General features: G+C 48.3%; 4 protein-coding genes, 1 non-coding gene and 1 pseudogene across 8 annotated transcripts; 3 read left to right on the top strand and 3 right to left on the bottom strand.

The window, feature by feature from the left end:
• Positions 1 to 35,424: 35,424 nt before the first annotated feature.
• ASB18 (ankyrin repeat and SOCS box containing 18) lies at positions 35,425 to 98,024 on the top strand. The gene is made up of 6 exons (XM_065881098.1): positions 35,425 to 35,688; positions 57,940 to 58,062; positions 61,757 to 62,024; positions 81,405 to 81,909; positions 96,946 to 97,059; positions 97,839 to 98,024. The coding sequence occupies exons 1-6, from the start codon at positions 35,484 to 35,486 to the stop codon at positions 98,022 to 98,024; spliced, it is 1,401 nt and encodes a 466-aa protein (XP_065737170.1). The 5' UTR covers positions 35,425 to 35,483.
• A 17,850-nt stretch (positions 98,025 to 115,874) lies between these two features.
• Positions 115,875 to 117,978, top strand: GBX2 (gastrulation brain homeobox 2). Of its 2 annotated transcripts, XM_065881057.1 has the most exons (3): positions 115,875 to 116,402; positions 116,695 to 116,726; positions 117,455 to 117,563. In XM_065881057.1, exons 1-3 carry the CDS (start codon positions 115,875 to 115,877, stop codon positions 117,561 to 117,563), a joined length of 669 nt encoding a protein of 222 aa, XP_065737129.1. The 2 variants fall into 2 exon arrangements, with proteins under 2 accessions (XP_065737129.1, XP_065737128.1); XM_065881056.1 differs by lacking the exon at positions 116,695 to 116,726 and having other exon boundaries at positions 115,875 to 116,397; positions 117,455 to 117,978.
• Positions 117,979 to 154,606: 36,628 nt separating this feature from the next.
• AGAP1 (ArfGAP with GTPase domain, ankyrin repeat and PH domain 1) lies at positions 154,607 to 704,547 on the bottom strand. Of its 3 annotated transcripts, XM_065880907.1 has the most exons (18): positions 704,385 to 704,547; positions 520,544 to 520,602; positions 513,975 to 514,062; positions 491,442 to 491,527; positions 486,942 to 487,083; positions 481,764 to 481,898; positions 439,366 to 439,493; positions 437,326 to 437,481; positions 429,828 to 429,920; positions 352,495 to 352,599; positions 329,258 to 329,426; positions 307,929 to 308,087; positions 273,623 to 273,784; positions 220,513 to 220,667; positions 217,522 to 217,612; positions 213,649 to 213,871; positions 157,271 to 157,526; positions 154,607 to 154,810 (listed from the first exon to the last, which is right to left on the bottom strand). In XM_065880907.1, exons 1-18 carry the CDS (start codon positions 704,545 to 704,547, stop codon positions 154,607 to 154,609), a joined length of 2,574 nt encoding a protein of 857 aa, XP_065736979.1. The 3 variants fall into 3 exon arrangements, with proteins under 3 accessions (XP_065736979.1, XP_065736980.1, XP_065736981.1); XM_065880908.1 differs by lacking the exon at positions 307,929 to 308,087; XM_065880909.1 differs by lacking the exons at positions 273,623 to 273,784; positions 307,929 to 308,087.
• Positions 561,495 to 561,979, top strand: LOC136125915 (large ribosomal subunit protein eL21-like; annotated as a pseudogene).
• A 148,924-nt stretch (positions 704,548 to 853,471) lies between the features above and the next one.
• On the bottom strand, positions 853,472 to 853,543 carry TRNAA-GGC (transfer RNA alanine (anticodon GGC)). The gene has a single exon. It is a non-coding gene; the product is annotated as a tRNA-Ala (tRNA).
• A 208,607-nt stretch (positions 853,544 to 1,062,150) lies between these two features.
• On the bottom strand, positions 1,062,151 to 1,081,476 carry SH3BP4 (SH3 domain binding protein 4). Its single transcript, XM_065880997.1, has 4 exons — positions 1,081,359 to 1,081,476; positions 1,074,235 to 1,076,582; positions 1,063,408 to 1,063,596; positions 1,062,151 to 1,062,375 (listed from the first exon to the last, which is right to left on the bottom strand). Exons 1-4 carry the CDS (start codon positions 1,081,474 to 1,081,476, stop codon positions 1,062,151 to 1,062,153), a joined length of 2,880 nt encoding a protein of 959 aa, XP_065737069.1.
• Positions 1,081,477 to 1,122,463: the final 40,987 nt, after the last annotated feature.

Below are 1,122,463 nucleotides of genomic sequence, written 5' to 3'. Positions count from 1 at the left end.
TGGCATATTGTAAGTAACCCGCTTCTAAATTGTGGTGAGAACACAAAGGAAGGAGACAAATTGAGCTGCGATAAATTTACTGGAATTTAATTCAAATTAACTATTGTGCAGTTTTTGGTTACACCGCAGAAAGTTCTACAATCTCCTACTCCGTAGACCAAGCTAGATCTCCAGGCTTTCCTGGGATTTTCAGCGGGTTAGATCTTTAATGCCCAAAACTACCAGTGGTTCCCAGCTGTCTTCTGGCCACCAGCACATACCTCTCAGCCTGTGTCTGTACAGGACATAAATACAAATTAGGACAGAAAGAGACAGCCCCAGGCTCCCGTGCTCTGCATGTGCTCTGTACAAACTGGAAGACCATCCCTCAGAGTCTGTCCTCTTGAACAAACTCCACCTTCCCGGTGCCCCGCGGTAGATTTGCCTTCTCATACCAAAGGAACCCCAATTTCTGCAGATGGTCTGCCTGCCCTCCCCTTACCCACCCCAGACTGTGCCTGGCCAAGGCTCAAAGTGGCCTGAGAGGTGGGCGGACTCCACATCCTAAGCTCAGAGAGCAGTGAAATGTTCGTCTCTCCAGGGTGGCCCACGGAGACCCTTTCTTTCACATGTCATGGGAGCAGACTCTTGGTTTTGACCCAAGATGAGAGCTCCAAGGCTCTAGGGTTTGGTGTTCATTGCAAAATAATAGGATCTGGATTGTAAAGCAATGAAAATCATGATTGTAAAGGAATAAGCGTTATGAAAATGTTGATGGTGGACAACACCTTTTAACTTGGTCTGACTGTGATAAACAAGCACACTTTTCAGAACTCATACAAACCTGTGTAGGTAAAGCTTACTAAACAATTACTAGTTAATTTATAGAAAATGAAACAGACCCACAAACATAGAAAACAAACTTATGGTTACCAAAGGGGGAGGTGGGAGGATGTTAGGAGTCTGGGATTAACACATACACACTACTGTATCTGTAGCACAGGGAACTAACTATTCAAAATCTTGTAATAACCCATAATGGAAAAGAATATGAAGAAGAATATATATATATATATCTGAATCACTTCACTGGTCACCTGAAACTAACACAACATTGTAAATCAAGTATACTTCAATGGAAAATTAAAGAATTTAAATGGCCACATGTGGCTAGAGTGCCTAGCATATTGAACAGTGCAGCTTTGGAGTAATTTTGAGTCTTAAAAATTGGTAACGGTCATCTAAATATCATCCCTATGGGCTCACTCTCTCATGGCACGTTCACACTGAGACGTGATCTCCACTGGCCCCTCTGTTTTCTCCCAAACTGTGACTCCCTGCCCTTTCCAGTGCTAGGTTTTCACTCTGTTCCACGTGGCTCCCATCAGCCAGCCCCACCTGGTTACCAAGAACCACTATGTCCTCCCACCCCAGCCGGCTTTGCCCAGCTCACAGGTGCCCTCAACTCTGTACAGAGTGGGCCCCCTTGTAGGTCACTGCAAACTGCACGAGAGCCTGACAAGCTATAGCCCAGCACTTGACGGTATTTGTACCATGGCGTCCTGCTCTGTATGTGTGCCAGGGGATGGGTAGATTCCTGCACGTATACTCACGAAAATATATTTCACTTTTTTTATACAAGTGGTTACATAGCGTATATATTGTTCCACTCCCTTGCTCTTTTCACTTAATAATATACCTTGGGTATTGTTTCATATCAGCACACAAAGATTGGCCTCATTTTACATTAGCTATGTAGCACCCACCTGGTGGATATAGCATAATTCATCTGACCAGTCCACTCTTGGTCAGACATTTAGATTACGTCCACCCTTTGCTATTACATCAGTGCTACAATGAATACCTTTAAACGTTCTTCTGTGTGGACATGTACAGGAGAAAGATCTGTGGGATAAATCCCTAAAAACAGAAGTTATGGCAACGGAATGCTATGCAGTCATTAAAAAGGATGAAATAATGCCATTTACAGCCACATGGATTATTAACTACAGATTATCATACTAAGTGAAGTAAGTCAGAAAGACAAATATCACATGTTATCACTTACATGTGGAATCTAAAATATGACACAAATGAACTTACCTATGAAACAGAAACAGACTCACAGACATAGAGAACAGTCTTGTGGTTGCCAAGGGGGAGAGGGGGAGAGGGATGGGGTGGGAGGCTGGGTTAGCAGATGCAAACTATTATATATAGGATGGATAGACAACAAGGTCCTACTGTATAGCACAGGGAACTATACTCAATATCCTGTGATAAATCACTTTGCTGTATAGCAAAAATTAACACAACATTGTAAATCATCTATACTTCAATAAAAACAGAAGAAGTTATTGGGTCAGATTGGCCATGCACTTTTATTTTTTAGTTTTTTTAAGATTTTAATCCTGTTGGGACAAGTCCCTTTATTTATTTTTTTAATATTTATTTATTTATTTATTTGGTTGTGCTGGGTCTTAGTTGTGGCAGCCGGGCTCCTTAGTTGCTGCTCATGGGCTCCTGAGTTGTGGCGTGTGAACTCTTAGTTGCGGCATGTATGTGTGATCTAGTTCCCTGACCAGGGATGGAACCTAAGCCCCCTGCATTAGGAGCACGGAGTCTTATCCACTGCGCCACCAGGGAAGTCCCTAGCTGTGCATTTTTAATTTGGGTCACTCTGGCCAGGGTAACAGGCGCTCACCCACCCATCCTGCAGGAGGATGCTCATGACGTCATCATCCACTGGGCAGCTCATCAGACTACGAGCCTGTCAGCAATCCATGTTTAAAATCCAAGGTCCCCCTGGGAAAGCGATGCAGCCATGTGCTACAACTCCCATTCCTATCTGACGCAGAGACAGGAGACATGACAGCCCTGATGGGAGGAAAGCAAATAAGAGAGTGTGTGGGGTGGAAGGGCAGAGGGACTGGGGGAAAGAAAGGGAAACAGACCCTTCCTGGGAGTTCTGCTGGGGCCTGAGCTGTTCCAGGGTCATTATGTGACAATTAGCTCCTCTGGAGTGTGTTCTGAAATGAAGGGGACAGTAATTAATGTCATTAACCCTCATTAAGGGAGCATCTATGGAATGCAATCTGATTAAAGTGGAATTAAAGCTCTCGGTGGCTCTGCCCTCTGCCTGCCCTGAGGAACCAGCAGGTTCCGGGTCCAGAACAACTGCGGGCTAACACGGCATTCCTTCGAAGATGTTCTTGAGACCATCCGGGCTTAAACAAACACCTCCATCCAGAACTAGCAAGTTTAAGACCCCTAACGCTGAGGAAGCTACTTTTTTTTTTTTTTTTTTTTTTGGCGGTACGCGGGCCTCTCCCTGTTGTGGCCTCTCCCGTTGTGGAGCACAGGCTCCGGACACGCAGGCTCAGCGGCCATGGCTCACGGGCCCAGCCGCTCCGCGGCATGTGGGATCTTCCCGGAACGGGGCCCGAACCCGCATCCCCTGCATCGGCAGGCGGACTCTCAACCACTGCGCCACCAGGGAAGCCCTGAGGAAGCTACTTTTGAGGCTCTTCCTAACCCTCCATCCATGTGTGATATGAAGACAGTCACGGTGGTCGGTGTCACAGGGCTGTTTCAAAGAGCGACACTATTTTCAGCCACTAAGGACATTGTGGGACCCAAACAACTGAGAGAAGTGGCTTCTGATGTCCTCGCAGGTCTGAAGAGTTTAATTAAGAGAGGCATGAATGATGCTAACAAAAGCAGAGGAACCGCGAAAGACCAGCGAGCTTGCAACCAAGCTGGCAGCTATCTCAACAGTGAGGTTGGGAAAATCAAAGGGAGCTTGACCCAAACTATGTGTCTCCAAGCACCTGTGATCCCCACCATTAGAATCACTCATTCGCCAATGCGTGGTCCCCTTAACCATCCCGGGTCACTAGAAGTCACGGTTGCAGCATCGCAGTGGTGTGGGGTTCGCTCTCCAAGTCTTTTATTGAGCGCCTTCTACGTGCCAGACACCGAGATGCCCAGGGGAGCTGCTTTGCAGTCTAGTGGGGGAAGGGACATCAATGAAACGGTTGTGCAATGAATGTGTGTGTCCAGATCTGCACAAGGGGTGTAAGTACTGGGCACCCGACCTTGTCTAAGGGATCCGGCTTATGGCCGCCTGGCCTCATCCCTGCAGGAACGTTTTCCGGATGGAGAAGCTGAGACTCCATGAGTACCTGGCAGGTCTGATTCCTTTCCTCTTCAAAACGGCCACACTTAGTGCCCATATAACTACCTAAGACCGTGTATTTCGGGCCCCCAGCACGTGGGATGTACTCAGTACGGGTTCATTGCCTCATACACATTCTGAAGTGCACTTTTCATATGGGGCTTTGGGAGGCAAACGGGAGCCCAGGAGTCGGCCTCCAGGAGTTTTGAGCTCTGCCCCCCGCTCCCCTACCCCACGCACTGGACTGTAGTGGGATGACTCTCTCTTCACCCCAGCTCACCCAGTTCCTCCACGTGGCAGACAGACACAGTACCTCACTCTTCCGTTTGGCCTAGGGATTAAGCATCTTAGCAATTTGGTCTCTGCAGTCAATTCTAGTGGTTTAGAGCAAAGGCCTTGCCTGGCCCAAGCCCAGGCTCCGCAGCTCTCACCCTTCCTGGCCCTGCATCCTCCACTTTCTCACCAGGCAGGCAGTTGGGCTCCACCCTGCGGGGCTGCTGGGAATAGCGACCCCAGCTATGACCCGTGCACCCAGCACAGCGGCCGGCGCCAAGTGAGGTCTCTGTGAGCACCGCTTGCGGTTCCATGACCACAGAGCTTGCACTACAGGGGAGATGACAACACAGCGCTGCGATGAAGGTGGGGTGGGGGAGGGGAGGGGGGACACTCCTGCATCCCCAGGGCCAGGGTGCACGTCCTGTGAGAAGCCAGGAGGCTCTCTGCCGGGTCCCCCCCTCACCGTCCATCCCCAACCATTTCACTTGACTCTGTTTCCCTTGTTGAGGGCCAGTTTGGGGGTCTGGTAGACGTCCATCACCCCTCTGGGATATCCATGCTCCCTCTCTAGAGCCCTTGGGTGGCCTCACTCCAACCCATCCTCAGGCCTCTCCCCGCCTGTCTGGAGGGAGGTCAGCCAGTGTCTAGGAGGAGGGCCATGGCTTCTTGGAAAGCACCATAGGCTGAGCTGGGCTGGGTCCAAATACACAAATGAGCTGGGTGACCTCGGGCCAGCCCAGCCACACATACACACACACACGACACATATTCACACTGCACGCAGAAACACACATGCCCCACAAACACACATGCCCACACACATGAGCACACCAACAGACATATAAACACACATGCACAGATACACGCATATATAAGCACCCCACACTTATAAACACATACACGCATGCATGTGTTCACATGCATACACATATGTACACACATGCTATACACGTTCACGTGCGCGCACACGTGTTCACATGCATGCATGCACGTATGCGTGTGCTGTACACACATGCACATGTTCGCATGCATGCATGCACATACACACGTACTACGCACACGCACACGTTCACATGCTATACACACCCCACACATGCACACGGTTACATGCATACACACACGTACAGACTGCTACACATGCACGTGTTCGCATGCATACACACGTGCTATATACATGCACACGTTCACATGCATACACGCATGTACACACGTGCTATATGCACATCCGCCTCCCGCAGCCCCCATTTCCTCAGCAGGGCTGATGGCAGATGCCCGTGACCCTCGCATCCCTGAGCCTCAGGCCTCCCCGCAGGGGAGGAGTGGGCACTGGGGAGCAGCAAATTGGGGAGATGTCCCCACAGGTGCTACTGGGCTCGGAGCTGTGTATTTACTGTCTACACTGAGCGAGCGTTTCGTGAAAACATCCGCTTCCTGCTCCTCGAGGGAGGGAGTCGCGGAGACCCCAGCTGTGGCAGGAAAGGCTGACGTGGACACCCACGGCTCCCGGCTGCACGTGGAGCAGGTAGGGCAGGAGGGTGGCCCAGGAGAGGCTGCAAGTGCATCCACGGCAAACCGAAAGCAGACTCCCTGCTCCCCAGGTGGGATCAGAGAGGTCAGCAGTCTTCCCAGCGTCACAAAGCGCTGCTCGCCAACACCACCAGACCACACACTCAACTCGGAGGAGGGAAGCTGAACGCAGGGTGATGTGGGGCCCATCCTGGGGGCCCCCAGGGAGCCATGTTTGTTTTCTCGTCTATAAAGACCTGGGGTGAACCCCATAAGGATCCTTCTAGCTCTGAGTTCCTATTGCCCGTAGGACAGAAGCATTCCAGAGATGAGGGATCTGTAAACTTAATCCACGACAGGGTCATTTGTGATAAGAGGACCGTGACCAGGTTCACCCCACCTCCTAAACAGCTGGGATCCAGACACATTCTTGAGAAAGCACCCCAAATATCACAGGGCAGAGTCCTCTACGTGCAACTGAATGTTCAACACCACACAGCAAATGGAGCAAAGCGCCGAAGGTTTTATCCCGAGAGAAGCAGCCCCCGTGCTGATGAAGACAGTAAACAGCTAGAGGTCAGAGCCGGCGTGCTCTCGCTCCGCACGTGATTCTCTGAGCATCCTGGCTTATTTTATGTCCCAGAGCTACAGCTTTAGGGCTGGGGCCCTATCTGGTCAGAGGTGGTCCTTACCTTGGAGAGCAGGGGCAACTTTCATCTTTGACCGTTGGCGTCTGACGATGTCTTACTCAGGCTGCGTCAGCACCGCTCAGGTGGCCCCATGGGGAGTTCGGCTGCTTCTGCATCCTCCAGGCACCAGCCGAGCATCCTGCTGGCCCTGCTTCGGGGTCAACTCCATCTCCAACAGTAGTGCCCACCCTGCCCCTCTGTCCTCCTGTCTTGTTTCATGTTGTATTGACCACGCTTTATTTACCACCACCCAACATGGTAGACATCCGTCTGTTTTCCATCCTCCCCCAAGCTGCACTAGAACATACAGTCCACCAGAGGAGCAAAGTGAGAGGCTGGATGAACCCAGGGAGAAGTCCTCCCTCACCTTCAAGTGGACTCCGAACGGCCGAGAAGCTTCTATTGTGCAAAGCCCCTGAGAGCTTATCGGGGTGGAGGAGAGCAGAGAGTACCAGTGGAAAGGTTTTAGGGGCCAGGCCTGCAACAGTGTACACATCAGGTCTATCTCCTTGGTCACTATGCAATCACACGGCCACGCTCGAGAGCAGGAGAGGGGGAGAAATATAGGAAAGCTGTATGCCCAGCCTCTACCACAAATGGAAACATGAAGAATTACCTCCAATTTTTAAATTGTGGACTCAAGTGTATGAATTCAAGAACGTTTGCTACTTCCAAGCAAAAACACTAACGATAAATGAGTATTCCCTTCTGGACAATCCCATTAATAGCTGCTCTCTGACTACCTGAAATTTCATTTAGAGAGTCGTCCTTTTGAAAGAAAACTTTCCCATAGTCTTTTATCAAAATGTGAATATCCATAAGAGGGATGCGCATGTGTGTTTTTATCGAGTTATGACGCAAGTAGGACAAAGGCACAGTCCAGGATATGAAGGGGAGGTGTTGTCAACCCCTTAGAAGCCCATTTGCATAGATGTACACTGACGAATGGATAAAGATGTGGTATTATATACAATGGAATATTACTCAGTTATAAAAAGAAGGAAATAGGGCTTCCCTGGTGGCGCAGTGGTTAAGAATCCGCCTGCCAATGCAGGAGACACGAGTTTGATCCCTGGTCCAGGAAGATCCCACGTGCCGCGGAGCAACTAAGCCCGTGCCCCACAACTACTGAGCCTGTGTCCTAGAGCCTTCAAGCCACAGCTACTGAAGCCCGCACACCTAGAGCCCGTGCTCTGCAACAACAGAAGCCACTGCAATGAGAAGCCCGTCCACAGCAACGAAGACCCAATGCAGCCATAAATAGATAAATAAATTTTTTAAAAAAAGAAGGAAATAATGCCATTTGCAGCAACATGGATGGACCGAGAGACTGTCATACTAAGTGAAGTAAGCCAGACAGAGAAAGACAAATATCATATGATACCACTTACATGTGGAATCTTAAAAAAAAAAAAAAAAAGACAGATGAACTTCTTTACAAAACAGAAAGAGACTCAGACATAGAAAACACACTTACGGTCACCAAAGGGGAAAGGGGTGGAGAGGGAAAAATTAGGAGTTTGGGATTAACAGAATCACACTACTGTATATAAAATAGATAAACAAGGACCTGCTGTAGAGCACAGGGAACTCTACTCGAGATTTTGTAATAACCTGTAAGGGAAAAGAATCTGAAAAAGAATAGATATAAAAATAACTGAATTACATATATATGTATATAAATAACTGAACCACTGTGCCGTCCACCTGAAACTAACATGACACTGCAGATCAGCTACGCTTCAATAAAAAATAAATCGACAAATATTTTAAACAAAGAAGCCCACTTGCAGCGCTTCTGCACTGGGTGTGGTGCACACGGGCCACTTCCAGTGCCATCCACCCAGTGAGATGTGGTGCTTTCCCCACCAGCCAGGCTCCCATGTTTATGGGGCTCAGCAGTGGGGACGTCTCATTGGGTGGTACCCTAGCGGGGCTGGGCCTGAACAGAAGCTGATGCCACCCAGAAACCTCAGTCTCCCCGTGGCACACACAGGGCTGCCATGCTCGGAGCCCAGACTTACACCCAGTCCTGGGGGCTCCCACAGCTCACTGAACACAGCACGTCACCCCCCGTGACCATCGTGCTTGACTCAAACAGCCGGAGCAGGGATGACATCCTCCCTCCTGAAAGATCATTTTACTCCAAGTGGAAACATTGATTCTGCCTCAGCAACTTTCCCAATTTGCGAGAATTCTACAACTGACAGATGAGCTGATGGGGAACGTTACCTTTACATAAAACAGTGAGCCACAGACTTCAAAGCGTTCTCCAAGGTAAATTTAATTACATCCTCCCCAACAAGACATCCAAAATACCCTCGCTTAGCTTTTGTGCGTGTACTTATACCAAGCACAATGCCCACGTCCTGTGACATTAGTATTTCTCTTAACATCATTGAAAATAGGAGTCCTTTGGAACTGGTTGGAGCAAATTATAATGCCCCTAGCCAGGGCCTTTTGTTGCACAGCTCTTCAAAGGGGGTGCCTGCCTGGCCCTCTGAAAGCTGTCGGACCACTGGAGTTCATTTGAGAACCCTCTACCCCAAGTTGGTCTTGCAAATTATTTCTGCCCTATGCAGAGAGTCTTTTCACTTTCCTCATGGCATCAAGTGACTTTGAATCTTGCATAATACGTACTCACACATACACAAGGAAGGGATTCTTGTGTTGCCAGGATTAAATAGTGCTTATGATAATGAGCTGATAAGATCTGGAGTGACAGGTTTTGTGTTCGTCGCTGGAGCACGGTGGTGCTGTGCCCAGTGAGGGAAGAGCTGCAGGGCTGTCTGGGCTCAGTCTGCACCTACAGACTGGCCTGCGCCATCCTTCAGATGCTCCAGATCTGGATTGGGGCTACATTTGACCTTGGTGAAGCCCATTCCTGCCTTCTCTCCTGGTCCTGGGAAGGGGAAGAGTGATAGGTCAGCTAACACTAAGATGACAACCTGACCACACCAGATTCTACCGTTGCTTCCTGAGCTTGGTTTCCAAGGCTGGGCACCAAGGGGCTCTCCAGCCCAGATCCTCGGCTCTGTGAGGAAGGTGAACCCAGCCTCTCTCCCACCAATATGGAATCAAACTGGGACAGTCACCCACGCGTGGATGGCAGCAGGGAACTCACTGCCCCTGCAGAGACTGGCATCACTTCTCCAGTGGCCAAGGACATCCAATGCGCTCTGTGCAAAGCCAGCACAGACTAGCCAGTCACTTGACTCAAGGCCTTTGTCCTTGACGAGAATGGAAACTTCTCCTGTTCCTCAAGGAGCACGTTGAGAGTTTGATGAAGAGCTGGACCCGTCAGGCACTTGCCCAGGGTTCCAGTTGAAAGGGACACCAGAACAACCCTGGGACCACAGTGCCCTCAAGTGGAGATTCGCAAGCACCACTCTTGGTCAGTTCCAGGTAGGGAGTGTGCTCTGTGACATCCAGGACACATCGGGAATCTTATTCTAAATGTAAAGATGGCGATAAGTCATTTTATGAATAAGTATCTTTGTTTACTAATAGAATATAAGCTATTCTACCATCTCCAGTAAGTAAATGTACAAATATTTAAAGAATGCCCATTTTTTGTCTGCTTGGGGGGTCTCCACACCTCTGCTTGTCCCTGACATCTCATCCATTCTGCATATGCTCACAGGAAATGTCCATCACAGGGTTGTCCCTTCCTTGGGATGACAGAACATTTGGGGGATGGACAAGTACATGTCGAAAAGGGAGGAAAGAGTGACCATGAGTGAAAAGAGACACTTAGTGAAACGGCGATTCCTTTAGTCCCATTTTGTACAAGGCACAGGCATCTATCAACCTCGTGATGAAGGTGGTTCTCAAGTGTGAGCTGACTGAGCACGGCATGGACTTGGACTCGAGGTGGATCCTGGCCACCGGGGGAAACCTCAGCTGACTGTGCCTGGTCCTGTGGTCCCAGCCAAGCCCTCGCCTGTCTGATAGGAAACAGTACAAGTAAGCTTCTGGAGTCCTCCTTGTGTGTTTCACCTGGTCATCAGTCACTAGCTTCTTCTATTGGATCATTATCACTGGCCAGGGTCTGGCGGGGAAGACCATGACTTTGCCTTAAAAGATGGATCCTGAAGGGCTTCCCTGGTGGCGCAGTGGCTGAGAGTCCGCCTGCCGATGCAGGGGTCACGGGTTCGTGCCCCGGTCTGGGAAGATCCCACACGCCACCGACCACAGCTGACCATCTGGGCCATAACAGTCAGGCCACAACAAATGTCATCTCGCACAGAGCTTTGCTCAGTGCCTCATCTATTTCTGCTCGATAGATTCTCAAAAGTGGCCCAGCTGGGTCAAAGTTTCATCTACACAAAAAGCAGAAAGTAGAGGGGAGTGAAAATCATAGACTACAGGGCCGCGGCCTCCTGCCAGCTGTCCAGGGGTGAGGCCCCAGCCTGGGTCATGGACGTCCCCAGCAGACGATGCCTGTCAACCATTGCTGTCATCATAGAAACCGGCCAAAGGCAGGTGTGAGTAAGGTCGGCAGAGCCAGCCCTCAATGGACGCATTCCCTCAATCATTCGCACCTGTAGATGCCTTCAGAGGGGCCCCAGCGCTGCCACACTTCCACCCTCTCTGGGGTCACTTGCCAACGGGAAAGCAGGCGGGCCGTGACACCCGTGCTGCTGTGTGTTGAAAAGATCCAGCGCCTCCTGCCACACCAGACACAAAGGGAAAGAGAAAGGGGCAAGGAAGCCACTGTCAGGAAAGGGTCGAAATAAACTCCAAATACCTTGAGAACAGAGCAGGAAAAGTGCCTCCGTCAGATTGCCATTTCTGCACTCACTGGCAGATAGACATCTCCTAGAAGATTGCTGCCGGGAGCTGGGCGTGTGTGCACACCTTAACCCTGCTTGTGATGGTCGCGGAGGACAGCACTGCTGCCGAAGATGCTACGGGGGGGGGAGGATTGCTGGCAAGCATCTGAATTTGCATCAAAATGAGGCAATGGGTGGTGGGAGGGGGAAATGGGGAGCTGCTAATCAACGGATGTAAATTTCAGTGAAGCAACATGGATAAGCTCTAGAGATGTGGTGCCCAACACTGTAACTATAGGCAACAAGGCTATATTGTGTGCTTTAAAAAGGTAGATATCATGTTAAGCGTTCTTTCAAAAATGAAACAAATTGTTTTCAAAAATGAAGTGATGGGGAGAGGAGCTTCAGGCTACGAGGGATAGAAAGTCACCGTCTTGACACTGCACTTAAAAATATGCTCTAAGGGCTTCCCTGGTGGCGCAGTGGTTGAGAGTCCGTCTGCCGATGCAGGGGATGCGGGTTCGTGCCCCGGTCCGGGAGGATCCCACATGCCGCGGAGCGGCTGAGCCCGTGAGCCATGGCCGCTGAGCCTGCGCGTCCGGAGCCTGTGCTCCGCAATGGGAGAGGCCACAGCGGTGAGAGGCCCGCGTACCACAAAAAAAAAAATATATATATATATGCTCTAAAAGAGCATTTTAGCAAAAGTCCCTCAAAAAGAAATGGAGCGTGCTGTACAGGGCAGCTGGCTCAAGGGTCAGAGACCTGCATTAACCAGCCTCTACCTGTGCCCCCTCCTACCTCCTGGGAGGTACTCTGCCCTCCTACGTGCTCTTATGACTGGTGACCTCAGGATGCAGAGGAGATGCTTGAGACGGGTGCTCTATAGGGGCTATGCCCACACTGGACACGGAAGAAACAAATCTTTAGCACAGAGAATCCAGAAATGGATGAATCCATCTAAATGTCTCCTCTAGAGTCCAAACACACTAAGGTACGATCCTGCTCCAAGTGGGCAGCCCTGCATGCACAAGGTGGGGAGAGGACGAGACCCACCTTTGAGGACAAACAGCTCTGACGGTCAAGTGCAGACTCCACTGCAAGCTCACTCCCCCATCCCCCTTAAAGATGCCCCCACTTTGTCACAGGGGTAGGACTTGTAATGGTGGAGAAAATGGGGTGCAGGATGGGAGGGGTTATGCAGTGAGGAAGGGGACGTAACTTGTCTTCACTTCTCTGATAATTTACACACAGAGTAACAGTGGTGAATTAAAGCTGCAAGAAGTGTGATATTAACCAGACAGGCTTACTAGTCAAATGGAATTGGACGAAATGCAAAAGAGTGGAAAACTTGGCATCTGCTTTCTTCTCTCCTTATCAGAATTGCGGATTCGAAAAGCCGTGCCCAAAGCTACATAAATCTGTGTTTGCCCATTATTTTCTGTTTGCCTTGGCCAATTACATTAGAACACGACTACAAACCACCATCGCTGCCATACCCAGATGCACACACACACACACACACACACACACACACACATCTCAGCTGACGTATATAATTGGGAAATGTTAAATCCTAATGACTTCCATTGACGGAGGAGGGAAGAGCTAAGGTCCTTTGAACAGAATGCATTTTTCAAAGCCTTCCTCCCTGTTGCCTTGGTGAATCCCAGTGGAATGGAGATTGTCTTGGTGATAAGAGGAAGCCAAACCAGGAGAATGGAGGAGATGGTATATTGGGGCCAATAAAACCTCCGTGAAAGTTGGTTTCTTGGAGACAGGTTGGGGACACCACGGTGTCCCGCTGGTATTATTAGGTCAATAAACTCTCCTAAGTTTCTATGAGCCAAATGGCCTCTCTCCCTGCCCATTGCCCCCTAGCCCAGGCCCCGACTTCCGTGAAGGGGAGGGATGCTGCTGTCACGTGGCCACCTCTAGGATGCCTTAGGGCATCTGCAGGTCAATAAAATGTCCTCAGACCCTGCCCGCCAGACCCCATCTGTGCCTGAGTCCCTGGGATTTTAGTGAGAATACAGCTTGTAAGATGGGGAGAAGGTCCATTGTACAAAACAGATGCCTATTAACTAAGAAGCCCAGCGGGGGAGGAAGGGAAGAAGGAGGGAGCAGTGGTGGGTCATCAAGTTGGCCTGAAAGGAAAAAGCATGAAAGATCCAGATTGGTCTCAAAGAACCCGCCTGGGTACCAGGCAGGCTCCTGGCAGAATCTCAGTGCAGGTGCTGTCCGTGGATTGCCACCAGCAGCTCAGGGTTCCCGCAGTGGCTGCACTGCTGCATCCCTGAGCAGCCCCTCTTCATGCTGGATGTGCGTTTGAATCTCCCAAGGAGCTTGTTAACACGCAGGTCCCTTATCCGTGGGTCAGGATTGGAGTCCAAGATGCTGCATTTCTGACAAGCTCTCAGATGGTACTGATACAGCTGGCGCCTGAAAACGTCATTAGGAATAGAGCATCTTGGGCTCCACCGCAGACCTAGGGAATCAGACTCTGCAGTTATCACATCCCAGGTGACTCAAATGTACATAACTTTTCAGCACTTTTCTTCTAGACACTACTTACACGCTGGAAATCAGGAAGAAGGCAAGTCAGAGGAAATTTGCCTGAGCACCCCTGTTTGGTACCCTTGAGCCAACCAAGGGACCGTATGGAGCCATCACCTTTGAGTTTCTGCCGTCAGGGAGCAAATCCATCACACCTGCAGATGCCACCAGACTGAACATGGCAGACAAGGAGGGGCAGTTCATTAGGCAGGACTCATGTTGTATACTTTGTCCCAGGGGCCCCTAAATGTCATCCATTCACGTGGCCATTTGGCCACTTGTGTCATGGCAATAATGCCCACAATTTTCCCTGATTTTCCAAAGGTAAGAAACCAATGGTTTTTGTGAAAATGTAGATGTACCAAAACATGTTAACACAAAGTTCCAGGAATTAGTCCTGGCGGGTCAAAGTCACGTGTGCTTATGTAAAAATTCAATGAAGTCACTGAAACACAAGTGGAATATACTTTGGGAGCCTTTGATTTTAAGCCTGGCAGGAAGCAAAGCATTGTTTGCATAAAGGAATAGACATAGAAAAGTATTTCAAGAGTCTTCCCACTGATAGAAAAACCCTAAGTATTATCAACAAAAGGAACCTCCTTAAATTAGTAAGAAATGAAAGTCAATCTATGCTTTATCCAAAGAAACAAAAAAAAGAAGAAAAAAGTGAGAATAAAGAACACAGAACAGGGAAGAAGACCCCGGTGCAAGCTCAGTTTTGTCACCAATGGGTGTGTACACACCTTTAGCAAAACTCAATCTGCCCAAACCTCAGTTTCTTTGTCCCTAAAACTGGTCACCTGACGAGTCCACACAGCTCATTCTCAGGTCTTCAGAATCAAAATTTTCAGAAGTTATGACTTTACATTTTGCTGCTTCTTCTGTGGCTTTCAAAGTAGACATACCAATGCATTTAAGCTATCTTTTTAAAAATAAGGAACTGAGAAGACAACCCACAGAATGTAAGGAAGTATTTGTATTGGGGTTTTTTCAGTTGGGGTTTATTATCCAAAAAAGCTGCTATGAATATTTTTGTACAGGTTTTTGTGTGAACACAAGTTTTCATTTCTCTGGAATAAATTCCCAGGAGTGAAATTTCTGGGTCTATGAAGATCACGTGTTTGGTTTTATAAGAAATGGTCAGGCTGCCCTCCGGAGTGCCAGTACCACGTTACATTCTCAGCAGCGATGGATGAGGGATCCAGTTTCTCCGCATCCTGGTCAGCATTTGGTGGTGTCACTATTTTTTATTTTAGCCATTCTGATAGGTGTGCAGAGACATCTGACTGTCATTTTTTGTTAAACTTGCATTTCCCTGATGGCTACTCACGCCGAGCATTTTTTGTGTGTGCTTATTCGCCATCTGGATCTCCTCTTCGGTGAAATATCTCTTCATGTCTTTTGCTCACTTTCCCTCCTTTTAACTAAATTTGATTAACTAAAAAACTCAGGGCTTCCCTGGTGGCGCAGTGGTTGAGAGTCTGCCTGCCGATGCAGGGGAAACGGGTTCGTGCCCCGGACCGGGAAGATCCCACGTGCCGCGCAGCGGCTGGGCCCGTGAGCCATGGCCGCTGAGCCTGCGCGTCCGGAGCCTGTGCTCCGCAACGGGAGAGGCCCGCATACCACACACACACAAAAAACCTCAGTGCTGCTTTTAGAGGAATAGGGAGCATGCATCCCTGACCAAAAAAAGTGGGGGGTGCGCATCCTCAAACATTCACGGGAAGACCGGCAGAAACAGCCATAAAAATCAGCTGAATTGATTAACAGTCATTGTCGGGAAGAGCATTCAAACACAGAAGCCAAAGCCCCACTAGTTTCTGCCAGATCTCAGAAGGCTCCAGAAGAATATTTCTGTACAATGCGCTTCAACAAGTTAATGTCTGTTCTTATTTGAAGGGGCGTGGCGTTTTCATACTTGGGCTAATGGGTCTTAGAGGATCCATTAGGATTCAGACCACTGGGTGGTCTGAATCGATACCCAGCGCTGATTCTAATACATGGAGCCGTAAGAGGCGCATTAAGATTCTATTTTGGTGGAAAATGGACATTAGGGAGCCCCTGGCTTCCAATATTGCAGACCACAATCATTTCTTCTCTGCTCTGTGTCGCAGCATTCTGGAAGATACCTGGGCATTCCAGAAAGTAAATAGATCAGAGTTGCTTTTGTTTGAGAGAAATCCCAGGGCTGGGAACAGGAACTCCTGCAGCCCCTCTGAGCAGGGGTAGGGGGTCCACAGTGAAAGCAAGGCACAGGGCGGCCTCATTGCATGGGCACCCGTCTTCACGGCAGCACTATTCACAGTAGCCCCAGAGATGGAAGCAACCCAAGTGCCCACTGATGGATGAAGGGATAAACAAAATGTGCCCTATATATACAGGGGAACTCAGCTTTTAAAAGGAAGGGAATTCTGACACAGGCTACAACATGCATGAACCTTGAAGACATTAAGCTAAATGAAACAAGCAAGTCACCAAAGGACAAATTGTGTATGATCCCACTCCTATGAGGTCCCTAGAGGAGTCAAAGTCATAGAGGCAGCAAGTGTAAGGGTGGTTGCCAAGGGCTGGGGGAAGGGGAATGGGAAGCTGGTGTTTAATGGGGACAGAGTTTCAGTTTTGGAAGATGAAAAAAGTTCTGGAGAGGACGGTGGTGATGATTGACCAAATGATGTGTATGTACTTGAAGCCACTGAACTACACACTTAGAAACGGTTAAAAGGGCAACTTTCATGTTATGTATATTTTCCCACACTTTTTTTAAAAAGGAGAAGAAACGATGGGTTCTTTACTTTCAGACACACTTTGATCTCACCTTCCCAGTGACTATCCAGGTCTGCTCAGAAGCAGCCTTGTTTTGATTCCCCAAACCTCCAGGAAAGAACAAAGTGGAACAACCCGGCAACTGGTTCCATCACCTTAGGAAGCAAAGGCCAGCAGCTGAGTCCAGCTTGATTAGGTCCACTGGCAACACTCCCGTCCCCTTCGGAACAGCAGGAAAAACCGGCTTTGGAGCAGAAATTTAATGAAAATTCAGGTCTTGTTGGCAGAGGAGAGGTTTGCTGGTTTTTTCTTATCTTCACCATACTCGGTGGACTCTGCCTTGGGGGATTCTCAGCATTAACTTTGTTCAGATATCAGAGTCTTGCGAGCTAGAATGGACCCTAAAGATGGTTTACTCCAAGCCCAAATGGAGGAGACCCCACATGACAACAGGAAGGGACAGACCCAGGCCACTGCCCTCTGTCCTCCATCCAGCTTTGGACATTTTGTGCTTCGTTTATCACACCGTCTAGATGCCCGGCGAGGTCGTTATTACGATCAAAGAGCCCTGGGAGAAAAATGCCTGACTTCTTACCTGTGTCAGGCACGTGAGTTGTCAGCAAATAGATCCACCGTCCTCTGCAGGGAAGAGGGAGAAAGTCCTGACCTCACAAAGGTCACGCCCACGGTCACCGGGCCCTGATACTGTACACTCGGTGCCACGTTGATGCCTCACTGAACGACGTTCAGATAATCAAAATAGGAACATTGACTGCGCCCCTGCCTCGGGGCCACACCGTTCATATATCAATGCACAAGAAAGTGCTGTGTCCCTCCCATCTTGCGGATGAGACAGCTGAGGCTCAGAAAAATCAATTCACCCACAAGGCACGTGGCTGGAAGATGCTGACCCAGACCAGCTCCAAAGACTGAGATGGCAAGGGGTGTTGCCCGGCCTCAAGGTGACTGAATGCAAATCCCAGGTCCCCGTGGTCCCAGCTCTCGCTGCTATAGCCCTGGTCCTCCTTCACAAGCGGACGTACAGCATCCCGAGGGCTGTGCCCTGTCGTCATCATGAAGGTCACTCCTACCAGGGGTTATAGCTATAGTTCTGAGCCGGGGTGTGAGTGGACCAGACGGTGGGTTAGCAGGACGGGCATCTGGCCGCTGCTGCTCCCTGCTGGAGGGCCTGGGCTCAGCAGCCATTTGCTGGGGGCCCACCCTGGAGAGAAATCCCCTGTGGGCAGTGCTGTGAGTGGCCATTGCTGGGAAGTCACCTCTCCCACTCCTCACCCCGCCACTGGTCCTCCTCCCGGGGGGAGTGGATGGAGGAACTGTGAGTGGATTTCTCAGCATCCCTAAAACAGCTTCACCAGGGTGGCCTGTGCTGGTCCGGGAGCCCTGGACATGAGCCTCTCCTCCAGTCAGGGGAGGATTTCCAACTATACCTCGAGTGGGGAGGGGCCGAGGTCGTTCAAAAACAGAGCCAAGGGCTTCCCTGGTGGCGCAGTGGTTGAGAGTCCGCCTGCCGATGCAGGGGACGCGGGTTCGTGCCCCGGTCCGGGAAGATCCCACGTGCCGCGGAGCAGCTGGGCCCATGAGCCATGGCCGCTGAGCCTGCGCGTCCGGAGCCTGTGCTCCGCAACGGGAGAGGCCACAGCAGTGAGGGGCCTGCGTACTGCAAAAAAAAAAAAAAATTCTAGATTTGGAACTAGTTGTGTAGTTGTCTTGTCAACCATCATATAAAGCCTAGAGAGGAGGGATTATGTGGTTTTTCTGTCTCGACTCTCCGTCTTACAGTGTCAGGAAACAGAGAAGGCGTTGAACGCAGACTTGTTAAATGTGATGACTCTCTATTTCATCCTGACCTCCACGTATGGGGGGTCCCAAACTCAGCGGTGACAGACTCCCACTCAAGGAGGGTTACCCTGGCCTGGGTCCCTGCCACTCCAGGCCATCTGGCAAGGTACCAGAAGAGTGAGCCCTCTCCTCTTCCCAGGCACGCGTTCCTCCCCCCCAGTGATAGTGTCATCTGGCTGCTAGGAGAGGTGATGGGATGACCTGTGCACGATGGATTAGCCCCATGGCCCATCGGTCTGAGGGAACATGACACCTCTGCAGAACCACACCTTCTCAAACACCCGGGCTGCTCTTACATGTCTGCTTGAAAAGACCATCCCCTCCTTTCTGTGTTCCTTCTTTTGATTCCTCCCAGCTTTCCCCTGGGGACAGTGTGAACCACCCACAGAGGTTCAGTGGTGGGGTTCATTTCCCTGCCCAGCTGGAGGTGGACGTCCACCTCCTTGAGTGTCCTAGATGACCTTGGGTGGTGCCTGGAAATTCTTCTTGGTGACACTGGACTTCTCATTTACGCTATACATGGAGACCAGTGAACGCTTCCAGACTCTACTCCAGCTGGACCCTGCAGGCTAAAGACCTGGGGAGGGCTGAGGGAGCCAGACTAAGAACCAATCACTGCCTGAGAACACAGTCCACATCCAGGAACGGCAAGCTCCCAGAGAAGGCAGAGAGATAAGATACGTGGAGAACGGCTGCAAGCCCTCGGAACCGTTGAGTAGGAACTACAGATAATTCTGATTGTTGACTTGTGGTTACTTCCCCTCCTCCCTCCTCCCCTCTCACCACCAACGGAGAGGGAGCTTCAAGCCAGAATACATTTGAATGGCAAAATAATTTATGCTTAATTAGGGTGCTGGATTTAAAATTAAAAGTTTCGATGCAGAATCACATGGATTGTTTAATCGCATTGGTTTGCCACTCATTAGCCACTCTTCTTAGATGTCTGTGACCCTGGAGCCTTCTCCCTATTCCTAGGCACCCCCTCTCTTCTCTATAAACTATGGCAAATTAATCTTCCTAAAATGCCACCCTGGTCATTTCATAAGCTGCCTCCAAAAAACTCGAAGAGTTGGGCATCAATGGCATTTAAGACCTTGCATGCTGACCATGTCCCCTTCCCACGGCATCACTTCCACCGCTGCTGGCCGGGTCTACACAGCTGGTGGTCCCTCCATATCCCTTTGCTCACTTTCTTCTCTACATCTGGGAGGGAACCTTTTTCCCTAACAAAATTCTGCCCATTCCTTAAGACTCAATTCAAAAACCACCTGCCCATGAATTCTCTGGTGACTGCAACAAGAGGTCTTCTCCCTAGCACCACCTCTGATGCCCAAACTGATCAAGTTCCTTATTGTATCTTCTTATCCAGTTGGTCCTGGAAGCAGACACCTTGTTCTACAAGCCTTTGTAGCCTGCAATAGGGGCTCACCAAGACGATTCTTTTGGATTAAGGGTAAATGAAAGACAGGCCCTGTTTCTCCTTAGCCCTTTGTGATAGCTCAGAGAACAGTAAGACGTGTGATACGCTCAAAGCACGAAGCTTCCCCTACTGCAGACGCCACTAGAATTCACAGGCTCTCGATGCCATACACAGATTTTCGATTTGCTCTGTGTCAGCTCCCTCGCCCACCAGCCACACCAGATATTTCTAGTTTTCACTGCTGTGTTCAAGCTCTTTACCCCGATCATCTCTCCCACCCCTCAGCAAATGACTTTGACCCTCATTTCAAAGAAAAGACACCGTTAGCTCTCCTCCCTTCCTCTTCTGGTCCCTGGAGACAACCTTACCTCTGTCTGTGGGGCATCTGTGCCTTTCTGCTTCCCTCCAGCATCAGGTGTGCTTCTGCTTCCGCTAGAGGCCAGGGGCCCCAACTCAACCTGGTGACAGCCCGTGTGCTCCAGCATTTATTCCACTTCCTGCAGTACTTACAATAGTTCTGTCTCTATAAGCTTTATACCTCGTAGAATACAAACACGTTCCAACCTCTGCCACCTCACACAATTACAGGCCTATCACTGGAATGGTTAATTTTATGTGTCAGTTTGACTGGGCCACAGAGTGTTCAGGTATCTGGTTAAAGATTATGTGTAGGTGTGTCTGTGAGGGTGATTCCAGATAAGACTGGCGTTTGAATTGGAAGACTGAGTAAAGCCAACGCCCTCCCAGTGTGGGTGGGGCTCATCCAATCCGTTGAGGACGCAAATAGAACAAGAAGGCAGAGGGAGGGACAATTTGTTCTCTCTGCCTGTCTGGGCTGGGACATTGGTCTTTTCCTTCCCTTGGACTAGAACTTATATCACTGGTTCTCCCGGTTCTTGGGCCTTTGGACTCAGGCTGGAGCTACCCCACTGGCTTGCCTGGGTCCGCAGCTTACAGAGATGATGGGACTTCTCAGCCTCCATAATCACGCAAGCCGAGTCCTTATAATAAATCTAGAGAGCGAGAAAAGTGATTCAGGTACGTCATGGCACTGGCCAGGGCGGCCTCAAGCTTCCTTCTCACAACATAGATGGTTTTTCCTGTGGGTCTTTACCATTTGGAGTCCAGCGCCCAGAGGTCTTTTCCCTTTAACAGGAGACCCCTGTAAGCATTTTGCCTAATTGACTTTGTCTCGGATATATTGGTTCATTTAGTCATTTTATAACTGAGTCTTGCTGACCTGAAAACCATTCTCTCCTTTTTTACATTTTTATGGAAACTATATCTATTATGTGTTTTCTTATAAAAGATGTAGATGCTCATTATAGAAAAAATATAATGTAGGTAAGTGAACAGAGTAAAATAAAATACATCCTTCAAATCTTTAAATAAATAAATACAGGGTTGGTTTTTGGTTTATTTTGTTGTTGTTGTTGTTTACAAATATTGGATCACAACATACATTCAGCTTTGAAACCAGATTTTCACTTAAAATAAGCTGTAAACAAATTTCCATGCTATTAAATATTCTATCGTCACAGATTTCCGTGGCTCTGTAGACCTCTATTGAATCAATGTACCATAATTTCTTCAGCCAATTCCCTGTTAATTGGATATTTGGGTTTTTGCCAACTTGCCGGGGTTCATCAAGTAGTCCCTCCCAAAGAAAAACCCCACCACAGAAATGGCTTGCAAGCCTCCAAAGGATAGTTTTTCAGCTTCAACGATTTTTAGATCCAGCATCCACTGAGAACCAGTTCTGACCTTCTCCTCTGCTCCATGGGTCTGCTATTCCCTACACCCGTACCACACCACTAATCATTGTTGCTTTCTACCTTCTAGGGAAATTCCATCTTTTGCACATTCCTCAAAGTTTTCTAAACTATTCTCATATACGTATTCTTTATTTTTTTAGGGGGGCGGGTACTCTCTCAGCATACTTACAAAAGTATCATTTTATTGCAGAAAACTGAGAAAATACAGATTTTTAAAAAGTACTCGTTTAGAGATAACCACTGTTAACGTTTGGAATCCGTCCTTCCAATCTTTCTCCAAGCTTAATTTCATACATGCTTTACCAAAAATAAAATCATGCCATAGCATGCTGCCCTCTGGTAATTGTATATCTGCCAGAAATGTATGTAAATACCCCTTTCCCTAAAGTCACCTCAGCACACAAGCATGCACATTTTTAAAGATTTGTCAATTTAACCTCTGGTTTTAATTTGCATTTCTCTGAATACTAGTGAAGTTTAACATCACTTTAAGAGATTTATTGGCATTTTTATTCTTTTTTGTGAGATGGCTATGAATGTCCTTGGCCCCTGTTGCCATTGGAGACTTGGCGTTGTGCTTATTGAACAGTAAGAAGCCCTTTACATGTGTAGGCTCAATCCTCTGAAATAGTTCTCACAAGTGCTCTTACCATTTGTTTTTAGGGCTTTTTTATATTTAGAAGTTTCAAATTTCTTATTTGAGCAAATCTAGATTCTGTCTTTGTTTTAATATTTAGGGAGCTCTTCTTCAGCCCAAGATAATAAAAACATGTATCTATATTCTTCTTTAGTGGTGATATGATTTTATTTTCAGTATTTTATTTTTTTAATCCTCTGGGTCTTCTTTTGGTGCATAATACGACAGATTTCACTTTTTATTTTTTCAGCTACCCCAACTCCATTTATTGAAAATCCTTCCCTTCCTGGTGAATTAAATGCCAATATTTCATAATCTAAACCTATTTATTGTTTCTGTTTCCAAGCTTCCTACTGTCTTCCATTGATCTTCCATGGAAGCTTTTGCTGCTAACACACCTGGAAGAATTATTGGTGCTCTACCCTGTGTTTTGCTGTCTGGTGAGGCAGATTTTCTCTCAACGTTCTTCTTTTATTGAATTTCCTGAACATTGATGTGAGTTTATTTTTCCAGGATTCTCTCCTCTACACCTTGCCCAATTTTCTAACTTTGCTGGTATATAGAAAAGCCATTAATTCTTTTTATTTGGGAGGGGACATAGGCTAGCTTACTGAACAATTTTATAAGTTCTAATATTTTTTCAGTTGATTCGCTTGGATTTTCCAAACAACTGTATCATCTGCAGATAATGGTTGCTCATTTTGACATTTTTTAATACTTGTTCTTATTTCTTTCCCTGACTTATCACACACTGATGAACTTCCTGAAGGGTGTAGAATATTGTTAGAGCTCAGCTTGGCCTCATGCTTCCATATACCAAAACTTGTACTTCTGTGATGCTTCTGGCCTCCTTCTGATCTCATACCTTTCACTCTGGGAGTACTTTATTGGTATCTCTGGGAGAAAGAATTTGCTTGCATGACTTAGCCACTTCTAGATTCATCTGGGATCTGTGTATCTGAGGAGAGGGTACTCTGGGTCTCTCTGCTTCTTGGGAAGTGTCAGTCCTTGTTGGGTGTGGGTGGGGAAAGGAGGGTCAGAGCTGCCAGGGACTGTGTACGTTGCCTAATTCAGGCATTCCTAGCAAGCTCCTCTGGCTTCAGATCTAAAGCCACCTACTTCAGTTGGCTTTATCAGTAGTGAAGCTGACACTTTGAGCCCCATCTGTCTGATGCCTCCTCTCAGTTGATTCCAAACTGATACATGGAAGACATAATAATACAGGGTTGGCTTGCCTGTTTTGTTCTTATCAAAATAATCTCTGTTTCAGCATTAAATATGAGGTTGGTTGTTAATTTTAGAAAGATAATCTCTATCATGTAACAAAGTATTTTTTGATCTAGTTTACTAGAAGTTTTAATACGCAATATGTTAGATGTTATAAAATATTATTTTAGTATCAGTTGAGATGATCATATTGTTTTCTCCTTTGACATATTATGAGATAAAATATATTAGTAGATTTTTTTAGAAAAAACTAAAAATATTTGGCAATCCTACAACAGACTCTACTTGGTCATATGTATTATTCTTTTAACACATTGCTGGATTTGATTTGTTGATGTTTTACATAGAATTTTTGCAATTATATTTGTAATTGATATTGATCTAGCTTTGTTTGTTATTATTGCTATGATTGCTATTATGTTTGTTATGTTTTATTTTGGCTTTTTGTGAATATTTCTTTGACTTTTTTTTTTACTTTTGTCGACAAAATTGATGTACTGTGGTTTTCTACTCCTTCCTTATTTCGTTTTTGTTTCTTTTTCTTTTCCTGAAAAATCACCCACCCCATTAAGACTTTCAGACAAATTAAAACATATTTTCTTAAAGATTTAAAGTACTATTCCTTATCTAGTTATAGCCTCTTTTCCCTTAAGGTTATGTATTTGTGCCTATTCTCTTGGCTTTTAACTGATCTTTTTTTTTTAATTTTTTTAATTAATTTATTTTTGTCTGCTTTGGATCTTCGTTGCTGCTCGCAGGCTTTCTCTAGTTGCGGTGAGCGGGGGCCACTCTTTGTTGCGGTGCGTGGGCTTCTCACTGCAGTGGCCTCTCTTGTCGTGGAGCACAGGCTCTAGGCACGCCAGCTTCAGTAGTTGTGGCGCGTGGGCTCTAGAGCGCAGGCTCAGTAGTTGTGGTTCCTGGGCTTAGTTGCTCCACGGCATGTGGGATCTTCCTGGACCAAGGCTCGAACCCACGTCTCCTGCATTGGCAGGTGGATTCTTAACTACTGTGCCACCAGCGAAGGCCGGCTTTTTACTGATCTTGCTAGAGATTTTTTCATGTCTTTTTTCAAAATAATGTTGAATTTTTAAATCATCTTAACTATTTTTTTAAATTATTCATTTCATTATTTTCTAAATTTATTGTTTCTACCTTCTTGCTTTCTTGGTTTTAGTTTTATATTACTTTCTCTGTGCTGAGATGAATGTTTAATTCCTTTATCTTTCTTCTTTCTTGTTTCATAACAGAAGCATTGAAGGCTATGAATTTTCTTCTGAGGGTAACATTGGCCACCTCCCATAAAATTTGTTATGCAGTGCCCTCACTGTAATTCATCTGAAACAATTTCTTATCACTGGCTTGATTTTTCCTATAACCTATGAGTTGTTCATAAAAAGTACTTTTGTTTGTTTTTAACATCCAAGTGCTTTGATGATTTTTTGCCTATCGAAGGCTATTGCTACATTTTCATTTTATTCACTTGCAGTCAGAGAACATAAATACAATTCATTGGAAATTTATTAATATTTTCTGTACGGCCTAGGATATGAACACATGTCCATGCAACACGGACATTTGAAAAGACTGTGTGTTTTTGATTTACATGCTACAAAGTGCAATATGTATCTGCTACATCTATGTATTTATCATATAATAGTGGGCGGCATATCTACCCTGCCCAAGACACTGGGCAATTTCCCACTGATTTCTGTCCAGCTGTATCTTGGTCCATAAGTGTTTTTCTTCACACCATTATCCACCTGCAAGTCTCTTGCCCATTTTTCTACTGGGCTGCCTGCCTTTTTCTAACTGATTTGTAGTTCTGTTTTCAGTGGGCCTGTGAGTACCCAGCCCACCAAGGGTGAGTTTACCACAAGTGACAAGTCACTGAGGGGAAGAGCAGAAGGACTGGACAATCTTGGGGACACCAAATATCATCCAAACCAGGGGCTCATTGGCTGACAGGCTGACCTTTGATACATGGGGTCTGGAAGGTGAGCTAAGGGACCCTCCTACCCTGGGTCAGTCCCCATGGAGCCTCCTGGGGTTAGCAGTGGAAGGTCTTGTTCATCATCTGTCTGGGAGATTCCTCCACCTACCCCAGATCACGTCTTTTTTGGTTTCAGTGTTTGAAGAAGCTCTCAACAAAAGCTCCTCAGAATATTTCTGTCTGGTTTCTGTTTCAGTTGCTTTTTTCTTTGAAACAGTCTGTTTTTATCTTTTTTGTATTATGGAGTATAAGATATATACAGAGGATGTCACACACACACACACACACACACACAACTGCTCAATGAATCATCACTAACATCCCCGTAACCACCAGTTCAAGAAGTAAAACACTACCTGAAATTTCCCAATTTCTCTCTCTTCTGAAAAGGCAATCACTATTTTGACTTTGTTCCCTGTAATTTACTTTTGCCCATTTTTTAAATTATTTATTTATTTACTTTTGGCTGCTTTGGGTCTCTGTTGCTGCGCGGGCTTTCTCTAGTTGCGGTGAGCAGAGGCTACTCTTCGTTGTGGTGCACGGGCTACTCATTGCAGTGGCTTCTCTTATTGCAGTGGCTTCTCTTGTTGCGGAGCAGGGCTCTAGGCATGCGGGCTTCAGTAGTTGTGGCACACGGGCTCAGTAGTTGTGGTTCGCGGGGTCTAGAGCGCAGGCTCAGTAGTTGTGGTGCACGGGCTTAGCTGCTCCATGGCACGTGGGATCTTCCCAAATCAGGGCTCGAACCTGTGTCCCCTGCATTGGCAGGTGGATTCTTAACCACTGCACCATGAGGGAAGTTCCTAGCCCATTTTTAATCTTTACATAAATAATGTCATACGGAGTTCACTCTTTTGTGTCAGGCAACTTTCATTTATTCAACACTGTGTTTGTGAGAGTCGAGCACTGTTGCAGGCAACTGTAGTACATTCCCCTTCATCATTGTATCTTTTCCATTGTAGGAACACCATTTATTTATCCATTCTACTGTTAATAGACAATCGGATTGTTTCTAGTTTGAGGCATTAGGAACAATGCTGTTATGAACATTCCTGAACATGACTTTTAGTGGAAATGTGTACACATTTCTGTTGAGCATTTACCTGAGAGGGAGACTAGATGTGTTTGCCTTCAGCTTGAGTAAATAATCTCAATTTTCCAAAGTGGCTGTACCAGTTTATGCCCTAGTAGGTTTTGGAAATCTGCATTGCCCCAAATCATCAAAATGAAATTGTAGGCATTCTGGTGGCAGTGTAGTTGTATTTTAGTGGGGCTTTAATTTGTATTTCTCGGATGGCTAGTGAGAATAAGCCCCTTACATTTATGTATTGTTATTTGCATATCCTATTTTGTGAAGTATCCACTCAAGTCTCTTGTCCATTTTTCTATTTGGTTGTCTCCCTTTTTCTAATTGATTTGTAAGAATTCTTTATCTGAAGGTGAGCACTTTGTCTGTTTTACATTTTGCAAATATCTTTCCCCATTTTTTCTCAAGAGATGATGTCTGTGAAATATTTCCAAGTCCTTTCATGACTGAAGATCTCGTCCTGATTCCCCACACATGAATATTAGATTGGCTGAGAATGGAGTTCTTGGGTTATAGTATATTTCTCCTGCAAAAAACCTTGTGGGCGTTATTCTGTTGCTTTGTGCCACCTTATTATATAAAGAAAACTGCTATCAATTAGGTAATGTGGCTTTCCTACAGTAAACTTATGAGAGCTGTTCCTTTATCCTTGAAATACCAAAATGTCATCAGAATATGTTCAGATATGTTTCTATCTTTTCAAAGAATCTCTTGGAGGATACTTTAAAGACAATTTTTAATTTTTAAGGGTGCTTAAAGGGAGTTTTGATTTGGAGAGAAGACATTCTTCAGCTCAGGAAACTTATCATAGCTCATTTTTGCTATGGGCTACTATAATGAAATAGCATAGACAAGGTGGCTTTAAAAAAAATGTATTTCTCACAGTTTTGAAGGCTAGAAAGTCCAAGATCAAGGTGCTGACAAAGTAGGTTTCATTCTGAGGTTTCTGCTCTTGGCTTATAGGCGGCTACCACCTCGCCATGTGCTCACATGGCCTTCCCTCTGTGTGCCCAGAGAGAGGGGTCTCTGGTGGTTCTTCTATAAGGACACCAGCTTTATCAGATCAGCCCCCCTCCCCACTTATGACCTCATTTAACCTAAGCCACCTGCTTAAAGGCTCCATCCCCACCAGAGTCACATAGGGGGTGAGGGCTTCAACATATAAATTTAGTGGGGGACACAATTCATTCCACAGAAGAACTTACCTTTATTATTTCCTTGTTTACATGTTATATTCTCTCTGCTCCTTTTTCTCCTAAGATATAAAGAAGTTCCTGAATCTGTCCTCAATGTTACTTTTCTTTACGTGCATCTTTTTCTCCCTTTTATACTCTGAGTATGAGAAATTTTCTCTGTCCGGTCTTAAATCACTGATTTGATTTTCCTCAATCTCCAATCACTGTGTCAACTGCATTTTAAAACTTGAAGTAATGGTTTTCATCTCAGAGCAATCTTCCTTGATCTCCTGTCGCTCCTTTTCCGTGGACATAATGTTCACCTAGATTCTCAGTGGCAACGTAAATCAGAGACTTTCTCAAATTTTCTCTTGTTTCTTGCAGCAACTCTGGTTCATAAAGAGACATTTGCTCTGATGACTCAAAATAATCCATCCTTCTGTGGTTCTGAATCAGAGTTCATGTCGGTTTATCCTTGAGTGAGGAAGGAGAGAACGAGAGAGGGAAGAATGAGGTCCATGGCTTTCTTAAAAAAGGTAGTTCAGGTGGTGGATTAATTATGTATTACTTCATAACAAATTACCCCCAAAACCTAATGGCTTAAGGCAACAAGCACTGACAATTGTCCAGTTTCTGTGGATCAGGAATGCAGGCATGGCTCAGGTGGGTGGTTCTAACTCAAACCCTCTCAAGAGGTTGCAGTCACGTCAAGACTCAGCTAGGCTGGCAGTTCCACTGCCAGGCCCCTTCACTGACTGTTGGCAGCCTCAGAATATCCACTTTCAGGTTCACTCACCTGGGTCCCTCCACGGTGCCACCTCATCACATGGAAGCTGGCTGCCCCCAGGATAAACAATTCAAAAGGGAGAGAAAGAGAGCATGCAGAACAGAAGCTGCAGGCTTTTTATAACCTAATCTCCAAAGTGACAATCCATCCCCTCTGCTGTATGATATCCATTAGAAGCAAGTCACCACGTCCACACTCAAGGGGAGGGGATGACACAGGGTGTGAAGATCACGGGCAGGTCAGTAGGGCCATCTCCGAGGCTGCCCACCACAGTTGGGTAGATCATAGATTGTGTGTGTCTGAGGTCAAACATTTTCAGACTAAGAGAAGAGACAGACTTTAACCTTACAGATATGGTACTTTTCTATAACAGGTTTGTGTAGATTTGGAGAGAATTAGCCACAGACACGGCCAGGAGCTTCACCACTGGGCAGAGTGTTTCTTTCCAGGTTTTTGTTTGTCTTGTCGTCTTTTAATGTATAAGCCTCTGGAATGGCTGGTGCGATGCTCCTTTCTGAAACGTGCATGACTGAAGCTAGAGGCCATCAGGTGCAGAGTGTGACCTGAGGTGCTGATGTTCTGGGAGTACCACGGGGCTCAGAGCTCTCCCCCAAATCGCTGAAGAGGCAAGATCCACCCCACACCCACCGCAGGGCTCCTCTCCTACTTACCCATGGTGAACCCACGGGGAGCTGGCCAGCCCTTCCTCAGTCTTGCCTGCCCTACTTCTGCCAGGAATTCCCCAACACTTCTGTCATGGTGCACTCCGTCCTTAAGTTCAACCAGACACACAGCTCTCCATTTTTCTCCCTTTCCTATATTTCCAAGATTATCTAAGATGGGAGGAGTTAAAACTTGAAAGCAGATTACAAACTGTGCTTCTACATCCTTGAAGTTGTCAAGGTCAGACAAGGGGTACACAGTCTGCTTTGCTCTATCAGGTTGATTTTAACTTTTAACTCTCAGAAGGCAAACTTTCCACCTTACGATATTTTGCCTGATGAGCACTGCACTGTCTCCCCCAGTCAATGGCAGAGATATCCATAATTAGCTGGCTTACCCTTAAAAAGCCATGACCCTGGTGGTGTGGGCTCAGCACGGTGTCTTGATTAGGGGAACACCCTCCAGCAACCCCAGATGATTTCAAAGCAGTTGTCTTTCTTTCTTTATCCAATTCCCACATACGTCATAGCTGCTCCCAGGCCTTTTCTCCCAAAGTCCTCCAAATATTCCTGGTCCCTGCCTTAGCCCTTGTACCTCTTTTCTTCCGTCTCATGCCTTCCCCATCTCTTTTCGCAAGACTGCATCTGGAAAAAAGAGCAAACTAGAAAAGAAGGAAGAGGAAGAAACGGAGGAAGAGAGTGAGGAATTGGACCCAGTGGGGGTTTGAACGAGAAGCATGGCCACACAGTTCTAATGAGCGCAGTTAAACTGCCCGCATTTGCGTCTTAGCTCTGCCACTTAGCAGCTGTGAGGCCGCCAGGAGATTGCTTCACTAGTCAGGTTCCCCATCTGCCAAATAGTAATAACGATAGCCCCTGTCTCGCAGGATTGCTGAGAGAAAGAGAGTTTACATGTGCAATATCTTTAAAAGAGGACCTATGCAATAAGTACCCAATATATAGTATATAGTATATGTAGTATACTATATTCTCAGTACATCAAGAGTACCTGGCATATATGAGGGAGGGCTCAAAAAGTGTTAATTGGAGGGGGGAAGGAGTAAATTAGGAATTTGGGATCAGCAGATACATTCCACTATATATAAAATAAACAACAGGGACCTAATGTATAGCACGGGGAACTATATTCAATGTCTTGTAATAACCTATAATGGAAAAGAATCTGAAAAAGAACAGATACAGATGCAGATAGAGGTATGTATAACTGAATCACTGTGCTGTACACCTGAAACATTGTAAATCAACTGTACTTCAATAAAAAAGTAATAAAAATAAATAATTAAATAATTCTGCTTCAAAAATGTGTTTATTGAGTGAAACTCATTTGTTTGTTATTTTGTCTTTGATGGTTATACTAATGGAAAATGTCCACATCTCCAGCTGTATAACTTCATCCTTGTGTCATCATAAATCATGCCCCTAACAGGAAGAAAAAAAAAAACAGGCAAGAGTTGTAAAGGGCTTTTCTCACATCTAGCTAGTGCCCACATGCCATCACGTTGTTTCAAGGACACAAAGGAAATGAAAGTGGCCCCTGTTTTCTGGGTGCATGAATTGCTACCCATAAAGACCACGTAACAATGCCCCTTCACAAAGCAGTTCCCCACAGCCTAGCAGGTTGATGGGTGAGCCCTTCCCGCCACACATATGTCTTGGCTGAAACTGTCAAGCCTGAAAAGCTATGAGGAACCCCTTAAAAAGGAATTTAGAAAAATCTTCCACCGAGTTGAAAAGCTTCTGACCCCAGGGAGACACCTCTGTGTCGCCGAAGCTTGGAACTGGGAGAGCCGGACTGCGGGGACGGGAGAGAGGAGAGAACAGCCCGAGGTGGATGGAAACACCACGGCCAGAAAGGGAGCCCCGGACCAGCTCCGAGCTGATAGGGTCCACAGCTGGATTGGACGGTGAGGTTTGAGCCAAGAGCACTTGGGGGCTGACCTACGGGGAACCCGTGTGTTGAAGGAACAGCTCTCCAAGACCTCAGGATCTAACAGGGGCCTTTCAGGCTCAAATAAGCAGCCAGTCTCAGAATCGGACCCACTTCACAGCGGAATTATGCCACAGTCACTTTGAGTTAACCTGGATATGCCCGCTGTTTGTCCCTGACCTGAGGTCACAATGGGGTCTGTGTATCTGGGACTGACCATTCCTCCCAGACCATGACCCTCCATTGGCAACCGACTCACTGATCTTCATCCTAACACGGGGCTGAGACTAAATTAGGCCCACACTGCATTCATTTATCCATCAGGCATTGTTATCTTGCTGCAAAATAGTTCAATACCAAGAGTATCGACAGAGAAAAAGTTCCAAGGCTGGTGGTCTCTGAAGGCATGCTACCGGGCTCTGCACAGCTATAGCAAGCTCACCGGATGCAAACTGCGTGACGCAACAGAATTCTAGCTAATGTTTATGCTTTTCTGTGAGGATCTGTTACCAGAGTCCTCATCTAAACACGTTCATAAACACAACTTGATGTAAATCACATACAATATATCACTGAAAATCTGTGAATTATGGTACCCTCTGATGAGCATTTAAACATCCAAGTGGAACAATGAAGCGACCTTTATCTGATTCAGAGAAAGCCAGGATCCCTCTGTTATTGATTGCTTAAATATATTCTGCACCTTCAAGGACAGTCAGCGAAGGAGAAAGTCAAATACAAGACTTCCAAGAAGTTGAGGGGGAAATAGTGATACTGCGTCCCTTCCCCCTCAAACGGTTGTTCAGCCAGTGGGGGACTGAGGCAGGGTGGGCAGTAGGGGGTCCCATGAACTAATCAAGAAAGGAAAGACAAAGAAATAGAGATCAGAAGATTTCACATTGAAATAAAGAAATTCGTGTTGCCTTAAATATAATTTGTGTTAGTTACATTTCAATTCCTAATTTATACATAGCGGGGTTGATAAAGAATTACATTATAACAAAATTAGCCAGAATAATTAGCATAGTATATGTGCTACTGATTAAACACCCAGCAGATAGCTCGGTAATTAAGATCCGTGAGTGCCGTATTTTGAGGCTTTGTCATCTTATTATCTGCCTAACAAGTGCTTCCTCTTTAGCTCTCTTCTGATTTGAAGTTTGATAGCAATCTCTAATAATTCTCAATTTATTTCTTTAAATTACCTTACCCAAATTCCGATCATTTTCCTGCGGTCACTACCCTCCCTCTCTTTGTATTGACACAAACGTGCTTCTAAATGTAAGGCATCTGACGCTACAAGGCATTTGTGCTTGGAAATTCAGGTTCAAAATTTTCAAAACCCATCATTCTTTGGCTGAAAGAAAGAACCAGAGGCCAACTACATGCTCTGCAAGTTAGTCAGACTTCTGAATACAGATCTACAGAGTTCATACCTCCTTTCTAGGCAGAGCCCCATTGCCAGCAATTCCAAGAACGTGTCCACCAGGGTCCAACAGCAGCCCCTCAAGTGGCCCTGGCTGCTTGCTCACTGATGACCCTAGCCCGTGATGCCACTGCTCCATATTCGGGGAGTCTGGGGTCAGCTGCTGCCCTTGCAACACACAGTGAGATTTTGTCATGGAAGACAAGAGTTCAACTACCAAAGAACAGAAAGCTTGGGGGCTGACTCACATTCTTTTCACAGGCAGAGCTGTGTCTGCTGCATCTCTTTAGACTGAAACCAGAATGTGTCCATGGTTTTAAAGGCAGAGTGAACACACCTGCATCAACCAGGAATACTTTTAGCTGCAAGTCACAGAAAACACATGAATAGTACTTAAGGAATAAAGACAAGAAGTCTGGCAGTTGGCAGCCTGGAGCTGGGGCAGAGGTTCAGAAATGTCATCAAGGAACCATCGGTCTCGTCCACTCTTTCTGTCCCACTCACCTGAGTGTGTCGAGCCTTCATTTCATGTCCATCACCTCATGGCTGTAAGTTGGCTGCCACAGCTCCACACATTATGTCCACGTTCAAGGAAAGAAGAAAGGGAAAGGAAAAAAGTGCCAACCGCTACTTCCCCTTTCAATCAGGAGAGCAAAGAACTTCCCAGATGCACCAGAGCAGACCATGCCTGTCCTCACTGGCCAGAACTGGGCTGCAAGGGAGGCTAATTCGTAGAGTAGCTAACAAGGAGACTAGGGCGGAAGTTACTGACTTAGATAAACATGATTCATCACCAGGGGCCAGGCACATGGTCACAACAAAGAAAACCCAGGGTCTCTTAGGTAGGAGGAAGGAGAACAAATATTAAGCAGTAACTTCAGGGCTGGCTCCTCAAATGCAGACGCAGACATGTCGGGAAAAGCATCAGTGTATGGAACAGAAGCTGCAAAATCACGCAGAGGAGAGGGGTGTGTTATTCAGGGTTCTCCAGAGAAACAGAACCAAGAGGATGTGTGTGCATGTATAGATATTCTTAAAATAAAGGTATACATGATTTATTTCAAGAAATCAACTCACGCAATTGTCGCAACCAGCAAGTCCAAAACCTGCATGTAGGCCAGCAGGCTGGAGACCCAGGAAGAATTGCAGTTCTAATTCAAAGGCCATCTGCTGGCAGTATTCCATCTTGCTTGGGGGACATCAGTCTTTGTTCTATGAAGGCCTTCAACTGATTGGATGAGGCCCACCTGCATTATGGAGGGTCATCGGCTTTCCTCAAAGTCCACCAAAGTAAACATCATCATCTCATTTAAAAAAAACAAAAAGAACTTCACAGGAGCATCCAGTATATGTTTGACCAGGTATCCGGGCAGTGTGGCCCAGCCAGATTCACACATAAAATTAACCATCACACAGGGAGACAAGACAAAGTAAGAAAGGGAAGAGGTAGCAAGACTGGGACACAAGGTGAAGAGGGCTCTATAAAAGCTATGTGATATATATACATATATATGTATAACTGAATCACCTTGCTGTACACCAGAATATAACACAACACTATAAATCAACTATACTTCAATTTAAAACTTATTTTTAATTTTTCAAATTTTAAACTTTAAAAAAATAAATCTATGTGAGGAAAGAGGAGAGATGTCATTGAAGGGCACAAACTTGCAACCAGCAGGTAAGAAAGTCCTGGAGATCTAATGCACAGCATAGTGTCTATAGACAACAATATTGTATTATGAACGTCAAACTTTCTAAGACATGAAGAAAACTTAATTATCCCCACCACAAAAAAGGAAGTCATAGTTCTGCAACATGATAGAGGTGTTAGCTAACAATGGCAATCATGTTACCATATATAAATGCATCAAATCAACATGATGTACACCTCAAACTTACATGTATATGTTATATGTTCAATGTATTTCAATTTTAATATATCCAAAAATTAATTTTTAAGCTAAATGGCATAGCCTGGGCCCCTCAGGTCATTACAGCATACAGGCGCCGCTGGAGCAGCTGTGTTTTGTGCCCAGGTTCAGGTAGGGAGATACAGGACCGCTAGAGACAGAGGTTATGGAAAAAAAGTCCACTACCCCGCAGGAATGCATAGAAACCAACATGAGTGCTTTGCACTTCCACGGGGCACGGAATTGGGTGCTTTAAGCCAAAGTTAGCAGCCTTAAGAAGTACAGAGGCTGCTGCTAATACTTCGGTTACTTTCTGGGTTCACTTATGTGATGCTTTTGTCTTCTCGAGACCAAAGATTTCCCTGCATTCTCAATTTCAAGGCATGCCCAATTTACAGTCAACCAGACTCTCTTTTTAGATGAAGTGAAGGAATACGTGGTGTAGAACGTTACAGTATGTTCCTTTCAACAGAAAAAAGGTTGCAAGCCCAGGCTCGGGAAAAGGATTTTAAGGTTTCAGGACAGAGTCTCACTTTGATAAAAGAAGATGTTGATCGGCAGTACCGACAAGAGATTTTTTTAAAAAAACGCTGTCCCCTCGGCTTCTCCCACTCACAGACAGGTCTACTGCCCCCCTCTCTAGAATGATCCTTAAGTGAGGCCTTGGGGAGATTAATTCCCATCTCCCTCTGAGGAACGGGGTGGGGAGGACTGCTGGCGCGTGGCCGTTCCCAGGGCTGTAACTGGAGCCACGTTTCTTCTATTTATAGACATGCCCGCAGCCCTCTCCGCCCAGCTGCTGACTTTGGACTCAGTTGGGAAGCAGAGAAGTTTGGTCAACACACAAACGACATCACAATGTCCATCTCTGATTGCCTTCCCGATTACCCGGTCAAGTCGGATTTCGTAAATAGATTGAAGTCAGCCCTGGAAGCCAGGGATGAGGCGACAGTGAGGGATTTGATCTGTACTGAAGTTCGGCACGTGGACGCCGTAATAGAACTGGCCAACGACGACTGGATGAAGGACCCCTCGGCCCAGCTGCCCCCCGGGGTCCTCCTAGGTAACTACGATGAATCCGCTGCTTCCCCATCGTGTGCACAGGGTTGGGGTGGGGAACATTCGGGGGTGGAAGGGCAAATGGTTGAAAAAGGCGAATGATACGTGGCCAGCTGTATGATTCTTATTTATATACATACGCACATGCTGCATATACTGTATATATACATGTACCTAGTATATATCTGTATATATATACATAGCATATGTCATAGTATATATATATATATATATATATATATATCATAGTATATACATATACACACATTTACTGTATTTACTATACAGTACATAGTAAATATATATATACTATGTAAATATATACACAGTAAATATGTATATATATACTATGATATATAGATCTATACTATGATATATACTATGTGTCTATATATATACACATACACACACATATATATATACACACAGTATGTTACATAGGCAACAATTAAAGTACAATACAAAAAATTTAAAAACAGAAAAATTAAACCGTGGCACCACCATCCCGACCCAGCACCTCTTTTCATTTCTCCACTTTTCTCCAAGCTAGTCTATTTGCATGTGTAAATTTCCTCTACTTATAACCGTGTGGTAGATAATAAGTTTGTGTTCTGTTCTGTTGAGTTAATACACCTAAAGTACTTTCCATGTTGCTACATGTCTTCTTAATTTCAATCACCTGTTGAGGTGATTAATGACAAAATACTTAAACCAAATGCCTACAAGAGGGGGCTATGTGTTTACATTTTTACTACTATCAGTAATGCTATAATTAGTGTCTATATTAGCATTCATATGCTTTTTTCTTATTCAGGGTTCTGTCCTTAGGATCAATTCTTAGGAGCTGTATTACTGGGACAAGGGATAACAAATTTTCCAAATTGTTTTCTGAAATGATTTCTATTCTCCTGATAGTGAGTGTGTGTCACATCACACCCTGAACATTATGGGTGGTTAATATTCATATTTAAATCTCAATTTAGTAAGTGCACCCTGGTCATTCTCCACTGCCTGCTCGTCCATCCTTTTATGTTTGTTTTCTAACATCTTTATTGGAATATAATTGCTTTACCAATGTTGTTAGTTTCTGCTGTATAACAAGGTGAATCAGCTATACGTATACACATATCCCCCTATCCCTTCCCTCTTGTGTCTCCCTCCCACCCTCCCTATCCCACCCCTCTAGGTGGTCACAAAGCACCGAGCTGACCCTCCCTGTGCTATGCGGCTGCTTCCCACTAGCCATCCATTTTACATTTGGTAGTGTATATATGTCCATGCCACTCTCTCACTTCGTCCCAGCTTCCCCTTCCCCCCAACCTTTCTTTACTGCTCAGAACCAAGTCTTATCTGTAGGGTTTGGGTTTTCTTTGTAGACCTTTTTACATGTGGCCCTTGTCTAGTCAGGTCCTTGGGGCAATATCTCCTCATTTCTTTATACCTTTTTTGGTCTTTTGTAAGTCTCCTTCACATAACATGTGTATATCCCGTTGTCATATTTGCTGAAAATGATATCCCTGACCACAGCTTAACTGTTCACTGCATCGTGCTAATTCTAGCTTGTCAGATGTGCCCTCCACAACGTGACTCCTAAGGAATGTTCAGGGCTCCCCTCCCCCCACTAGACAGACTCCTTCCAACACATGTGAGTGCATGCACACACGCGTACCACTGCACACACAAGGCACAAACACACACGTGCACAAAACACATGCTCACACACCAGGAAGGACACCAAGAGGGAACGTGCCTGGGACGTTGGTGCTGGCGAGTGGAGCTTTAATATGATGAAGGACAGATCAGAGACTGGAACTTCTAAGGGGGTGACCATCCCTCTATTCCCCTGTGATGTGGGTGCACTCCCACTGTCTCTCACTGGTGGTGTAAACAAGTTGCAGAAGGCTTTAGGGAGAAACCGGCTCCTGTTTTCTTCTTTTCCTTGGTTTTCCTAATATCTGGGGCACCGATCGGGGTGAGGCCCCAGGAGGCGTGAGCCCAGAGAGCACCACACCTCTCTTCAGACCTTAGCTCTGCCCGGATGGGCAGGGGTCCTCACCGAGACAGCACCTGGTACACGCAACAATCCAGGAGCCTGCCCCTGGGGCGCGGAGGGGACTTTGAAATCCTAAACTGTGCTTTGGCCAGGAGTGTTGAGCTCTACATTTTGCATGTGCACTCCAGACCCACCCTGCCCCCTGCCCATGAGGTGCCTCTTAGAGCCACATCATCCTGGCCCACGCTCTCTGACCCCCATTGGGTGTAGCTAACGCAAGGTGCTGCAAGGAGCGGGGAAGGGAGGGTATTTGCTCTGGGACCCCTCCCTACCAGATCATCGCTGCGATTTGGCTTCCACCATTGGGCTGAAGGCTTAGCTCCTGGGTGGCACCACCCACCTCCTTCCTTGCCCCTTCAGACACAGGGAGGGGGGCTCCCACGGTGGCCCTGGGAACCCCAGCTGGCTTCCCTGGTCCTGCCCGCCTTTGCTATGCCCTGGAGTTGCGCCATCTGCTTTCTGCTGGGATTCTGACTGGAGCAAGTGCCCCACTCATCACAGCCCCTTTTACAAACCCATCCCAGCAGGTTGGGGATTTGTGTATTTGGAGCCCCGAGTTAAAATATCATTTCTTGTCCTTTAACAACAGCCTTAATCTGTTCTTTAGATTCATTTATTAAATAGCGTGTTTTCACAGCTAGTAGGACACGTCATCAGTGCTACACATTAATATAAATTACAGGTAACATCTTACTATTTTAAATGAGCTACGTGAAAGCTAATGATGTGATAATATTTTTCTCTCAGTATTAATAACATATTTTTATTAATCCAAGATAAAAATCTAGTCTTTCCAACAAAAACTAAAATAAAATATCATTTCTTTTCACATTACTAATTGCCCTGCATCATCTCTACTGTCCCCACCACTTTACTAAACACTTGAAACCAATGAAACCTGTGTTAAAGAGTGTCCCGTTCCCTCCCACGAAGAACCCTGTATGTTCTAAATCATATCGTATCTACTTCGCCCTGCCAAACGGCGCAACTCAGGAAGGACGAGAACAGGTCGATGCTGCTGACATCTTGTCAGGACTTGGGCTTGTTCTGGGTTGTTTCTGCTTCGGATGATGGTAACTGAATGATTAAGCCTGTGACCTCAGGGCACATACTGTTGCCAATCATTTTATTGTGGGGGAAGCAGGCTGGGCTTGAAACCGGGGTAGAGAGGCAGCACGTTCACACCTGCATTGGGGGGCCAGCCTCTCTGGCTAACATGTGAGAGTAGGATTTGAAGGAAACAAGAAAGGTTAGGAAACAAGATCTAGTTAGGAGGTGATTGAAGGCAGTCACCCAGGTGAGAGATGACAGGGTCTAAACCAAGAGAGTGGGGTACACACAGAGATAAAGGCGAGAAATGACAAAGCTGAGAAATGCTGGGAAGGGGGTGGGGGTGAGTAGAGGGTAGTGCCACCGATCCAGACAGAAATCAGGGGGCTCTGTGACTGTGACAAAGTTTGAGCCTTTGCTGTGAGCCTGGCAGTAACGAGGAGAGACTAGAAACAGGAATGACACACAGGACCGCCTCCCAGGAGTTCAGAGTCCACCCTGTGTCATCACAGGTAGGCTATCAGGTGCCTCAAGTAGCCTTGGAGTGAGGCGCTCCAGAGGGAAGCTTGGGCTCTGCCACCAACGAGCTGTGTGACCTCAGGGAAGTCACTTTCCCTCTCTGAGCCAGTGCCTTTACTTATTAACTAGTTCATGAGATTCCATTAGTGATTCCCAAGCAGAGGTCCCTGAGCAAAGCTCCAAGGGGGAGGTCCCCGGAGAACCACGCTGTCAGAGAATACGCAAGGACAGGTTAAAGGCTGGCTATGGCTTCACCACCACCAGGGGGACGGGTGGTTTGCAGATGCGCTTTGGGCAACGCTGGCTCAGATCATTGTTGAGGCTCCTTCCATCTCCAGGCTTCTCTGAGGCCGTGATCCCAAAGTCTCACTGTCTCAGCCTAAAATGGAGCGAGGTCTCCTTTTTCCTGAGTATGGGAGTGAATGGGCTCGTTCTCGGGGGGTAATTGTGAGTCATGGGGGAACAGCCCTGAGAGAAGCAAGAACTGTTTGCATTCAGACACACACGTGGGGTCTTTAGAATGTGTGAAGAGGGGTCAGAACTTGTAGCAGCACCTTGAAGGGCAGCCCACATTGGGAATGGATACTGGAATTTCAGTCCTCCTGAGGAGGAAGGTGAAGATGAAAGGATGATGATGACCAAGAAGACCCGGCCGGGCCCGGTGAGGGGCAGGGGCTGCAGGTGCCCACCCCGGCCAGGAGAAGGCAGGGCCGAAGGTCAGGCTGAGAAGGCTTTTCGGGGAAAGGGGAGGAAAAGTTGTCCATCCCAAGGACAACGCTTGCTCAAAGAACTCTGAGTATTGTTCACAAGATGACAATTTGCAAAAATAAGAAGAAAAGTGGGCTTCCCTGGTGGCGCAGTGGTTGAGAGTCCGCCTGCCGATGCAGGGGACACGGGTTCGTGCCCTGGTCCGGGAAGATCCCACATGCCGCAGAGCGGCTGGGCCCGTGAGCCGTGGCCGCTGAGCCTGCGCGTCCGGAGCCTGTGCTCCACAACGGGAGAGGCCACAACGGTGAGAGGCCCGCGTACCACAAAAAAAAAAAAAAAAAAAAAGAGAAGTAACAATTCTTTCTGCTTGTCAACATAAATATACAAGGACCTTGCTTCTCTCAGTGAGATCTCCATGCTTGTGTGCAAGCTTATTACTCCCACCAAATAGAGCAGAAAAAATAATAATTATTTATTTATCTGCAGCCATGTCACATCACAATAAAAGCATAGGGAAAAGAGGTACCAGCCAAAAAAATGGCAGGAACGACTTGTTCTGGAGAACCCCTCAGGTATACATGGGTCCCCTTAAGGAGGGCAGAGGGCAAAGGAACTTAAAAATTCAGCCCCAGCAGAGAGTGGGTCAAAGTACGGAATGTACCCTCCCTGCCTGGCCACAAGGCAGAAGAGTGGTCCTCAACCAGGATTCCCCTAAAGACGCAACATACTTGCGCCCTTGTGAAGCCACCTGCTCTGCTGCAAAGATGTACTTCGGATGCCCTGTGGGATGCTGGGAAGGGCGTGGAGGTCTCTAACAGATGGTCAGCCCTCTCCCTGCTAGTCAGACTGAGACTGGCCCGCTGTGAGGGACCAGGGAAGGAGGCCTGGGACTGGGGCACAGCAATCTCTCTCATTCTCTCCCTGTGTGTGTGTGTGTGTGTGTGTGTGTGTGTGTGTGTGTAATGAGAGGAACAGAGCTGACGTCCCAGCTCATCCACAATCTGCTCCCCCGTCTTTCCCACCTACCCCCTCCCATCAAGAACCTTCCTGCCAGAACGACACCCAAATCCCAGGGCTTGTCAGGACCTCCCCTGCCTCCTCGGTTCACCTAGGCCATGCCCTCCTTCCAGACCCCACACAAGAGGGCCCCCCTGCACACCCGACCCACAGACCCACCACTTCCCTCCACAAGAGCACAAAGTCCTCAGTCTCCATCAGTTTCCAAAACACACAGCCTCGCCGGGCTAATTTTTTTTTTTTTTTTGCGGTACGCAGGCCTCTCACTGTTGTGACCTCTCCCGTCGCGGAGCACAGGCTCCGGACGCACAGGCCCAGTGGCCATGGCTCACGGGCCCAGCCTCTCCGCGGCATGCGGGATCCTCCCGGACCGGGGCATGAACCCGCGCCCCCGGCATCGGCAGGCGGACTCCCAACCACTGCGCCACCAGGAAAGCCCCCTCGCTGGGCTAATTTTTATACCCACTGAATATTTCATTCTCAAATACGGCCTCGTCGAGGTCAAGACCCTTGCCTGGTATCCGGAGCCTGGCTCAGGGTCTTAGCCCTGATAAGTGTTCAAACTCCGGGTGCCCTGGCTGGCATGGGTTGGCCAAGCTATCTTGCTAACATTCACCCGGGTGGACACAGACGGCGTTTCCACAGACATGATTGGAATGAGTCTTTCTGCAAAGAAAGACTCGATTCTACTTTCTGCTAAAGGCAAGTCTCTACCGTTGAATATTAGCAACAACGGCATTACTCGTCCTCGCCCCTTTGCAGCGCCTTGATCAGCTCACTAACCAGCGAGCACACAGCAAGAGAGAAAGCGTGGTGGGGGAGGGGTGGTGAGACCCCGCTTGCCCCCCAAATGCATCAACTGTACAATTTGGTGACTGGCGTAATCAAACTACTTAAGAAACAACTGATTACTAATTGCTATTATTAAGGATGTCAGCGTTCCATGATTTTGCTGCTGAAATCTTATGTACAAGTCAAGATGCTACTTGAATTCTTGATTGAAATAGAAAACTAGAGGCATTATGGTGTGTTTGGGGTAATGGTATTTAAGCATCTGGAGGCAAGTTCAAGAAATACTAATTGGGTTTTTATTAAGAGATCTCACCCAGCAGCAAGTGTAGGTGGGGAACGAGCGTGGGTGAACGTGGGATGGACATAGACCCAGTGGGTCCGTTGGCAGAACTTAACTGTTCATTTAACCAGCTTGACGCTGAGCGCGCTGTGCCGTCCAAGGTACATCTACTCCCTTTGTCCCTGTGTGCGGAGGGGAACATCGCCCACGGAAAACCCAACAGCTGAATGTCAGTTAGGTAAGCACAAGCCCTGCCTTGGAGGACTCACATTTGAACCAATGACAAGTGTGTGTACGTTGCTGGTGTAATGGATACAGCAAGAGATTAATGGTGAGGTGACCCTGGCTCTCCCACGGACTGAGTGGTCTTGAACCTTGAACCTGTGTGGCCAGTCCATCTCTCTGAACCCTAATTTCCTCATTTAAAAATATGGGATCAGTGGGGTCATCTCTCAGGGTGTTTCCAAAAGGGACGAACTAGGGTTCTAAGAACAATGACTTGTATTTATGGAGATTAACAAAACCCCATTGCCTTCACAACACCTTCAGGTGTCGTGCACCCTGGCAGAGGCCTGTGTAGACTGGGCCCCAACTTCAAAGGAATGGCTGGCTCCAGGCCAGATGGGCAGGAAAGGTATCGCCTGGTGGGAGGCTGGTTTACGAGCTCGAATCACCGAAGACCGGCAGCCTTGCACAGGGCCAGCCTTGTTCTGATTGTTAGGAGACTAAGTCCACAGACCAGAGCTTGTTAGCACTGGAGCCAACCGCAAGTGGGGGCAAAGATGGAGGAATCACATGCAGTGAGCACTTCTCTTAGGTATGCGTTTCCCAAGGACTATTGTCTTTCCCACTTTCCCGGCTGAGAAAAATGAGGCTCAGAGAGGGTGAGTTCCACACCTCAGATGCCACAGCCGGAGGAGGTGGAAATCCAGAGCTCTTCCTGGCACTCCTTAATGCCTGTAATTGTCCTATGGCTGCATTTTACAGATGGGGACACCAAGGCTCACATGTGTTCCCTTACTGGGCAACAGCCAGGTAGGAACAGCACACAAACCGGGTATGTTTTCTGAGTTGTAGTCAAGGGTTCTTGACACATACCCACCCAGAGATGTGTGGCAGGAAGATCCATGAAAAACGTCCCCACTGAGGCTGTGACAACCATTCGACTTTACATCAGACACACACACACACACACACACACACGCACACAACATCAATAGCATGGAGTCCATCGCTTCAAATCATTCAAATAAGAGTATTAAGAAAAAACATGGATGAATGAACAGGGCGCTCGGCTGCAGAATAAAAACAAAAATGGGAAGCAGGAGGTCAGTGATGACAGAGAAGGATGGAGAGGCAAGAGCTCTGCCGTCTCGGCTGCAGCCCTGATCAGAGCGTGTGGGGGCAGGGACACCCTGCTCGAAGCAAAATGAAATTAAACCTTTCTAAGTACTTATAAATCAGCACCTAATGACACCATCCCACCACCAGCCGGAGCATTGCTCTTATTACTTTGATTCACAAGCCAGGAAAAGATCCGGAATTATGCACAAATTATTGTCCCATCTTCTTAATTAACGCTGATTGCAAAATTCTTGCTAAAGTCCTTGCTAACAGACTCAATTATGCACTGCCTGAATTGATTCACCCAGATCAAGTGGAGTTTATTAGAAATACACTTTCCTACAATAACATCAGATTATCTTTGAATATAGTTAAATTATTTAGGAATAAAATGGCTCCAGCAGCAGCCCTTGTTTTAGCTTCAGAAAAAATATCTCCCACCACCTAGAACGAAGATATTCCTTTGCTTTCTGCCAGACACACACCCTAGGCTCTATTTTCCCAGGAGCAGGTTGAATTGCTGTGCTGAGATGAGATATATGCCTTTGAGCTAATGGTCCAGCTTCAAAGCATATAGGCAGGAAGAAATATCCGACAGGGTCAAGTCTCAGCTCCCCCCAGTATGAACCGTCACTGCCTGTGGAACACAGTGAAATTGCAATTAGGCTAAATCAGGATATTTTCAGAATCAAAATTGAGAAACAGGCTAATAAAGACATAATGTATGCTGATGACATACTTCTATTAGCATCACTCCCCAGCACACTGGAGAGTTTCGAAAGAACAAAAAGAAACGAGGATAAGAGGGAAGAGGCTTTTCTACCTTTTTCCAGGATGATGGTGGTTCCTGCGATGGTGCACTCTGCTGAGGATAAACATTCCAAAGAAACGAATTGGAAATGGCAAATGCACTACCTATAGCCTGGTACCAAATACCAAATTCAACAGCTGGATATTGAACAGGGTCTGGGCTTGTCCTAATCACCACATCCTGGCACATAGTAGGTGTGTAATAAATATTAACAGACCAAAAAACATATGGAGGACACAAAATCTCCTGGGTTGGCCCTGGAAAGATGAACGTGTTCTTGACAGGCTGGGATGGAAAGGAAGTTATTCCAAACTGAGGGAGCAAAGGGAGCAGATGTGGAGCACACAGTCTGCACTCAGGGAAGTAGGAGCTGGCTGGAAATAGGGTGTGTTAGTCAGGGGAGAGGGAGGAATATCTGGGCAAGCACTTTGAGACTGCATTGTATTGTGGAGGCCACAAATCCTAGACATAGGCATTTACTCTTAAATGCAAAGGCAGTGAGAAGCCACTCAGCAATGGAATGAGATGATCTAATTTGGAAAAAAATGAAAAACTCCTACATATGTAGGCAGGATAGAGGTGGAGAGACCTGTGCCGGGAGTCATGGCTAGCTGCACACACCCACTCCCCCTCCTCCTTTACCAATAAAGTCCCTATGACAACACCACGTGCCCAGCTGGAGAAAAAACAACATTTCCCCACCTCCCCTGAAGCCAGGGCTGGCCTTGTTCAAGTCAATAATGGACTGAACAGCAGATCAAAGATGACGGGAGAAAGAGTCAGTGAATTTGAAAACAGATCAATAGAGAGTATCCAGTCTGAAGAACAGAAAGTAAAACGATTGAAAATAAAATGAACAGGGACTGTGGGACAATATAGAAGGTCTGACACATTCAACCAAAGACAATTGAAAATAAAATGAACAGGGACTGTGGGACAATATAGAAGTTCTGACACATTCAACAAAAGTCCAAGAAAGAGGATGGAGCAGAAAAAATATTTAAAGAAATAATTACCAAACATTTCCCATATTGGATGAAAGATATAAACTTACAGATTCAAGAAGTTTAGCAAACCCAAAGCAGGATAGGCATCACAGGAGACAAATGTGTGCCTGGTATCTGGATGCTCTGTTGGCTGCTGTCCAGTCAAACTTGCCTTGAAAATAAAGAGCACGTTTCATTGCAGTGAAGGGAGGGAAAAAAGTATGCAGAGAAAAAGACGCAATAACAGCTTCTTATTTGGGGGTGCATGTAACTCTCCTTTTCACAAGCCTGCAGTCGTTCCCTACTGCCTACAGCAAAGGTCGGCAAAGTATGACCCTAGGGCCGTCTACCTGTTTTTATAAATAAAGTTTTACTGGAACACGGCCCTGCTCATTCATTTACACAGTGTCCATAGCTGCTGTCATACTACAATGGCAGAGCTGAGTAGTCGGCACAAAGACCATATAACGTACAAAACCTAAGATATCCATCTGGCACTTTACAAAAAGGCTTGGCAACCCCTGTCCAACAATGTACAGTTGCAATTTTATAGCAGGAGTCCAAGAGTCCAAAAGATGTGCTGTGAACTAACCCACCCCACCATCTCTCCCACATCCTTCACCCACCCTGTACTCCTGGGACTCTGATCGATAAAGACACTACTCATAGCTCAGTGGGGAGTAGGGGTTGCTCTGCAAAGTGTTTGCCATGAAAATTGACAGTGAACATTTAGAAACGTTGACAGCAATTTGACAATTAATATAACACCCACGTGTGTGATTACTGGACTTGTAATTATGCCCTTTTTCCATTTTTTTCTTTCTTGTAATTAATTTTAATTGTATTTTGAAAGATAATCACTCTGTGACAAACTGGGACCAAAAAAAAAAAAAAAAAAAATCCTTGGTCCTTCACCTGATGTGGTTGAGAAACCCTGGTCCGAACCAGGCCTCAGTGACACCCCCAGGCCCTCTCTCCCCTCTTGGCCTTGGGGCAGGCCATCTCTGATCTCCTGTCTTCACGTGCTCTGACAACATGCCCACCTGTCCTTCCAGGTGGCCCAGGGGTTCACAGTTGGGTGCTGTTTGCCTTGCAGGGTATTTGCTGGGGATCCACACCTTCGAGGGGGAGGGGAGAAAGAAGGATTGGCCGGTGACCCAGGCCCTGCCATGCCTCGGCCAGCCCCAGGGGGAGCTTTGGAGCTGATCCACGTATCACGGTTTTCCCACATGGGGTCACAGTGGCAGGACCTGTCTACCAGTACCCATCAGTCACTGGATCTGCCACATCGAGAAGCGTATTCTGGAGTGAGACGCCTCTCTACGCAGCAGGAGCACACAGCGGGGGCAACAAGTCCTCCCTAACAGTGGGGTCTGGGCAGCACACCTCTGTGTCCACCAAAGGTCTTGGCCCTGCCGTGCACCTTGGCTCTGATCCCTCAGCCCTACTCTGCGGCTTGCATCTTCCCCAGATCCCCACTCTGCTCTCCCGAGAACCCACCTTCCAGACTGCACCCTGGGCCCCGCCAACACAGCCCTGAGGCCAGGGACACCTGTCTGCCTCTTGCTCAGCCCAGCAATAATGGGACACTCATCCCCCACCACAGGCCAAGAGGAGGAGACAGACACCCTCAGGGGCCATGAGCCATCTTTTCCTTCAGTTCCCTCTGTGCTTAGCTCAGATGGCACCTTCGGAGAAAGCCTGTCCTACCCCTACTTCCTGTCACTCTGATACCTCACCTGATGCGTTCTCATCTTCACACCTGTGCCCCTATCTATCAGTGATCTCACTCCACTTGTCAGCTAACAGCTGCCTTGCCTGTGTCTCCCACAAAGTGTAACCCTCCTTAAAGGCAAGGACTTCTGCTCTGAATCTCCATAGGCCTCTAGTACCTGAAAAACGCCCCTTATGTGTACACTCAGTACAGAATAATTCCAAATGGTATAGAAATTTACCTTCCACCTGCAAACTCTGAAAATATCAGTTCCACTAAACACTTCCAAAACTTGATTTTTTAAAAACCTTTCACAACTGGATAGGCAAAAAAGATGTCTTCTTTTAACTTGCGTTTCTAATTAGTAAAAATGGACGTTGTGTATATGTTTAGTGGTCATTTCTATTTCTTATCATGCCCTTTTCCTATTTTTCTGTTGAAAATTCAAAGTTCGCATTCTTTGCACACCGAGACATAAGGACAATGAACTTTAAACGCATCAGACACCACTGGGCTCGCTTTGGTCTGTGCACCCTTGCAAAGTAACCAAAGGACTCCACCAGAAGCAACCCCCCTCCTCAACTACAGGGCCAGTAAACTTCTCATTTCTCGAAGGGAAGTAGAGGATGATAGGGAATAACCATCGGACCGAACCAACTTCAGGAGAGAAGTATTTTGCTCCCCGTGTGAGATTCATAAAAAACAATCAGTCTGAACGAGCAAGTTGTCTCAAGAGGCAGAAGCTGCAATTTTATCATGTAATTAAATCCCCATGACAGTTGTAAAGAAACTTCGTCACCTTTATCAGGGAGAACTTCAATGAGATGCTTTCCAGCTCCATCACCAGAGTCCATAAGTGTCCTTCCAGGGCTGTTTACTCGTGGCTGTGCCTGCCGAGGTCCGGGCTGCCCCACCTCCCGCTCAGCCACAGATGTGGGCAGTGCTCAAGGGCACCTTTGCTTCTGAGCTCCCGGAAAAGCCCTCCTGGGCCCTGATGAAAGCAGCACTTGACCTTTGGATGAGATGGCATTCGTAATGAGAAGTGACCATGCTGCTTTGCAGGAGCTGCACCAGGCTGGGTAGCGCTGTCGGGAAAATAAGTTAGCGAGGTGTCGTCCCCCAGTATTGTACTCTTCCACATGACGGGAATGAGATTTCTCAATAGTGTGAAATGAGTACAGACAACTTAATTCATTATTAATAGATACACTTGATCTGAGGAGGTAAAATGTTTTAGTGTTTTGTTAAATGAGGTGTGCTGTGCTAACACTGTTATTTGGAGAGAAGGTTAGGATACGTTAATATTTTTGGATGTTAATGTCTGCGTGACTAACTCTGGTGAATGGGTGGGTGGGTGTGTCCTGGGCTCTTACAAGCAGAGCCTTACATGCTGGCTCAGCTTATTATTTTTTAAAAAATGTTTTAATTTTTTTGTGTGAATCGCTTCTTTCACTTACATACTATTTTCTTTTTTTTATTGAAGTATAGTTGATTTGCAATGTTGTGTTAGTTTCAGGTATAAAGCACAGTGATTCAGTGATACATGCATATATATATTCTTTTTCAGATTCTTTTCCCATATAGGTTATTACAAAATATTGAGTATATATAGTTCCCTGTGCTATATACAGTAGGTCCTTATTGTTTATCAATTTTATATATAGTAGTGTGTATATGCTAAGGTCAAATCCCTCATTTATCCCTTACCCCACCTTTCCCCTTTGGTAACCGTAAGTTTGAAAAAATGTTGTAATTTTAAAAAGCTAAGGGAGGGCTTCCCTGGTGGCGCAGTGGTTGAGAGTCCGCCTGCCGATGCAGGGGACGCAGGTTCGTGCCCCGGTCCGGGAGGATCCCACATGCCGCGGAGCCGCTGGACCCGTGAGCCATGGCTGCTGGGCTTGTGCGTCCGGAGCCTGTGCTCCGCAACGGGAGAGACCGCAACAGTGAGAGGCCCGCGCACAGCAAAAAAAAAAAAAAAAGCTAAGGGAGTAGGGATGAAGGACGAATGGGCTTTAGAAATTAAATAGGGAGAGTGAGGGTGAAAAAAGGTGTGAAAGTAAATCCACGGTAAGACCTGGGGCCAGTGCCAAGCGGTGTGGGAACGTTGAATTTAGTCTGTCGGATTTAGTCCATGGCCATTTACAGAAACAATTTGGGTAGGAAGCAGAATATTGATCAGGATAACAGGATGCATTCGTTTGTTTGAGAAAGTAATCAGAATCTCATTATGTCCCCAAGGGGAATGACTTCCTGCCCTAGTGTGCCCATTTACTTGGACGCTTGACCCCAGAAGGAAGCTAGACATTTGCCCAATGGCCTAGGAAAGAATCCACACGGTTGCCCTTTCCTAAGAGCACAAGGAAACTCTACCTCGTGGCCCAAACACATGGGCAGTCAGGGCCCTGGATAACCAGCCTGACCCTGTAACAAACACACCAGCCCCACATTTCAGGCTCTGCTGGGTTGTTCCCCAGAACACCACCAGAGCTCATCCTCAGACGCTTCTGAGGAAAAGGAAATCATTCATCAGTTCAGTGGCAAGATGCAAAGATCCTGATATCGCATGAAAATAATAATTGCCATTTGAACGCTACCATTTTTATCTCATTATCATTTTAAGGTGGATTTTTTGTTTTTTCTGTCTCATTTGATGGAGAAGCAAAAATTCCCTCTTGTTAGCTTCATACCAACGCTACAAGACTTGGTATGAAGAACCAGGTTTTGTGTCTCCCATGGGCAAAACATTATGCTCATAAGTCCCCAAAATATTCTTTACAAAAGTATATTCAGGACTTGAGGACACGGGAAGGGGGAAGGGTACGCTGAGACGAAGTGAGAGAGGGGCATGTACATATATACACAACCAAACGTAAAATAGATCGCTAGTGGGAAGCAGCTGCATAGCACAGGGAGATCAGCGCGGTGCTTTGTGACCGCCTGGAGGGGTGGGATAGGGAGGGTGGGAGGGAGGGAGACGCAAGAGGGAGGGGATATGGGGATATATGTATATGTATAGCTGATTCACTTTGTTATACAGCAGCAACTAACACACCATTGTAAAGAAATTATACTCCAATAAAGACGTTAAAAAAAAAAAAAGTATATTCACATCCAGTGGACTACTTGGCAAGCTAGGTAGAGAGAATTAGTCTGTTCACTGAATCATCCAGATAGAAGTTGGGTATCCTCTTCTGCTTGCATTTTTGTCTCCTAAGTTCACTCCACACTCTGCAGTAAAAGGCCTCGGCAGTTAAATTTCTTTACAAATGAGTTTCCTCCATCAAATAGGTACCATCTGAAACTTCATCTGAAACACTAAAAATATTAAATGCATTGATGTGGAGAAAACTGTATTCATCAGAGCCCCTCTCTTTCACGAAGGGCACTGTGTTTGTCCTTGACCAGCTCCCTGAAGCTGAAGCTGAAACTAGCAAGGCCTGAGAATGTGTGGAACCACACTGAAAGGGAGATCAGGGAGGAAGACTGCAGTGTTTGCGCCAGAGAGCAGGGAAGTGGAGATGGAGGAGACTCGTGGGACAAGCCTGTACAGACTGTGATAGACCCCTTCACACCCTCAGTATCGTTACCAAACTCGCTAAGTAATATTGTTGCTTGGCTAACTTGAAAGCAAACAAACCAACCAGAAAAAAAGTTCAATGAGCTAACTTTGTGCCACAGGCAGGACAGAACACACACATTCGAGCAGACACAGAAGTGGGGAAACACGAGGAGGCAAAGCACAGGGGTGTTCAGGGTTCCAGGGAGGACTCCGGGTTACACAAAACCAAGGGTCCCAGTGAGTAAGGGAACTCAAACTGACACAAGTTACTCTACACAGGCATGCTTTGAGGGTTTTAAAATAAAGTCAAATAATTTGCTGTACTTAGGCCACCTAAAGTTAGGTATAAACATCACCACATCCATAGCACGGCTACCTCTGAGCTTAAAAACAAGAAAGAGAAAACTCAGGGCTTTCCTGGTGGCGCAGTGGTTGGGAGTCTGCCTGTCAATGCAGGGAACACAGGCTCGATCTCTGGTCTGGGAAGATCCCACGTGCCTCAGAGCAACGAAGCCCGTGCACCACAACTACTGAGCCTGCTCTCTAGAGCCTCTCGAGCCACAACTACTGAGCCCACGTGCCTAGAGCCCGTGCTCCGCAACAAGAGAAGCCACCGCAATGAGAAGCCTGTGCACCACAACGAAAAGTAGACCCCTCTCGCCGCAACTAGAGAAAGGCCCACATGCAGCAACAAAGACCCAGCGCTGCCATAAATAAATAAATAGATAAATAAATAAATAAAATTTTTAAAAAAGAAAGAGAAACCTCTAGTGCCAGAAACGAGGGGACCCCCGGCAGTGAGTGGCAATTTCAACCAAGTGATTCACGAGGACAACAGGATCCTATGGACCTGGGATGTTGGTTTCACCCACCGATTTGATACCCACTCGTCCACATGTTCACTCAAATCATCAGTAAGCATATTATACAGTATCAGGCTGGAAACAGATTCTGGTCTTCCCTTGTGAGCAATGGTTCTCAACCTTGGCTGTGTGTTAGAAGCACCTGGAAAGCTTCTAACCATCCTGCTGCCCACGCTGCCCGCTCCAGCCCATTACATCAGAATCTCTCAGGCTGGGATCCAGGCATCAATGTTTTTAAAGCTCCTCAGTGATTCCACTCTGCAGCTGCTGCTTTTCAGGCACCATGTATATTATTTCTCCAGTTCAAGTTTTTTAGCAATATTTTCCTAAACAAAGATCCATATTTTTCCATCTTCTGTAAAAGGTTTTCAACCTTCGATTACAGGTTGAAATATTCATACCTATGCCTACATCTCCTTGCATATTAATGAGATAACCATGACACAAAAGAAAATTCTTTGAGTCCACCCTCACTTCTTCCTAGTGACCCACAGAGCTCCAAGTACCCCCACTTCCTTTTCTAAATACTTCCAACCAACCCTTTTCATGATCCATTTAGGGATCTTGCCCAGAACTGACATCAATTCAGACTTGAAGAATCAAGTTCTTTTCCTATTTGAAAATGAAAACTCTAGTCTTCCGGTCCTTCATCTGTTTTATCTCAGTTTCTCAAAGATTTTGACAATTGCAGAGAAACTTTGTACACAAATTCACCCTTGGAAGGAACTGAGTTTTCATATGGACTGAAGTAGGCAGAGAAGATAAGACTTGAGTTACATCTTGAAGGCTATGCATTGCCTTTTAAACAAGCTGAGAAGGATGAGGATGATAAAAATGAGATACGAATGGCTTGATCCAAGCAAGGTTTTGATGGGCAGAATTGGTGTGCAGTAGGAAAGGAGGAGCCCAACCAAGAGAGCTGAGTGAGGAAACAGTGTTACTCATGTAAATAAAGGACATCGTTCAGCTGGTGGGAAGGAAGATGAAGAACGCCTGTGTGTTGGGGTCCGATGGTCACTGCTTTTTTCCATGGGATCTTTTTTATTGAGTTATGATTAACACACAATATTACATTAGTTTCAGGTGTATAACATAGTGATTCGGTATCTTTATACATTATGAAATGTTCACCACAATAAGACCAGTTACCATGTGTCACTATAAAAAGTTGTTACAATATTATTGACTATATTCCCTGTTGTATTATTACATTCCCTTGACTTACTTATCTTATAGCTGGAAGTTTGTACCTCTTAGTCTCCCTTAGCTATTTTACCTGTCCCCTCCACCACTCTCCCCTTTGGCAACCACCAGCTTATTCTCTGTATCTATGAGTCTGTTTCTGTTTTGTTTTGTTTTGTTTTTGGATTCTACATGTAAGTGAGATATTACAATATGTGTCTTTCTCTGTCTAACTTATCTCACTTAGCATAATAGCCTCCAGGCCATCCAAGTTGCCACAAATAGCAAGATTTCATTCTTTTTACAGCTGACTAATATTCCATTGTATATACGCACCACATCTTCTTTATCCATTCGTCTCTGGATGAACACTTAAGTTCCTTCCATATCTTGACTGTTGCAAATAGCGCAGCAACGAACATAGAGGTACATATATCTTTTCTAATTAATGCGGGTTTTTTTCCTTCAGATAAATACCTAGAAGTGGAATTGCTGGATCATATGGTAGTTCTATTTTTAGCTCCATACAGTTTTCCATAGTGGCTGCACCAGTTTACATCCCTACCAACAGTGCACAAGGGTTCCCTTTTCTCCATGTACTCCTTAATACTTGTTATTTGTGATCTTTTTTGGTGATAGCCATTCTGACAAGTGTGAGGTGGTATCTCATGGTGGTTTTGATTTGAATTTCCCTGATGATTAATGATGTTGAGCATCTTTTCATGTGTCTGTTGGCCATCAGTATGTCTTCTTTGGAAAAATGCCTGTTCAGGTCCCCTGCCCATATTTTAATTGGATTGTTTGTTTTCTTGATATTGAGTTGTATGCATTTTTAATATATTTTGGATGTTAACTTCTTGCCAGACATATCATTGGCAAATATCTTCTTCCATTCAGCAGGCTGCCTTTTTGTTTTGTTGATGGTTTTCTTCACTGTGCAAAAGTTTTGTAGTTTGAATTGGTCCCATTTGTTTGTTTTTGCTTTTGTTACCCTTGCCTTAGGAGACATATCCAAAAAACATATTGCTAAGACTGATGTCAAAGAGGTTACTGCCTATGTTTTCTTTTAGAAGTTTTATGGCTTCAAGTCATATTTAAGTCTTTAATCAATTTTGAGTTTATTTTTGTGTATGGTGTAAGAGAGTGGTCCAGTTTCATTCTTCTCCATGTAGCTGTCCAGTTTTCCCAACATCATTTATTGAAGAGACATTTCTCCATCATATATTCTTGCATCCCTTGTTGTAGATTCATTGACCATATGTGTTTATTTCTGGGGTCTCTATTCTGTTCCACTGATCTATGTGTCTATTTTTGTGCCAGTACCATACTGTTTTAATTACTATAGTTTTGTAGTATAGCTTCAAGTCTGAGAGTGTGACATCTCCAGCTTTGTTCTTCTTCCTCAAGATTGCTTTGGCTGTTTGAGGTCTTTTGTGGTTCCATACAAATTTTAAGATTATTTTTTCTAGTTCTGTGGAAAATGCCATTGGTATTTTCATGTGGTTTGCATTGAATCTATAGATTGCTTTGGGTAGTAGAACATTTCAATGATATTGATTCTTCTAATCCATGAGCACCAAATGTCTCTCCGTTTGTTTGTGTAACCTTCAATTTCTTTCCTCAATGCCTTACAGTTTTCTGAGCACAGGTCTTTTACCTCCTGAGGTAAGTTTATTCTTTCTGATGCAAATGTAAATGGGATTGTTTTCTTCATTTCTCTTTCTGATAGTTCATTATTAGTGAATAGAGATGCAACAGGTTTCTATATATTAATTTTGTATCCTGCAACTTTAGTGAATTCTTTTATTAGTTCTAGCAATTTTTGGAAGAGTCTTTGGGCTCTCCTGTATATAGTATCATGTCATTTGCAAATAGTGACAGTTTTACTTCTTCCTTTCCAATTTGAATGCCTTTTATTTCTTTTTCTTGACTAATTGCTGCGGCCAGGACTCTATGTGTTCCCTGAGAGTAAATGTGTGTATTTTTTGTCTCTGAATCCCCCAAACCTAATAGCACACCCTACAACATAATATTACACAAATGACTATTGAATAAATAGGTGAATGAATGGGTTGACTTTCAGCCATTTGTGGGGGTTTTCTTGGTTTTGTTTTTATTTTGCTTGGCTTTTTTTTAATGTAAGACTCACACATACAGCTCTTCTTGTTCTTTAAAACAACAACTCTGCCATGCTGCTGTGTAGAACTAATCTCCATGTCCTACTCGTGAAACCAATTCTGTCTACCGTAAGCTATTTTTAAAGCTCTCACAAAGAACCAAGTCTGCTTCTGGACTACTACCCCATACCCACTGAAATCAAGCTTGAGTATTTAGGGTACTGTTGACAAATATAACACTTGGAAAGCTAAATTTAGCATAGAACACAGGGTGGAATGGCTCTTATCCCTGGACTCACCTCCAGGGTCCCACCCCTTTTAAAAATAGCCCATGACAACATGTATCAGGTACAAAAGAATGCTCCAGTTTAAAGTACAGGCTCCAGTTGGATCCTGGATTATAGTTGCATATGAAAAGTCTTTCAGAAATGTGTCTAATTACAAGCTATCAGTCTGAGAAAATAAAAGGGCAGAAAGGCTATGTTTAAAGAAACGAAATACCTAAAGAATTAATATTGCTACTGAAATGAATAGAGCAATGACATAATATGGAAATGAAGAGGGAAGAGTAGATGACTTTATTCTAGTGGATGTTCCAGAAAGGAAATGGTCTCCGTAGTGTTGCTGTTTGTCATTCTCCGTAAGCTCTTGTCGCTTGCGTCTGATAAAGGCTGCATGCTCCTTGCAAACATGGTCTGCATAATCTTTACCACTGCATTTTCCATAGCACTCAGCAGTGCTCTGGGACACCCCCAGCCCCTACACTATCTTCACCAACGTGAGCCCTTCAGCCTTTGAGGCACTGTCAACACCACTTATCCGCCTGCACAAAGCATCACAGAGGAGCAGAGGCTACACCTCTCCCATCCCAGCACCCTGCAACCCCCTTCTGTAGAGAAGATGTGGGCTTTACCATTTGGGGGAAGCTCCAGGCCTTGGGTCAGCCCGTGTAATACAGTTATGCCTGCAAATCAGGTCTATGATGAGAGTAAAACATCTTTATTAAATTATAAGTGCATCCAATCTCCCCTCCACTCTTTACTGCAAGCCTTGCTAAGAAAGGTCAAGAGTATTCTGCTGGGTCCCCCCCTTTGTGGAAAATCTCAATGAAAGGGGCACCCCAGGGGCCAGATTACTCTGAGAGATCCTGCTCAGGCTTTAGAGGGACTTAGAGAGAGGCAGGGGGTGGTCGGGGGGCAGCTTTGGGGAGTGAATGAGAGTGAGAGAGAGGGACATGGGAAAAGAGGGTGCTTACGAAGTCCAGCTCTGACTACAGAGGTGCTGCCTCGTGAGCCCTAATCCTTGACGTCAGGTCTTTTCTCCTGCTGTCTCTATGCTGTTTGACTGCAACACCACATAGCAATGGATCCCACGATCCCTGGGCTACCGCTGGCACTGAGAGGATGGTGGCTACTGATACTCACACCTCCCTCCCCCGGAGCCTCTGTGCCTAGCTCTCCTGGGCACACGCTCCACCCCCTTTGCTGGTCCAGGCAGTGCCCTCCCGACTCTCCTTCCTCCCTCTAGCCTCTGGTCACATTTTTTATTGTAAGTCACATAGACGTGGCACGGGATCCTGTCAGCCAGCTGCACTGGCCCATCCCAGCTTCCTAGCAGGGGAAAAACAAGAATTGGAAAAAATATATGAGAATTGTGTTTTATCTATGTTATAAGAAAACCGTGACCTTATTAATTTTTTTAAAAAACTTTCCATTGACGTATAGTTGATTTACAATGACGCAGGTGTACAGCAAATTGACTCAGTTTTATATATATATATGAATATATATACTCCTTTTCAGATTCTTTTCCATTATAGGTTATTACAAGATATTGAACATAGTTCCCTGTACTATAGTAAGTCCTTGTCGTTTATCTATTTTATATATAGTAGTGTGTATCTATTAATCCCAAATTCGCAATTTATCCCTCCCTCCCCCGCTTTCCCTTTTGGTAACCATAAGTTTATTTTCTATGTGTGTGAGTCTATTTCTGTTTTGTAAATAAGTTCATCTTTATCATTTTTTTAGATTCTACGTATAAGTGATATCATATTTGTCTTTCTCTGACTTACTTCATTTAGTATGATAATCTCTAGATCCATCTATGTTGCTGCAAATGGCATTATTTCCTTCTTTTTTATGGCTGAGTGATATTCCATGATAGATAGATAGATAGATAAATATGTAGATAGTTAGAGAGATATACAGATAGATAGATGATAGATAGATCACATCTTCTTTATCCATTCATCTGTCGATGGACGTTTAGGTTGTTTCCACGTCTTGGCTATCGTAAATAGTGCTGCTATGAACATAGGGGTGCATGTATCTTTTCGAATTAGAGTTTTCATCTTTTCTGGATATATGCCCAGGAGTGGGATTGCTGGATCATATGGCAACTCTATTTTTAGACTTTATTAATTTTTAGACAATAAAATAAAGCCCTGAACTACAGTGTAGCAAGTAGCTAGTAAGTTACTAATAAAGAACTGTTACCATCCATTAAAAAAAAAAATTGTGGCATCTCTCATCTTCAGCAAGGGATGCGCATTTTGGGATCAGTTCTCAACAACTGGAAGAATCTCACAGGCCACCTGGGGCCCCAGATGATGCCTTTGGGAATCACTGGTGTGTCCTACTATGGAGCCTCCCACCCGGGGACACTTGAGCACAGCCCGGTCATTTGCAGTGTCCAGCTGGGCCTCCCTCACACAGCCTCGGGGCTGACACAGCCCTCAGAATACACATCCATTCACCACTGGCCACAGCAGCTAAGGAAGTGGACGGGATGAAAGCAAGAAGACACACTACAGAGCAGGAAAGAGAAGCCCTGCCTATTTCAGGCTGTGTCTGCCCTTGTCGTGCGGAGAGCTGTTTGGAAGATATACAGATGTGCCTGTCTCTAGAGTTTACATCTATACAATCACAAGGGTGGCTGAGCTCTTTGGCATATTAGTGGTCACGTGATGCTGGCCATATCAAGTAACCATTATCACATCAGAGCCCACAGGAGTTAAAAATACACTACCACCCGAGCCCCAACTGGATGACAATTGAGTAATAACAATAGAAATAGCTCACACTCCATAAGACCATCTTTCCCCTTCCTGGAGAACTTTTCTGAGGTCATCGGCATTGCAATGAAGAGACAGCCAGAGCCAGTTACAGGGAAACTTCAGATCTTTCAGAAGATGGGAATAGAGCCTCAAGCAAGAGCTGGGTGGCCGGTGCTCGAGTACCATGCAGCCTTGGTCACAGGAGACCTGGACCGTCTTAAGCTCCTCATGGACCAGTTCTTCCAGGACGCCAACGTGGTGTTTGAGATCAAGAAGGATGAGATGGAGTGGCAGGTGAAATCCCCGGCCACATTTGGACCGTCAGGTACCTTTCCTCCTTTAAAGCCCGGTTATTTATTTTTTTAAGGAGCTACTAACACACCTCTGAACATATAGCTCCAGTGTGTAGACTGCTCACACGGGTGCTGCATTTAACATACTCGAGCAAAAGACATCTAGAAGCCAAACTTTGCGTGCATGATTTTTAAGAAGTAGTTTTTGTTTTGTTTTGTTTTTTGCGGTACGCGGGCCTCTCACTGCTGTGGTCTTTCCCGTTGCGGAGCACAGGCTCCGGACGCGCAGGCTCAATGGCCGTGGCTCACGGGCCCAGCCGCTCCGCGGCATGTGGGATCTTCCCGGACCGGGGCACGATCCCGCGTCCCCTGCATCGGCAGGTGGACTCTCAACCACTGTGCCACCAGGGAAGCCCTAAGATGTAGCTTTTAGGTGAGGGATGAGAGAGATCAAATTGGAAAGGCCAAGCTGTTGGTGAGAAGGGCCCTTCCCACGCTGGAGGTGCCTCTTGTCTTTAAAAAGAGCTTTGGTTTGAATGCTGATCTGCCAGAGCCTGGATCCAGCAGCCAGGGAGGCAGAGATAAAGTACAGCCTCTCCTTTGAGTGCGCCCGGAGCGGGTCCCTGGCGAGCAGCCGTAGGCTAGTTTCCTCTGTGAATCCGTGAGCACCACGGCTCCAGCGGGGAAGCTGGGACACAGCCAGCGTCGTGGAGGGACAGCTCTCGGGAGATGCTCCTCCTGGAACCCAGGGGAGCCTGGGAAGGGGAAAGAGGGGGAGAAACCAGAGGTCCTTAAGTTGTATATGTCTGCATTCTTGCCGCCTGGACACTGTCGCTATGTGCCGGGCAGGCAAACATACCCCCAGGTAGAGAGAAGTCCCCTCACCCCATCTGGGACGAACAGACCTTCTGACCATCAGGCTGCAGTGTGACCCCCTTGGCTGGCACTCTGCCTTGGGCACCCTTCCTCCCGTGCATCCCGATGCCACATGTTTACCGAGAGGGTTCATGTGTTGGAACCTGTGAGGATTTCAGACTCTGTGGTCAGTGGGCCAATGGCCAGTGCCCCGTGGCCCTGACTCGTGATCTCTGGCAGGCCAAGAATGAGGAAGGGCGGTTGCCAAAGCACTGATCCAGTCTGTGTACACCTCACACAGGGAGAAGGGAATAAACCCAAACCCTGCCAAAGGGCTGAGCAGCTCAGAGCCACCAGCGAGGCGGCAGAGGCTGCGGGGAAGGCACACGCAGGTCTAGGCTGGGCCAAAACCCCTCCCAGCCAAAGGCATCCCAGAGCCTTTTTGGGTCTCCTCTCCCTCACCTGTGCCAGATGGGCCACACATCTTCCTCCAGAGGGCTGTGTGACCATTCAACCAAGAATGCCAACTGCTTGAATGTTCGCTTAATGTTTTTTTTAATCGCATGCCTCGCAGCCCTGGACACACACACACTCAAATGTTGCATTGATAGATATTAATGTCAGTTCATGGTCTGAATCAAAGCCTCCTTCCTGTTTTCCCCCTCAATCTTTCCACCCCTAAGTTTGCTGTTTTTCTATGGCACATCTGTATGACAGGAGATTAGAGCATTGTGGCAGTGAAGGGACCTGAGATATTACCGAGCAAAAGGGCAGCCCTGGGAGTTAGTGCTGGCCTGAGGCCTCAGTGCAGGCTGGGAAGAGAGGATGGACACTTCTGGACTCTGTGCTCTTTCAGCTCAGCCACCTGAATTCTCCCAGCTGGTCCAGTAGCAGAAATGACCAAACCCTGGCTGAGAACAGTGGCCCCGACACTGCCCTCGCTCATACGAGGACTTCCTGGAGGCCAATTCAGCCCCTCCTGAAGGGAGCCATGGGGAAGGGGATACACAGGTTCGTAGTGGCTGGCTCCTGGGTACCACATCCACGATGGAATGCTGGCCCCATCAAGCTCGCAGTGCCAGGAAAGCATTAGCATGGAGGAGTGGATGTTTAGAGGGAGGTATCACATGGGGAGAAGCCTGCTTCTGTGCTCTTCCTGGGGGCAGAACCTGGACCAAGGGTGCGATTTACAGGAAGCTGATTGATGATTCAGGTTTACTGAATGAGAGAGCTGCCTTTGAACGGGATTCTCTGGAAGGCCTGATAGAAGCTCATCACCATCTCCAGGGACCTGGAGAAGGGGGCTGGCCCTAAGCTATGGCTGAGCTAAATGCCCAGCCAAGGCCCCTTCCCATCAGTCCAGGGGAAGACTTGGGAATCTTGGGTGGGTGAACAGAGCTGCTGATGGTGGGAATTTAGCATGCCCTAGAAAATGGAGTACCCCCTTCCTTGACCCGCAGTAAGTAAACTTCCTATCTCAGGAAAATGAGTAGAATCAACAACCAGGAGCTGCCCCTACAAGAATGTAGGTCACTGTTACAGTCATATCCATCATGCCCCTCAAATCAGACCCAGTCTTCACTGGGCAGGGCAGCTCAAACCCATGCAGGCCCACGTCCGCAGGGCCTCCAGCCACCATCACCCACCACCAGGACGACAGGCCCCCTCTTCCCCCACCGAGCGTGCACAGCCTCCAGGCTGGGCCTTGGGGACGCGGGGCGGGCTGGAACCGTGCGCTGCATGGAGGTACGTAATTACGAGTGGTCTTTCAAACTGCTCAGCATGGGTCCCGGGAAGGAGGTGGCCTGTGAAAAGGGTCTCCTCCACAGCTCATTACAGCCACAGTATCGATTCTTCCATCATTATCAGAAGGCATCCCTGCCATGTGAAATCCTGTCCCTTGAAGTGTATTCACCAGGGACAGCTCTCCCCCATTTCCAGGAGTGCCCATAGCTGCTAACAACCTTCCACAGGCCTTTTGAAAGCCCAAAGTTTTCAGAGAAGTGAAATGTATAGTTCCTGCTCCATTCATCCCTCAAGAAAGAGCAACCCTACACACACACACACACACACACACACACACACACACACAAAACCCTAAAGAGCGCAAAGGAACAAACCAGAATTGTGCTCAATGCAGACCACCACATCAAAGGGTGCTTCTGAAACCCGGCCACTTCCAAGACAACTAAACTTTCCGAGTCCTTTTCTCGAGCAACCTTGGTGATGGGGGTCAGTTTGTTTTGTCTGTTGTCTTCTCCTCTTAATGATAAAGGGGTAAATTCGGGGCTCGAAAAGAGAGGGCTTGGATTCCAGAAAAATCCACAGCTCACTTTCCTCCCTCAAGCTGCCCCTAATTCAGAGTCTGGAAAATGTGAATTCCTCACGTAAATTCTCCCACTGTCCACCCTGCTTGTTCAGCTTTTAACTCCTCAGATCTTACCCAAGTTACCCTGATATTTCGCAAAACCCTCGTGCTTCTCAATAACCGCCCACTCCAATCTCTCTCCTTTGTATTTCTTCTCTCCCTGCTTCTCCATCTCTGTCTTTCCAGTGTGTCTGCCCTGTGTGCTGTTACTCTCTTTCTCCCCTCTTCCTACACTTCTTCCCCTTGCTACCTCTCTGCCCCTCTCTGTCAGGGCCCTTTCACCTCTAACCCCAGGCCTCCCTCCATCCCTCATCCCTGATCCAGTTGCACCTCACTGGGTCTCTCTGTCCCGAACCCTGAGCATCTTTGTATATCTCCCTACGTGCCCACCTGGTACCTACTTCTAAGAGATGGTTTCACCCTATTTCAGTCTTAATGGACACCGCTCCCCACCAGGGTCCCCCGACTCACCTGACCTCTCCCCACCTCCCCTCCACCCCCAGGCCTCTGGACCCTGGAGTACAAGCGCGAGCTCACCACGCCCCTGGGCATCGCCGCGGCCCGGGGCCACACGGCCTGCGTGCGCCACCTGCTCAGCCGCGGCGCGGACCCCGACGCCAGCCCCGGCGGCCGCGGCGCCCTGCACGAGGCCTGCCAGGGGGGCCACACGGCCTGCGCCCAGCTGCTGCTGCAGCATCGCGCCGACCCCGACCTGCTCAGCGCCGACGGCCTGGCGCCCCTGCACCTCTGCCGCACGGCCGCCTCGCTGGGGTAAGGAGCCGGGGGGCCCCGGCCACCCACCCGACCCTCGACCCCCGACCCCTGACCCTGCCCCCGGACGCCCTCAGCGCCCCGACCCCACTCAGACCCCGGACCGGGCCCGCGTCACCGCTCCAGGCCCCGCCCCCAAGTCCACCCCCGCAGGCCCCGCCCCCAGACCCTCGGCCTCGGCCCCGCCCGCCGCCTGACCCCGCCCGGACCGGGACCCAGACCCGGGAGGTCTCGGCCGCGTCCGTCAGAGCCTCTCGGAGGCCACCGGGCCCCCAGCCCGGGCCTCGGCCCCAGCCCGGGCCCCGCGCCGGCTTAATTAGCGCTTGATTGCGAGCGCGGGGGGGGCAGGCGCCACACGGAGGTAATGAGCCGGTGATCACCGGCCCGCAGACGCCGGCGCTGGAGAATGCTAAAAGGCCACTGGCGGGGTTGGAGGCTGAAAAATTAGGGGTTTTAATGGTAATTTTATGCAGAATAATTGTCACAGTGTGACATAAATGGTTAGCTCCTCGGGCGGGGCTTCGGCGGCCCACAAGCCAGCCGAGCTGCGCCCGCATTTTCGGGGCCCACCCCCTCCCAGGTGCCGGGGTTCTGGAAGTTCTGATGGTGCCGGGTCCAGCCTCGCGGCTGTCCTTGCGGAGGGTCTGTCCCCTCGGGGTCCAGTAGGTCCTGGGAGAGACGGCGGGGGCCCACCGCGTCAGCGCATAGGATTTCTGTTCCGGGGGCCCAGCTTGCGTTGTGTCATCTTGACATTTCTTTTAGTCCCTGTTCTTGGGATTAAAATTTCTTGGCCTCTGTCTCTGTGATGACGATTAAATAAAATCACCATGTCAAGCGCAGGCAGGCAGGACTACTGGGCTCTCAGGGACCAAGGCGGAGGGGCACCGCCTACCAATGTCACGTGGAGCAGGGACTCAGAAAGGCACGTGGACCACCAGGAGTCTTGAAGGAAAGTGACTGAAAACAATATATTTTTCAAAAGCAGCTTTACTGCGTTGTAATTGCATATAGTAAACTGCGCATGCTTAAAGTATACAATCTGATAAATTTGGACACAGGCATGCACTCATGAAACCATCCCTATAATCAAGAGAGTGAACACAGCCATCACCAGCAAGAGGTTCCCTTGCCCCATTGTAACCTCTCCCTCCCGCTCCTCCAATTTCCCACTGATCTGCTTTTGGTCACTATAGTTTAGTCTGAATTTACTAGAATTTTATGTGAATGGAATGTAGTCTCTTTTGTCTGGCTTCTTTCATGCAGCAATATTACTTTAAGATTTGCTTTGAAGCCTATATTATATTTTTATTTTCATTTTATACTGGAGTATAGTCGAGTAACTGTGTTGTGTTACTTTCAGGGGTGCAACATATACATGTATCTATTCTTTCTTCAAATTCTTTTCCCATTTAGGTTATTACAGAATATTGAGCAGAGTTCCCTGTGCTATGCAGTAGATCCTTGTTGGTTATCTATTTTAAGTAGAACAGTGTGTACGTGTCAATCCCAATACTTTGAGAGCTGTCATACTGTTGTGTGTATCCATCATTCACTCCTCTTCATTGCTGAGTGATATTCCAGGGTAGAGAATAACACAACGTATCTATCCACTCATATGTTGAAAGACACTTGACTGTTTCAGGCTTGGGGCTGTTACAAACAAAGTCGCTATGAACATTTGTGTACCAGCCTTTTTCTGGGTATATGCTTTCGTTTCTCCTGGATAAATACCTAGGCAGAGCTGTATCACATGATATGACTAAAAGATAATCTTTTAGGAAATGACCTTCCAAATTGGATCTACCATTTACATTCCCACCAGCAATACATGAATGTTCTAGATGCTTCCCATCCTCTCCAATACTTGGTATGGTCACTCTTTAGCTGTAGACATTCTTTAGGTACTTAGGAATATTCCATTGTAGTTTTGATTTGCATCCCCCTGATGACAAGTGATGTTGGGCATCTTCTCATGCACTTATTTGCCATCCATTTATCTTCTTAGGTGAAGTGCCTGTTCAAATCTTGTGCCCTTTTAAAATATTGGGTTGTTCGTTTTCTTCTTAAATTTTGAGATTTCTTTATATATTCTGGATACAAGTCCCTTGTCAGGCATGCGATTTATAAATATTATCTCCCAGTTTCTGGGTTATATTTTCTTTCCTTAAAAGTGTTTTTGGAGAACAGAAGTTCTTGCTTTTGGTGGCATCCAGCTGATCATTTTTTTTCTTTTAGGGATTGTGTTGGGTTATTTTATCTTTAAAAAAAAAAAATCTTTGCCCAACCATGGCCACAAACATTTCCTCCTATGTTTTCCTCTAAAATTTTAAAAATAATTTTATATGTTACATTTAAGTCTGTGGCCCATTTTGAGTTAATATCTGAATATGGTGTGAGGTATGGATTGAAGCTTTTTTTTTCTCTGCATGTGGATATCCATTTGTCAAAAAGCCTTTCCTTTCTCCATGGATTTGCCTTTGCACTTCTGTTGAAAATCAACTGACTACATATGTATGGGTTTATTTCTGGCTCTCCTGTCAAGTACACACACAGGACAAGGCCTGACCGATTCAACTGGTAAAGATCCACGGAGCCACTCGTAGATTCGGACTTTTAATGTTTACATAAACAGTGAAAAGAGTAATAGCCAGAGGTACCAATTCTGCACGGTCCTTGTCCCACACACCACAAAGGACAACACCCAAACGAAAGGGGCCAGACAATGGCAATGTGAGTTGCAGGATACCCTGATACAGAACACCCGAATCTAGACTTCAGGTGAGCGGTTTTACAGTCTGCAGCTCTACTCTGAGGGGGGCAAGGCAGGAAGTCCCAAGCCTCATCAGAACCCAGGAGGTGATGAGAAACGTCTCAGGACGGCCTCCCAGGGGCCGTAGGGAGGTGAGTGGTTAGCAACTCCTTACAAGACTTTCATTCTGGAGGATCACAAGGCGCTCTGCCAAGACTTAGGTCAGCAGTGGTTCAAACTTTTGTTTGCATGGCCTGTGTGGATACATGCAAGTCGCTGGGGCTCCATGGCAGAGCTGTGGTTCTGTGTCTCTACTCCATTACGTTGCTCTATTGGTCTTTATTGACACCAGTACCACATTGTATTGAATATTGTAACTCTGTAAGAAATCTTCAAGTCAGGTAGTATAAGTTCTCCAGCATCATTCTTCATTTTCGAAGTTGATTTGGCTGTTCTAGCCTCTTCGCATTTCCACATAAATTTTAAAATCAGTTTGTCAATTTCTACAAAAAATGCTGCTGGCTTTTGACCGAGGTTAATGTGAATCTATAGATCAGTTTGGGGAGACTTGACTTAAAAATATTGTATCTTTCAACCCATGAACCTGGTAAATCTCTCCAATAATTTAGATCTTTAGTTTCTTTCAGCTTTGTTTTATAGTTTTTAGTGTGCAGGGCTTGCACATATTTTGTCAGATATATCCCTAAGTATTTCATATTTTTGATGCTTTTGAAAGTGATATTTTTTTTTAACATTTTTTTTTTTTTTTTTTGCGGTACGCGGGCCTCTCACTGTTGTGGCCTCTCCCGTTGCGGAGCACAGGCTCCGGACGCGCAGGCCCAGCGGCCATGGCTCACGGGCCCAGCCGCTCCGCGGCATGTGGGATCTTCCCAGACCGGGGCACGAACTCGCGTCCCCTGCATCGGCAGGCAGACTCTCAACCACTGCGCCACCAGGGAAGCCCTGAGAGTGATATTTTTATTCAAATCTCTGTTGTGGTAGCTACTATATAAATTGATAAGAAGTTATTTTTGTATGTTAATTTGAAACCTGCAACCTTGCTAAGCTTACTAACTGTTCTAGTAGCCTATCATAGATTCCATAAGATTTCTATGTAGACAATCATGACATCTGCAAATAAAAAGAGTTTTACTTCTTTTCCAATCTGGATGCCTTGTAGTACTTTTTCTTGCTTTATTGTACTAGATAAAACCCCCAGTGCAATGTTGAATAGAAGTAACGAGAGCAGACAACTTTCCTTATTTGTAATCTTAGAGGGATTAAATCTTTCACCATTAAGTATGATATTAGATGTAGATGACATTTTTCGGATTGAAAGAGTGCCTTTCTATCCCTACTCTGCTGAGTTTCTACTATGAATGGATATTGAATTTTCTAAATGCTTCTTCTGCATATATTGAGTTGATCATATGGTGTATTTTTTAGTCTGTTAATATAATTATTTACACTGATTGATTTTCAAATGTTAAACCAGCCTTGCATTCTTCAGACAACAGTTTATAAATTGCTAGGTTTGATTTGCTGAAGTTTTTTCAATCTGCATCTATGTTCATGAAAGGTATTGATCTGTAGTTTTTTCTTGTAATTTTTTTGTCTGGTTTTGATATCTGAGTAATGCTGGCCTCAAAAATGAGTTGAGAAGTGTCCCCTTCTTGTCTATTTTCTGGAAGAGCTTGTGCAAAATTGTTATTATTTCTTCCTTAAATGTTTGGTAGAATTCATCCGTGAAGCTAGCTATATTGGCCTGGAGTTTTCTTTATGAGAAGGTTTTTGGCTATGAATTCAATTTCTTTAATGGCTATAGTGCTATTCAGGATATTTCTCTCTTTTTGAGTGAGCTTTGATAGCTTGTATCTTTCAAGACATTTATCTCTTTCATTTAAGTTGTTAAATTTATTGTCATAAAGTTGTCCCCTATTATCCATTTAATGGCTGCAGAATCTGTAGAATCATCACTCTCATTCATGATACTGGAATTTGTGACTTTTATTCTTTTTTCCCTGTTCAGTCTTGTTTTGGGTTTTACTGATTTTCTTTCTTGTTTTACTGTTTTATTTTTCATTGATTCTTGATAGGATCTTTATTGTCCTCCTTTCTTTACTTACACTGAGTTTTATTTGTTCTTGTTCTTCTATTTCTTAAGATGGAAGCTGATGTCTTTGATGATTTTTATTTTCTAATATAGGCTTTCAGTGTTATACATGTACCCTCTATGTACTACTTTAGCTGAATCCCGCAAGTTTTAATATGTTAAAATTTCACTTTCAATCAGTTTTAAATATTTTCTAATTTCCCTTTAAATTTTGTCCTTTTGATTTTTTTTTCTTTGAAACATAGTTTGTATAAAAACGTGTTATTTAGTTTCCAAATATTTGGGTATTTTCCAGATATCTTTCTATTATTTATTTCTAATTTAATTCCATTATAGTGAGAGAACTTACTTTGTATCACTTTACTCCTTTGAAATTTATTGAGTCTAGTTTTATGATCCAAAATATATTCTATCTTGGTAAAATTTCCATGTGCACCAGAAAAGAATGCACATTCTGCAGTTGTTGGGTGGTGTGTTGTATAAATGTCAATTAAGTCAAGTTGCTTAATAATGTTGTGTAAAACTCCTATACCCTTACTGATTTTCTGCCTACTTGTTTTACAGGTTATTGAAAGAGGAGTGTTGAAATCCTTGACCATAATCATGGATTTGTCTATTTCTCTTTGCAGTTCTATCAGTTTTGTTTCAAATATTTTGAAGCTCTATTATTAGTTACATAGATGTTTAGCATTATTATTGCCTCTTGAAGAACTGACATCATTATTAAAAGATATTCTTTATCTCTGGTAATATTCTTTGCTCTAAACTCTCCCTTGTCTGATATTAAAATATCCAGTCTGACATTAATATAGATTTCCTTTGATTAGTGTTAGCATAGTATACCCTTTTCCATCTGCATTAGTTATCTGTTGCCGTGTAACAAATTACCACAAACTTAGAGACTTACTACAACACCCATTTATTGTCTCATGGTTTCTGTGGGTAGAGTTTGAGTGTGGCTTCACTGGGTCCTCTACTGCAGAGTCTCTCATATGACTGCCATCAAGGTGTCAACAAGGGCGAGGGTCTCACCTGAAGGGTCAACTGGGGAAGAATCTGCTATAAAATTCATATAGTTATAGGCAGAATTCAGTTCTTTGGGATTGTTGGACTGAAGGTCTCAGTTCCTTGCTGACTATTGACTGAAGGCCATGCTCAGTTTGTGTCTTTATTTTTAAAGTGGATTTCTTGTAGGCAGGTTATAATTGAGTCTTTTTTAATCCAATCTGGTAGTATTTGCCTTTTAGTTGGGTGTTTAGATCATTTACATTTAATGGGATTTTGATATGATTATGTTCAAATCCTGTTATTTCTTTCTATTCATCTCATCCATTCTTTGTTCCCTTTTCTTCTTTTTCTACTTTCTTCTATACTGAGTATTTTTCATGATTCCACTTTATCTCCCTTTTTGACTTATTATATATAACTTTTGGCTCTGTTATTTTAGTAGTTGCTTTAGGGTTTATAGTATACATCTTTACCACAGTCTGCCCTCAAGTTGTATTATACTACTTCATGTATAATATAAAAACCAGGGCTTCCCTGGTGGCGCAATGGTTGAGAGTCCACCTGCCGATGCAGGGACACAGATCCGTGCTCCGGTCTGGGAAGATCCCATGTGCCGCGGAGCAGCCAGGCCCGTGAGCCATGGCCGATGAGCCTGTGCCTCCGGAGCCTGTGCTCCACAATGGGAGAGGCCACAACAGTGAGAGGCCACAAAAAACAAAAAAAAACACCATATGACACTACACTTCCATTTCTCTCCTCCTGACCTTTGCACTATTGGTATCATAGATTTTACTTCTGTACATAAGTCCCACAATGCATTGTTATTATTTTTGTTCAAAGTCAATTATCTTTTAAATATATTGAAATAATAAGAAAAAAAGTTTTTATGTTTACCCATGTAGTTCCTATTTCCAGTTCCCTTCATTCCTTTGTATAGACTGAAGATTCCATCTGGGATCATCTTCCTTCTGCTTGGAGGACTTTCTTTAATATTTCTTATAGTGAAGGTCTGCTGGTGATGAGTCCTTTTGGAGTTTGTATGTTTGAAAAAGTCTTTATTTCATCTGAGTGTTTGAAAGGTACTTTTGTTGGGTAGAGAATTCTAGGTTGACAGGTTCTTTTTTTCTTTCAGTGTTTTACACTCATGGCTCCACTGTCACCTAACTTGAATTTTTATTTATTTCTTTTTTTTATAAATTTATTTATTTTTATTTTTGGCTGTGTTGGGTCTTCGTTTCTGTGCAAGGGCTTTCTCCAGTTGCAGCGAGCGGGGGCCACTCTTCATCGTGGTGCGTGGGCCTCTCACTGTCACGGCCTCTCCCGTTGCGGAGCACAGGCTCCAGACACGCAGGCTCAGTAGCTGTGGCTCACGGGCTTAGTTGCTCCATGGCATGTGGGACCTTCCCAGACCAGGGCTCGAACCCGTGTCCCCTGCATTGGCAGGCAGATTCTTAAGCACTGCGCCACCAGGGAAGCCCTAACTTGAAATTTTAATCTTTAAATCTTCTATCTATCTGATCTTTGTTCTTTTGTATATAGTGTCCTTTTTTTCTGGCTTTAATGTCTTCTCCGTTTCACTGGTTTTAAGCAATTTGATCATGATGTGCTTTGATATAGTTTTCTTCATGTTTCCTGTCCTTGAGATTTACTGATTTCTTGGATCTGTGGGTTTATACTTTTCGTCAAATTTGAAGAATTATTGGCAATTATCCCTTCACATATTTTCTATATGATCCCCTCCTCTGCCTCAGGGACTCCAATTGCATATATGTTACACCACTTGAAGTTGTTCCACAGTTCACTAATGCTCTGGTTGGTTTTTTTTGCATTTTTTTCTTATGTAATTGATTTACATTTTGTTCTGAAATCCCTAATCTGCCGTTAATCCCATCCAGTGTATTTTTCATCTCAGACGTTATAATTTTCAACTTTAGAAGCCCAATCTTAGGTCTTTTAAAAATATCTTTCATGTCTTTACTTAACATGTTCAATCTTTCCTCTAGCTTCTCAGATATATGGAATACAGTTCTAATAATTATTTTAATGTTTCTATCAATTCTAACATCTGGGTACGAATAACATTTTCTTTATTTTAACGTTGTTCATTTTGTAAATTTCAGATTCACATAAGGCATAGTTGTGAGAGATAAGATATGTAGATATAAGAGTCAAAGTAGAAATGCTTATGAATATATTTCTCAATGATTTTTTTAAAGCTGTAAGTAGATAGCTATTCTGCATGGATACTAAATAAAGATTAACTTCTACCTCACTTTAACTTACAATTTCTATCCTTGAGTCATTTGGTAGATGATTTGCTGGTGTACAAAGTTGCCATCTGGTGACAAAATTATAGAAACCCCATCTATTTTTGAAAAGTACAGCTCTAAGTTCATCCAATAATGATTCCTTCCCTACAAGCATTCAGTCGCAAGTTGTTGAACTCTACAAGGTGCTGGGGCTGCGCTGTGTTATACACAGTCTATTCCTACAAGATGCTTTTTGTTTCAAAGGAGAGGAAGGTAATTTACAGCAGTGTGCTAGCCACTGAGCCAAGAATATGTGGAATCCACTATGTGCACGGAAGTTGAGAGTGTGGGCTGGTAAATTTCTACTAGGAGAAATTTTCTAGGAGAGAAAGAGGCACCAGCTCTATTAAAGGACATAAGCCAATCAAATCAAAACAAATGTCTTTCTATATACTAAGAAAACGGGCAAAATTATTAGGCAGTTTTACATTGATTGCACTCAGTTTTCATCATATTTTTATACCCTACAATTTTATATGTTACAAGTACATAGTTTGCTACATCTGAGGTCTGGGTTGAATCCCAATTCCAACACTTACTAGCTGTGCAAGCTTGGGTAAGTTATTTCATTTTTCTGTGTCTCACTGTAATATTTGAGCCTACTATGTAGGGTGGTTATTATGAGAATTAAATTAGCTAATGTAGGAAAAATGTTTAGAAGAGCACCTTGCATATAGTTAAGAATTACGTAGGTGCTGACTGCAATTCCTGAGGCCTCTTGTATAATCATTGTGTCTATCTTACGAGAATTGAAAAAACATTTCACTATTTTTAATTAATATGGGGTTTGTGGTTTCTTTTATCTCCATATTTGTTGGTCATCTATCATTTATTCCCAGTAATATCTCTAGTCAAGAACATACTTCCAATTATAACATATTCCTATGGAAAATAGAACCCATTTGATGATATTGCATGTCTAGGAACACACCATGCTTCCCACCCCACCCTCCCAAGAATGCATGTCTATATTTACTTTTCTCTTGTTCAAAATTAACTTCTCTAAATGCAGCATGGTATCCTGGATTGGATCCTGGAACAGAACGTGAACATTAGTGGGAAAAGTGGTGAAAGTCAAACAAAGTCAGTTAATAGTTTTGGACTGATGTTAATTTCTTAATGTGGGCAAAGGTACCATAAGACGTGAACTTTAGAGGGAGCTGGATGAAGAGCATTTGGGAACTCTGCACTATCTTTGCAACTCTTCTGTAAATCTAAAATAATTTTAAAATAGAAGGAGTTTTAAAAACCAAGTTTTCTTCATACCTTGGGCTCCAAACTTCCACCTTACAGTATTAGAAAAATATTGTTCTTTACTAAGAAATGAGGATGTATCACCTACTCAGAACACAAAATATTGTGAATCCTGACAACAGCCCTTAAGACAAACCAACAAGCTTACATTTGGAGCTGAGGCATATGCAGACCGTTCAAGCTACTCGGCTTATACACTGTGTGATAGAAACTCATTTCCTGGCTTCAGCTGGTTTTTCAGAAATCATTCACATCTAGCACATTGTTTAATAAAAAAGACCTTTAAAATGTCTTTGTATTAACATGGGGCTTTTAAAACCTCTTTTCTTTCGTCTTTCTCTTCCTCTTTGTTCTTTTTCTTCTCATTTTCTCTTCTGTCTCCTTATGTCTCTCTACATGACTCCTTCTCCCTGGTGATTTCATTTGACAGTCTTGACTTAGTTAAACCCACGTTATTGGGGGAAAGTTTAAGATATGCGATGAACACACCAGAAGTTCAGGCAGAACTATGCAACAGCTGACTTAGAATATCAATGATTTGATGGAAGATGCTGGCGGGTCCCCTTGAACACCTCTACAATAACATAGCCAACTACCTTGAAGGATAAAAGTTAACAGATGTCAGAGAGGGCCTGAGGTTTAGACTACGGCTTTTCAGCTCTGAAGAGTCCCCCTAAAGTTAGACTCCGAGGAGGTCTGGCTTCAAGTAGTATAAACATTATCACTTTGACAGGAAAGAGCTACTTTCTCCAGAACCTTTTTATACATAGTAGATTTTAGGTCATCCTTAATTTTTTTACCTTACAGTAGAGAGGGGGTCGTTGACCTACATACAGAGCCACTTCATTTTCTTACTCTTGATGACAATGGTCTCCACACCTAGGGACCCAGTTCTGCTGCATCCCCTTTTAGTCAGCAATTCTCCATGGGTGCAGGACTTTAAAACCTTTGAGTCTCTGAGTTCCTGGGATTTAAAAAAAAATTATCTGTGCTTCCTTCCAACCAGCAAGCTTCAGAATTCAGAATTCAACACACAAAAAGGGATATCGGAGCTTTAATCTAGGAGCCTTTTGAAGAGATTTTCCCAAAAAGAAAAGTTCCAGTAAAGTTACTGTCTTCACGTTACTAGCCTGCATGCCAGCCTCGCCCTATTTATTATCAGATTCCTCTCCTTGACCTTTTTAAAATTCTGAGATAATTAAAATGAGAAAAGAATGAATAGAGTCCTGATTCTTTTTCTCATCTAAAGCTGTCTTGATTTAAACAAAAGTGAGGAGGGTTTGCTTCCTTTACAAACGTATTAGTTAAAAAGCATGCAGGTTTACTTCTTGGTCCCAGTTGTGTCAATTCAACTAAATAAAAATTCATTCGTAAGCCAGAATTGGACTTGTGGAAGCAGCTAATTATCTTGGGAGGAAAAAAATTATTGAAGAAAATCATTGGACAATTCTTTTCTAACTCAGACCTGGCAGGTTGAAATCTGGGCAGAGAGAAATGAAGTATGACTCTTTCCGAGGAAAGAAAGGCACTCTCTGGTCAGGATTTGAACAGGGACAACTATTCTGAGTCCTCACCCCAACCCCAAAAGCCTTTGCCTAATAACAGGAGGTTTGCTTGCATGAGGTTCCAGCTCATGAGCATCGATGTATATTCCACTAAACGGTCCACTCTCCACATCCCAGATGAGTGACTGATCGTTGTTCAAGTGGAGGGGAGAAAACATGGTCTGGTTCAACAGGACTTTGAGGCATCTCAAGGAATATTAAAGAACAAGGTGTCAGTTAGGGGCTACTCCCACTGTATGATTTGATATTTGTAGAAGAACTTCACTTTTTTTTTTTTTTCCTTTTCTGCCATGCGGCATGTGGGATCTTAGTTCCCTGACCAGGGATCGAACTCGCGTCCCTGCAGTGGAAGCACGGAGTCTTAACCACTGGACCACCAGGGAAGTCCAGAACTTCACATTCTGAGCACTTGCAAGTGTCTTACGTGCTATAATCCTCCCCGCAGGCCTGCAAGGCATGTAATCCCCAGTTTACAGGTTAGAAACCCGAGGCTCACCAACAGCCCATGTTTTGCCGTTAAAGTGGCACAGTGTAAACTGTCAGAGCCAGGTTTGAAAGCCAAGTGCCATAAGAGAGACGGATGTTGAGAGATAGCTCCTCCCTTGTCAACCTAATTTTTTCAAAAACTGCCGATAGTCAGAAAGTAGCTCTGCTCATCTGTAATCACGACCTGTAAACATGTTCTATCGTAGGTTTATCCTCCTTCCTTGCCACTTCTGGCATCTCAGGCAGATTCCTCAGCTTTCTGGTCACTTGCCGAGTTCTGTTTGAATACAGACAACTCGCTGTCAGGAATTAAAAGAGGTAATCCAGGCCAAATCAAACCTTCACCCTCTGGGCAAAATCCTTGATCAGACACCTCAGGAAAGATATACAAATGGCCAATAAGCAAATGGAAAGGTGCTCAACGTCATTCATCATCAGGGAAATGCAAATTAAAACCATGAGGAAATATGCTTCACGTTACCCCCGTGAGGGTGGCTAAAGTCAAAAAGACTGACAACACCAAACACCGGCAGGAGTGTGGAGCAACGGAAACGTCATACACTGCTGTTAGGAGTGTATAAGGATGTAATCACCTTGGAAAACTGTTCTGCAGTTTCTCTTAAAGTTGAATATACACCTACCAGCAATTCCACTTCTAGATATTTATCCAAAAGAAATGAGAACGGACGTCCACAAGAAGACTTACATTGAAATGTTCATAGCAGCTTTATTCATAATAGCCAAAAAATGGAAATACCCAAATGCCCATCAGTATCAAAAGGAGAAGGAATTTTTTCATTATGGTAAGTCCATACAATTAAATATGACTCAGAAATAAACCAGAATGAGTTAACTCACGCATGCAACAATGTGGATGAGCGTCAAAGACATTCTGTGGAGCTAAAGGAGCCAGACACAAAAAAGTAGAAAATTCTAGAAAAGACACAACATGGTGAGAGAACTCAGAACCATGGTTGCCTGTGGGGGTGATGACTGGCTGGTAGCAAACACAAAGGAGATTCTTGGAGAGATGAAAATATGCTACGTCTTGACTGGGATGTTGGTTACAAACTTGTATTCCTTTGCCGATTTCTGCACCTGTGCGTTTCTCTGTATGCAAATTTACCTGACTTAAAAAATATTTGCATATAAAACTGTTCTCTCATACAAGTCCCAGCTTTCCCCCTCCACCTCACCCTCATCCCTGCCTAAAAAGAGAGTAGAGTCTTTTATTTCACTTTTCCTCCGCCTTCTCTTCACCTCACTCTGATGCCTCTGGGTCTCCCTCTTCATCCAGTGTGCTGGGACCGGGGAAGGAGAGAAAGGTTGCCCATTTCTTGTTGAGGAGGGGACGCTGGTGAAGCTTCCAGAAAGTCAGATACTCCTTCAAGGGCAAGTGAAGCAAACAGTGGAGCTATAACTTCTCTAAGTCTGCTCCCTAAATCAGTCCTCAGTCCCCCAAAAGGCAGAATTTCACTCGCTGTCCGGGGAGAATCTGCCGAAAATACCCGCAGCGGCCACAACCGTCCAACACTTCCGAAGCAAATTAAACGGCAGCTGTTGCTCCAAGGGAAAACGCAAGGATGGAAATGGCCAGCAAGTTCTCTCTCCATCTCCCCACTACCCTTAAGCATCTGTCCATTCACATCAGCCCTTTCAATTGTAAACCTTTATGCTTGATCGTCTCACAGCTTAGCATCCCGGGAGAAAGGGAGGGAGAAGAAAATACAGAGCAGAAAGGGGCGAGTGGCACGTCCCCCAAGGAGAGGCTCAGCAGAAGGTCCTGGGAAACCAAGTGGAGCCACTCCTCCATCAAAGTCGGGGCAGCGGCTTCCCCACCCTTCATTTGGAGCCAGCTGGGGAGTCGATCCACACAGGGAGCCTCCTTTCAATGGAAAGCACGGCTGTGTTTTCCTCCCAGGTCTCTCCCCTCTGTCCCCTGCCTCCCCCCATTCCTGCCTTGCCCAGCATCCAGCCGATCTGCCTGCCCCCACCAGCGGACTCAGGCTTCGGGCTCCAGCCACCCTGCCCCGGGGACACGTCTCCAGCCATTCTGCCTCTGCGTCAACTCCGAGTAGGAAAAGCAGCATAATGATGATTCAACAAGACTGGTTCATGACACCCATTACTCTCGCTGAGCACACTGCCTGGCGCGAAGCCCCTCCCGTCTGTCAGAAGGGATTCGGGCGGCAACCATGGGAGGAGGACAGTGAAGGATTGTCCAAGGACTCTGGCGACTTCCAGCCACTGAAACCGTCGCTCAGGAGACAGATGCTGAGCACACCTGACAAAGGGCTTAGAAGCAATGTCTGTTTCCCCTGGAAAAACTTTAAGTGATCTTTGTGAATTTCGCCTCACATTTAGTAGTTCTTTGTCACTGTTGTCTTTCAGCACCATCGTTAGGTCGTTGACTCATTCTCTTAGGCAGCGGTAGCTGGGGTTCACGTCTCAAGCAGCATGTTCTGTGGCGTCACCATCACATCCCAGGTCCCCACCCTTGAGATCACTGCTGACCCCTCAAACACATCTTCACCGAAAACCAGGGAGAATGAAATCTATGGCGCAGAGGTGCCCACAGGACTGCACGAGCAGCAGGTTCCTGTTGTGTGTTGTTGTATAGCACGAGGTCCACGGGCCAGGAGACCTCCTTGGCCTTCCGCTGCCTTCAGTGTTCTATCAGTGATTCTGTCCAGGAATCCGTCTCAGAGAAGAGACGCTCCCCTCGCCTTGACAAGCTGCTGGCGTACAGAGCATGGGGGAAATTCTCTACTTATTGAATGAGCCGATGAATGAGACGTTTAGAGAGAACTTACGGGAACTGCCTAGTACCATGCCCAGCTCATAGAAGGTGCTTACAAATAGTACCAACGGGAAGAGCAGCCGGGCGGGTAGAGTGACTGAGAAGTAAGCCACACACAGCAGCCAGGGTCTCTGCTCTGCCACCTCTGGGCTGGATGGCCCTATGCAAATCACTGGTCTTCTTCTAAGCCTCAATTCCCCCCCCCCCCCCCCCGCAAACTCCACCTACAACACAGATTTGTTGCAAGGACCAAAGATAACATTCTTCTAAAAATAAATAAAAAGACCATGTGCTGGGGAATGCACTGACCGCCCAGCTCAGAACCAGAGGCTGTGAAATACCACTTTTGAGGGCTCTGTGCAACTAGACGGATGGTGAGGAGGGACGTGGGAGAACGAAAGCCTGGAGCTGGCTCTGTCTCATGGGGCGCAGGGCGGCTTGGCAGGTGGTGCGAAAGGGTAAGGAAGAGGTGAGCAGTGAGGAAGCCCGGGCTGAGGCACTCGGCACCTTTCTGCACCTGCAAGGCGAGTGGGAAAGCCAGCGCTTCGGGAAGATGCTGGAGGTGGCTGGGAGTGGTGTGCGGGACGTAGGCTCAGAGTCCCACTTCCCTCTTTAGAAATAAGTTAAAATGACATTCATTCAACAGCCCTTGATGGGTTCATCTCTATTAACTCCTGCCTTTTGGCTCAAGCCACTTTTTCTGTGTGCTGTCAACCTTGGGCCCCGTAACAGCTTGTCACCTCGATCATTATCAAAGACGGGGATGAGGGATGGTGGTGGGGTGGGGAGTGTTTGCCCAAGTTGCTTCAGACAACACAGCATCTCCTTAATCTCGTAAGACAGAGACAAGTCATTCTGACATCGTCATATGGGAACTTACCCTTGGTTCCCGACAGCGACTGTCCTACACTGGCTCCAGGCCCTCCTTCTTGTGTCTATCAGGATAGCAGGAAACCTGCTCGCAAAATCTCCCCTGGGAGGAAAGCGCTTGGCCAAAGCTGGGTTTCCCACACAGTCCTGCAAAATCTTGGGTGGTACTTTCCCCGCTGGACCACCTCTTCCTTGACTGGAGACACTGACCCATACAAGGTCAGGTCTTGCAGGTCCCCAAGACTGTTATCACTGCTCTGCTTAGACCTGAGGGCCTTCCACCCACCCCCACCCGCTCCTCTCGACTCGCCTTCTCCGAGGCACTGCCATACGTGCTTTCCCAGATCGTTGCTTACGCCTCAACAGATCAATGGAAAATTTGAGAGCATTCTGGAAAGCTGGAAAGCTGAGCTGACATTCTTAGAATCCAAGAGATGCTGCTGTGGCAGTGGGGGATGGTTTTGTTATTAGTAAGTAACCTCTGTTGTTGTCCCTCTGTCAAATTGCAACTCTGATTCATTTTGGGAAATGAATTTGAAAATACAGGCAGGCAGAAAGGAAACAAAAGCACCATCACCCCATTATCCAGAGGTAAACTCGCTGGCTTGTGTATTTCTAGGCTTTCTTCATATGCACATACACACCTGCTCTTTTTTTTAAATGGGAGTGTTCCATGCGGTTTTGTAACCTGATCTTTTCACATGACCACTGCAAATAGTTTTCCATGTCATTAAACAGGTTCCCACAACTTCATTTTTAATGACTGCCCAGTGTGTGCCAGCAGCTATGTGCCCCAGTCAATTTGTTGTGTTGTTTTTTTCTCATGCCTGTGGTCTGCAACTTACATCATTATCTGCTCTAAGGAAGTACCAAGGTTTAGCCAATTAGAAGCTCTCCATTAAAAATGAAAAGGGCATCTGCAGCCCTCCAGAGGGTGGGCCAGCATCCTCATTCTTCTGAAAGGTATCTTTGTTGCAAAGAGCAACCTGGCCATCAGCCTGTTAGGCTGTGGACGTGGAAAAGAGACCCACTTATATTCCCCGGTGGGCTTCTTCAGAGAGGTTGGGCTGCTTTAAAAAAAAAAAAAAAAGAGCAGAAGGAAATGTTTTGTAATTGTTTGTGAGCGCACACAGGCTCAGTGGCAAAATGAGACGGAACCCTTGATTTCTAACCTCCTGCGGTACTGTTCAAAATTCCTCCCAAGGAGGCAAGGAGGAAGCAGATCTGAAGCACTCTGATTGTCAAATTTGCATCTTCTCTTAAGCTGGTTATCGTCCCAAAGGACATTTCACATCAAATTGTACTTGTTTGTAAAGATCTTCCACCCAAGACAGACCACTTCCCAAGATACTGCTGATATGGAGGCTAGAGAAATACAGAGAGAGGATTTAAAATATTGAGAGTCCCTGGGTAGAAATGTAAACGGACTTAAGGGCAGCAGCTTCCGGCCTGGAAACCCCCAGAGGATCCCGATCAGAGCCCCAGTCAGGTAAAGAACAGGACAGACAGCCACCACACGAAGGAAAACCGGAGGATGTTCATTAACGAAATGCATGTGTGCAACGTGCTCTTAGGGAACACCAACAGTGGGCTAGCCCTGCCCTCGGCGCGGAGAAGCAGAGATAAATAATCCCCCATTTCTACACCCAAGGAGCCAACCGTCTAAGAGAGGAATCAAACGTGCCAGCGAACATTTGAAACACAGTGTGACAAAGGCTGCGCCCAGACACTTAGGCACGAGGAACATGACAACACAGAGGTGTGACCCAGAGGAAGAGGAAGGAAAGACAGGACGTGTCCTAAGAACCACACCTGGTCAGGTAGGATGGAAACACAGGATGGAGCATCAGGAAATGAAACTGGTGAGGCCCACAGAAGCTGGAGCACGCGGTGTCCTGTGTCCCGCGGAAAGGAGCCTGGGCTTTCTTCAACCTCCAGGAGGAGCCTCCGGGTTTTCAGCAGACACAGGTCTTACGATTCACACTGGAAAGGCTCTTTCTGGGTAGTATGGAGCTTGTTAGACTGGCACAGGGAGCAAATTAAGAGACTGTCATTAGCTTCAGGCAAAAAATGATTGCGGGGGGCTTCCCTGGTGGCGCAGTTGTTGAGAGTCCGCCTGCCGATGCAGAGGACACGGGTTCGTGCCCCGGTCCGGGAAGATCCCACATGCCACAGAGCGGCTGGGCCCGTGAGCCATGGCCACTGAGCCTGCGCATCCGGAGCCTGTGCTCCACACGGGAGAGGCCACAACAGTGAGAGGCCCGCGCACCGCAAAAAAAAAAAAAAAAAAAAAAAAATGATTGGGGGCCTCAACAAAGGACGGTGACAACGGGGATGGAGGGAGGAAGCAGTTCAGGTGATTATTCAAGAGATGGAATCGACGGGGCTGAGTGGCCCACTGAAGAGGGGGTGGGGGACAGGGGGAAAGCGAAGAGCAAGTACTGCCCAGAGCGAGACCCCCAAGGAAGCAGAAGAGGACTACACCTGGGGCAAGAAGATCCGGAGGGAGCCCTTTCCTCAGACCTATGGAAGTAGGAGAGGGCAATCGTGTAGACGCAGATGCTAACAGGTATGGGGGTCAACTCGGCGGCACAAGGCGGGAAGGACGACAGTTCCTGGGAGAACGTGCACTCTGAGTGAAGCAGGGGTAGACTGCTGAGAAGGAGGAGAGTAGAAATAGGACCTCTTGGGGACAGTGGCCAACATTTGGAACAGCCAGTAAAGGGCAAGGAAGGAGGAGCTGGTGCTCAGCCCTGGGAAGTAGAACCAAAGGGCCCTGAGGACCAGCTGAGCCCAGAGGCCAATCTCCATGGATGGTGCTCCCTCCAGCAGCACCCTGCAGCCAAGGCGGGGAAGAGCGGGTAGGTGATGATTGGGTTCCCAGCTGAAAATGTGGCCAACTGACGCACGGGACGGCCACATCCCCTCAACCCAAGGGACCTGAGGATGCCGAGAAGAGAGAGTGGAGGGCTGCCCAGGGAAGGAAGTGAAGCCAGGAAGGGCTGAGAAAGCCAGGGGCCGATGACCCAAGTCTCAACAGAGCAGAGATGAGTAGAGTACCAACAGGACGGCTAGCGAGACGGACCAGAGCCTTACGCCGTGAAGTCAGCATGCTGGCGCCTCAGACTCCAAAAGTGGAATAAACACACTGATGGCAACATCCAGGAGGTGACCCGGGAGTGGGGGATTGAAGTGGGGCTGGTGTTCTGGCAGTGCCCGTGAAGGACAAGGGCCAGCAGATGGAGGAGGGTGGTGGGAGGGTCTCTGAGACTGTCCTACTTTCAGGCTGGTCCAGGCTGAGTTCCCCACCAGTGTCAGGCCCCACGTCCAGCATGGGCCTGCCCAGTCAGCAACTACCACCTGGGCTTGGAGTGAGGGGCCTGGAGTTCTCCCAGGTGGAAGCTGCTCTCCTGCGAGAGGACAGTCTTGGGATCCACCTGATGGACCTGGAAGCAGCAGGAGACACCCACCTCGGGGGGAGACCACAGTGTCCCATGGGAGCCTACAAACCCCAGGACACCATCGTGGGATTTAGCAACCAAAATCCACAGTCTGTTCAAGGAGAGCTTGGTTGAAACCAAGATAGTCCCACAGTTGGGCATGGCTGCGGGTTTCGCCCATGCATCCAGTGCTGTCTGAGGACACCCCAGTGCCATTCTGTGTCCGTGTCTTGAGGGATGGATAGATTCCCTCCCAGGGAGTAAGGCAACCCTTGCCTCACACCGTTGCCAAAGCGCAGGTACCTGCCGGCTGATAAAGAGCCCGACGGCCTAAGGGGCCCTCCTTAGAACCCTGACTCCCAGACCCTTCAACTGCCACCTGTGACAAAGAGCCCGGGTAATTCGTGTTTCCAGCACCGTCACCTGAACCACATTACCTTCCAGGGTAGCACCAAGTAGTTACAAATTACAAGGTAAATATTAACGCGGCGCGTGGGTTCTTAGGAAAAGTTCCCAGCTGTTGCCACCATTTGGTAACCTGTACCCCCAGGTTTGCCTTAATCTTTTTTTTTTTTTTCCAGCTCAGTTTGAACTCCTGTAGCCTGGGCGCGGGAGACCTGGATTCCTGTCCTGGCTGTCTTAGGAGCCAACACCCGCGGTGGGGAGGGAGGGGGTCCGAAGCGCCGGAATCCGCTGGCAGGGCGTGCCGGGCTGGGGGAGACAGGGCGCCGGTGCCGGGGCGTCCGCCGGGCCCAGCCCGGGTGACTGACCTTGGCCTCCCCGCAGGTGCGCGCAAGCGCTGCTGGAGCACGGCGCCTCGGTGCAGCGCGCGGGCGGCGCGGGCCTGGACACGCCCCTGCACGTGGCGGCTCAGCACGGCCTGGACGAGCACGCGCGCCTCTACCTGGGCCGCGGGGCGCTCGTGGACGCGAGGAACGCCCGCGGCGAGACGGCCCTGAGCGCGGCGTGCGGCGCGGCGCGGCGGCCCGACGAGCACGCGCGCTGCCTGCGCCTGTGCGCGCTGCTGCTGCGGTGCGGCGCGGCGGCGGACGCGCGCGACGAGGACGAGCGCAGCCCGCTGCACAAGGCCTGCGGCCACGCGCGCCACGGCCTGGCGCGCCTCCTGCTGCGGCACGGCGCCGACGCGGGCGCGCTCGACTACGGGGGTGCGTCGCCGCTGGCCCGAGTGCTGCACACGGCCGCCTGCGCCCCCGAGGCCGCGCCGCAGCGCACGCTGCAGGCGCTGCTCAACCACGGCGCCCCCACCGTGTGGCCCGACGCCTTCCCCAAGGTAAGAGGGGGTCGGGGACAGGCCACGAGGACTTGGCAGCGCAGGCACCCGGCCTGCCGCCGGGGGGCATTCGGCGCTTCTCAGGCTTTCCGGGGCCCGGAACCCCCCTGGAGACTGGTCCAGATGCAGATTCTGATCCCGCAGGAGGGGATGGCAGAGTCTGCATTTCTGGCAAGACTAGAGAGGAGGGTGAGGTCTTGGAACCACACTTTGAGGAGCCAGGGCTGGGCAACCCTGTCTAGAGTCACTAGAAAACGGAAAGGTTGGGGGATCAACAAGCGTACTCGAGTGAGACCTTGCAGAGTTGTCACCTGGGGACGCCAGGCACTTGTTTCTATGATGCCGTCATGGCTCAAAATATTTTGTCAGATTATCTTTTGGTGTAATTGATGAACAATGAAATCAGTCTCTTGTGGCATCTGGTATTTGGCTTGAAATGAAATACGCAATGTGACCATCCACCTTATTAATAGGATTAATGATAGCACTTCACAGATTTCTCTCATTCGGTCCTCACCACGCGCCTGTGAAATACATCAGGTTCTTGACATTCCCTTACCTGGATTTCAGTCAGGTGAAATGCCCTGTTCAGGGTCAAGGTTGTGTTGGGACCTCAACCCCACTTTGCAGACTTGGCTCTGAGCTGCTTGTTGCCTTTCCACGTGTCAGATCTGCACTGAAGTGATAAAGATGGAGAAGAAACATTTCTCATCAGAGAAAATAAAGACAAAATGTTTCCAAAAGGAAAGTTCCCAAGACACTAGTTAAAATAAGCGATTGCCCTCCCCCGAAAGACTTCATTGAAGGGAGGTCATTCCATTCGATGTAAAATTGGCTGTGCTAAATTTTAAAATTATCCCGGACTCACCAGTCATATGCCAGAGACGTGTTTGGCCTGATAAGCTTTACACAAATAGCCTAAAAGCTGTTATCCTAAAAGGACAACAGCTAGATGGTCTGAAATAGTGAGATTCACACATTTCTTTCAAATGCTAACTTTGCATCCCAGACGCATACAGAGTAAAACTCTTGTCTCTCAAAACACAGGTGAGAAATGGAAAATCCACCCAGACAATTCCCTGGGTGTTTCCTTACTTGACAAACTTTATGACAAGTTTCTTATGCCAAGTCTTACACCATCTTCCAGTCATCCTCTTGAGGCATTCTGCTAATGTAGTGATTTCCCTACCGTAGCCTTTTTGTATTCTATAACACTTCCCTTTTATATTCATGATTTACATTTAGACGTTTCCCAATATCAGCAGGCTTAGTTCATCTACCGATAAAATGGAGACCTACCACCCCTCCAGTTCGCACCGTGTGTGCCTTAAACCAAGATGCACCCTTCAACCCTTATGGTGTGAAACTGCATAAAGAATGAACAAGAAACAACAGAACAGAGAAAGAAACAAGACTTTCCATGATGCCCAACAGTGAAAAACACCTGGGACAAATTCCTTTAAAGAAAAAAAAAATCAGTATATTTCAGTGGTGACCAGTAATAATCCTTCGTTAGCCTCGAAGGCATTCGATTTTTAGAGACCTCTGTCCAGCTTTCAGTGACCGAGGTGCAGCCCCACAGGCATCATCCCGGGGGACAGGACTTCTAGCACCTGAACTCTGTCTCCAAGGCTGTGGGAATCACCCCACCCTGACCTAGAGATGCAGAGCAAAGCCCAGTGCCTCCCCTTTGGGCCTCCAGGGGCCCTGTCCTGGGATCCCCTCATGACATCCTCTGTCAGCCACACAGGAATGGAGCAGGTCAGTGGGTGGGGTGCGGGGTGGCTGTGGGTTTGGGTCTGGGGACAGTTAGTTACAACGGGGACCCAGAGGCCACGAGAGGTGCTTGGCTCCGGGAGACGATGAATCTCCCAGCAGTTCCACACCATTGCGGAAAGAACCGGAGTTTCTTTGAGAAATCTTAATACTTTGAGGCTTTCACAGAGCACAGTGCAGGGAACCTTCAGTCCGTTTGTTGAATGAGAGAAGGGGATTCCAGCAACTCCGGGGCACGGCGCTGCAGTTAAAATCTTTGGAAACGGGCCTCCGATGTCTTTGCGCTGAGACCCGCCCACACCTCGGGGTTGGGGGGGGCAGGGGCGGTGCGGAGGAGGTCCGCAGCCCCCTGCCCCCAGCACCCCACCCCCGGCGCCCCCGGCTAGGAGCAGGTTGCGGGCAAGAGCGCGTTTACTACCAACCTGGACATCCTCCAAGCCAACGTACAAGTGCCTGTGAGGCTCTGGCCTCGCCCCAGGACAACCAGGGCGAACACTCTGGAAATGTGGCATCAGCATCCAGACCCCCTGCATGTGCTCCACCGGGAAAGGGGTCTAATCAGCACGCGGGACATCAAAGCGCAGACCCGACTCGCGCAGCAGCCCCGTGGAGCGCGCAGCAAACACGCCGAAACGAGCCACAAAGATGCTCTGCAGGCAAGACTCAGCGCCATGGCGAGGCATACACAGAGGCACCGGGGAATGTCACAGAGCACGCCGGCCGTGGGCAGCAGCCGTGCTTTAAATAGATGTAAAGAGACACCCACGGAGCTCAGAATTACTGAGGCAAAAGGTTTCACAGCGAGCTTATGACATAAATCACAGTTCCCCGGTGCCCAGACAAAGGCACCAGCGCCGCAGCAGGCGGACTCGAAGCATCCGTCGGAGCCGCGCGCACTGCGATGCCGCGAACATCAAAGCGGTGTCACGGCTGGGAAAGCAAAGCATGTGGACAATGCCAGGCCTTTCTGCCTGGCTGACCGCTACTTAACGCCAGAGTCAGGTGGGGGCGCGAGGGCAGGTGCAGGTGCGATGTCAGGATGCAGCCAGGTTTGAATTCTGGAAGTTGCCGGGACGCAGGGGGCCCGGCCTGGAGGAGAGCGGGCAGGAGGGCAGAGAAACGCACACGAGGGTGGATCCAGACTAGCTGCCGGTAGTTGACTTTGTGGGTTGGATGCTTGGTCTGGGATAAAGGCCTTTGCTCACGTGCCTCTCTCCTTCTGCCCCTCACCTGGGCAGTCATAAATAACTCACACTTAGATTTGCCCAGGAGTTGGGGAAGTGCCAGGCCCACACCAGTGATGAAAGCTCTCCCCCACAGGCATCCCTTAAGCACTTATTCATTCAACAAACATTTCTAGGGAGCGGCTGTGCTCCCGTGATGGTGGTACAGTGTTGAACCGGAGCATGGGTATTTCCTGCCCTCGTGGAGCACCAGTCAGGTGGGTGAGATGACCTTGACTCAGACAACCACACACACCACTGGGAAATTGCTGTGATGTGAAAAGCTGCAAAGCCAAGGCCCTCCAGACCTTGAAGGTACCAAACGAGGGGCCAGACCTGGCTGAGCAGCGAGTCCGAGGCTCCCTCGAGGGCTTATAGAGCGATTCTGGATCTGAAGACTGGGGACTTAGCTGTGTGAAGAGGGGAGGGGAAATCATTCCAGGCAGAAGGAACAGCAGGTGCAAAGGTCTTGGGGCAGAAGGAACTCTGCAGTATGTGCAGGGGTGGGGGGTGGGGGATGACCCAGTAGCTGGAGGGGAAACAGCAAGAGCGAGACCCTAGGCAGGGCCCTCCTTAAGAGTTTGCGCCATTGTCTTAAGGACAATAGGGATCTATTACATCATCTTAAGCAGGACAGGTGACATAATCCAGTGAGAATTGGAGGGTGACTCCTCTGCTCAGGGGTAGAGAACATGCTCTCTTGGGGGCTGCTGGGAAAGCCCCGGCTGCCGTGCGGTCCAGGTGAGGGATGCAGGTAGCTGGAGCAAGGGGAAATGGGAGGTGGAGGGCGAGAATGACAGCTTCTAGAAACATCCGCAAACCTCTGGTCTTGCCTCTCCTTCTGGGCATTGACCACGCTGCACATATGGACCTGAAGTTTTTGTTTTCTTTTTACCGAATTACGGAATTAGGTAACGTGACTTCACACTCCAATTTCCTAGAGTTTTCCGTGGGGGGAGCCTGGGGTTGCAGTAGTCAAAACCCAGGGCTCCCTTCCCTGCCTTTACACGGCAGTGCCTGCACGCTGCCCCCGTGGGAGGGGGGAGCTCTCAGCAGTAGCGCGCCTCTGTTTTCCTTGCTTTTGTTTTATTTCTCCGTCTACACAGAAAGCAGTGTGCCCATGTGATTTTGCCCCTTCATTTTCTTTCTGCCGCCTCATTAGCTGAAGAGAGTGTGCGCGGACCCTAATGCCATCAGCGTGTCAGGGTAACGTGGCAGCCGCTTCTCCACAGACGGCAAGGAGGCAGCGGAGATTTTTAAACTGTGTTGGCGTAAAAATAATGAAGGCAGCCAGCTGCCTGGCAAACATGAGGGGGGCACAGTGCGGAGGGGTTGGGAAGGGCCCGGGAGCCCCAGAGAGGTGGAACAGAGGAGAGACAGGAAATGAATTCCCAGAGACAGGCAATAAGACTTTGTCACAGTCCGTGACCCAGGGAGGAGGGGCCTGGAGGAGGGGAGCTCTTACTGAGGGAGGGCAGCTGTTCCTGGGGGCTGGGGCTTGAGGGGAGGGATGGGGACGTCCAGGTAGCATGCAGTCACTGGGAACCACTGAATATTTTGCAGAGAAGTGAGAGGGCCAATGGGAGGGTAGCTGGAGGGTCCAGGTTGGCCTGAGGAAAGTCTGGAATTGCCTAGGATACCATGTAAAGACAGACAGACTAGATCTGGAGGGATCCAGTGTGAACTGCTCTTTTCAATGGCATGGTTTCCTCCCAACACAGAAAAGGAGCCGACGGAATTCACTGTGCTCCCAGAAATGGCATGTTAGTGGTGGCTCTTGTAAGCCAGAAATACCAGCATGTCAAGAGCACACGGTGGGGTGCGAGGCTGGGCTGGGGAGATGCACGCCTGCCTGGCTCTCCCTCTGCAGCTCAGCCTACCGTGTTCATTCTCTCCTTCTCTAAAGCCCACTTAAGCCGGAGCTTGTGACAGTAATGGATTAGGGAAAAAACAAAATTGGGGTAGGGAGGGGACCAGAGATGATAATAGTAATATGATTACCAATTTAAATGGGCAGCTGCTCTTGTCTTCATGTTAAAATATCTGTGAAGATGTAGACGGGAGGAAGGAAGGATGGAAGGAAGAGGGGGAGGGGGAGAAAGCAAATCCAGGGCACCAACAGGAAGATCTCATGTCTGAGTCAGGAAGGGCTAACACGGCTCTGCTCCACGGCCCTAAGTTTTCAGGCAATCAGGCAGACATTACAGACAAATAGTTTAAGTCCACCAGGCAGTAGGGGATGCTTGTGGAGGTGCAGTGCATCATGGGAGATGCAGAGGTGGAAACTGAGGAACCTGAGTTCCACAGCAACCTGCTACTTTGCTGGGGGGAGGGTGGGAGGAAGAGGCCTCCTGGTGGAGCACAGGTCACCAGGCTGGGCATCGCCCTCGCCAGCCTTCCTCCACTTTGCCCCTCCGCCATCTCACAGGTGAACAAAGAACGGGACCATGGACTTCCCCTGCACGTTGACAGACCTTGTGTCTGGATCTCACCTTAATCAGAGATGAATACAGAAAAAATTAATGGATTCATTGTGGGGAAGGGCAGAAGAAGAAAAATGAGATAGCATCCTGTGAGTAGAGACAAAATCTGTACCTCTCATCAAAAGATCCAGAAGAAAATCTGAAACATTGTGTGCCCTGTGTGCCATCCTTTATGGAATGCAAGAAGATCTAGTCTTTAAATCCATAAAACCAGACAGGTTAAGCTGAGGAGTCAATAGAATGGCATGAAAAGGAAGATGGAGATAAATTTATACCAAGAAAGCAAGAGCACAGTGGTAGGTCAGATTACACATTAAAGGAAGTAGAAGGCAGAACTGATTCATTAAAAACATCAAATCAATGATGTAAGTGAGGGTGCTGTGCTGTTTGCATGTGTGCTCCCAGATCCAGTCCCTGCTGCCTCTGTGTTCTGCTCTGCATCCTGATAGGGTACAGAGCCCCTTCAAGCTAACACAGAGCCCCATATCAGCTGGCTTCTGACTGGGTTCAGCCAAGGGAGACACCATGGGAAATTGGAGGGGGAGGGGGGAAAAGCCAAGGTATTTCTCCCCCTCTTCCTCCACCTTAGGTAGCTTCTACTGCAGCACGTGCATCTCCATGGCTCCAGTACCCCCAGGCGGCTCCTTCTCATAGTCACAGCCCCACCAGGCAGCCCCTTGGTTCCAGCCTCCCTTGTATCTCTCATAACAAGAAGCACAGGCTTCAGGATTGGTGGTTTCTGAGTCTCAGTGACATCATCAAAGAACCAGATGCCTTTCAAGCTCAGTAAGTCAGCCTTGCCCTCAAAATGGTCCTTCTCTTGGTCCCTAAATGGCTTCCAGCAACTGGGCCAACCAGCTTCCTATTCAGATCCAGCTGTTTTCTCTAGAAGCCCTGAGGAAGTCTTTCTTTGTGTTTTATTGGCCTCAGTTAGCTTAAACCTGCCCTTCCCCAAACCATTAAATGATGAGTGGAATAGAATTATCATGATTGAATTAATCTAATCATTTGGAGTGTTGGGAAGTCAACCACAATGTTCACTACAAAGGACTAATATTAAAAGATCTTCTGGGGCTTCCCTGGTGGCAGAGTGGTTAAGAATATGCCTGCCGGTGCAGGAGACACAGGTTCAAGCCCTGGTCCAGGAAGATCCCACATGCCACAGAGCAACTAAGCCCATGCGCCACAACTACTGAGCCTGCACTCTAGAGCCCCCGAGCCACAACTACTGAGCCTGTGTGCCACAACGACTGAAGCCTGTGCGCCTAGAGCCCGTGCTCCCAACAAGAGAAGCCACCTCAATGAGAAGCCTGCACACTGCAACGAAGAGTAGCCCCCACTTGCGGCAACTAGAGAAAGCCCACATGCAGCAACAAAGACCCAACGCAGCCAAAAATAAAAATAAATAAAATAAAATAAATTTATTTAAAAAAAAAAGAGGGCTTCCCTGGTGGCGCAGTGGTGGAGAGTCCACCTGCCGATGCAGGGGAAACGGGTTCGTGCCCCGGTCCAGGAAGATCCCGCGTGCCGTGGAGCGGCTGGGCCCGTGAGCCATGGCCGCTGGGCCTGCACGTCTGGAGCCTGTGCTCCGCGACAGGAGAGGCCGCAGCAGTGAGAGGCCCGCGTACCACAAAATAAGAAAAAAAAAAAAGAACTTCTTAAGTGCAAAAGAAAAAACAAAGCCAAGAAACTAAAGAACAAAGTGATGGTCGTAAAGGACAAAGAGCAGAGAGCCAGTTCACAGATAAGTGATATTATTGAAGAACATACAACAATGGATCAGAAACAATAATCAAAGACGTAACAGAAGAAAACTTAGCTGCACTAAAATATCTTAACATAGAGAAGTTGAATGGATATTCTCTGCAAATCAGTGATGGGAGACACATACCTATACACATTCTAAAAAAAATGTTCTAAAAAGGCTTGCAAAGTATCCAAGCAGCAAACGGGTTATTCATAAGGGAATAAAAATCAGGCTGGACTCAGATTTCTCTGCTGCAGTGTTATTGTAAGACAATGAAATATCATCTACAGATTTTTAAAGAAAAGGTTTGGACGCTAGAATTCTAGTTTCAGCCAAGATAGCTTTCATTTTGATGGCAAAAGAAAGACACTTTTAGATATCAAGGGCTCATAAGACATGCCTTCCTAATGCATTTTTTTAAAAGAAAAAAAATGTTTCTATTTACTGCATTATTTATTCAACAAATATTTGTTGAGCACCAGCCATTTGCCAACAACATACTAGATGCTTAGGATAGCTAATGAGAGAATAAATCAGGGGAAAAAAAGTATTGCTTCCCTCATGGAGCTTACATTCTAATGGGGAAGACAGACATTAAACAACAAGCATAATAAATGGGCCAATAAAATGATAAGGGCTAGGGGAGAAGAAGCAAGACGGGAGACAGTGCGTTTTAAAGAGAGTAGTTAGGATGGGTGGTTTTTGAGTAGACTTGAGAGAGGTGAGGGAATCAGCTAAGCAGATGTCTAGGCAAAGAGCAGCCCAGCAGACAAGCCAAGAGTCTGTGGCCCCAAGGCTGGAGTGAGCCTGATCCACGTGGGGAACAACAAAGGAAGCAGTGTGGCTGAAGGTGGAGAGAACCAGTGGGACAGTAGCAGGAGATAAGATGGGAGAGGTGGGGGAGGGGCACAGACTGTGTGGGGTCTCGTAGGACATCGCAATGACTTTGGCCATTGGAGTGGTTTGAGCAGAGGAGGGGTATGGCCTGACTAACATTTTATGAGGCTTCTTGTGGTCTCCATGTTGAGAACATACTTTAGGAGGAACAGAATGGAAGTGGGGAGATGACTTAGGAGGTTGTGACCATAATCCATCTGAGGGATAACGGTGGCATGGACAAGGGAGGTGGTCTGATTCTGGATGTATTTTGAAGGTGGAGCCAACAGGATTTCTTGACAGATTGGCTGTGGGATATGAGAGAAGAGGAGTCAAAGATGACTCCAAGACTTTTAGCCTGAGAGACTGAAAGGTGAGATGTGCCATCAACTGACATGGGGAAGCTTATGGGGAAAGTAAGTCCGGGGCTGAGGGGGAGACTTGGGATTTATGTTTCCAATACATTAAGTGTGAGATAGAGCCAGCCACAAGGAGATATCAAGTAAGCAGTTGGATATTCAAGCCTGGAGTTTGGGAGGGAGGTTTGACTGACCTGGAGATACACTTTTGAGGGCCGGTGGCATATGGATGGTATTTAAAGCCAGGAAGCTGAATGAGATCACCAGGAAGGGAGAGTAAATAGAGAAGAGGAATGAGGACTAAATCCAAGGCCATTCCAGCAGGGAGAAGATGCAGAGATGAGAGAGTAGCAGAGGAAACAGAAGGAGCAGCAGTGAGGGAGGTGAAGGAGCAGAAGTGTGGCTTCCTGGAAGCCAAGAGAAGAACACATCAAGTGGAGGACGTGATCGACTGTGTCAGAAGTGCTGATACACAGCACGAGGCGAGGCAGAGCCGTGACCACCAGATGCAGCCTGCTCACGGGCACTCTTGGCAAGGGCGGATTGGGTGGAGTAGTGGAGACAAAAGGCCAGATGGGATGGGAGTACCCAGCTGACCAAGAGGTGATGGGAAAGACTGTCTCAGGAATGGGAAACTCAATCTGCAGATTGTCTCAGGTCGACCTCTTAAATATCTCTCAAAATCTTTCTTCTCTTTCCATCCTGGCTGCCACCAGCTGAGGTTAGGCCACCACCATCTCTCCGCTAGATTGCAAAAATATCCTCGTAACTGGGCTGTCTGCCTCCAATATGGCCCCATGAAACTCTTCTCGGCACTGTAGCCATGGTGACATTTCTAAAATTAAAACCTGACCCTGTCACTCCTCCACTCATCATCCTTCAAGGCCTCTTGGGTGCCCTCAAGATAAGTCTAGCCTCCCTGTCATGGCAGACAGTGGTCTTCTAGATCTGACCCTGCTTTCCTCTCCAGTCCCAGTTTTCACTACTCCCCGTGTCAAACTCCATGCCACAGCCAATATTTTTTGTACCTTTTCACCTCCCAAGTTTGGTACATGTTTTCTCCACCTAGAACATTTTGGTCCTCAGAACTCTCCACACCTTTTGTAACTCCTATTCCATGTCTTATTGAATGTCACTTCCTCCAGAAATCTTTCCTTGATCAACTCACCACCCCATTGCAAATCTAGGTCTGAGTTAGGTGTCATTTCTAGCACCTGGTGATTCTCTCACCGTAGTACTATGGCACCTATACATTTATTTGAATTACTGCTACTACTACTTCTACTATTATTTGAGACTGTATCATTTGGGACCGTAAAATTCTGTGAAGCCAAGGCTTGCCTTTGTTACCACACAAACATAACACAATCTTTAACTTCTAGTAGGAAATTGATTAAATATCTTTAACTTCTAGTAGGAAATTGATTAAATATTAGATATTGATTAAATATCTGTGGAATGAATGGCTTAAACAATCCAGTTAAAATAGAGTCAACTTAAATAATTGTCAGGCAGGTGGTAAAACTAAATGCAACTACCAAAAGTTATTTCCCAAGGAGATACATAGCATAAAATAAGATCTTGTACTAATTATAATCCAGAACACAAACTTCAGATGTTACTAAGGAGGGAGAAGAATTGGTTAAGAGAGGTGAGAGAAGGGATAATGGTACATCTAGAGCGCAAAATATACTATTTTGATGTTTAGAGAAATATAGGTTAATATTTTTTTATTCTAAAGGTAACCACTAGTAAAATTTTAAATAAGATATAGACTTCCAAAATATAAAAGATAGGGACTTCCCTGGTGGCACAGTGGTTAAGAATCCACCTGCCAGTGCAGGGGACATGGGTTCAATCCCTGGTCCAGGAAGATCCCACATGCTGCGGAACAACTAAGCCCGTGCGCCACAACTACTGAGCCTGCGCTCTAGCCCGCAAGCCACAACTACTGAGCCCACGCGCCACAACTACTGAAGCCCGAGCGCCTAGAGCCTGTGCTCTGCAACAAGAGAAGCCACCACAATGAGAAGCCCACGCAAGGCAACAAAGACCCAATGCAGCCAAAAAAAAAAAAACTTTTTTAAATATATAAAAGATAAATACAAAGAAAATACAAACCTGTGTAACAGAAATCAGACAACAAAGGAAACAAGAAGCATAAAAAATCGTAAAGAATAAAATGATAGAAGTAAAACCAGACAGATTATCTATAACAATAAATACAAATTTCTTAAGTTACCCTATTACCAGTAGAGACTCTCAAACACTTTAAAACAACGTGAAACAAAAGGTTAGAATTAAAGAGTGGGCAGAGGTAATTCTAGCAAAAACAAACTGAAAATAAAATGATGTACTGATATCAACATGCAATGTAGAAGAGTCCCAGGGAAATACACAAAATGAGAAGAAAAGATTCGCTTGACACTGATGAAGGATACAGTCCATAGTGAAGAGATAACCATTAAGAACCTTACATGCCAAAAAGAGATGATGTTAAAATGGAGAAAGTAACTGAAAAATAATAATTCTAGATGATTTTTAATTCATATCTCAGTCTTTCCCATAGATAAAGTAGGGGAAAAAATTTTAGAAGCTTCAAATCATAAATGTGACATATACATGTTGAACTTTGAACCGTCAAACAGAATACAACTTCTAGTACTTCAAAATCAGACATTATTTAAAGCCGGGATACAATACTCCAGAAAATTAATAGCAAAAGTTAATTTTTTTAAATAATTTATGGAGTTCCTTGGTGGCCTAGTGGTTAGGATTCCAGGCTCTCACTGCCGTGACCCAAGTTCAATCCTTGGTTGGGAAACTGAGATCCCGCAAGCCACAAGGCACAGTGTGGCCAAAAATTTTTTTAAATTAACTTTTTGAAAATTTCATCACACGCTCCTAAATGAATACTGCATCTGTAGTTATTTAATTGCAGGCTGTTTAAGAAAGAAAGACAGTGAGAACATTGTGCGTCAAAACTTATGGGTCTGACCACACCTCTGTTCAAAGGAAGATCCATAGCACTTGAAAAATTGCTTTATTGTGACACAAGGGAAAACATATTGTCAAGTTAACTGAGCAGTCAATCCAAGGAGCTGGAAAGAGAAATGGAGAAAGGGATTAATAACGATAAAGGCAAAAAGTAATAGATTGGAATATTTTTAAAGAGAACTGATCAATGTAATCCAATAGCTGGTTTCCTGAGAAAAAAAAATTAAAATAGACAAAATTCCAGCAAGACTAAACATGAAAAAAAATTGCAAATACAATCATAGTGAATCTCAAATGAGACAGGGTGCTTATTCCTATATACAGTGGAGGTACGCCCCCATCAAAATTTGTTCTCCACCTGCATGGACACATCTGCAAGGCTCCTGGCCCTTGCTTCCTGGGTTTTGCCAGTGCAGTGTCCCAGAAGTAGGGGAGGAAGGAGAGTGAGGTCAGAGGATGTATCCACTTGGCGCCCTCTCAGCTTCAGGCTGGTTGTGTGTCCCCAGCCAAGGATCACCCACCCCATTCTCTCACCCTGCAGACCCAGGAGTGGAAATAGCTCTGCTGCCAGCTCTGTATCAATGCACTGTTCCCTGTGGTTCCCCTGGCTATAAATAAGCCCCGTATCAATAAACCCTCCTGGAATAATCCTGTATCCAGTATGCCATCTATTTCCTGTTAGAACCCTGACTGATACATATGAAATGCTAAATTTCTTTTCTTTTTCCAGGAAAATATAGGTGAACAAAATTGAGCCAAGAAGAAATCAAAACAAAATATGCCAGTAACCATGAAAGAAACTGAAAATATTAAATTATCACCGACAACTAAAGGCTAGGCTTAAACGCTTCAAATGAAAGGTCCATCATGCTTTCTTATTTCCAATAATTATCTACTTTTCAAAATCTACCAGAGTATTAAAAAGATAGTTTTCTCAGATGGTTTTACTAAGTTAACATAAAGTGATATTAAAACCTGACAATAATAGCTCAAAAAGCTGAAACTGTAAACCAGATTTAGTTATCAAGAGAGCTGCAAAAATCTTAGCAAATTGAATCTGCCATTCTATTTAGAAGAATAGCCAGAGTCTGTTTTGTGAAGGTAAAAATGGGTTAATATCGGAAAGCCTTTTGGTATCAACTTGGTTAGAAAAAGGCAAAAGAAAATAAATCCTAAAATTTGTAGTAACCTAGGAACACAAAGATATTTCCTTAACTTAGAGTATTTATGTGAAACTAATACCCAAGATTATGGTGAAATGTTAGAGACAATCCTATTAAAATTAGGACTAAGACGATGATGCCTGCTATCAATGTTGCTATTTAACATTGAATTTTCACTCTCTAGCCAATGTAATAGGACAATAAAAATAAGAAATATTAATACTGAGGAGGAGAAAATACCATTATTTGCGAAAATGATTCCCTACCTGAAAAATAACCTTAATAAATAAAGTGTACTTAAAAATCAATAGAAAAAATGAATACACTGTAGAAAAAATGAGCAAAAGCCATAATTTAGCAATTCACAAAAGAAGAAAGGCAAACGGTCAGCCAAAAGTAAACATGCCATATTGTACCTATCAGATTTAAATAATTAATGAGATGGTCTGGGTAGGAAGAAAGAGGCACTCTCATACATTGTTCTTTAAAAAGTGTAACAACTTACTTATAATTTGACAGTATGTTTTAAAAGCCTTAAAACATACACAGCCTTCGACCCTGCAGTTCTACTTCCAGCAATGCAGTATAAGCCATCTAAATAACTACGGCTGGGGGCAGAAAGAGAGAGAATTGTGTTCACAGACGTTCCCTGTTTATAATATCAAAAAGTACTGAGGCAACTTACAGTAGTTCATTCATTGAATTCATTATGATATGTTCATACAATATTTTATGGCCACTAAAAATGATGTTTAAATGCTCATTTATAATTTTTGAATTGTTCACAATCTATTTTGATAAAAAATAAATTTTCAAAATGATGTACAGAGCACTAGCTCATTTTGGTATATATATTAATTCCTTGTCTAAACGCATATAACCTTAGTATATACAAAATGTTGACAGTGGTTATCTCTGAACAAAGAAAAGTGAAATTCTAAAGTTCTGCTTTCCTGTGTCTTAAAGGGATGTTAGATCTGAAAGAAGCTAGGTAAGCTGTAAAGGGAGCAACCCTATTGGGTGTGTTCAAGGAGCACCGGTGAGTGTGCTGCAGGCCAGGCTTGCCATTGGCTCTGGCTGTTGTCTACTGTAGATATTTGGTGCCTGACCTTAGAAAAATTACTTAACCTCAGTTTTCTCAACGAATAAATAAAAAGAACAATTCTGCAACACTTGGTAAATCCTAAACCTCACAAACAGAGAATAATGAAGTTGCCCTGCCCCTCCCCCAAATCAAATCTGAATTTGATCAAGCTTCTGAATCCAACTACTAATCTACAGAAAGCCGAGAAGGAGCGGCATGCCCCAGGGATACAATCAGCAAAATCCCAACAGTGAGAAACTCTACAGGACAAATAACCTAGTTTCTTCCACAAATATGTCAACATGAAACAAAAAAGAAAGTCCTGAAAATATATCATATCGACCAATGTAAAGGTGTTGGTCTTATTTGAATTCTTATTCAAACCAACAAATGACTGTTTTTGATATAAAGGCATTTAAGAGAAATTTGTGAATTTAACCATTGACTATATATTAGGTGATACTAAGAAACTATTGTTAATTTCTCAGCTGTTACAGTGACACTGTGTTTGCATTTCTTTTAAACTTCCTTTAAGAGACACACAAATATTTACGGATGAAATGATGATACACTGAATTTGCTTTCAAATAACATTAGGGAGGGGATCTGGAGGTATGGACAGGGCAGGATTAGCCACGAACTGATGTGGGTACATGAGGGTTTACCCTACTGTTCAGTCTGCTTTGTGTACTTTCGAACTTCTCCATAACAACAACAACAAAAAAAGTTTATTTTTTAAAAAGAAAGTACTGTTTCCATCTCTATGATGAAGCTGATGGACTTGAACTGTAGACTTTGCAAATTAGAAAATAAACATTCTTTGCCAGTGGGGACTCTGGAAATAAAACGGAAAGGCCAAGTGGAGGAGAAATGCAACAGCGAAGCAATTCTTCTCCCCTAGTTTCCCAACACATTAGAAAATCGAAGTAAGAAACTGGGAACACCATCGTTAGGCCAAATTCCCTCCCAGCAGAGCATATTTCCTTTTCTCTGAGCAGCTCCCTGGAGCCAAAGGAGCCTGCCCGGCCATCAGTATATTCCTCCTGGGAACTTGAATGCATACCGCTTGGCCCAGACGTTTCATGTGATAAGACAGCCCCTTACAGAGCTCTGCCCTGTGCTTACCTGTGCACTAGCACCTGGGGCCCTACAACGGCCCTATTGTACTGTTACTGGGATTGCTACTGTTCCCTGGGAGGACAGTGACGTCGCACAGCCAGGAAGTGGCAGCAGTGGGACCCAAGCACACCCTCCTGTCTCCCCACCCTTTCCCACCTGGACCCAAAACCCAGCCCACCCAAACTGTGCCTCCCACCATTTCCAACCAGGTGCTGAAGACCTGTGCGCCAGCCCCCGCTGTCCTCGAGGTTCTCTTCAACTCCTACCCTCAGCTCCGCGTGTCAGAGTCCTGGAAGGAGGTGATCCCTGAAGAAGTGTTTCAGGTGAGGAAGCTGCCCCTTCTTCCCCCGTTAGTACAAGACTGTTGTCTGTTTCTGTTCACCCACGTGTGGAGTTTTGTTTTTTTTTTTACGTGTGGAGTTTTGCACTAATACCCAGGTAAGTAGAAGACATCTGGAGAAGGGACGAGAAAGGCAGATTGGGGGCATGTCTGAGCGTGTCTGTTTTTCTTCTGGAGGCTCAGTAATCACACAGCCTGTGGTTCTGATTGGGGTCCTGTGGGCTGCAAGGAACAGAAAACCGACTCACACGGGCTTAAGAAGCTCAGGGCTCCAGTAACCACTGTCCAGAGGAGGGTGGGCCGTGGAGGTCCTGGCTCCTGTGTGTCAGTTTCTTTCTCTGACAGCTTAAGATATGACCGAGGCAGCTGCTGGCACTGCATCCACACACAACAAAGTCCACAGTTGACTGTCAATTAAGAAAGAACTTCTTTTTTTCTAGAAGCCTCTAGAAAATGTCCCCTCGTGTCTCACTGACTTGAGTCCTGTTCAGATTACTGAACAACAAAGTGTGCTCTACCAAGGGGGTGGGCGGAGGGGAATTCTAGGAGGTTACCCATAGTATCTGAAAGCACCCAAAGCAGACTTCCGTCTGACTGGGCAGGAGCTGCTCTTGAGAAAAGTATCCGGACCCTCTCGGGGAGGGTTGTCCTGCATCAGTAGCCGTGAAAGGATCACCTGGGCCGCCAGGGCTCTTCTGTCTGGGAGAGAGACGTGTGTCGGTTCCATGTGCCCAGACTGATGTTCCCCCGCCTTCCTTTCAGATGCACCAGCCTTTCTACCAGTCCCTCTTTGCCTTGGCCTACAGCCCACGCTGTCTGCAGCATCTCTGCCGCTGTGCCATTCGGAAGCTGTTTGGCAGAAAGTGCTTTTACCTCGTGACCCAGTTGCCCTTGCCGAAGCCCCTGCAAAATTACCTTCTTCTGGAGCCAGAGGGGGTTTTGCACTGAAACCCAGAGATTTGGACCAAGACACTTGTGCTCTTCTGTGGAGGCTCCAGGGTTAGGAGGGGCCCTGGATGGGACTTGGCACCCACCCTGTGCACGGACCTCACCCAGCTTCAGGTCCACCTGGGCATGCAATTGGCAATAAAGGCCCTTTCTGCCTCTCAGGGTTGCTTGTAAGGACTGGAACTGTGAATATCGTAGTACTTGTATCAGAAAGTACCTTTCAATGGAGGTTGAACTAAAAGGTATACATATTTTTCCAAGGTCTGTCTCCTGCCCACAATGCGTTGGCAGCATTCGAGCTGCCCCCTGCCCCCGCCCCTGCCTTCAGACCCTCTGCCTCAAGGGGAACACCCCACCCTTCCTAGTGCTCAGACCCTTGGAAAGACTTTGTCCCCCAAACATGACAGACGTACACACTGAGAGAGGACACTTCTGTATCGAGAGCCCCTGCCCGGGAGCCCACTGGTGCTTCCCAGCATATCACAGTCCAGAGTCCCTAGAAGGACGTCAGAGGGGTGGTGAGCCAGACGTTCTGATCCAATGTGAGTCTTCTGTGTAACAGCCTTACCAAACGCCAGCGGATCCAGCTGTGGGGAACAGTCCAGGAAGCCAGATGCCAGGGACAGACACGGGTTCCTGGAGGTTGCCGTCAGCTCAGCCCGAGCATCCAGGATCGGAGAGCATCCTTAAAGGTCGAGGGCTGTGTTAACTGTGTCTTTTATTTTCTGTATTCTGGTGCTTCGACATCTGGGGCCTTTCAGACCCTGGAGGGACTGCCCCTCCCAGGGTTAGCCAACTCCTAGAGATTGTAAACAACATGCCCCCAGGCATCCTTTTCAAATACAACTCGACCAACCCAGAGTTCACTACCTACCACCTCCCTGGAGCTCCAGCCACTGCCCCTCCAGAGCCAGTCCCCACAACCAAGGCCAGCCCCTCTGCCCTGGAGCCCACTGCAGTCATTCAGACTAGCCAGTCCTACGCCTGTGTGTCCTGCCTCGCCTATCCTTTCCATGGAAACCACAATAAAGTCTCTTGCCCATGTCCCCTCCCCCCACTTCCTGATCAACCCTGGTGCTTCCCCGTGTGGTGTGACCCTTCTCTTGGGAATGGTGACTAATAAACTATCTCTTCATTGATAACTGTCTCCCAATCTGTTGGCCCTACCAGACCTCACATTTTCTATTAAAAACCGTCTTTTAAAACACGGACTCTTTTATTTTCATCCTCTGAGGATAGGCAGTGGCTCCACATTTTCCAGTTTGAGCCTGTGCAAGGTACGGCTGGAACGAACCTCAGGAGGGCGGGCATGCCATCCCACTGTCTGCAGTGCGGAAGCGGGGGTTCCACACCCCAGTAGATAACTGCCGTCTAAGGTGGGATGCTCTGTCTGTGAGTGAAGCCCACTGTGGAGGTGAAAAGAATGAGGGTGGGCGTCACGAAAGGAGTAGACCGGCTGAGCCTTGGTGGATGGTCAGATTTCAACACAGCGGGTCAGGCCAAGGGAGGGATAGGACAGCATCCCCCTTCAGCTGACCCACCCACATCCTGCCCTTTGAGACCGACATCTCACCCAAACGACTACGTAAACACGGTTCAAGATCCCACACACCCTCACCCCAGGCAGATGGCTCTCCCCGAGCCCCTCCCACGTAGACATTCTGGAGCTGCCCCTGGATCAAAAGGAAAACTTGAACAAAGGCAGGGGTGCAGGAAAGTGCACACACCATGGAGGAACAGTGATTCGTCCGCCTGGAGGGGAGGGTCCCTATGCTTCGGCCACTGGAGGGAGGCCGGTCGGGAGGGTCTTGGCTTCCGGATCAAGGATTCCGAACTTCATTGCACAGGCCATGGGGAGCCACAGAGCAGTTGAGCAGATGTGACCCCAGTGAGACTCTAGGAAGTTCCTGCGTCCTGGAAAGGGATGCAGCACACCAGAGGGCGGGTAGGAACCCATGGTGGCACCCCAGAGGTGGGGCTTCAGATCCAGGCTGCTCCACTGAGCAAGGAGAACAGTTACAGGTATCTAACGATTGGCTGCAGTTTGCTCAGCTGGGAAGTGAAAGCCTGCGTACCTCTCTCACCGGGCTGGGACTCCGTGAGATAATTCGTGAGGGCAGCAGTCTTCTCCAGTCTGAAGGGGTCTTTTTGAAATTCAGATCCCGACACTGGCGTCTGGGGCGGGGCCCCAGATTCTGTGGGTCGGCCAACTTTAACGTTGCTGACGAGCTTGGGTGACGCCCCTGCCCCTGGTTGGTCCTACTGAGAGCAGAGTGCAAAGCCCTAGGCCCAGACGTGGCCCAGAGAAGGAAAGCAATAAATGGTTCCTTCTCTTATTATGATTGCTTGATTATTAGGAGAAGAAAATAGCCTAATATTGGGATAAAGACTGCAAAAATGGAAAAGCAAAGCAACGCTATTTCTGAGAAAAATGAGAAAGGCGGAAACAGTAAGAAATACAGCCCCAGCAGCTACTAAGGAGCCCTGTCCTCACGGGATTTTGCAAATGAGACTCTGAGTGAGCCCCTGCTGACTGACGCAGCCTGTTCTTCAGCCTCCCCGCTCCACCCCCTCCTCCTTAGAAGACAGGTGGTATTTCCGAATGCACTAAATTTTAAATATGTTTGGGAGTCCCGGAACAAAGTAGAACTCTTTTAAAACACATTGACTTTAAATTTCTAAAAATCTGATGAATAATGACCAATTATTACATTTTCAAAAACACGTTTTTCCCCAAAATTACAGCTTAAAAACAACAACATGAGTCACAGAGTGAGCCCCAGACGTCTCCCCATAGCTGCCAAAATTCCACCACTGTGGAATTCTTATTCATTGTTTCACCCCCACCCCCCAAGAACTTTCTTTTAAAAATCAGATGCTCCCAGGTAGAGCTAATCCATGAAGTTCCTTGGGGATAAACCATTTACTCATCCATTCAGTCATTTGTTCATTCCTTTAACCAACCCTGTCTGAGCCTGCTGGGGGTGGAGCCCAGGGCTTAGGGCTCAGGACCCACCACCAACAAGACAGGCTCCTAGTGGAGCTCACAGCCAAGCCAAGAAGGCCAACTTGTCAGCAAGGCTGTTGGAGAGACCTGGGCACATCGGGGGAGGTGCGGAGAGAAAGGGCCACTTTCTCCGCTTTCTCTCTGGCTTCACCTCTGCATCGAACGAGGGCCCCTGTTCCCAAGGCAGGTGGCAGTGTGGGCACTTTGCAGCTTCCCTCACCAACACACTCATCAGGCAGTCACGTGACATCCCCGATGAGCACCCACCCCGCCCTCCCCCACCAGCCACTACCGTATGCGGTGGACCCAGTACCTCCAGTATAGTAGCGCTCTTGGTCAACATGGACCCATGTGCGACAGAAACAGAGCAATGAACAGGGCCTCTAAAGATGTCAGGAAGTCCTTTACCCTGCCCCCAACTCAGGTACGTGACTGCTGCACAGAAAAATAGGAAATAAACTGGCACTAGAAATTAGTTCTGAATCAGCCGCGTTCTAGTGGCTGCAGATGTGCTGAAAACGATTCCTGATGTATGGTCATGAGCGCATGGGACAAAAATGGCAAGTGTGGTAGTTTGGGGGTTATCTTAACTATCCAATGGGATGGAATTCATTCCTAGTTTTTCAGAATTTAATTACTGCTAGCAACTTGCTTTGTTAAGCAAAAAATAAAATAACTGAAAAAATTTGTAGTATTGATGACTGTCTAGCTTTGCCCTATGGGTCATGTGGCAGGAGGTTCTAAAATGAAGGGGACTTGCATAATTCCACACAGATAAGGGGGGGAGGGGAAGGACGAGACTAAGAGAAGGAGGGAGGGAGAAAAGGTGGGAAGGAGGGAGAGAAGTAACTTAGCTGAGTAAAACATCCAAAACCACATTATGCTTTGCAGCTAGAGTTATCTTGTCTGTCTTCTTTTCCAGTGAACAAAACATACCCTGGTATTTCTTTTTTTTTTTTTTGCGGTACGCGGGCCTCTCACTGCTGTGGCCTCTCCCGTTGCGGAGCACAGGCTCCAGATGCGCAGGCTCAGCGGCCATGGCTCACGGGCCCAGCCGCTCCACGGCATGTGGGATCCTCCCGGACCAGGGCACGAACCCGCGTCCCCTGCATCAGCAGGCGGACTCTCAACCACTGCGCCACCAGGGAAGCCCCCTGGTATTTCTTTTATTAAAGGGTAAAAGTGTTTTCCATTCTTAAACAGTTCATATTAAACATCATTATTTTTCTCTCTGAGTATATTACATAAACTCAATTCCATAAGACCTAAACTTTTTACATTTTACATTTAGTGTTGTTTAATGATGCATTCACATGGTTCAAAATTCAGAAGGTAATAAAAGAGTAGATAATGTTTCTACTAAAAAGGAAAAAGATAGCAGAGGAATACTTTCCCTCAAACTTTGAGTATCTTTGACTATACAACTGTCATCTGACCGCAGAGAATTCAAAAATACACACATGAGGTTCTCTGCCTACAATGGTCCTGAGAAGTTTCACCCCTTTCCATCCTGAACATACCCTGGACAGGATGAGATGTCCACAGCACAGCTAGATGGCCAGACACAACCCACAGCCCACAGGCAGGCAGGGCACGGACATGGCACGGTGTGATGTGTCATGTTTAAAATTCTGAAGGTGGCATTGGGCTTCTCTTATTAGTGTACTTAAAATCCATTTAATTTTAAGTTCCATGACAATCATTCATTCCGCATGTTTTGAAGAAAATCAAAACCACTGACTCTTTAGGAAACATCTGCTAATCCCAGTAACTGTATATAATCACCACAGTTTCAGTCTCCGAAATAACCCTTACGTTTTCATGTTGATGGGGCAGGCTGTTGAACTTTTGCAAAGAACACTTAACCCTCTACAAAAACGGTATAAAATACAGGCTTGGAGAATGAGTGGGTCTGCTCCAGTGACGGGTCCTGACGCAGACATCTGAGAGAGAGCTTAATCACTGCAATTGCGGACGTTATTAGCTTGCCAAGTGCTTTTCATCTTTTAAGGGCTGCCCAAGGACCAAGTGATAAACCAGGAATATTGCATCTTTTATTCCATTATTTCAAGGATAAATTATTCCTTAGTCAAATTTTCTATGTGCACTTGGGATATTCAGGAGTCCCAAAGTTTCAACTAGGATCAAGGTCGCGTCTTATTTTTGGCTTTCAGTCGGCTTTTCAAACTCTAGGGTTTGTCTTGAAGTTGTCAGTATCGTTCTGATTTAAAACAAAAATTAATCTCATTAAATTGCTAAAAAATAAGCCTGAGTGAGGTCAATTCCTACAGCCCAGCGGGAGGATTCCAGCGTTGAAACTTATTTTCATGGAGTCCTGCAGGTGGCGCCATAAGCAAACGGTCTTACCCGGCCCACCAACCGGCTCTCCCCGGAATCAGAAGACAAGATTTTAGCTCACATGCTAAAGGGGCGGAGAGTATAGGAAAACTATAGAATCGTGACATATCATATAGAATTATGTTGCTATCATTTTAAAAATCCGTAATTAAAATATTGATTATGGGTTTGCCTACGTCCTCTGTATTAAGTATGCACGTTTTATAGGCAATGTGTTTATAAATAAATATAATTTTAAGTTGACTCTTTTACGATGCCATAATGACAGCCCAATCCTCATTTATGTGTTCAACGTGTTCTTTAACAAAATTATACATTCACCATTGCAATGTAACTAGCTGGGTTTTCAGCCTTCATCTAATCTTCCGAAATGGTATTTCTGCAGTCCTAAAACTCTGCTCAATCACTCCAATAAAAAGAGTAGATTTCTTTGTAATGCAATTTGTACGCAATAAACATGATTGAGAATGCAGTGTTTGCTGTCGACTATGTTTAATGCAGGGTTTTAATTCGGTGTGTAATTATTCATTTGGTAGGCACTCTTCCCATTCACGTATCTTTTCCCTGCTCTGAAAAAAGTTGGTAAGTTGGGAAAACATTGGGGAAACAGGATTTTCTAGTACTTTGTGCAAGCCGGAGTTTGATGCAGATGTTATGGAAAAAGAACCTTTTTTTATCTGCTAAAAACAGGAGGTCATCTTAACTCCCAGTACAGACACATAAAAATGTGATTATGGGTTCTAAACACAACGCAGTGGGCTCCTAGCTAACAATGAGATTTCTAGGAAGTGATGCATAAATTCTTCAAAAATGACACATTTCTCACGTTTCATTCCAATTAAATTACTGAGGCAGCTAACAGCGAGGAGCACAAAGTACGGGGGTAAAATGAGGGTTTTCTTCTTGTAACTGTATCTCTGTGAAAGTATATTTTTATGAGAAGCAGTTAATATTACGCTATTATTTTTCAACTGCGCTGGAAGGGATATCTTGAGCCTTTCTTGTCGAGAGCTCTCCCCGGAAGAGTCTGCTCCTTTGTTTCCTGGGTTTACTAATAAGGGAGAATTGCTCCGCAGGCTACAGCCCCAACCCGGGTCTCTGGAGTGAAAGAGCCCAGCCTGAAAGGGGCTCCGGGTGTCAGTCCTCAGGGTCCCAGGGTCGGGCCCAGTAGCTGCCCACAGGCCTACGGCCGCGTGACTCAAATACGCCCGGAGCTCCACTTACAAACTGCGGCGCGGGGCCGGGGGTAAGGGATTGGGGGTCCGCACCCACCCGCGATCTGCTAACACGCGGGGCGGGTCCTCCAGCGCCCGGCCCAGGTCTCCGGATCCTGAGTGCCCCGCGGCCGTGCGGGGGAGGTTCTCCGGGTGGGCCGGGAGGGGGATCTAATGGGGGGGAAGACCTGCTAGGCCAGCCCGCCGTGCCCCCCCTCCGGGCGAGCCTGGGGGCGTGAGGGTCCAGCCCCGCTCCCAGGACGACGGGGATCTGGGCTGCTCCCCCGCAAAGGAGGCCAGAGGAGCGCAAGACCGCCCGGGGGGAGGCGGGAGGGGGCGTCGGAAGACAAAAGGATGTGAAGCTTTAAATTCAAAAAGATGTTTTTGAAAGCCTCGTCCTGGGGTTTGAAAGGCGCACCGAGGACAGCGGCAGAGCGATACCAATCAGAAATGCGATTTGAAGTCCTAATGAACTTGATTGCGTGAACATTTATAATCCCCCATGGCCCTAAATGAAATCAGATATAATCAGAAGATACAGGGAAGGGAGTGTTTACAGCCGACGCCGGGCGGCTGCGGGACGGGGTGATGCGGCCCCGGTATTGATGTCGAAAATGATGGATAACGCGGGAATGGCAAATATACTATTTGTCTAATGGCTCGGCAATTAAATTCCCCTGTAAATGACCCATGCCTCATTTCATCCTAATCTATGGAATTTTGATTGAATTCGTCAGCTCTAATTGAAAAATACTGCACTTTAATGTCTGCATTGCAGTTTCGGGACGAGAGTGGTTTTAATGAGACAGTGCCCCCCTGACCCGGGAATATTTGAGACTTTTACTCGGAATTTAAAGCCAGAAGATTGCTCAACTGAGCGCTGCGATATCCGCCCCTGTATCCACGTTCATCTATCTCCAGACGCGATTTAATAAACGCACTTGGGGATAAATGCGCCCCCGACCCTCGCGCCCACGTGGCAACCAAGGGGCGCCCCCTCCAGGAGATAAGAGTGGAGGGGGCTCGGGGCGGTGCAGCGGCGATCCAGGGGAGGGGGCCTGTTCCCTTCCCCGCCCCGGTGCCCCGCCCCCGCCCCCGCCCCCGCCCCGCCGGCTCCAGACCCTATCGCTGACCACTGCCTGCGACTTCCCGGGCCAAACTCAGGCATCCCCGCCCCCCAGGAGGCGGCCCAGCTGCCTGCGACCCGTGCACGGGAAGATGGGGCCGACTTCCGACGCGCTTTATATGCAAACGACGAGGCGAAGACATCCCTAAGAAATTAGCTACTTGCCGAAGCATATTTACTACACTGAAATGAATTAAAGAGAGACATTTTAAGTCGTGCCAACGAGATAATTGGGCCACCTTAAAACTGGAGATGTTTGCCCCTTTCCATAAAAAAAGCAAGCCGGGGGTGCGGTAAAAATCGCCCCCCACACCCGAAACGAGATCAGGCCGGGCTGCTCAGAGAACGGAAGTCTGGGAGTGCGAGAGAATAGTCCCGGCGGGGACCTTGACGCGGCGACCCTCCAGCCCGGCTCCCCGGCTCCAAGGGGCCGATCCCGACAGAGGCCCGCAGGGGGCGCCGTCGAGCCAGGGTCCTGCAGCGAGAGCGGAGTGCTGCCGAGCGGAAAGGGCGGGTCAGCCCTTGGTCCCTGGCTGGCAGCTCGCGTCCCACCTCCCAGCTTCGTCCACCCGCAGCGTCCCCACGGGGTTCGAAACTCCAGCGGTGGGATCGGGATGGGGGCCCTGGGGAGATAGAGTCTGGGGGGAAGCAAGACGCCCAAGTGTTCAGGTTGCCCACCCCTCCCCAAAGAGGAATGTATTTGAGCTTTGCTCCTTTAGCCACAGTTTACAGATACTTTATTTAAAGTAAAATAATCTGAAATGACAGAGAAGTCATCTCCCTGGGCAGGCAGTGCCTAGCGCCCTTCTAATGCTAAACTTGGTGATGAGGGCCGACTGCAGAGGGACGCTCCGGGGCCGGCGACTGTCGGCGCCTCGGCCTCCGTTTGTGCAAAGAGGATGAAGCTGTGCCGACGCAGGGGTGGCGCTTCGGCACCTCTCTCCTCCCGGGGAAGGCCTCGTGTGTCGTTAAATACTGTACCGCATCCTGAGCCGTTGGTGGCCTGTGCTTTGTTTTCAGTGCTAAAGAGTCTTGAGATCAGAGGCTGCCTCAAATTGATACTCTCGCTCTGAGCGCACAGGCTTGCCGCCCTGGCTGCCCCGCGTCCACCCAGCACCTGCAGCGCTCCAGGGCTGGCGGGCTTGCTTGCAATTTAGAGACCCTCCCGAGCATTCGCTCCGGGCCAGGCGCCCTGCCACCTCGTGCTACGCGATCTAGTTCAGACCACCCGTGACATAAGCAATCTGTTAATTATCTGCGTTTTAGGGATGCAGTCAGGCCGCTGGTGAGACAGAATCGGCATTCCCGCCCATTACGCGGATGGAAAAACTGAGGCTGGGGTGAACTCAGCGGTGCACCCAGGCCCCTGAGGCCCAGGTGTCAGAGGGTTCCTTATCCTTTCCCCTTCTAGGCCCTGCTCAGGAGGAATCAAAGAACTAGGAGAACTTTACATGGATTTTAAAGAGAGACAATGTGGGTTTTCTATGATCACGTCCAAAATCTGATCGTATATCTTAAGGCCTTGTGCAATCATGCAAGTCTGATTTTTACCCCCTCATTTGTGACAAAGCCTTCTCTTGTAGCCTAGACGTTTAAAATGAAGAGAAATTGGGACATTTTCTTGTGCAGTTGTAGACATGAAAAAGGTAGACTCCCCGGCCCTTCTAATTCCGCAGAAGGGGAGCCTGCTTCCGTCCCCTTGGAACCGCAGAGCCGAAACAGGACCTAAAGCCGATGCCATTATCCACATGACACATAGGCGGCACTCTAGATCGCCGAGCGCTCCACACACCCAAGGTGCTTTCCACACTAATATTTTTGAAATTTCAAAGTCTGAAATAAAACTGTTTCCTGCCATTCTCTCATTAATTTATTAATATATAACACTTTTTAAACTTCTGTTTACAGATATTAAAAACCTTGTTAGATTATTAAAATTAAAATGTCAATGTGAAATTTGCTTCCACAATAAATTATCCATTTCTTTATATTTTAAAGTATATGTTTCCAAATAACTTACAATATATTGAACGAACTGAATTTTAAGGGTTTTGGGGTAAGAATGAAGTTGAACTTTAAGAAGTCTCTCGTCTCTTAAGTCTTCTGGGGTTTTCTTTGCAGTTGAAGTGGGTCTGAGAGAAACTTGAGGAAAGAGGGAAAATTATACCAACCAAGAGATGAAGTAGCCTCATATGCTCAGGAGGAGAGCTGAGGGGCAGACGGCCTGAAGGAGCCCACTCACTGAGCCTTCGCCTCTGCCCTGCTATGGGGTCTGTGACTGTCCTCAAGGGCTGCTCTGCTGTGGCCTGGTCAGAGCAGGCAAGGGACACCCAAGGGAGCCTTCAGAAGCAGCCTCGGAGCCCCTCTGCTGGTATTAGTGGCAATGTCCCCTGCAGGCAGAAGTCACCTCAGTACGGCTCACCTCAGTACACGGGTGTGAAGGAGCTACGAGAATAACCTCCCCTCCCAGGGGTGTCATCATGCAGAATAAATACTACGTAGCGAGATGTGAGCAGCCTTTCTTTAATGCTCTGCTCACCGTTCAGAAACAAAACACTCTTTCAACAAACCCACACACACAAGGGGCAACATGGCCCGTGCAAAATATTTTCATTTCCTACAAAACCCAGAAATGTCCCCTAGGGAGGTGTGGGGACAGCATTCTAAAGTTTTCTGGGTTTTTCCCACTGTGTCTCAAAGAACTGCACTCCTCATTCCCTCATTTTCCTGTCTGGGTGCGTATGCTCAAGCAGGTTGGTCCCCAAATGAAAACACATGGGGAGGGGCGGTATTAAGGTCTGCTCTCTATCCTGGTTCTTGGTTCCTTCTTTCTCTAAAGTTTGGGGACTTCAGGCTGCACCCACAAGGGAGATACAATTGTTGGTAGCAAACTTATGCAAATTGAGCCTTCTGTATATTTTCAGATGATAAATGGAGGAAATTCAAAGAAATTCTTTTGCTTTGGAGGCCTAGGAGATCAGCATTTCCAATTATTTCTGCCATCACCACCAAGGAGGGGTTGTATATTGGGGGACATGAGGCGGAAGGTTTTAGAGGTTTGTTTAGAGACCTAAAAACAAGGATTCCCTCCTCCTGGTACGATTCCAACCTTCTCAGGCAGTGACAAGGAGCAATGAGGACAGTGGGTGTGTACGATCGAACCAGGGAACAGTGTATATTGTCCCAGCTTGGCAAAAACAGATGCCCAGAAAGCTGGCTCAACCCCTTGCGGCCCATGACTTACCCATGACTTACACCCACCCTCAGGTCAGTGAGCAAAGGAGCCTGGGGAGGTGAGGGCTCAAAGAGTCTGAGTGTCGAGGAAGGGGGAGTTGAGTCCTGTGGCCAGCCTCTACTGACTGTCCTTTTCATGGGCTCTGGTTCTTGGTGGCTTGCAAGCCCCTCAAACAAGGGTCAAAGATCTACCCTGGAATTTTCCTCCAACGTGGAATGGGTCCACCCCAGTGGTTTGGGGGTAAGCACTCTTCTCTTCCATGCTCCTGTAAGTTGGGGGCCCTATTATAAGTGAAGTGTTCCTGGTTACCTTTTCAAGTGGCTTCCACATCTACAGTTAGTTCCATTTAATGGTTGATTATAATAGAATGGCTCTCTCCCCACCTCCATCAGCCCACACCGGCTCCTGTCCTCCCATGGGAACCATCTGTCATTTAAGTCAATCCTCCCCCGAGAGTCAGATCTGTCCTCTGGGAAAACCTCGTGGAGCTGGGTTGGTCAGTTACAGACATACCTACCCTTGAGGTTCCCAGATGAGTTTATTGATAAGCGAACTTTTTACAATGACCTTTCCCCCAGAAATCCACGGGAGGGATTCGTTAGGAGGAACAGAGGCCATCCCAATTCTCCCTCCACATTTAGCCAACATCTCTCCCCCCCTGTTTACACCCAGTGCCCTGCCCCGTCCGGTGACATCCCTTCTGGGTCACAGTTTCTTAATCGGAGGGGGCAGGAACCAGAGGACATCCAGGCTCTGCTCTGCAGGCATCTCTGGAGAAAGGAGAAACGCAGTGCCGCCTGGGAGCATCTCCGCGTTTTATTCGGTCCCTGTAGAAGCTGAAGTCGGAGCAGCGCCCTTGATTGTGGTGGCAGTTGGTCCAAACACCCTCTTGCTCCCTCCAGTGTGGTTTCCAAAGGGTTAAATGGATGAACTCTAGGTAAACCTCGCCCTCTTTAACAGACAACACCCCTGCAGGGGGTCGGGGCCATCGAGGGGTGGCTGCTCGGCCGTGGTTTGCGAGGGCCCAGGAGTCCCCAGAGGCTCCAGTCTGAGTCCCTTGACGGGCTCTCCCGGGCCACGCGGTCTCCTCCAGAGAGCTGGAAGCTGGGAGGGCGCACTGCTGAGCCCCGGCCATCGGTCGCTTCCTACTTCCGCATGCACTGGACGCCGGCTGTGTCCGGCCCAGGACCGACACAGTGTGTCCGGCGCCTTCCGGATAAGGCGGGCGGGATGGGACGGGAGGGGGACAGTAGCTGACCCGGGCGTTCCAGGAGGGTTGCCAGTACGGCGGTTCCCAAGGCCCCCCGGCTCAGGCTGGCGCACCCCCTCACCCCTCGGTGCCCTCTGCCCGCCTCCCGGGCCGCAGTTTACGCGGCCCCGGGATTAGCATCTCTGTGAAGTCCCGCAAACAATGCCCGCTGTGCGGGGAGATGAAAGTCGGGCGCCGGGTAGCGGGGCGCGTTTGAAGTCCCCGAAAGGTGGGGCCGCGGGAATCCGAGGGGGCAGATGCGTAGAGATAAAGGCAGGTGAGAAGTGCCGCGCGGCCTGCGCCTCCCTCCCCGGCGCTCCCGGGCCTGGGGTTAGTGAACTCGCGCGGCCTCCCAGACGCGCGGCCCGAGCCAGGCCCGCGGGAAGGATGCGGGCGCTACTCCCCCGGCAGCCAGGCCCTCGCCTGAGGCCTCGGCCCCGCAACTACAGCCCTCGGGCCGGCTCCTGGCCTGGCCTCCGCCCGATGCTTCTTCCTCCCAGCTTGGGAGCTCCGGGGTGGACGGGCTCAGTCCCCGCTGAGAATCCGCTTTGCCGGGGCTGGGTGCTCCCGGGGAGATGCGTGGTGAGCGCGGGCGCGGGGCTTCCAGGACGAAGGTGTCAGGCGATCCAATACCCCCAGTGGTCACGAACTCCCCACTCCAAGCTCCGGGGCTATTCTGAAAAGGAACTAGGACCCCTGCCTGCGCCCTCGGACGCCTGGACCTCGGCTCTGGAGCCGAGGCCCGCGTGGGGTGCGGGGGAACCTCGAGCTCCACGCGCTCGCCGCTGGCGTCTGGGTGCGCCGTCGGCGCGTCCGCGCCCGCAGTCTCGCGGCTCCCGGGAGGTGTAGGACCTCCCCGCCCTGGTCCCCAGATCCCACCAGGGCTCGGCTCGCGGGCCACGCGGCCGTGGCTCCGCCCGTTCCTCCGCGCTGGGGTGGGGAGGGCAGCGCAGGTGTGAGGGTCACGTTTCCCCGACTGCAGTTCTGCGGGGAACAATTTCCAACTCCTCCAAGGAAATGCAAAAAAAAAAAAAAAAATCTCTTCACGTTTCTGGTTTGCGGTTTTGTTTCTGCTATTTTGAGGGTGGGGGACAAAAAGCAAAACTTTCTACAGAAGAATGTCGCAGCACACACGGTGCTGCAAAGTGTTTCTTCTTCAGGGCGCTTTAGAAAACCCCCCTGGTCCTGCTTTCTGCACGGCCAAGGAGCAGAATAATGAAAACAAAGACTTTTATTTTATAAACCACTTGATCTTTGCTTGGGAAACTCTATTAATTGAATGGGTTTGCCTTTTTTGCCAGTCCCCTTTATCATTATTTATGGGCTTTAAATTGTTTAAAGTTCCCTTGACGTTCAATTTACAAGTTTGGGGACTTTTTTTGTTCTGCCTTTTGTCCTGGAGAAAGACATCGTGTTGGAAGTGCTTTGAAAAGCCAAACATGAGAGGTTGGCAATGAAAGGGAAGCGGGCGAGATCCCTTTTAATTCCGTTCTGTTGGTGAATGGCTCTTTTACATAATTGCAGGAGCTATTTCAAAGCCAGCCAAGGGCTGCCTTCACTTAGAACCACATGGAGTCTATTTTGGGCTTTCAGATTAAAAAAAAAAAAAAAAAATGGCTGAATAAAATAGTTAAAAAAGATGAGGCTTCAATGCTTTCTGCTACTTGCAAATTGGTGTGTCTGATGGGGAATTTTACACAAGCACCCCTTTGTAAGTGCATCTTGGGCTTGGGAGGGACTGTTCTGGGTTAGCTGGGTGTGAATCCCAATTGCCCTTCCATAAATAAAACCCATCCCAAGCTATTTCCCAACTATTGCCAGGAGCAAGAGCTTCGGCAATGACCTAATGATCAGGCCACTCAAAGTCCCTATAAATAAAAACAACATGGTTGCCCGAGAAACCGGCCTGTAGCCTGGGACTGGGCGGCGGGCCGGAACACCCGGCCCGCTAAGCCCGCGGGTTTCTCCGCACCCACGGAGACCTGGGGCTCCCACGCTGCCTTCTCTCCACGACCACCCGGGACCTCGACCCTGGCGGCATCGTGGAAGCGCGCGGTTCGCGGTGCTTCCTTCTCCGGGCTGGACTCCACAGGCCAACACAAATTTGCTGCATGAATATTCATTTCCTTGTGCTTTGAGCATTTTACACTCAGCCTCCATACACCTGCGTGCAAAAGCTGCCTGGGACAGCCCCGAAGCGTGGCGACAACTTAATCACCATCACATTTACTGACGTCTGATGTTTTAAGTGGCCTAATACGGTCTTGACACCAGCTTGGCACCGGCCGAGGAAAGTGTCCAGGGGCTGGGCCAACTTCATCCCGACTGGAGTTTCCCCGGGAAAAAAAAAGTTCGCAGAAGTTAACTGGAGTTGGAGGACGCAAGATCTCCCTTCGGGTGCATCCTTCGCTCTTCCTCCTCGGAGGGAGGGGACAGGGGACACCTGAGGCAAAGTTGCAAAGGTCTGTGCCGGCCGGTTTTCCCGCGCAGCGTGGGCCGAGCTGAATCACCGAGAGCTCTACAGTTGAAGGGAGTTCCGAGCTAGGCAGGTCGGAATCCGAAGGATGGATAAGCGGTGTACCTGTCTCTCGCTGCCCAGAAATCTCTCCGAGGAGCAGTGGAAAAACTCTAAAGGCTTTTATTATCCACCGTCCCCTCGCTCTGAACGCTTTGTAGGTAGCTCAGGTGCCCCGAATGAATCTCGTTAACCACGGCGAAACACAAGGATCCTTTTATGACGCGAACAGTCGTTTTCTAAGCAGTTAAGCATTAGATGAGAAGATATGACTGCACTGCATTCGAGAAAAAGCACACTAGTAAATAAAATTCATATTGGGGAGAATTCTCTTCACTCCTTAACTAATAAAGGACATTAGGACTATAACCCCTGTAGTCGATACTTTCCACGGCAGTTTACGGGTGCAAATAATACGCCATCAAATTATTTCAAGTGCACCTATAACTCAGTGGACCTCAAGCTCCTTGCCGAACTTTAAATGTGGAATTATCACCGAAATAATCAAAGGAACCTCTGTCCCTTGGAGGGTAATCAGGGGATGGAAGTCCCTAGAACAACATTTTTACGTCACAATAGCAAAGTGGATGGCAAATCTGCTTAGGTAAAATGAGTAACAGCTTAGACAGACATGCCAGTGTCAAGCAGTGAAGGGACCCGGCTGTATCAACGTAAATCAAGCAGTCGAGCGTTTTTTTTTTTCTTTAGTATTCAAAAAACAAGGTAACCCTGCCCAAGACGGGGTGACTGTAACTATCTCATAATGAGAGGGAGTATTTATTATGCTCATAAAGAAACCAGACTTTTGCCCTGGGCTTCGATTTTTTTTCTTTCTTTTCCTTTTCTTCTTGTGCTTCCTTTGCAGGAGTGGAGAAAGAGGGATAGCGCTTACAGAGCCCACAGACGTCTCCTTCCCCATGGATCCCAACGGGAATTCATTTCCCCTCACGCCGCCTAAGCCACCTCGGGGTCTGGGCGTGAAGGGAGTGGAGGCTATACAGGCAGCGTCCTAATGAATTCCTTTCAAACCGCCTGCGGCCGGAGCCATCTATTACTGCGGCCTGGAGTGGGGAAACGCGCTGGAGACGCCTTTGTCCTGGTGGGGGGGCTGGGGGAGGAGGCGAGGAGAAGGGAGGGCGGCTGGCGGCAGGGACAGCGAGTTTTCTCAGCCCTCCGGGGCGCCGAGGATGCACCCTCCCCTCGCTCCTCCAGGGCCCGTTGGGTGGGCAGTGGGTCCCCGGCCAGACTCCCGGCTGAGGAGGTGGTCCAGGATTAAGACGTCCCCCAGGGGGCCTTCGGGTTAAAGCCAGAGAAAGAAGAAGAGCGAGAAAGAAGAGCTTCAAAGCATCAGGTCGATAAATTCATAAAGATCGATTTATCTTTATCTCCCAATTAAATGTGCTTGTAAGTGATACATAGCACACGTCCAACACGGGCCAACTCCCCAACCACTAGCTCCTTGGCGTGAGCTGATTTTTAATGACCGGCGTAACAGTGCTCTTCTCTCCTCTCCTCCCGAGTCCGGTGCTTGTCGGCCGTTCCGGGCGAACGTCTAGACCGGGGAAGTTGGAGCCGAGGCCCTGGAGGCGCGTGGAAGCCCCGCGCGCGCTGGCGCGCTTTGCACGGTCTGCCCTTGCCACGAAAGGATTCCATTTTAAAAGGGAATACAAGAGCTGAAAGTTTTGTTTTTATCATGGTGAAGGGGATAAGAACATTCCTAACACTCACCCCATCCCCGCCAATTCCCTTACTCCCAAATTCTGGGTTTTTACCATTGTCGAGACAGGGGAAACATCGTGAGGGAATCGGCTCCATTCTGCAGTAGGCAAAGGGGAACCGCGCACCCTCGAGTCCTCGCGCTGGAAACCTGGCGGCGGCGCCGGGGTGAGCGCTCCCTCCGTTCTCAACGTGCTTAATTAGCGCCTATTTACAAAACGCAGCATTTATTTGCGCAAACATCATAAAGCTTTCATCAGGATAATCTCACGTTATACAAACTGGAGGCACAGCAACTCCCCCCTTCCTCCCCGAGGATGGAGCAGATAAAGGACTCGCTTTATTATCATAATTATCGTGGCTGTTATTTTGGTGCGCAGGCAAAGTGTGTAAATAGGTGCGATGATTAAGAATGTCATGAAAAATGAGAAGGGATCGCTCACTGGAGGGCCCAGCTCGGGATGGGGGCATCAGCAGCCTCCCCACGGCGCCGGGAACGCGGGGACGCCTCGAGCAACCCGGCGGGTTCCCTGCGGCGGGTAGGGGCTGCTAGCTCCCGGCCGGCGCCCTAGGGGCGGACCTGGAGGGGCAGGACCTTGCCCCCAACTCCGGGAACCTCGCCCGGACCCCGGCAGCAGCAGGTTTGCTCCAAAGCATGTACCAAAGAAATAAAACGCCCGCGGTTTAGACGCGGCCGTGGCTAGACCCGAAAGCCGCCCTTGGAGGCGGCCTCGTTGAGGCTGCCGAGCCCCGAGTTTCGAGCCTAGGAGGTGCCAATGGCCCCTTTCAAGTTTGCGCGGCGCGGGCCAGGCGCACAAGCTCCGGCTCTCTGGGCCGCGCGCTGCGCTCGCGGCGTCCACAGCCTGCTCTCGGCCAGCCCTGGTGGAAGGGGCGGAGCCCCCACTTTCGCCCCGCCCACTCCTGGCGCAGCCAATAGGCGGCGGCTCCCGGCCCCACGTGAGGGGAGCCCGGCCGGGCAGCAGGCAAAATGTGAATGAGAAAGAGGAGCGCGATTTAAAGGTGCTGGCGGCGCCCGCCGAAGACAAGTGCGCCAGCTTCCGCGCGCTCCCCTGCGGCCCGCAGGAGGCGACCGACAGACAGACGGACGCGCAGACGGCTGCGAGCCCGGGCCGAGGGCCGCGGAGCGACGCGCGCGGGCTCCGACGGGCAAACGGCGGGCGGCAGCTCCAGAGAGCCCGCGGGGCCCGGGCGCCCGCTCCACTCCGGGGCGCACGGCCTCACCCGCCCACCGCCCGCACCAGCTCCCGCCAGGCATGCAGCGGGCCCAGGACTGAGGGGTATCTGCTCTCCGGGTCCCGCTCGGCCCCTGCCCGGTGCACCAAGTTGTGCTCCCGGCGCCTGGCGGGCTTCCCGGTGGCGGCGCGGCGCGGGGACTTTTCGCCTCTCGCGGGCCTCTCCCGAGCGCGTCTATGAGCGCAGCGTTCCCGCCGTCGCTGATGATGATGCAGCGCCCGCTGGGGAGTAGTACCGCCTTCAGCATAGACTCGCTGATCGGCAGCCCGCCGCAGCCCAGCCCCGGCCATTTCGTCTACACTGGCTACCCTATGTTCATGCCCTACCGGCCGGTGGTGCTGCCGCCGCCGCCGCCGCCGCCGCCCGCGCTGCCCCAGGCCGCGCTGCAACCGGCGCTGCCGCCCGCGCACCCTCACCACCAGATCCCCAGCCTGCCCACCAGCTTCTGCTCCAGCTTGGCGCAGGGCATGGCGCTCACCTCCACGCTCATGGCCACGCTGCCCGGCGGCTTCTCCGCGTCTCCCCAGCACCAGGAGGCGGCGGCTGCCCGGAAGTTCGCGCCGCAGCCGCTGCCTGGCGGTGGCAACTTCGACAAGGCGGAGGCGCTGCAAGCCGACGCGGAGGATGGCAAAGGCTTCCTGGCCAAGGAGGGCTCGCTGCTTGCCTTCTCCGCGGCCGAGGCTGTGCAGGCGTCGCTCGGTGAGTCGGCGGCGCGCGCGACCCGGGCGGGAGGGCGCGGGGGCGCGCCAGCTCCGTGTTCCCGCGGGGACCGAGGGGATGAGGCCGAGCCCCCGCCCGCCCCTCGCCCCGGATCCACCGGCCTGAGGAGCCGGAGGATGCAGCGGAGCTGCGCGGCGGGGCCTCCGGAGGGCATTTAGAGCCACGCAACAAGCGCGGGGGCGGGGGGGGGCGGAGTGCGCATTCAGAGCCCCAGGCCAGCTGCTGCTCTGAGCGGCGAATTTATCTGCCGGCCAGTTTGGCCGAGTCTTGCACTCCCTCATCTCCAGCGCTGTGACCTGGGATCCCGGGTAGGTTTCGGCCTTTGGGGAGGGGGGTTGGGCTGCGCGTCTTCGCAGGGAGGGTGCCGAAGGGCGTCCAGACCTATTAAACCCCTTTACCAGGCTTGCTGCTTGCCTGGGAGAATGGGATTCCTAGGAGGCTGTGCGTCCGCATGTGTGTGCTGGGGTGTCCGGTGGGAACTTCTTCTAAGGCTACAAAACTTCCCTTTGACCAACATCATCTATCTCCAAACCCGACATGGTCTGGGATCTGCACCTCCCTGTGCACTCACTCTGGCTGCGATGAAATTGAAGTTCACAGAATTTTGGCGGCGGCGGCGGCGGCGGCGGCGGCGGCGGCGGGGAGGGAGGTGGGCGGGCAGGATGAATCGTGAACTCCCCCTCAGTCCTCACCCAGCCCCCACCCCGGGGACAAAGAGGAAGCTCTCTTGGGCCTCACGCCTCCTGTTACTTCTGCCTTAAGCTGCGGGAAGCTGGGAGGGTGCAGAGGAGGCCTGGTGGCCCCTTGAGTGATGGTTCTGGGCAAAGGGCCGTCGCCTGTACTGTCTCCTCCTCTCCCTTGAGCTTTCTCACGCCCCCCCCCCCTTCTCTACCCCTCAAAGGCCAGGAAGTCACAATGTGTTAATGTCACAGAAAGACAATCCGCTAAGGGGGGAAAATGCCCGAGGGACGGTGGGAAAGGGAAAGGAAGGCCAGTGTGCGAAATGTAATAAAACGCCGTTTGGTTTTGCTTTCAGTCGGGGCTGTCAGAGGGCAAGGGAAAGACGAGTCAAAGGTGGAAGACGACCCGAAGGGCAAGGAGGAGAGTTTCTCGCTGGAGAGCGATCTGGACTACAGCTCGGATGACAATCTGACTGGCCAGGCGGCTCACAAGGAGGAAGACCCCGGCCACGCGCTGGAGGAGACCCCGCCGAGCGGCGGCGGCGCGGGCAGCACCACGTCCACGGGCAAGAACCGGCGGCGGCGGACTGCCTTCACCAGCGAGCAGCTCCTCGAGCTAGAGAAGGAGTTCCACTGCAAAAAGTACCTCTCGCTGACCGAGCGCTCACAGATCGCTCACGCCCTCAAACTCAGCGAGGTGCAGGTGAAAATCTGGTTCCAGAACCGCCGGGCCAAGTGGAAACGGGTGAAAGCTGGCAATGCCAATTCCAAGACAGGGGAGCCCTCCAGGAACCCCAAGATCGTTGTCCCCATCCCCGTCCACGTCAGCAGGTTCGCCATTAGAAGTCAGCATCAGCAGCTGGAACAGGCCCGCCCCTGAGGGCGAGGGCCCAGGGAGGGCTAGGGCCTGGACCACCGTGGAGCAGCCACAGTGCCCGAGGGAACCCATGCTGGACTCCACCGTGTCTGAGGCAAAACTCAAAGTCACCCCCCAACTTTGGACATCCCAAGCAAATTGAGAGTATATTCATGAAACAGGCTCGAAAGACTGCTTTTGAAGGGGCTACAGCTACACCTGAAGACACACTAAATATTTATTATACTACCCTACTTTGTACATTAGATGTCTATATAGACTGGATCTCAGCTGCTGTATTTTGAAAGTTATAGGACCCAACTACCCAGTAATGTCCTCCAGCCACATTCCAGAAGAGAACAAAACCTCTGCTGTAACCTGCCACGCATAGCAGCCACTTTTCCATACTTTTCCAAAGGTAAACATCACATGCAGGAACGAACACTGGGGTCTCCATTTATTTTTGTTTCTATTCTGGCGTTTTTAGTTGACTGAAAAGCAGACGTTTTGGGGCAGCCTGGAAATTCGCTTTGCTTTGGTTTTGCCTGGCTTTCTTTCCTGGGGTTGCATATCCTATGAGCCATGTCTGAAGCACGTCTCCGTTGTGTTTAATTTATTTCAATGTAGCTTATTTTCGTATAAGTTATGGCATTAAAACAATCTCAGTCTTGTGAATAATAAAAAGGAGAGAGAGAGGGAAAAGACCAATTCTTGGGTCTCATAAGTTTGTCCAGATTTGACTGTTTAGAGGGAACCGCCTGCCGGCGTGTGGCCAGGCAGCTGGTCTGAGACCAGTACTGGATGAACACCCCGTGTCCAGGGCCTCCTCAAGCCGGCCGGACGTGAGCCGCACAGCACCTCACCAGGTTTGAAATAGGCCAGCAAGAGCTCCAACTGGGTTATCAATTTGAGCAAGGATAATTTTCACCTTAGAAATCTAACATCTTCCCCTCTGCTCAGCCTAACCAGTACCTAGGAGGCTGGCAAACTTTGGCCAGAGGAGGTGGGCGCCGGAGGAGGGAAAGTGAATGCGGGTATGGGTGGCTTTGCACAAACTCCTGATTCTCTAAATCGACGACAGCCGGGGAGGGAATGCGTTTCCTTACAAACATCCCGGACCCGAAAAGAAGCGGTGCTCGCTCGCGGGGCAGGGCCGAGCACTCATAAATCAGCCTCCGGGCGTGATCTTCCGACGGGAGCAGAAACACAAACTAGCCGAGCTGGGCTTCCCGGCAGCGCTCAGCTCGGAGGCGGAGGCGGGCCGTGAACGCCCGCGGGCCGGGCACCTCCCTCTCCGGGCGGGGTCGGAGCGGGGCGGGACCCGACCACCGCCCCACCCCGAGGAACGCCGGCCAGCTGCGGGGGCCGGTCCGCGGGGCTGGGGGTGAGAGCTGGGCACCTCCCCCTCCTCGGGGTGGGGTGCGCGGCCAGCAGGGCGCGGGAGGGGCGTGTCAGGATTCCCAATCCCGCTCCCCGACCACCGCAGACCGCGCCCCCCGAGCCCGGCCAGTTCCGCGCGCTGCTCCTTTCCCGACCCGAAGCGCCCAGCCGGACGCGAGCGGCCAGGCCTTCCGGAGATTGCCGCGGACAGGCCGCGGGTGACCCAGGGGCGCGGTGCCAGAGCCCTCGCGGCCACCAAACCAGCAGCCCGAAGAGCGAAGAGAAGCCGGCGGCTTCGCCAGCCTCAGCCTTCAGAATGGAGGCAGGGGAACGGATTGCGAAGCAGCCGCGCGCCTCACTCACCGCGGTTCTCGGTCCAAGAAGGCGAAATCTGTCGCCGTGGGTCAATACTAGTATTGACTTAATTTATACGGCTTACGACCCGTCACCTCTGCGCGGAGGAGGGGCATTGGGGACCGAGGTTTCAGCCCGAACTTCAGGCGCAAAGTGAGGGCCGGGCGCGACCGAGACACCGATTTCCGCCGCGTTCCCAAGATTTCCAGGGACAGAAGATGGCCCGGGCTTGGTTTTTGAGCACAGTGATACTGAGTGGCCGTTCCTCCGAGGGCCTCAGTCCGCTCTGCGGGGAGCGGAGAGCTGTGGAGGCTCCTTGCTGCCCCCCACCCAGCGCCCTGGGGCCTGAGGTGGGAGGTGCGCCCGGGCCGCTCCCTGCCCGGCGCACGGTCCCCAAGGCCCAGCCGCTCCCGCCGATGCCGCCGGTAGCCCGCCAGTGATCGCGCCCGGGTCGCCTGTTGGCGTCATCTGCTCGCGGCAGGTCCGCACTGGCCACTGGCCCCCGCCGCCGCCGCAGCAGCAGCAACGGAGGCCCGTGGAGACGCCGTCCCCGCCCCCCATACCCGGGCCTCTCCATCCCCAGGCCGGATATGTGCCCCTGGCAGAACCGCGGCCGGTGGCGCAGAGTCCGGGCCTGAGGATCTGGGGGGGGCTGCGGCCTCCGCGGCGGGGACGCCCCCACCTGGCGCGCCGGGTCTGGGGAAGGAACCCCGGGTGTTGAGAGCAGGGCACTCTGCCCCCCCATCCCATGTACCCTTGCACCATAACAGGTGTAACCCCTACCCACATTCTCCAAAAGCCCATGGTAGGGATGGAAGGCACAGAGTGGAGGGGCCCAAAGCCTTGGCTTCAGAAACCTTGGGGGGAAAGTGAAGCTCCCTAGCAAGGAGGGGGGTGCCTTCAGGGAACCTCATGGTGGGGCTCAAGCTCCCAGGCCTACCCCAGCTGCGCTGGTCCTTGGCCTTTGGAAGCAGGAGGAGTAGAGGGCCTGGGGCTACCCTAGCCTGGTGGACACCGCGGCACCGGCCACCGCTGGGCCCCCCTGCCCTCTCTGGGCTCCGTCTCCCTCCTCCCCAACCTCCGAACACCGGGCGGCCCTGAGAGCCCAGCGCGGAGGCCCAGGCCCGAGAGACAGGCCGAGGGGAGGAAGATAAACAAGCGGCGCTTGATGGCCGCTGTCATCATGGCCGTCATCATGGCTTTCATTTGGCTGCCTAATGAGTCACATCACAGGCAGAGAGAAAAATTGTCAATCGCCCGGGCCCTAATGAATTTTTTTGCAAATTGTAATCAAGCCAGGCCGTCTCAGCTGGCTGATTAATGAGACCCACGAGGCTCGGCCAGCACCTCAGCTTTTTATTCCATCCCGTCCTCTCTGCACTAAATTAACAGCAACTTGTCTGAGCTTCAAATTAACTCCCAATGATTAATTCTGATGGGGGGGCCTGAAGAATAGCTTGTTCTAATAGGCTCTGGCCTGAGATGCTGTTGGAAATTAATACACTTCCCCTTTGGCTGCCGGCTTTAATCCAAGGTTGGGTTTTGACATCACTGTATTTGTTGTTACAATAAATCCCACTTACATCTGCAGATCAAATAATTACGCTTGGGAGCGCTGCGGACCTGCACCCACCCCCTCCCTGCGCTAGGGCTCTTGGAGCCCGTCTGCACCCTGCCTCCACCAACCAGGGTAGGGATCCTGGGGACCGGGGGTGGGGGGCGCGGGGGAATAGTCACCCAGCCCCAGCCCTAGCCCCTAGCCTCGGGGAGCTGGGTGCCCCTGGCCTTTGCAGAACTGAGGGTACTTTGAAAACCTGCAGCCGCGTCTCCGCGTTCTGGGGGCAGGGCCCTCTTAGATTGGTCTTGGGCCTTAAACAACCTCCTGCCCCTGCTCCCCGCTGGGGCTGGGAGAAACCCTCGGAGCACCAGGGCTTGGACTTTCCCACCCCAGCCCTGTGCTGGAATTGTCGAGACTCAGCACATGCTTCTGTGCCCAGTTTTTGCCACCCAGTCCTCAGCCCCAGGGTGGTATTTCGCAGGGACTTTTCAGCCAAAAGGGGGTGGGGTGGGGGTGAGGGTGAGGTGGGGGGGTGGGGTGGGGGGGGTGGCCTTCTAGGCCTCTCAAGACCGGGTTTGCCTGGCGGAACCATCCCGATTCTACGGCTGTCTGCGCGCCGGCCAGTCCGCACGAGGCGTGTAGCTGGCCGGAGCACCTGCATTCCGCCCTTTCTCTCAGGGTCCGTGCCCGCTCGGTCTTGCATCTGTTCGTTCGAGCTTAATTGGCTTAATCATTTCAGCTGTGTCTGGCAAGCCTCGAACAGGGCCTCGGGGCCGCTCCCTCCAGCACCGGGCCTGTCCCAAGCAGAGCGGCGCCCCGTCCTCCTTGGCAGAGGGTTCTGCTGGGCGCGCTGGAAGCTGGGGGGACACTCTGGCGGCCTCGGGATCTGACCACCTCGGGGCCTTCTCAGCTCCCTGTGGCGGTCCCGAGTAGGGGTCTCTAGTGGTTGGAGTGCCGTGCATTCCGCGGCCTTGGCCACAGAGTCGGTTGCCTTGTCTTGTCTTGTCACCTGCAGCGAGGCTTGGGTGACCACACGGCCTAGTGGCGTGTCCGCGCTCAGCCTCCCTGGCGAGGACACTTTTGTGTATGTGCCCCTATTTCTGTCCCGGGAGACCCCAGGCCTCTGCCCAGGCACGCACAGCAGGAACAGGTGGTCCGCTTGCACCCTCTGATGTGCCAGGGCTTCCCACACAGCCAGGGCACAGCGGGGCCTCTTTCTGCCAAAGCTGGATGCCGGGCTCTGAGGTCTAGAGGGGAGCCGAGGTCTGGGGTCTGCCGGGAAGGGGTTGCCGGGCAAAGGGAGGTGGCATTAATCTTCATTTCGGCCCCTTATGGTGTAAACAGGAGAAATACGATCTTGGTAACCGAACATGAATGCAAATCACACCGTCAGAGTAATAAAGCACCTGAAACCCCAACACACAAAAGCAACACCATATGTATGAAGACAACCTGCATAAATTATAAATTACATCATAAAAATTGATTGCTGATTTGAACAGTTCAGAAGTGAGAGACCTAAGCTGACTTCCGCCCTCTCTGGCTTTGGGGAAAGGTCTGGGAGCACATTCCTTTCGATGGGCATTGGACCAGGGTAACTGGGCCCAGGGTCTCCTGCCAGCACTCTGGACCCATCTGCTTGCATCGGAGGTGGGGCGCGCACCGCCGGCTCTGCCCGGAGAGGAGAGGAGAGGAGAGGCCCGAAACTCTGTAAGCCCTATGAAGTTCCGTGCAGGTGGGGCGAGAGGCGCCACAGGCACCGGGGCTGCTGCGCATCAAGGCCGGGTCTGGATTCCAAAAAAACCGCCCCACCAGACCAAGGAATGCCGCCCCTCGACCCCAACCCTTCCAGCCGGAGCTCAGATGTCTAGCTCTGAGCCAAAGTTCCCTGCGAGGGTGTCCCTCCGCGCGGAGTCGGCTGTGTGATGAGCAAGGGTGTGAGTGTGGGCGGGTGTGTGAGCGCGCGGAGAGTGCTAGCATGTGTGTAGTTGTGCGATTCCCCTCTCAACGTCTAAGCCCGCTTTGCCGAGTTTCTCGGAATTCCTGGATCGTGGAGAGCCAAGAGTCCGACCCCGCTGGAGAAGCCGAGACCCCGCTGGAGGAGCCGAGACCCCGCTGGAGGAGCCGTTCGGGGGCGCGCACTGCACCTTCCCCCGCGGGAAGCCGGGCCTGCGCCTCGGAGCTCTACCTCCACTCCTGTCCCACTGCGTGGAGACCCCCGGGTCTGGTCTCTGGCCTCCACCTCCCAACCTCTAGTGCACTCCGTCCCCTTTGGCCTCTCCGCACACACCCCTAACCTTTCTGATCTCTGGGATGACGTCCTCCCCGCCACCCCACGCCGGCCTTGGAGCTCTCCCGGGTCTGGACTCTGGGCTGCGCCCCTCCCCGCCCCCGAAGTCCACCCCGCCTCCTCCTCTAGGAGCTCCCCCAACACACACAGCTGGGGGGCCGGATCTACCGCCTTCCGCCGAGCAGACCCGGCCCGGAGCCGGGCCACACACCGGACCAGGGAGAGGAAAATGAGGCCGGCGCAGCTCCGGCCAAAGCGCGGGGAGACCCTAGTTCTGCCCGAACCGTCGGCGTCCCCTAGGCCTCGAGGGAGAGAGGAAGGAGGTCGCGATCGGACCCCGCGGTTCCGAGGAGGCAGGGAGGCCGTCGGCCCGCGTGCGGTTCCCGGCCCCGCGCGACCTTGCCGGGGACAGGCTCCCGGGCCCGGAGTTCCAAGCTGGGGGCCCATTCAAAGGCGCGTCCGCAGCCGGAAGAAGCCGGGGGCAGAGCCCGGCCTGGGGGGCAGACGTCACGCTGGGCGCTCCACCCCCAGCCTCATCTCTTTATTTCCCGCCACAGCATCCCGCGCCTTTGTCATGCCTGTCCCGCTCTGGTGTGGCCGCGCGTCCTCTTAAAGGGCTCGGCCCCCCAGCTCGGGCTCCTCGGCCGCCCGAATGACAAAAGCTGAAATGAGATTACACCGACCAGATCCCATTAAGTCGGCCCCCCGGCCCGCGCTCGGGCCGACTCAGATCCCTCAGCCCACCCGTCCCCCCTCTCCGCGCCCCCAGCCCGACTTCCGCAGACGCACCTGGCTCGGCGGCGGGGACCCTGCAGCAAGCTGAGCGCCTTGGGGGTTTGCAAGGGGCCGCCTGACCCCAGGGAGGGAGCGCGGCCCGGGCTCTGAATGACAAAAGCCCAGCCCGGCCACAGCGCCGAAGGAAACCGAGAGGGGCTGCCCCCAGCCCAGCTTGGACTGGGGCTCCCTGCAGGCAGAGGCGGGGTGCAACCCACGCTGTCAGAGCCCAGGCCAGCTTGTTCTGTATGGAAGTTTCTGGGGCGCCTCGCCCATAGGGCCAGACAGGTAGCTGGAGCCTAAGGTGCTCGTAGGAACAGGAAAGACACCACCACCCTGTACCCAGTGCTTTACCTGCCCACTCATCTCACAGTTACTGGGAACACAGGGGGAGGCTCCCTATCTGCAGATGTAGCAGCCAGACTGAGGGAAGTGGCTCCAGTCAGGGTGTCGCTTGCAGTGGGTCCTGGATCACCCCAAAATCTGATCGCTCCATCCAAAAGCTTTGGGTGCCGAGGCCAAGGCCATTGGCACACACAGCAGCCCCCAGCGTTGGGAGCCAGGGCTCAGGTATTGGCCTTTCGGGGCAAGGCTGGTGGTGGGGAAGGGCTGGTGAGTCAGAGCTTTGAGCACCCCTGTTGCTGCTTATGGGATGGTAGGATGGGGCTGGAGATGCCTGGCCCTGTTTCAAGTTTCCCTTTTTCTTCAAATGAAGAGTCCGTCATCTTTAGATGAAATTGGGTAGATCTTCCAGAGACGGGCTGCAGAGCAGTGCAGAGAACACTGGAGGGAAGTCACATCCTAATAGGAGCTCCCCTTCGCTAACCTTGACCGAACCACTTCCCCCATCTAAACCGTTGTTCCTTCACGTGATGACCTGGCACAAGGTTCCAAAGTCCAAGCTGTCTTGGTTTCTGGGGAGGTTTATGATGAAACAGATGAAGAGCACGGTAACATCAGGGCTTCAGCACCAGCCCATTCAGGGCCTCGGTGCACAGTTTTGAATGCAGACCACCTGGGTTCCCACGCTTGGGGGTTTAACTCTCCAACCAAAGCTGATGTGGGCAAAGGGCACTGGGCAGAGCTGGGGCACACAGGGAGCCAGTATTAGCCACTGTTTCCGTTTGTATCGGAACAGAGGCAGGTTCCCCAGCTGAAGGCTGGACGGAACCAAGGGCTGCCCTTCTGCCTCTGCAGCTCCTCCTCTGGGTTGGGGTCTGCTGTGTGACCTCAAGCTCCTCGGTGACGGCCCTTCCACCGGCCCAACCCAGGTTTGTCCGGCTGCAGCTGAGGCCATTGTTCAACCCTGTCCTTTGCGGAGATGGCCTGGAGTCCGCAGCACCCTCTTCGCTCCCTTGGTAAATGGGCTTCAAGTCCCGCACCAGCACCTTCTGTCCTCGAGGGCCCCCGGAGTCTGTGGGGAGGAGACAGCTGAATGGGCTGCCGCAGGAGACAACTCTTCAACCCATGAAGGCTATCGCAACTCGATTCTTCTCCATGACACCAAATGACTTCAGTGACCCACATGTGCTATCTGATCGGATCTGCTGTGATATCTTAGTCCTGGAGTCGGGGGTCCCGGAGGCTGGCCTGGGGTGGAGGCAGGACTCCAGGTCTAACTTGTTCTCCCGCACAAAACCCGACAGAGGAGGTCTCAATGAAGGTGTAAATTACGGATAACGACGTGAAGTCTCTTTTCAGAAGGGCCTGAATCATTCCTCATATTCGCACAGCTCCTTCTTGGTACGGACACCCATCTCCCTCCAGAGGAGCCTGGTGGGATTATTTAGAAAACTGGCAAGAACCCGAGCACTGTGAAAACTAAGATAAGCATTTGAAAAGCATTGTTGTCGCTGTGCTTAGGCAAAGAATCTCTGAGCTGGGTGAAATCTCGCCAGACTCGTCATTTGGTTTTCCAGTAACTCGGGGCACGGTGCCACCCACATGCAGAATCACCACAGACCTTCATGCGATCATTCAGGATATTTGTGTGACCAAAGCAATTATTTAACATACATGTATGTGATTACTTTGGGGCTTTAAACTATTGATCATTGAAAAACCTTTATCAATAGTTTTGAAGTGCATTTCCATTTTCCATGACTACGGCTGGAATTTTTGCCCACAATAATTTTCCTATTTCAGGATTTTGAAAGCTATAAATGGCGAGAAAAGAATGATAATTGCCCATCTTTAAATGAGAAATTGTTAATTTGGGATTTACAAAGGACCTTCTTTCCTGAATAATAAGTGAAGACAAATTTGTCTTCCCGCCTCATCTCTGGAGGCTGCCGTCTCCTTACAGCGCCACCTATAGGCAGGGCGTCTCTACTTGGTGTTTTTGGCATCGCTGGCAGGACAACTCTTTGGTAGGGGACTGTCCCATGAATGTCAGAGATATGACCCAGTTAAATGACAACCAAAAGTGCCCTCAAGGAGAATGCAGCTGTCCCCAGCTGAGAGCACTTCTGCTAGGCATGGGGACCCGATGGGCACCTGGGTGAAACGCACACCTTTGGGCACTCGGTGCCAAAGGGGAAGACAGCTTGTTCCAGTGTGGGGAGACCAGTGTGCCCTGAAGCTCATGGCAAGACCCTCGTCCCCAGCCAGTTTGGGCAAGAAAGGCGCACAGGGCAGAGGCTCCTACGGGGAGGCTACCGGATGAACAGGCATTTACCAGGGCCTCTCCCCGCACCCCAGTGACCTGCTGCTCCGGGCACCCAGGGCCACCAGTCAACACAGCAGTGTTTGTATGACCAACTGCCTACAGCTCAGCGCCCGGAGGGCTCACCTGGCTCCTCCGTTCAGACGCTCCCCGGGCTCTAGGTTTCCTGCTCCCCTCTAAGCCTCGTCCTGCTTCTGAAGGTGTGGGAGCGATCCTGCCCATTCGAGCTCAGTAGTCACAGCCAACCACAGCTGGCGCAGCTGCATGGGATCTCAGCACTCCGCGCACCCTGGCTGAGAGCTGACAATGAACATGGGCAGCTCCACCCCGTGGGAGTTCTCCCTTCCCAGGGCACTTCCCTTCTGCAGAGGTTGCCCAGCACTTACGTGGTTCAACATCCCATCCCTTGGGCTCAGGACCGCAATGGCCTCCAGTGTGTCTCAGGGGGCACGAAGGCCTTCACGGGGGTCCACACTGGCAGCCTGGAGCTCCTGAGGGGGCTCTGCTGACCTCACTCTCCACCTGGGCCTTTCGAATGCTTTCTCAAAATGAATGAATGATAACAATAAATAATAATAATAGTTCTTCCCCCCCCCTTACTATCCAGCCCCAGCCACTGGACTGCCAAAGAAATCGAAGCGTTTATAGACGAATTTGGAGATATGTAGCCAAGTCCCTGATGAGACCGGAGACCACAATTTTCAAGTAATTCAGTCCATTAAGCCTATAGCCTGCCAACATTCCAGAGCTTCCATTGCTTCAGCTGGAGGAATTCGATGATACTTTCAGGAAATGTTCTCAGTGACATTACTTCTTGGCAAGTCCACCTTGGTCTTGAAATAATGATTTAGTAATATGAGCTCATGTCCCCTCCAGCCCCTCCAGTCCCTCCAGCCCAGACTAAGAGAGTTCCTGCTCCCCCCTTTCTCTCCTCTTCTCCCTTTAGCTCTGCTCAGACATGTCAGAGGGGACTGGAGTCCATGGGAGACCAGCGCGCGGCAGGGGGAGAGGACAAGGGTAGTAAGGACGTCCATGCTCCCCAAATTAACTGCTAACATCAAGGTAATCTCAATCAGAATCCCAGAAGATTCGTCTGAAATTTGACCAAACGATCCTAGAGTACATCTGGAAGATGGATGAACAGATGGACGTAACTGAGGAATTTTTGTTTTGTAATTTTATTCATTTATTTATTGAAGTATAATGGATTTACAATATTGTGTTAGTTTCATATGTACAGCAAAGTGATTTAGTTATATATATTTTTTCAGATCCTTTTCCTTTCTAGGTTATTACCAGATATTGAATATGGTTCCCTGCCCTATACGGTAGGTCCTTGTTGTTTATTTGTTTTTATATAGAGGAAAGTGTATCTGCTAATCCCATACTCCTAATTTATCCCCCCCTTTCCTCTTTGGTAACCATAAGTTTGTTTTCTATGTCTGTGAGTCTGTTTCTGTTTTGTAAATAAATTCATCTGTGTTATTTTTTAGGTTCCACATATAAGTGATATCACATGGTATTTGTCTTTCTCTGTCCGACTTACTTCACTCAGTATGACAATCTCTAGGTCTGTCCATGTTACTGCAAATGGCATTATTTCATTCCTTTCTATGGCTGAGTAATATTCCATTACAGACACCACACACACACACACACACACACACACACACACACACACACACCCCACATCTTCTTTATCCATTTATCTGTCGATGGACATTCAGGTTGCTTTCATGTCTTGGCTATTGTAAATAGTGCTGAACCGAGCACTGGGGTACATGTATCTTTTCAAATTAGAGTTTTCATCTTTTCCAGATATATGCCCAGGAGTGGGATTGCTGGATCACATGGTAACTCTACTTTTAGTTTTATAAGGAACATCCATACTGATAGCCATTCTGACCGGAGTGAGGTGATACCCCATTGTAGTCTTTTTTATTTTATTTTTTTTTAAAGAGTTTCCACTTTATTTATTTATTTTTGGCTGCCTTGGGTCTTCGTTGCTGTGTGCGGGCTTTCTCTAGTTGCGGCGAGCGGGGTCTACTCTTGTTGCTGTGCGTGGGCTTCTCATTGTGGTGGCTTCTCTTGCTGTGGAGCACAGGCTCTAGGTGTGCGGGCTTCAGTAGTTGTGACACGCGGGCTCTGTAGTTGTGGCGCACGTGCTTAGTTGCTCCGCGGCATGTGGGGTCTTCCTGGACCAGGGCTCGAACCTGCACCCCCTGCATTGGCAGGCGTATTCTTAACCACTGCGCCCCAGGGAAATCCCCTCATTGTAGACTTGGTTTGCATTTCTCTAATAATTAGAGATGTTGAGCATCTTTTCCTGTGCCTCTTGGCACACATGTGTCATCTTTGGAGAAATGTCTATTTAGGTCTTCTGTAGCTGGGGAACTTTTAAAGAGAAGCGTAATGATGAGGGGCACTTCTTTGATAAGAACGCACACCTAATGTCCGTGGGTGACGGGCCCTCTTCTGAGCCCTATAGTCATTAATTAGCTGAATCCTCACAACAGCCCTAAGAGCTAGGTATTGCATTTTACCATACGAAACTGTTGGTACTTGCTAGCATTTTTCTACCTACAAAGTGGCAATTTTGTATTATTGCCATCCACGTTTTGCAGATGAGAAAACCAGGGCACAGAGAGGTTAAGTACTGTCCCAAGGTCACACAGCTAGCAACTGGTAGATCCAGGGTTTATACCCAGACAGGCTGGCTGCAGGGATAGTGCTCATAAAATGATATGATGTGACTGACAGATTACTCAGAATTAGACTCTAGAATATATGAAAATATAATCTATGATAAAGAAAGCTCCACAAATTTGTGGAAAAGGGAGAACAGTTGCATACATGGTATTTGGAAAAACTGGCTAATTAGGGGAAGAGACAACAGATCTTCACCTGCCACCTTTACCGCAGATCAATTACAGATGGATTAAGGAGTTCAATGCATAAAAGGAAACCTCTAAAACCTAGAAAAGAGGATTAGCTGAATAATTATCTGCCGAGTGGAGAGGACACACGGAGAGAATAGCAAAGCTGTCTACATAAAAAAAACTGGAGCTCTTGTTCATTCAAAAGATCATAAAACAATTAAAAATACAAGGAACAACTGGGAAAAACACTTGTCAGAAACATGACAAGATGGATTAATACATTTCCATATAAAGAACTAGAATAAAAGGGAAAGGAAACTGAGAAAGCGCATAGATGGACAATTCATGGAAAGTGAAAAGCAAACTCATTGATTCCACAAACATTTATGGGGCACTTATTACTTGCCAGACACTGTTCTGGGCTTGAGAAGGAGCTTCCCTTCTATGCGGTGAGACGGGCATGATACAAACCAATAATGCCAGGTGTTATGAAGACAGGTAAGCGATAGGAAGGAGAATAAGCAGAGTAAGGACACGGGGAGTGGGAGGTGCTGTTTTAGATGGAGGGTTGGGGACAAGCTTGCTGCTAAGGTGAGAGCTGGGTAGCTCCCCGAAAGAAGTAAAGGGGCAAGAAATGCACAGGTCTGGGGGCAGAGCATCCCAGGCAGAGGGACAGCAATGAGACTAATGTTACTGGAGCAAACTGGCAAGGGGGAGAGTGATGGGATGATGGGGCCACAGAGGCAGCCAGGCACTTGACCATGGAAAGCTTTGGAGGCTCTGGGAAGAACCTGGATTTTATTTTAACTGATACAGGAAGCCACTGAAGGTGTCAGAGTACAGGAGTGCATACTTTTTTCTTTAATTGCTAATAAATATATAAAACTGCTAATACATTTTTCTTTAATTGTTAATAAACATATAAAACTGTTTAAAGAGATACAAATTAAAACCAAAATAAAGTACCAAGGTAATTCTTCAAATTAGCAAAGTTTATAATATAAAAATAATATAAGAATTTATAATATTAAAAAATTTGTAAAACCGGACAGTGATATGGTTCAGGGAGGTGGACACTCATACATTCAATAAATAGTGATTGAAAGGCGCCATGATTCCAAAATGAAAAGACAACCTACAGAATGGGAGAAAAAATTTGCAAGCAATGTAACCAACAAGGGGTTAATTTCCAAAAGCAGCTCATATAGCTGAATGTAAAAAAAAACCCAAACAACTGAATCAAAAACAAATGCAGAAGATCTAAAAAGACACGTCTGCAAAGAAGACATACAGACAGCCAACAGGCACATGAAAAAATGCTCAATATCACTAATTATTGGAGAAATGCAAATCAAAAGTACAATGAGGTATCACCTCACTCCGGTCAGAATGGCCATCATCAAAAAGTCTACAAATAATAAATGCTAGAGAGGGTGTGGAGAAAAGGGGACCCTCCTACACTTTTGGTAGGAATGTAAATTGGTGGAGCCACTATGGAAAACAGTATGGAAGTTTCTTAAAAAACTAAAAATAGAGTTGCCATATGATCCAGGCATCCCACTCCTTGGCATATATTTGGAGAAAACTAATTCAAAAAGATACATGCGGGGACTTCCCTGGTGGTCCAGTGGGTAAGCCTCTGTGCTCCCAATGCAGGGGCCCTGGGTTTGATTCCTGATCGGGGAGCTAGATCCCACATGCATGCCTCAACTAAGAGTTTGAATGCCACAACTAAGACCTGGCACAGGCAAAATAAATAATAAATAAATAAATAAATACTAAAAGATACATGCACCCCAGTGTTCATAGCGGTACTATTTACAATAGCCAAGACATGGAAACGACCTAAATGTCCATCAACAGATGAATGGTAAAGAAGATGTTTTATGTATACACGCACACACACACACACACACACACACACACACACACACACACACAACATGGAATACTACTCAGCCATTAAAAAGAATGAAATAATGCCATTTGCAGCAACATGGATGGACCTAGAGATTATCACACTAAGTGAAGTAAGTCAGACAGAGACAAATATCATATGATATCACTTACATGTGGAATCTAAAAAGGTGATACAAATGAACTTATCTATGAATCAGAAATAGACCCACAGACATAGAAACAAACTTATGGTCACCAAAGGGGAAAGGGAGGGAGGGATAAATTAGGAGGCTGGGATTAACAGATACACACCACTATATATAAAAGAGATAAACATCAAGGACCTACTGTATGGCACAGGGAACTATACTCAATATTTTGTAATAACCTATAATGGAAAAGAGTGGGGAAAAGAATAGATATATATGTATAACTGAATCACTCTGCTGTACACCTGAAACTAATACAACATTGTAAATCAACTAGACTTCAATTAATAACAAAAGAAAAGGAAACCACGAGCCAGATAGTCTTTGAGGGGCTGCAGAGGGGTAGCAAACAAGAGAAACAAGGGATCCATGCTCAGGAAGTAGGGTAAAATTTTCTCTCAGCCTATTTTAAACTTGTTAAACAATAAGTAATAACCTTCATTATAAAAAACAAATAGGAAAACCATTATTACTACTTTTATTCAGCATTGTAACTAGTGGTCCTAACCAAAGCAGTGAAATGAGAAAAACAAATAGAAGCCATAAGGATGAGAGGGGGAAACTAAAATCAAATTTATGAGAGACACATTTAAAAAAAACAAAATATAAGGTACTCAGGAAAAATTATAACATTTTCTTGAGAGACATTAAAGAACATCAGAATAAACAGAGAGAGAAACCACGGCTATGGATGAAAAGATTCAATGTCATAAATATGTCACTTATTCCCAAATTGGGTTAGAAGATTCAGTGTATATAGAAAACAAATTTATGGTTATCAAAGGGGAAAGGGGGTGGGGGAGGGATAGATTAGGAGTTTGGGATTAGCAGATACAAACTACTATATATAAAGTCGATAACCGACAAGGTCCTACAGTATAGCATAGGGAATTATATTCAATATCTTGTTGTAAACCATAATGGAAAAGGATATGAAAAATATATACACATAAAGAATATATAGGGCTTCCCTGGTGGCGCAGTGGTTGAGAGTCTGCCTGCCGATGCAGAGGACACGGGTTCGTGCCCCGGTCCGGGAAGATCCCACATGCCGCGGAGCGGCTGGGCCCGTGAGCCATGGCCGCTGAGCCTGCGCGTCCGAAGCCTGTGCTCCGCAGCGGGAGAGGCCGCGACAGTGAGAGGCCCGCGTACTGCAAAAAAAAAAAAAAAGAATATATATATATATATATTTGAATCACTTTGCTGTAAACCATAAACTAACATAACATTGTAAATCAACTGTACTTCAATTTAAAAACAAGAAGTTTCAATGTGATTCTAATAAAAAACCAGGAGGGCTTTTGAAGAGCTTGAGTTAAGAATAATGATGGGGCTTCCCTGGTGGCGCAGTGGTTGAGAGTCCGCCTGCCGATGCAGGGGACACGGGTTTGAGCCCCGGTCTGGGAAGATCCCACATGCCGCGGAGCAACTGGGCCCGTGAGCCACAATTACTGAGCCTGCGCGTCTGGAGCCTGTGCTCCACAACAATAGAGGCCGCGATAGTGAGAGACCCGCGCACCGCGATGAAGAGTGGCCCCCGCTTGCCACAACTAGAGAAAGTCCACACACAGAAACGAAGACCCAACACAGCCATAAATAAATAAATAAAAATTTAAAAAAAGAATAATGATGACATACATGAAGAAGGAGATATGGTGAGAGGACATATCCTACAAGATATCAAGCCTTTTAAGGTTCCGGTTATTAGGGAAGTATAGTGTTGCCATGGGAATAGATAAATTGAACAGTGAAACAGAATTGAAAGCCTGGTACATATATCCCATGCATGTATATCACAGAGCTTTCAGTAAATAGCGCTGAAGCAATTAATGATCTCCAGCAAAAAAAGAAACTGGATGTTTCTCTCACATTACACATACACACACACAAGTTAATTATAAATAGATTAAAGATGTTGATGTAAAAGACAAAATTTTTAAATTCTTAGAAGCAAATATTTGAGTATTCTTTCTAAGGGAAAGGATTTCTTCAACAAGTTGCAAAATGCACTGTTCATCAAATGAGAGCATTTTTTTTTTTTTTTTTTTGCGGTACGCGGGCCTCTCACTGTTGTGGCCTCTCCCGTTGCGGAGCAACAGGCTCCAGACGCGCAGGCTCAGCGGCCATGGCTCACGGGCCCAGCCGCTCCGCGGCATGTGAGATCTTTGCGGACCGGGTCACGAACCCGCGTCCCCTGCCTCGGCAGGCGGACTCTCAACCACTGCGCCACCAGGGAAGCCCAAGTGAGAGCATTTTTAAAAAGTCACAAACTAGGAGAAAATCTTTGCAAGGAATTTGTATAAAGAACAATAAAAAAAAAAAAACTGTTATGAGTGAAAAAGAAACAGATTAATCAGTAAAAAAAATAATAAGAAAGGGGCTTAACCAATTAAAAATTTTCCATTTTTATTTTGAAAATTTTCAAACATATGGAAAACAGCGTCCAATATGCAGTTCATATTTGGATTTCCTCAATTGTTCATATTTGATAGCTTTTTAAAAGACCAACATCCAGTCAAGATTCATAAATTGCATTTGATTATTATTAATTTTAGTCTCTCTTATTCTAGAATAATTCACTCTTTTTACGACATTGACTTTTTGAAGGCTTCAGGCGAACACTCTTATAGACTGTCCTGCTGTCTAGTTTTGTCAGAGTATTTTTTCCTATTCTCTTAATTCCTCTTGGTGATTAACCTGCTGGGGGTTGGGGGTACTTCTAAGAAAAGAAGAACAGTGCATTTTATTATATAATGGTGTCACATTTTTATGCAGTCAAATCTGTCCATTTTTTTAAACTTTGAGTTTTTTATCTTAATGAGGCAAACTTTTTCTAGCCCAAGATTATAAAACTATTCCATATTTTTCTAGTAGTTTTGTTTTTACATTTTGCTTAATTTAATTTAATTTAATTTTATTTGGCTGCGTTGTGTCTTAGTTGCGGCATGCAGGCTCTTGGTCGCAGCACGGGCTTCTCTCTACTTGTGGCAGCATGTGGGCTTCTCTCTAGTTGTGGCATGTGGGTTTTTCTCTCTCTCGTTGTGGCGTGTGGGCTCAGTAGTTGTGGCACAGAGGCTTAGTTGCCCTGCAGCATGTGGGATCTTAGTTCCCCAACCAGGGATTGAACCCGCGTCCCCTGCATTGGAAGGTGGATTCTTTACAACTGGACCACCAGGGAAGTCCCTACATCTTGCTTTAATCTATTTGGAATTTATTTTTGCATATGGTGGGGTAAGAGTCAAAGTATACTTGCTCCCAAATATATGGCCTGTTGTCTCCCCTGTTTATTAAATAGACTTTTTCCATTGATGGGAAGTGCTACTTTTATCATATTCTAAATTCCCATATATCTATAATCCATTTTCTAGAACTTAGCTACAACTCTGATCTATTTGTTACTTTCTGCTCCAACACTGTATCGCTTTAATTTCTGTAGTTATTTTGATATCTTTTATGGTAAGTTCTTCCTCATTGTGCTTCATTTTCAATTTTTTCTTAGCCAGTGTGTCACATTTTCTTTTCCAAAAGAATTTCAGAATCATCTCTCCAAGTTATTTTGAAAAATTCATTTGGAATTTAGATGGCAAATGCACTAAATTTATAGGATAAAGGGGTAACATCTCTACCGTATTGAGTCTTACCATGTAGGATCATGACCTGCTTCTCTTGTTATTCAGATCTCTGCTGTTCTTCCGTAAATATTTAGAATTTTCTTCATATAGGCTTCATGTATACCTTATATAGATTTATTTCTAGCTATTTGAAAATATTAGTTGCTATTATAAATGGGAACCTCTTTTTCTTTTTACGTGAAAAATTGCTAGTTTGTTAATGGTGATGGTATTAGAATGCAATTGACTTTTTATGTGGGTTTTGTCTCTCCTTTTCAATACTTATACACACTTTTTTTCTTGCCTTATTGCACTGGCTCCATCCTCCACTCCAATATAATAATGAATAGTAGTGGCGATGATGCGCATATTCCATTTCTCCCTGATTTTAATGGAAATGCTTCCCTTTGTTTTTTTCTCTATCTCTGTGTCAGGTTCCAATTTAGCACGTGTGCCTGTGCACACCCCCAAAAGCAGAGCTTAGATTACTCACTTTGGGCTGTAGTCGATCACATTTCAAGGGTGCTCAGGCCTTGGGTCAAACTCCAGCTTTGCCTTTTCACACAGTTGTATGGCCTCTGGCAGGTTCCCAATCTCTCTGGGACCCATTCTGCTCTTCTGTAAGAGGGAGACACTGATGCCTCTCTCTAGGAGGACAATTACAAAGCTCCCAGTGAGAGGAATGCTTATCCCATGCCAGCACCCACTCCCCTTCATGGCTGCGCTCCCCTGGGGCAAGGACTGCACTTGAGATCATGGCCTTAGAAGGGACAGCAAGCTCCTTGCGCCCTGTGGAGGGAGGCCTACTTGGAGAAGAAACATTTACAAAAAATAATCATAATGCGGGTTTCAATGCTGTCAGACAGGCCAGGTTTTTCTGGCTCTACTTTTCCTTGACAACCAGCTCCTCTTTCTCGCCCCTCAGATTCAGAAGCGTCCTGGGCAAACACATTAGCAGCTGAATCCACCACCATTGTTCATGATAAAAAATGCAACTAAGTATATCATTCAAGTTGGTAACTCGAGAAGGTGTATTTCCCCTGCTGTGTCCCTGAGAATAGCAGTAACAAAGGGTGCATCACATGAAAATTAATTTGTTAAACTCAGTCTCCTTACTCAACCTCTCCTGGAAGCCTTCACTCTGCCCGTGGGAGGCCTAGGCTCCAGAGTGGTGCAGGGTCCCTTATTCAGCATTTTCCACGCGTATGTGACCACAGAGCAGACGCTTTCTTTCAGGTGTGCGGTAAATGCTTAACAGTCAGGGGAAAAGAAACCTCTGCTGTATAGTGTTTGCCAATTTCCTTGGTGTAAACACTCCAACCGCGGCCAGTTTCAAGTTACCTATGGGATGTCACTGAGCACGGAGCTGGGAGGGGAGGCTCACAGTCAGCTCTCCGGAGCTGGGAAAAGCTGCTTCCAGCTCATTACTGCTCAGGGAGAGGAAATCCAACAGGTTCTCTGATCCTTAAGGGTGGGGAATGGTGATGCACTTCCCTATGCCCAACAGGGGTCCCAGTTTTTTGTGTTCCCTTCCAGAAATGGTTTTTATGTGTGCATCTGTATATATACGTGGATAAACAGTATGGAATCATATGTAGAATCAAACTGCTCTGCACCTTGTACTTTTTCACTTAATGTATTGTGGCCCGGTTTCTATAATCAGAACATATGGAAGGGCCTGGATCTTGCGGTCAGCCGCTCCACAGTCTCTTTAACCAGCTCCCCACTGCTGGACATTCCAGGGCTTTGCAGGCCTCTCCTGGAACAATGTTGTTCTCTGCAAGCACACATTTCCTAAGCCTCCCTCAGAGGACCTTGGGCAGCCTGGCCCAGCCCTGCCTGCTCTTCCATTGCAGACACCTGCTGAGTGGTTGAGAACTAACCCTCTTTTGGTATTAATGCCTAATAATAAACCAATCAGTGCCCTTCCTTGAGCACTGGGTACCTTCCCTCTTGCCCAGAGCTACAGACTTGCAAACGCATTCAGCAAAGACAACCACCTGGTGCAACTGAGATGGAGGAAGACGTGGACACTCGGCCTCTTGGAGCAGGAGGGATCTCAGGGGCTGCCAACAGCTTTGTGGAATCCATCCCCATCTCTGGATTCCACGTCCTTGGGGGAGCAGCCTGTCCTGACTTAGAGTGGCCGGCACGACTGTTTGCCAGACTCATGAGTCCATCAGAACCTGTTCCAGTCTGGCCTCTACTGAGGCCTTTGACCAGGAGACCAGGCACAGGAGGGCGGGCATCCCCAGTGCCCCCTCTGTAGGGGCAGACAGTGCCTCTCGGGGCTTTTTGTTTGGACTGAGCTGAAAGGGTGGCTGGAGTGGTGGGCAGAGGCCCCAACCTCAGGGCTGAACTAGTATGCCTCTGTCACCAGGGGGCCCAGGCCTGACATCTGCATTCCTGCATGGCTGTCCCTGTCAACTCTGGAAGCCCAGGGCAGACATGTGGGCTAGACAGGCCCAGGTCTTCTGAGGGTGCCAGCCAAGGCCACATGCCAGGAGCCAGCTCCATGGGGCTCATCAGGGAATAAATCTGAAAGCCAAGGAGCCCGCCCCCCCCCGGCCCCTTAGGATGCCAAGGACCAATGCCTGGGGCTGCTGGGCAGAGCGGGAGATTAGCGGGGAGGGCACGGCGGCTGCTTTCAGCAGAGCTGGGGGTTCAATGAGGAAGACTTCACGTGCATGCATAGCTGTCACGCAGGGGAGGAAAGTCGGGGGGACGGGTGATGGGGTCGGGGTAGGTGGGAGCAAGGAAGGGTCTAGGGTTTTCCTTCTTGGCATGCCATGACGCCTCTGTGTTTCACTGAATGAATGAGGGACAGATGGGCCGTGTTCTGCTCCAGACCTGGGCTCTGGGATGTGGCTCGCTCAGAGCCTGGTGGTGTCAGATAACCTGCCTGAGTCCGGGGGAAGGACATCTCTGTGAGGGAGACGGGAACTGCCGCCCGGTGTCTGCCCTTCGAGCACATGTGTTCTGCTGGGACAACGCCTTCCAGAGTGGAGACTGCACACCCGGCCTCCCTTGCAGCTGGACGTGGCCACGTGATGGGGTTCTGGCTGGAGAATGAAATGGAAACCTTCCGGGCCAGTGCCCTTTATTGCCTCTGCCTCTCTTCTCCAGTCTGCATGCAGACGCCGCCTGGGGCCATACAAAGGAGGGTCTCACCTAGTGGTGGTCAAGTGCTGGGCTCAGAGGACTTGGGTCCCCAAAGACTCGACCCTCCACGGCAGGACTCCCAAATTTTATATGATCCATAACGGAACTTGAGTCTCAACTTCTGTCTTGTTGGAACCACCACTGCCATTTTGTGGTTTTCCCTTTCTGGCACCGTCTGAAATCTACGCAACACGGTACGCCCACGAGGGCTACCACACCCCAACCTGGCTCTCGCTGACACACTGTATTAGCTGTGAACCGTGGGTGGTGCCTGGGACCCACTGCCAACCATGAAACTGGAAACTTTGGGGATGAGGTCAGCACTGCAGTCTTTACAAGCTCCCAGTGAATCCAGCGGGAGCTGTAGGTGGGAACGAGGGATCGACATAAATAAAGGAAAATGGAGCGCATTTGTCCCTCCCCCAGCCATGCTGAAGTCAGGCACTGCGGGCCTGTCTAGCTGCTCATCCGGGCAACGCAGTGTCGTGAGCTCCAGGCTGGGTGGGGCAGACTAGTTAACAGTTAACGAACTCCCTGAGCAATGCGGAGAGGTCAAATGCATTCATTCGATACATTTATAAGCACTTACTGTATGCGAGGCATTGTTTTAGGTGCTGGGAAAAGTGGTCGATAAGGCATGAGTAGGGCCTGCCCCTCCGGGGACTTGTGTTCTCGTGGGCGGTGCACACTTCAGCAGGTAACAATGAAGACGTGGTGTAATTTCAATCGGGGTACGTGCCATGAAAACCAATAAAGTAGGATAAGTGGGGAGAGAGTGGTGGGGCTGTTTCAGGTGGGGTGGTCAGTGGACCTGAGCTCCGAGCAGAGACCTAAGGAAGGAGAGAGGAGGCACGCGATAGGCAGGGTGAGGAACAGAGTGGGTGAGGGAACGGCAAGTGCAAACATGGGAATGGATCTATTGGCAAAGCTCAAGAACGAGCAAGGCCAGTGAACCTGTGGGACGGGGAGCTCGTGGAGGAGCCGTCAGGGTGGTGGTGGGCAAGATCTCATGGGACCTTTGCAAGACAAGGTAAGCATCTTGAATTTATTCTAGGGATGCTGGGAAGCCATCAGTGTGGAGAGCACAGGTGTTTCAGGAGCTGACTTACATTTTAAAAGGGTCACTCTGGCTTCCAGGTGGACATTAAACAAATGGGGCAGCAGAAGAAGCAGGGAAACAGCCTGGTATTGGAGGCATTTGGCACCTGGATCTGGGTGGCTGTGCTGGAGGGAGTGACACGTGGTCAGCTCTGGGAGGTATCTTTGGAGATGAAGGGTGATCAGAAGGGAGAGAAGTCCTGGATGTCTCCTGCACATCTGGGCAAGCACCTGGCAAGGACGAGCTGGTATTTACGAAGATGGGGCTTCTTTGGGAGGATTGTATTGGGAGGGAAACATTAATTTCTGTTTTGGAAATGATGCGCTTGAGATGACTATTAGATATCAGAGGAACTATTGATTGGCTACCCCAACACCTATTCCCAGCCTCCTTTTGTTCTTTTCCACCCACAGGACAGGCGCTGGAAAGGATAGGTACTTGCTTCATATGACCAAGTTCTGGCCAATGAGTTAGTCACAAAGGGAAAAATTGCTGGAAAATGGTGGAAAATCTTGGAATACCTTTGCTTTCTTGATAAAAAAGATAGATGTGGCCAGTGCCATCCCTTTATCCCATGGACATGAATGCAATGTCTGGAGCTATGGCAGCCATCTTTTGACTGTGAGGTGGCTTGCTAACGAAGTGGAGCAGCATGAAAGAACCTGAATTACAAAAATTAACACTGCTGAGCCACAGTACCAGACCTGGACCGTCTGCCTCTAAATATTTTGTTATGTGATACAATTAAGCATCTTTAATGCTTAAGCCTCTGTTACTTGAGTATTCCATTATCTATAACCAAAATAAGTTGTAACTATACAACATCCAAATACCTACTCAGCCGTGGATATAGGAGTCTAGAACTCAGGGCAGAGACAAGGCTAGAGATATAAATTTGGAACTCAAGGGCAAATATTGAAAGCTCTGGGCCTCGATGAGATCATTTAGGAAGGTCTTATGATAAAGAATAGTCTAAAGACTAAGTCCCGGGACACCTAGCATTTGGGAGTCAAAAAAGGAGGAGCGGCCAGCAGAGGAGACCAAGAGGGACAACAGAGCATGCTGTGTGTGTGTGTGTGTGTGTGTGTGTGTGTGTGTATGTGTGTACATACAAACACATACACACATGGGACCTTTGGTTTGGGGGTCACTTGCTACGTGTCTATGCACTGATCTGCAACCTGACTTTTTGTTAACAGTATATCATGGACACCTTCTCCCATCAGTACATACAGGTCTACTCTATTCTTTTTAATGGCTACTGTTATTCTATTATATGGATATCCCGTAATTTATGCGTCATATGTTAAAAAGGACTTCCATCCTATTGTTTAATACATGGAATTGGTACGATTAGCTAGCCATTTGGAAGAAGTAAAATGTTCACGAATGGAAGATGGATGAAAGGTTTAAATAAAGTAGCGTAAAATAATAGAAGTGTACTAGAAGAGAAATTGAGTTTTGTGTAATTTGGGTGAGGAAGGACTTTCTAAGCATCACACGATGGGCAAGAATCATAAAAGTAAAGACTATTTGAGGATATAAATCTTAAAATTCTGTACATTAAAAAAATCATAAAATTGGAAAGGAAATGAAACAATGAGAAAAATTTTTATAAATGTGCTATATAAAGGGTTAATATCCTCTAAGTTTACACATCATTAAGAAAAATGTAAATGCTCAGAAAGAAAAGTGAGCAAAGTATAGCAAGGGCAACAGCAACAAAATACAAACTGTCATTCAGCAGAAAGTTTCAACCCCAAGAGTGTTAAAATGCAGAGAGACTAAGAGATCCTATTTCTTTGCCTTTCGCATTGGAAAAGAAAATGTTAGCACCATATCGGTAAAGTGCTGGGGACCAGGCAGCCACATTCCTGAGTGAGTGTTTAAATCGTATGAGCTATTTTTTTTTTTGACATGAAAAGTTGTTCATGCTTATTTAAGTTTAAAGAAGTAAGTTATCATGACAACTAAGGGTGCCGCGTGAGTATTGACTGGATCTTGGATGAGAGGAAAATCAGCTATAGACATGATTGGGACAATTGAGGAGATCTGAATATGGGCTGCATATTATATCATATCAATGGTAACTATCTTGGGAGTGATAATGGTCTTGTAGTTATGCCAGAGAAAGTCCTTGTGCTTATTTATTTAAGGGTGAAAAATCATGATGTTGGTAATTTACTTTCAAGTGGTTCAGCATCGTGTGTGTACATTATCATCTTTCTATTACCTGTCTATCTATCTACCATCTATCATCTTTCTAATCTCTATATCTATCATCTATCTTATATCTATTATCTATCTAGCTAACCTATTATCTATCTATCATCTATATAGAAATCACCAATGTGTTAAAATGTTAACAACTGGCGAACACAAATGAGGTATCTCTGATGTTCAATGAAATATTTCTTCAGCTTTTCTGTAGGCTTGAAAAACTTCTAAACAAACATCTGCAGGGAAGAGCGGCTGCAAAGGTTTGAAGAACGTTATTTTATTTTTTAAAAGAAAAGTACATCTGTATTTTTTAGAAGGCTGAAAGGACACGCATTCAAATGCGAAGAGTGCCCATCTCTGAGGTGTTGGTAGTTGTTTATTTCACTTTCTTTCCTTATTTTAAAAACAGTTATAGTAGTAATAAATGTTCAGATGAATCAGAAAATTCAAATAAGCAGAGAACAGGTTAAAATCATGAATCTGAGAGAGAACTCCTGCTAAGATTCACTGGATCATCTTTTGGAGCGTTTCTATACATATATGTAATTCTATGTATTTTTTCCCAGCCAAAATAGAACTCATGGTATACACACTGATGACTTGCTTTTTGCAAACTCTCACTCTGCGTTATAAACATCTTCTCATCTCCTGCAAAATGTTTCTTGCATATGGATTAGGGGGGATTTTAATATTTGTATGGTGTTGCTTAACTTGATGGTCCAAATTTTCCGTGATCTTAATGATGGTGATGATTTTTAATACTTACCGTGCACTCATTAAACACCGTTCTAAGAAATGTATTAACTTTAGCCTTCACAACCCTCCAATGTGAGTATTACCATTACACCCATTATACAGACGAGCACTCAGACTGTAACAGGGAAGAACTTTTGTATTCTATTACAAGGTTGTTTTTTTTCGGCCACGCCACATAGCTAGCGGGATCTTAGCTCCCCAACCAGAGATCGAACCTGGGCCCCGGCAGTGAAAGTGCTGAGTCCTAACCACTGGACCACCAGGGAATTCCCTCTATTACAAGTTCATCACAAGCTTGAATGATATATAATGGCCCATCTCTGGGAACCCTGCCTCCCAGGTAATGAGCATTAAGCTAAAATGCCTTTGTTTAGCTCACAGGAAACATCCTGACCAGGCCCACCTGTGAATGACCGCAGGAAGGAGGAAATGAACACACCCCCTCCAGAGTCTGACTGGAACCAGGAGATGTTTGACTTTACTCCCTCCCCTTCAGTGTAAAAGAAGCCTGAATTCTAACTCAGGAAAGACGGTTCTTTGGGACACGAGTCCACCATCTTCTCGGTCTGCCGGCTTTCCGAATAAAGTCCCTATTCCTTGCCCCAGCAACTCATCTCTCGATTTATTGGCCTGTCGTGTGGCGAGCAGTAAGAGCTTGGACTTGGTAACAAGAGGATCTAGGAAGCCCAGGCTGTCTGGGTGTACGGCCCACGTCTTAATCCAATACACTGCTTTGGCAATGAGCATGACAGTTTGTTGCTAAAAGGCAATATTTCATTTTCATACCAAACAGCTCAGGCACTGGGAGAAGCTGCAGCCAGGCTCTCTGGGAACTTGGCATCCAGGCCAGCACCTTCTGTTCACGGAAGTCATTTCCCTGAGTGTGGTTTGGCAAAGCCAAGATGAACGCGATGGAGCGACAGTGACCAAACTGCCGTGCATCTCGAAAGTCCACACGACCAGGGCACAGGGCCTGGGCTACTCTGTCCTCCCAGCCCCTCCCCAGCCTGCCTGGTGCAGAGTCACCTGGACGGATGGCACAGGAGTGGGCAGCCACTGGGGTGTCTGATCTGTTGAGCACTTAGCAAGAGAGGACCCTGCACACAAATGATCACTGGATCCTCAGCCAGGAGCAGTGCAATGCCAAAGTTCTCACCGTTCCTGTTCATGTGGGGTGTGTGTGTGTGTGTGTGTGTGTGTGTGTGTGTGTGTGTGTGGTGCATGTGTAGTACGTGTATTGTGTGTGGGGTGTGTGTTGTGTCATGCATGTGTGTGGTGTATGTGTGTAGTGTGTGTGCACGTGTGGTGTGTTATGTATATGTGTGTGTGTTGTGTGTCATGCATATGTGTGTGGTGTGTGTATGTGTGGGTCGTGTACCCTCCACAGTGCAGTAAACCAGGTTCTTTCTCTCCAGCTTGGAGCGCAGACAGACCTTGAGGCCGGAGCAGAGCTTGGTCAATACCACATGCAAATAAATAAGTGCTAATTTCCTGCAGTGTCTCTGGGTGTCAGGTGCGGTTATCGGACTGCGTTTATGGGCCAATTAGGCTCCTTACGGGACTCGATGGTGATAAATCGTGGCTTAGCGGCTTCGGGAATGTGCTAGGGCTGGTGGGGCGGTGGCGCTCCACGCGGGCTTCTGGTTGTCCCTGCACGAGCGCGCTGGGACCCGCGGGGGGCGGGGCAGAAAGCCCCGCACATCAATGACCGACCCTGGCCCGGGGCCACGGGCCAGGCTGAAGCTCCACCGAAGTGCCTGGGGACCTCTGGGGGGACCCGACCGCCTGGCGGAAGGGGCGAGGCGCGCTGAGCGCCTAGCTGCGGGCCTCCCTCCAGACCCTTCCCCCTTCAGCCCGCACGGAGTGACAACGAGGCTTGGTTTCCCGAAAAGCAGAACCCCCCAAAGAAAATGGTGCAGGGGAGAGGGATGAACTGGGAGTATGGGGCTAACAGAACGCACACTACCATATATAAAATAATCAACACTGTCCTACGGTACAGCATGGCAACAGTATTCAATATCTTGCAATAAACTATAATGGAGAAGAATTATCAGAGAGAATGTATGTATACTTTGCTGTACACCTAAAACTAACACAATATCGTAAATCAACTATACTTCAATAAAAATCCTTAGACTTTGTGTTTGTTCCCCATATTTTGTTATTATAAGAACTGTAGCCATGAACATCTTTTACACAAATGTCGAAGTGCTCACATTACTCCTTGGCCGGATTCCTAGACATTGAATTTATTCATGTAATTAACACATTTATGGAGCCCCCCACCGTGATGAAGCCTTGTCTAGGCCCTGGATTCCTGGGCCAGAGGGAAGATTTTCAGTGTCTTTGAACACAATTCCGTATCGCTGTGCAGAAATGCTGTTTGACTTCGTTTCCACCAACAGCGTGTTAGGGACAGTCCCACTGTAGCATGGCCAGCACTGCATACGATCACTTAAAAAATCTTGTTGTAAAATCTCGGCACTCAGTCTCACTTTAGTTACCTCACTGAGGCCGCAGAACTTTCCGTGGCCCGGAAAGGTGAGTGATTCAGTTCCCCACCCTGGAGGCGGAGAAGCTGTGATCTCCCAGGAGGGAGATGGATGCTCCAAGGCTGACTCAAGAGCACTGGAGGGAAGGTGGGAGCGGTCAGGACGACAGGCCAGGAGCCGCTGAGTAGCGGTGAGGCCGGGCCAACCCGCCTACAGGGCAGCTCTCTGGGGAGTCTGGGTGTTGACAGAAGGGTGTGTTTGGATGTTGGGGAAACTTACGGGCAGAGGGGCAGAGACCGAGGGCTGCCCACTCAACACCTGCTCCTCGCTCTTCCTTACCACCAGACCCCGCCCCACTGAGCCCCCCTTGCGGCCCTGAATGATGTCACCTGGTCTGGCCAGCTGTGTGGCAGTGGTCACGAGCGGGGCTTCGAGGACGCCAAATAAAAGGGCCGTCTCGGCTGCCCCTTCCCGTGCCCCACCTGGAAGGCAGACGCTGGATGTGGAACAGCCCTCTGCGGGGGCCAGGAGGTGATGGTTGACCGGGTGGCCAGGAGGAGGCGGGGCCCAGATGGCCTTCTGGAACTGTCCATGCAGCCCTGGCCTGCCTACCTCTAGGTGTCATCCCTCACTTAAAAGAACTGTTTTGTAAATCTCTTACCAAATAGATAACCAATATGCATGTGAATGCAGCTGATTCCTCCAAAAAGCAATTTTCTTGGTCTCTTTTTGGCTTATTTACTAGAAGACAGGCCACCTTTGTCATGGTTTGAATTTGGCCTGCCGGGGGTCAGGTGACTGCGTGGCTGGGTGGCATGCTCCCTTCTGTGTTGCACCCTCCGGCCCCTGACACCAGACACTCCGTGGTGCTGTAGGCTCCCCACGCCATGGGGAAATCCCAACAGAAACTGTAAATCCTACCTGTCGTGTGATCACGCGGCTCTATCTTTACTGACATGGAAGACTGGGGGGTTGGAAAGCCATCCGTCTGTAGAGAGAAGAGTCTGGAAGGTGCTCCAATCACTAACTGTGGTGACGTCCGGGTGGTGGCATTTTGGGTGAGTCTTACCTTCTTTATACTTTTCTGAATTGGGGGATAAAGATAGAATGTTATTTTGCATGAGAACATTTTAATAATATTAGTAATAACACCGTCCTGGAATGGGTTTACTTTCTAGCCACCGCTGAGTCCTTGTCACGTATCTGGGGCACTGTGGGTCCAGTGCAAAGATACATCTGAAGCATCTCACGTATCAGAACTTCCGGGCCCAGGTGATCCCTGGCTGGAGGAACCAGGGCCTCTTGGAATTTCTTGTAAATAGGTCAGAAGAGCTGCTCCTTGTTGTTTTCCTTCTTGCCGTGACTGTAGCACCTTGGGCCACTGTGCTCATGCATGGGGCTGCCCGGGCCTAGTAGCAGAATCCCTTCCGTAAGCACTGACCTGGGAATAGAAACCCAATTAATCATGACAAAAAATGCCCTCCCCTCCCCTCCCCACCAAAAAAAAAAAAAAAAAACCCAAGAAAAACCTCCACGGAAGCGGTGTAGACATAGTTCCATTTCTTTATTAGAAAGAGGCCTCTACACTATAGCCACCTCTCTCCATTACTTTACACATTTTTCTTTTTCTTTATTTTGTCCCCTTAGAATACTGTACAGCTGACACAAAAAAATCCCAAGGCAGGAAAATACAAACTGGCATATTTAATCAAAACAAGATCGTAGGAAATAACAAGCCAAGTGAAATGTCTGTCAATGGTTTTAATTACAGTACAAACAATATAAATAAAGCATCATTGAGTCATTGTGAAACAAACTTGCTGAATGAGGTAATATAAAAACCAAAAAAAAAAAAAAAAAAGAAAAAAACCCATCTCTGGATAAACCCCAGGCTCCTCTTCCATCTTCTATACATGGCTATTTACAGAACAGAGAAATGTGCTAAAATGTGCCGAGGCATGGCCTTCCCTATTCCCTCCTAAAAATGCCTCTCAGTCATCACCTTTGACCTGCTCAGGCTTCCCTTTCAGAAGCACACCCAGCGGCAAGATGAGAACCCAGTTCCAAGTCAGGGACAGGAGAGTGGGGCTTGTCTGGGGCAGGAAGCCACAACCGCGGACCCATGTGGCGATGCCTGTGGCTGGTGTGGCCGAATTCCAGCCCTTCCCTGGGCTGCCAGCCTGGTCCTTCCGGGGCTCGGCAGAGCGCCTCTGATCAAGTGCACATGGCATCCCCAGCACACGGGCACTCAAGCCAGGGCAGGGGCAGCAGCCCCAAGAATTTGATATATTTCAGACACAAAAACTCAGTCGGAGGAGAGAAACCGTGCTGCTTTTGAAGGTTTGGAGAAGGCATTATTTCTAAGACCAAGATGTGTGAACAGCCACAGAGCAGTTTGTAAGGATACCTACCCACCGCCTACCCACCACGGAACAGCTCTGACCCTCACTCAAGCCCACCAGTGCACTCGTAATAGTCCTGGTGAGAAAACTGCCGGGACCCCGTGGGTGGGACTGGGGGGCTGAGAGGTGCGTGTTGGGCTCCCACGAGCGGTAAGCGCTAACTCCCTGGCTTGTCCCCAGCTCACGGCACCCTGGGTCCAGCCTCTGTCCTCCCAAGCGGGATGTACCTTTTCCCCAGGTGGCTCAGTCAGGGGCAGAGCTGAGTGCAGTGTCCCCAGCTGGGCTGCTCACCGAGGTCTTTGCACGAAGCCAGGCACTCTGGGTTTCTAACACAGGCGTCGTTACACGGGTGGGGAGACCCGGGACGCCCTTCACCCAGCCCCTTGACACACCTTTAATTTCCACGAGCCAGTTCTGAGTATGACCTTCTAGGGGATGGGCAGAGTCTCCTTATTACAAGAGTATTTGAACCGGCTCAAACATTAGCTTCCGGGCCGGTGTGGATGCCGTCCGGCACTAGGGAGACAGGGGCATAATCTGATTGAGGGGCGACTGTTCCCGACCGCGGGTGTGTTAAGGGGGTTTGCTCCATTCCAAAGCCTCTCCAGCCCTCTCACATCTTGTTTGGTTCCTTTCTTTCATCTGCATCTCAAAAGCTGAAGGTCACGGAACGCTCACCGACACTGAAATCTAGATGAGTCCTAACTGCACTCGGACAGGCGAGGACCTCTCTTACGCCTTGATCACGACCCTCGGGGGTCCTTCTCTACAGATGCCACAGCCAGGCCCAACACAAGACAAGCCTCAAGCCCACCTCTCACTCATGCAGCCACCTTGCCTCTCCTTGCGCACAGCGGGCGCCTGCTGGGAGCCGGGTGTCCCGCGGGGGCTGGAAGCCAACGATCCCATCCTTTTAATGGGGCAGCTCATGCTTGTACACCTGTAGCCTTTAGAGCCACCTTGGGTCTCTGCTGGGCACGCCTGCCCCAACCCTGCCCTCTCCCCGGCACCGAAGGCCTTCTTCCGGATGGCTTGAGGGCCTCAGATAAGGACACTTTCACCAAAAAGGCGCAAGCCCCCAAATGCTGACAACAAAAACAACACCTCATAAGTGAAATGCCTTAAGGAGAGGTTTTCAAGTTCATGGTCACTGCACCCTTGCTTTGCGGAGGGTGCTTGCTACACTGGTGAAACAAATACTTCTAAAACCTGGGCTTTAAAAAAAAAAAAAAATCACAGATTAAAAACAGACTTTTTCGTTTTACAGAATCCCCTGCTGATGAAATGTCCTCTAATTTCAACTCAGACCCAGACTGAAAAAGCCAACTGGAAAAAAGTGTCAATCTATGTTTCAAAAGCAGCAGACATCCAAAATGAGACAGGGAATTTATTCATATTTTTAAAAAACATCTGTTTTAGGACAGCATTACTTTTCTAAGGGGGAGAAAATCTGTGGTTTGGGGATGATCACGTCTTAGGTGGTTGAACGTCCAACGTGGAGGTGCTGACCCTGTGTGGCAACATTTCTCTCTCAGATGTCACAGCACCTTGGGTTCCAGTGACTACTTCCTGGCAGTGATGGAACTGAAAGTCTGAGCAGTGTTTCATCTACCCCAAGTGATTAGCCCATCTGGCTTCTCCCGCCTGCATAACTGGAAGGAATCTGATGTCTTGACTGAAAGGCAAAACTGATTTAGAAACTTGAATGAAAAAGGACCTGTCAGCGTAGGGCACAGAGCAGGGCAGAAGCAGACCCTGCCCCAGCAGGCCAGGTGTGCATCCGGGCGCCCCTGCCCACACCTGGGGGCCCTGACCTGGCCAGGGTGGAGCCCACACCAAAGCCCCACTGACCACGGGGCTTCCTGAGGACAGCCACTTGGGGAATCCAAAAAGAAACATGTCTAAACCATGGCTAAAAGAGAAAAATGCAAGTCTCGATGCCAAAGGCCCTTATTTAGCTTTTTGGTGAAGGATGGGGGTGAAAATCACTCCAGGACACGACTTCACAGCGTGTGAAGCCCACGTGTAAAGAGGCCGTTAGGAATGAATTATATTTCCTGGGAAGGAAAGATGTGTACCTTCAGCACGTTTCTATCAGAGTTCCTTCCTGACGGCTTTTCAGCTTGTTTGCTTGAAGGACATAAATACGGTCCAGGGGAGCTGCAGAAAAGTCGCGATGACCTTGCGGGGCACCTGACAGAGAGGATGTGAGCGAGTGGAAGCAGCCCGTCCAGAGGTGACGGATTTGCTTTCCGATCATCTGTGTCTTCTGAGCAGTTTTTGAGACCTGACCCTACTTTACTCACTGAGGACCTACATTGTGGCAAGGCTTCCGAGCTCCCCCCCCGCCACCCCGCTTCCAGAACACTCTAAATGCAAAGAGAAAGGACTGGCGGGGTTGGAGCCACCGGGGCCCACGTCACCCGTGAGCACAGCTCAGGCTGGGGGTTGGGCAGGAGCCAATGGCCACTCCCAAGGGGGAGGATGGTACCACCAAGGGCAGGCCCAGGACAAGGTCACTGATCAGCCACAGCAGCTCAAAGAGGGACAGAGGGAGAGAGAAGGCGGCCCTGGAGCCTCAGGCCACACCCTGTCAGCCCAGGGTGCCTGCAAGCAGCTCTGGTTTTAAAGCGGAAGCAGGATAAGGACACTGAACGGGCCCCAAACACGAGTGTGCCCAGCGGCCTCTCAGTGCCGGAGGAGGTGTCTGAAGGACAGAGGCCTTGGGATCGACGACACAGCAGAGGGCGTGGGAGAGAGAAGGGTGGTCTCGGCCAGAAGCAGCGGGGGTGAAGGGCCTGAAGGGGACACGCACCCTTCCGTCTTCTAGAAAATCAAACTCAGACTCAGGCTGGAGGGCGCATGGCGGTGAGTGACGGGGAGGGGGCAGTGCGGGCTCACCCCTGGGGGAGGGGCTGCCCGGAAGCAGGGGTCCTCGGAGAGCCTCGCTCCCACCGACGACGACGAGGACGATGACGACGACGGTGACGCCGGGCTCAGCAGGGACAGAGGAGGGTCAGAGCCTCGACGGGAGGGCCTGGCCGTCCCCGCCCCCCCAGGGCACTGGCTGGGGCAGGTTTCCTGGCTGGCGCTCTTGGCCCCGTCCTATCCACATTCTGCTCTCCTGAGCATCCCGCCCCCGGCTGGGCATCGGGCCGGCACTTACCACACTGGTCCAAAAGTCACCACACCCTGCAAGGCCACAGGGTTTCACAGCTGAGGAAGGACCCTGGGCAGCTGGATGGGACGGCAAGGCCAGGTGAACCCAGGTCTGCTCGGCCCCAGGGCTGCCTTTCTTGTTGGACTATTGTTCCCTAATGAAGTAGTGACAGCTCCTTTGCAAATGTGGGGAATAAGCCTGAATGTGTTCAGGTGGCACCAAACCGGGAGGCCCGGAGCTGATGCTGGAGGCCGAGGCTGGGTCCAAGAGGACCGCATCAGGCGGCACAAAACCTCAGAGGAGGGGGCAGAAGTGCACGGCCCTGCACCGGTGCTACAAGGGCCGTAGCCTGGACTCGTGGCCCTGCAGGAAAGGTGCTGCTTTAAGGATTCCAGGCCAGAGTAATTCAGGAAGAGCTGCTCTCTCCTGCACCCGACAGCCCAGCGGTCAGCAAGCACCCGCTGCCCTCACCTGCTTTCTGGGATAATTCCACATAGGGCGGGCTTCCTGGGGGACAGGAAACTGTACCTGCTTATGGGACCAGACTCATGGCAGTAACGTCACTCACTCACCCTCGACTGCTCATCTACTGGGAAGACCGGAGACGGAAGGAACCCGGGACCCTGGCTTGGTAAACCCTCTGTCTGTCCACCCCAGTACTCGAGGTCCTCCCATGCACCGTCAGAATCAGGGCTCCTTTCTCTGCAGGGTTCTCTTGGCCACAAGAGAAATCCAGAGAGGTCTGCAATACACCCAGCTCACCTGTGCGGGTGCCCTCACACGCGGCCACCTTATCATATGCCTTCCCGAGCCAGTGGGTTTCTCGTCAAGGAAAAATTTGAATTCTGAATAGAAAAGGTTAACGTGGATTCTGCAGTGGTGGCTGCCTGTGTCATTGTCATGTCCCTGAACTTACATGGAAATAAACTATGAAAACTGGACCCCCTTCCTCAACTGGTTATTTCTAACACTGGCCCTGGGTCCTTGCTTCTCTGGCCTTGGTGTTAGTAAGGCTTTAAGATGGGAATGAGAGCGTTGTCAGCAAAGAAAGGACTTCTAGTTTGACACTGACATACAAACAGACGAGCCGCCGGTCACCTTTATTTTAAAAGAAAACCCTTGAAACACACTACCGCCTTTTCTCTGTTGCCAAAACTCGGGCTCGAGAAAGCAGGCTGCCCCCTGCAGCAGATCAATATCGCTAAAAATAGCAGGAGAGGGGTCGAGTTTTCTAAGGAGGAATCAATGAAGTCCCAGCGCTGGAGGGAGGGAAGGGAAGAAACCAGTCTAGCATTCAGGTCGTGAAAGGCTAAGTGAAAAAAGAAGTCGTCTGGGAAAATATTATATTATAAACACATATAATAATCTGTACACACCCATATACATCCCAAAGAGAAGCCTTACGAGGAATTCCGAAGGCTTCACTGTGATAAAGCATTCCTACAGTGGGAGTTAACTACAATGAAATAATTTAAGAATTTCGTTTATACTCTATCTGTGTTCACTACATAAGGTCTATGCTAACGGGGAGGCCAATGCGCGTGGCTGGATTGCAACAGTAATGCGTTCTTCAGAAACAGGAAGGACTTTCTTTTTTCCTCTATTCACATTTAAAATAACCACACAGCGATGAAACAGAATTAAAAATCGGGTGGAGGGATTACGGACCTGTTGTCAAGGCTTCCAGGCTGGAGGCTTCCGCACCTGTTATCCTGGGAAACCGCCGAGTTCCACTGAGCTGCATCAAGGTTAGAAATGCCCATGAAACACTGACCCAGGTAGAAACTGTGTAAAGCTTTATTTTTTTCCCCACCTACTTTAATTTTTTTTTTAAAAAGTGAAAGAAGAGGAAAAACTCTTACAAAATAGAAGGTTTAATATATGAGAGCAAGGAACTTCCCCGGAGGCGGCAGGGTGAACGTGACCCTATGTTTCTGTGCTACATCAGTCCCATGCCGTCCTTCAAGGTGACGCCCTCTCCCCCCTCATACTGCCAAAGGGCTCAAGGCACAGTTGCCCCCTTTTCTTTTTCACCTAAGGTGTCACGATCTGGTTTACTATGTTTGGCCGCCACGTTGAAGGTGGCCAGAAACCGTGACGACGGCAAATCGGGTGATGTACTAAAATGATGGGCCTGGCCACCAGGCAAAAAAAAAAAAAACAACAAAAAAAGTCTCAGGGTGTTTCATGAGTCAGTCTGTGCTCCCAAATTGGCAGCAGTGGTCAGGACGGACCTCTGCAAAGTGCCCGGGTCTGGGATTTGGAAAGTCACCCCCCCACGTTGCCATAGCCTGTTCCTCTGGGTGGGCAAAAGTAGGGTCAGATCTAAATCGTGCTTTCCAGTAACAAGGACTCACATGCCTCTTTCCCCCTCTAATATGCTTGTATCCCCCCCTTTCTTGATTTTAATAAGCAAATTGTACCACCATCTTACTCTGATATGCTCCTTTTTAGAAGCTGTATATCACATTAATGGAAGTGTTTACTGCTGGGAATATTTCCCGTGTACAATGATCTGTAACCTTCTTATCTCAACTAGTTGCATATTATTAGTTCACATCCAGTTCAATTTATAAATTAACAGAGGTGCCATTTGTCTGTATAGAAATCAATGCATATTTATGAACTTCTTTTATTCAAATAGATTTTCAACACATCTCATCTAAAGACAGAATACAGAAGCCTGTGTGACTTGGGCAACGTGGCCCCCGAGTGACTGAGACCCAAGACACCCACCTCGGCAAAAGGACACAGACTACCTCTCAGGTTTGGGCAAAGAAACAGCCTTTTACGCATTTACTTAGTTCACTAAATGTGCTCAAAATGCTGTCGTCAGCTGAATTCGTGATTTCCTTTTGAACTTCCAAGTCACTCTTATTTATTTTTTCCATTTTGTTTTTGCGCCAAGGAGACTGCAGTCAAATAATACTCGGCAACTGATTTCCTCTCTTTGGACTGAAAAATTAAACAGATACTAAATTATGACAGTGAATTTAGAAAGGAGGGCTCCAAGGGCCTGAAAGAACATGTCTGGGATAACACGATGCTTCTAAGAGTACTGCAATCACATCGCGGCAATCGTCAGAGCGTGCTGTGTAACTACCTCCCTTCTCGGTGATGACTAATCGCGTTCTAGTAAACAGCGGTAATGCTGGAAGAACTCAACTGTCCGAGTGTAATGAAGCCGGTATTCTCCCTGGACAGATTAGCTACAACTGATTTGACACATACCATCATAGGGGCTTCAAACCTGACAAACTCTGCTTGCTTCTGATTTATGCCGTCAAGCTCCTCGGAGAAGAGATGAAACCCAAGCGTTCCGTCTGGTAGAGGTGAAGTGTACTGATGTGCTGAACCGCCAGTTAAGGAGAGTTGCCCCTTCTCCTGGCTGCGCGCCTCCCCTCCCCCATGTCCCGTCCCTTGTGCCACGCTCTGTCTCCCGGCCACCGGAGGGACCGGGGTCCGGCGCCGTGTGCTACCATCAACGAACCCAGGCCCGCCGGTCGCTCCTGTGTGTTGATCAGGGGAATTTATGCAAAGGAATCAATGCTGCAGCCTCCGGGCCTCCTCTTCGCCCCTTGAGGACCATCCGGGTTTTGTGATTTCACTTGGCGTGAGGGGGGTGGGGTGGAGGCGTGGGGGGTTGGCTGGGGACCACCAGGAGGAGTGAGGGGACGCGATGGGACTCACGTGGCGTGATCCCTGAGGGCGCGCGGGAGGCTGCGGGCACCGCCGGTCCTCAGATGATGGTGGGCACCCTCCCGCCGCTGTTGTTCCGGTTATTGTTCTTCCTGGACAGGTTGGGGGTGGCCATGAGCACGAAGCGCTCGTCGGGGCAGCCGTACTGCAGCAGGACGTCGGTGCACTCCTGGCTGGAGGCCTGCCGCGCGTAGGCCAGCGCCGTGTTCCCGTGCGCGTCGCGGGCCATCACGTCCACCCCGTACTGCAGAGGTAACAGAACCGCATTAGGGTCACGGGAGGGAGGGGACAGGGCGCCTTGTTCAACCCCGCAGGCAGCTGGGGCAGATGCGGACCCCGGGACGCGCTACCGGGAGCCCGCGGGGGAGACCAGAGTCCAGTGTCCCTGCCCCCGTCCCCCCTACCCCCGCCAGGTGTATTCTTTTCAGAAAAGAGTGTGCTTTTTGCATCGAAAAGCCCCTCCCCTGTGCAACAGAAACGGACCAAGGATAACTCTAGTTTTGCTATTTCTATTTTGACTTTCCAATTATAAACACAAAAAAGGATCACTCTTTTGATCTCAGAGGCGATTCATTTTCATTGAAGGAAATACATAGGTAATACATAAGAGCGTAAGAAGAAAAAATCACGTATAATCTCGCTATTCAGAGATAATCTTGGTTAACCTTTCAGCGGATTTCCTTCTAATGGTTCTTCTTTGAATCTAAACGCATATATGAATAACTGAGATAAAACTTGCACAAATAATTTTTATCTTTTTTTTCTTTTTTGACTGAACTTGGTGCTCTGATCATTTTCTCAGATCATTAAAAGTTATTCAAAAGCATGACATATAACAGCCATATAATATTCCTCCATATGAACATGACTCAGTTACTCTGTCCTCGGTAGCTACACATTGTGTGTTTTTTTTTTTTTTTAATTATTTTTAAAAATTTATTTATCTTGGCTGTGCCGGGTCTTCGTTGTGGCATGCAGGATCTTTTTTTTTGGTTGTGGCATGAATGTGGGGATCAAATCCTGACCAGGGATTAAACCCAGGGCCCCTGCATTGGGAGCACGGAGTCTCACCCACTGGACCACCAGGAAGTCCCTACACATAGTGTTTTAAAGTTGTCATTGGTCTAAATAGTGCTGTGATGTACACCCTCATATTGAACCTTTCTCAGGATCCCTGATTGTCAGAGTGATGACTAGAAGGGGTAATACGAGATTAAATTACACAAATAGTTTTAAGCTTTTGGATCTTGAGAAAGGGTGGACTGATGTCCACTTCCACCACCATGGATGGGAGTCTCATCTCTCGTCTTCAGGAAGCATTAGCATTAAAGGAACTCTTGGCCAATTTGAGGGGGAAAGATGGCATGCAATCTGTTAACGGAACTGTGCTCCCCCAAACTTTATATGCTGAAGTCCCAACATAGGAACTGAATTTGGACATAGGGCCTTTAAAGAGGTGATTAAGGTTAACTGAGGTCATATGGGTGGGGCCCTAATCGAATATGACCTGTGTCCTTGTAAGAAGAGAAAAAGACAGCAGGGATGCATGTGCATACAGAGGAAAGGCCCTGTGAGGACACAGAGAGAAGTCTGCAAGCCAAGGGGAGGGGCCTCAGGGAAAAAAGACCCTGCCCTCACCTTGACCTTGGACTTGGACTTCTGGCCTCCAGAACTGTGAGAAAATAAATTTCTGTTGTTTAACCCCCCGAGTCTGTCGTGTTTTGTCAGGGCAGCCCCAGCAGACTCATATGCAACTGCTAACATGAAGCTGAACCCTGAGTGATTCTGGTATCTGTGTACCTAATTCTCCCATCACAGCCATCCCAAGAGTCAGGTAAAAATATGTAGAAACTGGCATCGTTCTCAGCTGTGCTGGACAGACCCATCGCCTGCCCCTGGGGCTGGGAACAGAAGAGCCCCCAGCAGGTGACCCACCTCTGGACAGTGTCTCACTACTGGTGAGCACACACCTCCCCTCCCTACCCAGGACCCTCTCAATGGGCAGCTTTCTGCCACCCTTCGAATGGGGATCTGCTGTGGCCAAGGACCCCAGAGGCATGCAGGCAGCGGCCAGGCAGGGGGTGTGGGCTTCTCCGAAGCAGCTCCTGGTGGCACAGTCATTTTCTCCCTTTCTTCTCCCCATTCAAGCTGCGTGGCAAATGATTCAAAAGAGATTAAAAAGATAACTCTCCCCAGCGGAAATTAATCGGAAGAGTCCAGAAGAAGCCCTTTGACAAACTCCAACCACATCAAAGCTCAAAGTCTAGGGTCCAGCATTTTTGTGTTATGTGAATGAAAAATCCACAGGTGTGGCAACGGGAAAACCACATAAACCGTTCAGTTTATATCCTCTCTCTCCACCCCTCCCCACAAAACGATGATGGGAGTCTTTTGTAAAAGCAACGAGAGGAGCATCACCAACTACGCTTGACCCAAGGCGGGGGTCATCCCAAAGATGAACTCAGCAGAAACGCTGGCAAATGCTGTGCAAAGTGGACCACGGTGCCCGCGTAAGGAGACCTCATTCCTCCCTTTTAAACTGGTGCTCTGTGTGTGCCCTCACACAGGTGGGCTGAAAGGGAGCCCCCCGACCCCACATCCTAAAGTCCCTATTGCTAATGCTTCCCACTTCCAGGCAGGCAACGATAACCTTCTCCCAGAATGATGCCCGCGGAGCAGCGCCGAGGGCACGTGGGCGACCTACCCAGATGAGAAGCTGGGCCAGGACCACATTGCCCTTCCGACAGGCCAGGTGCAGTGCCGTGCGGCCGTCCCCCTCCCCGCAGGTCTCGTTCACTTCGTCCCGGGAGCCGTGCGCCAGCAGCAAGATGACCATCCGTAGGTCCTCGTCGGCGGTGGCCCGCAGCAGGTGCTGGCCTGGGGACAGCTCCGTGCACGCCAGCGGGGCCAGGAAGAGCTTCTGCTCGTACTTGGCCCGGATCCACCTCTCCTTCTCTTCCCTGCAAGAGTCACCAGACAGGCGAGGTCACGATTGCGAGACAGAACCAAGGCTGCACCCCTCTGCCCAGCCACCACCGTGTGTGTGGTGTGTGGTCCGGAGGCGTCCAGGGGGCCGTGACAAGTGTCTTCACCCGGCACCAGGAAGCCCCCCTCGGGGGAAAGGCTTCCCTACAGTGTACAAAGTGGGTCCCCACCAGGAGCACCACCTGGGCACCTGTTAGAGATGCAGGTTCTCAGGCCCCATCCCAGCCCCCAGAATCAGAACCCCTGGGATGTGTTTTAACCAGCCCTGCAGGGGATTCTGACGTCCTAAGGTGTGAGAACCAGGGATCGGCCTTGAGCTCTCATGTGATTTCTTCTGCTTTTTGTGGCCCCAGAAGAATCACCCCACCGCCTGGGGTCCCGCCCAACGCAGGATGGATGCCACAGCCTCGGAGGCCCGATCCACTTTAAGCGGCCACAGTCAGAGCCAGGATTACAGACCACTTGGCTGGAGTCCAGGGGGCAGGGTGGCCGGTGGGCTCTCCCACCCGGTGTGACCTCGAGGGCTTAGTTCTCAACCTCATCGGCCGGGGAGGGGGTGTGTGTGAGCTCGGGGGTCTTATACACACTCCCGTAGAAGAAAATGTTGCTACAGACCACATATGAAAAGGCAGCGAATCCAATGGGGAAAAGAGATGCAAGCGTGACCCTGCTCGGCTTTGTTAGCTCTTGGGATACTTGGGGGAGCCTCGGTGAGGGTGTCAACAACTCCTTCAAGACGAAGAGCAGCCGGGTGGGTTTTCCAGGGAAAGTGGGCTGAGGCCCAGCCTAGGAGGCCAGGCAGGTGGCCCCCTGAGGCCAGAGCTGAGTCAGGGTGCAGAGGGCAGGAGGACATGGGGAGGGAGGGTGTGAAGCACGATGGGCATGGCAGCTGGTGCCCCTCCCCCAGGAGCATAACCCCAGGGGGGTGGGAGTGATAACAGGCCCACTCTCTGGGGCCCAAAGAGGACAGGATGTTGCCTGAGACATCTGGAAGGAGGGCTGGGGAGGGGAGGAGGGGGCAGGATGGGAAGAGAGGAGCTGAAGAAAGAGAGAAAGAAGCCAACAGCAAGGTGTGTTTATATTGACCGGAAGGAGAAGACCGCGGGCCATCTACTCGTGCACTTGGGCCGCTAATGGTGGATTTGGGTGTTGCCTCTTCTAATAAAGGTGAAGACCACTGAAAACAACTCAGTAATCCTCAAGACTGCAGCACTGCTAGGGGGAAAAAAAGTGGGGGGGAAATGCAGAAGACAGAAGTGAGATTTCACAAGTAGCTCTTGAAATGAGAGAGTCCGGGAACAGAACGGGGCCGGGGCTGGGAGTGGGGTGGGGGACCTTAGGCCGGACAGATGCTTTTTTTTTTTTTTTTTTTGATGTGGACAATTTTTGAAAAGTCTTTATTGAATTTGTTACAATATTGCTTCTGTTTTATGGCCGCGAGGCATGTGGGATCCTAGCTCCGTGACCAGGGATTGAACCTGCACCCCCTGCAGTGGAAGGCAAAGTCTTAACCACTGGGCCGCCAGGGAAGTCCCCGGACGGATGCTCTTTGATGAGGCTGATGAAAGAAGAAACAGAAGCCCTAGAGATAAGAAGTGACTGTAATTACTCACAGAGACGTACATATACACTGATCCACAATTGCCCTCTCCTAAAACTCAGCATTTTCTCCGGGGGAGTCAGGAGGGTACATAGCTACAAACCACACAGAGGAATCACCTGGGGCCTCCGCTAGACTGGAGAAAGAAAACTCGTTACCCGTGACATTTTTCCTTTCCGAGTACAGAATAAAGGCCCTGTTTACACCTTTCCCCCGTGTTTACATTGCTCCTAGGGATGTAGTGTCGGGTTAGCCCTAATCTGTTTCTAAATACTTAGGCAAACATTTTCTTCCAGGAGTAAACCTGGATTAGCTTTGCTTCGCTTCCTGGTCCATACGAGGGACCCCCGAGCGACCCCCCGACCCTTTTCATGAGGCCATTTCTAGGACGAGCACGTGGGTACAGCTGAGAGCTCACACCAGCACCCGGAGGCCGGCTGCACACCCTCCCCCACTTGGGCCAAAACACAAGCACAAAAGCGCCGGCAACACCTTGGAAGTACCGGAAGAGGTGAAAGACGAAGAAACCCCAGGCCGGGCCCTGCTTTTCGTGTTACTTAAAAACCTTATTTCAAATGTATTACACATATGTTGATGCATTTCATAAATCACCGAAGAGCAAAACGCGAATTAAATGAAAAGGGACAGGAGTGGGGGAGATAACAGCCAGATTTTCAAGTTCCAATCTGCTACTTCTCATTTCTTGGGAGGCATTAAAATCAGACCTCCTTTACTCTGCTCCGGTTGATTTTAATACTCATTGCCAAGTCATTCAGGGATAAACCAGAGGACGGAACACGGTAGCTACAGTCCTAACTGCAATTATTCCATTTTCTTCTTAACATTGGAAGACCCCAGCCAAAGAACGAGGTCAGACACCCCCGCCTCTAGCTCCTCTGCCGTGGTCCGTGTGGTCTCTTGGGGAACGCCCCGCCCCAAGCTCACCTGAACTCACCGAACTCGACACGCGTCTGAACGATGAGCGCATTTAAGCTGTTCTTCGCTTTTAAAAATCAGTGTCGTTCGCAATACGTAATAAAGGCAGGTCCAGGTTTCGTGGGGCCGAAAACACATACCATTTGGGGAGCCTTCTGTAAGAGGAAGACTCTGAGATTATGTACGTGAAACGAGGAACAGGGAGGAGGGCCTGGGGCTTGGGCTTCCTTAGCTTGGAGCGGGGTGATGATTATTTGTAAGGGTTTCAGAGCCTCCAACAACTCAAATACAGATAACAGGCTTGATACTGGGAACCGTCCCCAAGCGATGCTGCAAGGAGACAAAAGCAGCGAAAGCCTCTAGGCAGCCTTCTCGCTGGGGTCCACCTTTCCCAGCCCCACGTCCACACGGCTCCTCACCTCCACCAAGGGCGTCCCTAGATCTGTTCAATGCATGGTTTTTATTATCTGACAGGACCACGGCTCTTCACCAAAGCTTCTTGTGTTATTTAAAAACAAGCCTTCGATGTCGGCTTCGGGTCCTGCAGGACGGTGATGTTTCAGCGTTTGTTTGTTTTTTTCAGACACCAGGAGGCCGGAGAGCAAAGGAAGGCAGACCGCTGGGCCTTGAGTCTGTGTCAGGAGCGCTGCTTCTCCACAGCTGAAATCCAACTGGAAGGAACAGGGGATTCAGGAACGTTTCCGTTTTGTGGGAGCTAATTCAGCAACCCCCATGCGTGCATCAGCACTTAATATTAGTTACAGCCTACGTCCTGTGGTCACTGTCCACGCTGATAAACCAGGAGGAAAGCTTAATTCTGCGTGCTCCCTGCAGCGGCCAGAGGGAGGGAAAAGAGAGTCCACACTGAGCTAAAAGGCTGCGGGTTTCGGCCTCGGAGAGGCTGGCGCTCATGCGCTTGCTTTGTTCTTCTTTGTGGTGCAGACTTTTGCAACTTCAGTCACTTCCTGGGCCCTCGCTTCCTCACCTGTAAAACGGGCACAGTGACGTCTACGGCAGGCAAGGTGGTTTTGGAATTTGAAGTCACGTGTTCGGGTGAAGTGCTGGCCGTACACGGTGGTCCCCTGACAAATGGCAGCCGTGGCTGTCGTGATGCTTGAAGAGAATAACATCTCAAGATCCGCACTGCTGTCGTGCTCACAAGCGCTCCCCGTGGGGGCGTCGCGGGTGACGAGGTGGCGTTGGGGGCAGGGGGGTGGCGTCTGACACTCCCGCTGGGTGGGCGAGAGGACCCTGGCCAGAGGCCTTGACAAGCCCATGGGTGTCCTGTGGGGCTCCCCCTCCAGGGTGCAGAAGAACCTGAGACACTGGGGTGAGGAGTGGTCAGCAGATTCAAACGACCCCATAGCTGTCAGGACCTCTGGGGCCAAGTCTGGCTGGCCTCTGCCCGTGGCCTTGAGGCATCTAAAGCCTTCCTGGATGTTATGGACCGAACTGTGTCCCCCCCCCCCACCCCGATTCGTGTGCTGAAGCCCTACCCCACCCAACGTGACTGTATTTGAAGACAGAGCATTTAGGAAGAAATCGAGGTGGACTGAGGTCACGGTCCTGGTCCGTATAAGAAGGGGAAGAAACAGCTGGGGGTCTTTCTCCCCGTGCACGGAGGAGAGGACACAGCCGGTAGGTGGGTCTGCAGGCCAGGAAGAGGCCTCAACAGAAACCAACCCTGCCGACACCCTGACCTTGGATTTACAGCCTCCGGAGCTGTGAGAAAATGAACTTGTATTATTTAACCCCTCCGCCTCCTCTACCCCCGTCTATGGTATTTTGTTATGGCAGCTGGTCTGACGAATACACTGGACAGCCACATGGTCCACTGTTTCCACTTGGCTTCTGTGCCAACAGTCACCATGGGAAAGACAGATACTCGGACAATGATTCCTTTTCTGCGAGAATATTCTGTCTAAAACCATTCGCCCCAAGAAACCATGCTGCCAAAGCACAGATACCCTAATGGTGACTCTGACGTCCCAATCTCGCTTCTGGGATTCCCGGCTTGTCTCGGCCCAGCCTTTCTTTTTCCCCAAGGAAGGCCAGTTCAAGAGCAGTGTAGCTGGCAGTACATCACCTCACCTCATTCCAGTCCCCTGGAGGCTCACTGCTCACAGCCTCCGTTAGCTAATGAGCTAAAAAATGAATTATTGGCACGGCTGGCCATCAGCAGAGAGGAGGAGGCCCCGCTCCTCATTTGAGCCCTGCGGTGACACACCTTTAAATAAATCGGCTGCATGGGACCAGGGAAAATGAGAGAACGGGCCACTCATCACAAGACACCAACCCAATCCCCCCAAAGAGAAAGACAAGATACAATCGAAGGCACAAAAGTAAATACTTTCTCTCCTTTTTGCCTAAGATGAAACCCTTTCTAGGTAGCCTTCCATGCCCTCCGGGCCCAGGAAACTGCCTCATGTGTGAGCCTGGGGCCCAGGTCTCGGAAGCCGTGACTCCAGGGTCCTGTGGGGTCTGCCGGGCTCAGCTGGTCTGCTAGGCCTGCAGCCCGACAGATGAGGCTTTGCCGCACTTGACCTTGAGGGGTGTTGACTCGGCCAAGGCTCCACCGAAGGTGATCCCGGGGGTGCACCTCACCTGCAACCCGCAGATTTAGTGCCTGCCAAATGGAATCAACTACCAGCACCAGTAAATACCGCGAGGCCCCCCTGAGGAGGTGCCATCTCCAAGCCGCAGGAGCGCCTACTGTGATGGTGCTGCTGGTGACGGTGACGACGGTGACAACAGTGACCGGCTTTGTGGACGATTCCTGACCCTGGAACACCCGCCGAGTTCTTACGAGTGACCTACATGTCGAATGCTGAACACCATGCATGTGTGACGGCAGAATTGTGGCCATATTTTGGGAAATCATGACATAAAGGAAACGCAGGAAAAGAGATGGGTCATTTTTGTGGCAAGCTTCAGAAGATGGGGAAAAGGGTGGAGTCTGGAATTGACGGACACGGCTTTTCCTATTTTTTTTTTGCGGTACGCGGGCCTCTCACTGTTGTGGCCTCTCCCGTGGCGGAGCACAGGCTCAGCGGCCATGGCTCACGGGCCCAGCCGCTCCGCGGCATGTGGGATCTTCCCGGACCGGGGCACGAACCCTCATCCCCTGTATCGGCAGGCGGACTCTCAACCACTGCGCCACCAGGGAAGCCCAAGTTATCTGTTTTATATATAGTACTGTGGATATGTTAATCTTTGTTTGCAGTTTTATAGTAAACTTTAAGCCTTTCTCATCCTTCCTTGACCTTTATTTACCAAGCAATGGGCATGCAGTGATCAACCATGGCCAGGTCACTGTTAAAATAGCTGGACTCTGTTACACACACTAGGAAAATCCCCAAGAGCATCAGAGCTAATGTTTATTAAGTACTTCTGATGTGTTAGCCGCTAGGCTCAGTAATTATCTGGTTTCATTCTGACAACACCTGGTGGGGTAGGTCCTACCATCATTCCCCCACATTTTAGAAGGTGAAGACGGTCTTGCTGGGTCCCCGACCCGTGACGGCCCAAGCGGCTGTCCCCGGTGGTCACTGCCTGAGCTCTTCCTCCGGGCTCTGCCACCTCCCAAATAAGGAAACTTGATCCCATCTGGAAGGGCATCGCCTGCGTTGTGGGATTCCAGCTGAGTCCCCAGCACTCCGCCCGCCCGTCCTCTTCAATCACCTCACCACGTGGTGATGGGTCAAGTGTGAGTCGCTTTGGAGAATCTAGAGCTGTACCACCCCCGGGACAGCATGAGCCACGCACAGGTGTTTAAATTAATCCAGAGAAAACAACAAGTCCCGCTCCTCTAGACGCGTCACACGGGTAAAGCACTCAGTGACGCCAGGGCTGGCGGCTGCCGTCTCGGGCAGTGCAGACGACCTGGAGCGTCTCCATCCTGGCAGAGGATATAGTGCTCATCCAGACAACCTGTCTAGATCAGCACTAGGGAGGGTTTTTCTCTCCCATTTTTTTCTTACCCAGATTATTTGGGAATAACCATAAATGCAGAATGAAGAGAAAGGAAATCACCAACGTGTGTGTGGGAGACGGAGTGGAACGGAAGCCAATGCAGATGCCAGCACTCAGGACAGCAGCTTCTCTAGGCAGCCGGGTCCCGGGGGGCGGGCACCTGTCACTGCTGGTGGCCATGATGTCACTGGAGCACCGCCAACGCATGCTGTCAGCGAGGAGCTAAGGGCAGGGCGGGTCTCAAAGACCCTTTGGGAAAGCTGAGGCTGAGTTGGAGCCGCACGAGACCCTCGCCACGCCCCTTAGAGAAACGCCGTCTTGATGTGGTCGGTGGCCCCTCCTCTGTCCACCGGAGGGCTACAGGGATGCGGCCTCACTCAGCTGCCACCAGCTGTGCTTGGCGTCTGGCAGGGAGGGCCCGGGGTAACAAGGTTAACGCGCTGCCTTCCCAGCAAAGACCATTTTATCAAATAACCACAAAGCTTCTGATTGGCTTCCAGCACCGTTTCGTGGTCCCCAGGAGCAGACACGGGAGCCGCGGCCAGACGTTCCCTGGGTCCTCAAGGGGCCCACCGTGGAGGCAGGATGGACGATGTTTTGGGGTGACGTGCGGAGTGGTCAGCCTTCCCATCTCCACAAACGAGGCTTTCTCTGGCTCGGACCCTGGGCAGGCATGGCCTTTCCCAGAAGCCCCCTCAGTGTCAAGCCGAATGTGTTCATATTGACGGGAGACCCTCCTCCCAAGTGTCTGAAGGCCAAGAACTTTTCGGGTGCTTACCAAACTGCTTCTTCCAGAAACATCTTTTTTCTTTCCCCCTCACGGGGTGGGAAAGGATTTTTCAATAGTGCCTTTATTTATTTATTTGGGCGCCCCACGCGGCATGTGGGATCTTACTTCCCTGACCGGGGATCAAACCCGTGCCCCCTGCACTGGAAGCGTGTGGAGCCTTAACCACTGGACCTCTAGGGAAGTCTCTCAACAGTAATTTTAAAGGAGATTTTGTAGCAAAGTGCACCGGAGTGGAGGAATGTCCTTTGGGGTGAGGTGGAGAAACTGGAGGAGACCTGCACGGCTTTAAATGGTGACCCAAGAGGCCAGGAAGAGGAAAGAAAGCGCTAGCTAGCAGCAAGGAATTTCCCAAGTGTCTTTCGGCCTCCAGCAAAACAGGAACTGGAAGGGGAGGCATGGTAGAGGGGGCTGGAACAATATGTTAGGAAAACAGAGGGGCTTCCTCTCTCTGCAGGGGAAGACCCCGGCCCACATGCTTTCTCCCCCGGCCGCGTTGCCAAGGGGGCCGGCCTCGGGATGGGGGAGGGCAGCCAACAAAGACTGATGGCTATTTATTCCGTAATTACCAAAAGCTTTTAAGAAACTGGCCACTGTAAATCCCACATGCAGAGAGCAGAAGGCAATGGACAAGGATTTATGCTCACGGGGCAAAGACAAAATAAATATCCTGCCTGACTTCGGATCAATATTATGAGTGTTTTTGCCAACCTGCAGGGTGCTTTATGAGCTCGGAGGAACAGAACAGGATCATTATTAATTAAATAAAGTCAACTGCATTAGGCTTATTATTTCGGCGAGTCACGGTTAAGTGTGCCAGGCGGCAGGGGTTGGGGGCGGGTGGGCAGATTGCGGCCCCGGCAGCCCAGGAGTGAGAGTCTGTGCTCAGGTGCAGGCCCCGCGCGAGAGGCTCAGCCCTGCGCCGTCCCAGAAGGTGCGGGTAAGGGCACTAGTCTCCACCCGCACCTTAGTCCGAGGTCCAGGTGGAGGCCTGGGGCCCTCGTGGCTTTGTTGTCATGAGCACTGGGCATCTCCCGGCACCTGCCTGTTTGGAACCTGACCGGGCTGAGTGGGAATATATCCCAGGATACAAGCAGCGACACAAATGCGACACCATCCCTCTAAGGGTCTGAGGCAACCCAGGAGGACTTTGCTTCGGAACCTCAAAGCAGCAATAAAGGAGATGTCAGGCTGGGCCACCGGCTCGCGCTGGCCTGGAAGTGAGGAGGCATTAGATGAATTAATGCACAAGACCCGGCTCAAGTGGGCTCCCCCCACAACCTGCTGGTTGTCTGCAGTGTGCTGGTGCTTGCAGGGAAAAAGAGACCTGGGCCTTTCGGGGAGCGTGGCTGCACTCATCCTCTCCGCAACCTCGGCTTCCCCTCTGGAGAGGCTGGTTCTGAAGTTCAAGGCCCCCACGAGCATCCGCCTGGGAGGTAAATGATGGATGGAAGGTGCCCCCCTGGGACTGGGTGAGCCCTGCCCAGTCGGGCCAGACATCCCCCCGCTGACCGGGTCTGTGCGATGGAATGCCTCCGCCGAGCCTTCCGTTTGGACAAATAAATCTGTACATCGCGCAGCACCCGGGGCAGCCACCCACTCACAGCTTCCAACCACCTTGTTTGGGACCAGCTCAACCTCGGGCCACTCCCGGACGAGGCAGAGATGCAGCCGAGGGGCCTCTCCAGTGGATGCTGTCCTGCTGCCACCAGGCCGTGACCCACAGAGGTGGAATCTCCGCCCCGGCAAGCGGCCCAGAGAGTCTCCCTCACCCGCTGGCCTGCTGCGAGCCACCTGCACTGCGTTCTCAGGCTCCACTCATGGGAAATTCATTCCAGAATGAAAGAACCTGCTGCATTCATTTGCTGGTCCCTGGAATCGCAGCCCCCAGAGCCCACCTGTGTCAACCCTTTAACTGTCCGCTCAGGAGGCCACCTGGTTAGAAAAGGTGGGTGTGGGTCAAGGGAAGGCAGGGGGAGGGGTGGAGGGATGTCTTCCGGGTGCAATGGACAGAGCTGGGGGCAGTGCACAGGGAGCCCAGAGGCCCGCGTAGGCGGCAGGTGGAGTGGGGAGGAAGCAGAGTGGAGACGCTGAGAGCGATTTCGAGAAAGTCTAACTCTTAAGCGAATCATTTTCAGAAGCAGGTTATGCCAGTAGAAAAAGGCAGAACGTCAGATTGTTCCAGAAGCAGCTGAAATATTTTCAACATTTTTTTCAATTTTTAAAATTTTCAATGTTTATTATTTTCAATATTTTTATTGAAAATCTTTTTTATTTTTAAGTTTTCACTATTTCCCCCTATTTTCTCATCTATCGTAAAATAAGACAACAAGACATAGGAAGTTAAGGGGAAACATGGCCGTGGCACTCCTCCCTCCCCTCACAGACTCTCTTCCTGTCTCTGTGCTTCCTCCTTGTCATTTCCACTCACAGACACAGCTCATCTCGTTGGAATTTTAGCACAGACGCCTTTATTGTTATGTGCAAAGCTAGTCTGATAAACTAAGTTTGTGAGTCAGTTTGCAAATTGAGTGTGTGTTTTTACATAGTAACCCCAGCTAAGCTGCAGGAGCCACACACACACTGGATGTTCCTGTAGTTCAACATTAGAAAAAAGGCGGACAACCGCTTTAAAGCATAAATCCCGATAAATCTGTTCCAAGTGAGAGGGAGCCTGAGGCAGTCAGGTGAGGCGGTCCTAGATTCTGCGTAATGTGGCATGAAACGGGACGCACCTCGGCGGCACTCGCGGCAGCCCTGTTGGTAGGACCCCCATCACAGCGAATTAAGTTCACCATAACAGTGGCTGATGGGATCGGCTTTGGAACATATCACATCATAAACAGATAAGGGAAGAGAAATGGCCCTTTTCCTCCACTCGGAATACTGTAAAATGGATATAAGCCTTTGCTGGGTGTGCACCAGCGCCCTTTAAACACCAGGGAGCAAGAACTCCACAGCTCTTCTTAAAAGAAAAATCGAGCGACAGGATGGAGTGGGGCAGAGGGCCAAGCATGACCCGGTGGCTGCTGGCTAAGTGGTCATTAAACACACACACACACACACAGAGAGAGAGAGAGAGAGAGAGAGAGAGAGAGAGAGAGAGAGAGAGAGAAGGCTGTAGGTTATGGAGTGGTGACACATTTGGAAAGCAATGGAGAGTTTTGAGTAGGTTTCTAGTAAAAACTGCCAAGTGGCTTTAAGAACTACAGTCTTTGGTAATATTATTATTTTTTAAGACACAAGATGATTGATTTTAAACAATAATCATCTTAATGTAGATTTCCTTTTAATTTTTTTCTGGGGGTGGGTGCACAGAGGGGATTGGAAGAATCCCATGGTTCCTCAATGGCAAAACAAACAAAACAAAACAACAACAACGAAACGGATTTTAAAAGAGGAAAAGCATTCCAGAGGGTGTGCAAATGGATAAGGGCATTTAAAACAAATTTGCGTGTTATCTTTTTTCAAAATATGAAAACACAGAAACATGCTGAAAGACACTAACATGATTGGGGTCAGCTGGACTGACACGTTCCTTACAGTGGGGAGGACTCGCCAGCAGCCACTCACACGGGCCAAGATGAATTCCATTCCAATGGAATGACAACTGAAAATGTATTAGAGACCCTCTTAGAGAAAACCCAACAAATGAAGAATGCTAGCTTTTCATTCTCAACTAATCTTAAATGTTAAAAATATTAGACCCAAATCGACACATCCACTAGGCAGTGCTTTTTTCTAAATTTGGTTGTGAAGGGGTGGGGCTGATCCCAAGATGATTCATCAGGAGTGTATTCGTGAATTCTCTGGAGTAAGGAAAGCAGTTACTATGAAAGAAGCTAAAGCTAAAATTTTTCCTTAAAATCACCAAACTTCTATCTCATGGGATCGGAAGGCAGAAACTGGTCAGATGTTTTATTTTCCACAACTGACACAGAGTTTAACTTACCCAGCGGCATCGTCTGTGACATTAAGACATTAAAACATTGATGGCGACACGCGAGTCTACCTGCTCAGCTTTTTCCTGGAGCGGGAATCTTAGCACAGCGGCATGAAGAAGACCTCGGGGGCTCACCAGCCCGATGCCAGCTTCATCTGGGCGGGTGCAAGTTCTGCAGCTGCACCCTGGGCTCACAAGGGGCCTGTGCTTGGTGTAATGGTCTAAGGGTGCTGTCTTGAAATTCCTGCTAATTACTGGCCAAGGGCTGCACGGTTTCATTCTCTACTGAGCCCCATAACTTCTCTAGCTGGCCCAGGACAGGCCAGTCGCTTTCAAGTATCAGTTGGTGGCAAAGCTGTGGCCAATCCACTGTAGTGAGCTTTCCATAAAGCTAGATTTTTAAATTTTTAAGGCAGGCCTTTTTCTGATGCTACATTCTTTCTGCTTTTCTGGATGCTAACATGTCCTTTCACGAAATCATGGTGATAGTAAATGATTTATTTAATTTCCTAACTTGGCAACGTTAAGAACCAGCTACTACCACGTCTACCCCCTAAATATATTTTACAACCTGACGTAACTGGGAAGCTCCATCAGCCCAGTCCCTTTCTGCGGATGGTTTTGTCCAAGGCGGGACCGCTCGCTGGGGCAGCCAGGAGACCAGGGCAAGTCTCTGCTCTCAAGCCCATGCTCTGGGCTTTCCAATCTGTCCTTGTGCATGAGGATGTTTGAGAGACTTTAAAAAGGCTTTTAGAAAAAAAGCGTCTCATCAAGACAGCCAACACTCCATTTTTAATGTGTCAAAAATCCAGACCCTGGGAAAATAGTATGGAGGCGCCTCAAAAAACTAAACAGAATTACTGCAGGGCCCAGCAATTCCAATTCTGGGTTTATAGCCGGAAGAACTGAAAGGGGTATTTGTACACCTGTGTTCACGGCATTACTCACAATGGCCAAGAGGTGCAACTCAAAGGTTCATCGACAGATGAACAAAATGTAGTCCAGCTATGCAGTGGAATATCATTCAGCCTTAAAAATGAAGGGAATTCTGATATTGGCTGCAACATTTGTGGACCCTGAGGACATGATGCCAAGTGAAATAAGTCAGCTGCATGCAAAAAATATTGTATGATTCCTCTTACACGAGGTCCCGAGAGTAGTCAAACTCATAGCGGCCAAAGGTAGAAGGGTGGCTTTCAAGGACTCGGGGAGAGGGGATGGGAGTTACTGTTTAATTGGGACAGAGTTTCAGTTTGGGAATATGGAAAAGTTTTGGAGAGAATGGTGGTGATGGCTGCATGACACTGTGAATGCACTTACTGCCACTGGACTGTACACTTAACATTGACCAAAATGGTAAATTTGATGTTATGTGTATTTTTACCACAATTAAAGATAAAATCCAGAATCTGAATGCTCTCTTGTTCCCTCATACAGATACCACTGTGTGAGTCTCTGACATTTCATGCCTGCCTTTTGATGGCTCATATACTATTATACTCCAGGACCTCAAAAATAATATAACATTATCATTGCTAGTATGTGGTCTACGTTCGGTTTTCCCCAAATGATCCCAAAATGTCCTCTAGAGTTGAATTTTCCTTCCAATTCAGAAGTCAGTCAATGAGGATGTGATGCACCTGGTCACCCCACTTCTTTCATCTCCTCTAATCTAACAAACAGTTCCCTCCCCTTTTTGGTCTTTCATTATATTGACTGTTTCAAGGACTCCAAGCTATTTCTACGGCAGAAGGTCCCCCACTCTGTTTTGTCTGATTTCAGTCAGGTCACATATTTCTGTTGCGAATACTACACAGGTGGCATGTTCTTTTCTGTCACATCAGGAGGTACAGACGGGGGTGGGGGGGGGGTGGGGGGGGGAGGTGGGTGGTCCCAAGGCCAAGTCTGAGCGCAGGGTTAAAGCAGGGCCCCTGGCCCTGTCCTCTCTCTGGAACCTTCTTCCTCTTAAAACTAACAAGTGATCTGGGGGCGGATACCTCGAGCCGGTGAATCTCCAGTTCCTCTAAGACCTTTCCCTCTGGGGGCGGATACCTCGAGCCGGTGAGTCTCCAGGTCCTCTAAGACCTTTCCCTCTGGGGGCGGATACCTCGAGCCGGTGAATCTCCAGCTCCTCTAAGACCTTCCCCCACAAGTGCTGTGGCATCACTCGATGATCGCCAATCAATTATTACATTCTCAGTTACAAGACAGAGCTTTTCCGATTCTCTCATTCTTTCTGTTTATTAGTTGGCATTTTCTGATACTCCCTTTCTGGAGTATCGTTGTAGATTCTTAGACTTTAGGAAACTAAGTGCGTCACATAAACCATGATCAACAGCATGCTTTTTGATCCTTAAATTGCTCCAGTTTGGCCGGTGGGAGGCCCTGGGCGCTGCCTGCTCTTCTGACATGTCTCCCTTTTACTCCCTGTCGGCCTCTTGCTTTCTGGCACGGCAGGATGTCCTAGGTCCATCCTACTTTCTCAGATCTGGAATAAGCCGTTTCCTTAAGGAGTCCTGATTCTTTTTTATGGAAGCCACCACCGATTTTGCTTTGTTTTTATAACTTAAAATTTGAGATAATTGTAGATCACATGTAGTTAGAAGAAATACCGAGAGATTCCACGCACCCCTTACCTAGTGTCCCCCAATGGTAGCATCTTGAAAAACTACAGCACAACGTAACAGTCAAGGTATCTTGCTATCGATACAATCCAGCCATCGTGTTCAGATTTCCCATTTTACTTGCAGTTGTTCAAATTTGTATGTATGGATTTAGTTCTATGCAATCTCATTACAGGTTAAGTTCCCGTATCTTCCTCCGCGCTGAAGATAAGGAGCATCTCCCTTACAAGGGTCCCTCTGGTTGCCCTTTTATAACCACACCCACCTCCCTCCGGCCCATTCTCTGCATCTCTAACCCCCTGGCAACCACTCGTCTGTTCCGTTTCTATAATTTTGCCGTTTCGAGAACGTTTTGTAAATGGAATATGTGGCCTGTAGTCTTTGGGGACGGGCTTCATTCACTCAATGTAATTCTCTGATGACCCATCCAAGCTGTCGTGTGTATCACTGCTCACTCCTTTGCACTGCTGAGTACTATTCCGTGGCACGGATGTGTCCCAGCTCGCTTAACCAGATCACCCACTGAAGGACGTCTCCTATTCTGGGCTGTTACAAATAAAACCGCGTGAACATTCGTTAAAAGGCCTTTGTGTGAACGTAAGCCTTCTTTCTCTGGGATGAATGCCGTGGGGTACAGCTGCTGCCGGGTCATGTGGGACTTGTGTGTTTCGTTCTAGAAGAAATTGTCCACCTGTTTTCCAGAGTAGAAGAAATCAATTTTTCAAAACACGAATTGATAAAAAGCAATTCCTTTATGAAAAAGGCACTGTGGGGCTTCCCTGGTGGCACAGTGGTTGAGAGTCCGCCTGCCGATGCAGGGGATGCGGGTTCGTGCCCCGGTCCGGGAGGATCCCACATGCCGCGGAGCGGCTGGGCCCGTGAGCCATGGCCGCTGAGCCTGCGCGTCCGGAGCCTGTGCTCTGCAACGGGAGAGGCCACAGCAGTGAGAGGCCCGCGTACCGCCAAAAAAAAAAAAAAAAAAAAAAAAAAAAAAAAAAAAGGCACTGTGAGGGCCCTTATGATTTAGAGGGACGTGATATCCCCGCATCAGAACACGGTACCGTGGGGGCCCGGGGCCACTGCAGCCTCTGTCTTCATCCCCTCTGACACTCCTGGGCAGACTGAGGGGCACAGATTAGCTTCAGGAATTTGATGGGACAGAAAAATGGGTACAGACACGCCAATGTGTGGGGGGTGTGTGGGTAGAAAGCACGGCTGAAGAGGTGGCACGCGGGGATCAAAAAGGGGGTTCACACGTACATCGACAAGCGAGGACTGAGTTTACACGGTGGTCAGTGAGAAAATGTGCAGCCCCGTCTCTGCTAGTTTCCAGTAGAAAAAAAGGGATGAAAATAACACAAGTCTGAACAACCGAGAGCACACTGCAGACGCGCCTTCTGCACACCGCCGTCCCCAGTTCTTGGCTCCAACGGTGGCCTCTGGCTCACCTGGAAAAGCCGTGTCTACGTTTCCACACCTCTCTCCCACCCCTTCCCAGTCTCTCCGGGGCACATTTGGAAATTATTTTAAAAGATAAAATGCCTCTAATCTGTTACCCATTAGAAGAAACACGTGAATATTATTTTCTAATTTGTGACTCTTGAGTGTGTGTCTCCAACACCAGAGAGAAGTAATTGAAATAATTATGTCTGATCCTGCATATTTCTATTACGCTCCCGAAATAAGAGGGTGGATGTGTCCTCTTTGCGTGATATGCCCGGGGGTTGAAAGTATCCCTGAGAACATCAAAGTGCTAGACAAGAATGGCCACAAAACTGCAATTTCTACCCAGCCCGGCGGTGGCCTGAGCAGCTGGGGCCCTGGGCCAGGCAACGGCTGCGTCGAGAAGTGGGGGGTACTGGGGCTTCCCGGTAAATACGGGCTCTTCCCTGCAACCCACTTGCCCCAAACTCCCCTACCCAAGTGACTAATTTGCTGCTGGAGACCTGAAGTATGAGGCATAAGCCTGATTTATAACATGAGCCGCGTGGATTTTTTTTTTTTTTTTTTAAATCCAGTTATAGTGCGACTTGAGTGACTAACTCCTGAAAATTGGTAATTTCTTGGTGGTTAACAGCAGAAGGTCCACCAACGAGAGGCGAGGCCCGCTAATAAATTTATAGGGCGTTATATGCCAATTAGACCTCGTCAGCCATTCAAAAGGCAGGGACGCCAATCAGGTTATCATTCCACAAATGCACCCTTTACCACCGACACTCTTGCAGTTCAATCCCCCTTTATATGTTTGAAAAGCAGCACATTAATGCTGACTGTACAGGAATCTAATTTTCAGACGGCCTTTCTGGTTAAACCACCTCCCTTTTCTTCTATGCAAACTCCTCTTTGTTCTCCAGCAGGAAACAAGGACTTGACGTGAGCATGAAATCTACATGGGACAAGATTCATTCCAGACTCTGGGTTTCCCCGCCAGACACGGGCCCTCAGGGGAACCTCAGGGTTTACTATGCCATTATTTAGCCAGGCACCACCTAGTCATATGCTAGCACACCCAAGGCCTAGTGGGCATTCATCTCCACCTCGTGGTCACTGGACAGTACGTCTCCTGGAACGCAGTCCTGGCAACCGGGGCACCACAAGGCACGGAGGTAAATACGCTCTTTTCGGAACAGTGAGGAAACGTGTAGACCTGCCCAGGGAAACAGCATGGAAGTTTGCTCGTTGCATTAAAGCAGCTGACTGGACTGACTTTAATTTTGTACGTTTTCTCTGAAGGAAAAAAAAATTCACGGAAGTGCACGCTCTCTGAGAGAAAGCCAGCTGCGTAGAAATGTACAAAATGGACTTAGCTGCTGCTGGCCACATCACTGGTCTGGCTTGCACCCTCTCCTCCTGGACATTTCCTGCTCTGCACAGCACCCCAAGTACCGTCTCCACCCCTTCTCTTTCCATTCCCTGAAGTGATGAATGTCAGCTCCCTTCCACCTCTATACTTTGAAACATAGACTCCTTCTTCCCCTTACCTGAAGTGAGTTCTCTGAATCTGATTTGATTACCACCAACATCTAATGCCCTATGAAGCATTCATTCTTTCAAGAAATGTCAATCGAACACTCACTAGGAGTGAGGCACCACACTGTGTCAGGTTCTGGGCTACAGGTAAATAGAGGCAGACGGATAAATAAATACATCACAGTGGGAAAAGAACTACCTTTGTAGTATCGGCTGTGGTAATGGGATTCACAGGAGCCAACACGCCGCATAAGAGAGAGAATCTGTGCTCTTCGTTTTCAACTACGTGGACGGCCCTGGATTTAGTTTACTAAATTTAAAGTGTAGCTAAACCCAGATGAAAAAGAAACCCTATTTCCTGCAGCTTAAGAACACAAAATGCATCAGTAAATATCAGAGCATCTACAATTGGTGGGCAGCCTGTGAATCACTTAAACAGATACTTAAGTTCATAGAGGCACCAACCTCACGATATACCTACCATCCACTAACCCAAGAGTAAAGGCAGCCTCTTGGGACACGCCAGCCCACTAACATGTGTATCAGAAGCGGCTGGTGTTTCAGGATGGTGTCACAGACAGTGGCAACACCAGGCCCAGACTCCACATGTGTCCTTGCTTAATGGGCCTTTTGGTTTTCCAGCAGAGCTGGAGTCAGAGACTCCTTCACAGCACTGTCCAAAGAGACCTAATTCCCTGCAAAGGAGATCAAGATATCTGGATGGAGAAAAACATGTAGGCAGGGCCACGATTCGGGTCGGGGGTCGATGATGGGGCCACAATCTCTAAAGAGGAAAAGGATAATGAGGAAGACAGATAAAAGCTCCCCAAAGCGGTCCATGTTCTAATACCTGGAACCGGTGACTCTGGGACCCCACTGTGGCCGTATCACTGGGGGGCTGGAGTCAGAGAAGATGTGATGGCAGATGCAGAGGTCAGAGTGACGCAGAGCCACGAGCCAGGGGAAGAGGGCAGCTTCCAGAAGCCGGAAAAGGCAAGCAGATGGGCTCCCGTGGAGCCTCTAGAAGGAATGCAGACGTCTCCACCCATTTTGGACTTCTGACCCCCAGAACTGTAAGATAAGGAATTTGTATGACTTTAAGCCACTGAATGTGTGGTCGTTTGTTACAGAAGTGGTAGAAATCTAACATCCACACTGTCAGGAAGATCAAGATATGCCACTCAGGCAGAAGGATTATTTTGAACTGAAGGTATCTGAGAGTCAACAAATGCAGGAAAAGGCTTTCTCGGAGCTACCTGTATCTGCCTACAAACAGCTCCTCCATAAAAAAGAGCTCAATGGCTGTAAATCCCCTCCCTGGGCGTTTCATCCACCAGGGAGGAGGGACTCTTACCCCAGGAGATATGAGAAGTTGGCACCACACCCATATAAACTTTGTCACCTCCTAAGGGCCCAGTGATCTTTCCTAAAAGTTGTTTGTTTTCCCATAAGCGGCCTTTCTCCTCTTCCCTTTCTGTTATGAAGACATTTAGTATATAAGCTCTCAAATCTCACCATCCTTTTGGGATTCGCTTCTTTCTTGGATGCCCCCATCCATGTAAAATTAAAAATTAATAAATTTGTATGCCTTCTCTCTTGTCATTCTATCTGCTGTCAATTTAATTCACAGGCCCCCAGGTACTGAACCTAAGAGGGTAGAGGAAATGTGTTCTCTCCCCTGACAACACCCCGCCCCACCCCCCACCCCCAACTGCTTGTGGAGGGAATAACTCTCTGAGACCTGGCAAGGCTGGGACCCAGGAGAGGGTGACCAGCATGGGTGAAGTCCAAAATGAAAGGACACTGGAGTAGCTCCCCACCTTTCTGGAAATGACAGTTATGGAGGCTGAGGGTCTCCCTTGCTCCAGTGGGGAATCCTGCCCAATCAGCCCATCAACAAACTGGACAACCAGGCCTTTCTGACCCGCCCCTCAGGCCAGGGGACGTGGATAACCCTGGCTGGGGCTTGGTGCTGACGTTTTACCTGACTTGCCAGGTACAGTCACGTGCCTTCTGTGAAGGCTGACCAGCCCTCAAGGTCTCTGCACGCCTTCAAGCTTCTAGAAGGGGGAGCTCAACCACACAAATACCCCCTCCCCACAAAGACAGCTGGCCTCCCACCTCCGGCCACAGCCCATTCTGGAGTCCTGGATAATGATTAATCACTCTGGGTTCACTGAAGCCCACCTCCCCACCCCCCCCCCCGATTTGGTCCTTCCTGGACAAAGGGGACGGCTCTGTCTCTGTTGTCACCTAACAGAAGATGCCCCGCAACTGCCTTAACAGACTCCCCACTGCACCACAGGTTCACAGAAGAAAGCCTTTACAGATGCCAGGTGATCATGCCATCACGCCTGGGAGGATCCCTGTCCAGAGCCTCAAACTGGTCCTGTCCCTACTGCCCACCCCCGACCCCCATTTCCGCAGGAACCGTGGGGGGCAGGGCAGGCTCTGGGGACGACGTGGGTGGATTCCTGAGCAACGCCGAGATGGATGTGTCACCAGGTGAAAGGGCGGAGCTCCTGAAGGCTGCCCTTCGCTCTCCGGGTGGTCTTCCTTGGAGGGGGTGTCGGGGTGCAGACTGACACTCCCACCTGGGCTCCCTCACACTCCCACTTCGCCCCTAAACAGCAACGAACGCCCCGTTCCCTGATGGGCTCCATAATGAGAAGCGCTGTCAATCACAGCTCCATTAGCCGGGACAGACTTTCACTTCCTGAAACAATTTATTGGATTCCCAGAAGCAAACGGCCTTCTTCCTTTTCAGCTCTGTTTTTAGGGAGCTATTCAGAGGGAGTGTGTGTCCCTTCTGTTCCCGCTGGGCGGCCTTTGTTTCCTTCATTTACTCATGAAGACAGTTTCCTGAGTTTACCTACCTCCTCTGTCCTGGGTTTCCCGAGTATTTGCCAAAACTTTTCCCCCCACTGGTTCAGTGGCTACACAAAACCCACCAGCTGTTTCCAGCTACTGAACCAGGGAGGGAGCCGTGAATTTTATTTGCAGATTTTTGGAGGGGGCAGGGCAGGGCGTGGGGGAGGGGAGAGGGGAGGCACATACTTGAAGAAATTAAACTCGGGCAAAGAAATAAAGAAACGAGGCTAAAGAATGGAAGGCAGACTATGCGCCTAAGCTAGCACTCTGGGGTCCTGGCCCTCCCTCACTCCCTCACTTCCGACGAAGAGTTCTATAAAGAATAGCGATGCCTCAGCTGAAACTGTACCTTAAGAAGATTTACAATTTTCGGACCATGTTCACACTTACAAGACCTATGTTACGAGTGACAAAGTCTTACTGTGATAGAATTTCCAACTGTTTAAAAAACCTACATGACCTACAAGAGAAGTGCTGCCCAAAGGGTTTCAAAGGTCAGTGTCTCTCCCCGTTATGAGTAGAAAGAGAGGATTCAAAATTACATAGAATAATATTTTTCTTCTACTGCTCTTCTTAAAGAATAATATACACCTAGCAACTGCACTTGAGCCGGGAGGCCCTATCCTTGAAGCATAAATCACTTTAACTTTTAACCTGGGAAAATAGGCTGAAGGAAGCAGTTACGTCTTGCCTTTGAGAATTGCACCTCAATAGTAAATCGGGGGGCACGTTGAGTGCCACTGAGATCCGATCAGGGTAGAATTATGCAGCCACGTAAGAAATAATATCTATTAGGCTAATGTAATCACTGAATATTTTACAGATGAATTAGAATTTAGAATCCAATTATTTCCAACATTTGGACTGTCAGAGCCTGTTTCTAAGCAGGGGGAAGAAAAAAAGCGGGGGGAGGTGAGGGCAGGTTTTAAAGATGCAGTGACTGGGATGGACCCTCTCCTGCTCCAAGGCTGCCAGAAGAGCAGAGACATGACAACTGTGATCAGGGTTTTGGCCATCACCCCGCCCCACCGAGCCCAGTGAACCCAAGGCCAGGATTCGGGATTTGTTATCCCTGACGGACAGCCATTGTCCCTGCCGGGAGCCCTCCTCCCAGGCTGGCACGCTTTCACAAAGGAAGCTGGCCGGGCCACATCCTGGGGTGGCCCATGGAGCAGGACCGCGGACCGCTCTCCAGGCCTGGAAAACCACAGGGTGCCCTCGGGGGCCACTGCAGGGGCCTGGCCACGCCCAGGCCTGCCTACCCCTCTTCCAGCAGCATCCCCCCACCCCCGGCTCTCTTTAGAGCTGGGTTTCTTTTTATGGATGGTCAGGGAATGAGACAGAGAGAAATGAGGAAAAGGAAGCAGCTCGAGTGAGCTCTGGGATCTGCGTGAGCTGGTACCACCACCTGGGACAGGGTCTGTGGTTCCAGGTGTGGGGAAACAGGGGATGGGTGGAAACTGAGGCTCGGCTGTGAGGTCAGCACTAGAGCAGCTGCAATGGAAATGAGTAAACAAAATTCTTACGACTGATATCGGAGTGATGAATAGATTTGTCTCAGAGTTCAGAGTTGTTTTTTTAAATTCAGAGTTTTTAATTACTTAGATCCAAACAGAGGTTTCTCTAGAGGAAAATGACTGAAAAATAAATTTTTTTTTTCTTTTGCCTGCTACTTTTTTTTTTTTTAGGACAGAAATATGCAAGAGCCCTTTGCATCATGGCTGTTTTGCAACGCTCAAGAATCTCCCATAGTCTTATGACAGAGCGGGAATGTTAGGGAAGAAACCCTCCACTTAGAATTCATTCCGGAATGATCCTTACAGTGTGAAATGAACGAACGGGCCGTGCATTTAAATTTTAATACGCCAGCGGGTCACGGGGCTGGCCGTCCAGACTGAATACGCTTGTGTAGGTTTATGGCAGCTGGGCAGACACCTCCTCTTCAGGAGGACACAACTAAAGCGAGTTACAGCCATTACCCGCTGGGACCTCCCAGTCGTACACCCCCGACCGGAGGGAAGTTTGGTGTTTACAGGCCACGGGCTTTTATGACGGGGGTGCTTCCTGCCCGGCTCAACAGACAGACAGGTCCAACCTACAGACTTTGTGAGTCCTGCACAGTTTCTCCCACCTGGCATACAATGCGTCCTTATTGTCCCTTGAATTACTGAGCTGGACCGTCCTGCTCCCTCTCAACTAGAACCTTTGTGCGCGCGCATGTGTGTGTGTGCATACACGCACACACACATTTATCTCTTTGATTCATTTAAGTGAGGGCAGGGCAACGGATAGGATCTCAGGCCTCAGAAGAGGCCTCCCTTGTTCTAGGATGATTTATTACAGCTCTTGAAAACACCTGTTCATCAGTTTATCCTTTTGTACAAGATCAGACTTAATATCCCGTTTCTTTAAAGTACTTATAAAAACCTTCCTATGTAATACATTAAGTTAAAAAAAACCCCACAGAATTATAAGAAACTCTGTTTCTCTGTTTAAGGGTAATCGTATGAATGCTTCCCAAATTGGGGTGATTGTATCTCTATGTATGCACGCACACACACATACACACAATTATACGGAATTCCGGTGATTTCTTAGTAATGGGTGTTCTCTGCTCAGCAAAGGTAAGCTGGTAATTGCTGAAAATAGTTTCTTCAAGGCAAAGCGTGTGTGTCTTCTTCTCTTCAAAGGAGAATCACTTGAAGCACTCATGCATCCTTTGATGGGTGCAGACCAAAAAAGTCACTTCCTTATGGCCAAACGAAAACAATCCTTTAACCTTTCCCTTAGGACAAAAGTCAGCCTCCAACGTCACATTATCAACGTGACAGGCCTGCACGGGAAACAACACTTACACGTGACAAAAACTCAGCTCCGCACACGTTATGGGGAAAACACAGGCTGACTGAAAACCCAAGACGGAAGGCTCCCTGTCAGTCACCGCTTCCCGTAAATTCACCGAGTTGGCCAGTCTAGAAGGTGAGGCCTCCTTGCTTCTTTATTTACTTATTTAAAAATTTTTTATTTTATATTGGAGTATAGTTGATTAACAATGTTGGGTTAGTTTCAGGTGTACAGCAAAGTGATTCAGTTATACGTATACGTGTATCTATTCTTTTTCAAGTTCCTTTCCCGTTTAGGTTATTACTACAGAAGTTCCCTGTGCTATACAGTAGGTCCTTGTTCGTTATCTATTTTAAATACAGCCGTGTGTACATGTCAATCCCAAACTCCCAATCTATCCCTCCCCCGCCACCTGAACTTTACCATAAGTTCGTTCTGTGAGTCTGTTTCTGTTTTGTAAATAAGTTCATTTGCGTCACTTACTTTAGATTCCCCAAGCGATGTCATAGGGTATTTGTCTTTCTCTGTCTGACTCACTTCACTTAGTATGATAATTTCTAGGTCCACCCATTCTTGCTTCTTTAAACTTGGTAAGTCTCCTAATCCAATCGCCACTGCAGGTAAAGTTGTTTGCCCCTGATGGGCCTGGGGGGGGAATCATCTTCCTTCCTTTCTGGAGGGGACGGAGCAATGCTCCCCCCAGCCCTCATCCGCCTGGGTGCTTGGGAAAAGCTCCCCCTCCCCGAGAGATCACGTGGGCAGCAGCCTCGAAGCAGGACCTGGTCTGTGAGCTACTGCAGCCGCGTGCTTAATTAATGACCCTGCTGGTCGCAGCTGGAAGAGCTGAGCTGGGGGTGATTAATTAAATTAGCTGGCAGAGGAAATTACAGTGGAAAAGCCAAAGTTTGATTGCTCCATAATTAACCGCAGTGCAAATAATATCTGCATCTATAACTTCCAGCGATGAGATCAGAAGCCAATTGAATTTGGCAGTGATTGAGGCTGGAAATGTCCTGTGGTGAAAAATGATAGGTTTGTTCTAGAGGGAAAACTTACAGAAATGGACATCTAGCAAATGTGATCGGGGAAAAGGGCACCAGGGGAAACGGCAGGAAGGAAGCCTTACCTTTCAAGCCGCCTTTTTCCAACATTAAAACAACTCTTCTTTTTTCATATTTCTTTTGGATTAGTGACTAGGCGTGATAGCCTATATACCCTGTCTCTACATTTCAGATTTGACTTCCCATGCCTGGAACCTACGTTAGGGTTCCATCTCCCTTCCTCGTTCCAGGGATTAAAACGCAATTCTCAAACAATTTCATAGACTGATATGAGGGGATCACTTTCATCTCCCCTAGAGAAGGAATCCTCTATTTAGACCATCAGATGTGTGAGCTATTGCTGCTTTTCTGGATAATGACATTTTTTTCTTCTTTGTAACGATTTCATGTTCAAAATATGGTTTCATTAGCGATAGGATTCTACTTAAAAGAAAAAAAAGTATTTTATACAGATAATTGCCCTGCAAAAAACTGCAGAACTTTAAGCAGACGGAAACATTACATCTTCCACCATCCACATATTTTCACCAGCAAGTCGTTTCAAAGCAGAAGTCATGCATTTCTACAGGAAAAGCTCTCGCTAATGACTTGGTGGCTTTGGACTAGGAGGTGTGGCATCTGCCTGGCAAGTGGTCAACATTATACCCCAATCTTGACACACAGAGACGCTCTCAGTCAAATGGAGGGGACACCAGAGCTGTAAAAATGTGACATACAGGGAGTTTGGGATTAGCGGATGCAAACTATTATATACAGGATGGATAAGCAACAAGGTTGCTACTGTATGGCACAGGGAAATATATTCAATATCCTGTAATAAACCATAATGGAAAGAGTATGGAAAAGAATATATACGTGTGTGTATATATATATCTCTGAATCACTTTGCTGTACACCTGAAACTAACACAACCTTGTAAATCGACTCTACAATAAAATAAATTTTAAAAGTGTGACAGAGTGACAACATCTTAAACGTCGTACATGGTTCAGAAGCGTGTCCCTAGGAATTTCTCATCTGAGCTGTACAACCATCTAGCGGGTGGACAGGGCAGGTGTTGTTACTCTCAGTTTTTTATTTAAGTGAGAAAGTTGAGGCTCTGGGTGGTCACTGTTATGGCAGAGTTTGACCCAGCCTTCCTGCCCACAGCCCTCATTCCAGCCTAGGATCCCCCCCCTTCACCTCCCGACTATACACGATCTTCCTGCCAAGAGATGGCTCCATCCTCACCCCAGGTTGGGATGTGCCCACAAGCACCACACCTGGATGGAGAAAAACATGTAGGCAGGGCCACGATTCGGGTCGGGGGTCGATGATGGGGCCACAATCTCTAAAGAGGAAAAGGATAATGAGGAAGACAGATAAAAGCTCCCCAAAGCGGTCCATGTTCTAATACCTGGAACCGGTGACTCTGGGACCCCACTGTGGCCGTATCACTGGGGGGCTGGAGTCAGAGAAGATGTGATGGCAGATGCAGAGGTCAGAGTGACGCAGAGCCACGAGCCAGGGGAAGAGGGCAGCTTCCAGAAACCGGAAAAGGCAAGCAGATGGGCTCCCGTGGAGCCTCTAGAAGGAATGCAGACGTCTCCACCCATTTTGGACTTCTGATCCCCAGAACTGTAAGATAAGGAATTTGTATGACTTTAAGCCACTGAATTTGTGGTCGTTTGTTACAGAAGTGGTAGAAATCTAACATCCACACCGTCAGGAAGAGGACTGGGTGGAAGATGCACGAGGGGCTGCCGGCTAGTGTCCCGGCTGAGCTGGCGGAGGCCTGGCAGACAGAGGGCCCATCACACTGGACGCCCGGCAACCTCAGCCCCTCGTGGCCACAGGGTCTCCAGGAAATCTTCTCTGCCTTCACAAACTGCTCTCCTATTTCCTCCCCAGCTGCCCCTCTGAGCCTGAGTCAGGAAGGTTCTGGACCCTTCCAGAATCGAGGCTGGAGACTCGAGGGAAGGGGCCGTCTGTCCTGTCTTCCTTCCTCTTGCTGAGAAACGATCCTTCATTGGTCTCTTGCATCTGCACGGTTTTCCAGCAGAGGCTCAACTGCCTTTGTGTTCGATTATCTTTCCAGGAGTGCCTGCAGGGCGAGCAGCCTTGGACCAGAGAGGCGGCCGAGATGAAGTGCTTCCTGCCCGTCACTGAAGTTTCGGGTTCCCTGAGCGCGGGGCTCCTCCACTGTCTTGTAGCCCACTGTGTGTGCGGATGTCACCTGGCCTCAACCGCATCACCCTGGAAACTGAGGGCACTGCTACTGCTGCAGGTAAGAGCTTTGCTTTGTTTCTGACCCAGGAATCACATCATGAAACAGCTCCATGGAACTGTGGCCGGCTAACTTGCCCATCAGGGAAAATTTCAGACCCATCCGTTTCTCACTTCCCGCTAACTCCAGCCTCGAATATTGGCCTTCAGCAGCAGCGAAACACATGGTAGCGTGTCGTGGTGGGTCCCTCTTCCACAGCTCTGCACAGACCGCCCCTCTCTCCATGGCATCCCTCTCCCAGGCCCGCCAACTTCCTGCCTGGAAGCCTCCCTTGGTTTCTCTGTTCCCCTCTTCTTGCTGCCGTTTGGCATGTATGACATTATCCAGCAGTTTTCAGCATTGTCTGTCTCCCCTCTAGGCAGTGAGACTCCGGCGGGCAGGCGTGGTGTCCCCAGGCCAGGGTATGGGCTGGTGCTCTGTCTGGTGTCATCCCTCATGAGGATAGGACCGGAACCTCACTGCTCCAGCCCTGGGCTCACTGTATTTGGCCAGACCTTCTGCTGGGACGAAAGCACAGTGGGTGGCGAGGAAAGGCAGGCAGTGGGTATGGTCACTCATTTAACCACATGGGATGAGGGCCGCTCCGGGCGGAGAGAAAGGCATAAGCGAGGTCAACGACACGGTACAGGGCAGGAGCCTCTGTGGAGTGATCAGTCTGTCACAAGCATAGGATTCCTACAGGGAGAAGGGGGCTGGAGGGTGGACCGGGTCCGGTGTGTGAAAGTACCAAGCCGCAGGGGGCAGGCAGGGGACCGAAAATGTGAGGCCCGTGTGATGTCAGGAAATACTGAAGTCGTTCAAGATGCCACTTGGTAGTAATACTTATCCAGGGAGACTATCCCTTAAAAGGCAAAGGGACCCAATAAAATGCAGTCTCCTCCCCCCGCCCCCGCCTGCAAGGACAGACAGCTGGTGGCTTCTGCTGGGATGAATTCTCCTGGCAATTGGAGCCAAGGCAGGTATGATGGCCAGTATGTGTCCACCTGTCCAGGCTGTGAAGCCCAGTGATTTAGTCCAACACGTGTCTAGGTGTTGCTGTGAATGGTTAACATCATCTACAATCCGCTGCTTTTAGGTGACGATTGCACTCAACGATGTGGGTGGACCACACCCAATCAGCTGAATGTCTGAGGAAGAGAAACCCGAGGTTTCCGGGAGGTATTCTGCCTCAAGACTGCGCTGCTGACTTCCATCTGAGTCTCCAGCCTCCGGCCTGCCCTACAGATTTCAGAGCTGCCAGCCCTCACTATCACGAGCCAGCTCCTTACAATAAATCTTTCTCCCTGTACATGTGTCTGTGTGTGCGCGCGCGCACACACACACACACACACACACACACACACACACACACACACACACGGTTCTGTTTCTCAGGAGAAACCTGGCTGATAGAGCAGGTTTCTGAGGAGAAAAGTGACCTGATCAAAGCGGTGCCATAGATTCATGAGCCTGGACTCGAGGACCGGCTTCACGGGAGTAAGGACGACGCGGTGAAGGATGGAGAGAAAGGCAGGATGCTTGGGGGGGAGGGGTGGGCAGAGGGCACCACTTCTGGAGAGCACTGAATTGACACGAATTAAATTCCTCAAAAAGTCTATAACGTTTGATCTAGTTAGGCTCCTTCTGGGGACCCAGCCTTAGAAAAGCATGAGTCATAAGTCCCTCAAAGACGTACACACAAAGGTGCTCACTCCAGCCGTCTTTCACTATTTCATTATGAATGTTCCCTAAGTCTAAAGGTGAAGGACCAAATGACGGCTCAACTGTCAGATGAATTACTATGACTCCGTTAACAATAATGCTATAAAAGAAATATGTAGCGATGGATAGAGGATCATGATATACTGCTAGTATGGCGGGTCCTTAAAAAACTGAAACTAAAACTACCGTATGATCCAGCAAATCCCACTCCTGGGCATATATCCGGAGAAAACCATAATTTGAAAAGATACATGCACCCCGATGTTCACTGCAGCACTATTTACAATAGCCAGGTCATGGAAGCAACCTAAATGTCCATTGACAAGAGGAATGGATGAAGGAATGGTATACATTTGGATATATACCAAGGTATATATGGTACACATATACAATGGAATATTACTCAGCCATAAAAAAGAATGAAATGCCATTTGCAGCAACATGGATGGACCTAGAGATTATGATACTAAGTGAAGTAAGTCAGACACAGAAAGACAATTATCATATGATATAGCTTATATGTGGAATCTAAAAAGATGATACAAATGAACTTATTTACAAAACAGAAATGGATGCATAGACTTTGAAAAGAAACTTACGGTTACAAAAGTGGAAAGCGGGGCGGGTAGGGATAAATTAGGAGTTTGGGATTAACATATACACACTACTATATATAAAAGCGATAACCAACAAGGACCCACTGTATAACAAGGGGAACTCTACTCAATATTCCGTAATAACCTATATGAGAAAAGCTTCTGAAAAAGAATGGATATATGTATAACTGAACCATTTTGCTGTACACCTGAAACTAACACAACATTGTATATCAGCTATACCCCAATATAAAATAAAATTTAAAATAAATAAATAAATAAGCTAAAAAGAAAATAAAATATGTAACAACAGAAAGGATCATGATATGCTAGTGCTAGCCTAAAAAAGGCTTTAAAATTGTTTTTTAAAGCATTGTTTCTTTTCAAAAATTGTGTATGGGAAGACTGTATGTAATACATCAAACTCTAACTGGGGGTGAAATCACAGATGTGTATACATAGATGCATGTATAGTGTACGTATATATACACGCATATGTACATCTTTTCAGTTCTCCGTGGAGAGCTTCCCAAAATGTGGCCCTTGACCTTTAGAAGGTATTTCTTTGGGAAGGTTCTGTTAAGTAAGCCTGGGAAGCATTGCCCTTGCTCGGATGCCCACAGCACAGAGCCTGAACCCCTTACTGGAAGAAGCCACTGTTTGTTTACTTTGGTTCTCAAACACACCTGTTTCCAGAAACACCTGTCACCACTTGCTGGAATTAAAACTCACAGGAGTACGCTCTGGCTTTGACACAGCATCCTGGTTCCTACGCTGAGAAGGTCTGGCTGGCTTACGGCCCGTGTTTAAGATATTCAGGAAAGAGATGTTCTCAAGACTTAAAAAAACCCACGTAACAGTCTCCGGTTGCTGAAAACAATCTTCTGTTCATCTCCAGACCTTGTGGAGAAGTACGTGTGAAGGAGCCCGTGACGGGGTGGGAGGGTCCCAGTGGAGATCCGGGTCGCCCCACGGCTCCCGGAGGTCCGTGTGCGATGTCCCGGCACCGCCCGTGACCAACCTGCCCCTACTAGGCCTCCTTGGCCCCATGGCTGCTGCCGACCTGTTCTCACTGAGGCGCCCTCTGAATGGGTTTCTTCTCCAAATACATTTCGGATTCTGAGCCGCTTGCCCTGGCACAGGATTTCAAATCTAAAGCCACTGGCGGCATCTTCATGACACGCCGGGCCATTGGCACGGCTGTCCTCACTGTCAGAGGCCCCTCTTGGAACCTGTGACATGTTGGACCGTCTTGGAGCCTCGGGAGGAGTGATGAGGTTCCTCCGGGGCCCACAGGGGGACCTCAGGCCACTTCTGGTACCTGGAAGCCCCAGCAGGTTCCCTATTTACCGGAAAGGCTTTGGAAACCAAGGACTAGAGACAGCCCAGATTCCCTGACCCTCATCCCAGGCTGGAGTACCATTCCCTCTGACAACTGGATCAGGAGACCCTTGGCGGCTGTGTGGGCCCCACTGATGTCGCCTCTTTTTGTCCTATGCTTTCTTTAGCTTTCTTAATAAACTGGGAGCCCCCTGCGGTGGGGGAGGGCAGTACTAAGTCTTTCTTTTCCCCTAACAGCTTTATTGCGGTATAATTTACATACCACAGAATTCACCTATTTAAGCATACATTTCAACAATTTTTAGTAAATCTACAGAGCTTCGCAGCCATCACCACGATTCGGTTTTAGAACATTTTTATCACCCACCAAAGCTCCCTCACATCCATTTACAATGAATCCCCAATTCCACATCCAGGCCACCACGAATCTGCTTTCTTCTCTACAGATCTGCCTTTTCTGTCTGGCTCTTTCCACCGAGGACTCCAGTCCTTATGTCCATTCCACAGATGACTGTTAAGTACACGAAAACAGGAATTGCAAATAAAAGACACATCTGAGAGAGGGCTTTGTGTCGAAGAAGTGTCTGGTCACTGTTCAACTAATTCAATGCACGTTTCGTACCATTTCTACACGTCTGTTTTGGTTTGGAAAAACCTACTGTATTTAGGTGCTGGGTTTTATGTAGACTATTAGTAAGTACAAACGGACTCTTCTAATGTTTAAGATGAAATTGCTGAGTTTAAACCCCGGAAAGGAAGAACAGCCTACGCCATGCCAGGTAAAAACTGATCATGAACTTCCCAGAGTCCACGATGTGAATTCGCCCTCAGTATCTTTACATTAACCCGATGATGAAGTTGCCCATTCTGAAGAGACGGTTAGGGTGATTAAGTGGAGGATGGGAGAAGTCTCTTCGTAAGACGTCTTTATCTACACTCAGTCTAACTCACACCAAAGAAATGTCGAGACCCTTTGTGTGGATCATAAGAGCGGAGGGAGAGGAGAGTCGCAGACGGGGCTCCCTGGCGGACCTCTACTCAACATCTCTTTGCAGAGGACACGGATGTTAGGATAAGTGACCTGCCCTGACATGGGGCTCAAACGGGTCATGAACCTGCAGTTTCTACTACGTTGAGCTGCTGACTCTCACAGTTGGCTGGTGCGCAAACACCAGTTTGGAAAGGACTAACGTGGTACAAAGGATGTCGGGACAGATGTCTAATGAAAACTGTCATTGGACCTTTAATGAGAAAGAGAGTCGGCTACTCTGAAGGACTGTCTGAAGTCAAAAGTCAGGGGCTATGGCTTCCCTGGTGGCGTAGTGGTTGAGAGTCCGCCTGCCGATGCAGGGGACGCGGGTTTGTGCCCCGGTCTGGGAAGATCCCACGTGCTGCGGAGCGGCTGGGCCCGTGAGCCATGGCCGCTGAGCCTGCGCGTCCGGAGCCTGTGCTCCGCAACGGGAGAGGCCACAACAGTGAGAAGCCCGAGTGCCGCAAAAAAAAAAAAAACAACAAAAAAAAACGATATAAACAAACAGACAAATAAATAAATGTCCTCCCGAGGGGCAGAATCAGCCCCAGGTGAGAGCCTTGCTCTAGGTAAGGCCCCAGCACACAGAGCAGGGGTTCCTGACCTGCGACACACAGTGTAACACCTGGGAGGAGGGGGTGGGGCTTTTAAAATGCCAGTGTGCAGGCTCGACTGGCAGAGTCTGGTTCCGGGGGCCTGAGAGAGGCCGCAGACCCCCAGCGGATCTCACGTGTAGTCGGGGCCATGAAAAGGTCCACAGTTTGCGGCCCAGATAAAAAAGCATGATCGGCTCCACCTGCTGATGAAGAAAGACAAGTTCCAAAAGACTAAGTGCCTTCCCTGCTGTGACGGACCCTGAAATTGAGACCGGGTTACTTAATAACCATTCCCAGGTTATTTTGTAAGACATTTATATGTGAGTATCTCTGTAAGGTCTTTGCGGGAGACTAACTTATAAAACCAAGAGCGTCATAATCTGACATCCCACCCCATCGCTGTTTCACAAGTCGAGAGGGCAAATACCACCTCTGTTCTGATGAGCTGTCTAGACCCACAAGTTTGAAAAGGGTGGCCACTGGCCACATAGGACCGCAGGACGCCTGAATCGGGCAACTCTGAACGAAGGTGGGCTGTGTGAAACAAGAGACCGGGTTTCAAAGTCTTAGTATCAAAGAAGAATGCATCTATCTCATTAATACTTTTAGATATTGAAACAACAATTTACAGATAATGGGTGAACTCATCATATCTTTAAAATTACTTCCCAGGTTCTTTGGACTCTTCAAGATGCAGCTAATAGAACTTTTTTTTTTTTTTTTAAACACCTTGGGAACTTGGCTGCGGTGGACAGCTTGTGCGATCTCAGTTCCCCCAGCAGGGACTGAACCTGGGCCCTTGGCAGTGAAAGCATGGAGTCCTAACCACTGGATCGCCAGGGAATTCCCTACAAAGTTTAAAATGATATACGTGGACCACATCATACTTCTGGACAGTGCTGGTGTAGGCAGTGGTGAGGATGGGTGGGAAATGTGAGGAGAAAATGTAAGACTGTTCTCAAAGAGAAGAAACTGTTTTCTGAGCAATGCAAAAGAGAAGGCCAGGTTAGGTGAGGTTCCTCTCTCCTGCGGGCCTGCGTTCCATTTGCTCCCGGAGGTGGGCAGGGACAGCCGTGTGAAGGAGAGTCACCGTGAGCACTGGCACCTGTGGACAGTTCTCAACCGCCAGATACTTCCAAAATCCCGCTTGGCTTTTAAAGCTGAGAGAAACTCCCCCTTGGTGTGGCAGCCGTACACAGCTGGAGCACCCCAACCTGCTCCGCCGAGGGGGCCGCCGAGGGTTTTGAGGGGGCTCTGGAAAAGGAGGGGCAGCGCAGGGACTCCAAGGCAAAGTTAGCAAACAACCCCTCCCCCCTGCATTCCTTGTCACCTTTTTCTTCCTTTATTAGAACTCTCACCTTTAATTAAGCTCTTCCAGAGAAATAAGCCATCGGCCTCACTACGCTGTTAAAGTCAATGAGCTCAGCACAGCACAGGGAGATCAGCTCGGTGCTTTGCCGCCGCCCGGAGGGGTGGGATAAGGAGGGTGCGAGGGAGAGGCGAGAGGGAGGGATACGGGGCTGATTCACTTTGTTATCCGGCAGAAGCTAGCACAACAGTAAAGCAGTTATACTCCAATATAGGAGGCTGGTCCTAACTACCAGCCCCACCCACTCCCCTGGCAATCCAGCCTCAGGGAAGAAAAAGAGAACCACCAGGTCCTCTTACAAAAGAGGAAACTGAGGCCCGGGGAGGGTTTGTTTTAAGGCTGTGCGGCTCAAGTCCGAGTACTATGCCTCCTCCAACTTCAGTGCTTTTAGCACAGGGCCACAGCCAGCGGGTACCAGGGCGCAGACAAGGGTGCCCTTCGGGTGGCACCACCCGCCAGTCTCGCTCTGTGTGAAAAGCACGGTCACGGTCACGCCATTCACACCAAGAACACACCCTGCCCCTTCAAAGGTTTCAATCTCATAGACATTGTATACAAAATCTAACCACAATTTTAAAATGGTAGAAAATCAGAAAGCAAAGACAGGCAATAAATAAGTCAAAACCCTGTCCCCCAGAAAATAAAAAATAACAATTTGGGGTACAATTGATAAGATGCTTTTAACTTAACATACTGTGACCCCCCCCCCGGGTTACTACACTTTCAGCTGTACCATTTTTAGAGGCTTCAAAATATTGCACTGTGTATACTATTTACCGTAATCACCTACACATTTAATATTTTGTAAGTAGATAACATTATTTATATACTAAAGAAAATACGATTTATTTGATCATCTATTTTGGATTGATGCTTTATTTAAAAACTTTTGACTACTGTGAACGACAATTCAGTGAGTACTTTTGCGATGAAATCTTTTCACACAGCCTTCATCTTTTTTTTTTTTTTTGCGGTACGCGGGCCTCTCACCGCTGTGGCCTCTCCCGTTGCGGAGCACAGGCTCCGGACGCGCAGGCTCAGCGGCCATGGCTCACGGGCCCAGCCGCTCCGCGGCATGTGGGATCTTCCCTGGACCGGGGCGCGAACCCGCGTCCCCTGCATCGGCAGGCGGACTCTCAACCGCTGCGCCACCAGGGAAGCCCCCGCCTTCATCTTTTCAAGGATAAATGTTAGGAGAAGAACTGCTGGGTCAAAAGCTGGGTCTCAGCTTCACATGTGAATTCTACCGAACGTTCAAAGAAGATTTAATGCCTATTCTTTTCAGACTCTTCCAAAATATTGAAGAGAATGCTTCCTAAGTCATTTTAGGAGGCCAATATTACCTGATACCAAAACCAGACAAAAACAATACACAGAAAGAAAGTTACAGGCCAAGATCGCTGATAAGCACAGGTGCAAAATCCTCAACAATCAGTGTGATACACCACATTAACAAAATGAAGGATAAAAATCATATGGTCCTCTCAGATGCAGAAGCAGCATGTGACAAAACTAACCCCGTTCTATGATAAAACAAATACAGAGGGAATGTACCACAACATCAGAAAGGCCACACGTGACAAACCCACAGCTAACATCATACTCGATGGCGAAAAACTCAAAGCTATCCCTCTAAGATCAGGAAAAAGACAAGGATGTCCATTCTCACCATTCTTATTCAAGATAATATTGGAAGTCCTAGCCAGAGCAATTAGGCAAGAAAAAGAAATAAAAGGCATTCAAAACAGAAAGGAAGAAATAAAACTGTCACTAGTTGGGGACGACATGATTTTATATGTAGAAAGCCCCCCCCCGCAAAACCTATGAGAAATAATAAATGAATACAGTAAGTTGCCGGGTACAAAATCAATATATAAAAAGACCTGCATTTCTATACACTAACAATGAACTAGCAGAAGGAGAAATTTAGAAAACAATCCTATTTACAATTGTAACAAAAATAATAAAATACCTAGGAATAAATTTAACCAAGGAGGTGAAAACACATACACCGAAAACTGTAAGACACTGTTGAAAGAAACTGAAGAAAACACAAAGAAATGGAAAGATAGTCCATGCTCATGGATTGGAAGAATTAATATCGTTAAAGTGTCCATATTACTTAAAGCCATCTAAAGACAATGCAATCTCTATCAAAATCCCAATGACATTTTTCACAGAAGTAGAACAAAGAATCCTAAAACTTACATGGAACCACAAAAGACCCCAAATAGCCAAAGCGATACTGAGAAAAGAGAACAAAACTGGAGGTACCACAGAGAAAACTGGACAGCCAGATGCAAGAGAATTAAACTAGACCCACTATCTCACACCACATACAAAAATCAGTGCAAAATAGATTGAAGACTTGAATGTAAGACCTGAAACCACAAAATTCCTGGAAGAAAACATGGGTAGTATATTCTTTGACATCAGTCTTAGCGATATCTTTCTGGATATGTCTCCCCAGGCAAGGGAAACAAAAGCAAAAATAAACAAATGGGACCACATCAAACTAAAAACCTGCTCAGGGGCTTCCATGGTGGCGTAGTGGTCGGGAATCTGCCTGCCAATGCAGGGGACACGGGTTCGTGCCCCGGTCCGGGAAGATCCCACATGCTGCGGAGCAACTGCGCCCATGAGCCACAATTACTGAGCCTGTGCGTCCGGAGCTCGTGCTCCAAGGCCACGACAGTGAGAGGCCCGCGCACCGCGATGAAGAGTGGCCCCCGCTTGCCGCAACTAGAGAAAGCCCTTGCACAGAAACGAAGACCCAACACAGCCATAAATAAATAAAATTTAAATAAATAAAAAATAAAAACCTGCTCAGCAAAGGAAACCATTAACAAAACAAGAAGACAACTTACCAAATAGGAGACGATATCTGCAAATCATATAGCTGATAAGGGGTTAATACCCCAAACATATAAAGAAATCATACAACTCAACAACAGCAACAAAACCAAACAACCTGATTTAAAAAAAGGGCACAGGAGCTGAATAGACATTTTTCCAAAGAAGACACACAGTTGGCCAACAGGTACATGAAAAAAATGTTCAACATCACTAATTACTAGGGAAATGCAAGTCAAAACCATAGTAAGCTACCACCTCACACCTGTTAGAATGGCTATCATGAAACAGGCAAGAAATAACATGTGTTGGCAGGGATGTGGAGAAAAGGGAACCCTCATACACAGCTGGTGGGAATGTAAACTGGTAGAGCCACTCTGGAAAGCAGTACGGAGATTCCTCAAAAAGTTAAGAATAGAACTACCATGTGATTCAGCTATTCTACTGAATACTTCTGGGTGTTTACACGAAGAATACAAAAATACCAATTCGAAAAGATATATGTACCCCTATGTTCACTGCAGCATTATTTTCCATAGCCAAGGTATGGAAGCAACCTAAGTGCCCACTGATGAATAAATGGGTAAAGAAGATGTTATAAATACACACACACACACACACACACACACACACACACAGTGGACTGTGACTTAGCCATAAAAAAGATGAAATCTTGCCACACCTGAAACAACATGAATGGACCTTGAGGGTACTATGCTAAGTGAAATAAATCAGATTGAGGAAGACAAATACTATATGATTTCACTCACACGTGGAATATATAAAGGAAAAGAAGAAAACAAACCAAGCCAAACACGTAGATACAGAGAACAGAGTAATGGTTACCAGAGGGGAAGAAGGGGGAGGAGGTGAAACAGGTAAAGGGATTCAACTGTACGGTGATGGATGGAAACTTTCAGCGTCCAACACGCTGTAGTGTACACAGAATTCAAAATATAATGTCAGATAAATTAGGAGTTTGGGATTAACAGATACATATTACTATATACAAAATAAACAAATGACCTACTGTATAGCACAGGGAACTATATTCAATATCTTGTAATAACCTACAATGGAAAAGAATCTGAAAAAGAATATATATATTTAAAAAACGGAATCACTCTGCTGTACACCTGAAACTAGCACAACATTGTAAATTAACTATATTTCAATAAAAAATGGCTAAGAAAAATGAAATACAATGTGGTATACATGAAACTTATATAACGTTATAAGCCAATGGTACCTCAATGAAAAAAAAAAAAAAAAGCTGTCCTTTTAAAGATGTCCTTTTTCATGCCACGTTCTTTCCAGGAAGGTTTTCCCAATTTTTACTCTTACCAGCAGTGTTGGCAGGGGGAGGGAGGGGCTGAGGGCACATTTCCACGAAACCCTGGCCAACACGAGGCATCCCTATTTTTGGAAACATAACTATCTTTTTTTTTACCCATCAGATGTTGCACCCTGATTGGCAGCTAATTATTTGACGCCAGTAAGAGTCACTCCATTTTACAGGAACGTACACGACATGCCCTTCTCCTTGCCAGACCAGCTAGCAGAAGACCGATGGCTGACCTGGAAAGTCCAGTGGCTGTGACTCGGAACACGGTGTAAAATACCCCAGGGATGATCACTGCTCTTTGGCTTCTGTGACCACACATGAAAATCACTTGGGATTCCTGAGTCTCGCCTTATACGTACAAAACATGAAGGTTGTAAAGGATGCAAAAGATGTCTAAGAGATAAGCCTGCTTGCCCAGAATCAAAGGAGAAAGATCACTTCATTCTCTTCTTCAGATATGTGCCACTCGCAGTCTTGGCCACAGAATTTAGCCCATAGTAGCGTATATTATTTTACACTACATCGTAAGAAAATAATTGAATTGTCTTTCCAGAAACATCCTTCCTGTTTGTCCCAAAGGGGTTGGCACAGTGCAAGTACTACTACAGATACTGATGACACTCTCTGATCACTCATTTGATTTAGGACCTTGTAGCCAATGTGACGTGTGTACGCTGTAATTTTTATATGAGCTTGTTGAACTTGACCCTAAAGTACGTGAACTTGTAGAAATGTTTCCCCTTTAAACGCTCGGTGATTCTTCCTTAGAAAAACTATAGATGACATTTATCTAGAACTCAGACCTTCATTTAGAAGATTAGGTATTCAGCACGGTGCCACACATACCGCTCATTCAATCCTCAAAATCGTGCTACGAGGCAGGTACTACAATTATCCCTACTTCGCAGATGGGGTAACTGAGGTCAAACACAGAGGTCAAACAGCCCAGGATACACAGCAAGTCAGTGGCAAACTAAGATTTGACCCTGGTCAGTTGAACCTGAGCCCGAACTTGAACCTCAGCTTTGGAACCAGACCCACCTGGACACGTACGAAGCCTGGTACATGCATCTGACATGGTACTGAGCTCTTAGGTCTTAGTGATTAAAAAATTAAAAAGAAATCAAAAACCACCACTGACGAGAAACTATATTTCAGATATGGCTTTGAAAGAATAAAGCGTGCAAAAAAAAAATACCACTGACAGAACCCCAATCCTTCTCAATACATTTTGTGAGGGATAGATGTCAGCCACAAAAACAGTACGTCCCCCATAATGCTATTTATATACATTTTTAGAAAAGGCAAAACTAATCTTGTCCTGAGAGAGAGCAAATCCGTGACCGTTGCTTAACAGAGACATTAACTGGAAGGGGTACGAGGCCACTTCCTGGGGTAAGAGAAATATACCAACAGGGGTGTGGGTTACACACGTGCACGTGGCTGTCAAAGCTGCTGGAGCTCTTGGCTCCCTCAGATACGCAATGCAGTGTATGCGGAACGCACCTTGATGGAAATATTTAAAAACGACCCCTCCTGCCCCACGAAACCGGCCAGTAATCGTGAGATTCATGCTTTATCTCAACAGTCTCAGAAGGACACTTTGAATGAGTCTTTTGTCCATCCTTGGACTGAGAATAAGATATCCAAGTGACTGGTATGGGCCTCGCACATTCAGGGCGTCCTGCAAGACAAAGCATCCCGCAGTCCGTGCTTTAGTAAATGGATCTGCGAAGTGAGTGGTCTTTCCTGAGCTTGGGAAGGGTGGCCCTGTGATGACAGGGAAAGACACTGTGGACCAGGAGTTGGGCCAGGGGAGCAGGGTTTTGCAGGATGCACGGGCAAGTCACACTGGGAAGCACAGTCACCAGGGTCACCTGACATCACCGGACACACACTGACGTGGGGTCATCCTGACCACGAGATAGCTACTCCATCAAAGCTCAGCAGAAGCACCATGGGGCAAAGCCACGGTGACCTGCGAGCTTGTCTTCAGTGACCAGAGGAGTGTCCCAGCAGATGAGGAGTTTGATGGACAGCACTAGGGCTGGGGAAGGCCACACTAAAGCCAGTGCTGGAACGTTGGTCCTCGGTCCCTCATTAAACAACCGCCCAGCTGGCCATCACAGGACTCTGGGGCTCAGCGTGTGGCAACTGTCAAAAGATCCCCCCTTTTAAAAGGACCAGGGAGATGGGCTGTTCTGGCAACACCTGGACCCCACTCCCTCGCCTTGGGAAACAGGATTTCACTGTAGGTATGCACATGAAAAGTGTTGCTCCTGTTTCTACGTGCTCTGGCCCCCGTGGGGCCCCAGTGTCGGCGGGCTGGCCAAACACCATCCCTGTTCTGCAGAGAGCCCGACAGAGTGTTAGCAATGTATCAGCAAAGCTCTCCAGGCTGCCTGCGAACAGATCGTTTAGGGGAGCGTCCTTTGATGACTGCTTCACAGCCAGATGAAACCCAGCGGCAGGCGGGAGCGTGTTTCAGAAATAAGGCGCGACCCGGTGGGTGCAGGGGACCGAGCAGGTGCGACAATGGGGTGAGCGGCACACAGGGAACCGCAGGCTCCTAGCTCAAAGCCAGTGGCTGTGTTCCTTGCCCTTGAATAAGTCATTCAGCCTCCCCCTGCACCACAATTTCCAAACCACGTGTGCAAACATCAGGGACAGAGTCCTTTTCAAACTTGTGTTGAAACCAGGGGGATTTCAGGAAGCCACGATAAGGTCGGATGTTCACGTCTGTCTCACCGGAGTGCATCCACCTCCAGGAGATGAACCGCCTGATTTCTGTCTGTAGAAAATCAGACTTGAGAAGCTGCTGCTGAGGCAACCCTTCCTCCCTCCACCTGCTCTGTGGCCAGGCGAGGATCTAAGTCCCTTGCCGCCTCCCTGGGGCCTGACTCTCCGCCCACAGTCCTTGTTTCCTACATCACGTTCTTTGCCCACTTAGAGGGATGCGCTGGATGAACACGGCTGGCTTTATCTGGCTTAGTAGGTTTTAGGTGAGGGTACCAGTCAGTGTCTGGAGGGCCGTTGGTAGGTTTGGGAAGCTGCATATTAGCATTTATAGAGGAGGGCAGGCGAGGCCCAGAGGTCAGGTTCCATACACGCCAGCGCAGTGGCAAGGACAGCTGTGCCATCCGGTGGCTGCAGACCACACCCCTCAGCACCCGGTGCAGCACCACCTGCTCCAGTTCCCCGATGCCCTGGGGAGAGCATCCTGGCAGCCCCCCAGCCAGCAGCCCCCGCATCTGCACGTGCCCCTCCCACGGCTCTGCACGGCCCCAGGCGACCTCCTCGGAGAGTCTCGGGGAGAAAGGCAGGGAGTTAATCCTGGGTGACCATCACACCTCGAGGTTCATCTCTTAGCAGATGTGGCTCATTTGACAATGTGGCTGCAGGTTAAAGAGGGCTGAAAATGACTCTGGAGCGAGGCTTGGCCTTCACCTTGTCCTAGAACAACCCTCCTCTACCTGCTCCATTCGCACCTGGGCCCTTGTGCCTGCCCTGGAGCTCAGACGATGACCTGGGAGCCGCCACCCCTCCCGGTCCCGCTCTGCCCCCGTCGGGCGCTGCGGGGCAGGTGAGAGGTGCTGCTGGGCCACCGGAGGGGCCCACCTTCCCCAGGTCCCACCTCCCAACGCCTCCACCCTGCCCGGGGTGTGGGGAGACAGGGTCCAAGAGTGCTCGGATAATGAGGGGGACTAGACTCACACCCGGGGGAAAGCAGGACACACCTTCCACCTTTCAAGTGACCGGGTCAGAGGCTGGAGTCAGGAGCAGGGCACGCAGAGCAGCAGGGCTGGAAGGACAGAGGAAGGCGCCCGGTCAGCCCTCATCTCGGCCTCCGCCCCCGCTGCAGCAGGAAGATGAGTCAGTGCCTCTGTGGGCTTCCCGTGCATCTTCTCATCTGAACGCACAAGCATCTCAGGAAGCAGGCACTACTGCTCCCATTTTACAGATGAAAAGACCGAGGCCTGGCCATGGTCTGCTAACTTGCTGCTGCGGGCAGAGCGAGGACCAGAACCCAGCTTGGGCCATTTCCATAGCTACTGTCTTTGTCCTCTTCCGACAGCTGCTGTCTGAAGCTCCCACCACAGACGGACGGACGAGAAAAGCCATTATGCTTATCTTGGTTTACCTTTAAAATAAACGTCCGAAAGCACCTTTCCTGACCTCCAGATACTTTAGGAGACTAACCTGATTAGGAATGGGTGTTCCTTAAGTGACAGCAACAATACTGCTTGGGGCCTGGGAGTTGGCTCACCACCCTCCAGGAGCCTCTCCAGGGTCATGAACCGGCCTCCGGCTTTCTCTCTGCCTATCTCCCTGCCTCTGTCCAGCGGGCTCGCTCCCAACTTCACCTGCTCACCAGGAGATTTTTTCCAAGTGAGGAGGCCGCTGCAGGAAGAAAACCTTCTGCGCCTGGGTTACAAGTCTAAGCGAGGTCAATATTTCCAGTAAGCACCACAAAATGCCTCCCTTTCCTGCTCTTTCCTCATACAAAGTGCTCAGAGGACTCTCCTCTCCCAGAACAGACATGGAGTCCAAGGCACAGGCAGGCTGCAAACTTGACAAAGCCGACTAGTGATTCCTCACGTCGAGGAGGAAGGTGCGAGGGCCAACACGCATCTGGGGAAATCAGAACTCAGTGTATCAAGGTGGAGATTAAGGAGACTGACGAGTGGTCCCTTGGCGTTTGCTGAACCTGAACAATAAACTAAAAATGTTGGCTGTCGTGTTTCTGGCCACCATTCTCCACCATGTTCAGAGGGCATCACGGCCCCCAAGCAGCTGAAAGAGGACAACGTGCCACATAGCAGGGGGTGGGCGTGGGAGAGGGTGAGGCCCCGCCCCAAGCTGATATGGATGGGAGGCGGGGTGGGGGGGGACAGGCACAGACACGCTGCCACCTGGTCATCCTGCGTCCTGCTGAGCCCGATGGCAGCTGTACTGTGTCTCACTGCTGTCCAGTGTCACATGCAGTTCCCTTTGGTTACCGACCCCACAACAGCCCAGCAGCAAAGCGCCAAGGCTCAGAGTGTGGGCTTTGGGGACAAACTCCCCGTCACCAAGTACCTGCTGTGTGACCTCCATGTCCTCAGCTATAACATGGGACAACAACTGCAGCTTTCCAAGGGGTTCCTGGAGACTTAGATCCGGATGCCGTGTAAGAACCCAGCGGCTGCGCTCGGGGCCATTAGGATGCCAGGGGCTGCTATAACTCATGTGTGGGCCGGTGCTGGAGGGGTCAGCTGGCCCGTCCCCGGTGCTGCCGGAAGTGGGCAGGCAGTGGATGAGCTGGCACATTTGGTCTCTGCAGCACCGAGGGGCCACGTCCATCCTGGAGGTTGTGCTTTGCTGGGAGCATGGAGAACACCAGTCTTTTCCATCTGCTAGAGATGTGCTCCTGCCGCCCCAGGCCTTGGGGGCTCAGCTTGTCTCTGGCCTTGATGGCTTTAGTGTGATGGGTGTGAGAGGCCAAGGTCACCTTGCTTTGGGCCATAAGATCTCTAGCTGGAAAGGCCTCTCATAAGCCCCATGACCACGTAAGAGGCAGCGGCCTGCGTGGATCACCACACATTCATGGTCATCACTGAACACGTGGGCCCAAGTGGGGGCGTTTTAACTCTTCTGACCGCAGGACCTCACAGGTGTCACAGAGCATCCCGGGAGCTCCCTGCCTCGGACTTGTCTCTCCTCACCGCTTCTTGGCTGTTGGCGCTTTGCCATCTTGGAAATAGGTTCCTAAACATAACGAGGATTGCATTCTAATCCCTCACCACTACCTCCCAATCACAGAGACTTTTCTCCCCTCGACACTGACTTCACGCGGAAAGGGCACCCTGCTTTGTGACGTCAGAGTCTAGGGATAAAGGCGTCCTCTCCTGATAGGGTGGAGGTCTCCTCTGTCAGGACTGCTGCTGAAATTACGTGCAGGTGCCCCCCCTCGCAGGGCACAGACACTGGTTCTTGTTCCACTGTGGAGAACGGGGTTGATCCCAGGGGATTAAAGAAAATCTCACACACGCTTTGTCAAGAAGAAAGCTGGTCGTTAGAAAGCAAAACTGTCCACAGACACAACTGTAACAGAAGGACTGAGAATTTTTAAATCACAGATAATTTTCTGCTGTTCCCACTGGATTAGAGCAGCCTTGATGGGATCGGAATCCTACTTTTACCTCCTCTGTCCCAGGGACACCGCTTCTGTAAACAGTGCTAGGATGCCCTACGCCGTAAGTTCTCCAGATTGTCTTCCGACTGTTAAGTGAGTCTGGGTTGCACACGGCCATACGGAGCCGTGCGTCCATCTTTTAACTGCGACGCCATGTCATAATCTCTAAGTATTGACGTCAGCCCTGTTTTGTGTGTGGAGTCGTCCACTGGATGGACACTCCACGGAACCTCTGGCTGGCCACTTACTTTCACTTCCCTTTTATCTGCCATGCGGCATAGCCCCAACATTAGTTTCGGGAAACAAATAATTAAAAATACAAGCTCTCAAGTATTTATTGAGCCTCTATTATGGTTCCTCGGAAACTCTACGGAATAGGTCATTATTCTTATTTTCATTTAACGCGTCTGGAAAGGTAGAGTCTGACATTCTAGAATGCGAACGTATTCGTCTTCCTTGATTTATCCATCCCACCCCCCCAGGAGAAAACTCCGGGGAAAGTGACCGGATTCTTAGAGGCCTTCGCACGTGTTATTTAAAAGACGCTGATGATCTCAGGAGGTGAGGGCTGTTTGGGGTCGTCTCTTCCTTGCTCCGTAGCAGGGGTGCTACTGGCATTCCGGGCAAAGCAATTCTCCATTTTGTAGGACTGTCTGGGGCTTCAGGATCTCAGGCCCCTAGGACTAAATGACAGTCATACCCCCCCACCCCACCCCGCCCCATGGTCATTTCCAAATGCTTCCTGGGCTGAAAACCACCAGAGGGTTGAGAAAGGCTGGCACAAGGACCGTGGTCATTTGCAGACAGAATTCCACGCTCACAAGCCATGCAGTCGACTTCTCTTCGGTGCCTCCAGGTGACCAGTGTGAGCTAAGTTCAGCCTGCTCCCGGGCACTGTGTGAGATTACAGGAGTCACCTTCCCTGTCTGGGGTCCTCTTCTCTGATCGTAAACACAGACATCTCCTAATTTCACTAAGATCGTGAGGACCAGTGTGAAAACACAAGGGGCAGCACGTGGAGGTCCCTGAGGAGAAAGTCACGGCTAAGTCACCATGGTTACGTGTTCATCCTCCAGGGTCATAAGATCACACACATTAGAGATGCTTTTCATGTGAGTCCCTAAGATTGAGGGATGTGTACTCCAGGTAATGTTTATCTTCCGGACTCCAGGTTGATGAAATTTTGTATCAGTTACAAACGACATTTAATTATTTGAAGCTTTGGTGCTGCTGTCACTGCTGTTCCCACTCTCCAGGGCCTCAAGCAGTTTCTTGGAGAAATCGGGACTCTGGAGCTGGGAGAAGCTTGCTTTGCCCTGCTGGCTTGGGATGGTACGCCCAAAAGCCCAGAGACCCTGCTCCAAAGCCAGGACTGGACAGGCAAGGCTGGGCCTCAGCCATGCTTGACCACCTCCTCAAAAGCACGGGGCATAAACGGGTGCAATGTCCACCTTTATTAACACGAAATCAAACTGCCAGGATTTCACGGCTGAAATTACCTTTTGTTTGTTCTGCCTGTCATTTAAAGGCCTCGCCATCCACCCAATGGCTCAAGAAAGAAAACCAAGTATCACCTTGGATGTTTGTCCTTCCCCAGGCCCCCAGCTGGGGTGAGCCCTGATGATGTTATGTCCCCGAGATCCCTTTGGTCCAAATGCCTCTTGAGGAAGGGCTGTGCAGCCGGCAGGACCCAGGCTGGATTCTGGTTCCTGCATTCACAGGCTGAGCTTCTCAGGCCAGTTTCCTTGTCTATTAAAGGGGGAAAGACATCGGTTTGTCCTGTGGATTCCAGGAGCCAATGGCTGTGACATGCCCGGCCTCTCAAGGCTCTGGAAGGCCTTCATATCACTGACTATCACTGATTCCAACCCACCAATTCACCTGGACATGAGGCGCCTCTTTCTCCCTGGCCTCCTTCGGTCTGCCCCCGCAAGCGCAGGGGGTTTTGGTAGCAGTGCAAATCCCGCTCAGAGCCCTATGCTGGACGACCCCCTCCCGCAGCTCCCCCAGCCAGATGAGGGGCAGACGTGCTGGCCAGGCCGACCTTCCCCCACCATCCGGGCTTCAGCCACCCTCGCGTGTTTCTGCCTCTTTGCCCAGAATGTTCCCTCTTTGTGGAATGCCCTGCCCCATCTGTGCTCCTTGGAAATTCCTTCTTTTTTAAAAAAAATTGACAAAATTCATATACTTTTTCACATTTCCTACAATTCATGCTGTAAATGTGTATGCTTTGGTGGACTTTTAGTTTAGTTACAAGACTGTAGAGCCATCGCCATCATGGAAATGCAGACAATTTTCATTATCTCCCCCCCAGAAAGCTTGTACCCTTTAAGCAGTCACTCCCTGGACACCACTGCCCCTCATCCCCCAGCCCCTGGCAATCGCGGATCTACCTTCCATCTCTACGGATCTGCGTACTCGGGCGGCTCCATATAAATGGAGTAAAACAATACGTGGTCTTCTGTGTCCGGCTCCTTTCACTTAGTATAATGTTTGCAAGGTTCATCCAAGTTGCAGCACATATGGTGTTTTATTGTTTTTCTGTGTCTGAATAACATTCCACTGTATGGATGTACCATCTTTTGTTTACCCATTCATCATTAAAATTTTTTATTTTATTTCATTGAAGCACAGTTGGTGTATATCCATCATCTGATGGACATTTGGTTTGTTTTCACTCTTTGGCTTTTATGAATAACGCTGCTATGAACACTCACGCACAAGTTTTTGCATGGACATGTGTTTTCATTTCTCTTAGGTATATACGTAGAAGAGGAATTGCTCGGTCATATGTTAAGTCTATGTTTAACTTTTGGAGGAACTGCCAGACTGTTTTCCAAAGTGGCTGTGTCATTTAACATTCCCACCAGCAGTACCTGAGGGTTCATATTTCTGTACATTCCACCAACACCTGCCACTGACCTTCCTTTTTATTATGGCCACATCTTAGTGAGTGTGCAGTAGTATCTCAGTGTGGACTGACTTGCAGTTCCCTAATCAGTAATGATGTCTGGCATTGTTTTCATGTGCTTATTGGGTATTTGTATATCTTCTTTAGAGAAATGCCTATTCCAACTCTTTGCACGTTTTAAAACTGAGTTACTTGTCTTCTGTTGCTGAGCTGTACACATTCTTTGTACATTCTGCATATTAGACTCTTATTCAGTATGTGGTTTTCAAATATTTTCACTCATTCTCTGTTTCCAATTTCTTGATACTGTCCTTTGAAGCACTAAAATTTTTAATTCTGATGAAGTCCAATTTATCTATTTTATCTCTCTATTTTCTTCTAAAAGTTTTACAGTTTCAGTTTTTACACTTAGGTCTTTGACTCATTTGGACTTAGTTTTTGTATACGGCAGGAGATGGGGTCTAAGCTTCATTCTTTTGTATGTGGATATCTAGTTGTCTCAGCGCCACCTGTTGAAAGACTATTCTTTCCCCAATGAATTGTTGAAAAGCAGTTAACCATAGAGGGACGAGCTTATGTCAAGACTTTCAATTCTGTACCATCAATCTATACGTCTATTCTTATGCCAATATCACAATCTTGGATTATTGTAGTTCTGTAGTAAGTTCTGAAATCAGGATATACGAGCGCTCCAACTTTGTCATTCCTTTTCAAGATTGTTTTGCCTATCTGAAGGTCCTGTGAATTTCCATATAAACTGTAGGATCAGCTTGTCCATTTATGCGAAAAAAAAGCATCTGTAAGTCTGAAAGGGATTGTGTTGAATCTACACATCATTTGGGGAGTGCTATCTTAGCAATACTAAGTCTTCTAATCCATGAACATGATGTCTTGCCAATTATTTAGGTCTTCTTTAATTTCTCTCAAAGATGCTTTGTAGTTTTCAGTATATAGGTTAACTTTATTCTTGAGTATATTAATATTGTAAATGCAATTGTCCATTTCTCACGTATAGAAGTACAACTGAATTTTGTATATTCCTGAGGTCCTTTATTAGCTCTAATAGTTTATTTTGAATTCCTTTAGATTTTCTATATATAAGATCACATCACCTGCAAATATAATTTCCCCTTTTTCTTTTCTAATCTGAATGCCTTTGGTTTCTTTCTCTTGCCTAATTTTCTGGCTCGAACTTCAACGATGAAGAAAAGTGGTGACAGTGGATGTCCTTGTCTCGTTCCTGATCTTAAGCGGGGAGCTTTCAGTACTTTACCATTAAGTTTGATGTTAGCTGTGGGTTTTTCATAGACACCCTTTATTTGGGTTGAGGGAGTCTCTTTTTATTCCTACTTTGCCGTGTGTTTGTATCATGAAGGGGTATTGAGTTCTGTCAAATGTATTTTCTGTATCTCTTGAAATGAGTACATAGCATTTGTCCTTTATTCCATTAATGTGGTATATTACTTTGACAGATTTTTGTGTGTTGAACCAACCTTGCATTCCTGGGGAAAATGACATTTGAACACAGTATATAATCTTCTTGTAATGGGGGCAGACACAGAGATGTTCCCTGTGGGTTGTAGCACCTTTGAGATGGCATATTGGACATAGAGTACGGTAAAGAAAGAGGACAGGTACCTGGGTCTTAAGAAATGAGGAAAAAAGTCCAGGAACTTGGGCTAAACAGGGAGAGGGACTCCAGGTGGGTTGTGGGCATTTGTGGATACTGCTTGGTGTAGACCACTGCTTCTCAAACTTTAATATGCGTAAGAATCACCTAGAGAGTTAAAGCACATCGCTGGGCCCCGCCACGGGGACACACTTGGAATGGGGTCCAAGAACGTGCCTTGCTGGTGCTGCAATAAACCACTCCACAAAGCAAAAATAAACCCGGACCGCATATGCCACGTCAGCGGACCCTCCCCCGCACCTGAGAGCACACAGGCCACTTGCCTCTCTCACCGCCAGCATGCAGGGACCCAGGCACAAAGCTGAGTTGAGTTTTCCAGATAAAGAGCCCAGGAAACTTCATAAATAGTATTTTCTTTTAGCATTAAATCTACGTGATTAAGTGGGTGGGCTAATGACTAGTTTCATTTTACAAATGAGAACATTCTCTGATTTTTAAAAATCAAAATCACAGAAGATGCTGGCTGTGAAACCAGGACTAGAAATCCTCTGGCCTGGCTCCCTATTTCATCATGCAGATAATAAATACGATTGTGAAGCTTTTGGAGATACAAGCTAAATGTTTTCAACAGACAGTGTCGGGTCAGGGACGTGAACGGAGGGAGGTTCAGGCAGGAGAAGGATGTGGTCCCGTGAAAAGCTGGGGCTCGAACCGTGTGACTACGTTGGCTGATCTGCACGTTTAGGTCTCGGCACTGTTTTCCAGAGAAGCTCTAAGGATTAGCACTGACTGCAGAAAATTAAGACTTGAGAATCACGACTGAGTGACTTGATCAGGTTTGCTGTATGAATGCAAACTAAAATGAATGATGCTTTATTATCTTTAAGTTACCACAAATGAGGCCATTAGATTTTATAAGTGGAAAGACATCGTAGTTATGCTATTATACATAATACATTTACACTAATAACATATAAACACCGGCACACTAATGGCTGGTAGGAGTATGAGCTGGGGTCAAGGGGAGGAGAGGGAATGTACACTGGTAAACACAGTGGTACCTCTAGACGCCACAACTGACCATGGGATGTGGCCATATGACGCTGAGCAGAAAAAGGACGGGAGCAGCAGAAGGGCCAGGGCAGAGTGTCAGGAGTCAGGTCCTGCGTTCAAGTGATCTGCCCCTTAGTCCCGGGCGAACCTCGACAAGTGACTCCAGGACCCTGACCTCACAACCTTCTCACATGGGAAACGGGGGTCATCCCGTGTCGTAGGACGGCTCCGTCCTAAGAAAAAGCACCCAGTACACTGTGAACCCTGGACCCAGGCTTGTCTGCTTCTGCCTCTTCTTCATTGTTAGGAAGAAGAAAGCAGGACCCTCCTCAGAAGAGAGGAGGTTTCTGGTGCGAAATGATCAAAGCACCACTGAGAGAAATGACCTTCTGGAAAATGCTCTGCTTTTGGAGGAATCAAAACAGAGGCAGTTGTGTTAGAGTATTTACAGGCCCCCGTTTAGAAGGGCTCCCGCGATCTAGAATTCAAGCCTAACGGTTCGCCTCCACATTACGTAGCTTCATCTACGGACGCGGGCTCGGAAGTGGTCAGGGCGCCTACAAGAAACTGATGCTGGCAGGTGACTCGCATTTGCAGCTACCAATGATAATAAAAATGCTTAATAATAAGAAATTCCTTGATTGTCTCCATGGCTACATTTCAGAGAGCAAATGAGAGGGGTTTTCAACCCAAGACAGCTCTCCGGTCGCAACGCTGGCTCCCACATTTGGTTTCCTGCGGGATCAAATAAAAGACGGGTTTGTGTGTGGCAGGAGGACGTAATAAACCAACAGCACTATTTCATCCATCTTCTTCAAAGGCAACTGGAAGGAACAGTTATGCTGTAAAACGCGGATCGCATTTTACTTAACCTTACGGAGAATCTTGTTAGATCCGCCTTTCTTATAATTAGGGCTAGTCTATCCTGAGAGCTTAATCGGAGAGCACTGCCGATGCACAGATTCCCTCCACGCTCCCTGCCTGCAGCGTACCAGGGGAACTGCTCTATCTCTTGTCAACCGTAATCTACAGGTATTATGTCTGAGGCAGTGTTAACGCGCGTCTCATTTGTACATTTCCCTAACTGGCTTAATACTGATACTGCAATATTTCTGATCTGGGTGCAGAGCTCCGGTAAACCCAAGCATATTTAGCAACGTGCTAATGAGGACCATCCCGTCAAGGAGGGTGGCTGAGTTACGGCTCTCGGGGTCTGATTCCATGTCGGCCTACTCTGAGAAGTCCCTAAAATATCTTAAGTCAAATCCGAGGTCCCCGAGCCGCTGTTGGGTTTGCGGAGCCGCGGACGTGTGAACTCTACTGGCAATAAACGTCGCTCCTGCAGGCGGATGGCGTGCCTGCAAACCCAGGGCCCCTCGGAGCCTGCCACTGTCCCCACTCACTCAGGACACTGTCCCCGCCCGGACCCGAGGCCGGGAGGGTGGGCCCCGCTCCGGCGGCTGGGGCCAGGGCATGCCCGCTGACAGGCGCGCCACGATGACAGAAATGCACTCTGAGTTGCAATTAGTGGCACTGTCATTTTCGGGGGCTCCTGCCAATTAATTAAGCCTGTCAAACAGAAAAACCACAGCGCTCACATGATAATTTATATTGGAAGAGACGAGCCTCATGGAGCACAGCGGCTCCCTCTGCAAACAGAATTCTCCCTCCGAGCATGGAAATACGTAAGAGAAAATAAATAAAATAAAACAACAACACAAAAGGGTGGATGGAGGGGAGGTGGAGATGGGGTCCCGCACGGGGAAGAAGAAAGTGAGGCTGTCCTTGTTATAACTGTTAACTCTGATCGCCAGAGTCGAAGACAGGCTGATTAAAACTCCAAACGAGCCCCCAGCTCCCTGAACCCTCTGTGTCCGTCCGGGATGATAGAATCAGGAGTTTATTCATACCATTAAGCCCCAGAGAACTTAATTGAAAGAAGAGCACAGCCCGGACCTTGACAAGCGGGAGGTCACAGTAATTGCTGCTGGACATATTTAACATTAAGATAATCAGGCCATTAATTACCCTTTGGATCATTAAATCAGCCAGTTGCAAAATGAAATTTCTGCCTCTATTACTCACTTGAGAGACCACAGGGGTGGCCTTTAATTTATCAGTGAGCTTGAGATACAAAGGCTGGGGCTGGGGGAGGGCAGGAAGGGAGGGGGCCGAGCGGTGGCAGTGGCAGCGGCGGCAGGGCATCAATTCGCCATGCTCGGTGATCCTGGCAAATTAACTAGGTAAGATAACCTCCGCTTCCAAAGGCAGAAGCTGGGGGTATGTAAATAGATGAGGGCAGACAGGGAGATCAGAGTCTGCACACCACTTAGCAGGATAATAAAGGAAATCATCCTTGATTATCAGTGCTAATTTGGACACTGCCGGTAGCTTGTTATGTGTGTTCTGAGTAGCATTTAATTAATTCAATTGCTTGTTAATGAGGGAAGTGACATGTGGGGAGCAGATGCCACCCAACTGCAGATGGGTTCTGGTCATCACTGCAAAGTCCTTTTTTTCTTCTCCCCCCCCCATTTCTCCCCCCCCCATTTCTCCCCCCCCATTTCTCCCCCTGCCCATTTTTCTTTTTTTTTAAGGAAAGAAAATAGGAAAAGGTATCAAGCATAGAGGAACACTCAAAAGGGACAAAACACTGACCTCAGCGGGGCCGAGAACTGTTGAAAAATAATAAGATGAGACAATCCTGGGACCGCGTGGGCCCTCATGTTCCCCGAGGCCGCATTTGGATCAGTGCATCTTTACGCCAGAAATTTGAGCCTGAGATTACTATATTGTGATCTTATGATCAAACCTAACGAGACAGAGACGTGGCCAAGTGGTGCTGCTTTTAATATCTCAGAGTTAGCGGTGGGGATCCAATTATTTTCAGTTTGGATACATTTCCCCTTTATCAATATCTCCATGCGCATAAATAAGATGAAAGTGGCGTTCGGAAATGAAAAGGACACGGAACTTGGATCACCGGGCAGACTCGCTCCGCCTGGAAGTGAGCAGCCCGTCTCTCCCACGCGGATTTCTGACGTCCGGCCCCCAATCTTCCTCCTGAAGTGACATCTTTTTAGAGGTTAAACACAAGAGGGGAGTTCAGGGGTGCAGGTGAACTGACAAATAACGAAACCCAGAGAAAGGATGCTAAGAGAGGGAAGGGAACGTACGCTAAATCAGCAAACTCGGTCCCCTTCCATGTGGGATCAAAGAGGTGGCAGGGTGATTTCAGTTGGGCCTAGAGCTTCTCCCAAGGGCTCTTTCATGGAATTGAGAACACAGCTCTCTACTTTCAGGTTCCTTTGATTTCCTAGACCAAACCGGCAGGCCCCAAACCACCTTGTAAACAGGTTACCTGCCCTGAAATGCAAATAGCCACTGGTCCCTGGTCCCTCCCGGGCCAAAGCCCTCGACTCGGAGACACAAAGGTGGAAGATGAAGAGGGAAAGCCGCACAGCCCAGCTGAGTTCGGCTTCTGCCAGGAGGAATGCGGTTCCAGAGAGCTCCGATTGGTCCTGGTGGGAAATTATTTTCCCTGCAGTCAATCGAAAAAGCTTCTAAGTGAAAAGGGGGATGAGAATCAAGAAGGACCTGCCTTAAGTGATGCAGACCGGCCCCGAAAACACCGGTGCGTGGCCGAGCGTGCGAGGATGCACAGAGAGGTTTGTTTGAGACGGCGTCACCGTGTGCTGGGAATTTCACTCACAGACACACGGGGAGTTCTGAGGCCCTGAGGATGCAAAGCCCCCCCGACACATGTATTCCAAGCTGACCAGTTTCCTCTTTCTCTCATTCACCCATTCGTTCACGCACTCCGGAAATATGCACGTGACCGTTTTAACATCTCTACCTCCGAGCTGTGTCCTGACACCGGAACCAGAGCCCTGCCTGGTGGCTCCAGGCCCCGCGTCCAACTCCACAGGACAACGTACTCTAAGATGCAACACACCGACTCACACGCTGACCATCCTGCCGACAGCAAACTGCCCCTCCTTAAGGCCCTGACACCTAGTTCATTCTGTTACCACTTCTCCCCTACTCCAGCAGCCCCATTTACAATCGATATTTTAAGTGTGTGCTTAAATGGTATCAATAGCAATTAGAGGGGGATTCTGATTCCACCCCAGACGTAGTTAATTGTTACAGCATCGATCTTCTCTACCTGCTCCTTTCTCCAAATTAAACCTCCATTACAGAGGGGGATGAAGGGCATCCTCTCCCCTCCTGAGACAATAAATTTAATATCGAATGCACTGGAAAAAAAATAGCAGTTGTTGCAGAATCCATCCAAAAAGATTTTTTTTTCTTCCTGGGAGTAATTAAAAGATGCTTTTCTTGACTAATGATCCCCCGGTTTAGGAATGGGAAGTCAATACTGCTTTGCCGCCGTCAGCTTCGATTGATCTCAAAGCTGTTCAAGTTTGAACGGCAGTTCTCAGGGCAGCTGAGAATCGCTGGAACCAATTACGTGCCGTCCAAAGCTGCCCTAATCAGGGGTGAAGGCCCAGCAAGCAGCAGGGCAGACGGCTGGTCAGAGGAGCCCGTCTGGGTGACACCAATGCGAGGTGGCTTCAGTTGTTTCTTTGGAGAAGGATCTGTCGTGTTCTACTTCTCCATGGTCCTGAGTCTGTGTGTGTGTGTGTGTGTGTGTGTGTGTGTGTGTGTGTGTGTGTGTGTGTGTGCTGGGGGAGGTATGGCACATTTCTAATTATATTCCACTGTCAGAATAAATCTTCTGAACAAGACAGAATGGATGGAGCTTCTCGGGAAAACAGCTGGGCCCTTTTTCAAAGAATTAGACTGGATATATTGCACTTGGCTTTTCCTCAGACAGAGATAAAATTTTATTAAAATATTTCTTTTTAGTATTACCTGAGGGCCACATTAGAGAACCGTCCAGGTTTTTTTGTGCTAGTGATCACAGGTCCTGCAGAGAGAGCGAGGCAGGGTGGGTGGGAGGGCGTGTCTTTCCTTGTCTTGGAGAGGCAGGAACCAGACTAGATATCCATTCTCACACCGCAGACTGAATTCCATGTGGACATTCCAGCCCAAACTTTGGGATTCTGATTCTGTTTGAGGAAAGTGCAGGAGGTAGTGAAGGAGCTGGGGATCTGGACTGTTTTACAATTACACTGAGTGGTCTTTGAGTGTATCTGAGGCTTTGCCCACGTTCCACCAGGACCACAGTCTTCCAACTGATCTCCTCGCCTGTCTCCATCCTTTCCTAGGATGCTGCTGGCTGCCTCTAGTTCTCCTGAGAACAGGCGGAACATATACGAACACAGAAAGAGATCCAACAACCCACCCTCTGCCCAACCGCGAGAGTCGCTGTTAAAACACTAGCCCGGCTCACCAGGCCTTTGCTCTATTATGGCCTTCCCTTCCCCACTTCTCACTGCGCTCAAGGGTCCAGCTCCCCATGGGCCCTGAGGCTTCCACGTTCCTGTTTGTGTGTAGGTCCCTCCCATCCTCCAGCACACACACTCCCCACGCCCCTAGGCCTGGAGATCACAGCACAGTTTCAAGTCAGCTCAGATGACATTTCCCCTGGACCTCCTGGGGCAACGCAAATCCCTCCAGTCTGTGAACGCCACCGAGTCCTGGCATCCTCGGCTGGCCCTGAGAACATTCACCAACCACCGCACACTTACGGTCGTCACCTAGCAATCACTTCTTTTCTATGAGGAAGCACTCAATGAATATTTGCTGAATTTAATTAAAAATAAAACTCCCTGGGAGAATTACTAAAGCACAAAGGTATATTCAACTCTCAAACATGTTTATCTTCTTAGAGATGGACAGAACTTAGAAACCCCCAAGTTACCACGGGAAATACGACGTAACCACATCACCTCACTGTAGGAATTTCACAGCAGTGACTCCACTTGTGAGAAAGAAAGACTCAAATGTCTCTAAAATGTAAAGATACGACGTGTATAACACTACACAGAAGATGAAGTTACATACTCAAGAGGTTAATTCAAATGTACAAGTTAGAAGGATGAAATACCCTTACATACACCATCTTCACTTATGAGGATGAAATTATTATATAATATTTCCCAGTTAAAAAATTAACCTACGTCTTTGTTTGTAATCATTCTAAATGGTTTCTAATTGTGATAGATGGAAAAACAACCAAACTTTTCTAATTCATGTATTAAAAATAGTATAACTGCTCCTTTCACACACAAACAGTAAAATGTATAAAGTTAATTTTTTCCCAACTTATCTTAATGTTTTCTGCATTCACACGTTAAACTCAATCCGATTTCCAATCATTTTTCTTTTTCAGATCTCAATACCCTCCAAGGAAACTATATGTATGAAAAAATAGACATTAAAACATGAATTAATCTTTTAAGAATGCTCCTAGTGGACAACCCTGCGGATTTCTGTATTAGTGTTAAATCAAAATTGAAAAACGGCAGAAGTGTGTCATTCCTTCAGTCTGTAAGACAGCTGCCTGCGTGTATATTACACAGCATAACTTATATATAAAGAGCCCATAGCGCCAACCTACTCGATTTTAAACAGATGGACTTTGTGCACATTTCTTGCGCACCCCCGTCCCCTCCCCACAGAGCACCTAATAGGAAGGGCAGGGTTAGTGACACCAGCTTCATTCTCTCAAGCGAACCGAAGGGGGCACCACAAATTCATTTTTTAGTGTTGATGAAATGAAGCCCACCGGTTTTCCATGTTACTGGCAGTAGAAACCAACTTCTTAGCCCTCGCATGTGGCCCGACCACAGACGGACACCTGGGTTTCCTTGTCTGATCACCAGCACGACAGATCCGTGCTGATGCTGGGAGACCTCTTCTCCCCCTTCACCTCTGCACACACCTGACAAGTGAAGGCTGAGCCCATCCCGTGCCCCTGCTTCAGATGCTGGGATGCCCCCCAGCTCCCCGAACAGCCGTGGAGACAGGACGGTCCATCCTGCCTCTGTGAAAGAGGCTTTCTCAGAAAACGCGCCATTTTACCACCTCTTAGGTACATTAAATATGCATGTGTGCTAAGAAATGGCTTATAATTGCTGTAAATGAAAAATGAGAAACGGAATGGACTCAAAATAAATGCGTTTTTTACACTGGGTAACAATTAACATCAATGAGGAGCCACCATAAGTTACGCCATACTTGGTTGATTAAATGTGTTAGAAATATATTTCAGAAAATAAAATATATTTGGTTACTATAAACTCACTTAGTGGGGGTCGGGGGGAGAGGGGAACCAACGGAGTAGATGCTTGTCAAAGACATAAGAATAACAAAATTAAAGAATCCAGAATTTATAATAAGTGTTAACAGCCTAGCTTATGCCTATTAGAAGTGTATTAATTAAAGTGATATATTCGTAAGGTTAGAAGCTTAATACATTTCTAAGAGAGGGAGAGGAATCCCCAAAGTGTAAAAACAAGAGTAAAAAATTAAGGAGTTTGAATTACCCGTGTCTGCGGAAGAGCAATTTTTAATACAGATGTTTCTGTCCGGGGTAATCAGCTTCCCACTGGTTGCTGGGGCAGTTCCAGTGGTGGCTGTCATTAAGGTCATTTCTGGTTGTTGAACTGCCTGCAGAATGCCCCATAACCACATGCCTTCCCACGTCCCTACCTTGTGGAGTCCAGCGAGGGCTTCGTCCGCCCCTGGGTGCTCTCCTCCCAGATGCTGTTGGCCAGCTCATTCCCAATGGACGACATCACCTTGATAAGCTCAATGGGCCAGTCATCAAGGTCCAGAGATCGGACTCGAGAAAGATGGGTGCCAAGATTCCGGTGGATCCCTGAGCACTCAATGCACATGAGGGCTCCCAAGTTCAAACTGGCCCAGTTGGGATCTGTGGGAAGAGGAAAAGGGCGCCATATGCAATCAGACCGTCATCACTCATCCCAACTGTCCTTAGGTCTCGGGAACAAAACGGCTAATCGGACTTCCCGTGCAACAGTCCCTCCCTAGAATCACATGGCTTGAAAATGCTCCCTGGCCGGTACTTGGAACTGTCTCAGGCATCTCAAAAGCTCTGACATGTTGGCGGCAACTTTCAAACAACTGGCTTTAACCAAAGCCTTGGAAACAACTGAAAGCATTGGTTTGGATAGAAAGATGCACTTTTGGATACTTCCACAGCGGCACTCCCCTTGAGCAGGCAGACACACATGGAAACAAAATCAGGCATGACTTGGCGCCTACTGTGGATGGCGGCTGATAGTGGGAAAGAGAAGGTGTGCTGAGGGACAGCTGGGTCACTCCCAAAGCTACCAGGTCCCACGTGACCACCTCTGCAACCACGGGCACATCAAAGTTTTTAGTGACATGATGCGCACATTTGCAAATTTCAAAGATGAAAGAAAGGCACACTACAATGAAGAAGTGTGCTTTTCAGGGATCTTATTTAAGGGCAACCGCCAAAGCAACTCCCGTTTCTCCATCCTTCACTGCTGGCAAGATGGCGGACACGGTCCTTTGGTTAGGTTACTACCCAGGATGATCGACCCTGGTTCTCGGAATAAATGGTGATGGGCTTTGGGCTGTGACGCTGCACCAAGGGCACTGAATGAGTCCAGAGAACAGCACTGGGACCCCTGAGTGGGATCAGTCCCTGTGTGAACCTGGCTGACACAGTCAGAAGACTGTGGATTTGGACCCAGGGCTGGCTTCATGCTAGAATCATCAGCTGATTTGCAAAGACGGGGCTGACCTTGACAGTCAATGGCTTTCACCACCGACAGAAGCAAATAAGGCTTACATCATCCAAGAATAATCAACATTTACCGCAGGTGCACTTGAAGAGTCAACCAAAAACCAGGTAGCTGACATCATATTTATTTGGAATCACTCTGGAAATGGCAAACGACCAGGAGTGGCCTTATGCTCATTCAGCAGAAATCAGCCAGTGATTCACTTAGTATCTAACACAAAGGCAGAGAGGTGGTGACAGAGACCATGGTGGGGGGCATACGAGAAGAGGGGTCTGTGACCTCAGAGACCGTCTGCTTGGGAAGAGGAAACAGATGCCCCTAATAATAATAATAATAACACATAAAAAACAAAACACCTCTGCCAATGTGTCATCTCTCATGTCCTTGACCTCAGCCCCTCGACCTTCCCCTTGTCCTCTGAGAAAACACAGCAGGGCAGCCAAAGGCTTAATTTGAATCCTGCTACACAGCTGGCTCTTATGGTGACCTGGGGTATGTAACCTGACCCTTCAGACTCTTCATGTCACCCTGTAAGTGGGACACACTGTAGCAACAACTATTACAGTCACAAGAATGGAAAGAGACAGTGCATGGTGGGACTGGGCACAGACCTGACAGATAATGTGTTTAAGGAATGGGAGTTTAAGACCTCTTTTCTCTCCAGATTTGTCCCACTTTGTCCCTGGATTCCTACTCAGGTGGCCTCATTCTAAACAAACTGGCCCCGGAGCCTCCCCCAACCTCCTTCTTCCACCTGCCCTCCCCACCTGGGCACTCGCCCGCCCAACCCGGCTCTCAGAATGTTCTCTCGACCTCCAATTGGCCACACACCGCAAAGCTGAGGAGCCACGGAATCTTCCCGTTAAAACTATCCTGTAGATGATAGTGGAAACCACTGCAGACGCTTCTCCTAATGGAGGTTCCGATATGTCTCCGATTTTGTGCTTTTAAAGATGTTACTTTGAAACTTCCTGATAAAAACACACTTCAAATAACGACTTATCTCTTCTAACTTCGTATCGACACATATTGAAAGTAACATTTAAAAATTCAAACAAAAGAAGATGCTTTAAAGTCCCTCAAGAGCTTCCCTGGTGGCGTAATGGTTAAGAATCCGCCTGCCGATGCAGGGGACACAGGTTCCATCCCTGGTCTGGGAAGATCCCACATGCCGCGGAGCAACTAAGCCTGTGAGCCACAACTACTGAGCCTGTGCTCTAAAGCCCGCGAGCCACAACTACTGAGCCTGCGCTCTAGAGCCCAAGAGCCACAACTACTGAAGCCCACGCGCCTAGAGCCCGTGCTCCGCAACAGGAGAAGCCACCGCAATGAGAAGCCCGCGCACCGCAACGAAGAGTAGCCCCCGCTTGCTGCAACCAGAGAAAGCCCGTGAGCAATGAAGACCCAACGCAACAAACAATAAATAAATTAAAAAAAAAAAAACTAAAAAAAAAAAAAAGAAGTCCCTCAAGATACCTGAAGAGGAGATCCCTTCTTTCACCCGGAGGCCACAGACGTGGCCTTGCCATCCTGCCCTTACCTGACCTGCCAACCAGCGGTCTCTCCCAGGTGGCTCTCCCCGTTTACCTGTGACAATCCTGAGTTCTTCCTGTTAGGTCGCACACATCCTACCTGGCCAGCTTCCTACCTGAGCAGCAGCTCTTTCCCTGAACAAACCAGAGCCATTCAGCTGTGCGTCCTGCTGCTTCCCTGACTCACAATGACTCCCTCCCCACCTGCTCCAGTCCCGCCCATTTCCTGCACAAGGTCTGCTCTGAGTTGCTGTGTGCCCCTAACGGCCTTTCTCCATGGCCCCGGGCCTTGTGGCCACTGGGTCCAGGCCTCGCCCACTGGGCTTCAGGCTCGGGATGCCAGGGCCACCTGACACCCTAGCCTGGTGCTGGACCCTAACAATGGCAAAAGTATATGATTGGAAAAACTTTACTGAATGGGCCCAGCACTGTGCCAGGGCTGGAAGGTGAAGAATGAGAAGTAAGTCCTTAACTTCGAGGATACGAACCACAAAAGGACTTTCTCAAAGGGAACGTGGCATTATTGCCTGGACAACGGAAAGCATGGAGGAAAACTGGGTTGCTCCAAGGCACAAAGCACAATTATGAAGTCTGTCAGTTCAATCAAATGCTTTTAGTGTGTAGTGAATTCAAGATAAAATAAAAAGAGACCATTTGATAGCAAAATCTAGAACATATGATTTTGAAATAAAGAAAACAAACCCCAGAAGTCTCTGGGCAGGATTTAACCAACTGTACTCTATTTTTATGGAAAAAGCAAACAAACGTATGATCGTTGATTAAGCCAAAGGTTGGTTTCTGGATGTGGCACAGAATCTGGGCAGGTGGCCTAATCCCTATAGCATCTGTGGTGTGACTGTGGCTCATGGGGATGCCTGAGGCATAAACAAGACTTGTGATGAACCAGAATGGAAAAGAACACGAAGAAGAATATACCGGGGTCCAGCTGAATCGCTTTCCTGTACAGCAGAAACTAACACAACACTGTAAATCAACTACACTTTAATAAAATTTAAAAAAATCAAACAAACAAGAAAGAATTACAGTGTCATCAGAGAGGCATTTGTGTGAAGGGCACTGTGTTAAAATATTAAGTCCAAATAAAAATATTTCAGTTCCTTAAATGCCATTAAATCATGTTATAAACCTTACATGCCAGATGACAGATGTGGGTTTGCTGCAGTGCATGCTGTGTCGGACCACCCCATCTCCCTCTGCCGAGGGCCAAGCCCCACCCCGTCCTGGCTCACACTTACTTTGGGTCTCGCAGTCCACGCAGTGGGAGTTCCCTCGGATGTTCCGTATCGACTGCAAGGCCATGGCCTCACTCTGGCTGGTCAGTCGGGACTGGCATACAGGGAGACATACAAACGCAAGATATGAGAACTCCGAGAAAAAGGTATATACCTGCTAATAAAGCCTGGGAAACACCAAACAGATGGTGAGCGAACATAACACGAGGGCAATTTCAACAAGGGACTCCTCTTTAGACGTCTTTAGGATGGAGCCTAGCGGATGGAGAACGGATTGGCACTACCTATTAAGATGCGTCAGATGAGAGACTCACGCCCTAAGACACATCTCGTGATTCCTCGTCAGGAGACCACACGTGTGTGTGGCTGGGGGTGTTTATGCTTCAACGTACACTCACTTGTCTTCTCTGAGCAAGTTAGAAAAACACAAAGAGGGGAAAAGAGGAACATAAAAATTATAAACTATCATGGTTAAGTTTTATTAACATTGTGATATCTATTCTTCTGGCCTTTTTAAATTAAGCACATGTATACAGATAGACGTGCTTTAAAAAAAAAGCCAGTGTGGTGTACGTTGCTTTGGAATCTGCCTTTATAGCCTAATGACACAGTGTCACCTCTCAATGCCATCACAGAGTCCCTGGCATTATTTAATTTAATTTATTTCTGATGTGATAGATATTCAGAAGTTTTGTCTTTCTGTATGTTTAAATTTGATTTTGGAAGGTAGCCGTTACCTATGTTACTGATTTTCAGTCTTTCAGCACCGAGACTCCTTAGGAAAAGGGTCAGAGCAACTCTGGCATCATTTTAGATGGCTGCATAATATTCCACTCACGAAGACCTAGTTACAGAGTTTTCCTTGATGGACATTTAGACCGTTTCCAACTTCTGTCTGCCATCAGCAGCGCTGCGAGTATGCTTATTGCGAACTCTTTGCACAAATTCGTGATTATTGACTAAGGATGAATTCTTCAAGACAGGAGGACCAGGTAAAAGGACGTACGTGGTTTTAAGGCTTATGGTGCATACATTTAATATAATGGCTAACGCCAAATAAATCCCAGAGGGCACTTAGAATAAGCTTGATTTTTGTGTAAAAATTATTCACAAATGGAACCATCTTATGTCAAATTGTTTGCTGGGAAGCAGTTGCTCACTGCTTAATCATAAACTGTAATTTATTAATTGCTGCTGTCTGATTAGCATAATGCGTTGGGGTTCTATTCCCTTTGGTTAGATGCCCAAGTATTCAACGTGTGTCTAACAATTTCTACTGGCATCTGGAGTGTGTGTGTGCACGTACAGAGATGCGTCTGTCTGCCTCTGTCTACCTCTATAATCTCTACTATTGCTCCCAATTCTGAATTATCCACGGACAGCTAGAACACCTTACAGCCCATTCTCAGCTGAGGCTGTATTTTCCCCTCCAGCTGTTCCTTGTGGCTATTATTTCCATGCTGTGCACCGTCGCACCTGTTCACCAAGCACCCAAAGTGCTCGGTGAGTCCTTCTCTCACGGGGAACTCTGGCCTTTGATGGCACACATCTATCGAGAGAAAAGGGGCAGTATTTTAAGGCTGGTGCTTGCATCAGGCCGAGGTGACGCTGTCTGTTTTCACAGAGAGCTGGGAGGCATCTGGCAAGGGTGTGAAACAGAAAAGGCCAGTGCCGTCCCCCACCTTCTTGAATCCGATGACCCGGCATATATTCAGGGTCTGACTTGAGATACTGCGATTTTACGCAAAATTTGGAGATGCGTTTGTCTGTTCAGCCACACGTGCCCTCCCAACGCCTGTTCTGAAACCGAGTTCCTGAGCTTTGTGGGTGACAGGTGTCCTCAGCCCCCATCGACAGGCGATGCGGAAGCATCCCGAGTTTGCTTCAGAAGCCACACCTGCAGCCGTGACTCAATAAAGCCAAGGTGCTCAGAAATGGAGGCCCTGATTCTCCTCACTGTGCGTATAAAACATCTTTAAAACAGAGAGGCAAATTACATTATAATAATAATGACTGTGGTCTGGTTTACCCTGGTTAAAGAGGGTAATAAAATAAGACACTCCATCTTTTTGAAAGACAGACTCCCTTCTTAATGACAAAGCTGAACATAAATCATTGGCAGAAATGTCTTTAAATGGTTACAAGCGAAATTGCAGGTTGGGAGGCAATGTTCTGGTTGTTCACAGTTTGAAAACTCAAAATGCTCTCCGAGACTTTAAAGCGTCCCAGAGAAGGGGTTAAAAATATCCAAGCATTAAAATAACGATTTGTGAAAGAACCTCTGATGGGAAAAGGGAAATGAGAAAAATGACCTTTGTATAAGGAATATCATTGGGCAGTAATTCAGAAAATGCAGGTTAAAGTCTGCTTTTCCTGGCTAAACAAATGCAAAAGAATGAACTCTAACTGAATAAACCCCATACCAGGCTTTATCAACAGAATTTAGAAAATGGACATTTCATCTTCCCTAAGCTCTTTGCATATACTCATATATGTGCATGCGCTTTTCATCGAAGCCTGTACTAAGGGTCAGTTTTCTAACTTGACGTGGATTTGAATCTGAGACATTTATGAGAACGGAACAGTGCCTCCTCTTAAGTCTGCACTTCTTTTCCTGAGGGTATTCAGCCTAAAGCAAAAATCAGTGCGCACAAAGAAGCCACAAGGGTCCAAAAGATTCTATGATCTCCAGTAAAAGGTCAATACTTTACATTTGGGATGAGTCGAGAGAGCAAAGGTTTAAACTGGGATATTCTGCCACCCGAACGTGGTTAAGCTAGGCTACTAATCTAGGATAGAGGACACATGTCGACACAATTCTTTTTTATCTTTGCAATTATTTGGCATTCTGCTCAGAAACATTTAAGAGTCTTGCCAATTGCACGTCTCCTCCGATGCTCTCCCCTCCCCCACCCATCTCCGTTTCAGGATCAGCCGCTCTTGATTTTGGTGGTGGGGCCTTGCGGGGGCGCGGCAGGCTGCTCCGGGTTTTACCTTATTCTTGCTGCTCTCGCACGACTGTAAGCTGGCGAGGATCTGACTCTCGATGGCCTGGACCCACGCGTCTCGCTCCTCGTAGGTGGTGGCTTCAAAGTGCCACGTCTGGCCAGTGAGGGACACAATGATAAACTCAAAGTTTTCTTCTTGTTCTGAAACACAGAGTGGTGGGGATGAAGAGTTTAGCTTTCATGAGATCATGGCCCCTCCGCCAGCCCTCGGTCATGAAAGTGCCTTTGGGTTCAATCGCGCCTGCATGGGGCCGAGGCACACACAGGACCGGCCGCCCCGCAGCGGAGATCTGAATCTGCAGACCTCCCAACACTCCAGATTTGGTTCCTAAAGCCAGCGTGGCTTAGCTAGGTTTCAATCAATGCTCAGGGGATGAGGAAAAATGAAAATCAGCGTGTGATGTCAGTGTCTCTGGGCACAGATGAAGCAACTCAGGGACGTAACATTGCAACTCGTGGCCGGCTGCTGAAATTGACAGGGGGATGAAAACCAAGTGAACACTGCTCATCTCAGGATACAATTTAATTTCTTCATGAGCACCTGTGCGCCAATCCACAGATACACCCCGGCAAAGACGGAGGCCTGAGGACGTCTGTCCTTTTAGGGCAGAAGACCAGCTACAGCGGGGAAGGTTTCAGTCTGGAGGAGCGCGTGAAATTCCAGGCGATTTGAAGGGGCCACTGTGTACCAGGAAGGGGGGGGGGTCCTTACGTTTAAATCCTGCTCCACCACTTGGCATGCTGGAGTCTGGACAAGTTCTCAACCCGTGCTGGGTTCATTTCCTCACCCTTAAAATGGGAGGGGAAAGCTGCTTCCTTTGCTGTGTTTTCCACTGGCTAAATGACGTGCACTAGCTCAGGCCCACGCCCAACACCCTCCGTGAGCGCTGGTGTGCGTCCCCTGTTCTGATCTACCCTCCGGCCTCTGCCACGGGATGAAAGGCAGAGCAGGGGCCACGTGCAGACAGCGTAACCAGCCACAGGTAACCATGAAGACGTGTGGAGCTGGACTTTCAGGCACCAGCATGTCTCACGTGATCGGTAGTTTCCCATCACTTGTTGCTGGGCCAGCTGCATCACGATCCCCTGGCGAGCAAGTGTTCCTAATAACGTGAATAGCCTACTGCCCACCCAGCTGACCTCTGCGTTCGTCGATTACCTCTGTCACCCACACTCGGCTTGCTCGCATCTGCACGAACCTCCCCCTTCCACACTCTTGGGTCCTCTAGCCTGTGTCCCCAGCACTCCTCATGGCCCCTGACCTCTGCAAGGCTCGGTGCTGCCGGGTTGGCCCCGCCCCTTCTCAAGGCCCTGCCTCACTGGGAGCCCTCGGCCTCCGAGACAAGGATGCTCCCTCAGTCTCCGAAGCAACTGCAATCATCTCCAGACACCCTCTCCTCCTCCCCTTTCGTCTCAGAAGAGAAGCAGCTCCAACTACTGTGGCCGAGAGCCCCTCCCACCTGACCCCACTGATCTGGGCAGGTGGGGACAGGATGCTTGTGTCTTTGTCAAGCACACCCAGGTCTGGGGAGCTGCTCCAACACCGACTGCCACAGACACAGGGCCATGCCACCTTTTCATGAAATCTTTATGTACCCTGATAACAACAGTATCGCGTTCTCGGTGACATCAGCATCGCTGCTCTTTTAGAATTCAACCTGCTGGCGGGCTGGGCCCCAATCTGTGGAACCTGCTCTCAACAGCACGTGAAGGAAGGTCAGGGACTCTCCTATCAGCGCGCCCAGCCTCACGGGGGGTAACGTTTCTCCAACAAGAGGGTCCACGGCCCCCGTCAGCTTCTCAAAGCTCTGTGACTCTCCGTGTAGCGGTTAAAAGCTCCTGGGACAGGGGTGCATCGTGGGGCTGTGGAAAAGCAGGCGTGGAGCGCAGGCCCACCCCGCGAAAGGGACCAAGCAGGGCGTCACCTGGAGCGGACCCGGGACAGCTCAGGGAAGGCGCTGAACGAGATGGTCTCGGTCCCCGAAGGGGGAGAGGGGAAGGGCAGCTGGGATGCAACCGACACACGGAGACAGGAAATCTCTCTTTCAAGAACCAGAGTGGAATAAGGATATTTTCATATAAAAAACTGAAAGAATCAAGAGCCCTTCCCTAGAGGAACTGGTAAAAGACACGCTTCAGAAGATTCTACAAAGGTTTGAACCAGATGGGTTAGGGAGCAAATGGATAAATATGGAAATACACCTAAATAAAAATTATATCAAATACTACTTTTCTTATCACGTCTAATTTGGGGAAGGTGCAAAATACTAGAGAAATGAAAGTGGACATGGACCCCCTGGAGTTAAAATGCCCTGGGATTTTGCACTGTTCCACAGGGGAGTTAAGAACTAACTTTAGACGTTGGTAAACTAGGTACACGTGAGAAAATACCAGGGTTAACCTCTATGAGAAAAGAAGTAGAATGTATAACTCCCTGACAAAGAAGAAGGAAAATGTAATTAAAAATATGATTAAAATCTTTTATCAAACTAGGAATAGAAGGGAATCCTCTTTCCGTGGAAAAGAGTACGTATCCGAACCCACAGAACCGTTATTCTTTTTTTTTTTTTTTTTGCGGTCCACGGGCCTCTCACTGCCGTGGCCTCTCCCGTTGCGGAGCACAGGCTCCGGACGCGCAGGCTCAGCGGCCATGGCTCACGGGCCCAGCCGCTCCGCGGCATGTGGGATCTTCCCGGACCGGGGCACGAACCCGTGTCCCCTGCATTGGCAGGCGGACCCTCAACCACTGCGCCACCAGGGAAGCCCAACCATTATTCTTAAGGACGAAATGTTAGAAGCAATCATTTCACACCAGGTCAAGGGCTCTCAAGGCCAAAATGTTCACGGTACCAGCCCTTGTTCAGCCCTGCTGGCCGATGCAGTGAAACAAAACAGGGAAGTGACAGATCTGGAGACTGGAAGGATAAAAGACACCAAACTGTCATTCACAGATTACGAGATCGCTTACGTAGGAAACCCCAAGGAATCTACAAATGTCAAGAAATAATAGTAGCAGTTAGTAAATGGGCAAGATTTAAGACCAGCATAATGAAACGTTAATTGCATTTCTGTACATGAGGATCTAACAGAAATCACGTTTAAAATATATGTTTATAAATTCATTTCTCTCCATCTGTGAGGTAGGGAAAGAGAGATGCAAAGAAATGTGAATAAGCCAAGTAATTCCCTAAAAGTAGCAACACAGAGGATGACTTGGAACCTGCAGTCTCTGGTAACAGGTGGTAAAGAGAAGACTCCACACTGCGTTCGACGTGACGGATTAACCCAAGCTCGGGAGTGGTCAGAGGGGTTTCATGCTTGTCTCTGGAAGATGAAACCCTGGCTGATCCACTAACCATAATGAAACACCAGGAAGGCTCAAAAGATAAAAAAGATGCAGGACATCCCGTGCCCCCAGCCTGGTGGAGAGCAGCTCATGAGAAAAGGTTGGGACTGGAAAGGTGAGCCCCGTGAACACAACTGGATGACCCTGGAGAGCACAGCCATGCTTCACATCCTAATTGAGAACCAATGGTGCAAGCACTCCACACTTGCTTCATCTGAGACAGTTTCCTTTTGGAGGGGGTAGGCCTGTGGGGTGACTGTCAGTCTGGAAAGGCACACAATTATACGAAGAATGAAGAGGGGAATCAGAACCTACAGTCCCAATACTTCGGTGACCAAGTCAGCTGCATCAGTAAGCGGTGATGGCCGTGACCGTCTGTGTACGAGTTGTCTGCTTCTAGGGGCTTTGAAGCGTGCACATGTACTCAGGTACGTGTCAGGACTTGTGGTCAAGGCTCTTCACGCTATAGTAGCTCACTACGCAGTGAAACACTGACCAAGCGTTCTTTTGCAAAATATTTATTGTTTTAACCAAAGGGCTTGGCCTAGCCCTGGAGAGGCAGGGGACGCTCCTCTCCAGTCTTGTCCACACAGGGTCCGGCAACAGCTCCCAAACAGAAAGGCCTCTGATGGTGCCTCTGTTCCTGGGCTGGCCTCTCCCAGGTGCGCCACACTGGGGGGCTCCTTGCTGAACTGTGGATGCGAACATCAGGGCTACCTGGAGGACAGGGGCCCAGCTCGCCATGGAGAAGGCAGGGAGGAGGGGATGGAACCGCCCCCTAACACCGTTTCAGTACAGAGGCAGCCCCACAGGGGTGCTACTCCAAGCCTTCTTTTGGATTTCAGGCCCCGGTGAAGATGTCTTTATAAGAAGCCGGTTAGCTAGGATTCCCCATTTCCTGAGTAAGGGATTAAAATCTGGGCATGGAGTTTAGTTGTAATCACTCTATACCACCAGCATCAATGGAATCCAGCTGATGCTTAAGTTTTCGTGTGTTTCCCAGGGTACTGTCTGTATGTGGCTTTTTTTTTTTTTTCTTTTTGAGGGAGGGTAATGTGTTAACACTTACAGATACAGTTAGAGTTTCAGAACGAAATTATACCTGCCTTATGACTTTCCTCTGCCTCCTAAGATCAAAAAAAAAACCCCAAGGATTATAGAGAAGTTGCATTTTTAATCATGTTACATATGACTTCCATGAAGGACTACGTGTTTCTTTGTAATGAATCTACCGCCTGGAATAATAAATATAAAAAAGAATACTACTGGGCTCCAAGTTCGTGTCAGAAAAAATGCTCAGGACGTCACAGGCATCACCTCATTCAGTTTGATTATTTTCCTCTCTCAAGGTGGCCAGCAGTGCTTTGCTTCTCAAAAATAAAACAGTAAAAAGAAAAAAAAGCTCTCCTAGGGTGTCCAGCAGGAGACGGATGGGTCTCCCCACTTCCCAGTGACCTTTTCTGTTATTTTCCCTCACTCCTGATGTCAGAAGAGCAAGCTGCCAGGGTCTTTTAAAGGTTATTTCCCCAGAAACCCCTAACCAGCTTGTCGCTAGTGTCATATTTCTTTTTAACTGGTCACGTCTGGAGAATGCTAGGGGACATGATGCCATGGATGTGGCAGTCTAAGCTGGGGACATGCCAGCTTCCATCTTCCTGCGTATCTGGCTCTGTGGCCAGTGATTAGTCTGCACGGGAAGGAAGAACGGTCCCAGCTACACCAGGACAATCAGAGCATGGGAGGCTCTTGGCCACTGATCTGTCCTAGTGGGGGGCACATCACCCAAATGTCCTACTCCAGGTTTTCTTATCTGAGCTGGGGTCGCAGAGCCTCCTTCCTCTTACCTTGGACCGAACAAGACACAGCTCACAAGTTATCCACGGGAAGGAAAGCCTCTGCTATCTAGGCCACTATCTGTGGACAGGTAAGAACACTGCTGACCAGCAGAGAGAAGCAGGGATGGGATGGACCCGATACCTGCCAGGTTCCTGGGTCCCTGCAGCCAGCCCAGCTGCCTGTCCTACAGTTGGGTTGGATAAATGAGTCCATTCTCCCTCTTTTTTGTTACCTAAATCCCTTTATATTTCTGTCACTTCCAAATCCAGTTCTAACTAATCCAGTGGAGAAAAGATCTAGCCCTGATGGGAGCCTCCAAGCTGCTGCCTGGTCATCTTCTTGAATCAACACCTGGCAAATCTCTAGATTTAATCCTGGCTTATATTTCTGTATCATGGCACCGACCATGAACACTCATTAAGTAAAGAGTACACCTGGGGACCTAAATATTACCTCTTCTTCTGTGTGGACAGAACAGTCACAACACAAGCTCCTCCTCACGTTCAAACAAGAATTTCTATCAGATGCCACAGCCCTATTCAAGCCACCAGTGGACCAGAAGGATCCCGTCACATTCTGAAGTGACACTGTGATGCTATTTCAGTATCAGCAACCAGATAAAAACATGATAAAAATAATAATTGGCAGTGGGGGGCCAATCAGTCATAAAGACAGACGGAGCATTACTCTCCAATGTTACCCTCACTTAAAATGTGAAGAATGAGAGCTCAGAAGGTGAGGACGAACAGTGGCTACGTTTCAAGTGGTTTCGGTTCACTGACACAAACCGACTCTTTGTGACAATTACAGCAGCTTGTATTTAATTCACTCTGTAAAAATAGAATTCAGGCTATAGAAATTCCTGATGACGACTACGTTACAGGAGGTTTCTTAGTTTTAGATACACAGGTGATCATCAAAATTCAATGCCCCAGATTCCCCCCATCATAAAAAATCAAAGCCCGCCACACCCAGAGCCCGAAAAGAAAAGAACCGTCTTGTTTCCCAGTGTGACATTCCAGGGCTTAGTGGTTTAATAAAGTTCTGTGATTGGGCTCACAGGGATTTAAACAGTTTTCCGTGTTTAACGGTTAGCTGTGGAAAGGTCCACTATGATAGTATTTTAGCACCATGAACCTGTCGAAATCAACCTGCCCAATTATTCCAAACGACATTAATAACACCGGATATTACACTAATTGCGTCCAGTTTCTATGCAGACGAGGCCCCGTGGGGCTAATTTCGCCTCCTTCGGGGCAAGCAACTCAGCCACCAGACTGATTTCACAAGGAATCCCTCCTCATTACACAAGTCCGGGCTGTCAAACTTTTTTTTTTTAAAGGTTAATGGGCCAATCAGTCATCAATTATTTTTGCGGAATCCTAGCAGGCAAAGGGTTAAAGGGCTAAACACAGCTGCAACTGATTTACATTTGGGGGTTGTTTTCAACAGGGGACATCTGACAAGGATGCCTTTTGGGGGAGCGGGTGGAAGGGTAGGAAGACGGACAGATGCGTACCTCTGTCTTGAGAGGCAGGAGATTTGGGACCAGAACCACTGCCCTGTACTTCTGCAAAGGCCGAGGATCCGGACCCTTATGCCCATTTGATGCACAACGGCTCAAAAATGCCTGCGAGATGCAGGTGTACTGTGTACGGGGATGCTGAGATTTGTTTCTCTTCTGAATTTACAAGAACCCAAAGTGTCTGCAGAGGTCACTCATCCCACTTTCTTCGTTGGCGGGATGAGGAATCTGGGTCCGCGTTCCCGGGCTCCCCTGCAAACCTGGAACCCAGAGCCGGATGCCTATTTCTGTCCACGAGGCTAAGTGTCCTCCCCGACACATTTAATGACAAACATGATGAAAACCTGTTATTTAAATGGTGCAGAGATGACAGTGTCCAGCACGGAGGGGCCATGTGCCCACTGGCAGAGGTGGCCAAAGGGTCCACCAAGCCCAGAGGCTTCTAGACGGTCACCATTTAAAAATGATCTGACCATCCAATAGCCAAGGCTCGCAGGGAAATCGCTGTCGTCTCCACCCGTGACTTCTGTTGTCGCAGAATTGGGACTTCTGTTTCAGGGTACAGCACAGCACCCTGATGATACAGCAACTCAAACCACTGGTCAAGGGGCTTTTCCTCGTTAACGAGTATTTGCAATGGGTTTCTCTCCGTTTCTGCCTGAATCTCCACATTCTCTTTTTTTCCTGTCCTTGGGGTCTTGGGCTCCCATTTTTGGGGTCCTCACTCCCGCTTTGGGGGCCTTTCCCACTCTGCCATCTACTAACTGGGGCTGAACTGCCCACTTCACCCTGCTGGTCTCAGCTCTGTGGTCCAAGGAGGCGCCAGCAGGGACTGACTGGGTGACAAAGGCATGCTGTCCCTCCCTTTCTTTTGCCAGGGAAGACCTTCATCACTGACCCCAAAGGGCCTGAGGGAGCCTCAGAATCCTTCCTAGCCCAGTTCTCCAGGTAGCCACTATCAATTCATCTAAGTTGGAAACCGAGATGGAATGTGTTTGCTATTCTGCCCCCTCCCCGGGTCCCCCACTATCTACACCCTTCGGGATTACGCCAGGCTTGGTCAAACACAGCCCCAGGCTTTTATGCTAATTCTGAAGAGTCTTACAATTTGTAAAATACTTCAATATTTCTGCTTTCAAAGCATATATTAAATAAGCATGTGGTTTAGATATTTTGCCCAATTATGATGAAAACGACACACGTTTAAGATTTCAGCCCCAAACCCACCACAATACTGAAAGTCAGATTTTATCCATTTTCGAGTTTTCCTCCCGTTTTTGTAAGAAGAGATAAATGTGAAGGATTTGCTCCAGGACCGTGCAGAGCCAAGACCTATGGCAAAAAAGTAATAAGTTAAAAAAAATGCCCTCTTCCACTTGAGCTGTTCATTTTTAACAAAAAGAAAAAGAAATCATTTATTTTGGTCTTTATAAACACACACAGGTCATGGTTCTTGGGTAAATATTTTTGCAAGCTCTCAACTTGGTAAATATCTTTGTTTAGCCCAGAGTCCAACGGAGGTGTTGTACTGTGGTTTAATTTAGGACAAGAGTAGAATTAATTTTCTGAAGAAGCAAGACCCCAGAGGAGGTCACCGAGTTAGGACTGTTTACTGCTACATGTTATCACAGGAAGATCCTCAGGAAACACAAAGGAAGTTCCGATTTTCCAAACACATTAGACAGAGGCGGGAGGGCAGCCGGAGAACCAGGCAGCACGAAAGCTGCTGCTTCCAGAACCATAGGGGGCCACGTGTTCCCTGAAATTAAGGAGAGTGTCTAAAATAAAACTCCTGAAAAAAATAAACGATTGGATCCCAAACTGAAAAGCTCTCGGGAGGCAGAAGACGGATGTGTTAACATGTCTTCTGGCACCCGCTCAGGCCCAGGCACGCCGGGAAAGCTCGAGGCCCAAGCTTTCGGTTTAGAAAGAGAAAACCTGGAGGCCCCTGTTGTCATTTACCTGGTTGCTCTACATGCTTACCATTTGTTACTCATTCTAACTTACATTCAGCACTTTTCAGAGGTCCCCTGCTCTCCTAATCACAGGGACATGGGGCCCAGGCCCCTTCCTCTGCTCAGAGCCTGGGGTGGGGGTGGGGAGACTTGGACTGGCAGGCTCCAGAACCTTCCACGCTGCCTCCACCCCCAGCTTGTCTCCCGGTTGCGGCTCAGCGCGTGGATGACTGTCAATCTCATCGTTCTTTTAAAAGTTGAGGGCTGGAAATACCTGCAGTCTTGCATCTCTCCCCAGAAAGTCAGTCCTGGAGCTAGTGCTCAAAGGGTTTCTTTCCTAAATCTGAATTTATCTGCATGAGATCTTAACCTGTGCCATTCATGCTTGACGAGTGCTGGCTTTGGCCCATCTTGCCCTGCCTGCACGGACACATTCCACAGGCCTAAAACCTGTGTGCTCCACGCACTGTGTTCCTGGAGATGGTTTTCCATGACGTAAGCATTTGTGACAGTTTCACAGCAACCGCCACGGTCGCCCTCGCCGGGTGCCCAGCTCCCTGGTAAGGGCTTCGTCCGCCTCTCTCAATTTCTTCTTCAATTGTCATTCGAGGTAGGTGTTACGGTCTCTGTTTTGGAGAAAGAAAACTAAGCAGGGGAAGGGACACCCAGCAACCCCAGTAATTCACACAGCTCGCAAGTGGCAGAGCTGGGATCGGATACAGGCATACTGGACTCAAAAACCCAATTTCTACATCTGACGGTTCTTTGGAGGATGAGAGTAAATGCAACTGGGGAAGGGTAGTGAAAAAAGTCTGGGAAAAAAGAAGTGTGATTTTTAAATGCCATCTTACATTTTCAGGGGCAACGTTTCGTGCCGAATCTCTGCTCCTCACTACGTAAATGACGCTCGAGCATCTGAATCTTCTTTGCCCCAGAGACTCTCCGGCACTCCTGACACTAGGCGCAGTGGTGGTGGCGACCGTGGGCACCGCGTTACCTGCCTCTGGATAGATGACCTCACTGACTGTCCGCAGTTTACAGATGGGGAGACTGAGGTAGACAGCGGGCACAGGAATGACCCCAAGGTTACAGCTAAGAAGTGGGGACGTGAGAACCAGACCAGTACCATCTGCTCGAGTCTGGGCTTGAAACCATTGTGCACACCGCCGCTCACGAACCCAAGGTTGCACGGCTTCTGATCAGGAACCAGGGTTTGACCGCAAGTATGTGAATGGGTGAAGAAGAGCCCAGCCCGAGTGCGGAGGGCGGCCTCAGACGGTGGCCCCGCACAGGCCTGCAGGCACACGGGGCTCGGGGAAAGCTGCTGGGGTCTGGGGTGGGCACTGCATTCGGACACCGCAGAGTCCTTCAGAAGGACAGCACGACTCGTCACACCAGCTCAGGCCTTTTCCCTCCACTGTGGTGACAGCCGTCTGCTGGGCGCCATGGTCCCGACGGGGATGTGTGCTCCACGTCCATTGCCGAGCCCTCATCCGGGCTTCAGCTGCAGCTCTGACCCGAACACCTAGCCCACATGCCACGGTCTCCACGTGCCAGTGTGCCTTCCCGGGGCTCCTGACTGCCCCCTCTGTGCCTTGTTTTCTCCTTTTGTTAAAGATCAAGGACATGACCCTCTTAGGGGTTACTGGGGAGCCACACGACAGGATGTCAGGAAGTCCGAGTACTCAGCCCTGCAGTCCCTCTTGACTCCGAGACCCCTGAATCCAACGTAGTCTTGCACTCCACTAAACCCGCAGGACACCCCGGGCCTCGCTGGAACTCCTCCCTCACTCTGCATCAGGATCTCTGCCTGACCCCCCTGGGCTGACTGTCAGCCCGTCCCCTCCATCTGCCTGGGGCCCAGCATTGGGTACCCACGCTGTGGCAGGAACCCAAGACCTGGGCAGGCTCGTCACTGGCTCAGGAGGGATAGTGTGATCATCATCTGTAACTTAACCAGACTGGAATGAGGTGGACGTCTCAGATCTGTGACTGTGGACACCAGGGGGTGGAGAGAGCATCACGGAGCTAGGCCGGCCATGGGAAAGGCCTGCTCTCATTTGCTCATACAGAAGGGATGGTCTTGGCCTTCCACTTCCCTTCTGAGGAGGGGGGTGCCAGCCCTGACATGGGCCCGAGGGACGAACGATGCCCACCACGTGTGTTCTCCAAAAGGAGACTCGTGTTTCTCCACGGTGCGGCCTGTTTGGCAACAGTGTCTGGCACCTCTGAGTTCATCCATCTGGGCCACCACGCTGTGGCAGGGGACCCCAAAGAGGCTTCACAGGCCTGTCTCTGGGGCAAGTTCCAGATCCAGGGACATGGACTGGGCTGAGTCGGGACTCTGGGCTATAATGAACCCGGCTGGTACTTGGGAGGCGCGGCCTGTTGGATGCATACAACGTGGGTGGGCCTGACACCCCAGGAAACGCCCCTCATTCCCCAGTACATCTTTTCTTTACTCATTTACGCTTCATCACGTGCCTTCTTCTGCAGGAGCAAGGAGAGCTGAAACACCCCGGAAGAGTCCGCTGTTGGCCCACCTCACAGTGGGTGATGGTCCGCCCTGTCCCCAGAAGCGCAGGGAAGGAGAGGCCTGAGGACACCCGCACAGAGTCTGTGTGATCCCTCCTGGGCGACGCTGCTCACAGACCGCCAGCCGGCCGCCCTGCCACGCGTCCTTCTACACAACGTCCACCTTCTGCTCGGGTCTGAGAAAAATGTTTCCAGTGGAGTCGAACATTCCCAAGTCCAGCCTCATCCACCCGATTTGATATACATTTTCCTCGTGGCTTAGGAGGCAGCTACGAATTGGAGAATCACAGCATAGATAAACTTTCCATCGCAGTCCGTAGGCTTCCGAGATGGAAAAGTTAAAGTTGCATTCTTGTGGAAGGAACTGAAATTTCACCAACCCTGGGAAAGAGCTGAATTGTCACAAAGTAACAAAGATTTTAAAATTAGGGCAATACAATACACACCAGTGAGGTTTCCAGCTTGGTTTCGGAGATAATTAGCCCTAATGGACAAAAAAAAAGGGGAAGAGAAACATATTTTTGTTTGTTTTCTAATCCTGTCTATGTGCTTCCCTAATTAGTTCGGTTTAATTCGTTTTTATCACTCCTGACGTCCATCTTTGACCATTTCCATGAGCACCCGGGAGTGGGTCCTGGAGCTGAGAGATCTGGGCATATGTCCTGTCTCCAGAAGATGCCAGCTACTCGTCCTGCAGAATATCACTTGACTTGTCGAAACTCCAACTTCTCATCTGTAACGAAGTACCTACCTGCCAGTGAAGATTCAATGAGATAACGTAGCACAGAGGCCAGAACGATGAATGTAAGAATAAAAGGGCTTTCGAGAAAGACCATCAGGTTCATTTCTTGGTCCTACCTGTCTTTCACCAGCCTGAATCCTCGGGTGAGTCCCGTAACGTCTGGGCTGTTCTCTCTAGATCTGGACTGAGGGGCGTGGACATGCTTCTAGGACACGGCCTGGCGCACAGCGGGCACCCTGCCCTCTCCCCCCTCAAGTCCTAACTTCCTCTATAAGAAACTCTGGTGTCAACAATATTTTGTGGGTACCTCTGAACAGATTACTCAAGCGGACCAGTTTAAAAACTAGTCCATTTGGGGATGAGTGTATTTAGTGGAACCCTCAAGGTCTCAGGTTACGACAAAAGTTAGAATGTTCGGGATATGAATTTTCCGAAAGGATGATTTTATAGACAGAGAAGATGTGATGACATCATATAGCAAAAGACCGGAAATCAGAAAGGCATTCTGATAATTTATGTTATATAATTATATGAATTCAGTACTATTATACTGAAAGCTGTATGAAATGAGACTGGATGCAGACAGACATTAATCTTGAAAGAAACCTAAAGTAAATGAAGAATGGTCATGTAGCTTAACTGAAGATTCATAAATGTAATCAAATGCCAAAGAGAAATGAAAGAAAATGTGAAGGAGACTAGTCATTATTTACTCCAATATCTTCAGGACTGCCTTGCGTAGCTATTGGCCATTGACGAGGGACCCTGAGTGGGTAGTGTTAACCGTATTTACAGATTTCAGAGAGCAGAGAGCATCATGGTCCCTCCCCACCCAGGAGGGCTGGGCAGGGCAGTGTTGCATGTTACCTGGTTGGTCAAGGCTGAGAAGTTCCCACTTCTGCAAACTGTCACACCTGTCGTGAGACACCTCCCCGCCGGCGTCTCCAGGAAGATCCCCATCAGCAAGTCTCGCGGGGGCTGTCTGCCTGCCTCCTCCTGCCCCCGCCCCAGCTTTGTATATAACCACAGGTAAAACCAGACCTCACAAATATTTTTTAAAGGCCGAAAGTCAATAAACACATTTGTTGTGATAAATGCACACACGTACAAAAGAAAAGCATATCTGATAAGGACACAGGGAAGAGAAATGATTATGCACTCCAAGTTGAAACACTAACATTAAAAAATAGTGAACGAGAATACACTTAATACCCTTTAAAAGACAACAAGACACAATACTGCGTGTGACTGTTTCTAAAATTCTCTTCTTTTTCTCTCTAATTTTGTCTCTCTTGAACGAATGCTTTGAAAGAAGATACCAGGGGGTCAAGTTCCATTGGTACCTTAACAGACGACCGTTTCCCCTTGAGGAATGAAAAAACAAATTATGATTAAAAACAGGTCTTTAACAAGCCATCGTGAAAATGTAGTTTTGTTTTCCGGATTCATTTTTTTTTTCTTCTGGCTGAGAGCAGGGCTTTCAGTGGCGAGACAGGAGTAATTGTGAAAGGAAGGAAAAAAGGATGGTGATATAAATCAGCAAAGGTTAATGATTGGGATGTGAAGAGGGGGACTTGTTTACAGAAATAGTGAGCAATTTAAAATTTACAAGAGATTTAATGCCACTGCTTGCCAACTGCTAAAACCAACAGACCAGAGAACAGTGACATTAAGAAAAATATTACAGTTATAATCACCCCCAAATAAGTCAATTAGTGTTAGGGCACGAGCTTGCGATTACTTGACCCATTTGGCTTGCATTTAAGTGAAAAAAAATGTCCCCCTATTATCCCGAGATCACTGGATTGTGACCTATTTTGCATCACACGTATTGTACGCCAGCCTCCCTCACAAGGGCTTGGGCTGATGGGGGTGGTTTTCCTTTGCTTGGCATCAAAATAATTCTGACCCTTGACATTTGTAATCATAAAAAAAAAGGGCAATTTATAATTGCGTTGTTTCAAATGAAGGCTGGGGTGGGGGGAAATTCAATCTGCTATTATACAAAAGCAATGACGGCTGTCTTCGGTGAAAAAAGCAACGCAAGTCAATTTGTGAACTTTGGCACCAGACGACCTTTAGAAACACAACAATATACTGAATTTACAAGCAATAGCCGGCCATGCAAATGACCCGGGCCTGGCTGCCTCTGTACTAGAGCTGCAGAGAGCATTATGGAGAATGTTTCCACAAAACAAATTAAGACTGTTACTTAAATGTCACAGCACACTATTGTATTTGGCTATAGATCATTACACCTGATACTAACACTTTTAAAAACCGTAATAACTTGGGAAATATTACATTGAGTGCTCACATGTATAAAGGAAAAGAAAAAAGAGGAGAAAATAGGTTTGTGAAGTAATTTAAACATCACTACTCTAACTGCAAGGGAAAGGTCAAAATTTAAGTAAGCTGAGAGGAACATGAATGGGAAAATAAAACACACAAACAAAAAGATGGAAAGACCACGGGAATGGCTGTGCAAACACAATCAGGGTGCATGCGGCTTTGGGCGAATCGCATTTCCAGTTGTGCGCTGGAGAGGCAGGGAGGAAGGAAGGCTGGGAGGAGGCGGCGTGGAGGGGGAGGGGGGGAGGGGCGGCGTTACCTTCGGTGTTGGTGCTGCTGTTGTGGATATTTCGCAGGCTACCAACACGGTTTAGTTTCCATGCTTTGCGTTTGGCTGCATCCCGAGAGCAGATAGGGGAGAGGGGGAACAAGAGAGAAAACAAAAAGGAAAAGAAACAGATGAAAAGGGGAGAAAAGAAATGTCCAAGTAGCACCGTGACGTCACCTCCGGCCTCCCGGCCGGGCCTCACCACCCCAAAGCACAGAGAAACTCAGGAAGGGCAGAGGAAGGCCAAAAAAGCATCCTTAGCTTTGCACAGAATCCAACAAATGCCCAGGCAAGGAAGCCCATGCACCCCTTTCGCCCTGCTGGGTTCCACACGTGGCTACTCAAGACAGTGCAAAGCTGGTCTTTTCCCTGGGGGCTGGTAGCATCTTTGGAAGGAGCTACGAGGCCGGTCGCTACAAGCCCTCTGATTTGGCAAAACGCTGGGAGCATGTCAAATCAGAAGGGACTCTAGTGATTAGCCGTTCCTGTGTATGTTACAGATGGTAGGTGTGCAACGGCCAGAGCTGTTAAAAAATGAAGTACTTTCTCCCCAGACGTATTTTGATCTGGACAGGGACCTACACTAGCAAAAGTCGACTACCATCTTGCTGTGGTTGAAGGGTGGTCCATTCTCCTTCCTATGGGGAGGAGGCTGGAGGCTCTGAACGGAGGAACCCAAAGAGCACGTGCCTGGTCACTGAAGAAAGCGTCCGAGAGAAAAAGACAAATACCAAGTTACACACAGAGCAGCCCCGGGCTCAGAAGTGAAGTGCGGGACAAGTTTAACACGGGCATGACAGGCCCACGGCTGACACGGCGTGCTGTGACTAACGGGGGTGAGATGCCCCCCTCCCACCTCCGCGGACCCTCTTCTCCACAGACACCTCCTCCCCTCCTCCGCCCTCCCAACCCCCCACTCAGGAACGCGCACGCCTGTGGCCAAGAGGCTGCCTCCTGCCAGCCCTCCAGAGGAGACACATTGTAAAAAGCGAAGAGTTAAACAGGGTTTTGAGGAGCAAGTCTTCAGGCTAATGTGACTAAAGATCCGGCCACAGATCCAAGTGCCGGACGGACAGCGTGGTCGGTGACGGCCACAGTCACCCACGCTCCTGAAGAAGGGGCATAAGTGGACCATCTGTCTCTTCTGACTTCCACAGCCGGGAAGAGAAACTCGTCAAACCTTGCACGCGGCTTTCATTGGACAACCGCTTGTTTAATGCAGGTAAGAAGCGCTCACCTGGCGAGGCAGGTGTGTGCATTTCCGCAGGTGTGTCTGAAGCTCACCGCAGAAAGCTAGGCTAACCCACTCGGTCACAGGCTGACCAAAAAACGAGGCATGCACTGGCCAGTGGCCAGCTCTCTCACCCCAAAGCATTCCTGGCTTAGGACAGATTGGCTGTTCTTGCTTTTGGTAGCATTAAGGCCAAAAGACTCAACCTCAACTAGTACGGTGGAGGCTTCAGGTCTTCCCAGAACCCCAGACCCCCGGTCTTCACAAGGGGTTCTGCTGCTGGAGCGAATCTCAAGCACTTTGGTGCACACTGGATTGCTCTGGGGTGACAATATAAGATACACGCGAGAACACGGAACAGGAACACGGAAGGGAACCAACGCAATTCCGAAACGGTACTGTATAATCAGGAGGCAAATTTTATGTTAATGAGAGTACAAACTAGCTGTGAGTTAGCTGTCACCTGATTCGAAATGAGAAAAAGTGAAGCTATAACTAAACAACTAACAATGACCTTGTGGCTTGAAAACCCAAATAATTTAATAAAAAATGTCTTGGGAATTTGGGGTTAGCAGATGCAAACTATTATATATAGCATAGATAAACAACAAGGTCCTACTGTATAGCACAGGGAACTATATTCAATAACCTGTGATAAACCATAATGGAAAAGAATGTGAAAAAGAACGTATATATATGTGTAACTGAATCACTTTGCTGTACAGCAGAAATTAACGCAACACTGTAAGTCAACTATATTTCAATAAAATAAATTTAAAAAAACAAAAAAAGAAATGTCATCTCTAACCTAGTAAGGTTGGTGGCTGAGACCCTTCTACAGTATATGCATCTAAATTTAGTTTTCCATCAGTGGAGAAGTTTCCCTCATCTCTACATCCTTAAGGTATCTTATCTATAAGGTATCGTCCCCGGGTAACACCACACACGGCAACGGGAGTCTCAGGTACACCCACTATTACAAATGTCATTCGAGACAAAGGGAACCGGTCACGGTGTTCGAGTGTTTACTTTGGAAATGTTCAGTGGATATTTACCGGGTTCCTCGTATGACTGAGACATTTACAGAATTAAGCGTGTGCTTAATTATTTCAATAGCCCGAGCTCTGGCGTCTTGGCCCATGTTTCGCAAGTTCCAGAAAGTCGTGGCCACAGAGGCTGCACTCCTCAGTGGAAAAACTTACCTCTTTCTAAAGCATTTACATATAAATAGGCAGAACCTGGGCTGGGCACCTCTGTGCAAGGGAGGGGAGCTCTGGTGCAGAAAACCTCTTTCCTGCCTGCTTTCCGCCTTGCATTTTTCATCCCCCAGTCTCCCATTACCGTATGGATATATAAGCAGGAAGTGAACTTGCAGCCTGGTTTTCTATTAACCTATTGATGAAATAATCAATTTTAATGTGTAAAATGGCATGCCTTTTTCCTCCTCTTAAACAAATGGACTTTTTCTGGCTGATACCAAGGTCCTGAGACGTGCATTTGTCTCCTGGGGCATTGACTGCTCTAAGTCCACTTGTTTAGAAGCTTCTCAACGGGAAAATACAATCATATTATCATCAATAAAATCTCTGGTTATGTGCAATGCTGCTGCCTGGATTCACCGCTAAAGGAAACGAAGACACCGCACCAAACGGACCCAGGAATTATCCAACCTGCTGCCGCGGGCTGGATGCCTAGCTCCACTGACCAGCACACGCCATGGCCATCATGCTGGCAGCACCCCGTGACCGCAGGCCTTTGGAATAGACGGTGATTCTTTTTTTTTTTTAATAAACTTTACTGTTTAGAAAAGTTTTAGGTTCACAGCAAAATTGGATGAAAAATACTGAGAGTTGCCATGTACCTGCTGTCCGCCCCCTACTCACCCCACACACAACCTCTCCCAATATCAACATCCCACACCAGAGTGGTACATTTCTTAGAATAAATGAACCCACACTGACGCATCATTATTTCCCAAAGTCCACAGTTTACATGAGGGTTCGCTGTTGGTGTTATACTTTCTATGGATTTGAACAAATGTATAGTGACATGTATCCGCCATTATAGTATCATATAGAAGAGTTTCACCGCCCCAAAAATCTTCTGTGGTCTGGCAACCACTGATCTTTTCATTAGTTCTGCCTTTTCCAGAACGTCATATGGTTGGAATCATACAATATGCAGCCTTTTCAGATTGGTTTCCTTCGCTTAGTCATATGCATTTAACTTTCCTCCGTGTCTTTTTAATGGCTTGATTGATAGCTCATTTCTTTTTTTTTCTTTTTTTTTTTTGTGGTACGCGGGCCTCTCACCGCTGTGGCCTCTCCCGTTGCGGAGCGCAGGCTCCGAACGAGCAGGCTCAGCGGCCATGGCTCACAGGCCCAGCCGCTCCGTGGCATGTGGGATCTTCCCGGACCGGGGCACGAACCCGTGTCCCCTGCATCGGCAGGCGGACTCTCAACCACTGCGCCACCAGGGAAGCCCGATAGCTCATTTCTCCTAGGCGCTGTATAATACTGCCCCAACTTGGAAGCAACCAAGACGTCCTTCAGTAGGTGAATGGATAAATAAACTGCGGTAATCTAGACGGTGATTCTTGAGGACGTCGTGTGGACTAGCTCAAATGACTAAATTTTCTGGATGATTTTTATTTTAATTAAAAAATTTTGTTTTAAAAAATATTTCAGGAATATAGTTTCTTTCTTTTAAACAAGGATGAACTTACTTTGCTTTTCTCACTCACGTTATTTCTCATGAAACTATTACTTCAATACAAGAATCTCCCCTGGTTTGGGACAAAAACGCAGCAGACTGTGGGCATTCCATCCGTGTTTTCCACTCTGCTGTTCTGCTGACTGGATAAACAAGAGTCTCTTCTGTGAGCAAGTTGCCACGATGCCTTATATAACTATGTAAATGGCACACGTCTCAGCATCTTGTCCGGTGTTTGAGAACATATGCATACACCTCTCAATGGACACAGAACCACAGCACGTTAATCCCAGATCTAGTGCAAACTAACTGTCATCCCCAGTGTGGACGGTGAGATGGGCCACTTCTCCCTGCAGACTGCAAGTTAAATGGAACTTTCGGAACCCCAGTCTGGGTTGGCAGAAACGTCAGCAGACCCAGGACAGGGAGCCTTCAGCAGGACAGTGTAGCATTCTCCCCATAATGGCGCCAAAACGTGAACCGTGAACTTGGGTTAAACACCAGACTACTACGTGAATATCACAGCAAGAGGCGGTACACGGGACACACAGCTGATGGTTGAGAATTAAAAACAGAGGAGGAGGTGAAACTCGTCATTAGGTGTTGGAAGATATTTTCTGGGGATTAAAATTTTGCAAAAGGCAGGTGAAGACAGTACAGAGACTCATGCCCACATGGTAAGAAAACACAAAGTTTAGCGCCCTATATAACAGTGGTATTGTCATTGCCCCTTAAAATTAATAAAGAGCCCTCTTGCGTATGAACACTGAAGGTGTTAGTAAAACCGAATTTTTAAGGCGATCTTTGAATTACAAAGGGAGGAAAAAGAGAGGTGACTTTGGTACTAACGGTGACCAGTGTAGGAGCGTGCGCACTGGGGGACGTCACGTGACACTGTCCCCTCCTGAGCGCGGCCCTGAGGTCCACATTCTGCACTGATTAATTTTCTGGGGCAGTGCGCTACCAGATTGGCAGGGCAGGTGGGTGGCTGTGACCCAGCTCACGCAGGTCCCAACTGCTGCCCGTCCTGAGTCGTACATCTAAAGAAGAAAAGCTGATATAAAGCTGAATTCACAGAACATTTCTCTAAGGTGTCTGGGAGTTATAAATGATGATTTTTGTGCTCGGATGACCGTATGAGGTATGGCACCATACACTCAACTCCTCGAAATTACTAACAGACAGTCACCATCTTTTCAAAGGAAACAGAGAGAAAGGGAAAATGTGCAAATTACGGCTTTCTACCAAGAGTGGCTGGAATCATTTAGAGTTAACGACCCCCAATTATTACACACCGATTTATTTCTGGAAGCTACAGCTTTTCATACAAGTTCCTGTCATGATCACGAGGCATTGAAAATTTTATTTTAAAGGAAAATTCATTCTGTTTCTCTAAAATCAGCAACAACAAAATTTTACCTACGGCGAATGAATGTCTGAGAACTAATCACACAGCAGAACTCCAACATGAGAGTCCTCTGACTAGCTCTCTGCAAGTGGAATAAAAATATTCTGCAGTCTGTTGGCATGCTCCAACGAGCAGGGTTTTATCCTAAACTCTTCCTCCATCCTAGTACCAGGAGGCCACAGACTTGTATTAAGGCCCGCTCTGGTCTCCTTCTGACAGCGCTCTTTGTTGATTAGATAAATATTCCTCAGATAGCCGATTAAAAAATGATGCAGCCAGGAAGCTGTGTGTCCGAGCCTTGTCAGCCATGTTGGATGCTCAAGCGCGCATGAATTACATCCCTGGTGTGCACCGAGCGGGGCTGGCCAAATGCACGCTGCGGCCCTCAGAATCAATTACGAGAACTAATCGGACCTTTCTACCGAGGCAGAAGAAGGGGCTGGCTTGACGAGGGTGTGCCACTCATTTCTAAGACGGTCTTGTCTCAGCACGAAACAAATAACCCTCTCCGTTCCTACCAGGGAGTGTAAACTTGTACCTCTTGGAGGAGCCACGCGATAACCTCGTTTGATAGCACCGTTCCCCGTCCACAACAGATGTGTATTTATTTATTTGTAGAGATGCCATCAGTATAAATGCCACATGTGCAGGGGGGGACTGCATGGGCTCCCTGGAGCATTGCAGCCGGACCGTGGCACCAGGATGCTGGATAAAGGCAGTCCCCCAGGAGCCTCTGCAGGCAGGGTCGGATTCTGCTGTGGTTTTGTGTCCCTTCCACTTTAGTGCGCCCGGCGTCCCGCGATCTTTTGTCGGTGCAATTTCATTGTGAGGTTAGAGATTGGAGATTTCTTTTGTGCCGGCCATCAGAACATTCACGTGCTCAACAAGACTGGGTAAATGTTCTGTTCTTTTATGAAAAGGCAGTGGGTTTTTTTCCTTTTTTTCCCATAAGATGCAACCCCGAAGATTCTTCCACTATGTGAACTCACTACTTTAGCTGTGAAGGGGCTTGACATAATGGTCGTTTCCTAGAGGCTACCACACAGAGAGGTAGTCATGTTGAAACGTCCATTAAAAGGGCCTTTGAGAGGATTAAACAAAACCTGAGGCCAAGCAAAATAGGACAAATGTGCAGGAAGCAAAATAACTTCATCCTTCCCCGTTTCCAGCAAGATGAGTGTTCTTTTCGTAATCTGAAGTCACGGGACACAAGACAAAATACCAAACCAAACAGAACTCTGAAATAAGGAATTGACCCTTAATTAGACAATCTTAATTCCATTTCCAATAACTCATAACTGCTTTCTTAACAGCCAATACAATTTCTGTATCGGGGGCTTCTTCACAGCTCTTAGGATTTGAAAACTGCCGAGGGCTTCCACATAGTGGGCTAACGTAGACGCGCGCAGAAAACACAATTAACCCTGGAAAACAAAACGAAACAAAAACTCCAGGATACGCCATGAAACCAGAAGTTCCAATTAGGTGGAGCGTTAGTTTCCCTTCCGGCCTAGAAACACACTGAGTTGCAGAGCGAGGGTTCAAGTGTACCCCCAAATTAACTGGGTGTTTCAGTTTGACATCCGCGAGTATAACCTTCAATAGGGACTGAAATAAAAAAGTGACTTCAAGTAGAATACCCCTATTGTAGCTTTGGTACACTCTCAGATGGAGATGAGAAATACATCAGTACACGAAACTTCTTTCCATGTCTTCAGGGAGTAGCTACTCATTTTGAGAAGGGGAGGCTTTTGCGGGGCGGGGGCGTGGCTTGTTAGGATGTTGAAATCGGGGCTCCCTGGCCTCTCGGCGTCACTCTCTTTTGGGATGTGATAAGGGTGTGAGAACAGAGGCCACTCGTGACTGTTGGGTCCCCAGCATCAGGAGGAACACTGCTTCTTTTTTTAGGCCTGGTTTCTTAGCGAACAGGGTAACGTATACCCTAATCCTTCCGTAGTATAGGACTGGACACGTGGCATTCAAAATAGAAACAAAAAGTAAATCAAATTCTCACGTAAGCAAGAAGAGTGAGGTTCAAATCAGTTTGTTCAAGCTGGATGATGTGTGCGAAGGTCATCTTTTGTGAGATCCGTGAGCAACTGTGCTCACCCAGGCAAGCAGGGGCAGCGTCTGGGCGAGGTGGAGGGTCTACCGACCTGTCCCCCTCTCGTGCCCCCTCTTCGAGGGCCGGCTGCTCTGAGAAGTGGTAGGCAGGCCCAAGGCTGGCAGTGCTGGGAGGGGAAGGCCGGCACGCGGGGACCACCTTAGGCTTTCTGAGACTGAAATGAGTGATAATGGGAAACATTCGTCTTTCCTTTTTTCCTCTTCCCTTCCTTTTTCTTTTTCTTCTTCTCAATCTCCTCCAATAGCATACATGGCAGGCCATTTTCCGGTTTTTTTTTTTTTTTTTAAAAACACAACATCTTTCTCAGCAATTCTAGAAAAAAGTTTTTTAATAAAACTTCAAATTGCGCTATCACATTTCAAAGGCAATGAGCAGTGAGAGCACCTAATCAAAGGCAAAATGATTTAATGACTATGGCTTGTGCTCCCTGGAAGGGCTGTAATTGAGGGGCTGTGATCACTGGACCACCAGCTTCAACAATGGCAGACATTGCATTTGATCTGCCATCTTTGTAGCTGACTTCCTACAACCACCAAGTGAAATGATACCCTTTGGGGTTATTCAGTCCATCATATTCCCCCTGTGGCCATCCGAATCTGAGAAGACTGGTGAAAATATCTTCTAGAAAATGTTTTTAACGTTTTGCATTTAAAAAAGGACTTCACCGGAAATTCTCAACAGCATTCTGATTTGTGGCTTGAGAAATCCTGGAAGCCGTAAGATCCTTGGTACTTACGGAGTCAATCAAGTACAAAGATCAGAGCAGGAAAACAAAAGAAGAATTCGAAACTTTTGATTCTTCTTGCTATTATGGAAATACGTTCCTTTAAGCGCTAACAGATTTCTTCCCCCTAAAACTGCTTGACTATAACTTCACAACTTCTCAGCATGCTCCTTGGTTATTATGAATGATTAAACAATGTCGCTATCATCCAAGGAGGGCCTGGAAAAGTACTGCAGTGCTGACACAACAAAATAACAAAGGTCTCATTTCTTTCATTTAAAAATAATTTAAATACGTTAACTTTATTCAGCTTCCAGCAAGAGCACGTCAGATTACTTGAATATTACTGCAGAAGCAAAATTAATTTCCTAGCAGTATATAATATTAAGAATAAACCATGACTAATCTCACTACCCCTTCCATTTTCCTTTTAAAGTTCTTATCCATATATATATGTAATTCTCACACTTACAAGTATAGCTCTGACAGATCTGTACTACTTTTGTATGTAAGGTGTTACAGTTACCAGAGTTTTCAAAACTATCCCTTTTAACAGTTGCATTGTGGAGTTAAAATATATCATAGTTGTAGCCATTCCTTACTGTTAAACATTTAGTGATTTCCAATTTTATGCTATTAAAGATACTATAATCTGTTTCACTTAATATAGGTACAGATCATTACATATAGAAATATTTATATATGTGTGTATATACATGCTAGAATACACACATGTATTTCTCCTCTTTGCTAAGTCTGCTGAGAAGACCAAGAAGAAATGACATCCCAGTAGCAACAAGCATACCTAGACCCCAGATCTTGGTTTCTTATACCATTCTCCAATAAACAGAACCAGGGGTCCTTTGGAGAAATGGCTAATTCTAGGACTGAGACAGGAAAAATGCAACATGAGCCGGAAGCATCTTGTAGTTCTAGAGAGTAAAGAAGTGCTAAGAGGGCTTCCCTGGTGGCGTAGTGGTTGAGAGTCCGCCTGCCGACGCAGGGGACGCGGGTTCGTGCCCCGGTCCGGGAGGATCCCACATGCCGTGGAGCGGCTGGGCCCGTGAGCCATGGCCGCTGAGCCGGCGCGTCCGGAGCCTGTGCTCCGCAGCGGGAGAGGCCGCAGCAGTGAGAGGCCCGTGTACCACAAAAAAAAAAAAAAGAAAAAAAAGTGCTAAGACAAACAGGTAAACAAAACCCACCTTGATGGGGGTAAGGACAAAAGGGCACGGGAGCTAAGTGAAAGAGCCCCTGATGGCTGAAGCTGGAACAATTTGAGCATGAAGAAAAACAAAGTAGTACTGGATGATAACCTCAAGTATAAAAGAAATATCCAAGAGTCCATGCCGATATAAGTGACTGCATAAATTAATAAATGGGGAGAAGAGGCCAAGCTTCCATGCAGAAAGAATGTCAGAGTTTACATGGGTGTCCCACCTAAAGCAGGTGGTGCGTAACTCCGCACTGCTTACCTGAGGGCTGTGCAGAGACCTCCCCGCGAAGCGGAGGGTGTGGAAGTGGGGATGCGGAAGGGAGAAGCCCACAGTGGAGGAAACTGACAAACTCAGCGTCAAGCTAGGTGATCAAGGTCAACACTGATAGTCACAAGTCACGATGATAGTGTGTACCCTCAGTATGACGTGATGAAGAGGGCACTTCATCTCTGTGGTCTTCCTTCACCAAACTTGTAACTCCAGACTGATCCTGAGAAAAATGTCAGACAGATCCCAACAGAGAGGCTACAACATGCCTGACCAGTACTCCTCAAAACTGTCAAAGTCATCAAAGACAAGGGAAGCCTGAGAAAACGTCCCAGCCAAGGGCAGCCTGAGGAGATGTGAGGATTACACGTCACGAGGCATCCAGGATGGGACAGAGAGAGGCATTAGGTAAAAACTAAGGAAATCTGAATAAAGTACAGACTTTAGTTAACATTTATATATCAGTATTGGTTCATTAATTATAAGAAATATCCCATACTAATAAAAGATGTAAATAGGGAAGATTGTACGTGTGTGTGTGTGTGTGTGTGTGTGTGTGTGTGTGTGGCATATCTGTACTATCTCCTCAAATTTTCTGTACCTCTTACATTTTTCTAGAAAATAAAGTCTATTAAAAATACTACAAGCAGCATCTTTGGGCAGGACTATGTTTTTGCCTCCCAATTATTTTAATTGTTTCCTTGGAATAAAATGGCAGGAGCAATATTACCAAATGAAGGGAATATTCTGTGACGTGGAATATATACGGAGAGAACCATCTCATCACAATATAGCATTTATTCTACTCACTCAATCCACTTTTACAAGCTAAAGACAATTTGAAATCTTAGTGTGGCGTCAATATTACCTGTCACATGTGCCACTGAAGTTCTTAATAACTTGAACGCCTACCCCAACGGGCAGCTGTGCGAAAAGACGTGCTATTTATGACTGTGAAGGTAGGCTTCAGAGTATGTTTGCTAACTAATATTCTTTGGAAGCAATAATGTACCAATGCTGGTTCTTTGGGTTACTGTGCTGTCTCCTTGTATTTCGCTTAGAATTGTTGACCTTTAAATTTTTTTTCCCCTTTAGTGGATTACAATGTATATTTAATAAAAATGTACCATGTTTGAACAAGTTTCCAGCTAACTTCCAGGATTAGCTTTTAGCAATTAAAAAATGAGCTTTGATCCACTGAGAAAAAAGTGTTTGTGCTCATGTTGAAATTAGATCTCAGCTTCTAATCAGCACATCAAATCGTCTTTTAAATAAATGTGACAGGGTTTAATAAAATTAAAGAGGAGAGTTATGCTAAGCTGGCTTCCTGAGATTCACCTGTGGTGACTTACCTATTCCGGGAAGGTCTGAACTTAAGAATGGCCTTAAGACTTTTGTCAGGAGACAAAATTAGCATCTTTTAAACGGGGATGAACAGTGATAGTTATATACGAAAAACAAGTTTCTAATCACTAGTGCATCCAGAAAATACGGTCCAAAATACATATGTTTTACTAGGACACACGATACGAGGTGCTATTCTCACCAATGTCCATTTCGTATATAAAAACCCCAAATAAATTGCAAGAAAAAGAAATACTGGGCTTCCCTGGTGGCACAGTGGTTGAGAGTCCGCCTGCCGATGCGGGGGACACGGGTTCGTGCCCCGGTCTGGGAAGATCCCACGTGCCGCGGAGCGGCTGGGCCCGTGAGCCATGGCCGCTGAGCCTGCGCGTCCGGAGCCTGTGCTCCGCAGCGGGAGAGGCCACAACAGTGAGAGGCCCGCGTACCGCAAAAAAAAAAAAAAAAAAAAAAAAAAAGAAATACTAAACTGACTATGTCACAGAAGTACTGAGTTCAAGGCCTGATGGTTTTAAGGTTTTCAACCATCACTTTCATGAATGGATAGGGAACATATAAATCTGTACCATATATGCATTATTTAGGTTAAAAAAACCCCGTATTGTTTAAACTTCTCTAATTCTTTGGAGGAGACAGTGATGTTTTACAGAGTGGGCAGGACAGGTAAATTGCCAAGAAAAAAGCATCAGGACAACAAGGCACCGCTCCCTTCAGGGAGGAGAACTGGCTGCAGGGCGTGTGTCTGGTCTCAGGGGGTTAATGACTGAATTTGATCAGTGTGGCGTCTACACTGCTTGCTCCCAGAAGTGCCAGGTGTGAGGTACGATGAAGAACAGCTGGGGAGTGGGGTAGGAAAAGCTGGTGCTCAGGACTCTCGCCGCCCTAGCCGGCAGCAGCGCAGGGTGGCCGTGGGGGGACTGGGGGTCTGTGACAGGTCCCCTTGGCATCAGCTCCATCCCAGAGCTGCCACGAGGAGTAAAGCAGACAACACACCAAGAAGGGCAGAAAGTCTGTGGGCTCAAGACCACTCTACGTACACAGATGCATGGACAGAAAGTCTCAAACAGCATGAAGGACACGAGTGAAGGCAACTCCGGTTGAACCCGTAATTTGAATGATTCTCTAATGAACTTCTGCATCAGTTCTGTGGACCCCCCCAACTCTCCTTTTTTTTTCAGTGAGCAAAGTAAAAGAAGTGCTGGAAATAGAGCAGGTGTCTTGAGGGTGTGCTTCAAATCCAGCCACTCTGCCCCTCCTACTCATACAGATTTCGTTCTTAGGAAGCACAGTCATTAAAAAAACAATCTGAGGACATGCTGAACTCAAGGCAAGAAATAGTATAAATGGAATGAAATGTGTTAATGAAATAGCTTTCCGTAACTTTTGGTAAAGTTCAATAATTTTATGAAGTCCAGCCATTCAGCATGGCTCCTATGGCATCTCCCTCTTTTTAAGGTTTAAATGCCCCATCCAAGGGGTACAGAAGGATGCAACGAGCCCCATCCTCAAAGGCCAAGAACCTCCAACGAAGAGAAACAGATGAAAGGCTTTCTTACCAAAAAAACTCTGTAACAACAGCTGATGACCCCGCCATAGGGGGTGGCGGTGACACTATTTGTGAACATACTCTTTTCACATCTCTTTTGCGATAAAACTAGAATTTGAAGCAGTTTATAAAACACACGGTAGCCCTCTCTCACACACAGGAGGGTTGGAGAGAGGGATTTCAACAGAAGACACTACTAGAATTAAAAGACCAGAACCTTTCATTTGAATGGACTTAGAATTTTTCAGATATCAAGAAGACAGGTTTTTTTATTACGTATCCTGGAGATGGCACTGGAGTAGCTGGAGTAGCTTAGAAGGTCTCAAAATGACATCTTCTTAAACAATAAACCAAACATTTTAGCAGGGATCAATATATAATCAACCACTAACCATACAGTATCTGGACACAGGTGCTATGGGAATTGAAGGTGTAAGATATAGCCACAGCTCTCAAAAAATTGTATGACAGAGAAGAAAAAATACAGATGATTAATCTTAAGATAGTACGGAGATATTTCTGAAAGTTGTAGAAGTACAGTTCAGAATGATTCCTGGAATTATAATATTTTATAAGTCCTTCATTAAAGGCACTATGCATGTTGCTACGTACACACACACACACAAGCATACACTTCTCCACTGCTGGCCACGTAATAACACTCTACTAGAATCATCAAATATGGCCCCAGTGATATATAAATTCAGTGATGTTTCTCTTCTACTTTTAACTAGTGGTAGAACTATATTTTCTGATAAACTCAACTTGGGTGAAAAGGTAACAACAAATTGGCAGAGATCAATCTCTCCCAGTGGTGCCCAATTTTTTAAAAATACGCACTCCCTTCTGGATGACGACGATTCGGCAACTTTCTAAAATGACTTTGCTTCCTGTCAATCACAACGTCAGTACACATACACTTCTGTCTATACAGAGGACACCTGGACTCAAGACCCTTGGCATCTCCAGAGGTCCTTTATCCGCAGGCTGGGAGCTATGGCTCCATCCTCTTTCCTCCCTCCAGATAAACTGGGTTTGATGACCAACAGAAAGTCCCAAAGGGGCAGCCTGAGAGTCGGCAGGCTTGGCTCTCCAGCTCATGCTTCCACCCCTGACTCAGGGGCACGCAGAAGCAACATCACCTGTCTAATCAAGACGGGTGGCATTTAAAGGGCCAAAAAATGTAAATACAAGGCAGGGTGGGAGGTCAAAGAAAAACACCCCCCCAGTGACTAGAAACCACGTCAAAGCGTAACTTTAAAAATGAGAAGACATACACCAGACACTTTATTTCTCTCCCTTCATCGAGCTGCCGTGACTGGCGAGCCTGGCAACCCTCCCGGGGAGAGCTGGGCATCAGAGGTGTCCTCACCTCCCGTGCAGATGCCGGGTGCCCGCTCAGCCAGCAGAAGCTCTGAGTGGTTAAATACGGATGAGTGAATGACAATGGCTGCTACTAATCGTTTACTGAGTAATGAAACTGACACAACTGATAAAAGGTTTCAATCTTGAGGAAAATGATTTATCGTTTTTCAGTGTACTGGCACTGCCATTTGTGTGACAAACGGTTGCAAAGCCCCCAGTTAATCTCCGCACACCTCCAGCCTGAAAAGGCAGTTCCAGCCTGCGCATTCAGGTAAATCAGGAACAGCTAATACCCTGGCTGCGCTCCGGCAGCGAGGGCTAAATACTGGTGTTTTATCAAGGCTGATCTCCGAATCAATTTGCACAATGGATTTTTCTTTCTTTTCTTTTTTTTTTGGCGATGGGTGAGGGAGAGAAGAGACAGAGAAAAGAAAGAGGTACAACAAGAAAGAAAGATAAGGCACAGCTAGAGAGAGCACAGTCCTAACACGGAGAAATGGAATTGTCAGTAGGATCAAAGCATAAATGACTTTGGATCGTCTCTGGATGGCAGATAGATTTTCTCCATGGCAAAGTCTGATCTGCGGCATCAAAGCGCCCTATCGAGGTTGTTTGTCACCTGAGAGTACAGGGTTGCTGTGCACAGAATGTCCCTTCCACCCATGAGGAACAGAGGATGTTTATTCTTCAGGTATATTTTTTTCTGTTTTCCTATGGGTGGGTTGCAGGTGGGGGGCAGTGTGGCTTTAAGGACATTAAAGATTTTATTTATGTACAACACTCAAAAAACCACACTTATTTCTATGGCATTATACGTTGAGTCTTACTCTAGTTTTGGTAAAAATCAAATCAATTCAACAGGCTCTTCCCCCGAGAAACTGACATGACAGGAAAAGCAGAACAGCTTGGCGTTTTGAGCCCTCTTTTGCTGCTTGGTGCCTGTGTCATCAGACAGGGGGGAAAGTAATTAAATAAGATAATGCACAGTGTAATTAGGATAGAGTTGGCAGAGGATAAACAGTAAATGTTAGCTATGATGGTGATGATGACGATCTACTTCTCAACTTTCAAACCAGAAAGGAACAAGCCTCTACTATACTACTGTCATATCAGTCGGTAAATTTAAGATGTACATAAGCTCAAGCACGACGAGATTTCAGTTACAGGAACAGAAATGAATTTGAGGTCCATCTTATAAATTACATCATCTCTATCGGCTAGTCTACAGCGTGAAAAAGTTGGGAAAGACTTCTAAATGTAACCAGGAATTTCAGGAATGCATAGAAACACAGGCAGGAAAAAAATGCTAAATGCAGTGGATTTCAAAGATAGGCATTCTCTAAGATGACCGTGTTTGCTGAGGTGAGAAAATGAAACGACACGGTTATTAATTAGGACACATGTGGAAAGTGTGTTATATAACTTCAGGTGATAGATAAAGGGTATTTTAACCCAAGCACCGAGTCCTAGAGGAATTAGAGGCTGTGGATGGACGTCTAGAAGGAGATGCTGGGGAAGGTGTCTGTACTAGAAGCACCGCCTTGAGGACGCCATCATAACCTTCCTTCCAAGGTTAAATAAGTTAAAGGAGCGGGGGGCGGGGGGGGGGTTCTTTTCATTTTTTTAAATGGAGGGCTTCTCAGAGCCCTCAAGTTACTAATGAGCATCTAAAACTCCAAGACGGAGCTAGACTAAACAACACTCTGCAAACTTTTGTCTTCCAGAGCATCTCGTTGGATTCATGTTCGATAACACAAACTTTTGGAAAACACTGGTTTTTATCACATAAAACCATCCTCATCCAAAAGAAACACTTTGGAAGCCAATTAGTACCTCCAAGCGGGCCCTTCGAGGCACTCTTCTTTTTCTACCGGGTGGACCAGCATCCATGAGGTACACACCACGGGCGTGCAAGGTGCTGGGCTTTTTGGGGACACGAGCATATAGGAGGGTGTGTCTCCTGCCTTCTCGGGCTTTCCGTCTAGTGGAAGGGGTAAGACTAGCCCATGTGAAATGTTTCAAACCAAACATGTCACGGACACAATACAAGGCTGCCCTGTGGCAGAAAGTAACTGTCAACCGAACTGTGTAGAGCGACATGAGTTGAGGAAAAGATCATTGTGCCCCCTGCCCTCCCCCACCAAGGTCAGCCTTTTCAGCTGTACAACCGCGAACTGTGGGCATTTTATACATCTTGCTGTCAGGGCCGAGGGAAAAAAACTCCACGTAGGAACTAGAGTGTCTAAGACGCAGTCTTTGGCAAAGTTTCATTTTCAGGCCATACACATGAAAATCCATGTCTTAAAATTAGGAAGTTTTTCTTCACCTTTAATGGTAACTTTTGCCACTACTTTACCGGGGACCTTCCATGACCTTGTCACGATGGTGGTCATGACAGTGCAGACATTTCTAGGTTTGCCTCTGTGGCCGGACAGGCTCCCCAGCCCTGGACGAACTGGAGGCAGATGGAGCATGGTTCACCCTGGAGATCTACCAGAAGGGGCCGGAAGAGCCCAATGAGCGGGACCCACTTCTGCGTGGCAACAGCTCTTACTCACCCCAGTGCGCACAGTGCCCACCTGTGCTCACGGACCCACAGGTGGGTAGGACGTTAGCGGGCGGGGTACTCTGGGTGAGTAGAATGTTCAGCTTAAAAATTTCATCCACGCTACTTAATGGAATAACCTCTAGTGGTTACTGTCGACAACCTCTGAAACAGAGACAAGTATCATATGCCATCACCTACATGCGGAATCTAAAAACTGGCGCAAACGAACCTATTTACAAAACAGAAATAGAGTCGCAGATGTAGAAAACAAACTTGTGGTACCCAGGGGGAAAGGGGAGGGGAGGATAAATTGGGAGATTGGGATTAACATATACACACTACCATATATAAAATAGACAGTCCACAAGGACCTACTGTGTAGCACAGGGAACTCTTCTCAGTACTCTGTAATGGCCTATATGGGAAAAGGATCTAAAAAAGAGCAGATATGTATGTATACGTAGAACTGATTCACTTCGCTGTACAGCAGAAACTAACACAACATTGTAAATCAACTAGACTCCAATAAAAATTAATTAAAAAGAAAACAATCACTGTGCTGTACACCTGAAACTAACACATTGTAAATTAACTAGACTCCAATAAAGTTAAAAAATAGAAAATAAAAAAAATGAAACTTTGATTTATATGCTTAAAGACAAAAACAAACAAACAAAAAAAGAAGAAAAGCACGATTGAACAAGTGATCCCTTAAGTCAGAACCCAGGGTCCCTGGGCCTTTGTGAGGTGAGCCAGTATAATCTCCAAATTTACTGCAAGTAACTGGGTTCCCAAGAGCACTATTTTAATATATATGAACTGAATCCCAAGACAGGAACTCGGGGCAGGCTCTGTCCTACACATGCCCTCACGGAGCCCTGACAACAGTCCTAGGTGGCTCACTGTCCCAGCTTTTATGGCTGAGAGCTCCGGGGCAGGAAAGCACGAGGAACCGGCCCAGGCCATCGCCCCAGTAAGAGGTGGAGCTGGAATTCAACCCAAGATGGCCTGAGTTCCTGACCATCCCCTCAGCTGCCGGGCATCCTTACCTTCACCAGCACAACCCCTTTTGGTGCTTGGCCGCCTGCCTGGATTGGCCATACACTGTGGGAAGAAACACGCCAGGAGAGCGGAGTCTCACTGATAATTGAGGAAGAATAGGCATCTGGGCACTTGCAATGCTGGCTGTTTCGCTTTCATGGACAGCGAGATTCTAAGCATTTTTTAAAAGTTTGAATCTGTAGAGAATCTTTATACTTTTTTTCCCCGTGACTCACAATTCAAGAAGATATTAGAGGAGACCATCAGAGGTAAAAGGAACATTTTCCGAAGTCGGAGCAATGAGTAGAAATAAAACCCTTGCAAGAAATATTTCAGCAAAAGAGTAATTTCTTCTTCATTAGAGTAAGGAATCGCAGAGTGAAATGCCTTAATTACCCATGAAGCAAGATAGCCTTATGTAATTGCCTTCGCTTTGAAAGCACTAGAAAGAATACCCAGTGTTAGATGCTTGTGTCTTTTTCCAACTGTTGGAAAACTCCCAATGCCATTCGCCAACCTCTGAAAGTAATCCTATGCAGAATAAAACTATTTAAAAACTTTAAAATATTTAATCTACTTTATCTTAAACTGTTAAAGTGACGTACGTAAAAAGGGATCCATTTTTCTTGAGCATCCCTCTGTATGTGGTGGTTCTCTGGACCACTTTTAAAAACAGTACGATTTTCTGATTCATAGTGCTGCTTGGAAAGAATAAATCCTGTAAATATGGGAATATAATTGTATGTGGGGAACAAGCTAGCAGATATTGAAATTAAAGACTGGAGAAATAAGGAACGTATAACAATTCTTTTTTTTTTTTTTGGCCATGCTGTGCGGCTTGTGGGATCTTAATTCCCCTACGAGGGATTGAACCAGGGCCCCGGCAGTTGAAACAGCTGAGTCCCAACCACTGGACCGCCAGGGGACTCCCAACAATTCTTAAAAGAAATAAAATATTTCCCCAGTTATTTTACCAGCAATTCCAGCGCTGAGATTGAAGTGAAAGTCAGCTTGTTTAAAATGATACGGTAGCACGTAAACATGCATATAGATCACTATATTGACTAGAGACAAGTGCTGAGTTTAATGAGGGCCCCAGAACTAGAGCGAGATCATGATTCCTTCGCCGGGAACACGCGGACCCCAGAGGGCCACCTGCCGCCAGCCTCGCCTCTGCGGGCTCTCTGCTCCGAGTCTCCTCGGGAGCCTTCCGGGCCCCTGTCCCCGAGAAGATAACCTGGTGCACCTGACTCTTCTTCCTCTGGCTCATCTCATTCCACTGCTTGATCACAACCGGACGTATCATATATTTATTTACTATCTGGGACACATTTTCCACAATGGCAACAGCAGTATGGGGGTTCACAGGCTTTTCTAGAATCTTGCCACATTCCGGCAGGAGTGTGCCTGGAACCAGGACTTCGTGTTTCCTAGAGATGGACAGCGTGCGTCCTCCGAGGCGAGGACACAGGAGGAAACGTGGCTCCCGCAATGCTGGCCCACCGTGCTGGGAGGAGGCCTGGCCACGTGGAGGGGTCCCGTGTAGGTGTCTCGGCCGACGGCCAAGGTCCCAAGAGGCAGCACCGACAGTCAGACACGTGGTGACCGGCCCTCCAGACGTTTCCAGCCCCTGGATTTAGAGTCTTCTAGGGGAGGTCCCAGACACCGCAGAGCAGAGACAAGCCTTCCCGGCTGTTTCTGTCCTAATTCCTGAGCCACAGACAGCAGGGAAGCTTCTTAGGGGGTGCTCTGCTCCAGAGGGTGGACATTCCACCTGTCTGTCTATGTGGCTGGCTACAGCAGTAGGTCACGTAGAGAGGGAGGGGCAGGTGCTTTTCAAGGGGCAGGACTTGCCTTGAAAACAGCAGCTCAAATACTAATTCTGGTATGTTGTTTAAGAAAACAGATAATGATATTTGAGCTTGTGTATGTTTGAAATTTGGTTTAAACCAATAAAATTAGGAAAAATATAAAACCAATATAACAGATGAGGGATTCTAATGGTAGAGCACCCGGGGCAGGATGATGACGTCAAGTCGTAAGAACGTCTTCTGGGGGCTGCCAGGCCCTGGCGTGTGACCTGCACTCTGCTGTGTCTGAACCTTGCGCGTGTTCATCCGTGACACAGTCCTAGTTGATCTTCACCGGGACCTCCGGTTCTCACTCCTGGCTCAGCTGCAATCACCTGGCGCCCAGGCTCCCCGCAGGCCAGCTGAACCCAAATCTTGGTTTCCAATCAGTGATGTAAACACTGTCCAGGGAGCTGGCTGGCCGGCTGGCCTCCCCACGCGCTCTCCTCCTCCCCTGGACCACAGCGATCCCGTGGCTCCGCCACCCCTGGTGTTGCCTCCGGAGCCTTTCACTCCTGCAGGCTTTTCCCGCAGGGGCTACCTGGCCTGCCAGCATCTTCATTCCTTCTCCCCACGACAGGGTCCTCCAGTGCCCCTGTCCTCTTGGTCTCCTGCACTCCCTCCTTTCTCCAGCTGTGACCCTCAGGCAGGCACGCCCCTAACTGTCCTGCTTCAGTTCCTGACCCCCACAGCCTGCAGCTTCTGCACAGTCCACGTGGGGCCTCCTCGCCCATGCACCGCCATGCACAGGACCCTTTTCCAGGCCTTCTTCCCTGAACAACGCTCCCCCAGCCGAGCACATCCTCCCCCGACGGCCCACCTCTCCCTTACGTGCGTCACTGCCGAGCTACCGGTCGGTGACCCTCCTGCTGTCATCACCCCCTCTTCTCGTCTTCCCCCTCCCGCCACAGCAGCTGGGATGTCGTTTCAGAAATCGGGCCCTTAGAAAGTCCCCGGGGGGCCAAGGAGCTGGGGACGCTGGCCTCGGGGAGGACCGCATACACATCACTCCCCCTCCTTCCGGACCACAAGCTCTCAGTCGGCAGGGCTGCCCCTAGCTGGTCTCTGGGTCTCAGAAGCAGCATGTAACAGTGTCCTCTGGGTAGCAAACGGCCAGTAAGTGTCTGTTATTAATCTGATTTAAAGATCCTTAAATTCCAAGATCAAAGGAGGTTACTAGAGGTAACACATTATGAAGATCTGGTATTGCCTAAGTCTTGAGGCCAGTTTTTACTATTAAATATAATGATGATAATCTCACAACTTTATCTGAGGGATAAAGGAGAGGAGGCCTGAGGGGATTAAATTCTGAAGGACAGAAAAACCAAAAACTACAACCGTCGAGGGAAACACGAAAACATGGCATTTGAAGTGATCTGATGCTTTCCTTAACAGACAGAAACCAAAGTTTGTAACAACATAAAATCAAAGAGGCACAAGAACTAGAGAATCATCACCACTCAGCCCGAAGTGGTCTTAAAAAAACTGAGATTAGTGCCAGGTATCTGAAATCGTCTGCTGGAAAATCCCCTGAATGGTGAGTATCACAGTGGTGACAGTGACACCCGATCTAGGAAATAAACACGCAATGACCACAGAGAAATGAGGGGGCGACCGAAGGGGAGTGAATGCTAAGTCACTAATTCTGCAGCGAAACAGAGAAGCTAATCACAGCCCAAGGGGGGTTGGCGGAAAAAGAAACAATAGTCTCTGGTCTTTAAGATTCCATTTGCCCACTGGGCCGCTCATTACTGGGAAGTTATAGAAAAAATGCAAGTGTCCCAGAGATGATGGAAAAGCTGACCTCTGCAGTCAGACTGAAACGGGAGAGATGCCCGTGTGCCTTGACTACGTAACTACTGCTGCTCGGTAGAGAAGCCAGGCCGTCCAGAGAACACTGACCCTCGAGATTAGAGACCGGCTCCCAGTGGGGAAGAGCATGGGATGATGGGAAATTCCAGAGTACCTTAGGGAGTCTGCGACTGATCCACGGGGGCAGGGAAGGGGACCAACCATCACTCACGTGCCAATGAAAGGAAGTCTTAACTCAGGGTACTTAGGATTTTTCAAAAAGAAAAACAGGAATGATTTAAAAACACATTAAAGTCATAGATTTCTATAATTAAGAGGGAGCCAAAAAGTGGATTCACTCAATTGTAGGAGATTCTTCCATTTCCTATTTTAGAAGAGGGAAAAAGGGAAGTCAGACAGCAGCGTAAGAAAAGAGGAAACTTGGCAGTTCTTCAAAAAGCTACGCATACTCCTAGGTATAGGTAGAAAAAAACCTGAAAAGAGACTCAAACAGATATTTGCATGCCCGTGTTCACTGCAGCATCACACAACAGCTGAAAGGTGTCCATCAGTACCTGAAGGGACACACAAAATGTGGTCTATCCACACACTGGAGTATTGGCAGCACAAAGGAATGACGGGCTGGCACAGGCTACAACATGGATGAACCTTGAAACCGTGACGCTAAGTGAAAGAAACGAGATGCAAAAGGACAAATATCATATGATTCCATTTATATGAAAAAATGTCCAGAACAGGCAAGTCCACAGAGACAGAAAGCAGACGAGTGGTTATCAGGGGCTGCGGGAGGAGACGGGGAGTTATTGCTTAATGGTTGTGGGGTTTCTATGTGGGGTGATGACAACATTTTGGAAATAGCTAGTGGCAATGGTTGCAGGGCACCGTGAATGTAATCAATGTCAATGACCTGTATGCTCAGAAATGGCAAGTGTTATGTCATATTCCCCCCCCCCCACAAAAAAGTTCCAAAATAAAAAAAAGTAAGGGAAGAGAATAAGAAAGTAAGGGAGGAAAAAGACGACGACGGTGTGGATGGGAAAAGAGGAAATAAGAGAAGGGAGAAAAAAGTGAGAAAACTCTTGGATGGAGGAAGGAGAAAGAAAGAGAAAGAGTGAACTGAGGAAAGAGAAGCAAGAATGAGGGAAATGAGAGGGGAGGGCAGCCCTGGAGGAAGGGCTGGAAGCAGAGGATGGGCCCCAGGGAAAGGTCCTGGAGCAGCCCTGCCCGACGGCCCCTCCTGATACCAGTCCAGGGTTCCCTGCAGTAGCTCCGGTCCTTCCTCGACACCTGAGCCTCTGCTCAGCTCCCACCTGCCTATCCCCTGGGGTCACACCCGGCCCCGGCGACCCAGGAGACCCGAGCCTCTCCCGGGGCGGCCTTCCCTTCCCAGCTTCCTCCGTGCAGACCACCTGATGGCCCTGCAGTGGCCAGCACCTCAACACGGACTCCAGCACTACGGGATGTGCCCTCACATGTCACAGTGGGCTTGTCCACCTTTATTGTGGGGAGGAGTAATTCGAAAGACTTTAGGGGTTAGAAAAAAAGTGACACCAAGAACTAGACTTGGCCCATAAATTAATGGCTTTCAGATGCTACCTTAGAATTCTTCAAGCAAAGAAACTTGGAAAAACACAGCTCTCCTGGGCGAACTAAGCTGATTTGTTGTGATCAGAAATAGAAGGTAGCAAGTTACTGATGATAACAACATATTCATCTCCAACAGAAAACCAATGACCCTCCATGGACATTCTGGAACCACTCCTGGTTTGGAGGACATGGTGGCCCCGGCAGGGGTGGCTCTGTTCTCCTCCATGAGGGCCCGTGATGGGGGTGTTTCTATGCCGTTCAAAGACAAACGGGGCCAAACCATGTCTGCGTCCCTTCCCGGCGAGTAGAACAGGAGGGAGGCTGCGAACACCCGTCTCCGTGCTCGTGGAGAGGCAACGATGCTACAGGCTTCATTCACCGTTTACAAGCTGTTCAAGGAAAGGTCCCAGGCCACCCGCCACCATGGTGGCTCTTAACGCAGGCACATCAACAGGTGACCACGGGCAGGTGAGTTCTCTCCCTCCATCAGGTCACGGCGGGCAGGTGAGCTCCCTCCCCGCTTCTCACTCCTGCTGCAGGAGTCTGATCCCACAGTGAGGCAAAAACTAACATTTGGGGAAGCGGTGGAGGGATTCAAGAAAGTAGCTGACTTTAATTGTTTACATTCTTTAATTAATCGGCCTTTTCAGGGTAATTACATGGTAATGACAGCACGTATTCTGCACTCGTGATGAAACTGTATTTTCGAGGTACTGACTCTCTCTCTTTAAATGTAAGCACTGGACTCAACTGCTCAGGTGAAAACACCAGGCTGTAATCAGGTCGTCACAGTGGATGCCAGCTTTCTAAAGTTCCTACCTTAAAACTTGAACCATTTGCTAATTGTGAATTTGGTATTTTCCAACTGCCATAAGAATACATTTTGTCAATCTACTGAAACACTGCCAGGGGTAAAACGACAAACATTTTTAATGGCTTGAATATTAACTTATTATAATTAAGAAATATCCTTTTTGACAGCCTACTGTACAATTCTTTGTTTTATATAAATTTAATCCTTAGGGAAAGTCCTAGATAAGCCAAGATTTGGAGTGAGGGAGACCACTGAAAAGACACACATGAACTTTCAAAGGGAGGGGTGGTCGCTGTGGAGACTCAAGCAGGAGTTTCCTGTGAGGGTCACGAGAGGACACACGGAGCGTTTAATCGCAGTGCTGATGTGTAGCAAGGGGTCAATAACTGGGCGCAATGATTGCTGCTAATAGATGGTCAACCGTGGTTTTCTGTTTTGTGATTTTCTCTTTTAAAGAAACATCACGAAATCTAAATTTTGATAGAAGATATTTTATTTTCATGACATCGAGAACAAAGAAATCCTCTGTGTGTGCGTGCGTGCGTGTGTACACGTGCAGAACATGAAGTTAAGGATTCTGGTAGGTTCTCCTAGGGCTGTTTAGTAACCATGCCTACAGTACACCTCGATTTTGCAGAAAGTCAAGTGACGTGGAAAAGCATTCCCTCCTGCAGAAAGCAAGGCCAATCCAAATGGAAACCAAGTCAAAGAACAAAGCTACCTACTTATTCAATTCAGAAGAGTCAAATCAGGTTATCGAGGTGCCCAGTGTGCAACGCGAGGGTTCCATCCTCTACGTCCCCCCAATGACTGAGGCCACGGGGAGCACCAAACCCTTGGTGGATTCAAGATAGATTTCTGAAAACATCCCACACTGATCGCTGGCTTGGGCATGGCCAGTTCCTCACCTCGTACACAAAACAGTAGAAAGAACGTTCACATTTTCCTAGCTGATGACTCTGAGACAATCTACACACCAAGAATCTGAATTAAGAGTATGACATATGAGGAAGAAAAATCTCGGTTTACAACAGTTTTCTGCATATTATCACGTGCCTAACTGAGTTAGCTTCATAATGGGCAACGTCAGCGATCGTGCTGGCAGGAAAAAATCCCACCCTTTCAAATATCACTCGTCTTCGAGACCAATAAGGGGAGGTACACAACCGGGGAAACGATGTGGTGACAATCCTTTGGGCAGAGACAGCAGAGTTCACAAAACCCAGCCATGTCGACATGCACTCCCCACAATTACTGAAGACAGGCCAGTCGCCTGAGGGAAGAATTCATTACCTCTTTTTTTTTTTCTTTCTTTTTTGTTTGCGGTACACGGGCCTCTCCCTGTGTGGCCTCTCCCGCTGCGGAGCACAGGCTCCGGACGCGCAGGCTCAGCGGCCGTGGCTCACGGGCCCAGCCGCTCCGCGGCACGTGGGATCTTCCTGGACCGGGGCACGAACCCGTTTCCCCTGCATCGGCAGGCGGACTCTCAACCACTGCGCCACCAGGGAAGCCCTCATTACCTCTTTTAATGCTTTTTGCCGAGAAGGAAGCTAACCGACAGAGATCTTATCTCCCCAAAGCTCGAAGCCTCCCTAGATGAATCCGGGGACCCGAACACAGTGGTTCCGTAACTGAATCTGTCCTCCATGCTCAACACGTGTGCTCGGCGGCCAATGCCATGAAATACCTTCAGTATCCTCAAACATGCTACCATTAAACAGAAATTAGACGGAAACAAGGGAAGCCTAAAAACTGACTAGGAGTTCCGATGCTCTAAATGGCTAATACGTCCGTTTTTCGCCTGAAACCCTCTCCAAATGCAGTTTTGCTATTAGGCAAAACCCAAGGAAAGGTAATCAATTCCAACTCAAAAGCACTTATCCTGGGAGGACGGTGTGCACGGCACTTCAAATCCCTGGCTGCCTGCCAAAATCCAGACACCAGCCATCTCTGTTTCTGACTAGGCGAAGAGCACAGGGGCCATGCATAATTGACTAGAAGATGGGCTAGAACTGTGGCCAATCAGTGTGTGATCAAAAACGCGTGGAATATTCAGCACCACTTGATTACGTGGAGGCTCGTCCTCTCACTCTCCTCACGAAATCTCTTCAAGGTCCAGAGTACTGTAATAAGATCATTACTGTCAAGCGGTACGAATCGCAGGCAATGAGTCTTGGGACAGGAAGTCATACTTCACAAGCTCCCCTGGTCTCTCTCTCTCTTTTTTTTGTACTTTATTGCACGGAGAGGCAGCAAGGCAACGAGGCAGCGGATAATGATCACGTCGCTGTGTGGCAACTAGAAAGGCACTTTTAAGAAAAAGCAGAGAGACATCAGCTTAAGAGAAACTAAAACATTTTCCCTTTGCTTTCTTTCCCCCTTAAAAAAATTACATAGAATTAAACTGTGTGCGGTAGTCGCTTTCATGAACTCTGAAATAATGTCATTGAATTTAACCATTTGAGAGATTTTCATATGGCAGCAAAGCCCATTACCCCACAGACAAATGGCCAATTTTCTCCATGTCCCAAGTACAAAAGAAGCCTTGTTAGGTTGTGTGTGTATCTCGGTGGCGATGCCTGAAGCTTGCACCGTACCTGATTCTTTCGTTGGTGATGACACCCTGGCTTTAATACCTGGGGCCTGTTATAGGTCTGAGACGAGAAAGGGGTGGAGTTGAAAGGCAGGGGCGCATTAGCAAAGATTCCTAAATAAACGCACCGAGTTGATCTCGAGCCACACCCACTCTAGAGCGTTGAGCACAGGTCGCAATAAAATGAGAGCGCGCAGTGGTCACACCCGGCAACAAGGTGCGGCAGACATCTGATCATACTTAAATCAGCAAAGCAGGATTCCAGTGAATGATGGGGAGAGCTTAATCAAGAGCTCCCCTTCTCCCTCCAACTGCCCTGAAAAACGCTCACTCCCCTTGTGCAAAAACCCACAAAGGATATCATCCTCACAACGAACTTAAAAGCTGGGCTTACTGCATCTGAGTTAAACATCTCTAAGTTCAAAAAAGTTACGTGATGTCCCCTGCCTGTCCTCTAATCCTGCATGCTCTAATTGTCCACAGAGTAGCTGAAGCAGTGATCTGCATCCTTCATGGAATGTACAACACACACACACACAGACATAGTGAGAAAAGCAACATTGCTTGTAAAGAAGCCATGTCGCAACAAGCGTCCTGAGAAAGGAGGCTGAGATCAAAATTAGTCAGGGAATCACTGCTTCCAAGTTCTTAAGAGCAATGGTGGGGGGTGATGGGCACGCAGCCCCCGACCAGCTGTGATGGGGAAAAGCAGTGCCAGGAGACACAGGGCTGAACCACGACCTGCAGAAAAGGCTCCTCTTCACACCCAAGCCGCTGAAGGCCTTTCCAGGTGGACAGCACAGGTACAAGGCAAGCCATGCAGACTTCCAAGTCCTAGAGGCCTGATGTAGACCCCAAGTTCACACTCACCTGCCCATCCCTGGCAAATTACTTAACGTCACCGAACCTTTGTCCTCATTTGTGAAAACAGAGATACCACCACCTCCCTGCCGGACACTATGGGTTGTATGAAAGATGCAATGAGGTAACACCTGTCTAAGAGCAGGCACTGAATCCTGGCTTCCTTCTTTGATGCTTAAAGACCTATTCTAACAAGGGAGGCAAGACCCTGGGGAGTGAGGGGGCAGTGAACAGAACAGGCGTCATCCGCAGTGACCGCGTCCATGAAGCCCACAGATAGGAATAGAAAGTTACAAGGCTTTGTGGACCGAATGCTTGTGTCCTCCCAAAGTTCATCTGTTGAAGCCCTAACCCTCATGTGATGACACCTGGAGATGAGGACTTTGGGAGATAATTAGGGTTGGATGAAGTCGTGAGGGTGGGGCCCATGGGATGTGGTTAGTGGCCTTATAAGACAGAGAGAGAGAGAGAGAGAGAGAGAGAGAGAGAGAGAGAGAGAGAGAGAGAGAGGGCACTCTCTGTGCACTGAGGCCCCTCTTGGACCTTGGTCTGAGCAAACTGCATCACACCCTGGGTCTCAGTTTCATAGCTGAATGAAGTGACATCCAAAGACTCTGACAGCTCCACCATTTTGAGAACATCAAGAAGATGACTTTGAGAGATTACCTTGGAATCCCCTAAAAGTCAGCTGACTCAGGGTCCCCCCCCCGGCAGAATTCCAACCCCAGGGTGCCTGGGGAGAAATGCCTGTCCTGAGTCCTCCTGATGGACATTGGAGGCTGTGGGTCGTTCATGCAGAAAAAGCAGCTCTAAGTTTAGGGCCAATAAGAGGAACTGGGGTCGGCCGAAGATCTGTACTTGTAGACAGCAAGCTTGAGAGCAGTTTGCACCTTTCAAAGGCGAGTCCACTCTTACGTAGGAGGACTCAGCAGGAGGCTGAGTATGTCTTGTTACATCAGGAGTGTCCGCAGGGCCCTGGAGCTCCAAGCCACCTTATACCAAGATTTATCATGTGTTCACTTTTCATAATTTTTCCCTTTTTTGGAATAGCAGATATTTCATTCTGGAGCCTCCAACACCCAGGGTGCTGGGTCGAGGTCCCTTGGGCTCCCTGCACAGGCTGCTCAGGTGGCCACGGCTTATTTAGAGATCTGCTTTCTCCACCAGACAGTGGGCACGCTGAAGGCAGGGGCCCTCAGTCGCTTTTCCATCCAGTCCCAGGCATAGCTCTTGGCCTGCAGTAGGTGATTAATGCACTTTCATGGAACTGAATCTAACTCTTTAGTTTGCGTGTACTTAAAAAAAAAAAAGGACCAAAAAATCCTTCTCTTGTTGTCAGCTCATCATGATGGGAATCCTCTGTTCTGGCTTCTCCTACTGTGATCAACTCATCTTTGTTTATTTCCGACCCACAGACTTCCACAAAGGATCTGTGAGCACTGACAGCTTGTGTGTGTTTGTGTCAGAAGGACTGTACCCTGCAGGATGGCTTTTGAGTCAACTGTGCCCCGTCTAGGATGTCAATGTCTAGAGTAAACCCAGGTCTACTCAATTTTAGCAAGTTCATTCTTGTGGAAGCTGGAGTTACAACCTGAGAACTCTCTTTGGAAAAATGATCTGGTTTGTGGGAAGTAGGCAAGTCCATCAGAATATCCAGTGTCTCCTATCACTTCCGCCTCAAGGGCGAAGAAACCCAGCCAACCTGGCTCCCTCATCAAAGTTGCTGCATTTTAGGAATATCATCCAGGAAGATGGTCCAGTTCTTGGTTTTTCCCATTTGCTCTAGTTAACTGCTCAGCTTACTGATTTAGAGGCACGTACCAACTAGTTTACTAACAAGGAAGTTCAATTAAGAAGTCCTTCCTGTTAGAAGAAATTACTGTTGATTATGGAATTTTGATGGAATGGATGATGGAGACTTCTGATTTTCTTTCCTTTCACTGAAGGTAACTGCCAAAATTGTAACAAGGGGTAGATAAGGAGTGCTGCTGAAATGTTCACAAATAGGAGATCCAAGAGTGACCCACAAGAGTCACACCTGACAGCTTTCATAATCTCTCCTAGCTTTCCCCTCTAGACACCTCCAAATAATACAAAATCACACGAATCACACGAGAAAGCCCCTGTGGACAAGAAGCAAGCCATGGTGGTAGCTCCTTGGCCATCATGGGTTTCTTGCCAGTCATGTGTGCACCACCGCATCTAACATGGAGTAACCAGCACGTTAACTGTGCCCAAGGAGAGAGGAAAGGTGAGAACATCCTGGTGATAAGACACTTAAACAACAAAACTGCTCTCCTAATCATTCTGTGCAAAATCCCCAAATTACCATTGATGCCCCAAACTGCCCAACCCTCAACATGACCCAATGGTCACAGATGAACCCGAGCTGTGATACACCTGTGGACTGCCTTCTTGTAAAAATGAGTACGCAGGGGGCTTCCCTGGTGGCACAGCGGTTGAGAATCCACCTGCCAATGCAGGGAACACGGGTTCGAGCCCTGGTCCGGGAAGATCCCACATGCCGTGGAGCAACTAAGCCCGTGCGCCACAACTACTGAGCCTGTGCTCCAGAGCCCACGAGCCACAACTACTGAGCCCGCATGCTGCAACTACTGAAGCCCGCGCGCCTAGAGCCCGTGCTCTGCAACAAGAGAAGCCACCACAATGAGAAGCTCGCGAACCACAAGGAAGAGTAGCCCCCACTCGCTGCAATTAGAGAAAGCCGACGTGCAGCAACGAAGACCCAACACAGCCAAAAATAAATAAATTTATGTATATAAAAAAAAATGAGTATGCAGGGAAAATGTTGTACAATGCTCCTGCGTAATCATTCTTCATTTCCTCTCCAAAGTCTTCCAAAATATCAACTAGTTAATAGAAATTTTTTCAGAAGATAAAAGGTAACTGATCAATTACAGCAACATCTGTTTTCTTAGCATCTAAGTGAAAACAAAACTTTGTTTTGTGACTCATTCAATCACTACCACTGGTGCTTCAGGCTGTTGTAAATAGAAGACATTTAATGAAGGAGTGATGCTTTTTGTGGCATTTTATTAAATAAGATAACCATTACGTATTAAATCTGCAGAATCTACAACGAAGTTCTACAACATGTTAGCTTCCCCTAACCTTTACAACTCAATGCTGTGCTGTCTTTCTTCTGGACCACCCACGCCTCTCTTAAATATTCTGCCTGAAATCCTAGGTACAGTCTCTGGTGCAAGTCTTCTTCCCATATTAAGGCTATGAATGCCTTGGGGTGAGAGAGAAACTGAGTTTTATTTCTCGCGTCTCCCACGGAGCCAAACACACAGTGCTTCCTCTGTGCTTGTTGTTTAATATTTGATGAAAGAATAAAATGATTCACAATGTCAGGTTCTTCTCTGAAAGAACGAAGGAAAACTAAGTCCCGTCTGGCCTCTGCAACTTGAAGTTAATGTAATTTGTAAACCTGTTGGAGACCTCACCTCTGATGGCTTAGTGGGTACAGCTGTGATGGGCAATTTTTCTACTGTAATGGACAGAGGCCAGTTGTGACTTTTTCTCTACAGGATAGTATTTCAGTATCTATCCAGGATCAACCATACAAGGAGTCTATAAAGACCCAGAATGAACAACCAGGGCGTGGAGATGAGAAGGATAAAATAAATCTCCTTCTGAGACCTTTAGTAAAAAGCACCATGAACCCAAGGGGACCAAAAAAAACAAAAAACCTCACAAAAAAGAAACAGAAAAAACCCCAACAACAACAACAACAGGACTTCTGCATACCCTCTTGTATAATCAGACTGGGTAAATCCAGACTGGCCCTGCATTTTTAAAGAAAGATCTTTGCTACACAACTTCCAGATGCGATGATCCATATAAAAGTCAGTGTCTTTACATGGAATCTGAGAAATATCAAGGAAGCCACTCTGCCTGCCCCACTCCTAGATTCAAAAGCCGCTCCACACACCTCAAAGACTTGCTTTTTGCCTGGTGGAAAGAGTTTGAGGCAGAGAATCAAGAGACAGTTCTGTCACCTACCAGCAACCTGACCCTGGACAAGAAAGCCACTTAACCTCTCTCTACTTCTGCCTTTTCACTGGGGAAACAGGAAAATTAACACTGGATGCAAACTTGCATGAATGTTATAAAACTAACGAGAACCACCAGATTGGGGAACCACAGAACTGGGACCGCAGAGACCACGGGTACATTTCAGCCGCAATAACCTCACTCCTGAACCCTGGATAAGAAGGTACCCAGAAAGGAGGGTGATTCAAAGGCAATGCCAAAAGACAGCAAGTCATTAGAGATCTGCAAAATCCCCACTACCCAAGAGCTTTCCAGGCACACACCCTTCAACTTGGTTCTGGCCATGAACCCAGGGCCCCTGGGGCTAGCATCCTTCTAGAACCCGGATTCCACTACAGTGGCCCAACCAGCACTGGACTTGCTACAGGGGACCAGGAACCTTGCCTCTCAGGACAGCCCCGGCTCTTACGAAGCTTTCCTTTTAGTATCTGAACTAAAATCCACCTCCTTGAAACTTCCACCCATTGGTCCCAATGGAACCCATCAGGGCCACCCAGGGTGATTCCGGGCTCTCTTTCCGTGGTTTGAACACAGTTAGGACGCCCCCATGCCTCTTGTGCTGTGTCACCATCTTGCTTACCGACACGTGGACTGACTTCTGTTGATCTACGATCATCACTGAGATCAGCACCCAGATCTGAACATACCCATTTTCTTAAATATAACTAATAATTCTGAGCAAATCAAATCCAATTTAAAATCAAGACTGTCACTGATATTTTAATATCTGTTGCTCCCAATGGTCTATTAAATAAGAAGACAAGTAGTATTCGGGATTCAGAAGTTTTGTTGAAAAAGGTTAATAATACCACCTTCACATTTTTAATGGTAAGGCTGGAGGATGCTGGTTCCTAAGAAGCTTCCCCTCAAAGTTAAACTCAACGGCGAAATGCCCTATTTCTGACGTTCTTAATGAACAGTCGTTTTCCCAGATAAAAACATCACAAAGGTGCATATCATTACAAACAGGGCCACAGAATTCGAAAAACTCTCACATATTTTTAGAGACTGTATGTATGGAAAGAACAGATCTAAACCTGGGGGAGCCTCCAGGTAGGTAGATAGGGGGCCAGATGCCCGGCGATGCAGAATGCGCTGGAGAAGTGCATCGGGTCCTCCAGCAGTTAGCATGGCAGCCCTTCACCTGCCCAAAGACACACCTCAGGTCTCAGTCCTGCACACACCCACCTGTCTGAGGCACTTCTGCTTTAAATGACATACGTCACCCACACTAGCTTGTACCTCTCCATTCTTCCACACTTACCTAAGGAAGGGGCTGGAATACTTTACAATACTGACTCTTTAAATGACAGTAATAATTATATATGAGCCCAGTGACCATGTTGGAACTCAAAATACTCATAAAGGAATTCTTCAGTCATAGATTCTACTCCTATAATTCACTAGACTCATTCCATACGTTTTATTTAATTTTTTTAATTTTTAAAATTTAAATTTTTAATTTAATTTTATTTATTTTTTTATATAACAGGTTCTTATTAGTCATCCATTTTATACCCATCAGTGTATACATGTCAATCCCAATCTCCCAATTCATCCCACCAGCCCCCGCCCCGCCCCGTGGCTTTCCCCCGTTGGTGTCCATACGTTTGTTCTCTACATCTGTGTCTCAGTTTCTGCCCTGCAAACCGGTTCATTTGTACCGTTTTTCTAGGTTCCACATATATACGTTAATATACGATATTTGTTTTTCTCTTTCTGACTTACTTCACTCTGTATGACAGCCTCTAGATCCATCCATGTCTCAACAAATGACCAAATTTCGTTCCCTTTTATGGCTGAGTAATATTCCATCGTATATATGTACCACACCTTTTTTATCCATTCGTCTGTCAATGGGCATTTAGATTGCTTCCATGACCTGGCTATTGTAAATAGTGCTGCCATGAACGTTGGGGTGCATGTCTCTTTTTGCATTATGGTTTTCTCTGGGTATATGCCCAGTAGTGGGATTGCTGGGTCATATAGTAATTCTATCTTTAGATTTTTAAGGAACCTCCATACTGTTCTCCATAGTGGCTGTATCAATTTATATTCCCACCAGCAGTGCAAGAGAGTTCCCTTTTCTCCACACCCTCTCCAGCATTTGTTGTTTGTAGATTTTCTGATGATGCCCATTCTGACTGGTGTGAGGTGACACCTCATTGTAGTTTTGATTTGCATTTCTCTAATAAATAGTGATGTTGAGCAGCTTTTCATGTGCTTCCTGGCCATCTGTATGTCTTCTTTGGAGAAATGTCTATTTAGGTCTTCTGCCCATTTTTGGATTGGGTTGTTTGTTTTTTTAATATTGAGCTGCATGAGCTGTTTATACATTTTGTAGATTAATCCTTTGTCCATTGATTCGTTTGCAAATAGTTTCTCCCATTCTGAGAGCTGTCTTTTCGTCTTGTTTATGGTTTCCTTTGCTGTGCAAAAGCTTTGAAGTTTCATTAGGTCCCATTTGTTTATTTTTGTTTTTATTTCCATTACTCTAGGAGGTGGATGGAAAACGATCTTGCTGTGATTTATGTCAAAGAGTGTTCTTCCTATGTTTTCCTCTAAGAGTTTTATAGTGTCCAGTCTTACATTTAGGTCTCTAATCCATTTTGAGTGTATTTTTGTGTATGGTGTTGGGGAGTGTTCTAATTTCATTCTTTTACATGTAGCTGTCCAGTTTTCCCAGCACCACTTATTGAAGAGACTGTCTTTTCTCCATTGTATATCCTTACCTCCTCTGTCATAGATTAGTTGACCATAGGTGCGTCGGTTTATCTCTGGGCTTTCTATCTTGTTCCACTGATCTATGTTTCTGTTTTTGTGCCAATACCATATTGTCTTGATTACTGTAGCTTTGTAGTATAGTCCGAAATCAGGGAGTCTGATTCCTCCAGCTCTGTTTTTTTCCCTCAAGACTGCTTTGGCTATTCGGGGTCTTTTGTGTCTCCATACAAATTTTAAGATTTTTCGTTCTAGTTCCATAAAAAATGCCACTGGTAATTTGATAGGGATTGCATTGAATTTGTAGATTGCTTTGGGTAGTATAGTCATTTTCACAATATTGATTCTTCCAATCCAAGAACATGGTATATCTCTCCATGTGTTTGTATCATCTTTAATTTCTTTCATCAGTGTCATAGTTTTCTGCATACAGGTCTTTTGTCCATTCATTTTAAACTGTAAGTATAAGAAAATGATTGTTCTTAATTTAGGTGACAGCACTTTCTTTTTTAAAAAAATTATTTTATTTATTTTTTCATTTATTTTTGGCTGCATTGGGTCTTTGTTGCTGCACGCGGGCTTTCTCTAGTTGTGGAGGCTACTCCTTGTTGTGCACGGGCTTCTCATTGTGGTGGCTTATCTTGTCGTGGAGCACGGGCTCTAGGCGCACGGGCTTCAGTAGTCGTGGCTCGCAGGCTCTAGAGCGCAGGCTCGGTAGTTGTAGCGTACAGGCTTAGTTGCTCCGCTGCATGTGGGATCTTCCCGGACCAGGGATCGACCTGTGTCCCTTGCATTGGCAGGTGGATTCTTAACCTCTGCGCCACCAGGGAAGTCCCAAGGTGACAGCATTTTCTACCATTCTGTGTAGAACTACTGTTCTTCTGCAGAAAAGAACTACTAAAATCGAGTCTGATGAGGGCCAGGGCAGTGAGAAATTCACGGAAGGAAGATCCTTATTTCCATCAGGAGCACCAAGGATCCCCAGGTGGACAGAGAGTTTCTGGCTTTTCAGGCAGCATAAATACTGATGATATACTTTAGCCTTTACTTTCTGAACAAAGATGCCACAAAGGTAAGGAATATCCAGCGCTAGAACCTCTGTGCTCAGCTAAGAGCCTGGGAAGGGCGTGGGGGCTCCCTTTCGGACTTGGCTGGGCGACGGCTCAGAAGTGCATCTGGGGAGCTCTGACTCCTCCCTCGGCGGGGTTCAGGCCAGGCCCTCGGGGGCCACGGTGGACAGAGGCTTCCGGTCTACCGTGCTGATGAAAGATCAGCGGACAGACGTGCCCAGGGGCTTGTAAGAGGCACCGTGAAAGGTGTGGGCAGCACACGGCTTCCGCTGGCTCACCTCCACCTGCCCTCCAACGCCCTCAGAGGCAGGCCTGGGTGGCGGCAGCAGTAGTTCTCACACCCTTTGGCTTCTGGTTGGGTCTGGTCAAGGAGGTGGCGGCATGAGACCAGAGGCAGGGAGGAGAGTGAGGTTAGGCGCTTCCCCTGCGCCCCCTCACCCTTTGGGTCACTGGGGTGGCACATGTCCCTCTGTTGAAGGACAGAGCTCCTGATGGAGACCTCCTCCAGACACCGCCCTCTCTGGGTCCTCATAACCGGCCCCTCCTTTCCCCATCACCCCACTGGGAGTCTGCACCATCCCTATAGCTCTTCCCACACCCTGCCCACACCTCTGTAGATAGTCCCTGTGGAAAATACCTATCAACGACCCAGTTGAGGGTGCCATGTTTTCCCGGGACCCTGACTGAAATAGCTGAATTTTATTTTTCTTATACTCTAAAGAGATTTGAGTCTAGTCATCTGTTCCAATGGGGTATGTCAAAAACTACACAATTCACCTACTTTATGGACACCATCTAGAGAACTTTTTGCATCTGCAATTGCGACTTTCCAGCACGAGGTCAAACAAAAGAGAATATACTGGTAATAATAAGTCACAGTGCTTTGCAGGAAAGAGAAATATTGTTTTACAATTAAAATTAAACAGCCCTCTAAAAATATACAACTAGCTTTCATTTCAAGAAGAGAAGGCTTAGTTGTGATGGTTCCCACAATACACTTTGACTAATAAGAGTTGCTAAGAGTACCAAAAAATATTGTATATCATTGAATCGAAAATGATCTCAATTGAACGATGCATTCTGACTTCAGGGATGTGAAAATGTGAAGAAAAGAAAAATAGTGTGCCTTGGATACAATGCAATACAGCCTGTCTCTGAAAAATGACTCATTTATAGGTCGGTAGGTAACCTTTCCTCGGGAAAAATGATACGTTTTCTTTTTACCGAGAACTTGTCTTATTTTCTGTTGGAAAGACGTCACACCGTGGCATCACAGAGACAGTCCTCTGAACTACAAAGTGAGGCCCGGCTTCAACACCGTTAGTGTTGAACTTCTGAACACACACAACCATCACTCATCGTTCATGCCCGAGATGCTGTTGTGGTTTCTAAATTGGGTGTTTCTTTGGTGGCCGGGAGTCTGTCTTTCTGTCTGCATCACTGCCTCCGCAGTAAGGCCCTTTAATGAAAGGGTCTGTGGTTGGTTTGGGGTTGAGGATCTGACTCAGCCTCGTCACAGGCCATTGCCTGGAGCACACAGTACAACCTCAGTAACTCAGGCCTGGAGCACACAGTACAACCTCAGTAACTCAGGCCTGGAGCACACAGTACAACCTCAGTAACTCAGGCTTGGAGCACACAGTACAACCTCAGTAACTCAGGCCTGGAGCACACAGTACAACCTCAGTAACTCAGGCTTGGAGCACACAGTACAACCTCAGTAACTCAGGCGGTGGAAGATGGAAACATCTCAGGCGTCCGACAAGCCTACAGTCACTTGGCAAGTTTTCTGCAAACTCACTGGATGACCGGGATGCTGACTTGAACCCGCAGCCCGATTAAACACGCAACCACTACTAATTTACTTTCAGTCTGTATCTTGTTCACACAGCTTTCACTATGTCAGCGGGTGGGTGGGATGACTAGAATGTGTAAAATGTGTGTAATGTAGCGAATGGTGGACTTGATCACCAGTTTCTACCAAGTGGCAGACACTTCTGGAAAAAGGCATTGGTTGGAAACACATGACAGACACGGTACGATATTTATCCGTGAAATGGGCATGAGGCCTTTCCATAGAGCAAATCTTACTCTTCCCCTGGGTATGTGGGGCACAGGTTCCCCACCCTGCTGAGAGGCCATGCATCTTCCTGGCTTTACCTCGGTCCTTTTGTTGCTGGGGTGTGGCCATCTGTGCATGGCTGGGGGCTTTTTGCTGAAGTTGTTGGAAGGTGTCTCATCAATGCTCAGCATCTGTGGCCGATTTCTTTTCCAAAGGGGGAGGTCAGTGGTGTCTGGGTGGGTGCTTTGATCCATAATCATTATTTTTCACCACTGCTGATATAATAGAATCATCCTCATTTATCATAACAGGAGAGAATTGGTTTTTATTGGCTAAACTTGTTAGCAGGAAGCTATGGGAAGCAAAATGGTAAGACATGTGGTGAAGAAGGGCTTTCAGACTCCTCCCTGCCACCGTGGGAGCCCCAGCAAGCTCCCTGACACTCTGAACCCCAGTCTCCTCATTATAAATGAAAACGCCACCAACCAACTCACAGGATTATGGTAAATGACACAGAGCATGTACTGTAAACTCTGTTCCTTCCCTGCTAACATATACGTTGTGGGTCTACAGGCTCATCTTTGGATATTAGGAGGGAACAGGCACTTTCTTTAACACTGAAACTTACAGTTTGAACAAAAGAGCATTCAGAAAAAGTGTGGCAGAAATAGAGAAAAAGGATATCGGTTATGAGGGTATTTCCAGCGTACGTGGAATCCTTGTTGAAACCAGATCCTTTTACTACTATTGGTCTCACCAATAATTATTCATGTTATACAACCATGTCTGGGAATTTTAATTTTCCTCTGAAGTATCCGTTTAACTTGTTTATTGAAACTACATTAATTTCACCTCCCATAACGTGTGTGTACGTGTGCATGCGTGTGTATCTCCACTTGCATCCATGGAATAAAAGAACACAAGTCCATCAGAAGGGGCCGCTTCTGAAAGATCACATCGGGCCATCGCTGAGAATAAAACCCGACTTCAACAAGTCATAGGAGAAGCAAGACAAACTGTGTCAGCGGGGATACTAATGCAGCTCACAAAACAAAAAGAGCGACGGACGCTAACAGAAGGGGCGTTTATCATCACACGTCGCTGAAAGTCAGCATCGGAGTGGCTGTCGTACTAGAGTTAAGTCTACCGGTGTCAGGGAAGATTCCTAAATTAGGAGGCGCCGATCTTTTTTGGAGGAAGACAACATGGCACAGCTCGGCTGGAGCAGACACCTCGACCCCAGGTTGCCGGGGTCGGGGAAGACCGAACTACTTGACCAGGTGTTACGAAGGGGACACCAGCGGCACCATCGACCAGGCCACAACTGCCAGGAGGTAAGACAGCTGCTGCGGTTGGACAGTCTCAAGCATCAGTGAGTGAAGAGAGGGTCCCCTAGCACCACCTTGTTAACAAAAAGCACACGCACTGACCTGCGTTATTGTGCACTTGTGGTTCTGAGGATAAATGATTCCACAAATGAGAAAAAAGTAAAAATTAATTTTCAGGAACGCGGACTCTGGCCCCGAGGTCCCGGGAGGCCTTACCGTCAGCAGTGCCTGAGAGGCCATCGGCTTTGAAGTTGCTGGTGCTTTTCTTCCTCCGATGCTTCTTTCTGTTGGCGTGAGGGGAGGGGGGCGGGTCGAGCTTGGGGCTGGCGGTGCTGGAGATGCTTGGGCTGGAGCACACGGAGTCACCGAGCCCCGTGTCTGCCACCGGACCGGAAAAGGCAAAAGAACGCAAAGGTCAACACTTAAAAAGTAGACTTCGCAAAAGTACTACAGCAACGTTCCTCCAGTGCTAAATCATGCTCCGCAAACACCTGGACCGGAGGCCCAGCGCATCCCGTGTCAAAGGTCACAGCGCCCCTGCAATTCAAAAGCAGGCTCTCCTCTTGGCGTCATCCTTATGCTCTGGAGAATTTAAAGCTCTCTCTCTCTCTTTTTTATTTTTTAGGCCTTTGCTTCTCCAACTTTTTTTTTTTTTAATTTTTATTGGAGTCTAGTTGATTTAAAATGTTGTTAGTTTCTGCTGTACAGCAAAGTGAATCAGTTATACATACACATATATCCGCTCTTTTTTAGATTCTTTTCCCATACAGGTCATTACAGAGTACTGAGTAGAGGTCCCTGTGCTACACAGTAGGTCCTTATTAGTTATCTATTTTATATATAGTAGTGTGTATATGTCAATCCCAATCTCCCAATTTATCCCTCCTTCCTTCCCCCCTGATAACCACAGTTTGTTTTCTACATCTGTGACCCTATTTCTGTTTTGTAAATAAGCTCATTCGTACCATTTTTTTGGATTCCACATATAAGCAGTATCCTATGATACTTCTTTCTCTGTCTTACTTATAAAGTTCTCTATTTTGCATAATTGGAGCTCTGGAAAAGGAAAGCGGGAGGTGGGAAGCTTTTTCCTTATTTTTCTCTTCCCGTAATTACTGTGATATAGTAGGAATGAAGTGAAGACTCTTAGGAATACACATGAAAGTGTCATCTTAAATGGGGTTGATTCCGTGTGTGTACACACAAGATAAAGGCATTCCTGATTCTCTGCCCTCTACCCCCAACATCATGTATGGCTGTACGTTAGTTTATTAGTAGTGAAAATCGGCATGCCACTTCCCTCTCTCACTGATGTCCAGCAATAGGGTTGGAAGTCCACAGTAGACCTGCCAAATTTTGATTCACAGAAGCTACTTACAAAATTTTAAAACCAGTGCACAAATGTGATCATTCACTGGAAGTGAAACTCTCAATTTATTATGTCTGTTTTTACTTTATCAGAGAGAAGAACAGAATGCCATGAAAACACCTGAAATGAACATGGAATTCAACAGAACGGAAAAGTACCCAGAGAAAGTGATGGGGGAACACCATCTAAACACCTCCAAAGTTCTAAGAATTCTGTATTTCGTGATTCAGCATCTTTGTAACTCAAAAGACAGAACGTTCTGTGCGATATATTTCATTCATTCAACAAATATTTTTTGAGCGCCTACTGTGGGCCACCACTTTTCCAGATGTTTGGGATCCATCACTGAGAAAGACAGATAAAGGTTCCCGTCTGAGTGGCACTGACACAGTAGTGAGGCCACAACCCACAGCTCATTACGAGGTGGTGAGAGCTGGAGAGGGAAAAGGAGGGCGCGAAGGGTGGACACTGGGGAGGCAGCAGCGCGGTGAGGGGGAGTTGCCATTTTAAATGACAGGGTGGGTCTCACTGAGAAGGTGACGCGTGAGGCAATAGTTGAAGATGGTAAAGGCGTGAGAAGGTGAATGTGCACCTCGGGGAGGAGGAAGTTGCCAGAACCTGGCCCGAAGACCAGGTGTGCGCGCCTGGTGTGTTCCAGAAGCAGAGGGGGGTGCCAGTGGCCGGGGCCAGTGAGGATGGGAGACTCACAGCAAATGGCACTGGAGAGAGGAAGGGGCTTGGCCACTGTCTAGAGCCCTGGCTTTTACTCTGGGGGAAATGGGGAGCCTGGCAGGATTTTGAACAGAAGGATGACATGATTTCAAATATAAAGATACTCGAAATCAAAATGAATTTAAAATCCTTTCATTTTCTGATGTTCTAGGACGTTTCATCATGTACTGAGAACTGTCAAAGGACACAGTATCTTTTTAGCTACAAATATGGTTCCAGGAGTGCCCTAGGATGCAAATTCCTGATATCCTAAGACCAGCGATCCCGTCCCATCTCTGCACGGTCGGAAAGATCAACCTTCTTTCCATATCCCCGTCACCTGTGGAGCAAAGGCCTCTGGGAGCCTGTCCTGGGAGGGGTGTGAAGAGTCAACCCACGGCTCCTACAGGACAACCTGCCTCAAGGAGTCTGGGGCTCCAGGCTGCATCTTTATCCACAAAGTGGCCGTTTCTTCTGCATTCTCTTTCCAACTTCCCACCTGCTCTCCACTGAAGCCACACTCACCCTGGGTCCGATCCTTACCCCCCAGGCCTGGACGGTACAGCTAACTGCAGGAGGGCTCTCTCCTGCTGGCTTGCCACCTTTTAAGTTGTCCCAGTCTTCCGCAATACGAATCTTCTAAAAGTGGCAATTCTTACATACATTTTTAAAAAAAATACTAGATCCTACTGAATATCAGATGAAAGCTGTAGGCATCCCAGAAAAAGAAAAAAAAAAAAAAAGCCAGTCTAGTTAATACTTGTGCACAATTTCAGAGGGTTTAGAAGCTGCCTGATGTTGCTAAGAGGTCCAGGGACCCCAAGACCACTGGCTGATCGTAAAGCAACCCTTTCACATGTTAGTCAATGCTCAAACCTTACAATGGATATTTTTGTACATTTCAAGTATTTGCTGCCCAGGTTTCAAAAGTCTTCACCCTCTGACTGCATCCTCTCTGACTCTGAAGCGTTAAGAACCCATCCTGGGCTGGGTGTGGTGACAGGCCATGGGGAAACAATGGTCCCAATGACCCTCCAATCGCGGAGGCAGGTGAGGGGCGCAGGCAGAGACAGCTGCCCTCTGCCGCAGCACGGCTGGCGTTTCATTAGTTCACTCTGTCCCTCAGGTGTCCCCTCAAGTCAATGCACAATGTTCATTCCCAACTACGCCTCTTAATCCTTAGGTCACAATCTCTCCCAAGCTAACATTTCTCATCTCTGAACCCCTACTGATCCTAAAGCTGGTGCTTCCTGCCCTTGGCCGTCTGTCCGTTATCGGGACGTAGCTGGCATGGTTGTTTCCCCGGGCAGCTAAAGGTGCTCACCCCCGTACTGAGCCGCCCGATGCTGGGCACGCGGTGGATGCGGCATTATAATAGGGACACCTGGGTCCCTTCCATCATCCAGCAGTTCTTTAAGGTGGGTACCAATATCTCTTTTTAAGATGCTCAGAATATATACATAAGCTATACGGTCATGTAACAGGCTTCCATATATGTGAGGTGGCTCTATTTCTGGGTTCTCTATTCTTCTCCAGTAATCTTTTCACCTGTCTGTGTTCTATTAGCACATGGTCCTGAACGCTATGGCACTTTAGTCACCTCGGTACCTCATAAGGTAGGGCAAGTCCCCACACTTCGTTATTCTTCACAATTGTCTTAGGTCTTGTTGGCTGTTCTGAGCACACAACTTTGTGTATTCATCCAAATCGATGGAAAGGATATTCAACAAGGCGAGGTCGAGACAGAGCCTGGAACCTTCACTCACCAATCCACAACCAGAAGCTCCGTTGAGTGATCACTGAGTAGGACCTGAGGACATCATACTGTCTGTGCATCCAGCTCAGACACCTGTGAACTTGCCTATAAAGAAACTATGGTACAGCCTTGTCAAACACTGTTGAAAGCTAGACGGGTACCCAACTTACAGATACGTCTGCCAATGTAAAAACAAGAAAGGGAAATCCATTTAATACTTCTCCTCCTTAATGAACTATCTCTGTTCAATTAAATCACTGTTTCCTTTTCTATACGCACACAAAGCAGAGTATTACCAATCTAATTCAGAATCCGACCTGGGCTGGATTTTAAACTCACTGGTTTAGGGCTCGGAATTCAGCATTTTGGAAACGAAGATGACAGGCGCCTGTTTCTAGGCATCTCCCCTCACCCCTTCCGACTGCAGGAAACTTTCCGCAAAGTAACTGACAGGGACACGGCAATCTCATTTCCAAGGTTTCTGAGTATCTTACAATACGTGAAATCGAGGGGGAGATTCCTGACTCGCTTGGAGAAAGTAGCTAAGTGCCAGTCTCGAGAAGGAGCTACTTGCAAGTGATGACACCCACCTTCCCCTAAGGGACCATCAGAGCGAAGCTCATCTGCATCCTTTACAGCCTTCCCTTCTGGGAGCCCATCCTCAACACCAGTGGATCCATCCCCACGTGGCTCCATGCTTCCAGTAACCCGCTGGCTCACCACTGGGAACCCTCACCCAGCGACATCTGGAAACGTCTGGAGACATTCTTGGTTATCAGACCGAGCAGGGTCGGGGTGCCATAGGCATCGAGTGGGCACAAGCCTGAGATGCTGAAAAACACCCTACAACACATAGGACAGCCCTGCCGCAGAAAACCGTCCTGCCCGAAACGTCAGTAGTGAGAAACCTGTGGATCGGAAGGGCTCTTCTATTCTTCTTCAACCTCTCAGACTCCTCCTCCAGAATCCTGTTCTGTGAGGGCTGGGGGCAATGTTCCTCACACCAGAGACCCTCCCGAAGGCTCCCTTTCCCTGGAGCTACCCTGGCTCTCCCCCGGGACACGTCTCCCCCTGCACCACAAAGCACGCAGGTGGGCGGGGCGTTCTCCCAGCCCCGCGCTGCTGCTTGCAGACCACTCTTTCTCCCCCCAAGTCCTGGCCCCTCTGAAGCCTGTGCCCTGGGATCGCGCTCGCTCCCCAAGACCCCAGGTCCCACCCCTTCACTGCCCGTTTCAGGAGCAGCTCACCCACCCTGACCTGTGATCACGTCCGGCGCCTCCTGGGCACTCCCTCCAGCATCCTGGCCTCCGGGCCCCTCCCAGGTGACCTCGTGAAGCTCTTTCCTCCCCCCTGCCGCCGCACCCGCTGCTCTCCTGGTCCGGACCCGGGCCCGCCTGCTGCAGGAACCGGCCCCTCTGGGTTCTATTCCCCGCCCCCCCCCCCCCCGCCCCCCATGCCCAGTCTGCCCAGTTCACCTACACCGGGGCCTCAGGTCCCGTCTACCGGACCCATCGGTCTTCACAGACCAACATCCGCCTCACGTTCCATTTCTCTCCCTACCCCGCGGGACGACATCACAGGCACTGCTCTGCAGATTTCAGCCTCCACCTCTCCTGACCACAGCCCCCAGCATGATTGATGATTTCCACCCCTACCTGTGCCGCACCAGGACTCAGGCCCGGGATGGAAGAGAACAGCACCACGCCAACTGCTTCCTCTACTGTGTGGCCCCTTTATGGTGCTGGGGTGGGACAGGGGCCCAACCTCTGGCCTGTGCTTCAATCCACTGCATTCTGGAAGTAAATCCATCCCTTCCCCCTCCAAGAGGCTCTATCACCCCTTCTCCACTCCCCTCAGACACCCTGCCCTGCATCCCACCCCCCTCAAGGACCCCCATTTTCATATCACTGCAGACAAAAAAAGAAACAATAAAAGCAGCAACCAGAAGAGGGCACCCCCCCTTCCCGTCCCGGGTCCCCACGGACTCGGGGCCTCCTCGCCCCGCCCTGCTGCCAAGGCCGCCCGTCCCCCCGCCCCGTGAACTGGCTTCCACCCGGCAGTTCGCACCCTCTCCTGCCTGCATTAAACGTGCTGCATCGCTGTATCATCTCCGTTCCTAACGAAACCCTCCCGTTGACTCCAGGCCCTCACCCAGCCACCACCTGGTTTCTGCTCCTCCTTAAAGCAAAGCCCCTCAGAGCTGTCCTCCTCCTGGCTGCCTGTGCCAGGTGTCGCCTGCCCGCGTCTGACCCGCCAGCCCGACACGCCCCTGCTGAGGCCCTGGTACCCACAGCCTCGTCCATGGGCAGGTCCCAGCGGGATGGCGCTCGTCTCGGCAGCGCCCCACGTGGTTCCTGGCTCCCTCCCTGGCTGGGAAGCCGCGGCGAGGCCTTACACTAGTCGGGTGGGAGGAAAACTAGGAAGCTGTGGGTCCTGGGGTCCAAAGGATGATGGCCGGGAGAGGCCCCCATTCTGGCCCTCGCCCTCGGTCGCCTCCTGTCCAGCCCTCCCTGCCTCCCTGGTGAGGCGGCCCTCACCACACGGCACACCCCGTCAACCGTGCCTTTGTCTCTTCGTTAACTGGACACCTTCTGAAGGCAGGAACGTCCTTCAAACCTCTTCACCAAGACAGAGCCTGAAACGTCCTGGGGATGAATGATGGGGGTTCCAGGCATGTCTGTGGAACTGAGTTTTATAAAGAGTTGATTCTCTCTTGCAGAAGCTTTAACACAGGTGGATGGCACTGCTTTGGGTGTGTAACAGAGAATCACGTTTGCAACTTAGTTTTAAAAGTAACCACAAGCGGGCTTCCCTGGTGGTGCAGTGGTTAAGAATCCGCCTGCCAATGCAGGGGACATGGGTTCAAGCCCTGGTCTGGGAAGATCCCACATGCCGCGGAGCAACTAAGCCCGTGCGCCACAACTACTGAGCCTGTGCTCTAGAGCCCGCGATCCACAGCTACTGAAGCCCGTGTGCCTAGCGCCTGTGCTCCGCAGCAAGAGAAGCCACTGCAATGAGTAGCCCCCACTCGCCGCAACTAGAGAAAGCCCAGGAGCAGCAACGAAGATCCAATACAGCCAAAAGCAAAAATAAATAAAAAATAAATAAATTTATAAAAAAAAAAAAAAAGTAACCACAAGCATGCTTCTGTGTCAAACCGCAGTCAGTTGGGTGAGTTTCCAGCAGTCTGGAACCTATTTTTTTTTTTTTTTTTTTTTTTTATGCGTTACGCGGGCCTCTCACTGTTGTGGCCTCTCCCGTTGCGGAGGACAGGCTCCGGACGCGCAGGCTCAGCGGCCATGGCTCACGGGCCCAGCCGCTCCGCGGCATGTGGGATCTTCCCAGACCGGGGCACGAACCCGTGTCCCCTGCATCGGCAGGCGGACTCTCAACCACTGCGCCACCAGGGAAGCCCTGGAACCTATTTTTAGGAGAGCAACTAAGACGGTGGATGAAGTCTATTTACGTTGCCAAAGTATCTCCCTTAATAGACCCCTCCATCGACCACGCCCACCTCGTGGGTCCTCTGTGCTCTGGGGGCCAGCTCTGCCTAGGCACCTGGGTCACGTCAGAGACTAGAGGGTGAAAATCGCTGTCCCCGAGTTGATTCCAATGACTGAGAGGATGCCTATCTGATCAGAGGACGAAAAGGGGAATCAGATCTACGGCGAGCACACCAACTGCGTGGATTGAAACATATGTACACAGAAGTGCCACCTACACGCAGAGAGAAGTAAGGTGAGGAACCATGCTCATGTCCACTGTCACCAAGGTGAGCGCACAGGCAAGCCGGCCCCGTGGCCTCCCTTGAGAAGCAGGAATATGACCCTGGGACGGCTGCTCGGGCCACTAGGACTCAGAGTGAGAGTGACAGAGAGCCAAGGTCAGGGGAAGGCCCAGGAGCGGCGCGGGGGGAGGGAGAAGGGGAGGGAGAACAGAAGAACATGAGTCCTGCCCTGGCCCCTGGAGGAAGGGACGGAGGAGGGAGGTGAGCTTTCAGGATGACACGGGTTGCCATCTCGTAATAAGAGCAATAATGCTAATAATGAAACCAGGAAGCAGGACCAGCCCTGGTAAGCCCCAGAAGTTCTTCCGCGGGCAAGGGGGAGCGTGAATAAAGCAAGGGATATGCACCAGTCCCCTGGAGGCCAAGAAGCATTGCCCATCCATGGCCTGGTTTGCTGCTCACAGGATCAAGGTACCGCCAAGAAAACCATCACTGCCCTGATGCAGAGACTTTCCAGGCCCTCCTGCAGGTGAGGCTGGAGCCCCGAGCGCCTCCCTGCCTATGTCAGTACTCCACCACTGCGGTCCGGGCCCTGGACACGTCCTCCTAACGTTTTCGCTGGAGGAGGGAAAGTAGCCACTATGAGGTCAGGCGTCCAGGTGGCCGGGCTAAGGGGGTGGGCAGAGAAGTCCCTGGAAAAACCAGATGCTCTGGGGTGGGGACAGTGAGAGCAGGCACAGTTCAGGGCTGGTCAGCTGGGTGAGGAAAGCTGCCCACGAACCAGGAGCGCCCACTATGCGAGGGGACCTGCACCAGGGCCCAGAGGAGGAGGTCGGAGTGTGAGTCATGACAGAGGCCAGGGAGGGGCAGGGCCACGCGTGGTCAGGGAGGCCTGGAGGAGAGAGGGGCCCTGGCAGCCCTGACCATTCTCGAGGATGGGGGTCACGTCGAGGAAGCTCTGGTTTCTAGCTAACTGGGTCCCGAGTCCCAGTGCCGGTATATGAATGCCCGGCTTCTAGATTTGGAGAACTCCCTTCCCAAAGGAGTCATTTAAAATTCCCCTGGTTTAGGGCTTCCCCGGTGGCGCAGTGGGTGAGAGTCTGCCTGCCGATGCAGGGGACGCAGGTTCGTGCCCCGGTCTGGGAAGATCCCACGTGCCGAGGAGCGGCTGGGCCCGTGAGCCGTGGCCGCTGAACCTGCGCATCCGGAGCCTGTGCTCCGCAACGGGAGAGGCCACAACGGTGAGAGGCCCGTGTACCGCAAAAAAAAAAAAAAAAAAAAAAAAAATTTCCCTGGTTTAAAATACGAGCAATCAAAACGCACCAGGCGTCTGTGCTGTGCTTTTCCATTTCCAACAGACTCCGCCTGCCTGACAAGGTATCCTTCAAACTGAAGAGGCCCCGAAAGCGCAGCCCCAGACACTGAAAACGAGCCCACAGAAGGCAGTACGAATAACGCATCTTATTCTGTATCAACTACTGGGCGTCGACAGCCTTAAATACGGGAGGGCGCACGCAGAGAGCAGAGCGGGGAGGGCGGGGGGAAGCCGAAAGAAGAAAGCCATGCCAAATTAAAAAAGGCAAGCGCCTCATTACGCCACCTCTAAACCGGCTTTGATGGAGGGACCGGAGCCCCCGAGACGAGGCGCCGAGCCGGGATAGGCCGGTCCAGCGCCGTCCCGGGCGCTCAATGCCGGCCATTAGTTCTTCCCAATCGGGCATCAATGTTCAACGCACACCCCAAAAAATATATAATACGAGCAATAATGATGACAACCTGCAGTCTCTCCGAGCTTCAGTACGTGACGTATGAGTCAAAGAAGCAGTTTCACTTTTCACTCGGAGAGCTGACAAGCATGACTAGAGGGGGAATAAAATAACATTCCGTTCGCATAAATATCAAGCAGGCTGCTTGCGACCGATGGGCCAGGAATGTATTCTTAGCCGCCATTCCGGCAGACGGGCCCAAGGACACTCATAACTTATTTTACAATCATTTAGTTTCAGCTCAAGTGGAAAACGTGACCACTTATCTCTGCTGACAAGATGCCATATCAAACCTTACAATTAACTCTCGTCCGATTATCTGCCCAGCCGATCATTAGCGGGGCCATCTTTGATGAACTGCTGCAGAGAGCATGCCTCGGTGATGGCCGTCAGTGCCAGGTGTGCGGATGGGTTTTCTGCTATCCCGGCTGATATTCAAATAGACCGGGCTCCACGCCTGTGATACCCATGGCTCTGCTTCTCCCAAGGGTCTCCAAACGTGTATGCCGGGGGAGGTGTCCTCCTGCACCTCGCTGGGAAGGAGCGGGGCATCCCTGCGACTGTCGTGACCGCAACTACTGGCATTCCTACCGCCATTGCACGTCCAACGCCCTTCCCCGATCCCCACTCTGGAGTTCATTTCAGGGACCTGTGGACCCTCTGGAGGGATGTCTCCCTCCACTCTTCCGTCCTGGGCTTGATTTGGAGAGTGGACACCAAGAATGTGCTGCAGGGAGCCCGCCACGCTATCTGGGGGAGCTGCCAGGAGTTCTGAGGGCAGGCTGATTGTTATTTCCTGTGTGCTGATGAAAGATAGGAATTGCTTTAAAATGCATGTTCACAAGAAGCCTGAATCTCTATTAAAAAAAAAAAAAAAGGAAAAAAGGAAAAGGACTGACCGTGAATGCATATTAGCTCTCCTCTCTCTCACTTTCACATAGTCCCTAACTTACTCATCTGACAGGATCAGGAACAATATATTACTAAAAATCTTTGTTTTTTGGTATTCCAAGAATTCAAAATGATCAAAGACAGGGCTATTTGTCGGTGCCGGGTTGGGGTGGAGGGAATCAGCTGAGGGTTAAAACCTTCCAAAAACTCAAGATGGAGTCACTGTAGGAGCTGGTTAATTAAAACCTATTCCCTTCAAGACAAAGCCGACAATCTAAAGCTAATTTGGACCTTCACTAAGGGCTCTGTTCTTTCTGAAGCTCAGAGAGATGTGTGGGCTGGTAAATAAAGAACAGGCCACCTCTGCCATCCAAGGAAATCACAACATCCCGGCTGCTGTTAAAAGGTGAGTGTGAAGTGAAGTTCAAAACCTCACCCCTTCTCACAGTCCTTTTGACGGGAGCTTTCAACAGGAGGACGTTTACTTGAATCCCAATCTCTGAAGATGTTTCAGAGCCCAGCATATTGTCCGGTTCCCTTTGCAGCTAGCGGCGCTCACACAGAGGTACACGGTGTCAGAAGAAGGGGCAGCGGGGACACTGCGGGGGGCCCAGGAAGATGACAGGTGTTGGGGAAAAGGGAGAGACAACACAGTGTTAGACTGAGTTACAAAAGTGGGAGGAAAGGAATACAATAGGAGGGGCTAGAATGGAGAGGAAACATAGGGAGAAGTATTTCCTACCCAGGCTGTGTTCAGTTACACCCAGAGGTCTCTGTAAACGAAGCTGAATACGTTGGAATTGGTCTTCATTTACATGAAGCCCTTACTTACTGAAACATGTTTCTATGACAGCCTTAAAAAAAAAAAAAATAACCCACAAACTCTGATCGCTAATTAGGGTAAGGGGTTTCACTTTGAGGCAATGAAAAATGTTCTATGATTGACTGTGGCGAAGGTTGCACGTTTCTGTGAACATACTAAAAGTACTGAATTGTAGACTTTAAATGGATGAAGTTTACGTGCTGTGAGTTTTAGCTCACTAAAACTATTTTAAAACAAAAGAAAAGGGCGGGGGTCCATTGTGTTAAATGCTACAACGCAACCAAACGGGGAAGACAAAAGAAGGTAATGGGAGGGACCAGCAAATGCAGGTTCGGTGTCAGATCAGGGGGTCCGGGTCGGGGGGTCGGACGACACTCAGAAACTTAAGCTAAGGCCGTTCACAAGACTTAGGTCACAAAGTTGAGTGTGGGGACTGGATGTGGCTCCCTGGGCCTCCAGACAGCCACCAGGACCTGGTTCCGGGTCTCAGATAAAAGGTGGAGCCTGGGATGTTCTGTCCTTCTCTGAGGGAGCCGTCCCGGCCTCCCGCTTGTCCTGTGCAGCGAGCACATGTCCAAGGGCGGAGCAGCCTCACTCCTCTCAAGTTTCCTCACATCCTCCCCGCTTCCCTGAGCTATATCCGCCTCCCCTCTGGCCTCCTGGTGCATGCCGTTTCCTTGCATCCAGAATCACCTTGTCACCTGTCCCTTCTTGCCCACTACAGCAGGCTCTGTAAGTGTATCCTTGAGCCTCATGCTGGATGGTCAGCCTGTACTCATACCATCACCCGATCTGAGGAATGCAAGTCAGGATTTTATATTTCAGGGTCAAAAATTAAATTGTTCTCTAGCTTATTTTTAGCTGAATCAAGCGCACAAAGTTTAAATTAATCCAGTGTACTCCGAAAAAGTGTAAAGGCACTCTGAGCTGTACCGTTCGGTGGAAATGAAATCACTTCAAGAGATTCCTGCATCTCGTTTTACATAATCAGCCGTAACCATTTCTCAAGTGGGGCGCTTACGGCTGCTAAATGACAAAGAGATTCTCTTTCACGTGGGAGGCTCCACTGGCTGAGCAGGTTGGGGAATGGCTGAGATGTCTAGAAGAAAACTCAATTAGATAGAGAAGTTAATTAAATGCATGATCCCTCTTTGATAACGTAAATTTCCCATCTTTAGAAACTTAGCTGTTTCTATTAAAAGTCACTTGGAATCAAATTCCCAACTCCTGCACACAAAATGGTCCTGTCTGAGGCAGGAAAGGCCAGCTTCAGTTCTGCAAGTCCCCAGCGGGCTCTGTCCAGGGTCCTGAATATGTTCACTTGGTTCCTTCTTCTCAAGGTACAGAAATGCATCAAAACAAGCAAGGCTGTTTCTTCATGACCCATCCCTGCTCTTAATCTACTGATACCACGTGGCTTGAAAAAGTAGAACGATGGTGTCCTCAGCTTTAAGAAAGCCTGATATACAGAAGCCCAGACTGAAACAGGAGGCCATTTGGTTGTGATACACCATCCCATTGCTCCAGGGTCAAATGTCAAAAAGGTAAATAAATCTAAAGAGTAGAGTGTGCTTGAATGTGCTTAACTATTTCCCTAATGCTTAAATGGACTGAAAAATTCTGACCATAAATCAATACTTTTCATATATTTTCCATATTTGGAATTATTGCATGAGGGCAGTTTTCAAGGGATGGGCCCAAGAAAATGAGTATTTGTGGGGCTCGGGACACCTGATGCTAAGCTGCTCCCAGAAGCTTTGTGCTCCCCCCACGGCAGTGTGCGAAGGCATCCAAACCGTCACGTCCCTGAAACCCAGGAGCTGATGCACATTTCAGCTCCTACCCTGACCATTTCCTGATGAAGAAGTCCATGGTCCTCAAAATGGACAACATCAAGGGGCCCAAGAGGGATGCAGATGGGGGGCAGGAAGAGAACCACAGGATGAGTTCCACGGAAGGAACTAGCACAGCTGTGGAATCAGAAAAGCAGTTCAGAATCCCACCTGGCTTTGTGACTGGGTAGTTCATCTCTTTTGGCCTCAGTATCTCCACATGTAAAATGGGCAGGACAGCACTCCTGAACACCTGCCCTCGGCCTGCTGCAGCCCGACCTCTCCTTCTCCATCCTGGCCAACACCAACTCTACCCTCCAGGTGTGCAGGCCAACAGCCCCGGTCCATCCTGACTCTTCTCCTCCTCTCACGTCCCACACCAATCCAAGAGGACACACCACCACACAGGGCTTGGACCCTGTGCTCAGTGTGGTACTGACCAACTGCCAGACAAATGGGTGGACAGACAGACCCCCTCACCCCGTCAGGCTCTCTTCTAGAGCTGTAACAACGGAAGTAAATAAAACAAATCTCCTGGCCTAGAGAGCTGATGTCCTGGTGAGGGGATATTATCAATAAACACACACTAGACACAGACTCACACATTAGAGGGATGATGATAGATGCTGAGTGGACGGGTAATCTAGGTGGGCGTGGAGGGTCACTGACATGCTCTTAGCCTCCTTTAATCCTGAAGACCATGTAAACATGGCCACAAAGGGCAATCCAGTTTTTTAAAACCATTAGTCATCCACAAATAACAACTGCTGGTGAGGGTGTGGAGAAAAGGGAACCCTTCTGCACTGCTGGTGGGCATGTAAATTGGTGCAGCCACTGGGGAGGTTTCTCAAGAAACTAAAAATAGAACTACCATAGGAGCCAGCAATTCTAATCCTGGGTAGAAATTATTTAAAAAAATAAACAAACAAAAACCACTAATTCAAAAAGATACATGCATCCCAATGTTTACAGCAGCATTATTTACAATTGCCAAGGTATGGAAGCAACCTAAGTGTCCGTCGACAGATGAATGGATAAAGAAGGTGTGAGATATCTATCTACCTCTATCTATACATCTAGATACCCACACAATGCAATACTACTCAGCCATAAAAAAGAATGAAAATTTGCCATCTGCAACAACATGGATGGCCTTGGAGGATATTAGTGAAGTAAGTCAGACAGAGAAAACCAAATACTGGTATCACTTATATGTGGAGTCTAAAAAAACTAACTAGTGAAGATAGTAAAAGAAACAGACTCACAGATATAGAGAACAAACTAGTGGTTACCAGTGGGGAGAGGCAAGGGGGAGGGCAAGACAGGGGTAGGGGGTTAAGAGGAACAAACTACTATGTATAAAATAAACTACAAGGGTAGATTGTACAGCACAGGGAACACTGCCAATAGTTTGTAATGATTATAAATGAAATATAACCGTGAATATATAAAATATAAAAATATTTTATATTTTTTATATTTTATATTTTTATATTTTATATATTTTATATATTTTTATATTTATATAAAAATTGTGAATCACTATGTTGTATACCTGAATCTTACCTAATACTGGACATCAACTATGCCTCAATTAAAAGAAAAGAAAAAATAATAATCATCCAATAAGTTGAAACTGAGGAATCTGAACACAGAACTGCAACACAAAAAAACATACATTACTGATACCAAAAGAAGATTATAAATTTAGGGGGGAAAGTTCTGGTAACTATTAGAGAGGACCTGGGACGTTCACTCTTAGACATCCCGAGATTAAAGCTGGACGAAGCACAGTGCCGAAAGCAGACAGCTCACGGATTCCTGCCGGGGTGGGAGCCCAGGGCCAGACGACCCTCATCGTGAAGTCCTCCTGGCCCGTCTTCCCAGCTCCCACACAACACTGCACCCCTTTCATTGCCTTCTGAGTGCTGTGATTTGGTTCTGGGGATGCTTCCCTTATTTGGTGGCGTCCCTCTGAGTTTTAACTTCTTTACGTATGTTAGCAGCCAGCAGGCACCAAACACCAAAAATGGATGCTCAGTAAAAAGTCTTTCAAAAAAAAAGAAACGCCAAAACACAAACTGCAGCACGCGCGCGCGCGCGCGCACACACACACACACACACAAACGAAAAAATCCACAACAAACAAACAAACAAAAAACCCATCCATTTAAGGAAAGTCTTTGAATGCCGGAAGGAACAAAAATCCATGTATCTATCATTGTATATCTGTGACCTAGAGGTTTTAGATATTATTTAAATGCCACCTGAAAAATCTGCATTAAATACCCCCACAGTTTTGCACCCTTTGTAGAATAAATGATTACCCTATGAAGATGATAAATTGTATCTTCTTTTAAAAAAGGTCTAGATTTCCCTTGGGCATCATCACATGTAACGTTATGTTACGTTTCAACTCAACAGATGGCTTTTTTCTTTTGGATGAAATCAAATGGTAATTTGCAAAGTCATAGAAATAATATCTTCTCAACATTTAAAATGATACTTGAAAAACTTCTTGTTCTATGTCATCTCACTACTGTCTCCTAAACCGTGGGACAGGAGGTTTGATTGTGGTTCCCAAGCCTTTGTTGATGCTGGGTGGCATGCCAGTGAGAGACGGTATCAGGTGCCTCAAACGTTGGGCCGCTTGAAAGAGAGGCCCCACAAGTCTCAGAAACTCTATTCCTTTCCGTCACACCTGGGCCCTAACAATCGCCCCAGTCAGTGGATTGGAGGCTCCTGCGCGGGACTCCCTCCCACCTTGAGCCACTAAGCCCACGGCGGAGCTTTGAAGGGTTGGGTTCCATTGGTAATCCCCCCTCAGCGGTCTTGCACAGAAAGCCCTGGAGCTGGAGCAGGGCAACCGGCAACCACTGGGGACCAAAGGTGACAAAGCTCCCCACTTGGACGAGCATGACCTTGACTACATATTCAGAGAGCGTCTGCACGTGTGCACACAGACACCAGCCCACAAATAACTACCCAGCGCCCGTTTTGTGGGAAGCACTGTTTTAGGTCCTGGGAAAATAGCCGGAAGATACTATGTGTTTAAAAAAACAGATCCAATTAACACTGCAAAACCCAAACAAATCCAATTGTAATTCTATACTGGATGTGTGGATGCAAGAGACACTCAGAATACATTTACCTAAATTTGCATCGTGAGCTGCCTTGGTCACCTGTTTCAGACCTATATACCCTTCTAACAGAATAAACATTTTTCATAAAAATATGGGACAACAACTCCATAGGTAAATGCGAGGATCTGTCCTATGAAAATTTTGTTTGGAAAAGTGCGAGATGATTTCTTTAACTGCCACCGAAAAGAGAATATTTCTCTTTCCGGCCGTTTTAGAGTTTTGCCAACGTGCTGCTGATGACTGATGACTGTGCTACATATTTTATGTAGATTCCAAGGCTGGGGTTAACCTCTAACTTCCTCTGCCTGAACACTAGATGTATTCAACTCACTCATGTCTCCAACTAGCGGCAGTTGAGGGCTGGGGCTGAATTCGTTTGAATATTGAACTCGAGACATTCAGGTCGTCTGTACTTTGAATCCTGGAATCAGTCTCGAGTGGTTTTAAGAAGATGAGGCCAATGACCTTTCACTTCTGATTACACTATTAAAACAACTGTATTTAAAACACTGACCAGGTCACAAATACATATTAGGTAGGATGATAAAAGGCTCCCCAAGCCAGAGGGCAACTGAGTAGATCGGAGTGGGCTGTTTTGTTTCCACGCCAAACCTGTAGTTAAGATCTCTCCTTCTTTCGAAGGAGCCTGAGTGAGAGCGTCCTACCTTTGGCAAGTTCCACATTCTGATGGTCCCCAAACTGCCCAGTCCATGCAGAGAGTGGCAGGCTGGCACGGTGCCATGCAGCTGAAGCCCAAGATTCTGATCACCTAGGTTACAAGGATACTGCTGACTCTGTACTGGAAGAAAATGAGTAACTCTCATGGACAGTACCCATGAGGAACAAAGGCTGCACACAACGGTACTCAGATGAGCCACCTTGACTAGGGTGACAGTCGCCCTGCTTTGCCTGGTACAATCCTAGGCTATGCCTGTTTCCCAGCATAATTAGTAACATATGGTCACCCAACCTTAACCCCACTCTGCCATCATTTCTGAAAATGACAAAAAGAACAAAGTTCAAAGGAAATCTAATAATTATGGTTATTAAGCTTTGGGCAAGTAAGGTTTCCTGAAAATCGAAAAGCCCCTCTAAAATCCTACCCTAGGACTTCCCTGGTGGCGCAGTGGTTGAGAGTCCGCCTGCCGACGCAGGGGACGCGGGTTCGTGCCCCGGTCCGGGAAGATCCCACGTGCCGCGGAGCGGCTGGGCCCGTGGGCCATGGCCGCTGAGCCTGCGCGTCCGGAGCCTGTGCTCCGCAACGGGAGAGGCCACAACAGTGAGAGGCCTGCGTACCGCAAACAAAACAAAACAAAAACCTACCCTACGTTTTTGTGTTCTTTGCTATTGAATCTCATGATGATTTCATGTCAATCTCAAAAAACCAAAACAACAAACAAACAAAAAACACGCCTGGGACTTGTAAATGCTGGAGAAGTTTGTCACGTGACAGATAATCATCTTAACTCGCCAGGAAATCTGTCGAATAGTATACTTGGGACAGCTGTCCCTACCAATAACCCCACGGATGAAGATACCACGAGTAACATCTCCACTCAAAACCACAGACCAAAAATCATTTCACTTCTGAAGTGGTGTTTAAAGTACAGCCTTTTCCAGCAGTTTAATGATACTGGCCCTTTTTCAATGGTTTAATAATATTGTGGCCAAATGAGTGACTCTTATTTTGTCTTTTCCACAAAAATGAGAAATCGGAGTGTAACCTCTAAAATTAACGACGGTGTTTGAAAACTAAGATTAAATTACTTCTGACAAAAAGCGATGAATAATTTAGCCTTCACTCCAGAACATTCTTTTTAAAAAAGAACTGACTTCATTTGTCCTACTCTAATTTTGTCCTTTTAACTTCTAGCACTGTCTTGGAATTTGGGCTTTGTCCTGGCAAAAGTGAAATAAAACGCAATAAAATACAATAAGAAAGAAAGTGTCTGGAGATCCTGCGTTGGATCTGCTTTGAGTTCAAAGCATTTTCCTTATCGTGGCTAAAAATTTTGTCAATATAGTTCAATCAGATACTGGGGTGGATCTCTGGGGAAATTGCTGTAAAATAAAATGAGAGATAAGATTGTGTTCCCAAACATAATAACTGACATTTTCCTCTTCTTCCTTAAGCAGAAGCCCAGCCCCCCTGTGGCCGGCACCAGGGTCGGTGAAGGATGCGGTGCCCCAGCCGAGGAGTGGAATCTGCCGCCTGCTATGCATCCAAGGACCGCTCATCCCCATTCTGCCCACTGCTGCCTCTTATCCCCTGGGGTGAGGTTAGAAGCAGTGACGCCCCACCAGCCTCCCCAACCAGGACGAGGCCTCCTTGCTGCCTCCACGGTGCCCCTGCCCCCATTCCTCAGGAATACATGTCTCTGCCTCTTCCCCCCTCCGCCCTTGCAGACGGTTTCCGTCTATCCATAATTTTCTCTCGAACACACTCTCGCCAACTGTCCCTGTCCACGCAGCCGGTGACGTGCTACAGCACAGCCCAGGCTGGGACCGGGCGGCTTCTCCAGCTCTTCACTGGGATTCTGTCACTTGCGAGGGTGGAGGAAACTCCGGGAATCCGAGGAGGGAGGGATTTTAGGGTCCCCTGAGCACGAGACTGGAAAGGCCTTACTCCACGTTCATCTAGGTCCACTGGGGCTATAACCCCAGGGTCACCCCGTTTCCCGCAGCCTCAGACTGCAGCGCAGATGCGTCCCGACCCTGAGCGGCTTTAACTAGCCATCACCTCACCCTCCATATCCCAGCAGCGAAGGGCTCTTGGGAGCAGTTTTGTTGCTGTTTTTGGTGTCTTCTCCGATTTCCTGGCTCTGGCTCAGAAAAGGAAAAAATAGGCGTTACGTATTTTCTTCCATGAGATTCAAGTTCGTTTTCTAATCCTGGATCTCAGGACACTTTTTCACAGGTGAAGGCGTCTCTTCCGTCTTTTCCAGAGGAACCGAGTCTGACCTTTAGAACTACAGTTGTCCGAGTTCCCAGAACATCCCGCAGGCCGTGGGGTGCGGCTAGGGGGTGGGGTGCAGCATGGCTGGGCTCGCTCGGTTCTGCCGGGGTGTTCAGGTAGCTTGGACAGCTCAACGTGCTTCTGCCCTTATTTCATGAGGGTCAGTGGAAAATGGGAAAAGAAGATGTTGATATTCGTGAAAAGAGCTCGGCACTTATAAGCTTTATATGCAAGATGGGCACAAGAATGGGATTCAGGAGGCATGCTCCAAGTGGCAAATCTATATAGCCTTGGATACTCAGGGGGTTTGAGCAGATCTGTTCTATGGTGAAGAAAGAGAACACAATGATGACATGGAGACACAGTGCAGAAAACTAGGCTGGGATGAGGGATAATTAGGAATTGCACAGTATCTTCTAGCTCTTTCGAAAAGCACAGCCCTGCCACCACTCTCTTCTGAAGTGTTACAGCCATTGTTCTTACAAATTCAACTTTTTTTTGGCCATGCTGTGGCGGCTTGCAGGATCTTAGTTCCCTGACCGGCAATCGAACCCATGCCCCCGCCAACGGAAGTGCAGAGTCCTAACCACTGGACTACCAGGGAATTCCCACAAATTCAACTTTAATACATGAAAGAAAGTCCGTAACAAAATTATATACTTAAGTATCTGACTTCACATCTGGAAAGTCTCAGGAAGAAGCCTATTTGTTCAAGCCATGCTTGTGTGGGCAGGAGACGGGGCCGGGCAGGACCAGGGGCTGGGCAGGACCGGGATTCAGAGCCTTGTTCTAGGTCCACGCAGATGAGAACATTCACTGACTATTAAACATTGCAATTTGCTCAATGCAACGAAATGAAACGCAATGAAACTGTGATTCATCCTCTACCATGGACGCTTCATGCATGTAAATAATTCCACTTACTGCCGGTACAACATCTGCTTTCCGGGACACAGGACAGGCCCTGCGCAGCTTCCCCATGACTCTACCCAGTTGCTCTGAATTGAATTGGGTCTCCTGGCATCTCTGTAACTGTCTCCCCTGTGTGGCCAGTGGCAGAATGGGGACAGGGACTCAGGCATCCTGACTTTGGTCTCTGTGTGCCCCACCAAGTCCCAGCTCCCCTTCTGCTCCCTGCCCTCAAAGCCTCAAATGCCCTCGCCCCCCGCCTGCTCTCCTCTTCTTGGCTTTGCCAGTGCCAGTCAAGGACCACGCTTTTCTGATCAATTAAAGTTGCAAACTGAATTACGTTTGCTACTAACGAAGTGCAAGTGGAAATCCTCAAATGTTCGTGGCTTCATTTGTGTTTTCTAACTACAGAATTCATATTTGAAATAACTTAAAAAAATTTACATAAATAATAGGTATTCATTTCTGAAAGCTCAAAAGAGAACAAGGGAAAAACAGTTAAGATCTCGTATAACTCCCTCACCCCACACTCTTTCCACCCAGGAGCCCTTTACACACACCCTGCCCAGCCCATCGACGCATAAAACACGTGATCCTGCCAGCTGTGTGACCTGGGGCCAGTTATTCAGACTCTCTAAGACTCAGTTTTCTCATTTAAAATGAGGATAAGAGCACTGCCACACAGAACTGTAACAGGTTTAATGAGCAATGTGTCTAAAGCACTGATCCAGGGCTACTGCAGGGCGGAGAGCATCGGTACATTACATAAGCCCGAGGGAAAGCTCACTGGGCACCCCGTTCTCAGCCCCGGGAACAGAGGGGTGAACCAGATGGAGTCCTCGCCCTTAAGAAGCATACATTCTAGTGGGGAAGATGACAGATGATAAAATCAATGAGTGAATTACGAAGGTTGGAAGGGGAGAGTGGTATGGAGGCAGTAAAGCGGGGAAGAGAGCTGTGGGCAATTTTAAGTTGGGAAACACAGAGGCCTCACGGACAAGGTGGTATCTGATGGGACATGAGGGCAGGGAAGCCATGTGTGCATGGGGAGAGGTTCCCCAGCTCGGCACGGGACCAGGCCCCAGAGTGGGTGGGATCACACAGAGTGATGCTGAAGCCGGTTCACAGCACGGTGACACCTACTGTTTACATGAACATCCTTCCAAGTTATTACACGGAAGGCAACATTTTCAGGGCTATGTGGCATCCCTTTGTGGGGCTTTACTGTAATTCATTTAACCAGTCCGCTGCTGCTCGTCACAGAGATGGCTTCCTATGCCTGAACTATTTTCAGACAGAGAAACTTAACACATCTATAATTAAAGCCAGTTACGATGTAGTCCAACTTTTGGAAATAAGTAAGAACACAGACATATGCACTGGAAGGGGACACATCCCCCAAACTAAAAGCTTAGGGTAGGAGTTTTTTTAACAGCAAAAAGCTTCTCTGCTTTTTAAATTTTTCTAAAATGTAACGTTTTATAATTAGGGAAAATGCAAAGTTATTATTGCAAAAAATGAAAGAAGGGATAAGGTAGTTAACCCACTTGCTAGAAGGAGGAAGAAAGGCTTCCTAGAGTAGGTTGAAGTATGCATAACTGACACCAATGGGATACTCTGTGTTTTAGCCCCATGACGGACGGATGTCACATTCATTGACTGGTGGCACTTTTCACATATGTACATCTATCATCCAGGCTTCTAGAAATTGAAGAATTTTAAAAGTGAAAAACAGAGCATAAGGAACACAGTGCTAAGGGGAAAAAATGAATATTGTTTGAAAGGACAAATAATCTCTTAAAAAAAAATTCACTGTCCAGGAACTCGTATTCACGTGATTTGACAGCTAACACTTCGGTTTACAGTTTTGCCAGCGCCCTGGGAAGACAGACGTGAATAAAAACCGGGTGCTGGGGCTTCCCTGGTGGTGCAGTGGTTGAGAGTCCGCCTGCCGATGCAGGGGACGCAGGTTCGTGCCCCGGTCCGGGAAGATCCCACATGCCGCGGAGCGGCTGGGCGCGTGAGCCGTGGCCGCTGGGCCTGCGCGTCCGGAGCCTGTGCTCCGCAACGGGAGAGGCCACAACAGTGAGAGGCCCGTGTACCGCAAAATAAATAAATAAATAAATAAAATTAAATAAATAAAAACCAGGTGCTCGTTCAGGCAGTAACCTGAACCTTGACTGCTTTAGATGGTATCATAGGATGATCATTTTTCCAGAATGGGTGGCTCGGATGGATGCTGCTGGCTTACGAATCTCATCTGGGGGCCTGAACTGCATGTTTTGCTGGCGCTACCCCGCCTTCTGATTGATGGGGGCCTTACGGGCCCCCAGACTTCAATTTCCCTCTGCGCCCTCACCATAAAGGGGTCTTCGAAGGGAGACGGTGAGCTGGTGCTTCTGGGACATTTTGACATAGAAGGGAGACAGCCCTCAGACAGAAGATCTCTGAGGGCTGTTTCGGGGAGTGGACATGCTTGTTTCACTTTCTGCATCAGTGCAAAGCTTGCTATGAAATGAACCAAGAGCCAACAGCTGGTTGCAAGGCGAGTTTCCCAATCTTGTAAAATGAAGCTTAAAATTCCGAAGTACATTCTTCTGTTTTCTAATTACACGATACATAGAAAACATTTCCAAAGTAGCAATGCTTTATAATTTCAGAGTTCAGCTAGGGACTATATGCTTATAAACACTCTGAAATATAGAATGCCTGTGTGAAAAGGTAACTGGTATATGGTTGCGATCTAGGCTAAATGCTGCAGAGAGCAACTCTCACATCAGAGCCGATATCCTGAACTGTGACCAGATGGAGAGATCAGGTGTGGGAACTGCGTAAGGTACTTATCGATAATATCAAGCTCCCCGATACTATATTTTAAATTCAATTATAATTATTTCCTTGTAAATAAGTACACATTTTAAGAGATTCTGACGTAGACAAACATTTCCCTGCAAATGTAGTAAGATTTTTAAAATCCCACTGCAGAAATAATGTAGCAATTAAAATAGCATTTATAACAAAATATGTTTAAAATGTTTCTTCCTATAAAAGAGTAAAATTTTAAGTCATTTAAAATAACCATCTGTTTCCTCATGACATAAAATTTTTAGTATCATGTAATTAATATTAATATCACTTTCTGTTAATAACCTTATCTGTCAGATAATAAAGCAAAGATGTAAGGAAAGATATACTCATTGAAAGAAGTTTAAGAATGCAAAACCAAAGTAATGTACAAGTACTAAAGGAGTAAATACACAGAGGGTTTGATGATGACCCTGATCTGTACAAAGCTACCTGTCAGCCGTATCTATCAATCATCTCTCACCCTACCTACCTACCTACCTATCGTATCCATCCATCCATCCAGCCAGCCAGCCAGCCACACACCCTGATCTATCTCCCTATTTTTATCTCTATCTATCTATCTATCTATCTATCTATCTATCTATCTATCATCTATTACCCTATCTACCTACCTAATCTCATCTGTCCATTGGTCCATCCATCCATCCATCCACCCACAATCTCTCTCTATCCCTATCTATCTTTATCTATCTATGTCTATTAACTATCTATCTATCTATCTATCTATCCACCTACCTATCTCCTTCTAACCATATTACAACCAATTGTATTTTTATAACCACTCCTCTGCTACCTTCACTTCCACTCCTTTCTTCCTTATCAGTATCTAAAAAATTTTAAGCCCTTTAAATCTTTCCCTCTTTGTATGCATTTGTAAATAACAGGAAGCAAGGGAAGGATGGAAAGAGATCTGACCAAATTTTATTCTAATAACTGAAAAAGTCACCAGGGAGACAGTATCACTGAAGTTTCTTAAGCTATTTGATTCCTAGGTTGAGGACTTGAGCAAAGCAGAGGAATAAAAAATGAATATTTTCCTGGCCCCAAAGTGGTATAAAATCACGAGAAAAAGTCCTATATTGCTTAAAAATATACAGTGTTATAAAATCAGATGGTTTAATGTTGCAAATACAAAAGCTCACTGAAAGTTTTCTTTCCAGTTGGAAAATGGCATTATATATATACATTCGACAAATCTTTTTATGCTACTCCACCTCTAAGTCATTGGATGCGGGACAGTAAATGATGCTCTCTATCTGTTAAAAAAATTACCCTAAAATTGAAAGTTTGCAGCTAAAACTGCTGGGACCAAAAAACAACAAAACAAAAAAACTAAGTAACTGTAAAATTTTAGACTTCTGTATTTTAGGAAGCGTTAACAATTTACATTAATAACACGTTGTTGCACTGAGACCAATGAGAAACGATGTTACTAAAAATACCAGTGGGATGGGAAATGCAAGTTTCAGCGACAACTCTACTGGAGACTTCTAGACTTCCAGGAGAATCAGGGGTTGCTGGGCTTGGACTACCTCCCTCTCTCCTAACCCACCTCTGCCTCGTCTTTCTACACCAGATGATAACCCATGCTGACTCAAGAGTTGGCTTGTAAAAGTCACAATCACTGCTCCCTGAAAATCATGAGGGGGGCACCTGACTGCCCAGACTCAAGTCCAGACCTTTTGTGGATCCTTTTTCTAATCACCCTTCCTGCCTTCATGCCTTGTCTCCAGCTAAGTCCCTTCATTACCCACGCCACAAATCTCCCCAGACACATGCCCTTCCCAGCCTTCACACACACTCTTCCCTTCTCTGTCATCAGAGAAGCCAAGAGAAGAGTTTCCAGCACGATGGAGCGGTCACCGGGCTCCCCATCGCTAAGAAGCAGATGGCGAAGGGAACCATGCTGTACCTTGGGTGGACAGCGTGGGTGGCCAGGCACTGGATGAGAGCAGTGTCCGGGCAGTGCGGGGAGGGAGGACAGATTGGGACGGATCAAAGAGAAGGCACCTGGTGAGTAGCTGGAGACACTGAGTGTAGACAGGAGTCCCAGGAGGGTGTATGGAGAAGAAGGCTGAGAAGGGGCTGGCAGGGCAGAGGGCCACAGAGCCAGGATGGGAGATGCTGGAGCAGGCCTGTCTGCTGAACGGAGGAACCCAACATCCGGGAGAATCTGATGGTACAGGAAGCAGACAGGGTAACTGCAGAGGCAGAGTCCTTTGGAAGTGAGAGGTGATGGGTCCAGAGGTGGAAGGAGCGACACTTCACAAGGGCAGGGACCACCCCCCCGCATCCCCTGGCCAGCAGGAAGCAGCGCAGAGGCTGTAGCTCCAGGTGCAGCTGGGGTGTGGGGTTGGGAAGATGAGTATGCGTCTTCCCCTGTTTCACTGGTGAGACTTAAAGAGGGTCATCAGGTGAGGGAGAAAGTGAAAGATTCAAGAGGAAAATTTTTGAAAGAGTCATTTTGAAAAATTATGCTCTATCATATTACTTTACGCTACTTTGTGTCAAAATTGTCCCAATTCCTGTGCTATATGGTAGGTCCTTATTAGTTATCCATTTTATATATAGTAGTGTGTATATGTCTACCCAATACTCTGTAATGACCTGTATGGGAAAACAATCTAAAAAAGAGTGGATACATGTATATGCAGAACTGATTCACTTTGCTGTACAGCAGGAAGTAACACAACAGTGCACATCAACTACACTTCAATAAAGGTTAAAAAAAAAATTGTCGGGCTTCCCCGGTGGCGCAGTGGTTGAGAGTCCGCCTGCCGATGCAGGGGACACGGGTTCGTGCCCTGGTCCGGGAAGATCCCACATGCCGTGGAGCGGCTGGGCCCGTGAGCCACAACTACTGAGCCTGCGCGTCCGGAGCCTGTGCTCCGGGAGAGGCCACAACAGTGAGAGGCCCGCGTACCGCAAAAAAAAAAAAATTGTCACAATTCTTTCCTGTAACTTGGACCTACTGTTCCGAGTTCAATTCCCTGGACGTACACAGGGTAAGGCTCCTATCTGTTACCTTGACCGCCATTTGCACGCAGTGTTCAACCCCGACCCCAGCTCCAGAAGAGTGGATCTCAATCCCAGCTGCACCTAACAAGCCCCCTGGGAACATCTGGTACGCAGGCTCCACCGCAGGGCCAAAGAAGCCCATCTCCAGCCCTTGGCCCCAGGAGCTAGTACTTTTGAAAAGCACCCTCCAGAGCAGGACCAGGGACGCCCCTGCCCCAGAGGCCCCTCCCACCTCCCAATTCCTCCATCCCTATCTCTGACGTGGGTTCCAGAGCCTTCTCTACATCCCCACCCACTGCTGTGAACAATCCCCATTTGCCAGTGTCCTTCTGGAAATGTGGTCCCACAAAACAGACCTCTCCTTCTCTTAGGGCAGAGTAAGTCTCGACGGCATTTCGGCAGATGAGCTACTCCCAGGTCAGCCTCGTCGAGGCAGGGTTCCCCATTCTACGTGTGCGCAGTTGGTTGGCTGAATCTGAATGCAGGATATTTATCTTAGTTTCACTTTGTCGGCCCTGACCCATTTTGTGGTCTCTGAATAGGGAGGATGCTGAGACTACGCCCGCCAACGTGTGTCGTCCGCGCGTCCTCAACACAGGCCGACGGTCAAGGCCACCCCGGGTCTCCCTCAGGCAGAGTTCTTGGGGCAGCTGAGCGTGGTGGTTCAAAGTACAGCACAGTGGAGGCTGAGACACAGCCTGAGATGGAATCCAGCCTTGGCCACCGGCCGGCTGCCACCTCTGTTTCCTCATCTCAGATGGGGATGGCACTAGCCCTCCTCTTCCGGGTCCTCGTGCCTGACAGGCAGGGAGTGCTGGATGGAGGTCATGTGACATCATCACTGGTAGTAGCAGCAGAACTGCCACGGGGCTGGTACAACCCCCGCCTTCTGCCTTGGGGGACGGTCTGGGAAGCTGAGTTGAAAGTCTCGCTGCGGGCAAGGCACTGCTTGGGTTGGCTGTAGTCATTCTCTCAAGAAAGGAAACGGCCTCCCTTTTCTTTCGGAAGGATTATCATTTAATTCACGGTGGAGCACAGTGACGGTGGCTGCCAGGGTCCATAAAACCCAAGTCTTCATTGTTCAGACCAGGGTTTCTGGACCTCGGCGATACTGACTTTGGACTAGACGGTCCTCTGTCGTGCGGAGCTGCCCTGTGCACTGCAGGGCGTTCACAAGCTTCTCTGGCTTCACCCACTCGATTCCAGTAGACAACCCCTCCAACCCCCTCAACTGTGACAACCTAAACTGTCTCCAGACACTGCCAAATGTCCCCAGGGGAGGGACACACAAAATCACCCCTGGTTGAGAACCACTGGTCTAGATGAAGATACCGAGGGCCAGAGAGACCAAAAGATACGGTCCAGGTACCGTAGCAACTGGCAACGGTATCCTGCTCTAACATCTGTTTAAAATGATTTCTAGACATTTGCCAGGCAGCAAGAGAATTGCTGGCCTGCAGGTATGCAATCTCCTGCTCCCGGTCTGATACTGGGGCAGCGTTTCCCCTAGTCAGCACCTGCTGCTAGAAATAGCTGTTAGGAAGGAACTGAGGAGGCAAAGTACAAAGTAACAACGTTCTGATTGGGAGGAAAAAAATACACCTTTTACCCCCTGCGGCCAGATACCCTAGGAAGCTTCTGCTTTCTCCTCGGTCCCATGCAGAGAAAGGGAAGCAGGTTCTGCCTGCAGAAGGGAACTGGGGTCATCCCTTTAATTAGGCCGACGAGCCTGGTGGGGGGAACAGACCGCAGCGGCCGAGACCGGGCGTGCCCAGCTTTGAGATGAGAGCCCACAGGTCCTTTAATACTGAGCTTAGCTGAAGGTTGATGACAACCCCCAGGGAATGGTTTCTGAATGCCAGCCAAGATTTGGGAGAAACAGATGAGAAAGGCAAAGTGAAGCAGAAGTGAGAGAAGGGAAAATGTCTACCTTCCCTTCAAAAGCAAGCTCTATGAAAAGATAAACAATTTTTATGATACGTTGTTTTAATACTAAGAATTCATTTCTCCTTGAAAAAAAATAGCAGAGGGGAAAACTATAAGCTTTGGAATCAGAAAGACCTGGGTTTGAATTCTGGCTATTAAGAGTGTGGTCTTAAGATTCTCGACCTTTTGGAACCTCACTTATGAAACAGGGATAATGATTCTCAGGAAATGGGCATTAGAGGTCAAGCTCCTGACACAGAGACGCAGCTGTACAAATTCAGACTCTACGTAAGATGGTCGAACAGGCACATGAAAAGATGCTCAACATCGCTAATTATTAGAGAAATGCAAATCAAAACTACAATGAGGTATTAACCCACACCAGTCAGAATGCGCATCATCAAAAAATCCACAAACAATAAATGCTGGAGAGGGTGTGGAGAAAAGGGAACCCTCCTCCACTGATGGTGGGAATGTAAACTGGTGCAGCCACTATGGGGAACAGTATGGAGATTCCTTAAAAAAGCTAAAAATACAGCTACCGTATGATCCTGCAATCCCACTCCTGGGCATATATCCAGAGAAAACTCTAATTTGAAAAGATAAATGCACCCCCAATGTTCATAGCAGCACTATGTACAATGGCCAGGACATGGAAGCAACCTAAATGTCCACTGACAGATGAATGGATAGAGATGTGGTATACATATAAATGGAATATTACTCAGTTACAAAAAGAATGAAATAATACCATTTGCAAAAACGTGGATGGACCTACAAAACATCATACTAAGTGAAGTAAGTCAGATAAAGACAAATATCGTATGATATAACTTACAGGTGGAATCCGCAAAAATGCTACGGCTGAATTTATTTAGAAAACAGACAGACTCACAGACATAGGAAACAAACTTATGGTTACCAAAGGGGAAACAGGGGGTATAAATTAGGAATTTGGGATTAATAGATAAATACTACTGTACATAAAATAGGTAGCCAACAAGGACCTACTGTATAGCACAGGAAACTACATTCAGGATCTCGTAATAACCTATAATGGAAAACAATCCAAAAAAGAATAGATATATATGTATAACTGAATCACTCTGCTGTACACCTGAAACTAACACAATATTGTAAATCAACTATACTTGAATTAAAAAGGAAAAAAAAAAAGTGAGCTGTAATGTCACACTACCGCCACCTGCTGGTCACATGATAAAATTGTTAGCATAGAATCCAAGAAGAGAAAAAAAAAGTGCTCAAGCTGTAAAAATTAAAATTAATGAACTGACAGTAAACCTTCCCAGAACCCAAAGTTACGGCATGCTCTCTGTAATCTCAAATGCAGGGCTGCCTGTCCCTCCTGGGGCTGGCTCTATGAGAAAGGAGAAACCAAAGGAAGTGCAGGACACAACGACAAGAGCTGAAACCTGTGTTTCTAACTTCTACCATTAAAACAAGCCTTGTAAAAAATGTCCACGATGACAAAAGATATTTAAAAGTTAGCAAAAATGCAAGCGCTTCAGATTCAAGATTGGTTGTCTAATAACCATAGATTCTGGTGGGAAGATGTGTGGTTAAATGGTTAGAAGGAAATGGGCACACACACACCTTCCATGTGGAAGAGTGAAAGATGGGTATGGTTTTTATACTTGGGGCTGACAAGGCTGGACGGTGGCCTGGTGGAGGCAGGTGGAAGTGAAATGTTCAAGAGTCATCCGAAGCAGTGCAGTACTGCCGGTGATGGGCAGCCAGGGTGGCAGAAGATTAACTCTTGGAATGAAGCAATCAGAGATGGGGCGGAGCCATCAGAACAACCTGACAGTCAAGAGGAGCGGGGAGTTTGGCTGCCACGGCAACGGTCACCACTGAGACCCTCGGCCCACAGCTGGCAGTGGCAGGAGATGGTGTGGCAGGCTGCCAGGACCCCTCGCAGACGGATGCACAGGGTTCAAGGCATTGGCTCGGGCCCTCAGCACAGGTGGGATGCACCCGAAAATGCATTTTGCCTCGGAGCAAGATATGACAACTAAGTATACTACAAATGACCCCCCCCGGGGGTCCCCTGCCACCCACAGTCATACTAACTCTTGGCTAGCACTTCTAGAGAAAATTACCTATAGAGAAATGCTTAATCAAAAAAAAAAAAAAAATCACAGGCTCCCAATGAAATTGCAGAGAATTCTCAGCCAATAGTTGTTGCAGAGATAATTGTTCTGAATCTATCAATAAAGCTGAGCTGCCCCTTCACTGACTGCAAACACCAATTCCTTTCACCCAGGATTATAAGTTGGTGTTCACAGGCTCACTCCTGCCATTACCGTGATAAACAGTTTAAACCACAACAGGGTCTGACATGTAGATCAATTCTGGGTCCATAAAGAATCTACACAAGAGGTTCCAGGACAGGAATTTACAGCCACCAGTTTTTATTCTCTTGCTGCAAAAATTACTTCTGTCAAACACTTAGGAGGGTGAGGAAAAATGTAAAAAAATTAATTTTTCATGTACTACTGGAACAGCCTTTTTCAACGCAGGACCTCAAGATGAATATGTTTCTGCATTTAAAAAATTACACTGAGTAGCATGAAGTGCTTAGTCGGAGTGGGACCCAGTCCTCCGTGCTGCAAGCCGGCAGACAGCGATCTGAAACCCCGAGCTGAGCTGTCTGCATTTCCTCTAAGGGCAGATGCGGGTCTCACGTTAGCAACGCCAAATTATATTAGACATCTAATTTTAAACCTCAGGTACTTAAATGTAAAACCTTACAGCAGTAATAGTCATAAAGCAGTGGGGCATTGCATTTCACAGAATGGATTCTTCTTTTTTCCCCCCTTAATTTAACCAGAACCTCCTGTTTTGTAGTTTCACACACCACAAAGTCATCTATCTAATTAGGAGTTGCTCACAGCTGCTTAAAAGACAGAAACCCCCAGGGTACCTGTGCATCTAAAGGGGAAGACTTTACAGAGTTCTCTGGAGCCAAAGTCTTAATTTACTGTGGACAAGGGGGCAGGGAAAAATGGAACCCCAATGTCATGTATTATCATGTACAATAAGAATGTGGGACAATGGGAAGGCATATTCACCAACACATGGTCATTTGGATTCAAAAGCTGCTTACTTCTCCCTGTCCCTGCTGCTAGCACAGTGTAAGCTTTTTTATGACCCTGACATCCAAACCAGAGACTGGGGTGAGGGAGAGAAGATGATTAAAAAAAAAAAAAAAAAAGAGGGTGGAGTTTGTATTTCACTGCGACGTAAAGAGAAAAAGCATGACAGAGAGCTCTTAATCATTGTTTGTTTCTCTTGTGATTATTTTCCAAGCATGGCAGGGAACGTGGATGCCCAAGTTGAGGTCTTGAAATCCATTCATAAATGTGTTTTCTTGAAGTCAGCTGTCAGATCCCGTGCCCTGATTTTACTAACAACTGCTCGGCGTCTGGCAGGATGGTACTAACGGGAGGGAAGCCAGGACGTTACTCTGGCCGCAGGCAGACAGGGCTACTCCACATGCAGGTGGACCCGAATGGCCCAGGATTCTTGACAACGTGCACTCTGACCCAGGAAGTCTTGCTGGAGCCTGGGACTCTGCATTTCTAGGCAACTCCCAGGGGCTGTCAGATACCAGTCAGTCTGTGGACCACACTCAGAAGCAAGGATTTCGAGCAATGGTTCTCAAACTTCAGCATGCAGCATCATTCCGTGCAGGGTTTGCTGGCACAAAGGTTGCTGGGCCCCACCCCTGAGTTTCAGATTCAGTGGGTCTGGGATGGGACTTACGAATCTGCATTTCTAACCAGTTCCCAGGGGATGCTGCCGCCACAGGTCTGGGAAGCATATCTTGAGAAGTGCTGACGTAGACTCTAAGGCCTAGAATCAGGCCACCTGGGTTCACATCCCAGCCTTACCAGGACGTGACTCTGGACAAGCAATATTGAACCCTTCTGTACCAGAGTCTCCCCACCTGGAACATGGAGCTAAGAGCAGTATCCACTCCACGGGGATCAAATGCGATAATCCATATGAAGCCCTCAATAAATATTAGCCCTTGCTATCATTACTACTGTTTCTCTTTTCAGTCATATCTTGGGTGTGACATACCATCCATCCTTCGAAAATATAGGCGTCAAGGAAGATGCCTGAGAAACTATAGGAATCTTACTTCTGTACAACATTCTGTTTTCTCTCTGGATCTTTGCAATTTAAAATGTCAGCTGTAAGCCTTACAATAAGATGCTAATTAATTGTGCGATTCTGACCCCTTAATACTCATCTCTCTTCTTCCTCTCTGTCCTCATTTTCCTGCATTCCAACTAATACCTTGCACTTCCTTGTGGCCCCTCAACTGTTCCACGTTGCCCTTTCCTCCTCTTCAAGTCTCTGTCCAAACTGCCTTCATGTTTAGAACAACTTCCTCCTGTGGTTTTGCACACACACAATCCATCTGGTTCTTGAAACACTGCTCAAGTTTCAGTCTCTTCGGGAAGTTTTCCTTGATTAACTCTCTCCATCCTTAAACTACCTGCACAATTTCACCCCGGGCTTTCTCCATCCACATCCCGCAGTAGGCTCGTACCAGGGCACAGACTGGTTTCTCATCTCCTGTGTTCACGGTTCAAGCTCTGGGGCATCAGGAAGCCTAGCTAGTCTAGTCTTTCACAAACACACAATGTGATAGAACAATGGACACCCGGGGCGTTGGCATGTGAGAAATCGATTTGTAAATTTAAAAACAGCGTTCACCCGTAGGCAACCTCAGTCATACAGGTACTTTTATAAATATGCCCGTACGGACCAATACGATCACCTTCTGTGGGAAGAGGCTTCTCAGCAAATCAAGGGTCTGGCACTCACGGAGTCCCTGATGTGACAGTGTGGAGGTGCCTTGGCATACACACATGACCAGATGCAAAGAGCTCTTGGGTAGAGGGAAAGTTAGCTAGGGAGTCTTTATCAAAGAGATAATTATGCGAATGGAGTATCTGTAAAGTGTGGATTTTAGGTTAATAGGCTGCTTCCAATGCTTTTTCTGGAGGAATATTCTGAGTGTGGGGGGAGGCAAAGACTTGGGGTGAGGATCTTGCTTAGGAACTTGTTCTTCTATCCCCTCCCCAAATATAACTCCTACGGCGCGTAAGGAACAGAACCTAGAGACCGCCGCCCAATCAGGCTGTGGTGGTGACCCAACAGTTCTCACTTCCAAGAGGAAAGCTTTCGAAAGGGTGCTGCCGGGCAAGGCAGTGTGTGCACCAGGCCGGGAAGAGCCAGCCGATGACTCCTGCCCGCCTCAAACGTGGGAGCGCACCTTCTCAGAGGGTGCCGGAATGAACCCACTCAGACAGTAAGGGTAATGCTCGTCGAAAAACGGCTGCATTTCCAAGTATTTGATAATGCAATTAAGCATGTGAACTGCTTGCCCCCCTAAAAAAAAAGTAACCATGGCAACCACAGCAGATGCTCAGAGACAGAAGCCACAGATGGACACTGCCCTACATACCTACTGACCACGCAAGGGAGAGAAGAACACACCCATTTAAGATTAGAACACAGAGGCTTGCAGAGGTAAGGCCGCCCGTCAAGGCCACCTGCTCGGCGGGTCGGGGCGTCTCTGCCTGGAGCACGGACGTGTCTGCTGAGAAGGCCCGCACCAGGCCTGCCGGGGCACCTGACGACTATGAACGCACAGCTGTCGCGTTACAAGGGAATAAACTGTACGCGGTTAATTTATAATGACTTTAGCCTCTTCATTGAGCGTCTTAAGGTGCTGTCACGATTTCAGACGAAAGGTGGAAAGCCCAGTCCCTGAAGAGGCTGGAGGTAGACGTTCGTTCTCTACCGAAGCATCCTGTTTTGTCTGAGGAAGGAGCCGGGAGCGTGCTGGGCACAGGGCAATGCCGTCCGTACGCCCCAGGCCCGCGCCGCTACGGCACCCGCTGGAGCTGCCTTTCGAGACCTCACTCCTCCTTGGTTTGCAGATGCCTTTTCTTTAAGGCCTCTGCTCGGCGGTGTCTGATGGAGGAGCATGGAGTAACTAGAAATAAGATGATGTTTATCCAAAGCACACGTCCTGCTGCAGCGGCTCTGGGTCTACCTGATGCTGAATCTTTTAATTAGGACAAATTATGCTAATATTACTCTAAAACCCTGTCTGAGAGATGACACACTACAGTGGGAATTCCTTTAAATACCGGTGAACAGGTCATAGACAAAATGCCACAGGCAAAGCGTGTTGTGGTAAAGTGCAGCCTCAACGCTGCATAATTCACGCACTCACACATTTGTCAAGGTACTTTCCAGTGTGCACACTTGTTTCCCTAGAAGCTGCCCACACTTTAAAAAAAAAAAAAAAAAGCCAAGAGGGAAGACTCTCCAAAACTTAGACGATATACCAGGAATCCTGGAAAACGGATAAGGAGAATGAATTATGTGTTTTCCTTTGATGCAAAAACACCGCAAAGCCTAACCACATAAAATGCACACGAATGATGGAAAGTGTAGGCCACATCATGTAGGGAAGTGTGATCGGGGGCATACCACCTGCAGTCGGGTCTCAGCCCTGCCTGCCGTCTCAGTTTCCAAATCTGTCAAGTGGGAACGAACATCTACTGCTCCCTGCACCAAAGAAGGTCACGAGATGCTGTGGGTGAGAGAGCCGATCAAGGATAAAGCGCTCCATGGGTGGAAGGCGGGCCAGGCATCGTCGACAGGGTGGCCGCCCTCAGAGCGGAGCTCGGAGAGCTCGGGGCGTCACGTCCAGCCCCTGGTTTACAACCGAGGACCGCGAGGTGGCCGCAGGTCCGTGGGGCTGTGCCCTCTCTTACCACTGCTGATGGCTGAGTTTGCAATGACCGTAGCCTCGCTCCACTGGTCGGCACTGGAGACAGAGTAGGACCGTTGCTGCATGCCGTCCGGTCGGCTGTTGAAGGAGCCCAGGCTGACGCCGCTCGCCATCTGAGACCCAGGCGCACTAGTGACATTCCCTAGGAATAAACAAGTCAGGTGAACACCAGCGCGCACTGCACACCCGAACCGGCACGAGTTAGTCTAGGGGCTTACATGCCTGCACACCGTGGACCTGACACCGAGAGCAGCCGGCGTCCCGATACAGGGCAAGTGGAAGCATCACATGGAACAATGTTCCAGAGGAAAATAGGGTGAAGCAGGTCTTATGGTGCTTGACAAAGGAACCCGATGCTTCCGATGGCTACACCCACCACAATCCAAGACAAAGATGCACACCGCCACCACCGCCATCTCTAGATGGAGTAGCGGTGAAGACAAAAGACCCACTTTTGGGAAAAGCGATATTCCCGGCAGGCCAGCGAGCCGGGCACTGAAGGAGCCCTGCTGCGTCCACACATCAATGGAAATGAAATGATCACCAGTCGGGGGTCAACTGTCTGATACCAGAGGATTACTTTCGCGGGGAAGCTATACTTTATGATCAACACAAATCAAAGTTGCCAGATGCGACATCGCTGGAAACGCAGACTCTTCAACCAGGTAAGTTTACTCTTAACCTTGAGAAGACCACGCAGAGGACAAATAACCTTAGCAACTTCACAGCACGCACACAGACTGCGATGGAAAATGGTTCCATCGTATACTTAATGATTTGAATCAGTCGCTCAACATCAAAATGAATTATGATCTATCTGGTCACGCCAATTTTAGACTCAAAAACATAATTAAGTGCCTTTCTCTAAAGCTCAGCCAATCATACCTTGCTGCCAGTGAGTTCGTTTGTTAGATCTGTAGGCAGATCTTCAAAGGTATTAGGTTTCTTTTTTTAAACGTTCCTCCCATTGTTTTAGTTTGGAACCAATTAAGTTCAAAATTGTTTTCATAGCACAAGATTTTACATACACAGATTGTATTAGTAGTTCCCCAATCTGGCCAATTACCAGAATTACCCCTGGAGCTTTTTAAAAATAGAGGCTTCAAGAAATTCAAATTTCGATTCAGGAGGTGGGGGTGGGGGATAGAGCTTGAGGGGATACGCATTTTCAAAGGGACTTCGGTGATTCTGGTGAGCAGCCAGAGGTAGGAACCAGGGCTCCACCACAAACAAGGTCCTCACTGCAATCGCACAGAGCATCCGGAAGTGACAAAATCATCAACGAAACACAAACGTGAGCAAATAGGACAAATAAGCGGTTAACGAAGAGGAAGGATTTTGCTTTGAAAAATATATTTCTACCTTAAAAAATGATGCCGATTTTACGCTGTTGTGGGAACTGGGTACATTGTGAATGTCGTAAAAGTAAGTATTCCTAGGCAGCTTTACCGGATTCCAGAAACAAAGCCAAAAGTACCACGTAAGAAAGGAAGAATGGGAGCCCATATATCTTCCCAAGTGCGGGCCTCATAGCAGAAGCAGCTGCACCGCCTGGGAGCGTCTTCGAAAGGCAGGCTCCCTGGCCTCACCCCCGCCCCTGCTCTTTTTTTTTTGGCGGTACGCGGGCCTCTCACTGTTGTGGCCTCTCCCGCTGCGGAGCACAGGCTCTGGACGCGCAGGCTCAGCGGCCATGGCTCACGGGCCCAGCCGCTCCGCGGCATGCGGGATCTTCCTGAACCGGGGCACGAACCCGCGTCCCCTGCATCGGCAGGCGGACTCTCAACCACTGCGCCACCAGGGAAGCCCGCCCCTGCTTTTTAATAAGAGCCCCAGGTGACATGTGCACACGTAAAAATATGAGTGGGCCTGCAGGAGAGCTCTGATTGATTTAAAAACCAAACACTTAAACCAGAAAATAACCATGGACACGAAACAAAAACTACAACGAAAGCTCTTCCCTGCCGCGGACCACTGAGATCAAAGATGCTCCCGGGAAGGGCACCCGCCCTGGATCCTCGGCTGAGCTGCAGAGGGTCTTGAGCCAGTTTCCCATCTCCCTCCCAACTCTGATGTTCTGATTTTAGGACCCATCCGAGCCCTAAAAACGCGGAAACTCGCGCATCCTGAATGGCAGCGTCAGCCAGAGCTGGCGCCCGCTCCAGCACCGGTCCTCAGCAGCCTGGGTAGCAGGGCCAGGTGCGCAGCATCTCACAGGTACAGAGTAGCCAAGCCTCAGAGAGGCAGCGCTAAGGGACACACCACATGCCCCTCCGGGTTCTCTCCACGTGCCATCCATCATTTAGGGCGCCCTGGAGCTGTCTTCTGGGTGCGCTTCTCCTCGGCCAGATCCCGGTACAACAGGACACTGTAACAGCCAGACAGCATGCCCAGCAGCTGACCAGGCGTACCTGTCGGGCAGCATGGCAGGGTCTCCTCCTGATCCTGTGCTGACACCCGCGTCTGCCACCACCTTCTCCCCACACCTTCTATGCCCTACTCCCTTCTGAGGAGAGCACCTGTTGGGTTACCTCTGGCTCCCAGCTGGGCTGAACGAGGGGGAGGTACAGGAGTGTGAAGTGGGGATGTGCATCCCTGGCCCCCCTCCCTGAGCGGGCGCCCCGGGCTAGCTGTCCCTTCGCTGGAGGCTCGCCTGGGCCACCCCCGCCCTCCCTTCCCTTCGGGTCCGTGGTGGTCCTGGTGCCACTCTGCCAGCCCTGGTGCCTGTACTACCTCCTGGCTTCTCTCCGCCCACACCTCTGTCCCTTTGCAAAGAAATCCCTCTGGGCAGGAGGGTGTGGGCCTCTGCCTTCCCTTCCCTGTGGGGACTCTGGTCCCACACGCCCACCATTTAAGAGGGGTTCACAACTCCTCCTGAGGCTCTGAGGCCCCTTCCACTTTCACCACGTGAATTCATAAAAACGCTAACATTAAGGGACTTCCCTGGTGGCACAGGGGTTAAGAATCCACCTGCCAATGCAGGGGACAGGGGTTCAAGCCCTGGTCCGGGAAGATCCCACACGCCGCAGAGAGACTAAGCCTGTGCACCACAACTACTGAGCCTGTGCGCCTAGAGCCCGTGAGCCACAACTACTGAGCCCACGTGCCACAATTACTGAGCCCACGTGCCACAACTACTGAGCCCACGTGCCACAACTGCTGAGCCCGCGTGCCACAACTACTGAGCCCATGAGCCACAACTACTGAGCCCGCGTGCCACAACTACTGAGCCTGCGTGCCACAACTACTGAGCCTGTGCGCCTAGAGCCCGTGCTCTGCAACAAGAGAAGCCACCGCAATGAGAAGCTCACATACCGCAACGAACAGGAGCCCCTGCTTGCCGCAACTAGAGAAAGCCCACACGCAGCAACAGAGACCCAGTGCAGCCAAAAATAAGTAAGTAAATAAATAAATAGATAAAAACTATTTGTATAAAAAAAAGAACTTCATTAAAAAAAAAAGCTAACATTTTTATGGTGGGTGGAAGGAAAAGGAAGTGATGGAAAGAGAACAGGAGAAAAAGCACAATGAGAAGCTGCATGTGGGCTGCGACCCCACTCTGAGCCGGGCTCCCTGAGCCCATGCTGCCCACGGGGACACCTACTGTTTGGTGCGCGTGTCAGGGGGATGATTCCTTCCTCCCTTCAGCGCTCATCTGTACCCCTGACAAGTCGTTATCAAGGGTGGGATTTGTCCACAAAACCTCATTTCATACCACCTGTAGGCACACGAGGCAAAACACCTGAGAAACCAAAAATAAATTCACCATCCATCCGCCTTTGGGCAGATGAGTCCAGCAGTGCCCCTTTCCTTGTTCACTCTGTCTCGGGTGTGGCTCCGAGGACGAGGACGACCAGCCCCAGACCGCCCTGACATACTCCAGTCAAAAGGTGGAGAGGATTATCTTAGAGCGTCTAGCACTGACTACTTGGTGCCAAAGTCCAGGAATAAGTAGCCACAGGCACTCAGGACAGCCAAGTCCATCTGAGCTCTGGGTCAGGGACGCAGGAAACATTCAAACAGAGACATTGGATAAAGAGGTAGTCTTAGGATGACAAGTTCTTCATCTTAAGGCCAGACGTCTACCAGGGCAAGAGTAGGTTCCTTAAAATGCACAAGCTAACGAAAAACTATGTGATGCTGACCACACATCTGGTTTTTAAACTTCCAGCTGTTTGTCGAATGGAATTTCCAGCACGTTCCACTCTGGGCTTTAGCTCCTGAGGGGCCCCCAAGGAACCGAACTGAGATCTCTGGGGTAAAGAAACTACTGTCAAGGCTGTGTGGTCCGGGTGTCTGATTGCAGAATCCGCACGAAACCCAAAACAGCTGCGTGGAATCATTCAGAAAGCCCACCCTGAGGGCCTTCCAGCTGGCGAGGGTCCTCTTATCCCAACCACGCCCAATTCCCAATTGTCAGACTAAACAGAGACACCACAACACCATGACTGAATTCTGACCAAATGAATGTGTGTACATGGACACATGGTTATAGAAGTAAAACTTTAGAACAGATCCATAATCTTGGGGCCTGGCGTCTGGGTTGAGCTCATAGGTGTGTTTTCGCTTAGAGGGAAATGATTTCTTTTTTAAGTAGAATTAAATTTGAGAGTGTGTGTCTAAAAATCTGTGGTTTCTGGCACTGTTTGAAAAATAAGAATATGTGGCAGCCGTGGGCCTATGTTTATGCTCAGAAACAGTCAGTTGACTCCATGCCTTGCATCTGTCTGGGTTGTATCTGAATCTACACGGCAAGAAGCCAGGGCCCACACCAGCCCTCCGGTCCCCCCACCCCCAGTTTCACTCAATTACCTGCCTGCCTAGTTCCTGATCTTTGGTGACCACGAGTTACAAAATCTTCCAAAAATATACAGAGGACGATTCTCATTTCAGAAGGAAAACATGTCTCATTTTCTCTCAAGAGAGTAAATCTCTTTTTTTATACATGCCCATTCGCTTTAATTTCAGTTAAAATGTTTCTGAAAATCAAATAATAAAAGATCAACTAATTGTGACATAAGGCGACAAAAAAAAAATTGTGAAGGGTAAGAAATATGGTTTCTGCCCTAAATATATATACTTTGGAGTTCCACAAACAGGTGCTTGCCTGTAAATGTAAATGCATAAAGACACATGTTCCAACTCTGAAGCACACCAGTGGTCCACAGGCTTGGTCACGACACTGTGAGAGTAGCCTTGCTGGCTTAACGTGGCTCAGGACACATCTCGTCCCAAGCATGCGCAGTCTTGGGCCAGTGGTCGTATCTTGAGGCCTTTCTACTGACTTTGAGTAAATCCTTCAGTCAAAGCAACCAACTACCCTCCAAATGTTTCAGGAATATCTTTAGTAACTGTACAGAGTTAAAATCTAATGATAGTATTTTATGTCATAATTTCTGATGCTTATTTTCAAGTGCATGCACGCACACACACACCCAACAGAGGCTAGTGCCTAAGTTTCTTTCTGTTCCTGAATGAACCTAACTAACTGGTCAAGTAATACTGACCTGTCCCTGCTTCTGCCCTACGTGTTAGCACTCAGGGAGTGTTCACCACTTTTGAAAACACCTCTAAGCATATAAGGACATGCTAAGCTTCAAATCACCTTCTCTCCTCTCAGAGTACTCAAGGGTGACCTCTCTCATCGAATGGCAATTCATTTCACATTAATAAGTTATTAATTAAGGCTGTGGATCTGGAGTTCTCACTTGTGACTTATCTGATTCCCTGAGAGCGAAGGGTCTTAAAATCAAGACCACCTGCGATCAAATGATGCCTAAACACTGTTCTAAGGGCAGTCAGGGTCAGCCTGAAGTGAGGCAGAGGCCTCGGCGCCCGGTGATCACGAGAAGAGCTGGGGATCTAAAGCCCAAGTGGCCCACAACGATCCACAGAAACACCTCGCTCTGGGCGGGGCGGCTGCCGTGTTGATTAGCTAATCACCGCAGGGGCACACGGTCTGAGAGGAGCCCTGCCCGACCAGGGCCCTGGTGATGCCCAGGGGAGAAAGACTGCTTCCTCTCCCAGGCAGCTGGCCACCTAAACCGTATCTGTTTGCTACAGAATTTCAAGAAAACAAGACAAGAGGCTGGGGTCTCTCCAACAGGGGGGACTCAGAATAGGGCTGGAACCTGCTGTCTTCCAGGCACGTCTGTGTTTCTCTAGAGAGAGGAGATTCCACCAGCCAGACTGGGATGCCCCCTCCCCTGGAGCACAGGGGGCAGGTCTAACAACTGTCTCTAGCTCACTGAGCTCCGAGTAGACACAAGGCCTTAACAGGAGGCGGGTGGGTGCTCACCTCCCCGAGATGCGCACCAGGGCTGTGCCTGCCTGTGGGTGGGAAGGGCACTTTTCATCTTTCCTTCCCTTCTCTCCCCTCATATCCCCGTCTTCCACCCTCCCTGGGCCTGAGCTCTCCCAGGAGACCCCCTCCCGCTGGTAGACAGGTCCACGGGTCCCTCATGGCATGGCACAAGGGGGTGGCAACTTTTTGTTCTGATGATCTTTTCAGGAATGTCTGTGCAGTGAACTGACTTGGCTGATGGAGAGACCGTCTTCCTCCAGAGGAGGGCGGATTTGTGTGATGTTGGGATGATAACGCCATGTTCCAGGGCAAAGGCTGGGCAGGCGTGCCTGTACCCCATTATACAAGACTGGGGTTTTCTAAGCTCGGGCTTCCTCTCCTGTAATGTGACGCACTGTGTATGCTGGTGTCACCTGGCCCCGAGGGAACTGGTGCACGACACTGCTGAGACTCTGGCCACTGCTACTGCTGTGAGTAACGAGCTGTCATCTGTCCTGACCCAGGGGTCTCACCATCCAGGAAACAGGCAGGCTGGCTGAACTTGCCGGGAGGGTAAAATCGGACCCTGCACGGTCCCGGCCACCAGTTCTAACACCGACCTACTACTACATTTCCTTGTCTCACTGCATGGAACCCCTGCTGTGCTGGGCACGATGAAGAAGACAGTCCCTGGACCAGCCACCGTCTGTCTGGTCCAGGAGAAGGTCTCAGACAAGCCCACGAGTGGCCAAAACACAGGGCAAGGAATACAAGAGCCGTGAGAAGGTCAAAGAGGCAGGGTATCATGCCTGCTGGAAGCTTCAGGAGAAACTTCATGGAACACTGTAGATTTATTTTACACTTTGGAATGGGCCCATCTCTGTAAATAATAATATGGAAAGAGGCGACACTACCTAACACTGTCCCTCTGGATTAAAATCACACCAACATAAACAGATGAATGGATAAAGAAGATGTGGTGTATACACATACACACACACACACACACACACACACACACACACACACCACACACACAGGAATATTACTCAGCCATACAAAAGAACCACATTTTGCCATTTGCAGCAACATGGATGGACTTGGAGGTCACTATGCTAAGTGAGACAAGTCAGACAGAGAAAGACAAACGCTATATGATATCACTTAACGTGGAATCTAAAAAATACAACAACTGAGTGAATACAACAAAAAAAGAAGCAGACACACAGATACAGAGAACGAAGTAGCTGTTACCAGTGGGGAGAGGGGAGTAAGTGGTACAAGCTATTAGGTATAAAATAAGCTACAAGAATGTACTGTACAACACGGGGAATATAGCCAATATATGATAGTAACTCTAAATGGAGTATAACCTTTAAGAACTGTGACTCACTATATTGTACGCCTGTAACTTACATAATATCGTACAGCAACTATACTGTAATTAAAAAATCAAAAATAAAAAAGGACAAAAAAGTCATACAGACACGCAGAAACAATCCACCAGAACACATGTACACGAATGTTCATGGCAGAATTATTGAGAATGGCTGAAACATCCATCCACCCACCATGGGTACCTCGTGGTAGATCCACACCGATAAGAATGAATGGCCTCTGACATGGGCCACAACAGGACAGACAGCATGGGGATCCGAAGGAGACAAACACGAGGGCTCCACCTGTCCTGGTCCCATACAACCACACAAGGGGTCAAGCGCAACAGGCAAAGCCCATCTACGGAGTGGGAAATGAGACGACGCTCACCCTCGTGTGTGTGTAGGGGAAGATTTGAAGAGTGACGCGATGGGGCCCGGGGGCTTCCGGGGCTGCCGGCCACGTGCTGCGATTTGACTTATGTGCTGGTCACCCGTACACTTAGCTAGAACTTAGGATTTTGTAAGTGTATGTTAATCAATAACACTTACCCCCCAACCCCCCAAAAACTCATTTGAATGGTTTGTGAATGCAGAGGTCAGATCACGAAGTATGAGAACAAGTCACCAAGGAGCAAGGAGACAGTTTCACCGGTGTTACATCCCAAAGAGCGAGCGGCCCAGCCCTACGAAGTGTGGGATACTGGCACCCAGAGGGAGCGAGGCACAAAAGGACCCATTTGGTATTGTCTCAGTACTTTTTTTTTCCCAAACAGTGCCTGCGTTATGATGACATACGTGGTCGACGTCCTGGCCCACTCTGAACACAGGACAGTGTGTCCTCAGAGACCCCGTCTACTGATCAGCTGGCTGCTGGCCTTGCTGAGCGGGGGCCGCCGCGTTAGGGTGCTAATCCACGGAGCCCCACACCAGTGCCTTGATATGGAGATGTGTGTGCCCGCTGGGCCGGCTGATTACTGCAAGCTTCCATGCGTCAAAAGCGCCAGATTCTTCCCAAAGAATAATCTTAGCTTTGCTTTTACATCCCTAAAGTGTAAGAGTTGATTTGAAAAGGTACTTACCTCCACCATATGCCATTCTTCTTTAAACAATTTGCATTTCAAAGCGAATATGGCATTTATAGCTTGCCTGATCTCACACGAGCATGAAAAAGATGCTGGTTTTCTATTGAACAAGAATGTTTTCATCCACCAAATGACATCAAAGGGAGAATTCCTCTTTTAAGCTCTAGGCTTATTACATTAAAAATAGCTTATTCTGATTTTTAAAAATATACTCTAAAATAAGGCTTTTCATAGCATTTAAATAGAGATTCATCAACAATTTTTTTTTTTTCTTAATACAGAATTCTGCTCACTGCACATCCTGACTTTGGTCTACCTTCAACAATGAGACTTGACCCTACCAAGGCTTCAACTAGGAAAACAATACTTGGCATTTGACTTACTGGTGAAACAGCCTGGAAAAGGGCAGAATCGCTTGGTGATGGTGATAATGAAGTTCTTCGTACACTGAGAGTGGAGGAGAAGAACCCAAAGAAGATTCTGTGAGCGCGTGAGTGTGAAAGAGACATTTACGTCCGTTGTGGGACTTCGTAATTTTTTTAAAAAATCATAATTACAGAAATAGGATTGATAGGAACTCACTCTTCCCCTCGAAGGCCTCACCCTCTGAAATAGCGATTGCTCTTATAGGCCCCTTTTTCATTCCTACGTGGCTTCAAATGTTATAAAAACTCAGAGTTCAAGGCTACTGTGCAAACCTACAGCTACGCCATGCCCGTTCCGAGTGCGGGTGGGAAAACCAGGTCTGCTGGAATCAGGACTGGACGACCGAGGCTCTTCTAATGGCCACATCACTTCAAACTAGGCCTTCGCCATCTGTTCCGTCCTCTAATTATAAACCCCAAAATAATATTATTCACAACACTACCATAAAAAGTGAGATACAAATGATTTAAGTGCCTGTGAGGAGGGCCCATTCGCCTCACTATTTGCATTGGAAATCTGCCCTCCTTTTGGCAACCAGGATTTCAGGCTAAGAGGATTTTTTTTCCCAAGGACACCTTCAGTAGCTTTTCTTAAAGATGTAACATTATGTAATACTTGTTTTGTAAAAGCGTGCAATCCAACACATCTACTATTGAGACAGGAATCTCGTGTTTCTCAGGACGCTATGCATTCTTTTATTTTTGGTTATATGTTTTCTGCAGTATGCTTACCAGAGAAAAAAAGAATGTACAGAGTCCAGACCCAGTGGTAATGACACAGGTAATCACACTAAATGCGACACTGTGGCCACGCCCAGAATTGAAACTCCCGGAACTAGACAGTTGATGGTTATTTTTCCTAAACTGTGGAAATAGCTCATTCTATTCTGATTTCTCCCTGCTCTAATGATGATGTCATGGGGAAAAAACGGGAGCATGTTTTGTTCTCTAAGTTACTGAAACTTATTTTGCAAGGTTATACGGATACACAAATCATGTAAAACGGAAGTCTACCAAAATCCCACCTAATAGATCAAATCACTATTGAACACACGCATATATTTTTCTTAATTGTGACAACAGAAGAGATGTAATATTCTACAACACTTCTGTATTACGACTTCCCAGCCATTTCCCCACGTTGTTCCAAAACCTTCAAATAATTTCAGACCTATAACATCTGACAGATTTAATGTAGACAACTTGCACTGCCGTTTTCCTACATCTGGATAGCTTTGATTGCTTGCAATTTCTCATCATTATAAACAATACCGCAAAGGACATCTTCTACTTTTAGACTTTTCCTTAGGCTGACATCCCAGAAGAGTTATTATTGGGTTAAACAGCATTAACATCTTTCTGGCTTGTGATATTTGTTATTAATTAATTTTCTTAATGACCCGTGGGCTGAAAGAAGATGGAACCTGGGCATCCTGAAAACAAGTCAGTTCAGAATCTGTAAGATGGACAGAACAGTAACGATGATGATAAAATGGGGATAATGATGATGATGATAATATGCCCCCTGTGGTTGATACAAGGACCAAATTACACAAAGCACTTCGTATACTGCAAAGCCTCCCAAGACAGTAGTTGTTATCAATTTTGCCAACAGTGAGTTGTCCTTTTCTCTACAGTTTAATTTTTTAGCAAAAATGGTGATACTGCTAATTTTGTTTGACTTTAAAATCTAAGAAGTCTGGATATTTCACTCCCGTTTCTCTCGTGGCGGTGTCTCTTCGTGTGTAAACTGCTTGGACTGTTTGCCTCCTATCTGTGTTTCGGTGTCCTAGTCATTCATCACTTCCCATGAGCCCAAACACACATTCACCGATGGTGTTTCTTGAACACCTGCTCCTGTATATGGACCAGTACAGCATTCAGCATTGGGACAACTCGGCGACACTCTTCCCACTCTTAGTCTCCCCCAATTCCAAAGGTAATGCCGAAGTCATCGGAAGTAGAGTTCATAAAAGGAAAGACAGAGAGGAAAGAGATCATGTGCTTGGGACATAACGCAAGCAACGGATGAATGAGATTACCTGACGGGCAAGGACAGGTGAGCTACAGTACCCACGGTCCTGCTTACATCCCATCCCCGGGATGCTGCTCCACCTTGGGGATGGATAGAATTTGGTGCTTGGTATAAATTAAGAAGAAAATATTAAGCACAATGAGAAGGTAAGTTCTGATATTTGGAAAGAGTTTAAATATTTTTTGCTATGACAAAATCTGCTTTTTCCAGTTGGGCGGCCCAGCATTCATCACTGCCCATTTATATCTATCTGCCCGAGGAACACTCGCTACTACGGATTCTGAAGGTGTCTACGGCGAGTGTCACCGTAATGCTCACTTAGGCACACGAAGCTTACACAACGCTTACGCACCTACAAGCCGTTTCGTGGGACGGGTTACGTGACCAAGTTTACATGCAATACAGTTATAATGAGGTGTTGTGACATTACACAAAAGGAGGCTAAAACTAAGGATTTTTTTAAGCAATACAATATGAATATAGCACTCAAGTAATAATGTTTTCTAAAACAGAAAGTCCAAGACTCTCATATCATCTTCTCTCCTAGCTTCTTATTTGGTTCTATGCCTGCAACAACTGAATTCAATAGCTCAGTTTCCTCCTTTGCCATGCATAATAGTCCTGTCTTTAAAATATTCTTTCTCCTCCATCTGATACCTACAATAGGTGTGTTTCGCACAAAATTCAGTGTGACTTGACAGCACTGCTTTGAGGGAAGTCTTCCCTGGCTCTCACCGAATTTTATAAGCCCTTTCAGGGAGGTGGCCACACAGCCCCACCCCCAGAAGTGCTCACTTGGATTTCTTCCTCTCCCATCCAGGCTTCATAGAACCATCTCTTAGGACTGAACAGAGAGAGCCTGTAGGGGGTGAGGGCACTGAGGAACTCCATGCTTGCAACTCTGATGATGTGAAGGGGAGCTGCTTGTCTGTGGGCCAGGATGTTTTGGGGTTTAACCACTCACTAGGAATATTCCAGAGAGAGAAGCGCGGTCTCTGTATGCGTGGTTTCTCCAAACGCCAGGCCACAAGGTTTGGAGCTGGTACATCATGACTAAACTATCATCCACGACATGGAAGAGTTCTCCTCTGCCAATGTGGGAATGATTATGGAGCAAGTGGGCCAACCACAGACTTGACTCTAGCACAGAAAGGCTCTAACCCAAGGCTCTAGCCCCAGCCGAGGCCTCGGCCAGCTACCTTGCTGAAGGCCGTTGGGTCAGTGAAAGCCGCGCTCTTTCCTAGAGCTCTCCCGATGCTGACCATTTTCCCAATCTTGAAAGCACCATGTCAACAGCTGAAACACTATTCTTCACTGAACACACATATTTTTGAGGTGGGGGAAAAGTTTCTAAAGCAACTTTTATTTACTTATCGGGATACCTGTTCCCGTAGAGATGTATGGCTCAGTATCTCCATCATCCTTCTATGTTTTTAACGGAAATCATCAGGGATTAACTTGCCTTTGTCAGTTCTTACAGAAAAGAACACTCCATTTAGAGTTCAAATGATTGAAGACAGTTTCCTTAAACTGGAAGGCATGGCTTTGATTTATATGTGAACTGTACCCCAGTAATCTTGATCACGGAATGTTGCAATGGAGGAACCGTTATCTGAAAGCAAACAATACTTACTCTCAATATTTATCACTTACATCTCACACGATGGGCGATACTCAGGAATATTTACTTAATGCAAAAATAATTGCTAGGTCACGAAGCTAGGAGAGGATAACAAAGGAAGAGAAATAATGGTCTACGCCTCAAAGAGTTTACAATTTAATGATGGAAACAACGTAGCACACATTTGCCTAAATCTCAGTGGGAGAAACGTCTAAACGCAGAAACGACTAACAGTAAGAAGGCATTTCTCCTAAAAGGAGATGCCAAAACTCTTATAAAGAATCAAATAATAACTTTAGAGCCATTTCATTTCAGATGTCACCAACTTCTTCAAATTTTAGTCTTAGAGAAACCCCACAAAATGTTTTTAACCGAAAAATAATGAATTATTAATTAGCCAGCAAAACCCACTCCAACAGAACCTGGTTTATGGAAGCAGACATCGTCACGTGGTACTGATTCTGGGGAGTATTCTCCAGCAAATTAATTCTCAACCAAGAAGGCGATCATCTGCAAGTGCTCCACCAAAGCTGCTAGAAGGCTGTTTGGCCAAAGCATCCAATTTATGTTATCGGCGGATTCGTGCTGTAAACAGAATCCAAAGTGTGGGAAATCATCGGGTGACCAAGGGCTCTGATGTCCTAACGAGCCTGCGACTCGACCCACCGGGAGGAGACTGCTCGTCCGGGGCACAGAACAGATTCCACAGACTCCGGAGTTAGGAAGATGTCTTCTAGACCATTTGAAACTAAACAAAGAAAAACTTTGTCTCTACAAGACAACCACGGATCTAGTTTTGATGTTGCATGTTGCGTTATTATTATTATTTTTTTAAATAGCTATTACCACTGTAGCAGCAGCTTAGCGACTCAGCGTCTGCAGTGTGAGCGGTTTTGATAAACAGCCTCTGCGGGCCACACAACGGGGATAATGTGTCCTTAAGTACCGCCAATGAGCTGCCATTCTGCACAGCCAATTACTTCTGTGCGTCTGTCACTCAAAGGAAAAATGACTGAGCCCATTAGATCAAACCTTTGTCACTGTTCCTAATGCACTCTTAGGCCTCATTAATCTCCGGGAGCAGCAACAGAGCTGCCGGGGTCTCATTGCCTCCCCCGACCAGGCCCACGTGAAGCCTCTCATCTCTCCCCCAAGTGTTCCGCGTTAATCAAGCTCTCCTTATTACCCCAGTCCCTGTCACGGCGGAGAGCGCGCTCCCTCTTAAATGCTCTCATTATGACCCATCTTTAGAGCCGGCTAAGTGGAAAAAAAAAAAGAGAGAGGGAGAGAGGGAGAAAGAGGATGGGAGAGAAAGAGGAGAGGAAAAAGCAAGTCCGATCACATTAATATTCATGACACTAATTACTATTCTAGGTCACTGAATATTCATGCTATTAGTCGGGTTTTTTATGGGTTTGCTGGATGCCCTGATTACTGAAGTGTGGAGGGACACAGCATGGTTGAGACTTTCGATGTCCACAGCGGTTCAATACTCAAAACACATTGAGATCCCTGCCCCCACCCCTGGAAAATCAGCCTCAACCCTCCAGAGGGCTTTCATATTTTGAAACCGCTGGGGGCCTGAGTGCGGGGGGCGGGGGGGTGGAAGACGAGGCGGAAAGGTCTCCCCGTCACGCAGGTCTCAGCATCAATCTGGTTAGGATAAAAACACACCCACAGTTGCAAATACCCAACAAAGACACACTATAGGGATGAGAAGATAGCTGTCATCTGGGAAGCAAATGTCGCAACCAGGAGTTATGGCGAACACAGGAATAAAGAGAGGATGGACACACAGAGCCGGAGCGGAGCCCCCCATGGAGATCCAGGGAAGTCCTGAAGGGCATTTCTCTGGCTGCCCAGCTCTCTGCCATCATGGGGGGGAGCTGTGGGTTGCGGGGCATGGGTTTAGTTGATTCTGACCCACTAGGTCTACTCAAAGGCTAAATAAACACTTCATGGCATTTACCGAAATTAATTCAAAAACACAATTTCTCAACCCTCTTCCTTTCTTTTCTTCACTAGTGATGAGCACGGCTATTACGATGGATTCCCGATACAGTTCTGAAGAGTCACCTCGGGCCAGGCTTTGGGGGGGCATGCGGTGTGTTATCCTTACGAGGATGGGGGTAGGCACTGTTCTCCCATGTTCAAGATGAGGAAGCTGGGGTTTTAGGTCCTAAGATGGGGAAGATGGGATTCAGTTTGGGGTTTCTGGCTCCAAAGCCCCTGCTGTTGGCCATTATGTTTTCCTGCTGTCTACTGAAATGTCAAAATACCTGTCAGAGCCGGAACAGTCCTATATTGTCATATATGAATGTTGTTCTACCAACCCAGCCAAAAATTCGCGTCAGAAAATATTTTTGGACATTTGACCCCTTCCCTGGGAGCATCCCTGCAATGACAGTTGGGCAGACTCTAAAATGTGGTTTCCGACGGGTCCCCGTTAGAATGGCAATGTAGGTTCCATGCCGAAGCAGTGCAAGGGGCGGATACTGCCCTGGGCATCCTCAGCTAGTGACCCCGGAGGAAAGGGAAGATGTGATGGGGAAGGTGGAATTTAACCAGGTCTGAATAAAGAAATATCTTCTCGATTCTTCTCCTCCTTCTCCTTCTTCTTCTTCTTGCAGTAGATGCTTAAGTAATTTTTTCAGAAATCCATTGAGAGGGAAGTGTTCTACATCCCTGTATGTGACCTAAAAATGTCTTCACACTTGATTGATAGTAGTTTGGCTCTACATTAGCTTCTAGATTCAAAATTATTTGTTCTTGTAACAAATACAAGGTGTTACTCTTGAGAAGGTCAAGGACTATCAGAGTTTTCTTCCTTGATAGGTAACCTCAGTCTTCCTGTTATCTTGGATGCTTTTGGGGATTTGTCCGTGTTTACAGAGCTTCCTCTCCCATCCAGTTTGACACTCGACTCTTCAGATGGGAAGACACTGTCATTTCCTTTGTCACCTCTAGCGTATTTTCTTCTGTTATATTGCCAACAGTTTCTTTAAGCCAAATTCTTTATAGTATGTAATCCATCTACTGAAATGTTTAGTTTTGCAAACTTTCTCCTTAATTTCCAAGAACTCTTTCTCCCCAGGTTTTTCATGTCATCTTTTGTTTGTTTCATTTTGGAGTACAAAAGCCAACCTTTTAAATCTTTCTGATGATCCCAGTTGTAATTTCCTCTTAAGTTCTCTTTCCCCAAATTATCACTCTCTCTCTTCCAAGATCAGCTGTCCTTTTGCTTATGTCGGTCTTTCACATTTTGACTGTTGGTTTCCACAGACGTCTTGGTTGTCCACTCGTGTTTATGAGTAAGATCAGGGCTGAACAGACTCGGCAGCCCTGGGGCACGTGTGTGGCACATGCTGACTGGCGGGTTCGTCTTTGACCAACAATACAAGTTCATGGGCGGGCTGGCACACCTGCATTACGTCCCTCATGGTCAGAGCCGCCCTTCCTTGCCACTCATTTATGTTTCCCCGGGTCTATGCAGAGGTCTGAGTTTTCCAACCTGCTTCCTTCTCTTGCAAGCATGGGCACTCACATCAGGGTACCCTCCCAGGCATGCTGCTCACTTTCCCAGTGGGGCTGGTGGTGGGGATGCCACTGGTCAACTCTTCCCGAACGTGTCCCTCAGCCTGCAGTGCCTGCATCCCACAGGTGCCCGATGGAGCTGGCAGCCACCCCATCTTCACTGCAGCTCTTCTGCTCTGGTTAACTCGCGAGCTCCCAAATGAGACCCAGGCTGGGTTATCAGTCTGCAGGTATGCAGTATCAGGCACGACAATATATTTTTCCTCCTCTTCCCCAAGTCCCTGGCGAAACTCGGTATTAAGAACATCACATTTCTAGCATTTTAATGTTTGAAAGGTAGTCAGCATTCCAATACTGGCCAACCACTACCCGATACTAGGAATAACATAAGACCACCATCTCCTGCAAGTAATTTTCTATCCAGTTGCCCCTTTTAGACCCTTCAGCAATTTTCACCAGCTTCAGTGGTCTTGCTTGTGTGTTTATCTTCTGATTCTTCCGCCCCCCATTGGAGTGTAAGCCCTTGGAGGGAGGGCCCCCTGAATCTCCAGAGCACCCATCAGGGCTGGGCATGCAGCAGAGTCAATAATGATGGTAAGTGAATGGTACAGGAGGCAAAGCAATAAGGTATCCAAATCATTAAAACTGGTTGGGAGAAACTAAAAGTCAACACTGACACACAGAGAGGCATCATAATGTTTGAAACATGGAATGCACTATGACCGCACACTAGAGAACTAAGAGAAGCGTCTGGATCATGGAATGCACTATGACCGCACACTAGAGAACTAAGAGAAGCGTCTGGATCATTATTCCAACTCAGAAGAGTTCAGTAAGATGGCTGGATATAAAAAATACATAAATTAGGATCTTTCTTATGTCTTACCAATTAGATGATAGAATAGACAACCCCTCGCCCCACCAAGTATCAGTTTCACATTTCACCAAAAATTATAAAGTCACAGAATGGATTAACAGGACACATACAGGATCTAAATGGAAAAAAGTGTTAAAACTTTACTGAGGGGTATATAGTAAGTCTGAGTAAACTGGGAGAGAATTGTGCTCTATGATAAACTCAATAGAGTTAAGATGTCAGTTCCTCCACAATTAATTCATAGATTAACGGCAATGCCAGTTAGAGTCACAATGAGATTATTTTTAGGGGGGAAGAGAAAGGTTTCAAGTTATTCTGAAGTTTACGGGAAAAAATAAATGGTGACAATAACCAAGAAACACTATAAAATAAAAGAGTAATATGAAACCATGTTATACGTTACATTACCAGATATAAATTGAGCCATGAATCTAAGACAATGAGGTAAATCCACACAACGCGGAGAAAGTAGGTCAATGGAATAAATTTTCAAGCCCCAAAACATAGCTAATTTGATTAAACGAGTTAGTTGTGCAAGAAAGGTGACAAATAGAATCAACAGGAAAAGGAAATAACAAAGAGAGAAAGAACGATTAGTTATATATTTGAATAAAAAGTTTAACTAGATTTCCTATTATATATAACAGACCCAAACAAATTAAAGGTGGCTTAGAGGTTAATTATAAAAAAGGGGAAAAGGAACAACAATAAAATTATAAAACTCTGAAATCATATATATGAATTACGATCTTATTTCAGGATTATTAAAGGCTTTCTAAATATCTAAAGTAGAAACTACAGAAGTACAAGTCTTATGATTTGATTACATACTAAAGAGGGGGAAACTCTGTATGTAAACAAGACTATAAAATTCAAAAAGCAAATAGTAAACTGGGGAAATAGCTGCAAAATATATTACAAAGTGTTGTTATCCTTAATATACAAAGAGTTCTTACATGTCAATAAGCAAAAGACAAGCACCTAGTGCAACAATGGACAAAGGATACATCTAGACAATTACAAACAAGAAACGCACAAAATCCATAAATATATGAGCTGTTCAACCTCACTACTAACTGAAGAAATCCAAATAAACAAAACACGAGATATTTTTATTGCTTATAATATTAGCATAGCTTCTAAAAATGTGTAGAGGTGAAATGAGCACTCACTTTATGGACGGAAGGGTATTTTATATAAAACCTTTCTAGAAATGAATTTGGAAATATGTACGGAGAATCTTGTAAGTGTTTATATCCATTGGCCGAGTCACTTTGCCTATGGACTTTTATGCTAAGACATTAATAAGTTACACACAAAGATTTCAGTACAAGTGTGTATCAGGTCTATGTGAATGAAAAAAATGACTAGAAGGGAAGGCACATAACATTGATCTAATTCATAACATGGAGATAGAAAACGAATAAAAAAGAAAAAAGCTAAAAAGAAACAAAAGACGTCCAGTTAATCCAGAAGTCTAAAACAAAATGGCAGAATTCAAATGAGTTGAGAATGAAAGATGAGGTTAAGTAGTGTGTTAAGTTCTTCGGCAAGTTAGCTCTAAAATAACTAATACCTATCTTTAGCTAAAAGTCCATCACTTAAAAGTAGCATCCATTTACTTCAAATTAAATTTGCTGGGTTGGAATTCTTCACGTGAGAGAGTTCTATGAACAACAGGGTAGAGCTCTGGGTGATACCAGGCAAGGACATTGACCACAGGCTTAGCTGAGGGCACCACATCCCTGAGCACTGCCGTGACCATGAGGGACTTTCCACAGCACAGTGGTGCTGTGCTCCTGCGGACAACATATTCCCACTTCCAAGTCCCTACTTGTGATCCAAAGAAGATGAAACATCCACCAGGCTCCTTGAATGGGGATTTCCCCAGCTTAGGGTTGACAGGATGTGCCGTAATAAACCGACCATGGGTGTGACCATGGAAAAGGGATTTCAATCGTGACCCAAATCTTCCCATCCACCCAATAGCAAGAATCTTAAAGACAAAGCAACTGGGCATTGAAAACTCAATCCCTAGCCGCGGCCCATGACATAACCTCCTCTGGGGATATGATAAAGTTCATATGGCATTTTGTATTTTCTATTTGTTATCAAACATTACAGTTTCCTTAGGACAGTAAGTGGCAGTTAAGCCCCAAAGATGTCTCAAGGTGACATTTCAAACTCCAAATCTTACATAGCCGACACTTCTTCAAATCGTCAGGACTCTTCCCTCATCCTATGTGCCTGGCAAGTTCCCATCCTTTCTTCACACCCCACACAGGCATCTCTCAAGCCCTGAAGCCTTGCCCCACCTCCTGGGGTGAAGCCGAGCACATCACCCCTGGGCCTTCACACCTCCTATGAGCTGCTGCACTGCACTGGCTCATGTGCTCACCTTTCCCACCTCCCAGAGGGTGAGATTCCGGAGGATAGGGATTATGCCTCATTTTTCTGTACCCCCAGAGCTCAGGACAGTGACTGGCACACATTAGAAACTTCATCCATGCTTGCTGACTTGAACAAATAAATGGATAGATGTGTCCCAATGGTCAGAAGGGGAAGTGGAAAGTTGGTTATAGGGTGACTGCCTCGCATAGAAGTTCTGGAGGTCAGAGATTCTGGATCCACAGAATGCACAATTCCTGGCACAGAACAGGTGCTCAGCAAGTACTTTTTGAACAAATAAATGAATTAATGAAGACATTAGCTTTTTATTCAGTATAGAAACGTATTTTTTTCTTGGGCGCTTTTCTCTCTTCCCATCCCATGGAGTTAGCACACCATCTAGAAAAGGAAAACTCATGTACCACTTGGAAGGAAGGTCAGCAGGTCATGAGACCACATAAAGTAACCGTATCACCTTTCTGGAATGAACTAATGTCTCTGTTATCAGGAAGGCCAGTTTTATTTTGATTAGTCACAACCGCTGATGTTTGTATTGCTCTTCATGAGTTTCCACAGCACCTGCCGTCACACCTCTGTGATGGGGGCAGGGCCAGGCAAGATCAGCCTAATGTAAAACATGCTTCAGTTACCTGCTCAACACCATGCAGCGCCAGGCAGTAGAACCCAGGCTGCTGGACCCCGAATTCTGTCCCCTTTTTCTCACCTTCCTTTTGCCAAACAATGTCATTCATGCCATGGAACTGTGGGGTCAGCATTATTCCTCTTAAAAAACATTTAACATTTCAGAAAGGAAAAAAGGCAGCATCTTTAAGAAGCAGAGGCATACGCTAGGAATGACTGCAGAACAGAAATCTATTTTTGAGAAGATCAGATGTAGGTTGGAGACAGGAAAGGAAACAACTGAAATCTGTGAAGGGATTTCATACGTTGGAGGAGTCCGAGTTTGTTGGTGGAAGACTTAAAGCGGTTCTTACCACCTTTTCTCTGATAAGCGATCACGGGAAGGTAAAAGCCACAGCACAGTTTGCCAAGACTCTTAAACAAAAACAAACCACAACACTCTGAATGGCTTGCATTGCACACCGAAGCCAGGAATTTCTCAACACATCTATTCCGAGAAAACACTAACTTTCTCTGATCCTGAGCAAAAACCAAATTCTCCCTTAAAAGAGAATAAAGAAAACCAAAATTGTGTGAAAGAATCACATAACGGTTACAAGAGAAAACTGAGAGAATCTGAACTTTTATACAGGTCCAGGGGTTTCCTTTAAATCTTGCTCCAAATGGCTTTTCCATTTTTCTAAACACAGTCACTACAAATTAGTTAATACTAATCCTTGACACCTTAACAATGAATTCATGTTTTCTAGAAGGCCCTTAAACCTCCATCATGTGTAAAACATGACTTTCAACCGCCCAGCCCTGGGAAAGCCTAGTGGTTTGTGCAGCTGTGACTCAAAGTGCCACAGTTTGCTTGTTGGCAGTCCAGGAACCCAAGGGTGTAGCGGAAACAATCATCCACAGGAGAGATGAGACTTGTAAACCTTAGTCTACAACCTTAATGGTCAAAATCTCCACTTAATCCAAAAACCTCAGCACTGTCCTCCAGCCAGGACCACCCATTGCTGCCATTGCGCTGGATTTCTTCAGCATGTCGGCTGTGAGCTTACCTGAATTTGGTGAGATGTGCAAGCTGCTCATGTCCTTGGACAGGCCGTTGGTTTTCGGGCTGGAGATGGGCGCGCAGGCCGATGTGGCTCGGGGCGGCCTCTTCCCTGGGACTTTCACAGTGGTTCTCAGAAGATCAATCTCTTTGCCATGAACATTCTGCATGTAATCCTGTTCAAAATGTTAAACATCCAAGAGAGATTAAAAGAAAGACCTTTTACAATCTAGGACAAGAGGTTCTATCAGACATCCTGAGTTGTAATCCTATGACCCTTCCACGGTGGCAAGCGCTTAAAAATAAGGTTTTGATCTGTCTTGTACTGGTGGCATCATCATTACACTGATATCAGCTCTGCCTCTGCGTCCTGAACTAACCCAGGCCCTGGAAATACAGGAGACACAGTCGATGCCTTCCACCCAGGAGGACGAGACACCAGTACGGACATGAAATCCTATTTTGTGAGTTGCTGCACGTTAGATGGTACATTAGGCACCTGGGCTCTTCCTGTAAGTTTGGGGTAAAATTCCATGGAGTGGGAACTATTTTGTAATAACCTGTTTGTCTCCGAGAGCAATGCCATTAGACATCTAGGTAAGACTGAAGTTGTCTGGTGGGAACTCAGGTGAAAACTCTAAGAGGTCAAGCATCTTGTTCAGGAAGATGTCTGAGGGGGTCAGTGGTACAGTGCTGAAAACACATGGAGGTCACAAGAGCTGGATGCTAAAAAAGAAGGCACATTACTTTTACTCAAGCATTATGTTTCTCCAAGTGATTCACTACTCAGAAAAAGTATCTTGCTTTTGTCTACACTTTGGAGGTCAATGACTAGCAGCTATCACGGAACTAAAGGGAAGTCTAGGTACACAGGGAATTCTTTGTGCCGTCACCTAATTCAATATGGAGGAAAACAATACTTAAGAATCGGCTGTTGGGTGGGGAAAGGGAAGACAAATGAGAGCCAGAGTGAGGGGCCTCTTGACAAATTAGAGGAGTTATTGACCCTTTCATACATTTTGGGGGGGCAATGAACCCCCCTGTCTCTGCAGATATATCATTAAACCAACATCACACGTGAAGAAAGGATACAGTCTAAATCACTCTTGGGTAAACAATATTTCAAGCGTTTTAAGACTAACCAGGAAGTGAAATAAACAGATTCCTTCCTTGGCAGAATCTTGGTGGATTCCTTTTAGGATATAAAGGGAAAAGACAAATAAATTTGTATGATTATAAACAATAAAGTTCACGTCAATCTAATTTTAGAAGAACTGCCAAACAATCCGGTGTGCGACTGCAAGCGACCCAGGGAGTTTGGAGAAGCGAGCTGTTTCCTTATAATTGCCAATCAACAGAGTCAACAGATACAGAGAGAGAACTAGATGAAGGTCTACCGGCAAAGTGCACGGGTCAGAGGCCTCAGCCTGCAGGACGAGGAAAGTCAGTCCAGGTGTACGGCAGAAGCTTCAGAGGGCACAGAAGGTGCTAGGGAAGCCAAGAGAAGGACTCCAGTGGCTTCTTTTAATTGTGAGACAATGTCCATATTCCATAAGGTGAAGGGGTTGAGAAGCAGTCACTGGTTTATCCACAAGTAGGAAGTTTGCTGACAGAAGTTATGGCACAAAAAGGAACTCAAAGTACTAGATTCCAACACAGGGGGAAGAACCCGCATATGGGTCGCTGGGACCGTATGGGACAGAGAGAACTGTCCTCCCTCCAGCATCTGTAGGAGGGAGGGCCAGCTCTGAGTGTCAGACCTCACCTGAAACCTAAGCAGCTGGACTTGTGGCCGCATGGGAGCCACCCCAGACTCAGGAAAGGGAGTGGGAGAATTCTCAACACAGGAGGAAGGGCTGGAAGAGAAACTCCATGACGTGAACGGGGGCCTCGTGATGGAGATTACAGAACCCTGAAGGTTCACCAAGCACCAGCCCAGGAGATGATGACGCAGCATCCAGGGTGACTTCCTAAGGACAGACCTCAAACGGCTGATTCTCAGTGCAGAGCTCAAGGTCAAAAAGCTGAGGCTAGAATCAGGAGGAACGTGGGACTGAAGACAAACAAAGGATCAGAAGCTGCACCAAGTAGGGGCAAATTCAGATCAGCTCCTCCAGGGAGGGGCGAGGCTGGGCCTTCCTCAGCAATGATAAACCATCCAGAGAGAAGCATCTGCACCGGCACGTATGCTGTCAGCCGGGGAAGCCGGGAGCAGAGGTGCTGATGCACCCTGGGCTGCCCAGCTGTGCATTTAATCTCCCAGGGCAGCTTAGGGAGGGACATCTGCCGGGGTCGGCCACGGGCATCTAGGAGGAGGGTCATCACAGGTCTGGAGAAGGGGTGGGCTGTGTCCAGCTGGGAACAGACTAAAGACTCCACTTGAAAGGCAAGATGCTTCAACTACCACCGCCCCCCCCCCACCGCCCCCTGCCGCAAATATAATCTACTATGAAAAAAGTTGTGGTTTTGAAAGGATGAGGACAAAGGATGGAAAGAAAGTTATTATCATTAAATTAGGCTAAAGGATAAAGCGGAATGAAAGAAATGTAGACGTCTCATGACCAAGCTCACCACCAGGATGGCCAACAAAAAGCACACAGAAGAAGGAAGTGGCTTTTGGTTAGTACAGGACCGAGGGTCAAGGTTATTTAAAAAAAAAAAGGTTGTTCTTAAGCATCTTTCATTTACTTCCATGAACATTTACTCCAAATAGGCAAACCCAAGTTTCAAAACCAAAGTTAATGCTTGTAAATAATGAATTCCTTCTTGCATAGTTACTCCTTTAAAAATATCAACTTGCTACAACTTTTTTCTTTAATGCCAATCCTTAACAAATTAAAATACAATAACAGGAGCGTAATTGAGCATTTATGGCTTATGGGCTCTAAAATGAGGCTAATCAGAGAGTGACTACGCCTCAGCGTGGTCTCTTTTTTAATAGGCATGTTTTAACATACAATAACCAGGACATTTTATTTAAAATTATTATAGAAATGTACCAAGTGTTGGCTCTCTGGATTTGAACGCGGCGACAGAACCCATTTATCTTTGGCTCAGCATGGGCTGGGGGATCTGTTTTCCTGCCTGAGTTAGGCATTGAAAGTGCAGAAGAACCAGTTCTTAAGAAAATCAGAATATAAGCCTGGCAATTCTTAAATTTCAAGCCACTAAAATTTATAAAAATGTGACCAGATCCATTTCCTAATCCATAAAAGTCTTTCAGAAACAGGTGGATACGTGAGCCCAAGGCTTCTAGCTTCTCCCAAGAGAAACAACACTGAGTTTTCCGTTTTTGAAAGAACTACCCTTTTCATCTCTCCCCAGCTTGGTACTTGAGAAATTAAAGCTACAACCACCAAACAACGTCGCCTCCTCAGAAGTGGGACGCGCAGCCTGATGGTCCGAGGTAGGGACCGTGCAGGGGGAAATAAAGCCAGCGAGCTTGATTTTGATATGCAAACGTTACAGATACAACCCCTCTCCGTGTTCCTTGCAGAAAATGCTGATCGAGGATAAAAGGGGAAAAAACCCTTTAACAAGGCATGAGGGTAATTCAAAGCCAAGTACTTTTAAACAGCACTTAACAAGTCCCCGGGGCCCACTCAAGAGCCAGGCCCCCCAGAGGTGCTATCTCCTGCCCCTCAGCAGCTTGAAAAAGTAGTAATTGCAAACCTATTTGCATTTTTCTTCTCAAGTTGTCCGTGCTCATCTCGTGGATTATTTTTTGCAAGCAGGCGCCGGAGCAGAGGGACCCGTCCCCGACCGCGTGGATGAAGCTCCATAACCCAGCACAGCGTCCCCCTGCCACCCCGCTCCCGCACCTTTGCCATCCCTTGTTTTTTACATTTTCCTCCTAATTATGTTGCATCTATTGCCGCACACTTAATTAGCTGCATTAATGTGATTTCTTTTCACATAGTCAAACAATTAAGAGCTATGATTGAGTTTCACTCGATTACAGCCTCAACAAACATGCTAATTGATGTCCCAGATGCAAATGAGGTGCAGTGAGAGGAACCTGCTAGCAACTGAGAGCCGAGTCAGGGACCCACAGCTTTCAGCTTGCTGACAGAAGCACAGCTCAGCGTGGCTCCCACCTTCGGCGGGGCTGCCTTGGGAGAGGGCGTGGAGTCCTGAGTGCCTCGGCGGGTGTAACCAGATCCCTCCGGATTCGAGAATGAACGGGTTGGCTGCTGTCACGCTGTTGTCCTAAAATCTCACAGTTACCCATTACCAGGACTGGGAGGTCATCCCTGGATGGCACTCAGCTCCGGCAATTAGAGTGGTACCAGGTCCTCATCAAGATACCGCACGAAGCTCCTAAAAACACCCCACCGGAGTTCTCCCCGGACGGCCAAGGGAACGATGTGTGGGTCTCGTCTTGCCCATCCCAGAGCCCTCTGTGTGCGTGACGGCCTACAGTTCTCAGTAAATGGTGAGTTCATCTTAGTCAGCTCTGGGGCATCTGGCACTTGAAGTTAAGCTCAAAATACAGCAATCCATCAATAGTCCCTAAAAATACTCTTACTATATTGATTCTCACTGCCTCCCATCCCTTTGTTACCTTTGGCTATCTGGTGAAAGATGGTTTGCTTCGTGCGTTCATAGGGTACCACAAAGCAGTTAACAAGATCTTAGAGCTAAACCCAAACGCATCAATGATGTGACTGGCATCTCAAGATTAGATCGTCAGCATAAGACACACAGCTTTGAAATGCAATCAACATTGCTCCAGTTTTAACATATACTTTTTAAAGGTATTAAGATTCTTCATTCCCATTATTAAATGATGGAAAAGTTACAGAAATCTTTGTTCCAATTAGGTTTTCTCAATAAGCTCTGGTTTCTAACTGTACATAAATGTTGAGAAATTCATTATTTTCTATTACTATCTAATATTTTGTCTAAGTGAGGTTAACTGTTAGGACATACTGATGCTTGCCTTGGTCTTTTTGCCACGGCTGATCTAGTCACGTGTTTTCTCTTTGCATAACCTAAGTTCAGCAGTCCTCAAAGTGTGGCCCTCAACGCCCTATCAGGGGCTTCATGAGTTCGACACTATTTTCAAAACAACCCCAAGACATAGTTTGCTTTTTCCCTCTGTTGAAATTTGCTTCGATGGTGCAAAAGCGATGTGGGTAATAAATATCGCTGACTCCACAGCACGAATCAAGGCAATGGTAACCACGTTGTACTTTGTACACTGTCAGTATTTTACTGATTGTCACGCTCTCTAAATACAAACAAAAAAACCCAAAAAAGTTTCACCTAAGGATGTTTTCTTTTTTTTTGTATTTCCTTTGATTTTATTGGTCTGAACTCCTTTTACATTAACACTTCGACATTTTAATTTCCCGTAACTGTAAAGAAGAAAATAGAGGAACTTAAGAGAATACTGAACCAGAGTTGGTGTTATAAGAACACTCACATATCTTGCTAACAGAAGTATATTCACTGTTAAATCAAGAGCCTGAAAAAATGGCCACATTTTCCCCCCCAGGAATTTCCCTTCTAGGTAATATTTCTACGGTTCAAAGATACGACAAAATTTAGTTCAAGTATCTTCACTGAAGTTATATAATGGTAAGAAAAAGCAAGCGCCTAAAGGCCCATGACAAATATTTTGAATTACGTGATAACTTACAGCCATTCAAAATCATATTTTGAAGAATACTGGCTAACTTTAGATAACAAAGTATGTTCTTAATAAACCAAGAAAAAAAACCCAAAAAAACCTACTGATTAAAAACATTCTAACCTTCGAGCTTTTAAATTTCCCAGGTGATGCCACGGCAAGTATACTTCAGTGTTCCTGCTGCGCCGTGGGGGCTGACCACCCTGCACAGGAAGGCTCTTCCCTGACTGTTTCATTCACAAGCTGAATTCGCCACTTGTTTGCTGGGACAACACTTCAACTTCAAAGAATGACTACGTCAGACATTAACTATGGTTATTCGGTCTTGGGTATGTGGTAGATATTTTCTTGAAAAAGAACAAGTACTTTTCTTGTATTTGTACTGTAAGGAAAGCGGCTGACAGTATTTGTGGCCAGTGAGAGAATCTGAGCTTTCCAGCAACAATGGGAATTTCGAAAACTTGTGTCTCTCACCATGACACCTTCCAAATACCTGGAGACTTTTCTGACAAGACTGGTGGTGATATCAATGAATGTGATTTTGGGGTATTACTTGATGAAAAGTATCACCATTTGGAAATCTGCATACCTCAGTTAAACAAGCTTTTTGAAATGACTGACACATGGTGTGTCACATGCATGGATACAAGATCATTCAAAGTGCAAGACAGGTCGTTGGATGTAATGTAGCAGAGAAGGAAAATTTCACTGAATTCCTAAGCTTTAATAGACTGTCACATGTCAAGTTTTAGTGGAGTATCCAAGAAGAACATGCATGATCTCAATGATCTGAAACGGCTATAAAATACTCCTCAACCCTCCTCCACTGTCGGTGGAAACGTAACCTGGTGCTACCACTACGGTAAACAGTTCGGAGGTTCCTCCAGAAACTAAAAATAGAGCTGCCATACGATCCAACAATCCCACTCCTAGGCATATATCCAGAAGAGACAAAAACTCTAATTCAAAAAGATACACGCACCCCAACGTTCACTGCAGCATTGTTTACAATAGCCAAGACACAGAAGCAACCTACATGTCCATCGACAGGTAAAGAAGATGTGGTACATGTATACAATGGAATACTACTCAGCCATTAAAAAGAATGAAATAACGCCATTTGTAGCCACACGGATGGACCGAGAGACGATCATACTAAGTGAGGTAAGTCAGACAGAGAAAGACAAATACCATATGATGTCACTTATATGTGGAATCTGAACTATGACACAAATGAACCTATCTACAAAACAGAAACAGACTCACAGACATAGAGAACAGACTTGTGGCTGCCAAGGGGGCAGGGATGGATTGGGAGTTTGGGGTTAGCAGATGCAAACCATTATATATAGGATGGATAAACGGCAAGGTCATACTGTACAGCAAAGGGAACTATATTCAATATCCTATAATAAACCATAAGGGAAAGGAATATGAAAAAGAATGTACATGTATGTATAACTGAATCACTCTGCTGTACAGCAGAAAGTAACATAACATTGCAAATCAGCTATACCTCAAAAAAATAAATTTTCGGAAAAGCACACTTAAAATAAAAAACACTCCTTCCTCTTCCAACTAAATACCTCTGTGAGAGCCTCTTCACATACTTTAACCAAAACGACATGTGTCAACAGACTGAAGGCAGAAGTAGAAATGATGGTCTGACTTTCTGAACTGAAATCAAAGAGCTTTGAAAAAATGGAGAACAATGCTGCCCTGCTCATGATCTCCTTTCGTTTTAGAAAGTATCTTTTTCATTAAAAAAATGTCATTTATGGAATAATATGTAATGGATAGGTTATTATTATTTTAAATGAATTATATGAATATTAAATGTTTTCTCAGTCATTTCTCCCATGATAAACATCAATAGATATAATCCACAGAAACAAAAGCTCTTTCAGATTCTTCAGTTTTTAGGAAGGTAAAAGGGCCCTAAGGCCAAAAGGTTTGACACCCACTAGTCTAGCTTGATGTTCACGAAACAGCCAAGGGCTCTGTGTGTGTGATTTTATGCACACAGCTGGGGGAGAAGCATTGCAGCCTGAGCTGTGCAGATATGAGAAACGGTCTGCAGATATGTCTGTCTTCTCCTGGAGGAGAGGAAGAACTCAGTCTTCCCTATTTTCATTCCACTTCATGAATGTGTCCAGGTTCAAGAGGAACAGTAGTTTATATAAATTCTGTTTTTTAAAACCCTTACTTCTGGGCTCAAAAAAAAGATGTAAGAGAAGCCATTGTCAGATGCACTGCTATTCCCAAACTCCACTTAATACTATTTTCAAAGGAAACTCATCTATAAAGACATACGTAACACCATCCCTTCAAAGAGACCAAGCAAACGCTTAAGTCCAACATGGATGAATAGTGAACAATAGCCTCATCTATAGTCACAGGCACAGAGGAAAGTAATACCCTAAAAACACTATGAAAATAGTATCGTAAAACTATGCGAAATCTCCCGGCCACATCCTTTCAGATCACATCCCTCAAAGAAGACAATTTCTCCTTCTCTCCAAAGGATCAGAGTTACAATAGCAAAGGTAGCAGGCAGCTTCAAAGAGAAAAACCTTATGAGAATCAGTTTGCTTTCCCAAAGACAGCCAACAGAATTCCACTGTTTCACTTCTGGAGCTGCTTCGGAAAGACCACTTGACCAGCGGATGACAACGTGACCTGTGGCCACCGCAGGAAGAAGATACCTGGCAAATTGGATGTCAAATGGCGTCTGAGGCAAAGGCAACGCTTAGGACACCTGATTCTGAACCAAGGCTTTGCTGGGCCTGGGTAACTACCTAAGAGGTGGTAACGGAAAAGGTTGGTGAAGCGTCGTGGGGGATCCGTGGTGGCACCCTTCGCTTCCACAAGGAGCTCAACACCACTGAAGCAGGGCCAACCTCTCCGGTGCGTGTGCTCAAAGCGCTGGCATCCAACACATGTGGGCTCAAGTCCAACATTAGCCCAGGGGGAATAGGTTAATATAATATAAATCAAAACAGCAGAAAATTCTACGTTGAATTATGAATATACCTTTTGCTTCTTGACTGCATCTGTCTTGACTGACCTAGTATACTGAGCTTTACACTGCAAGAAAGATTTTTCTCATTTTAGGTTAAATTGAATATTACCCAGTTGTAACCCATGCGTGCTCAGACCCAGCCTATACGACAGGTCTCTCCCAGAGGCAAGCATGGTGGATATGCAGGCAGGTCTCTCCCAGAGGCAAGCATGAGTGAGAGTTCACAGCAATAAACTACAAGGAGCCAGCCCCATTCCCTGGCTCCACGACTCTTTTAATAATTAAATATGGCTTGAAACAACTGGACCAGTAGTTAGAGCTTGGAAATTCTGAGTTATGTAGGAATGTTCACCATAATGATAATTAGCTCTATCTGAACCACTTTAAAACTTCAGATTTCTTGGGATGAATTTGCTAGAACATGAAGCACTTAAAGAAACAGTTTTTTTTTTTTTTTTTTTTTTTGTGGTACGCGGGTCTCTCACTGTTGTGGCGGTTTTTTAAACACTTTTACAAAATGTTTATTTGTATATTTATTTAGTATCTGTGAGCTCTGTGAGGGCAGGGACAGTATCCCCAGCACCAAGCAAGTGTCTGACGCAAGACAGACACCACAGTGACTTTTTACTGAAGAAATGAAGAAGTAGGATTTACGCACTCGCGAAAGCAACTCAGACACTGCAAAGGAATGGGAAGGAGTAAAAGCATAGGGACACCACTTAAAGGAGTGCCTAAAGGAAGGGATGGCGACAAGAGATTTCCTAGAGGGAAGAAACAGATTTTTAAGACAGAAGAAGAGCACATACGTCTGTCTTCAGAGGACACTAATGATCGCTAAGCCTTTTCTTCTACCATTTGGCCCAACACAGGACAGGAAAATTCCCACTTCAGTTTTTGCCCGTCACAAAATTTAAGTACTTCTTCTAATTTCAAAACTTTCACTAGGCCTGTCTGGAAGTCTCATTGTTTATTTATTTTCCTGACGCGTTGCTTTTTTAGGAGTGAGTCTGTTTTCCTAACGCTACTTACTGCGCGCCCAGGTGGTTCACAGTAGTATGATCAGACTCATTTCAAATGAAAAGCAGTCAGTTCGCTGATTAACGTAGTTTTCTGGTTTCCTAAACCAAGGATGGATGTCCACAGGAAACAGTTAGCCTCCTCCGGGCCAGAGGATGGCCTCCGATGAGAGAGCCTGGGAGCCTCTGCCTGTTAGGAGTTGTGGGCTTGGGCCATGCTATTTAACCAGTCTGGGTCCCGATTTCCACATCTTGAAAAACAAGGGTGTTAATAGTTCTTGCCTCACGGATTGTTGTCCCGATTAACTGGAGACAATATACAAAGCGCTTGAAAGAATGCCAAAGCCCTTTAGAAATGCTGGCTCTACTGCTCTTCTCCAATAAAAATACTGAAATACTTGCCCTCTGATTTTATGTGGGCATTTCCCGAAGTGCGGGCAGCGTCCCCACTGGGGGTGGCCATTCCGACAGGAGAAGCCACGGGGGTGACCTGCGAAGCTAGTTTTCACTTCACAGCATAGGAAAAAAAAAAAAAAAAACTGTCCTCTGCAAACGCGTGACATTTTCTACATTTTTCTTCTTCTTTTTCTCCCCCCTCCTCCTTTTTCTTTTCTTTTTTTGGTGGGGGAGGCATGTACAGGGTAGTCAGACATTTTTATTGCAAAATGCCGTCTGGAAAAGATGCAAAACGAAATTGCTAACATGCAAGGGAGAAAAATAAGGGAGAAAAACAAAAGGCCCCCTTCCCTTTGCTTATTGAGTTCAAAGGCATAACAGGCAGCACCCTGTAGCAAATGGGAAGCTACACTAATTTTAAAGCCATAAAACGCTATCAAGTTCCCTGCGGGGCAGGACTACACTGAAGCTCGTGGCACCTAAATAAGATATGGTTCATTTACTTCGCAGCTTAGCCTAATGTAATCAGCGGCGTTTTAGCCTAGAGTTGTAACAGGCAAACAGCCGCTGCGGCAGAGGCGGGAACTCCCAGCCAACGGCGGGGCCGCGGCTAGATGGCTGTTGATTAGAAAATTTTTCAGTTTTGACAAGCACTTAATGAACATCAATCGCACCTTGACTGGTTTCCATCTGGGGCCACAGGCACACCTGAGAAGAAGCAGGTCTCTCCGTCTCCGCCTCTCCTTCCTTCCCAACACTGTAGCAACCAGCCGGCAACCAGGTTAGAACCGGAGAAGCACATACTTACAGAGCAGAATAATGAAATCCCATTTCTTGGCAGCAGGGAAAAAGAATATTCCCGCACTGTCCCCCACGTCCGATCTCTCCCACTGAGAGTTCTCCGGAGCGACGTGCCGTCAGTGAAGAAAACGGACGGGTTTGATTTATTTACCTTTCGCAAGAATTTCCGGCCATAATTAGTAACCCTCGAAAGGCCCGAAATGGAAAACCAAGTGATACAGATCGGGTACAAGGATGAAGCATCATACCGCGTACTGACAAGACAGTATTCCAAGGACTCCTCTGGAAGCTTTACTCAGATCCACAAGCTACATGGTTAACTCTGTACAGTTATAAAAACATATATATACTTTTGTGTTTTTTTGAAAAGCAAGAAGGCAGAAGAATTTTTCAATGTAGAAAAATTTTTAAGTTAGGTAGGGTCTAGGCTACCTGGTGGTTTAATTTCTATACAGATAGGAAGATTTTATTTGTCTGATCTCACCCTACTTACGGTCACTCTGTTCTCAACATCAAGACGTGTACTATGGTGAGCCTGCATTTTGGCCATTTTAACCATCAATCTAAACACTTTCAAAGCCCAAGGGCTACCTAAAATAAACAAGGAATTCCTCAGGGCAGAAATAAGAGTTTGATCAAGATTCTAACGTTTTTGTGTATGTGTAATGGGTATGAGTTTTCCAGTAGTCATCTTTTTCTAACAAAAGTTGTAGCTAGGGGCTTCCCTGGTGGCACAGTGGTTGAGAGTCCGCCTGCCGATGCAGGGGACACGGGTTCGTGCCCCGGTCCGGGAAGATCCCACATGCCGCGGAGCGGCTGGGCCCATGAGCCATGGCCGCTGGGCCCGCGCGTTCGGAGCCTGTGCTCCGCAATGAGAGAGGCCACAACAGTGAGAGGCCCGCGTACCGCAAAAAAAAACCCCCAAAAACAAAAACAAACAAAAAAAAAACCTTGTAGCTATTCCCTGAAAATATTTACACTACTGTGGCAGTATCATTCCATGGGTTTGAAATCATTGATATCTGGGAGAAATAATTTATCATACACTCTGAAACTCGCTGGATGAATGCCAAAAATATTTCCCAGGTCACCTAAAGAGCAGAGAGGGACAGCCTCCCTCACCTTTGGAGGGCACTTGGCAAACACAGAGAGAGCCCACGGCCCGTGTGGGCAGGGCTGGGTGGCTGTTTGCATGCCGCATGGGTTCCAGACCATCGTTCAGGTTATCAAACCTCCAGAACCCACCACGTTCATGACTGGGCCTAGCGAATTTCTCTGTGGTATTTCTCATCCAGGGCCCTCATTAATGCTGGGCATCTTTAAATCCAGCCATTCTCAGTAGTTCTCCCACACTGCAGTTTTTACATTAAAACCTCAAGCTCCAGAGAGGTGTTTGCACACCTACGTTCACAGCGGCATCATTCACAATAGTTAAGAGGAGGAAACGGCCCAAGTTTCCGTCCAACAAATGGATACACAGGATGTGGTATGTATACCTGGAACTGGTGCCGGGACCCCGACGGACACCAACATCCGCAGATGCTCGAGTCCCTCATATAAGATGGCACAGTATGTGCATATAACCCACACATATCCTCTGCGCACTTTGAATCAGCTCTAGATCGCTTCCAATGCCCAATACGATGTAAATGCTACGTCAACAGCTGCTGGCGAGCGAGAAATTCAAATTTTGTTTTTTGGAACTCTCCGGAATTTTTTTCCTGAATATTTTCGATCTGCAGTTGGTGGAATCCCTGGACTGTATATATCCAACGGTACTGTATGGATATACAATGGGATATTATTCAGCCTTAAAAAGGAAGGAAATGCTACAACACAGATGAACCTTCAAGACAGGATGCTAAGTGAAATAAGCCAATCACAAAAAGAGAAACACTACATGACTCCACTCCTATGAGGTAAACAGAATAGTCAAATTCATAGAAACAGAAGGTAGAAGCGTGGCTGGAGGAGGGGGAATTCAGAGTCAGTGTTCAATGGGGACAGGGCTTCAGTTTTGCAAAATGAAAAAGTATCGGAAACGGATGGTGGTGATGGTTTCACAACACTGTGAATGGCCTTATCACTCCTCAACTATCTGCTTAAAAATGGTGAAGATGGCAAATTTTATGTGATGTGTGTTTTACTACAAATAGAACAAAACAAACCCAAAAAACATCTCAAACTCCTGTCCAACCTTGGTGACCTTCTCTTCATTCCGCAGAAATGGAGCCTGGAAGTGACTGTGACACTTTCCTGTGGCTTAAAAACATCACACGGCGGCTTCCTTTCCTACAGTTTCAGAACTGCAGGGCTACAGGTGTGAGGACAGGCCCCGCGTTCGGCTAATCGTGCCATCGTTCTTTCACTCCTTCGACAAAACAGCACTGGCTCAATGTGAAGGCAACGCTGGCAACAGGACCCAGAATGTCTCCGGCTCCGAGGAGCTCCCAGTTTTGGGGGAGAATCGGGGCCATGAAATAAGGCAGGAGAACAGGGAAATGAGCCAGAGGGTAAGGTGCGGGCACACAGCAGCGGTGCCCACACAGGCCTGCCTAGCAGGGGAGGTGGCTTCCGGGAGGAAGTGACATGTAAGACGCCACCAGGAGGGGGCAGGAAAGAGCACTGCTGGTGGCAGCGACTGCATCTGTCAGGACCTGGAGCCCCCAGAACGCGGCCAGTGCCAGCAACTAAAAGAAAACCAGAGCTGTGGAGGAGGGATGGCGGGAGACTGAGGGAGCAGGTGAGGCCCGGAGGGGCCTGCTAGGGAGCAAGGACGCCGTCTGAAGTGAAGCGGGAATCCTCTCGGCACGGAACGTCTAAAAGAAACAAATGCAGGGATGGAAATCAACGTGTGACGTGAATTACAAGTGAGGGATCATGGGAAGACCTGCTCTTCTCCGCACTGTGCAGACAGGTTTTGGGAAACGCGATGGGCAGGTACCACTCTAGGAGAACCGAGCAGAACTGCAGTTCTGAAAGTTCAGGACAGGTAGGGGTTGGGAAGTCGTCTCTCTAGCTGTGACCTCTGAGGTCCTCCTGATGAATTCCCAGGGACTACGGTGGAGGAAGAGAGGCCAGCAGAGCAATCACCTTGAAAGGGGCCTCCTGATTCCAGGGAGCCGCCCAGTCCCAGGGCTCCACAGGGGCACCTCCAGGCCGCCACGGCGGGGATGGGGCCATGCCAGGAGCCGAAACCACAAATAAGGGGGCCCGCTCCATGGCTGCTTCTGTCCACCTGCAACCAGAAGGTATCGACTCGGGGCGGGGGCAAGCTGACGGAACGCCTCGGAAATCAAAGAAGGAAGGAACTGTAAGACGGAAGGAGGTAATGAAGTTTGGGAGGCCAGAGATGCAACACACCTTGATCCCATTCTGTAGATAAAACTGAATGAAGTTCCGCCCAGAGCCATGTGTATGTATAAACATAAGAGCCTATGCTCCTACGTTGACTGGAGAGGGGTGTATTTAAGAATACACTCTCCCATCAAGCGCCTGCTGTTAAGCTGCCTCGGTTCCTGCCCCCCTGGAAAAGGCAGAGCATTCAGTACGCCTTGAGGTGGACAAATCAACACCTCCAGATCCTTGAGGTGATTCCCACGACACTGGCTTGAAAGGCCAGGTCTGCCCTGAAACTGATCCGTTTGGATAAAGGGGCTGTGGTTGCTTCTGGGGAAGCAGAGAATGCTGGAGACTGAAGGACGTGAGCCTCTGTCCCATCCTCGACAAAGCCCCGCACACAGGGCTTATCCCTTCAGGCCCAGAAGCAGGAGACACACTTGGGATTTTCGGTGCTTCTCAGAGCTGTCTCCTGCCATCTGAGAAACGCTTGCAGAAACACCTGTCGCGGTCCAATGTACTTGTCGCGGTCCGATGTACCGCTTACAAACCCTTTCCCTCTTGTCTGAAACAGGCAGTGAGACTAGAGAACAGAAGTGCTCATTTGTTGCCATTAAGCTCCAGACCTTTGCTCCCTGATACCTACATATTTTCCTAACCTACCTTTACATGGATTGTTCTGGGTTCCAATACTGTTCTAAGATTTTATGGCATCCGTATCATGCCATTTGTGTGTGTGTTCTCTTCCGACCCCGACGTAAGCTAATCTATTCTTAGGGAGGTCTAGTTGTGCAATGTGGGTGGCTTTCTCCGTTCCAGTCTCACCAGAATTTTTAAAGCAGAGCCAGGATCACCAAGGACAGGTTTGGAGCCCAGGGCGCCTAGGAGCAAAGACCTGCCAAGAAGCTCCACGGCAGCCATGCTCCCTGCCATGTGGCCCCTACGTACGGGCTTGTGTGCTGAGCCCATGCTGGCCCTGGGCAGACGGGGGACCGGGCACAGTCCTTGCCCTCGGTGAGGCTACACTAGACGAAGCGGTACAGACGTGAGAGGCGCCAGGACAGGTGGGCAGCCTGGGAACCAGGTGTACCTCCCGTGGACAAAGGGCATGAAGGTCCACCTGCATGACGAGCATCAGACCGGAAACACAAGAAGCCAGACTGGAGAGGAACATGCAGACCGAGGACAGCTTCCGGCACTGCGGCTTTTACAGGGGTAGCAAGATCCCGTAATCATTCATCACAGAATGATGCAGGTTTGACTGCGGTGGTGGAACACAGCCAGGACACGCCAGACAGCATCTTCTCAGAAAGAAAGGGAGGCCTGACTTCTCTCTCAGGGTTATCAGTCATTCCACGATTCAAAGCTTCTACATCTGGAAATCTGGGCTTGGAATCTGTCTGTCTAGCCCTGTAGCCTGGCTTCTGCAATATTCTGGGGAAAACAAGGGAGAGGTTTTCCGAGTGTAACTCAATTCACCACCTCAAGAGACAGGGGTCTCCCTTCACGGGTGTGCAGCGGGCTGAAGGGACAGATTCTTAGTGAATCCTCAATCCTCAAGTAAAACGTCCCCATTTTATGTGAGGATTGTGTTATTTTATTTTTTACTTTTTTTACTTTTGGCCGCACCTTGCAGCTTGTGGGATCCTAGTTCCCTGAACAAGGATTGAACACGGGCCTTCGGCAGTGAGAGCGGACGAGTCCTAACAACTGGACTGCCAGGGAATTCCCAGGATTGTTATTTTAAATGACAGTTGCCAGCAGTGGGTACAGGCAAGAGTTGTTCTTACAACAAATGGTACCTTCCTTTCCACCTTTAACTATTGCTTTCGAGAAGCATACCTACTGGGGAAAGCATCTCACATCTTTTTGTTATTTTGGCATCAGTATCAGTAAACAAGTGGATTTTTTGGCCTGACTTTGAAACTAGAAACATACTGCAATCAGCATTCCGATGGCAATTCAGAGTTCAAGTCCATGGGGGAAAAAACAAGGAAATGTCAGCAACCTGCAGAATCCAAGGCTTTGTGGAGCCGGAGAGTCTAAGGCACTTGATTAGGAATGAATGTCCTGTAAGAAGGAAAAGCCCAGTTCTGCAGGGCAGGGAGAAATGACAGCACCCCAGCTGCTGCTATAACTCAGGCAACATACAGAATGGGAAAGAAATCCAGGAGGGAGGATTTCAAAAGTGTGAGCAACTCAAGCACATGTCAGCCAGGTGGGCTGTCCACACCTGCCACGTGCGCTCAGGAGGAAGCTGGGAGAACCCTCCTGGTCCGGGCACCATAAAGTCCTCGGCTTGACCTGCGGCCAAGAGAGAACTCTTACAAGTCCACTTAGGAATCCCCCACCCCCCCACACCTTTGTCAGGAGGAATTTCAGCTGTGCCCTCCACGGCAGCTCCTTCGACACGGAAGATGAATGGGTGGCGATGCTGAACTGTGCAGTGCCGAGGTCCAAGTTCCTTCTCATTATCCTCTCCATTTTTCTATCAAGGTATTCCCTAAGGCTCACATTCAAGTCCATAGAAAGGGAACTCAAGGCCCTCGGAACAGGCTGCCTTTCACCCACCCAGACTAGAAACCAGCAAAGTGTCACAAAACCTCGGGACAATAAGACGTGTCTCCCCCGCAAAAAGTTAAGCAGGTAGGGCTTTTTAAAGGTCTTGAAGTTGTACGATTTTCTCCAAGGATCAAAAAAATACAGACCACGGAGCAGCAGCAGAAATCAACAGCTTGCTTTTTATTTATTTATTTACTTTTAAAGTGTGTTTATTTTTATTTATCTATTTATCTATTTAGCTACGTTGGGTCTTCGTGGCTGCACGCAGGCTTTTCTCTAGTTGCAGCCAGCGGGGGCTACTCTTCGTTGCGGTGCGTGTGCTCCTCATGGCGGTGGCTTCTCTTGTTGCGGAGCATGGGCTCTAGGGCGCAGGGTCAGTAGTTGTGGCGCCCGGGCTCAGCTGCTCCGCGGCATGTGGGATCTTCCCGGACGAGGGCTCGAACCCGTGTCCCCTGCATTGGCAGGCGAGTTCTTAACCACTGCGCCACCAGGGAAGCCCAACAGCTTGCTTTTTACTATTTCAGTCTTATTTATATATTTAGGGCTGTCTTTGCAAAATGCCACGTGGAGATGAAAGAGCGGTTAAGCTGGTGAGTCCTGAAGCTCGGGTGACCAACTTCTCCCAGTTGCCTGGGACTTCCCAGGTTTTAGCACTGGACGTCCTGCATCCTAGGAAAACCAGGGCAGTCGATACTCTACAACGCCAAAGCAGCTTCGCTATCTTGGTTGAGTTTTCTATGTGTTATCTAAACTACGCTCTAGGTTTGTATTTAATTTAATAACAGCATCTTGAGAAAGAAGACGAATCAAATCAGCTGGCTTGTCTTCTGAGCCCGGGTCTTCGGCTTACCATGAAACTGACGCCACCCAGCAACTCCAAACTTGGAATGGGGGTGTCCTTAGAAGTCCAACTGACTCTGCGAGCCTCCATTTGCTAGGGGTTCCTGGTGACGATTTCAGACGCACACACTCTTAAGAGTCTGCAGTGATCTTGAGAAGACAGTAACAGCAAGCATCCCCTTGCAGTTAAAGGATCCTTTCTCTGGATTTCCAGAGCAGACGCTGTGCAGCCAGTTTCTCGATGTCTACCTGAAAATGCACACTGAGAAGGAATGAAGCCTGACTGTATGTGGAAGGGTAGGACGTGTGAGCTGAAGCTTCCCAGGCAAGTTCCACCTTCTGAAAAGGCGGCAGCCCAGGTCCACCACAGACCAGGCGCTGATACACTCAGTTACAGAGACAATGCCACGGACCTGTGGGTTCCTTCAGTCCTCCCCCACCGGCGCTGCTCTGCTCAGCTATTCTGCCCCTGCCATCAGACCGCACGGCTATCCTTCCCCAGTGCGGGAACCACCGATCTTTAGGAACACCTAGGTTGAAATCCACCATCACTTCTTCCTCCTATGCCTGCATCTCCTCCTCTCTACCTACAATGCAGGAGGGAGGGGGACCCCGTGAGCCCAAGCCAGCCACTGCTGACGGCCCCCGAGCCTCTGCGGAAGAGCGGAAGCAGGCCAGGAGGGGTGGCAGTGGGCGAAGGGTGGGGTTGAGACTTCACGGACCACAGAGTGAGTAAATCTGGGGTCCAGAGGCATCGCTGATATCAACTTGTAGGGAACTTCCTCCGTCTGGGTGGGATCAATGTTTGGCCCACTTTCCCTCTCATTTCCAGATGATCACTTCCTATGATCTGGCCACACGCAGGCGATTCTATTCCATTGCCCGGAGAGGGCCTCTCCTCCCTAAGAGAAGTGTTTAAGGTTTTCAACAACAGGAAACATGCCTGGGGTGAAAAAGCTTCCTTCAGTGATGTCTATCTGCGGTACAGGGAAGGCTGAGGGACACCTGTGCTACAGAAATGGCAGAATGAGGCCAAGCTGTGTGTCAGAGGGACCAAGGATCTTGGGCTCCTAAATAATCTGTGTAGGAGCTGAGATGAGGCTTGGGGTGAAAACCAGAAAGACACATCCGGGATGATGCCATCGAACCGGGCCGACTTTGAGGGCTTGGGAAGATGTGGCTGTGAAAGGATGTGCCAGAAGGGAAATCTGAAGCTACGGTGACCAGTGGGAAGTGATGTCCTGGGGACACCACCCGAGGTCCCCTTCTATTAATCTTGTGCATGTGAGCTCTGAGGGGGACAGGCCATCCAGGGGCACCAGCGTCAGATTCCCTGGCAGCTGACCCATTCCAAGCACTCGGTGAACTTGGTCTCACACCAACCCCACTGCCGGCTGCAAAGCTGAGGCCCCCCAGTTTCATGACTGCCAGCCTGTTTCTTAAGCCCCAGTTTCTGACAAGCCAGAGCATGTCATCCTGCTAGGATTCCACAAGCTGGGCACACAGCTGGGGCCACACACTGACTGTTTATTTTGTCCAAAGGCTGGGTCTGTTTTCTACCCCAGCAACGCGTGCGAGACATCTGCTGGGACTGAAACTTGTGCTTCGGGTCCAAAGGATGATCTTTACATAAACACTTCCACAGACACCTGTGTAATAAGGAAACCGTATCTGTTTCCCTCAAGAATAGAAATGACCTCTTCTGGGAGATCTTTTTTTTTTTCGGTACGCGGGCCTCTCACTGTCGCAGCCTCTCCCGTTGCGGAGCACAGGCTCCGGACGCGCAGACTCCGCGGCACGTGGGATCTTCCCGGACCGGGGCACGAACCCGTGTCCCCTGCATCGGCAGGCGGACTCTCAACCACTGCACCACCAGGGAAGCCCCCGCCTTTTTTTAAGGGAAGTGGACAGTCTCCCGCTTCCACGGCGCCCGAAGTAAGTTAAAGGTAGAGCCCAGTGCTGCTGGAGCATCCTGTCCAAGAAGACATCTGAGAAAACCAGCACTGCTGGCAGCCCAGGGGAGCTGAGGCGGTGATGCGGCAAGGCTGGGGAAGGAGAGGCTTGTGGGGCGGGCAGCTCGGTCCAGCAGCAAACTCCGTACCCTGTCATAAACTCTTGGCCTTGCCTGCCTGCCGGTCCAGGCACACTGGTCAGGGTGGTCATCTGGGATCTTAAATCGGCCAGCTAACGAAGGAGCTGTCTAGACCAGCCCCTGCAGAGGGGGTCCAGCCTTACAGACCACGCTCTCTGATGCAGGCAACACTCTGCGGGTGACGCACTTTGACTGCAATAGAACAATTCAGGGCCCTCACCACGCTGGCCTGCTTCCCCACAAGCTTGATTCAGTCGTTTACTCTTGCTCCAGTCCTCCTTGTGTGCAAGACCCCGCCGAGATCCTTGGGTTCAACAGGACACCACGTCGAAGGTGACCCGTGACAGAGTCAGGGTCCAGCCTGATGGAGTCCGTGTGCAGTGCCGGTGCGCACAGGAAATGAATGCCTGTCCACCAAGAGGAGAGCCACACGGCCACAGGTAAATGCTGGTTTTGAAGGGGCCGCTGGGGCTGCTACAGGCCCCAGCTAACATCTGTTTGAATGATACACGTTTGGTGCATCTCAAGCCTATTGCTCTCAGACGCCCAACCCCACCCCATTACAGGCGCATCACCTTATTGGAATCCCACCCTCCAAAAAGCATACCAGTTTCCTTTTTGGTAAATAAATTAACCTCATCGTTCAAAGTTACGAGGATACACGGGAGCTGGCACAGCTATTCCACCAAGAGGACAAACACAATCTTTGTAGAAAACTATCTGAAGATGTCAGACTGTTTAGCCAAGTTCTTTTCCTTGGCTCCCTGGAGAGGAACAGGCTGTCGGTTCTGCTCCTTGAGATCAGTGCAGGTCCCCTGCTCCATGGCCAGTACGAGGGTGATGACCGACAGTACTGAAACCCAAAGCCACCATCCTGGGCAAGATTTCCCCAACATTTAACCACTTAGGTCCTCAGCACAAGTGGCCAGTAAGCTTAGCGGTCCTTCTGCCATAATACATCTCGGAGATAACCCAGGGAGTGAGTGATACAGTGTGATCAGTGTTTGAGACCATTTGGTTCTATCACCTTTCGAAACTTTCCAGACCCATTCTCCATGATGCAGAACTTTGGGACTTGAGTTAGCAACACATCTGCATGCTCCCAAATTTCTTATTAAGGAAAGTCAGGATTCTGCCCTTGGACATCCCCTTGAATACCTCCTCCCATCTGGAACCAAAGAATGCCAGTCTAACTCAGCTGCTGGGGATCTGTAGCTCCCAACAACTTAGACTAGAACAGATCCGTTCCAGGTACCTGCCGGAGAATATACCTGAAACTCACTGCCCTCTAAACCTTCACCCAAAGCTTAGCTGTAGAGACAAAATCGGTGAAGGATTACAGTGAAGGTCATGCCACCCCGTCATGCTCCAGTAATTCCAAATCTACTTCTAGGTTAAGCCACTCCCTTAGGGAACTGTGTACCTGCATCAGTAATTCCAGTTCCCAAGAGACTGGCATTAACTGAAATGCACTTTAAAACGACCCTGGCTCTTGCCTGCCCTACAATTACATAACAAAGCCCCACTGTGCTCCTTTGCTGGATTCCAATAATATCCATGCATACATAGGAAAAAAAAAAAGACAGCACTGAGGGCCACGAGAAGCAGCAGACTGTGTGGGAGAATGTTTGAAGAACCGACGCTGATTACATCACCAAGAGGTTGAGATGAAAAGCAAGTGGGCATCAGCCCTCCTACAGGAATGTTCCAGTACCATCGTTTGTTGTTATCATCTTTCCCCCTTGGCAAGTAGGAGCAAATGCCCCTCTGATGGCACCTGAGCTTAGCAGGTGAGCGTAAGGTGACTTAAGATGCATCGTCAATCAGATCTCACTTTTTTTACTTCCCAGCAAGAAGATGGTGATTGCACGTCTCCCTCTAAGTAACACAAAGCAAATGGGTCAATAATTAGGCTTCGCTCTCTGACGGGGTCTTTGGAAGAACTACGCCAGGGAAAAAGGGCAGCCTCCTTGTTGATGGAGCAGCTCTGCGGAGAGAACCCCAAAGACCTGGAGAGGGACAGGAGCGTCACAGGCAGGTCTCATGGGATGGTATTAAGTCTCTGATTTGGAGGTCACTGGAGAAGCAGCCTGACTCTACTCCCCAAATAACCCCAAATAAATCAAGCACAAAGGAATTTCCTCTGTAAAAGAAGGAGTATATATCTCAAAAGTCTACTTAATGGTGAAGCATGGGAAGCATTCCGTCAACGGGAGAAACACACCAGAGACACCTAAAGAAACATGCTTTTGAACACGGTTCAGAAAGGTGAAGCCACTGCTGTAAGACAAGAGGGAAAGGGGCAATTCACCCCGGCAAGCAAATTACACAGCGAGGGTACCGTCCGTTACCCATCCTATTGGAAAGGTTTTTGAAAAAGGGAAATGTTCCTGAGAATGCAGGGGAAAAAGCCAGAGGAGATGAACTGATACCGTCTTTCCAGGAATTTGGCACTACATACCCAAAGCCCACAAAAGCATACACTGTTCAACTCAGGAAGGCTACGGGTAGGAATCTGCGGGAAATGGATGAGGACACAGAAGTGTCAAAAGAAGACACTGATTAGAGTTGCTTACAACAGCAAAAATCACTCAAAATGTCAATTTACTGCCAGACGTCTGTTCTGGAGATGCTGTTAAGTCAGTCAGGGCACGCGTGCAGAATGAATGTTACGTAACTATTTAAAACGGTGGCGCACGTTTGCTGACACGGGAAGGTGCCTATGATCCTGCATCGTCTAGGAGAGCAGGCCACGTGCCATGTGCACAGGGGGACTGCACGCTTGTGGAAGGGAGAAGCACAGGGTGTAGAAATGGCCGGGGACATACAGCCCAAAACGTGAGCAGTCACGTTTTCCAGTGGGTATTTGGGGATTTTCATCTTTTGCAGTACGTTTATTTCTAACTTCTTGTCAGTCACTGCGCAATCTTTTTTAAAGTATTTAAAATGAAAAGCTTAACAACGTGATACAATCAAACAACCAGCTAATATTATATATTCTAATCTACGCGTTTGTCTACATCAAGGCAGATAAACATCACGCAGGATTCAGGGAATGTGTCGTTCTGGAATAGGCATTACACCCCGTCTTCAGGTTTTACCACTTCTAAAAGAGCTCACCGTGGGTGGAATGTCTACTTGCCCCCCACTGATGAAATTAATTGTCTTTTAATCTATCTTATAAAGATCACCAGTATCAGAGATTCTATTACACAGAGAAAACGAACTTGCCTCACAAACTGGTGCGTGTTCTTATCGGACGATAAAAACTGACTCATGAACTGCATGTAATTCTTGTTTTGGTTCTCAGCTGCTCAAGCGGACCCTGGGTTCCCTAGTCTAGATTTTCAGACAGATCTCTTTTTTTTTCTCCTTTCTCTTTTACTACTTGCTCCTGTCTTTTTACTCTCACTTAAAATTTTTACTCTCATTTAAATACTACTTTAACCTCCAACAGAGCTGAAAGGCTTGACTGTGCTGGGATCCCCTCTGCCCCTCCCCGCCCAACACCTGCTAATTTCTCCGAAGGAGCGATACTCACATGTAAACTTGGATGATAGGTCAGCACACCATTGTCACACAGGGTGACGTATTTCTTTTTCCATTCTTTGTTCAGTGATTTGCCACTTCGCTTCAGCAGCATGCCCTGTAAGGAAAAAGGAGGCAGACAGAAATTAGTAAATATAAATGATATAGTCCTGGGTCCATTTTTTAAAAAAAGAGCAGGCACATAGGTAATTTTTAAACTGTTAAACTTTCATTTTCTCTATGCCATCTTCAAATGGAAATGACACATTTTTAGCTTGGTAATTTGATTTTCTCCTTTCTTTTTCATACGATATATTTATAGTCAACCGATTTCCTTTTGTGTATGTGTGTGTAAAACTTAACTTTATGCCATTAATGAGTGCTAAGATACGCCATTGGTTCAACAAACATAATACAAACCATCCTGATGTGCTACATCATACCTTTTCTTATAGCTAAGTTATAAGCACATGGAGCCCCTAAAGGTATTAAAAAGGAACCTGCATTTCCTTTTCTAAAAATAAGACAGTAACCATATTCTTACCTTATGATATTTACAAATAACATTTTTTATAGTTTTTCATTTCAGATCTTAATTTATTAAAAATGAAATTCCATTTGCAAACTTAGCAACGGCATTTAATAGATGAACTGTGTATAATTTACTTTAACCCATTTTTAATGAAATCACATTAGGGCTTCTTGAAAACCATTCAAGACTGGAAACCAACACACTTCGGAAGTATATTTGATCCAGTCTTCCTTAGATGACTGATGAGAGTTTATTCTTGTTTTAACTACCAATTCCCAGCCAACCTTCTGCCTTGTTTGTAGGTTTTCCTGAGTTAAGAAAACCGAAGGCAGCCCTGAGCTCTGCCAGGCCCAGCACCTCGACTTTGCACTTTCTCTTTCCCTTTTGGGGCTTCGCGCCTTCCGTACTCAGTCAATTTCAACTTGAGCTTTCACATCTGGGTTCGTCTAACTCCTGTTCACGGAAAAGAAAGAAAACAGAAGAACCTCCTTCCTTGCCCTTCCTCTTGCTGCCCATTTATAAACCTACATAATGAGGATTATGACTGAGAACACATAAGACTAATGCTAGTGAAGTCACCCAGATCGAGGCAGAAAGAATGTTGTAAGTCTGAGATAGAATCCGACACCTTAAAGAAGCAGAGGCAGCCTGAGTCCCCTTGGGAATTTTTACCAGCCTCCATCCACCTCCTGACTCTCTTGATCGGAACCAAAATACAAGAAAAAAATCAAGTAAGCGTTTTTCTATGTAATAGAATTAAGTTCCAGTTAATTACCAATATTGTGACATTAGTTTTACACCAAAGTTTACAAATATAGTGGATTATGAACCAACTCGGGACTCCGACCACAAACGTTCATTGTCGCTGAAAGAAAATATTTCAAAGTTTGAGGCAACCCACAAGTAAACCATTGGAAGAGCCTTTCTTTCCAAGTTCTTACTTAAAGAAAGCACGTGACATAAAGCTGCAGACCTTGATTTCTTGGAATCTCAACCAATATACACCAAACATGGCACTGAGACCAACAAAGGGAAGCAGGCCCAGAGGAAAATTTTACTTAAAAACCAAGGCGACGCAAGTTCCAGGACGTAGTAAGAACCAGTGGGAGAGGGGTGGTCACCACTGGTGACAATGAATTAGTGACAATGAAAAAGCAACACTTAAAATCATGAAATGTCCCTCCCTGGTGGGATTTCTAAGATATTAAAACTCAGCATAATAAAACGGGACACAAGTTCTTCTGCAGGCTCACATTTTCCCACCACCATCCATTTTAGCTGGAATTCCAACAATACCAGGGGCTGGGGTTACTACGTGTCACTGGTGGCTGAGAGCCGCCCTGGGCCTCAGAAAGCTTTTCCTCCAGCCTCAAACGAAATGCAGGCCTCAGGTCACACCCCGGGGCTCCGTGCAGAGGGACGTACAGAAGTCTTTCAGCTAGCACGTGGGCACTTTCAAGAGCAAATCCTACGCTCCCTGGTGAAAGGTATAAAGACTTATTTCTTAAGGGAATAAAGGGAAAATTTATCAGGAGGCCATGTGAAGAGACGACGTCATAGTTTTCTGGGAAATTAAATTAGGCCAATTTGTTTGGTCCTAGGAAAACTTAATGTCTTGTTGAAAAAAAAAAAAAAAATCCAAGTCTTGACAAATCTTGTTGAAAAAAAAAGAATTCAAATCCAAATCTTGATTATTCAAATGCTGCAACATTCAGCAGACCTGAACACCCTGGTGGCCTAGGAACCATATTTCGGCCCTTAAGTCTTGGCCCCAGCTGGGTTTATTATCCCACCCCTCACAGCCCACTCCAAGACTGCAGCAGAGACTGAACCGATTGGCCGCCTGGCTCCCCATGTCGTGCTGCGCTCAAGATGGGGTCGCCCAGCCGCGGGTCTGGGCAGAGCTGGACCAGGGAAGGCGCACTTTTCTTTCAGCGGCTTGAGTGCTAGCAGGGGCTGATGCGTTGCTAAGGGTCGTCATTTTTCTCTCTCTCACTCGCTCCCCGTAAGAAGCAGGGCAGGGGTAGCAGAGTTATGACGGCTCCCTCGTTACAGACGTGTACTCTGACCACAGAGGTAAAGGAGCTCGTTAGTGATGGGAAGTGACAGGACCAGCCACCGTGCTCTCTTCATTCCTGCCATTAATTACACTGAGCTGCTAAGTTCTGGCCTGTGGACAATGACCACAATGGTCAAACTGACCAGTGTCCCCACCACTGCCTGGCCTACAGCCTTCAGTCTCGAAGCACCAGCTCGTCCTCCCAGGGCACAAAACCCAAACCTGAGAGCGGCGGGTCACCCAGGATCCTGGCAGGCACCTCCAGTCCGGTTCCTCTCTTGAGAGGGCACTGAGAATCCAGGATTGCAAGGGAATATAAAATACCAGTAGCACTCGGTCTGGTATTTTACATTCACGCAGTGAAAGAACAGATAAGCACCATTCTAACATGAACAAATTCAAATCTGTTCCTGAAAACACATTGTATATGGATCCAGAGGAAGGGCTTTCTGTTTGCTAAATCTTAAGAGTACCCTGAAAATGCCCTAAACTCTGAGTGTCCTGGAGAGAGGGGAGACCGGGACGAGGATTTATGGAAGCAAATCTCCAGCCTTACTAAAAGATCCCAGGAAGCGGGTGGTCAGGCTGTTGCAAGTGGAGAAGGCCAGACCTCTTGATGGGGTGGAGAAGGTCAACGACGCATAGCGGAGCCAACGGTCCAGGAACGGCGCCCTGGACTGAGCAGGGAATGCAGGGTCCACATCTGCATTTCCAGATTTCCTGATGACCCAAGAGAAGAAGAAAAACTGGAGCTTTAAGTGACGGCTCCTTACTTTAGAATGTCAGCAATGGATTATACATCATCTGCGTGTAATTCAGGCCAAACCCGACACGTCTGCAGGCCAGACGCAGGCACCTCTGTGTCTGCGACCTCCGGCCAAGAGTTAGCAGAAGGCGGTAGCGGGGTCTGGACCAAGGTGCTGGCCCTCCCACGGCTGGGCCACGTGGGACCTCCATCCTATCACCCAGACGACAGCCATCCACAGGCTTGCACTTCCTGGAAGGGGAGTCCCGGGAAAGCCCAGGGCTGTGGATTAATGCCCACAGCTCTGGACGTCAGGGTCCGCTTCTGCACTTACATGTGTGAACCTTTAGAAAAGGTCATGCAAAACACTAGGAGAAACCAGCAAACTGTGTGGTCTCTCCATAAATAATAAGAAGAGCCCCATCCTGAAAAACACGATGAGACGCGAGGTCTTTGACGAGTCGAGGGCGTGGGAGGCAGCAAAGCAGGATGAACTTTTGTAATCAGAGGTTTAACTGAAGTTCAAACAAGGAGACTCAGGAAACAGCTTCTGTGGATTAAAGATGTGTTTCCTTTTGCTTTCTTTCCATTTTTTTTCTTAAATTAATTCTGAACGCTGATTTTTAGAGAGTATTTGTATCAAGTGGGAATCACAGAATTTCAGAATCACAGGAGACTCTGGAAGTCAAACCATTCCATCCTGAATCTGCTAGACCAATATTTGTGCTTGATCCCTGCCCGGGGTCACCCTGATCAAGAATCCCTGGGGACAGTGAACCCATGGGCCTGGACCCCTAGAGCTGCCTGAGCAGGGCTCCGCTGCCCTCCGGGGGGCGAGCCTGGTCTGTAACTCTGGAGTGCAGCCTGCTCCCAGCATGCCCTTCTTTTCAGGGACCAAGGACAGTTGCCACAAAGACCCAATGAGATGTCACATAGCTACGCAGCCAAGCCCGTTCTTAGCCCCAGACTCCTCCCAAAGCAAAAGGTTCCAGCGCTCTGACATGGTGAGACTCTCCTTTTGAGCACAGGCAGCATCCCCCAAAGTGCTGAAGGGAGAGAACCTATCACCTCCCTGTGGACAAACTTCTGCCGATGAAGCAGGATGCTCTAACATGCTAGCAGCCCCTCACTGCAGGCTGAGCCCCTAGACTGGATCCCCCACGCTTCTGCCACCCCAGACTTACACAATTTCTACTCTAACTACCAGGAAAATGGAAAACCCTAAAAATAGTTCATTTTAAACTTTTGAAGGACACGAAGCCCTGATTCCACAAGCTAGAAGATGACAGAGGCCGGAAGGCGCTCTGCCAGAGACACACGGGTGGGCAGCTCCCATCAGCGAGTGTAAATGGCCCTTCTGATTCTAAGTCTCTTTGATTCTGTGTGACCCAGGGCAAAACCACACGGCGGAATGTCAAAATGTATACTTGGTCTATCTTTCAGATGCCACTTTTGTACATGTAAAAACGATTTCCTGTTTAAGATCGTTTCTTGTGGACCGGCTACCCCAGTGTAGACGTCAATTACAGTTAATGCTTTATTTGAATTTCGTATGGCTTATGCATGTTTTTACAATTTTTTATTTCAAAACAATATTGGGCTCATTGTGAGCCAGATGCTGCTCTAAGAGCCTTAGAAGTAAGTATTAGCTCACTGAAAGCTTATGATGACCTGATGGTAATTACTATGACTATCCCCATTTTACAGATGGGCCACTGAGGCACAGAGAGGCTATGTAACTTGCCCAACTCACACAGCCAGCTTGGTAGCTGATTTCAAGACAGCTTCCAACGCACCAGGCTTCGTGTCCCTGTGTGAATCATCCCACACTGACTCAGGGGTGCCTGAGACTCACTCTAACCAACAGTAGCAGTTGCAGTGATGCTACCTACACTGGGTTTGCACCTTAAGAAATCCTGGCAGCTTCTGCTTTGGGGAGCTCTGACCAAGTAGCCATGCTGTGCTCTGTCCATAGTCCTGAACCACAGACTTAGGAGAAATAATAATAGTTTTTTCAAATCATTAGGGATTGGGGTAGAGTATTAGGCAAAAATAGACTAGAAAAACAGAACTAGCGTCCTGCGTTGCTGTAACAAAAATCAAAAACACATGTCACTGGCTTGCAACCAGGCAGCTGGCTGAGGCTGGCAGGGACTGAACAGCTGGAAGGACCGTGAGGAAAATGCTCCCTGAGGTTGGAGAAAGGGGTCCGCCTTGTGTGCTGGCAGGACGGACAGTTAGCAGACCTGCTCCCGGTGGGAATGTACAGCACAGCCAGGATGCGCAGTGAACCCCTGCACGGACCTGGTTAAGATTTCCGAGCAGAATGCCAAACACGCTAACTGCTCTGATGAGTCTGGGAGGAGGGAGAGGAGATCAAGGTAGTTTTCAAGCAGAATTAGAAAAAAAATTTCTGATTTAAAAACCTCACTGGACCAGACCACGAGAAAAACTGTTTCTCAATCCCAGCTTCTCCTGCAGTAGAAGACTCTGAGAGTAAGAACTGGCCTCAGAACAAAGATCGAATCCAGGGAATAGCAGGGGATATGATCTCAGAATAAAGACCCCACCAAGAGTGTGGCAGTCAGACCCCCTTCTTGAGAACTCAGAAAGATTTAAGGTAGACCTTTCGCATTACCAGAAGACCTATGGATCAGAGACAGGAACCTGTGGATTGGTTTTTGCCTAATGGACCAAATTTGTAATTTGATACAAAGGACACCCACAAGGCTTTTAAAGGAATTACACCACTTTGGATTAAAAAGCACAGAAGGGACTTCTCTGGTGGCGCAGTGGTTAAGAATCTGCCTGCCAACGCAGGCAACTCAGGTTCAAACCCTGGTCCGGGAAGATCCCACATGCCACAGAGCAACTAAGCCCGTGCGCCACAACTACTGAGCCCGCACTCTAGAGCCCGTGAGCCACAACTACTGAGCCTGCGTGCCACAACTACTGAAGCCCGTGCACCTAGAGCCTGTGCTCCGCAACAAAGAGAAGCCACCGCCATGAGAAGCCCGCGCACCGCAACGAGGAGTAGCCCCTGCTCGCCACAACTAGAGAAAGCCCACGCACAGCAACAAAGACCCAATGCAGCCAAAATAAACAAACAAACAAATTTATTAAAAATAAAATAAAATAAAAAGCACAGAGAAAAGAGGCCCTGGGCTTTCAACCCAAGTACAGGCTGAGAAAGCTACATAGCTGTACACAGGCCATTTCTTATGGAGAAGGAAGGTTGACTCAGATAGCAGAGCCCAGGGCCAAGGAGGATGCCCCTAGGAGCAGAACATACCCTGTGCTGTGGACCAGTGATATCTACAGGTGTTCTGTCCCTCTCCTCCTTTTTGGAATAAGGTACCTGCTGTGGTTCTCCTGTGCCGGTGTCAGCACCGTGAGTGTGTGCGTGCGTGCGTGTGTTTATGCGTGTGGTAACTTGTCCCTTGAGTACCTGGTCTTCAGATGGAAAGGTCATATCCCAGGAGCCTCATCTACATGTGCACCTGATGTAGATACAGTCTTGGATTCAAGCCTGAGCCAGATGCCACGATGGAATGAGACTTGGTGAATCTGGGGACAGGGTGAGGGTATTTTGCACGTGGGAGGGCAGATCGAAGTAGCTAGTCTCCAAAGATGACCCTCAAAAACTCAGCTCACTCTGTCACCCCAGGCCCTCAGACTCAACTTAACTAGTAGAATATGGTGGGAATGACGCTACTGTTCTGGCGGAAGCCTTGAGAAGGCCTGGAAGCTCCTGCTTTTGTGCCCTTGGGAGCCCTAGCATCCTTGTAAGAAACTGGACCACTTTTCTAGGGAGACAGTGAGAAGGGAGAGACCCTGAGACTACATGGAGGAGAATCGGGGTCTTGGATACGCGACGGTCGTCGACCTGCTGGCGTCAACCCCCAGCCGCAGGAGCCACATCTGCTGAGGCACCAGATGTGACTGAAGAAATCATCTTGTATGCCTCAGCCCTAGACGGCATTTTGTGGAGCAGAAACAAGCTATCCCCAACATCCCTGCTCCAAATTCCTGACCCATAGGGTCGTGAGCAATAATAAAATGGTTACTGTTTTAAACCACTACGATTTGGGTTAATTACCAGCAACAGATAACCAGTGCAGTGGGGCAAGCCGGGAGCGATAGTCTATACTCATAACCGGAAGCTACACCACCTCCCAGTGAATCGTTTCACCCTCCAGACCAATTTCAAAGCTTTAACATCTTTTACTCGTTTGCATAGTAAGAAATTTAAGGGCTTTGTGACATCTCAAATATTCCTCTTCTCTTACTTAGAAATGGCAAACGTTGACCTAATTGCTACCAGCTCATTCATTTACTGATGCATCAGAAAGACTGATTTTTAATGATCTACAACCAAAACATCAGATTCTAGGCAGGCATTTCTTGCTTTTTTGGCTCAGGGAACTTTTTCTATGGTGGAGCAAAGAGGAGAATTGTCTTTTGGATGCAATCTCTTTATTAGTCATGTGTGTTCTCTGCGTAGTCCCAAGCGGTCATTGAAAGCCAACAGCAATGTTATTAAGGGTACAAGCTTTAAATAACTTACAAAGTTAACGTAATGAATGTAAGTGCTACCTGAAATCCATCACTCCGTGCCCGCTGCAGCCCCAAGCTGTGATAAAACACCACTCATAAATTTATATTAAAACCCTGTTCGATAGCAATTATTTACCAACAAAGATGTACTGATTGCATTAGAGACTGGGGGTCTAAAGCAGGCAAATCAGTCTTTGTCTTGAGTTGCAGGGACCAGTGGCGTTGGCGTCTGCGAGCACGGAGATCATCACGACACCGGGGGAACACTTAACAGCCAGCCAGGGTCCTACGAGGCAACGGAGGACCAGCCAGCTGCAGGCTGCGCCACGGAAAGATCAGACCGTCGACAGACACGAAGCACTGATCTTTGCTCTGAGGCAGCATTTCTCATCTGCTTTAACAGCCACTGGAGGCCATGCATGCATCTGACTGAAAGCAAAGGAGAGGCCATGTGTGATTCAGCAGTGATATAAACTGAATTACCCTGCTGCACTTGAGGGGGTGCCGACAGCTTCCTAATTACCAAGTTTAAAACGGCGATAGTTTTTCCAGGGTTTGAAACATTCCACACAAGTTCAGAAATGTTTAGCATTTCTGCTTCTAAAAAGGAAGTGCGGTTTGAGTCCTTCTTTGGTTCTACAATGAACACTCGTTAAGGGCGCCTCGGTGACTTTATGATTCGCGTTCTTAGTACTTTTGAGTAGATTCTCATGATAGCAGTTAAAGGTTTTCTATGGAATTTCTAAAATGTCGCAGAGAAAAGCTGGCATCTTTACCTGAGATCCAAAGAGTAAGATCACCAATCATTCGATTTTCACATTTGCATTTAGTACTTTTATTCCCATCAAGATATTTCCTGTAACATGTATTATACTTGTGGTTCACTTATGCTTTGTTGACTTACAGAAAAAAAAAAAAAAAAACTAGGAAAGGGCATCTGGGTGAGTGGTACATTTCATCACTAGAAATTGGGGAAGCACAGGAGTCGAACGACCATACAAGGGACAGGGACATTCTCCTCCCCTGTCAGGGGCTCCTGCAGAAGCCCCTCCAGCTGGGTGTCACTCCCCGCTGTGTCTCCGCCGACAGCCCACTCTTCCAGCATGAAACTTCTCTCTCCATCCTCTTCCTGCTCTCTCATTATGCTAAGCTGTCCCTTGCAGATAACAAATACACACTTTACCAAAGCGTGCCTGGACCCAAAGGAGTGGAAATTCACGCACAGAAGTGTCTGTTGCAGGGCGTGAAGTCTGTGCCCGCCTCCCCTCACATCCTTCCATCACTTACACGTGGGACCGAGACGACATTAGCAAACTCCCTGTTAGGAGCGTTGGATGTATAATCCTGAGCGTTGGGCTCATCCCCATTTTAACAGGAATCTCAACGCCAGCGCACCCTACAGAGACTGCTAGCGCTGGGAATCCTGCAGCACTGGGGCTGGCAAAGTCCGGCCTGTGGGCCAAATGGAATCGTCTGCCTCTTTCTGTAAATAAAGTTTCATCGGAACACAGCCGTGTCCATTCTTACACAGGGCTGCTTTCACCCAGTACAGCTCCGGAGTTGCAGGAAAGACCGTGTGACTTGCAAAGCATAAAATACTAGCTATCTGGCCCTTCACCGAAGAAGGTTGCTGAGCCCTGCTACAGGATATGGAACCATGAAGAAGCAATTGGCAGCCACTGACTTAATTTACTTTATGTTTTAAAAATAAATTTATTTATTTAACTAATTTATTTTTGGCTGCGTTGGGTCTTCATTGCTGCGCGCAAGCTTTCTCTAGTTGTGGCGAGCGGGGGCTACTCTTGGTCGCGGTGCGCAGGCTTCTCACTGCGGTGGCTTCTTTCGTTGTGGAGCACGGGCTCTAGGCACGCAGGCTCAGTAGCTGTGGCTCGCAGGCTCTAGAGCGCAGGCTCAGTAGCTGTGGCGCGGGCTTAGCTGCTCCACGGCACGTGGGATCTTCCTGGACCAGGGTTCAAACCTGTGTCCCCTGCACTGGCAGGCAGATTCTTAACCACTGCACCACCAGGGAAGTCCCAACTGACTTAATTTAAAGTTGGCAAATTCTGTTCTTTGCCCCCAAGTTCCCATCTTGCATCCTCCCCTTACTCCTGCTGAAGACCCCCTTACACTCTAGCACTCTATGGAAGCTGGGCTCTGGGCTTCCATAACCTCTGCTGAAACAAGCATCACCTGGACCCTTAGAATAATGGTTGCTCTGGGCTGAATTATATCCTCCCTAAATTTTTTTTTTTTTTTTTTTTTTTTTTTTTTGCTGTACGCGGGTCTCTCACCGTTGTGGCCTCTCCCGTTGCGGAGCACAGGCTCCAGACGTGCAGGCCCAGCGGCCATGGCTCACGGGCCCAGCCGCTCCGCGGCATGTGGGATCCTCCCGGACCGGGGCATGAACCCGTGTCCCCTGCATCGGCAGGCGGACTCTCAACCACTGCGCCACCAGGGAAGCCCCCCCCCTAAATTTTTATTGTGAAGTCCTAACCCCCAGGACCTCAGAATGTGACTGCATTTGGAGATACAGGGCCTTTAAAGAACCTATGGTTAACGAGGCCTGTAGGATGGGCCCTAACCCAGAAGGACTGATGTCCTTATAGGAAGAGATTCAGACACAGACACACATGGAGGGAAGATGATGTGAAGACACAGGGAGAAGATGGCCAACCACAAACCAAGGCAAGAGGACTCCAAAGAAGGACATCACCTTGATCTCAGACTTCCAGGCTTCAGGACTGTGAGAAAATAAATGCCCGTTTTGTTTTTTTTTTTGCGGTGCGTGGGCCTCTCACTGTTGTGGCCTCTCCCGTCGCGGAGCACAGGCTCCGGACGCGCAGGCTCAGCGGCCATGGCTCACGGGCCCAGCCGCTCCGCGGCACGTGGGATCTTCCCGGACCAGGGCACGAACCCATGTCCCCCGCATCGACAGGCGGACTCCCAACCACTGCGCCACCAGGGAAGCCCTAAATGCCTGCTTTTAAGGCTCCCAGTCTGTGGAACTGTAACTGAGCAGGACCCTATGGGGCCTTCCCGGGACAGATGCCCTCCCGCCCCACATGTCCTCCACCTGCCCCTTGTCTGTAGAAAAACTTTAATAAAAGTTTTGAATAAATTTAATCAGAGAAGTGAGGAAACGCAGGAAGAAAACAGTCAAGCAAGACAACGTAATAGTTTAGCCATTAAACAAAGTCAAGGACCTTTAATTCCTCCTCAAGGGCTACAGATAATATTCTAAGTCTTATCCTTTGAGCTGTTTTGCAGATACTGAAACCCACACCGGGTGGGAGAAGTTAACTGCATGCTGCCCACCAGCACACAGACCCCAGATGGGCTGGAACCAGCAGGCTGGTGATGCTGACTCCCGATGACCTCACCACCAACCAATCAGAAGAGTGTCCGTGAGCTGATCACACACCCTCCAACCCCCCTCCCTCACCCGGTCTTTAAAAACCTGTGCCTGAAAGCCAACGGGGAATTCAGGCCGTTAGAGCACTAGCTGCCTGGACTCCGTGCTTGGTGCCCTGCAGTAAACGCTGCCCTTCCCCCTTCGCCACAGCCGGGCACCAGGAGACTGGCTTCAGTGCGGGCAAGGGGACCCAAGTTTGGTTCCGTAACAGTACTTTGTTACGGCAGCCCTGAAAGACTAGTACGACGGTGTACAAACAGGTTGTAAGCTGCTGTAGGACGGAGAAATGGTCTCCTCTACCAGCACCCAGCACAGCAGGTAGTACAGCCTGGACCTCACCACGAATGCCCTGCAGGTCCCCGCGTCACACAGCATCTTCAGCTCTCAACTCTCTGCTCGCTCGAGTCTCACTTTTCCTCCCCAGTAGGACGTGTTCCCTGAGCATCCATCAGGCCCCTCAAATACAGCACACCCCAACAGACTGGGAGTTCTGGGGCGCCAGGTCTGCCGGAGCTGGCAGGCGGTGAGTCCTAAATAATCACCCCAATTTACAGACGTGCCTGGTTCTAAACTATCTCCCCAAATCCGGAATGTCTCCAAATAGCAGAGCAATCCATCGCAAACCTAAAACCAAAAAGCAGGGAGGGTGTAACAACCCGCCACTCAATCACAATGCCACTGAATCACATCGGGATGAGGGACCCACCTACTATAGGTTTAACAGGAAAAAGCAAGTGGGACAAAAACGACAAATACTCTTAAGTCAACGAAGAAAGTCAGTAACAACCGCTCATTACATGCAAGAAGATAATTCCTATTAAATGGTTTCCCCAGATGCTCCTCAAACAGAACAATTCTAGCAAATTCATACACGTGAGGCTTGGATGTCAGTGTTGGTAAAAGGAGATGGACCAGTCCGACCAGGACCTGCAAGCTCTGCCAGGACTCCACCATTTTAACTTTCCACCTAGTTTAGAGTGTTTCCATAGAAACAGCGGGAAGCCCCTCTTAGCTGAGCTCTTTTTTCGGAATAGTGATATCTGCGTCCCTAGCCCCCCATCCAGAGGATCTATTATCCCACAAATGGAAGCTTTGCTCCAGCCTGTGGAGGGAGTTGGGGGACGAGGCCAAGGCACCAGTGAGGATTCTGGATCTCTAAGCAGCTCCCTCGCGATGCCCTCCCCTTTCTGGTTAGTAATATTTCTGTCATTCTGCCAGGTTGTAGGGTACAAAGGGTTCCACTTTAATTGAGCTGTCAGCATCTCTGACAATCCTATAAAGCCTCGATTATGCACGGCGGGGTTAGTGACACACTTGTTATTGTGGATGCCCTATTTGCGAAACCCAAGCCTGCACCACGCGCGGGTCAGCTCACCCGCACGACCTTCCTGTCATTAGCCGCGTCGATTTCTACCTCACCGCTGAGAAAATCACACGGCGCGGCTTCAAAGCGCCGGCCGGGACTGGATTCGACCAGGAGCTAATCACCCACAAATCCAGCTCAAATGGCAATAATTGGCTAAACTGCTCCCCTCTCCAGAGCTCAGCAGTAATTTGGGATAATAAAGAAAAGAATTATTCAGCCAACTGCCCCGGAATGGATGCTTTGTGACCGACACACTTCACATTTTAATAATGATGGACACAGAATCCAATTTAATTCCGTGTCAACTGAATAACGAGACGGAGAACAATGATGGGGAAGGGAAAAAAAGTTTGTTGGTTTTTTTCCCCCCTTTTTAGAAAAGCATGTTAACCCTGAGGAACGCTGAAGAGATGTGGACTTCACGTTAGGTCTGGCTGAATTATGAAGTCCCAACGAGGACCAAATGAATTCTAAACAGGGGCGGAAAAACAAAACAATGAGGCCGCTATATATTGGGATAATTTAAAACAACAACCAGAAACACTCCCCTCATCGAACGAAAAGAAAGGAAACGAAGAAGAAACCACTGCCTCCAGGATGGACAGATCCTTCTTGATTTTTCTAGTTAATATCATCTCTTGATCACTTCGTTTGTCTTCCCTCTTACCCTGCCTCTTTCTGCCACCAGGGTTGCGGCAGCTGGGATGAGAGCTCTGCCTTAACGGCAGCCTGGTGACACCGCTGCAGTCACCCCGCAACACTGACTGCCGTCCGGGGCCCCAGCGGGCGCGTGGCGGAGCAGGGCTGCTCCGTCATCATCCCGGCCCTGACCTGTCCTCCCAGCCAGACCACCCCTGGAGGCGAGAACCACAAACAAAAACGGCGGGCTGGAGATGGACTCCACTCGCTCGGAGCCGGTGAGACTTCTTTTACTAAAGAAAATCAAACTGAATTCAATCCCCCGCCTCGGAGGCCAGGACACCCCAGTGTCCAGCCGGGTGACAGCGTGAGGCCAAGGATGGAGGGGCCCCTTTGTGCGATGGGGGGGCATTGCCCCAAGTACAAACTGTGGGGCGACACACGCGAACGTGTGTGTGCAAACGTGGCAGAGAGGAATTCCTGGACAAGCAACAATAAGAAACCTGTAGTTGCTTCCTTATTCAAGCAAATGATCCCTAAACCCAGTCATCAGCCCCCATATGACACCCACCAGGGCGACTGTTAGCGTGGTGTGAGCAGGGTGTGCGTGGGACATGGAAGTTACCTGGTGTGAGACATCAGGTGAGCTGTGAGTAGATTTTACATCTCCATCAGCTAAGTGTTAGTCTTCTGCAGGGGAGATTTGTCTTTTCTCCCCTAACCAACACTTCTAAACGTGTTCTCCTTGGGATACGCTCTGTTCTCACTTCCTTCTCGTTTCTCTCCTACCTGTCTGCCAACTGCTCACCCACCTGCCTCAGATGCTGCCACTGCTGAGACCTGGTTTCTTTCCAGGTTACACTCTGCCCCTAGAAAGTCACCAGCAGCTGTGGGGAGCTCTCCCAGGGCACCCCAGGTAGTTCCTTCCCACCGTGTTCAGGCTCCCCATCACTCCCAGACTGGGCAGCACTGCCAAACTGGTGAGAGTTGTCACCAACTGTGGTGCCCCTCCCCCTGCCTCTCCCACCTCCTCAGCAGGCGTCTCCTAGTCAGCTTAAGTCCCCCCAGCTCTGGTCCTGCTCTGCCCAGCAGAGTCACCACGAGTCCCGGGTGACAAGTGAGGACTCCACCTGTCCTCAGCTCTGAGGCTTGCTGTAGGTGTAAACCCAAACCACACACCAGATTCTGAAGGCTTAGCAGGAAAAATGGGCAACTTTTTAAATTGGTTACATGCTGACATGATTTAGTTTGGGATAGACTCAGTTAAACAAAACATTATTAAATTTCATTTCACTTGTTCTTATTTACTCTTTCTAATATGAATACCAAAAGAGGGGTGCGACTATCTGTGGTTCACATTCTGTTTCCATCTGACACTGCTGCCTACCCAGATCACATCTGCTCCCCCCTGTCGGGCTCCTGGGCTTCTGTAGCAGCAGCTTAACCAGGGAAGAGGCCATTCTCGTCTAGCTCATTTTTGTTTCCTACAACCTGGCACACGACAAGTGCTCAAAAAAAGGCTGTTGGACAAATGAACACATAACTGTATGACATAACCATCGCCGTGAACGGTAAAAGGTTTCATGGAGATTAAATAATCGTGCGAGGTAATATGGTCAGTGAGGAGTAAAACCCCAATCTGCATCCACGTTGTCTGTAGGGCTCCAATCCTCTTATGGTAACCACATGCCTTGCACCACACAGCAAAGGTGATTAGAAATCGCACGCTCGTAAGGAGATCGCGTCAGACACCAAATCAGTACAAATCGTCTTCCTGCACGCATGGTAAGTGTAAAGTACTGCTCTGGATACAGGGAGGCATAAAGAAGAACACCGCGCGGGGCCTGGCCCTCGGGATTCTTCTATTTTGGAAATTAAGATGTGGGTACAGGCAGAGGAAGGCAATTCAAACCTGGATTAGAGTTTCTACCGGAGAAATCAAAGGAGGGAAGGATTACTCACTTTGCTCCTGGTTAAGAAAAGAAGAAGGTTGGTGCCAACAGCCACGTTTCGCTTTTAAGCCAAGACTTAAACCAGGGGTGGCACCCACTTGGCGGGCAGGCTCCCACTTAGCCACCCTCTAGGCACTTGTGAGGGCGAGCATCGAGCTTTCTCAACACAGCCCTCCACGCAGGCTCTACTGTGGATGAGAACCGGCACAGAACAGGAATCCACAGCCGTCCCGCCCCTGATACTGCTAAGCCCTGGTCGCCAGAAACATTCCACATGCCATATATTTTTTTTTAAATGTTGAACATTCTTTTAATTTACTTATTTTTGTTTTTGGCTGTGTTGGGTCTTTGTTTCTGTGCGAGGACTTTCTCTAGTTGCGGCGAGCGGGGGACACTCTTCACCGCAGTGCGCAGGCCTCTCACTGTCGCAGCCTCTCTTGTTGCGGAGCACAGGGTCCAGACGCACAGGCTCAGTAGCTGTGGCTCACGGGCCCAGCTGCTCCACGGCATGTGCGATCCTCCCAGACCAGGGCTCAAACCCGTGTCCCCTGCATTGGCAGGCAGATTCTCAACCACTGCGCCACCAGGGAAGCCCCACATGCGATCTTTTTTTGTTTTGTTTTGTTTTTGTTTTTGTTTTTTTCTTTTGCGTTACGCGGGCCTCTCACTGTTGTAGCCTCTCCCGTTGTGGAGCACAGGGTCCGGACGCGCAGGCTCAGTAGCTGTGGCTCACGGGCCCAGCCGCTCCACGGCATGTGGGATCTTCCCAGAACGGGGCATGAACCTGTGTCCCCCGCGTCGGCAGGCGGACTCTCAACCACTGCGCCACCAGGGAAGCCCAACACATGCGATCTTTTTATGAGCGGCACAAATATTTCCTTCCACGACTATCTTCTATCCCAGCGATGCCGATGATTACTACGACCACTATTACTACTACTTAATTTCTTGGAAACTGAATACTGTTGTGAACTGATTAGAAAATAAAGGAGACAAAGACAGAGACAGAGGGATAGAGACAGAGAGAGACTGCGTTTCTGGAAAACCAAAGTGAATCTAGTCAGTGCCACGTCCTGGGGCTGTGTGTATACTCAGAGTTATCACTGAAGGCCCAGGACGGCAGGGTCTCTATAAGCTAGTGGGTGAGTTTTCATTTCAGACCATTACCTGCCAGGTGCTCACTTACTAGGTTAGTCTGGTTCGGGGGGGCACCCCTGCTCTCAGTCTTTGCCTAAAGGAGTGAGTTCAAACAAAGATACCCAAGACACCCAGGACAGGGTGCAAAATGATTCTCTTCCTCCCAAATGGTCTTGCTGTCTTACATCTAAGACGTCAGGTGGAACTTTTCTACAGATTCCAGTGTCTTCCCCAGCAGTTTCATTTGAGGAAATGTCAGATTGCTGAAAACTGTCATCAAACAGATATATGTGCTTACAAGTGTAAATACGCATAAAGAAGGTAAAGGGCCATCCCTAGAACTACTCCCTTGGTGAGCAGGAACGAGCATATGCCCAGCCATCCACCAGCTGCCCACCAGGGTCACCAGTGGGTCGTTTCACAGACAGCAGTCAGCTCACGTGTCTGAATGTACCTGGAAGGAGAGGGAAGATAGCCGTCAGAGTGCAGAGCCCCGAACTGCAGGCAGGGGCTACCCTGCTGACTACACACAATGCATGTGGGTGACAGAGGTGATGGTGACTGTGGGGCAGCTCGGATGTGCTTCTTTTCCACCAAACATCCTCTACCAACGTCTTCTGTGCTCCAGCGTACAGGCTGTTGCCATCAACGAGAAATGCGCTCCCTAATTACAGAGTAAAATCGAGTGGCGTCCATCACACCTTACTGACATAAAAATTCTGGATAAAATTCTCAGCAGTCACCAAAAATGTGCTTAAGGAAATGTCCACATAAAAAAGACTATACCTCATTTCACGCCAAAGTCCTCAAATACCAAAATTTAAAACATAAAAGAGGGTGAAGTCGCGTTCAACCAGTCCTCTGATGCGTCACATTAGAAAAACAATGACTCCAACGGTCTCACTCTAGAAGGTGACTCTTAATCAGGGCACTTTAATGATGAAACACTGCAAGTATTGTGTCAGCAAGTTAAAAATGGCCTTGTTTCAATACAAGAATCACTCGGTATATACTATATATGAAGTATTGTATTTCATGCCCCATTTACTGTAACACATTAGTGGGTTCAATCATCAAGTAACAACTGTTTCCTTGCCAGGTTCAGATATTGGGGAGGGGGGGGTCTGCAGTGGGAGAAGAGCCCCTGTAGGCTCAGAGGGCCGTAGGCACGTACAGAGATTTGGTCCTGTTCATTTTATGGGCCCTTCAACAATAGTAAATAATTGCACATCTAGATTTTAGCAAATAATACAGTCTTAGTGAATGCTTGGTTTTTAAACGCCAACTAACTGAAACACTCTTAGACATGTTGTCCTTCATTGAATTATCTAAGATCACACAGAAAGAGGACTAGACAGCAGAGCCTTCCTGCTATGATCTGATTGATTCACTTCACTATGAAAATGTCAGAAAGAATAAAACAGACTGCAAGAACTCTGCAAAGCAAAAAGCTGTACAGTCTTTAAAAATGAACTGTTTGCAAACTCCAGTCACTTCTTACGTTAAAAACAAATCCAAAATTGAGACTAAGACAGGATATTTCACAAATTGGATTCTCTTTGGTTTAACACTATCCTAGATACTATCCCTGTTGATCTGTGATGTGATGGTAGAAGGTATGGGGAGACAGTGGTGATTGGAAACCTATGTGGTTAGAAAAGCTCACTCGTATACTGAATCCATAAACTATTTCCTTGGGGGGAAAGAAAAAAGAACAGCAACCACGGTTTCAAGCGGTTGGTCAAGAGGTTTACAGGAAATGCCGGGCACTCACGTAATGACTCTCAACAGAGCACAGATCTGTATTTTCCTTTTCACCTTGACTGCCAGGATGCTCAGAGATGTTACATTTTTCTGAGTAGGTTTTCTGGTAACTGCCTTTTCCTTTGGTACCCGGCACTTAACTTTTTATAGTTTTCACAAGTGTCTGCGTTTCTTTTAGTGTAAGATAAAGTTGAAAGAAAGAGAAGAAGAAAAACACTTGAGAGGAAGGTTTAGCCCCCAAACTCAGGCCATAAGAAAGCAGTTAAGAGACTGGTTTGGGAGGGAAAGGGAGCCCGTGTGGCTGGTGATCGCAGCCTAATTCCCCTTCAAGGGGCACCCAGTGGCAGTCACACAACCTCTGCTCGGTGGTGTCCGCCTGGGCTCCCAGGCGGGACCCGAGCTGCCCTCGAACCTGAGCTGTTTGTTACTTCTTGCTGCCGAAAAGAGGCTCGGAGCCAGGGCTGAGGCATTTCGGTCTTTGAACTGCTTTCAGTGCTGTGAGGGGCAGGCCAACGGCTCTCCAGACAATAGTTCAGAACTTGTTCAGCAAAGCTTGATTTTTTTGCCTTCAAAGGTTGAAATTTGTTCTACAGATAAAAGTAATGCCTTCAGGGAAAATAACTCTAAGGCATTCCTGACAAATTCAAGTCCCTCCGAGCATCAAGCTACTATTGTGCTAAGGTACAGTCAGCTACGGAATACAGTTAGAAAAGGAAAGCCAGAACCCCAGGAAAAACAAGCAAGTAGAAGGCCTGATGCTACTCGGTTGTTTCTATCTGAAAGCTGGCAGACCCAAGAACATACAGATTTATAGAGGTAACAGGCTCCCATGTTGAAAGGGGAGGGAACAGAAAAAAAGAGATGTTTCTAGATTTTAGGATGCGGGCTCTAATAGGACGAGAGCGAGCTATTCTTCCTCGAGGACAGAGAATGGTTCTCTAGCCTTGGCAAGTATTTCCTCCCATTTAACTTCTTTTAAAACTTCTCATGGGTGGAGAGGGAGTTAATAAAAGAAACAATATGTATAAGAAAGTGCAAGGTGCCCAGCGTACGGCTAATAGAATTTGATGCTGGCTTTAATTTTAATGAAGAAAGTTGCCAGTAGCAACAAAACTGTCAGCAGCCGCCGAGGACCATTAATAAAGACGGAGACGACATCAGTGCCCGGCATCCGTACAAAAGGTTCCCCTCGCTCCATGCTGTGCTAAATTGGCTGCCCAATTTTTCTTAAGTGTCCGTTCTATTTAGGAGACAATTTATTAATTTTTGCCATTTATTGTCAGTTGACAGGCCATCATTTTGTAGCCCGAATTTTAGATGAAAACTAATTGAAAAGACTGGCAGTATTTATGAGGGGTATTATTTGTCAATTATAGCGGCAAATACTCCTTGCTACCACCGAGTCTGATGCCCCAGCTCCCTGGGTGTGAGGACTGGTATGGCTGGCATTAAAATATGAGTGAGTCTCTCCCAGCTCATCAGCTCATCAATTTCACAGGCACGGAGGGAAACCACCTTCACGTTATAGGGACCTTTCATGGTAGATGGATATGTTACAACTTTTGACAAAGGGGAAGTACACAGCAAGTAATGAGAACAGGTAACTGTGCACACAGAATGTAATTCACTGCGAAATAATTCATATTCACTACTTTTTATCATCTCTGGATAAGAGTCATCGTAACTACCTAAACAGTCTGCTTTCTTAATTTTATACATTTTAAAATAATTTCCCCTAAGTTACTATATTTCAAACAAATCCAAGTAGATGTGTATGTTCTGCCTGTCGATTTTCCAACTTGAAGGCTCAAATGTCTTTTTTTTTCAAAAAGCACTAAGCCTTATCCTTTATAAGGAAAACTGCTTTTACTCAGTCCAAACCCCTCCAGAACCCTGCAGCTAAAATGTCTGATAAGTACGTATCTCTGAAGATGTTATGTTCGTATGCTACAGTATTATCTTTTCATGTTTTAACTAATGTTTCCAAAACCTTGGATACAATGTGTTGAAGCAGTGAACAGTAATTTGCTTACCGTCTAAAGGAAAGTTAAATGAGTTATAATTTTATGTGCCCAACTTAAGTTTCCTTTTCGTAGTAATGTTGATGGTGGAATTTGTTAAAGATTGCTATATTGCCTGAATTTTGTTCCATTTGAATTTATACAAAGTTAAAGGTTTTAGCAATTAAGATAAGCATTCTCCCCAAACGGCAATACTAAATTAAATGACGTACATGGCGTCTTGCCAATTACCCAGTCCTCTGCCAGAAAAACGAAAATTCCCTGGGATCACCCAGGCAGCCGCGCGGAGGGTAGCTATGCTCACCTGAAACGTTCAAACGCTTAAACAAAAAACATGGCACAGATCAAAAGAGATATTTCAGGATGAACTTCAGTAAACTTCTGTGTCCTTCAGTGCTTTTAACTGGAAAACCTTTCTTTGTACCCAATCAATTCCCAAGTGACTTCTGTGCTGAATTCTTGGAAATCAGTTACAGGCATCCATAGAAAATGCTTGTATCGGTCTTTCCTTATCAGTAACTGACTGTATTTGCTGCCATCCCAAAGCTGACCGGCGGGCAGAGGGGAGCTCGTCTGTCACTCAGGTATGGTGCACACATGCAAAGGGGGACGACATGTGTGTGACACGCAAGCCATGTTTTTGTGCGCATCCACTTTTGTAGTTTCTGGTTTGAAAGTAACGGCTGTGGGACTGCCAGTGCAGGGGACATGGGTTCCAGCCCTGGTCCATGAAGATCCCACATGCTGCGAAGCAACCTGTGAGCCACAAGTACTGACTCCCGTGCACCTAGAGCCCGTGCTCTGCCAGAGAAGCCACTGCAACGAGAAGCCCGCGCACTGCAATGAAAGAGTAGCCCCCGCTCGCCACAGCTAGAGAAAGCTCGCACGCAGCAGCAAAGATCCAACATAGCCATAAATAAATAAGTAAATATATATACATATATATGAAGAAAGTAACGTCTGCGACCAGGGTGGTGTGCCCTGGTCTCCTCAATGGACGTGCTATGAGCAACCCAGGAGGGTCGGGGACAGGAGAGGGGAGGGACCACATCCGAGGTCTCCGTGTGATGCTCAGGGAAGGCTCCGAAGAGCAGCGTCCCAGGGATGCAGTGCCTCTGCACTGAGCTGCTGACTGCTGGTGCGGCATCTGGGTGGGCTCCAATGAGGGCGCTCCCCGGAGGGCTTGTTCCCATGCAAGCAACTCTGGGCCCATTACATGGGGTGTGATTTGAGTCTGTGTGTCTCTCTGCGCGTCTACAGCAGACTGCCCTCGAACACCGAAGATGACCAAGCGGCTTCCCAGATACCACACGGCATGAGCCGACCCTTACTGAGGAGACGTCTCTGGGGTTTAGCCTCAAACAGGCAGCGCCGTCTGAAGTAGTTTATCTTCTGGTTTCATTGAGAAACAACTGACATACGTCACTGTGTAAGTTCAAGGCATACAGCATTGTGGTTTAATTTGTATATATTGTGAAATGACTCCCACAGTAGGTTCGGCTAACATCCGTCTTCTCATATACATACAATAAAAAGAAAAGAAGGACAAAAAGAAGGAAGGGGGGGGAAGCTTTTCTTTGTGATGAGCTCTCTTAGGGTTACTCTCTTCACCTTCCTATACACCACAGAGCAGTGGTGACTGCAGCCATCATGCTGTTCCTTACATCCCTAGTACTTGTTTATCCTGTTAACTTATTAACTGGAAGTTTGTACCTTTTGACCACCTCCCTCCAGCTCCCCGAGCCCCTACTGTTCCCCTTTGGTAACCACAAATCTGATCTCCTTTTGTATGAGTCTGGTTTTTTGTTTTGTTTTGTGTTCTTTAGGTTCCACATATAAAAGAAGTGTTGGAATTTAATGGCAACCCTGGCAGGGACTCTTATTGGTGACCCTCCCGCACTCACCCCTATTCTCACTTCGGCCGGTGTACGCGGGGTGCCCTTGGTCAAGGTCACTGCCTTGCCGGTGCACACTGTGTCCCTGACTCATGGGGGCTGGGTCAGAATTGCACTGGCATTTGGTCCACATGAACTGCACCTGGGGGGTCTTCTGTTTGAGGCTACTGCTGACTTAGACGTGGTAACCACAGGAGGGCCCAGGCTTCAGCACACGGAGCACGAGAACATGCAGGGCCTGAACCCAAAGAGGTCAGAGCCAGGAGATGCTCCCTGGTGCCGTAGTTTGGGGTTGCCCCTCTGCTTCCTGGCTGGCACCAGGTGAGGTGACTTTCCCCCCCACACACACCCCAAATCATTGTGGGTGAGCCACCAAGGATGGGGACAAACCTCAGGGAAAGAGCCACAGCCTCAGCAATGCGAGATTAAGAGGCAAATTTTAAATATCTTCAGTACTTCTGAGACAAGACTGGCCTTCTGGGAATGCAGCAGCCTCTGTGCCTCCAGAGACCCCCAAAGGGTCCCTCCTCCCTACCCAGATGCCTGGTCCTCCACGTACCAACAGGCCTCCCAGTTTCCAGCATCGTGGAGGCAAGAGAAGGAGGTCAGGGTTGATGTGTGCAGACAATATAAAAACCCAAAAGTTCAGGGAATGAGTCTAAAGGACAGGAATACAGATACTCTATTGCTATTTAAAGCTGGAATCACTCCATTTTGAATTTAGTGTAAGTCAACTTTTAAAACTTCAAAAATATATCCAAGATAAAATAAGCTTAGAGTTAGGTTTCTTTTTGCAGTATGTGGGCCTCTCACTGTTGGGGCCTCTCCCGTTGTGGAGCACAGGCTCCGGATGCGCAGGCTCAGCGGCCATGGCTCACGGGCCCAGCCGCTCCGTGGCATGCGGGATCTTCCCGGACCGGGGTACGAACCCGTGTCCCCTGCATCGGCAGGCGGACTCTCAACCACTGCGCTACCAGGGAAGCCCTAGAGCTAGGTTTTGACAAACCTGAACAATGATAAACCTGTAACTGACTTAATAACTAGATCTAGAAATTCTGATGATGTTTAAATAAAGGTGAGCAAAGAGAACTTAAGATTCCAGGGGGCATTTCCTTTTGAATAAATACACTAGTGATTCGGAAATGCCTGCCACACTACCACAAACCCCCTGATCCAGCCGCATCACCATTTTCCATAAACTTTTGCTGACAGTCGCCCCTCTGGCCAGAGTTTCCTTTCCATTCCGGGCCCAATACACAGCAGCTCACGCGTCAGCAAGGCCAGGGGCTACGTGATGTACCTGAGAATGTGGTTTGTTGAACATCACAAAGGAAGGACTTCACCTTTTCTTCCTTTCAACTTTTTCTGCTTTTCTTTTCTTTCACAAAACTAGGTAAGGATCCATTAGTCATCGTACTTTAAAATAAATGATGTTGAAATTTCAGAAGTAACAGAGAGAGAAGAACTGAGAGCTTTCCCGCTGAAGCATCCTCTCGGGATGAACAGGTCACACCATGAGAGCTGACCAATGTCCTGGGCCCTGGCTGCGGCAGTGAGCTAAACTTAAAGGGATCGAAACTTCCCGGAATACCGGCTCCAAAACCAAGGAAGACTAAAGAACTGTTTCTCGTAATTTGCTCTATCAAATTCTATGCAAAAAAAATAAAAATGTAAAGCGGGGGAGAGGGGTATTAGCCATTTCTGAAACCCTACATCGAGACTACCTGCCATTCACCCACTCAGGGGCACAACCCCCAGCTCAACAGATGACGCCAAGTAAACCTTAATTAGGCTGGTTAAGAAACTTCCTCAAAGCATGGCTAACAGGTGGAAGTGTAGGCACTAGGTGCTGGGTTGGCCTGGACTCAAAGCCCCTTGTGCCCTCCATCTCTCTAGGCCCTGAGCTAACTTCCCCCCCGGGGAGTCTGTCTGTGGCTACGACCGACCGCATCTCAATCAGCTGTTGGAGAGTCAGCTGATGCTTTGCAGCTACAATAGCAGTTCAGGGCGGGCTGAGGAAACGGCTGGCTCTGCCTCTCTGAAGAAGGGCAGGATAAGGGGGATGGGAGAAAAGGGGGACGGGAGAAAACGGGGAGGACGCACCCACCCTCTCTGCCTCTGGCCACGTGGTTTGCCGACGGGGCCGTGATGCACGATTCAGCTGGAAGCAGAGAAGGAACGTTGTCTCCTCCACGCAATGTTTTCTGTCTGTTGACCTTGATCAAGAACTGGGCCTGAACTGTCTCAGCTGTGACAGAAGGCTTGAGCATAGGATCACACGGATTTTGGTGGGCTTCATACTCAGTTTGTTGGACGGGAAGGGGATTCTGGGGAATTCTGGAAGGGAAGGGAAGGCTGGTTGGGTGGAGCGCCTGCTCCACAGGGCGGTTCCACTTCCTCCAGCCAAGTAATCCGGATTTCACATCTGGGTCTCAATCATCCCGTGAACCTATGCATGTGATTCCTCTTTTCTTCCCCCAAAGAAAGCCCAGAACTGGCATATTTACCATACATACTTGCTTCATGAAAAAAACTGCAGTCGTTAGGTACGGCTCAGTTACAGCATCTAGTATTTCTATACTGGAAGGTGATGATGATCGGCATTTACTAGGAATTTTTGTTAATAACGTCATTTCCCAAATTGATTCTGAGAGCAGTCGATGTTTGTTTCTAACCGAACCCCAAACAAACAACCATTCTCTCCCCCATCACAATACACCAGACTGGGGGTTTCTCACTTTACTCCCCCCAAATACGAACTCGTTTGTTCTATGAATTTCAGCACTTGTAAATGCACTTATCATACTTTACTCCCTAAATGAGGTTGAATAATATATTTGGTCTGATTAAATTTTCATTAACATTCAAAATCATTATTCGGTCATATTGTCTGGTAAAACACTCTGGCTTTTGAGTCCCCAGATAATGACCAGAGAGTCTTGGAAAGTAAAACCCGGTCTTGCTAACAAAGGAAAACAAAATCCGTCTCCTAGACTACCTAAAATAGACAGCAACTGCAGATGGAAAGAAAGATCACATCCTCTTATTCACCATATATCCCTGGGGTACTGAGAGATTTATGTGTACCTGCCTGGGGCTTAATTAGAAAAAAAAAACAACTAACATCACAAGGAAGTTGACATTACAAGTCCAGGATTTTTCTAATTCAGTATCGGAAGCAGTAAGAAAGGCACAACCTTGCTCCTTAAAAAACTCCTCCCTGAACTCACGCTATCACAGGATTTTTCATCTTTAAACAGAGAAGGGGGAAGGTTCCCCCCCCATACAGTCTGTAAAATGCAGACCAGACACAATCTTTGATTTTAATGCCTTACATTTGCACTGTTTATTGCTTGTCCGCCGAACATGTAAAGCGCCAATAAATGGAGGGAGAAATGAAGAAGCAGCAAAGGTGCTCAAGGAAAGAGTGGAAACGCTCATTGATTTCCCTCCTTTGCGGAGCCAATCGCCCGGCTATAGAAATTAAGGGGTATTGTGTAAGTTGCCCAACTTTCCGGAGGAGCGATCCATCTCCCCACCTCTACCTTCTGTAACCTCTTTGTTGGAAGACGTCAAAGGTCTATCAGAGATGCGCTCAAGTCGGGACCCACAGAAGCAGCCCGGGAGCTATCAGGCCGATCTGGAGTCCACCTCTGTGTTCACTCCCACCGCTAATTCATCATGGCCTGGACAGCTGGGCTGATTGCCGGCCTCCTAGCACAAAGCAGGGCCGGCTGACCACCCCTGGGCCCTGGCCGGGTAGGGGGAGGGCTGCCGGCACGGGCTCCAGTGGCCCTAGATAAGTGCTGGCTGTCAGTGCAAGGACAAAGAAGGGCAGGCCCTGGGGAGAGAAAGGAGATAAAAAAAAATTCCTCACAACTGCTTTATCTGATGAGGGTTATGGCTAATTAATTATAAACTCAATTACCTAACCCTTACTTCAGCAGTCTCTATTCATTAAGAGATAAAACTTGACTGGCGGCTAACTTTCCCTCGCACACACACCCACACGGCAGGCTTGCTAACACCCCATTTCCTAGAAAGATGTCCGAAGGCAGCCATACCCGTCAGGTGCCTGTCACAAGCTGGCCCGGGTCGGGTACCCCCCTTTCCAGCCCTGGCTCCCTCTGCCGCTCTCCTTTCCCATGCTGGGCCCCGCGCTGTGCGGAAACACCCAGACCCCAGACAATAGACATTATGGGCACGCGCCCCTTGTCTGCTGCATTTTACGGGATCCTTTAATTTGGGTGTAAAACTGGGGAATCGGCTGCAGGGCGGTTTCTCCTCTTTCCGAGTAAACCTCCCCAGCCAGGAAAAGGGAAGCGAGGGCCAGGCAGGCGCTTCATATTTTTACATGTCAATTTCCACTCCCCCCCCCTCCAAAAATTCTGGACGGGCCTGACCTTCTTTTCAGCAGCTCACACCTCATTTCAGAGCCCGCAGCGGCTCACAGGCCCGCTTCATCAATAGGCTCTATTCAGCGAAGGTTGTTAATCTCTTTCACCCTCTCCGCTTTGCCCACTTTAATGTATTTTCATGTCTATAAGTTCTTTTAATAAGCTGGGAGGGTCTGGGAGAGAAATACTTCAGGTTTCCTTACTGCTTGTCGCCAAAATTACCTCTGGTGTTCCGCGGACGAGATGAGTGGGTCGCGCATCCAAACACCAGGATCTCTTTCTTTTCTTCACAGGAGGCGACCGGAACCCCCAGCTTTCAGGTTGGCGAGCGGTCAGGACGCGCTTCCCCCCTATTCCTCGTTCACATGCTCCTGCACTTGGACCTCCTGGGTGTACACGGTGCCCACGGGTGACATGTGGCTGCAGAGCCCCACGCCCTGCCCTGGGCAGCCTGGCCTCGGCTGCAAGTGCCCCGAGGTGGGGAGACGGAGGGATGCTGCTGGCAGGGCAACGCCACGTGCAGACAGCGCACCCCGCCTGAAAAGTCCCCCCAGCCAGCGTGGTCCCCTCACACACCCCCACGGCCCCTCCTGGTGCACGGGGCGAGGCTAAAGTTTACGGGAAGGCGTGGAGCTTCCTCTGCCTTCCCCTCGAGCAGGCCCTGCCTCGGGTGTTCACCTCTACGTGTCCTCCAAGCCCAAACCGCAAGTTCATGGAGACTCTCCTCCTCTCGCCGTGAGAGCAGGGGGGCCCCGGTGGAGGCTCACACACGGTCAGGACCGACGGGCTGATGGGCGCTGAGCGCCGCTGGCGCCAGCATTCCAGGCTGGGCTGGAGCTCAGAGATCCCAGGGAGGCCGGCTGGTGGGCCCAAGGCTGACCAGCCGGGAGGACACGTAGAGGCTAGGTCTCCTAGATGTGGGAGGGTCCTGTGAAGGCCGACGCAGCACACACTCTGCCGGGGAGACCCCCATCGGGTGTGGCGGGGAGGGAGCACGGTGCACGGTGACGGACGCTGTACCGAGGGGAGAGACCCAGAGTCAGGGACGTCCCGGGCAGGGCCCCTGCCCACAGCAGGCAATGGTCCCCGCAGACGGACACAGACCTGCAAGCTCACAGATCCCCTGGGATGGACTTGGCGGGAGTGGGCTGTGGGGCAGCCATGGAACTCCCCGACCTCGCTGTACAGCTGTCACCTCTCCAAGTCCAAGGTGGTACAACACCCATCGCGCAGAGACAGTGAGAACACAAAGGGTGATGGTGAAAGCGAATACTCTTTGCAGAGCAGATATTTTTTTCAGGAATACACAGCAGCTATTCCAAGTCGCCCCAAAGTGTTTCTCGTCAAAGGCCTCCCTGCCAGCAGCCTCAGGTAAAGGAACGCCTCACCATCACTTTCCAACGTGGGCTCTGAACGAAAGCTGCTAGAATAATGTCACTGCAGTGAGCGAGTGTTGATCTGAGACCTCGAGGTCATAGGTGCCGGGGTCCAAGGAAGCCGGGTGATTATTTTTAGAGCTTGAGAAACGTCATCAACTTTTAAAGTAAGATTAGGAAGAAGGACGGCGGTTAATAACTGTGGCTATTGACAGTTCCGTCGTATTTAAATAAAGCAGAACTTCCCACGGCTGTGTTTGAATTCTGTCTCCACAGCGCAGAATGTGTGGTTCTTTCTCCACGAGTCTCCACTCCTCTGGCTCCTGTGTAGCACCTGTGTTTTCTTCTTGGTCACACTATTCACCCGCCCAGGCTTGCTGCCATCCGGGCACTGTAAAGAGCTGCTGCTGCCGGCAGTGGCCCAGGGGCCGGGATGGGGAGGTGGACAGGAGCGGAGGCAGGCGTACGGGCCCTGCGGGCGAGGGCCGGGAGGCGGGGAAGCCTGGGTCTTCTCAGAGCATTCACACGTCTTACTTCCTTTCCAGTCCGCATCCTTGGGGATCCTTCCTTTCCGTTAGCATCCTCCCTGCGTGCTAACGGGGAATAGGAGCAAAGGAGACGGAGGTGGAGAAGCCAAGGGGGCGGGGCAAGACAGGTGAGCCTGGAGAGGTAGAGGTTGCATCTCAAGGAGAGAGACGGCCTGTGTGCCGCGTGCAAGAGGAATACGGGCACACGGGGTGCCAAGAACACATCTTCCCACCCAGGAGCAGAGGGTGTGGGGCGTGGACCAAGAAGTATGGAAAAACCCTGTGTCCTGGGGAAGGGTGAGGCGAGGGGCCAGGTGGGGCCGGAAACTCCAAGCCCGACAGGTAACAACCTGCACGGGGCGGTTACCCCACCCCGGCATCCTCAGAGCAGGAGAACGTCATCAGGATGCACTCGGGGAACCTCTCCCAGCCACACGCTGTGAAGCTGCTACCCACCCGGGACATGATGCAAACCCACACCACGGACCAGCAAGAGAGGAAAGACCACTGATCGAAAACTCAGTGTCCACATGTTTACATCACCACCACCACGCCAACAGAGGAATCACTTTGAAATGTGACTGGAAATGATGAATACTTGGAGAGATGTTCAGGAAAACCAGTTAATTATAGTCATATGTGTAGTCATAATTGGGCCTTGCTGGCCAATAGAAGGAAGACATTTGCAACTTTTCCCAGGAAATTATATTCGAAATCCTTCACGAGGTGGACCTCGTCCTTTTTTTCTGAGAAAACTTGATGGCGGTCTTTAGTATTCACTGGCATAATTAGGACTGCAGTTAATTTCATTAAATTCTCTTGCTGATGAGACATCTTTTATTGCAAGGCGTGAAATTACAGCCTGTCAGCTGCCAATGGTGGGGTGAAACTAATGAATTACAGGGTAAATAACACCAGAATTAACTAGCCTATTTAACACAGCGCCACAGAGCAAAGTCATTTTACTCAGAGTCTCAAGAAGTAACATGGGCTTCCCTGGTGGCGCAGTGGTTGGGGGTCTGCCTGCCGATGCAGGGGACGCGGGTTCGTGCCCCGGTCCGGGAGGATCCCGCGTGCCGCGGAGCGGCTGGACCCGTGGGCCGTGGTCGCTGGGACTGTACGTCCGGAGCCCGTGCTCCGCGGCGGGAGAGGCTGCAGCGATGAGAGGCCCGCGTACCGCCAAAAAAAAAAAGAAGTAACATGGCCAGGACACCTCTGAAGCACACGTATGAACAGGGAGCCTGCCCATCCGGACCCCAAACACTGAGAGGGCAGTGAGGGGCAAAGAGAAAGTAGCCATGGATGTGACTCTCAAACAGGGAAAAAGCATCAAGAGCCCAAATGAGAGAAACTCTACCGAATATTCACAAGCTGGGGGAAAAGTTAAAGAAAAAGATTATCAAGGTGCAACTGTGTGTTTCTCACTCACTCTATTTGTTGAAAGGATCAGGAAAACTTCATCTGTGTGCTGTGTTGAATGGCTACGTTTGGACACACCAAACAGGAGATTTGGGAAATACCTAACAACTCTGAAACTATCAATAGTACCTGACACATGAATTACATGATCCGTATTAGTCTCATGAGTAATGATCTCATCGTGAACATCACAACTAATGGATTATTATTTTCATCATGAATTATTTCCCCTTTTTGCTAGGTCCAAAAATTTGTTAATAACTTTTTTCCTTTTTTTTTTTTTTTTTAAAAACAAAAACCAACATCTGATATGGCAAAGGCAGTATACCAGCTCCCAGTATTAGAAGGAAGCTGTCTGCCTAAGAGTATGACTGTATCCACAATTCAGGTACCAAGTGCAGACTCTGTCTCAGGTGCTGTTCTGAGAGGAGGGCGCGGCAAGCAATATGGTGACAGGGCTGTTCCTGGAAGAGCTCAATGCCGCTGGGCAATTCTGATAGGTGAGCAGACACATGCAGGTCTTAGAGGAAGGACCAGAAATTGATGTTAAAGGTTTTAAAACCCCCGCCCTGATGTACTGACCAGGCTATGAAACTCTAGGACCTTATAATCCCGGAGTGGAAAGTAACTTTAAAGGCCACCCGGTAAAGTCCAATTTCTCATTTTGATGATGTAAAATGTATGTTGGGAACGAGATAACTTCATGGGGAGTCTGCCCTCCTCGGGAGAAGAAACAGAAAGTAGAGCCCTGGGGAGGCACGGCTCAGGCTGCAGCTTCAGACGAGACACAGAGGTCAGGTGCAGCGGTGTGTGAGGGTCCCTGTCTCAGCAAACGAACCCAGAAAGGCACATGTCAGGATCTAGGAACAGCACTGGAAGGGTAGGGATCACCTCTTTAGGGATGCCGAACACACTGCTTAAGTTATGACTACCCAAAAGTAGTGCGAGTTTTTGTTTGATAAAAGGACAGATTAAATGTGTTCAGTTAGAACAGTTTGACTCACTTCAACCCTGTTCTACCTTTTCAAAGATGTAAGTTTCTACGCAGAATGAACTTCAAGCTACGTAATCTATGAAGAGGTTCGCTTCACTTACGCATCTGATCCGGAGTATGTACACTGCAACAACGTCATTTTCACCGGGAATCGTCCTCCTTTTGGACAAAATCAAAAGCAGGAGTGATGTGAATGGAAACAGGATTCTGAATCTGAGGAGGGTGTAAAAGGCCAGAATGGCCACACTCCAGAGGAAAAAAAGATGATCCAGGGTTTTTCAGTGCCAGTTTCCTTTCTAAAGCAATGCTTTGTTTATTTTTTAAATGGAATTATCTTTTCTTCCTCAGTTTCCGATGCTGTTAACAAACCACCGTCCTTACAGGCTCCTACTCTCAAAACCTAAAGTCTCACGAGACGCTCCCTTCCACACCAGACTGGAGACCCCACTGGGCCCTGGGCGCTCGTCAGCCTGTGTGTCCCCCACCCTCCAGCACCCCCTGCCTTTGCATCAGCCTCCAACCTTCTTGTTCAACATGTTCAACCTGGGACGTGTCAACCCCTCTGCAGTTTTTAACTTCGTGGGATGAGCAGAGGGGAAGGCCACAGCCCTTCTGAGAACCGCAGCCCCTCTTCTGAGAAGGCGCTCTTACAAACGCTTCCATCCCACTCGGTTTCCAGGGGTCTATGCATTTACCAACGGTGCTCTTCAAAACCTCTTTCTCCTCTGAGTCCCAGATCTAAATTCCCAACTCTCCAGTACACCGTTTAACAGGATGCCTCTTAAACGTACCAACTTCTGCCAAGAAACACACCTAAACACAGAATCTCAATAAAACATGGCGATGGAAAGTAGCTCTGAGTGAACAGTGAGATGGAAATTTCTAGAAGAGAGGAGGTGGAGTTTAGCTTGGCAGACTCGGTACGCCAGGGGTCCCCCCAAGCCACCTCCTGGCTTATGACTCATATAGCCAAAGGACACACATCACCACCAGCAAAGGGAAAAGGCCCCCGCGGTGAGTCCGGGGGAGACCAGGCCTGCGAGGGGCCCCTCCCAGCGGAGCCACACAGGACGCACTCAGTTCCGGCCCCCGTGAGTTGTGACAACACACGTGAAGGGCCGTCTACCAGGGACGCTCATCAGAGACTCAGCACTCAGGGCTGGGCCCAAAGGTACCCTCTGCCTGGCACGGACCCCAGTTCCAAACTCCCCGGAGGAGAGCAGATGCTTGGCACAAACCAACCTGGTTGCACAAACAGTGCGGGTACACAGAGCTGCTCTAATCAGTCCAGGGAATGTGGGCACCCGCCCCCCGAAATCCAAGTTCCCAGACCAGCCAAGGGCCAGCCCGTCAGCAGTCAGGCCTGCGTGGGATCTCTCTCCCGCACAGCCGGCGGGGAGAAGGGCAGGTGGGCAGGCGAGGGCATTCTGGTGGCTGGAGATCTGGGTACAGGAGCACCAGGGCCGAGCCAAGGCCACGGGGCAGGCTCCTGAGGGGCACAGACCGGACATTTGACAAGACCAGGCAGAGTCCCCGGTTCCTGACTCGGGGGACTCTGCAAATGTCACCGAGATAGACATGCACACACAGGTGCTCAGGAAAGGAGGAAACAGAGGAAGATCCTTTGTAGATTAGCAGGGCCGGAGGTAGCCAGCAGGGGCCTGACAAGGGTCCCGAGGAAGCCCAGGCCCAGGGCTGCCCAGCCCCTGAGCTGGCCCCATGTGCCGTTCTTCTATTAAGGAGTGTCGGGCACGGCAGGCATTTCTGCATCGTCGTCTGTAACCACCTGCATTCGCGGAAGTGGCACAGTGTCTGACTTGGCTCTGGTGCCCCTGAAGTCATCATAAAGGCGGTCTGACTCAGGAGGCGGCTGGGGGTCTGGAGGTTGCCCTGCACTCCCTTGACCCCTTCTGAGACGCCGGGGCATCCCAGCTGTCGGTCACCCCTGAGGCTCCTGGGACTGAGCTTTGGTCCAGGGCATGTTTTTGTTCCCGTTCAGGTGGCCCGCCTGGCCTAACGCAAGGCCCGTGGCCTGGAGGCTGCCTTTTCAGCTCTTCAAAAACAGAGCCCAGTGGGCAGGCTGCGTCCTGCTAGGTCCTGGGGACCCCTCTGACAATAAGTTGTAACTGCTGAATCACTGTCTGGGGAGGCGGCGTGGAAAAGATACAATCCATCGTCAGTACCCAGTGTGACAAGCACCCCCGTGTTCCTGTGCAGAAGGCGGTAGGAAGAAAGCCAGGAAGGCTTCTGAGGGGTGGCGGCGCTGACACCAGACTTGGGCCAGCAGGACGAGCCAGGTGGAGGCGCGATGGTCGATAAACGCTGTGTGCAAGGGCACGGCGGTCAGGTGGCACCTATGCCTGGGGACACGGGTGGTGGGCACGGCTGAGATGGACAGAAGCTGGAACGGGAGGCCGGAGACGGGCCGAGCCGGACCTGTAACACTGCCGAGATGGCTGAGCTTCTGGGGAAGCCTGGGAGAGGGTCTGAAGCAGAGACCCACCCTGGCGGCTTGGGGGGCCGTTTCCAGCCTACAGATACCTTCACATCAGCCCCTATGAGTGCTTAATGTTTTCCGAAATCAGTTGCCAGCATTTAAAAATGACAAGATTTGATACCCAGACCCAGATTCCTGGCTTCCTTTAAAAACTAGGACCATCTGGGAACATGGGGGCCACAGAGTAAGAGGGATGTGGATGTGAGTGCCGGCTGCCCCGTGGTGGGAGCTGCTCTCGTGTGAATCAAACTCTTAACCAGCTTCCCATCCCAGGACGCACTCATCACATGTGCCTGCTCGGCCGCTGTGATGCACTCGTGTTTGTAATTCCTGCACTAAGCATTTTTATTCATTTGGCCACAGGCAACACAAGTCCACACCAACCACTGACATCCTGGCGTCAGGCGGAAAGGTCCCACCAGGAGCTGGGTTTATGAGACCAAAAAGATCCCAAGGGGTACGGATCCTGGGAGAGGGGGGAGGTCTCTAAAAGTAGAGATCTCTGATTCAGGGCAGAGTGCCAAGAGCTGGAAGCCCAAGATGATGCTATTTACGGGGTAAGACAAAGCGGGAGGAGATGCCGCAGAGACAGGACACCCAGAGGTTCCGAGAGGAGAGTGGAAGCGAGGCATGGAAACCCCAGAGGAGAGAGTGTCACGTGGGAAGGAGCTCTGACCGCATCACTCCCTGGAGAGAAGTCAGGGCACTGCTTCTGCGGAAATGGGAATGTCACTCATTGGCCCCGGGAAATACAGTCCCACTAGGAGAGGGGCCCGACCCGGAAGCACCGAGCAGGTAAGCAGAGGAGGCTGAAGCGCTGGCGGGGTATAGGAGCAACCCTAACATGTCCTTTAGCAGAGGAAGGGAGAGCGTCCAGCGGGGGTGGGGAAGCGTGGATCCAGGACTGATCCCAACAAGGGGCGGGGAGTGGGGGGGGGTTGGGAGGGGAGGGGCCTGGGGCATCACCAGAGACCAGACAGGTTCACGCGGCCTTGAAGGGAGAGCTGGACAACAAGCCTTTTCACTCAGTTTTGAAGACCCATGTCCTTAATTTTATATAAAATTTTACATGAGATAAAAACACATTCCATTTACAGAATTGAGTGGGTAGGAAAACACGAATCCCCAGGGAGGCTTGCTGGGGGTGGGTCCCTCTGGGCATTTCCTGGAGGATCCTTTCTAAGAAAAATGTCTTTCAATTCACTGGAATACAAAAGATTGTAGAATACAAAATATTTTGATCACTGCCAACTAAACTGAAAGGCAGCCATCAAAATATTTTAAAAACGTCTATGATAGATAAAGTAAACAGCGTGACTCTTCGTTAACACTTTAAGATCTAGCAGGAGAGCTGGTACCCACCATACTTCCAAAGAGTGCGAGTGTAAGCCACTCATCAGATTATCTGTGACAACTGCCACGTGCGTGAGGTGTAACAGCCACGATGTCTGTGGGTGACAGAGTCCGGGCTCCGTTATCGCTACTGCGGGCTGGTGTCTAGATTCACGTTTCCGGGAAATGCCAAATCTCGGTGGACGTTAGTACAAATAAAGATGAATTTCCCCCACCTGCATTCTTGGGTCCTCGAATTCTATCTGCAGAGCCCGTTAAGAACTGTTGCTGGAGAGCGTCTGCTCTGGGCTCGGGAACTAAGCCGTCTCTCTGGACCAAGCCACTTGCCAGTTGCAGTGGCTCGTGCGTTGGCATGACCTCCTTGACCTGGAACGTGTGGTCCTTGTTCTTGGTCTAAGACATGGAGGATGGGAGGGAGGCCCACACCAGGAGAACATGGTGGGGGGCACCTCGGGGGGAGCGCACGCCACACGGCAGCACCTCGTACAACGTGGGAAGGTAGGACTGTCATCGTGGAGTGGCGACCACAGATTTCTTTTAAATATGGGGACGTCTGCTAATTCAGTGCCTGAAGTTCTTTAACTCCCTGATGAGTATAGGTTAAGACTCCACAAGTAATAATGGAAGTGGCACCCAGAGCTTTTGAGGGAGAGAGTGGTGGGCATATGGGTGAGCAAACAGGAAATTGTGGGAAAACGACACCAGGATGAGGCTGTGAGGAGGGATGCATGCTTGAAATAATTTCTTCTCTCAGCAAAAGCAGAAGGGAACAGCATCTCAGAACCACCTGGAAGGAACTGGCCGTCAGGAAAGTCAATGCGTTCATAACGCAAAGCCAGGTCACCGTGTCTGGCACGTGGCAAGTGCTGGATGAACGCTGGGAACTGTTTATAAGTTGCGAAATGATAAGCAAGTAACTATTTTTAAAATAAATGTATGTCTAGTCAAAAGTTTCCTAAGGAGTGAGACTGCCGGTAACTTCTGAACAGGAATTCACAGCGGTACGTTATTCCATCCTCTACTGTTACACATCAATCAGTAACTTAGACCTAGTTTCCTCCTTTCCATCGAGGTCAGGCTTGCTGAAGCGTTGTCTACACTCGCTGTCCCCCGAACCAAAGGATACTTTTTGGTCCGTTTCCTAGCTGATCTCCTTTTAAAAGCCACACCCTCTCCTCCCTCTGATGGCGCAGTCTTCTAGTCCTTCTCCTGTTGCTCTGGTCCTGTTTCTCAATTTTCTCCATGGGCTTGTCTTCATGTGCCCGTTCCTGTAACATTCATGTTCCTCAGCTACCACCCCAGCCCCTCGATCCCATTCTGTGCAATCCATTGATCTCACGCGCTCTTATGTCTTCAATTGCCATTTCTGATCGTATTAATGATCCTCAAATATACATCTTCAGCCCAGGTTTCCCTGATCTAGAAAAGCATCCACCAGCTGGCTTACTGTGGATGGTCCACAGGCTCCTCAAACCCAGGGCATCTAAAACGACACTCACTGTCTTCTGTGGTCCGTCCTCCCGTTCTGCTTCTCACCTTGTGACTGGACCAACTTGTATGAAGCTGACCAGGCCAGAAATCTCAGCATCATTCCTTCTTCCTCTGGCTCTCTCATCCTCTACATCTAACCAACCAATCAGTACTGCCCATTCTACTTGCATAAAATCTCCCAGACACATTCTTTTCTCCCCATTCCTGTAGCCACAACCTGCCTGAGCCCACCCGGCTCTCGCCCGGGTCACTGCTCTACCCACCTTCTGTCAGAGCCCCTGGTGCCTCTGATCAACCTCCATTTCTGCAGCTAGAACGACAATGCTGTGGTACATACCTGAATGCCACTAGTAAAACCTGGACCAACGGATGTGGAGTTTTAACCCGTCCCATGGCAAAGCTTCCAAAGGGGTAGTTAGAAAGGAAGACGGAGGAAGAGGCCTAAAGACAGGATGGTTCCAACTCTTTCTGGGCACAGGTGAAAACACGGCAGGGAACGCAGTGTTTTCTCTCTCTACGCACGTCACTGTGCTATGTCTCGAAGCCACTGCTTTCCTTAAATAGCACCACAATGGTTGAAGCCATCAGAATCGGTGCCACTGGACAGTGGCTGACTGTCCTGAAAGACTGACCGTCAACATGTGTGTGGCCTCTGAGGAATCCGCTCGGTGCTTACCCCATGGTAGGCCCAGGAGCAGAAAAACTACAGCCTTGGGCTGCAAGGAGACGGTGAGTCCCCCAAAGATCGCAGTATGATCTGATTAGAAACATTCCTCTCAGATGTTTCGAGTAAACAGCTAATATACGCTTAGCTGGAAAATTATTTTGCTCATAAATTATTTCAGATTTTAATTTTCCCCTTTTCTGGTTATGCTGCCTCCCTTCATTGACTTTCTCATTTTAAAAAGAAGTTCATAATTCTTTCTAAGTTTCTCTCATCCCGTGCTGGTGACATCTATTTCCGAGTGGAAATCAAGCTACAAAAACGTCTTTCAAATGACAATCACCTGCAAATAAGGGACCATTTCGTGTGTGAAATGCACAAACAACCCCTTTCCTAGGACTCCGGGACGGGAGGCAGCAGCAGCCTCCTTCATCTTTGCCTTGGGTTTCCCTAGAGTAGTGGTTCTTAATGGGGTGGAAGTGAAATTGCTGGGAAAAGTGGTTTGAAACAAACCTCCCCTCCCCGGGAGCCCATTCACAAGGCCTAGGGTCTGGCTCCTCCGACACTGTTTTGCTGGGTTTGTGTAAAAGCCTTCCAGGTGCCTCTGTTGAACAATCTTTGAGAATCACCTAGAGAATATCACCAGACCCAACCCAGACCAAATGAATCTGATCTCCGTGGAAGGATTGTACGTGAGCATCTGTGTGTGTGCAGAGACGTGAACAGACGTGCCTCTGAGATTGAAAACCACTGGTGCAGAGGCTTTTTTGGAGTCCCTCTGCAACACATAAGTGGAAAAGAACTGCCTTGTGTTCTCATTTGACACTTTATTCCAAACCCCTTCTTTTGTTTGTAAGCTTTTTCCACAAAAGATTGCTTCATACTAAATGCAGACAAGTCCCTGGGGAGAGAAAAACCCATGTTCCTGTCTTCTGATGTCTAGACCTTGGTCACATTAAACACCCAACATGGTTAATTTGCTAAATACGGAAACATCAACAATGTGTCTCAAATAAATCCCTTGTTCATCGAGGGGAGCTTAAAGAATGGCTTTATATCTTAATTCCTGATTGGCGAAATTTAACCGCAAGTCTTAGAAATGTTCACTTTAAGTCCACAAAAATTGTGTTCACTTCTAATTTGTGCTTAAAAAAACAAAAAAAGTCTTCAATCAGTTAGACTCCAAAAGAAAAGCCTTCCTGTTCACTAAATATCATCTCTGGGAAACACTCACAAGATGAGGATGCAGTAGATAAAATGTTCCCGTCTGGTCCCCTGGCCCTTTGTGCCACAGCACCCAGCAGAGTCTGGTACATCTGGGACCTCCTGAGATAACCCTGGCTTTCCTGCTGGGAGTACAGACTGTCTCTCGTTCAAATCACTTTCCTTTTTATAACTAATGATGGTGGCCAACACGTACATGGGTCAGCAAAGGCCACCTGAGACGATCTGTAGTCAACGTGATCATTTCCTAATATTCTGGAGCAAACTATCTTGAATTCATTACGTTTTCTAAACACTTATCCATGGGCAAAACTGCAAGAAAGAATGAATACTTCAGGAAGCACAGTTCCTATTCTTCCTCCTACTATACGAAGGGTTAGAGCAAAGAACGTCATTTTTTAATGCAAATAGTATCTTCTTCATTTTTAATACAATTACTTTGAAGGGCAAATATTCACCAGTGGCAGGCTGCTCATGGTGGCAGGCTGTCGGATGGCTCAGCTGTCGATTTAACGCGCTAAGCAAACGTTACAGGTTTGTGAGATAACTGTCACTCCATCCTGACACTTACGCTTGGACCCTCCACCTACCACGTTTATGTTCGCTTCAACTTTTCCCCTTTATCTGAAATTAAGAGCAATAAACTTATTGATGAGAAAGGAGAATCTCCTCCCATATGTAATTACCATGATCTAATAAAGTTGAATAGATGGTGTCTCCATATATATTTACTTTTACATGAATGCAGACATGGCGATGGCAGTCACCGTACTTCCTGAGCTGTTGATTAGGTGCTGCCTGCTTTACGGAGGCCATCTAGTATCCTCTTCCTCCACCCACCAACTCTGGAAGAGGGCTGTTCTACCAACCCTATTCTACAGGTGAGGTACCTGAGGTTCGGAGAGAGGGTTGGGCGTTTGCCTGAGGTGCACAGCTGGTAAGTAGGGTTTCATTCCAAAGCTGGGATCTTTGCACCTTCCAGAAGGTCCTGTCCCTGAACATCTGTGTCAAAGCTCGTGCCAACGTTGTGCATTGTGATACTTGATATTAAATGTTCCATCTCAGTATCTAACACTTACTAGTACATTTTTTTTTTTTTTTTTGTGGCCTCTCCCGTTGCGGAGCACAGGCTCCGGACGCGCAGGCTCAGCGACCATGGCTCACGGGCCCAGCCGCTCCGTGGCATGTGGGATCCTCCCGGACCGGGGCACGAACCCGCGTCCTCTGCATCGGCAGGCAGACTCTCAACCACTGCGCCACCAGGGAAGCCCACTAGTACATTTTTACTTTAATGTAAGGCTGTTATCATATTTAACTTGAGCTATTCTCAAAACGCTTGAACACATTACCCCTCTGCCTGCCCAATCCATGACCTCCAGTTTATACCAGCATCTGAGATCTGGGCAGAGGAAACCATGAAGACCAGCGTTCGCTGGTGCAACACTTCTCTTTTCCCTTCTTTCTGTGCTCACGTTGCTCTCGGCTTGGTTCCATTTCTCTGCCCGTTAGCTCTAACCACGGAGGCCGCGTTAGAGAAAACCGCGAGGGCGATGTTAGGATGCAAACAGGCCCGTCTTATCAGCGAGGCAGGGGGCTGCCTTCTCCATCTCCCTGCAAAGGCAATGAGCCCTGAGCTTCTGGAATCACCCATCTTAACCCGTTAATTTTAAATGCGTGCTCTTCAAAACGGGATGCACATCACCATGGTTTGAGATCTGAGACTCCCAGAGGAGAAAACGTGTGATGGACAACAGGTTTCATCTCTCTGGCCAAGGCCCTGCTGCACGCTGGCTGGAACTGAAGCATTATCACCTAAGGGCCAGAGTTTTGCGGCAGCCCCAGTATTCCCACAGGGACTGGACGTGGTCCCCACAGGACCCCTTCTCTGGCTCTTCTCCCGAGTCAGGTCCCTAACCACTTCCTCGGGTCACCATCACAGTACTCTGGGCCGCCTGCTGCAGGGCTCTAATTTGACTATTACTCTTTGGATATGTGGCTTTTGATCGCTGTACCTTTACTAAAGAATTAAGGTAACAGGAAATGTACAATATTTACAGCATCCAAAGTTTGCTTCATTCAGAAACCAGCTGAAGGGCTCGAGCTGCTTGCTGTTCAGTTTACTCTTCTGATTGCTTTGCTACTATGTAAATCAATTTGTTAATGTTCCTTACAAAATGCATGAGCCAGTTATACTGACAAACACACAAAGCTCATTCGTAATTAGCAGTTAATTAGTAAGAAGGAACAGATGCTGTTAGAGTTGCAGCAGGCGAACAGGTTCTGTAAACAATGCTTATAAATCTAAATGAATTTATTAACCACAATACAACTGTCAACATTTTGTTGGCAACCATACAAAATATGGCAGAATCCCCAAAATGTCTTTGCAATGTGTTAATAATCACGGTGACAGCCAGGGCCTTTCCAGCCACCGGCTGGCTGTTCTCAGCCACCTCCTTTGTCTTCCTGAGATGCGGTGGCTTAGTCATTCCTTCTTACCTTAATCTTCCATACATACTAGTTAGTAACAACGTTTATTGTGATGCAAACTTTCTACAACTGTGGCCTGGTCTGGACGCTCCAGCAGGGCTACAAGTCAAGGGACTCAGAACTCAACGACCATCGGGAGGGACACATGTGCACTACTCCTCACTCCCACAAGAAAAAGCTGATGTAATGTGCCAGGCACTTAATAAAGGGCCATGGGGGTGGGCAGAGGTGGGCCTGGGATAAATATGGAAGGTTTCAAAAGAGAGGGGCTGCCTGGGCAGCATCTTAAGGATGAGAAGTTTAAAAACCAGATAAGGTTGGTAAAGAGCAAACAGGCTACCGGCTGAAGAACCTCCCTGTGGGACGTGGGGAGACGCCAGACACGCTATATTTGGAAACCTGCAAAAGTTTATGGGGTGGTGGGAGCTCCGGGGAGGCTGTAGGAAACCAGATCGGCGCCGGGTGGTGGAGGGCTCCTGCCCTGCCACGGGCTTTGGCCATCTTGGTACAGGCAGTGGGGAGCCATGGAATATTGTAAGCTAAGTGGTGACAGAATCTAACTGGCATTTTCTGAAAGCAACCTTTGGCCTCAGTGTAGGTCAGGGATGGAGGGGGAACGGGCTGGGGTGGGCACTGGCATGCGATCCAGGAGAGCAGGGGAGGACGGGGCAAGGAGGTGGGATGGGCGTGAGAGGCAGGCAGGGGTGACACCAGCTTTTAAGTTAGTCTCTTCGCCATCTAGTTTCTGAAAGTCATTACCATTCACCGTAATTAACGAATCAAATGTTCCCGTGATATTACACACATGATGCTGGAAGGGCTGTGACTCTGCCCCGCTTGCCTGGAGCAATCCCAACGGGCTCCTGCACGGTGGTCCCTGCAGCCAACCCTCCGCATCCTGCCCAGGTCCCCGGGATGGAGCCTCCCCTCCCACCAGCCTTCTCACCAGCTGCCCATCTGCTTCAGAGCTGTTCCTTCTTGGGTGACCTTTTATTTAAATGGCATTTTCCCGTCCTCTCGTGGGGACCTCCTTCATAATAGTCTCTGCTAAATGAATAACTGGCCAGCACAAATGAGAACTCCAGCAGACAGGCCTCCCCCCCCCCGCCGCCCCCCGCTTGACATTCCAGATGAAAACATTTTCTCAAGGCAGACACAGAATGTGTGAACTAAGAGCTGGAACGACGGGCTCGGCCTCGGAGACACGTGGGAACTCTACTCTCCTGGTGCTCGTGGATGTGGCCACACCCAGCAAGGTCACACCCCTCCACGGCTAGTCTGCAGCTGTTCCAACGGGGCCGAGGGAGAAGTCAGGGCAGGACTGGCCTTGACACGCAAATACCTCCCTGGACTGGCCGGGGTCCTTCACACTGACAGGCCAACACTGGCCAAGGGGCCGATGCTACCAGGATGGTGTTTTGAAGAAACGTGTGTCACGCCAAGCAGCTGGTCAGGAAATCACTGTAATGGGTTGTAACCGCACTTGTCAAAAAAACAGGACAGAAGAGAGCAGGCTGGAGTGCAATGCACTTAATAAGCATTACTTCACAGAACCCAGATTCCAGTTAGGCATATATATGCACATACACACTGCATCCCAGGGTGAGATACATTTCCTACTCTCTGAATTCTGAAACATGTCGCAACAGCTGGTAAAAGGTCTGTGGTGACTTTTGCAGCAATCACAACATATAAATGTGGCCAAAGTGAGCTGATGTAGTCAATTGCTCTAATTATATTCTGGAGAGTTAAATGCACATGAATGTGTAACGTGAGGAGCGAGTGCCACTGAGGTCTTGGACAGGAACTCGCTTGAAAAAGCAAAGGGAAGAGTTTAAAAACCAGCCCCTCCAAAGCCTTAACCTGCAGGCATCAGCAGGGTCTTGCTCCCCTGGCTCCTGGGACCTGCAGGGTACAGGCTGCTGCCTTCCTAGATAAGGCCGCTCTCTCCTCTGCCTGGACACCCCTGAGAGCTCAGCCACCAGCCTCTGGAGACCAGGTTTTCCAGGGCCTCTACCCAAACACGATCATTTCAGCTGAGCTTCAGAGACCCCAGAAGGACACAGTCATAGGGACTGGGTCCTGGCCATGACCCAGAGTGGCCGGTGACCAGAAGACCCTGTGGTCAGATCATGCCCCAGCTTCACACAGCCCTGTCCTCCTGGCCACTCCCACAGTGTGAGCTGGCAGGGATGGCCCCTGGCCACCCTTGTGGCAAGTGACATCACCTCTGTGCAGACCCCTCGAGTTTCTCCCCAACTCAGGACTCTGCAAGGACCACACAACAATCTAAGTAAATTGGCAACAGCGCCCAGCCCATAGCAAGCTCTCCACAACCATCGGCTATTAAAGCTAATAGTGTCTTACGTTCTCCACGGAACGTTCTCACCCCATGGAAAACCAACAGCCTTCCCTGATAGCTGGCGCCTCCCACCCATTCCTTAGGGACAGAATGAAGGATGCGGCAGCACAAGCTTTACTCCCCAGAGCCATGTGCAAACCATTCCTCTCCACCGTCTGTAAGAGCCTCTCCTAAAGAAGCTCTCCGGCCTGATCCTAAAGCTTAGTTCTAAACCTGCAGAAAGGGACCTGATGGGGTGCAGCATGGACAGATCCTGTCCTGAGACACTGAAGTCTGCCTAATTTAAATGGTAACGGGGGCATTCAGATCAGTAGAGAACAGATAAGCTCAACTGACGAAAGAGCTTAACTACCTGGAAGAATCAAATAGCAAAACAGTGAAAGAATGAAGTTGTAGGAGGACTTGGGAGGACAGAAGACCTTCAAAGCATAATTAACAAAGGAGGCAACACAAGATGAATAAAACTCTACACCAGAATTTTTAGACATCTTCTCAAGGTCAAAAATTACTGCAAATAAAGCTGAACTCAAAAGATAAATACGGAACACATGTGTATAACATAACGTATATAAAAGCAAAGGGCTTGGGCTTCCCTGGTGGCACACTGGTTGAGAGTCCACCTGCCGATGCAGGGGACACGGGTTCGTGCCCCGGTCTGGGAGGATCCCACATGCCGCGGAGTGGCTGGGCCCATGAGCCACGGCCGCTGAGCCTGCGCGTCCGGAGCCTGTGCTCCGCAACGGGAGAGGCCACAGCAGTGAGAGGCCCGCGTACTACAAAAAAAAAACAAAAAACAAAAAACCAAAGGGCTAACATGCTTAATAAATAATGAGGATTAACAGGTCAATGCTGAAGATACCAACAGAAAAACGAGCCAACACTTAAACAGGTCCTTCACACAAAACAACACAGGTAGCCAATAAAAGTATTTTTAAAAACTGGTAATAAATAAAGACTTTTAAAACAGTAGGGTGCAATTCTAACACAGAAAACTCATTAAGATTAAGAAACACATATGTATATGTATGTGTACACACACACACAAATACCCAAATGCAGATGAAAGTATGTAGAAATATCACTTGTAAAAGAGTGAATTCATGTATTTTCTCTACAGAAAAATTTGGAAATATCTATCTAAAGCCTTAAAATTCCTATGCCCTTTGACTAAGCAAATCTACTGTTAGAAACATACATTAGGGAAATCAGGAAGAATCAGCATAAAAAAGATCTGGCTCCCTGGCTGTCACTGCAACCTTTCTGTCCTCCAATAATAGGAACCAGGGGTTCAAACGGATCTACTCAGACTGCCTCAAAGATGCCTTCGAGGCTCAAAGGCTGGCACCCAGAAGCAGGTTCCCAATGCCCTCCCTATACAGTGTGATGTATACTCAAAGACACACTGTTACTGTTTCATTCTTTCATTCAAGAAACATTTATTGAGCACCTATTATGATATTAACTGTAACCAAGAGTCAAGATTTTTTCTGTCATGGAACCCAAGGCAGGTGAGGCCAACCAGGTGACATAAGTGCTCCAGGGAGGACCAGGGTGACAGGGATGGAAGCAAGGGGGACCTCTCAGGGAGTGGGGTGGGCAGGTTAGAACAGGGTTCCACACACAGTGAACCTGAACAGGAGTCTGAAAAAACGTGGGTTACCACATGGGTCACGGCACCACGGGTGACTTTTCTTCTTGTCCTCGTATATTTTCTAATTTTACTGCAACGAGCATGTGTTACTTTACTTTTGTTCTGTAGTTTACAAAACAATTCCACCCAGGCCCCATCCTGCCCCCACCCCTTTCTGGCCACCTGTGGCTTCTCCCCGTCCCCAGGTATCCTGGGCTTCCCTTCAGCTGCAGTTCCGCCAGGCAACCACCCATGTCCCAGCGCCTCCTTCCTGGCTTCCCCTTCCCCTTCAAGCCTCATGCTCTACTCCTGCCCACCCCCTGGCCTGGGCTGCAGGTTGAGGGTCCTCCTGCAGCACTGCTCCAGTCTACAATCCCTCCACCCAACAGCCTGCTTGCTGACAACCCCTGGGTCCTGCAGCAAGCCTTCTACCTCCCTCCAAGGACACCTGCTGTCTGGCTTCTTTGTTCTCTTCTGCTGCATGCCTCAGCCCATCAGCCCTTCCAGCCTCACTTCCCTGTGAGTCTGTGCCTCAGGAGTCAGATGTGATGTGGTCTCAGAGCAAAGGAAACCCTGCCATGTGGGGAGGAGGAGGTTCCCGTCCTATACCCACAGAGGAGGTGGGAGATCCAGCTTCTTCCTGGCAACTGATCAACACCATGAGCTGGCCGCCCCCCTACCCCTTTATCCAGCAGGTAGACATCCTCCCTCAAGGCTCAGTGGGTCTCCACCCGGTTACTCCAGGCAATAAACACAGAAGCCAACAGGCAACTGGATCAGTCCCCCAGCTGTTAATTACAGATGTTGACACTGACACAGGACAGGGAGAATTATTACACCATCCTGAATGCTTATTATTCTTATTAATTGGAGGTAAGGTTAGAATGTCTACACTGTAGAACTTAAAAAATGTTTCACCCATTCTAAATTCAATACGGTGTATCAAGTACTTGGAAAAATTATATATGCTCCTGAGCAATTATGTAATCAAGAGTTGATGATTTTGAGGACCGTTACATTCAGTGTATAATGGTTGAAAAGCAAGCAATGGTCCTACTAAACTGCAAAGAAAATGCTAATCACACACTGCAGGCAAACCAAACAAGTCCAAGATTGAAGTGAAAGGGCACGTCACTAACGGCGGCCGGGAAGAGACTCAAGGATAACTGTTAGAAGTGGAAGGAGGAATGATCAAGAGGATGAAAAGGCAAGACATACACTGGGAGACTTTAATTTTGAAAGACATATCTGATAAAGGAATGTTATCCAAAACGTACAAAAAATCAACGATGATAAACAAACGACCAACTGAAATAGGAGAATATCTGAACAGACACTTCACCAAAGAAGATCTACAAGTGGCCGATAAGCACATGAAAAGATGCTTGGCGTCACCGGTCATTGAGGAATGGCAAATTAAAACAATGACATACCGCTAACACACCTACTAGAATAGCCAAAATCAGAAACACTGGCATCATCAAAAGCTGGCAAGGATGTGAAGCAACGGGAACTCACATTCACTGCTGGTGGCAATGCAAAATGATACATCTGCTTTGGAAGACAGTTTGTCATTTTCTCACGAAACTAAAAATATCCTTACCGTACAATCTAGCAATCCCACTCCTTGGCATTTACACAAGTGAGTAGAAAACTTGTGTCCATACCAAAATCTGCACACAAAATATTTACAGTAGCTTTATTCAAAATGCCAAAACTTGGGCTTCCCTGGTGGCAGAGTGGTTGGGAGTCCTCCTGCCGACGCAGGGAAAACGGGTTCGCGCCCCGGTCCAGGAAGATCCCACATGCCGCGGAGCAGCTGGGCCCGTGAGCCATGGCCGCTGGGCCTGCGCATCCGGAGCCTGTGCTCTGCAACGGGAGAGGCCACAACAGTGACAGGCCCGCATACCGCAAAAAAAAAAAAAAATAAAGCCAAAACTTGAAAGTAACCAAGACGTCCTTCAATTGATGAAAGGACAAACTGTGTTACATCCAGACAATGCAATATTATTCAGTACTAAAAAGAAATGCACTAACAAACAATGAAAAGACATGGAGAAACCTTACATGCATGTTACTAATCGAAAGTAGCAAATTTAAAAAGACCAGATACTGCATGATTCCAACTATACGACGTTCTAGAAAAGGCAAAAGTATAAAAAATTCAATGGTTGCCAGTGGTGGGGGGAAGGAGGGATGAACAGGCAGAGCATAGAGGATTTTTAGGGCAGTGAACCTACATGCCGTGACGCTGTAATAATGGATACATGTCAGTGAATATCTGCCCAAACCCAGGGGATGTGCAACATCCAGAATGAAGGGTAATGTAAACCATGGACTCTGGGTGGCAATGGCGTGCCGGTGCAGGTGTACTGGGTATAGCCAATGCGCCGCTGTGGTTCAGGCTGTCGTGAAGGAGGCTGTGCACGTGTGGGTAGAGGTGATGGTGGAACTTTCTGCTTAATTTTGCTGGGAACCAAAAACTGCCCTAAAAAATTAAATCTACTAATGAAGAAGAAGAGGAGAAGAGTGAGATGCTCATGACCAATCAAATGAAAGTCCCGGGTGTGAATCACCGACAGCTCTAACCTCCAGGGAGAGCACCCAGGAGGTACCAGCACAGCCCAGAGTCCCACAGGCCATGCCCCTTCCATGGGGCATCCTGTAAATGCATGAAATGCCAGCCTCCCAGAACTGCTCCGAACTCACCCATGGGGATGCAACTCCCATGGGCATCCCATCAAGAGCCCCCATGCCTACTTAGTTGTGGACAACTGACAACTGAGCTTTCACTGGTTAACCGCTGGACTCACTGAAGGGTGTATCTGAGACGACTGTGACTGTGAATAGCATCTGGTGTCAGAGAAATGATTTTTAAAATTCCAAGGAAGAAACGTGTTCTAAACACCTTCTCCAACCCGCTGCCTGGTAAGTCGTCTGGGAACGGCTTGGTAACGCTGCGGCTTCACACGCTTGGGGCCGGCAGACCTTCCCGGGCTGGCCTGGGCACCTCTGCCCCCTTACAGCACAGCTTGTCCCCAAAATGAACCCTGACTCCCTGTGACTCCCAAGGTATCTGACAAAGAACGTCCAGCATGCAACGGCTACCCTGAGGGAATTACATTCTTCCTTTTTTTTTTTTTAACTTTTATTTATTTTTTGGCCGCACCTCACGGCTTGTGGGATCTTAGTTCCCCGACCAGGGATTGAACCCAGGTCCGTGGCAGTGAAAGTGCCGAGTCTTTACCACTGGGCCACCAGGGAATTCCCTTTTTGAAAATTGAAGTATAGTTGCTTTACAATGTTGTGTTAGTTTCAGCTGTACAGCAAAGTGATTCAGTTTTATATATATATATATACTTTTTCAGCTTCCTTTCCCTTATAGATTATTACAAGATAGTGAATATAGTTCCCTGTGCTCTACAGCAGGTCCTTGTTAGTTATCTGTTTTATACTTAGTCGTGTGTATATGTTAATCTTTACCAGCGGCTTTCTGAATTCTCCAGTGTTCATTGAAATGAACACCTTGAGGGAGAAACATTGAGTGGATGTGACCACTTCGATGCCTTTACAATTAGAACACTCCCTGGGCTTCCCTGCACTGGAGGGAAGGCAACTGCAATGCTTGCTGGTGATGAACAGCACGGCTTTCCTCACAGAAATTTCCAAAGTGCAAAGAAAAATGCAATCTACTAAATAATTAAGTAGCCTTGTTAAGCACAACTGATTTACTAGGCACACCGATCCTCCCTGGCCACCAAGACGGCCGACTGCAGGCCCATCTCCCGGTGTCAGGGAGAAATTCCCCGGAGCCCAGTCCCTCCTTGTCCACACCTTCCTCCCGTGGGCCCCCTGCTCTGTCCTCACCCTCTTTCCTGGGTCGCATCACAACGGCCTTGCACTGGGAACTACTCCTCAGGCCCCCTGCCTCTGTCTGTCAAGATGGAAAGCAGCCGCATAGCACAGGGAAATCAGCTCGGTGCTTTGTGACCGCCTGGAGGGGTGGGATAGGGAGGGTAGGAGGGAGGGAGACGCAAGAGGGAGGAGATATGGGGATATATGTATATGTATAACTGATTTACTTTGTTATAAAGCAGAAACTAACACACCATTGTAAAGCAATTATACCCCAATAAAGAGGTAAAAAAAATATATATATTTAAGAGAATGTTATAGATACTAATAAATCCTAAATCTAGATGGAGTGATGTTTTAGGAGTGTATACATATGTCATAACTAATCAAATTGTGCACTTTATATATATGCAGTTTTTGTATGTCAATTATGCCTCAATAAAGCTTTGGATTAAATGGAAAAAAAAAAAAAAAGCGCAGCTGCCATCGGGCTCTGCTGTCCATGGTCCTGACCCCAAGCTTCTTCCTACTGTTCCAGAGGAAGTATCCAGGTACCTGTCACCACAGACTGCTGGTCGTTTCCTGAACACCCTGCTCCCCCCCACCCCACCCCAACCATTCTCTGTGCTCCCACTGCCCTCGCCAGTTCCTGCAGACGGATGTGTCACCTTGCTCCTCCTGGGAGAGCATGTCTGGCTCTGTCAGCACTTGCCACACACTCAAGCTTTCTGCCAACCACCCGGCAAACGCCTCAGGGCCCCAAGGGAGCCTCTTGTCCCCCTGCACAGCCCAGTGCAGAGTGTACCCACCAACTCCAGGACGGATGTCGCCATCACGACAGAGGCAGAACAAACCCTCGTGCAGTTGGAAGGATTTCCCACAACGAAAAAGATGCAGAAATATAATAGCATGAAAAATGAAAAAGCATTTATCATCAACATTAAGAAAAAAATTGCATGGCCCAGCATGTCCTCAAATGGTCACCCAGTGATACCCAGTGACCTCCAAGGAATGCATGGACAGTCTTGGAACACACTCTGGGAAACGGTAGGCAAGGTGAGCTCCCAGAATTCTCTCCTTGACCTTCCACTCTTGGGGAACAGGCTCTCAAAGTGAACATGTGCCCGAATTCTACCCCAGACTGTCCTCTAGACTTCCGACCCCAAAAGCTTATATTCTAAGGTTATACACACTCCACCCCATGGGGCAACTCCTCACTGGCTCTCCCAGGTTCTTCCAGGACAAACGTGACCCTAGGGAAGCCCCACAGAGAGCTTAAGTCTCAGCATTCCCAAGCTGTGTGACACTGAACACGGGCCTTAACTTCTCTGAGCATTTATTCTGTCTAAAATGGGGATTACTCTGTTATCCCCACAATAAGGCTGTAAGAATTGAACTTTTTCATTCAATAAATATTTATTGAGAGCTTACTTGCTCTAGGGGCTTGGGACAGACCAGTGGCCAAAGAGATTATTTTCTAAAAAAATGTCCTAACCTCAAGGCATTTACTTCTATGGGCTACCACCCGGGGTGGGGGTAAGTCTGGCACACAGTGACACCCAGCCTGGGCTAGCTCTTATTTCACTGATCTCAAAATATTTCCTCTTCTGGCAAATCTTGTGCCAGGAAGGTCCCTGCCCACTATTTCCTAGAAACCTGACAACAAACGAGAAAACATTTGTTCCCAGAAATGTAAAATTTGCTATCCATTCTCACCTTTCTTTGGGATACTTATCCTAATCCTGTCAAAACACACCATCTTGTGTGTTTTGGGTCTTGGGTGATCTGTACCCAAGGTGGCCTGGGTAAGCCTCGGGCGCTGGGAGGTCTCCTGCAGGGAGCAGGAATCCTGCCAAGCCTACTTGCTCCAAAACTCTGGCATTTTCTTTCTTTCTTTCTTTCTTTTTTAACATCTTTATTGGAGTATAATTGCTTTACAATGGTGTGTTAGTTTCTGCTTTACAACAAAGTGAATCAGTTATACACATACATATGTTCCCATATCTCTTCCCTCTTGCGTCTCCCTCCCTCCCACCCTCCCTATCCCACCCCTCCAGGCGGTCACAAAGCACCGAGCTGATCTCCCTGTGCTATGCGGCTGCTTCCCACTAGCTATGTATTTTACGTTTGGTAGTGTATATATGTCCATGCCACTCTCTCATTTCGTCCCAGCTTACCGTTCCCCCTCCCCATATCATCAAGTCCGTGCTCTAGTAGGTCTGTGTCTTTATTACCATCTTGCCCCTAGGTTCTTCATGACCCTTTTCTTTTTTTCCTTAGATTCCATATGTATGTGTTAGCATACGGTATTTGTTTTTCTCTTTCTGACTTACTTCACTCTGTATGACAGACTCTAGGTCTATCCACCTCACTACAAATAACTCAATTTCATTTCTTTTTATGGCTGATAATATTCCATTGTATATATGTGCCACATCTTCTTTATCCATTCATCCGATGATGGACACTTAGGTTGCTTCCATGTCCTGGCTATTGTAAATAGAGCTGCAGTAAACATTTTGGTACATGACGCTTTTTGAATTATGGTTTTCTCAGGGTATATGCCCAGTAGTGGGATTGCTGGGTCATATGGTAGTTCTATTTTTAGTTTTTTAAGGAACCTCCATACTGTTCTCCATAGTGGCTGTATCAATTTACATTCCCACCAACAGTGCAAGAGGGTTCCCTTTTCTCCACACCCTCTCCAGCATTTATTGTTTGTAGATTTTTTGATGATGGCCATTCTGACTGGTGTGAGATGATATCTCATGGTAGTTTTGATTTGCATTTCTCTAATGATTAATGATGTTGAGCATCCTTTCGTGTGTAATCTCCAAAATTTACAAGCAGCTCATGCAGCTCAATATCAAAAAAACAAACAACCCAATCCAAAAATGGGCAGAAGACCTTTCTGCAGACATTTCTCCAAAGAAGATATATAGATTGCCTCTGGCATTTTCAATTTCTGGAAGCTTCTATGGGGGGCCTCAACCCCCATAGATACTAGCAACCCCCCAGCTAGGCCTCTGCATTTGGCGTGGGATACAGCCCCCCTGCCGTCTGTGAGGCTTATCCTGACAGATCTTTGAATGCAAACAAGCAATTTTTAAGGGAAATCCTCCACGGCAAACGTTGGAAGTGCAATCCAACCCCTCTCACGTGATTTAGTGATGAATCTTGTTCTCAGAGCCGGCAGCCGGCACCCACTTCGCAGCTCACAGGCGGCAGGGGGGGCGGGTCAGGGAGGGGCTCAGTACTCCAGCCATACCACTCTCCCCCTTCCTTCGGGGGCCACTGCAAAGTCCTGGCAGACCAAAGAACTTTTAAAAGTCATAAGGCTCATTAATGTATCAAAATGTCACCTACTCAATGTGAACCATTAAAAAGTATGAACACAAGTATTAGTAGAAATAGTCATGAAAGTGCAGAAATATGATGGAGAAACATTCGTCACCTTGGAGTTTCAGTGCCAGCACTGACTTCCTGCTCCAGAGCGCTGAGCCTGGTATGGCAGGGGATGCACCCTACACTCTCAACCCAAGACCCTCGGATCAGAGCCCTGGTGAACCCCTGGGTTTGCAAAGTCCTGACGTGCATTTGAAACCACGGCACGAGGAAGGTCAGCCCTTGGTGGAAAACCAATTTCATTCAAACACGTGGGAGACACAAAATCAACAACCTAACTGATAAATAACAGAAAACATTCAAATACAAGATATGTTTATGGAGCAGAAGGGAAAAGTCACATACATTTTTCAAATAAAATGTTTACAGCTGTGTCCTTCTATCCCTCAGGGGGACGGTGTTTTCTCTTCTCCGCATTGTGGGGAGAAACACAAGCTGAGACTGCAGACCTGCCCAGGGCTGTAAACTTCCCCTCCTCCCAAAACCGCCTCAGGGTCGGTGATGGGATTTGGTTCTAAATTCTCCAGCAAGGAAACCACCGTGCAGGTCATCTGAAAACTGAAGGCAGATTGATCTAACTCAATCAACGTTAGCAGTAATAATGGAGGGGGCTATAAAACCATTGCTTCTGGGGTTGTTAAGCTCAATGTTGGTGTTTTTGAATCAATCCATAGAGAAAAGTGATGGGTCCCCTCCAAAAGAACTTTTGTGAAGTACCTTTCAGGAGAGCTAGTTCTGTGAGAAAACACTTAAGGTATGAGGAGTGGAGAAATGGAGATGGAATCAGAAATGATACAACCCAAGGGCATGACGATGAGGCTTGAACCCAAGCTTTCCTGTATCCTTGGTCAGATTCCACATCTGCCCAAGCAGCATCTCTGAGCAGGCCAGAGGCTGGGTCTTAACGGATCCCTGCTAAACCATATTAATGAGGAAAATGCCAGCAATCCCATCTGGGGGTAGCTAGAAGGAATCTATCAGCGTGAAGAGCACAGAGTGTCCCTTCTCTGCATACTGCAGCCAAAACTAGCCAAGCAGCTGTTTCGCCCAGGGGCTGGGTACCACGTGAGCCTAAGTTAGCTCGCGTGCCTCTTCTGTTCCTGTGCACCCAAAGTCGGGATGGCTTCGAAAAGCCCGATTAAACGTTACTTTTTACCGTATATACTGACCAACATGCAAACATAGTTAGCTTGGCGAGTAATTGTGCCAAACTTGTAAAGAATTTGTTCTAGCCAGAACTTTATACTTTTTAATAGATGCAATGCTAAGTGCAAACATCTTCTGCTTTTTTCCTAACTGAAAATAAGATATTACCATATATTTTTAAGAGTAGGCATTGAAATAAACACCAACTTCCCTAAACTGAGCAAAGCATAATGATATTTATACGTGTAGGTGATCGTAGGGGAGGGCAAAAGAAGAAAATAACAGACTGACCTAAAATTAATGCAATGATATATATATTTTAAAAAGTCTTTTATGTTACTTTTCACGCCATAAGCACAGCCAACAAGATGTAAAAATCGTATTCTTTGGCTTCCCTGGTGGCGCAGTGGTTAAGAATCCACCTGCCAATGCTGGGGACACAGGTTCGAGCCCTGGTCCGGGAAGATCCCACATGCTGCAGAGTAACTAAGCCCGTGCGCCACAACTACTGAGCCTGCACTCTAGAGCCCACGAGCCACAACTACTGAGCCCACGTGCGACAACTACTGAAGCCCGTGCACCTACAGCCTGTGCTGTGCAACAAGAGAAGCCAGCGCACTGCGACGAAGAGTAGCCTCCACTCGCCACAACTAGAGAAAGCCTGTGCGCAGCGACAAAGACCCAACACAGCCAAAAATAAAATAAATAAATTTCTATATATATAAAAAAAGTATTCTTTGCAATGAAGCTGAGGCTTCTGTGCTGGCAGCTGTCCAAAGGGCAGTCAGTGCTTCTTTCAAAAATCCAAAAGGACAGCAGTTCTTGCCCCCTTCACAGAAGCAGCACAAATACATGCATCAATCCCAGTGTCGTTCCCAGTCTGTCAACAAGAAGGCAGGGAGAAGGCCGCCACAGCAAGGGAAGCCAGACCCCAGAGAGGCTCCCTCTGCCACCCTAGGGTTCACGGTTCTCTTCTCAGATCCACGCTCAATTTCAACGCAGAGAAACAGATCTCATTTTCTTCCAATATCATTTCTAGGAGCAATTTGCACTTGTCTACAGATGCTGTTTTATATGGTTATTCTTGTTGAATTGCGAACAACAAGGAAAGACTTTCATAAACCAAGTCTGCTGACTCTCTTCCTCTCTTGATAATAAAAAGAGGGTTTCCATTAGGAGAAGAAAAAAAAATCAGGGAAGCCTCCCTCCAACACGGGACACAAAAACATGCTTCCCTTTTGCTGAGATGATCCAGTCCCATGAACGCCCGGGTTCCCGTGATGAGTACACATCAAACAACAATATGTCTGTTGTGTTGAAGGCAGTTTCTTTTTTTGTTGTTGTTCTGCGAATATGAACGTGGGCAGTCTGATGTAAGGACGTATCTGATCTAAGTGAGAAAACTATTTTTATTGCTCACTATTAACTGAATACAACAACAAAAAGAGGGGGGAAAAAAGAGCATGCAGACCCGAGGGAATTACCAAATCAATTAACAAGTAATTCAGGAACTAATTTCTATATTGCCTCTGAGCACAAAATTGTATCTTGAATTTCTCCTGCAATAAGCATCTCTACGATGATTCTAACATACACTGCCGCTGTAAATGAGTTTACAAGGATCTCTTTTTGATTGGCTCTACATTATTTCTTCACAGTTCAATGCTACTGTAGCCAAGTGCTCTGAAATATTTAATTATACTGGTAGCTACCAGTTACCAATTTGCAAGACCCACAGTGAGTACAGTACATTTTAAAGAACTAGTAATCAACTAATTAAAACCACAGTGAATTCCAGATACTTGAATTACAAACAACTGCTGTGGAATACACTTAGAGGATGAAGGGGAAGGAGATCTTGCAGAAGGTCTGGCTGTACCGTGGAGCGCGGACGCCACCCACCGAAGACCCAGCAGAACTGGTGCTATTAGGAAAACACATCTGCACTAGTCCCTGGGTGTTGTTCTGGGCCTGGATTTTTCATATCACATGGGAAGCCCAGTGGTAGATGAGGGCATTCAGTGTGAAGACCACAGGTTTTGGAAAGAGGCAGATTTGGGTTTGAACCTTGTCTCTGCCTCTTCCTGGCTTAATGAACCTATGTACGCTGGGCCTCGGCTTTCTCATCTGTAAAATGTAAAGAGTAACAGTACACAGCCTCCTAGGGCTGCTGGGAGATCAGTGAGCCTGCTGAATAAATGCATTAAAAAAATGCTTCGCGGGCGGAGACTGCGGGGGGCGGAGAGGGGAAGCTTCGGAGCCGCGGAGGAGAGCACAGCAACAGGGGTGCGGAGGGCAAAGCGGAGAGATTCCCGCACAGAGGATCAGGGCCGGCCGGCACTCACCAGCCCGAGAGGCTTGTCTGCTCACCCGCCGGGACGGGCGGGGCCGGGAGCTGAGGCTCGGGCTTTGGTTGGAGCGCAGGGAGAGTACTGGGGTTGGCGGCTTGAACATAGCCTGAAGGGGTTAGTGCAACAAGGCTAGCCGGGAGGGAGTCCCGGGAAAAGTGTGGAGCTGCCGAAGAGGCAAGAGACTTTTTCTTCCCTCTTCGTTTCCTGGTGCGCGAGGAGAGGGGTTTAAGAGCGCTGCTTAAAGGAACTCCAGAGAAGGGCGCGAGCCGCGGCTAACAGCGCGGACCCCAGAGACGGGCGGGAGACGCTAAGGCCGCTGCTGCCGCCACCAAGGGGCCTGTGTGCGAGCACAGGTCACTCTCCACACCCCTCTTCCGCGGAGCCTGTGCAGCCCGCCACTGCCAGGGTCCCGGGATCCAGGGACAACTTCCCCGGGAGAATGCACGGCGCGCATCAGGCTCGTGCAACGTCACGCCGGCCGCAGCCGCCGCAGGCCCGCCCCGCACTCCGTGCCCCTCCCTCCCCGCCGCCTGAGTGAGCCAGAGCCCCCGAATCAGCGGCTCCTTTAACCCCGTCCTGTCTGAGCAAAGAACAGAAGCCCTCCGGCGACCTACACACAGAGGCGGGGCCAAATCCAAAGCTGAGCCCCGGGAGCTGTGAGAACAAAGAAGAGAAAGGGAAATCTCTCCCAGCAGCCTCAGAAGCAGCGGATTAAAGCTCCACAATCAACTTGATGTACCTGCATCTGTGGAATACCTGAATAGACAACGAATCATCCCAAATTGAGAAGGTGGACTTCGAGAGGAAGATTTAGGATTTTTTCCCCTTTTCTTCTTTTTGTGAGTGTGTATGCTTCTGTGCGAGATTTTGTCTGTATAGCTTTGCTTTCACCATTTGTCCTAGAGTTCTATCCGTCCTTTTTTTACTTTTTAAAAAAAAAATTTTCTTGGGCTTCCCTGGTGGCACAGTGGTTGAGAGTCCGCCTGCCGGTGCAGGGGACACGGGTTCGTGCCCCGGTCCGGGAAGATCCCACGTGGCGCGGAGCGGCTGGGCCCGTGAGCCATGGCCGCTGAGCCTGCGCATCCGGAGCCTGTGCCCCGCAACGGGAGAGGCCACAACAGTGAGAGGCCCGCATACTACAAAAAAAAAAAAAAATTTTTTTTCTTAATAATTTTTTTTAATTTTAATAACTTTATTTTATTTTACCTTACCTTATTTTTTTATCCTCTTTCTTTCTTTCCTTCTACTTTTTCTCCCTTTTATTCTGAGCCATGTGGATGGAAGGCTCTTGGTGCTGCAGCCAGGAGTCAGTGCTGTGCCTCTGAGGTGGGAGAGCGAACTTCAGGACACTGGTCCACAAGAGACCTCCCAGCTCCACGTAATATCAAATGGCAAAAATCTCCCAGAGATCTCCATCTCAACACCAGCACCCAGCTTCACTCAACGACCAGCAAGCTACAGTGCTGGTCATCCTATGCCAAACAACTAGCAAGACAGGAACACAACCCCACCCATTAGCAGAGAGGCTGCCTAAAATCATAACAAGTCCACAGACACCCCAAAACACACCACCAGACGTGGACCTGCCCACCAGAAAGACAAGATCCAGCCTCATCCCCCAGAACACAGGCACTAGTCCCCTCCACCAGGAAGCCTACACAACCCACTGAACCAACTTTAGCCACTGGAGGACAGACACCAAAAACAATGGGAACTACGAACCTGCAGCCTGCAAAAAGGAGACCCCAAACACAGTAAGATAAGCAAAATGAGAAGACAGAAAAACACACCACAGATGAAGGAGCAAGATAAAAACCCACCAGACCTAACAAATGAAGAGGAAATAGGCAGTCTACCTGAAAAAGAATTCAGAATAATGACAGTAAAGATGATCCGAAATCTTGGAAATAGAATACAGAAAATGCAAGAAACATTTAACAAAGACCTAAAAGAAATAAAGATGAAACAAGCAACGATGAACAACACAATAGATGAAATTAAAAATACTCTAGAAGGGATCAATAGCAGAATAACTGAGGCAGAAGAACGGTTAAGTGATCTGGAAGATAAAATAGTGGAAATAACTGTACAGAGCAGAATAAAGAGAAAAGAATGAAAAGAACTGAGGACAGTCTCAGAGACCTCTGGGACAACATTAAACATACCAACATTTGAATTATAGGGGTCCAGAAGAAGAAGAGAAACAGAAAGGGACTGAGAAAATTTTTGAAGAGATTATAGTTGAAAACTTCCCTAATATGGGAAAGGAAATAGTTAATCAAGTCCAGGAAGCACAGAGAGTCCCATACAGGATAAATCCAAGGAGAAACACGCCAAGACACATATCAATCAAACTGTCAAAAATTAAATACAAAGAAAACATATTAAAAGCAGCAAGGGAAAAACAACAAATAACACACAAGGGAATCCCCATAAGGTTAACAGCTGATCTTTCAGCAGAAACTCTGCAAGCCAGAAGGGACTGGCAGGACATATTTAAAGTGGTGAAGGAGAAAAACCTACAACCAAGATTACTCTACCCAGCAAGGATCTCATTCAGATTTGATGGAGAAATTAAAACCTTTACAGGCAAGCAAACGCTGAGAGAGTTCAGCACCACCAAACCAGCTTTACAACAAATGCTAAAGGATCTTCTCTAGGCAAGAAACACAAGAGAAGGAAAAGACCTACAATAACAAACCCCAAACATTTAAGAAAATGGGAATAGGAACATACATATCGATAATGACCTTAAAAGTAAATGGATTAAATACTCCCACCAAAAGACAGAGACTGGCTGAATGGATACAAAAACAAGACCCATATATATGCTGTCTACAAGAGACCCACTTCAGACCTAGAGACACATACAGACTGAAAGTGAGGGGATGGAAAAAGATATTCCATGCAAATGGAAACCAAAAGAAAGCTGGAGTAGCAATTCTCATATGAGACAAAATAGACTTTAAAATGAAGACTATTAGAAGAGACAAACAAGGACACTACATAATGATCAAGGGATCGATCCTAGAAGAAGATATAACAATTGTAAATATTTATGCACCCACCATAGGAACACCTCAATACATAAAGCAAATACTAATAGCCATAAAAGGGGAAATCGACAGTAACACATTCATAGTAGGGGACTTTAACACCCCACTTTCACCAATGGACAGATCATCCAAACTGAAAATAAATAAGGAAACACAAGCTTTAAATGATACATTAAACAAGATGGACTTAATTGATATTTATAGGACATTCCATCCAAAAACAACAGAATACACATTTTTCTCAAGTGCTCATGGAACATTCTCCAGGACAGATCATATCTTGGGTCACAAATCAAGCCTTGGTAAATTTAAGAAAATTGAAATTGTATCAAGTATCTTTTCCAACCACAATGCTATAAGACTAGATATCAGTTACAGGAAAAGATCTGTAAAAAATACAAACACATGAAGGCTTAACAATACACTACTTAATAACGAAGTGATCACTGAAGAAATCAAAGAGGAAATCAAAAAATACCTAGAAACAAATGACAATGAAAACACTATGATCCAAAACCTATGGGATGCAGCAAAAGCAGTTCTAAGAGGGAAGGTTATAGCAATACAATCCTACCTTAAGAAACAGGAAACATCTTGAATAAACAACCTAACCTTGCACCTAAAGCAATTAGAGAAAGAAGAACAAAAAAACCTCAAAGTTAGCAGAAGGAAAGAAATCATAAAGATCAGATCAGAAATAAATGAAAAAGAAATGAAGGAAACAATAGCAAAGATCAATAAAACTAAAAGCTGGTTCTTTGAGAAGATAAACAAAATTGATAAACCATTAGCCAGACTCATCAAGAAAAAAAGGGAGAAGACTCAAATCAATAGAATGAGAAATGAAAAAAGTAACAAGTGACACTGCAGAAATACAAAAGATCATGAGAGATTACTACAGGCAACTCTATGCCAATAAAATGGACAACCTGGAAGACATGGACAAATTCTTAGAAAGGCACAACCTGCCAAGACTGAATCAGGAAGAAATAGAAAATATGAACAGACCAATCACAAGCACTGAAATTGAAACTGATTAAAAATCTTCCAACAAGCAAAAGCCCAGGACCAGATGGCTTCACAGGCGAATTCTATCAAACATTTAGAGAAGAGCTAACACCTATCCTTCTCAAACTCTTCCAAAATATACCAGAGGGAGGAACACTCCCAAACTCATTCTACGAGGCGACCATCACCCTGATACCAAAACCGGACAAGGATGTCACAAAGAAAGAAAACTACAGGCCAATAACACTGATGAACATAGATTCAAAAATCCTCAACAAAATAACAGCATACAGAATCCAACAGCACATTAAAAGGATCATACACCATGATCAAGTGGGGTTTATTCTAGGAATGCAAGGATTCTTCAATATATGCAAATCAATCAATGTGATACACCGTATTAACAAATTGAAGGAGAAAAACCGTATGATCATCTCAATAGATGCAGAGAAAGCTTTCAACAAAATTCAACACCCATTTATGATAAAAACCCTCCAGAAAGTAGGCATAGAGGGAACTTTTTTCAACATAATAAAGGCCATATATGACAAACCCACAGCCAACATCGTCCTCAATGGTGAAAAACTGAAAGCATTTCCACTAAGATCAGGAAAAAAACAAGGTTGCCCACTCTCACCACTCTTATTCAACATAGTTTTGGAAGTTTTAGCCACAGCAATCAGAGAAGAAAACGAAATAAAAGGAATCCAAATTGGAAAAGAAGTAAAGCTGTCACTGTTTGCAGATGACATGATAGTATACATAGAGAATCCTAAAGATGCTACCAGAAAACTACCAGAGCTAATCAATGAATTTGGTAAAGTAGCAGGATACAAAATTAATGCACAGAAATCTCTGGCATTCCTATACACTAATGATGAAAAATCTCAAAGTGAAATTAAGAAAACACTCCCATTTACCACTGAAACAAAAAGAATAAATTATCTAGGAATAAACCTACCTAAGGAGACAGAAGACCTCTATGCAGAAAATTATAAGACACTGATGAAAGAAATTAAAGATGATACAAATAGATGGAGAGATATACCATGTTCTTGGATTGGAAGAATCAACATAGTGAAAATGACTCTACTACCCAAAGCAATCTACAGATTCAATGCAATCCCTATCAAATTACCACTGGCATTTTTCACAGAACTAGAACAAAAAATTTCACAATTTGTATGGAAACACAAAAGACCCCGAATAGCCAAAGCAATCTTGAGAACGAAAGATAGAGCTGGAGGGATCAGGCTCCCTGACTTCAGACTATACTACAAAGCTACAGTAATCAAGACAGTATGGTACTGGCACAAAAACAGAAATATAGATCAATGGAACAGGATAGAAAGCCCAGAGATAAACCCACGCACATATGGTCACCTTATCTTTGATAAAGGAGGCAGGAATGTACAGTGGAGAAAGGACAGCCTCTTCAATAAGTGGTCCTGGGAAAACTGGACAGCTACATGTAAAAGTATGAGATTAGATCACTCCCTAACACCATACACAAAAATAAGCTCAAAATGGATTAAAGACCTAAATGTAAGGCCAGAAACTATCAAACTCTTAGAGGAAAACGTAGGCAGAACACTCTATGACATAAATCACAGCAAGATCCTTTTTGACCCACCTCCTAGAGAAACGGAAATAAAAACAAAAATCAACAAATGGGACCTAATAAAACTTCAAAGATTTTGCACAGCAAAAGAAACCATAAACAAGACCAAAAGACAACCCTCAGAATGGGAGAAAATATTTGCAAATGAAGCAACTAACAAAGGATTAATCTCCAAAATTTACAAGCAGCTCATGCAGTTCAATAACAAAAAAGCAAACAACCCAATCCAAAAATGGGCAGAAGAACTAAATAGACATTTCTCCAAAGAAGATATACAGATTGGCAACTAACACATGATAGAACGCTCAACTTCATTAATCATTAGAGAAATGCAAATCCAAACTACAATGAGATATCATCTCACACCAGTCAGAATGGCCATCATCAAAAAATCTAGAAACAATAAATGCTGGAGAGGGTGTGGAGAAAAGGGAACCCTCTTGCACTGTTTGTGGGAATGTAAATTGATACAGCCACTGTGGAGAACAGTATGGAGGTTCCTTAAAAAACTACAAATAGAACTACCATATGACCCAGCAATCCCACTACTGGGCATATACCCTGAGAAAACCATAATTCAAAAAGCGTCATGTACCAAAATGTTCACTGCAGCTCTATTTACAATAGCCCGGAGATGGAAACAACCTAAGTGTCCATCATCGGATGAATAGATAAAGAAGATGTGGCACATATATACAATGGAATATTACTCAGCCATAAAGAGAAACAAAATTGAGCTATTTGTAACGAGGTGGATAGACCTAGAGTCTGTCATACAGAGTGAAGTAAGTCAGAAAGAGAAAGACAAATACCGTATACTAACACATATATATGGAATTTAAGAAAAAAAAAGTCATGAAGAACCTAGGGGTTAAGACAGGAATAAAGACACAGAGCTACTAGAGAATGGACTTGAGGATATGGGGAGGGGGAAGGGTAAGCTGTGACAAAGCGAGAGAGAGGCATGGACATATATACACTACCAAACGTAAGGTAGAGAGCTAGTGGGAAGCAGCTGCATAGCACAGGGAGATCAGCTCGGTGCTTTGTGACCACCTAGAGGGGTGGGATAGGGAGGGTGGGAAGGAGGGAGACGCAAGAGGGAAGAGATATGGGAACATATGTATATGTATAACTGATTCACTTTGTTATAAAGCGGAAATGAACGCACCATTGTAAAGCAATTATACTCCAATAAAGATGTAAATAAATAAGCTACTTTTTTTTCACAAAAGAAAAGCATTAAAAAAAAGGTTCATATTGGGAATCAGATCCTTTCAAATACAATGATTTCTATTTCTTCTCTTCCTCCTTTTTAAAATAGATCCAACAGTATGAAGCTGAAGGATCCAACTTAGGGAAACATGGCCAGTCACAAGAAAATCAGAATATCTGCAGACATCATTTGTTATTTCTATTCTTTTAAAAAAAAGGTCCAAGGAAGAAGAAAATGCCCAAGATGTTTGGTGTTAATAGCGGAAAGGGCACTGGGGTGAGCAGCTGAATGATGGATCCTGGATCCTGCTCGTAACGAAGTGTAACCTTGGGTAAGTCATTTAACCTTTCTGGGACTCAGTTTCCCTATCTGTAAAATGAAAATCCTTTCCAGCTTTAAAAACCAGTATGTTTGTTGTCCTAAGACACTGTAATTTCAGGATGGACTCAAGGAGAGAATTTGGTTATTTGGGCAAAAATGCCATGACCACAGGGAAAAATAACTCTTATGGTTATTATTTAAAATTAATATATGTTAATATATTATAAAAATATATACATATCAATATATATATAAACACACACATATATATTCTTCATTCTCTGAGATAAATTACTTAAGAGAAATATGTAAAATTTTGAGTAGAATTTCAATTTTCAAGCAAAAAATGATTGGGGACCAAACTGAAACAGATCTTGGTTTGGAGAAGTACCTTGGGAAAGCTTCCCACTTTACACCAACCCGGTACAACCCCGGACCCCAGCAGCACTCAAAGCATAGCTGCTGTTTGATAAACAAGACTGACCAGTTTTTAAATGAAATAAGTTGGCAGCTGTTGGTCATTCCTTAAGATTTGTTGAAAATCCACCATGGGCCCACATACCAAGGCCCACAGTCTCCGGTCAGCCTTGAGTTTGGGAGCTGCCCGTCCATGCTCAGATCTGTCTCACCAGGTCCACTCACCCTCCCAACCTGGTCCTCTCCTGGACCCCTCCTCACCCCAGGTCCTCCTCAAAGGCCCAGCAAGTTTCACAAGTGTCCCCCTTTGCCCCTTTCCCCCAACAAAGGAGGGGGCTAAACAAGCACTTAATTGGTTCTCAGATGGTAAATCAATGGAAGACTAAAAGGAGAAGAAGAAAAAAATCACACCGGGAAGATATTAGTTGTCCTTTCTTTCAGACTATGAAATATTCCTGAGTTACAGATACTACTATGTTAAGAGGCTGATAAGTACCTGAAAGCACTAGTTTATGTATAACAACTACTCTTGAGATTCCTTTGATCAGGAGAGGCCTTTCATGGAATTCAGACTTCTAATTCACCTGTTATAAAAGAGGGGAAATAAGCTTTGTTCCACTTATGTACTCATGGCACCCGGGGCATTTTGCTCAAGACTACGTACATTTACCGGAAGGAAACTCTTCATTTTTTAAAAACCTACTTATTATTGAACGCAATTTATATCATTAAACATGTTTTTACACAATATCAGCAGTGTTGAAGTATTCCCCTAAGATACTTATCAGTAACTTCCTCTAAAGGAAGAATGGTAACTGCCAATTGAGAAACCCGCAGACCCCACCTTAACCAAATGACCAAGGTTGACACTACCAGTAATTAGATATTTAGAAAGCATGTGCTCCCTGTCGAGGGCACTGGGAAGGGCACAACGCTTCTTGTGTTCCTGCCATAAATGCATAACCTCAATCTATTCCAGACAAAAACGTCCCAGTGCAGATAGAGAGACATCCTACAGTACAGCTGGTGAGTACTCCTAGATGGTGTCAAGGTCACGGAAGGTAAGAGAGACTGAGGAATTGTGTCAGTGTGGAGGTGAGGAAGTCGACACAGCAGCCAAATGCAAGGAGGGAGCCTGGCCTGCATCCCGGGATGGAATCCGAGATGAGTCTGCAGACAGAGCAGTGTGTTATCCGAGTCGTCTCCCGCTTGGATACCTGTTTAGGGCCATGTAAACTGTTCACATTAGGGAAGCCAAGTGCAAGGTATATGGGAACTCACTGTACAATTTTTACAAGTTTTGTACAAGTCTAAAATTATTTCCCAATAAAAAAGTTAAAAATTTTGAAGTTCTCGGGCTTCCCTGGTGGCGCAGTGGTTGAGAGTCCGCCTGCCGATGCAGGGGACACGGGTTCGTGACCCGGTCCGGGAAGATCCCACGTGCTGCGGAGCGGCTGCGCCCGTGAGCCATGGCCGCTGAGCCTGCGCGTCTGGAGCCTGTGCTCCGCAACGGGAGAGGCCACAATAGTGAGAGGCCCGCGTACCACAAAAAAAAAATTTTAAAGTTCTCCTTTAATCCCACACCAATTTACTTGTTTGTGTTCCTATTCATCCACTTTTATACCAAATGTACATATATTTTCATGTGTTTATTATAAATACAGTTTCATGCTTTCACTAAGCATTTCCTAACACTTCTCACAGCTCTAAAGAGCCTTCAAATTGACCATTTTAGAGGCTTTATATCCTACTACTGGTTAGTTGACAGTCACTAATTTAACTTCTTGGACATGTGTAGTTCCTGGAATTTTAGTATTATAAATAAACTTGCTATGAACATTTTTGTACACTTAAGATATTGTCCCTTTCTCTGAGTAAATTATCCCGTTGGGATGAATTTCTAGGAGAACGGGAGAAAGATTACTGGGACAAAGTGAATACATTTTTTTATGTCTTTTATATACTGCTAGATTATCCTCCAAGAGGGCCGGGCCAAATTTTAGTAATACAGCAATGCATTTCTAAAACTCTGTTTTTCCCTAATTTTTGCTAAGAGTAGGATTTTATCATGTTTTGTTATTAATAATTATAAACCTAAGTGTAAAATTATTTCTCATTGTTTTAAATTTCTAACAGTTTAGGTATGAGCAAAGAAAACCCAAACGTCCATCCATGTTTATTTCCTTCTTGTGTTTCTTCACTTCCAAATCATCCCTTGTATGTTACTCATATCTCCAGTAGTTTGTTAGTGTAGTTGGCACATTTATATATTTCCATAAAATTCGTTTTTATGCATATTAAAAACAATATAAATCATTTTTCTGCAGAAGAACTTCTTGATGATAAACATATTCTTCTTTGGGGGACAAATTACAATCACAAAGGCTATGGTTGATGTAGGCTGAATAATGGGGTAAAAATCTGGCAATTATGAAAACAGTCAAGTGTTACTAAAATTTGCTGGTTTGACGTGAAACAATTTTTATAAACAAAATTACATAATGAAGACATCTATTTAGGGACTTCCCTGGTGGCACAGTGGTTAAGAATCCACCTGCCAATGCAGGGGACACAGGTTCAAGCCCTGGTCTGGGAATATCCCACATGCCGCGGAGCAACTAAGCCCGTGCGCCACAACTACTGAGCCTGCGCTCTAGAGCCGGGGAGCCACAACTACAGAGCCCACGCGCCACAACTATTGAAGCTCGCATGCCTAGAGCCCGTGCTCCGCAACAACAGAAGCCACGACGATGAGAAGCCTGCTCACCGCAACGAAGAGCAGCCCCCGCTCGCCGCAACTAGAGAAAGCCCACGCGCAGCAACGAAGACCCAACACAGCCAAAAATAAATAAAAGAAAATAAATTACTTAAAAAAAAGACAACTATTTACACGCAATTTCTTCTGTAGTAAAGAAGTTTTAGAAGAAACTACATTTCTAAAATCATTTTGGTCATTGACAAAGGTTTTACTCTTTGAGGATTAAAAGATGTACCTCTTGTGTTTCACCTAAATAGAGTATTCTATGTACATGAATCAGAGTTCAGAGAATGTTGGATTAAAAATTATTCTGGGGCTTCCCTGGTGGCTCAGTGGTTGAGAGTCCGCCTGCCGGTGCAGGGGACACGGGTTCGTGCCCCGGTCCGGGAAGATCCCACATGCCGCGGAGCGGCTAGGCCCGTGAGCCATGGCCGCTGGGCCTGCGCGTCCGGAGCCTGTGCTCCGCAACGGGAGAGGCCACAGCAGTGAGAGGCCCGCGTACCGCCAAAAAAAAAAAAAATTATTCTGTATCTTAAAATATAACAACGTAGAGTATGACTTCTCCAATGTAACATATTCTATAAAAGAAACATAATATTGTTTTGGGGGAAAGAAAAATATTTCACACTATTGACCTATTGCATCTACCACATATACTTGCCTACCTACTCGCCCTGCCCTGTGGACACTCTGGAGAGAAACACTGTCAAAAGAGGCAACGCCCCTCCCCTCCCTCCCCTCCCCCAAAGCACGTGGGAGTGGAGGGCATGAAGGATGCACGTGTCCATGCATCTGGGAAGAGGGAGGCAAGATCCCAAGGCCTGACGAGGTGTCAGGGGAGGGTGGAGAGAAGACAGCACATCTCCTTGGGGACAAGGTACGTTCTCCTGGAACAGAAGGCATGTGACATGGGCCCTGAGGACAGGAAGACTGTGACAAACACAGACTACAGGGACCAACCGAAGCTGGGAGCCCTGTGTGTGCGAGGAGGGAAGGGAAACAGCCCTGAGGCAGGGGTCCCTGACCCCCGGGCCATGGACAGCCTGTTAGGAACCGGGCCGCAAAGCAGGAGGCGAGCGACGGGCGAGCAGGTGAGGCTTCATCGGCCGCTCCCATCGCTCGCATGACCGCCTGTACCATCTCCCTCATTCCCGTCCGTGGGAAAACTGTCTTCCACGAAACCGCTCCCTGGTGCCGAAAAGGTCGGGGACCGCTGTCCTAGAGGACTCCCGGGTGTGAATTCCAGCGCGGCCACTTACAGCTCTGTAACCTGGGCTGTGTGACCTGACCTTCCTAAGCCTTGGGCTCCTTATCTGTCGCTGGCAGTAAGTTGTGTCTGAGGCTGGTGGAGAATTAAGTGAGGTCATGTGATTAAAGCATCTAATATCGTAAGTGATGCACAATGAGCACCCAGGGGGATCGCCAGCATTCTTTTAATAAACTGAACACACAGCAATCTGGTCAACTGTGATGACTTTCTAAGTAGATGGAAATGTCACGAGCAAATATAGTGGGGGTGTGGGTCTGATGCACCTGGGAAGGCGCTAAGTTGTTCATAGTATTTTTTAAAATTGAAGTATAGTTGCTTTACAATGTTGTGTTAAACACACACACACACACAGAATATATAATATATAGAGACATTCTTGTTCAGATTCTTTTCTCTTACAGGGTTATTCCAAAATATTGAGTATATTCCCTGTGCTACAAGTAGGTCCTTATTGGTTACCTCTTTTATATATAGTAGTGTGTATATGTTAATACCAACCTCCTAATTTATCCCTCCCCCTGCTTTCCCCTTTTGTAACCAAGAGTTTGGTTTTTTTTGTCTGGGGGTCTACTTCTGTTTTGTGAATAAGTTCATCTGTATCTTTTTTTGTTTCGGGGGGGTCAGATTCCATATATAAGTGATATTTTTAAATGTTTCTATTTCACCAGTCTATAAACATAACTATAATCTCAAGTGCTTTATAGAAAATGTTTAACTGCAAACAGATTTCTCAAACCTACAAATCCTTCCACGTCTGTTTTATAATATTTCAGCAAATTTCTAGATATTTCATTACGGCTGTCAGCTTTGGTACCAAGGGTTTGAAAACGTGACCATTGGTACCTCCGTTAAAAAATAAATTCCCTGGGGCTTCCCTGGTGGCACAGTGGTTGGGAATCCGCCTGCCGATGCAGGGGACACGGGTTCGTGCCCCGGTCCGGAAAGATCCCACATGCCGCGGAGCGGCTGGGCCCGTGGGCCACGGCTGCTGAGCCTGTGCGTCCGGAGCCTGTGCTCCACAGCGGGAGAGGCCGTGACGGTAAGAGGCTCCCGCAAAAAAAATAAAAATAATAAAAATAAATAAATTCCCTGAGTGAGATGCAGGAAGGCAAATATGTTTTTGCTGCTCACATCTAGCAGATAAAATGTCGCTGTCTGATGACCTTCCTGAGAAGGGGATGGTGAGGACGTCTGAGGACGTATCCTTCACAGTTTCGGGGGCCAAAGGCTCTGGAGTGAGCAACCGGTGGAGCTAAGTCATGAGAAGGGAGCCTGGGTGAGAAGCCACGTTCCCCGGTTTTTGGAAAAGTGTCCAGTCAAGCAGTCAAATGTCTCAGAGGGTTCCCCACTGTTGCTGTTTTTACACAAAACGTGACATTTAAAAAAACCTGAAGTATAGCTGATTTACAGTGTTTCAGGTATATAGCAAAGTGATTCAGTTATATATATATATTTTTTTTTCATTTTCACATTCTTTTACACTATTACAAGATATTGAATGTACTTCCCTGTGCTCTACAGTAGGTCCTTGTTGGTTATCTGTTTTATATATAGTAGTGTGTGTATGTTAATCCCAAACTCCTAATTTATCCCTTCCTCCCCCTTCCCCTTTGGTAACCGTAAGTTTGCTTTCTATGTCTGTGAGTCTATTTCTGTTTTGTAAGTAAGTTCATTTGTATCATTTTTTTTTTTAGATTCCACATATAGGTGATATCATGATATTTGTGTCTCTCTCTTTCTGACTTACTTCGCTCAGTATGATAATCTGTAGGTCCATCCATGTTGCTGCAAATGGCATTATTTCATTCTTTTTTAAAGGCTGAATAGTATTCTATTGCATATACATACCACATCTTCTTTATCCATTCATCAGTTGATGGACGCAAAACATGACATTTTGACAGCCCGTATGATTCTTCCTGCCAGAAAGTGAGGTGCTCACTTGTTTCAAACTTTATATTCACAAAGAACGAAATCCAAGCTAGCCTTAACAGTCATAAAATGCACTGCCTAGAGAGGGAGCTACAGGCTTAGTAGAAGGAAGTATTCCTACAACAGTCTTACTTCAAATGATAAGTTTACTGCAACTTAGGAGAATTTAAGTTCAAATGCTTAAATCAGAATATTTCAAATACCACGTGTTTCCTAACTAGTACATGGAGCCTCCTAAAAAAGGTTCTTCCGATTCTCAAACATACGGACAGGAATAAAGTGGCCACACCTTGTAATCCTAGGAAGGCCTAAGGCAGAAGAACGTGTCGATGGAGAGATCGTTTCAGATGGCTCCTAGGGTCACACAGCCTGGAGCTCCTGTCCCAGCACTAACCAACCGTGTGCTACGGGCTGAACTGTGTCTCTGCAAAATTCACAGGGTGAAGCTATAACCCCCAATGTGACCTTATTTAAAGACAGGGACTTTAAAGAGGTTATTAAGGTTAACTGCGGTCATAAGGGTGGGCCCCAAATCCAATACGACTGGTGTCCTTATAAGAGGAAGACTTAGCAGGCCAGGAAGAGAGTCCTCACCAGAAATCAATCCTGCTGGCACCTTGACCTTGGACTTCTGGTCTCCAGAGCTTCTGTTGTTTAAGCCTCCCAGGCTGTGGCACTTTGTGACGGCAGCCCTAGCAGGCGTACACAGTGTGATGCCAGGCAGGTTACTCAGCCCCACCTTTCTCATCTGTGAAATGGGCACCATCATATTTACTACTTCATGGTTCAAAGGGATGACACTGTGAAGCTCTAGCACAGTGTCTGGCACTCTGGAAACAGCCAGTAAACGTCGTTCACCACTAGTACTCTGACAGATCATAATCGCCCCGTGTCATAAACACTATGGGGATAAAGCTGCAAGGGGGAGGAAACCCTCTGACCAGCAAGAAGAACAGCAGCGACGGGCCCTCTGAGAAGTAAAGGCTGCTCTGGCCGGCCCTCGGGGACACAGCCCGCAGGCGCTCTGCCCCGGGGGAGCCTGGAGCCCTGAGCTCCACGCACTCAGACGTCTCCCACCCTCATGCTGCCACTCAGTGGGGACGAGTCATGACTCCCCCACAGCCGAGGCAGAGAAACTGACGCCAACACCCCTCCGCAGGGCAGTCAGAGCCCTCGGCAACGGGACGCCCCGGCCGTTCCAGCGTCCCCTCCTCACACCCACTCCTTCTCTCTGCTCTGCTCATATCCTGCCCCCGCTGCCTCTGACGACTGCCTGCTCATATCTCCAAGTCCAGAGGGACTGAACAGCCCAGTGGAATCCACCGTTCCCAGCCCAGTGGAATCCACCGTTCCCAGCCCAGTGGAATCCACCGTTCCTCCAGGGGTACAGGGCCCTTTCAACGCACCTCCACTGCAACACCCACCCACCAGTACTGGAGGGCAGGGGTAGGGGCCTCCCTCAAAGTCTGAGGCCAGCCTGGGTGGCAGGCATCTATCTTCTGTCTCCCCAAGCCCCTGACAGAATCCCCAGGGCGCGTCCACACGGGATGAGTGTATGACAGTTACAAGCCAACTGAGTCTGGTAAGAAATAATGCCCAAACCAAGTATCTTACTGATTCATCCACAAGCTTGGAGAAACTTAGCTTTGAGCAACTTCCCTCTATTCGTGTGTGAGTTTATCTTTCTGAACCCACAGGGAATCGGGTTTTCATCACCGCTGTTGAACTTTTAAAGAAAATAAACAACCTTTAGGTGAAATGAATCACTAAATCAGGTATCACCCCAGCTCCTGGATTATGGATACACAGAGGACACACTCAGTCGTAAAACGAACTTCCACTCTTGGAAATAACATTATGTTTGCAGGCTAGTTTACAGTGTATAAAGCGCTTCATTGTATATTACTTTGTATCACCGTCCTGCAGCCCTCCTGACCAAGGGAAGGATTAGGTTAAATTGCTCTGCAGATTTATATTTAAATTATGGATTTTGTATTTCAGTCATGTCATTTATTTCAGCATTTTGTACACACCATACTGCCATCCACCTACATTGGCCAAAGTGTCAGGGGGTCTGCCTTACTTATCAAAGACGGATGACGGTAAATCCCAACGCAGGCAACCAGATATTCCAAAGTGTGCCAAGAGTGCCAATGACACAATGATATCTGAGGAGTCAAATGAAAAGCGTGTGTGCCCCCACCTGACCTAGTAAATTAATAATCGTAATTGGCTGAGTCTGTCGTGAACCAGGTCGGATGCAATCCTCACAGGGCCCTGTGCACCCAAGTGAGGTAAATTAGCTTTCAGAGCACCGGGTCTGTGTCAGTAAATTACCTGCTTCTGGGGAGCTGGCTGGGCCCCCATGGGTGCCGCGCAGAGCCGATTTGCCACACGGGTGAGCAGAGTCTTCTCAGGACACTGGTGCTCACGGGCCCCTCTGTGGTCATGGAGTAAACAGGATCCCTTGTGGACACGGCGCCATGGGGTGAGCTCTCCCCGCATCCCGGGACGAGGGCACAGCCGCCCCTTTCTCTCCCTGCCAGTCTCTCTAAAGTTTCGGCCTGGTCACCCATCTTGTTTCCTCCAGGAAAGCAGACGACGGCTGGGTGGCCGACCACCCGGCTATGAACGGTGTCAAACCTTCCGGAGATGCCACGAGTGAGCAGCGTCGGGCGGCTTTCTTCCTGCGGATGCCACACCATCCACCCACCTCCCCACGCCCGGGTCGACCCCAGGTACCAGACCACACAGGTCAGCGCCTGCAGCAGGCTGGCCGAGGGGATTCACTCCGGAGGATCCTTTCACTTAATTGACAATTGCTGCTTTCTACTCAACCGAGAATCAGACAAGAATCAAACACATGTATGGCTTCAAAACGGCTCACAGGTGACGGCAGAGCGCTGGGGACAGTGCTACCCAGGCCGCTCTGCCTCTGATGCCCTGGGAGGGGCTTTCCTGTGGCTTCAGTGGCTGCAGAAAAGGCCCTGCTGTCACTGGCTGGCTGTCTGCCCCAGAGGTGGCCAAAGTCCATCAGGGTTCAAGGTCAAAGTTAAAACCTTAAAAAAAGCCACATGAAACCAACAAGGCCCTACTGTATAGCACAGAGAATTCTACTCAATATTCTGTGATGACCTACAGGAGAAAAGAATCTAAAAAAGAATGAATATATGTATACGTATAACTGAATCACTTTGCTGTACACCTGACACTAACACAACACTGTAGATCAGCCATACTCCAATAAAATTTAAAAATTAAAATAAATAAAATAAAATGCTTCCAACCACTCAGGTGAACAAATCAAAAAGTCACACGAAGACACTTTGTGTTTGGTGTCTCCCTGGAGCATCCCAGAATTAAACAGCTGAGCCGGGTCTCCAGCAGCACCTCAGGCCCAAGTTCCGAGAAGGTGCCTGGGTTGGACCAGGCAGAGGAAGAGCCAAGCGGAACGGGTGGCCCCTGAGTGCCTGTCACAGCTCGGGTCCCCGCACACACCTCTCTGCCTGTGTTTCTTCAAGGTCAACGGAGACTTGTTTCTCTCAAAATAGCAACCAGTGGACGAAATACAAAGAAAACTTCTGAACGCAGGAAGCAAGCAGACGCAGTGCTTCGCCCATGAATCTCTAAAAGCTGGCTGTGAGTCCTGCCAGCACTTACATCTTTAAGAAACAAGCCACCAGGCAAGCGGCACCCCAGCCGGGCCTGTCAGGCCCGTGCGGGCCCTGCTGGGGGTGTCCACGGGGACAGCGAGGGGTCTTCGTTGCGGCCGGATTTACAGGCAGGCCCCGTGCTCTTCTGCAATCTCCCCTGCTGCCCAACCGGGAATGCTCACCCCTTAGGGCCCAGCTGTGAACGTGGGACGGGTGTCAACAGCCGGATAAACACCATCAGTCTGTCTGAAGCGGGGAAGACCCCCAGACAGAAGCGTAATAAAGCAGACAGTAGTTTCCACTCTTTTTCATTCTTGGCAATCCCACGAGACAACATTTAGGGAGGCGTTTGCTTGTTTCTTGTTTGTCCTCACAAATAAAACATACATACAGGTATTTTCAATTGTGTAAGCGAGACAAGATAAACTGACCAAGATTTAAAAAATTCAAACGTTCACACTCTAGTGTCAGTTACTAGGTGTGAGGCGATGAGGCCCTGAGGTCTGTTTTCCCCGCGTGAACACCGGGGGTGGGGGGGGGGGCAGGACGAGCCCCGGGAAGGGAGACGCCGGGCTGAGGCTGAGTATCTGGACCATAATATAGAGATGAAAAAATGCGGAAGGGAAAGAAAGAAGAAAGAGCACACAGCTGCCGTCCCCCAAACAGACCTCCCATCTGCCACCCACGATTTGCATGTCACCTTCTCCGGGCTCATTTGTACTTCATTTACTGCCAGTGACTTAACAAGATTTATGCAAATGACACCATAGGAGCTCCCCAACTCCCACCGCCGCCAAGCGAGCAGGCACGTGCAATTCTCCACAGCAGCGAGAAATTAACACGTGACGAGCCCACTCGCTGCCCAGCCGGGCCTCTGGCCTTTTCTTTCTCTTGCTTTGCTTTTTAATTTTTATTCGAATAGACCTTTTTGAGGAGGAGAAGGAAGGAGACGGAGAAGCAGCGGCAGAAGCAGAACGCTTTGAACCAAACCTCCACTAAGACCTCAGAAAGGACGAAAAGGCAAGGTGGGCCCAGGTCCACCTCAGGAAATGAAGTTACTTTGCAGAAAATAAGTCATAGCCTTGACGAGAAAGCTTTCACTGGGGAAGGAGGGAAGAGAGGACCACTGCCTGCCATGCACGGGCAGCTCCCACGCTGGGGGAAGAAGCCTCTGTCTCACAACGGACGGACGAGCTGTAAAGCGTGAGCCAAACAAGGTTAAAATAACCAACAGGAACATGTCTGATCTGTAAAAACACGAGTCAGGCTGCAGAGCGCGTTGCAGATGGCCTCACCCGCGCCCTAAACCGCCCCGGACAAGACGCCTGCGCGGAGGGGAAGACAGACCCCATGATGATCACAAATCCTGGCCCGTCCCGAAGCCACCCCCAGCCCAGCCCCGCCCCACCGGGAGGTCCCTGAGGTTCAGGACAACTTCTCTGTTGTTAGGCAAAGGGCCCGTGAGCTGGGGTTCAGGGCCCCAACACACACACCAAGTCCTGGACGCGGGCTGAGTGTGGGGACAAGTGCTCGGATGCTGGTGGGAAGGGCAGGCTATCGGGACAGGATTGAAGGGACCCCGTGTAGCCCCGGACAGATGCCTGAGGACCCATGTCCCTGGAGAAGCGCGTTGCCGCAGGCCCATCTCAGAAGGTTCCTCTCCACAAGCAGGAGGTATTTCTGTCTGAGGTCAGGGGTCACATGTTTAACTTAAAACACCTAACTTTGCTTCTTAAGCTTTCTGAAGGCTTTTTGCCAACAGGCAGTGTACGGCACACGGCCGTGGGGATATGGGGGCCGGGGTCCGAATGCTGGCCCCTCAGCTTCTGAAGATGCCTGGTCTGGGAAGCTTGCCCTATGCGGGTTTAATTTAAAAATAAGGATGACACGGCTACCCGAACCGCGCAATGTTGAGGGTTCAGTGATATGCTAGATGAAAACAGCGTAACGAATACGAAGCAGTCACTTAGTTGTTCCAGATCTGTAGTGTCTAGAACATTCCGGCAGGTACTGCCCCACTGGGCTCCGTCCTCTGTAATCCTCTTGCTTCACTTCTACCGGTTGAAGTCATCACTGGGAGGGTTAGGAATCTAGACTACCTCTAACGGTCTCGGTTCCTTTATAAAAATACACATAAATCTGTATGGCAGCGTGCAAACCCACGTCAGTCCGTGTGACCCACAGCAAGGCTCCGACGACAGTGTCCTGAGCAAGACCGATCTGAAAGTCCGGTTTGGCTGGAATCTAAAAATTCTCGCTGGCATCTCCACATCCAGTGTCCCAAGTGAGTCGGTATCGTCCGGAGCCCATTTCACAGATGAGGATTCTGAGGCCGGGCACAGAGTCCGCGGGACGCGGACAGGCCAGGTGAGGTTTCCGGGAGGCGTCTGGTCTGTGGCCACACGCGGGGGGCAGCTATGAGGGACACGAGCTACGTGCACTGCCTGTGTCACGATTCTCCAGAAAACCAGACCGTGATTTAGAGTCCGACTGGATTATTTGGAACATACACGACTGAAAGCTTCCAAGGAGTGGGTAATACAAACTTTACGCCACACGGTCAAGCCCCATCGGCACCCATACTGAAAGCCTGGCCTGTAAGGCGAGCGCCTCCACAGAGGAGCCTGGGGTTCTGCCTGGCTGGCGGGGAGGCCAACGCTCCCACCCGAACCCACAGGACACGTGACTTAAGGCAACAGTCTAGTATTGAGTTCTAATATTCCCAAAAGGAAATGTCCCGGGACCAATATTTTAAGTGAGAGGAAAAGAGTTGAATGCTCTTCCTAATTCTAGTTGAAACAGCATCGACATAATGAAAATTACACATTAAAATTACCTTATGTGGAGAGTTAGGTTTACAAATAAATGCACAAAGAATAAACAACTGTGTCCTTGCATCTCTACAGCAAAGAAGTTGTTTAAGAGCCTTCAAAAACACACTCACAGACACAGAGAACAGACTTGTGGTTGCCAAGGGGGGCGGGGACGGGGCAGGGATGGATTGGGAGTTTGGGATTAGCAGATGCAAACTATTATATATAGGATGGATAAACAACAACAGGTCCTACTGTATAGCACAGGGAACAATATTCAAAATCCTGTGATAAACCATGATGGAAAAGAATATGAAAGAACATATATATATATATATATATATATATATATATATATGTATAACTGAATCACTTTGCTGTACAGTAGAAATTAAACACAGCATTGTAAGTCAACTATACTTCAATAAAATTTTTTTTTAAAAATGCAAAAGTCAGGGCTTCCCTGGTGGCGCAGTGGTTGAGAACCTGCCTGCCAATGCAGGGGACACGGGTTCGAGCCCTGGTCTGGCAGGATCCCACATGCCACGGAGCAACTGGGCCCGTGAGCCACAACTACTGAGCCTGCGCGTCTGGAGCCTGTGCTCCGCAACGAGAGGCCGCGACAGTGAGAGGCCCCCGCGCACCGCGGTGAAGAGTGGCCCCCACTCGCCACAACTAGAGAAAGCCCTCGCACAGAAACGAAGACCCAACACAGCAAAGATAAATAAGTAAATTAATAAACTCCCACTCCCAACATCTAAAAAAAAAAAAAAAGGGAGAACAGCAAAGAGGAGGAAAGAGGACTCTCCTCAGTGGTTCTCCACGCCAGCCCACACACTGGCCGCTCAGCATCTGAACACATCTTACGAAAACCTCGTGGACTTCCTGCTGTGGTCTCTTCCACCTCTGGTCTCACCTCGTGGACTTCCTGACGCTGGGGCCCGATCTAACCTGTCCCTCCCCACACCTCTGTGCAGAAGTTGTCCGGCCCCCAGCTAAAGCTGTATTCCTACTGTTTCAAACGGATTACACTCAACTGTGGGAAGACTCCAGCCCTTTTCAAGGGTGGTCAGTGCCAACACGAGTTCCTACAGGATTGGTGAAACTGTCTAAGTACCCGGAGAAGAGGCAAAGCTGTTATCCTGCCCACAGATTCCCTTCCTCTGAAGCAGAATGCACTCTAAATCAACTGGCCTTCTTTAACAAACTAAAAGGTGGCATTTCCAGAAGCCATGGTGCCGGGCTGAACACTTATTTTTATTTTCCTGGGAACTGCCGCAGCCAAATAGGTCCGATGAATTCCCGTTTTACTTGAGACATAAAGTAATTTGGTACCCGGCTTCTGGGCTAATGAAAAACGATTCCAGGCTAGCAACATAGGCCAAAACAAATGCCTGCATTCGAGTCCTGTTGTGTAATGAGGAAGTTTAATTAAGGCCCCGCATTACAGCTGTAAATGTTCCCTTATATAATAAGGTCTAAATGAAACTGAACCTAATCAAAGTTACAATTCCTTCATTAGCAAATTACAAACAAGAGCGCACAGCTGACACACCGGCTATGATTATCACAACTAATTGCCTCGTTGTTACAAACCAGCCTGAAACAGTGTTCAGATGTCCGTCTGCGCAAGCAAATTAGGGCCACGTCGGGCTACTCCTGTGATCACAAGGGGCTCTTGTATGGCGATCTGATTTACCCCTGTCGACTGGCGGCCAGCGGCCCAATCAAAGCCGAGCTACAAAGGCAGCCTTTGAAGCCAGTGCAGCCTCCAAACACACTCCATATGCAGGCGGGCAGACTGCACTTCATTAGATCTGTTGTCACATTTCCCTCTTCTTATTCTAATGATCCTATTTTAATACACACAGGAACCTCTTCTAATCGATGTCAAGTGAGTGACTTCTACACTCATCAACAGAGCACATCAAACAAACCCTGGCGCACGAGCCAGCACCACAGTGAGCAGAGAGCCGGGGTGTGTCTCCAGCTACAGGGACAGGAAGGGGGAAGCAGCATACCTGTTTAATTGGGATGGCTCGACCGCTCCCGATGCTGTCCGCCCGGCTCTCCAGGCCTTTTTTCTCTTTGTCTGGGTCACTCCCTTTCCGAGACTGCAAAGTAAAAATAAAGTTAGCATTTGCGGAAGGGCTGCGGTTCACAGATCGTGGAGGTGAGCCCCCATCTGCATGGTTTCCGCAAAACACACGACCGGAAGCCCTGGATGAGCTATGTGTGTACCCACGTGCGCACACACAGCCCAGGAGCAGACTGCTGGGGCGTCCGTCTCCACCGAGCCATGACGCTACAGGGAGTTTTCTAAACTTTTCTTCCTCCTTTTCCACTGCAAAATTATCTTTTAATTCTTTTGTAAAGAGTTCAAAATTCAATTACTAGAAACCAGTGGACCATACAGGAAAGTAACGCCCAACGGGAAAACACATTCTAAAGCTGCAGTTAATCCAGCCGAGGAGGAGAGGATTCCTCGCTGCTTGTTTGGGAAACCTATGACATAAATGTATATGTTTAATTAACATCTGAAGGATTTAAAAAATTCTATTAACGTTTCGGCTGTGCGATTCAAAGGGACACCCTTAATTTGTATCAAGGTGCCATTAATGTTCCTTTTGATTGCTTCTGGATAGCTAGAAAAGAGCAAATTCAAAGTTAAAACTAGTTTAAGATACCATAAAAAATAACAAAGGGAAAAAAGTTGAAAATACCTTTTGGGGCAAAACAGTACTCTGGGGAAAAATGAGTGGCTTTGTTTGCCAAGTTCTTGAACAGTTTCCCCGGCCGTACTGCTGGTGTACGTGCGCTGCCCAGGAGCGGGCAATCGGCGGGGAGGGCGGCAGTGGTCGCCCCAGTTTGGAAGCCACAACTCCAGCACACGGTGACTTGGGGACACTGAAGGAGCACCACAGCTAAGTCTCCATCTCTTGGTGGCATGAGAAAGTGTGAGCACAATGATTTTCTGACAGATTTATTTTATTATGAGAGAAAAGATCTGAGATTCGTCCTCCTTAATAACTGTGCTGACAAGTGACAACTCCACTCCATTACTTTTCAACGGGAACATTACTCACGCAATATTGAAAACGGAGAAACATTTTCATGTGCTTTTCAAATCTGGGATGATATATGAAATGAACAGACTTTGTGGTGTCCAGGGCAGCAGTGAGAAGCTAATGAAATCCAGTTTTAAAGGGCGTGAGATGGAGCCGCTGATTTTTTTTTTTTTTTTTTTTAAATATTAAAGGGGGCGATGTCGTAGGGCATAAGGGAGAAAAGTCCCCATGATGTAAACCCGGATCTGGGACTGCAAGGGGCACAAGGACTCCTTAGAAGACAGGCTTCTTGGATGATGCTAAGAAGCCGACATTTATTTACTGAACACCTACTAAGTGCCAGGCCCCGTGTGCTTTTTTTCTTTAGGATGCTAGAGGCCTGGAATGAAGTACCAGGAAACGAAACAAGCAACCAATAGAAAGTTTCAGAAGAACATAAAACATGACGTTTAACCTTTGGGCTAGGAAAGAAATAGAGATTTATCAATTCCTTGTCGTGAATTTTAGTTAAGAGTTGCGGGCTCACTTTTCTCTTTAATTAACTCTCTTTAATAATCTGTGGTAAGAGCTACATAACAGCCTTAAATTCTCTTTTCCCTACATCTCAGTTCATAAGAAAGCTGGAATTTCAGGTTACTATTTGTAAAGTGAGATTCAAAGCTCATGGCGATGACTTTTAAAATTGTTTTAAATCAACAGAGACCATTAATGGTACTTTCAGAATTCTATGAATTCTAAATTTCTAAATCTGGGAATCTATCTTCATTATTCTCTATTAACCAGAATAATTAACAAAACAAACACTAAAAAAAATCAACGTCTTCCTCAAGGCAGCACATCTGTCCTCACAGCCACTCTGTCGTCAGAGCAGAATTTCCAGATTCCACACAAAGCAGGATTATGAACTAAGCTCCGTGTTTGATCACACTCCCTGAGATGAAGGAGGTCGAAACTGATGTAAGACTTCACTGACAAAATGCAACAGAAATTCCCTATGGCTCCAACACGTTGGTGGAGAGAGTCATAGAACTAAAATTTCAAGACAGACCAGTGGTTATTTGTTAGGCAAAAGGGTTTGCTGTATCGCTGTCTTACAGTGACTTTTGGTACAACAGGCTGTGATATACATCATAAAACTGAAATCCAACAACGCAACTAAAACAAACCCGTTGGACATAAGACACCGCAGCACGTACAAATTCCCAGTAAGGTTCCTGATGTTTCTGCCAACTCTGAGACTACATCAGCCACGTCCTTACGTTCCAGCTGAAATGGCTCCGTGAAATCATCAGATCCGAAGTCTCTCTGGGTACCGCTGCCTGGGTCAGGAGTGAGTGTGCAAGGCATCCAGCCTGACACACAACCAGAAACCTAACGGCAGTTTATCACACCCATCACAGAAGGTCGGGGGGGAGCCGGAAATGGGACCGTGTAGCCTCCGCAAACAGCGAACACAGGAAAGAAAGGCTAGGATAACTCTCATTACCATCTCCTTCTTTAGAGGAATGTTTAACTTTCCCCCAGGCGATAAAAGAAGCCGTGAAGGGGCACCCCATCAGCTGCCTGCTTCCAAGCACAGGCAGCATCGCTGACAGGAGCCCTCACTATTAAACAGAAACCTGCTTTCCCCTTTTTAACTGATGAGTAAGTCGAAGGCTGCTGGAACACATATAATAGGATCCACGCTCCCCTTCTCTACAGAAGACAAAATACCATTCAAAAAGGTCTATTTAGACTATCAATTTTGCTGCCTTATTTTTACAGAGCGTCTCTATGAGCTGGGCTATGCCTTTTTCACAATCTTAGGTTACTGGGTATGCTTGGCTCTGTTTCGGGGTGTCGGCATTATATGGTAAGCTTTAAAAAATACCATGTAAGTGACACCACGATTATAAGGCTTGAAAACAGGCAAAGCAACGTACAATTGTGGACACGTACTAGAATGAGTTTAAGACGTGGATACAGATAATAGACACCAAATCCAAGTGAATGCCGATCCCTGGACCAGGGGTCAGGGGGATGTATTCTGGAGGGGCACGGTTTATCTGTGACTGGGTTATTTCTAGAAGAAGTAACCACTGCAGCGGCAGAAAAATGCTTGTATTTGCTGAGTTGCACGGTGAGTACATGCATGTGTTTTTTTAAATTCCTACATGTTTGAAAATATTTCCTAATAAAACATCTGAACCACACGTAAACAGGGCTACCAAACTAATCATCCTAAGTACCAATATTACAGAACCAGGAAGTGCATGGAGATAGCCTTTGAATATTTTTCTCAAAGAAAGAAGCAAGATGGGATATAATTTAGCTTTTTTACCAGTGAAGTACCGTTCCTACCGCCAATATAACACATAATTTGCTACTACAGGAGAGACTTTTTCAAGTCTGTACTGTTTTGTCAAAGGTGCGTGTGATTTATTTTTGCTAAAGATTTTTGCTTATTTCTGCACATGTGTATATGCCAACAGAAACATCTGGGACTGAAGAATGTTAGCCCAGAGCGGTACATTTACAGGTCATCAGATCCGAAGTTTATACAATTCATAAGCATGTTATTTGAAAAATGGCGTGTGTACTACTTAATTACCTCTGGCCTCTTTATGAGGGTCTAATAAACGAGGACAACGCTCCCTCATCTGGGCATTACTGTCCCAGCCTGCGTGGACTTTTATTCACTAGGATTGTTTGGCATATGGTACTTCTGTCCTCCTAATACAAGCTTTTCAATAAACACACTTTTGCCAATTTAAGCCAGTAACTACCAATAATCGCCAGGGATGAAGAGTCTATGAAATTTTACATATTTAAGAATAGATGCAAACCGGTAACAAGGAGAATTTAGTTTCCTAAGTGGCTACAATTTCAAAATTAATTTGCTTCTTGTCATTCCTTGGATGACACTGACATCTAGTGGAGCTGACACTTCTAAGATCTTCAACCTACAACACCCACCCGGCACCACCACCATCACCATCATCGTCTTGTTCAATGTCAAATCCAGTAATGACGAAGACACAGGAGCTCAGCCGTCTTTTCCTTGAACGCCGTGATGCAAACCCGCCGTGAGGTTAGCTTCTTCCATGACCTGATTCCTGTTCCCGCTAATGACAGCCGAGCAGCCGGATTCGATTTCTAAAAGGGTGTATCTACTCTCAGACCATTTTCCAGCACTTAAAGAGATCAAGCACTGATCCCGCACAGGGTCACAGGCAGGCCCCCGCATCACTAGCTACGTTAATTATGACACAACAAATGAGGATGAGTTCTTATTGGCTCCGGCACTGCCCCACCCGGCCTGGACAGCTGCGCCCCTGGCCTCTGCCCGGGTGCCTGGACGCGGCGGCGATGCATACGTGTGCGCCGCTCCAGCAGCGGGGAGGGTGCCCCTTGCTCCCGTCTCCGCGCTCCTCCTGCCAGGCAGAGCCCCCCGGTCTCTAATCCGCTTCCTCTTGAACGTGGGTTAGCTCCCATAACACTATCCCTGATAGAAAACAGAACCCAGCTGCGCAGACAGCAGAGGGGAAGGTAACGTTTATTACCCTAGTTCCCGTTCCTTTGCTTCTCCCTGCCTTAAACTTGTCTCCTTTGTCAGTTACCCAGTGGGCGGGGTCTGGGACACTATTTTCCGGCACATCCCAACCCCAGGGCTGCCCTTACAAAGGGTGGGGGTGGGCACGTGTCAGAGCAGACCCAATTTTTTTTTTTTTAATGGTACGCGGGCCTGTCACTGCTGTGGCCTCTCCCGTTGCGGAGCACAGGCTCCGGACGCGCAGGCTCAGCGGCCATGGCTCACGGGCCCAGCCGCTCCGCGGCATGTGGGATCTTCCCGGACCGGGGCACGAACCCGCGTCCCCTGCATCGGCAGGCGGACTCTCAACCACCGCGCCACCACGAAAGCCCAGAGCAGCCCCATTTTAAAGAGACTTCCTGGTTCTCACCTCTCACCTTGAACAGAAACCAAAGCCAGGGACAAGGAAAGGTGACCCTTAGAAGGTGTGAGCATGGGTGTTCCCTCTTCCCGCCACACCCGAGAAGGCCCCTCCCTGCTACGCTGGTGCCCTGCTCACGGCCCAGTCTCTCTGCATCTTCGGCAATGGGCATCTCAGGTCCACTGAGCCATGAGTCAGTGCACAGCCTGTTCTGTGAGGTGACACCTTCTCACCTGGAAGACCCCACCTGGGCGGACAGAAGTGTTACAGGTGTTGGATAAGCCACACGTGCTGCTTAGGTGACGGCATGTCTGAAGAAATTCCACAGTAAAGCATCTCATTCATGTACAGATTTACGCATATCAGATATTCACCTGTATTTTACAGACACCTAATTGCCTCCCTCCCAATCTATTACACAGCCCTACAACTTCTTTTTTTTTTTTTTAATTAATTTATTTTTGGCTGCGTTGGGTCTTCGTTGCCAAGCGCAGGCTTGCTCTAGTTGCGGCGAACGGGGGCTACTTTTGTTGAGGTGCGCGGGCTTCTCACTGCGGTGGCTTCTCTTGTTGCGGAGCACGGGCTCTTGGTGCGCAGTCTTCAGCAGTTGTGGCTCACAGGCTCTAGAGCACAGGCTCAGTAGCTGTGGTGCATGGGCTTAGCTGCTCCACGGCATGTGGGATCTTCCCGGACCAGGGCTCGAACCCGTGTTCCCTGCACTGGCAGGCGGGTTCTTAACCACTGTGCCACCAGGGAAGCCCTCTACAACTACTTTTGCTTATGCGTTAAGAGAAGTCATTCCATAACATTAGTGGTGGTGAGATAAAAATGAAAGCAAGGCCACAAAGACTCTTCGCCCCTACAGGGAATCTTCTTAGCAGCCTCACCACAACTACCATTGTTTCCAGCTCAGAGAGGTTAAGTAAGTTGCCCAAGGTCAAGCAGCTGCTGGCAGTGCAGGACAGGGTCTGAGCCCGTCTGATCCTCACTCTGGCCCTCCAACAGCAGCATCTGGCAGACCTCACATGGCACAGGGCAGAGAGCAAAGGGAAGGGGAGAGTTGTGAGGAGGGGGTGTTCGCTGTTGGCAATAGACCTTGGCACTAGAGACTTATCTGATGGGAAAACTGTTATGAACGTGGTGGGAAAGGGATGGGGCATCTATCGTACTTGGTAGCCTCGTTTACCATCAAGAACGCCATCTTCAGGGAATTCCCCGGCGGTCCAGTGGTTAGGACTCCGCACTCTCACTGCCGAGGGCCCGGGTTCAATCCCTGGTCGGGGAACTGAGATCCCACAAGCCTTGCAGTGCCGCCAAAGGAAAAAAAAAAAAAAAAACAAGGAAGAAAGAATGCCATCTCCAAGTAAGGGCAGTGGGTCAGATAAGAGACTTGCGGCCACCCCTGCAGAATCTTCCTTCAGTTTAAGCCAGGAAATACTGAACTCCTTTGCATCTAAGTCAGCAATAATCAACCAAGAGGAGAAGTCAAGTGGTTTACAACAGGGCACCCTGACACTGGCGGCTGGAGACCTCTTTGTTGTGGGGCTGGCCCGTGCCTCGCAGGATGTTTAGCAGCTCCATGGTTGCTACACAGACTAGATGCCTGCAGGACCACACCCACACCCACCCCCGAGCTGAGACAATTCACACTTTCTCCAGAAATGGCCGAATTTCTGGGAGTGCAAAACCGCCTGGCTGAGAACCCCTGCTCTGAAACCATACACTTGTAATGCACAGACCTAGTCCCGGGAGGGAAAGTGTTCTCAAATCAAATGACTCCAGTCACACGGCAGTAGGAGCTCTGCCTGGAGTTCTGTGGCCCCGAGTTCTGGGCTCCACTGCAAAGCCTTCCATGATTGATTGGTAATGTCTGCTGTGTGTCCTCTGTAGTTCAGGGGTTCTCTGCGTCCCAACTGCCCAGGGAACTTTGAAAAACTACATACGCCTGGGCCCCACGCACAGATTCTGAGTTCGTAAACCTGAGCCCTGAGAGCTGATGTAGAGTTTTAAAATGCTCCGCAGATGGTTCTGAAGAAAAGTCCAAGCGGACTGGCTTCTGTCTGTGAGCTGCTAAAGACCCTGAGCTAAGTCCTCAGTGCTCCAGCCCGAGGAGAAGGGGATCTGTGCATTGATATGGCTTTATACACCTCATCTGAAAGGCCTGATGCACACGTTTGGGGAATTCTGGCAGTCTGTCACCTCCATGTATCTAATGTGACAAGTCTTCAGCTAGAGACCAAGAAAGTCACAGGATAACAGAGACCTTTATACAAACCCCTTGCTCTTCATTTCTGACACACGTCAGGACCCCCTGCAACTGAGGAAGTCCCGCTTTGCTCTACACCTGCGTCGTGGCATCCTATAATTTTCTGAGACTTCCACAGAACTCAGCACTCTTCTCGTTAATTTGGTTTGGATGCTACACCTGTCGCTGAGCCACCTGGCGGCCAGAGGACCGCTAGGTGAGCAGGAACCACGCTCCGATTCCCCCCCACCCCGCCCCCCGGGGGGACACTCACGGTGAAGAGGTTGGACCGGCGCTTGGACTGCTTGCGGACGGGCGTGGGCGTGTTGGCCGCGGGCGGTACGTCGATACGCAGCTCCTTTTGGCTGGTGCTGGGCGTGGACGGGACAGAGGAGGAATAGTCGCTCAGACTCCCGCCTCCGTTACTTGTCTGTAATGATTGAAAGCCAAGGTTTTGTTAGGACACGCTCCAGGAGTCTAACCCGCCACCTACGTGGGGTCATAACCCACAAGCCAGCAAGTTGCATGGAGGCGCGGCCTGGCCGGTGGCATCAGCAGCAAGCAGGCACCGTTTCCTCCTAGAAAAGACTGATCAGCTCAGCGCGTTTTGTCTAAGGAAAGTGACTTAAGACAGAGAAGTCTCTTTCGTTTGATCTTATACACTACCAAGTGTAAAACAGATACTAGTGGGAAGCAGCCGCAGAGCACAGGGAGATCAGCTCGGTGCTTTGTGAGCACCTAGAGGGGTGGGATAGGGTGGGTGGGAGGGAGCCACAAGAGGGAGGGGATATGGGGATATATGTATACGTACAGCTGATTCACTTTGTTATACAGCAGCAACTAACACAGCAATGTAAAGCAATTATACTCCAGTAAAGATGTTAAAAAATCTGAGAGTTAAAATGTCATTATTTTCTATTTCCTCTGAAAAGGGAAGGGGTTGGTTGAACGAAGTGGTTTCTACAGTCCCTTCACTGCTCCAGATTAGAAGGAGAAAGAGTGCAATTCTGCCCAGTAGAACCAAAACTCACACTTTGAAAATGACCTCTTGAAGGGATACATTGGGAGACTGGGATTGACATTTACACACTACTATATATAAAATGGATAATTAATTAAGGACCTCCTGTACAGCACAGGGAACTCTGCTCAGTACTCTGTAATGGCCTATATGGGAAAAGAATCTAAAAAAGAGCGGATACATGTATATGTGTAACTGATTCACTTTACTGTACACCTGAAACTAACACAACATTGTAAACCAAGTAGACTCCAATAAAAATTCATTTAAAAAAAAAAAGAAGCAAATGACCTCTTGGAAATGTGAAAGCTTCTGGAAGATTTTTCAAGATTCAGAGAGAATTACAGATGCCTGCGTGGGATTTAACGTCCTTGAGCGTGCCTTCACAGGACCCCGCTGTAAACGCACTTCTCGACTCTTCACGCTACCAAAAGCACGATACCAAACCTTCTCACTGCCTCTCTTTAAAGAGTGCCAATATAACACCCGCCTAAGAAATGTTAACCAAAGACACACGGGCAGGCAAAAATAAGCCAACAGTTCCTTACTGGGTTTTTGGTTAGGTTCTTCAAAGTGATAGTTATATTGTTTGTTCCCAAGTAAACAGCAAAATGTTGCAATGGAAAGATACTAGTTTCCACAGGGCCTACGGGAGACGGGAGTTATAACTGAGGGCTGCTACCATATTGAAGCATATTGTAGGATTAGCCACTGAGATTCACCCACAACTGCCCAACCTACAAGCAGACGAGAATGAGGACCAACGTGGGGTCATTTAAATCAACAGCAGAGGGCTTCCCTGGTGGCGCAGTGGTTGAGAGTCCGCCTGCCGATGCAGGGGACACGGGTTCGTGCCCCGGTCCGGGAAGATCCCACCTGCCGTGGAGCGGCTGGGCCCGTGAGCCATGGCCGCTGAGCCTGCGCGTCCGGAGCCTGTGCTCCACAACGGGAGAGGCCACAACAGTGAGAGGCCCGCGTACCGCAAAAAAAAAAAAAAAAAAAAATCAACAGCAGAGATGGCAGTACACACCCCGCACCTCCACTCCAGCCAGCATGCCTCATAACACAGGCAGCGTGAAGACAGGGAATATTAAAGAATGATTCCCATAAAAACCACTTGGCCACAGCAGTTTCTGAAGGAGATGTTAAGTCAATTACCGACATGCTGTTATTTATAAAGTTGAAAAGAAAAAAACAAATCACCTTGGAGCTGGCTGAGAACACTATTTGGCAGGTGTGTCCTCCTGGGTTCTGACCTGCTTTTCAGTCCAACCTCTCACGGGACCAACATACCTGGCTGATGTGCACGGCAGACACCTGTGCGGAACAGACAGATGAGTGGCTCGGAGAGTTGGGTAGGGACTTGCAGGGCCCGATGGACAGCTGCTGCTTCTTCCTCGTGGCAACAATCTTCTGGGCAACTAGTGGACAGGAAGACAGAAGAAGTCTACGTGAGGCTGGCTTCCAAACAGAGGGAATGTGGTGGAGACCGAGGGCTGTCTCCGTTATCCACTATTCCTTTCATCCGTGGTAAAGAATTCCTGATTTTTAGTTGGGCACAGGACTACCAGAATAGATATGACATTTCCTGGAGCTTCCTCCGGTCCATCCCCTTGCACCCCAGCTAAATGTGGCCATGCAAGCAAGCTCTGGCCAATGGGATGGCAGCAGGAGGGTCACATGGCGGTACCCAGGAAACATCCTTGAGAGAGCTGCCCCGGCCCATTTCTTCCTTATGTCTTTTTCCTTCTTGCTATGTAAAAAGCACATATGTTGGCTGTAGCTCTGGAAGCGATCTTGCAGAAGGAAGCCACACTTGGTGGGACACAAGCCCCTTCTAGGTGCTAGGCCTCTGGCTCGGCAGCCTTGCGCAAACCTCAGACGCTTTATAGGTAAAACACAAAAAGACACACCTATCTTGTTTAAATTATTCTAATAATAGGACTTTTCCCCCAGTTACTTGCAGCAAAAATAATCCTAAATAAGACAGGGTAATTTAAACCAAACCCTCTGGAAAATCAAAAATCTATTTTTTTTGCATAGCCTAAAGAATTACTCTTAACTCTACAGGCTACCGCATAGAATTATATTCAAGGACATGTAATTATGTCAAAGACTTTTTTAATTTAAATATACGGCTATACACATTGGGAGTTTATCTTAATCAATACAAATCTAAATTCAACCAGCCATAACTTCTTTTGGCAAATAGGCTGGCTGATACAGCATATTGGATTTAACTGGAAAGGAAGCCAACAATTAGAAAACTCTTCCTACACCAATAGGTGTCACTACACGAGAATAACTATAGCTTTTATGTGAATAGATGTGTGTCTTTGGGGAATAGCTGTAATTAAGTTCAATGATATTCAATCCTTATCTTTGTCCAGAGAGGTTGCTGATTTAAAAAATACCCACGCAAAGGAAAACACACCACCGTCCCCAGCAATAGCTTATGTTACAGAAGGAGCACACACAGTGTCCGCAGATGATTTCTTCTCCAGATGAACATAATTTTAAGAAGGAACTGGTTTGTCCACAGCTTATGGCTTTCATGTAAATGAATGATAGTATAAATATGATTAAGTGAAAATGCAATATATAAAAAATGGCTCACAGAGATGAAGAAGCAGCTTCATTAGTTACATCCCACCTCCGATAGGCCTCTTACCATCCTGAAAGGATGATATCAATTAATTTATCCTCCCGTAGTGTACTGATCATAACCTTCACCAGCTAATCACGTTTAAATTACAAAGGAATATCGCAACACTCTGTCATTTCAAAACCATTGGCGTATCGATCTGGGGTCTTTGAAGACGCACATTAGAATATTTTAAAAATCATTATGTGAACTCAAAACTAAAACCTAAGATCAGATTCCAACAGCCGCAAAACGTGTGTCTTATAGGTGAACTGAAATCCCCAAACCAAAAGTAAATTAACTTAGAATCATGATTGTTTGGGTGACTGCCAATTTACTTCTATTTTTTTCCTTTTTTTTTCTGAAAAAGAGCAAAAGGTGTTTTCTTGTGTTCAACTACTCCTGGCCTCAGAGTCACTGTTCAGTCGGATGACCATACTGACTTTCACCTTAAATCTCATAGAAAAAACACAAACGTCAGAATTAAACAGGGTGAAGCTGTTGGGAGAACTTCGTAGACATTTTCTATAAGTGTTTTCTACTCTAAGGGGAGATTTGAGAAACTTTCTAAGACAAGTCAAATACGTTATTAAAATCCATTTTATGAAACTCCAAATGCAAATCCATGTTCCCTCCTTCCCACGTGGAGGCTGGAAAGAGCAAGTTCATGGGCAGAGAGAACCTTTTCCCATTAAACCCTCTCACAGAACAGGGCTGTGCGAAGCGTGACCCACACGTCAAGTACTACGGTTCTTCTGTCCACCGAATTACTGCTTGGCCACATTTATTATAAAAAAACCCAAAGTCACAGCTGCTAATAACTGGTAGCATTCTTTTAAATTTAACTAGAACCTTCAACCCTATTTGTTGTATTTCCCCATAATTTTTATGTCTACACACACATGGAAGAAAAGAAATGAGTTACAAATATTTTGTTCTAAAATACATAGACTGCTTTAGGAGTTACAGGATCACCCATAAAAGTGGGGGTAGTATCTGACTTAAGAAGGAAAAGGAGATAAGGCGACTGTTTTGTAAGGCTGGGCCACCTTCTCCTCCACAGTGGAAAGCCCCCGGCCCACTGCAGGCCACAGGGCCGGGCTGGGCTGTGTGAGTGGAAGGGCCCCCCGCCCCGATAACAACTCAAGGGAAACGGGATGCCAGGGGCAGGGAGGCAGTGTTCTCTTGTAACTATAATCATCAACTTCTCCTGAGATTTGGAACATTTAAATGTCAGGAGACTTAGAACATGAATAGTACTTACATCCCAGATTACACTGGCTGGGAAATTTTTATAATCACTGAGTTTCTGTCTGCATTGGATCATTCCACAAATGAATACGTCACGTATTTTACATAAACACATGCAATGCACGAATGAGAAAACAGAAACACAATCACTTGAGATTCCTTAAAAGAATCTGGACTCTATCATCGAGGTGTGATGTTTCCTATTTTGGTGACTTGCTTTCCTATAAAGTTGCCCGAGGCGCTAAGCCTAAGTCTGAAATGCTGCCGTTGGCAGTGACGGAAAATGTCTGCTCCTTTACCAGACGCCCCGCCAATTTCATTAACCTGATGTGGCAATGCTAGTACTTGGTGTCGTTTTAAAAGTCACTTCCTAGGGGTGTAACGAGCATGATAAATGCGTAACAGTTAACACAGCTGTCGGTTATACACGGAAGTTGTTAGGGGCGTAAACCCCAGGAGTTCTCATCAAAGGTAAAAGACTTCTATTTAATTTTGTATCTATTTTACATAGATATTTTATTATATCTCAGTAAAACTGGAAGGCAAAAAATGTTCAAATACCTTCAAGTATAAATGAATGAATGAATGAATGAATGATGTATACGACTCCCTCCACAATTTTGAAATTTTATTTGGGTAATAGATAAAACATATCCTTTAACGAGCCCCTTCAACCATATCTGTAATTACACTGTAGAAACTTCAAAAGCAAGCAAGCAAACTGCTGGTGCCTGGGAGAGGCACGAGGGGCTCCTGGGGGCTGGCAGTGGCCCCTTCCTGACCTGGGTGACGACTCTGAGATCATTCTTTTTCAGCCGTACCCTTAAGTATACTTTCATAAACGTATTTCCATTCTTCAACTAGAAAGAAGTTTATTTACAAACTTAAGCAACAAGAAAAGCCAGTTATACGTTTACTTTCCCCACAAATTTTAAATTCTCTATTGGACAGATGATAAATGGCATCTTTTAATTAGCATGTAAAGATAAGACTCTCAGATAGCTCGCAAATAAGACCTCATTAAATCCTGGCCTAATGCCCGATTTCTGCTTCTGCTTTGTTTCTCAAATCATTTGCACTGAAGGAGGAGCAGAAAGAACGAATCTGGTCACACCAAGGGAGTCAGGCCCACCTCTCACCAGGTAACTGGGGGTGTCCCCCTCCCCTCCCTCTCCCCCCTCTTCTTTGTCCCTTACATCTGAACGATGGGCCAGCGGTCTGCACTTCCCGTCTACTGAGTCATTTAATCCTCGCGGTTGAGGAAAACAAGGCAGAGGGGGCACCGGCAGCAGAACAGGGGTTCAGACACTCTGTCGGCCCCCATGACGGCCCCAAACACTGCCACCTGGCAAGGAAGCACCCCCCGCCCCGAGACTCTACGGCTCCCAGGACAGGGACTGTGTACCCTTTGGCCCTGTCCCCTCACAGACTCTCCCTTGCTCTGCTGACCACTGCAACCCGGCTTCCGCCTCCATCCCCTTGGCTGGACCTGCCATTGCCAAGGTCGCTGGTGACCAGCTGGAGGCCAGGCGCATCCTTCTTGGCCTCTGGGCCGCCCTAGGCACTGATGATGGTTCCTCCTCCCATGACGCTGACTTTCCTGTGTTTCCTCTCCTGGCTGGAACCTCTTTCTCAGCCTCCTTCACCGGTTCTTTGAACGTGGCTGCTTCTAGGCTTCCTTCTTTGGCCCTTTTCTCTCCATGCCTATGGCTCCCAAATCTATATGCAGCCTTGCTTTGTGCCCTTCCTACTTCTAGAACCGTGTATCCCATAACCAACGCCACACCTGCCCTTGGATGCACCTCAGTGTCCCAACCTGGGCCTCGCCTCTAACTCTGCACCACCCGAGCCACCCCAGGGCACGGGCAGAGGAGCCAGAATAGATCGATTCTGCCACCGGAATTTCTCTTCAGTTCACCCTCACTGCCAATGCCTTGACGCAAACCTCGTCTGCCTGTGGCTGGTTTCTGAAGCAGCTTCCAAAGCTGTCCTCTCCTCACTGCCACTCAAAGGACACACTGCAGGGCGACCTCCGCAAAGGTGACTCTCACGGGCCTTGTCCCGCTCAAAGTTCTGCAAACACTCCCGTCACCAGACAGACGTCAGAACCGAAATTTCTCAGCAAAATGGGGCTCTTTCACACTTGGGAGGGGTGGATTCTCCCCTCCTGTTATCACTTCCCATGGATCCCGGCTCCCACGAAGCAGACACTCCTGGCCTCTTCCCAAGCCCTCCAGGGAAGGTCCGACCCACTGACAAGTGACTTAGGTGATGGCCGGCTTGGGACAGGCTGTCCCTTCTCCATCCCTTCGGTCTGGGGCTCCCACGCTGCCTGGAACCACATGGGCAAGTCTGTCTGATTCTGGTTCCCAGAGAAGGAAGCCCAGATAAGCTTCATTTCCCAGGACAGCTTTACTAATAAAAAGTAGTCATCCGATCTTCCAGGGTCTCATTCCTTAATGGGTTCCGAACCCCAGGGAGGACAAGGGTTCCTGCCCAACCGGACATGGCTGCCCTCCAGCCTCGCTGCCGGCCCCCGGGCTCACTGTCCACTTCCGAGCCGGACAGAACCCATTGCAGATGCCACAACGTGTGCTCTCTGAATCCTGCTACACAAATGGCCACCACGGCCCAGACATGCTTCTCCTCCTCTTCGTGGCCAATTCCTTCTCAGAATCCGTATGGCGAGCATCACTTCTCCTAGGCAAGCCTTCCTCTCTAACCATCAGGTTCCTCTATGGAGACCCTGCATCCCAAATACCAAAGGTGCGAACACAACCAGCTCCGTATTTCACCCAGGCCTTGACTGAGAACCACTGCACATTTACGCACACACATACGCACACACGCACACGTACACGCACAGTCAGGGCCAGGCTGAAGAGCTGCAATTCTGCTTTTCAGCCCCGAATCCCTGGTGCCTGGTGCATAGGCACTGTGCAATGAGCGATTATGTAATAATCCCAAACCAGACACGTCATCATTCACATCAGGTCCTGGCCTCCTGATCTCTACTTACAGGGCGAGGCCCCAGGACGGGGGTGTCTTTGACACTCCTCTTGCATGGTACCACCTGGCATCGGTAACGTCCACAATTAAGCACTTCAATTAAGCTTTTTAAAATTTCATTAACGACTATGACATTCTTGGTAAAGTCCAATGAGTGTTAGTAATTTAATCAGCAAGATATCTTCTCTGGTTTAAATGATTTACTTGAATTAAGTCAATTAACAGAAACGTCTGAAGAGCCACCTATGGGCCCAGAGAAGGAAGGGAAGACAGGGGAAGAGGCATGTGACCTGGTCTCTAGCCTCCTGCAGCTCCCAAGCCAGGAGCAAGGCCCTCTGCATCTCACATCAATAGCTCCAAGGTTTCACCAGAGACAGGACCACCGAGAACTGCTCAAGTGCTCCGCTGGGTGGTCCCTGTTGCCCCATCCTTTCTTCACTCCTTATTTACTCGGCTCCTACGACCCAACCTTCTCCCTGTGCAGGTCCTGAAGGAGCAGAGGCTTCTCCATCAGGCAGCAAACTGGCTGCCCTTTCACGTCCCTTTTGCCCCAGTTCACTGAGGCAGAGGAGACTTAACTCATCCACCAGCTTTGCAATGATCTGCTTTTGGACATTCCCCATCGTGACGCCCCATACAACATCAGCTTCCGCTACGTGAGCCCTGCTGTGTGAGCAACACGGCCCCTTCTGGAACGAGCAGAGCTGAGTCCCACGTCCTCGGGCTGCACTGGGGAGCGGGTGACTCTGGGGCCTGGAGAGAAGTGGAGTCTGCAGCTCAGGATGGCACTGTGGAAGCATGTACACCTGACTGATGACGTAGAGTCCCAGTTAGATGCCAAATAGAAACCTGGTGTGAATCAAGCCAAATCAGAGGAAGAGGACGATCCTTCAGCTACTAGGAAAAGCTCTATGTAGCCCACTGGGGCCAATATGGGGTGGCAGCTCTGCGTAAACAACGTCAGATAGGAATTTAAGTATGAATGATAAATCTATTACAGTAATATTTAAAATGTTTATAATAAACACACAATGAAAATCAACTAGCGTGAGACTCGTTTTGCTCCACAAAAATATTTTAAAAGCACAATTTGAGGTTGGGGGTTCATGCCATTGTTCTATTTTTGGTGCTACCACCCAAGCGTAACATTAACTGTCTTTGCATTGAAAGGCTCTCCCATTAGAACCTTGGAGGGCTTACCAGGCAAATCCCCATAAGAAATGAAAACCACCAGGGATTGTAAATTTTCCAGTAACAAATAAAAGGTCCCCTAATGTCTCAACTCAGTTTTAAATTACAGTTGAGTGATCATTAAACTATCTTGTTAATTAAGTAGAAATTAATTACCAAATTATCTAGGTAGTTCTGAACTTGTGACTTAGGAATGAAAAAGAGTTTAAAGTGGAACTTTTCTCAAAGTTAATGAACGTTAAAGGAGGTGTGGTCTGTGTTGTTGGTAATCCTATACCCATCTCCTAGATTTGTTTTCATATGACGTCTTGGGAATAGAGGAAGCTATGCCAGAAAAACCATTAAAATGAACAAGAGAGAGGGAGGTGGGGAGTGGGGAGAAGGGTCTTCTCGAAGCCCTCTTGGGTTGTGTGATGATTAGTGACAATTAGTGAACCACAGGGACCCACAGCCCTGCCTGGCCCACACACCTGCGGAGATCCTGCCAAACTGAGCCGCCAATTGGAAAATACAGTCAGCTCACGTTCCAAGACAATGGGCCAATTCCACGGACCTCCACGTGGCTCGAGATGCTAGACGGGATGCTTCATCTACCTTCCTAGGGTCAACATGTACTTGACATTCAACCAGCACTCACCAACTGGGTCAATGAACGAACAGATGGATCAACAATGGGGACGGGGTGAGGACATGAGGAGAAGTAAGGGTGGAGAAGCAGCTGGAAACACGTTTAAGGATCCCATATGCAAAGTGTGGATCGTATCCTTAAGGCAACAGGGAGCCGTCAAAGCTATTCATGGGCCAGTGACGAGATCCAGGAGTTGGAAGGACACCTGGTCTGTGTGGTTTGCAAGATGCAGGTGATCTCTACCTGGACAGTGGAGACAGCAAGCATGGGGGGTGGGGGGGTGGGCGCAGGGTTGGGGGGGATTTGGGGGTACTGTGACCGAGCGGCTGTGGTCTATACGCAGGACCCCGGCTCTCTGATATTCTGTTTTGAGACTCTCGTGTCTCAGACTGCTGTTACTCTACCCTTACACGTGATTAATATTTTCAAGGGGTATAGAATTCTAGGCTGATAACACATCATTTGACGATTCAAAGCTACCAAAAGGAGTTATTCTAAGGGTATATGAGCTCACTGATGTAGTGTTAGCTAAACCCCCATAGTTTAAAAACTTTCAAAGCAGATTTGGACATTTATCCTATTCTAAGTTACAGTTCCTAAACCTGAGTATACGCCCATCTTCCTTAGAAAGACAGGCTGCCCCTGTTCTTTAACGTGTGTTAGATCTTCCTGTCGGCATGGCGACCCGCAAGGAGAAGCTCATTATCTTTGTTCTAGCAAAGCTTTCATCTTTTTTGCCACTACCTTTAAAATCACCCAACTGCTCTCTCCGAAGCCGACTTGTCCCCTTCCAAACCATCCTTCGTATGGACACGTTTATCATTCTAAAAACAGGCCTGGCTTGACCACTTCCACGTTTCATCAGGACAAACTATAAACCATCAGAATAGTTTCCTAATTATAACAAATATTATTAAGGCAGTAAACATACCCTGGAACTGAACAGGTCATAAAATGAATTTAGGGGTGCATGAAAAGGAAACTCTCCCATGCATTTGTGTTTTGGTTCCTTGTCAGTGAAAACCTAATGAGAAGCTCTGCCAAAGACCCTGTGCCCTTACCTTGTGTCCCTGAGCACAAAATACGACATTTCTATTATATTTAAAAAAAAACCCTCTAGGCCAAGACAGGCCATGGTCAAAAAGCCAAATTCTCTTTAATTTCTTCTAGCGAAGCTTTCAAGTTTTCCGTGAAGTAATGAAATCTGAATTCTTAATCGGAGATTCCGTTCTTGCCTGTGTTCTTTTTATCTCATTGCATTAAAACAAATTTATCTTCATTTATGTCGCAATTACCTATTAGGGCTGTTAATTTGCTGGAAATGAAGCTATTGTTTAATTGCTCCTATTAACCGGGGGATTTAAATGCCGACTGTAATAAACAGTTACCTTCAGGATGGAGCAAAGTCATGGCTGCTGACATTAATTTCACAATGAGCGGAAATTTCTCCCATGTCCCAGGCAGCTGGATTTCCCTTTTCCTCCCGGAGAAAGTGAAGAGTTTTAAAACATAAAATGTTTAAAAACTCATGCTGAAATAAACACGGTCTATTCAGCATGTTTTATACGTGTACCTAACTCTGATGTAAAGTTATTCTTTGTGGCAGGGGAACATCAAATCATCCTGCCAGAAACCCACATCCCTTTTTCATGCGTTTCTTCACAGCACAATTTTCTCTTAAAACCAAGTCCCAAAGTGGAGTTGCCAACGGGAAGCTCTGGGTCCCAGCGGCCCCAGATGTTGGGCTGGTGGGCAGCAGGCACCAGGACGCTCACCACCTGCCGGGGTTCTAGGCCTCCGAAGGACACAGGGTTCCTGCGTCCACACGCAGAGGATTTTGAACATTCACTGCTCTCCAAAAAGATAAGTTTCAACATATCCCAGCACCATATTGTCAAATGTCCTTCAGCTGGTCTTGCCTGTGGCCGGTCTGCACGTGGCACTTCTAGGGCTGGACTCTGCTTCAGTCAGCCTTTCTCCGCTAGAAGGAAGGAAGGCATTCCATTCAGCCCTGCCTGGAGTCCCCTCAGGGATGGCATCGCAGGCTCCAGCGGCCCTGTGCACCGTCAGGACGCCCAGCAGATGGTCAGCTCCAGACTCCTGACGCTACCTGCAGACACTGAGGGATCCTCCAGTCCCTCTGCCCTCCCTCCCCTCGTGCCGCCGGGTCCTCCCCCAGCACCGCCCATATTGCTGTGCCTTCTCCAGCCTGCCGACCCCACCAGCACCCTCATCTAAGACCTTCACCACATCACCTCTCCATCACTGTGCAGACTCCAAGTTTTCGTCTCCGAGTGCAGAGGAAAGAACACGATACTACCCAGCATCTGGGACAAATCCAATGCCTGGCGGACACCTGGAGAATCAGGGCCCCACTCAGGGATGGGTTCACGTCCGGACAAGTCCGAGGCACCCAGCGCACACTTGTGCCTGTGCTGCTTGGATCCAGGGGGCCCTCCGGGGTCTCCAAACGGAAATGAGCACCACAGACCTGAGCGGTGACTCTCAGAAGGGCTAATGGGGGGAAAGAGACATCTGGGCTCTGCCCCTCCTTCCCCTGCCTCCCCTTGGGCACAGCTGAGACCAGGATGACACCTGCCAGGCGTGCAGGAGCCAGAGGGTGCAGCATTGATGCCAGTGACCCAGGCTGGTCCTAGGACACTCTCGGTCCTGCCACGAGTCTGCCCTCTTAAGTTTAGTACGTGGAGTCGGCTTTTCCCTTCCATGGGGCAGGGGCAGCGTCTTCCCTCTGCTCTCTGGCATCCCTCACTCACAATCTATTCCTTCATCACATCTTGGAGCAGCTAGTATGTGCCCGGCAACCTGTCAGATGCGGGAGACGGTGGGGTCCACACCGGCCTGCCGGCCACACCACTGAGGAACCAGGGACCAGGAGGCCTCACACGCTTGCGGTGAGAGCGCCCTTCAGAAGAGATGGTCACACAGCCTCCATGACTTCTTTCACTAAGGTCTCAAGAAGCAGCACTTGGCAATCTTAGCGGAGAAGCCGCAAACCTCTCACTCCGCACCGGTGTTTCAGGTTCAGCACCTGCCTCCTTCCTCAACACGTGTGTCAGGCACAGGACCAGCTGCGGGGCTTTAACAGCGCCCTGAAGAGAGCTGTGTATTTGTGACATCAAAGTGGGGATAATTTTCAAGAGGGAAATATTGATGAATTGTGAATATACTACATAGACACTGAGGGATCATTAAAAGCAAGAAAAATTTCGGGAAAGGGGGATTGGGGAGGGATAAATTAGGAGTTTGGGATTAACAGATACACACTCCTATATAACAGATAACCAACAAGGACCTCCTATATATATAGCACAGGGAACTCTAGTTGATATTTTATAATAACACATGAGGAAAGAGGATCTGAAGAAGAATATATATGCATAACTGAACTGCTGTGCTGTATACCTGAAACTAACACAATACTGTGAATCAACTATATTTCAAATTTTTTTTAATTTTAAAAAAGCAGGAAAAATTTGGAAGCGTGACCAGGAGCACAAAGCACATCCAAGTGTCCTGCCTGAGGAACCGGCAGTGATCAGAACTGGATGAGGGCAGGCCCTGATGAAACAGAAAACCGTGGCGTGCGTGCGGCCGCAGAAGCGGCAGCAAGGGGCGAATGCGTGCCCGCTGGCGCAGTCCTGAGCCAGGACAAGATGAGGAGTCTGAGAACGTACGAGCCAGGAGCAGCGAGGGGGCTGCTGCTGGCCGCGGGCTCTGAGCATCAGCAAAGGGAGATTCCAGGAGGCGGGAGCTGGCGCCCCTGACAGGTGCGGAGACCTGGGCAGGGGCTGGAACGCCACTGGTCACCCTGACCCTAGAGCTTTACTCTGGTGCACTGCATGAGATTACAAGAGTGAGTACCACCTACTCAGTGCTCGCTGAGCACTCGTTACTATGACTCCGCTTAATGAATAATCAATTAATACAAGCCAGCAGGGTTTCAAAGCAGGGGACGCAGCTTAGGTCAATCGCAAATGTAGAAAGGTGTGCCCAAAGCATAAAGACCTTTCAAAGAGCGAAGCTTTCCGGACTGGGGCACTGTGATATTCTCACCAAGACCCAGGTGAACACAGAGCTGCACCTAGACTCGGACTAGAAAACATGCCAAATGCTACAATTAAACCCAGTGCAAATCTGTTCGAGAGGCCGAGAGATGTTAACTTTCTCTCTCCCTTATTCTCAAGTTGGATGCAAATCAGTGTCTTTCAAGACAAGGCAAGTGAAGATCCCAATAAATTGGCAATACAACTTAGATGGCAGACAAGGGTCTAAAAGATAAATGGCTTAAACAAAGAGGAGGAAAAATGAACCTGTCACTTCTTCTCAACTCATCAAGCTGTCTCGCGGAGAAAGCTGATGATACCGGAGCAGAGATGTTTCTGACACCCACTGAAGGTGGCGGCGCACCCAGGATGCTTTCATCTGAAGTTCCTCACCATTTTTTCTGCACCAGGAAGGCTACAGGCACTCACCTTTTAGATCCCCTATTTTTTTAAAAAGGCCAAATTACTGGTCACAAAATAGACTAACACAGTTATATCAGTCAAGTGAAAGAAACACCCAGGATAAATGCAAATAAATGCAGTGATACTGGAAGAACACAATCCATGACAAAGACAGAAGTGACACAGGAAAAAGGTGACTGCGATAAGGATTTTAAAACACGATAAAAGAGAAGATACCAAAAGAAATGATAAAACCACAAAAAGTGGTTGAGAGTCCGCCTGCCGACGCAGGGGACGCGGGTTCGTGCCCCGGTCCGGGAGGATCCCACATGCCGCGGAGCGGCTGGGCCCGTGAGCCGTGGCCGCTGAGCCTGAGCGTCCGGAGCCTGTGCTCCGCAACGGGAGAGGCCGCAACGGTGAGAGGCCGGCATACCGCAAAAAAACAAACGAACAAAAATCACAAAAATGATTATTCAAGCTAAAGAAATTGCATGAAAATTTAAGATGAGGAGATGAAGATAAACGAGGAACAGGAGACGAAAAGGGTCCAAAATAAGAAAATATGTGAGACAGAAAGGCCATAAGCGGATTTTTCAATCGGGAACCTTGAGACAAATACAGTTAAGTACCATCATCGGTTTTCTCTTTAATAAATTAATAAAGTTTGGTCACTATTGCCTTAACCAAATTTGGGAGGTCTACTTTGCGTCCTATGTTGAGACACGTGCTCACAGAAAAAACGGGAGTTTCAGAAACTTCTTTAATCTCCCCATCTGTCACAAACGCATTCTCCTACAGATATCTTTTAACTTTCAAGCAAAATGGACTTATCTATCACAACTGAAGCTGTTTGCCTATTTCCGGGAATAATTATCCTTACAACAATCTCCATTAAAAAAGACATTTTCTTCTTAAAGTGGGGGAGAAGACGTCTTGGTTGGAACCTGAGAAAATGATTCCTCTCTCCCCAGCTCTGTTAGTAACAAGCCAGCCGCCGTGCTCCTTGCGTGAAATGCCTTGGAAGAAGTGACAGTGACACACAGGTTGAATTATACAATGTATTGTGATGCAATTAGGAAGAAGAATGAGACGACAAAACAGATTTCCACTCGGTCTTCAACAGGGCTGTGTGCACCGAGTCACCGTGAGGCCCTGCCCACCAACCATCAATTACTATCATTTACCCGGCACCACCCAGAACCCTACCCTCTCTGATACACACAATTCCTGTGGGCAAGTCTGGCCTTCTGTGATACTTCAGCGATATTAGGCATTTAAGTTATGTGAACTCGAGGGCCCAAGTAAAGAAATGATATATGATTCCATAGAATGAATACAGCACCCTAAACAGATAACTAATAAGGCCCTACTGTACAGCACCGTGAACTCTACTCAATACTCCGTAACGGCCTTTATGGGAAAAGAATCTAAAGAAGAGTGGAGATATGCAGAACTGATTCACTTTGCTGTACACCTGAAACGAATACAACGTTGTGAATCAACCAGACGCCAATACAAATTGTTTTTAATTTAAGAAATTTAAGAAACAGCATCCTAGATCATTCTTTTCCATCCATCATGGTTACTGAAGAGTTAAGTACACAGTGTAGAGACACTTTTTGCAAGATTTTTTTCTTCAACAAAAAATAAGTCTATCAGTTGCCAGTGTAATTACTCACAGCACCCCAGGTGATTAAAAGGCTCTAAATCTAATTTTATTTACATTTAGGAGACCTGAGGTCATGGCCATCGAGATCTCACTTTTGTGACTAATCGCGTTTAAGTACTCATTAGAGTCCCGCGGAGGGTACTGATGGATTCCTGAATCTGTAATCTGCTGTGATTCAGAAACTGTGAGCAAGTCAAACTATCCCTACCTGGGACTGCCACTTTCTACGAATTATTGAAATTCTTGCAAGAATCATGCATGCATTTTAATTCTGGAAAGCCTCATTTCAAAGAAAAAAAAGAGCTCAGAGTAATACTGCACATTCCCCCTGTGAGAAAGTACTTCACATTAAATTCAGTGCATCTGGACCCATCTTACCGCAAAATACCGACAACAGTATTTTATTTAATTTTATTATTACTATTATTTTTTTGCGGTATGCGGGCCTCTCACTGTTGTGGCCTCTCCCGTTTGCGGAGCACAGGCTCCGGACGCGCAGGCTCAGCGGCCATGGCTCACGGGCCCAGCCGCTCCGCGGCACGTGGGATCTTCCCGGACCGGGGCACGAACCCGTGTCCCCTGCATCGGCAGGCGGACTCTCAACCACTGCGCCACCAGGGAAGCCCAACAACGGTATTTTAAATGGAATAACACTTGCTTTTCTTTCCCCCTAAATTCTATAACGCAAATTTATAACCGTGGACAAAAAATGGAAAGAAATGTAGCTTGCACACCCATGTCCATACCACCTAGATTTTATAATTGTAGATGTTGCTCTGCTTGCCTTATTACATACCCGCCATCCATCCATCTTATTTTTTGATGCATTTCAAATATGGGGCAGACATCAGTGCTCTTCACCGCTACACTCTTCAGCTTGTGCATAATTAACTGTCATGTATTAACCGTTTAAGGTTCCTTTTTTTGAGATTGAAGGTACATACCGTGAAATGCAAACATCTTAGTTGTACCATTCCACGAACGGACATATGTCACGTAACTCAAATCACTGTGAAGCTTCAGAAGGTTTGTGCCCCTTCCCCAAACCCACTCCCACCAGCCCCTCTCACTCTCAAAACCACTCTTCTGATTTTTTTACGTGCAGATTAGTTTTGCCTGTTGTAGACCTTCATATAAATGAAATCATTCATTTACTACGAATGCCTCTGTTCACTCGACATCATGTTTTGTGGATACGTCCGTAATAACAAGTTTTCAAACTAACTTCAGCACTGCCACACTGAATACCAGAATCCTCATTACAAAGTCTTCATCTCTTCCCAGTGAAGCACAACAGGTCCCTACGAGAAGATGGCGATCTTCTACCGTAAGGAAAGTAACACCTAATTACCAAGAACTTCTCTGGTCCTGCCAAGAATGAAAAAGGAACAAACTGTCCAGATTTTTTGAACCTACTTCTAAATTTATCTGACCTGGGGTATATGTGTCAGCTGTAGGTAAGAAGTCATAATGACTCTTTAGACCATAAGTTCAAAACCCTTTCTACACATGGGAGGCTTCCTTTAATCCACCCTAAGAAAATATCCCTCATTAACAGAAACTGAGGAATGTTATCCTTGGTGACATCACGGTTCAAACTCACTGAGAAAAATGGCATTAAAAAACAAAAACTCCACAGTGGACACTTTGAAAACAAGTCACAGAATCTCAGACTAGATTCTCACACCTCCACCTACACACAGCAGCAGGTCACAAAAAGTTATCATCTGTATTCCAACAGTTTAAAAGGTTTAAAACTCAACGACGACATAAAAACATCAATTCACAGCGCTTACAGCTGAAGACAGTGGCCTCTTACCCGATGCCTATTCCATTGCTGCAGGATGCCCAGCGACTCTTAAGAACATGGGCAAAAGTCACAGGGCAACTTCAACACGTTATCTTAATGTCGAAAACTGTAAAAATTAAACACACAATCCCGCTACTTCAGCACCCGTCCAGGGTGACACCTACAAAGGAAGAAGGAACTGACTGTAAGTTTTATGAAGTTATTCAAAGAAAGAAGGTTATTCTTCCACTGATACTGCTACATGTGACGTTTTATCTACTAACGGTATGTATGTTTACATATCAATATAAGCTTTTCTAATAAAGCTTTTGGGAATTCATTTTGAGAAAAAGAAACCCAACATGAATAGATGAAAAGGACTCAAATGTGTGCTAGTTAATAACCCAAATCATTATCTATCATAAGAATTAGAGAAAGTAATTAGAGAACGCTCTCTCTTCACTGCTGACACCCCAGATCCATCTGTGGCTGAGACACAGGAGTAAAAGGCAAATGACAGCCCAGGAAATTTAACATACTAAGGACATTGTCAAAGAAAGTTCAGAAAACACAGGGGGGCTTCCCTGGTGGCGCAGTGGTTAAGAATCTGCCTACCAATGCAAAGGACACGGGTTCGAGCCCTGGCCCGGGAAGATCCCACATGCTGCGGAGCAACTAAGCCCGTGTTCCACAACTACTGACCCTGAGCTCTAGAGCCCACAAGCCACAACTATTGAGCTCACGTGCCACAACTCCTGAAGCCTGCGCGCCTGGAGCCCGTGCTCCGCAACAAGAGAAGCCACGACAATGAGAAGCCCACTCACTGCAACGAAGAGTAGCTCCCACTCGCCACAACTAGAGAACGCCTGTGCGCGGCAACGAAGACCCAACCAAAGCAGCCAAAAATAAATAAATAAATAAATAAATTTAAAAAAAAAAAAAGAAAATCCAGGGATTTATCTTCTTCCTCCAAACAAAAAATATATAAATGCTAAAAAATGATAAAGATATCTGTCTTTAAAACAGATTTCTCTTTTGATGGGCAAATATACAAACATGGGGGAGATAACCTGTATTGGAGCTAAAGCTCTCCTTCAAATGTACTACCAATCCACCCAACAATGGCTGGAACTTCAGGTCCATGAAGGAGAAGACGATGCCTTCCATGCTCTACATCTTGAACTGCAGCCTCTGCCCCGGGTGGGGTGGGGCACCCTGCCCATCTCCGTCCTTGACTCTCCCTGGCTGAGGCTGGCCCCTCAGTGAAGAGCTAGTCCTGCTGTCCGGTCAGAGGCCTTAAACCAAGTCCACAAACACCAGCGGGCAAACAGTGGACAGTCAGAGGAATCCCACTGTGTCACTGGGTCTACAGGGTAAGAAGAGGGTCACAGCTGCCAGGAGTCACGGCTTTAAGCCTCTGGATCCCACAAAAGGAATTCAGGAACTCCTTACAGACTAGAGGCATTCCACCAGAGAAAAAGACATCTGATGAGAAGACTCATTTACATCCCCCAAAGCAAACCGGTAACGGGAAGACTCCCGTGTGTATTTTCCCAAACAGCTTCCGCTGGCTGTGCAGTGGCTCAGAGGCGCACTGGGTCCTACCTGGCTATGACAGCTTCCTGGCACCTGAAGACTGTTAACAAGACAGGAATTCACGTGTCCCCTGAAAAGATGTCTGCGCTCGGAAAGCCTGATTTAGCCTCCAGTAAAGACTCGACTCTTCGTTTGTGACTTTCTGGCCTTTATAAGCATTTAACTGTCATAACGTCTATAGTTCAGCACAGAAAAGGCATCATAGGGCGTTTATTATAAATCTTGCAAAACATATAAGGCCCCTTTGCACTTTAATCATTTGCTAACAGGTACAATAAGATTGTATTAAAATTTTAAACTGCCCTACTTAAGCCATTTACCTTCAAACGTCCATTTCCAGGGAATGAATCCAAGGGATATGAATGTCGAACCCTAGCTCAGATTTATTGCACCAAAGAATATTTCTACTGATACAGCTCTGATGAGTGAAGTCTAATGACTGTAGTTTTATTACTTTTTAAGCACTTAATGGGAAAATTTAGACATTTTCACAAGACCGAGCTTCAACAAGAATGGTACATTTAAAAAGTGACAGGCTGGGGAAGGTCTATGAGATTACTTTAGACGTACCCAGATGAAACACAATCGGTGGGAATTTTAAGGCAGCATCTAATGTCACAGGCTTGCCTCTGACATTATTGGTTTGGCTCCCCTCATCAACATCTTAAATAGTCCAGGGAATATTTAGCCAAGAGTAACCATAGAGAATTTTATTCTTCTACACATAAACTTCTAAAACCATTTAAAAAACTCCACGGTATTTAATATTTTTCCCCACACTTACAACCACTTACCATAGGGAGGTTACAGAACAAATACTATAATTATCTCTGTGCAATTACCCAAGCCCCGGTGAGGAGCAACTGTTTCTATCACCAACCAGACTGTCGGCGGGAAAATTATCTTTAAAATGTTCAGAGGCAAATCAGAAAGTTTCCCTTTACTTGAAGTGATTTCCCCCCCACCCCGCATTTAAACCCACAGCTGTGATCCCTCAGCTTTCAATTAATGCCAAGGCAGTAATCCTATCAATCACCGAGGACTATAAATTTCTTATGTTTCTCATTAGCTACACCTTGGCACGGCTTAAATATACACATACCTTGCCACCAGACTGTAAATCACTCGGCACCAGCGACTCTACCCACGGTCAGGAGGGGCAGGAATGACTGCAGCAAATCTGTCGTGCGCCCGCTACAACGAAGCTGATTTACACTTCTCCAAAAAAAAAAACAGAAAACTACCGAGATTCACACTGACACCACCTCTCTTTGAGTTTGTTTGGCTTAAAACTGGTATTGACCTGTCTTTATTAGTATTACTAAGCTTTATGCGCAAAATCCAATTTTCTGTGGAAATATATTTTTTGCTGCATCTGCCAATAATATCTTGCGTGGTTACCTGTAGCTCTTAATTTTTCCAGACCTAAATTCTTCAACTTATTTCTAAAGCTGTAAAAAAAAAAAAAAAAAATCAACCCTCTTCTTGAAATAAAAGTGGGCACAACTATATCAAGAGAGGTGGCAGGCCCAGGGTGGGGCGGCAGCCCCTCCAGAGGACTCGCCACCTTCTTTTTCAGGTAACTTTTGGGGTGGACATGTTGATACCAATATTCTGAGCCTCTCGTGAATAGTTTTATCAGATGTCCTCTAGTGAAACTATGCGGTCCAGTCCCTTAACAACAATTCAGGCTAAGTATTGTTCCACCGGGTGCAAACTTTATAAACCGTGTCTGCTCGGCGGACCTGGTGGCGATTTCGCCCACTGGTGTCACAAAGCTGCGCAAGGACCCGGAACCTCGGGCTGCGCTGTGTCAGGAGCTGACCGTGCTTCGGCCTTGAGCTTCCAGTTTCCCATCACATCCACTTTATGCCTAATTTAATTAATTGTATCTTTCAAATTAAAATGGATGGGGCACATTAACTCACCACCTTCAGTCTGCAAAGCGCAGGGGTTGATTATCTCCCCTGAAGGAAACCACGGACAGGCGGCTCCGGCCGTGGCAGTACTGCCATCTGGCGGCCCCTGTTGTCATTGACCCGACCTTCCAGAGCGGCTTGGGCTCTGGGGCTGAAAATATTTCTGAGCATCTCAGGAACGGCTGGGTTCTGACATATTCTAGGGCACCCAAATACGCTATTTAAAGAGCTTCCGGAGAATAAACTGTGATGAGAAATACTTCATAGGGTACGGCAAGTAGACGCCATGAGTCACAAATTGCTCTCAGGTGACAAACATCTAAGACTTGAAGCAAAAAGCCCAAACCTCAGAATCAAAAAAAAACAGGTAACGTTGACGGTTTTGAAAGGTATCTCAGTAAAGCTGTTATTTAAAAGAAAAAACAACTCATCAATGCTTCTATTAGGATCTCCTTTTTCAAGTCCTCTAATGAGGATTTCTCAAGTTCCTGAGGATTCTTTGCTCCTTTAGCTGATGGCTCCATTGAGGTTTCTGGTACATATTTATCGATCAAATTACAAAGGCAGTAAGTGCAACAGGGAGGAGTGTGGGTGACGGAGCTAGACTGCCTGGGCTCCCATCTCAGCTCTGCAACTGATGACCCAGATCCCCGGCAGGTGACCTGGCCATGCTGTGCCTGCTTCCGTCTCCGTATACGCCTCATGGGAGGGGCGTTTGAGGAATAGGTCATCTGATGAACAGGAAGCACAGGAAACGTGCCAGCCTCGTGCAGAGGGACCACAGGGTGTGGGTGACGTTGAAGAGCAGCTGGGACACTGACTGGTCTGGGTGCCGCCTCTGCTCTCTTGGGAGTTCACAGTCCAGATGAGGAGAACGGCCGTCAGACAGACCATCACCACTGAGCCTGCGGAGCCCTTATTCTTTGTCAGGACCTGACCCGATCACTGGACCATGACTGACTCACAGCAGACTACTGTCATCTGCTAACTGAGAGACCTGGCACCTTGCTCCAGGTATGGGGACAGCAGAGAGGCAGCATCCTGACTTCAGGGTTCCGATCTGAAGACTGAACTTGGGAGGAGAGAGGGACTCTGAGGACAAAGCAGCAAGGAGGGCATCTGGCGGAAGAGACAGGAGGAGGGTGCAGGGGGCAAGGACTCACAGACTGGGGGAGTCTCGGAAAGGCATGAGGAGGTGCTGTCTGATAAGAGCTGAATTTAAAAAGCCCTGGCAGAAGGACTGGAGGGGGAAAGGGGGGACGCCTACAAAGTGGAAAAGTGCAGAGGGGCCCAGTGGGAAGGGCAGTGGCTTGGGCCAGGGCACTGCTGGTGCTGACCACACAAGGTAAGTGACCAGAGGGCCAGCCAGTTATACCAACAGAACGTGGTGCAGCGCATGTAGAAAGGAAAGCAGAGAGGGGGATCAGAATGGCCCCAGCTGTCCAGTCCCAGTAACAGGGACTCCAGGATCAAAGGAGCAGGTGCGGAGCCTGCGTGCCCCTCCGTACCCAAGAGGAGCAGTCCCATAGACAGCTGACGGGGACAGCTCTCAGAGAAGGGCTCTCCACTGGCAGAGAGCTGAACTCTGCTTAAGCAAGCAGAGATCTTAGGTCAGAGGGGACAGGGCGAGGAGGAAAAACAAGGCCAGGACAGAGCCAGGAGCATCACAGAACGAGCCCCCAGCCCCCAGCAAAAAAAAAATCCATTTTATTAAGAACATGTTCATGCGGAAGCATACTGAAAAGTATACAATAAACACCTTGTAAACCCACTGCCTACATGCAACAAATGCAAACATTTTACTCTATTTGCCTTATTTCTGTGTTTATTAGCTGAACCAATTAAGTAGCAGATTATCATTTCCCTTCAGCCCTAAATACTTAGAACACGTTCCTTCCTGAAGCAAGGACATTTTCCCACACAGCCGTTGGAGACCCACAGGAAAGTGTGAGTCTGCGCCCGTGTGCAGGGGGCTTGGGGACGCTCAGATGACTTGCTGAAGAACACCAGTCCCCGGGATCAGGGGGATGAGACGCGCCTGGAGGTGGGGGCAGGGGCAGGGGCAGGGGCAGGGGCATCATCCTTTGCACTAACAGAGGGCAAAGAGCTCAACCAACCAGGGAACCGGGGAGGCTGCAGGTGGACAGAGGGAGCTCCCATTTGTCTCTAAGACAAAGAGAAAAACAGACAACGGGACAGAGGGATAGAACTCTTCAGCACCGCCGTTTTCTCACGTTTGTCCCACTTCTGCTCGTTTCGTCCCTCCAGCTCGGAAGAGCCCAGTGAATCACTTCTGTCTTGACTTCCTCGTTTCTCTGCAGGATCCAGCCCGTCCACCCCAGCGAGCAGACACCCATAGGATATGTGACACCCACAGGCTCACACAGGTGAGCCGAGAGCTCACCTAGGCTGGGGCCCGGGCTCGGCAGATGGGCGCAGAGACAAGCAGAGCCGCATCCCCTCCTGCTCTGACACTGCTCCCTGCTCGGGGCAGAAGGCAGAGACGGGGGCGAGGAGAGGGGCTGCGAGCTGGGTGCCCACGTCTGAGGGACCAGAGGACTCTGCTCAGCGGAGGGCATCCCAGGCCAGGGCAAGGGCGTGGCAGCTCAGCGCACCTGGGCCACAGGTGTGCAAAGGGAGGGACGGGACAGGAGGCAGGTGTCTGTCAGCCCCGAGGGAGGGTCCTCTGCTTCTCACTCCTGCCGAACTCCCACCTGGGGGGCGGCTGGGGGGAGGCGCACGGGGAGCCCTTCATAACCCACAATCTCACTCCTGCCGAACTCCCACCTGGGGGGGCGGCTGGGGGGAGGCGCACGGGGGGCCCTTCATAACCCACAAGGGGCTGCTGCCTGAGTGAATGCAGGTTAGCGGCAGGAGGTGCTGGGCCAGCAGCCGGGGATCTGGGCCGCCATCCACCCTGCCCGCTGGCCTTCAGGTTGGGAAACGCCTCCCGAGAGGGCCTCACAGCCACAACCAAGTTTGGAAACCTCCATGGTGGTCGCCAGGGAGCCATCAAAGGCTCCTGAGCAGAAAAGAATCATGCCTGAGCTCCATTCTAGGCACGGGCACGGGAGACAGCGCAACACAGAGGCTGAGAGCAGGCTCACTGTCTGGCTTCAGAAAGGATGCTGACCAGCGGCGTGGGTAGCGGCGGGACCTCCGAGAGGGCGACGGGGAGAGGCCGGAGGGCTGGACGCAAGGCCATGCCCGCCTGGCGTGCACAACCAGCCCCCCTTAGTCATTCAACCACAATTACGGGAAGTTACCGTACGCTGGACACCGTGACCACCGTGTTGACTCAGATCCACTTCCTGCCCTCGAAGAACTTAAGGTAAAATCATTTCCAAAGAGGGTCTCACATCTAGTATGTGTTCAGAACAAAACAAAACAAAGCACAGCCTCCTCAGCTGTACGATGCCCTGTGTCTACGCTTTCCTACGAAACAGAAAACACTGTAGAACCATTCACGGATAGAAGTCAGCAGATACACAGGGTGGTCCCAGGCGCGGGGAAACGTACAAGCTTAAAGGAGCCAGCAGGCTGCCTTCACGTTACCTGGTTCCTTGAAAAACGCGTCAGAAATTCCTAAAACTCGTTTCCAACATTTTTCTGTCTCTGAAATACTTCCAGGAGACTAACTGCTTGATTAATTTCATGGACTTAGAACTTAAGACAAAGTAAAGGCTCTCCCCGCCGCCCCAAGAGCACAGAGCAAACTGAGAACAACAAAGTACGGGCAGCAAGTTAGAGCGTGAGTAGGAACACGCTGGGCGAACCCTTGTCTCGGGGGAAGGACTGTGACACTTCTCAACCTCACAGACCAGTAAGCACTGACCCCCCGGCTGATGGAGAACCCAGGCTGCTGACGGAGGAAAACACAGGTCCATTACGCTTCCATGGAGACTCGCCCCGAAGATGCTGCTCGTTTCAATGGGAAGAATGCCGTTACATCCACGACTGTGGGGAACGGCTTTGATTTTTCTCCTGGTAAAATCTGATCTCTGCTGGTTTAAAATGCGCTCAAGGAAGTTATTTCAGCCATCGGGGCGCAAATGAAGACGACATCAATGCAAATCTTCTCCCACTGAGGGCGACCCTCCCCACTACCTGGTGCCCAACGGTGGCCGACTACAGTTTGGGAGCTGGTCCATCTCTGTCATCACTGGTCCGTGCGCGGACACCGGGCATGGCCTCGGGCTCCCACACCGCGCTCTGACCCTCTTCCTTTGCCCCACGAGGCTGCTGGCCGACCACACAGCCTCCAATGCTCTGTGCAGCACTGCATTCTACCCGCCGTCTTATTTTTATCACAACTACTTGAACTTCCCCTCGACTGTTCCCAGAATTGACAGGAAGGGAATCCTTTCCAGGAAAAAGCGAATTCGAATCTCAGAAGGAAGTTCTAAATCTTCCCTAGTGACGCGTACATTTGAACTGTACCCTTATCAAGGTGCAGGTGGCCTTGTTTTTGTGGCCCAGGGACAAGCCCAGGGCACCTGAGCGAACGGAGGGATGAATGGCCCAGCCCACGATTCAGAGCATCTCATTAGGGTTTCCCTCCCGCTGCCCACGCATCTCTCTCATCTTCTCTTTCCCAAGATGAAAAACGGTAATTACTTTAGAACCATCTGTTTTCTGAGACTTCACCGAAAATACCGAAATAAGTTCATTTGAAAGCTCTGATTGGAACTCGAGCACCGCCATGAAGATAAAGGCAGCTTGCTGGAGCAAAGGTAATTGGGAGCCACCTGGCAACTATTTTAATTACTGCATTTACAGCGGGCTCCACTTCCAGCCCTGGCGTTATTTCCATTTTAAATGCTACATTTCTCAATCGCTGCTCACTTTACGATCAGCAATTTTTTAGGCTGTACACACGAAGGTTGTGATTTTTTATTCGCATTTTCCCATCGTCTACTCGTCATGCCCAAATCCACGCTGATGTGGGAGAGTTTTGAGGCGATGTCTTGAGGGGAGCACGAGGTCCTGCAGACACTGTCGTTTCTGAAAACAGGAGAGACGTGCGTCCGCGTCTCAGCCGTACCATTTACACTTTAGTTACAGGCCCTCCGTCCGCAGACACCTGTCTCCTCATCCAAAGGAGGAGGTAACAGTACTAAGGATCCTTAAAAACAGGGATGGATGTGGTGTTGTTTTGTGGATTTTCCAGCCATGGGTTCTTAATTAGACATATGCCACATTCAGGGGCGGGGGGTGTCTGTAACATCCTGACAAAAGGTATCTATTAATTGAATTTTCTTTTCAAAACTTAATACAAAGAAGCTCAAAGGTCTGGATGTTTAATTGCAGAATATATCAGAACGGGCAAGGCTAAGAAACTTAGCTTTTGTCCAAGTAGTAACTAGTGACGACGTACTACCCCTTGATGCTATTTTTCCTAAGGATTCTAGAAAAAAAGAGATTGGTGGAAATGACCAGCAGGTGGGATAAAGGGGTAGTCATAAGCAGAAAGAAAAAAACTCTTCAGTGAATTTTGGTAATATTTTCAAGAAGGAATTCATTTTTTTAGGTGTGAGGACAAGAAAGGCAACCAGGGGGACTCAGTTAATTAGTAGATACACTGTGGTTACCCAGAGAGACGCCCCTCCCCCTACCACCGCACCCCTTTAATAGGGGAGAATGTGACTAACCGAACAATTCACTTATCAGGTCCCCAAGAACCGTTCTTTAATGAATGAGTCGGTGTTACTTAAAAGAACTAAAATTTATGGTGAGTCAATCTGCATCCAGAACACAGAGGGGGAGAGGTTGTTACAGGAGACTCTGCATTTTGGCCTACATCCAGGTGGAACTGGATAGAGCCGTCTCAACACCTTTCCTGGACGGGTGAGGCACAAGCGCCAACCCCAGAAGGGCTCTGAGACCTCCCTGAGGGCAGAGAGGGACCAGCTCGCATCTCTGGGAGGCCTTCCGCTACTTCTTCGTTAGGTATTCTTTTTCAAAATCTTCCCTGAGCTAGCCACAGATACATTTCAGTTATTTTGGTCGCCCCCTACAGGGAAGCACTAATGGGAATAATGTCCCCACTCCACAGGTGGGTAAGCTGAGGAAGTGAGAGGCTGAATTGTCGTGTACGGCGGGAAGATGAAGATGGAGCCCAGTGTTCTGTGGTCCAGCCCAGCATCCGTCCCCGGGCCACCCAGGGGCGATGGTTTCTTGGTAATTGACTCAGGAACATCTGAGATTATAATTCACTACCTGTTGAATTCCCAAGCCTCTCGGTGGGTAGCGATTCAATACAGCTGTCTTTACGGGATTAAGCAGGAAGTTCGTCGAGAGAAATCGGAGTTTCTCGGTGTCTCGTGTCATTAGTGATGGCAAAGCCTGTCTCGTCATGAGCAAAGTTGTAAGAAACATCTGGGCTTTTAGATGTTCCATTTACTTCAGCCACCTTCTAAATAGAATAGTTCAATAATTCCACCGGAGTTCTGTGGTTTGTTTTCTAAACCCTGGATGAATCGCTTTAATTCCCATCACACTTATTTTGAAGCAGGTAGAAGGGCTGCTGAACCATAAAATGTAAAATGTAATAAAGCTAAGAAAGGAAAACATTCTGAACCCTGGACTCACTCAGATACTTTTCTAGTCGTCTACAAACTCCCCAATCAGCTGCATGGTTTTAAGCATGCCTTTTCCGGTTCTGAAAAGGCTAGCTGGGACATACCAACTGCTAGGCACTGCTAAGGCTGAACATGTAGCTTCTGGCTAGGACCCACCGTGGCTGGTCAGCATCACGTGGACCTGGGGTTACCGTGGCACCTCCAGGCGACGGACAAGAATCCAGTGTCACGCAGGGAGCGTGCGCTCATGTACACACACTGCACTCAATAAACGCCGATGGAGGCCAACAGGGGCCAATGCCAGTGGTGGGTCTCAGCACCATTTCTCACAGGTGCCTGGCAGAAGTACCAATGCAGCTTCTTGTGCATAAACTGTATCAGTTGAATCAATGGAATGGATTTGGGCTGTGGACCGAAGAGAGAGAAGATGCAGTGGCCGAGGACGGCGTCTCAGTACATTCCATGGACGAAAGAGGCTGGGGAGAGGTGGAGGGAGGGTCGCTGCTCCAGGAGGGGTGGCAGGTGTCACAGAAGGAAAGGTCGACGAGCGAGGGAGGGATGAGCACTGAAAGTGGCCACTGGATTTAGGTAAGAAGGTCACTGGCAAGTCGGTGGGAGACGGAAGGGTGGAGTGGGGTAAGGAGTGGGAAGCAAGAATTAAGGTAAAGCAGCCCTGATCTCGGGGGCCTTCAGAACTGCTGGAAAACGCCAGCAGTCTGACCACCTGGCCCCGGCCTGAGCCTGCTCGGGCCCCTGCAGGCTGGGATCACTCCCCTGGGAAGACCAGACAGCAGACCAGAGCTCTCTGCCGCCTCTGGTCACCGGCGAGCACACGGTCACCTGCTCCACCCATCAGAGTCCTGCCTTCTCGCCCTCAACCCCACTTAGAGCCACTCCCGTCCTTGTCACACTCTTCACGAGCCCCACGTCCTCCTGGCTGCAGAAAGCCGTGTCGCGTGCACTGGCTTCTGGTGGTGCCTCTGCTTCCGGGTGTGCACGTGTCCGGTGGGCGTCTGAGCCCTGGGCAGCTCCCTCAGGCCCCTTTCCCAGGCTCCTGCATCACCACGGCAGGCACAGCTGAGACACGGACTTCCCTCCTGCCTTCTCGAGTCACCCGGCCCTTTCTGCCTGCAGGAGCTTCCTAGGGCTGCCCTAGCACATCCCCGCAGAACAGACGGCTTGGAATCGGCAGAAACCTGTTCTCTCACAGTTCTGGAGGCCGAGAGTCCAACATCTGTATTGCTTGGCTGAAATCAAGGTGCTGGCAGGGCTGTGCTCTCTCCAGAGGCTCCAGGGAGAACCTGTTTCTCGCTTCCCCAGCTACTGGTGGCCGCTGGCGTTCCTTGGCTTGTGGCTGCATCACTCCGCCTTCAACCCCCTCCGCTCCATCCTCATGTGTCACCTCCCCTGCGCGTGCGCTCAAATCCGTGCCTCCCCCTTACAAGGTAAATGCAACTGCTTTCAGGGCCCAACCAGAACATCCATGAGCCCCATCTGAAGATACTTAACCACACCTGTAAAACCCTTTTTGCCTCTTAAGGTACACCCACAGGTTCCAGGGATTAGTACGTGCACATCTTCGGGGGGACCATTCTTCCGCCAACCACACCATCTCAGGCTGTGGCTCAGAGATTCCTCAGCTTTGGAACCTGTCACTTCAAGCGCCCTTTTCCTAACACTGATGAGGGAAGTCCACCAAAGGCATACTTTTCCCCCACATCCACCAGCTTTTCTAATTAGTTTTAATAAAATTCTGAAATGACCACTTGTCCTTCAATTTAAGCTTTTAACTTTTTTTTAGAAGGATTTGTATTTGGACAAATGAGTATGTGAGATTTAGGAATGGATCTTTATAAAATGTGGCTTAGTTTGGGTCATCTGCCAGAAAGAAAGGGGTCCATAAAATGAGCCTATCTGGTCCTGTATAATTTTTGTCCAATGTATTTAATGGTATTGATTCCTTTATTTCCCAAGAGGAGTCTACACACCAGAGAGACAGACTCTCTTCGTCCAGTCTACCTGCCTGGAGGCCCATCTGCAACCGCAGTTCACTGGTGATCAGAGATGCAGGAGGGGGTCCCCGACAGGCTAATGTCTCGTGCACACAGGCAGTGGGAGATGCAGCTGCCCACCCGGACCTCCCTCCCGCCCCCCGCAAGCACCTCTCCCAGGCAGGGCTGGGAACGTCACAGCTGATGGTGCCTGATTTAATGGTCAGAACCTCAGATGCTGTGAGCAGGAGCGGGGCGCACTCGAGATATTTAGGGAAAGGATCTAGAGAAGGTGAGTCTCCAGACCAGCCTTCTGTCTCCAGCCTTCTGTCTTCTGTTGCTGAATCCGGGCTGGCAGATGCCAGCATGGAAAGGAATGCTGTGAAGTCATAAAGACACAGTGGAAATTAACGCAGAAACTATTCCCAGGTCTTTTTAAAGCAGGTTATTAACAAGGATATAGAATAAAATGCCAATTTTGTTTTAAAAGTATTGAACGACTAGACTGACTAGACGGACATAACAATGTTGATCACGAGGCGGTGGGATCACAGGTGATTTTAATTGGCTTCGTTAACAGTTTTCTGTGTTTTTACAAACAAGTATTATCCTAACTGGAACAACACGAACGTGTAAATACACAGAAATAGTAACACGTGAAATATACATGTGTATTTTCGAGGAAATGGATGTGAACCCAGACTCTGAAAAGCAAAACTCCAGGGAAAGGGTGCGGCCGAGGGACACACGCCTGCCCCCAGTGCACGACTCACTCAGGGAGCCTGGGCTTCGCACACCCTGACCATCAGCAAAACTAAGAACAATGAGCTCCGCTTCCCCACTGTTACCTGGCCAGGTGGGCGGGGTCAGCCGCACCTGAGTCTTACTCATGGGATTGGCTCTTTTCCACTCTCCCTCCTTATTTTAGCCATCATATTTATAGCAAGTAAGTTAATGACATATCACGCTGAATGATTTCCTCTGGCTATCATCTCATTTCTTCAACGGCCTCCTAACTGTCCCTGTAGCACACAATACTGTGACCCGCCCAACTAACTGCATTTCTCTAGGGACCATTTAGGGAGAAAGGGCAGGAGACAAAGGAGGGAGACGCCCCTGCACAACCAAGGACGGGCACTCCCAAAGGGCCCCGAGGAGGGAGACGCCCGGGAAAGCAAGGTGTCCAGGAAAGGAGCCCCTGCTCTGCTCACAGTTTCGGATCTGACTTTATGGGCATTTTCACCCACATTTATCTTGAATTACTTGTTCATCAGGAAATTCGTTGAGGATTTCCGTCATCAAGGATGTATTTCTGAGATCACTGTTCTTCAAACTGTCCTCTAGCAGCGGCTTTCCTTCTTCCAGAAGAACTTCATCAGGCAACACCAACAAGGAAAGATTCAGCCGGCTCCTCTGGCTGAGCTGGAGCCTGGCCCCCTGTAGCCCCCGCTCAGAATACGAGGGTTCCCAGGACACTGTCAACCGCCCGCTGACCCTCGCGCGAGCGTGTGTGCATCCCCAGCTCGCTACGGAGCCAGGCTCACTTTCTGCAGGGCCTGTGGACCCACCCTGGGGCCCTGTGAGTGGTTTAATGCGCAAAGTGTGTATTGAATTCAGTGGAAATACCTGCAACTCGGGCCACTGCCCCACCTCCACACGCCCTCCCTCTAATGCTCTCATTTGCAGGGGCTGGTAAAACAGTCTCTGGCTCTAAAAGAAAGTCCGTGAAAGCTGCCCTCCCAGAGGGGCTCTTACGCCTCATGTGGATGAATTTACCCCACTTCTACCTAACCTCTTGCTCAAAATACTCTGCCCTGTTCCCACTATTCCAAGGACTGAAAACTGTAGAACTCTCCAAATTATATTTTCTTATAAATTCTAAACACTCCATTTGTAAATAACCTATAAAAAAAATCTATACAGAAGAGGCTGTGACTTGATATACTTCTCACTGGAAGTACCAAACGTGTAATTAGTCCCCTTTTCCAAATAAAGAAATGGAAATTTTTCTGAGCTGAGATGCTACAGTGTCTAATGGAAACTATGCGGTGGGAGAAAATAAAGGGTGAGAGCAAAACACAAATAAATGGAAAGTAACAGGGAGAAGCTATCCACCTTAGGGGGAAAAGAACTAACAGAACAAAACAAAGAAGAAAACGAAACACCACCGTCTGGAGAAACTAAAAGATGCGCCCGGGGCAAGTGCAGTCTCCATCAGAGACTCCTTCCTGTCCTGCGCGCCCCCAGCCCACTGCTGGTCCACAGAAGAGGCCACAAGTGCCAACTCTCCGCAAGGGTCCTCAACACTTCAGGCGCCTAGAAACCAACCACTCGGCACCTGACCACTCTCAGTAACGGTGCTCTCCTGTGCAGAAAAGGACACGTGTTTCCCCAAACTGATCCGCTCTGTCCCTCCCGCCCGGGGATGTCAGTCTGACTGTCGTTTGTCTCATCACTAAGTACCAGGCAGCACGAAGAGCCTGCAGTCTTCCCCAAAACAGGGAGAGGCGACAGCTGGGCCGGGAAGCTGACGGCCGGGGCTCCACCCCAGACACCTGCCCGGCCCGGGCGCTGGTGAGAGCGCGGCCTGTGCTCCACCGCCTGCCTTCCCATCGAGGATGCAGACCCTAAAGTGGGGAGCCTGGGCTGTCGCTCAGGCCGACAGAACCCTTGGTGGCTTCTGTTCAAAGAGAATGGCGGACTAAATAAATCCATTTATTATACTGTATTAAAAAATAAGCCCACCGTTTGCCAAACTTCCGTTGGTTCTTCTCTAAAGTTACACGAGAGGCAAAATCAGGAAAAGGGGATCTGGGTCCCTTTAACCACAGACTCCATCATTTCATCTTTTTATTTTATTCTCCTCCCCATTCCAATGAGTGCATGAAACGTTACTTCTGCGTTCGTGCACTGCTGATCCAGTAACCTCACACGCTTTATGGAGTGTATCTTACTACAGGTCTAAATGGCCTCTTAAACCAGAGTGTTAGTTTTATTACGTCTGTATTCCGCACAGCGACAGCAAAAGTTAAAGATAGGTGAGACTCATCCTTACGCGCTCGTCCGATGCCCCCTAGTGGCATCTTACTAAATTACAAAATTGAGTACTTTCCTTTTGCTATATTGGCATTGAATCTCAGAGACCCTGTCACAGGTCTCCTTCTATTACCCACATCTTCTATCACATAAAGAAAACAGTCTGTGTGAATGTGTTTTCATTAGACAGTTTATCCGAAATATTATAAAATTACAGCACTGCATCTAAGCCAAGATCCCTCACTGGTGAAATGGCCTACACACCATATTAAAAATAATGATCGCTTAAAGGGCATTTTCGTTCACTACCAGGTTTAAAATGTAACCAGCGGCTTTTGAGTACAACATTTTCAGGACAAAGGTAGAACTGTGCAGGCAAGAGACGCAGATCAAATGTCTAGCTTCTGCTTTGCTACTAAGCCTCCTCCTCCCTGGCGGAACCGGCCCCAGGGGCCCTGCCTGCTCGTCGGTAAAGCGAGCGCTTGAGCGGGACAGCGTCTCAGGTCCTTCCGGACGTGAAATTCTACAAGCCCGCAGGTCAGGCAAGAAATGAATTTAAATGCAGGAGACACCTGGGTATTTCATTTAATATTGAAATCCTGGTGCATGGATGGGAGTACTCCCTAACACCTAGGCGACCGCACTGGCGCTCAGTATTTTTTCATTTGGTTTACACACCAAGTTAAATGTGAGCGAGTTGCCGGAAATGCCAAAGTCCACAGACCAAACATTCCTCCTTGAACTATGGCTGCACGTGGAGCACAGCTGGCCAGGGTCGGGTCGCAGCGCCCCCTGCAGACAGAGACACGCACAAGGGAAAGAGCCGCACAGCCCTCTAAGCGGGTGGCACCTGGGGCCGGGTGACAGGCTGGCTGGCCAGACCACTCCCGAGGAACATGCCTTAGGTTCTCTTTTCTTTTAGGGCTGGCTGCTATTAATCACATATTTAAGTACAGGCTTGCAGGTCCCACGTGCACCCCCTGAAGGGCATGTGACTGAACACGGCAGCACTCGGGAGACCTGCAGAGACAGAAAATCAGGCAGCACCACCTGTGCTCCCGGCGGCTGACAGGTGCCCAGGACACGGTGTGAAAAGAGCACATGCTTACGTCTGCTTTCTTCCGTGTTCATAGCAGTGACTCCTGTGGGTTCGCAAATTTTGACATTTCAGGCACTTGATGATGAAGTAAGAGTTTTACGTTCCCCCAAAGGGAGGATGTGCTTCGAGCATCTGGGAAACATGGGTCGAGATGAAGTTCCAAGCCCAACCCCAGGAGGAGGACCCAGAATGGCAGCCCAGGGACCTGCCCCGCGGCTGCCCTGCTCTGCAGCCCCATCCCTGCAAGGAAACGAGAGGCAGGTCCAAACCCAAGAACCTGGGTGTTCCCTCTGCTTCCCTCAGAGATCACTTCACACCGGGGGTCTGTCTCCCACAGTGACACAGGCAGCGCTGGTGAGAAAGTCTGAGGGAACACTGCACCTCCGACACCCAGCTGCCAAAGTCACAGCTCTGCACGGCTCTGGGGACCAGGCTCTGGGGACCAGGCTCTGGGCCCGGCTGCCCTCTGGGGAGCTGGGTGCTCAGGGAAGCCACCTGGTACACCTGAGAGGGCATGTCTGTGAGAGCAGCAAGGACCCCCTGCTCCCCACGTATCATCCCAGCCAAGAAACTGGCTGCTACCTCCTAACAAATACGCTTTTTTTTAAAATTAAGGGACAGACCTACTGAAAGTAATATTTGGAAAAAACTAGAAGTTATGATTATTTTGTCTATAAACAATACGCACTTTTAAAATGAAAATATCCACGGTGGCCAGAGTGCAGAAAAAGGACACCTGACGGAGGAAACCTGAGTCGATACAGACTCCCCAGAAGGTTAAGGCTATCAAACCACAAGGACCAAAAGCTTTAAAGCTATGCAAGTCGCTGACCAGCAGTCTCAAGTCTGGAGGTGTGTCCTAAAGAAATGATAAAGGGGGGCTTCCCTGGTGGCGCAGTGGTTCAGAGTCCGCCTGCCGATGCAGGGGACACGGGTTCGTGCCCTGGTCCGGGAAGATCCCACATGCCGCGGAGCGGCTGGGCCCGTGAGCCATGGTCGCTGAGCCTGCGCGTCCGGAGCCTGTGCTCCGCAACGGGAGAGGCCACAGCAGTGAGAGCCCCGTGTACCGCAAAAAAAGAGAAAAGAAATGATAACGGGTGGAGATGCAGCTCTAGGCAAAGAGCCAACCACTGAAGCATTAATTCTAAAACAACAAATAAATGGAGGGAGCGGGTCACAAAGTGTCTAACAGAGGACTGGGCCAAAAAGTTGTCACAGCCACTCGACGAAGGCAGTGTAAAAATTAGAAAGTATTTTGTAGAAAAAGTATTTCTGTGAAAAAGGTTGTGAAATATCAGAATGCCTGAGAATCCATTTTTCAAACACATGGGCGTCCATGTACAGCCCCCTTCCCAGGCCTTAATGATAACAGCCAGTGGGCGGTGGTCTTCTGGGTGGTATTTGTTTCCATATTTCATAACCTTTAAAAACCATCTCTCTCTTTTCTTTGGCAAGTCTCACAAAACCCAACTTACTCATCAAAGTTTTTACATCCGTGTCTCTTGTAGACAAATTTACAATCCACTTTTCACAGTTTACTTTTCCCCAAATCAGGGATGATCACTGATAGAGGTGTTAATGCATCATTCCCCTCTTCACAAAATTTCCAATGGCTCTGCACTAAATACACAAACTAGCCCCAGACTCCACAGCCTGGTCTCTGGGGGACCCACCATCTGCTCCAAGCCTGGCTCCCCCACTCACTCTTGGAGCCAGTGTCTGGCCAGCTTCACCTGGCAGGCGGCATGTAAAAAACACCCAAGTCCACGGAGAGAAGCTATGCTTTCTCGTATCAGAGCATCTCACAACTAACTAAAAGTCAACCTCCTTTGAGGATTACTTTTGTCTTTCACGAACTGAACCAATTTGGTGCTGCTAACCTAGTGGGTAGTTCCTCAATGAGTATAGGTTACTCAAAATCTGGCTATGTCAGAAAACAGACTTGTGGTTGCCGAGGGGGAGGGCAGTGGGGGAGGGATGGAGTGGGAGGTTGGGATTAGCAGATGTGAGCTATTATATACAGAATCGATAAACAACAAGGTCCTTCTGTATAGCACAGGGAACTATATACAATATCCTATGATAAACCATAATGGAAAAGAACATAAAGAAAAGTGTGTGTGTGTATACATATAACCGAATATATATATGTATAACTGAATACATATATAACTGAATATATATAGAACTGAATATATATATAACCGAATCACTTTGCAGAAATTAAACAACATTGTAAATCAGCTACACTTCAATAAAAAAAATCTGGCTATGCCCTATAAGGGAAAAAATGTTATAAAATAAATAGAAGACTTCAAAATAACTTGGAAACGTCAGCTACAGATCGTAACAACTTCTCACTATCCTAGTTAAGTAACATCTTCATATTCTTTTGATCAGAGACTCTGTGGAGGGTGAAATAGGTCAAAAAAATACATCACCGTTTAATCATCTTAAAAACATTAGAAAGAGCAGAATGCCGTGGCATTAAGAACTGATTATGAACAAAAATAAAAGCCATTTGTATGCATTAATGATACATCAAGCTAATTCAAGCTGGCTGAAGTCATTAAGAGGAATCCTGGGGCAAAACACAGCTCTGATGCCACAGTGCGGCAAAGTATTAAAAGAACCATTTTCTATGGCATTGATACAATTAATTCTCTGAGCAAAAGATAGGCTCTTCACGTGAAAATCAAAACACAGCACATTTACTAGTAGTGTGTTTAATGGCCTCGTGTTGGTAGTGTGAGAGTTAACTCCGGCATTTCTGTGCACTTACACGAACACTGGGACCCACTCAATGCTCCCGGGGGAAGCAGAGCACGACAAGTCCAGACTCAGGGTAAGAAAATGCCAGGAAAGACCCAAGCCCCTATCAACACAACATTCCACGACACCGTGAGATAGAAGATGGCTTACTGTCTCTCGCTGTTTATAATATCATCAATCTTGACAAAGATCTTCAGATGACTTCTATGTTATTTTCTAAAAGGATTAAAATGTCTCTCCTTGTAATGGTTCCTTCTACTCATATCAGAAACTAGTTTAAGAATTATCATTTCACACCTGATTCCGTATTGTTAAGGCCAGTAGCTGCAGTCTGTGGAGTATGAACCACACTGATAATTTAGAAATTGCCCCCTACCTAAAAATTGTCATTTTGGGTAAGTGATTTTAAGCAAATCGGTCAACATTCCAAGGAGATAATTCCTCTTTAAAAGGAATTATCAGTGGACCTCTGGGTCCACTGAACATGATGGGAGATAAATTCTTAAAAAGGGCAACTTCTAGGCAAAGAGACTCCAAATGAGGAACGAGCTGATTTCATACTGGTGACAATGTTTTAAATCACTTGAGTTATTCAAGGTTCATCACCTCTTAGCCCCGGATTGCCCAGTGCAGCCCAGTCTCTGGTCCCACCTTGATACATTCCCTACCTGTTCACCGTGTTTGGAAGATCTGGTTACAGATCACGTGCCAGACGCACCGGGCTCACCTGGAACACGTGTTGAAAATTTCCCGCCCCTGAGAACTTTTGAGCTCCAAGATTTTTTTCTAAGAACAGTAAAGTAACTCCAAAGTTCTTCTGCTTTTCTTTTGTTTTTGTCACCTCTGAGAATACAGCTTACTACACCAAGTGTTGCTATGTTACTTCTGGCATTCATTACTTCGATGTGTGATTTAACCCTGTTGCAGAGAAAGCTTCCCTGGTTAAGAAATTGACCGCATTTGAAAATGCATATCTAAGCAGTACTGACGACGTCATGTTTCATAAAAATAGTTACTATAAATCATTTACACACTTTCTCACCCAAACATACACGAGGGTTACAGCACAAGGAGAACCACCTCCCCAAGCCTACACATCCCTAATCACTCCACGCCCCCTCCACTCACAGGCTCAATCAAAAGTCTACTTAGCGCTCGGGATATTTTCAGTTTGGTGAGAGATGATCCGCGATGGGCCAGGTATGGCTCTTTTGGAAACAACTTACAGATTCTAATTTCCAGGGAATGAGACCACGTTAAAAGCTACCAGGCAGTGACAGCCAAAGACACCTGTGGTTAATGATGACATCAGGGCAGCCGCAAAACCCAGGTCAAGACCGCCTTGTAAGACTTAACCAGTTAACTTGAGAGGAACCTGACGACTGTTTTCCTTTTCTTTTGCCCCCCACCTTAGCATCACCACGTGAGTGCGACGTAAGACTTAGGTAGGTAACTTTTTTCACGTCATGCCTGTTCGTGGGAAGTTTTAAACTAGTAAAAACCTTTCAAAAGTGGAATTTAAGCAGCCGAACCTTTTTCGCCCCATCCTAATACACACTAACCGACCATCTGTCCCAGGAAGTCCTGCGCATACAACTTTCCACTGCAAAGAGGGCAGTGGGAGTGGGCGGGGTGGGTGTGGGCACAGTGATGGTGATGGGCACAGAGGTGCAGTGAAAACAGGAAATGGACACGCGGGCCTGACACCGGCCGAACGATGCGACTTCAGGAAGCCAGCCCCGCAGAGACCGTGGCTCCCAACCACAAGTCAGGCCTCTAAGATCTACTACCTCACAGCATGAGCCCTTAGCTTAAACTGCGATAGAAACATCAGTCATCATTACCAATGATAAAGGAGCACATGTTGACGGACACTTAACGACCCCTAATGACTTAATTTGTTCACCTTCTTAGTATATAGTAAATGCCAAATGGACACACATGGCTTGCTTTTGAACATGAAAAATCTTATCTTTGGAAGTACTCTTTTGGAAAAGAAAACATATATATATAAATAACAATAAATTGGCTCCAATCTGATCTCTAACATAATAAAAATAGGAGAAAAACAACAGCATCACTGCAGATAACAACATAGGCCACCCTGCCGGTGAAAACTAAGCTGGTTCCAGGAAAGAATGGAATAGGCCTGACACATCCCTCAGCAGGAGGAACAGAAGACTGTGACGTAAGCAAGACAAGACGGTGCCAGATGATGCCACACTGGGGAGAAAAGCCCAGAAGACTGCTTACAGTTAATGATGCCCTAACACATGCAATTAGGTTCCACAAACTGGGCTCAGGAACACAGCTACCCTTCCTGTACTGGACACTCCTGTAATTAGGGCCAAGCAGCTGCAGACGTTTCATGTGAAAGGGGATTCTCTGTACATCAGGGTTTCAGTCTTTGGAAGCAAAGGCTGGAAAGCACACTGAGGCTGCGTGCGGCACCACAGGACCCCGGGCAGGTCCGCGATCTCTCGGGGCTCGGGCCTCGGCATGAGGGAGCCGACCCCCGGCAGGCGTGAAACCCAAGTAGAACAGCTTCTGCCAAAGCGGTTTCCAGAATGTCGACTGCAGCACGAATCTGAAGAGCTGGGGTGGATGAACTGGGAGATTGGGACTGACATACATACACCACCATGTGTAAAACAGACAACTGAGGGGAACCTACTGTATAGCGCAGGGAGCTCAGCTAGGTGCTCGGTGGTGACCCGGGTGGCTGGGACGGGGAGGCGGGGTGGGAGGGAGGTCCAAGAGGGAGGGCATATAGGGATGTATGTATACACAGAGCTGATTCATTTCGTTGTCCAGCAGAAAGTAACATAACACTGTAATGCAACTGTACCCCAATAAAAAAAAAGAAATAAAGAGCTGGGTGATGGTGTCGAAAGACTGCCACGAGTCTTCCTAGGAGGGGGCTGCTATAGATAAACGTCCACCCCCAGGACGGCTGGAGGGAAGCCTCAGTGAGCAGAAGGTCTAGCAAGAGGCAGACAGCGACCTTCAAATGCTACTGCCCAGCTTTGCCAACCACATGTACCTAAAACTAAATCGTTTCTGTTAATATAAATAAAGCAGATCCATCCTAGAACAGAAGGTCTCCCACGTGAGATGACTGAACCACCCTTGACAAACAGCCCAGTGACCAAACCCAGCAGCCTTGGGCAGAATTAAGCAGGATGGCAATCTGCAGTTTATCTACATCTTGGTCTATACGGATCTTGAGCCGGTCCACCAATTACTGTCAGAGCAGAATCTTGCAGGTAGGTTTCCTACTGTTCAATGAATAGAAGCTTAAGAAGTTAAACCTTTAGTGGGGAGTATGCCTTAATGTGTATAACAGGATGCTCTGAATTAGGATTTAACAAAGGACTACAACTTTAGAATGTATGTGCAAGAATATTAAATTCTGCGTACAACTGATGCTGGGAGCAATAACACAACATCCTGTACATAAAACAATACTGTTTACGATTCATATAAATCTGCATCAACTCATTCTGGGGGCGGGGGAGGGAAGGAGGGAGGGGAAGGGCATAAAGCAGCTTAGATAAAGGAAAGACAAGATGGTGTTCTGTACCAGCAGCTGGTTCTCCTTCGCATTCCGTATAAAGGGAAGCCACTCTTCTTTAGGTATCAGAGATCTTTAAGATATGCAAGCCAGATGCCATCATTTAAAAATTATAAAATATACCGCCAAAACCTTAGAGGTCCATCAGCTCTCTTCCACAAAACGGCAAAACAAACAAACGGATCCTCCCTCATCCCGAGGCTAAGATAACTGTTCTGTGACACAAATCACTATGCTCACCACATGTCCATGACACACCACTGTCACTCCCGGCAAGACAAGCTACAAACACGGACACCCGATATAAGGTGAGATATTTAAAAGTGTTCAAAGAGCGACTAAAATCCACAATTTCCAAAACCCAACCCCAGGAAACTAAAATCATGGCTGCTCTATCGTGAAGACTTTCTTGCCCCCAAGACGGCGCGTGTAACCCTCCAAGGGGCACTTTCACCACCCACACCAATGACTTTTCACTACCTTTAAGCTCTGCTTGGTCTTCTGAGGGAAGAATTTACTTTTTATCCTTAAGCGGTGTTTATTTTAGCTTATCACTGAACGTCTTGCTTGAAAACTCCCACCAGCAACACCACCTTCCTTTACCTGCCCAGAGGCTGAGCTAGAAAGCCATGAAAGACGTGCTCACTGCAAGGGCTCTGGCCACTCAGACCTGGTTCCTTTATAGAAAGTGACACTTCTCTTTTTTAAAAATAAAATTAAAAAAAAAAAATGGGACCAGAGAAACAATACCTGCCGAGAATGAACTTTATTTGCTGCGATCCTGTTTCTGCATGTATCCAGGCCCTGATCTGGACAAATGACCAGGGACTTTCAAAAAACTGAATGCCAGACACAGAAATCACTGCCATATTAAAAACACAACGGCCTGCAGTTCCCTCTCCCAGACATGCCAGGGGCAAACAAAGCAGCACAGAATGGGACTGAGAGACATGGGGTGGGCCCCGGGCAGCCCACAGGGGCCCCAGCACGCCCCGTAGGGCCCTTCTGGGAACCCAGACGAACAGATGGGTAACCAGGCCCCAAGCCAGATTCAGCTGCCCAGATTAAGTAAAAAGCAATGACTGCATTAATTCTCAAAAGGCGAATCTGACTTACAGGAACCCCCTGTGCAGGCCAGATCATTCTTCTCCACAAGCTACACAACCTAAGAAGCAGAGGGTGACCCCAGGCTGTCAAGCAGGGGTGACGGAAAGCACCCTAGTCCGGCACTACCTCTTCTCCGCCCCCAGGCAAGATGTCGCCTGCATTTCTGGGTGACTATTCTAAGTTTATCTTCCCTGCTGGACTTCCACTTCACCAAGACAGGGGCCCTGACTGTGCTTCCAGGCATGAGGAAGGCTGGTGCTCAACTAAGGGAATGAATGAACGAACGCAACAACCAACCTACTTCGCTTCCTCCTGATACCGAGAAGCTAACAGAGAACCTCCCTCCTGAATCACCTTCCAGGAGATATGTGACTACACCAGCAAAACCATCCTGTTTCTCCACTATTTTCACATTCTGTCTTCTGTTTTAGGACACTTAAAGAAGCAAAGACTAAGGTCCCTGGTCTCTTACAAAGCAGGGCTGGGCAGCCAGTTGATCGGGAGCTCGGCCTGCAAGAGCAGGTGGAGGTCGGAGCTGGGGTAACACACCGGGTCTGGATGCTTCTTTGATCGATAAGCTAATGGTTACACAGAAGTTACATGCTTTTTAAAAAATTTTTCTACCATGCAAAGATATAAAAAGTACACAAATAAAAGTAAGCCCTAGGGCATAGAGAAAGCCCTGAAGTCAAAAAAAGAAATCCAGATATACCGAGTCCGTGAGTGGGCAGTGAAGCTGTGCAAAGTGTGCCCTGCCCCCAGCCTGCCCCGGGTATGTGGCAGGACCCAGATGCTCTGTTTTAATGACAAAATGGTTAAGGCTCTAGGCTCCCGGCTCCCAAGACTGGGGTCCAACCCACGCGAGTACCTGTGGTCAAGGTACCTGACCTTTCTGAGCCCTGAGTTCTTTAGCTATAAACCTTCCAAGTTGTTTTTTTTTTTTCTCTTTTCTTCCCTTGAAGATTAAAATGGATGGTTATTGCTAATGATTTCCAAGTCCTGAGTATATTCCCCATTCGTTTAGCCACTACTTTCACCACTAACAATTCAAGAGTTTACGATTAACACATAAAAAGGTTTACCATCAAATTACCACAGAAAATATGCAGAGTAACCGCAATTTTATTTTAGAAACTTAACCTTCACGTAAATAAAAATATTTTAAGAATAAAATCACAACAGTCACAGAAGTTGCAGTATCATGCAGACTTCGTTCAATCCAAATACTCAACGGGAATGTATCGTTTCTAAAGTTAATAACAAAATGTTCTGGAAATCTCGCAAGCCTGTGAAAACTCACACTTCGAGTGTGATATGGTTCACCAGTGGAATCACTGAGGAGCCGTCACAGCAAGGAGACACTGGTATTTTAACCAATGACTTTTGGAAAGGTCCTTCCTCATGCTCCCCTTGCCAGCTTCCAGCTTGAGGATGACAGGGAAGTGCCCCCAGCACACTGGCACCTGCCCACTGCCTCAGATCCCCTGGATGCTGGGCAGGGAAGCTCCATAACTTGTCATCCCCGAGTACTAGTTAGTTTACTATGTATAAGAGGAGTTCATTTATTTATGGGAAGTTCACATTTGCAAACCTCCATCAACGTACAAGGAAAAGCAATCACTGTGGAGAAGAAACTCATCCACGCAACTAAATGCCGATCCTCTACGTCAGGGATGGGCAGACCTTCTGTAAAAGGCCACAGAGTATCTCAGGCTTTCTTGGCCAAAAGGTCCTGCTGGAACCACTCAACTCTGCGGCAACACCCAAGAGCAGCCCAGCGCACCCCTCCCGCAGCCCGTAAACAGAGAAGTCTGTTTATAGAAACGGGCTGTTGGCCAGGTTTGGCCCCTGGGCCCTAGTTTGCAGACCTTTCATCTGTTAATACTCCACTTTAACCATCACAGGGCTTTCCACTATTGGGGCAAACGGCGACCTCGCCCACTGGAGCCCACCCCTCGGGAGAGCCCCACAGGCTTCCCTGCGTCATCCTTCACGGTGTCACTAACGTTCAAGGAGCTGCAGATACTGGCCCTGAACGGCTTTTAAGTGGGGTCTGCTCCCGAGCACGGGTGGGCAGGGCACGAGGAGGCCCACGTAAATGTGCGGTAAAGGACAAAGGGGACGCAGAGCCCTGGGGACTGGGGGCTCTTCTCGGTAGACTCCTGAGCTGGGAGAGGAATGTGACGTGTAGGGACTAAATAGGATAAACGTACTGAAAAATAGGAAAGGCTGGAAATTATCTGGGAGGCGGATAAGAGGAAAGAGATGGCAGGCTTAGAAAAGGAACTGGCTGCTAAGGAAAGTGGAAGAAAATGCGAAGTTAAAAACTGGACACAATCTTTGAAATTTAATAAAATGGCGGGAGTGTGCAATTCCTGTAATTTTCTCTGAAAGCTCGTTTGGACATTTAAAAAAAAAGCATGACCTGCCCGGTTTAGGGAAGTGCTGGGAGCACCCCATCATTACTACTCTTCCTGGCATTAACAGTCTCCCCAGGGCAAGGCCTCCACGACCCCAGGAGCAAGGGCGGCCTCCAAGGAGACCAAGCCTGGCTGCCCTGCTCAGCCCCCAACAAGCCCCGGCACAGAGCTGGGGATGCAGAGGTGGGTCTAAACCAGATTAACCCAGAAGAGGAGGGGGCCTAGGATCCCCATGACGCCCATCAGAAACAGAAGCCTCTGCTGGGAGCATCCTTCTCCCGGGTCCTTGATGCTTAACCTACCCCAGACCCTCCCCGACCCCACTAGACCAGGGACCACCTTCCCCGCTACAGACCCCGCCCCCCGCCTCCCTCTCATCCCCACCTGCTCTCTCCCCCGCCCTCCCGGCCTGACGTCTGCCATCACAGTTGTGTAAGGGGGGACCTCTGCTCCACCAGGAGAACTTCCTGTCTGAGGGGTGGCTGTCCTGGAGGTGAGGGATCAAGAAGGAGGCAAAGAAACAGTTCCCAAATGCTGGCGCCCACTCCCAGCCACCGGCCCTAAGGCGTACTTACTTCTGGCCAAACTTGACTCTCTCTCTTTTCTGCTTACTCTCCTCCAAACCCAGCCTGAAACACTTAAACTTTTTTTTTTTTAATGGGGCTGAATAAAGAATGAGCATCTACAGTGAAGCAGAAATGATGCGTGTGTATGTATGACACGTCCTGTGCGTAAATAACCATTTGAGAAATGCTTCATCCTGTGCACAAAGAGGTCACCAGTGGTACACACAGGACTGTTTCAGTGTGGATGCTCAGCGCACCCCCTGAACACGACCCGGGGCTGAGGGTCCCCCTCCTTGTAGGGAGCGCTCGGGGTCACGTCATCCACGTGGACCAGTGACCAGTGTGAGGTGAATGGATGCTGCAGGCACAGCGTGAGTATTTACCGTCCTGGAAGACCCTCTCCACGTTCAGCCCGTACGTGGCGCACGTCTCGTAGTACGTGCACCTCTTGAGGTCGCTGGAGAGCTTCCGCGCCCTGGCGTCGTCGATGACCCGCGGGTTGGTGGAGCTGATGGCATCTGCAACAGACCGACAAGAAGTGGCGACATGGTGACCACGAGCGGCCTGGGGACGTCCCACCACTCACGGCCCCCAGAAGCTCAAAACCTGCCCCACGCTCAACACTGCTGGGATTCTTTTCAGGACCTGGAGTTTTCAAAACACCATTTATCCCCAAAATAATCATCCCAGACACCACAACGATCAGGTGTTTCAGAGGATCCTGCTTCTGAACATGAAATGAAAGAATGTCCCTGAAGACCAGAAGGAAAGGGTAAGAGATAAATGTGGCTCCAGAGGAAAATGCTTTAACAAGGAAAACCGCACGGTCACTACGTGTGGTGACCTTCTCGGCACACGGCACCCGGGAAACGCACGCCCTCCATCTGCCCGCTGGACACACGCTCATGGAGCCCTGTTGGGTGCCTGGCCCAGTTCTAGGCACAGGGATGCCCCCCAGGGAACAAAACTCTGTGCTCTCACAGAGGGGACATTAGGTCAGCTGGGGAGGGAGGCAGAAAAATAAGTAAGACACAAACGAGGAAGGACGACAGGTGTAGGATGGGACGTAGGGTAGGAGCTGGGTCACAGGGCAGGGGTCAGAGAAGCCACACCTGCAGCAGGTGGCGGGTGGGGGAGGGTGCCTGGGGCAGGGGGCGGCAGAGCACCGAGCATTTAAGGGGGACCCAAGGGCGAGGCAGGAGTGGGAGGGGGCCTGGGGCACTGGAGGGTGTGTCACAGACTAGTGTGCGAACCACGTTGGCTCTTAACAGGTGGCTCGGGTGGGGGACTTCCCTGGCAGTCCAGTGGTTAAGACCTCGCCTTCCAAGGCACGGGGTGCGGGTTCGATCCCTGGTCGGGGAGCTGAGATCCCACATGCCTCGCGGCCAAAAAAAAAAAAAAACAGAACATAAAATAGAAGCAATATTGTAACAAATTCAATAAAGACTTTAAAAGTGGTCCTCATCAAAAAAAAATAAAAGAAGATGGCTCGGCTGGGAGACACCCCTCACCTCCTTCAGGACCTGTGTACAGATGGGGGCATCTGAGCCGCGAAACACATGTCAGGCACCAGCCACTAGTCTCCTAATAAAAAGAAATGCAGCCCTTCTTTTCTTTCAGCTCGGCATCCACGAGGCCCTCTCCCCGTTCATTCTGTTACTACTGAGTAACTGGGGGGCAGCCACACGCCCCGCACACAGGACCAGAGGACGGGCTGAGACGTTCCGGCCGGCGTGCTACCCTGCGACGACACACACTTTACAGGGCTGCTCCTGACGTGGCATTTTCCCCGAGGGCACGAAAGCTCCTGAGTTACAGGAAACACTCAAGATCTCTTTAACCAAAAACCCGCCACCGGGATTTTCTGTACTAGTCCAGGGAAAAGCAGTGTAAGTCACACAAGACAGTGACAACCTTTTAAATGTCTGCTGTTGCACAGGAAGTGCCTGAGGCACTCAAATTCCTGGAAGTAGTAAACAAAAGGGACATCTTGAGGGAATAATTTATTGATTTTTTTCCCTCTCTTTCTCTTCTCCTTACTCCCTATTTTTTCTGTTTTTCCGAGTCCGATGGAATAGGTTTAACTGAGCGTTCTGAATTACTCCTAGAGAAACTATGATTCAGGACCCTTCTCCTGACAATGACCGGAGCCACATCAAACAGATGTTCCAGAACATTCCCTGGCAGGGCCTGTTAGAGGGATTTCTTCAAACACTATCTCGTCCTGTCTTCTTACCTTACAGAATAAGAAATTTGACTTGGATTTCATAACGCTTAAGAAAAAGAAGTTTGGTTTTTTTTTTTAAGGTGTAAACATCTTTTAAGAAAACAGTAGAAAAAAAGTTAGAAACCCAGAATTTTCCAGTGCTTTGGTATAAACTAGAAAATACACGCCACAGAGCATGAATCCAGCTTCAGATTTATCCTGACCCCGTAATCCCCCAGGCCCTCCTTCCCCGGTGGGTGCCCACTCATTTCTGTCCCATCTCAGCTTCCTTCCAAGATACACTGTCATGTGTCAGAAACAGACCCTACACTTGAATGCTCTTCTGGTCTTATTTTTCATTCCTCTTGTGACTCTGCATCTTTTTACAGCTCGGGCTTCGCCCTCCAATCAAGGTGATCTTCAAGTCTTTAAAACAGATGTTTAAGAGACATCACACCATCACCTTGTCCTCTTAGGAACATCCTCCAGCTCCCCGATGGTACCCGGGAGAGAACACGTCCCCCCACCTCTGGGTAAGGCCCCACACCCCACGTACCCTTCAGGAATTATCTTAATTCTTCTCCATCTTCTCCATCCCATAATCTCCTATCTTGAGGCCACCAGCCCCGACCAGCTGGGAGGGAAACCTGAGATCCCCTCAGCCGTTGTCTCTGGCACCCCACGCAGCCTGTACAGCATCAGGACAAGCGTGGCTTCACAGAAAGCGAAACGAGTTAATGGTACCTACGGGTGGAACCTTCCAGAAGCCCACACTCACTCCACCTTCCTGCCACGGGGGCTTCCAGGGTGCTCTGGGAATCAGAGGTCTGGCTGATGACCACGAGGAGCCCTCAGGTGAGGACGGTTCCTAACTGATAACATTCCCGTCCTGCTCCTTTGGGACATGGCTTTGCTGAAGTCCAAACAGGTCTCACAAATGAATATGAGGGGACAGGGAACAAGCCCTCCAGGAGTGCTCCCAGGTGCTCGCTGGGTGCAAGCTCCCAGGTGTACCTTGCAGGTACACGGCCCTCAATCGACAGACGCTTATAAAACTAGAGGGAATAAAAGGGGGCCGGTTCCTCCACATCAGGGCTTCCCCAGAGCCTCTGTGGAGCCATCCCCAGGCCTCCCTGAGACACAGACCATCCACCATCCTGGTGGGAGGTGAAGATGTGCCTTCCTTCAGCTGGGGTGGGAGACACAGAGGCTGCACTTATCTCCAAGGTCCGGAGCAGGGAGAGATATCATCTGCAATCCCAACAAGACCTCAGGAAAACTGGCCACATGTGGAAACATCAGGAACACAAGCAACCACGCCCTCGACACTGGTGTGCCCACGGATGCCCCCACTGCCTTACGGGATTTCCTCCCTTCAAGGCCTGGCAGCGTCAAGGTCAACAGCGGCCTGGAGCGAGTGATGCGGGGTTTGCACGGCCCCGTGCAGGGACCGCAGACTCGCCACCCCTACTACCCAAAACACTGCTGTGTAGGAAAGACAACAAACTGATCAAAATTACCTTTCTGGCCTGGATTGAAAACCTACCTGCCCTTTATCCCGGTGAGTCCACCGCAGAAAGGCATTCTGCATCCTGAACACAGATCCCCTGAACCCAGGCGGCTGGTAAGGAGCCGTCCATACAGACCCTGCTTTGGCTCAGAAATGCCCTCGGTAGGCCTGCAGGAAGAGGCGCTTACTGGAAATTAACTGCCTCGATGTCGATTTCAAGGCAGCTTGAAGCAAGGTCTTCTTTAGACGAGCTGCCCACTATAAAATATTATGTATTAAGAATTTTCAGGAGGCCAACTCAAATATGCCAATTCTGTACATCCGAACAAGAACCAAGGGCTTTTTACTGGCGTGCCTTGTCTCCCAGTGACCACCAGAGGGCGCTTTGGGCATAAAAAACCTCTCACGTCCCATGTTGGTCTAAATCCACCTCTGCTCTGAAGGTTTCAGGTGTGAGACCGCTGGCCACGACATATATATGCTATTAAAAAAAAAAAAAACAAACAAAGAGGGGGGACTTCCCTGGTGGTGCAGTGGTTAAGAATCCGCCTGCCAATGCAGGGGACACGGGTTCGAGCCCTGGGCCGGGAAGATCCCACATCCCGTGGAGCAACTAAGCCTAGGCATCGTAACTACTGAGCCTGCGCTCTAGAGCCCACGAGACACAACTACTGAGCCCGTGTGCCTAGAGCCTGTGCTCCACAACAAGAGAAGCCACCGCACCGCAACGAAGAGTAGCCCCAGCTCACTGCAACTAGAGAAAGCCCGCGCACGGCAACAAAGACCCGATGCAGCCAAAAAAAGGGGGGTGGGGTGGGGATTGGCAATGAAGTTCTCTCCATGAAAACCCAACCCTCACGTTTTACATCTAGCACCCTGAGCAGATGACTTTAGTTTATTCCACACTTTTTTCTCCCAACACACACACCCACTCCACGATTCAGGCTTATCCTGCCAAGGCAGCAGATTACCCCGCCAGAGCTCTCAGTTATATTGGATCTGGTGCCACGCACGCAGCTAATTGTTCTTGCTTGTTTGACGCAGCTGGTTTCTTATTTGGAAAAGTCTTACATCAGGGCATGCAAGGGCAGACCAGATGTGCTCATTCTAAAGGAATTAACAAAAACAGAACCTGCACCAAAAAATGAAAGGAAAATCCAGTGTTTCTTGACATGATTATATTTTTTAAGTTCCCCATTTTTCTGACAAAGCAGTTTTAAAGTTAACCTTCATCTGACTTTTAAAAACATTCCGTATGACCCCTTAGTTAAGTCCCCAGTGGCAGGTACCAGCACATAAATGAATCTATGATCAAGGGCATAGTAAGTGATGTCACTTTACTAAAAGACCAAGTTTTAAGTGTCCTAGAAAAAAACACAAAACGTACCCACATGGTAAGATTCTATGCTTTCTAAGGGATCTGCTAAAAATGAGATACAGCTCGTAAGACATTAAGAAATAGAGCAGAATAAAACAAAACTCTGCATTATATCAGAAATCAGTATTAAAGGTACAAAGGTTAACATAAATAACCTTTTAGGGCGCTTATATATTATTTTGTAAGAGAGGATTAAGATATCCTAATATAGAAATTAGAGCACTTGGGAGTGTAGGGGGGGTGTTTTGTTTTGAAGTTGCCAAGTGACTTCTCCACTGAATCAAATCAGGAAGTGTGACAGTTTCAGTTTCATGGATGCTCACTGTAAAAAGGGAGCCTTCAGTAGGAAATTACTACTTCTTTAAACCGTTTCCAAACCCCTCCACTCTGAAAACACAGGCCAGGAATCACTTACTGCTCAACTGCTGGAGCCACAGAAGCACAACCTGCCCTCGGACACCACTCACCCTGGGTTCCCACCAGGACCAGCGGAATCTCACTCGTGTTCCGGTAGTTGGCCATCCGGCTGTAGTAGTGGTAGACCGTCTGGAAACTTATCTCATCCTCCAAGCTGAAGACAAATATAACAGCGTCCACCCACATGGCAAACTGGGGAGAAAAGAAAGGCAGGTGAGCAGGAGATATTGAGTGAGGAGCTCACGAGAGAAAGGCAAAGGAGCAGCACGGGGTCACCTTCATGAACACGGGACGAAAGGCCGGCAGACACGCCTCCAGCCGGGCCACGTCCGACGTCTTATAGCGCATCGCTGGGGCGTCACGAACGCCCTTCTCATCCTCGCACAACACGCCTGTGATGGCCCTCAGCCCCTTCCCACCCAGGCCACGCTGTCTCCAGAGTAAAACCAGACATCCTTCCCCGAGGGAGTGTCTGCCCTCTGGCCCGACTCGGCCAATGGAAGGCAAACCCCGCGCACAGCAGAGCCGACCTGGAGATAGGCACGGAGGGCGGCCTTGCAGCTTCCTGTTTCACCCCAAACTCCCCGAGGAGGCCGCCCAGGAAGCCGTGCTGGACCCCTGAGATGGGGCTCTTCCTCTGGGTGCCCACGGCTCAGAAATCCTCCACCTCCAGGGCCAACCAACTACTCCGTCAACATGTGAGGCCTTCGTATCGTAAAGATCAGCCGCCCCTGATTAATTCCAGCACCCTTCAAGGAAATTATGACTCACTGCCGGAGAAGTTAACAAAAGCAACGAACAAAACTTAGGGGAAAATAATGAAAACCCCACAACGGCCCAACTCCTGTCATTTTATTCTCACTTTTCTTGCATCCAGCTGAACTCACATCAGATCCTCTCTCTGGCAAATAACCACACCCTCAAGCGCGTGTTATCCCGTGGAACACCCATAACCGTCTTGTAAAGCTGGAGCCAAGAGAGGAGAGGGTCCTGGAAGCTCAGCAGCTTCCCAGGGCTCCCAGGGTCACAGAGGTGGCGCTGAGGAAGAGACTTGGCGCCAGAGACCCTTCTCTTTGGTGAAAGACCCAGGTGAAAATCAAAAAAAAAAAAATGCCCCACATGCTTTCTCTAAAAGAACCTGCAGCTCCCACTAAGTTCTGCTGGTCAAGGCATCAGCTCTAATGTTTGGTGAAATTTTTAGTGGGTTAAGCTCTGACTTCCACATATAAATGAAAAGCGTATTCAGTTACAAATGGAGGTTTTACGCAACAAAACGTAAATACACCTGAAGTTCAAATGATAAATATGAAATTAAATGAGAAAGAGAACTTGGGGCCAGTAGCCTTGGGACTGGCTGATGCCTCGTGAGGGCCCAGGACTCAGGCTGACACGGCATCTCCTTCTCCCCTTCTCTACCTTGAGATGTGTTTTCCTTTCTCTTCCCAAGAATCGGGGAGAAGTCAGCTTCCCCACGCCCACGCGCACCTTACGAATGCTTGTGGTCCCTGGGACCAGCCCGCACCTCCCAAAACTGACAACCACCTGACCCTCCGTGCAGAGGAAATGCAAACCAGGCCACATCCTCTCAAGGGTGCATCCTGAGAGCCCCAGGGCCTAGTGAGCAGTGGGCACTCCATAGATGTCCCCCATCCACCCCAGCGGCTTCTCCACCAACTGCCAAAAAAACCCCAACCGGCAGAGTTTTCACACCACCTAACAGGACACCGGTATCCACAAAATCCTGCAACTTCACTCACGAAGCCGTCATTACCTTCGCAGACTATATGACATGATCTGCGACAGTGGAAACAAACATCATGCTCACGTGTGCCTGGGAGTGGTGACTTGAAAACGGTTCTTTTCCTTGAATGTCCGAGTACACTCGGCCTAGTTTTGAAAGGCTCCATCTGACATCCCCTCAAAGCAGAAATCTGCACTTTGACCGGGGTAAGCTTCTAGCCTAACGATGCTTCTGTGGGAAGTATGTGCTAGAATAAGGGACTGGTCCTCAGGGAAACTCACGGCCAGAGGCCAAGACAGAGACCTCCTGGGGGCCCTGGTTCTACCCCCGGCGGGGCGGGGGTGTGGGCCGGCCACCTCGGCCTGTGCCCTGATGCCATGAGATCTCAGGGCGTCAGCGTCCTTGGTGACGGGAACGCTCAGAGCATCGTCTCCCAGGGTCATCTCGAGGATTAAGGGAGCTGCACCACTCAGGGAAGGTGGCGGGGCAGGGGGCTCAACCAGTGTTACCGATTCACAATATGTGTGCTTTCCAGACATGAGAAGAAACTTATAAGAAGGGCTCCATTATTGCTCACAGGCCTTAAGTTTTTTTGTTTTATTCTTAAAAGCCAATTCTTTAATTAATCAGGGACTAAAAGGAAGGAAAACGTTTCTGTGTCGAATGACATCACATGTCCTAAGCATCTGAGGCTTCGGAAAAGATGTATTCCACAGGAATACGTGCTTCCTAGAGGAAAGATGCTTCTCAGAGGGTACCTACCACTGGAAAGGAAAACCCCTGGGATTTTTAATGTCACCGTCTGGGGATGTGGGGAAACACTGGGCCTGAGCTTCGTAATAAGAGATCCACCCCCCAAAATACTTTCATTAAAAAGGCAACCCCAACAGCAATCATGGCTGATGAAACCTTCAGGGTGGGGCAGTGCTCCGAGCCCCTAATTCCTCGGGCTGGAGTTCCCTCTCCAGTGTGGGCCTGGGGCTCCTTGGGAGACTGGTCTCACTGCGGTTAAACTCTGGCCCAGGGCAGCCTGCTCACTGCTCCGCGACTGGCGTCAGGGGAAGCGCCGTGTCTCTGCAGCCCTGGGCCCCCCAGCATCCCATCCCTGGCAGCATCCCTGGACAGCAGCGCCTCTGAAGCCACTACACCAGCTCCAACATGCGCTTCTATACGTCTCTCAACTTTCTTCTTAGATTCTTTATGTCAGAGCTAAGGTGTGCTCTTTACATGTGAGATTGCCCCTGGTCACTCCAAAACATTTACGAGCTAGAAAAGCGGAAAATCACCCAGGTGACACCCACACTTTACCTACGTCATTCTCCTATTACCACCTGCCTCGGACGGAACCCTTGTGATAGCAGGACAGACGTCCCACGGGCGAAGGACCACTCAGAAAAAGTGATTGAGCTTTTAGCACCATCGTGAACCTTCTAGGACGGTGTCAGACATCACACCCTGTCCTGCTTAAGTATAAAGTAACAGATGTGCGCTGAACCCGAGCTCTCACAGCTCCGTAACCTACCCTTTTTCATGTTTAACATGTCTTCAGTGTTTCCTTACTCTCATCGACTATGCTGTTTCAGCAAAGCAAAAACAAATCTTTTCCACACTTTAACTAACGTCTTTGAACATACCTTATGGTATCTTCAGAACGTACCTTATGGACTGCTTTGTTTCACGGTTTGACAGCATTTTTCTTTTAAATACTGGTACAGCTTACAATCAGTGGCATTTTAGACTCACTAAAACATGGTAAATCCACGCCATTTTCCTGTAGAGCTGCATACCCCTCAGTGTGTGGAGTTCTAGAACTTTAACAACCTCCATATTCAACATCGTTCACTTAAATCACCAATAATCCCGTGTCGCACTTGCACCAAAGGCTAAGTTCAAGAAAGAGCGCCAGAGGGAATCTTAATACTAAGTTCGCATTAATGGGTCTTGACTATTACTAGCCCTCGGTCCCTTCAAAGTGTTCAGCTAGTAAAATTATATAAGTACAGTAATAAACTGGAGAGGAAGTAAACCAAAGAAAAAGGTTTTCCACACTCATGCTGGTTTTCTTCCCTCCGCAACACCCATTTTTCAAGGAACTTTCAAAGAAATCAGACCGTGCTGCATCCTGGTTTGTGGCGGAGAATGATCCGGGCTGAGAAGCCTGGTGGGCAGCCTGGCAGTAGTGCTCAGGTTTCCAAATCCCATCCAACTTTCTAAATGACTGTACTGCTCTAGAGATCAAACACAGGATAAAAGGAGAAAAAAAGGGCTATAGACACTTCCAGATGTCAATTCAGCTGAGATGACACATCAGTGCAGATTCTGCTCTTCCTTCCGCCTTAAGAAACGCAAAGTGGGGCTTCCCTGGTGGTGCAGTGGTTGGGAGTCCACCTGCCGATGCAGGGGACGCGGGTTCGTGCCCCGGTCCGGGAAGATCCCACGTGCCGCGGAGCGGCTGGGCCCGTGAGCCATGGCCGCTGAGCCTGCGCGTCCGGAGCCTGTGCTCCGCAACGGGAGAGGCCACAACGGTGAGAGGCCCGCGTACCGCAAAAAAACAAACACAAAAACAAAAACGCAAAGTGAAAATCAGCCACACAGCCCAAACTTCCCTCTAGGTTTCTGTCTGAAGGAACAACAGAATTAGTCTCTCAGGGATGAGAAAAACCTCAGTCACAGAAAGCAGTTTCCTGGGGCCTCTCTCTCACCTTTTCTTGTATGCACCTGACCGACTTCTTAGACGCACCTGTGGAGTCAGACCCTTCCCAAGGAGGCACAGGTGAAAGCTGGTCACCAGTGTGCGCGCAGTACTCACCTGTGCCTCTGGAGGGCCCCCTTCATCTCTGATCAGCAGCAGATAGCTCTGTCCGTCAACAACAATCTCTTTCTTGAATCTGCCACCTGCCATACACACACAAAAAATCTTGTTACGCGGGAAAGACAGAGCGAGGGGAGGGCAAACAGACGTGGGCTTCGCTTGTGGAAAAATACACCCTAGGCTGTGGCCCTGGGGGCAGCCCTGAGTGTTTAGTAGGAGTGGGCTGCGGCTCTGCCTCCAGGGACCCCTGGACTTTAAAAGAACTACTGAACTCAGATTCAAATATCCATCCTTAAGAACCCGTGTTCCTTTCTAATTAGAATACACAGCCTCCATGCAATGCCAGGATCACTCGTGGCTCAGAAGCGTGGGATTTTAATGCAGGCTTTGTGTGTAAATTCAGGAATTCTCTCTCCCTGGGAACACGCTGATACCGAGTCCAGAAACAGAGAGCACGGAAATTGTTCTCTCGTTGGGTTCACAAAACCGAAACGAATTGTATCTGCTGATCAGGGGCCCGGTCTCCAGCACGTTGGCAAATTCAAGGGCTGAGAATCTGTATTCTCCTCAAGAGAAACCCAGTTCTTGGAAGGAAAACATAGAACAGCATGGGGATGGTGTTTCCGTGTTCACAGTTCACAGGAAAGGGAAGGGTGCTCAACTACTACACACGGGTTAGACACAAACTACTGGATGGCAGCTCCGCACAGGTGGAGACACAGCAGTGCAGCTGGCGGACGGAGAGCGTTAGAGACCACGCTGGGTTAGCGAGAGACCACCAGGGGCCCCGCCGGAACGCTGGGGGTACGGGGGTGGCCACGTGAAGGCGGCAGGGGCTGACCCCTCCCACGCCCAGGTGCCTCAAGCATCTCCCCTCAGCGCCCCGGTTCGGACTGCTGGGCAGCGGGAAATACGTCCACTTCTGGGTCCCTCTGCCACACCCTCTGCCACCTCCAGAGACAAACGACCTTCCCACGCTCTGGGCTCTGAGCCTGCCGCAGTCACCCCTCACTGGGCTTCGGAACTCGTGGTCTCGAGGGGAACACGCCAGCACCGGCGCTCACTTCAGCTCCTCGGCACAGAGGCCTTCCAGAATCACCAGCTAACCCCGAATAACTGGAAGCCCGCGAACCTCGCTGGTGGAGCTTCCCCACCGGCCCCAGAGGCTGGGTGCCGGCCCCCTGTCCCCCGGAGTCACACCTGGCTCTCCGCCACGGTGGCCCCTCGACGACGCGGACCTTCCCTCCGAGAGTCCGGGGTTTGGGCCATCCCAGCGCCCGAGAAGCAGAAACTAGACTCTCCGTCCCAAACCACCCCACCTCACCTCACCGCACCCCTAAGAAGTGTCCGCAGGTGGGCCTCTGCCACGTGAGGCTGGGGCGGTCCGCGGGGAGGTTGCCTCCGCAAGCGAGCACGCATGCGCACACCGCTCCCGCCCCGCATTCCCCCCACCCCTCCGCCCCGGGCACCCCGTCACAGGCAAGATGCACGTGCTTAAAGAACAAAACTTCAAAAACCGAAGAAAACTTTCCAACTTTAAAACGGAGGAACTCTCATTTTGATCCCCCTCACCGCCGACACCGAAAAGGGAGGGCAGACTCCGTGGAGAACGGACGGAGGGAAACACATCTGATGGCTGGGGGCGGGGGACAGAGCGCATGCGCGCTGGACCAGACGGGCTAAGGCCCGCTCTGCACCTGCGCATCTGGCTGTAGGAGGATCCACAGTGATTCACGGTCCCTGTGCCCCGCAGCTCCCCCAAACGAGCCCTGACTCCCAGCATCTGAGCGCATGGAGGCCAGCCCTGGTCTGATGAACTCAGGTTCGACCTCCACGAGCCTTCACAGCTGCCCTGGGCACGCTGGTCTCACACGGCCAATTCCTCACTAGTCCGCGTGGTCTCCAGAGCAGGAGGGGGGAGCTCCCACAGTACCAGCACCCCTCCGCTGCCAGCCGCCTCCCCCCATCTCCCTGGGGAGCAGGCACCCGGTGGGCGTCACCACGCAGCTCTCCCGGAATGACACCCGCTGATGGCCCTGCTCCTCCCCTGGGTCTCTATGCCCTCGTGTGTCTTACAGGGTAAGGGCTTGTTGGATGAATTTCACATCTATTCGTTCATTCACTTTCACATATTTTTGTAGAGTCACGACCCCAAGTTATGTGTCCAGATAGCTGAATGACAATACCAAAGTTAAGACAGGTTTGCAGAGTTCTTTCTGCTCCTCCGCTTTGTAACCTCAAGCAGAGGCCTCTAGATCTAATTTTCATCAGCTCTAAAAGGAGGGGTGATTCTCTCCTCCATCCTTAAGGCCCCTTCCAATTCTAAAATCACTTTTCATTTCCCCCCTAAGATATGTAATTAGTACGTCTCTTCAATATTTTACAATTGCAAATATTAGACACTTGCAATGGACTTCTGTGTTTTCTCTGGTGTTACACATACATCAGGAAACAAAAATGAAACACTCAAATGCATTTGCCATGAACCCAAAGGTTTGATTAGATAAAATTCAGCCAGGTGTTTAAGCACCCAGATTGTGAAAAAGTAAGACTATGATTAATAAAATTATATATAAAAAATAAACTCCTACTGCTGATAGACTGTCAGCAGGCTCAACGGGAACATCGACAACTGGGTACTGGAGAAACACAGCCCAGCAGGTAAATAAAATTAGACTTTAAAATCCGTTTCCTACAGTTCACTTTAGAGACACAAAGGGAAAAAACCTTGGGATGAAGTTGGGGGTGGTACCAAGCTGGTCTACACTCCCCAGGGGCCACCTCTCTCATTATCTGAAATTCAAACCCACCATCCATCCCAGCCATTAGATCTTTCCCTACCGAAATATTAGAGCACACTACCAAACTCTACGTCCAACTTCATTTCTAATGCAGATTTTTAAATGCCTATTTTACAATCCTATTTCCAATTACAGTCATCCCTCAGACTTCACAGGAGACTAGTTCCAAAATCCCTTATATAAAATGGTGCAGTATTTTCATATAACCTACACACATCCTCCCGTATACTTTGAATCATCTCCAGATTACCTGTAATATCTCGTACGGTATAAACACCGCGTAAATAGCTCTAAGTTCAACATAAATGTTACGTAAATGGCTGCCAACATGAGACGAATTCAAGTTTTGCTTTTTGAAACTTCCTGTAATTTTTTTTTTTTTTTTGGAGTGTTTCAGATCCGTGGCTGAACGAATCTGTGGATACAGAGGGCTAGCAGGTCTGTTGAACCGAGCTTTGTATTCCTAGCATTGAATGCACAGCCTGGCCTGCGGCCCATGCTATAAACTTGTTACACGAATAATCGTCAACCGTCTCTGACTGCCGAATGCTATTACATAACATTAAAGTACCCGGGGGGGCAGTTTTACTTTTAGAAAGTGTACCCAAATCCGACCCCTGTATTGGGAACTATCAACATGCCCTTGGCTCAGCCCACCCGTGCATATGTGTGCAGTGTCCCCCACACAGCTGCCTGCCCACCGAGTACACAGGGGTACAAGGGCTCCGGACCTGTGCTGACATCTCCATGAGAAGGGAAAACGGAGGTCCCTCCCGCACTGAAGTTTGTTCCTTCCAAAGATGCCGTGAGGTCAGCAGAGGCAGAGAGCATCCCATTAAGCGTGGAGCAAACCAGTAGAGACAAGTGAGCGGAACCAAGTTCACCTCTGGGCTTTGATGTTCGTAACTGAGTCTCGCCGGACAGTAAAAGAGGTGTTTGCCTCTCGTTTGAGCACACAGAGGGGACATTCTTCTTGTCTGAACTCAACTTCACATGCAGTTTATTAAATTTCTAGTTCACCCAAAGTCTAGTTTTCAGAGTTTCCAGAAAACTGCCCTGGGAAACTTTGTTTGCCCTTCAGCTTGCCTTCTTAAGCAAGTCAAGGTCTTAATTTCTTCCAAAAATGAGTAAAAGATGGACCTGAATATACCTACCAAGAACAGGGATGCTGGATGTGTTGTGAACAGCACACCAGGAAGAAAAGGTCAGTCGTTTTGTGTCTTTAATATCTTGAAAAAAAGACTCAAGGGGGCCCCTTATAATCCACTGGTAACCAATCAGTATCAAGGTTTCAAGGTTACTCCCCTGAGTCCTGATCTCATGCTGGGGGAACCAGTTTTGAATCTGGGATGCTGGCGTAGGTAAAAACAACTGGGTTCCCTCTACTCTTTAAACTCAAGCTAGGTAGGATGGACCTACAATGGAGCCCTATTAAATATAAGGGCTGTCTACACTGAAGGAGCTATAACCATCTCACCTGGGTTGGCATTTCTGCTTTATGGGGGAAAAAAAGAAAATCAAATTTTCCTATTCTCCAAAAAAAAAAAAAAAAAAAAAAAAAAAAAATCTTGTTGGGAGTAAACCCGGCAACAGATGTTTGACATTTCTGTCTTTTTGGCTAATTGGACTAAAAGATATTATCATATCATTAACAGCTCTCCAGGCAACAGCAAGCCTTGTAATACTTTACAAAGCACTTCTCTTCCCACATCATGTCCACTGTTCCTCACAGCATCTTGTGGTGCAAATATCACCATCAACCTCCACATCTAACTCGGCTGGAAAAGAAGTGCAGACGCCGACCAAACCCCCCCAGCCAGCAGGCATGAGACCCAAACCCAGAAGTGCTCACTGATTCTCACCTCCGCCCTCTTCCCTGTGGATTTCTGCTGAGACAGTTCACGGCACACAGTGTCCACAGACGAGCTTGGAATCTTTTGTGTAATTTCCTAGCACCCACAGGGCGACACTGAGAATGCAGGGCGGTGGGGCTGAGGATGTCTTTTCCTCGCTCCACTCACAGCTCCGGAAGGGAACTACCTTCAGCCCCAAATGGTAATCATCCCTGTGCTTAGGAAACTAAAAAGAAATAGACCTGCCTATCACTTTGTGTCACAGGGAAGAACCTTTTGTATTCTATTACAAGTTAATCATTAAAGGGATGTTGCCTATAAGCTTAAATGATACATAATGGCCGATCTCTGGGAACCTTGCCTCCCAGGTGATGAGCATTAAGCTAAAATACTTTTGTTTACTTCACAGGAAACATCCTGACCAGGTCCACCTGTGAATGACCACAGGAAGGAAGAAATGAACACATCCCCTCCGGAAGCTGATGGGAACCAGTAAGTGTTTGACTTTACTCCCTCCCCTTCTAGTATAAAAGGAGCCTGAATTCTAACTCAGGCAGGATGGTTCTTTGGGACACGAGTCCAGCATCTTCTCGGTTTGCCGGCTTTCTCAATAAAGTTGCTCTTCCTTGCCCCAGCAACTCATCTCTCGATTACTGGCCTGTTGTGTGGTGAGCCGTACAAGCTTGGACTCAGTAACATGTTTCATTTTTTTTTCCTGCTGATTTCCATCTTTACTTTTCCACGCATAAGCAAAGGATGAATATCATTCTTGAGTTTAAAAGTGCATTTGTGGAGCACGCTATTTCCCTTTTCCGTAAGAAAGAGGAGGGGGGGCATTATTCCAGCATCTGATCAGACAAAGTCAAGCCGCTAAGACCCTCCCCATAGCTGCAAGCTGGCCTCACATCTTGTCCCCCTCACGAGGCCCCAGCTCAAGAGCACCTGATTTTCCCGGAGGAATGGTTTAGAGATTCTTGTCATTTGTAACATTTGCCTAAAATTTTCTTCTTACTTAGCCCCAGAACAAATATCTGTAAATGTTGTTGTTCCCTAATTACTTAGGACTGGCGGGATGAGAGGACTACACTGGAGACAACTATGAATATTTACATTTCTCCCCGGGAGAACATGAAAAGTCTGATCATGCATGTGCCAGAAAGGCTTTAAAATTAATTTTGCTCTTTTAACTTTGATCAAAATACTGAAGTCAGGTACTATTACTGAGGTTTTGGAGAAGTTTCATATCATGACATTTAAAAGGGATTTTGGATCCCATTATTATTTTTACACTGGGGAAGAAAAGTTTTACTGGTTACATGTCTGTTTACAAAATTTAACCAAATCAGAATTCATTTCCCCTGCCAAGTTTTAAAAAACTTACACTGTTTTAAAAAGGGGAGGGCAGGGCTTCCCTGGTGGCGCAGTGGTTGAGAGTCCGCCTGCCGATGCAGGGGACACGGGTTCGTGCCCTGGTCTGGGAAGATCCCACGTGCCGCGGAGCGGCTGGGCCCGTGAGCCACGGCCGCTGAGCCTGCGCGTCCGGAGCCTGTGCTCCTCAATGGGAGAGGTGGCACAACAGTGAGAGGCCCGTGTACCGCAAAAAAAAAAAAAAAAAAAAAAAGGGAGGGCAGGGACTACTATAAAAATGTACTGACACTAAGGATGTAATTAGTGCGTGGCGATCGGTAAGTTCACGGGTGAAATGCTCACGCTTACGACGTCAGGTGAAATGGGGTTTAACACACAGGCCACGGTCTTTAACAACTGCTTTTCACCCAGACCCGAGTAAAATAAAGAAGGAAGACTGAGACAGAAGTCAAAGTTCCAGGGTAAGACGAAAGATTCGAACTTTGCTATAACCAAATTTCCTTTCTTCCATATCTAATAAAACGAGGGGGGGGGGAAATAAAAGCCAGATAAAAAGTTCACCATCCACCAAGAAAAGAAGCAAAGCTTTACATAACCAACCTCGAAAACACTGACCTTAAGAATAAAAAGGAGGACTCCAGCACTGGGTGGAGAGTGGCTCCAGATCCCCCAGGGAGGGGGGGTGCTCAGGAAGGGGCAGCATGGCCTTTGTGCCCTGTCCCCTGACGGTTAGGAGGTTCCCAAATGAGCAGCCGCCAGGGCTCTCTGCAGGCAAAGTGCCTGGGATACCCAGACTGCAAGGAGGGGCCCCCGCAGGGAGTGACAGTATAACACAACCCCCTCCCAGCCCCCGCGGAGGCAGGGGACCTGGCGCAGGGCATCCAGCAAATTCCTAGGGAATGCAAGCGCCCTGTGTGTCAGGGCAGCTCACCTTTGTCTGGAGGAGATGCCCTCAGAGGACAAAGGGACTCATGATACACTGCGATTCTCAGGGAAAGCAACAACCGGCCTCAGCCTTCGGTGCTTCCCTGCAGGGAGCCAGGGGTGTGACGGAGGTCTGGGAAATGGGAACTCGGGCAGACTGGGCCATTCCTCTGGGCCAGGGGTGTCTCCTCTAGCCTGTGTCCTGCCCCAGGAAACCAGATGGCAGGGGGCTCCCCACGTCCCATACCTGACCCAGGACGAGTGGCCAGCCTACGTGAACGGCCTGAGCAGTGCGTGTATCCCTGCACCTGACTACAGTCGAGACAGCGCCAATCTCAGCAAAGGGGAGGAAAAAGCTAAAGAGATGGCAAGACTATCGTGCAAAGATAGGGCAAGGGGAAAAAGACAGGGAGGGATTGCGGGAGTTCCCTTGTGGCCTACTGGTTAGGACTCCGGGCTTTCACTGCCACGGCCCGGGGTTCAATCCCCGGTCGGAGAAATGAAATCCTGAAAGCCATGCAGCGCAGCCAAAATAAAAGGGGAGGCGGGTTGCAAGGGAGCCCGCAAAACCCAAAGAGCCAATGGAGGAGAAAACAAAACTCAAAAAGCAGAAGGAAATCCCTTCTGATCACTTCCCTCCCTAATGCCACTTATAAACAGACATTTAACAAGACGAGAACTCCAGGGAGAAGAAACCGAAACAATGAGGGAAGAAATGGGAACCTCTAGAACTGAGGACCAAACCAACATTTGGAACGGACGAATACAATGTGAAAAAGTAAGGGAGAGAAGAAACACGGCTCAAAGCTGAAATTCTGACATGGAGGAATGGCTTGAAATAAACTCCATCAAGATGAAAAAGACAGAAGTTAACTGACAGGAAGACAAATGAAACTAACAAAAGGATAAATGGTACCTCTGACAACAAATCCCCAACAAAAGAGCTCAAAGACTATTCAGAGATAAAACAGAGGCATTTTCTTGAAATGCAAGGAGGTATGAACCTGCAGATCAAAACAGCCCATGATCTTCCAAGAGAAAAAGACAGACTCTCAACGTCACTTTAAGGATGGAGCAAAACCAAGGCCCTGGTGAAAAGCTGCCATGCCAGCCAAGATGGGGGGGCTCTCATCCCACAGCAGGGCTCAAGGTGCACCCCCAGGAGCACGCTCCAGAGCCACTTCAGGGGGTTGGAAAATGGCCAATGTAATAAGCACTTTTTACATATGTACAACTGGTGTTGAAGCGGCTGTCACGGTGACAAGCAACCTGCACTGGCAGGTATGTTACACGCTAACCCAGAGACCAAGACGGCGGCTCTTGCGGCATCAGGTAACCAGGGCAGAGGCAGAACCCACCTGCTGGGATATGGGGAAAGTTGCAGCCTCGCCCTGGCCTTTTAAAAATCTCATCCTGCATTTGTTTGCGCCTGAAAATCATGAAGATTGCACAAGCAAGCAACCTGCTTGGGGACGCGTCCCACCTCCCGTGAGGGGCAAGCCGGGCGCACGTGCGGTGACAGTTTCTTGTGTGATGCAAGTAATTTAAGTAACAACAAGGAGACAGTTAACCAGCTGGCTCTTGGCAATATCACAGTGCACTCAGTGCTGACCGTGGTCCGGGGGGGGGGGCTCCTACCTGAACACTTCTATGGAATGAGAGTCACTGCCTTCATTGATTCAACCTGGAATTTCAAGAGTGCTACTATTCCTACTACTTCAACACTTCTGGATGGCAGATATAAAACTGAAACAGGAGCCCCTTAAGCCCTATTCTGTGTTCAAAAAACAGCTTTATGGCTGTCTCTGATAAGCAATGAGTCAGAAACTTATCAACTAGAACTTGTACAAGTTTTATTAACAGAACACCATGATGTATCAGAGATCTACTTAAAACATTTTGTAAAAACGGTATTGCTGCTCAAAAAAGAAACTGGAAAATTAATGTTTGGGGAAGTGGTTTGTTGCCCAATAGTTAAATTCAATTTCCTTACATCTTTACTTCCAAGAACTTGGAGAAAAAGGTAAATTAGCAGCTTAACACATGAAACCCATTAAGAGTTCTCTCTTCCAAGTGCTATCTTCTCACGAGTAAAACAAACACAGAAACCCTGGGAAGGTGTAGGCTGGCTGACCTGGACCAATCTCCAATCATCAACGTCCAGGGACAGGCCCAATTCCACTTTCGTAAGTTTTATTAGCTTTTCCCCTGCAAAAAAACCACTAAAATGGCTGTAAGATAGGATTAACCCAACAAAATGTTCTCTGTAATCACAGCGGCAGAACCTCAGGTACTGCAAAGAATAAAACATGCCCTGCGATACCAGCAGCCCCAGAAGAGGCAGGCAGGTCCTGGAGCCCAAAGCATCCTTCTTCTTGTGAAGATGTCCACGGGCTCTGTGGTGGACGCGGGACGCTCTCTGGAAAGGGAAGCCTGGACTTTGCTGTCCTCAGCTCACACTCCAGGTGTGATGCTGGCGCCTGGGCCCGCAGCCTGTTCCCTTGGGCTCAGAGCCCCAGGCCCATTCAGGCTGCCCTGGCTCCACACACTCAGACTTCCCCGCAAAGCTGTCTTTGGAAGTTAGGACCCACCCCCAAAGTTCACATACTGTCCTCCACTGAACTCAGTACTTTCCCCAATAACTCAGCAGCTGTTCCAAGGGACAGGCAGCCTGCAGGGGCCGGCACGGCCCAGCACGCAGGAGACCTGGTGACCCGAGGTCCCGCTGAGGCCCCTGAATGTGGGTGCTGAGCCGTCAGGTGGGCTGTGGCCCTTTCAGGACAGCAGTGTGTGTGTATCCAGGCAGGGGGAGCGCAGTGCAGAGGAATGGGCTCGAAGCCGCCCGCCAAGGGTCTGCCTCTGAGCTGGGCGACCCTGTGCGGCTTCAGTAGCGGCTGGTGCCTCAGCTCCCTTGTGTGAAAACTCAACGGACACCACCACCTGCCTCTGTAGCCTCAGCGAAGGTGAGCGGGAGCTGATCCGCGTCAGCCGTCAGGCTCCCGAAACGCTACCTGTGTGCCCTGAACACCAACTAAGCCCTGCTGTGTTACACTGGCGACTTTGTCTGGGGACTTGCACATTGAGGGAGAGTCTCAAAGTGAAATTCAACGACAAGGAAGAACCAAGACCACAGCAAGCAGAGAATGAAAGAAATACCCTCAATTCGCTCAAATTCCCATATGAAAACCAGGATCCCCCTTAACACTCTGTCACAATTCCAGGTACTCTGGAAGATCCAGGGTAGTAATTATTTTTCCCAAGTCTGAAGAGCTCACAAGATAGCAAGCTCTGGACGGTACTACTCGTACTGCCCCAGGGAAAAGATTCTGTGAGTCCCAGTAACCGTCTCAATATTTACCCACGTGTACGCTGTGTCTCTAATCTCAGACGGGGACTTCCATGCAAGCAAACAAGCAATAGAGGAACACAGGGGAATGGATCTGATTTACACTCCACCTGTGAAACAGTTTGGCTCTTATTAGTATTTGGCAAGGGTTCTCCCCGTGTTCGCCGCTCCCCATTTCTCTGTTAGCTCCCTACACTGGGGCAATAAAACCTTGGTCTTCAGGAGCACCACACAACAAGCATTTAGCAAAGCCCGTTATGGGCCAATAATAAGCACAGTGCTGGTGAACAGACTGAACAGGACAGAATCTCTGACTGTCAGGGGCAGCGGGAGGACACGGGAACTGATCAGGAAAGCCAGCTGGGTGGGGTAGGGGAGGGGACCGGGCCCCAGGAACAGACACAGCCTGTGCCCCCTGGAACCCACCGAGCGGATGGGGTGGGGGGGCGTGGTTTTCAGCCAGCCCCCTGAAGGAGGAAATAGGCACATAATGATGGGCCCCTCCCTATGAAATCTACAGACCACCGCAATAAAGCGGGTCTCGCAATAAAACGAGTCACGGGAACGCTGGGGGTTCCCAGTGCACGTCAGTTATGTTTATACTATACTGTAGTAGTCAACATACATACCTTAATGTCAAAATACCGCTAAAAAATGCTGACCATCATCTGAGTCTTTACCAAGTCATAACCTTTCTGCTGGTAGAGAGTTTAAAATATTTCAAGAATTATCCGAATGTAACACAGAGACGTGAAGTGACCAAGTGCCGTTGGGAAAAATGGCGCCGACAGACTCACTCGATACGCGGTTGCCACAAACCTTCCATTTGTTTAAAAAAAACCAAAACTGTAGTATCTGGGAAGTGCCAATAAAATGAGGTCTGCCTGTGTGACCAAAGAAGTAAGCTGTTTGTTGGAAATGTTCCAACACCCACTGTGGTGGCTGTACGTGAACTTTCCAGCATCTACTACAGTCTCTGAAAGAGTTTGGTGGTAAGTGGAACATTAGTCGTGCACATACTTGTTTCCCTGGGGGGAAATGTACTTCAGGTTATTTGTTTGTTTTATTTTTAGTATTCTGCACATTTATTTTAAGCATAAAAAGGGATGAATTACAAAAAGTACTGCAGATTCAGGAGAAAAGAGCCCAGCTGCTCACCTGGTGCCTTTAAATGAGGCCAAATCCCACCAGCCATGGCCTGGGACGAGTCCAGGGGCAGTAGCCTCAGAAAAGTGGGTGAGGAGGTGAGCTGGCCAGCACCCAACAGCACCTTGGTGGGTTGCTCAGCTACCAGCACACGGGCAGATGGTCTCTTAGTCCCTCAGATTTTACTGCTCTCAACTAGTGTTTCCCACGTGAAAATAACTTGTCGTTAAAAAAAACTGTCGTGTCAACTTTGTTTTTGAAAATGCAGTTGTTGAGTTGGACATGTAAAAGTACTGGCTTTAGAACTGTCTGTTCACACACATTTCTCTGAATATAATCAGGTGCCTGTTTCAAGAAACTAAAACAGGATAGTGGTTGTGAGATTAGACCCTATGGAGAAACCCAGAAATCCTCTGCATTTTAATACCTGATGTGTTGACACTGCAGAGCAGGGTCACAAGCCATCACGGCGAAGGGCCACCAGAAAGTGGCCTTGCGGGCAGTAGCCTTGCTTCGGGGTCGGGGGCGGGGTTGTTTTTGTTTATTTATTTTTACAGATCTTTAAAAATGCAACAATCCTCAGTTCAGGAGCAGCAACAGTACAGGGAGGGGGTGACGGCTGTGGGAGAGCCATCTCCCCTTTGATATTTCTTCTGGGGACATGTCACTTTTTTTTAAATTTATTTTATTTTTGGCTGCGTTGGGTCTTCGTTGCTGCGCGCGGGCTTTCTCTAGTTGTGGCGAGCGGGGGGCTACTCTTCGTCGCGGTGCGCGGGCTTCTCATTGCAGTGGTTTCTCTTGTGGAGCACGGGCTCTAGGCACGTGGGCTTCAGTAGTTGTGGCTCGCGGGGTCTGAGCGCAGGCCCGGTAGTTGTGGCACACGGGCTTAGTTGTTCCGTGGCATGTGGGATCTTCCCAGACCAGGGCTCGAACCAGTGTCCCCTGCGTGGGCAGGCGGATTCTCAACCGCTGCGCCCCCAGGGAAGTTGGGGACACATCACTTATTGTCTGGACTGTCCTCTCCCATTTCCGGGGGCCGGGGGAGAGGTGGAGGCTCACTCTCTGTAACTGTCTCATTCCCATGGAAACAGTGTCAGGACTTTAACAGCAGGATTCCAGGGGGCTCTGTCTCCAGGTCACTGCGCATCCTAGAGGGTGATCTGGTCTCTGAGAAGGCCAGCACCCTGTGAGCTGGACACCACCAAGACCTGGAGCAAAACCCACCATCCAGGGCTGGCAGGAGACAGACTGCCCTGGGGTGGGGTGAGTGTGTGTGTGAGTGTGTGTGTATGTGTGTGTGTGTGTTTGTCTCCCTCTCAGGCACATTCAGAACCTGCCCAGCCCAGAAAGCCCCTGCATCTGCAACTTGGAACACACCTAGCTTGCACCTGTACTGCCAGGCTCCTGCCCGAACCGGAAGGCGGGCCAGGGCACATCCTACAGCCCGTACTTCGTGGGACTAATAAGCTGCCGCCCCTCCTGATGGGGCAGCAGTGGGTCCGGTGGTAAGTGGTCCCCGCGGCTCATTCCCACCGTTCTGCGTTAGCTCCAAGGTCCACAGGTTGTCTGAGGACTCCTCCCATCTGCCCTGCTGTGTCCCTCTCCAGAGCCAGCGCCTGTGTAATGACTGCTGGGAGCCCAGGGGTCTGGCCCCCAACTCCCTTCAGCATCCTTCCACGCACGAGGGCAACGGGAGATGCACACGCTGGCAGCCCGGTCCACCTGGAGATCACGCGGTCACACCCCGTGTAACTGACAGTCCCGGCACACAACCTCCCTCTTGGTTCAGCCTCACCCGCTCCCCTTCGCTGCGTGGAAGGAATCGAGGACACACCGCCACCTGGTTTCTGTCACCAAGCCCCACCCCCTCCACACTTTCAACACGCCTGTCCCAGCCAAGTGGCCCTCAAAGAACAATGCTGCTCTCTTCTTTTGTTTGTGGTGTTGCCATTTTGTAAAAGAAGCAAAACGGTAAGAAATGGGGCTCAGAAAAGGATGGCGTGCTGGCCACACATGCTGCCCCTTGGGCCACATGGACGGAACCGAGCAGCTTCCAGACGCAAGTCAGGGGGGACCATCGGCTACACTCAGAATTCTTCCCGAGCCAAGATCCTGCCTCACAATCCCTCCCAACACAGGACATCCAGGACATCCAGGAAGCCACTACAATGGGTAAAAGACCACGCTGTGAGTTGCATGTGGCTTTCACTTCCGGCCTGGGTCAATCATCAAATAATTGATCCAGTCAAACCATTTCAGTCATGTCGAACTGTCACCTTTTGTAGATAATCGGCAGCCGTACGTGGCGTGCACGCAGGTGCGCACGTACGCACACAGGGGCCTGTCCCAGCCCCTCAGGTCTTGTGCCCACGATGCCCCAGCTCTCAGGGGGCACCCTGGGGGTCCCTGAGTCCTGCAGGAGGAGGTGACGTGGAGGGGAGAGCCTGCGGGCACCTTCATCACACTCCACACCCTCCTCGTGTAATTCTTTTTTTTTGGCACTTGGCCTATTTTGCTACTGGTATTTTCCCTTCTGCTGCCTTATCTCCACGTCCTGGCCCTGGGAGTTGACCATGGCCCCAGTGAAAGTCTGCCCTTAGAGCTCTAACATCCAGCAGGCGTGACCTCCCAGCGTCATCCTACAGGAGGTACATCTTCTTCACACGGCAATCCCGTCTCGCACCAGCCGTGACTGGAAGGTGGGCTCCACGCTGGCACATCCATACCCGTCCCCCTCTGGAACGTAAGCCTGGCCCCCTGACCCACTGCCCCGCATCTGACGGTGCTGCCTGCCCCCCTTTCTTTCTCCTCTGCCCGCCCCGAGGCTGGCCTCAGCCGGCATTTCTTCCTTTCTGTACAAACTTGCACAGAGAACCTCTCAACCTGTGGTCAGACTGCCTCGGTCAAGGACTGGTTATGAGCCTCAGATCTTGCCCTTCCCTGGGACCAATAAAATGGGGTGGGAGGGTGGGAGAGAAGTGAGCCTGTGAAAGGTAGAGATTTGCGAAAGGAAGCACAGAGGTGAGAGCAAACAGGACCTGGCCCTTCTGGTCTCCGGGGCACCCTGTTCCCACAGGTCTGTTCATCAGGGAAGAGATCTGCATTACAAAGCCTCCCACTGGTTAAAACTTATAGTCTGCGCCTCAAGCAATGCCATCCAGAGGTGTCTCTAAGTCTTCCCTCGGAGCTACTGAGAAAAACATGCAACTCTTCCTCCCGTGAGACGTGAGTTTTGCAGACCATGCAGTCACGAGGCCACCCAAACTGCCTGCCGCCAAGTGGGGAGACCCAAGCAATGGGAGAGGCAGGTTCCTCACTAGCTCACGTGCATCAGGTGATTAGGGGCTTTCTCAAGCTATACACTCATCCCCGGAGCTGCTCCAGGTACATAAGTGAATGAATCCCCCCTTTCTACTGAAGCTCAGTGAAGCTGGTCATCTCTCCCATGCAACCAAGGGATTCTACACTACGACAATGAACATGAACCAGATCAGAGCAGGCAGCTGCCTGCCTGGGTGAATGATGGACTGGTCGGCGGCCACTTGGTTCCCTGGATCCAGAGCCGCTGCCAGCAAGACGACAAAGTCAGGGCCCAAGGTCATGGGCAGATGTAGCAACGGACCAAGGAGAAAACACCTGGTGGCAATTGAGCTTTGACAGATCCAAGGACTGTTTTCTAATCTGCAATTAAGTCGTGCACTTAAAGGTCTAAAACACCATCTTGGGACTTAAAATTTCTCTAGAAAAAATCATTTCTAATTTCAAAGGTGGAACTTTCTAGACCCCAGTCTCCTTTTTCCTATTAAAGAAATGGTTTTGTCCTGAGGTGTCTTAGGAATGACACGGTTGTGTTCCCAGCAGGCACGCTACTATTCTGGGGTCTCTGTTAATCAAATGACATGAAGGAGGATGTGTGGGCTACCCTGAGAGCCCAGGAACACTTCCCGGCTGAAGCCAGCACGCAAGGCTGCTCAGCTGACCAGGTGTAAATCACCACCGTGAATTACAGCTATTCATCCAGAAGCTTCTTCTCCCCTCTGGAACACACACACTGGCCACAGGTGCCATGCCCAGCTCTCAGTAGGCCCTCAGTTTCCCGGTGAATTAATTATAACAATACGGGACAATGTGTCCTGAGTCCCAAACAACCAATTCAAAAATACATTTTGTCCTGCCAATTTTGTCAATGCCAAAAACATAATCTCCTTATTCTAATTTTACAGCTGTCTTTTTCTTGTTTATAAGGAAGTAGAACACCCTTCTCTCTAATGATTTCTTTGAAGTTCTAGTGATTATTTTAGTATCCTTCGCCTATTTTAAAGGCACTATCACCCGATCCTCAGTATGGCTTACGTGTGAGGGGACAGAGTTAGCAGACGGTTACACAGATCAGAACAATGGCAGGAATCAATGATATTCCTATAGTTAGAGACTGAGTCAGCATCTGAAATAATTAAAGAAGATGGCTGAACTGGTTTCTGCTTTATCTACTAAGCCAACCTACCGGTGGGCTCTTAATTTTAAGACTTCAGATAATCCTCATTAAAAACTTATCATGTACTTATAATCACTTGGTTGCAAGTAAGATGGTAAAGGTACGTTGAAACATTTAACTGGCTAGATTTCAAAACTACTCGAATTTTATTAGTGTTTACATATTTTGTTCATCGCGACACTAAACAGCACCAAGAACGTGTTTAGAAATAAGCCGAACATCTGCTGAGCAGCGGTAGCTCACAAAAATGTTTTTTAAGTTTATTTGATTTGGAAAGGGTTTCTGGAGCTGACAGTTTAAATGCATTTCACATGTCCCAGAAAATAAGGCTGGTATTTACCACATGGCTTGTTTCTAAGAAACTAAGTAAACATTCTTTTTTAAAAAATGACTTCAGATACCCATGCTCCTGAGAAGGCTTTTACTGCCCTGACGATAGACACATCTGTTGGGAAACAATTCCAGGCAGAGTCCTCAAGGGAACCGGCAAGAGTAACAGAGGGACGTCCAGCTCACAGTGACCTGATGGCCAGCAGCCCCTGACCCCGGAGGAAGTGACCATTAGAACTGCAGCCAGTGTGTGACGTCCCGGCTAGGCACGGGCAGGGCACAGTGGTAACCCCAGGGCCAGTCACCCTCGGGGGGGCACCCTCGGATTGGAAACACCGGAGAGAAGGCTAAGATGGGGCTGTCTCATCCATCACCGTGGCCACCGTGCTCTGAGGCCACGTCCAACCAGAGAAGCTCGTGACCCTGCAAGCAGCCCAGACAGAGTCCCCACCGCCCGGGTGCAAGAAAGATCTCAGAGAACTCAGCCCCATTCTGGAAGCCCTGTGGGGATGGTGGGCCAGTTTAAATTCCATCCTTCTTTCTAGTTTCCAAATGGCCCGATTAGGTCCCAGGCATCTCGTACAGCCCTCTACTGTCATGACCTGAGCTGTGCTTAAAGCTGTTAGAATAACCGCACTGGTGAGGAGAGACGGTGCCTCAGGCATATTCGAGCCAGGCCTGAGCTGGTCGAGGACCAGGACGCCTGGGGCACGAGCAGCGGGGATCATGACCTCGCGCCCGGTGGACACGAAGTCCTGAAGCCACACCTGTCAGAACAGCCCAGGAGGCAGGGCTGCCCACCTGAAGCAGAAGATGGAGGAGCGAAGGGGCAGGACCCTTATTTACGAGGTACGCGTCCCTGAGCCCTCTCTCCACGCAGTCTCCTACACGCTTACACGCATATTCAGTGCCTACAAGGACTGGGGAGCAGGGAGGAGTAAGCTGAAGTTCAGGAGGATGGGTAACTCACCCAAGGCCACAACGACAGTAAGTGGCTACGACAGGCTGGGAACCCGGGTTTCAACCACAGGTAAGTGCGGGCCTGACACGCGGGTGAGAGGCAGTGCCGTCGCAGCCCTCGCTCGTGCTGGCACGTCCCCCATTACCGGGCTCGTGGCCGGAACCTGCAGGCTGCCGGCCTAGATTCGGGGCTGCCATGGCCTCAGAGCTTTTTTACCCAAAAATGTGAATTGGTGAAGAGCCTACAGGAAGCTGGAGTCATTCACTGAAGGAATGAACCTCTGATGGATTCAGCTCCTGAGGACCTGGGAACGACAGGGTCAGCCGCCCCCAAGTCACACCAGGCTGAGGCCCCGCTCCGCAGCAGGTGGCGAACCCACCTGTGTCACACCTGGATGAGGGCTTACTCCAGATTCCAACGAAGGGGAGCTCTCAGACAGCGTGACATCATCCTGGCACTTCCCACCCATGTGGTGGCCCTAAGTCCTTGAAAAATTAGCCAAGAGCAGTTAACTTTATCGTCACAGGAAGGTCGGTCTCTGGACGTCCTTAAAGTTGTTTCCACCGACCTTAACACCGGCTGCTCAGTCTGCTGGGTGCTGCGCTGTAGTGCATCTTATAAGGAGCTAGAGGCCCCTTCCCCTCCTCCACCGCCATGAGAGCCGCTGCTGGGCAGCAGCCTTTCTGGGCCCCAGGTCCCCTGTGTGGCCCACCGTGAGAAGCACAAAGGGAGGGGCACACAGAGGGAGATGTAGCGGGACAAGGGCTCAGCTCTGAAGCTCAGAGCTCTCGGGGACACCACCGTGTCCCGGTCTGCAAGGGAAAGTGTCTCAGGTGGCCCACGTTTCCATCAAATTCCTACATAATACTGGGCAGCCTTGGTTTTCTTTCCTTTTCTTTCTTATTTTGAAGGAAGAGAGCAAAAAACTGCGGCAGGCCCGTGGAGTCTGTGGCGGGGGAAGGCAGGGTGCACAGCAGACCTCAAGCGCGCAAGCACATGAGATGGAACTCGAATTACACGCCCAGGTCCTCATTCACTGTCCTAATTAGCAGCCACTAATAGGGGACTGAATGGCCGAGGAATAATTTCCGCCCAATTCTTTCCAGCAGAAGTGAGTGACAGCTGTGAAATTCCATCAGAGGTGTGAAGGTCACATGTACACTAACCTAATGTTTGTGACGTTCTAGGAGACCAGCCATGAGCATGGCCAGTGAGGTCTGGGGCAGCTAATCGCCCTTCTTGTCACCAAGAAGTAACGGGGCAACTTTAACAGGTCCGAGTGCAGCTTCTGTTTCAACACCAGATGTGTAATATGCACATACTATCACGGGTTAAATTCTGTCCCCTAAAAATGTGTTCCAGTCTGAACCCCCAGTACCTGTGGGCCTAAATCCAGAGACGAGTGTCTTCATGAGATGAGGGAAACCTGGACACAGACACAGGGAGAAGGCCCCGTGACGACACGGCAGAGAGTGGAATGATGCGTCCACAAGCCCAGGAACGCCAAGGGCTGCCAGTCACCCGGAACGTGGATTCTCCCACATTCCCTCCAGAAGGAGCCAACCTGTCAGCAACTCGATCTCAGACTCCTGGCCTCCGGAGCCGTGAGAATACATCTCCATTGTTTCAAGCCACACAGTTTGTGGTAATATGTCACGCAGCCCTAGGACTCGGATACGCACATGTATCTCACGCACACGCACGATTAAAAGGGTATTTGCCTGCACAAAAATTTTACTCTTTGGATTATTTTTGTGGACTTACAGGCTCCCTACTGGGTTACCCACTTTTGCATTGTTAATCCACTAATTAAAAAACACACATAAGGGCTTCCCTGGTGGCGCAGTGGTTGGGAGTCCACCTGCCGATGCGGGGGACGCGGGTTCGTACCCCGGTCCGGGAGGATCCCACATGCCGCGGAGCGGCTGGGCCCGCTCTGTGACGGGACAGGCCACGGCGGTGAGAGGCCCGCGTACCGCAAAAAACAGAAACAAAAAAAAACAAAAAAAACCCACACATAGTATTTAAATCCATTCCCTCATTTCGGTTGCATCTTTAAAATAATCTAAATCGTACGAGTCAGCTGCCTTTGCCACAGGGATAAAGTACCAACCCCAATGTAGCACACAAAGCACAACAGGTGTCATCCTCTGAGAGGTGATGGAACCTGCACTCTGGAGAAGCCTGGGGGTCCGAAAACAGAAGGCCCTGACCACCTGCACCCTCCCAGCAATCTAAAGATGCCCCCCACAGGTCAGAGTAACACTAAAGGACACTTACACATTAATTAAAGCACAAGAAGAGCCTGTGCAGACGGGGAAGGGCAGGGAAGCTCCAGTGAGCTGTGTGCATAGACAGAGCCCCCAGGAACACGCCTCCCATGCAAAGCCGCCACGCTGTATGGGGCAGGCAGTGGATCACTCCAGCCATTTTAAGAGGAAAGGGGGATAAAGCTGCAGGTAATAATAACAGCAAGAAAACGGAGAGGTCTCACAGCTCAGCCAGAGGCCAAACCTCTCGGCCTGGCAACCGTGACACACACCTTCAGCTGTGTCCTAACCTGACCCTTCGCTACGAAAGAAGCTGCAGGTGGTGTTGAGCTGTAATCGGCTTCATCAGCCTCCCGCACACCCCAGAGAGGATTCCCTTTGCTCTGATGTTCTCCATAAACTTGGGTGGATGACACAGAACACCGCAGCTCCAGAACATCCTCTGTGGAGAGCTTCTCACTGAAGCGAGCAAGCGTGATCGATGGATGTTAATGCATCCGGCAAGGACTGAAATCACTTTGCAGCCACAGGCTCTGTGACCGGGGGCAGGGACTTCTGTGTGCCAAGACGATGAGAAAGCAAGGCTTTTCTCATTCATTTCCTTTTGGAAACAACAAATTACGGTTCCCTCCTGCTGCCACGTGGGACTCGCCCCAGTACGTGGACAGAACGTGGGAAGCAAAGACATGCCCACCTGCCTGGTTCCAGGGCGGCTGGCCTCTGGGAAACAGCGAGTCGTGGGGACTAAAGGCTTCCAGGCACCAGGCAGCGCCTGCTCACAATTCTTGCAGGTCCCGGAGGACCTGACGCACGTCCCCTGGAGGGACCTCTCTACGCTCCTGGCAACGTCAAGGAACAATCCCCTGACCTCTCAAACGGTGAGAGGACAGGTGGCCAGGTGGCAGGGCCAGCTCCTGAAGGGTGCAAGCAAAGATCTCGGACAGTCTTTCCCCTGACCCAGGAGCCCTTGGGCACAGACCCCACTGAGGGGTGAGATGTTTCCACTTTGCAGATGAAAGAAGGGACGTCCCGTTAGCGAACTCGAGAATGCATCCACCCTGTAAAATAATGTACTCTGAAAATCGTATGATACCATGAAATTCCCGGAGTAAAATGTGTTACCTGGAAAGTCGAAGAAGTAGGGCTGTTACAGATCACATTTAGGTCTCCCCACTGGGTACAGTTTTTACTTTTGATGTGCGAACGTTCAAGAGAAAGGCTTTTGTGTTCATCAAAATATAAGGGCCCACTACAAAGAAATCACAGTCAGGGCCAAATGCGATGGCACAAACTGAACGCCCAAAGGGAGATGGCAAAAGCCACAGTAAGGACGAAACAGCACCACGTGGGGAAGGGGAAGGTGGCCACAGGCGGGAGAACCGGGGACCCGCACCAACCACGCCAGACGTCGAACGGAGCACAGGAGAATCCAGCTCGTGGCAGCAAAACCAGGGCCCAGACCACGAAACCTCCAGGGACCCCCGACCAAGGGGTCCCCTCAAGTGAAATCCTGAGCGTTCCAGGGGCACACAGGCAGATTTACTTGAGGAGGTGATCCTCTCACTTGCAGTCCAGCTAATTAGCCCATCAGCAGCTGGTGTCATCAATCTACACAATTGCTAGACCCGAGGAATAAGTAGAACCCCCCAAGAAAAAGGCTCTAAAAAACTCTCGGGTATAATCAAAATGACTATGGCTAAAACCCACAGTCACACACAAAGGCACAAATACACAAGGACAACCCAGGTACGGATTCCAGGAAAGAAGACGGCCAACTTTCTCACCTCTCTAAAGCACACCGATCTTCTAGCATCTGTATCCATTTTTCAGTGTCTAGCTATGCTTTTCCTCATTGATTCCCACATTTGAGCCTTCACTTCTCATCTCCCTTAAACCATCATTTCAGTACGGATAACGAAAAACGTAGGCCTTTCCCTCATGTGACCACCACGAGACTTTTATGGCGGGATCGCAAAATGCTGCAAAGTCATGGCAGAGCCCCACGCAACGACTGCCACAGAATTCCATCTGCCACGCTTTTCTGAACGGTTACACAGTATCCAAGACAGGAGTTAAATACTAGAACAGGTGTTACAGGAAACACGTGAAGCTACTCGGGACTACTGCTAAAAAGACATCTAAGGGACAAAACAGGGTGAAATGTTGAACTTAAAAAAAAAGGAAAGGATCAAATGAAACAAAATAGGATGATATACACAGAACAAGGAGGGAAGGGAAGACTACAGCACAGAGTTGTGTCTCTCCTCGCTCTTCAAACAAGACAAGCGCTGCCATGAAGACAATGTATAGTTACCTGCGTCCATATCTGCAAAGAATGGAACAGCCAGTAAGAAAAAGAAGGAACCAGAAATTCAGTGTCTCAGAGTTGGATTTCAAAAGGTCACATGGAGAGAAAATATAATTTAGAAAACCGTGTGTGCACACTCTACCTGGATTTGGGGACACGGGAGCTAAGCGGTTTCCTAGCATTACTACCATCATTTTATTCAAAGCAAAAAAAACAAAATATGGATATGTTAACTGAAGAAGTAAAAGCCTCATGGCAAAAGAAATAGCTTCTTCTCATGCAAAGTGATTATTAAATGTTTAGAATACAATATAAGGGGGGAAACATACTCAAACACATGGTGGTGGGTCATCTGAAAGGCTCGGATCTATGACTAAGCAACAGTACACACAAATTAGGTATAAACTCAAGATTCAGATCAGAGAAACGTCCAAGCAGTAACAGTTAAAGGGGTGACACTGGATTCACATCTGAAGGGACAGAACTATTCGGTACGAAATACATTCAACAGCGTTCATGGTTTGACTCTATCTGCTCCAAATGCCGAGATGGTTAGCGAAAAATACTACAGAAGAAGCAACATGCCTACGGATTTTTACTGCTTGGTTATGTTATTATTACTTTTCTTGACATGGGATACATCACAGTAATGATTTAGAATATGCTAACAAAAAATTCAGAAAACTAAACTCTCTAGAGGTGGAGACTGTGTGACACATGCAGCATACCTTCGGGAGACTCCTCCTGGACGTACGTGCCGGTCAGATAGCGATGCACCAGGGCCGACTTGCCACTGGCTAAATTACCCACAATGCCCTGAAACACAGAAACGGGCAGTCACTAAAGAGTAGTCAGTATATCGTGCTATTCAGCAACTGCAAATAGAGAGGTTAAAATGGACAGCAGTCCTGAGCACCACCACGACCAGGCACCAGCGGGATGGCCCAAAATGGGCTAGTTAAATCCTTCTGCTGGAGAAGAAGGGATTCCAACACCTTCAATTAACCTCTCACGTTTTATCAGCCTCTACAGCCTGAAGAATCAACATGGTTAGAACACACACTGAATCCCATGAGCGCTGGTTAGATCGGTAAGGTGTACAGTGAGGGAGCCCACCAACACGTATTGTGGACCCTCGAAACACTCAACAAGGTACGAGGTTCAATGGGGCGCAGTGGCAGTACAGAGCCACAAGGGGATTAGGAGGACATGCATTCCGTCACAACTCTGGGGTAGGATTTGCAGCCGGGTGAGACTAGCTGAAAAAGAGCCACAGCAGAAAAGCACAGAGCCGGGGGAGGGACCGGAGGGGAGAAAAAGGGACCAAGGCGGGGAGAGGAGGAGAGCCGGCCTGCATCTCTGGACACGGGGTCCACACTGCAGGACAGAGCAGGGACCCACGGTCAAGGCGGCAAAGGTGTTCGTGCTGGATGGAAACCAGGTCAGCATGACGTGAGGGCCACTGTACCAGCAAGCAGGAACTCACAGTCACCGGCGGGCATGGTTGGCTTCACCCTGCCTTCTTCAGAGAAAGCTCCTGTGTTACCACAGCTGACACACCTGGACTCAGGTGGCTGTGCCTGGGGAGGCCCTCCCTCTGCTCGGGATCTCACTCCCCCTCTATCTTCTGTGCAAAGACTCTCCTGCATTTTAATCTTTTCCTCCCCGGCTAGAACTTTCCCCTCTGCATTTAAGCATGATCCAATCAATTCTCTCTTGAGGAAAAGCAGGACGAGAGACCTGCCCTGGACACAGGTCCCCCGCCTACGAAGAGCCTGCCTCCCTCTCGCCCACTCTCTGACCCTACCCACCCCCAGCCTGCTGTTTTGACCCTATGGCTACAAGGACACTGCTCGAGGTCACCGAGGACTTCTGTTTCTAAATCCCCTGGCCCTCCCCTTGCTGCATCACGGGAAGCTGTAGAGGAGATTCTTTCTTCAAACTTCCCGCTCTGGCCTTCCTCTTCAAATTACCCCCGGCCCACGCTGGCTCCTTCCCTAGACCTCCTAGATTCCCTAGATCCTGGATTCTAAGTACCCCCCCCCCCAACCAAGGGAGGCAGGCTACATCCCACCTACTCCCAGTAAGCTATGGATACCCACTCTCATTCTCCAGCCCCACCCCCTCTCAGGTAAACCCATACACACCTACACTGGTACTGAAACCTCAGCATGTCCAGACCTTACCGTTCTCTCCCCAATCTGCTCTTCATCCTGTGATCACATCACCACTCAGACTCCCAAGCCAGACACCTGGACGCTGTCTCCAATTCCCACCCCGCCCAGATGTTCTTTTGAGGGTCTCCACACACACACCCCCACCCCCACCACGGGGCAGGCTGTGCGTCTGTCCACCGGATCCTGGGAGAGCCTTCAGCTTATCTCCCTGCCTGGGAGCTCCCCCTCTTCGCCCAGAGAATACCAGAGATTCTTTAAAATTGACACTGCAAAGATGCGACTCCCTCATTTCACAACTCTCGGGAAGCCTCCCACTGCCTGCAGGCCAGAGTCCAAGTATCTCATGAACAGACAACAAAGCGTCTCCCTCGAAATCCTCACGGTCAATTCTGCTGTAGGCACCCAGGTCCGGCAGGGACCACACGAACATATCACTCACCTGGGCACCCGTCCCTTCACCTGAAGAGTTTTGGGTGGTTTCCCTGCTTCTCTACACACCCAGAACACTTTACACTGACTGCTGACGCTCTTGACGCCACCCCCCAGTACGCTCGGGTCCCCGAAGACCAAGAACTACGTCTCTGATGCTGGCAAGGACACCTCTCTGAATGCCTACGCTCAGCACTGTCTCCGGCCCCAGTAAAGTGCCGGTAAACGTGGGATGGTTGGATGGATGGGTGGAACGGGGGGTGGGGGGTGTGCTTGGTTGGCTGGATAAATGGGTGACGGTGCCACTAATGAGAAGAGCAAACATAAAAGCGAACAAATCTGCCACGAGATTGTGGAAAGGAAGTTAAAACCTGATCTAAAACCCTGAACCTTTCTGTCCCTCCCACCGTCACGGTCCTTTCTTCCTCAGCTTCCGACTCCCTGCTTCGTCCTCGATATGCCAGTGACCAAACACCATCCTGACAGGCCTTGCAGACTCCAGACGCCTAGATCGTTCCACATCAATCGCTGCCCAAAATAATACTCCTACTCGTGGGTCAGCAATCGGTTCAGATGTCACCTCCTCTGAGAAGCCTTCCTAATGCCGCAGCCTCAACCGGTGCCTCTCCCCAAAGCTCCCTTAGTGCCCTCCTCCTAACACTACCTGGCCACTTACCTCTTTGTTTCCCCAACATCGGTATGTGGGTCTGACTCTCTCCAGTGCTGACAAGGGACCGGGTCTCGTTTGTGTCTGGTTCTCTACCCCCCAGCATTGCCCACGGCGGACTCCTAGCAACACTGGGTGAATGAATGAATGAATGAATGACACGAACGCCAGTGAGTAGAAACGAGATGCTTTATTACTATAGCTCCAAGCCCCAGACTATGTGGACGGATCCTAAATAAAGTTGTCTCCCTTCCTGATTTGACTGATGTCTTCCCTTCGCTTCGGGCCTCTATAATCTGAGAATTTCTACCTATTAATTATTCTCTTGCTCAAGGGTACCTCCTGCTTAGTCAGCTCCACGCTGAGAAAATCCGAAACAGTAAAAGCCGCAGAACTGAATGTTTAATTAAGATCAGGCTTTTCCTTTCCCGAGGAGGAAAGTGTTCAGAATCACTGTTCAGTCTGTGCTTTCTGTGTGTGGCAATATTCCCTCCTTCTTACATGTCAATGATTTGCTAAGAATTTACTCACCCCTTCTAGGGATCAAATCACTCAATCCCGGGCAGAGCTGGCGGGGGGGGGTGTTTTATTTGGACTGAATGGCCATCTCATACACCTTCTCATGTTTGCGCACCGTGGGCATTATTTTAATTTGAAACACTGGCGGAAACTGACAACCAGCTGTGAGGAGGAAATAAAGTGAGGGATGAAAATGCTCTTTAAGCTGTAAAGCTGCGCTGGGATCCATGAACTGCTACTGGATACAAACTAGAGAGAACGGAATCAGGCCAGTCTGGGTCTACAGGCTCAGGGAGAAGCAAGGTAACATGGGAAACGGTGTCCTGAAAATCACAGAACTGTGTATTCTGGTGGCGACACGTCATCACACAGGCCCGGCCTCCTCTGGGCAGGGCTGTGAACAGTCACATCACACGAGGTGTCTTTCTAAACTGAGTTCTCTACTGTCCCCACACTTCACCACGTACCAGCTTATACATGTGGCTTGCTGAAAATAAAATCGAGGCTTTTGGTAAAAATCCCAGTTGAGAATTCAATGAAAACGCGCAAATAGGATATGACGGGTTGCTGACAGACGCCCACCTCTACAGGCCAGGGATCTATGGAGTGGTTTGCTTTCCGCCCAGAGGTAAGTGGTCAGCACGTGCTACCTAGCACACGTCTGCAGGGACCCGAGTGTGGACCCAAAGCAACTGGCCCCCGTCACACAACCTCAGGAAGCATATAGCATGGCACTGCCACTCTTGAAAAGAACGCGAACATTGGGGAATTCCCTGGAGGTCCAGTGGTTAGGACTCCTTGCTTTCACTGCCGAGGGGCCGGGTTCAATCCCTGGTCAGGGAACTAAGATCCCACAAGCCATGTGGTGGGCCAAAAAAAAAAGAAAGCAAACATTGACATTTTTTCTCTGACAGATTCCAGATGGTTTATGGCCCAACATGACATAAAGAGTCCATTTGAGGCTTGCTATTATGTCACTGAATTGCTGTGTTTCTGAAAGAGTCAGGGGTTCCGAGGGTGCTGACCTAAGGGACCACCTGTCCCGGGTACTGTACCCAGGCAGGACACAATCGCAGCCCTGTGGATACACAGAGGCTGCCCCGAACAAAGGAGCATTTCTGTAGACGCTGGGAACGCCTTAGCACAGAAGGGATCTGCTGAGGAGGCCAAGCTGCCCACTGCACCCCACGGCAGGAAGATGCCCGGCCCAGAGCGGAGCTGGCCGTCCTGCTGGGGTCTGGGCCGTCCCCGCACGGGTCGGGGTCAGGGCGCCTCCCCCAGAAGAAGGGCAGAATCCTCCCCGTTTACTTCTCCGTGAGATGGAGTCCACCGCCCCTGTGAATTCCTCCCCATTTACTTCTCCGTGAGATGGAGCCCACCGCTCCTGTGAATTCAAGCCAACTTTATGAGAGTTCTGTTTTAGGATCATAAATCCGCACCACCGGTTAACACAAACTCCAAGCATTGATTCCAGAAAACTCATGCTTTTGAAATACCAGCAGAGAACAGGTTTTGGTAGGAGGCGTCCTCAGTCACGGGCTGCTATGCGGGCTCTGGTAGAACCCTCACCACCTTTAACTCCCCAAACTGGGTCTAAACCACGGGCCTTGACATCCTTCAACTTTAAACTTCAGCTCCTCCCTTGCACTGGCCACACTTCAGATGCTCTACAGCCGCACAGGGCCCATGGGTGCCACCCTGAAGACAGAACATTTCCACGTTGCAGAAAGTTCTGCTGGCAGAGCTGACGCGGAAGCACAAACTCCAGGTTCAGATACCGGCTCAGCGTCTCACTAACCAGGGCTTCCTTGGGCACACTCTTAACATGTGAGGCTCCGCCCCCGATGCCTGGGGAGTGGGGACAACAGCACCGCCGGCTCAGGACTAAAGGTGGCAGCTCCACCCAGGAGGTACCCCACGTCCCGCACAGAGTAAGTGTCGTCATCACCAGAACACTGTTCCCCTTGCTTTACTCCGACGGCAGGACCCCAACCTTTGGCTGGCTCAAGAGGCCGCCTCTGAAACTGGGAAAGCTCCCTGGAAACCTCCAAGCAGCATCCCTGGCCGCGCAGCCGCGACTGCTGATGTCGCTTCCTGACAGTGTCCTGCGGGATTCGCTCTGTTCCGGGGACAGCGTCACAGAGCACAGGGGACAGAGCGGCACTGTCCCAGGGCTGGGCTTGTGGAACCCGCGCTTCTGGAACGGCCCCGGAACCGTGGGCCCCTTTGCCTCCCCCCAAGGAAGGAGCCACCGAGAAAGGTCAGACCTGCTGGGAGGAAGGAGCGGGGACGAGAGGGGAGGGCAGGGGGCCTGGCCTGGATGCCTGGCAGTGGCAGCGGGGACACACATCGGACGCCCTCGGGCCGGGGGGATGTCAGGGGGCCTGCCCACGAGCCCTCCCTTCAGGCCTTAAGTTTCAAAACCTGTTCTTCCCGGTGACACTGGAAGTCACAGACACACTTGTCCTTGCTCCATCTCCTTGTCTCGGAGGGAGAGGCCAGAAGGGGCCTGTCCCCCGCCCCCCCGAGTTCACCCGCGAAGCACCACAGGTGGCTGGGGCCCCGGGAAGGGTATCTGAGGGCCTCTGGGGTCACCGGGCAGACAGGCTGGAACTGCTATCAAACCCTGGGGCCTCAGAGAAGGGGCACGTGGGGGGACAACATGCCGAGGCTGAGGGCCCAGGTGGGCCGAGCAGAGCAGGCCCAGGGCCTGGACAGGATGAGCTGACCTGCTGTCACCACGGTCAGAGTCTGTCACGAGAGAAGTTTAAGATACACACACACACACACACACACACACACACACACACACACACGTCCTCCAGACGCCGCGTATTTCATAATGATGTGATTATGTAACAGTTCTAGCTGTCCTTTCTTCCATCCCCAAGTGCGGGGGGCGGGTGAAGTGGGGAGAGGCTCAGAGGTGTGGCTGTTAACGGATCCAGTCATTTTTTATTTAAGTCAATTTAAATAGTGTCACTGAAAGAGTACTTAAAGTTCATAATAAAAACAAAACTTTAAATTTTATGCTACTCCTTTGTAACACAGTATACAGTCACATTTTCTCAGTGATGAATTATAATTACATCTTGATGCCTCACTAGAGACTGTCCATGACATCCTGCAAAGGACTAATGAGCTGTGTGCGTGTGTGTGCGCGCGCGTGTGTGTGTGGGACAGTCTCTCTCTCACACACTCAGATACGAGAGACAGTGGTGGGTGGACCCAGCCCCGCACACAAGGCCACCTGCCTGGCCGTCTGTCATGACCGTCACGGGCGCCCTCGGGACTCCAGCCCTAACCTCAGCCTCACCTGGGCCCTCCCCAGGACGCAGCAGAACACGGCCCACCTCTGGGCCCCAGGGAATGAGAACCCTCACGCCCACCAGGATGCGGGCTTGGGGCACTCACAGGTCACACCTCATGTCTTCCTGAGCCCCCCTCCAAGCCCCCCTCCTGCAGGTAAGGAATGACCACGCCCAAGGCCAGAGCAAACACTCACCACTTTGAGCTCCGGGACGGATCGACTTAACGTCCATTCCTGGCTGTTCACAAAGGCATCTGTAAGACAGGAGGGTAAAAGGAAGTGAGATGCTGAGACTTACCGAAGTGCAAGGTCAAGATACCCCCAAGGTGCCAGTTTTCAAACGGGAAGGACACCGAAGACGGTCCAGCCCACCCCTAGCATCACTTCCACCCAGAGAAGCTGAGATGTGCCTGGTTCACACGGCTGTTCCGATTCCAATCCGTGTCCTGCCTCCTAAAACGTAACACACGCTCCAACAACTCCGAAGTCCTGCCCCAGCCCTGTAGGGCCCACCCTGCCCAGGGGTGTTAAGACCCTTCCTATCGTGAATGTGGGCAAGTGTGAGGACAAAGGAAGCTCCTGGCTTTCCTGGAAATGACCCTGTAGCCAGTGAACTTTGGGCCTTTTGGGTTTTCACTAAAATACTCACTTGCCTGAAATCCCCCCAATAAAGTTGTGGTAGGTGATGGTTGGAAAATCCAAGTGTTTACAATACGACACTATGGTTTAGAAGAAGACTTTCAAGCTGGAGTTTTGATCCTCAGAAACATATTAGACACTGAAGGTCCAGTGAGAACACCTTGGGATGTGTCAGAAAGTCAAGGGGGAGGACTTCCCCGGTGGCGCAGTGGTTAAGAATCCACCTGCCAATGCAGGGGACACGGGTTCAACCCCTGGTCCGGGAAGATCCCACATGCTGCAGAGCAACTAAGCCTGTGCATCACAACTACCGAGCCTGCGCTCTAGAGCCTGCAAGCCACAACTACTGAGCCCGTGCGCCACAACTACTGAGCCTGTGCTCTAGAGCCTGCAAGCCACAACTACTGAGCCCGTGCGCCACAACTACTGAGCCTGTGCTCTAGAGCCGCGAGCTACAACTACTGAAGCCCATGCACCTAGAACCCGTGCTCCGCAACAAGAGAAGCCACCGCACTGCAACGAAGAGTAGCCCCCACTTGCTGCAACTAGAGAAAGCCCGCGCACAGCAACGAAGACCCAATACAGCCAATTGCTGTGCTTGTAACAACCCAAGGCTGGTTACGTACATTTGGATACATCCCTGTAATGAAGGCTAAGTCGCCAACAACATGTTTAAAACCCCAACGTACCAAAGTGCAGCCATCCCAAAGCTACAGGGTTGGGTGTGTGTGTGTGTGTAAAATACCCACACAAGCTTGTCCATGCTGAGAACACTTCTGGAAGGATAAAAAAACTTCATAGTTGCTGATCTAGGGTTAGGGAACCAGGTGGCCTGGGGACAAGGTAATGAAGAGATTTTCTTTTCATTGTCACCTTTTGGTACCTTCCACATTTTCTACCATCTGGCATGAAAAAAAAAAATTCAATAATATAGTTTTTAATAACCTTAATAGGAAAACAAAGAGAGCAAAGTGGGAATTAAAATGAGCTCCATTCACTAATGCACGGCCGATATTTAAGCACATACCACCAAAGATATTTATCACAAGTATTACATATTCATTATAAATTAAGCAGGGCTCCATTAAAGAAAGACGCGTATTATATAAACACTGCAACAATGTGTGCGGTGCCTTTTAACTTGCAAACATATCTTCCCTCGAATGGAATATATTTGTTTGTGGCAACTAGCTTAATAAAATTAATGCCTGATCTACCTGACCAGATTAAGAAAATTAATGCTTGACTTAACCAGAAAAACACACCTTCAGTTTTTAAAGATTTACTTTAAAAATGTTCACCGCCTCCATCATTGCCCGGGCAGGACTGAATGCTGCCTCCCAAGAGGCTAAATGAAACGTAACAAAGATGCAGCAGAAGACGTACACACCAGATACTCCTTCACGCTAGTCCTCTATGGATCGGGACCTTTCTGTGGGCTGGACTCCCTAAGCGGGAGTTACAGGGATGACACTGCAGCCCCTCTGGAAGAGCTCATCACGGGGTGAACAGGGTGGGGACCACGGCGACCAGACCAGCCGGCCGCTCTTTTCAAGTCCCAAGGTGCAGCGATCCTTAAAGGATAAACACACGTGCGTCAGGGGCACACACCCAGCAGCCTGTGCGTGTGTGCGTGTATGGCAACGCGTGTGCACGTGCACGTGTGTTCTCAGAGCAGCTAGAACCAAAAGTCACGCAAGATGTGTCTCATTTCACAAGAGGCCATTCTGCGCTCCACTCAATTCCCCCACTTGGGGTGGAATAATCTTAAGAAAACACATTCCCATGCGCTTTTGAAATGCTACTGGACTTGAATTTAGAATAAAACACACCCAGTAAGCGCTGACTGGCTGCTTTTAGCCTGTCGGGGACATTGAAGCCCCTTTAGCTGTCGTCACTGGGGGCCAGCATGCTGGGCGTCCTCTGTAATGACCCAATAGGGTTTAGGAAAAGAAGCTGGTTAATCATTAACATGGCTCCACTTCAGGTTACATTTTATCTTTTCAATTTAAATCATAATAGTGAAAAGAAATTCTCAAAGAACACCAAGATTAGGGAACCTGAAGTAACAGGGAACTTTTATCAGGAGTGAAGAACCCAAACTATTAGCTTCTTCAGAACAGAAATCTGAAGGCAGTTGGAGAAAGAAAGTGACTCCCCCCCAACCTCCACCCCCCCACACACACCCCACACCCCCCCACACCCCCCACACCCCACCCCCCCGCCTCCAAAGCAAACTCAGGGACAGGGCCTAAGGACACAAGGGGAAGTTATGAGGACGGAGCAGGAAACCAAAACCGCTCAGCACTCGGGGGAAACTGTTAGGAATTTTAAGCAGAAATTCTCGGCCGAGTTATTCTGAGTTGACGACCAAAACGTAAAATTAAAGGAAAAGACACCAACCCCCCGCTGTCTCACTGGTGTGCCCACAGGTCACACGCATGGCGTATTATTTTAGGGCTTAAGAAAGGGAATTCTAAGCAGTTAAATGTGGATGCCAGTAGAATTCCTTCCTGGCTTAGCCCTATATTAAGATAAAGTCCAGCGAAGCTCAGACATGAAAATGCACAGTATCCACACAACGCACACTTTTTAAAATAAATTTATTTATTTTATTTTATTTTTTTTATTTTTGGCTGCGTTGGGTCTTTGTTGCTGTGCACAGTCTTTCTCTAGTTGTGGCACGCAGGCTTCTCGCTGCGGTGGCTTCTCCTGTTGTGGAGCACAGGCTCTAGGCGCACAGGCTTCAGTAGTTGCAGCACGCGGGCTCAGTACTTGTGGCTCGCCGTCTCTAGAGCGCAGGCTCATTAATTGTGCCGCACGGGCTTAGTTGCTCCGCAGCATGTGGGATCTTCCCGGACCAGGGCGCGAACCCGTGACCCCTGCATCGGCAGGCGGACGCTCAACCACTGCGCCACCAGGGAAGCCCACAATGCACACTCAGGATGCTGAGCAAAGAGGAAGCTGCCAGACCTACACTTTCAAAGGCAAAGGTGCCTGGGGTTTGGACAATTCGTGCTGAGCCCCAAGAAAAATGAAATTCAAACCACCGGGGTCATCCATTTACGGTGTCCTCAGCAGTTTCTTTGTCTTTACGATTCTGGTGAGTGATGACGGAGCAGGCTGTGCACGTGGGGGGCGGGCATAAGGGGAATCTCTGTACCTCCCTCTCGATTTTGTTATAAACCTAAACTATTCTGAAAAAATAAGGTCTCAAAAAATGTAAACAAATATATATGCATATGTACAAATACACGCATATATATAATATACATGCACATACACACAGACACACAACGAAATAAAGTGCCGGGCCCGGACCCCACCCTGCAGTGACCAGTAAAGCGCAGGTCGCGGAAGACGGCTGAGACAGAATGTATTTACAACACCACACTGTATTTATTCCTGTCTTGGTCCTAACACTGCTGACCACGCGGGTCACTGAGTGATAAACGTGTGTACACTCACAGCGCTGCTGGAGAGCCAGCTCCTGGTGCCGCCCGGCCCGGGGGAGCCCTGAGAGCGGCGGGCAGCCTGGGCAGAGGGCCGGGCTCCTGCAGATTCCAACCAGCCTCCACCCAGAGGCCGTCTTGACAAATGGAACCACACACCGTGCACCTGGACCACCAGGGTGTGGTCAGCTCTCCTTAGCATCCCGGAGACCCCCTCTTACTCCAAGCGGAGGGTGTGACTCGGGCTTTCTTAGGAAATCTGAAAGCGTGATGCAGGAGGAAAGCAGGGATTATACAAACACCAGGAGAAACCCTTCTTTGGGCCAGTTCCGCCTCCTCCAAGTAGACCTCCTTCCTCATCCCCACTGGCTGCTGTTTGTTTCCCATGCCCACGGGCACCCCTGCACCCACATCAATCCGGTTTCGTCCTACTGAGGAGCAGGGTTGGCCCAGCTGGGCCTGCTGACCTGCAGGGTGAGGGCAAGCAGACAGCCTTCCACGGAGAGGCGCAGACAACCTGGAGCTGGAAATAAAAGCCACACGGCAGAGGAAGGAGCCTGGACCCTGCAGCGGCCCCCGATCCTGGCCGGCCTAGGGGCTCCTCACCGCACCGCATACACCCCAACACACTGGCGTGCACCATGCTGTCCCTGAAACAGCCTGAACCCTCTTCCAGAGGACACTCACAGATCAACCCTTGAGGGGGCTCAGGAAAGCATCGTAAGTGAATCCCAAAGAATCGCAAAGTCCCTTCCCAGTTCTTTTGAAGGAGACACAGTTACAAAGGACACGGGCTTATTTCAGAGAACAGCCTCTCTCCCCAGCAGCAAAGCTGCTTCTCTGAGCCACTGGAGAAAAGCAAAGATGCAGCGAGGCCTTCTTTCTGGAACCTCCCTTTCCAGGACCACCTTCAGCCCCACCCTGGCTGCTCTCGGTGACAGGAACAAGACCCCGGAACCCAAAGAATGCAAACAGCTCCTGACACCGACAGATAGGAGAACAGGCCTAAGACCATCCGGGCAGGAGCTGCAGAAACAAACAAAACACAAATCCAATGACAAAGCTACTCGGTTGTTTATTTTTATTTTCACTCCCAGGAGAACCGTCTCCTTTCCCTTGCCTGGACTTTCTCAAAATTCATCCTGACTACAAACTCCCTTCAGTCTCCGCTTGCTAAGAACACTGCGGGACTCAGCTCTGGCCTGTTTTCAAAATTATCCACATGCAGAACCGCACATTTAACCAGGAAATGCAAGGCCCTCATTTTACTACACACACAATAGGCGCTCTCACTCGAAAGCCCTAATTGCTCCCTTTTTTAACAACCCCCTCAGACCAAAGGGAGAACAAATGGGGTGGTGGGGGGAGGGCAGGGACCTGATTCCCAGCTGCTTAATTAGCAACTTGCTGCCCATGGGGGATCACAGACAAATCACCTAATTCCTAAATGCTAGGAACACAGGTGAAGAAATGGTCCAGCGAATAGACAAAATCATAGTGAATTTTACACTGCCTAGAAAGCCCCCCGTTTTCCCCTTGGTGCTACTGTATTATTTTGTATTATTACAGCACCAACTCTTCCACTCTCTTGATTTGATGTATCAAAAGCCAAAAATTCAAGTCTTAAAACGGATAGGATTTTGCAAAGTAGCCAAAAAAAAAAAAAAAAAAACGAGTACTTCTTGTCCTTCAGCATTTTCCTCCAATACCTCGGAGTTTATTTAATTGCAGGGCATGAAGATGGCTACAGACTACATTAACCTCTGGGTTCCAGCAATAACCAGGAACCCCGCGTTAAGATCTACCAGGGAGATTACCCCTTCATTACGTCCATTTCCGCTGAGCCTGGACCCAGCAGTTACACTCTGACATTCAGAAAAGCATCAAAGCTGTGGTTGGACTTCCTTCTTGTGCACTTCATGTCAAAAATGAGCAACACGGGGCTTCCCTGGTGGCGCAGTGGTTGGGAGTCCGCCTGCCGATGCAGGGGACGCGGGTTCGTGCCCCGGTCCGGGAAGATCCCACATGCCACGGAGCGGCTGGGCCCGTGAGCCATGGCCGCTGAGCCTGCGCTCCGCAACGGGAGAGGCCACAGCAGTGAGAGGCCCGCGTACCGCAAAAAAAAAAAAAAATAAGAGCAACATGTGAGAATAAACAGCAATCTACTGGCGTAAGAGTACACCTCGATGAAAATGATTGACTACAAAGGACAATCTTAGCAGCCTATCTGGTAGGGGGACTAAAATCCTAATAAAAAGGGATGTGTTTTATCTTCTCCTTGTATTCCTGCCCTGAACAAGAGAGTGAAAGACTTTTCAGGAGCATAGAAATCAGAATGAATAAAAAGCATCCGTCTCCTTTACAAAATCAAATCAAATCTCTTTTGCGATACAGGCAAAACAATGCCATTTTTCCATCACAATAAATTTGGTCTGGAGACAAATGATTTCAGGAATTACAAACAAACGAACAAACACCTCAGAAGGAAAACTGCCCTCAGTATGCATGGCTTTACCACTGTCTATGCAACGAGAATCAACCCTGCACAGGCCCCGATGAATGAAGTGCAGAGAGAAAACAGAAGAGAGAGTCTCAGCGACATTTACGACTGAGCTTGTGATACTGATGACCATCCCCTGAGCACTGCCGTGACCCAGGCTCCCTTGATGCCACAGCAGCGTGAGGACAGGCTCTCACTGCTCTGGGCTGCCCGGTGCTGCTGGAGAGGAGCGGTCCCTTGTGAACGGTCAGGCCAGCAAATCCCTCCTTCTTCACCTGCTGTGTTCCCCCCGGTACGCTCCTCACCCAATCCTGCCCCAGACTCACCAGGGACACCTGACAAATCTGGCAACAGGTGAACGTCAGCCGGGACCCATCCTATCCGAACTTCAGAGTCTGCATTGCTAACCAGCTCTCTCTGGATTTCTTTACTCCCTCTCTTTACTCCCTCCGCTTTCCAAACTTTGCTAAGCAGATGCGGCCAATGTAAAATTCCAATGTCAGGGACTCACACCGTGGACTGTGGGAGCCCTGCTTCTCCCACCTGGCCCCAGCGGTCCTAATGTCCAGGACCCCAGAGGAGCACAGGGAACTCGGCACGGGGAGCCAGAAGCCACGGGCTGACGGTGGCCTCCACCTTCTTGGGTGACTTTCCGAGTCTCTCTGACACTGCGTTTCCTCACGGGTAGAGTGGAAGTCCTTCCCCTCCACTCGAAGAGATGATGTAACCCCTCTGCTAGCAAAGGGCCCAATCCCCACAGTGGAAGCCCTCCTACGGCCTTTGGGGGTGTGATCAAGGAGCAAAGCTGCTGGTACCCCATTGCCTGGGTCCCGCAGCCTCTGGGGTGGACACAGGCCACCTGAGTGCACCGCCTGTGTTGGGACCACAGGTGAGCCTGAAATAGCACGGGGCCCGAAAAGGCCTCATCAAGCCATCGAGCCACAAGTTATGAGCTATTGGCATTCAAAGCAAGCCATTAACTCTAAAGCAGGTAAAACCCGCTAAAAGGTACTGCCGGTTAGTTTCGATCCCAGGCCAATTTATATCACACTGATCCTCCTGGAATTGTCATTTTGTCGGTCAGAAGTGGCTGAGTAGCAATTTCATCTGGTTCACGCTATAGCACGTGAGAATGCAAGAGGAAAAAAATGTATCCATGTGGCATGATGACTCATATATAGCAGAAATTCTGCAGGGCTCTAAAAGAATCCTGAATTCACTGTCTCAGCAAAAAACAAAAGAATCAAAGGAACGCAACAAGGGGGCTATGGTAAACCAAGAGATCTCTCAATGGACTTGAACTGAGACCATAAAGCCCCACGTCCTGGGCCCCCATCCTGGCAGCAGGAGAACCTGGCTAAAGACCAGGGAAGGGCCAGCGTCGCTCCTGCTGAGGTCCCCCCGTCTCCACAGCTGTGTCCTTCCTCGGGGTCTTTCGCGATCGGCTCCCAGCGCCCCTTGCTAGACAAGGGCGCTCATCTTCAAGCACACTAAGCCAGCCCCCCTCTGGCTCCTGGGCTCACTCCCCAGCAGAGCTACGGGCTCATTTCTTCCTCCAAATTCTCACGCAGAAGCACAGCACGTGGCCACGATTAGACCGTTACGGTCTCTCCTTCGGCCGCAATCCCGTTCGATCCAGTGGCCACGAATACAGGTTCCAAACAAACCTCCCGAAATTATATTTAAGGGTTAAAAAAAGGACCCTGAAATCGCAGGTGACTTTTTATAAATTACATATTATCTCCGGGATTGAGATGTTTGTTTGAAACCTTAAATTTCACAAGAAGTTTTTTTTAATATTCTTTTTAGCAACAGAAAAGTGAAATAGCATTTATTTTTAAAGCATTCAGAATCCCAAAATATAAAGGGAAACAACAATGGGGAAAAGGAAGCACAGCCCCCGAGAACAGAAGCACTGGAGGAGACCAGGGCTCCCGTTGGGCCTCGTTTCCATGCTGAGACAGGAAACGCATGTCCCTAATAAAATAAGAAATCTATTTCAATGCAGCAGGGAGGAGCCACGCTGCAAACTGGTTAATACATTAATACACTGATGACTCTCAACTGGAGGGTTTAACAGAAGCTCACTGGCACAGTTTTCCATGGGGTGATTTAATTTCTTATTTGAAAATCCCTGAGTCTCTCTAAGAAATGGAATAAACCATAAACCCTTGGGATATAAGATTCGTTCCAGGCTTCCCTGGAAGTTAAAGTTGCTTTCCAGTGACCTCAAAGACCCAGAAACCAATCTCCCACCCACATGTTCCCTGACAGCATCCAACCCCTACTCCTAACGTGCTCCCAGGGCAGGGTGACGCACGCCAGGCCACCAAGACACCCCCAACCCCACCACCGCAGACACGACCAAGGGCTTGTGATACCAAGCATCTTCCTTCTCCTGAGCCCTGATGTGACTCAGAATCCTTCTCCACGAGACCAGCCTCTAAGGGGATCCTTTCTCTTCTGCCTAAGGAGCGCCCAAGGCAAACGATGCCTGCCCAGATGAGGTCCAGGGGACGTGCGAGCTTCTAACTTCTCAGAGGATGGCTGATTCCCTTCCCTGCGTTTCCCCCGATGGCGTTCCTACATGCTGCATAAAGCACCTTGCTCCAGAGCTCTCTGAGAACACCACTGCTGTGTGTGGAAAGTGGCTTGAAAGACTTGTATCTGAGGATAAGGAGAGTAGAGGGTGTGAGGATTTGAGAATGGAGAGGAAGAAAACGTTCCTTTCCTCCTTCAAGTATGAAAACTGAGGCCTCTCTGCAGAGGGGGAGCAGGGCCACCTCTAAAGGACCCTTCTGTGCAGCCCCGACAGCTCTATGTTTCGTATTTCCTTCAGAAGGACAAGCATTTCATTAGCTGACGCCGCTCCAGAGTGTTTTATTCATAAACAACACAGCAGTCCAAAAATCTGCACAACCTGATTCCATCTGATTTCTGTTCCAGTGTCATAAACCCAGGGCGACGGTGGGTTTTGCTGCAGATGTCTTTCTAGAGCAGGCTATGGATCCCCAAACGGGATAATCCTACGGTCCTCGCTCTAGTGAACCCAACAGACAACATGTAAGCATTTCCACGCACACAGACAACAGGCCGGTCTCCAAGCTGAAGTTAGGGGCCTTCTATCAACACCAAAGTCCCTAAAAGAACCACTCTCGGGGGAATGTGAATTGGTGCAGCCACTGTAGAGAACAGTACGGAGGTTCCGCAGAAAACTAAAAACAGCATTACCATATGACCCAGCAGTCCCATTCCTGGGCATATACCCAGACAAAACTATAATTCAAAAAGATACACGCACCCCTATGATCATAGCAGCACTAATATTTACAATAGCCAAGACAGGAAAACAATCTAAATGTCCATCAACAGATGAATGGATAAAGAAGATGTGGTGTGTATATATGTGTCTGTATACACACACACACACACACACACACACACACACACACACACACACACACAAATGGAATATTACTCAGCCATCAAAAAGAATGAAACAATGCCATTTGTAGCAATGTGGATGGGCCTAGAGATTATCATACTAAGCGAAGTACCAGTAAGTCAGAAAGAGAAAGACAAATACCATATGATATCATTTATAAGTGGAATCTAAAATATGACACAAATGAACATATCTATGAAACAGAAACAGACTCACAGACATAGAGAACAGACTGTGGTTGATGGACAGGGGGATGGTTGCAGGCGGAAGGAATGGGAGTTTGGGATTAGCAGACACAAACTATTATACATATGTGTAGGATGGGTAAACAACAAGGTCCTACTGTAGAGCACAGGAAACTCTATTCAATATTCTGTGACAGACCGTATGGAAAAGAATATGAAAAAGAATATATATACCACATAGGAAATGTTCAACCTGGACTTTATGAGGACTTACAGCTGAGCCCTGGGTAAGAGCTTCTGTAAGTGGGAAGATTAACAAGAAGTTCTAAGTGATGGCTGGTGTGATTAATAATTGTGAGACAATAACACTGGCTGCCACACTAAGGTCCTGAGACAAGGACCCTCAGAACATACAGAGCCCCACCACTAAAATGCCACCTCATGGTCAAGGACACGCAGCCTCCTGGCACATCTAAGCAGCGGCAAAATGTCATCTCAGACCAAAGTCAGAATCCTACATTTTTATTTATTTATTTTTATTATTATTATTTTTTTTTTCTTTTTGCGGTACGCGGGCCTCTCACCGTTGTGGCCTCTCCCGTTGCGGAGCACAGGCTCTGGACGCGCAGGCTCAGCGGCCAGGGCTCACGGGCCCAGCCGCTCCGCGGCATGTGGGATCTTCCCGGACCGGGGCACGAACCCGCGTCCCCTGCATCGGCAGGCGGATTCTAAACCACTGCACCACTAGGGAAGCCCCTTGAATCCTACATTTTGAAAAGATTTTAAATTGTAAACAGACTTTAAGGAGTCTTTAAAACATTTCCACACCTACAAGGAAACTGCCCAGTCTTCAAAAATGAAAATGTTTAAATAAGGACGTTTTATGAAAAGGTGTGAGCCAGAAATTGCCAGACAAAATAAAATCAGCAGGTTAAATTCAGTCATCTTTCTGAGATAGGTTACAGCTGGTTTTCTTATTGAAGTTTGAGTCAACACATGAATTAAAAGGTAATTAAAAAAAAAATATTTAATATTTATGTTGGCCGCACTGCGTCTTAGTTGCGGCACGCGGCATCTAGCTCCCCGGCCAGGGATCGAACCCGGGGCCCCTGCATTGGGAGCGCGCAGTCTTACCCACCAGGCTGCCAGGGACGCCCCAAAAGGTAATCATTACTTTGCAGCTTAGATGTTGCTGGTGGGCAACAACCACTTTATTTGTGAAAGTTAAGACAAAGCTGAAAGAAGAAAATTTTCCTGGTTAAAATAAATCCTGGAAAAAAATAGAGATGGCTTAGATATTTACAATTCATAGGCTGCACTTCGGTCAGTCCTGTGCTGGATATAACTGAGCCCGACAGTTTTAATTTCATAAAGAATTGCAAACAGTCAGTGATATTTTTTACTTCTTGGTGCGATCAATGTTTATAATAAGGGATGGCTTGGTAACAGATAGCAGTGAATCCGGAAGACGACTACAGAATGAGCAGGCAGAATTATCTCTTTCCCTACTGCCCCTGAATTTTGTCTAAAAAACCTGTAAGGTTGGTGGACGAGCGGCGGCCACGTGGCCAGCGGGGCCCAGGACCACACAAGCCCCGCAGCAGGGGCAAAAGGCACAGAGCCCGCTCTGCGTCGGTTACCACGGCCTGCCCATCGCCGTCGGAGGATCAGCATTCCATGCGGGGCGGCAGGCGTCACAGGGGTGTGCGGCGTGGATGTGCTCGGCCACTTCTGAGCTGCTTCATGAGGACTAACCGCGTGAGACGGGAGACAGTAACCAGCACTTCTCCAGCTGGAGGTGGGAACTGCTTCCAGGAAGCAAGTCAGTTAGCCTCTTCGGGCCCCCATCCCTTCCCCTGTAAGACACGAGGGCTGCATCTGGTCCCTTTGGCCCTCACGGCCTAGAATCTTCTCTTCCAGGACCTCCTTCCACGCGGACCCACGGCGGGCTGGTGCTTAGGGCAGGCCCAGCCTCTCTCCATTTAATGGGCCTGCGCTGACCAAAAGGGAGGTTTCAGAGACCCTGGTTTCTCGACACAGGCTCATAATGGCCTTTGGCTAATATAACCCTTGACTTAACGTCAATAAAAGCAAAACAAAACAAAAAGAGCTGGGCTATTTCTCTTTATAAGGTGGAAACAGGGCTCATCTTGAGTTAGCATGAATGACTTTTCCCACAAATAGGTCTGCAGCCCTTGCACAGGAAATGGGTGGTGATTTCACGGTGCCACTACCAATTCTGTGGCTGCATTACAAGATTAAAGTAAATACTGCCCATTAGGTTGTAATGTCCAGCAAATCTAATCACGATCTTGGTAGAATGTCCGTTGAGTCAGCTGAAAAACACGGATCGATGTCTCCTCCCTGTGGGCCCGGTCCAGGGCCTCCTGTCTGAGAGACAAGGATGCAGACTGCCGAGAGCAGAGATGAAGGCCCACCTCCATCGTCACACCTGTGTGTCCACCGTGCACTTCAGGAGCTGCACGGCTTCTGGGCCCCTCTGTCACTGACATTCAGGGTCAGTACTGGTCACGAGCAGTGGATGAAAAATTGGAAAACAGAGCAACTGTGCCAACTCTCTCTGCACCGGTCAGGGCAGTGCCCGTCGCTGTACTGCTGATCCTGGCAACCCTGCCCCGCACGCACGCACCATCTCGGCCCTCCCCTGTTCTCAGCACAGAAGAATTTCCAGTGGTTATACACAGAAAGGGATCAAAACCTGAAGTCCACAACAGAGGGGCTGGCGACGGTCACACCCGTCATCTGCATCCGGCCTGACGATGCTGACCGGCATCTGTGCAAGACCTACCTCGGTCCCCTGCTTGAGAAGCTCCTGGGGAAGACAGCCACCACCCTGCTCTTCTCCTCTGCTCCCCGGGCTGGGTGCCCAGCGGTCCCGTCACACACATGCACCCGCGGGACTCGCCACCCACTCTTATCTCTCTCCCCAGCAAGGCGCCCCGCTGCACCTCACCCTGTGCCCTGATCAGCTCCAATTCACACGGAACAGGCGCGGCTGTAACGGTATGTAGGCTCGGGTGCAGAATGCACAAAATACAAAATCTGCCTTTGCGTGGAAGAGCCCCAGGGCAGATGACGTGCGATATGCTGGGCACAGAGACGGGGTCACAGGACGTGTCACCTCAGCCCACAGCTGGGCACCAGGTGATTAATGAGTGAGTTCGACAGCACATAAACAACCGCAAGGAAGGCCGTCTGGAATGACAGCCGCCGCTGTGAGGTTAGCTGGGTTATTATCTCTAGGAGGAAGAGGCAGGGGGATCTTTTCGCTTTTACTGATTTTGGTCCTGTTTTAATTCTTTACCATGGGCAGGTATTATCTTTGTAATGAGAAGAGGTAGTAGAGATACTTTCTTCATAAAGGACTGGTTCCTCTTTACGCTTCTAACAACCAGAGGAGCACGAGGTGAGTCACCCACGTGGTCATCAAGGTAGCACAGGAGGAAGGCTTTAAATGTCAGCCTCACTATCTAAGCATTGAACTAGGGAGAAACACAAGGAGACGGTCCCCCTTATTTCCAGACTTCTCAGTCCTCAGACTGTGACTGTCAGAGATCCTCAGGTGGTTCTGAAGTTACGAGGTCCATTCAGTACTAAAAGAATGGACATGGGCTTCCCTGGTGGCGCAGTGGTTGGGAGTCCGCCTGCCGATGCAGGGGACACGGGTTCGGGACACGGGTTCGTGCCCCGGTCCGGGAAGATCCCACATGCCGCGGAGCGGCTGGGCCCGTGGGCCATGGCCACTGAGCCTGCGCGTCTGGAGCCTGTGCTCTGCAACGGGAGAGGCCACAGCAGTGAGAGGCCCGCGTACCGCCAAAAAACGAACAAACAAACAAAAAAAAGAATGGACATGAAATTCTACGTGTATGTATGTATATTCATTCCCCAACTCTGGAGGGGGCTGCCCCATCACACTGTGCAAAGCCACGGCGGAAACTCATCCTGCACAGGGAGGCCTGTGTCAACGCCACACAGGTTAAACAGGGAGGAAGGAATCTGAGTCCCCACGCATCCTGGCCGTTCATCCTCTACATCTGAGCTGTGTCTGCTTTCTAATTACACACAGCCTCTCGGGAGGGAAGGAGTCCCATGTGGACACAAACAAGGCAGGTGTGCAGTGACAGCAGGACACCTCGCCAGAGGGCTGGAGAAGATGCTGAGCAAGGTGAAAGGAACAAATGCCCCTGTGAAGCCAGAAGATGCACAGAAAGGAGCTTCCAGATACCTTTATTCCTTATTCTTTACGTCACTACACTTAAAGCTAAGCAGATGGTCGCCTTCTAGAATCAGACATGATTTCCTGTTACTTTCTACGAAACATTCATGATACGTTCTGCAAAATTAGTAGGCATCCAAACTGTCTTGTTTCCCAAATAGAAAAGCCATTACTTCCCAACTGCTGGGGAGCAACTCACAGGATCTACTACTACTTCATAGGAACCTAGATCATTTCTGGCAGAGACAGAATTTTCTGCGTGTGAAGAAAAGCTAAGTAAGATCAGTTCTCAGTTAACTCTTCTATTTAATCTCTACATCCTCCTATAAGAAGCAAGTACAACTGCTTCTGATGTCTTTTTTTTTTTTTAATTTTTGGCCACGTTGGGTCTTTGTTGCTGCACGCGGGCTTTCTCTAGTTGCGGCGGGCGGGGGCTGCTCTTCGTTGCGGTGCGCGGGCTTCTCATTGCGGTGGCTTCTCTTGCGGAGCACAGGCTCTAGGCGCGCGGGCTTCAGTAGTTGTGGCACGCGGGCTCAGTAGTTGTGGCTCGAGGGCTCTAGAGCACAGCCTCACTAGTTGTGGCTCACGGACTCTAGACCACAGGCTCACTAGCTGTGGCGCACGGGCTTAGCTGCTCCACGGCATGTGGGATCTTCCCGGACCAGGGCTCGAACCCGTTTCCCCTGCATTGGCAGGAGGATTCTTAACCACTGCACCACCAGGGAAGTCCTCTGATGCCCTTTTAACAAGCGTTTCTGACAAAACCTTCACGGGACCGTGGAGGGCGGCAGCCCCGGGGTCTGGTCGTGGGGACTGTTGGTGGCTGACTGCCTCCTGATCCTGATACAGTGGCCAAAGAGAGCATCGTAACCCCAGCACCCAGCCCCTGGACGGCTGACCACGGACAGGTACCAGGCGTAAAGGCCTGGCCCGCTTACCTGACCTGGACAACTCTGGGAAGTGTCCCAGCTCCAAAGTCCCTGCCCTGCCCACCTCCTCAGGATGCCCGAACCCCATGGGGGGACTGCTCTGCAGCCGGGCAGGTGACCTCCCCCACGGTGGGCGCCAAGAGCACGCAGGCCTCAGGGGATACTGACGCTGCCCGCCTCCTGGAGGCTGCTTCCCTGAGGAGCTGGCCTCCAGCAAGGGCCTTATGCAACAGCAACGGCCGCAGACCGTGACGGAGTGCCCACCAGGAAGGCCCCCGGATCCCGGAGCCAGACCTGGGGAGCATTTTATGACCCTCCGCCGACCGTGCTGGGTCACAGGTGCCTCTCTGCTTGTGGTACCCCGCCAGTCCCGACCCAGCCACCCACTCCGAGGCATACCATGCACTCATCGGGGGAGCCGGGCAGCACCAAGGACCAGGGCGCGCCCTCGACCAACTCCAACCTGACCCCGCCCTCAGAAAGCCTCTGTCTAGGGCAGAAGACCAATGAGCCCACAGACAGGTCTGGAAGGCCAGCCCGTGATGCCAGCAGGATGTACAGGGACCCAGGAAAGGGACAGGGGGAGGAGGTCCGGGCAGGCAGTCAGGAAGGGGGCTCGGAGGCGCTGGCATTTAAGCCTGGGGCCTGGAGGACGGGGTACAGCCAGGGGAAGAGCAGGCGGCCGGGGGGGCAACTGAGGAAAGGGCGGGGGCGGGAGCAGGACGGAGTGCGGCTCGATCTTGGGGTGGAGGACAGAGTGCGGGTCTTCTCCTCATGGGAGTGAAGTCGCCTGGCCTCTAAGGGTGAGAAGATGATGCAGGAGTCATACTTTCTGGCTGGTGAGAGACCCGCTGGGAAGGGCTGGCGGCGAGGCCCCTCCCTCCTGCTCTCTGCGGGGCCCAGGCGGTGGAGGTCTGGGAGGTCCCGGAGAGGAGCGGGGGAAGGGGAGGGAGAGGTAGCGCTCCCAGGACCGCTGAGGGACCAGATGCAGGAGGCGAAGGCCAGGTGCCCGGCTGGAGGGGCAGAGGGAAGGTGAGTGCCACGTGCTGATATGGGAGAGGCGCCAGAGGCCCAGGTGGGTGCCTGCTGGGAAGCCCCCTCCGTGTGTGGCTCTGGCTACGTAAAACATCCTCTACAGATATTCAAGATCCACTCACTGTGCGTGCTTGGGGTCTGAACTTACTCTGTTTGAGTTACATCGTCTCAAGACAGCTGTATAATTTTTGCAAAGTGATCTATCTTGCAACTAGCTAACCAACTAGCTATCGTGATGGTACTCATTTCTTTGAAAGGCTTCACGATGCACCACGTAGCTTGCTCCTAGGAAATTTACTTTTGCATCCCTGCCTTGCCTTCCAGCTCCTTGGACGTCATCAGCCGCTATTCCCAAGCTTGGCCAGCATTGCATCCCAGTGGTGGAGGGGCCCGCATGATGGAGGCCACACTGAAGGCGGAGGCAGGTCCCCAGAGCATGAAGCCCCCCCAGGCTCTCTGCCCCTGGGGCCCCTGCAGATGTGAACCCACAGCAAGAGGTACATTTCACCGAGGGCTCTCCTGGCATCCGCTGGGCAGTACTCGCCAACACGAGACCTTACCGTGGTCACATGCACTGTAACAGTGGGTATCTGATCATCTTCGACCCAGAGTTGCTCTGTGGTGAGGGAAGGCGCGGAAGGAGGTGAATCAAAGCCAGTCGCAGACTCGCTGGAGCCCCACCTGGATGCTGGCACGTCTCAAATCACTAACCTCGAGGCCGTAAGCAGACTCTGAAGATGTGTCAAGTTTACTTTTGTTTATTGCAGTGGAAACGTGTACAGTTTCCCACCTCTGGGAGTACGTCACTGGCAAGCACAGGCTTTCAAAAGGGCCAACCTCTCCCCTCCCTTGATGAGCAGTGGCCACCCGCAGAGACACTGGCCTTGCCCACAAAAAAGAAGACACCCAGCACCTAGCACCCAGAGCCCCGGTCCCTCAGAAGGGGGCAGACTTCCCTGGGTCCTGCCTGACCTAGGGAACAGAATCTGGAGGGAGGGGTAGAAACTTCCAGTAAACAGCTCCCAGTGCTCTGGCACTCTCACCGGACAGCTCTGAGATCCCCAGCTCACCGCTTAATCAGAGAAAACCCAGCAGTGGGTGGCTTCCAAGAAGGCTCCTGGCATTTTTGAAATAGCCACAAATCCACGCTAAACCCTAGGCCCAGACTCCAAGTGTTTACACGGCTGGATTTAGAACTCTGAAAATAAAACCATTGATTTGGACTTCTCAAAACCAATCCTCAAACTGGACTGGAGGGGGGAAAAAATCACGAGCAAAGAAAAAACACAATGACTTCATCCAAAGATACACCAAGAGCAAGCAAAATCCAAGACCAACGCACCCACCCAAGCTGACCTGGGTCCACCTCATGGGGAGGTCATGTCTCTGCCAGAGGAGCCCCAGCATCTGGTTGCCACCAAGCACGGCCCCTGGGGCAGCAGGGCCGTGTCAGTCTCAGAATCTGCCTGCAAAGGCTGAGGTGTTCACCCTGCCCGTCCTTCTAGTCAAGGGACTAAGAATAAACTGTGCCTGGGGACTCACCTCCCTGGCGGCCCAGTGGTTAGGGCTCCACGCATCCACTGCGGGGGCATGGGTTCAATCCCTGGTCAGGGAGCTAAGATCCCACAAGCTGCGTGGCGCGGCCAACAGAATAAAAAATACGAAAGTAAGGGCTTCCCTGGTGGCGCAGTGGTTGAGAGTCCGCCTGCCGATGCAGGGGACGCGGGTTCGTGTCCCCGGTCCGGGAGGATCTCACATGCCACGGAGCGGCTGGGCCCGTGAGCCATGGCCGCTGAGCCTGCGCATCCGGAGCCTGTGCTCCGCAATGGGAGAGGCCACAGCAGTGAGGGGCCCGCGTACCGCAAAAAAAAAAAAAAGGAAGTAAGAACAAACCGCGTCCCTTCCTGGTTATTACTTTCCTTCTAAACTGAAACCTGTGCCGAAAAGTTTCAAATGCAAACATCAGATGCTCCAGTTGGAGCTCTGCCTCTCTGCAGCTAGATGTCACCTAGAGCGCCAGGCCTCGGGGCAGAGGGGGAGGGAGGCTGGGGTGTCTGAAGCCTCAGGAGCCCACCTGGGCCTGTCCTTTGGACAGCCAGGGCTTTCACCTTTAGAAGGGTGGGGTGGAGCCGGGGTCAGAGTCCCTCAGCTCTAACTTTCCAGGGTCCTTTGTTTCAGAAATGCGTACTGAAGTCCTCGGAGCAGTAAACGGGAAGCCACTGCACTGGCCCCAAGCAAGGGGCAGGAAGTAGGTCCCCCTCCTTGTCCAAGGAAGAGATAAGAGGCGCACCTTTGGACCCATCGGTGACTGGAAAAAAGGGACACTACTGCGTGAAAACCAGCGAGGAGTGAGACTCGGGGCTCGCAGTCACCTGTGCGTTAACTACAGTCTCACTTCATCAGACATATGTATGCAGCTGTTAGATACCTCTACCATCAGATACAATCGGTCCAAGGAAAACAGTAAACAGAGGAAATATTGTTTAAAACACTGTCAGGTGCTTCCCTGGTGGTTGAGAGTCCGCCTGCCGATGCAGGGGACACGGGTTCGTGCCCCGGTCCGGGAAGATCCCACATGCCGCGGAGCGGCTGGGCCCGTGAGCCATGGCCGCTGAGCCTGCGCGTCCGGAGTGCTCCGCAACGGGAGAGGCCACAACAGTGAGAGGCCCGTGTACCGCAAAAATACAAAAAAAACACAAAAAACACACTGTCAGCACCACTAAACATCCTCAAGGGCTTAACACAGCCTGGAAAGCAAACTCTCCAGCCTGAGTGCACTCCCAGCCTGGGGTGCAAGCCACGAGCTCACTGCCCACCTGCTTGGACACAGCCTCAGCCCGGCCAGCCAAGACTTCACAGGTGTGTGAACACACACGTACACACACACACACACTTGCACACGAATCTACCACCATCCCAGCTCTGAAAGGCAGAAACCGCAGGGGAATCCAGGGAAACGTTCCCGACCTTTCATGACTTGGGTTGAGACGCAGGAGGCAAGGTAGGGAAGATCCCCGTTCCAGGCCTGCCAGATGGAGGCCCGTCAGGAATCACACCTTGGAAATAAATGACAATGAAAGCGGAGAGGCCAGGAGAACAACAGCCCTGAGACCATGGGAACCTGCAGAGGCCAAGACCGCAGCCCCACACCATCCCTGCCCCATGGCTGACAGACCTGCACACGTGCTCTGCCTGCCCCTCTCTGCGCGGTCCCCAAACATAAGCTCTGGGGCTGCACGGAGACCCACTGCAGTCGCTGAACCCCGCCCGTTAACGAAGTCGCCCGGTACTGTGTCAGCGTCTCTAAGAGCCTACGAATGCGACAAGCTCCGGCCCTGCCACCCACGGGGCGCACAGTGACAGCGAGGACAGGCAGCCTCACTTCTCCCACCACTCCCATTCCAGCTCCCACAGCCCCCGGGCCATCTCCGGGCAGCAGGGATGTTAGAGGTGAGCGCAGGTCGTAAGTGGACCACCTAACAGCTGGAGCCTGGGAGCCCCCGACTGACGGGTGGTACGGGCTCCTTCCTCCTCAACCTCCCCGTCCATCTCCGCAGGCAGCTCCACAGAGGTCTCTCCACAGATAATCCATCAGCCCTACTGATGTGCGGTTTCTGGAACAAGCCGAGCGCTCCCAACAGGGCCCAGCCTGGAAAACATTACGTAGGTGTGGCTGTCACTCTCAACTGCCTTATTGTGACACGACAACAAAACAGTCTAAAAATAAGCATAATTGGCCTGTTCCTCAAAGAGCACAGTCGGGTGGCAGGAGCTCCAGACTGCGGGGCAGGGAGGGGACCTAGGATGGACCCGCTGTCCCCCTGGCTGCTCCCGAGACCCCAAAGCTCGGTCCCTCCACTGCCAGAGGCCAGGAACCACTGGACGGCCCCGTCCCTTGAAATAAATCACGGTTTCTATTTCAGCCGCAGCGACCCCTGTCCTGGCCATAAAACGGGCACGGGCCGTCACACACAGGCAGGACAGAAACCTCAACGTAAGGAGAAATTCCAATTCACCCGAAACCAGAAACGACACAACAGACCCTCGCAGGGCCCGGGGTGTGAGGTGCTGCGAGCCGATCCTCCTGAGAGCAGCCTGCATCTGCAGGGCACGCCGAGGGCCCAGGGAGCGCAGCGGCAGAAAAGTCCAGACGTGTGTTTGAAGCAGAGGGGCCGGCGATGCGAACGGCAACTGAGCTGCTGGGGCCTCGCTGACCCCTAGAGCTGGAGAATGAAGGGACACCTCTGGGACGGGCAAAGCGCTCCCCCCGCCCCGCCCCGCCCCGCCCGCCGCACACCCAGGACCTCACACAGCAACGGGCACCCTGCGACCCGACACCTGAAACCTCCTACAGACACCGCGACCGGCCACAGACCCGGAGGACGGGACACAGCCCACACCTGACTGTCCCAGGACAGAGGTCAGAGGAGAGATCCAGGGGACAACCTTCTACCACAGAGAGCCTAAACTCCTGGGCACGTGAGCTTCCCCTCAAGAGATGCTGAATGCTGAACTCCTGCCCTCCCTCAAATCTGTTAATATCCCAGATGAATCTCTGGCCATGCCCTGTGAAGGAAGGGAACATTCCTGTTTATTCTGGAAACAGAAGAACTGAAGAGCTGACAGGTCATCTAAACAAACAATTTGAGTTTCAAAGGCTGGTTGCCACGTATAAAGGGATTTTACCTGCAAGTTTTATCAAATTGTAACTGACATGCACCAAGTACATCTAACTTTGGAAACTCACCTGAAATGGAGTGTCAGCTGGTATCTAAGGTGAAGGACCTTTCTAGGATTTGCTTGGCGTTAGACGCACAAATCATATTATCACCCCAAAGGCACGCCTGCTACAAATAAAAGTCAGGCTTCAGAGGCCACGGGGACGAAATTCCTGGGCATAAAAGGTGCTGGTTAACACCTGCCACCCAGGAAGCCCAGACTGAAAGGGTGACCTGTCCTGATGGAACCTGAGGCCTTAATCTCCTTCCCAGGGATGGACCTCTCTCTAAAGACTTTAAAGAAAAGGAAAAATGCCACGAAAATCTCCTGCCGTGTGGAAAACTAACTGCCTCCGAAATGCACACTTGTTTGATAGCAAATACCTGGATTCTTCTGCTGAGAACAGGGCGCACTTTCAGAGCTGGGGTTCATCCCTTCCCTGCTTCCCTGGACAGAGGCTGTTACAGCCCCCATCTACCTGACCTTTAACCCGCAGGTCTCAGGGACAGCCCCATAAATAATAATGTCGTGGGATTCATCAGGACGGACGGGACGGGGAACTGGGGAAGGAGGTCATTTGGAAAGCTTTCCTCAGAGTCGGAATTTAGAAGTGGCATTTGAATCTGTCGGTCAGGGACTGCGTCCAAACCTCCTGTAGGTGTTGTACGTATGCAGGCATCCTCTGCAAAGGGGTATAAGTGGAGTGCAGGCCTCAGCACGGGCATCTCTCAATCCCAGCTTCTTGTCCTACCTAATAAATTACTTGTTAATTTCAAAAAAAAAAAAAATTTTTTTTAACTAATTTAAATGTTAAATACTAAATTTATTATTCTGTAATTTATAAAACGTATATTTGTATAATGTATGAATATTAAACAAAGTAAATATGAAATTTTAAGCAACATTCTAAAAATATGTATTTCGGAGAGATGAAAGAGGCAAGTACCTTTCAAACAAAACAAAACGAAACAAACAAAAAAAAAATCAATGGAACCCCAAATCGTATCTTCTTCCCAATGGTCATTATTTTTTACCCATGCCACCTTAAACAGAAGAAGTTATTTTTCATTTTAAACGAGAGTAAGATTTCTCACATACACAGCACCCAGCTCTCCCCGCTGGCCGGGGGGGCAGCACCTCCTTCCGGAACGGTTCCTGTCATTGGCAGGGCGGGGCACCCCCAAGCAGGCAGCAGCTGCCAAGGGGTGGGGGCCACACGTGGTGCCCCTGCTGCCCTGAGCCCACAGGGTGGCACACACTCACCCTCGCCCCTCACCACCAGCCCAGGTCCAGTGCTGTTATCAATCCCTATTTTCCAGACGAGGAAACTGAGGCACAGAGAGCTTAGAGAAGACGCTCAAGGACACACAGCCAGAAAACGGCGAAACCAGGCGTCTGGCTCCAGAGGCCTCGTTCTCAGCCAACAAGCCGCACGTGCCCCGTGACCAGCTTGAAAGGGCTTCACAACACACCTATTACTATCCCGGTACGAAAACACAAGCAAACAAAAAATACCTGAGTAGCATCACGGTATAAAATATGCATGCTCTCAGATCCTCTGCCAGACGTGACGTGATGTATACGTCGGTGGAAAACAATACATTTCCCCAATACTCTAATTCTGAACCTATTCCTCTGTTAATGATCTACTCCTAAAAGTCAATAACCCACCAGAGCTGTAGGGCGTGGTATTCTCTAGGCGCTGGTCGATGTTAACGGCAGATGTAAAAATTACAATAACTGTATTACGTTTCTAGGTGCTATACAGAATTCAACATTTACTCCTGTCTCATAAACCTGAGATCTCAGTTTAAGGATGGGCGGGGCAAAGCTAAAAGTTCTGTACAGAGACAAGCTCCCTCCCAAGTGGCTCTGTGTGTGTCTGGCTGTCTTGGGAAAAGTGGATGCACAAGGCAGTTAACTCAAGTGGGGCGGAACTGAGCTGAGGACAAAAGCACCAGGCTTGAAATAACTCCCTTCCGCTGCCGTGCACGCGTTCTACTCCCAGGGAGGAACACGGGAGAGTCGTGGTGGGTGAAAAAGGGGCGAAAATTCTCAAAGAGGTGAGCATCTTGACCAGGTAAAACGGGATGGGACAGCAGCCCCCGGACACAGGTCATCTCATCTGGTGCCCGCGGCCCGGCGTCAGCCCCAGGCGCACAGATGGGAAAGCCCGCCCGGGGTGGTCCAGCAGGTGCCAGGAGGGTAATTCCGAGCAGAGCCTCCGGGGGCCCACAGTCGCTCTTCCCACCAGGCCACGAGCTTTTCCTGATGCGGCCTGAACAGGACAATCTGCAGAAGAACTGTCAGAGCAAACATTCCAGACAGGGTGAAGCTCCAGCCACGGAGACTCGGGCTGGGATGCTACTTGAAGATGCGCTGCACGTGTCGGAAGCAGGCCAAATGGATGTCACCTGCTCCCGGGCAGAGACAAGGCCCCAGGAAAGGCCAGGCTCCCACCTCAGGAGGCCACCTGGGTCCCCTTTCACCGGCACGCAGAGAGCCAGAGGACAGGCCTGGGGGCGTCACACATCAAGGGCCACATGGACATCCCGGAGGGTACATCCCAGGTCGCAGCTTCCAGAAAGGGCCACCATGCCTTTGACCCTCGAGACACCTGTACACATGTAGACCCTCACTCCATCCCACCTTCGCTGGGTTCAGGCCCAACACGCCTCCCACTGCTAGATCAGAGCCTCACAGCCTGCCCAAAGCTGCCCCGTGTCTTCACATCCGAGCCTCTTTCCAGCAACAAGGCAGATTTTCTCAATCTTCCATGAGCGTACACTGAATTAGCACTCTCCAGTCTCGGGGCGGGGTGGGGGTTGGGGGGGTGCGTCCCAAGAGGAAACCCCGTCACGGGCCCAGCTCCCTGCATTCTGACCTCTCCCATGTGAACCCCAAGTGCCTCTCACCAGGGTTACCTGCTGGCACGAATGATGAACAGGTTTTATGACACGATCTTCTACTGTGAAGCCACAGGGCTCTCATCCAAAGCGGCAGTACTTGATGCACAAAAGAGTGGAAATAGCAGCTTGACAGCAACACGGGTCCAAAGACACCATCTCTATCATGGTGTCAGAAAACGTGAGTATCTGAAGATAATATGGAATGCTCCAAACGACCTTGGTTACACTCCACCCCGCTGAACAAACAATATGCTGTATCAGTGCTTGTTACTCTGAAGGCTGTAAGTCACTGCCAAGAGGAGGATCAATCACTGTTCAATAAAATAGGAAGACGGCTGCTTCCAGGGATGCAGACAACTCTGGTTTTCAGGCAACACACTCGCCAGGAGGAAAGTACAAGCAGGGATCACGAAAGGCAGGTTGAGGACGCAGCGCTCGGAATAGCCCTTGGAAATAAACACATATTTGGCTCGGATCAGGAATGAAATGAATCCACATGCTACTAATGGAGTTAACTCTTCTGGTTACAGAAATCAAGAGGGGGAGAAAAGATTAAGCCCAAGGGGAAAAAAAAAAAAAGACCACTGTGCTCTCCCACTTATAAACTGAAGGTACGACGGTCAACAATTTAAAAAGAAGTAGTTAACCGGGAAATAACTAGAAAATACAGGGTGAAGTAGTGAAAACAAAATACAAGGTTAATTCATACTTGTGGCTTTGGAAATGCATTTGCCCCACCTGGGCCAGCTTACATGTGAGAGCAAGCGTAAAGCCAAGCATATCCACGTAGTTCATATGTTCTATCTTTGGGTCTTTTGTAAAACATACTACAGGCAATCATTCTAAAGCAAAGCTATTCACCTACTTAAATAATGAGGCAGATGGGGCTCAGGGCAGTGAAATGACTTCTCTGGGCACCTTGAGCCCAAGTTTGCGGCCAAGACCAAACCTATTCCACTGACTCTGGATGCCGCGCCTTCTCCACGTGGCAACTTAAAAAAAGTCTCCCACGATAAACAGAACATTCCTTCCTGCCACCATCATCGACTTACTCACATACCTGAAATCAGTTTTCAAGGCAAGAACGCTAAGAGAAAGCAAAAAAGAAAGAAGTACAGGCTTTGAGAGAATCAGATTAAGATCACGCCGGGACATCACCCACCACCTTGAAGGCAGAAGGACAAAAGGCTTCAGTACCACGAGGGGCTTGATGGCCCGACGTGAGCCCAGGAAGCACAAGCTGTGCTGTGGCAGCTGTGGAGTGGCCATGGGGCAGGCGGGATGGGACGGATCATTTCCCCTGAGTCTCAGGTTGGCCAGCTGAATAAAGCAGCAGGCACAGGTACAGCCAGGTCTGGGGGGCCGGGGGGAACCGGGGAGCAGGCAGGAGATCAGTACAAGGAAATTACAGACAAATCTACCTCTCTTCCTGTACGTTTGGGAGAAAGCTGCTTCCTGAAAGACCAGGTACAAAAATCATCAAAATCCTAGATCCTGAAAGGACTCTTGACCTTAAAAACTAATATGGGACTTGAAGACCACCAATTCTAAGCCCCAGACAACGAACACGGGACCCCTTCCAACATTCCCTGACTAGCCTGTGCTTGGAAGCCTCCTGTGACTGGGAACACTTCACACAGGGAAGCGGCCCACCCCTCAGGTGAGAGCTGGCTTGTGGGAAATGCCTGCCTACCTAGTTCTGAGTCAACCTGGTCCCAAGGCATCGCACTCAGTGCTGACTACTGCGTCCTTCTTATGGCTGCTCCTCAAAAACCGGGAGACAAGTCTCCACGCTCCCAGGCTTCCCTTGCAAATTAAAATTCCCCCAGTGTCTTCAAATGAACTTGGCTTCCAGAGTCTTCCAGGAGCCAGATCAGGCAAGTAGATTAGGCGTCTTCTGTTAAATGCAAGAGAGGCCAGATTCTCAGAAGGTTGGCATGCTAGTCTGGCAAGTAAAATAACCAGAAAAATAAGATATTCAGGTATCTGGGAGCTGTGGATGAGCGGTGGGCGCCACAGAGACAGCCTGCCTTGCTGGGTCCACCCCTCCACCAGTGACCGGGCCAGGGTCTAAGGGAGCGGGACGTAAGTTGCAGGAAAGCAAGTTACAGGTGTGCATCCCTAAGTCCCAAGTCCTGTTACACACAGTTCACAGGCCAACTGGTTTTTCCATTGTTTTAGAGCCCTTGCTAATCGGAACAGGAAGGTACAAGATGGATCAACACACGCCATCCCGACCCCCCCCCATCAACTGAAGAAGTGACATGTGAGTAATTCTGGTCTGTGTGAGAACAAGGGAGGGCAGGAGCTGCATCAGAGAGCCTGGGGGCATTGTTTACCGGGTCAATTCTCAAGTGTCTGACCTTCAGCAGCACAGCTGAAAGAAGTCCTTGCAATGACAGGCACAGGGGCCAGAGGGAACACAGCTGCCCTTCGACAAGCATCTCAAACAGATGAGTATCCACGCACACATGCATTTCTATTCCACTGGTACCCAAAGGCAGCCCTCGAAATAAAGGGAGTGGTCCTAAGTGTCGACCAAATGAAGGGCACACGCTAAGTCAGGCAAAACCTTGCACCTGACGAACACACCTGACACGGACCCAGTGCTTCGTAACTATTCTCAACAAAGGACAATATAAGAAAGTAACCCGGGCTGCCCTGGTGGCGCAGTGGTTGAGAGTCCGCCTGCCGATGCAGGGGACAGGGGTTCGTGCCCCGGTCTGGGAAGATGCCACATGCCGCGGAGCGGCTGGGCCCGTGAGCCATAGCCGCTGAGCCTGAGCGTCCGGAGCCTGTGCTCCGCAACGGGAGAGGCCACAGCAGTGAGAGGCCCGCGTACCACAAAAAAAAAAAAAAAGAAAGTAACCCTCTTTTTCCCTTTCACTCCCACCAAGTGAAGTGTGCCTCTTCAAATTATCTTCATTTGTTAGATAAGGAGAAGCCAAATGATCCTTTCCCAAGCCTCTGGCTGGTACACCCTGGTAATGAAGAAGGGAACAGAGATTCCCATCCTCCAACCTATGAAGCTTACTTCTTTGTAAGCTTTCTGAATCTTCAGATCCGTGAGTGATGTTAGAATTGAAAACCAACGTGAAAATGAAATTAACAAGAGATTATGAGAAAACAAAGGGTCAAGATGCATCTTTGAATTAAAACCAGCCAAATGAATAGATGTGTGCTAAGATTTTTTAAATTAAGGGAGCATCTACAGGTTTGTCTTAAGTAAATGAACAGAGAAAAGAAAACTAACAAATGTGAATGCCTACATCAGTGGAAATGTATGAGAAACAGAATGCCTGAGGCTGTAACCTACAAACAAGTAAATATCATCTCCACCCCACTGGACTCTAATCTGAGCTGAACAAAACCTAGACGGAAAAGGATGGTGGGCAGATGGTACTTTCTCTCAAAATGATGCAAAGACAATAATCGCCCTTCTTTTTGCTAATCTGTTGACCTTAATACCAATTCTGTTCATCACCTGGGGATACAACTGCAGCTTGCAGCTGTACATACTTTATCTCAATCGTTGCCCTAATAAAAACCTTTTCTTTTGCATTATTTTACTCATTGTCAGCATTTTAAATAAATATAACTTTTCAAATTACAGAAAATAACAATAGCCTAAAGGCAATTTCCCATGATAAACAAAAACCTCATGCCAAAAAAAGAAAGAAAAAAAAACCTCCTGAAAACCATAACATCCTTTTTAATGGCTGACAGTGGCATCAGTCATATAGATCTGGTGAACACGAATAATTTTTTCAGGAGTTAACTATAGAAATCCCAACCAACTTGCTGGTGGAGAATCTCCTCTTTTCTACCTGGTAAACTCCTACTGATCCTGCAAGACCCAAATCATTTTACCTCTCTGTGAGGTCTTCATTCACTCCTTCCCCTCTTCAAGGACATTTGCTCCCCTTTTTGTGTTCCCCCCCCAAGTCATCTCAGTTCCTCCCACAAACACCTATTACAAGTCTACGTGCCAAGCACAGTGCTCTTAATTCTACAAAAGAAAGAGGAATAGGACGCCCAGGAGGGACTCATTGACTATTAGAATTGGCAGACATGCAAACAAGGTTACTGTTACACATTAGGATTAGTGCTCCGATGGAGAAACAGTCATGCCTTCCCCTAAGTAACCCATGAAAGTGTGACTCACAGGAAACTCTCCATCTCCCCCAACAGGCTACCAACCTTGGAAGTCAGGAACTGTGCCCTAGTAAGCCCTAGCTCTCTGCTCCACTGCAGATCACACCACAGAAACTCAAATGTTTGTTAATGCAACAGAACAACAAAAAGACTGAAAATACAAGAAGTGGTACCAGTGCTTTACAGTTGGGTCTTATTCTTCCAAACAGAAGTACTTGATCGTATAACCGACCAGATGGTTGCAGTGGATCCATGTTAAAACTGGAGGATTTCTTTAGCAGATGTACTTTTGAACATCCCTTTGGGGGCAGGATATTCCAAGCCCAGCCAAGCCCAGATCACGAAAGATGCTAACAGGTGACTATGCTGTAATGTGGGCTCCAGCTCAAGAAAATAAATGTGGCAAGACACAGCCTAAGCCTCCAGTGCCTGCTTCGAGGGTCTCTGGCTGAGCAGTGCAGCTCTGTCTGTACCCCCATGGGCTGCTCCAACTCCAGGAAAACAATTCAACCTTACGACTAAAACGATGCGGAGTTTCCTAAATTGCTATAGAGTCATTTATTCAAAACCAAAAATAAAAACAAGACAAAACAAACGAAAAAACCCAACATACACAAGTGAATTTCAAAACACTGAGTATGTAATTGGTTCAAACTGTCTCAAATGAAAAACTTTCAGTTACATCCTTTCTTTAAAACCCTGTCTTTCTCAGCAACAAATCAAGTTCAAAAATAAAAATGCATCAAGTTATTTCAGTCATTTCATTTCACTGTTGCTTCTCCTCTTACTGAAAGTTTTTTTTTTTGACTATAAAACAGTCTTATCACCCTACACGATTGAGTGATACAAATCAACAGAATCAAAAATTAAAGAACAAAACCACTCATCAAACTGTGCTATCAAAAATCAGCTGTAAATTAGTAATTTAAAGAGCAAACCTCAGTCTGGGCTATCAGTGAATTTATTGCTGTAATCAATCCTCCCAGACAGCAACAGAACACCCTGAAAACACGTGCGGCCCTAGACTGGCACTGCCGGCAGCTGGTTTCATCCATCAGCAGGCTGGCCGGGATGCAGAGGGCCCTCGCCAGAGAGTGACACCCTACAGTGTAATAAATCATTTATTACGCGATCTTTCGCTGTATTACATGATAGTTGTGTCAACAGACTCTGCCCTAATACACGCATATCAGATAACAGGAAACTGCCCTTGATCTGACATAAGGACTCTCTGAAATGTTCTAGGGCTCCCTGATATTGATAGTTACAAAGCTGACAGGGAGCAGCCACCCTGGAACCTGGGAGGCGACTGTTACACATCACGGTGGGGGGAGAAAGAGGAAGAGCCTCAACAGACCAATAGGGATTAAAAGGTACGAGAGAATCATCCAGGAGCTTTTAATTCTTTCATCCTAATGCCTTGAATTAAGATCATAAGAAAACCATAGCTATGTGATGTGTGAGCCTGTGTGCGTTCTTAAAATAAGACTCTAACCATCTTGCAAAGGTACCTTGCCTAAGCAAATTAACTCTGAGAGGCCAAGTAAATAATAATAATTAATTCGGTAGTCTTTTAAAGTTATTTTCCTATAGTCAATTCAAACTTTTAACAGCTGAAAGAGTGTAACAAAAGGAAAATTTGCCTGATGACAAATCTTCTCTAAGGTCTTTTATACTTGAAGGACGTCAAATTTTGGTACAAAGTGGCTGAGATTTAAAACTACTGACTGCTCCTCCTAATATATGTATATATATATAATATATATATACATATCATATGTATATATATACATATCACATTACAGGTGTGCAACGGCTTACCTGTAACTCTGAGATCCAAACAGGTCTGAAAATGGAAGCTTTGTTCACAAATGTTTAGCAGCCTCTTGGTGGCAAAGCATATTAATCATACCGAGTGTGAATATCTCCGGCTTTGCTGCATTTTGCTAGTATCTGATCACAGGGAGCCCCGACCTCACGGCCAGTGTTCTGTCACACACACCACTTTACCTTCCTAAAATCCAAATTTTCTAAGTCCTGCAAATCCACCTGGCCCCATGGTTTAAGGCTCTGGGGACCTTCGCCCTATGGACATTCACAGGGAGATTGAGCCTGGGTTCCACTGCATCTGAATGTTACCTGAGAGAATTCTACCCTAAATTCAAAACTTCATTTAAATAGCACCTAAAATTTGCATAATCTGTGTCACAGGAAGCAAATATAGAAAAAGTAGAAAAGTATGATAAAAATGAGAAGACCCAAAAGCTGTGGGGTGCACCTTTTACTTGTAATAGATACAAAATCCTGAGAACGCTGACATTTCAGGTATTTTAGCAAAGGCAGGTGAAGGAGGTAGTTTTGTGAGTACCTATAACTCTGAAGTAAGGCCCTAGAGTTCCACCTGTGTGTTCTGTAACCTAGTTCGCTAACATTTGGTTTTTCTACACAACCCACAATGCTGTTATTCTCAGATGAAAGTAATTCCACCCGGAAAAGGAATGGCCACAGGGACAAAGCAACCGAGCATTATTTTAATTATTACTCTTGTTATTATCTTGTACAGCCCTAGAGGGGAAAATTCCCATACACTTCACACCTTTACTACTCCAAATCTACTATCAATCCATTTGACAGGAAAGGAAACACCCAAACCCCAAAGCTTTTAACTTGTATCAACAGCCACCACAATGAAACACATTCTAAGTGCTGTCTGGGCCCGCTCCCTCCCCCTCCTGCTGAGGTCCCCCTCCCCCTCCTGCTGAGGTCCCCCCTCCCCCTCCTGCTGAGGTGTACCTGCCTGGAACCCAGGCAGCTAATGACTATTTTCTACAAAGCCCCTGAGAACAAAGATGCAAGCCTGCCATTAGAGGAAGAACCAGCTGCCTGCATATCTGAACTTCCACGGAACACAAGTGATGGCAGTGGTAGCTCCATACAAACCAACTGTCTCAACAAAATAACACATCATTTTTTAATATTTTAAGGGCACGCGGGAAGGGGTTGAGATAATGGTTGGAGTCAAACACGGTGCTTTCTACAGTATTCCAAGGCAGCTTAAAACAAAAGATGTGTGCAGCAAGTTAAACTAATGCAAGCCGGACAACAGGTACCTTGATGCCACAGAGCCTCCCTAATCAAAAACTTCAGATGTTAACACTACTTGCCCATCTGACTGCTTGATTTCAAATATTTTCTATCATATCCTGAGGCTCAAAGGGAGTGTATTAGAACACGACATCGTCTGTCTTCAGTTTACCTTAAAAGTAACTTCAGTGAGGGCAGTGGTTTCTTTGTATTGGCTGGTTTTAATATACGCCCCCGGCAGTCAGCTAACCTGTGAAGTCCACTAAGGAGGAATACGCTCTCCTGGGCTGGTGGGTTAGCCGTTGAAAAGCTCTGATGAAAAGCCCACATTGCAGTGCTTCAACTATCTCCATCTCTATCAGGAGCAGGGTTCTGGTAATTAGCAGAAGGGTCGTTACTAATGATTTTTCTGTGGTGAAGTGCCCAGGGGACAATATTCTTAGGCATCCCCCTCACACGCCTCCCCACGAGAAGGACACAACCACCTAGCCTACCCCCCTGCCCCCAGGCAACACGTAGAGAGTTGTGCTGTGTCTGGAGGATTCTGACCCCCGAACAACTACCAGAAGGTCAGCTGATACTTGCAAGAGAAGGTTACCACCTCTGCCTCCAGAACCTTCCCTGTTGGAGGTCCAGAGAACTGAGCAGAGAGTAGAGAACGGAGATTTCAGGATCAGCTGCGGGGCTGTGGTCTTCCCTGCCCGTGTGCTCTAATACATTCCTAGGAAACAAGAGTCCTGGCCCAGACGAGCTCTCACCATATGATGCCACTTGGCAGGAAGGCTGTGGGCAGAGACCCGTCCCTGACCACTGGAGTGAACCCTCTCTACCAAAGGGTGAGAGCTGCCAAAGCAGCGAGGCCACATCGCACCACTCACAGATGGTAGTGCCCACAGTGAGATAGAAATTAACCAAGATGAACACCGCCTCTCCTGGCCACGCAGCACCACCTGCGTGGCGGCTTCCGGGACCAAGCCCCAGCTCCCTGCTGCAGCCCACAGGTATCCCAGCCGGCAAGCGCACGGTGCAGCACGAGCTCACGGGCCCGCCTACGGAGAACTGGCTGCGCCAGCATCTGCGGGAGAAAGGCACCGCTTGGCAAAGTGATGTCTCCCTAGACGGGCTCACAGTGGCTAAAGTGACAGACCCTGAAAGGCACCAGCACACGCAGCTGGGAGCAGGGGCAGTCAAGAACTTCCAGAGCGGCGGTATGACTGGGGGAAACCGCAGTACCGGAGTTCTCTTCCAGCACGGCCACTCGCCGGCTGCTGACCTGGGAGGGCAGGTCCTTTAGCCGTTCCCAAGTCCCGGCGTGTTCTGCCAGGCAGGCCGCTGCGGGGCCCCCGGCCGGTTCCCACCACTGCCCTCCCCTGCCCGGCCGCGCTGCCCACCTCTGCGCGGGGACCCGTCGATGCTCTCGGCGCTGGACGAGTGCGCGTCGGCCGGGGCCCGCCGCAGGCTGCTGAAGTAGCCGCGCGGCCGCGAGGCGCCGCTCCGCGGGGAGGGACCGCCGCCGGTCGCGCCGTCCCTGCGCGCGAAGATACCACTGAAGAAGCGCAGCAGCCTGTGCTCCAACGCCGCGCCGGAGCCCGCGGCCGCCGCCCGCGCGCGCTCCAGCCGCTGCAGGTCGCTGTTGTCCAGCGTGCGGTTCTTGCTCTTGCTGCGCTCCCAGCGCTCCAGGTCCGAGAACCCGTCGTTCTTGTTGAGCACCTCGCCCACGTCCAGGGTGTTGCGCTTCTCCGAGGCGGGCTGCCCGGAGGCCGCGGGCTCCAGGGCGGCCCCGGGGTCGGCCACGGCCTCGCCGCCCGGAGCCCAGGCCAGGCTCCCGGAGCTGCTGTGGCGCCTCCCGCGGCCCAGGGCCCGGCCCCGCGGCGCCTCGGGCCCGCTCCAGTGCCTGAAGCTGAGGCTGCGCCGCAAGGGTGCGGCTCGAGCCCCCTCCACGTCGGGACTGCCGGGAGCGGGCGAGCCGATCCCCTCCTCCACTGCCGGGGGGCTGCCGGCCAGGGCCGCGGGCTCCGGGCCGCGTGCGCACGGCCGGAGCCGCCCGAGCTCCAGCTGCCCAGTGCTGCGGGTGCGGAAGGTGCGGAAGTCCCAGGCGCGAGGCCGGCGGCCCTCGGGGTCCTCAGCGCACGCCACCTCCTCCGCCTCCTCCACTAGCCGCCCGGGCGCGTCCGGGGAGCGCGCGGGCCGGGGCCTCCGGGCCGGGCGCGGGTCGGGGCCGCCGGGGCCCGGCGCGCCTAGATGCTCCTTCCTGACCATGGTCACGGAGATGCGGTAGACGGTCTTCTTGGGGGGCGTCCCGCGCGGCATCGCGTCCGCGGGCGGAGACGCGGGTTCGCCGCTGTCGTCCAGCAGGTACATGTCTCCCGGGACCGCGGCCGCTGCGCCGCCCGCCGGGGCTCCGCCGCATCCAGCGCGCCGCGGGCCGGGCCGCACGGTCGGGGCGGTCGCCGCGCGCGGCGGCGGGGAGGGCGGGCGGGCGCGCCCGGACAGGGTCCACGCCCCCGGCTCGCCGCGAGGGCCGCGCTCAGGCTGCGGGAACGGCGCCCCTGGCGCCCGCCGGCCCGTGCGCCGCGCGGCCCGAGTGCGGGGGTCCGGGCCCGGGGCGCCGAGCCATGGGCCGGCGGGGCCGGGCGGGCGGTCAGGCGTGGGGACTGTCTCGCCGGCAGGTGCGGTCGCGGCGCGCAAGACCCGGGGCGGGCGGCGGCGCCCGCGGCTTCATTGTCTACGGCGCGGGGCCCGCTCTCATCCTCGGGCCTTTTCTGCACAGTTCGGCGGCTCCGCAGCCTCCGCCACTCCGTGGGTTCGGGACGCGCGGGCAGCTGCGCCGGCCGCGGGCGAGGGTCTGGCGGGCGGCGGTTTAAAATGGAAATGCGCGCCGGAGCGGGGCGGGGCGGGCAGGGGCAGACGGGCAGGGACCGCGGGCCGCGCGCCCAGCCCGGCTGCCGAGTCCCGGGAGCGCGGCGGCGGGCGCGCGGCTCGGCGGCCAGGCCTAAGCGCCGGGATGGATAGCCGCCGCCGCGCGGACCGGAGCCTCCGGGGGATTAGCGGGGTGGCGGAGGGCAGGAGCGGGGGCGGGGGGGCTTGCGCCCGCCTGAACCGACACTCTGGGGCTTGGCTTGCAAAAGCAAACAGAATATGGAGCATCTCTCACCTGCTGAGGGTTTATAGGAAGAACCTCTCCTAATCAAGGAGCTTTGAAGGAGCGACTCAAAAGGTTTTCAAAAGCAAGATATCTTAGGTACTTGTTGCCCTAACTACAGAGGAGCAAGTGCACCCCCAGGAAGGAGAGAACAAAGAAGGGCCCAGGAAGGCAGCATCCGGCGATGGGGGTGCGGTTCACACCAGGGCCCTCCAAGTGAAGGACCGCGCAGTTTCACTCCTAGAATAATATTTTGGAGTATTTTTCCAACGGGTGGGGAAAAACTCCTGACAGGCAGGCATTTGCTGTCTTGGATAACAGGCCAGAGAATACAGTGGCTGAGAGCAGAAGAAAGAAGGCTGCCTGTCCCAGCCCTGCTTGTCCATTTCCTTCCTAGAGGGCTCAGTTTTTACACCTGTCAAGTGGGGATGGAAAAGAAATACAAAAACAAAAACCCAGTACCTAAAAGCTGAGCGTTCTTGTGAGGACTGAATTAGCTGAGACTATGTGCAGGCATTCTGTGTTAAGTGCTAAATATTTACCATTAGTATTTTTTTTAATCAACAGGTTGTTTTTAAATACTTATTTATTTTGGCTGTACTGGGTCTTAGTTGCAGCACGCAGGATCTTTTAGATGCAGCATGTGGGATCTAGTTCCCCAACCAGGGATTGAAGCTGGGCCCCCTGCATTGGGAGCGCAGAGTCTTGGCCGCTGGACCACCAGGGAAGGCCCTTTACCACTACTATTTAGTGTTGATTTTTCTCCCATCATTTTCCCACCAGCTACATCTTGGCGCTGTAGATACTGGTTCTTCATATTATCTGATGCAGCGCTATGTTCACACGTACTTGATCGACGCATTAGCTCTCCATGATGTCCTGAACATAGATCTCTCTGTTTAAAAGCTTCAGAAGGAAAATGTGGTAAAGACAACGTCCACTCATCAAACCGGATGCTTTTACACAGCCTTCTCTAGGCCTGGAAATGCCAAAGACTGAGAGGCTGTTTCTAAGAAAAGTGCTCGAGGCCAGGCCAGGTGTGACTCTGGGATTAGACAGCTGTTCCGCAAGTGCTGATTTTCCTTCTTTAATCTCTTAACAAGTAATCATGGGGCAACTATTGTGTTTGTGGCACTGAAAAGGATACGAGGATGAATCGTGAGGTCTCTTACAAAGGAGGTTATAACCTCGGAGATCTGGATTTTACCTCAGAGTGAAATGAAATATTGGGATTTGATGAAATAAACCAGAAGGTGGTTGAGTTTACTTTTAAGATGATACTTTGTGGCATAGAGGATTTTTAGGGCAGTGAAAATACCCTGTATGATATCATAATGATGGATACGTGTCATTACACATTTGTCCAAACCTATAGAATGTGCAGTACTAAAAGTGAACCCTGATGCAAACGATGGACTTCGGGTGAGGATGGCGTGTCAGTGTAGGTTCATCCGTTGTAACAAATGTACCACTCTGGCGGGGTATGCTGATGGTCCAGGACGCTCTGCATGTACTGGGGGGTGGGGCGGGGGGGAGGATGTGGGAATTCTCTGTACCTTCTTTTCAATATTGCTATGAACCAAAAACTACTCTAAAAAATACGGATTATTTTTTTCTAAGTACTTTAGAACACATTTGACCACCCTCAGTGGCTCTACCTGGACACAAAATTGCCACTGTCACAGGCTCACAAGCTCCATCCACCTGCTCTTGGCACTAAAGGATTCAGGAATGTGTCTCTCACATGTCTTCACTGCAAAGATGGGGACCCCAGGACAGATCAGTCTTACCTTTTGAGTTTCAATAAAAGGCCCCTTTGATAAGACACGCAGATCACTAACTTCTAGAGCTAGAGCCAGGCAGTAATCATCATCTATCAGAATGAGGTCTCTTAGAACCCACAGGTTAGGGGAGTGTGAAGGCTCAGAGAGGGTGTGTGCTTTCCCCAAGGCTACACAGCTCATGGCTGAGAGCCAAACCTGGGGTCACACTGCCTGTGCCCATTTCCATGCTTCAACGTCATTTGTTTTGTCAGCGGTCTGCTTTGTGGACATCAGAGAGAGAAACAAATGTGTGACTATTACTGCATTTGACACTAATTGAACACAAATGATATCTCAACATCTCAGCAAGTTTTCACTTATTCATTTTTCCTTTTGTTCATTTATTCATCAAATATATATATTGAGCATCTACTGTGGCACTCCGCAGTGAGAAGGCAGAGTCTCTCTGTCCTCCGAGAAGTCACAAACCTGTGAAAGACGCTGCAGTTCTCAAGGCCAAGTGACGTAACACACAAAGACAGGAGGATGAAAGGGTGGTACAGGGCAGGGCCCAGCATGGTCTGATGGACAAGCACCCAAAGAGATAGTAAAAGCCTCCAATTTTACAGCTGTCGAGACTTAAAGGTCCACCAGGTCTATAAGCAGAGAAACTGAAATTCAGCAATGCAGAGAGGCCAGGATCTCTGTTAGGACCAGAATCCAAGGCCCTAACTTAGCCCTAACAAGGCCCTAACTTATTCTCACTAGTATTTAAGACCATGGCAACTTCCAAACATTGAGATGAATTTTAATATGAAATCAGCTGCCCCATAAGATATAAAATACATCTTGTTATCGTGGGCATTCACAGAGCCCAAGGGGGAGAAACAGCATTTCTTTTTTTTTTTTTTTTTTTTGCGGTACACGGGCCTCTCACTGTTGTGGCCTCTCCCGTTGCGGAGCACAGCACAGGTTCAGCAGCCATGGCTCACGGGCCCAGCCGCTCTGAGGCATGTGGGATCTTCCCGGACCGGGGCACGAACCCGTGTCCCCTGCATCGGCAGGCGGACTCTCAACCACTGTGCCACCAGGGAAGCCCAAAACAGCATTTCTTCAGAACTCAAATACTGAACTGTTAGGGTCCGTCCAATCACTCCGCGGCTGTCTGGAATCCAGCCCGGGTTTTGCACTTTGCCGCCCGAAGATGCAGGCTGCAGAGTAGAAGATTCCACTCTATCCACCTTAGATAACTTGGAATCTTAGATGACACTGAACGAGGAGACCTCTTTCTGCTACAGCCGGTGTTGTTCACTATCTTCCAGTGCTTTCTGCCTCACAAGTAGCACCCATTTTCCATACCAATCGTAACGATTCCGTGTGAGGCCTGATCGTCTGCACTGAAAAACCTGGGAGAATGGCCTCTCCCTACTGCCCTGGATACATGGGCTCTTCCGATGCAAAGAAGACAGAGAGAGGCTCGGCCAGAACCTGCCCCTCCAAAATAGAAATCCTTTCTCACAGCCAGACCTGCCTTTGAAAAATAAAACTAATCATACTATATGTGTTCAGGTGGGTAGGACTGCTTTATCTTCCTGTTGCTTTGGAAAGCAGCCCTAGACCATTACCTCTTGAATTTTTCCATGCCATGGAGTATATCTGTATCACCATTTTGGCTTTAAAAAAAAAAGAACGGAAGACTGTAGTCGATCTCACTGCCACATCAAAACCGCACAGCCGGCAGGCAAGCAGGCAAAGCCTTGGCACTGCAGAGATGCCAATGTCAGAAAGGGAAGGACCACATGGGGGGTCCAGGAGAGGGGGCCGGCCCTACCTACGCCCCCACTCATCACCTCGGCAGCTGGCTTCCCTCCCCCAGCCTCAAGTTTATGAGATCCTTTGGCCACCCTCCCACGACTTCCCTGTCCCGGGCCACTTCTAGCTGCCCGTAAATTAAACATTCTGCATGAAAATACTACTTTGCAAGCTTTCCTAGAGCTGATCAGCCTTGTTTAAAGGAAACCCCTGGTAGTCAGCAGAGCCATCTGCTCCGCAAGCTGACTTTCCAAGCAGCAGAGCGCGCCAGCCAGTCATCACATTTACAGCATCCTGGCAGAACCACATCTGTGGGCAGCAGAAACCTGCCACCCGCTGGCCGAGCCCTGGCCTCTGCACGCCCGCCCCAGGAGCCATGGAAGGATCCCGCCCCCTGTCACGGGACACGGGACAGCCTCTTTTCTGGCATCAGGTTGACTGACAGATACAAATAGGAAGCAAAGAAAGACATGTATGTTTTCCTAACAATTTCACGTTTTGCCTTTTGGCAGAAGACTCGAGTCAGACCCTTGAAGGAGGAAGGGTTTCTGATCTAAGATCTGCTGTGATGCTCAGCTTCTGCAATCACCCTGCCTGGGCGGAACTCAGTAGGGGCCCCATTGTCCCTCACTTTATAAACTGCAGGCGGGTTCAAGTGGAACTCAAGTGAGAGGCCCTTGAGTCACAGAAGGACAAGGTACGTGCTCAGTCCCTGGGGCGAGGGCATTCAGCAGAAGAAAGACCACAGGGCGCCTCTGAGCACCTACGTCTTAGCGGCACTCTTCCTCAAGGACCGACAGCAATGCGGTCACTGCCAGCCGAACGACGGGACCGCGGGATGTGTACGGAAGCACAGACATCACAAGGCAGCGCCTGTGCTCCGCACGCTTCAGTTTTAACAGGAAGCCCCAAGGTGCGGCCTCAACAGGCGAGGCAGCCACACTCCAGGCGTGAGAGGAGGAAACCGGGTCAGCAGCTACTGATCACAACTGAACTTGGTGTGACCTTAGAAGAAAGGGTTTTCTCAATCCACTGCCCGTCCGAAGGCATCCTCAGATCTGAGAATCGGGCAGTTTTGTCCCCGTGGAAGCCAGACAGCTGGGTGCCCCTACAGGTGGGCCGGGGCAGAGGAGGGGCCGGAGACCCACGCACCCACCCTCAGCGGTAGCTCAGGTCCAGCTCAGTATCCTGCCAGCAAAGGTTTCTCTGGGGGGCCCTCCTGCGGATTCCAGGTGACAGGTGATCGCTACCAGATGCCGGCGGTCGGCACCACACCTGCGCGGGGCAGCAGCGTGGGCGCTCACACTTGACTTGCAGACGATTTCATGTCGAAGGTGAATCAGGAACAAACACCCTGACAGTCGGTGGACCTCTGACAGCGGGGGTTGACAAGTGTCACAAATAACCACCAACCAGAGGAAAGTGTTACATGTGGTAAGAAGAAGGTGGGGAAGAGGAAGGCAGGAGATTATTATTTCTACCTGAGACACTCAAGAAAAAAGGTTTCCGAAAGGAAAGCGGTATATGGCCTTCATCCAGAGCAGGGTGTGTCCACCGCAGCGCTCTGGGCCTTCTGGGCATCGTAGGGTGTTCAGTTAGCAGCATCGCTGGCCTCTGCCCACTAGATGCTAGGAGCACCCCTCCCCCCCCCCCCCCACCGGCCCGGCAGATACTGGCAAATGTCTCCTGAAGGCAAAATGCCTCGGGCAGGTCCAAAGGCACTGGTGAGACACACCCACGTGAAAAGGGAACTAGGGATTCCCGTCTTCTCAGCTTTTCATTTTACCATTTTAATAATTCAGCCAGTCCTGCCTGCCTCTGGTTGTAGTAATGGAAAGCTCCAGACACTCTCTCTAAAAAAAGAGAAGCGATGATTTCCTGTAGTCCGTCCCCAGATCCGAAGAACAGCAGGAGTTACAGAGGAGGCCACGACTGGTCCTCACTCTGCGACAGACACGTCATCAGTTACAATTAGTTAAAATGAATAAGTATCATGGATGTGATTAAAACGCTGGAAAGGAAAAAACTGAAGTTCTGCCCTACCTTAATTATTTAAAATCCAAAGCAATGTTGTATTATTTTTAATCAGAAAATGTCCGAAGCAAGATGCTTGGAGGCTTGGACCCAGGACTGCCTTCCAGCACTGCCCAGGTGTGGACAGAGCACCTGAGGGCACGTGGGATCTCAGCTCCCTCCACGAGCCCCTGCAGGGACTTGTGCGCAGGCCTGACGGGCCACAGACCAAGGGCTGGAGGTACTTTGTCACACGGTCCGCTCCTGCCTTAGCTCAGGGTGCTATCACTCCATCCTTTGCAAACGGGAACCGCTGTTTAAATTACAGCAAGCTACAGCTGGAAGAGATTTTAATTTGACCCATTTCACAGATACAGCAGCTGACTCCACGGGAAGCCACCTGCCCGAGGCCAAAGGAGAAGAGCAGAGGAGAGGGCCATCCACACAGCTGGAACAGGAGCCCCTAGGAAACCTCAGAGCCACTTCAGCAGCCCAGGGAGGAGCAGTCCTGATTTCAAAAGGATGCTCCCTGTCAGTTACGAACAGATTCTCACTCCCCAATACAGGAACGTGTCAGAAACATCTTCCTGGGCTTCCTTGCTAAGTGTCAGGCAAAAGTGACTTAAGATGCTGACAGAATGGAAGCCAAGCCTCCTCCCTGTCATTTTATGGAAACAAATGCCAACACCCCATGAAGTGACAACCAGAGCAGCTCCCACCTACGGTCACCCTTGCGATGCCAGACGCTGCACTGCAGCTGGGGCTCCCGCAAGGATGCTCCCCTTTTCCGGCCTCCAGCTCTCTGCGGCGGTTCAGCTGATGAGCCAGAAGGATTTAATCAAGGGCAACACACAACTCTGCACCTGTCCCCTGAACAGCTGCAAAGAGGCTCTGGAATTTGTGTGGAGAAAACCCAAGGAACTCCTACAGATTACCTAATCCTCCCAGCCTTCGAGTGCATGAGGGGCCGAGGGGCTGGGCTGATCTGGTAACATTTTCCTCTGCAGGATCCACCAGAAGGGATTCCCCTCACAATAAAATCTGCGCGATCGTCGACAATCTAAAACCCAGGGAAGAGCCCTTCGGCCGGAACTGCCGTCGGAACCGCCATCTTCCAGTGATTCGCCAAAATGACCAACACAAAGTGAAAAAGGAGGGGCACCGGCTACATGTTCTCTAGGCCTTTTAGAAAACATGGAGTTGTTCCTTTGGCCACATACGTGCGAATCTACAAGAAAGGTGAGAATGTAGATATCATGGGAATGGGCACTGCTCAAAAAGGAATGCCCCACAAATGTTACCGTGGCAAAACTGGGAGAGTCTACAGTGTTACCCAGCATGCTGTTGGCATCACTGCAAACAAACAGGTTAAGGGCAAGATTCTTGCCAAGAGAATTCATGTGCCTATCGAGCATATTAAACACCCTAAGAGCCGAGACAGCTCCTGAAACGGGTGAAGGAAAATGATGAGAAAAAGAAGGAAGCCAGAAAGAAAGGGACTTGGGTTCAGCTGAAGCGCCAGCCTGCTCCACCCAGAGAAGCACACTTCATGAGAACCAACGGAAAGGAGCCTGAACTGTTGGAGCCCATTCCCTATGAATTCATGGCATGATGGGTGTAAAGAAAATAAAAGACCTGGACCGTAAAAAAAACAAAAAACAAAACAAAAACACAGGGAAGAGTCTGATACGGACCCTCCTAACAGCCTGTGGAGTAAAAACAAAATACCAGGAGCTGTCGAAGAGCAGCCACCTAAGTGTGTGTGACGACAGCCGGACGTTTTCCAGGCTGGTCTTTAGATCCACAACCCCAAAGATTCATAAAATCCAGAACTTCTGTGGAACTAACAATCGAGTACACAAATAATGCCGTGGGAATTATTATCTGCACTGTTAACAAAGCTCACCATCAAGAAGAGCCTGTTTGAACACGAGGTATCACTACTGCATCCTGGGTGGGGTCTGACTGCAGAGATATCTGGAAATCTTTCATCTGTGCCCCGGGGACTTGAAGGTTTGATATATTTTTCTCTAAGGGCTGAAAACAGCATGTGAAGATGCCTGTTCGAAGCCCAAATCCCCCCTTTGCCCCAAATCTGCAGCGGGAGACATGTGACCAGCCTCCTGCCTTCGTTAGCCAACTGTCACCAGCTCCGTGGTCCCCAGGCTCGGAGGATAAACGCTCCACGGCGGCTGATTGCAGCAGCCAGCCCCTTGGTAGTTACAATTTGCATTAGAGCTCTGGGGACAGAAGACAAGTGGGTCGCCGGGATGAGTCCTGACGCAATAAGATGGAATAGAACATCTACGTCTTCTCCTCATCTGCTTGCCACAACACTGGTCATCAGCAGCCAGTGCACAAGGAGCAGGGGCGAGGGGTGAGGGGTTCCTGGAGCAGGAAGGTGGGAGGACAGGGGGGTGCAGCGGGAAGGCAAGGCTGGGTCTCTAGCCCAGACAACTAGGGCAGCTCTGAGCTTCTTCACCTAGTTATTGTGGTGTCCTACGCTTGCCTCCTTTCAAAAATCACCACCAACCCCAGGCATGAAAAAGGATGGACCGAGGGGGGAATGAAAAATAAAGCAGCCACGGCCAAACAACCCACAGGACTCAAAATCTTTACTGACTCTCCCCCTCCAGCGTCATCGCTGTTCCCCCAGGAGTGCTGCTAACACTTCTGTGATCTGCCTGGCAACGAACCAGCACAAGACTTTCCAAATTTGGAAAAGGAGGCGCATGACGCCTAACCTGCCAGCTCTGGGCGCCACTGTGGGTGGATCTAGGGCAGCCTGAAACGCCTCTCAACTACAAAGTCATATAACCACCTAAGACATGACTAGTTGGCTCCGCAACAAGTGATGTGCGGAGCTGGGGTTCAGGTGCCATCCCTGGGTCCCTCTTCTCCTGTCACTCTGTCACAGCCACTCCACCCCAAGGGGGGTGGCCGGGAGAACCAGGTCACACACACCTGCCTCCTCAGCCCCAGTGGCCTTGTCCTTCACTGGCTTCCAGAGGCTCCTCCCACGGCCACACCCAGAGCTAGCGCTGTCCTACCATCCTCGTCTCCAACAGCTGTTCCTCTGCCCACAGCCCTCCATGCCGGCCAGCCTCTCCTTCCAGAACTGCACCAAAGCGGTTATTTTAATGGATCCTCTCCTTCCCAATCCTTCAGATCCTTCTGTATCCGGCAAAGGCCGAGACATCTCATTGTCTACACCAGCCACGACCCTCCCAGCCCCTGGTGCCTCGGAGACCCCTGCTCCTGCGCTCCCCACAAAGGTGCGTCCATCCAAACTCCACCCCACTGGACCGACGCTGCTCACAAGGTGTCCACGGCCCGGCAGCGTGTGGCGCGCCCACCCGACCCTCTGCATCTCCAGGAGGCTCTCGTGCAAGCTTAAGCGTGGAGGCACCGGGCCCACTGCAGATGCTCGCACAGCAGGAAGGGCTAGGTGCCAGCATCCTGCAGCCCTGGGCTCCCACCCACCCTCCCCATTCCAACTTTCCGGGCCGACCGCCTTCCCCGAGAACGCCAGGGCACCAGGCCCTCTTACGAAGACTTCGGGCCAGCGTTCAGAGCGGCCTCACTCTCGAGCCTCACAACCACACCCACGTCTCCCGCTCAGAGTTGGCAAACGGACCCTGTACCATCCATCACAATCGTGTCCTCTCCTTCGGCCAGGCCAGCCCATGAAAATGCTCAATTATCTCCCATTTAATAAGGAACAGGAACAAGAGCCTCTCCTCCATCTGCGTGCCCTTGGCCTCTGCCAACGTCCTCCCAACTCTCCTTCCTCCCTCCATTTCCCCATCCTCTTCATCCTCCCCCGGATTCCCAGAGCAGGCGGTCCTGGCTGCCCCACGCCCCTGCTTAGCCCACTCTCGGGCAACCATCCTTTCTGCTGTGATCAGACTTTTAGGGCACAATTCCGCTCAGACCCCCAGAGACTCGTGTCACCTGCAGAGGAAAATGCCCACTCCTGCACTGGTGCCCCAGGCCCCAGACAGCCCCCACTCGCCCCTGCAGTATACAGCCACCGGGGTGCCGGACTCCAAGGCCAGAATGATGCAAACCCCGTGTGACTTCGGGAAAGTGACCTAGAGTCTCTGCACCCAGTCTCACTTATGCAGTAAGGTGATATAATCACAGGGCAGATGTGACGACCAAATGTGATGAAACCACAGGGCAGATGTGACGGCCAAATGTGATGATGTCTGTGAAGCACCGGCCCCGGTGCCTAGAGCAAGCGTGTGTCGTCTGCATCCCCAGAGTCTTCCCTGTAACCCAACAAACTGCTTCCTAGTCCAGACTCACCCCCCCCCAGCCAGTCTCACCACTGCCTCCTGCTGGGGCTGCAGGGTCAGCTACCTCCTCTCATCACTGGGGCCCGGGCTCAGGTGTCTGTGTGTGGCTTCCCCGCCACACACACCTGTGCACACCCCTTCTGGGTATCGATCACCCTGCTCTGACCTGACATTCGCCATTTACGTAACCACCTCCCCCAGAAGATCAGGGTTCTTGACATGGGGCCACCAACTTCGCAGCTAAACCCCAGCCCTTATCAGCGTTCTGCTTAAGAAACGCTGCCTGATGGTTCACTTGATCAACCCAGGTGGCTGATCCAAGCTGAGTCCCAGAGGGGAGCAGCAGTGCCTTGGTCCGTTGAGTTACAGATAACAGCAGAGGTCAGCTGAGTTGCTGGCCCCGCCCCACTCTGGGATGACCCAGTTTATACAGCTACACCGCAGGGCCACCCAACCCCCTCAGAGTTTATCTACAAAGTCTCCAGCGGTTAGGGAAAGACACGGTGAACACGGTGATTCATTTCTTCCCCTGGCCACAGAAAGCCTCAGTTGCAGCTGATCTTGGGTGGCTGCCCCCCGCCGCCCCCCCCAGCAAAGGTGCCCCTCCCTTGGTGGAAAACAGGCAAACGTGATGGGAGGGGTGGCGAGTTCCCAGAGCCTGACTGCCTGCGGGGAGTCCCCGCCCCCCCAGCAGAAGCTGCATTTTAGGGAGGGGAGTGCTGGTCAGAGGGCAGACAGTCTGGAGCCTGGAGAAGGCCTTCCTTGGAGGGATCCCCTGGTAGGGCGTCTCCTTCCCCGCCCATCCCTCGGGCCTGGGCCACACCTACTATGCAAAAGGAGGCGGGAGGGGATTCGCCCAGGGGTCCCCAGCCAACGCGGGATGGGGGTGGTCAGCGGGGATTCCCGCAGACAGGGGCTCCCCGCCCAGCACTGGGCGTTTCCTGAGATAGAAGGAAATGCAGGCTATTGAGTCAGGTGCTTAGAACACCCTCGAAGAAACACAACACCTGAAATAACTTAGAACTCTTTAAAGGGAGGCCACTAATGGGACCTCCCCCAGAGTTAATGCAAGGATCCAAAGGCTCTGAGCACCCGGCACTTCAGAAGTTCTCAAAATTATGGTTTTCGGACTTCCCTGGTGGCTCAGTGGTTGAGAATCCGCCTGCCGATACAGGGGACACGGGTTCGTGCCCCGGTCCGGGAAGATCCCACGTGCCGCGGAGCGGCTGGGCCCCTGAGCCTGCGCGTCCGGAGCCTGTGCTCCGCAACGGGAGAGGCCGCAGCAGTGAGAGGCCCACGTACCGAAAAAAGAAAAAAATAATAATGGTTTTCCTCACTTTTCAGATGGCACATTCAGGGAAGCCGTCAGGAGCTGTGGAGGACCCACAGGGATGGCCACTCTGCAAATACTACATCGCTGCACTCAAGCCGTCGGAGAATCTCCAGAGAGGCGGCAGCTGTCACTGGAAATCTCTGGGCGCAAAAAACGGTGACCTAGGCGGCAGAATGTTCACGCAAAAGGCCTTTTTCCCAGGAAGACTGCGCTATGGAATTACAAGTTCACACCCAAGGAAATTCAATACTTGAGACGGCCATCCACAAAAACCACCGGCACACACCACTCCCCTGGAACTTGCCAGTGTTCACAGGCTGTCATCAAGCGAAGGGATGAACCTGGGCCTGCAGCCTGCTCACGCCACCTCCCCCAAGCTGTCGTGCAGGGGCCTGGCCCACTTCCTGCGGCCAGGCCAGGGGCGGGTCTCACTCGTGACCAAGAATGAAGGGCCGCGGTGTGGCCATTCTTTGTAAGCCACCCATGCAACGCGCTTTCAGTTTACCCACTCCCTTCCAGACAAGATGTGAAAAGGTATTTTACATCGATCGAAGATTCCCAGTTCCAAAGCCTACCGTGTGTGGCTCCATCCTCCCAGAGGCTTAACCTTTGAGGCTTCGAAGACACCAGGCCACCAGCAGGGCAGGCAGGCAGGCCCACCCCCAAGCCAGCCCTTCTAGCACTTCCACCCAGACCCCCAAGGGGCCCGCTCCCCAACCTCCTGCAGCCCAGGCCTCCCCTCAGGGGGCCCGCAGGCTCAGCCACAGCAGCCCTGGGCTCCTCTTGCCGAAGTGGCCATGGCCAAGGCCAAGGCTGGAGGAGGGCAGGCCATGGCCAGGCTCAGCCAGAGGCCCTTCACAGACGCTTTGACACAGTTCATCCATTTTATTCCCCCAATGCCCTGATAAGGCGGGCACTGCTATTATCCCTAATTTTACAGACTTGGAAAGTAACTCACAGAGGGGTTGAAAAGGTGCCCTGGATCTCACGCCAGGTGTGCCCTGCCCCGACACCCTCCCCAAAGCACCGACTGCACCCAAGGGGTGAGGCCGAGCCCACAGAGGAAGGCTGGACTGGAAGTCAGGGTGGGGAGACAGGGTGAGAGTGCTTTGTGGAAGAGAGTCAGGGAACTTCATTTTGCTGTTGCAGGTGGTGCTGGGTAAAGAGGTAACAGACTTCAGAAGCAGGTAGGCAGAGGAAGTGACACACACACACACACACAGACACACACACAGACACACACACACGCCCTCACCTGGCTCCGTGCGATGGGAAACAGAGTTCAAGGCAGCCTGGGGTAAAACAGGCTCCCATTTCACTTGAACATCTAGGGACAAGGTACGAGTCCAGGGGTCAAGATTATCCCCAAATCCTTCCCTCAGGGCTGAGCAAAGCCCTAGGCTCCCTCCCCTTCCCCGTACAGGCTTTGAGAGGGCTTCAGCCTCCAGCCAGATTCCAGGGCAACCCTCCCAGGAAAACCTAATGGCCCCAAATCACCAACCCACTGCCCAGTCCACCTGCTGAGCCCGCCCCCTCCAGGAGAGCCCCCTCCGGCCCCCCGAAACCTGCCCCCTGCCCCCCACCCTGTGTGCCCCCAGGGCCCTGTCACCACCCCTGGTCCCGGCCCCTGACCTCGACCCTGGAAGGCAGCAAGCAAGTCTGTCAATTGCAGTCCTCCCTTCCCTGAAGAGGAAGTACTCACTTACGAAGCCATAAATGCTTAGCATCAGACACACTCCGCATACAATTAGATCAGGACCACGGCGTGGGCATCAGGAAAACTGCCCATCCCCCAGGGGATCCAGACCTTTCGCGGTTTTGTCAACTCAGCTCCTCCAAGGGTTATACTAGCAGCGTTATTTCTAAAGCAAAATCTCGTCATTTCTAGTAACAGAAGAGATTTATTTTGCTAACAGAAAACGGTGTGCACAGAGAAGCAGAAATGATTTCCGAAAGGATTAAAAAGGGTAAAGGAAAATGTCCATAAATGATCAATTGGCTACCAAGGTTTTAATGACCTTGCTGACCAAGACCAACAGCTTAACGTGCATAATGGCGTTTAAAACATCACCGCACTTGTCTGCTTGGGCTGCTGTCACAAAGTATCACAGACTCAGGGGTTTAAACCGCAGAAATCGTGTTTTCCCGCAGCTCTGGAGGTTCAAGGTCTAAAGTCGAGGTGTCGACAGGGGTGAGTTCCCCCTCCATGGCTTGTTAGGTGGTGTTTTCCCCCTGTGTCTCCACATCGGCTTCCCTCTGTGCCTGTGTCCTAATCTCCTCTTGTAATATAGGACACCAGTCTTATTAGATTAGGGTCCATCTTAGTGCCCTTATTTTAACTTAATAACCTCTTTAAGGCCCTGTCTCCAAACACAGTCATAGTCTGAGGTACTGGGGGGTAGGGCTTCACAGCTCATGGCATCTTCCAGATGGCATCATGGTTTAACCAATAACAACAAAAATTCGTACAGGAGGGGGTGCATTCAATATCTAACAGTCCCATTTGGATTTACAAAAGGCATTTTTTTGCAGTAAAAACTCAAAGCAAGCCCGACATCAACAAGGTGCTGCCAAGCTCCCCAGGCCCCAACGGGAGTAAGAGTCACTAGCTGGTGAAACTCAGGACAGAGAGAAACTCAGCTTTTTCCGGAGGAAGCCGAGTCTCACCCCCCGCCAGGCTCACTGCCATCCTCTCGGGGAAACTAGGAAAATTCACAGCACACGTGTGGGCTGGGATCAGTCTTGACTCTCATTTCTACCTTGTCATGGACGTTGCTGGATTCATTGAAAACCAGGCGTGTCTTGCTCAAATATTAAACCAAAACCCACGTGTATGGTCAGCAGTTTCAACTAAAGACCCCTGGCACACAGCGGAATGCAATGCTTCTCCTCTTCCTTTGTAGCTCTTATGTTCAGACTGCGTTGTTCACTAGGCATTTTTTAGGCTTAAAAGTCAGTTTTCTTTTTTTAAAGTAGCCCTAAGAACAAGTGCATGAGGACTGTCCGGCCAAAGAGGTGTGTCACGTTCAAACCCGAGCCTCCGCAGTGGTAGTAAGGCACCAGGATAAATGAAAGCAATATTCTCTCCCGCCTGGTGTCCCCATCAGCCAGCAGCAGGCATGACCTACCCCCCAGGCCAGTGGGAATGGGCTGTGGTCTGGCGGTAAAGGACGACTCCTGTGTCCTCACAGGGAAGGGGACATGCAGTGGACGGCCTTCCCAGACAAGACGCTTTCTTCCCTTGTCTGATTGAGCCTGTGCAGCCCTGCTAGTTACTTACTGGAAGGCTCAAAGCCCCAACCGCCTTGCCTTCCTCTGCACTGCCCCCTCTGATCCAACAGAGGTTCACCCACAGCACGCAGGACAGAGTCTCACTGGGGGGATAAAAAGGAGGCTGGAAATCTCCACTGAACAAATTTAAACATGAATAAATCATACTTTCTGGAAAAATATATATATATATGGTTAAGTTAGATTACTTCCCACAAAGTAAGGGATTCTGCTCCAAGGCGACCCACAGAGCAACAGGGGAGCCACCCGCTTCTCTCCAAGGTAACTGCTCCACTCAGGGTGCGGCTCACACACAGCCTGGCTTGAGAAACAAACACCCTGTTATTAGTTGGTCAGATAAAAGCACTCAGCGGGGTCTGCTCTCTCCATCCGCTTTCACTCTGGAGGTCGAGGGCAGGGAGTGTAACACTGGTGAAATACAGGGATGACGATCAAAAGGAAAGTGAGGTGAGCCTGGGAGGCTTCTGGATGCCTAATTAATTCCATGTCCTCAATTCCAGCATGAATTAATTTTCCAAGCCTATGTATGTCTGTCTGCCTTTAAATCTATGCTGACCTTGGGTGGAATGCACAAATGTTTCTGTTATCACGCAACTCAGGAAACAAACAAACAAACAAAAACAACCTGCGGCTCACTCTGGGTACAGTAATTAATATTCTTCATTCGTGAAAGAGCTTTGTTTGAAAATATATGATTCAATCAGAAAGTCATTTTCTTTCCATGTTTGCTGGGTCTCCTATATGAATGCAAATCATAGTGACAAAGACACAACATAAAGACTGAAAACTGCACTGCTTACTCCTTATAATGTTTAAATTTGGTCCAGATAGAGCCAGGAGAAGCAACTCAGAGAATCTGATAGAATACGTTGGATATTCTTATTCTCATTTTCTTGAGACTATCTGCCTTCATGAAGATAAAGCAGAGACCCATGATGGAGCCTTTTCGGATGAAATTATCGTCAAGCGCTGTCACGTGGGACGAGAAGAGACAGTCTAAAAAGTCCTGCGGGTTAGGACTGGAGCACGTCAACTTTAGGACTGGCCAAGGGGGGCCACTGACCGCCAATATCTAGTTCCTGTCACTTGAAATGTGTCACTGTCCTGGGATCACTTCATCTCCACTAAACCCATACGCGGACGTCTGTGGATGACCTTGGACTGGGTGAACCACGCTTTGCTCTGGTCTCTACCTCCGGACAGCGATGCCGCGCCCACTAGATGTTCTCTGTCAGCAGCATCCGTGATGTAGAATATTATGCCCTTTTCCAATCTGTCATATATCAAAGTATTCAACTGGAAAGTCTGTTTCCTTCATCTTGCTATTGTTGTTACATATTTAAGCAGCCCCAGCTGTCCAGGAAATACCACCGCAATGAACACATTATTGGGCAAAGAAGAATGAATGGAGGTTGCTGACAACCATTCCCCCGGCTACAAAGAGGCCAGGAAAAACAGCGCCCGCGTTACATGAGATACAGTTATGAATAAAATCCCTCCGCTGCCTTTTATCACCTCCTCGCAGGCCAGACTGAAATAAGCAGCTGGAGGACACTGATTATAATCTCCTCTCAGTACCGCTAAGATGTTTCTTCTGGTTCTTTATCTGTATTTTCTAAACTTGACCTGTATTGCTTTTCATAAGAAAGGCTATTTTTAATGTTTAAACTTGGGCTGAGGCTGGCTTTCAATAATTTTGTTTATGCTCTCAGCGAGACAATGACTTTAAAACCCATCTTTACATCTCTCTCCTCAAGCCGACCACCTTTAAATCCTGAATGTTTCCCCTTTGCTACTTAATCCAGCCGATAATAAACAAAGTTGGGACAAATCAGGCAGAAGAGAGCAGTGAACCTACGCCACTATTCTGTACGTAGCAAAGCAAGAGGCCACCCCCCCACCCTACCCCCCCACCATGGCTGGGTACCATTTCCTCCCTTCAAGAGGAGGAAACAGGCTTTGGGAGGTCAAGGACTTGCCCCAGGCCAGACAGCTAAGGAGGGATGACAGTTAAGGGATTCCTGGCGAGGTCAGCAGACTACAAAGCCAGGCCCTTTTCCTTCCCTGCTGTGCTGCCTTCCCACCCTTGCTGATCACTGGAAGCACAGGTATTGCTATCTTTCACACTTTTGTTTATCTCCAGCGCTGAGCCCTCTTCCCCAAGGTTTCAGCAACGTCTGTGTAATAAAGTTTTGAAATCTCCTGTGTTCACATGCACGGCCCTCCTCCAGCTGTCCCCTTAAGGTGTAATCAATGTCGTCACCCCACAGACATGTGACCAGGGAATTTGCTTAGGGCAGTTCCTCAAGGGTGAGTGAACCAACAGGGAGAGGGTAGGAGAAGAGTCTCAAGACGTAGGAACCTAGCAGGTGGGTGGGCAGAACCTCAGAGGCTGGAGCGTGACCAGGTGGCCTCGGTGGGGTCCCCTGATAAACCTGGAAGCCAGGCCCAGCCACCCGGGGTCGGGTCGCCTGCTCCAGAGGGACACACTTGCAGCATCCCTCCCTACGCCTTCAGAAAGGCTGTCAGCTGGTCTCCTGCCCAGTCCATGTGTGTCTTCAAATGAACACAGGCCGACCCTTCTGGTATGATCCACGGTTGGCGTCATCCTGTATTTCTCCCTCGGTTAAACAACCATTACAAAACTGAGCTCAAAAACCAGAAAGGTGCCCCAAACCCTAAGCATTTCCTACTAGAAGACACTTTGTGTAATGTAAGGCTAATTTGCATCAAGAGAAGACATTTTCATCGATGGTACTTGCCTTACCCCTTCCATCGCTGTAGGCTACTTTATATCCTTTTTGGAACATGACAGGGTAGAAATACATATTACTCCATCAATTGTTGTGAAAATCTCTTTAATTTCTTTAGCTTAGATTCCTAGAAGCGTAATTCCTGGGTCAAAGTGTACAAACCATTTATCCATTCACATTTCCAAACTGCTTTCTAGAAAGGGTAAATTATTTCGACTGCCCCGTCATTATTTGGGGGCCTCAGTGTTGCCCTCTCTCTACCCACCCGACAGACAGGCTTCTTTGGGCCACCGTCCAGCCCATCCCCACAGCACGGCCACAGGAATGGATACCTCTGTGTCACTGTCACCACTGGTTTTAATCTTCGCTTGTTTGCTCAAACAATGGCATCTCAGATCAACTGGGTTTCGTTCATTTACCTACGGGAATCTTCACGTTCATTTGTATGAGCTCTTTAAACATCAGGAACAGCCACTTGTCTGTAACATTTAGTGCAAGTATGTTTTCCGTAACGTGTCAAAATGGAGATCAGAGTACATCAAAAAAGATTTTCAAGGATACTGCTATGCAGACATCAGAGCATAGTTTTCTCGATGGTACCAGATCTCCCTCCCGGTTGGCACTGCCCACAGAGTGGCAGCCCATCTTGTCTCTATATCGGCTGGTCTTAATTAAGGCTGCCAACAGTCACAGAGGCTGGGGTTCTTCTGAGAAGCATGCTAGCTCTTCCCACAAAACGTTCCTTGATAAGTCTCTCTAGACTTTTAGCCGCAGTTGAAGCTAAACTCACAGGTCTGTAATTTGCAGAAACCACATTTTTGTTTTCTACTCTGAAAACGGGTACTTTTTTCACATTGAATTTTCTGTGCCCTATTTGCCAGGTGTTCTTCAGAACAGCAGAGTGGGAGGGGGAGGGTAATCTCATTTACAAGAATCCCCCGGACCTCAGAACTTATGCAAGCCATAGCACAAGTGTCCAGTTTTATGTCCTTTCTCCTCTGCTGTGTCCCCAGTGCCTAGAACTGCCATGGAGAACAACTAACTAACAATAACGGATGGAGGGAGTGGGGGAGGGGAGTGAAAGAATAAACCCACAAACCCACCCAGCCCCCAGAGCAGCAAGGCGCTCCCTCACGCTCTCTTCACTCCTCCTAGGTCTGATCAATGCTTACTTTCATCTTTTCCATCCAAAGCTCACTCTCCAATCAAAAACACATTTTTCTGGGCTTCCCTGGTGGTGCGGTGGTTGAGAGCCCGCCTGCCGATGCAGGGGACACGAGTTCGTGCCCCGGTCTGGGAAGATCCCACATGCCGCGGAGCGGCTGGGCCCGTGAGCCATGGCCGCTGGGCCTGCGCGTCCGGAGCCTGTGCTCCGCGACGGGAGAGGCCACAGCAGTGAGAGGCCCGCGTACCGCAAAAACAAAACAAAACAAAACAAACACATTTTTCTGTTTGTCCACCAACATGGTCATCGAGTTTGATTTACTGAATTCTGTTGCCTCGGCAACTCCATATATGAACTCGAGCTAGAAATTAAAAAGCCACTACTTTGATGTAAAAGGCACTCCAGCGTAAATGATAAGAGAAGCCAGCTCCTGATCTAAATGAAGAGCTGAAGTGCTTCTAACTGATTTCATCTCCATCAACCTCATGACACCCAGGCACAGCCCAGACCCTTAAGTTAGTGACACCTGATACACTGCATACTCCATCGCGCCCTTTAAAATCCAACGCTCCCTGCTTGGCGCGTGGTACCCGGACCAGCAGCGTCGACAGAGAATGTGGAACGAGTGTTAGAAATGCAGACTCTCAGGCCTCACCCCAGACCTTCTAAATCAGAATCTCTGGGGGTGGGGCCCGGGAATCTGTCTCAAGAAGATTGCTTCTTAAGCATCTCTATTCAAATGTGCAAAGCGCTGCTCCAGGACACAGAGGGCTGATGTCCTTTCTGACATTTCTGATGTAACAGCCCATTTTAGATAAACACTTCAGCAAATGTCTTAAAACGACTGATTGAGTAAAACGCCGGATGGTCTACTTCCCCACCCTTTCTTATTTCCCCTGAATTCTGAAAGAATGGTACGGCATTGAAGGATCATTAAAGTAACACATTTTTAAAAGACATATAACAAGTAGTGAAAGGCTTTTAAAGCATGACAAAGTCAATGATGGAATAATGGAAAAATTAAAAATCTCCTGGAAGTAGAGGCAGAACTGCACCCAAAATGTCTCTAGGACTTATTCTGTAATAGGAAAATAAACGTCTCCTGCAGCCTCACTCCCTACTTTAGAGGAAACTGCCCTTCCCCTCCGCCCCACAAAGTCCTCTGTGCCCAGTGACCACACCCACCTCCCTCCTGGGGCCCGCCTCCTCCAGGGAGCCCCCTGCCCATCCCTACACAGCAACACAACTAAATTCCAGTACATGTCAACGGTTTTTAAATAAGCTTTCTGGAAATGGCTAACCACCCTCCTTTGGGACCCTCATGAAGTCACACCGTTCTGAGTCCTCAAAGATGCAATCCGAGGAGCCACTGTACTGACAGCATCAGCAGGGTGACCACAGTGATGAAAGTTAATGCGCAGGTGCTCAAAGCACCACGGGCACCTGGGCATGCGCATTTTAGATCTGATCACTGCCCCCATCAACTTCTGGAGGTGGATACCATTATCCCTCTCCTTTTTCTAAATAAAGGGCTAGAGACTTGGAGGGGAATCACTCAGTCACACAGCAAGCAGTGTGCAGGAAGGGAAGGCGCAGAAATCTGAACCCAGTTCAGCCTGATTCCAAAACGCTTGCTCCTGATTTAGGAGATGGAGAAACAGTAGGAGGGGCGGAGGGTGTCCTGCAGGGAGCTGCCGGGACCAACCCATCCTTCCCCGCTATGGCTCTAGCGTGGGGTGCGGGAGGGGTGCCCTGCTTCTCACATCCTGGGAACCGAGCCCCACAGCTGCGGTTCTGCAGTGGCCTCTGCTCCTGTCTTCGTATGGCTTTAACTTTATGGCAACAGCAACTACAAGATGGCATCACCTTGAAGAGGAGGGACCGTTTTTCAGGCTGTGGCTGGATTCACCATGGACATGGAAACCCTCTCTCCAGGGAGAGAACCACTCAGGCGAAGTACCCTTGCTGCTGACCTCCTGGAACCTCCGACTTCGGGCACTTTAACTGAGACAAGTTTGAAATTGTTGCCTGCAGACTCCTCATGGGTTCTCATTACACGGTTCTCCATATGAAGTGGGATGGAGCTGGCCCGTCCGTGGCCCATCAGAGGCCCAGATGCAGGGCCACTGCGTCGTCACAATTTCATGACCCACCCTTAACCTAAGGGCTGAAGGTCAAAAAAGAAACCAAAGCTCACTGCCCTGGGGGGCACAGGAAGCAGAGGGACAGGAGGCTGGGGGCAACCAAGCAGTTGCGGGAAGACAGAAAGAAGAGATGGGAGTGGCACCGTGCCCACCGGATGGACACACCCATGGCCAAAGCTTCTCAACACTGGCCCACAACCGTGCAGGGCTTTCTAAGAATAAAGGAGGGTGAGGTTCAAGAGAAGAAGGCACTTGTGCTAATCTCAGTCACCCCAGGACTCTTGACCTTCGTGTATAGTTGTGTTTGGGGGTGGGGAGGCTGCATTAACTAAAGGATTTAATTTTTCTGAATGGCAACCATCTGCTCTAACCCAGACTGATGGGGAAGCGGTGGCTGTGTGGTCCGTGATGCAGACAAGGAGGGGGAACCACCAGGTCCCACCTGGGCCCCCATGAACTGGTCAGCCATGAGCCTGGACCATAAAGTGATTATGAGACTAAAACTTTCACCGAAGTTCATTCCAGACCTCAAATTCTACCATTTTTAAAAAAACTTTATTGAAGTAGAGTTGATTTACAGTGTTGTGTTAATTTCTGCTGTACAGTAAAGTGATTCAGTTATACATATATACACATTCCTTGTTAATATTCTTTTCCATTATGGTTTATCACAGGATATTGAACATAGTTCCCTGTGCTATACAGTAGGCCCTTGTTTTTAATCTATTCTATATACAATAGTTTGCATCTGCTAATCCCAAACTCCCAATCTTTCCCTCGCCCAAATTCTACCATGTTAACATCAGAACTCCTCTCGTAGGCCACTACAAGTGATTCCTCAACTGAAAACCTCGATAGAGTTCACAGGCCTCTGTCTGCTCTGAAATATTCAGGTTACTCAGGTGCCCTCAGGTAAACATTTTTCTCCCTCCTGCTCAGCAAATCACTGAAATACGATAAGGGTAGACCCGTGATCAGTTGTCAAGATGATAAACTCATCTGCATGCAGTTGTGACCAAACATTTAACTAGCATCTTAAAAAGCAAACAGAAAGCCACCCTCTGTGTCACTGGGCACTCCTCACTGTCAGGACACAGACCCCCGAGTCGACCTTCCAGAACGAGGATGACCTTGCTCCCCTGACCTCCTTCACGCTGGCTACATCTACCTTCGTGAGCAACTCCAGCCCACCTTTTCTTTTATGTCCAGTTAATTATTTTTCTGCTTTAACGCTACCTTCTTGTCCTAGGGCAGTACACAGCTCTAAGATCAGGAGCCCCCTATCTGGATGGTGTCGCCCCCTTTACACTTAAATGTGTTCTACGAAAGCTGTTCTTAAAAGAGAGCAAAGCTGATGCATTACCAGAACGATTTCTGTGTATAAGTCAGGACATCAAGCGCTGGGCTCTCTCCAACCAGAGCTCACGGCGTACCAGGGGACAGGACTCCAGCCAGCGGGCCTCACAGCCACAGTCCACTGTGCTGTATTTCGGTCACGTCTCAAATCCCAGAGCCTGTTTACCCAACTTCTCAGAGATTGTCTCCTGGTCTGAGTGCCTGACTCTGCTTTGCCTCATGCTTATTCGATGTGGACGTTTGAATGATTCCCTCCACATGGAGAGGCTATTGTTGATCTCCCGCCCAGGGGATTAAGAGTCTGCAAGTGAACTGTTTATCCCAGGGCAGAGAATGAGGACGAGCTACTCTCAGATAAACGGGGCCTCAGACTTCCCTGGTGGCGCAGTGGTTAAGAATCCGCCTGCCAATGCAGGGGACACAGGTTAGATCCCTGGTCCGGGAAGATCCCACATGCTGCGGAGCAACTAAGCCCGTGCGCTACAAATACTGAGCCTGCACTCTAGAGCCCGCGAGCCACAACTACTGAGCCCGCATGCCACAACTACTGAAGCCCGTGTGCCTAGAGCCTGCGAGCCACAACTACTGAGCCCGCGTGCCATAACTACTGAAGCCCATGTGCCTAGAGCCCGTGCTCCGCAACAAGAGAAGCCACCACAGTGAGGAGCCCGCGCACCACAACGACAAGTAGCCCCCGCTCGCCGCAACTAGAGAAAGCCCGCGCGCAGCAATGAAGACCCAACGCAGCCAAAATAAAAAAAGGGGGGCCTCCCCTGTGGTCAACTCCCTGGAAACGCCTGTGTGAGCACCAGCGAGTACAAGAGAGAAACATCAACAAGAACGCTCCCAGGGAGTCCCCAGGGATGGGGGGACACACACACACACACACACACACACACACACACACACACAGTGAACACGCCATGTGACAGCGACGGGCTCTGCTCCCCTCCGGCTCCCCCTCCAGATTATCTAATGGAGAAGAAATCTGACTGCTCTTCCAGACTTTCTTCTCCCAGCCTCCCATCCCGCTTCCAAGGCCATCCAGGGCTTCTCGACCACCTGCAGCGGAAACAACACAGAGAATCCCAAGACGTCTGCAAGGCTGACTTTGCATGGTCAGAAAGCCGCCCGTTTCCAGAATGGGAAGGCTGCCCTGAAATCTGGCACCCCGCTTTGTGGCTCGGGGAGCCCCCTTCCCGCTGGTCCCAGGCCTCCTCCACCACAGGGGCACCAGACAAGGGGCTCTGTCACCTGCTTCCTTGGATTAGATCATCTGTTTCTCTCCGAGAAAGATCCCAGGATGTGGAAGACCCAAATGCACGTGCTGGCTCAGATACTGGGGACCCCATAAAGAGACAGCATGACTGGGGGGGGCGGGGGACAAGCCGTTCTTGACAAAGTCTATTTCTGAGTTATGTTTCAACAGTGAACTTGTCAATTGCTGGCTTCCTATCCAAATAAAAGGAAAGAGAATTGTGCTCAGAGCAATATGCAAGATAATCTGATCTCCAGGGCCCCGCAGATGGATAAGGTAAATTGCCAAGGGATTCCCAGCGGAGACGCTGTGGGTCTTACTGGGCAACGCTGAACAAGGAGACATCCATCTGCGTTTCCAGAGGGTTTCCAATTCCTTCCATTCCCCCGTTCACTACGATCACTCCCCCCTGACAAACACAATTAAAAGAAACGTTAAAGGTCATGAAAGGGGAAAGCCCTTCCAAGAAAGCATGTATTCACCGGCCTCCCCTTCCCCAGCAGGGCGGCAGCAGGAGGAAGATGGTTGTTGCTGAGGTCCAGTCCAACTCTGTGTCTTTCCCAATCCTCCTGAGGCAATCTGCTGCGAACACTGATCCCAAGTCACTTTTTCTCCATCTAAAAGCAAGAATGAGTCTGCACTTCCTCATTAACAGAGCCTTCTGCCACCCGCGTGACTTCCTGAGCCCAAAGGAGCCTGCGGCCAGAGGCCCGCTTCACCTCCCAGCATACCACCTTCGTGGGTGGGTCTGTCTTTGGACAGCTGGGCCCTGTGGACGTCTCTGCTGACAGCTGTTAGGACACAGGGAGGGAGCGGGGAGAGGGCCTGCGGGGAGAGGGCCTGCGGACCGTCCTTGCAGATAAGTGCAGAAGGCCCCTTGCCACCTCTGACCCAGGCCATCACTGCCTGCGGCCACAGCCCGGAGGGCCCAGGAAGGTTGGAGGGTGGGGGAGTGTGCAGAAGACTCCAGCCTCACGTTTCTTTGGAAATGCTCCCCATTAAACGCCCCAGACCTCAGTGATGAAAGAAATGCACACTTGAGCATCAATCCCATCGTACACGCAACGAGCCAGTGGGACTCAGGAGAGGAACCCCTGGTAGGAGGAAGGCTGAGCTGAGCGGGGGAGGGGCACACAAACTGAGGATGGGGACACTTTGGGACGACCCCTGGGAATTATCGGAAAATCACAGGGCCATGTGTCACCTGAGCCCCAGGAAGCCACGCGGGGCCTTCAGGCTGAGCAGAGACTCAGGGTGCAAGGAGAGGACGGAAGAAATGGCTGATCAATAGCGAACGACCTAATGCTCACCGAAAAGGGATCAACACAAACAGATACACAGACAGACAGAGGAAGGCATGTTTGAGAGACTCCTGTACCACTGTCGGTCGAAAGGTTAAGGGTAAAGGCCGAGCAGTGCCGTAGAAGAGCCGGTGACCATTTCTCCGCAGCATCACCCTAAGGTCATCTCTGCACACAGAAGACCAAGGCTGGAGGAGGACGTGGGAAAATGAACGCAGGGCATCTGTCGGGCTGGTGAAACCAGACTGGGGCAAGTGTTCTTGAATCATCTCCTACCGCGCAGTGACACCACATAGCAGTAACATCGCTCGCGGGTTCCTTCCATTTAGAGGACAATGTCACTGAAAGTCGGGGGACAGAAGCAACACTCCGGACGGAGACGGAGTAGCAGGTTTTGAGCAGGACCAGCCGGCAGCCACGTGGGCAAGAAAAGGAACCCACGGCGCCCAGAGGAACAGGGTGCGACCGGCTCCGCGGCTCCAGCTCCTTGACGTTTACCAAAGTGCTGCTTGAATCGCAGCCTTGGAATGCACGGGCAGGCCTTCGACGTGCACACAACACAAAAGCCGTTTCTTTTCTAATTACAAGTTTCCCTAAAACACAACCAAGACCTATTTAAAAAAAAAAAGAATTCCACATTCTGGGGACATTCACATATTTCTGTAGAGTTGTATTTGCCTGAACTGTATCTGTAAGATTAAAGAGGTTTTTTTTAAAGTTCAAAACTCCCATTACACATTGTTTCTGGGATGGTGTAGGTCTGCACGTGTGTAACTGGCTGGTGAGCAAGGACACAGTTTGCGTGATTGATGGGAAACACGCTCCAGTCACAACCCGATCTTTTCTGGGGGCACCCATTGTCAGCTCAGGCGTCAGGCTGGTCCTTACAAAAAGGCCGAGGTGGAGACATCGTTCTGGGGCAAGAAAACACTCAGAAGGACAGCCTATTCCTAACCCACCTCAATCCAGCTCAACAGATCAGGACTCTTCTCTCCCATCTTTTCCAGTCCACCAAACATCTGACAGCTCCCCTTCAAGGGGAAAGAACAAATGTGCCTCCCTGCCCCGTCAGGCAGGCTTCCCAAGGTGCCATTCAAAGGGTTTGGCCGCCACTGTTCTTTAGAATTTGCCCCCAAGACATTCTTAAAAGATGACAGGGGAGTAAAAATGGTGGCAGGTAAGAGAACATACAAATGAGTTAAAGATGCTGGCCTGTCCCACTCATGGCTTCTGCTGAATGCATTCCCAATCAGACAGTTTAATTACAGACCTTAGCTGTTTATGGACCAGAAGTGTCAGGAAACAACCAAGGAAATGCAGCTCTGCACTGGTCTCCCATTAAGCTGAGCCTGTCTGTCCACCAGCGGGGGAAATGGTTCTTTGGGGTTTTAGGATTTCTTTGCTTCTGAGTCCTGAGATGGGGGCACGTGATTTGGGAGGTAATGCACAGTTCCTTCCTTTTCTGGAAGATAATGCTTCTGCCCTGTGTCAGGCTGGCCTCTCTTGACCCTTGATCTCTTGAGGGGAGGGACAGCACCTTCCCTCCTGGCCTGGGGCCAAAATGGCCACTAGGGATCTTTTTTTTTTTCTTTTTTTTTTTGCGGCAAGCGGGCCTCTCACTGCTGTGGCCTCTCCCGTTGTGGAGCACAGGCTCCGGACACGCAGGCCCAGCGGCCATGGCCCACGGGCCCAGCCGCTCCGCGGCATGTGGGATCTTCCCGGACCGGGGCACGAACCCGCGTCCCCTGCATCGGCAGGAGGACCCTCAACCACTGTGCCACCAGGGAAGCCCACTAGGGATCATTTTTAACTGCACGGTAAACCAGCCAGAATCTTGGAAGATGGGCCAGCTTGAATCTTAAACAGAGGCAGGAAATGTTACAGGATCTTAGGCTCTCAGAGCACTATGTCTCTGTCCACCTGGGAATCCAGTCCCTGACTGACAAGGCTCTCCACACCCAGTCACCTCCGGGTCGGGGGATGATCTCTGCAGTGAATGATGCTGTGAGTGCCCCTCAGGAGGGAAGAGGTTAAGTGCCTGTGAATTAGGCTGCCCTGGGCGCTAACCACCACCTCCCAAGGGGACACCAAAAACCCAGTGGAGATCCTCACATCAAGGAAAACTAGAAGTCTTTTTGAGCAACTGTGCATCTCTGAACCCTGTGACGGACAAATCACAGCTAGAAAGATGCCAATTTCCCCAAAGGGAAACTGTCTATTCCTGACGACACTATCAACTCCTGGGTCCCTTAAGACCTCAAAAATAATCCTCAAAGGAAGTTCCAGAACAGTGTCACTGGCCCTTAAAGTGTTTTCACAGCTCTGAGAAGCAGAAATGGACGGCACAGAAACACGGGGTGGAACACGCTGCTTTTGGTTTGACAGACGAAGGTGCAGCAAGCCACAGCTCCCTGTCAGCCTTCAGCAAACAAAATGCACCTCCTGTGCGCCCAGAAACACAGCAGACGGCCCCGCCAGTAAAGGCCGGGGTAGTACGGAGAGGATGCTGGGGAAGCCCCGCCCCCCTCCCGGGGTCATCCCTGATGTTTCTGCATCTGCCCTGAGCTTCCCCCTCACCGCCCGGCAGCTGCTGAGCAACGGCTCCGCTGGAGAAATAAACTCACCTCTCAGCACCCTCTTCTACCCACCCTGGAAACCCTGGGATTCCCCAGGCTTCTCTCCCAGGCCACACAGTCACCCTGGATGAGTTCATCCGCCCCCGTGGCCTGCTCTCCACCTCTGGATGACCTTCAGATGGATGTCCCCTGCTCAGATCAGAGTCTGAGGGCCGTTGGCCCTATAGCCTTTCCTACAAGCCCACTCAACTGTCCCATAGAAGCTTCACACGCACCAACGGAGTGGCCACCACGGAACTCATCCCGGTCCCTCCCCCAAACTGAGACCCACCGTGATCCACCCAAGCCCCACGCCCACCCTCAGCCTTGCCTCTGCCAAATCCAATCAAGCATCCAGTCCTGTACAGGCTCCTCTGGGATCTCTCCCGACTCTCCCCCTTCCCTCCGTCCCTACCGCCATCTCTGGGCCAGCGGTTCTCAGCAGGGCAGTTTGCTCTACAAGGAGCATCCGCTTAGGACTGTCTGGAGGCGGTTCTGGTTGTCACAGCTGGAAAGGGGGGGCCACTGGCCTCTAACGGGTGGAGAGCCCAGGGACGCTGCTGACCATCCCACAATGCACAGGACAGGCCCCGCTCAAGGCGTCAGTACGGCCGAAGGTGAAAGTCCCTGTCGTAGGTCCACACCACCCCTCTCCTGGATTCTACCAGCTTCCCCACTGGACTCCCCTCTTCCAGTCCCTGCTTTCCCAGCCCATGCGCGACAGGGAAGCCAGGGCAACCTCTCTCTCCAGGACACACATGATCACAGCCTTATTCTCCCCCAATCCTGGAAAGCAAAGCCAATGACTTGGAATCTCCCCACTCACAGACAGCTGCCATTAACACCATGGTGTTTTTCTTTCTGGTCATTTATCTGGGCATATTACATAGATTTTTTAAAATCAAAAAAATATATATTTTTTTGTTTTACAAAACTGAGATAGCATTCAACCTACTATTTTGTAACAGTGTTTAACGTGATAACATTTCCCCACGTCATTTTGATGTTTATCTTTAATTTGACCATTCACAACTTTGTCGTGGAGCACACTCCAGCTTTCTTCACTCTTTGAGTCAAATGTTATGGGACCCCTCACGTGCCGCCCAAGGGGTAAGACTAAGACATGGCGCCTCCAGGGGCTCCCACTCCCAGAGCTGCAGCCGTGACAGTGCCACGCTCACCTTTCACGGTCATAACACCTTGGGGCCAAACATCATCATCAGGTCTAACTTCCTATTTTACCGCCAAGGACACTGTAGCCCAGTGAGGCAGGGGGGTCGGTACCCAGGCCATGGAGCTGGTCTGTGACACACCAACCAGCATCCTGGCTGCCCATCCGTGGCACTTCCTCTTCCTTCTGGCAAGGGCTGAAACACACCGGTCTCTGGCCTGGAGCGTCCGTCACCACGTTCCTCCCAAAGATAATTACAGTTTGAGATCCCGTGAGATGCTGGGAAACTTACGACCCTACAAGGCAGGTCTTACCTTCATGGTACAGATAAAGACACCAAGATCAAGAGCAAATGCCCCACACCACGTGCTGAATCACACAGTGAGTTGGTGGTATTTTCATTTCCTAGGGCTGCTGTGTTGAAGCTATTAGGCTGGGTGCCTCAAGCAACAGAAATGTATGGTCGCACAGTCCTGGGGGCTAGAAGTCCAACAAAGTATCCGCAGGGAAGGTTTCTTCTGAGGACGTGAGGGAGAAGCTGACCCAGGCCTCTCCCCCGTGTCTGGGGGCTGCTGGCCATCGCTGGTACTCCTTGGCTTGTGGATCTCTGCCTTCCTCTTGCCAGGGTATGATACACATTTATCTCCCAATTCCCCGTGTTTTAGAAGGACACTAGGCATATTGGATTAGGACCCACCCTATCCCGCTATGACCTCATCGTTACCAATTACATCTGCAATGATCTCATTTCCAAATAAGACCATATTCTGAGGCGATGGGGGGTTGGGACTTCAACACATGGATTCTGGAGGGGACACAATTCAACCCCTAACAAGTGGCGATACAAGGATTCAGTCACGCTGACTCACCTCCAAGCCAGTGGGGTCCTGGGAAAGCTGGTGTGGAGGGTCCCAGAGAATGGGCCATCTAGGGGTGGGCACTCCAGACTCTGGAAGGGGAAGGCTTGGTTCTGGACAAGGCCTCTTCCACCGCCAGCACTGACCCAGAGGGCTGGACACCTGCATCCCTTCGCAAAGTCATGACTATTCCCCAAATTGGAGAGCTTTACCCTCACGTTCCTTCTCTGAGTCCAGCGACCATAGAAACTCAGCAGGGGTGTGTTTATTCTTTAGAACAGTCACCCCCAAAAAGCACAGTGCACAGGATGCCCCGCTGTCTCTCTGCACGTGGCCACAGCCCTGGAAAGGCGCCCCAAGGTAAAAAGACCCAAAGAACTTGCTTGAAGAAAAGGACAACTGAGCTGGATGAAAATCAGGGTCACCCGCATCCTCCAGAACCCTTTTCTCGATAAGATGGGATTTCAAAGCAGTGAAAGGAGAACACCAGTCCTACACAGGACAATGCCGTTCGCCCCACACCTCCTGGGACGCTGCTCCCTGGGGCGTGGCTTTGGCGAGGGCAGTGGGAAAGCTCTGGAAAAGGCCTCACGGATAACTCCGACACTGACTCTAGAAAAGTCACTCGTCTAACTGATTCTTCCTAAAATGAGAGCAAAGCGCATCCCTGCTTCTGTGTTCTTGTGTCTCAGAGACTGAACTCACTGTTGCCAAACCATTTAAAATCATCTCAGGAACTGGAAGTTTCCGAATGATGGGTGAGAGAATTAATCCATTTTCCATACCTAGAGACTCTACCAAGCTTTCAGAGTAAGCTGAATACCCGGAAGATGAAGGGCAAAACCTATGCGACAGAGAAAAGGGGAAACGGGAGAAACACCTGCATCTCACGGAGCTTGGCAGCGAGCACAGCATATGGTAACGGAGCTCACCTCCTTCCCCATATGACCTTGGGTGGGTTTCTCATTCCCATTTCCAGAGGGGGCAGCGGAGGCTCGGAAAGGATAGAGGCCCTACCCACCGCCATGCAGCCAGGCTATAGGGTTAGGATTCAAACTCAGGACACCTGCTGCTCACACCACAGGTCCCGGGGCAGAAGGCTGTGCAAGATTCCTCATCGGGGAAGAAACGTTCACGCTGTCTGAGGGGAAGCTGGTCCTGGACTTGAGGTCCCAGAAAATCCACGCAGACCTGACAACATACAGCCGGCCACCGTGTCGACACTTCAGAGGGATTCAGGGGAGGGGATGGGGCGGACAGGGGACCACTTCTCCATCCACTCGTTCATCCCACGAAAGGTACGGTGCCCCCAACCAAGAGCCAAAAGAGAGCCTCCCTCTGAAAATTCAATGCTCTTTTCAACACTCTGAAAAGATTTTATTTTGACCAAAATAAAAACCAGTGTTCTCGGGTTCAACAGCACAGTTAAAGTGAGAACGGGGAGAAATGTGATGAAGAAACAGCCACAGACACAGGATGAAGCCTCGCTGGCACTGGGATGCTGACAACTGCAAATGCAGCAGAGAAGGTTCCGTGAAGCCCCCGGAATGCTTAGCCTTTCCTTAACTGTCCTCCGTGTCTTGGACACACAGCTGGCCCACAGCACCAGTGGTGGAACTGATTAGAGACGGGTTTAATTCACGGCTCGAGCGACTCGGTTTTGACCCAAGAACTAACTTGCTGATGGACAGTTTCTCGGCTCCAGTTACCGTGAGAAGCTGTAAACAAGCGTCTTCTGGTGGGATGAGTCCTGTCTGAGGGACGCCCAAGGGGACCTTCCGAAGCCAGGACTCTCCACCGTTTTACACAGTGCCACACACAGGGGCTGTAATTAACGCAATGACACTGTTGCTGCTTGCATGGAAGACTCCTAAGGGTGCGCAGATGAAATGTAAACATACATCAGCGCTACCTTGTTCACACACAGAGCTCTCAAAAGCACAACTTTCATCTAGCGATGTGCCGGTGCGAACTCATACCATAAGTTCCTCCCAGGACCCCAACGGGAAATTCAAGAGAGAGACACAAGTGTGGGAAAATCAAGTGAAAAGCCCCAGCATCTGTCTTAAAGCCGCAGCTGCTTTTTTCAGCCCCAGCAGCGTTCAGCCCCTGTGCACGGGTCCCCCATCCAAGGCCTGGAGAAAATCAGGGCACCCAGCTGCAGCTTTTGAGGGAGGGGCTCAAGCAAAGCAGAACTCAGAAGCCCACCAAACCCACGCAAAGGGAGGGGTAAGACCGCCCACTGGGCTTCTGACCTTTAAGGAAACAGAGATACCCTCCTACACGTGAGTCAGGGCCAGGCAGGTCTGCCAACGCAGCTGTGTTTTCCGGCAACTCAACTCCTGCACCTTACTCTGAAACAGTGATGCCTGTCCAAACAGGAAAATCAAAGCGACAGCACATGTTATAAACCTCCAGTGACATGCCATCGGGCACCCCAACAGGAAGGCTGAGCAGATAAACAGGCAACAGCTGGCGATCGTGCCTCGTGATCAAAGCGGTGGGCGCTGTCCTGCAGCAGACACGTGACCACCTCAACAGCAGGCGAGACAGAGCCTCGAGCCCCAGACGAGCCAGGTGGAACCGGAAGGACAGAAGCGTCCGGAGGTTCCCGTCCGCAGCCAGGACCTGCGCAGGCCTGCTGATTTCGGCTCAGAAAACCAGCCGTGTAGAACTCAGCCATCAACAGATGGTCGCCGGACAGCCCCAGGTGTATCTCGGGTCCGCCAGCTCACCAACGCCTGTACCGTGGCTGCAATCGTCATGGAGATGGCGAAGCAAAGGGTCCCTGGAGGAGAGCACAGGGCAATTCGCCCAGCCGTGTAGCGGCCTGTGGGGACTCGGCCACAGCCAGGCAGTCTCCTGGGACCTCTCCTCAGGAGGGGAGCGCTGAAGTCGGAAAGACCGCTTGTTAATTCACCTTGAGACACTGAATCGCTGGAGCAGGTAACCTCTCGGGTCTCGCAGACAACACATTCTCACCTTGTGCATTAATTAGGATCACGTGGCCACATATGACCGAAAACCCCAACGACAGCGGCCTGAATCAGACAGAAGGGCAGTCCCCTCGCATATTAATGAGGTGTCCAGGTGGGCTGTCCCAGGTGAGGCTGGGGGCCCCATAAACCTGGACCCCTTCCAACTCCAACGTGGCCGTCATCCCTCCTCCTTGAGATGATCAGAGAGGAAGGGGCAACAAGGACCCACCCTTGTAAGGAGGGCATCCAGAAGCTGCCACATAATGCCTCCAGCTGCATCTCAGGGGAGCAGCCATCCCCAACAGCAAGAGGGGCTGCGTGGGGCTTCATGCTGGGCAGCCAGATAAGGACCCGTACCAACGACCAGATGCACTGAATTAGCATTTCCCACCTGCCACAGCTCTTTCTAAGCATTTTTCCATGCATCCCTCATTGAATATTCACTGGCAACCATGTTGCATAGATATCACTACCCCCCTTTTTCAAGGCACACGGGGGCTCTAACCTCTTACACGGAGGTCCAGCCCATGGAAGCTGGCTCTGGAAGGCTTAGGGTGCACCCTGGGAAGAAGCAGAATGGTCAAGAAAAGTCCTTTAGGAGGGGTGGTCCGTGAGCCCAGGGAACTCTGGCAGGAAGGCAGGCCAGTCGCAGCAGGTACAACATGGTTTGGTCCTTGGGCACATGGCCCCTCTCGATCAACGGTGCCCGGCCAGCCAGGGCAGCCTGCCCCACCCTCCTTACCCGGCATCTCCCTGGCGACTGCCCGAGCCTGGCCGGTCACAGGTGGCCAATCCATCATCCTTCCCTGCGCCAACCCCAGGCTCCATGCATGGTTTTTTCAGTTCAATCCTCCTAAAGCACCCTTTCCAAGCGTCCGGGGACACCCTTTCATTGCCTTCCAGGATCTGATAGCATCAGAATCAAGTTGGCTAGGACTTCCCTGGTGGCGCAGTGGTTAAGAATCCGCCTGCCAATGCAGAAGACACGGGTTCGAGCCCTGGGCCGGGAAGATCCCACGTGCCGTGGAGCAACTAAGCCCGTGCGCCACAACTACTAAACCCACGCGCCTAGAGCCCGTGCTCCGCAACAAGAGAAGCCACCGCAGTGAGAAGCCCGCGCACCTCGACAAAGAGGAGCCCCCACTCGTCACAACTAGAGAAAGCCCGCGCGCAGCAACGAAGACCCGACGCAGCCAAAAATAAATAAATAAATTTATTTATTTAAAAAAAAAGAATCAAGTTGGCTATTTACACATTAGAACAAAAACAGAGCCTTTTCAGCGACGAACCCTGATGACAACAACAGCGCCCCCTCTGCGGATTCCCCCTTGGGAGTCGCCCTGGGATCCAGGCGTTGCCAACACATTTGCATAAGAAGGAGCTAGACGGTGGGCCCTGTCAAAATATTTCGTGACGGCCCAGAGACGAGTTTGATGACAGGATGCGCGGTTACCAGGGAATGTGTTCACAACATGTCTCCACAATCTGCTGGCTCTCAGAGGCGGGCTCTTTGTTTTGATCAGGCTGCGCGTGGGCTGTCACTCAGGTTCATACATTATGCAAGCCCGGCAGCAAGCTGGGGCAGCACACCGGCCTGGGTTCAAATAATTAGGAGGAGGACCAAGCGTGGAGGAGGCAGGGCTGAGTGTTGCCATGGCGACAGCAGGGACCGCAGCCATGTTCTGATGAAGCACAGATGCCTCCACCAGAGCTGCTGGGTTGCCAAACAGCATCAGTGCAGTGAAGAAGCGGAATCACTTAACATTGAAAACTGAAGCCTAACGCAGCCCACTGCTCCCCCCACACCTGCACCTAACTCTTTGACAGGTACAGTGTACACAGAACACGGATGTGCTGTGCTATGACACAACATGGGAGACGCTTAGGCTGTAAGACTCCAGAATCCCATCTCAAACATCTCATGAAAAAGGACGTACAGAAAAATGTTTAGCAGAAATTCCACCAAAATATTAACAATGATGTATAACAGGTTTTCAAAACAATAACTTGCCTTTCAATATGTGTTTTGTTTGGCATAAAATCTTCCTACATTGCTCTGCTCTGAAGTTTTGTATTCACGTATTACTATTCTAATAGAAACCAACGCAAGGCAATATTCCATATACAGTGATGAAATGGTTAGTATCTGCTTCAGAAGTACTTTTGACTAACAAGGCTTCATAAAAATCCCGAGTAACAGTCATTTCCTGCCTTCAATGAAGTCTATTCACATCAGGTTACCAGTGGTGGTCCCTACGCTGGACGTTTGGTCCCCATCCTGGAGTTGCTCCTCCCATGTGTCTGTCCTGTTCTCCTTCTCCTGGTCTCGAGCATCTGGCTATGCCCGCAGCATCCTAACCGGCCCGCCTTCATCCAGCTCCCGGAGCCTGATGAGGCCACATCTCACTGAAAAAGCCCTCCAGGGCCTGCCCACCTTCCCTGCACACCTGATCTCCATCCTCCCAGCTCTTCCAGGCCTCTGGGCACGTGTACCTGGCTCACCCATCCCTCTGCCCAGACCACACCTCTCCAGGCTTCCCTTCTGCCAAGCCCATCCCCAGAAACCCAGCAAAGAGCTCCTCCTTTCCAGCCCCACCCCATCCCCGGGGGCTTCCTGCCCGGTGTCCCTGCCCAGTCCCCGGGCTCCTCCACGGGGACACCAGACACAAGGTCACGGCCATGGTCTGGCTTCATGTCCTCTGCTCCAAAAGCAACTCCACTACAGTGAAAGGCTCAGAAGTGACACCTCGGCAATGCCCAGTGGGTGCTTTCCTCCGTCTGCTCTGAATGACCTTCCCCAGAGCAGTCCGAGCCCCTGACTCACCGAGGGTCTTACACTCCCCCCTCCTCCCACCAGACTTGCTCTGGAGGACACTCGCCCAGCAAGTGAGTGGGACCTTGGCCGTCTTCCCCTGTGGGTCAAGGACACGGTGCCCACTCGTGTCTTCCCCCTCTTCTTTTCCAGCAAACATGTCCTTCCTTTCCTAAGTTCACCTTTCCTCCCCCCAGTCAAGAACATTCCAGGACATATTTTCTAGTTCTGACCCCATCCTCATCACCCTTTGGCCAGAGCGCAAAAGTAACATTCAAACCGCTGAGAAAAATCGCCCCCTTTCAGACAATCAGACCCACCATTCTCCCCACCGGTAACACACCTTTCTCCAGAATATAGAGCCGGCCCTGACCCCAGCCATACAGACTCCTGTGATCCCCTCCCGCTGCCTCAGCTGGGCTCTCCAGTGCCCGAGGCTTGCCGTGCATCATACCTTGTCCAAGGAGCCATGGCACAACTCACCCCACGCTCACTGCCGCTACAGGGGCGTCATCTCAGAGCCCGAGATGTGAGTCTCTGTATGGCATCCTGAAGCCGTTCAGGTCTGGGAAGAGTTTACTGCTACAGATGCACATGTCAAGGTTATGGAGCAAAGGAGAGCCGCACCCCAAGTCCCATCCCAGAACCTGGAGCCAGTCTGGAGAGCCCTCCCATGAAACACTCACCCCCACCACGATCTGAGAGGCTGTGGCTGAATTCCCCTGGCAGGATCTGAATCCCCCTCAGCCTTGCACACACACACGCGCACGCATGCAACTCACTTTTCAGCTCACACACAGAAAAAAAATTTTAGTATTTAAAAATGTTTAATAGTTTAAAAAAATATGCAAATATTTAACTATGAAACAATAAGTTCTAAATGGAATTTTCTACAGCAGGTAAAATGAAAGAACCAGAACGACATGTGTTAACACACTTTCTTTTCATTCACAAGGCAGAAGGATACCTTCAGCGTGTGTAACCCTGTGGGTTCTTACACACACAGCACACCACTTACTAAGGACACATGCTCAAGTTACAGTCTAAAGAGATGTAAATGGGAATTCCCTGGCGGTCCAGCGGTTAGGACTCCATGCCTTCACTGCCAAGGGCCCGGGTTCAATCCCTGGTCGTGGAACTAAGACCCCACAAGCCGAGTGGCGCGGCCGAAAAACATTTTTTAAATTAAATAAAGAGATGTGGATGGAAAGACACAAACCACGCCAACACAGTCGAGGAGGTGGTGCTGGTGCTGGTGGGCCTCCCAACTATGTTTTGTTTCACAAACACACAAACACACAACCACACCCCACATAGAAAAAGCAAAGGTTAAATTTTTAAATCAAGGAGGTGCATAATCCCATCCACCACAGTCTCCCTGTGGGTTTCAGAATTTGAACCATTTAATACTTTCAATGATTAGGATACAAGGTTCTCTCAACCATTATGAAGTTTCTTTTCAGCAAAGAGTCACTTGGGACGGCGGCTGCAGAGCTGGTATCTGGTCACCAGCTCCAGAGCAGTTGGCCACGGTTCCGTGTTCTTCTGTAATTAGCAATGACAGATTCCCCTTGAGGCCCCGCTTCTGGACACACTGGTGTGATCTAACTCATCCATGAGGCAAGCTTATACTGGAATTATCTTTAAAACGGAAATATTCCTCTTGGGTACTACACGTTATTAAATCTGACCTTTTTTCATATTACAAATACTAAGTGCTTCATAAAAACTGAAAACACTACAATACCCAAGAAAAATCTGAGGTAGAAAGTAATAACCTGGGGTGGCAGAGAGCAGAAGCGTGTCATTCATTCAGAGAAAAATGGCTAAAGTGAGGGGAGGGGTGAAGGGCCAAAAGTCAAGAAATACACCCCAAATGTGTCACTGGGAGGCTTCCAGAAGTGCGTGTTCGGCACGGGCCTCCAGCACCCTAACCTTCCACTCACACCCAGCCTTGCTGGAAGGACCACAGAACCTGCAGCTGGCCTGGAGCACAAGGCTGGGGACGCCCCAGCACAGGGAAGGGAACAGGAAAGATACTGAGACAAGGTCCTGACCCAGAACGGCTCAGGTCACCCTGAAACCTTGAAGCTGCAACTCTCAAAGCCACCATGTGCAGAACAAGTGAAGTCTGATAACCCGCTATTTCCAAATGAACTAATTTTCTGTTCCCAAAACATGTTTTGCTAATGTTTACCCGAGCTGGCATGAAGCAATGCAAATGTGGCTGTGTGGGCTGCCGCCCATAGATTTCTGTGTTGTGCACGGCATTCTGCATCAACAAGCAGAGGTCAGCCTACAGAACACAGATAAATCCCCAAAACAGTCCATCAATTCGGATGCACTGTTTCTGCAGCTGCATTTAAAGTTCCAAAGGAAAGGAGAGGCCCATTTATGTAAAAATTTCATAGCTGTGGCATCCTGGAGAACATCAGGCAATCAACAGGAAAATGAGCTCAGCCCGAGAATATACTTGGATGCAAACTGATGAGCGCTGCAGTTGACCCCCTATTCTAGTCCCCTCTCCGCTCCCTCCAGGGTGCAGGTGGGTCCGAGGGCGAGAGATGCCTTGAAAGCCAGGGGGAGGTTTTGGCCAGAGAGGGTCACATCTGACTTGGGTTTGAGGGCTCCCTCAGGCTGCTATAAGAAAGAACATTCCAGCACTAACTAGAAGGCCGCAGCAGTGACCCCACCGAGTGACGCTGCTGCCCAGGAGGGACAAGGGTGCCAGCAGCTGACGCCCAGAAGGCGAGGAATCTCAGCACGGGGCACGGGAGGGCTTCAGGTGTGCCCAGTAAGGTCTCCAGGGAGCCCAGGGCAGGTGCTGCAGAGGCCCGCCGGAGGATAAGCCACTACAGCGAGAACAACACGGTTCTCCTCCAGACGTGTAGCCAAAGGCAACCAGCCCAGCGGATGCCGAGGCTCAGGAAAACCGCGTCCCACACAGACGCAGGCTGCACATCCTGGACAAAGCGCACAGCAAGGCAGACGGGGGCCCTCCGCACGCTGCAGCAGGAATCACCCGCGTGTCGGAGCGCTGCAAGCAGGGGACATGTTAGCCAAGGGCGCAGTGAGCAAAGTCCCAGTAGTAAGTCCCTACACTCAGTGTCTTGTTTCTTATTGCCACTGTAATGAATTCACCACAACTTAGTGGCTTAAAACAATACCTATTCCGTATCTCACAGCCAAAATCAAAATCAAGGTGTCGGCAGAGCTGGGCTATTTCTGGAGGCCCTTTGCCCTTTCCCACTTCTAGAGACGGCCCTTATTTTTTGGATCATGTCTCCATGGGTCCAACTCCTGTATCTGTCTTCACCTCGTCTTCACCTCTTCTTCTGTGACTCTGACCCTCCTGCCCCCTCTTGCAAAAACCCTTGTAATTACATTGGGTCCACCTGGATAATCCAACATAATCTCCCATTGACTGGACCTTAATTTAATCACTCCTGCAAAAGCCCTTTTACCATGGAGGGTCACATATCCACAGGATTCAGGGATTAGGAGGTAAACACCTTTGGGGGCCATTATTCTGTCTCCCAGATTTATTCCCCCACATTTTCTGTTGTTTTTTGTTTTTGTTTTTCGGGCGAGGATTAGATGAGATTACATACGCTAGTTAACCGAAGCTTGATAAAAATTTAAATATTACTATCAAAAGCTTATTAATAACAGTAATTAACACAATTAAAATTAAAAACCTTCTAATTTTAAGCTTTGATTGTACATTGTCTAAATACAAGCTTAATGATGGATCTTACTAATGAAAAAAAGATAAGGCCTTGTTAGTCTGTAAATCCCTACTTTGAAGCTTGTTAATTTGTGCTTGAATTGTGTCTGAAAACTTCTGTATTAATGTAAAATGGGTCTGTAGAAAAGGAGAAGCTAGAAAAGAAACAAACTGCAGGAAGCCAATTAAACCAGACAGATCAGGGCTGAAACTCCAAGAAGAGAAACCAGGCGCCCAATTACAGATTGCACTGGCTGGGCAGGGGAAGTGTGGAGCCCACAAAAGCCAAATGCTCCTGAAAATCACCCACAAAAACCTACTGGAATTTTTCAGCCCCTGTGGTTCAGTAATGATGAGGGAGAAATTATTAGCATCTCACGAACTTGGAGCTCTGGGTGCCAACCAGAACACAGTCAAAAGTCACAGTGATGGAGGTGCCTTCAAGATGTCGGAGGAGTGAGAAGTGGAGATCACCTTCCTCCCCAAGGATACATCAGAAATACATCTACACGTGGAACAACTCCTACAGAACACCCACTGAATGCTGGCAGAAGACCTCGGACTTTGCAAAAGGCAAGATATCCCCATGAAACTGGGTAGGGCAAAAAAAAAAAAAAAAAAAGGAAAAACAGAGACAAAAGAATAGGGAAGGGACCTGCACCTCGGGGAGGGAGCTGTGAAGGAGGAAAGGTTTCCACACACTAGGAAGCCCCTCTGCGGGCGGAGATTGCGGGTGGTGGAGGGGGGAAGCTTCGGGGATGCAGAGGAGAACACAGCAACAGGGGTGCTGGGGACAAAGCGGAGAGATTCCCGCACAGAGGATCGGTGCCGGCACTCACCAGCCCGAGAGGCTTGTCTACTCCCCCGCTGGGGCGGGCGGGCGGGGCTGGGAGCCGAGGTTCGGGCTTCGGTCGAGCGCAGGGAGAGGACTGGGGTTGGTGACGTGAACACAGCCTGCAGGGGGCTAGTGCACCACGGCTAGCCGGGAGGGAGTCCAGGAAAAAGTCTGGAGCTGCGAAGAGGCAAGAGACCATTGTTTCGGGGTGCGCGAGGAGAGGGGATTCAGAGCACCACCTAAATGAGCTCCAGAGACGGGCGCGAGCCGCGGCTATCAGCGCGGACCCCAGAGACGGGCATGAGACGCTAAGGCCGCTGCTGCCGCCACCAAGAAGCCTGTGTGCGAGCACAGGTCACTCTCCACACCCCTCTTCCGCGGAGCCTGTGCAGCCCGCCACCGCCAGGGTCCCGGGATCCAGGGACAACTTCCCCGGGAGAACGCACGGCGCGCATCAGGCTCGTGCAACGTCACGCCGGCCGCTGCCGCCGCAGGCCCGCCCCGCACTCCGTGCCCCTCCCTCCCCCCGGCCTGAGTGAGCCAGAGCCCCCGAAGCAGCTGCTCCTTTAACCCCGTCCTGTCTGGGCCGGAACAGACGCCCTCAGGCGACCCACACCCAGAGGCGGGGCCAAATCCAAAGCTGAGCCCCAGGAGCTGTGCGAACAAAGAAGAGAAAGGGAAAACCCTCCCAGCAGCCTCAGGGGCAGCGGATTAAATCTCCACAATCAACGTCATGTGCCCTACATCTGTGGAATACCTGAAGAGACGATGAATCAGTCCAAAATTGAGGCAGTGGACTTTGGGAGCAACTGTAGACTTGCGGTTTGCTTTCTGCAACTAATTTACTTCTGATTTTATGTATATCTTAGTTTAGTATTTAGAGCTTATTATCATTGGTAGATTTGTTTGATTTGGTTGCTCTCTTCCTTTTTATTAATCTATATATACATATATTTTTTCCTTTTTCTCTTTCTGTGAGTGTATATGTGTATACTTCTTCGTGTGATTTTGTTTGTATAGCTTTGCTTTTGCCATTTGTCCTAGGGTTCTGTCTGTCCATTCTTTTTTTTTTAGTATAGTTTTTAGCATCTGTTATCATTGGTGGATTTGTTCTTTGGTTCAGTTGCTTTCTTCTTTCTCTCTCTCTTTTTTTTATTACATTTTTATTTTTAATAATTTTTTTATTTTAATAACTTTATTTCTTTACTTCCTTATTTTTCTTTCTTCATTCTCTTTTTTTCCTCCCTTTTCTTCTGAGCTGTGAGGCTGACAGGGTCTTGGTGCTCTGGCCAGGTGTCAGGCATTGAGTGTCTGACGTGGGAGACCTGAGTTCAGGACATTGGCCCACCAGAGACCTCCCATCCCCACATAATATCAAATGGAGAAAGCTCTCCCAGAGATCTCCATCTCAACGCTAAGACCCAGCTCCACTCGACGACCAGCAAGCTGCAGTGCGGGACACCCCATGCCAAACAACTAGCAAGACAGGAACACAACACCACCCATTAGCAGAGAGGCTGCCTAAAATCATAATAAGGTCATAAACATCCCAAAACACACCACCGGATGTGGTCCTGCCCACCAGAAAAACAAGATCCAGCCTCATCCACCAGAACATAGGCACCAGTCCCATCCACCAGGAAGGCTATACAACCCACTGAACCAACCCTAGCCACTGGGAGCAGACACCAAAAACAACGGGAATTACGAACCTGCAGCTGATGAAAAGGAGACCCCAAACACAGTAACTTAAGGAAAATGAGAAGACAGAAATACGCAGCAGATGGAGGTGCAAGGGGAAAACCCACCAGACCAAACAAATGAAGAGGAAATAGGCAGTCTACCTGAAAAAGAATTCAGAGTAATGATAGTAAAGGTGATCCAAAATCTCGGAAATAGAATGGAGAAAATACAAGAAATGTTTAACAAGGACCTAGAAGAACTAAAGAGCAAACAAACAATGATGAACAACACAAGAAATGATATTAAAAATTCCCTAGGGGCTTCCCTGGTGGCACAATGCTTAAGAATCCGCCCGCCAATGCAGGGGACATGGGTTCGAGCCCTGGGCCGGGAAGATCCCACATGCTGCGGAGCAACTAAGCCTGTGCACCACAACTAATGAGCCTGCACTCTAGAACCGCGAGCCACAACTACTGAGCCCATGTGCCACAACTACTGAAGCCCGTGCAACTAGAGCCCGTGCTCCACAGCAAGAGAAGCCACCACAGTGAGAAGCCCGTGCAACACAACGAAGAGGAGCCCCCGCTCGCCACAACTAGAGAAAGCCCGTGTGCAGCAACGAAGACCCAACGCAGTCAAAAATAAATAAATAAATAAAGTTAAAAAAGAATTGTCTAGAAGGAATCAATAGCAGAATAATTGAGGCAGAAGAACTGATAAGTGACCTGGAAGATAAAATAGTGGAAATAACTACCACAGAGCAGAATAAAGAAAAAAGAATAGAGGACAGTCTCAGGAGACCTCTGGGACGACATTAAATGGACCAACATTCAAATTATAGGGGCCCCAGAAGAAGAAGAGAAAAAGAAAGGGACTGAGAAAATATTTGGGCAGATTATAGCTGAAAACTACCCTAATATGGGAAAGGAAATAGTCAATCAAGTCCAGGAAGCGCACAGTGTCCAATACAGGATAAATCCAAAGAGAAACATGCCAAGACTCATATAAATCAAACTATCAAAAATTAAATACAAAGAAAAAACACTGAAAGCAGCAAGGGAAAAGCAACAGATAACATACAAGGGAATCCCCATAAAGTTAATAGCTGATCTTTCAGCAGAAACTCTGCAAGCCAGAAGGGACTGGCAGGACATATTTAAAGTGATGAAAGGGAAAAACCAACAACCAAGATTACTCTACCCAGCAAGGATCTCATTTAGATACGATGGAGAAATTAAAACCGTACAGACAAGCAAAAGCTAAGAGAATTCAGCACCGCCAAACCAGCTTTACAACAAATGCTAAAGGAACTTCTCTTGGCAGGAAACACAAGAGAATGAAAAGACCTACAATAACAAACCCAAAACAATTTAGAAAATGGTAATAGAAACATACATATCGATAATTACCTTAAATGTAAATGGATTAAATGCTCGAACCAAAAGACACAGACTGGATGAATGGATACAAAAACAAGGCCCTACAAGTGGGTCTCTTGTAGAGAGAGGGAATAGAAAAAGATATTCCATGCTAATGGAAATCAAAAGAAAGCTGGAGTAGCAATTTCCGTATCAGACAAAATAGACTTTAAAATACAGACTATTACAAGAGACAAAGAAGGACTCTACATAATGCTCACGGGATCAATCCAAGAAGAAGATAGAACAATTGTAAATATTTATGCACCCAACACAGGAGCACCTCAGTACATAAGGCAAATGCTAACAGCCATAAAAGGGGAAATCGACAGTAACACAATAATAGTAGGGGAGTTTAACACCCCTCTTTCACCAATGGACAGATCATCCAAAATGAAAATAAATAAGGAAACACAAGCTTTAAATGATACATTAAACAAGATAGACTTAATTGATATTTATAGGACATTCCATCCAAAAACAACAATACACGTTCTTCTCAAGTGCTCATGGAACGTTCTCCAAGATAGATCATATCTTGGGTCACAAATCAAGCCTTGGTGAATTTAAGAAAATTGAAATCGTATCAAGTACCTTTTCCAACCACAATGCTATGAGGCTACATGTCAATTATAGGGAAAAATCTGTAAAAAATACACACACATGTAGGCTGAACAATACACTACTAAATAACCAAAAGATCACTGATGATTTCAAAGACGAAATCAAAAAAATACCTAGAAACGAATGACAATGAAAACACGACAACCCATAACCTATGGGATGCAGCAAAAGCAGTTCTAAGAGGCAAGTTTATAGCAATACAATCCTGCCTCAAGAAACATCTCAAGTAAACAACCTAACCTTACACCTAAAGCAAATAGAGAAAGTAGTACAAAAAAACCCAAAGTTAGCAGAAGGAAAGAAATCATAACATCAGATCAGAAATAAATGAAAAAGAAATGAAGGAAACGATAGCAAAGGTCAATAAAACTAAACGCTGGTTCTCTGAGAAGATAAACAAAATTGATAAACCATTAGCCAGACTCATCAAGAAAAAAAGGGAGAAGACTCAAATCAATAGAATTAGAAATGAAAAAGGAGAAGTAACAACTGACACTGCAGAAATACAGTGGATCATGAGAGATTACTGCAAGCAACTATGTGCTAATAAAATGGACAACCTGGAAAAAATCAACAAATTCTTAGAAAAGCACAACCTTCTGAGATTGAACCAGGAAGAAATAGAAAATATAAACAGACCAATCACAAGCACTGAAATTGAAACTGTAATTTAAAATCTTCCAACAAACAAAAGCCCAGGACCAGACGGCTTCACAGGTGAATTCTATCAAACATTTAGAGAAGAGCTAACACCTTTCCTTCTCAAACTCTTCCAAAATACAGCAGAAGGAGGAACACTCCCAAACTCATTCTATGAGGCCACCATCACCCTGATACCAAAACCAGACAAAGATGTCACAAAAAAAGAAAACTACAGGCCAATATCACTGGTGAACATAGATGCAAAAATGCTCAACAAAACACTAGCAAACAGAATCCAACAGCACATTAAAAGGATCATACACCATGATCAAGTGGAGTTTATCCCAGGAATGCAAGGATTCTTCAATACACGCAAATCAATCAATGTGATAAACCACATTAAGAAACTGAAGGATAAAAACCATATGATCATCTCAATAGATGCACAAAAAGCTTTTGACAAAATTCAACACCCGTTTATGATAAAAACTCTCCAGAAAGTAGACATAGAGAGGACTTACCTCAACATAATAAAGGCCATATATGACAAACCCACAGCCAACATTGTTCTCAGTGGTGAAAAACTGAAACCATTTCCACTAAGATTAGGAACAAGACAAAGTTGTCCGTTCTCACTACTATTATTCAACATAGTTTCGGAAGTTTTAGCCACAGAATCAGAGAAGAAAAAGAAATAAAAGGAATCCAAATTGGAAAAGAAGAAGTAAGGCTGTCACTGTTTGCAGATGACATGATACTATACATAGAGAATCCTAAAGATGTCACCAGAAAACTACTAGAGCTAATCAATGAATCTGGTAAAGTAGCAGGATACAAAGTTAATACACAGAAATCTCTGGCATTCCTATACACTAATGATGAAAAATCTGAAAGAGAAATTAAGGAAACACTCCCATTTTCCACTGCAACAAAACGAATAAAATACCTAGGAATAAACCTACCTAAGGAGACAAAAGACCTGTATGCAGAAAACTATAAGACACTGATGAAAGAAATTAAAGATGATACAAACAGTTGGAGAGGTAGGAATAAACCTACCTAAGGAGACAAAAGACCTGTATGCAGAAAACTATAAGACACTGATGAAAGAAATTAAAGATGATACGAACAGTTGGAGAGATAAACTATGTTCTTGGATTGGAAGAATCAATATTGTGAAAATGACTATACTACCCAAAGCAATCTACAGATTCAGTGCAATCCTTATCAAACTACCAATGGCATTTTTCACAGAACTAGAACAAAAAATTTCACAATTTGTATGGAAACACAAAAGACCCAGAATAGCCAAAGCAATCTTGAGAAAGAAAAACGGAGCTGGAGCAATCAGGCTCCCGGTCTTGAGACTATACTACAAAGCTACAGTAATCAAGACAGAATGGTACTGGCACAAAAGCAGAAATACAGATCAATGGAACAGGATAGAAAGCCCAGAGATAAACCCATGCACATATGGTCACCTTATCTTTGATAAAGAAGACAAGACTATACAATGGAGAAAACACAGCCTCTTCAATAAGTGGTGCTGGGAAAACTGGACAGCTACATGTAAAAGAATGAAATTAGAACACTTCCTAACACCATACACAAAAATAAACTCAAAATGGATTAAAGACCTAAATGTAAGGCCAGACACTATAAAATTCTTAGAGGAAAATATAGGCAGAACACTCCATGACATAAGTCACAGCAAGATCCTTTTTGACCCACCTCCTAGAGAAATGGAAATAAAAACAAAAATCAACAAATGGGACTTAATGAAACTTAAAAGCTTTTGTACAGCAAAGGAAACCACAAACAAAGATGAAAAGATAACCCTCAGAATGGGAGAAAATTTTTGCAAATGAAGCAACTGACAAAGGATTAATCTCTAGAATATACAATCAGCTCAATATCAAAAGAAACAAACAACCCAATCCAAAAATGGGCAGAAGACCTAAACAGACATTTCTCCAAAGAAGATATACAGATTGCCAACAGACACATGAAAGGATGCTCAACATCACTAATCATTAGAGAAATGCAAATCAAAACTACAATGAGGTATCACCTCACACTCTTCAGAGTTGCCATCATCAAAAAATCTACAAACAATAAATGCTGGAGAGGGTGTGGAGAAAAGGGAACGCTTTTGCACTGTTGGTGGGAATATCAATTGATACAGCCACTATGGAGAACAGTACGGAGGTGCCTTAAAAAACTAAAAATAGGGCTTCCCTGGTGGCGCAGTGGTTGAGAGTCCGCCTGCTGATGCAGGGGACACAGGTTCGTGCCCCGGTCCGGGAAGTTCCCACATGCCGCGGAGCGGCTTGGCCCGTGAGCCATGACCACTGAGCCTGCGCGTCCGGAGCCTGTGCTGTGCAACGGGAGAGGCCACAAGGGTGAGAGGCCCGCGTACTGCAAAAAAAAAAAAAAAAAAAAAAAAAAAAAAACACCTAAAAATAGAACTACCATATGACCCAGCAATCCAACTACTGGGCATATACCCTGAGAAAACCGTAATTCGAAAGGAGTCATGTACCACAATGTTCACTGCAGCTCTATTTACGATAGCCAGGACGTGGAAGCAACCTAAGTGTCCATCGACAGATGAATGAGTAAAGAAGATGTGGCATATATATACAATGGAATATTACTCAGCCATAAAAAGAAATGAAATTGAGTTATTTGTAGTGAGGTGGGTGGGCCTAGAGTCTGTCATACAGAGTGAAGTAAGTCACAAAGAGAAAAACAAATACTGTATGCTAACACATATATATGGAATCTAAAAAATATATACATATGGTTGTGAAAAACCTAGGAGAAGGACAGGAATAAAGACGCAGACATAGAGAATGGACCTGAGGACACAGGGAAGGAGATGGGTAAGCTGGGACGAAGTGAGAGAGTGGCATGGACATATATACACTACCAAACGTAAAACAGATAGCTAGTGGGAAGCTGCAGCATAGCACAGGGAGATCAGCTCGGTGCTTTGTGACCACCTAGAGGGGTGGGATAGGGAGGGTGGGAGGGAGACGCAAGAGGGAGGGGATATGGGGACATATGTATATGTATAGCTGATTTACTTTGTTATACAGCGGAAACTAATACACCATTGTAAAGCAATTATACTCCAATAAAGGTGTTTTTAAAAAATCAAAGAAAGAAAAGTCACAGTTACTAATGGACATAACGGGTTACAAATCACAACCACGGTAATGGTAAAAAGGGAGTAAAAATTGCGTGCATCAAAAACTGAATTTTGCAACCCTACAAAAGGTGTACATGTGCTTAGAGACATGAATTTTCCCAATGTTGATTTTCTCAAAATTAGAGGAGTCACATGCACTCCGGTAATTCTTCATGAAATGTTGGTTACTTAACTCATTTAACTCTCCCTGCTCCCAACCCACATCACCACAAAGACTCCGGTTCCCAAATCACTGTCTTAGTGTTTAAATTTAAAAGTGAGTTTATGCATAGCCTAAAATTAGTCAGTGTATTCACTTACTTAGTAAAAGAAATCTGACCTCGGACAGTTTAAAACGAAAAGCAGCTCGAAGGTAAAATACGTTTCCACCCAATCCTTTACCCAGGTCCCAGATTAGAGATTAGAACTTAAAAGCAAACGTTCTGCTCAACAACAAAAGCAGTAGCAGCAGGAGCCACACTCCTTGCTTGGGGTTTAATTATTTTAACCACTATCCTACCTTCCTCTTAAACCCCAGCCTTTCAAAACTGTTTGCACGTAAAGAGTAACTTTCTGTGTTTTGGAGAGAGCAAAGTCTAATTCTCTGGACATTTTAACCTAGTTTTTAAAAATTATTATTTGGATATCTCTTCATCTCTTTACATATATTTGGTCTGTGTTTCAAGAATGTTTTTCTCCTGTATTACAATTAATCCTTAAAATTATAAAGTTACAGTCCCCTGGTAAGGCCACTGCAGCATGCCGAAAATGAAAGCAAATGTTTCCCTTCTTTACTGCAAATTCATAAAATGTGAGCCCTGCCCAATCCCTGGGGAACTGGTACGACTTTGACTTTTTAACTCATCTGAAGTTAAAAAAAAATTAAAGATTCACATTCGTTCGTTTTACAAGCATCTCTAGGGAAGTTAATAATGGCATTTAAAAATTACACAGTATATCCCCCTCACTTCAAAGATGCAACAAAAAAGGCATCTTTCCCAAGCTTTTATTAAGCTGAAAAGTGTTTTTTTAAATTATTATGTTCAGAAATTTTTTTTTTTTACTATTCATTTTTGTAAATTTTTTCAGGGCAAAAACATTTATTAAAGGTCCACTCCATGCAAGGCACCCCGTGATGTCAAGTTAACCACAGCTGGGCAGGGTGAGACCCCAAGTGCGGCCAGAAGCCATAAACCCGTGAGGTTTTCCATACACTCACATGAGTGCTTCACTTATTGGGCCAAACTGGCAGAAGGGTTAAGGGTTGTTTGGCAGAGTGGAATTGCTAGGTCAAAGGCGACATACCTTTTTAAGGCTTTTATTACATTTCGTCAATTTTTTTTTCCCAGAGGGCTATCCCAATTTACAGTCCTTCCTCTCATGTCAAATGGAAATACTATGGTCTGAAGTCCTCCTCAAAATTCATGGGTTGAAGTCTACCCACCACCAAGGTGATGGCATCAGGAGGTGGGGCCTTTGGGAGGTGATTGGTCATGAGGGTGGAGGCCTCATGAATGGGATTAGGTACCCTGTCCCCTCCAGCCACATGAGGATATAGTGAGAATTCAGGGACCCAGCAGAAGGCCTTCACCTGACCATGCCAGCACCCTGATCTCAGACTTCCACCCTCCGGAAACATGAGCTATAAATTTCTCGTTTATAAGCCACCCAGTGTGGGGTAGTTTGTTACAGCAGCTGGAACGGACTAAGGCAGGAACCGATTTCCATACTCCTTTGCCAATATGGGGTCTTTGTTTTCAATACTCTACTTAACTAGGTGAAAAAGTCAACTCATCATTTTAATTGTTCTTTAATTAACAAAGCTAAATGTATTTACATATTATTTGCCCCTTCATTTCTTTTTACGAACCTGTGTCTGCTTCTTTTGTTGGGGAATTTCCTGTGCTTTTTGTTTTATAATATTCTTTATATATGGAAGATAATCCTTTACCATACATTGTGAATATTTTCCCAGTTCTTTATTTGCCTTCATATTTGCTTAAAGCGTTTGTGATGTTCAGAAGTTGTTCACTTGTTGTTCAGATGTTGTCGAGGCAAATCTCTTTTTTTTTATTTTCTGCCTTTGATGGCCATCCTAAGAATAAATGACTTTCAAGATTTGTTTTGGAGGAAAGGATTCTGTCTTTGGAATGGCTATAGGCAAAAAGAGAAAAACAGTAATTTGACCTAGTTTCATAATAACCCAGCTCCCCAAGAGGGACAGAATGCATAGTTATACCGTGAAGTCAGGAGACCAGAAGAGAGCTGACCCCACTGCCTTAAAATACTTGCTCTTGGCATAAAAAGTAGGCTACAATGGAGAGGAGAGTAATGCCAAACATAGATCTGACCCACGCTTACAGATAAATTCAGGAAAAATGTAATAAATTCTCTGCCTAGAAACAAGAGAGATAATGCTCTGAAAAAATATCTCGGGCTGTGAGTAAAGAATGGGATCATTCCAATTTTAGGTCATTTTAGATCATTCCAATTTTAACAATACTGGCAAATTCCTCAGTGGGGCCAGTTAGGAGAGTATGAGGCACAGAGGAAAGATGGATGCTGTGCTCAGATGTCCTGTGAAGTCTGGTTCTCTGACTCCCAGTCACTTGACTCTGCATGACGAAGCAAAGCCAGGGACAAGGCTCTCCACGTCCCGGACCCTGGAGGTGACAACGCCCACCTCTGACCATGTGAGGAGGCAGAGGGCGTCACCCTCTCCGCACTCTTCACCTAAGAGCTACCCTCACTTTCACTTTATGAGCAGAGAAACGATCCAACAGAGAAGGCACTTGGCTGGCATAGAACGTTCTGTGGGCACACGACCCACAGGCAGAGGTTCGGTGGCTGCGGGCGTTTGGAAGAACTGAAAGCCTGTAAGAACATCACATGTGGCACGTGTTCCAAGCAGAGAGCACGTCTGAGCTAAACAACTAACAGTATCCCAAGAGGCAAAGAAAACGGGAGAAGACAGCACCCAACGCCTGGTTCTATTTCACACAAAGTCCTCACGGTACATACGTACCGCGGGAGCTGCTCCAGCCTCTTCCCAAACCACGTGGCCGTGGGTGTCTGGCCCTGTGCCTGGCACATCCCACACCCCACACCAGGTTGCAGGGGGGTGGAGGATGGGGTCTGGGGAGGACATTGCTAGGGACCCTCAATGCTCCCAATGGAAGTGGAACTGTCAAAGCTTTTACACCAGAAACCTCTGACGACTTCACAGTCTTTATAAAGAACAACCCCCTAACCCTGCCCCACACATCCCCCACTCCCTCACCGCTGAGCTGCAAGAGCCTTCTTCCACGTATTCCTCAAATACGTCCCTCCCGCACAGGGCCTTTGCCCATGCTGTCCCCCCCCTCCTGAAAGAAGTGCACTCCCGTCCCCACCGAGACTGAAGAGGAGTGGCAGCTCGTTAAGCTGGGTCACCGCCCTCCTCAGAGGCCCTCCTCTGACCCCGCTGCTGACCTCACTGAACTGTATGGTTATGGGGGTGACCCTGGCCAACCTCGCCTTCCCTTCTGGACTCCAAGTGCCGGAGGCCAAAGACCTTGCTTGCCTTGGCTCGCCAGCACCAACAGGAGGCCAAGCACACGCACAGATGCTCAATAAATATCTGACGAATGAATACAATGAACAGACACAAATGCAGAAAATGTAGGGGCTTTCATGATCGTTTAGTAGAACATACATGTGTGTCCGTGTATGTGCGCGTATATATTAAATATATATACATATATTTTTAATTGTAAGCAGAAAATCATACCGAAGACTCTGACACATCCCTACATTCTGAAATGACAGACAAGTCTTCCAGGCCACTGCTGGCCAGGTGACACCCCCCTTCCCTACACAGCAGATGGGTGAGGACGCCCCGTGGCCCACGCCGTGTTGCGATATGCTAATTTGCTGTTAATTACAGCCTCTGCTAGGAACTGTAGGTGGAGTGGCAGGTTCTACGGGGAGGGCTGCACCAATTAGGCACGCTCACAAAGGAATATTTTAGAATAATTACCAGTTTATTTTAAAGTCTTCCTTTAATTTATCAGATCACCTGGAGTAAAAAGCAATAAAGTGGTTCTATTTACCTGGGATATAGTTTCCTCTTTTTTCCTTTTCCTTACAACTTCTAGCAGCTTTTTTCCCCTGCCAAAGGGAACATCCATGGGCAAGAAAAGTGTGGAGCTAAACATTCTTTCCCTAGCCTTGATCGTTCTCAAGGGAATAGAGTGTTCTGTTAGTTCCTGAATCCGTGGTTTCTGTTCAAATAGATGTAATACTTGTCACTAACAGAAGCTGAAAGTTTTGGGGGACAGGGCTTCTGACATACGCATTACATGTAAACCAGTTTAGATGACAAGACAGAACCCGTTTTATTGTAAAATAAGTTGCCAAATTAAGGTACTTATATCCCTAAGGCCATCTGCCTCAAAACCTCATGTGAAGAGTATTAAATGTAAAACTATTTTCAGTACAACTTATATTTATTTGCTCCCCTTGGGCAACAGAGTGTCCATGTACCTGCCCATCAGTAAGAACGCCCCCAGCCACGAGGTGAGAGGAGGACACCTGAGAGACGAAAGGGCACCAAGACAACCCAAGCTAAGAGTCTCGCGTGGAGGCAGAAGCTAGAATCTCGAGAGGCTGGCATCCACACCCACAAGAGCACAGCGCTGGCCGGCAGGACGGGCGGCCACAGGCATACCTGGGGGAGAATCACCCAGCCTGGCTCTCTGGCCATCGCACAGAGAACGGCCACCACACCCCCCAACAACCCTGGATGCGCTGCCGAGACGCCCGAACTCTGTCCCACCTGAACACGACCCTTCTTACACTAACTTCGTGGATTCGTAGGTTCTCAAGGGTCAGAGTGAAACCCCCACAAGGCCTTGCTCCTTTCCCTCGGCACCTGAGTACGACCTGCTATTAAGTGTGTATTTGTCAGTCTGAATAAGCGCAAAGGCAAAGACCAATCCATAAATCATCTGGAGGGGTCTGGGCACTCATAGCATTGCCCCTGAGATCTCATTACTGAGGGCAGGAGCCCCGGCTGGCTTGAATTATTTACTGCAGCCCTGGCCCTTTGATTATGCCCGTGAGTTATATGCAGCGAAGGTGCATCTGGGCCCCCGCTTTAAACAGGCTCTGTCCAGAGGCACCGGCTCGAGGCGAGTGAAGGGTGCAATCAATTAACAAGCTCTCTGAAGCCTCACCAGATGAGAGGAAATAAATGCTGGGATTAAATCTATGTAGCCCTCCCTGCCAGCAACAAATCCGCCCCACAGGCACTCAAGCAGCAGACTACGGCTTCACTGAGAAAAGCAAACGCCTCAAACAATAAGCAATTGGGAAAACCAAATCCTGAAACAGCGCTGGAATTATGATTACAATTAGAAAATAAAGCAAGTCTGATTGTTCTCCAGTGAGACCGCAGGCTGCAGACCAGAATAATTTTACATAATTATCAACATCACCATTGACAGAGGACTCTCCAGAAGGGAGTCATGCTGTGCCTGGGTCCCCGACCAGTGGCCTGAGATGCGGTTTCAGTCCCGGAACGACGTTCCCAGTGACCACGTGGTCTGAAACTGGGACAGAAGATGGAAGCACTTCTTTGTCTGACATGGAAACATATTTATGTGGAAACTCCTACAGAGGTATGAAATTCAGGCCATATTTACAATTGACGAATACTCTTTAAAGAAATGAAGACCTATATGGCCAACCTAAACTGTAGCAGCAACTCAAGACTGTACTTTTTACTCTCCCTGTAATGGACATACACAGCTGTTCTTTAGAACTAGCTCAATCTCCTGCCTTTCAACGAGGAGACCCAACCCAATGGACTCGGACTCCTGTTCAAAGACACACAAGAGAGGGATTCTCTGACTACACCTGAGTCCGTATTGAGGGCTGAGCATCCCAGTTACCTACACGGTGTCATCACCCAGGTGTGCAGCTCCTGGCAAACAAAAAGGAAGGCGCTCTCAGCACGCAGGCGAAGCATGTCCATGATTGGTTTTCGTAACCTGGAAGAATATCATGTCGGAGGAAGGCGTGCCTCCCGACTCTCGAGCAGCGTCAGGTAACAGTGGGCTGTGACGCTGCCAGCTGGCTTCAAGCTGAAACCCTTCCTCTTGCTGAGGTCAGCGCCGCGACAAACCTGAAGAGCTGACGGAGAGTCTACGTGCCTAGAAAGCCCTAGATTCACGGTTCAAAAGCACTCACCCTCCTGTTAACGGTGCTCACACTGGCCCGCAGGAAGGAGATGCTCAGTTATCCTAAGGTGGCAGCCAATCACCTCCTGTCCCGGCCCAATGACTGGACCTCGAGCAACTAGCCGGCGGGTCTCCACTTACCCACCTTTGAGGCGAGAAGCCTGGAGCCGCACCTCCAATCCTGGGGCAGCAAACACTTGCATCCCTCCCAATGCACTTCCCGGCGCCCTTGCGGTCGTGGGACCACCTACCAATCCTGGACAGTGAGCTGGGAGCAAAAGTGACCTGTGCAACTTCTGAGCATCTAACTGCAAACAAGAGACCCTCCGCCAGAGCTCTCTTCCCCGGCACAGAACCAGGAATGTTCCAAATGTGAACCGCTCCATCAGCCTGGGACCCCGAGGGACCAGATGCACAGAAGCCCCTCTGGCTGGCCTCGGCGCACATGCAGATTCGGGGTGAGAGTGGGAAGCAGCCCTGGGCTGCCCGAAGCTCAGCTGAGGCTGCGTGGTACCACCGCACAGCCTAGCCCCACCCTACCCGACACCCCTACCACGCGCTTTCCCTCCACTGCCCTTGCCAGTCCCTAGCCTCTATTTACTCTTATTTCTCTAAATCTCAAATAATGTTATCCCAGCCGGCCCCCTAGGGCTTCGCATTCCCTCCCCAGAGCTCCCTCCCCCGCTGTCTTCATTCCCCCGCCCCCAACACCTCTAGGTTCCCTTCTCCCACTGGGGACACAACTCCACTGCTTTCTCCCAAGCACCACTGGTCACTCCAACTCCACCTTTTCTTTTTCTCTCCTATGTTCCCACAACGTGTCTTATTAAAATCAGGGCTCAAGAAAAAGTGCTCAGACAGCTGCATCACAGCACCTGGCCGCAAACTCTCCCCACACAGCAAGACAGAAAACCACCAAAAATAAGACCAAAAACAGGAGGAAAGGAAACCACAAAGCCCTTGGTAATAAGCATCCTTCAAAATGACAAAGCTCTGTGCAAAATTACTTCTATGCAGAACTTAACCACTGCTTCCCTTTTCTACGGTCTCTTAAGTTTGCTCTTTTATTTCTGTTATTCCATCTTTATTACTATTATTATTACCACCTGCTGCCTCCAGGGGGCCCAGGGCCTGGCCCCCACACTCTGAGCATCCCCAGTGCCCTGGCCTGAGACGGCTCCACCTTCCAAGGACCACACCCCACAGGATCCTTGCCAAGGCCTCTCAGCTGGGAACTCTGACCAGCAGGGCTCTTTCCAGAGCCAGATTACAAGGGGGAAAAAAACACACGCCTTGGAATTTTACAGAAGACAGCCAGCCAGCTCTGATTCCAGCAGTCTGCAGTGCTGCGGGCCAGAGCTCCTTCTCTGTGAGAGTAAGAAGGGACCACGACGGCGACCAGGCAGAGGAGTAACCCCGAGACTCAACGAGGGGCCGTTCCAGGGAAGTCAGCTGTGAAGCCAAAAATCCCAGCGAGCAAAACGAAGAGCTCCACAGTCTTCACTCAGGAGACTAACCCTCCACTCCCCCCACCCACCCTCTAAACGGGGAATCCCGCAAAGTACAGGGCCCACAGGTCATCGGCTGCCCTGCAGCTGGGACACAGCGGGCGTACGCGGATGCGTTTCTAAGTCGGGCTCAGCAGATCTGGCTGCATTTTTTTGTCTAACATATTTTCAAAAGAACAATATTTGTTTTGGTGGAACCCAACATCTAGATATTATCTCTCCTTTAAAAATTCTAAAACACTCACAAAACCTCGAAGAATGTTCCCACCACAGTGTCAGGGCTGGGAATCCAAGCCTCCAGCGGCCAGCAGCCTCCTCTCTGCCACCCGGTCGCCAGGAAGATGACCGGAGCTGGAGCTCCACAGACCTCCAGGGAGACGCCAGTCCGTCCCCCGCGGTGGGGAGGGGGCCTCACAAGGTTCAGGGTCCAGCCCCTTCAGGTGACGGCAAAGCAAAGGCTAAGAGAGGGGCACACTCGATCACACACTCGTCACACTCGATCCACCCGACAGGGAAAAGCCAGGCTTGCGGGCTGCCAGCCAGTCCCCCCAAGGCCCAGAATGCCCTCCTCCTGCCCTGGGCTCCATGGGTCCTCTTATTCCTGCAGAGAGCACTGAAGGGAGACCAATAGAATTCCATTTAACAGTAGCTAAATTTCCAAATAATTAGCTAGGTTTCATTAGCATAGACCATGCTTTGGTCCTTCTATAAAACCTCCCGTTTCCCACCTAGGACCCTCCCCTGCATGGTTTGGGGACAGCCTGGGGTCGGGGAGAGATGGCTCTGGCCTTAGAGACATGGGAACTCACTTTGGTCCCAACTCTGTTACTTGGGAACCTGGGAAAAGTCCCTTATCCACCTGACCCTGTTTTCCCATCCAGAGGATATAAACAAGAACTAAATACCCTAACCTTGCCATCTCCCTGCCTCGCTGGGCAAATGAGACAATGTGTGTGAAATGGGTTTATCAACGACGATAATTTTATAAGAAAGGCTGCTGTTCGCTTTGAAACTCCACAGCATCAGTAAGTGCTTCTGCCTTTATTCTCCTAGGATTGGTTTGTGATTCCTTCAGCCATATGCGAGATTCGCCGTGATACCCAATGATCTTTTCCAGGAAAAGGCTCATTCTGGGTGTGATGCTGGACATTCAGAACACAAGCCCTGCTGACGGTTTCATCGAAGCAGGACTCGGTCTCTGAATCGTGGAGAGCTATCTCCCCATCAGTCATGCTGTCCTACCACCCCTCCCCAAATCCACTAGAGGGTGGATGGCCCAAGGGTCAATTAAGTTCATCTTGTGCAAACCAGCTTTGCTTTCATTAAAAACTGACACATCGGGGGACTTCCCCAGTGGTCCCATGGTTAAGACTCCGCACTCCTACTGCAGGGGGCAGGGGTTCGATCCCTGTTTGGGGAACTAAGGTCCCGCATACTGAGTGGGGTGCGGTCAAAAAAAAATTTTCTTTTTAATAAATAAATAAACTGACACATCAGTTCTCAGCAGTCTAGCTCGGACTGTGACAGAGAACACAGCTCTCTCTCCCCTGCCCCCTGCAGCAGATTCACCAAGAGGTTGATAAAGGCCATTCGACAGTAATGCCAAGCGTGACAGACGCCAAGTAAGCGACTGGCGCTTCACACCTACGAGAGGCCTGGAAAACAGCCGATCTTGGTAATCAATGATCAATATTTACTAGTGTCCACAGACGACTTCTCTGCAGACATACAAGCATAGCTGCTTTACCGTTTTCATTATAAAATGCATGCTTATGAGAGGAAGTCTAGAAAATCCTTAAAAGTGGGAAGAAAAAGATTCGGAGTTCCAGCAGGCAAGTACCTCTCCGTGCCTGCAGTGTTTTGGTGGAGCTCCATAAACCACCGGACTGAAGCTTCAGGAGGTCGGGGAGGCCGCCGTTACCATGGGGACACAAGACCGTGGATGGTGGGTGTGGCTCCCTGTGCACTCCTCAGGTCTGTGGCTGCAACTCTAGAGTCATTGACTAATTGCTGGTTGAGAAGAAATGTTACACAACGAAAATGTGCTGACTGGGCACAGCCGGCCATTTTTAGAAAGCAGTATCTTCGGAGGCTCCCAATTTCTGATGCAGCATAAGTCTAAAAATTTTAAATTTTTGTAAATGTGCTTACATTTCTTAAACGCTGCCTTTCTTATGTCTTCCCTTAGGGTGTCTTCATTTCTAGTATTTCACCTGTTACACATCCACACTGCACTTGGCAACACAGCACAGAGAAAATAACTAACAGTGATAAAAACAATTATGATGCCAAAGACGTAGTGCTAAGTGATAAGCATAAAAAGGTTCCAACCAGATGCTAGAATTAGATCGCAAGCGGCAAATACCATCAGGTATTAGCTGTACAGCCCTGGGACCCTGCCCGTCTGTAAAATGAGGAAAATAGTAATGATATTAATGAAGATGATGGACATGAAATGCACCGCACAGAACACAGAAAGCACTCAATGTTAGCCTCATTTATTCACTTTTATTATGACTATTATTAAATATTATTGGCCAGAAAAGAAATATGCATGTGCAAGCTGAAACCAAAAAAAAGATGGCATGAAGTGTAAAGTGACAAGCAGTATTCCTTTTATATGTGCCCGTTGAGAAGGAATGATAAATGTGAACGAAAAACATGTTTTTAATTCTATTCCTGATGCCAAGTTATAGCTGGAGGTTGCCTCAATTCTGAGGGCAATGATCGTATTTATCTTAAAAGAAAAACAAAATGAAAAAACGAATTGCGTGGCCAGAGAGCTCTTAACAAGATCCCCCTGTTATGCAACAGTTTTCTTCATCTGAATTCTGAGGTAAGGGATCTATTCATAGTAAGCTTTCCAAAAGCCACAGAAAGTTCAACATGGGGAACGAGCACTGACACAGGGCCTTCACCTCCTGAGTGCCAGGACACGGGAGGTCCAGAGCGTGTGTGCAGGCATGCGTGGGGCTACACAAAGCCACCTCTGACCCACAGTGGGAAACCCGCTTGATGTGCCCCTTTCTGATGCAGTGGGATAAAAGTAAACTAATTCACTAACTATTGAGATTTCTAGTGAAATATTTCCCCACGAAATATTTCACTTCCAAAACATTTACAAGCAGGGCTTTGCAGATAGGGGAAAATACTTCACACACGTGGTAAGACAGATATTTTTTACTTCTTCTTAAAAAAAAAAGAAATCGCTGAAAGTTTCATACTTACAGAACCTAACATGTTTTGTTTTGTTTGCGGTACGCGGGCCTCTCACTGTTGTGGCCTCTCCCGCTGCGGAGCACAGGCTCCGGACGCGCAGGCTCAGCGGCCATGGCTCACCGGCCCAGCCGCTCCGCAGCACGTGGGATCCTCCTGGACCGGGGCACGAACCCGTGTCCCCCGCATCAGCAGGTGGACTCTCAACCACTGCGCCACCAGGGAAGCCCAACATGTTTTTTTATACACGAGAGAAGGGGTATCTAACAAAAACTTACATACCTCTCCCGGAGCACCTAAACTGCAAATATTTATTCTACATCAAGTCTTTCAACCAATACGGACTGAACACTACGAGGACTCCTTTCTGATCTTAGTGTTTGGGCCCACAGAGACGAAGACCCCAGTCATCGGGAACTCAAGTCCAGTGGCGGTGGGACCCACGAGAAACAAGCATAATGAGAGCGCCAGAAAACAGAAGAGGAGGGGCTGCGGGCAGGAGGGAAGCCCAGCGCTGAACCGCTGGGAGGCTGAGGTCTGAGCAAGGGCTTGAAGGAAGTGAAAACCCCACGAGGAAGGGCCCTCCCGGCAGAGGCACGGCCACAGCCCTGAGGTCAGCCCATGGGAGGAAGAGGGTGGCCTGGCTGGAGCCGAGGTAGCCGGGAGGTCGGGGAGGAGCGGAGGCCGGAGCAGGGCTGGCAAACCTCTCCTGCCAGGCACCGGAGAGTAAACGGTTCAGGTTTTTCGGGCCAGGAGACTATCGAGGGTGTCACAAAGGTCTGTGTCTCGAGGACTCAACTTTGCCGACATCTGGAGGCAGCCGTGGAAGGTGTGTAAAGCACACTGGCGTGGCTGCGACGTAGACGCAGAAATGTCAATTTCATAGGCCTTTCACAGGTCGCAGAGTATTTACCTTTTGATTTTCCCCCCAAGCACTTTATAACCATCAAAACCATTCTTAGCTTAAGAGCAGGCGCAGGACGGATTGGCTCCTGGGACTTGGTAAAGGACCACTGCGAGTGCAAAGCTCTGCAGTAACATGACCGACTTGGGTTTTAACAATCACCTAGAAGCTCTTGCGAACAGGCCCCTGCACGAGGGGTGAAAGCGAGGGGACCAGCGCATGGACAGTGTGACAACCCTGGAGTGAGGGGGTGGCAGGACTCCTCCCGTGTCCAGGGTGCAACGGAGGGTCCCAGCTTGACCGGAAATGGGGGATGGTGAGAAAAAGAGAGGCACTGTGGATCATCCTGGGTTTGGGGCCTGAACAGCTCACTGGGAAAATGAAGTGACCGCCAGCTGAGATGGGCCAGGCTGCAGACGGGACACAGGACAAGGGGCCAGGGAGGGGGAACTTCAGACCCGGGGGAGAGGAAGCCAGTGCACCTTCCCTATTAAGAGCAGCCCATGGTCCAGCGCAGGGAGACGTCAGTATTCACAACCGGGGGTAAAGAGAGGCTGTGAGTCACCTCACGTTAGGTCCCCAAGTCTGGCTTTGCTGCCAAATGAGTTACAGAGTGTTTCCATTCTCGTGGCTTTCTGATAGGGGACAAAGGACTTGATCCTTTTTGCTGAATAAATACCTAAATGACTACAAAGGCGGGTGCGGGGGCTCCTTAAGGCTATTTATATGCCTCTGAACTTGGCAACCTGGGGTTTACCGTGGCTGCAATTTGTCCCCATTTGTCCTTAAAGTCTGGAAGAATTTTCAAACCTCCGCCATTAACAGGAACTGGCCTGAATCAGTTACACGGACTGAATTCCTCATGCCCGTGCCCCATCGTGACCTCTGCTGCTTCCCTGTCCTGGATCCCAGCACTGCCCGCCCCCCCCCACCCCCCCCACATACCCTAGAGAGCAGAGCAGACCATTCTCATCTGGGGGGAAAAGCCCCTCACCGGTCTGGGCCAAGCCTGCCTAGCCAGTGGGTGGCCAAGTGAAACAAGTGACGTCCAGAAAGGATCCCATGCGAGTGATGCTTGCAAGTGGCCCTCTAGTTTCTCTCTTTTTCCGCCCAGCTTTATTGAGATATAATTGACAGATAACATACGTAAGTTTAGTGTTTACAGTACGGTGATTTGATACACATATATATTGTAAAACCATTACCACAGGAGGTGCTAACACCCCCCATCACAGTTACCTTTTTTGTGCGGTGGGAACATTTAAGATCTACTCTCGACAACGTTCAAGCACGTAATACAGTACTGTTAAGTCACCATGCCACACATTAGACCCCAGAACTTACTCAGCGAATCACTAGCAGTCTGTACCCTTTCAACGACATCTCCCCATCCCGCCCCTGGCAACCACCAATCCGTTCTGTTTCCACGAGTTTGCCTTTTTTTGATTCCACGTATAAGTGATATCATACAGTATTTGTCTTTATTTCAATTAGCACAGTGCCCTCAAGGTTCATCCATGTTTTCACAAAAGGCAGGATTTCCTTCTTTTTATGGCTGAATAATATAGTCTATTGTGTATATACCACAGCTTCTTTATCCATTCATCCATCCGTGGACACTTACGTTGTTTCCACGTCCCGGCTCTTGTGAATAATGCTGCAATGAATGTCGGGCTGTAGCTATCTATTCTAGACACTGTTTTCATTTCCTTTGGATATATGCCCAGAAATGGGATTGTCAGATCACATGATCTTTCTATTTTTAATTTTTTGAGGAGTCTCTATATTGTTTTCCATAGTTGCTGTACCAATTCTCACCCCCACCAACAGTGCAGCACGAGACTGCCCTTTTCTCCACATCCTCTCCAACCTCATTTTGGTAAAAAACCATTCGAACAGGTCTCGGAGATAACATCTCATTGTGGTTTCCCTGATGATCAGTGACGTTGAGCATCCTTTCATGTACCTCCTGGCCATTGGTATGTCTTCTTTGGAAAAAGTCTATTCAAGTCCTTCGCCCATTTTTTAATCAGATTGCTTGGTTTTTTGCAGGTTTCTGTTTTAGGACTGGTGAAGGGGCTCTCAGAACCATTTCCAGAAGGCTCGGTGGGCACGTGAGCAGTGACGGAAGCCTTGAAGTCACGTGCAGTTTTCCAAAGCTGAGCGACCACTTTGTGCAAATCCTGACTTGGTGGGGAATTTCTTTTTAAATTTATTTTTGTAGCCACGGAATAAAGCCTCACGTGACCCTGTCATTTCCCACACGTGGAGAAGGCGTCACCAATTACCACCCTTCACGCCTGGCTGATTAATTACAGCACACCCCCCAAGGTCCTCTACAGTTCACTCTGCACTGCCCGCTTCCCTGCCCTCCCCCCAGAACCGGGCACCAGGAAAAAGGCAGAGACTGCCTCCCCCGCGTCCTCGCCCCCAGCCCCACCTTCTCTGTCATCTGATTCCTCCTGGGCAAAACTGGGGCAGGAAGAAAGAAAACACACAGCCCGACACACACAGTGTGACTCACTCCAGCTCACACTCCCCTGGTGGCTAGAAACACACACCTGCACAGGCTCTTTCGGCACACAAGGAAGGGACCAGCTGCAGTAACTTGGAGGGCCCTCTGGAAGCAGCCAAAAGTCCCCATTCTGGCTTCAAGTAAGTCCTCCAGGAGGAAAAACAGGGGAAGCCTGTCAAACTGACTCAGTAGAGCACCCAAAGGCCTCCGGGGAAACGCATTTCACCTGCTGTGAGGAAAACAAAGGGCTCATCTGTGTGCACCACCAGGCAGGGAAGGATCGACCAAAGGAGACTGGCAGCTCTCCGCACCAACCAAATACTTAAAGCAGCTGAGCTCCTCCACAGCCCTGAGCACTTACATCAGTGACTGAGGACTTTGTTTTTCACAGGCTTTTTAAATAAAGGTATTACTCCAGCGCCCACAGCAAGTTAAGAAGGAAATGGGGCCCCAGCTCACCGCTCTGCCCACAAATGAGAAATAAGCAACCCGCCCCCCGCCTCCCCGGGGACTTGAGGGTCCTCCGACGAGTCTCTCCCTGGACCACCAGACCCGCCTGCCTTAAGCATCCCACAATTCCACAGCTCTCTGCTCCCTGACGTGAGGCTGAGGGCTCCGATGTCACATCTGCCATGGTGACCCCCTCCCAAGGCCCCCACCATCCTGCCTGGACTTCTGACGTCATTAGTCAGGGTTTCACCTGTGTCAGTCAGGTACTACGCGTTCACATGCAAGGCCTCTCTGCCAAATCCACAGTTCCTATAACTTTAAAACGCAACGCCCTCGCGATGCCTTGCTTGACCTTAACAGGTGATGCATAGAGTGGAGGCTGATTTTATCAACAGTGGACAGCACCTGGACAGGGTTTCCCAAAAGGTCATCAGCAGGCTTGGTCCCGGCAACTTGCAGGGCTTATGCGTTTTGATTCAAGTATTTAAAAATTATCTTAAAAAGCTAAAGACTTTGCCGTGAGTCCAACAGAGGTAGCTGGGGAACCAGGATGTCTGTCCCCCAGCCTAAGGAGGGCCATAGAGCAAATGCACCGAACCTGGGCCACCCCAGTGATTGCAAAAGTCACACCAGGGGGGCGGCCGACTTACAGCAGAAGTGCCCGTCTGTAACAGACTCACAGATAGAGAGAACCAACTGGTGGTTTTACCAGTGGGGGGAGGGAGGGGGAGGGGCAGGATAGGAGTGGGCGATTAAGAGGTACAGACTACTAGGTGATAAAATAAATAAGCTACGAGGATATATTGTACAGCACAGGAAAATACAGCCATTATTGTATAATAACTTTAAATGGAGTATAATCTGTTGACTCACTATGTTGTACACCTGAAACTAAGTCAACTATACCTCAATAAAAAAATAAAATATTAAGTATGTTCATACAGAAAAGCACCCCATCTGATTCATTAAGTGGTTCCTTCTCATGTCACTGCATTCGATGTAGGAATTTTGAACTTACGGCTGGATTATCCAGGAGTGACGAACACAAGAAGGTAAAAACTATTAGTTTTGCGTACATTGATAAGTAACCACAAAGAACCAGCACGAGCCAGCTGTGGGCCGTGAAGCACGGGAATATATCCTCTGCTGTCGTGCATGATTCAGAGCTGAGACACTGCTCAGGGTTCGGGGCTCTGGTCCCAGGAGACACAGTAACCACAAGAGGAAAGGAAGAGGGAACAGCAGCAAACCCACGGGTGCCGGCTGGGTGGTCGAGGTGCGCCCCTGGTGTCTCCTCTTAATAAGGAAACAAATCCCATCATCTCAAAGCCCAGCACAGTGGAGATTAGGGCCTCCACATGGGGGGAGCACAATTCTGTCCCGAGCACTGACCTTAGATAACATTCGTTTTCTGGTCTCCAGGGCTGGGGTGGATGAAGAGGGTTAGGGTTGATCTCCAAGGTGTCCTGGAGATCTAAAATTCTGCCGATGCTCAAAATTGATTTAACAATCAATATCCACTTACACAGTCCCATCAAACACAGCCCCACACGACACAGCACCCCTGACAGCCAGGAACCCCAGTGTCTTCCCAGCCTCACCTGCCTCCCCGAGACCAGCAGAGGTGCTGTTGAAATGAGAGGAAAGGCTGTGTTTCTGGGTAGTTTCCATGGAATCACGGCATCACTCTCCCGTCGAGAGCACTGCAAGCTATCAGGGCAACAAGCACATCCAAGAACATAACCTGCTAGGCATGAGAAACGCCTGACACGCAGTGTATGACGTATGCAAAGCAGACTTCCTTCTGAAGAGAGAACATTTTGACCTTGTGGTTCTCTATAATGTTATAATAACCCACCCTATAATAACCCACCCTAGTTTATGCTGATGTATTCTTATACGGCTCTTAGTAAGGTAAATTAACGCATACATTTTTCTTACTCTCCAAAGACAGAGACGTTCTAAAATAGACTTCGCCACTTCAGGCTGCTGTCAACAGCTAGGTCTTGTTCACTTCATGTAAACCATCAACTATAAATACCTCAGCTGTATCTGCAGGGGACTTATTAGTGAGCTCGGTTTAGCGATGGATTTACACCAACAGGAAATGGCAGGATGGTCACTCCCCTCTGTTTACACGTCTCACTCCCTCCATCTACCGGTGGCTGCTGAAAATGAGTCCTAAAAAGGTCCAGGCTTAAATGTTTCAGTAATGGACACTAACAGATCTATGTAGCCTTGCTCCACGTGACTTATAAAGAACAGCATGATTTCAGGTGCTCTACTTAGTTAACAAAATTGAAACCATATGAGCAGGCGAATTACGGCAAGAGTGGACCAGTATGTAAATAAGTAAGGCGAGTTCTAGACTTCAGTGACACCGATGTTATGAGACTACACCTCAGTGTTTAGGTTGGATTTGGGGTGCCCGGGGTTGCTATCACCGTTTCTGGCCGTCCAGAGGCCACGCTTCCCCGGGAAGCCTGCTTTTCTAAGGGTCAGCTCTAAGAAGCAGTGATGGGCTCCAGCAGCTGTTTTGTAAGGCGTCCTAACCGTGCTGGCTGGCTCCCCAACAGATCCTTGGCTTTCCAGCCACCTCCCCTAGATGCTGGGCTTCACTTTTCACTCCTGACCAGGGCACTTATGCAAGGCTGCCCCCATACTCCCTGAGACCCCTTTTCTGGGGAAATGTGAGCGAGTTCTTTAGGCGTGAAATAGACTCCTCCGGGCTCCACACCTGGCCCATCTGGCCCATCCCCACACCCCAGGCTCTCAGACAAACAGACGGCCCTCTTCCTCCTCATCAATGCCAACTGGGGGGTCCCGACTCCAGCCACCTCCTCTGGATAGGCTGAGGTTAAATTTCCTTAAAAGTTATTTCAATGTCTTTGTAACTGTGTTGATATCATTAAAAAAAAAAAAGTCTGGAAAACTACACATCCTATGCCCAGTCCTTTAAAATAACAAGACTGCTCATGGAATGCCGACCGTGGTGCCCAGCACACAGACGTGCTCCACATGAAGGAAGGACAGAAGGACAAAGTAAACTGGACAGGACCATATAATCAATTTAAAAGTTGGAACAGCAGAGACCAGAAAGCTATTCCTGTATTTATGAAGGAGGAGGACAGGCGAGAGAGACCACTGCTGATTCCAGTTTTCTTTTTCAGGTTTAATTATAAAAATAATATTTAAATAGAAAACAAATCAAAATGCAATTTTGCTACAAAGAACATCGACAGTATTAGAATGCGTTTAATCACCAGAAGGGGGCAGTGTCTTCAAGACTACGTAAGTCCTTACCCTGCCTCAAGTCAGCTCAAACACTGAAAGCCCACGAGACTAAAAATACACCAGGTTTCCGTTTATATATCTCACTCTCTACTTCCTTTATATCACTAAAAAAAAATATATATATATATATTACATGTGAACCTACAATTAAAATAAAATTTTAATCAACATAACACAGTTATGATATATTATAAATTAATGCAGATGTTGGTTCATCCTTTTCCTTTCATAGCTGTGGTGCTCTCTTACATTACATGAATACACACTTTTTGAAAATCTCAAAGCCACAGGTAATCCTGATGTACCCTGCAATCAGGGTGGCTGACCTCAATAATCAGTACAGAACTACGGACCCAAAACCTTTACGCCATCATTTCCCGCCATCTCACACACGGCCAGGTAAAGAGGGCCTTAAGCAGGATGGCGTCACCTCAGGCTTGTCCTAGAAGCTCAGCCGGCCCTCGAGGCCACCCTCCTGGCCACAGTCCCAACACCCACCGTCTGATCACCACCGACCGCGGCGCTCAGACACCCCCTCTTTACGTGGAGCCAAAACGTGTATTCCTGGGATCCCGACATTCGTGGGAGCCTTGCAAGGAGAAGTTACACCCACCCCACCTTCTATCTCCCAATGCCTCCTCTCGTCTCCAGGAAAAGAGTAGCTTCAACCCTGAGAGGGCATGGCTTTCCCGCCATTACCACCCTGAACAACCTCGGCCAGATTCCATGTTCCACGCACGTGTGGCCCACAGTGGAAGCTCTGGCTTCCCTCTGTCTCAACTCTGCTACGATTACTGGTGTCAAGTCCCTCCCAGGCATGTCCCACCTGTGAACAAGGAGGCCTGCCTGGAATTACTGATCACACCTGCAGGGAGGAGGGCCTGAGACGTTCCCTGGAGCACCCTCTGCCAGTCTGTGCCACCAGCCACAAATCCCCCCGTGGTCCTAGTTCCAAAACTGCCAGCCTGGAACCAGCCTCTTCTGGAGCCCAGCCCCCCAGAACACTGCAAGACGGGGTCTCGTCCAAAGGAAAGGTCCCCCAACTCCGTCATCACCGGGCTCCTTCTATATGCCCTGGTTTGTCTGCTGGTCCTCAAGAGCGTGGTGTCCAGAGCAAAGCCCAAATCCCAGCGGTCTGAGCTGTCGGGGACAAACACCTCCTCCATCTGGGGCGGGGATGACAGGCACAGATCCCGGCCACCTCACCGACCCCACGGGACATAGCTCCCCGTCCAGCTGGGCCTGGACCTCTCAGAATCGGAGCTGCCTCAGTTTACTCCCATCTCAGACTTGAGGGAAACATACACACACAGCAAATGCGGCACACTAGCTCTTTGGGGACCACATCCCACTAAGAAAAAGAGCGACTGACTCTCTGAACCCAGACCCATCGGCCGTTAGGACACGTTCCACCAAGGGCTGCCAGGTTCCAGACCCAACACCAAGACATCACGTTATTTCCTGCTCAATTCCATCACATCGAATTAATTCACTCCTATCGCTGTGTATGGAATTTTTTTAAATGTCTCTGATCCCATCAGATTCGATGGGCAGGTTTCTTTACCGCCGGCTGTGGCTGAGGGTGCAATCGGGGGCTTTGCTGGATGTGACCTTCGGGGAAGCCCACCTCTGCTTGATCACTGTCCCTGCATCTTCTCCCAGTGAGCCAGGAAGCCGTGCGGGGAGGGGAGCGCTCTGCCACGTTACCATCCATTGGCGGCCCCTTGCAGAGGGCCTGTCCCTTTCTTTGCATCTCATTCACAAAATAACAGATAAGGTCCTTCTTCTAAGATCCTTTTATATTCTTGGCTGGGCTCAGCTTTTCTGACACTCCTCTCCCAGCTCATCACTCATGCTTATCCACCACCAACCTCGTGCCCATCTTCACACCCAACCTGGACACCAGGCAGCTTGGCCTCCTTGCCCATCATTAGTATGTGCAAACACCCATACCCATGCCCTGGGAGACGTGGCATCTGACAGAGCAGGAAGGATGTGCACCAAAGGGTTAATAATATTCATCTTTGTGGGGAGAAATCATTGTTGCTTTCTATTCATGTTTTTATAATAAGAAAAATTAGAACTACTTTTAAAACTCCAATCCTTAAAAAAGTTCCCATTGAGTAAAAATTGGGATAGATGGTAACAGTGACAGAAAAAGAAAGATACTTCCTAATCCTTCCCAAACCTTCTCCTAAGGGATCTCGTCTCTTCCTCTCTCTGGACTCTCTGGAATTCTGTGTCCCTTTACCTGGACCGTCCCCACCTGTGCCCTCCTTCTCCCTCCGGGCAACACGTGACGACACAAACCCTAAGGTGACCATCACGTCCTCTGATCATCTTCACTCCAGAATTTAAAATATAAAGACAGTCATCCCAAAGAGAAAATGACACCTGTAGATGGCAAGGCCCTCTTCCCTGCTGAAGAACCAGAAGTCACGTGTGAAAAGTTCAGGTGGAGGGAAAATTCAAAAATCAGACACCGAAACAAAGATATCTCTCAAAGCATAAGGGTACCTGGCAACCTTTCTTGAGGGCTGGACCCAAGCAGGACCGGGGAAGGGCATTTCCAGAACTCCTGGAGAGAGGAATGCTTGGAAACTGTGGCAGAGCTATTACTACAGACTGAATGTCTGTGTCCCCCCAAAATTCATATGTTGAAACCTAACCCCCAAGGTTATCGATAGTATTTGGAGGCAGGACCTTTGGGAGGCCATTAGGTCATGAGGGTGGAGCCCTCATGAAAGGGATTAGTGCCCTTATATAAGGGACCCCAGAGGCTCCCTGGCCCCTTCTGCCACATGAGGACACAGTGAGCACACAGCCATCTATGAACAAGGAAGCAGACCCTCACCAACACCAAATCGACACCAAATCTGCTGGTGCCTTGATCTTGGACTTTCAGCCTCCAGGAGTGTGAGAAATGGTTGTTTGCTGCTTAAGCCGCCCCCCCCCCCCCCAGTGTATGGCCCTTTTGTTACAGCAGTCTTGACTGAGTAATGCAGATACATTCCAAGTAAAGGAAACACAGGTGTATTTCAATATGGAAACAAATAAGTAAGCGCAAGCATGAAGAACAGCAGAAATCCAAACTGCTGATAACCTTAGGGGCCAGTTAAAGTTCTGAAGTAAGCTCGGAAGACAAGCCACATGAGACCCTCCTCTGCTGGAAGAGTCTTTAAAAGAGTCCCATCAGTAACAACAATCTCTAGTATATTCTATAAAGGGAGCCCACCTGTAGTCACAGAGCCTAGGGATAAATTTTAGTCATGACATTTACGGCATTCTCGATCTGTAATTTACACTAATAATCTCCAAGTAAAGAAGGATTTAAAAGGAACAGAAAAAGTAATCTCTGTGAACTTAAGGAAATCCAAAAATCTTCCCAAAAAGACAACTCAGGAATGTGTATGAATAGAGTATAACTTCTTAACAACCGGCTCTGGGAGACTGTTAATAGCTCTACTAAAAGCCAAGTATTACTTTAAATCAGGATTTTACCATGTGGAGGGGTTAAGTGTCGGAGGCCACACCTGACCAGGTGTGTCAGCAGTAGTGAGTCAGGGCTTCTAAAGAGGTTTGCCCATCTCAGCACCGAGGACAAGCGCCAGGGTGAGGGGTGGAACTGACTTTAAATATACAATAGGGGGAGTGGGTGGGAGGTTGATTGTAGAGTCATGGAAGAAGGAGAAGGAAGCATAGTTTTCCCTTCATTCTAAGGTACTTTATCCATAACGAATTCTGAGAACTACCCTTCCCTGTGACGATTTTCATTTAGCAGTGGTTGAACAGAATCCTCCAAGTAAAGTGAAAGTTCCTAATACCCAGCAAATGACTGAGCTTCAGTTCCTGGGAAGCTGTGGGAGAGCGGCAGGGCTTGCTGTTTACCCCTGGCTCCCCACCTCCAGGGTGGCAGCTCCACTCACCACCACCCCTGCCTCAAGCATCCCTCCAGTAAAACAGATTCTTGGGCAACAAAGGAAACAGTATCTTTCCAATCTTTCCAATTGCGTCAGGCTCCCAGTGAGCTCAGAAGTCAAGTCACACCTACAATTATTACAGGGAAGATGCAGGACTCAAAGAAAGCTGTCTTCTCCAATTTTCTTTCACTCTCCAGCTGTCTGTAGCTCCATCTGCTTTAAAAGACAAGACTCAGTCCTCCTTTGATCAGAAACTCTTTTCTACTTTTCCACCTGCTGGTCCCTAGTAGAAAGCTCTCCACCTAAGGAGGAGATAAGAGGTATTTGTGTAATTAACAAGTGAAATACAAGGGATTCTATTATTGCAGCCATGTTTATATTTGGGTAAGACCTCCTCCCTATAAATGGTTCAAAACTTATTCAATTGAAGGCATTGACTCGTCCGTTCAAATAAGGATTTAGCGAGCAGTTCCTCATTAACCTGCAAAAGAATGAACTAACAACAGAGTTAGTGAAACTGTCTGTCTGCGTGGGACTGAAAACCGCCACCCTGGTAATTTTTTGCGTGTTGATAGGGTTGCCAGTTACACGCGAGAGTTCTCCTGGTGGAAATTCTCAAGCTCAATTACACTATAGTGAAACGTGCCCAAGAAAGCTGCCACGTGTGCACCATCCCTTGACCCACGTCCAGCACCCAGAGTCCAGCACCCAGCGTATCCTACTGCACCCAAAACACCCTTCCGAAGTGAGTTTGCAAGAGGTAAGCATGGGTGGTCCGCCAGTGATGAGTGCAGTGGCTCCTGTCTCTCCCAGATTATGTACCCCTGCAGGCAGCCTGAGGGCTCAGCCACCCCAACTCTCGTGTGTGTGTGTGTGTGTGTGTGTGTGTGTGAGTGAACTCACACCGTAGTGTTGAGTCATACTGAGTCGACTAAAGTTCTCACACCTACTGTTTATCCAGAGGCGTTTCTTTTCAGCCACGCTTCCCCTACCTGTACCTGACTAGCTGATCAGCCAAACTCCTGCACCTCTTCCTTGCCCCTGCCCACATGTAATCCACAGTCAGAACCTGTCTCAACACACCCCCCCCCCCCTTGCTGCCAGCTGCAATCCGTAACCTTAAGTCTAAAGGATTCCTCCAGCTGGTTTTGGTTTGCACAAATCTGGGCTGCATGCGGCCGCAGCTCTTATCCACTCCTCCTGCCATCTCAAGATACGCTCCAGCTAAACAGAAATGACCAGACTGGCTTTATTTGGGGGTCTGCACAAAACAAGGAGCTGACCCCACAGCAGAAATTAAGACGACGGTGGATGCCAATGGGTGAAAACCTGGTGTGCGACAGATCTGAATGTACCTGTTGCTTTTAACTTCTAGTTTTTAGGAAGGAAAATATATATTTAGTTAAAATGGACTCACACTTCTGTGGGATTCTTTTTTTTTTTTGGCCACACTGTAAGGCATGTGGGATCTCTTAGTTCCCCGCCGTGGGATGGAACCCGTGCCTCCAGCAGTGGAAGCACACAGTTTTAACCACTGGAAGTCCCTGTGGGATCTTTTTAAGCCTCTCCTCCAAACCTACCATTCACCCCGAGCCTCCATGGGATGGCTGGTGCCACTTCCCTCCTTCCACAGACTGGACGTCAGCATGACCCCGCTCTGCCCTTTTCCTGGCAGACAACTACTGGCCTGAGATAAAGTCACAGGTCCAAAGACATTCCTTTGGCAAGATGGCCATGGCTGTGGTCTTCTAACAGTGATGCCCAGTCTGGGGTGGCCTGCCTGAACTTGTCCCCTTCAAAGCTGCCCCAGGACCTTGGCTTTGGCCTTTCACCTCTACGAATCAGGGAGAAATGAGGATTATTCTGGAAAATGCACATGTGGGGCTGGAGATGGCCAGTTAACTAGGGAATCATTTCAACTTTAAAACACAGGGACACCCGGCAGGTTCAGAGCCAAATCCTACCAACAGTTTTAAATGAATGGAAAAGCTCTTTTAAACATTTTCCCCCAATTCCAGAAACACATTTCATCAAAAAAGTTCTGTCAATTCTCACCAAAGCTGCTGCCCGGGGTCATTAGTGTTAGAAAGGAAAGTCAGGACCCGACACAGTATGCGTGATTCCCGGGAAGCTGGGAGCAAGGGCGCTGACCCCAAACTCTGGTGATGGCGAGACACGCTGAGGTCCCAGGCTCCCACGTTCTGATGGATCCTGGGCTCCCTTGGGCCATCACCCCAGCTGCAAAATCCTTGAAGCCCACTCCATGCTTTTTTTATAAATCACAGTTGAGAAACATTTACACATCCTTCTAAAAAGGGTACTTGCTCTTCGATGTGAGAAGCCCCGATTTTGGCGTCCCTTTGATCTCAAGGTTGCCACTGAAACCTGACCCCATGATTATGCGCACGACCCGGTGACCCAACAGCAGAGGGCTCCGTCAGTGCAATGAGGGGCCGCCACTTCTAAGGAGACATCGCGTGGTTCTCAATGGGCCGCCACTGGCATTTGGGGGCGAGACAGTTGTACACAGGGCAGGCCTGTCCAGCACACTGGGAAGGAGTAGCAGTCCTGGCCTCAGGGCACTAAAGGCCATGGTGTGACGACCAAAACTGCCACCACACACTGTCGCACTGCTGCTGAGAGCGGCACCCAGCTGAGAGTGGAAAGGGCAGCATATTCAGAGGTCTGCCAAGGTCAGGCCCAACCTGGGGCCGGAATGGGCTGAAACCACAAACAGGAACCCCGGGGCCACATCTGGGGGCCAGAGGTCTCTTCTCCTACGGGGCTGGCACCCCCATGGCATCCCCTCTTGACTCCGCAAGCCTCTCTCCAGCATCACTCCCATCACGATCGTGTGCTGCCTGTTGCAGTAGCATCTTCCCTGGATGGGACAAACAGCTCACATCCCTTAGAGGCTGCTGTAATCCGTCAGGTTCTTTCTTGAAGGCCTTAAAGATCTCCCTGGGTAAACACGCAACAATAAAACCTTCCTGCTTGCTATTCAAATAACCACATTCCACAGTTTTCTTCTTACACATTTCAAGCTTTGCCACCCACCGTTGTCATTTTTCAGGATGTCCCTGTGTTTGTAGGATATCCATGGTAACGTCACTAAGTTTTCTTTTTTCCTTTTAAATAGCTTCCATTAATATTTCCATCAGTTTCACACTCAGTCCATTAAAAACAGAATATAGACAATCATCCTACTTTATGATCAAATGCTGTATAAATCAGGGGTCACAAAACAAGCTTTAAGACTCAGCATCTTGACACACAGTGTATAACTTCCAAGTGCCAACCTCTTTGAGCATCAGTTTCTTTTTTTTGTTTGTTTTTTGTTTTTCTGTTTGTTTTTCATTTGACAATTTTTTTTTTTTTTTTGCGATACGCGGGCCTCTCACCGCCATGGCCTCTCCCGTTGCGGAGCACAGGCTCCGGACGCGCAGGCCCAGCGGCCATGGCTCACGGGCCCAGCCGCTCCGTGGCACGTGGGATCCTCCCCGGACCGGGGCACGAACCCGCGTCCCCTGCATCGGCAGGCGGACCCCCAACCACTGCGCCACCAGGGAAGCCCCTGTCAATTATTTTATACCTACAGAAAAGCATGCCAAGTACATGTATAATCTCTTCAAAAGTTAATAATATATGAAGGGAAAAAAGATAACCAAGGACTACCATGATATATAACCACCGTCCTCCAAATATATACATTGATTTAATGAAATGATGCCTGGAATATAGACACAAAATAGACAATAAGTATGTATAGAATAGCTTGAAGAAAATGTCACAACACTGTAAATCAACTATCCTCCAATAAAAATTTTTAAAAAAAGAAATAAAAATAACCCTGCTCACAAAACTAAAAAAAAAAATTTAAAAAAATAAAGAACCATGAGGATGGAAGGTGAGAATTTCATCATAAGCATCAGTTTCTTGATAAGAAAACCTCACTCCATACCTCACACGGTTATAATAAGGACCAGATAATGTGACAAGCTCTGCAAAAGTGCTGGGAAGTCATAACGCAAGGGGAGCGGTTAGCACTTGTCATTCACCATCATCACGGTGGGGGCTGCGTCACGACTGGATAAAATCTAGAGCATCTTATACCCACTGCCCAGAAGCAGAGAAAGCACGTCTCACACAGAGCCTGATTCAAAGGTTCTCACTTGATTTTTTTTTTTCTTCCACCCTGTAGCTGAGCTGTCACTTGTTGGGTATTTATCGAAGTGCCACAGTTAAAATACAAGGGGCCAAGGAAGCGAAAACAAAGTAAACACAAAATGATAGCTAACATCAATTAATTAACTGATCCTAGGTAACAACTCTCTGAAAGGATTCCGGTACTTGAGGATGCCCTACACTCAGGCACACAAGAACCTCTTCTTTAGAGCAAGTGTCATTTATTCCAGGAGTGAAGGGACCCTTGGGATCATTTGGTGCTGCCTCGAGGGGACTCCCAGAAAGTGGGAAAGTACACCTGCCAACCCCTCTCTCTGCCCAGAACCTACAGAGAAGTCACTGCCACCTAGAGGGAGATGAAAGAAAATAAGGAAGCACCCTAGGATGGTTAATTTAATGTGTCGCCTTCTCTGAGTCACAGCGCTCAGCTATCTGATCAGACGTTATTCTGGATATTTCTATGAAGGTGCTTTCTGGATGAGAAACATTTAAATTGGTAGACACTGAGTAGAACAGGTTGCCCACTATAGTGGGGATGGGCCTCATTCAATCGGTTGAAGGCCTTAAGAAAAAAGGACGGACATCCTCCAAATAAGAAGGAATTCTGCCAACAGATGGCCTTTGCACTTGAGATGGAATGTCAACTGTCCCCTGCATATTTTGGACTTATACCTCCATAATTATGGAAGTCAATTCCCTAATATAAATCTCTATCTCTGTTTAAAAAAAAAAAAAGGAGGAGGAAACAGGCAAGCAGCCAGCATTTCCACATTCTCAACAGTAATAAGAAAAACAATGGGGGAAAGTTTAGTGGTTCCTCAAAAAGTTAAACACAGAATTACCATATGACCCAACAAGGCAGTTTCTAAGTACATCTCCCAAAGAAATGAAACTCGATTAAATACATATACACACATGTACTAGCAGCAGTGCCCTTCACAACAGCCAAAGGTGGAGACAGCCCAAATGTCCGACAACTGATGAGTGGACAAACTGTGGTCAGAGCCCAACAAAGCAATACCATTACCCAGCTTTAAAAAAAAACTACTGACACGGTACCTCAGGGATGGACCTCAAGAACATCTGAGCGCAAGAAGGCAGACATGAAAGTCCGCAGTGTCCGATTCCGTTCATTTGAAATGTCCACAGAATAGGTAAATCCACAGAGACAGAAGCCGACTGGTGGTTGCCAAGGACCCGGTGGGGGGCAGTGGGGGCGGATGGGGAGGGACTGCTAAGGGTACAGGGTTCCTTCCTGGGGCAATGCGACTGTTTTGGAACTAGACTGAGGTGGTGGTCGCACAACACTGGGAATGTACTGAATGCCACTGAAGTGTTTACGTTAAAATGGTTAATTTTTCATTACGGGTGTGTTACATCCCTCAATCCCTAAAAGCAAGGACCACAAAAATGGCAACAACAAAAGGGCTGGGCCGGTTCACCCGCTGGGAGCCTGACCCGAGGCTGTACTGAGTCCCAAGAAGACTCTTGTGCCCGAGGAAGATGCCTGTAAAAGGAAAAGGTCTGAGACCACAGAGCACGGGGAGATGAAGGGCATCTGACCAGGAAGCAAAGGCATTGCCTGGAAACCTTCAAGTACTGACCAGGGCTCCTTCGGGACAGCAGCCTGATGGCCCCCAAATGCTCCCTGTCTGACCTCACGGTGAGACTGTCAGGGGCTCCTAAGATGCCTCCCACAAGGAGAAAAGGGGCCCGGCTCCCAGAAGCCGGCTGGTCATAGCAGAGGAAACCTTTCGCTTCTGACCTCCTAGCTGGACAGACTCTGCCCCAGTGCACCCTTAGCTATAAGTTGTAATTTGGCCAATAAGCCGTGAAAATGGGCACCCACTGTGACAAGAGTTGAGGAAACGATCATTTTGTTTCCTGATTTTCTCTCCAAGATTACTAAACTGGGTACCTTTTAACTTTAGCCAGTGATAATGAAACCCTCAATTCTTCTAAGACTTAGACTATCAAAGAAAAGGAAACAATTTGAAGATACAGGTTTGTCATTCTAGATGCCTCATATGCTTGATTTATATGATAGACAGGTAGACAGGAATACACTATAGGTGTATAATTTTGACCCTAAAAACTGAAAAACTATCAAGCTTTAACACAAATATTTAAATAGTGCACTGATTTCTTTTAAATTCTGGTGAAAATATACACATAACATAAAAGTCACCATTCTACACATGTTTAACCACGGAATTCAGTGGCTTTAGGAACATTCACTATCATTTGAAAGGTCTCCATCACGTCACTGGCTTCTCACAAAGATATCCGGGAGTAGTAAGGCAAGCAGGTCCCTGGGCCCCAGGCCCAGCTCCAGACTCCATCCCCATCACACTCGGGCCCTCGGAGCCCAGTCCAGACGCAGGTGACCTGCCTCTCAGCAGGGGCATGGAGTCACCACCACAGCCGGCCCCTGTGAACACTGCCCCGCCTAGGCAACAGCCCTGTTCACACCAGGCCCGGCTTGGGTTTTTTCAATCAGCACAAAAGGCAATCTATCAGGTCGGAGCCCACAGACACGAGGCTTTTGTGCAGCGCTGACAGAGGGTGACATTTCAGGAAGGACCAGCCTGCCCTCCCTCCCAGAGGAGGGGCAGATGAGCCCGTGTTGAAGGCACTTTTTGTTTATGGCTCAACTAGCCGAGCCATCGTAGGGTGACGACATACACTCCCTGCTCGGGGGACGCTCAGGGTGCTCGGAGAGAACGGTCACATAAATAACCAGGACCGGGGCCACACAGCAGTGCTCTGGGCCGCAGGGACTCCGGGCCACCACTGACCCCAGCAAGTGACACGAGAGCACCCGATGACTTCCAAACACACAAAGGACTCAGTTCCAAGCGGGCACTCGGCGAGAGGCAGCGTCCATTCCAGCCAAGGCTCTGGGCAGAGGGTCAAGATGCCGGATTGAGTCAAAACTGTCCAGGGGAGGCCACCAGACACACGCAGCTACCGAGCACTTGAAATGAGGCTGGTCCGACTCAGATGCGCCATGGGTGAACAGCGCACCACAATCCAAAGGCTCACAACCAAGAAGGATGATATCCAGCCCCTAATAAATCCGATATACTGCAGATGGGAAGGATGGGACTTCGGATGCGCTGGATTAGACACAATGTATTAATGCCTCAGTAACACGAATTCCACCTGCTCCTTTCTACTTTTTTTTATGTGGCTACTTGAGAATTTTTAAGGACTCATGTGGCTCACATTCTATTTCTACTGGACAGAGCTGCTAAGGGACCTCAAGAAAGACCCAGATTTCATGACAATATAAATTCTTCCCTCGGGGAAGATGCAGAGGTGGAGTCTGGCACGCAGGGTACGGGTGGGAGATGCAGATCTGTGGAAGGAGGGGAGAACAAGGGCCCGCGGGGAGCCCCGCAGCATGTGCAGCCTGTCGGTACCAGCAGGACGGGCCCAAACGGCCAGGCCATCGTGCCAGGCAGACCACTGGAAGAGGGCCCAGAGGGATGCGCCCTACGTGGGCATCTCCTTCTGCAGGGGCTACAGCCAGGGATGCTCCCTGCAGCTGGGCAGCATCCTCCCCAGGAGGGGCTCCCAGCACCCAGCATCCCTCTCCCCTGTCCTCCACCTGCCCGTCTGCAGTACTCACGCCGGCCGCCACCACACAACATGACCACCGGTGAACATGGCAAAGACACACACCACAAACTTCTTCAAAGCAGAGATGCCGGGTCGGCTCGTTAACATTAGGCAATGCCTCCAGGTCACGCAGAGACCAAACGCTCACTGAGCACTCAGGGCACCACCTCCCGGCTCCCGAACAGCAGCTTAATAAGAAAAGCCTGAAGAATGAAATGAGTATGGCGCCCGATGGACTGGACAGACGCACGGCACAGAGGCGAATGAACAAAGCCCAAACCCTACTTCTGCCCTTTGTCCACGGGGAGCCTGAGGCCCGATGTCACGCAACATACCGAGTGGCGGCAGCACCGTGACCCTGGCCTCTGGGTCCCCAGCCTGGTGCTCTGCCTGCAGGACCCCAGATGTTTCGCTCTTGCCAAAAGCTCAGCCACCTGATGCCAACTGCTACTCCCAAAGCAGCTTTCCAGCTCAACCCCTGGGTGGCAAGCTCGCCACTTGAATGTCTCAAGTCACTGCTCCTCCACGAGTGCCCCAGAGGGAAGACCATGCTGCACCCCCCAAGTCCAGGTCAGACTCTTGGGACGGAGCTGCCGCAGGAAGAACTCAGTATCTCCAGGTAAGATGGGTCTTGGTCAGCTCTGGCTGCTGTACAACACACCACACACTGGGTGGCTTAAACAAGGGATGCTTATTTTCACAGTTCTTTTTTTTTTTTTTTTTTTTTTTGACGGGGACCATTTTTAAGGTCTTTGCTGAATTTGTTACAATACTGCTTCTGTTTTACGTTTTGGTCTTTTAGCCACAAGGCATGTGGCATCTTAGCTCCCCAACCAGGGATTGATCCCACACCCCCTGCCTTGGAAGGCGAAGTCTTAACCACTGGACAGCCAGGGAACTCCCCTATTTTCACAGTTCTTGAGGCTGGGAAGCCCTAGATCAAGGCACCAGGCAATTTGGTTTCTGATGAGAGCTGCTTCCTAGCTTGTGGAAGGATGCTTTCATGCTGTATCCTCAAAAGATGGAGAGAGAGGTCTCTCTGGTATCTCTTCTTATAAGGGCACTAATCCCATCATGGGGGCCCCCTCCTCATGACCACATCTAAACCTAATCACCTCCCAAGACCCCACCTCCTAATGCCATCACACTGGGGTTTGGGGCTTTAAAACGTGGATTTGGGGAGGACACAGTCCGTAGCAGGGTACACCAAAACTTTGTCATAAGTTGACCTTCACGGCTACAGAAGACGAGAAACTTCTCTTCTGCTAAATCCTCAAATTACCTCTACCTGGCTCAAAATCATCTTTGGTTCTTCTAGCCAGGATCTGTCAGCTGAAAGTGGCAGGTGAGTGTCAGGAAACTGGCCATGGACATTCACATCCATCTGTCTGCCTCCTCAAGCTGCATCCTCACTGAGGGCCACGTGGACCGCCTCCACCACTCTGCACCTTCAGCCCCGCAGGTCCCTCTGCCTGCAGATTGCTGAGCACAGCCAGCCCCTGGTCACATGCCACAGCCTGGCCCATCTGTGCCTGTTTCCCTGGGTGCTCGGTTGCAACTTCTACCTCTGCTGGACAGTGAGCTTGGGGTTAACAGATACACACGACTATATATAAAACAGACAACCAACAAGGCCCTACCGTACAGCACAGGGAATTACACTCGATATTTTGTAATAACCTATACGGGAGAAAAATCTAAACAAGAATATATAACTGAATCACTCTGCTAAACGCCAGAAACTAACACAACATCGTAAAGCAACTGCACTTCAATTAAAGAAAAAGAAAAAAAAATCTATATATTCAGTGTGATCACAACAATGTACCAAAAAAATCTGTGGGGACTTCCCTGGTGGCGCAGTGGTTAAGAATCTGCCTGCCATTGCAGGGGACACGGGTTCGAGCCCTGGTCCAGGAAGATCCCACGTGCCACGGAGCAACTGGGCCCTTGCTCCACAACTACTGAGCCTGTGCTCTAGAGCCCGTGCACCACAACTACTGAGCCTGTGTGCCACAACTACTGAGCCCGCATGCCTAGAGCCCGTGCTCCGCAACAAAGAAGCCACCGCGATGAGGAGCCCGCGCACCACAACAAAGAGTAGCCCCTGCTCGCCGCAACTAGAGAAATGCCACGCGCAGCAATGAAGACCCGAAGCAGCCAAAAATAAATAAATTTATTTTTTTTTAAAAATCTGTGAATGAAAAAAAGAAAAATATTCTTTTCAGGGAACATTGTTTTACAAGACTGGAAACCAAGAAGGAAAATGATGTGGCTTCAGCTTTATGAGACGCTTTAGAGAACACCCGTCCTGTACCAACAGGAACAAAGTGGACAGACCTAAGATGCAGGGTTAAATGGCATCCCCAAATCTAGAAAGGAGGACAGATCTACATATACTGTGTTCTCCTGGACTGGTCAAGGTGTCAAGGAATTTACAGGAAGGCATCCCTCAATTTACTGACGCTATTAAATAATAAATACACACATATGTAAAATGTATGTAAAACCTTCTAAAATTCAAACTGCCACGTGAACACCATTTGACCCTGTTGGCCTCACTCACGTGCCCTGTTTCTTTCCTACGTTACATGTAGGATGCCAGGAAATGAGTTTGCTGCCACCACTAAGATGGCATGGGAGCCAGCAGGGGCACTGGAGCTGGCTGGGAGCAGGGGTGGGCTGTGTGGCCTGGACCAGTCATCCAGCTGCTGCGGGTCAGCCTCTCTGCTGACAAGCATGGGGGTGAGTCTCCCCAGGGTCCTGTGACTCTAACAGAAGGGTTTCACCGGACCCAGGGGTCAGACAGAGGCACAAACCTGATGTGCTGATTCTGAGTCTGTGGCTCGTTCTGCTCTGGGACCTTCGGTATCACTAACTGAGACGTCTGCCATCCACACAACAGTTCTGACCCCAAACGTGCAGGGTTTTTCCACACCAACACCAATTCTCCAATTCTTCAGACAGCAACTTGGCGTACGAGCTTCAAGTGAGTTCTGACGCCACCCAGAATTAGTGTCAGACCCCACAGGTTAAGGGGCTGGTCCCACAAGGTTGCCCCTGCCTCAGGTGCCGATGAGAAACAATCAGATGCCTCCCATCCTTCTGAACAACCAGCTATAAACTGGGGATTCCCACCTCCCCTCCTTAGGTTTGATAATTTGCTAAAATGGCTCACAGAATTTCGGAACAGTTTACTTACCAGTTTATTATAAACAGCCAGACAGAAGACACGTGCCCGCAAGTCATGGGGAAGGGTGCAGGGGCTTCCATGCCCTCTCCAAGGGCGCCACCCTCCCAGTACCTGGAGGTATTCACTGTTCAGGAGTTTTTCCAGAGATTAATCTCCAGCTTCTCTTCCCTTCCCGGAGGTCGGGGGGCGGGGGGGAATGAAAGCTCCACCTCTATTTATTTGGTCTGTCTGGTGACCACCCCATCCCGAGGCTATGCAGGGACTCACGCTGTGAGCAGAGCAAGGCGGGAGGATGTGGGGAGTCCAGAGGGCAGGGGAGCCCCAGCTGGGGCAGGGTGGTGCTGCCCAAGGGCAGGACCCCAATTGCCCAGAGAACTAGTCCAGCCTGCAGGAACCAGGGACTCAGGCCCTGGGGTCTGATCACACTTCCTTACAGCGGGTACTGCGACAGTGGCCGGACACCTGCAGGGGAGGCCTCAAGTCACGGTCCCCGTAGGAGCTCCAGGGCAGCAGCCTTCGGGGGCAGGCGCTCAGTGCAATTCCAGTGAATGTCCTGGAATTGTGCACGTGTAAGAAGCTGGGTCACACCGCACACACTCAGGAGCAGGCAGCTGAAGGACCAGCTGACCCAGAGAGGATAAGGCGGAACGCGGAGGAGCTCTCAGCGATGCTAGGAGGTTGTTAATGCCTTTTCATTGCAGTTGTCCAGCAAAATGCAGTGAAGTTCAGGGCTTACCTAGTGGTGCAGTGGTTGAGAGTCCGCCTGCCGATGCAGGGGACGCGGGTTCGTGCCCCGGTCCAGGAGGATCTCCCATGCCGCGGAGCGGCTGGACCTGTGAGCCATGGCCACTGAGCCTGCGCGTCCGGAGCCTGTGCTCCGCAACGGGAGAGGCCACAGCAGTGAGAGGCCCGCGTACCGCAAAAAAAAAAAGTAAAAAAAAAGAGACAGGTTCTCTAATATTTTTAATCATGGGCCACTCACCCCATTGCTTGCCTTAGATTTTCAATGCTGGTTATAATGTTTCATTCCATAAACATTCTAAATTTACACCTTGTTTTTTATTAAGGACGTAAAGAGAGCACCAATCTGAGAAATGACAGCGTCCACTTCTGGGTACCGATTAGCAATGGGAATTTTGGGCCCAGGTGGTGTGAGGAATAAATACTACACATGGGTCAGTCTCTGAACCAACAGGCTCCAAGGCAAGACCCCACTTCCCAGGTCCAGTGAGGCCGAGAAGGGCCGAGCCAAGGTGAGACCACAGACCTTCCCGCTACGTGGGCCCAAGCCCTGCGGTGCCCCCCATTTCCTGAATTACCTGAATCTGAGCACCGGGTTTGCTCACAGACTGTTCCCACCTGGGTGCGGGCAGAACCCTGGGCTCAGAAGCATCAGGGTCTCTTTCCATTTTCCCCTTTACTGCATGGGGTCCCGCAACATTTGAGCCTGTTCCCCCACCTGTCAAACTGAATAACAAAGCCCACTCTGGACGGTCGCTGTGAGGGTTGAATGAGAATACACGTAAAGGGCTGTTTGGCCCCAGACAGGCATCCACAAGTGGTCATGTCACTGCGCTAAGATCCCTTCTGACGGTGTGCGGTGGACTCAGTTAGCAGGCCCACAAAGACGTCCACTTCCTAGTGCCCTGAATCTGTGGATACGTCGCCTCACAGGGCAAAGGGGACTTTGCAGCTGTGATGAAGTATCTTGAGTGTAGCCCGGATTAGGCACTGGGCTCAGTGCCGTCACAGGGTCCTTATACGAGGGAAGCAAGAGAGGAGAGTCAGACAGGGCAAAGGGACGATGGAGCAGAGGGACAAAGAAAGAGACTGGAAGATGCCCGGCTGGCTCTGATGTCAGAGGAAGGGGCCAGGAGTTAAGGGAAGCGGGCCAGCATCCACCCCACACAGACCTCCCGGTGCCACAACATCTCAGGGCTGGGAGCTTTAGGACGGGCCTTGACCTTCCGATAAACCTCAGCTTCCGCCTCAGAAAAAACAAGGCGGACTCTGTTCCAATGGGTTGTGCGTCTACTCAACAAGAGAACAAGCGTAAATGCTTAGCAGAGCCCGGGGCAGTGCAGACAGCAAGCCAACAGCGGCTCTGGATTCATAAACAAGGAACTGTGCTTCCATCTGTAAGCACCCTGCTGCCCTCAGACTAGCTGGTAGGGCTTCTCAAGACCCAGTCAGGGACGAATTCCACATTGGCCTCAGTCTGACAGCTTCTGCCTGCGGGTAACCCCTTTCAGGATGCCATACAGGGGTCCTGATGGCACCAGAGCCATCGCAAAGTCAACAGGCAATCCCAAAGGAGGGCACCAGAAGTGGAAGGGCACTGGCAATGTCACCCACCCAACACGCTCTGGGACAACCTCCCTGAGGGCATCCACCCAGCAAGTGGCTGGCTCCACAGCTACCTTCTGGAAATTTCTCAGCTGTGACCCACAGCTTCCTATCCCCACCCCTGATCTCTAGGTGAGCATTTAGACAGGTAGCAGCCCCACCAAATGGTACCAGCTGGGAAGGAGGTTGCTGAGGTACCCCTGCAAACACGGCATTGAGAGCTCCCAGCTGTTGCCCGGCAGACCCCTGACCTGCAGACACACGGCTCAGGTAGAACGAGCACAGTCCCCACCAGTGGAGAGGCCCAGGCGGAGAAGGGACACAGGAGGAGAGCACAGTCCCAGCAAAGGTGCAGACGTGGTGAGAGGATGAGACCCCTCACAGGGTCAGGCGGCTGGAGGGAGGGCAGGAGGAGGGCAGGGCTTGGAGATAAAGACGAAAATGTCAACAGGCAGATGGTCAGCCCCAGCAGTGCCCAGTGCTGGCCTCCCAGCCGGGGAGAGGGTCGTTGGGCTTGAGAAGGGATCACTGGGGAGAGAGGCCATGGCTCGGGCTTCTCTTGGGACAGACAGGTTCTCTCCCAGAAAACAGAGTGTGTCCCCGCCTTTTCCCAGGATCTCCACTTCCAAACATCCTTCCAGCTCGACTGTGACAAGAAAGAAAAGAGGGGGGCTTCCTTGGTGGCGCAGTGGTTGAGAGTCCGCCTGCCGATGCAGGGGACGCGGGTTCGTGCCCCAGTCCGGGAGGATCCCACATGCCGCGGAGCGGCTGGGCCCGTGAGCCATGGCCGCTGAGCCTGCACGTCCGGAGCCTGTGCTCCGCAGTGGGAGAGGCCACAGGAGTGAGAGGCCCGCATACCGCAAAAAAAAAAAAAATAATAAAGAAAGAAAGAAGAGATTCCAGGGACTTCCCTGGCGGTCCAGTGGTTAAGACTCTGCTCTTCCAATGCAGGGGGTGTGAGTTCGTTCCCTGGTGTTGGTTCCCTGTTTCCCACATGCCTCCCCGCCAGAAAGCCAAAATATAAAAAAAAAAAAAAACAGAAGCAATATTGTAACAAATTCAATAAAGACTTTAAAAAAAAAAAGAAAGAAAGAAAAGCGGCCAAGACACCAGCCCACACACCAAGTTCTGCCTACAGCTGCCCGCTGGCCTGGGGTGGGAGTGGGCCCCTCCTTAGGGGGATGGACCAGGGCAAGAGGCCCACGTGGCCCCTGAAGCCAGGCTCGGGCCTGTACTGGGCTGAAGAACGTCCCTCCAATTCACATCCACCCGGAAGACACACACAGGGAAGTAGGTCATGTGATGACAGAGGCAGAGACCGGAGTGATGCAGTTAGAAGCCAGGGGACGCTAAGGACTGCCAGCAGACCCAGAAGCTGGAAGAGGCAGGAAGGACCCTCCCCCGGGGTCCCTGGAGGGAGCACGGTCCTCTGACACCTGATTTTAGACTCTGGCTCTCAGAATTATGAGAAGAGATTTCTGTGGCTTTAAGCCACCCAGGTTGTGGTCCTTCATTCTGGAAGCCACAGGAAGCTAACACAGGGCCTGTCAGGCAGGGACTTCTAGGTCCACACACACTGGACCCAAAACGCTTCCTGCCTCATCTGCGTCCACTCGTGTCTCCCTCCAACAGATTCTCCCGCGTGCCGGCTGGGTCCAGTTGGACCACGTAGATATGAGACACGGAGACGAAGCACCTTCTCTCACACTTAGAACCTGCCCTCCGCTTCATACAGTGAAGAGGTTGCCCAAAGTCATCGAATGGCACCCTCGCGAATGTGCATTTCCTTGTTTATCAATGTTTATCTCAAAAGAAAAAACAACTGGAACGGATCTCCAACTTGAGTTGGTAACAGATGATATGCACGAGGCAGCACTTAGAGGGAGATGTACTGAAGTCTGCAACAGACTCTGAAACGCATCCGAAAAACGAAACAATGGAGGGGTGGACAAACGTGATCAAGCCAGCACAGCTCCATGCTAACTGCAGAATCCAAGTCGTGGGTATACAACTATTCACTGTAAAATCCTTTCCGTTCTTCTATATGTCTGAAATTCTTCATAATAAAATATTGTAAAAAAGAGTACAGTGGCAAGACATCCTTTGAAACTTTCTGGAAATCAGTGACATGAGAAGCTTTGCGTAGATACACTTCACAATGGCCTTTTAGGAACCTTTTCATCACAAATAACAAAGCAAAGTGCATCTTCCTAACAGCACTGGAATACTTGAACGCCTGGTGGGTTCCTCCCACGAATCCCCTCCCACACGTCACATGGTCAGTCAGGTAGCTGCTACACTGTGAAAGAGGGCACTAAAAAGATGAACCTTTTAAAAGCACCCCCTTAATGCCCTTAAAACAGATACTGCAAAGCTAAGCGGGGCTCCTCCACCTTGGTTTACGACGCCGGCAAGGGGCCCAGAGCTCCACGGGGAGGGAGCTAGTGCCAGGACCCGGGTGATGGGGATCCAGACTGACACCTGGCCCCAGGTCTGGCTCACAGCCAGCAGGCCTTCGATGTGTTAAATGGATGAGTGATGGCAAAACCCAATATTTAGGAGAAGCACCTGAAGGCATCCTCACAGGCACCGATGCTTCTGCAGAACGTGCAGAAAGCTGGTCTCGGGTATTTGGCCTGAGAAACTGGATTAAAATCCTTCCTCCACGTGAGGACACCGGGAGGCCCCTTGGCCCACTGCACGGCAGACAAGACCGACGTCTGTGGAAGGTCATGCCCAGCCACAGTTGCAGCACCCCCACTCCCCCGCCCCCTCAGAGTCTGACTGCTCGAAAGCAAGGCTCAAGCCTGCAATTTACACCTGGTTCCCCAGTCCAAGGAAAGCATCCTAGGATGTCACGTCTTGGTCCTTAGTAGCTTGACCACTTTAAGATTCGATGGATAGAGGCCAGGGTCATAATCATAAAAAAGTTTTAAAAGGTTACGTGGTGACTTCCCTGGTGGCGCAGTGGTTGAGAATCCGCCTGTCAGTGCAGGGGACACAGGTTCGAGCCCTGGTCTGGGAAGATCCCACATGCCGCGGAGCAGCTAAGCCCGTGAGCCACAACTACTGAAGCCCGTGCGCCTAGAGCCCGTGCTCCGCAACAAGAGAAGCCACCACGATGAGAAGCCCCTGCACCGCAACAAAGAGTAGCCCCCGCTCGCCACAACTAGAGAAAGCCCGCGCACAGCAACGAAGACCCAACACAGCCAAAGATAAATAAATAAAATAAAAATAAAATTAAAAAAAAAAAAAAAGGTTACGTGGGCTGAGAAAATGTGCAGGATGAAAGGTAAGTGCCAAGAGGAGGCCCTTCTGACTTCTCCGGAGACCACTTCCCCCAGCAGAGATGCACAGACCAGCAGGAGCACCACCTTCTGTCTGTGGAGAGGGTCCTGGGGCCACACGGAGCCTGGGTATGGGAACCAGAGACCCATACGGACCACCGTCTCATTACGGGCACGTGACCTGTAGCAAGCTTCCCCACCTGCCCAGCCTCAGTTTCCTTATCTGTAATAAACGGATGATACCACCCACTTCATAGGGATTTTGACAAGAATTAAATCAAATAACACTTGAGGAGCTGGCACAGAGCTTACGACCTCTGAGACACTCCAAAAATGCTAGTTTCCTTCTCTCTCTCTTGCAGGGGCCCCTTCCCAAGCCCCAGCAAAGTTCATTAGGACCAAGAAAATACGGCAAGTTCCTAGAATTTACCCAGAAATCAAAGAAAATCACCCTACCAAGAAAAGGATAATTTATTATAACAATCCAAGTCCCCCAGGGTTGTAATCTATAAAGAGACAGTTCTAAAACTACAACTTCCTGTCCGATTGTAAAAATAGAACAGTGTTTGTCAAAGATCCTGGATCCAATTAATGCATTCATTTTCTCCAGAGAAGGAATCAAAGCCTCTCAGTTTGTACCCATGCGGAGGAAACTGGGAGCAACGAGGGGGCCCGGGAAGCTTCTCAGGGCCACTGCCATTGTCTGGGTAAGAGTGAAAGCAGGGTGACTGAAGCCACAGCCCCAAGGATGAGGGTCCCAAGGCAGAGTCCAGAGGATGGGTGGGGCAAGGCACCCCCAGAACCAGAAGAGAAGGGGCAGGATGGACAGAAAGACTCGCCATCCCTAGGGGCTGGGGACACGGAATGGGCCTAGAGCTCATAAATGTAATCAAGGCCAGGTGTGGTCTGGGGGCACAGCTGAGGGCTGGGGGCATAGCTGAGGGCTGGGAGGAAACCCTACAGCATATCCAGTCCCACACCAGGCACGGGGCACAGATGCCTTCTGTAAACTGCATGGCACCCCAGGACATAAAGACGTGCACCGCAGCCCCCCACTTTACAGATAAAGCAGGGCAGCTGACTTGCCCAAAGGTCACCCATTTCAAAGGGGCAGAGCCAGGACTGGAGCCGGGGCAGACTGTTAGTTTTACAACAGAAGCTACAGGGCAGGAGGGTTTCCAGAAAAAGACCAAAAGAGAACCCCTGGGTCTGGCAATTAGACGGCCACTGGAAAGCTCCAGGAACAGGGAGAGAAGTCCACGGTCAGGGATTGAGGAGGGAATTGGGGACTTGGGGGCTCAGGGGGTGGAGGGGTCATGCAGCCAATGCCATTCAAGAACACACACTCCAAAACGCACAGGAGAGGCCACGTCCCCGGCCGTCCCCGTGGTCAGGGCTCGGCACTGTCCTAAAAGACCTGCATCTCTTCCTCATTCCTCAACCCCACAGTGGCAAATATGTGCCCACACCCTATAATCACTTGATTGCAGACATAATATGTTATGATTTGACGACACTGCCGGATTATCGCAGTGTGAGAACACACAGGAACTGTCTCCATTACGTCTAATGTAACAGATGAATAAAGGGATTGCTTTCCATCATGGTGAACGGCCTCAAACGCTGATTTCCTTTAAGACTGTTTGAGATCGTCTCTGATGTGCAAAAACTTTAAAACTAACACAAACCAATCTCTAAGCTCACAGATTTTGTCACCATTTGTTGGGAGTTTTGTATGTCTGCTCATCTCAATAATGTCACAGAATTAGCTAGTTTGTTTGGACAAAAACCTCAAGCTCGTCCAAGGAAGAGCCATATGTGTGAAAATTTAAAGCCTTGGTGGAGCAGTGGTTAAGAATCCGCCTGCCAATGCAGGTGACGCGGCTTCGATCCCTGGTCCAGGAGGATCCCACATGTCGCAGAGTAACTAAGCCCGTACGCCACAACTACTGAGCCCGCACAGCACAACTACTGAAGCCCACGCACCTACAGCCCGTGCTCCGCAACAAGAGACGACACCTCAACGAGAAGCCCGCGCACCGAAACGAGAAGCCCACACACCGCAATGAAGATTAGTCCCCGCTCGCCACAACTAGAGAAAGTCCACGTGCAGCAACGAAGACCCAATGCAGCCAAAAATTAAAAAAAAAAAAAGTTTAAAGCCTTGTGTTTTATGAAATAGGATAAAAGTCAAGCTCAGAGGACATAAAAGAAGTTGCATTTCAGCCTGGACTGGCAGGCAGCCCCTTCCTCTGCAAACAGAAGCAGCTTAGGTTCAAACCTGTCAACAGTTTTTAAATCAAAGGCCTTGGTTTCTGCCTCATCACTAAGTCAATTACAGTTCTAACCTGAAAAAGGTATTTAATGGGCCTTTATTTGAGTTCACAGATATTTTCCCCAAATAATGAATTAGCAATTTAATCCTCTTATATCCTCACCAGACAGGCAGATGGCAAGAGCCTCAGGAACACTGCCCGGGGGCCGGGACAAGGGTCGAGGTCGGCCCAGGAGGGACCAGGCCCTCCGCTCGCACCCCCAGGTCAGCAGCCAGAGGAAACACCCGATAAGGGGGTACCCGGCTGCACACCTGGATCAACTGCGGGGAGTTGAGAACAACCCTAACATGTCAGGGAAACCCTCTAGCTATCCCCCCACCCCAAATCAGCAGAAGACATCTGTAAGCCCTCCCATTCTTCCCCCCCATACCCCGGCGGCCTCCCAACTTCCAGGGTTTCTCAAAGTCACTTGTTTGTTGATAGTTTCGAATTCAAGACACAAAGAAGTAACATTGGAAATGGTGGCTAGGTCCCCAGCCAGCTTACGCGGCCTCTCTGGCTAGAAAGGAAGCTGAAATACCGCGTCCACGCAAAGAAAACTGACCGGAAAGCAGAGCCAGGGTAAGACGATGACCTGACAACACAAGGGCTCCACATGCAGACAGGCCGTCCTGCAGTGTTCAGTCCCAGGACAGCCCACCTTGGTCGCCTCTCCCCTCCAGCGGCTTCTCCACATAGTCCAGACATCACACTTGGAGGAAGCACTCAAGTCCTTTGTGCTGAGTCTGGTCAATATTTTTTATGACTTTTCCAACAAAACAGGAGGAACTCTGACAGGGCGTTGGGGGGGGGGGGGCACGCATCCAGCAGTGACCTGAGCTTCCTGGAACATCACTTTGTACAGTAGGGCAGGGGTCCCCAACCCCCAGGCCGTGGACCGATACCAGGCCGTGGTCTGTTAGGAACTGGCTCGCACAGCAGCAGGTGAGTGAGCGAAGCTTCGTCTGTATTTGCAGCCGCTCCCCATCGCTCGCGTTACCTCCTGAGCTCCGCCTCCCGCCAGCATTATGAGTTGTAGAATTATTTCATTATCTATTACAACGTAATAATAACAGAAATAAAGTGCATAATAAATGCAATGCGCTTGAGTCACCCCGAAACCATCCCCCGCCCCCGTCCGTGGAAAAGGTGCCTTCCACGAAACCGGTCCCTGGTGCCAGAAAGGTTGGGGACCACTGCAGTAGAGAGTGCAACACCTGAAGTTGACAACCTCTGAAGAGGTAAGTTTATTCATTTCCTGTTGCTACTGCAAGCAGCCGTCACAAACATTAAAGGACTTCCCTGGTGGTGCGGTGGTTAAGAACCCGCCTGCCAATGCCGGGGACACGAGTTCGAGCCCTCATCCAGGAAGATCCCACGTGCCGCGGAGCCGTAATGAAAAACTGACTCATCTTCGAGAACACGCCTTACGGTGACAGACACTCCCACTAACACCACCGTCACCCTCGCTTGCCCCGCACGAGGCGTGCTCTCTGCAGCGCCTCACCACCTGCCAGAGAGATGGCCACCAAGACCCACGACCATGAGCGCTCAGCTCCCTGGACGATTTCCAAACAGACTCAGGACACTCCTATCACCCCCATCATCATATCCTCAGAAATTCTACGCTGGCAAATACTTTATTTTTTTTTAAAGCCTTCTATGAATTGTGTAATGAACTCTTTCCCCCTAATTACAAACAGACCTGTCTGAGGCTATGGTAATGCACTCACAGAGCTCAATTCTGTGTACGCTGTACCTCAACCCCCAGTACCTTGGGGCTCCTCGTGAAATCAATCTGGAAAGTTGTCTTTCTGGCTGAGGGTGTAACCACGCTATTATAAACTACAGCACTCGACAGCTGCTGCATCTCTCTAATCGAACCTTCTGAGGCTGCGTCCTTTGTGAGGAATGGGGCCTGATCCCATCATAACACTGCTCCTCTGGGAAACGCAGACAAGGCTTCCTGGAACTCAGGGTGAGGGAAAGCGGACTGCACTCTCTGGGGCCCTTCTGCTTCTGACGGCTAGGACTGGAGGGTAGCTGGGATCAAGTAGAGAGAAAGGAAGTGGATGGAGACGGGAGAACATTCTGGAAGGGCTCTGTGTATTTTCTAGGACTTGAGAGGTCAGATTTCAACACTTCTGGTTTTCCTGGTCACATGCTATTCTTAGAATCAGAGGTACCAGGAGACAGGGCCACCGAGATGCAGACACACAGAGAGGCCCCCAAGGGGCAAAGGCCAGTCAGACGTGGACAACGGCAGACGCGAGGAGGAGGTGCCAGAAAGGGTTTTCAGGGGAGGGAAGTGGCTCAAAATACAGGGGAAACAGGTGGCTAACGTCATTTGAGGGAAATACGCGACGAGGACAACAGAGAGTTAAATAAGAAATAAATCACGAGGGCTTCCCTGGTGGCGCAGTGGTTGAGAGTCCGCCTGCCGATGCAGGGGACACGGGTTCGCGCCCCAGTCTGGGAATATCCCACATGCCGCGGAGCAGCTGGGCCCGTGAGCCATGGCCGCTGAGCCTGCGCGTCCGGAGCCTGTGCTCCGCAACGGGAGAGGCCACAACGGTGAGAGGCCCGCGTACCGCAAAAAAAAAAGAAAGAAATCATGAAATGGGGGAGACAAGGCAACCTGCGTCCAAAAGAGCCAAACGCTCGGGGCTCCTCACCCAGAGGAGGAGAATGTGGGCAGTCCTACGGCATCAGTGCACACACACACTCACACACAGAGACACACACACAGGGAGACAGAGACACACACAACAGACACATACACAGAGGCATGCAAGCACACACAGGCTCACACAAACACAAAGACACACACAGAGACAGAGACACACAGACACAGACAAGCATGCATGCGCACAAAGAGACAGACACACAACACAGACACACACATACTTAGACACAGGCGGGCACACACACAACAGACACAGACACACACAGAGACACACAGGCTCACACACACAGGCCCATGAGGATCTGAACAATCTCCATGAACGTGCCTGCTTACCTTGTCCCCCACCCCACCCCGAGTACAGAGCGATACCCCTTCTCATGCAAGGGGACCTCACCCCTCCACAAGGCAGCCCTGGTGAATGGTACTCCTCCCACTTACAGACAGGCCTGAGGCTCAGGTGGGCTGAATACCAGGGCCCCGGCCAGAAAAAGAGGCGAAGCTGGGACTCAGGCCCGGGCACATCCTCCTCTACACCCCCTACGGTCCCTGCTCTCAGTCCAAACCTACCACTTTACAAACAGGTGAGTGAACCCGTCCAGAACCAAAATGTCACTCACATGAGGCAGGGCTGGAGGAAGCACCGACGTGGACCTCAAATGTCACTCAGTGTAATAGTTACGTGCAAATCAAAACGCCTCTGCAACAGAGCTAAGCGGTCACTTTCACACATGGGACCAGACACACAGGCAGGAGCCGCTCCGGGCTCAGGTGGTCTGGGTGGGCTCTGGTCCCATCAACTGCACTGTGGCCCAGGACAAGTTCAGGAAACCTCTGTGCTTCCCCTTCTTGTCTGAACAGCAAAGCAAGTTCTAGTTACAGGATGGTGGAAGGATTAAGTGGGTTCCTTCGGGTCATGCATTCAGGAGCTCTTGGCACAGAGAAAAAGCCAACAAAAGTTCATCCATGTCACTGCCACCATCATCATCAACTCTCGTTTTCCATGTCTTATTAATTCTCAAAAGCCAGCATATTTGGGGCTTCCCTGGTGGCGCAGTGGTTAAGAATCCGCCTGCCAATGCAGGGGACACGGGTTCGAACCCTGAGCCAGGAAGATCCCACATGCCACAGAGCAACTAAGCCCGTGTGCCACAACTGAGCCTGCGCTCTAGAGCCCACGAGCCACAACTGAAACCCACGCGCCTAGAGGCCGTGCTCCACACAAGAGAAGCCACTGCAATGAGAAGCCCGCGCACCGCAACGAAAAGCCAGCTCTTTGGAATGAGTTCAGACTCCATTCCTTTCACCAAATCAAAATAACGCCAAGCCTCTGCCCAGCGCCGCTGTCTTGCTGCGTTGTTTGCCAGCACCCATAGCACTGACCCTCCCGAGGGGAGGGACCGAGCAAGGCTTTCCAGCCCTAAAATAACATCAACACACTGCAAGGAACAGCTCTGAAGAGCAGAGACGTGTGTGAATCACAGGGAAGGAGCGAGGGCCTGGGAGGGTTTGGGCAAACCCGTGGTGGCTGGCTCAGTTGCCCACCCTTCCCTCCCATCCCCGGTCTCTCACCGGGACCCGCTGTGAAAGCCTGTAGGACGCAGACCTGGTTGGCAAGGCAACAGACCCACAGTCTCCAGCATCCTTCCCAGACCACACCACAGACCCCAGGTCCCTGCCGGTTGGGAAACCTGGGACGGCCCTTTGGGCTTCCACCTCCAATCTCCAGAAAGCCCTGGGGCCACAACGGTACCTGCTAAATACTTGGGTCCTCGGAGAACAATCAAGCCCGGCTCCAAAATAATACAGCCTAGCTCAAACCTGACTTCTACGTTCCCCGCAAAAAGCAAAAGACCGCCTGTGTCCAAAACGAACATCCACACACACAGTGCCATGGGGTAAGTGCACACGGACACTGGTCTCCCGCTCACAACGAGGCCACCGCTCAATACACAACCAAAAGCGTTTCTACACTCCTGACCTCACACCTTGGTAGAGAAAAAGTTAAATGCAACTTACGGCACTTTCTAAGGCAGCTGGGTAGATGAACACACGTTGGTTTGGATGGATGTACACATATTAGTTTATCCCCATGTGCACACGCGGAGGCAGGGGACACACACAGAACAGAGTCCCCACTGCAGTCTGCAGGAGGCTCCAGACGTCCTCCCTGCCCAGCTGCGGGTCACTCACGGGCCCTGACACCCGGGCCACTCTGAGCACCGTAAGGGCGGAGGTTCAGGCATACGTGGCATCTCCACTGACGCCCTTCTCGGGGCTGTGCACCCCAGATTCCCACGTGGTTCACCTACGGGGCAGGGAGGGCCGGGGGCTGCCCCGGGCATCGTTCCATCCTGGAAGGCCTTGGCGTGGGCAGCTGGGACCAGCCTGGCTTGGGCCATGGGGCAGGGTCCTCCTATCTTGTCTGTGGCCACTGGAGCAGTGGCCGAGTCCTAGAAGGCAGGTGCAGGCCGAGGACAAAGGGACTTGGGGGGTTACAGGTCTGCCCTGAAACGAGGCCAGTGGGCAGCAGAAGCCATGACACCAAGCTCCCCGGGAGGCAGCTCCAAGAAACCGGGGGCCCCCTCCGCTGCTGGTCAGGTGACAGGCACGGCCAGGCTGGCGCCCGCCGTGTACACACCCCTCCCGGCTCAATGCCCCCGTCCCTCCTCCCCGAGCGAGGCTGCAGCCGAACCCCGCTCTCCCCGGAGGCTCCTCCGAGGAGCAGCTCCCGCTCACAGCCCGCAGAACAGCCCAAGGACAGCGGCAGGCAGGCCTGGGAGGCCTGCTTTCCAGTCTGAGTAGCCCAGCCTGGCCGGACACGGCCCAGAGGAGGTGCCCCAAAACCCCAAGCAACGTCCTGGCCAAACCCGCAGCGGCCACTGGCCGGCCTCAGACCAACAGCACGCCACCCACCACGAAGCTTTTCACCTCAGTGACTCGGATGTGGGCAGCGACCCCCAGGCCCCTTCTGCTGAGTACCTCAGCCAAGCACGGCCTCCACTCAGGTGTGAATCACACAGCGAGGCCGCGGACGGCAAAGCCGAAGGTCACACGTGTGCCCTGGGGCAACGTCCTCCTATCTTACCGGAAGCAACCTGAGGACAGGACACGAGGGCTGCCTCCTCCTGCTGTGCACAGCTTGGCGGGCGTGAGGGGTTGCTCCCTGCACAAGCTTCCTCTGCTCGCGGCAGCAAGGTCCCGGCCCCCGCCAGCCCTGGATGCTGCCCTAGCACGCGTGCACCCTCCTGACAGGTGCAGGACGGCTACAGACGAGCACCTCCCTGTGCCCGCGGCCGGGCGTCAGGCACTGCGCTGGGGACGGGCTTCACTCAGAGACTGGAAATGGAGAACAACGGGACGGGCACAAGTGAACAGGGAGCCCCCTCCTTGGTTCTCAGCTGAGCAGACCCGCCACGCTTGCAGGACGGCCCACGGAGCAGGACCGCAGGCTCTCCGCATCACAGAGGGATGGGGACGGCTAGAAGGGTGGCACTGCAGAGCAGGCAAACCTCCGGCATCTTTAAGAAGCAATGCTTTCCTCACTAACCCAGATTCCTAAGAAAATGATCCATCTGGAGAGAAGACCCACAGAGCCGCGGTAGCTCTGCCTAGAGGCACCAGGAGCCTGGGGCCCTCCATCCAATCCGACCTCGCCAGGGCTGCCCGGGTTCCAGGATGCTGAGAACCCAACTGCTCACACCCACCCCAGGAAACCACCGCCCCACACCTCCCTACGATTCTATTGGCTGGAGAGAAAGACTGTTTGACAGACTCAAAAAACATTTCCAAATGGCATCAAGGCTCTCACAAGGCCCTCCAACTTACAGGCGTGTAAATGGAAGTCTCTTCCCTCCCTGACCAAAGCTGGAGGCTGCCCTGGTGATGCCCCAAGCAGTCCGGGCGCAGGAGGCCCAGGGTCAGGCAGGGCCTCTGGTTAAAAGGCTACGGCGGGGCAGCTGGGTCCTGGTCTTCTTTTCTTACCAGGAAAGCTCCAAGTGCTCCCCGGGTCCCCTAGAGATGGTGGCCAGCTCCCAGCTAGGGCTGGAACCCAGAGCCCTGGTCCCAGGCAAACTCCCCACGTAAGAAACCCGAATAACTCATGAGGCACAGCTAAGCAGGCCACGCGCTCTGCTACAGCACAGCCTCCACCGGGCAGAGCCAGGCTAATTAAAACAAGACGCTCAAGATCAGGGCTCCCAATTACCTGCCAAATTAACGCGCTGCCTTACAGACTCCCCGCCCCTCGTCCCCAAGGCCTACCTTCAATAAACCTTTCTATTTCTGAAGACTCCCCGGAGCCCTTCCGCAAGTCTCCTGCAGAGACTCCGACTCCACCTTCGCTACAAATAAGCTTCCCTGCACTTCTGGGCAGAGGTGACTTGGGGAGAAAACTTTGTCCACCCAGTACCAAGCCCTGGAGCTGTGACCGCAGCTCAGGGCCCCACCAGCTGGGGTGGGGAGTGGAGGACACAGCGGCTCCCGGATCCCTAAGCTGAGGTTCTTGCACACGCCAATCAAAGCTCAGTGAAGCCACTTTCAAGGGGAACTACTACTTCCACTGCAGAGGACAGACAGTGCCACTCAGGAATGTCACACGTGCTTATGGGCGCCCTGAGTGGCTCCCACCCACACCTGCCAGAGGCCCTGCCCTTTCTTGGCTCAATCCAAACCCAAGGCCCCACGAGGTGGCTGCCCAGCCGCCCTGCTGTGGCTCCAGATGGTAACTGTTAACTGGCGTCTTCGGGGACCGGGCACCAATTCACACACAGACTCATTGCCACCAAATGCCAACCAACAGGGCAGGGAGATGTGCTGAAAGCCCTCTTCATACAGATGATGATGAAGGCGACAATGACTGGAGTAGCAGCGACCCCTCACTAAGTACTCACCATGTGCCGGTGTCCTGGAATCTGTTTTCTTAACTAATCCTAACGACAACACAAGTCAGGCATTAACGCTACCTGCGGAGAAAACAGAACCAAGGCACAACTAGGAGGTCATCACACTCACACCCAGATACACGCTGTGTGCGTGTGTGTGTGTGTGCGTGCGTGCGCACACATGTGTGCCTCAGAGGTTAGGACCAAGGTAGGCACGGCCTCTCTGAACTAGCTGGGCCCACAGCCAAGGCCCCCACTGCTCAGGTAAGAGGACACAGCCTATCGCACTCACCCGCAGACACTAGAGTCTGCAGCTGGGTTCCTGAAACCCAGCTCTCTGGACGGCAGACACTGCTCTCACCTGGTTCTTCCACACCTCTATGAACCCTCCGTTCTCTGAGTCCGACCCTCTCTGCATCCACAGCAGCCCTGCATACCTCGGCCACACCTGTCTGCAGACCTCCGAGAGGTGCGTGCACCTGCCCACCATCCCCCGCAGGTGGAGGAGCTACGCCCACCGCCGCGGCCCCACTGCCCGGCAAGTGGGAGCTGCTCCTCTGACATTTTCAGGGAGTGAAGGAGAGACGGAAGAATTCCACCCTTTCCGGAAAGTCCAGTCCCCGGGGTTCTGGACTTTCTCCAAACAGCCAATGCTTCTACTTGACCAAGCACCTCAGCTGGTCTTCCTGGCCTCCACCAAGGCAGGAGGTAAACCCGCGCTGAAATCCCACGTGCACTGTGGGCACACCAGGGAAGCGATCCAAACCTGGTTTCCTTCACTATTTTCACTTAGAAAATGTCCCCAATTTCTTGGCGCCAACGTCCCTCTCCTCCCTGCAGTAACTGTGTTTCTCGATGCCAGCAATGTGCAGAAGTGAAAGTGCGTCTGAGGAGACCCCTCCCGATGAACGTGGCAGAGGGGAGACCCAACAGCATCGAGACGATGCTCCAACTCACCCGATTAACGCTTCTCCCAAGTCCTGCTCAAGGGGCTGGCGGGGACCAGACTGAAACCATCTGTACCTTAGCTCCACACCAGAGGTCTTCAAGGGACTGCGAACTTCCTCTATCTTCTTTAGAGAGTTTGGAGAGACGTGACAGAAGCCCCGCCCCCAGCCGCCTCCTCCGTCAGGCTCCTCCCCCTTCACTCCGAGCCGAAGGCGGCAGCGGTGGGCATGGCCGGAAGGGTGGCGGCACACCGCTCTCTGCTCTTCCGCACAGAGCATACCCCGCTTCACCTCCCAGACCTGCCAGTCCAGGGAAGGACAGAAGTGAGCCCCTTTGCACATCCCAGAGAAACTTCCGGCTTGTCCCTCTTTCTTTAAAGGTGCCCCACTCACAAACCCTCAGCACACGCCGGCCGGGTACACGCCTGGGAAAGAAAACGATTCAACCGGTCTCATAAAGGGGCCTGAGAATCTTCAACTCGGAAGATCCAGAGGCCTGGAAATCCCATTCCCAGAAGACAGACAAGCAGGCAAAAGGGAATCGACCACAACCTGAGAGTGAGACACAAAGACAGGGCCGACCTTCCCCAGGTGGTCTCACCTGTGCGGAGGTGGGTCTCACGTGATGCCTCCTTGCTCCCTCCCTTCCCCACAGACTAAGCATCAGCTGCCGCATCCCGTCCCGCTGAGCCTCCCACCTCTCCTCTGAGGTCAATTCTCTCTTGAGAAATGCTGTTTTATCAGCAGACCACGAGCTCACTCTTCAGCCGCAGGAAGGACGGAGGCTCCCACCACCCTGAGCACGGCACCTGCAGGGCCGGCTTCTTGCGTTGAGGACGTAAGAGGCTCCGACCCGAGTCCCCGCCGACCGTCAACACCACCAAGGCAAACATCTGCCCACAGCGGCCAGACGGGAGCCCGTGGCACTTCCTGGGTCAGCAGGTCGGGGGCTCCAAGAACTGGCATTCCTGACAGCTGCTGGTGGCGTCACTGCTGTCAAGGATCAGCATTTGGGGCGAAGAAGGAAGGGCTGGACCATGAACTGAGGAGGCCCCTGCCCACAGACCTTATCTCTGTGGGAGGAATGGCCGGGAGAAGCCCCCCCACGCCCTCCCCAAGCAGCAAAGGGTTTCAGTATTATAAAGAGCTCCTCAGGCGAAGGCGGGGAAAGGATCCCAGAGGAGAGGCCACTGCGGGGCAGTAAAGCCTCAGGCCACCTGTGGGTTCAGAGTCTGAGGTCCCGAGGCGGGCCCTGCCCACCCCCGCCCAGCACTCTACCCAGAACAGGGACCTGCGCCACATCTCTAAAGCACCAACCCCACCAGCCCCCCCTAAAATCCACCCAGCCTCATAAGGACAAATACAAGGACATTCACCATTTTAAACAGCGGCGACCACCAAACAGTGAGCTGCGTCCACAGAGCCGAGCACCAACCCTCGCGGAGGCCCAGACACCTGACCTGAGGCCACCAGAGGACCCAGGGCCTCTCCTTGCCCTCCCCCTGGGACGCACCTGTCCCCCACTCTCTCCAGCAGCTCTTCCTCTTTCCTCCGTGACAGCTGGGCGCCACCGAGTGGCCACGGGAACATCTCAGGCGAGCCCTGCCTGCAGCGGGCGAGCCTGAAAGCTGGGTAACAAGAGGCAGGGGTGCCATCACCACCAGATCAGGGTGACCTTCTGGCAACCGAACCCATCACAGACCTGTAACATCAGGTGTCTGGCAGGTCACTCTGCACAGAGGCTGCCGGAGTGGCTCCAGGTCAAGCCCAGGAGGGACCCTGGGAGGGTGACCGTCCCTCTTGCTGGTGGCGGCTCCCAGCGGCCAGGAATCCCTGTGAGTAGGCCCCAGGCCGTGCAGAAGGAGCTACCGGCTCCTGCGCCCACAACGGCCTCCCTGGGGCGGTGCCTCCCGGGACAGGTGACACCACACCCGTGGGGTGACGGCACCAAGAACCAGAGGGCACAGCAGGGCTGCACTGCCCACCTTCCTGTCTCCTTCCACATCCATAAAACAGAAGGATGACCGATTAGCGGGGCTGACCAGAGCCTCCCAAACTGTAATGTGTCCCCGTCACGTGGGGATCCAAATGCAAGTACGACTCGGGCACACGCCTGCACTTCTGACGTGCTCGCGGGCGACACTGCCTTCCAATCACTCAGCGATGTGCCGCCCATACTTCCTGCCTTGCGTCTCGAATTAACAATTCATAGTGGCTTAAATGGTTCTCCTCTATAGACCGAAACCGCCATGGGCACTCATAAAATACATGGGTGCTCAGAAATATCAATACTCTTCATGTTACTCACCAGGTGCTAAAATGCAAACAGTATTACCCTCGTTTTAAAAAATTAGATTGTGGAAAAGGGCTTAAAAAAAAAACAAAAAACACTAATCCAAGGGAACGAAAGCGGACCATGACGCCTGCGGAAGATTAACGGGCAAGTACAACTTGAAAGAGGAAAGCTAGGAGAGGTGGGCCGAGCTAAAAACAGCAGCTGTTTGCAGAGCGGTGCTCACTGCTGGTGAGGGTCCTGCATCTCCTCCAAACGCCCACGCAGCTCTCCAAACACAGGAGTCCTCCGAGAGCGGCAGGCTGGCGCAGTCTGCAAACCAGGACTCCGTCCTTCCAGAGCGAGGCAATGCGATGTCAACCCCTGGGACATCCCGGGGGCTGCACTCACTGACTCTCCCTTTTCCTCCCAGCTCGATTACCTATGGGAGCCTCTTCTAGTCCGCATTCCTCACATTCGAAGGGTCTGGAGAACCCCACTGATCTAGCACACCTTCCTCCAAAACCGTGAGGGACACGATGGCAGAGGAAAAGGCAGCCTGAAGCTATTCAGTCACCTGCGTGAGCTCCCAGGACTAGGGGCTGCTTCTCCTGAGCGAGCAGGTCACCGTTCCTGCACAAGCCCCAGCGCCTGGACCCTGGACCACCACCCCAGCAGGCCATTTCTCGCCAGGGCGGGGTGGAGGCACGTCTGTAAAAGGTCAGATGCAAAAGCAGCCAGAGGCAAGGCACAAACAGAAGACTGTGGCTGTTCCAATAAAACTTTATGAACAAAAACAGGGGGGCGGTGGCCCGGATTTGGCCCGAGGGCTACAGTTTTCTGACCCCACCCACCTCTCATCAAACACGTGGACAATTCCATAGTGAAGTGCGAGCACCTTCACGTGCGCGGACACATACATAAAGAACACAAGCAGCGTCCCCGCTGGACAGCTCAGGCTTTAATGACACGTGAGCAGCGCAGACCTAGGGGCTCCTGGATTTCCCAATTCCAGGCAAGGGGCTGTGGGCCTTTATGGACCCCAGTGTTTCTGGAAGTAAGTTGTGGGGAGGTGAGAGAGGAGGAAACAAAAAGGAGAAAATGAGCCCACGACACGCCATCTTTCAGCGCATCTCAGCACACGGATCCCACCACTGGAACATCCTCACGGATGTGGGGAAGACTGCGCATCCCAGGACCCCAGGCACACCAGGTTAGCGTGTCACCTTCCCTCGAAGGCAAACCGCAGTCCACCGGCTGAGTACTGAATTAATGCCTGAGGCGCTGCTGGACTTCGCTCTGGAACTAACAGGGACCTTATAGCAATCGCTCCGATTGTCTTCTTGCTCTAAAACAGACATAAATATTCTGTATTTCAATGTTCATGAGAATTTCTCATGACACCTGGGCAGAAGTGGCAGCCAGAAGCTAACCTCCCAAGGCTTGGATCACAAATATTCACTACACCTGTTACTACTGCACACGCATTTTCACAGAACCACCGCCCGCCGGAATTTCACTGGGCTCTTTTCTTTCCGACGCACAGACACTGAGCACCTGCCTGCTGCCTCCACTCCCAAGTTCACCGCCACGCCCGCAAGCCCAGCCTCTCACAGGGACAAGGTGAAATAAGGCCACCCCACAGTCTGAAGGACTCACACAAGCTAGGATACTGTTATCTGGGAGGTGGACATCATGGGGACTTGAGTGTTTCCTGGAGGAAACGTACTCCTTTCCACACGGAACACGTGAGATGCGTGTCCATCATGACATCACCCCACACGAGCCCCGGGCTGATCTGGGAGGCTGGTGCGGAACAGGGGAGAGGCATGAATCACATGAAGGCAGGCCACAGGGACGCCAGCAAACGGGAACACTGAAGGCCCACTCCCCCTCCCATCAGACATGCTCCCCTAGGGCTCACTAATCTCTGTGTTAATGGATTTCATGGCACCCACGGGTTTGGCCCGTGCCAGGCTAGAAGTGTGGCCTCTAACACCCTGTGGCCTCACTCATCTCCGAGCAGTTTTCCTAGGGTGGCAGATGGAAAATGTTGCAAGAATGTGACTTGTGTCTCTTATTATGTTATAGATGTTCTGAGCAGTAAAGCAGTGTTCATATACCCACGACCAGGAGGGGCAAGGGAGCTCGAGGTCGCTCTGTCACGCTATGGGAGTTTGGAAAGCCACTAGAGGAATCAATACGGCGACATGTTACTACTGCCTGGAGCTTTGTTCAGGCGTTGGGAAGCAAAAGATACATAGGATATGAGAGCAAAGGTTTGCTAAAAGATTTCTCAAAGCCTTCTGAATCACAAGAGGAGCGTGTAACTTTGGCAGCAGGGGTACCACGTGGCTAAGCCACGTCCTTGGGGCCCAATCTCCAAGTGCACCACTGCCATCACCGCTGCTCTCTGACGAGAAGCGGAGCATCTCTCTGAGGTGCATCTTACACCACCATCCTCAATCCTGTGTCTTCTGTTACACGGTCAAAGGTGTCTTTTTTTGCTGACGCGGTTCACCTCTGCACAGCTCTCTGGGTAACAGAGCAGGTCCATACGGACCATGCGTCGAGTACCACAGATGGCCTGCTTCCTCGCCCTGCTTCTGCAAACTGCTTGCTTCTCGTTAACCTTCTTTAATCTGATTCAAGATTCACAGCAGCATATAAGTAAAATCTTTTCACTCTGTCACAGAAGAAACTGAAGACCAGAGAGGCAAAGCAGCATTCCAGGCACGGAGGAGCACATGAGGTCTCGGACCAGCAGTTCCTTGTCCGGGTCCACACAAGGGCACCCACGTGTGCTGGACTGGAGGACTGGTGGTGAAACCAGACAAGCCATCGCTGGTACCCCCAAGGACCCCCCCATCACCCCCAATCCCCACCCCTAAGCTCCCACCCCATCTTTGGCATTGTCACCATCAGCTGGGAAATAACCTGATTCCTGGCTGGGAACCAGAGTCATCTTGGAAGGACCCCAGCCCTGTTTCTCAACAGAGATCCAGGACAGATGTACTGATCCCAGGCATGGTTCTGGAACCAGAATTCCTTCTCTTGCAAGGCCGCCAGGAACCACCAGGAGTTCAAACCTGGCTAATTTACAACCAGGCTCCTTCTAGACTGCAACCTCCACTTTTCTTGTCCCCTCTGCCCCTGAAAATCAAGACCCTGAAGAAGCAGGATGACCCCACCGGGGGTGGAGGGCCTGCTGGGCACTCAGCCGTGGGATTCCCTGCAGCTCCACTCTTGGCTCAGATGAGTGACCTTCGCGTACGAGGCAAAAAACCACCTGAGCTCTAGGGCGACAGCCCGGATTGGTCTGGCCTGCTGTGGTGACGGCTGTTCCCATGTCCCTGAAATTCTGCCCTCTGACCCCCTCCATCACAGACAGACCATTACAGTCCAGTGTGGAAAACTGCTCCCCATGTAAGGCAAAGCCTGGGCCAAATCTTGCAGGATGAGGAGGTCCCAGCCAAGGCCTTGGGGGTGGGGAGGTAGACAGTCCAGCAGAGAGGACCCTGTGCACAAGGGCCTGCAGGTGAGACTCTCATGTGGTACAGAGAGCTTCTTAATTCAGTTTTCAGTGTTACCTGTCCTAAAACACCTTTTTAGATTTTTTTTTTCCCTAATCGCTCTCCCCCGTGAAACTTTAATAGCAGAGGTATACCATACACCTGTTTACATCCTGTGGCCCACCAAAACCACCGTCATCTCTAGGATTTGTTTTTTCTCCTCTCAAGAACCAATTTTCACCACCACTGAGAATGCACCGTATAAAGGGATTACAAGCAGCTTGGGCTGCTGAAGAAACAAGCACGGATCCCGCTCTGCCAGCGGGCGGATGCCTACCATCTGTGGCCCCCACCCTGTCCCCCAGGGTCGGGGTGTCCCCTTCTGGGTCCTGCCCGCCCCACCTGTACTGGAGCCTCGACCTCTCTCATGCTCTGTATCCAACAAGTACTCAGTAAGCGCCAACCAACACTTGGTGCTTCGGCAGATAACAGGGTGCGTAAAAGGTGGTTCTGGTCCCTGGCGCCGTGAGGACCAGTAGAGGCACACAGGGTCCAGTCTACCCATCACAAAGCAACATCCAACGGGGCCAGAATAAAAGGGTGTCACTGTTGAAGACGGAAGAGCTGGAGCCGCCGGGGCAGCTCCCTAGAGGGGCACTGGAGCTGCTCATCTGCTGGGTTCCACAAGCAGAATCTGCAGAGACAACTCCAGCTAACCACAGTGACACGGCCTCCCCACAGCCAAGGAGCCCGACGTCTGCAGGAAGTAAATGGCTTCAGGACACAGTTACTGAGGTCGACTAAATCTGACCATGTGTTAGAAGCAGAAAATGCCACCTACTATTTCCCCGGCTTCATCAGCGGCAGTCGCAAGACACCAGGTAGGTTTCAGCTCAGTCTCAGATTTCCTCCAAGTAAACCTCGAACTAAGGTTTCCTTCACCCGCCCTCCGGAACTGCAGCTGGGACGGATGCGTGGTTTCCTTGAAACGCACAGCCTCTGAATAATCATTCCTTCCTTTCACTTACACTACACTACCTTCAACAGGACAAGGAAGTCAGAATCAAGATGATTTTCACCAACAGCCCTATTATTAACAAGCCCTTTGAACCTAGGTGGGTCATTCGGATCGGCTTGGGGAGTGTCCACGGTCGCTGAGAACACAGCGTCTCCTTTTCCGGAGCAGGGGATGATCTAAACAACAAAATAGCGAAAACCAGGGTAAGGGAGAGGAGACAGAAAAGAGGCTGTGGAAGACACATCCGTGCGTTGGAATGGCTGCTCATCTCACTAGAATGTTGGTTTAACTCAAGCCGAAATTTTAAAACTATCAAAAACCTCCACCCACAGACTACAGGACCACTGAGAAGAAGGTAATGTGACCCTGGACCAGTCTTAACCAGGAGGAAACAAAGGAACTCTGAAACCTGACACAAAAGGTTCCCTAGAGTCGACATTCCAGCAGGAAGGCTTTTCCTGGTTAATCAACCAGAAATTCGAGTTTGACGGCTATGGGGACGGGTGTCCAGCAGGCTTCTGCACTTCCAACCGGCCAGGCACACACTGTCCCACCCTGAGGGTGTCAGGCAACAGCCCCTCGCACATCTGGGTTACTTCGCTGTAACTAACAGGGGAAGAGGCTCAGGTGCTCGGCCCCCATATGCTTTGAGAGCCTGACTTGTGGGGAACGAAGCCTGTTTCCAGCCCCACTGACCTGTGAGAAGGATCCTATTTCTACCTCAGAAAGGCTGGTCACGCCCCAGAGAGCATTCTTCTTTCTAAAACTTACGTAACAGAAACTAAACACACACCCTTCTAGAGGGGGAAAGCCAATCCCTGCAGACTCGGGGACCTCGTAAGCGATTCCAGGGGGCACAAATCTCCCACTGTTCTTGCACAGCTTTCACAAAGGCAAACTGCAGCATCCTCTGTGTCTCTGTTGGCTTTGCTCTCTCCTGCCCCGACGCCTGACGGACCACTGCTTGGACCACTGGATGGGAGATCTCTTGCCACGCACTCCCATTAAGCTCCTGAAACCAGTGAAACTCACATCTGAGTGATCAGTCATGACTCATCAAGATGGCCACTCACACGTTTTGTGAAGCATCTGTGCACCTTCAAGGTTAGCCTTATCAAACTGTCTCCCCCCTGGGTCACTCTGTATTCAAACGTGCTTCCTTGAAGGGAGGGAGAGAGAGGTGACGGAACAGCCAGCACCCAAGGACCAGGGCATGGCCTGAGCCAGCCGAATTCAGGTCACAGCAGTGCCAGGGTGAGGGCAGCACACGTAGGCTCCGCTGTGAAAAAGGCTGCCAAGCCCCCGGCAGATGTCGTCTTAGATGCGGCCTGTGATCTCCCCCGAGGTCATGCATTCAGGGCACATGCTACCACTGGACACCCCAAAGAACACCTGCTGAGCCAGGCAGGGCTCCGAGTGGCCGAGGCTCCTGCACACACGTAAGGCCGAGCTCACCGCGGGGCTCTCGGCTGTGGTCACGGCCGTGATTATTCTGTAGCTGCACGAGGGACTGGAGGAGCCCAGGAGGCTCTTGTCATAGGATCACTCTCCGCTCTCAAGGGCAGAGCCATGATGCTTCCACGAAGAGAGTTCCTGCTCTTCCCAGGAGCGTCCACCCTGCTGAAGAGTACTCAAGAAGCTGCTAGAAAAAGGTGCAGAAATGGGATCACTACCTTCTTTTGCTCAATCCATTCGGGAACAGCATGTCAAATTTACCATCTAGGGCTTCCCTGGGTGGCGCAGTGGTTGAGAGTCCGCCTGCCGATGCAGGGGGCACGGGTTCGTGCCCCGGTCCGGGAGGATCCCACATGCCGCGGAGCGGCTGGGCCCGTGAGCCATGGCCACCGAGCCTGCGCGTCTGGAGCCTGTGCTCCGCAGCGGGAGAGGCCGCAACAGTGAGAGGCCCGCAAAAAAAAAAAAAAGAAAAAATTTATCATCTAACCCCACCAAGGAGAAAGCCGCACCCCTGAGGGAGTCAGGGTACCTGCCATAGAAGAAGGCGCTCCGACCCCAACGCCCGGTCAGAGGCTGGCCCTGCCTTCCTTCAGGGTGACCATGTCCGGGTTCTTCCCTGTCGTGACAGGGTCTGCGCCCTCTGGAGGTGGTCACAGTTAACAGACATCCAAGCACCAATGCTCCAGGCAAGGCAAAGGTGGGGGGCACCGCAGACTTGAAGGCTGAAGAGATCTTTGCGGGAGAGGTTAAACTTCAAAGGGAAAGCAGCAGGGCAGCCCACGGTCAGGCCAGCCCTGGAGAAGGCTTCCTGCTGCAGGGTACAGTTTCATCCCAGCCCCCCAGCCTGCAGGACACAGTTGCAGGCCAGACAGCCCCTGCCCTGGAGCTCAGTCCAGCAGCATCCTTCCTCCAGCCTCTCATCTGGATGCTCTGACAGTCTCCCAGTGAAGAGGCAAAGCTAGTAATTCTTACCGTACGCAATGATGGAACATCTACCAAAATTCCAGGCTCGAATTTAACGATCTCCCACTGAGCGTGCTCCGCAGGACTGGAAACTTAACAGCAATGAAGCAGACACCTTGTGTCCTGAAGACTGGCTACATCCTAACCAGAGGTACTTCTTCCTGATGCTCCAGCACTTGCCCCTGCTCGGTCCCATCCCCAATCAGAGCCTGCCGGTGACACTGAGCTCCTTTAGGTGGAGCCACAGCCAGCCCTCCTCCTCGGGGCCCAGCCTGTCCCCGAGAGCTGCCTGGGGAAGGGGACCGATCCAGCCCATCACACTGGGTGGGAGCCACATTGCCCAGGGAAGGACAGTGCCTTGACTTGCCCAACGGGTCCTGAAGAAAAGCCAGCAGGTGGGTGTAACGGGAGCACTTGATCAGAACACGCCCAAGTCCTGAAAATGAGCGACAAAATCCCAGCTGCAATTTGGTCCTCCTGGCAGTTCAGTTCATGCAGGTCAAAGTAAAATGCTGACAATTTTCTTAAAAGCCCCTGGGAGATGAGTGGGCAAGTGAGGGTTGTGAATAAGGCCAGCACGGGAGACTGGCACTGGGTTAATGTCCTATGGTCAGTGGATACTGAGGAGGTACAAGTGGCAGTATCTGATGCCGAAGTGTCAGGATGCCTGCAGTGCAGGTGCAGGAAAACAAAAACAAAACAAAACACAAAACAAAACCAAAGCAAAAAAACACACAAAAAGTTATGTATACATAAGTAAAGCAAATGTGGCAAACTTTTTAAAAAGTCTCAGAGAAATTCAACTTTCTTTTTAAGATCATTTACATGTAAAATATATATAGTTTCATAAGCACTTTTTAAAGTATGAGTGGACACATCAAACTCATGTATTAGTATCAGATGGGTGATGAGAATTTATGGATTTTTTTCCTGGTAGTGTTTTGTTTTGTTTTTTTTTTTAAACAGTGAACGGGTATTATCAGAAAGAAAATGAGATTTTATTTTTCGGTGATGGAGGCTGGGAGTTGGATGGGCTCTTTTGATCTGATAGAGAAAGCACTGCCTGAAACCACAGGAGGAAACAAACTCCAGTGATTGCTTCCTTTTCATCTCAGGAGTCACTTCCACTCCCACCTGTGCAGACAAGGAGAGGCTCCCTGAGGCCAAGGTCGAGACCGCAGCCCTGGCCCTGGCCCTCGTGCTCAGGATGGGTCCCTGCTCTTGGGCTTCTAACACCTGACCTCCGGCTTTTGGCAACCAGCCTACGGGAACCCACTCTTTGAACTGCTCTTTGCTCCCTGGGTCCTTGCTCTAAAGATTTGTTGCAATAAATCAAAGTGAAAGATACACAAACAGTTCCAGCCTGAAGAGCAACACCCCTGCTTCCACAAAGAGTATCAACTTCACTCCTGGAACAGTGATCATTCACCATCTGGGCCCTTATCCATTTAAAAAAATGTCACATGACATTCAGTGTCAGCAGGGACAAAATGATGCAGCCATTAGAAAGAAGAAGACAGAACCACAATGGTGGCCACGCCTTGTAATTCTTCATAGGAAATCCATACAGCAGTGAAAATGAAAGCACCAGAGCTACGTGAGTTATCGTGCCTTGGTAACCAAGATCATGTGTAGCCGAGAAAAGCCAGTCAGAGAATCACATACGGGTGAAGTACATTTACATAAGGTTGACAACAACAGGCAAAACCAAGCAATACATATTTTAGGGAGAGAGATATTAAGTGACAAAACCATAAATGAAAGAAATGGAACAGCAAAGAGAACATTTAGGATAGTGGTTACCTGGGGGGGGGAGGGGGACACGGGGGTCTGCAAAGGTTTTTGGAAAATGGTTCTTCAGCTGGGTGGAGAATGCAGGCATTCATCTTATTGTTCCCTAATCTGTACCTACTGCTTGTGTTCACTGCCGTTTGTGTGAGGCAAATCCACGTGACCTGCTTCAAGATTGTGTCCAACAGTCATTTGTCAGATAAAATAAATGTGCTTCACCGTTACAGAGCAAGAGATCCATGCTTACGTAAGACGAGAAAACTTCTTGAAGAGTGCAAAGAAATTAACCACAATTACTTTTGATATTTATACTCCTTTTTCCCCCCACTGCGAGTATTACTTTATTTTTATTTATTTATTTACTTGTTTGTTTATTTTTGGCTGCCTTGGGTCTTCGTTGCTGTGTGCGGGCTTTCTCTAGTTGCGGCGAGCGGGGGCTGCTCTTCGTTGTGGTGCGCGGGCTTCTCATTGCGGTGGCTTCTCTTGTTGCGGAGCACGGGCTCTAGGCGCATGGGCTTCAGTAGTTGTGGCTCCCGGGCTCTAGAGTGCAGGCTCAGTAGTTGTGGCGCACGGGCTTAGCTGCTCCGCGGCATGTGGGATCTTCCCGGAACAGGGCTCGAACCCGTGTCCCCTGCATTGGCAGGCGGATTCTTAACCACTGTGCCACCAGGGAAGTCCCGCGAGTACTACTTGATTAAGAAATAAATTCTCCTCAAGTCTAGGTCTATCCAGACCTTGCTCAAGCAACTGAGCGACCACATAGAGAACCATGCTGGGTAGAAATTAGCTACAAACATCCCTCCAAATCCGCAACTTGTGTATTCTATGCCCCAAGTATCGGAAGCCCTTTTTCCCCGTAACACTGCGCACCAGCCCTGAGTGCCTCCTCCTGTCTTTTACGCTGTGAGGCACGAACTGGGTAAACACGCGACCTTTGTAGGTAACGCCATATCCTCCTGTGCTTTTCTCCCTTCATCGTGGTCTCCTCTTCAAAGATCTGTTCACGCTCATTCTCAGACACTGTGAGGTTCTGCAGAGATTTCCTCCAGGCTCTTCCCCTCCAAAGAAAGCACACCCAGGAGAGTAAGTAGAGGGTTTCCCCAGTCCTTAAAAGCATCGTTTCTTGTGCTTTTCTGATAACCAGTCTCTTTTTTCTTTTTGATCTTATTCAATGAAAACGACATTCTCTCCTCAACAAGGATAGAGAAAAGGGTTGAAAAGGAGGCCAACGGGAAGTGTCCTCACCTGCGTTCATTCGTCCCCTGCCTGCTCCTCTCTCCAGGGACCCTTGGGGAGGAAGCAGGATGCGGATGGCTCTCTGGGCAGGACTGGTGTCCACAGTCCCCTGGGCCTGACTCAAGACCAGGAGGACCAAAGTGGATCTCCAGTGCAGGCACGAGGTGCTTCCTTGACCCAGACTGAAAGGCCTTAACTTCTTACGCCCAAAACCCTAGTGGGTCAGAAATCTACATTTCCCTGGCTGCCCCGCAGTCTTCGTTCATATGTGCTCCCATACGCCCACCATGGGCACCCAGCACTAACACGCTCCCCACGCGGACGCCGCTGCAATCACGCGCTGCAACACCTTTCATCGAAGCTTCTCTTCTCAGAGACAGATGACCAGGGGGAGGAGGACTCGACATGAGACAGACCTCAGTGACCTCTGCCCCACAGTGTGGTACCTCCAGGCCCACCTCACACCTCCGTCTCCTCCCTCCCACCTGATGGGGAAAACGGGACGGAGGGTGGACAGGAAAATTACACAAGTAGGTTCTACACAAAAAATAACCACTCGGGCTTCCCTGGTGGCGCAGTGGTTAAGAATCCGCCTGCCGATGCAGGGGACAGGGGTTCGAGCCCTGGTCTGGGAAGATCCCACATGCCGCGGAGCAACTAAGCCCGTGTGCCACAACTACTGAGCCTGTGCGCCTAGGGCCCGTGCTCTGCAACAAGAGAAGCCACTGCCATGAGAAGCCCGCGCACCGTAATGAAGAGCAGCCCCCGCTCGCCACAACTAGAGAAAGCCCACACGCTGCAACGAAGACCCAATGCAGCCAAAATTTTTTTTTAATTAAATTAAGGAAAAAAAAGGGTAAGGCTCTTTGAAAAAATTAAAAAAAATAAAACTCACACTTCAGAAAGTGGTTGATGAGACCCAACCAAGTTTTTCTTTCTGCTTCCCACCAGGAAAAAAAAAAGGTTTAAAACGCTATAATAAAATAACAGCAGGTTCAAACATCAGTTTCCAGTGACTTTAAATGGCGTTAAAATGCTATAATAAAGTAAGTTGAAAAAACATCTTTCCTCTTATTTTTTCCTTATGGTAATCTGACTCCCCCCCACTGGTATTCCTTGTTCTGCTCTGGAATACTAAATCCTACCTTGGAAAACACACTTCAAAAGTGTCCTCCACAAGGCAAACTCATCCAAAGGAGGGAACGCTGATGAGAAGGTGGGAAAAGAGGTCCTACGCGGCGGGCTGATGGCCTGAGATGCTTCAGTCTGGACCAAGGAGGCAGAGGGTAGCTCCCACTGAAGGAGGGACCACCAGGCGATAATCTGCTCCAGGCACTCCACAGGGACCCAGCAAGGGGCACAGAAACCTGCGCAGAGAGAACTTTCCAGAGGACGGGACCCCTGGGCTCAGGAGCAATGCCCCATCCTCTGTGCAGCGGTGAGCAAGTGTACATACGTACACGCACGTACACACACACACGCCGGCTGGGGCTTTTCCTCCAAAACCTGGGAGAGAAGTCGGTCAGCACATCCCCGGACAGTCTGCGTACAATCCAATGCATTCTGGGACTGAATAAGGCTCAGCTCATAAAAACAGGATGATGCCCCATCACAGGCACAGCATGCGTCAGCCAGAAACCGACGTGGTCCCTGCGCTGGACATTCAGATTTTACACTGTAAGTCAGGACACCCAGCCTGCACAACCGTAAACACTCAAAGACTCCAAATACGCCTGTAACCCTATTTTCTTTTCAACATCAGAATGTGGATTAGGCGTTATAGTTGTTCTCGGAGTTTCTCGGGAGGCAGGGCAGAAGCTGAGATTTAGCGTTTCAGTTGTTCTCGGAGTCTCTCGGGAGGCAGAAGCTGAGATTCGTTTTTATCTCGAATGTGCAACAATTCTATCAGGCGTATTAAAAGCTGCAGAAAATATGAACTAAGAGTTAACCTGAAGCCACTTAGTGTGGCTGGTGTAATATATTAGAAAAAGTCTTCAAGCCTGCTCTTCGGGGGAAAGCATGCTGGTTTTTCCGATGACAGATGCACAAAATTTTTCATGTGGCTGACTTAATGCCACGCAGGAAAAAAAGGAGGGCAAGAGGAAAAAAAAAAAGAAAAAAACAAGTGATTTCCAGCAGCAAGTCCCCGGATCACTCGGTGACTTTGGCCTTAAAACATCCATGACCCGCAGTCAATGGTATCTCAGTTGCTGAGATAATCGTTGGACTGGATTCAGAATTCAATAATATGGACTCGAAAGCTCCTACAGGCCAGCACTGTTAATACTAGAAGTGATAATTACACTCAAAGTGACAGTGTTCGCATGGGGAGCTGCGGGCTCCTCGGGTTTCTCCTACTTCACCCGCGGCCGGCAGTGGGGGAGCAGACACTCGAACGCAGGCTGTGCTGTCACGGCAGTGCTACCCTCTCCCTGGGGCCCAACGGCCGCCAGAGTCCATCCTCTCCCTGCTACCACTCGGCCCACACAGGGCCCGCTTCGTCTGGTCCGCGTTGCTTCTCTGAGCTTGCGTCCGTCAGCCCTCTCCCCTGCCTCCCTCTGTTCCTAAAGCCTCAGGGGCCCCTCCCAGCTCAGGGCTCCGCCCAGAAGCTCAGTCCGTCCCACCCAGACCTCTCCATCCACACGTGCACCTTTATCCAGGGCTGCGGGCAGCTGCCCCTCTCGGCCAGGCCTTCCACGAAGCCACTACACTTTCAACACCCCCCATCCCACACACACACACACACTCACACCCCTTCCCTGCTGTGTGCTTTTCCTTGTCCTTCTTACTGGCTGTACATTTAAGTAGTACTTTACTGGCTTTGTTTGTACGCTCCACCCACCCCAAAAATATTAGCTCCAGGAAGGTGAGTTCGCACCTGTTTGTTCACTGTTGATCCCCCAACGCCTGCAACTGGACACAGTTTAAACAATGCGGTGTGAGACTCCAGCGAGAGCCCTCCTCTCCGGGGGACCTGGTTCCCACACACGGGGTGCTGGGCCCCGTACGCAATAAGCACCAAGGTACCCAGGGTGGGGACAGGCAGGACTGGACACAGTGTCCTGTCTGAGGGATGTGCACCCACACCCGTACACACTGTCATGTGCACACATGTGCGTGCACATACACCGGGCTCCGTGTGTCTGTGCTGTAAGCAAACGAGAAGGGGCCACAAAGGAGGCAGACACCCCCTCCCCATAGGGAGGAAAGGGAGATAGTTTTCATGGGAAACTGAACAGTTGATCTGTCCTTGATGTGTTATTAAGCTTTCCACTAAGGGAAATAGAGATTATTCTTGATAGAAAAAAAAAGTCAAAGCCAGGAGAAACGCAAGGCGCTTTTAGCATTACAAGAGTTAAAATTAAAAGATGGGGCTCACGGGAAGACAAGTGAGTAACAGGGAGGAAGCAAAGGTCTGAGTCCTACAGGACAAGCCAGAAAGGCCTCTGCGGCCAAACCTTGGAGAGCTCAAGGTAGCGCAGCCGGGGTCCTGGGCTCCAAACGCGTGCTACACCCGTGGAGGAGGTTCCAGAAAGCCGACCTCTGGCCGGCAGGGATGTGCAGAGCCAGGCACCGTCATGTCCTCCCAGCAAACCTGCCTCCGGATCCAACCCTCTGAGCTCATCAGGGGCACACTGGCTCACTTACACACTTAGGCGTGAACATGCAAGCTTGTTCAAGGCTGCCAAGAACCTTTTCTTCTGGAATGAGAGTGCCAGCCCGGAAGAGCCAGGCACGTGAAAGGGCCGCAGCTCCGAGCCAGCGAGGACGCACAGCCCGGCCCGGGGTCTTTGAGGACACTTTCACCACGAAGTGAAGTCACCACGACTTCCTACCCGCCCGCCGCGGAGAACACAGAGAGGGGAGGATAAAGAGAAGAGCCGGTATTTCAAGTGTTCAAGGCGCTATTTCCATCCAAGATGCTATTCTGAGATCCATTCATCCCGCAGGGGAGGGGCGGTCAAGTTCTCATTTCATTTGCAGTGAGGACATAATGAGGGTCGACAGTGGCGACCTCCACACCCTCTTCAATGAACTTGCTCGGCACACACAGCCCTTCCTTTCAGAGGCTGGCACACGCATGTGCACACGGACCATCCGGGCAGCGCTGGAGGCACCGGACCCTCCCCACACTCCTGCCAGCGCCAGCCCGGCTGTCCTGGAATACCCTTGGCTGCAGAAAGCCGTTCATGTCAACAGCTGGTCTCTTGACATGCAAGCCCGAATTCCAGCACAGGGGAACCAGGAAATGGGCCAAAGGCATTTGCAGGGGGAAAGCGCCCCTGGGCTACAGCTGCAGGCTGGCGTTGGCTTCCTGATGTCACTTTCCTGGGCTTCGCTGTGCTTTTTTTGTAGAAAAGGTCAATACTACAACTAAGAACTCATCTAAGGAACCCCAGACAGGGCAGAATGAGGTTAACACAAGATGCCTTGACAACTTGAGAGAAAAAGAGACAGAGACAGCAGCCTGCCGCCATTCCTGGGCACTGATGTGTGCAGGGGGCTGCTGTGAACACTTCCACAAATTACTGTACTTGAATTTCCAGACGCTGCTCTAAGGAGGTACCACCACTACCCCTGGTGTTTCGAGATGAGGAAACCGAGGCACAGGGCGTCCCTGAGGTTTAAGGAGACAATCTGCAGAGGGCATGTGTTAGGCTTAAATGGAATAACATAATTCACACATGAATGTGTGTATATCAATAAGCTTCTAGTTTGATTACGTTTCGAACGTGCATCAAAAAAGGTAAAATAAATGGCCCTGAAGCTGACATGGGTTATGGAGACAAAAATAGTACAATCAAGAGCCATTAAAAAAAAAAAAAAAAAAAAAGAGCCAATGGGAGAGGGCAACGGGGCAGATCGGTCCCCACACTAGAGAAAAATCCCAAAGCTGACTTGGTGCCAGCCTCCCAGTGCCATTCTCCGAGCATTCCTTTTCATTAAAGCAAAAAACAGAAGAACAAAGACCAAAAAAATATAATAAAGCCTCTGCCTGATGATTTTAAAAACTGGAGTAGGATGCCGGCCACGTGTTTAGTCTCAGCCAGAGCGTAATTCTGGTCAACATTCCAAGCAAAATCTTTGCTGTGATGCTTCGCGCAAAATGCCACCTAGTTTCTGATTATCTGACGTGCTTCCATGCGATGGTGATAACAACGAGCAACGGATGCACACGCCTCCCTAGGACCGTTCTCCACTTGTCCGGTCCCGAAAACGTGGCCATTACGATTTCTTACATAATTTCCTGCCTGCCACAAACATCTGCATCTTCATTAGCTCTACAAGGAAGAAAGTCAAAACCTCTCTCATCAGAATGCAGCTGACTGTGGTTTTGAATGAACTTGATCATTTCTGATATTTAATGGACTATTACTAGATTGAAAAATAATTCTTTCAAAGCAAAGACATCCAAAGTAGGGCTGTAACTCCCTGCTTTGGATGCTCAGTCACTGCCCACGGTGTGTTCTGTCTCCCTTCACTCTCATTATACTGGCGCCTCACAAATAGTTTCTGTCTGATTTTGTTCTCCTTTCCACCATCAGTAGCCATGGATGGCTCCCTTCTTTTTTTTTTCCTTCCATCACCGCCATGACAAATCTGAAGCACTGATAACACAACTGCACCAAAGAAAGCAACACCCGTGTCTGCCAACTTACAGAAGCGGCTCTGAACGGAAGGGAGACCCCAGTGTCCACAGCTCACGCTGAGGATCACGGCCCCCCGTCCACTCACCAGGACCAGGAGGGAGCAGGCCGGCACATACCCTGCCAGCCACAGACAGGCAGGGGACGGGGGTAAACGGCGCAGGGACTCTGGGTTTTCTTTTCATCTGTTTTAAAATATTAATTTTTGTCATTTTTTATTTGCTGCACTCAAAAAAGGTTTGTTTTCTTTTTAAATCTACTTTGGGATGAGTCAATTCCAATACATCCACATACTTAAATATCATGCAGCCATGAAAAAGATCGCTGATGAAAAGGCGAGGACACGGGAAAAATGTCACTGTAATGAAGACTCAGTAGGAAAACACTGGACACACCATTCCTTAGGTGACACTTACCAACCCTCATAAAACACCAAGGTGGGAAAAAGAGAAAACCTCCCCAGAGTAACAGTAGTTGCCTCCAGACGGAAGGATCACAGGCAATTTTTCTTCCTCTTTGTAGTTTCCACATTCTCTATATTGAGCATATAACCTGTTAATAATCAGAAAAAGGGTTGAGTCATTCCCTGCAAATTCTCCTCTTTGTGATCAACTCCACCTTTTCTGTTTTCTCTTTTTCCTGTTGAAAAGTCTAAAACCCGGACAAGGGCTTTCCTGGTGGCGCCAGTGGTTGAGAGTCCGCCTGCCGATGCAGGGGACACAGGTCCCGGTCTGGGAAGATCCCACGTCCCGTGGAGCGGCTGGGCCCGTGAGCCATGGCCGCTGAGCCTGCGCGTCCGGAGCCTGTGCTCTGCAACGGGAGAGGCCACAGCAGTGAGAGGCCTGTGTACCAGAAAAACAAAAACAAAAAACAAAAGAACCCGGACAAGCATCCGCCGGGTGAACAATGTAATGAAGGCACCACTTCTCAGGGTCGGGGCTCCTGCTTACCTAGAGGTAAAGGTGGGCAGAGAGCCAGGGCCTCCCAGTAACCTTGTCCCACCACGAGGACCCATGCACGATTCATTATGCATCTCAAGGCAGAAAGTGGCAGGTGACGTGAAGAGGGTCGGTCACAAGCTATGGGACTTGAGAAGAGAAGACCGTCCAGGAGATGAGGACACACAACCCTGGGCGAGGCTACAAGGATAACTGGTGTTCCCGCAGGAGCGGAGGAGGGGACAGGAGCAGGTCCAGCCACGAGGACGCTGTGGCGAGGCGAGCAAGAAGGCCTCTTCACACCGACGAGCAGGGGGCGAGGCCACCTGCAAGAGGAGCTCTGCCTCCCCAGCATAAAGGGGGAACCCCAGTCGGTGCAGGACAGCCAGAGGCTTCAGTCTGGACGAGGAGGGTCAGCTGGGATTCCAAAATCAGCCTCTTCGTGCGGAGTCTAGGTCTGTGGTACACGTGCGTTCACAGGTCGCGACGGTTGCCCAGAATCGGTACTCGTTTGCTAACTGTACTTCCTAAACTGAAGTGGAAGTCGGCAGAGAGAGCCAGAAAGCCTGACGTTCCGCAGTGCCCTCCCGCCCCCCGCCACCCCGTGTGAACAGCGGAGCCAGTGATGACGGGTGTGGCCCGTCCGCATGGCAGGAGAAGAACTGCCTGCAGGAACGTTGGCCCTGATGAGAAACAGACCCGGGGACTGCGGTGGGCAGAAACGTGCCCCCGCCCAAAGATGCCCCCGTCCTAACCCCCAAGTCCTGAGACTACGTCACCTTCCATGGCAAAAGGGACTTGGCAGGTGTGACTACGTGAAGGTTCTTAAAATAGGGGAACATTCTGGATTATCCAGATGAGCCCAATGTCATCATGAGGGTCCTGAGAATTCGGAAGAGGGAAGCAGAAGAAAGAGAAAACATGACGTGAGGATGGACGGAGCGATCAGAGAGAGATCTGAAGATTTTACACGGCTGGCTTCGAGGATGGAGGAATGGACCACCAGCCAAAGAGTGCGTGGAGCCCGCAGAAGCTGGAGAAGGCCAGGGGCTGAATTCTTCCCTAGAGCCTCCAGAAGGAGCATGGCCCTGCCAACACCTTAATTTTAGGACCTCTGACCTCTGGAACGGTAAGAGAATAAATCTATGTCGATTTAAGCCACTAAGTTTGGGGTGACTTGTTACAGCTGCGACAGGAAACTAATACCGTACCAAGGTCACAAGGGACCCTGTGAAAGCCCTTGGAACTACTTGCTACATGGAGTAAAGCACAATCTACGGGGATATTACATCTGTCTTACAGCAAACCAGTAGTGTGTGGAAGACCTCAGTAATGAAGTCTGAGACACCGACACTGAGAAATGGCCGCACTCACTCCGGACAGCTTAGTAACCTGGCAACAATTTGACCCCTAACTGCATCTTCTAGATGTAACTGCATCTTTTGGACCCCCCTGGTAGCACGACAGTGGGGTATCACAGGCACTTTATAACTCACATCCTTTCTTCGACACAATCTTCAAGGCTTCCAGCTCTGTCCACTTCAGAGACAAATGGTGAACGTCTTGACAAAGACAAGACGCATGAGACGGCAGGCTGCCCGGCCTCCTCTTCTTGGTACTTGGGGGCTGATTCTCGCCTCCCCAGCCCTACTTGCCTCCAACACCACACACCTTAGAGTAAGGATGCAACACACCTTACCCTAACCTTCCGAGTCCTAGAGAACAGGGATTCTTGAAACCCATCCCATTACCCAATGAGGCACACACAGCCTCCGCCCAGCCCAATCACTGCCCCATCGCAGCTCCGAGCCCTCCTCCAACTGCTCCGGTGGGCAGCCAGGGGCCAGAGATCTGCCTGCCCAGCTTCCCTTCTCTCCCCCACTGCTCAACCTCTACTCCCGATACTGCCGACAGCCCTGACTCACACAGGTCAGGCCGAGGGGATGAAACGCATGACGGTCCCGAAGAAGGTTCACATGCCAACGTGAGCACCTCACACAGGGGATGGGGCCAGGTGGGGACAGGTTAGCACAATAATGAGAATAACCTGAATGCAGAGGTTCATTGTTCCCTTCCAGCTCTCAGACATGGCGAGCTGAACTCTTTTGGCCCGAGCTCTCAAGCATTTTGTACCAGCTCCCTGGAGCTGCCCAGTCTGATGCTGGCTGTGCATGTCTGTCCCGTGTCCCATGGATACCATGGGCTCTGGGGTCAGGCACACCTGGATACCAAGCCTGATTTCTCCACTCACCACCTGTAGGACCTTACATGACATTCGTATTCTCTGAGTCTCTTAATCCCTACCTGCCACGACAATAGGGATTCTGTAGATTATTATAACAGGGAGCCAATACACATAAAATTCTTGACATGCAGTTGACGCCCACTAAACTGTAGGTATTACAACCACCAGCCCAGAGCAAGCTCCAGCACACGGTACAGAAATCCGAGTTCCCTGCTGAGGACTTACAACAATTGCTTCCCATAACATAAAAGGACCAGGGCTCTAACTATGACAAGGCAGCAAAGGGGCTTTCTCACAGTGCGGCAGAAATCTGACCAAGCAGCAGAGCGAGGGCCTGGAGCCACTCCCCACACAGAGTTAGAGTCCCAAGAGAGGGGACCTGGAAACCATCGGCACTGCAGACAGGGAAGGAACGAGAAAAATACACAGTCGAACAATCAAGTAACCGACAGCCCAACTGTGATCAAAACTATTCATCACACACAAGGCTGCTTGCACACGCCGAAGCTCACAAAGGATGGAAACACGTGCTCTCCCAAAGTTCCTGCAAGAAGTAAGTTGGGCAAAGACACTTTGTTGAGAAGCCAATCTTTCACCGACTACATGACAATGACAGTCTCAGCCGTCTCTCCCTAGGCAACTCCCACACACTGTGCTTTTACTTTCCCCAGAGTTTTGGGAACTTCTCCATCCCACTCTCTAGTTCCAGACCTGAAATGAAAAGTCCATAATCAATACCCTTCTGAAGCCTAAGAAATCACAAATAGCGGCGGAAGGTGGGGATGACCCGTGTGTGCAGGTGGCAGACTGTCCCAGGGGCCTGCTGGGAGAAAGGACAGACTTGGTCCAGCAGCCGGGCTAGTAAAGGCCACCCCATTCCACCCCTTCCCTCGGGAGTGCGCTGGCCAAGTGTAGGGTGGGGAAGGGAGGGTCCATTCTCCTCATGGGAGGATAAATGGGTACAAACTTTCTGGAATCAGTGCAATAATACATTACTTTTATTGGGGAAAAAAAAAAACTTTGATAGAACAATTACCCATCTAGGACGACATCACAAAGAAATATTGCTCAGTGCTGTTATTATGAAAACATCCTTTACTGCATTGTTTAGAACAGCAAAAACTCAAGCACCTTAAATGCCCAACAGAGTGTGGCTAATTCTGAAACATCCATTCACTTGAAAGGATAACACACATGCAATTTGGTAGCGATGCTCCAGTTACATCACCGGATATTAAAAACAGGGTGTGAGGACCTGAACACCATAAGAGCCTCTGTTGTAAGATGTGAGAGGAAGCAAGCAAAGACCATCTGAAACTCACGCGAAAAAACCTCAGCACGACATCTTGAAATGCTCGGTTATGGGCTTTTTTTCCCCCATCTCTACTTTGAATAATCCTACAATGAACACAAATTACAAATGTTTAAGCAGTCTGTTTAATAGTCTGTTTAAAAATAACTGGATGGGGCTTCCCTGGTGGCGTAGTGGTTAAGAATCCTCCTGCCAATGCAGGGGCCATGGATTTGATCCCTGGTCTGGGAAGATCCCACCTGTCACGGAGCAACTAAGCCTGTGCGCCACGACTACTGAGCCTGCGCTCTAGGGCCCGCGAGCCACAACTAATGAAGCCCACGCACCTAGAGCCGTGCTCTGCAACAAGAGAAGCCACTGCAGTAAGAGAAGCCACCGCAATGAGAAGCCCGCGCACCTGAACGAAGAGCAGCCCCCGCTCGCCGCGACTAGAGAAAGCCTGTGTACAGCAATGAAGACCCAACGCAGCCAAAAATAAATAAATAAATTTTTATAAATTCTATATAAAAAAACCGGATGCCTGTTTTTCAGGCATTCTCCCCACTTATTAATAATTTCTTGACTTGGGTCAGTTTAAATACACCCCAGGCCACACCTCCACACTGAGAATCACGTCTGGCCAGTGGCTTGACAACCTGGATTCTCCTCCTAAAATCACACACCACCCCCCATTTCCGGTTTCCTGGGGATTTTGCAATCTCCCATTCCATACGGGTTCCTACTGATCCCTGTTGCCATGAACAAAACACTAAGGTGATACAGAAGAATTGCTACTTTACTTTCGCTTGATACAGTTTCATGGAAGACTGGAAGCCTGACAGTATTTCCATTTCAGAAGAAAAACAAGACTACCACCACCACCCCAAAAGTACGGAGAGAAATGCTTCCCGAAACAATCCACTCTATCCCTTCCTCGGTTTCATTCCATCAGTGGAAGTCTGCCTGTACAGTTTTGGGATAAATGCTACAAGGATTCACCCACGTTCACTTACAATTTGCAAGGAAAAGTGTTCCATTAATTTTTAGGTTTATTACACATCATCACTATTGCCTCCAATTTCCAACCTCAGGCTGGTGGTGAACTTTCTCACACAGGCCCTGTAGTTCACATCCTCATCTGCCTCTCCTTTTGATTTTAATTTACACACAACAAATCTCGTCAAGCTCTTACTGCTCCTAAATGTATGCTTTGTGAAGGTTTTTCTTTTCGTCTCCAAATAATTCATTCCTTGTTACCATAACTTATTCACAAGAGGCTTTTTTTAAAATGTAAATCGTTTTCTATCACAGGATTACAAGGGTGATCTTCCACATTTTCAAATGATTTTCTTGCTGCAAAAAATAAATATCTAACTCACGGTCTCCAAGTAAACAGAGATGAATCACAAGGCAACAGCCATGCCCGAGCCTTCCCCTGGGAGGAGACAGGCCAGGACATCTGTGCTACACCGAAGGTCTTCCCACGGGGCTGCTCTGTGGACGCCCGTCACAGCTGGTCCCCAGGTTTGCATCGACCGGGACAACCCAGCTATGCCTCTGGGTCCACGCAGCTAAGCGGCCTTGACTTTGAAAAACAGCCATCGGACAGAATTCCCACGCAGCTTGCCCACTTTATAAACTAGTCTTCTCTCTTGCAATGGAAACATTTGCCGAAGACCACATCAATACCTCCAGTTTCAAAGGAGACCCCGACATAAAACAGAAATTTAACATTCAACAGTGACCACCCCAAAAAAAGGGGGTAAAGTCCATTAAAATGTTCAATCTCAATGTTCTCTGCTAAATTTCATACCTGCCTTATCTCATCACCTTAAGAAATTTAACCCTGAAATTTTAAAATGGCACTCACAGGGTGCAGACTCAGGAGGAATACCTGACACATTTGCAAGCTTTCTTTCTTTTTTTTTAATGGAAACTCCTATTTTGCCATGAAGACATTTTACCTAGAATTTGTACACAGAATTAGTTTATCTAGAATTTAATACATACTTAGCCAGCAATATCCAGGAATCAATCCAAAGAGATGCAGGATCCCTAGAGTTCCTCCCTCGGTCATCTTGGGGGCCAGATGTGCCCAGTGAGGTCGATATGGGTGGTATGTTGCCCACCATCTGCTTCTCTTGGATGTACATTTCCCCCACCACCACCAAACCCCCCAGTCAGTGAGCAGGGCCTTGCTGGGAAGGCTCTCCAGTACAACCTTCTGATTCCCCGCTTTGTGTGATAAGAACATTTCCTGGAAGGGAGGGGTGAGGGCTGTACAGCCAGCTCGTCCTTTGGGGGAAGGCCTCGGGCATATGGCGGGAGGATGCGGGTCACACTGACTCACGGGCAGGACCACGGAGGCCCCGTCCTCTGACAAGAGATTGCGGGTAGCCGTCCACCTGCATCCTCTCCTCTCCAGATCCTCAGCTCAAAGCCTCCAGACCTGCCTCCACCCCTTTCCACCACCCCTGGAGCCTGCATACAAAGTATACCGGGAGTTGCTAAGCCACCCTGTACCGTTAAGGTTACATCTTGGGCCTGAGCCATCCCCCGCCTCACCGTGGCGTGACACGCTCACTCCCTCTGAGCAGGACTTCTAATCGGAACCAACATCCGTGGGTGTCGTTGGGATCAGGGTCGGCCGCCCTAGCCACGGGGAGCCAAGTTCAGCCAGTTGTCACGTGACAGTGGTGCCCCCCCCCCGCCCCACCCACTGTCACAACCATGTTACGGTCGGAACTAGGAACACAGATTAAGCAGCATCTACACCGTCCCAGGTGCTGTGCTCAGCGCTGGCGTGAATCACCCCTCTGGACACTCAGCACACAACTCAGAGGAAATGGGCGGCATCATCCCCGCTGGACGCCAGCGCCGAGGTCACGGGGAGGTCCAAGCGGCACTCAAACCAAGGCTGTCTGGCCACCGGCCACCCCCTCCCCGTCCACCCACACGGTGCCTCCCCCACGGGCATCCAGTCCGGTCAGCTCTGCCCCTGGGTACACACTTGCTGTTTCATCCCTGGACTCCATAAAACACTTCTCACAGCTTATCTTGGTGAAGGTGACCAGGGCTGGGGCAGGTGCTCGGCAGATGGCTCCCACCCTTGAGTGGAAAACCGGGACCCCGCTCCCAGGAGCCAGCGCCCAGCCGAGGCGCCATCCACACCAGCCTGGGTCTCGTCCTGGGTACTGACAAACCCGGCGTGGGGGAAACTGCTGCTTTCCCCTGAAATGTACCAGCAATCGCCACGCCCCAGAGGCAGGCAGAGACTAGATCTGCACCAGGAAAGAAACACTTCCTTCCCAAGAGCTTTGCAGCAACCTGGAAAGAATGAATGACAAAATCACAAGACCTCCAGTTTGCAACCTCTTAGCATGAACAGATCCGGAAGATGACAATTAGGTACTGCTCACATCAAAGAAAGACAACTCAAAGGTCCATCCCATGATGAAGTCGTCTGGCCAAACAAAACCAGAACTGGAGTCAACACAAGCCTCCACAACCACTAATTTCCAGGAAAACACAGAGTCGGCATGTTACATAATTCTAAGGGGATGCGGTCCCCAAAACTCCAGACCAAGAAGTGCCGCAGGGCGCACCAGCTCTGTTAACAAATCTATTCCACAGGAAGAGAAGGAAGACGGCTGTGGAACCCACACGTTGGAAGGGACTCAGGGGAAGCATCAACCAGCCGCACAGCGTGGATATTATTCGGATCCCCGTTCAAACAGACTGAAAAAAAAAAAAAAATTACGATACTCCTGAGACAATTGGAAATTTGGACACCAACTGTGTATGTGATGATATTAAGAAATGGTTCATTTTTTTAAGTGTGATAATGGTGACGTGGTCACGTGCACTTTTTGTTTGTTTTTAAGAGTTCTCCTCTTTTGGAGATGGACACTGAAATATTTATGGATGAAATGACAGGATGTCTTGGACTTGCTTCAAAATAATACTGGTGGGTGGCAGGGTGTCTAAAGGAAGTAAGACTGGCCACGGGTTGGTAGTTATTGAAGCTGGCTGATGGGTATCTGGGAGGTGATTATGCTATTCTATAGACATTTTACGTGTTTGAATTGCTCTGTAAGTTTGAGAAAGCAATACTTAACTCAAAAAGTTCAAGCCTAGACTATTCTTCTACCTTCACCCACTATGCACACCCAACATATATACACATGAAAACACACACACGTACACACAATTCTCTATTTTCTATGCATACACTAGACCTTCTCCTTAGGGAGGGAAATGAATGATCACACCACTCTGAGTCTCAAGTTCCTACATCTCTGAGTCGAGAATTACATCTACGTCTTAGAGTCACTTGAGGATTAAACCAATTAATAAATATAAGCTGATTAACATAATTCATGTCGCATAACCTGCAAACTGCTATCGCTAACAGTACCGGTTTCAAGCGTGCCAAGGTGGTTTGCTCTGACAATTCTCCTGGCGGGGGCCTTCTGTCGCTATGAATTCAAGGAGGATCAAGGGCAGAGGGGCAAGATGCACTAAAAGAGCGATGTCAGAGTCACCGGCCTGGAAAGACCTAAGGATCACGTTACTGATGGCTATGCCGTCCCTCTGGTTTAAGACGCAGAAAATCATATTACCTTGAGGATTTAAAAGTGAATAACCATTCTTTTTTCCCTCGTCTCTCTGGACTACAGCAGGGGTCACCAGCTGAAGCTCCGCTCCGCACCACTCCCAAAGGCTACGGCGCACAGCTGACAAGCACTGACCTGCAACTGTCAGCCTGGCTGTCGTGTCAGGACACCGGGGATCAAAGTCAATTCCAGCAAGCCACCGGGGTGGGGGCGGGGGGAGCGGGGGGGTGCGTAACACAAAACATCTTGAAAGACACCATTCAGGGGGTATGGGGTTTGGGCTGACAGCCAATTTTATTTCTGTGACCTTTAAATTCTTTACCAAAACCCTTTTTTAAAAGCATTCAAAGACAATAGATGAAACAATAATCGAAGTCGTGAGACTGTCCAAAGCTGGGTTCGGAGATGCATGGTATGACTCGATGCATCGTTGTTCTTGCTTGGACTGAGTGCCAGAGCTACAGAAAGAACTGAACGTGGCAGGAGGGATGTGGCAGAGCCGTGGTCTTCAGGCAAAGGGAAGAGTCGGCCCTTCGCTCTCTTCTGGACAACGTTTCTGGGCCAAGCTTGCGGGATGGGCTGCTGGGCTCATTCCTGCTCCGTGCCCCGAGGGCCCAGGCCTGGTTGAGCTTGGAGCCTCTCACCTGCCCCTGGGGCAATAACCCTAAGGCGGTGGGGGGGGGCCCCCCCGGGAGGCATCCCTGCACTTAGGTCTCACTGTGAACAACCACTTCTGCTTTTCATTACGCTTCTTTCTTTAAACAAATTTTTATTTTTTTATCATCTGTTTTATATTTTTAAAAAACTGCTTGAATCTAAACATACTCTTCTACATTTTTTATAAAACAGTAACCTCATGGCTATTATTTTTTTCCCAGTACAAATTAGTCTCTGCAACCTCAATTAAGATAAAATTATAATAAACATATAAAATACAGATATGCTAAATATAATTAAACCTAATGTAAATAAAAATATTAATAAAGAAGTAAAGATATTATACATTATAATAAAGACAAAAAATAAATAGCTCATCTCAGGTTCAGAAAGTCACTGTTTCCTGGTTCCATTCACTTTGGAAGTCAAGGGCGGGCTGCCCCCCATACCTGCAGTAGCGGAGAGGACTGTGCAGTCGGAGCCCTCATCTGAGTGGGTGATGAAGAAATGCTCAGGTACCACATATGGGTGATATCGGGGAGGCCGGGGAAGGGAAGGACACTGTTATGGACTGAATCACGTCCCCCCACCCCCCAAGTTCCTATGTTGAAGCCCTAACCTCCAATGTGGCTGTAAACAGGGCCTTTAAGGAGGTAAATAAGGTCAAATGAGGTCCTAAGGGTGGGGCCCTAATCCAATAGGACTGGTGTCCTTATAAGAAAAGAGACCCCAGAGATGTGCACACAGAAAAGGCCACACGAGGACACAGGGAAAAGGTGTCCATCCACAAGCCAAGGAGAGAGGCCGCAGGAGACAACCAACCCTGGCCACACCTTGATCTCGCACTCCAGCCTCACAAAGGTGAGACGATAAATGTCTGTTTCTTAAGCTCCCTGGTCTGTGACAGTCCGTTCGTTACCCTGCAGACGGACACAGACACCAAGCCCTTCCAATACGCCACCGTGTCCCCAGCCAGTCAGATCTTACCCTGCAGGACCAAGGATGCTTCTGCCGGCAACTGTCCATCAGCGGCATTTGCACGGCTGGCTTTCGGGCCAACCACATTAGAGAGGGTGAATCCCACTGCGGAGACCCAGCTGGGGGAGGACCACCCTCCACACAGTGTGCCCTCCCAAGCTGAGCATCCACCCGCTGACCCCCAGGACATGGAGAAGGTCTGAAGTCTCCTGAGAGGGGCGAATGTATGTACATCCACTCGACAGACCTCGGGCTGAGCAGAGGGTGGGGAGGGGAGAGTCAGCGGGAAGAGCAGCTAAGGGTACCAGGTGCTGACACTCACTTCCTCCAAGTAAAGTAGGAGGAAACTGAGGGTCAGAATCCAAACGGCTTCCCCAAAAGCACACAGCCAGGAAGAGCAGGACCAGACATCATTCAGACACTCTCCTTAGACGCTACACAGTATATGCCCCACAATCGATAGTTACTATGACGGAGTAAAAGCAGAAAATGCCAGGAGGGAGGTTCAAATAAATGTGCCCGGGTATGAGAGAAGGAAGGGCACAGCATTTGTTTTATTCCCAGGCTCGGGGAGCAGAGCAGAACAGTCAGGAAAGGCGTTCCTCTCGCGAGCAGAGCGCTCTGGGGTGTTTATTGCTGCCAGGAATGCGTGCAGCTGGGGTGCCTGTGCCCGAGGGACGAAGGCCGGGAGAGGAAGGAAGCCCAGGCCAGGCGAGTGTGCCTCCGGGAACCACCTGGTCTGAGGGAGGAGTGGCAAAGTGCTGGGGCAAGTGGGAGCGGGGGAGCTGGAGCCCGAGCGCTGAGGCAGCCCAGCCATCTGTCACCATCCGAAGCCCACAGGCAGCCCAGCGACTTCTCCCTGCACCTAGCAGGCCCTCGAGCCGCATCACTCAGCTACCCGCGCTCTGAAAACTATCTCACTTCAGTGAACACTTAAAAGGCAGCGCTGTCCTCTGGCATTTTCCCAGCTCCCTGGATGTTTAATTTCCAGCCTTTGCATCTGCAAGGAGGAACTGAGAACGTCTGAAAGCTGCTTACCAGTTGACACATGGTGTTTGCACATCTTAAAGAAAAGTCACCAATGAACCCATCCCATTCTCTTTGAAACACTGCAAAATATCCAACCATAACCAGACTTGTTCGTGAAGAATCGTAAGGACGCAGCGGACTTGGGCAGATGCAGGAGATCACGCTCCAGACTCGGGATGAGCGTCTCACTGCTGACGGGACAGCCCGCGTGTCTTCCCCACCGTGATGCACTGGCACCGCTCCTGCCAGCTGGGCATCCGTGCCCCCAGCTTTCAGAGGCAGCTCCTCCAACTAGCCTTTGAGGACCTGCGCCTCTTCTTCTCTACCACCCTTCTGGCACCATCAATCAAGGTGGCCAAGAGGTGGCTGATTCCCTCTTGCAACAGGAAGCCCAAGTGGTGGCCCAAGAAAGAAGTGTGGTACCCCAAAGACAAAGGGGTTTTGGAGCCCTCAGCGGCCCTGGTTCAGCCCCTCACCAGGCCTGGTTCTCAGACCGGCCTCCCATGCTCAGGACTGCCCCCCACATCCTTCTGGTAAATTCATCCGCTGGAATTTGCTAGAATGGGATTCCGATGTTTTCAACCATGGACCCAAACAGACCGATTTATCACGCTCCCCAGCTTAAAAGGTAAGCAAGTTCTGGCCATTCTAAAAGGCAAAGGCCACTTGCTGAGGGCAAAGATTGCCTGAATTGAGGAACTTTTTTTATTGTTCTGAAGGCCATTTTATTGTTCTGAAGGCCATTCCCAAAATGGCAGCCACAGTAACCTCCAAGTCCTGGGTACCCGGCCTCACAGACCGGTTACTATAGCCTCGGGCCTCTTCTCTGGGTATTTCAGTCCTTGGCTCTGTGTTCATCAGGTGTGTTCCCTGTTGCTACATACATACGGCCTCATTCCAGGGAAGACGCCTTCAGGAGCTTGGTCCTCCCCTCTCACGCGGTCAAGCTCCATGGAGCTCTCACCACACGGTGGGTCCCGCGTGGGATCCTGGGGTCTGGTCCCACGACCACAGTCCCTGAGCACCTGGGGCCTGCGCTGGGGAGAGACTGGGGGGTTGGGGGTGGGGACACAATCAGAGCTGGGGGCACAGGCTGCCCGCCTGGCGTCTCAGCCAGGAGACGTCTGTACGGCCTCCAGGGAGCAGTGACACTTGAGCTGAGTAGTGAGGACGTCAGCTGGGTTAAGAAAAGAGGGGCACGCCTGCCTGGGGGCAGGAGCTGGACCACCAGAGGCCTTGGTGGAGCCCGAGATGACAGGTGGCCCCCAGGGAGCTGTCTGCAGAGGAGGTGCCTGCAGGGAGGGGCAAGACCACGCAGGCTGGTCACCAAGGGCCCTGGATGCTAAGAGAAGCAATTCCATTTTCATTTCTTTATTTACCCCATGACTTGTTCTAAAAAGGCTAAGGGGGTGAGGCCAGGAATTTCGACTTCGCTCTGAAAGCCCTGGTGAGCCATTAAAGGCTTTTAAGCAGGGCAAGGCCTGGCCAGATTTCTTTTGGAATCTATTTATGGGTTAGCTAAGCTGTCAAACACGAATTACCACATCAGCATCCTCGGACATCTGAGCGCAGAAGCAGAGACGTGGCTGCACACACCGAGGGAGGCTGGTGAGGACCGCCGGTGCCTGGTCACATACAGACAAACACGTGTTTACCGCACACTCAATCAAAGGTGCGGGGACAGCACACCGCCTGCGAAGCTGTCGGAACACATCTCAGCGCCATCCTACGGGTTATCACACTGTGAAAACTTGAAAAGCGATCACATCTTTATTTACACGAAGAGCTCAGCAATTCCCAAGCAGGTTTGACGTGGGGGATTGCATGTTGCTGGGCCTTCTGGCTTTTTAACTAAGAAAGGCCCGTGGAAGGGGGCGAGCTCACGGGCATCCCGTGACAGCAAACCACACCACCGATGCTTCCCGAGCCCACTGGCTAGGACGCCGGGTCCTCCACCCACCAACGAGGCACGTGCCCACAGGGCCTGTCCACATTCCAGATTCAGGTCACTCACCGCTCCTCACGTCGTGACGCCAGGATTGGGAGACCTGGAGCAGTGGTCCCCAAAGTCCAGTGCCCCACCCAGCAGCAGCAGGGGCGGCCCCTGGGAACCCGTCAGGGAGGCGGCATCCAGGCCCCACCCCGGACCTCCCGGCTCAGAGCCTCTGGGGCGCATCCAGTGCTCACACGCTGTCCGGGTGACTCTGAGAATCTCTGCTCTAAAGGCCCCCAGCTCTACAGCCAGGCCCGCGGGTGGGCCCGCCAGCCTGGACAGGTATACGGGAAGGGAAGCCACGCCTCACAAACCCGCGGTGGCAACACAGCAGCTCTTGAACGGAGTGATGGGGACACAGGCGGAAGAAAACAACACACGCTATGTCGTCAAATTTCGTGATCTCAACCCTTTAAGACAGTCTGGTATCAAAGAGAAGCTAGGGAAGCTACGTGTGAACTAGAAAAGCATAAACAGCCTTGAAGGGAAGTGACCTGACCTGACAGGGCCTGACCTGAGGAATGACCTTGAGGAGTGACCCTGAGTGGACCGGGAGGGTCTGACTCCAAGCACCGCTGTGGACAAGAGCCCCAACTCTGCAGAGGGGACCAGACCAGCCAGGAACCCCTCGCTCTTATGAACACACGGTGCACTTTTGATAACATCCCAAGCACTTAATATTTCACGAATAATATAGTCGTGAACGCTAATGTCCTGGCAAGGAAGACAAAGGGCAGGTTCTCTGACTGGTGCAGAAGTTAGCTGGCCCTCGAGGGGACACCGGGGCTGCTGAGCAGTGGCAGGACCCCAGAGAGGTCAGGGTCTACTTCCAGTTCAGAGGTCAAGGTCTGCTTTCAGTTCAGAGGTCAGGGTCTACTTCTAGTTCAGAGGTCTCCAACCAGCAGCGGGCACACGGCACATCCTTCCTAACAGAGAAAGTGAGGCAGGAACGGGGAAGGAAGTACAGGGGTTATTTTTTTATTCCTGTGTCAAAAAAAAACAGTGTTTCCCATCCTTGCTATTAGCCCCCAAAAGCAAAAAAAAAAAAAAGAATAAATAAGCGAACTCCCAAGCAGATAAAAGTCAGTACTTTGCTGATGTGGCAAGAAGTGACGGCCGACGTGGACAAGGGCTGTCATCTGCCCGACACACACTGAGCCCCACCGTGAACACGTCTGTGAAAAGCTTTGTAGGAGCAAAATCCGTGATTTGAGGCAAGGACACAAGAGTTTTCTCCCCACCCTATAAGTAAAAGAACTGCCAAGGGAATGCTCCAGAATGTGGAGCTGTCAAAAAGATTTAAGTATGAAAGCTTCCAGGAGGTTTCCTCTTGGCCAGAGAACAAGTGAGTAATTTCCCTGAGCCAAGCGAAGGTTAATAATCAAAGAAGTTCGTTAAGACAGCCCTGAGCTCACGCGGTTAGTCGTAAAGCGCTGGGTGGAATTTGCCGACTCAAGCAATTGGAGGAAAGTCACATCCTCACCCAGGAGCCAGTTTGCTAGAAGCCTTAGAGGAGAAGGTGCTGGCTGAGTCTCACACAGCCCCCGCCCACCTTGAGAGGCTGGGCCAGACCCAGGCGACAAGGCCAGCCTCCCTCACTGAGAAGTGCTTGATCCCTGAGAACACGTGGGTCCATTACCCCACAGATAATGCCACTGGTTCCCACCTGAAAAAGCGACGAGTGCCAGGCTGACCCTTGGTCAGCGCAGAGCTCTGCACTGCAGATCAGAGGCTTGGCAGGGTCCACGGAAGTCCGGCTGGCGGTCTTCAGCCCAGCACTGTTGAGATTCTGGGCCACCCTGTGCAACGTCCCTGGTCCCCACTCACCAGATGCCACTAACACCTGCCTCCCCAAAGCTGGGCCGACCAAAAATTTCTCTAGACGCTGCCAAATGTCCTCTGGGGGCAAAATGTGCTCCCTCTCTTTGTTAAGAGCCACAGATCTTAGCCAAACACTTGGATTGACAAGGAGCGAAAGTGACGTCGGGGTGGTCACAAAGTGCAAGATACCTGCCAACCCATGAGACAAGGATGGCAAATCCTCTCTCTCAAGGACAGGTGCTGTCCTAACAGCCTGCTGAACTTACATGCAGAGCAAAGACGCTCAGACTCCTGGCGGGAGGGCAAAATCCAACAACCAATCTGGAAAACCGTCTGGCAGTTTAAAAAGTTGACTCTACACCCACCACATCTCCCAGCCACTGCCTGCTGGATATTTACTCAAGAGAAACAAAAGCGCGTGCCGCTGGGAAGAACAGTACGTGAGTGTTCACGGCAGATTATTCGTAAAAGCCAAACCCTGGAAGTGAGTCAATCAATACCCAACAACAGGATGAGCTGTGGGGAGCACACACAATGGAATACAACTCAGCAGTAAAAAAGAGCAAGCGACTGATACACACACGACTCGTATGAGTCGCAAAATCCTGACACTGAGCGAATGAAGCCAGACGAATAAAGCGTCCATTACTACGTGATTCCGCTTCTGTTAAATTCTAGTAAGTGCAAACTAATCCACAGGGACAGGAGATCAGTGCGAGCGGATGGGGATGAGGGGATGGGTCACAGGGGGCAACGCCTGAGGAGATGAACACGTCCGAGAGCGTGACTGTGGTTTCGGGGTGGCCCATCAAAACTCATCAAATTGTAAACTTTCAATGTGTGCAGTTTCTCTTGCAGAAATTGTAAGTCTATAAAGTGGTTAGAATAAAATAAATAAGTGCAGAAAGGGCAAGGCAGCTGTAAAATTCACCGAGAATAACTGTTCCGTCCCATGGGGGGGGGGGGGTCACACGACCTTACAGGTAAGTCCTGCCTAAGCAGGTAGGGACTGCTCAGGTGGGAACTCTCGGCCAGCAGCGCTGCACCCCCTCCCCCGACACTGCTACAATGTCGGGGATGGGCGCACAGCCACCACCTACACTTCCCACTCCTTCCCCATCACCCAGGGGCCCATCGCCCCTCCCCGGCCTGGGGCAGATACAGCGGTCTGCCCCCTGCACAGATGGGGACTAAGCCCCGCCTGAAAGGCGAGTCTGGTCTGGCACAGAACAAGAATGCAGACGGTCACCAAATGCCCTTGGAAGGAATGTTGTGGACAGAGCACTAGACGGGCATCAGAGAACTGCCAGCCTGACAAAGTCAACTACGGGACAAGCCTGGGTAAGCCTCACCTCTCTCCGTCCCCAGAGCCACTCTCTGAAAGAGGGACGGTGCCGTCTGAGCCGCCCGACCACACCTGCGGTGGAAAGCAAATCCTGCGCCGAGCCCCACGCAAAAGTCTGGCTCTGCTCCCCCATGAAACCAGCATCAGAGCCAAGCACAGGACTTGGCCACCTCCGGCCCTGCCACCTGGCTCTGTATGACCTCAGGTCAATCACACTGACTTTCAGAGCAGCAATTTCTCCATAATGTGCTAATTATAGCTCAGAGGAAAAGCAACGTCTATTTATACGTGTTTAAAATGAACTGCTTGCCAGCATCTTTATTATTAAGATGTCACATAGGGGCTTCCCTGGTGGCGCAGTGGTTGAGAGTCCACCTGCCGATGCAGGGGACACGGGTTCGAGCCCCGGTCCGGGAAGATCCCACATGCCGCGGAGCGGCTGGGCCCGTGAGCCACGGCCGCTGAGCCTGCACATCCGGAGCCTGTGCTCCGCCACGGGAGAGGCCACAACAGTGAGAGGCCCGCGTACCGCAAAAAAAAAAAAAATGTCATGAAGAACCTAGGGGTAAGACAGGAATAAAGACACAGACCTACTCGAGAATGGACTTGAGGATATGGGGAGGGAGAAGGGTAAGCTGGGACGAAGTGAGGGAGTGACATGGACATATATACACTACCAAATGTAGAACAGACAGCTAGTGGGAAGCAGCCACATAGCACAGGGAGATCAGCTCGGTGCTTTGTGACCACCTAGAGGGGTGGGATAGGGAGGGTGGGAGGGAGGAAGACACAAGAGGGAAGAGATATGGGAACATATGTATATGTATAGCTGATTCACTTTGTTATACAGCAGAAACTAACACACCATTGTAAAGCAATTATACTCCAATAAAGATGTAAAATAAATAAATAAATAAAAATTAAAAAAAAAACACACAGATAGGTAGGTGGGAGGGGGAGCAGGGGGGGGTTAGTGTGTGAGTCCTGAGTTCGAATCCAGACTCAGCCACCTCCAGGTGTGGGCGGATTTGGGCAAAGCTCTCAACGCTAGGCCTCAAGCTCCCAGCCCGCAAAACGAGGGTTCTACCACCTCTGTTCTGGGGTGACCAGGTAAAATGACACAAAGCATGCTAAGCCCTTAACACAGGGCGGGGTCCCCCATGCAATAAACAGTTGGTGATATTACGGATCTTATTAAGGGAGGAAAAGGGAAGAAACCACGAGTGTGTTCATGAAATGTTTAATAGAAATTTCTGGAATCTGGAGCAGGGGCAGCTGTCAGGGATGCCTCCAAGCGACAGTGTCATTTACAAGGCAAACCCGTGCCCGGCAGCCGCTGCACCCCAGGCCCACAGGCCAAGCCAGCCTCCTCCACCAGGGCACCCGGCCACTCACCCACTGTCCTCGCGGTACAGGGCATTTTTAAGTAGTTACTCATGTCCTCTGTTCCCCAAAACTAATTCGTAACTGAAGTCTGAAAGGGAACCACCGGGGAAGGCGGAGGCAGGGGCTGGGACTCCTTAGCCAGCTGGCGTGGGAGCGAGCCTGGCCCACGGGACCAGCCGTCACCAGCCAGCAGCTCCCGCGTGACAGGTCCCGAACAGCTGCCTCACTCGGGGCTTTCCAGGTACAGAAGCTCAGCACAGAGAAAGGTCCACACGTGATGGCAAAATAATCTCCCGATGAAAGAGCAGGAAGTTCTGAAGAAGGGCTCGGCTCCACAGGGTCGGCCCAGAGCAAGTGTGGCCTGGCTGCTGGGGGGCTTTAGGGAGAAGAACCAGCAAGACGCTGCTGCAGCTCCAGCTCCCTTCAAGCTCATAAAAAAAGACTGGAACCTAAATAGTGGAGACTGTAACGCACAGAGAAAAGAGCAAGAAAACAGACTGGGCAGATGGCTGGGGTCTCTGTCCACTGTGCCCTGTCCACTCGGTTCCTTGTCCACCACCAGGCCCCACGTCTCCCCTCTTTGCAGTGTCGGCAGAGGACAAGGCAGCATGGATCTGGGTGGAGGAATAAGTGCTGGGCCTTCACTGGTGGCTTCAAGTCTCGGTGGTCCTGCTCACGTGGACGCGGCTTCTCACAGCTCCTTACCAAGAATGGTCTCGGTGACATCACATTTTGAAACCAAGAGAGAAACTCTTGGTCAAATCCACTCAAGTTTCTGATTAAAAATTTTGTTTTTGTGTCCAGAAAGCCCCAAAAAGGCAATCTCAAAGTCATCACTCTTTAGGTCACGTTTATTTTCAACACTGGAACCCAGGCTTAACAAACCCCAGTAGCTGAATCTAACAGGAGTTATGTAACAACAGCCAAGGTAACAGTAGCCATGGAAAATGGATATTCCACACACAAGTTACTGGAAAAGTTCACTGCAATTAGCTTTGCACAGTATCTTCCTACAGAATTCTCAGACAGGGCTTGTTTAAGAATCAACACACGGTTGCAGCAGGATGGAGGGCCCTGTCCCCTATGGCTACAAGACTCGAACCCCAACCAAGACGGTCCATGCATCTCTCCATCCCTCACCTGCTAAGGAGCACTGTCAAGGCTGACGGGACAGCTCTAGGGATAAAACAGAACAAGACTCTGTGCTCCTGCCCTCTTGGGAAAAGACACCCTTAACACATCCACGTAAACATCCACACTCACAGATGTCATTATAAATCGCATTACGTTTCCACGAGAGAGATGGCGGGCGGGGCACACACCAACAGGGAGCCCAGCTACAGAGGTGACCGAGGTGACTTCCCTAGGTCCCTGGGGTTTAAGGTAAGGCCCCCAGAACAAGTGGTTTTTTGATACTTAAGAGAGTCAAGGGGGACTTCCCTGGAGGCCCAGTGGTTAGGACTCCGAGCTTCCACTTCAGGGGGCACGTGTTCAATCCCTGGCTGGGGAATTAAGATCCCACATGCCTTGCGGCCATTAAAAAAAAAAAAAAAAGAGAGTCAAGCCTTAAGGAGAATTTTGGTTGCCTGTTGTTGAAATAGACAAGCAAGACATCTGAAATCCTTCCACCATGAAAACGCACGGAGGCTGGGGCATTCCTTGTTTTATTCTTTAATTAATTTTATTAAAGTATAGTTGACTTACAATGTTGTGTTAATTTCTACTGCATAGCAAAGTGACTCAGTTATACATATATGCGTTCTTTTTCATATTCTTTTCCATTATGGTTTATCATAGGATATTGAGTATAATTCTTTGTGCTATACACTAGGACCTTGTTGCTTATCCATCCTATATATAACAGTTTGCACCTGCTAACCCCAAACTCCCAATCCATCCCTCCCCTGCCCCCGCCAGGCAACCGCAAGTCTGTTCCCTATGTCCGTGAGTCTGTTTCGTAGATAAGTTCATTCGTGTAAGTGATAGCATTATGGTATTTGTCTTTCTGTCTGACTTACTTCACTTAGTATGATTATCTCTAAGTCCATCCATGTTGCTGCAAATGGCATGATTTCATTCCTTTTTTATGGCTGAGTAGTATTCCACTGTGTGTTATATACCACATCTTCTTTATCCATTCACCTGTTGAGGTACATTTGGGTTTGTTCCCATGTCTTGGCTACTGTAAACAGTGCTGCTGTGAACATTGGGTATCTTTTCAAATTATAGTTCTGTCCAGCTATGTGCCCAGGAGTGGGACTGCTGGATCATATGGCAACTCTATTTTTAGTTTTCTGAGGAACCTCCATACTGTTCTCCATAGTGGCTGCACCAATTTACATTCCCACCAACAGTGGAGGAGGGTTCCCTTTTCCGGGAGCATTCTTTTTTAACTAAACTGTTAGAACGAGAGAATCCCTGTCCCATCAGCAGGCGACATGTTCGAAACTTAAGCTTTCCCCACTTTGTGGGGAGAGGTGGTCATTGAAAGCAAGTCAGAGGAGAGCATGGGAGGAAGGGATGGACACTCAGAGCCGCCCAGAAGCTCAATCCCTAGTCGAGTGACAAGAGGTGACAACTGAAATGTATTCTGCCATGAGTGCCCCTCAGCTAAAAGCCAGCCTGGACTTTGAAGAGATAATCATGACAAAGCGCAAGTTAAAACCCAGGGCTCTGGCTGGATATTTTAGACGCACAGGCTCACCAAATGGAAATTTGGTTTGGAAGCAAAGGCAGGGCTGTGAGCTAAGATGGCTTGAAGGCTCGAGTCCAGGGAGAAGAAAGTCTGACCTGCCAGCATGACCTTGGCGCAGCCCAGAGACGCACCCTGTGACATGCAGACAACAGCTCGGAGCCGTGGAGAAGACACTGAGAGACCATACAGGGGAAGGAATCTGCTGATTCAGTCCCCCTGAAAGGCTGCATGGTCAAAGGCCAGCTCTGGGCAGGATGTGGAGGGAGCTGCAGGGGGTCGATGGAGGAGGAGACTACGGACTAATAGCCCTTTGTGAAGTCATCGCTGGCTCAAGGACAACTCGGAAGACATGCCCCACATGGGCCCAGTCTGGGGAACAGGAATTCGGGCCTAATCAGGTTCTGTAATTAACACTGTAATTAACGCTGCTGAGACAGGAATCACACTGTAATTTGGCTTCCAGTTCAGCCCAAGATGCTCCCTAAACTCGTAAACCGGAGAGGTGAATGAAAGCTGAACGAGACACCTAGCATATAGGTCACACACACACACACAGGCTCGATAACCACACCTGCAGCATTTACCGTGTGCTCACCGCGATGACAATGATCCAGCACTGCCAGGATTACAGAGAGTTCCACATCTGCTTTTCCTATCTCTGGCTAAGTCTGGGGAACCAGGGTATAGTGGAGATGTTGGAGATTATGATCACGGACAGGGTTCCTTCTGCAGACCCCTGCACACTCTCCGATGTCATAACAAGGCCTTCAACGTGTGTGCACCTGTTACACAAGGCACACAAGGGCTAGATCATCCACGTACTACATGGATTACCTACACACATACAATATGTTTTCTTCCCCTTTTTGGCTATTACTCTACTGAGTGAAATTTCACTCTTGGGTTTGTCGAGGCAAAGAAGACTGTGGGTGGAACAAGTGAACACAATGCCCTGGGACAATCTGGCTTCCTCTGACCAAGTCTTCTCCTCCCCACCCTCCCCATCCCCTCCTCCACCTCTACCAGACCAGGTCGGCTCAGGGACTGAGGAGCAATGGATGGGACAGTGGCAGTCACTCTGGAGACTGGAGGTAGCTTGAGCTCAATCAAAGTTCAACACCATGGATTCTAGACTCTGAAACTGAGGCCGAAAGGGACACACGTGTTTCCCAAGGGTTCCATAGCAAGTCACTGAGGCAGGAGCCTGTCTTGGCTCCCCCAGCTAGGGCTGCCTGTCCCCCTAACAAGTCGCATAGAGTCATCAGATCCTCCACATCATTCTGCTTCCAGGAAGTGATCATGGTGTAACATGATCCAACAAGGAGATGCCTGTGCTCCGTATCAACACACAGACTATTCCTAAAACCAAAGTCCTGGACAAAGAGGATGGCGTGCCACCCCAACAACCAAAACCACCAAGGCCCAAAGTGGGGCTGCCCTCCCACACACACACGCTCAGCCACAGAATTCAAGTCAGCGCTCAATTCAAAGTGTCCCTTTGGGTTCAAGGTTGAACTGTATCGAGATTAACAGCACACACTCCTATATGTAAAATAGACAATCAACAAGGACCTACTGTGTAGCACAGGGAACTCTACTCAGTATTCCGTAATAACCTATGAGGGAAAAGACTCTGATCGAGAATATATATATTCAGTTATATATAATACATATATATATAACTGAATCACTTTGCTGTCCACCTGAAACTCACACATTGTAAATCAACTATGCTTCAATAAAATAAAATACAAAAATCAATTTTTAACTTTTCTAAATTTTATTGAAGCATAGTTGATTTTCAAAATAAATTTTAAAAAAAAAAGATTAACAACAAAAACTGCCTTCTGAAGCACACGTTAAACCAGCCTCCCCTGCAGGAGACACTTCACATTCAATCCACACTCGTGCTGCACCTGGAATCTGACACCATGACACCCAGACGGTACCGTTTCGAGAAATCCTTTGGATTCCATGCCAACATGGAGCCAGCCTAGGAAAACCCTGCATTCAATTAAAAACGCCTGCTGAATTATCACCCTCTGGATGGAGAGATATACAAAGCATTAACTAGCGGAGAAGCAAAGCAATGGGTGTGTAAGAGTTCACTCTGAACGTTCTTTCAACTCTTCCAGTATGTTGAGGAAAAGAGATCCTCCTCAACTTGTAAACAATGCTCATCTCTTTTCACTGCAAAATGTCTTGCTCACACAAATCCCAGACCCTAGGCTGTGGGACACAGAGACCCAGAGGGGGTGCCTGTAGTCCACCCAGGGGGTGAGGGCTCCGTGGACTCAGGTAAGGGGTCTCCCTTGCCACGCCCCACGCTATACAAAGCGCCCAGGTGTACCAAAGAGTGGAGCAGGGTCCCATCTTCCCGGATGAGGGAGACTGCACTGCACTGAGATTCTTTTATGTCCAAGCAGGTGACCTGGAAACTGAAAAACCCAGAAGTGCACCCCTTCAACCCGCATCCCCTCAGAAGCTGACGCTGGGATTCTAGAAGAAACACAGGCTCTCGCGTCTGAGCCTGGAATTCTGAGCCACTTCAGAAAAAGCAGCACTGCCACAAAGTCCAGACCCAGCTCGCCACCCGGGCAGGGTCCCCAAGACGCACAGACAGAAACACAAGAGCCAACTGCCCATGATCTGAGCGCCCACCACTCCCCCCACCCCACAACTCTCCTGCCAAGCAAGGAGTTGAGGGAAAGAGTTTGGGGCTTCGGAGGGTTTTTTCTGGTGGCGGGGTGGGGGGGGGGGGTACTCTAGATTTAGAGAGCAGGCAGGAAGAGATAGATATATAATTTTTTTATGCCCCAGCATAAGATGACCAGAAGAGCAAGTCCAAATTGAGAAACCTGGGTAAAACTAAACTGATTCAAGTGAAAAAAAAAAAAATAGAAACACACTTTTTTGTGTGAAGACAGTGAGATTTCTTTGGGCAGAGATGAGAGTTTTCAAAGGCCTCCTTCGGAAGCGAGATACCAAGATGCCCAGTCGGCGACCCCCCGCCCCAAATGGCATTAGCTCCCCATCTTCTGGGGCTCAAACAGCACTTCCTGCAGGAGCTCCTGGGCTCCCCAGGGCAACCCCTCCAGCCCTCCCAGCCCACTGCACCCCTGGCCCGAAGCCTGTGCCTGCGCTGACCTACACAGCAAGCAGCCTGTTCGCCTCTGCGCTCCCAGCACGTGGCTCTACAAGTCTACGGATTAAAGACGTAAAGTGAAAAAATAAATATACACCTAATAGACAGATACGGTATAGCGATAGAGACAGAGAGGGAGACACAGACACAGACGAGATTTAGGCACCAGTCCAGCACCATGGGACACGTGCTCTGAGGCAGGCACAGGTGGCCAGGAGACGACCTGGCTGGATGAGCAGGGCCACCAGAGCCCAGGCTCAATCATACACGTCCCCCTGCGGGGACTGATTCAGCTCCTGGAGAGCAATGCACGCTAGCTGCACTCCTAAGAGGCTGCCGTGCCCCTCAGACACCCAGTTAAGTTTCTGCAGGGGAGGAAGTGGCTGCCGTACATCCCAGATGCCTGCCCCTCAGCCTGGATGACAGACGGGGTGACTCGTGAATCTATACATCTGAGCCCACCCTGCAGGGCTAGGGTCCTCCCACCACAAATCCCAGGTAACCGGGTAACCACCCTCCTGTGGCTGACCACCCCTCCGGCCCAAACCTGAGGGCTTCCAGGGCATCTAGAGGTGGAATCCCCCCACACGGCCCCACTCCTGCGTTCCGTGGGTCAAACTTCGCTCCTTCCTCCTGCCCCCTCCACCCGAGACTCACAGGCAACCTCAGACCTGCACCTGCATCCTTGGGTGCCCATCTCTGTTCCCCTGCTCCCTTGCCCAGGCCCCCACCTCCCCTTGCAACAGCCCAGTTTTGTGGGTTTTTTAAATTTTTTTTTTAATTTATTTATTTATTTATGACTGCGTTGGTCTTCGTTGCTGCACACGGGCTTTCTCTAGTTGCAGCGAGCGGGGACTACTCTTCATCGTCATGGGGTGTGGGCTTCTCATTGCGGTAGCTTCTTTTGTTGCAGAGCACTGGCTCTAGGCATGCGGGCTTCAGTAGTTGCGGTACACGGGCTCCGTAGTTGTGGCTCACGGGCTCTAGAGTACAGGCTCAGTAGTTGCGGCACGCAGGCTCAGGAGTTGTGGCTCGTGGGCTCCATAGTTGTGGCTCACGGGCTCTAGAGCACGGGCTCAGTAGTTGTGGCATGTGGGCTCAGGAGTTGTGGCTCGTGGGCTCTGTAGTTGTGGCTTGCGGGCTCTAGAGCACGGGCTCAGCAGTTGTGGCATGCGAGCTCAGCAGTTGTGGCACACAGGCTCTAGAGCACAGGCTCAGTAGCTGTGGCTCGTGGGCTCAGGAGTTGTGGCTCACGGGCTCTAGAGCACAGGCTCAGTAGTTGTGGCACGCGAGCTCAGTGGTTGTGGCTCATGGGCACTAGAGCGCAGGCTCAGTAGTTGTGGCTCGTGGGCTCTAGGCATGTGGGCTTCAGTAGTTGTGGCACACAGGCTCTAGAGTGCAGGCTCAGTAGTTGTGGTGCACAGGCTTAGTTGCTCTGTGGCACGTGGGATCTCCCCTGACCAGGGCTCGAACCCGTGTCCCCTGCACTGGCAGGTGGATTCTTAACCACTGCGCCACCAGGGAAGCCGGACAGCCCACTTATGAACCCTCCCTGCCACTCCCCACCACCACCGGCCGCCACCACCATTTCTATCCTGCCTGGTAACAGCTGAGCATCATGGCACAACCTTTTCCAAACGGAAATCCATAATCTGTAATTTCCACGGCCCAATAAATAAAGGCACTCCCAGCATGCTCTCTGGGGCTCACCAGGCTCTTCTCCATCCTCTGGCCTCTCCTCCCCAGGTCCCCGCTGGCTGCAGAGAATGGATTCTGGATGTTCCACTCCTATTACCCCCGCCCGCCCGGAAAGCCTCCACTGCCTGATTCCCACCCAGCTTCCAAGTCCAGTTAATCCCACTCCCCTCCCCTGCATCACACCACCTGCTTATCCCAGTCTGGACCAGTGTGGCCTCCTGGGCTAGGTCCGACTGTGCTGGGAGAGGGGCTCCAAGCCCACACGTCTGCCTGTACCCCCAGATGCAAAGAGAGTGCTTTGCCCACTGTCAGTGCTCGATAAAATCTGGTCTACTGATTCTCATATTGGCCACTTCCCATACTAAACAAAGTGAGGGTAAACCCGGCCCTCCCAACCCCCATCCCTCGAAATAAATATTTGCGTTTGTACAGCCACTGGAGACGTTCACACAGGCACACACCCCTCTCTCTCTCTCTCTCAGGCCCTCGGGTCCTTACCAGCTTCCCGGGTTTGGCCTCGTGAGCGTGGCCTTTGTGGAGGGGGATGGGCGGCTCCCAGGACACAGCAGAGGAACAAAGAAAATAACCCCTTGAGAGTAACAGACAGTTGGCAACACTTCGCTGATCTTTTTCCCTTTTGTGTCTCCGCATAATTGCTACGAACAACAGGGACTGAAGAGCGCTAATATGTAACCATTAAGACCACGATCAGTTTGGACGGGGAGTACAGAAGGAGTTTCCCTTCCGATGCCAACAGAGACGCACAGGTCACCTGAAACCCGGCGCCGAGGTGTGAGATAGACTCGGGGCTGGTGTGGGCTCAGCCAGTAGGACCCCCACTGACCAATGAGGTTGGGCAGGAGCCAGGGAGAGCCGAGGGGACCCCGTTCCAGTCCCGGGGGAATCGCGCCATCCGCAATTTCGAGGAAAACACTTCCTGGTGAAAGATTTCATTCTCACAGCTCCACTTACAAAGCTATACTTATTCCACTAACAGGGAATGAAAAGCCTATAGAATATCCAAAGCTAAAAACCTAATGTCTAAGACAGTGCCGGAAACGTATAAAGCACTTGACTATTTGTTTCTGGACAAACAGCTGGAAAGAAGGAGAAGCAAAGGACAGAAGCAGCAGGCAGCCACCATCCCGAGTGTCTGCAATGAACCTTGAACAGCAAGGAAAGGTCTCCAGACGGGGGCCACCAACGGAGCGGGTTCCGGAGCAGCTGCGCTGACCTGCGAGAAGGGCTAACAGGACGCAGCGCTCGGCTCCCCGGCGTGCAGCCCCCAACAGGAACGGGGACACGTGGGCACCAAAGGCACGGCAGCCCTATTCCCAGCAGTCCCGAACACGAAACCACCCAGATGCCCATCGTCGGGAGAACAGGTAAGTAAGCGGAGGCAACCACATGCAATACAGGTGAGTCTCGCCCTGCGCTACAGCCAACTCAGGTTTTTTGATCTGGAGGCTGGATGTACCCACGTGGTCAGTTTGTGAAAACGCCCTCCCTGATGACCTGGGCATCCTTCTGGATCTATGTTTTATGCCAAAAAAAAAAAAAAAAAAGAGCTCAAAAAAACTAGGGCGTTTGAAGTGGTCTCAATCCCTCCAATCCCAAACTCCTAATAGTAACATATGGAAAATCAGAGATCCAGGCTTGATCGTCGAAGCGAAAACTGAAACAACTGTTTGTCTGAAATCAGGTTCACCAGCCTGACCTGACAGGAGCAGTGTCGGGACAGGAGAAGACTGAGTCACTGCTCACAGCAGCACCCAGATCTTTGGAAACCACAGCAGAGGGTAGGCAGGCCCACGGAAGTCCCCTCCCTGGAAAATAACGCCGGTTCTCCCCTCTCAGACAAGGTCAACTGGAAACACCAACAGAAGGCTCTCAGGGCAACCCGCTCTCTCCGAATCCACTTCTATTTCATTACAAAAGGGAGCCAGTAGCTACCACGTCTGTGAGACCAAATCTTGCTGACGGCCACCATCTGCCCTGACACAGAGAAGGCGAAGGAAGAAAAACTCTTTCAGGAAACTAAGGTGGGTCTTGTTTTGCTGTAGGTACTCACGAAAAATTTTTTTTCTGTCGTATGCTCAGTACTGCTGGTAGACTATGTCCATATCACCTAACACTCACTGAATGAAAACTAAATTCACAGCCTGAAGATCCTGTTCCCCCTTTGAGGCGATCATCTGAGGATCCGGGAACAGGAGCTCTGTGTGCTAAGCTGGAGAGGGACATGGTTCTCTCTGCAAGAGCCTGCTGGATGTTGACATTGCTAAGACCAAACATAAATCGTTTGTGAACATGGCTGGTAATTATTTGGAATTCTTCTCCCAGAACCATGAAAAGTGTTTCCCACCCTTAAAAAAAAAAAAAAAAAGCGGCTTCTAACCAGGATGCTAATGACAACCAGACGGCACAGGCAGTTTTCGAAGATCACACAGTCGCTTGTGTAGAAACACTGCACAAATACTCCCAACACTGCAGCCCAGAAAAAGACAGTCCGCACCAAACAGCGGGAGAAGTGTGAAATCTGCAAAGGAGCCCCTGGTTTAACAAAAACACCAGTCTGTTCGCAGAGAGCTCAGGGCGGCCACCTGTTCAGGGCCGGTGGCGAGTCCTGATTAGCAGTGGGGGAAACAGTATCAGAGCGATGACAGCCCCCGCTCGGGCCCTGGGCCCAACCCTCCAGCCTATATTTAGTCTGCTCGTCGTGGAAACGTCCCAACCTCGCACACACACAAGCTCTCTGGCTGGCTGCTCAAAGGGTCCAGTAACAAATCTCTTCTGCTGGGGCAGGTACCTTCTCTCCTTCCCTCCCTGGCCGCCACATGCAACCAAGGCGGCCCCTCCCGCCGGGTCAGTCGTGGGCAGAGAGCACAGGGAGGTGAAGGGATGGGGCCCACCGCGACGCCAGCCCTGCCCCCGGATGGGTCATCACCGCGACCCGCTGTGCAGGCTTCCACACCACAAGATGGGAGCCAACGGGACTCAGCCTCGGAGCCCCGCGGCTCCCGGAAGGACGGGGCTCAGGGCAGCACACACCGGGCCTGGTGCTCAGAACCTGAGGAAAATCACAGATGCCGCAGAGATCACAGATGAACATCTGCAGAGTTCATTTTCCTTCTCAGAGAAAGGTACTTAACGAAGGGTAGGAATTACGTGGCTAAGCACCAGATCAGAACCCCCAACCCTGGATTTTCAAAATAACTAAGCCTGATCCGCTTTGCCAAACTCCATCACTTAGGCGAAGGCCTCAAAGAACCTGGAGTGTTGGGCGGGGGGGAGAGGGGTGGGGGACACGGGTTTGCTGGAACGTGGAGAAACAAGAGACGGACAAATCGGTAGTTCCAACGAGCCAGAGCCAGACGCACCAACTGGAAACGCCTGCAGGGTGCGCAGGAAAAAAGGTGCAAAATAAGAGAGTTTAGTCTGAACAAAATAAAAAGTCAGTTTGAGACCCCAAAACACCCAACAACAACAACAACAGAGGTGGTAGTAACAGGGCTCCAGGTTCTGCTGTGAAGCTTCCTGCAGCTGCCAGGGCTGCTTCTCCCTTCTGAGTCACTTCCACCGGGCACCCCACACAGCCTTCTTAAGCTGCTCGTAACACACAGCTCTCCTGTTTAGAAACGCTCTTTTAGCTGCATAACAAGTGAATACGGGAGAGGCCCTCTTAAACACACAGGGGGCTACGCTAAGGATCCCAGCAAGGGAAGCCCACAGAACCCAGGACCGGGATTCACAGTCTCCCTCCCTAAGGGATGCCCTTGGCAATGTCCACCACCCACCAGCCACGCTCCTCGCAGGGCACTCGGCATCAGCACCGTGGAAGCAGAGTGAACCTGGACTTGAACCCATTCGAACCTAGGCTTCGGGGCCTCCTCCACTGTGTTTAAGCTGTGTCACCAGAAGCAACGCCCTGGGCTCTTGGCCCCCGCCTGTCACCCACAGGGAAGGACAAGAGGACGCCCCTCCGCTGACTGAAAGCACTGCGCAGAGCCCTGGCCCAGGGAAGATGCCCGGTCCGCCGCCGGAGCTCCGCCCCCTCCCCGGCCATGCTTCTCAAAGTGCCGTCCCTGGACTGACAACACCAGCATCCTCTGGAAACCTGTCGAAAGCACATTCTCAGGCCTGCTCCAAACCTACGGAACCAGAAACTCTGGGGGCAGGGCCAGCAACCTGTTTTCCCAAGCCCTCCATGTGATTCGATTGCGCCCTTAACTTCGAGGACCAAGGCTCTCTGCGTTCCACTGAGGATGCTACATGACGTCAGCCACCCAGCCTGTCACTCATCCATCCCTATCAATGGTATCGATTCTGGGTCTGAAATTCACTTCCACCCAGGAGGAAGAAACACCACCCTTTTGCCGAGAGCCAGGTTGAAAAAGTTGCCAGGATCAAGCAAGCACGTCTTTTGCTTCCCCTACGTGCACTAGAGAAAACTTCATTTCCACCCAAACACACACGGCATTTACTTGCCACCCAGGCTAATCCACCAGACCCCAAAACACCCCGGCCCTGACACCTGTGCTCTGGTGACAACTAGCCAAACACCGTCACTTCGGCCAGAGGATCAATATTGTTCAGGTCACCAGCAAGGAGCATAAGGACCCAAACGCCAGAGAAAACGCGAGCCCCCCCCCCCCAAGTCACCCGCTCAACAAACAATTCCCGGGCGTCCTCCAAGGGCCAGACACGACGCTCGGCATCACCGCGGAGATGGAACACAAGCGCGACCTGATTTTCCTCACAGGACCCCCAGTCCTTGCTGGGAGCTGGGGCCTGGGACAGACAGGGAAGATGCGGACTTCAGCCAGGCTGAAGGGACGCCCAGAATCCGGAAGGGTCGGAGACCGTTAAGGTATGAAATTTAACCTGGAAATGATGGACTGCCACCCGAGAATTATCTTGAAGGAGGAGACTGTGACACTCGTATCAATAACGAAAAGGCCCCATATTTACAACTTGTATTAAGCCTGCAAGATTACGAACGTAGTCAAGCGTGTCCAGGAAGGGTTATGCTCATTCACGGCTGGAAGAAGGGATTTGTTCCTTAAACATACACACCTACCCCAACCAGATGAAACAAATTCTTCTAGGCAAACAAACTCTTACAGAAGTTTTGCCGAGGTAAGCCACCACACAGAGAACGTAAGACTTTCCGTTAGTGGCAGCATCCACAAGCCCTTCCTGTCTTGGGTAAAGGGGACACGTGCTTGGGATGGTTTGTACATTCAGCCTGTGGGAACTATGAGTAACCAGGAGCTTCATTCCTAGCTCAGAAAGGGCTAGACAGCCAGCGATGAGGTTGACCAGCCCAGCCCATCTCTTTCCAGCAAGTTCCCTACCCTTTCTGGGTCTCCAAGGTGGCATCTGTGTCACTGGATCATCAGAAGATGGACTGAGATGACGGAGGTCAAGCACTGGGCACTCTGCTGCCCACAGGTGCTCAACAGAGCTGCTGCACCATGGGATGAAAGGGGCTCCCCGCCCCATCTTCCCAGGTTCCCCAAATGCTGGGGCTCGGCCCTTCAAAGCCCCTGTGTAAGTGCCCTGACCAGGGATGGCAGGCAGAGTTCTCTTGAGAGGACTGGGCCACTGTGACCTCTCCAAGCCCTCCCAGGAAGCCACGCAAACCACCGGTGGGGGCCAGTGGGGAACTCGGTTCCCCCCTCCCCGAGCAGCTGCTTGGTGAGTGTGGAGGCATGAATGCTGGTTAGGGGCTCGACCACGGCCCAGCGTATCATTTGCATCACGGTTCTGCGGCAGGCAAGCTGAATTACAAGGTGCAATGGCTAACAGAGGCTTTACCTGTACTAGAAGAACAAGCTTCATTTAACAAGAAAGACAGCTGACTCATTCACCTCAACTCCATCAACCCCAGGTGGGCTTTTTAAAGGAGAACTGGAGCGGGGACCCTAGGCGAGATGCTTGCTCACCCAGGAGGCAGGCTGGTTCCCGTTCATTTCCGGGCACGGAGAACATCCAGGGTGCTGGCCACACCCCCGGGGGACAGCCCAGAAATCTGACCAGGTCAATCTGAAAACAACAGGCAATGCTTCCTTAAACTCCAGAGATTGGAGGGAAAAAAATAAACCTCTCAAAGTCCGAAGTAAAGATTTGAAAAAACACTTTTCTTTTTTTTTTGGCAAGGTGATGTTTTAAAACAGGACTGAGAACTAAATCACATTCCCCGTACCTTCAAACAGGGTCACAGACCCATTCAGATTTGGGGATCTTGGTGAGCTCTTTCGACTAAAATATATACAGTTCGGCTCATCATTAAGAGATTTTCCAGTCCAGACCCTCTTGGAATCACTTTGAAATAAGCATTAGCTGAAACATCCTCCCCTTTGACAAGCCCACTCCTCACTCCAACAGCCTACGATTCCTGAAAGACTCGGGAAAACGGGGAAATTTTACGTAAATTACGGCACAAATGCTGGAACCTCACGCCGATGTGATACATCGTATCTCTGAAATTGCTTCCTAACGTTGAAAAGTGCTCACTTTATGCTAATCAGGTAGTTTTGTAAGTATGACGCCAACTTTGCTTAGGGCCACACAGAGGCAGGAAAAATGCCTAGCTGCATCTCCTCCAAAATGCAGGCAATTTTCTGTTTGTTGAGACGAGCGATGTTTAAACCATTTGTTATGACGTGCATATACTTTCCTGATTGGAAACGGTCTTATATTTTAAAATTCAGAGAGGTTTACGTTTTGCTACTGTACCATCCTCACCTGCAAGGTTCACAGGCAGGGGCAGATCTGCGTGCGTTTCTTAGAGGTACTGTGATCCTCTGGGCGCACACTCAGTTACAGCGCGGAGTTAAACGCGTCTGCAGTCTCCGTACCCCACGGCAATGCTCTCCTGCTCGGTGTGAGTGAAGAACCCATATCCTACACAATTGCACAAAACTGTTTCTCGCATGCTTCTCTCCTCACAGGAAAAATGTCATCCTGCCACAGCTGAGCTATCTTCTCAATTTCCAAAACATCAGTGATGTAGATATAAATCACAACCGTATCTTAAAATTGTAGTGTGTGAGAACATTTCATTATAACAAATGAACTTATATTTCATTAGGAGGGGCAGTGGAAGGTGCTTTGGGGGGCTGCGGACCTAGGTTCAAAGGATCCTTTGGTTCAGACCCGACTTTGACCTCAGTCAAACGTTCAGGAGGTCATTATCCTTCCCCGAATGAAGCTGGCCCACGTTCTCTCACAGGGTTGGTACAGCCCCCCATCGAGCTTATGAACGCAAGAGAATGCTTGCTAAAGTTCTATACAAGTAAAAAGTGGTATAGTTGTTAATAATAATGCAAAGACCAGAATCATATTTGAACCATTCTTAAGCCTCATTAAATTAACCTCAGCCCTGACACAATATAAACATTCTTTTTTCTAACAAAAAAAGAACAGCATTGCCGAAGTCCCAAGCAGGATTCATCACTGATTCTGCGTCTTATTAATGGTAACAAGGTGTCCAGCCAAGGGGCCTAAAGTCTGACATAGTACAGGTAGACAGCAAGCTACCGGAAACCACCATCTAGGAACCACACAATGTTTGGGTTATTTTAGAAAAGAAGGAAAAGAAAAGAAAAATGAAACCACATCCTCTTGCTAGAAAGTCAAAATGCTTTGCGAGGGGTGCCCGAGACCCCAGAACTGGGCTTCACGGTGGGGAATGAAAACGAGGCAGCATGAATCACAGTCAGCTAGAGGTCTCTGCGCAGAGACTAGGTGCTCTCAGCCAGGAGCTTTCAGTGCTAGTCACCAGCTTTCAAAGTGTTTCGTCAGACTCCTAGGATGCTGCCAGAGAGCTGCGGAGAGACAGCGGAAACAGGCACGGGAGCCCGTCACTTGGGTGGCCACGGAGCCAGAGCCCCGGCTCTGGAGGGACGTTTCTGCAAGCTCACCCAGCATCAGCAGCCGTGTGCCGGTCCCGCGGCCTCCCGCAAGTCTCGTCAGAGCCACGCTGCAGCCTCTGCCTCTCGAGGAATCTGGAAGCATCTTAAACTGCCAACAGGGCGGCCAGGTGCTCTGAGAGCCAGGCCCACATAAGGCTGGAGGACTGTTCACATCCTCCCCGGAATTAGCAAGTCCCCTATGGATACAGGCGGCCAATCAGCAGCCTGGCTGGGATGCTGTTCAAGTCCATAGGGCTGCCAGATGCCAAGAGGATCAGCCCCACCACACCCACCTTCTCCACCTAACTGGTCAAGCGTCAAACCAAGACACTCTGGGGTGAGCAGTTCAGGCAGCACGGCGCCAAAGCAACGCTCTCCTGAGGCCAGTGCCCCCTCACCTGCAGACGGAGGGGAGCTGGGCGATGCCTGCGGCTGGGCTCCCGACACACTCCTGCCAGGCCTTAGAACCTTCTCAGTGTTCCTCAACTGTGGCCAGAGGGGCTTTTGGTTTGGACAGTTCTATGTTATGGACAACCCACCCTTCAGTTCTTTTACCATCATTGACCAATGGCAGTGAGAAGGGAAGCAAGGGAACAAACCGGAAGCCGAATAGCAGAGAAATAAGAGCCATGGTAAACCCGAGAAAACACAGGCCCAGGAGAGGCAGAACTCGCCTGAACGGCTCCGGAGGATCACTGCCTCGCCTGACTCGCAGGAAGGGTGGGTGGCCTCCCAGTGCCAGGTGTGTGAAAGTGAGACCCCCCAGGGAGGGTTCTTCTGATGTGACCCAGGACTTTTGGTAGAAAAACACGCCATAGAGGAAGCCAGCTTCTGCACAGGGGCAGGCAGACCAGCATCGGGACACGATGCAGCCTGCAGCGGGGGCTGGCTCTCCGCTCCGGCTAAGGTCAGCTCTCTCCACTGTGCCCCCGAAATGGCCAAAGACACCAAAGGGGTTGGCCCTGCCCGCTTAAGCACGCCAGCCAGAGCCTCGCCCCCAGAAGCAACACTTCTCAAAAGACCTCTTCAACGTCCAGCAAGACGCTCGGCCCCAGCCTGGTAACCTGTCGCGGTCCGGTGGCGCCAAGCCCTCCGGCTGCCCCGGGGCTTGGGCTGGGTCACTCGGGTGGCCCAGGACGCGGCCACACGGAGCCACTTTCTCACCGGAGACTCTACTGCCCATTAGCACATTATCGCCGGCGATCCATCTTCGCCGGCAGAGCTGGCGGCGCGCTCGCCCAGCCCTCGGCCTCCGCCTCCGCTCTCGCCCGGCCTTGCGGGGTGAGACGCACCGCAGTGCCCACTCGGCGGGGCAGCCGCGTGCCACGGCCCGGCGCGTGTGTACACACGCACGCACACACACGCGCGCCCCCGCTCCCCCGCGCCTTCCAGAAGCCCCGCGGAGGCCCGGCCCTCACCTTCGATGGCGATGACGTGCTCCCGGATCTGGTTCTGCAGCACCGGCTCCTCCACGCGCTCCAGCAGCTCGTAGATGGAGTAGATGTTGGGGTGGACCGACTCGAAGCGCTGGATCTCGGCCCGGATGGCAGCCGAGTTGGCCAGCTGCTGCTGGTAGTTCATGGTGCAGGCACCGCGCCCGGAGCCGCGCGCCCCCCGCCGCCGCCGCCGCCCCGCGCCCCGGGGCCCGCGGGCCGCCGAGCCCGGGGCGCCGCAGCCCCCGGGGAGCCGGGCCCGCCGGCGGCGGGCGGAGGAGGCGCGAGAAGAAAGGAGCAGGCGGAGCAGGCGCGGGGCCGGCCCGCCGACTCAGTTCATGGCCGGGACGCGCGGCCGGCGGGCGGGCGGGCGAGCGAGCGGGCCCCGGCGCCCCGGGTCAGCGGGCCCCCATGGAGCGCCGCGGCGGGCGCGGCCGGCCCCGGAGGAGGCTCGCTCGGGCGCCTTCCTGCGCCGCAGCCGCCTTCCACCCCTAGGCGCTGCCCCGCCGAGCAGCCATTAAAGCCCAGGCAGCCGCCGCGCTCTGAGCGCCGGGGCCGAGGGCCGGCCCCCGGGCAGCGGCCGCGCCGCTCGGGGCGCCCGGCCGCGGCGTGGGTCCGCGCGCTGCGTGCTGCGCCGCCCGGCGCGCCGGGGCCCCTGCGCCGAGCCCGCCGTGCGCCGCCCGCCGAGCCGGGACCGAGCCGCAGGCGCCTTGCAAGCCCCGGAGCCCGCGCCGAGCGCCACTCGCCGCCTGCCCGGCCGGCCCCCTCCCTGGCACGCAGGGCTCCGGCCCACGTCGGCCCCGCCTCCGCCTGCGCCCCGCCCGCCCGCGCGCTTGCCGCTTGCCGCTCGCGGCCCGCCGCCCGCCGCCGCTGCGTCCTCCCCGGCGCTTCCCAGCGCGCCGGATCCCGGGGAATTGCGCCAGGCTCCGCCCCGCGCCTGCCCCTAGGCTTCCTGGGACTTGTAGTCCACGCCGCGCCGCGTCGGCGCCCCGCCGGGACCGCGGGGAGGAGGCGCGCACGACGCCCGGGGCCCCAGTGCGGCCGGGGCCCCGGGGGCGAGGGGCCGGGCTGACAGGCTCGCAGACCCGCGACGCGGCCGGGCCCCTGCCCCAGCCTCTCCACGAGTGTCTGCGCTGCCCCGCGGCTGTCCCGCCGTCTCGGGACCCGGGAGGCCGTGCACGACCCCGCCCGCGTTTTTGTTTGTTTCTGGGCGGCTGGTTAGAGGAGCTTCTGCGACTCACCGTGTCCCCCGACCGCACTTTGTTGCTTCCCCTCCCCCCAGCCCCAGTTTTCACTTGCTGTCTCCTTTTGCGAAAGTGACACGAGTGCTTCCTCTAAATAAACTAAATTTCTTCCCGAAGGCGAAGAGCCTCCTTAGCCGTGGCGGCATGGATATTCACACTCCAGGAGTGAAGTTTAGACGAGGACACGAGGTGCTGTGAAATACCACGGAGGCTCCCTAGGCATCCTTTTCCTTTAAAATTAAAAAAAAAAAACAAATACAAAAAACCAAGCAAACTGAGATGTGGGTCCCCAGCCTGTTCACCCACCCCAATCCCCGCGTAAGCACAGCGCCCGGGACCCCGCGGAGCCTGACTGCGCTGCAGCAGTGGGCCCAGCGCGCGCAGGAGGCTAATCCCGCAGGTTCGAGGCAAACCGGATAGTGAGTTGCAGATGTGCTGAGTACCGGCGCCAAGTTTGTGCGCACTGGCCTGGTCCCTGCCCCCACCCATCCAAGTGACCTTTTGGAAACGCGAGTCTGCTGCCCTGGCATCCCTGATCAAAGCCAGCTGAGTCTTCACCTGGTTCATGTGCAGCCTGCGTGTGGCTTACTCACCCTGGCGTCCAGCCTCCTTGGGTTACACTTTGGGTTCACAGTTCCCCCAGACAAATGTGCCGACCATCTTCAGCACTCTGAGCCCTTGCTCATGCCTTCCTCCCTATCCCCAATCCCAGCAGGGTCCCTGATGCCTGAGGCAGAGTTCCAGGCTCCCTCTGTGATATGCCTCTGGCTTTGCTCTCATCCTACCTAAATGTAGTAACTGAGATGCCGACAATGTGCCCTCATCTTACTTAACGTCTCAGCAGTCACTGGTTGCTCCCCTCCTTGAACCCTTCTCCTGGCTGCTGGGATAACATGATCACCAGGCTTTCCCACTACCTTCGCAGCTTCTCAGTCCGGTTTGTGATCCCCTCTTACTCCTGTAACCTTTAAATATGGAGAGCCCCCGGGGCTCATCTCCGGGTCTCTTTTCTATAAGCGGGGAATCTCTGTCTTCTGGGTGTGAATATCATATACAGGTTAATGAACCTCAAATTCATATCTCTAGCCCAGACCTCAACCCTAAATCACAAATTCATATCCAACCGCTTCCTCAGCATCCCTTGGATGCCCGCTGACAACTGAAATCTAACATGTCTCAGACTGAACTCTTGTTATGCCCTCTTTTCTGCTCCTCCTGAAATCTTCTCTGTTCCCTGTTATAGGCAACTTCAGGCCTCCTTTTGCTCAGGCCAACAACCATTCTTGATGCCTCTCTCCCCCATACCCCAAATAGTGTCAGCTCTACCTCCCCAAGATCCAGAATCTCACAGCTTCTCACCAACCCTGCTGCCACCAACCTACTAAAGTCACGATCATCTTGCCTCTGGGTTATTGCTAGGAAATTGATCTAGCAATTGATCTCCTTGCTTCTTATCTTGTGCCCTTACAGTCTGTTCTCAAGAAGGCAGCCCTGGTGACCCTTATAAAACCCAAGTTAGGTCACGTTAAGCCTCTGCTCAAAACTCTCCCGTGACTCCTGTCCCATTCAGAGTAAAATTCAGCTCTTTGCTGTGGTCTCCAAAGCCATACACACACTAGAGCCTATCAAGAGCTGTGCGGGGTGTGATGGTTCCCCCTACGTAAGCTAACAAGGTAGCCTGCCAAAGACAGAGACCTCTGGGTCAGAAACAAAGGACTTTATTATTCATAGCAATCGCAGTAGCTAGAGGATCAGCATTTTCATGAGCTGGTAGTTAACGGAGCCCCAGTTCCCAGAGGGCCAAGAGGTCCAGATGTGCATATAGTGGATTGACCTATAGGAGGGGAACCCTGAGCTTAGAGAACCCCAATCTTTTATATGGGCAGTAAGCATTCTGCCCTATAACTGTGACAGGAAACCCTATCTTCATCCCCCAAGGCTGTTTGCTCTACAAAAGTTCTTGAAAAGGTAGTTCAGAAGAAAGGCGGTCAAAGCCACAACTACTGAACCCGTGTGCCACAACTACTGAAGCCCGTGCACTCTAGGGCCTGCGTGCCACAACTACTGAGCCCGCATACTGCAACTACTGAAGCCTGCATGCCTAGAGCCCATGCTCCACAACAAGAGAAGGCACCACAATGAGAAGCCCGTGCACTACAACAAAGAGTAGCCCCTGCTTGCCGCAACTAGAGAAAGCCCGCGCGCAGCAACGAAGACCCAACGCAGCCAAAAAGAGTTTTTAAAAAGAACAAAGGCAGTCCATGCCTCTTCACTCAGACATGAAGAAGTGCAAGAGACCTAGGGAGGATTATCTCCCCCAGCTCCTTGGTACACCTCCCACCACAGCATCTGTCCTTCTTCCCCATTCTCCCCTCTTTAAGCCACGCTGCCTGGCCTCCTTGCTGCTACTTAAATATACCCGGCACACACCCGACTCATGTATTTGCACATGGTGTTTCCTCCGTCAGGACTGCTCTTCCCCCAGCAATTTCAGCAGCTCCATCATTTCCTTCACACATTACTCCAAAGCCACCTTCTCCGTGAGGCCTCTTCTGACATCCTGTCTAAAATGGCATCCCTCTTCACCAACACTTCACGTCTTCCTTCTTTGCTGTGGCAGGAAAAATCATGGCCCCCAAACATGCCCACATCCTAATCCCTGAAACCTATAACTATGTTATCTTACATGGCAAAGGGGCTTTGCAGATGCAGTGAAGTCAATGATGTTGAGATGATTATCCTGGACTCTCTGGGTGGGTCCAATGTAATCACAAGGGGTCTTATAAGAGGGAAGGCATCAGGGTCAGAGTCAGAGAAGGAGCTATGAGGATAGATGCAGGGATGAGAGGGAGAGAGAGAAGTTGGAAAATGCTACACTGCTGGCTTTGAAGATAGAAGGATGGGAGGATGAGCCAAAGAGAATAGGTGGCCTTTAGAAGCTGGAAAAGGCAAGAAAATGGATTCTCTCCTAGAGGTTACAGAAGGAATCCAGTCCTATCAACTCATTTCTGACTTGTGACCTCCAGAACTGTAAGATAATAAATTTGTGTTGTTTACAACACTATGTTTGTGCTAATTTGTTACAACAACAATAGGAACTTAATACACTTGCTTAAATGTTTTCTTAGCACTCATCCCCATCTGATACAGTACATACATTACTTAGTTATCTTGGGTGTGTTCTGTGTCCCAACCAGAATATAAACTCTATGAGGGCCAGGATTTCCATCTGCTTTATTCCTTGTTCTAGCTCCAGCACCTATAAGTGCCTGACACATAGTAGGTGCCCAATAAATGCTTATCAAATTAATGGCTTCTCCCATTAAATTGTAATTTCCATGAAGACAAGGACCAACTCTCTTCTGCACAGTCCTTGGTCACTGTAGGGGCAATGAATATTCAACAAGTTAACTGATGAAAAATAGTAAATATCTCTCCTAAGGTAAGGGCTCCCCTCCCATCATACCGGGCACATAGTAGGTGTTCAATAAATATTAGCTGAATTGAAATGAAAGTTAGTTTTTCTAGTGACATGAGACCCAGTGGCATTTACAAGGAGGTTACTGGAGATTCATCTTTTGTGAAAACAGCCAAGAATTCGGGCCTATTTTGATATGATAGTCCTTCCAAGGACTTTAATTTGCGAGTGAAAACTTTACTATGAGAGCAAGCTGGCTCTCAAAGTAGTGAATTTCTCCTGTCACCGGAGTATCAAGGAAAAGCCTGAAAACCATCCCATTCATTCATTTGTTCATTCTCTCATTTATTAATTCAAAAGATCTTCTTTGATCACCTACTCTGTCCTAGACAGGGTGCTACATTCTAGAAACAGAAAGACAGAAAAGATGATGCCTGCCCTTAGAGAGCCTCCATTCCAGGGGACTGTCTGTAGAAGAGGCATTGCTTTTGGGGTTCAATTTCTGAATCCAACTCAGAGATTGTGAACAGAGAGTGAGAATAGTTATAAATGAAGGTGGCCGTGAACCGCCCCCTCCCCAACACACACACGCATATGAACACAGGGTTTACACACTCAAACATTCAGTGACTGAGTTACAGTTGGATGAATAATTCTGGTCATGTCTAAGTAAAAGTGTAAAATTAGGGCATTTGTGCTAGTGCCTAGCCATATACCTCTACGTTCTCCTGAAATGTAGCAGTGTGAGTTGTGTCCTCCAGAGGAAAAACTTTATTGTCATAACTTTAAACATCAAAATTCTCCCCATCCCCCAAACGTGCACAGGTGCCCTTACACATAGCTACATAGCTATTCCACCTAAATTATCTCTAAGAAGTGATTTAGAAAATTTATGAAACATTCTGTGTCTCTGAATTCTTAGGTTATTTACCTGAGCTTGAATTGATTTACCTATCTGTTTACCTGAGCTTGAATTGATTTCATTAGGTTACTTTGCACACTTGGTTGGGGAGCTCTGAGATTTTTATTTGACATGTGTGTAGACTGTAATACAACAGAGGTTGCTTCATCTCATGGGGTCATCTGCAGAGAGCCCAGGGTCGTTGTGGGGAACTAGCGTCTCACAAAGGCTTTGGACTCCAGATGGAGGTGGGCAGGGGCCACGTAGGGCAGGAGAGGAGAGCAGAGACCAGAAAGAGGCGTAATTTAGAAAAGGGCCAAGATAAAATTTCCTTATCTTGCATTTTGCTCTCTGAGGCAATGACTCTGGGGTGAGGACGAGAATGCACACAAATTGTGTTGGCATTTTTGCAGTTTGAGCTCTAGGCTGATCCAGACTGGGCTCTGTGGGGCCACGCCTCTCTACTCCAGGTAGCTCTCATTCTCCTCCTGGCACTGCAGGACTTCAGGAGCCATGTGCGTCTCTCAGTGATTGGGAAAATTCAGGAGAACAAGCCCCATTGGGCAAGATCATTTCAAACCTCTGCACTCTTCACATTTGCTGACATCCCCATGGCCAAAGCACGTCACAGGACTGTGCCCAGAATCAGGGGAGGGAAGAACACCCCACCCACCGTGAGAGGACCCTGCAGAGTTATGTGGCAGAGGTGTGGCTGTATAATCCTACTGTTGGAAAGTGCAGAGCTGACTATTAGTCCAGTGGGACATGCCATCCTTGGCCATGTAATCGAGCCCTTTAGCTGAAATTGTGTCCTTCATTCAGTTGTTTGGCCCAGAGAAGAAAGCAGTGACATCTCACAGGGCACTTGTGAACATCTGAATAAGGTATGTGGGCAAATGCTTTGTCAACTGCAGGTATTATCCCAGCAATGGAACAGGAGTTCTATAAGCCTCAGTTTACTTTTCTGTAAAAGATAGATTATAACACCTAAAACATTGGATTATTATTGCTATCAGAGCTATAGTCAACTTTCCCAAGTTCACAAGGCCGTAGTAAGCAAATAATCCAGATCTGATTTACTCCACTTCTCTAAGGGAAGAAATAGAGGGGCAGCTTCCGCCTTTTCTGCACGTGCAACTTTCCCAGCCATCGAATGCAGCAGAAGCAGTGATGCGGGATTTCTGAGGATGGTTCATATAAAGCAGTATACCTCCTACTGCTCTTATCTTTCTCACCCCTCCTCCACTCTTTTCACTGGCCCTTGGCCACCATGTTGTGAGGAAGCCCAAGCCACATGGAGAGGCTACAAGACCGTGTGAATTCAAGATCCTTCAGATGATTCCAGCTCCCAAGCTTCAAGTCTTCCAGCTGAGGCCCATGTAAGGTAGCATGAGACAACCTGTTCTCTCCGTGCCTTGTCTGAATTCTGGACTCCTCGAAACTCTGAGAGATAATAAACGATTATCGTTGTTTTAAGCCTCTAAATTTGAGAGTGACTTGTTCTGCAGGAATAGACGCTAATGGAGAGGGGATCCTTGAACCGGTGAAAATGTATGAGAGAATCATGATACGTATGTGAGAATATATGACATGTGAGAATATATGACATGTGAGAATATATGACATGTGAGAATATATGACATGTGAGAATATATGACATTTTTGTTTCTTGGTTCATCATTTGTTGACATTTGCCCTGAATAAGGGCCCCCTTGAGAGAGAATCCAGTTCCCACATCAGCTCTGCTTGTCCCCTCCAGGCAGCCCTTCTCTGGTGCCCATGGCTCACTTTCTGAAACAGAGTCATTGGTTTCGTACTGCTGCCACCAACAACACAAATGTGTTATCCTGTAGCTCTATAGGTCAGAAGTCTGACACGGGTCTCATCAGGCTAAAATCGAGGCACCAACATCATGGTCCTTTCTGTAAGCTCTGCATAGCATCTGTCTCCTTGTCTTTTCCAGCTTCTTGAGGCTGCCCGCACACCCTGGCCTGTGGCCCCCTCCTCCATCAATTTCACGGCCAACGAAGGTGAGTTGAGTTGTTCTCACGTCGCATCACTCTGACCCCCTCCTTTGCCTCCTCCCACTTGTCAGAACCTTTGTGATTACATTGATCCCACCTGATAATCCAGGCTCATTTCCCCATTTCAAGATCATATGGTTAATAACTTTAATCCCATCTGCAACCTTAATTCCCCTTTGCCACATAAGGTAACACATCCACAGGTTCCAGGCATTAGGACCTAGACATCTTTCGGGTGTGGAGGGGGGACATTATTCTGCCTATAACACATTAACAGATGCTGCCAGCGTTCAGTATGCACTTGTTGTTTACTGTTGGGGGGTGTCAAGTGTCATAGTAGATGCATTTGAACCTACCTATGCGTAACTAGAAGGGTTTTCGGAAGAAATGTTGGGTTCCCAGAATCAGCCTTGGACCCACCCACACTCATACCCCTCAGTACAAGGTGGCCTTTGAAACTCATGAGATTTGTGCAACCTGATAAGTCACCTACTACTAACAGGCTCAGAATCCCCCCATAGGCCCCCACATCTCCTGAGGCAAAGGGATGGAAAGCAGAAACACAGATGAACACAGTCTTTAAAGGCTTCATTTCTTTTGCACTTACATTTTTAGGTCAGTCAGTGCTTATTTGCAGGGTTAAAAGAATACCTTCCTAATATGCAGAGTAAACAAAATGAGCAGGAGTATTATTTAGCTCAAGGTCATTTAAAAAAGATTTTCATGGGACTTCCCTGGTGGCGCAGTGGTTAAGAATCTGCCTGCCAATGCAGGGGACACGGGTTCAAGCCCTGGTCCGAGAAGATCCCACATGCCGCGGAGCGACTAAGCCCGTGCACCACAACTACTGAGCCTGCGCTCTAGAGCCCTAGAGCCACAACTACTGAGCCCGCGTGCTGCAACTACTGAAGTCCACACGCCTAGAGCCCGTGCTCCGCAACAAGGAAAGCCACCACAATGAGAAACCCGCGCACCGCAAGGAAGAGTAGCCCCCGCTCGCCACAACTAGAGAAAGCCTGCGCACAGTAACGAAGACCCAACGTAGCCAAAAATAAATAAATAGATTTATTTAAAAAAAGAGAGTTCCATGTTTATGGGCTATCCTTAAAATTAATAATGGATGCTATAGGATTTTATCAAGATTTTCAAAATCCCACTGAAAATGCAAAATGTTTCCTGTATGAAATCCAAGTTTTATTTCTCCAACTGTCACTAAAATGGGAGTACGGTTCTTGAGGACTCTTACAAAGCTTGGAGCAACAGAAAGTGGGATGGGGTAAGTCAGAGTTTAGGGTAGATGGGAGCAAATTGCAGCTGAATCCTGAATGTTAGTTACTTTTCTGGAAAGTGTCTTTGTTCTGCCATGTGGAGCTCTCACTCCTGACCTTTCCCCCTCGAACCCCGCTTTCTCTGGAGGCCAGTTGCTCCTCTCTTCACAGTCCCAGTTGTCCTGAATCACCAGGAAGGAATTCGCCCCAAACCACGACACTTTATGAGACTGACTTTACTCCTTTGGATAAAGGTCTGAGGAAACACACACACACACGTGCGCACACACACACACACACAATCACCATATTTTCCTAAATTAAGGAGAAACTGTTATTCAGAGATGCATTCTATGGGTCATGATTCTTTAAGAGGTTGCGAAACCAATCTTATCAACAAATAGAATAGAATAGAACAGGATAGAACAAATAGAATAGAATATCAGTGCATCATAGGTAGTGGGGGTGAGTGCTGTCTAAAGGTAGCAGTTGTTCTGTGAAACTTTTGTTGTTTTGTGAAGACAGCACGGAAGTACTACTTCTCAAAGGACAAACATATAAGCAAACCTCTCACCCCCCCACCCCCGCCTTCTCTCTGGGTGTCTTTGCTAAGCATAACTCTTCTGCAGTTTCCATGTTGTATCTGATTCCCATGGCTCCTGCAACAAATTACCACAAATGTACTGGCTGAAAACAACACCTATTTATTATCTCAGTTCTGGAAGACAGAAACCTGAAATGGGTCTCATGCAGCTGAAATCAAGGTGTCCATAGGCCTGCACTCCTTTTGGAGGCTCCAGGGGAGAATCTGTTTGCGTGGCTTTTCTAGCATATGGAGGCTGCCTACAATCCTTGGTGCGTGGCCACCTCTTCCATCTTCAAAGCCAGCATCATAGCATCTTCAAATTTCTCTCCCACCCTCCTGCCTCCCTCTTTAAAGGACCTTGTGATTACTTTAAGTCCACTGATGATCCAGGACAATCTCTCCATCTCAAGATCTTTATTTTAATCACATCTGCAAAATCCCTTTTGCCATGTAAGGTAGCGTTTTCACAGATTCCAGCTTTAGGACACAGACATCTTTGGGGGCCTTGATTCTGCCTTCCACTGATGCTGACAGTACAATGGAAACAGACACGGGCTTTGCATATTTCAGTGAACTGTATCATAGGCTGTCCCTCAGATATATCCACATCAACACATGCTTAGTGACCAGCCTCCCTCAAACACAAAAACAAAGAACCCAGCCTCCCTGTGGAAAATTAAAGCACTGTTAGCTCTTCTCATTTTTATCTAAAATTTAATTTAATATTCTAAAATTCATTCAATGAAATACATAGGACTTTGAAGGAAACCAGTTATACTGAATTAGAATTATCAAGATATTTAAGTTTATGATCTAGGAATATATGTGCTTCTTTATTAACATATCAATTAACAAGATGTAGCAGCCAGTCTACTAATAGAACTTTGAATTGCTGCAAAACCTAAACAATATTTTAAGGAATTTGTAACATTTGTGATAGGAAAGAATCTGATTTCTCTCAGTGACAAAGTCTCAGACACTGCCGATACTTCTGTGATTTATTATTTACATCTATGGTGGAAGGAAATACCACATTTTAATTAAAGCTTAGTGAAATTAAAGATGTAAATGCTTCCTCTTCCAAGTTCACAGACCCCTCTGTTTAAGGCCAGGACAAAGTAGGCAAGACAAGGTCCCCAGCCCAGGCGGAGGCTTGGGGTCTCCTAAGGCAAGTCTTTTTTTTTTTTTTTTTCATTGTGGTAAAATACACATAACATAAAATGTACCTTAGTACCAATTTTAAGTACACAATTCACTTGTGCTAAGTATACTCACATTGTCATGTATTCACTCTCCAGAACCCTTTTCCAATTGCTAAACTGAGACAATATACCCATTTAACAACAACTTCCCCTCCCCCCTTCCCCCCAGCCCCTGACAACTGCTATTCTACCCTTTGTCTCTGTGAATCTGACTATTGTAGGTGTGTCTCCTATAAGTGGGATCGTGCAGTGTTTTATCTTTTGGTGATTGGCTTATTGCCCTTAGCGTAATGTTTTCAAAGTTTATCCATGTTCCAACATGTGTCAGAATTTCCTTTTTAAGGCAGAATGATATGCATGTATGTGTGCATATATGTGTATGTGTGTGTATATTGTGTGTGTGTATATATATATATATATATGAATGTATATCACATTTTCTTTATCCATTCATCCACTGACTGACATTTGGGTTGCTTCCATCTTTTGGTTATTGTGGATAGTGTTGTTATGAACATGGGTGTGCAAATATCTCTTGGAGACCCTGCTTTCCATTCTTCGGGGTATATACCCAGACGTGGGATTGTCGGACAGGGCAAGTCCTTTTGATGGCTGTCAGAGGGAAACAACTCTACCAGGATCAGTCTTCTTCCAGACCAGGGTTTCCGTTCCTAAGATTTGTGCTGGAGAGAAGTAGTTAGAAATCTGGTCTCAGATTGTCACAGAATCAACACTATGGAAGAGACCTCAGAGTCCCTTTCGTGTACCGGTGAAAAAACTGAGGCCCCCGTGGGTGAAGTTACTTCCTGCACTACTTGTTAAAAATGAACTCAGGAGTGGAACTGACCCTGTGAAAGTTACCAATTCCTGAGCCCACACAGGGTGGGTATCAGCATGGCTAAGACCCAGGCAGCCAGAGCAGAGGGAGGTGCTGGCTCCGGTGCAGAAATTCCACTGCTTTAGTGGAAATGCCCTTCCCCTTGCCTGATAGGAATACAGCCACACAAGAACTGTTTCCCTAGAATTTTCCCATGGAGCCAGCCACTGTTTCTTTTTCTCTTTTCCAAATGAGGACAAAAGGCAAAGATGCCTTATTCTCCTAGCAACCTGCTCAAGCCCTCTTCTGCGTGTGCCATGAAAACTGTTCCGAATTCACATCAGCTCCTGGGGGTGTGAAAATGCAGCACACCAACCTTGGATTTGCAGCAGTTTTTAAAGTGGATGTTTATAGAGACACAAGCTAACACAATTCTGTAAATCATTCCTCCTTGTATCAAGTGCAAAATGCATAATAATTCTGAATGTAAGAATTCTTCTCTCATATAATGGAAGATTAATTTTCTTCTACACATTCTGTGAGCTGATTAAAAATCTGGTTTTATACATATAGTTTTGGCTGATGAACAAATTAGACATTGAGAAATCAGATGCAAATGAGTAGTTTACAGACACTTTTTTTTTTTTTTTTTTTTTTTTTTTGCGGTACGCGGGCCTTTCACTGTTGTGGCCTCTCCCGTTGCGGAGCACAGGCTCCGGACGCGCAGGCTCAGCGGCCCTGGCTCACGGGCCCAGCCACTCCGCGGCATGTGGGATCTTCCCGGACCGGGGCACGAACCCGTGTCCCCTGCATCGGCAGGCGGACTCGCAACCACTACGCCACCAGGGAAGCCCTACAGACACTTTTGAAATTATATAATCTTCTCACAGATCATATGAAAACCAAGTAACTGAGTGAGAAAGGATCTGTTGAGGTGTCTGAAAGGAGGGTTTCTGTGATGTTTACCAACTATTATTTTCTAATCACAATTGCCATATATTTATTTATTTATTTATTTATTTATTTTTTGCAGTACGCAGGCCTCTCACTGCTGTGGCCTCTCCCGTTGCGGAGCACAGGCTCCAGACGCGCAGGCTCAGTGGCCACGGCTCACGGGCCCAGCCGCTCCACACCATGTGGGATCTTCCCGGACCAGGGCACGAACCCGTGTCCCCTGCATCGGCAGGCGGACTCTCAACCACCGCGCCACCAGGGAAGCCCTGCCATATATTTTTGCAAACATCTTTGCGCTTGTGCCTTGTATCTGTTTGTGTCATAGATTATTTGTTACAAAACTTTCCGGGGGGGGGGGGGTTGTTAAACTTTAGGATTTAACACCTTTGGTAAACTTCCTTTTGCAGCACCCTCTGAAAGTACACAAAACAACAGCCCCCCAAAAGGACTGCTTTTCTGTTCTTCAATTTTCACTTGGTGTCCAAATACAGATTTAATTTAAATATTTATCGAAAGGTTGCTAAGTCCTTGGCTGGGCACCTGTTGACATCATCTCATTTAACCCTCTATGACATCACAGGGCAGCTAATGTTGTGTACCCAAGAGGCCCGAGGGTCAGGGAGGAGGTGCCGGGCCCAAGGCTACAGCCAGACTCGACACACCCGGAGGGTAAAGCCCGGTTTTCTGAGTGTGAGCACACCTGTTTCCCTTCTAACCACAGTGAATCTCTAATTTTAAAAACACAAGGGAGGAATTCCCTGGCGGTCCAGTGGTTAGGACTCCACGCTTTCACTGCCGAGGGCCTGTGTTCGATCCCTGATCGGGGAACTAAGATCCCACAAGCCGTGCGGCGCGGCCAAGTTAAAAAACAAAAACAAACAAACAAAACCCACAAGGGAATGTGTGATCACAGAGACATTTTCTGTGATGTGGGAGATGAGCCTATTACCAAACAGATCTAGATCAGTGTGCGTGGTTTCTGTGGAACGGAAGAACATTTTCCCTGCCTTAACTCCAGTCTCTCCCGTTCTCACCAGGCTCTGTGTTTTGACTGTCATTCGATGCTCTGCTAAGCTGTGACCCACATGTTGCCTGACAATAATCCCTTCCTGTGTGTCACACTCTGCCCGGGGTGTGAGTCTGCCCTGTAGAGGAGGCCCTGGCATGTGCCCGGCTGGGATCCACGGCACACTTGGCATCCAGCATGCTGGCCAGCTTTCTGCGTGTATCCCAGGGATGTAAGACTGCCTTTGGAAAAGGAACAGCAGTGGTGTTAGGACTTACCTCCTCTTCTTAGGACAGTGGTCATCTGATTGTGCTCCTTGGAGCCCCCTAAGGAAGCCGGCTCGCTGTGGGGTTGGGATGTGAGTGCATGCGGTTCTCCCTCACCCCCAACACTGGCTCCCTTTACATAAAGCTTCACTTTTATCTTGTTAACATGCAAGTTCCCCCATTAGACTCACTTTGGGGCAGGGGTGTTATTTAAGAAGCAAGACACATCAGTACAAGATGTCAAAAAACTTTCTAGGTACTTAAATACTTCCTAGACCCATGACATTTCTGCATGATCATCTGTAGGCCTTATCTACTTGGGGTGTTTTTGTTCTACAGGACATGGAAGATGGGGCACAGGGATGATGTGGGCAGAGGGGAAATTTGCTTTCCTTCTCAACACCTCCCTCCGGTTCTATTATATTTTCCTTCCCTCCTCCCCTCCACCGAGTGGAGAGCGGATGACAGAACACCAGGTTAAGGCTTGGCAAAAGAGAGCCAGCAGGCCAGATGGCCTATGAGGTAAGAATCATTGCCATGTTCTATTGAAAAAGTCAAAAGGAGACTATTTTTATAACATTTGGAAGTAAATAAAATTCAAATTTGGGTGTCTAAATAAAGTTTTATTAGAACACACACATGCCCATACGTTTGCACATTGTGACTGGCTGCTTTCACACCACAGAGCTGAGTAGTTAGGACAGAGATCCGAGGCCTGCAAAGCCTAAAACACTTACTGTTGGGCCCGTTGCAGAGTTTGCTGACTGCTGCGCAAGTTTCAGAGGGTCCGGCCTGGTTTTAGAGGGGCTTCTGAAAGGCGTTGCCTTAACAGCAGACATTTTTTTTTTCCTAATCAAAAAAACATCTTAATCATCTTATCTCATTGACCTTTCTCATGCTTGAAGAAAATCTGAAAAAATGTTGTTTGCACAACTACCTTCTAACCTACGCAAATGAGTCAACAGCAGACCTCTAGTCGTAAGAGAGCAGGGGAAATCCTGGGGAAAAGTCAGAGAGTCCTTAATCTGGACTCTCTTGTAGCTACAGCTATTCTGTGGGCGACCTCTGACTACATAATGAAGGAGTAGCACAGTGAATACAGAGCCTTTATTTTGACGCCCATGGGACTGAGTGCATAGGAACTTTATGAATATGCAAACAGTACACACCAAGCTTTGGAAACTCTTTTCTCAATTTCACTGGTTATGTTTTACCAACCAAGTCTTTGAAGCAGTTATGAAACCAAGACACACCTTACTGACTATCACACAAAGCTGGACAGAGCTTGGTGGGTGGCCTGGAAGGAGAATAATTTGGTGCCTATCAAACCAATATTCACTGAGTATCTAATGTACATAGATGTGAAACTAGGCTGTTCCAGGAATGTAAAGAGAAAGGTGTCTTGTGGTAGCTCAAGCCAGCCCTGGTCCCCGTTCACCACAGCAGTTCAGCTCTGCCCCAAACCTGCATCACTCATTCACAGAACCAAAGTTCTGGAGGAAACCACCCTCCCTACAGTGCAGCATGGTGATCATCTTTGGGCTTCTCATCTCAGTCCAGTTGGATTGCTTCAGAAGCAGACTCTGAGAGGATTCAAGGGCAAGGAGCTGATCTGGGAGGTGATCCCAGGAATCCCCAGAAGGGGTGCTGGGAAGTAAGATAAGGAAAGGGAGGAAGCCAGCTTAGGGTGTGCTCCTGAGAAGGGTGTTGCTGTAGGGCAATGGGGGCTCCTTTTCCCAGGTCCTCTAGAAGACTGCATGGGGTCATCCCAAAGTGGTCCTTGTGCCCCACAGGTGAGGAAGCCAAGGTATTTACCTACCGATTCATTCATGAAGGGCTGTCTTCTGAGGCATCAGTTCCCTGACATTTCAAACCTAGCACATTCTGCGGTCAAAGAGATCTCAGGTTCCCACAGGGAAAATCCACGTGTGGGTTTGGGAGGCAAGCCTCGGGCATAGGGGAAGGTACCAGCCGTGGTCCCCACATCCTTCTCCACACACCGTGCACTCCCTGAGAGCATTCTGGGAGGCGTGCATCCTCCAGCTCCTTTCTCTTGCAGGGGTGCTTTGTGTCCCTGGCTGTCTGCTGCTCTAAGGGGTCACACAGCTGGCCCACCCTCCACCCATCTCTGGGCAAGGGGATGGAGAAGAGAGTCTCATAACTGGGGGGGGGGGTGCGGGGGGGGGGCTGGGGCAGAGGAAGGAGTAGGGATGAGCCTCCGCTGGGCATGGGGGCTGTGGGGCTTCCCTGTCACAGCCCCCCACCTTCCTGTCACCTGGAGTAAAAGACTTCCTCTCCTGGGCTTCCACTTCCTTGCTTGAAAAAATCAGATGGACCAGAGGACCTGTAGGCCAGCACTTCTCTAACTTTAATATACGCACAAATCACCTGGGGTCTTATTAACACTGCAGGTCCTGTTTCAGCAGATCTTAGGTAAGGCCTGAGATTCTGCACTTACAAGTTCCAGGTGGAGCCGTTGGTCTCATCTGCTGGTCTCATAAGGTATAGTCAGGATGTAGTATACCTGGTCCATCAAAAATCTCTGGTTAACCAGGATGGTATGGGAATGGGGTCTTACAACTTCATAGCTGTTAATGGAAACATTTTTTGTGGTTTCACTTCTGATCCTGGCTATTAAACTTCTCTCTAAAATATTTTAGATCACAGACCTGTTCAAGGAAGCCCATACTATTTGTAAAAACCAAGCAGTTTCTAGAAGTTTCTTACAAATGAATGCAATCCCTTTGTATTTCCCTCAAAAAGCTAATTTCTCTGGGACTCCAAAGGGCCTGCTCGTGCCGTTATCCCACTTATCACCCGCTTGGTTATTAGAAGCACAAAGTCACCGCCAGGTTTATAGGCTGAGATATCCGAAGTGGGGTGAGGTAGGTGTTCTATCCAATTCTCCCCCCCAGACCTGGAGTAGAATCTCACAGTCCTTGGCTTCCGGCAGCAATTCTGGCCCTGGGCAATTCACCCACCTGTGCCTCGCCAGAAGTCTGGACCACGTGCGGGCTCACTCTCTGTCAAACCACTCTTCCTGGAAGTGATGGCCAGCCTTGTGCTTGTGATGTCACCATGCCAGAACCGTGCACAGCACCTCCAGATGGCTCTTCATTATGGATGAGAAAACAGAGGCTTAAAGCTAGTCTCAGGTCACCCAGAAAACAATGGCAGATGTAGCAGTAGGAGAAAATATCTGGTCCAGAGCCCTCTCTTGGAACCACTCAATCTAACCACGGATAGAAGGCGCACACACCAGTCCACTTAATTCAAATTCTGGCTACTGTTAACTAAATGACTTAGGTGAATTCATTACCATCTTTGGGCCTTGGTTTTCTCATCTATAAAATGGAGCCACTAAAACACCTACTGCATACGGTATTATGATTATGTTTCTGGGAATCTTATTAGTAACACCCACAACCTTATTAGTAACATCAGTTACTAATTTAATTTACACACAAGCAATTATAATGTTTAATGCCTTTTTACATTTCTTCTCAAACTCAAAGTATGTCTACCTGAGTTAGGTTAAATGTGCCCTCTAAAATCTTATTTTATTTTTTAAAATATATGCATGCATAGGCTATTTTGGGGTTAGCATAAAATGGGACCAGTCGACCAGCCAATAAATGTTTACAGAGCACCTACTCTGTGCAAGGCGGTCAGCGTAATGGAGACTTGGGACACGATGGTAAATAAAAGAGACTCACTTCCTTCTCAGAGCTGTCAGTGTAGATGGAGGTAAGCAAATACTTTCTCATCACTAATTAACTAATTCCAAGTGTGTGCTCCAGCGGACTTGAGGTGAGCTGCTCTTTACGTCAGCTTCAGTGCCTTCTTCAGCCCAAGTATCTAGGCCAGATTTCCGTTTTCTTTTGCCTCGGGTTTATGTGTTGATTACCCTGTAGCACCTGAACTTCCCTTTGACCTTAACCTTCATGGGAAAGATGACCTGAAGGTCTAGTCTTGAGGAGCGGAATCTGCTCCAGTTTTGGTGAATGACTGGGCTGTTTGTTTTGAAGAAAGGAAGTAAATGTTTGCAGAAGAATAGAGTTGAAAAGCCTTGGACACTAGAAGGTGATTTCAAGGCTCTGTGGGAAGAGATGGGGAGAGTGGAGGCTCAGCAATAGGTACTCTGGTCTAAAACCTAGAGAGAAAATTAACATGACTAATGTGGAAACTGCATTAAGTTTTACTATATGACATGCATTTTCTTACCCTATATGGCATTCTTTCCTTTCCATGGAAATCAGTAAATTCTGCATTACTTGCACATGTGTTGGATCCAGATGTGGATTTCTTTTTGGATGGAGGGGGTGTTGAGACTGGGTGGGGGAGCATGCAGCATCACTCAGGGTTCTCCCACAGGTACAGGTGTGTGTGAGGGGGTAGGAGCAAGGGTCCTAGTGTTGCACTGAAATTAGCTCACACAGCTTCATGCAGCAGTTCTGCGTTGGGGGACAGAAGAACCCCTATGGCCAAAATGTTGATCCCCAAGGGGTTGTCCAGGGCTGACTGGCCAGGAGGTATGGAGGGTCCTGCAGAGGACAATTATGAGGCAAAGGGCACGTTTGCAGCACACTTTTCCATCTTGCCTGGAAAGGAACAGCCCAGCTTGTGTGATATGTTTTATCGTGGTGATGGAGGGGAGGGGATGGGGACTGAACTGGGCGGAGTCTGGAAAAGCTGATGCAACATGAACTAATCTTTGTGAAGCTGACTCCTTTGAGTTCAGCCTGAGCTCTTGTATCACCTGTCTCCAAGATGCTGGAGCTGTCTGGGGGCCAAAAATGCTTTTAGAGATCCTCTAACCAAAAAACCTGTCTTCATGATGCTATCCCAGGATCCCATGGAAGCCGGGAAGGTCCTGGTGGTGGTATCAGATCAACCTAAAGTCCGAAAAGATTGGAGATGGGAGAACCTGAGAGCGGATTGCTGAGTGTCAGGTTCAGTCTGGAACGTAGAAACCTCACTCCCAATTCGCTTCAGCTGAGCTCATATCCAATGCTCATCTATCACAAACAAAGCAGGTTGGAATCAGTTTCCAGGTTTCGGTATGGAAATCTAGCCTTCCCTGTCCCTCTGTTTTGTTGACTGTCCCCAAAACTCTGTTAAAGGTGCAGCGCTCTTGTTTCCTTGTCACACATGACACTCGGGATTTTCTCCAGAGAAAGGGTTGGTGTGGTCAGGTATCCTCGGGTGGAGCTGGGCTCAAATGGTCCAGGAATTTCCCTAGTGGGCAAGGCTGATGCTACAGACCGAATTGTGTCACCCAAAATTCATGTGTTGAAGCCCTAACCCCCAGTGTGACTGTATTTGTAGATAGGATTTTTAGGAGGCTTAAGGTTAAATGAAGTCATAAGGATGGGAACCTAATCCGATAGGATTGGTGGCCTTATAAGAAGAGGGACAGGGCTTCCCTGGTGGCGCAGTGGTTGAGAGTCTGCCTGCCGATGCGGGGGACGCAGGTTCGTGGCCTGGTCCGGGAAGATCCCACATGCCGCAGAGCGGCTGGGCCCGTGAGTCATGAGTCATGGCCGCTGAGCCTGCGCGTCCGGAGCCTGTGCTCCGCAACAGGAGAGGCCCGCATACCGCAAAAAAAAAAAAAAAAAAAAAAAAAAAAGAAGAGGGACGGAGCTCTGTATCTCCACTAGGTGAGGACAGAAAAAAGGTGGCCATCAACAAGCCAAGAAAAGAGCTCTCGCTGGAACTCAATTGTGCTGCCACTCTGATCTTGGACTTCTAAAACTGTGAGAAATGAGTTTCTATTTTTTAGACCACCCAGACTATGGTATTTTGTTATAGGAGCCCCAGCTGACTAAGACAGCTACTGTGTTCCTGGCTTTGTGGCTCCATCCCTGTCTAGCAACTTATAGGCACTGAATACTGTTATATCCCATCTGGAAAGCAATGTGGCAACACGTTGCAAAATGTTATGTCTTTGGTCTTATAATTTCAGTCCTGAGTATTTTTAGGAAGTAATTTAACAGGAGGAAAAAACTGTATACCTTGAAGAGGTTCATTGGAGTAGTGTCTTTCAGGTTTTATCAAATCAAAAGTATCCCACAGTGTGGACTAGGTAACAGTAGAACAGGGTGTCAACTTGGGCAACATAGATACATTTTATATTATATGGTTTAAAAAGGAAAAATGATACATTTTGTGTAGGTTTTAATTGGAAATGTGAAACATATGTGTCTATGTGAAGGAAGAGAGAAAGGGAATATGTCAACATCCAGTGAGTTAATTTAGGGCAGTGGGATGTTAGGGAATTTGAAAAATTTAGACATTTTCCCTTATTGACGTTTCATTTTTGCTACAGAGAACAAAACAAGGCTTATACTTGTCAGCTTCCACCCTCGGCAGTGCCTCCCCCCAGCCTGCTTGTCCCCTCGAGGCTGAGTTTCCAGAACCACAGGAGGCCTTCCATGCCATCCCCAGGGCTCTGTTTTATAATAGAACACCCACTTGTCACAGGAACTGTGTCCTCCTCTCTGTGTAAACTGTCACCGCAGTCCCGACAGCCTCCTTTGCATCTTACCATTAACCTCACACCTGGTCTCACCTCTGGTTAATAGAAAAACCTCCGTGAAGCCAGAAGCCGAGACCAACTTCACTTTTCCACAGGTTTACAATGGCCGGCCGTTTCTCTCACTGGGATGTCACATGATTTGCTCTTGATGACAAAATCCCCTGGAACCAGATCCTTCTCTGAGTCAGAGCTGATCCTCTTGCTGAGTATCTGGTAGCTTGAGTCAGGCGATACCTAGCCTGGCGTTTTGCCACTGAGCCCTCAGGACCGGGTACTCCTGCTTTCAATGTGCGCTGGGGCTGAGTTTCATCTCGCAGCCCCCAAACTCGCCCGAGTCCCTTTGTCTACATGACTTGGGTAAACACGGTCCTTTTGGAATTGAATTTAGGTAGGAAGTGATGAGTATTTTCCACTTATACAGCACCTTTATCAATTTTCGAAACTATTTCCTTTCTAATGTAAACAAATGGATGCAAATGGTAAAACAAAACAAATGAATGCAAATGATAAGACAAAACAAACATCCACAAAAAGGTCAAAAGAGAAAAATGAAATTATGCCCCATCCACTAGCTCCACTCATTGGGAGCAATTATTAGCAGATTCTTGTGTACCCTTACGTCTATGCATATTTGCATCTATGCAGCATCTATACGTATATTCTGCACATCTTAAAACAAAACAAAACAAAATCAGGATGGTACCATGCAGTGTCCTAGTGTTACATTTTCACTTAATTATATTCACATATCTTGGGATGTTTATCAGCACATTTAATAGGCCATTTGATAGATATTGAGGTTGTTTGTTTTGCTGTAATAAATAATGCTGCAAGTAACCATTTTGTGCACATACCTTTGTGCACATTTGCAAGTTTATTTGTAGGGTACATTCTTTTTTTTTTTTTTTTGCGGTACGCGGGCCTCTCACTGTTGTGGCCTCTCCCGTTGCGGAGCACAGGCTCCGGACGCGCTGGCTCAGCGGCCATGGCTCACGGACCCAGCCGCTCCGCGGCATGTGGGATCTTCGCGGACCGGGGCACGAACCCGTGTCCCCTGCATCGGCAGGCAGACTCTCAACCACTGCGCCACCAGGGAAGCCCCCTGTAGGGTACATTCTTAATGATGGAAATACTGGGTCAAAGGTAACGTGCATTTTAAATTTAGATGTCTACTGACAAACCGCCTCCAAAGAGGTTGCTCGTTTATTCTTCTACCGACAATGTATGAACCCACTAGGTTTTTCCACTCTCTAGCTCATGATATGAACACAAACTTAAAAATTTTTGCCAATTAATAGTTGAAAAGTGGCCTCTTCCGTCCTTTAATGATGGTGTCATCATTATTTAATTTGCATTTCCTTCATTGTGAGTGAGGTTAAACATATTTTCATACATTTATCGGCCATTTATATCTTCGGTTCTATAAGACGCCTGGCCCCTGGCATATTTTGCTGTTGGGTATTTGTCGTTCTCTTATTATTTTATTAAGCAAATTAGCTCTTTACCTGCTTATGGGTTATAAATCTTTCCCTAATTTTTCGCTAATGTTGGTTATGAGATTATTTTTCATACAGAAAACATTTAAAATTTTTTCTTAGCAATTGGAGCCACTTTTCTCTGGTCTCCAGGTTTTGGGGTTGTTTTTAGATAACTCTTCTTCTTCCTTTTTTTTTTTTTTTTTTTTTTTGGCTGCACTAGTGCAGCATGTGAGATCTTAGTTCCCTGACCGGGGATTGAACCCTTGCCCCCTGCATTGGAAACGCGGAGACTTAACCACTGGACTGCCAGGGAATTTCCTGATTCCAAGATTATAAAACTTGTGTTTATTTTTCTTCTAGTGCTTTAATAGGTTTACATTTAAACACTTGAACCATTTAGAGCAGCCTTGTTCAACAGAACTTTCTAGGATGATGAATATGGTCTGTGTTGTCCAATGGTAGTCACTAACCACGTAGGGTCCTTGAGCACTTGGAATGTGGCTAATGTGATCGAATAAATGAGTATTTACTCTTATTTAATTTTAATTAACTTATATTTAACTAGCCACACATGGCCAGTGGCTACTGTATTGCAAACCACATACCCAGAATTTATTTTGGTGTTAAGATTGCAGGAAGGATCACTTCCCCTCTCCTCCTGAATGCCTAACCAGGTGTCCCCATGTCATCTGCTGAACCTATCTTTTCCCCTTGATTTAAAATGTCACCATTACCATATGCTCGACTCCTGTGTGCGCTTGCATCTATTTTTGGACACTCTGCTTGGCTCCATTGATTACACAGAAACTTTATGTCTGCAAAGAGCTTTTAGAAAGCTTCTCTAGTTACCGGATCTCAGAGCATCAGGACTACTTAACAGAAACATCTCTTCGTTAGCCTTTGCGTAGAGGATGGCAACTCACTCCCACATTTTTCTGTCCCATTCTATTTTTGACGATAATACTTAACATTTAATGTCTAAACTAACAGTGATGGTGGAGAACAGGGGAAAAATAGTTAAAGGATTGACATGTGAGATTTTAAGAAGTAAAATGCACACACACGCACACTCACACACACACACACTCACACTCACACACAGATTTTCCAAAGATTTTTGGGGAGCCAGCTCAAGGCAAATGAGGATGTAGGTGAGCGTTGGCTTCAGCACCTTCAGCTATACATTTCTGGGCCCTCTCATCCCAAACAGCAGTTATCCCTTGTCCATCCTGAGCCTCTCACAAAGCTGTTGGTCATGACAGTTGTCCAAACATCGGCTCTTTTGTCGCACTCGAGGTATCAGCTCTTTGGACGGGCTGTTCCCTGACTGACTTATTGCAAGTTTCCTCAGCTCCTTCCCCAGCCTCTTACAGTCAAGGTTCCCTTGGCCTTGAAGGTCACCCTCTTGGGTGGATTCCCATAAAGTCAGTTCTATCAGGCTATCTTTTCAGCATCCCCTTGGCCCAGAGGAAACTCATGCATTTGTACCACATCCGTGTTGGGGTCCGTGCTATTGTATGACTGTCCTCTCTCCCAGGGGGTCCAGTCAAGTCCCCACCCTTGGAGCCTCCAGTGGGGAGCGGGCTCCAGTGTTCCCAAGCGCCCCCCTCCCTCTAAGCTTCAGCTCAGGCAGCAGGATGGCAGTGAGTTGCTGCATCTCAGCTGCCATTCAGGTGGGAGAAAGACACGGGCACCAACAGTCTCTAAGGAGGGGTCTCTTGGATCCTTTGGGGGTTGGAGGGGAGTCATGGGAAACACCTTAGCCCCTCCCCCACCCCACGGGCTGGTTCTGCTCCGTTGCCACCCATGATCTCCGATAAGCTCGAGTCTGTGCTGAGATAGCCTGCCAGTAGGTTTGAGGATTACGGGCCTGCTTGGTCAACTGAGGATTAAGTCCTGTGCGGATGTGTCTTGAGGGTCTATATTAGAACCTGAAGTTATTTACTGCCTACTGCCCTCAGGAATGGGACCTTCCCCGAAATTCTAAGACAGCGCAGAAAGAAACATCATATGTATGGCGCGTAGCCCCTCTTGCCACTGCTCTGAACCTTCTCTAATTTCCTTTCCCCTCTCCCTCTCAACCTTTTAACACACCCTCGTTCTTTCCTCAGAGCTCCTAAGATTATTTTATTTTTAATTTAAAAAATGTTAATACAATTTTTAAAGGTTGCTTGCCATTTTCAGTTGTTACAAAATATTGGCTATATTCCCCATGTTGTACAATACATCCTTGAGCCCAACTTACACCCAATAGTTTGTACCTCCCACTCCCCCATCCCTATATCCCCCCCCCCGAAATGATAACCACTAGGTTGTTCTCTATATTGGTGAGTCTGTTTCTTTTTTGTTGCATTCACTAGTTTGTTGTGGCTTTTAGATTCCACATATAAGTGATATCATACAGTATTTGTCTTAAGATTATTTTAGAACAAAGTACCAGGACAATGGTAAAATAAAAAGAGAAATTTAAAAGGGCTGGGTACTTTCCTTGTGACCCAGTGGTTAGGAATCTGCCTGCCAGTGCAGGGGACATGGGTTTGAGCCCTGGTCTGGGAAGATCCCACATGCTGCAGAGCAAATAAGCCTGCGAGCCACAACTACTGAGCCTGAGTGCCACAACTACTCAGCCTGCATGCCTAGAGCCTGTGCTCCACAACAAGAGAAGCCACTGCAACAAGAAGCCCGTGCACCACAATGAAGAGTAGCCCCTGCTCTCTGCAACTAGAGAAAGCCCGCGTGCAGCAACAAAGACCCAATGCAGCCATAAATAAATAAATACATACATACATATTAAAAAAAATAAAAAGAGTTGGCAGGCACTAATATCCATTATAAAGTCCTTTCGCTGAGTATGATAATCTCTAGCTGCATCCATGTTGCTGCAAATGGCATTATTTTGTTCTTTTTTATGGCTGAGTAGTAGTCCATTGTATATATGTACCACATCTTCTTTATCCATTCATCGGTTGATGGACATTTAGGTTGTTTCCACGTCTTGGCTATTGTGAATAGTGCTGCCGTGAACATGGGGGTGCATGTATCTTTTTGAATTAGAGTTTTGTCTGGATATATACCCAGGAGTGGGATTGCTGGATCATATGGTAATTCCATTTTTAGTTCTCTAAGGAACCTCCCATACTGTTTTCCATAGTGGCTATATCAACTTACATTCCCACCAACACTTTGCTATACAGCAGAAATTAACACAACATTGTAAATCAACTATGTTTCACTTAAAAAATAAATAAATAAAGTTCTTTCGTTTTTTGGAGCTACTGGGGAGCCTTTCTCCCTCTCTGGCAGAATTATCCTCCATTCCAGTTCCCCAGCGAGCACATGACAGCAGGCATCCTACCAGGCTGGAGCTGCAGCTGCGTGGGGGCCAACCCAGGGAATCAGGTACAGCAGAGGTGCCCAGCAGCACTTAGCACAGCTACAGGGGCTCCCCATGGGAACAGGCAGAAATTATGCTGTGTTCAGATGAGAGGACTCTAATTAATAAGAAATTTAAAGAAGACCAGTTTGTGCTCTACGGTGCACAAATTCGGCAGACCCGTGGCTATTTAGGGACAACACAGCCATAATGGGCCTAATTGTCCGTTATTGAAGAACAGCAGAGCACAGTTAAGAGGCAGAAAAGGGGCTTTGGGAAATAGGTATCATCTGGTTCCACATTCATCTTCTTCAATTGCTTCTGAGCAGAGAGATTTTCCTCACCAATGAAAAGCAAAGGCTTATTTTCCTCTGTGCCAATACTGAAGTTTGGAAATCAGGTTGGAGGGCTTTTGGTCTTGGATTTAAGTACCAGTCATCTATAGTCAAAGGCTGATGGCTTTGTCAATGCTGGAACACCAGAGCGTGGCTGCATTTGTATTCAATTCTCTAAATCCATGTGTTTCAGGATTTTCTCTCAAGTGGAGCAATTGTTTTGTATTGATAACAATCTCCCAGATGAGCAGAGGCAGGAGAAGGGAAGCAGGTCAGGAGACGTGGATTCTAATTCTGGTTCTGGGTGCACCTCGGAACCCCTTCGTGTTAGTTTCCTGGGGCTGCTGGAACACGGCACCACACGCTGGGTGGCTTGAGGTAACAGAAATTCATTCTCTCATAGCTCTGTCCCAAATCAAAGGTTTCAGCAGCGTTGGTCCCTCCTGGAGGCTCAGAGGTCAGCTCTGTGCCTCTTTCTTAGCTCCGCCAGCATCCGTGGCATTGCTTGTTTTGTGGAGGTGTCACTCCATCTCTGCCTCAGTCGACACGTGGTCTTCTCCTTGTGTGTGTGTCTGTGTCTTTGCCCACTTCTTATGAGGACTCCAGTCATATCGGATTAAGGGTCTACTCTAGGATAACCTCAACTTGGCTTCCATCTTAATTACATCTGCAAAGACCCTATTTCCAAATAAAGTCACATTCATGGGTACCTGGGGTTAGGACTTCAGCCTATTTTTTGAGAGGGCACAATTAAACCCACAACACCCTCTAACCCCGTCTTCCACTGTTTGAATATTTGCTTCCTCTGTCACGAGGCAGATCTCTGGTGCTAGGTGTGGCTCGGCCATCTTTCCTGGTCACAAACAGCTAGGCTGTACCCAACTACGTCTTCCCCAGGGCTCCTGAAGGGCATTCCTGGGCCCCCCCAGGGATTGTGATCAGGGTTATTCACTTGGTTGCAAAAACCCCAAGCTGATGCATATAAAAACAAATGCAGAATGTCCCAATTAGTAATTGAAACTAGTAAGATCTTTTTTTAATCTCTTCTCCACAAATCCCAAATTCTTTCCCGCCGCTGCCCTCCGGTCCAGTGGAGTTATGGTACTTGTTCCCTTGACGCGTTTCTTTCCTTCTGAGATCTGCGATGAAATTTCCCTGAAAGCACACCCTTGCCAGGTTTCTTCTGCATTCTCGCCCCTTTAATTCTGGGGCTTTGTCACCAACACCTGCTGCTTCCGGTGCTAACAGGCCAACGGTTTTGCTCTTATCTTTGCTCCCCGGCAGCGCGTCTCTCTCTGGGCTGTGTCCCTAGATACGGTGTAATTTTCACCAGTGTTTATGGAACATTCTGTCTATCCTATCTCCTCTGTCTGGCTTTCATCGTGTTCAGTTTTGGGAACTTCAGGTTGGCCACTGTTTGCGGTCAGGGCGGCAGATGTGACCCAAGAGCCACACAAAGGCCAATAGCTTGTCCTCCACGGTCACTTCTTCACTCCTTTTGCGAAACTGGATCCCACTCTTCTGACCTTGTCAGTTTCCTCCGATGGCTGGGCTGTGTATATAGTTGGGAATTCCTGATGTTGATATTCTCGTTGGCCTTTTCCAGAGGAGATGCTGCTGCCAGCATCCTGCCTGGAGTTGTTGGAAGAAAGAGGTCTCAGCATTCGTGAGGCAAACACACGTTTAACCTCCCTGTCTTTGGTGGAGGGCCCTGCCCTCCATGGAGCCTGGGCACCCTGTCCAGAAGCCATTGCCTTCCCTCTCTCCAGAGGGTCTTCTTCCAGGCTTTGCAGGGGGTGGGAAGGGGCATTTCTTCTGCTGAGAGGAGGGGTTACCTGAACTCTCACTCAGCTCCGCCTGGTCCACCTCTACGCCACCGTCACTCACCCCAATTCCTAGACTTTTGGGGGACTCTGCTCCTTGGTTCTCAGCATCCTCGTTGTCTGCTTGAGGTCCTTATTAGCTGTCAGGTTATTTTTACTCATTGCTCTGCTTCCCAAATTTCAGACCTTATCGCTGTTGTTTACTCTTCCATTTTTCTTATTTGTATGTCTTAAAAAAAAGCCATTTACTGTTAAATGACTCTATTGTAATATACCTAATTAGTCAACTATTGTTTTGGAAATTCATATCATTTCCATTTTCTGTTATAAAGAAGCTGCGCTGAACAGCCTTACGCATATCTGTTTACACAGCACTTATAATAAATTCTTATAAGAGAAATTGCTGGATACAGACACATATACACGCACATTTACTATATATGGCACATATGTATCAAGACTTGTGAGTCTATATACTCATACATCATACTCACATATATATACTCACACTCATATATACACTCATGAACTTACCTGTGAATGTATGTTTGTATATACTCATGCATACTTAATGAGTTTTTCATGTTCATACGTATTTTATATGTATGATATATTGTCAACATGGCTCTGGTATTGTCCGCATGTGCTTTTCATTTATATATATATGCATTTATTTTATCTTTTATCGAAGTCTAGTTGATTCACGATGCGGTGTTAGTTTCAGGTGTACAGCACAGTGATTCTTTTCAGATTCTTTTCCACTACAGGTTATTGTAAGATACTGAATACATTTCCCCGTGCTGTACAGTAAGTCCTTGTTGTTTATCTATTTTATATGCAGTAATATGTATCTGTTAATCTCACACTCCTATTTTATCCCTCCCCCCACCTTTCCCCTTTGGTAACAATAAGTCACGTTTGCTTTTCTTTCATTGACTTTAGAGTTTTGGGGTCAAATTGCTTGGGCTCAAGTCTCATCTCCCCCGTTGCTGGTCAGCCTCTCTGTGCCTCTGTGTGTGGAGACAGAGCATCTCCTCCCTGAGGCTGTAGTGAACACTCAGTACAATACTGAACATTCCTGTAAAGTCCTGGCGCAGAGCCCGGTGCCCAGCCAGCCCTCAGGAAGGTCAGCAATGTTTGCTTCCAGGGTCAACAAGTGGCACTCCCCTCCCACCCGATTTCGGAATAATAATAAACTAAGACAAAACAATCAGCAGATAGAGACCTCGATAGCACCTTCGTCACTGACGAGACCAGGTTCAGGAATGGTCTGCTGGCTCCTTGCCTGCAGGGAGCAAACGCGCCGCTGACAGGCCTCGCCCTGTCCCGCCTCGGGCTGGGCTGGGTGGGGGGATGGGAAGGCAGACTCTCAGGGGCATAGATGACGTCAGGCAAGTTGCTTCAGGGTGGCTCCTGGCACTGAGGGCTGGTGCATCCACGGCAGGCCTTGCTCCCCTGCTGGGTGTGTGGGGTGGTGGGAGGGCTGGAGGGTTCTGGGAAAGCCCCTCCCCTAGAGAGCCAGAGGGGTTCTCCCAGGTGACTGTGTTCTTTAGCTGCCCAGCTCACCTGTTGGGCCAATGGATGACCGAGGCCAAGCCCCATCTCAGGGGAGGGGACCAGCAGTCCGTCAGGGCAGGTCAGCTCCCACCCTGGCAGGACGCTCCGCCTACACCAGGCACTGGTCTTTTATGGATTCTCTTAGGAACTTAGATGGCAGTACAGACTCCGCCCCCGAATAGCTCAGAAATCAGCTGAGTTAAATCAACTCAAGGTGACTCTTCTCCCAAGGCCACACACTCAGATCTAGCCCTGTGTTCAACACGCCTATCAGCGGTCCTGCACTGGGACCAAATGACATCCTAAAGATACTCCAGGGGCTTCGCTGGTGGCGCAGTGGTTGAGAGTCCGTCTGCCGATGCAGGGGACGCGGGTTCGTGCCCCGGTCCGGGAAGATCCCACATGCCGCGGAGCGGCTGGGCCCGTGAGCCCTGGCCGCTGAGCCTGCGCGTCCGGAGCCTGTGCTCCGTAACGGGAGAGGCCGCAACAGTGAGAGGCCCGCGTACCGCAAAAAAAAAAAAAAAAAAAAAGATACTCCAAAAGTTAACAGGTGGTAATAAGTTACCCCCTATGTAAATATAGGCCCTCTCTTCATTAAGAAGTTCCTGGGGATAAAATAAAGCCAGAAGATTAAATTCTCTTACAAGCTAAACTTCAAAGAAGTAGAAGTCCAATGGAATCAAAGTTGGAATTAAGTATTTTGCCCTTGTGAGTTAAAAGTCAAAGATATTAAAGACCAAAAATCAAGCTCCCAGCTTCTAATTCCTCTCTTCTCAGCCAGGGACATTCTTGCCGGGATGATGGGCAGACCCCCAGACGGGCAGCTGGGGGTCTCTTCCATTGGAAAGGCCGGTGTTGCCAGCCTGGCCACATAGCATGGTCAGCTGGTGCATTCATTTCCTGGGCCTGCTGTAACCAAGTGCCACAAATTGAGGGGCTTAAAACAGCAGGCCTTTATTCCCTCACGGCTTTGGTGGCTGGAAGCTCGAAATCAAGATGCTGTCAGGGTTGGTTCCTTCCGGAGGCTCTGAGGGAGAAACCATCCCATGCTTTCTGCCGGCTTCTGGTGGTTGCTGGAAATCCTTGTCATTCCTCTGCTGTGGGTTCATCCCTCCAACCCCTCCTTCTGTCTTCACAGCGACTTCTCTGTGTTTCTATGTGCCCTTTTTGTCTCATACAAAGACACTCTCATTGGATGTAACACCCCCCGACCCCATGCAATCCGGTGTGCTCCCATCTTGACTGCAAACTAATTACATCTGCAAAGACCCTAGTTCCAGATGAGGCCACATGCTGAGGTTCTGGCTAGACCTATAGAGTGTGTACAACCCACAGCGCCCAGGCCGAATCCCACAGCTGTTAACTCAGGGTCTCTGGGGTGGAGCCAGGCGCCAGTCCTTCGTCAAGGCTCCCCAGGTCATTCTGATGTGTAGCCAGGGCTGAGAAACTCACTGAGGTCTAAAGAGGTGGAGGGAGTCTCTTTTAAAGAGGCCAAGTGTTAAGGGGAAGGACTAAGAGAGCACGCATGTCACACTCACCACCTTAGCGAGGCAGGCCAGTGCTTAGCCTTGCAGGGACCTGGGGCACGTGAACCAATGGTGGGGACGCAGAGAGCCTTGTTCTCACTGCACCCCTCACCCAGGCTGCCCGTCGGTCTGTGAGGATCGGTTCAAGTCCTTGGCCTCTGAGTTACACTCAACCGAAAGAAATCTGCAGTCGAGACATTATTTATTTATTATTTATTGGAAGTCTAGTTGATTTACAGTGTCGTGTTAGTTTCTGGCATACAGCAAAGTGATTCAGTTATACATATATATATTATCTGCAGACTTTTTGATGATGGCCATTCTGACAGGTGTGAGGTGATACCTCATTGTACTTTTTTTTTTTTTTTTTTTGCGGTACGTGGGCCTCTCACCGTGGTGGCCTCTCCCGTTGCGGAGCACAGGCTCTGGACGTGCAGGCCCAGCGGCCATGGCTCACGGGCCCAGCGGCTCCACGGCATGTGGGATCTTCCGGGACCGGGGCACGAACCCGCGTCCCCTGCATCAGCAGGCAGACTCTCAACCACTGAGCCACCAGGGAAGCCCCCCTCCCTGTAGTTTTGATTTGCATTTCTCTAATGATTAGCGTTGCTGAGCATCTTTCACGCACCCCGTTAACCATCTGTACGCATCGAGACACTGTGACGGTGTGTGTTCATCTCATCTGGGGACAACCCCCCTGTATACTTGAGACAGGGCTGCCTTCTTGCAGAGCTTTGCCATTTACAGTTTAAGGCTCATTCCTGGGTCTTGTTTGCAGTCTCTTCCCCATTCCGCATGAGGAAACCTCTGGTTCTGGTACTTTGGTACCTCGAGCACTTGCTCTGCTGCCCCACTGAGAACGCTCCCTTTGCGGGCCGGCCCCCCAGTGGGTTTCCCTCCACGGTCCTCTTCCTCCTGAGGCCCCCTTGAGTTTCCAGCAGCTGAAGCTACTTTCTGAATGGCTCCCTCTCCTGTCCCACACACCTTTGGTTAGAACCATATCCCCATCTGAGTGCCTTCTCTCCTAATTCCTCGTGGCTTTTGTTCTAAGATATTTCTCCACCCTCTGCCTTGTGAGACTACCGAGTGAGCCAAAGGAAATAAGAAGGTTCTAGGTCTGCAACGACTATCCATTGTTCAAAGTGTTCTTGTCTCCTTACGACTCCGTTCCTGAGTGGGTCATTCCACCGGGAGGGCACCCCTCCCTGAGGACCAGTATTTCAGCCAGGCTGGAATTGGTCTAATTACTGTCCTCCTGGCTCAGGGCATCTTGGTTGTACCTTTTCATAGAACACTCTTGTTCCTGAGCTTGTTCTCACAGGGCAGGAAGTACTGGTCCCACCTCGACTGTGTCACCTTGAAATGCATCTAAGGAGGCTGCTTCGAGTGTTTCATGCTGGTCTGGGTGACCTTCTCTAGAATCTGTACAGATTTTCTGTAACCACTTGGAATATCCATCCAACATTAATAGTAGTTTTCAGTTGCTCTCACCACAGACACTGACGCTCTGGACACCTTCTCCTCGCAGAAGGAGGTCCTCCCAGCAGAAGTCCTGAGATGGCAGAGCCGTCAGATTTTATTGGACTCCACTGTTTCTGACCTGTTAACAGCCAAGATCACATTAACAACATCCCCCTATTTCCCTGTTAGACCTGGGTGTACATCTCCTTTCCTGTTTATAATGTCTTTCCTGGCCCTGAGATCTCAGTTATTCCTCCCGTACTGTTTTGGGTGTTGCTAAAATCCCACCCTTTCTCCTGTCTCTTAAAGAAATCTCTCTCTTTCCAGTTGAATTCTCTCAGTCTGCCTTATTTTATTTTTACTTTTCCTGTTCTGACTCTAAGCCTAAAACGTTTTTGTTTGTTTGTTTAATGTCACTCTGATTTCGCCTCGATTTTCTGAGCAAATATGATTCTTAGAGGCATGGGTCTTTCTAGCTTTTGGATTTGCAACAAATTCACTGAGTTGATTCTCTGCCTTCACCAAAAATGACAGCATTTGTTTCAGAAGAGATCCTTGTTTCTTTTTATTTACTGCTGAAAAATCTACAACCTCCTGAAGGTGAGTCAGTTTGGTTCTCTGAAGTCAAAAGCCAGGGTCAGAACTTACATAATGAACGTGTCTAGAGCCAGCCCGAGAGCCTATGGGGAACCCTGTGATTAAAGCTTAGTTCCTCCAGCCTTTTCCTTGGCCGTGTGTGCAGAACAAAATCTGGGGGCCAATCTATTGCTGTCTGTCTCCCCAGGTTTAGCACCCACATTCTAGAGGTACAAGTAACTCTCTACAAAAAATGCAGAACTCAGCTGCCTTCCAGTTTAAAAGCAGACCATGTTCTGCCCACCAAGGTCAAGGTCAAGGTCAAGCAGGGTCTCCTCCAGCCTCAGCCTCCCCTGGGGTACTGGTGTGCATATTTAAATGTCAGCTGTGTCTGCACAGGTCAAGGTCAAGCCGTGGCAGCTGGCGCGCCACGGCCACCCACGCAGCTCATATCTGGCTAAAGTATCTGCTTGGTTCCCAGCAGCGTGCGCCTTCGCTAAGGCCTGGGCTCTGTGTCCTCCATTTACTGCCCAGGATTGCTATGGCTGTCACGGGCTGTGAGCATCTGCTAAGGTGTGGGTAGCCTGGGCTGGGTCAAGGTCAGGGCTGCCGCCCTTCCTTTTGAAAAACAAAACTGTCCAAAGCTGCAGTGGCTCAGCAAGGTCAAATCTCACTCGAAACAGTCTTAAATCTGCTTGAAATTGTCAATATCCAAAAAAATATTCGAGTCCTGTCTTCACAGAAGCTTCATCTACCCTGTGTCTTGGAAAACCTCCTCAGGTGTGATTCTGGACTGGGAAAGCTTGGGGCCGGGAGGAGTAAACCAGAATGTCTGCTCTCCGATGGCATGAGGAGTGCGGGCTGGCCAAACACGCCTGCTCTCTTTCCCTGACTGTCCAATCAGGTCACTGACCCCAGCTCCCTCGGGAAAAGTAAGAGGTTGGACAAGGAACCAGAGTGTTTATGGAAAATTCCTCTCGTGGAAACCAGCGTAAATGCTATTATTATTCTACTATTAAGTAGGAGGAACTCCCTACCTTTTGGAGTATTAGCACTATTTGGGTGCTATCACCAAGAAGTCTTTGGTTAGCTTGCATGAAACAGCAGGCCTCACATCACATGACCACGTAAACCCTGGGATTTCAGTCACTCTTATTGAAGTGTTTACTCAAATTATACGCGACTCTTCCACCTGAAATGCAATTAGTTGCTGTGGACTAGTACAGCTCCAAAGTCAATAAGTGTAATTTTAGAAATAAAATTCAGCATAATACACGCATCTTAATTTATCTGAATCTTGGCCAGTCGTAACATTTGGAGGACTGACAATTGTAATTCGATCACTTTAATTCTCTTTCGTACCCTTGGCTTTATGATCAAAACACATGACAAAGGTGATTTTCTTATTCCCGTTGGACCCTGAGGCCCTACATCTATTTTAAGTTATGGCACTAGAGGAGAAGCTTAAATGATATGAACCCCTGAGGGGTGTCCATGAGACCCCAGGGTTACAGGATGGACCAGAGGTTTCTGGAGGATTGGTTTTGCTTTCATTTCCATGACACAGGTAGCCTTGCCCCTGTTTTTACCTAGAAAAGGCTAAAATGAACCCTGTGGTGTTGAATTTGGATCAGAGGTATCAGTACAAACTCATGATTTTATAGAGACAAAGAAATACCGATGTGTGTATCAGATGGGTTACTAGACATTTACATATACATACATGTCTTAGCTCTGTCTCTGAGAGAGCCGAGAAACAATGATACCCCAGTAACAACGAGCACACCTGCTGCCCAGATCCTGGTCTCTAAACAGCATTCTCCAGAAATAGGAATCAGGGAAAACTGGTTGATCCAGTGCTGAGGCGGGAAAAATACAAGATGAAACCTGTGGTGACAAAATAAAATATAAGGAAATGCTCAAGTAAAGATGGCAGCTTATCAAAGCAATACAAGAGTCAACATGAAGGAAGCCCACGTGGCCAAAGCTGAAACATTTGATCAACAAAATGTTGATGATAGTGTTGAATTTTAACATATAGCATAAAATTAAAAGCCATCGTGAGTTCATACCGGTATAAATAAATAACTGAATAAACAAGTAAGTAATAGGGGAGAAGAGACAGCTCCTTCTCAAAATAGAATTTCAATTGCTAAGTAAACACAACAAGAGGGAAATAGAGAATAACCATTAAGCAAACACCTCAGTAATAATTGTTGCAGACTTGATCCACCAATGCTAAAATTAGTGGGAGAGAGTTTGAGAAGTAGGGTTTGCAGAGTCTCAAAGTATCTGTCTCAAGATTCTTATCCACTACTGAGAAAAGAAAGCATGACTTTACAATGGAGAAACCCAGCAGACACCAACTGAACCAAATTATTGAGGTAAGTGTCACAGTTAACAACACGTCTTGGCATCATGAACCCCTCGATCAGATGCACTGAAAGGATATGACGTCATTTTGGCCATATTCTTGTTCCAGTCATGAAGAAACATTGGCCAGACCTTAACTGAGGAACATCCTACAGAATAACCCATCAGTGTTCTCCCAAGCGTCAAGGTCATGAAAGATGGGGAAGGACTAAGGGTCTGTCAGAGACTGGAAGAAACTAGTGAGACCCGACAACGAAACGCAATGTGGGGTCCTGGACAAGAGTTGGGAACAGAAAAAGGACATTCGAGGAAAAATCGTCAGATTCTGGTAAGGTCTGCAGTTCAGTTAATATCATGGCAATGTTAATTTCCTGTTCTTGATTAAACTGTGGTTGTGTTACCATGAGCTGGAAGCAGGGTATCCTACTTCTACAACATGTTTTATGTCTAACATTAATTCAAAATACAGAGTTTAAAGAGAGACGTTTTCTTACCCCATGATTTTACGCAGGGACAGATCCAGATTTTGTGGATCTGAAGCTTGTACCATTTGTGCCTGAAGCTTGTACGATTTTGGAGGGCCTCATGAGGAAGAATACAAAATTATGAATATAAAATTAGGCACAAAATTAGTATTTATTTATAAAGAGTAAAGAAAATGCAGTAGGTCTTTTGATTACACATAATTTGGTAATGGAGTTGCTCTCATGCTACAAATTACAGAAAAATATTGTTTTTGATGAGAACCTTGTTGGCTTAGGCCGCCTTACTGATACATGGCAATTTTGCATGTTGTTTCATCTAGAACCGTCAGACTTTGTAAGGACAAAAGGTGTCAGATATGGGAACACACGATCCAAAATTTGGGGTGGGTAAAATATGTATTTTTATACACAGAAATGCTTACCGTTTGTATTACTGCTGCAGGTTAAGACAACTTTCATAGAAATTCTAAGTTCTATTTACACAATTCCCATGGATAAAGAGAAAAATATGGCCCATTTATAGCTGTATGTGCAGGATTATAGGTATATTCCTGTTGGGAGAGAACTTCTGCTTTAGCTGGGCATCGATAAGAACTGAATCCTCAGCTTATAATTTTATGTATGCAATGATTGGAAGGATTTCCCACAGTCTAGATACTGGCTTCTTACTTTAAACTTAGTTTTGCTCCTCTCTGCACACACTCGTGATGCTGGGAACCGAGGGATACCTTCATGTCACAGAGGGGCCAGCAACACATCAGAGAGTCCTGGAGCGGGTGATAGCGTTATCCCTGGCAGCCATTCCTATGCTGAGTTGGCTGGAGATACCGTAAACTATGTACAGATAAATATATCCATTAAGCCCCCACTGAATGTTATCACCAAGGCAACTTCCTCTCAGTCAGATCCCCAAACTGCCCAGTCCACTCCAGTGCCACGGATGTGAGAAGCTGACAGAGAGGAGCAAGAGTGGAGAAAGAGTGAGAGATCCTAAGAAACTGCTGTTAAAACATCTTACTTTTGCAGTTTTCAAAAACATATATGACTGTGTCAACGCATTACGCGGCCCCTCCCCGCATCTTGGAAGGGCCCCTGCAAGCCAATGGCCCCAAAGTGTAGAGCTCACTGGCTTCACACTGAGTCAGCCTCTGGCTACCCCTCTCAGGGGAAAACGGAACATTTCCTGAAGCTATGGCTTTCTCCCACTTTCTGTTACTGATTTCCAAACTAGCCCCTTTCAGACATTTGTCCAGAAATCCTTTCCTGTCTCTGTTTCCCATATTCCTCCTTTCTAGTCCCACGTAATGGGGTCGCCTTTGACTTTTTCACTTCCTGTTCTTCTCTTTAAGATGCCACAAACAAGAATCCCTTCCTGGAGGAAGCTGGAGAGATGGGGAAGATGAGCACGACCCTGTGCTATGATCACTTGTCTCTGTTTTGCACTGATAGTTGGGTTTCTAGTATAGCCATCATTTATTTATTTATTTATTTATTTATTTGCGGTACGCGGGCCTCTCACTGCCGCGGCCTCCCTCGTTGCGGAGCACAGGCTCCGGACGCGCAGGCTCAGGGGCCCAGCCGCTCCGCGGCATGTGGGATCTTCCCGGACTGGGGCACGAACCCGCGTCCCCTGCATCGGCAGGCGGACTCCCAACCACTGCGCCACCAGGGAAGCCTTAACCATCATTTATTAATGGCGGCTAGGTTGTATGCAGTACCAGGTGATTCCTGTGCATTATCTCACAAGACTCCATGACTTCAGGAGATGGGCAAGAGTCCACTGGAGTGGACTGGGCAGTTTGGGGATCTGACTGAGAGGAAGTTGCCTTGGTGATAACATTCAGTGGGGGCTTAATGGATATATTTATCTGTACATAGTTTACGGTATTTCCAGCCAACTCAGCATAGGAATGGCTGCCAGGGATAACGCTATCACCCGCTCCAGGACTCTCTGATGTGTTGCTGGCCCCTCTGTGACATGAAGGTATCCCTCGGTTCCCAGCATCACGAGTGTGTGCAGAGAGGAGCAAGATACTCCAATTATTCAGCTGTGTTGGGCATGAACAATGATCATCAAAAGTGGACTTGGCCACAGTGATAAAGCAGGGTCCCAGAGGCAAAAACCCTTTAGCTGAGGGGGAATTGGGGACTTGGCCACAGTGATAAAGCAGGGTCCCAGAGGCATAAACCCTTTAGCTGAGGGGGAATTGGGGGAGAGTCCTGGGGGAGGGGTGGGAAGAGTTGACATGGAGAGGGTTCAGGCAAAGAGATGAGGACAGTGGCTATTCACCAGCTGGTACAGGACTAGGCCAGCATTTTATGGCCCTCCTGGTGCCAGTAGCTGAATACCAGCCCTGGAGGTAGGAAAGGATATTGTCCTTATTTTGCTGAGGAGAGAAAGAGGCTGAGAGAGGTCGAGTAACCTGCTAAAGCTCACACAGTGGTAGCTGGTGGAGGAAGGAGTCTATACCTGGTCTCTTAACCAATGGCTTCAGAGCCTCTAAATGAAGGGTCTCCATCCTCTGGTCACTGTCCTTTAGTCTATCGCTTCATGTTGCTGTATGTGGACCTGTGTGCAGCCAGAATGGTAAGTCCACATCTTAAAGGAGCTGAAAGACACTGAGAGTCTCCCACTGGGAACCACCTGGGCCCAGGAGCCGGCCTGTGGCACCTGGGAGAGCCTTTCTCACCAGAGGGATGCAACCCACAACCCCTCAACCTCTGGGTCACTGAAGCCCAAACTGGACTCTGCAAAATTGTTAAAAAACAACAACAACAAAATAACAAGAAACAGGGCTTCCCTCATGGCGCAGTGGTTAAGAATCTGCCTGCAAATGCAGGGGACACGGGTTCGAGCCCGGGTCCGGGAAGATCCCACATGCCGCGGAGCAACTAAGCCCGTGCGCCACAACTACTGAGCCTGCGCTCTAGAGCCCGCGAGCCACAACTACTGAGCCCACATGCCGCAGCTACTGAAGCCCGCGCGCGTAAAGCCTATGCTCCGCAGCAAGAGAAACCACAGGAACAAGAAGCCCACACACTGCAACGAAGTGTAACCCCTGCTCGCTGCAACTAGAGAAAGCCCGCACGCAGCAACAAAGACCCAACACAGCCAGTAAATAAATAAATAAATAAATTTATTAAAAAAAAACAAGAAACACACTGTAGATATGTCAAGAACAGCCTGACAAAATTAGCAAGGGAGCCTCTTACACATGCTGCCACTTAGTATGAGAACGTCTTCCTCCAAAGCCTCATCAACACTGGTAATCTTCCACCCATTCAGTCTCTGGAGATCAGGGCAGTGGGAGATGGAACCGCACTGTTGTTGTTGTTTTTTCCTGCAATGTTGTTTTGAGTTGCATTTGTTTGTGAGTGACGTTGAACACTTTTAGAGTAAATGTTTAGGAAGACAATTTGTTTATCAAAACTCTAAATGTCTGTACTCTTTTACACATGAATTTTACTTACAGAAATGTATTGTTTATTCTTACAAAGGTTTCTAATAATAATATTCAATAATTACTGTGTGTTTATAATATGCCAGGCACTGTTCTAACTGCTTTCCATTATTATCTCTTTTCACCATCACAACAACCTCTTGGGAGGTAGAATTTTTATTCCCATTTTATACAAATGAAAAGATTGAGATAGAGTTGAATGATCCTGCCCACAAGACACAAAGTTAATTTTTTTGGGGGGGGATGTGAAGTAGAAAAGAGTAGCTTTATTGCTTTGCCAGCCAAAGGGAACCAGAGCGGACTAATGCCCTCGGAACTGTATGTCACAACCCAGCGGGGTGGGGCTGCCTGTGAGGAGTCTTGTCGTCCAGGGGTGGATTGCTGATGGGGATCGGGGTGCCCTGCAGGGCCCGCATCACTTCAGTCCAGAGATCATCTGGCATCAGGTGATGCTGGGCGAACTGTGACCTTCTCTGGAATGAAGAGTGCTTCATCAGGTAGTTAACATCTTCCATTCGGTGGGGTTTTAGTTCTGGTTTCCGGACTTAATGAAGCTCAGGCTCTTGATGTCTTATCGCAGAGAGAACTCAGTGAGAGACACAGTGATAGGGAAGAAGTGGATTTATTTAGAGAGAAACACACTCCACAGACAGAGTGTGGGCCGTCTCAGAAGGTGAGAAAAGGCTCACAAAGCTAACTTATCACAACACTGTATGTAATTGTAACGTCTAGAAATAACTTATATAGCTATCAATTTGGGACCCAGCTACATAAATTGTAGAACAGCCATTCAATGGAATACTGAACAGCTGCTTGGAAGAATACCATAGATGCTTACTTGTTTAGTGATAAGGGAAGATGTCTAAGATCTATGTCTATATCTACATCTATCTATATATTTGGTAAAAATCAAGTGGAAAATAGTATCAGCCCACTTAGATAGAAAAGAAAGTATCTATTATAAATGTATCCATGTATGGGTCTGCTTCTCTACGTACAGACGTTATCTGGAAGGATATGTAAGAAACCTCTACAAGATAAATAACCTACTTATGGTTTCTTATGGAGCCTAAGTGCTGGGAGGGAGGGTGGAAGCCTTATTTTTAACTTTATACATTTCTATAGAGTTTGATTTAAAAAAGCAAAAACCATGAGTGTGCATTACTTTAGAAATTTAAAAAAACAATAAAATTATGTTTTCAGTGGATACAGTGGGCTTTCTCTCATAGTGCTGTTTTAAGAATGAAATAGGATGACAGTGGAAGAGCCTAGCTGTGCCAGCTTAAAGGTGGGGCTCAGTGAACATTAATTCTGAATCTAATCCAACACCTGGCACAGGGCACACGGGACGTCATTCTTGCTTGGAGAGTGGGATTCACAGGCCAGCCTTGAATGGAAAGGCTCAGTGCTGTGCTTTGAGCAAGGACTCGGATTGCTTGAAATCTGTTTCTTCTTAGTGACAATAACATGAGAAGAGTAACACCTGGCTGGTAGAAGTCAGGACTGTTACAAGGATAAGCGTGTTACAGAGAAACTAACCACGGGAATTGGCCTCGAGAGCTGGGTTAGGATCTTAGCGCTGCCCCTCACAGGTGTGAGCCTGGGCAGACTATGGGAGTCTCGGGTTGCTGTGAAGGTCAATTAGATAAGGCATCAAGGGAAAGGCTTTTATAAATTGTAAAACACTATTCATACACTTTGTTTCATGTATGAAAAAGTAGTGTGAGAAACAAACCCTTCAACCCCCAAACGTTAGTCATCAAGAACAAAACAAAATGAAATAAATTCAGAGGGAGGCCACAGAATGTATTCAATTTAATCCTTTTTTAAAAAAACCTCTTTAGGGCTTCCCTGGTGGCGCAGTGGTTGAGAGTCTGCCTGCCAATGCGGGGGACTCGGGTTCGAGCCCTGGTCTGGGAGGATCCCACATGCTGTGGAGCAACTGGGCCCGTGAGCCATGGCCGCTGAGCCTGCACGTCCGGAGCCTGTGCTCCGCAACAAGAGAGGCCACGATAGTGAGAGGCCCGCGTACCGTGATGAAGAGTGGCCCCTGCTCGCTGCAACTACAGAAAGTCCTCACATGAAACGAAGACCCAACACAGCAAAAATAAATAAATAAATAATCCTTCCCTCTACTTAAAAAAAAAAAACAAAAACCACCTTTTAATTCTTTTCAAAAAAGGAATAAAGGTGGGGGAAGTCCAGGTTCTGTTTACGATGTAGAAAGGTGGGAAGAGCCATGCTCCCCCCAGCAAGAAAGAAGAACATTCAGCCTGAAGTCTAGGGAAAGACATGGGGCTCCAGGAAGGCACGGGACCAGAGCACCTGTTCTGGTCCGAGCAGGGAGAGGATGGGCCAACACACAGCAGGTGGGAAGACGGCAGCCCAGTTTCACCTCATTGTCAAAGACTCAACGTGGGCTCTTCTGAGCATGGAATCCGAGAGCTGCGGACACAAGGAGAACCACACCTGTTCATGGTCTTTCTGCATGGACCTGGCTGATGGGAAAGATGGGAGGGGGCGGGAGGGAGGAGAAATCTCCGCAGGTGTCGGGGAGGGGCAGCCCACCAGGACCTTCTCACACAGGAAGCCGGAGCCCAAGCTTTTTGGGGAAACAAACCCTGTTGCCCTGCAGGGCTCAGGTCAACACCTTTTTTTTTTTTTTTTTTTTTTTTTTTGCGCGGTACGCGGGCCTCTCACTGTTGTGGCCTCTTCCGTTGCGGAGCACAGGCTGCGGATGCGCAGGCTCAGCGGCCATGGCTCACGGGCCCAGCCACTCCGCGGCATGTGGGATCTTCCCGGACCGGGGCACGAACCCGTGTCCCCTGCATCGGCAGGTGGACTCTCAACCACTGCGCCGCCAAGGAAGCCCAACACCTATTTTGTTGGAGGAAGGGAACAGAAAAGAAACCATCCTGGACCCAGAACATAAGAGACCTTCTCCAGGGAGAGACAGGGAGGACGAGAACGCAGGGAGCCAGGCCTGGCCGGGACTGAGGATGAACTGGGACACCTGAGGACAACGCCTCTCACTCCCAGGCTTGAAAGCATGATGAACAAAGAACAGGGTCTCCACTGGCGGGTGGGGTTCGGGGCACTGGAAAAAGCAGAGATCTTTCCAACTCGTTTTTAAAATACAGGTATAGGTACTACATTTATATCTGCCCGTTTAAATTCTGTCCTCTTTCGCTTCTAGAATTCTGGTGTGGTAAATCATGTTTTCCTTTTAATTAAGCATTGGTAATGGAGTATCTGATCATAGTAGGAAATCATTCTGTAATTGAGTTTTGTACTCAGTGCATATGGATCATTCCTCACCTGTAACGTGCTCCAAATGCAGCTTCCTTTTCCAGATACCTTGATGCAGAATAAAGTGTTTCATCATTAGGTGTAAAAACAAACAAACAAAACCCCTCTCGGTTGGCAGGAAAAGCTCAATGTTGAGATTAGAACAGGAACCCAGAAAGACGCTCTGGCGACCCAGGGTTTGGGGACTGGGAGGAGGGGTGGAGGAAAGCAACTTGGGTCTTTGCTTATCTGGTGCTGCTCTGGTCCAGCCTGGGCGTCCACGTGCATCCTCCTGCCGGCTCTCCTGGGCACAGGTGAGTGTTTGGCTGGAGGCCACTCGCTGCTCAGTTCTCAAGGCTCCCGCTTGCCCTCTTCCAGCCCCGATTCTGCCCTGCGCCACACACTCACAGCCTCCTCTGTGGGGCCTCCTCTCCAGACGGGCAGCCCTCTCCAGTGGGACCCTTGCTGCCAGACAGGATGAATAGAAATAATTTAACTGAACTTTTAAGTATTTTTAGAATATTACTTTATTCTTACAGGAATGTTTGCGTCTCCCAATTTTTCATAAAACCGATTTGCTTTTCTCCCTAGATGTGAAAGCAATCTATGTACATTGTCAGAAATGTGGAAAGTCTGGAAAGGAGAGAAGGGGAAATTTCAGACTCAAACTTCTTAGCCTAAGAGCTAATGTCTAGCGTTTTGGCTTCAGTCTTCACTTCCCACTTTGTTGCTGCCTCTGCAACCAGCCAGGGGCTGCCTTCTGCGTCAGACACACCTCTGTGCCCGTGCTGATGCTAAACCCTCCTTACCAAAGGGCTTTAAACTTGCCACTAAAATACAGCAAGCATTCTGGTTTACACTTTCTCCAAACTCTAACGTCTGTCTCTTTCTACATATATATGCTTATGTAACTCGAATGTACTATTTTGACTAAAGCTTTTGATAGAAAAGCTCAGCCAGGCAACCCTTTCCCAACAGGAATAGAGGCGACAGACTTTGATATTTCAAACCCCTCCGGGAAGAAACAGGATGGCGGTGCCAGCATCAAACCGCATGCCGGAAGTGAAACAGCTTTCTGCAAACAGAATTTCTTTGTGGAAATTAGACTGGGTCCAATGACTTTGAACCTTAGTTTCTTTCTTTCTTTCTTTCTTCCTTCCTTCCTTCCATTCTTCCAATATTTAGTTATGTATTTATTTTGGCTGCCCCGGGTCTTAGTAGTGGCACAAGAGATCTTCCTTGTGGCATGTGGGATCTTTTTTTAGTTGCGGCATGGGAGATCTAGTTCCCCGACCAGGGATCGACCTGGGGCCCCTGCATCAGGAGCAAGGAATCCTACCCACTGGACCACCAGGGAAGTCCCTTTTTTTTTTTTTTAAAATGACAAGTTGGAAGGGAAAAGACCTTGGCTAGGCTTCTTTCCTCTTTTTTACCTTCTGCCATCATTATGTCACTCAGGGCTTGGCCACCTGTGCCAAGGGGGCCACATGGTATGAAAGGTGACTCTAGTGGGCTCTGAGGATGGGCACAGATGGGTTTGAAGCACAGCCCAGGCTACTGGGCACGAAGCTCATTCTCCACCTTAGCTGCTGCATGAGCCTGAAAAAAAGAGAGAAAACAAGATTTCCCAACAGGTCAGACATGCTCTACCTTCAAAAGAGACAGGTTTTTTTTTCTCCCTCCTGCTTGTTTGCACCTGGGGCATCAGGCTTTCTTTCCTCTCTTCATTTTCCCCTTACCTTGAAACCTACTTTAAAAAGTTTACTGTTATTATTATTTAAATAACACTGGATCCTTCCTGACCACCTAACAGAGGTCATGACCAGCTCTTATTGTTTTTTCTTTACTTTTACACGTCAGTTCTTTTCAAAAAGAAAAGTTAACATAGAGTTTTCAAGATAATAGGGCTACAAGGAAATAGGTGTCAGTGCTAATTTCTAACCTATACATTGAAACATTTCCCAAATTCTGTTCTATGGAACACTGGCAGGTGTTCATGGCTATTCCATGGTCAGAGCATCCTGTGATTTAATACATCTGCTAAAAGGATTTATGAATATTGGTGATTCACGTAGAAAAGATACTAGCATTTTAAAGACTTCTTTAAGTTTTGCCATAAAGAAGTCTGTTTAAAATTGCTAAACCTAGAGTTTTTAAAGCTTATTTGACTCTGGAAAAATTTTCTTTAAGAATTCTCGATCAATTTGAAAAAATCTGAATTGTACTGAATAAATAAAAATAATACTGGACTTCCTTGGTGGCGCATTGGTTAAGAATCTGCCTGCCAATGCAGGGGACACAGGTTCGAGCCCTGGTCCGGGAAGATCCCACATGCCGCGGAGCAACTAAGTGTGTGAGCCACAACTACTGAGCCTGCGCTCTAGAGCCCACGAGCCACAACTACTGAGCCCGTGTGCCTAGAGCCCGAGCTCCGCAACAAGAGAAGCCACTGCAATGAGAAGCCCGTGCACTGCAACGAAGAGTAGCCCCCGCTTGCTGCAACGGGAAAAAAGCACCTGTGCAACAACGAAGACCCAATGCAGCCAAAGATAAATAAATAGAAATAATATTGTTTTTAACTGGGCCTCCTGCTTCACAAGCAGTATAAACGTAAACTTGAGTTCTTGCTGCAAGAAGAAATTCCGAGCTTCTATTCAAAATCTTCCTAATGGCTTCCCTCTTCTAATGTGCCATTTGTCCTTTGGACCCTAGATAGCTTGTTTCTTTGTTCATCCATCCATTCATTCATCAATGTGTTTGTACTTAGGGAATCCAAAATGTTTTCCCTTAGGGTCTCTGCTTTTATGAACCTATAATCTAGAGATGAAGGACATGACCAATGGCTCCACTGAAGTACAGAGTAATATGAATAATATTGATTAATCAATTAATTAACCTAATAATTAAATAGATATTTACTGAGTACCTACGATGGACATTCAACGCACAGATGGAGGCACTGGAGAAACATCTGTGAACAAATAAAATCCCTGCTCGGGGAACTAGTACTCTCTTTGGGGAGACACACAGTAAACAAACGCTGGTGTGTCAGATGGTGACAGGTGTTGCAGAGAAAAGTAAGGTAGGCAAGGGACAGGGAGTCCCAGGTGGGGAGGGTGTGAGGCTTGCGGTGGTCAGAAAAGGCTTCACTGAGAGGTGACATTTTGATCAAAGATGCAAAAGGAGGTGAGGAAGGAGTGTTTTGCTTTCCTGGGGAAGAACATTGCAGGCAAAGGAAAGAGCTGGTGCAATGGTGGGGCAGGCGAAGCCCTGGGTAGGCAATTTCTTTTCATTGGTTAGAATTCTGTCTTTAAGAATAGTCCTGCAAGTGTTTAAAGAGAGTTATTCTGTCCTTTCCTGGTTCCTTACGAGTTCTCACAGTCATTTTCCATTCAAATGAGGCTTCACCCATCCCAGATTATACTTCCCTAAGAAACACTCCTGGTTTCTTTCAATGTCTCCTTTCAAACATCTTTCCTAGAACTGGGACGGATGTGGTCTGACCACACCAAACACCATTACGTGCCTTGATATGACACAGTACTCCAGTCTTTACAGCCCAAGATGACACTTGGATACAAGGCAGCCATGTCCTTGAGTTTGTGGTCAGCTTCTCCAACATGAGTTGCTAAATCGCATTCGTCCATCTTCTACCCATGAAGATGACTTTAAAATTCACAGCTGGACATAGCTGATGACACAGATCCAAGAAGGATAATTTGGTTGAGTGATTAGAGATTCAACATTATTCCAATAAGCTAGAATAATGGGTGAAGCTAACAGAGGTAAATCTAAGAGAGATTAAAATCCCACATTAAGGTCAAAGCAGATCTTCTGGTTCCTGATTAAAACACTGTGTTTCAATGAGTCGATTTATTCTACTTGGGCATCTTGAATCTTCTGTTCTAATTGCATGTGCAGGCTGAAGAAAATGCCATAGCACTAGGTCTTTGGTTAAGGATTGTTTCCCTTCCTACCAAGGCAAAAATAGTGATTGACAGTGGGCTTTGCACATGTATTTGTGTGTGTGTGTGTGTTTGTAGACTAAGGCGTCTTTTATCAGGGCTTTTCCATTCCTAATGTTCCAATGGAAAGACTCAACATAAGGACAGTAACTTCACCAGATTCCAGCTGTCAGTGCCTCATGTTGGCCAGGAGTGCATATTAGTTATCAATTGCTTCATAACAAATTATCACAAACTGAGTGGCTCAAAACAACCCACATTTATTAACTCACAGTTTCTGTGGGTCAGGAATCTGGCATGACTTGGGAAGGGGGTTCTCTGCTTAGGTTCTCACAGGCTGCAATCAACATGCCAGCTGGGCTGTGTTTTCATCTGAAGGCTTGACTGGAGAAGAACCCACTTCCAAGCTCATTCGAGTTGCTAGCATAATTCATTTCTTGTGGTTGTAGGACTAAGGGCCCTGGCTTTTTGCTGTCAGCTTGAGGCTGTGCTCAACTCCTAGAGACCACATGAAGTTCCCTACAATGTGGGTTTTCGCAGTGTGGCCAACCCCTAATCAGAGCCTCTAGCTCTGGTTTACTTATGGAGTCTTATAAAATGTAATATAATCATGGGGTAACATCCCATCACCTTTACTGCATCCTGTTGGTTAGAAGTAGGTCACAGGTCCTACCCACAGTCAATGAGAAGAAGCTACATGAAGGTGCCACACCAGGAAGCTGAGGTCATGGAGGTCCTCTTAGGGTCAGTCCACCACAGGGCATATCCCCTGGAGGCCAGCTCACACGGGATGTTGAGAAACTCATGTCTCTGAAACAGCCCACCCAAGTATATGGAGAATCTTTCCCCTGTAAACTTATTGAGAACAGGGACCCCTGCTCTATATACTTCTGTATCTCCAAGTATCAGCTTAGCACCAGACATGTAGTTTGTACTCAATAAAATGTTTATGGAAGTGAATTATACAGAATAAAGTTGACTTGCACTGCAGAGTATTGAAATAACTGGCAAAGCTGAACTGCTCTGACAAACCCTGGCAGTGATGATGAAAGTCAGGTGTGTGCCTGAGGACCCAAGAGGGTACAAAATAACATTTGAAATGGAAAGAGAAGCGATATATGATTATAGAAAATGTAGTGTGCCTCCTGAAAAATGTAAGATCGTATTAAAGAGTTATTTGTGAGGCAGTCATTAGCAACCAGCAGGCATCCACTTCCCAGGTCATGGTGTTCTCACAGCAAGCCTTTTGCTGGTAGGGGGATTGGAGGAGCAGATGAGCAGGTCATGGAATCCAGGGTCATCCCCGGGAGGTTCCTAAAATCTTCATAATATCACTGGGGTGAGAAGCTCGCGATGTGTTCTGGATTATGGTTCATACATATAGCTGCTGAAAAACTATACCCACAGAATGTTGATGAACTGACCAATGTCAACATAAATAATGGTTTCCTGTAAGTGCTTCACCTCGTCCTGGTCAACAGTTACAAAGCCCGAAGCCCCTTACTCATTTGCGGCGATCTACTCCTCTTTGGGGACTTTTGTCCTAGACACAGTCCTTAGCTCAGATCAGTCGTGGGACTGGCTTTGCACACTGTTCGCTTCTTGGCCATCATGAATGCCAAGGTGGCCTGTCTCCCAAGTTGCATCATGTCCACAGCACTCATGGGCTCTTCCTTGTTGCTCAGCCTGTTATTAGCCAGTTCTTCTCATAACCTTGGCTGCCTTCTTAGTAATGAACTTGTTATTAAAGCTAGCTAAGGTGTTTTCCAATCCCACTCTGGGCATATATCCAGACAAATCTATAATTCGAAAAGATACATGCACCCCTACGTTCACAGCAGCACTATTCACAATAGCCAAGACGTGGAAAGAACCTAAATGTCCATCGACAAATTAATCAATAAAGAAGACACAATAAATATCTATCTATATCTATATCTATATATATATGTATCTACATACACACGCACACAGACACGCACGCATGTGTGCACACAATGGAATATTACTCAGCCATAAAAAAGAATGAAATAATGCCATTTGCAGCAACATGGATGGATCTAGAGATCAACGTACTAAGTGAAGTAAGTCAGAAAGAGAAAGACAAATACCATATGATATCACTTATATGTGGAGTCTAAAATATGACACAAATGAACTTATCTATGAAGCAGAAACAGACTCACAGACATAGAGAACAGACTTGTGGTTGCCAAGGGGGAGAGGGAGTGGGGGAGGGATAGACTGGGAGCTTGGGGTTAGCAGATGCAAATTATTATATAGAGAATGGATAAACAACAAGGACCTACTGGGTAGCACAGGGAGCTATATTCAATATAGTGTGATAGACCATAACGGAAAAGAATATGAAAAAGAATGTATATATATGTATAACTGAATCACTTTGCTGTATAGCAGAAATTAACACAACTTTGTAAATCAACTATACTTCAATAAAATAAATTTAAAAATAGCTAAGATGTTTTCGGAGACTCTGCTTTTAGCCATCCAGTGGCCACCAAAGTCTTCCATATGTTTCACACCACAGTTTGCTTTCATAACAGATTCTTTGATGTGGGATGATTTAGGTGTAGGGTGGAATCACATACCTCCTCTGAGAGAAAGGCCACACTTCCTCTCAATTAGGATGGTTCCTGGGGGTGTTTCTGCTGCCTGGGTCAGTCTTCTTCTCCTTCACTCCTTCCTTCCCCAGATTAGTTTCCCCTCCTCTATAGGTACATCTAAGGGGTCCCAATTCTGCCTAATTTAGCCAACAGGGTTTAATGAAGGCTCAGCTCCCCTTGGGATGGAAAATGAGAATTCTTAATTAAATCTTGGAATATTGAGGTCTGAACCGCAACCTTTTTTTACAATTCCAAAATTATTTCCCCTGGAACATTTAAACCTGCAAAAAGGTCATGAATGTACAAGAAAGCATTTTAAAGTCACATTGGAGATTATGTTCTGAGCCATGATTTAGATTTTCTTTAAAAAATAAATTTATTTATTTATTTATTTCTGGCTGCGTTGGGTCTTCGTTGCTGCGTGCGGGCTTTCTCTAGTTGCGACCAGCGGGGGCTCCTCCTCGTTGCGGTGTGCGGGCTTCTCATTGCGGTGGCTTCTCTTGTTGCGGAACATGGGCTCTAGGCATGTGGGCTTCAGTAACTGTGGCACGTGGGCTTAGTAGTTGTGGCACATGGGCTTCAGTAGTTGTGGCACACGGGCTTCAGTAGTTGCGGCTCAGAGGCTCTAGAGCCCAGGCTCAGTAGTTGTGGTGCTCGGGCTTAGTTGCTCCACGGCATGTGGGATCTTCCCAGACCAGGGCTCCAACCCGTGTCCCCTGCATTGGCAGGCGGATTCTTAACTACAGCACCCACCACCAGGGAAGTCCCATGATTTGGATTTTAATTAGGAGTAGGATACACAGTTGAAGTAATGTCCCTTCTAACGTTGGAAGTTATTTTTATATGTCTTAGGAAAGTCTTTGGGAGTGGTGGGCAGGTTGTACTTTTCTCAATTGTGTTCTCCACCAGGGGAGAGAGCCTGCCTCTTTGGGTCCAGCCCCATCCTGTGAAGTCGGAGTGTTTTTCTCAGCAAAGACCAGCTTCTGTGCCCCTATCCACGTGGTCTTTCCCTTGGGCCCCCTCCAACAGGATGGAGTGGGCACACGGTGCCAAAAGACCCAGAAACAGGCGGCAAGCTGAGAGCAGAGTGGAAAAGTACCTTACATCCTGACTTCCGCCAGACCGCTGCACTCCGCGCAGTGAGCTTGAGCAGCGCACAGGAAGAAAACCTGCTCACATTCCCATCACGGAACAGGGTGGGTTCATTCTCACACTTGCATTGTCTATATTTAGGCTTTTCCTTCATTGAGGGAAACACCTGCAGGTCACCCACACTCTATCTCAAGGTACTGATCATTTTTCCTCCAAAAATCAACATGTCTAGGGGTTGATATGCTACAATGACACAAAAATAGTCCAACACTTGCAACCGCTGAAATATGTTAAAGGACCCTGGAGGAGTCGTGCTTGGGAGTTGGCAGGTGAGCCCATTATTTCTTACTGAATAAAAGCTTGTTTTGAAAATTTTGTATTTATCATATAAGTAATATAAGTTCATTGCTGAGCTATCAGAAGATACAGATACACCAGGAGAGAAAGTGAGAAAAATACTTGTAACCCCAGAGGTAACCACACTTAAGCATTTGTTGTGCACCCTTTCTACGTTTAGTATGAATCAATCATACATACTATTTTATAACCTGATTTTTCGCTTATTATACAACATGAATAACTTTCCATGTCAATAAATTAATTTCTGCAACTACAGTTCTGGTTTCAGTTCCAGTGTGTGGGTTCCCCCCCTCCCCCCATACATCCAAGCAATTCTGGGATACGGGGTGGAGGGTCCTACAGTTTAACTCAATTCTGACTATTTACCTTGAGATAATGTCAGATCCCATAGGTTGAGGGCTCCATCCCACAAGCCTGCTCCTCTCCCCCTACTTCAGATGCCAATCATAAGTCCAGGTTGATAGTTACCTATGCTTCTGACCTGCTGGCTATAGCTCAGAGGTTCAATTAATTTGCAGGAGTAGCTCACAGAATTCAGGGTAACATTCTACTTACTAGATGACTGGTTTATTATAAAAGGATATAACTCAGGAACAGCCAGATGGAAGAGATGCATAGGACAAGGTATGGGGAAAGGACACAGAGCTTCTGTGCTTTCTGAATAAGCCACTCTCCCCCAGAATCCATGTGTTTACCAACACGGAAGCTCTCTGAACCCAGTCTGTTGGTTTTTTGTGAGAGCTTCCATTACACAGGCATGATGGATTAAATCATTGGCTATTGGTGATTGAACTCGACCTCAAAGCCCTCTCTCCCTGTCCTGGAGGTTAGGAGGTGGAGCTGAAAGTTCCAACCCTCTAATCACATGGTTAGCTACCCTGGTAACCAGCCCCCATCCTTAGGAGACTTAGGGGTTTTCTCAAAGTCACTCATTAACATAACACAAAAGGCACCTTTAATACGCTCCTTACAGGAAATTCCAAGAGTTTCAGGTGCTCTGTGCCAGGAAAAGGACCCAAGTCCAGATATATATATTTCTTATTATAAATCACAATATCACACTACAGTATAATTTTTAATGGTTGCATATTACTTTATCAAATGAATATACCATAATTTTTTGATTGGTCCCTTAATTCTTTAATAGCTAAGTAGCTTCTATTCTCTCACAACTATTCCTGTAACAAAAGTTGTGTATGTTCATCATTTTTAGTTTGTTTTGTCTCTTGGTGCACAGAAATGGATTGTGCATTACCTCCAGCTCAGGACACTTTATCTTCATTCATCCACAAAAATATTTCATATTATTTTATTTTCTTCTTCACCCAAGTCTCACTCCATTTTTTTCCCTTATAGATTCTACTTTTGAATATTTTATGTGTGTCCTTCTGAACTATTTTCTAGACTTCGATTTATACATATATGTAATTTGGTGAAGCATTTATTGCTTTATGTGCTTTAAAGTTGGCACTTCTTAATTTTCATTCAGCATTACATATTGAGCTTTTCTTTCTTTGATGTATGTAGCTTCTGTTCCTCCCTTTCCCAGGTAGAGAGTACTCAGTCATGGGCATCCACTGTTATGTATCTGTTCATCCCTGATGCTGGACTTTTAGGTTATTCCCAGCTCTATGCCGTTATAAACAGCACTGCATGGAACATCCTCATGTGTGTCTTTTTTTTTTTTTTTGCGGTACGCGGGCCTCTCACTGTTGTGGCCTCTCCCGTTGCGGAGCACAGGCTCCGGACGCGCAGGCTCAGCGGCCATGGCTCACGGGCCCAGCCACTCCGCGGCATGTGGGATCTTCCCGGACTGGGGCACGAACCCGTGTCCCCTGAATCGGCAGGCGGACTCCCAGCCACTGCACCACCGGGGAAGCCCTCATGTGTGTCTTTTAGTGAAAGTTTCTCTCAAGTATATGTCCTGCAGTGGGATTTCTGGGGTGATATCATATGCAGAGTAATTTTCACTAAATATTTTCAACTTATTCTGCCAAAGAGCTCTGCCAGTTTATACTTCTACTAATGGTGTGTGAGGATTCTCATCTCCCCCAGTATTATCTCCTTTTAAAATTTGGGCCAGTCTTGTAGATGCAAGTGACAATTTTTATTGATTGAATTATGATTATTAACAAGGCTATTTCAGTCTATGTTTTCTAGCTATTTGATTTTTTTCCCCAATACGAGAATAAACTATTCATAGCATTTTCCTATTTTCTATTTTTCCGTATATATATATACATATATATTTCCATATATATATTTCCTTATATATAAAAACTTAAGAGTTTTTCTGGATTACATGTACTGAAGTATCATCTTCCAGTCAGTTATTTGCTGATTAACTTTATCTCTGAATTGAAATCTTTGCCTTTCAATTGGCTTTAAACCATTAATTTTCCCTTTCATGGCTTTATCTTTCAGAATCTCATGTAAGAAATCATTTCTTACCTCAATATAACAAAGAAATCATTTCTCACCCCTTCTTAATTAACTATTTCCTTAGGGTATATTATTTAGAAATGGTATTTTTGGGATAATGAATGTACATCAGACCTCTTTGGTTATAAGTGAAAGAAATTTAGCTCAAACAGCACAATGCAAAAAAAAAAAAAAAAAAAAAAAAGGAAATAAATTGGCTCATTTAACTGAGAAGTCAAAGTTGTGGGGGTGGTTTCAGGAACAGCTGGATCCAGGGGTTCAAATAATATAATCAGGGCACTGACTTTGGCTCTTTTTATTGTTGCCCTGCTTTGCCCTGTCTGGGCTTGATTTTCAAGTGAGAATTCCCAATGTGGTGTCAAAAAGGAATAGTGTCCACTCTTGGCTAATAATGTCCATAGAGATTGCAACTGTGTCTTCCCTGATAGCCCTGGGCAAAGTCCTGAGGGTGGCTTTGCATTGTGGCTTGAGTCTCATACCAACCTTGGGAGTGAGGAGAAATGACTCTTTGATTTGAAGTCCCATGAAAGTCGCCCAGAGAAGAATAGTGGTTTCCCAGAAAAGGACCTGCTGGACAGCTAAACATGTGTTCATACTTTTAATTTTTATATTTTGATAGTACTGATTCCAGAATGGTTGCTGCTTCCGCCAGCAGATAAGCCGGCCCCACCGCAGAGTCCCCCAGCCTCAAGCAACTGCACGTGTCCTCCCGGCTCCCTCCATTTGTCTGAGTCAGTCTTCCTGGGCATCAGGGTCCATCAGGGGAGGTCCACCTCTCCTGTCCTTGCAGGAGATTCACAGTGGCGGCTGCTCTTTCTTGCACCGGCAGCTTCTCCCTTCCACACACCCTGCCCCTCTGCATCACACAGAGAAAGGGGGGCTGCTTTTGTGCCAAGTCGGCTGCCCCCAATCACCTAAGATGGTGTCTAGGCAGCCGGGCTCCCCAGACCACTGTGCTCTCCCCCGGTCCAGCCCTCTTTGCTCAGGAATCCCTTGGAACTAACAGAAATCCAGACATGGTGGAGGAGGGTGCTTCCACCCAGGGTCCTGGGGGAGCTGGACAGGACCAGTCATCACCCAGGAGTTCTGGGCTCAGCCCTGCTGATCTGTGCTGTGACTTAGGCTTGGTTTAGCTTCTGGGTCATATGGACAATTCTGGGGGCAAAGGAGGGGGGCCAGACTGTAAACGTAGCTTGATGGATCACTGCGGTTTGGGGCCCTCCATTTCCACATGTGCATTCACTCCTGGGTACAAGAGATGCCTGATTTTCCACCTCCCCCCTAATCCCCTGTCTCTGTCTGACTGGACAGACTTGGGACACAAGCTCCAGCCTTCATTGTGATCTGTAGGTTATCATGCACAAAGAGAGAAAATATGGGCAGGGGCCAGCCCTGTGGTTGTCTGAGGGCCCAGACTGTAACTTCCTGGTGGAGAAACAGGAGGGCAGAGCTGCCTGGGGGAGAGCACCTGGTCCATCCTCCTCCTTGGGGCAGAGAAGATGGCCTTCAGGTGAGACAGAAAATGGGCGCCCACCAGGTTACCTAAGGTCAGGTCACGAGCTGGGTGATGTGTATCTGCAGTGGACTTGAGATGCCTGAAGAGACTTCACGGAAAACCATTTGCTTGCTCTGCTGGGTGGGAGACAGGTGAGGCACAGGGAGAGATCAAGGTTTGCCACCATCGAGGAGGCGGACCAGATGCGAGTCCTCTGTGTGGTCCTGATGTGGAAGGAAGCGTGGGTACCACAGTGATTCTCAAAGAATGCTTTGTGAACCCTGGCTGCTGAGGTCCCCTACTGGGCCTCACACGGATGCCCAGAGGCAGGTTACTTTTTCTATCTTGTGGACTGAGGCGCACAATAACCAAGGACTTGCATGTTACTTCTGACCCAGGGCCGTTACTAATAGTTATCAACAGCTTCTAAAATGGAGTACTTCATAAACCACAATTGATGTGTTACTAGCATGTCCAAGATTCATTTAGTTGGCTTCTGGGAAAACTGGCTGCTGTGGGGAGTTAGACATTTCTACCAAGCCTGTGTACATGTGCATTATCGAGATTCTTATTTGGGGGCAGGTTGTTTCATTTTTTTTCCTTTTTATCAGCACGTTTTTCATGTTATCCTCAATTCAGTGTAGTATTTAATCTTAGCGATTAAAAATCGACTTTATTAAGGTGTAATTTACATACAACAAAATGCATCCATTTTCAGTGTGCAAGTTGATGAATTTTGACATGTGTGACCCATAAAACCACCATCCCAACCAACATATAGAATATTTCCAGCACTCCAGAAAGTTCCGTCATACCCTTTGCATTCATTATCCACCCTCACCCATCCAGGTAACTGCTCATCTGATGTCCATCACCACTGATTAGTTTTAGCTGCTCTAGATTTCAGAAAAATGGAACCAGCCAGTATGTATTCTGAGGTATCTGACTTTCTCTCAGCATACCTGTGACATGATTTGTGTTGCTTGTTAGAATTTTAGCCTTTCTCATTGCAGTTATAGCTCTTCTCACTTTCTAATTATACATTCCAGCTACTTGACCTTTCTCCTAATACATTTAGAAAGTGGTGGGCTGTTCGGCTGTTCGGGTATTGCTTCTGTGTAGTGGTATATATTTCCTCAGGAATTCTTTTTCAGCCTGGAAGCATTTCAGTAATTTTAAACAGGCATGCATTCTAATACATGTGAATTATCCCTACCCCCATTGCTAAACTGGATGTGGTAATATACGGTGAGTATTCACGAATTTGTGATGTTTCAATACTTTGCAACTTACTCACAAGGTGTGTGTACTAGAATCTCTCGGTTGGTTTTAGTTCCTAGACCATTATTTTATAATGGAAAGTCATGCGTAAAAGCACGTATTCTTCTCTTGTTTGTTAACAATAGTGACTCACTCTCCTCTTTCACTTTTCCTATATAGGTGGAAACCCTGGAGGAATAGCTGTCACTCTCGGTTTGAAAAATCACCCTTTCTGAGCCATCAAAAGCCTATACATGGTGAGAGCTGAGTGTGGCCTGAGCCCCCATCACACCAACATCCCCCCAACCTTCCCCTCCCTCTGGCCTCTAATCATTTGTTCTCTTACCTCAGAAGGCACCTGATACCTAGAGGTGTGGTTTTCATATTAAGGGTCATGACCCTCTGGGAGTCATGCGATGAATTTGAAGGGTTATAATCTGCATTAAAAAAATGAGATAGAATAGAGAAAATTACATAGTGCATTGTACTAAGTAAGAGTAACATTTTATGAAACTGTTGTTTCATTTGTGTATTTTCGTGTGTTTGCGTGTACATAGGTGTGTGAGTGTGTGTGTTTGAATGTGTGTACATAATGGGTCACCATGGAAAATGTATTTTTTATTGCATGGACAAAAATGATGTTTGAGAAGCTCTTGTCTGGAAGAGACCCAGAATCTCTGTCTTCCTCCTGTGCTGAGGTGACTGGCTGCAGAGGTGGGTGTCCATGTGTCTGCAGGAGAGCCCCCTGAGGTCACCCTGCCCCTCCTTTGGGATGTTCTGGTTGCCCCTCCCAGCTCCTCAGGACAGCGGCAGGCAGGCTGGTTGTCACCTATCCTGCTCTGGTGGGTCCAGTCCGTTTTAAGCCTGCTGCACCTACTTTGACCCAGACCCCATCACCACCGCCCTTCCCCCAAGGATACAGCCACAGCTCTTCTTGCAAGACGCTGTGGTCTCCACTCCTGGTTGGCGGCTACCACAGCTTCTCTCGTTCGGCTCCAGCTGGCCACTCTGGGTTGCTGCCGATTCTGGTGAGCTCAATCCAGCTGAGCGTTTTTAGAGGTTGGAGACCCTGGGTCCTGGACCAGATTGGGTGAGAGCTATGCAGTGGTGGCCCAGGTGGTGCCCCTGCAGGGAACACTGACTGAGGAGGGAAGGCACCAGGTGTGGGATTAGGCAGGGAGGGGGCAAGGCTCAGACGGGCGAGTCACCAGGTTGGCGTTGGGAGGGTTTAGTGTAAGTTTGGTGTGACAGCAAGTCAGCTCAGGACTGACAAAGATGGAGTCTGTGAATGGGCGGGGGGTGACAGGGGACAGCCCCAGGGACCAGGTAAGCTGGCCGCTGCCCTGAATCCTCCACTCAAAGTCAGTCTGCTTGTTTCTCCAAGTGTCCTACCCAGGCCTTGCTGGGAGGTGCCAGTCTCCTGCTGGTTGTTCAGACTTGGAGTATTTTTTTTCTTTTCCATTATGGTTTATCACGGAATACTGCATATATTTCCCTGTGCTATACAGTAGGACCTTGTTGTTTACCCAGCCTGTATATAATAGTTTGCATCTGCTGACCCCAAACTCCCAATCCATCCCTCCCCACTTGGCAACCACAAGTTGCCCCCCACCCCCTTGGCAACCACAAGTCTGTTCTCTATGTCTGTGAGTCTGTTTCTGTTTTGTAGATAGGTTCATTTGTGTCATATTTTAGATTCCACATATAAGTGATATCATATAATATTTGTCTTTTTCTAACTTCACTTAGTATGATAATCTCTAGGTCCATCCATGTTGCTGCAAATGGCATGATTTCATTCTTTTTCATGGCTGAGTAATATTCCATTGTATATGTACCACATCTTTATCCATTCATCTGTCAATGGACACTTAGGTTGTTTCCATGTCTTGGCTATTGTGAATATTGCTGCAATGAAAATAGGAATGCATGTATGTTTTTTCTTTTTCTTTCTTTCCTTCTTCCTTTCTTCCTTCCTTCCTTCCTTCCTTCCTTCCTTCCTTCTTTCTTTCCTTCTTTCCTTTTCTTTCTTTCTTTCCTTCTTTCTTTCTTTTGTGATTGGTAGAGATGTCTCTTAAGTTCCTTTTAATCTATAGGATCCTCCTCCATATTTTTTTCTTTTTCTCTTTATTGTGGTGAAATTCACATAACATCAAATTTACTATTTTAAACATTTTAAAGTGTACAATTCAGAGAGGCATTTAATACATTCAAAAAGTTGTGCAAGCATCACCACTAAAAAGTTCCAGAACATTTCATCACCCCAAAAGGAAGGCCTTACCCATTAGGCAGTCACTCCTATCCCCCTACTCCCCAGGTCTTGGCAAACACTAATCTGTTTTGTGTCTTTCTGAAGTTGCCTTTTCTGGATATTTCATATTAATGAAATCAAACAACACGTGGTCTTTTGTGTCTGGCTGTATCTTTTCAAATTATAGTTTTGTCCGGATATATGCCCAGGAGTGGGACTGCTGGATCATATGGCAACTTTGTTTTTAGTTTTTGAGGAACCTCCATACTGTTTTCCAGAGTGGCTGCACCAATTTACATTCCCACCAACAGTGTAGGAGGGTTCCCCTTTCAGACTTGGAGTATCTTAACCTAAATGCAGGTGTTAAATCAAATCAATGCCGGCGTTAAATTAAATTTAACTGGAGCTCCAAATCCTTCTAGAAGACCCTCTGCATGCAGTTTAGGGCTCCCTATGCAAATGTGGCTTCAGGACATCCCAGAGCCCCCAAATCAGACCCCAAAGGAGAGCCCCAACTTTTACCCAAGCCATGACTGAGCATTCAGTGGGAGGCCCTCCACACAGGCCAGCACTGGTGCACCGATTTTGTGTTCCAGGGGTTCAGGGCCCCATCCTGCTCTGCAGACCTGGAACTCCACCCTGCAGATGAAACATGGGCTGCGCCACGGGTCTGCAGGAGAATCCTTCCTGCCTTCCATTAATAAGTGCACTTTATTTGGATACATGCTTTCTTCCTCTTCAAAACCATACGCCCTTTGGAGGCTAGAGATAACACATCTTCATCTTTTATTGCTCATCACAGCCGGGGACTTGCACACAGTAGGTGCTGGTTGAGTACTTGTTCACTGGAGCTGGAAAGCCCAAGTAAAATATTCTCCCTTCCCACAAAGGACTGACTGTTCCTTTCTCTTTATAAATCTCCATCAAGGGTTACACCATACTCTTCCCCATGAAGCACGAGTCTGTGTCAGCTCTGGATCTTCTGATGCAGCAAAAGCATTCTCTCTCTCTCTCTCCTTTTTTTTTTTAAATAACTGCACCTCCTGTTCTGATATTTGCCTTCTTAATGGGCAATAGCTCCCATGTGTACATGAATTCCTTGCTGGAGAGGTGGGTGTGGGTATTGGGTGGAGCAGGGGGAGGGATGAGGTGTTAAAACACCACGTGGTCGAGAAAAATGGTACAGAGGAACTGGTTTGCAGGACAGAAATAGAGACACAGACGTAGAGAACAAACATATGGACACCAAGGGGGGAAGTGCGGGGGTAGTGGTGGTGGGACGAATTGGGAGATTGGGATTGACATATACACACTAACATAAATAAAATAGATAACTAACAAGAACCTGCTGTATAAAAAAAAAAATTAAATTTAAAAAACCACAAAACACCATAGAAACAGGATGTATTGAAATAATTGAAGGACAAGGGTGGCAGCTGTGTTTTCCCATTTAATTAAGTGACTAGGACACTTATTGGCTAAACAGAGCTTCGTGCAATGGATGCCCCAGCTGGGCCAGCTACAGTCGAAAGTACAAGAAGCATGAGCGCTGGAACGCTGAGGGCAGCCTGGCTGTGCCTGACCACTGCCATTCTCTTGTGCCCCGCGATGCAGGGGATGGTGCTAGTGGCCAGGAGGCCACTGGGCGGGGGGGGGGGGGGAGGGCGGGGAAGGGCAGTAGCCTGGAATTCAGGACACCAGGTGGTACCCCTCGCCCCAGCTCAGCCTCTAACTTGCTCAATGACCTCGGCAGGTCACGTCACATCTTTGCAATTCAACATCCTCACCTATAAATGGGTTGAATGAGTGACCCCAGAGGTTCATTTCCTCGTTGACATTTTGGGTCTGTGATTTCCTTCGGGCTCTAGCTTTCTCTGGCTGAGAGGGCAGAGCAGCGAAGGAACAAGACAGACTCCGAAGTTAGGCACGGTTGGTGGAGGCTTGGGCATGACTGAGGTCAGCGGGCATTAGTGACACTGTCTTGACACAGCACGTACATGCAAGTGCAGGTCTGGCTGGTCCCCCAGTGCTCTAAAATTCTCAAGCCATCCGGGTGCTTAATTACATAATTTTTCCAGTTTTCCACTAACGTAGCTATCGAGGACATTTATGAAAATCTCCTCCTGTGCGAGTAATTAGGCCAAAGACTTTTCTACTGAGGTTCAGTATTGCACATCTCACATACAAGCACATATCCTAAAAGCAACCGTGCCTTGGAAAAGGCACATGTAAACTCTGTGTGGCCTGATGAAGTTGCTTGCTATCAAAGTGGAGCCGAACAATAATGTAGGTTCAATGTAGGCAAATAATGTCATTCACACTCAGACAATATGTAGGGCCCGTGGGAAAAGACTTTGCATCTATAGCTTCAAAGAGGACGCTTAGATCCACCATCCTCTTTCCCACCTAATGTTCAAATTTTCTCTACAAGGAGTGGTTTAAGCTAGTGTTCAGCTCACCATTTCTTGGACTTGCTGGGCAGCAAACAGACTCACCAGGGAAACATTTCTCTAAGACACTCAAAAAATTATACTGCTTGGAAAAATACATGTCCTCAATTAGAAAATCATATAATATTTTAAAAAATAAATTTATTTATTTTTGGCTGTGTTGTGTCTTCGTTGCTGTGCGCAGGCTTTCTCTAGTTGCGACGAGCTGGGGCTACTCTTCGTTGTGGTGCACGGGCTTCTCACTGTGGTGGCTTGTCTCATTACGGAGCACGGGCTCTAGGCAAACAGGCTTCAGTAGTTGTGGCATGTGGGCTCAGTAGTTGTGGCTTCCGGGCTCTAGAGCGCAGGCTCAGTACGTGTTGGGCTTGGTTGCTCTGCGGCATGTGGGATCTTCCCGGACCAGGGATCGAACCCGTGTCCCCTGCATTGGCAGGTGGATTCTTAACCACTGCACCACCAGAGAAGTCCCCAAAATCAATCTAATATTTTGGATGTTAGTTTGAAGTTGAAAAATAACAAAAGGAAAACTATTGAATGCTGCAGTATTCTTCCATGTAAATAAGGACAAGCACAGTGCTTCACACAGAATAAGAGCTTGAAAACGTGTTAGAAGGCATGTGTTTTCTCTAGAAAGTTAGAGGACCTGGGAGGCTCCAGAAGCAAGGAGTTAATTGTGAAAATGTGAAATTAATTCACTGAGGACTGTGGTCGCAGAAGTCTCTACCATACGGTACACGGGTTTCTTCAAAAACAACTGATAAAAGCTGATAAACTATTTATAAAGAGAAATAGGTTGTTTTTTTTTTTTTTTTTACACAACTGCAATGACTTTCTTCAAGAGTAATGCCAAGAAGCAAATATTTTTGTGTATTTATTGTCTTAGCCTGGGCTACCATCACAGAATACCATAGACTGAGTGGTTTTAAACAACAGAAATGTATTCTCTTACAGTTCTGGAGGCTGGAAGTCCCAGGTCAAGGCGCCAGCAAGGTAAGTTTCCAAATACCATCCCGTTGCAGGGAGGGGGTTAGGGCTTCAACATATGAATTCGGGAGGGGGACCCAAGCATTCAGTTTATAACACTTATTATATATATGTACTCTTGTATACTTATTTACTCAAAAGATATACACCTTTTAGACTGTTGCCCTGAGGGACAGCAGCCAGGAAAGTCAGGGATGCCCAGCCAGCGCCGGGGCTGCCCAAGAGGAAGTGAGTGGCACCAAAGGGACACAGAGCCCGGTAGGGAGCCTGCCCTGGCTTGGGAGTGGGTATTTGTGGCACTGCTTCATGACCAGTTCTGCGGGGACTCAGCCTTACCCCCCAGCCCTGCAGCACACCTGGAGTGGGAGGGGGGGTTGGTGGTATTGGTTTGGTTAGAAAGTGCTCTTTCCCTGTGTCCATGAGTTGACTGCAGATGAGAAAAGTCACACAAACCATGAGAGGGTCATGGGGAAGGCTGGTGCAGCCGTCTAGGAGGTCTCTGACAATCACATTTAACCAAACAAAGCCACAGATGGTGGAGTAGCAGGAATTCCGAGAGGCCGTTTCTCACCACTGGATATCCTGTTCCTTTCCATGTGCATTCTGCTAAGTTTTACTCGCCTCCCAGCCCCCAGATACTTGGCAAGCTTAGGCCTGGCTCACGTGTCAATTCCACTTTGGGGGAAAGTGATCCCCACCCCATCCCCACCTTTAACCATCCGAATCTCCATCCTTGGCTCAGGGACCAACTTCTCCATGACCACACAGCACACAGTCTCTGTACCGCCTGAAACATCTCGCAGATTCCTCGGGTATCAACACAGAGATTTTGACGTCTCTAAGGTCAGGGGAAAATACAATCAGATCCTTCTTTGAACTTGCCCAGCTGCTGAGAACCAGGCTAGGAGGAGGTGCAGGAATGTTTGCTGATTGCATCAGGCCCTCAGATCTTAGCTCTTGCCAAAAACCAGAGCAAAGGCAGTTGGAAAGTTCTTCCCTAGACCTGGGGGGCATTCTGTCATTGTTATGAAACATTATTAGTTATGAAATTCATGACGACGTGCAACTGTGAAACTGTCCCCAGTTAAGTATCAGGAGAAAGAGAAAGGAACAAAAATTTATTAAGTGACCACCGAGTGACAGCAGATTCTTTTTTTTTTTTTTTTGGCTGCATTGGGTCTCTGCTGCTGTGCGCAGGCTTTCTCTAGTTGTGGCGAGCGGGGGCTACTCTGCATTGTGGTACGCGGGCCTCTCATTGCAGTGGCTTCTCCTGTTGTGGAGCATGGGCTCTAGGCGTGCGGGCTTCCGTAGCTGTGGCTAGAGGGCTCAGTAGTTGTGGCACACGGGCCCAGTTGCTCTGTGGGTGTGTGGGGTCTTCCCGGACCAGGGATTAAACCTGTGTCCCCTGCATTGGCAGGTGGACGCTTATCCACTGCGCCACCAGGGAAGTCCCAGGTTCTTTTCATATTATTTAATTTAATTTTCACAATAAGCCTATGAATTAGGTATTTGTGTTCCAGTAGTACAGATGAGGAAGCTGAGCCTTGTGGAGATTATGTAATCTGCCCAAAGCCACACAATTAACAAGTGATAGCAAAGGGAAGAAACTTTGGGTTTGTCTGATTTCTAAGTCTATGCTTTTTCCTATATCAAGGAACCTTCCAAAGCATTGTGCATATATAAGTATATTGGTCATGGTAAATTTCAGATGAAAATATGCTCTTTAATATCAGGGATTAGGGACTTCCCTGGCGGTCCAGTGGTTATGACTCCGTGCTTCCACTGCAGGGGTCACGGGTTCTATCCCTGGTAGGGGAACCTTAGTTCCCTGCATGCTGCACTGCATGGCCAAAAAAAAAAAAAAAAAGAAAATCAGGGGTTAAATACATTCATGGGTCCTCAGAGCTTCTCCCTTTGACAATGTAGGGGGTCTTTGCCCAGCTCGACAGCTGTGACCAACGCCTATGTCCTTTCTGAGTCTGGCAATATTTTATATGTTTACCTGAATCTGAAGTGATGTCCCTCACCTCCTTCATGTCCCTTCTGAGGTCAGGAAGTCAGGCATTTATTGAGCTGTGAGGAGGAATTTTAAAAAAGAAAGAAAGAGCACATGAAACGATGCTCACTGTCATAAATCATCAGGGAAGTAAAAAAACCCCACAATGAGATCGCACTTCATATTCGGTAGAATAGCTATAATCAAAGATAGGAAATATGGAGAAATTAGAACCATATATTCTGTGGTTGGTGGGAATGTAAAATAGTGCATCCACTCTGGAAAGTAGTCATGCAGTTTCTGAAAATGTTAAACAAGAGGAACTGTGTGACCCAGCAATGCATAGATATATACCCAAGAGAAATAAAAACATATGTCCACAGCAACACTTGTACGTGAGTGTTCATAGAAATACTACTCATAATAGCCCCAAAGTGAAAATAACCTAAATGTCCATCAATGGGTGAATGGATAAACAAGTGTGGTTTATTCATAGAGTGGAATATCATTTAACATAAAGAGGAATGAAGTACAGCTTCAGGCTACAACATGGGTGAACTTGGAAAACATTATGTTAAGTGAAACAAGCTAGTCATAAGAGACCACATATTGTATAATATTATTTATATGAAAAGTCCAACATAGGCAAACAGGCAGGCAGTAGATTAGTGGTTTCCAGGGACTGCAAATAGGCAGGCAGTAGATTAGTGGGTTTAGGGACTGGGGAGGAGAGAGAGAGACTGCTAGTGAGTACAGAATTTCTTCTTGAGGTGACGGAATATTTAAAAATTACATAACGGAGATGGTTGTCAACATTGCGAATGTCCTAAAAACCATTGAATTGTACACTTAAATAGGGGAATTATATGGTATGTGGGTTATATTCCAATAAATATGTTATTAAACAAACAAGAAGGATGGAAGGAAGGAAGAAAGAAAGAAAGAAAGAAAGAAAGAGAGAGAAAGGTATTTACTTCCTGTCCTTATAGGACGTGAGGTCTGGTTCGTTCAGGGACCCTGCCTCCTGGAAGTGTTTTGAGTCCTTCAAGGGCCTTCCTGACAGCATGCCTTTATTCCTCCTTCTCCCCTTCCTGGAATGCCCCTCCCTCTCCTGTCTGCTGGGCAGACCTACTATTCCACCATCAGGGCCCGCTTCCCCACACGCACTCTTCCCTGGGGCTTTCGCAGATGAACTGGCAGCTTGCCTTACCCTTTTCTCTGTGCCCAAAGACTGTGCTCCTTTTGGGTGTGTCACGTGGTGTTGTGGTTCCTGGCTACCCGTCCATCTTCCTGGTGACCCTGATGACCCTCCTGGGAGGCCAAGACACTGTCCTATCTCTCTATGAGTACCCAGCAGCTGGCACAGGGCCTGGCAGACAGCAGGGGTGAGGTAGATGCTTGCGGAGTGAAGGGCACATGCCCACACAAACACCTTCCAGAAACACGCATCCCTGGGGAAAAGCCCAGGCAAAGGTCACTGAATTTCTCTTCAGCCAATTTCCTCCTTCCTGTTAAATTTCAGGCAAGTGATCAGGTATACCCTGTTCTCACTGTGGTTAAAAAAACAACAAGCCAGGTTTGAAATTTATGAAACTGGAAGCTCTGCTACTTAGGGCTGAGAAAGGCCAGCAGATTCTCTAGAATTTCAGAGTGCCAAAAAGTCAAAGGCAATTACCTTAAAAATAGCAACTTACTTTGTGCTACCAACATATTTTGCCGTGTATACAATAAACCAAACTGATTTAATTTAATAATTTGTTTGCCAATTCGGAGAAAGCTTGGTCAGAATAGTAAATAATTTCAAGGAAGGTAAATAATTGCTGTTTAGCTGCCAAATGAATCTGTTCAAAATTTAGATGAATTCTTTATAGGTTCTTGACAATACTGATGGAAAGTTCTGATTCCTAACTGATCAATGCTGGTCTTCCTCAATTACAGCTTGTATTACTTAGGAATTTTGGTTGCAAAGCCCAGAAAGTCATGTGAGCTGCTTAAATAAGAAGGGAAATTCATCTTAAAGGCACAGGGAGCCTCTGTGAACCCAAAGCCTGGAGGCTACTGAGTTTCAGGATGGAATGGAACCAGGCCTGAGAGCTCATTGGGACCCTCAGGGAGACCACTCCCAAGGGCTCTGTTTTCTTTGTCCCTTGGTTTCTTTGAAGGGTCATCTCAGCGTCCTATTCAACACAGGTCAAAATGACGCCCCCAACAGCTCCATGTTGGCCTTGGCTCCCCTCAAGACAAGAGTCAGGCTGACCTGGAAAGTCTCACTTCCAAATTACATATACATTAGATGTAATCTCGGTAAATTTCAGATTAAAAGCATCCCCTTTAACACCAGGAGTTCAGTAGCTAATGGGTTCTCAGAGTCTTCTCCCCACACAAAGATCTCTTTCTTGGCTTGGGTCAGCTTCCCAGCGTCATGATGTATGAACCTGGATGCTCCCGGGGCGCCATGCAGATGGACAAAGTCGGGGACAGCTGGTCCCAGCAGAGGAAGGGGCTGCTGAGCAAGCAGTAGGGTCCTCAGCACAACCCACAACCACACTGGACTTTGCCTAAATTTTGCCCTTTTCCACTCAGTTCTGTTTCCTTAAAAATGCCATTTAGTTTCCCTAGCACTTTATACATCTTTTGCATTGCAATATGGATTATTTTATAGGCAACCCTTGGAAAAGTGGTTTCCATGAAGATAATTCGGAGGCACGGGGCTCTTCCTAGTGGCGGGAAAGAGTGGGCGGGCTCAGGGAATGAGGCAGGGGTGTTAGACCTCAGACCTCCTGACAACATCCAAAGTCGGCCTGCATTCCCCGCGGTGGATTGAGGTTGGAATCCGAAGTCTGGTGGGATATCTGGTCAACAAGACAGGAGGAGACGGAAGAGCTTTGACTGCTTCCGTGCATGTCTAGGGCTGGTTCCCTGCAACCCGGGGCTTAAGCGGTGATGAGACACAGACCACATCCGTGAGGGATCACGAGCCCTGTTATCCTGCTGGGCTGAGCCTGAGGGAGGTAAGACTTTGCTACCTAGAGATTGAGGATGGAAGACTGATGGGCCAGGGAGTCCAGGGCCCCGGCCTTCAGCCGGTCCAGAAATGACAGTCATGGCGGGATGGGGGGCTGGATGGTGGGCGTTGCAGGAGAGGAGCCGACTGACAAATCGCCTTTTAGGCCCCGAAGCCAATGGGATCCCGAGATCGGCCTGGGACGCAGCAGAGAACTTGCCTCTGAATCAGGACAGCTGGGTGAGTTTCTGCTTAGCCATGGCTGAAGCGGGTGGGCAGGGCTACCCTGAGAGAGTAAAGAACAACCCTGGTCCCTTCCCACCGGTAGAGCTGAGGCTCCTTTTTTCCCTACCAGGATTGGCTCGGAGCTGGGGGTGTGCGGCGGGGCTGGGCTGGCAGTGACAAGGTGATTGGGGGACGGGGTCCCACTTGGAGTGGCAGGAACACTCAGATCCAGGGTCTGAAGACCTGGGGTCTCACGAGAGCTCTTTCCTCGGCAGCCGCTGATCTCGAGGAGTTACCCACCTCTGAGCATGCGTCCTCGCCTTTAAAATGGGAAGAATGGCAACTCCCTGTGAGACTTACATAAGGTCACATACCTCGAGCCCCTGGCACCTAGCACTCGGCATGTGGTACAAGTTTAATCAGCACGGATGCCCTGCCCTTTGGCTTCTTTGTGATGCTGAGCAAACTACCCATCTCCTCGTCTCATAAAAGGGGATGACAACATCTTCCCTTTTACTTCACTGGGACAGTAGCCGGTACACATTCGGGTCCCCGGGCTACGACTGTTAGTGATCACCCAACACTCCTCTTCTCTACCGTTCCCAGTCCCCCCTGAAGTTAGGTTGTGACTGGGTTCCAGCTCACAGCACGTGGATGGAGGTTGTGTGAGCCACTTCCAAGCCTGACTGTAAGAATACCCTTCCAGATGCTCCAGTTCTCTCTTCCCCTGCCACAATGACCTTGGAAGCCAGAGAAGTAAGTGGGCTCCCCAGTCTACACTGTGATGAATCAGCCTTGATTGAGGGCCTCTTTGTTCTTACAGAGCATAGCTGAGATTATCCTGACAAGTCCAGGCACTGTGGAATTCCTCGTTTTATCTACCGCTGCCCCCCAACCCCCTTCCCCCCAAATAAGACATTATCTACAAAAAGATGAAGACTTTAAGCCCTTCATATAACATTTCATTGACATGACCTTGAAGGGCTGGTGGCCAATATCAAAAGGGTCAGCTTTCATTGCACGGTCCGCTTGGTCTTCAGACAATGCTGAAGTGGCTTCTTGCTTTCGGAGTGAATGTGTCATATACATTTATGCAAGTGTCCTAACTTTCACTGGGTATGTTTTCTACAATTTAATGTTCCAGGCTAGAGAGTTGCTTTATACTACTCTTTATATGATAAAATTAATACCTGCTTATAGTAAAAAAGACATTCAGAGCACAGACAGACATCACCTGAAAAGTAGGAGTTACTTTCCCCTCTTAAACACAGTCCTGTCCCTGAGCTAGTTTCTCTCATAGCACTTCTCTTTAGCACTTCAAAACAATCACAGTAAGAATTCTCCTCCATATATTCTTCAACAATTTGCCTTTTAAGTTTGAAAGTAGATTTTGGACATCTTTACATGAAGCTCTGTTTTCATAAATGACATCATATTCCATCATGTGACTATACTGTCGTTTATTTGAACATTGATACGGTTTTCAGAATATTTCAGTTGCAAACCAGGCACCCATGTTTACATTTTTGCACATTTGTGGGAGTTTCTCTGCAGGATAAATTTCTGGAAGGAGAATTTCTGAGTCAAAGGGTTTGTGCTTTAGAAACGCTAAGAGATTTTGCTGAATTGTGCTTCTCCAAGGTAACACCAATGTACACTCCCAAGCAGGGTGCATCAATCCCAAGCAGGGTGCGTCAATGCAACTTTTGTATCCATTCACGCGTGCATGCACTCAATCAATCGACCAATTAATCAATCACTCAGTCAACAAAATATTTATTGAGTTGTCTTTTACGTGTCAGGTGGTCTGTGGGTACCATGTTGAGGGAAACAGAGGCAACCCCCGCTCTAACGGGGGTGACAGTGTCATGGGGAGACAGATGTAAATTATTTTATTTGCTCTGATAAATGTGATAAGAATAAGGTGTGGGGACCGTGAAAGCACAGAGAAGCTGGGAACCTCTATTCTGTGGGCGTCAACTTACACGGCTTGCAAGAATGACCATTTGGCACATGACATTTAAACCTCTCAAAAGCTAACAGAAAAACCTCTCTGTGGTCTGTGTTTCTTCCTTTTTTGCTGTGGTTCGTATTATTTCCCTCTGTTCTGTATCGCTAGGCAAAATTTAGCCTTCCATTTTTCTATATATCTTTCATTAAATAGGACTAACTGTTGCTAAATTGTATTCCCTTTTGTTGTAAATCATTGTGCCTTTATCTTTGTGTAATGTTTAGACTTTGGCTTTTTTTCAAAAGATTTAACAGGTTTTAATAGTAGTAAAACGTACAGAATATTAAATGTGCCATCTGAAACATTTTTAAGTATACAGTTCAGTAATGTTACATATACTCACATAGATTTCCAGAACCCTTTCATCTTCCCAAACTGAAACTCTGTATCCATTAAACAACAAGATTCCACTCCCTTTCCCCCCCGCTCCTGGCACGGGCCATTCTACGTTCTGTCTTTGAATTTAACTCCTCTATGTGCCTCATGTAAGTGGAATCATACAGTATTTGTTTTTTGTGGCTGGCTTATGCCACTTAGCATAATGTACTCAAGGTTCATCCATGCTGTAGCCTGTGACAGGGTTTCCGTACTCTTCAAGGCTGTATGATATTCCGTTGTATTGATATACTACATCTTGTTTACCTATTCATTGTTAGTGGACCCTGGGTTGTTTCTACCTTCTGGCTGTTGTGAATAATGCTGTTGTGAACATGGGTGTACAAATATCACTCAGAGACCCTGCTTTCAGTTCTTTTGGGTGTATACCCAGAATTGGGTTTGCTGGATCATACAGTAAATTCTGTTAATTTTTTGAGGAAACACCATACTCTTTTCCACAGTGGCCGCACCATTTTACATTCCCACCAACAGAGCACAAGGGTTCCAATTTCACCACAACCTCACCAACAATTGCTCCTTTCTGTTTTTCTTTGATAGTAGCCGTCTTAATGGGTGTGAGCTGGTAGCTCACTGTGGCTTTGATTTGCATTTCCCTACTGATTGGTGATGTTCGGAATGGTTTCTTGGCCATTAGTATACCTTCTTTGGAGAAAGGTCTATTCAAGACTTTTATCCATTTAAGAAACTGGGTTGTCTTTTGTTTTTCTTCCATTTTACGTATGATAAGAACATGCAAAAGTGAGTAAGGTGACTTTTGAAAGATGCCTTTGAAGATTTTATTCTGAAATGATAGTCTCAACTCCTGGCCCCGGGCAACATTCTCAAACTAACAACAGTCATTTCTTCTCTTCAAAGTTCCAGGAGTTCAACGCCCACAGAGCTGTTTGCAGCGCACTGGCCTTAGGCCAAAAGGGCATTGTGTTTCTCCAAGAACTATATGGATGGCACCTCCTGCACTGTCTCTTCCTGGTGGGGAGGGGACTCCTGACAAAATGCTCTCCAATCTTGGGTCTCAACAGAGCCCCTCGCAGCCCGGCTCCCAGGTCACCTGGCGGCCTCTGATGGACCTTGACCTGCACCTACTCTTCTCCACATTCCCTTTCCTGTTTTTCTTCCCCTCCGTCTCTCCACAGCTGTGTTTTGTCCTCGTGGGTCCTTGGAGGAGACTTCAGGTCCTTCAGATTCTATAGACTGAACTATTTGCAAGGCAAACAACCCTTCTTCATACAGATATTGGTCGACTGTCAGAGCATAGCTTCAAGTCAGTGAGTTAGAGGCCAACAAGGTTTCTGTTGTTAAGAAAGTGGCCTTTGCAGTGTTAAAAAGCCAAATCCAGCTGAGTAAATTTGAAGGTCTAATCGGCCTTATTGGGCGATTCATGAATCAGCCAGCCTCCCATCTAGCAACCGTTGTAGAAGGGCACTTCCAGGGGTGGTATAAAATGGAAGGTTTTTCTAGGAAGAAGGATGGGACAAGGGAGCATTAGCAAAGAAAAGAAAGGACTGGTTTTAGGCCAGGATGTCTTCTTTTTTGGGGGAAAGGAACGCAAGGGTTTTATCATGCGGATTGCCTCTTCTTCCTGGGGGTGAGGGCGGGGTTGGGGTGGGGTGTGGAGAGTGAAAGAGAAGGCCCAAGTGACAGGTGGCTTCTTTGGTGCTGAGCAGAAAATTCCAGGCTGGTTGATTAAGATCCCATTTCTGATGACCTTCCAATTTACTTGGTTGGGCATTTTTTTTTATAATCACTGGAATAGATTAGGTATTAAATCTATGTTTGATATCATGGGCTTTAGCACAAGGGATGCCATTTTAGGCCTGTGCTTTTTCTCTTTCATACCAGGAAGGCGGGTTGGGACGGAAGAAGGCATAGGGGCTCCCACATAAGATTTCATTTAAAGGAAGAGCTCCACTGGTTTCAAAAAGGAAGGAAGGAAGAGAAAGAAAGAGAGCGAGAGAGGAAGAAAGGGAGGGAAGGACAGACACAATAAGAAGTGATGTTTGAAAACCATCCGTCTAGGTCAGTATCAGGGGTCCAGCTAGGAGAGTGGTGACTCAGGACCGCTTGTGGGGAGGCTGGTGCTTGCTGCATTTGGGGGCACTGCTTCTTCCTTCTGGAGGCTGGGATACATTATCTGTGCAAGGTTTCAAGTCTCTCATCTAGGCTCTTCCTTCTTGGGAGCGATGAGCTCTGCGTGTTTAGGAGTCCAACACTGGTGTCCACACAGTTTCAGCAGAAACACACTGTTGTGTTTAGGGCCCAGGGAGGATACACTAGCCGCCCCAGCTCTGCCCTGCCAGAGAGTAATGAGTCACCAGCCCATCCTGCTACTGGTCACATGAACCCTCCCATGTGCGTGGCGGACCGTGGCTCCGTCTCACGCTTCCATGACTTGCAGAAAAGGCAACAAAACCCAGAGAGTTTGTGCGAAGTTGTATGTGATTTCATATCCACACTTCAGCCCCCTCGAACGTGAGGGCAGTTAGAAGAGGTCTTTTAGCAGGCCCCCCAGATAAGGAATTCTGCATATTACTTAAAAATTTTTAGAGTTGGTAATAAACATCTGGTTATTAAGAGTCATAAGATAATTTGGGGGTGGGTAAGAGGTGAGAACTGGAAAAGATTTCTATTTTTGGTTAATATCTATCTGTATTCTTTACTACCTGAAATTTTTATAATAAGCATATACAGGGTATTTCTTTTTTAATATGAAACCGCGTGTGAATAAAGGCTTAAACAAGATACAGGTATTAGGAAGATTATTTTCATCTAGAGAAGGAATCTACAATTTCAGGACTGTAATGCATGTTGGAAGCAGTGAAATTGAATGTCTTAAGTCATGAGTTGATAACCCGTTCTGGCTGTGCTGGGGGCAGGCTGCAGAGTAAATACTGTTTCCTCTCTGCTCTTCTCATAATAATACATTATATTTAAACTGTGCTTTCGAGACTCACCGGACTTAATATACTTCAAACGAACCCTGTGACTTCGGGAGGAACAGATTTTTTCCCCTCATTTTATAGGTGAGGAAACTGAAGTCCAAAGAGATCGAGTGACTTGCGAGCCCCAAGATATAAAATGGATGTCAGAGTCAGGAGCTGAGATTTAAAAATGCTATTTATCCTCTTCCATTCCAGGGATTGACAAACTCTCCCACCTGCTCCAGCAAGAGCAGGCCTACTTTTATTAACTTTGTATATTAGAATCTGTACTTTGTCTAAACATTTTGTTTCTCAGGCCGCTTCTTTGCCTCTGCTCTTCCCTTGGGGCCCTTCATAGTATTGAACTCTGGGCAAATGGTACCCTAAGTGTGCATTTTTTTTTTATTTTAAAGGCAAAGTTTTTTTATTTTATTTTATTTTATTTTAGGCTGCATTGGGTCTTTGTTGCTGCGCACAGGCTTTCTCTAGTTGCAGTGAGCAGGGGCTACTCTTTGTTCCGGTGCGCGGGTTTCTCGTTGTGGTGGCTCCTCTCGTTGTGGAGCACGGGCTCTAGGCACGTGGGCTTCAGTAGTTGTGGCACGCGGGCTCAGTAGTTGTGGCGCACGGGCTTAGTTGCTCTGCGGCATGTGGGATCTTCCCGGAGCAGGGCTCGAACCTGTGTCCCCTGCATTGGCAGGTGGGTTGCTAACCACTGCGCCACCAGGGAAGCCCGAGTGTACAGTTTACAATCACAGGACTGCCTCTCCCGCAGGGCATTTGCACTGAGGCGAGTTTCGATATAGTTAGCAATACACCCTATTGTACATTTAAAATTGTCTAAGGGGTTAGATCTTATGCTAAGTGTCTAATAATAACTGATAACACTAATAATAATAGTGTCCCCTCCCCCACAATTAATGCCCACTGGAACCTGTGAATGTGACCTTACTTGGAAGTAGGGTCTTGTAGATGTGATCAAGCTAAAATGCGGTTATCTTGGATTAGGGTGGACCCCAAATCCACTATGACTGTTATCTTTATAAGAAGAGGAAAATTTGGACACAGAGACAAATAGTAGAGAAAGCCACGTAAAGACAGAGATTGGAGTGACACAGCTACAGGCCAATAAACAGAAGAGGCAAGGAAGGATTCTCCCCAAGAGCCTTTGGAGAGAGCCTGGCCCTGCTGACACCTTGATCTTGGACTTCCATCCTCCAGAGCTGCGAGTGAATAAATTTCTGTTGTTGTTAAGTCACTTGGTTTGTGGTAATTTGTTACAGCAGGCACAGGAAACTAATTTACAAACTGTCTTTTTTCTTTTAATGAAAAATTGCTAAGTGGGTAATTTGAAGTGGGACTTGTAGCTGTTCCTAATGACAAAATGCTCCTTGATGTTTTTGAGATTGGTACATTCTTTTAGTATATTTTATATTTATATATATATTTTTTAAATATTTATATATATATTTAGTATATTTTATATTTATATATATATTTTATATTTATATATATACTTATATATATAAGTATATATATACTTATATATTTATATATATATTTTATTTATATATTATATATATATTATATTTATATATTTATATTATATATATATTATATTTATATATTTATATATTATATTAATATATATTTATATATTTTATATATATATAAGTATATATACTTATATATATTTTATATATATAGTTTTAATTTATATATTATATTTATATATTATATATTTATATATATATTTTATATTTATATATTTATATATATAAATATTTTATATTTATATATATTTATATATATAAATATTTTATATTTATGTATATGCCCACCGCCCTTGCAAATGCTCTCAGGGGCCACAGCATGCATTTCATTATGTGTAATATTATTTGTTTACTTGTCCCTTCTTCTTAATCTTGGAATCTTCAAAGTCTAGCAAAGAGTCTGATCAAGAATTTATTCTTTTTTCTTTTTTTTTTCTTTTAGCAAGATCCATGCTTTACGAACACATTACTCTCACACGTCTGGGTGACAAGTTTGACACGAGAATTCATTCTTAATAACATTTCTTGAATGAATGAATGAATGAGTATAGGAATGTAGCCTTTTTCTTTCTTGTGAGAAATCTCTGATAATTTATGCCTTATGTCAATCGTGTCTATATCAATATAGGATAAATAACCTCTAATATTGACTAATTTCAGATATGGAGAATGGCAGTTAGGACGCTTAGCTTTTCTAAAGATAGAGGCCAGACCCCAAAACATATACACTTCCCCAGTGCTAATTAATATGACATTCTGCCAGCTCAGACCTCTCCCAGTTAGAAAGAGAACAGCTCTGGAGTGTTTTAGGGTGTACATGGGGTCGATATAACTTATTTTTCTTTCCAACTTTAATTACATATGGTTAGACCCTCACTCAGGTTTGAAAAGCAGCTTTGCTGTGTTCAGGTATAGAAGATTCCAGCTCATCTCTTTTTGTGAGAGTAACCACATTATCTTTGTCCTTTACATTAATTCATTTCAGCCTTTATACCTGACACTATCACACAGTTTATTGGATCGGGCAAACTTCTTCAGATTCTTTCAACCTAGTCTATGCTTTCCTGAGTCTCATTCTGACCTATTCTCACTGAATAAAATTTCTAGTGGATAGAAAGTTGAAATTCAGGGGAAAGGGAATGTTTATTGCATAGGAAAGAAAGGAGAACAAACCAACCTAGAGTGCAGGCATTCTGGTAGTAAGTACCTTACTTAAAAATAAGGGAAGTCATTTTCTAGTTTTGACACCAAAAAATACTTTTGTTACTTATAGTTCCTGAAAGTAACTTAAACTCTATTTAAAAACAGCAGGGGGCTTCCCTGGTGGCGCAGTGGTTGAGAGTCCGCCTGCCGATGCAGGGGACGCGGGTTCGTGCCCCGGTCCGGGAAGATCCCACATACCGCGGAGCGGCTGGGCCCGTGAGCCATGGCAGCTGAGCCTGTGCGTCCGGAGCCTGTGCTACGCAACGGGAGAGGCCACAACAGTGAGAGGCCCGCGTACCGCAAAAATAACCCCAAAAAACAAAAAATCCCAGCAAGAACAACAACAGACCAACCTTGTTTAATAACGTTTGTTGGGAGATTTTCCTGGAAGGGGGCGGGTTGGGGCCTGGGGAGTCGTGCCAGCTGGGAATTTTTATTTTCATATCTGTATATTGCTTGAGTTTTCTAAAGCAAGTTTGTATTACTTTTGTGATCAGAAAAAGCAATAAAGAGAAATTATTTCCTTGAGGGTAGAAATGTTGGGAAGGAATGAGACCTTTAAAAAACAATTTCTGGAAAGCCTTATACAATTTCAGGTAAGCTTCTGTTGCTAGGGAGTTGCTAAGGAACATCAAGACTCTAATGGAAATCTACTAGCAGTGATGAATGGGAGAAAGGAAATGCCATATTCCTCTGATGGGTAGGAGAGCATTCTTTTCTGCTGATTAGAAGAGATCCAGGCTCAGTTCTTTGTCACCGTACCAGGAGAGAATGTCTACTTTGCCTTCTGGAGAGCCAGTGAGAGGGGTTAGTGCTGATGGAGATGGGAAGTAAACCAGGAGCCACATGGGGACACCTGTGACGCAGAACTTGGCCCGATACAGACACTCAGGTATTAAGTCTCACCACCAAAATGGAAAAACTGTTGGGTGATGACTTTCGATAAAAATGGCAGAGGAGGGCTTCCCTGGTGGCACAGTGGTTGAGAGTCCGCCTGCCGATGCAGAGGACATGGGTTCGTGCCCCGGTCCGGGAAGATCCCACGTGCCGCAGAGCGGCTGGGCCTGTGAGCCATGGCTGCTGAGCCTGCGTGTCTGGAGCCTGTGCTCCGCAATGGGAGAGGCCACAACAGTGAGAGGCCCACGTACCAAAAAAAAAAAAAAAAAGGCAAAGGAGAACAGTTGCAGAAATGAACTGAAATTTTCACACTCAGCAAGAATTAGCTTACTGTCATTAATCAGTTCTGATGTCACAAATCCAGGTTTAGCCTTGGAGCATCGAATTCAAGAAACGATTAACTGTTGTAAACTACAGAGATAGATTTTGATCCATGTCTCTGCATGATAAAGTTGGAATTGGTTCACAGCAGTTTAGAAATACCGATGAATGGACCAAATTATAATCAGACATTTTTATAATTGTAACCTTTACTGGAGAAGGAGAAAAGGAGTGGACTGTTTGGAATTTGGGGAAATTTTTCTCCATTACTTCTGATGGCTCAGGAACTGAGGTAGTGGCTAGTACCTGGGTCAAAGCCCACTGGTGAATCCAAATGCCCGTTTTATGGGAGAGCTAGGCTTGCATGACTGGGGGTACCCATCAAGTGTCTGAGGACAGGGAATTGTATTGAGTAGGGGGAAGATTCTCACAAGGCAACTCTGGGGAAAGCCGAGATTCACAGGATTGGGTGGTCAAGGACTTAAACTCCAGGCATAAATGGGAGGGACAGCACTGAAATCAGGATAGTGACATCAAGAGTGTAGACTTCAGCATGAGATCAGGGTCATAAGAAAGTCAGGGTGAGTGCCACGGTCATCTTAGCGTGTCCACAGCTTTTCTTTCTTGACTGGTGCCTACTGCCTGTTGAGATGAGCAGATTTAATGGGAAAATACAAGCAGGGCATGCTTCCAGTGGTCCTTAATCTGGACTCTTCGACTGGCTTCATGGAAAGACTCCGTGGGAACCTCCTAAAATTGTTTGCAGTATTTTGTGTATGTATGTATCGTATTTTTTTCCTGTTCTCCTCTGGCCTCCACCTCCTGGCTGCTACTCCCATGAGATCTCGTACATGCCAAGGCAGTAGCCTCCAGATGCCTCAAAGCTAAGTTTCTTCGTGTGTCAAGAGTGGAACTGCGTTCAAGACAAAGGTGAGAAGAAGGGCCTTTCCCCCAGTTCAGTGCCACACTTTGTCACGTGGTCCCTCAATGCTCTGTTGTGTCCAGAGGCTCATGTGTTTCTTTTATAAAAGCAATTCCACTAGCTCCCAGCCCAAGCTCTCTAAATATGGAGCCTCCAACCTAGTTCAAGGCACAGGGGTTGCAGAAGGGAACAGAGCACTATTAGTCTTCCTTCTCTTTTATCTGCTCTGTTGACCCTTCTCCCCAAACCAAAGTCTTCCCAATCACCATATAGAGATAACGCTGTGGATTAGTTTCCTATTGCTGCTGTAACAAATGATCACAAACTCAGTGGCTTAAAGCAACATACAATTTTTTATCTTACAGTTCTAGAGGTCAGAGGTCCAAAGTGGGTTTCACTGGGGGACTTCCCTGGTGGTCCATTGGTTAAGACTTTGCCTTCCAACGCAGGGGGTGTGGCTTCCATACCTGGTCAGGGAGCTAAGATCCCACATGACTTGTAGCTGAAAAACCAAAACACAAAACAGAAGCAATAATGTAACAAATTCAATAAAGACTTTAAAAATGGTCCACATCCAAAAACAAAAACCAAAAAACCCCCCAAACTCTCAAAATGGGTCTCACGGGCTAAGATCAAAGTGTTGGCAGGACTGCATTCCTTCTGAAGGTTCTAGGGGAAAATCTGTTTTCTTGCCTTGTGTCCTCTTCCATACTCAAAGCCAGTGATGTCCAATTGCATACTTCTCCCTTCACATCACTTCACATCACATCACTCTGACCCTGACTCTCCGGCCTCCCTCTTTCACAGTTAAGGGTCCTTGTGATTACATTGGACCTACTCAGACAATCCAGGATAATCTCCCTACTCGAAGGTCAGCTGAAGAACAATCTAACCTCACCTTTGCCAGGTAGCATACGGTATTCCCAGATTCCTAGGGAGCTGTATTCTGCACAAGTCTAGATGCAAGTAATTCAGGTGGAATGCCCTATTGTCTACACTAGGAATTTGGTCTCCCCTTACTCAGCCAATGTTCCCTATTATGGTCATAGCTGTTCCTGTTATTATCACATAACATGTGCGCTTGTAGGGGACACCTATCATTTTGTCCGTCTACCTCTCTCCGGGTGACAGCACTTCCCTTCCAGCGTCGGGTGGGGCTCAGTCTCTAGAGCCAGAGGTCAGGGCCAAGAGCTAATGAGCAACTGACTCGAAGGCTGAGTCTCGTATGAGAGCCTGACCCAAGCCAGGCCATTCAGCATCCCTCCCTAGACTCTTCTCCCCACACCCAAGGAAATCTGTCTCTGATAGTGGGAGACCCAAGATGTCAAACCCTATAGGTGCTGGCCACCACCTTTCCAGCCACATGGGGAAAGCAGCCTGGGGGGTGGGAATGAGGCTGGGAGGCAGAGAAGGGCTGAGATGAGGGAAGAGTGGGAAAGACAGGCAGCGTCTGAGTCCTGTTTCCGTGCTTTCAGCTGCATCCCGACTTTTCCAGGCTTGGGCTGGCCAACCCCTCCTGCCATTACACGAGCTATCAGTCTTCCCGTATTTCTCCCTTTTGCCTAAGCTAGGAGGTTTTTGTAGCTAACAAGTAAAATAATCTTCAGTAATACCATTTGTACGTAAAAATAAAGACTAAGTGTGTAAAAAGAACTATAGCTGATAAATAAGATGTCTGTTAAAGGGAGGAGGAAGAAAACTGCAATGGAAATGACATTTTGTGTGTGAAAAAACAAAAGAATAAGGAAGACATGAAGAATCCAAGCAGAGGCAGTGCTTGATGGGGAAGTGAATGCCTGCCTTTCCAGGTGTTTGAGCAGAGGCTCAGGGAGAGACCATTTGTACCCCTGGCAAAGTGGGACTATGATGTTTCAGGTCATTTGTGTATCTGAGATTCTGACAAAGATACTCCAATAATGTAGTTTTCTGTCTCTCTCTACTACGACTTCCACCCTCCAGCTTGCAATTTATGTAGATGGATTCCAAACCTAGATGACTTCAGAAAATCCTTATTCTGGGACCTGTCCCCCAAATTGAGAAAGGTTTTTGGAAGATGAAGCTGTCCCATGTGAGAGTAGATACCAAGAGTTTTGGTATCTCAATGGCCATCTTCAGAACCGTACAGCTGGAGAGGAGAGAGTTGAAGTCCCCAAAGGAGAGAAATCAAGTGATTCATTGAATAGCAGGGTAGGATGGGGGTTGGGTGTAGTCAAGCTTAGTGGAGGCTCAGAGTTTTTATTACAGGGGCTGGAAGAGAGGAGAGGAGGCTGGTGACCGCAGGAAGGATGGACTCAGGTGTTTGACCCCAGCTGGAAGCAGGGCTGGTAGAGATGGGGTAGGAGGGGATCCCTTCCAGGTTTTGCATTCACTTGGTCCTCTAGCTAGTGGAGTTCATTGGCCAAGACTTTGTGGAAGTCTTCAACACCTTATCAAGTGGCCTTCAGGTTCCCCTGCAAAGAATGGACTTTCCCTAATTACTGGTTAGTGTCTGACCTCAGAAGGGTGCTTTGTGGTGGGAAGGGGTGGGAGTGGAGGTTGGGTTGGTGGGTGAGGCAGTGTTCTAGGTGACAGTGTGACAGGACAAAGTGGTGTGAAGATCTTGCTGAGGGACAGGGTAGCAAACCATATAGCTACAAACAACTTGCCTGAAAGCAGTCTGGCAGAGAACAAATCGGTCAACATGACCACTGGGTTGAGACAACAGTTTTGTCAAATGCAAGTCCACAATAGTTTGAGTCTTGGTAGTTTTGGGGCAACACAAAGATGGTTTTGCAGGTTTTTGGTCAAATTTTCCCCCAGATTTCTTTCATCATTCTGTTGACTTAACATTTTGAATTTATTTCCAGAAGATTTTTCTTAACCAGGTTAACTGGAGTTGAGGAACACAGGTGCCCTAGACCTTTTGCTCCAAGGAGTGGTCGCTTCTGAAAACCAGGGAGAGGATGTGGTCAAATTCCAGAGTTAGGACAGGAGTTGGAGTCTGAGAGCTAGAAAAAGAGGATGGAGTGAGGATGTTGGAACGGGAGTAGACACAGAGGGGGCCATCAGAACCTGAAACTAATGACCAAGAGAAACCTCAGAGCAGAGGCCATCATAGACTTGGTCCAAAGGTTATAGGGTCATGGTGGAATATTTCCAAAACCATGGCTTTTGGAGGCCATAAATTCCTTCCCATGGGGGTGTCCCTGAGTAATAAGATGGTGGAGAGAGTTCCTGACAATATCTAAATCCCGGGCTGGTGCAGGCTCCCGGAGGTGGCGTCTGCCCTCTTTCCACTTCTTGGAAGAAAGTCAGGGGCTGATGGGAGGCCTTGAAACCAAAGGGAAGCTACCAGCAGAAATATCATGCAGATAGGAGGAGCTGGCAGTGGCCACGCTGCCCATAATGACATCCTCTCCTGCAAGAGAAACATCCATCCTCCTGCTTAACTAACGGCTTGCAGGACCTTCCACTCTGGAGATCAGCTACTGCTATAGCCTAAGCCATCTGAGAGCCTGTCGGCGCACTTGGAGATGGCCCTTCTTCAGATGTTTTATAGCCTTTTGATTTTATTTAATATGATTCTATGAATTCTAAGTAAACTCATCCATCACACCTTTCCTGGGTTTTGTGATCTGTGCAAGCACATCCCAGATGCTCTGCAAATACCTTCTCATTGACACCTGAGGATCAGAGCTTGTAGAATAGTTGAACGTCTCACAAGAGTGTGGTTTTTTTTTTTTTTTTGGCTGTGTTGGGTCTTTGTTGCTGCGCGCGGGCTTTCTCTAGCCACGGCGAGCGGCGGCTACTCTTCGTTATGGTGCATGGGCTTCTCATTGTGGTGGCTTCTCTTGTTGTGGAGCACGGGCTCTAGGCACATGAGCTTCAGTAGTTGTGGCACATGGGCTCAATAGTTGTGGCGCACAGGCTTAGTTGCTCCATGGTATGTGGGATCTTCCCAGACCAGGGCTCGAACCCATGTCCCCTGCATTGGCAGGCAGATTCTTAACCACTGAGCCACGAGGGAAGCCCACAAGAGTGTTTTTTAATTAAAAAAGTAATACACACACATCACAAATGTAGACAGCGCTAAAGGATAGATAACAAAGATAAAATTCTGCATTCTACCCCAGGAGTTCAATTTTCCTTCCCAGCAGGGCTCCTGTCATTTCCCAGGGGGATACACCATTGCATTCCAGAAATTTCCATGCATGTACCCACTTTTGAATCAACGGCCAACCTTTTGTTTTTTTTAACATCTTTATTGGAGTATAATTGCTTTGCAATGGTGTGTTAGTTTCTGCTTTATAACAAAGTGAATCAGCTATACATATACATATAGCCCCATATCTCCTCCCTCTTGCGTCTCCCTCCCACCCTCCCTATCCCACCCCTCTAGGTGGTCACAAAACACCGAGCTGATCTCCCTGTGCTATGCAGCTGCTTCCCACTAGCTATCTATTTTACATTTGGTAGTGTATATAAGTCCATGCCACTCTCTCACTTCGTCCCAGCTTATCCTTCCTCCCCGCCGTGTCCTCAAGTCCGTTCTCTACATCTGAATCTTTATTCCTATCCTGCCCCTAGGTTCTTCAGAACCATTTCTTTTTAGATTCCATATATATGTGTTAGCATATTTGTATTTGTTTTTCTCTTTCTGACTTACTTCACTCTGTATGACATACTCTAGGTCCATCCACCTTGCTACAAATAACTCAATTTCGTTTCTTTTTATGGCTAAGTAATATTCCATTTTATATACGTGCCATATCTTCTTTATCCATTCATCTATTGATGGACAGTTAGGTTCAACGGCCAACATTTTTCAATCAGTTATTATTATTTTTCTCCAGTGACTCGACCTCGGAACCAGGCCGTGGCACCAGGGGAGGGGTGAAGACCTCCCTGCTCAGTGACAAGGGAGGAAATGTCCCAGTGGCATGAATCCAGAAGGTGACCACTAGCCAGGGCGGCAGCTCTGAGCCAAGGGCCCAGGGGTTCACAACTGAGAACGTCATCCAACAGTGGAAAGCTGGTTTCGGTGACGCTCTCCAAACGCGTCACTGTGTTTGCCTTTGTTGCCGATGGCTGTGTCCTTCTGTTCAAAGGTATTATTAGATTATCCTCCAGATTGAAATAGTGTTATGCTGGGGACTGTCAGATTCCTCCACTGCCATCTCTGGGACACGACCAGGGTGGCTTCGTTTCATGACCTTTCGCCTGTGAGGCACGGGGGAAATACTAACCCAGTCCTTATTCTTTGCAAACCTCCTCCTCGAGTGCACATTGGTAACTGTCTCATCAGTGAATTTGTAGATTGTAAGGAGAGAAGGCTTTCGTGAGGGCACAGTTTACTTCACGAAGCTTCGCTATTTTTATGACAGCTGTCCATGGAAAGATGAAAATCCTGAGGACGTTTGAACAGTTGTACCCCGTCACCAACCCATCAAAGAAATCAGGCCAGACCAAATGCTACAATGTGCTCTGGTCTGTTGATTTTCCTCTTAACTTTGTGGATATCCACTTTGAATTATGTGTACCAAGGGAAACCCAGTTGATGTATTTATACTTAGGGGTGTCTAGAAAGCCTCATCTTCACAGTAGTTCATATATTTACAGAAAACAAAAATATGGCATGGTGGTGTGTTGGATATAAATTATATATATATATTTCTATTTTTTATGTCTATATATCAAACCATAGCTGATTAAAGTTGAAATAGATGATAGAGATCATCCTTTAACTCATAGATTTCAGTTCTATGGTTCATTTTAAGGTGAGAAAAACAAAGACATGGAGAAAGTAAATGTCTTACTCAAAGAAGCAGAACTATTTGGTGACAGAGCCAGGCCAGAAACAGGAAGGCTGGTTAGCCTTGGTTCCTGGCCCGGCCCCCACCCTAGCAGGGTCCATTCTCTGCTTTTCTCTTCTCTCTTTGTCCCTGGAGACTAACCCCCGTAGTTGCATTTCCTGAGCTGCCTTCCCAGCTGGCTTCTGTTTGGATTTGACCATTGGGCGGCATTGGCATTAGATGAGGGGGCAGAAAGAGAGAGAAGCTGGGGTATTCCTCCCACCCGCTCCCTGTTTGACATCTTGTCTCTGGTTGTAGCTCTGACCCATCACAATGACAGCTCCCTCCTGTACGGTTCCAGCTGTCACCTGTGTGCAGTCACCCCTTTGGCCCTAGGGATGGCACACTGTCCTCTGTGGCAAGTCTCTGGCTTCCCCAGCATCGCTTGTGTGGTCCCCCAGCCCTGCCCACACCAGAGTCTTTCCATTTGAACTGTGTTTCCTGCCAGGTCCCTGATGGACACACCACGTGTCCTAGACCCCCATCCAGGTTTTTCTTACTTCCCCATGTCAACTTGTGTGGGCATCTCTGCAATAAACCCCTCTTACAGTGCTCGGCACATAGTGTTAGCAAACATTTGTGGGATGGCTGAACGAATGCACGCACACACTCTAATCAATGCTGGCGAAAAATTAGAAATTCTGACAGATGGAACGTTGTCTAATATTTGAGCAAAATGTATTCATTTTGAAGTTTCCCTAAAACTGGAAACTAATGTTGATGAACAAAAGCGTTGACATATGCGTGAGCCGAGAAAGCACAAATATCGTCCAAGGAAAAGCACTATGACTTAAGAGAGACGTAACCTGATTGGGGCACTAAGCTAGGGAAGCACGGCCGGCAGGTGATGTGTATACGTGAAGCAGATCAGAAACTGCCGTCTGAGCAGGGCTTCCCACAAGCCACAGCGGGAGGTAGTCCATGAGGGTTTTACAAATCTTCTCAGGCAGATCCCAGAACTGGAAAACGCAAGGAAGCGGATTCTTTCGTAAGGACTCCAGAAGGATCGTCACCCCGCTGAGCCCTTGATTTTAGCCTTGGCCCTCCAGAACTGCGAGATAGTAAATGTGTGTTGCCTAAAGCCACCGCGTTTGTGGTAACTTGTTATAGCAGTGCTGTGGACCAAATGGCATCCCCACCCAAATTCACATCTTGAAGCCCTAACCCCCAGTGTGACTGTGTTTGGAGACAGAATCTTCGGGAGGTAATTTAGGTTAAATGAGGTCACAAGGGTGGGGCCCTGGTCCAGTAGGACGTGCCATTATGAGAAAAGACACCAGATTGTGCATGCTTTCTCTCTCTCCTTGCACCCTCAGAGGAAAGGCTTTTTGAAGAACGTGGCCATGTGCAAATCAGGAAGAGGGCTCTCACCAGGAACCCAACCCTGCTGGACCTTAATCTGGGATTTCCAGCCTCTAGAACTACAAGAAATACATTTCTGTTATTTAAGCCACCCAACCTGTTGTATTTTGTTACAGCAGCCCTAGCAAACTAATGCAGTTATACAGTATAGGTTAGAAAAGCCGAGGTCTTTCCCAAGTTCTGTGGATCACTCACGGGCTGTGGGATCATGGGTGATCACAAATCACCTCTGCACCTCAGTTTGTTCACCTTTAGGTGTATGTGTGTGTGTGTGTGTGTGTGTGTGTGTGTTTAATTAAAAAAAATTTTTTTTGGCCACACCGTGCGGCTTACAGGATCTTAGTTCCCCGACCAGGGATTGAACCTGCACCCTCGGCAGTGAGAGCATGGAGTCCTAACCACTGGGCCACCAGGGAATTCCTTCTCCACCTTTAAAATGGAGTCAACAGTATGGAGACTTGAACACTTCATCGAAAGTTCTAAGGTTCTAATGCAATAAGTAAGCACTCTTTTAAAATTGTACAGTGTTATATAGCTGTAGAGGGCAATATTTTTATAAGCTAGAGGCTTGAGAGGTGGTGTGTTATACTGAACATGGGGACACCCAGGACCCCAGGTGGATGGAGGGCATGGATGTTTGTGATGATGAAACCAGAGCTGCCGTCTCTAGACACTGATCCTTAAAGTCATGCTTTACAGAAGTCCCTAAAAAATGACTTTGGAACCTGGTTATCTGAAGGGAGATTTGGCTTTTTGAGACAATTAGCACAGTCAAAGGACCCTTGATTAGGAGAGCATTAAGCATAAATCACAGTAGTTTTGCCTTGGCTTACGGGGTAACTAGAAAATTGGAGGGCAACACAATGGTCAAAGTCCTACAGGAACTCCAAAGCAAGTAATGATAGAGGCACAGGCCAAGAAGAGAAGAAGCTTTCCAGGGATCAGAGGATTGCACCTTTAAGGTTGAGGGAGTCTTCTATGAGGATGGGGCCCTAGGACCTTCACAAGAGGCCCGGCTGGTTAAAACAGTGTGGAATTGGTGTGAAAACAGACAAATAGACTAAAGGAACAGAATGGACTGAAGGAAAGAAATAAAGAGCTCAGAGACAGGAGTAGGTATATGTGCAAACCTAATATATGATAAAGGTGGCATCATAAATCACTGGGGAGAGACGGGCTGCTTTGTAAATGATGTTGGGAAAACTGGCCAACTAAATGGAGAAAAATGAAATCAGATTACCACCCAGCATCACATACAAAGGTGGAAACCACTTGGACCTAAATGTGAAAGGAAAATTAAAACGTTAATTGAGTGGTGTGTGTGTGTGTGTCCATCCTTGTGACTCAGGGAGGGGAAGGACTTCTTAAACAAACTTCTTCTATATCACAAACCATAAGGCAAGACAAAACAAAGCAAACAGGATGTGATTATATCAAACTAAGGATTTTATCTTTCATTGTTCAGAGAGTACATTGAACTCTTACCACTCAATAATAAAAAGATAATTAGCCTAATTGAAAAATGGACAAAGGATCTGAATAGACATTTCTTCAGAGAAGATATACAAGTGACTGATAAGCACATGAAAAGATGTCCAACGTCATTAGCCATTAAGGAAATGCAAATCAAATCACAATGAGCTACCACTCCATCCCCCTGAGGATGGCTGTAATCAAGATGGTTGTAACAGGTGCCGGTGAGAATGTGGGGAAACTGGAATCATCACGTGTTGCTGGTAGGAATGTAAAATGGTGCAGCCCCTGTGGAAAGCAGTTAAATGTTTTCCTGAAGATGTGAAACAGAGAATTACCATATGACCCCGCTCTTAGGTATATTCCCAAGAGAAATAAAAACACATGCCCACACAAAAATTGGCCTACATCAATGTTTGTAGTAGCCAATAAGTAAAAAGAACCCAAATGTCCATCACCCAATGAATGGATAAACGAAATATCATACATCCATACCACAGAATGCTACTCTGTAGTAAAGGGTGAATCACTAATACGTACTGCAACACAAATGAACCTTGAAACCATTAGGCCAAGTGAAAGAAGCCAGTCCCTAAAGACCACGTAGTGTCTGACTCCACTTACATGACATGTCCAGAAGAGGCAGATCTACTCAGACAGAAAGAGATCAGTGGTGGCTTAGAGCTGGTGTGCTTGGAGGGGTAGGTAGTGAGGAGTGACTGCCTGCAGGCAGGTATGCGGCTTCTCTGGGGGACAACAGAAATGTTATTAAATTGACTGTAGTGGGAATTCCCTGGTGGCACAGTGGTTAAAAATCCACCTGCCAATTCAGGGGACATGGGTTTGAGCCCTGGTCCAGGAAGACCCCACATGCCGCGGAGCAACTAAGCCCATGCGCCACAGCTACTGAGCCTGCGCTCTAGAGCCCGTGAGCCACAACTACTGGGCCAAGCGCCACAACTACTACTTGAGGCCCACGCACCTAGAGCCCGTGCTCCGCAACAAGAGAAGCTGCCGCAATGAGAAGCCCGCGTACCACAACGAAGAGTAGCCCCGGCTCAACACAACTAGAGAAAGCCCACATGCAGCAATGAAGACCCAACGCAGCCAAAAAGAAAATAAATTATTAAAAAAAAATTGACTGTGGTGATGGATGCTCACCTGTGTGAATGTCCTGAAAACCAGTGAACCGCACGCCTTAACTGGTGAATTGTACCCTATGTGATTTATACCTCAATAAAGTTGTTTGAAAAGTATACCATCAAGTTAATAAAAATATATAAATGTGAAAGAAGACACCTCTGTAATAACTAAAACTGAATAGGAAATGATATTTAGGATAAATGAGGAAATACGGCAAATCTATAAGAAGAAGATATGAATGGGCTATTTACAGAAGAGGAAACTCAAAGAGTAACCATCATACGAAGAGACACTCGGACTCTTTCGTAAAAAGAGAAATTCAGGGCTTCCCTGGTGGCGCAGTGGTTGAGTCCGCCTGCCGATGCAGGGGACGCGGGTTCGTGCCCCGGTCCGGGAAGATCCCACATGCCACGGAGCGGCTGGGCCCGTGAGCCATGGCCGCTGAGCCTGCGCGTCCGGAGCCTGTGCTCCGCAACGGGAGAGGCCACAACAGTGAGAGGCCCGCGTAACGCAAAAAAAAAAAAAAAAAAGAGAGAGAAATGCTAATTAAAACCACAGTGAGACCTTGCTTTAAGTCTATTAGGCAAAAATCAGAATATTAGAAGCTGACTATTGCTAATGCTGGGAGGGATATGGGATGTGGGAACTCTTGTGCACTGGTGGAGGGAGTGGAGATGGGTACGTGCATTGGGGGAGCCATCTGGCAGAGTTCAACTGATGAACACTACGGTCTTCATCAATCACTGCTTCTGGGTACCACTCCCCACACCCCTTGGCTATGCCCTTATGGACAAGCAGGAGATCGGTGGCAGTGCGTGTGGGGCAGGGGGAGATGAAGCCAACTGCAGTGCCCATCACTGCGGGTGGAGTGGCAGAATGTAGCACACGCACGCCATGGAGGTCTGTGCACGACTTAAAAGTGATGGAGGAGATGCCCACTCAGCAGCACGGATGCATCTTAAGTACAGTGAAAAATGTAAGAAGCAGCTATGCAAGGCAACCTTACTTACAGAAGTCAAAAATACAGGCACACACCAAGAAATAGGCTCTTTTTTAAAGGATTCATCTAAATTAAACAATGTCTACACCTACCCATTGGCATGGGAGCCTTATGGGGGTGGTCGAAACAGGAGTGTAAATGAGCCAAAATCAATAAATAAAATGAGAGGAGGGAGATAAGCTTAAAAATAATTTATGAGATTCTGTTCTCCCCACTTCCCAGTAGAAGCAACCTGCGAACTTGTTCCGACCCTGTGGAGACTCTAATTTTAATGGACTCAAGTGGCCCCTCTGGAACTCTTTTCACACTGCAGGCTCCTGGCCCAGAGCTTCAGGGCTTCTTTTTTGATGGGTTTGGGGGTGGGAACCAGGATTCTGAACGAACAGCCTCACTCTGTGCTTCTGACAGAGGTGGCCTGTGGTCCGCTTGAGGAACCGAGCAGGATAGATCTCACCTTCCCTGGCTCAGATGATTCCTCTCCTTGCCAAGTGCTGTAGGGCTTGGCCTCCGTTTGGCCTGTGGATTCTCAGTCACCCTTGCCCCACTGGCATCTGTCATCTGCTTTGTGCTGATCATATAGCTGGGCTGGCCCTCACTCTGGCTTTGCCCAGTGGATGTGGTTCTGGCCCCCGACTGACTGCCTCCTGGGCTTTCATGATGGCTATCACCCCAGCTTAGTGGCCCCATCCCCAGGAGCCAAGGCAGGGTGACACTTCTGGTCTCCACTGCAGGTGAGGGCACGTCATCTGGGCCTGGCATGAGAGCCACCATGGGCCCAGACAGCTCCAGGAGCCCCTCTGCCCACAGCAGACACTGTGCGGTTTGCATGGCCAGTGGGGGAGAGTACAGATGGGGGCTCTTCCGTCCGGGTGGCACATACCATCCTGGCAGAAAAGCAACGGCCATCATGTGGTCAGACAGCCACAGAACCATTGAGAGGGCAGAAAGGAACTCACAGAGCAGAAATGAAATGTTCCTTCTCAGAGCTGCCAGGCCAGATGACGTGCCCTTAACAGTCACCACTTCCTTTTTAAGGATCAGAGCTGCATCATCACGTCCCGGAACCCAGCCCCATCACCCACAGAAACAGAGGCCTTTTCTTTCACAGGCTGGTGACTTCATTACACATTCCAGGACTGCGCGGGGCACGGGAAGGCTCTCTTCCGCCAGGCCTGGGACAAAGGCTGGGAAAGCAGGGGAAGGCGCACGGGGCTGGCTCCGGCTGAGATGAGACAAAAAGAGCGGGTGGGAGAGGGTGAGCCCGCGTCCAGAGCCCTGACGGCCACACAAAACCCCCTCTGTGTGTGGGTATCAGCAGAACCGGGGGGGGGGGGGGGGGTTGGTTGGTTTCCTCTCACACCTCCGTAGGGAGGGGGTGGAGCCAGCAAAGGGCAGGTAGTGCGGGGTGAGAGCAGAGCAGGGGCCCAGGAGTCCGCAGCGCTGGGTGTGCCCTGGTGGGGGCCGGGGTGTACATGGATGCGTTCCCGAATCTCCCGGGGACGCTTCTACTGTAACTGGAGACCGCGATGTTCACCTCCTAGGACGACTATAGGATCCAATTATAAAGTAAAAGCTAGGAGTCAGCAAACTCTTCCAGAACACTCTACCATGGGTCAGACAGCTAGATCTTTTAAAAAAAAATTTTATTCAAGTAGAGTTGATTTACAGCGTTGTGTTAATTTCTGCTGTACAGCAAAGTGATTCCGTTATGCATATATATTCTTTTTCATATTCTTTTCTATTGTGGTTTATCACAGCACAGTGAATATAGTTCCCTGTGCTCTACAGTAGGATTTTGTTGTTTATCCATCCTGTATATGAGTTTGCATGCGCTAATCCCAAACTCCCAGTGCTTCCTTTCCTGCCCGCTCCCCCTCCCCTGGCAACCACAGGTCTCTTCTCTATGCCTGGGACAGACAATTAGATCCTAACCTCGGTGAACACAGTGCCACAACAGTTTACACAGCAAGGGTTCAGATTTCATTCTGACAACCATGAGGTGGGTACCATCAGCCCATTTTACAGATGAAGAAATCGAAACCTGCATAGTTCAGGTAACATGTTCACAAAGTCGCATTACTTGGCAGATCCTTTATCTCCAAATTTAATGATTCTTCCCCTGCGTCAACAATGGCCCTTCTCTGTTCTATGTCCCACCTGTTTACCCAGCTGGAAATTCTGCCCCTTCCGGAGAACTCCATCTAGCCCCGGCCCCAACATGAAAGCGATTCCTTCTCAGATCACTGTCTGGTGACAGCCCAGCCCTCAGCCTGGCCTGGCCTCCTCTTCCCTCCCTCTCCCAGGGGCAGACAGTCACCTTTCTTCCCGGCTGTGGCTCCTCTTTGTGACCTGTCACTCCGCAGAGGGTCTGATTTGAAATGGTCTGAATGTCCTATGCTGTAGACCCAGCGCCGGCCCGCCCATGTTCAGCAGGTGTCCAACCCTGGCTGTGGGATTCAACCAGCAGCTGTGCCTTCGTGCAGCCTGCATCCTCAGAGGACAAATGCTAGCCTGTCCTCACCCTGGGGGCGCCTCAGGGACTTTCCCTGGCACGTGGCAGGATGTGGGTTTTGGGACAGCAACTCTGGGCTGCTGGCCTTCTTTCTGACTTTAACAGGATGTGTCTTGCAGAGATCCAAGTGGTAGAGTTCCAGCCCCTCATCAAGAGTTGGGGACCTTTTCTTTATTAACTAAATAGCTGAGTGTGTATGTTGGTCACTGTGGAACAGGGATTGACCGACAGAAGGACATCACAGACACAGTCAATAGAAAAGGACACAGGAGCCAGGTATCGACATAAGACAGGAGATAACCTGGTATGTGTTTTACAGAAGCCCAGAGTTGCATGCACTGGGCTGGGCACGGTGCTGACCCCACCCACGAGGAGTGAGGGTTCTGCCAGGTGTGAGAAGCCACTGGCACCTGGAGCACATCAGAGCAACTCCACGTGTGGGGTAGCTTTTGCCATTAAAGAACTTTACATTCTCTCCCTGGGTCTGTTGGCATCTTTAGCCCATCATCTTCAGTCATCATCTTACATCAGTCACTAGCCACAAAAAGGTAAATGAGGGGACGAGGGAGTGACAGCAGCATGGCGTGGTAACCAAGCACGGAGGTGGAGTCCATGATGTATCAGAGGAGATCTGGTGAATCCTGGTCCTGAAACATCCGGTGTGAACTTTGTCCAGTTCACTTTGTTTCTCTAGACAACAGATCTCTTTTTTGTGAACGAGTGTATTCACTTCCTATTGCTCCTTGTACCAGTCAGGGCTCTCCAGATACACAGATCAAGAGGATGTATGTTGTGTATGTGTATGCGTGCGTGTGTGTGTGTATGCATGTGTGCATGCATGTATTGTGTGTATAAACATATGCAAAGAGATTTATCATAAGAAATCGGCTCACATGTTTGAGGAGGCTGACAAGTCCCCACATCTGCCGTGGGCAAGCTGAAGACCCAGAGCCGATAGTATGGTTCTACTCCCAAGCCTGGCATTCTTGAGACCCATGAAAAGCCAGTGTTTCAGTTTGAGTTCAAAGGCAGGAGGAAAACTCAGTGTCCCATCTCAAAGGCCGTCAGGCAGCAGGAATCTCCCCTCACTCATGGAGGGGTCAGACTTTTCGCTCTGTTCAAACCTGTAACTGACTGCATGGGATTCACCCACATTAAAGATGGCAATTGCTTTACTCAGTTTACTGATTCAAATGTTAATCTCATCCAGAAACACAGACACACTCAGAATGCTTGACCAGATGTCTGGGCCCTTTGGCACATCACAGTGACTTTACCTAAGAAACGTGCTTTCTGCTGCAATCACACTCATCAGCTTTCTAGCCAGTTATGATGAATGTCACACAAAAGCCGAAGACTGAAACGCTAGGTTTGTTTTTGGTCCTAAGGTAACTCAGTACAGGTTTCTAGAACAGATGGATTTGAGAAAATATTTGACTCCAGAGTGCTTCTCCTGTGTTAACCATCCAAGACCTTATTCTGATGTGAAAGTTAAGGGCGGGACGGATACTGAAAACTCCAGGTTTCTAATGTGGAGAGCAGGAGCCAAATGGGGGAAAATGGGCAGAAATTCTGCCCATAGTTATGAGAAAACAAACATTGTAGTCAACCAAACAACATGCCAACCAACCAACCACCTACCAACCACCAACCAATCAACCAGCCACCTACCAACCAACCAGCAACCAACCAACTAACCACCTATCAACCACCACCGATCAACCAACCACTGGCCAACCAACCAACCAACCACCCACCAACCACTAACCAATCAACGAGCCACCTACCAACCAACCACCAACCAACCAACCAACCACCTACCAACCACCAACCAATCAACCAGCCACCTACCAACCAACCAGCAACCAACCAACTTACCACCTATCAACCACCACCAATCAACCAACCACTGGCCAACAAACCAACCAACCAACTACCCACCAACCACTAACCAATCAACCAGCCACCAACCAACCAACTAACCACCTATCAATCAACACCGATCAACCAACCACTGGCCAACTAACCAACTAACCAACCAACCACCAACCACTAACCAATCAACCAGTCACCTACCAACCAACCACCAACCAACCAACTTACCACCTATCAACCACCACCAATCAACCAACCACTGGCCAACAAACCAACCAACCAACTACCCACCAACCACTAACCAATCAACCAGCCATCAACCAACCAACTAACCACCTATCAATCACCACCAATCAACCAACCACTGGCCAACCAACCAACCAACCACCAACCAACCAACCACCCACCAACCACTAACCAATCAACCAGTCACCTACCAACCAACCACCAACCAACCAACTTACCACCTATCAACCACCACCGATCAACCAACCACTGGCCAACCAACCAACCAACTGCCAACCAACCAACCACCCACCAACCACTAACCAATCAACCAGCCACCTACCAACCAACCACCAACCAACCAACTTACCACCTATCAACCACCACCGATCAACCAACCACTGGCCAACCAACCAACCAGCCAACCAACCGCCAACCAATCAACAAATCAACCAACCAACCAACAAACCAGCATAACCAAAGCTGTTGCTTGATCCCCTAATCAGTAATCTTTTTTTTTTTTTTTTTTTTTTTTTTTTTAAATTTTTATTTATTTATGGCTGTGTTGGGTCTTCGTTTCTGTGCGAGGGCTTTCTCTAGTTGCGGCAAGTGGGGGCCACTCCTCATCGCGGTGCGCGGGCCTCTCACTATTGCGGCCTCTCTTGCTGCAGAGCACAGGCTCCAGACGCGCAGGCTCAGTAATTGTGGCTCACGGAGCTAGTTGCTCCACGGCATGTGGGATCTTCCCAGACCAGGGCTTGAACCCATGTCCCCTGCATTGGCAGGCAGATTCTCAACCACTGTGCCACCAGGGAAGCCCTCAGTAATCTTTTAAATTCTTTTTCAGATTGTGCTCTACAGACTATATAAATCTCAAGCATTCGGGAAGTTTGCTAAAGACAAAGAATGCTCAGCCCCACCTCATCCCTGTTGAATCATAATTGCTGAGTGTGGTGCCTAGGAATTTGGATCTTTAGTACGTTTCCCAAGCGATTCTGATGAATGCTAGCTTGAGAACTCTTGCTAGTGTATGCTGAGCATGCCTAGAGCTCTGATGTACTACAGGTACGAGGAGATTTGCTTTAGATCTTGATCTTCACATTTTGAAATTAGTAGATTCACTTTTATATCACAAAGAAAAGACTTAGTCCTCCCTTCCCACTTCATTATTCACTAACTCAAAGAGGAAATTGGGACAAAAAGAGATGCATTTGAGTGGCTGCCATGATTTCTCCCAAGAACATGTTGGCAGGTGTAAAATTCCAGAATGAATCAATCCTACGTGTGGGTTGTATCTCTGGCTAGTTTTGATGAACTACATGTCTGAGTGCTGCTCTGTTTAGACTCTTCAACATTCTGGTTATATTTTATTCCTTAGAATCAAGATGCTGTCAAGATATTGATGTAGGTATTTGGGGGGAATAAGCTTTATTTTATGTTGTCAAGGACCCCAACCCCTGGGTGACGGAAGAATATTATGAAAATACTTATTCTTTCACGTACTTTAAAATCTTCATATTTATTTTGAAAAAAATTTGAAAAATTTAAAAATATTCACTCATTTTTGTACCACCTAGAATTGACAACTGTTAATATTTTGACACAACTTTTCCCCTGATTTTTAATTTAAAAATGAAACCATTACAGATGTAGCTAATGTCCTTGAACCTGTCAGGTTGGTCCTCTTGCCGCTTTAATTCCATATCCTTCTCATTTTCCCCAAAGCCAACTCCTCTCATGAGCTTGGTACATATTCCTGTGTTCCATGTAAGAATAATGTAAATACATATGTGCATATAAATAATGTAAATACATATGTGTATATAAATAGTGTAAATATATATGTGTATATATGTTTGTGTGTTTTAAAACACTTTACACATAAATGGCACAGCTTATCATTCTGTATCTTGTCTTTTTCACTCGATTTTAAGTTTTTGAATCTATGCACATTGCCATATATGAGTTCAGTTCATCTCTTTTAACAGCTGAAACTTACAGCGCTACACTTATTTTATTTGCCCGATTCCCCTACTGGTGGGTGTTGGCTTCCAGTTTCTTCTGTTACAGATAGTGCTACAGTGAACACTTTGACGCGTCTCTTCGTGTACAGAGTTGCCCCAGGATACAGATATAAAAGTTAAACTGCTGCATTGTGAGGCATGCACATTTTCCATTATAATAGGTGTTACAAAATACTCTCCAAAAGGCTGAGCTCATTTATTTTTCCCACCAGCAGCGTGTGAGATGGCCAACTGCCCTTCTCCCATTTTCACTAATGCTATGTATAAATTTACCTAATTTTAGCCAGTCTGATTGATAAAAATGATACCATGCTCTTTTAATTTTTAGGTTGCACTAATAATTATTGAGGCTGAGCGTATCTTTTAGGTTTTTTTAAAAAATAAATTTATTTTATTTTATTTATTTATTTTCGGCCGTGTTGGGTCTTCATTGCTGCACAAGGGCTTTCTTCAGTTGCAGAGAGCGGGGGGCCAGTCCTCGTTGTGGTGTGCATGCTTCTCATGGTGGTGGCTGCTCTTCTTGTGGAACACATATCCCAGGTGTGCAGGCTTCAGTAGTTGTGGCACGGGGGCTCAGCAGTTGTGGCGCCCGGGTCTAGTTGCTCTGCGGCATGTGGGATCTTCCCGGACCAGGGCTCGAACCTATGTCCCTTGCATTGGCAGGCAGATTCTTAACCACTGCACCACCAGGGAAGTCCCTATCTTTTAGGTTTTTTTTTTTTTTTTTTTTTGTGGTACGCGGGCCTCTCCCGTTGTGGGGCACAGGCTCCAGATGCGTAGGCTCAGCGGCCATGGCTCATGGGCCCAGCTGCTCCGCGACATGTAGGATCCTTCCAGACCGGGACACGAACCCGTGTTCCCTGCCTCGGCAGGCGGACTCTCTCAACCACTGCGCCACCAGGGAAGCCCTTTTAGGTTTTTATAATACTTTTTGACGAGCAACTCAAAGCCCATGCCTATAGATTAGAGACAATTTATAAGATGAATAGTTTAGACTTGTTAAGAGAGTATTTCGGTATAAAGTGATGGATCCTCACCAGTAAAAATATTAAAACTCTACAGATTGGGATGAAATAAAAAGTAAAAATCTCCATGCTCTTCAACCCATTCCTATAGCTCATGGACCATGTGATTTATCATCTATAAAGGAACACTCAAGAGAGGGAAAGTATCACATCTCGGGATAAGTGCTAGGAGCCACTGCCCCGGGGCAGCTGCTGGGAATAGAGTGTGGGATGTGTGCATTACCCCAGGCTTCTTCTGTGTCGAGTTCATAACTGTGTTCTGAAACTTAACAACATATTAAGGACATTTTTCCATGCCAGCATACAATGATTTACTTCATTTTTTCTTCATTATTTTATACTTTGAAAAATGTCAAGCTTACAGAAAAATGATAAAAATAAGGCAATGCATTTCTATATTCCCATTACACAGTTTGCCAACGTTTTGCCATATTTGCTGTGTCTCTGTATCTCTCCCTGTGTATGTAATGACTGGTATCATTGCAGAGACATTTGGGAGTGAGCAGGGGGCGTCATCATGTTTACCACTAAATTCTTCAGGTGTTTCTCTGGAGAACAAAGACATTCCCTTACCCGTGTAATGTACACATCATTCTCAGGGAATTTAACATCCATATAATACCACTGTCTAATACACAGTCCGTATTCAAATTCCACCAGTTGCCCTCATCATGTCCTTAACTGCGATTTATTTTTTTCTGATTCAGGATCCTACAGAGGGTCACACATTTCGTTTGCTTGTCACGTCTCTAAATTTTTAAACCTGTGACTGTAGCTCCTCCTTCTCCGTGTTTCACGACACTGACATGAAACATATAGGCCGGTTGTTTTGTAGAATGTTCCTCAGTTTGAGTTTGTCTGATCGTCCCCTCATTATTATGGTCAGGTCATTCACTTTGGAAGAAACACTGGGAAAGTGATGCTGTGTTCTACTCTGTGCATCCCACTAGGAAGCTCCTTATGTTAGCTTCTTTCAGCCTCATTCCTTTTAACGACTGCATGATAATTACATTCCATCCTGTGGATGGAATGTAATTACTCCAACCCTGCCTCTATGGATGAGCTTTTAGTTTGTTCTGGTGTTTGGTTAATGAAAGGAATGCTGCAAAGAACGTGACAAAGAGTGTTTTAAATGTTAGAATAATTAGAGTGAATGTGATCAAGAAGATAAGAGAGAGAAGAAAGAACAATGGAGGACGGTGTTGTTTTTTTCTTTCTTTTTTCTTTTTATACATCTTTATTGGAGTATAATTGCTTTACAATGGTGTGCTAGTTTCTGCTTTATAACAAAGTGAATCAGTTATACATATACATATGTTCCCATCTCTCTTCCCTCTTGCGTCTCCCTCCCTCCCACCCTCCCTATCCCGCCCCTCCAGGCGGTCACAAAGCACCGAGCTGATCTCCCTGTGCTATGTGGCTGCTTCCCACTAGCTATCTATTTCACGTTTGGTGGTGTATATATGTCCATGCCTCTCTCTCGCTTTGTCACAGCTTACCCTTCCCCCTCCCCATATCCTCAAGTCCATTCTCTAGTAGGTCTGTGTCTTATCCCTAGGTTCTCCATGACATTTTTCCCCCTAAATTCCATATATATGTGTTAGCATATGGTATTTGTCTTTCTCTTTCTGACTTACTTCACTCTCTATGACAGACTCTAGGTCCATCCACCTCATTACAAATAGCTCAGTTTTGTTTCTTTTAATGGCTGAGAAATATTCCATTGTATATATGTGCCACATCTTCTTTATCCATTCATCCAATGATGGACACTTAGGTTTTTTCCATCTCCTGGCTATTGTAAATAGAGCTGCAACGAACATTTTGGTACATGACTCTTTTTGAATTATGGTTTTCTCAGGGTATATGCCCAGTAGTGGGATTGCTGGGTCATATGGTAGTTCTATTTGTAGTTTTTAAATGTTCGACATCATTAATCATTAGAGAAATGCAAATCAAAACTACAATGAGGTATCATCTCACACCAGTCAGAATGGCCATCATCAAAATATCTAGAAACAATAAATGCTGGAGAGGGTGTGGAGAAGAGGACGGTGTTTTAATTTGAGTAGATCTAGGTGTGAAGCTTGAAGGAAGGATGGTTTGGCTCATGTAGGGAGCGGGATGTGATGGTAAAAGACAAGGTCACTTTGGCTGCAGGAGAGAGAGGATGTGTTGGAGGGGCAGGGTGATAACCTCAGAGTCTGTTCAAATAGCCGGGGGAAGAGAGAAGAAGAGCCTGAAGTTGAGCAGTGTTGGTAAGTAGATGGAAAGGAAGAGAACAATTAATTTTAGATGTACTGACACACACTGCAACTAGGATGAACCTTGAAAACGCTACCCTCAGTGAAAGAAGCCAGTCACTGAAGTCCCCAGGTTGCATAATTCTATTTTTTTTCTTTTGAGCACACCACACAGCTTGTGAGATCTTAGTTCCCCTGACCAGGGATGAAACCCCTGTCCCCTGCAATGGAAGCATGGAGCTCTAACCACTGGGAAACCAAGGAATACCCTGCATGATCCTTTTTATATGATATCTCCAGAATAAGCAACTCCAAGGAGATGGAAAGCTGATTAGTGGTTACCAGGGGATGGGAGGAGGGGGAAATCAGTAGAGGGAGTTTTTCTGATGTGATGAAAAAACTTAGAAGCTAGAGAGAGGTGGTGGTCGCACAACGTTGTGGATGTCCCGAACGCCATTGAATTGCCCACCTCAAAATGGTCAACTGGATGTTATGTGAATTTCATCTCAATTAAAAACAATAGGAGACAAAAAAATCTTCAGGACACAGGATTCCATGGACATTGTGAAGTGGTGGGGAAGAGGGAGAACTGGCTGTCTTTCAGATTTCTGGTTCAGGCACCTGGGTGGAAGGTGATACCCTTAACTGAAATAAGGTTTTCAAGAAAAGGAACAGCTCAGAATGGGAGAAAATGATGTGTTCAGATTTTTAAAAAGCTATTTATATGGTAAAATATCAAATATATACAAAAGTCACAGTGTAGGGTAATGAACCCCAATGTACCCATTACCCAACTACAACAATGACCAGTTATGGCCAATATAGCATCATCTGTAACCCCATCCACCTCCCACTCCCATATTATTTTGAAATAAATCCCAGGCATCATATCCCATCACCCATTAGTAGTTCAGAATGCCTCTCTATAAGATAAAGAATTTTAAAAATTCAACATACCATTATTACAACAAAAAAATTAACAAGGATTTCTTAATATGATCAGACAGTCAGCCAGTGATCAAATTTCTAATTGTCTCCTAATTTTTTCTTCTTGTTTCTTAGAATCAGGATCCATATAAGATCCAATTATTATGATTGAACACTGTGTCTCTCAGATCTGTTTTTATTTATATATTCTCTCTCTGTCCTTTCTAATTTGCATGTTGGAAAATTCGGTTTTGTCACATAGTCTCCTGTGGTCTGGACTGTGCTGACTCTTCCTTATGGTATCTTTCACATGTTCTTCTGTCCTCTGTATTTCCCATAAATTAATTGGTAGTTGGGTCAAGATTTGATCAAATCTGAGTTCAATTTTTTTGGCAAGAATACTTTACAGGTGATGGTGTGGTCTTCCATCAGGAGACATATAGTGCCCCAATTGCCTTTGTGTGTGTGTGTGTGTGTGTGTGTGTGTGTGTGTGTGTGTGTGATGTTAATAGCTGTTACCGATCAATGTCTAGTTAACCCAGACAACCTGCTCCCAAATTCCTGACCCTCTGAAGCTATGTGAGAACATACATGTTTGTTCTTATTCTAAGCCATTCAGTTTTGGGAGGATTTGTTATGCAGCGACAGAAAACAAATACAGAAACGTTGAATCAATATTAGGAGACCCATTAATATAATTCATCATACGAATAGAGATAAGGATAAAGACTTAAAAAGTCATCTCCAAAGATACAAAAAAACCGGAAAGAAAGCATTTATCAAAAGGCAATACTGGGCTTCCCTTGTGGCGCAGTGGTTGAGAGTCCGCCTGCCGATGCAGGGGACACGGGTTCGTGCCCCGGTCCGGGAAGATCCCACATGCCGTGGAGCGGCTGGGCCCGTGAGCCATGGCCGCTGAGCCTGCGCGTCCGGAGCCCGTGCTCTGCAACAGGAGAGGCCACAACAGTGAGAGGCCCGCGTACCGCAAAACAAACAAACAAAAGGCAATACTCACTCAATAAAATAAGATTTGATGAATACTTTCTTATTATGCTAATTTATATATATACACACATATATATACAGACATATATATTTTATGCCTCCATACTAGCACTTTACTTAATCAGAAAACACTTGAGGATTTCCCATTAAATGGAGCAAGTATGCCCACTATTTTCACTATGATTTAACAATGTGTTGGAATTATGAACCCCTGCATTTGACAAGGGAACGCAATAAAAGGCATTAGTACTGGAAGGAAATTTGTAAATGATATGCTCATGTATCTGGAAAACCCAAATAAATGATGAAAAAGCTATTAAAAAATAGAACTTAGAGAAGTTTCCAGTTATGAAGTTAATGTATAAAAGAAAGGGAAATAATAAAATAGCTAGAATAAACTCAAGAAGCACCTTACACCTGCTTAAAGAAAGCTATGAAACCCTCTTGAGAAACACAGAAGTAGAACTTAAATACATGGAAAGACATATATGTGTTCGGATAGAAAACTCAACAACTTAAAGACGAAGATTTTACATATTAATTTACATATGTAATGTAATCTTAATAAAAACAGTCACACACTTCCCGCCTGGAATTAGACTGGTTGATTATAAAGTTCATTGGGGAGAACAGTCAAGCAAAACTAGCTAAGAAAGCCCTGCGCGTGGTTAGTTTCATCTTAGTGATCTTTATCTTAAGTGTCTGTGGATTTGAGAAGCCAGGTAGAAACGTTCAGCTGGGAGTTTGATATGCAAGGCTGAGCCCAGAAGTCCCCGATGACCTGTACGGGTAGGATAAAACCAGGAGGGCGCCTGGCCTTTCCCTGGAGAGAGTGGATGGGCTTTTCCAGGAAGGGCATATGGAATGGGTTGAGGACCCAGGAAAACTAGAATTTGAGACAGCTGTAGGTGAGTGGGCCAGTGATGAGGGCGAGGTCGGGGAGAGGGAGAGTGAAGCAAAGGAGGAAACACCAGGGATGAAGGAAGAGGACCAGGGAAGAAGATGCCGCAGGAATCAAGAGTGTGCAGAGTTCCCACAAGGAGGCCATAAGGCCAAGCAGCTGAGATCCTGGAAACAACTGAACATTCCATCTGGGTCTGACAGGTAGGAATCCATGCGTGACTGGACGCACCAAGTGGTGACACTGACCCTAACAGTTCAATATTTGAGTTCTAAAGAAATGCTGTTTTGGGCTTCCCTGGTGACACAGTGGTTGAGAGTCCGCCTGCCGATGCAGGGGACGCGGGTTCGCGCCCCGGTCCGGGAAGATCCCACATGCCGCGGAGCGGCTGGGCCCGTGAGCCATGGCCGCTGAACCTGCGCGTCCGGAGCCTGTGCTCCGCGACGGGAGAGGCCACAACAGTGAGAGGCCCGCGTACCGCAAAAAAAAAAAAAAAGAAGTGAAGGAGAAGCTGCTCTCATAACCGGGGGCATGAGGTTAGATATGAAGCGAGAACTCTTTCTATATTTCATTATATTTTCTTGGTTACTGCTTTGACCTGAATGGTGACTAAACTTTTGCAAGACATCATTACAGAAGGAAAAACAGATGTGTGCTGCATGCTGATTGATGTAAGCCTGTGTTCTCTAACGGTAATTGTTGTAGCTGTTACAGGGGACATTTGATTTGAACCTGTCCGTAAAGTAGGAGAAAGTTTCTCGTATTTGTAGGGTGATTCCTGTGGGCAACTATTGCTTCTTACATAGTGACCCAAAATTTATTGCACTAAAAATGGCTCTTTAAGAGTAGATTCAATCAGTATTTAATTACGATATATACTGATAGAACACAAAATATAGGACAACATAGCAGAAGCTGTTAGATACACATCAGTTTAAAATATAATTTAGTAATGAGATACCGTCATCCAAAACAGAAAATATTGGTAGCTTTTACTTTGCAAAAGAAGACGTTAGAATCCCCAAACACGCCACACTGAAAAATAAAAGATGAACAACAATGAAAAGAATTTAAAATATGTATTGCATATATGTAATGGAAAGTCAGTATCTTTGTAATATTAAAATTATTTGAAATCAGTTTCTTTTACAAACACTGCAATAGAAAAATGATCAAAAGACAAGAAAAATTTTCAAATGAAAAATTGCCAATAAATGTTTTAAAAAGGACCTCTTCGTTAATATTCTTAGGAATAGAAATGAAAGCAATAATCCAATTTTCACCTTTCAAAAGGACACAGGTTAAGAAAAGAAAATGTTAAAACCCAGTATTCTCACTGGGCAGTTGTATGTTGTGGAATTTTCCTGAGCAGAATATTATTTTTAATTCTGCAAGATTGCAAATATGTTTAGAACAGGAAAAACTCGGGAGCAACCAAAATGTGTAATAATAGGAGGTGGATTTTATAACTTATGGAGTACACCGTAACCCTGAAAAATGATGGTATAGGAGAAAATCACTTGGCTTCGTAAGTGACCCTGCTCTTTATCTGTTGGTTTAGTTTGTCTGGGACGCAGCTCTGCAGGACGTGTGGCAGCCCCCTTGGACTTCCAGACACGTAGCTTCTCCTTTGCTGAGCTCTGATGGAACTTTGATGATCATTTCAATGGAGACCTGTTCACTGTGTATGGCAATGATTGATGCATATTTCTGTCATTTGTAATTGACAATGAGCTCTTCCATTGCAAGGACTGGGTCTTAGCAATTTCTCATTAATTCCCTCCCTCACCCCCACGGCACCAAGCACAGCACCCAGCCCACGGAAAGTACTCAGGACATGCTGAAGAAATGAGGACAGAGGTGATACTGCAGTTTTCTAGCAAGGCCAGAGGGCACAGAGCAGGGAAGCCAGGATCCGTAGGAGGGCCAGTGTTCAGACTTGACTGAGGTCAGAATCAGCTGGGATGCTTCCAAAAGAAATGATTCCCTGGTTTCAAGTCGTGCAACCTATGAGTTTGGAAATCAGCATTTTAAACTCCTTCGCAGGTGAGAACGCTGCTGCTGCACCAGTTCAGGGTCCAGAGCTGCCTCTGGGAAGCCCTGGGCGGAGCAGGGGCTGCGTGGAGCTGGCTGGAGATGGAGGAGGCCAAAGGAAGAATGTGCAGGTGTGTTGGGGGCAGGAGGGGGTGCAGGTGAGCTGCTTGATCCCTGTGACTCTGGGAAGAGGGTTTTGAGAGAGGCAGGAGTGTGGAAGCCAGATTGGATTTCTGCTAGAGCCGAGAAGTTGAGGGGGCATCCATCCATCCTGGTGGAGAAGTGTGGGTGAGACAGAGGAAACTGCTTCGTCAACAAGTTTGGAAGCGACAAGCGACAGAGTGGGGGCCACAGACGGGGGTGTGCAGGGCCAGGAGGACCTGCCTGGTGGCACTGACATCACACCCACGTCTCATACCTCCCGGAGACCAGCTGTCCCTACCGTGCCATGCTCTGGGGCTGCTTTTTGCCTCTGCGTTTCATGTAAGTGCTAATTATAAGGATAGCAATTGCATACTTACTGCCGTTGCAACAGAATCTCTGAATAATTATTTTTACTTTACTTGATTATGTTGATCCAGTACCACAGGCACGTCGAATATAATCTAACAATTTGCTGTTGTGGAAGGTGAGTCACTTACGGCGGTATCGGTCCCCGTTCCAGGGGTGGTGCCGCGTTGCAGGACATCTGTGGCTGGGGCACCCGCTTTGGCGGAAGTGCAGTACTGGGGAGGGTGAGGGCCCGTAGCTTTCACTGAGTCTGAGGGATTTGTTGAACTCTTGAAATATGGTGTGTTTACAGTCTTGGGAGGAGAGAGACCATTTCTGTTCATTTTGGCTCATGTCAAAGAAACAGCCCTGTGCCCCTGAGCTGGCGTCAGGCTGAGCCCAGAGTGTGGCAAGGACACCCATGCCAGAAGGTGGGTTTTTCTGGCGTCCTGGGGTCTTCCTCTCTGGGGAGACCAGCGCTGTGACACTCTGACAGCAGTCTCCAGCAGGACAAGGTCTTTTGACTCTGAAGCAAGTTCAAGTTCTACGGTGCGCCATTAAGATTTTCTCTGCTCTGGTGCAAGTTTGCTCTAGACGCCCTCCTTTCCTCCTTGTTCTGCTCCTTGCCCTACACAGGAGCCAGGCCGGACAACTGCTGCTCCCTGACCGTGCTCCTCCTCCCCTGACTCTATCCTGCCCACCCAGCTCCTCACGAGCCACTCCTTATGTCCAGCATTCACGGTCCTTCACCGCCCAAGCCAGATGTCATCATCTCCTTCAAGTCACCTTCCTGCGTCCCAGTCACTGAATGGAACCTTTGCTTCCCTTCCTCTGAGCCCCATTGCATCCTGTCTGTTCCTCTTTCACATCTCACCCCATTCTGCCAGGAGTAGTGGGGCTGCCCTGCCTTCACTCCTGGTTTGGGGTGACCTCTCCCGCCATAGGGACGTTACCTTTCTCTGTGGGGGCAGCACCTCTTCTACAGTGGCTGGTGCGTACCATAGGGGCCTGTGGATGTTTGCTCAAGACCTGATGGGAAAAGAAACTGCCATTGTAAGATGCCAACATAGGGCAATGAAGAGGAAGGAGGAGATGTGGCCTTGGGTAAGACTGTCTTCTCTAAAGGAAAGTTTGGAAAACTTCCTATTTTTTTTTTTTTTTTTGCGGTACGCGGGCCTCTCACTGTTGTGGCCTCTCCCGTTGCGGAGCACAGGCTCCGGACGCACAGGCTCAGCGGCCATGGCTCACGGGCCCAGCCGCTCCGCGGCACATGGGATCTTCCCGGACCGGGGCACGAACCCATGTCCCCTGCATCGGCAGGCGGACTCTCAACCACTGCGCCACCAGGGAAGCCCAAGCTTCCTATTTTTACCAGGCTAATTACGAGCCCTCATGGACTTGGTTCCAGGCCTCCTGCCCTTGAGCACTGCCTACTTGTGAAAGGAGTAGATTTTATTTCCCTTTTTTATTTAAACTTGAGTACAGAGGCAAGTAGTTCATTTTAAACGATTCACGCTTATATCAGCCTCCCTCTGCTTCCCAATGGTGATGCCTCTTGAAAATGTGATAATTTGTTTTGCTTGGAGCCCACATTTTGAGCTCGGGGTGTGTCTAAACCGTGATTTTGGTGCCCTTCACGGTAACACTGTCTTCCTTGCTGGTGAAATGAGCAAGGACCCATGTTGGTGAAATTCGTTTTCTCTTGCTTCAATGCAAATGCTTACAGATTGAGTTTGCTGCTCCTTTTCTTTGCAAAAACTGAAACCTCCAGCTGATGATGAAGCCTTAAAAATAAACCTAGTACAGAGCTTCGAAAATTGATACTGTACTTGCCGATTTACCCGTGGCTACTGACAGATGTTCTTCCTCGTGGCGCCAGCTAGCTTTTTCCCGAGGTGTTTTCTCTGACGTGTGATAAGCATGATTTCCTCATTTACTCTCCTTACTCCAAGTCACTTCATAAAACGGTAAATGCATAAGAATTCCAGCCCATTATCAACACAAAAGCCCCCTTGGCCCACCTCACTTTCCGGCAGAGGTACAAAGAGGAGAGCGGTCCCCAGGGGACCTGCTTCTTTCCTCTCTGACCACATCCTTGCTGAGACACCTCGGTGGCTTTTATGACAACAGCCAGCACCCACGTGCCTCCACGCTCGTTGTGGTCCTGTTACCAGCACTCCAAGCTGAGACGCAGACGTCTTTAGGTCCCTCTGTAATCTCCTCCTCTGCCCGCTTCCCGCCCACACTGTAGGAGGAGCAGAACGTAGGCATGGGATGCTAAGCTTCAGCGTTTTCAGAGCTAACATAGGCCAAAGCCTTTTTATAGGTGAGGAGACGCAAATGTGATGCTTTTGAGCATCAAAGTACATGATCTAGTTTAAGTTGAAAAGAGATTGCAGGGGACAGAGCAGAGAGAGAGCACCGCTGGGCGTGTGCTGGCCTGGGGGAGGTAACGGAGCTGTGGGCTGGTATGCTGGCGGTAGGGACAAGGGTTGTTGTATTCTGGCTATATTCTGAAGGTGGAGCCAGCACGATTTGCCGATGGATTGAATGAGAGGAGTGAGAGAAGGGAGGCGAGTCAAGAAGGAGGTCATTGCTTTGGCCTGGTCTGTACTGGATGGGTTTGCCCCTCACTGCTCGGGGCTGTGCTCATGGGGGAATGGGCCCTGTGGGAACAGAGTCCAAAGAAAAGTGCCGCTTGCACGCTTCTGTCTGAGGTGGCGACCATGACTGGGTGGATTTGATGGAATGGAGTGAGGGGTGGATGGAGGATGAGGGCCTGAAGGTGCCTGTACGGACAAGTCTTTTCAAGAGCTTTGCTACCAAGAGCAATGAGGTAATTGGGCGCGTTTGGACAATTTTCGAGATCTTGGTTTCCGCCCCTGCCTGGCCGGCTGCCCGTTTCCTCCGGTGACCCATATGGCACAGGCCCACGGAAACCCGACCTAGGGCATGTGTTAATGTGTATCCTTGGACTTAAATGAGTGCCTCGTTAAAGCTGACACAGCGGCGGTAATGATGCCTCGTGTCACGATTCAAAACCCCTGACTAAAAATAACAACACTGCGAGCCCTTACCCAGCACTTTGCCGGCTCATTAGCTCATCCGTGCCCCTTACCTTTTGATTTATGTATCTCCTCCCTCAGCGAGGCAAGATCCCAGGTGAGGAAACGCTGGGATGCTGCTGAAGCGCACAGGGCGTGCAGAGCCCTGGGTCTGCGGAGCCAGGTCCAGCCCTCCGCCCCCTACCTGCTATCCCTGTTCTGTTCCTGGCTGAGTGGTCGGGAAGCTGCCCTTACAGGGGGAGAAAGAAGGTGCCCGGACAGGAGCGAGGGTGTAGCTGGAGCAGAGGAGGCGTGCGGAAGGCCGGCTCGGGGGAGGCCAGGCGGATGTCTGCGTGGGAGCGTGTGTGGCTCCCCCAGCCCTGCCCCTGGTCCTTCCCCACGCCAGCCATCACTCTCCAGTGAGACCAAATGGTCTCCCACGTTCGTGCCTTCAGTGTCTCTTCCATCCGGTTCCAAAACAAGGTGTTCTGAAGGACGTTTTGGGGGGATCCTCCAGTACCGGGCTGGGAAGGGGGCAGCTGTGAATGCTGGGTGCACCGGAGGGGAGGTGGTGGTGACCCCAAGTGCTCAGGGTCAACCTCCGCTGGAGCAGCCTGGCCAATTCTCCGACCACCAAGTCCCACCCGACTTCATCCTCCCTGGTAGCTCGGCCCACGGGGCTGTGATAAGAGAAAAATGCTGCTGCTTCCGTTTAGCCAAGACCCGACTGCTCTCACCGGACAGGTCGATGGCTGATGGACAGCAAGAAGAGAGGACATTTGTGGAAGAAAGTGGCCATGCGCCCACCCTTCTTCAGGAACTCTTCCCTGAGTTAGAGGGAACTTCACTATTATTACCTGCCCAGGTAGGTAATTAACACTAAATAATTATAGTCCTACCGGCCTTGAAGATAAAGTTGAGAAATCCTCCTGTTGCAAGGGAAGACGGACCTCTGCCTCTCTTTGTGTTGTTCAAGCTCCTTGGGGTTCTTTTGCTGAGCAGCCAGCTCTGCTTTGAAAGCTCCTTGGGGAGGGAAGTGGGCGAATCTCAGCTCTCCGAGCCGACCCTGGGTTTGGCTGACCTGGTGTCACAGACCCCTGCCCAGTTCGTAGGTCCAGCGTGCTTTACTTTACCCTCCGGGGCTCTGACTTGGGCTGGGGTGGGCATCTCCCAGCATCGCTCTTCCCTGCCAGGCGACCTTCCCTCCTGGACCCCTTCCCCACAGTGACACCCCCCTTGCCAGTCCCTTGGATGTTTTCCCACCCGTGAGCCTCAGGTGGTACTAAAGGAGGCCCTTAGGAGACCCCTGGAGTGTACGATTTCACCTTCCGGTGGGACAGACGAGCCTAACAGATCAGGAACACTGGTCTTGAGCAAGTATTGTCAAGCCTGCTGTGCTTTTTCAGACTATGTGCTGTAGATCCTAACTGAGGTCAGATAAGTACATCCCAGAAATAGGTGCTTCAAGGAGGAAAATTTATTTAGACATCCTGCTTTCCTCCCTCTCCGCCTTCCCTCCCCCACTGCCTTTCTTTCTTCTTTTTATATGGATGTGTCCACACACACGTTATGAAGAAACTTATCTTTTGCATCCCGAAGAGGGAAGAAGGAAGTGAGAACTGGACTTTTTTTTTTTTGCGGTACACGGGCCTCTCACTGTTGTGGCCTCTCCCGTTGTGGAGCATAGGCTCCGGACACGCAGTCTCAGCGGCCATGGCTCACGGGCCCAGCCGCTCCGTGGCATGTGGGGTCTTCCCAGACCGGGGCACGAACCCACATCCCCTGCATCGGCAGGTGGACTCTCAACCACTGCGCCACCAGGGAAGGCCCCGAAAACTGGACTTCTGCTATGGTTTTGTGACTCCTGTTCTAGGATGTGGATAGAGAACTTCAGAACCTCCTCCGCCCATGGGCTGGAAGGGACCCTTGTGATCCCCGCAGGCCTCCCTGACTGGTGACCCCTGCGGCTCTCTGGGACATCCTCTGGGTCTCAGGCCACTCCAGCGTTGAAGGTCTCCATCTTCAGGGAGAGGTCAGGGTGGTGTGGCAGCTTCTGGACAGAGCGTGAAGTTACACTTGACAGGAGACGGCGGGCAGAGAAAATCCTTTACGTGGCTTCTGTCTGTGGTGTCCAAAAGGTCTGTTTCACTGAAATCAGCACCGTCAGTGTGACTGGGGCTCCAGAGAGGGGGCAGCTCCTGGCCGGGCAGACGCTGTGATAGGCGACTGTCCAATGTGTCAGGGAGAAAAGGCTCAGGTCTCAGGACCTTTCAAACCACCAGAGAGGGTCCTGCCACCCCTTGCCCAAGGCCCTGGCTAGTTAATGACATTATTTCCATGGTATAAGTGATTCTTCCCAAGACAGTGAAGTCACTCCCGGGCGGCCCAGGTGGCTGCTGTCCCCAAGTCAGAGAAGCAGCTGCTGGTGCTGACGGCAGACCACTTGCCGATCGTTGTAACATCCCCTCCCCCAACAAGCCCCCCACCCCCAAAAAAAGAAAGACAGTGGAGAGCGGAATACGGTTAGATCCTGCAGCTGGCTGACGATGTGGCAGAGACAAACCATTCAAATGGCAGGTCCTTGGCCTCTAAAGACAAGTAGTTTTTTACTAAGTAATGGAAATACAATTGCAAGCTCCGTGACCACATAGGTGGGTGTTTTCAACGTGTAGTATTCAATGCTTAGTACACTTTCTCGCTCCCAAGGTAATTTTCTTGCCCGTGAAAAACAGTCTGTGATTAAGATACGAAGGTGATTCGGTCGGTGACTGATGAGATCGCTCCCCGCCCTGCTCTCGTCTACCCTTCCCCAGACATTAACTCTGATCTTGAGGGTTGCTGACCCGGAAAGGGAGGCGGCCTTCTCTTCCACTGCTTCCCACGCCTTGGAAATTCTGCACGTGGCTTTCACGCTGCATCTCGGCTGCTAAGTGATTGTGTTCTCTGTATGTTGGCAAAGCACTTCTCAACGTAGGTCTTGTGGAACACTGGTTCTGTAGGTGTTCAAGAACAGAATGGAAAAATACTATTGTTTGGGAAATGCTGGGTTAGACAGGTCTTCTCATTACACGACCAGGGTCCTTAACTATGTGTAAATGTGTGTCTTCGAAGGAGGGAGGACGCTTATTTGACTAAGGAACTCTTTTGGTGGAGAACAGCCCCCGGGACTCATATTCTTAGGAACATACTTGGGGAAATGGTGCCATAAAAGGAATTATTGACACTTAGCTATCCTCCAGACCAGTGTTGTCCAATGGCCTATAATATGAGCCACACTTGTCATTTTAATTTTCCAGTAGCCACATTAAAATCTAAAAGTAAACAGGCAGGGACTTCCCTTGTAGTACAGTAGTTAAGAATCCGCCTGCCGATGCAGGGGACACGGGTTTGAGCCCTGGTCCAGGAAGATCCCACACGCCGCAGAGCAACTAAGCCCATGCGCCACAACTACTGAGCCCATGCGCCACAACTACTGAAGCCCACATGCTTAGAGCCCGTGCTCCACGACAAGAGAAGCCACCGCAATGAGAAGCCCACACACCTCAATGAAGAGTAGCCCCTGCTCGCCACAACTAGAGAAAGCCCCCGTGCAGCAACGAAGACCCAACACAGCCAAAATAAAATAAATAGATGTATATTTTAAAAAAAGTAAACAGGCGACATTCTGCTAGTGATTCCTTCCAGTGTATTTTTCATTTCGGTTACTGTGTTGTTCATCTCTGTTTGTTTGCTCTTTAGTGTTTCTAGGTCTTTGTTAAACATTTCTTGTATCTTCTCGATCTGTGCCTTCATTTCTTTTTCTGAGATCTTGGATCCTCTTTACTATCATTAATCTGAATTCTTTTTCAGGGAGATTAAACAGGGGAAATTAATTTTAATACTGTATTACATAAATCATATTAAGTAGTATATTCTATTAAGTATTATAAAATACATGTAATACACATACAATTATATGTTACATGTGTAACTTGTATCAAAAATATGATTATTTCAAAGGTGATCAATATAAGAGTATAAATACTTACGTTCTTTTTTTCCTACCAAGTCATTGAAATCTGGTGTGTATCAGACTCTTACAGCACACCTCAGAGTAGCCACCCACGGGGTTAGCGGCTGCCATATTGGACAGAGCATCTCCAGCCCAACCCTTGCCCTGTGCACCCCGTTCAACAGCCTACCAAAGGCCATGCAGACTTGGTGAGACCCCTTCAGAGGTACAGGGATGGGGATTCGTTGCCAGTAGGGGCTTATGTTCTGTTGGTTTTCAGCACATTCCTCACCTGTCTGCCTAATGCCCCACTAGGATCTGGGAGATCTGCCATGAAGAAACATTTTTCTTTCTCATTTTTTAGAGCAGGTTTCTGCTCAGAATCTGATCTCCTGTCCCAGCTGGGGAGGGCGATCAGATAAGCCAGAAGGAAACCTCAGTATAAATGTCCCCTTGACATTGGGGTCTGGAGCTTCCAACCCTCGGTGACACTCCCCCTTAGCCGCTCATTCCCTGCATCTCCCTCCAGAGACAAGGCCCCCCAGAGTCTCAGCCCCTCCCTCCTCACCTGTTGAGTCCATCATGAGAGAAGGGTAAGGTCGTCATGACCCATGTCCTTCAGCTACCAGGAGGCCTTATCCTGGTTCTGTGATCCTGGAAGTGTGTCTCCCTCTGACCTCACCTGAACCTTCCACTTCTGTGTCTGCTTTTGATGTTCTCAGTGCCGGACAAGCCTCTCTGAGGAGGTTGGAACAGAACTTGGGGTCCCCGTGTGTTACTTGTAGGACACCTCCTTCTACCTTTCAGATCTTACTGAACCCAAGTTGCCTCTTGGTGGATATCTTGCCTCTCTTCACCATGTCTCAGGTGCCCAATAGCATGCTAAGCGCCCAACAGGAATTAATTTAATTTAGTCTACCACAAAGTTTGGAGGTAAATGCTTCTGCTCCTCTCGAGTTGCGGATAAAGTCACTAAGGCTTAGAGGGAGGCCGAGGACGTGGGCCAGGCCGCCAGCTGGGCAGTGGGGGAGGGGTGCAGTCCCGCTGTCTGACTCCGGATGCCAGGCTGAATCCACTCTCCCCTCTAATTGCTCCCAGCATCTCTTTATCGTATCTCAGCCTCAGGGGCACATGGGCTGGGGCTCAGGCCTCTTGCAAAAGGCAAGCGTTCGAGTGTTTGAAACTCACCAACAGGCTTTTCCTCACTTACACAGTAGTTTTCACTTCTTTATTTGGAGAGAGGAAAATAACACAAAGAGCGGACTGTGGACAACCGATTTCCCCTGCCTATAATTTCTTTAAAACCGACAACTATAGCCACTGTGTCTAGAACCTCGTTCTACACAGAAGCCCTTTCCTTTCCATGCTGTGGCGAGCGCTTCCCTCGCTTCTGGCCCCAAGGCAGCCGTGGTGTCCCCTGGATGGAAGTGGTGGTCTTGAGAAGGTGCACAGGCAAGCGGCTGGCTCTGTACACTGTTTCTCTGATCGAGGTGACTGGGGACTCATTACTCTCAAGGGCACAAATGTCTTGAAGCCAAGATGCAGGAGAATAGCCATCTTGTCTCCACGAAGAGTCTTGTACTCCAGCTAGAGTCACGAGTCCTCCAAATAACTCCTGTGCTGGCCAAGAACAACTCCCAAAGAGCAGCAGAAGGGGTTGCCTCTGTTCCCAGCCACGGGGTCCTGGGTCAGGCAGTTGTATCAGCAGACCTGTCCTTCTGACCCCTTTGTCCAAGCAGCTGAGGCTTTGGGAGAAGAGGAATCTCATCTCACTTAAAACAATGGTAGCAAATGCACCTGGTTTTACCTAATCATTTTTCCTCATCGTTACCTTTGACATGTCCCTAAAGCAGCAGTTCTGACTATGTCCCTGAACCGGTACCATCAGCATCGCCTGGGAGCTGGATAGATATTCAGGTTCTCAGGCCCCACCCCAGACCCACCAAACCAGAAACCCTGGGGGTGGGACCAGTGACCGTGTCTGAACGAGCCTTCAACAATGGCACTGTCCCATGTGGCAGCCTCTTGTGTCACAGCGTCCATCGGACACTTCAGATGTGGCTGGTAAGATGCACTTTGATTCTGCAACCTGATATGAAAAAAACAGTATGCCAAATACTGCATTAATTTTTTAATATTAATGGCTTATTGAAATTATAATATTTTGGATATGAGTTAACTAAAATACATTATGGAAATTAATCTCACCTGCTTCCTTTTCCTTTTTTTAGTGTCATCCTAAAAAATTTAAAATCACCTAAGTGGGTGGCTCTGATGCACATTGAAGAAGGAGAACGGTCGTCCTCAAGCTTAGGGCTTAGAGGAACTTTAGAGATACCAGACATCGTTCATAGCAGAGGACAGACACGTGCCACAGGCCAGGGAAATGAAATGGACTCTGTTACCTATTAGGAATAGTGGTAGATGGGTTGGGAACCTGAACTTTTTTTGTTTGTTTGTTTTTGCCGTACACAGGCCTCTCACTGCTGTGGCCCCTCCCGTTGCGGAGCACAGGCTCCGGACGCGCAGGCTCAGTGGCCATGGCTCACGGGCCCAGCCGCTCCGCGGCATGTGGGATCTTCCTGGACTGGGGCACGAATCCGTGTCCCCTGCATCAGCAGGTGGAATCTCAACCACTGCGCCACCAGGGAAGCCCGGGAACCTGAACTTTGACTTTATATCCTTTGGTATTTGCTTTTTGTTATTATACTCTTACAGAACGAAACAAAACTAACCCAAACTAAACAAATACCCACCTCCTCAACACCAAATAGATAAACAAAATGCCCCCAAAACCTAGTTAACAAAAAAACCCAAGAAGAATTGAGGCAAAGGATTGGAGATGTGGGGACGGGGATTTGCAGTATTTTATTGAAAGCGGGGAGGAGGGAAAGAAACCTAGACTTATCACCGCTGATGCAAAGGGCGGATGCTATAGATTCCACGGACAAACATACCTGCAGATGCAAATATCATGCTCCAGCTATGCAAATTGGTCCTATTTCTTAAAATAAACGTCTTTGGTCCCTACATGAAAACAAGGCAACTTGAGATGGTCTGATCCTTCCTTTCGAGCACAGTAACCCTGAGCATCTTCATTGAAGAATCTTATAAAACGGCTTCCCCAGGGAGCAGAAGTTAGGATGAGTAGGAGAGGAAGGTTCTGGTAGGTTTTCGGGCTGCAGACTCGTGGCATTTGGTTGTCGTTTCAGCTGAGCTCACGCCACGGGATGACTATTAACTGAAAAGCTGTGGCAGAGCTGAGCGGCCTGGTTGACTGTGTTGATGGCAGAGCACATGGTGAAGGTCTTGTGCTGCCCCTGTATCTCCAGGGTCTGGTGATGGACAAAGCAGGTTCAGATCGTAGGAACGGGAAGGTCACAGGAAGGAGCTCTGTTACAAAGCCTAAAAGTTTTTATTGTTTTGTGCTTTTAAATTTTTTTGCAGTTTTGCTTGAAGTGAATGAGAAGGAAGGTTAACTGAGTGCATGCACCCTTAAGGGCAGAAAGTACTGTCAGGCACGATTTGGGAATAAGGAAATGGGTGGGATCTTGATGCAGAAGGAAGCAGTGCATAACTGAGGTGGTCTTTCCACCTCTAGCTGATTTTCTCTTTCAGAGCCACAGATTTCAAGAGCAAGACCTTTAAGCTTTGGAAGGAAAAAATCCAGACCTTTCATATCCGTGAACGTGTTTGGTGTACACATCCACCCAAGTTCTGAATGGAGATGCTGAAGACCACCCAGCCCAGGGACAGCCTGTTTTTCTCTTGACTGCTGCCTTTTATAATTCATTTTTTAAAAACCTACGGCAATATTATGTTTTCAAAGAAGAGCAACTAACACTAACACAACATTGTAAAGCAATTATACTCCAATAAAGATGTTAAAATAAAAAAGAAAAGCAGATGGGCTGAAACAGTAACAGTAAGTCAGATCCTTTTAGGTTTGAGGTTTTGTCTCTCTTAAGCCTGGTAGTGGGACAGCTAAGCTGAGCCTGTAATACTGAAGGGTCTTCTATATTTGTGTTGTCCAAAACCATATGTATTAGTCAGGGTTTTCCAGAAAAGCAGAAGCCATATGATGTGTACATACAGAGAGAATTATTTTAAGGAATTGACTCATGGATTATGGAGGCTAAGTCCAAAATCTACAGGGCGGGCCATCAGGCTAAAGACCCAGCAGAGAGCTGATGCTGTAGTTCAAGTTCAGAGGTCGTTTGCTGCAGAATTCTCTCTTGCTCCAGAAAGATTGGTCTTTTTGTTCTATTCAGGCCTTCAACTGATTGGACGAGGCCCACCCACATGGGGACAGCAATCTGTGCTACTCAAAATCCACCAGTTTAAGTGTAAATATCACCCCCAAACCCCTTATAGAAACATCCACATATCTGGGCACCCCACGGCCCAGCCAAGTTGACACATAGAATCAACCATCACATCGTATAACCTGGTCTGTCACAAGAGGGGCTTTTCACACAATGTCTTATTTAATCCCTTTATGTTTGAGGAAAGGGAGTCTTGGAACATTTAAGTTGTTTGCCCGAGTGCCCTCAGCCTGGACCCCCCAAGGCCAGTGCCCTCTCCACCTGGGGCGGTGGCCTCTCGTGCCTACCCCAGTTCTCCTGGTAGATGCCGCACGTCTGTGGAGGAGGTTCCCAGCTTTGCTTCTGAGCAGGGCTGAGGGCTTGCACTGCAGAAGGGGAGTCCTGGGACTCTTCTCCCCCTTTGCAGAAAGCATGACGTCAGTGGATCGTGCTTTTCCAGCTGTGAGCCTCTTTATACGTTAGGTTAGTTAAAGCTTCGTGCCTGCCTCTGATTTTCTGTGGGTGGGTGCTAATGGGCTGTGTAGCCCATCCCACAGAAGTGAGCCCACCGTGGCAGCAGATGGAACCAGTAAGCCTCCTCTGCTGCAGCTGGATGGAACCCCCGTCCACCACCTCCTGGGCAAGTGCCTCATTCTCCTAACCCCGAAAAATCCCCCCTTCAGAGGGCTGTCGGGAAGAGTCTGTGTCTCGCTCTACATGTTCCCAGCTCGGTCTGGGTCCCATCCACGTCCACACCTGCCTTGCTTTCTGGCCCCGGGGGCCCGCACTGGCTAACGGTTGGGAGCCTGGTGATAAGAAGCTCCTGCAGCGACCACTCATCCTGGTTTCTCATGCTGTGGCAGGCAGGACCTGACACTCCTCTCCTTGTGTCCATGCCACCCGCTGCTGGCCTCCCAGCCCCGGGCTCTCCTGTTGCCACTGAGGTGCAAGACCCCACAGGACTTGAGATATGCCCAGGCCGGCATGACCTGGCAAAGGCCTAGGGCCGAGGAATGGGGCAGAAAGTTGCCAGAGGTGGGGTATTAGCATGGATTTGCCACCTAGGATCCGAGTGTGGAGGTGACTCAGAGAGAATCCTTCAGAGCTGGCTTCTAGCAGGAATGGAGTCCTGGGCCCTTAACCAGCAGAGATGAGTGAAGGTAAACTCAGTGATGGCTACTGTGGTCAGCAGGAGGCGCTGAGCCTCGGGGATCTGTTGACGATGACTAGATGGATGATGGTTTTCTCGGGGGAGAATGAGATGGACAGCCAACTAGGGCGTTGCTTGATTTCTATGATCAAAAGCTGTGGGTCGACATGTGTCCCCCAGAAAGCTACATGGAAATCCCTGTGTGGTCATCTTTGAAAGTGGTCTTCTTGGAAATAGGGTTTTTGCACAGATAATCAAGTTAAGATGAATCTGTACTGGATCAGGGTGGACCCTAAATGCAATGACTGGTGTCCTTATAAGAAGAGGAGATTTAGACACAGGGGAGACATGCTCACGGGGAAGAAGCCCATCTCACAACAGAGCCAGAGACTGGAGGGATGCAGCCACAAGTCAAGGCCCACCAACAGCTCCCAGAAGCTATAGGACGAAGCAGGAAGGGCTTCCCTCAGGGCCTGTGGAGGGACCGTGGCCCCGCTGATACCTTGATTTTGAACTTCATAGCTTTGAGAGAACACGTTTCTGTTGTTTTGAGCCACCCAGCTTGTGGGGATGGTCCCAGCAGACCTGGGAGCTGATATGAAACTTAAGAACCAGTGAGCAGTTGGCTGTCGTCTGCAGCCACGGAGGAAAAGTGTGCCCCTTGTGTAGCTTCCAAATCTGGGTGAGCTCATGGCGAGCCCACCCTGTTGTTGTTTCCCCACCCCTGATGTATAACCGGGCTTTGGAGCCAGCAGACCTCACACCCAGTTCCTAGACGTGGAGTAAAAGTCATGGCGGTAGAAGGGGTCTCGGGGAAGCAGCCGGGAGTCAGCTGATGTGCCCCTGCAGTGTGGGCCAGCTGCAGTCCTGGGGGGAGGTCGCTGCCAGCCTGGCCGAGGGGCCTGCTGTGGTGGCCGTTTCGCTCCCTCGTGCCGCTGGCAGGTAAGACTCCACAGCGCTTGCCTTTTCCCTACATCAGTGGCCTCTTCTCCTTCTCCCGTGTTGTGGCCATGTGCACAATGCCACGGGCCACTCAACCCCACACGTGTGCGACGGGATATGCAGGGGAGGGGTTGCCCCGGGCAAATCCCTCCATGGGAGGTGTGGTCAGTAGAGACGCTGTCCTCTCATCCCCGACCTGGGCAGGCGTGGTTTTGGGAAAGCCTCAAACCACACGGAATGAACTTGGGAAAGGCCTTGGCCTGAGGCAGCCTGGGGTCAGCTCCCTTCCCCACTGCATCCTTGCTTTGACTCTGTGCAGATTGCCTGACCCCTCTGAGTCTCATGGCTGTAATTTCCTGACGGTGCCACCCCACAGGGTGGTAGAGGGGACCATCTGGGAGGCTTACAAGGTCTGCACATATGGGCACAAACGCGATCCTTTTTCTTTTCCCTCAGGAATTCCCCAGTCTACCAAACAGGAACTGTTGAGTCCCCTTGTCACTTCCCTTGCTGACATATTATTAGCCCTTTAAGGCAATACCACAGAAAAATATTACATTAAAATAAATTTGTCCCATGTATCTGGAATTAGGACTCTTATTAGCAAAGTTTCAGTCTTTTAAACACCCCTCTGTACCACCTGTGACCAGTGAGAGAGCCCTGGTCAATCTCTTTACCATCTTGATGTCTTGCTGTTTTCCTGGGTCTGCATCAGACCTGCCTCGTATAAGGGGAAGTGGAAAGGGGTCAATGACTCACTGAGTCAGAGATACAAGTCTGAATGAAGAAGCTTCTGGTATCTGACTGCATGAACTCAGTGGGCTGGATCTCTCCAGCCTATACTCTCCCACTTTTCATCTCTGGTGGTGTTGCAAAAACCTGAATGATGTTGAAGGGGACTACATGTAGGACCTTGCTACAGCTTCTCTGTAAGAGAGATCCTAACTTTTGGAAAACAAATGTCATGGAAGATAAGTTTCTTTTACTTTAACCTTTGTATTCTGTGTCGCCTATAGCCTGAAATACACAGGAGAGCCCATTTGCAAAGCTCTGACCGTTAAGGTTATAACACTCTTCCATTCATAGAGACATAAAAGTTGCAGAACAGAGAATAACATTTGTCTTGGAGGTTTACAGGAACAATGTGACCTGACCTACGTGGACAGCTACAAGAACAAAGGATGCCGACACCAAGCAGTTCGCAATAACCAACAATGCCCATCCCTCACCTTGAATTTAAAAACACTTTGCTGAAATCCTTTGGGGAGTTCGGGGTATTTTGGGGCATGAGCCACCCTTTCTCCTTGCATGGCCCTGCAATAAACCTTTCTCTGCTCCAAACTCCAGCATTTCTGTTGGTTTGGCCTCACTGTGAGTCAGGCATACAAACTTGTATTTGGTAACAAATTCATTATATAAAGCTTACTGGAGACATGGCACTCTACCAAAAACACCAAAGGAAATCATTTCCTTTTGTGTCTCTACTCATGTGATTTTCTATGGCTGGCAAAATCAAGAGACAAAAACCTAACACACACAACCCACAAACCTTTAAAAAAGTCCTCAAACCACCAGCCTGCGGTATAACCCTTAGTGTCTGAACCATGGGCCTGAGCTGCTGAAAGGGCAGCAAGAGGAACAGAGCAGAAATAATTTCCACAGTCAAAGGCTCTCTTCATATTTTACTACATTATTTACAGCTTGGGAAGACAGGAGCCTTCGCAAAGAGCTACCCTTTGACCATATAAGGCAGTTTTAATGTAAAAATCAACTCTGACTTTATATCTGTTTTAATTTAGATTTCCATTTATTAAGGAAGTAATAACACACTCCAAAAATTAAGCTTGACATCTGATTAAAATGTCCAACCAATTTCTTTACCCATTAGTCTGTGTAAGATGTGAGTCTAAATTTTTAAGAATCCTTTAAAGAATTTCGTTGGCCAGCTTTCATTACCTTTTTCCTTTTAATACCCTCCAGGTACCAATCTCAGAAAGTGTTTGTGTTCTGGTAGCAGAATCATTTCTAGTTCCAACACTAGATGAGATGATGAGGAAGTTGATGAAGTAGAAGTTCTGTATAAAAATTTAGTGCAGTCGTGAGGCTAGGTTAAAAAAAACCTGCCTAAGGTTGGCCAGCCTCTCATTTATTGCCTCACAGTAACCTCTGCTTTTCCAATGTCATAGCATCAGGATAGAAGGGAAGAAAACACGTGTAAGTAATGCTGCCGACTACACTTTCAGCAAATATAGTATTTGTTTGAATTTTTCCCCAGGGATAGCGAAGGATTTGCCTTGATCTCTCCGTACATCCGGCTTCATCTCTCTGGACCAAAGTTTCTCACCTTCAGCACTATTGACATTTTGCTTCTTTGCTGGAGGGCTGTCCCATGCATTGCGGGAGGTTTAACGACATCCCTGGCCTCTACCCACCCACTAGTTGCACCCACTAGTAGCAGTGCCTAGGCCCAGTGGAGATAATAGAAAATGTCTCCAGACATTGCCACACGTGTCAAATGTTCTTAGCGGGGCCAGGGGAATTCAGACCTCATACTTTGTCTGTAAGGCTTGCAGTGCTCTTGGAGGACACCCTCCCTTACTTTTCCCTGAGACTGAGTAGGTTTCGAGGTCAATTAGGCCAACCCAATAGTTCCATTTTTGCAGGATTTACAACAGAGAAGTGTGGGGAAGAAGGAACAAGGACAAAAGGAGGCTGTGCATAATTCCCCTTTCTCCTGCATTGGAAGGGGTAATATGGGATTGGTGGAACTCTTCTCGGAGAAGCTGTCCTCAATCTTCCTGGGCTAAAAGGTCAGAGTGAAGCCAGGGGTGGAGAGGTAGTTGGGGGGAAGAAGAAAAAGGAGGCTGTGTTTTATCTCATGTCTGTAGCCCTCACACAGTGCCTGGCACTCGGTGGGTACGCAGAGATTGGTCCATCCACAGGGCCTGAGCATAAATTCCATCCCGAGCTCTTCACACTCAGCAGGAGTTGTGTCTGTCCTGACCACTCACAGTGGTGTCCATCCTCATTCACAAGCAGAGAGGCTCAAGAATTTCCAGTCCTGGGCAAAAACCACCCAGCGAGTATCACGTCTTTTTGTATAACTTGACAGGTATGTTCCATTTTTACCACATTCCTTCCCACTTACTGACATTTTTGTAATTCTTTTTAGTATTAATCACTAACTGGCCGATAGATTTCTTCTGAAGTTATCTTTTGTGGTGTCAATAATTGGCTGGCTGGCTAAAATTGTAAGAAGAAAGAACAAATCTGACTCCATATTGGATCTGTTTCTTTTACTTTAACCTTCGTATTCCGTTGCTTTTTCTACAAGTTAAGAATGTTGACTAGAGACAGAAATATACAGAATAGGCCATTCTCAAGGCTCTGACCTTTAAGGGTATAACACTTTTCCATTCATATAGAGATAAACAGCAGAACAGAGAATAACATTTGTCTTGTTGGAGGTTTACAGGAACATCATGGCCTGACATATGTGGACAGCTGTAAGAACAGAGGATTCCGACGCCAAGAAGTCTGCAATAACCAACCAGACTCCTCCCCTTTTAGTATAAAAGAAGCCTGAATTCTAACTTGGGTGAGAGTTTCTTTGGGACAGTGGTCCACCATCTTCTCTGTTCGCGGGCTTTCTGGATAAAGTCGCTATTTCTTGCCCCAGCAACTCGTCTCTCGATTTATTGGCCTGTCATGCGGTGAGCAGTACGAGCTTGGATTCTGTAACAAAACAAAGAACTTGTTTGTCCGTCCCCAGGGCCTTATTGAGCACAGACTGGGCACTTTTCCTTGTGGTACCACAGCTCTGGATATCGATTGGACATGAAAATTTAGGTGAGTAGGTTGTAGGGAGCGACCACGTCTGTAGTGAGGTGATGCTCTGAGCGTTTAAAACATTTGACACAGTGCATAATTGTTTTTTGTACGTATGTGGCAATACCCGATTCAAAGAGGATGAAATTCCCAGAGCACAACGTGTTTGAATGTACTAAGTTGGGATTAAATAGACTATATCCACACAACAGGGCTCAGAACGCAGCTTCCTGATCTAGGCCGGCTGTGAGTGTGCTGAGGTTTATACTGAAGCTGAGAGTCTTGAATTTACATCTTCAGTTCTGACCTCTCTCTGGAATTCCAGACTCCCAACTTGACTTTCCCACTTGGATGCCCAACAGAGTTTCCAACCTGTTATGTTTAAAACTGACTTCCTGATGCATGCAGTCCCCTGACCTGCCTGCCAGCATCCTTCCGTCTCTGGTGATGGCAACTTCAGACTTCCAGTAACTCCTGCCAGAACATTTGGAAACCTTCATTCCTCTCTTTCTGTCTCTGCCCACATCAAAACCACAAAGAAGTCTTATTAGCACTGGACTGGCTTTGGAATTTATCCAGAGACTGATCACCTACCAGCACCCCTTCGCTACAGCCCTGTTTTACATTACTGTTATCTTTCTCCTGTTACTGAACTGGCCTCCCTGTTCTCGTTCCTGTGCCCTGCCTCCTCTCTGACCCCAATCTTTTCTCAACACAGAGTGATCCTTTTAAAATTAAATTAAATCAGGTCACTCCTCTGCTCAAAAATAATCTCACAGAGATGTTTTCCCTTCTCATTATAATAGAAGCCATAACTCTCACAATGGCCTCTAAGGCCAACATATGTGCCCTCCTCCTGCTTTCCATTACCCCCTGGCCTCATCAGCCACCATTCTCCCGATCACTCATGGCCACCTGGGGTGCCTTACCATTCCTCAGCCATGCCAGGTCCTTTCATCCCAGGGCTCTGTGCTTGTTCCCTCTGCCTGGGATGCTCACACCCAAATAACCCCATGCTAGGACCCTCCCTGCCATTCTTTGCTCTAATAGCATCTTTTCAGTTTGGTCCGCTCTGGCCACCCTATTGACACCTGAACCTTCCCCCCTCATCCCGAGACCTCCAATCCCTTACCTGCCTCACTTTCCCTTTTCCTGTAGAACTCACCCCCCATCTCCTCACCTGCCGTAGCCTCGGTTCACGGTCTGCTGCTCCAGCTGGAATGTGATCTTCCTCTCTTTTGCTCCCTGATGCATGTTACAGCACGCGGCACAGGGTCTGGTACCCAACAGGCTCTCAAAGAGTACTGGTTACATGAATGTACGTGATGGAATGAATCTCTCATTTCTTCAGTTCCCATGTTATCTTTTTCTTTATAGTTTTGGAAGCAGTCTCCCATCTACTCTATTGGGCTGCTGTTTGCTTTTTGCAATTTACCATCTACTGTTTGCTGTCATTGGTAAATGAAAATCTTCTGACCGTGAAGGTCTCCTTTTGATTCGAGGTGGCTCATTTTTCAAGACAGCTTTGATTTTAAGGGTGTAAAGTCTTTTCAAATCACACTGAGGATATAGTAGAGTTTTAAAAAATTCATTCTACTTGCAGCAACTCTTTTACTGGACTTAACTTTGATTGACTTGATCGTCCCTTTGGAACTGGCCAGTCTCTTAATATGCTCAGTGATTGTTTTCTCTCTATTGACACTTTTTGGGGATTACTGGCTGAGACGGGCTCCATCAGAAATTGTTCAGGTCACGGCTCTCCTCTTTTAGCCACTGTCAAGAGGGAAAGGGAAACCTTTAGACGGGTTGTATTTCACCTTGACTGTTTAAACAACCCATCATTTTTTCTAAGGAAAGGGCAGAGCTGCATCAGAGCACGGCAGCCCTACTGCTGGGAGTCTGCCCTCCCAGCAGCGCTTGGTGGGGTCCCCTCTGCCGTGTCTCTGCTCTCTTCCGAGGGTCATCCCTACATCCTGCAGCCCGGAGAGCAGGCTCTCGGGTTAGCTATGGGGCTGAATCAAGGTATCCTCCGTTTGCCATCTTTTCATCTTCAACCGTCCATCCATCCTTATTCCTTCCTACTCAGGTACAAATGATTTGTGTGGTTTTATTTTTTTTTGCGGTACACGGGCCTCTCACTGCTGTGTCCTCTCCCGTTGCGTAGCACAGGCTCCGGACGCGCAGGCTCAGCGGCCATGGCTCACGGGCCCAGCCGCTCCGCGGCATGTGGGATCCTCCCGGACTGGGGCACGAACCCGCGTCCCCTGCATCGGCAGGCGGACTCTCAACTACTGCGCCACCAGGGAAGCCCGATTTGTGTGGTTTTCTAGGATAACCGTGTGTGTGTGTGTGTGTGTGTGTGTGTGTGTGTGTGTGTGTGTGAGAGAGAGAGAGTTCCTGCAGGCTCCCTCACCCCACGTTTTGCACAAAGGCAGGTGAGTGCCCTCCCCCTCCCCCACCCATCCCCCACCCCCCTCGCCCTTCCTCATTCACTCTCAGGTGTGCTGTGAGCCGCACAGTCTTCTCGACTTTCCAGGGAAGCATTTGCGAGCCCTTTCCATTTCCAGCAGTGTGCTGGTTTGTCTGCTGTCATGCTGGTGGTGGGAGAATATAAGTGAGAGGGTGATGACTTCTTGATCCTGCATCTCACGTTGCTCAGTGACTACCGTGCGTAAGTTGCGTGACATGCATTGCAGGGTGGCCAGGAGAGTGACACTGTCCTACGCTCGGAAACCTCGATCTGGTTGGCCCAGAAGGTAGATCTCACTGAAGCTGTCAGCCGTGGTCAGGTCCCATCCTCTCAGCTCCTTCCCTGGCACTTCACTGAGTTTCCTGGCCGCTCTTCTTGACATCATCCCTTCCCGTTGCCCCTGTGACAATGTGTAGCCTTGTCATCTCCAACTTCTTGGACTATCACATGCTTCCTAAGCATTTGTGTCCCCATAGTCCCGTCCTTAATCCTCTGTGCCCTCTCTTTATTCCCTTCCCTGGACCTTTCGTTCACCTTTGTGTTTCTACCATCACTGGAGTCCACGTCCATCACTGGAGTCCACGTCCATCACTGGATTCCGTGTGGAGGGGAACGGTTGTTCTACCTTCTTATTCTACAATTCCCTCTGTGTGGTGCCCTTCCACCCCAAATCTTTAAAACCTAATAGGCTCATCTCATCCCCCTTCTACCTCTCTTCCATTTCTCTTTAGTTCCATGTCCTCTCGAATCCCTTTCCATTGGTACATCCTTCCCTCCTTTTTGATCTCCCTGCTGTGGCTGTGGTTTAGATGCTCAGTGCTTCTCTCCTGGGCAGTTGCATCTTCTTTTAACCCACCTAACTGCCCCTGCTCTGGCCACCCTCCACTGTAACCTACACACCAAGGCTTCAGTCTGATCTCCCTAAATCACAGCTCAGATCATGTCATTTTCTCTGCTTAAAAATTTCTTGCTGGGAAAATGAAATTCACGTTTCCTAGCTCAGTAGGGATCCCCTGAGGGTTTGTCCTTCCACGCTCACTCAGGGTGTCCTGCTCCGCACACGTTGTCTCCTGACAAACTGGGAGTTAGCGGTTCATGGCTGTGCTCTGCACATCCCCACACTTCTCAGCATCCCCTCCGTCTGGGATGCCTGATGCCCTAACTTTGCATGTCTCCATCCTGTCTCCCCATACCTGTACCCGAATCGCCCAGCTGCAGTGGTCTCTACCGCTTCTCAATTCACCTAGGGCTTCTTAACACTTACCCCACACTTCCTTTGTTCCAGGTATTTACATACACGCCTTTCTGCCCCAAAGCCTGCTTCTTCACTGGTTGTGTTTATGTACAAAGTGCATTACACAGTGCAGGACGCAAAGAAATATTTATCCGATGAACAATGGTCAAATAACTGCTATGGAGCATCCCCCTTGACATGCGCGGGGATTGTGTCTTGAGACCTTCGAGTGGTTAAGAGCTGTAGTTAAGAGCACGGAGTTTACAGTGAGACAGGTTTGGGTTTAGGTACCAGCTGTGTCACTAGCTATGTGATGCTGTAAGAGTTACTTAATCTCTCAGAGTCAGCTCCCTAAAAATAACAACCCACAAAGACCTTTTGAGAGATGAGGTATGCAGGCCCTCAGCCCAGCATCTGGCATGTAACAAATGCTCAATAAATGCTAACTGTCAATATTACTGTCTTTTGCTTCTATCCAAACACAACACCAGTAAAAGGCAGGTGACCCTTCAGACCTGCATCCAGTGATGGGCAGAGAAAGAGGTGGAGCTGAGAGGCCAGTGCTGGGCAGGTGGCCAGGTTTCCACACATGCTTTTCAGGGTGTCCCTGTCCTCCCCTGTATGACCAATTATTCACAAGCCCTGGACTTTTGGAGCCCCACAGGAGTATCTGAAATTCGGTAGAAATTAGGTCCAGGCTGTGCAGGAATGGAGGTGCCTCCCTGGGGAGCAAACCAACTCAGCACCCACTCTTCTTTTTTTAAAAAATTTTTATTGAAGTATAGTTGATTGACAATTTTGTGTTAATTTCTGCTTATAGCAAAGTGACTCAGTTATATATATATATATATATATATATATATATATATATATATATTCTTTTCCATTATGGTTTATCCCAGGATATTGGATATAGTTCCCTGTGCTATACAGTAACACCTGGTTTATTCATTCTATATATAATAGTTTGCATCTGCTAACCCCAAACTCCCAATCCATCCCTCCCCACCTCCTCGGCAACCACAAGTCTGTTCTCTATGTCTGTGAGTCTATTGCTGTTTTGTAGATAGGTTCATTTGTTTCATATTTTAGACTCCACATATAAGTGGTATCATATGGTATTTGTCTTTCTTTTTCTGACTTACTTCACTTAGTGTGATAATCTCTAGGTCCATCCATGTTCTCAGCACCCATTCTGAGCTCCCTGAGAGCCCTGCCAGGCTGGAGCTGCTAACACATGCCACATGACCTCAAGCTCACGTCTAACTTGTTTGATTTAGCGGTCTTCTGATGACCTACACTAGATCACTAGGGGCCGAGGCCAGCTCTGTAGACTTCTTTCTCTTCTGCATTTATCTACCATACAACAGTCTCTTCGTAGGTGTCACCCTTCTAAGAAAAAGGAGAAACATTGCTCTCCTAGGACGAGGCATTGTTTTATCAATAATATCACAATAAATCATAGTAGGCTTCAGTCATGGCACTAAAGCAAGAAACGTGTGCTCTTTTATCTTATTTTTAGATGCTCATAAATGCAGCTCCATCCCTAATAAAAAGAGAGGCATTTCCTTTAAATCAAGTTCATAATGACTGTTTAGAATCAGTAAAACACTGTTAGCTGAAATGACCAATCTCTTTCTCAAACCCTAATGCATCTCCTTTCTTGTTCTTGGGCAAGCCATGCAGAGTCCTTTGATGAGATTGATTGTTTTCTTATTTGTATTTCACACAGTGTTTTAGCTGGTCCTTTGGAAGCTGAATGACAGTCACTGTGGAGCTCCCTGGCTGGGGTCTCTGAGTCACAGAACGTGGTCAGGTATGAAGGAGTGGGGACTCGTTACCCTCAAGGACACAACGTGTATCAGGTTTTTGAAAAATCAATGGAAGAGTAAGGATTTGTTGGAGAGAGACTGAAACTTGGCGACAAAGTCTAGGGTTAGGGAGACTGCTAGAAGGTTGGGGGCTGGTCTTAAGTTCTGAGGGGACATTTCAACGTTGGTCACCGTCCTGTAGGTTACTTGTGAAGAGTTCTGTGTGAGCGTGGAAGTGCCGTGGTTGGGAAGCTGCAGGGCAGATGCAGAAATATCACTGTTCCTGGTCCAGCCGGTGGCCCGGGGGATGACAAACACCCTGGAGAGGGTTACCAGTAAAACCATGTCCTTGATGGGGAGCCAGGAGGTGGGAGGAGTATTCTGAGAGGATATGGAGAGGTTGCGGTATAGGTTTTCAAAAGAATGAAGGTTCCAGAAGACAGAGCAGAAAGGTCCTGCAGGAGGAGGATGGCTGGGGGAGTGATAGAAAAGAAGAGAGGGAGTGGGGACTCTGGGGCAGAGCCGGCTGGAGATGCTGGCATTGGGATGGTAGCAGCCAATGTGAGAGGTGTTGTGTGACAAGTTACCTTGAGGATTAACAGGGTACAGGCATGAATTGGTTCATTGAGCATGTTTTTCCTGAAGCTTGGAAGAAATGAAAATTTAAAGGTGAGGAAATGAAAGAGGCGGTGTTGTACGACCTGGGTGTATCCGTTGGTCCTGACAAGACAGAGATGGTGCATGCAGGTTGGGTCATTTGAGGAGACTTTGATAAGGGGCTATTTGCAAAGGTGAGAGAAGATGTAGGGAAAGTGCCAGGGGCAGTGCACCATCCTGGGGCTAGTGCCAGTCGGGTGTTCTCTCTCCCACGCCTGAGGGACAGAGGACAGCAGTGGGCCTGGACTGCTTCTCTAAGCTCCAGTCTTGGGTCTTTGAAGGTAGGCAGCCCGCCAATGGTGATTCCATCCAAGGGAGCAGGGGGAATGCCCTAACCTCACTCTGTTCCTCCTCCCACTTCCTGCCTGGGATCCCCCTGGCACAGCCCACCAGAGTCCAGAAGCCAGTGGCCCTGGTTGAGGGGGTCCACACTGGCCAGCCTCCTGGGGCAGAGGGTGGCTCAAGGAAAGGTGGAGGATGGATCGTGGGGAGCAAACTGGGGCTGAGGTGGTCGAAGTAGATGCTGGGCTAGTTTGGGATGACCATCACGGACCATCCTGGGCCACTTCCTTGGATATTTTGCCCAGGGACAGCTCTGCATTTTCTTTCTTGGAGGAGCCCCAGATAGACAGGCGGCCATCAACCCCGCTTACACTTGCGTCCCCTCCATCGCTCTGCCCGGCAGGGAAGCTGGTGTGACATGACACTCAAAGTGAAGCGTGATGCCCACCCACACCCCCACCCCCACCCCGTCCCATGGCACCGCCTTCCACCCTCTGCTGTCAGCGGAGTTAGCAAAGGGCCTGCTGCGCCCAGGATACGGAGCACATCCATTTCTCCATTCCTGGACTTTCCTTCACAAAGGTATTCTGAACGTGGGCCTCAGGAGACACATCCGACAGGAAAGCCAAAGCTTGTTTGGAAAAGAGAAATTCTGCACCTGCTCTTTGATCCACAGGAAGGTCCGTGGGAAGAGAACGTCTGATGTTCTCAGCTGCCTCGACCTGGCCCAGTTGGGAGATTCCTCCCTGGAAGGGAGAGGAGCTTCTCACTGGGAAGGGAGCTCTTCTGACATTTCAAAAGCTCGTGCATTTATAGAAATTGATGGGAAATTTTGAACTTTAATCTGCCCTTAATCGCATTTGCTGATATCGCTCAGAAGTGTATTGATTGGATAATTTCTATTTCCAGAAAAGAAAAACTCACCTTTGAGTTAGGTCTGAGCTGTGAAAATGACATTCAGAAGGAATACTTGAAAAAAATGCGAAAACCTGGCCGACGTGGTGTTAGGGAGACACCTCCTTCTCAGCCATTGCTCTGCTTCCCTGGGTGCTTTTGTCTTCATGTGTAACACACACAACACGAACACACAACCACACACACACATGCACGCACACCACCACTAGCACTCCACGTACAACACACCCACAGTTTACCACATACGTACATGCCATCTACCTCACACACAACCCACAACGCATACAACCATGTCACACACACACATCGCACAGCATACAGCACAGCACGTACAACCACCGCCTCCCCCCGCCTCCCTCTCCTCCCTGAAATCAGGCTGCCTGACAGGAAATTAGATTTTCAACAGAGTCGAATGATTTTCTCTTCTAGAGAAAAGATGATGGCGGAGGACGCCGTCTGAGCTGCCACAGATCTTAAACGCACAGTCGCTTTCTGCTGCCCTAACGAGGCGCTCCCTTTTGACGGCTCACGTATGAACCAGTCCTGCATGTGCTGAAGTTCAGGGGTGCCTCTGACCTTCACGTCTTCCTCGGGTTCAGCACCTGAGGGTGTGTCGGCGTGTGAGTGTGAGTGTGAGTGTGAGTGTGAGCGTGAGCGTGAGCGTGAGCGTGAGTGTGAGTGTGAGTGTGAGCGTGAGCGAAAGGGTGTGAATGTGTGGGCATGAGAGGGTGTGCACGCCTGCTTGTGTGAGCGTGTGTGTTTGCGTGAGTGTGTGGCGGGATGAAGGGGTGGCAGAAACAGGAGTCATGTGGGGGAACACAGCTGAGTACAGTCAGCTTCATGATTTAGGTAAACTCTGGTTTCCAGGAATATGATTGAGTCAATTGCCGCAATCCACTTTCCCTTTGACAGTCTGGGTTTAAAAGCTCAGAAGCACTGTGATTTTCCAGATTTAGAATCTCCCTGCACCCTCCAACCCAAACCAAGCTCTTTCCTGTACAGACTCTTCGTTGCTGTATCCTGCGAGTGGGAGCCACAAAACCCCAGCCATAAATCGTCTGGTAGATACGGGTATCTGGCAACTCTGGAAACTTGCAGGCACTGAGGCTGGGAACTTTCAGTGGGAAGAGCAGGGGGGTTACTCTCCAGTCCCCCCCACGGCCCCCCAGGAGGCTCTTTCTTCCCCTGGTGTGATGGGCTTAAGAGATGGCTCCTCCAGGCATCCTGGCTCATAGGAGCAGGGTGGTACCCAGGAGAAACATAGAGGAGGCATCTTATCAGTGATTCCCAAACTGGGTTAGCTTTAGCATCATCTGAGAGCTTATTTGCAAAGCACATTGCCTGAGCCACTTCCAAGATGTGCTAACTCAGAATTTCCAGAAGTGGTCCCCAGCAAGGGCATTTCCAAACAGCTCCCCAAGGGAGAGCGAGACAAACACTAATCTCTCTTGAGTGTTCTCTGTGGTTTAACCCAGCTTACCAGGAAAGGAAAGCAGGGGTTTTGGAGCAGGAACTCCATCTTGAAAGATGGGTTTTGCCTGGTTTATGCCTTGTTCCATCATTTTTGGTGTGAGATGCTTCCTTCCACTCTTTGTCTAGTCACTCTTACCCATTCTTTAGGTCTCAGTTTTTACTTTGCCACCTTCTCTCATCCCACAACCTGCATCAGGTGTCCCTTCTGTTTGGTCCCATGGCAGTCTGACATTTTTTTTTTTTATCATAGTTCCTAACCCTCTGAATTGTTATTTCTTGTTAAGTTGTCCATGGCTGTCATCAGACAATAAGAGGGTAAGGATAATGTTTTGTTTGCATTATTTGCCTAGACCTGGCAGAGAGGTGCTCCATGAAGATTTTCTTGGGGGGTAAATTTCCAAACACAGAGCACTAGAAAGGAGGTGGATGCATAGACACAAGGCAGGACAGGAAACATGACTGACACCTGAAAGGCTTCCCTCATTTCCAGGCTTTGACCCACAACAGCATCATTGCAACCTGTATCAGTCAGCTATTTCCATAATAATGCTGTGTAATAAACCATCCAGAACCCACAGGCTTAGAGCAATAACCATCTACCCTCACTCTCAAGGGTTCACTGCAACGCGGCTGGGCTTCTTTTCAAGCTGAACTCAGGTCATGGGGCATGTTCTTCTCCTGGCAGAGATCAGAAGATTCCAGAGACCAAGCCAGACTATGGAAGGATGTTCACAACTTCTGCTTGCATCACATCCACTAAAATTTCACTGGCCAAAGGAAATCACATGACCAAGCTCAATATCAATGAGGCAGGGTCGTATATTCTATCCACAGCATGAAGGGAAAGAATGAACATTTTCTGAACAACAATTCAAACTATCAAATAACTTAATTCTGCTATCTTAAGATTTTGATCATTTCTTGCTAAGGAGGGATAACAATAACAATATTTAACATTTTTTGAATCCTTATTAAGTGTCAGCCATAGTCCTGTAGACTCTGTAGACATTTTCTCATTTAATGCCCATAAAAATCCCACATGATACGTACAATGTGTGTGCGACCTGCCTGAATCACACAGCTGGAAGGAGCAGGGTATGAACTATAGGCACTTCTGGTGCCCAACTCATGACACTGCTTGACTCTTCCTTCTCCTTCATTTTCAAGTCTGAGTTTGGGTAAATGTTTAATTTGTTGCCAGTGCTTTAACGTTGGTGCAAATAATCTAAGCGAGATTATGGAGGGAAAGATGGAGAAAGAGGCTCTGAGGTGGAAGCTGGGGGAGTCGCAGAAGCACAGACAAAGCTCAAAGCCAAAGCCAAGCTCTCCCCGTTTCATTACCTGGTCTTGAGCTAACCCAGAATTAACATGCATATTTTCAAAACAACTGGTGGCCAATTACCAAGAACGTAGGATGTGACAGATGGCAGGTACCAGGATGTTTATTCCGACCGCCTCGTTTTACAGATGAGGAACTGGAGCCTGAGGGAGGGGAAGTAACTTGCCCAGGACATATGGCTCGTAAATGACAGATCTAGATAAAAACTAGATTTGTGATTCCAAGTGGAGAGCTCCGTTTTCCTGCTTGTTCTGTGGGAGCCATGAAGGTGGTGCTGGGTACCACTGGCCTGGGTGGGTTTTCTGATTAACTGATCCTGACAGAACATGCAATGCGTTCTACGGAAGCAGTCAAAGCATTTGCACAGTGGAGTCCAGCAAAGCAGATAGACGGAAGTTTTCAATGTACAGCTACTCGCTTGGCATCCTGTAGGCACCGCCTGCATGAGTTTCACTCAACGGGCAGCCACCTGGCACTGGTGCATTCTCACAAATGATTTAGTGGCAGTGATGTAAATATTAACTGTCAGTTGATGTGTTTTATTTAACAGTAAAGAAATGCAAAACCAACTGAATGATAGGTTTAGAGAGGCAAAATTGCCTAGAAATTGGGTTTACTGTCAATATTTTTACATATTTAATATTTGTTCATCTCAATAGCCAGCTATCTAAGAGTGAGATTGTTGGGTTGGCTGTAGTTGTGGTTAATAATGGCAATGGGGGATCAGGGCAAATAAAGGGAAGAAGCATGCAAAGTTTTACACACTTGTACCATTCACTTCCGTACCTCAGGAGTAGAGGGTTTTTATTTTGAGCCTCTTCTAGCCCTCAGTGGTTCTTCGCTTATGCTCTGTAGGAGATAGGGCTTACTGTCCTTCTCCTAGAGGTTCAAGACTTTTGTTCCCAGTGGCAAAGGGTCCAAGTGGGGCTACGCGTCTTTCCTGCATCTGTACCTGCTCCCTTCCTCCAGGCCTGTACCACTGAGGAAGCTATTTTCTGTCTCCTCCCCAACCCTCGACCATTCTTGTAAGCATTTGCAGAAGTCTGTGGAAAAGAGCCTGCAAGTGGGTGCAAAATCCCCTGGTGTCCGCTGAGGTTCTACGCTCTTGTGCAAGCCCATTTTCCAACATTTTGTAAGTTCCTTAGAATTGTAGCTGAATTCTTCTTGCCTATTTATATGGTCTCAGCATCTCCTCCTCTCATGCTGTGCTATAGGTGAGCAGATGTCTGCACCTTGCCTTGAAGCTACCTTCGTTTCTTTGGACTTCAGGATACCTCGTTGCCCTGCAACCTCAGATCGCTGCTAGATCAAAATATGTTATGATTTTGTAATTTATCCGCTTTCTCTCATCATTTCGGTGGGAATAATGTTTATTCCAGCTTTCTACATCCCAGATGAAAGCAGAACACCACATTTCCCCCCTGGTTCAACTTTAGTCTTCCTTTGGGATTTTCTTCTAAATATTTCTGAAAAAAGAAAAGTCTTGATTTCTTCCCAAATTTGATGCTGGCATTTATGGAGCTGCCAGAAGCAGCTTCTGTTTTGCGGGTCCTCTGAGCCTCTGTGCTGAAGAGAAGGCTTAGTAATTGGATTTAATTTTAATTTTTAAATTTATAGCACATTCAACCTTGTAATTAAAGGCTTTAGAATGATCCTACATTTCTTTGAAGCCCATCGACTCGACCTATTTTATTGCCTCATTGTGAGGAGGTCTGTTTAACAAGCATCTGAAATTGTCCTCCTCCGGGCCATTCCCCATATCATCCAAAACAGCCCTTCTTTTCTTTTCTAAATATGTTCCAGAAATACAGATATTCAGGGAAACTTAGACCAAAATGAACTGTCCAGAAATCTCCATCCAGTGAGACCTCGTCGACCTAGCTGTTCCTGAATTCCAAAGCTACGGCTCACGTTCTTTAAGAGGAAATTGCTCCTCCTTGCAATTTTCTCTGTGTGATGTTTTCTCTGTTGTTACAGCACAGGTTACTTCACTGCGTCTTCACGCTGGCTGTCAAGCGGGGAGCAGTGCCTGGCTGCTCTTGTGTGCTCACGGCAGGCTCACATCCTCTGCTCCTCTCATTAACAGAACCTTCTATGCGCCTCAATGAAGTCTCAGTTGATGGCCACAGGAGTCATTTCCAGAACTGACTCTTTAGGGTGGCAATTAATTTATGGTTAATTAACTTTGCTGTTAAGCTTAGTCTTGGCAACGATGCTTGAAGTTTAAAGAGGGAAAGAAAGGGAGAGAAGGAGGGCCAACTCGGGCCAATAACAATAACAGAGCTGGAGAACTCACAAAGGTAAATAAGAAGAATTGATGCAGGTGTATTTTGTCTCACGACTTCTTCGTGAGGATGCTTTATTTAGATTAATGCCCACAGTTAGAATAAAGTGGCAAAACAAGCTTCTTTTGTTTGACTAAGGGTATCGGCTTTAATTAGCAGGTTTATTTTTTTTGTTTTTTTTGTTTTGTTTTGTTTTGTTGCAGTACGCGGGCCTCTCACTGTTGTGGCCTCTCCCGTTGCAGAGCACAGGCTCCGGACGCGCAGGCTCAGCAGCCATGGCTCACGGGCTCAGCCGCTCCGCGACATGTGGGATCCTCCCGGACCAGGGCACAAACCCGTGTCCCCTGCATTGGCAGGCAGACTCCCAACCACTGTGCCACCAGGGAAGCCCCTAATTAGCAGTTTTTTAAGAGCCAAGCAGAGCTCTTCATCAGGGAGGGAGACTCATTAATAACACCATTCATTATCCTAGGGTTTCCTCCCCGAGGGTGGCGGTGGGCTTTGCCGTATAAGAATTCTCATTGGAATGGCTGACTCGTGAAGACCCCACAATGGCCTGGTAGTTCTAGACCTGGGATGCGGTCCAGGGCACAGAGGGGAATGTGCAGATCTCACCTCCAGCTCTAGCAGGGTGCAGAGGGAAAGAAGCCAGCCTGAGGAGTTGATAGATGACAGCTAAGCCAATTAAGACTTGGAAGTCCCCAGAGTGTAATATCCCTTCACTCCCTCATCTGACATTAGTGGTAAGTGAGGAGCTCACAGTATGAATGTCTTAGGTATAGGTTGGAAAACTATAGCCAGGGGGCAAATCTGGCCCACCACCAGATTTTATAAATAAAGTTTTATTGGAACACAGCTATGCCCATTTGCTTAGTGTTGTTTACGGCTACTTTCATGCTGTGATGGCAGAGTTGAGTTATCATGACAGAGACTGTACAGCCTGCAAAGAAAAAGTCTGCCAGTTCCTGTCCTCTGTCACTGAAGTGCCAAAACATGGTGATGCTTTGAGGTGGAGATCCACCCAGAATGCACTGCATATGTTACCTTTGTCTTTAAGATGAGAATACAGGGACAATAATTTGACTTTTGCAATAAAATGGCAGCCACTGGCCATTCAGTGTAGGGAAGCATCTTCACCCCACCTGGAGTCCGGAGGATGTCATTGTGTGCTGGTTCCAGTGATAATCTTAAGCCCACAAGAGAACGATTTTGTCTCTTTTGCCTTGTTTTAATATTTTTTTTCTTACTGTCAGCTATGAGCATTGATTCTTGTAGCTGTCATTTACACCTGCCTCTAAGTGTCCTAACCTTTCTGTTAGGTCATTAATCTGTTGCTTCTGACCACAGAGGTTGAAAAAAAATAAAGAAAATGAGCCTATGGGAATCGTGTCCAAAGTAAGTGGGAAGTGGCTGCTTCTAGTTTATTTATCCCGGGGTCCCCAGGGAGGGCTGATCTGTCAGTTCTCTCACTGGCTGGTATTGATGGAGGGAGACTCTGCTTTTGTCTCTGTTCTCACTGTCTAGTGGAGGAGCTGGTCACTTACCTGTCCCCCAGAAGAGTGTTTACCTGCAGACTCCGGAGCAGGCTCTGACAGAGCAGAGCCCAGGTCCTACCTGAGCATGTGACTGGGGCACCTGACCTCGCCGGGAAGGCTTCCGTAGGGAAGGAGGAAGTGCCCTGAGGAGGGGGCTGGGGTCGACCTGGGGAGACACCTGTGAGGCCTGGAGGGGGAGAGGGCGTGGCGGCTGGGACTGCAGTGAGAGCCCCAGGAGGTGAGGGGGGGGCCCTGTAGACCGTGGAGGGGAGTTGGAAACACTTGAATGGTTTTGGGGTGAGTCTCAACGGGGATGGTGGGCAGGGAGAATGATAGGATTCAATTTGCCTTTCTCCAGGAAGGGCCAGAGGTAGGAAGGAGCCCAGATAGGACCCCGATGTTTCGGAGAGAGCATTTGGATTCTCGAAGGCCCTGAGACCAGGTGTGCGGCAGGGGAGGCACCTCCCTGGTCACATGACCTTTCTTGCCAGCACCCAGAGGCCAGAGAAGCCGCTGGAAAAGTATTGAGCCCCCATTCTGGTCTCAAATGGGTAAAACAAAAAAGTACCAAATGTCTGAGACACACCCTACCCCTCCCCGCCATCCCTATCCCCAGAACTCCTTTGACTAGGAGACTCTCATGCTGGACCAGTTACGTGCAGCACTAGGCAGGACTCAAGGAGGGGCCCAGATGTCCAGTCTGACCTAATTCCTCCCGGTCCACAGACACAGTCCCTCCCCATCAGCTTCCTTCAGGCCCGATGGAATTTTTAAATCGTTTCTGCTTTTGAAAAGCAAAGAGTCAGCATCTCTAGATTGCATTAGTTTTGTTGCCTTTCCAAGAACATGGGCGATAAGATAGCAGAGTACTTGAGCGTCGCCGTCTGGCCACCTGGACGGCCCCATAAACGGCCCAATCTTGGCTCATTCACTAACATCCTGGGTCTGGCTTTCAATTTTGCATCGCCACAAACTCTATTTTGTCAGTGTCCCGAGGCTGAGGTTTCCCTTAGGTTGCAGATCTGCCCATCTCCCCAAGGCTGGTGCCCGTGTCTACCTGGGGCTGTAGTCACTGGGCACAGATGCTTGCAGGTGTGCTCGCTGATGTGATGTACACACGCATGCACACGCATGGAACACGTCTGCCAGATTTCAGAGAAATGTGTCTGTGAGGTAAATGCTGGAGCCAGCCCGACCTCAAGAAAAGTCATGGAAAATGTAGTTTCCTGGGAGCGTCAGTACAAAGGAAGCTGTTTGATCTCAGGAAGGTGGCCTGAGTCACTGCCACTCAGAGGTGGCCTTGCCAGACGAGTTGTTATGGTCTGAGCTAGTACAAGCTTAGCTTCTGCAGTGATAGTGTTTTGCTCAGTCTGCTGTAAAAAAAGTACTACAGATCCGGGGGCTCACACAACCAACATGTATTTTCTCACGATTCTGGAGGCTGGAAGTCCAAGATAAAAGTATCAGCAGGGTTGGTTTCTTCTGAGGTCTCTCTCCTTGGCTTGTAGATGGCCGTCTTCTCCCTGTGTTTTCACATGGCCTTTCTTTTGTGTGTGTCTGTGTCCTAATCTCCTCTTCTTAGAAGGGCGCCAGTCATCTTGGACTAGGTCCCACCCTAATGACCTCATTTTAACTTAATTTCCTCCTTAAAGACCCCATCTCCATATACTCATTCTGAGATGCTGGGGGTTAGGACTTCAACATAGGAATTTTGAGGGGACAAAATTTAGCCCGTAACATGGTCAAATCTAGGACACCAACAAAGCTGGCTTCTAAGAGTCTCTATTTTTAAAAAAATGTTGACTGCCATGACGGACCCACCATCACAGGCTATGATACACTTGAGTATATTTCTGCTCATGACGTGTCAATTACAATGCCTCCCTGCCTTCCTGGGGTTTCTCTTGGTTGGTCTTTTGGGTGTCCTCAGACTTTTCTGTCCCACATTAGCCACCTGGCAGTTGGTTCCCACAGATGGCTACTCACACCCATTAGGTGAGAGCTTTACTCCTCAAGCTGGGAGAGAGGCTTTAAGCGCAGGTTCTCTGGGGGTACCTTTCTGTCCCCTCCCGTAGCCACCTGCCACACACTGCTAACAGGTGTGACTATATTACCAGTAAATAAGACAAAAAATGTAAAGAATGATTGGACTAGGGCCATGGAAACCACAGGGAGAGAAGTCTGAACAAAGAAAACATCTCCTTCTGTGGATGACACAATGTTGGAAGAAATCCAGACATATCTTGACAGCCTGGAGCAATGCACTGACTCTAACGAGATGAAGTCTCAGTTGGGATAATTGTGCAGTCTGGTACTTGCATTAAGACAATTCAGCCGTAGCACATAAGGTGGAGGAGAGGTAGCATCACAGCAGGGACATGATGCAGAGACTTTGGCTGACAGTGAGCTTGCTCTGTACCTCAGCTCCCAGAGCCGGTGTGAGCTTAGCCCCTGTGACGATTGTGTTTTGTTTCAATGAGGGAGGAAATAGTCTCATCTTTCTTGGAAGAGGTCAGATTACTCCATGGTCCATTCTTTCAGATGTGGCCACCACGTTTTAAAGGGGTGACAGCAAAACAGGATGGTTCTTGAAACTGAGTCCTGGGGAAAGGGTGAGGAGACAGAGGGTGTTATGGAGAGAGGACTCGGGGCAGGACGAGCATGCTGGGCAGATTAGAGTATTTGCAATGCGGCCAGATCCAAGATAGATGGGGCTCACTCTGTGTGGATTCAACATGAAGACCACTGGGTAGAAATTCACGGGGAATTTTGTTATTTACCAGTATAGTATCTAACAGATACATCAGAGCTTGGAGATGTTTAAGCAGAGGCTGGGCTTGGAGAGAAACTTGGAAGAGATGTGGTAGAAGAGATTCAATTATTGAGAATAAAAGCAAAGGCATAGTCAAAAAATAGAAAACAATGTGGACAAAATAAATCTAAAGTACATCAATAATTACAACAAACATGAATGCGTGAGTGCAACCATTAGAAGATGTATAATCCAAACTATCTTGTTTACAGGAGTACAACATAAGCTGACACAAAAAGTTTGAAATTAAAGAGGTAGAAAAAGATACATCAGATAAAATTAACAAAAAGAAAGCTAGTTGCTTGCAGCTAGAAAGTAGCAATATTAATATAAACAAATATATACAGTTCAAGGTTACATTTACTTCTCTATTTAAATTCTATTTATGGCCCTTATCATTACCTGATATTTTCTCCCCCCCTCTACTCCAGGCTAGACTGTAAATTCCATGAGAACAGGGACCGTGTTTATTCTGTTCATTGCATCTTGAACATTTCTTGAACCACAGAAAACACTCAATACAGATTTGTCGAATGAAATAATGACTCCAAAGACTTTTTCTTTTTCTCTTTCGAGTACTGACATTCCAGGATGGAGGGCATGTGAACTGGCCTTTGTTCTGTCTGGTTAGCTATTGCTGCAACCAAACTACCTCAACACTTAGTGGCTTAAAACACCGACTTATTATCTACCGTGGTTCTGTGGATTGGCTGGGCTCACCTGGGCAGTTCTTTTTTTTTTTCTTTTGTGGTACGCAGGCCTCTCACTGCTGTGGCCTCTCCCGTTGCGGAGCACCGGCTCCGTACGTGCAGGCTCAGCAGCCTGGCTCACGGGCCCAGCCGCTCCGCGGCGTGTGGGATCTTCCTGGACCGGGGCACGAACCCGTGTCCTCCGCATCGGCAGGCGGACTCTCAACCACTGCACCACCAGGGAAGCCCGCCTGAGCAGTTCTTGTATGGGCTCTTTCACGCAGCTGTGGTCTGCATGGCTGGGGATGGAATTATTTAAAGGCTCAACTTATATCAGACATCCAAGATGGTGCACTTGCATGCCTGGTGGTTGATGCAGGTTGTCAGCTGGGAGTTCAGTTGGGGCTGTTGACCAGAGCCTCCATGTATGGCCTCTTCATGTGGCCTGGGCTTCTCACAGCCAGGTGGCTGGAATCCATCAGCAAGTGTTTTAAGAGACGGGAAGTGGAGGATGCCAGTCTCTTAAGGCCTGAGCCCGGAGAATGACACAGTGCCACATTGTCACAATCTATTGGGCAAACAGTCATGGAGCCCACTTAGATGTAAAGGTGGGGACGTAGATCTCCTTTTCATTCCCCTTGTCAATGGGAGAAGTGTCCAAAATTTTGTGGTCATCTGTAATCTACCACAGACCTTCAAATGAGGGAAACTGTTCCATCTCTACTAATGGCAGGACTTGGCAGATATGATTTGCTGAGTCTGAGACATCTCTCTTCCCAGGCAAGGAAAATTCCATCATGGAAAGAAAAGAGTCCTGTTCTGGAATCTCTGCAGCATGTGTGGGTTGGATGAGATATCCCTCAAGACCCTTTTCCAGTGCCAACATTCTTGGATGGAAACCTCAGTGACAGACCAGGGGGAAGTCATCGTGATTCAGTTAAACCTCAGAGGGTTGTGGGTTTCACGGAGGGAAACAAATTGAGGTCTGCCACTAAGAATTACTCACTTCCTCCTTTCTCACTTCACACCAGCTAAGCACTTTTGTCTAGAGCTGCGCATCTGGAACTGGAGGCCAGGAACAGTGCCCTAAGCAACACAACACCTGTCTTGGGGACTGTCATACCTCAGAGACGTGTGGATGCGTTGTGTAAACACTGACACTGATTTGGTAAAATGTGACAATGGGCTTTCAATGCTTCTGTTTATGATTCGCTTTTAGATATTGGACCCATTTTAGAAATTGCTGGTCAATTTCTCTTGCTTTCTTACCTCCCCTCAGAATTATTAGCAATGAGTCCTTAGGCAAGTTACTTGACATCTCTGTGCCTTATTCTCTCATCTGAAAAGACTAATACTAGTGTATACTTCGTAGGGTCGTTGTGGGGATTAAATGAGCTGATACAACATGCTGGGCTCTCCTTTAAGACTTTACAAGGCAGGGCTCAATAAATTCTAACTATTGTAATTTTTCTTTTATCACAAAATTTAATGATTGCATAATAATCCACTTTACGAATGTTCTATAAATTATTTTACCCATCTATGAATTTTGTGTTTGTTTCTTTACCACTGTAAAAATGACATTATAAATATCTTTATGGGTAAATCTTTGTGCCTACCACTTAGGCAACATTCCTAGGAGTGGAATTTTTGGAGCACATTTTTTTTTTAACTGCATAATGCAGCTAAATAGAGTTCAAATAGTCAAGTGAGTGGGCGTTTGTGTTCTGTAGGATTGGCATCTCAGTGTTCACATCACTATCAACAAAACAGAACCGTACCGTGGTTCCCAGTGATACCCAGATCTGCCCTGGACACCCACGGCCCCTCTACCTCTGCAGGGAATCATCAGACTTTCTCACTTCCTATTTTCCAAAATAAGTTTTTTTTTTTTTCTGTATTCAATTCCTTTTCCAAGCAGCCCTTTACTCCATTCATCCACAACGTAGCCTGGCATTGAAATTACACCAAATTAATTGATTGACCAACCGAACACAATGTTAGTATTTTTAAATGGTCTTTATATGTAACAAATTTTTCATTCTGATGGGAAAGAAGAGCTGTTTGTATCAGTTATAAATGGGAGAAGAGTACATGTTCTTCACAGAATCAGTCCCTACGACGTCTCACATAATCGGTGTATGTAAGATTTCACATAGATCTCCTTGATTTCACATTTGTTGAGCAGTTTCCATGATCTGGCCCCAGAAGTAGTCTGGCCCCTTACGTGATCTCCATCCGCCTAAAGCAATAGTGCTTGCCTCTTTATCCATCTATAAGGATTTCCTTTCTCTACCTGGAGATCTCTCCTCCTCATGGCCTTTTTTAAAGAATTAATTGTCTTACTTTTTATTTTTTGGCTGCGTAGGGTCTTTGTTGCTGCGTGCAGGCTTTCTCTAGTTGTGACGAGTGGGGGCTACTCTTCATTGCAGCGTGCGGGCTTCTCACTGCGGTGGCTTCTCTTGTTGTGGAGCACGGGCTCTAGGGTGCATGGGCTTCAGTAGTTGTAGCACACGGGCTCAGTAGTTGTGGCGCATGGGTCCAGTTCCATGACATGTGGGATCTTCCTGGACCAGGGCTCGAACCCGTGTCCCCTGCATCGGCAGGCGGATTCTTAACCACTGCGCCACCAAGGAAGTCCTCCTCATGACCTTTTCATTCACCGTTTTCTCTGCCTGGAATGGGTTCTCTAGTTCTTCCATACTCAGCTCATCCTCATCTTTCTAGGTTCAGCCCAAATGTCACCTCCTCAGAGAGGTCCTCCCTGACTGCCTCCTATAGCAGCCCCTCCACAGCCCCTGTGGGGTCACTCTGCTTCTCATAAAGTATATGAAGGAAATAATCTGAAACTATCTTGTTTTATGTAATCTTCTCCAATAGGTTGTAGGCTCACGACGGCAGGGATGCGTCTGTCTTCTTCATGGCTGTCTCCCATGGCAATGAGCGTTGATGGAGTGAATGGATGTGTACAAGTGAGTTGCTGTGGAATATGGTGCTGTAAAGATGCCTATGCCAGTTTCCTATCGCTGCTGTAACAAGTTACAGCAAACGGCATGGCTTCAAACAACACAAATGTATTATTCTATAGCGCTGGAAATCAGAAGTCTGAAAACGGGTCTTATGGCAGAGTTGTGCTCCGTCTGGGGGCCGAAGGATAGAATCCTCTCCTTTTCCAGCTCATGGCCCGCTTCCAGCAGGGGCATCACTGGACCTGCATCTGTTGTCACCCTAACATGAAATCCACAACATGGTTAGTTCTTTCACGTCTGTCGCACTTCTCTCCCCACCTCTCATCCTAATCAGGCTTTTCCTTCTGTGGGGAGCGGGGAGAGGCTGGGTTATTGTGCAGAAATGTCAGTGCTCTCTATTAAGTCCCCGCTGTCCCCAGCGACTATTCTCTGCTGACTTCCCACAATGCCAAATACATTCTCCCTGGAAGCCAGCTAGCTGTGGATTTTCCTTTCCAGAGATCCAGGGGTCCTCTCAGCAGTGGAGCAGCCATCTGGGCTTTCAATCAGTTTTCAGGCTTCGCTGATGCCGCCACTTGCCTGGGATTGTTGATCAATGGGAACCCCAGAGGAAGGCTAAGCGGTGGGGTTACCTGGCCAGGCTGATGGAGTTCCTTCTTCTCCACTGCCTTAACTCAGGAGGGCTGTCCCAGGCTGAACTGCCCATCTCTACGTACATGATTTAAACAGCAACAAGAAAGAAAGATTACCATATGCCTAGGTTACAGTTTATGTCACAGATGACAAAATATATCATTGATAGCTTTGAGGACATGAAGCCCAACAAGAAAAGCAGTAGAAAAATGTGCTTGTTTATGGAAAATTTACAATAACAAAGAGTTGGTAATGGTTGCCTTGCCAAGTACAGTGGGTTGAAGGGCCAATATTTCTATTTCTTTTCTTTATAACCTTTACCACTTTCAACATCCAACATAATCTACTTCTTTTTCTTCTTCCCCTCCTCCCCTCCCCCTCCCCCTCCCCCTCCCCTTCCCCTTCCCCTTCCTCTCCTTCTCCTTCTATTATCATAAATGCAAGCTCCCTAAAGCCAGGGATTTTTCCCTCAAGGATTTATCCCAAGCACTTAGAAGAGTAGATGGTATATGGCGGATACTCAGTAAATATTTGTGGAATGAATAAATGTTGGGGGGTGAGTTTCTCAGAAACCATCACGTGACATTGATTCAAAGGCAATGAAGCCCTTACTGCCTTTCTGATCCTATAAAGGTGTGGTTTGTCCCAGAAAGAAGTGAGACAGGAATACAAGGAAATAAATCTGCAGAGGAGTCCTCATTAAGAAATTACATCAAACACAACTTTATACAATTAGTTACTCTATTACACGGATTAACTGATCCGTCTTCTTATAAAGGAGGTCTTGTACTGTGCAGTGGGCAATATGCAATCTATAGTTCCTCAGATTTGGCATTAGGGCTCATTTCTACAGAGTTATCATTGTTCTCATAGGAAGAATCCTTTAGTGACTGTAATAGTATTTCAATGATAAAATCAGACAGCACCTAACTTTGACTTCTTACAATGGGCTCAGAAGTGAAACTCTTCTGCTGGATCTAATCTTAACTCTTCCGTGGAGTTTTGACTTTCAATAACAATATTTAAAATTCTACTAGTTGATTTCTCTTTTCAAACCTATCCTTTTTTATTTCTAGAGTCTTTTGCTCTTTTCCTATGATTTCGATTCCTCTTGCTGTTGGTAGGTTCTGTTGTCTGATGTGAGATATTTAATGCTCATCTCCTGAGCTTCCATCGAAGTCTAGTGCTTTATTATTTTTTTGATTTCAAGTTCATTTCCAGTGTTTTTTCTTTTTTTTTTTTTCCTCAGTTGAATCCGTTGGGATTTTCTGTTTAACTCTACCAGTGCCTCAGCTGCGTTATTGCCCCTGTATGATATTTTTTGTTTTTTCCCACTATCTTCTCAGCTTGGAGGTTCCTCTAACTAGGGAATCAAATGGCAAACCCGCAGGAGGCAAAGGAAGGTGTTTTTCCCCACCCAGAGTCCAGCGAGTCATCTACTTCTTGTCGTTTCTTTGGGCTGGCTGGCACATTTTTTTCCAGCCGTTGCATTAAGAGCTGTGACTTTATACATGGATCTCAGTCTCCTGAGACTTTACTCCTGCAAAACTTGTCCTTTGCTTCCTGGTTTGTGTTACCCCACACTCTGGCTCCTGTGTGGGGCAGCCCACACGCCTACATGGCTTCTAGCTTATGCATCATCCTTTTTAGTTATATTTCCTTTTTAGTTATATTTCCTCATATTTCTAGTGGAAGGGTTTTCACATTCGTTTTGTCATCAGTCTTACAAGAAACTAGAATCCCTTTAGTTTACTTCCCACCACCACCTCTCTCTCTGAACGCAGTAGAACCAGGTAAGGTGAGGTGTGGGTCTTAACGGAATCTTTTTTCTTATTGTTGATGCTGTTGTAGTGTCTGAAGCCTTGACCTTCTTGTCTTGGGGTCACATACTCTTTCCTGCAGCAGTGATCCTCAGCTGGGGCTTCTTTTGCCCCCCTCCTGCAGGGGACAATTGGCAATGTCTGCAGACCTTTTTCGTACCATGACTGGAGGCTACTCCTGACATCTAGTGAGTAGAGTCCAGGGATGCTGCTAAACATCGTGTGATGCCCAGGGCTGCCCTCACAACAAAGAGGGATCTGGCCCCAAATGCTAACAGTGTTGTGGTGGAGAACCCCTGTCCTACAGGGATGGCACTTTCTTAATTAAATATCAGTGATCACTGCATGGTTATTCTCTGCTCCATCCCTCCATGCCCATTCTACATCCTTCTCTACTCTGTGACCAGGAAGCTTGCTCCTCGATTCTGCACTGTCTGTCTCCCTTGTCCGCTGGCTTCCCACTGGCTTTGGCGTTTGGGAAGCAGTAGCTGACAGTTGGAGCAGAGAGAGGGATCTGGGTAGATCTTTGCCACTCCTGCCCTACTCTGGACTACCTTTCTCTGTCAGCGGCTGTATCCCTGAATGACTCCTCTTACTTGCAGGCAGCCATCTCCATGGCTGTCACTCTTACTGGGATCTTGTTGGGCCATTTCCACACCTTTGACCTTGGGTGGTGATGGCAATGGCAATGCCCACCCTTGCTGGGCTCTGGGAGCCTCAGCATCCTCTGTGTGTCTGCTTACCCTGCCCACAGCTCTTCATTCATTACTCTTAAACCATCTGAGTTGGATACTGTGTCCTGCCAGGATGCTGGCTGGTACAGCCGCTGTGATTTCCTTAACTGTAGGGCGTGATGACCTCATTCAATGCACCAGATTGTCTTTCATCTCTGTCCTGCATCCCTGCTCCGTTAGGTCCGTGTGGGCTCATCACCTATACGGTGACCGTTGTCTCCTTACAATGTAGTGACATAGTGGCATCTCTCAGCCAAGAGGCCTTGACCAGGGTTCTATTTATATGACAAGCTAGGGAGATGGAGCTGAAAGCAAACATGATTTGACTCTTCGGGGTTTGCGGCCAGATGCTGAGCTAGGGATGCCTTCCTTTACTTGATTCTAAATCATATATAATTAGATATGTACACCCTCCATGCAGGTGTTTCCCATGTTTATGTTCTCCCCTTTCTTCTCGTTCCTTTCTGGGAATCCTTCTTCTTTCTAAAGGCTTGGACTTTATAAACTGCCCCTCCGTGAGGGTGACTGAGCTTTCAAAATCTACCTCTCCTGGAACCCTGACATTCAGCTAGAGAAGAGCCGTGCTTTTATCCCAAATTTCTCTTGGAGGATAGTTTTCTATTTCTTTGACTCAGAGCTTGGTGGGACCTCATGAGTGTAGCCCTGAGTTACAAATTCAGAAGAATTGGAAACCTGAAGCAATTTCCTATTCAGAAAGGTCCATGCTGATTTTTTTTAACATCTTTATTGGAGCATAATTGCTTTACAATGGTGTGTTAGTTTCTGCTTTATAACAAAGTGAATCAGCTATACATATACATATATCCTCATATTCCCTCCCTCTTGCGTCTCCCTCCCACCCTCCCTATCCCACCCCTCTAGGTGGTCACAAAGCACTGAGCTGATCTCCCTGTGCTATGCGGCTGCTTCCCACTAGCTATCTATTTTACATTTGGTAGTGTATATATGTCCATGCCACTCTCTTACTTTGTCCCAGCTTCCCCTCTCCCTCCCCATGTCCTCAAGTCCATTCTCTACACCTGCATCTTTATTCCTGTCCTGCCCCTAGGTTTTTCAGAACCATATATATATATATTTTTTTTTTTTTTTAGATTCCGTATATATGTGTTAGCATACGGTATTTGTCTTTCTCTTTCTGACTTACTTCACTCTGTATGACAGACTCTAGGTCCATCCACCTCACTACTCTTTCTCTGTGAAAATACGTTCATTTGTGTCAGTTGTTAGATAATGCCTATAAGTGATGTCATAGTATATGTCTTTTGCTTTCTGACTTACCTCATGTTCTGTGATTATCTCTAGGCTCATCTCAAATAACTGAATTTCATTTCCTTTCATGGCTGAGTAATATTCCATTGTATATACGTGCCACATCTTCTTTTTTTTTTTTTTTTTTTTGCGTTACGTGGGCCTCTCAATGCTGTGGCCTCTCCCGCCGCGGAGCACAGGCTCCGGACGCGCAGGCCCAGCGGCCATGGCTCACGGGCCCAGCCGCTCCGCGGCATGTGGGATCTTCCCGGACCGGGGCACGAACCCGCGTCCCCTGCATCGGCAGGCGGACTCTCAACCACTGCGCCACCAGGGAAGCCCTGCCACATCTTCTTTACCCATTCATCTGTCGATGGACACTTAGGTTGCTTCCACGTCCTGGCTATTGTAAATAGAGCTGCAATGAACATTGTGGTACATCTCTCTTTTTGAATTACGGTTTTCTCAGGGTATATGCCCAGTAGTTGGATTGCTGGGTCATATGGTAGTTCTATTTTTAGTTTTTTAAGGAACCTCCATACTGTTCTCCATAGTGGCTGTATCAATTCACATTCCCACCAACAGTGCAAGAGGGTTCCCTTTTCTCCACACCCTCTCCAGCATTTATTGCTTCTAGATTTTTTGATGATGGCCATTCTGACTGGTGTGAGACTAGTTGGGAAGATAAACTAGAATGAAATGAATGAATGAAATTAGAACACTCCCTAACACCATACACAAAAATAAACTCAACTAGTCTCATGGCATTGTGGTCAGAAAAAATACTTGATACAATTTCAATTTTCTTAAATTTACCAAGGCTTGATCTGTGACCCAGGATATGATCTATCCTGGAGAATGTTCCATGAGCACTTGAAAAGAAATTGTATTCTGTTGCTTTTGGATGGAATGTCTTATAAATATCAATTAAGTCCATCTTGTTTAATGTGTCATTTAAAGCTTGTGTTTCCTTATTTATTTTCATTTTGGGTGATCTGTCCATTGGTGAAAGAGGGGTGTTAAAGTCCCCTACTATGACTGTGTTACTGTCGATTTCCCCTTTTATGGCTCTTAGTGTTTGGCTTATGTATGGAAGTGCTCCTATGTTGGGTGCATAAATATTTACAATTGTTATATCTTCTTCTTGGATTGATCCCTTGATCATTATGTAGTGCTCTTTTTGTCTCTTGTAATAGTCTTCATTTAAGGTCTCTTTGTCTGATATGAGAATTGCTACTCCAGCTTTCTTTTGATTTCCATTTGCATGGAATATCTTCTTCCATCCCCTCACTTTAAGTCTGTATGTGTCCCTAGGTCTGAAGTGGGTCTCTTGTAGACAGCATATATACGGGTCTTGTTTTTGTATCCATTCATCCAGTCTATGTCTTTTGGTGGGAGCATTGAACCTATTTACATTTAAGGTAGTTATTGATATGTATGTTCCTATTACCATTTTCTCAATTGTTTTGGGTTTGTTATTGTAGGTCTTTTCCTCCTCTTGTTTTCCCTGCCTAGAGAAGTTCCTTTAGCATTTGTTGTAAAGCTGGTGTGGTGGTGCTGAATTCACTTAGCTTTTGCTTGTCTGTAAAGGTTTTAATTTCTCCATCGAATCTGAATGAGATCCTTGCTGGGTAGAGTAATTTTGGTTCTAGGTTTTTCCCTTTCATCACTTTAAATATGTCCTGCCAGTCCCTTCTGGCTTGCAGAGTTTCTGCTGAAAGATCAGCTGTTAACCTTATGGGGATTCTCTTGTATGTTATTTGTTTTTCCCTTGTTGCTTTTAATATTTTTTTCTTTGTATTTAATTTTTGATAGTCTGGTTAATATGTGTCTTGGTGTGTTTCTCCTTGGATTTATCCTGTATGGGACTCTCTGTGCTTTCTGGACTTGATTAACTATTTCCTTTCCCATATTAGGGAAGTTTTCAACTATAATCTCTTCAAATATTTTCTTAGTCCCTTTCTTTTTCTCTTCTTCTTCTGGGACCCCTATAATTCGAATGTTGGTGCATTTAATGTTGTCCCAAAGGTCTCTGAGACTGTCCTTAATTCTTTTCATTCTTTTTTCTTTATTCTGCTCTGCAGTAGTTATTTCCACTATTTTATCTTCCAGGTCACTTATCCGTTCTTCTGCCTCAGTTATTGTGCTATTGATTCCTTCTAGAGAATGTTTAACTTCATTTCTTGTGTTGTTCATCATTGTCTGTTTGCTCTTTAGTTCTTCTAGGTCCTTGTTAAACTTTTCTTGTATTTTTTCCATTTTATTTCAAAGATTTTGGATCATCTCTACTATCATTATTCTGAATTCTTTTTCAGGTAGACTGCCTATTTCCTCTTCATTTGTTAGGTCTGGTGGGTTTTTACCTTGCTCCTTCATCTGCTGTGTGTTTCTCTGTCTTCTCATTTTGCTTAACTTACTGTGTTTGGGGCCTCCTTTTCCCAGGCTGGAGGTTTGTAGTTCCTGTCATTTTTGGTGTCTGTCCTCCAGTGGCTAAGGTTGGTTCAGTGGGTTGTGTAGGCTTCCTGGTGGAGGGGACTTGTGCCAGTGTTCTGGTGGGTGAGGCTGGATCTTGTCTTTCTGGTGGGCAGGTCCACGTCTGGTTATGTGTTTTGGGGTGTCTGTGACCTTATTTTGATTTTAGGTGGCCTCTCTGCTAATGAGTGAGTTTGTGTTCCTGTCTTTCTAGTTGTTTGGCATAGGGTGTCCCACACTGTAGCTTGCTGGTCGTTGAGCAGAGCTGGGTCTTAACGTTGAGATAGAGATCCCTGGGAGAGCTTTCACCATTTGATATTACGTGTGGCAGGAGCTCTCTGGTTGACCAGTGTCCTGAACTCGGCTCTCCCACCTCAGAGGCATGGGTCTGATACCTGGCCGGAGCACCAAGACTGTGTCAGCCACATGGCTCAGAAGAAAAGGGAGAAAAGGGAAAAGAAAGAAAGAAAGAAGGAAAGAAAAGAAAAGAAAAGAAAAAAGTTATTAAAAAATTATTAAAAATTAAAAATTAAAAAGTAATAAAGAAAGAGAAAGAAAGAAAGAAAGAGAGCAACAAAACCAAAAACAAATCCACCAATGATAACTAGTACTAAAAAGTATGCTGAAATAAAAAAGAAACGGACAGACAGAACCATAGGACAAATGGTAAAAACAAAGTTATACAGACAAAATCACACAAAGAAGCATACACATACACACTTACAAAGAGAAAAAGGAAAAAAAATCTATATATATATAAAAAAAAGGAAGAGAGCAACCAAATCAATAAATCTACCAATGATAATAAACTCTAAATACTAAGCTAAGGTAAACAAATTAGATGCAGAAAGCAAACCCTAAGTCTACAGTTGCCCCCAAAGTCCACCGCCTCAATTTTGGGATGATTCATTGTCTATTCAGGTATTTCACAAATGCAGGATACATCAGGTTGATTGTGGGGATTTAATCCGCTGCTCCTGAGGCTGCTGGGAGAAATTTCCCTTTCTCTTCTTTGTTCACACAGCTCCCGGGGTTCAGCTTTGTATTTGGCCCCGCCTCTGTGTGTAGGTCACCGGAGGGCGTCTGTTCTTCGCTCAGACAGGACAGGGTTAAAGGAGCAGCTGACTCGGGGGACTCTGGCTCACTCAGGCCGGGGGAGGGAGGGGCACGGAGTGCGGGGCGAGCCTGAGGTGGCAGAGGCCGGCGTGACGTAGTACCAGCCTGGGGCATGATGTGTGTTCTCCGGGGGAAGTTGTCCCTGGATCATGGGACCCTGGCAGTGGCGGGCTGTACAGGCTCCCGTGAGGGGAGGTGTGGAGAGTGACCTGTGCTTGTACACAGGCTCCTTGGTGGCAGCAGCAGCAGCCTTAGCGTTTCATGCCCGTCTCTGATGTCTGCACTGATTGCCATGGCTCACGCCCATCTCTGGAGCTTGTTTAGGTGGTGCTCCGAATCTTCTCTCCTCACGCACCCTTTCGGGAAGTCTGAGGTCTTCTGCCAGCGTTCAGTAGGTGTTCTGTAGGAGTTGTTCCACATGTAGATGTATTTCTGATGTATTTGTGGGGAGGAAGGTGATCTCCATGTCTTACTCCTCCGTCATCTTGAAGGTCTCCTCCATGCTGATTTTTAAAGAGCTCTGGGCAAGGAGCCCAGTGCATTTGCAGGAGAGGCTGAGGTCCTCTCTGGGTGTGACCTGGAGACGTTGCAGAGCAGCTCCTCCACTTCCTCTGCAACAGGCACCCTGCCCGTCCTGATATTTACAAAGAGGAGCCACGGAACAATGACATAAGAACCAGGAGGACAGGGGCACTTTCCAGGCACCCTTCCATTATAGGCAGGTGCTGAGCAAGTACAGTGGACCCCCAGAGAAGCTTAGGACCTGAGCATCTGGGTGGAGAGGGAATGAGCATCTCTGCTCACTTTCATGTGTTTTAGGCCCCCGTAGTGACTGCTTTAGCCACAATGTTTGAACAATATTCCATCATTATTCCACTAGAGAAAAATAGAGCCAATACCTGGAGGTGCTGGGGATTGAACCCAGGGTCTCATACATGCCAAGCATGTACTCTATCACTGAGCTACACCCCCTCCTAACTAGCCACCATGAACTAAAGGCTTGTGGACGTGCATTGTCCTGTCCTACCCCATGGAGACTAATCAAGTTTTGCTCATTTGGAGGTTTCTGGGCCACCTTATGTCTCTTCTCCACAGCTGTCTATGGAGGGTGTGGGCTGATTCTCCTGGGGGTCAGGGTTAGGCTGTGGTTGACAACAGTTTTGTGTCCAAGGGATCCCAGTTCCTACAGGAGAACTGTGATGCCTGGACAGGCAATGTGTAGGGCAGACTGCACCTGGTAGGTGCCTTAAGAGACATGGAGTTGGGCTGAGGGCAGCTACAAGAGGACGGCGGGACTCCTGGGTCCTCCCCACGCCGCGGGGGAACCACTGCTCCGTGCAGGGCACAGATGTGCCATCTCCTTGGTGCTGGGGGGACTGGACAGCTCCCCCACCTCCAGCAGAAGACAGAACCCCTGGACTATGGGTGGAGGCTGGGGTGAGTGTAGCCTGGGAAAAAGCTGCACTTCTGAAAGCTTACAGGGATTTCTTTTTTTAATTTGTTGGTGATATTTCAAACACTTTACTTCCAAGTAAGCAAACTTCTTTGCATAGAAGAAACAAAATAATAGAAGCCAACAGATGAACAGAGAGATGAGGTGGTAGGTTATGCTTAGAGAATATTTGTTTTCTAATGTTAGCTCAGATTAATCCATGAACTATTTTATGTATTGTCACCAAAGAGAAGGAATAATGCAAGAAGCTTACAATGACCTGCAACCAGCAGTATTTCTGCATCTCCATTTCATTGAGGCCTCTTGGTTATCAACTAATGAGACGTTTTCTCTCATGAAACTCGCCATATTCCTATTAATTGCTTCCTATGTCCAGGTACTAAGAGGTAGGTTTCTTTTTTTTTAAATTTTTATTGGGGTGTAATTGATTTACAATGTTGTGTTAGTTTCAAGTGTACAGCAAAGTGAATCTTTATACAAATACATACTTGGAAGGCTCTTTAAGGCACTGGCTCCCTGGACATAAGTCTGCACCTGTGGGTAGTGATCTACCTGAAAGTGAAGGGCCAGCGATTTGGGAGACAGTGTCCTTCTGGTCCTCACTAGCCACTAGACCCCGAGGCTGAGGGCTGGCACACCCTGTAAGGTGCTCACCTTTCCTTGAAGCTTCATCTGTTTCCCTTACTTTCTTGGAATCTCAGGTTTCAATGACCTTAGTCTTAAATTGCCTCTGGGGTGTGTTGTATTATTTCATTGAAATTTAATGATTTTCATTATATGGTCCTGCTTATTTCACTTAACTTCTATTTGTTTTTAATTAAGAAATTTTAGAGGGAGGGAGACGCAAGAGGAAAGAGATATGGGAACATATGTATATGTATAACTGATTCACTTTGTTATAAAGCAGAAACTAAGACACCATTGTAAAGGAATTATACTCCAATAAAGATGTTAAAAAAAAGTTTTAGAATTTCTGTTCTTTTCTGTAAAATGGTTCTACTTTTAATTTTTAATAATTTCTTTTGTTTTATAATTTTTAACATCAATTTTTGTTTTAAAAATTAATTTCTAAAAAGTTTAAAAATAATTTTTAACTTTTAAAATTGCCTTTTAGTAATCATTTCATGATCTACATAAATCAAATCATTATGCTGTACACCTTAAACTTACACAGTGTTGCCTGCCCATTATATCTCAAGAAACCTAGAAGACAAAAATTGCCTTTTAGTTTGTTACATTAACCTTTAGAAGATTTCCTTTTGATTCTTATCACATGGTAGAATTACTAGTTTTACATTGGCCAGTAAAATATTTACATTGCATTTTACTCCCTTGCCCTTTAATACTTAATGACAAAACTTTTCATCTTCTTTTATACATTTACTTTTTAAATCAGTTTTTATTTTTGTTCTCTTTAGTGTCCTTTTACATCTTTTCAAAGTATTAGATGTTGTAGATAGCCCTCAAAAATGTCATGTTTTTGAGCAGACCGGCTTCACCCTTTGTAAAAATTCCTGGTCTACAAGTTTGCAGGCACGTGTGTTGCTACAAAAGAGCAGGGACATGTGTTGAAGAGTGAGAGAAAAGCCACGCCATAAACAGCAGGCTGTGCTGACTTTTGCTGCATGACAATGAACTTACCACAGACCTAACAACTTAAAACAGCACTCAGTTATCAGCTGCTAGTTCTGTAGATCAGAGGTCTGGGAGAGGCATGGCTGGGTCCTCGGCTCAGGGTCTTGTAAGGCTGGAATCAAGATGCCCCTGGGGCTGTGTTCCTCTCTGGACGTCCTGGAGAAAAATCCACCTCTAGGATCACTCAGGTTGTTGGCTGAATTTAGTTCCTTGTGGTTGTAGGACTGAGGTTCCCATTTCCTTGATGTTCGATTTCTGCTCCTGGAAGCTGCCTCCATCCCTCCTCAGATGTCTCCTCTCTATCTTCAAAGCCAGCCACAAATCTCTCTCATGAAAGAAACCCCATACCTCATTATCGGTCACTCCCCATGTCGCCTCAGTTCCAAAAAATCAACTCTCTGTTTCTATAGATTTGCCTATTCTGGACTTTTCATACAAATGGAATTATTCAAGATGTGGCCTTTTGTGATTGGTTTCTTTCAGTTAGCATAACAAGGTTCACTCACACTGTAGCATGTGTCAGTACTTCATTCCTTTCTGTGACTGAATAATATTCCATTGTATGGATATACCACATTTTGTTAATCCATTCATTAGTTGATGGACATTTGCGTTGTTTCTACTTTGTGGCTATTATAAGTAATGCTGCTATGAACATCTGTGTACAAGGTTTTGTGTGGACATATGTTTGCATTTCTCTTAAGTATACACTTAGGAATGGAATTGCTGAATCAAATGATAACTCTATGTTGAACTTTATGAGAAATTGCCAACTATTTTCACGGCAGCTGCACCATTTTATATTCTTTTCAACAATGTACGAGGGTTTCAATTTCTCCACGTCTTTACCAACAGTTGTTATTATCTGTTTTTTGATTATAGCCTTTAGTGGATGTGAAGTGGTATCTCATTTTTGATATGCTTTTTCTTAATGATTAGTGGTATTTTTCATGTGCTTATTGGTCATTTGTATATCTTCTGCAGAGAATTGTCTATTCAAATTCTTTGTCCACTTAAAAAATTGAGTTTTCTTTTTATTGAGCTGTAAGAGTTCTTTATATGTTTTGGATACTAGACCTTTATCAGGTATTTGATTTGCAGATATTTTCTCCTAGTCTGTGGGTTGTCTTTTCTCTTTCTTGAGAGTGTCCTTTGAAGCATGCAAATTTTAAATTTTGATGAAGTCCAATTTATCTGTTTTTATTTTCCTTTGGTTTCTTTTGCTTTTCGTGTTCTAAGAAGACTCAGCCTAACTGAAAGTCACACAGATTTACTCTAATACTTTCTTCTATGAGTTTTATAGTTTTAGCTCTTACCTTTAAGTCTGTGATTCATTTTGAGTTCATTTTTGTATGTGTTATGAGATAGGAGTCTGAATTCATTCCTTGCATGTAGATATCCAGTGGTCCTAGCACCATTTGTAGAAAAGATCACTCTTTACCTGTTGCGTTGTTTTGGCACCCTTGTCAAAAATCAATGGACCATAGATGTATGAAACTTTTCTGGATTCTCATTTCTAATCCATTGATCTTTATGTCTATCTTTATGCCAATACTAGCTTGATTACTATCACTTCGCAGTAAGTTTTGAAAGTGGGATGTGTGAGTCCTCCAACTTTGTCCTTATTTTTAAAAATTGTTTTGGCTCTTCTGGATCCTTACATTTCCTTATGAATTTTAGGATCTGTTTGCTTATTTCTGTGAGAAATAAAGTTGGGATTTTGATAAGGATTGCACTGAATCTGTAGGTCATTTGGGGGCGTATTGCCATCTAAACAGCATTAAGTCTTCCAATCCATGAAGACAAGATGTCTTTCTATTTAATTTCTTGCAGTGATGTTTTCTTGTTTTCAGTACTCAAGTCTTGCTCTTCTTTTCGTGAGCATTTTATTATTTTTTTGATGCTATTATAAAGGAGATTGCTTCCATAACATCATTTTGGAATTGTTAGTGTAGAGAAAAATAATTGATTTTTTAAATAATCAATCTTGTATCCTGAAACTTTGTGAGCTCATTTATTAGTTCTCAAAGTTCCTTAGGATTTTCTGTATATAAGATCATGTCATCTACAAAAAATAGATAATTTTACTTCTTCTTTTTCAATCAGTATAAATTTTATTTCTTTTTCTTGCCTAGTTGCCCTGGCTAGAACCTCCAGTACAATGCTGAATAGAAGTTGTGAGAGGGTCATCCTTGTCTTGTTCCTGATGTTAGGGAGGAATTTTTCTTTCCTTCATTATTTAGCGTGTTGTTAGTAATATATTTTAGAAAATGCTCTTATGTTATTTTTTATGAGACTTTGAAATATTTACAGATGAAGTGAGGTGATACTTTGGATTTACTTTAAAATAATCCAGCAAAAAAAGAATGGAGGGTATATATGCTTTTTTTTTTTTTTTTTTTTTTTTTTTTTTTTTTTTTTGCGGTACGTGGGCCTCTCACTGTTGTGGCGTCTCCCGTTGCGGAGCACAGGCTCCGGACGCGCAGGCTCAGCGGCCATGGCTCACGGGCCCAGCCGCTCCGCGGCATGTGGGATCCTCCCGGACCGGGGCACGAACCCGTGTCCCCTGCATCGGCAGGCGGACACCCAACCACTGCGCCACCAGGGAAGCCCGGTATATATGCTTTTAAAGGGGAATAGACATATGTTGATAATTATTGAAGCTAGGTGATGAGAACAAAAGGGTTCATTATATTGTCAGCTCTAATCTTGTGTGTGCTTGAAAATTTACATAATAAAACTTTTTAAAAAGTCCTCATTTTTACTCAGTCCTCAGATCCCTGTAAATCATTGGTTGAGGGCTCTAGGATGGGATAGAGCCTCAGTTGGGTTTAATTACAAGCAACATGATGTAACACGTGTCCAGCTCTAGGTCAGATGCAGGAAGAACATCTTTGGCTAGAATATGCTGTCACTGTGTATCAGCACAGGTCTGGCTTCTTTTGGAGACCAGGGTGCATGTATGATTGGGCCCTGGATGAGTGAAGCGTCAGTGAAAGGGACCGTCTTAGTCATTTTCCCTGGATGCAGGCCCTGGGTGGGGCAAAGTTTCCAGCCCCAGTAGTTACTTGGGTGGTAATCCTAGGAAACCTAGTGGAAAATGGAGAAGAGAGATGGGGAAGGGAGGAAACCCAACAAAGAATGCCTTATGAAACCAATTACCACCTGTGACACTGGACCTTAAACTGCTAAGGAACTTTAGGTGAAAACACAAAACAGGCGTCAGACTCCTCCCAAACTAGGCGCTGGGGAATTTTCACACTGGCTCTGCCTTTTGTTGAGAGTTGCTCCCTGGGATCTTTAATTCTCCAGCATAAAGCCCTCTGACAAGGAGATGCAGCTGCTGGGGTTGAAAGTGGGGTGGGCAGACCTTCACGACAATGATGAGGCCCAAGGGCATGGTGGGCAGGGTGGTGGAGGGGGTGGGGGGGCAGTGATGGCACCTGCCACAGTGAAATTTCTACCTGACGGTATATTTACCTTCAATGTGTTCTCACCATCGTTCTGTCCTGCAATTAACCTTGGATGTCACTTAAGCATTCACCCAGAAATCCACCTCTTTCCCAGGAAATGGACTACAGAGTCATCTTATTAGCCACGTAATTCAACCTCACCTTTTCATTCAAGGTCATCCCATAGATTCCCAGAGAAGTGATATTGAAAATGAAAGAAAACTGAGATGCAGTTCTCTGCATCTCTGAGCTGAGCTGTCTCAGACATTTATTACGCAATTTGAGTCAGCGAAAGGCAACAGTAGTGACTCACGTTTTCAAGGCTAAGTGGAAGAATATCTCTGATACAACCTCTGGCTTCAGCCGTACTACCTGCTGGGAAATTGGATCTCCCACACCTCCGTCTTCTTGGGCTCTCCAGCAGCCTCAGAAAGCAATTAGGAACCATGTGTCTGGTTCTCCTGGCAGCCAAGAGATGACCCAGCCCCATGGTATGTGGATAAATATTTAACAACTAGCTCTATGGGAAAAAACTCCAAAGCCTGAGTGTTTAAACATTTGCCCATTTCCGTGGTGTAAATGTTCCCACCGTGGCTGATTTCAAGCTACCAAGGGTTTAACAACTGGCTTGCAAAATTCCTGAAGATTTACTAATTGGCTTTTGTGAGCTGTTACCAACTGGCTCCAGCACACCACAGCCACAGAGGAATACTCCTCTCCCGGACCCCTGTGCTTCAAGCCAGCCTTGGCGAATCTTGCCAGCAGCTTCAACAGCATGAATGGTACCAGCCCTGATGGGACCAATAGGAAAGAAGTGGCTGACCCACACCCCTCTGCTAAGGGAACCAGACTGAAACCGAGCAGGACCCTACGGGGCCTTCCCAGGACAGACACCACCCCTCCCCGCCCCCCGACAATGTCCTCAGCCTGCCTCTTGTCTGTAGGAAAACTTCAGCCAAAGGATAAATTTAATCAGAGAAATGAAAAATGAAACAGCAAAGTAAAATAGTCAAACAAGACAAAATAGTAATAGCTCAGCCATTAAACAGATCCAAGGGCATTGATTTCCTCCTCAAGGGCTATAGATAATATTCTGAGCCATATCTTTTGAGCTGTTTTGCAGATACTGAAACCTCCACCAGGTAGAAGTTAACTACATGATGACCAGACTGTAGCCATGACCTAAGCAGCTCCATCTCACACAATTCTGAAAACTGGCCTCAAACCAGCTCTGGAACTGAAGATTAACTGTGCTTAAAACAATCAAGATGACTCTGACCAGACACCACATGACCAATTTCAAGATGATTGAGCTAACTGGGCTGTTCTGCACATAGCCCCCTCCTTATATACACCTGAAACTCCCCTTTAAAAGCTCTTGCCCCCTGATTGGCAGTGGGGAATTGGCTTTTGGACCTGTGTCTGCCTTCTCCCCAGGTTGCTGGCCTCCTGGATAAAGCAATCTTTCCTTTCCTTCTAATACTTTTCTCTCGAATACTGGCTTTCAGGTGGTGAGCAGGTGAACCTGAGTTGGTAGCAAGACCTCACAGCAGTCCTGCACAGACCTTTGGCAGTTCTGAAAACCAAGGGAAGATAGATGTTGATCCTTGGAAAGATGGCCGTTACTGACCAGCAAAGGCAACAATGCAGAAGTCCACAGCTGTAGGGACAGCCTTCACCAGGCTAAAGGGAGAGGTTATCATGGAGATTGTTCTGCATGTGCTCTTGGAGTTTACAGAGTCCCAGCCATCTCTGTCTTGGTCAGCACACCCTGACAGAAGTGATGGAGCTTTGCTTTGCTAACATAAACTTCACTTGAGTTTTGTAATCATATAGTCACTCTTCACGAATTCCTTCTGCTTTCTTTAATAGAAGCCAAAGTTAATTTTTTATTTTTGCAGTACGCATGCCTCTCACTGTTGTGGCCTCTCCCGTTGCAGAGCACGGGCTCCGGATGCGCAGGTTCAGCGGCCATGGCTCACGGGCCCAGCCACTCCGCGGCACGTGGGATCTTCCAGGACCGGGGCATGAACCCGCGCCCCCTGCATCGGCAGGCGGACTCTCAACCACTGCACCACCAGGGAAGCCCCAAAGTTAATTTTTGAGTAATAGACAAAGCCCAGTGTTTGGCGGGACATCTAACAGAGTTAAAGAGAAATGCCCATTTGCACGTGAGAGTGGGCTTTTGTACCCAAGAAGACAGGAAGTACAAACTCTGGAAAACTTCAGTTCAACCTAGTTTACTATAGGGTTACAGTTAACTTAGTTGGCGAATTATATTTAAATTAGTTGACTAATTTTCTAAATTGGTGTTTTGCTAGAACTCCGGGAAAATGTGGAGTGAGGGGGAAAACTGGGTTAGGAGATAGTATTTTAAAAATACCTAAATTTAGGATAATTTGAGAAATTATTTTTGGAGCGTCTCCAGAAAAATTTTGTAATTAAAGAGCGTGGCATTTTTTTGAGCCTAAGTTTTTGATGAAATGAACATACAGTACTTGCACTACAGGACAGTATTTATCCATCGTGCTAAATTGACAGGTCAGAGGATTACGTGGTTCTTTTGAAAGCTAAAAGAAGTTTCCATTGGATGTAAAATCTTTTAAAGCTTCATAGTTCTGGGCCGAGGAAAGATGGCCTCGGCTAACAAAGCTGCTGTTTCCTTCTGTTGTTTCCTACTGCAGAGCTGAGAGCTGCCTCTTTTTTAAAATTAATTAATTAATTAATTTTTGGCTGCGTTGGGTCTTTGTTGCTGCGTGCAGGCTTTCTCTAGTTGCAGCAAGCAGGAGCTACTCTTCGTTTCGGTGCGCGGGCTTCTCATTGCGGTGGCTTCTCTTGCTGTGGAGCACAGGCTCTAGGTGTGCGGGCTTCAGTAGTTGCGCCTCATGGGCTCTAGGGCGTAGGCTCAGTAGTTGTGGCACACAGGTTTAGTTGCTCCGTGGCATGCGAGATCTTCCCGGACCAGGGATCAAAACCGTGTCCCCTGCATTGGCAGGCGGATTCTTAACCACGGCGCCACCAGGGAAGTCCCAGAGATTCCTCTTTTATTAGCAAGTTTCCACACTAGGAATGAGCACATAGTTCTGTTCATTTTTTGTCTGCGATATAATATCTCAGTGCTTCAGGCTGGAACAAAGCAATTAAAGAGAAGGAAAGAAATCCTCCTCACTTCTCTTACAAAATCCCTGGTGATGACAGTGATGCTGTTGATATCAAATGACTCATGGATAAAAGATACTGTATGTAAATATCGCCTGGGAGAACTACCTTAAATTGATCTATTTTAAAGTTGATTTTTAATGCATAAAATATCTTTTGAAAACAGTCTCTCCTGCACACGTATCGCGCTTTGTCAATTATCGCTAACAAATGACACCTGCCAGGGATGATTAGACACAATTAAAATCTGCTCTTTGAAAGCTCTCCAATTTGCCCTCAAATATATGTTTATTGGCCTCTCCCTCTCCCTTGCCCTCTCCCTCTCCTCTCTCTCTCTCTCCCTCTCTCCCTCTCCTCTCTCTCTCTCTCCCTCTCTCCCTCTCCCTCTCCCTCCTTCTCCCTCTCTCTCTCTCTTCCTCCCTCCCTCCCTCTCTCCCTCCCTCCCTCCCTCCCTCCCTCCCTCCCTCTCTCCCTCCCTCCCTCCCTCCCTCCCTCTCTCTCTCTCTCTCTCTCTCTCTCTCTCTCTCTCTCTCCCTCCCTCCCTCTCTCTATCCCTGTCCTGTCTGGAGCAGGCTGGCAGGTGTGGGCTTGGGGAGAAGGTGTCAAAAGAAGCGTGATGGGATGCAGGGGAGGACAGGGGATGGGAAGTGAGGTTTCTGCTTGTTCTCACCCTGGACTGGCCCCGGCTGCCCCTCTTCCACGAAGTATATATATTCATTTTAAAAAGAGAGGAAGAAAACCACAGCGTTTCTGCTTTTTGTGAAACAAACAAAACTGTCAAACTGGCAGTTTAAGTAAGTATTGAGGTAAAGAAAACTCTGCAGAACATTCAGTTGAAAAATCTGTTTGGACACTACATCCAAACAATATTAATACTGAATTAAAACACAAATTTCCAGTTCTGAATTACTTTACTTTCTACGGTGCAGATGGAAAACACGTTGTGTACGGTTCCCTTCCCCTCTGAAAAGCATGTGAAGAAAACTCTGGATGGAGAAGCAGGCACACAAACATTTTAGGAAACTAAACACGGGATTAGAATCCTCATAGCCTTTTAGCTAAACAGATGGTAACCAGTGACTAGACAAGAAAGTGGGAATTTTGGTTTGACAATTGAACCAAAACAAAACCCCCATTCCTCGTCACAAGGACAGTGCGTCTGGTTTTGGGACACAAAGCGATAGAGTGGGAACCTACACTTTCCATTTCTCTTTTTTTTTTTTTTAACATCTTTATTGGAGTATAATTGCTTTACAATGGTGTGTTAGTTTCTGCTTTATAACAAAGTGATTCAGCTATACATATACATATGTTCCCATATGTCTTCCCTCTTGTGTCTCCCTCCCTCCCACCCTCCCTATCCCACCCCTCTAGGTGGTCACAAAGCACCGAACTGATCTCCCTGTGCTATGCAGCTGCTTCCCACTAGCTATCTACCTTACGTTTGGTAGTGTATATATGTCCATGCCTCTCTCTCGCCCTGTCACAGCTCACCCTTCCCCCTCCCCATATCCTCAAGTCCGTTCTCCAGTAGGTCTGTGTCTTTATTCCTGTCTTACCCCTAGGTTCTTCATGACATTTTTTTTCCTTAAATTCCATATATATGTGTTAGCATACGGTATTTGTCTTTCTCTTTCTGACTTACTTCACTCTGTATGACAGACTCTAGGTCTATCCACCTCATTACAAATAGCTCAATTTCGTTTCTTTTTATGGCTGAGTGATATTCCATTGTATATATATCTGTTTTCCCAGTGGTAACAACTGAGTTAAGTCATTCTGCGAAAGCGGCTCATTAATTGAATTCCCTACTAGACTGACTTCAGGATCCGGGAAGCCCAGCTCTGGGATTAGCAGCGGGGGTGCTTACAGTTGCCGTGATTAAAATGATGGAGTCAGACCTGGAAGAATGTTATTGCTCTCCTTAGTGTCACTCAGAGGCAGGAAGGCTCTCCATCCGGCGCCCAGCCCAGGACTGTCTCGATATGTTTCATTTGAACAGGAACAAGGAACATCCAATGTAATAAACATACTGCAACTCACAGGAGACCCCTTGTGCGCAGGGACTCAAAGCCTGCTCTTTGGGAATTAGGATTGCTTGCTTTTTATAGAGGCAAGGCCGTTGGTGCTAATGAATCCCAGCGGCTATTTCCAAGGAGGGGAATAGTCTGGGGACAGCTTAAAGCACCACCGACCCACTAACTTGCAGGAGAGGCGCTTTTCTCTGTGTCAGGTTGTCCTTTAAGGCGGTAAAGCAGTTCTACTAGTGTGGTAGCTCCTGGCTAAGCACATCCCTGCAGCTCCCTGAGATGTGTACTGGGTATCCGATTTGATATGGCTAACAATGGTGAGGCTGAAGGGAATTGGACTGCCCAGGGATCAAATAGATCTCTTGTTTTCCGATCAGCCATCAGACCTAAGCTCTATCCCAATTTGGGTTTTCACAATGGACGAGCCCTCTTGGTCTGTCAGCTGCTCTGTGAGTCATCTTCTCTCTCGTGAGGTTAGCCAGTGTTCCTGTATCATCCCTACAATGATGTTATCAAGTCACTGGTCACATCCTAAATAAGTATTTTTTATCATGGTCACCAAATGGTGATTTTTCCCAATTTCATGATTCCTTTTACATGTATTAGCTGGCATTTTACTCTAAGGAGGAGATTTTTTTTCTTCCTCCCTTTGTTTGCGTCTGTCAGTATTTTATTACTGTTTGTTTTGGTGCTTAGACGGTTGCAGATTTGGCTATGGGAGTGCCTTCAAGATGGTCCCACATCCTTTGATTTGTTTTCATCCTTCTTAAAGCAGTCCTTATCTTCAGACATAGCAAGATGTTCCAGGTTGTTTTACAAGACCTTTTCAAGACCTGGTTTCGAGTCTTTTCCATCTTCAGACCCCAAACCAGCTGTTATTCTAAGAAGCACTGGTTCTTTGTACCAAGACCTGAGTGATAGGTTTGCTCATTACCACTTGGTATCATTGCTTTTGGGCCCTCTTTAGCAGACAGAGCAAAATAAATATATCAGTATTTATCTACTTATCCAGCCATCATCTATCTATCATCTGTCTATCTATCTATCTATCTACCTATCATCTACCCACCTACACACCTATCCATCTATATCTAACTATTATCTATCTATCATCTATCTATCTACCCACCTACACACCCATCCATCTATATCTATCATCTGTCATCTATCTATCTATCTATCTATATCTATCTATCTATCATCAAGTGTTCACACTGATACCTCCAGTATGTCACTTCAGGGTTTACTCTAACTTTCCTTCTCTTCATATTATTAATTTCCTTCTCAGATAATGAGAAATCTGGCTCCCATGACCCATTATACGTGTTTGTATTTCTTCAGTGCTAGAATATACAAAGTAGTTTCAAAAGTGCTAACACGTACCACTGAGAAAAACACATCTTACAGCTAGAGTTCAATGTTTGCTGACTGTTCTTTCTGCCTCTGGCCCAAAGATGTGGAGTATTGAAATGTTATTTAGGTTTGTTCCCCTTCTTAACCCTTCAGTGTGGTTGTGTTATTCACCTGAAATCATAAAATAATTGAGTTCATTTGTAACTTAAGTTCTGTCTGTACTTGACTGTTACTTTTCTTGTTCTCATTCTTATTGATTTTAAGTATATGGAACATTAACGAGGTCCCAAAAGTCAGAACTAACTCATAGGTATACACTCATCCTTTTCACCCTGTTCTTTGGAGGTGACCAACGCCATTAATTTCTGGGTTTTCCTTCTTGTGTCTCTTTTTGCACAAATGAGCAGAAACATGTACATTTTCTGATTCTTCCTTTTTTCCTACACAGAAGGTAACATACTTTAGTCCTCTTTTGCACTTTTTCTTTTCTTTTTTTAACTTAATGTCTCCTGGAAATCCCTCCACATGATTTTGTGGAGATCTTTGTCATTCTTTTGTATAGCTGTGTAGTACGCTACCATGTGGATGTATCACAGTTTACGTCTACTCTCTTAGGTGTGGGTGTCTGGATTGTTTCTAATTACAAACAGTGCTGCAATGAATAACTTTGTCTTCATAGAGCAGGTTGCTCGATTACAAGGTAAACACCTGTATGTCGTTCTGTTAGAGGCTGCCAAATTCTCCTCCATAAGGATTCTATCAATATTAATTTACATTTTCACCAGCCACATAGGAGAGTGCTAGTTTTCTCATTGTTTCACCAACTGAATGTGTTGTTATTCTTTTGAATTTTTGTCAGTCTTGTAGATGAGAAATGAAATCTCAGTGTAGTTTTAATTTACATTTCTCTGATGAGTGAGGTTGAAAACGTTTTCATGTTTTTGGCCATTTATATAGCTTTGTGTAAATTGTCTGCCCATTTCTTCTGTCCCTTTTTCTATCAGGTTTTCAGTCACTTTCTTCTCAATTTTTAAGAATTCTTTATATTAGAGATATTACCCTTTGTCCCCGCTGTGTGTCATGAGTATATCCCCAATTGTCATTTTTCTTTTAGTTTTATTTATGATGATTTTTTTCTGTACAAAAGATTAAAAAAATTTTTTTGGCTGCGTTGGGTCTTCGTTGCGGTGCGCGAGCTTCTCATTGCGGTGGTTTCTCTTGCTGTGGAGCACAGGCTCTAGGCGCGCGGGCTTCAGTAGCTGTGGCTCGCAGGCTCTAGAGTGCAGGCTCAGTAGTTGTGGTGCATTGGCTTAGTTGCTCCGCCGCATGTGGGATCTTCCCAGACCAGGGATCAAAACCGTGTCCTCTGCATTGGGAGGTGGATTCTTAACTACCGCGCCACCAGGGGAGTCCTGTACAAAAGTTTTCAAAAATATTTATGGAGTTGGGCTTCCCTGGTGGCGCAGTGGTTGAGAGTCCGCCTGCCGGTGCAGGGAACACAGGTTCGTGTCCCAGTCCGGGAGAAACCCGCATGCTGCGGAGCGGCTGGGCCCGTGAGCCATGACTGTTGAGCCTGCGCGTCCGGAGCCTGTGCTCTGCGATGGGAGAGGCCACGACAGGGAGAGGCCCACATACCGCAAAAAAAAAAAAAAAAAAAAAATTATGGAGTCAAGTTTATCACTCTTTAGTTTTATTGCTTTTCCATTTTGTGTCATAGCCACAAAGCCTTTCCTTCACTAAGGTTAAAGGGAATTAATCTATGTTTACATATAGTATGTACACGGCTTCATGTTTTTACATTTAGATCCACTTGGAGTCTATTCTGGCATATGGTGTAAGGTTTGTATCTGATTTGATCGTTTCCCAATAGTTACTTAGTTGTCCTAGCACCATTTATTAAAAAGTTCATCTTTGCTCAGGCAATATGAAATACTAACGTTACCATATACTAAATTTCCATACATACTTGGGTCTATTTCTGGACTTCGTATTCAATTCCACCTGTCTGTCTCTCTATTCGTGACCTAGTGCTACAGTGTTTTACTTACAGAGGCCTCATAGGATGTTCCCACATCTGGAGAGCAAGACCTCATCGTGGATTTTTGTCCTGTGTTTTCCTAGCTATTCTTGCATGTTTAATTTTCCACATGGACATCAGAGTCAACTTTTCCAGCTTCATAAAACTGCTTGTTGATATTTTATTGAAATTTCGATTAATTTGTAAATTAATGTGGGGAGAACGGAGATCTTAATGACATCGAATCATCCTATTCGAATCCCATCTTACTGCCTGCTTCCTCGGGTACTCTGGGTGCCACCGTGTTAACTGGGTCCTTGGAAAGCAGGTGCTGCCACAGAATTAGGAGTGGGAGAGGTTTACTGGGTGGTAATGTTTGTGAAAGTAACTAAAAATAGTGATATGAGTATATTGGTTGCAGGGAAGCAGGGGTGTTGATAGAATGAGATACGTCATAACAGACAGCCAACAGAAAATGAAAAGTTGGTAAATCAGAACTGAATGGTATACAGAGAGTATTTAGACATACAGGATACAACCATCAGAAAAAAAGAACAAAAAGTTAAATGGTGTTGCCTTTGGTGCGAGTTGGAGAGAAAAAGTGGAGCAGGAATTATTGCCTTTTGCTATAATCTTTTTGAATATTTTGATTTATTTAAACCACGAGCAGGTTTTATCTTGTTAAACAACAAACCAGTTAAAGATACAAATTTCCACACAGATCAATAATGGTAAAAAATAGACCCTTAATAGTTAACTCCTTAAGGCCTCAGCGATAGCATGGCTGGAGCTGATGTCTAAAGATGCAAGGAAAAAGCAAGTGCTGAAAATTGAGGGTGAATGAAGGAAATGGTTAATTCAGAAGCTGGTTTAAATGCCAGAAATAAAATTTATTCCATGCATCAGTGTTCTGAAGTGAGAGGGGGATTTGTCAGCCCACATCAGCTGGCTTCTTAATTACATCCTTGCCGATCCAAGACCCATGGAGGCGTCAATCACGCTTAACTATGAAGTCATCCCCAGCACAAAAAAGCCATTATTTAGCTAGCATCTTTTATTTGTGGCGGCTCTTCCTAGAGTTGTCAGTGGACAAAACAACCGGTTAAAGGGAGGAAAGAAACAAACCCCAGTTTTTCCGACAGCTGTTTTTCCCTTCATTGTTTTGCTTATTATTTTTGAAGCTGATGGGCTATTTTGATGTCAGGTACCTGTGGTCTCAGAACCCCTAAAGGCTTGAAGTCAAACGGTGTCATTGGAGCTGGGCAGCTGCGGCTGGCACTGTGGGAATCACATGCTCCCAGCTGGGGTGGCAACAATCAAGCAGGCTCAGACGTAACGCAGGAAGACACCGTGCCGGCCGCAAGGGCCATTTAATAACCATCTTCCTTCCTGCTAGTGTCAATCTTTTTACAGCCGACTCCAGGGAGAACTGGCATCTGCGAGTTCATGCTGAGTGGAGGGTGCTGACTGGTTGAACATACCCCTCTATGTATTCCAAATGTGTCCGATAGGTTTATTTCAAGTGCCAGCATCAATCAGTTTTGCAGGACCTCCTGGAGCGCAGTTTGAAAAGGATTTGGCTTATTTTACTTCGCATAATTATGGGTTCATCCATGTTGTTGTGAATGCCAGGACTTTCTTCTTTTTATTTTGTGTTTTTAATAAAAGTTGTATATGTTTAGAGTGTACAGCATGGTGATTGGTACACATAGAGTATTGACAATTACTAGGGTCAAGGTAATGAACACATTGTCTCATCACATTAGTGTGTGTCATGAGGGCACCTGAAATCTGCTGTCTTAGCAAATTTCCAGTATTCAAGACTGTATTCCTAACTAGTCATTATGCTGTACACGAGGGCTCTAGATATATTCATCCTTCATGACTGCGCCTTTGAGCCCTTTCACCAAGGATTTCCTTCTTTTTTAAGGCTGATATTTAATTTTCCACTGTAGGAAGGGATTTTTATATTAAGAAAAGATACAGTCCAAACGCATTTGTCATAGAAACTTTTATGTACCGAACACAGCTACCTAATATAGAAAGTGCATGAGAATTTAAAAGAGGACCTGATCAAACTATACTGGAAGATAGCACATCCCTCTCATGACTCGACAGATCGAAGAGAAAAAAAATAATGCGGGCATTTGAATGATACAGTTACCAAGCGCACGGATACATATGTACTTTAATGTTAATGCTATCAAATGTTACTGAACACCTGCTTTTTGGTCTATACCAGGAAATTAACAATGAATAAGACAAACATTTCTGGTTCTCAAGGGTCTCCATTCAGTAAGCTGGCTGTGCGGGTCAGATCTGCTTCCCAGGGCCGGCGCCTCTAAGAGGTGAGGGTGCAAGGAAATAGAGTTTGGGGTGCTAATGACCAGAGCTCACTACCTAATATTCAGGATCTCATGCAAATGAAAAAGCAGGGCCCTGTTGCTCACAAAGCAAGGGCAAAGCTTTTCCTTTCTCCTGTGTTCTCTCTACCTGCTGTGGTGTTTCTTATTTGCTATTTAATGTCGGAAAGGGGAGGCTGAGGAAGTAAGTGCAGACACTCCCCAGTGCCTGGGCCCTGCCCCCGACTCAGTGCCTGGGATGTACCAGCTACCCTTCCCGTGCCCATGCCCACGTCTCCAGGAGTGTCTGCAGGGGTGGAAGGAGGAGGTGCTGAGAGCCTTTTGGGGGGTAAGGTAGGGAGGTGAGTGGTGCTCACTTCATTGTCTCAGTGGATGCACTCATAAAACACAAATTCAAAGATAAAATTATTAAGAATTTTAACTCAATGACCACAGAGAATTAAAGCCCAGGCGAGGCCCCCTTCCGAGGGCACGTCTCTGTGTGATTCCATGCCCATGAAGGCAGCACTGCTATAGTCTCTATAGTAGAGGCAGGCAGGGGAGAAGGGGACAGGAATGGAAGGCAGGAGGGCAGACCCATGGTCACTGCCACCTCATCATGTGTGAGGTGTCCTCCATCTCTCTGAAATTTTACCAGCCCGGCAAACTGCTGAGTTAGTGACTGGTACTAACTCAAACCCTAGTGACCCAAGCCATGTGGGCAACATCTGAAAAGACAGTGCTAGCAATGCCTTAACGTTATCCTGATATTTTCGGGTTTATTTGTTTCATTTGGAAATAAAACTGAAGGGTAGTTTTGCCTCAAATATTTAACAGGAAATGTGAATATCAGCAGGGTTGACCCTTCCTATTCTACGTCGTATTTGGAAGTCTTTTGCATCATCAAAAATGTATTACTGCCAATCTGAAAAGTATTTTTAAGGTAATATGAATGTATGTTAATAAGTCTTTTTGAAGTCCCCAAATATCGCTTGAGCTCTCTAATTCAGTCCACACCAAGTCTTTGTTCCTGTGATTCTTGTGATTCTAGGATTCTAGGATGTTTTGTTTTTCATTTTTCTTTTCCTATCACTGTATCCTCAGTACCTGGAACAGAGCCTGGAACAGAGTGTTGACAAATATTTGTTGAATGACTGCGTAAATTTGCTCAGAATTATTAGTCAGGTTTTATAAGGTAACTTACCTTCCTTAAAAGTAAAATCAAAATAAGAGAGCTGACACCCCATTAGTCAATTTATTCAAAATTCTTAAAAGGGTTTTTCTTCCCCCTGTGGTTTTGTAATAAATGGAAATAATTCATTTTTCAGTTTGTTTAAACATGGAATTTATTAGGACTTCTTATTTATTTCAATTCTGGATTGGGATGAAAAAATTACTTTTAACAGGAGAATTATGAAAAGAGGTCCAGTTAGGCATCTGAGACACTTGATCTGAAAGCCCTGGTTTGGATTAAAGCTGAGAGCTAGAGGTTGGAACCAGAGTGTATAACCCATGTACCTCTACCCCAGCGCCCAAACTGCCCTTCTTTGGGACAGTGGCTAGCACGGAAGAACTCTGGCCCTTTGCCCTTCCAGCATGTGGTCAGAGATAAATACGAATAAGAGAATGAGCTCTGTTGTTCAACCTAGAGGTCTATTTACTAGGCAAAAGGCAAAGAATGCCACTGTAACCAGTATGTCCAGTTTGCACAAGCTTGGGATACAAAGTCCCCCTTATAGTGAAACCCCTAATACCATGCCAAGGCTCTCCTGTCCCTGGTGTGGCTAAGAAAGGAATCTTTCATCCTGAGGTCAGGTCTAGTGCTTCTGGACCTGCATCAATGGAACAGGGATTTGAGTCTTCCCTGACTCCTGGCCAGGATGCCAGTAATCCCAGACGGGCCCTATATCTCTTCATGTCCCTTGGAGGTCATGCACTTGAAGATGACTGAGTCTGGAATGGAGTCATTGCACCTGGGACGGAGAGACACCCATGGTTACCACAGAGTGAGGAGGACAGGGCTCCATTGGGTGCTCTCTGGTCAAGACTATGTTGACAGGGGGACAAGGGAGCTCAAGAGACTGGAAAGGGTCCTGAGGCAAGATGGCTCTGATACCAAAAAGTGTTGGAGCCCGGGGTAAAGTCCTTGTCCTTCCCACCTTGGCTAGCCAGGAAACATGTGCACATCACCCCACAGAGAGGAATGCCAGCCCCTCGGCTCTTCCTGGAACCCCTTGCTGTGGTCAATGAAGGCAAAGTCCAGGAGTCACTTCCTCCAGAAATTCAGGTTGTCAGCGGAGTCATGTTCTGGGCTGTGACCACTGCTCCAGCCTCTGCTGTCATGGGTCCCTGTGTATTTCCTTAGATTGCAGGGAATCTTCTAGACCAGGTGGGTAGGCAAATTTGTCTTCTCTCAGCACTATGCCCAGATAAGATTGCATCAAGCCTTAAATGATCTGGCCCTAAATATTAAAACTCATCTTTCTCTCCCTCTCATATTCTTGTGTAGATGGGATCCTCCAAGAGGCAAATGCCAAGGTAGGATTAGACGTGCAAAGGATTCATTGTGGGGAAACGCTTGTGAAGGGGTCAGGAGGAAGCAGGGAGACTCTGTGGACCATTATGAAGATCTGACCCCTGGAAGGAGAGAAGGAAGGAAGGAGGGTAGGGTGGGAAGAGTCTCAGATTGCAGTGCCATTCCAAGAACGGTTTGGCCAGGCTGATGGGAGTATTTGAGCCCAAACTCACCAGCTGTAAAGAGTTGAATATCTGCCCAGGTATGGGCTTGAGCTAATACCTTCCCCCAGTGCTCAGGCCTTGACTGGGAGCAGCTTGCAGCCAGTGTGGCCTCTTTGGGGACATGGTGGTGGATCCCTCTGGGGCCTTCAGTCAACTACTCTCCCTGTGACTGGATATCTTAGCAGCTTATTTTCTATGGCTGCCACAGTTCTCATTGCTCTTTCTTGCATCCTTGTCTTGCACAGAACCATCCTAGTCCAAAGGGCAAGTTTTAAGATCTTGGAAACTTACAGGTTCTTTGTAAATAGATACAGTTTTGGTGGCTGTGATTCCGATGACCCATGGTGATTTCTACCTCCTCATATTCACACCCTTGTTTAATTCCATGCCCTTGAGTGTGGGCTGGACCTAATGACTTACAGATAACCAATAGAATATGGCTAAAAGGATGGGGTGTCACTTTTGTGATTAGCTGATTAGCTCACAAGAGACTGTAACTTCTGTCTTGCTAACAGAAGTTACTCTATTATACTCTTCCTTGCTGGCTTTGACGAAGATCCAAAGGAGAGACCTATGTGGTGAGGATCTCAGGGCTACCTCTATCCAACAGTCACCAAGATACTGAGACCCTCAGTCCAACAACCTGCAAGGAACTAATTCCTGACAGCAACTATGTGAGCATGGAAGGGAATCCTTCTCCAGTCGAGCCTTCAGACGAGACCCCAGGCTTGGCCAACACCTTGACTGCACCTTGTAAGACCCTGATCAGAGGACCCAGCTAAGCTGTGCCCAGACTCCTGGCCCAGAGATGCTCTGAGATAATAAATATATGTTGTTTTGAGCTGCTAAATTTATGAAAATTTGTTACACCGTATGGATAACAAATAGAGGGGGCTTAGCCCATCTTTGACCAAGAGCATCTAAACCCTGAATTCCCTGGATATGTTGGGGGAAGTTATCAGATCCCTTCCAGGTTAAAAGTGAGAGTCCCAGCCCTGATTCTAACAAGGCATTTTTTATTTTACAAAATTGGGTTAATCATTGGCTGTACAAGTAAGTATGCAAAACACATACCCTTGTTATCATGCTGGAGTTCTAGGAACCAATGCAAAATTCAATCAGGAGTAAATCCTGCCTGGCACATGTTCACCTAAGGAAGAGAGCCCCCTCCACACGGCAAGCGTGCAGAGAAGCAGCAAAGCGATGTTTGTCAGCCAAGCTGAAGAATAAAGCCAGCTAGACACTTAGAGATCTCTGAGCAAAAGAAAAGAGGCTCACAGTGTCTAGACAATTCTTTGCCATGGCTTTATCCCAAGGATATTTCTGTCTAGAAAATGATTCATCCCTTTTCTGAAATGTATACATTCCTCAGAAAAAGGTGGCTTCCGAAAGATCTTTTAGAGATGAAAACACTACAATTTTCATGAAACATCCCAGATAAAAAAAAAACCTGTAACCCAATTTCTAAAAATAACTTGATATCAACATCATAAATGTCATCTCAAAAGTTTTCATCCTTAGGAGGAATAAAAAAGGGCAAAAAAAAAAAAAAAAGTGAGTTCAGAACGCCAAATTTTGGTTCTAGAAAAAGGTGTCAGTGTTGAATGTGTATGTGGTAAAAGTTGCACGCAGGTGGAATTATGAGTGTTGTATAATGCACTGGCACTTCACGGCAGAGACATCCACAAAAATCTACACTTTTGGGACTTCCCTGGCGGTCCAGTGGTTAAGACTCCACGCTCCCAATGCAGGGGACCGGGTTCGATCCCTGGTCGGGGAACTGGATCCCGCCTGCTGAAACTGGAAAAAAAAAAAAGATCCCACATGCTGCAACGAGGATCCCGCATGCCGCAACTAGGACCTGGGGCAGCCAGGTGAATACATAAATAAATATCTGGAGAAAAACCCACTATGCTTTCTTTTCTAAAGAATTTTTTAAGTAGTCCCATGTTTCCTTCTTGCATGTAGAAAAAGACTCAGGAGTGACTGTGATCCTTTCCTGTGTTTGCATTGAACGCTCTTGCTTATCCATGCATGCTCTATGGGTGCTTTTCGTTACGCAAGAGGTCTGTAAGGAACTGGGTCCTTGTCTACAAGTCCAAGAGTGAAGCAGAGGCAGACGTGGGAGTGTTTAAGAACCCCTGTGAAAATCTAAAGGGAGCTGTAGGCACTCTTTCCAGACAAAGGCACACCCACGCAGGCACACACTTTGCAATGAATTTTTTTTTTTGCGGTACGCGGGCCTCTCACTGTTGTGGCCTCTCCCGCTGCGGAGCACAGGCTCCGGACGCACAGGCTCAGTGGCCATGGCTCACGGGCCCAGCCGCTCCGCGGCACGTGGGATCTTCCCGGACCAGGGCACGAGCCCATGTCCCCTGCATCGGCAGGCGGACTCCCAACCACTGTGCCACCAGGGAAGCCCTGTGCAATGAATTTTGAAAACGTGTTCTTGGTGTCAGTGAACTTCAGGGTCTATGGACTTCAAGGACAGGAAAACCCCCAGTTAGGGAAAGTCTTGCCTCTGGCTCATGCCCACTTTCTAGGGTGGTTCTTTAGGGCCCTTGGGCTTTTCACAGAGGTCCATGAAGACCCCAGGAACATTTTGGTTGGTTTTATTTTGTGGAGTAGCTTCCGGGCTGAACAACCACAGACTGGCCTGGGCGTGGTTTGTCAAGAGTGTGAGAGGTATGCGGAGGGGGAAGGGTAAGCTGTGACAAAGTGAGCGAGTGGCATGGACATATATACACTACCAAACGTGAAATAGATAGCTAGTGGAAGCAGCCGCATAGCACAGGGAGATCAGCTCGGTGCTTTGTGACCACCTAGAGGGGTGGGATAGGGAGGGTGGGAGGGAGGGAGACGCAAGAGGGAGGGGATATGGGAACATATGTATATGTATAACTGACTCACTTTGTTATAAAGCAGAAACTAACACACCATTGTAAAGCAATTATACTCCAATAAAGACGTTAAAAAAAAAAAAGAGTGTGAGAGGACAGGCCCCAGGTTTTCCCAGGTACTACCCCGCCTCCCACACTCCCTCCCTGCCTGCCTGCCAACCTGCTTTCTCATTTATTTATTATGCAGGTCTGCCTAGAGAGAGAAAATGCTCTGATATTTATTACATGATTCATTATATTGTTCAATTTAATAACTCACCATCATTGTAAATTAATAAATTGACATTATGACTGCACAGATTACCTATTGTGAGCCTGACTGATTTTCAAAATCTTTAAAAAATTAGTAGATTTCATACTTTAGAACAAATTTAGATTTACATAAAAATCAAACAGATGTGTGGAGAGATCCCACATCCTCCTTCTCCCCCTCGGAGTTTCCTCTATTAAGTAACATCTTGCATTAGTGTGTATTTTTGTTACAATTAATGAATCACTATTGATACACAATTATTAATTAATGTCCATAGTTTACATTAAGGCTTACTTTTTTTTTGTTTGCGGTACGCGGGCCTCTCACTGCTGTGGCCTCCCCCGTTGCGGAGCACAGGTTCCGGACGCGCAGGCTCAGCGGCCATGGCTCACAGGCCCAGCCACTCCGCGGCATGTGGGATCTTCCCGGACCGGGACACGAACCCGCGTCCCCTGCATCGGCAGGTGGACTCCCAACCACTGCGCCACCAGGGAAGCCCTAAGGCTTACTTTTTGTGTTGTACAATTGTATGGGTTTTGACAAATGCATAACGTCACGTGTCCACGGATACAGTATCATTCAGATAGTTCTGCTGCCCCCAGATACCCTGTGCTTCCCCCCGTACCCCTGGCACCTTCTGATTTTTTTTTTTACTGTCTCTGTAGTTTTGCCTGTTCCAGAATGTCATATATTTGGAATCATACAATATGTAGATTTTTCAGACTGCCTTCCTTTACTAAGAAATGTGTATTGAAGGTTCCTTCATCTCTTTCTGTGACTTGTTAGTACGTTTCTTTTTATTGCTTAATAATATTCCATTGTCTGGATGGACTACGGTTAATTTATCTGTTAACCTATTAAAAGGACATTTGGCCAAGTTTTGGCAATTAGGAATAAAACTGTTATAGACATCCATGTGTAGGTTTTTGTGTGGGCATGAGTTTTCAACTCCTTTGAATAAGTACCAAGGATTCGAGCAATTGCTGAATCATATGGTAAAAATATTTTAGTTTTTATTTAGTTTTATAAACTAAAAACTTTAGTTTTATAAACTAAAAAAAATATTTAGTTTAGTTGTATTACGAACCACAAAACTGCCTTCCAAAGTGGCTGTACCATTTTGCATTCCCAGCGGCAGTGAATGAGAGTTCCTGTTGCTCCCCATCCTCACCAACATTTGGTGTTGTCAGGTTTTTGGATTGTAGTCATTCTAATAAGTATGTAGTGGTATCTCATTGTTTGTTTTAATTTGCAATTTCCTAATGACATATGATGTTTAGCATAATTTCATGTGCTTATTTGATATCTATTTATCTTTTTGGTGAGTTATCTGTTGAGCTCTTTTGCCCATTTTTAAATTGTTTTTTTTCCCCCTTATTGTTACGTTTTAAAAGTTCTTTGGATATATATATATATATAGGGTATATATATATGTTTTGGATACCAGTCCTTTATCAGACATGTGTTTTGCAAAGATTTTCTGCGAGGCTGTGGCTTGTATTTTCGTTCTCTTAACAGTCTTTCACAGAGCAGAAGCTTTTAATTTTAATGAAGTCCATTATCAGTTTTTTTCATGGATCACGTGTTTGGTGTTGCTCTGCAAGCCCGTGGTCGCTTAGATTTCCTCCTATGCCGTCTTCTAGACGTTTGATAGTTTTGCATTTTAAATTTAGGTCTATGATCCATTTTGGTGCAAGGTCTGTGTCTAGATTCATTCCTTTGCCTATGAGGCTCAGTTGTTCCTGCAGCATTTGTTGAAAAGACTGTGTTTGCTCCAATGATTTGCCTTTGCTCCTTTGTCAGATCAGTTGATAATGTTTATGTGGGTCTATTTCTGGGTTCCCTATTCTGTTCTATTGCTCTATTTGTCTATTTTTCACCAATACCACACTTTCTGGATAACTGTAGCTTTATAGTAAATTTTGCAGTCAAAAGACATCAGTCCTCCAACTTGGTTCTCTTTCGGTGTTATGTTTGTTGTTCTGGGTCTTTTGAGTTTCTATATAAACTTTAGAATCAGTTTGTCATTATCCACAAAAATACGCTGTTTCTCATCAAAAGCTTGCCCATCCATTGTTGATTTTTGTTGGATCCAATCTTTACATGATGATTGCAAAATGATGGCTTTTCAGTCCAGCTCTCTCCACAGCTACCAGCTGGGTCTCAGCACTTTCCTGTGAGCAAGAGCCCTCCCACCTTGTCTAATCTCTGTCTCTCTGTCTTTGTTTGTAGTTGATTTACAATGTTATATTATTTTCAGGTGCACAACATAGTGATTCGAAATTTTTATAGATTTTACTCCCATTTGAAGTTATAAAATATCGGCTATATTCCCTGTGCTGTACAGGGAATATATTCCCTGTAGCTTATTTATTTTATACATAGTAGTTTGTTCCTTTTAATCCCCTACTCCTATCTTACCCTTCCCCACTTTCTTCTCCCACTGGTAGCCACTAGTTTGTTCTCTATATCTGTGAGTCTGCTTCTTTTTTGTTATTTTACTAGTTTGTTGTATTTTTTGGATTCCACATATAAGTGATATCATACAGTATTCGTCTTTTTTTGTCTGATTTATTTCAGTAAGCATAATACCCTCCAGGTCCACGCAAGTTGTTGCAAATAGCAAATTTTCATTCTTTTTTATGGCTGAGTAATAATATTCTACTATATATATATATATATATATATATATATGTATATACCACATCTTCTTTATTCATCCATTGATGGCACTTAGGTTGCTTCCATATCTTGGCTACAGTAAATGCTGCTATGAACATTGGGGTGCACGTATCTTTTCAAATTAGTGTTTTTGTTTTCTTTACCTATCTACCCAGGAGTGGAATTGCTGGATCATATGGTAGTTCTATTTTTAGTTTTTTAAGGAAACTCCTTACTGTTTTCCACGGTGGCTGCACCAATTTACATTTCCATCAGCAGCATACAAATGCTCCATATAGTAAGTCTTGAAATCAGGAAGTGTTAGTCCTCCAACATTGTTCTTTTTCATAGTTGTTTTGGGTATTCTAGGTCCTTTTCATTTCCATTAGAATTTTAGAACAAGCTTGACAATTTCTACTAAAAATTCTCCTAGGATTTTGATTGGGATTGCACTGAAACTATAGAATAATTGAAGGGAAATTGTCATCTTAACAATATCGAGTCATAAATCCATGAATCCATCCATAAATGAGGTGTAGGTCTTCATTTATTTAGGTTTTCTTTAATTCTTAGCAATATTTGTAGTGTAGTGTATTTAGGTGTTGTTATTTCTTTTGACTAATTTATTGAAGTATTCATATTTTTGATGTTACTGTAAACTGATAATTTAAAATTTAAATTTCAGATTATTTTGTTCTAGTATATACAGATTTTCTGGTATATTGTTCTTGTACCCTGATACTTTGCTAAATCACTTATTAGTTTATTAGTTTTGCTCAGTGGCTTATTAGTTGCTTCTCTGTAGATTCCCTAGGAACCTCAAGAAATAGGAGTGGTGAGAGTACACATCCTTGTCTTTTTCCTGATCTTAGAAGGAAGACATGCGGTTTTACCACTTAGTATTATATTAGCATTGGCTTTTCATAGATGCTCTTTATCAGATTGAGAAAGTACCCTTCTAGTCCTGGTTTGCTATGAGTTGGATTTTTCAGTGTCTATTGAAATGATAAAGTGGATTTTCTTTTTTAATCTGTTACTATGGCAGATATATGGATAAATTTAAAAATTTTAACTTAACCTTTCTTTTGTCAGGAAGTGTATTGATCATAACGTATTATACCTTTTATGTATTTTTGGCTTCTATTTGATAAAATTTTGTTTTGAATTTTTGCATTTATGTTTATGAGGGATACTGTTATATAGTTATCTTGTCTTCCAATGTCTTAGATTTTGGTAGTGGAGTAACACTTGCTTCATAGGAAGAGTTCAAAAGTGTTCTCTCCTTGTCAATTTTCTGGAAGAGTGTGTTCAGGATTAATGTGATTTCTTCCTTAAGTACAATATTTGGTAGATTTTACCAGTAAAGTCATCAAGGCTGGAGATTTTCTTTGTGGGAAGATTTTAAAATACAAATTCAGTGTCTTTAATGGATATAAGATTATTCAGGTTATTTCTTTCTTCTTGAGTGAACTTTGACAGTCTGTGTCTTTCGAGGAATTTTCCCATTTCACCTAAGTTGTCGATTTTATAGGCATAAAGTTCATGTTATTTCATTATCATGCTTTTTATTTCTGTAGAATCTGTAGTGGTGCCACCTCAGTCATAACTAGCATTGATAAGTTGTGGTTTTTTCTTTTCTTTTTTCCTGAGAAATCTACCCAGAGGTTTGCCAATTTTATTGATATTCTCAAAGAACCAGCTTTGGTTTCATTGATTTTCTCTAATTTTTTTTCTGTTTCGTATTTTTAGTTTCTTAAGGTGGAAGCTAAAATCACTGATTTGAGAACTTTTGTCTTTTCTAATACGGGTGTTTAGTGCTGTAAATTTCCCTGTAAATAATTCCCCCCCTCCCATTTTAATGTCTGCCAGAAATCCTTCCATATCAGTTCATAGAGCTCTTCCTCATTCTTTTTAAATTTATTTTTTCCAGACTTTAAAAAAATAAACTTTTAATTTTAAGGTAGTGTAGATTTATCAAAAAATTATGATAGTACAGAGAGTTTCCATAGACCCCACACCCAGTTTCCCCTATTATTAACATTTTACATTAGAATGGCACATTAGCTAAAATTAATGAACCAATATTTATACATACTTTGCTAATAACTAAGGTACATACTTTATTCAGATTTCCTTAGTTTTTACCTTTTTCTCTTCCAGGATCCCCTGTAGGATATCATATTTCATTTACTTATATGTCTTCTTAGGATCTCTTGACGGTGACCTTGACAGTTTTGAGGAGTACTGGACAGGTATTTTATGGAAAGTCCCTCACTTGGTATTTTTCTGATATTTTTCTCATGGCTAGACTGGGGTTATGAGGGTTTGGAAGGAAACTACAGAGATAAAGTGCCATTCTTTTCACATCAAATCCAGGGTGCATTTCATCAACACAACTTATTATTGATGATATTAACCTTGATCACCTGTTTGAGGTAGTGTTTGCCAGGTTTCTCCATTGTCAGATTACTCTCTTCCCCCTTTTAATACTGTGCTCTTCAGAAGGAAATCACCATGCACAGGCCATACTTAAGGAGTGACGGGTTATGTGTCCCTACTCCTCATTTTGAGAATGTTTACATAATTATTTGGAATTCCTCCCCGTGGGAGATTTGTCTACCCTCCCCCAGTTATTTCCTTATCAGATCATTTATTTATACCAGTATGGACTCATGGATATTTCTTTTATACTTGAGTTATATAATCCAATACTACCATAAGTACTACTGTATTTTATTGTTCAAATTTTTCCAGCTTTCGTCACTGGGAGCTTTTTCAGTTGGCCCCTATGTTTCTTTTCTTTTTCTTTTTTTTTTTTTTTTTTGCGGTACGCGGGCCTCTCACCGTTGTGGCCTCTCCCGTTGCGGAGCACAGGCTCCGGACGCGCAGGCTCAGCGGCCATGGCTCATGGGCCCAGCCGCTCCGCGGCATGTGGGATCTTCCTGGACCGGGGCACGAACCCGCATCCTCTGCATCGGCAGGCGGACTCCCAACCACTGCGCCACCAGGGAAGCCCCCCTATGTTTCTTTGATATATCCAAATGTTGTGGGGTTTTTAAGTGTTTCATTACTTTCTGGCAATATATGATGTTTCAGGTTTGTTTTGTATATTTCCTGCTTTAGTACTAGAATCAGCCATTTCTCCAAGGAGTGCTGGTTCCTTTTATTGGAGAATGGTATTAGAAGCCAAGGTTTGGGGACTAACTGTAATTCTACTGGAGTGTCATGCTTCTAAGCTCGCTCAGCTGACAAAGCAAGGAAATACATGCATGTATCTCTTTCTTTTCACAGCTGCATTGTATTCCATTGTATGTATGTGCCAGAGTTTACGGAACCAACTTCCTTGATTCAGTAGATTTCCTTGCTTGGGTGTTTTGGTAGTTTCCAATATCTTACAATTATAAGCAATATTTCAATGAACAACCTTGTGCATTTGTGTTTTCATATTGTTGGAGGTAAATTCGCGTAAATTCCTAATATCTTTAGGATAAATTCCTAGGGATTGCTGGGTCTAAGGGCAAATGAATAGGTAGAGTTTTTGAATATTGCCAAATTCCTTTTCATAAGGGTTACAACATGCTTGCATTCCCATCAGCAATGTATGAGAATGTCTGTTTCCTACAACCTTGCCAACAGAGTACATTGTCAAACTTGTGAATTTTTGCCAGTCTGATGACCACTAAATTCCCATGGAAGAATTTAGACTTTCTAGACTAACAAGCTGACAGCAATGATCTATGACAAAGGAACCCAAAGGCTAGGGAATGGGGTACAGAAAATGCCTCTCATGGGTTCCATTCTTCTGAAATCTTAAGAATAATGCATAAATAATCTCATTTTGCATGTACACAAAGGAAAACAAAGATTTGGAACAATGACTCACAGGCCCAGAGAAAAACTGCCTCTTAGTAAATGTACTACAACCATATGGCAACTTCTGATAGCACGTTCCTGGTGGTTGCCTGTAAACAAAATCTAACTTCCTCCAAGATGCTTTGTTTCTGTGGCTGCCCACTGAGGTTCTGGTGGTGTCATGGCCACCCGTACTTTTTGTTCTGTGACTTCTCTGGCATGCCAGGTTGTGGTACAGTGCCCTGTAGAATTCAGTACTCATTGGCCAACCCACATCCTTTCCATCACCCAGGATTTTTAACATGAAGTAAAGAATCCAGAGGTACCAGGAAGAAGTTTTCCTAGTACATATCCAATTGTATAAAAATCATGAAAGAAATATCATCTTAATTAGCTTACTGTTGTCACAAAAGAAGAAAATGCTATAAAATAATGTCTACCACTGGTATTTAATGTCAGTTTACTTTTTGAAATCATGCCCATAGTCTCATCTGAGGATCGTTTTGTCTACCTTTAGTGAGGTAGGTGGCACGGCAGGCACTTTTTTCCCACTATATGGTTGGGGAAGAGCTGGTACAGCTGGAGTAGGAGTCTCTGACCCAGATAACTCAGTCAACGAGAGAGCCAGGGAGACATGCTCTCCTAGCCCTTCCTCCACCATACCATGCAAGGCAACTCGGCAGGGGATGGAGTTTAGTTACAAAAGAAAACCAGGGGTCACACATGGAGTTTTCTCTCAGTGGGATGTCAGCCAAGCCATAGAACCTCTTTGGGTCTCACTTTATTTTTCAAAGAAGGAGAAGATACAGATTCTAGGATTTTATCAAATGGGGTCCCAGATTCACATATACAGGGGAATATAATCATTTTTATTCTACCATACTATTCATTCCTTCATTCAATAAATATTGACAGTCAAAACTGGATTTCAAGTCAATGGCATGGTTTTGTAGACCCACACTGGGTGTTGTGAAGGCGCACTTCCATCAGGCCCAGTAGCGTGAGATAAACTACCTATGCACTTGGTACCACATCCCCCAGATTCTACTTTAGCAGATACAAAATTATTCAAATCATAAGCAAAGCTCCCAATACCTGTCCCTACAAAGAGATTTTCACTTCCAAGCTGAGTTTTTCTTTTCTTAGTTCAATATTTTTTTCTCACTCTTTCTGAAGGAGAAGCAAGATGTTGTGTATTTTTAAAAGTCGACCGTGTTTGACCATGAATGCAGAATGGATCACTGAAGGGCTCTGTGGTGAAGTAGAACATCACTTTAATTGGGAGAGTGAGACATTCTGCAGATTACGAGGACCCCAGGATTGAAGAGGTCCTCTGCTGTCCTCTAGAGAAAAATTCCACCGGATGCATGAATCATCATTCCCTTTACTAGATCGTAACCGTGAGTTTTTTGTAAATGCAATTGGAAAGAGCAGGTGGTCATTCAGCTGGTGCCTCCATTTAGCAATTACCAAAATTGAATTCATATTTGCTAGAACAAGAAGGCTGCAGCCCTTCGAGGTGGAACACTTAAAAAGAAATGTATTGAAGTAATGAAGCTCTTATGCATCCAGGCAGAATGGACCTATTAAAAGGTGGCGATAAGGTGGAAAACATCACAAGGAGTCATGAGAGTCTGAGGGTGGGCAAACCATGTACAGTTCATCTCATTGGTCAAGGGCAGAGGAGAAACTGTGCTATTTATAAAATGATAATTTGATTTTTCTCAAAGTCTTCTGTCCACTTAAATAAATGGAAAACAAAGCAGGAGGATGGAGAAAATAGGGTAAAAATGAAAAATAATTACAGTTGAAATGAAATTTTAAAGTAATTTTAGCCAGTTGGTAAAAAAATCTCTTTTCTCAATTTATAAAAGCAAACGAGTGGATGGACATAAATAATGATGATAAATATAAATCTGCTAAGTAAAAATATGTTAATGATGGGAATATATTTAGCCAAGAGAAGAAGAAAAAGCTGAAAACCTAGAAAAGTCACCTTAAAAATAGTAGCTGAGGAATGGAAATGTGGGAAAACAACCAGAAAATATCACTGTAACCCTTCAGTGCCTTCTGAGTAGGCAAGAAATTTTAGTATCAAGCGTTTTGTAACAAGACAAATAATGCCTGAATTTTCCTCTTTAGACTGAGAATATAAAAGTAGGTTTCCTCCCATAATAAAGTATAGCAACTTCCCTCTGAGCTCTACAGTTCTGGACCAGAAACCTCAACGAAGCTGATGTGGTCCTTGGTTACCGGGAGGTCTGGAGGAGAAACAGTGCCATAGCAACCTGGTATTGTTGCAATGAGCACTCGCATCTCTTGGTGGAAGTTCAAGGCTGAGGCTTCCATCTGCGGATGCAGAGAAAGGCTCAAAGGGAAGGGAACTTCCATTACCTGAGCTCCTGCTATGTACCTCACTGTGCTGGACACTTCAGCCACGTTATGTCATTTAATCCTTCCCTGTGCCCTGAGGAGCTGTGATTATTACCTACATTTGGAAGATGTGGGATTTAGGGTTCAGGGAGGTTAATTTTGTCTACGGATATGCAATTAGAAAGCAACATAACCAGTATTTGAAGGCGTGGTCAAGAACGACACCATATCTGGTATGGGCTGAGCAGTGACCCTTCCTCCCCAACCCCCCACAAATTCATATGTTGAAGTTCTAATCCCCAGGACCTCAGAATGTGACTGTATTTGGAGATAGGGTGTTTCAGATGCTAATTAATCTGACTGGTGTCTTTATAAGATGAGGAAATTTGGACACACAGAGAGACACCAGGGATGCATGCACAGAGGAAAGGCCATGTAAGGACACAGCAAGAAGGTGGCCATCTGCAAGCCAAGGAGAGAGGCCTCAAAAGAAGCCAAACCTGCTGACACCTTAAGCTTGGACTAACAGCCTCTGAACTCTTTGGTTACATTAAAGCTCTGAGATTTGGAATGTGTTCTTGCATAATTGAGAATATTTTTAATGTTAAATTGAAATAAAAAATGTGGATTCCACAGAATAAGACAAATCTACCTGGATTAGCAAACACGTGCCTTTGTCATGATGCTATTTGGACACAGAGATGATAAAGGGGAAGAGACTGCACAGTCTTAATGTAGAGAGGGAGGGAGAGCCTGGGGTGGGGAAGGGAGGAGTTTCTATGAGAACAGTAGCTGGGATCAGGGAGCAGGGAATCAGCTGGGAGTAAGAGGGATGCATCAATCTGCTGGCGTGAGAGAGCTCTGGCCATCACGCCTTCCTGCCAACGGGATGGAACCGGAATGAACACACCTGTCCTGCTTGCCTTTGCTGCATGGAAGGACCCCAGACCCCGAAGGGCATGGAGTTTAGAGAAACCGGGGCAATCTTGACAGCTGTCTCTCCCTGCTGTCAGTGAAGAGGGATGAGTCCCCTCAGAGAAAGTCAAGATGGGGGCTGGCAGATGTGAATGTCAGCGTTGGAGGTTAGCCTCCGTTTTGAAGCATTACAGCAAGACCCCAGAACACAGAAGAATTATGCATTTAATGAATTGTAGGTCTCTGTTTATACTAAGACTGTGTACCCTGACTTAAAATGAGATTAAGTGAGACTGTTTAGAGCTCCTGAGTCTCATAAGAAATGTGAGCTGATGACACTGATTGATGCTGGTAGGATTCAGCCAGCCGACCGGCCAGATCTGTGTTTCCCTGCCTTGGTGCCGATGTGGATGAAAGTCTGTTACCCCATAGGCATAGGCGTGAAATATGGTTTCAGTAATGATGGTGGGTGGTGGGCTGCCCTGAGTCATCCTAAAGCATTCCTTCACTTGTTAAGCAAATGGTAATTGATTGTTTACTGTGAGTCACTGTGGTACATGCTGGGGCTTCAGCAGAGAGCAAGACAGCAAGGGAGAGAGTAACATGGGATGTGAAGGGACGTTTGCAATTGTGAAATCTGTTTGTAGTAGGTTGAGGACACAGAATTCCTTTTTTGGGAGAAAACTGCTCTTTGTTTAGGCAAAGAACCAAAACAGCCATGAAAGGTGATGGTCCCCTGCTTAGCCTCGCTGGGAGAGGTTTAGACTGGAAAGGGTGGAAACCTCCTGCATTTGGGGAGACTGGGGTTCACAGGCGGGGGAGTGGTGCCAGGAAGGAGAGAAAAGGAGGAGCCGGGAAGGGGAGGTCGCCCCAGTAGCACAGCGGGACCTGGTCTGGTGAAGACGGAAGGATCTGGGGCGTGGTCGAATGTAGTTTCCCATCTGAAGACTGTCTGCCTGTCTCAAATGTTTCTAGCTCTCCGAGTCTTGTGTTGGTGGTGCTTTGGGGGACAAAGGTGAGGGTGGTGGAGAGTCACAGAATGTCAGGTGACAAGTAATGTGACGAGGACCGTCTACATGGACTCAGGTGGCACGTGGAAGTCTCCTGCTCAGCCCAGATATCCTTCAGTCAGGTGACCCTTCATGGGGTCCTTTGGGAAGGACTGGGACTTGAGCCATTTTGGATATTACAAGAGGGCACAAACCCCATCTCAACCTGGAGAGAAGGGGTTTCTGAGACATTAAAGCCACCACTTGGCATAGCTACAGTGGCATGGTGACCTCAGGGAAGAGACGTGGTGCTGGGAACATGCTGGTGGGAAGGTGGGGACAGAGGATGCTTGCAGATGGTGGTAAGCAGGGTTCAGGGGAAGGTTAGGAGGATGAAAGACGCAGGTGTCGAGTGAGGGGCAAGAAATGACAGGACACTGTAGGATGAAGGGTGGAATTAGGCAGATGGGGGCGGGACACAGGGAGCTCCAGGGTGTTTGAGAGGCTGCAGTGGGAGGAATTGGTTCCCCAGTCTCCTGCCCCGCAGTTGAGGTGGGGAAGGCGCCAGTGGGACCCCTGTCCCCTCAGCTGCAGCCTCCCTCTGCTCAGGTGGTCGGTGTGCGTGGTTTATACTCTAGACTATGGTTCTCTTTCACCAGTGGCCCCAGGAGATTCCCGACAGCTCCCGAGTGGATGGCTGGGTGTGGAGGGAGGTCCTACCTGCTTCTCCTGACTCTCAGTGTTGGTGTCAGGACTGATGTTCCCTTGGGCTTATCTTACCTGCCTATGGGCACTGATAAACCAGGAACTGGATGTTGGCACTCTCTTCCTTGTGCCAGGCAGGCACTAGGCTAATCCCCCCAACAGCTTGTCAGGTGGACATGGCCCATCTTACAAGTCAGGACAAGGGGGCCGGGGCGGTTGCAAACACTCACACATTGGCCAGAACAGAGTGTAGCCGAGACTGGGGTCTGCTGGGCTGCGATGTGTTTTCCCATGCCCTCTCCTTTGCCAGCCCATTCTGTGCCCATCTCCTGCCTCTGCACAGGGGTCCCAAAGCTCTTCTTGTTGGTGCCTTGGTTTCCTTTATCTGGTGTCCATCCCAGCTCCTTAGGGCTGGTGAATTCACCCCCAGTTAAAATGTGTCTTTCTGTTCTATGATTTGCAGCGCCTGGGCTGGGGTTGGTGATGGGGACAGGTTGGTACACTTGGAAGGGCTCAGTCCACAAGGAGTGGGCAGGGTTCCGGGAAAGCCATGAGGCTGGGGAGCTTCCTGGGCTGGGGGCACGGACTGGTCCTGAGAACTGGCTGTGGCGTTAGGAGAGACCCTCTATCAGCAAAGGGGGACACCACCTGGTGTCACAGGTGGTGAAAGGGGGTGGCAGCCACAGCACCCCACAGCCCAGCAAGGCGGGGCCGAGGGGACTGACTCCCTGGCCCTCCTCCCCTCCTGCCCTTTGAGCTCCTGCCAGCACCTCCCATTGGCCAAACCCACCAGCCCGTGGAGGCCCAGCCCGTGTTCCCCGCTGGAGCGCAGGGTCCACTGGAGCCAGTGGAGCTGGACCTGCAGGCCTGAGAGCACCAGCTTCAAGGCCACACCATCAAGCCAATTATTTTATAGCTTTAATTAGGTTCCAAAGTTAATCATGCATTTCATTCTAACTTGCTACAGATTCTTAATCACAGCCTTAGGATCATTATACATTTAATACTCTTTCTGGATATTTAAGGATTTCATAAAAGCACCCTATTATATCCTGAGGGTTCCTCCTGAAATTTTCTCTTCCTACGGCATGTAACCCTCTGAGCTTTGGAAGGTTCTGGTGGTAGTTACGCTAACTTGCTTTGGTACGTTACCTGTCATGTCCAGTCTGTCCAATAGAAATGCAACGTGAACCTCAAATGGGGGCCACATATGTAATTCAAAATTTATTGGTAGCCACATTAAAACTGTTGTAAACTTGTATGCTTTTGGAGTCCAACAGGGTCGGATTCTAATCCTGGCTCTGTCATCTCTGAGCTGTGTGATCCTGGGCAAGTCACTTAACCTCTCTGAGTTTCAGTGTCTTCGTCTGTAAAGTACACAAAACATACCTACTCTTTATGGGTTTTGTGATATTTAACTGAGTTAATGTACCTAAAATGCCACCACGTAGTTTGAACCAGCAAGGGGTGGGTATTGCTCTACATTGTTGAGAAGCATGTAGAGAATAAAAAAGGAAATGTGTAGATTAGACCGGCTGCTTGCATCTTCTGAGGAGCACGGATCCTCCAGGTCAAAACAATGACGTCAGATGGCCTCTGCAGATGAGAAAAAGTCTTTGGTTTAAAAGTGACGGGGCCATTTGAGAGAGACGGCTCTCGGCTCTGATAGATGGCCTGTCTCATGACAGCTCTCGGGGGTGGGGTAGCGGTTAGAAACAGGAGCTGCCAAGTTCTGAGGCGCCGGATCTAGAGGCTCCTGTATCAGAGAGACAAGCCCTGAGGATGTCACAGCGGAAACCAGGAGAGAAAGTTGCCGGGAATATGAGTCAGAGCGAAGCAGGGCAGACCGCCGTCTGCTCTTCAGGCTTGTGGACCCTGAAATCAGGAAACACCCTCTGCCTTCCCGAGCCCACCCTGACTGCACTGGAGAGTCAGGGTATTGATTTTCTTTTTTAATCACTTGGGTAGATCATGCCATATGCCTGTTGTTTAAAAATTAAAGGACAATCACCTCTGGGGGCGGAAATCAATCATCACTTATATGGAGAAATCTCTTTCATGTGATTTTAATGACAGAGGTAAAGAAACCATTTATCCTCCTGCTTTTCAAAATAAGAAAACCAGACATGCAACTTGGTTGGAAAAGCATGACGTACAGTGAACTAAATTTTGCAGCCTGATATCATGAACGGGTAAAGGAGAGAAGGGGGACTGTGGGAAAAAAAGAGGAAAAATGTAAAAATATGAAGAGAAAGAATCACAAAGACCATCTAATCTAATCCAGTGAATTCCAATTTGTCCAGCCTTCAGGTGCAAATAAAGGTGTTTTTCTTGTTTTTAATCCAAGTGACAGAAATCCAGCTGAAACTGACTTAAGAAACATATTTATTAACATTAATTAATTAATTGAAGCATAATTGATTTACAATGTTGTGTTAGTTTCTGCCGTACAGCAAAGTGTTCAGTTATACATACACATATTCTTTTTCATTATGGTTTATTACAAGATATCGAGTATATTGAGTTGGCCAAAATGCTCGTTCGGGTTTTTCTGTAATATCTCACAGAAAAAACCCGATCGAACTTTTTGGCCAGCCCAACAGTTCCCTGTGCTATACAGTAGGACCTTGCTGTTTATTTATTTTATATATAGTAAAGTAGTTTGTATGGTTACCAGAGGGGAAAGGGGTATAAATTAAGAAACATTCTTTTAAATGTATTTACTGGGGAGCCTAAGGGTTAAGTGACCTTGCTGCGGGCTGGGCTGGGTTCCCCTTTCCCTCTCGATGGCTCCGTTTTAGCCCCGTCGTGGCCTCATTCCCAGGCAGGAGGTGGCTGATAGTCACGCCAGGTTCACAATGTCCTTGCCTTACTATCCAGACAAAGCAGGGGTGGCATTCCTTCCCGTTTGCAGCCCTTTCTGCCCCCTGGGCTGATGACTGGGGCAGGAGGGGAGCCGGGGGTCCTCTGATGAGCCCCTGTGGTCAGATGCCGGTCTCCAGGCTGGCAAATCTACATTCTTGGAAACCCGTGGTTGGACTAAGGGAGAAGGAGGGGCTGCCACCGAAAGAGAGGGAAGATGGGGGCGGGGCTTCTCTTCCAGCCCGCAGCTCTGAGGCCCCTCCCCCAATCCCTTAGGGTCCCCAGAGTTCAGTTTGAAAACCATCCTACACCTTCCCTCCTAACTCCTCCCCCCATAAATTTTGCAATAATGAGACTGAGGCCAAAGGAGATACAAAACACAGCCAATCATTATTTGTGGATTCGTATTTGGGGATTTGCCTACTTGTTAACATTTGTTTGTAACCCCCAGGTCAAAGCTCGGGGTGCTTTCGGGGTCCTTTGCAGACATGCACAGAGCCTCGGAAAATGTGAGTCACCCAGCTGCCCTGTTCCCATACCAGGTGGCACCAGCAGCTCCGCCTTCTTGTCTCCTACTCACACTGGAAACAGGGTTCCCTTTTACATTCTCTTTAGTGCCATGCGGTTCCCATTGGGGGCTTTTTCTTGGTGATTTTGCTGTTTAAAGTGGCCCCCTGTGCATATGGCTGAAGAGCTGTCTAGTGTCCTCAGCTCAAGAATGCTGCCATGTGCCTTACGAAGCAAATACAAGTGTTAGGTAAGCTTTGTTCAGGCCTGAGTTATAGAGCTGTTGGCCATGAGTTTAATGTTAATGAATGAATCAACAGTATATTAAAGAAGATGCCTTTAACACACAGAAAACAAGGTCATACACTGATGGGTGGACCAGAAGTGTGTGTGAACCTAACTCTGTATTTTCCCTACAAGCAGTGGTTCAGTGTCACTGGTTGCGTGTCCACGGCGATGTCCTAGTCCATCACCATCCCTCTAAGCCGGAAGAGGGCCACCGAGGAAGCCGGTCCACCGCTTCACTGCTCCACCATATGTAATGAGGGGGCAGAGATGCAGAGGGGAAGGAGGCAGAGAAACCATGTTGGGGTGATGAGGAAGAGAAAACAGCAAATACATGAGAAGGACCGAAGGGAAAGAAGAGAAGTGAACATCTGTAGGTTCAAAGTCTCTCCACAGCTACACTGGGTGTGTCGCACCGGACAGGTACAAAGGCTTTGGACATGAGCACAGGGTTTGTGTATGTGATGAGATTTTCATCAGCTCCAAATACTGTAACTAAGCCTCGTCTAAAAGTGTATAAACCCAGGCCACAAATTTCAACAGAGGTTTGAACTTAATGAGAAACTCCCCACGATTTACACAAATGCTTTGAGCATGTGAAGACTTTGGTGGGCAACATCACCTGGTTTAGGAAATAAGCGAGGTGAGAAAAGGTAATAATAAAACACAAAATTTAACTAAATAGGTACTTGGTGTCTATCTTTAAAAAAAAAATTCTGAGTCTGTTTAACAAAAGGGACAAGGAATATTCCTATATGATGTTGAGGTTTGCATGAATACTTATCTTCCAGGGAGAGGGGGTTAGTAAACGGAGCCGTGTAGGAATAGCATAGAAACTGCATTTGTTACAATGCTTGATGTGAAAAACTGCTCCTAGTAACTTCCAGTTGTGACATGTGTCACAGGGGGGCGAATTTACTCACCAGGCTGTGGCGTGATTAAATCAGCGACTTTACCTTCCCCGATTCTGTCACATTTAACCCACCAATGCATCAAACCTTGCAGGAAAGCCTCCTCCTTGTGAAAGTTATTTTGACAAGTAAATAAGTGAGTGATACAAACAGATTAATACCGAAATATAATTTACATTTTCAAGGCACTTTTCTTTCACACATATTTCATCCAACTCTCTGCTCTTTGAAACTCTGATTGCAAAGTTTGAATTTCAGTATCTTAGAAAGTGTCCTTTCTTTTTTTTTTTTTTTTAAAGATTATTTTTGATGTGGACCATTTTTTAAAAGTCTTTATTGAATTTGTTACAATATTGCTTCTGTTTTATGTTTTGTTTTTTAAGCGGCGAGGCACGTGGCATCTTAGCTCCCCCGCCAGAGATTGAACCCTCACCCCTTGCATTCGAGGGCGAAGTCTTAACCACTGGACCACCAGGGAAGTCCCAGAAAGTGTTCTTTCTTGACCCCAAGAACATTGTGTGCTTTTATTTTCAAACTTCACAAAGTGTGTTTTAAAGATAAAATTTCATTCATTTCACTTTCCCAAGGAGCTCTGAAAGCTTTGAATACGTATGAATGAAAACTTTAGGATTTTAAAAGCTGTCCTACAGCCTTAGCATTATCTAGTAAAGGGATGTATTTGCAGTTCCCTATTTGCATCCACAGATTGTTCACATCTTAACCATGGTTGCTGTTGGGTTCATCTTTGGTGATTTCATGCTTGCCTTTGGGTCAGATCTGGAAATAGCCTCTAGTCCAATTCATTAGCCCCCTCTTCCAAAGCAAATCTTGGTGTTCTTGTACGTTGGCCTTAGAGTGACGAGCACTTGGAAAAATGCTTATGTTGCTGGTTTAAGTGTTAAGGGCAGGGTTACAGAATTGCTTCTGGCATCACCGGCAGCCCACGCATGCGTGTGTAAGCCTCGGGGGAGCATTCTTGCCAGCATTGCCTGCTGATGACTTGGGGGATGGTTTTTCCCTCTATTTACTTTTTTTCGGCATTGTCAGTAACCCCTGCCTCTTCTTCTGGCCTCTGTCTTCCCCTCTCGTGGGCTTCTGCTTGGGCTTCTGTCCACACCATAAGTGGAGCCCTGAGAGGGGTGGGCCCGCCTGTCTTACTGGTGGCTTTCCCTCTCCTTGGGGCCGGCACCCTGACACTGGCAGGCTCAGCTCTCCCAAGGCTGCTGCAGCTCTGCCTTGTTTTTGAGCGTCACCCACTCGCTTCCCAGCCAGATGCCACGCCCACGTGGGTGCGCCCCTGCAGTGGCCCCGTCTCCTCTCAGAGCATTCCAGAACACTCAGAACTCTGGCCTTATTCTTCCTAACTGACCCTTCTTCAGGTCTTTGCCCAAAAGGGTGAGAACCGTGTGAAATGAGAGCTGCTGACGGAGGCCCTGGCCTCTCCTGTGATGGCAGGGATGGCTTCCCTGAAGCAGCAGCCCTGGAGCCCTGGCTCCAGCTTTAGTTAATTGATTTTTTTTAAAAAAATCATCTCGGTCTGGACATTTTCAAAAACACGCAAATATAAAGAGAAGAATGTAATAATCACCACGTACCTGTCACGTAGCTTCAACAATTATCACCGTTTTGCCGAACTTGTTTTGTGCCCGGCATTGTTTTTCTGGACTCAATTTAAATAGTCATCCATGGGGCTTTTTGGTTTAGGCTCTGTCTCTGTGGACGCTCCCAGGGTCCCGTCTTGACCTCTGCTGTCCCAGTGTGCCATGCCTGGCCTGCGGGACGTCTCAGAAATCTGCCCCCGCAGGCCCGTCCGGATGCCCCACTGAATCACCTCATTGGAGGGGTTTCTAAGGGTAAGTGTCCGGCACTCCCTTACCAGCCTTGTCTAATCCCAAAGATTCCCTGTGAGGGAAACAGCAGTGTTGGTCCCAGCAATGCGTCTGTCTGGCCTCACTATCGGGGCTGTTTTAACAGAAACTTCAATTTGCAGGGTTCTTTCTTAAAAAAGCCAAAGGCTAATTAATGATCAGCTTTCAGATCCTGTCTTAGGAGCATGAACTAGTTCTTAAGGAATAAACACTGAAGAAATTCCACTGCAAAAACTGGGGAGAAAAGAAAGTTCACTGATGTGAATCCAAGTCATTACCTGAGGATTACCGTCCGAGTTGGCAATGGGTCCCTCTGCCACCAGCTGTTTCTCATCTAGTTTGCGGTATGAATACTAATGTGGGGGCAGAATTGAACAAATAAAAGTGAAAATTACTAACTTGCTAGTGATACAAAATAAAATGAATGTTGATTTGGTTATTGAAGACCACATGAATGCTGTGTGACAACTCCCTAGCACACACGCAGGCTCGGTGGCATCTTTTCCCCATGTGTGCGGGGTCACCTTGGGGTCAGCACGGGGGACCTGGTGACCCTGGTGATGCTCACTCACAGAAAGGGGCGGGCCGGCCGACAGTGAGTGGGGCTGGCCGTCAATGAGTGGGGGTGGCCGTGGTTTGGGACATTGAGGCAGTTTGGCTGCGATGCACGTACCTCTCATCCTCCAGCAAAATGTCCCGGACAGGTTCTCATAACAAGGGCACAAGGGCAGAGAGCAAGGGGGATGGGCACAGCATTCTGAGGTCCAGTTTGGAATTGGGATTCTGCCGCTTCCATCCATTCTGTCGGCGAAAACAAGTCACAGGCCCACGACCGACGTCAGAAGGCAGGGCCGGTGACCCCCCGTCTTGGTAGGAGTGAGAACACTGCAAAGGTGCCTGCAAAAGGCAGGGTGGTGAAGAACTGGGCCCACACAGTGCCATCAATTTACCGGAACTGGTGCCTTTTAAAGTCAGCTTCAGACTTGAAAGATGATTTTAGTCCGTGGGAAAATAGCTGGGGCTTTCTTTTAATGTTGAAAAGAGGGCATTGACTTTGAAGTCCTGCAGTTTGAGTTCATATCCGGGGTCACCCAGCTCCTGGCTGGGTTTCCTTATACACATCACAGACTTTCAGAGTCTGGGTCCACATCTGTGAAGCGGGGTAGCTATCGCCTCTTCATCGTGCAAGTGTAGGGTCCAAAGCACAGAGAAGGGTGCTCGGCAGTGGCTGTTACATGCTGTGGGTGTGAAGAAATCTCTCTTCACACAACATTCCTGCTAGTTCAGGCAGCGAGAGTGACTATAACCCAAAACAGATTCAGAATATAAACAGGAAAAATACAGCTTATCATAGAATACCACGTAATCCCTAGATATAAATAAGTGATTTAAATGGCATCTCTGGTTCTTCATTTCTCCTCCTTACTGTCTGGAGTGTCCTGTGTTTTCTCCCAGGGCAAGTCCTTCTCTTAGGTCAAAGTGTCTGTCCCCCTTCCTGGAAGAAGTGGAAAACAATCCCATGGGTTGCAAAGGCTGGATCCCTGACCTCTAATTACATCATCATTTCTGCCCATCACCTGGCTGAGCTGACCCCTTGGAGAGGAAGCAGGGCTTACACGGTGGCGGGAAGGGAACTTTGGAAGAAAGAGGGGAGAGTGTGTTGCCCTCAGAAGAGACATGCATGATGCTGGCGGCTTCAGGCAAAGGTGGGCTTCCACTAGGGTCACACCGCTGCCCGTCGGACTGTATCACGATGCTGCTGGCTTGGCACTCTGGGGAGGAGGCTATGCTTCACGATGGGCATGATGTGGGGACCAGGCCATGTGGAAGGGGGAAGAACACTGGGGTCAAACACCCTCAGAGGCTGCCCAGGGGATGCACTTTTGAACAGATAGGACAGAGAGCCCAAAGCACACAGACTCCAAGCCACAGACACCTGCAGGAGAGAGTGAGGAAGAGTACAGGGGGGTCAGAGGCCAGGAAGCGTATCCTGGGGACAGGCCAGGAGATTTCCCTTATCACCGGCTTGGATCCCACTGGTGGAAGGAGTACTCAGCCCAGGAGAGGCTGGAGGGGGGTGAGGTAGGGCATCAGGCGCTGACGGGCAGCCCAGCGCCCCGGAGAAGAGGACCTTCTGGTTGGTGGAGCGCGGGACCTAAGGAGCCCACTGCAGGGGTCAGTGTCAGCGAGCCTGGACCAGACAATGCACAGCCTAGATGCATTTTATAAAAATTTAATTATGGAAGCTTTTGAGATAATAATATAAAATTTTGAAACTCACTTCACCTTATGCACAAAATTTGATATAAAGACCCCTACTTTAAATTATTCTTACGAGAAAATTAGTCTTAAATAACGCAAAACCTTCCAAAATTCCACCTTTCGCCTAAAATGTGACTTCCCCATGTTCCGGAGGTTCAGAGTCTGGGAAGCGGCAGCCGACTCAGGTCTTCAGGGCAGGACTGGAGTCCTTCAGGGTGGGGCTCAAGGAGGCCCCCAAACTTGGACTGAGCTGCCTTCCAACCAAGCATATTTTCTTTAGGCCCTGATTTATGGGTTCGTGAAATTTTGTACAGTTAAATTCTAAATTGTCTTCCCTTTCTAATCATGCTCTCTTTAAACTGCCCACTCCCGTGTAGAGCAAAGATAAGAAACAACAACTTGCATGAGCACCAAGCTTTATAGTCTTCAGAGCTTGTTCACATCCTCCAGCCAGGATCTGGGTACCTCACAAGGGCCTCTGGATGCTACGCTGGTACCCACTGAATGTTGAATGAATGAACGAATGAATGAGTGAACTCATTATCCTATGTGAGACTGGACACATCCCTGTGATACATGTTGTATTATTCAAGGTTCTCCAGAGAAACAGAACCAACGGGTGTGTGTGTGTGTGTGTGTGTGTGTGTGTGTGTGTGTGTAGACGGCTCCCACAATTATGGAGTCTGAGAAGTCCCCAGATCTGTCGTTGGCAAGATGAGGAACCCAGGACACCCAATGATGTAGCTCCAGTCCAAGCCCAAAGGCCTGAGAACCAGGAGAGGTGAGGGCGTACATTCCAGTCTGAAGGCAGGAAGGAACTGATGTTCCAGCTCAGGGCAGTGAGGCAGGAGGCGTTTCCTCTTACTCCTGGATGTGGCTGCCTTTCTGTTCCATTCAGGCCATTGGTGGGTTGGGGAGGGCCATCTGCTTTACTCAGTCTGCTGATGCAAAGTATTCATTTCATCCAGAAACACATCTTCACAGACACATCCTGCATAATGTTTGACTGAATGTCTGGGTACCCTGTGGCCCAGTCAAGTTGACACATACAATCAACCATCACACATATATTTTATAAATGCATACATTGCCTGCATTTATCTTCTCTTCCAACAGTTAATTTCTTTGATCTGGGATGGTATAGTTGTCTTTTGCTTATTTAGTACCAAGAAAGAAGTTTCAGGAAACAAATACACAAAACCTTCACCTATTTTTAGTTTGCACAAAATTTACTCCAGATTTATCTTTTCAGTGAAAAGATGCCAAGATCAAATGTTTTCTAGGAGATGGGAGGCTTGTAATAGTGTGCTGTATGCCTTCTGCCATAGAACAAAAGAACAAGTGGGTGAGCTGCGTCAATCTGGCCAGGGTTTCAGCATCTAATTGAAACTTTGCCGGCCTGTTTTTCCTGGTATTTCATTGGCTTCTGATGGAAGGCTCTGTGGTCCTGTCACTGACTCATCCTTCACCTTCTCCCTGAGCTGTACCTGAGTCTCCCCTGAGAACACACAGTTGTGCTCTGTGTACGACCCTTAGAATGGGCTGCGTGGCTCAGACATCAGCCAAACGGATCATTGGTTCAACAAGGACAGTGACCGTCAGGCATTCCTCAGATGTGGAGGTAACACCTGGCCACCCCCGTGTTGGTGTCCAGGCAACATCGGGTTACAGTGAATGATGCGATAGCTGTCTTAAATTGCTTGGTTCTAGCTCAGAGATGGGTAGGTTCAGTGGGGGAAGCGCAAAGATGAAAATAAATAAATAAATAAATAAAAAGGGGAAATCTGAATAACCAGGGCTCAGGAAGGTTCAGAATTTATGGCCTCAACATAGAGAGTTTGCGACGATTCACTCTAGTGCTCGTATTTCACCATGGACAAACTCAGTTTCACTCTTTGTGAGTCTTCTACCCAGCTACCTTCTGGCTACTTTCTCTGAATCTTGGTTCTAATCCTGAGAAATAGAGGATCTGACCCAGTCTAAACACGAACCGGTCTTCTTAAGGTTACGTGTGTTCTGTCTCGTACAACCATCTCTGGCCCAGGGGAGTCACATGGCACCAAGATGGTTCCCCAGCCTCGATTATGATGGGGCTGTGGACAGGACCAGTTCCAGTAGAAGGGCCATGGGCAGGGCTGACATGCCAACACAATCTTCTTTAATTGCTTAATCCAAGTGTGCTGGAGCCAACTCGTATTGGATCGTGAGAACTGACTGAAACTTCCAGGAATTGTGTGAGCCAGTTAAACACAGTCATGATTAAAAATTAAATTGTACAAATTTTCAATAAAACAAAAGACAAATACTAATTACTTTACTACATTTTGCTATTATCTATGCCTAATAATAGATATTATCTATCTCAGTGATAGGTACTGTCTAATGGTGTGTCACCATGATGCGTCTCTACCCAACTGCACATTTAGTGATGTCAGGTTGGCCATCAGGAGGATTTACACCGTGGAAATTTTCAAGTGCGACATACTAAGGCTTAATTTACTGTGGTGTTAATTGTCTAGACTTAAGAAATTGATAGATAAATGTTAATAATGCAAATTAGATTTGAAACTGGGAATGTCTATAGCCAACGTATTATGAATTAATAGCACAAAGAAATTGAGGAAATTTCTTCCAGTGTTTAAAAGTATTGTCTGATTCAGCAAAAGTGACTCACACCATTGATAAACAAGTTTCAACACACAACTTCAGTGTTTCATTTTTGTCTTTTTAAATTAATTTTTATCCAATTTTTACAGGTTGTACTCCATTTACAGTTATTATAAAATATTGGCTATATTCCCCGTGTTGTAAAGTACCTCCTTGTAGCCCATCTTGCACCCAGTAGTTTGTACCTTCCACCCCCCCCACCCTTATATTGCCCCTCCTCCCCACCAGTAACCACTAGTTTCTTCTCTACATCTGTGGGTCTGCTTCTTTTTTGTATATTCACTAGTTTGTTGTATTTTTTAGATTCCGTATATAAGTGATATCGTATAGTAGTTGTCTTTCTCTGACTTATTTCACTTAGCATAATGCCCTCCAAATCCATCCTTGTTGCTGCAAATGGCAAAATGTCGTTCTTTTTTATGGTTGAGTAGTATTCCATTGTCTGTGTGTATGTATGTATGTGTGTGTGTGTGTACATATATACACACCACATCAAGGAAAATATCAAACAACATTTGTCTCACAACTACACTTATTTGTCAGTGGCAACCATAGGTTGGCTGTGGATATAAGAGTCTACCAAAAATCAAAAAAATCATCATGTCAGAGTCAACTGGCTACATAGAATTTACAGCAAAGAGTACGGTATATTTTAGAATTTGTAAATTGTATGTTACACATCCTTTATATCAGTAACATGTATAATAACCATATATACGTGTATATACACATATTCTCTTTTTTGAGGGTGGGAAGCCCATTGATAACCTTTGCCAGCACCCACATAGTCTTGCCCCTCCCACAGGACAGCTCACGGGTGAGGGGAGCACAGGAGGGAGCTGCGGCGTAGGTATCCAGAAAGAGCAGACGAGGCTGAGCGGGAGCTGCTTCTCCTGCAGGAGGGGGTGATGCAGCCAAGAGTCCACGAATCCCCTGAGATAGTGGGACTCACATTCCCGCCCCAGATGGCACTGACGACCATGGGTGATGGAGCAGCAGGGACAGCCAACCAGCCAAGAGGGGATGTCAACTCAGCAACTGGGTAAGGATCCGTCTTCCTCCCCAACATGCCAGCACCATGGAGGGAGTGAGGTGGTGTTGCATTCCCCTCCTCAGATCCAGACAGATAGTGCCTGGGTGCAAACGTTTGCTCAAGGGAAGGGAGGAGATATAAATCACACCAGAGATGGAGGCTTTAGACTGGACTGAGTTTTGTTTGTTTGTTTGTTTGTTTGGGTCCTCTGTCTTTTCTTCTTGGTGAGCCTGACCAAAGGTTTGTTGATTTTGTCTATCTTTCAAAACCAGCTTTTGGTTTTATTGATTTTTTTTCTATTTTTAAAAAATCTCTTTATTTCTTCTCTGATCTTTATTATTTCCTTCCTTCTGCTGGCTTTAGGTTTTGTTTGTTCTTCTTTTTCTAATTCTTTTAGGTGGTAAGTTAGGTTGTTTACTTGAGATTTTTCTTGTTTTTTGAGGAAAGTGTCTATCGCTATGAACTTCCCTCTTAGGACTCCTTTGCTGCATCCCATAGCTTTTGTAAGGTTGTGTTTTCATTGTCATTTGTTTTGAGGTATTTTTTTGTTTCCTCTCTGATTTCATCGTTGACCCATTGGTTTGTTAGTAGCATGCTGTTTAGTCTCTACGTAATTGGTTTTTTCTCCTTTCTCTTTCTGTGGTTGACTTCTAGTTTCATGCCATTGTGGTCAGAAAAGATGCTTGAAATAATTCCTATCCTATTAAATTTGTTGAGGTTTTAGACTTGACTAAGTTTTAAAACCCAAAAGTAACTGGAAAGCTCTGGATTCTGTTTAATGCATTATTAAGGAATGGAAAGGAAGATCCAATAATATACAGTTCAATATGCTGATGGAAGAAAAAAAATCCATATTTCTATCTCAAAGAGTTACAACTGATCACTGAAGAACCTGGCTAGACTTGTCCTGAATAACTTTTAATTTTATTATATGTGCAGTGACACATTCTCCTCTTTTCTTTGCTAAAATCTCAGAGCCAAATCAGTGAGCACCTTTGCCAACTCAAAGGAAGTGATGGTATTTCTTTAATGCAATAATCTGTATTATCTTCCTGTACATATTTTCCAATGGCTCTCACTTCCTCAATTATTTATTCTTTTTTTTCCAGAAGAATCAAAATCTCTTATTTTTGTTCTAAAACTTAATAATTCAATTGTGCTTTTCTTTTCCCCAAATAGATATAAACAATGATTTCAGTAGTTAAATAAGTACTTTTCCATTTAAAAATCTTGAAAAAAATTTTTTTAATTTATTTTTTATTTATTAAATTTTTAAAAAATTAAATATAGTTAATTTACAATGTGTTAGTTTCAAGTGTACAGCAAAGTGATTCAGTTATTACATATAAATATATTCTCTTTCAGATTCTTTTCCATTGTAGGTTATTACAAGATATTGAGTATAGTTCTTTGTGCTATTCAGTAGGTCCTTGTTGTTTACCTATTTTATATATAGTAGTGTGTATACATTAACCCTAAACTCCTAATTTATCATCACCCCCCTCCCGCTATCCCCTTTGGTAACCATGTTTGTTTTCTATGTCTGTGCCTGAGTATTTATTCTTATCATTTGTATCAGAAGTAGTCAATGGTGAAATCAAAGAGGAAACAAAAATTGCCTCAAGTTTTAGGAAGATGAATACTGGGAATAAATGAAAAAGTGCACTACTAAGGTAAGATATGACTATGGTGTTGGGAACTGTGAAGGAAGAATAAAAGACCCTGACCACGGGACATGATGGAAGTGGAAGCTTATGGTTTTTGACATTTGAGGAATCCAGCTACAAGCTCAGATTGTGTTGATACTGTGAGGGCTTTGGTTTCTCACTTCATTTCTTTTTGGTTTTTAACCTCACAGTAAGACAGCCGAGTTAATCACACTTCTCAGTTTAGGACACTTTTCTGCTACTGATCCGTGCAAGGTGCCTCTTCCATTATCCTTTTGTCCCCATTCTGTTTTTTTTTTTTGCGGTACGCGGGCCTCTCACTGCTGTGACCTCTCCCGTCATGGAGCACAGGCTCCGGACGCGCAGGCTCAGCGGCCATGGCTCACGGGCCCAGCCGCTCCGCGGCATGTGGGATCTTCCCGGACTGGGGCACGAACCCGTGTCCCCTGCATCGGCAGGCGGACTCTCAACCACTGTGCCACCAGGGAAGCCCTTTTGTCCCCATTCTGAATTCCTCATTTCCATCTTCCTTGCAGCAACTATTTTAATGTATTTAATGTCTATCTTCTTGTTCATATGTGTATTAGTTTGATAGGGCCCCTGTGACAAAGCACCACAGATTGGGTGGCTGGAAGTCCAAGATCAAGATGTTGGCAGAGTTGGTGTCTTCTGAGGCCTCCTCTTCTGGGCTTGGAGATGTCTGTCTCCTTGCTTTATATTCACATGGTCTTTCCTCTGTGTATATCTGTGACCTAACCTCTTCTTCTTATAAGGACAACAGTCAGTTAAATTAGGGCCCACACTAATGACTTCATTTTTAACATAATTACTTCCTTAAAGACCTTATCTCTATAAACAATCAGATTTTGAGGTACCAGGGGTTAGGGCTTCAACATACAGATTCTAGGAGTACACAATTTAAGCCATAACAATATGAATTCCTGACAAATTTGTATTTTTGTTTTTGGTGCTTTTTTTTTTTTTTAGTAAAGTTGAACATCTGTTCATGTTTTTATAGTCCTGTATTTTATTGCATTTTCTCTCCCATGAAATGTCTTTCTACCTTTATTCCCTTCTCCTCTTGAGTCGTTGATCTTTTTTCAAATTGATTTGTTGTTGATTTGTTGGAGCTATTTTAAACACGTATTCTATGTACTCCATTGTCTGCATGTTGATTGCAAATATCTTCCTCCAGTCTGTTGCAAACATCGTAAGTGTGTAGCTGAATGAAAATTTCCCCATGTTTATTGAGGTATAATTGAGAAATAAAAATTGTATACAGTCAAAGTGTGTGACTTGATGTTTTGATATACATATACATGATGAAATGATTACCACAATACAGCTGATTAACAAATCCATCACCTCACATATTTACCAATTTTGCGTGTGTTTGTGGCGAGAGCACTTAAGATCTATTCTCTTGGTAAATTTGAAGAATACAATACATTATTGTTAACTGTGGTCACCAGGCTGCACATTAGGTCTCTGAAGCTTATTTTGCATGACTAAAACTTTGTACCCCTTGACCAACATCCTCCACTCCCCAACCCCCAAGCCCAAGCAACCGCCATGCTACTCTCTGCCCCATGAGTTCAACTTTTATTATTAGATTCTACATACAGGTGACATCATGCCAATGAATTTTTATGAAGTAAACACAGTCACATGATAAGCACCAGTTCAGGAAGTAGGTGGTTTCCTTGCCCCCTCTGTGGATCCCCTCAATTGCTATTCTCTTCTTTTTCCCCAAAGGTAACTGCTATCCTGATTTCCAATGTCAATTGATTAGTGTGGCTATTTTTGCATTTCGTATAAATGAAATCATACACTATGACTTTTTGTGTATCTGGCTCCTTTTAGTCAACAATATGTGTCTGAGAATCATTCACCTTGATGCATGTAGATTAGTTTGTTTTTGTTGCTGTATACTAGTTCATTGTATTGTTATATCACAATTTGGGTTGTTACCAGTCTGTGACAATTACAGATAACACTGCTAGGGAGATTCTTGAGCAGGTCTGTTTGTGTTCATATTTATGCATTTTGTTGGGTATATATCTAGAAGTAAAAGTGCTGGATATGTTTAGTATTCTTAATACAGCCAAATAGATTGCCAAAGTGGTCATAGAATTGATATTTCTTGCCAGCAACAAATGAAAGTTCCTATCACTTTACATCTTGCCATGTCTAGTTTAGCCAGTGTCTTTAACTTTACCCATTCTGGTAGGTATCCAGTGATATCTCACTGTGGTTTTAATTACACTTCCCTGACTAATGAGGATGAAAACCTATTTGTGTTTATTGGTCACTTGGATAATTTCTTTTGTGAAGTGCTTGTTGAAATTCTTGTCATTTCTTATTAATTTTAAAGAATATTGTATATTTTCTGGATTTAAGCTCTTTGTCAGTTATACATGTTGCAAATATTTTATCTCATTCTGTGGTTGCTTTTTTTTTAATTTTTAAATTTATTTATTTTTGGCTGCGTTGGGTCTTCTTTGCTGCTCATGGGCTTTTCTCTAGTTGTGACGAGCGGGGTCTACCCTTCTTGGCGGTGTGTGGGCTTCTCATTGCAATGGCTTCTCTTGTTGCGGAGCATGGGCTCTAGGCACGTGGGCTTCAGTACTTGTGGCTCGCAGGCTCAGTAGTTGTGGCTCTAGGGCTCTAGAGCACAGGCTCAGTAGTTGTGGTGCATGGGCTTAGTTGCTCCATGGCATGGAGGACCTTCCTGGACCAGGGCTCGAACCCATGTCCCCTGCATTGGCAGGCAGATTCTCAACCACTGTGCCACCAGGGAAGCCCTGTGGTTTGCTTTTTAAATCTCATAATGATGTATTTTGTTGAACAGAAGTTCCTAATTATAACACAGTATAATTTATCAGTCTTTTCCTTTATGATTATTGCTTTTTGGGTTCTGTTTAATAAATTTTTGCAACCTCAAGATCATGAAGATATTCTGTGTTTTCTTCTAGAAGTTTTATTTCTTATCTTTCACATTTAGAGTTACAATCCTTGAGACTGAAGTTAGGGTGTAGGAATGGAGATTCATTACGCTCCATATGGATATCTAGCTGATCCAGCACATTTAGTGAAAAGACCACAGTTTTCCTATTTATCTGCAGTGCTACCTTTGCCATAAATCAAGTATCTTTTTATGTGTGAGTCTGCTTTTGGATCCTCTATTTGGTTCCATTGTTCCATCTATATTCTCTCTATTTGTCCCAATACAAGTAAGCAGAGTTTATCCTCCAACTTTGTCCTTAATTCTAAGGATTACTTTGCCTATGTTTTGCCCTTTATATTTACATATATATTTAAGAATACACTTGCCAATTCACACACACACACACACACACACACACACACACCCTGTTAGACTTTGCAGTGGGTGAGATGGCATTGAATCTATAGATAATTTGAAATAAAGCAACATCACTATAACATGGAACCTTTCAATACATGAACATGGTCATCTCTCCATTTATTTAGTTTTTTATTAAATTTTCTCATTAATATTCAGTAGTTTTCCTTATAAAGGGCTTGCATGTCTTTGATAAGATCCATTCCTAGGTATTTGATAATTTTTGATGTTACTAAAATGTTTTAAAATTTAATTTTCTGGTTGATTATTGTTGATATGAAGAGATAAAATTGGGTTTTAATATTGACCTTTTATCCAGTGACTTTGATAAATTTGCTTATTAATTCTAATATTTCATCTAGCTTTTCTTATTAACATCATGTGGTCAGCAAGTAATGATAGTTTTATACCTTCCTTTCCAACCCTTACATCTTTTTGTCCCCTTGGTTTATCACACTGTTAGAGCCTCCAGTGTGATGTTTAGAAGAGGTGCCAGTGGGCATCTTTGTCTTGTTTCTGGTCTAGAGAAAACAATTCAACAATTCACATTTAACCACCAAGTTTAGAAGGGTTTCTTGTATTTCTTTTCTTTTCTGTTTTCTTAATGTATCAAATTAAGGAGGGTCCCTTTACTGTCAGGTTGATGCCAACTTTTAACATGAATGAATGTTGAATTTTGTCAGCTGCTTCTGCTGTACCTACTGAGATGATCATATGATTATGCACCTGTGTTCTGTGTATGTGATGTAGAGAATTGCTATGGAAGGTGGATCTTGTACCCAAAAGCTTGGAGAATAATCTTTTTTTTTACTCTTAATACTTTGTCTGTGGAGTCCATTAGTTTCTCTGGGTAGGAAATGTTCAGTCTGTAAATGATGATTTTTTAAATCTCTTTCTCCTTAATTCTTATCTTTGTTTTTTCCCCTTCATTATTGGTCAGACCTCTGTCAGCGTCTTCAACAGTACCTGTAATAATGGGCATTCTTGTCTTGTTACCAATCTTGAAAGCAATGTGTCTAAAGTTTCTCCAACAGGATGATAAGACTGACTGCAGGGCTTCCCTGGTGGCGCAGTGGTTGAGAGTCCGCCTGCCGATGCAGGGGACACGGGTTCGTGCCCCGGTCCGGGAAGATCCCACATGCCGCGGAGCGGCTGGGCCCGTGAGCCATGACCGCTGAGCCTGCGTGTCCGGAGCCTGTGCTCCGCAACGGGAGAGGCCACAACAGTGAGAGGCCCGCATACCTCAAAAAAAGACTGACTGCAAGTTATCAAGTTATGGAAGTTCATTTCTTCTTCCAGTTTGCTGAGAATTTCTTTTTTTTATTGAATAGGTATTGAGCATTACTAAATACTTTTTCTCTATCAGTTGAGATATCCCAGGCTTTTTCTCTTCTTTAATCTATTATTGTTCTACGTTACTATCTGAAACTAATTCTGCGACTATATTGCATGACTGAGTATGGCAGCTTTCTATCTTTTTAAAATTAATTAACTAATTAATTTTTGGCTTCATTGGATCTTTGTTGCTGCATGCGGGCTTTCTCTAGTTGCGGCGAGCAGGGGCTACTCTTCTTTGTGGTGCACTGGCTTCTCATTGTGGTGGCTTCTCTTTGTTGCGGAGCATGGGCTCTAGGCGCGAGGGCTTCAGTAGTTGTGGCGCGGGGGCTCAGTAGTTGTGGCTCGCGGGCTCTAGAGCACAGGCCCTGTAGCTGTGGTGCACGGGCTTGGCTGTTCCGTGGCATGTGAGATCTTCCTGGACTAGGAATCGAACCGGTGTCCCCTGCATTGGCAGGCAGATTCTTAACCACTGCGCCACCAGGGAAGTCCCTTTTTCTTCAATAAAGATGTAGCTGTGTGATTTGATTAAGTGGCCCAAACTGTTTTTATTTTATTCTTTTCCAAGATTGTAACATTAAGCTTGTGTTTAGAAGTGGGCTCTTTAGGATTATAGTCCAACCAAGGTAAAATGCTCTTGACCTAAATGGGAGGGAAGTCTAAAAAGGAGGGGATATCTGTATGTGTATGGCTGATTCATTTTGTTGTGCAGTGGAGGCTAACAGCATTGTAAAGCAACCATACTCCAATAAAAATTAATTAAAAAAATTAAAAAAGTCAATGAAAGTTCAAAAAAAAAAAGATAAAATGCTCTTGAAATCCTCTTAACTATAGTCATTTTTGAAAAGCTGCATCATGTCTCCGTATTCCAGGATATTTTAGCAATTGTACTCACTCTTGATATGGAAGAAAGGGGGTGCAGAGAAAAAAAATGTGACGCATAATTAGGAGTGCCGTGAAATGTCAGCTCCGCTTTCCTTTCTCATGCTGGTGCTTCCAAAGATAAACCCCTGGAGTCAGCTTTTGTGTTCACTTCTAGCTTATCTGATCCTGTTTTATGAGCCACTTCTCCAAAAGGCCTTTGGGTCTCCTTGGGCATTGTAATCAGATCATAGATTAAGCTCATCAGCTGTAGGGACGGAAGATGCTGCACTACTTGTCCATGAGGACCGTCACACGGCATCCTGTCTTCACAGCAGCACAAAGCACGGCTGAGACGGTGGCTGGGACAACTTGGCTGCAGCCGGAGACCATCCCAGTAGAAGTTAGAAGTAAGTTTGTGGCTTCTGAGATGTTTTAAATCTTCTACAAGACTAAATTTAATCTACGACATAATAAGAAAAAGAAACACTTAAGCTCTCTGTTTAGTTTTTAGTCAATAAATATTTCTTTTTGTCATTTGTCTGTTTTCAAAGCCAAGTGTATAGATCTCGGGGTGTCATTATATTGAACCCTGCTCCCACTTTTAGTTACCTTTGTTGCAAAGTCTCATAAATACTGAGATACATTATTACATAAACTCAGGGCTGACGGGTCACCCCATTTGTCTCTCGGAAATGAGCGTGTTTTGTGACCGTGGGAACAGCCTGTTCTCTGGAGAGACATCTTCCACTTCCGGTGAGGGATCAGTCTCTGTCTCAGTTATAAAGGAAAGAATCTCCTCTCCCCCGTTCCCACGTTTGGCAGGAAGCCTTCTTCTGTCACATTTGTTCCTGCTGCGGTTTTTGTGGTTTTACTCAAAGAGAGCAGAAATGTTCAGCCATCCTGGTTTCCTCTTCTTCTGAAGGCCCCCTATTATCTCCTCGTGGACTGGCATTTTGTAAAATGTGCCTCTGAAAAGCATTCTGTGTTGTAAAATGTCTACGTACACATCTGGAAATATCCTTCTGTAACGTCTGCTGCCAAACACGAGGTCTATTGGCGTGACTTCTCTACTGCTTCTCATCACCCGTGGGGGTCCAGACAGCCTCGGCGGTTGACTGAGGGGGTCCTGCCCGGGATCTGGGCTGTGGGCCTGTTGAGAAACCCCCCTACGTGGGACAACAGTGGGGTACTGGCTGCATCCCTTCCTAATTCACTGAAGGCCTGGACACATAATTTCACTTTTCAGGCCCTTGACTCAGGCAGGATATTGGACTAGATGATCTCTAAGGCTGCTCTCAGCTCTCAATTTTTAATTTCATTTCTTCTCACCACCGTTGCTTTTATTTCTTGGGGGATGCACTGAACTGTTGATGAAGCGTGTTCTCTTTACTGAGTCTCTGTGACAAACAGGCGCCTCGTGCCATTTCCAAAGTGAGACCCCAGGGCTTTGGGAAGTGGAGTCCAAGTCACAGCAGTGCGTCCCATCTAAACCCTTCTCTCCAGACGCCGTTTTGATAAGGTCCCAAGAAAATTCTCTGAGCGCGTTCTTCAGTTTGGCGGAATAACTTTTCCAGGTATAGAGGGTGGTTTCTCCTCCCCTGCCTTTCTTTAGTCTCTCTGCGCATTCAGGCTGAAGGCAGCTGTGGAGTGGCCAGGCCTCTGACCAGGCTTGGGCTGGATTTCCGGACACCTGTTTCCAATGCCCTTGGTAGTGATGGAAGTTGAGGGTAGGTGTCGTAAAGGACGTGAAGTGACACCGTTTACCTCTAGGGAAAAGCAGAGACAGGATTGTCTGGGGGTGATTCTAAGAGATGGAGGAGGGACCGAGGTCCCCAGGCTCTGCCGGCCAGGAGGGGCAGGCTGGGCTCCACGTCAGTGGCCCACACGTGGCTGATTTCAGAGGGAGGGAGGGTAGGGGATGCTGGGCTCGAGGGTGCAGGGAAGGCACCGCAGGCCTGGGGCAGTTACCGGACATACAGAGGATGATGGATAGGATCTGCCCTTGACCCCTGCTACAGTCTCCCACCCTCCCCTTTGTGTGGCCCCTATGCTGTTACTTTTAGGAAATAAAAGTGTTTTTTCTTATTTATTTATTTATTTAATTGAAGTAGAGTTGATTTACAATGTTGTGTTAGTTTCTGCCGTACAGCAAAGTGAATCAGTTCTACATATACATATATCCACTCTTTTTTAGATCCTTTTCCCATATAGGTCATTACAGAGTATTGAGTAGAGTTCCCTGTGCTACACAGTAGGTCCTTGTTTATCTCTTTTATATATAATAGTGTGTATATGTAAATTCCAGCCTCCTAATTTATCCCTCCCGGCTTTTCCCCTTCGGTAACCGTAAGTTTGTTTTCTATGTCTGTGAGTCTGCTTCTGTTTCATACACAAGTTCATTTGTATCTTATTTTTTTTTTTTTTAGATTCCACATATAAGTGATATCATATGATATTTGTCTTTCTCTGTCTGGCTTAAAAGTGTTTTTTCTTGCACACCTGAATGTGCGGCCTGCAATCCATTCCTCCTACAGTGATTTCCAGCAGCCTGAAGTGCTTTTCACGTTTATTTTAGTGAAGACTGTGGAACGTTCTGAGGCCAGTAAGTGCAGGGATAGTCAGGGGACTGTGTGAGCCACAGGGACTGCAGTGAAGCCCGGGGAACAAGGGGACCAGGGGGGAGGAGGGAGACACCCAGGAAGGTAGGAGAAGAGGGGAAATCCAGTGCTCTTGTAGAAGGTGGGTTAGGACAGTAGAACCCAAAGGTGTCCTAATAGGAGACACGAGCTGCTTTCAGAGGAGCTCCTGCAGGTTTCTTGCTGCCCAAAGGCCTGGAAGAAACTCTCAACATGCGCAAGACCAGGAGGGTGGAGAAACCCCTGCGTGAGAAGGGGTCCATGGTCTCGGATGCAGTTTATTTGAGGCTGGTGTGTGGACAGATGCTGTGCGTGGGGGATAGAGTGTGGACACTGAAGCCAGCCTGTCTGGGACCAAACAGCTTCTCCATCTCACCAGGGGCTGCTCCCTTCCCTGGAGCTCAGTTTTCTCACTTCTTGAAAGGGGGTGATGATTCACGATCATGACGGTTAACTGTGTTTGTCAACCTGGCTGGTTCACGGTGCCCAGATAGTAGGTCAAACGTTATTCTAGGTGTTTCTGGGGTGTGTGTGTTTTCTTTTGGTGAGGTTTACGTTTCAGTTGGTGGGCTTTGAGGAAAGCAGATGCCCCCCCATCGTGTGGGTGGGCCACACCCAATCAGCTGAAGGTCTCAAAGACTGATGTCCCCCAAGCAGTCGGGAGTTCTGCCAGCAGACGGCCTTTAGACTTGAATTGCAACTCTTCCCTGAGTCGGCCTGCCGGAACTACCCCCTCAGAGTACAGGCTCACTAAGCCTCCACAATCGTGTGAGCCAATTACTTAAAATAAATCTCTCTCTCTATACACATACACATCCTGTTGGCTCTGTTTATCTGGAGAACCCTGCCTAACATGGTAGTATTACTCATCCCCATCTCTCTGGGGATGCCCAGGTGAAGGGTAGGGAGATAGACCAGAGTAAGCTCATTACACTCAAAATAATCCCTTAAAAAGCAAAGGCATAGGTTGGGGGTTGCCAGGGGCTGGGGAGCCATTGTTTCATGGGTACAGAGTTTCCTTTCGGGGTGACGAAAATGTTTTGGAACTAGATAGAGGTCGTGGTTTCACAACATTGGGAATGGACTAAATGTCACTGAATAGTTCACTTCTAAGTGGTTAGCTCTATGTTATGTGAATTACACCCCAACATAAATAAAAAATATTCAATGTTTCAGGAAAAACAAAACAAAACAATGGCCTACTTTAAAAAAGTCAAAACCCTAGCCAAGTATGGTTTATGTCAGAAAAAAACTATTTGTGTGTTAGCACTTGTCATGGTTGAATTGTGTCTTCCCGAAAGACGCTTAAGTCCCAGTACCTGTGAATGCGACCTTATCTGGAAGTAAGGTCTTTGTGGATGATCAAGTTGAGGCCATTAGATGGCCTGAATGATGTCTGGTGTCCTTGCAAAATGAGGAAATGTGGACCCAGAGAGAGACGTACACAAAGGGAAGACAATGTGAAGACACGGGAAAAACACATCTACAAGCCTAGGACACCTGAGGTCACGAGAAGCTACAAGAGAGGCCTGGAGCACGCTGTTCCCCACAGCTTTCAGAAGGAGCCAACCCTGCCGACACTTGGACTCTGGCCTCCGGACTGTGAGACAACACATTTCTGTTGTTAAGCTGAGGTGATTTGGTAGGGTGGCCCCAGGACACTGACGCAGCACTGGTGCCCCCTTTATTTTTTTAAAATGTTATTGAAGTATAGTTGATTTACAATGTTGTGTTTAGTTTCTGCTGTACAGCAAAGTGACTCAGTTATACATATTCTTTTTCAGATTCTTTTCCATGATGGTTTATCACAGGATATTGAATCCAGTTCCCTGAGCTATACAGTAGGACCTTGTTGTTTATCCATCCTATATATAACAGTTTGCATCTGCTAACCCCAAACTCCCAATCCCTCCCTCCCCCATAACCCCTATTTCTTGGCAACTACAAGTCTGTTCTCTATATCTGTGACTCTGTTTTTCTTTCATAGACATGCTTATTTGTCGTATTTTAAATTCCACATATAAATGATATCATATGGTATTTGTCTTTCTCTTTCTGACTTATTTCGCTTTGTATGATAATCTCTAGGTCCATCCATGTTGCTGCAAATGGCATTTTTTCATTCTTTTTAGTGGCTGAGTAATATTCCATTCGGGCACTCTCTCGATGCCTATGTTGGCCACCATGCAAGACCTGGTGCTCCCAACAGACTCCACTTCCAGGAGGATGGAGAGATGTGAGATCTTCCCACCCTGTTGTGGGCTGCATGTAGGGACTTGCTTCTGGCCAGTAAGATGTAAAAGGTGATGGAGGTCATTTTCATAATTAAGTTACATAAAATGGTGACTTCTGTTCTGCTGGCAGAGTATCCCCCTTCCTGCTTGCACAGTGGGATGGAGCCGGCCATCCTGTTGGAGAGCCAGTGAGGAACTGCATCTTCCCTACAGCTATGTGTGCTTGGGAGCCGATCGCTCCCCTGTCCACTCTCAGCTGCTAACACCTCCGTGACACCTTGATTTCAGCCTGTTGGAAACCCTGAGCAGAGGCTGCAGAAAAGCTGTGTTCGGACTTCTGATCCACAGAAACCATGAGATGGAGTATTTAAACCACTAAGTTTTGAGGTAATTTGTTACACAGCAATGGAGATTGAATACGCAATCCTGATAGCTTATTGATTTTCCTCTGAGTATGTTTTAGACCAATTTTCCGTCCCTAAAATCTACAGGGCTCTCTAATTCCCACCAATCTGTCGCTCTCTTCTAGGAGCCTGCCTGGATCTCAAACCTCTCTCTCCACTCCTGGGTACCTCCCCGCCTTGCCAGTCCTAATAAAGCAAGACACGGTGGTGTCCCACGCAAGTAAAAGACACTGAGGGCCAGAACTCCTAAAAGAAGCACAAAATATTAGAACGAGAAGGAATTAAAGCCCCTCTAGTCCCACTTGATCACTGAGTAAAGAGACACAAAACCAGGGAAAGTGGACTTTTCCCATGTCCAAGCTAGCCGGGAGCAGAGCTGGTGCACGTCAGCTTTCTGGATTCTTGACCAGTCTGCTTTTAGTTGCTACGTAGAAAACTAAGAAGCTTTTGTCAGAGAAAGGGCCAGATTTAGAATGCTTATGTGTGCAGGGCGGGGGGTGGTGGATTAGGCAGGGGTGGCAATCTGCACCAAGGCTCATAGTAGAGAACTTGTCCCGGACTCTGCTTGTCTAACGTTCTATTCGATGGAGGGACACTTAACAACCGTATCAAAGAATGAGGCCATCACTTGCATCCACATTTCCTTGACAGGCTGCTTGTTCAAGGGAATGGAACTCAGAGAATCGCGTTCAACCACCCAAAGACTCATCCCTGCAAGTGGCAGCATTTTTTCCATCCACCATATCTGCAGCTTCATTTGTTTTATGGCTTTTATTGAACGTTCCTAAGGTTTGCCACAACACTCAACTCGACATGGATTTTGCGTCCTTTTTACTGAGATCCTAACATACCAGATGGACAGATGTTTGGTGAGAAGTGCAAGAAAGGACTGAATGCAGGTGGCCTAACTCTCTCCTTAATCTAGGATGCTAGTATTAGAAACTGAATATTAAATATTAAATAAGCTTGCAATACCTGTGTACTTTGGTCTTAGAGATCTTATCAGTAAAAGCCCAGTTTAGTTCACGTTTAGTTTTTTGACTGCAGACCAGGGAAGCTCTGAATAGTTCCCATATTGTTGAAAGAGTCTTGAGACGCGGCAACGTCGCCAGCCCGTGAAGCCAGTTCGTACCACCCCGCACAATTGCCGAAATGAAAATGCCTTCAAGCCCCACCTTCCCATTCATTCATTTGTTCATTCAAAAAATATTTACTGAGTAGAGAAGATAGATGCAATGGTGCACACAATCAGACAAGCTTTCTGGCCTCATGAACTTGTGGTTGAGTTGGGAAGACAGACATTAATAAAGTAATCAAACCACACTACAGTGTCCTGCAGGGAAGGCCCCACTCAGGGACTGGTGCTTGGACTCGACCGTGGCAGGTGAGAAGGAGTTAGGTAGGCAGACTGCAAAGGGAAGAGTGGTCCTGGCAGAGGGAGGAGCATGTGCAAAGGCCCTGTGGAAGGAAGGACAGAGTAAGCATGTGAGGATGAGAGGGGGCTGTTTTCCCAGAGAGTAAAGGGGGTGTGTCTGGACATAAAGCTGGGATGAAGGAAGGCCCTGTTAGGAAGTTTTGTACAGCTCTCTGGTTGGAAGCAGCAGACTTAACACATGCATTGAGTAGCCCTTCTTCCTGAAATACCCCCAAAACAATAACAAAGGGGTTTAAAAAAAGGGGCTATCAGCCTACACAGAGAGCATGAAAGAAGAGAGAACTGTACCAAGGAAGCAAGGGAGGAATCTGACTCACACTGTGTGGTCCCCAAAGGCTCAGGGCAAGGTTTTCATAAGGATGCTCAGACCCTAGGCTTCTTCCCCACTTGAATCCTGACACCTCGCTGTGGAAGGAGACAGGGAGAACCTACTCTAGGGACACTGCCCACCAGCGGTGAACACTTCCTCTTCATCTTAGCGTCCAACCTCTTAGAGAACAAATGCTAAGGTTCCCCAAAGATGTGGCCCAGTTGATCTCCCTGACAGTGACCCCTATAGTGAACCACAGCTGACACCCTCTCTGCCCCGCATCTTCCTGTCCAGTTTTTAGGGCCTGGCTCTCAGATAGAAACAGATAGCCAGAGATTATCAGACAGCCCGGGGAAACAGCTGTTTGGCATCTGGGGAGCTTTAAGCAAAGGCAGCGCCTGGCACCACCCTCAGAAAGTTTAACTTACTTGTCCTGGGACGGGGTCTAGACAACGTTTGCTGTTCGTTTCTTTGTGCTTTTTGTTATTGCTGTGGACGGGTTGCTTTCAAAATCTCCAAGTGATTCGATGTTCAGGTGGGATGGAGAACGGCTGGTAGAGTCCCTTGAAAGAGTAGAATTAGCAGTCGGGACACCTGGATTTGAGCTCTCATCCCACCAGTTAACAGCCGTGTAGATATATATGTGTGTGTACGTGCACGCCCACAGGTATGTGTATATGTGTGCAGGGGCACACGTGTGCGTACATGTTTGTATATGTGCCTGTATACACGTATACGCCTGGGTATGTATACACACACGTGGATGAGGACATCAAAATCACCAGAGGGTTTGCAGAAACACAGCATCCTGGGCTGTGCTCCCAGAGGGGAAGATGTAGAAGGGAGAGGTGGAGCAAAGAGTCTGCACCTTTAACAGATTTTCAAATGATGCTGATAAATGCTGGTCCAGAGACCACCCTTCGGGAACTGCTGAGTTAGGGTCTAGTGGGCTGGTTGTGCGTTCAGACCCAGAACTGCTGAATTCAAGCCCTGGCTTTCCCGTTTACTAGCTGTCCGCAAAGGAATATGACTTCACTTCCCTCCTCTTCAGTTCCTGAATCTATAAAATTGACATCTTAATGCACATACCCCTCTCAAGGTGCTGTCCTGAGGTGAGAGGGTTACCCAGTACTGGAAACTTCAGAGGGAGGGTGGGTACAGAAACCAAACTGACACGTGACACTGCTTTGAAAAGGACAAACTGTGAGCCACTTTGTTACTGTCACCGAAGAGCTGCAGCGATCTCAGGATTGCACTTATCCGCTTTTTTTTTTTTTTTTTTTTTTGCAGTACGCGGGCCTCTCACTGCTGTGGCCTCTCCCGTTGTGGAGCACAGGCTCCGGACGCGCAGGCTCAGCGGCCATGGCTCACGGGCCCAGCCGCTCCGCGGCACGTGGGATCTTCCCGGGCCGGGGCACGAACCCGTGTCCACTGCATCGGCAGGCGGACTCTCAACCGCTGCGCCACCAGGGAAGCCCCACTTATCCGATTTTGAATGTTTCTCCCAGGTGTCATTCGGTATCTCCTAAAGAGGTGGGCTTTCTCAGCTGGATGCCCTCGGGCAAGCTGTACCACCTGCAACATCACCTCCACCCCACGTAGGTCAAACAGGATAAATAAAAGCCTTACTTTCCGGGGCCATTTTCAGAACCACACCAATTCACATCAAAGTGTTGTAAGTTGAGGTATGCTAGTTAGAAAAATGTGCAAGTTTTAAAAGTATTGTTATTACAATGGCGCTCTTGGGATTAAGATTAAAATTATTTGACATCTCAGTTTAATAGGTATATACTGTCTTACATTCCCTTTCCGTAAGAAAGACTACCTAGCAATCGTCTCATTTACGATACTCTGGGATGCCTCACTTTTAATATGAAATTCTGGGTTAAAATTTACGGTATTCTCGGGGGAGGGGGAAATGTGCATTTTCCAACAAATGTTATGAAGCTTTGAGAACTTCATCCGCAGTACCTAGATGTGAGAGTTCTTCAACAAATACATCCCAGCCTGGGAGTTAGGGCTACGTGGTGGAGAAGATGTAGCCGTACCCTCAAGGGTCTTCTGGGAGCTGCCCGCAAGAAAAGGAGCCAGCCTTGCAGAATGAGGAGAGGCAGCCTGCTGCGGAAACACAGAGGATGCCAGGGAAGGGCGGGGCACAGGGCAGTTCTCCCAAAGGAGGTGATGAGACTGAAGGATGAAAAACAGGCAGCTTTGATGGGCTGGGTGGGCAGGGAGCTGCTGTGCCCTGGGAAGCCCTTCAGTGAGAGAGCGTACTGTACTAGGGGAAACGCAGAGAGTTCTCGAACACTGTGTACCGTTTCCTCTCCAACCACTCCCCTCTTTGATATTATACACATAAAGTTTTATAGCCACATCAACTGTTTTCACTTTCCGCACGCCCTTCCCATCGTAGTCTATAGGCATGCATGCTTTCATCATTGCAAACATAGCGCGCATGCAATTTATGTTCTTTTCAGTTAACATATTTTTCAAGTTGCTCCAAGTTGGCTTCATTACAAATTTAATGACAATGTCAAAGTTCTTCAGTTGATGTCAGTTACTGATTTCAGCTTTCCCACGTCGTTGGTTGTGTCTGTGTTTTAACCACTATAAACCATGCTGTGCCCACATCTTCACGTACATACCTTCTGCTTCTTCATCCTTTGGGGATGCTGTCCCCAAGTGACTGAGACAATACACCCTGGGCTTGAGTCCTGGCTTTGCCACTTCCTGGTTGGGCGACTGTGGGTGAGTCATTCCTCCTTCCTGGGGTTCTTTGCCTCATCTGTAAAATGAGTACAACAACGTTATCTACCTTACAGGGATGTTGGGAGGGTGGAAGGAGTTACTATGTCAACACTTAGAATGATGCCCAGCACATAGGAGGAGTTTATGGGTATTTAAGTATCCTCGTTTACCTTTCCATCTATTATATACAAGTGAACAAGGAAGTATGCTCTGTGCGTTGAAATCCTTTGTCCACTTACCTGTTGGAGCTTTAACTATCTTCTAATCAACTTCTGTGAGCTCTTTATGGAGTCTGGACATTTGCTGGAATGTTTTATCTCAGCCTGTCCTCATTTATATATTTTAAACATTTTTTATTACCAAATCTTTCGAATGTCTCTTTTGTGATTCCTTCAGTGAAATCAGAGCCCATTAATCAATCCTTCATCGAAAAGTTAATATTCAATAACATTTTTAAGGCATGCTTTGATTTATTATTATAATTTTCTTTCAATATATAGTGTTTTATTTTCCAAATCAATTACTATTAAATCATTTCATTTGTCATACATAAGTGTTATTCAGGAGAGCACTTGAAAATGTTGGAGGGGATGGAGTTTCTCTGGGTTAAATATAAATGACTAATATTAGATATTATATTGGGTTCATAAATATGGATTGCAAGATTTCGACTTTGTTAAAATTTATTGAGAATTTCTTTATGACCTTGAGAAAAATATAATGATTCCCATAAATATTACTTAACATCATGAAAATAACTAACACTGTCACGCTACTTTCTGGCTTACAAAACCCTTTTGTTTGTCTCGTGATCCCCCAGACAATGTCAGGTGGTTGCTGTTGTGTGAATTTGGACAACAGTGAGTTACAATCTCATATAACAATTGTATTTCTGTCCACTTCCCTTGTACGTCTAATAAATTTTCCTTTGCATGTTTTGTTGCCATGTTGTTTGACACATGAAATGAAAAGGAAATTTATTGAGCAGCTATTATCCAGGTTCTTGTGCAAGAGTGCTTCCACATACAGGTCATTCAATTCCATGGCAACGCTGCCAGGTCACTCACGGTATTTCTGCTGTTAGGGATGAAGCAAACGGCATAGAAAGAGACTAGTGTCCCCAACTCCTCTGGCGGACAGTAGGTCAGTGGCGGAAAGTCTGAGGACAGCCTTTCCTGATGAATTCTATAATTCATTCCTCCAAAATGACAAGTTTTTCACAATGCATTTTCTTAATAGACCTCAACTTTGTCTTGTGTCAATTTTCAATGTCTGCCGTCTCTTTGCTTCCATGCTGCCTCTTTTCCATCACCTGTGTCGTCATTTTGTTGTGAGGCCATCAGTTTTGTTTTTCTTCTTTTAACATAATCTCATTAGGACACTTTCTTTTTTATATTGGGATCCAGATTATCTAGATTCATTGCTATACGTGTTCATTTTTATTTTAATACATTAATGTTCATGAAAACAAAGGGTAAGATGGTGGTACTGAGGTCTTAGGGTGGGGAAATGGGGAGATGCTGGTCATAGGGTATAAACTTCCAGTTGGAAGATGACTAAGTTCTGGGATCTAAAGTACAGCATGGTGACTGTAGTTAAAAATACTGTATTAGAAACTTGAAAGTTGATACGAGAACAGATCTTAAACATTCTCAGTACAAAAAAAAAAATTGCTGTTATGTACCGACTCATTGCAAAGACTCTAAGCTTCTGATATCATATATAGTATGTCCAGACTGGAATTATATATGGGTGTAATAAATGCTTCCCTGAAAATTAAAAAAAAAAAAAAAAAAGGAGTTATGTAATGTGATGGACGTGTTAGCTAACCTTCTGTGGTAATCATTTGGAAATATGTGTATCAAATCATCACATTGTACACCTTCAATTTACACAATTTATAGGTCAAAGATATCTCAATAAAGCTGGGGAAAATAAATTTAGAAAACAAAATAAAATGTGTACTAGAGAATTCTGTTGGTTCTTTCACAAAATTTCATTGTAGAGATTTCGGCAAATACTGTGAATCACCAGTGACCCCTCTGGCTAGGTAGAATCATTCTTACCATTTTTTGTTTCAGTTTTATGTATGAAATTGATATGCTGAATATAGGTGTCTTTTTTTCACTTACCATTACCTCATGAGCAGTTTCTCGTGCCATTGAAAACATGCACTTTGATGATGGCTGCTTAAGGGGATGCGTTACCATGTTTCAATCACTTCCCCCTTTATTTCCATTGTTGCCGGTTTCTGCTTTTATAAATAAAGCTGAAATGACCTTGAGTTCAAAGCTTTGACTGTGTCTCTATAGCAACTGATTCCCTGATATTTGTGGTGATTGACTCTGTGGCCTGATATGTGGTCAATTTTTGTATGAGTTCGTGAGTGTTTGAACAATGATCTGTAATTGTTGGATGAGGGATTTTGTAAATATACATTAGACCAAATGTGTTCATTGTGTCTTTCAATCTGTCTGTACATGGATTAAATTTATATGCTTGATACCAATACTTCACAGAGTTGTGTTAATATATTCTATGTGGAAACAAAAAAAAAAGCTTCGACTTCATCTCTGATTGAGTCCCCTTGGCATATTCCTGGAAGTGGAATTAGACAAAGACTGTGAATATTCTCAAGGCTCTTGTAGCATCTTAACCTAATCACTTTTCATTAAAAAAAAACACACCAGTTTATAATCGCATGCTCTGTGCGCGAGAAAGCACCTTCCCCTCAATTGTCCCCTCCTGCACCAACCACTACACACAGTGTCTGAAACATCTTGCTAATTGTCTGCTGCCGTCGAGGAAATGGCACAGATGTCCACACCAGGGAGGCCCAAGGTCCAGGACCAACTCTTGCTCTGCTGCCTAAAATCTGCTAGTCCCGTAACCTTTCGGAGGCTGAGAGCTTCGTTCTCATAATGAGCACTTTACCCATCAGGCAAAAAATGTAGATGGAAGGGAGATTTAAGGTAAGTCTGGTTGCAGTGAGCCTGTCCGGACGTGGCTAATTCCTTGCAGGGGTGGTCCTCCCTGTGTCCCACCAAAGTGCCAGTTAAAATGTCTCCACTGAATAAGTGTCAAAACGGGGGAGAAAATAACGCTCGGATCTTTTGGATTAAGGACCGTCTCATTGCTCATTTGTGCTGGCTGTGGTTTCTGGCCCGAATTGCTTCACTTTTAGAGTGGAAAGAAAAGAGAACCGTTCTGAATGGACCTCCAGCGAGAATCTTGGGTGAGGCGCCTGTACCCACCCGGGCCCCTGCAAAAGGCTTCCTTTTTTCTATGGAGACTTCATTGTCTCATGGGAGCTGATTGCACAACAGGGAATATTTTCCTAAATATGTCTTCAGAACATTTTGCAAAATAGCCTCTAGCTGGGTTTTGACAGACACTGGCTGTTTCTTGGGGGGTATTTGAGTGTCCAGCTGCCTTTGAGAGAGTCCTCACTGTCCTTGCAAATGCTTGAACCCAACTGAAAGATGCCAGTGGTCACCAGGGAACCGAAGTCTTCTACCATACAAACCACAGTCTAGATTTCATAGCGGTGGCATCTGATTGGCTACTGGATTTCCCCTTCATGACTAGTGAACGCTTAATTGCGCTACAATTAAAACATAATTATACTGTCAAAGAATAATTCCACAGTTACTCTAGCATAGTGATTTACAAAACGGAAAACATATTTTTAAAAGAATTCCGAAAGTTCCTCTCCACACGGCTTGCTAAACCCTTTCATAATTGGTGCCTTTCTGGGCATCACTCCAGAAGCTTCTCAGCTGTCACATTTTTAAGGTCAACTGTGCAAATATTAGCTTATCATCTACTCAGGGCTTCTGAAAACATGGTATTAGTTATCTGGAGTGATCTAATTACCGCTTTGTTTGGAAATAGATAATAAATTCCTAGTGCTTCTGAGACATTGCACATTCCAAGAGATCTAAACCTTGTCATAGTTCCTTAAGGATGAAGAATTACCAACTCTCCCTTGAGGCTCTGAAGAAAGAAAAACTAGGAAGAAAGAAAAGCATTTAGAAGGAAGGAAGGAAGGAAGGCAGGAAGGAGGGAGGGAAGGAGGGAAAGATCTTTGCTCTGCAGGCTCCAGGCTTAGGTTGAGATCCTCCCGGGGGGAACATCGCCTTCTCTCTTTGCCCCCATCCTGTCCTCCCTGCCTCCCCTCTCCCCATTCCAGCCTTCAGTCTCCTCCCTTTTTTCCTTTATTGTACACTTCTCCCTTCCTTCCATCTTTGCCTCCTATTAACCCTGATGGTGCAGGGGAGATGCTGGGCTAAGTTGGTAGCTGCCTCATGTTTCTGGGTGCCCAGTAATGCCTCGGAACACAGAAGGCTTCTCATTACTAGCGTCCTGTGATGCTGACATGTTGGGAGAAGTTGCCGTCCAATGCAGACAGCAAGGGGTCTGCTGTAGCACACAAAGTCTGAGTGTGCTGTGCCCATGCTGCCCAGTGTCTGGGCAAAGCTGGCCCTCCTAGAGGTCAGACCTTGCTTCTCTGTCATCTGCGACCCTGACCCAGAGTGAGGACTGAAAGAAGAGCCATATAAGGGCGCAGTGACTGTATTTCCACGGTCTGGTGTCATTGTTGTTTGAAAAGAAAGTGTGCCTTCCCAGAAAATTAAATAACAATAATAACGACCTAGATAATCATTAAAACAGAATTTACATTCTTGTGTTCTGGTTGTGCATTCGGTTCAGGTGAAAAACAAACAAAAAGTCAAGCAAACAAACAGGGAGGAGCCCTGCGGGCCTGCTGGTTCCCCACATCCCAGGGAGATAGTGCCTCCATGATGGCCTCACACACACTCACTCCCGAACCTCCACCCCAGACCTGCAGCTCCAGCCAGGCTCAGCTTCAGGTCTCTGCTTAGGGTATTTGAAATCAGATCATTCTAGAACACTCAGCGCTGTATGTTTAGTCATGTGTAATTGAAACTTTGCTTCACTCATATCACAGATCGGGGGGGGAGGGAGTTTGGTTTACTAAGTTGCATAAGCCAAGGGCAGTACCATCTAAGCACGTATTTTTTCTTTCATAATTATCATTTCTTAAGGGTTAGGTACTTGTATTTTTGTGCTATAGGGAAAAGAGAATGATTGGTTTTGAAGTTCTTTGCTGTGATGAATTATTTGCGCTGATGGAATTGACTTCGTCCAATCTATTTGTTACAACCTTCAATACTCCTTATCACCAAAGTGCCATTTAAAAAGTCTCCATTTATCAGTTCGGTGCTTTGTGACCACCTAGAGGGGTGGGAGGGAGGGAGACGCAAGAGGGAAGAGAGATGGGAACATATGTATACGTATAACTGACTCACTTTGTTATAAGCAGAAACTAGCACACCATTGTAAAGCAATTATACTCCAATAAAGATGTTAAAAAAAAAGTCTCCATTGAATAATTTAACAACACTGTATCGTATGTTATATATGAAAGTTGTCAAGGGAGTTCTCATCACAAGGAAAGTACTTTTTTCCCCATTTCTTTAATGTTCTATCTATACAAGATGATGGATGCCCACTAAACTTCTTGTGGTCATCCTTTCACGAGGTGGGTATGTTCATACCATGCTATTTCAAATTTGTACGTGTAATTTAAATTCAAAAACGTAGTGTTATGATTGAATTTTAAGCAAAACGCAGAGGTGGGTCTGAGAACCCCTAAAACAGGTGCTGAAGGGAACTGGGCCCTCAGAGCGTCAGGAAAGGCAGCAGCAGGTGTGGCACTGCAATGACTTTGATGGCTTTAGCTAATGCTCCCATGTTTGCTAGGCAAGTGTGTTATCCAATTTAATCCTCAGATAACCCTGCAGCGTAGGTACCGTTACCCATGAGGAAGACACCAAGAAAGCCAAGGTGTCTTGCCCAAGGTGAGTACAGAGTCAATGTTTCAATCCCGTGGTCTGACCCTAACATTTGCAGACATCACCTCTCCGTCCCTGCCCATCCCCTCGGTTCCTCTCCAGTTTGTGAATTTAAGTGGTTAATTCAAGTAAATCTGTATACAGAGTCCCCAGAACTCAACAAAACTTTCTGGGGCACCCACCATCTTAGGAAGAATTCCTCCTGTACTCAAGGCATTCACTATATAGAACTTCAAATTGCCTAAGGTTGACCTTTACTGTGGCCACTTTCTAGAGTCCCTAAAGCCCAGAGGAGACCAAACAAACAAAACCCTGCAGGCAACGTAAGCGAGAACGTCACTGGTCTAGAAATTGCTCTGGGGGGTGAACAGCCAAAACCACCTACAGCTGGAGACCAGACAGGGGTGGCCTGGATTGGACGTTTGAACAAAGACTGCATGGTCTGGACACGCTGCTGTGTTAGACCGGTTCTGCCACTCTGTCATTTGACTAGCTTATTGGCACTGGCTTTTATCACTGGACTGGCCAGCTTGCCTCTTGTCTACCCATGTCCACTCACCAAAGAGATGTGGTGCTTCTAAAAAAAAAAAGAATGCTGGTTTGGTGCTGTAACAGTGAAACAAAATACCTTGTGAGTTTCAGCTTTTGCCTGTTTCTTCATCGAAGCAGTTCAGCCGGCTGGCATCAACTAAAGGTTGTTAATAACACAGTGCGTCCATCTAGTCAACCTCAGACTCTGGAAGGAAATCTGCAGCGAAGGCCCTGTGATGGGGATCAGAGCTGTCCAGGGTTCGTGGCAAACATCAAATGGGAGGCAGCCTCGCAGCATGGCTCTGCCTCAACCCACAGAATTGTTCTCTGGCTTCTTGAACACAAAACAAACCCAAACAGAATAATGTATTTTTCCCTTAAGGTGGAACGTAGATATTCTTGCAAAATGAAACTCCATGAGTCTAAGGAGGCAGGACTTTAAGCCAAGTTGGTCCTAGGTAAAGATTTTAGGGGTTATTCAGGCTTTTAGGGGCAATAGATGTTTCTGGGTCAAATGGAAATTGACCTCACTGTCTGAAGCCAAAAGAGCATCAGTAGACGTGGCAGTGACCGCAGCTCCAGTAACAAAGTTGTGCAAGACTTCCAGGGATTGAGGACAAAATGCATTGAACTTCAGAACCTGATCCTGGTTTTTTGTCGATTTCTGTCCACTTAACCTCTCTGAATTCCGTTCTTCTCTCTAAAATGGGAATAACAATACCTACCCACTTTGCAGGGTATTTAAAAAGTTTTTTTTAATTAATTATTTTTAGCTGTGGTGCTGCGTGCGGGCTTTCTCTAGTTGTGGCGAGCAGGGGCTACTCTTCGTTGCGGTGCGCAGGCTTTTCATTGCAGTGGCTTCTCTTGTTGCAGAGCACGGGCTCTATGCGTGCAGGCTTCAGTAGTTGTGGCACTCAGGCTCAGTAGTTGCGGCTCACGGGCTCTAGAGCACAGGCTCATTAATTGTGGCACGTGGGCTTAGTTGCTCCGTGACATGTGGGATCTTCCTGGACCAGGGCTCGAACCCGTGTCCCCTGCATTGGCAGGTGGATTCTTAACCACTGAGCCACCAGGGAAGCCCTGCAGTGTATTTTGATACTGAAAAATGATCGGTAAGAAAAACTCAGCTGGGTCAGATATGTAAATGACTGGAATACAGAAAGCTTTAAGAACCTCATCAATACGACAAAAGATTTATACCCCTACACATAGCTCTTAAAGACAAATAAGGAAAATACAAATAACCCAATAGAAGAATGGGCAATGAATATTAGCAAGCAGTTAACATGAGAAATACAAATGGCCATTAAATTTAGGAAAACGTTCAAACTTACTAGCAATGAAAGAAATGTAAATTAAAGCAATGAAGTGTTTTTTTCTGCCATACTGGACACGTAAGAAAGTGATAACACCTAGTTCAGTGAAAGCATGGGAAACAGGAAGCTCTACACCTGGTGTGATTGTGTGGATTGGGGTAAGATTTTCAAAGAGCAATTTCAAATTACATACCAAAATTTTAAGTTGCTCATCCGTTGCTATGAGAATTTCACTTCTAGGAATTTAAGGTTAAGGAATGCTAGCATAAGTGCCTAAAAGTATATATAAGTATATTTTTAAAAGATGATGTCAGGAGGGGAAAATAGCCCCTGTTATTATCTCTCACCAAATCCTGTGAGATATCAAACTCCAAATATGGATGCTTAGGAACTCAGGACCAGGAACTGTGTTGAAATTTCTTCCCTATTGAGATAGGTTAAACTTTATTCAGCAAGGCAAAATGTGAATTATAGCTTAACTTGAAGTCACTTTGAAAATACCCAACTGTGGTTGCATTTTTAATCTTTACAGTAAATTTTGGGGGATGAAATAGAGCAAGGCTTGCCAAGAGTAGAAATTCGTGTCTGGGTACAAATTAGACCTTGCTCATTTTGCTATAGTGACCCCATCATTTCAGAAATTGTAAACTAATACCTTGGAAGAGTTCAAGAGCTCCATGAAATGGCTGGACTACATTCAGAGAAAAGATATTGGCTGAATTTCTGAGAACAACAGTGAAATTACTGAGCCAACGAATTTCTGTGCACACTGTGTGGTTTGGTCAAACTTAGTGGTTAAAGAGATGCCACTAGAGGCAACTTCACTCCACAAAATGCTCTGTAAATAAAGAAAAGTAGCACAGCTCTCTTGTCCTTATCTACATATTCCATAAAAATGCTTCAGAATGTGTAAAGTCATGGACGAGTTTGATGCACAAACGGCATGGTGCTGGAATGTGTAAAAGTGCAAAGCATTGGAATTGCCAGAAGAAATGATCAAAACAATAATTATGGAAGACATTAATGCACCAACTCAGAACATGCCAGAAGGAAACAAGAAATAAGGAAAGACAAGGATTTGCACATTGCAATTAACATGTTTAATAGACACACATTGAATTGTGTACCCTACAAAGAGAGACAAGGCTTTTAAAAAAAACATGGACTATCTACAAAATTTGGTTATACGTAGGCTAAAGAAAAACTTGACTACATACTCCAAAGTAGAAATTACAGAGGTCACACTATTTAACCAAAATGTTTTAAATCCAGAAACAGTCCACAGATGAATAAGAAAAAATAAATTTTAAGTACTGGGACATTTTGAAAGCATTCTTTCAAATAGTTTTGAGTCAAAGTGCAAATCTTGTAGTGAGGTGGGTGGACCTAGAGTCTGTCATACAGAGTGAAGTAAGTCAGAAAGAGAAAAACAAATACCGTATGCTAACAAATATATATGGAATATTTTTTAAAAAGTGGTTCTGAAGAACCTAGGGGCAGGACAGGAATAAAGACACAGATGTAGAGAATGGACTTGAGGACACAGGGAGGGGGCAGGGTAAGCTGGGATGAAGTGAGAGAGTGGCATGGACATATATACACTACCAAATGTAAAATAGATAGCTAGTGAGAAGCAGCCACATAGCACAGGGAGATCAGCTCGGTGCTTTGTGACCACCTAGAGGGGTGGGATAGGGAGGGTAGGAGGGAGATGCAAGAGGGAGGAGATATGGGGACATATGTATATGTATAGCTGAGTCACTTTGTTATACAGCAGCAACCAACACACCATTGTAAAGCAATTATACTCCAATAAAGATGTTTTAAAAAAAGAGCAAATCAATTATTGTCATGGTAATTTGCAAATGATTTAGAAATTAATATTAATGATAAAATACAATCAAACCTGTAGTATGTTGTCAATTCAAATTTGTAACTTTACAAACCTTTACTATTGGAGAAGAAAGATCTTTAAAGATTTAACTAAGTATTCAACTCAAGAACTTACCTAACAATAAAAATAAGCAAAAATGCAGGTACTGATCATGATAAAAAACATGATAAATTAGAAGTAAAATTGTAGAAATAATAAAGTCAAGATGCTGTTCCTTGAAAAGATTTAAAAAAACAGAGAAGCTTTCAGGAAGTACAGTCAAAGGAAAAAAAAGAAAGAAATTAAGACCTATAGTATTTGGAATTAAAAAGAGAATATAATTACAGAGATAAAACAACTAAAACTTTTAAGATAAAGGACTTTTTTTCATAGAAGAAGTGTTCTTAATACTGACACATAAGTAAATGTTCATCAACAGGATAAAGCAAATGTGCTACATCCATTCTATGGAATATTATGCTGTCATGAAAAATAAGGAGCCGGGTTTCATGTACTAACATGGAAAAACCAGAACTGTGTATAGAGAATGCTTTAATTTGTGTAAAAAGAAGGAAGCATAAATTTTGTCTTTGCTTCTATCTACATTATAAATCTCTAGAAGAATGTATCAGACATTGATAACATTGGATATATACTTGGGTATCCCACATGGTAGGAACTGATCAGATGGGGAACTGAGGAAGGATGGAGGTTTTTATCATGTACACTTTTATACTTTCTGATCTTCAAAACTTGTGAGTGTACTACACTTTCAGCAAATTAACTAAATAAGATAATACCGTGAACATAACTTAAGCTAATAAATTTAGGAATCTGGATGTGGTTAATGTTTTTCCAATATATTATAAGTTGCCAAAGTTGATCAAAGAAAGATATCAAACCTAAACAGGCCGGACATCTCAACCCCGTCTAGTGACATCTTTCTTACCCACTGCCTTCACCTTACAGACAAAGTCATGGAAGATCTCTCTTGGAAGACTTTTGCAAAGCTGTCCCTTCATCTTTCTTTACCTCCTTCCATGGCTCTGGGCTATGCTGTGGACCAGCCCTCTGACCAGGTTTCCTGCCTCGGCCGCTCACCCCGTTGTTGTCTGGCAAAACTGCTAAGACCACCAGCTTAGACAGTGAAAAGGGGTGGGTGGGAGTTGCCACCTGACCTCTGTCACTTAGCAGGCCTCACGATTCTGAGTTTATGTTACCTTCCTGAGCCCCCATTCGTCATCTGGAAATTGGGAATAATTATTAGAGCATTTCCATTACAGGACTACTCTGAAGGTCAGATGAAAAAACAAGGGTGATGCGCTTAGCAGAGAGCATATCCTGCACCCAATAAATGTTAATTCTTCCTGTTAACACACCTGACTCTTCTCATGGCTGGCACAGAGATGCACCGCTCAGCCCTGCCTTCTAGAAGAGTTTGTTCTCCCAGTGGCCTCCACCTGTGGCTCCTTCGGTGCTCACCTCGGCTGTCGAGTCAAAGTCATTCTTCTCAGGGAGGTCCCAGACAGTGCTGTGCACAGCGAGGGCATGGCCGTGCCCACCAGCAAAGCTTCATTTCGTGGGCAGCCCTGAGGGTGGGCAGGGGCTTTGTCGGTTCTGTCCCCCAGCCCGACAGCTCCCCTGCCCTCTCTTTTCCTTTCACAGATGTCTCTCCCCAATACTTCCCTTGTTCTGCTCACTCTGCCTCAGTGTCTGCTTCTGGAAGAACCCAACCTGCAGGCTTGTCAGTTCAGTCTACCAGACCCCTTGCAGCTAAAAGATAAAGTCCAAACTCACAGCTTTGGTCTCTGTGCCTCAAAGGCTGTTCCCTCATTTCTTCATCCTGCAAGTTCTACACATCCTTCTGGAGAAATATTTCTTACTAAGTCTTCCCTGTGGTATCCAGACAGCCACGTCCCCTCCAAGCCCTCAGTTCTCCCCAACCTTTGTAGGCTCGCCTGTGGTGACAGGCAAAACCTGGAACTGACGTGGGCAAAGGGACCCCTAACCCATCACTCTGGGGTAAACACGACAGCAATAATTTGCCTTAATTTCCCTGGTGTTGTCTACATCCTCAGTAACAAGGATGGTATTGTTGACTTTAAATTAGAAGCTTCATATGCAAATCAAAACTAGAATGAGGTATCAGCTCACACTGGTCAGAGCGGCCATATACGGATGTTCCTCAAAAAACTAAAAAGAGTGTGACCATATGATCCAGCAATCCCACTCCTGGGCAGGTATCTGGACAAAACTATAATTTGAAAAGGTACATGCGCCACTACGTTCATAGCAACACTATTCACAACAGCCAAGACATGGAAGCAATTTAAGTGTCCATCAGCAGATGAATGGATAAAGGCGTGGTACATCTATACAATGGAATACTACTGAGTCATGAAAAAGAATGAAATAATGCCATTTGCAGCTACATGGTTGGACCTAGAGATTATCTTACTAAGTGAAGTAAGTCATAAAGAAAAAGAAAAATACCATATGATATCACTTATACGTGGCATCTAAAATATGACACAAATGAACTTATCTATGAAATAGAAACAGACTCGCAGACATAGAGAACAGACTCGTGGTTGCCAAGAAAAAGTGGGTGTGGGGGAAGGATGGATTGGGAGTTTGGGATTAGCAGATACAAACTATTATATATATGTATAACTGAATCACTTTGCTGTACACCAAAAATAAACACAGCATTGTAAATCAACTGTACTTCAATAAAATAAATTTAAGTAAATAAGAAGTTTCATGAGATAGATTTTTCTCCTCTGCTTTTAATAGAATTATCCACTGAATAGAATCATAAATTTAACACTCAATATATTTACTCATGTGATTCTTAAGAAATGCGACGCCCCAGGTCCCTGAAATGCTCACTTGTGCTAGGGCAGGCGGGCCGTGTGCATTTTCACATAGGGTTGTGATTTTTTAAAAATCTGAAACGCATCTCATTCCCTTGTATAATCTTAGTAATTATGTTCACAAAGGCATCGTACACAGCTCAAGGGGAAGGGTGGGAATCCTCACCTCACACCTGTGTCCAGGCTGCCACTATCCAGGCTGATTAACGCAGCCAAATGCTGGGAGGACGCTTGGGTCACCGGAGTGTAAACCTCTGAGGGAGGATCAGATGATAAAGTCTGAATGCAGAAATCAATCTGAGCTCTGGGGCATGGCTTTAGCCAGGTGATTTATGGATTCCCTTTGATCAGCTCTCTTTACACAGACCTCTGGACTCAAAGGAGGGTGAGAAAGGTGTGAGATTATTGGGGTCCCCCCTGCGTGTGCCGGTATTCTCTCCTAGGACAAGGAGATGCACTGCCACCCCTTTCCTGGGTTCTTCAGAGAGTTGTGGATGAGACAATGGCATTAGAGGTGGAAAGGGTGGATTAGACGCACAGGATTCGAGAACTGGATGAATATTCAACATTGGGTAGCCCAGTCTCCTGAGACTGTAGGTGAGGAGACTGAAGCCCAGGGAGGGGAAGAGATTTCCTAGCTAGTTTTTGGAAGAGTAAGTCTTAGGACCCCTGTCTCCAAACTTCTACTTATTCCTTAGCCTCATTAATGAGACTTGGAGTGCTAATTATCGTAGCTGGTGCTTACGGACTACCCCATGCCAAACACTTTCCATTCATTAACCTAATTAATTCCACCAACAGCCCTGTGAAGCTGGTACTATTATCACCCTTTTATAGATGAGGAAACCTAGGCTCAGAGAGTTTGGAAACTTGCCCACGCTTATGCAGCTATAAGTAGTGATGAAAGATTGGGATCCAGCGGTACCACCCAGAATGCTGTCCGTGGCCATTACCCAATCAGGCTTCTACCTGGGAGAATCTATACCACCCTCAGTCCTCAGCACTTATGGGAAGTGTATTGCATTTTCCAGACAGGTATCATTTGTGCAGTAGTTGAGTTTACACATAAAAATAAGAGCAAACGTATTACGTCTCTAAATAATGCATTTTTTAAAAATGAGTGTTACTCAATGTATCTTTTTCTAAATGTATTTTCCTTTTACATGAATAGTTTCACTAGTTTTATGGGCCGAAGGAAAATAGAAGTAAAGAAGATCCATATACACTAAGCACGTATGTGATTGCCCTCCTTTCTGCCCCCTCTTTTAAAAACATCTAACTTGCTCCTTCCTCAAAATAGTTATGCTTTAATTAAAATGGCCTAAGGCAAAGTTCATTTTCATGGGAATCACTCCTCACTGATCTCCGATTCTAGGTAGTTGCTATAGTTACACCTGAATTAAACAAGATACATGATATAATAACTTTGTAATGTAGGACTTCTCCCTGGAAGGTGCACACCTTTCCCCCATCTGTTGGGCAAGTTGTAAGGCTTTTCAGGCTCTGGCTCCCAAATCAACTTCAAGAAATGTTGACTATTTTAATAAACACAAGAAAAGCAGAGGTTAGGGGTGGGTTGGGGTCTGGTGTCAAAGGGAAAATTGGAAGGTCATTGTAGCGATCAGTTCTTCTGTGTGAAGAAAAAGTCGCTCCTTAACAAAATCTACAAATAGTCACGTAATTAGCAGCGACAAAAATTTCTGCCGAGGCTGAGGTAGGAGGGTCTTTTCCACGGGGAACAACTTGGCAGCGCCCTGAGAGCTATGTTTATGGTTTACATTTCCTTCATGGTCTCATGTAAGGACAAGACCAGAGATCATTTTTAATTCCACAGAGAGAGCAGTCAGAAGAACAGCAACAAAGCGCTATGTTAAAATCAATGTCCATTGACCTCGTCTATCAGAATAGGAAGGAATTACATGGACGATGTTGAAATACAAAAATCAAAAAGGAGGATTTCTTGGATATGGAAAAATGTTATCCGTGAGTTAGAATCAAAGATACAGCTGTTTCTATTATGCTTAGTATACATTTGTATTCTTTAATAAATAGTCAACAATAGATGTATTTGGAATATGTATGTTCTAAATTCCTGTTCTAAATCTGTTTTGGGAAATTCTTAGGGGATTTTTCCTGAAAGTCATTGAGACTGTGAGTCTGGGTCTTGGACTATCCCCTCCCCTGTAGCTTTTCCTTTCTACACAGAAAACAGGGGAGATCGGGGGACAAGCATTTAGGAGCCTCTCTCTGCCTCAGCTCCCTGTGGGGTCATCTTCAGGACACTCCTGCAAGGCATCTTCCTGATGTTTGCTCAAAACCAGGAAGTCAAACTTCCCGATTTGCCCATTCAGCCCTGGGGGGCGGCAGACAGAGCCCACCACCTACTCTGGGGACTTGTGCCTTTCCTCTTAAGGAACATAAAGGTGACCTCAAGGTCACTTTGGTGCCGGCTCTCATCCTGCTGTCATTGTAATGCAAACATGAAAACATTTTAGGAGAGAAGAGAATAATAATCCAGGACCTCTGCCACATGTTGGCTTATGAGCCAGACTTTAAAATTTCTGTTCCCTTTACTTTTGTAACATTTTCCTTTTGTATTCCCTCAATTTCCTAATCCTTATGTGACAGTTAATCTTTCTATCAAAAGGTTAAAATAATGCTGTTGTTGTTATTACCTACAGATTGTTCTGAAACGTATTCAAACTCCTCTGTCCCTTCAAGCTGTGGTTACACCCCCACGAGAGCTCTGTCAATATAACTGGTAAATAAGAGGCACATGAAAAGATGCTCAACATCACGAATTATTAGAGAAATGCTAATCAAAGCTACCTTGAGATATCACCTCACACCAGCCAGAATGGCCATCACCAAAAAATCTACAAACAATAAATGCTGGAGAGGGTGTGGAGAAAAGGGAACCCTCTTGTACTGTTGGTGGGAATGTAAACTGGTACAGCCACTCTGGAGAACAGTATGGAGGTTCCTTAAAAAACTAAAAATAGAGCTACCATATGATCCAGCAATCCTACTCCTGGGCATATATCCAGAGAAAACCATGGTTTGAAAGGATACATGCACCCCAATGTTCATTGCAGCACTGATTACAATAGCCAAGACATGGAAATGACCTAAGTGTCCATCGACAGATGAATGGATAAAGAAGATGTGGTACATATATACAATGGAGTACTACTCAGCCATTAAAAAGAATGAAATAATGCCATTTGCAGCAACGTGGATTGACCTGGAGATTATCATATTAAGTGAAGTAAGTCAAACAGAGAAAGACAAACATCATATGATATCTCTTATATGCAGAATCTAAAAAAAATGATACAAATGAACTTATTTACAAAACAGAAACAGACTCACGGACTTAGAAAACAAGCTTATGGTTACCAAAGGGGAAAGCTGGGGGGAGGGATAAATTGGGAGTTTGGGATTGACGTATACACACTATTATATACAAAATAGATAATCAAGAGGGACCCATTATGTAGCACAGGGAACTCTGCTCAATATTCTGTAACAACCTAAATAGGAAAAGAATTTGTAAAAGAATAGATACACGTATACGTATAACTGAATTACTTTGCTGTACACCTGAAACTAACACAACATTGTTAATCAACTATACCCCAATATAAAATGTAAAAAAATATTAGTTGGTCATTGATAATAAGGAGTCTGGAACCCCTTGTTCGACCCTGATCAAGTGGTTTTCTCTCTTCATTACGTGTTACCCAAGTGGACAACGTTATTAATAGAACATAAATCCCACTTCTTGAGTTGGTGCTTCTCTTTAAACTGAATCCAACCCTTTTAGGGAGCAAAGATGCATCTGTGTCTTTGAACTGTCAGCCCAATGACAGGGTTTTACTTCCCAAAGTCCCTAAGCCCATGCTTGGTCAGCTCATCAGGACGAAACCACTTCATGGTGCTGGACTTCTCCGCTGTCCCTCGGGGAACTTGCTGGCCGTGGTGGGCGGGGCTGAGGTGGACGTCATCTGTTGAGTCCTACCTCATGGCTGGGGACTGGGTACCAATTTAGATACAAACTCCTTCCAGGCAATTACTACCAAAGTTTTACACACAAAAGCAGTGATGTTCTAGAACAGACTTGGGTGGTTTTCAATTCCTCTTTCATTGCTTTGGTTGCCAATGGCATTTCCAACAAAACTGGGGAAGGGGCCACGTGTGTCCTTTGACCTGCTCGCCTCCTGTCTCCTATCCCCTGCTCCCTCTGTTCACTCAAGATGCCCAACCGCCAACCCCCCTCACACCTGCCTTCTCATGCCCCAAGCAATCCATCCCTCTCCTGACCCCTTACCTCCAAGCGCAGACCCAATTAAAATTCCCTAGCTTAGGGCTTCCCTGGTGGTGCAGTGGTTGAGAATCCTCCTGCCGACGCAGGGGACACGGGTTCGAGCCCTGGTCTGGGAGGATCCCACATGCCAAGGGGCAACTGGGCCCGTGAGCCACAACTACTGAGCCTGCGCGTCTGGAGCCTGTGCTCCACAATGAGAGGCCGTGATAGTGAGAAGCCTGCGCACCACGATGAAGAGTGGCCCCCGCTTGCTGCAACTAGAGAAAGCCCTGGCACAGAAACGAAGACCCAACACAGCCATAAATAAATTAAAATAAAAAAAAAAAAATTCCCTAGCTTATAGTCTATGTGGAAAATAGTTAAAGGGCTTCACAATAGCAAGTAGAAGAAAGAGCAGCAGCCCTCGCTCCTTGGTGGGGAGGTTTGCAAACTTACTCTAAGGAAATTTCAAAGGAAAGCAGTGGGTGCTGAAATGTCCTGGGACTTTGGAACAACCATCATACCCAAGGCCTGTGGGTCACTCGTGGCTCCAGAGAGCTGATGGGAGGGAAAGGGATTTGGGAGGCGGCCTCTGGCTCCTGCTCTGGGCACAAGTCCTCCATCTGAGCAGTGGATGGCACTCGGAGCGAAGTTGTGGGGTCTACCCATGCCGAGTGGGCAGAGGAACCGGAGGGCTGGTGGTGACCTGGGGTCCAGTGATGGTGCAAGTGGAATCTGTCACCTGAACAAAGGTGAACAGCTCTGCAACATGAGAATTTTGGATAATGACCTGCAGGGGCGCTGCGGGGGTACAGGAGGACAAACGTTGCCAACCAGGCCTCTGCCCACGCGTCCTCAGTCACAGCAGCCCACTTGCTCGAGCCCACTCAGCTCGGAGGGGGCACCCTGCATCCAAGGGGAGCCAGACAGGGAGGGAGAGGAATAGCTGTGAGCCACCACCACGATCCACCCTCGCTCCAGCCTTCGAGGGATGTCTGCTCACTGCCTCCAGCTTGGCTTATGGGCCCAGCCCTGCCTGAACCTCCGGGAGGAGAGAGGTCCAGGAAGGGACAGTTCTTACCACGTGAACAGGACGAGGCTGTGAGCAGATCTGAGGCGGAGGTTCTCTGAAACGTCTGAGTCAGAGGAAGCGGATGTTGGAAAAGGCCCTGGTGTTTCAAGGCCGGTAAAGTGGGAGGGGGTATGGAGAGAGTCTCTTCCAGGACAGCAGAGCCAGCGGTGAATCCTGGCGGTCCCGCTTCCCATTGCTGTAGGTACACGGAGATGAAGAGCCGCAGGGCACTTGGGAGGCAGTTACATCCTTCGGGAGATCGTTTGTAGCACGAAGAGCTACCAGCACTACTGGTGAAATGAGAAAGAACAAATCAGTGGAGAAGCCAGGAATTATAGGCATCAAGTACCAGAACAATCTGAAAGGGAGGCGCTGCTATCTCTGTTGTTCAGAAAAGGGGCGCTGGAGAAATTCTATGACGCGCCCAAGAAAACCTTGTTCTTCCTCTTTCCCACTGGGTCTGCCCAAATCAGGCAGAGATGCAGGAAAAGAGAGAGAAGCATCTAAATAACCCAGATGACAAGACATACTTTTTTCCTGTAGAAAAATGTATAACCGTGGTCAAAGAGTTTCTATTTTCTGCAAGTATGATGATGTCATACCTGCTCCATGACAAACAGAAGCACAAATGGGAAGCAGAGTCACAAAGAATGCACTCGCAGGGAGAAGCAGAATGGCGTGTTCCAGACCCAATGGGGACCTGGGCAGAGCCTAGAACGGACCTTGAATTCTCAGCTCTCCATCTGGAGGTCGGTCTGCAGTGGAGTTGGTTTCAGCAGTTAGTTCTTACCTGGAGTCTGTCCAGTGCATCTAAAAATCCTGAGGCACCGCCCCAAACCCCTGGACTCTTTCCCGTAACAAGGCTGTTTTGGTAGCAGTCGCGTCTTCAAAGGACCCGGACGCTTCCAAGAGAGAATGCTTTTCTCCGCGCACGGTGTCCTTGACTGGGATATTTTCAGAGGTGTATTCACCTTCCTCTGTACCCAGGCTTCTGTGATGTCCTGGGGAAAAATACCAAACCCGTGACTACAATTTCCATGGTGTGCCCTTTGATCTTCTGAATTATCCTCTCCTTCGAAATAGGCCACTCTGCCTAAGTGCTTTATTCTTAACCTTTTACAAAATGAAAGTGTTCTCCAAGCTTCAGAAATTTTTGAAGTGGATATAATATACACTTGAAAAAACAAGCCGTCCTTTCTCATCTCCAGCCTAAGTGGCTGGGCTTGCACACGCCAGGGTTTCCACGGGGGCTGAGGGGCAGCTGTGAGAGCCGAGGCTTAATGGGTCTGGTAATAAATGGGGCTGCGAAATCAGACATTCATCCTCCAGACTGTCCGTGAGTACTGAGTGCTATTCTTCCAGACCTGCAATTTGCTCAGCAGGAAGAAGGATGGGACAGCTGAGTTAGCTGGAATTTCAGGGGGCGGGAGGGGGAGAGGGGGCCCTCCATCTAGTTTCTCCCCTGGTCCTGGCTCAGCCTAGCACAGACCCCATTCTATTCAAATAGGCCAAGGAGGATTGATTTTAAAAGCAGAACTTTTCACTTTGAGGCAATCGGGACACTTGAACATGAAATGGTATTGGATGATATTAAGAAATTATTTATTATTTTAGGTGTTGATAGTTTTATGATTATGCAAGAAAATACCCATATTTTTAAAGAAATGCACACTGAATAGGGTAAGAGAAAAGTGATATGATATCTGGAATTCGCTTAAAAATATTTCAGGAAGAAGGAAGGAAGGAAGACAGATAAATGATGTGGCAATTTCTTGATAATATTTGAATACAGGTGATGGGTATATGGGACCTTTGTGGACATAAATTGGAGATGTTTGATCATTTTCATGGTACAAACAGGCTTTCAATACCCCTAAACTTTAACGACAAGATATATCAGCTTTAAGAATGAGGTGAGCAGAGAGTAACAAGAAATAGGGACTTAGGATAAACATTTAAAACATCAAAGATCGTTCCTATAACAGCCAAGAGGAAAATCTGTGCCCTGAAATAAATTAATTTCATTGAACACAGGAAAAGTTTATAAAGGGGTAGTTTTCTATTTTTAAAGAAACAAAAAAATAAGTTATCTTTTAAATAAAAATATGAGGCTGGAAAAGGAGAATGAGGCATATAATAAACCAAATCCATCACTGCTGGAAAAAATATGTTTTTAAATGGCATTTCAGAAAGTTAACCCAGCGATATGCTTTAAGTTTTCATTCCCTCTGCGTTTAATCAAATTTACCTAATTGTGAGTTTATATAATTTAATTTTTAATCATGCCTATGTTTAACAGCCAGCTTTCAGAATCCCTAAAATTTTAACAATCGACTCTTTCTAGCCAGTACAAGCTTGAAAAGCACTGAGACCCTTGACTCCAGCACAGCACCCTTCTGCTGCAGCCAGCCCCACAGAATGGCCCAAGAGGGAGAAAACAGTAGTCCGATATGTGCCATGATTGAGGCTGGGGTCCCAGGGGTATGGGGGATGCATGTTAACAGAGAGAGAGGACAAAGCAAAAAGCAGAGAGGTTTTTATGCTACATGCCTCCCCCCCCCCCACCATTAAGGACTTGGGAAGGGAGCTCACAGTCAGGAAGGGATACACTCCAGACCAGCCCTCCCAAGACGCCCTTGACCGCCCCCCTTGGTGTGAGGACAGTTAGAACTTTCTGTTCACACCTGTAGGGGGCACTTGGCCATCCCTGAAGTCTGCTGGGGAGGTTTCCCAGAGGAGAGATCGGGGTGGGGTGAAATGACCCTGTAGGCAGATAGACGGGGGGCCAAACACCTGGGCTAAGGGCTGAGTGGGGATCACCGCCAGACCACGGGGGAGACACCGGGGAGGGCTGAGATGGCCCCGGGTCAGTAGAGAGCCACTGGGCCATGAGCAGGGTGAGAGAGGACCACCGGGTGTTCCACCTGAGACGTGGGCAACGGCAGGTGGCACAAAGGCAGACCCGGCACACCTGAGGATCCCGGCGAATGCACACAAAGGGGCGGCAGGGCCTGGGCTGCCCTTCCCCCCAAGGCCACAGTATCATTTGCATCCCCTTCTCCGCAGACCTTCTTGCAGGGGATCCAGGAGAGAGGTTATCTGAGGACTAAGTGACACGACAGAGACTCAGCTGTCTCAGGAGACCGGCTAGATTATTGGATCAAAAGATGTTTATTAGATTAGACAGAAGTATCATTTTTTCCCTGCTTCTCAGTTGCCAGTGAGTTCCAAATCAACAAAGGAAATCTGGTTTCCCTATTTTCTCACTCTAGTAAATGTAAATTTGTAACCCCATGGTAGAATCTTTATTGGGGGCTTGGAAATGCTATATAAAAACCAATCCAGTATCCATTTACAGTTGCATTTGGATTAAACAGCCGATCATTCCGGAAGGATTTCTGGTGAGGGTTTCAGGTGGGGAACCTGGGGAGTAAGAAGTGCAGAGGGGCTGGGTCTGGAGAGGGTGTGAGCTTGCACGGCACTGACAACTCGGCTTCCCTGCCCTCCAGAGGCTCCCAGTTCTGGGGGACACAGACCCACCCAACTCCGGGCGGGTGACAGCGAGGCCTGTGCACGTGGGGTGGGCGAAAGTCAGCTAGGTCCCACTGGAGGGATTCAGAACACGAACCAGCATCCCTGGGGCCACGTCTGCGGGTTGACCAATGCTGGCTGCAAACACTCAGTGAAGTTCATCTGTCTCCCCACTGTGTTTCTGAGGGGGGCCATTGAGGAACCCCTTGGCTGATTATCTAGAAACTTCCTTCTCTCTCCTTTCATTTCCATGGTAGCTTCAGGTCTGAAACCCAGGGAAGAGTTTTAGATTTCCACTCTCTTCGAGGTACATAGGGGTCTTAGGACCACCAAACCATGGCTCGGTTCCTGCTTCCGCCCCAGGGAAAGCTCACATCACTCCCAGGCTGCCTGCTCAGGGGGCAGGGAAAGGCCTGAGCTTCCTGGAACCAAGGAGGCATTTACCATCCAGGGCTCATTGACTTGCTTTGAGAACACTTGGAAAGAAATGTTCTCACATTTGGCCATTTAATGAGTGTATTTATTTACTCTGAGTTTTTACAGGAAGTGAAAATCCCTCGTCTCGAAAATCATATGTGGACTTAAAGAATTGCTACGTTAGGATTTTCAATCTGTTTTGTGTTTTATACCAAGCAGGGTTTGGTCGATAGCCACCTGTTTTTAATGCATCCTTCGTCTGGTCCCCATGGAGCTCCCCTGGTGGGAGGAATGCCTGTCCACCCACGGCCCAGGCAGGCCATCACCAGCTTCCTGCGAAGGAAAGAAGAGCCTCAGAAGTTTTCCAAAGCCAAGATGTCACATCTGTTTGGCATTCATTCCCTTCAAACGGAATTCCCAGGAAAGAGAGTTTTGTAGACCCTGTTCGCTGACTCTGGTTTTCTGAAACTGTCCTGGGAAAGAGGCTCCAGAATGTGCTTAATGGGGTCTCTGCTGATGACCCCCTGAATGCTCTCCTTGCCAGCCATGCCCACCTAGGGCCGTGTGTCCAACCACCTTCCCCTCAGACCCCACCAGATGCTGCGTGTCCCCACTGATCACCACCTTCTCAGTCTGTGTCCCGCCTGGGCAGATCTTCACTGAAAAGACACCAGAATCGGTCCCTGTCTCACCCTCAACGTAAAATATGTGCTTCTTCCAAATGTCCGCCCGACATTCAGAGTCTATGTGACTCCCCCTTTACGTTTAAACAAGAGAACTTTTTTTTGTCCCTTTGTCTGTTCCCCCTAGAGAAAGAATGGTGTCTCATTTTGGAGAGCCTCAACGGAGATCCAATACAGGGCGAAATGTTGTAAGTTTTTTCTGTTTTCCCTGGACCCAGATTGATTCACAGACTATCCTGGTTGAAATAGAGGTCATTTCAGTGGATGTATCTTTGAAGACAGCTGGATTTATGGCAGATGGATATGAATTATGGCTGATACCTCTGAGTAAAGTCTATTTCCCATTAAGGTCCCATTTAAGAAGTCACACACTTTAGTGGACCCTGGGCCTTAATTTACACAGGAGGAAGGATGCCGTGCTGACCCACCTGTCTATAAACGTCTGTAGGTTCTGGATTATGACCTGAAAAGTTAGGACCAGAATATCATACTCTACCTGATGCATGTTGTGGGGTGTGGTCATTCCCATGCAGTGAGGAGAGAGCTCTGTTTGAGTTATTATTAGCTAAAATGGGAAAGCACAGAATGATAAGGAAAAGATAAACCATGGAATGGGAGAAGTGTTTTCGATATATATCTGACCAAAGACTCATATGTAGAAAATATAAAGCTCTCTCCCATGTTGATAAGAAAACCCAGTAGAAAATGGGCAAAAGACATGACCAAGTATATTACAAAAGAGGTTCTTCAAATGGCCAAAGCATATATGACAAGGGGCTCAATCGCATCAGTTGTCAGGGAAATACAACATAAAACCACCAAAAGATGTTACTACATTCTCACCGGAATGGCCGAAACTAAAAAGACAGGTAAGACCAATAGTTAGTGAGGATGTTAAACTCTCATACACTGCCCATGGGAGCATGAATGGGCACAACCACTTTGGAGGCAAAATATACACACGCCTGGTTATACCCTGTTACCCAGAAACTTCACTTTCAGGTAGATACCCAACAGAAGTGCACATGTATGTTCACCAAAAGACATACACACTGGAATGTTCATAGAAGCAGTATTCATTATAGTAACAAACTAGAATCAACCCAAAAGCTCATGAAGAGAGGAAGAGATGAACACGGTAGAATCTCATACAGCAATGGAAATGGACAAATGAAAACTGTTCACAGCAGCAGCACAAAGGGAGAACCTGGTCACCAAAGATATAAACCGTATGATTCTATTTATGTGAAGTTCGAAAACTGGCAAAGCTAATCTATGATGTTCAAAGTCAGAAGAGTAGGCAGGGGGGCTAGTTAATGCAAGTGGACATAAAGGGGAATTTTGAGGTGCTGGAGATTCTCTGTTTCTTGATCTAAAGGGTGTTCTGTTGATGACCTACACGTTGGTTATATGTGTGTGTACAAAAATGCATTCATCTGTTCACTTACGGTTTGTGCGTCTTTCTGTATGTGAGTTATGCTGTAATGAAACTTTAACGAAAAGTTTACTAAAAATGAAAATAACAGAATATTGAAGAGGGCTTGTTGGGATTTAGGGTGCTAACTAGTTACAAGCCCTAAATTCCCTATGAGTTAAGAACTTACTGAGAAATAAGACAGAAGAGCCATAGGAGATTGAGTTTTAAAACCAGCAAAAGAGATTATGCTTGTTTGTTTAAGAGGTAAACTTATATTGAAGGGATCAGTGTGGATTTATGGCCCCAAATTATGGCTTCTTGTCCACTTCTTTCTCAAGCCAGTCCACGGGCTGACTCACATGGAGGAGTTTTGGGGTCTGCAGAGCAGGAAGACACTGCCATATGGACATTGGGTACCCTGCCTGGGGATAGAGAGGGGCATCCTGACCTATACCTGACCCCAGTGTGCTTACCGCAGGAGAGGGGAGCTGAACAGCCTCTGATTGGCCACTGGGCTTGACCTCTCCCCAGTCTGACCACAGAGAAGTCTTGGGAGATGGGAGCGAATTGGGATGAGGAAGGAGGACAGTAGAGGTTCTCCCAGATTTTCTCTTCCTGTGGACAGAACTGGGAGCTCCTTCCCACAGTGGTTGACTGGGCTATTCCCAACATTCTACCCCCTGGGCATGAGGTGGGATTGCACTTCCCCAGCACGTTCAAGGTTAGTGTGGCCAAGTGACAGTCTCAGGATGAGGAGACATGAGTGGTTTGGACGTGAATCCCGAGGGATGCCTTTAAGAGTGAATGAATCACCAGCAGCACTATTTACAGTAGCCAAGACATGGAAGTAAACTAAGTGTCCATCGACAGGTGAATGGATAAAGAAGATGTGGTACATGTATACAATGGAATACTACTCAGCCATAAAAATTAATGAAATAACGCCATTTGCAGCAACATGGATGGACCTGGAGATTATCATACTAAGTGAAGTAAGTCAGACAGAGAAAGACAAATATCACATGATATCACTTATATGCAGAATCTAAAATATGACACAAATGAACTTATCTATGAAGCAGAGACAGACTCACAGACATAGGGAACAGACCTGTGGCTGCCAAGGGAGGAAGGGTGGGGGAGGGATGAACTGGGAGTTTGGGGTTAGCAGATACAAACTATTATATAGAGAATGGATAAACAGCAAGGTCCTACTGTATAGCACAGGAAACAATATTCAATACCCTGTGATAAACGATAATGGAAAAGAATATGAAAAAGTATATATATATATATATATATATATCTGACTCACTTTGCTGTACAGCAGAAATTAACACATTGTAAATCAACTATACTTCAATAAAATAAATTTTAAAAAGAAAAGAGTGAATGAATCACCAGGTGACAGACAGTATCTCACTCAGTGGGGTCCCCTCCATTCTCATGGGCCCCTACAACACTGCAAGGTACAGCAGAGCAGCTGGTGACCTGTGAGGGTCATGGAGAGTAAGCCAGACACAAACCTTTGTTGTTTCAAGCCCCTGAGATCTTGTGTGTTATTGCAGTGTAACCCAGCCCATACTGACCAATACATCTCCCTTCTGTGCAGATGTGAGGGGTGAAGGAATAGTATTTACCCTGAATTTTGTACTCTCAACCATTGGACTGTACAATCAGGCTATGGTCTACCAGGGCTTTGTGGCTGGACCCTTCAGAGGAGAAGAGCCTAATCTATCAGAGCCCTCTCATCTTCAGGAGGCCCCTCCCTAATTTCAACCACTGCTCCTGTGTGTATCCTCCAGGGGACCCAGGGAGTGCCTGTGAGCCTTTCAGCTCTTCCCCAGGATGGTTCTGAAATGGTACAGAACAACACATTAATCAAATTTGCCTCATGACATATTGTGCCCAAGGCTGAAAATATACTCTCTATTCCAATAACTGTCTTAAATTGTGTCCAGCAAGATGTACTATACAGCTCACCGGGGGCTTCGCAATGTGGTTGGAAGATAGCACCAGGACTGCATCGAGATACTTCAGAAACGCAGAGCTGGCGACGTCTCCAAAGGCCATCTAGAGATTTGGGTGTCTGAAAGAAAGAAGGCAGACAGAGGGAATGTGAAAGAAAGCTCTTCTTGTTTTTGCTCTTGCCAGAAGAATTTGTGTCATGTGTCCATAACCATAGCCTAACAGTTCTGCGCTCCTCTGAGAAAAACCTCCCAGCAAGAATATGGTAAGTTAGACTATGGATCTCAGTCCTTTACCCGCCCTCTGTAAAGGATTCCACGTCCAGACTTTGCCATGTGACTTTGCAGTGCCAACTGGTGGAATACGTGGAAGATAATCTATGTCCCCTGTGGATTTCGAGCTTTGCCTCATGACTTGCTTTTGTTGGCCGATGGAATGTTAGCATACAAGATGCGAACAGAGGCCTCAAGAGTGCCAGCGTGGTTTAGCTTGGCTTCTTGTGCCTCTGCCAGAAGAGGGACGTGCCTTGCCGGTCACTGCTCTGAGGAGAATGAGAAGGTGCATCGAGCAGACCTGAGCCAAGTCCAGCAGAGCCACAGTGCACATGAACCCATGGACAAGAAATAAAAATTGAGATTCCGGGCTTGTTTGTTAACCAGCAATAGCTGTCTGATACAAAGGCAAAAAGCCAAGCACCCGTGTTTACTCGGTCAAAGAGTAATATCTTGAGATATCCTGTCTTCTTGCAAAATTTAGGGAGTTTAATGATGACACTCCGATCGCCAGGCCTTAGATTTGGGTTCCTTTTTGCACATTCTAAGTACAGAAAGATTTTCAATATCTACTTCCCTTTGAGCCCTGAGCTCCTAGCACTTGGGTGCTGCCTTAAGGGTGGGCTGTTTAGTGCTAGTGTCTTGGCGACCCTGGCTGTTACCACTGCCTCTTGCTGTGGAATTGCTCCAGCCAGTGAAATCTAACTCCTAGAGGTTCATCCTCTCTCCTTCCTAGCACCTACTCCTGCAGCGGAGTTGCCCTCAGCAGATTCCTGAATAGCAGCTGTCGTTGCTTTTCGAGCGCCCGCATGGCCCGGTGGGACCAACGCTTCTGCTGTCTGCTCTCCCCCAAACCTAGCTTTGCTCCACACTAACTCTGCAGACCCGAGGCCAGGGTGGGAGCAGGCGGGGTCTGGACTTCTCTCCCTTTTCGTTCCATCGCATCCTGAAACGTCTCTCGCTGCCACTTTAGGTCTCGCTGTGTCTGTGTCATCCCTTCCCACACTCAGATGCTCCAGATAAAATCTCATGGGAGGATTATTCTGCCCTTTAGATTTATGTTAATGTCATTCAACTTTACTTCCTCTTCCTTTTCCCATATGGGTCTTTATGCAGTTCCAATTGTTTGTTTAAAAAGGCCTCTACTGTGTCTTGTGGGTAAAAGTCATCTGGCTTCCAAAATCCAAAATCATAGTTAGTACATTTCTGGATCAGAGTAGATGTGAAGAAGTCACAAAACTACTGGAAAAAGCTGCTTTGACCTCAGATGAAAGTCAGAGAAGATGGAGAGGAAAATACGAAAATGCTCTGAGTATAAACACTGGGCTGGCTATGAAGCCGGAGAAAACCAATAAAAACACCTGCCTGCTGCTGTCTGCACAGCCCATGCTGGCAGCCCTGCCTGGCTGGGGCCCCAAGCACCCTTTCTAGTTCCTGCTTCGGTCCAGTGGGGCCCGGGTGAGTCAGGTCAAGGTGACTACAGAGATGCAGGCAGGCCTCATCCTCAAGTCCTTTCTGGTTCCTCACCAGCCCCAGCTCTGCCCCTCTGCACACGGAGCTTCCTAGGGCATAAAGGCGTAAAGCCCCTGCTCAGTCCCAGCCCAGAGCTTCCCTCTCTCCATATGAGAATTCTCACCCCCAGATACCAGTCCATTCCAGCCATCTTTCCAATATATCTCACTCCCAAATCCCAAACCATTTCAGGGTCAGACACAGGATTCGGACATCTGAATGTAATAAATCAGCTTTTGTACTGGAAAAGCTGGACTGGAGACCTGAGTTGGGATCTGGGGCCACAGTGCAGCTTCATATGCCCTCAGCCCTCCATCAGCATCTTGGGATAACGGTGCAAGGAAGGGTTTGGCTCTGCTGAGCCGACCAACTTACCCAGGACCCCCAGAATGCAAGATGGGGCCTGAGACCAGTGTGCTTAGCGTGGAGAGGCAGGAACACAGGGGGAGATGACTTTACAGGCACCGAAAAGGAAAGGAGAGGAGAATGCCTGGCAAGGCTGGGCTTCCCCTGCAGGCCACCCCCTCCTCTCGTATCACCTGGAGAGAAGAGCATTGCTTGATGCAATTAGCTAAGATGAGGTCACCCTGGAGTAAGGTTGGCCCTTCATCCAACACGGCTATGTCCTTATAAGAAGAGACAGAGAGGAACACAAGGAGAACACCTGGTGATGACAGAGGCAGAGATGGGAGTGATGAGTCTACAAGCCAACAACCCTAAGGATGGTGGGCAACACCAGAAACTAAGAGAAAGGCATGGAACAGGTTCTCCCCTAGAGCCTTCACGGGGAGCACGGTCCTGCCAATATTTTGATTTCAGACTTCCGATCTCCAGATCTGTGAGAGAATAAATTTTTTTTGTTTTAAACCACATGGTTTTTGATGGTTTGTTACTGCAGCCCTGGGAAAGTAAGACACATATCTCAACACTTCAATGGTTTAAACCCATTTAACTGGAGTTTAATTCATGCCTATTCAGGAAGACATTGAAAAGGAAAGAAGGGAATGAAGAGGAGAAGGAGAAAGTGGAGGGGGGAGGAGGGAAGATGGGACTTGTCCAATGGGACATTCGTATGTGCCCTAAAGCAGTCACTAGAAGAAGATTACATTGCTCTAGGAACAGGGTGGAGAGTTCTCAATCTCTCTCTCTCTCTCTCTCTCTCTCTCACACACACACACACGCACACACGTGCATATTTAGACACTGAGGGTGTGAAAGGAGGTCCCAGTTGTCCCAGGCTGGACAGTGGGCTGCAGCTGCCTGGATGAGTCTCCTGCTGGTTCACTTGTTGGCTTGATGTGTTTGCAAGTCACTTAATCTGTATCTTCAGATTCTTCTTCTATAGGATGGAAGTTATAAGAATATCTGTAGTGAAAGTTGGCCGTGTGAATTAACGAGATACTCAGATCAAGTTCTTAGCACTGTGTCCAGCACATAATAAGCATGCAATTCACGCAACTATTTTTGCTGAATTATCATCAGATATTAACTGTGGTGCTGGGAAAATAATAGACATGGGCACACAATTTATATCAAGGAAGCATATAAGAATATAATATTTGATAAAAGTGGCATTTTAAATCAATAAAGAAGGGGAGAGTTGTTCAAAAACTGCTTGGGGAAAATCAATGATTTGGAATTTTGAAACAAGTTATACTTCAAACTCTATGTTAAAATAGATTCTAGAATGATTCAAAAGCTGAATATGAAAACTCAAAGAAATCCTTATCTCTTGAGATTAAAATGTTAAAAAAAAGGAAGAAAAGTAGATAAATTTGACTACATGAAAATATCTGTATAAAAAACTGAAAAGAAAATCCTAAATTGAAGAATATATCTTGGACAGTGTTGACAAGCAAATAGCTAGTAATTATATTAAAGTTTCATATAAATCAATGAAGTAACATGAAGGTATCTACTGTGGGTAAAACACATGAAGAATTTCATGGTGATCATAGAGATGTACCTCTCAGATCTCCAACCGCAGGGAGAGTAATTGACCAGGACTGGCTCTGAAATCCATCACTACAGTCGCACTGAAGCCACACATCCCGAGGGATGCTCCCCACCAGACACTAGGGCAGCAGGCTACTCTTGGGGGATGTGGGGCTCCTCTAAGGCAATGTTGACCCTCGTACTCCTCCAGACCACGCTGCAGTGGAGGACATCTCCCCCAAACCTACCTACCTTCCTCCCTCCCTCCCTCCCTCCTTCCCTCCTTCCCTCCCTCCTTCCCTCCTCCCTCCTTCCTTCCTTCCCTCCGTTCCTCCTCCCTCCCTCTCTCCCTCCTTTTCTCCTCCCTCCCTCCCTCCTTCCTTCCTTCCCTCCCTCCCTCCCTCCCTCCCTCCCTCCCTCCTCCCTCCCTCCCTTCCTCTCTCCCTCCCTCCCTCCCCCTTCTCCTCCACACGCAGTCACCATCACGTCCTCCAGCTCCCCATCTCCCTCCCAGTTCTCCTCACAGGACAGTGCCCTGCTGACTCTCTGGCAAAGTTACTCCTGTGTTGGCTTCCACCTCTCAGAAGATGCAGATTAACAAATATACGAGAATGATTACTGACTTAACAACATCTAGAAAATACGTCCAGCCTCCATAGTATTCAAAGACCTCATTCAAGTTGTAATAAATAAATATGAAGATGAATTTTTTGTCCATTTAGCTATACTGCCCTAAGTAGGCCTTTTTCAAGGAGCCAAGCTTATCCTGCTGGGTGAAGCAAAAAATGATTCCGTTGTTGCAGAAAAAAATGAGCCCTGTGTAGCAAGAATCTTAAAAATGATTATATTTTGACCCTGGAATTTTATTTTGAGGAAACTCTCTGAAGCAATATCAACATTTGTCAATAGGCACTAAAAATATTCAACATTGTTTCATTTCTTAAAGAAAATAAGCAGCCATTTAACTTATTTCTTAAAGAAAATAAGCAGCCATTTAACTTAATGCTGGCAATAAAATGGAAACTGATTCCAGAGTGATGCTCAGTGCGGCAGTGATGGAGGCGTGTTGCTTCAACCTCCTGTCAAGAAAGAACATGCCCTGGGGCTTGAGGATGCAGCGAGTGGGCAGCCTCCAGCTCTTCACAAACACAGGGTCAACTCCAGCCTTGGAGCTGAGACCAGCCCTTCCCAGGCTCTGGGGCCTGGGCACGTCTGCCCACGCAGAGATCCCCTATCTGGAAGTCTTTCCTCTGGTCCCTTCTGAGTCGCCCAAGAATTTCTCGGGTCGGCCTTGCTCATGGAGTCCCTCCTTGCCCAATCCGCGTCGTCCCTGCTCTCCTTCATAGTTGTCACACCTCCGTCATGGTCCTCAATCCTGTCTCTTCCCCCTTGGTCTTTCACTGGACACTTCTAATGGGTACCTTTGGTTTGACAACTCTCCATCTGCTGGCCAGATCTCTGGTGGAGCTGCACTGCGGTCTGAGATCCTTCCTGCCCAGCCCTGCGTGCTTTTCTCTCTCCATCTCATGTGTCAGGCATTCAGGAGCAGAAGGCTCTCCCTGCACCTCCTGTTCATGCCCCTTCATCCTCATGGTGCTTCCTCTGAACTCTCCTGCATGTCCAATCCCATCTCGGTATCTGCTCCTCAAAGGACCTGCGTGAGCACACCATCCTTCCAAACAACTCAACTGGGAGACTTTTACTTCCCTTCCCTGCAAGTCAGGGCTCTACAGGGTTTCTGGTTTCCCAAGGGGGTGCTGCGCTGCTGGGGCTCCGTGATGTAAAGTACCAGCATCGGCTGCCTCCAGAGCTCTGTGAACTCTGAACACAGGTATCAGCAGGTAAGAGAGGAGTCACCCTCTTGGCAGGGGTAATCAAGTTCAGTCTTCAAGAGGGGCCAGAGGGACCAGCTGCGGTCTCCCTCAGAAGGAGAGGCCCACTGAACTCCTAGCAATGCAGCTCCTGGTGATGCATGGAGAGCTGGATGACCGGGGAGTAAGGGGTGGATAGTGGTGGTCTTGGAAAAGCCCTGCTGGATCTCCCTGCAAAAGAGGACTTGCCAGTCCGCTGCAAGGGTGCAGGGGGCTGCCACCCTCCAGCTTGAAGCAACTTCAGACCCCACCTTAGCTTCTGGAAGAGGCCACATTCCTCCAGGGCTGCCCTAGACAGTGACCGAGCACAGCAGATACTGAGACTGGGATGTTTCTGCCCACTGTGGGAACGTCTCCTGCTTGGTGGCTGAGACCTTGTCAGAGCTGCATTGTGGTCTGAAGGCTCTCCCTGCCTAGTTCCACTTCTTCCTTCATTCATCTTTCAAGGGTGTTAATTCCCAATAATCCTCTTGTATTACTAACTCCATGTCAGCATCTGTCCTTTAGAGGACGCAACCCACACTTTAAATAAAATAAAGTTTGAATAAATAGATGCATGAATTAAATTAGCAAACCAGGGCTTCCCTGGTGGCACAGTGGTTAAAGAATCCACCTGCCAATGCAGGGGACACAGGTTCGAGCCCTGGTCTGGGAAGATCCCACATACCACGGAGCAACTGAGCCTGTGCGCCGCCACTACAGAGCCTGTGCTGTAGAGCCCACGGGCCCAACTACTGAAGCCCACGTTCCACAACAAGAGAAACCACCGCAATGAGAAGACTGCACACTGCAACGCAGAGCAGCCACCGCTCGCCGCAACTAAGAAAGCCCGTGCACAGCAACGAAGACCCAACGCAGCCTAAATAAATAAATAAATAATAAATTAGCAAACCAAAGACAACCACCAAAATGGAAATAGTATTTGTCTTTGAGAGATTCTTTTGAAGCAAATAAGATATTTGTCAAATTTTTCATGGAGAAAACAAACAGTAAACTTTATTTATTTATTATTTAAAAAAAATTTTTTTTTGCGGTACGTGGGCCTCTCACTGATGTGGCCTCTCCCGTTGCGGAGCAGAGGCTCCGGACGCGCAGGCTCAGTGGCCATGGCTCACGGGCCTAGCCGCTCCGCGGCATGTGGGATCCTCCCGGACCGGGGCACGAACCCATGTCCCCTGCATCGGCAGGCAGACTCTCAACCACTGCGCCACCAGGGAAGCCCAGTAAACTTTATTTTTAAATAATAATAGCTAACATTTATTGAGTATCTACTATGTATCAGGCATTATACCAGATGCTTCATATGTATTATTCCATTTAATTTTCACATCATCCTTATGTAGCAGGTACTATTACTATTCCCATTTTACAGATTGGAAAACAAAGGTTTAGGAAGGTTCAATACTTATCCAAGGCCACAGACCTGGAAAGTAGTAGAGATTTGGATGCCTGTGTGTGTGACTTCTGACTTACTTTCCCGAGCTCCATGTTCCATGAATGTCCATCACACCCGCACCTCCATCATTATTGACACATCTTTCTGTTGCTGGGTAGTGAGTATTTTAGGCTTTGTGGGCCACATATGGTCTCTGTCATCTAGTCTTCCTTTTTTTTTTTTACACACTTAAAAAAACATTTAAAAACAAATAAACATTCATAGCCTTGGGGCTGTGTGAAAGCAGGCTGGGGGCCAGATTTGGTCCATGGTCCATAGTTGGCCAACCTCTGATTTCCCTTATTTTTTAAATCTTTATTTATTAAGCCATAGTTGATTTACAATATTGTGTCAGTTTCAGCTATACAGCTTCAGATTCTTTTCCATCATAGGTTATTACAAGTTATTGAATATAGTTCCACGCGCTATAGAGTAAATCCTTGTTGTTTATCTATTTTGTATATAGTGGTGTGTATATGTTAATCCCATATTCCTAATTTATCCCTCCCCCTCTTTCCCCTTTGGTAACTATAAGTTTGTTTTCTGTGTCTGTGAGTCTGTTTCTGTTATGTAAATAAGTTGATTTGTATTATTTTTTTAGATTCCACATGTAAGTGATATCATATAATATTGGTCTTTCTCTGACTGACTTACTTCACTTAGTATGATAATCTCTAGGTCTATGCATGTTGCTGCAAATGGCAATATTTCATTATTTTTTATGGCTGAGTAATATTCCATTGTGTGTGTGTGTGTGTATAATATCTTTTTTGACCATTCATCTACGAATAGTGCTGCTACGAACATTGGTGTGTAGCTTATTTTTTAAATAATCAGACTTTGTAAATGAATTTTATTTACTTATTTACTTACTTATTTAACCTCACCCTAAGCAGTAATATCTGTGAAGTCCCAGGTTGGACATGCTGTCATATATGTTTTTAATACACACGCAAATGAATACATGCCTATTAATATAAACACATTTGGGACCACACGGAAGCATCCTTTGTTCCCCAGTTGTGCACCTTACGCTTTGCATGGCGGTCCCTTCCACTGCTCTGCCATCTCACTGATGTGAGTGGTTGCCCTGCCTGGTGACCTGAGGCTGGAGCTGGGAAAGGCTTTATCAGATGAAAGGAGTTTTGTGACTGATGTACATCTTGGTTGAAAATATAAACCTTCCAGAGAAACTTAACAGCTGCATCCCTGACAAACTTCTAAATGTCAACGAGCAGATTGGTCATCAGAGGGTGTCCTGGCACCACTGACGCCCCTGAGATAATCAACATGCAGCCTGGATTCCTTCCTTCAGCCGACAAGGATCTGTCAAATTCTTGCCACTTCCTGGCACTTGGTAGGTGTTGGGGACACAGTGGTGAGACAAGTGTGGTCGTGGCTCTGTCTCCATGGAGCAGGTAGAGCCCAGAGGGAGACAGACACCCACCACTAATCTACAAGTGAATGGAACATGGCAGTGGTCTCGCTACCCCATAGGACCGGCGTGGAGTCACACTCCAGGGTGAGACGGGGATTGACTTAGGGAGGTGGGGGAAACATCCTGGGGAGATGACAGGTGTCCCAAGACCTGAGAGGTGAGCAGAAGTTCCCTGAGGAACAAGGGAAGGGAGGAGGTCCTGGCAGGAGGGAGAGACTATGCAGAGGCCCTGTGGTGGGAAAGCACCAGGTGAAACATGGGACTGAAGGAGCAGTGGGTAGGGGTGCCGAGCTGCAGCAGCCCAGTGGGTGAGGCCGGTTAGGCCAGTAGATCAAACCACGTGGAACCAGACGCCAACGTCCAAGGTGTGCGTTTTCAGCCTAAAGGTGCAGTGCTTCAGAAGCGATTCAAGCCGAGGTCACGCGAGCGTAGCTGTGTTTCCCAAAGATCACTTGGGTTGTAGAGTGTGGAGGGAGACTGTATTGGGTTAAGCATGAAAGGGTACAGGTGAAGGAGATGGTAGAACATCGCAATGTCCGTGAAAGACTTGAGGGGAGCTTTCCTGGTGCTCAGTCCAAACCCAAATGGTCAAGAGCTTTAGCCACCGCTCTGTGGCCATCAGAGATGGGGACTCACGTTTGCCAAGTTCCCCAACCAAAATTTCAATGTGGACGAGGGTGGGTTTCACACACTATCCGTGTCTTTATGGGAGAAGGCGTCCTCTGCTGGAGATGTAAACGGTATTAACAGGTGCTTGCTTTCAATAACTGGTTTATCTCTTGGCATAGGTTCTCGACAGTCAAGCAATCAGCACATACCGAGTCCCAGACGCATGGTGGGAACAGGCATTCAGGTGTTACAGAAGGTAGCAACATAGCACACACATGTGTACACACACACTCTGCTGTGTATAAAAACCTGTGTGACAACCAGACGCAGCATGTCCATTTGCCGAGGTTGACTGCAAGAGTGCAGAAAGCAATGCTTTTTCTCTGATTACTGGGGTTTGTGTTTGTGGCTCTGTTCCCAGGATAAAACAATGTTCCATAATGATAAGGATATGATGTCACAGCATTACTAATTTTCCCCAGTGATCTAGTGTGTGTTTTTTCTTTGCACGCATGAGATGGCACACAGGTCCCTAGTAACAGAACTTTAATTTCTATGCACAGGGGTTAGATGTTCCATGCTTGTGATCTTACTGTAAATCCTATGCAGGTAGGCACTTTGTCGTGTGTGGTTTCCCATCCCTCGCTGGACCACTGGGAAAACATTTGGCTGCCTGGAAAGAACATGAGCCTTCAATCCAGACACACCTGTACATAGATCTGCACTCCAGGCCCCAGTGGCCTGGTGGCTCTGAGCAAGTTCTTCATCTTCTTTGAGTATCAGCATCTCCGTTTGTCAAATGGGCCTCATGCCGTCACTTTACAGTTTGTTACAAGGATTTGATACTCAGTTGGATGGTAGAGACTCCTCCACTTCTGGTGGTCTCATCATGATTGATGGGTGGTTTATGGATCAGGGGCAATGTCGGATGAACTAAAGAGGAAATTGGAAGATAGTTTGTGTGTGTGCATGTGTGCACACACAGGTGTGTGTGTGTCTTCATGAGTGTTGTGTTAGAAACGTATTAAGGTCTCAACAGTTGTAGGTTCTTCAGAAAAAAAGGGATGTTTGTCCCTGGAATGAGTGTCTCAGGGCGAGTACAAATATCTCAATAAAAAGTGACAGCTGATTTTAGTAGCTTTTTGGAGGAGGGGGAGATGAGTGAATTGTCGAAGGTCATTCCTGCTCTAAACCTGATCTTTGGAAGCCGATTTTTCCCAAAGACCATATTGGACTTGACTAATGCATGGGTACCCAGTAAATTGCTCTCCTGTCCTCAGAGCATACTTCTGCTTCCCTTCCATCGCACACGTTTCCATGGACCTCCTGGGTAGCTTTGCAAAGAGACAAAAGGTGAAAAGGAACAAAAGTGGAGAGTCTGAGAGAGCAACTGGTCAGCCGAGCCTAGAAGCCACGCTATGCCACAACATTATTCTTTCATCACCGTTTCAAATAGACAAGATGCCCAAGTGGCATCTTGAATTGAACAAACCCAGAACAAATTAGAATGAAGTAGCAAATCATTAATTAAAACCAACAACTTCCACACTAATGGACTGGACTTTTCTAGATCAAAGTGCATGGAGCAGATTTGAAAGAATCAGGAAGAATTAACACAGCAGCACCCAATCCACAGAATTAACTTGGAAAGGAAATAGTATTACTAAAAGAGCCTTGGCCTCTCGGGCTGCTCTGGTTCGATGTGCAGTGTGTGTCGTATGGGGCTTACTGTTGGGACTTGCCCAAGGAAGCTAGGCAGCTTGACCGGACGATCCCTGGCTTGGTGGCGTGGAGATGGGCCACCCAGAGATCATCTAGAGCTGCAAAGAGCCCAATTTTCAAGTTCATCGTTTGCTTTTCCCTTTTTTAAAAAGATATTTATTTATTTATTTTAGATTCTTCGTTGTGGCATACAGACTCAGTTGTGGCATGCATGCGGGATCTAGCTCCCTGACCAGGGATCAAACCTGGGCCCCCTGCATTGGGAGCTCGGAGTCTTACCCACTGGACCACGAGGGAAGTCCCTTCTTTTCCCTTTAAAAGGACTAAAACCAATTACAGTAACATTCTCACGGAGCTGATGTGACAGTACGAATGCTTGTTTGTTTTTTAAACAGCTTTATTGAGATAGAATTCACGTACCATCTAGTCCACCCGCGTAAAGCATACAATTCAATGCTTTGGGGTATATTGCATTAGCAAGTTTTTATACACATATCATATCATACATATATCATAAGATTTGTCATTTTCATCACTTTAACTGATTAAAGTGTATCATTTGGTAGCATTAAGTACACTTACAATGCTATGTGACTATCATCACTGTCTATTTCTAAAATTTTTCATCATCTAATACAGGAACTCTATATCCACTGAGCAATAACTCTCCATTCCCTTCTCCCCCAGTCCCTGGCAACATTTAATCTACTTTCTGTCTCTTTGAATTTGCCTATTCTAGATACTGCATATAATGGAATCATACAATAGATGGTCCTTTGTGGCTGGTTTCTTTCACTTAGCATGATGTTTTCAAGGTTCATCCACGTTGTAGCATGTATCAGTACTTCACACCTTTTCATCGATGGATAATATTCCATTGTATGTATATACAACATTTTGCTTATTGGTCCATCTGTTAATGAAAGAAATATTTGTTTTTAAAAATGCTATGAGAGATTACTATCATGAGATTTAATCAGTGAATTTGATGAGCTGAACTGGGCTACTCTATTGTCCACATCTTTCTGTGTTTTAGAGACAGGAAATCAGTCCCCCTGTTTGCCTATTCATAGATCATTTATCTAGTGGTAATCCCACTAAATAAGAGAGAGAGGACTTCCCTGGTGGCGCAGTGGTTAAGAACCTGCCTGCCAATGCAGGGGACACGGGTGTGAGCCCTGGTCCAGGAAGATCCCACATGCCGCAGAGCAACTAAGCCCGTGCGTCACAACTACTGAGCCTGTGCTCTAGAGCCCGTGAGCCACAACTACTGAGCCCACGAGCCACAACTACTGAAGCCTGTGATCCTAGAGCCCGTGCATCACAACTACTGAGCCTGTGCTCTAGAGCCCGTGAGCTACAACTACTGAGCGCACGAGCCACAACTACTGAAGCCTGTGATCCTAGAGCCCGTGCATCACAACTACTGAGCCTGTGCTCTAGAGCCCGTGAGCTACAACTACTGAGCCCACGAGCCACAGCTACTGAAGCCTGTGATCCTAGAGCCCGTGCTCTGCAACAAGAGAAGCCACCACAATGAGAAGCCCACGCACCATGAAGAAGAGTAGCCCCCGCTCACCGCAACTAGAGAAAGCCCGTGCACAGCAACGAACAACCAATGCAGCCAATAAATAAATATATAAATAAAAATAAGAGCGAGATCTCAACACATATATACTATCACAAAGAAAGAGGGATGTTGCCGAGAGCCCTTGCACAAGAAGTTCTGGAAATGACCATTAAATTCAGGGTACCTGAGGGTGGGGCTCTGTAATCAATGGACTTGATGGGTCAGAAATGAGAAGGTCAGGTACACCACCCAGGGCTGGCAGGTGACCGGGTGATCAGGAGGTGTCCTGCTGCAAAGCCCAGAAGGGGTCAAGCACAAGGGTAGGTGGCAGCAGGCGTCTGGACAAAGGGAGCCATTGAGGTCCTGGGATGATTAACTTTGTGTGTCAGCTTGGCTTGGCTAGAGGGCCCAGCTGTTTGGTTAAACTCTAATCTAGATGTTGGCACGAGGGTATTTTGTAGATGTGAGTAACACTTACAATCAGTAAGGTTTAAGCAAAGGAGATGGTGGGCCTCATCCCATCAAGTGAAGACCTTTAAGAGAAAACTCAAGGATAGAAGACCTGCTAGAGTCTCCAGACTGTCCACCTGCCCCGTGGATTTCAGACTTGCCAGCCTGACAGTCATGTAACCAATGCCTTAAAGTAAGTTGCTCTCTATCCATCCTTTATATACACCTCTGGAGAACCTTGACTCGTACAAGTGCACACAGGTAAATATTTCTGGGAAGACAAGTCAGGAAGCTCGGGGCAGGGGAGCAAGGTCACAGATGCACCTGGAGGACAAGGGAAGAACTTGGTCCTGGGAACGAGCCGGAAGCTCAGGTGACTTGACCCAGAGCGTCCTTCTCCCCTTGCCCGGGAGCCAGGCCAGCAGTAGCCCTCGGGGAGCTCGTGCTCCACTGGTATGGGGAACAGCAACCCAGTCAGGACACGTGTAAAGCACCATTCCCGGCGGTGAAGCGGGAAACCCTGCAGGGGAGGACAGAGTGACCTGCTGGGGGCCGTTTGAGGCAGGCTATCAGGGAAGGAGACAGCTGACCAAAAGCAGGAAAGGGTCTCGCAGTGGCTCTGCGGGGGGCATCCCTCAGGGGAGGGGCAGAAAGGCAGCCCTGATGTGGGAGGAGGTTTGGACGGAGAATGGGTGTGTGTGGCCAAAGCCCGGAAGCAGCAGAGGGTGGGGTGGCGTCCGGAGGCCCCGGGGCCATGACGGGGGGTCGGGCCTGTTCCGTGTGCGGTGGGAAATAGTACAGCCTTTGTGCAGAAAAACGGTGCTTGTGGGAATCCTGCTGTAGGCATGGGGCAGGGCGGAAGAAGGAGGTTGCAGCCCCCCACTGAGGGGCGGGGGCCCTACATTCGGTGGACATGGCTCTGGGGGAGGGCTCAGATCTGGGGGGACAGTCTCCGTGGGGGGCAGAGACATGGAGGGATGGGCGCCTAGGGCATCGGTGACTGGGGTGGAAAGGTTGGGACAGGAGCAGCTGGGGGGGCAGCCAGATTCTCCAAGAAACGAAGGGGAGGGGAAGGAGGCAAACGGCAAAAGCAGGGGGATCCGTGAGCCCCGCTTCACTTCAGACAGGGGCGGAGCGTTCTCAGGATGATCTCTGACTTCGTCCTGGTAGGATGAGGCCCGCTAATGGGAAGAAGGCAAGACGCTGCGCTGCAGTCTGTTTCATTCACGGAGCTGAAACACGCCGCCCGATTCTCCCGTCGTTCTTTATATCTCACGATACGGATCTCAATGGGTGGAATGGAATCCAGGAGGAAGCACCCCCCACCAAACGCACGCCCACCCCCCTTCTCCCTGGGCAGAGTTCAAGGAGGGATTCTCACTTCAATTGCCAGATCTCAGATAAAAAGGATTCCGTGTTAGCCTATGATTTCCTGCAGTGAGTTCAAAGCCCCTCACAGACCTGGAGATGATGAATATCCCGGAAGAACAGTTCATCACGGGCACCATACCGTCAACGAAAACAAAGTTGACCCTGCGCATGTAAGCGACCTCCCCTGTACCTTGGGTGAATCCATGGCAGACAGCAGAGGCGAAGCATGTGACACCTGTGTGACAGCGTGGCTCTCACCATCTCCTGTGCTTCTCCTCTTAAGAAAACACCAGGGGCTTCCCTGGTGGCGCAGTGGTTGAGAGTCCGCCTGCCGATGCGGGGGACGCGGGTTCGCGCCCCGGTCCGGGAAGATCCCACATGCCGCGGAGCGGCTGGGCCCGTGAGCCATGGCCGCTGAGCCTGCGCTCCGCAACGGGAGAGGCCACAGCAGTGAGAGGCCTGCGTACCGCAAAAAAAAAAAAATAAAAAAAGAAAACACCAGTGGTCTAATTTGGGATCTTCTTTCCCAACATCATCCCTCCTTCACCCCCAAACCCTGGGAGCTCCGGCCGGTTCACTCCATAAGCCTTCTCACACGACGTTCCTTAGGGCTGCTGGTCCAGGCTGCAGCCAGCAGGACCTTCGGACACTGGTGCACATCACTTTGAGCCCTGGGTCCCATTTCACTTCATCACGTGTCAAGGGATGCTTGAGTTCAACAGCAGACACTCAATAGCACAGAAATACTGGCGACCCCAAGGCATGGCGACCAGCTACGTAAATTGCAGGGCTCAGCGCAAAATGACAATAAAGGGCTTCTTGTTCAAAATGTTAGGCATTTCAAGATGGCGAGCACGCAGCGCTAAACCAGTGCAGTCCCTACTGAGCATGGGGCCCGGCGCACTGTGGGGATCACCTGCCCGTGAAGCTGGGCCTGGGGGTTGAGTCATTCAGAGTAATCGGAAAGCAACACTTCTCCAGCAAGGCGGACCAAGATGACGGCAGGTGAAGTCCCCGTGGTTGAGGAGAGGAAAAGACAAGTTCAGCTCCAACTCTGCGTCCTGACTCCGGCTTTTTGGGAGAACCACTTCCGTCAAATTGAAATTCTAGCCTCTGGTTACAGCATTTGTTTATGGCATTAGTATTTATATGTCATCTGCACATGCCCTTTTCAGAGGGAGAGAGAGGAAAGGGGGTGCGTACTAGGTGGGGATGTTAGTGCCGTGGTCTTTACCTTTATTCCGGGTCCTGATCCAGAGCTGACCAGCTGGTGAAAAGAACTTGCATTCAGAGCTCGGCCCCTCCATCTCGGTCGCCTTAGTGACTGCACAGTAGGAAGAGAAGCAGGTTATTTTAAATTGCTCGTGTTAATCCAGCCGAGGATTAAAATCTATTACAAATCTAGGAGTTGGGCTTCCCTGGTGGCGCAGTGGTTGAGAGTCCGCCTGCCGATGCGGGGGACGCGGGTTCGCGCCCCGGTCCAGGAAGATCTCACATGCCGCGGAGCGGCTGGGCCCGTGAGCCATGGCCGCTGAGTCTGTGCGTCCGGAGCCTGTGCTCCGCAACGGGAGAGGCCACAGCAGTGAGAGGCCCGTGTACCGCAAAAGAAAAAAAAAAAAAAATCTAGGAATTTGTAATATAAAATCTGGGCTACATCTGGGTCCTTCACTCTGAAAATGCCCAGACCCGCTCTGCTGCTTTTCTGTTACCAATCCTGACAGTTACTTGCTTTACAAATTTACTCTCCCAAAGGGGGCTTAGACTTTGGACAGAAGGAGTCAGTGACCGAGTGGTACCCAAGTCCATGGCCACTTCTCCCCAGACTGCCAGCTCCCGGCGTGGTGGTCCCTGTGTCCTCGCTGCTGCCCATCTCCTCACCTTCCTGTGGCAGGTGTCTGCTGACGGGCCGGCACTTCAAAAGTATCCATCTGGACAACCACGTGGGTGAAGTGCACCTGGCCAAGTTATGCGGGAGGCTGGCCCTGAAGCAGGATGTGTGTACCCAAAGGTGCGACTTGTATCTGGTTTTATCTGCCGGCTGTGAAACCCAGGTTTGAGGTAGAGAGAGGAAGTTTGTTATAATCAAGCACCACGCAAGCTTTGACCATGGTGAATGCTCAGTGGGGATGTGTGGGGTGAAATGCGGATAACAAGGCTCCGTCACTCCGTTGAACCAAGTCAAGGGCCACGTGCAATACACCAACCCGAGAGACCCCGAGGCTGGGAGGGCTGGGGGTCCTCAGGTGGAGGCAGGTCGGTGCTGCTGCACTTCACATGCATTCTTACTCCATATAAAGCACCACCATAGGGCTTCCCTGGTGGCGCAGTGGTTGAGAGTCCGCCTGCCGATGCGGGGGACACGGGTTCGTGCCCCGGTCCGGGAGGATCCCACATGCCGTGGAGCGGCTGGGCCCGTGGGCCATGGCCGCTGAGCCTGCGCGTCCAGAGCCTGTGCTCCACAGCGGGAGAGGCCACAGCAGTGAGAGGCCTGTGTACCGCAAAAAATAAATAAGTAAATAAAACACCACCATATTCTGATGGGTACCCTTCTTAGGAATGGGTTGATGTGCAGTTATGAATTGATTTTAGCTCTTGGGGAGAGTTTTGAAAGGATTATTTGAAATATTAATGAAATATTTTTTAAAAACCTTCGTGAGGTCTCAGCAATGACTCTCACAGTGGTGACGATACGCAGCTGTCCTCTCATTAAAAATGCGCATGAAAGGATGCTATATCTTTTAATGATTTGCCATGCCTCTGAATCATGTTCTGTCCTCTGCCCTTTGATGCAGACGTTTAGGTGGGAGAGTCATGGGAAGCAGACCCTCTGATCTGGCTCTTAGGCAGGATGGGGGATTCGTTTGCTGGCGTCCCTGTAGGCTCAGCCTCCCTGTTAGGGCTGTCACTCATGGTGTGAGAAAGAATTCTTAATCGTTAGAAAGTGGCTGGAAAAGTAAAAGTTCTATGTTAATGTAAAGAAAACTAACACCTTCATTATCCATTTCCATTTTTTATTTTAGGAAAACTTAGCTAAATCATCAAGCCTGTCATCCGCTATCTGTGGGGCACAGGAATTCACACCCCAGAAACTAATGCCAGACTTGGCTCGAAGGGAAGGCTTTATCGAGAGTGGTCGGGACCTTCCAAAACTTCAATTCCCAGCTCTGAGCTCTCAATTTCAGGCCAGTTTCAGGCCAATTTGCTGAAAGAATTATAAGACAAGACCCATAACAAACGTTAGGGAGATTGGTAATAACCTGGAAAGATAAGAGGGAATAAAAAACTAATCTTGGGGTAGCAGAGAGGAGGCTTTGGGCACTTCTGGAAAAGGGTGTTGGCCCAGGTGTCAGAACACCTGAATCTTGTCCCCCTGGGCCACTTCCCTAAACCACTCACCTAATGACTGAAGGCTCGGTGTTTCCTCTGCTCGTGTCCGAAAGAGAAACAGGAACCCCCATCTCATCTGGCCCACTTCACAGGGTCCTTAAAAGATGCAAATAAAAAAACAGGATGTGAATATGATTAACAGAAGAAGATGCGCAAAATAATTACCGATATGCTTGAGGACAAGATGGTGAACAATTCCATGACCAGATTAGGAGGGCAGGGAGGGCTGACTGTCCAGATGAGAGAGGCAGGAGACTGGGCCCAAGGGGGCTGGGGTCCCATGATAGCCAGGAGCACAGGGCTGGCAGGGTGAGGGAGGGGAGGGTGCTGCCCTGCCCATCAAGGGACACCTCCCCTGCAGGTGTCTACCTGCAGCCCCAGTGGAATTCCCTACGTTCCTGCGACAGTTGGCTTCAAAGGCTGCAGGATGGAAAAAGGATGGTGGTAGCAGACTCAAGGGAGAGGTAGAGAAGCAGGAAGAAGCAGGATTGGGAATTCGCTGACAGCTTTGGGCTCTCCCCGGCCCAGAAGAAGGTCAGACCCAGAGGCAAGGGGTGGGAACCGTGGTGACAATTGGGTTGATTGATCCAGATTCTGGTAAAGGGCACCACTCAGGGCTGAATGAGGAGTCTCCCACAAACGCACATTAAATTTATACAGATGTCTTGGCAGAGGGGACCACCCCCCACCCCGCCCCCTGGGGCTCCGGAGCAGACACTGTGGAAGACAGCATGTGGATGGGGATTCCCAAAGCTAAACATAGTCTCACCCTACAATCCAGCAATTGGTCCCCAAGATATTTACTCAAATGAGTTGAAATTTTACACCCCCATGAAAACCTGCCCATGGATGTTTATAGTAGCTCTATTCATAATTGCCTCAATGTGGAAGCAGCCTTGATGTCCTTCAATAGATTAATGGATACACAATCCATCAAGACAACGGAAATTCAGTGAAAAGTAAATGAACTAGCAAGCCGTGGAAAGACATGGAGGGGACAAATTCACGTTGCTAAATGGAATAAGCCAGTTTTAAAAGTCTCCATACTGTGTGATTCCCATGGGATTCCATATGACATTCTGGAAAGGGCAAGACTGCAGAGACTGTGAAAGGCTCAGTGGCTGCAGGGGCTGGAGTAGGATGAGGGATACATAGGTGGAGCACAGAGGGCTTTCAGGGCAGTGAAATGCTTCCGGATGATACTGTGATGGTGGATACGTGACATTATCCATTTGGCAAAACCCAAATGGATACACAATACCAGGAATGAACCTACAGTAAACTATGGGCTTTATTTAGTTAATAATCACAATGTACTAATACTGGTTCATCAATTGTAACAAACGTACCTCACTAATGTGAGATGTTACTAATAGGGGAAACTCTGTGAGTGTGTGTGTGTGTGTGTGTGTGTGTTTGCGTGTGTGTGCATGGGTAGGGGTGAGGGTTATATGGGAACTCTGTACTTTTGGCTCAATTTCTCTATCAACTTAAAACTTGTCTGAAAAATAAAGTACACTAATTTAAAAATTTTTCAAAATTTTCAATCTCATCTCAGTCGTGATCATGGGGAAAATGAGAACGTTAGTGAATTTCCTTATACTTGTTTGTCTTTTTCTTCCAGTTTTGTGGCTTGATTTCATTTGGAGGGTGAAGGAGGGTGCCATGATCATTTGTTCGTGTTAAGGGCCTCCAAAGGTTAATGAGCACATCCATCTCTGGCCCAGGGGAAGTGGAATGGTCTTTCTTCGCATATAGTAACGGCGTGTGTGATGTGGAAGCCTCCAGCAAGAGCTTTTTCTGCAGTATGGCATGTTATTACCAGAATATAGTCATGGCAGGTGCATTTCTCCCTCTGAGTAATGAAAGCCCCGGTTCTCCAGTAATTTGGAAGGGAGGGAATGAGGAGGTGATGGGAAGGGTCGCCCCGCTGTCAGACCCTAATCCATGACATCACCAAGCTTCCACCTCGGTCAGTGAAAGGAGCTACTGGTATAGAACTGTCTTTGCTATACTTTGAGTCTGAGGGGGCCGAGGCCCAACAAGCCATCTGTGCGCCCTACCTCTTTTTAAGGGACCATTTTTATCCCCATGAAGACAAGTTTAGTGGGAACGTCAACAGTAGTCACCGTAAAGTGGTCCACAGACGTCAAGAAGGTCCCAGACCCACAAGTGAGGGGGCTCCTCCTTGGAGACGGGGAGTGAGGCCATGGCAGGAACACTGGTGTCCCGCATCCTCCACTTCTGAGTTTCCTGCATCTGCCTGTCTCCCCCACTTTTAAAAAATTGTAGTGAAATAAACATAACATAAAATTTCCCATCCTAACCGTTTTTAAGGGCACGGTTCAGGGGCATTAAGTACCTTCACGTTGTTGTCCCAGCATCACCCTCATCCGTCCACAGAACCCTTTTCATCTTCCAAAAGTGAAACTCTGTCCCCATGAAACACTAAATCCCCATTCCTTCCTCCCCCGACTTCCTGGCCACCACCATTCTGCTTCTGTCTCTAGGAATTTGCCTACTTTAAATACCTCACATGTGTAAAATCCTACATATTTGTCCCATTTCACTTAGCATAATGTCCTCCAGGCTCATCCGTGTTGTAGCACGTCAGAATTTCCGTCCTTTGAAAGATGAAAAATGGTCCGCTGTACCTATATACCACAATTTGTGTACTCATTCATCCATTAACGGACCTTCTACTTCTGCGTATCGTGAATAATGCTGTTGTGAACGTGGGGGTACAAATACCCCTTTAAGTCCATGCTTTCGATTCTTTTTTGTGTGTGTGTGTGGTACGCGGGCCTCTCACTGCTGTGGCCTCTCCCGTTGCAGAGCACAGGCTCCGGACGCACAGGCCCAGCAGCCACGGCTCACGGGCCCAGCCGCTCCGCGGCATGTGGGATCTTCCCGGACCGGGGCACGAACCCGTATCCCCTGCATCGGCAGGAGGACTCTCAACCACTGCGCCACCAGGGAAGCCCTCGATTCTTTTGAGTATATATCTGGAAGTAAAATTGCAGGATCACGTGGTAGTTCTCTGTTCAATTTTCTGAGAAACCTCCATCCTGTCTGCCACAGCGGCTGCACCATTTTACATTTCCACCAACAGTGCACAAGGTTCCAGTTTCTCCATATCTTCGCCAACATGTGTAACGTTCTGTTTTTTGATAGTAGCCATCCCGGTGGGTGTGAGCCGGTATGTCACTGTAGTTGTGATTTGCATTTCCCTAACGGTTAGTGATGCTGAGCTCATCTTTTTTTGTGCTTATTGGCCCTCTGTATACCTTCTTTGTACCTCCCTCACTTTTACAACTAGGAGCGGGTGGGATCCTGGGTGGCCATCACCAGGCTGCTTCTCCCTGTCTCTATAACTGCTGTGGGTCAGGCCTTCTATGAGCCCTTGGGTTTTGATCCTCAGCTTCATACCCTCTACTTACCAACCTGACTTCGTTTTCTGCATCTTTATCCTGTGACTCTATACCACGTCACTTTCCAGGCTCTGTCTCTTCTTTCTGCATCTTCTTTTCAGTTGGGGATGTTCTGAGTCCGTGATGTTGGAAGAAACAGTTTTCTCTGCGGCTCCTTTGAAGAGTCATACCACACCTTTGTTTGCGTGGCATCTTCACTCAAAACCTTCCCCTGTCTCCACCTGCACTCTGGTCCTCACTCCCGGACCAGCAGAAAGAAAAACCACGGGAAGACCTAGCTAGTTTCCTCTCATTAACACCAATTAGGAAGGTGGAATCCAGTAGCGAAGGTAACCTGAGGAGCATGCCCTTTTTCTCTTTTCACTGTGCACTCTTATCTCTGCGTTTTTCTTCTCAGAGAATAAATGTCTACCTGCCAGCCACTCCCCCACTGCTGTAAATATCCAAGTTCAAATGTGTTTAATACTCAACTCCTAAATTTAGTGCTTCTAAATTCAGCTAAATCCAAATGCTGCATTCTTGTTCTTCTCGTGGAATTCAGGAATTACATTTAGAGCAACTTTGCATGCGCAGAAAATTTCTCCTAAATGCTAAACACTTAGAAACATCGCTCACAGATGAGCTGTAAGTTATCTTCACTTAAAAAAAAAAAAAAAATCAATGGGACCAATACCTGCCTTGCAGGGTCATTGTAAAGATGAAAAGAAATCATGAATTTAAAGTGTCTGGCATGTTAGTAGCATCTCGATAGGTACTTTTTATGCCAATCGGATTTTATATCATGACTCTGCAAAGAATCCCTAAAATTGAATAACACACTCCAGTTTAATGGGGCTTTCTCAAGCTTTGCCTTACTCAATCTCTGTAGCAACCATGTGAGACAGTCACTGGGCCACTAGGAAGAAAGCCTATTGCAAATTATCCTGTGGTTAGAAATATTTCCATGCCGAGCAGCGTCTATCAATAAAACCTTAAGCTCTTCAAGCTGTGTTCTCTCTTTTCCCAGAGACTATGAATGGTGTAGCCTGAGTGAGCCTTTCTGATTTACTCATGGCCAAAGGCATCAACTCTTGATATCGTTATCTTCCAATTATTCATCCATGTCCTAGCAGAGCTGGTTTTTGTTAGTTTGAGATTTTGTTTTGTTTTGCTGCCCTTTTCCTCCTCCTTCGTCTCCTCTTCAGCAATAATGATTTCTACTCAAAGCTCGCCTTTTCTATCTACTTACATCATCTCCTAAGGACACGGAGAAGAACTGAGTCAACTGACCCATAGTGCAGGTTTAGGCAGTTTATCCTTTCTCGAGAGAGAGAACAGGAAAACCTGTCTGACCACATGACATTCATTCACCTTTGGGATTCCTGGGGGAATACTTCTGGACAAATAGTCAACCCTCACTCAATATCCGTGGGGATTGGCTCCAGGATCCCCTCGATACCAAAATCCACAGATGCTCAAGCACCTTTTATAAAATGGCATAGTATTTGCATATAACCTATGCACGTCCTCCCATATACTTTATCATCTCTAGATTACTTACAATACCTAATACAATGTACATGCTATGTGAATAGCTGCTGGTGTACGACAAATTCAAGTGTTTCTTTTTGGAACTTTCTGGAATTTAAAAAAATATTTTTGATCATCGGGGAATACACAGATGCAGAACCTGTGGATATAGAAGCGTGACCACATGAGGAAGATAAATCTTTACATCAAGAGTCTGCAATAGATACAGATGTCGCTAGAAAACTACAAGATGTTTTGGTCAAGATTGGAAGTGGATGACCTTTCCAATCCTGGAGTAAGCACAGCCCGGGCCGGAGTCAGGGTGACAAGGCCCATTCTCACTTCTGCAGGAAGAAATCTGCAGGCACCTGGAAGCCCTGCAGAACTCTTTGGATGATTTCTGACCTCAGATGACCATCACATGGAAAAGTAGATGTATAATCCTTTCTTTGCCAGGACAGATAAGGGCAGGATGCAAGGCTTATCAGAGGTGACCTCACTGCCTTGTGGACAAAGGAAATGATGCAATGTGGATTTGACTCAAAGAGCCTTGGAACCGTCTGGAATTCTTTGACCGAATGGAAACCTCAACTAGCAAAGTGAACTCGTGGAAACTTCAAATCTATTGTTTACAGATACTTTTAAATTCATGGTTTTCAGCTCATTGGCTTCAAAACCAGACACTGACACCAAATGTCAGGGACTGTTTCACAATTTCAGCTTCTTTTCCAAGACCAACAGCTGCAGCCTTTTCATCCAAAGTCACCTCTGAGCAGACGAGTGCCACTGCTGGCCCCTTAAAAGACAGAGGTGAGACGTTGCAAAGGTTTGTGTTTGGCTTTTCTTGTTATGATTTTTCCATGTTTTTTATTTTCTTAACATCTTTATTGGAGTATAATTGCTTTACAATGGTTAGTTGCTGCTGTATAACAAAGTGAGTCAGCTATACATATACATATATCCCCATATCCCCTCCCTCTTGCGTCTCCCTCCCACCCTCCCTATCCCACCCCTCTAGGTGGTCACAAAGCACAGAGCTGATCTCCCTGTGCTATGCGGCTGCTTCCCACTAGCTATCCATTTTACATTTGGTAGTGTGTGTATATGTCCATGTCCATGTTTTTTAAAGGCAATCAAGCGCACCCATGGAGTCCAGAAAGACTACAACTCAGTCTTTCACTTTATGCATGAGCTGCTTTCCCCTAATCCTACATAGTGCACAGCTAGGTGGGTCCTGACTCACCTTGCCCTTCCCCCAGCAGGCTCCAATCCTTTGATCCTGGCTCTCTGCGGGCTCCACGTGGTCAACCCTCTCAGCTCAGGGAGGAAGAGTAGGCTCCCACTGGACTTTTGCTTCTCTCCCCAGGCCCTCCACCCAGGACTCTTGGTCTCATCTCAGCACCCCTCCTCCTAAAGGGCATTCTGTCCTTTCCTTTTCCTTCAGGTCACAGGTTACTACTTGTTACACTTACTAACACTGTAGGCTCTCCTCTGGGAACTGATGACAGTCCGTCCTTCCAAACATCAGCTAAACGTTTAAAGCCACATTTCTGTTAAGTAGCTTGCAATTCTTTGTAGGGAACGAAGGCACAGCTTGTCCAGACAGTGTGGACAATTTAGCTGTGATAATTTTTAGGGGGCAGGAGAGTAGATGGCTTACAGGACAAGGTCCCTAAAATTAGACCTAGACCCTTTCTCCCACCTGGATCTATCATACACATATCCTGAGTAATACCAGGACTAGGGGGTGATTTGTCACTCTAATTACCCTGTGACCCCAATGAGTTATGAAACAGTAATCTAAAACCTTTACAAAGCAGACATTTTTTCTATCTTTTCATTCAGGAATACTACGTCTTGCGATTCATTTTAACCAAGGAGAAGTGGGTATGTCCAGGACTCTAAGACTATTCCTTGATTTTTGGATATTAAACCAACCTTGCATTCCTGAGATCCAGCTCACTAGGTCATGGTGAATAATCCCTTTTACATGTTGCTGAACTTAGTTTGCTAGTATTGTGTTGAGGATTTTTGTATCTATATTCACAAGGAATATTGGCCTGTAGTTTTCCACTTGTGATGTCTTCTTCTGGTTTTGAGATCAGGGTAATACCATCCTTAGAGACTGAGTTGAGATCTGCTTTGACTCTTGCTCCCACAGCCAATTTTAATTCAGCAGCTAGAGTAATGTTTTAAATGTAAACCAAGTCACATCATGTCTGACTCCCATCTCCAATGGCTGCCCATCCCACTTACCATCCTGACCACTTGCCAGGGCCCCCAATGCCTAGACCCCTGCCTGCTCCTTGACCTTTATCTCCTGCCACCTTTTCCCTTGTTCCCTTTCCTGCAGTCACACTGGTCTTTCCAAAGTTCTTCCAATCCACCATGCTACTTTCCACCTAAGTGCCTTTCTCCTGCCTATTTCCTCTGCCTGGAATGCCATGAATGGCTCCTTCGCATCACGCAGGTCTCTGTCCAAGCATCACTTTCTTAAAGGCCTTCTCTGAAGGGTTCACCTGACATAACATCTATTCCATGGTCACTTTCTGCCCATTACTCTGTTTAATTTTTTAAAAGCACTTATCATTTGAAATCAGTTTATTTGTTCACTTATATATGGCTTATCTCCCCTACCTTTATGTAAATTCCATGAAGGTGAGGTTTTTGTCCTGTTGAACTATCAGAACCTAAGTCTGTGAGGGATGCTTAGTAGAAGCTCAGTAAATGTTTATTGGATACATGCATAAAATAGACAAATATTTCTGTACAAAGATTTTCATTACAGCATTATTTATCATGGTAACACATTTAACAATACGTAAATGCCCAACAGGCGAGGAATAGTCAAATCAGGGATAGTGTATCCATAGGATGGAACATTATGTGGTCATTTAAAGTGGTGTTTAAAAAACTTTAAAGACATGGGAAAATGTGCGTGATATAATGTTACACCAAAAAAATCAGGTTATAGCTCTATACACAGTTTAGCCTAATTATATTTTATGTTGTAAATATATATTTATAAAAAGAAATGTGAAAATAAAGGGAAAAACAGAAAAAACAATCTCTGAGTGGTGCATTATGGACAATTTCAACGTTTTATTTATACTCTTTTGTATGTTCTAAATTTTCTCTGACATGCATGCATTATTTTAATAACAAAATATTTTAAAATTTATGACTAATATGATATATTTGGAGAATAAAAATTTTCAAGTGGGAAGACATACTGTCTCTCCTGAGTTGAAGTGTTTCCCTGTAATAATCTTTTAGAAGTTTCTAAAATGAATCTGAATATGTGGTGGATTAGTGGCTTCCTGTGTGCTTTTTTCACCCTGCTAGATTGAAGCAAGGAGGTCCAGGAGATGGTTTGGTTTGTTCTTTTTATAATGCAAATTGGTTCTTTTTATAAAGGTCCACCTAGCCCTTCTCCCCTTCAGATTCTAACTCCAGAGAGGAGACCTTGTTCCACATAGCTTTCTATCCCCTGCAGAATCCACACAGCACTCTGCACCCCACTCCTCACTAACGATGCTGGTAACACCAAGTACAGACCTACCCTCACCGGCCTTGCTCTGTAGCCTCAACTTGCTGAGAACGGAGATGGCAAATGGCCTTCCTGTTAGATCTCAGAGCCTGAGGAGCCCCCCAATACACGTTCCTGTGCTTTACCTGCAGCAAAATCTTCTGTATGTATGATGCCAAGGAACCATGCTAAGGACCCTGCCTGCTCTCGTTGAAAAGAGGGAGCCCTCTCAACACAGGGCTGGCCATAAAAGAAGATCTAGGAAGGCTCTGCCCCTGTGTACAGACTCTTCCCCTTCCTCTTCCCTTCCCCAATGCCTGAAGCATCTCTCCAGTTCCAGACTTGCTCTCTCTTTCAACGTGCCCAGCGCCAACGGATGCCATGGAAACAGCTGCCGCAGTGGTCAGGGAGGCTGGTTGGAGCTTCTGCTCTGCGGAATGGTTCATTTCTTAAGAAAGAACGATGCCGTCTCCTGTGGAAAGGCCCCATCCCTGCAGCGGGCCCAAGCTGACCTGCACAGGATCCCTCCGACAGCTGATGTCATCACTGTGGTGCAGAGAACAGCAACCTGTCTGCACTATTTTGAAGACATGGAAACATTCAAAGGTTTTTGCTTAAGACACAGGCTCAAGGTGAGTTCCAATAGACTCATGAAGACTGTGTGCAATCTTCCTTTTTCACCTGCCGGTATGTTTTCCTCCATGACAGTTACCAGGCCTCTAGAATCTCTTAAGAGTTTAAGGGATTCCAGGAAGGAACCAAGCATCCAGGAATACACTAGAAGTAGCCAAAGGACGCAGAACAAAATCCTGATCAGCATCAGAAAGGACTAGGGAGCCATTCAAGGAACTCTAGCTGCTCCCAGACAGGAGAGGGGATTTTTAATATGTTTTTAATTTTTTAAAAATGTTTATTTTATATTGGAGTATAGTTGATTAACAACGCTGTGTCAGTTTCAGGTGTACAGCAAAGTGATTCGGTTATACATATCCATGTATCTATTCTTTTTCAATTCTTTTCCCATCTAGGTTATTACAGGGTACTGAGCAGAGTTCCTTATGCTACACAGTAGTAGGTGCTTGTTGGTAGAGGGGATTTTTAAATGTTTTCCTCTCAGTCTCCCTCCTTAAATTGCCTGTAAAATTAAATTAGCCAAGACATTTTCTCTTAAATGAGAAAAATGGGCTGACATGAGTAACAATCGCTAACATGGAGCACGTTTTACACCAGACATTGTGTAGACATATGGCCCCACCTTGCTCAGAGTAAAAGCCCAAGTCTTCCATTGGATCTAAAGGCCGCAGGTGACCTCCCCCACTGGTACCCCTCCATCCCCTACCCCGTCCCAGCTCCTTCCCGTTCCTCTCCAGCTCCTGGTCTCCACGGCCCTCCTCCTCAGGACCGTTGCACCTGCCCTTGTCTCAGGCTGCATGTCCCCTCCCCAGACTCTATGCACAGAGCTCCCACTAGGGGCCTCCCCATGGATGCCTACTCATTGCACAGTGGTCCTCGGTCTCCATGCATAAAATCTCCTCCTGCCCCAGCACCACCTTTACCTCCAGCCCTACCTGGTGGTTCTCCACTCGTGGTTTCAGTCTTGCTTTGTCTTCCCCTAGAAGGATGTACACCCTGGGAAGGTGAGCTTTTGAGCAAGCTCCCCGGGTGACCTTCACGGCACTTGCAGGGAGAGCTGATCATTGCCCCACCTGCTCGGGGGGACCTGGGCCCCGAGCTGGCTGGCATCACAGCGCAGGACGATGCTCCACAGTCTGCCTCGTTATGAAGCAGGAAAGTGCAGAAGAAGGCATGGCAGTGTCTGGGGGGGCCCAGGTGTCAGAAGGCCCCCTATACCCCTTAGAACCTAGCAAACGGGCCTGGACTCTGCAAGCCGCACAGCTGACAAATGTCCCACACCCTCACTAGGATATCTACACATTTCCTTGGGACTTACAGTCTCGTGGGCTCTGTGTTTCTCATTGCCGCAGAGCAAATTGCCACAAACTTAAGGACTTAACACAGACGCATGATCTCACAACTTCCCAGGGTCAGGAGTCCAGCACGTTGTAGCTGGGTCCGCGGCTCAGACTCTCACACAGCTGAGATCCAGATGTGGGGACCGGGGACAGGGGCCTCCACCAAGTCACTCACCTACCACGATGTGGCCCTGGTGGTCTGGGGAGGAGACGCTGCTCCCAGAGACACTGTCCTGAGACACTGCTGGACACTGTGCCATACCCTGACCTCCCTGTGCTCACGCCGAGGTCCTGGCCAGGGCTGGAGGGTGACAGCAGAACAGAGGCCGCTCCACAGAGGCACCTCGCTTCCCATCCCAGGCAGAGGCTGCAGTGGTCTCTGTGGGGAGGGGGTGGGGCAGGGCCGGGGGCAACCAGGGAGGTGTGGAAGCCAAGCCCCTGGCCCACACTCCATCATCCCATCAGACCTCACCTAGTGCTCAACCTTCAGATTTTTCTGACCACCTCAGACCTAACCAGAACCTCCGTGGTAGTGATGGGGCGGGGGGGGTGGGGGGGTGGGTATGGACACTGCGTCACAATCCTTATGACACAGGGCTTATTTGGGAAGCACCGTTCCCCTGCTGAAGGCGTAGCATGAAATACTTCCTCTGCCTATTTTTAGTGACCCTGACCTCTGCAGTCCCATTAGACCATGGACAGGCATGTGACCCAAGGACAGGAAACCCGCATCAGTCCAGCACCCTACCGTGTAGCTTCACACAGAAAGGGCCCAACTGGGAAAACAGGTTGTTACCCTGTGCATTCAGAATGCCTTTTTCCAGGAATGCACACGGAGAGAAATCAGCTGGGTCATGTTAATGCAGTGTGGCTGGGATGAGCGGATACGCCCTTGTGAGGAACCCTTCCCCTGAGCTCTTGGTCAATTAGCAGCTCAGGTGCTGGACCCTTAAAGCTCTCATCCGGAGCTTAACACAGTTCAGCCTCTTGGCAAAACGGCCCCATGTTCAGGATCCTTGCCATTCTTATTGCCGAGGTTTTCCTTACTTCTTCTGATGTAACCTAAATGAGTCTCTGCAACCAGGAGATCTTTCCCTCTTGACAGATAAGAAAGCTGATGTTCAGGCTGGTTGAGTGACGGGCCTAACGTCATAAGCATAGGCTGATTCCCAAGTTCAGCGGGGACTGCCACCCTGAAGACAGCAACACCCAGAATGGTGACCACTGGCGGGGAGGGCAAAGGCGAGAGTAGAGCAGACGCTGCTGAACTTCCTTCCTTGGTAAATCGTATTCCCGACCCGAGACCAGGAGGAGGATCAGTGCCTGAGCTCCCCAACACCCTGGCTGGACTGAGGTCTGCTCTAATAAGGGGGTTTCTCCTCTGAAGCTGCTTCCTGCCTGCAGTGCCCACCACAGCCTCGTGGGGGCGCTGGAGGGGCCTTCTGCGTAGCCCCTGGCGATGACAGCGGCCGTCTGGTGCTACAGCTGCTGAGAAGGAATTTTCTTGTTGTTCTCTAGGGATCAAAAGTGGAGAAGGCAGGGCTTCCCTGGTGGCGCAGGGGTTGGGAGTGCCCCTGCCGATGCAGGGGACGCGGGTTCGTGCCCCGGTCCGGGAAGATCCCACATGCCGCGGAGCGGCTGGGCCCGTGAGCCGTGGCCGCTGAGCCTGCGCGTCCGGAGCCTGTGCTCCGCAACGGGAGAGGCCACAACAGTGAGAGGCCCGCGTAGCAAAAAAAAAAAAAAGTGGAGCAGGCAGCCCCCTGGCTGAGATGGTGGATGGGGGCCCAGGCATTGGCTCCTCCAAGAAGGCTGCGGGGAGAGCGCTGGTTTTGATGCCTCCACCCCTCTTGCTTCTCTGACTTCAGTGGCCATTTGTGGTCCACGCACACAGATCTCCAGGGTCTTTTTAGAATTATTCATCCACGGCAACGTTCCCCCTGGGCTTTGGCAAGAGTCGCTTGATGTGAATTTTAACCACATTCTTAGCAGTCCATGCTGTTGACCAGGCTCCAGCTACATAGAGAGTGGGAAGCGATTGGTGGGATTTCTGACACCGAGCCCTGAGGGCTTGTCTTGGGGGCCAGTTTCCATCAATTGCTTGAATATCCTGCCCCATGTGGGAGAGCCAGTTCAGGAGGAAAGAAGCACCTGCCCTTTCCATCTGTCATGTGCAAAATGTTTGTTTGCCCTGACTAACGGCTCACCTTGGGCCCTGGGTGTTTGTTTCTAATTCTCCTCCTCGGATCGAACCTGTTTTAGAAAACAGATTACGTGCAATATTGCAGAAGTTCACTTTTGTTCCAATAACCCGAAGTATTAAAGCTGAAGTGATAACCTTTAAAAGATCCAATGCCCTTGGGAAACAGAAGGTGCTGAGTGAGGCTCTGAAGCCTTGAGAATTTGCCTTCCGAGGCCTTTGGGGATCCAGTGACAGCGTTTTTCTCATCTCAAGTCTCAGATTTCTAGGACAGAGGCAAAGGGATGTGACTAAGACAGATGACTGCGGATCACTTTTTAATTCATAAAAATGAACACCGAATTTCCACTTCCTTTAGCTAAACTGAGTCTTCCCACTGGGGAGCACACCACGAATTGGTTCCACGGGGCTGCAAGAAGTAGCGGAGCTTGGCCTGGCCCACCAGGGTAGGCGGCCTGCGGTGCTCAGCCCTTGAGTCCAGCAAGCCCAGGACTTCCTGCAGAAGCACAGGGGCCGAGCAGGCTTGCGGTGCCGAGGCAGTCCTCACTCTCCCTTCAAGTGCCAGGCATAAGCTGCCGAACGAAAGACAGAGGGCCCGTGAGCAGTGGGCCTCTGTGCCCTGATGAACGTGAATATCTTGGGAATGAGCTGCTCTTTCCACGTTTGCCCACCAGTCCTCTCGTGGCTGTGGTATCAAGGACAGCATAAGATAGCTGCCCAGCCAAGAGGTCCAGTAGCCTGGAAGGTAGGATTCACTGGCTTCCTACATCACCATCATCAACACCGTTATCATCACCATCACCACCACCACTATCACCAGCATCACCATCACCATCACCACCACCACTATCACCAGCATCACCATCGTCATCCCCACCAGCATCACCATCACCATCATCCCCACCACCAGCAACACCATCACCCTCACCACCATCGTGGTCCATCATAGTTACCGTCATCGCCCTCACTGGCACCCCTTACTTTCATGCCGATGTAGAGAGCGTTGTCCAATATCAAAATCTAATTTCATCTTTGTGACACCCTGTGGGTGAACACAGCAGAGACAGGTATGGCATTTCCCAGGAGAGGGGCTAAAACTCAGAGTGATGAACATATGTGTCTTTCTCACGCTAAACCTCAAAGAACTTTACCCAGGGTGTGACTCTTGAGCTAACATTAGGAAGTGTTTGTCAGGCAGAAGGTGGGAAAAGAGTGTGTGGTGTATGGTGTGTGATGTGTGTGTAATGTGTATGTGTGTGACGGTCTGTGAGTGTGTGTGGTGTGTGTGTATGAGAATAGCGCGTGAGAGTGTTCAGTGTACGTAGCATGTGCATGGAAGTGTGGTGTGTGTGTGTGTGTGTGTGTGTGTGTGTGTCCCAAGCAAAGGGAAGAGGGGAAGGCCTGAAGCGAAGCTCCCGGATGACTTCCATTCCTGCCAGCTGCTCCTTCTGAAGTGTCATCTGGTGGTGTCACATCCTCATCGTGCCCTGTTGCAGTCCCTGCTTCTAGGCAAGGCAGAATCTGGGCCACCCAGCCTGCGCCCCTCCTCCTTTAAAGCCTCTGTAACGCCCGCTCCCTGAGCCGCTCTAAACCCTGCATGGGCAGTCCTCTCTGTGAATGTCACCTCCTGCTTCCTCTAGCCTGCCTGCTGCTGGGTGTCCTCCTCCATGGGGCACGGCCTCAGTCCCTGCCCTGAGCCCGGCCACAGCTGGTGCTGGTTCTGTCCCAAGCCCCTCGGCCTGAGCCACCCCTGCTGCTGGGTTCCCAAGGTCAGGCACGTGGGGGCCAGCCGGTCAGTAGTGGCGGCCTTTGCATGGGGGCTGAGGGCAATCCTGGGAAAGCCTCACGTTGTTCCGGGGTCAGACTCATGTCCACTAATGGGGCAAAGGGCCAGGCTTCTGTTCAGGGACCTGTGGGCAGAAGGAGGCCAGAAGGGCCAGTGGGGAGAGATTCCCTCGGAAGTGGGGGAGCAGGACCCAGTAACCAAATCGAGGTTGTCAGCGGGAGAGGGATTCTGAGAACAGCATCCTGGATGTGGACCAACCATGACTGTCTCTCCCTGGAGGAGGAGGGCAGTAAGTGACACTGGAGGGCTGTGTCTCTGCTCTCACCCACCGGAGCTGCCCTGACATGGCACCTCATGCTGGAGGCTGAAACAACAGAAACGTCTCATCACAGCCTGCAGTCTGCCAGTCCAAGATCACAGGGTCACCAGGGTTGGTTCCTTCCTGGGGATGTGAGGAAGGAACTGTTCCTGCCTCTCTCCTTGGCTTGTGAACTGCAGTATTCTCCCTGTGCATCTTCACACCGCCTTCCTTCTATGCACATCTGTCTCTGAGTTCAAATCCTCCCTTTTTATAAGGACACCAGTCATATTGGCTTAGGCCCACCTTGCTCTAGTATGACCTCATCTTAACTAATTCCTTTGACAAGGATGGTATCTCCAGATAAAGTCACATGGCAGGTATGCAATTTGCAAAAACATAAGTAAGGCGAGCTTGGTCAGTGAAGGCAGGTTACAAGCAGCGGGGTTTTTAACAAGCTGTAAGAAGAGCTTAGGAATTTCTTCTAGTCACCAGTTTCTGTTAACCCTGTTGGGCACCGTTTCAGCTGTGGGATGGGGTGACAAGGTCAAAGAGTGGGGCCATAGTTTATTTTTCTGGAAACAAGTGCTGGAAAATCATGGGAAGTAAGATCAGTGTACGGGGTCTACTCCTACAGATCAAGGATCCACCAGGTTTTCCCGTAAGAACCAGATAGTAAAACTTTCAGGCTCTGTGAGCCACACGTGGTCTCTGTCAAAACTATTCAACTGTGCTGTTGTGGTGTGAAAACAGCTGTAGAAATACACAGAGGGATGAGTGTGGATGTGTTCCAGTAAAACTTTATTGATGGGTGTTGAGATTTGATTTTCGTATAATTCTCACGTCATGAAATATTATCGTTCTTTTGACTTTTTTTCCCCAACTGTTTTAGTCCATTTGGGCTGGCACAACAGAACACCATAGACTGGGAGGCTTACAAACAACAGTCATTTATTTCTCACAGTTCTGGAGGCTGGAAGTCCAAGGTCAAGGTGCCTGCAGATTCAGTGTCTGGTGAGACACTGCTTCCTGGTTCATGGACGGCTGTCTTCTCCCTGTAACATGGCTCTCTTTTTTTCCTCCCAATTTTATTGAGATATAATTGACATATAACTTTTGTTATATAACTTTTGTAAAGTGATCACCACAATAAATTTAGTTAACATCTATCACCTCACATAATGACAGCTTTTTTTCTTGTGATGAGAACCTTTAAGCTTTCAAACACACAGTACAGTACTGTTAACAGCAGTCACCATGCTGTCCATTACATCCCCTGACGGCCAGGCTGGAGGCCTCTCCTGGGAGCACACCCCACGTGCCTGTGTGTGTCTGAAATAAAGCCTGAAACGTCTTTGAAGCTCTGGGTGTTACAACAAAATGTGCACAATTTGGCTCAATTTACTTAACAGACATTTAGTGATAATTCGAGCATGAGATAAAGCAAATACTCGGAATATTGTGCAAACCAGCTTGTCAATCTGTGCAAAATATGCTCAGGTAATGCTTTTGTGCTTTTTAAATAATACCAGTAACAAATGTTTTCTGCAGAAGGATAAAAATAAGCTGAAAGAGGGCTCAGGCCCCTGGGGGTCGGGCAGCTTGTCCTAAGGCCCCGCTCTAGAGGCTGGCCCAGCTGCTCTGCCCCCTCCCACCATGAGGAGCCGCTCTCTGATGCTGACCCCTCCAGCTTCTCATGGGCCACTACGTTCATCATTCCTGCTCCCGGGGAGCTGTGATGTGATCAAGACACAGCACCTCCCGCATGGCTGGACTGTCTGGACTGCGATTTTATGTGGACCTTGGCCTTCAGAACATATATCTCTTGTCTTTTGTAATTTGTCCTGATATCCCAGGGCTAGTATTCTTCTGGCCGTCCTCCCTGAGTGTCATCCAGGAAACACCAGCCTCTCCCGTTGTTTCTGTCACCTCCCAGATCGGAGGTCAGGGATCTCTTCCTCCTTCGCCTGGCCTGGCCAACCCCACTTCACTCGGGGCTTCAGGGAAGAGCCTGGCCAGGGCCTTGCCGGAGTGAAGATGCTTGGTTTTGAAGCTCTGGGTGGAGTCCAGTCTAGAATTCCCCATTCTCTCACTGCATACATTAGATAGGATGCATTTGGATGAGAAACCGCCCTTTAAACCAGTAATATCCCCTAAAGGGGCTACACCTCGGGGCTCTGGTGAGAGAATTTATTCCAATCCCTAAGTTCAGCAGGGCTCCGGAAACCAGCTCTGATGGAGGCCGGAAGCTTGGCGTACGGCAGACGCTTTGAAAATCCGGAGGGCAGTTCAAGGGCACTGGCACCTCAAGGGGGGCGGCGCAAAGATCTCACCCCGTTACCACTGTGCTCAGTGCTGTGCAGGCCACAGGGCAGTGACTTTCTGTCTGCATCTTTCCTCCCTCCCATCAGCCAGCTGGTTGGTGCTTAAAATCCCAAGCCCCTCCAGGAAAATGAAAACATTCCGCCTCCACCCTCCCATCTTCTCTCCCGTTCTCCCATCTCCATGTCTCCAGGTAGAATCCCCTCCTCACAAAGAGGTGTGGACAGAAAGTGGGAAAGCAGAGAGAGAGGTGGCCACAGATAAGCTGGACGCCTCTGGCCCTCCCGCCTCCATGCCCCCCTCCACTTCCTCTTAGCTCATTCGTGGTTCAGTGCCAGAGGAGTCATCTGTGGGTGCAGGCTTGGTCCTGGGCTCTCCTCTCAGTATTTCCGTAGTGGTAGTTGAAGTTGCCAGGAAAGGACACCTGTCTTAGGATAACCAACACTTGGAGGGAAAAAACCATCATATTCTGGTTGTGCGTCTTTGGAATTCAGGCTTAGAATCAGCAAGGGTTGCTGAGTACTCCCACTGCTAGATGCCCTCCCTCCGTCTCTCCTCCCCTCCCCCTCCCCCTTCTCTCTCCAGCTTTTGTGTCTCCCCCCATTGCCCCCTCCCTCCCCTCCCCCCTCCCCTCCCCCTCCCCCCCTCCCCTCCCCCTCCCCCCTCCCCCTCCCCCTCCCCCTCCCCCTCCCCTCCCCCCTCCCCTCCCCCTCCCCCCTCCCCCCTCCCCTCCCCCTCCCCCCCCTCCCCAGGCCGCAGTGTTGTTTCATCCGGTCCCCATATATGGGCTTCGGCTCGGGGACAGCATCTTCCGCCTGGGGCGCTGCCTGGACCATCACTCACGAGCCACATGCTGTTCATGAAGAAGGAAGTTATTTCACGTGCTCCCTGTTGCCAAGGCAACCACTTGCTTAGGATCCAAAACATTAATACCTCTCTCCCTTGCATCTATTTTCTGGTCAGGTTTTTTCCTGCAGTGACATCTAGTGACGGCAGGGAAAACCCCCCATGATTTATGCCTGGCCTTGGTGGCTATAGAGCAGGAGAGTGCAGGTGACCCTCCAGGCGCTGACACCCCCGCCCTGCCTGGCACGGGGCTCCTCCAGCCCCTCCCTCCCTGGGAGCCTCTGTCCTGAGACCTAAGGGCACACGCCTCTGACATTTCAACATGAGTTCAGTAGCTGCTTCAGGCTATGGATTCTCAGCATAATAGCATTTAAAATGTGCTTCTGCACTTCTTTAGCTGGTGTATGGTAACCTTGGCATGGCCATGCACGTATTTCTATTTTGTGACTTATTCCAGATCTGAGGGTGCCTTTTTCTACGTCTAGCAGGAATCTGGACTTCCTCTTTCAGGTGTCAAATCACCTGCTGCTAGAGGGGTGCAGACACACCTGACCATCAAGCAAAGGATGCTGGCATGTGTGGTCACGTGACATGTAACTGATGATGGTGATGCAACACTTCATTAGACCCCGCCAGTGACCTTGAGCAGGGACATGGGGGGACACAACACCGACAGAATCTTCCCACAGGCCAGGTGCCTCCCATCTCAGGAGGAACAGCCCAGTCATTTCTCATGGGAACCCAGGAGGCGTGGTCACCAGCCCAGAAGGAACTCAGGACCTGGAAGGTCCTTCTGTTTCTGGGCGACCGTTTCCCTGGGTCAGCCTGTTTCTACCATTGTCTGCCACGTGGGAGGTTCCACCAATGGCCACAGTTCTTCACACCTCCTGGTAGCCTCACCCTTGGCAGGATGACTCTGCTGCTTGTGTCCCATCAAGAGGTGGGGGGTCAGCTAACTTCCCACTGAGTTGAACACTGCTGAGCACGGGGTAAACAAGACAAAACAACTCAGACATGTGAAGAGCTGGGGGAAAGATCATTCCAGACTCAAGGGACGTTCGTTGATGAGAAGGATGGAGGTGGGAAAGGGCTCAGCGAAAAGTGCTGGATGAGGGCAAGGATGCCACTCAAAGTGCGGACAGACTTTAGATGCACAGAGTGATGTGAGTCTGCTCCGTACACGTATCGGACTAGAGAGGAGAGAGGACTTCGTCGCTGAGGTCCAGACGAGCGAGGTGGTGCTTGGACTAGGTGAGTGTCGGCAGAGACGGGGAAAACAAAAGAGATTCCAGATCTGCTGTGAAGTGGAACCTGCATCCCAGGTAGTGAACTGCATGAACAGCATCCCACGGTAATGAACTGGACGTAGAACCTGCAGGGATGCAGCACTGAATGGTTTGGTGCGTGTGCAGGGGGTTGTTGAGATACTAGGTGACAGCTGGAGTGAACAAGGGGGTGGTGGTGCGACTTGCTGGGATGGGGAAGGCCAGGGAAGGAGCAGGTGGGAATTAGGAAAACAGAAGAGGTGGGTTTTGCCGCACAAAGCTGGAGGTGCCTCTGAAATGAAACGGAAATGGAAATATCCGGAGAGTAGTATCAGATATGCAATTGGATATATGATCTTGGAACTCAGAGGGAAGCCATGGACTGGAGATGTAAATTCGGGGATCATTAACATATAAATGGTTTTGAAAGCCTGAGTGCAAGTTATCAAATTAACATATTCATGTGGCTTGAATTTGTACTCTTTTGAATATTATGACCCAGGCTGTATCCATCAGGTCCTAGCAGGCAGACAGCAACCTCAAATTAGGACAATTTGATAAAGATTTAATGAATGTGGTGGACTGTATAATGGCCCCTAAAAATATCAGATCGTCATGCCTGGAACCTGTAAACGTTCCCTTAGATGGCAAAGACTCCGCAGATGTGATGAGGGGTCATGAGACAGGGAGATTCTCCTAGATTGTGCCGGTGGCCCCTGAATGCAATCACAAGTGTCCTTACGAGAGAGAGGTGGAGGGAGCTTTGACTACAGACAAAGGAGAAGGAACGTGATCCCAGAGGGAGAGATTGGATTTGCGTGGCCACAAGCCTGGGAATGCCAGCGGCCACCAGAACCTGGAAGTGGCAAGGGACGCGTTCTTCCCTGAAGCGATACTGACTTTGGACTTCTGACCTCTGGAATTGTGAAAGTCTTGTTTTAAGCTCCTAATTTTGTGGTAATTTGTCGCTGCAGCAATAGGAAACTAATACAGTGGAGGAACTGTTTACACAGGTTTGGACCCCATGTGGGGAAATAATAAGGCAGCCTCCTGGAGCCCAAGGCAGGGGGAGATGGGAGGAGGGGACCTGGGAGACGGGAGGGAGGCCGAAGGGAGCAATCCAGCTCCCGCCAAGCGTTGGGGGGAGGGATGGTGGCGATTGGCTGATACATGATAAAGGGCACGCTAAGAAAACTTCCTGGAGATGTGAAGCGTTTCTATGGCAGATTTTATTCTGAGATAACTGGAAAATATCAGTCCAGTTTTTTTTAGAAAAGTTAGTTATTTGTTTCTATGAAATTTCATAGAATTAATAAAGTGCTACCAAGAGACGTGAAACAGCGGAACTTCGCCTGAATATTCGCGTGTCCCTGTGACCCTTTGGTCACATCATAGCTTTCCCTCACTCAAATATCATATGATATCCCTTATATGTGGAATCTAGAAAAATGATACAAATGAACTTGTTTGCAAAGCAGATATAGAGACAGATGTAGAGAACAAATGTATGGACACCAAGGCGGGTACGGGTGGGTGGGATGAACTGGGAGGTTGGGATCGACATATATACACTACTACGTGTAAAATAGATAACTCATGAGAACCTACCGTGTAGCACAGGGAACTCTACTCACTGCTCTGTGGTGACCTAAATGGGAAGGAAATCCAAATAAGAGGGGATATAGGTATAGGTATGGCTGATTCACTTTGCTGTACAGGAGAAACTAACACAACACTGTAAAGCAACTATACTCCAATAAAAATTAATTAAAAAAAAAATACCGGCCTGCAGGCGTGTGCTGCTGAAGCTCCACGCAAAGCTCTCCCCACCTCCCTCCGTGATAACCCGTCACCTCCGAGGGTGTGAACATAGTGACCTCACCAAAGACGCAAGGAGTTAGGGGCCAGCAAGTGACGCACCATGTAGCCTTCTGACATCCCATCGCCTCCCACCTGCCCTCCACACTCCACTAGGGGACTGTGATGTTGTGATCTATGATAAGAAATAAGTGTTTTCTAGTGCAGAGCACCTAAGACCCTTGGGATTTCCTAAGTGAGGAGTGTCTTTTATTATGTTGATGAGGTGATTTGGCGGGCACCTAAAATGCGGGCTGGTTGCCAGGGGAACCAACCATGTGATTAGAGGGTTGGAACTTTTGCTCCCATCCCCCGCAAGAGGAGAGAGGCTAGAGGTTGAACCAGTTGCCAGTGGCGGATGATTTCGTCAGTCTTGCCTGTATAATGAAGCCTCCGTAAAAACCCAAAGAGACAGGGTTCAGAGAGCTTCCAGGTTGGTGAACACGTGGAGATCTGGGGAGAGTGGGGACCCAGAGAGGGCATGGAAGCTCTGTGCCCCTTTCCCATGCCTCGTCCTATGCAGCTCTTCCATCTGGCTGTTCCTGAGCTGTATCCCGTTATAATAAACAGCTAATCTAGTAAGTGAAATGTTTCCCTGAGTTCAGAGCCCCTGCAGGAAGTTGAATGAACCCAGTGACAGAGTCCTTGGAACCCCTTATCTGTAGCCGGTTGGTCAAAAGCACAGGTAACAACCTGGACGATTGGCATCTGAAGTAGTGGGTGGGGACGGAGCCCTTACCTTGTGGGATCTGACATCATCTCCAGGTAGAGAGGGTCAGAATCGAACTGACCTGTATGACACCCTGCTGGGGTCTGAGAATTGCCCGGTGGTGTAGAACCTGACCCGCACATGCTAATGGGGTGCGGAATCCTTGGCTTGATGAATGCCCCAAGCCAGACACCATCCAAGAAATGTAAACATCTTCACAAGGAATAGGGTCACTTGCTACAGGAAGCCCTTGCTGGTTAAACTGGCTGACATCAGTAAAGAAAAGTAGGTAAGGGAAAGGCAAGAAATTGAGCGGCTGAAGGGTTTCCCACAAGACAGCCAATGAACTCTCTGTGTATGTGCGCGTGTTTGTGTTTATGGTCTCTGTGTGTGTGTGTGTGTGTGTATTTGTGCGTAGGTATTGGTGTATGTGTGTGTGCTTCAGTGATCGTGGGGTAAAACATGTTTCCTTCTTTGTGCCTCACCTGGTAGATAATTGGTCCTTAGATCGCTGTGTTGAAAAGGATCCCGAAACAGCACCCGGGAGAAGGGAGTGTGGTGGGCATGGGGTGAGAAATGCCAGCGAGCCAGCCCCACGTCCTGAAGCAAAAGACAGAGGTGGGTTTGGGGGGAATGAAGCTCCTACCCCTGTGACTGTCAGCCCCTAAAGCTCAAGGAGGATTTGCACTATTCATGCAACTATTGACTTTTATCTCTTTTTTTAATAGTGCCCTGTGCTATATACAGTAGGACCTTGTTGTTTATTCATCCTATGTAAAATAGTTTACATCTGCTTATCCCAAACTCCCACGCCCTCCATCCCCCCGCATCCCCTTCTATTTTTATTGTTGATGAATTTACACATTGTATCAATTCAAAGATTTACGTTAGTTAACTGGATTTAGTCCAAAAACTGGATTTGGATTTCTAATCAGTGGGAAAAAATCTTCAAGCTCTTTTATTGAAAGCTAGAACGGAGAGTTTCTGTAAGAAAAGGAAACCTTTTGCAAATGCATTTGGAATCTTTTCACCAGCTGCTCTCTGACTGTGTCTCTATCTTGGTCTCAGATAAGCTCATCCCCAGGAGTCAGGGAGACCAGTGTCCTCAGCTTCCTTTGTGAAAACTCACACAAATAGCTCTCTACTCAGGTACCCAAGAGATGCCGAAACTCAGAAGATGCGCAGACCTGTATGTTAGAATCAAGGCCCACCTTAACCTCTGTGGGAGATACTTGGAACAAGTATTTCCCCAGAATCATTCTTTCCAAAACATTCCAGAGGACTCCAAAAAAATGACGACCCCCCCCCCCCCAGATCAGGAGTCCACCTGATTTTCTCCACCAGAAGAGTGAGATAGGAGATGTGGGTGTCAGGCACATGGCCAAAGGACTGTACGGGAAAGGGGCACTCTTTAGCATAAATGTTTAAGAACATGCCAGAATCTCAGCCTTTCCTTCCCTCTGAGAGCCAGTCAGTGGTGTAATAAGCCATCAGTGGCTTACCGGATCACAGGAGCTTACTGCTAAAGTTTGAGGAAACTTGAGAGCCAGTTGTTAAACACAGCTGTTAATAAAAATCAAAGTAGATAAACTTAGAAATAAATTATATTTAAAAAGAAGTAATACATACTCAAAACTTGTCACTTCCTGCTCACTTTACTATTCTCGATGCTTTTGAGGTTATTTACAACTATTGTGCCATACGGCAGAAATCCCACATAACGATCATGGTTACTGTGCATTTCTTCCCAGCTCTGAATTTAGTGATGTCCTGTTGGTAGTTTGAAATTGGCCAAGGTGGAAATATTTACACCCTGGAAACCAGTAGGTTCTGATCAGGGCTTTTTTTTCCTCCGGGAGCTGGTTGGTTAACATCTACCAGCACACCACTGCTTGTATTCCTTGCTCCACAGAGGGGCATGAGAAAATGGATGGGATGATGTGATCCTTGTAGCCCAGGCAGGGGAAAGATGCAGAAGAGAAACACACACACACGCATGCACACATGCGCACACACACACGCACACGCGCACACGCACACACACGCTACTGGCTGGAGGAAGCCCTTTGAAATAGATGGCTTGTACCAGGTTCTCACTGGGTGACCTCAGCGCCTGCCCTTCCTGGCTGCAGTGGAGAAGTCATTACTGGGCACATGATGGGGCCCAGATGACACCATCCTGGGGAGTAGCCATCACAGGTTCTCTGTCCCAAGAAGCGCAAGCCCTCCATCTGCAGTGAGCTCTGCCTGGCAGATGCTCCACCAGGCAGTGGGGACCTAGGATGGCGGGAACAGGATCCAAAGAGACAGTGTGTGTGCCTGCCTGTCTGTGCCCCAGAGAAGGGCTCTCCAAGTGAGACCTGGGTCTAGAAATAAACCTGCATGCTGAGCAGAGGACAACAAAGATACACGAGGCTGGGAAGAAGCAGGGGCAGAAGCTATTTTCTGGAATGGAGTGGGATGGAGCTTTGAGATTGGTGGGCATCTGACTTCAAATCCTGACGTGGGAAGAACACAGCGAGGCAGAAACCCAGAACAGAATCCAACTGGAGGAAGCAGCAGGTGCTCTTGGAGAGATATGCCCTTGGACCTGCTAGTGAGTGTAGAATTGAGTCAGAAAGGGAGACACCTAAAGTGCCAAGATTAGAAAGAGCAGAAGCTGGGAGCACTCGGCGATGGCCATTCGATCTAAAGTTTAGCATCTGTGACCCAGCAGCTCCTCAGACAGGTTCGCTCACATGGATGTTTGCAAAGGTGAGAGAGAGCCCATCAGTTAGGACCCCATATGGAAGGGAAAACTCAGCAATCGTGGAAAGAATATTCTAGAGTTGTAACTCTAAGCTTGGAGAAATGTCTACAATGTGGATTTAATAAGCTAGAGAAAGAGAAATTAGTGGGGAGAGAGCAGGTATATATGCTTAGAAGATGCCAGGAATGAAAAATACCCAACTGGTATCAGTGGAAAGTTTTAGGATGTAAGGCTGGGGAGATGATTTTCATGTCTGTTTCATACACTTTTGTATGGTATGTGTATTGTCTTTGCTTTTTTTTTTTAAAAAATTAAAGAGTGAGAAATGATGCCTGGTGTTCACACACCCATCATAGTTCCTTCCAAGTGCTTTCCTGGGAGGGGTCAAGGCTGCACCCTGTGCTCGGCCCATGGCCTCTCTCTCTAACCAACGTTCAGCTAACTTGCTGCTTCTTCAACCAGGGCTCTGGGTTCTAGGAAATAAAGCCCGGTCTGTTATAGGTCAGCTCTCAGTGGCTTCAAACCAAAACAATTGCAATCAGACTGGAAGGAGTCAGGGAGAGAGTAGAACCTGGAGAGAACTAAAGAGAAACACTGCCTTATCGTTTTACCTGGTTCGGGCCTGCTCAGAGATTACAGATCTTCCAGACTGCAATTTTCTAACTTAGAAATTATCTATGAATTCAATTATAAATTAAAACAGGTCAGCAAGAGCATTCCGGCCTTGAATATTATTTATCCAGTACAGCAAAGTTAACCATCCAGCTAGCTAAATAAACAAGCATAAAGAGAAGAACAATAGAATTGTTATGCTCCAGAACTGTGGAGGCAAATGGGTTAATTTATATGCCATATATACAAGTACACTTAAATGAACAGAGAGGGTAGGGGAATTAATAGAAAATTCAAACACCAGGAAGTGTTCTCATGGAAAATGTTCAACAGCCCTAGTAATTAAAGAAATGTCAATTAAAATCACACCTGACTGCACTTGGGAAGACCAAGGAAAAGGGAATTACCTTGTATTGTCTTTTGTTGAACACCTATTATGTGCCAGGCAGAACCCACGGTATTTCGTGTATGTTATCATATTTGGTCCTCCCGATAGTTCTGTGAGGTGGACGTTATTGTTCTCTTTAGCAGATGAAGAAATCAAGAATCGGGGAGGTTAAGCCCAAGAACACATACTAGGAAGTACGAAAACATTTGTCCTAAATCCCTATTCTCCATTTCCACATACATTTCTCAGATAAATAGTAGAATATTAACTCAAGAAAATCAACATAGTTGATCTCCACCTCTGCAAACCCCTTGCATCTAGAAGCTTATCCAAATATGGCCCAGGCTTGTCATCTTGGGACAGATGGAAGAATACACAGATACAAGAAAAGTAGCAAGGATCTAAGGGCTGGAGGCGTGAACTAAACTCAAGACAAAGCTTCTCCTGTAAGTGAACAAAACCCTATCCTCCCAAGAGACAGCTATTATTATCCATTATTGGCCTCACTTCAGTCTTCAAGATTTAAAGTTTTGTGGGTTTAACGATGGAGATTATGTAATATCATTCCGTTCCCTATTGTTATGATACGTTTGGCTTATTTGTGGATGAATTCATGAAATGAGGTTGAATGTGTCACACGGGCAAAACGTTCTGGAAAACACAGTATAGCTAAGAAGAACTAGAAAGGTTAGACTGCTGAGAATGGAAACTCAAACAAATTTGGATATTATTTTATTTACGGTTTCAATAAGGAGTTCCAGATCCAGATGGTGGATTGAACACTTGGTTTACCCATCTTCCTCCCCAAATTCATTTAATGACAGAAGAGATATTTAAATAGCGGAAGCATTTAAAATGTAGTGGTGAGTACAAAGAGGTTTACTATATTATTTTCTCTTCTTTCATGTATGTTGAGAAATTATATACTAAAAGGTAAAAAGAAGTAGGGGGAGGAGCTCTCAGCAATGCTGGAAAACACATGAGAAATTATTGAAAATCTATGAATCTTATACGGTAGACAGGATGGAAGTGAGAGAAGCTTAGTCAGAACTGAAACAGCTCACAGCCCAATGGAGGTACAGAAAAAGTAAAGGGACTACTTTTTCAGAAACTTCCCAGAGTCAGGGGGCAGGCTGGGCCTGGGCCTCGGCGGCCAGGTTCCAGAGGAGCCCCAGGCCTCTGCTGTAAGACTGTGCCCTCATCAGAGCATCAGCTGAGGCCCTGTCTCCGGCAGCTTCAGTCCACATCAGCAAGGAGGGGTAAAAAGCCAAGAGTCGTCACACAGCAGTGAGATCCCCCTCATTCCCTGTCTCTTAAAGTGTCATCCTTGTACCAGCAGTATCAACAGCCACTGGGAACCTGTTAGAAATGCAAATTCCCAGGCTCCACCCCAAATCCTCTGAATCAGAGACTCAGCAGGTGAGGCCTCGCAAAAGCTGTGCTTCAACACATCCTCCAAGTGATTCTGATACACGCTCACATACTCTGCTCCCGGGCTAACTTCTATCTTTCTTTCTCCACCAAAGAAAATCTGCAGTCCACTAGCCAATTCCCCATCCACACAAACTACAGAAAGGCCCCCCTACTGGCTAATATTCACCTCCTGCAACCATGGACAAGCCACCCCCAAATCACGCAGCCGAGCATGGTCCTCCGGGAACATACACGACTAGAGAATTGAAACTGACTTCATTTTTACAAAAGATGCTCACGATAGCTATTGATACTTATAAATCTAGAGCTTCATCGATAAATACAAAACCACATACAAGGATTATAAGACTGTGGAGGAAAATCAAGTGCCTGAAAGTGGCAAGCATAGCCTACGGCTTGCAAGAAACATGGTTAAGACAAGAAAGAGAAAGAAGTCCTTTAAAAGCCTAATTAATAACCTCAGAGAGTTTTGAGAATCAACCGTACATTCATTAAACAAGAACAGGCTGCTATGAAAATGGTCAATTAGACATAAAAGACAGTTCCTAAGAATTAAAAATAATAAACCAACAAAAGGTAATAACATGGAAACAAGAACCTCAGTGGAAGAATTGGATTATGAAATGGATGTAGCTGAAAAACAAATTCGTGTTTTAGAATTCAGCACATAAAGCAGTTACACAGAGAACAATGTTCTGGAAGAAATTTGCCAGCTCTGCAGTTAGAGGCCAAAGGAGGACTTTCCTATTTGACTTCAGATACTCCCTGTCGTTTGAATTGTCTACCGTGAGCATTTTCAGAAAAGCAATAAGCATAAATTTGAATTGTAGCAACCCATTTATGAAAGTTGTATGTGTGTGTTTGTGCAAGAACATGTTTAAAGGATAGTTACCAAAATGTTCACAGCTCTTTTGTCTAAGTGGTGGGATTTCATAGTTTGTGTCTGCTTCGATAAATATGTACGATTCTTAGAGTAAACTGAAACTCATCCAGTGAAGATTATCTGGTTTACAGATGATTGGCCACATGGCATCAGGAGCCGGAAGACAGGCTTGCGAGTGAATGCTGTGCTGGATTTTGAGCTGGGAGTTGACTGAGCCACAAGGGGTCTGGAGAAGGCGCTCTAATGGAAGCTTGAGAGGGATGCCTCGAGGACCTTGGCAGATGAGAGAAGAACGCCCTGCAGGACTCTGCTTCCTCATAACCACAGCTCATGCACAGCTCAATGCTGATTATCGTTTGGGTTTTATTATGATTTTATGCCATGTGTAATCTCTTTGCCCTCAATGACCTTCAGGTTCTAAAGAATTACCAGTTACATCATTGCTTTGTCACAAACTACCCCCAAGGTTAGTGGCTCAGAAAAGCAGTCATGCATTACTTCTTACAAACCCATAGTCTGCCTGCTCAGGCTCAGCTGGGCTTGTGCATGCATCTGCGAGCTGGCTGGAGGCTAGGTGGTCTAGGATGGTCTCAGCTAAGGAAATGCGACTCTGTTCCTTATGGCGGGTCGTCCTCTAGCTGGTTAGCCTGGCCTGTTCTCGTGGTGGAGGCAGGGGTCCAAGTGAGAGAGCAGAAGAGCACAAAACATCTAGAAGCCTTGGTTCAGATGCTTCCACCACGTTCACTGGCTAAAGCAAGTCAGAGGCCAATCTGCATTCAAGGGAAGCAGAAAATATACTCCAGCTCTTGATGGAAAGAGTGCAAAAATCCCATGATTATGGGAAAGGGTGGAAAACTGGGGCCATTTTTGCATTCAATCCATGAAAGTCAATTAGGTGACCCTGCTGGTGTGGCCCACACTGTCTGCAAAAGGGTATAGAACAGAGCATAAATACTCACACCATTGGGTCTTTTGCGGATTGCATTTTGCCATTCAGGTAGTTTTGGTGTAATAGAGTTAAATCGTGATGGGTGTCCGAGATCCCCTTTCTGTCCCGTCTGGTGTTGCTCCCGTTTTCTATCCCATCTGTCTTCTTCCTCCAGCCCTCTCCCCGGGGAGCCTCTCACAAGGCCATGGAGACCGTCGTTTCCCAGAGTGAGCCCTCAGGGTCCGCCCCAAGGACGGGCTTGTCATGCCATGCTGATTCTTCCTGCAGAGCGTCTGGACACACACACATTTCCCCACAGTTTCACCGATCACCTTTCACCTCTCATAAGACAACTTCATTGCTTTATTGCCCTAAATGACTTTTTCCACCAAAGGTGAGGAGAGAAAGGAACAGTGGCGTGAAGGGGGAGGAGAAGACCCATTCCCCCGACTTAACATAAAGAAAAAGAGCTCTTTTTATTTAAGAATGAAAAGAAAGCAGATGATAGATGGAGGAGCCTCTTTGGAAGTGTTGAACCACTTCCACAAAGCCATTCCAGCAAATTCTCCCAGTGTTAATAATCTGGCCATGTTTACGGGCGGTCAGCTGCAGATGTGCCCTCCTTCTCCTGGAAAAGAAAAGGCAAGTGCATCTTCCTCTTCAACCACTGTGTCAGGGAAACAATGGTGCCCTTCGGTTCCATTGGTTCTTTTCTGAGCCAAACGATGACGTCATTGAGGCATCTGATTTTCCCCCTACATAAAAGAAGATTAATGGCTAAAACCACAAGAGGAACTATTGTTTTGCCAGCGTTGTCCAAATCTGCAGTTAAAATACTTTCTTTCACAAAATGCAACATTGCCCCAGAGATAACAAAAGCCCCTTCTTAAGTGATGCGACTTCCCTTCCCTGAGAAAGACCGCACACAGGGAACTGAGCCATGTCCCCGATTGTCCCAGGTCCAGATGCCTCACCATTAGCCCCAGCTGCCGGGAAAGCAGAACCTCATATGGAAAAGCCAAGGTGAAACAAACCCATTTGGACCATGGTCAGAAAAAATTTCAATTTGTCAAATCCAGGGGTCTTTACGGATGCTGGAACTTGAAACTTAGAGGGTCAAGGCTGACCGCAACCCACGCCGTATCAGCTGGACTCCATGCTCTGTTTTCAAAAAGCGATGAATGAAGAGACCATCTGAAAAGCAACATATAAGCTTATTTCTGAGATAGTGATTCCAACCTGCTTATTATATGTTACCTGTCATGGAGCCCCTGGCATTTCCCCAGCTATGAACAGAGTTCCCCCTCAATTCCAACGGGGTCCTGGGGTCTTGCAGCTGTTTATAGGAATTTGCCAAGGCTGGGAGGGCAGTGGGTCCCCGGGGGTGGCTTCCCCACATGGACAGCCAGCTGCTCCGACAATAACTTCTCCGGGCTGTCGGGCAATCTGGTCCTTGGGCAGCTTCAAACCTTAGTTCTGCAAAGTGAGTACAAGATGGGATGCTTCCTCTTTTAACTAGACTTGGCAAGGATGTTAATGTTTCCATCAACAACAGTGAGAAAACCTACCCGTGGCTTTAAAAAACACCTTTCGTCCGAATCAATGAAGAAGTTTTGAATCTGAAACTCCAGGTTTTGAATTCTATACCCATGCTGTCTGGTAGAATTTTCTGGGCTAATGGAAACATTCCGTGTCTGGGCTATCCCATATGGTAGTCACTAGTCACGTGTGGCTTTTGAGCCTTGTAAAGTGGCTACTGCAACTGAGGACCTGACTTGAAAATGTTATTTAATTTTAATTCGTTTAAACGTGAACGGCCGCATGTGTCCTCTCTACAGTTTTACAGTCCCGTAGCTCCTTATAAAGTTTAACAGACACTTAACATATGACCCAGCAATTCTACTCAAAAGTATTTATCCCAGAGAAATGAAAACATATGAACGCACAGAGAATTTCATTCAAATGTTTGTAGCAGCTTTATTCGTAATAGCTAAAAAGTCAGTATCTACCAAGTGATGAGTGGAAAATCAATTGTGGTCTGGCCACAGAGTGGATGCCACCCAGAGGTAAAAAGGAACACATTTCTGATACACAGCAACATTACACTGAGTGAAAGAAGCCAGACTGAATAATTGTATGACTCCATGTATCTAGAAGAGGCAAAACTTCAGTAACACAGAGCAGGTCAGCGGCTGCTTGGAGGTGGAGGCTGGGAGACGTGGGGTGAGAGGGGCTGCCAGGAGGCACCAGGGGTTCTTCCAGGGACGGAAACATTCTATGTCGTGACCGTAGCTGTGGTACCATGACCCTATACAGTTGTCACAAAACTCACTGAACTGTGCACTTAAAACTGGTGTTGTGTTTTACATAAATGATATGCCCGGAAAGCTGGATTTAAAATCCCCATGTAGCTTTTTAAAGGAAACTTATGAAATTTATTCCCTACAGGTTTCTTGCTTCTTTATCTACTTAGATGACAGAACACACCAGAGGCTACTTCCAGCCCGCTGGTGAATTTACAGGCTCCTGGCTGTCTCCAGCCCACGATGTGAAAGAATACGAATGATTTTCAAGAACACAGCTTAACACACTGGAGATCATAGTGTACCACGTGAATGTGACAATGAAGGCCGGCTAACACCAGGCACGACGGCTTCACCAGCTGCCTTTGCACTCTTTGAATTGGAACGTTTGACGCTCAGGGTAGACCCAACACCGGGGCCACAGGAAGTGCCCTCTGGGAAACTGCCATCCCTGGCTGGACCACAAGGCAGAGACCGGTCCATGAGCTAGTGCCCAGACCACCCCTGCTTCTCCAGGGCAGGGATGCACCTGCTCGGCTTGGAATGCTCACAGCACCCAGCATCCTGCAGTCAGAGAGGACCAGTTTTCATTAACAGGAAGGACCTCACTTTGGGGGATGGGGTTGAAGGCACCAGACTCCTGGAAGGCACATTCTTAGCTGAGGGTGCACTAAAGGTGCCGGATATCAGCTGTGAGGATTACGGGGAACCAAGCGCTCCCAGGAGCCTTGCTCTGAGCCGCCCCTCACTGGGTTCCCCGGGATAGTTACTGAGCGCAGGCAGGGTGCTAACCCCAGCCCCCAGCAGCAGCATGCCAGTGGAATGAACACTCCTCACACCCACAGTTACTTTCTAACCTGAAGTCTTCTCCTGCCAGGCAGTGTCTTCACAGAAGCCACACTCCGGGTAGAAGTTTGGGGTCACAGGGGCTTCTAAGGGTATAGAAAGGGAAGGAGGGAAGTGTCCAGTAAGAGTGGAAGAGTTGAACATATGCGTTCACGCCTTCCCCCCGTTCCCCACTGAAACCGCACTGAAATGATAGGAAGGTTCTTTATTTTTCTCTTTTGTTTCATTTGTTCTTTAATCATCAGCCTCCAAGGGCAAATAGAACAGAAGACGATAGCAAAAAAGATAGACTTGAAAACAAACTGAACTAGGCAAAAAAGAATGGGGACCCTGAATCGGCAGCCGAGAAAAGCAAGCAGAGCTGGGCTGGAACGCAGAGCTGGGGCACTCAGGACCATGGCACCCGGGGCTCTGGGAAGGGAGAGGGGGTGGGTAGAAAGATGCCCCGATCTCCTTCCCTTGTCTCCACATCTGGGTGGCCCCTCCTCCCTCCTGGCAGAAGGTTGGTCTCTGGAGGGCAGAACACATGCTTGGGAGAAGCAGCATCTCTCGGGTTAGGGGCACCGTCTGAAGACACCAGGAGACTCAGTGGACACCCACCCCACTTCTCCCACGAGGCTTCCGGAACCTCCGGCTTTCAGCCTCCAGGAGCAAGATTGTTGGAGTCTGAGAATCTGAACCAACAAAGAAAGCAGGTCCCCAAACTGAACAGCTCACAAAGACACACCCTCCACACCCATAGCAAATCCACGTTTCCCAAGCTCTGTCCACCTACGCAGAAGATCCAGCCAGCTTTTTAGAATATGCAGAGAGGCAGAAACTTTAAAAAAACAAAGCTATCAAAATTTTCAAGAGCATTAAAGAGGTATTTCTACCATGAAGCAAAAAGACGACATTTCAAAAATAATTTTAGAAAAGTAATGTAAGAGAACAACAGAGTTCTTAGAATTAAAAAAAAAAAAAAAGATAGTAGAAATTTAACGCTGCGTAAAAAATTTGAAGCTAAAGTTGAAAAAAAAAAATTCCCAGAAAGCAAAGCAGAAAGAAAAGAGATGGAAGTCAAGAGGAAATAAGATAAAATTAGAAAACTGACCCCAAAGGTGCAGCATCCAGATACTGGGAGTCCAGCAGAGAGACCAGAGGACGGCAGGAGGGATCATCAAGGTCCAGAAAGGAAGGGTCTGAGTTTCTAGATGGGAGGAGGGGCCAGCGCCCAGCGTGATGGAAACGGAAAACTCCCTCCATGGTAGATGGTCACAAAATTTCAGAACACCCTGGGCCAAAACAACCCCATACGGTTTTCAGAAGGCAGATAATTTTCTGACAGAGGGTCCAGCATCAGAACACTTTCCGGACACGTCAAAGGCCACACTGGGAGCTGGCAGACAACAGGACGATGCCCTTCCCGCAACTGAGGGAAGGTGATTTCCAGCTTAGAATTCCATAGCCATCAGTCTGAGGAGAGAAAAAGATATTTTCAGATAGTGAAGGTCTCAGAAAAATTGTTTTCTAGTCATCTTTCTTCAGGACACTGACTAAGATGTGCTCCATGGACCTGAGGGAGGAAAGAAAGCAAGAGGGGTGCAGAATCCAGGGAGGTCCCCCGGGAGAGTGGGACAGTGTGAGTCACGATGGAGGGAGGTCCTGGGGGCAGCTCTGTGGGGTTCAGGAGACAACCCATGGAGGCAAGTGGAGGTTCCCCAGCACCAGCAAGGGAGTGGAGGGAGAGGACAGCTGTGCAGTCTGGGAAGTTTGGGGGTAAATTCGTGTCAACAGCGTCAGAAACCAGGCAAAGAAAAACCAAGACCATCACTGACTCCAAGAAAATCCGAGAGATGTAGAAAAGGAGAGGGCAGCATTGTATACCATAGGCTTAGCTGGCACATCAGTCAAGGGTCTCCAGAGAAGCAGAGCTAGTAGGACAAGAGTTATCCTTTATGTGTACATAAACAAACAGACAGATCTTATTTGTTTATTTACAGAAATTGGCTTATGTAATTGTGGGGTTGGGAAGACAACTCTGAAGGGCAGAGGAGAAGTCTGGAAACTCTGGGAGCTCATGCTGCAGCCCTGAGGTAGAAGGTCTTCTTCTGCAGGATAACCTCAGTGTTGCTCCTAAGGCCTTTCACCTGATTAGACCAGACCCACCCACATCATTGAACATAATCTCCTTTACTTAAAGACAACGGATTGTAGATGGCGTTTACCTCTGTAGCAACACCTGCATTACAAAATACAAAATACCTTCACTGCCTCGCCTACGTTAGTGTTTGATTAGATAACTGGGTACTACCACCCGGCCAAGTTGACACAAAACTCGCCATCACAGCTGGGAACTGCATTTACAAATTGATACTGATGTACACACCAGCCACCGGATGTCACTGAAGTTACTACATCACCTAATTGGGAAGGCGGAGTGCAGGACATGGCACGTGGGTGCTGTGGAGTCAAAGGTGTGGAATGGACCCAAGTCCTCAACCACCGTGGAGGAGGGTCCCTATTAACCGCCGGGCGGTAGATCCCGAGCCCACAGTGATCTCAGATGTGGAGGCAGCTACTGAAAGAATTAGGTGACGCTGGCAAAGGTGGCCGTCCCTGGGAAACAGGAAATTGCGGGGAACAGGGGAGAGGGCCTCCGTTGTATGTAACGAGCCTCGTAGGGCAGGTGCACCTTTCAAACTGGGGACGCGAGAGACTTTGATAATATAACAATGGAATGTTAAATGAAAAAAAATGAGCTAAATGAAAAAAATTACCCATGAGAGGTGACCTAGGCCCTTGCCCCAGTTCTTCCAGATCCGAGCGTGAGTTAACCTGCTCTGCGTTTCACTGTTGAGAGTGATTCGCAGGCATGCTGAGCTCTCGGTGTTCCCCGTAGGTTGGATGCAGCAGGCACTGCCCAGGCTCACACCTCCAGGCACACACACCCCCCACACACACACACCAACTCTGAGCCGTGCCCGGGGGAGTCCTAATCGCTCAGAGTGAGAAGGCTGAGCCTCCTAGCAGGTGCTAAAGGCCTTTGAGACGCGCCTCTGTGTGTGTGCGCTCCAAGGGGAGGCCCTGCTTTGATAAGAAAGAGCATGACCTCCCTGTATGATGACTGGGCATCCCACCTACGTGTCTCCTTTTATTTCCCATTCTCTCTGAGCCGCGAGCAGTGGGGCCCCGGCACGACCCCTCCGTTTGGCGGGCATCCTCCACCTGGGCGGGGGCCTTAGTTCCCACGGAAGAACTCAGAGGTCTGTACTAGATTGTTCCATATATCCCTTCGGGAGGAACCCGGACGCTGCCCCATCGCTGCGCAATGGTTTCTGGACTGCCTTCCCTTTGTTTCTGCGTCCCCTCACTCCTCTCATCAGTAACTATTTGAATCTGCCCTTTGGAACTCAGGAAGGTCTAGGAGGCTGAAACTTGTTCCCTACAAGCAAGAAATGCGGGACACGGAAAGGCTCTTGTACTTGGGAGGGCCCCCCAAGGTCCTGCTTCGACGTGATGTGTGCAAAAGACCTCAAACCTCCAGGGGTGCAGGAGGTGAAGCTCACCATCTGGTTTTCTCCGTGACTTTGGATGCAGGGACTTCAGAGAGAAGTGGGAAGTAGGCGCAGCGGGGGCTGGGGGGTGGCATCTGGGGAGAGCTGTAAAGGTGTGGAGGAGCACGACAGCGGGGGAGAGGGGCAGATGCGAGTGTGTGACCGCGAGAGGCCCCGACTGCTCCCAGGGCTCAGAGAACACGGATCGCTCGCTGTGCCGGTGTGAAGTCCTGCAGCTCACTCAGGGGTCGCAGCATCAACGTGAGAAACGGGGTTGACAGAGAGCACCAGCCTGTGATGTGAGCCGGCCAAGGGCAGGGAGGCTGCAGAGCCGGGTCCCTGCGGTAGAGGGATGGTGAGCCCTGGGGCTGGACGGGCTGACGGGCAAGAGTCTGGAATCTGCGTGTAGCCAGGAGGATGCCCATCTCCCACGTCCCCACCTCCAGTGCCCTTGGCGGGCGTCGAAGAAGAGAGCGCCTCTCCTAGGGAGAGCAGAGGGAGGTGCTGGACCCCGGGGGGGGGAGTCCAGGCGGGGAGGTGGGGAGCCTCTGGGGGCGTGTGTTCATCGCGCTGGACGTGGCCCCAGGCAGTGGAGGGAGGCTGAGCGCTGAAGAGACAGCCAGGGCAGCTTGCAGGGGGTGGTCTTCAGGAGAGGAGAGGGGGCTGCGATGGGGAAGGCCAGGAGGAAGATGGGACCAGGCACGGTGGGATGATCCGGAGGGAGGTTTTGAGAAGGCAGACCCAGGTTTGGAAGACGCCCCAGAGGGAGCCTGGGCCTTGGTACCTGGATGTACAGAGATGTTGCAGGAAGGGGGACCCCTGCCAGGGTCCGAGAGTGGGTTCTTGTCTAACACTCGGAAATGAATTATCCCGAAGAGACACACGTGCTGACAAAGCAAGAGATTTTATTGGGAAGGGGCGCCCTGGAAGAGAACAGGAGGGTAAGGGACCCCAGGAGGACTCCTCTGTCACGTGGCTCACGGTCTCAGGTTTGATGGTGATGGGGTTGGTGTCCGGGTTGTCTCTGGCCAACCATTCTGACTCAGGGTCCTTCCTGGTGGCACACGCATTGCTCGGCCAAGACGGATTCCAGCGAGGATTCTGGGAGGTCGGTAGGACGTGTGGGCTGGCGTCTCCTCTCTCCTTTTGACCTTTCCCGAATTTTTCCGATTGGTGGTAGCTTGATAGTTAGTTCCTTACCAGGACCTCCTGTTGTAAGGTAACTCATGCAAGTGGCTACTGTCTTGCCTGGCCAGGGCAGGCGGTTTCAGTCAGTGTTTCCCCTCACGGAGCAACCCCCTAGAATCCAGGCCTTGGCGTAGGTTTCCTTTCCTAGCACACGTGTATACTTTCATTTGTCAGACCACAAGACCAGGAAACACGGGCTTAGCCTCTAACCCAGACTGCAACAGACAACCTGCCCAACCACCTGGAAGCCGTGTCCATCATCGTTCTCTGAAGGTGCCTGGTGGAATCTGCTTGTCTCTCATATTGAGTATTATTTGGGTTTTGATTTTATTCATTCTAAGTCTGTAAACTGCCTCAAGTCTTTTTTAAAGACCTATACGTAGCCTAAATCAAAATAACAAACGAATTCATCACTGCCCTTTAGTTTCAATGAATAAGTATAGCCAGTTCAGTTTAGCTTAATAACTAGTCATTATTACTTGCGTATTGAATCTCTTTGGGACTAAACGTAAACTGGAACAAGTTGCTTTAATTTAGGAGGCAGAGAAATGATCAAACCGGAGCTGATTTTTTCAATTGTTTTTCAAAAAAGAGGGCTCTGTAACTGGCAGAATAGCAACTTGTCTCCTTCCCCCCAAAATATCCACACCTTAATTTCTCAAACCAAATCTCTGATCTTAAGGTTCTCGAGAGAGGGAGATTTTTTTTCTAGATTATCTGGTGGGTCCAATGCAATGACAGTTTTTATAAGAGGAAGGTAGGAGTCAGTGTCAGAGATGTGACGACAGAGGACTTTGAAGGTAGAGGGAGGGCTGTGAGCCAAGGAAAGCAGGCGGCCTTTAGAAGCTAGAAAAGGCAAGGAATGGATTCCCCCTGCAGCTTCCAGAAGGAGCGTAGCTCTGCTGACATCGTGATTTTAGCTCAGTGAAGTCCATGTCAGACTTCCGGCCACCTGAACTATAAGATAACACATCTGAGTTGCTTTAAGCCACTAAGTTTATGATCACGTGTTAGGATAGCAATAGGAAACTGACACAGGCCCGTGTATCATTACAAAATATTACACCCGAAAAGTAAAGAGTCTCTGAATGTATCCTGAACTCAGACTTAAGGTAGATCGAGTTTTCTCTCGGGTCCACTACTGGTGCCTTTTCCAGACTCCAAGCCAACAAAAATATTCCAGACTCTTGAAAGTGGTCACAGCCTTAGTGAAGGCATATGGTGGCTTAAATGCGAGGCCTTCGGTCCAGCTCGCTTGCTGTGCTGTGCGGTCAGAAGGACCCAGGGCCCATGGAGACCCACCCATCCGTGATTGGGGCCCTGGGCGTCCAGCTGTGTCCGTGGTCTGGCCAGGCCACTCTGACCCTGCCCACTGCACACGGGTCTTTGCTCCCGGCTCTGCCTGCTGGCCCTCCGCACATTCGCAGGTTCTGGGGATTCCGTCGAGACATCTTTGGGGAGTTTTAATCTGTCTGTCACGGGATTCTAGTGCCATTTTTGAAGAAGAATAACTTTGATTCGCTTAAAAAATGTTCTGTTTCCCTGTCTCCCAAATTAGAACAATTTATTCCAGTGTACATTCAGATTTAGTCCCAAAGAAATTCGATATGCAAATAATTACTAGTTATTAGGGTAATTGTTTATTTGGATTTTCGGGGAGTTAGAAGGACTTTTGGGAGGCTTGAACAAAGCTGGGCTTTTGGTAGGTGTGGACGCCCGGCCTGGGGTCTCTGGGGAGGGATATGCACTTGCCTGGAAGCTTCAGGAAGAGTTTTCCAGACCGGTTTTTGGAAAAAGCAGGCCTCCTTGCCAGCATTCCTTCTCTGGTACCGGATCTCAGCCTGCAGGTGGGGCTTCTGTTTGTTGATTTGTTTATTTCTACCAAGTGGGTGGCACATTCCCCAGGTAGTGGGTGGGTTGAGAGCAGGCAGTAAGACAGGGCATCTGAAGCATGTTGAAAAGAATAATAGAACTAAAAGTCACTCTTGTTTTTATTATCACCACTTGCCAGCAGTTCTGAGCAATGTCGGTGATAAAAATACGCCTATGCGAATCTTTTTTTGGTCTAAGTTCTGGACAAATGCAGCAGTCACTGTTTCAATAACATCTGGGTAAGCTTCAAATGAACGCTTTTTTTTGTTGTTGTTGTTGTGGTACGCGGGCCTCTCACTGTTGTGGCCTCTCTCACTGCGAAGCACAGGCTCCGGACGCGCAGGCCCAGCGGCCATGGCTCACGGGCCCAGCCGCTCCGCGGCATGAGGGATCTTCCCGGACCGGGGCACGAACCCGTGTCCTCTACATCAGCAGGCAGACTCCCAACCACTGCGCCACCAGGGAAGGCCTGCAAATGAGAGCATTTATGATGACTCATACCTTAATAGATACTGTATTCTAGGAGGAGTTAATTAATCAGGAGTTAATTCAGAGAACTCCTGGTTATGCAGACAGAATTTCACAAGCTCACTTTGGGTGTCATTTGGGTCTCCAACTCTGGGGCTACACATTCTGTCTTTACCAGGAAGTTTGAAACAAATCATGGCAGCAGAGAAAAACAGAGATGAAGAGCCAGGCTCCAGTTCCTTCACTTCTCTCTTGCTTATTTTAGTTCATACCATTGACTATTTACTGGAATCTGAAAATGAAATGTATCCTTTTGCCACTGTTAATTGTTTCAAAACTAGAGTACATCAAGAAAATAAACTTTACCAAAACATTGTGATTTAGTAGTTGCCTCAATTGTTGCTTTTGTAGATGTTTCAGTTATATTAAAAATCCAAGCTTCGTGCTTTGTGACCGCCTGGAGGGGTGGGATAGGGAGGGTGGGAGGGAGGGAGATGCAGAGGGAAGAGATATGGGAACATATGTATATGTATAACTGATTCATTTTGTTGTAAAGCAGAAACTAACACACCATTGTAAAGCAATTATACTCCAATAAAGATGTTAAAAAAAAATCCACATATTGGTTATTGGACAATGGTTTACATAAAATGTTATATGAGACAGTAACCAAAAGATTGTTGACCTGAAACAAATAGACTGCCAGGTGTTTCTCCAGCAAGGATGGGTTTACTTGGGATCTGCAGAGAATTGCAATTTGGTTTGGAGGATTGCAAGCCACAGGCAAGTCCCCATATGGCAAGGGAAGAAGACCACTTTTACAGAGGGAAAAAGGAAGTGGGGAAAGGTGTTGTAAACAAAGAGTCCTGGCTTTTCATTGGCTGAGCCCTTGCTAGGGAAGAAGAGGAGGCTTTCTTCTTCCTGTTGGGCTCTGCTGTCATCACAGGGCATGTGAGTGCCCCCTACTGGTCTCCTGGATCTATTTAATTGAGGTTTCTGTTTATTAATTTGTTTTTACAGAATCAAAAGTTTAAACTGTCACATACATTTAAAAACTGCTGAAAAAAGCCATGCTTATTTCCTTTTCTGTACCATAACATTTCTTTTGGTTTTATTTATTTTTAATATTTATTTATTTGGCTGTACTGGGTCTTAGTTGTGGCATGTGGGATCTTTCGTTGCAGCACGTGGGCTTCTCTCTAGTTGTGGCACATGGGCTCCAGAGCACATGGTCTCAGTAGTTGCGGCGCGTGGGCTTAGTTGCCCCACGGCATGTGGGATCTTAGCTCCCCTCCCAGGGATAGAACCCATGTCCACTGCATTGGAAGGCGGATTCTTAACCACTGGACCACCAGAGAAATCTGTTTTTATTTTTTACTGGTACAATTTTATCCATGAAATTCAATAAGAGAAAATTGTCACTGGTTAGGTTTCTTTTCTGGCCATTATTATTGTTTGTTCCCTTTTGTAATTTTATGAAAAATAATTTTGTTGTATAAAAAGGGGTGTGTTGAAACACAAGCCACTCTGGGGGGTCAGACCTGGTGGGTACACCATGTGACTGCCCTACGTCAATGTCCCCATGTGTCCATGACTTTTGGGGTTAGAATGCTTACGCCCTCTGTGGGTGGGAGAGAAACAGGTCTGAAAACGCTAGCTCATCAGCTGTCCTCTCAAGTAACAAAGCATTTGATGGACTCAGAGTGGTTGCCCTGCTACTTTATAGTCAAGCATCCTGTCTCCCGCTAATATATGAACTTGGGGCTCAGGAGCTGCAGGGTTGCTCCAATTAAACTCATAAGGGTGGAATTACTCCCATGGAAAAGGGGGCCTGAGACCCCACTCACCTTTCATTCAGGCTCAAAAATATGGAAGAATGCCTGAGAGGCTGGATTGGCCTTCACGGGATGGATTGAAGGAAAGGACCCCAGGGTTCCTGGGAGACAATCCACCACAAAAAAAGGGGAGGAGTTGGAACTGTGAGCATTGAAGGTTTTGGCTGATGGAGCGGAAGCTAGCTCTGAGCGCTCTGGCTGGTGGATAAGGGCCACCATTCTGACGCAGCACCCACCTGGTGCCATGGAGCCTGGTGGAAGAGGCTTGCCCACCTGCGAACTGGAAGGAGTTGTTACACTTGGGGCCCAGGCAGCTTTTTTGTGGGACACCCCAATTCCGTATTCTTTGGAGGCACCATCACTCTCTGGATACAAAGGGGATGGTCTCCTCCACCGTGAGGGGAGCAGGCAGCTATGGGACCGCTCAGATGAAGTGATTCGTGGACTTGTACAAGCAACTGTAGGCTTATTTGGGAATATTTGAGCAGGGGAATATTCAGAAAAGTTTGGATCCATTTCAGAAGTGCTAGTTGGAGCCATTCTAGTCTGGGCATAAATGTCAATGTGACCTCATTTGTATTCCAGGCTGGCAAAGCCTGCAGCCACCCACAAGTCACAAATTGTGAAGCCAAACCCCCGAAGCAACGGAATCTCAGTAACCTTACCCACCACGGGGCTCAGCGGCTCACAGGAACTAATTAATTCAGCCATTCGCACTCAACTTCTAAAGAAATTGTTATGTGTCCAGACCCTGGGCTATATTTAAGCTGTAAACATGTTTCCTTTTTCAAAAGAGTCAATAGATACAGCTGCATCCTCAAAAAATGTCAGCAGGAAGATCGCTCTCTGGCGACAGGTTTTTGAGAGATCAGAAGTAGAGGCGGTACAAGAGGGAGAAGAGACAAAAAAGAGTGAGTCAAAGCCAGGGAGAGAGAAGGCTGATGATCAAATAAGCAAACATGGAAACGTGGCTGCAGGGTTTGGGGATGAAAGAAAGAGGGAAGAGCCACTGAAAGGCACCTCTAGACCACAGCCTGGGCTGGACCCCAGGTTGTTAGGACAGGGCTTTGGAGGCACAGCTGCGTCCCTGGGACCCCAGGGCATCCCCGGGACCCCAGGGCATCCCCGTGTGCTGTGGTGTCAGTGGTTCCCAGCAGCGTCCGGACCTCCGTCTATGATCTCTCTGGTTCCCCACCACCCCTCCTGCAGTCTCAGCCTCTCGTCCACCCCACAGTGACCCCCCTCCCTCACCAAAAGAGGAAATTGTCTCCGTTCAACCTCTTCCTCCACCTTCTGGCGGTCAGGGCCAACGGCTTCCCAACCCTTCCTGCTCAGTCCTTCATCTCTGGCCTGTCCATGTGTCCCTGGGCAGCAGGGGGACAGAGCTGATCTGCCGTAGAAAGGAGGCTGCCCTTGGAGGGGCGCCGAGGGGACCTTTAAAGCAACCCTGGCGGAGGGAAACGGAAGTCCCCAACAAACTGTAGAGCATGCTTTGAACTTAAGCCACAGCAGCCGGGACAGTTAATGAAAGTTATTAGCAAGACAAGTGTCCAGTAATCAACACAATTGGTCATGAAGGAAATGAGTGCAGAACCTAATTTAAAGTCCTGACGAATACGACAAATAACTAGTGATATTTGTCACTGGCACAGTCTGTAAAGATTCTGGTTTTGCTCACTAAATATGCTCTTTTTCTTGGATCGATTTTCTTTATTGAAGTACAGTTGATTTACGATGTTGTGTTCGTTTCTGCTGTACAGCAAAGTGATTCAGTTATACATATACGTGTGTGTGTGTATATATATATACATTCTTTTTTTAAAATATTCTTTTCCATTAGGGTTTATCATAGGGTATTGAATATAGTTCTCTGTGCTCTTTAATCAAGTTCAGACCTGGGAGGAACAAAACCAAAAAAATACGACTCTTTAAAGAAAAAATTGCCCTGTCCCCAAGGCACAGAATACCCGAGGGCCTGCAATGACCTCTGACGTTGTGTGGACACTAGTCATCCCAGCCCTGGAATCTCCAATGAACTGGGCTCCCCAGATACGCCCCCCCCGCCCCCCGCCACCCCGCTCCCAAGGGAAATTATAGTCTGAGGAAAAGAGAAGAGATAGAAGGGAAGAAAATGACTCATGTGGGCTCCCGGGAAATGAAGGAGGCTCTCAAATCACTCAGTGCTTTGTTTTAGATTTCCTGGGGGCAGGAAGCTGTTTAGAGCATTTCACGACTTAAATATGGAAAGCAGTCACTAAATTTTATTTTTATGCCTAGGGAAATTGCTTTATTACCAATAACCAATCGGCACCCCAGACATATAACTACTGCTCTAAGGAAACAGATGAGCTGTGAATAGTCCCACCTGAGCCCTTGTTAAGTAACAGGCATATTGGAAGGAGTCAGAAAACTCCAGTTGGCTTTAGACCTTATACCAGTCCTGGGCTTCCCTGGTGGCGCAGTGGTTGAGAGTCCGCCTGCCGATACAGGGGATGCGGGTTCGTGCCCCGGTCTGGGAGGGTCCCACATGCCGCGGAGCGGCTGGGCCCGTGAACCATGGCCGCTGAACCTGCGCGTCCGGAGCCTGCGCTCCGCAACCGAAGAAGCCACAGCAGGGAGAGGCCCGCGTACCGCAAAAAAAAAAAAAAAACAAAACAGTCTTACATTAAAAAATGGACCTGTCCTCAAATCATCCTTATTTTTAAGGAAAGCATTACTAGGCCCACATCATCTCACACACTGTGGTAAAATTCGTACCTGTGGATCTTACTGGGGGGTGGGTTGCAGTAAAAAGAACACCCACGTCATCTTGTTCCTGGCAATCTTCAGCTGGATGACCCTGGCAGATTCTGTTGTTCGAAAATGGCCCCAACAGTGTCTCTCATTCCACGGGGTCTGCGGTGTGACTCTGTCTACCCCAGCAAGAAGAAGGGCTAAGTCCCCTCTCCTGAAATCTGCGCTGCTCTTCGTGACTGGCTGGCCAGTAACATGTGGTGGAAAGATGCTCTGGAACCTCTGAGGCCAGGTCTAGAAGAGTAGGAGCTGCAGGCAGGCTCACTCTTGGAGTCTCCCTCTAAGAACCCAGCCTCCAAGCTGCCGGAGGGGCCTTGTCAGCGCTCTGGTCAGGGCCCAGGCAAGCTTCCAGGACACAGCTACAGGAGTGCACCATCTTGACGGCCGGCCCAGTGGGCCTTCAGGTGGCCACAGCCTCACCTGACATGTGACTGCGACCTCAGCCAACTCACAGAGCCATGAGAAGTAATAATAAACCCTTGTGTTAAGCCACTGCGTTTCGATGTGGCTTGCTATGGGGGAAGAGATCATGGGAATAGCAATTTGGGGCAACTCCCTCAACTTTTCAGGTTGTTTTTGCATCTGTTAAAAAAAGAAAGTGCTCTTCTGGACTGGCGGATACTTAAGGCTTTTGTGACGATCAAAAAAGACCGTGTTTTAAGATCTTTAAAGTACTTTCTTACTGCTTCTGTCTCTCTATCGCTTCTTCCTCTTATTACTTTTAATTTTATTTATATTGCTTATTTTTTATATTTAAAAAATCCCTGCTCTGATTACAAGAATAATACAAGTTTACCATAAAAATTGGTCAGGTAAGCAAAAGCTGTAGGAAAATATTATAATTACCAATGATCCTTTCACAGAGCTAGAACTACTGTTGACATTTTAGAATATTTACCAACAATCTTTTCTATAGGTGTACCAATACTCCCACGAATACCATGCAATAGAAGCCCTCTGTCCTAATAGTTACAATGATTAATTAGCTGGTTAATCAAAAAGCTAAAAGTAGGAAATCACTTTAAAATACATATTACTTTATTTTGTTGTTATTTAAAACTTATAATGGGGACTTCCCTGGTGGCACAGTGGTTAAGAATCCACCTGCCAATGCAGGGGACACAGATTTGATCCCTGGTCCAGGAAGACCCCACATGCCACAGAGCAACTAAGCCAGTCGTGTGCCACAACTACTGAGCCTGCACTCTAGAGCCCACGAGCCACAACTACTGAGGTCCGTGTGCCACAACTACTGAAGCCCGCGCGCCTAGAGCCCGTGCTCCACAACGAGAAGCCACCGCAATGAGAAGCCCGCACACCGCAACGAAGAGTAGCCCCCGCTCGCTGCAACTAGAGAAAGCCCGTGCACAGCAATGAAGACCCAACGCAGCCAAAAATAAATAAAAATTTTTAAAAGTAAAATAAAACCTATAACAAATAAAAAAAGAAAATATTTTAAAGTGATGCCTTGGCTCTGACTGGAAGTTTGAGTCACTTTTCTACATAAACCATACCAGTGATGCGTTCATTATGATGGTTCATTTTGTCTTCTGTAAAGTCAAATAAGTTCTTAAGGATGCCCATAAAAAATCTAAGTGCATGGGAGGCGAGAATTCTACCATTGAACCAGTGGCATGGACTTATATATACTACCAAATATAAAAGAGATAGCTAGTGGAAAGCAGCCTCGTACACAGGAAGATCAGCTCCGGGCTTTGTGACCACCTAGAGGGGTGGGATAGGGAGGGTGGGAGGGAGACACAAGAGGGAGGAGATATGGGGATATATGTGTATGTATAGCTGATTCACTTTGTTATAAAGCAGAAACTAATACACCATTGTAAAGCAATTATACTCCAATAAAGATGTTTAAAAAAAAAATCTAAGTGCAGAACACTCTTACTCTTTCTTCCCCAGACTTTAAAAGGATCTCACTAGTACCTCTTCACTGAATCCCACGTACAGGCAGACCTCATTTTATTGCTCTTCAATTTATTGTGCTCCACAGATGCTGAATCTTTTACAAGTTGAAGGTTTGTGGCAACCCTGTGTCAAGCAAGTCTATTTGCACCATTTTTCCAACAGTACAATTTTTAAATTAAGGTGTGTGCATTGATTTTCTAGACATAATGCTATTGCACACTTAACAGACTACACTGTAGTGAAAATGTAACTTTTATATGAACTAAAAAACCAAAAAAATGGTGTGACTTACTTTATTGCCATATTCGCTTTATCACGGTGGTCTTGAACTGAACCTGCAATATCACCATGGTATGCCTGTTATTTATTTATTTATTTTTTTGCGGTACACGGGCCTCTCACTGTTGTGGCCTCTCCCATTGTGGAGCACAGGCTCCAGACACGCAGGCCCAGCGGCCATGGCTCACAGGCCCAGCCGCTCCGCGGCATGTGGGATCTTCCCGGACCGGGGCACAAACCCGTGTCCCCTGCATCGGCAGGCGGACTCTCAACCACTGTGCCACTAGGGAAGCCTGCCTGTTATTTTTAAATAAATCATTTTTGTTTGTCTTTCGAAAGGATTCATCTTCAATTTCATAGAAACATTATTTCAGTAGTCATATTTCATTTGTTTATTGTAATCAAGCACCTTTAAATGCTTAATTACTGTAACAAGTACAATAGACAGAAACAGATTTGGGAACGAATAAAATGCATTGGTCAAATTTAATTAGAAGACCTGAACAACACAATTACTAAGCTGGAAATCTACCCCTGATGCTAGAGAAAACACGTTATCTTCAAGTGCCTATAAAATACCTGCAAAAACATTGATCGTGCTTTCGACAAAAAAAAAAAAAAAAAAAAGAAAAGAAAAGGAAAAAAAAAGTCCTAGTAAATTCCATAATGGAATACATTTTGAAATAAGTAACAAAACCTAAAAAAAAAAAAAAAAAAAAATCCCATGTGATCAGAAACTAAACAATACGTCTGTAAATAAATAAAGGTTTGGATTAAAGAGAAGCATTCTGAGGATTATCTCAAAAAAGTCAGAAAACTCTGTTTTGTAAAACCCAACACTTATTTATGATTAATCTTCTTAGCAAACCAGGAAATATAGAGAATCCTGCAGCCTACAGCAAATATCTTACTCCATGGACACATTTTAGACACAGTAGCTTTAAAAAAGAGATCGGAATATTGCTGTCCATTATTGTATGAAGAAATATTGGTGGTACAGATGCATAAGGCAGTTATAAACAATAAGTTGTGTGAGGATTGGAAGGGATGATACAAACCCGAATCATCTGCGGATGACGTGATTTTACTGACAGAGACGGTCTCCTTGACCAGACACTAGTCAGGCTCCTCTGAGCCCTCTCCTGGACTAGACCCCACCCTGGGCCTATAGGAAGGGCAAACTCTCATCAAAATGATTTTAACTCTGCCTACCAGCCTCTAGGGGAGCACAGGAGCTTAACTTTGGCAATCACCAGTTAGCAGAGAGATGGCCTAATCTCACTGACCAACTTCCCTGCCCACTTTTTATAATTTTCTGCTTCCCTTCTCTTCTCACACCCCCACTGATTCCTCCTCCCTTCTCCTTTGTTCTCCCTTTAAAATGCCCAGTCCCCTCTGCACAGGTCAGAGTTGGGCTCAGCTCTGTTCTGAAGGCTCTCTCCCCTAGGGCAGTAGTCTAAGTAAAAACTAATTTGCTATTTTTAATGAGTCTGGGGAGTAATTTGACTCTCTATATTTAAGCAACCAAACATAACTGACTATTTAGAAATAATGAGAGAGTTTAGAAATATTTCTAGATGTCAGAGCAAATTATAAAAATTCAATGGTGTTTTCCTACATGGATAAAATACAACTAGAAAATAGCATTGAAAATAAAATACAATTCACAATAGTAACAAAACTATACCATATTAAAGAATTTCCTTGTACATAAAAAATCTATGAAAGAAAAAAATGTTTTGAAAGAATATATAAGAAAATTGAAACCAAAAATGTAAAACTGTTCTTTATATGAGATTACTTAACATTATAAAGACATCAATTCTCCCCAAATTCTTCTATAAATTCTAAGCAATTACATTAAAATTTTCAGATAGATTTTAAAAAATTTGATTCCTCTTATTCATTTACAATACATTTCATAATATATGGAAGAATAAAGATTCACAATAGCTAAGGAAAACTTGACAGACATATCTTACCAAATTAGCACAAAGACATTGTACGTAATACAACAGTGGGATAGGATGCTGTTTCTGGTCAGATGGTGGCTAATGGGACACGGAGGTATCATAGTTTCCCTTAACTTGAGAACACGATGCAGGATAAAGATGGTATCAAGGGGAAAAACAGATTGTTTAGTAGATAGTGTTGGGTGAACTGGCTTATTATGGAGAGAAAAACAACACTGGATCTTACATAATAGCCTCGATAAAGAAACATCCCAGATGGATTAAAGACCCAAACGTAGGAGAGATTATAAAGTCAAGTGGAAGTATACGGGAAAACATGCGAGTTCAGCCAGGGTAGAACAATGGGAATCAGAGTTACCTTCCCATTTTAAAGAACTAAAAAAAGAACAAAATATATGAAACCATGGTTCAAACACTGGACCACACACGACAGAGAACAACAAGCCCTGAGAACGGGGAAGCAAACGAGGGACCCTTATGATGACCCCAGCGTGCTGCCTGGCGAGAGCGTGCAGACAGCAGAGCAGGGCTGAGAAACTCAGGCTGGGCCCAGAGCTTGATCCCTAAGTTGAGGGGATGGAGCGGCACCTCCCCCGCATCCCACTCCTGGGTATTTACCCAAGAAAAATACATATGTATCCACACACAAACTTATGTACAAGACTTACACAAAGTATAAGTATTACTTATAATAACATAAATTTTAAACTATAAAAATGCTACAGGGCTTCCCTGGTGGCGCAGTGGTTGAGAGTCCGCCTGCCGATGCAGGGGACGCAGGTTCATGCCCAGGTCCGGGAAGATCCCACATGCCACGGAGCGGCTGCGCCCGTGAGCCATGGCCGCTGAGCCTGCGCGTCCAGAGCCTGTGCTCCGCAACGGGAGAGGCCGCAACAGTGAGAGGCCCACGTACCGCAAAAAAAAAAAAAAAAAAAAAAAAAAAAGCTACAAATTATTATTATTTATAATAACCTGAGACTTGAAACAACTGAAATGTCAAATATTAAGTAAATAGATAACCAAAACTGTAGTATATCTATAGCATGGAATACCACTCACTAATTGAAAAAGGAACGAACTAACGTACAACATGGATGAATTACAACATAATTACACTGAATGAAAGAAGCCAGACAAAAAAAGGAGTACATACTAACGGCTCATGCTTAAAATTCTGGAAAATTCAAAATAATCTATAGTGACAGAAAACAAATCAGTGATTTCTGGGGATGAGGGACGCGAAGGGATGAGGGACGCGAAGGGATGTATTACCCAGGGTCGTGAGAAAACTTCTGAGAGCAGTTAACGGGCTCATTATCTTCAATGTGATCACTAAATAGGTGCATATGTTTCTAAATTTATCAGATTATACACTTTAAATATGTACAGCTTATTGTAATCAATCATACCTGAATCAACCTATTTTTTAAAAAGGCAAGGAAACAAGGGGGGCTCTGGACCAATGCAAATGAAAGTACTTCTTAAAGAAAGCCAAACTGTAAGGCAGAAAACTAAGATTTGATTATATCAGAATTAAAAGTCTATGTTCACTAACATACCATATAGGAAATGTCAACAGACAGATGAGAGGTCAGTTAAGGATATTGGCAACATCTATAATGATAAGGAAGCACTATCATGAAATTACAGTCTTGCTGATTCTGCGAATAAACAAGAAGACAAGAAGCCCGATGGAAAGATGGGCATAAATGTGAACAAGCAGTTCATAGAAGAGGAAATCCTAACAGTTAGCAAGAATATGAAGATAACCCCAAACTTGTTATGAACCAGAGAAATCAGGATAAAACCACAATGAGATGCCCCTTGTAGAATAATATCTATATTTGCCGAGGATGTGCGGAAAGAGGGCCACGCGTGGACTGGTGATGGAGCTGTAGATGGCTACAGCCCTTCTGAAGAGCATATTTGCCAGAACTCAGCCAGATCACACACACGTCCTGTTGCCTCACAATCCCACTCACAGCGTACGTCCCTAAGTGGTTCTCACATAGGTCCTTGTGGGGACATGTGGAAGGATGTGCTTTGCCATATTTGGGGGCAGTTGGATATTGGAGGAAATCTAAGGGGTCATAACAGATGAGAAAACGGGATGGAGGCATACCAAGGAAGAGCTTCCAGGAGCAATGCACTAGATATTCATACAGCAACTTAGAGAGGTTTTACAAATATAGTCAAACGGTAAGAAAGAATTTAATTTGGAGCAAGAAACCACATAATTTATAATTCATGTAAATTAACCCTCCACCCCACCTCATTTTAATCAAAAGCGAGAGCTTGTGTCTTTTAATAATAGAGTACTCATTATTTGTCAGATTTTTTTTTTTTGCGGTACGCGGGCCTCTCACTGTTGTGGCCTCTCCCGTTGCGGAGCACAGGCTCCAGACGCGCAGGCTCAGTGGCCATGGCTCACGGGCCCAGCCGCTCCGCAGCATGTGGGATCTTCCCGGACCGGGGCACAAACCCGCGTCCCCTGCATCGGCAGGCGGACTCTCAACCACTGCGCCACCAGGGAAGCCCTATTTGTCAGGTTTTATGCCTTTTTTTGTAACCTATATATTTACTGTTCTCCTACTTGCTCTAGGAAGCTGTGATTCATTTGCACGTCTAAAACCGTTTGCAAGGCACATGATTTATCTTTCAGTCTGCTGGTTGCTGCCTTCTCGTCTTTGAGAGAGGTAGTTTAGGGACAGCTCTGGGCTTTTCAATCAACTAACACATTTTAACCACAGCCCCACCATTAACTACCTTTGTCGTCAAAGGTAAGACATTTCTTTTTTTTTTCACACACACACACTGTATTTTATTTTTACAAGAGATAAATAAACTGACACCAAGCATTGTAAATGGGTGACCACAACAAAAGCAACAATGACTGCAATTACCAAACACAAAACACACTCACACTAGGTCATGATATCGACATTCAGTCCAGCAATCCTCCACTGTAACAGCTCCTTTACTTTGCAGTGAAAATTGATTTGTATATTGTTTGCCTCTGAATCCTTGTGGGATTTTTTTTTATTCAAACAGAAAGTCACAAAAATTATAATCACCCTCACCAGTTCACTCAGTCCCATGTGGTTAATTTCTTTTTTTCGTCTTGATCTTTTGTTAACACTGTTATGAATTCATTGGTTTTCCGTTAGAGTTCCGAAAATGCTTTTCCATTCAGTTCAGCCGTGTAGTCAGTTACCAGGAGACATTTCTTGAGGCTTCAGTTTATCACCTCTAAAACAAATCCATCAGACAAAATGATTCATTCACTAGGAGTACAATGGTAAAAAATAGTGTTTCACTAGATTTTCTGTTTATTTATTTTGTTTCCCTAATTAAAATATTTACTCACAATATGGCTAAAACAGCAGATTTTTTAGCTTTGGCTGAAATTACATCAAACTAAAGCGCTATTTAATTTATGCTGATCAGCTCACATGGATGGGTTATATGTGTAAAATTGGCTCCTAAAGGTAAAAGCATAATTTATTAATACATGAAATTTGGGGACATAAAATATCTTTCAAAAGACGTCTTTTTATTTGTATAACATCACGAAAGCATTTAGATTGCAAAGCCACCTACAACATCATGACCAGGGAGGAAAATGAAGACCGAGGTCATATTTTAAGCATGGAACCAATGGAGATGAAATGATTCTTTGCGGGGCGAAAATTCTGGGAATAAACAGGCCAGATTTTCCTTCCTAGCCCTTTCCCATTATGCTACAGTGGATTCAGGGAAAGATTACAATTATTACAACCTGTTTATTTCCACCAGGGGGAAGTATAGCATTGCATATAAAGTGAAATATTTTAACAAGTTGGGTAATGAGATAGCTATGCCCCAAGGCGCCCAAAGAAGGTAGGGAAGCAATAATACTAAGACTAAGAGAATGGACCTTTCTTGCTGAATTCTTGTACCATGCGGGAAGGATTAGAGAAACTCTCGTGGAGAGATTCAATAAACTTTGTCCTGCTTCCTCAGAAAAAATTCATAGTATTCTATAACTTTGAAAAAAAAAAAAAGTATTGCTATAAACCCCACCGTTGTATTACCTCCTTCTAATGTATACACATCTTTTCCAAGTAATAGCAACTTCAACTTTTATCAAGGCTAACTGACCTGGTAGAAGAGTTGGATGATAATAACTGTGGATTTTTAAAAATGAGTTTAAATAATTTAGGATTTACTAAGCACTGGTCCTTGAGGGAAGCTGTAAAAAGGGTAGCTGTGCAGAAGGCACCAACAGCTAAAGGCTAAAGTAGCTGGTACTGCAGGCGAGCAAAGGAGGGAGAGGGAGAACTGCAGAGTGTTTGAGACAGATTCAGGAAGGCGCCAGAGCCTGTGCGGGGCGTCCAGGAGGATGGGCAGAGGACGGCTGAAGGCGGGGGGTCGAGAGCCGCAGCCCTGGGGGAAGGCGAGCTCCAGGCAGGATCGTGGCCTGAGAGGCCTGGAGAGGGGGGGTCTGAGTGCCAGGCCAAGGATGGAGATGTGGCCAGATGTGGCCTGGGGACAGTGGCATTAGGGCAGGTGCGAGGACTGTGCACAGTGTTTCTGAATCTCATACGAGAGAGCCAGGTTCAGGCAACACTTTCTCAAGCTCACATCTCTGATCAAGTAGAAAGAAAATCTCACACACTGCTATCTATAAGATAGATAACCAACAAGGACCACTGTACAGCACAGGGAACTCTACTCAATATTTTGTAATAACCTATCACGGAAAAGAATCTGAAATATACGTATGTGTGTGTGTGTGTGTGTGTGTGTGTGTGTACATATATATGTAACTGAATCACCGTGCTGTTCACCTGAAACTAACACAACATTGTAAATCAAGATACGTCAATGAAAAACAAAACCAAACCAACATCTCACATAAAGGAATTCTCAAAAACAGGTCATGAATGATTATTCAGCTGGTTTTCTCTGCCTGGTGAAATAGGCAGATGTGTCAGTGAATCAGTCCCACCTCCCAGGGTGATACAAAGTAGCTCTAAGAAAAGAATTTAGAGGGAAAATGTTTCACACACTCCAGCAACGGTTGCAAACATTCCTTTTCTTCCTTTCTCTTTGCTTTCCATCTCTTCAGAGCCCCAAACGTCTCCAATACCACCCCTTTTGCCTTTTCATCTCTTCTTCCATCCCCATCTTTCAGCCCCTTATTATATGAGTCATCTTAGCCTTTCTACTTTCTTTCAAATTTCTTTCCTCTATAACCATTACCAGATTGCCCACAGCCAAGATCTTGAATCTGACTCAAGGCGAGTTTATCACCTGCCATGTTGCCAGAGCTATTTATATTTTGCGTTGCCTTTGCCTGATGATATGATATTTTAAATATAAGGCTTCACCTACCTCAATACCATCTCTACTTTTTCCACCCTCATCCCTCATATTTTGCGGTGGCCTCTGCTGAAACGACAGCAAAGCAGACAATAGCACGGCTTTGGCTTTCTTCATAGCCCTTGATCACCACCAACTTCTGTTTTAAGGACATGCATTTTCTCGTGTGTTTATCAGAACACACGAGACTGGGACCAGCACGGCTTGATGGCTCACACGACGTTCCAACAGGAGATAATAACAGTATTAAAGCTCTGACACGGTGATGGCTCACAGACGTTCGGATGCAAATGAGCAGCAACGTGGTCCACGTAATTTTTTTTAAACGATGGATAGAAATTTCTGTTGACAGTTAAAATGCCCCCATCATATGATAATCGCCTGGAGACAATTTAGAATTCACTCTGTTTGCCAGTTTTGGCATTACAGTATGCAATTCTCAGTGGTTTTTTTTAAATTTAAGTTTGGGGAGGATCCATCTCATTTGGAGTGAGATTTGATACATCTTTTCTATAGCCGTGATTTTTGCTTCACATAATCCAAACACCTAAAACAACAGCGCATGGAATGGCTTTTCCTTTGCAGCATGAAGGAGGTGGTGGAAGCAGGTGGGCGCGTGCTGCATGAAGCCTAAAGAAGCCCGGAAACCTGTCCCAGCAGTGAAGCAGTGACCCACAACGGGTAGGGGCAGGGAGGCTTGGGCTCTGCCCACGTAATGCAGTGATGGAACAGAGAGAAGACCAGCAGGGGGCGCAGAGGAGCAGAGGCAGCATCCTGGCCTCCTGCCATCGTCCCACGCCGGCAGCGGGGCCAGTGGATGGTCTGGGGGGATGCTGGGGGCCACCTCTCCATCACCTCCCTGCCCAGCGAGAGGGACCCGGCTCTACCACGGGTTATTGCCTTGTCGGTGGCTGACCTCCAGCAAGGATGTCTGCATTTCACACCAGCCAGGATTACTGCCGCCCCAACAGAGGGAGTGGGTGGGAATAAACCGAGCACGCTGGAGAGCTCTGAGCCTCTTCGCTCAAGTGCAGTCTCACCAGCCAGGAGTCCAGAGAGGGGGCGCTGTGCTGTGCTCTGACAGTACCCATAGCATGGGGGCCTACCTTCCTCCCCCGGGGGGAGGTGCCTGGGGAGGTGAGGAGTCGAGAGTCATTAGGACCAAGCTGGGGGCAGGCATCTTCCTGTGGAGGACACAGAGCTCACTGACGTGAAGAGAGAGAGACACACAGAAAATACAGGGAACTGGCTCACACAACTGTGAGGGCCGGCAGGTCTGCAGTCCTCAGGACAGGCTGGCAGGCTAGAAACTCTCGCAAGGGTAGATGTTGCAGTTCAAGTCCAGACAGCCTGGAGACAGAATTCCTTCTTTCTCAGGGAACCTTAGGCTTTTCTCTTAAGGCCTCAACTGATTGGACAGGCCCATCCACATTATGGAGGGTGATCTGCTTTACTCAAAGTCCACTGATTAAAAGACTAATCACATCTAAAAAAATACCTTCACGGCAACATCTAGATCAGTGTTTGACCAAACATCTGGGCACCATGGCCAAGCCAAGTTGACACACACAAAGTCAACCATCATGCCAAACATATCAGTTTTTGATACTTTTTTTTTTTTTTTTGCGGTACGCGTGCCTCTCACTGTTGTGGCCCCTCCCGTTGCAGAGCACAGGCTCCGGACGCGCAGGCTCAGCGGCCATGGCTCACGGGCCCAGCCGCTCCGCGGCATGTGGGATCTTCCCAGACAGGGGCACAAACCCGTGTCCCTTGCATCGGCAAGCGGACTGTCAACCACTGCGCCACCAGGGAAGCCCAGTTTTGGATACTTTTAAATTTCATGTCACCTATGTGGTGTCTGAGTTTTCACAATTTTCAGATCTGGGGGAAAATGAGTAAAGGATTTGGAAATGACCAGGCAAAGTAGTGGGATGAACCTGCTCCCAGCTGCAGCCTCCTGGTACGTTTCTCAGATTTCTATTTCAAGAGAGTGTACAGGATCCATTTGCATTTTTATCCTGCACACCATAAAAACTCTGCCACTTCCAGGGAATGAAAGGCCAGTCTTGGTTTTATTAAGATCACAAATCTATGCTGGCAGCCTAGGCTGAAATGTTAGCTTTACCCTGAAATGCCTTTCTATTAAGAAGCTGGGAATATGACTTCTGGGACAGAGGCTGCCCTGTGATTAACAAAGAGTTTCAGCATCTGAGCATTCACTTTGGGGCTCTTGTGTCCAAGAAACCACATGTTCTGTAAGACTTGGGTTATCATTTCACATCTGTGTCACTCCTGCTGGCTAGAATTCTTCCCTGGAAACCTGAGGACCTCATTTCACTGGAGAGTCCATTGGATGGCATTTAGTTCTCCACTTAAAAGTATATTGACCGGGCTTCCCTGGTGGCGCGGTGGTTGAGAGTCCGCCTGCCGCTGCAGGGGACACGGGTTCGTGCTCCGGTCCGGGAGGATCCCACATGCCGCAGAGCGGCTGGGCCCGTGAGCCATGGCCGCTGAGCCTGCGCATCCGGAGCCTGTGCCCTGCAACGGGAGAGGCCACAACAGTGAGAGGCCTGCGTACCAAAGAAAAAAAAAGAAAAAAGTATATTGACCACCGTGAAGGAAGGAAAGCTTTATAAGAAAATATAAAAACCTACTACAAGCTATCGAGACATGAAAAGACACAGAGGAAACTTAAATGCACGTCACTAAGTGAAAGAAGCCAATCTGAAAAGGCTCCATATGCTGTGTCATTCCAACTATATGACATTCTGGAAAGGGCTCAGCTACAGACGCAGTAAAGGGATCATAGGATCAGGGGCCGTGGTCTCTTCTCTTCAGTGCTCTAGCCCAGCACCACTGCTGAGCCTCATAAAAAATATCTTTTGATGAATGAAAGAATGAACAAATGTGTGAATTAGCAACAAGTAAGTTTTAAAAATACTATAGACACTATATAGAAAATAAGTAAACAATAAGGCCCTACTGTACAGCACAAGAAACTCTACTCAATATCTTGTAATAATCTATAAGAGAAAAGAATCTAAAAAAGAATATGTATATATATATATATATATACACAAACTGAATCACTTTGCTGTATACTTGAAACTAACACAACATTGTAACTATACTTCAATTCGAAAAATACTGTGGAATTTACCAACCTAACCATTTTTAAATGCACAATTCAGTGGGATTAAACACATTCCCGCTGTTGTGCAGCCACCGCCACCATCCATCTCCAGAGCTCTCTTCATCTTGCAGAACGGAGGCTCTGAACTCCACCCCCTGCAACCACTGCTCTACTTTCTGTCTCTGTGAATTTGACCCCTCTAGGGGCTTCACAGACGTGGGATCATACAGTGTTGTTCTTTGGGGAAGACTTATTTCACTTGTAATGTCCTCAAGGTTCACCCACGTTGTAGCGTGTGTTAGGATTTCTTTCTTTTTAAGGCTGCATGATATTCCACTGTTTCCACCTTTTGGCTGTTGTGAGTAACGCTGCGATGAACATGGCTGGCTGTACAACTATCTCTTTGAGACCCTGCTTTCAATTCTTTTGGATATATGCCCGGACGTGGAATTGCTGGAGCGTATGGTAATTCTATTTTGAATTTTTTTGAGGAACTGCCATACTGTTTTGTAGCAAGTGGTTTTGAACCAAAAGTATTTCATAAATGGGTGTTTCCCTGCAAAGCTAGACCTCAAGAGTCCTTCATGGTAGGAACCAGGTTCTTGGTCCAGGGTAGGAAGCCTGGGGCCCAAGGACCCAGCACCACTTGCCCAGACCAAAGTCAGAATCAAGCAGCATCTTTACCCGAGAATTAGATGGGTGGGATCTTTGTACCCTTGACTTTTAAAGGGACCAACTGAAAAAGGTGGGCTTCCAGGGCCGGCAGGTGGCGCTCACTCTCCAGCCAGAGGCTCCTTCCAGGCGGCTGACCACCTCGGTCCAGGAGAACCCTTCCCAGCCCAGAAGTGGGGAGCATTGATGAGTGAAACGGGGAGAAAGCGGGGGAGGGGGTCACCTTCCACATTATTAACTTGTCAAAATCCTTGCTGCACTTCACCCCCAAGAGGCTGCTCAACCATCCAGGAAACTCCCAGCAGCATATTTTAAGGCGGGGGCCTCACCAGACCTGTCTCTCTTCTGTACCCAAACATCGGCTGCTCCAGAGACCGAGATCAGCCAGAGATCACCAGTGGGAGCCCCCTGCCCAGGTCCCTTGAAAGATTTGCAGAAGACAGAACTTTAAAGAACTCCATTTTAATTGGAAGGCAGGGCTGGCTGCCTCTAGGGCTAGTGTTCAACGTGGGGTTCCAAGGCTAGACCCAAAGGGTGCCCCTTTCTAGGCAGATGATCCAAGAGAGTGTCACACCAGAAGACCCCCTCAAGTGATGTGAAAGGGCCCGGGCATGGACTGGGGTCTGCAGAGCGTCCCCCACGGACAGACAGGCAGTGGGGGCCATAGGAGTAATGATAAGCAACCATGTGCCAGCAGCTCTACACGCCCCGCACTGCACCCAGAACATTTCTCCTGGGGGGTCTCCCACAGCCTCCTGCTACTATCACCCCAATTTACAGGCAAGGTCACCAGGCTTAAAGAAGCTTAAGGACCTGGGTAGATGGCCCAGGTGGAATCCAAGCCCATCCTCTTAACAATTAACGTTCTCCATGTGGAGAGAACCACGACACGGGCAAAGCCAATAGCGGCAGCAAGCCCACGGGAACAAGAAAAGGAGAACTCAGCTCGGGCTATAAAACGCTGATGGGAAGCCACCCATAATCAGTCTCCACCCACTTCCTCTCACCACATAAATTCCAGTCTGAACTAGAAACAACTAGAAATAGCTAGAGACAGGCTGCAAATCCAGCATCCAGCAAGTCACCCTGCCAACCAAGTCCACCCCTGGAACCTCAGTCCTCCCCCAGAAACCTCGTGGAAGTTCTGTGCTCACCACTGGGCCGCAGTGGGGCTGGACCTGCCCCTGGAGTGACAGGCGGCCGTGTGACACTGTAAAGTCACACTCCCTACTGCTCACCCCGCACGGATATAAGTATAAACCTCCGCTCACGTGTGATGCACACACGTGCATCCTCACAGCAAATTTCCAGGAACACTGACAACAAATTCTCACAAACCCACAGGCTGAGATACCGCCATTGATTGTATCGTCCAGAAATCAGAATCCAGCCTGGTTGAGAGTCTCCCAAAGTCGGAAGCAGGTGGCAGTAGGGCCAGGTGCCTTTCTGGAGGCTCCGGATGAATGAGCTGCCAAACCCACTCAAGGTTTGGACGAACGCAGTTCCTTGCTGGGTGGAGGTCCCTGCTTCCTTGCTGGCTGTCAGCCAGGCGCCAGTCTGTCCCTCAGAGGCTGCCCACATTCCTTCTCGTGCTTTCCATGCGGCTTCCCTGCCAGCAACAGGGATGGACCTCCCATCACACTCCACCTGGCCCTGCTTCCTCTTCTGTGGCATCTTCTGCCTCGGAGAAAATTCTCTGCTCTTAAGGACTCGTGTGATTAGATTGGACCTGCCCGTATAATCGAGGATAACCTCCCTATTTTAAGGGGCACCACTCTAATCACTTCTGCAAAGTCCCCTTTGCCATGTCGTGTAATATAGTCACTGATACTAGGGGTTAGAGTGTGGACATCTTTGGAGGGAGAGTGGATTCTGCCCCCAGTGGGTTTGGAGCAAGATTTTATGGACCGCACTGATTTGAGATGATAAAAATATTTTTCCAGGTTGAACGTGGCCTGTAAGACTCCCCCACTTTTCAAGTCTTTTCTTCAAACAGATTCTAGTATTCGTGGTTGCCTCCAGAGAGGGAGGATGGGGTGGTCAGAGAGAAGCAAGGCAGGCGACCTCCTTTCTCTGTTTTCTTTTTTGTATTTTTTGACTTATTCCACAGCACTTTATCACCTGTTTAAATATTGTTTGTTTTTTAATTTTTTTTTAGTGGAGCATAATTGCTTTACAACATTGCATTTGTTTCTGCTGTACAGTAAGTGAATCAGCTGTCTGTATACCAATATCCCCTCCCGCGGGGACCTCCCTCCCACCCACCCCATCCCACCCATCTGGGTCGTCACAGAGCACCGAGCAGTGAGCTTCCTGTGCTTTATAGCAGGTTCCCGCTAGCTATCTGCTTTACGCGTGGTAGTGTATACATGTCAATCCTCATCTCCCAATCCGTCCCACCCTCCCCTTCCCGCCCTGTGTCCACACGTCCATTCTCTATGTCTACGCCTCTATTCCTGCCCTGCAAATAGGCTCATCTCTACCAGTTTTCTAGATTCCACATATATGCATTAATATATGACATTTGTTTTTCTCTTTCTGGCTTATTTCACTCTGTATGACAGACTCGAGGTCCACCCGCACCACTACAAATGACCCCAGAATTGTTTCTTTTTTAAATTCCACCTTCTGCATGGCTATGATTCATTTCTCATTATCAATGATGCCCTCCCCCAGAGGATACACCCCCCAAACGTGACTGCTATTTGGAGTCGAAAGTTGTTGGCTTTCATAAAAATTGCGGCCTCTGGTGTGGGAGGAGGAACTGTTTAATTCTTTCATAACTATTAGGATACCGACTCTTACATTTATTTTAAAAATCACTTAGGGAATTCGTTGAAAGTGTAAGTTCCTAGACTTCATTTAGGAGCCCTGGAGGTTCTGATGCAGGTGGTCCACGGACCCCACTTTTAGAAATGTTACTTGGATGAGCTTTACACCGCTCATCCCAACTAGCTGTGAGACCGGACAAAGTCTTCATGTCTTCGCATCTCCAGGACTCAGTTGCCTCACCTGAAATATTGGGGTTAAAATACAGTTGCTGCCTGTGAACAGGGGGATGGGCTCCAGATGCAGAGCACAGGGTCCCGGCACCACCGGTCTGTGGTCAGTCAACACGACATATCCTGTCTGGGGGAACTAAGACACCCAGGATAGGGATCCTTCACAGGATGGTTCAAGAAAGAACAGATTAGCAAGTGACTCACAAGTTCAGAAGCAGAACGATCAAGCAGCGGTTCATTGTAGAAAACTGTCTTTGGCAAAGCAATTAGTAAGAAAGGAAGAGAGGGAGAAAGAAAAGCAACCACGCTGGATGATTCAAGTACGGAAACCGTAAGAGCCAGGGCTTTGCTCCTCTGCGCAGTGTCCTCGGGCGTCAGTGTGGAGTTGGGCATCAGCCAGCGAGCTGGGAGAAGCTGGTCAGCTGGTGAGCGCTCCTCTGGGGCCACATCCTATGCCCAGAATCCCGAAGCACCCCTGGAAGCCACGCACGTAGACTCTTCCCTTTGAAGTGAGTTTTCCCAGGATGCCATCTTCCTCTTCCATAGATAAGCGTTTATATCCTCCCTGTCCGCATGCCTTAAATAGAAACACTGATCAACAAAGTCCAAACTTCAGCTCTGTTGACTCAAACATGATCCCCCGTCTCCGAGGGCCAAGGAGAGAGCTGGACTAGGTCCCATATTTATGCGACTCGGTTTAAAGTAACTTGAAATGCCCTGATTAGATCTTCTCCCCGTTTATCAGTCTAGTGTAAAACAAAACAAAGAAGGAAAAAAAAACAACCCCCAAGAGAAGGCCAGCTTGAGACACTTCTCTGCACAACAATTTCCTCTTCAAGAGAAATGCCTGCCTGAAAACTGCCAGATGAAACACATGTTACCAGGCAGAAGGACTCAGCCCTTGGCATCCTCGGAAAAACATGAATTCAGGTGTCAGTTCCTCCAAGGACAGATGTGTGTCCCCCGATTCCTCACACCCGTAGAAGGCTCTGCTGTCAGAGCGCTGCCTTCTGACGGGAGCTCCCACTCCCCTGATTATCCTGGCCTTTCTCTCTAGGACCCTCGGCCTCTTTCTCATCAGAAGAGGTGGGAGGGCAGATTGGTAGGAGTTTAGAAGCAATTTCCCTCCTTTTTTCCTTCGCAGACTCCATTTCTTTAAATGCAGAAATCAGCATTTAAGAGGTGGAGGGCAGGGCTTCCCTGGTGGCACAGTGGGTGAGAGTCCGCCTGCCGATGCAGGGGACACGGGTTCGTGGCCCGGACCGGGAAGATCCCACATGCCGCGGAGCGGCTGGGCCCGTGAGCCGTGGCCGCCGAGCCTGCGCGTCCGGAGCCTGTGCTCCGCGGCGGAGGGCAGTTTCTTAGTAGCGCGCTGGGAGCTCTTGCCCTGCATCTCTGGGCGGTGTTACTCTTTACGGTGGACTGATGTTTCACAGGATGCCGGGAACTAAGTCCATTGATTCAAAAGTGGTACCTTTGCCCCATAAATAGCATTTATGGACAGACAGTCTCAGGTGGGTAAGAGTTGTGAGTCTGCTGTGCTGCAGGGGAGGGAACAAAGCATTCCTGGATGTTGGACAAGGAAGGGCCCGGATGATGCTGGAGGGACCTTGGAAACTCTTTAGCCCCCCGTCCCCAAGGATCCTTTGGTCATGGTCCTTCCTTTACAAAGAACCTCTGCTGGACAAACGTTCTTGTTAAGTAATAATTATGTGTCTGTTTCCAATGCCTCAGTTACACAGGTGAAGGGCATAATAAGATAACCAGCATTAGATCAGAGCTGCTGTGGATCCAGCCCCAAACAACAAACGTCAGGTTTAAACTGGAATGTCTTTGCTTCTCTCATGTGAGCCCCCCGTGCTGCCCCACCGCCCCTCACCTCCGTATGGAGGGTCAGGAGGGGCAAGAAACGTCTCCCACTTGCAGCTGCCCTCAAGCTTCCTGGCCTGTCCCACCTTGGACCCTGCCTGTGTCACACCTGCTCGTTGCCCGGAAGTCCAGGGTGGCCCCCTTGAGGGCGACACGCCCACACTTCCCGGCAAGGACAGGGCACGGCGTGCGGTGCGTGGAAGGAGCGAGTGGCTGGGATGAACGCGAGCCCGGCGCCGGGCTCGCCACGGACCCCTTGTTCTCTAACTGTCCCACCACTGCCCCTGGGCTGTGCCTGATAACAGACGGGGCGCTGGTCATGACTCTACTACGGGGAGACGCTCCAATCTGTGATTCTAAGGATCATTCTTCCCAGCGTCCAGGAAAAATGAGATTCGCCGTGACGGAGGAGTCTAAGGAACCTCCCCCTTTCTTCCGCCTCTAAGACACGCCTCCTCTGAGGCCGTCAATGCTTTTCCCTTCCCTAGGGCACATCACCCCTGCCTCTGGGGCTGGGATCCGCCTAGATCAGTTCCCCTCCCTTCAGCTGTGCGTCTGGACATGATCGTGAACGCCCAGGACAGGCCATTTCCAGAGTCTTTGAGTACCTGACCTAGGAAGCCATGTGGCACTTTTGCACTGCGGAGCCCCTCGGCTGGCTGGGGGCCTCCCAGCCTAGTCTCCTGGGGGGGTTTACCAGCCCCTCAATCTCCCTCTGCTTTCCTTGTCTTCTGTGGGCAGCTAGAAATACACACACACTCCCCACATATGTATATACACAGAGACCACACATATGTACACACAGCTACATACCTACCCTACATATGTACCCACACATAACCACACACCCCACGTATGTACACACACATAACCATACACACTCCTCACATATGTACACACACATAACCACATACGTACACAACTACGCACACAGACCACACATAGGTTACACACAGAGACCACACATATGTACACACACATCACCACCTGCACCACACATACACATGCACATAACTACATACATGCCCCACATGTGTATACACACAACTACCCACACCACACATATACACACAACCACCCACACCACACATGTACACACAAACTACCCACACAGAACACACATATATACACAAAACCACACATATGTACACACACAACTGTATACCTATCCTACATATGTATACATATAACTACACACCCCACGTATGTACACACACATAACCACACACAGTCCTCACGTATGTACACACACAACCACATACACCACATATGGACAAAACTACACACACAGACCACACATAGGTTACACACAGGAACCACACATATGTATACACACATCACCTCATGCACCGCACATACATACACACATAACTACATACCTACCCCACATATGCACACACATATAACTATGTACTTACCTGACATGTGTACACACACAACTACACACACACCACATATATACACACACTACACAGAGACCACACATATGTACACACACAACTACACACAGACCACACACAACTACATATATGCCCCACATATGCACACACATATAACTACATAGCTACCTGACATATGTACACACACAACTACACACAGAGACCACACATGTGTACACACACAACTACATACACAGACCACACATACATATGCACACAAAACACAGTACGCACACATAACTACATACATACCCCACATATATACATACACATAACTATACACACACCCCACGTATGTATACACACATAACCACACAGATGTACACATCCACGTACACATATACATGTGCACACTCACACATGTATACACACACACACACACCCCTCAGAAGAACAGTAACACTCAGAGATAGTACAGTCTAATGTTCCTTTGAAGGAAGAGAATATGTTTCTGGAGGCAGCATGCACTACAGGTCTCTCCCCACAGAGGCGGTGGTCTGCACCCCCGCACACGGTCTTGCCCAGCCTTTTCTCTTCCTCAGCCTTTGACCACGTGGGAAGACCCACCTTGCACGAGGGCCATTGCCTTTCAACAGCAGTCCCTTTTCCCTACTGACCCTCTCAGATACACAAAGCTCAGTGGAAGCTTTGGCAGGATGGGCTTCGCTTTACATGGGGCTGAGTCAATGCTCGGGGACCCCAACAGCTCTTCACAGCACTGACAACTGGTCTCTTTCCATCGCTATTTTGTTTGTGGAGCCCGCGTCCCCAGGTTGGAAATCACTGCTTGAGCCCAATGCCTTCCTTGGACAAATGGGAGAAAGAAGGCTCAGAGAGGCACAGCAATTTTCTTGGGGTTGCACAGCAAGCCAGTGGCAATGAAGATAGCTTATCAGTAATGGGTTGGGACTGTCACCCCCTGAACTACATCTCATCATTTGGCAAAGCTCTCTGATCCCCTTTGAAGAGTAACAACTTCCTACCATCGCTCAACAGAGGCGGTTACTCGGGGACTTCGTTCCTTTTCAATCATAAGTACTCCTCCCAGGGACAGTCCCCAGGACCCAGGCCAAGCTGCTTTAAGCTGTTCAGCACAGAACGATCTCGGTTCCTACAAAATCATGGAAGCTTCCCGCCCATCCCCCCACCCGGCCTCCTGCTGCTGCACCGCCACATGCACAGCTGGGCCTCGGTCCACGCCGCTCCTGTACCTGGACGCCCTCCCCAGGGGTCTGCGTGGCTGCGACCTCACTTCTCTCAGGCTTTGCCCCAATTCCATCTCATGAGAGAGGGCTTCCTGGACCACCCTGTCTAGAACACAAGCTAAGAGGGCAGGGGATTGGGTGGTGTTTGCTCACTGCTGTAACCCCAGCATCCCATGCATGAGCTGCCCAGTGGAGGTGCTTAATACGCGATCGCTGGATGGATGAACCGTCCTATCAGGAAGACAAGGCAGCCTTATTGCATATTTTATAGACGAGAAAAATGAGACCCAAAGAGGTTATGCAGCTTGTCCGAGGCCCCTACTTGGTCACCTGTCAGGGCCAAGCGGTGGATGCACAGGTGTGGAAAGGGGCACACGCATGGTGGGAACGGACGGACAAAAGACGGGCTGGAAACTCGGACGAGGCCACGTGATTTGGACTTTTAAATAAACCAGAGGAGCTGGCTGCAGCCAGGGTTTAAGCAGGTGAGTGAATGTTCACAGGAATAACTTACAATTGAAAGAGACAGGCTAGGGGGTTATTGACAGTGTTTTAAAACAAGAAGAAAACTTAGGGAGCAATTAGCCTCATTTCCTCATTTAATAAGGTGTAAAATTGGCACCAGAAGTAATAAACTTACTGGTCCAAGTTAGCCTGCCAGTAAAGAAAGGGCCAGAACCGAGGTTTTTTAAAAAACTCTCAACACGTGCTGTTTGTTGTATGTGATGCATTGAGATTGTTCCAGCTTTTAATCGAACACCAGCGATTCTCTGTCCTATAATAGATACATACAGTTCTTTTAAAGAACTCTTACTGAGATAAATTGTGCTGGCTTTCTGATGTGACCTGTGTTCTTTTTCTACTGTCATGTAAGAAACTGGGCCCCACTCGGCAGCTCAAAGCAGCCCCTTTCTTAACTCGTAGTTTCCGTGATGACGGTTGGCTGGGTTCTCTGCTCAAGGTCTCACCAGGCTGAACTCAGGGTATGGCCACAGGGGCTGACAAAGTCTCAGGGTGCTCTTCCAAGCTCTCCTGGTTGTTGGGAGAGCCCAGTACCAGCCGCCTATAGCCCCGAGGCCCCGGTGTTCTCGCTGACTGTCAGCTCCTGGAACCTCCCCCAGGTCCTTGCCATGTGGCTCACAGCTGTTTGCTTCTCACAGTGGTTTGCTTCTTCCAGGAGGTGGGGAGCCTTAGAGAAGGTCACACAATCACCTTGTCATGTAATGTAACCAAGCATCCATCCTCTCCCCCATCCTCACGCGTCCACCGGGAGGGGGTGTCAGTGAAAAACAACGTTGCCCGCCATATCAGTGAACAAAGGACGCTGCAGCCGTCAAGCCATCACATTCCAGCCATCCCAACGGCGAGCCCCAAGGGAGCTCAGGATGGAAACAGAATGCCTGCTCTGGAGGCATCAGCCACTGCAGCCGTCCCTATCCAGCGCACCCTGGGGAGACTCAGGTTGAGAAAGCTCAGGAAACTGGCCCCAGGGAGCTGAGCTGCATATCAAAGGAAGGATTTCCAGGAGCCCAGAGTTTTGCATCCTCCCATACAAAGAAAAGCACTAAATTCCTTATCTTAAGGTATCTGTGGTTTTATTTTTTAATTTATTTATTTAATTTATTTTTATATTTTTGGCTGCGTTGGGTCTCCGTTGCTGCATGCGGGCTTTTCTCTAGTTACAGCGAGTGGGGGCCACTCTTCCCTGCGTTTCGCGGGCCTCTCATTGCGGTGGGCTCTCTTGTTGCGGAGCACGGGCTCCAGGCACACGGGCTTCAGTAGCTGTGGCTTGCGGCTCCAGAGCACAGGCCCGGTAGCTGTGGCGCCCGGGCCCAGTTGCTCCGCAGCATGTGGGATCCTCCCGGACCAGGGCTCGAACCCGTGACCCCTGCACTGGCAGGTGGACTCCCGACCACTGTGCCACCACGGAAGTCCCTGGTTTTCTTTAATTAACAGTAATCTTTTGATGTTCCTACACCTGGTCTTTGTTGCAAAAACTCTAGCTCCTGGCTTCTCCCTTCCCTCTTTGGAGCAATCCCTCAGAGCTATGAGAGGCCGTGTCCTGGGCTTAAGTCCTCAGTTTTGTCTGCCAAATAAAACATAATTCTCAGCTTTCATGTTGTGCACTTTGTTTCAGTAGACAGGGGTTATACCCAGGAGTACCCCGGGGGGCTGGAATCTTGCAGGCACCCTAAAATCCTGCTATAACACAACTGGTGTAACCACTCTCCTTCTGTAGCATTTCATCAGGATTCTTCTGAGTTCGTTTCCTACCTGATTTCTGAGAAAAACTTCTGGGGGCAAATTGATGAAAACCTCCAAGTCGACCTTTGCAAGAATTTAACAACATTCCATGCGGATGTTAATGCTGACCTCTCCTTGAACCTCAGTACATTGACTCCCCACCAGAAACGGCATGTTTGGAATGCAATTTTGTTTTATATCATCCATATACCCAGCTGCTGCACCAGCACAGGTATCTCTCTGGGCTGCTCAAAGCTTTAACTTTCAAAACCCATTTCTACCACATTTGCCAGAGCCCCCGCCCCTCTGTGAGTCTGTGAGTTGTCCTGCCCGCTTCTGGGGGCCCCTCCGCCCCAGGTTGACCTCTAGCCTCCTTCCCTGGTGGAGGCCTCGACCGGAGAGGAAGATGGGGAGAATGAAAGAGCTTCTGAAAACTTCTTTGTTCGCTTTGATGTTTTGGAAATTCCATAAGGAAGGAATACAAAGTTGTTTTGTTTCTAGGGCACTTAATTAATGAAGAATCACCGAGAGGCAGAACTGAGGGATTAAACCAACAAATACCGAATCTAGGAAGCAGATGCCTGGGCAACCTATTTATTTATTCAGCCTTTGTGCTGTTTGTGACTGCGCTCCATAAACGCTCTTACAAGAGGGGGAAATCCTCCACCAAGAGGGTTTCATACAAGAGAGGGAAAGAAGAGTCTGTTCTCCTGTCCCTCCCGGCTTCCCAGATGTTCCTTTGATGCAAACACCCTGGCTCTGTGTCCCTACCTTCAGCTGATGACCCAGCTTGTCACAGTAAATGCCCCCAAGAATAACGCAGCTTATAAACAACTACAGTGGCTTCTGTTTGTGTTTGTCTCTAAGAAGAAACTGTATTTCTCTATTAAAGTGGTTATTCTACCATAAACTATCTCCAGCTAAAATTATTTTAACGGAGTATTAAGCAATGATTTTAGAAAGTTTAAGGAATTATGGGGAGCAGCCATTATAAATCCGTAAAAGAATGATTTTTAGGGCTTCCCTGGTGTCGCAGTGGTTGAGAGTCCGCCTGCCGATGCGGGGGACACGGGTTCGTGCCCCGGTCAGGGAAGATCCCACACGCCGCGGACCGGCTGGGCCCGTGAGCCATGGCCGCTGAGCCTGCGCGTCCGGAGCCTGTGCTCCGCAACGGGAGAGGCCGCAACAGTGAGAGGCCTGCGCACCGCAAAAAAAAAAAAAAAAAAAAAAAGAATGATTTTTATTCTGCAGCTCTGGATTGATAATAAAATCAAACTCTGATTCTCAGAATGCTTTCTGATTTGATGCTCTGGTTAATGTAATTTTCAGGTGACATAAAAGCCAGTCTAAATATTTGTTTCAGTGCTGATGTGGAAACCGTTCCTAAAATGTGACGGTTGGAAAACGTAGACACTCCCCTTTTGGAAAAGAAAAGGTGGTTAATTCTCTTGCCTCCCAAGTTTACTGGACTGAATAGGAGCCCTTTAAGGACTTTTGTGATAGCTACGTTTTAGGATGTCTTCCCAGCTCAGAAGGACTGCTTTACACTGTCCTACCCTGGTGAGCTCTGGCCGTGCTTGCGGAAATGACCTTGGCCTCTGGTCGCGCGGAGCAAGTATCCACCCAGGAGACTCAGGCAGAACCTTTTCCCTGGGAATTCGGGACTAGGACCAATAGCAAGAGGTCAGCTTCTCCCAGCAGCGGTGATAGCCCGTGAACTTGGGAGCTGACACAGCCATTTTCTGTAGAAAGTCCACCGTGTGAGCTAAGAAACAGAGAAAGCCGGTCTGTTAGGGAAGAGGATTGAAATAAAGGTGAAAGTCGGAGAGTGTGTTCACCCTGGGCCCAGCTCCAGCTCTTCCTGAGGCCCAACTGAATTTCTGCCTCTACCTTCCATGGTCCCCCTTCTAGCCTTCCAGGAAATTGCTCATTTCCACTGAAGCTCATTCCTGTTACCTGATGTTACGGACGTTACCAGCATCCCAAAGGAAGAGAACCCAGTCCCTGAGGCCGTCATGCTGACCGCTAGTCCCCTGGGGGGCTGGGTTTAGCTCCTCTTCCCCGTCCTCTGTTTTCTGGTTCCACCATCTCCCACCATCCTGGCATGAAACTGGGATGTCGCCTTCAACGTCTCCCTCTGTCCCAGAGCCGATCAGATGCCAGGACCCATGGATTCCTCCTCTCTCCATCTCTCCCTGTGCCGACTTAAAATTTTTTTTTAGTTTGAGATAATTGCATACTCATAACCAGTTGCAAGAAATAAGACAGAGAGATCTTGTAAACCTTTTAGCCATTTCCCCAAAGGTAGCGCCTTGCATAACTATAGTATAATATGGCGCTGATACAGAGACACAGAGGAGACCATGGGAAGACCAGGCAGAGGTTGGCGTGATGCTTCCAGAAGCCAAGGAAGCTGTGGCCACCTGAAGCTGGAAGAGACAAGGATTCTCCCCGAGACCTTTCAGAAGGAGCACAGCCCTGCCGACACCTCGATTGCAGACTTCTGCCCACCAGAACCAGGAGAGAACAGCCACCTGACTGTGCTGGTTTGTCACAGCAGGTCCCAGGAAACCGATGCTAACCTCACTCAGGGTTCCTCACTTGTGAAATGCGCCGTGTGTGTGCTTTTTTACGTGCAATTTTATTTCGTGTGTAGATTCGTGTGACCACCACGATAAGACAAAGAAAAATCAAAGAAAAATCCCATCCCAAGGATCCCTTGTGCTGCCCTGTCATAGCCAAAGCCACTTCCCTCCCTTCACTCACCCCGGTCCCTGGCAATCACTCATCTGTTCTCATCTCCATAACTGTGTGCTGTAAGGAATGCAATATAAATGGACTCACACAGCATATAACCTTTGAGACTGGCTTCTTCCACTCAGCGTGGCTCCCTTGGGATCTTTCCAAGTTGTGTGGGTACCAATGGTTGGGTCCTCCTTATTGCTGGGTAGGATTCCAGGATATGGACGTGTCTCCGCTTTCTAACCATATTCACCTGTGAGGGACATTCTGTTGTTCCCAGTTTGGGGTATTACGAATAAATCGACAATGAACATTTATGTAATCATGAGTGTGGAAAGAAGTTTTCGTGTCTCTGGGATAAATGCCCAAGAGTGCAATGCCGGGTCATACGGTGAGTGCATGTTGAGTGCTGTAAACAGCTGCCCACGCTCTTCCCCAGGGTGGCCGCGTATCATTTTACATTCCCACCAGCCACGTGTGAGTGACCTGGTCTCCTCTCATCCTCATCAGCCTTTGGTGCTGTCATTATTTTTTGTTTTAGCCATTCTGGTTGGTGTTTAGTCTCCTAACTCATTGTGGTTTCAGTCTGCATCTTTCTGGCTAACGGTGTTGAGTATCTTTTTATGTGTTTATTTGTCACCTGTATGTCCTCGACTGTGAAATATCTGTTCATGTCTTTTGCCCATTTTCCAGTTGGATTGTCTATCTTGTTACTGATGAGTTTTGAGAGTTCTTAATTTATTCTAGATGCAAGTCCTTTGTCAGATATGTGGTTTGCAAATCTTTTCTCCCAGTCTGTAGCTTGTCTTTTCAATCTCTTAACAGTGTCTTCTGCAAAGCAAAAGTTTTAAATTTTGATGAGGTCCAACTTTTCACTTTTTCCTTTTATAGACTGTGCAATTGATGTCAAGGCTAAGATCTCTGCCCATCTCTAGATCCTGAAGACTTTCACCTAGGTTTTTTCTAAAAATTTTTTTTTCTTTCTTTCTTAGATTGTTTTTTTTCTGTTTGTTTTGTTTTTTGTGGTACGCGGGCCTCTCCCGTTGTGGAGCACAGGCTCCGGACGCATAGGATCAGCGACCATGGCTCACGGGCCCAGCCGCTCCATGGCATGCGGGATCCTCCTGGACCGGGGCACGAACCCGCGTCCCCTGCATCGGCAGGCGGACTCTCAACCACCAGGGAAACCCCTTAGATTGTTTTTTCATTGAAGTATAGTTAATTTACAATGTTGTGTTAGTTTCAAGCGTACAGCAAAGTGATTCAGTCATATATATATTCTTTTTCTGATTCTTTTCCCTTACAGGTTATTATAAGATATTGAGTATAGATCCCTGTACTATACTGTAGGCCCTGTGGCTTATCTATTTTATATATAGTAGTGTGTATATGTTAATCCCAAACCCCTAATTTATCTCCCCGCTTCCCCTTTGGTAACCATAAGTTTGTTTTCTATGTCTGTGAGTCTATCTGTTTTGTAAATAAGTTTATTTGTATTATTTTTTTAGATTCCGCATATAAGCAATACCATAGTATATTTGTCTTTCTCTGACTGACTTACTTCACTTAATGTGATAATCTCTAGGTCCATCCATGTTGCTAAAATGTTTTAAATTTTACATGTTAAGTCCATGGTCCACTTTGAGTTAATTATATAAGATGTTAGGTTTAGGGAGAGGTTTGTTTGGCTTTTTGGTTTTCATGTCCACAGTTGCTCTGTGCTAACTTTTAATAATTGGTCCCTGTCCTGTTAGTGTTCCTTTTGTATTTCACTCCCATAAAAACCCCTTGCTCTGCGTGTGGCGTGGAGGGTCAGGAGGGTGGAAGGTGGGATGAAGGGATGGGAAGGAGAAAAGAGGAGCGGAAAAAAGGGGTGACTAGCTGGTCATGGTTCAGGCATTCTTGAATCAAATGACATAACATTCTAACCCTAATTCGTGAAACTAACTTATAACCATACAGCCCTTAGCAGACCTGGAGTTCTTTTTGTTGTGAGTCCCGTGTGTGGTCAGTCAGTGTTATAATGGAATCCCACCGGGTCACTTACAATCCTCCCGTATTTATAAAGCACACTTCTAAAGTGCTTTCATATACTATCTGCCTTTGCTCTCATAGATATTTATTCATTTTCAGTCAAAAACATTGAGGCTATTACTCACCCATCCATTTATTAAATGAGCATGTAGTGAACACATTTTTTGTGCTTGCAGTGAAATAAGAGGGAAAATAGACACAGGAAGCAAAGTAAAAGGACAGATATTTACAAAAAGAATTGGAAATGTTAAAAAAGTGATTCTTCAGTGATCAGACACTGAGTTTCAAGGGCGAGTGAATGGCCTCCGGGGCTGCAGAGTTGGCCACACAAGCAGGTGCCCCTGGGGGGCTCTGACTCTGGTGAATTCTCTGTACTTGGTTTCCAGTTCTAGTTTCCAGAAACCTGATTCTGTTACTGCCCTGAGAGTGGTTCTATCTCGCAAGGACAGACACAAGTTAACTAGACTCACAGCGACTGATGTATAAACCTGAAACCGCTTTCCCCGTCAATCATGGGAGATGGGATTGTTGAAGGGGTGGCATGTCTCAACTTACAAGGCTCATTCTTCTGCAGGCTGGTCCCACGGCAGCTGGATGACACACGCTGCTCTGTCCAGATAGAACTGAAGCCAGGCCGGTCTGGGGGTGTGGAAGGTCTCTCAGCCACTCCTGGGCAGTGAACCGAGAACGCTTAGCCAAGCTCCCCTCACCCCCGGCGGGGCTGGCGTGGTCCTGCCCATGTTTGAGACCAGATTTCTATGCCTGATCAACAGCTTTCTTCCTCTGACACGGCCTGATACAATTCATCAGGTTTCTGTCGCTTAACTTAAAATCTGGTCTGCCTCGCTTCCCCCGCCAGTGTCTCCCAGCTCATCCTCCTTCCGATTTGGGCGATCCTCCAGGTTGGCTGCCTCAGTGGCTGGTGATGTCCAGTGTACGGAATTGACCAGCTCGACCCCTGGCTTTTAGGAAACCGTGTCAGCGCAGCCCTGAGTTCTAGCTACAGATTGACACACAGGGTTTCTATTACATTGGGATAGGCTTTTCAAAATGAAAAATTGGGACTTTGGAGAAGCTGTGAGCTTTATAACAGCACTTTCTCTTCTCTTTTTCACCGCCATGTGTGGACCTCTAGGGATTCATCCGTACGCCTCGTTCCAAAGCAAGAAGAGGTACACGGGCTGAGAAGGAAGAAGCACAGGGGTGCAGACAGACAGGAGGGCCGGCCCGCTCTGGAGGTGCCCATACGTTACCTGGCGAACACTTTTCCTTGTTTATGTCAAATCACTCTGGCGCCGGGCAGCTGAAGAATTCCGGCCATTAACCCCAAATCCGGATAGGACGGCTCCCAGGAAGGCTTCACACTGCGAGGAGACCCACCTCTGATTACCACTCACTTTCTGCCAGAGACAGGCATCCCCTGCGGCCCGGCTGCAGCTCTATGTGCAGAGAAGGAGGCATTTTCAAATGCTCTTTCACTAACTTATTTCACTCAGTTTACAAGCGCCCCAAAGGGCAGACAGAAGTATCCATCACATGCGAGAAAGTAGGGCACTGTGACTAAAAAAAAGATTGCCCAAGGTCACTCTGCAGCTGGGACTAGAGTCTGAGCATCGGGTCCCACTCTCCTCGGGGTGACCCGGGGAAAGCCCTGCACGTTCTCAGTCTGCCTGACCTTGACCTGACGTGCAGGGCAACAGCAGAAGTAATGTCATTTGCCTTGTCTACATGGCCTTCCTGCCGATTGGAAAATGTTTGCTGGTGGGTGTGAACAGGAGCTGGGGATGGGGTAGGGTGCTGGTGGACACCATCAAAAGTCTGTGTCTTGGGACTTCCCTGGTGGGACAGTGGTTCAGACTCTGTGCTCCCAATGCAGGGAGCCTGGGTTCGATCCCTGGTCAGGGAATTAGATCCCACATCATGCCGCAACTAAGAGTTCGCATGCCACAACTAAGGGGCCCACCTGCTGCAACTGAGACTCAGTGCAACCAAATAAATTAAAAAAAAAAAGTTTGTGTCTTTGCAAAGTTATTAAACTTGTGAAATTTGCACAGTGTCCAGCAGATATATATTGCGATTTGGGCCCTCTTCTGCCAACACGGGGTCCTAAGAAAAACTAAAAAATTGGAATGGGGATTCTAAACGGGCCTGGAGAAAATCAGCCGAGGATCCTCAGGGTAGAGTCTTCACGTCCTCCTTCTGGGGCAAATGGGTCAGGGGCCTGTGGCCGCTCCCTTACCCTTCTTGGGCCTTGAGTGGAGGGTTTAGAGTTGACTCCAAGCCCTCAGTGGCACCCGCAGACCCAGTTTTCTGTGCATTTGAGCTCTGGGCTTCTTTGCCGCGTGGCTTTCCTGGTGTTGTGTGTGGGGAGGGCTACCATCTGTCCCTGTGCCCGTTTTCAAGGACTCTTAGGATGGGAAAACCAGTGATGCGATCCTCCCACCTCTGACCTGCATGCCTGAGCCCTCACACATACAAAGCACGTGACGAATCACACTTGCCCGTGTATATGGGGGTGGGGTGGGGGGAGCAGGGTGTCACCAGGAGGTGCCGGAGGCCAGTTCAGTTCATGCTCAGAAGCTTCTCATCCCTGGGCCCTGCCGTCCTTGTCCTTTCTCGGCCAGCCTGAGGGTGGGCACCAGCTCCCGCAAATCTGAGTTACAGAGAAAGCACCTCTTCTGTGACCTGTAGGACGCTGTGTCAGGGATATGAAAGATAAGATAGCTTTCAACTTTCCCAACTTTTTGTATTGAAAATTTTCTAACTTACGGCAGAGTTGAAAGAATAATCTTGACATTGATTCATCACTTAACATTTGGCCTCATTTGTTCTCTCCCTGTATGTGTGTATATATACAGACATTATTTTGCATATATCTTATGTATGTACATGTACACGTACGTATGTCTGTACCTATATATCTGTATGAACTTGAACTATTTGATATTTGGAAGTCACAGGTATCCTGATGCTTTACTCTTAAATATTGGCTTGGCCAAAAAGTTCGTTCGGGTGTTTCGTAAGATGTTACGAAAACCCAAACGAACTTTTTGGCCAACCCAAACTAAAAATAAAGACATTATCTGTTATCACCATTTATACTACTGTTGCACGCAAGATGTTTAACTTTAATATAATAATACTATCTAATATTCAATCCATATTCAATGTGCCCCAATTATGTCCTTTATAGATTGTTTTAAAATCCAGGATTCAATCAAGAATCATGAATTATATTCAGTTGTCATGGCTCTTTCACCTTCTCTAATCTAAAGCAGCCCACTGTTCTCTTGTCTTTCATGAATGATATTTTCAGAGTCCAGGCTGGGCTCCGTTTTTTCCCTAGTGTCCCATAATTTGGGACAATGTTTTCTCATGATAGATTTGAGGATGGACGTTTTCGGCAGGAATGCCACATGGATAAGGTGTGTGGACAAGTGCACCCCACCAGGAGACACACACGATGACATGCGTTTGTCCCGTTGTTGGAGACGTTAAATTACCATTTTAAAATATACCTTATCCTTTAGTAAGTAATCTGTGAAGTGACATTTTGAGATGATGTGAATATCTTGTTCCTCAAAAGCCTTCTACCTAATGGTTTAAGCATCAATTATGAACCACACCTGAACGGGTTATTACATCAGTGGCTCTAAAACGGCGCTTTTTCTAATTCTATTGTTTCTTCTCTATTAATTAGCTGGCTTTATTCCTTAAAGAAGACCTGTCCCTTCACCACTTTTTAAAGGTATTATTTTGGAATCATGTGTACTTTCCTAAAAAATTCAATGTGTTACAATCAAAAATCTTTTTACACCCAAATCATTCCAAATTTGTACAGTGAGAAACCCTTCACGTCTGCTATTTTCATGTGCCCTCATACGTCTTTGGACACTTCCTTCTTTCTGACATTGTAAGAGGTTTCGGACTGACCTTGTACTTTCCCTGACCCAGGCCTGGAGTCTCATTTTTCCCTTTGGTGGAGAAAAGTGTTTAGAAACCAAGATCTGGGTACTAGGTGTGCTCCCTGCAGCTGTGTCATTGTTTCCTTATCTCTTCAATGGAAAAGGACTATATATATATAGATAGATAGATACATAGTTTTTTGGGTTTTTTTGTTTTTGTTTTTGTTTTTTTGCGGTACGCGGGCCTCTCACTCTTGTGGCCTCTCCCGTTGCGGAGCACAGGCTCCGGACGCGCAGGCTCAGCGGCCATGGCTCACGGGCCCAGCCGCTCCGCGGCATGTGGGATCTTCCCGGACCGGGGCACGAACCCGCGTCCCCTGCATCGGCAGGCAGACTCTCAACCACTGCGCCACCAGGGAAGCCCCAAAGTATATATTTTTTTAAAAATCATGAGCTCATACTGATGGTGCCTTTACCTCCAATGCACTGTCAGAGGGTTTGTCCTCACATTCCCACACCTCATATTAGTTTAGCTCCCATCACAGCAAGAATCCTTGTTTCAAGAATCCTTGTTTCCCGACTTCCCTGGCGGTGCAGTGGTTAAGAATCCGCCTGCCAAGGCAGGGGACACAGGTTTGAGCCCTGGTCCGGGAAGATCCCACATACCACGGAGCAACTAAGCCCGTGCACCACAACTACTGAAGCCCGCGTGCCTAGAGCCCGTGCTCCACAACAGGAGAAGCCACCGCAGTGAGAAGCCCGTGCACCACAACGAAGAGTAGCCCCCGCTTGCCACAACTAGAGAAAGCCCACGCACAGCACTGAAGACCCAGTGCAGCCAAAATAAATAAATAAATTTATTTTAAAAAAAAGAATCCTTGTTTCCGACATTTATATATTAACTCATTTGCCCAGTCCTAGAATATATGCAAAATAGGTTTGTAATTACTACCCCAATATCACTACTGAAAACAAACTTATTAAGTAAATTCCAACTTTTTTGTGGTTCTTTTGGCCTTAAAATATATCCCACTGGAGGGTCCATAGTCAGAGAAAACTTTTCAAAGGTTACTTGAATTCACTGTTTTTTTTAATGTGGTTATGATATCAATTTGATCTATAGTTAGACTCACCATTTCTGCTTGTAGTCAATTGTATTTGATCCCAGTAACAAAAGCCCAGAAAAATAGAATCACTTTATATAAAATATGTATACAGCACCATGACAATGAAAGATATTATTCAGGAATTTAAAATTAATTTCAAGTAAACAGAAGATATTTCTCAAGAGGTTTGGTAACATAAGGTTGACCAGACTTAGAGGATGTATTTTTCCATCACTGTTCTTGTTGAGCTATCTTTGGAGGTGTAGGGACACTTCCTAAATAGTCACACAATAAACAAGGGCAAAGACGAATTTGAGATGCAGGAGTAAACCCTCAAAGATGATCATGGACCAACCGAGAAAGGAAAAATAGTGTCTGCTGAAGGAATACGCAAGCGCCTAGTAATCTCAATGGATGCAAAATAAAATAAAAGAAAAGAAACCCTAGGATGCACTGGATATTAAGACTTGCCAGGCATTTTGTATTTTTTTTGACTGGTAAATAAGGTATAGAAGTAACTGACAAGATAGGGTCACAGTCAGGATGGTCTGTATGAAACATCAATGTTTTGGGTCATTTTTCCACTGACGTAATATGCTGTTGCATTGTTTCTGCTGGAGACGCTGCTGCCTTTCGATTTACAAATTGTTTTGACCAAAATTTGGCAACTCAGTGACTACCTTACATCTTTATTTTCCCAAAGTGTGATACGTAATATTAATTAAGATTTCGATTCTCATGTGATTCATAAATTCCATAATTTTTAAACTTTGTGATACAAATAACTCCGACCTCCCCAAGGAGCTACTGCACATACAACAATAAAATTAAAATGTCAGATGTGAGTGAAATATGCTTTTCTGCCTTAATAAATAACTGAATACATGCATACTGTGAATTCAAATAAATTTCCCTGTGCCTCTTCTTCAAGTTACCTAGCAAGACGGTGATTCATCATCCCGGGTTTCCCTGGAAACCATTGATAAGATTTCAAAACACTTCAAAACAGTATAACCCTCCTCTTGAGATGTTTCCTTGCTTGCCTAGGAAACCTGTCTCTTATTTTGACTCGGGAGTGGACGGAATGGAAATTCTTATGCCAGGAGCAAGACGGTTTCTGAAAATTCCTGAGAGGAGGGTCAGCCCCGAGCATGAGGGTCCACAGATGTTTCCATCTCTCCACCCACTGGATTTAGTCCACCGCCCTCCTGTTAGGGGCCCTCACGTCCAGGATGACAGGGCTGTGGGAGATCTCTGCCCCGAAGGCCACAGTCCTCATTCCTCACCATCCTCCCGCACAGCTGGAGGTGTCAACTTTTGGGAAACATGGAGGTGATGCAGTGTGTAGTATCGTGGGTCCCTCTTCTAGGTTTCTTGCTGTTACCCAGATAATTCATAGAAACCAAGCCCGGAAAAGCACGTCCCACCCTCTCCTTCTCCTCCAGCCCAGAAGCTGTGGTAGTAGGCAAAGGTCTGGGGGAGGGGGTTGTCAATCAGAGCCTCCCCTGTCCCTTCCAGCCAAGGTCCGGTCCATGCTCCCAGCTCCCCAGGGAGTAGAGGGAGTGCAGCACTGAGGTCAAGGTCAGCCTCTCCCCCTGGTCTTATCAGAAGGTGCCTCAGGGCTGCAGGGTGCGCGAAGGGAGGGGGGGGGCGTGGCGAGTGTCCCGTGGGGATGAAGACAGGGAGACAAGTGGAGGGAACTGTGTGGAGACCCGACCGGCCATGTGTGTCCAGGAGTGGGCATGACTGGGCAGTGGGCCAGGACAGGCTGAGACCAGAAGGAGAGGAGTCCAGCCGCCACTGGTGGGAGGCTCCATGGGGGAGGGGAGGGAGGGAAGCCCAAAAGGAATGTTCCAGAAGGAGTTGGAAGCATCAGTTTCCAGCCACAGGGTGAAGAGCCTCCTTACAAACACATAAATCCCCTTTTTAGAGAAAGCACGATGATTTTCAGGAAAGTAAAACTGTGTCACTCAGGCTCAATTTTGGTTTTTTGGGTTTTTTTTTTTTTGCGGTACTTAGGCCTCTCACTGTTGTGGCCTCTCCCGTTGCGGAGCACAGGCTCTGGACGCGCAGGCTCAGCGGCCATGGCTCACGGGCCCAGCCGCTCCGCGGCATGTGGGATCCTCCCAGACCGGGGCACGAACCCGTGTCCCCTGCATCGGCAGGCGGACTCTCAACCACTGCGCCACCAGGGAAGCCCTATTTTGGTTTTTTGGGTTTTTTAAAGATTTATTTTTTTTCCTTTTGAGGTGGACCACTTTTAAAGTCTTTACTGAATTGTTGCTTCTGTTTTATGTCTTGGCTTTTTGACCATGAGGCAGGTGGGATCTCAGCTCCCCAACCAGGGATCGAACCCACAACCCCTGCCTTGGAAGGTGAAGTCCCAACCACTGGACCGCCAGGGAAGTCCCTCAGGCTCAATTCTGAGTGATGAGTTTGCCTCAGGGTGAGGCCTGATTCCTGGCCGCCCCAGCCCTGTCAGAGGGAGAACCAGGGCCCCGGTGCCTGGGAGGGTAGAGGAGGGTTTGGGGAACCTGGCTGCCCCCGGGCACACAAGGTGACCGGACACCACTGAGTCCTTGGGAGACGTGGGTGGGGACCTGGGGACCCTGCGTGTGGGACGCAGCAACTGCAGGAAGCCTGAGGTCGTATGAACTGTTTCTTACCTTCGAGAAGGAAGGAAGACACCCCCGGAGCAGCGTGTTGGAAGAGTTGAAGGCCCAGTGTCTGGAGCTCAGGGTTCTGAAGGGGGAGATACAGGTGGGTCCCAGCAGGTACAGCGAGCCTTGGGGTCCCTCTGCAGACAGCTGGGGGAGCCCACAAGCCTGGTGGTGGCTTAAGGGCGGCTGAATGTGCCCTCCTTGGAAAAGTGGGAGATACTCCTTTCCCCAGGAGAATGGGGATGCAGGCTGGATTTGGAGGAACTGCAGGCAGGTGGAGGGCATAGCTTGCGTCTGGGGCTTTTCACATCCCTGCAGGTGCGGCCAAGTCTGCCATGCACCCGCAGGCCGGTGTGTAAGGGAGCCGCGAGGTCTCAGTTCACACCTGGCACCACGCTCCCCTGATGGAGGACCACACCTGGTCAGGTGGGGACGGGCTCCTTCACAGGCGGCTCTGCTGCTTGGGAAGGAGAGTGGGTTTGCTCCCCTAGCTCCAGGTCACACTCCCTCTCACCTCCTCAGGGATGTCAGTCCTGAATCTCCCTTGATCCTGCATCCTCTGTGTTTCCAGCTACTGGGTGATTCCCATTAGCAAATAAACTAAAAACAAACACACACAAAACCACCTGGGGACCTTACCTGCTCCTCTGGCTGCTCCCTTGTTTTCTTCTCCCCTTCACTGCCCAGCCTCTTGAAAGAGCTGCTTTTTACACCTTCTCTCCTCCCATATCCATAGTCTCCTTCTGTGCCCTGCTGGGCCTCGTGGACACAGAATCGGATTCACCACGGTCCCCGATTCCTGGCCTACCCTCGTGGTCGATCCGTGGCTGCCCCGCATTTGTTCATTTACTTACTAGTTATTGTTGAGCACCTGTGAACTCACCACCCAAAATGAAAGCTGGCACATTGACGATGACCTGCACGTCACCACGTGGTCTTTCTACACCTGCCCATCCTCCTGGCTTCTGCCACCGGAAGCTGATCATCACCCTGAACCCTGGGTGCGTCTTTCCCCAGCTTTCCTTTCTGTATAGTTTTATCACCTTGCTGGGTAATAATGAAGAGGTCTCCTCTCCCATTCCCACGTCTTTGCTAAGGCCCTAGGGCCTCAATGAACATTCCTGTAAAAGCTTCCTGTTGTATGCGAGCACCGTCTCCAGGGTTTGTCTCTCTTCTTTTTAAATTACTTTATCCAGAACTATTTTCAGTGCGCACATATCTGTCTCCCTTAGGAAATGCACACAACAGCATGTCCTGTTTCTACTGTCCTCATGTAAAGTTGTCACAAGGTCCACTGCAAGGATGTGGCCCTTTACCTGCCACCTTCCTTACTGGATGGCTCACGGCTGACGCAAATGACTCCACCATGAGCGTACTGATGGCATAACTTCCTCTGAACTCAGAATCTTTGAATCCAGGATCTTCTGGAAGCTTCTTCACGCACACGTCTGGTGCTTGGGCTGGGGTAATTTGAAGGCTGATGTTTGACCAGAGCTCTTCTCATGGCCCCCCGTGTGGCTTGGGCTTCCTGCAAGCCTGGCAGCCCCACAGGACCCCGTACATGGCGGTCAGGATTTCAAGAGCAAATGTTCCAGAGAAATGGCAGAAAGTAGGTGGTCCCTTCTGTCCCGCTTCAGACATCACACAGCATCACTTGGCCATACTCTGCTGGGTGAAGCAGTTTCAGTTCTTGTAGCTTCGAGGGGAGGGTGCAGAGAATGCACATCTGGATGGGAGGGGTGGGTTGGTGCCATTTTTAAACCACAGACAGCAAGGGAAGGAAGCTCAGTCTGAAAGAAAGGGCAGCTCTGCTGTTCTGAGAGTTTCAGGAGAGAGCACGGTGGGCTGGAGGTGGGGTGGTGGGAGCCCAGCCTAGGGAACTCTGCAGACTTGGTGCTTTGGTCACATTCTCCCAGAACCTGAGAGCTGGGCAGCTCCACAGTGCCCTTAATCCAGCCACACAAGGAGAAGGACCGACTGTCCAGACTCAAAATTGCTGAGGGGTCCACGCCTCGTGCCCTTCAAGTGTCTTCCCCACTGTCGTCGGGGCTTGACAGCTGCTCCCAGAGTAAGATCAAATGAGTTGAGATTTACCTGGAATAAATCCATTCTAATGAGAAAGAAGAGGATCGGGCAACTCTAGCAAAAGAGTGTTTGGGATCCATTGGCTGTTTGTCTGGAGAGAAGGAAGCAGGCTGGAGCTGGCAGAGGGGAAACAGACTGAGGACGGGGGCGGCCAGTGGCCTCAACGGGGCCGTGGGGTCAGGAGCTGAGCGGGAACTGATAGTTTCTTAATTGTGAAAATGGGAACCAACACCTCTACATTACTTTTCCAAAGATAAAATAAGCATCTATGTGAATGATTAGTAAGAGAATCCCGTGTCCTTCATTTTGCTGTTTTTAAAGTGCAAATAATTTCCCCTTGGGGGCCTCTTTGAGAGAGGGGTCTGGGACCCAGGGCCACTCAGTGACAAAATCCTGCCTTCACAGCACTCCAAACTCAACCGTTATCCCCCTCTGTGCTCCGTGGATGTGTAAATGTTACTGCTGCCATGGTCACTAGCTGGAGTCCATCCCTGTGCCCTTCACCATTCAAGCGGGGACTCTGTATGGGAATCCCCTCCAACCAGTAGATGCCAAAAACTGGTAAAAAACAAAAGACACCAAATTCCAAAACATGTCCTCGATCAGGACCTGTAGTTCAAGAGGGTTTCTCGTGGCAGGGAACGGAAATGCCTGCCTCGTAGTTGTTCTCCACGCCCCCCGTGCGTGAGGGGTGGGTGTGGGCAGCAGTCAAAACAGGGTTTCTCAGGTCTTTCTTTCCTACAGAGTCCCGCGGGGGATTTTCAACATTTTTCACAAAGATACCTGGATTACTAAGAAGATTTCTTACATTGTTTTCCTTTTAAAAAACCTTTTGGTAGCAGTGCCTCACAGCTCTGAGAATACCGACCACATTGCTCTATGTCACTGTTTAGTGGGGACAGGGTTCCCGAGGCACAGACTAACTTGTGCTCATCCCAAGAGTCAGACAGATTTGGGCATGTCTCTGTGGACTCTGGGCTGATGTCACCAAGGTCATGTTCGTTGAGAGCCTTTGGAGCTTCCTGGGAGATAAGTCGTCTGAAGGGGAAGAGCACGGGGTGACCCAAAGCCAACTCGGGAGGGGAGGGGCCGTTGTGATGCAGGACAGTGTCTATTCCACAAACTGCTCATGGCCCAGCCCATACAGACTCATGCCTGTGTCTTAGAAAGAGGATCTGGAAATTAAGAAGTGAGCTAGGAATGAACAGACTTAATGTTCCACTAAACTTCTCCCATTCTGCAGTGTGGACCATGACAGGGACAGGATGTAGAATTGGTGGCTTTGCAGCCTGTCCATCAGTGAGCTGGAATCAGGGGCTGACATCTCATACCTACCCGTGGCTCAGAGTGTGGAGACAATTCCTAGGAGCTGTGCATGGAATGGTTTCTGCATCAGGCAGTTCAAAGGGCTTGAGGAGAAGGGCAAGACAAGGAATAGGCCAGAGATGATCAAGACCCAGCAAGGAGACCTGGCAAGGAGGCAGGGAGATGAATCGTGGAGGAATCCCTTGACTTGAAAACTAAGCAACAAATAACATCAACCAACTAAAACAGACGGCTCTCATTTCTCAGCTATCCAAGTGGCAAAGATAATTTAAAACGATCATTCCAAGGGGAAGCTAAAACCATTAGGTGAAGAGTTGACAGGCTAACAGCTGATGCCTTTCATCTACCTTAATGTTGCCAAAAGTGGGGCCACTAGCCATCGTGTACCCCCTGAAGCTCTGCAATAGGAAGGTCTCAGACCCACCTGAGAAGTACTATTGTTGATAGATCGAACCTGAACCCAGTCAAGCCTTTAGACCTAACTGCCCATTCACAGCAAATGGGAAGTTGAGAAGAGATTTAAATGATGCCCCAATGCGTCAGCCAGCCAGAGCCAGAAGTGAGACATTCTGCTGGACAAGTGACCCGGAAAATGATCAGATTGTTTCTAAGAAATAAGTGGCATGGAAAAACCAGAAGAGGAGGTAAACTGTTAAGATTACAAAAGAATTAAGAGTCATATTATCTGAAAGCAAAGAGTAGGGCAAATGAACCATAAAGGCACTTCTGAGACAATCAGGAAAGTTAAAGGTAGATTGGTTATCAGGCAATACAAAGAAATTATTGCTAAATTTTGGGTGTGATAATGGTATTATGTGTGTGTTCAGCCTTGATCAACTATTTGGTAGAGATGAACACTGGAGTATTTATGAGTGGAATGATATGCTATCTGAGATTTGTTTTCAATACTCCAGAGTTTTTTAAAAAGCTTTAAGAGGTCAAATGACACACAAAGAGTAGAATTTGGGTGAAACGTTGACGTTGAGTGATGAGCTCGGGGAGTTCATCATACCCTTTTCTATACTTTTGTGTATGTTTGAGATATTTTCATATTAAAAGGTAAAAAGAAATTAGTTCCTCTGGATTAGCAAAGGTGTGGAGAATGTTTTGGCCTCTCCCGTTGTGGAGCACAGGCCATGGTTCACGGGCCCAGCCGCTCTGCGGCATGTGGGATCCTCCCGGACCGGGGCACGAACCCGCGTCCCCCGCATCAGCAGGCGGACTCTCAACCACTGCGCCACCAGGGAAGCCCTATTTCAGATCTGTATTATCCAGCTTATCAGTTTCCTTTGGTTTTATCTTCTATTTCTCTCTTCATTATGTTCTTATTTTCCTTAAAATTCTTAAGCATATTTATAACAACTGTTTTAAAGTCCTTCTCTGCTAATTCCATCATTTCTTCATCATCTACATCATTTCTGGGTCTGTCTCCATGAGTGATCTTTATCACGGTGATGTGTCACATTTTTTCACACCTTTGCATGTAGTGAATCTTGACTGGATATTGGACATTGTGACTATTGCATTATTGAATGTCCAGTTTTTTGGGGGTTTCTTTGGTCTTCCTTTAAATAGTATTGCAGGGCTTTTTGGCAGTCCGTTAAATTAATTTTGAATCAGATTGATATTTTTGAGTCTTGCTGTTAAGTTTTTAATGACAGGTTTAGAGCAGCCTTTACTGTTGGGCTAGTTTTATCTATGACTAATGCATGACCTTTCTGAGCTCTTTTCTGAATGCCCTGTACGTTCTGTGAGTTCTCTCCACTTGACTGGTTGGAACTGTGTGAGGTCTGGAAATGGTTAACCTTACAAACCCCCTAATAGTTGTTTCCCTGACCTTGGAGAGTTGGTCCTATGCAGGCATGTTATGATTTTCACCCAGAGACTCAAGGGCACGGAAGGAGGCCTCGCAAAGAGCATTTTTTTCTGTGTAGCTCATTCCACTCCAGTAGTCTGCTCCACAAATTCTGGCCTCCTTGGCCTCTCTGAACTCCAATCCCTGATGCTCAAGTCAGCGAGATCTTTACGACCTGCTCGGATTCCCTCTCCCTGTGCTGTGGTCCAGAAAGTGCCTCCCGGTGGAAATCTGGGGCCATGGTGGAATTCACCTCATTTGTTTTCCTTCTCTCAAAATCCTGCACTGACACACTGACTTTGGTCCAGTGTCTGAAAACTGCTGTTTCCTGTATTTTGTCCAGTTTTCTCGTTGTTTATGGTAGGCAGGCAAGTTCAGAGCTGGTTACACCTCCTGGCTAGAAACAAGAGTCCAACTTTATCATTTCTTTTTAAAAAGTCATATAACCAGTGTAGAAGCTTCTTCTACAAAATGAACCAAGAAAGAAATGAGATCTAGTCAAAAATAGAATCAGTGTTTTATGTCCAATATGAGGGACACCGAAGGGAAGAAGTGACCATGACTCATTATTTCTTCATGTGTTATCTTTACAGGAAGAAAAAAAAAATGTGGACGAAACGAAACAACAATAAACCAGAATAGGAGACGGAATCAGTTCCTATATGCCTGAAAGACTTTTAAAGAAATCCATCCTTAGAATGAATAATCAACAAGCTCACTGGTTAAAAACAAAACCAAAAATAGAAACAGACGTATCCTTTGCTCCCCAGCCACTGACCAAGAGCAAGTCCGGAAGACTTGGTCTACTACCCACATATAATAGTATCTGGATTCAATACATTGCAAACTTGCATTGATCTCCATGGCAGGCACAGAGGGCTTTGAATTTCCAACAACAGTGCTTGAGTGGAGAGGTGTTGGTACAAAACCACTTTTACTGACAGTGTGAATTCAAAACCAATGAACCTGTTCGAGAGCAGTCAACAAGAAGGGAGGATGAACAGTGAAATGCCCACTCATTTTCTCTTTAGGAAACTCCCCACTCTCCTCTCTCTCTCTCTCTCTCTCTCTCTCTCTCTCTCTCTCTCAAGCGCTCAGGTGCAGGGCAAAGCAGGCTTCTCTAAGTGCTGGGAGAGCGGTTGGCCTGGTGGAGATCACATCTGATCTTCCAGGGTGGAAGTGGGTTTTCTAGAATGTGGTTCAGGCCAGCCAGGGGGATACGAGCTAGCCACAGCCACCCATGTTCGCAGCTGCAGCTGTATCTCCAACATTCTGAGCTGACCTCCTCATGGACTTCCACTTGTAACACAAAGAATCAAGCGTTTCCCCTGATGTGAGGTTCAGGTTGACTTTGCAGAACTCAGGCAACATTTTGTCTTTCTTCATTTAACACTGGATGTGTATGGATAACTCAGGAGGAAAAAGCAGCAGTGGAAGATATTTGTTTTGCACAGCAAAAGGCTGGTAAGAGCAGTTAAAGTTCCTAAGTTTTTCCAGAAGACTAAAAGGAACTTCAGCTGAGCTCCTGTTGGTCTATGGCAGCCCCTCTATTTTGGTGAAGTTGAGCTGTAAAGTCACAGGCAATGGTATTCAAACCAGACGCCTGTGGGCAATTTTCAGAAACGTACCGTACATTCAGATCTCTGGGTGTAAAATTATTTTTATAAAACGTGATGGCGGTTTCGTTCCTTTAAGCAACTCTAGGCACGACAGACGATGCTGCTTGAAAGCGACATTAAAAATGGTGCAGGAGCCGCAAGGAGGTTGGCCGAGTTCTCCAAACGAGGGAAATTCTTGCTCTCCGGCTGGCAGCGGCTGGCTGTCTGCCTTTGGATATAATCAAAGCACGCAGCCAAATTAATTCTGTGTTCAGTTCCAATTTTGAGCTCTGTAGGGGCCGTCAGACCAGACCATCCATGCGGGAATTCGGGTGGCTCAGCAATGTGACCGCCCCCCCGACCACCGCCCCACCCTGTCCCGTCCCCAGCAACCCTCTCCCCTTCCCTTCCTTTCTTCCTCCACAAGTGTTTATTGTGCAGTCAGGGCTGCAGTGGGGAGCAGAGCCCCGAGTCTCATGGGGGTGCAGACGTCACAGAAACAATCATATTAGAGAAGGTGTAATTACAAAGTGAGATCAGTTCTCTGGAGGAAAGGGTCATGGGTCTAACAGAGGAAACAACCAAGGCCAGGGTTGGAAGAGCATCTCTAGGACATGCTGGGGAAGAAGCTCCCCGGGGGCGGGGCAGGAAGGAGACGATGGAGAGAGACCTGTCTCCAAGGAGGGGACCCCACGCATGCCAAGGAGGTGTCAGGGAACCGAGAGCAGCTCCACATGTGATTTTTCAGGTCTCAAATGTGACCCTCTGTTCATCTTGTCCCCAAAGAGTTCTCTGCTAAGGTATGGCACTCTATGGCCTGACAATGTGTTATTTTGGTCCTCCTGGGTCTGTCCAGATAAGGAAATTCTGGCTGTCTCTCATCGGAGAGACCGGAGCACCTTGAGGAGAAGCTGTGCCAGACACCCAGCACATGTTCGTGGGCTGACTTCACCCATGGCACTCACGGCGCCTACATTTTTTTCCCGGGTATCTCTTTAGTTTCGTGTGCAGCTCCCACCGGGACATTTTAAAGATTCACAGGCTGTCGTAGAATGCTTCGAAATACTCTTAAAGAATCAGACTACATGAAATCTACCTCTACAAAAATATTTTAGAGCCGTGATAAACAAAGAATATTTATGTTAAAGAAACAGGGATTTAAATTTATCCTCAGAAACTAAATGAAAGGTCTGACATTTCCCAAAATTACAGCTTTGGAATCACTTTACAGTTATTCCTTTGGATGTAGAGAAAACATAAATCAAAGGTACTTTGGAAGACTTAAAACATACCATCACGTGTCACCATGAAAGAGAAGCTATGATCTGAGTTCATTCTCCAATAATCTCTCTAAAAGCCTGAGCAAGTATCCATGTATTTTGAGTTTTCTCTTCTGGAAACAAAGAAAATCTGACTCTTTTTTCTTAAGCTGTGGGTACTTCTGTAAGGATATTACACTCGGTATTTTTTCCCTCATGTATTATATTTTGAACCAGACACATCTACCATGTTCAGGACAACTATCATATAGTCATAAACAGGAGGGAAAATCTGAGCACTACATTTTCCAGGAGCATCTCTTTAAAGACAACTATCATATAGTCATAAACAGGAGGGAAAATCTGAGCACTACATTTTCCAGGAGCATCTCTTTAAAATACAAGGTTTTCAAATGAAAACTTCAGAGTTAATGTAAAGAAAATGGAAGTTTCCCAAGGGACAGAATGCTTTCAAGTTTATATTCATACTTAGTTTCTGGTGAAACGCTACCATTAATTAGTGGGTGCTTGGTCTTTGGAAAAACACCACATTGCAAAAGTTTCTTAACAAAACGTCCCCCCAAACAGAGAGAGAGACGGGCAATGGTAGGTGTGATCCCAGGAGGCTGCTGTTATCCTGTGCGGAGAAGGCTTTTAGTTAGAATTCGAGGCATCATCACGATGATAATGTCAGTATTATTTCCTGCAACTCAAATTCTATATCACCGTCTGAACAGTCACTCTCTGTGCATTTGTACACCCGTTTGGTCATTTGGTCCAAGACCTACATCTCATCACTTCCGGCACCCACTTTTCTTCCATCAAAATTCTTCGCGGGTGACCCACATCATTGCCGGCCCCAGCCCCAGGCGTAGGGTCCTAGCTCGGAGGCTCATGGCATTTTTTGTTGATAACAGAGGTGCCCTGGAGAGTCTGCGCAGAATTGGAACTTTGGCTGAATCAGGCACAGGTGGTTGCTTCATTTATTCGTGTAGGTCACTTTTTTTTGCGATACACGGGCCTCTCACCGTTGTGGCCGCTCCCGTTGCGGAGCACAGGATCCGGACGCGCAGGCTCAGCGGCCATGGCTCACGGGCCCAGCCGCTCCGCTGGGATCTTCCCGGACCGGGGCACGAACCCGCGTCCCCTGCATCGGCAGGCGGACTCTCAACCACTGCGCCACCAGGGAAGCCCTGTAGGTCATTTTTATTAAAATGTATTTTCTATTAAACTTATAAGCTTAACTCGCTAAACTCATAAACCTTCAACTTAGACGGTGCTGTACGTCAATTATATCTCAATAAAACTGAAAAAGAAATGCAGTTTGCTTCCATCAGGAATGTTTCACCACGTCCCGAGCTGTGTCATGCACTTTTGTTGGAGTTACATTGGAATAGTTTAAAATCATATGATATTCAGCTTTGACTCTAACGGCATTAATGGATGCAGGTCTGTAAGTTACAGCCCCAGGCTGTACTTTCACAATGAAAGTATTAGGCCAGTTTTCAGGCCCAACTGACCGAATAATGCATGCTTGCTGCTTCACGGTGCAGGAATAGGTCCAGACACACATGCTCCCGTGCATATGTACGGGCTCCACTTGGGGTTGTGCAATTGGCACTGGTCCCTATTCCTCCATCCTATAGCAGGATTTCTAGTTGGTTTATGGTTACACGACAACCAATTAGTGAACAGAATGCTCCCCGCACCAGGCTCCCTTATAGCTGGGCGGGGGGCTGTTTGAGTGTGCGATAATGAAACACAAAGGAATTCTACTGAGTGCAGTTGCCAGGAAGGTTCTTGTTTCCCTTGTGAGAAAAACTGGCAGATCCCATACCCTTTGCCCTCTCCCCCTCTTGCTGACTGGAAAATGGACCTGGTACCCAGAGATGCAGCATGCAGCCACAGCCGAAGGATGGCTGTGAAGGGAGCTGAAAGTCTAGTTCCCTGAGCTTGTGCATCAGCCCTGGACCGTGCACTCAGCCTGGGAACTGGTCAGGTCAGAAAAATAAACCCCTTCTTCGGCATAGCCGCTTTCCGCCAGGTTTCAGCTGCATTCAGCCAAAAGCGGTCCCGGCAGACTGACAGAATGATGCATGTCATATATGTGATATGCACAAGACGCAGTTGCTAGAAACATCCGGGAAGGGCATGCCCTGGGCGTGGGTGGGCTTCATTTGATCAAGGCCAGTACCTATGAGTCCCTCTCATACTCATTAATGCTCTGCATACGAGAGTCTTTTAAATGGACATCGCCTTTTTTTCACAGCCTCTAGGCTCATGGTTGTTGAACTTTGGGGGTCATGAACCTGTGTGAGAATCTAAAAAAGAAAACCTCCGGACATCCTCCTCGGAGGACACACAGACCAAAGTAAAGAAAAAATAAGCGCACCATTTGAGGGTTCCAGAGAACTTCCTAAAACCCATCGAGGGGCGCTGGCTGCAAACGTTCTGTTCTGTTGAATCAGTTTTGATGATCCCTGTCTAAAGGCTCACCGTGCTAATTAACAGGATGCTAATTAGGTACTTGTTTGATTTTTCATTTTGCAAATTGGGGTATTCGTTTTATTCCTTGCAATTTACTAATTCTAAATTATTCTCATTTCATAAATCATTATCTATAGCAAAAAAAAAAAAAAAAAAATCACTGGTACAGCGTAGGAAATCAAATGGCACAAAAACATATACAATGAAAACTGAGTTCTTCCCCCAAAGGCAGGACTCCAGGCCCTAGCAACCCCATGACGGAGCTTCTTGGGTGTCATTCCAGGAATGTTTTGTGTGTAACTTCCATAAATGGGAGATTTTATAGTCACTGTTCTATTTTGTTTCCCACTTAGTATATCTTGGAGATCCTTTCACACCAATTATTATAGATCTGCCTCCTCCTTTTAATGGTCGAACAGTATTCCACTGTGTAAGCGTACTGTGATTTATTGAACCACCTCGGTATGAATGGACATTTCTGTTGAGGCAGATTTTAAAGTCACTCTCGGTTCGGCAGGCTCTGTGCTGTCTCCATGCCAGCCATTGAAATATGTGGAGAGAATACAAACTAATTACATCTGCTTAACCAAAGGAAATTAAAAACAAAAAGCCTGTTACAAACCCCTCCCTACTTTTCATCATGTCCATGTAGAACATTCTGAAGTCAGAAATACAATTTTTGCTCTTTACCACTTCCAGTTATGCAAGTCCCCGTTTCCTCCTCTTGCTGGGGTTTTTGACTCACAGGAAAACATCACCTGGGTATGGTAGGAATGGGGTTCAGAAAAGACCTTGGAGCCAGACTGCCTGGGTTTGAATCTCAGCTTCATACTTTGTAGCTATGTGACCTTGGGAAAGTTACTTAACCTCTCTGTGCCTTACTTTCTCATCTGTAAGTGAGGATAATAATTTTACCGGTTGCACAGGGGTGTCAAGGGGATCAAATGAGTTAAAAGCTCTAAAGTTCTTAGGACTGTGACACACAGAGAAAGCGCTAAGCGTTGGCTGTAACTTGTCTAGGTGGCCGTGGAATAAAACTGAGGGGTCAGTGGCTTCTGCAGTGGTGGTGTTGCCCACGGTAAGGAATGCCTGGAGTCTGTCTCAGAAGCCTCCTTGACCTCTGGCGCAGAGGCCCACATGTGTGCTTGCACACTTGTGCACACATAAGTACACCCCGTACACACCGCCCAGGCCCATCCGAGGTCTATTGAGCCAGGGATGGTGTGCAGGAGGGAGGGACTTCTGCAAAGTCCTCCTGGGGACCAGCATTAACCAAACGAGAGACTGTGCGTCTGCCTGCACGGTGCCTCCCATGGGGACAGGAAATCCCTACAGCCCTGGACATTAGCCCCTGAATGCAGAACACGGAGTAAGGCCCAAACCCCGGCCTGGCCTGGGGGGCACAGTGACCAGCGGGGATAAACATCACTACCCCTGATGAATAGGAGGTCTGAGAAGGCCCAGGATTGAGGGAGGTGGGCCCATGGCTGAGCACTGCCCCATTTATTCCTCCCATCGGGGATAGTCCAACAAGCCCTAGAGACATCATTCGTACCAGAGAAGCCTCCCTGAAAATAACTGCCTGGATTTTAATTAAGGTTCAGCAGGAGGTGACTGAAAAGTGGGCCAGTGAGGAGAAGCCAGGATGCCCAGGAGAGGAGTCTGGAGCCAAAGCTGGGAAATATTTAGAAATCACAAAGCGAAATCCATACCCATCCCCTCCTACTCAGATATCATTTACATTTCTTTTCTGTCTACTGTTTTACCATAAAATGAAAAACTGAGCTTGTCCTCATGCTTCAGAGCGCCCAAGAATCAGATGGAAAGCTTGGTAAATACAGATTTCCTGCACAGGTCCCACAGCATCTGACTCAAAAGCCCTGGGAAATCTTGGAATCTGCATTTTTAATACAGATGAAAATGCCTGCTGGAGAGGCCTATTCAGGTGGCCCGTGGATCACACATAAAACATCAGGCCAGGGTTTCCTGGTGGCGCAGTGGCTGAGAGTCCGCCTGCCGATGCAGGGGACGTGGGTTCGTGCCCCGGTCCAGGAAGATCCCACATGCCGCGGAGCGGCTGTGCCCGTGAGCCATGGCCGCTGAGCCTGCGCATCCGGAGCCTGTGCTCCGCAGCGGGAGAGGCCACAACGGTGAGAGGCCCGTGCACCGGAAAAAAAAAAAAAAATCAGGTCAGTGGTCACAGCAATTACGTTTTTAAAAATGTCCTTAAATAGTGGAGTTATTTCATTTTCTCAAGGTTACCAAGCTGGTACCCACTTCACTTCCTCCCAGAGTTGTGGATCCAAACCTATGGGAATCCCGAATAATAAGGATATTTTAGCTAGAGCTCTGTTGTGATCTGATTGACTTGCAAAATACCCAAGTAAGAGTAAATATTATAAACCTTTGAATAATGTATATATTTTGAAGGCATTTTGAGAATAATTATACTAATAAACCACCTTGTTTGAAGTGAAACGTATGAGTACTGTGCAAAGTTCTTTCTTTCAGGGACAGAGTGCTACCTGATACATCAAAGGTATCCAATCATACTTCCGGCAGAATTTTGGAATATATCACGTCACAAACAGAAAATGGAGTCGCTTTTACTTGGGTATGAATTTCGGAACGCAAAACCAATTTATCTTTGTTTTGATAGTTTTAGATACATCGTGCATGGCATCGTGACACCAGCCATCAGGACATCTCTATGCGTTTTCCACAAAGCTAATATTTGAAAAATGATCCCTGTCGCCCAGGTCCTGGGAAAAATACATAAACCTCCAAGGTCTGTGTAAATTATTTCTAACTAGGTCAAGTGCCCTGAGTCCCTCAATACACATTCAGCACCTTTTCTGTCTTTAATTTCTCAACTCATCTACCACATAGAAAATGTGATAATTAGAAATATGTAAAGGTGTTTTGAAAAATGACTTGCAGAACTGGAATATGATTTTCCAAATTATTTTAACCCATAAGTGTTTTCCCATTAATTCACCAGTTGCACAAAGAATACACCTTCATACAGCACTTCCCTCTACACACAGGAGGTTGCATTTGTACATTTCGACCTCACACGTCATTAAGCTGACTTGGCAGCGAGGATTTTACTATAAATCCTTCATTCTGCAGATGGTGATTCTAACCAGGCTCAGGGTCAAAAATGAAAGTGACTCAGTTCTCCAGACCCCTTCTCTTCTAGGACGGCCCTGTGATTCCTTAGAGCCGCCAGGCAACCACCCTGCCTGCTTTACTCAGGTGACCGTCCAGGGAGGCCTGTGACACCAGGACAGCTCACCTGAGGCTGCAGGTGTTGGCCTTGTGTACCCACGCCTGCTATTCTCACCTAGGTGTGATCATCCACACCTTGGGTGTGAACTGGTTTTGTGCTTGGAGTGTAGAAAGTATGCTGTTGTGTGGAAAATAAAGCAAACACTTTTTTTTTTTTGCCCTAAAGTGTGAGCTTCAGCTGAGCTGAACATATGTAATGCTATAGTGGAAAGACCAGTGAACTAAAACAAGTAGAGATAGAACTTTCTAGAATAAAATCCAAAATGGACTCGCCACAAAACTTACATTTGTTTGATTTTTAAACATCATTACAATGACACACAAACCTGTTCAGGCACTTGGTACTTGGCCTCCATCCTCCCAAGAGAATCGGTCAGCAGTGGTCATTGGGAAGTTGTTTATTCAACAAGCCATTCATCCAAGAATGTATTGAGTGTGTGTGCATTTCTTGAGCGTGAGCTGGACACTGTCGCATCTTCCTTGCCCAGTTTACAGTCTGTGAGGGCACAACAAGCAAACACACGGCTCTAACACGGACAGATTCGGGTTATATCTGTGGTAAGGGCAGAGGGCTGGCACGTGGGTTTGCGTTTTCTGGGTTCCACGCATAGCAAGAGTGTCCTCAAGAGGAGGACAAACTGACCACCTGGAAAGCATAATAAAGCCGCTAGCTCAGTGAGGTCGAAACAGCCACAAGAGCAAAGAGCCACGGAAACAGTTCACCTTGTATCTCCCTTATTTGTCCAACGATCTGAGTCGTGAGGGATGCACGGGTGTTTGTCATCAGCCAACATTGTACTTTGCCAAGAAAGGCATTAAAACAACTACGACAATTTACTATCGTTATCAGTTGCCCCAATAAAGGGCACGTTAACACTAAAAAGGCTTAATCTCAGGATCAGGGAGCGTGATCTGCTTTCTGTAAATCTGGCTTTCAGGAAAGCCCTCCGGGCACTGTCCTCATTCCTCTCATTTTGGGGGGACAGGTGGAAGCTTAGCAGGGCCGACAAGAACCTGTGCGCCAGCGTCTGGGAGACACTCCTTCGTCGGCCCGCAAGGGTGGGGGTTACGGGCATGGGTTTCTAGTTCACAAGGACCATGCTGGCGGCCGTGTGGAGGATGAGCCAGGGGGCGGGGCTGGAGTTGCAGGTACAGGGAGAGGTGATGGTGGCCAGGACCAAGGTGGAGCCCCGGAGAGAGAGGAGAGGAAATGAGGGGGCGCGACCCAGAAGCCTTAGAGGTCCATGTGATGGCACGGGTGTTGGGAGGGGAAGCCCCGTGGAGGGTGTCCGTTCAGGTTTCCACGCTGTCTGCTCCAGCTTCTCACTGGCTTTTTTGGTCTAAAATATCTCAGTGACGCCTTCCATTCTTCTGTTTGGAGCCTAGAACCGCTCACCCCTCACTGCTCCCCACGACAGCCACGCCCTCCACAGCTTCCCTCCCCGACCACGATGCTTAACCAACCCCTCCCCACTTCCCAGTGAAGCCGTTCGTCAACGCCTGGGACCCCCGGTCCTGACCCGCCGTGTTCTCAGACGCCCCTCTTGGCCTCGCTGCAGCTGCGCAAACAAAAGCCACACCGAGTCCATCTCCCCCTTCCGTCGCCCACACCCTCCGGCCCCTGACATCCAGGGCAGTGCAGGGGCTTTGGGACCCCGGGCTTCTCTGCGGCTGATCTGACCAACACCTCCCGTCCGGGTCTGTCACCTCCTCACCCCAATCCCCCAAAGCCTTCCCTTCCCTCTGGGTCTAACCTGGCATCGAGCCTGCACACGACCCTTCGTAGAGCAGCGTAATCCCCAGCGCCTCTGAACCCCTCACTTGTCCCCAGACTTCGCCTCATCAGAGGCCTTCCAGGCCGTCCTGATCTACACCCGCTCCTTCCCCTAAGGTCACGGTTTTCTCAGTGTCCCTCATAGCGCTTAACCTCCACCTGACCTCACACTGAACACTGATCTAGTTTACCGGCTGTTTCCCCACTAGCGCGTGGGCTCCATGGGGACACGGATTACACCCCCGGGGCCTGGAACAGTGCCGGGCAAACAGAAGGTACTCAATCAGCATCTCTTAGTAACCCCCATCCCCTGCCCTTCCAGAATCTTCTCAGGAGTTCCCCTCCACCTTGGGGTTTCTTCTCAGAACCCCCAAATATACAGCCAGACTCTCATTCAAAGCCCCGTCACCCGACAGGCTCCCCGCTCCCTGGAATTCTTTCTTGGTCCAATCTCATGACAGTGCCTCCATCTCCCTTGAGTGTTGAATATTTGCCCCTGCTCTGGGTTACAAACTCCTGGAAGCCCGGGAACTGACTCCTCTCCCTTGATGGGTCGCCCTTGAGCCTCTGCGTGCCCATGACGGCACCCAGACCACATATACCGATGAGCAGCCTGCCGGCCCTTCTGCCAAGCTGCCTGCAGTCCCGCTGAGGTCCATGCTGCTCCCTCAGTTTTGGTGGTTCTTTTGCTGTCCCCAAAGTGGAAATTGCCTTGAAAATTGTACCATATACATAGGACATGAATATAGATATTCTTGTATTGATAAAAAGTAAACCAATTGAAATAGAAAGTTGAGAAAAATGACTTGAGATATTAAGTCACAGACACAACCAGCTAATTTCTTCCAGTTTTTCTTCTCCCCTGTTAGGTACGCTATTGGCTCAGAGAAGCAAAGCTTTAAAAAGACGATTCTTGCCAACCTGGAGCAGAAAATATTAATACAAGCAATTCAAACAACAGGTAGAGCAAATCTTGGTGATTCACTTTCCTTAGGAGGGGCTTTTTTTTTTTTTTTAAATAAGGGAAAAAATTGCATCTTTATTTTCATGAACTTTTAACTGAACGCTAGCATTTCCTTCAAGTATGATGGAGGCAACGAACCTCTGTGATATTAGAAAGCCCTGTGATTTTGTAAACAACTTCTATATCTCAGATATTTTTATGTCCATGAATGTTTTTGCAGCTACTGAAATCCCCATCACTACCTGGAGCTTATGGGGGATACGAGACCTGCTACTAGACAGTGCTCTTTGGTACATAAAGCACATCACAATTTAAAAAAAATCTTTGGGTAACTGTATGTAAGAACAATTGCTTTCATTTGTGATCCCAGGTCCCGAATGCACATCACCTGATGGATTTATGTGATTCTGAGGTGTCTACAGACTTCAACAAACGGTCAAGGGGGTCATGGCACAAAAAAGAGTTAAGAGCCCTGAATCTCACTCCCTAGTTTTCATAACCAGACCCTGGGGGTGCAGGGAACTGGAGCTATAACTTTTTTCTTTCACATTAAAAAAATTGCGGTAAAATGAACATAAATTTACCATCTTCCTGAGTTTTAAGTGGTTCCCTAAGTTCAGCAGCATCAAGCACACGCATATTGCTGTGCAACCCACCAAGGAGGAGCTCTCGGGCGGAAATGACTGAATCTTAAAAAAGGAAAACTTTGTTTATATGTTCACCGTAACTCAATAAAGCTAAAATCCCAAAAACAAACCCAAAAGGGAAAACTTTGGCTAAGTGCAAATATTTTAAATACTCCTGATTTTAGGGAAACGACCACAAAATAGTAATGCCCAGCGTGCACACACATCCCGCCAGAGATCTGTGAGGGCAGAGTGGAGACACCCGTCTAACCCTGACCCACAGCCGGGTGGTCAGTGAAACTGTCCCGGCTCTGGCTTTGGGCATTTGCTTCTCAAGCAACGGCTTTTACGCCGTTTCCCGCTTCTGATGTGGCACGGCGGGGGGTAGACAGAGCTGGGCGTTGGCCACTGGGCCAGCTGGGCCTGTTCGCTTTCCCTGAGTCTCAGGGTTCCCATTTGTGAAACCAAGGTGGTCCGGGGGGTTAAAGAGAACCAACCTTTCATAGAGCACAGGCACTAAGCAAAGCCTGGGCACTTGGCATCCCTTTTGCCCCAACATTCAGGTTACTTGACTATTTAGGATGAGGTCATTTCAATCTATTATTCTACGCAAAACTCAATTCTTATTACAGCAAACACCAAGGCCCAAATATACGTTGCCCTTGTGCCAGGAAATGAATCATTAGGGCGTGTCGTTGTTGGTGTACACTCCATTGAGTTCCATCCCTGCCATGCTTTTCCCTTTGAACTCTTTTAATTAATTTATTTATTTTGCGGTTCACGGGCCTCTCACTGTTGTGGCCTCTCCCGTTGTGGAGCACAGGCTCCGGACGCGCAGGCTCAGCGGCCATGGCTCACGGGCCCAGCCGCTCCGCGGCATGTGGGATCTTCCCGGACCGGGGCACGAACCCGTGTCCCTTGCATTGGGAATGCGGAGTCTTAACCACTGGACCACCAGGGAAGTCCCTGAAATCTTTTTAAAATATGAGCTGGGTTTGATGCCTTCACTGCTGGACAAGTTCCACTTATTTTTAACCCTGGTTGTAAACCCAGCACAAAGCCCATTCTACGCACCCCAGTAGCCAGTCATCCACATTCTGAGATGCATTCTTATGGCAGAGATATGGGTAGTTCCCTCATGCAACACACATTTATTGCACAAAGCTCTGGGGACTCAGAGCCGAGTTTAGACACGGTCACTGCCCCAAGGAGCTCGGTGTGGCTGATGAAGGAAGGACAGGTGTTTCACCTCAAGAAGAGCCCAGGCAAAAGCAGGGAGCTCTGAGAAGGGGAGATAGCCAAGGGAGCTCTGCAACTGGGGGTGGGGAAACCCAGAGCTGACTGCACAACGGGCACTAGGAGTGTCTCTGGGTCTTCCTTGGTATCCCATGGAGGGGGGAGGAGCCTGGGCAGGTGGACTTAGGTGAGAGGGTGCTGGAGTAGCTTGGCCATAAAAAGGAATGAGAGCAGAGACACAAGGCAGAGGTCGTTAAGTCCAGGCATGGCAGTAGGAATGGTTGGAGGACCAACTATGGGCTGCGGGGATCTGCAGACCAGACCCCTGGAGGGGAGGGTCCCAGGACTAAAACGGGGCTTGGCGGCTGTGGCCAGGTGACCGGAGACTACCTGAGGGGTGAGGTCTTGGTGACCACAAAGTAAACGATTTGGTGCACGCCCCGTCTGAGGTGACCGCCCGACAGTCAGGCCAAGGCCAAGGCAGGAACCGACCATGCGCAAAGTTGCCCTTCTCCTGGGAAATCAGAGCACAGCTTTTTTCAACGAAGTCTTTCTTCTGAACGTGTGGTCCTCAAAAACACCTACAAATACCATAACTGTGTATGCCAATTATTACCATTATCAATGTCAAAATCAACATCAATAAAGGACTGGCAATTTTAACCAAGCTTCTTGGAGTAGCCTAGAGAATATTCAGTACAAGTAGAAGAGTCGTTCACGTTCAGACTAGTGCCCAATTCCGGACGTACGTAAGCCAAGGAAAACTAGTGTGACTAAAGTTCTCTTCATCTCTACCTGACATCATCCAGGTGTGAGCGGGATGTTTCCCTTTTCAGAGCAAACCCGTCATCCCTCCAGCTTTCCCGTTTACAGCAGTCATCTGGGAATACGGGACCTGAGATTAAAGGGATGCCGGCCACCATAACGCCACAGCCTCCGGGGCTTGGAGGTAAACTCTGGTTGCTGCAGGGAAAGCCTTCAAAGGGGTCATTCGGGGACCTGGGCTTTGCTGCCTGACTCTTCCTCACCTTTAGGTCCCTGGAATTCCTTCTGTTCAATTGGGACAGTGGAGGGCTGCCCGGAAGGTTCTATGGGACCGGCCTGATGGCGCCTGTATCACCAACACTCATGTACCACTCGCCGAGTCACTCGGCCGCACTCACTTGCAAGGGAAGCTGGAAAACACGAGCTGTTTGCTCAGGAAGAAAGTAGGTTTGGTGACCTAGCCAGTCCCATCCCAAGTAGTTTCCCCTTTTAAATAAAGATTTACCTTCCTCTGCCCCTCTGACTTTTGCATTAACCTGGGCAGAGACCTCCAGATACTTCCAGCTGGATTCCTTCCCTACCTTGCCCCAAGCAAGCCACATGCAAAGGCCTCGGAGAAGGAGGCGGGGCTGTGAGTTGAACCCTGTCCTTCAAGATCTGCTGGAGGTCCCATCCCCCCAACCTGTGAATGTGACCTTATTTGGAAATAGTGTCTTTGTAGAAGTAATCGAGTCAAGATGAGGTCACACTCGATTCACGTGGGCCCTCATCCATGACTAGGGTCCTTAAGAAGAGAGGTTTGGATGCAGACACAGGGCAGACGGCCAAGCGATGCCTTGATCTTGGATTTCTGGCCATCGGAACCTCAAGAAAATAGATTTGTTATTTTACGCCACCCGGTATGTGGCACTTTGAGACAGCAGCTCTGGATTAAAACCTCCACTTCTGCCACTGGCCGTGCAAGTCAGTCAACTGCAAAATGGGTGTCAGGATATGGCTGGCGGGGCTGGAACTGAGAAGCACGGAGGGTACAGGTGCACCCCGAGGTTCTTGCTTGTACAACACGCCCCAGGCCCGTGGTGGGGAGGGGCTGAGCCTTTTGTGGTCCCTGTACTCTCTCTCAGTGCTGCAGACACCCTGTTCCCCAGGTCTGGCCTGGCCTTGGGCTCACTGGTGCCTACTCAGCCTTTGGCCTCGGATTAAAGTTACTTCTCAAGGGGGATCTCCTTAGCCCCACTCCTCCCTACCACCTGCAGGTGGGGCTGGTCTCCATCAGTTGCCCCCCTACCCTCATCCTGTTCTCTCCCTGGGCTTGGTTCAGAGGGCTTGGTGAGCGCAGGGCCCGTGGGAATCCGGCTTGTTATAACCTAATGAAGATGCCCGGCCCTCAGAAATGGCTCGGCCCTCAGCTGTGTATTGTGGGTTTGGGATTGGCCAATTCCAGGTACACAGGACCAAGTAAAAGGAAAGCCACCCACTTGCACCCTTTGGGTGCTCTAGGCAACACTGATTCCCATTAGTTAGTTGATGACTGAGATCCCTATATTTCAAGAACAATTAAATCAATAGCAAGAAAACAGATACCCACTAAACCAACTGTCACACTGTCACCTAGGGGAGACCGGGTTGGGACGGAGCCATGGTTCTATGCACAGATACTTACACTAGGTTTTGTGTTTTACTAGAAGTCTGGGTGCGTACAGGAAAAAAACACACACACACTTATGTTAAAATATCCAAAGAAAATTTACTGCAACTTTCGTAGAATTGAATTTGTGCTACAAGACATGTTGCATAGGAAACTATTTAAAGCCCCTGAGGAAAAAAAATCTCAGTATTTAAGGTGCGACTGGCTTTGTTTCTTCTTTGGGGAAGAGTGAGAGACGCTCTCTGGGAAGACTGACGGCGGAGAGTGAAGAACCAGTACGTAAGGTGATTTGTGATGATTTGGGGGAACTGTGTATCTTGGTTCCTGCAGCATAAAACATGTAGTGTTTCTTTTTTATTGTTGTTGTTTTCTAGCCAGTTGGCCTTCCGTATTTGAATCAATAGATATATAAGAATGTTTTAGCCCAGTAAGGGATTTACATTGATTATACTAAGTAATTAGCATGTTTCCAGAAAGCAGATTTAGAGAATGAGATGCCAGAACCCCAGATGGCCCAGTATCACTCATGTAAGCACAGCGCATATCCTGGCCCCTTCCTGGGGATCAGCGCTATTGATCTGCCCGTATTTCTTCATCACTGTCCCTCACTCCCTTCCGAGATGCACGCACAACGCAATTGTAGAATTCAGCGCAATTTGTTCTCCGACCATCAAGGTTACCAATGCAACAGTCCGCCAAGTCCCAGATTTTATGTGGGAAACATTTTCAGATGACATTCATCCTGCTCAGATAATCTTCATATTGTTTAAACAAAAGAGATTCCTCTATGCTATTTATTTCCAAGGAGAGACGGGCACACCGGGAGGGGAGAGGGGTTACGTTTTAGGTGGAATGAAGTAGAGAGTTTGGCAAATGGCAGCAGGCACCTCTGGGCGTCAGCGTAGGGTGTGCTTGTGGTGACGTTTTCTTCGTGCCCAGAGGAGAGGCTTCGAGCTCTGCAGCGAGCACTCCCCTGTCCCCGGGGAGAAGCAGGACCTCTCAGAGCTGCAGGGGCCACCTCTCTCCACATGGCGTAGCTCTTTTTTGCATTAAGGGCGCACAGGCAGGGGCCGTAGAGAATGCCACCTGCCCGCTGCCTTCTCATCTCAAGTGCACCCAATCGCTCCTGCTAAAGCTCGAAAAAGCTTCCCCTGTGCTGTGGCCATTCCTTTACTGCAACACGAGGCCAAGGTACAGAAGGTAATAAAAATCACAGGGAATCGCAGGCCTAGGACAGCCTCAGAAAGAATGCGCACGGACCACACTCATTTACTGAAACACCACGTTTCCTATTTGATTTCTTTCTTTCTTTTTTTTTTTTTACAAGTACAGAGGCAAAAAGGTCCAACATCTGAACGAGTGTCTTTCCGTGCTAAGTGTTGAAATGCAAAGAGAATCCGGCAATCAGAAATGCCCCCATGACCCTTAAATACATATATACATCTGTAACATAATTTAAAAAGGTCTTTATAGAACATAAAAACCTCAACAGTATCTGCCCCTATGAAGTATTTTCTTTTTCTTTTTCTTTTTTTTTTTTTTACCTTTATGGTCCATTAAAAAATTAGATACCACCTTTCTCGTACGCCCCCCACCCATACTTTAAAAAAAAAGTTATTTAAATTTAAATTTATACTTAACAAATAGAAAGCTATTTGATTGGCAACAACCTGCAGTAGAAATTCCCTCCAGGTCTCTCCCGTGAGAGAGGAGGCAGGGGGAACATCGCGTGTGCTCGGTCCTGGGTGTGGATCCAGCCAGGAGGGACCCTGGGTCTGTCTGAGCTGACCTTCCCTCCCTCCCCAGCTCTAAGTGCCTGCCTGGGCATCCGGGGCAGACAGAGGGCACGCACCCCGGAGCAGCCCTCTGGGAGGGCGTCAGAAGGTCGCAGACCCGTTCAAATCATGAGGTCGTCGTGGTCCACGGGACTGAAAGCGGCCGCTCGCAGGATGTCCAGGGAGTTGACCATGATCAGGGTCCCTGTGAGGTGTTTCCAGCGCTTGGTGATGGGGTTTTTCATCTTATCCAGGCCAGTGTGCAGCTCCTGGATGACATCCCGGTAGCTGTCCCCGACCTGGTGGCTCCAGGTGAGTAGAAAGTCGTACGCAGGCTTCCACATGGCCTGGGTAGTGGAGTTGTCCAAAACCAAAAGAGAGAGAAAAGATTAGGGGACACTGAGAGACTGGGTCCTAGAACCTCTCCTAGTACCAGTATCTCTGTTCATCACTGACACAACTTTTTTTTTTTTCCAGTACGCGGGCCTCTCACCGTTGTGGCCTCTCCCGTTGCGGAGCACAGGATCCGGACGCGCAGGCTCAGCGGCCATGGCTCACGGGCCCAGCCGCTCCGCGGCATGTGGGATCCTCCCAGACCGGGGCACGAACCCGCATCCCCCGTATCGGCAGGCGGACCCCCAACCACTGCGCCACCAGGGAAGTCCCCTGATGCTACTTTTTAAAGAGTGAAATGAACCCAAAGAAGCCGCCTCCGTCCCGGGCCAGCACATTTCAGAGGGAAGAACCACACACCTTGTGTGAGAGCAGGTGTATAGTACCAAGTAGTGACCAAACAAATAGAAAGGTTTCTCTTTCCTTCCAACCTCCCGTAGCACTTTCCGTTTATTTAGAAACTCATCACATCCATCAAGGATGCCCTTATTCTTGGGACTCCAGCTTCTGAGGTCTTGCAAGCCTGACTGTCTTTCCAGAAACTTAAAGTGACCACCACTAGACAAGTGAGAAAACAAAGACTCCCTGAGCAGGAACCCAACCAGCCTTGGCTGAAGCTGACAACATCCCAGGTATGCATTTCACACCGTGTGGGGCAGAGCCCCAACCAGAACTGATCACGAAGGGCTCCGTCAAGCACCATCGGGCGGAAGGTAATGTAAGATCAGGATCAGGGCCGGATGGGCAGCTCCGAGGATGCTGTTCCAACGCCCCACTTGACAGGAGAGTGGCCTTGCCGCCGCCAGGGCCCGGGCTCACAACTAAGGATCCCGGGAAGGATGAGACTCGCTCCCGCTCAGCGAGAGCCTGCTATGTGCCAAGCACCTGCCTTCACGTTTTACCTATGTTGTCCTCGTAAAAACGCTGTACAGTAGACATTGTCATCACTGAATTTTACAGGTGGAGGGAAGGGCAGCCCCACTCACCTCGCTGTCCACCACCCCATTCCTGTCCCGGTGAGGAGACTCGTATGCGTCCATCTGCTGCTTGGACACCTTGGCGAGCTTCTCGGCCAGCTCCCTCCAGCGCTGGGCCACCTCGACCGCCGTGGTCAGAAGCACGAAGTCCTGGATGAGTCTGACCACCAGGCCCTGGCAGTCCATCTTCAGTAAGGCCTAAGGAGGAAGGAGCAGGCATGAGGCAAGACACAGGGCAGGCTCTGGTTTCACGGGAAGCCTGCACCGCAGAGACCACGAGCCAGCACCCTCAACACTGCAAGGCCTGAGCGCCAGCACTGCCGGGACTCCCAGGTGCAGGAAAAACCACGATCTGTGGGAGGTACTGGGTCCCCCGCCCACAAATTCTCGTCCTTCTGGAACCTCCCAACGTGACCGAATGTCAAAGTAGGGATCTTTGCAGATGTAATTAGCTAACATGAGGCCCCACTGGACTAGGGTGGGTCCCTAATCCAATGACTGGTGTTCTCATAAAGAGAGAAACAGACATGCAGAGACAGAGAGAAGGAGTCCACGTAAAGATGGAGGCAGACATGGGGTGATGCAGCCACGTCACTGGAGCCACCAGGAGCCGGGAGAGGGGCACAGGCCAGACCCCCTCAGAGCCTCCAGGAGGAGCCAGCCCTGCCGACACCTCCAGACCTGTCACAGGATAAACCTCTGCGGCTCAGAGCCTCCCAGCCTGTGGTACTTTTTCGCGGCAGCCCCGGGACGCTGACAGGCAGGGTGCGTGGGATGACAGCTGTTCATCTGTTCCCTCCCCGACCGGGGCACCTGGAGAGGTGATGCCCTTTGCCCAGACAGCCAGCTCGGCACGGCCTGGGGCTCAGGGCAGGACAAGCTGATGTCAGCAGGTGGGGAGCCCCAGCGGGCAGAAGAGGTGCAGGTGAGGGCTCAGATCCAGGCCTCTCAGGTTCTCGAGGCACACGAAGGCCTCGCGTGGAGGGGAGGCTAACAGGACCATCAAGAAAGTCTCCAGAATTGATGGGACTGTTCCCTTGACAAAGCTGCGAGAGCCTTCTAGTGTCTCTAGGATGGGGATCACTAACTATGGAGGGACAGGGGCTCAGGAGGGAAACAAACGCCCGTCAGCCAGGAAGGAGGCAACGGGCAGAGCCTTGCCCAAGTCCCGGCTCGGCCCGAGCAGCACAGGGCCACCTTGGACTCGACCCCCGTCCAGGAAAGGGGCTGGTCAGTCAGGTGGGCTTCCAGCACAGGGCTGGACGGCCTGTGGGTTCTGTGCGGCCCCAGGCTGGAGGCTGTGTCACATTAGCATTTCTGGCTCACATCAGTAGCACAAACCCGCAGCCCTCCTGTCCGCACGCATCACCCCAAGCCGCGAGCTACACGGACGGCTGCTGGGTGTCGGGCTGCGGGTCCGGTGAGAGTGTACAGCTTTGGGCGGCCAGGATGGAGCCCCAGGCAGGGGGAGAAGGCGCGGTGAGAGCCAGACTCTCATCCGCGGAGCCTCTGCCGTCCAGCACATCCTCGGGCTACAGCCTGACACCTGCAGAAGCGACGGGGTCTGAGACCCCCTCGGGTCCTCAGACGTCGAGGATGCAACCAAAGAGATGCTGCTACCGGTCCCCGGGCCCGGCCTTCTTTCTGTCCCTCTATGCTCTGTCCAAGCACCTGACGTCACTTCAAGGCTCCGAAGAGAAAGTGTTAAAAACAGCAACTGACCAAGCAGCAAGCCCCCCCGCAGCTGAGCCAAACACACCGCTCACGCGCTCCCTTCAAACGTCCCGTGAAGACGCAGGCGGCCTGGCATCTGGGCAGCGTCAATCTGCTCCTTGAAAGAACGCCGCTATTTCTGAGTATTCTCACCTGCGTTTTATGTCTATTTGGGGGGAACTTAACAAATGAAGAAATGGTGACTTTTGGGGGGAGTCCCTGAACGCAGAGGCCGATGCCCCAGCCTCTCGATCTTTGCCTTTAAAACATAAGATCGATCTGAGGCCGTCCTGGGTCCGAGGGGGCCATAAAGGTGGGAAGGCAGAAGGGGGCTTGAGGACCCCATGGTCCTTTTCTGATTTTTGTTTTTGATTTTAAATAAACTATCTTCATTGAGTATTTCCAGTGAGCCGGGTGCAGGGCGCATCTACCTCTCAGAACCCCCATGAAGGGAAGCCAAGCTCACCCCAACCTGCAGGTAAAATCGGAAGGAAAGGGAGGGGCTCCCATACCTGGTGAGGGGCTCCAGGCAGCCTGTCCCCAGCTGCTACCCACCGTGTGGGTTGCACGGTGTCTGTTTTATAGACCCCGAAGAGGCTGGGTGGCTTGTCCAGGGTCCCACAGCTCGAGGGCACAGAAGTGGAGGCAGGCCCAGACTTCCCGGTGCTCAGGCCAGTGGCCTTTCCAACTGTGTGGGCACCACGTGACATCAGGAACCGAGCACGAGGCGTCACCTCAACGATGTACAGACTTCAGAACATGGTCTCTGAACTTGGGTATCTTCAAGTGAAATTGTTTGAAAGAACTTAAATGTTTACTAGATTTGTGGCGCAGAAGATGTGAAGAGTATACAGGGGTGTGTTTGTGGTATGGGGGAGACATGTGATAAACTGGTAGAATTCTGGATTTAAGTTCTTTTGCCTGAATAAAAAACAGCAACAAGGTCCTACTTATAGCACAGGGAACTATATTCAATATCCTGTGATAAACCATAATAGAAAAGAATATGAAAAACAATGTATATACATGCATAACCGAGCCCCTTTGCTGTACAGCAGAAATTAACACAACAATGTAATTCAACTCTAATTAAAGAAAATAAATTTTAAAAAAAAGTTAAAAAAAAATTCTTTTGGCGTGGTGTGGTTTGAGCCCAGACACACAGGAGAGGCAGGGTGCCCTCCAGCCACGCCTGGTGTCCTGAGAAGGCGTCTGGCCAACCTCCCGTGACAATGGTCCCACCCAGGCTTCCTCACAGTGTCCCAGCAGTGTCTGTGTGCTCAGTTACCAGACTCCGCAGGTGGCCTTGTTTTCTAGGTAACAGAACACTTCAGAGTCACCTGCTTCTGATTCGGGTATCCCTGGCGGGGGCGATCAAAGCTGCTCTCTCCCAGGACACCGGGTGCAGGCACAAAGGTCCTGAGAAACTCAAACCCTCTCTCTGGCCCCGAGCGGTCACAGCTGGGGCAGAGCGCTGCCCACACCACCGCCAAGGGGCAGTTCATGCATTTTTTTTTTCTGAACGGCACATTTTGGGTGCCCACCAAGTCTCAGCAATAGAAAATCCCTTTCTCAGGGGCAGGGATGCGGTGCTGGAACCTTTTCCCCGTAGCATCCTCTTTAATTCCTGCACACACACCAGTATACACAGGTGATACCAGAAATAAAGCACAAGGCTGGTTCCAGCTGGACTCTCACGAGCTGGAGTGACCCATGACTTAAGTCAGGGTGGCCAAGTCTGTTCCAAGGGCAAGACAGGACCTATTTTTGGCTTTGCGGGCATGGCGTCTCTGCCTCAGCCACTTGACTCTGCCAGTGGGGCGTGAGAACAGCACGACAACACTTGAACGAGTGGGCAGGGCTGCGTTCCAGTAAAATTTCATTTACCAAAGCAGGTGGCCCGCAGGCCAGTGTGTCAATCCCTGTTTGCAGAGACATTCTTATGAAAATACAACAAAACATCACTTTGCTGTATGTTCACTTCACCCCAGTCGTGCTCCCATTCCTGAGATGCTGAAACACCAGAAGGGCAGTCGCCATGGCAACCCTGCTCCTCCCTGTGGTAGCAGCCTTGGGCTGTGCGACCACCTGGCAGGAAGTCCCCAGGAACCTCCCTAAGTGCACAGCAGGTAGTTAACTGTGTCCGTCCTCTTCTGGGGGATAAAGAGATTTTGCTCCTGATTCAGAGAATCCCTCCACACCGTCCTCTCCAGCCCTAGCTCTCTGCGATCTCAACATCCCCCCTTATTTCCATTAGTTTTCAAGGTTCTCGGTGGTGTTGATTTCACCTCACACCTCACTCCTAAAGCAACCACCCACCTGGACTTATATCCTACAGTAACTTTCCCTTTTTCAGAGAAACTTCACCGAGAGCCCAGAGCATCCTTCCTTCCTTCCTTCCTTCCTTCCTTCCTTCCCTCCCTCCCTCCCTCCTTCCCTCCCTCCCTCCCTCCCTCCCTCCCGGCCTGGAGGACAGACACTGTGCCTCTCGTAATCCCCAAAGTTGGGAATAATCTCTTACACTGAAAGCGTGTTGTTGAACGAAAATACTTCCCGTTCTCGGAGACCTGGGTTCCTCAGGGTTCTGTCTGCCACCCTCCACACACACACACACACACACACACACACACACACACACACACACACGAGATGGCCATCACCCAAATCCACGCAGCTCTACGGCACGAGCCAAATCCTCCTCTCTCCTCAGCGTTGTCATTAAGTCCTGGTACAAACACATAGCAACGTCTTCTGCTTGGGCTTTCGACCACACTCAGAAAACCCTTCCCCAAACCCACAAAGTGTATGAGAAGCAACATTAATGCCCTAAAAACAGAGGAACGTACTCTGTCGTTTCTTGCCTTCATGAAACAAAACAAAAACCGACATCGAAATCCAAGGCTCAGAGAGGTGAGGAGAGTATATACACACCAGCAGGGCTATTCAGTCTGGTCGCTGCAGTGATATTTCTTGACACCAGCAGGGCTGTTAAGGCATCCCCTGTCATTCTCAGGCCTTGCACGCCCCGAAGTGACACCCGCTGCCATGCGCCAACGCTGGCTCCTCCTGTCTCCAGAGGGCTCCTACAGCTCGCAGAATGTTGTCATGGAACGAACAGGGACAAGCGTGCAGAGCCACGGGGCTGGGACCCGGCTCGGAGCAGCGCTGGTAATGGTGAGACCAGGCACCACTGCCCTACCGGAGACCGAGGACCAGAGCACCTGCCCAGCTGCGGGGCACGCAGGCTCCACGCAGACACAGAGCCGCCTGTACATGCTCTCCAGGCGCGTACAGAATGCAGAATATGGACAGCGCAGGGCGAACTCAGGGGACTGAGGAATATCGGCAGTGTCTACACTGCAGACCACTAACACGGGCCGCCTCTGGGAGACGGGCTGGGCACTTCTGCTGCTGGCCCTCAGGACAGGCAAACAGCACCGCAAAAAGCAGCATCTGCTGTTTTCACAAACAGAAAAGTCAACGAGGATGATCTTCAGTCTGGAGAAAAGCGAAACCCGGGGTGAGCCTCGGCAGCGGGGCCGACCCCAGGACCCCAGGGGCTCTGACAGCCAGCACCGGTGTGCACGTGGCCTGGGAACTGCCGCAACCCAGACCCAGGGCCATCAGCCATCCAATCCCCACCCGTCAGGGCAGGATGGAAGAACACCCCGGGCTACTGCACAGGGCGCCCTCTTGCTAAGGTCGGCCAGGTCTGAAGGCAGATGTGGGTAAAAGCCAAGGGATCCAGGCACAAGCCTGTGAGGGGCTCCCCGCCTTACAGCACTTCCGTTTGACCTGTACTTTTCATCTCTGACCTCTGCTAAAAATGACCCGCCCACTCATTGCCTTAACAAGAGGAGAATCCAGGAGTGTGTGTGAAAATTATATCCTCCACTGCCAGGTGTCCTGGTATTCTGAAAGAATTGCACTCAGAGGGTGTGGGGGGGGGGGGAGGGGGAGACTGGCTGTCACCTGAGTGGCTCTGAGACTAGAAGGCAGCAAGGAGCAACACACCTGGGTAGATGCCCAAGGAGCAGGGACACACCTGGATCTCCAAGGAGCAGGGACACACCTGGATCCCCAAGGAGCAGCACACACCTGATCCCCAAGGAGCAGGACACACCTAGATCCCCAAGGAGCAGGGACACACCTGGATCCCCAAGGAGCAGGACACACCTGATCCCCAAGGAGCAGGACATACCTAGATCCCCAAGGGGCAGGGACACACCTGGATCCCCAAGGAGCAGGGACACACCTGGATCTCCAAGGAGCAGGGACACACCTGGATCTCCAAGGAGCAGGGACACACCTGGATCCCCAAGGAGCAGCACACACCTGATCCCCAAGGAGCAGGGACACACCTGGATCCCCAAGGAGCAGGGACACACCTGGATCCCCAAGGAGCAGGACACACCTGGATCCCCAAGGAGCAGGGACACACCTGGATCCCCAAGGAACAGGACATACCTGGATCCCCAAGGGGCAGGACATACCTGGATCCCCAAGGGGCAGGGACACACCTGGATCCCCAAGGAGCAGGGACACACCTGGATCCCCAAGGAGCAGGGACACACCTGGATCCCCAAGGAACAGGACATACCTGGATCCCCAAGGGGCAGGGACACACCTGGATCCCCAAGGAGCAGGGACACACCTGGATCCCCAAGGAGCAGGACACACCTGGGTAGATGCCCAAGGAGCAGGGACACACCTGGATCTCCAAGGAGCAGCACACACCTGGATCCCCAAGGAGCAGGACACACCTAGATCCCCAAGGAGCAGGGACACACCTGGATCCCCAAGGAGCAGGGACACACCTGGATCTCCAAGGCGCAGGGACACACCTGGATCTCCAAGGAGCAGGGACACACCTGGATCCCCAAGGGGCAGGGACACACCTGGATCCCCAAGGGGCAGGGACACACCTGGATCCCCAAGGCGCAGGGACACACCTGGATCCCCAAGGGGCAGGGACACACCTGGATCCCCAAGGCGCAGGCACACACCTGGATCCCCAAGGAGCAGGACGTACCTGGATCCCCAAGGGGCAGGGACACACCTGGATCCCCAAGGAGCAGGACACACCTGGGTAGATCCCTAAGGTGCAGGGACACACCTGGATCCACCTGGCTCCCCTTCACGTCCCCTAAACACTTAACACCCCCCTCCCCAATGCCCACAGAATAAAGCACAAGCATTATCCAGCCCAGGTGGCTGCGTGCCTCCCTCCCATCCCCCCATGTATCGTCGTCTTGATTCAACCCAGCCTCCGGCCTCTCCCAGCCTCTGGTTCTACCCCATCCCGTTCCTCTGCACCCTTGGCCCTTGCCCATACTGTACTTTCAACCCGACAGCCCCTCCCTGTTGGATGGGATTCTGCACATCCCTCCCTGAGTCAGGGGCATCTTTGCCTTTCCCTGGTCCACCCATGCCAAGGGGATCTTTTCTTCGGGGCCCATTACGAGTCTGTCTTGCACTCCTGTGGTTGTCCACTTGGCATCTCCCTCAGGGGAAGGCCCAGCACCCAGCACCCGCACTAAGCACACAGTAGGCACCCAAGAAATGCTGAATGAGTACGGAGCACCAACACCTGCCCCTGGCTGGCCGTGATGGCTCTTCCGAGCTCCGTTAGAAGCTGCAGCCATACACCCGCCACCTGTTCTCGCTGGCCTGTTTCTGACAACACAATTGGACTTCAAAAGCTCTTCAAATAGGTGGTGCCCGGTCCAACCCACAAGTCCCCCCAGCTAAGAGATCCCCAGGGGTTCATTCAATGATCTCTAATGCCTGGGGACTCTGGGAGCTCCGTCCACCCTGGTCCCTCCCCCCGTTTTCATTATAGTCGGGGAGGGCATCATCGGTGTTGGATGGCCATCCTCCGTCACAGACGTGCATGGCTTCTACTGGAGAGCTGGGCGGACCGGGGACAGAGGGGCATTTTCCATGGTGGTCACACCATGCGGGGGGGCAACGCAGCAGAGGCACAGCAGGAGGTCATACGGGTACGTAAGATGCCTCTGGACCAGCTCTGAGATTGAAAATATGCACTAAAACAACAGGAAGAGGGGACGGAACCAGAGAACGGAAACATGTCTGACCTCACAAGACTGCGTCCAGATCAGATTCTTAGCCTGCATCCATTCATTCATTCACTCATTCATTCACTCGTCAACTATCTGGTTGTTTCCTATGTGCCAGCATCCCTTCCCTCGTGGAGTTCATATCCAGTTAGGGTAATGACAAGAACCATGAATACAAGTAAACAAGACCATTTCAGATTCGAGAAAGCACCGTGAAGACAATGCTACAGTAACACAGACGGTCAGTGACCCAGAGACACAAGGTTGCTTTATCCAGGGTTGCAGGAAAGGTCTGACAAGAGGACATTTGAGCTGGAATCTGAAGGACGATAAAAAGCCACGACGTGAAACTGAGGGAAGAGAATTCCAGGCAGAGGGAACAGCACGTGCAAAGGCCTGGGGCAGGGCAGCTGGGTGTGTCCAAGATACAGAGAAAAGGCCAGAGTGGCCGGTGTGCAGGGGCAGGTAGGGGCCCTCGGGCTGTGGTAGGCGGGGCCGGATCTTACAGGGCCCGTGGGGCAGAGGAAGGGGCTGGACCTCGTGCTGAGAGCAGTGGAGGGATGGACAACTCAGTTCTTGATTCTTTCTTCCTTCCCATCTCCCCACAAATTTACCATCCAAAACCTTCACCACTTCTAATTCGTTCAATCACTGCTTCCAAACCAAGGAGCCATACTAAACAGAAAACTACCTTCAAAATGAGAGCGGTGGGGAAGAGGTGGTCTGGCTGTGACACGGCTGGAGCGGGGGCGGGTGGTTAGATCAGTGGCTGAGGCCCCAGGAAGCCTGACTGCTCAGTGGTTTGTTACGTCTCTGGAAATAAAACACCTGGTTTCCAGTGACTCCTGAGACACGCTGGGATAAATCAGCCTGTGGTCTCTAGAAGTCTGGCCAACCATTCAGATCTGCCAGCCCACAAGATGAAGAGATAGGAGAGGGGGTGGTGGGGGGGAATGCTGCAAAACCAGTTTCACTTCTGTACCACAAATCTAACCTGTCTCAGGGCCACGTTCCTGCCAAGGTCAAGGTTCATTTCCTCCTCTCTGGGAGTCCTGGTGGCTGTGGGCCTGGCGGGGGGTGGGGGGAGGGGGGGCAGCGGGGGCAGGGAGAGGGTCTTGGACGCACACAGATCCCCGTCCTCACACACAGTAACCCAAGGAAGCCACCTGAAAAACCTGCTCTCAGAGAAAGTTCTCCAGGTTGAATAAAACAAGACGAAAAGAAATGAGCAGGAAATGGACGCGAGAGCCGCCTCTGTGCCGCCCAGGTTGATGCAGCCTGAACCTCTGCCGGTTCCAGGTGAGCATCTTCTAGCTGTGACTAAGGAGCGGTCGATACCCTTTATGTTCCATGAATGCACACCATTCCACCGTCCACAGAGGATCCCGGCTGGACGCTCACCCCGGCCCGCTGTGCGAGGTCCATCACGAGGGCACCGGGCAGCTCGGGCTGGAAGCAAGCTCCGGGAATCGCTCTCACAGGTGGGCCGGCGAGGCGAGCCCCTGAAGGGAGGGTCCTGGGTCCCAGCTGTGCAGGAGCCCCATCCAGCGCAGGGGGAGCTTCCTCTGCTGCCCATCCCCACCCCCGCCTCACCCCTCCCCGTTGCCATGACAACCGGCTTCCTCCCCACCTCCCCCAACTGAAGCTGCCATCGGCGACCCATCAGCGACGGATGCCCCCAGCGACCCCCTGGATGCCACCTCCAGTTCCCGTCTCCCTCCTCCGGGCAATGTCAGGTCCTCACCTTGCTCCACGCATCCGGCACTTTCTAGTATCTCGGGGCCACCGATAAGGGGTCTTTCTTCATGCCCCGATCCCTTGCCGGACTGCAATGCATACTCCCTGCAGCAGGGGCCATGCCACTGTGGACCGTATTCCCTTCTGTCCCCCCAGCCCCACGGGGCAGCCCAGGACGTGCATGCAGTGATGACCCTCGGCTGTACACCTCCGTCCACGCGTGCATCCTCACTCATGCAGACACGCCTGGCCCATCCGTTCCAACAGGCATTCGCTCAGGATGGCAAGTGCTGGGGGGGAAGGAGGGGAGTTGAAGCGGCAGAAGTTCAGGGGCGCTGGGAGTCACACCTCACAGAGATAAGGAGGCGAAAAGGACTGTGTGGGGTCGGAGGAACACGAGAGAAGAGCCTGTGACCGAGGCCTGGGGGTTTCCCGTGGGAACAAAAACTAGGGGCGTGTCCACATCACGAGGACCAGGGAGAGACCCGAGTCGGCTTCTATCACAGAAAGAAGTCGACAGAGAATGTCCGGCACACATCTGACTAGGGATGCCCAGAGGACATTAGGCTTCTCCCAGGTACAACTCCTCCAAGGCCACCACAGCCGAACTGTGGTGAACAGTTAAGAGTGGACTACCTGAGGGCGTCATGACCGGCACAGAGCCCAAGCCTGTTGGAGGCCGTGATGGGGTCCAGAAAGCTTCCCATTTGGCTTGCGGGCCGGCTGTGCCCAGCAGTGGGACTCCCCCCTCTTTACTTCTTAGTTCCCAGTTGTGCTGGCAAAACAGAGGCCGTCCTCACCCCAACTCAAACACACGCAAGAAGGAGAAAGAGGAAATGACACAGAGAGAGGGGAGAACCTTCATTCAAGTAAGGCCTGGAGAGAAAAATTCACAGCAAGATAAAGTCAGACTTTGGGGTGAGTCACAGATCCCGCTGGGAATCTGATGAAAGGATGGATCTTGTCCCAAGAGATCTAAACAGGGGCGGGTGGCGCACAGGGTCCCCCCTTGCGTCCCCGACCGGGCAGGCGGAGGTGCATTCCGGACCTCCAGAGGAGCTCACAAATTCAGCAGGAGGAGACCTGGACGACCCTCACCGCAGTGGCTCCGAGTTGTCTGGGGCCCCCTACCGGTCCCACGTCAATGCCTATCCCCAGGCGTGTGTGAGTTTCAGGGAGCAGAACGGGGGCCCAGACCCCGGTCCACTGACTCCCGACACCACACCCGTTCCCACACGCGCAAGGGCAAGGCTGAGGCTGGACTGAGCCCCATCCTCTAGGAATCCAAGCCCCACCGGGCACTCACCATCATGAGCTCCTTCTGGAAGGACTTCCGGTCTTTGTTCTCCGTGCTGTTGCAGTCCTCCTTCAGCTTCTCCAGGACCGATGCCACCCGCTCGGGCTCGCTGTCCAGCTCGGCCCTGCAGAAGAAGGTGAGCGGCAGGTTCCCGTAGCCCAGGGCGTCGGCGAAGGAGCGCCAGCTGCTGATGTTCTCCATGAGCAGCGTGCGGACGGAGGCGTAGATGTAGGTGAGGAACTTGCATGGGCGCAGGATCTGTTCCAGCAGCAGCGACGTGCTCAGCTCGGGCCCGGAGAGGAGGCTGGGCCGCGCCTTGCCCACCACCAGCACGTTCTTGGCGTGCACGAGGCCGACCCTGCCCTGGTGGTAGCCGATGTACCACTCCTTGGTCCACAGCTGCCCCTTCAGCCGGATCTTCTCCTCGCTGAGCAGGGCGATGGCGTCCCCCTTCTTGTACTCCAGCAGGTAGTGGTTCTTGCTCTGCCGTACCACTGTCTTGAGTAACTTGCCGAACTTGAGGCTGGACACAGGGCGGTCCTGGAAAGTCGGGTACTTGGTGGTGGCAGCAAACGGGGACAGGATGATCTTCCCGACCTCGTTCTTCTTGAGGAACCGTCTCTGCCCGGACGGCTTGACGGCACTTTTCGGGGGTGGCTGTGGGGTCTGGACGCAGAACTGGGTCAGGATGGCCTCCTGGTCGTCTTTCACCTGGACCCGCAAGGTGAAGTCGGAGAGCTCGCTGGCGTTGGAGCAGCTGATGGAGAAGATGAGACGGCTCACCTTGCCCAGCTTCACCTGGAAGCCTCTCACGGCCTTGGCCTGCTCGCTGGCTTTGACCTCGTAGTTGGTCATGTTGGAAAACATGCAGACTCGGAGGTCCTGGGGCCTGGACAAGACGAACTGGTGCTTGCCCCAGAGCTGCAGGGCCACTGGGGCCGGGCTCGGGGCCTGGCGGGTGACCTCGCTGACCAGTAGGGTCTTGGGGGCACAGTCATGCCCGAAAATGGTCACCACCGTCTTGAAGGACGGGTGGATGTGTTTGGGGCCATAGAGACCCACGGTGACTTTCTTATTGATGAAGTCCCAGACCGTGGAAGGGTAGAGGATGTTCGGGCCGTGGGCAACGATGGCCAGGTACATACAGGGCTCCAGGTTGTCCAGCTGGGCCTGGACCGTGTCCCCATAGCTGTAGGTGTGTGGGATGGGGACATAGGGCCCCTCCTTTGAGTCGCTCCTCAGGCACTGGAGGCCCACTGTGCTTTTGCTGAAAATGTCACTTTTCACCTCAGCTGAAACCTTCATCTCCAAGATGATGTGGGTTTTCACCTCCAGGGTGCTCAGCTTCACCTCCAGCACCGGGCTGACGCAGCTGCACCTGTCGCTGTTGAGCTCCAGCGGGGGGTCCAGCAGAGCCTTCATGGAGATCTGCTGCGTCTCCCCTGGAGCCACGTGGCCTTCGGGCACGTGGATGCTGATGCTGGTGTCGGGAAGCTGCACGGCGCCCCCCGAACTCTCCAGCTTGCACACGATGTTCGTCTCCACCGCTTGGGTCTGGCCCCAGCCGGGACTTTGGCCCAGCAAGTCCAGGTCGTGGCAAGACCGGGCCAGCTTCCGGTGGCTCAGCCAGGCAGCCCGGAAGTCCTCCCGGCTCTGGAACTGCTCGGGGGCCGGCGATTTCAAGCCCGTGAAAAACCCCGAGGATGCGGGAGTGTCGGACTTAGCTTGGAGGACGGAGAGTTCCGAGAGGCTGTAGGAACGCTTGCTCCGGAAGAAAGGGTTGTCCCGCCTGACCGTCGGCTCCGCGTGAAGGCGGCTGGTGGCCGGCAGCTCGTCGAAGATGTTGGTCGTCGCTGAGCTGGACTCGGTGAACGAAGATGTGCCCGTATCAAAGAGGAGCAAGTCCACGGTGCTTTGGGGAGTCGGTAGGTCCGCGCTGGGCAGCGCTGGCACATTCCCATTGAGAAACGGGTTTGTTTGGACACCGTTCCAGAAAGGATTATTACTGTAGGTTTTGCTCGACTCCCTCCTGTCATCTGTCCATCCTCCGAGCAAATCTAACTCCTTGGCTACTTCGTCCGGGCTGTCTGGAAGATTGTCGATCATCCCACTGTCACTTAAGGTGGAGTTCCGGTAGTTTAAGGGCTGCACGTAAGAGGAAGGGATGTAGCCCATCTCCGTGGTGTTGTGTGCGTACCACCACTCCCCGCCTGACGTATCCAGGACGTAGAGGTGGTCGCCCTTGGAGAACTTGAGGGTGGTGAAGTTGGTTGGGCAGTAGTCCTTGATTGCGATCACTTCCTTTGCATTTCCAAAGGGCGTGGGATTGTCTACTAGCAAGGCACTGGGAGAAGGCACTGCGTAAAACACAAAGAACAGGAGGTGAGGGCGGGCCCTCAGGGCGAGGCAGAGCATCGTCAAAACCAGGGAGAAGAGAGGTCTGGAAAACCATCACCCCCAACAGGGAGACAACGTGTCCGGCAAGTAAACGACAGAAACAAACCAAAGTAAAATCTGGTGGGCGATTCACCTGACCGACAGCCTAAATCGAGCGTTGTCTCCCCGGATTCTATCACATCCCAACGCACGGTCTGAGTCAGGTGGAAAGGCCACAGAGGGTCTCTCCACCATCCACAGAGACATGAATCAGCATAATGGAATTATCAATATGTCCCAGGTTTTAAACATCTCATTTTGACCCAACTTTTCTTTACTGTTGCTAACTTACCGGGACTGCTGCTAGGTCAAAAGAGAAGCTCAATGTGATTTACTTAGAAAACACAGTGATGCTGCGTTCAGTGACCCACTGATGTAACCAGGGACTGGAAAAGACCTGCAACAGAATCTCTCGGTGCCTAAGAGCTGATTCCACGTCCTGCCTTCGGCATAAAATACATAAGCCAAGGGGAAGGTTCCCTTGACTATCAGGCCCGTTTCCTAGTTTCCAAGTTGAACCCATTCTTCATCAAACTGTTTATATGAAATAAGATTTTTGAGGTTAGTCTCTTGCAACGTCTTTTTTTTTTTTTTTTTTTTCTGTACGCAGGCCTCTCACTGCTGTGGCCTCTCCCGTTGCGGAGCACAGGCTCAGCGGCCATGGCTCACGGGCGCAGCCGCTCCACGGCATGTGGGATCTTCCCGGACCGGGGCGCGAACCCGTGTCCCCTGCATCGGCAGGCGGACTCTCAACCGCTGCGCCACCAGGGAAGCCCTCTTTCAACCTCTTTTAAACGATCATTCAGAACAACATGGAAATGCTCTCTGTTACCCCTTGAAAATCAAAGGTTTGGGTCTGGTTGTAATTCACATTCTTTTTGAGCAACTCTTTAAGCAATCTGAAAAATGCCAACACGTTAAACAGCGACTCAAGCTAATTTATGGTTCTTGGCGTTCAACTGCGTGTTACCAAGGTAGACAGCAATTGGAACAGCAAAAAAAAAAAAAAAAGTCATCTAAACAAGTACGGTGTGTTTTGAAAAATAACAGATAACTAGAAACCTAAGGGTTTTCTCTCCCTCCCATACATAACAAAGTACATATACTCAGAGGATGAAGAAACTTCTTTCTGATGGAAATAAGCCCATATAATTCTCTCCAACCCTCCCATCCCAACTGTCCCTTGTTTTACGGAGTTTGCTGCCTTCCTGTAACAACCAAATGAAAGTAAACTTTTCTTAGCTGCTTATGTAAACAAAGAAAGGACTACATTTTTAGTGGAACTACACCTACATCTTGTCTAATACAGGATTAAGTCAACAGACATCCTATTCTACCAAATTGGCCCTCCTCCCCCACCCCCAAAATCATTTGCCAGTTTCCTTTTCCTTTAAAAGGAAATAGTGAGGGGACTTCCCTGGTGGTCCAGCGGTTAAGACTTCCCCTTCTCATGCAGGGGTTGTGCGTTTGATCCCTGGTGGGGGAGCGAAGATCCCACACACACACACAAAACCCAAAACATAAAACAGAAGCAATATTGTAACAAATTCAATAAACACTTAAAAAAATAAAAAAGGTCCACATTAAAAAAAAAAAACTTTAAAAATAAATAAAAGGAAATAATGAAAATTAATTTGCACGTCCTCAGCAAAGTCTCAGGCAATAAAGTAGGAAGCTGCTATTTATTTACACTAACTAAAGTACAGAGATATGCTTATTAGCAGGGTGTGAACCTGGGCCTCGAAGGCTGTCACCTACCACCCTGTCTGGGGTGTCGGGGAGAAGCTGGTACTGGGATCACCAGACCTGGGATTTGAATCTACACCCTTAGCAGCGGTGTGATCTCCGGAGCCTGACATTCTTCACGATGGACGAACCACCTTCCCTCGACGGGCTCTGGCGAGGATTAAGCAAGATGATGGTGATGACGTGATTAGCACTGTGATGCTTCGTACGAGGTAAAGACTCACAAAATGTTATGTTTAAATAGACGTCTCCGGCCCCCTCCTAATTTAATTTTTCTCCATAGCATTGATCGTTAACCAATATAAAATGTACCATGCATATCTGTGTTGGTTTTGTCGGGGAGGGCTCCATTGCCCCACTAGGCTGTAAGCTCTGTTCGGCTATGTTTTGCTCGCAGTGGTGCCCTTGGAACAGGGCCTGTGTCACATAGCAGGTGCCCAATAGACACCCGTGGAATGAATGCTCATCCTGTAAGCTTACAACAGAGACGCCATATCCATGTTACTGGGACAAGGTGTTGTCCAAAGGCTAAGTTAGAATCCCCCTGGGCTGTGCCCTTCTGCTATAAAATCACACTTAACCCTGAAGGGGGGCAGTGACTAAAATCAGCCAAGTCAAAGATAATGGCTTCGAGGGGAGGTAGCAGAAGGCAGATGGGTCAGCTGGGGAATAGGGGATAATATAAGATTTCCCCTCCCACTTTGTTTTCCAGTCACAGGCTCCAGTTTCCTTGACACATCTAATGAAAATGTCACGTCAAAATCAAAACCAAATGAAAATCAAAGAAAGCTGGCCAGCTACTAAAATCTTGTTAGAATTCCTCAAAAGTTATATCCCTATTATGTTCCTCCAGAATAATTCCCTTACAGTAATATTTTTTGAATTAAAAACCAAAGCTATTAGGCAGGCTGTGTACATAACCTGAGAAAACGTATCAGTGCAAATGATCACTTTAAGTCTTCTTACCAGACCAGAGAAGAAAACTGGTTTTACTCAAAATTGCAAGCACTGTCCTTAGGAGAGGAGCAGTAATAGATGTTTCACTCAAGGATGAGGCTTGTCTGACGGGAGACGGCGCCCCTTCCTGTTGGGCCCCCCGTGGAAGTGGACCGCGGCGTGAGCTCCCTTCCAAGACCGGCCCTCTGTCAGACAAGGGCCACACAGACACCTGGGGTGTACACAAGGCTGGGGCTTCCAGCCAGTCAAATGCAGGAAAATCCGTATCGAATTCCATCTTAATGAATTCTGGAGAGTGTTGCCAGATTCCCAGGTACCTTGATTTTCATACAAGAAAAATATGCCTGGGTGTCAGGAGGTTCAGTTCACTGAATAATACATTTCCTACCCTCTGCCTCGGGTCTTATGCAGGAAAAACATTCATTAGGGAGGAAGATTCTGTAGCAGATACTCTGGCTGGAATAGATCCCCACCTTGAAGCCGTTTTTACCATCGGCACGTGTGGGGAGCAAATGCTGCCTGGGCCACAGCCTGCCCCTCGGGAGTGGAGTCAGGGGGTCTCTCTCCCCCCCCTCCGACCCCCCCAAGCTAACCAGCCCCTCCTCAGCCTTCCTCCCCCAGCTGCAGTGTTCTTTGAGGAATAACAGCTCCTCCTAGATCAACATGTCATCATCGCCATCTTTTAAAATTCAGCTCTCTGCCCCTCGTTTCAAAATCCCAGCCCAAACTGCATGACTTGAGCTCCCAGTTTCCCACTTCAGCCATGACTAGCTGGGTTACAAAGAAACAATGCCCATTACCAGACTACGAAAAACAAACGGCGTGATTATTAACAGCAACGCCCAATAGGTCCGCTGCCCTTATTAATAAAACCTCATGGTTCCCTTGCTAGTCTTTTGTTTAAAAGAACATTTTAAGCGATGCTCAGGGCCACAACCCTAAAGGACAGACAGGAAGAAGGGGAAGTTGAGGATAACTGGAAGAGAGAAGAAGAAAGGCAGAAACAGGCACGGTATGACTTTAGTACATCGGGGTCGGGCATCGTGATTTTGTCTGGGAGGTAGCAGGTTAGCTCCAGAAATATTTATTTAGCACCGATTTTGTGCCAGGGGCTAACGATACAAAGGTAAAGCGAAAGCTCTTGCCGTTGAGCTGTCTGTGGGCAGCGCAATGGATCATTTCAACAGAATTCGGTGAACGTGGTGGGAAAGTCAACTGACGGTGGTGATGGTGATGAGGGCGATGATGTACAGGATGCCAGGAAGCTCACGGGAGACACTGACCGTGGCCAGTGAGGGCAGGATGGACTCTAGAAGGAAAATGACCTGCTGGCATCCACCTCGGTGTCCAAAAGATAGGCTTTATCACCAGCCCAGTTTTACGTGGCTGTTAGGGTAACCCCGGGGCCACCTCTAAACCAGGGGTTGGCAAACTCTGGCCCCCGGGCCAAATTCAGCCGGCCGTTTCTGTAAAGTTCTGCCGGAACACAGCCATGCCCATTTGTTTTCTCTCTTCCGTGACTGCTTTCTCGTTACAATCTCGGAGTTAAACAGCTGTGACAGAGGCCGTAGGGCCTACACAGATTCAAGTATTCACTCTCTGACCTTCTGCAGAGAAAGCGTGCTGACCCCTGTCCCCGGACCCCCTTGTATTCTGCAGTGGCTCTCAGGACCTCATCAACTTAGTACACTCTCCTTCCCCCTACTTTTGTACACCACCAAGATCTTACCTTAATGTCACCAAAACTCATGGAAAGAGAAACATGTTCTCCATTAAGAAGAAGTTTCATTACAAAGAGGAAAATTCAAAACCACCTCCCAACCCATCAAAACAAAACAAGTGGGTATTGTTCCAGGGCTGAATTCATAACACGATGAAGTTTACAGGGCTAACATTTAATTATCTGAACGTGAACTTGGCAGCCTGTAAGTAGAGGAGTCCTTGGGCCTTAGAGCTCTTGCAAACCCCAGCCAGCGCTATTCCCAGGAGCTCACCTTTGACATCATTAAAGCTTGTTTCTGAAAACCCTTCACTCAGGTCAATCAAGGTCCCCTCGGACTTGCACCGCGGGAGGCCGCTGGAGTTGGCAGCTCGGATGCGCTGAGCTGCCATCTTGAAACTCTCTTGCCGGGTGAACGGCTAAGGTTTCATATTTCCCCTCCAGTTATTCCAGCAATTGCTGAAGCTTCTGTCTCAGGCAACCATGCTGCGCTACGGCATCAGCTGTGCAATGTGCTTCTTCCTGTGAGCAGGGGAAGAAGAAAGGAATTTCCCTTGATCAAGTGAAACACGGTTAAAGAGTAAACTGATGGCAAGTGGGAATCCTCTTTCTTCCAGAGGCCGTGTCACTTTTCCTGGCCCAAGGGAGCAGAGCAGGGCTCACTCCCCGGATTCTATGCCCACTTTATGCCCGTCTCATCTGTTCTCTCGCTGCACACAGCCCCAGCAGTGTTCCCTATCCTGCTGTTTGCACTCCCTCCTCCTGGGGCACAATGAGGCTTGTGAGATCTGCTTGAGCACCTGGCCGGCCCATTCATTACAGTCAAAGAGGAGGACAAAACAGGATCTGTCCACACCGCGAGTTCCAGGGTTCAGGGAAGGGGAACTAAATCTCCTTCTGCCCAGAAAGTGGCTGGTCCCATCATAGGAACAGCCACTGCTGGGCAAGCAGCACTTGGCATCGCTGCAGTGGGTTTGAGGGGACGGCTCCCTGCCCACACGCTCCCTAAATCCTCCCTGGACCCCAAATAAACAAACACAAATAAGACACACATGGCCACTTGTGGATATAAGGTAGTCTTGTGTGACTTCTGCGGACGAAACGTGGTATATTCACTGGGTCACTGTGCTGTTACCAAGCCAGCAAAGGAGATGTTTGTGGGAAAGAACACAGATTCCCCTAAGGCCTCGGTTTCTCTGGGAAACGGGCACCCGGGCATGTGGCGGGTTCTGTGGGTGAACAAGGTGACTGGCTCCAAGCAGACCTCTCACCAGGGCCAACGGACAGGAAAGGACCTGCCAGGAGCCAATTTCAGCAGGGAACTTCACATGCTCTCCCAGAGCAGACCTGGGCAGACAACGCTCCAGCGGGCCACAGCTGGGCCACAGCACTCGGAGCAGAGGGGTACCCAAGAGCAGGTGAATTTCACCCCAGTATGGCTGGGTTCATGTAACCTGTCCTCAGGTCCCTTGTTCTTTGACTGCTGTCCACAGGCAGCTGGAAATTCGTCTTCTGACACAGGTGGGTGGCCCTACTCATGCGAGGAACCTGGGGGCCCAGCACCACCCTCTGCAGCTTCTGCAGTGGGGATGACACAGCCCGGCCCCAGGCTCTGCGTGCAGTAACCATGCAGCAAGCAGACCGAGTTTGCACCCACACTCTATGGCTCCCGGGGATGACCCTGTGTTAAATAGCTTACACAAGATTCATTTTCATCTTTGTAACATGGGGTAGTAATAGCACTGTTCTGATTTGATTTGCGTGAAGGAGAAAAAGAGAACCCAGGCAAGGCACTGAGAACAAGGGGCAGGGCTCAGTGACCAGGAACCCTCCCTGCCTCGGCCAACACAGGCACGCGTCAGCAGCCCCAGTCCTGGCTCTGAGGGACCCGCTGGCAGTGGCTCCACGGTGGATTCCAGGTCATCGCGAGGTCACAGAGGTCGCATTCCTGCACCTGAACACCCTGGAGAGAAGACCTGAGTTATGGGCTGAACGCGTCCCCCTCCAAATTCATTTGTTAAAGTTCTAACACCCAGTGTGGTTATATTTGGAGGAGAGGTCTTTGCCGGGGGGCGGGGAGGGATGAGGTTAGATGAGGTGGGTGGAATCAGGGCTCTTACAGGAGGAGGCACCAGAGAGCTCGCTTCTCTCTCTGCTGTTTGCCAGGTGAGGACACGGCAAGAAGGCAGCCGCCTGCAAGCCAGGAATCGGGCCCTCACCCAAGATCCAAATCAGCACCTTGGTCCTGGGCTTCGCAAACTCCAGAAATGTGAGGAAATAAATTTCCATTGTGCAAGCCCTCGTCCTACGGCATTTTGTTACAGCAGCCCTAGCTGACTCATACAGTGTGTGAGGAGGGCAGAAGGGGAGAGCAAGGGCCCTGTCATCCCCAGGGCCAGGGGGCCTAGACACACATGCACAGGAGGCAGGACAGCCTCTCTGGGGAGGGAGCAAAGGTGGGCCTGGGGGTGACACGTCCCTTAAAAACATGTCCAACCTGCGCCCAGACCGCCGTTCCTCCCACCCACATCCCATCCTGGAGTTCTCCAGTCCATCCGGAACACCCCCTGCAAAATACACAGACACACAGACACACACACACACACACACACACACACACACACACACACACACACTTCTATTTTGTGACTCATGGATCAGCACTCACAAACATGCCAGTTATTTGAAGGAAGGGGTGAAGCACCTGGATGGTTTCCCCAGCTGAGTGGGATCCCAGATTACTTCCATGCCTGCCCTGTGAGGTTACAACGGATGTGACCACGCGCTCGGACTCCCTTTCTCGCCCCCGGGCTCCTCTTTGCACAGAACTGTGCACGGAGCTGGGCCTCCAGGAGAGGACAGCACTGACCCAGCTGGAGGCACGAGGCAGCTGTGGCCGGGAAGCGCTGCCGGGCTTTGTCTCCCGGTCCCCACGCAGTTGCATGGCTCCTCCGCGCCCAGCGTCCACCCTCTAGCCGGGGACACCGGCCCCCACCCATCAGCCGCGGTGGCCGCACGGCTCTGTCCGCACAGGCTGTGTCAGAGCCGGACCAGATACCTGGTCACCGGGCTGTCAAGGCTCTGCCCCGACCAGGCAGCCTGTGGCCGCGTGTGGAGCTGTTTACTGAGACGAGAGAACGTGAAAATACTTCGGATCCAAAAGATGAAGCCTCGTTTCCTGGCGGGAATCAACGCAGAGGATAAAATGGGATTCGTGGGTGGGCGGACGGGGAGGAGAGCTTTATGATGGTTTTGAGCCCGCAGCCTGTGTGTGACGGGTGGGCTGTCACATTAATGACAATTCCTACCTGAGATTCTGGGTCTGACCGGGCCTCTTGGGAGGCGGCAGCCGGACACAGGGGAAGGAGCTGGGAGGTGGCACAGGGGAAGGAGCTGTGGGTTATGGCCAGGGGATGCGGGTTACGGCCAGGGGATGCGGTTAGCTGCGGGATCTGACGGCCCCTGCCCAGGCCAGGCTGCTCCCGGGACTGGGACTGAGAGGCACGCCCAGAGAGGGGACCACCCTTCCTGCTGCACGTCCTCCAGGCCCCCCACCCCACAGGCTCCTGCTCAGGACACGGGAACCCCAGCAGTGGGGTGCGTCAGGACAAAGGACGCCAGGGCTCTCCCACAGCAGCTCATCCTGACCACGCTTCGAGAGATGGAGTGAAAGAGGCCCCGGCCCTGGCCCCCACCGCCCTTGGGAGTATTACCGAGTCCCACTCACTAGGGGGGTGCGGAGCATCTAGTGGAGGGTTTTAGAAGAAGTCGAGATGGGTACAGTCTCGAGGTCTTACTGCACAGCCCTGCTCCCAAGGACCCCAAGGCCTGCTGTAGCAGCGAGGCTCCGAAGAACCGGGCCAGCTGCCCAGAGGAGGTGAGGTGCGCCTGGGTTCTAAGCGGGGTGGGCGGGGGGCACAGCCAGGCAGAGCAGGGCACGCAGGCCTGGAGGACACGGCGGGCTGAGCACTGCAGAAGCTGGAGGGCAGGGGCCAGATCGTGACGGCCAAGGGTCTGGCCTCGGCCCTGGACGCTCCGGGAAGCCACAGGAGGCTTCTGATGACATAAATGGAAGCAGCAATGCCGTTCTGTCTTTGAAAACTACGGACACCATTTAGGAGAAGCTGCTGAGAGAGCTGGTGGAGGGGAGAGACACAGGTGGACATGGCAACGGAGAGGGGACATCCAGACGAGCCCCAGCCCGCCTCAAAGCCCCGCACAGACGGCCACGTCCCCAACAGAGGAGCTGGCTGAAGTCCGGATGGGCTGGATTTTACCCAGGGCTGGGAGAGTGATAGCTGAGAACTCAGCTGAGGCCCCTACAGGACACTGGAACAGCTTGCCAAGGGCGGCCAAGGAAAGCGGAAATTAACATTTAAGAGCGATCAGATTCCTGCCGCCCCTGCCAAGAAGGCAGGAGGGCTGGGGGCGAGGTGGGGGAGGGCTGCGGAAAGCAGGGCCTCAGGGCTGGGCAGGGAGAACAGAGCACAGACCACCACTGGGACTCTGGGAGACAGATCCTTGTTTCTGTTTTGTCACTGATGGGGGATACAGTGATTACCCTGAGCCACTGTGTGTTAGCAGCTACATAAAGAGATGTGCAGTCCTTTTAAAACACAGATACACGCACTGAGCTTGCCATTCAAGGAAGGTGGAAGCCACTAATTGCACGGCCCTGACAATGTCGCCACTTACCAGCCAGCGACCGAAGTCTGAGTCTGATTCCCGGACCACCAGAAGCCTCGTTCACAGGATCCTCGATGCACCCATTCACTCTCTCTTCCTCGGGACCAGGACCCCTTCGTCCCCTGATGCTCAATGCCCCGTGGGCAGCCCAGAATGGCAACTTTTCCCAGGGGCAGGGGGAGACCGTCCTTGGAGCCAGTCCTGACATCCACCAATACATTTGCAGAGGGTGCGGACACCAACCTTCGCCTCGGGCATGTTACTTTACAGCAGAGAAAGACAGGCAGGCAGCCTGGCTGGGCCACGCCTGGGGGCTCGCCCCTCCTGGCACCTCCACGAGCTGATGCCCTCAGGGTGAGGGCTCAGGGCTGAGGCTCTCTGTCTCCACCTCCTCCAGACCCCAGCGGAGGCACAGCTACAAGATGCTGTCAGCTTCCCGCCCCGCTGCACAGAGCTCACCACACCTTTGCGGCTGCCTGTGGCAGTCAGATCCCTGAATACTCCCTCCCTGGTGCAATCCATATGTGACCTGAATTTTCTCAAAGGTCCCTCCTGCAGCTCAAAACCCTCCAGGTGTGACTTGCTTTTAAAGGTGGACATCCCGCCCTGGCACTCAGAGCCCTCCACTGCTAGGCTTACCTGGGCACCCAGGTTTATCACTTACCTCCACCCCCATGTGAACCAGGGACACACTTCTCAAGCATGTGCTTCACCTTCCAGAGCTCGCTGCCCTCACCTGTGGCACCAGTAAAAGCGCCTTCTCTCTCCCCACCCTCTTTCTGCTCCGCCCTCCTCCCCACAGCCCTGCAAGCTCCAGGTTGACTCAATGTGCTGACCTCAGCTCTGTAGCCAGTATCCTGGAGCCTCAAATTCAAGTGGCCCAAGTTCAAGGCCACGCCACTTGAATTAATCCCTGCTTCATTAGAAAATAATGTGGGAAATTGAGTTATCTGTAGTGAGGCGGATGGACCCAGAGTCTGTCATACAGAGTGAATTAAGTCAGAAAGAGAAAAACAAATGCCGTATGGTAACACATATATATGGAATCTAAAAAACGATACTGATGAACCTAGTGGCAGGGCAGGAATAAAGACGCAGACATAGAGAATGGACTTGAGGATGCGGGGAGGGGGAAGGGGAAGCTGGGACGAAGTGAGAGAGTGGCATGGACATATACACACTACCAGATGTAAAATAGCTAGCTAGTGGGAAGCAGCCGCATAGCGCGGGACATCAGCTCCTTGCTTTGTGACCACCTGGAGGGGTGGGATAGGGAGGGTGGGAGGGAGGGAGACCCAAGAGGGAGGAGATATGGGGACATATGTATATGTATAGCTGACTCACTTTGTTATACAGCAGCAACTAACACACCATTGTAAAGCAATTATACTCCAATAAAGACGTTAAAAAAAGAAAAGAACGTGGGGGTAGATGACCTGATGCTCTGATCTGGTTTATAACGAGCTCACAAAGGTTCACTAACACTGCACGTTATACTACTAGTATATGTTACTATACGCTATGCTGTTTTTTCTATTTTTTAACCATTTCTCTATTTTCTTAATTTTTATTATTATTACTTTCACTATTATTTTTACCATTTTCTTATTTATGTACATATTTCAAAATGTTCACAACAAAACATTTTTTAAAATTAGGAAAGTAATACTAGGAAAACTTCATCACCTGCCTTTCCACGAGGGACATGTCAGGAATGAAGGGGTGTGTGTGTCTGTGTGTGTCTTCTTTTGACTGGGAAAAACTCTAAGCAGCCCTAAATCCAAATGCCCAGGCGGTCTGAGCCCCCTCACAGCACAAGTGGACGTGGTTGGGTTCCCACTTACCGACAAGTGACCCTTGAACGCCAGATTCAATCACCGAGGGCTCCCCTTTAGGACTGATGGACATCCAGCACCTCCCAGGTCCAAACCCAACTTGGGGTTTGCCCCAAACCTCCTCCCCAACTTCACCATCTCAGCCCACAGGTGAAGGGCTCACTCAGCCAGCCCCAAAGCCCGTGTCCCTCCCCAGCGGCCCCTCCCTTACCCCCTCGCTGTGGAGGGTGTGCACTGCATGTGTGCACGCCACCCCACGCCACCACGGGCAGCTCCGGCTGAGCGCCCCTCAGCGCCTCCACGCCACTGTCACCTCAGCTCATCAATCAGCTCCCTTCCACCAGGTCTAACGTGCCCAGCTCTGCCTTCCCACAGTCCACCCTCAATTAGCAGTCAGGACTTTAAAAAAAGCCAGTCGGGACTCTGTTCAAAACCCTCCAAAGCTCCTCAGGTCTTCGTGCTTACAGTACCCTCAAGGCCAGCATCCTGGGTCCTGCTGGCTCTTTGGTCCTGTCTCTCCCACTGCAGGGCCTTTGCACATGCTGTTCCTGCATCCTGGGAGGCCCCTGCCTATTATTCGCCAGACTGGATCCCGCACTGCATTCAAGTGTCTGCAACAGCAACATCCCTCAGCCCACCCTCTTCCCCTACTTTCCTTTTTAACACTAGATATATGCTGTGCTCTTCGCTTTCTAGCCTGATTTCTCCAAGAGAACGTAAGCTCCCCGAGGCCACGGGACTCAGCCTGTTTCCTCACTCCCTGGGTTGTGACAGGCCTGTACAGAGCAGGCTCTCAAACGTGAATGAGCAAATGCACTCCATTTAAATAAAGAATACAGCTTTGGAGCTATCTGGTAGGTATCCCTGGGATAATCTCCTTGAAAGAGCCCAAATCCCCCAAAAGTGTCAAATGTCCCCCCAGATGGCTGATGTGACTTAATTATACTCGGCAGGCTAAATTTAGGAATCTTACCCTCTTTTGGAAATCCAAGTTATACATTTCTGAAACACTGATGGGCTAGCTGCATGGGCACCTGGGATGTACCTGGGCAGCTTGGCCTACAGGTTTGGCCACCCTCCACTAGGGCCTGGACTTCACCCACGGGCCCCAGGAGCCATCACCTCTCCGGGACAGCCCGCAGCTGCATGCACTCTTGGCCAGGGCGGCCGGCACTGGACCTCAGGACAGCTCAGAAGGGTAGTCTGTGGCAGCCCCTGCATCCCCCATCCCCGAAACCACGCCTCGACTCGGGAAGCCTCCACTCCCCCCTTCACCTCCACATGGTAGGAGTCAGGTCTAAGAAGTCGGGACGCTAAAGCTTACTAATGTCTGAGTCACAACTAATGAGGTTTTCTTATCTTTAGTATAAAGGCCAATTCACTTAGAGAGAAAAGAGCCTGCTGCCAGCTCCTCCCTGGTAACGACGGGGCTGGCCTCTGAACAGACAACACCGTTGTACAAGGACAGACTTACTTACAGATTCCGGTGGCAAACTCGCGACCCCGCACACAGCCCCTCAGCTACCCCTGTGGATCTGCCACTCCCCAGATCCTAGAATCCCAGAATATTCTTGTGGGGGCCTGTATGCCAACGTTCTGCCTGAGAAACAGTTAAAAAACAAACCAACCAAGAAAAATAACGGAACGCGAGCATCTGCAGGATGGAGAACACCCTGGTCGGGACCCCAGCGTGTGCACAGCCAAGCGCCAGGTCCTCCGGGTGGCCCAGACCCAGGAAGGTGCAGAAGGAAGGCGCTGGGCCTGGACCCCTCCCGCAGGAGGGCATTGCGCATCGAGACTGCCTTTGGCTACTCCCTGGAGAATTCTGTTCTGTGCCTTGTTTAAGATGACTCATTCTCCACATTTGACTTTAATTTCTGGAGTAGGAGTTTCATGTTGATTTCATCAGCTTTCCTCCGGGTTAAAAAGAAAGCATGAGTTTCTACCCGCTCCCGGGGGATGTCAGTCACCAGGCTCTGTGGACAGACACTCCATCCCATCTGTCCCCACCTCACTCTCTCCCCAAGAAAGAACATGTTCCCAAGGATGAAAGTAATCCAGAGATACCCTCCCTCCCAAGCTGATCTGCTTCCTGTGAGCAACTGCCCGAAACCCAACGCCCTGGGCTCCCAACCCAACAGGCCGCCACGGAGAAGCTGACATGCCCGGTCAGGCTGCAGGGATGGACCAGGGACATCTGGTTTCACACCCCCCCACGTCGAGGAAGAGCCCGCGAGGAAGGCGAGCTGGTGGTGACCCAGCGGGGTGACAGTGAGCCTGTCTGCGCGCCTGTGGACGTCTACGGCATCCTTTTCCCTCCAAAGCAAACTGCCCTGGAGGGAGGCCCATCCCACAGACTCCAAACAGCACCCCAGCTCCCCCCGCCTCCTGATCTTTGACCCGACCGGTCTGGGCAACGGCCCAAGTGGAAAGGCAAAACGTGACTGGTGTCCCCTTTCCAGGCTCTCCTCTCTTGGCAGGGAAGGCACAGGCTCCGGTTTCGAGAGCACGGTCCTACACAGCGAAACTCGAACCTTCCCATTGCGGTGGCGGGACACTTCCTCCCACCTACAGGAGGAGCCTGATCTCCAGAACCCTTCTCTATCCACCTGGAACAGAGCCGAAAGCACTGCCCGGTGGCCTGGAGGAGGGCTGCCTCCTTTGGGGGGAAAGCGCATGGCCCCATGGGAGAGAGGGGACCACAGGGAATGAGCTAGCCGTTCCAGTGTTTGGGATGTATTTCACTTTGGTTCAACAGTGACCTCAATTGATGAGCAGCAGCTATTGGAGGGCCCCCAGCCGGCCATCTGGGCAGAGCGATGAGGTTCACGGGCAGAATCGTGTGTCCTGGTCCCCGGGCACCTCCCGAGCAGGGGACCACATTGCCTGGGTGAGCAGCCCACGAGAGCTGCACCTACTTCTAGGAACAGGCTCTTGTGTGCAGGCGCTGGGCTGGCAACATGCACATGTTCAAGGCCTTCTCTGTCCACGCAAAGCTGGTGACTCAAGCTCAACACCCCCTCAGGCTCTACGGGGTGCGTGGGAGGGGACCCCACAGTTGTGGGTGCCCACTTCTCACTTGCTGCTTTTATGGTGTAAAGTGTGATCGTTGGAGAGAGCTGGCCCAATAACTCGGGGTGTTTTCACCAGCCAGTGACAAAGTAAGAAAATCAGAGTCTGGAGAATCACGGGTTGTGGGTAAGGGTCAGGGAGGGGGAGGGGTGGCCAAGCCCCTCTCCACCGCCTCTGCGGGGCGTGAGCCTCTTACGCCCTGGCCTCTTGTCTCCAGCCTACTTGATGCCCAGCTGCGAGACTGTGCTTCAGGGTGGGCTGGACCAACCTCATCATTTTCTTGGGTAAAAACAACAATCTCAGACTCCCCTGGTGGTACAGTGGTTAAGAATCCGCCTGCCAATTCAGGGGACACGGTTCGATCCCTGGTCTGGGAAGATCTCACATGCCGCGGAGCAAATAAGCCTGCGAGCCACAACTACTGAGCCCACGTGCCACAACTACTGAAGCTCACGCGCCTAGAGCCCGTGCTCCGCAACAAGAGAAGCCACTGCAATGAGAAGCCCGTGCACTGCAACAAAGTGTGGCCCCTGCTCGCCACGACTAGAGAAAGCCCGCGCACAGCAACGAAGACCCAAAGCAGCCAAAAATAAAATAAAATAAAAAATAAATAAATTAAAAAAACAAAACAACAATCTCAGCCTCTTCAGAGGCTCCTACAGTCTGCAGACGTCAATCCAAACCTGGCTTCTTTCCAGACCCTCCTTGCACTAACTCACCCTCCATGTCCATGTCACACTCTCATTTGGATGCCCTGAGCTCTCCAAGCACAGCGACTGTTTCTTTCACTCTGCTCCAAACACCCCCAAGCCATCCCCCGACCTTAAGCCTCCATCTCTCTCCACACCCCACTGACTTGAAGACCCAACAGTGCCCCCAGTTTCTGCTACGTTAGAACCTACCCATTTGAGAGAGACCCCTGTCAAACAGTGCCTTTGCAGACGGAATCCTACCTCTTCTCTGAGCTCTCTGGAGACTCATCTGTCATCTTCTCTGGACACTTAACTGCTTGCAATCTGGGCATCACAGCTGTGATTCTGCACGTGATTTCTTAGTTCCCTGACAACTACCCTCGTTTCCTCGAAAGCCAACTGGATACCTGGCTCCTCTGTAATCCTCCAAGCACAGTGCCTGGCCCAAGCTGGTGTGTGGTGCCATCTGTTGAAAGGACAAATGCTCCACCCAAACATTTAGTCAGCATCACCGTGCAGCGGGGACCACCAAAGACACAAGTGGATGGAGACCTGGCCTTTTCCCTCAACTGCTGATCATTTAGCTGGGATGACAATGTGTATGAAACTGACCCCAAGAGGAGGGGGAGGGGTGATGCCTCCACCACACCTTCCGGGCCTGCTCGGGACCTTCTGGGCCTGCATGGGGCTGGAAGCCCAGACACCTCGGTTTGCCCAACACACCGTGTGTGCTATGTGGATGCCTTCCACCCACATGGCCTCCTGTCCCATCACCCTGCTGCTGACAAACAATGGCAAGGAGTTCAAAGATGACCCAACACGTGCATGTCAAGTGCTCCCCAAGCATGGGGTTTAGGAGGTCTGGTGGGGTGGGGTCAGCCTCCCCGAGTCACATGGGAAGAGCTGCAGCAGACAGGCTGGGAAGTAAAATCTTGTGATCAACCCGGACTAGAAAAACTTCCCCACTCTGGTCCCCAGCCAGCGACTAGAAAGAAAAAGCGTGATTATCTCTGCAGATGTTACAAAAGACATGAGAAGAGAGGCCCATTCACTTGACGGGCTGGTTGGGGGTAGACTCAGATTCCTGACCCCCGTTTGATGAGTTCAACAAAACTGCAAAACACAAGCACTGGAAGGACTTGTGGTTCCCAAACATTAACCATTGATCTACTGTCTTCCTTAAAAAAACATCAAATTACTGGGCTTCCCTGGTGGTCCAGTGGTTAAGACTCCGTGCTCCCAATTCAGAGGGCCCAGGTTCGATCCCTGGTCAGAGAACTAGATCCCGCACGCCAGAACTAAGAGCAGCTAGCAGCTAGCTAGCTAGCTAAATAAATAGATAGATAGATAAATAAATAAATAAATAAATGTTTAAAAAAATCAAATTATTTAATATTTCTCTTTAAACCAACCTACTTTAACAATGTAAGTTTATTCAAGAAAGTTATTTTAAAGGCAGCTTTCTATATCTTTAAAAAGGAAGCTTCTATCCTTTAAAAAGAAAGGTGTTCCTTAGATATACTGATAAATCTTTTCTAGTATATATTAACTTAAAACATTTTTTTAAAGTTCATCTTAGCTACCATTCTGGGAAACACAAAGTAGCTGGTTCCATTCATTTTACAGGTGAGGAAACTGAGGGTTTTTATTGAAAGAGGTTTTCCCCGGGGTTCATTTCTGAGACTCAGATGAAAATGCCGGGTTCAGACAAGCTAGCTTGCCTGGGGAGGCAGCTCCTAAGCCTTCGTGATGCCCCCAAATCTACTGATGGTTCTCATTAATGATACATGTGCCACATCTGAGGCTCAAGTTCAAGTGAAGATGGGGGAGGAGGCAAGAGTTGCAGAGACCAAAGTGGTAGGGGGGTGGGGGGCGGGTGATGAGCAGGGTGAGAACACTCCCCAGGCAGAGACCAGAGCCACGCCCACCAGATGGCACCACTGGAAACAACCAGCAAATGCCGTGAGAGCCTGTCGATGGGCCCCCAGAGCTGGGAGAGAGACGGCTACATGCGGCCCAACTCCTGAGGACCCAGGCGAGGTCAGTGCTCAGCTGACTGGTTCACTGCTGCCTCTCAGCCAGAGCCTCCCCTGGATGGAAGAACTGTTTCAGTTTTATCCACCCATTTATCAAGGATCTGGCATCTAGCCCAGTAAGCAACCAATGAAACTCATGGAATGAACGAATTTCTTCACAGAAGTTCTATGGTGTCCATGAACTACGAATTGAGATATCCAGGGTAATAAACCAATCACTGATCTATATACTTCATCAATATTTATTCAGGGAAGTAGAGAGGACAGGATTCTTATTCTGTCTCCCATCCCAATACCCCTCAAACTATCTGTCCTTGGGAAATCAAAGATGTAGGTGAGGTGACTTACGTACAGCACCGTTTACAGTGACCCAGGAGGGGGTTCTACCTCCAGGACGGGTTACGTAGTTGTTAAAATTTGTTTTCTAATACTCAACAGAATGGAAAACGCACACAACAGAACGCTGAGAAAAATGAAATCCACAAACTTCACAATAAAACTCATTCCACTTTGTTCTTAGAAATGTATATTTACTAGAAAAAAGAAGAGTAATTTTCACACCAAATGCTGACAGCAACCGTGTCCAGGTATGGCAATCGTATGGATCATTTTGTTCTTTATTTTTACTAAGTTTTCTACTTTTTGTAATTAAAAAAAAAAACACACACACACATTTTATAAAATCAACTTCCAGTCTCCTTCCCAAACACCATGTGTCCAGCAGGTCCTTTCCAGCCTTGAAAGGCCATTTTCTGAGCATGTATAACAGTATGCCATCTGTGGGGTTAATTCCGAACACTTTCAAACACTTGACTGAGCGCCTAGAACGATGTATTAATCCCAGTGGATCTAAATCCAGCCTTCCCAATTCCAGCTCCATGACTTGGGGAAAGTCATTTTCCCAATAACTGAAAAAAATGCATCCCTATTCCTCCTGGCCTCAAGATTCTACTAACTAGGAAACAGAGGATACCTGACTGTGATATTGTGATTTATAGTATATAATATATATAGTAAATATAAATATAAATATAAATATAAATATAAATATATATATATATATACATATATAGGTCTGTGTTCTATTTCTGGCACAGAGCTCCTAAAACCCTGGGGGATTTCTTAAGCAAATAGAGCAGTAAAGGGATCTTTTGTTATGTTAATGAGGTGGCTTTGGGGCCGCCCCCGGGTAACCTAAGGATGGGGGCTTTCAGTCCTGCCCTCTGACTTCTGCGGAGGGGAGAGAGGCTACACAGTTGCATAAATTACAGGTGGTCGATGATTTAATCAATCATGTCTGTATAATGTGCCCCCGGTAAAAGCCCAAGGCTGGAGTTCTGAACGCTTCTGGGCTGGTGAACACACGGAGATTTGGGGAGGAGTTGCTAGGAGAGGGCGTGGAAGCTCCCCACTCTTTCTCGATGCCTTGCCTTACGTGTCTCTCCCATCTGGCTGTTCCAGAGTTATATCTTGTTATACTAAACCTGTAGTCTAATTAGTAAAATGTTTGACTTCTGTGAGCTGCTCTGGCAAATTAATCAAACCCAAGGAGGGCGGGTCACGGCAAGCTCCAATCTATAGCCGGTTGGTCAGAAGCACAGGTGACAACCTGGACTTGTCATGGGCGTCTGAAGTGGGGAGGTGGGGGGCAGTCTTGTGGGACTGAGCCCTCAACCTGTGGGACCAGACTTCATCTCCAGGTAGAGAGTGTCCGAATTGAGCTGACCGGCTGGACAGCCAGCCGGTGTCTGAGAACTGGCAGCCGTTTTTGGCAGGAGAAAGCCCTTTGCAGGAAAGAGCTCTCTGCAGGAGGCCCCTCCGTCCCGTCACTAACCTTAAAGCAGGTGCCCCCATGCACTACTCACCTCTGGCCCTAGCACACCTTTCAAATCTTTTGATCACGAAATACTCTGCCTAACCTGTTGGTTCCTTCCGTAGATGGAAGAAGTAGAAATGAAGAATAAGTAATTAACGGATGACGAGATCTCTTCCCTAGCTCCCCCTTCAGTAATTTCGCCAACAAACTGTGAACAAAATAGTATCTAAAGATAGACCACGAGGAGCTGACAAGCCTGTACACAAGCCTGCATGCAAGCCTGCACACAGTGGGGGATGGCCACAGCGCTGACCCCCCTACCTCAGTGATTAACTGAGATGATTTCCCTGTTTCCCTTCAAAAGCTTTCATGGCTAAGCAGAATCTCTGGAGGTGGTTTTTGGGGGACGCTGAGTCCACCATCCCCCCAGACTGCCAGCATTCCGATTAAGGGCATCTTTCCTTTGTACCAACACTTGTGAGCACTGATTTCGTATGTGGCGAGCAGCGGGACCTGATTCAATAACAGAATCATTCCTGATGGAAAGTCATCACTAAAGCTCCGACCAGCGGGGCTCGTTTTCAGGTCTGGGGGTGGGGGCACCCTGACCTGCTGCTCACAGAAGGCTCCCAACTTTCCACCACTATAAACGGCAGGCTGGTTGGCGGCCATCTTTATCCCTAATCTTCCTCTGAATTGTGGATTATTTTCTTAAGATGACTTTCTAGCAGAGGACAAAGCACTGCCAAATGCTTTCCTGGAAAGCTGCAGACATTCATCCTTGCAACAGCACCGGGGGTCCCTTTTCACCCTTCTGCCAGCCATTTGAGAAAACCTTCTCTAATATGACAACTGGGCAACGAAATACCAAGTTTAAATTCACATTCCTTGGACCATCGGTCAGAAACTTTCAAATATGGACTACGTCTTATTTCCTGCTTCGTGACTCTCATTTTGCATCCTTTGCTTGATTCGAGTCTGAAATTTCATATCAGTTTCAAATATCTTCCCCACTGTTGCTCACACACACCCATCCATTTGCTAACTTTAGGTAAAGGCTCAGTTCTCTGACCCTATCAATCCTTCCTTTGTAATTTCACCCTGAAGCACAGAAAAGGCTCCCCTAATGAAAAATTTGATAAACATTTCACGTCTATTTTCCTCTATTAAAAAAAAATGGTGTGTGGACTGACATCAATGTACAAAGAGTTTATTTTGCTGCTCAGCAAGGAACTTTACAAAATTAATTAGCAAACAGCTAAGCGACGACTCCTTTATCGGTTCCCGAACAATCTGTCCCCTCCGTGACGTCATCTTAGTGCTTTCTAAATGTGTATAGAGACACCAGGGTTTGAATCTGGCCAATTCCATGTCATGAGTCTGCCTATTTTTATAACAACACCAGCCCTTATGTAACTCCGGGAGCTTTACCAAGTTTGGCCATCTGGAAGGACCAGCCCCCAAGAACCATTCTATTTCAAAGTCTCCTATCAGTTATTTGAACCTGTTTTTTTTTTCCCCTCCAAATGAACTTGGGAGTAATTAAGTAATATGTCTTCCCACCTCTTCATTCCTTCAAAACAGTTACCCCGCTGGGTTTTTGTTTTTGTTGGCACAGCAATGGTAAGAACTGACATATTTATACTATTGTATCTTTTCTTCCAGAAATATGGTGGGTCTCTGTTTATTTAAAAATGAGTGCCAGGGGGCTTCCCTGGTGGCGCGGTGGTTGGGAGTCTGCCTGCTAGTGCAGGGGATGCAGGTTCGAGCCCTGGTCTGGGAGGATCCCACATGCCGCGGAGCAACTGGGCCCGTGAGCCACAACTACTGAGCCTGCGCGTCTGGAGCCTGTGCTCCGCAACAAGAGAGGCCACGATAGTAAGAGGCCCGCGCACCGCGATGAAGAGTGGCCCCCGCTTGCCACAACTAGAGAAAGCCCTCGCACAGAAACGAAGATGCAACACAGCAAAAATAAATAAATTAAAAAAAAAGAAAAAATGAGTGCCAGGACAGTGTATAGGGACTGGCACACTCTTCCTGTAAAGGGGCTGAGTGTAAATTACGCTCTGGGGACCATACGGACTCTGTCAAAACCCCTCAAATCCAGGCAGTTCCACAAGTCCAAGCGATTCCACCTCCGAAGTATGTGGATCTGACTTCTGCTCTCTGCTCTCTGCTCCCAGCTGAGCACCTCATCTCTCTCTGGACTCACCTCAGCAGCCTCCCACCTGGTCTCCCTGCTCCTCCGACCCCCAAAACACACCCCGAAACCATTCTCCTTAGAGCAGCTGGGCCCCTCAGCAAAGTAAGTCTCTCCAGGGGCATTTCCCTGCAGTCTCGAACCTCCTTATTGGGACTATGTGACTATGGCCCCACCTGCTCTTCCACGGCCCCGTTTCCTTCTAGTGCACTCAGTTTCTGAATTTAACTCATTTCTGTCCCAGGACCCTTGCACCGGCAGTTCCCTCTGGCTGGCAAGCTCTGTCCTGCAAACTTCACTTGCTGACAACTCTTGCCACTCAGGTTGACTCAGGTCAAGGTCACACTTCAGAAGAAACCCACCTGACCACTCACCAACATAGCCATGCTCAGTCTGACCTTTGTGCCTCACTGTTCCCTAGTGCAAGAGGACCAGAGAGAGAGCTTGCACATGGGAATCACGTGTGCACACACAGGGCACGGGGGCCCCCAGGCATGGTACCCACCCCCACAGAGTTTGTGGTCTTGCTGTTTACACTGACCCAGTTCACGCATAAGCCCTGTACTTTTCACTAAGTTCGAGACACACCTCTTTTTTTTACACACCGCCATGGTCTGGAATGCTATGAGTTTCACTGCAGCAAAGAACTAAACTTCTTTGGCTCATAGGTGCTTTACTAAATGAGGTAGTATAATTTCTTTATAAACCACTAATCACTCCATAAATTCTATCTCCATTGCTAGTTACGACAACTGTGGGTTGTGGGTAGTGAAAGTTCAGTATCACTGTACCTTTTTTCCATTTGCTTGAGCTATTTAAGGCCCGACCACGGGGTTCAGGTCAAGCACTTAAGGAAGCATCTTTTGGCTAAAACCTAAAAGCCACCAGGCTGGGGAGAGGACGGCACTGAGAAGTCACATATGCTCACGTTTTTCTAATACCCTCTTGTTATGAGTTGCACTGTGTCCCCCACAAAGGATGCTGAAGTCCTAACTTCCACTACCTGCAAATACAACCTTATTCGGAAACAGGGTCTTTGCGGATGACCACGTTCAGATAAAGTGCTACGGGTGGGCCCTCCTCCAATATGACAGGTGTCCTCACAAAATGGGGAACTGTGGGCACAGAGTGAAGATGACATGGAGACAGGGAGAAGGCGGCCGTCTGCAAGCCAAGGAGAGAGGCCCGGGACAGCCTCTCCCTCACGGCCTCAGAAGGAGCCAGCCCTCCCGACACCTCAATCCCGGACTTCAGGCCTCCAGAGCCATGAGGGAATGGATTTCGGTTGTGTTGAGTGACCCAGTTTGTGGCAGTATGTTCTGGCGGTCTCAGGAAAGTCACACACCCTCCTAGGGGTGTGGACACAGATTCGGCTTCTCAGACCTTCCTTCACTCTCCCTGGCCGGCGTGGCCTCCTGCCCCCAGTGAACTTCTCCCCGGCTTCCTCTCTTTCTGTCACATCTAACAAATGGAACTCCATGAAGCAAATGAAAGCCAAGACCCCAAAACAGAGTCCCGGCCTCTGCAAAGTGTGGTCTTGCCTCCACACTTCCGGAGCACTCTCTCCTACGATCCCAAACTACCTGGCCATCACCCAACCGCCACTCACCTCACATTCCTGACGGCTGAGTCTGATGCCGGGGGCAATCGGACCTCTATATCCCGAGTGTTGCTGTGGGAAATCCTGCTAAGTCACCGCAAGCGCCCCGCAGAGGCATTTCTCGGTGGCAACCAAGTAAGTCGGGGTGTGCAACAAGCTACTCTCCCCAAGATTCCGGAGCTCTCCGAACATTTCGACTCACTGAGAACACACTGGAACCATTAGAAAATAGGAGGCCAGTGCTCCCTAAGCTGCGGGGAGAACCGGGGACAGCCCCCCGCCCCGGGCTCCACCGCAGGGGCTCCGAGGCCACGAGGTCAGGTTCCTTCTGAGGGGGCCCAACCGGTCTGCAGCAGGACATGCGCCAAAGGAACAAACATTTAGTGACACGGAAAGACACCCAACGTAGTCACAGTGAAGAGGCACAACCCTGACAGAAATTTCCAGCCGCTGGTAGAAGCCGAGTGGGAAAGCAGCTGAGGGCGACAGATAAGGCTGCAGGGGGCACTCGGGCTCCCCAGGGCCATGGAGACGGAGAGCACAGCTCCGGATACAACAGAGATTCGATGGGACCCGCTGTCCGGAAGGAGAAAGGCCGGCTGAGGGAGTGACAGGCCGGCGGGGAGGGCAGAGGCCTGCAGGCCAGACAGCCTGCTGATGGGCATTTAGGGGGTTAATATGTCTTCTGGCACAAGCCGAATCCCACCTCATTCCTCGACTTACAAGAATACTGGGAAAACACCAGGGAGGAAAAGGCTGCTTTGGAAACATTTGTTGTGAGCGGATACAAGCTCATCCTCTCCCCCCAGGCCAACCGTCTCTAGAGCCTAGGAGATAAGCAGTTCCTTTCATCCGGCACCACAAAGGGGAGACACGGCAGGTTTGCACGCTCAGCACCTCGCCTCCAGCCTGGATGTGGAAAGGCCCAGCTCTGTTCCCTGAGGCCCTGCTTGGCCGTCTAGCGCGTTCCTCACCTGATCCTTTATCACCAGAGTCTTCCTCCTCTGACTCCTCCCCTGTAGGCAGGACTAAATTAAGGCTGACAGCATCCTGCAAAGAAGGAAGAAACACAGGGTTTTGGGGCCAGATCAGAGTGTGACCAGCAGCTCCAGCTGTGTGCTCTTGGACAAGTGACTTAACCTCTCTGAGCGTCCGTTTGTATCACCTGCAGCAGGAAGATAGTAAAATCTGGCTCACCAGGTGAGCGCATAGGAGGCGCTCAATAAGGACCATTCCTCGTCATCGTGCCTGGAGATGAACGCCGGCCGGCCCAGCACTGATGTCCCCAAAGAGTGACGTACCAGGGACTCAAACCAACTTACAAAGTCTCCTGCACACCACAGAGTCTCTGCATTTTCACTTGGAGGCGTTGGCATTTACTCAAAACCCAGGTCACCACCCGCTCACCTTCGATGACTTCCCCTTCATCCCTGGTGGAACCCCTCAGATGGGCGTAACTTAACTTCCTGGGGCCTCCACTTCCTTGTCTATAACTTGGGGAAAATTACACTCTTGACCTCTTCAGAGTGTGTGGATAAAATCTGCTGGTTCATGCCGAGTGCGTAGGGAAGAGCCGGCACACAGCTCTCCCCAAGGCAGGGTTTCCTGCTCTTGGTGCCAGAAACACTCTGGGTGGGACCATGCTCTGCGGGTCGGGACCGCCTTGCCCACTGCAGGATGCCTGGCAGCACCCCTGGCCTCCACCTGCCAGAAGCTGGAGGCATCCCCACCCCCAGACAACCCTAATGTCTCCAGGCACTGCCAAGTGTCCCCCAATATCGCCCCTCTGATAACCACTGTCCTCGGTGAGGGCTATTGTTATTAATGCTATTTATCCTCTTCCTTTACCTTTAAGTCTGAGCCCCGCTGGTGTGTTGACACCTCTTCTCTCTGGCTCCCTTCCTTCCATTTCCAATCTCCACCTCCCACGCTCCACCCCATGGTCACGCCCGGCACCCCTGCACCCCAAAGGGCTCCTCTTAACAGTTTCCCCACCCTGGATGCCAATGCCAACCACCTGGAGAGGCTTTTGAATAACACAGTCCCACCCTGGAGATTCAGCAGTATTTTTAAAAAGCTCTTCCGTAATTCTAATGCACACACAGGGCAGAGAATCACCGTGCAGCCTGGACTCACTCACCAGCCACCAAAGAACCTACAACAGTCCTTTCACTTAGAACCCAGGCGCTATTGCCTCAACTTCAAATGGTGGTCCGAGGTGCCCCCCGACCTCTTGGAAAAAAGCCCACTTGTTCAACCCCCTGCTTCATTCCCACCCAACCCCCAGCTACCAGGGTCCCAAAGGCCAGCTAACAGGTCCCCTCCCCAAATTCGGCACACTCAGCTGGGCATGCTACTCACCTTACCTGGAAGGCTCCCTCTGGCTCCTCTAACCCTGGCCAAACCCATCTACCCTTCAACAAATCCTCCCCGGATGGCTCTGCTGTCACTGATCCCACACCTCGACCCATCACAAAACCACCCAAGGGCAGTTTCTGGGTCTTACACACAAGGTCCTGGGTCCACACACCCAGGGAACTAAAGTCCTGGAGGCAAGTTCTGCAGACGTACACGAGGCACAGACACAGGGACGCTCCAGATGGATGACTCATCCCCCACAGGGCACAAGCCCGCAATGCGGGTGATGTAAGCTCTTCGAATCCATGGGCCACTGTGCCCTAAAAAACATTTGACCTTGAAGGGATCAACATGTGTTTTTATTTTAAAAAATTAATTAATTAATTTATTTTTGGCTGTGTTGGGTCTTCGTTTCTGCGCGAGGGCTTTCTCTAGTTGCGGCAAGCGGGGGCCACTCCTCATGGCGGTGCGCGGGCCTCTCACTGCGGTGGCCTCTCCTGCTGCGGAGCACAGGCTCCAGACGCGCAGGCTCAGTAGTTGGGGCTCACGGGCCTAGTTGCTCCGCGGCATGTGGGACATTCCCAGACCAGGGCTCGAACCCGTGTCCCCTGCACTGGCAGGCAGATTCTCAACCACTGCACCACCAGGGAAGCCCTCCACATGTGTTTTAACCGGTAAGTGACGGCTGGAGGCCAGACAGAGGGCCCAGTACGGAGCAGCCTGATGTGGCCTCAGGAATCCCAGGACCTCTTCATGGCCTTCAACCCCAATTCGTGGTGTCAGTGTCGCTGCTTCCAGAACAGATCCAACCGCACTTCGCTGGGCGTTGAGTCTGAATGGAAGCAGATCACAGGAATACCAAGCACCTGGGAGAACTCCCTGCATCAGAAGGGCCCCGGGAGCATCAAGGTTTTATTTTTAGAAGCAGGACACATTCTTCAAAGAAAATCTTTGCAGAAACCTTGAGCCAGAACTAGGTAAATACGAAGCAGCTCTGTCAGAAGGGCGGAAAGGGGAGGCGTGAGAACAGGTCTGGGGAGGAGACGGGTCCACCCGCTAGCCCACCTGCTGCCTGCCCAGCCCCATCACTTCCTACCCCAGATGGAGGAATCATTCACTGACCATCCACCTGCACGAAGGGCAGCGTGAACTCTTTACATGCACCAGACATAGCCATTCCACCCCAGGCACACGCACCCAAGGGAAAAGGAAGTGGATGTCCACAGAAAGGCTCGCGTACAGATGTTTGGACTGGATTCATTTTTCATAATGGCCCCAAACTGCAAACAACCGTGACGTCCCGCAATAGGATAAAATGAACCAATGGCGGCACATTCACACGGCGCCACTGACAGGAAATACACATCCACGCCACACCGGGTGGCCCACGGCCATGAAGCTGAACACGGAAGCCAAACCCAGGAGCACGCGTCTTATAGGATGTATGAGGACAGGCAGGTGGACCCTCAGACGTCAGCAAGAGTGGATGGCAGGAGGAGGCGGGGCCAGATGGGGAGGGGCACAGGGAGCCACTGGGTGATGGGGACACAGCTTGAAGGAGTGTGGGTGACACAGGCGTCAAACCTCAAGGATGCATGACGTACGAAAGTGCAACGATGACATGACACACCTTTCAGAGTATAAAGAAGGATAAAGAAGCGTGGGGTTTCTGCCTGCAGTTAGGGAGCTAATCACAGAGCTGGGCTGAGAACCAGGCCTCCGGGGAGCCTCCACTGACTGCAGGGTTTCACTGAGCGGGACGGAATTGTCTGGCACCACCTGCGGCCGATGCCCCAAGCCTGGCCCCCGTGTGCCTACACGCACCAGGGTCTTCGATGACCTGTTTCCCATCCACACAGACAAAGGCCTACCTGACCGCCCCTCCCCTCCCCACGTGGCCGCTCTGAGTCCCCAGGGGCCCCCGGGATGTGCTGTGCTGGCTAACACCTCGCCAAGGTGCCCTGGGGTCAGCGAGGCTGGTTCCCAAGCTGCTGTAACAAATCACTCCAAATGTGGTGGCTTAAAACAAAGAAACCGTTCTCTCCCACCTCTGGATGCTAGAGGTCTGCAATCAAGGTCTCTGCAGGGCCCTGCTCCCAGAGGCTCGGGAAGAATGTGATCCAGGCCTCTCTCCTGGCTCGTGGCGTCACAGGCAAGCCTTGTCTCTCCTTGGCTTGCAGGTGCCCCCAAATCTGCCTCCATCTCACGTGGCCTTCTTCCCTATGTCTCCACTTGGCTGTCTTCTGAGGACACCAGTCATGGGATTAGGGTCCACTCACTTTGACTAAGCCAGTTACATCTGCAAAGGCCCTATTTCCACAAAATGTCACATTCCGAGGTGCCAGTAGACGTGACCTTCCAGGGACACGATAGCACTTGGACATCGAGTAACAAGGGAAGGAAGGTCGGGGGAAGGCCAGGCAAGAGGCAGGCGGCGGGCTGGTTCCTGCCCAGAGCAGCCCCGCAGGGACTTTGGCCCAGCCGGCCGGGCAGGTGAGACCTGAGCCCTTGTGAGAGTGGCCTGGGACTTTGTGGGACGCTGGCTGGGAGTTAAGGGAACGTCCCTCTTGTCTAGTGAAGTGGTCACATGCCCAGTTAGACGCAGAGGCGTCAACCCCTTTGGGGCCTTCTTTACCTAAGACATGCACATAAGGGAATCCAGTGACAATACGGGTGAAAACTTGGCAGGTAACTCGGGTTTCACCCTCAGCTCCAGTTAAAAGAACTTCAAGGAGCACGTTCTTAACTGTTACGCTTCTCACCGGGGCAAACAGAGCCTACTCTGATGACAGACTGTCTGGCGAAGATGCTGGGTCAGTCGCTGCGTCAGTCACTAAACTTTGCTGTACCGCGGGGGCCCGCGGGACCCGTGGGCAGGTGCAGGGACGTTCCCGTCCCCTGTGTGCCCATGCTAGGGCAAAAGGGGAGCTGCCAGAGTCTGAGGGACGTCCCAAGTCCTTAAAGCAATAGGCTGCCCTCTGCCAACACCACATCTGTGGTCACCAGCCCTGGCACCCCGGGCTCCCCTACAACAGGACCTAATCGCGTGCCTCTAACTGCTCATTTAATTGTGTGTCTCTCCAACCAGGCCGTGAGCTCGAGATCAGCAAGGACCTCCAGCATCCCTGGCACACAGCAACAATCTCTCAATGAGTAGCACTTACACCAACCAAGGGCTTACAGGTTGCTCCAATCTCACAGTATATGAACGGGGCGGCTTCTCTCAAGCAAGATTTCTTATGTTCATAGCCTTCTTCACGTCTGTCCTGAAAACCTGAAGGTTATCAGAAGTGGAGTCTTTTTTTTTTTTTTGTGGTACGCGGGCCTCTCACTATTGTGGCCACTCCAGTTGCAGAGCACAGGCTCCGGACGCGCAGGCTCAGCGGCCATGGCTCACGGGCCCAGCCGCTCCGCGGCATGTGGGATCTTCCCGGACCGGGGCACGAACCCGCGTCCCCTGCGTCGGCAGGCGGACTCTCAACCACTGCGCCACCAGGGAAGCCCAGTGGAGTCCTCTTTAATTTAAGTCACTAACTACAGGGTTACTAAGCACTTGTCACACACCTTGTTAGCTGCTACAAGAACACAAAGAAAAGCAAGACCATCCTGCTTTTAGCAGGTCGCGGAAATGATGAAGACACAGACGCGAACTACAACAGAAACCATAATACAGGTAAAACAGCCAACCCCGTCCATCCACTGCTGCCAGCTGAATGGTGTCCCCCCAAAAAAGATATGCTCGAATCCTAAATCACAGACAGGCCCTAAATCAATCACTGGTGTCCCTGTAAGACACTGGGATACAGAGACACAGACACGCAGAGAGAAGATGGCCACGTGACGATGGAGACAGAGACGGAAGTGATGCAGCTCATGCCAGAGGGCGTCAAGATGATGGGTAAGCGACCAGAGCTGGAGGGAGGCCAGGAGGAGTCCTCCTTGAGCCCTCAGGGGGACACCTGCAGACATCTTGACTTCAGACTTGCAGCCTCCAGATCGGAGAGGATCCATTTCTGTTGTTCAAAGCCATGCAGTTTATGGTCATTTGTTATGCAGCCCTGGGAAACTACAGGTAGACCTCCGAGATAACACAGGTTCAGTTCCAGACCACTGCAATAAAGCACATATCAAGATAAAGCGAGTCACATGAATTTTTTGGTTTCCTGGTGCATAGAAAAGTTACTCTACACCCTGTACTGTAGCCTACTGACTGTGCGACAGCATTGTCTAAAAAATGTGCAGGGGCTTCCCTGGTGGCGCAGCGGTTAGGAGTCCGCCTGCCAACGCAGGGGACATGGGTTCAAGCCCTGGTTCGGGAAGACCCACGTGCCGCGGAGCAACTAAGCCCACGTGCCACAACTACCGAGCCTGCGCTCTAGAGCCCACGCGGCACAACTGCTGAGCCCGTGTGCCTAGAGCCCATGTTCCGCTACAAGAAAAGCCAACGCAATGAGAAGCCTGCGCACCGCAACGAAGAGCAGACCCTGCTCGCCACGAGAGAAAGCCCGTGTGCAGCCACGAAGACCCAACGCAGCCAAAAATAAAATAAACAGAATAAATACATGTATTAAAAAAAATAATACATTTTAAAACGTGCAGGCCTTTATTAAAAAAATACTTTATTGCTAAGAAATGTCAACCATCATCTGAGCCTTCGGCGAATCGTCTTTTTGCCATCGTCACATCAAAGATCACGGATCATGGATCCCCGGCACAAAGAGTTATTATGTGAAATAGTTAAATAAATATTTATTTTAAAAAGTAACAAAAAGTTTGAAATAGTTGAAGAATTACTGGAACGTGACTCAGAGACACAAAGTGAGGAACTTTTGCTGGAAAAAGGACGCCAACAGACTTGCTCGACGCGCGGTCGTCACAAACCTTCAATTGGTTAAAAAAAAAAAAAGTATCAGCGAAGTGCAGTAAAACGAGGTGTGCCTGTCGCCCCGCCACCCCCACAGCGCTTGTTGGTCGTGTGCCAGGCACTATTCTAAGTGCGTCTTAGAATCAGGCACTGATTTACATGTCACAGCCACCCCACGACACAGACGGTGGATCCTTCCCTCCAACCCCACGACAGACGGTGGATCCTTCCCTCCAACCCCACGACACAGACGGTGGATCCTTCCCTCCAACCCCACGACAGACGGTGGATCCTTCCCTCCAACCCCACGACACAGACGGTGGATCCTTCCCTCCAACCCCACGACACAGACGGTGGATCCTTCCCTCCAACCCCACGACACAGACGGTGGATCCTTCCCTCCAACCCCACGACACAGACGGTGGATCCTTCCCTCCAACCCCACGACACAGACGGTGGACCCTTCCCTCCAACCCCACGACACAGACGATTGATCCTTCCCTCCAACCCCACGACACAGACGGTGGATCCTTCCCTCCAACCCCACGACAGACGGTGGATCCTTCCCTCCAACCCCACGACACAGACGGTGGATCCTTCCCTCCAACCCCACGACACAGACGGTGGATCCTTCCCTCCAACCCCACGACACAGACGGTGGATCCTTCCCTCCAACCCCACGACACAGACGGTGGACCCTTCCCTCCAACCCCACGACACAGACGGTGGACCCTTCCCTCCAACCCCACGACAGACGGTGGATCCTTCCCTCCAACCCCACGACAGACGGTGGATCCTTCCCTCCAACCCCACGACACAGACGGTGGATCCTTCCCTCCAACCCCACGACACAGACGGTGGATCCTTCCCTCCAACCCCACGACAGACGGTGGATCCTTCCCTCCAACCCCACGACACAGACGGTTGATCCTTCCCTCCAACCCCACGACACAGACGGTGGATCCTTCCCTCCAACCCCACGACACAGACGGTGGATCCTTCCCTCCAACCCCACGACACAGACGGTGGATCCTTCCCTCCAACCCCACGACACAGACGGTGGATCCTTCCCTCCAACCCCACGACACAGACGGTGGATCCTTCCCTCCAACCCCACGACACAGACGGTGGACCCTTCCCTCCAACCCCACGACACAGACGGTGGACCCTTCCCTCCAACCCCACGACAGACGGTGGATCCTTCCCTCCAACCCCACGACAGACGGTGGATCCTTCCCTCCAACCCCACAACACAGACGGTGGATCCTTCCCTCCAACCCCACGACACAGACGGTAGATCCTTCCCTCCAACCCCACGACACAGACGGTGGATCCTTCCCTCCAACCCCACGACACAGACGGTAGATCCTTCCCTCCAACCCCACGACACAGACAGTGGATCCTTCCCTCCAACCCCACGACACAGACGGTGGACCCTTCCCTCCAACCCCACGACACAGACGGTGGATCCTTCCCTCCAACCCCACGACACAGACGGTGGATCCTTCCCTCCAACCCCACGACACAGACGGTGGATCCTTCCCTCCAACCCCACGACACAGACGGTGGATCCTTCCCTCCAACCCCACGACACAGACGGTGGATCCTTCCCTCCAACCCCACGACACAGACGGTGGACCCTTCCCTCCAACCCCACGACACAGACGGTGGATCCTTCCCTCCAACCCCACGACACAGACGGTGGACCCTTCCCTCCAACCCCACGACACAGACGGTGGATCCTTCCCTCCAACCCCACGACACAGACGGTGGATCCTTCCCTCCAACCCCACGACAGACGGTGGATCCTTCCCTCCAACCCCACGACACAGACGGTTGATCCTTCCCTCCAACCCCACGACACAGACGGTGGATCCTTCCCTCCAACCCCACGACAGACGGTGGATCCTTCCCTCCAACCCCACGACACAGACGGTGGATCCTTCCCTCCAACCCCACGACAGACGGTTGATCCTTCCCTCCAACCCCACGACACAGACGGTGGATCCTTCCCTCCAACCCCACGACACAGACGGTGGATCCTTCCCTCCAACCCCACGACACAGACGGTTGATCCTTCCCTCCAACCACAGTCGAGAAAACCGAGGTGCAGAGGAGCTAGGTCACTGGTCCAACGTTTCCCAGCTGGGTGGCCGCAGGGCCTGCTGCGTGAGCCCGAGGCTGGTGTGAGCCCAGCACAAAGATGGCAGGGTTGGAGCAGCTCCTTTCTAGACCATTCTGAGACCACCAGCTGCTCCTCCCCTGTCCGCTGGGCCAACAGCAGCCCGGCTCCTGGAGACCAGAGCAGGACCCCCGAGCTGGGCTGCTGGGCAGAGCTAGCAGGATAGTCTAAGTGTCTGCTCTGTGGTTTTGTTCTGTTTTTGTAATCAATGCATAAATTAACAAACCTGGCGTGAATTCACTCCCTGTTTTTCTGCAGAGCCTCTGCTACAAGTCTGTACCAGGCAGAGATGAAATGGAATCCAACCGACCTGACGGGTTTCCTGCGGGGAGGGTGAGTTCACCAGAGGCCCTGGAATCCAGGTCCCTGGCCTTTTGATAATCAGCTAATTTCCTTCCAGTTCTGAGGATGACACAGGAGAGGCGCTTGGCCAGGGAGAAAGTGGGACCTGGTTCCAGAGGGCAGTCGGAGAAGCTTTCCTTTCGCCTCCAACTCAAAAGTGCCCCAGGATGATTGTTTTATACAGAGGGTAAGAAAAAGGATCGGGGAAGAAAGAAATGACCCACAGCAGGAAGGGGCTTCTCCTCAACCGTTCCGTCCTCTGCTTTGTTTTGTCACCATTCATACCCAGCCGTCTAGCGGCATCTTCTTAGCGGCATCTTCTCCCTGCTGCCACCCCTCCCCCATCCTTCCTCCTCCTCCTGGTCCACAGGAAGGCTGTGCCCTCTGTCACCCAGAGCCTCGGCTTGGACCAGAGCCCCGGGCGGCACCGGCAGCTGGCTCGAGCCCAGGGCTCATTTCTGCACGGCCCCTGAGCTGCTGCTCTCCTCCCCTCACTACCCTCGAGGCGGCTCCCGCCCCAAGCCTTGGACACACTGTTCCCATTGGGGTTGGTGACGAGGCCACCGGAGCCCCAGGTCCTGAGGGCATTTTCCTACGTGCGTCTCACCGGGCCGCTTTCTAACCACTGACCTCTCCATGGCCTCTCAGGGTGACGGCCCTCTCCTTCCTCTCTGAGCTGGCCTTTGAGGCTTGTCTTGCAGGTGTCTCCCCAGCACCTGCATGGCTGGTCCTTCCCCCTTCCTTACGAGATTTCCCCTCCTCTGTCTGCCTTCAAGTGTCCAATGTCCCACGTCCATCCTTGCCCTTCTGCTCTTGTCGCTTGCAGCATTCTCCATAGGCGGCCTAGCCACCCCAGGGAACAGGGCGGGGATGGGACCACCTAGTCTCTGCTGATGCCCAAAGCCTGGTCTGCCTGGCAGCCCTGTCTCTGCAGCACCTCCCACATGCCCTCAGGATGGCGACCTCAGGGCCAGCATGCCTGTCTCATCTTCCCCCACCCGAGCCTGCCCCATTTCCTGCATCCCCATTCCAACAAAAGCACCGCCCACCTCCCCCGAACCAGTCCGTTCTCCAGTTGAAACAGGAATTTTTTTTTTCTGGAAAGCATCGTTTCTCAACCTTGGCACTACTGACATTTGGGGCCGGATCATGTTTTGCTGTGGGACCCGTCCTGGGCACTGCACATGGCCAGCAGCACACCTGCCTCCACCTTCTAGATGCCAGTAGCTGCCCCCAGCCTCAGCTGTGACAAGCAAAAATGTCTCCAGACGCTGCCAATGTCCCCTGGGGACACCACTGCTGCAAAGGGCCAGACAGGGAAGATCGTGGGCTTCGTGGGCCACTTGGCCTCAACTCCAGCCACTCAGCTCTGCCCCTGAAAGGCAAAGACGGCCAGAGACAGTGAGTGCGCATGGCTGGGTCCCAATAAAACCTTATTTACAAAAGCAGGGTGCATGCAGGATTTGGTCCTGAGGCCACACGCCACTGGCTCCTACTCCGGGCGTCACCTGCTCTCTGGCCGGCTCCCGTCCCCTCCGTGCCTTCTTTGGGGCACTACCCATGCCTCACCTGGACACCCACGTCCTTCAAGTTGCCTGCCACCTGGACCCCCTACTCAATTTCTCAGGTACGAGCCCACCCTGACCCTACAGAAACAGAAATCGTTTGAATCCTAACTAGGAAGATGGCCCCCTTTATCGTGGGCCAGGCCCTGTGCTACAGGCTTTACCAACTAATTTAAATCTCCAAAGCGGATCCGGTGAGTAGAGATAACGAAGCAGATGTGAAGAACGAACTTGTCCTAGGACACACAGATACCGCGTGGACCCCACACATTCATCCTACCTGGATCCCACGTGGACAATTAGCTGCTGTCACTGCCCGACACTCCCCCCACCCCCCACGGTGCCCTCCTCCCCCATCTCCTGTCTCGGCCCCTCTGGGTCCACAGGCAGGGCCACGGGACCGAGGGGTGGCGCTGGAGGCCCGCGGCAGCACAGACCGACACTGGCATCCTCGGAGGGGCTCACGCCCTCCTGGGGACACGGGCCCAGCAGGTATCCAGGCCGGCAGCCCCGGGCAGCATCTCAGAGTGAGACCCATGGTTCTCAACATCCGGTGGTCCTGGCTGCCTCTGTCCGGCTGGTTTCCTTTCTGGGAGGTTTGTATTACACTTAAAAATCATTAAAAACGAAAAAGAATATACTTCGTTTCCCATAAAAATGCTAAGCCAGAGGTTTCTGGTTGATCTATTCTTTATCGAAACCTAGGAATGTCAGGCATAATACTCCCGAAGCAGCGAGTCGCCCTTATGAGGTTTTCTGAACGTGCCCAGGCCCAAACGAAAAGAAACAAGAAAAGAAACGAAGCAGCAGCTCCCTATGGGAACAAAGCAGGAAGAGATGGGGGGGGCCCGAGCCTGAGCCCCCCTCCCACATGCCATCCTTTCTCTGTTTCGCGCCCCCCGCAGGAAGAGAGAGCAGGCTCCCAGCACGGCTTCCCAGTACAGAGAGGGCAGCTTTCTCGGGTGCCCCCGCTCGGCCAGCCCAGGACAGGATTAGGGTCGGAGCCAGAGGGCTGGAGCCGGACAGCGGCAGGGACTCTACCCGCTCCCCACCCACCCGGAGGTCAAAACCCCTCCCTCGCAGGATACAGGCTCCTGGGCCCACCTTGAGGTTCTCACTGGGTAGGGACAGACAGGCTGAGCTGTCACTCAGATACGCACCATTTGAGTTGAGTTTAGTAAAGGGACAATGACAGCAAGGTGGGAGGTTGCAGGAATGCCCTAGGGTAGTGGCAGCAGCGGGGTGGTGGAGGGGGAGGAAGGTACTGGAATCTGGGGAGACAGGGAAGGGCTGCTCCAACCCGCCCCCCCGCCCGCCTTTCTACTGGAGGCAAGGGAGCCCACCTGATGCACTGATTTCAGATGAACCACCCAGGCCAACACCCCCATTCCCCCGCAGGTGTGGAAAGAACACGAGGGGCAGCCCCAAGGCAGCCACCGCATGTGAGGCCCAGGAGGCTGCTTTCTCGCAACAAGTCTCCCTGCGGTCCTGATGCAGGCGACCGAGGGGCCACATCTGGAGCCACATCTGGAGAGATGCCTGGCCTGACGCCCCTCACTCAGTAAAGCAGCACTTCCCGGCACTGCCGTGTTAGCTCACAGATGGGTGAATCCACAGGGGACAGCACCAGACCTGCCACCGCACGACAGTGACCCAAGCCAGTCCACGCCAAGGGCGACTTCAAGTCCAGGGCAAGCCCTGGCTCTTGGGAGATCTGTAAGATGCCAGGGACAGGTGTGCAGGCGGAGGGACAGGGCTGGTGGGGGCAGGGAACTGGAGTCTAAAACTAGGGGTCTCGACAAGAACTTGGAAATGAGAGAAGATGGCTCTTAAAATTAAATCAGAACATCACAGAATGATGGATCCTAGCAGCGCTATTCACAACAGCTCAAAGGCAGAAACAACCCGAGCATCCGGTGACAGATGAACAGACCCACACAGCGGGGTCCCTCCATACGGTGAATATCACTCAGTGCGAAAAGGAAGGACATTCTGACACATGCCGCAATGTGGGTGAACCTTGAACACACTGCGATAAGTGGAAGAAGACTGTCACAAAGTCATGTATTGTACAGTTCCGCTTATAAGAAATACCCAGAAGAGGTAAATCAAGAGAGACAGAAGCAGGTCAGTGGCTGCCAGCAGCTGGGGATGGGAGGGATGCCCCGTGGCTGCTCCCAGGTCTCCTGTTGGGTTGGTAAAAGGCTTTGGAACTAGAGGTGGTGGTGGTGCAACTTCTTGAATATACTAAGTAACACCACATCGGGACACCTGAAAATGTGCCCACCAGAAACCCAATTCAGGCTAATATGTGTGTGTGCACGGAAAACAGTCTGAAAAGATACCTTTACTTAAAACATTGTATACGTTGAAATATAGCTTTGTTATAATCGGGGTAAACTACTAAGGGATGGAGAAAAAAATTCCTACATGTGGTCAGGAGGGAGGCTGGTCCAGCAAAGGGAAGAAGCCGTAACAGGAGGAATCAAGGTGAACTGCACCCCAGTTACGGCCAGGAGGCAGCCGCTGGTCAAGGGTGCTGACCCAGAGCCCCAGGCACTGTGGTCCCACTAGGGCAAGGCATCCCCAGTAGGGACAGGTGCAGGGAATTGGGGGGGGGCAGGGCGGGGCGGGTTGAGGACTCTAAACACGCAACTCAAACACGCTAAGCAAAGATGGGAACAGACTGGGGCAGTCAAAGCAAGCTGCGGGAGGACGGGATGGGGGCCTGGAGTCACCTGGATGCAGAGACTCAGGCCTCCCAGCCTGCGGGCCCTCGTCCTCACCCCTGTGGGTTCACCTTCATTACACCAGATCCACTGCTCCACCACGATGTGGGAGCGAACTGTGAAGGCACTGCCCTCCCCTAACTGCAGCCCCCATCCCCATTCTGCAGAAGAGCAAACTAAGGCACCACTGAGGGCCAGTGGGCAGAGCCACACAGCTTTAGTGACTGAGATTTGCATGTGGACGGGTTTGTTTCAGAGTCCAGGCCACACCCTGTGGCCAGGACCCCACCAACCGGAGCTTAGTGAGATTCACTCTGAAGCCCACTCTTCAGTGGTACCCTGAAGAATGTCTACCAAAACTTAGCATCCCAAGGAGAGCAAACTGTTTCCTAGCGACATATGCAAACCTGCCTCGTGACAAATATTTATGCCCAAGCAGATGGAGGCCTGGTTCTCAAGTTACATTAAGTCCACTGGAAATCTAGAGATCCCTGGGGTGTCCTCTGATGGAGCCCGATGGTCTGGGCCTTGGCCCATTGAACACAATCTTTATCAATAACAGGTGTGTCCCCGTGGGGTTTAAGGATCTCTAGCTGTCAGTCCATTTAGAGGGTCCTCAAGACCCTGAAATGATAGGTACAACGTTACAGGTATAGAGCTGCTTTTCTAAAGGGAAAGCTCAGAGCCCTTATCAGAGTCCTCAAAAGATTTTTGCCCTGGAAACCCCTGGCTTGGAGGAAGGCCTAAGACCGGCTTGGAGATAAGGTGACCGGGAGATAAGCCCGTGTTGGGTCTGACTGAGGGCCTGAAGGTCTGCCCTTGACCAAGAGTGTTCAGCCCAAGCCCAGATGAAACTCTTCTTTCCTTTATCTGGTTATTATTTCTGTTGCTTTTGGTTCAGTCCCCATGATATTTGCTCCTTTATAGAATGGGGAGGACCTGGCTTATGAAAATTACCTTGGACTGTAGCTGAGCTGGGTTTGCTCTGATTCATACCTGAAAATCGGAGATGCTGTGCGGGTGGTCAACAGGGGCAACTGAGCCCGTGCGTGCTGCAACTACTGAGCCCTCGAGCCATCTCCTCACTCTCTGGGAGTTTCACTGCCCGGCCCAGGCACACCCCCAGCCTGGACACCCCATGGCCCCGGCCCCTCCGATGTGTCAGCAACAGATACCACGTACAGGTGAACCAATCCACTGTCTGCCTGCCGACCCAGAATTGAGGACCAGCTCAGAAGGGTCAGTGGGGCCCAACCCACTTCTAAGAGCAGGGAGCTGAGAAAGTCAAAAGTGGCCCAGGGGCACGTCCTGCACGGGACGTGCTGGCTGGTGGGCATTCCTAGGCCAGGAGCACACTGGCTGAGCAGCAGGGGCCGGGTGACCGGGGAACGTGCAATTCGATTCTTGAAGAGCAGCTTCACTTCTCAAATCCCGGATCCCAGGTCTTCTGCGATCTGGGGGCTTGATCTCTGGATCTTTCCAACAATCCTCCCACTTTTTCTCTTGAGCAAGTTTTGAGCGCATATTCGATCCCTTTTTATCTCTGAGAACCTTCTGAGACTGGCTCCATCTTTACAGATGAGGAAACCGAGGACAAGGAAATTAATTTATGCAGAATGCTTATGTGCTCCTAATTGAAATTTGTCTCTGCTTGGAAAAGACCAATGCGATAAGCTCTCTGCGTAGACATTTTTCTGACCCAAGAATGAAACACAGTCACTCAGTCCTTCCTAAATTGCAGCCGGCCCAGTCAACTTTAAATAATGAACAAAAGGGGAAAACTCCAGCCAGAGATAGGGAAACTGCGGTTTTCTGATTAGATTGGGAAGTTCTTTGTAGTCTAAACAGGTTTCATCGAGAGACTGGAAGGCTCTGGGAATAAACAACAGTGGAATCTTTCTTTGACTCACCTCTTTTATCTCCAGAGCCTCAAGTATGTTAAAAATGTCTCAGCGGTCCTAATGACACGCCTGCTTTTAAGAAGGGTGAAGAGGCAGGCTGGTGATGAGATTAAAACACAAGACCTGTAAGGATGCAGACGCCGTTTCTGGGGGAGCGCGTGGGTTTCTCATCCACCCGCATTCTCCAGGCTTCACTCCGTGGCACCCGACCTCACAGTCAACCGCAGCCTTTATTTAATGAGGCAGCACTTATGTCAGGCTTATTCATACAGAGGTTTTGAAAGAGGCTGAACACAGCCTTACATCCAGGCCATGCGTAGCCGGGTCCCCATCCCCCCAGTGGATCACCTGCCGACCACTGTGACGTCAGACCTCACCTCCAGAGGGACCCTGCAGGCCTGGGATGCCAGCCTTGGTTGCTCCGTCCTGAGGACACCTGAAAGCCAGGATCTCCCTTACATACAGACCGGCTCCCGATTCAAACATCAAAAGTAAACCAGTTAGTGGTGGCCAGGGCATGGGGACAGGGGGCAATGGTAGTAGTTACTTAATGGGGAGGGCGGTCTTCTTCTGGGGTGATGAAAATGTTTTGAGACCAGAGACAGGGGGTGGTCACATACCACTGTGAATGCTCTAAATGCCAACCAATCTGTACCCTTTTAAATGGTCGACTGAATGCTGTGTGAATTTCAGATCAAAAAAACAAGACAAACTCACGCAATCAGAAACTGCGGAGATCCTGGGTCTGAAAAGTAACCCCTGCAGAGCAAGAATTTGTCAGTGACTGTACATGTGGTCCAGACGGTGCCCGGCCAGAGTCCCCTGACAGGAAGCGTGGACAAGTCCAGGCAGCTGGACAGCACCAGCCTTTGAGATCAGCCAGCTTACTTCCTAACTGTATCCTGTTCGAAGGAAATGTACCGTTCAAAGAGAAAAACTTTAATTCCATCTGTTTATTTTTACTCTAAAAATCACCTACGTGGCTCACGTTTCTGACTCACAGTTGATAGCTACCGGCCGGAGTGGGACTCGGGGATACTGGCCCACGTAGCTCATGTGTCCTCCCAATAAGGAAGGATGGCTTGGGGCACACACACAGGCTTATTAATAACTCTCTGAACTTGAACTTGAATGAGGCACTCTCTGAGCCTCACTTCTTGTCTGTAAAATGGGCAGGACATATGGAGTGTTCCTGGGCTGGAGGAGATACGACAGAGGAGGGTGAGCGGAGGCTGGAGCTCCCGCTTTCACGGCCACTGGCAGGATCACGGGAACCAGCCTTGACCTCCGTCTCCCCACAGAGCTCCTCCTTGGCTGGCACCGCCCCCCCCACCCGCCCCACACAAGGAGCTGTCGGGCCAAGCTGTTACTTGCCGGTTACACTGGTCCTTCACAGGGGTTTTAAAGTGAAGGGAACTGGAGCCAGGCATCTTTCCTGCTCCCTCACCTGGTCCATCACCTTGAATAGCAGCTTCCACCGGCCCTTCAATAAACTATTCCTAACAGTGATGACAGAGGGGGAATTACATTCAAATCACAAAATTAGGCACCAGCAAAACCCTGGGAAGCTCTGCCTCACAATGGACTTGAGATAAATCAGATCCTGAATGTTAAGATGCAAAGAGGAAACACTGCGTTTACGTTTCTGGGGGAAAAAAAGCCACACAAATTGGCCAGATGTCAAGATCCCATTCTGGTCACAGCCAGTGGGTGGTCTCTTTAAATGCTGGGAGACACATGCCCACTCCCCTAAATTCCGCACAGAGCCCATCTGTCATCTCCAAGGCAAGCAGAGGTGATCCTCCAGCCTCCCAGGAACCCCTAAGGACAAGATGAGAACAGCGGGCACTGCTTCAGCTCATCTTGAGATGGAAGGCTGTCCGTCTCAACCTCCTGTTTCCTCTTCCCAGAGGTCCTGCTGCCCCGGGTACCCTGGCTCAGTGCCGGAAAAAGCAAACCACATAAATGACACCCAGGGGAGTGCCAGAGCCAGAGAGGGGTCCCAGGTGGGGCCCCACCGACCTCCTTTTCTGCTTTGCTCAGGAGGGGGTCTGCAACCAGACCCCCAGTGCAAACGCAGAGGTGGGATCCTGTGGGGGTCAGGCAGAGAGCCCAGCCGCACCACCGCTGGCATCTATCACGTTTATCTACAGAAAAGAACCCAGCTGCATACTTGCTTGCTGGACTTCAGAAACCCCAGCGTTCAGCCCCATGCCAGTCCAAAAGAATGTGAGGAATGTGGATGCCTTTCACTGGGTTTCACTGCAACCCAAACAGACCACAGCCTCCGGGGCTTGCTGATGGCTGCTTCCTGGGCAGAAATATTTTAAGTCTCTAAGACCTCAGCGGGGCGAGGATTAGCCCTGGGACAAGAACACTCCTGAATTCCTCACTCACCGTTAAAAGTCCCCGGGTCATAACCTGCAAGTGTCCCCAAACATTCTTTCGGTCCTAGAGCACAGGCTGATACTGGAAAACAAAGAAATGTGATATAAAAGGTGGGGAGGGAAGAAAGTTGAACCAAAGCCAATCATCTTCCCCCAGGTGAAGAGAAGGCGCCCGGGACGTAAAGAATAACCTTCACTAATTCAAGCACTTTATTTGGAACGGCTTTTATCATTCACACCTGACCCTGAAAGGAAGCAGCCTCTGCGCTGTTCCGTCTCAACTCCCCTCTTCACCCCGGGTCTGCAAATGACCCCGTTAATTTACACCCACTCCTTTCACCCGGAGAGGAAAGTCCCATTGTTTTTAAACTCATGAAGTCTGCACTGTATCATGTAGATGATCTTACTCGACTGGTTTCACAGAAGATGGCTCTTCCTACTAGCATTGCCAGCCGCGGGAATAAAAACCAAAAACGGCCGAGAGTGTATCCGTGAGCGTTCTACCCGGCCACCCTTTACACTCCCTTCTGCTGGGAGTTGCCGGATGCCTCCCATTCTTACTCCTGAACACGGGCTAATGCTTCCTGTTAACATTTTCTGCCATCGCACTCCTTCCCAGGACTAACCTCTCCCAGACCCACACAGCCAAACGGGTCGCACCTCGTCACTGGTGGCCATTGTTCGGGAAACTCAGAACCTCTTAGGTTTTAAGAATAACTCCTTTGTGTAAACACACAGGACAGCCAACCTGGGCTCCTCCGTCCCCAGGCTGTTCCGGGAGGAGGACAAGCTGCCCGGCTGGTTTCTGGGGAGAGTGAGAACGTTCCACCGGTGGCCACAGAGAGGAACGTCGCGGAGGTAAACAGAAACCAGGGGCTGTTCTGGGAACTCGCCGGTGCCAGGCACACCGGCGACATCTGACCTTCCCACGTGGGGACACGGACAGCTGACGAGGATGTGAAGACAGGGCTGCAGAGCCGGGAAGGGCCGAGAAGGGTCATGGGGAAGCGACCCCTCCCTCCCGAGGCTCTGCGGGCACACGGGGCCCGTCTCCCAACACGGGTCTGTGCCTCTCGGTCACGACACAGCCGCCTCCATGCGGCAGGCCCCGGTCCGGCTGCTTCTCAGACGCCTTGTCTGCAGCACTCACCTGCAACCGGGCCCAGCGACGTCAGAGGACCAGTCCCAGGGCCCGGCCTTCTGTCCAGAGGAGGAAGATGCTACCAGACAAAAGGGGGAAACGTGACTAAGATTTAGAGTCTCGTTCAGCTGAAGAACTCATTTCCACCTCTTCCCTCCAAGACTCTTCCACACCAAGAGCAGATTATGTTCTAAACTGCATTTATCGGGAAGGTGAGGACGGCGGTGGATGGCTGGGATGGGGCACCGGGACCCCTTTGCACCCCGGCTGCTGCGAGTGTGGCCGGCTTCCCAGAACTGCCTCCTGGAAAGAGGCACTCCTCCCCCCAGATCACGGCCCCGCCCTGGGGCGGCTACGAAGGGGTGAAAGGATGCCCGCCACCCCTCTCCCAACCCGGACGAGTGGGAAGTGCAGTCCCAGGGCCGGAGTGTCTGTGGGGTCTCCAAGGGCTTCCCTCTGCCCCCAACCCCCGGTCTCTTCCAAGGGGGCCGACCCCAAGAGGGCGTCACAGTAAACCTGCATGGTGACCTGTGTCACCGTTGGCTTCTGGGAGCCCAGCCTGCCACAAGGGCTCTTTTCTGCTTGTGTCTCCCCCACGGTGCACCGTCTTCCCTCACCTGCTGTTACTTCTGCTGCAGAGACGGGCAGTGCTGGCTCAACAGAATCATCTTATCAGCTGAACCCAAAAGATGTATTCCTGGTGCCTTCCCAGCAGTGGGGTTTCCTCCCCACTTGCTGGTCATTTAGGAGGTGGTTACTAACAAGTAACCATGGAGGCCATGTCTGTGACAGATTCCTTAAACAAGGATGCTGATGGATGGTGGAATTGAAGGTACCACCACCGCGTGGCAGCCCCCCGCCACCCCGATGTTCTGGACGGCAGTAACAGAGCTGCTCCGAGCTTTACAGGAATCCTGCACCTGGCCAGACTGTGAAACAGGAGGAAATTTCATCCTGGATACCTTCCCTAAATCACTGTCCTTGCCGGAACAGACCCTCGGCTGCCTAAATGATTCACATGCAATTACAAGGAGCATCACCAGAGGGCAAGAATTACCCCTGAGATGCCGGGGCAGCTGGCCCCGGTCTTCAGAACACCGGTTCCCCTTGGCACTCCCATGATTAAATGAATTCCGGATGTACCGAAAGCCCAGAGGGAGGGAGAGGGAGGCACGGAAGGAAATCAACCAGAAGCAAAGAGAAAATCCGGCAGGTGTACAGTTAACTCTCGAGGTAGAGACAGACCTAAGCGCACAAGCAACGTATGAAACCACAAAGGCAAAAGCAAAAGCTCCAGTGAAATCGATGCACGCCACGAAAAAGGCAGCAACGGCCGAGGAAACATATTCAAATGTGACAAAAGGTTTAGATCCTGAGAAGATGAGAAAATGCGGGGATGGGGGAGAATGTTCAGGACTCAGAGGCCGCTGTCCACCCATCACGTGGATTTTGGATGCGTCCACCATGCAGCTCTCGGGTCCAAGGACCTCGGGGTGTCATCAGATGGCTCGCAGTATCCCAAAGACTGTCAAGACAGAGCAGGTGGGAACCTCGTTGTATTAAGGGGGCGGAGGCACTGAAAAGGCCCGGGGCAGGTGAAACATTGCAGAGGTGGCCTCTCCGAAGCGGGTTCATGGTTTTTGTCTGCTTTTTCTGACTTCTCTAAGCTTTCCACTTTGTTCTACGGTGAGAATAGTATGCATTTATTGTATTCTTTTTTGTTTTCAAGTCACTATACCAGCCTAAAAACTTGGATGTCTCCTTTCCTTTATAAACCCCAAAGCCCCCGTATCTAGGCTGGGGGATGGGACTTTCTATCTACCCTACATCCCGACCAGGGGCCCACACTGCTGGGCCTCTGACCCCTGCACGGGTCCATCTGCAGGCCCTTCAGGAAGGGCAAGAAGTGGCTGGGGGCTGGCGAGGCCACGGGGTCTCCCTGCAAAGAGCATCTCCGTGCAGCTAACGGCCTTGGCCTCTGGCATCCACGTTACGGCTCACGCTAAGGCCCATCCCCCAGACACAGGGTGTGACTGTACGCTCTGCGGAACCAGAGCCGATCACCACCAGGTCTTTCTGAAGAGAAAAGTATGTTTCCCCTCTCAGTCCTTTTGCACATCCTCATTCACTGCGGCTTTAGGCGCCGGGCCGCTCAGCACTTGGGGCAAGGGCCTAGGGAGCCACTGGGCTTTTCTCTTGTCTACTCCAGCAGGCTCCTGGGTACAGAGCTTCTGTTTACAGCCCAACGGCCCTGAAGCTGAGCTCTATTCCCTCAAATGGACCCTGGCAGGTTCCTGGATGGGCCATGGGCAGGTACAAGTGCACACCTGGAGCGCTCTACCCACTCGGTGTTCACAACTCTGGCCGTGAACAGTCATGCCGATGAGGTCCAGGGTGGGGGGGATTAGGTGAACAGGACCAGCTGGCCCCTTTCCACCTCCCCAGCTCCAGGTTCTACCTCTCTGGAAGCCCCAGTCTTCTGCACAAAGACCAGCTTTCCTGACAGGAGAGGGGTGTGGTCCTTCACCCAAAGAGGGAGCCGCCAGTCACCAGGGGGCCCATCAGTCCCCATGGCCCCCAGAAAGAAACACGGGACTTAGTGTATGTGGACCAAGTTAGCCCAAAGCTCTGGAGTGTAGAACATGCCTAATTCCCTGATTTTCTCGTTTGTTTCCAGACACATCAGTGCTTTTATTAGCCGAAGTTTGGGGGAAATCTCCGAGAACCAAAGAGCTGTAAAAAGCAATGCTGAGAAGACTCTGTTGTCTTCCAGAGCCTCCATGCATGAGTACGGTCCAGTGAGAACAGCACTGAGGGCGCCCTCATGCATCACTTAGTAGCTGTTTTAGCCACAGCTTACAATCTCGGCTGACGATGTAGCTACAGAGTTAGTCCTACCTGAGGAAGTCTGGAAAGCTCCGTAGGTAAACTTAGAGGTTCAAGAAACGTAGACAGTAGACTCTATTCCAGCAAAGACAGAGATGACGGCCCTGTCTTCAATTCTCACCCCAGGACAGGCCCCAACAAGACACTCAACCATTCTCTCCACTTGCCCTATGTCATGAATCAAATTATGCCCCCCAGCCCATGCCTATGTTGAAGCCCTAACCCCCAGACCCTCAGAATGTGACCATATTTGGAGAAAGGGTCTTTATAGAGGTAATCAAGTTATAATGGGGTCATTAGGGTGACTCTAAACCCAATATGACTGGTGTCTTTACAAAGGGGGAAATTTGGAGGCAGATACACGCACACAGGGAAAACTCCACATGAAGGCAGGGGTCAGGGTGATGCTTCTACAAGCCAAGGGCTGCCAGCAAACCACCAGAAGCCGGAGAGAGGCCTGGGACAGCTTCTCCGGGACAGCTTCAGAAGGAACCAACCCCGCGGACACTCAGTCTTAGAGTTCCAGCCTCCAGAACTGTGAGACAATAAATTTCCGGTGTTTAAGCACCCCCGCTTGTGGTCCTTTGTTACAGCACCCTGGCAAACGAATACAACCTATCTGCAAAACGGGATTAGGAATTCTCACCATGCTGCCTGTCTTCAGAGCTGAAAGTGACAGATTCAAAAATGCTCTGTAACCCCGGATCCACCTGGACCGACAGCTTGGCCTGTGTTAACCCCACGAGAGCCGTCCGTGCTGCAGGACCAAGCCTCTCGGGGCGGGACCTACGTGGTCCTTTGATGTCACTGAACACCCACACCTGCGTGCTTTGTTCCTACAATCCCAGTATGCGCTCAGTGGCCCTATATCCACGCAGACGCCCAACACAGCTCTTCAAAGCTGGAGGGGAAGCGTTTCCAGGGGGGTTTTGGGGAGACTGGCAAACCAGGAAGCTTTTTCCTTAGGTTTCCAACCGTCACGACGGAGACAGACGGATCCACCAGCCAAAGGATCCTTTATATCCCGCATCTGACAATAGCTAGACTAGGATCTCTCCGCGGCAGGGCTCGGTTCTCGCCCACCCCT

The sequence above is a fragment of the Phocoena phocoena genome, chromosome 7 (assembly GCF_963924675.1).
Source record: "Phocoena phocoena chromosome 7, mPhoPho1.1, whole genome shotgun sequence".
NCBI lineage: Eukaryota > Metazoa > Chordata > Mammalia > Artiodactyla > Phocoenidae > Phocoena > Phocoena phocoena.
The sequence above is the reverse complement of the archived record's forward strand: the minus strand, read 5'-3'. Positions and strand labels throughout refer to the sequence as shown.

What these genes read in the sequence shown, in the direction of transcription:
- ASB18 (XM_065881098.1), top strand. Translation starts at nt 35,484, where the DNA reads ATGTCCATCTCTGATTGCCTTCCCGATTACCCGGTCAAGTCGGATTTC. An exon ending in GGCCCGACGCCTTCCCCAAG is followed by an intron (nt 81,910 to 96,945) that starts GTAAGAGGGGGT and finishes ATTTCCAACCAG; the next exon opens with GTGCTGAAGACCTGTGCGCC. An exon ending in TCCCTGAAGAAGTGTTTCAG is followed by an intron (nt 97,060 to 97,838) that starts GTGAGGAAGCTG and finishes CCTTCCTTTCAG; the next exon opens with ATGCACCAGCCTTTCTACCA.
- GBX2 (XM_065881056.1), top strand. Translation starts at nt 115,875, where the DNA reads ATGAGCGCAGCGTTCCCGCCGTCGCTGATGATGATGCAGCGCCCGCTG. An exon ending in GGCTGTGCAGGCGTCGCTCG is followed by an intron (nt 116,398 to 117,454) that starts GTGAGTCGGCGG and finishes TTTTGCTTTCAG; the next exon opens with TCGGGGCTGTCAGAGGGCAA.
- AGAP1 (XM_065880907.1), bottom strand. Translation starts at nt 704,547, where the DNA reads ATGAACTACCAGCAGCAGCTGGCCAACTCGGCTGCCATCCGGGCCGAG. An exon ending in AAACTCAGCCATCAGCAGTG is followed by an intron (nt 273,785 to 307,928) that starts GTAAGAGAGGGC and finishes GTCCGGTGGCAG; the next exon opens with ACACGGGGCTCGGTGACTCC. An exon ending in GCGAGAGCAGCAAGAATAAG is followed by an intron (nt 217,613 to 220,512) that starts GTAAAACCCGGA and finishes CCTGTATGCCAG; the next exon opens with TCCCGACTGACCAGCCAGAG.
- SH3BP4 (XM_065880997.1), bottom strand. Translation starts at nt 1,081,476, where the DNA reads ATGGCAGCTCAGCGCATCCGAGCTGCCAACTCCAGCGGCCTCCCGCGG. An exon ending in AAGCTTTAATGATGTCAAAG is followed by an intron (nt 1,076,583 to 1,081,358) that starts GTGAGCTCCTGG and finishes TGTTTTACGCAG; the next exon opens with TGCCTTCTCCCAGTGCCTTG. An exon ending in TCCAGAAGGAGCTCATGATG is followed by an intron (nt 1,063,597 to 1,074,234) that starts GTGAGTGCCCGG and finishes CTTCCTCCTTAG; the next exon opens with GCCTTACTGAAGATGGACTG.